The sequence below is a fragment of the Panthera tigris genome, chromosome D2, assembly GCF_018350195.1.
Source record: "Panthera tigris isolate Pti1 chromosome D2, P.tigris_Pti1_mat1.1, whole genome shotgun sequence".
Taxonomy (NCBI): domain Eukaryota; kingdom Metazoa; phylum Chordata; class Mammalia; order Carnivora; family Felidae; genus Panthera; species Panthera tigris.
This window is the reverse complement of record NC_056670.1, coordinates 63,455,804-64,609,236: the sequence shown is the minus strand read 5'-3', so window position 1 is coordinate 64,609,236 and position 1,153,433 is coordinate 63,455,804. Positions and strand designations below refer to the sequence as shown.

Sequence of the window (1,153,433 nt, the reverse complement as noted above, 5' to 3'; positions counted from 1 at the left end):
ATTCCTATGTTGAAGTCCTAACCATAGTACCTCAGAATGTGAGTGTATTTGGAGATAGGGTCTTGAAAGAGGTAATTAAAGTAAAACAAAGTCATATGAGTGGGTCCTACTCCAATACAACTGAGGTCCTTATACTAAGAGAAGATTGGGACATACACAGAGAGAAGTCCATGAGAACATACTGGAAGAAATGTCCATCTACAAGTCAGGGGGAAAAATACTCAAAAAAAAAAAAAAAAAAAAAAAACAATCCTGACAACTTGATCTTAGATTTCTATCTTCTAGAAGAGTGTGGAAATAAATCTCCAGTACTTAAGCCACACAGTCTGTGGTACTTTGTTATGATAAGGCTAGAAAACTAATACAATGTATTTATTTACTATGTTAAACTGCACTAACTCAAGTTGTTCAAATACCACCTTTTAAATATTTGTCCCATATTTTACAAGTAAAATTAAGTGGAGAAAGAATAGTCTTTTCAATAATCCTGGGACAGCTGGGTCAACCCATACAAAAGAGTGAAATGATATCATATGCAAAATTTAATTCAACACAGATTATAGATCTAAATGTAAGAGCTAAAACTCATAGGAAAACCATACCCAGAATTTAGTTTTGATTGGAAGAGAGAAAGCTTTAAATGGAAAAATTTAAGTGGCAGTTCCCATGAGTCTAACATTGGCTAGAAAGTTCTCAGGATTAGGAAGCATCATTAATGGTAATGGGAGGAGGGGAGAGAGAAATGGAACAGATGAGAGTGGGGATGAAAGGTGAACTTTATTCCTTATGTTTTGTTAATGCTGAATCTAGAATGAACCATGATAAAGGTGGGTACATTCTCCTACATCAGTACAACATTGGGAAGATTTGAGAAAATGGTCCCCTTTTGTCAGAGTGAACACGGGGCCAGGATGTGGTTCTAAGTGACAAGGAAAGAAAAGAAAATGAAGACATTACTGGGCCTGAGCTGAGGGTCTCACTACTTTTTACTCCCCAGCTCAAAAACCATGACCCTAAGTGAGCTACATCACTTTCTACAAGGTTATCTACATGAGCAAACCAAAGACAAAGCTGGTTTGGGTAAACTGTAAGGTCATTGATAACATATGTTCTGAAGTACAATTTGGGGGCAGTGAACAGTTGATTTGTACAGAACTCTTCTTTTCTTTCTTTCACTCTTTCACTTTTTCTATTTCTTTCTCTCTCACACTCTTTTTTTTCTTTTATTTTTAATGTTTATTTATTTTTCAGAGACAGAGAGAGACAGAACACAAACAGGGGAGAGGCAGAGAGAGAGGGAGAAACAGAATTTGAAGCAGACTCCAGGCTCTGAGCTGTCAGCACAGAGCCTGATGCGGGGCTCAAACTCAGACTGTGAGATCATGACCTGAGCCAAAGTCAGATGCCTAACCAACTGAGCCACCCAGACCCCCCTCTCTCACACTCTTTCTTGCTTGCTTGCTTGCTTTCTTGCTTTCTAGCTTTCTTTCTAGCTTTCTTTACTTCTATATTAAAAATAGCTCCAGGGAACACCATTATTAGCTCTTAGGCTTTACTATTGTTTTTAGATCCTAGAACATACAGGATGATTCTCCTACATGTTTCTTGTTGCAGGTAGAGACCATATGGAGGAAGTCTTATCCCAAACTCTTGATGAAATCACAATGACTGATATAAAGAGGAATGTCCTGAAATCTTAACACACCTAACAATTATTGAGCACTCACATTATATAAGAACTTGTGTTTAGTTAGCACTTCACCTTACCATATCACCCTAGATTCTCAGTCTTTGAAACATTAAATATATAGATGCATATACATGTATGTATATGCACACATGGATGCATATACGTGCACATATAGGCACACATGCAAATACATATATGTATATATACATGGGTAATGTGTATTGTGCATATACACATGGGTGTATATAAACCAATTATATAAAAACACATTCCTAAAATTCTAGGATTTCCATCAGTTTTTTTTTTGCTCTATATCTCCCACATGTGCCCCTTAGGTTTTACCTAGTTCAAAGAGTAAGGTTGTCTTTCTGACAACCTTACACACTGGAGATGGATAATAGAAATTTATTAAAAAATCATAGGGGTGCCTGGGTGGCTGTCAGTTGAGTGACCGACTTTGGATCAGGTCATGATCTCACAGTTTGTGAGTTTGAGCCCCGCATCAGGCTCTGTGCTGACAGCTCAGAGCCTGGAGCCTGCTTCTGATTCTGTGTCTCCCTCTCTCTCTCTGCCCCTCCCCCACTCAGGCTCTGTCTCTCTCTGTCTCAGAAATAAATAAACCTAAATTTTTTTTAAAAAAATAAATAAAAAATAAAAAAATAAAAAATCACAGTACCTCAGCATAAAAGGCAAAAATTAAAAGACAGGACTCACACCATATCATATGTACATATACCTATATATCTTATTATAACTATTTGCATGATGCTAGCTGAAGTTTCTCAAAATTACCCAGTGTCTGTGCGATATTTATTTTGTTCATATTGCTGCAGCTTTGTCATTCTGGAATATTCCCATCCTTTCTTTCTTTTATCCAAAGCATCTATTTACTTTCTGGTGTTGGCAGATGCTCCGGGATCATTATATTTTTCCTTTCCCCATCTCCAGAACCAGCCATTTCTCCCAGGATCCCTGATTTGTTTTATAGAAAATGGTATTTAGAAACCAACATCTGGGTTCTAGGTATGTTTATTGCTATTATGGTTTTACTTTTTCTAGGCCCGCTCAGTGGACGAAACTAAACACTATACATATTTATACTAACCAACATGCAGAAAGACTTCTGTATTTATTCGTTTATCTATTAGATAACAAACTCTATTGTTCTAGTATTGTCAGATTAGAATTTTTATAGTTTACATTTGTGCACTGACATATCATATTTCTTCCTGCATGATGAACTTATTTTCTTATTTCATTTTATTTTGGGTATACCCTTGAATGTTCTTCTAATAGATGCTATCAGATCTTTTTCTGCAAATTCTAACAGCTGAGATATCTCAGGGTCACTTTCTACTGACTGTTTTTACTCCTTGACTTTGAGTCACATTTTTTAATTTCTTTACATGACTAGTAATTTTTTATTGTATACCAAATATCATGTGGACTACATAATAGAAATTCTGAGGGTAGGTAGGTAATTTGGTTCTGCAGTGGGAAGCAGTGGAAATGTCTGCTTAATTCCCTCATCCTTTACCTTATAAGTTGAACTTGGTCCCTTGGCCCTTCCCCTAATAAAGGTATTTCAGGGTCAGTCAACAGAACTAGATTTTCATTCTTTCTCTCACTCCTGGTTCTTGGTCCTTTCTAGGAAATTTTCCCTTATTTTCTAGTCTATTTGGTGGACTTAGAGTCAGTCCTGTAAGGTCTCAATTCAGTAATACTCTTGCTTTATCTTTGCATTTCAACTACCCCATACCCTGACTATAGAGGATATACCCAGCTGAAATTCTGTAGCAATCCTTCCCATTGCAGTTCCCTAATTTCAAGGTTCAATTGTCTTCTAGTTTCTGTTCACTTTTATTTGTATTTTTTGCTTTCTTATGGCTTCAAAGAGATTTTTAAAAATACGATATTTATTAGAATTTATATTTCTTATCTATGGGAGAGCTAGTCCAACAAAATTTACTCTACTATTATAATAAGTGAAATAACCTATAATATATTCCTAATGAAATAAAGAAGAAATTGAAGGTTTTCTATAACCTTGGGTAACATAAGTTATAATTTGTACATTATTACTTATTCTTTAAAATATATATCATTGTATATTTTGAATTTTTCTTGGCTGATCTGACATGCTATTCCAAAACTCATGCTTCCCTATATTGCATATTTTCTTACATGTAAAACATAAACTAAACAGCAACAAGACAGGTGTTTATGAAAATTCCAATTCCTGTAATTCCAAAAGATTTTATTTCAAAGATCTATAAAAAATGGAAATAACACATAGTTCCTACATTAGGTATTTATCTTAGGGATAAGCAATTGATCAATTAACACCAGGAGACATGAGTTTACAGTTAACTCATTTGTTTCTGTTAAGAGAGTATGATTTTGAGAAAATATTATGATGTATTAGTTATAATAATAATAGCTGTACTGTCACATTCTTAGAGACTTGGTCTCATTTTTAGCATTAGACATATATTATTCCATTTGATTTTTATAACTTAAAGGTGAATGTAGTGTCTGCCTTTCATAAATTAGTATACTTCTGCCAGGAAAATGTAGGTAATTTTTCCAAGCTCTCAAATAAAATGAGAGGTAGAACCAGGAATTCGGAGACAAGTGAGGAGATTAAGATTCAAAAATGCCACAGAGGAGACCCGTGAATATTTAGAAGAGATTGGTAAGATATGTTTTGAAAGTACTCAAGAAATTGTGATATTAAGAAAATTTTTATCAGATTTCACAAGGCAAATGGCAAATAGATCCTCATTTGAAATTAATATATCATCTAAGCCTATGATTAAGATCCAAGTCTTATTGATATAAAAAGCTATGGCTCAAGGAGCACCTGGGTGGCTCAACAGGTTAAGCATTCAACTTTGGCTCAGGTCATGATCTCACAGTTGGTGAGTTTGAGCCCTGCTTCTGGCTGACTGCTCAGAGCCTGGAGTCTGCTTTGGGTTCTGTATCTCCTTCTCTTTCTCTCTGCTTCTCTCTCTCTCTCTCCCTCTCCCTCTCTCTCTCTCTCTCTCTGACAAAATATGTAAGCATTAAAAGCTATGCCTCCCACCTATGAGATCAGCAGCCCTGAACACGAATTTTGTCCTGTGAAGCTGTATTTCACCTTGAATCACAGTCCTGTCCCTTTAGCTTTTCCATGGGAGAGAGATTCAGTAACGTTAGATGACCTCCACACATTTAAATTTCAGAGGTTCAAGGCAGTTAAATCTCACCAGTGAGAACAAGAAGCAAGATAGAGCCCTAATTTGTGCACAGCCACAGGGACATAGATCACATTAGTGTAAGTTGGCTAATTGTGGGTTTTTCCTTCTGCCTTCTGCAAGTGAAACACAACTGTATTGAAGGAGCTAAGAAGTCACTTGTTGCACAGATATCTTTACAGTGTGGTTTTAAAAGTCAATTATCAGTTACTTTTCTACAATCACTAGGCTTTTGTTTTAGTTTTCATACCCTAGCACTTATTCCATAAGAAACACAAAACTTAACCAAATAACCTATACAAATTAATGGCCTATTCTTTGACATGCAAAATTGATTAAATTCTTGGATTTCATTACTATTTAAATGTCAGCAATATTTTGCCTGCTGAGAGCATACAAATTCTTCCTGTTTTTTCATTCTCAAACATCTTATTGCATTTTTTATGAATCATACTGGCCAGGGCTCTTACTTGATGTTTTTTTGTTTTTTTTTTTTTTTAATTATAAACCCTCAATCTCATGATGACATTTTGTTAAGTGGTTGTTGTGAAGCATTTCTAGAAAAAAAAAAAAAGAATGAGAGAAAAATTCTTGTAATAATTATTCCCTCGTGTATGACCTTCAGAAGCAGAAATATTAGGAATTCATCAAGGGAACAAGCTGAATTGCTCAACAGCAAATCAACCATCCACTGAGTCTGGAAACATAGATACTAATATGATAACTATTAATTTTAATACTGAAGATGTACTTGGAGACATGATGTGTATCTGCTGCATTTCCATACTTCAGGGGACACCTTGTGTACTCAGTTCTAGGGTTCTTTCCTTTTATTTTGTGTAGAATTGTCCATAATCTATTATCATTCTTCTCAAGCTCTCTCTCTCTCTTTCTCTCTTTTCACACATACACTCTGTAATTTTGAGAAACTTCAGCTAGCATCATGCAAAAAGTTATAATAAGATATATAGGTATATGTACATATGATATGGTGTGAGTCCTATTTTTTTTTAATTTTTGCCTTATATGCTGGGGTACTGTGATTTTTTATTAAATTTCTATTATCCATCTCCAGTGTGTAAGGTTGTTAGAAAGATAACTCCCTTTGAACCAGGCAAAACCTAAGGGGCACATATGGGAAATATAGAGCAAAAAAAGCTGATGGAAATCCTAGAATTTTAGGAATGTGTTTTTATATAACTGGTTTATATACACCCATGTGTATATGCACAATACACATTATCCATGTATATATACATATATGTATTTGCATGTGTGTCTATATGTGCACATATATGCATCCATGTGTGCATATACATACATATATATGCATTTATATAATGTTTCAAAGACTGAGAATCCAGGGTGATATGGTAAGGTGAAGTGCTAACTAAACACAAGTTCTTATATAATGTGAGTGCTCAATAATTGTTAGGTGTGTGTGTTAAGATTTCAGGACATTCCTCTTTATGTCAGTCATTGTGATTTCATCAAGAGTTTGGGATAAGACTTCCTCCATATGGTCTCTACCTGCAACAAGAAACATGTAGGAGAATCATCCTGTATGTTCTAGGATCTAAAAACAATAGTAAAGCCTAAGAGCTAATAATGGTGTTCCCTGGAGCTATTTTTAATATAGAAGTAAAGAAAGCTAGAAAGAAAGCTAGAAAGCTAGAAAGCAAGAAAGAAAGAAAGAAAATAAATATGGGAGCTGTACAAATTAAACTCTTCACTGCCCCAAACTGTACTTCAGAACAAATGTTATCAATAACCTTACAGTTTACCCAAAACAATATGTCTTTGGTTTGCTCATATAGATAACCTTGTAGAAAATGATGTAGCTCACTTAGGGTCATGGTTTTTTAGCTGGTGAGTAAAAAGTAGTGAGACCCTCAGCTCAGGCCCAGTAATGTCTTCATTTTCTTTTCTGTCCTTGTTTCTCAGAACCACCTCCTGGCCCCGTGTTCACTCTGACAAAAGGGGACCATTTTCTCAAATCTTCCCAATGTTGTACTAATGTAGGAGAAGGTACCCACCTTTACTATGGCTCATTCTAGATTTAGCATTAAGAAAACATAAGGGAATAAAGTTTACCTACATATTTATATAAATATGTACGTATTCATGTACCTAAATATGTACCTAAATATTTATATAGAAAGGTTATAAAAGACAAGGAAAACTTGAGAAATCATCACAGATTGGAAGAGGTTATGTAGACATGATAATTAAATGCAATGCGGTATCCTGGATTGAATTTTAAAATAGAAAAAAAGGACATTAGTGAAGAAACTTTTGAAATCCAAATAGTCTGCAGTTCAATGGTGTTGCATCAATACTAGCATCTTAGTTTTGATAACTGCATTATGGTTTTGTAAGATGTTAACATTAGGGGAAACTGGGTTATACGAGGGCAGGAATTCTCCGTACTCTCTGTGAAACTCTTCTGTAAATCTAACATGATTTAAAATAAAGTTTAAAAAAATACAAAGTTATCTCCAAGAAAGAGATTTTAGAACTGGTTAATTCTTCATATCGTCCTATACTTCAAACTCTCACTTGAAAGGAGTTTCATTGAACAGAAATGATGAATATGTATTTCTGAAAGTGTAGAAAAGATGTGTACTTCTTATGAAGTGCGTTGAGGATTTCTTCTGAAGTCTGAAATTCTGAATAAGGAACTTACTGTGGTTCACATAACCCTGTCTGTCCTTCCTCTCTACCAATCATGTATATATGTGTGTGAGTTCATACATACATGTGGGTGTTTGTTCACACAAATATTAGAAATGCTACAGAAACACGGGCATCCAAACTCTAGGTTTTCATACTGAAAAAAAAAAAAAAGAATATGTTTAGTGATTAAGCAACCCAACTATTAATTAATTATTGAAAGTAATTGAGTTCATGTCACTATAATTGTCAGGCAAATCAGAGCATGAAATAAGTCTATTTACAGCACAAATGAATTCTGAAATGGAGCAATTTACCTGATTAATTGGTAGTTTTTTCTGAACTTAGTAAAATTTAAAGCAAATATATATCCACTTCAAGCATGCCTTCAACAAATACAGACTGTCTTGGTAAACAAAACAACCTGGCCTGCCTTCATGGAGCATATATTCTAGCAGGATGTAGGATTTCATGGAAATTAAATAAAGAACACATTTAAAAAAAAATAGGAGCATAAATGAAAAGCAACCATGAAGAAACCTAAGACAAGATCATGTAAGAAAGAGTTACCATGGATGTATTGTTAGAATGAGTGGCCAGAGGAGACCTCTCTAAGCAGCCTGCAGCTTTAAACTAGCATCTCTCCACTTTGAACCCAGCCTTCTATGCTCTTTTTCACGATTTGGGGGCGGCAGCTACACAAACCGTGTATTTACTTTGCCAGCTGCTCCTTATTAGGCTCTGCCAATAAGTGGCGTGGAAAGGAGTCTGAACATCTCTAGAAAGGAAGAGACACACTCCTTTCTGTTGCTTCCAGCCTCGTCTCAGCCAAAGTTTTTCATCATGCTAGTGGGAGTTGATCCTAGAAGCAACAGCTCATTATAGAATACAATTGACTCTATTCCCCACAGTCCCATGAAGAGCCTCATCACATTCCAATAAGGAGCCAGCACCAGCTGTCTGGCAACCCAGAAGTTTTCATGGATGCAGACTAAACAGGTCCAGCAAAATGTTGCTCTCTCGAGCCAAAGGACCTTGAAAAGGACAGTCTAGCAAGACAGAAAGCTCGTAGACACTAACAGTGCTAGTGCAGCCAAACGCCACCAAGGCTGGGAAAGGCTAAGCAGATAGGAGGGACTTCCGCTTTCACCGGGCTCAGATTGTCAAGGAAACGTCCTTTGACACGGTCTACAGCAAATGTTCCTTATTGGACAAACGCGTTGTGCTGTATTTATGTCAACCAAGCCTTATCATTAAAGTATTTTTTTCCATATTTTCAGACATTATCAGTAATTCTGGTAAAGGGAAATATATAAACCTGGTGTATGTTATATAACATATTATCCTGGTCGGTGAATAACAAATGGTGTGGATGAACATACATGGAACAGGGAAGATTCTGTAGGCATAATGGAAATTCCTTGAAGCAGAGGATTTTATACTTTCTTATGTAAATCAGGGTTTGTTTGGTTTTTTTTTAACTTTGGCATTACTGACATGTTGGGACTGATAATTCTTGGATGTTGGGGGCTGTCCTGTGTGTGATAAGGTATTTAGCAGCATCCTTGCAACCGATGCCAGTGGCAACACAGGTGTGATGACCAAAAAATGCCTTCAGACATTGCCAAATATCCCCCGAGGGGCAAAATTGCCCCTCAGTTAGGAAACACGGTTATAAACCAATCTCTAGCATAGTGTTGTGGTCAGTATTTTGAACAGAGAATGGATATGTTCAATGGGAGAAAATTATAATTGTTGTGTTTAATGGTAGAATTTACCTCAGAACAGTGAGTGTAATCTGAGACAGGAGGGTACAGTTTCAAGTAAGAAAAAATGTTATCTTGGCTGATACAATTTTCTCTCTTAATATATTATTGCTTCTCTAGGGTAGGAATCACATATTCCTTGATCACCGTTATGTTTCTCTTGCTAGAACAGTGGCTGTAAATAGGAGATATTTTTAAAAATTACATGCATTCACAAGTGAACAAGTTCAGAAATCTTCACATATAGAAGTACTGAGTTAGCTACTGCTAACTAATGAGTAGCTATGAGTTCCCCATCATTGGAGTTTTTTACACTCCCCAAACGATCACACACTTTATCTCATCACAAGGATGCAGGCATCGGGTAGGGCTTGAACTACATGATTTATAAGATTTTTTTCCCCTTCTGACATGATATTTTAGAATTCCATTAAATGTATGCACCTAATTTGCCTACCCTTTGCGAAGTTAGGAAAATCTGCCCCACCGTCTGTGAAGCACCACAAAGAATGAAGCTTTTTGTATGTGAGAGAGATAGATTTCTTATCCTGGGGCCATGAGATGAATCTTTTTTTTTTTTTTTTAAGAAGGGAACAATTTTTGGGAGTGGGAGCTATTTTTTTTAAGTTTATTTATTTATTTTAAGACAGAGAGTGTGTGCACAGGGGAGGTGCAGAGAGAGAGAGAGAGAGGGAATCCCAAGCAGGCTCTGTTCTGTCATCACAGAGCCTAATGTGGGGCTCAAACGAATGAACTATGAGATCACGACCTGAGCTGAAATCAAGAGTTGGACACTTAACTGACTGAGCCACCCAGGCGCCCCTAGATGAATCTTTTACAATGGTTTCAAGACATTAAAAAGCCCTTTCCTTTACTCTCCTTTCAGATTATCTCACCCTGCTACATACAGTTCAGAATTTTCAGGTTTCCCAGAAATGTGGTAGGAGCCTGCCTTCCTAGAAGCTAACTGAATGAAACTTTCTTCTGTTATGGTGGCTGATTATTGGATTTCTATCAGGGAATACACCACGGAAGCCAGGCCATAACCAATAAAACTTTTGTTGTTAAACGTTCCTGAAGTGTTGCTCCAAAGTGCCATACAAATGTTATGTATTGTGATGTGCGAGGCTTCTCTTCCTCGTGGATGCATTAGTGGAGTAAACAGAGAGCCGTAACAACAGTGTCTTTGGGGCCTTTTAACTCCTGGAGCACCTTCTTCTGGGGACAAAACCACACTGGTTGAAATTCTTTTCTGGTGGAAATGCTCTGTTATTGAAAGACATTCCCAGAGAAGCGTCGTCTGTTGCCACAGAAAAGCATCTTAGTTTTAAAAATAGCACCTGCTGAGGTTTTCTTAATCTGCCTGGAGATGATTGTGGGCCATTTGGGCATCTGCCTGTTTATTTCATCTCTCCTGCACATACTGCTCCATAGAAGCATAATTTCCTGTTTTCATTTTTTTTTCTTAATTTAGAAATATTATCAGCCTTTGAGTGAATAGAAATAGCCATTAGTAATAAATAATGGTTGCAGAATGCTGAAAAAATCTGCAAAGGAGACTGTGGTTGATTATAAAAATGGTCACAGTACTTTATAGTACCTCTGATTAAAAGATGGGGCTTGAATCCCCAACTCTTTCTGCTGTGCTGTGGTGTTTTGACTGCCCTCTGGAAGAGGTGACCTTGTGAAGGTAGGTCCTGGGCCGAGGCTTGAAGATGCCTGTAGCTTTGGCTACTGCTGCTTTTGGATTCCTGCAACCCTGTGTGAGGAAACTGAGGCTTCCAGGCCCCCACTGTTGCCACAGCTGACAACCTGCCAAGTGCCAGACTTGGGAATGACTGGATGCCGGTTCACCCAACTGCTAGGCAATCTGCTGGCTACAGCCAGCAGACTAGAGACTTACAGTGAGCCCAGCTGAGAGCAACCAGAGGAAGTGACCAACTGATTCTCATCATTATGAACTAAAAAAAAAAAAAGTGTTTTGTTTTGTTTTGTTTTGACTAATTTTTTTACTAAATTTCAGCGTGGTTTGTTACATAGCAAGAGATAACTGATACAGAAACTGCTTCATAGAAATGAGGAAATACAGTAACAGATGTAGATCTTATGCATATTTTTTGACTCCTAGAATATAAGCCTAATAAAAGCAGCAGCCTCATTTTTCTTGCTCATGGCTGTATGGCCAATAACTAGGACAGTGCACGCGAGAGAGTTAATGAATTCAATGTAGTGGCAAATACTTTAAGCATGGCACTGTCTTAATTTTACAAGATTCTGTCCTCCCGTATACTCTGCGAAAACTGCCATCAAGGGGCAACCTCTATCCAAGTCAAACCAGAAGATTTCACTCTTGGGTGCAATTTGGATGTTCCTCTCATCCTGAGCTACAACCACCCAAAGAATGGTATCAGGCAGGCGGTCTTTCTTTTCTTTCTCTCTCTCTTTCTCCACCCCCCTCTCTCCCCACTTCATTCCTCTTTGTCTATAAAGCAGAATTTCACATACAGTGTGCCTTACTCCAGTAGTCTGCTGGTTATTCAGCCGCAGCAACTGGTTACAACTGGTTTTAGAGCTAGGTTGCTGTCGACCATAATATTTAAGGATGCTTGTCTTTGGGGAAAAGCGCTTTCTCTAAGATGGAAATATGATGGTGATATAAGAGATATGGCTCTCAGTTGTGGTTTAAAATAACTGTGTTTATAAATAAGACTAATACCATGCCCACTTTAGGGGCTAAGCTTCTCTTGAGTGGATTGTGGTTTGGGAGAAGAGAAGAGCTAGGTTTTATATTTCCTTGATTAGGTATGGCAGATAGCAAAATATTGTCCTGACACATACACAGAAGGCAACAGCAATCTTGTAAACTCTGTAAACACAGAAAACCCTGACAAGTCTCAAGCTCACATCAGATGGCTAATGTCAATGTCTGCTCAGGGAAACAAACTAAACCAAAACCAAAACAACCTATGGTCTAAATCAATAGGGGGAAGATTAAAATATACCTTAACAAAATATGCCGAATTTAATTGATAGTTTGTTAATTACAGGCCATGCTCACTAATTCATATTATAAATGTTTATGTATATAAAAAGGAAATAAACTAGTAATGTTTTGTTTTGTTAATAAATTGTCACGAGAAAATTATTTGACATGGCTGAGTGGCTAACTTCTCTCATTTTCCTATAGAAAGATTTGAATTTTAAAATGTTATTGATATTTGCTAATATTCTAATTAGTAAGCCCTACCCCCACATGGCACACCTCTGATTTTGAATCCTTAGGCCAGCAGCCATTTGAAAGAAAGATATAAAAATCAACACTAATTATTTCATGCCTACAAATAAGACATATATAGACAGGTTTATAAAGAGATAATCACCTTTTTTAGCACTCGTCTAATGATGGATGCCATTTAATTATGGTAAGGAGGGCAGAAGGGACATACAATTGCTAAGGAAGTAGAATAAAGAAGCCAATTCACCATTCCTCTCCCTCTTCTCTGTGTTGTCCAATACCAGAAACACTAGTGCTATTTAAGTAGAGTCTTAAATATATACTAAAGTGCACTAAATAAAAATACAAATTCAGTTCTTCACTGGCACTAGCCACATTTCAAGGTCTCAGTAGTGCCTGCCATTTTAGACAATGCAGATATGCAGTATTTTCATCATTTCAGAGAATTCTGTTGGACAGCATTGTTCTAGAGTACAATTTCTTCAGTCTCAAATTTCATGCAAATGAAATTTGCTATGGTATATACCATAGTCAAATATGGGCACAATTTTTATTTCATATGCTTCTATCCATATTGTTTATATTTATGAGTATTATCCCAAGTATTATCCAATAAGAAGATGATTCCATATGCACTTGAGAAGATTGTGTATTGTGCTGTTTTGGGATGAATTATTCTATCAATATCTATTGTGTCTATTTGATTTATAGTGTGTTGTTCAGGTTTTCTCTTTCCTTTTTTGGTCTTCTGCTTAGTTGTTCTTTATATTTTTAAAAGTTATTTGGACTTCTGCTTTTCCTCCAACATGTAAAGAACTTGGAAGTCACCATACCCATCCTACAATAAGAAAAAAGTGACCAAACTAAAAATCAGCAACTGCTAAATGCAGTAGAGATTGAGGTCTCAGAACAAACAAATGCCCTGAAAACTGGAGAGATGGATAAATACAGGGAATTGGAACATACTAGGATATAAAGCTGCTGGAGGCAGAAACTGATAGGAATACTTAAATCATAATTGACTAATTTCTGGAGGTTAATCATGGACTAAATAACTGTTTAGTTATTTAGTCTAAATAAATAGACTAAAGTTGGAGACTGCTGGGGGCTCAGTCGTGAGGACTTCTACACTTTTGTGTTTTACTTCCAGCAGCCTAACCAGGTTCTCACAGTGAAGATCAGAGAAAAACCCCCTGTATTTCTATCAGAAAGTAATCATTTAAAAATATTCCCAGGGTACTCCATTCTCACATTCCATAAAGGGAAACAATTTCGCCAAAGCCTAGTTAAGGTGCAGGAAGGGAAACACTCAGTCCCACACCCTTTGCACCCTCCATACATTTTTCTGTAAAGTCTGTATTCTTGTCATTTATGGTCATTGAAATCTCTGCTCGGTAATCTTAGCAGTCAACTAATAACTGAACAGAGATTTATTAAAGTCCTTGAACCAGAAAATCTCCCACCCTTGCTGCTGGCCTCTGTGTGTGCAGTGGGGCACACGTTCAACATTCCAGAAGTTTAAATCACTGCATTAGTCTTCATTTATTTCTTATGCAGAGTCTCAAGGTCAGCCAGAGGTGAAATATTTGGCTTTCATAGATTTTTTTTTCCCTTAGGATGAGTTCTGACCTCCTAGAACCCTAGGAAAATGCCAGTGCTTTTAAAAACTCAGTAGACATTTCATTCTCCTGATTTTCATTTTAAGTTTTTTTGCCTAGCTTCTTGTTTGACCTAATTTAGCCACTATTTCAAGTAGCTGCAATGTTAAACAATTGCTGCTGGTTGTTCTCAACAAACATTAGGGTAAGGCTTTCCTCTATGAGCAAGCTCTGGAAACAAGACTAGCCCTTTGAATGGAACTTTTCCAGTGAGTTCCCCAAGAAGTCAAGTTGTGAAAATTCCCCGGGGATGACAATTTTGTGGAGCAGTGCCAAATCTATTCTACCTCTCAGGTGATTACTAGAGTGCTGATTTTCACAGCCTCCATGGTTTCTGAAGCTACTAGCTTTCAAGTTTACCTTGAACCTGTGGAGAGGGGTATGGGAGTAGAGTGAGTTACAGCACTGTAAATTGTATTGTTCCTTGCAAGAGTTAGCCATTTCTCTCAACTAAGGTCTCCTCAGATTGCTATAATATGTCTGGAATTCTGAAAATTTGATTTGACAAAGTTTGCCAATGATCTGATTGGCGTTAAGGAGGAACATGTTTTTGGCAAACCTGACTCAATTATTCTGGATGTGTTTCTCATATTAATAGCTTTTAATTAAAAAAATCTAGAATCAAGTAATGATATTTATTGGTATTTGGCCAGTGTTGAATATGGTATGGCTCATGCCACAGTTTTGATCTGTTCATGCACAGTGGGACTTTCCATGCAGGGATTAATATAAGGAAATCCTCCCCCAAATTATTTGATTCTATGTGATTTTGTATTTGGAAGATTTGTTGCTTGTTTGTTTGTGTATAGGATGAGTACTTCATAAAATATACTTTTAGAAATGCTGAGATACACAGATCTTGGTTATTCTCACTAGGTACTTATAGTTGAATTAGCAAAATGTCACTAAATAACAACATAGGAATTTCACACTCTCGACAGACTATGGATCTTCTATGTGCCAGGTAAAAGTTTCCTGCCCATGATCAATTGGATGGGTTTATGATAAAGGAGGGCCCAATTGCCTTCTCAACTCACCCCCCACAAGATTAGAAGTTTATTAAAAATCAGATCTCATGGTTATTAAAAACTTTCCCTAATATCTTCAAGTAATTGAAAGGGCAAATAATTATATCACTAAAAATCATTTATGTTATAATAAATTACAAAGGCTTTCAAAAGGGTTTTAAATTTCATAAAAAAGATAGAGACAATGAACACTCAGAGTTGTCTGTGTTGCCAAAAATAATTAAAACATGCTAATAATTTCCCCCAATTTAAGCTATTTATTGAGCACCTAATATTGAAAGACGACATGGTAACCAGGACCAGCTAAGTAATTTGAAGGGTTAAAAATAAAATGTGGGTTCAGGACACCTGGGTGGCTCCATCAGTTAAGCAGCTGACTCTTGATTTCAGCTCAGGTCATAACCACGGTTTGTGAGTTGGAGCCCCACATCCAGCTCTGCGCTGAGTGTGGAACCTGTTTGGGATTCTCTATCTCCCCCCTCCTCACTCCCCCTACCCTACTTGTGCTCTCTTTTTCTCTCTCTTAAAAATAAATAAATAAACATCAAAAACTGTGGGTTCATTTATCCAATATTATCAAGAATTTAAAGTAAGCAAAAGCAGAGCTTAAAAACCAAGTGTAAGACCCTTGTAAGAATGGAGCCTTGTATGATGGCATAGATCGTATACTCAAAATCTGGCCTTCCATGCTTGGCATACTCATAGGTAGTACTATATTTAATAAGGTAAAATTTCTATTCTCTTTTACAAGACACTTAACCCTCAAAAAATTAAATGTTTGCCCAAATGGCAGAGCTTGTAAATGGCAGATTTCAGATGGGAACCCAGGGCTTCTGGTTTCAACCGGTCCCTTCCAGCCTGCCAAATCACACTGTCAGCAAATACAATATTTTTTTTTTCCTTGATGGCTAGAAGAAGGGATATTAGAGCAATACTTGAAAAATGGTATGTTTAACAAATAGGAAAATGTTAAAGTAAAATGTTTTATAAAACATCATGGTGGAAAAGTATGAGGCTTGCTAATAAAATAATAACCATTAATAAATGTACCCATTAAAAGATAGGCAAAGTATTCTCACATGTCATTGTGTCATTTAGTCCACATAATGACTCTATGATCAATGTACTAAGATTATTATCCTCAATTCACAAATAAGTTAACTGGGGCTTACAAAGAATGAATTATATGTGCTAGAATACAGAGCTTGAGATTTAAATTTGAGCAGCCTAGAAACCTACATAATATTCCCCTTGGTTGGAGTCCAGAGATCTGACTTGTAGTTCTGGCTCTTTCAGAGGCTCAAGTTGTAAGCTTCAAACAAATCATTGACCCTTACTTGCCTTTTATTTTCTCACATTGGATTAAATAGATGTTTAGATCTCTTGCACCTCTAAAAATAGGCATTGATTCTATAAAAATGAAGGTAGTGGATGAGAAACAAACAACATCCTATGTTTTCTTAAAGTATGCTTTTCCAGATTGTCTCTGAAACCCAGTGAAATTTCAAGCCAGTTGAAATTAAAAAAAAAAAAAACACTTCTTACAACCTAGTGCAGAGGCATTACTTTTATATTTGAGATTTATTGTGTACTATCAGCATAGATTTTCATTTTGTGAATATTTGTCCAATGGGCTAATTCCTGGGAATATTAATAGATATTACTTGTGAAAAAGTTTCTAGCATTAACAGTTTCCAGTTTTTCTCTAAGTTGACTGAAAATGCGTATAACAGAACTTCTCGTTGTTCAAGGAGGAGTATAATATATGCACCGATTCTTAAAGTTATTTAACCCAAGAAAACTATTTTAAAAGTTTTTTTTTTTTAACTGAACCATTCTTATTCAGAATTCTAGTTCTGTTGGCAACATTCAGCTTGCTTTATCAAAAAGTACCAATTGGCAACACATAAATTCCAGCAACTTTCCTTAGAAGGCCACACATTTTTCATGTGCCAAGGAAAGTTGCCCATCCAAGTAAAGGTGTACTTACATTAATAGCAGGTACTATTTATTTTCTCGAGTTCATTCCTCCCCTAAAGAGTTAGTAGGTTGTTAATACTAAACTTCTCAGAAATAGGCAAGATTTCTACAGTAATGCTAACCTAAGTATGGGAAACAGTGAGTCACTAAGATTGACTGTTATAATTTATCAGTCACAAAGGCATTTACATCAGTCCTTCAATCCCATAAAGAAAAGGGAAAGTGATAGAAATCCAAATGTCTATGTTGCCAAAATTTTAGTAGAATCTGACTTACAGAGCACTACTTCCATTCCTGATACAAATTAATATCTACTGAATACCTGCTATATGTCAGGCAGTGTGCTAAACAGGCACATTGATGGGTGGTATCTCATTTAGTCCTCCTGATACTTCTACAAGATAGGTCTTATTATACCCCTTTCAGTAAGCATCTATCACTTAAGTGAAAATTTCCCTGACCAATAGGGCGGTGCATAGAGAAGCTGAGATGGAAATACACGGTTTCTGATTCCAAAATCCGTCTCCACTTTCTTCAGCCACAGCTCTGACCAATACTACTGGCCTTTCTTGGTATGAGGAAAAGGAACGTTGAGTCCTGCCAAGAATACGAGTTGAAATAGATAATCCTGTTTTTAAAAAAGGAGTACAGTAAGAGGTAAATAGGAGTCATTGGCCCAAAGTGATTCTCAAATCCAGCTGGAAACATGGTATCTGTTCCTGGATTAAAGTTCAACTCTACTACCTGAGAATGTTTCTCTGCAGCTTTGGGGTCTACCTCCTTGCCCCTAGTTCATTTCTGTGAATCATTCTTTCATTTTTTTCCTTAATTGAAATTATCTTAAAATCTTCATGAGATTCTTCTGAAAAGTTTTGGGGTTCAATACATTAGAAGAAGTCATACCTGCAAATATCTTCTAGGCAGCTTTCTCTATGGTTGGGCTGAGAGTCAGAATGCTAGAGACAAAGCTCCTAAGGTACTTAAAAGCACCTTTATCTGGTTAAGAGGGTCTATGAAGCATAGCTTTATATCTTTTTGAAATATTAACAAAGGGCCTAGGTTTTAAACCTTCTAAATGTTCTTTATCCTGGTGTCATTTCTTATTTCAAGAGGTATTTGCTTTCTGGATAGGCTGGTAATGAAAAATAGTTTTAACTTTGCTCATTTATATTTCATATGAAGTTTGCCTAAAGTCTGAATAGCTCTTTTTTTAAAACTCGATATAGATAGATAGATAGATAGATAGATATCCATATTTTATCATCTGTCACTGAGACCAGATATGTGTAGTTATCATCTTAGCCAAATCACCAGTTCATTAGGTATGTTTTATATTTTCCATTGTACCATAGGTGACAGTGTGGCCAAACTTTCTGCCACCACATTACAAGGGTTGCTTTTAATGTACATTCCAACAAGAATTTTCTCCTTGTCCTTTCTGCCTTCATCATCAGTCTGCCTGAGACATTTCCAGCATGCCTGCTGCCCAGTCCTATTTCAGTGTTAGATTTTGTTACAGAAGCACCCCGCTTCCACGTACCAAATTCTATTCCAAGAAGTGGTTGTTGAGTAAGAAACTACTCCAAAACCTAGTGGCTTAAATTTTAAATATTATGGGTCAGGACTTTAAGCAAGGATTGGCTGTGTGAGACTTTTGTTCACATAGCACTAATGTAGGTCGACAGATTATATTCATCTGCAGAATGAGTTGGTATGCAGGCTCCAAAATAACTTCATTCATATTTGTTGTACCTGGATGTAGATGACAGGAATTCTGGGCTCATATGGGAAACTCAAGCTAAATACTTACATTGTGCTTTTTCGGCATGGATTTTCAGGTTTGGATTTCTTACTTATGGGTTTACAATTTTCAATGACTTTTTCAAGAGGCCTGAATGGAAGCCCCAAGGCTTGTAATGACCTAGCATCAGATGCCTCAGAACTTCCCTTCACTGTATACGTTTTCTAAAGCAAGTCACTAATACCACACTGGGTTCAACAAGAGAGAATTAGAGTCCACTTCCCTATAGGAAAAGTAACAAATGATTTGTCAGCACCTTTGATCATACTAGAGTTCCCTTCGAGATTGTTTTTCATGAGAATGTGAAGTGTGGGCTCCCACTGGATGTAAATGTCAACTGCAGAAAATATTTTGTTCTCCAAAGAATTTTCCCTTCTCCAACCTGTTCGTTTCTATTAAACCCCAGTGTTTTCCCAATTTTATACATTTGTTCAATGATCAGTTGGATCCATTTTATTATAAGTGACTGAATGTCTCACTAAAATCAGATTTTCAGGGACCTACATTTTATTTTTTAAAATTTTTTATTGTTTATTTATTTTTGAGAGAGAGAGGGAGAGGGGGAGAGAGAGAGAGAGAGAGAGAGAGAGAGAGAGAGGAGAGAAAGGGTGAGCAGGGAAGGGGCAGAGAGAGAGGGAGACACAGAATCCAAAGCAGGCTCCAGGCTCTCAGTTGTCAGCACAAGGCCTGATGTGGGGCTCAGACTCAAAAACTGTGAGATCATTACCTGAGTTGAAGTCAGACTCTTAACTGACTGAGCCACCCAGGTGTCCTAGGTACAAATATTTTAAAATATTCTTGGTCAAAAGAACAAACTTATCTGATCTCCAAAATGGAAGAGACAAGTCACCTGATTTTAAATGAGGATTAAACTAGGGAATCAAATGGTGTGATCAGATCTCAGTGTCTCCATTTTCAGACTCTATGTTCATTCAGTGCTTTTGCAATGGCAAAGTTTCAGTAAGATGTTTTAGGCCTGTATACCCCCATGTTCAAATTCATTGGCAAAGATGCCGATTTTTTTAGTAATTAAAACAAGAAAAAAGTCCCAGGATTAGTTCTGATTGGATCTGAACTAGCATTGTGGACAGGAAAATAGAATAATGAGCCTAGATCACATAGATCACATGCTCATGATCACATACAGTCCTGGAACAAGGGAGTGTATGAAAATATCTGGATTCAAAAGGCATATGAGTGGGACAGTTATTTCTATAGAAAACAGTAGTGGTATTTTTACCAAGAAAATAATGACCTGATGCTAAGAGGCAGATACAACTTTCCATCACAGTTAGGCTGTTCTTTCACATGAAGGACCGTCACTTACCATCTCCACCTGTTGAATCTTACCCAACCTTAAAGTTCTGTCTAAAATGCCACTGCCTTTATGAAATCTATCTTGATCCATTCACCTCTTTTAACCACCTGAACTAGATTTCCTCCTAATTTAGGTTAAATTGAATTCTAAATTTCTTGTGTGGCTTTATATAATCAGCCTGTCTTATAACTGTTGTTGCACTTCTCTTAGATTTTCCACAAGCATGTATAATTATTTTTTTAACGTTTATTTATTTATTTTGAGAGAGAGGAAGAGAGACTGTGTAAGCAAGAGGAGGGGTAAAGAGAGTACATCCCAAGCAGGCTCCATGGTGTCAGCACATAGCCCAACGCGGGGCTTGATCTCACAAACTGGGAGATCATGACCTGAGCTGAAATCAAGAGTTGGATGCTTAAGTGACTCAGCCACCCAGGTGCCACAAGCATGTAGAATTCTTAAGTGTAGAAATTTTGATGCCTTTGAAGATAAAGGTCAGTAACCTATATTTAGCAGATACATTAGATAAAGATCTGTCGAATTAGATGAGTTCAGTGACCCCATGATTATCAGAAAGAAATTCTTCTTCAATTATATATATATTTAAATTTTATATAAGACTTTTGTGTAAATTTGTACAACTAGTCAAAGATGTAGTATAATAACCAGTGTATTTTCCTACCTCAAATCAGACCTGGGTATTTACTTCTTCACATGTGATTTTGAGAGGAAATATTGGTTAGTTTAAGCCAAATTAGCCATTTTTTTTCTTTTCTCACTTTATTTTTTTCTTTTCTCCTGTGATTAGTTTAAAGATATCTATATGACTGATAAAAACATGAATGATGTTCTGGAGGGAAAAATGTCTTTTTCCTAAAAAGAAACACAGGAGAAGAGACTGGTAGCATTTCTTTGGTTAGATTTTTTTTTCATACCTATATGATACAAGAAACTCTAGCAGATAGTCTGTGACCATGAGAGGAGTTTGTCTGATGGGTAAGAGGAGCATAGTGAGGCTGGAGAGCAGAGATAGAGCACAGCCTGTGAGAAGGCTGTTAAACTCCTGTCTTAATAATCCTTGAACTGCCAAACTCTTCACATAATAAATGTTTTCATTGTTTAAGCCAGTTGGTGTTGAGTTTTCCATTATTTGTAGCCAAAAGCACCTTCATTAATGAGGACAGTCAAGAATGGAATGTAAGTTTATTGATTCCCAGCTCAGGGATTTGTCCAAAAGATCTTGACACTTAGTGAGAAAGAAAAACTTTGCCTGGAGCATGAAAACCACTGATTTGTGGGCCTGGCCTAATTTGATGGAGAACACTAATCACTCGGACAGCTACTTCATAGATTGAATGCTTAGGAAAGGATATGCTAGAGTCTTTAGCATTTCCTTGTTCTTGGAATAGTAAAACATTATTCACAACATAGATTCTATCCTTAAGTATCTTTCATTCTTACCAAATGCCTGAGAATTGACCTGTCCAGACTGTTAATGCATGTCCTGCAGATTTTTCTGTTTCTAATCTCAACAGTGCTGTATAGGAAGTAAATGATAGGTTCTCAGTCACTTGATATACACAAGGTGATTGGATTCCTGTGTGACTCCAGAGAAAACTAATCCCAAGAAGCACAGGGAGAGAAGGAGAAATGTAGGACAGAAAGAAAAATTTGGCCAATTTCATTCCTGTGGTGGGAACATCATCCTAATTTTTACTTGGAAATACTGTCAGGGAGAGCGTGAATATTGACAGGGACTTGCACTCAGAGTTCTATGATTCCATGTGGATAAATGGAGGGCATCACTTACAAATTATAAATTATAAAGCAGAAGCTGTTCCATGTAACTCTTTCTAAATTGCCATCTTAATGTGGTGATTATTTTGTGTGAGCATGCCTTGAACAGATATTTAAATCAGGAAGCAGAGAAGAGACTGGGAAGAGACATGTGGTTGGACACTACTCATGCTCCTTTGGGCAAGTTCTGGCTCCTTAGAGCTGAGGTATGTTTGATAAACATAGCACAGAATCAATTGTCACATTTTCTAGGGATTTGTGATACCATTAAAACAAAATAAAATGGAAAAAGCTTGTCAATCTCTTCTCATTTGTCGTGATTTATTTTTTTCTATTATTTAAATTAAGCACCACAGTTGAATCCACCCTGACTTGTAAGTGATGGGCACATGAAACTGAATTGTAATTTAACTTCCACAGTTTTAAAACGTGTTTTATTTCCTTGGGGAAAACATAGCTCTGAAATTGCTAATTTTCTTTTTTTTCGTATGAACTGATTAAGACCTTCTCAATTGACATGATTAAATGGTCTCTCTTTTTTTTTTTAAGTTTATTTATTTGTTTTTGAGAGAGACAGAGACAGCAGGAGTGGGGGAGGGACAGAGAGATAGAGGGACAGAGAGAATCCCAAGCAGGCTCCACACTGTTGGCACAGAGCCCCATGCAGGTCTGGAACCCATTAAACCCGAGATATCATGACCTGAGCTGAAATCAAGAGTTGGACACTTAACTGACTGAGCCAAGGCTTACCTAAATGGACTCTTCTTATTGTTTGTGTTATGTATGTAATGAATTTATTCATCAAATATTTGTTAAAGGTCCACAATATGCTAAGCATCCTATTAGATGCTTTGTTTTCTATCACCATTGTAGCAAATTACCACAAATTTCATGGCTTAAAACAACACAAATATATCTTCTTACCATTCTGGCTGTCAAAATTTGAAATGGTTTTTATTGAGCTAAAATCAAGGTGTGAGCAGGGCTGGTTCCCACTTGACGCTCAAGGAAGAATCTTTGTCTTGCTTTTTCCACTTTCAGAGGCTATTGGCATTCCTTGGCTCATCACTAGATTATTCTGGCCATATTTTCTGTCTTAAGTATCCTGTGTCTGGCTCTGGTCTTCCTCTGCCTCCCAGTTGTAAGGATCTTTGTGATTATATCATACCCTACAGGATAACCCAGTGTGTTTCCCCAATCCAAGATCCTTACCTTAATTACATCTATTAAACCCATTTTTTTTTCATATGAGGTATGATTAATAGCTTTGGGGAGTTAAGAAGTGAATTTGTGAGTGTGTGGCAGGGGGTGATGGTGGTGGTGGTGGTGAGGATACTGTTCAGCCAGCCACAAACAGAAAGTGATACCTTTCTTCTTAAGAGCTATATGGTCTAGCAAGGGAAATTAATATATTTAATTACACTGCTTTATAAAAAGAGAAATACTGGGGAAATGGGAGGTCAAAAGACAGAATGCTCATATCCATCTAAGGATACAGGAAAAGTTTCCTAAAGGAGAGGGTTGAACTGGAATTTGAAGGATGGGGATATTTGGGGCTTAACCGATAAGAATAGGCATGGTACTTGGTAAGTGGCAGGGCACTTTTAGTAAGTGCTGTGTAAATTCCTTTATTTGTTATAAATGTCTCATAAGGTAGGGACTACTATCATTCCATTACAACAAATGGCTAAAGGAAGACAGAGACAGGTTAAGCTATTTACCCCAAAGCACACACATCCTGAGTGGAAAAGTTCTTCTGCAGGACATCCCAGGCTGAGGTAAGAGTAACTGTTAAGGCAGAGGAATAGTGTTAATTAGAAAGCGGCTTTACTTTTCTCCCCTACGCCCACCACAATAACCCATGTCACAGACAGAAATCTCAAGACCCTAACCAGGTAGGGGAGTTGACTTGTACAACAGGAAATGTTGAGACGAGGGACATAGAACAAGACTTACCCTCAAACTCTTAAAAATAGCTTTGCCTTTGTTTATCCAGTTATTTTTTTAAAAAGGGTGACATCTAGAAGCCATATTGCATAACTGAAATTTTGCACAGCAATTGTGAGTTTAGTTAACAATACTGTATTGTATTCCTGAAATTTGCTGAAAGTGTAATTCTTCAGTGTTCTCATCACAAAAAAAGAAATAAAATGGTAATTATGTGAGGTGACAGATAATCTTAATTAGCTTGAGTGTGGTAATTATTTCACTGTGTGTGTGTGTATGTGTGTGTGTGCATTGTGGATATGTTGTGTATATGTATAATATCACAATATCAAGTTATAAACCTCAAATATGTATAACTTTTCTTCATCAGTTATACTTCAGTGAAACTAGGGGAAAAAAGTGACTTCCAAGACTGCGGTAGGAGAGTTGCTGTCACAGATCCATAAGGCCTGTAACATGGGTCAGAACCATTCCCATTTTTGAGGGAAATCCCATACCAGTCCTCCCACGAGGCTACGGAAGAGCAATCAGAAAGAAATTGAACCAGACTGGCTACACCCACATAGTGAATAGAGTTGACCCTTGAACAACACGGGATTGAGCTGCATGAGTCCCCTTGTATGCGCGGTATTTTTTTTTTATACAGTACAGTATCATAAATGTATTTTCTCTTATGATTTCCTTAATAACATTTTCTCTCTTATTCTAGCTTACTTCACTGTAATAATACAGTAGATGATATATATAACACAAAATATATGGTAATTGAGTATGTTATCAATAAGGCTTTCAGTTAACAGTAGGTTATTAGTTGTTAAATTTGGGGGAGTAAAACGTTATATGCAGATATTCTACTGTGTGGGGGTCAGTGCCCCTAAATCCCGTGTTGTTCAAAGGGTAAGCTGTACATAGCAATGGAAAATTGGCAACATAACTTGTATCTCTGTGACCATTAAAATGATGATGTGAATCTATATTTACAGACATGGGAAGATGTACCATCTTGTTAGTTGAGAAAAATAGGTTACAAAACAATCTCACAGCATCTCACTTTTAAAAAAAAAAATATGTGTACAATGCATAAATAAATGCTTCCAGAATAAACAACAAGGTGTTAGCAGTGGTTATATTTGCTGGATTAGGATATAGATGGTTTCTACATCTTTTCTTTTTGGTTTTCTATATGTTCTATCCCTTCAATCCTTTTTTATGGTGAACACAGATTTAAATCATTCATAATAAAAAAGTAAAAGAAATTGATGCCAATAAAGACCTTTTGAAAGAGAGTTTTCCATTTTTATTCCCCTCCATCTCACCCCAAATGCTACAAATATTTTATAGGATTATCTCAGGGATGTCCCTGGGGCTCAGGAAAACAAACGGAGTTTCCAGAGCAGAGAAGCATGAACATGAAAATGTTTGAGAAAACAATGAAGGTTTTTTTTTTTTTTTTTGCTTTCGCCAGCACTGACTTGCGGTTTCTCAGTGGGATAATTATAACACTGAAGTAGGAAAAAAAAATAGTACAATTATATTTAATTAGTTCCAGTGGCTGTTGGCTATTTTAACCCTAACCTATGAATATTATTAGCGAGCAGATTGAATCTTACCATTGTAAGCTGCATTAAATAGGTTTTTAGTTCACTTGCTTATTTTATTTTTATTTCTTGTTTGTTTGTTTTCTTTTTCCTTGGCAAGCACTACCAGAGTAATAGATTAGATTGCTGTGAAGTCTATTATATGATACATTATTTTAGCAGTGCCTATAAGACAGTAATGAAGAGCAAATTCAATAGTATTGACATGATAAAGTGAAAACTATTAATAAGGAGAAAGAGTTCATCATAGTCATTAGATTTGAGGGTTGGAAAGAAGCATGGTATGTTAAGGGCTGGCAAAATTGCATTACAAAGTCATTTAATTTATATATGGATTTTCTTTTTTTTTTTAGTGAGTAATTAGTATAAATAATTCTGACTGGTTTTAAAAACCATGGATACTGAAAAAAAAATAAAGGAGTAAATGATGGGAAGCAGATGGATCATTTAATTTATTTCTCAATTACAGTTGACACGTTGGGCACAGAAATCTGCATGTCATCTACTTCTTTATGGTCCATTTTGCAGCTGTGTTTATTGTCATGATACATAAATACATTATCTCATTAATGGAACACTGAATAGTTTTTATTCCAAAACACACACCTACACACCCACACATACATTCGTACAGAATGCTTATGCTCCAAAGAGAACACAACAGGAGAGAATATTTACCTAGCCAAATGAAGCAGAGAAGTAGGGCCTGTGTGGAGCAAAGACTTTAGAAAGTAAGACATGGTCACAGCAGAGTGTAGCCTGTTATTTTTTAGGTATCATCTACTAGACTCCAGGACACTTTTCTTCTCAGATAGTCACACGACTAATGAAGGCACACTTGGAAAATCTACGTGCAGTTCCTAGTTGATGTGTATTGCATCTGAGATGCAGATGTAGTCCATTTTAGGATCTCCAACTAGAAATGCCAGAGACAGTGAGGGAAATATAAGAGCCTACCTCTGGCATTGTATTTAAAGTTGTAAAAGCAACATACATTGGACTGAGAGCAGATAGGTCCTTTATTCTCAAGTGAACAGATGGACTGTTAACATTTGAACGGCTTCCCCATTAGAGTTGTGCAGTTGGCGGTGGGGTTGTGGGTGGGGCAGTTGCTAACTATTGGGTATAACAATCAAGAAGCTTTAAAATATTGAACACCTACTATTGCTTCAGTTTGGATTAGGAACTCATCTGGTCTGAGTATTCAGTGTTGGCAAGGATTATAGAAATGGGTGTGCTATTGGAAACATACTTCTTGGCTTGGTTTGAACATACAACTCCTATATTGATCCCACTCATTAATTCCCTTAACTATTATACGTTTATCTAACTATGTGGGCCACTTTTATTCAATAGCTATATCCATTAGAAATCCACACAAACCAAATTCTAGAAATGTTAGATTTACAATACAGATTTAGAGAAACCTTTATTCAAATCTCAGTTTTGCACAATTTTGTTTATAATCCTGTTGACCTAATATCTCTGGGCCTCAGTTTCCTAATCTGAAACATAGGGGTGAAAAAACAAGTTTTGGCAAGGATGTAAAGAGGAAGTAACCCTCATGCACCATTGGTGGGAATGCAAACTGATGCAGCCACTGTGAAAAACAGTATGGAAGTTCTTCCAAAAATTAAAAATAGAATTACCATATGATCCAGCAATTCTGCTACTGGGTATTTACTCAAAAGAATATGAAAACACTAACTCAAAAAGATATGTTTATTGCATATGTTTGCGACAGAATTATATACAAATGCCAATTTATGGAAGCAGCCCAAGTCAAGTGTCCATCAAATGATGAATGCATAAAGACGTGGTATATATACAGTAGAATATAATTCAGCCATAAAGAAGAATGGCATCTTGCCATTTGCAATTCTAAGCGAAATAACTCAGAGAAAGACAAATAGCATATGATTTCATTCATATGTGGAATTTAAGAAACAAAACAAATGAACAAAGGAAAAAAGAGACAAATTAGAGAACAGATTCTTAACTATAGAGAACAAACTGATAGTTACCAGAGGGAAGATCAGTGGGGGGTTGGGGGTGGGTGAAATAGGTGACGGGGATTAAGAATACACTTCCCATGATCAGCCCTGATAAATTTATAGAATTGTTGAATCACTATACAGTACACCTGAAACTAAGATAATACTGTATGCTAACTATACTGGAATTAAAATGAAAAAATAAAGAGTGGGATGCAGCATAAGGATTAAAACCCAGGACTTAAATCCCCCATATATATATATATATATATATATATATATATATATATATATATAATAAAAGTACCTATTTCATTGGATTGGATTGTGACATTATATAATTACTGTGAAAGCTTAGGAAAATACCTGGTATGGAGTAGGTGCTAAAATTATTACACTTGTTATTTGTCAGCTTTCTCAGGGTATAAGCTTGGGGATTTGGGTTGAGTATTTTTTTAAGGCAGACTATTTGTATACTAGTTTAGGATATAGGAAAATGACTTATGTTCCAATAATGCATGCCAACCGATAAAACACGCCTTCAAATTCCTTGTACCTCCATATTATGCTGATGTAGGGTGCTGTACAAACACTCAAGATTCAGAAGGACTCCAGTGGTTGGACTAATGTTAAGACTTTGTTCTGATGATAGATTTGATGCCCTTCAAGAGGTAAAAGTTAATCTAGAAAAAGTGGTTTGGATGTCAGCATATTAGAATATCTGGTACCTTATAGATCATAATTTCTAAAACTCATAGGTGTGTGTGTGTGTGTGTGCGCGCACGCATGTTGTAGATCACTCACACACACACATACATATCCAGGATTTCAGGGTCTTTGCATTTTTGGAAATCTGATGATGCATGGCTGCAATTTTCTTATCCCAAGATACTCTTTGATAGTGAGTCCAAGGCAAAGCAAAGGGCTAACTAGACAAGAGAAGAGCAGTTGGCAGGGAGAGGTCTAGATTCTGGGTTGTAAGGTACTAACAAGGACCTCAGGAGGAAAAATGTCTAATGAAAACTATCAAATTGATTACTGTATAGGTTTTCACAAAATTAATATTTTCTTCATAATGCCTAAGTCTTCAGTGAAGTAAAATAAGTGAATTAACTGCATTTGTGGCATTGATAGGGAATACATTAGAGGATTAAGCTTAAAATCTGGATAAGAGTTCAGGAAGCAAACAAAAGCACCAGCCCTAAGAAGCAGGAGAGGTCAAGGAAACTGAGGCCCACATGAAATTTGCAGAAATCTTTTAGGGAGCCATGGGCCCCCACAGGCCATGGAATTGTTTGTGTTCTACATTTAAGGCAATTTTGCCTACATCTTCAGGGCCACAGGCTCCAGCAACCATCTAATTTAGTTATAATTTTCTTGATATTTGCCATTGAGAGTGTGTCCCTACATATGATGTGTGATTAAAAGCATGGGCTCTCCAGTTACTGCCTTTATGGAGTCATCTTCACAGAGGATGTTTTTATGTTTCACCAAATGATGAGCAAAGAGATTGCAGCTGTCTCCAAGTCTTCTTTCTCAGAAGTGCAATCTGTAAAACGGGGCTCGCTCTCTTTGCAAAACTCAATTTTCCTGAGTTTACAGCTCAACTTACTCATGAGCAAGCTCAGACAATTCAATCCCTTGATCCCTGCTCAGTGGGGGTGTTGCCTGAATAAGGGTGACAGCTCAAGACAAGCCATCCTGGGAACAATTGTGAGAACGCAGGGGTGGTTGGCTGTGGTTTTCAAGAGTGTGAAGGGATGTGTGGGTTCCTTTAAGATGCCAGTTCCATGAGTGTCAGTAGGCAGCAGTTGGAAGGGTAAATGGGGAAACAGAGGAGTTTTAATTTCAGGCTAAGGTCTCAATTGCAGTAGAAAATGGGTGACAGGTGGTGGCTGCTTTCCTCAGTGATTTTAAATTCATTTAAAAATTACATAACTTGGCCATCAAGTGGCAAAAACTAAGTCTGAAACAGATGACTTTTAGTTTTTAGTCCAGTGTTACTTTCTTCCATACATATCTCTCTTTCCAGTTGGAGCTGGGATTGGACATGAATTTGTGCATGTTGAAAAGACAAACTCTTACAGAGGATATGAGAGCTATCTGCCATAGCAGTCCATGGGAATGCCGGCATTCTAGAACTTCACACAAGTGATCCCTTAATCCCAGCAAAGTGCAATACAAAAGTTATCATTTCTCCCTAGAAATGGATCCTAAGTCCTATACTAATTAAGTTTTGGAAACGAAATAGAAAATGTCTTGTTCACTAGCATAACTATGTGCCTATTCATTTGTTCTCCTACAAAGCTATTAGTTCAAGAAATCTTTTAGATGCTGTCAGTTATGGATTTTATTAGACTCTACGTAACAGAAAAGCTATTATAATGGCTTAGCTAAGTGGAGATTATTGATGTTCATTGTGTAATGAAAACCCAGAGCTAGATAATCTTGGGTTTGTTCAGCTGATCCAAGAACCAGGCTTCTTCTGTTTTCCTATAACTTAGCTCAGGGATTTCTTTCTCAACTTACAAGAAGGCTTCCCCACCTCTTGACTCATGTCAGTATTCCAGGTAGAAGAAAAGATAGAAGCAACAAGAAATGGTAATGCTTACCTTAGAAAACTAAAGTATTTCCAGAAATTCCCAGTAGATATTTGCTTAATTTCCTAGGAAAGTACTATCATTTGGCCTCTCTTACCTTCAAGAAAAACTGGGAAATTGAATATTCTAGTTTGCCACGTTACTGACCATCCTAAAATAAAGGTTACCTAAAAGACATTATACCTATGATAGTCTCGTGCAGAGGAGCTCCCGCTTTGGAGGAAACTAAATATGAAGCAAATTATATTAATTCATTCACATACTCATTAAGCAAATGTTGGTTGAGTTATTATAATAGTGGTACTGATGGTACAAAACATGGATACAATCCCTTTCTTCAAACATATGGTCCAGTGAAACAGACATATGGATGGTTGCACTGCCATGGGGTACCCACTATGAAAGGAGAACCATGGTGCAGCTAAGGAAGCACGAAGGAAGGGCAGGTGGGCCCCCAGGACAGAGGTAAGTGAAGACTTCCCAGATGATGTGCTCGCTGAAGGAACACTTACACTTTACATTTCCAAAGGATGGCCTTGAATATCATGTCAATTAAAAGGTAGAAAATTTCAGAGCCCATGTGCTTCTTATTAACGTCCAATTGCTCGATCTTTCTAAGCATTGAGGGAACTCAATGCTGTTTTACCAAAATCATACGGCTAGCATAAAGATCAAATGAGCTAATAAGATAATAAAATTAACTTGCACTAATAAGTACCAAATCACTGTTGATTGAACGTCAGACTGAATGCAGACTCTACCACTATCTCCACTTCATAGTGAAGGACAATGCAGTTGACAAAAGTCAAGTACCTTATAAATAGTCTCATAGCAGTAAAAGAGCTGGGGTCTCTAACCCAAGGCATCTGTCTCTAAAATCCACCTGGTTCATGCTTTCCCAACTTCTACCACAGGATTTAGAAAACATCCAATAGTATAGATTACACTGTGCATTATAAAGTTTACACAATGCCTGTAAAGAAAATGTGTTGGTTCTACAAAGTCATCAAATTAGGGTAATTTGGCCTTTCTCTCCCTTCACTTCACATCCAGGTGGTCTGATTCAAGCAGTTGGGGTACCTCTTTGTTGAAAGCACTGTGAAACACACAAATGCATTATGCATGATGCTCTCTTTACTGGAACTTTGATTTTTATGTGAAACTATTTTGCTCTCCAGAAGTGCTGAGTGTTCTTATAAGTATTCTTTATTCCTCTTTCCTTAAGAGCTTTCAAAAACACTTAAAGTAGTGTTTAATAAAATGTACAAATACCAAAACAGGACAAAACTCACTAACTAAAAATCCCAAAACAATGAAAACAAAGCTCAAAGGTAAATATAATCACCAATGGAAAAGAAAGAATTAAGCAATAATGAATAATAATGACAGGATTGAAATCAGAAAGTCTACATTTCAGAACTATAAGATCATGAGATATAAAACTCAGTAATGATCTTCCAGAGAACCAAAGCAAAAAGTCAAAGGGGACATATGACAGAGTTCTAATTGCATAATGAAAGAAAGAAAGTGGTTCTTCCTATATAATAAAAGGAACTGAAGTCAGATTTTCATTCGTTTTACCAATTTTGAAATCACAAAAGTTTGTCATTGTTCTCTTTATGGAAGAGGCATTTAATGGCCCAATTTATAAAACTCTTAGGGTTATAGTATTTTTAAAATGCATGTGACCTACTTGTTACTCTTCTGTAAGATTGTTCTAAAATAAGTAACATGTCCAGAGACATGGCTAAAACCAAGAGTGGTTTGATGTTGGGATACGAAATGGGCAGAAGAGCCTTTCTGGGAGTATGCGTGTTCTGTTTCTCTGGACAAATGGGAATCTGTAATTGTCCTGATTCTTTATTACCAGCAAGGCTCTAGTACCAGTTGAGACTTTCTAGGCAGCTGTCTTCAGAGAATAAACCAATTCTATCCCAGAGAAAGGGCCTGGATCCTTCAGTTTTGCCTTTAATTGACACAATATCTTCCAAACATCTTTTCCTGATGTCCCTGGGTATTGGAGAAACAAAGTTTGTTTCATGTCAGTTTCATTGAAATGAAGCAAGAAAAGAAATACAGAAAGCTCTGATATATGATCAGGTCAGAATTGTTTTCAAATAGCACTTAATTTTACCCTTCTGGGTATCCCTATCATTTTAAAGTTCATATTTACTCATTTTATTCTGAGCTCTAGGTGAGTGACAGCAATATCTCTTCAAGGGAGAACATATTCTAGAAAGAAAAGCCCAAGAATGTTGGGATGTATTTATAAATGTATAGCTTCTATGTTTTCTTAATGAAGCACTGGAATGTCATACCTATAAAATGGGAATGGAAATGAAATCCTTTTTTTGTGTGTGTAATGGGAGAACTGGATACTGCAGAGACTTGGCAGTGATCTTATCTGGCAATCAGTTCCTGGAAGGGGGAGTTAAAGTAAGTCCGTGCATTCATTAAAATCACTGAACAAAAATCTCAGCTTCATGTGAATAGACATAGCATTTCTTCCATTTTATTTTTAATATATTTATGAGGGGAAAAAAATCTCACTTCAACAGTTTCATTAGAACGTTTTTGACTTACAATTGGCATGCAAATGCCTGGCTAAATTGTTTAGCAGATTCATCACTATTCAGCACAGAGGAGCACTCCTGAGGGAGACAGAGAGAGCAGAATTACTGACCTGTGCCTTATTAAATCCACATAATCCAGAGATAGAAACTGCCTTTAAATGAAAGGTCAGGTGCAAGAGTTGGGGAGGGGAGGGGAGTATTATCTGCCATTGATGTGGAGGTTAGGGCCCTGAGGCAAACCTTGGCTCTTTTTTTGGTCTCTGCTTCTCCAGATCTGACACTTGATCTCTTGTGATCTCAATATTTACCCAAGTGTTTCTCAAACTCTATTTCAGTTTCATGATAATAATGAATTATAGTTTTCTGAAGAAGAAATTCTTGTTGTTTCATCGTTTTTCATTGCTTGTATCACTTTTCTTGCCGATAGGCATGTAGATCAGACAAACAGACAGCTAGAGTACTTGGCATAAATTCATAGTGTACTATAGTATCCTGGAGTCCCACATATAAATGCAGGGAGACTCCACTCGCTCTGTTTCAATGTAGCTATTTCTTACTGCATTTCCAACAGGTTTTAACATCCTAGTGGAACCAGAACTCTCCATAATGTTTGTAAACTTCTCTGTGAGATATATAAAGTTTATACTCAGAACACATCAAATATCAATCAACAAATACCATTGGATTCTTCTGTGAAAAAGACAGTTAGTCTCCAAAAGGCTTAAACATACATCTCTGCTATCATGGAGCTTACAGAATACATATAACAAGACAATCATAAAAAACCTATTCTGCCAGTGTGATGAGGGCCCAAACACTAAACAATCAAACACTAATGCACTATCAAATTCTTATGAAGGAATAGTCAAGACTACTATGAAAAACAGGGGCACTTAACTTATTTTGGACTTTCAAGATACTCTGTCTGCAGATGTGAACATTATTCTGAATAATGGAAATAAATGAAACAGGGAGGGAAAGGGGGAGGGGTAAACTGGAAAGAAGATATAGCTTGGACCCAAGGGAGACATAATCTTGGTACATTTAAGAGACAGAAAGAAGACAAATAGGACTAGAGTATGCTCCTGGAGCAAATAAGTATGGTTGAGGTTAAGAGAGGGGAGATAGGCAGAGGTTTTATGAAAGAGGCAGAGTTTGAGTCTTGATGCTCCTGGGTTTCTCTCTCTCTCTCTCTCTCTCTCTCTCTCTCTCTCTTTTTTTTTTTTTTTTTTTTTTTTTAGCAGGAGGTGGGGGTAAGGACAGAGAGAAAGGGAGAGAGAGACTCATAAGCAGGCTCGATACCCAGCACAGAGCTCAATGCGGGGTTCAATCCCATGACCCTGAGATCATGACCATAGCCTAAATCAACAGTTGGATGCTTAATCAACTGAGTCACCCGGACATCCCTTGTAGCTTCTATGAAAGTATTCTTTCTCTGATAGGGAACAAGCTTCACCTTCTCTTACCCATGCTTTCTCTTGAGGTAACATAAAACCTAGCAATGGTCTGTGATCCCAACAAGTTTCATAATTGGCATCCATACTGGAGAAAGTTTCAAAGAAGTGCCTTAGAAAAGCAAAATGTGAAACAGATTAAATCAAAAAGTGTCTTAGAGAAGGCCAGCTGCTTGCTTGTAAATCTTCCTTTGCTTCCCATATGAAATAATATTCTAAACTACTTTTCGTCAGATGTTCCTGTCCACTTCAGTATTTGTGTTTGGTTGAAAGAAAAGGCCTGTGGGGTTTGTGGAAGTTAACATTTGCAATATTCTATTTTCAAAGGTCTATGTTAAAATGCTGCTCAGTTGATTCAAACTTTCTTTCACTGGTCACTGGACTGGTGAATGAACAGATACTTTACATGTGTTGATTTTTTAGAGTTTCATTCAGGAAAGACTGTAAATCTTAGTATCTGCACCATGAGATTGTTCTTCCTAGAGCTTTTGGCAAGCAACTCATTACTTGAGGGCACCAGAGTCTCCTCAGCCTGCCTGGGAATGAAAGGGTTTGCATCCAAAACATGAATTAGAATGAACTTTAAGACTTCATTTTCAAGTGGTTTTCATGTTTGCCATTGGAAACATTTTTGCTTTGAGGAGACAAACGTTATCCACCCTGCCCCTGAATTGGCCTGGATTAATTCTGAGCTGAGGCAAGAATAAGCAAGAACCAAGATTCACCCTTTATTAACAAAACATACATGTGCATACATGTACATATATTAATACATGCATATGTAATTTTATATGACACATAGAGAGAATTATGTAATAAATAATAAGCAAGACCATATGTCAAACATAGTTACAATTGCATCAACCTACCTCCTCAGCACTCAGAAATGATCGCTCCCATATGACATCCACATCATACCCCATGGGCAGACCCTCCCACTTACAAAGACATTTCAGATGTAAGCACTATTTGCTTTGGAATTTTCAAATCCTCTTCTTCAACAATAAAGGCAAGAGTAGCTAATCATTTATTGAACACTTACTGATGTCAGACAATGGGCTGAGCACTTTACAATAATTTCATTTACTATCCATAGCAACTCTATAACAAAAAGACACATGATATTCTATTTTTCATGTAAGCAAATTGAGGTTTATATAGGTTACTTAGCTTGCCCTTGAACACACATGTACAATAAATCAATATTAGAAACCAATTCAGAATGACCACAGAACATAAGCTTTGAAAAGTCTATGGAAAATTTGGTAACAGTAGAGAAACAGACCTGGATTTAGAGCCAGGAGAACTGAGTTTAAATCCAAATTACCCTAATTTTCATGAGTGGCTCTTACTCAAACATTCTAGTTTCTCAGAGGTGCAGTTTCCTTATCTTGGAAGAGGAGGCAAAAGGCAAAATAGGAAATGCACAGTATATTACCTGGTATTAAGGTAAGAAACTATTAACTTGAACTTTAAAATTGTACCAAAATTCAGATAAAAGGCCATAATTTTTTATCACGTGTGGCTGTTTTGATGTAAACCAACATATTAGTTTCCAGTATTTTGGATGGTCAAGACTGTATTGGAAATAATAACATGGAATATTGAGAGAGTTTATAGATGGCTTAAAATCTATAGGTAATGTTCTATTTCTTTGGCTGGGAGGTAGGTATAGGGATACCCTTTAAGTTACTTGTTATGCACTTTGCCTATGGAAAAAATAATAATAATTCAAAATTGACTACTGATGAGTGAGCCCTCTCAGTGCCTATGATTTCCAGGCAGGACAGAATCATCTTTATATTACTTGTGTCCTGTCTCAGGGAGAACTTGCAGAAGCAAATAGCTCTCCCCGTATACCCATGGTCCTTCTCTGAAATATTGCACCAGAAGTCTTGTGAGGTTCACCATTAAATTGTTTCATGTGTGATTCTAATGTCTCCAGGTAGAATGTATACACCCTAAGGCGAGAGTCTGCATCTTCCAATCTGGTGTTTCCTCGTGGCATACAATTGAATTCAGAACCAACACTGAAGACCCCAGGTCGCCACTCTGTCTCGGCCTAGGTTTCTTGCCCCAAGGACCAGAAGAGTTGGATTTGAGTACGTTTTTCTTTCCCGATAGTCTACGATTCTGTGAATTCTCTTATTAAAAAACTATGAATAATCTTCAGAAAAAGAAAAAAAAAGCTCTCAAGCTCTAAGCTACCTCCCAAATCATAATGTAAGCCAAAAAACTTTCAGAATTCTGCAGTAATCAGGAGGAAGCTATGAAATTTTGGAAACAGAACTTCTGCCTTTTGAAAGAAATAAACTAGTGATAATATTGCATTAAAATCCTATCTGTTTTGAAAGGTTACAGCTTCCCTTTCCAAACTCTGGGCGGTTAAGTACCAAAGTTCAGTGGCTTTCTTTGGATGTCCCATGGGTAACATTCATGGTGCAAACACAAGGTGTTTAAAATCCTTGCCTGCCACGCAGTTACAAAGCTTCTGAACTTCATTTCTGAGCATCCTCCAGTGCCATTTCTCAGATGATTTCCTACGCAAATGGAATACTTTGGCCTTTGGCCTCTGGCTGGTTCTTGGATGTCCGTTGATAAAACTGGGTTATGAGCACAGCCTGGCCTAAAGATCCCTCAGTGTCTTCTCCATTCTGTATTTCTATTGCTTATCCCCACTCTTCCCACGACAGCACATGTACTGGACCCTCTATATAGACAGATGGCATTTGAATGTCTAGGACTCTGAAGATGAGACTATTTGAACTGAAGCGGTGCCATGTCTTTTGACTCTCTCTGCTTCCTTTATTGCTCACAAAGGCTAAAAAATTCAGATAATATATTTGATTTCCTACCCTACTTTGAAGTTAGTTTGGACCTAGAGTTGGTGAATGACACCTAGAATAGGTGAGAGGATATCTACTAAGAGAAAGCAAGAGTGGCCAGAGGGAAGATGGGAGATGTAGGCAGAGAACTTATGGGAGAGCTGCAGGACATAGTTTCCTTCCTGCCATGGAGCACAGATGTGCAAGAGCATGCCTGGAGCAAGGGCAGCCAGCGTGTGATCTGTCACGATCTGGAGGGCACAGATGAGAGTTGTGGCCAGCAAACCGAAGATGGCTAGGAAGAAAGTTGGAAACACATGGGTTACTGACACCACTGTGACAGCTAGTGAAAACACTCTGGACCTTTTTACATCTTGCCTAGTGACAGAAGAAACACATTTATTCTAAGCTATTTTGATTAGCTAAAATCTTTCTGATTCAAGCCCAACATATACTCTTTGGGGTTTTTTCACCCCGCTGTCTTTTGTACCACGTTTTTATTTTTTTAATGTTTATTTATTTGAGAGAGAGAGAGACAGAGAGAGACAGAGAGAGAGAGCAAGGAGAGGGGCAGAGGGAGAGGAAGACACAGAATCCGAAGCAGGCAACAGGTTCCGAGCAGTCCACACAGAGCCCGAAACAGGGCTCGAACCCACAAAGCGTGAGATCATGGCCTGAGCCGAAGTCGGACTCTCAACTGACTGAGCCACACAGGTGCCCCAATTTTGTACCATATTTTAATTCACAACCATACTAGAAGGGAGATGATACATCCTCGTTCACTTCTAACAGTTGGAGGAAACTTTAGATGTCATCGTTAAAACTGGACTGTGAAAAGTACATGGAATGACTAAATTTTAAAACATACATCAGAATTATTTATTCTGCAATTGTATAAAAACATACAACTTTGATTAATGTAGAAATAATGTCAAGGAAAATTTGAACCTAGGAAAGGTCGGATAGGACCCTCCATGACCCAGAACTAAGACATAAACACATCCTACTACAAAATAATAGCTTAGCACAGAGGCTAGTGACACCCAAGGCTCACGCAACCCTGACATTTGAATCAGGCAGACTATAAAGCCCGTAGTTGGTCCTCTGGGTGGGCTGAGGGTAATTGAAATGTGGCTAAATAGGGAAGCATTATTCATTGCCTCCTGGCTCTTGTCAGCGGCACACAAAGGTCTAGGGAACTGGAAACTTCATTAAAGTCATAATAACCACATTTCCAAACTGCAACCTTTGTTTAGTTACCTGTTTGCCACCAAATTATCTCTTGCTAGTAGTATGGAAATAAGCGGAAAGATGGTAACTGCTTTCCTCCAATATCTCATAATACACAGGTACCTTCCTTAGACTTAAGTTCATGCACAGCTCTTTTTCTTTTTAAGGATTTGAGGAATTTGAAAATGGCAAATCAGTTATCACCTGCTAATGTTTTGTTCATCAAAGAGCATTTCTGATTTTTAATTTTTGTTTTTAAAAGTGGTGTTTGCTGGGGCGCCTGGGTGACTCAGTTGGTTAAGCATCCGACTTTGGCTCAGGTCATGGTCTTGTGGTCTGTGAGTTCGAGCCCTGTGTCCGGCTCAGAGCCTGGAGTCTGCTTCGGATTCTGTGTCTCCCCCTGTCTCTGCTCCTCCCCCACTCACGCTCTGTCTCTCTCTGTCTCTCAAAAATGAATAAATGTTTTAAAAAAATTAAAGGAAAAAAAAAAGAAAGTGGTATTTGCCTCACATTTGCTGACTTCCAGGAAACTCACTGTGTCCTGTCCATCTTTCGCTATGAGCAACCATGTTGAATATGCTTTTGATACTTTACAAAAAGAAAGACCATTTTACTATTGAAATAAAATTAAAATGTGCATTTTATTCCTGAAAACATGGCCTGGTTAAGTGGAAATGAAGAGAATATAGCTAGTAACTTGTTCACAAATGCCCTGCGTCCCCTGGGCTGGTCTGTGCTTCCTGGCAGCAGGCCTTACGGCTTAATTGCTTTCATCAGTGTGTCAGACTGAGGTTGAAAAACAAACAGTGTTTCCAAGCGTCTTCTCTTTTAATTAATTATGACAGGGTAATTTGCTTCCATCTTAAGGCAAGTCAGAACTTGACAATATTTTTCTTAAAATGTTGAGAAGAACAAGTTTGTAAAAGGCTGGAATAAAAAGTATATGTCCTCGCACAACTTTTTTTTTTTTAATGAAATGTCCAAGTGATTTTTATGATTTTGCTGAACTATCTATTATAAATATTAACTTCTTAAACTGACACAATCCTTATACTATCATTAATGAACTATCGAAAATGAGGTCTAGATGCTGAAATCATTGGGCAATTATTCAAATAGTTGGAGTGTCTTCTCCCAGGAAGAATTATGAAAGGTGAAGTGTCAGTGTTGGATGGGAACATATTTTATATATTCATCAGTAATTGGGTAATCAGTAGAGTTATTTTGATATCAGGAGTGCTAAGAATTCTTTTACATAGAATATTGGGTAAAGGCATTCGATTTAACAAAAGTTTTTAGGCCTTTCCTGTATTGATGAGATATCCCTCCTGTCCCCACATACACTCATTCAGTTAGAAAATTGAGATTGCTGGTCGATTCCTACTCAAGAATAACAACACCTACTATTGGGACGCCTGGGTGGCTCAGTTGGTGAAGCGATCCACTCTTGGTTTTGACTCTGGTTATGATCTCATGGTTCATGATTTCATGTTGTGCTCTGGACTCCACAGCTGGCAGTATGAAGCCAGCTTGAGATTCTTCTCTCTCTCTCTCTCCCTCCTTCTCTGCCCCTCCCCCACTCACACTGTCTCTTTCTCTCTCAAAATAAATAAATAAGCTTAGAAAGAAACACCTGCTATTTACTGAGGACCCCTAGGTCCAATGCATAAAGTCTATAATACTTAAAACAATCCTGTAAAGGGTTATATAACAAGCCCGCTGGACAGCTCCAGTAAATGAGGACAGAGGAATTTACAAACCATGCTCTGGAAGTTCTTGAGCCATGATTCAGAGAGAAGGTTATTTTGTTATTCTACCACGAAGCTCTTAACCCTCTATGCAACTCAATGTATGTGTGCACACACACGCTCACTCACTCATGCACATTTGGCATGCACATTCCCATCATGCAGGAGAGTGCTGTAGTGCAGGTGCTAATTGCAGTGAGAGAATGGAGAAAGTACGTTCTAATAGGAGAAATCCAATGAGGGCCTAGGCTATTGACTTCATTAACCTTCTCCCACCAAATTCTGAAAGTTTTTGGTGACTGTCACCAAGACTAGTTATGAGACATGACTGTAGGCTCCAAATCGAGAGCATGAAAACAAAGTTATGATGCATTTTGTGTGCCAGAGACTCAAGAATCCAGCTGAAGAAAGCCACTACAGACAGGGCCAGCACCCAATCCTACTAACATTTGCTTAAATATAGTTATTTTACCCAAACTCTACTCATAAGAAATGCTTTCAGATATACCCCTTAGAGTGTGCACTGGTCTTATTTTCCATTTGATTTTCAGAATGAATATGGTTAGCAGGAAATATATCATGCTAACTGAAGGATCTTTAAAACCCAAATATCCAAGACACTGTAACCTGATTTTTATTTTTAAGTATTAAAGATAAGTTAAAGCTAGTTTTGGGAGTAGGGTCAATTATATTATGTATGAAAAAGATAATTATAAGAGTAAATATAACAGTAAAAATAAACAGCACCAAGAATAGTGCCCAGCATATAGTAGGTGCCAAACAAATATTTAATAGATGGCTAAATAAAGGAAAATGGCAGACACCTGGGTGGCTCGGTCAGTTAAGTGTCCGACTTCAGCCCAGGTCATGATCTCACAGTTTGTGAGTTCGAGCCCCACGTCAGGCTCTGTCTGACAGCTCAGAGCCTGGAGCCTGCTTCAGATTCTGTGTGTCCCTCTCTCTCTGCCCCTCCCCCACTTGTGCTCTGTCCCTCTCTGTCTCTCAAAAATGAATAAATGTAAATTTTTTTTTAAATAAAGGAAAATGGCAATGTATTAAACTATTGTTTTTGTAGTATGTGAGCATTTACTACAGAACAAAATTTCATCTAGCACTGGCTAAATGTCATCTTGACATTTTATTTAAGAAATAATATCTGAAATGATGTTTCATTCTAGGAAAAACAGAAGGAAAAATTGCATTTGAATCATATACCAAATACTCATTTTCATAAAATAATGTAAAAAAGTTTTCAGTGGACTGTTTTGTTTCAGATTAAGACTTAACAAATAATGGTTATGAAATCCTTCTCAAATACTGAGTATTACCAATTCCTCGAGGAGGATATACATGTAAAGAGACATATGCCTCTTTTTTTTCTCAAAATGCTTTCTAGATTTTTCATTTTATAAAATTATTTAGGAAAAAAAATCCTGTCTCTTATTTTTATGTTCCACAAATGAAAGATTTCTTAGGGGTCTAAAGTTCTGCAGGTGAAAAATAATCATAAAATGAATTTTGCAAGACTCTGTTTTTTTTAATGCTGACTTAAAACTATAAAAACAAGGAGGGGTTGCTTGAGAGAAATTCAAAATCAATCTCATTTTAGTGGTGACTGCTCAGTGACTTGCATAAAATAAATGAGTCTTGTCTGGAACAACCGGAAGTACATACTAGAAAATATAGTTAAGATTGATTGTGAAGTAAGACAGCGTGGTTGCCTATCTGGCAAAAAAACACAAGGAAATATTCAGCTCATCTTTGTTAGATGATTAATATAGTTCCCTTTTACAAAACCATTCACGTTTGTGGCAGAAAAGGGAAGGGGTTGTCAACGTCTAACTTCTCTAGCCAACAGCCTGGTCCAAGAATGAACTTACTTTGATTTAAATAGATTGTCTGTGCTTTGGGCTTAATGTAGTCCAAATAAAAGATCAATTTCTCATTTTCCAGAATAAAGTTTGGTATGAAATACGTAACAAAAATTTACTTAACTTTTTGCTTCATTTTGTACTTCTCAAATCTTCAGATTGTTTTCTGGATGAGTCGTAAGATGCTAACAAATCCAACCTATTCCATTTGCATCTATGTCACCAACAGACGTTTGGTGGAGTACTGCTTATGTGCAAATCACCAAGTGTGCTAGGAATTGGCATTCTGTGGCAGCTCGGGGACTGGCATTCTGCGGCAGCTCAGAGATTGACAATTCTGTGGCAGCTCAGTGCTCCAGGGGCTGATGACCTGCCTCAGAAAAGAATTATGCAAACAGTGCAGTTATTCTCCAAGTCTGGCAAAACAACCACTCTCTGACCTCTGCTTCAGGAAACTGAGGCTTGGCCACTCTGACAGAATTGTCACTCTTCTTAGATACCTCCTCCCCCCGCCTTAGAAGTCTCTCATCCAAGTCCTTGTTAGGGAAATTGTTATGTCCCTTATCCCTGAATATTTTTCAAATTGTTCTCAGAAGGTCATTTGGTGTCATGGAGTCTCTCTCTCTCTCTCTCTCTCTCTCTCTCTCTCTGTAATCAAGAGTTTAGATATTTTCTCTTGGATTTTTTTTCTCTGGATTCAGTGCACGTCTGCATTAACAGGCACTCCTTGTTAGCACACATCTGATAGTCCCAGTGTTAATTATATGGAAAACGTTTCTGAAGGGCCAAGGAATGAACTTCATGTACATTTAAACAGCTTAAAGTTTGAGCGAATGTAACTCTGACAGAGCTGGCTTTTGTGAAAGGACAGTGCTGAGAGCTAAGGGCTGGGGCGCTCAGCCCAGAACAGGTAGCCGTATAGATTTCTGCAATTTGTGTCTGTGGATGGCAGGAGAGACAAATCAAGATAAGGTATGAGCAAAATCGGCTGGCCCAGTAGGCTTCCTACCTCTTACTCTTACTTTACAACTGTATTATCCTCATTTCCAATGCTCCAGCTGTAAAAGACCATGTGCATAAGAAGTGCATGCTTGAGGATCCTGTAGGCAGAATCTAGAAGCTGTGGAGGAGAAGTATTTGTGAATAGCAGAATCAGGTGGCCCAATGAGAGGCATCTTAGAGTCCTTCAGTGTTACATCATGCTGGGATCAGGACAGGGATGAGTTTAATTGTGTTAGTTGTTTTCCATAAAGAATTCTCCATGCTGAGGGTGGAATCACTTGTTTTTTACAGCTGCATGCCAGAAGTTCATCCTTCTCCCTGCAATGAATGCTGGTAGTATAGAGATTTTTTGGGGGGCGGGGGGGGGGGAAGACCATCATTTTTTGGTTAATTATGCAATTTTACTGTTGAATTTTGTATCCTATCTTCTTCATTTCCTTTTTGCCTGTAAAGTTCCTTGTTGGGATTTAGTTATAATCATTTTATAATTACTGTATTACAGTATTAATTGATGTCCCATCAAGTCATTAACAATATAATTTGATATAAAATTTATCAAGTCCCAGTGATAATCTACGGCATCCGTGTAGTGGCCAATCTCTCCTCATGGGATCTTTATTTTTTTATTTTTTTTTAAGGATTTGAAAATGCTTTTGGATCTATATATAGTCTTAAATCTTACCCTGTTAGTAATCTACAGTACCCACACACTACTTACGGAGACTTTGTTCTCAGACGCAGCTCTGTGTCCCTTCAGTTACTATGTTCCTCTCTATTTCTACCAACTCAAATTCATTATTTTTTCTTTCCAGATGCCTGAGTGGCTCAGTCTATTAAACATCTGACTCTTGATTTTGGCTCAGGTCATAATCTCACAGTTCATGGGTTCAAACCCAGCGCCAGGCTCTGTGCTGGCAGTGTGGATCCCACTTAGGATTCTCTCTCTCTCTCTCTCTCTCTTGAAAATAAATAAACATTTAAAAAAAGGAAGTGACAGTTGCAGAAACATAGTCCTGTGTTGTGACGTCCCTCAAGACTGGCCTCTGATCATCTAATGTCAAACTGCATGCCTGTCATTCTACTACTAAGGCTTTACTGGGTTTGGGTGTCTTTGTATATTCTGGATCAAAACCCTGTTAGAGGATCACTACCTAAAAAAGGAGAGGATAGGACTCCAAGATTTCTGTTTTATTTCCACCCACACAAACCATGTGAACTCTTTGATACAGCATTGTTGGACCTTAGTTTTTGCATCTGTACAATGTGGAAATTGGGCAGGGTCATGGTGAAAATCCATTACAGTTATACATTTTTGTTATATTAAATTCAATTTAAATATAATTGTATCCTAATTGCTTACAAGCCACAAGAGCTCCATCACTAGGTTTTATGTGAATTAAAAATTAATTATAATTAATGACACTGTATTGTGTACTTCAAATTTTCTAAAAGAGTAGGCCTTAAGCATTCTCCACACACACATAAAAAAATAAGGTTAACTATGTGAGGTGATGTATTTGTTAATTAACTTGATCATGGTAGCCATTTCACAAAATATACTCACATCAAAGCATCACATTGTACACTTTAAATATATACAATTTTATTTGTCAATTGTACCTCAAGAAAGCTGAAGAAAAAATGTTAGACACTATTAAAATGTGTGCTTCTTGATGAAGAACAATTTAAATGGACTTAATATGACCTCTTTAGAATGCATTGGATCTCAGATCCTGTATACACCAAAGGTTAATCCACTGGGAACAATGAAACAACAATGATAGAAACCCCAAGAAAAGCCCAATAAAGATCCATTTTGTCTCAGTAGAACCTAGGGAAGGAGAATCACTAAGCAGGCAAGGGCAGGCAGATTCTGAGCCTCCAGTAGACAACACAATCATGGGAAGGACCTGGGCAAGCAGTCCAAAGAGAGGTCAGGAAACAGACTCAAAAATATTAGTTTTCATGAGGATGAAAGCTTTGGACCAGCTTGGCGCCAACCAGACCACTCTAATCTCAAGACAGTCATCCCATTAACACATCTCTTTGGATAAGGCAACGAAATAGGTTATTTTGTGACAGTTCAAGCCCTGGCTATGTTTCATCTTGCAGTATTTTCAAGTTTTGTGGGATGATTTGATCCATTTCTGGATGGAGGATCATTCTCACTTTTTCAAGGAGCTTTTTTCTAATCATAGGATCCTTAACGTCTCTTGTGGGATTTTGTCTTTATCCCTGGCCTTCTGAAATTCTGAAATAGGTTCCTAGCTTTGGGTATATGTTCATTCATTGTACTAAGCTAATATTAAACTGTTTCAGTCAGTGTCACTCAGTCCAGAAATTTGAGAAGTGTGGTGGAGGTATCAATACCTATCATGTTCATTGGAAACAAATTCACATTTATTCACACCATACTTGTTTCTTTGAAGTCCTGGACACCTTGTTTGGCATACTTGTGATGTTTTCTAGGCTCATGCCTCATTCCTTTCCACCCCATACCATCGTCAGTCCAAACTTTGTGCCCTCTCTTCCACTCATTCAAATTCTGTTAGTTACCAGGGGTTGGCCCAAGTCCCACGTGCTCTATCTAGCAAGAACTCTGACGATTTGAATGTTCACGGCTCTATTATTCATTATTATTTACTGGATACCATTGCCAATGCCACACTGCACATTTTAGTGCCATATTATATACAAGGCCACAGGCATGTGGAACTGTAAACATGTTAGCTTTTCCTAGTCTCTTCTGTTTAAGTATTTATGCTTCTCTCTCTGTCTCTCTCTGTCTGTCTCTCTTCACTTTGTTGTGAAAAGAATGTCAGGTGATTTTAATAGCAAAATAATTAATGATCACAGTCATCATAATAGATTAGAACTTTAGTTTTATAGAAAATTTAATATTTTTCCAATAGCGTTCACCATTTTATTGAAATCTACCATTTCACTTCCCAGACAAACTATACAAGTTCCTTTCAATGTTCTCAAGGAAGAATGTTATGCCATTGGAAATTACTGGGAAGTTTTCTTGCAGAAGAAAACAAGTTTCTTGACTGCTTTAAAAAAGTTACAGTTAGAAAATTAAGCCCTTACTTTCTCATGGCGACTGAAATAAATGTATGCTCCAATGAAAAGGAATGTGAATCAATCTCAATATTCTCATTGAGCTGCAAACTTTGTTATTGTCCCTCTAGCACAATGTACATGCCATAAACCATGTCTAAGTAGGCAGAAGAAATTACTTCCATGAGATGTTTTCAGTTGGATGAGGCATTTAAGCTTTTCTGTTCTACCTGATAAGTGAATTTTAATTTAAATGTATTCTTAATCACAGCAAAAGAAAACTCATCTCTTCACAAACTAGCCAAAGTGCATTAATTTCTAAAGTATTGGCATATTTTAAAAATTCATCCAACATATCCTAGTCCAGATCTTTAAATATTCTACTTGTATTAATTTTAAAAAGTATTCAGTTGCACTGTGATTATATAGAGCTTCTTTATTCATAGAACACATAATGTGAGGCACTTTCCAGGTCCCATTTCCAGGGAATTTATCAGAAAAAAACCCATGAAATAGCAGAGAATTTACCAAAAACAGAGGCTTTCAGGAAGCCGCCTGATAGGGACCTAGGACATGAGGGCTTCTGAATGTTAAAGCTATCAAAGACAAATGTAATCAGCTACAAGAGAGCAGGGTTATGAGATGGGGAATAGAGGAAAGTAATTTACACACAGGACATTAGGAGATATATGATCTACTGAGACAAAATGCCAACTTCCTAACTTTCACATCCATCCCAAATCCTCACTTTCAATTGCTTCATTTCAAAGGAGTCTGCCAGGGATGAGGAAGGTGTTTGATTTGGTATATGAGTAATAAAAATGAAGTGTCCAATTTCTGGACATATATCCTCCTAAGGACAAACCAATGGATTCCCCCAAGAGAATGAACTGCCACTGTTTCCAATGAGAAGCCTCTCTCACAAGTGGGGATATTACTTGCGTGTAATCAATAAAATGCAGAGGAAAGGACACTGCACGACTCTTAGATTAATTACAGCTTCCGCCTGCTTCACTGCAACACCTATCTTTGGAGACTTGAACTACCATTTAAGAAATTTAACTCCCCTAAAGAATCCATGCTTTGAGAAAGCCAAGCCAGATAAAATGATCACATATAAACTCTAAGGCTGGCAGTACTGATCTTTGAGTCATTTCCATCACATGAATGCATGTGAATTATCTTTTTGATGAGTCTAGCCGTCAGCTACAGAGTCACCTCCAGTCTCTGAGAATACCCACCTGAGGCTTCGGTAATAAAAATAAAGTACCTCAGGAACAATCACCAAATTCCCAATTTGCAGAATCCACAGGAATACTAAATTAGCTATTTTAAGCAAATGAGTTTGGGTATAATTTGTGACACAGCAATTTAAAATAGAAAAGAAATTTATTTGCAATTTAGAGCAAATAAAACAACATATATCCACCACCAGCACTTAAGGAATACAATAATTTAACTGAAACCAATGTGTTTTTATATTTGTTTCCCAAAAAATTTTTTGGTGGGGTGTGTTGGAAGTACAGAATGTAAGTGATAAATAAACCTAGAAATGTTGGTTCAAACCAGTATGTCCTTTCAATCAACTGAATTTCACTTTATATATTATTTCAAACGAGGATGTGCAAAGACCTTCCTTGACACTCTTTCTCTGTATAGTCCCTTTAGCAGATTTTGCCATATTGAACCTTAGTTTTAAAATCTAGCACCTAAGATTTTGTTTTGCTTTCCAGAGTGTCTCAAAGAATGCTCAGGCACAAAACTATTGCTAGGCCCTTTGAGCGTCACATGTGAACTGACAATAAATGCCACATCTTGGAGATGTTCTTGGAAGAATAAAAATTTCCAATGGTGGTGCTTATGGATTTCAAAGTGTCTTAGTCAGGAGACAGGTACTGTAATCAAACCTTGAAGTTTTATAGTAATATGTTCTGCACCAGCCTGGACATTGATCTGTCACTGATCCACTGTATTCCATTTCACTCCATGTCAGTGAATTGCAGAGGGCTTTTATACTTATTTTTAAAGCATGTTTCCTTTGAATTTGGAACAAGTGCTTCAAGGTAAGTGGGACAGTGGCAATTTTCTTACTTTTCTGAAGCATCAGAAATAGAGCTGCTTTTCCAAGGTTAAGCAGCTGATTAGTAACTTATTCAGGACTAAAACCCAACACCATACAACTTAGCATGAGTAATTTAACAAGTATTTATTGAGTACTTCTCCAATGCCAGGTCCTGGGTTAGGCACACCTTGCATGTGAAGACTGAAAACTTGTCATGGAAAAAGGGCTTTGCAATCAGCACAGTAAGTAGGGTCTGAACCAAATACAATTAGATTACAGAAGAAGCAGCAAGTAAAACACTGGCATGTTTTAAGTTAAGTCACTGAGGATAAAAATGCTGAGCTGCAGCGAGCAGAAGGCATTTAAATGTGTCTCAGTCTCAGAGAAGAGAATGGGCAAGGACACAAAGTGCCCAGAGTGGTGAGGAAACAGGAGGCCCTTCAATGTGACTGGAGTAGGAAAAGAAAAATACAGGTAGAGATATGAACAAGCTAATATCTAGGTGTTCATTTAGACCATTATAAATAAATATATATTAATATACATACACACACATACATATTTATCTATTTTAAAACATGTGACTTATTGTCATTTGGCACCAAGCTCAAGAAAAAGGACTATTGGGAATCTGCCTGGTTTTTATTGCTGTGAGACATTCACATCTATCCCAAATTCACCTGTAGCCAAAGTTACATTCCATAGTTACACTTGTCTTAGTATAGGGTCTAGTGTAGAGACCAGATGATGAAATTCAGCCTTGCATTTTGGAAGTCTCCCTATGGACCCAAAGAAGCCCAGAAAACTATTACTTACAACCATTGTAAAATTACCCCCAAACGAGATGTGGTTAGTGAATATTTTCCTCTTGTAAGATTTGAGCTCTATTTTAGTGTGCTTTATAGCTTAGTGTCCTGGACAACTACTTTCCCAGCAGGCCCCCTTCCTGGGGGGAAATATAAGGAGAAAAATGGAAGAAGTGGCAGAGGATAAGTCTGATGGCCAAGTTACAATGTTTGGACTAAATTCTGCAGCCCGCTGAGAGAGAAAAAAAAAAAGGTGTGTGTGTGTGTGTGTGTGTGTGTGTGTGTGTGTGTGTGTACATGAACATAGAGCCTAATCTCCCTTCAATTTGGCATTAGTTCTTAAATTTCATGTGAAAGATCTGATTGGTCTTTATTAGTCTATAATTTTAGAGATAGAGATAGCCAGGAAACGTCCTAACAATCTGTCTTAAACCTTTATGCCACAAATTCATTAATTTTCACTTATTTCAGCTTCATTCTTAATTTTAGATACAACTTACTTCTTCCTTCCTCATTCTACCTCATTACTACAGTCTCCCTATTTTTACCCCAGGATTATTTTTATAATACTATATAGATTATACTTTTATTTTGTAATATGAAGACAAAATCCTCATTAAGTCAATAAGTAAGCCAAAAATATATGCATATATACATATTTTTTTTTTTAGGGAAAGAGAGAGCATGAGGACAGGAGAGAGGCAGAGAGAGAAGGAGAGAGAGAATACTAAGCAGGCTCCATGCTGAGCGTGGATCCCACAACCCTGGGGTCATAACTTGAGCTGAAATCAAGAGTCAGACACTCAACTGACTGAGCCACCCAGGCACTCCAATAAGGCAAAATATTGTTAAGACTTCAAAACACTTGTCCTGTGGAAGAAATCACCTGAGAAACCTAAAGACAATGTATCAAAACTTGTTGATAATCTCAGGAGATAAGGTACGGACAGAACCGACTACAATACACATACAACAGACGGTCCGTATATACATGCTTAATGATTAAGGCTCAGAGGACTAGGCTAGGCAAACGTGTACCTCAGAATAACTCTGCTCCCATTGTGATAAACCAAGAGGATTTAAGTTCTTCATCAGAACAAGATTTCATTGAACAATGCACTCCCATTAGATTTAAAGATTTAGGGTGGGGATTTTTCCCCCTTCTATAGGAAAAATATGTAGTGTCATTTCATTCCAGAAAAAACAAAACAAAACAAAACAAAACAAAAAAAACTTGAGCACACAATTTCAGGCACCAGCAATGAATTTAAAGACAAAAAGTAACTCATGAATTTTGACTTCAGGTACTTCCTGAGACTGGAACCCAACAGTGTCCCCACCAACAGCATGGTGCATTTGAGTGATAAAAAGTGTATATGTGCAAGCCATGGTTATGGGGAACTTGTTCCATAATTTTAACAAGGCTAGGTATTATCCTAGTGCTTAATATCATTCTCAGCCTTTCCACTGAAGTCAGCTAAAAGAGTAATCAAGTTTCAGTGAATAAAACTATTGCCTTGGAGAACCAGAAAGTATTCTCTTTCACCATGGCACATTATTGTCTAATTTTCCGAGATATTGTTCAGTGTGGGGACAAGATTGCTACATTACACAGGGTTGCTTTCAAATCCAAATAGGTTACACCAAAGACTTTGGGAAACCTGGTAAGTAATTCTATGATCTCTCTAGTTCCTCTCTGGAAAGGAACTTCAACATCATTTATTTTCATGATTTACAACCTTCTTTTGGCTGCTGACATTTTTTCTAAGTCAGTCTTCGACAATTAATTCAACACAAATAATGCATAGAAGCCAAGTGCTCAGATAAGAAATTCAAATTTTCATCTTAGCTAAAAATATTCCTAAAAATGTGAAATTGAAAAGTCACTTTATTTCTCTAAGCCTCACTTATTTTTAATATTTGAATCGGAATAATAACAGCTGTCTTACTCCACAGAGTGTTATAAAAATCAAACAGGTAATTTATGTGAAAATACCGTGAAAATATCACATGTATCTAAGATATTATTAGGGCATGACAACAAAAGCACAAAGTTAGCACATTTTTTAAGTAATAAATTATGTTATAAACCAGGAGTGTTCTAAAAATGGAGAAAATTAAGTAGTATTGGTAGTTTATGTAATTATCCTTTTCTAGACATTCAGTATCGCTCAAGGATTAAGATTTAGCATATCTGGGGTTTTGAGAAAAGAAAACATGCTTCATCCCATGCATGGGACGGGGATGGGGTGCTGTGCATTTGCCATTTCTCTTCTGCATTTTCTTCTTCATTTTCTTCTTTTCTAAGGTCTCCATTCTTCTTCCTTGGTGTTAGGGACCCATATTGCTTCTCAGGACACATAGGGCACATTATTCACAATTGCCCAGTGAGGTCACAAATCACACAGGATTTCATTAGTGGTATGTTTCCAGTATTCAGAGCCTTGCCGTTGTGAATTCCAACCAGTCTGGCAGTTTCCTCAGTGTCTTTTCTTCATACTGCATTCTGTCTAAATTGCACAGGACCAAATAATCACCTGAAAGGCTAAAATTCCATTGGGATCCATGTCACTAGGGACTGACAAATTTAATATAACAATGTAAGTGTTTCTTCTCTCTTTCTAGCATGTTTTGAATAGAAACACAAGTGTTCTGTATGGGAAAAGGGAGAATACTGAATGTGTTTAGTGGACTGGTGAGACAAGAACGTTAGGTGGGGCTTATCCAGGCCCAGGGACATCTAACATGGAGAACATATGACTTCCTATGCTAGGATTTGTTTTATTTGTTTTCAATCCCAGTCCTCCGTCTTGGCCACTGAGAGAATGAACAGAATAAGATACAAAACCCCACAGGCTTCCTGTAGATGTGATGAAACAAATTCCCTACATCCCATAGACATCTCCTGATATCCCACATCTATGTACTGCCACAAAGTCAAGGGTCTCTGATGTATTTGCAAACATTCTGCTGCTCATAGCAATAATCCAAATTATGCCAAGGGAGAGGTGGTGACAGCAGCATTTCTATGTCTCAGTATTGCCCCTGTAATTGTGATGGCTCATGAAGATACTGGCCTTAAGTCTATCTTTGGAATCAGCAGAAAACAACCGTTTTCTATTCTGAAGCAGGCCCAATGACTGATTGGAGTAGGTATAAAAATCACTTTCTGCTTTATGATGTGTGGATTAATGAAAGTATTAAACCATTCTAATGATAGATAAGGAAATTATTTCCACTGTAGCTGAAAGAAATAAAACTGTTCCATCTTAAATTAAAGAGGTCTAAAACTTTGCAAGCTCATCAAAAGTGCATGGGCAACAAAGAGGTACAAGTTTATAACCCATTCTGGAGTACCTTAATTTCTTAACATCCATCATTTTTCTGCTTCATTACTGTTCGTGTGCTCCTCAAAAGCTTCTGGGAAAACTAATTTTTGCAGAAAAGGATAATAAATATGGGTCAGGCTAATATCTTTTTTTTTAATAGGGAACACTGGGATTTCCCCATTTTATTAGCATGCTGCACTGTTAATTTTATTTTGTTGACACTGTTGCCTTTGTAGCAGCTGGGTCCTAAGCATGAACGGCATGATTTACTACTCAAAGATTAAATCTGGACTTGGAAAAAATCCAGGCAATATCATTCCTGAGAAGGTCACGGCTTGTGTGCATACCCCCTCGAATTGGTGATATTTGGTTGCGTTTTGTTTGTAGAGTCAGCATAGGCTTGCGGAAAACAGGAACATAAAGAAGGATGTGAAGATATATGTATCAATAATCTCCCGTGCAACATTTTTTGCTCTGAGAGGTTAATCTGATTCCAGAAATAGCTATAGTTCTCAGTTCAACACAGACTATGAAAAACTTTGTTCAAATTCAACCTCAGGCCCTGGGCCACATACTCTTTTAATGAAGCTGTGTCCTAGAAAACTGATGGGAATTTATTTGGCATTCAGGTATGCACAATGTGGAAGTTCAACCAATCAATGCCCATGGAGCCACCCCTTGACCCATAGGTGAGGGGTTTATGAATACGTTTCCCCCTTTCATCCCCTGAATAATAAATTTAGAGAGCCATTTCAAAATCTCCTCAGAAGGTGCATGGGATCAACCACCCCTAACAGCGGCCAAATCAATAGCTTGTCCTTGTGTTGGCTTACTTTACCTCCTCTGTACCTCATATGTGCTCTATGAGTTTACCTTCTCAGAACACTTTTTCTCATGCTAAGCTATAAGGTGAACCCATACTAAGAGAACATTTTTCTTACTCTTTTTTCAAAGATGTTAATTATAAGTCACTTGTGCTGATGTTCTCTCCTCCATTACCCGCCACTTATGAATCATGGAACTCTTCTGCACTCAGCCCAGGAATGGCCTCACAAACCTTTCAAGTACAATGTCCAGTTAGATTTATTACTTATTTTAATTTGGCACATATTACCCTTTCTTGCCTTAAGTCCTCTGCCTCTGTTCCAAGGGAATCCATAGTCAACATGTGGCTCTGTCCCTCTTTCTGGAACAAGCCACCTTCTAGAAGTGCATGAAAGACTAAGGCCTCCATTGCTCACCATGTAGTCCTTCTACCCTTTCATGTGTTTGGATAGGGACACTGTGCAGCAGGCTAAGGTCCTCCTCAGTTCAGTTCTCTTTTCTGCATGTCAATGGTGTGTTTAGGATTTAATTCTCTGTCTTACAAGGTATCAATCATTATTGGATTTTCAGAACCATTGATAATAGTTGAAATTTCAAATGTCAACTCTGAAAATACCATGTTTCTACCATTTAAAAATATTGCTCAAGAACATTTGTTCCATGGCCTAGAATAATGTCAACTTTTTCATTTATCTTCTCCCAAAGAATCTGTATTTTTGAGTTCCGGACTTCAATATCTGATCGTTTTTCTCCAACTGAATATCCCTGTTTTTAGTCTCTTGTTTACCAACTTAAACCTTGGAGATGGTAAACTACGTCTTCATTTCCTGACTCCAATTAATTTTATTTCATCTCTGAAAACCTAGAATAGTGTCCTTTAACTCAAAGACACAAAAATTGTTTCCAGAAGTAAGAAAGAGAAAACTATGATGGTATGGAAGTTCTGATACTTATTTTTCCCCAGTTATTTCACAGGAATGTGAAGGTGAGGTTTAGTTTTGGCTAATTGCTATGTCCTTCTTAACATCATTGCGCACTAATGGTTTACCATAGAAATTGTGGAAAGAAATTAATAATGGAGAAATCAATACTGGCTGGAGGAAAGCCAATAATCATGAAAGATGTGGATATCCTGACAAAGTGAAGTGAAGACTTTCAGGCAACAGAGAAGAGAGTGGTTCCTTGAGTTCCTGACATGTAGGCAATTGTAAACTCCTGAAACAGGCCCTAGGAATTTCATTCATAAAGACCATGAAGGGAAAAGCACCTGCCCCAGTACTCAACACACAGATGGGTAGGAATGCTCTATGGTATACCACTCTTACCCAAACTCAGGTCATATTTTATTCTAGTCATTGCTAAGCAACCAGTTGTATGCAACGGTAAGTTGACAGCACTTCTGACTATGGATTGAGACTTGCTTAGATTTAATAGTTAATTTGGCCAATATGTTACATTGCGTTCTTAAGCAAATTTGGGTTATATACCTGTCACCTAACAGCAACCAAGACACTTATTCCTGAATGGTCTGAGCCTACCGTGACATGCACTTATCAGGCCATGGTTGCTGAAATTATCTACTTACAGTTAAACCTGGGCATGGAAATAGCAATAGATGTTCAAATATATTAACTGGATGTCAATCACGGTTTTCTATGTTCCATAATAAAGTAGCACCTATCTTTTGATGATCAAGTTCAGTTATTAATGCTCATATGAAAATTTCTTTCTTTATTTGCTCAGGAAGCAAAAGTGACCAATCCAGATTTCAAGGTTAGTGGAACTCATATTGCCTGGTTAGAATGAACAACCATTCAATTTTGTCTGTGATGAAGGAAGATCCTAGGAGACAATACCTTCAGTTTTAAAACCTGGATAGTCCTAGGCAAACTAGGAACAAGTTGGTCATCCTACACTTGGTCAAGGGATTCCCTAATTAAGAACAACTACTTCTATATCCATGGGGACATGGTGCACAAATGTTTCAAGTTGTTTATTATGAGGGTTGGGAAGAAGGGCCACTCCTGTCTTTACCTTTAAAATCCCAGACCCATTGGAACCACAATACTATATCATGACTATTGGTTTAAGTTTTAAAATGTTGACCAACACTCAAGGATTGTCAACTCAACCTGGTGCCTCAGCTGTGCCTTCACAGCTGTGCCCTCAGCTGTGTTACTATAATTTGTTACACTAAGCCTGGTGTGTTAGGTCTTTTGAAGAGATGTATGGCTTGTCATAGATTAAGAACCTTTTTATGGATTGGACTTCATGTGAACATTAGAGGATCTGAGTCACCCAAGGATGGACTATTATCAGGTACTTCCTGTACCTTGCTTAAGACAACACCTATAGGAATCTTCTTAGCCATGTCTAATACCTATGTCTGGAAGTAGAAGGAAGTTAAAACTCTGAGGGACAGTCTGTGACCCATGGAGACAGAAGCCAATTCTCTTTCCCCATTCCCCATATATAAAATGCTGAGACTCACTCTGCATAAATTTTCACAAAATCCCATATGGGATCCAGTTCCGTTTCCTCTATGCTCCTAGTGGAGAAAGCTTGAAAACCCACTGTTGGATTTACCTTCCCTCTTTTTCTGTTTCACACCTGTCCCATGGTATTATTTACCAGAATAAATTACCTGCACATGAGCCTTGCTTCAGGCTCTGATGTATGGACTGTAGAGGTGAAGTTAGGGGATCACCTATCTTAAAATCAATGTCTTAGTATTTTATGGAAGTTAGAACTCTTGCTTGCAAGTGACAGATATCTAACCCAGAATGGTTTAAACACACAATGTGACTTATTAGCCAAATTAAGTCTTAAATCTAGGCAAGTCTGGATCTAAGGGCTTAGATAATTTTATGAGCATCTTTCCACTCTGCTTGCTTCTTGTGGTAGCTTCATTTTGAAGCAGTTCCCCAGGCACGGTGACCCCAGGCAGCTATAGACATACAGAAAATAGTTTCAAGTTCAACAGAAAGACATGTTTTCTTTCTTGGAAATTCCAATAAAAGGCTTGGAATTATACATCACATCATTGTCTTAGATCAATGGGTTGTATCTATACCCCGTCCCGGCCAGTTGTTGCCTGAGATGATGCGATGGTCTGGCTCTTGAACTATATCTTTCCATCCCTGGAACAGAGGACAGGGGAGACACCACATCCCCAACTCAACACATGGTTTGAGAGTAGGAAAAGGATGGTTCACCAAGGAAGATAAGAAAGCAATGAGTGCTAAAAAGAAAAGAGATGTTAGGTAGGTAAACACACAGGGTCCACTATACACTGCAGTCCTTGCAATCTTACCCCCATCCCCTTTTCATAAAACAAAAACAAAACAAAACAGCTTGGGAGCTTGTGTTCTTCTCTGCCCTACCCTCTACTCCTTAACAAAACACATAGCCTTCCCTCTAGGGGAGGCTAGGATCCCCACTTTTCTTCCACTGTTCTTCCTGGTAAATGCACATCCCTTTACAAACCCTCCATTAGTTTTTATATTTGCCTCTGTGCTCAGGTGTGAACAGCTTCTCTAAGGTCTGCCGATATGTCTCCAGTGCTTTTGTGAGCCTCTCCATTTCTTTCCAGCACCTTCATTCAGGGAAAGTCACTCACTTCATCACTCTTATTTAACACCATTTGTTTTTGTGTGTGAGAGCATTTAAGCAGCAAGGGAGGCCTACTGAGGTCATCAGAGCTTCACCAATGCATTTTGTCAGGTACCAGGGAGTCTTTATAATAAACTGAGAAGTAGGCTGAGGCATTTTGACTGCTCAATTCATCATGGAACTAACAGGACACATGAGGTGGGGTGATGGAGGAAATGCCAAGGGAGTAGGGAAAAGATACTGCTTAAAATGTCTAGCAGAGCCTCTTATTTTTCTGTGTTTACTGCACAAGGTTAGGGCTTGAAAATGGATCCATTTTTCAGGAGGTCATGCAACAATTCTACCTTGAATTTCAAGGAAAGGTGAAATCTCTATTTTCTGCTGCTTATCAGCTGTGCAGTGGGGAAAACTCAACTATTCCTGATTGGCTCAGGTGCTTAGCTACCATCTCATGTCAAAGGACTGGATGATATCGCCTCTGTGATGATTAAAGTTGTCCATGGTTAGTGCCCAGTACAGAGTCTACAGGGAAGGATTCACTTCCTGGGTGTCCTAGTTAAATTCAGTCCCTGTCCCTGGGCTGTGGCTAAATTCTTATTTAATCATTTCATAAAGAGGTATCGCTCTGTCACAATGTGAAGGAAGGGAGAAGGATATTTAGGTCAGTGCATATGGACCTACACTAATTTTAGGGAAATCAACATGTATGACTTATTCATGATAAGTTCAAGAATGTCATTTTCAAGGTAAAGAGCACCTAGCAATTAGAGCATGATTATGCATGGGCAGGTGGACAAGATATTCTTGTCAGAACCTCCATCCCTTTTTATAGCTACAGAAAGAAGATGGATTCCTGAAATCTTAAAAGAGTTTGTATTGGTTTCCTCTCTAGCTCGAGGTGGGATCTTCATTAAATGACTCTATCAGAAGGATTATATTATCATTTTTCATAGTTCCAATTTTTGTATATCTGAGGACATTTATTCTTCCCCAACTAAAATTTATACTCACTGACATCCGATTTAAATACCACACACTGTATCCCCACTATGATTAAACATTTCTCTTGACTTTGCATTTGCCTGTAGGTTACATCCAAATTCTTGGCATGTCATGTTAAAAATTTCAGAATTTTGTCCCGACTGGATATTCCAACCATATAATCACACTCTGGCCATTTCCCAAATATACTATGTTCACTGATGCCATTACACATGTTTTAAATTCTCTCTGAAATGGTTTTCTGTGACTGGTGATATCATATGTCGGTCAAAAGGTTACCTCTCTGAGAAATCTTTCCAAATTCTTGAGCAGATATTTAGCTCTTCCCTCCTCCGTGTCTCTCAAGAAAAGGAGTCCCCTTTCAATTTATTATTATTATTATTATTATTATTATTATCATCATCATCATCATCATTATTATCATTACTATTGGATAGTAGGCTAGGGTAGTCCTGGATAAGACAATTTTGTTCTGCTCCAAATGGTCCTACATTCTCTAGTAAACCAGCTGAGGCTTATTCTCATATCAGATTCAGTCATAGAGTCAGAACAGAATAAGAAAAGGCCTCTTGAGACCTAAGTTCAAAATTGGCACACTGTCACTTCTATTGCCTTCTACTGATCAAAAAGATTTTTAATGGGGCTGAAAAGTGTGGCAATAAATCCCATCTTTAATGGTGGGAAGAGGGAAGTATGGGAATATGCAAGTCACTTTGCGGAATGTTGTGGGTTGGAACGTTGGGACATTTTGATATTCAGTCAATCACAGTGACGTTCCTTGCAGGTCTGGAATTGTACATGGCAGATATATGTAAATATTATTGTCCAAACACCTCTGAAAACCAAGATTGCCTCTCTATAATTGGGGAAGATGGATGTTTTAAAGGGCACATTCTGAAATTTTCCCATAGCCACTGGTGTAGAGAACACTTAGTAATCCATGAAATATATTTCTTCAGTCACATATTAACTTGGCTTACATTTCAAAAAATGAATGTAGTACCTATGCTCATAGCCAGTATGTGCATCCGAGTGTTCAATACACTGCGCAGTGCAGAAGCATGCTAACTGTGCTTCTGCTTTCTCCCTCTGGTTTTGTCTGTACTGTCTCCATCTGTGTTGTGTCATAGGTTCAACCTTACTGAAAGGATCTCTTAGAGAGTTTGGGGGAAAGGTGGAAACTCATGGAAAATTTTCAGTGTGGTATAACTCACAGGACTGAGACTCTAGAGCCATACGTGCCAATAACTATGTTATTGATCCTCACTTTCAACTACTATAAATAAAGATGTCAGACTCTGCTTTTTCCAGTTTTAACATTGCTTGCTTCCAGGATTTAGTACCCTGATGCAATTTGTCATGAAAATCATGCACGTCAGAGAACTTTATAATGTTCTTTGAAAATCTTTGTGGTTGGACATGTTGTAGGCGCAACATCTGGAATCATCATTGACATCATTGCAATCTTTTACTGAATGCTTTTGATGTATCAGGCATACATAAGCTCATTTCCTCTTCTCTTAGAAAATTCAGTAAGAGATATTTGATTACCCTAATTTTACAATTGACATTCATACCAAACAAACAAACAAAAACAACTCTGAAACTTATAGGGAACTTGCTCTGGGTCTCATAACTGCAAAAATATAGAATCTTGGTTAGGTTTGGGTCTGTGAGATTCAAACATCATGCTCTTGTCCACTAAGCTCCATCCCCCTCATGAATGCAGAGTAAGAGCAATCAAAGACTGAGCCATTTCAGGATTCTTTACAAGATCCAGAAATATGGAAGAAACAGATGTTTCCATTCTTGATGATTTCTATCCCAACCAATACATAGCCCCTATGTTCTTTTAAACCTGGCCTCTATATCTTATCCCATCCAATAAAAATAATCTCAGATACCTGGTAATATTAAGATTTCGACATTTATACTTTCAAAATATTTCCTTTCATTATTTTTAGTTTTTTAAATTATACTTTCCAATTTTTATGCCAAGTATAATGGTCATCGTACATGCTTTCATATTTTGTATACAGTTTATTGTCAATTTAGCTAACATACAGTGTATATGGAGGCTTTCGGCCTCGGGAGTAGATTTCTGTGACTCATCATTTATATAAAACACCCAGAGCTCATCCCCACAAGTGTTCTCCACAATGTCCATTACCCATTTTCCCGCCTCCCCATCCCCTTCCACCCTCAGTTTGTTCTCTGTATTTAAAAGTCTTTTATGGTTTACCTCACTCTTTGTTTATAACTATATATATTTTTTTCTTTCCTTTTCCCCATGGTCTTCTGTTACATGTCCCAACTCTCACATATGAGTGAAAACATATATCTGTCTTTCTCTGATTGATTTATTCCACTTAGCATAATACTCTCCAGTTCCATCCATGTTGTTGCAAATGTCAAGATTTCATTCTTTGTCATTGCCAAGTAGTATTCCAGTGTGTATATGTGTATACGTGTGTGTGTGTGCATGTGTGTATATATATACACATACATATACACACACCACATCTTCTATATCCATTAATAAGTTGATGGACATTTGGGCTCCTTCCATAATTTGGCTATTGTTGATAGCCTGTACTACACAGCTGTAATCATCAAGAGAGTATGGTATTGGCACAAAAATAGACACATAGACCAATGGAATATAATAAAGAACCCAGAATTGGACCCACAAATGTATGGCCAACTAATCTTTGACAAAGCAGGAAAGAGTAGCCAGTAGAAAAAAGATAGTCTCTTTAGCAAATGGTGCTGGGAGAACTGGACAACAACATTCAGAAGAATAAAACTGGACCACTTTTTTACACCATACATAAAAATAAACTCAAAATGGATTAAAGACCTGAATGTGAAACCAGAAACCATCAAAATCCTAGAGGCCGCAGCAACTTCTTACTTGACACAGGTCCCAAGACAAGGGAAATAAAAACAAAAATAAACTATTGGAACTCATCAAGAGAAAAAGCTTGTGCACAGCAAAGGAAACAATCAACAAAACTAAAAGGCAACCAACAGAGTGGAAGAAGGTATCTGCCAATGACCTATTGGATAAAGGGTTAGTATCTAAAATCTATAAAGAACTTACCAAACTCAACACCCAAAAAACAAATAATCCAGTAAAGAAATGGGCAGAAGACATGAATAGACATATTTCCAAAGAAGATATCTAAATGGCTATCAGACACATGAAAATATGCTCAACATCACTCATCATCAGGGAAATACAAATCAAAACTACATTGAAATACCACCTCACACTGGTCAGAGTGGCTAAAATGAACAACTCAGGAAACAACAGATGTTGATGAGGATGTGGAGAAAGGGAACCCTCTTGCATTGCCGGCGGGAATGCAAACTGGTGCAGCCTCTCTGGAAAATAGTGTAGAGGTTCTTTAGAAATTAAAGATAGAATTACCCTAAGACCCAGCAACAGCACTACTCGGAATTTATGCAAAGGATACAAGAGTGCTGATTCATAGGGACCCAAGTCCCCCAGTGTTTATAGCATTATTTTTAGTTTTGAACCCTTCTCATTAAGAAGCTAGCACGACCTTAATTTTCATGTTAGAAATTTTACATACATTACACACATATATATACATCTAAATATACATACATAAATATACATGTATAATGTGTTCCTGTATACATAATTTGTAACATTTTTTTGCTATGTTAAACCCCTTATGGCTTTTATAGGATTATCAGTTTTCAAAGAATAAACTTAGCAATTCAAAAATTTAATTTATGGGCAGGGTGATCCATAAATTAAAAGGCAAAACTCAGAGTGGCCAGTGTGTGAATGTTGTCAACTTGCAAACAAACATTGGAACAAGACCCATGGACATTTTTCCCCTTGGAGCAAGCCTTTGAAAATGGAAATTAGTCATACTAACTTTAACTTCCATTTCTTTACAAAATGTTGCAGCTGGTCATTTCCTTAAGAGTACCACAGAAAGATGAGGAAAGCAAGTAGTTCCACAGATAACTGCACAGGAATCTTAAATTACTCTCCAAAGACAGGAACCGGAAGGAGGACTGCTGGAAGAATTTACATATATTGCTTGCCTATGTTTCTTTAACATACTTGCAAATATTTTCTTTAACCTTAACTCATATATTCAAAAATCAAATATAATTTGGAGACTTCTACTCATTTTGAGGAATGAGATTTGGGAAAAACAAATATATATGTATTTTAAAGTTTATTTACTTTTTTTGAGAAAGAGAGAGCACACAGACAGAGGAGAGGGAAAGAGAAAATTCTAAGCAGGCCCTGCACCATCAGTGCAGAGACTGATGCAGACCTTGAACTCACAAACTATGAGATCATGACCTGAGCTGAAATCAAGAGTTGGACACTTAACAAACTGAGCCACCCAGGTGCCCCCAGAAAAGATATATTTATAGTGGCAGTCATTCTATATGTTACCACCATGAGAAACATGGTAAAAGTAGTCAAAAATGTGTATTAGAATGAAGCAGTAAATGCATATATTGAGTGAAGAATGTATGCTACCTCTGGGTTTGAAAGCCTTGTTCGTGAGTAATTTGTCATAAAAATTGGGTGCATGTGTATAAGATTTTGAGTCGTGTATCTATTAAATGGTAAGTTCTTTAGAGACATTATCTCACACCAGGCATACCAGGTCAGTATTTTTATCCTCATGTGATGGATCACTGAACAATTGATTCAAGATATATGGTTTTTATCTAATCAGAGTATATAGCATACAGTGTGTTAGGTGTGGTGGCTGATAAAGGCAAAATGTGTAGGAACTAAGGGATACTAAGTATGACAGGAAATGTCAATAAACATAAAGTATTCTATTTTAAGTACAAAATTGGGTGTTCCAAGCTGTTAACGATTTTTTAAGTAGGGGGGTAGTGTTAGGGGAGGTCTTGTGGAAACACGATAAAGGAAGAGCTTTCCCTGTATGGGCACCAGTACAAGCAAAGATATTCAGATGGAGAAATGCAATAACCGCCTTGCGAGTTCAATGATGTACATTATGTGGCATAGATCAGTATTAGGAAGGAGGGACTAGATTTAAAGGAATGAGGGTTTATTGGGAAAGAATTCTGCAGAAAATGACATGTCCTGGACTGTTACTCTTTTGCAACTTTTCTTCCCCTCTCTGTGATTCTGCTATGGCTGTGAATCAAGGGATATTGACACTTCATCCTGGGAAAGAAAGTTGGCCCCAGTCCAGCCATTAATAGCTCTTTTGAAGACTGAGGTAGATGAACCATCTCAAGTCATGCTTATGACAGTTGAGGAGCACTTAGGAATGCAGCTGCTGGAAGTCACGGTGTTCCCACCACAGGACAGAGTTTGCCTTAGAGAGAATCCAGCAGAGGCCACAGAACCAAGAATGAGAGACAGAATCCTGGTGGCATATCAGAACCGCCAAATACAGCCCTTCCCACAAGTAACAACTTCAATTCCCTTCGTTGGTGGTGGCAGAATTGTTTTTGTTGCATGAAGGAGAATTTAATAACTTTAAATACAATTGAGCAAAAGATTTTGGGATCTCTAAACAAAAGGTAAATCAGGAGAACACGGATATTTATTACAAAACATCCAAAATGAAGCTGTTCCACTGTGTCCTACTTAGAAATATTAAAGTGTGTGAGGAGCTGCGAAGAGATGCATTTTTCAATAACTAAATGTCATATATTTAGCTTGCACTGTTGGTTTATTATTTCTTTTACGGGAGTAATTTCACATACTGCTGCTTCTGAGAAAGCTGCCCCCCCCCACTCCTCCTGTCCCTTCTCTTCCTTCACCAGGCCCTCAGCCAGTCTGTGTGAGCATTGCTTTTTTTGCCTTTGCTCCTCCACATTTTCCACCTCAGAAAGAGAACCTTCTAACCCTGAACTGGGTAAGGGATAGGTTGCCAAGACAATTATCCTCTTAAAGAGATTGAATCATTTTTATACATCCACTGACTGACATTTTCTATTCCTCATCCCACACTGAAACAAAAAGCAGTGACATGCCGGCCCTCATATCTTAAATGGATTAACCTTGGTTTACTATCTTTGGTTTCTCATGGTCAGAATTTACACTCATAAAACTTGATGTCATGGGTGGGATACAGGTAAATTTGAGTTTATAATGAGAAGGATCCTTTATTGTTCCCAACAGATCTTGTGCTCTGTGTAGGCAGTGATTAAGTAAGCATCTCAGGACTCATAAAAACCTACATAAGTTTCCTGGTAACAGATCTTTATTGAAGCCAGGCTAAGACTGAGCTTAGAGAATAATTATGTAGCCTTTCTTGTCAAGAAGCTGTTTCAGGAATCAGGTAGGGCGGAGATAGGGTGAAGCATGTTGAGGGCCCAGTTGATAACCAACTCTGTTCTCAAGTGTCATCAGGAATGTAGAGAGGTCTGGTGGGAGGAACATCTCTCATTGGCAGTGGAATTAAAGAAGGGCAAAGTGGATCTCTGAGAAAAGCTTCAGGTTCAATGTGAGTAGCTCTTATGTAGGATAAATTGTTTAGTCACTAACCTTAATAAATAGTGGTCTAAGCAAGTGGGAATGAGCTGGCCATGTAGCTATAAGAATTTGGACAAGGCAGAATTAAAACTTTTGAGCCAGGTGGATGGATAGGCTTTAGAATGGAGGCCAAACAGTAGTAATTGAAGTCACATCTCTCCAGGTCTGAGAAGGACAGATTACCAATTGTGGTTAAAAAAAAAATCCTACAATGTCCTTGCAAGATTTCTTCTCATTACAGAAATAAATGTTAAGGTATATGTCAGAGAAATAAGAAGAAATAGATAGAAGAAAGAGATTAGTTCCCCCTCATCCTATATTTAATTCACAGTATAGAGGAGAAAGAGAGAGAGAAGAGATTGGGAGAATGGGGTGGGGGTAGTGGAAAGAATGAGTGAGTGAATGAATGAATGAGCATAGAAGAGACATGACAAGAAGAAAGGAATAGGGAAGACAGGAAGAAAGCTCCCAGTGGATGCATCCATCATTCAGTAACTTGCAGGATGAGTGTCATCAGGTTGAAATGAGCATCAACAGTATGGAAGAAATAAAAACCAGAAACTGTGCTATAAGGTGGCAACTTTCAGCACGGGGGCTGGAGTATGTGACAGCTAGGAAAGAGATGTGATACAAAGTCAACCAACTTAGTTTTTTCTTAGAGTCAAGAGATAACCTAGACCTGAGAGGTTTATTGTTAATTGAATAAGTCCTTCCTTCCTTTTGTAATCTGTTGGTAGTGGTAACTTCTCCCTCACCCTCTCTCCATTCTCCTTTCTGTTTAAAAAAAAATTAGTGCATCAAATCATCGGATTCTGAGAGCAGCATGAGGCTGGGCCAAGTGTGTCCCAGTTTGACATATGCTGATTATGCCTGAAAAAAGTAAAGATCTAGCACATGTGATGTGGGTTAGAATGGCAGCCAGACCTATCTGGGTATGATGTCTTACACAACAATGCATAAATGCTGTGGCCTTACCAAGTTCGCTAATCTCTCTAAGACTCGGTTACCTTATCTTTAAAATGTGAATAAATGCATTCATTTTAGGATTGTAATGAAGAATGAAATGCAGAAGTACTTACTATCATTCTTGGCATTGAATATTATAAAATGCCATAGGAATGAGGTAAACAAAGAATCCAAGATGAAGTTCTTGATACTGAGGGGGAGCAAGAGGCAGTAGAGGGTCCTAAAAAAAGCTTTGGCTTGGGAGATAGGCAGCCCTCAGTTAAAATTCCAGCCCTTGGATGTACCAACTCTTTGCAATGGATATGCCATTTTAATTTTCTTAGCTTGCCCATCAGCAAATGGAAATAATAAATCCACCCTGTGGCTTTTGTAAGGATTATTCTTAATACTTAGAAAGAGCAGCTTAATCATGCAAAGGAATGATTTATAGGAAGAGAATAAGGAAAGACTATGTGTCCTTCTTATGCTACCTCTTGACTTAGGCTAAAAAGATTGGGATGATAATGAATAGTCCAGATAAAGACTATCAATCCCTGATCAGAAGGTGCAAAAATTTCTTTGACCTGTTAATTGGGGACTGAAAAACATCTCTCATTGGCAGTGGAATTAATGTCTAAAGGCTGGAGATGGTGGGGAAAAAAAAAAAAACAACAAAGTAAACTGTTGCATGTTTAGAGCTGACAGCTACTAATGTGAGTGTCCTATAAAAAAGGTAGGGCAAGCAGGAAAAATAAACCTATCAAATAATCACCTTAACAAGCAGTGTTTGCCTCTGTTAGACTCACTCAGACCTGTCTTTGTGATGAAACCATGCAGCCAGATCTTCAGAAGTTTCCAGATCCCAGAAAATTAAAACTTGCAGAAATCCAGGACATGGCTACTTAGCTTCTTCTTTATATTCCTTATTTCTACTTCTCATGGTTTCTCTCTGGTTTCTCTCTCCTCTTTCAGAAAACTTTTCTCTGCTACAGAGGTCATATGGTGGTAGTAGACAGCTTCCCTCAATTCTCAAATGCACATATTGTAATTCCACACATAGGGACAGACTCCCTCTGGCCAAACCAGCTTCTGGTTTGCATTCACAACACCCATTAGAGAGGTGATACTTACCTAACTTGCAGCAAGTGCCAGAGGCCAGAGGGTCAGGGTCATACTGCGGGCAAGAAAACAGTATGAGCTAGTAGGTACTACAAAAGGCAAATAAGCAATAGTTGCCCAAAGAGTTCCCCACTTTACACAGGGCATTTAGTGGCAGTTTTTCTCACTGGTTTGCTTCAAGTGAAGCAATGGGAAATGGACATGCTAAGAGAAGAAATGTTCAACTGGACAGAGTCTGGAGGAAGACATATGGCGGACTGTTGTTTTCCTCAGTCAGAAGAAGTGGGGATTAGAGATTTTTTCCATCACTACCTTCATATTTCAATTTCCCATCAGAAAATATTTGGTTTTTACATTAGGCTAAGAATTTTCTTGGGGAGTCAGTGTGTAAAAGTTTCCCACTACTTCCTGTTCAAATAAAAAACCATGGCTGCAGGGAATGCACCAAATCCCACTCAGTTAAAAAATATACCCAGCATTAATCCAGTAATTATCTGCTTTGAGGGTTAATCAACCTTCCCGTAAGTGAAACAATAAATTTCATAGTCTTTTCCCACTCATTAAGAATAACTGCCAGGTGACACTCTCTGCATTTTCTCTCCTCTACACCCCGAGTTGCACAGATAAATTCTTCTGTCATTTTTAATGGAAGCATCTATATGAATTTGAAACTTTTACTATGTTAGCTTTTTCATTGATAAATTTCCAAAATTAGCTAATTTTAAGGTCTTGTAAATCACAATGCTGGGTTAATGAAGAATGACAGGAAATGAGTTTAGCACAAGTTGCGGGCAGTAGCAGTCGGTCTTGGTCCTCTTTCTGACCATCTGAGTGAACCTCCAGTCCTTTCTCCAGCTTAACTCTGTATCTGAGCTTCAATTCAGCATTATGTCAGCCTGGAGTTGGCAAATTTGTTACATCTCAGGCACTGGAATGGATTAATAGTGCTGTCTAGAATAGGTGTTGAGAAGGACGGAGGGTTTTGTCTAGAATCTATTTGCAAAGAAGGCAAAGGTTGACATTATTGACTCTCCTAGAAGAGAAGAGATTACCAACATGTATCTATACATACTGCCATTCTATGCATACTGCTGGTTCTATCAACAGGAGCCTGGGGAGTGCCACTGAGCCCATACTGGCATTAAGTCATTCGGAATATGACTGACACTCAACATATGTAACTATGCTCAACACATCCTCTCTCTCCATCTCCCTCTCCTATCTCTCCCCACCCTCCACTAATTAGCCTACAAAGAACATGCTACTAACTTACAAGTCAGGACTCGAGGCATTGAGTAGTAACGTTCCCATGATCACATAGCTAGGGAGTGGAAGAACTGGGAATCAAGGCCAGACAATCTGAGTCCAGTGCTCTCAAGTCCTGCACTGTATGGACTCCAGAGTGTAGGGAATTAACACTAACAGACCTGAATGCCGGACAATCGACTAGAGACCTTTATTAGCTCCATATGTGCTCCTTTGTACCAGCCTCACTGCTAACTTGATTCAGATCCCTCGTGGTCTCTTTTACCTCCACAACAACACTGTGGGATAGCTGTAATTACTCTTAAATATGCACCTTAGAACCACTTGCAAATAGTAAAAATTGTGACCATTATAACCCAAAATAACAAGGAGATTCAAGTATATCCCACCCTATAGTTAAGATACTGGCATTTGGAGAAGACTGCAATAGAAACAGGAAGACAAACATATTTGCAAGTACCTATTAAGGTTCCAAATGGTTTATTTCAAAAAAGAACTTTTTAAGGGACAAATAAAAAAATCTGTTTGCAGTGGAATGCTATATTTGTATATATTTATTGTCAAAGAGTGTCAAATCTACTTCACTGCAGGTAAATATTTTATGAACTCATTTGTGTTTATAACTCATTGTGTAGCTCATTTCTCATCTGTCAGTTATTTACGCTTTATTTTAAAGGACAACAAATTCATAAAAATTACAGTATTAGCAAAGCTTCCCATCAGCCACTTCTCCCTCCCTAAGTAATTTGTGTCTAGAGAATCAGTTTCAGACTGATTTATTTTTTATCAAACCTTTGCTTGGAAAAGTCCCTTTTTTGCTTATGACCAGCACAGATAAATCTTGGACTCCTCATTCTCAATCCATTGCCTAGGCAACACACACAGATGGTCAATAGTTCACACAAGTAGGCAACAGACCATGTAAACAAGCCTTCAAATTATTACCAGCACATCTTGGTAATAAAGTCAACATTCTGCCTAAGAGCTGATTGCATGTATACACCTCCACATCAGTCCCCTCGGGAAACACAACAACTAGGCTTTCCAATGCTGTATGATTTCAACCTATTATTAGCATGGCTGCTTCACCAGATAGTGTGGACATCAGAGAAAGTACCCTCAGTTGGCAGAAAAGGGGTTGATTTTTCTGTACCAGTTTTTTTAGAGTCAGAAAGGTTTGTATATAAGAACTAACAGAAAAGGGGTAATGTCAGTATGCCAAATGGAAAGTTGGAACTGTACCTACAAGCCAAACCGAAGACAGGCAAAGTGGCCCCATGATGCAGTGGGAGAAGCAGGGACTATCGCAAATACAGACCCAGGATCCAGTCCTCCATTGACCATTTACCATCTGTGAGACTGCTGAGCAGTTTACTTAATATTGCAGGCTCTTTCGTCATCTCTGAAACAGAGATAATGGTAGTGCGGATTGTTGTGACAGTTAAAGGAGAAATTTTAATGTCCACAACACTCTGGCTAAATGTCTGCATCAAGGTAGTTGTTCACCAAAGTCGGTTCCATGACTAGTACCCTCTAGCATCACCCAGGAGAAAGATTTAATTTGAGTCCCAAACCTATCATTTCAGCAAAGACATCTTGTTAATTTCCAAATGAACAGCTCTACAGGAGAAAACCCCTCTTTTATTGAACACTAAGGATATTGGGGCTGCCATTTCTCCCCGTGTGTGTGTGTGTGTGTGTGTGTGTGTGTGTGTGGTGCTTTGAGCAGGGCTGTCCACCAATTTCAAGATTATTTTCCTTCAACCCATCTGGCAACCTCTATTGCCTCTCTATTGTTTAACAACCTCTATTGTTTAACTTATTCTTTCTTCTGAGTAATTGTACCCTACACCCCCACTTCAATATACTCTTGAGAAATCATCACTTTTTCCATTCTCTGTCCATTAAATTCAGGTTGGGTGAACTGTACATCCCGGTTCCAAAGGTAAGTGCATAACTCAGGCCCTGGCCAGTGAAAGCTTTCACTGGTGCTTTCATTAAAGCAAATTCAGAGAAAGCTATTTTTTTCTTTCAGAGACGGTGGGCCAGAACTCAATATATGAAGAATGTTTCTCCATAATGAGTTTAACACTGGGACAGAGAGGGGGAAAATATAGATTTTGTTGGCATGATTTGAGACCTTTGATCAGCTGTGTCTGAAGTGTGACCATTTTGATATTAGCACAAGGTACTAAAGGATGAGGGACACCTAATTCAGACTGGGTTTAGAGCCAGAGATGTCTTCTCAGAGAGTAGTGTTTGGTCATGATCAGCTAGGAAAAGAATGTCATGTGAGCCTTGAAAAGGAAGCACAAGTGCACCCCTATGTTAATATGAAAGAAGATAGAGGTTTTGGCAATGGGAAAAATTGAGAAAGATTGAAAATACAGTTTGATGGGACAGCTATGTGGTGGAACATTTTTGTTATTGGTATGTCCGTATTTTTCTTTTTCACTCATCACCCCTTAGCTGCAAAAGTGAAATGGTGGAAAAACTCCCAAGAATTAGTGTAACAAATAAAGACCATATGTTTATGAAGAAGAAAAGCTGAATTATCTGGATAATAAATCAATTCAAAGAAATAAGATAGAACAAAATGTTAATGAGAAAATAAGCGAGAGTGATATTTACTATCAGCAGGATGGTTCAAAATGCCTACTAGGGGCAGAAAGGAACATCTTCATTTACATAAAACGATATAAACTGGCTTCTTGTGTAGAATATAAAATATTTACTCCTTCCATGCCACATCCATTTCCTCCTTTAATGTGTCCCTTCCTACCTCTTCAGGAAAATGCCAGTAAATTTTTCCCATATAAGTCCAGCCCACAGCTTACTCCTTGTCTTCCATCATTATGATTTTGCTGTTATCTTCACCAAACAGAGTTCAATAAATATTTGTCCCATCAATGAATAAGTGGATAGTAAAAACAACGTACATTGAATTATTTGTTTATTTATTCAATAAGCAATTATTGAGCTCAGACTATTAGGCACTGGGGAGATGGAAATGAAAGATTCATTACTTGACCTCAAGGAGCTCACACATGACTGCTTGCCAGAGGAGAATTTCCTAAGAGCAGGATTTGTTTCTCCTTTTCTCCTTCTTTGTGTGTGTGTGTCTGGAGTCACAAGATGAAATATCTGAAATGTGAATAAATATTTATTCACATACTCTGCCCATTTCATGGGGAATGAGTAATTTTCATTGCAAGAAAGGTGAAGTTGTCCAGGAGGTGGCGTCAGGCTTTGTATTTACTGGACTCCTCATGATGTCTGCTATGAAAATGAATGGAAGGTATCGTAGGGCTCCAAGAACCCTGACTTTTTCAAAGCTGAGCACTCAGCCTTTCTGCTACAGAGCTGGGGAATTGTCAGAACGGAAGTCCTAAGGTGGGATTACTGCCAGGAGCAAGGGGACACCAAGGATTGGGGTCTATCAGCACAGTGTATGCAAATATTGGTATCTTCACAAGATGGTCAATTGTCCCTTCTGGCTGCAGTGCGGGAGGATATAGAATCTGGAAAGAGGGAAAGAGTTTTGTTTTTATTGAAAAGAATCCTTAATGCTAAAGTTCTAAATTATCCCAGCATTAATAGATTTGCTTGAGTCATAAGTCATGTATCAAACTCAATCAACTTTGAATATTTTTTTAAAATTTTTTAATATTTATTTATTTTTGATAGGGGAAGGGAGAGAGAGAGACAGAGAGAGAAAGAGAGAGAGAACAGGAGCAGGCGAGGGGCAGGGAGAGAGTGAGACACAGAATCCAAAGCAGGCTCCAGGCTCTGAGCTGTCAGCACAGAGCCTGATGCGGGGCTCGAACCCACGAGCAGTGAGATTATGACCAGATCCAACCCAGTCACTCCTCAACTTTGAAAATTTTAACTAGATAGGAGCTGGTATTATGTGTCCATTGCTGCAAATGATACTGTAACAGAATATTTTTGTTTATAGTAGATTTCTTTTGTTTTTATATTTTCTATCTTTTGAGAAAGAATATGTAGGAATGTAATAGAGGCCAGATGATGAGTTTCTAGCCCTTCTTTAACAACTAGGAGGATTTTTATTGAGAAAAGATACTTAGTGTCTTAGACTCTGTGCCTCTATCACCTTCATCTAGAAAATGGGGATGATGCTCCTAGAATATTGAGTTGAGAGTTTATGTAGGATCCTGTGGGCACACTGTCATGATCATTCCCTGTTCTGAACCTCCCTCTGAATCTTCTTTTTCTTCTAATTGGAGTCTGAGACACAGTACTTCACATCGCCTTTTCTTATTAGATTGAGGACAAAGATAGGATCTTACTATAATGACAGCACAGAGTAGGTGCTCAGTTAATGTACTTGGAAGAGGAGGGAGAGGAGGCAAAAATAATATTTATTCATTTACTCATTCACTCATTCACCAAATACATATAGGAGCAAGTGCCATTTCAAGAACAGTTATCATGGTTTACAGCCAGTAAGACAGTATGACCTTGACTTCAGTTCTCCTTTTGTTTCACCAACTGATTCCCTTGTGTTTTCCCAGGACATTGGCCTTCAGGTATGATGCTCATTTTGTCATCCTGCGAGGCTCACAGAGACCTAAAGCATGGAACACATCTCAACATGTACTGAATAAGTTGGAAAAGAGGAGGACCAAACTGGAAGTGTTGGACTGGTTTGCAGGTGACATGTACCTTTACCAATTCATTTCTCTGAGTACTAATTTTCTCCAGCTAATGGGGGCAGGATGTATTGATGTCTGAGAAAGCAAATCCCCCCATGCTCCAGCCTGCCTTTTGTTCTGTAGGACAAATGTTTTGCATAACACAAGTGTTTTATGTATTAACCAGTATCTATTTGTAAAAATAGGATATAATGAAATGAACATATATTTTGGAAGTAACAGATCCTAGGTTTAAATCCAATCTCTACCATAACTTATGATCTTAAAAAATACTTAACTTCTCTGCACCTCATTTTCTCTTCTTAAATACAGGGTAACAATATTTACCTCATGGTAAGCTTAAATGAAATAATGCATGTCACTAGCCTGGTCTGTATGTAAGGTAGGAAATAAGTAATAAAGTCTCTAAAACCTAAGGATTCTAAGATGCCAAGATTCAACAGTCAAATTTGAAAAAAAAAAATCACTATTTAACAAAGTTTAGTCTGATTTGTCATAATCCTAAATATATAAGTGTATTCGTTTTTATTTAGTTCTTTTTTGGTAGGAGAAGGTCAGAGTCATTTCAGAATCAAGGCCAAGCCTTGACAACCTCCCTACCACCCAAAATCCAGTGTTGGTAGTAACACACGTTTCACAAGCACCTGCCGTTCTCAACTGGCTCACAGGATCATGTTCTCTATGGATGGATAGCAGGAGGTCTTGGATTATTTCCCAAACCAGGGAGCTGTTTCTGGAGTTAGAATATTTGTCCTGAAATTCTTTAATCACTTAGCATCCTCTCTTCACAGATTTAATCTTTCTTCCAAGTGACCTAATGTTGCAGATAAATGCTTCCTGTGGTCTGGGAATTCATAATGGGCAGTAATTAATTACAGGTTAAGAAAATAAAATAGGAAATAAGGTAGTAGTTTTCAACTTCTAAATGGAGAGAGTCAAGGGTTGGACCTCAAGTAATTGGTTTCCTGATAAATTTTTCCTCCAGGGGCTCTGAGAGACCTTTTATTTTAATAAGTATTTGCCAAGATTAGAGTTTTCTGTAAGCTACTGCCACCCCATTACAATGAAGAAAGACTGAAGGGTCTAAAGTCTACAACAGTCTCCAAGATTTGCTGGATTCAAAAGGGATATCATACCAAAAATAACAATGCAGCTGGAGGGTGATTAGTTTCCCTTCTCCAAGTCACCCAAGGGATCTTATTTGAATTTTATGATTGTGCAGAGTTGAGACTCAGGGTAGATGGGATTTGTTCTGTCAAAAGTTTCTAAATTAGAGCTAAGTCTTCCTTATCCCCAAAACTGAGCCTCTACCTAGAGCCCCACTCTGCCAGATAATTAAGAAAGCTCTAGGTTTTTATCAATTATGGAATAGTTTCTGTTTTTATTACTGATATAATAAGTGACCCTCAATATTTGAATTAATCAATGACTTAGCCATTTAGAGTTGTTCTCTTCTCTTTTAAGGCTTCACTGTATCTTTCTCGTTGGGGATGTAGGATGTATACATTCAAAATGATACCTAGTATGGCATGCTGTAACAAGCGTTGAAGAAAACAAACAAACGAGTGTTGAAGAAAGTAGTTCTGACTTCACCAGTGGCTTCTGTGATAAGTGAAGTTTTCCTAGAGAAAGTGACAGCTAACTGTGATGTTCAAATAAATAGGATTTAGGGGAGTAGAAAAATGAGGTAATCTTGGAAAATGGTATCTCTATTAATGCAGAATCTGCATCATCTATATCTCTATCTCTACCTCTGTATCTATATTTATCTATGTCAATCTATATTGATAGAGATAGATATAGACAGATATAGATACAGAGGTAGAGATAGAGATAGAGATAGAGATAGAGATAGAGATAGAGATAGAGATAGAGATAGAGAGATGGAGATGGAGATACATGTTTTATTTTGGTATGGTAGCACTTTTACACATCTTCATTCAAGAGTTGGAGTCTAATTCCATACCCTTGAGTATATCCTGGCCTTACTGACTTGCTTATAACCAATAGAATGTAGCAAAATGATGACACATGACCTCCAAGGCTAAATCATAAAAGGTGTTCCAGCTTCTGCCTGGCTCCCTCTTTTAGGGTAGATGTGACTAAAGAACTCTAAACTGCCATCTAGAACCCTGTCTACCTTAAAGCTGCCTTACTGGGGAACCCATGGAGAAACTACATGGAAGAAAATGGAGAAGCCTAAAGAGATCTGCTGATTTATCCCCCAGGTCTTCAAATCTTCCCAGTTCAAGTCCCACACATGGAACTAAAGAAGACCTCAAGCAGCCACCTCTCTTCAACTGCATGAGAAGACCAAACAAAGAGTACCCAACTTAGTTCAGACAACCCCAAGAGCCATGAGAGACAATAATCATAAATGATTGTTGTTGCTCATGTCTCTAAATTTTGGGTATATGATTACATAGCAATAGATAACAAAAATAGGAGAATAGTAACTGTATGATCAGTCTGGCTGGAGAAAAAAAAAATATATATCATCTTGGAGATAAGAGTGAAACAAAACTGGAAAGCATGGTTAGGCTAGCCCAAGGGAAACTTGAATTTTGCGCTGAAAAGTTCAGTATTTTCTCTTCGACGAAAGTAAAGCATTTGGCATCTTCAGAAGATAATTCCTGGCAGGGGTGTGCAGACCAAGACTTGGAAAGAGGTGACTAAGTCTGGGTAAGAAAATTATTGGAAAACTCTAATGATTCACAAATCGCACAATGAAAGTCCTAAAAGAGGGGTGGGGTGGAAATGTATATGTATGAGACTAATTCCAAACTTATATGTATAAAAAAAAAGTCTCAGTTTGTTGGCAGGTCAAACACCTTCCCCTTATTCTTGTTTTCTTGCCTTTATAGTGCCTTCCACATGCTCAGCACAGGGTTGGCCCTCAACACGTAGTCATGGGCAAGAAACAAAGCATGGTGTAATAAAAATATTTTTGAATTAAGAGAAGCAATTGATTCTAATTTTGGCTTCACAACTTACTGATCATGTAAAAATTAAGTAAATTCCACGGGACTAATTTTCTTCTCTTGAAAATATAATAATATTATCTGCCTCATAGGCTTGCTACAAGTGATTCATCTTCCTTTAAACCTCTCCTTAACCAATTGTATCAGTACTTGGGGTTTCTACTTCCTCGCATTGGCAGACCTTCTGAACGTTAAGTCTCTAACATCAATCTGTCCCCCTAGTCCAGATGATAGATCCACCTGGCATATTCGTTTGGGCGCCTACAGATAAACATGTCAAAAATGAAACTGGTCACCTCCTTATTCCAAATTTCCCCTTGCCACCACAAACATTTGAATGCTTGTTCAGGGGTGCCTGGGCAGCTCAGTTGATTAAGCGTCCAAATCTTGATTTCATCTCAGGTCATGATCTCAGGGTTCCTGAGCTTTCATGCATTTTCTTTCTCTCACAGTAAATAAATAAACTTAAAAAAAAAAAAAAGGAATGCTTATTCAAAGGAGCTATCTTAACCAAGAAAAATAAATTTGAATAACAAAATCTGGCTCCAGTGAGAAATTATCAAGAGGAAAATATTTGATTTGGAAAACTGCCCATAACTGGCTTACCATCATAACCAGCTATCCTTTCAAACCAAATCTAGCTTTGTCCAAGTTACCCATTGTGCCCTGCATTTATTAAGTGTCTACTAGATATTAATGAGTTAATGAATGGAAAGCCTGATGTACAGTCTATATACATAGAACTGATGGATTTAAAAGTCACATGCCTACATTCACATACTTTAGGGCACCTATAGCTGAATCAGCCATATCGCAAACCAAGAGACAAACAAACAAACAAAAAAAGTAAAGTAAAATATATACTCAGGATGCCCAAGGATTGATAGACTGTATGTTTGTGATCATAAATTCATTTCTTATTGTCTCCAAAATATCTCGTAATTTCCTTTACTTAGAAAACACAAAACATCTACAATGACACCTGACTTAAGGTGACTTAAAGGCTTCTCTGAAAACATAGGATGAGAAATCAAATCACTGTTAACACACAGAATTCTGAAGAATATTAATTTGTATTTCTATTTGAAAGGAACCAGACAGCGTAGTATATAGTCCGGGTTTGGGTACCAGAGCACATATGTATCCTAAGCAAAACATAAGGAGGTAAAATTATGATCATTTCTCCCTGCTAATCTCATGTGGAAAGGGATTCTGAACTCCTTTGAGACCTTCTAAAAAGGTCCTCTTGGCACTTTCTCACTCTCTACCTCTGGTCAAAGAGAACTCTTAGCTGGATTTCAAATCAATCTTAATTAAGATCACAGCTGAGATAAGAGCTTCCCTTCTGTTCTGAATAATTGAACTTTTATTTGAGGTAGGTTTGACGCATTCTTTTACATAACCAGGAATGTGAAAGAAACTATAGTTCCTCATTCTAGAAGATTCTCATAAATCAGTGGGGTAGGGAGTTTTGAAGAGTTTCTTGTGCTCTTTTTCTTAGTGGCTGTTTTTTTTTGTTTCTTTTTGCTTCCCCTCCCCCACCGCCCTTTAGCAGCCTGAGCTGATTTACATTTGGCAGATTTGGAGGCCACTGGGGCAAAGCCCAGGTTTACTGAGGGTGACTGGGGAAGCTTAGGCTGGTGGAAAAGCACAAACCAAACTATAATTTGCACAAAAGGAAGACAGGCTCGGATGCCAGCTGTTTTCTGAAAGCCTAAACCTGCTTCTGTCTTGCTTTTCCAGTTATTACCTATATGCAGGATCAGCTGTCACTGATTTCAAGGAACAAGTCATGAACGCAATGATGTCAGCTACTTCTGCGCCCTCCATACAGCACAAGGGAAGTTACTGTTCCGCCCAAACCCTTAGGAACCCCCTCTTTAGGAGCTAGTTAAAAAGACCCTAAATCATAATAAAAATCATTCTTTCTTCTAACCATAGGAAAAACTGATACTTACATAAACCAAACCCATTATCAAAAAATATTTAAGTACAATTAGAGGTAAATGTTTATCAAAGAGAGCCATTTAATAACTTTATTTAGAAAGTTTTGTTCCTCTGAAGAACTAAGCATAAGCTATAACCTCATCTATTCAAAGTTATCAGAAATGCCGAAGCTAGTATTTTTATTGCTTGCTTGTTTGTTTGTTTGTTTTTAAGTAAGCTTTATGCCCAATATGGGTCTTGAACTCACGACCTGGAGATCAAGAGTCACATGCTCTGCTGGCTGAGCCAGCCAGGCATCCCCAGAGATAATATCTTTAAAATATAGTATTTCTTGAACACAAGAAGGAAGGACTTCAGATGAGAGACACAGAGACATCCTAAAAATGGTAGAAATCAAAAGAGAATGAGTGGATTCCAGTTCCAGCAATGCCAGAGTACCTTTTATTAACCCGTCTTAAAAAAAAATTAAAACTCTGGAAAAATTATTAAAAAATGCTGTTTGCCATCCTGAAGAAGGACAAGAAGCAGGCAAAAACTCGAAGCCATTTGAACTTTGGAGGGAGTAAAATGGTATTTTTTGAGATCAGTGTTTTATGGATTTTACCGTTGGGGCATTCTGCATTATTCTGGTATACAACTCATGTTGTAAATGGCAGGGTTACGAGATTGAGGTGATAGAAGACAGACTGTAGTTGAAATAGTGGCTGGAAATTGAAGGAATCATCCTAAAAAGGAAAGAGCCATAGTTGAGGCATCCCCCAAATTTATATATTAACTCCTCAAACCCACAGCTGACCCTGCATTTCACATACACAGGGAAAACTCCAGAGAACCCAGAGGAAAGCAGTAAGTGCAAAACTGAAAGAACTGAGCATAAATTTGGGCTGCTCAAACCACAATAGGTAGAGGGGAGTCTGAGGTTTGAATCCTACTAAATTATATAGTTGGTAAAAACATTGTGATTCCATTGAGACTCCAGAGGCATTAAGCCTTAGGAATATAGACAAGATTCCAGAACTAAGAATTCTTAAGTTCTGTAAGACTAAGGGAAAACCTGTAGGTAAACAAAAACACCATTACAGAGCACAAACCTAAGAATGCACAATGTCAGTGTGATTACCTACTAATTGTTTATTAGAATAAAAGTGATCACTCCTCAGAGGAAAATAGCTGAAGCCAGAATCTACAATTTAACATATCTAACATATGATTTTCTCCAGTATACCAAATTTTCTAGGAACGTGAAGAAACAGAGCAATTTTAGTTAAGATTTAAAAAAAAATAGCAGTCAAAAAAAAAAAGTGTCAGTATTACACAGGTGTTAAAGTTAGCAGAAAAGGAGAAATCTCAAGGTGAAAATGCAACAGATAAATTAGCTGCCTGTAAAAGAAGAAAATCGAAATTCTAGGATCTCAAAATGAAATATACGAATTGAAAAACATACTGATGCTGTTATGAGCCAACTGAACAGCAAAAAAAAGATAGGGTCAGTGATAATGAAAACAGATCAATAAAAAATACTCAATTAGAAAAACAATGTAGAAAACAGATGAGGAAAGTTTCAGTAACCCATGAGATAATCCAGTGACTTACTATCTGTGTATTTGAAACTCTACAAGAAGAGGAGAGAAAGAGTAGTGATTTCTTACCAACCCTTACGATAATTATCACTAATATTTATGAAGCATTTGCCATGTACTAGGTATTATGCTAAACCATTTCATACAGAGTAGTACATTTAGTTCTCTTATTGACCCCATGTGTTAGGTATTAGTACACTCCCATTTCACAGATGTGTAAAATGAGACTCAGAGAACTTAACTGGCTTCCCCCAAGGTCCCAGAGGGACAGAAAAACCTAAATACTGCCACACATATCTTTAGTCTGTCTAATCTCCATGTTTGTGGCTCTTAATACATCTTACCTTTTATTAATAAGAGTTTTATAAAATATTTTAAATCTATTCCTACTAAATTTTTAATGGGGATGTTATTCTCCTTCCTCTACTGACAAACTAAGAAGAAAGTATTCCAGGCATTATCATGTCACAGAAACATTTTACAGATGGAGAAAAAAAATATGGTGTTTTAGAAACAGTTCCTGTGAACGTGCATGAGCCAATTATACAAAATTTCTTTCCACGTCCATGGTCAGTGGCATCAGACTAATAGCTTAAAATCGGCATAATAGAGCATTTACACGAGACAGGTTGCCAAACACTACAAACTGGAACTTGATTTCCACCCTCATTTCTCTTCTTCTCCCTGCCAGAAGTTACAAACATTTGCCAGGGTACAACTGATATTTGCCAGTATACTACTGGATCCTACCTCAGTGGTTTGAAATAAAACATATTTTTTCATGAACACATGTAAAAAAAAATCAAAAATAAAACTTACCTTCATGGGTAGCATGAATCCAGGAGTACAATATCATTTTTTTCCATATATATGTGTGGGCTCCACTTTCTTCTCCGCATGGGCCCCACTTTCAGACAGGATCTCCCTTTGTGATGAAAAGAAGGCTAGAGAAATTTCACGAGGAAAAGGAAATACAAAAAGCATGTCCCTTTCTTGGGTGTGCCAACTGCCTCCTAAGATTAGTTTTATTGGTTCCAGTTCTGTTCCCTAACTACCTGCACATCCAATTTTGTGACCAAGGGAGGTGTTCAATCCTAAGTTGCGTACCTCTCTCTCTCTCTTTGTTGGGGTCAGTTCCACCAAAGCACACAACTTGAGATTAAATGAATTTCAGTTGCTCAGAGTAATGAGGGTATTTTTACTAGAGAAAGGGAATCCCAAGTTGCATGGCTAAAATAATAACAGATACACACTTTATCCAGCATGTACATGCATATTCTATTTTAATCTATGCTGGGAAATAACTCATGCAATAAGGCTGATAAGACTTTCCAAAATTATGGAGACCTTGGCCTTGCTACAACATGTAGGTCTTTTATGCCCATTGGAGGCCTCTCTCACACAACACTGTCCTTACAACTGAAATATTTGAGTCGGATCTCTACCAAACTCCTTAGCAGCCAAATCTTGCCCACATAGTGCCTTAGATGCTGTCCATGCACCTAGCATAGTTTCAGGGAGGTGTAGGCTAATGACACTGACTTATTTCAATGCTGGGGAGAAAAAAAAAAGGAATGGCAAAAACTTTATTTTTCTAATGTTAACAAGAGTATGTATATACATACAAGAATATGAGTTTAATCTTCTGTGTTTTTTTCCTACCGATCTGGGATTTAGCATAAGAAATATTAAATTCAATCTAAAACCTTGAGAAAGAATGTGATTCTATGTTTTAGTCTTATTTAAAATGAATGAGGCTGCCAGTTCCCATTTCAGCAACAATATTTTCTAAAGCTATGCTTTGTAGGTTGGTCCTGCTGCACACACACGGATTACCAGAGACATACTACTCGGGTTTCCAGAGCAGAGGAGTGGTCCTTTGAGACACAACTAAAGAGACAAGCAGAGACAGATAAATCTCTTGACTTTCAACTTATTTTCCCCTTTTCATTTCCCTTTGTTCTTTGAATAGGGTCACATTGCTGTCACAAATGGTTCATTCTTCCGTGACTGTGTTTACCATCCCTTTTGCCCAAAGTGAAGCTGGTCCACATATTTTCAGCCCATGCCTTTGGTGGGGACAAGGGATTCCATTTGTCATATGCCCAGTAACATTTAACTATTATAAAACAAAACAAAAAAACAAAACAAAACAACAAAAACCATGTATGTTCTCCATGTTGGATCAAGAGATGACTTTCTCTCTACAACGCAATGTACTTTTAAATTGTTTGGATCTCAGATCTTGCCATCACTACTTTGGACATGCACAGATGTGTGTACCCTTTATTTTCAATATTCTCTCAACTTTTCACTAACCTAAGCCCTGTATTTATTACAACTTCACATTTATTCACACAAAAAAACCTTTCCCTACCACAAAAATCTTTTTCATCTGTCCAGTCTAAATCCTGACCACATTTTAAGACCTAATTCTTATCTTACCACTTCCTTCCCAAACCATCACTATGTTCATTGCTCAACTATTGAAACCCCATATCATTTCTCACTTAAATGCACATAATTCATTTTAATACTTGTTCATGGGAGTTCTCTTTTTCTTACCTATTTCTCATATTTTGTTTTGTTTTGTTATGTTTACATTTTTAGAGCCAAAGCAGCCTCCATACCCCTGAGGAGCTCTGCTCACAACTTTGTATTCCTTACACAAAAGTTTCTAGTAATACTCGCTGCTATGGTGAGCCCAACTATTTCCACGTGTGTTAGCACGTTTCTCTAACTACTGATGTGTTAATTCTCAAATTTTCCATATCTTAATATTATCTAGGGAGTTTGGGAATATGTATGTAAAGAGTTTTCAATGTAGAGGATCTTGGATAGACTCAGGAATTTTACTTCCATTTTCATAACGTTAACACAAATTATTCTGAGGCAGATGAGAAAAAAACTAAACTGAAAAAATGTTAGTGAGGAACTTTTACCTGATTCTTTCCAGAGTGTTCCTAAATCATTAGTAAATGCTGTCCTAATAAATGAGAACATCTCTGCTCACCACACATCCCTCAAAATCCTAATCACTTAAAAAAAAAAAGTGAAAACCAGAAGTAGAAAAGATCGCTGCTGAGAATGTGTAGTTTGAAGACACCTAGCTGCTACCTCTGGACGTGGAGATGCTAAGTAGCACAGGTCTTTTACAAGTGAATTTTCCAGATTAATGATGCCACAGAAGAAAGCCATACACTTGGGTGGCCAATATGTTTTGCAACACTCTAAGATTTGCTAAAGTCATGACCAGCTGAAATGCGAGCCATCATTTACCTAACAAATCAGGTACCTAAGTAATCTGATTACTCTCATTTTGTTCCCTTACCAGTTGTTGGGAAATGGTCATTAAATAATTCAATCCTATTTACAGTCCAGACTTTTTATATGATCAGGGTCATCTCACAGATGGAGCCTTCTGCATGTCTACCATATAAGAAGCTCTGGGGTGGGGCAGATAGTGAGTAGTTTCAGGGGCTCATCAGTGCTCATTAACAGGTCTAATGTGGTTTTCTCCTGTGAAGCTCCAGAAACCATGGACTCGGGAGACACGTGAGACAACAGGTGTAGCAGGGAGGCAAAACAGAAACAGGAGACACGGGTTCTGGTGCCCAGTGTGTACAAAATAAGGATAGTGATGTTTATCAAGCTCTCAGCTAAAAATTTTCATTCTTTTTCTCATCTGAGCTTCCAAATAATGTTACATTGTTCATTTGCCGCGGAAGTAACCACGTTAAGGAAGATGAAATGATTTGCCTAATATTGCCGCGGAAGTAACCACGTTAAGGAAGATGAAATGATTTGCCTAATATTGCAGAGCTTGTAAGTGCTAAAATGAGGATTTAAAGCTGGCAGGCTGATCCTGGAAACTATTCCAAACTACTAAAAACTATGTACTGCTTCTTTTGTTAGGGACCTCAGATAACTCAATCTATAAACATCTGTGATATATGTGTGTGCACATGCCAATTCTGGGTATTGCATAGGATTGACCTGCAGTTCAAGTTAAAAAAAAAGTGCATACAAGAGAATATGAGGTAAAATTAAAGGTCTATGTTGTCCAGACAGGTAGTGTGGAACAGGTAATTCGACATTTACCTTGTCAACCAAGAAAGAATTCACTGAAAATTTAAATAAACAGGCATGTATTTGGGGAATTAGAATTGCAATTCAGGAAACACAAATTCAGGTTAGAAACTTGAAGAGGGCAGATTTTTAAAGCCAAAGGTCATTTAGGCCCTGTATGCAAAACAGGGATTGAAACATGGTTACCTGGGAATGATTGAGACTTGTCAAACGGTGTTGGATCCTTTCAAAGAATGCAAAGGATTCAGGTGTCCTGGTGGGGGCGGAATTCAGTTCAGGTTGAGGGCTTGCAGCTGGCCAAAGATCCACCGGGTCCTCCAATGAGAAAGTCTATAAATTCCCTCCCCTCTGGCCTCTGGAGCTTATTTTGAAAAGATTCTCTGGGATAGGCTTATCTCTCTCTCTCCAGCCATTTGTTACTACGCAGGAATGTGGAAATTGTAAGGTCTCTTATAGTTTCTTCAGGAGTAGTAGGTGAAATATTTGAGTTTAAAAAAAATTAACCAGGAAAAGGTTATGGTGAACAAAAAAAGTCTCCAGAATGCTAGCCTGAGTTCTGTGGATAACACAAACATAGTTTCATTTATAGAAGTAGCTTTTGTACTAGGAGACGGGAGGAAATTCCTTAGTTTTGTAGAAGCTCTGATGTTTTCTCTGTAAAATGGGTCTGAGGGTAGAAATTTAGGCCATATGTTGTCTTAATGCCTTCAACTCTATCTCATTCTAAATCTTTGAGCTCTCTATGGGGAAAAAAAAAAAAACCCTCTGGATCCAAATCATATGATTGAGGATATGGAGATCACATAGATAAAAAGATCTGAGATTCCTTTTGCAAAAGCTTAAAGAATATATTCTCTATGCATTTGAGAAAGAACAAGACATTTAAAAAGTAACTTCTAAGGGGGTAGTTAGGAGAGAATAGTAAGGATAAGGCAGCTGAAACTCTAGCAGTGGGTATGTATTTGGCAAAACTTAGTAAATTGGGAGCTGGGATTTTGGGACATAAACTTGGTCAGGGTGTGGGGTCACAGGAGAGGGAAGAATCAGGAAGATGAGTCCTTTCAAAGAAATTGAGGCTGTTCTCATGAGAAAAGGGGTTAAATTTGCTCTTCGTAGCTCCAAGGGTTAGAATTAGCATCTGGAGGCAGCTTTTCTTTTGCAAAAGAGTAACAGTTTTCACAGCTATCAGACCTACCCAAGAGATACCAAGTTCCTGATTCCTGAAAACCTCTAAAGAGAAGCTAGAAGTAGTGATGCTTTGAAAGAGATGGGAGTTTAAAACTTGGGGTTCCTGTGGCCCGGCTGCACAAGCCCAGCAGTTCCTCAGAATCCTGGAGGAGGATATTAAATATCCAAACATAGTAGAATCTGATGCACTAGGTGCAGGGAAAGCTTGCAAACGTGTTTTGAGCAAGCAACGCCCGGTTGCTCTGTTGTAGCCACCACTAATATCCCGAAAAGTCCCGTTTCAGGTTCAGGATTCTCTGAAATAGCTTTTAAAATACGTTGCATTGAGCACACACGTTGTACGGTGGACTATGAATATTTGCATTCCTTTCATGATCTTTTGTAGTGCTTGTCCTATTCCATGGGGATGGCTCTTTTACAAATGAGGAAAGTAATACTTTTGAGGCTATGCAGTGATGAAGTGGAAGATTTCTATACCTCCTGCCCAATGCATGTTTCCTTGGGTCTCAAAAGAGATCCCGCTTGGAATCAGAGGATCCATGAGAGCAGAAGGAAGTTGCCTCCAGGAAGATCATAACACCTGGGCAAGTCTTGGGAGCAATGGCTCTTGTAAAGCCTTCCACCTCACCCACAGCAACTGTGGTTACCTGTCTTCCAACCCACACCTGAGTACGAAACGCCTCCTGTAGCATATATGTGAGATTAATTCAAGGGACAGGGATAGTGAGAGAAGAATTGGGGAGGAGGGGGGGAGATTTTCCAAATTCGATGTGTTTATCTGATTAATGCCTTGGCTTCCTGCCCAAATATAATGCATATCAGCACTTAGAGACACAGAATTTACTCAAAATGAGCTGAGGGAGCAGGAATGTGGCAAATATGTAAAGCAAACTGAATAATACAAGCACAATCAACTTGACCAGCATCAGAAAAGGGGCAGTGCCTACGGTATTATAAATGGCCTTTTCTGATGCCTTCTCAGCTGCAGAAACGCAGCATGAGTGTTTTATGATGATCAGATGGGTCTATTTGCCTCTTTGATTTATTTTTCCCTTCAAGATAGGACAATAGAAGTAAGTCAGTTTTTTTTCCAACCCAAAGCAGACCAAATTTTGCTAAATTAAAATGATTCTTGGGGCACCTGGGTGGCTCAGTGGGTTAAGCCTCTGACTTCAGTTCAGGTCATATCTCACAGTTCATGACTTTGAGCCCCATGACTTTGAGCCGGCTTCGGATTCTTTGTCTCCCTCTTTCTCTGCCCCTTCCCCACTCACACTCTGTCTTTTTCTGTCTCTCAAAACTAAATAGACATTTTTTTTTTAATCTAAACTGATTCTGGATAAGTAAGCCGGTCAGATCTTAGAGCCCTTTCTTCATTAACAAAATCAGCATCCAGTGTTGTTGCTTCCAGCATTTTTCACCAAATGAAGATACTGGCAGATGCCATCAGCAGGGCTCAGGGAGAAATGCATTACATTACCAGAATCCTAAACAGACACAAGAGCCAATTATTACATGTACGCATGACCTATGTATTCACGTAAGACCATTACAATTATATTTCACTGTTTTAAATAATACCATTTACATTAGAGATAATGACCTTCCTGAAAATAACAGTGGGGTAATTGTATTACACAATTATGCTTACTCAGGTGTTTTGTGCTCTTCTAAAATAACACTGTAACAATGGAAGCCAGATGGCCTCTCAGGCGTGGTATGACAGTTCTCTCGTTAAAAAAACACAATTCAACAGAGTAAATTTAATGATTTAATTGGCTTCATTAAATGATTTATGAATTGAGCAGCATCCTACTCAGCAAACAGAAAGAAGCTCTGTCCAGCTGCAGAAAAGAAAAGGTTTTTAAAGGTGGAGTACAAAGATCACCCTCCTAAGGGAAACGGAAGGGACTTAACAATGGATTAATAAGTTGATGGAGAACTTCCAGTTTGGTTAATGGTTATATTCCTGGGACAGTTGAAATTGCAGTTTGGTAGGTTATATTAAGTTTTGGTGTACTGACCTCGAACTTGAACATACGTGAGTCCAGTTGGGTTTTCTCTTTAACACGACTTAACCATGACGGGCTGTGTTGACCTAGTCTGTGGTACACAAAATATATGAGCTCTCAAGAGAGAACATCTTCAAACCTGTTCAAAAACAATCTGGATGGTGGTAGAAAGAAATGAGAAAATGAACTAGGAGGCTTTAGAAATGAGACCTTAAACCTGAAAGTAATATTACATTGTTAACTAAAAGAAATTTAATTAAAAACTTGAAAAAAATTGAAATACTATTTTTGAAAGATAGACTTGATCAATATTATAAATTTTGAGTTTATTTGAGCAAAAATCCATTTGAATTGGGCATAGGCAAACCAGAAGTGCTTAGTTAGACTGAGAGGAACAAGGTGAAAGAAGTTTGACTAAAATCTGTGTAAATACTTCATTTGTTTCATTGTTTACAGGTATACAAGAAGATAGTGATTTTTAGATCTATTCTACAATTTTGCTAAATGCATTTACCAGTTCCAGGAGTGTTGTAGATTTTATAAAAGTGTTAGTGAAAATAATTTTCTTTTTTTTATTTCAATGACTGGGACCTCCAGTGTAATGATGAATAGAAGAGGAGACAGGGATCCTAGATGTCTGGCTCACAATCTTGAGAAGAAAGTGTTCGGGATTTTGCCATTCAGGGTAGGATGTTAACTGCAGGTGTTTCATAGATGCTCTTGATTATATTAAGGAAATTCCCTTGTAATTTTAGTTTGAGAGTTTTTATGATGGATCAACGTTAAGCTTTTCAAATTTTCTTCTGCAAATAGAAAAACAAACACAGTTGACCAAATTACTGCAGTATTTCTTGGATGGTGCAGTCAGTTACCATCTGACTCTTGATTTCTGCTCCCTTAAAGCCCCGCAGGGTCAAAGTGGAGCCTGTTAAGGATTCTCTCTCTCCCTCTCTCTCTGCCCTTCCCCCACCCTCTCAAAATAAACTTTAAAGATATGCTGGGAATTAATTCTTAAAGTTATATTTTATTGTTTGAAAAAGTCTTTACTTGATTTATTTTTGGGAGATATTTTTTATGATTATAGAACTCTGAACAGATAGCTTTTCTGTTCTTTGCTTTCCTCTCCCAGCTTTCAGTACTGTTAAAACTTTAAAGATATTGTTTCTTTGTTTTCTAGTTTCCCAAGTTCTGAAAAGGGATGTGTAGGAATCCATAGCTTTTTCCTTCTGTATGTTTCTTTTTCTTCTGGCTACACTCAAGGTTATTCCTTTTTCTTCGTGTTTCAAGAATTTGACTACGATAAGCCTGTGTGTATATGTGTTGGGTTTGATCTTGTTGAGGTGTTTTTGTTACTTCTCTTTGAAATTCTGAATAGAGATCCCTGAGCTTCTTGGATCTGTGGTTTGTTTTGTTAATTAACTTTGGAAGATTCTTAGTCATGAACACTTCAAATATTTCTTGAGCAAACTTCCTTGCCTCTCGGCTTTTTGGGAATTCAGTTACATATATATGGATGTGAGATACTGTCTCATGATTCTTAGATACACATTGGGTACTTCATTCACAGTTGTTCCTCTTTTTATCTTAGGTAATTTGTTGGCCTACTTTTCGCTGACTTTTTGTTGTGATCAGATCATTGAAAACCTGTCTGAGTCTGGAAAATTTTCTTCGAAAATACTATATATGTATCTGTGGGTATGTGTAAAATGTGTTATTTCTAGCATTTTTTATTTCAATCTTTTATTGATGCCTTTTGTGTTAAGCAGAATAATAGCCACCCAGATACGTACATAACCCAATCATACGAACTGATGAAAATGTTATATTTTATGGTGAAAGGGACCCTTGAAGATGTGATTGAAGTTAGGACCTTATATAGAGCATGTTCTGGATTATCTGGGTGGGCCTAATTAAATCACACAGCCCTTAAAACAGAACTTTCTCTGGCTGGCAACAGAGTAGAGGTAGAAGAGGTGAAGGCAGACAGTGTTGAAACATGAAACTGCCTGACCCACCAACCTTTGTTTTAAGATAAGGGAGCTTAATGTGCTGAGGAATTCAGGTGATCTTCGGGAAATAGGAGAGACACCTTTTTACAAGAAAGCAGAGATCTCTGTCTTAGGACCACAAAGCTTTGAATTCGGCCCACAACCTAAAATCTGTACAGATGTCTATATATCTATTTTATTTTATCAGAGTTCTCTTTTCAGCATTCAGGTTGCAGGTATTTTGCAGGATTTAATGAACTCTTACCATTGTAAATAGTATTTTTTAAAATAATGAACTTTCTGGAAAAAAAAAATGCTTTTTAGAGGTTGCCCTGGAGTTCAATGCATCAAACAGGTTTAATTTATCAGATTTTCAAGTATTCTACCATTTCACATGTTGTGTAAACTTTGGTGAAAATGAAGTATTTCAGTTGTATGTATGAGAAAATCCTTATTTATATTTTTGAAAATTCCTTTCTCTAAGTATGAAATTCTGGTTTGATGCTCTGGTTTTTGTATTTTTCATTTCATCACTTTAAAGATGTCCTTTCGTTTCCTTCTATCTTACACTGTTTCCAAGTCTTGTAGAATTCTTCTATTTGTTACTCTAAATGCTAAGTGTCCCCTGCTGTCACCCCCTTCTACCCCCCACCTCTCCGGGTCTTCGATTTTTGTTTCTAGCAATCTCAACAGTATATGCCTAGATGTAGTGTTCTTGGTATTCTGCTTGGTAAACTGGGGTTCTCAGGTATGTTTTTGATGTATACCATTATTTTTGGTAAGTTTTGAGCTCCTCCTTGAGTATCTTTTCAGCACCATTTTCCTCTCTTCTGGGATTCTAATTATACATGTTAGATTTTTTTTTATATTGCATCCATGTCTTGATGTTTTATTCTCTCTGCTTTTTTAATTTCAGTTTGATAATTTCTTTTGACTAATCTTCAAGTTCCCTTACTCTTCTGTGTCCTGTCTACTGATGAACAGTAGAAGGGATGATCCGTTTCTGTTACTGTGGTTTTCATTTTCAGCACTTAAATGTGATGGTTTCTTCTAGTTCCCATCTCTCTCCTGAAACCATCTATCCAATCTTCTGCATTGTCCAACATTTCCACAAGAATCTGGATCCTACCAAGCAGAGATATTTTCAATCTTGTCAGATAATCCTAACCTCTGTGTTCTTGGTAGTGCTGATTTTCTTTATGTTCTTTCACTTCCTTAATATGTTTCATTCTTGAAAGCCAGGTATTTTATACAGAGTAGTAAAGATGGAGATGAGAGAAACAGCTTTTATGCCTGGAAATGGGCACATTTTTCTTTCTGCTTGGTCTTTATTGATGGGCTTTGACTTAATGTAGTTAGAAATCCCACTGATACTGAGATTTTTGTTACTATGGTTACTGTCAGTGCCTCACATTCTTCAGATAACTCAACTCCTTATTGAAAGAAGTAGCTGGTTTCCAATGCTACTCCCCCTTTTGTCTCATTGGTGCTGTGTCTTGGGTCTTGGGGATGTAGCCTAAACTACGGTCTTGCTCCTACCTTGGCTATAGTTCTGAGCCCACCATCCATTTCTGCTTCTCCCTACGATAGGGAGTCTTTTGTTTGTTGTCCTGTCCTTTTTTCTCTGTTACAATGGATCTTCACCAATGCCCTAAGTACAACACTGCTTTTTACTCTTCCCTACACAGATGAAGACTTTTGTTCTCTAGAGGAGATAGGGGAGAAGAATTGTCTCATCTACTTGAACTCCTTGTACCCTTCCCAGCTCTGTATCATAAAAGACACTGCTTAAAAATTTTCCCTAACCTTTACATGCACACCCAATAAGGTTCATGGATGAAAAAAGAAATAGGGTACAGGATTCCTCGATTTCCATGGCTTCTAGGAGATTCAGGATTTCTCAATAGGCATGACCAGCCTCCATCAATTTAACCAATGATGATTGCTGAAATAATAGCCTAACAATTTCCAATGGATGTGGGCTTAAAGTCTTAGAGACACATTGGACCATATTTTGTGTAAAATATAGGAAGAATATATAAATTGAAGGAAAAAGAATGGAATGTAGTTATAGGGAAGAAACCACAAACATAATCTAGTTATATTTATATATAGTATGGAGGTACAATATGTATTGGTATGGTTTTATTACTCGATGACCCTAGCTAAGAAAAATCTGGCACATATGCATGTAGAAGAATCTAGGTATACATGTGCGTGTATGTTTCTCTATTATCCTTATCCTATTTGAGCTTGAACAGCAAGTTTAACTTGTGCACACATTGACTCCAAGTCAACTAAATCCTCATTCATTTTTGTAATAAAATTAAGTAGAAGTCAAAGCAATACAACAAATAATTACATAAAGTTATCAAAGAAACATAAAAAATACTCGGATAGTGACCTTATTGAAATTACCTTGCAAGAGGTCTCCTTTTTTCTAAATGGTTAATCTTGCCTAATGAGCTAGTATATAGAAACTCAAATGCAATGGCATGTCCCCAGTAATAAAAAAAGTGGAGCCATTTGAAATTCATCCTTCTAGGTCTCCATATTCTTCTGGTATAAACCACGAAATCCACTAGAGATGGTGATTCCCTCTAAAGGAAAAGATTGCCTCTATAGAGAATAAAAGGAATCAGAAGTGGTTTTGAAATAGTATTTGTAAATGACAACCTCTAGCAGAAAGACAAATAGGGAAAATGGGTTGTACTAAAAAGGTTTTAAGAGATAAGAGAGAAAGCAAAGAGCTAGGTTTTGACAAACTACAAATTGGCAGGCAGTTCTGGATTTCTCTCAAGCTCCTATGTCTACAAATAATTACAGCACTAATTGCCAGATAACCCAGAGCAGTCAAGAGGAATAGCTACAGAAATAATTTGGAATCAAAAGCAAAGAATTATGAAATGAGACTTGTGCTAAAAGTCCTGCTCTGAAATTTGTAAATTCAATGTATTGTTAAAATTCTACCCCTCTAGTGAATTCCCTGATAGAGGAACAAGTTCAGGGGATTTGAATAGTAAACAAAAGATAGAAGACCATCTCCTCTACAAATTTTAGATACTGTCTCAAGGTTAAGAGCATATTCTTAACACCAAAAATAGTGATTTTTTTTTTTTTGAAAGATCAATATGGTCAAACCAATAAAGGACTCACTTGAAATCCTGTGTGATTAAGTTGGATAGTTGAACTCATTCCCATTTTTGTTGCTCTGGGAAATTTGGGGGAAAAAATCAGATTCAAAAATTTTTCCCATTACTTTCCATCATATGTTGATAAGTTGCCAAAATTTTGGTTTCTCAGTGTTAATGTTTTTCATAATCTGTACAGCATTCCTTGACTGATAATAGGCTTAGAATCAACTAAATGTTTTAGGACCAAAGCTCTCTGTCCTTGCTCAAGGCAAGAATATTCTTTTCTTTTTCTTTCTTTCTTTTTTTTTTTTTTTAAGAAAGTTCCAGTGCAGGGGGAGGGGCTATAAGAGAGAAAATGAGAATATCTTAAAGAGGCTCCATACCCAGCACAGAGTCTAAAGCAGGACTCAATCTCAGGACCCTGAGATCATGACTTGAGACAAAATAAAGAACCAGACACTTAACCAACTGAGCCACCCAGGCACCCAATCCAAGATACTTGAGACATGTTTGAATTAGCAATACTTACTCAGGTCAGTTCTCACCTGCCATGACATAATCCAAATGATTGAGTGAATAGCTCCACTTTGACAGATTTCGGTCACCTATTGACCTTTTTATCTATGGCTATGCATGCTCATTCCTCTTAAAACTGCGGTCTGATCTCCCACATCTTCACAAAGAAAACTCCTGTTCACTGAACATCTGCGGTGGTCCACACACTGACAGGAGGCATTCAAAGCTGAATGGAGCACAGTCCTTTCCCTCAGGATGTTTACAGTCTTCTAAGAGGAGCTAGGCATACAGAAGGAGGGAGAAAGTCCAACATTATATAACAAACGCTACAATAAAAGTATAGCCAGGGTTTTATGGGAATCGATTGGAGGAGTAAGAATAGAATAAGATAGTAGAATTCCAGGCTGAAATGGGTCCTCAAAGATGTATGGTTAAAGTCTTAAAACAGGAATAGGACCTTCAGAGATAGAAAAATGAGGGGATAGAAATAGTCACTCCCCAATATTAACTATTGATGTTCATGTTTTTAGAACTATGCTAACTTACTTGCATGCATCATTACATTTAATATTGTAAACAACCGTACGGGATAGATGTCACTACTATTTTTATTTTACAAAAAAAAATGGCAATTCAATGAAATTAAGTACAAACACAAAATTCAGAATCAGGGTATCTAACTCTAAAATACCTGCTCTTAAGTACCGTGAACCTTGCCTCCCATATTGCAATGGAGCAAGATCACTGGAGGTAAACAACAGTACCTGAAATAATAGGGAGTTGGGCAAGAAAAAGCAAAGCAAGAAAATGACAATATACCAGAGGGGCAGGAAGGAATCAGATCAGAGAAGACCTTAATGCCACAGTAATGAACTCAGGTTCTTAAAATGGAAAGCAACTGGGGCCAGGGACATTTAGCTAGATGGATGTCACAGTTGGATTTGCAATTTAATAAGCTTATTCCAGAGGAATTGTGGAAAACTGGACTACAGACAAATGAGACCAGGGACAGGAAGATAAGTTAAAAAATTGTCATATAATCCAAATAAGGAGAAGCTGAAATAAAGCCAGGGCAGTACAATTGAGGGGTGAAACTGGAACTAAAACCCACCTAAAGGTACAGTTATAGATCTTGTTGAATAGTTGTGCACAGAAGATAAGTGAGTAGAAATCTTCTGTGCAACTGCATAATTGGTCATGCCTTCAATGAAATACAGAAAACAGGAAAAGAGACAGGTTTATGAAGGAAATAATGAATTTACTTTTTGCCCAGGCAATATACCTCTACGTCATCCATGTAAAGGTATTTTCAGGAATATGTGGGTCTGGGATTCAGTTGAGAGAGGACTCAGGATGGATTGAGACTCCTATCCTTGGAGAGATTGCCTTTGTGGAGATGTAGAGATGGAATTTAATCATCTCATGGATGTTTGGGTTATTTGCCACAAATACTGACTGGTGATGTTCTAAAGGCTAGGTTGCAGTCCCAGAATATTTAGTAACGTATCTGCTTACACTTATATTTAAATGCTGATGTTCCTACACACAAGATTTTAACAAAATGATTCCCAATTCTCCACTCTTCCCTGTATTCATTTCCACTTTGTGTATGAATTTGTTTATAGCTCCACCCATCTTCATGACAGTTGGTGCATATTTTCTCAACCCTTAAATCTGGACTAAACTTTGACTTGCTCTGGGCAATAGAATGCTCCAGAAGTTCTAAGCCAGGGACTCTAGAGGCTTTGCATGCTTCCACTCTGTCACTTGGAACCTCAGTTCCATCATAAGTCCTAGCTAATCTGCTGGGGCATGAAAAGTAACATGAAGAAAAGTCCCAGTTGTTGGAACCAAAGTCAATCCAAAGCAAGGAGCCATTAGCTGCAACACAACTGAGTCCCGTGGAACTTCCCCCTGACCAAGACTTCCCAGTAATAGGAAATGCTCGTTATTTCACTAGTTATTAAAATAGTTTGCTGACCAATAACTTTTTTAATTTTTTAAACGTTTATTCATTTTTGATAGAGACAGAGCACGAGTGGGAGAGGGTCAGAGAGAGGAGACACAGAATCCAAAACAGGCTCCAGGCTCTGCACTGTCAGCACAGAGCCAGATGCAGGGCTCGAACCCACAAACAGTGAGATCATGACTTGAGCCAAAGTTGGACACTTAACTGACTGAACCACCCAGATGCCCCCAATAACATCTCTTTAATGTTTACATTATCCTTGGAGTTTTCTACAGGAATTCAGAAAATAATAAAAATACAAGTTCTAAAAAGATTTCAGTAATATTAATTACTTGAGAGACAGAGACAGAGAGAGGCAGAGGGGCAGAGCATCTTAAGCAGGTTCCATGCTCAGCATTGTATGTGCATAATAAACGTAAAAGCCAAGTTTTGATGTAATTGACCATCCATTTAAATATCACACAGGGGCACCTGGGTGGCTCAATCAGTTGAATGTCCCTTGATTTTGTCTCAGGTCATGATCCCAGGGTAGTGGGATTGAGCCCCACATTGGGCTCAATGCTGAGCATATTAATATGGTTTGTGCTTGGTAAAACACGAATACCACTATTTTAAAGGGAAATGTTCTTTCTGGAATCTGAATCACTTATTTAGAAAGAGTGGTAACATTGCAGACCCTCAGAAAAGGCAGACTGTGGCTGAAGGCTACTCAACACTCTGTTACCAGGTCCCAGAGCTGGAGCCTCTTTGTTCTCTATTCTGATTTTTTTTTTTTTTTTTTGAGACCACATGTAATGACTTCATTTTATAATAGTGGGCAACCTCCTTAAAGAACAAATACACTCGGATGAATTTTCATCAAAATAGTCGTAAAGGGATTCTATGCCTCCTACCTCTCCCATCCTTTCAACATCCTTGACATTTTTTAATTAAAGGATGCTGATAAATGATGTTAGATTGATCACATGTGAGCTTCTCTGACCTGGAACCCCTGAGAACAGAGCCACAGATTAATCCTTGCACAGCTTCCATATGCTCAGTTTCATATCTATTTGGACACATCTGGTTGACTGGATAGAAGCTATTTTGACTGAAAAGCTTTCCAAGCCCAAATCAGTCTCTACCAGTCCTTTTATTCTTACCTTCGCCTTCTGTGTGTTTTGGAGCTGGACTGAGCCTTAAGTATCTTTGCCATCCTGCAAAACCTGCACTGTTGTCTATTCTTAGGCACTAGCCAGCCTGATGTTCAGAGAGTAGATCGTGGTTTCCTGCAACCACATAAGGGACTCCCTGATGGGCCCCAGCCAGTAGGACTGGTTAGCCTTCCTTACAGAGGACACACAACTGTGCTCTGCTCTGATGTCACCATCCTCCTTTCTGGGTCCCAGATTTTCCTGTCTCTGACTTGACTGTTTTTGTTTTTTTCTGTCTGCTTTAACAACTCTGGCAAATGCACAAAAGTAACAAAAAATACGTATGGTGTCTGCTCCAGGGGCTTTTTTTTTCAATTTTTTTCAAAGTGGGATTAACTTTCACTTGGGACTTTTCATGTCCTGAAGGGGACGCGAGCCTCCCACAGGTGTCAACTGCGGGATTGCATTTCTACACACAAATGTGTGGCCGCAAGTTGAAACAAATACTTACATTTAACCCTCACCCCATCAATGAGCACATCTTACTCCAATAGACATTCTAGAGTGTCCATTCTAGAGTGGAATAGACACTCTTATTCCAATGTGAAAATCTAATCTTGCACAAATTCAAATATTTTTAAGGTCTTTGCTGTTCAGAATGCAAAAGTACTAAGAAGATAAGTGCTAACAAGGATGCAGAGAAATTGGAACCCTCACAAACAGCTGGTGGGAATGTAAATGGCACATTGGAAAATAACTTGGGAATTCCTCAAATAGCTAAACACAGAGCTGTCATATGAACCACAAAGTCCTCCCCTAAGTGTAGACCAAGGAGATTTAAATATGTCCATGCAAATACTTGTATGTAAACATTCACAGGGTCATTCATTATAACAGCCAAAATTTGTAAACAATCCAGATGTTTATCTGGTGATAAACTTAACTGATGAATGGGTAGATAAAGGGCGATATAACCACACAATGGAATATTCTGTGGAAATAAAAAGATACGATATATTGATAAATGTTACAACATGGATGAACCTTGAAAACATACTCCTATGGAATATACTTCAACCTTTAAAAGGAAAGGCATTCTGCCATTTGCAACACGATGAATGAATCTGGAGGGCATTATGCAAAGTGAAATAAACCAGACACAGGAAGACTAATACTGCATGATCTCACTTATATGTGGGATATAAAAAAAGTCTAACTTGAAGAAGCACTGAGTAGGATGGTGTTTGCCAGTTACTGAGGGTGGGAAAAATGGGAAGAGGCTGGTCAAACTTTCACTTGTACAATTAATAAATTTGGGAAGTATACAGCAAGGTGACTATAGTGAATAATACTGTTTTATATACTCAAATTTTGCGGAGAGTAGATCTTAGGTGGTGTTACCACAAACAAAAAAAAAAGTGCTGTGAAGTGATGGATATTTTAAATGGCTTGTTAGTGGTAATTTCATAACCTGTGTGTATATCAAACCATCATGTTGTATACCTCAGATAAGTACAATTTCATTTGCCAATTATACCTCAATAAAACAGAAAAAAATAAGTTGGAGATTTAATTGCCTGTATCCCTTCAGAGTACATTGGCTTAGGACGTGAATTTTTTTTTTTTTTTATATAACCACAGTGAAGTTACCAAATCAGGAAATTAAAATTGATAGAATATTCTTTAGTTTCACCACTGTTCCAGTCATGTCCAAAGGAAATATTTAAATCATTTGTTGCAGTCAGTTTTTATATCTCTTTAGCTGATTTTAATCTAGATGTTCTGTTAAATTTTTGTTTTAGGACACTGATAGTTTTGAACACTCCAAAATAAGTTGTAGAATTGTTTTGTAGAATTGCCCTAATTTGGGACTTGCCTGATGTTTCCTAATGACTGGATTCAGATAATGAGTGGCTGGGATTCTACACCAGTTATGTTCTATTCTCAGTATATCTTGTCCCAAGGCACATGATGTTGATCTATTGCATTTCTGGTGATATTAACTATTATCCTTGTGTCTCCAAGGTATAGTCACTACTCTTCCCCTTTGAAGATCCCTTAGTAACAGACACTTGGAAACTTTTATGGACTGAAGGTGTCCCTCCCCAAAATTCATATGTTGAAGACCTAAACCCCAATGTGATGGCTTTTGGAGGTAGGGCCTGTGAGAGGTGTTTTAAATGAGGGTGCAGCCCTCATGATGAGACTAGTGTCCTCATGAGAAGAACAGAGGCAGAAACTAACCCTCCTTCCCCATCCTCTGTCTTTTCCCCATCCCTCACATCACTGATCACGTGAGGACAGCAGGAAGATAGGCATGTGCAAGGCAGAAAAATGAATCTCAAGAGAAACCAAATTTGCTGCAACCTTATCTCGGAATTCCTAGCCTGCGGAACTCTGAGAAATACGTGTCTATTGTTTCAGACACCCGGTCATTACTGTTTTGTTGTGGTAGCCCAGGCAGACTAAGAAACTATGTAAATAGGCCCTTACTCGTCAATTTTTCACCAGCCAGTTTCAGCATCCATTAACAATTTTTTGTCTGAAGCAATGAAGATAATGATGGTTGCCAATTCGTGATTTTTCTAATTCCATCATTCCTTCTACATTTATGATTTAAATTTTTATTGCAAGGAAAAACTTTATTCATATCCAACTGGACTCATGGAATATTATCTTATTGTATGGATTAAAAACTCTGAGCCTGTCTAAATAAATAATACAAAGGGTACCAGCTTCATGGGGCCCCACATGCTAAATCTAGCATTATTTGAGCACTGCTTTACTTTATGGCACAAAATGATAATCTAGACACAACTCAATTTCTTCCACCCTATCCCTGAAATCAGCCCTTTCTCTTAAGTACCCAGATTCCTTAAGTGGAAGATGGTATGCGAAACTGAGATCTGACCACTAGGTGTGCTCATTGCTGCTTAGGTTATAGTCTCTCTCAGTGCACAGAATTAAGAATTAAATATATATATATATGTGTGTATATATATATATATACATATATATATAAACATGTATACACTGACACATATTCATATATTTATATGTATTTCTCAACATACCTGTATTTATTGATGTGTGCGTATACATACAACCATACATATGTGTGAACATACATATATAACCAAAAACATCTATAACTATTTCTTCATTTATATTAAAATCATCAGTTGACACCAATGCCTCCAATTTCAACTGAATACCAGAGAGTTCATAATGTCATTCTCCCTCTCAGTATTTGTAATTTCTTTTTAGGACCAAGAGAAACCTGGCTCCTGTTTGCTACAATATAGATCCTTATTTGCTTAGACCAAGAATACACAGATAGTAGTTTTCAGAATTTTTAAGCCATTTCTTTGTGAAAAAGAAACCTATGGGCCAGAGTCCAACATATTTTAGAATTTTGTAATTTTGTCTTTAGCCGAGGCATATAATCTAAATACTGAAAAGTTGAGAAGTTACTTGATGATTTTTTTTTGTTTGCCTCCAATATGGCTAAATCATTTCTTCAAATATGGTTTATAAAATGTTCTTCTATTTGTAATATGTTTTAATATTCTCCTGGTACATTTTGGTATTTTCCTTTTTTTGAGAATTAGAAACATGAACATAGTTGTAAAAGTCAGACTATTCAAAAATGGATGGTCAGAGAAACCTCATTCCCTACCCTATACTTGTATATTTTCCATCTTGTTCATCCATGTTCTGTAAGTAACCAGTCTCATTGAGCTCTAGTTTGTCCTTCCTGTGGTTCTACATGTACAGTTAAGACAGAAGCATATTTTCATTTCCTCATATTTCTTACACAATAAATAGCATACTTTGTGTAATTTTTTTATTTTGACTTTTTTTACTGAATTTGTACGCTGAAAATTATTCCATATCCTAGAAATCTTTCTCATCATTCTTTTGTTCTGACTGCATTGTACTCCATTATGTAGACACAAGATAATTTACTGAACCCTCTTCTATATATAAGTACATAGGTTTCCAATACTTTCATCCATAATCAATGCTGCAATGAATATTCCTAAATACCATTTTTTTTTTCTATTTTTGGAGCTGCATCTTCAGAGGAATTCCTAGATACTGGGTTTTGGGAACATAATATGAACATACAAGTAGTTTTGTTGAATACTGACAAAATCTCCATAAGTTGATTACCAAGTATATTCCAAAGAGTATCTCATGGGCATCAAAGTGACTTTCTCCACCTCTTCACCAACAGTGCATGTTGTCATATTTATTTTTCCGGTCTGACATGAGAAATGGCAATCTGGTTTAATTTTGTTTCCATTATGAAGAAGGTTAAATATCTAGACATGAAAAGACTTCAGGTATTATGACTTTAACCCCTTAAATAGATGAGGAAATTGAAATGTCCAAGTCAAGATAAATATCTCCACACACACTCACATTATGTTAGATAAATAAATCATATATATGGATGTATTAAATACATATCTCTTGCTATAAATGATAGCAAGCTGATTGTTTCTAGAGATAAAATGGGGAGGATAACCAGGCATCCTAGCTCTAATGGACTTGCACTCTGGGAAATATAATTTAAGAGGAAGTTACAAATCTCAATCAAAAACGGAAAAATTATATTACAGCTGGTTATAATTTAATTTCTGTATTGTGAGAGCATATAATAGAAATGATTGACCTTGTCAAGGAGGTAACTGTGAATACTCCTAAAGGAGTGAGAAATGAGCTTGTTATAAAGGGTGAGTGCCTGTTAATGAGGTGACTAAGGGCAAGGGGCACTGAGGATCAGACAGAAGAGTCTGTGCGGGGAATACAACAGGCGTCAAGAGCAGAGAACAGACCTGTGGTTGTCTCAAACAGAGAAAGGACAGTGTTGGGTGTGAAGGGTCTGTAAAGTGAGAGTGGCTAATTGATGTGATTCTTGACGATCAACAATTTAAATGACTCAACCTGAGGGAAGAGAGATGAAATGGTCTTGTTTGGCTCAGGAGAGCATCCACCATAGTGGTAAAAAGGAGAATTTCTACAGAGCGGCAAATTTGGTTTGAGGAGATGAATTCAGAAGCTCTGCAACAGGACAGGCTTTAACTGGAGTGTTGATGATAAAGATTTTTTAATTCAAAACTTAATGACAGCTTTTCCCTTCAACGTCAGGCTCTGAGTTAGGGTCTGGAAGTGGAAAGAGGTAAACCTATATAAAAAATATTTAAGAGTTAAAATAGGCAAGACATGTTGGTAGTTTCTGTATGGAGAACCAGAGAGAATAATTTAAGGATAACACTCAACTCTGGCTTTTGGAAAACAAAATGTATAGTGATTTTTATTTTTCATTTTGTTTTTTTGTTTATTTTTAAATATAATTTATTGTCAAATAGGTTTCCATACAACACCCACTGCTCATCCCAAAGGTGCTCTCCCCAAAGCCCATCACCCACTTTCTCCTCTCCCCCACCCCCATCAACCCTCAGTTTGTTCTCAGTATTCAAGAGTCTCCGATGGTTTGCCTCCCTCCCTCTCTGTAACTTTTTTCTCCCCTTTCCCCTACCCCATGGTCTTCTGTTAAGTTTCTCAGGACATATGGTATCTGTCTTTCTCTGCCTGACTTATTTCACTTAGCATAATACCCCCCTCATCAGGGAAATACAAATCAAAACCACACTGCGATACCACCTCCTGCCAGTCAGAGTGGCAAAAATGAACAAATCAGGAAACTATAGATGCTGGCAAGGATGTGGAGAAAAGGGAACCCTCTTGGACTGTTGGTGGGAATGCAAACAGGTGCAGCCTCTTTGGAAAAGAGTGTGGAGGTTCCTCAAAAAATTAAAAATAGAGCTACCCTATGACCCAGCAATAGCACTGCTAGGAATGTCCCAAGGGATACAGAAGTGCTGATGCATAGGGGTACATGTACCCCAATGTTTATAGCAGCACTTTAAACAATAGCCAAATTATGGAAAGAGCCTAAATGTGCATCAACTGAGGAGTGGATAAAGAAGTTGCAGTTTATATATACAATGGAATACTACTTTGGCAATGAGAAAGAATGAAATCTGGCCATTTGCAGCAATGTGTATAGTGATTTTAAAAGGAAACCTATGTTTGGGTAGGAAATTCAAACATTTGGACTGGACCTTTTGAGAATTGAAAGATTTTGAGACCTCTTTTGGAAAGTATTAGAGGTTCAGCTGGTCAGGGGAGTCCAGAGCTCAAGGAGATGTCTGAGTCCGAGATGCAAGGGGGTTTGAGTTAGCTGCAAAGAGCTAGCATTCGAAATGTTGATGCAGGTGAGGTCCTCCAGGGAGAGTGAATAGAAGGAGGAAAGAGCAGAGCTTGGACTGAGAAAGGTGGTGTCCCCTCAAGGGACACCAGCACTGAGTGACTATGGGGGAGGGGGTGGATAAATTTGGCAAGAGCGGTGAGAGGGAAAGTAGAATGGTGCAAATCATGGAAACTAATTGGCTAAAGAAGCAGGGGTGTATTGATAATGTCAAATATTCTAATAGAGTAGAAAAGGACTAAAACTATTTATTCGATTTACTGACCAGGAGCCCCTTGTTGATCGTAGTGAAAACGGGCAAGTGATGGTGAGGTGACCTAGTGGAGAAGAACTAGGAAGCTTGATTGTAAAAAGGAAAAAAGATCGGAAGTTGCATAATATTTTCCATGAAAACATACAAGCTTGCTATGTGTCTGAGATTCTATGTTTTTCTCCCTTTAATGCCATGCTTTATCAAACTATGCAGGTGTGGATCTTAGGTTCTCATAGAAGGTGCCCCCGGAGATCAGTTAAAAAACCCACCTGGGGCTCTGAAGATCCCCCACTAAATGAATCTCAGACTAAGTTCCCATGTTGCTGTTGGAAAGGTTCCCAGGATAGGAAGATAACATCTGACAACCAACATAAAGCTTTTATCTTTATTAACCAAAGTGCAGCTCTGGGGAACATCTCAATATGAATAAATGATGTTTTTACTAATGCAACCAACATTCAAAAGTAACAAATCCACAGCTTTACATGGCAAGCAATAGTGACAGTTCTGTTTTCCTAAATAATATATCTCATTAACAGGAGCTGTCTACTTCTTAAGCATTAACTCACTGAATGCTGCCACTTGGATAACACACACTGCTTACAACATATATATGCTTTATGATCCCCCAAACCCTGCATTTCTATGACTTTTTGTTTTTATTGAGTGAATTTTATTGTGGCAAAAAGGTTGCAAAGTGAGGCTTGTCACTTTCCGGTGGCAGTAATTTAACATCTAACAAGCACGACTCCTAAGCCTCTGAGAAGTGGCTCAGGAACCAAGATGCTGGGGGCACAAACGGGATTGACTTTAAAAGGCAGTGAATGTGACTCAGAAATGGAAATCAGGTTGAGAAAGTATTCTCCATTGTGTACTTGAGAAGGAACAAAGAGGAAACACAGATCACTGGAAGATGTTAAACCAACTAATAAGGAGCAGCTGATGTCATGGTAGTAATGTTAATAAAATAATCAGGATATTGGTAATGACTCTCATCGATCAAGTGCCTTAATCTATGGTCTCATGCGCTGAACCATGGGATTTGTAAGCACTGTGATTTAATTATTACCTTATAAATTCTGCAAAAGTCTTAACTTCTTGAGACTTCAGTTATAAATCTGCAACATGGAAATAAAAACGACTGAAGTCACAAAGCAAGTTCAAGTCATGGAGATTTTAAGTGTCAGTTCATCGCTCAAACTCTAACCATCATGTCCATCTCTGAACTAGTAACAAGAGTCCTTCCACATATGGTTGCAAATCAATGAGGTGACTCAGTAAGGTGGAAGTTCAGTGAAAGAGAAGTTTACATACAAACTGCCCCACATGTAAAATAAGGAGATTGAATTAGACAAGATTCTAATCTTATTCAGAGTTAACCATTTACCCTTTATATTGCTAGAAACTTCTGCAGAGGGGCTGCTTCTTAAATCCTTACTGGCACCACGGAGGAAAACAAAACCTAGAGTCCTTCACAGCTGAAGACCAGGATGCATAAACGAAGGGTTAAATGGGTGAATGCATGAATGACCAAAGCCCTATATACACAGCACTATTTTAAGTGCTGTGGAAATACAGTGATTGGTGAGGCTCAGAATGAGTACTATCTCTTTCAAGTCCCTGGGCTGCGGTGTTTTCTTATGTAAGAATTCTTAGGTGAGGTGGAATGCTCAGATATCATCAAACAAAATATATCTTCAGGATTCTTGATGGAGAATTTTTTTTTCCACATTGATTTCCAAATAGGCAGTACCCCTGGAGAGCCCAATATACTCTACATGACATAGTCAATATGGGTATTACCATTACATACAAATGAGTTTATATGTCTATACTTATTTTAATATCAGGATCTCTGGAACTAAAAAGAGTATAAAACATGCAACTTCATAATGTATGTCTTCTATATAGCAAAACTTTACATTCAAATCAATTTTTTCTGATGCCGACATTAATATACCAGATTTTTGCCTAATATTTATGGTTTATCCTCTATTTTTGTTAGGTATATCTCTTGTTTTTATGTAAAATACTTATTTAAAAATCTTGAGACCAATTTTTCAAACATACAACTATAATTTCCATTTACTAATTTACTATTGTGTTTATATTTTTATTTTATTATTTTGCTCTACCATTCTGGTTTCTTCCCCTTCCTGCAATCTGTTATTTTTACCTTCTTTCCTTCCTGCACTAAGCTGTGTTACATTTTTCCACAACTTTTTTCAACTACATTATTTTTTCTTTAGCCTTTTTTAAATCTGTAGACATTTGGAATTTTTCTTATTTGACAATTTCATAGTGATTTTGCAGTCTTTTTTATATTCTTTAGCTCTTGATTTATTAAGATTTATAGGAGTTAAACAATCACATATCTTATTTGGTCTTGATATTTTTATTTGAACAGTAATAGTCTTGGGTTTTGGCTTTAGTTTTATCTCCTTTTTAATCTCATCAAAAATAGTCATAGGGTTGTGGAAGCCCCACATGTGTCCATGTTGCTTAGCCTTAAAAAAGGAAGGAATTTCTAACACATGCTACAACATGGATGAATCTTGAAGGTAATATATATGCTAAGTGAAATAAACTGGGTGCAGAACGACAGACTGTAGGATTCCACTTACATGATGTACTTAGAGTAGTCAAAATCATATAGTACAGAGAAAATAGCATGGTAGTTTCCAGGGAGTAAGTGGGGAAGGGGATTGGAGAGTTAGTGATGAATAGGTATAGAGTTGCGGTTTGATGAGATGAAAACAGTTCTGCAGAAAAGATGTTGGTGATGGTAGCACATTTTGAATGCATTTAATAACACTGACTGTATACCCAAAAGGTTATGATGGTAAACTTTATGTTTAGGTGTTAAACCACAGTAGAAAAAAAGAAAACAAAAAACTGTGCATAGCTGGTCCATACATACAAAACTTTCTATTGAAGTTTTAAAGTTTTAACCTTTTTTTTATTTTCTGCCAAGAATCCAGGAATTCATTGATGTTACGAGTTACGTTAGCATCTCAAAGAGAAATTTGAAATTGACGCAAGTCATGAAAATCTGAGTCACAAGTACTCCAGACGTAGGTAGGGATTTTTTAAGTCCCCCTCCCCTCCCCCCACTCCTACCTCTGTCAAAAGCTCTTTAAGTCCAAATATTGCCACAAGCACTGGTTATATTAGCAGCTATTAGGATAGGGGTATCTCACCTATTTAACAAAGAGAAAGATGAATGTTGGAAATAAATTAACCAAGCCTATTCATAATCTGACAAAAAAATGAAAAAAGAGTTTAGTCATGTATTGGTTCTTAATGTTTTTACTTATGTTTTTTATTGAGGTACAATTGAACTACAGCATCCTAGTAGTTTCAGGTATATAACATGATGATTGGGTATTTGTATATATTATGAAATGATCACCACAATAAGCCTAATGAACACCCATCATTATACTTAGTTGTAGAGTTTCTCTTCTTGTGACGTTCTCTCAGCAACCTATAAATACGGGATATAGTATTAAGTATAGTCACCATGCTCTACATGACATTTCTATGACTTATAGCTGAAAGTTTGTATCTTTTGACTCCCTTCACCCATTTTCCCATTCCCTCTTCCCACATCTGGTGAACATCAATATGTTCTCTGTATCTTTGAGCTTGGTTTTGTTTGGCTGTTCTGTTGGTTTTAGAATCCACATAGAAGTAAGATCATACAACATGTGTCTTACACTGTCTGACTTACCTCATTTAGTATAATACCATCTAGGTCTACCCATGTTGCTGCAAATGGCAAGATTCCATTCTTTTTTATGACTAAATAATACATACATATACTTCCTTTGTTCATTCACCCATTGATGGACACTTAAATTGTTTCCACATCTTGGCTATTGTGAGTAATGCTGCAATGATCATGGGAATCTTACAACTTTAGGTATCTTTACACATTTCTGTATAAACTCATGGAATAATTTGAAGCCATAGACATAGCATATAGTAAAGAAAGAAAATGAAATAGATCAATTAGTTGAAATTCCAACTTAAAGGATGTTTTAAACCTTTAGATCCAATGATTCCACTCTCAGAATTTACTCTGGGGTGTAATTAAAGAAATATGCAAAGATGTAAGTCTAAGAATGTTCACTGAGCACTAAGTAATGCATAGAATTGCTGAATCACTAGTATACACCTGAAACTAATATAATACTGTATATTAATACTGGAGTTAAAATGAAAAACTTAATAAAAAAAATTGATCACAGCATTGGTCAGAGTATTGGGAAATCTGCAACAACACATGTCCAACAATAGTAATTGGTTAAATAAATTATGACTTCTATAAAATAGAATATAGTAAAGTTATCAAAATGATATAAGTATATTGAGGTAGAAATAAATTTACATTTAGTTGCTTTAAAAATGTACAAGGTAGGGCACCTAGGTGGCTCAGTCATTAAGTGTCTGACTTTGGCTCAGGTCATGATCTCATGGTTTGTGAGCACGAGCCCCACTCTGGGTGAACCCTGCTTCCCTCTTTTTCTCTCGCTCCCTCTCTGCCCCTCACTCACTTGTGCCCTCTCTATCTCAAAAATAAATAAAATAAACAAATAACAATTAAGAAACAAAAAGGTGATATTATGTAAATCCATTTTTAAAAGGAATAAATTTGTAGATTTAGGACATGATGCAGAGGCTTACAAACCAAAATTTACAGGTATTATTTTTAGATGGTGGGTTGATGGATAATTTTTATTCTTCATGCTTACCTTGAATTCTTATTTTCTTTCAATATCCATACAATTTTTGTGCAATAAAAAAAATGAGAAAAATACATACCAGTGAAGATTTTGAGCATTTAAAATATTTTTCTGTTTGGCTTTGCTGTAATTATTGCTTCCAATTGGTGAATAATTATGAAACCTAGGGTCTTGGAATTCTTTTAAGTTCATTTATTTTGAGAGAGAGAGTGTGCATGAGTGGGGAAGGGGCAGAGAGAGAATCCCAAGCAGGCTCCACAGAGCCTGACATGGGGCTCAATCTCACAAAGTGAGATCATGATCTGAGCCTAAATCAAGAGCTGGATGCTCAGCTGACTGAGCCACCCAGGCATCTCATCATTTTTTTTTTCCAATGAGTGACTGTCATGATAACATCCAGCTTTTAGAATTAAAATGTGACCATTTGAATAACTCATAAACTGGTTTTTCATGCTTCCCTGCTGGGGTCATTGTACCCGTTAACAGGCTGACCTAAATTAGAGAGAAAACAGACCATGTATTTAATTCGATAGGAGCAAAGGTAGGAATGTCACATTCATCCTCATCATGATCATTCCACACCCACTCATGCCTCTTTCCTCATACAGAACAAACACTTGGGGGCTCCTTCTTGTGATGTTCTGACTTCAAAAAAGTATTCTCTTTTAAGTCGGTTCCTCTATTAAATAGGACCTGGTCACATGGAGGAACTATGACTGATCATCTTAACTCCAACAGAAAACCTCTTTGCCCAAATGTAGATCACAGTCTCAGGTCCCTGTGTTTCACTCTGACTTTGAGTCACTGTGAATAAATATCTGATTGACAGACCCCAGCTTGTTTCAAATGATCTGAGAACCCTAACTATTTAAAGCTAAGCTATTAGTAGAAAACATGCATCATGGCTGAAAGTTAATTCATTGATGTAGATAACGTTGCATTTAATCATTTTGCACTGAATTGATTGTATTAGATTGCATTGAATTGAACTGATCTGACAATGCTCAATGCCATGAATAAACTAGTAGATTAACCTAAAGGTGAAAAATTGTATAATGATGAAAAGGCTGAGACCTTAAGACACTCTTTCACCTTACTCCCAATCTCTCTAACCTCTATTTTATAATTCTCCCATATACAGATTAGACATTATGTCTGTTAGGAAATTTATTTCCCCTGTCCCTGCACTTACACTTACACCATTCATTGTACTTGGGATGCCCTTCCCTTCCACACTGCTTATGTAGATCCTATCCTATCAAATGCAAATACTCCCTCCCAGAGACTTGATTGCCTTGCCTCCAACAGGAGGGAAAGAGGCTTTGTTTTCAGATAAGTAGCATTATTTTAGTGCCTAACACATACTGTCCAATGTAAAGTGGGACCTAAGGGATGCTGGCTGCATTAAAGAATCAATGGATAGATTCTAACATAAAAAACATGACATTGATCTGTGTCTGTCATCTATCTATCTACCTATAGCACTTTTTTTTAATAACTTATGTTTATTTGGATACACATTTTCTTTTTTCTGTCTTTTTTTTTTTTTTTTTTTTGATGCTAGGCCAGTTTAGGCCAAGGATTGTGTCAATGGTAACTCTGTACTTGGCCTCTTTTTCTCTGACAGTGATTGGCACAGTTCTTCACATAGATGAGAAATTCAACATAAATTGATTAAATGCAAGACCCTAATGAATAAACTTCTTGCCAACATGCATGTTGTACACTAGCCATATGGTAATATTCTGATGTTGCTATGTATTATTTGTTTATTTTTATTGAGCACTAAATCAATTGGAGAAATAACCTACATCATGTGCATATTTATACATATTTTACCTTTTTCCACTTCTGTGCCTGAAGCTGAAGAACCCGCATCTCCCACTCATCCTGTATTTGTTGAATAAATGAATAAATCTTAGCATAAAAAGACACCGTCCCATCCTTCCAGGTTTTTTAAATTTATTTACTCCTTCATTCTTGTTATTTGGGGTACTTCCTCTGTGCCAGACAGTAAATTATTCACTGCATATCCCAAACATTTAACACATCCCTGTTTAAAGTCAACTGTGTGTGTGTGTGTGTGTGTGTGTGTGTGTGTGTGTGTAGTCTCAGAAGAGTTGATTGTTGACAGAGGGTGGAAAAAGTAGGTGTCACGCTTATATTTAAGAGAAAAGAGAGCTCATACTTTGCTTTCCTACCATGATGATGATATTACTGCATATGTATAGAGGGCGGGGTGAGAAATTCAGTTTCCAGCAGAAGGGTTAAGCTACTCTAAATGTAGATTTGCCTTCTGGGTTGAGTACACACTCAGATGAAAGGGGTTGGGAGGTCAGTCTTTACATCTCAAAAAAAAAAAAAAAAAAAAAAAAAAAAAAGCTAGAGTAGAAGGCCATGGTCCAGGCGAAATGTCTACTCCGGATATTCAAACAGCAGAGAGGAATCTAAAATGGGAGCTACTCAGAAGTGAAGGGCATTAGGCATTTAGCATGGGGGAAATCTGTTTCTGAGTCACAGCCATTAGCAAAGCTTTCATTTTGAGGAGTTCGGATCAAAGAACAGCGAATTACACTTGAAGGATGTAACAAAGAAATCTTGAAACTACACCGGCATAAAAAAAATTCATTTAATAAGATTTTTAAAAAAAGACTCCATTCTTCACTAACAACGGTACTATAACACTCGTCATCAAGGTTTGTGAAACTGAATCAAACAACGAAAGACAGAAAAAAGCTATCAATGTGAAAATTATAGAATAGTAGATCATTGCAGATTTATATAGGTATTAAAAATAATGATGTTTCTTCATAGTATTTACTATTATCGGTGGTGAAATAATGAATTTACCATAGAAAAATGGAAAAAGAAAAAATAAGCCCTTTTTAATTTGTTTTTGTTTATTTTTATTTTTGAGAGAGTGAGGGTGTCTGAGCATGAGTGGGGGAGGGGCAGAGAGAGGGAGACAGAATCTGAAGCAGGCTCTAGGCTCTGAGCTGTGAGCACAGAGCCCAACATGAACTCAAACCCACAAACTGAGATCATGACCTGAGCCCAAGTTGGATGCTTAACCAATTGAGCCACCCAGGCACCTTGAAAAATGCCCTTTATAATCACTTGATTTAACATTGTACTGGATATTTGAACTATTTCTTTAAGATAAGCAAATAAAGGACACCAGTTTGGAAATTTTTTTGTTCATTTTTTTTAATAGCTCTCAGTATCCTCAAATGATGAATATGCCTATAGTATATTCAAATGTACAGAGATTAATAAATTAACAAAGCAGTAAGGTCCATATATAAACATAAAATTATATGCCACCAATAAAGAAATATAACAAATTTTAAAATCAATCTTCTTTTAAATGGCAACAAATAGCACTAAATACTTGGGAATAAATCTTTTCAAAAATGTCTAAAATCTACACAGAAAACCACAAATGTTATTGATGTAAACTGTTTAAGGTTATATGAGTGTACATATTGGCTATGTGTGAAAATCTTAATTTTCCTCAAAACATTTTATGAAGTGAACACGGTCACACTGTAGGTCCCATCAGGATATTTTGAAATCATAAACTGATTGTAAAGTATACTTGGGAATTCAAAGTGAAAAAATACAGCCTAGACATTCTTTTGGAACAATAAAAAAAAAGCCAGAGAATTTATACTACCAAATCACAATATTATTAATAAGCTACAATAATAGAGGTAGTGTGGATTGGCACAAGGATTGACATGTAGACCATGGAAACACAATTAAAAAAAAAAACCACATCAACAGACCCACAATTACATTTTCTTCTTTATACAAAAGATAATGTGGTGTGAATAGAAAAGAATGGATATTTTAATAAATTAGGGGTATCCATATTGCAAAAAATACATATATAGAACTCTACTACCCAGAATACTACTTTTTTAAAGTTGTAGGCAGTACAAATTGAAATTGAAAAATAATAAATACGTCTTTAAAAGGCATAGGAGAATATCTTTGTGATCTTAAGGTAGGCAAATAGATTTTTTCAAAAAGTAAATATTGTTAAACTAGACACATTAATAGTTTTTAAATCAAAAGAGTAAAGGAGAGCCAATTTATCACATCTATGTATATATATTTATATTAAACATAGATATATAGGTAGATAGAAAGGGATAAAACAATCTTTTCACCTTTCATTAAAAACATTAATTTGAAATGGATCATAAATTGTTTATAAAGTATATTTTCTAAAAAAATAGAGAAATAAGATCTTGGGAAAGGCAAAGTTTACCTAAATGTAAAACAAGAAGAGCAAACAAAATAAAAAACTAATAGAGACATTAAAATTAAGAAGTTTCATTCAACAACATTAAGGGAATAAAAAGACGAGACAGGGAGAAAATATTTGCAATACATTTATATAACAAATGATTCATCACCAGAATATACAAGTAACTCCTTCACATTAATGATTGAGAGGCTAAAGCCCAATAGAAAATGCTTAAAATAATTGAACCACCTCCACAGAATGAGATACGACAAATGACTACATGAAGAGATAGTCAAATGAATGTCCTCATGATGTGTAAACTAAAACCACTATGAAAAACCTCTACAAACTGACCAAAATGACTAAAATGATAACAGATGATACTAGGCATAGGTAATGAAGAACTGGAATACTCACTGATGGTGTGGGTGTAAATGTATTGAAATATGATTTAAAACTCTTTGTATCAGCTATGGGGCTCCTGGGTGGCTTAGTCAGTTAAGCATCCAACTCTTGATTTTGGCTCAGGTCAGGACCTCATAGTTTGTGAGACTGAGTCCCACGTTGGGCTCTGACATGACATGTCAGCTCTGTGCTGACAGCATGGAGCCTGCTTGGGATTCTCTCTCTCTGTCCCTCTCTCTCTCTCTCCCCCTCCCCTACTAGAGCTCTCTGGCTCTCAAAATAAATCCAGTTAAAATAAAAAGAAAACAAATAAAAAAAAACAACCTTTTCATCAACTAAAGCTGAATACATGCATACCCTATTATGCAATGATCCTAGTCACAGGTATCTACCCAATAGAAATTCCAAAAGGTCTACCCAAGAATCTCCAACAATAGCTAAATAAACTGTGATATGTTGTTATTTGGAAAGACCACCCATCGATGAGCATGCATGAACTTTGAGCTGCATACAGCGAAGAGGAGTCCCACAGTCCTAACACTGAGGAAGAGAAACCAGACACAAACAAGTACATGCTACATGAGTGCATTTGTGTCAGGTTTGAACACAGATAGCAATAATCTATACTGTCAAAAGCCAATATAACAATTTCTTTTCTTGGGTAGAGGGCAGTGGATACAGAGACTGGAGAGAAGGAGACTTCTTGGTCCACATTTCCTTTTCTTATAAGGACAGTAGTCAGACTGGACTTGGCCCAACCCTCACAATCTGGTTTTAACTTAATCACCTGGAGGAGTATGATTGAACAGAGGTAGCCTAGCAAGAGAGTTTGAGGAGGGGGATAATGGGTAAGGGCAAACGTTCCTAGGGGAGCAAGCAGCCTGAATACAAACCACAGATGTGCAGAAAATTATTCATGTTACCAAAAGTGGTTCAACCAGCATGAGTCCTGGGTATGAATCACTGAGTAGTGAAGGATAAGGCAAGCATAGTTAGGCTTTTGTCCAGTTATGAAAAACTAGGATTATAGATGACATTATGGTACTTGGACTTCGGATAGGGAATTTGAATACCGCATTTGTCCCATATGAAGGTTGAGGACTGCCATATAATTGCTATAACTAAGAATCACTTTAACTTATGGAGTGCACGAGAAATCATGAAGCCATAACTCCCAAATTTATTTTAATCCTATTTGGATTGAGGAAAATGCATTTCATGTGTTATGATTTAGACGTTCAGTGGGCCACATTAAAAAAAGTTCTCCAGAAACATTGTCAAGGAGAAATCCAATTGGACTGTCGATTTCCTTGCCTATCATTGTCTGGGTTTCTGTACCCCTATAATAACACTAGCATTTCAATTGGTTATGTTCAGCTGTATAACATGGTTCTATTGCCCACGGGACTGCAATTCAGGACATCCAGCCAAGGCTTGACCTGAAGGTTTTCTGCCCACATCTCACCAAGCTCACGGATATAGAAGCTCAGCCAAAGGCAGGCCTGACTCTTCCTGGAGTGCCCTTGAGGCCAACAGTATGGTTCTGGCCCAGAAAATGTGTAAGCACCTGAAAGCTCATTTGCTGTTTTTTCTCTCCACGCCTCTTTCTTTTATTGATCTTCCTTTTAATCCCTCTATATTACTTTCTTTTCTTCACTCCTAGTTTTCCTTAAAATAGCACATGGGATTCTGTTTTCACTCTCTGCCTTGCCTCCATCAAATACTTTTATAATTTCAAGTTCATGTGATTTCCCAAATGAGTCCAGTCTTTGTATCTCTCTGCTTCTCTCCCTGCTGACCATGCTCTCAGCCCTTGTTTCTAGTGATTTGGTCCTACACAGACTGCACTATCAGCTGAACTCTCATTTCTGTAGTGAATCCTTTCCTCTGTTCTCCAGCTGACACAGATCTCCCCTTCTTCTGAGAATCTGTCCTACCCACTTGCCACTTACCCATCATTGCACAAATGACAGATGCACCTGAATTTGAGGAGACCTGTATACCCAGAAAAGAGTATATGCTCATTCAACACTTGTTGATCAGTTCTCTTACTGGTGAGAAAGAGAACAAATAAAAATGGAGACACATAGTTAAATAGGCTTCTTAATGACCCCTCTCTTATCTTTCTATTTTTTTCTCTGCACACTTTTTAAGTTGCAAGTTTCCCTCATCCTTTCTTGACTTCTATTTTATTTTCCTACCTGTTTTATTCTCACTTCCTCTCATTTTTTTCCCCAATCCTTCTTTGAAAGATTTCTAAGACGGTGAAGACAACATGCACTTACACATACTCTCCCCCCCTTGCCTCTCCCCCCCTTGCCTCTCCCCCCCTTGCCTCTCCCCCCCTTGCCTCTCCCCCCCTTGCCTCTCCCCCCCTTGCCTCTCCCCCCCTTGCCTCTCCCCCCCTTGCCTCTCCCCCCCTTGCCTCTCCCCCCCCTTGCCTCTCCCCCCCTTGCCTCTCCCCCCCTTGCCTCTCCCCCCCTTGCCTCTCCCCCCCTTGCCTCCCCCCCCTTGCCTCCCCCCCCCTTGCCTCCCCCCCCTTGCCTCCCCCCCTTGCCTCCCCCCCTTGCCTCCCCCCCCTTGCCTCTCCCCCCCTTGCCTCTCCCCCCCCTTGCCTCTCCCCCCCTTGCCTCTCCCCCCCCTTGCCTCTCCCCCCCCTTGCCTCTCCCCCCCCTTGCCTCTCCCCCCCCTTGCCTCTCCCCCCCCTTGCCTCTCCCCCCCCTTGCCTCTCCCCCCCCTTGCCTCTCCCCCCCCTTGCCTCTCCCCCCCCTTGCCTCTCCCCCCCCTTGCCTCTCCCCCCCCTTGCCTCTCCCCCCCCTTGCCTCTCCCCCCCCTTGCCTCTCCCCCCCCTTGCCTCTCCCCCCCCCTTGCCTCTCCCCCCCCTTGCCTCTCCCCCCCTTGCCTCTCCCCCCCTTGCCTCTCCCCCCCTTGCCTCTCCCCCCCTTGCCTCTCCCCCCCTTGCCTCTCCCCCCCTTGCCTCTCCCCCCCTTGCCTCTCCCCCCCCTTGCCTCTCCCCCCCTTGCCTCTCCCCCCCCTTGCCTCTCCCCCCCCTTGCCTCTCCCCCCCTTGCCTCTCCCCCCCTTGCCTCTCCATTGTCACCCTCCTCTTTCCTGTTCACCCACCCACACATACTGAGTAATTCAAGTTTTATTTAGAATGAATAAAAATAAAAATGCTTTAGGGCTCAGACCATGTAGGCCAGGCTTTGCCTGGAGACAATATTTACAGCTGAGTGATAAATAGGGATTGCTCTCAAGGGGTTGGTGGCCTGTTAACTAAAGCAAGGCTGGAAATACTGCCATAAGAATCACTGAACGTGGGAGAGTTCATACTTAAAGGCTCCTGCACTCAAAACAAGTTGGGAAATAGCAACAAATGCAAAAAGAATTACTGTGGTCAGTTTGGAGATAGAGTTGTGATACAAGGTTAGGTTTGTCAGAACAGCCTGTCACCTGGCCTGGAGACCTCACCTCCAGGATCACCCAAAAATTACTTGGGAATCCAAGCTAGAATTTGCAACATCTGAGAGCTGGTTTGGTCATCCAAACATCTTATTTGGATAAGTAGTGGCTAAAAGATCTTTCTAAATATATCAGAGTCTTCTGTTTCAAAGTACTAGAACCATAATAAAGGCTGGAACCCAGATACTTAGAATGAGGAAAGAAGCTTTTTTTTTTTTGGACTGGGGCATAGATTTTTTTCTAGGAACCCAGAAGTCATTTATTAGATTCATGAATGAGGTCCAAGTTCTTTCTGTGCTTGGAGGTGCACATGCAGTGCATCACCAATAACCCTATGGTTAGGCTTAGCTAAGTTCCTAAGTTAGGACAAATAAAATGAAAGGTAGAAGTCTTACACATATCTCCAGGCCTGCCCTGTATGACTATCTCACGCAAGCTCCCAATCTCCATAGCTTCCCTGATGGTGACTAACTGAAGAAAACTTTGAGATGCTGAGTCTCAGGATAGAAGCAGCCTTGGGTGGGGGGGGGGGGGTGGTAGTGGGGTGAGTTGCCTGGGTAGCTCAGTCAATTAAGCTTCCAGCTCTTGATTTTTGGCTCAGGTCATGATTTCATTGTTCGTGAGTTCAAGCCTCACATTGGGCTCTGCACTGTCAGCTTGGGATTCTGTCTCCCTCTCTCTGACCACCACCCCCCTCAAAAATAAACATTAAAAAAAAGAAGCCTGGAAGCCTAAGAGGCAGCTGAAGGAGAGTCATTCATAAAAAAGAAAAAAAGATATACACCCAATCACAAGTATCAAGGAAACTTTGGTCAGGCTGTAGAACATGAGCTAAGTGTTCATTTTGAGAAGAAAATAAACAATGGACAGAGATTAGTCTACCATGACAAGTATGGGATCATAGAACAGCTGGCAGCAAGATTGATCAGAATGAACATAAGTTGGTTGTGATCTTCCTGCTTTGCCATTCCTAACTTTGTTTAAAACTCCCCATTCCTAGAAAACCATTCCCAATCTCCTTTCATGTGGTTTGGTTGGCCCCAATGTTCGCCATATTCAGAGGTGGCATAGGACTCAGGTCTAGATAACCAGTATATTCAGTTCCTTAGCCTCTCAGTTACATATGGATTCATAAACAAAAATGGTCCAATGAGAATGAATCTTGAGACATGCTAGAGCCAACTGGAAAGACAATCCTCTAATGGATATGTTGTTATAAGAATGTCAGTCTGGATCTTCTGAGGGAGTAGGCGGTGTCCATGAGGGAAAATCTTGTTTGAGAATGAAGCCAGCACAGTAGAAAGCAAAATGGAGAGGTAGTGATAGCTTCTTGATAACATTGTTTGAATACCCAAAGCCTACTCTTCCTAAAGTGAGGTAGTTTTGAACTTTTTCGTAGGCAATAAATTCACTTTTCCTTTAAGAAAGTCCAAGTGGGATTTCTTAGAATCAGAACTAAAATAGTTGTTTTGAACCCTTTTACCTCATCTCCTATTACCCTGCATCTGAAGTTTGGGTAAAGTGGCTCCAGGTAAAGGTAAAAATGAGAAGACGCATGGGTCAGGATATCTCCCTGCCTGGTTATCATTCAAAGGAAGAAATACTGAGCTTTGTACATAGAGAACACTCAATAAATGTTTTTGATGGGTCTGCTGAATATCCTACACCATGTCAATAATACTTGATTCTAATTCCTTAATTTCTTACGCAATCTTAATCATAACACATCCTTAGGACTAATAAGAAAATAAGATTTTTTCCTCAAAACTGAGATACTTTTGAGAGTAAAAAAAGGAGCTCTTAATAATTACACCAAAATATCATGCATAAACTGGGACTTTCCTGGGCAAAGCTGGGGATATATATTTTTCCCTACATGTAAATAAGGATTTTTGCTAGAAGCTCATATCTGAACCTATTTATTCAAATCCCAGGAATGATACCCAATTCTGACTGTTTCTCTATAGAAAATAAAGAATAATAAAGAGAACTAGGAGTATGTTTAAAAAAAGGCAGTATAACTATTATCTAGTGTTATTATTCCCTCTAAGATTAAAAAAATCATTTGTGAATCTATATATTAAACACTGAATTTTCATAAGAAAATGGTCATAAGAAACTCTCCAGTCATTGTGATCTTTTAGAAAATAATTCTTGCTCAATGCACAAATTCTTAACTGGCATATCTAATGGTTGATGGCTTGCTTCTTTCCTTTGTTTCTTCCTTCCCTTCTTTTTCTTCTGTCCTCTGCTTCTTTTTTCCTTCTCTCCTTTCCTTCCCTTCTTTATTTTCTTGCTCTTTCCTCATCCATTCATTCAGGAAATACTGACTGAATCTTTAATCTATGCTGAGGCATAGATTAGTCATAGGCATTTAAAATGAAAGAAAACAACAACAACAACAAACCTGAGAAAACCAAGAAGTTCACTGAAAGGAAACCAACAAAAAAAAGTGCATCATGTTTGAAGAAGGACATTTATTAGGACTTAAACATTGCATGAAGTTAAGGAGTATTCTTAAATTTTTTTTTAACGTTTATTTAGTTTTGAGAGACCGAGAGAGAGAGCAATGAATGGGAGAGGAGCAGAGAGAGGAGACACAGGAGCTGAAGCAGGCTCCAGGCTCTGAGCTGTCAGCACAGAGGAGATTAGGGAGTATTCTAAAGAAGTAGAATGTGTTCAGGTATTGAAAGGCCAAAGACAGGAGAGTTTGCCTTCCTTCCTGGACATGACCATAGATAAGTTTTCAAGTATGCGAGTGACAAGGTTCTGAAAACTGTATGGTAGACTGGATACCATAAGGCTGGAGTTCATGATAAAAATAGTCAAAGTGATGGTAAACATTTACAGAGCTCCCACTATTTTGGGGCACTGTTACAGGTGATTTACATGTTTTAATTCATATAATCCTCATACAACCCTGTAAGTTAATCTTAACTAACGCCATTCTATAGAGGAGGAAAACACGGCACTAAGATATCAAGAAACTGGTAGAGGACTTAAGACTGCAAGTAGCATTGCTGGAATTTAAATCTAGACTATTTTCTCCACCCCTCCCCCTCAGGCAATCATTAAATTATGAGACCTCCGAGATGAATAAGGTCTCCGCCAAGGAGAGCAACCATAGGAGAAATGTGAAGAAGCAAGAGAGAAGATAGAACTTGAGAGTGACAAGGTTCTGATGTTCACATCAGACAATAATGTTAAAAGATCCAGGGAGAGGAAAGAATTGGGAATCATGTTAAACTTTCAACTTGAACTATAGTGGATGGTATCAGAAGAACCCAATCTCTTATAGGGAAGAGTAACAAGGCCCTCAAGGACATGGCTATGCTAGCAAGCAGGTTTGTTTTCAGTAACTCCATAGGTGCAAAATGTAGGCATTGAGACTCCATTGATCAGAATAAGTCAGAATATTAGTCACTGCACATAACACAGCAGGAATGTGAGCATGGTAGTAGCAGTGTGTTCCCCCAAGGCCCACAGAGTGATGTGATGAGCCCAGATGGCAGTTACACACTCTATAGGTCTCACTGCAACTTTAGAACCCATGGCCAATGGCCCAGTACATTTTTATAGCAAGCAGTAAACAGAAGAGTCCCCAGGCTCCAGGGAGTGAGGAGTTGTACCGTACATGATGCAGCAGCCTTGGCCTACTTAATTGCCTACATGAGTAGCAAAAGAAATGGCACAGTGTCAGGGGACGATTGGGTCTTGAGCTTTGGCACACTCGATAAGAATGGGCAAGGACAGACAGCCTCTCCTAATAGGTGTAGTGATGGCCTTAGTCAAAACAGCAACCATATGCAGTGCCCATTCTTCAAGAAAAGATAATACTCCCATTATGTGTAAGAATGTGTTGAGTTTGAGATGTTTTTAGGACATCTAGAGAGCTACTTTCCAAGAACTAGTGAGAAGAGTTGGGGGAGAGGGTGAAGACACATAAAGAAATGGTCAGTAAGTAGTTAAAGCCACAGCTAAGGTAAAACTGAGTAACATTCTCTTTCTTTTTAATCAATTAAATCCATAGAGAAATTAACCCCAGTCGCCCCTCTTTCTGTGTGTATTTTCTAAATATCTTTGAAGGCCCAACCTACCATGATCTCTAGCACAGCTCTTGAGACAAGAGTTGTAACACTGATATTAGTAATTGACTGTTAAAATGAAAGACTAAAGCCCCCCCCAAAATGACCCTTTTGTTAAATGTTTTCCCAGATCATTCCAGTTCCTCATCTGAATTCCTATAGTACTTTCTTGTTTGACTGTTCATTAGGCCCCGTGTGTGTGAAACCTTTTGCAACTCATTTTTTTTCCTACTTGGTTTTACTGGCTTAGAAGCTATTTAAAGACAAGGCTACTAAGTACACATCTTTTTATTCCCCACAGCTTTTAGCAAACTGCCTTGTCTCAGATTAGCACTAAATAAGCCATTCATTTTGACACAAGCAGGCAGAGATTTAACATATTTTGTGTTTTTGTCTATGTTCCCCCAAAAGGAAAACATCCAATAAATGGCTTTCAAATTTGAACATTTAGTACATGTCCATCACAACACTCATTTCATTGCATTTCCTTGCATATATTACCTTATTTAATGACATCAAATCACAACAGACCAAAAAGGCTGGCATTATTATATCCATTGAACAGATGAGGACACTGAGACTTGGAAAGCTTATATAACCTGCAGAGAACCACAAAGACTGTGAATCACAGAGCTGGGTTTTGTACCATTGTACACCCTATTCCTAAGCCTGTAGTAACCACAAGCATACCCTCTTGACCTTGCTTATGCTCCTGCTTTCTCTTCGAAAGACCTAGCTCTTACCATCATTAATTCTGGAATCTAGATTTCAAGAACAGGCTATCTCTTTGCAGGCTAACAGGTTTCCAGGCCATAGCCACTGAGCAGGCCTGGTGTGCAGTAAATGTTAAGGAAGTGGGTGCCACAGGTATGAGGGAAATTGTTGGCCTTGTTCCATATGTGGGCTCTGCCTAGCTCATCCCACAGGCAAGATACTGATGCATCTGCTCTCCCAAGGATGAAGGGGCTGAGGCTGATCAAGATAGATCCAATCCACTCTCTTCTCTTGACAGAGGAAGAACCTGGGCTTGCCTAGCTCATGCTTCTATCAGCACAAGATTATTATTAGTAGTCAATAGGCTTTTATCTACCAAGTCTTCTGAAATATGCATCACCTGTTGAATAATAAATTTAAAGTAAAAGGAGAATCCTGTTTCTTGGCATTGTGATTGACTCAGCACAGAATTAGTGTCTTGGATAAATAATGATATTTCCCATGTATCGGGCTTCAATTTTTGGCCAGTACCATTCTACATGTTCTGAAGGGATTATCTATCTTATAATTGCAATAACTCAATGTATGACAAAGCAGAGGAGGAGAAGTTAAGTACATTCTCTAAAGGCACACATCTGGTAAGACGGTAGAATTGAACTTTCATCTCAGAAGGTCTGACTTCACCATTTTTAACTACTACTTTATATTGGTTTTATATTGGCCTGGGATTTCTTTACATAAAGCAGGTACTCATAAATGAGTTTTGTTGTTGGTCATAGCATTGACTCACAAGATGCCAAGGAAGAAAGCCATTCCAACCTCATATTCCTGGAATGTAATTGTATCTCAATAGATTTCTAATCTAGTTTAGATCCTGTCAAATCTACAGTGAAAGAAAAAGTGACGTTGAATGCATCTACTTTTATACCTGCTCCCACCAGCTTAGTCCAAAATATCCTTTCCATAATTACACATATGTCTTTCTTGCAAAGCATGTAAATGCCCAAATAACCTGAGTGGAGTTTCATTTTCCATGGCAGTTTCCTTCTAGCCATAATAGGCCAGCTGGCAAATATCTCCAAAACATAGTTAAAAACTGTATTTTTATCTGTAATAGAAATGTCACTTGTCCTAGTATCCCCTTAAGCAGCAGGAGGGGGAGAGTGAGAGTGAGAGAGAGATCTATTTTGTGTGATTCTGCTTTTAAAATGCATGGCACTTTGTCCCTTTCAAACAAATGTTTCAATCTTTGAGGAGTTTTTGGATCCTGTGCCCAAGATTTTTTTTTGTAATCACTTGCAAGTTTCTCTATAGTCTTGGCTTATTTGGAATTCAGAGTCCTATTTAAAAAAAAAAAAAAGGAAAAAAAATAGAAATAGGCTTTTTTATCCTGTTTTTCTCTGGAAGGTCAAAGGCCATTCCTCTCATCAATTCATGTAGCTCTGCAGGACCCCAGACGAGAGGCCTTGAAACCCAGCTCTGTCAATGGATGAGCCCTGCAAAGGAAAGGTTTGCTGACTTAACAAAGGCTCCCTAGCAAGAACAAACTGGAAAGAGCTGTTCCCATGTTCTTGGTGTCAATCCACTGTGTCAGGTCAGTCTTGGAATTGAGGACTGAGGAAATCTTGATGACTCCAAAGAATGACAGAGAGAGAATGGCCAAGGGAGTTAGACTTCTCTGCAGTCCCTGTGGTATAAGTTACCGCTTTAACTGCTTCATCTTCTGGTCTCTGAAACAATCAGTCTCCTGTGTCCTTCCCCTGGGTCCGATTTGCTCTGAAGTTTGCTTCAATAAGCCTTCCCTTGACCATCCCTTTTCCCCAGACAGGCACTGCTCACTCTCTAAATCTCAGCTCAGTCGTGGATTTATCCTATTTGTCACCTTCTCCTCTGAGTCAGTTACTAATCTAGACACAGTGGATACAGCCAGGAGCAGAAATAAGGAAAAGAAAATCAGTATTGGATTAAGCAACATACACCTATTTCCAGGGTTCAGAAGTGCTGTGAAGAAAAAAAGGAAGCAAGATAAGGCAACAAATACGAGCAAAATAGGGGATTATTTTGCTTAGGGTGCTCAAGAAAGGTTTCCCCGGGGGCGCCTGGGTGGCTTGGTCGGTTAAGCGTCCGACTTCGACTCAGGTCATGATTTCACGGTCCGTGGGTTCGAGCCCCGCGTCGGGCTCTGTGCTGACAGCTCGGAGCCTGGAGCCTGTTTCAGATTCTGTGTCTCCCTCTCTCTCTGCTCCTCCCCTGTTCATGCTCTGTCTCTCTCTGTCTCAAAAATAAATAAACGTTAAAAACAAACAAAAAAAAAATTAAAAAAAAAAAAAAAAAGAAAGGTTTCTCGAATACCGTGGCAAAAGAACTGAGGCCTGCAGAATGTGAGGCTGGGGCAGGCCCATATTTGAGAGAAAAGCATTTTGGGCAGAGGGAACAACAATGACAAAGACACTCGGGTAAGAGGGCATGAGAACTACAAGAAGGAGAATGTGGCTGGAGGGAAGGGCATGGTGGAGGGAGATATCGAATTGGTAAGTTCAAGCGGTAGTTGGGGCCAGATTGTAAAGAGGCCTGTAGGCCATGATAAGGCTTTGGTATTTTATACTGACTGAGGTGGGAATCCAGTGGCAATTTTTGAGGAGAGATGTGATATGATAGGACCTTTGGCTTAAGACACTGGGGCAGATCAGTTGACCATGGAGTATGTAACCATGGGTCCTCAAGGAGTGATAACAGGTAGGTAGACAGTAGTGACAGTGAGGTGTGACAGTAATGCGATACTTCAGGTGAGAGAGGATAATTGAATCCATAGTGGTAGTGGCAGAGTTAGTATGAAGTGATTGCATTTTGTGATACATTGTGAAGTTAGTCTCTGCAATAATCAAGGTTTTCATGTGGGATAAGAAAAGGGAGAGAATTAAGAGTTTATTTTTTTTTTTCAAGTTAGACATCAAACTTTATTTATTTTATTCTTTTTAATTTTATCTTTTTTTAAAAATTATATCCAAATTAGCATATAGTGCAACAATGATTTCAGGAGTAGATTCCTTAATGCTCCTTACCCATTTAGCCCATCCCCCCTCCCACGACCCTCCAGCAACCCTCTGTTGGTTCTCCAAATTTAAGCATCTCTTCTGTTTTGTCCCCCTCCCTGTTTTTATATTTTTGCTTCCCTTCCTTTGTGTTCATCTGTTTTGTCTCTTAAAGTCCTCATATGAGTGAAGTCATATGATTTTTGTCTTTCTCTAATTTAACGTCGCATAATAGCCTCCAGTTCCATCCACGTAGTTGTAATGACAAAGAATTACTTTAAAGTTTGGGGTCTGAGAAAATTAAGACAAAGTTGACCCTGCCATTTATTGAAAGAGCAAGAATATCAGTGGAGATGATTTTAGGTGAAAAATCAAAATTTTGCTAAAACTATGAAGTTTGAAATGCCTATATCAAATGGAGAACATCCCCTTGGTTTCTCTTACTATTGAATAAGGTTATATACGGACAAGGTTGGAGCAAATGTTATCAACTCATGACTTTCAAACAGGTCTTCTCTAGGAGTTTCCAAACCTGGCTTCTCACAGACACAGAAGAAGACATGTTTCTATTCCTTTTTCAACAATGTGTCTCTACTTACGAAACCACTTTTGATTAAATTTGTATCAGCAGCCCCAACCAAGATCATCACAAGCATGGCACTTCTCTAGAAGGATTACAGAGACTCTGCACATAGTTTTCATGGCCAAGATACATTGATTGCAACAGCCTAGTAAGAATACACAACTGGGTCAGTAAGGGGAAAAATAGATCCCCTTCATGTGAAGACTTCTTTGGTTCTCCCTAAAGAGACCACAGAGAACACATTCTCCTCCGAATTTTGGAATGGAGAAGATAACACACACACAGTTCTTCTGCCGAGGGATGACTATTGGAAATTCAGGGGCCAGGATTTTCATTAGGGAGTAGCTACATAGACATAATGGCTGGCCGTGGCTATCATGCTTCAGACTCTTGGAAGGAAATCAGGTGATTGTGACTGGTATACCTGGCAGGCAAAATATTCTTATCACTTAGAGAACTTGACAAAACCCAAATACCCAGACACCAGTCAAAGGGCAACATGTACACAGATCTTTCCAAAGATTAGATTAGGCATGCTGTATTAATTCTTTCCTGTCAATTAGAGGTTACAGCATAAGTGCAGATATCCTAAGATATGGAGTGAGACTTAGCAATCTGTGTGTGTGTGTGTGTGTGTGTGTGTTTTGTTTTTGTTTTTGTTTTTTTAAGATTTATAGCTAAGTTTGATGATCACCCAGGTCTGAGAACCATCACTTGTAGTTCATTGCGGCTCAGGTACATAAAGCTACTTTTCCAGTGAAAACACAGCAGCAGGCATGGAAGAGGAGATTGGACACCCTCTCTGTCAATAATTAACTGAGGTTTTAGGCGAATCCCTCACCACTCTTTCTTTATCTATAAATGAATAGAGATAGATTTAAATCATCTCCACAGCCCCTTCAGCTCTAATATTCTTTGATGTAGGTCAGACAAAGCAGTATGAAATGGAAAGATATAGCATCTTGCCCAATGCCCTTCCCCACTCCGTCTCCTCACCTTGCTTGAAATCCAGAAAGCAAAGTCTATCGTCTCCCCTGTATTTCTTGAGGGATGCCAGAGCTGAGGCATGCTATAATATCAAGAGAAGCAAAGACTGCTTTTAACAGAATTCTTCTCTACATTAATGTCACAAGTGACAAGACAATTTTATAGGAGAAGGAAGAAATGTACTTGTGTTGTGGGAATGGAAGGGGGAAATAAAAACTTGAAGAGACACAAGGGCCTTTAGGAAATTTTAAAGACAAGTCTACCCTAAGACAAGACAACGCTACTGATAAATCTAGATTCCTGGGCAGTAGAGTGCTCTTTAGCATATTTTCTGTTGGTAATCTTTGATGGTCTCTATGAGAAAACTGTGCCTGCATGTTACCTGCAGTAACCAAGATGGATTAAGAAACTAAAGTTTGTAACTCTGTCACAGAATTAAGAGATCTTGATGACAACTCTTGCTTTTTTGTTTGTTTTTGTATTTTGTTTTGCTCATTTTGTTTTGTTTTTTACATTTTAGGTTACAGAGGGGTTGAGTGGGTCTAGGTGCTACAACAAGGTATAGATCAAGACTAATAAAAAGGATAACACCTGACATGTATTAAACCCATAATAAAAGAGCAGATCATTAATAATAATACATGATAAAGTCAGGTTCTCTTAGAATTCTCAGCTTTAAGGAAACACACTCCTCCTTCATTTATCATCTTTCTTTAACCATCTCAAAATTCTTGTCTCCTGAACTGTATCCATATGCAAGCATATAATAATGTCCCATCATTGGGGCACCTGGGTGGCTCAGTCGGTTAAGCGGCCGACTTCGGCTCAGGTCACGATCTCGTGGTCCGTGGGTTGGAGCCCACGTCGGGCTCTGAGCTGATGGCTCAGAGCCTGGAGCCTGCTTCTGATTCTGTGTCTCCCTCTCTCTCTGCCCCTCCCCTGTTCATGCTCTGTCTCTCCCTATCTCAAAAATAAATTAAAAAAAAATAATAATAATGTCCCATCATGATAAACATGATACCATCTCAAACTTTTCACCTCCTATTCACTGCACACCTACTATAAAATGAGATTTCTCCCCAACTACTTCCAGGAATACTGCTCTCATTGAGTCTATCAACAACCTCCATGTTGCTTGATCCTGCACAGTTTCTATCTCACTCAGTCTTTTGACCACATCGACAGAGTTGACCATTATTATCGCTAACTTCCTTTTAATTTTTTTAAAAAAATATTAACATTTTACTTATTTTTGAGAGAGAGACAGCATGCAAGTGGGGGAGGGGCAGAGAGAGAGGGAGTCACAGAATCTGAAGCAGTCTCCAGCCTCCCTGAGCTGTCAGCACAGAGCCGACGCAGGGCTCGAACTCATGGACTGTGAGATCATGACCTGAGCCGAAGTCAGCAGCTTCACTGACCGAGCCACCCAGGTGCCCCATATTATCATTAACTTCTGAGATTTTTCTACTCACCCAATTCTATAACTCCTGGCAAATCCTCCAGTTACACACACACACACACACACACACGTGTGTGTGTGCATGAACACACTTGTGTGTAAAGAGTAGGGAGAATATGCACAAGAGTAAATGACTTGAGCCCAATGCATTTCCATATATGCACCACATACTTGTGTAAATACCATCCTGATAAAGAAACAAAATATTGTCAGAAGTTTCCCTTCTGTCACCTCCCAGTCAATATACTCCTTCTCAAAGAATTCAGTGCTATTCTGACTTGTATAAACCTGTACTGCAGGGCTCCCAATAGCAGCAAGAGGTAGCAAGGACACTGACAAGCAGTTGACATGCTTCTGTGTGAGAAATGTTTTTGTTTTTGTTTAATACCCACTGGCCAAATTACGTAACATGAGCAGACCTACATTAAGAGCAGAGCAAGAATCTCCACTTTTTGTTGAGAGGATCTGCAAAGTCAGTCATTACAAAAGGATGCCCCTGCTCTGCTGAATCAGAGCGAGAGGGGGAGATGTGTCCATATATCACCTCCCCATTTACCACAACTCCACTGTGAGGTGAATTACATCATGACAGGGAACAAGCCTGCTATTTTCCAACATGTCTCTAGAACCAAGTCCACTGACCGTATCATAGATACTGATATATGTTTTTGAAAGGAATGAATGACTAATGTTGATAAGTTTTTAGGTCCATATTTTATAACTCCCATTTTAGGTGTAGAAAACAGCCCTAGATCATGGTCATTGTAGATTTGCAGAAGGAAGAAAGCAGGGTAGGGCGCAGGTTACAAACGTGTGACTATTACAGATTACGCTGAAGTGACAACCTTTGCCCAAATCCCCATGTTCCAAGCCAAGGAAAGATCTGCATTTCTTTGTTCTTTCAAAAGCCCTGCTTCTGTTTGGTTTGCTTGTTAGTCTTCTGCTGGAGAGATTGTTTATTGTAATTGACAATAATTATTGTCAATTAATTATTGAATATTAATTATATTCAATAACAAGGCTAATGATAACAACTGATATTGAGTGCTTCCAATGTGGCAGGAACTATGCTACACATCTTTAGTTATTACATTTAATTCTCATTTTTATGTAGAAATATTTTTATTCCCATTGCACAGTCTAGGATCCTGAGACAGAAAAATTTAGTGACATTTCAAGGTATCAAAAAAAAAGTAGCAGAACTGGAACTCAAACACAAGACTGTCTGATTCCAAGTTAATTATTCTAGAGTTAAAAATTTAGTGGAATTTATCTACAGAAATAGATTCTTAGGGTTATACCCAATTTTAAATGTCACCTGGTTCAGCATCCAAAGTTTGAAACTTCTCTTCAATATACCTGAAAAGCACTCACTTGTTTATTTCTGTAATCCCTCCAGTAATAAGATAGCTTATGGATTTATTAGAAAGCCCATGACATTTCTAGGATATATAATCATAATGAAGTTGAAACCTAATGGATTATCTTGAACTTTTAGGCATGCTAGTATTATAATCAACCATCTCGTTGCCAGTAAGTTGGTAACAAACACAAGAACCTCATGGAGGCTGGGTTGACAGTGCATTCATTTTGTTCCTGGCAAAGCTGGATTGGAGAATTGTTTATGGCTTCCTATCTCAGACCTTGATTTAAATTGACCTGCCAGAACAGAAATGAGGAGTCTGAGAATGGGAGACTTAATTCGTTGGAAGGAGGGAAAAAGAGCAAAAGGATCTGGTCATGTGAAGCTCTGTAATATGGGGCAAATGTTCAACATTTAAGAGAGAAAGAAATAGTTTGTCAGATGCACCCCCATTCCCAGTATTTCCATTCAGTAGCCATGCCTTCCTGTGGGAGATAATTCAACTGATGCCAGATTCTCCCCCAATACTTCTCAGATTAGGAAATTCCTCTTTTAGGAGGAACAGAGAGGGAGGGAATTTGCAAATGAAATGAAAATACTCCCTCAGAAATGGCATATTTGGAATGTGCATGTGTACCTGTGCACATGTGTATATGTACACAGGTGTGGGTCAAGGAAGCTGAAACAAATATATCCTCAGGGAATCATGGAGAATTAAGTGGAAAGTAAGTGCCCCACCCCCACCCCAACAGATACTCACATATCACATGGGAAGCGGTAGGGTTCTTCTTGCTTAGCAAAGTTGAAGTAAATGATGGTGGACAAAAAGAGAAATTAAGGGTATTTTTTTTGTTTATTTATTTATTTGGGGGGGGTGGTAGTAGAGACGGAGGGAGAGAGAATCCCAAGCAAGCTCCACTCTGTCAGTGCAGAGCTTGATGTGGGCCTCGAATTCACAAACCATGAGATAATGACCTGAGATGAAATCAGACCGTTAACCAACTGAGCCACCCAGGCACTCCAAAGGGTGGTATTTTTTCAGATAAATTTTATTCCAGATTTTTCACAGAACATTTTCCCAGTAGTTTGTTCCTTAAGAAAAGGGTTTATTCTCCACCTCCCCTTCTTTGGGCCTAGAATTCTGGGGAATGAACTTATCCTTCTGTTTAGAAATCTGTAAGACCCATTAATCTACAAAACTGTATGGCAAATTCAACAACTAAAACAAAGAAAAGACTAAATATCAGTCACCCATCCCCCCATATAACATTTTTATTAGTCTGTAGAACTAGTGTCTGTGAAAACAGAAGTTACCACTTACCATTCTTCACGTTGTACACTGCGCAAGTCAAGAGGATGCCTTTCACCTTGTTGTTCTCCTAGATTTGTGTAGCCGTTATTTCAATTTCCCGGCAGATGGCGATAACGTTTCTTAAGAAAGGGATGTCTTTTCTACTTTCTTTCTCCCCCCCCCCCACCCCCAATTCACCTTTTATTGGAGCTAAGAGAATATCACCATGCATCTCAGAGTTATGCTTTCCACAGGCACTAGAAGAAATAGTGCGATCCAATACACGGTTCCTTTAAGGTAGTAAGCTGAGTTGTACTCCTTCAGGGTTTTTAAAAAACATAAAATTGGTGTTCCACAAAACATTAAATTCATTCTCCCTCAGATATCCAATACCTTCAAGTGGAGACACATTTTTCCCCCTCTTCAGAACTCAATAAAACCAGCCGGCAAACAGATGGGTTTTATCTCTGACCTGGGACAATGAGCCATGCCAAACACCAGAGTTCTTTCCCCCAAAGCAGCAACATTCATGGGCTTGATTAGTTTTAGTGATTCCAGTTACTTGTGGATTTGTAGAAGTCACCTGTGGCAGCGATTAGCCAGTGAGCTAGTCGATAGGGTGTCCTGTTTCCAATTCAGCCTTTGTGACATAGGCAATTTTGGCATATCAATGGCTTTCTGCTTCCATGTCCTCATATGGGAAATGGATCATGGTGATCATGTCTGTCATTCCTGCCTTTCATAATTGTGGAGCTGAACTGTACTCAATTGATTAAAAAAAAAAAAATATATATATATGAAATGACATTATCAACCATAATGTACTATATAAAATATAAAAGTTTCTAAAATTTCCGTTTTCTCTTTAAGGCAAAGATCACAAGCTCTAGTCTCCAAAGGACCAGTTAGGTAGTTTTATCAGCTATTACACTATTGACGATCAACTTTGAACACACCTTTCTTTACACCATTTAGGGACGTCAGGGTCTAAAAACCAAATTCGGGCTTAGCCAGCTACAGGAAACTGGCTACAGAGTGCGCTACAGGGAGGTTGGGGGACCAGAAGAGACGGGAAGCATTTGCCCCTCTCAGTTTTGTTTCCTTTTTCTCTTTGATTCCAGTTCCTCTTTTCATTCTGTTCCTACTTTGGATTGCTCTTTCTATCACTGTGAGCAAAACATTTCACCACTCCCAGTAAAAGCTGTACATTCCAGAACTAGCAGTTTATCCTAGGGTGCCAGCTGTCCAACCCTTGCAGGTTAAGCTTTACGGTGCTTTTTCAAAGACAGCCACCCCATCTGATACCCTTTTCTGCAAAAGCCCAAATACCCCTCAGAGTGTTGCTTCTCAGAGGTTTTTTTTCCGCTCCGGAGACCTCCACGTTTTACCAGGTACAACCACTCCCTGTTTTTCTCCCAACTCCAGAGATGGCACCTGCTTCTTAAAATTGTATGGGTTCCCTTGCCTCACTGGCTCCTGATACAGAAACAGAAATTAAGTAGGTTTGGTATAACTGGTTTTTTTACACATTTACTCCGATTTGCATAGTGAACATGTAATAGTTTCCACTTCCACAGATTTATGTTCCTTTCTTTATTTCTTCCTTTTTTTTTTTAATTGAAACATGCGATTCTCTTGCACTGATTTAATTTACTCATGTCTGCTAAATGTATGTCTCAATATTTCGCGTTTTCATTAACATTATTGGGAAATTTGACCACAATTGCAATGAAAAAGACAACTCACTGAACTCAGTATTGATGGGAAGTAGGGAGAGTTGGGGGGAGTGACAAAGTGGAGAGGACATACTAAAATTGAGACTTGATGACTCCTGCTGATAGAGTTACAAGGGAGGAATGTGAGCCCAGTATCACTAGATCCCCAAATTCTTCGTGAGACAACAGAAATCCAAAGTTCTGTGTCCTGAATATAAATGCTCATAACTTACTGGAAAAGAGCGTTAAGTATTATGCAGGCTAACATTGTGCAGGCCACACGATAGCCATCAGCGGGTCAGAGCTGGCTCCATAGTTGTCAAAGTTGCATCCAATACTGTTTCTATAAGCCACATTTCCATGCATATACTCTTAGTCTTGGAAAATTACTTTGCAGCAGAAGAACATACACCCTGCAGCCAAGAAGAAAAGCCCAATTATTAATGGAAGACTTTGATCACATAATCATGATTTTAGAAAGTCCTATTAAGAAGTAAGTGCTCTTTATTACTGAGACAATTTAGGAAAGAGTGGATGTTGAAAGGTTTTGAGGAATAGAGGCTAGCTTGGAAAGAAAACCTTCTAAATTAGCTTTTAAAATCGCTTGAATATAATTGACATTTCTATCCAAAATAGAAACCTCAAAATAGTACTGGCAAGTTCCAGCCCCATGAATGATATTAGCCGTTATGTGTATAGAGCAACTGCTGTTCACTAGGGGTCCTCTGAAAAGTTTTGGAAAATGTTGATTGTGGGTTATCATTTTTCAGTAGCATATGATTTTGGAACTTTTTAATGGTAGATAATTGGGCCAAATTTGTAGTTGGAGATACTCTTGCACATGATGGTGGATTGTGAACACAGTTTTTACAGTGGGAAGATTCCAGTTTTAGTTTACAATCAGTTAATTTGCCAATGAGTCATTCACTTAATAGGACTAGCTGTTAGTTGATTGAGAAGCCATGAGGATTTTCCTAATTCCTCTCGTTTTTTGCTCAACCTGTTTCAATTACCTTTATTCCTTCCTATCTTACCCCACTTCCAGCTGTCAGAGTTTCTGAATTTTCACTTCCTACCTACCTGGATAACTTTTTTTTTTTTTTAAGATATGTATATATTTAGAACACTTAGATTCACAGCAAAAAGTACAGCAATTTCCCAGAGATTGATGAACTTACACTGACACATAAAAATAACCCAAAGTCTACAGTTTAGAGTTCACTCTGGTTATATATCCTATGGGCTTAGATGAATATATAATGACATGTATCCATCATTATAGTATATTACAGAGCATTTTCATCGCCCTAAAAATCTTCTGTACTCTCCCTATTCAACTATCCCCTCAACTCCAGCCCCGGGAATCCACTGATCTTTTTACTCTCTCCATAGTTGTACCTTTATCAGAATGCCATTTAATTGGAATCATAAGTTATGTAGGCATTTTAGATTGGCTTCTTTTGCTTATTAATGTGCATTTAAGTTTGCTCCATGTCTTTTCATGGCTTGGTAGCTCATTTTTTTTGTAGCGCTGAATTTTCTATTGTCTGGATGTTTCATAGTTTATTTGTCCATTCACCTACAGGACATCTCAATTGGTTCCAAGCTTGGGCAATTATGAGTAAAGCTGATATAAATAACCATGTGCAGGCTTTTGTACCGACATGAGTTTTCCACTCCTTTGGGTAAAATACCAGTGAGTTGCAATTGCTGAATCATATAATAAGAGTATGTTTAGTTTTCTAAGAAATGGCCAAACCAGGGCACCTGGGTGGCTCAGCTGGTTAAGTGTCCAACTCTTGATATCTGCTCAGGTCATGATCTCCCAGTCTGTGAGATCAAGCTCCACATTGGGCTCTGCACTGACAGTGGGGAGACTGCTTGGGATTCTCCCTCTCTCTCTCTGACACTCCCCTGCCTGATCTCTCCCTGTCTCAAACAAATACACGTTAAAAAAAAAAATTACAACTACGTGGACGGAACTGAAGGGTATTATGCTAAATGAAGTTAGTCAGAGAAAGACAAAAATCATATGACTTCACTCATATGAGGACTTTAAGAGACAAAACAGATGAACATAAAGGAAGGGAAACAAAAATAATATAAAAACAGGGAGGGGGGGCACCTGAGTGGCTCAGTCGGTTAAGCGTCCGACTTCAGCTCAGGTCACGATCTCACGGTCCGTGAGTTCGAGCCCACGTCGGGCTCTGGGCTGATGGCTCAGAGCCTGGAGCCTGCTTCTGATTCTTTGTCTCCCTCTCTCTCTGCCCCTCCCCTGTTCATGCTCTGTCTCTCTCTGTCTCAAAAATAAATAAAAACGTTAAAAAAAAAAAAAAACAGGGAGGGGGACAAAACAGAAGAGACTCATAAATATGGAGAACAAACAGAGTTGCTGGAGGGTTTGTGGGAGGGGGGATGGGCTAAATGGGTAAGGGGCATTAAGGAATCTACTGAAATCATTGCTTCCTATATACTAACTAATTTGGATGTAAATTTTAAAAAATAAAAAAGTTAAAAAAAAAAAAAAAAGAAATGGACACACTGTCTTCCAAAATGGCTGAACCATTTTAAATTCCCACCAGCCATGAATGAATGTTCCTGTTGTTCCACATCGTTGCTCAGCAGGTGATGTTGTTGCTATTCTGGATTTTAGACATTCTGTTATGTATGCTGTGAAATCTCCTTATTTTAATTTTTATTTCCCTGATGGCTTATGCCCCAAAAAAGCATCTTTACATAGGATTTTTTGGCCACTTTTGTGTAGATCTTCTTTGATGAAGTCTCTGTTAAGATCTTTAGCCCATTTTTTTTAAATCAGTTGTTCGTTTTCTTGTTGAGTTTTAAAGTGTTTTTGTATATTTTGGTTACCAGTCTTTATCAGAGGTGTCTTGAAAATCTTTTCTCCCAGTCTGTGGCTTGTCTTCTCATTCTCTTTACTGTCTTTTGTGGAGAAGTTTTTAATTTTAATGAAGTTCAGCTTATCAATTATTTTTTTCATGGATCATGCCTTTGGTGTCATACCTAAAAAGTTAACACTATACCCAAGGGCATCTACATTTTCTCTATATGTTACCTTCTAGGCGTTTAATAATTTTGTATTTTAAATGTTTTCTATGATTCATTTTGAAGTAATTTCTGTGAGGAGTATAACGTCTGTGTCCAGACTGTTTTGTTTTGTTTTTGCATGTCAGATATCCATTTCTTTCTAGGACCATTTTGTTGAAAATACTTTATTTGCTTCATCACTTAGTCTTTGCTTCTTTGTCAAATATCAGCTGACTATATTTGGGTCCATTTCTGGGCTCTCAGTTATATTATATTGTTTTATTTGTGTGTTCTTTCACTAATACCACATTTTCTGGATTACTGCAGCTTTTTAAAATTTATTTTGAGAGAGAGAGAGTGTGCACACTTGCTGGGGAGGGGCAGAGAGAGAGAGAGAGAGGGAGAAAAAGAAAATCCCAAGCAGTCTGAGCCCTGTCAGTGCAGAGCCTGATGCAGGGCTCGAACTCGAGAACAGTGAGATCATGCCCTGAGCCAAAATCAGGAGTCAGACACTTAACTGACAGAGTCACCCAGATGCCCCCATTACTGCAGCTTTATAGTAAGTCGTGACAGTGCCACTCTTTCAAGTGCCACGCTTGTCTTTTCCTTTAATATTGTGTTGGCTACTTTATATCTTTTACCTCTCCAAATGATATATAACCTTTACTAAATTTCTTCATCGATTTATTTTTTTTTTACATTTATTTATTTTTAAGAGAAGAGAGAAAGAGCGTGAGCGGGGGAGGGGCAGAGAGAGAAAGAGAGAGAGAGAGGGAGAGAGAGAGAGAGAGAGAGAGAGAGAGAGAGAGAGAGAGACAGAATCAGAAGCAGGCTCCAGGCTCCGAACTGTCAGCACAGAGCCCTACAGCTCAAACCCATGAACCGTGAGATCATGACCCGAAGTCGGCCGCTTAACCGACTGAGCCATCCAGGCGCCCCTTCATAGATTTTTTTTTTTTTTTTAAATTAATGTTTCTTTTTTCTTCTCTTCCCTCAGTAAGCTCTTTGTGTAGTTGGTCTCCATTATTCCATAGTTCTTCCTTCTTCTAAGAATCCTTCAAGAGAGACTCTCCTACTACCTCTGCTTAAATACTGTATTTTCAAGGTTCAATATTCAGCCTTTTTCCTTCTTTCCCCGTATCTATATCCTGGACAATTTTATCTACACTCTTTAATTATAGTCTATGTTATAATAGATCCTGTAGTATAGATTTGGTTGCAAGCTCTTTCTCAGTTTCAGACAAACCACTTTATAAGACTGTTGGGCTTGCCAAACTGGCTGTCAAATGGCACTCCACCTCAAAATCATCACAATAGATGCTATTGTTCTTTTCTTTCCCTTTGTCCTTAGGTTTCTATCATATCTCCTAGAGTTAAAGCCATTAAGCCTGGCCATTCATAAAGCCATTAAGCCTCTCTCTTATCTCTTTATCTCTCTTAGCCAGTCAATCCCCACACCTACTCTTCTCTTACCTGGTAGTGTTTTTCAAGTCTTTCTAATTTTTCCCCATTTCCAGAACCACTATTATCTCAGTTGAGGCCTAAAATCTTCTCTTAACTATACTTCTTCTGCAAGCTGTGAGCAAACCATTCAGGCTCAAGTCAACCCATTGTCCACATTGTGGACAAATTTTACCATAGCACAGTAACAATCTACTTTTCAACTTCCAAAACATGCATCGGCTTAGTTTATAAGTATTTTGTCATCTGGCCTGTGATCCACTCTATAGCTTTCTTTGTGTTTCTCTTTGTGCTACTCCCATGTTCCTAAAGGATCATTTTTATTTCACTAAACTTGCTTCAATCTTGATCTTTGCAGGCCATTCTCAACCTGTCTCCTTTTCTTTTATTATGTAGTAAGTATTCTCTTCTAACCTCCTTTCCTTTTATTCAGTGTTGAATTTGTCTATTTTACTTGCTGGTTTCTCCATTAGACAAAGGAGAATATGAAGATCATGACCCACATATCAAATTCAGTTAGTTGGTTGATATTATATGAAGCTCTGTGTTCACTAGATTTCTGAAGATTGGTTGGACTCACTGAAGAAAATACGACATTTATTATTATTGTCTGCTCCAAACAAGACCACAACAGATACATATTTGCATTTCTTCCACTAGAAGCAATCATTTATCTGAATATTATTGAATATCTTTGAATTATATCTGAGCACCTGTTCTATGTTAGGCACTGTGTTAAAACTGGTCTATAGCTTTTACTCTTACAATCATTGTGGAAAATAATCCACAATGTTCAAATGAGAAGAATTAAATTGCTAAATTATATTTTTGTATAAGGACACACAATACATAGCAAAAGCAGGATTAACCTTATATCCTCTGACTCAAATGCCTGTTTGCCTTTGAGAAATACACGCTACACCCAATGTTCATAAAATTAAATACATGGGTGGAAGTGTTTGATACATTTCCAGCCTTGTGCTGGATGTTGTAAGGATAAGGATATGACTGAAAATACTGTTCTTGCCCTTAGGAAGTTTATGTGAATATGACAGAAAGTATGAAGTAACAGTATGAACTAAGTAAAGTATGAACTAATGGAAAGTTTTGTCCTACTGACCCACTGACACACCCAGGCTTATTCATTTTATAGTCTTGTGCAAGTAACATGTTTGTGCCATCCATAAAATGAGAATGATAATTGTGACTTTCCAGGAGTTTCACACTGTGATGAAATGAAATAATGCACACAAAGTGCCTGATATGAGGTAGGCGATATAAAATGTTGAGTGTGATGGTGGCAGCAATGATACCGATGGTGGTAATGACAACAATGACAAGAGGATGATGATGATGCTACAGGTGACTTTGGTGAGGAGGCAGACCTGGGATCTCACAGTTTTGTGTTCCAATATAGCACCTGAGGCTTGATGAGTCTCTCCAAGCTTATGTGGCCTCCACTTTCTCTAGGACTTAACTTCTGCTTGATGTATTCACATGCTCAGGGTAACAACCACACTTTGAATTTTATAATATTTGGCAGTTCAGATATTTTCTTATTAAATCAATATACAGAACAGACTTGAAAGAAATCCTGGCATGTAGTAAGTCCTATGTAAATGTTAGCTGTTATTAGTATTAATGTTTTTATCAATACTTGTTAGTTCATTTAATTCATACATCAATACCCTGGGAAGAGACAGAGGACTTTTTAATTCCCAATACACAGACTAAGATACCAAATCTCAGAAGAGTCTAGTGATTGCCAGCACTTAGCTCTGTGCTCAAGGGCAAGGAACTTCTACGCTTAAGATTACTTCTCCTAGCACATGTGCATGGCTGCTCCCATGGCAGGTGCTTGGTCAATATTGCTAAGTGCTTATGTAGCTGATTTCTAGGGGTCGTAGGAAAATATTGGTTTGGAGGCCTATTCAGGTCTAAGACAAGGATAATCTTCATGTTAATGTCAAAAATAAGAATTAATAACTTGATTCAAACATTTATATACAAATAAAACAAAGGATTAATTAAGTATACATACTTTATAAACTTCACAAAAGCTGTGCTTAAAATCACAAGGTCTTGTGTATTCACCGGCCCCTCAAATATCCTCGATTGACTAATTTACTTGCTTTTGTTACCTGTGAGAAGAGTCTGAAAAGGGCCACTGATCAATACTGTACTTAGAGAATTGGACAAAGGAAGTAAATGCCCAGGCCCTTGACTGGGGCAGAAAAGACTGAACAACTCTTTGCGATTATCTCTTAAAGCAAAGTTCACTTACTGAGCAGACCTTGCTTCTTCCCCTTTTACAGGATGCAGTAAAAGGGACACAGACTTGGAAAGTAGCAAATGCTTTACCCACAGCAACTACTTGTTAATGGAAATATATTTAACCGAGGTCAAGGAAAACATTATTTAAGGTAACTTGACACAAATGATAAGGAAGCAATTGAAATTCTCTACAGGTGACCCATCTGAGACAAGCTTTGTACTAGGTGAGATGGGGAGGCTCTGTGCTATACAAATAATTCAGAGAGCTCCAATATATATATATATATTTTTTACAACAACCATGTTCATCACTCAGTGTGTGACATTACTTTCACAAATGTACCATGGTAACTTAAGCTGATAACCACTAAAGAAGCATACAGGATACTCTCTGTATTATTTTTATAATTCTTCTGTAAGTCTAAAATTTATTCAAAAGTAATATTAGAAATGTCTGCTAAATTTCCTATATTAAGTTGGTCTGAGGGTCCAGAAGATGACTGGGATAGTCAGTATTTTCATGCAAAGGTGGTAGTTAAACTGAAAGTTTCAAAAAACTAAAATACTGGTAAATAAGGTGAAACAGATGTAGGGAAGTCCATGTGTAGAAACCTAATCTTATTACCAAATAATGTTTCACAAACATCTTTTTTTAGAAAATGTTTATTTTGAGAGAGTGCATGTGCAAGCATGGGTGGGGGGGTTTGGTGCGGAGAGAGAGGGAGAGAGAGGAATCTCAAGCAGGCTCAATCCCTCGGGGAGCTTGATCTTATGAACCATGAGAGCATGACCTGAGCCAAAATCAAGAGTCAGACGCTTAACTGACTGAGCCACCCAGGCATCGCTTTCACAAACACTTTTATATGTCAATTACTAAAGGTATACATCAGTTTTGAGTTCATAGTTCCTGGAATAAAGGTACACTAATGATTTGTTGAATAATACTCAAGGTATTACCATTTTTTCTTTCTTTTATAACCGAATCTGTAGGAAACTTACAACTCTATCTCTAGCCCTTTCTTAATGTCATCATTGTACACAAGACCACTCAAGGAGACTAAGTAGATGAGAAGTAGAGAGAATCCTCAGAGGACTCTAGAGAACACCAGCATTTAAGATGGAAAGAGGGGAGCCTGAGAAAGAAGCATATTTTGAAGTCATCCTCAGCGTGGTGTGAAGGGTTAATAGATGAGAATGACTTAGAAGAGTCCACTGAAGTATTGTTCAGGAAGGAAGTGTAATTCAACACATGAAGAGTTAAGTGACAAAGCTCCGATAAGTGATAGGATTTGCAGTAAGGAAGTCATCCATAGCTATGATCAGAGCAATGCCCGGCACTGTGCTGATTACTTTACAGGGAGAATTGCTTTTAATTCAGACACAGTTTATGAGGCAGGTGATAAAATCCTCATTTTACAGATAAAAAAAAAAAAACAGTAGCTTAACTAACTGACTCAGAGACACACATCTAGTTAGTGGTAAAACTCAGACTGAGACCTAGGAAAGCCAATGCTGAAAACTGCACTCTGAACAACTAAGCTCTACTGTGCCACCCACTGACACATCTAATTACTTTCAATTCAGCATTGGACATTATAGAATTTTGTGGGAGTTTTGTCCTCCAATTTTTTATAAGCACAAATATTAACTCACCAGTTGTATTCTGGAGCATTCTCAGGACTGAGACATACCATCTGCTTCTGTGTGTTCCACGAGTTTTTAGCCCCAAACAAGATACACCCATAGGTGTCCCATGAATAATTGATATTGAAGAAAAATGAGCATTTACATTGTTATTGTAAAGGCAGACCAGTCAGACTGTCCTCCAATGACACAAGTAACAGATCAAAAGAGCAATGTTAACTATTGACTATGCTCCCTGGTTCTAAGTGCTAGATCATTATACTTCTCTAATTATTTGTGTGTGAAATATCCAAGGTTATAAGAATAAGCCACACACAGACCTTAATGTAACCATAATGGGTTAATAGCACACCCTTTATTTTCAATGCATGAAAAAGCAAACCACAAGAATTGCACCAAAGAGGGCAAACTCACATCTCTGGTGGGCAGTTCCTTTGAGCTTAGAGTCTGGAACAAACTATTATAGAAGGAGATACTTTTCATTTTCCAGTTAATAAATAAATCACCAGTTGTTTTATATTTTGAAATATCTGAACAGCATCTCAGGGCTCTGGAAGGCTTTCTTCTCTAGTTCCACTGGCATGCAAGCCATGGTGTTAATTGTGTACATAATCTCCTACATAAGCAATGGATTTTGCACCCTTCTGAAAAAGTGAGCACTACAGAAGATATCTCTTGCATAAAACTGGCTGCTACGGTTCAATTAGAGGAGAAATAAATCTTACCATCTTGATGACAGCCTGTGCAACTGAAACTAGGCAATATAGCTGGCTTTGAGAAAATGGAATCTTGTATTCTTTGACAGTGTAATTATGACTCTCTGTCAGCTTATTCTACTTTTTCATAAAAATCACTTAATACTTCACAAAGATATTACTTTGGCCATCAAATAGCACTTTGAGAAATGTTAATAATTTAGGAACTTCTATATTAAAAATGGCTAATTCACTAAATGCATGAGATACCATAACCTAAGAGCCCCCTCACCGCCCCCCCCCCCCACACACACACACATCCTGAAAGTTCTGTTTTATTAGTTTGGTCCCAATGTAGGACCTTGGAGAGAGCAAGAGAGCTGCACTGAGGATCTACTGTCTGGTATTTGGAATTGGAGTGTCAACAATGCAACTGCAAAGAATTGAGGAAATTACTGTAACTACTTGTAGAAGAGTTTTTATCTCTGACAACATACTTAAATGTTATTATATGATTACTTTTTAAACTTAAGCCTAGAGCCTTCTTTTTAAAGACATTTCTCAATGAGTTATCGTACACTGGCAATGGGAAATTTTTAATACTTTAGTTGAACTTTTAAATGTATTTACAAAACGTAAAACTTGCTCTCTTTGAGGTAGACTAACGTGAATTTTTACCATGACATTCGGTCTTGTGTCCACCATCACAATGAAAATACAGAGCAATTCTACCACAACCCCAAATCCTTTGTTCTGTTCGTTTATAATAAAGCCATCTCTCCATCCCAGTCCCCTGGCAACCACGGATCTGTTTTCTGTTCCTGTGGTTTGGCTTCTGCTGTTGTATGAATGGAATTATGCAGTGTACAACCTTTTGGGTCTGGATTACAATAATGCACTTGAGCTTCTTCCACATTGTGTGTCATAGTTTACTATTTTGTAGTGCTGGACACTATTCCATTGTATAGAATGCTGTAGCTGGTTAATCCTGAAAAAAACTGCATTTATAATGCTATGATGGCAATGATAATAGTGACAAATGGCATCGTGTGAATGCTTATTGTGTGGTAGGCATTGGTTTAGGTCTGTCCGTATACTACCTCATTAAATTTCTTCCTCTTAGGAAATAGGAAATAGCACTATTCCACTTTATAAAAGAGGAAAAGAAGGAAAGGCTATATTAAGTTGCCTCCCCAGGATTATACCATTTGTAAATGTCGTGGTCTGTATTAGAATCTGGGCAGCCTAACTTCTGACCTATCATTATAGCCACCATCATAAATTGGTTCCCAGTAATAGCTACCATCATTAAGCATTTGCCCTTGGGCCATGGACCTCATTTCATTTTCACACAAAAAAGGGTAGGTTGAGGAAAATGAGGCTTACAGAGATGATGCAACATGTACCAAATCACCCTGATAACACCCAATTTTCAACCAAACTGTGAAAACTGGATCTTGGTACTTTTAAGGGTATTTAGTTTTGATCAGTTTCTGGGTTTCAATTTCAACTTTTTATTGTTTCCTCCTATGACATTGCATTTTCAATTCATCTCAGCATGCACAGAGCCTTTTGCAGTTGGAATAACTTCTTGGGCCTTGGTACAAATCATTTCCCAACCACTAAGATTAGATAATAAAATGTATTTGGTACAAAAGAGACCTAGTCTCTATCCTGATTTCTCTCTTCCCGTGGGGAATGGAAGGGATGTACCTCCAAACTACATGGAGGTGGCATGTGGAAAATACTCCTTTTTTCACTTTAACTTCGGGTTGTTCCTCAAGAGGTTAAATCTTTATTCCAGAATAAAGATAAAATTAAAATTGGATGCTAGATTGCATATGTTATCACCTTATCATGACTTAGAAGAGTTGGAAGCAATGACCTCTAGTAGAGAGAAGTAAAGGAGGCATGTGAATTTATTTTTCAGTTGTGATTATAGGAATAGTTCTGTACTCAGCTCACATCTGTAAGTAAAAGGCCTTGACGTACTTGATGTGCTTTAATTAACACTCACTGTGCTGAGGACATAAATAGTATATCAACTTTACTAAGACATAGAATAGAAAGCAAGTGTAAGATCTTAGGATCGAAGTCATGGCCTGTTGGTAATCGTGTTTCATGGTGGAGACAGAATTACTAAAGGAAAGAATAAGAAGCAACACCCAGAAAACGCTGTGGTCTGATACTTCAAAAATGCATCTTGCACATCAAAGGAGTTCTTTGGATTTTTGATTCCTCAACAAGTTTCCATAAAAGAAACATAATCCTGCATAATCTTTCCTACCCTCCTTTCTGGATTCATTGATAGGATGCAGTTGTGGGATAAGGTGGAACATGTGAAGTATGGAGTGTGTATCTCTTTTCTGAACAACCTTAAACGTTTTGGTCAACTTTCAAATGATTCCTAGTTGGACGTTTGGATGGCTATGATTTGGAGCCCCAGATACCTTTGGGGAAGTATATGAACTAAGCCACAAAACTGAAGATGTGTTCTGAGGTGGGGTGAGGACAAGAGCATCCTTTAATGGGCCAGGATTATGACACTGTTCTTAGCTGACAATTACCACCAATAGGAAGACCTATTTGCAAATTTCAGTTCAGTATAAGGATGATACTGTTTTTGGATAATTGGAGCTATCCAGAGTGAGGTAGCTTGTTTTGCAGACAGGGAATCGAGAAGATTCCTAAAGCTGATGGGTGAGATGACAAGGTGCAAAACAAGACCTCATACAGTTCTAAAAACAACAGCTAAGAAAGTAGTTTAAACTTTTAAAAATAGGGGGTCCCGGAAGATGGCGGCGTAGGAGGACGCGGGGCTCACAGCGCGTCCGGCCGATCACTTAGATTCCACCTACACCTGCCTAAAGAACCCAGAAAACCGCCAGAGGATTAGCAGAAGGGAGTCTCCGGAGTCAAGCGCAGACTAGAGGCCCACGGAAGAGGGTAGGAAGGGCGGCGAGGCGGTGTGCGCTCCACGGACTGGCTGGAGGGAGCCGGGGCGGAGGGGTGGCTCGCCGGCCAAGCAGAGCCCCCGAGTCGGGCTGGCAAAAGCGGAGGGGCCGGACAGACTGTGTTCCGACAGCAAGCGCGACTTAGCGTCTGGGAGGTCATAAGTTAACAGCTCTGCTCCGAAAGCGGGAAGGCTGGAGGACAAAGGGAGGGAGAGCTGCTGAGCCCCCGGACGGCAGAGCTCAGCTTGGCGGGGAACAAAGGCGCTCGCCAGCGCCATCTCCCCCGCCCATCCCCCAGCCAAAATCCCAAAGGGAACCAGTTCCTGCCAGGGAACTTGCTCGCTCCACGCAAACACCCAACTCTGTGCTTCTGCGGAGCCAAACCTCCGGCAGCGGATCTGACTCCCTCCCGCTGCCACAGGGCTCCTCCTGAAGTGGATCACCTAAGGAGAAGCGAGCTAAGCCTGCCCCTCCAGCCCCCGTGCACCTTGCCTACCCACCCCAGCTAATACGCCAGATCCCCAGCAACACAAGCCTGGCAGTGTGCAAGTAGCCCAGACGGGACACGCCACCCCACAGTGAATCCCGCCCCTAGGAGAGGGGAAGAGAAGGCACACACCAGTCTGACTGTGGCCCCAGCAGTGGGCTGGGGGCAGACATCGGGTCGGACTGCGGCCCCGCCCACTAACTCCAGTTATACACCACAGCACAGGGGAAGTGCCCTGCAGGTCCTCACCACGCCAGGGACTCTCCAAAATGACCAAACGGAAGAATTCCCCTCAGAAGAATCTCCAGGAAATAACAACAGCTAATGAACTGATCAAAAAGGATTTAAATAATATAACAGAAAGTGAATTTAGAATAATAGTCATAAAATTAATCGCTGGGCTTGAAAACAGTATACAGGACAGCAGAGAATCTCTTGCCATAAAGATCGAGGGACTAAGGAACAGTCACGAGGAGTTGAAAAACGCTTTAAACGAAATGCAAAACAAAATGGAAACCACAATGGCTCGGCTTGAAGAGGCAGAGGAGAGAATAGGTGAACTAGAAGATAAAGTTATGGAGAAAGAGGAAGCTGAAAGAAAGAGAGATAAAAAAATCCAGGAGTATGAGGGGAAAATTAGAGAACTAAGTGATACACTAAAAAAAAATAATATACGCATAATTGGTATCCCAGAGGAGGAAGAGAGAGGGAAAGGTGCTGAAGGGGTACTTGAACAAATTATAGCTGAGAACTTCCCTGAACTGGGGAAGGAAAAAGGCATTGAAATCCAAGAGGCACAGAGAACTCCCTTCAGACGTAACTTGAATCGATCTTCTGCACGACATATCATAGTGAAACTGGCAAAATACAAGGATAAAGAGAAAATTCTGAAAGCAGCAAGGGATAAACGTGCCCTCACATATAAAGGGAGACCTATAAGACTCGGGACTGATCTCTCCTTTGAAACTTGGCAGGCCAGAAAGGCTTGGCACGATATCTACAGTGTGCTAAACAGAAAAAATATGCAGCCGAGAATCCTTTATCCAGCAAGTCTGTCATTTAGAATAGAAGGAGAGATAAAGGTCTTCCCAAACAAACAAAAACTGAAGGAATTTGTCACCACGAAACCAGCCCTACAAGAGATCCTAAGGGGGATCCTGTGAGACAAAGTACCAGAGACATCACTACAAGCATAAAACATACAGACATCACAATGACTCTAAACCCATATCTTTCTATAATAACACTGAATGTAAATGGATTAAATGCGCCAACTAAAAGACATAGGGTATCAGAATGGATAAAAAAACAAGACCCATCTATTTGCTGTCTACAAGAGACTCATTTTAGATCTGAGGACACCTTTAGATTGAGAGTGAGGGGATGGAGAACTATTTATCATGCTCCTGGAAGCCAAAAGAAAGCTGGAGTAGCCATACTTATATCAGACAAACTAGACTTTAAATTAAAGGCTGTAACAAGAGATGAAGAAGGGCATTATATAATAATCACAGGGTCTATCCACCAGGAAGAGCTAACTATTATAAATGTCTATGCGCCAAATACCCGAGCCCCCAGATATATAAAACAATTACTCATAAACATAAGCAACCTTATTGATAAGAATGTGGTCATTGCAGGGGACTTTAACACCCCACTTACAGAAATGGATAGATCATCTAGACACACAGTCAATAAAGAAACAAGGGCCCTGAATGATACATTGGATCAGATGGACTTGACAGATATATTTAGAACTCTGCATCCCAAAGCAACAGAATATACTTTCTTCTCGAGTGCACATGGAACATTCTCCAAGATAGATCATATACTGGGTCACAAAACAGCCCTTCATAAGTTTACAAGAATTGAAATTATACCATGCATACTTTCAGACCACAATGCTATGAAGCTTGAAATCAACCACAGGAAAAAGTCTGGAAAACCTCCAAAAGCATGGAGGTTAAAGAACACCCTACTAACGAATGACTGGGTCAACCAGGCAATTAGAGAAGAAATTAAAATATATATGGAAACAAATGAAAATGAAAATACAACAATCCAAACGCTTTGGGATGCAGCGAAGGCAGTCCTGAGAGGAAAATACATTGCAATCCAGGCCTATCTCAAGAAACAAGAAAAATCCCAAATACAAAACCTAACAGCACACCTAAAGGAAATAGAAGCAGAACAGCAAAGGCAGCCTAAACCCAGCAGAAGAAGAGAAATCATAAAGATCAGAGCAGAAATAAACAATATAGAATCTAAAAAAACTGTAGAGCAGATCAACGAAACCAAGAGTTGGTTTTTTGACAAAATAAACAAAATTGACAAACCTCTAGCCAGGCTTCTCAAAAAGAAAAGGGAGATGACCCAAATAGATACAATCATGAATGAAAATGGAATGATTACAACCAATCCCTCAGAGATACAAACAATTATCAGGGAATACTATGAAAAATTATATGCCAGCAAATTGGACAACCTGGAAGAAATGGACAAATTTCTAAACACCCACACTCTTCCAAAACTCAATCAGGAGGAAATAGAAAGCTTGAACAGACCCATAACCAGCGAAGAAATTGAATCGGTTATCAAAAATCTCCCAACAAATAAGAGTCCAGGACCAGATGGCTTCCCAGGGGAGTTCTACCAGACATTTAAAGCAGAGATAATACCTATCCTTCTCAAGCTATTCCAAGAAATAGAAAGGGAAGGAAAACTTCCAGACTCATTCTATGAAGCCAGTATTACTTTGATTCCTAAACCAGACAGAGACCCAGTAAAAAAAGAGAACTACAGGCCAATATCTCTGATGAATATGGATGCAAAAATTCTTAATAAGATACTAGCAAATCGAATTCAACAGCATATAAAAAGAATTATTCACCATGATCAAGTGGGATTCATTCCTGGGATGCAGGGCTGGTTCAACATTCGCAAATCGATCAACGTGATACATCACATTAACAAAAAAAAAGAGAAGAACCCTATGATCCTGTCAATCGATGCAGAAAAGGCCTTTGACAAAATCCAGCACCCTTTCTTAATAAAAACCCTTGAGAAAGTCGGGATAGAAGGAACATACTTAAAGATCATAAAGGCCATTTATGAAAAGCCCACAGCTAACATCATCCTCAACGGGGAAAAACTGAGAGCTTTTTCCCTGAGATCAGGAACACGACAGGGATGCCCACTGTCACCGCTGTTGTTCAATATAGTGCTGGAAGTTCTAGCATCAGCAATCAGACAACAAAAGGAAATCAAAGGCATCCAAATTGGCAAATATGAAGTCAAGCTTTCGCTTTTTGCAGATGACATGATATTATACATGGAAAATCCGATAGACTCCACCAAAAGTCTGCTAGAACTGATACATGAATTCAGCAAAGTTGCAGGATACAAAATCAATGTACAGAAATCAGTTGCATTCTTATACACTAACAATGAAGCAACAGAAAGACAAATGAAGAAACTGATCCCATTCACAATTGCACCAAGAAGCATAAAATACCTAGGAATAAATCTAACCAAAGATGTAAAAGATCTGTATGCTGAAAACTATAGAAAGCTTATGCAGGTAATTGAAGAAGATATAAAGAAATGGAAAGACATTCCCTGCTCATGGATTGGAAGAATAAATATTGTCAAAATGTCAATACTACCCAAAGCTATCTACACATTCAATGCAATCCCAATCAAAATTGCACCAGCATTCTTCTCGAAACTAGAACAAGCAATCCTAAAATTCATATGGAACCACAAAAGGCCCCGAATACCAAAGTAATTTTGAAGAAGAAGACCAAAGCAGGAGGCATCACAATCCCAGAATTTAGCCTCTACTACAAAGCTGTCATCATCAAGACAGCATGGTATTGGCATAAAAACAGACACATAGACCAATGGAATAGAATAGAAACCCCAGAACTAGACCCACAAACGTATGGCCAACTCATCTTTGACAAAGCAGGAAAGAACATCCAATGGAAAAAAGACAGTCTCTTTAACAAATGGTGCTGGGAGAACTGGACAGCAACATGCAGAAGGCTGAAACTAGACCACTTTCTCACACCATTCACAAAAATAAACTCAAAATGGATAAAGGACCTGAATGTGAGACAGGAAACCATCAAAACCTTAGAGGAGAAAGCAGGAAAAGACCTCTCTGACCTCAGCCGTAGCAATCTCTTACTCGGCACATCCCCAAAGGCAAGGGAATTAAAAGCAAAAGTGAATTACTGCGACCTTATGAAGATAAAAAGCTTCTGCACAGCAAAGGAAACAACCAACAAAACTAAAAGGCAGCCAACGGAATGGGAAAAGATATTTGCAAATGACACATCGGACAAAGGGCTAGTATCCAAAATCTATAAAGAGCTCATCAAACTCCACACCCGAAAAACAAATAACCCAGTGAAGAAATGGGCAGAAAACATGAATAGACACTTCTCTAAAGAAGACATCCGGATGGCCAACAGGCACATGAAAAGATGCTCAACGTCGCTCCTTATCAGGGAAATACAAATCAAAACCACACTCAGATACCACCTCACGCCAGTCAGGGTGGCCAAAATGAAGAAATCAGGAGACTATAGATGCTGGAGAGGATGTGGAGAAACAGGAACCCTCTTGCACTGTTGGTGGGAATGCAAATTGGTGCAGCCGCTCTGGAAAGCAGTGTGGAGGTTCCTCAGAAAATTAAAAATAGACCTACCCTATGACCCAGCAATAGCACTGCTAGGAATTTATCCAAGGGATACAGGAGTACTGATGCATAGGGGCACCTGTACCCCAATGTTTATAGCGGCACTCTCAACAATAGCCAAATTATGGAAAGAGCCTAAATGTCCATCAACTGATGAATGGATAAAGAAATTGTGGTTTATATACACAATGGAATACTACGTGGCAATGAGAAAAAATGAAATATGGCCTTTTGTAGCAACATGGATGGAACTGGAGAGTGTGATGCTAAGTGAAATAAGCCATACAGAGAAAGACAGATACCATATGGTTTCACTCTTATGTGGATCCTGAGAAACATAACAGAAACCCATGGGGGAGGGGAAGGAAAGAAAAAAAAAAAAAAAAAAAAGAGGTTAGAGTGGGAGAGAGCCAAAGCATAAGAGACTGTTAAAAACTGAGAACAAACTGAGGGTTGATGGGGGGTGGGAGGGAGGGCAGGGTGGGTGATGGGTATTGAGGAGGGCACCTTTTGGGATGAGCACTGGGTGTTGTATGGAAACCAATTTGACAGTAAATTTCATATATTAAAAAATAAAAAAAAAAAAAGATTTTATTTTTAAAAAGAAAAAAAAACTTTTAAAAATACCTTTATTGAAAGAGGATTGACAACTAATAAACTACACATATTTAAAATAAATAACTTGATAAACGTATTTGGTCATCTTATCCATTAAGTGTGCAGTTCAGTGGTGTTAGTATATTACACTATTGTGCAACTGATCTCTAGAACTTTTTCATCTCACAAAACGGCAACTCTCTATCCATTAAACAACACTCCATTTCTCCTTCCCCTAACCCCTGTAATCACCAACCTATTTTCTGTTTGTATGAATTGGACCACTTTAAATGCCTCATATAAGTGGCATCTTACATATTTGTGTTTTTGTAACTGGCTTAGTTCACTTAAGGTAATGCCCTAGGGGTAAATGCATTTTGTAACATGTGACAGGATTTCCTTCCTTGTTGAGACTGGGTGGTATGAGAGAGAGAGAGAGAGAGAGAGAGAGAGAGAGAGAGAGAGAGAGAGTGTGTGTGTGTGTGTGTGTGTGTGTGTGTGTGTTTTGTTTATCCATGTATCTACTGATGGACACTTGAGTTGTTTCCCTATCTTGCCTATTATGGAGTAATACTTCTATGAATATGGGTGTGTAAATATCTCGTTCAAATCCTGCTTTCAATTATTTTGGGTATATATGCAGAAGTGAGATTTCTAGAGCATATAATAATTTTATTGTTAAGTTTTTGAGGAACTACCATACTGTTTCCGTAGTGGCCACACCACTGCGTACTTCCACCAACAGTGCACATGGGTTCCAAATTCCCTACATGCTCACTGACACTTGATATTTTCTGTTTTTTATTACGGTAATGACCTTCATGGTTTAGGGGTATAAATTTATAACTAGAAAATTTTATGAATTGTAGATATATAGCTTTCCTCATTCAGATTATTTTCCTTCTGTTACCAATTACATACTCGACCCTATACACACCCACTTCACTTCCCCTTTCAATTTTTCTAACACATATTAGGATAGCACATATCATAAAAACAGGGTTTTTAATGTTATATGTGATTATATGTGCTATAATTATATGTGATATAGATACGTGGTATATAGATAGATGGGGATATAAATGTAAGTGGTTGCATGGCATCGATGATTATATGCGATTGAATCCTTATGTGTAGTAAGACACAGTAAACAGAAATAGGGTAACTTCCTTGGCAAATTTCCCTATATAGCTGTCTCACTCCCCACCCCCTGGGATCACCTCCCAAATTCACCCCTGGAGTCCTTGTCTCAGGGTCTGCTTCTAAGGAAACCAATGGAACACAGGTACTTAATTATTCTTAATTATTCAGGTATATTATTTACTTAAAGATCAAATTAAAAGGAGTATATTTGATGGGACTGGCACCGTTCTTGGCAATTATATTCTGCTTTGTTATACTCATTGTCAAGTGTGGAGAACAATTTCTAATCCTTCCTCACTCCCACCCTCCCCCCATCTCTGCCCCTGCAGGAAGAAAGGTAGCCCTGTAGAGAGCCCTCTGCAATCAGAGGTGGAGAGTCTCAGACCTGAGCAAGATGTTTAGCTGCACAAGAACCATCTTCTCATGTCTGTTAGCAAATAGAAGTCTCATTTTTCCTCTGCATTTACTCTTCTAATCATCAGAAGATGAACAGTGATGAAAAATAAGACATAGACATTGGAATTAATTCTGTGTAGGTTTAAAGAGTGTTGGACCTCACTGAGGCTGACTCCAGGGAAGAAGTGTGTACAGGGTGGATTTTTCTGTTGGTTTGGATGGAATGCGGGCTCCTAGAGAATAGCAACCAAATTTTTTTTCTTCTTTCCTTTTCTGAGATCCAACATAGTACTTGGCATATGGGCATAGGTCGTTTTAACTTTTAGCATTAAATCTGTAATCTGATTATTTCTGGGACTCCGGGGAGCAGCTGACATTAGTGACCATCTACTCCGTGCTGGGCACTATGCTAAATATTTTCAAAATTCATGTAATCTCATAAACACTCTACCTTTTATATGTGGCTGCAAAACAAAACAACGTAAACTAAGTTACTCAAAACAAAAATAACCAAGCGTCTGAAGTTGGTCATTATAGGGTACTGCTTTGGGCCTGTGCATCATCACCTGAAATGAGGGTGATTTTAGCCGGAGTCTGTTTCCAGATCTCTCTTTCTCTTTGTTTCTTTTAGTATCACATCACCTGTTAATCTCTACTATTTGCTGGCTGATTGCCCTGTTGTTACTGACAATGCCCTGGGGCACAAATTGCTACTTGGTCTGGGTCAATTACATTTGAGTCCTTCTACTGAGGCTGGTTCTTGAGACTGATCTTTGAAATTTGTTCTGACCTGGGGCGCAGTCTCTGCTTAGTAGTTTCTGGGCTCTCTGCTCCATCCCTGGGGAAATTCTCAGAGAGCTACAGATGTGGAGCTGGAGGCCCCGGATCAGTGTTCTGCTTTTCTGGTAGCTATATCCCTACTGGATGAGAAGGGGGCTGTTTGGGGACAGTAGCTTTAGGTCTTCTAGGCCTGCCTCTTCCAGTGCAGAACCTCTGCCCTATGAGTGAGTGAAGACAGTTGGGGCCCAATTATTCTTACCCTGCTATGCCTCCGGTGAAGCCACTGCTCTATTTGTAGGAGGAAGAAGAAACACGCTTTTGGCCACACTCACCAGAAATCTAGCCTCTGCATTTTACAGCTGTGGGTGATGGCGGATAAGAAATGATTACTGTTCTTCCAGAAAAAATGGCCGAGGTCAGGCCTCATGTCCCATGGCAATGCCATTGTGTTCAGGTATTTAATAGTGAGCTGGACTGTCATTACTGTGGCCAATACTGCTCTGGAACCTGAATGTGGCTCTTTCTGCTGCTGCCCTCACTGAAATGCACTTTAAAGTATTCCTGTCTTCCTGATTTTGTTGTGTCACCAGCTTTAGAATCAAAGTTGAGTGTGGCTGCCCCTGATTTAAAGAATCTCAGTCACATCTCGCATCCTAGCTGTAAAAGAAGTCGGAGTGAGCTTTCTATCTCATCCCTATACTGGGAAGTGAAATTTGCCTTCTGTACTTAAGAGTCTACAAGTTCCTCACAGACAGATGAGTACAGATGCCTGTTACATGTAACTTTGGAAAGAATATGTTGAATTAATGAATAACAGAACTGGGAATAGTTACTAAGAGAGGTTATACTTAACTGTTAATGTGGGTTTCCCTCAGGTCTCTCTCTCAAAGATGAAGAGTAGGATCATACTGTCCTCATCCTCTGAAGTCACCAATGACAGAACCAACCCATTGTGTTCTTTCCAGGAGTTTTAGTCAGGTACATTCTCTGTGTCAGCCATTGCACTAGATAATGGGATTCAATGGTGAGGACACACAGACATGGGCTTGGATTCATGGAGATGATAGTCTATTACAGGAGAAGCATGTTAAATAATATATTATTAATACATATTATAATAATTAATATATTATTTATTTTTATTATATATTCTAATATATGTATTAATACATATTATTTATATATAATTAATATATAATAATTAATGTATTATTATATATTAATATATTACATAATATATATTATATATCTTATAAATATGAGAATGTACAACGGGCATATGACCTAGGTGAAGAATTCAGAGAAAGCTTATCTGGGAAGGAGTGACTGAACAAAGACCTAGAGGATAATGAGAAAATAACTTAAGGGAGGTGTAGATGGCAAATAAAAAACTATTCCTTACAACAGAGGAAAAATTCTTGCAAAGGTCAATAAGACACTGGCACAAGTCCCATTGAAAACACTGACAAAGAGCAGTTATTGAATGCCAGAGGATTTTGTGCAATTTAAGGATGCAAATGGATACAGGGATGAAACTCTATTGAGATTTGGAGAGCTTACTAAGGGTAGGCACTTTCATCCTAACTATGGGAAGCCATTAAGGGATTTTCAGAAAAAGGGGTCTGCGTGAAGTCGCTTGGCCATCTTTGGAAGGTCTGCACTACTGTCTGTCCTTATCTCCTCCCTCGGGGCTGTTTGGAACTTGTGAATCCATTTCCTTGATAAGCTGAACATTACTCTTCCTGTGATAATTATGTCTATATTTGGAAAAGGAAACTCGAGTCCTGGGGAGGAGAATGGACTAGATGGTTTGTGAGGCCACCAGCTGGGTGAAGCTGGCAGATGAGCGTACATAAGGGAGGGTGGTGGCTTCACCAGGGGTAATGGCCGTAAATCTAGAGATAAAGATCTCCATGCTAACTTGAAGCCAAGAGTGATGTTGGACAAGTAGGTGGGGAAGGAGGACAGATACCAGCTTTGTACTCATTAAAGTCCCAGTTAATGCTGTGCAAGGAGTGGTAGTTAAGAGTTCAACCAGATCATACTTTTCCACAAATTCATTACCTGCTGCTGTTGCTTTTAAATAAAATATAGTTAGGTTCTCTTTATTCTTTCATAGAACTTGAACTGTTCAGTTGATTTAGTAAAATTCTCAGTAACTTCATTTTATTTCTCTGCTTGAAAAGTCATCTTTTAAATGTTAGGTAAAATAGTTATTTACTAGGGAGTCATACGTGTATAGTCCACAATTATTTCTCTAAATATTACTAGCTTTCACATGCTCAAAATCTACGATCTTTCCAACAAATAATATATTTGGTTTAATAAGTATTATAATTTCCTCTCAAATTAGTTATGGTATAAGGGAGACATTTTAGATAAAACAAAAAGCTCTAGTGTTTATTTTTAGATGTCATCTCCTGTGGCACAAGTCAGATAGACCTCATCTGTCATCAAGAAGTGAGGCAGCCTGGGTAGCTCAGTTGGTTGAGCTTCTGACTTCGGCTCCGGTCATGATCTCATGGTTTGTGGGTTCAAGCCCCGCGTCAGGCTCTGTGCTAACAATTTGGAGCCTGGAGCCTGCTTTGGATTCTGTGTCTCCCCCTATCTCTGACCCTCCCATGCTCATGCTCTGTCTCTCAATAATAAATAAACATTATTATTTTTTTTTTTTAAGAAGTGAGGCAGTCTTGATTATGTGCCTTGTTTCCTGTGGAGTACAAATATATGTGAACATGTATGTATGTTTTTAATTTGTGAGTGTGCGCATGTGGTGTGAGTGTGTGTGTGTGTGTGAGTGTGCAAAGAGAATATGGCTTTTCATAAAAGAAAAGTGTGTTTTACCAACAGGTAGCCTAAGGTTAAGTAATTATACATGTGAATCTCAATGGCCAAAAGTTGTGAGGAGTAGTTGTCTTTGTGGCATGAATGCTTTCCACCCTGACCCCATGTCCCATAATATCCCTCTCTGGTCTCTATCTCAGTACCTGAAATGTCTTTGTGTTAATAGAAACACTCCTTGGAGAGGTGTCACAGGGAGGTGGGACCAAATCTTCAATGCTCGATGAGATCATAATTATCAGATCTTCTGTACTTGCCAATGGAGGAGAATAAATCACAGGAGCCATGGGAGCTTTGAGGGATGGCGTGTCAAAATAATAAATTTTGGGCCCATGGTGCTTCTGGGAACTACAATGGACAAGTATAGGGTATTGGCCACTTGTTAGTGAATATTGCTTGTGGAAACAGGTGACCAAAACCAAACTTGGCTAATTTCTCAAAATTTCTGGGGCCAGACCTCCTCCCTATCTTGAGAGTCTTCGAAAGGCTTATCGAGGCTCATTCTTTTAGAAACAAATTTGTGTTCCTTCAGAGGACAGTGCTTCTCACAATATACTCTTTAGACCAGCAGCATAAACATCACCATAGAACAAAATTCACCACACATATTTAGAAGTAAAATATACTTCACAGGATGTTTTAGGGACATCAGAAAAGAGATCTGAGGGCACAGTCAGCCATCTTAGGAAGGTCTTTATCTCCTGCCTCCAGGGCTGTCCTGGAAGTTCCAATTTTTGTTTTTTTCCTTTATAAGCTGAGCATATACTCACCTGGCATCAGGCACTCAGTCTCACTTTCTACACTTAGCCCCTAATAAATATGATCCCACTAATCAGTCTCCCGTCAAGAGGGAGGCTGGTGCTTATTGTCAAAGTAAACAATTTTTGGTGGTTCGTTCCATTCTCCTACCTCCTTCCCTAGATCAAATGCTACCTGAGAATCAGGACTGTGTCCACCTTAGCCACTCCTGTTTTCCCGATAGTATGTCTGGCACATAATTCTGGGAATATATTATTGAAAAGTAGATGAATGAATACAAAATTAATGATTAGATTAGGGGAATATCATCCACCCATAGAAGCGATTAGAGTCTTTGGCCTTATGATACTCTTAGTCAATAAACACCTGGGTTCATCAGGAATACAGGGAGATCATCCAAGGTAATGAGGGGGAAAGAACATAGTATGCATGTAAAACAGAAAACGGTGATCAGCTAGTGGAGAGTCAAATGTGTATTGGGGAAATGTGAGATCCACGATCAGATAAGTACGAGCTGTGGTTGCAGATTCCTTTGTCAGGAAAATGAACGCAAGGGAATTTGGGCCCATACTAGCAAGAAATGACACCACACGCTCTTGAGCAGAAGAATGGCATGATATCAACTTTGGCTAATTCTTATGAACTAGCTAGTCCTATATACCAGACATTTTCATAGACATAATTTATACCTACCAACTATCCTGTGGGTAGGAGTTTCACTGTTTCAAAGCTGAGAGAGCTGAGGCTCAGAGAGGCTGAGTAATTTTCCCAAGGTCATGGAGCAAGTGAAAAACAAAGCTGAGGTCCATCCCAGAGCCCCTCACTCCGAGGCCACTGCCCTTTGAAGAAAGATCAATTAGTCAGTAGTGTGTGAAGAGGCACACCCTTCGGAAAAGAAAGTCCTAAGATGGCCCTCTCTTTTCTAAAGGTGGGAGGAAATGGTGTGTGCGTGTGTGTGCGTGTGTGTAACACTCAGTAGGTTAAGACTACAGACAGCAAATGCTCGAAAACGCTCCAGGCTCCCAGTTCACTATGAGTTAATTGAGCAAAGAGCAGTCTGTGGCTCTTAGTAAACTCTTACAACATCTCCCTTCTCTGGACTGTGAATTGTGTCTCTGGGAAATCACAGGGCAGGCAAGGTGGGAAATGAATGTTTTTTCCCCTGAACGTGAGCCAGTACTGTCTTGTTACTCCAGTCAGCCCCTAATGATTTTCTTGCCTGAGTTTATATGCACTTGGAGGTTTCTTGGTTTCCTGCATGGTCTCAAACCAACGTGTGGTCCCAGAGTGAAATTGTGACCTCAGGGAAGGGTGAGGGGAGAACAAAGAGAAAAAGGAGGAAGAAAAAAGGGCTGCTATCCACTGTTCAGTGACTTGATCCACATATTTATATGGACACACAGCAGAGAAGCACCTCTGGTGGTCAGACATTTCTATGGGACTCTGTGTAGGCCCCACATCAATCATGATTACAGGTCAGTGTGCGGGCCCCATCAGGCAAGGCTGCCATTTTTTAAATTGTTTTAAACTGTATTTATTTTTGAGAGAGAGACAGAGTGAATGGGGGAGGGGCAGAGAGAGAGGGAGAGAGAAAGAATCCCAAGCAGGCTCCACACTGTCAGCACAAAGCCTGATGCAGACTCAGACTCACAAACCATGAGATCATGACCTGAGCCGAAATCAAGTGTCGGACTCTTAAGCGACTGAGCCACCCAGGTGCCCCCATTTGTTTTTTAATATAGTTGAACCACAACTTTAGATGAGTTTCAACTGTACAGCATAGTTATTCAACATAAACATTTATACATTTATTATATAAAGTTTATACATTATGCTATACTCACCACACATGTAGCTACCATCTGTCACCATACAATGCTATTACAATTTTATTGACTATATTCTTTATGCTCTGCCTTTTATTCATTCCATAACTGGAAGCCTATATCTCCTTCTCCCCTTCATCCTTTTTATCCAACCTCCAACCCCCTCTCCTCTGGCAACGATCAGTTTATTCTCTGTACTTAGAGGTCTGATTCTACGTTGTGTTTGTTTGTTTGTTTATTTATTTATTTAAGATTTCATGTATAACGGGAATCATAGTATTTGTCTTTCCCATTCTGACTTCTTTCACCTAATGTAATACTCTCTACAGGTCCATCCATGTTGTCACAAATAGCATGATCCCATCCTTTTTTTTATGGCTGTTTATTAGTCGTGTGTGTGTGTGTATCCTAGCTTCCTTATTCATACTTCAATAGTTGGCTACTTAGGTTGCTTCAATATTTTGGCTCTTGTCAATAATGCTGCAATAAACATAAGGTACATACACTTTTTTCAAAATATTTTTTCTGTTTTCAGACTGCCATTTTGATTCCAGGAAGGTAGGAACCACTCAAAGAATGTCTCTAGTTGCCCACTGTCTCTGGATAGTTGCTAATCAAGCATGGTTTCTGTTAAAAATCCCATGAGCGTTCTTTCTGTCAGTATTCCTAGAGGCACTGAATACTCATAGTTTCTTGTTTACATGGAATATATCACTCTGTCAGCTGAATCTCTCTGCTGGAGATGAGAAATGGCCCTTGCCGTTGTTTTAGATAGGTGCTAAGAGTGGAGAATATTAGCTTCTACTTGAGTTTCAAGGATAGAATTGGAATATTCATTGAAGCAATGGAAATAATTATAGTCACATTATTAGTTCTGAATGTATTTCTCATTTACCAATGCATTCTTATGAGCAAGACACTGGCTAAATTATTTTTGTATAATATTGTTATTCCTTATAGCACACTTGTAAGTAAATGTTGTTTTTGTTTTTGAGAACCTGAGAATTAGAGAACTAAGGTGACTTACCTAAGATCCCTCAGCTCATACATGGTAGAATAGGGATTAAGATTCCAGTGTATCTGTCTGAAATTATAATAACTTCCTACTGCACCACTGTGCACTGAAATTCCAATTCATAAAAATTCAGAGATTGGTTCACAGGCTTTGTTTGGCTTCAGGGAAATTACATGTATTCTATGTGTCCTGTTTGCAGATCATAAATTGTTGAAAGTTTTTCCCCCCATAGTTTACATGTCTGATTATTGTTCTGCAGGAAAAGGCATATAGAGCAAAACAGTATATGGTATTTCTATCCTATGAGTTAAAGAAAATTGTAGTCAGTTCTTTTCATATTTTACTCTTTAACCATACACTAATAAAAGATGTGTCTATCCTCCTCAGAAAGATAGTTTCCTTTTCAGAGAGGTGCCAGACAAGGAAGGAACCCACGTAAGTAGAACGTGGATAATTTTGGCCTCCATAGTGAAGAAGTAAAGTGGTGTCATTCTAAAGATCAGAACATTCCTTGTTACCTTTCAGTGGAAGAGAAGGTCAGGTACGAGTAGCTACAAGACACAACAAAATGGAAATGACCAGGGCCTTAGGAGGCCAGTGATCTATCCCTAAATTTTCCACTAACTGCCTGAGGGGAGGGAGGTTTCTTGTCTTTGGGTCTCATGGAGTCACATGTAAAAAAAATAGTTTAATTCACATTTATATCAATTTAAATTTCAGACCAAATCTAGCAAAATGAAATACTTATTTGAAAAAGGCCAAGTATAAATACATGGGAAAATAAATAAATATCTAATTCTTCTGAGAATTCTGTACTTGTAGGGACTACCAGCTGATATTGGAACTCTTGAGACAAAAGTAACTGTTCGTAAGGACAGAAATTTCAGCAATACCCTCAGCTCTGAAATAGGATGGGCTATTCCAGGCAGTAAATTTTTAAATGACTACTTAGTATAGGTTTCTCTTTGAAATATAGCCTGACTCCCACAGAGTGCAAATTGTTTTAATAAACTTTATTCTGAACACTAGAATATTAATAAATTGAAGATAAGAGGCACTAGGTTGAAACCTAGTTAGTTAAAATGACCACAGAATCTTAATAGTAAATTATTGCTGGGGGTGCTGTTAGAACAGGATATTACGGGAGTCAGACAAGAGGCAGACCAGGAGAACATGAATTGGATGCCGCACAGTCTGTTTTAGTCCTACTAAAACACACAACATTTAGATAAATGCAATTTTTTTGTTCTAAAAGAAAAATACCAGTTATGTGAGAGTCTGTGTATTGAATTGAAAATCTCTGAACAGTTTACAGTTAAGAGAAATGAATTCTTATACTCCAGACCCTGAGCAACGATGGTAGGGGTCTCAGATCACGCACCTGTCATGGAGAGTAGCAGAGCTTCTGGATCGAGTTAGGGCAGAGCCTCTCCCACCGAACAGACAACAAAGGTTTGTTCAGGGCTTTGAGGCAGAGCACTGGGGCAAGCTTGGCAGCAAGGAGCCTCCACTGATAGAAGTCAGCGCCCAAAATACCAAAATGAAGAGTTAGACAACTGAAGTTTATAATATGAGAATTCACAGGAAAGCAAATCATACAGCAGTTTTAGACTGTTGACTCATAGTTTCTTGAAGAGTTGAGGAAAATAAAACCTGCTACTTGACAATTATATTTTGGGGGTATCCCTAGAGAAACCTGCCCACGTGTGCACCCAAAGTCATCCATTAGAGTGTTCAATATATTTTTTTTTACATTTATTTATTTTTGAGAGACAGAGACAGAGCACAAGCAGGATAGGGGCAGCGAGACAGGGAGACACAGAATCCAAAGCAGGCTCAAGGCTCTGAGCTGTCAGCACAGAGTCCTACGCAGGGCTCGAACTCACAAACTGCGAAATCATGACCTGAGCCGAAGTCGGATGCTTAACCGACTGAGCCACCCAGGGGCCCCTATGTTGAATATTTTTTTAAACGTTGAAACCATCTAGATCTTCACTAATGCTAGAATGGATTAATAAATTGGAGGGTGGCCATGCAATGGAACGCTATTCAGCAGAGAGAAAAAAAAAATCTCAGTAGAAGAGCAATATTCAAGGTTACGGGCTTCCCAGAAAACAGACTTGGAGTCCCACATTTCCCACAGAAGTTTAACCCTAGGGGTTATTCTTGGGAAGGAGATGTTCTGCTGTATTGCATTCTCATCAAACCCCTCAGTGAATCCCATGTGGCACTCTGACATGGGGAAATCTTTTCAAAGTCATCCCCAATTCAGACAAGGGAGCTGCACTTTTGTGTATTAATCAGCCTTTCAATGGATGGTTAGCTGCTGGAGTGAAGTCACCAGGGCCAAGGCAGATCCCTTTGACTGAGGGCGCCCCTTGGAGAGGTCTCAGCTGAGAGCAATCCACAGCCAACATACCCAGTTGCTGAGGGAATGAGTAGCTCAATTCTGGAAGTTCTGAAAGAAAATCGGAGCAGCATACCAGAGCATCCAGATAAGCCTGTAATAACATGATAGTATTTCCTAACATAATGTTGATACAAAAAGTTGCATAGGAATAGAGAAAAATGCAATGTAATAATTGTGCAACATTTAAAAACATGAAAAAAAGTAATGTGCGTTGTTAGACATCCATAAAGAAGAACTAAACATATAAGAATGATATTGACACCACATACAATATAATAGTTATTTCTGAGCATAAAAGGAGTTGTGTTATGGAGATGCTCACCACCTAGGTGTCTAGATGGCACATTTAATAACTTGCACTATTCTCTACAAATGTTTACACATTTGACATATTTCACTGGCAAATCTTAAAAATTTAATCTGAAAAAATAAAATTAAGATTTCTCATATTTCTTTATTCATTATTCATTCATTCATTCATTCATTCTGTATACATGCTTTTTTTTTTTTAACTGAGCTCAAACTTTGAAACGAGCCTGCTTCCAAATGCTAAGAGACAAACAAGAAAAGTACCAGGTATTTTTCTCTTACATCTCAATAAGTCTGGAGAAAAATATGAACTATGACAAATATCTGAGATTATCAAGTATGGTGTATCCTAAAGAAATTCTATTAGATCATTTCATCTGAAAGTTATTATTAATGGCAGTCAATGATAAAGTATTCTGTGAATTAATGAGCCTAGGATAAGTACAGTGAAATAATGCAAAGTATGTTTCTGTGCTGCAGGAATTTTCAGAGCCTTTAGAATATTAATGTTTCCTCTCTAAGCATAGATACAGGGGATACTTAATACATTTTGTTCAGGTTACTATGATCACTGAACTCCTTTGCGTATTGCTTTGTCTTTCCAAACACATTTGGCAAACACTGGTCTAAGCCAACCGTATTGATATGTAAAACAGAAAACTAAAGCATAGAGAAATGGAGTGATTTATCCAAGGTCACTCTGCTGATTAGTGAATGATACCAGAGAGCAGGTAAAGAGGAAGGAGAGTGTTCATAGAATAGCAGTTACCAAAATACAGTATCTGAAAAACACTCAGCCATTGTTTTACAGACTGTGTGAAGGTAATGAGAAAATGTACCCATCCGTAAAAACCAAATAGAGTAATGTGCAATCCATATGATTTTTTTCATATTTTTAAAGATGTCCATCATCATTAAACAGCAGACAGAAAACCCTGAAACAGATTATGGCAATAATAATATTACTCTTTTGTTAAATGCCAATTAGACATCTGGAATTCATAGGAGTAGCTTAACACTGCTAATGTGATTATCCTCAGCACATGTACATTACTTAATAATATGCATGTTGCTGTTAAATTAGTTTTATAGATTGTCAGAGGAGAATGGGACATTAGGGATCTCTCACCCTAAACTTCAGTCATTTTTCAGAAGTGGAAACTGAGACCCAGTTTGGGTAAACGGCAAGGTCAAACAACTAATTTGTGGCAGCACTGGGCTGAGACCCTGGGTCTTCATCGTTCTCGAGAAAAGAGCTTCCAGTCACGTATGAGTGAGTGTCACAATGCCAAATTACTGGAGGTTGCTCATAGGGTGCCACGCTGAATTCTGATGTAGACTTCCATCAGGTTTTTCCTGAAAGATAGTGACTCTAAAATAAGATGACTTTCGTTCCCCAGAAGCTAGGGTCCCCGTTCAGGTAAAGCCAGAAAATGGGGACTGTGGCCTTGGCTGTCTGCGTGACGGGAGGTAGAGTGTAGTTGTTAGCTGCATGCAGGATTCATCAGCCACAAGTCGCTGTTTAAGAAATATTTCCACACAGATCCTGCTTACCCCCTTTCTGGGGGAATGATAGCTTTTCTGTCTCATCTATAAATGTCATCTCTGCTGCAAAGCATAAAGAAGAGCAATAATCAAAAGAAATATGAAGATGATCTAGCTCAGAACAAAAGAATGATACATGCAGATTTAGCTTCTCCGTACAATATACGGTGAAGGAAAATATTGAGGTGTATTTTGTTATTCTGATTTTAGACTGTAGGGGAAAGGCAGATCTAAGACTGTAGATCCTCAGCCACTCGAACATTGTCTTTGGGAAGGCTTGGTATCACCAAGAAGACTCATAAGGGAAGAACGCACTGACTCTATTAGCCACCTAGTGACTGACTGCAACTGCCTTTCAGTGTGCAGTGTTACATTTAGGGAAAACCAGGTAGTACAGCACACCACATATTGGATTTCCTTTACAGAAGATTAATCCTGTTTGTTAGGCCTTAGGAAGTTAACTGTTCTTGTGTGTGTAAACTCTATGGACTATACGGTAAACGTGTAATGAAGACCCAGATACATGTGTGCACAATAATATGGAGCTCACAGATTTTTCACAAACTAAACACAAGCATTCAGCACCCAGATCAAGAAACAGACCTTCACTAGCACCAACATTCTTTTCCGGTTGCTGAGCCCTACCGGATACAACTTGACATGAGCGTAGTCATATAGTATGTATTCTTCTGGGTCTGATGGATTTTATTTAGTAGTTTGTATAGTTCATCAATATTGTTATGGATAACTATGGATCATTCACTATTCATTCTTTAAAGTATTTCACCATTTATGCATTCACCTGTTGATTAGCTACTGGTGAATTTCCAGTTTGTGGCTATTACAAGTAATACTGTTAGGCGCATTCTAGCTCAGGTCTCATGGTTTATACAAATATGCACATATTTTGAGCAACATAGAGAAGAATAGACTTGGGTCATCTGAAATAAATATATACAATCTGTATATTGTGTATGTATAATTGTATATATACATACAATACTATATTCAATTTTAGTAGATGCTACCAAAAATTTTTGCAAAGTTACTCTACCAATGTATACTCTTGCCAGTAGTAAAGGAGGTTCTGGTAGCTCTGCATCGTCTGCAACACTTCATATTTTTAACTTTCATCATTTTGCCTATTTTGTGGTTATACACTAGTATTCCATTGTGCTTCTTTATTGAGGTACAATTGGTCTATAACACTATGTTAGTTCCAGGTGTACAACATAATGAATTGATGCTTGTATGTATTACAAAATTGTTTCCATAATAAGTCTAGTTCAGTGTTTTAAATTTATATTTCTTATTCATAACTAAAGTTGTACAACTTCTCATAGGTTTGTAGGTTTATAAAAGGCCCCTTTGTGACATACTTTTTATTGTTTCTTTGCCTGATATTCAACTGTTTCCTCTTCTCTTTATTGATTTGTAAGTTACGTGTGTGTGTGTATACACATATAATGAAGACAAATCCTTTGTTTTATATACATTTGTATTATAAATACGTTCTCTCTTTTGGGATTCAACTTTCACTCCCTTAGTAGTACCTTTTGATAAATAGAGTTTCTTAAATTTCACATAGCTCAATTTGTCATATTTTCCTTTTCTGAATAGCAAATTCTCTGTCCTGTTGAATACATATTTTCCTACTTTGACATCATGAGTGTATTCCCCTATGTTTTCCTTTAAAAGCCTAATACTTATGAATAGTGTGAAGGGCAGGTAAGATATATTTTTCCATGTGTATTTCCATTGAACCAGTACTAAGTGTTAATCTGAAAAATAAAATCATTTCCTCATGGTGGTATCATCTTCCTTCACAAATCATTGGCTGGATTTATGTGGAACTGTTCCTGGATCATTCTGTTCCTGTTCGGTTGCTTAGCCTTGTTTCAGAAGAATACCACCTCCCATACTCTGTGCAATGAGTCTTTCTCTCAGGTAATAGAAGACCTCTGGGTTTCTTCTTCTCCGTCAATATCCCCTTGCCATTCTTGGTCATTTATATTTCATATGAATTTTAAAATCAGCATGATATTAAAAAATAAAGCAAGTGACCTTATGATCAGGATTGACTGTGGGAGAATTAATAGTTTTATTATACTAAGTTTTCCAACTCATAAACAGGATATATTAATTTATTGAAGTCTTCCTTAATTTTTTTTCAGTGAAAATTTATAATATTTAGAACAGAGATGTGCATATTTTTTCCTTTTTAAGGTTTATTACATTATTATGTTTTAATGTATTAGAAGTATATATTTTTTTGAGAGCACCTGGGTGATTCAGGTCATTATCTCACAGTTCATGGGTTTGAGCCCCATATTGGGCTTTGCACTGACAGTGCAGAGCCTGCTTTGGATTCTGTTTCTGTATCTCTCTGCCCCTCCCCTGGCCTTTCTCTCTCTCTCTCTCTCAAGTAAAAATAAAACTTGAAACAACTTTTAAAGTATACATTTTTTTCATTTCCCATTTGTTATAAAATCATAAAAACAAAATTAATTTTTATCTTTTACCTGTTATTCTGATATTTTGCTAAAATTACTTTTTTACCTTAAATTTGAGTATAATTTCTTTTGGATTTGGTAAACATATGTAATCATGTATCCCACAAGCAAGAACTGCTTTATTTGCTTGCCCATTTTTTAATTTATTTTATTTTCCCTGCCTTATTGGACTGGGTAGACCATCAGCAAAGTATTGAAGAAAAGTATACAGGTCAGATTCTATCTTCTTCTTGTTCTCATTCAGAGGAGCAAAATTTTAATTATTTTATGGCAATATATGGTGTTCATTATACTTTTTTTATAAATATATCTTATCAGATAAGAATGTTCCCTCCTATTCATAATTTGCTAAAGAGTTTTACCATTAAAGAGTGTTAAATTTTGCCAAATTTTTGGCTCTGTCTTGTTCAGATGATCATATTATGTTAAATTTGTCATTGAGGATTAGGGCTTAGTATTATTATCTATTGTTACACACGTATATATGTACATAGTTTCGTATCTTCTATATATTTAGATTTTTTAAAGTTTATTTATGTGTTAAGAAAGAAACAGAGAGCAAGTAGGGAAGGGGCAGAGAGAGGAGAGAATCCAAAGCAGGCTCCACATTGTCAGCACGGAGCCTGATGCGAGGCTCAAATTCACGAACCATGAGATCATGACCTGAGTCAGACGCTTAACTGACTGAGCCACATAGACACCCCTCATATCTTCTATACCTTTTTGATTAAGTCAGCTATAAATGTCTGTCAGAGAAACAGCCACTGTGAATATTAGGTGCATAAAGGCATAAGGTGGGAGAAGCCAAGGAACATAAAATCTGGAAGAGAGTTTCACAGCATCAGAAAAAGTCACTAATCAGTGTGTCTCACGTACAGGTGTAGGTGGACAAGTTGAAACATTAATAGGAAAAAAAAAATTAAAAGCCAAGGATTTCCACCCACCGATGTAGGACCACAAAGAGGAAATCCATGAAGAGATGTGGGAAATTGTGCATCTATGAGAAGCAGCTAACACCTCTGTGGGTCTAATGTTGAGCATCTGGTGGAGGCCTGGGACCACTTTTTATAAGCAGAGCCAAAAAAGGAGAGTTTCAGATAAAGTATACCTTAATGCAAGAATTATTTTAAACATAAAAAGGATAATCTCATAGGGGCGCCTGGGTGACTCAGTCCCTAAACATCTGACTCTTGGTTTCAGCTCAGGTCATGATCTCACAGTTTCATGAGTTGGAGCCCCACATCAGGCTCTGTGCTGCCAGCACAGCTTGGGATTCAGTCTCTCCCTCTCTCTCTGGCCTTCCCCCACTCATGCTGTCTCTGTCTCTTTCAAAATAAATAAGCTTAAAAATTAAAAAAAAGGATAATTTCATAATAATAAATGGCTAAGGCAACATGAAGATACCAAATTCAAATTTACCCAATAACATATTTTTGCAATATATTAAGCAAACATTAATGGAACTAAAAGAAAAATGGAAAAACCCATAATCGCAGTGGGAAATTTTAACAAATTTCTGCAAACAGCTGATGGAACCAACCAAAAAAAAAATCAGTGGGCTGGATTATGCGAGGACAACTCATCCAAAATTGGCAACTGTGTTTTCCAGAACCCCTTTTTGTGCATCATTTTGGGTTGCAGATGACCAATAAAGAAACTAACATGATATCGGGAGCAGAAGGAGGCACCAAACATCTCTCTTGGGACTTTTCACCTTAGATAAGGGGAGACACAGGCAGATGAGAAAGTGTCCCTGTGGCCCCTGCTTGCTCTAGTTGTGCTCTCCTCTAGTCTTTGCTCATCTTGTAGATGCTTTACCTTGCTCACCAACAGTGTCTCCAGGCCCATCACCAGATGCTTGACTCTGAATCCACAGAAACTTACCAATGATCAGATAGGATGACAGATAAATGTAGAGGTGCCCAAAGGGTCCCAGAGGTGAAGGACTAGATGTGGCACCTCACAACACCTACCATGATAAAAGAGAGGCACAACACTTGATGGGCCTTTTTAGATTTTGAAGGGAACACATAACACACTGGAGTGTGTTCTTTCATATCATCTGACAAGTAAAGTGAAATCGCTTCTTTGGGACTCTTAGAAGTTGATTAGAAGAAGAAAGCATTAACAAGATCAATAGCTTACTATTAAAGAGTCAAGATTTATGAGAGTTCACTCTAGTAAATCTGAATTTGCACTTACCACTGAGTTAGGTTGCATGTAGCTCATGGTCAATAACCCAAGCCCCATGTGATTTGTTCACAGGCAAAATAACAGGTTAAAGGAAGATTGGTAATTACTACCAGCACTGCATCCCTCAGGCCTTTAGTGAGCACATATTTCTTATTTCTCCACGGATACATCATTGTTTCTGATTTACTACATTGTAACAGAGGAGAAATCCCAGGGAATTTCTCAGCCTTTCCTTCGATAATGCCTCTTATCCCATAGGTCAAAGAGCCCATGTAGGAATTTCACTTGTGGTCACTTATGTCTCTTCTAATCACACATTCAGGAATTAGGGAAATTAGCTAGATATATCTCTGGACCAAACAGGACCACTGTAATGAGATGTAAACTAAGACCACCATAATCTGCCACTTTGGCCAACTCCAGTGACACTATGGATATCAAGCAATTAACATCAATGCAGAGCCATTATCTGTTAATACCTGCAATATCTAGACATTTCCTTTTGTAAACAATTACTCAAATGCCACAGGTTCCTTTAGGGAAGGTTTGGGGGAAGATGTAAATTATGTACTTGTAACAATGCTACTATAGGCTTTAGATCAATAAACTAGCTTAACTCTGGAAACTAGGAGGGAACTAACAACTCTCAATTGTGTTGGCTCAAGTCAGGATGCTGGCCACTAGAACTATTTCTATTATATAGATTTAAAAAATTCTATTAAGCTTACTATCTATTTAATTCCTACAGAAACTGAGCAAATAACCACAGCCACAGATCTCTGAAGTCCAAAATGACCCTGATTATAATACTTCTTTGTTTCTTTTAATAATAAACATGCCCATTTATCTGTAGCACTTATATTCTACTACCTTGCCTCTGCTACTCAAAGATGCCATTATTACCATTAAAATAAGAAAGCTCATCTCTAACTGGAGGACTTTCCCAAGGTCATGCCTGGCCTACAAAGGAGGGAAAACACAGATAATTTCAGTGTTGAAAATGCTCCCCTCACAAATACATTTATCAATTCCTTAGTGAAGGAAATGTCTTCACAGGGAATATAGCTAGGTTATGAAATGATGAATATTGAATATAATGCATTAAGCAGATCAATAGCTGAATTTTATACACTCAAGTTCAGGCTGATCAGTTACAGTAAAAGACAAAACAAAACAAAACAAAACCTATCTTGCACAATTGCACTTGGGAAACAGGAAAGGACTACTGTTTTCCAGTCTAAGCCAGGAATCCATTGATTACTTTGACCTTCAGATGCTCTTGCTTCATCAGAGGTCTAAGGATATTTTGTTTTCCTAATATCTGAGGTTGTCTTATATGCTCAATGTTGTGTTATAGCATCTTTTGAGTGACTTCAGTTTTCCTTAATTTATAAGTAGATATTTATGAACAAGTGAAATGACTACCTATGGCAAGGGACTTTGGTGTGGACTCCATCTATAACTTCAACACCATATGCTAGAAGTTCTTGGAGGGGACATGTATTAGTTATGGTTCTCCAAAGAAACAGAACCAATAGGATGTCCAAAACTTGCAGAGTGGGCCAGCAGGCTTGAGATCCAGGCTGAGGACCCAGGGAAGAGCCATTGTGGTAGTTCAAGTATGGAGGCACTCTGATGGCAGAATTCCTTCTTGCTCAGGGGTCAGGCTTTTGTTCCATTCAGGTCTTAAATTCACTGGATGAAACCTACCTACATTATGGGGTGAGGGCTGTGGCATGGTGGATAATCTATTTTATTCAAAGACCGCCAATTAAAATGTTAATTCCATTTAAAAACACTCTCAGAGAAATTTCCAGAATAATGTTTGGCCATATATTTGGGCACCATACCCTGCTAAGTTAACACATAAAAATTAACCACCATGGAGCCTTTTGGCATTTTGTTTACCCTTATATTTGTAAGGCCAGCCCTTGTATGTAACAGCTCTTGAAAGATCTGGGCATCTTACTCTCTCTTACATACACTTGGATGGGTAATTCAAGGAAAGTTGCATTTTAGAAAGAATCACTACAGTTGAACTAGCTGTGCCATTGCAGATTTTATTTTGTTTTCTTTCCTGTTGGTTTTGCCTATCTTTTAAATGATGTGCTTTATTTTTCTGACAACTGGCTCTGATTTGGAAACCAGGCAAAGCATCAAGATTTTTATTGGTGTGACTGATGTTAAGCTTTTGTTAATCCATTTTTAATCTCTTTTAAAGATATATAGCCTCAAGTCCTTGTCAATTACCCCTCTAGCTTAAACCCAGGAATACATCATTTTTAAGTTATCCCTGCAAAATCCTTGCAGATCAGGATCCACTGAATGTTCTTTACAATAATTATATCCACCTTACTTTTCTTGTTTCTGTGCTATCACCTAGCTTCTGCTCTTCTAGAACCCTATCAGCCCCATTGATAGTAGGGAGTCCACCTACAGTGGTCTCACCTACTGTTTTCTCTTGCCTGCAAAGGATACCCACGACTGAGCTTCTCACCAGTGCCAATACCCTCCACCTTCTTCACCAGCACATTCCTTATCATCTTAGCAGGGGGGATGTCTTTGGAGCCCTCTTGAAGAGCATAGATGATAATTTTTCAAGTTTTTGTATATTAGTTCCATTCCAGCATTCCAATTTATGAGTTTTTTAATCTCTACCCAGCAAGTCTTTTCATCTCTGCCAAAGCAGTTCTGGCATCTCTGCTTCACTTAATGTGGGCTATTATTTTTTTCCAACTGTTTTTAAATGTTTACAAAAATTTTATTTATTTTTGAGACAGTGAGACAGAGTGTAAGTGGGGGAGGGGCAGAGAGAGGGGAAGACAAATAATCCAAAGCAGGCTCTGGGCTCTGAGCTGTTGGCACAGAGGGTTTGTTGAACCCATGAACCCACAAGATCATGACCTGTGCTGAAATTGGATGCTCAACCAACTGAGCCACACAGGAGCCCCTTTTCCAACCTTCTAAGAGTCATTATGGAGGCATATCAGAACCAGTTCCATGAGTGCTGGCCGGGGTGTCAAGTCTTGAGATTCAGGAGAGTTCCCCTACAGACACAAAATCCACTATTAGGCATGATCTCTCAGGTCCTGCCTGGTTATAAGATTCAGGTCTTCTTCAGTGTATGATCCCTGAATATATTCCCTCTGTCTCCTTGGCTGGTATGGTGCTCCCCAGCAAGGCCATGTTGAGACTTGACCTTAGTTATTAGTCTGCTATCCAGAGGGAACATTCTGCAGCCATCTGCTTCCCCTGAGGCCTCTGCAAAGTCTTTGGCCAAAAGATTGACCATGAGTCTGCACAGAGGGGAACAGGTTGTTTCTCTAGGCCCAGCTTCTCCGGGGGGGAATCTGGAGTTTTAAAGTTTGGTAAATGTAACCAACTATCACCACCCCAAGTCTAAGTTTTCCAATTACTCCTTGTCAAAGCCCTGACTTTGGCATTAGAGATTTGCCAAGCCTGCAAATTCAGCCTTGTCTCAGGTTCTGCTACTTCTATAATTAAGTTCTGTCCTCCGTGGTCACTACATTTTGCCCTCTGGCCACTGGGGAAAGACCCTTTAAACACCACTGTTTAAACTCTCAGGATTTCATGTATTACCTTAAACTGAGATTGGGTCACATTTTTCATGTTCTCTCTTAAGTGATGTTCAGCTGCCCTTATAATGTTTCCTTTTCCTTTACCTGTCAAATCCCAGGGGTCCCCCACAACCTGTCTCATCAGGACCCTGCCCCAGTTCAGCAGAGATAAAAGCCTTAGCGATTGCAGTGCTATCACGTGCCAGTAGTTACCAACATTCCCTTTCTACCCCTACTGGTTTCCTCATTGCCAGCTGGCCAGGGAGTGCTCCAACTCCAGAACCCTTTTCTTAGAAGTACTAGCTGTCTCAGGTCAGATTTTCTAAAAGAAGTCTGCAAAGTTAAAGTGCATATTCGAGAGGTTTAGGAAGCAAGTGTTCCCAGGGGACACTGGTAAGTGAGTGGGGAAGGTATGTTAATAAAGAGAAGAAACCAAGGTAGGACTCAACTTTTTTAAATATTTTATTTATTCTTGAGACAGAGAGAGACAGAGCACGAGTGGGGGAGGGGCAGAGGGAGGTAGAGAATCCGAAACAGGCTCCAGACTCTGAGCTGTCAGCACCGAACCCGACGCAGGGCCCGAACCCGCGAACCGCGAGATCATGACCTGAGCCAAAGTTGGATGCCCAACCGATGGAGCCACCAGGCACCCCATGGAATCAATTTCATTTGAGATTCCATCCTTTATCTGATCTCGTGAGGAGTTCTAGAATCTCAAAAGCTCTGGTCTGTCCTTAGTTGTAGAAAGAAAGCTGAGCTTTTGTTACCCCTTACCAAGTATTTACTGGTGGTGAGCTGCTGTGGAAGAGGCAGCACAGTACAATTCTCTGGGACTTCGAGATCTCCATAAAAGCAAGTGCCCAAGCGTATGCTCTGAAGAAAGGTATGGGTGGAAGCCCTTAGCAGGAAAGCTAATAGGAACTGACAATGTGATTGGAGGCGAGTAGTAAAGGGGATCAAAACAGACTTGGGAAGAGCACAAAGTCATCTGCTGTACTTTGAAGTGTTTCTGGCAGCCAGAGAGCACGCCCCGGCACCATAGGCTCGGGTTCATACTGATGCCTGGGGATTTGCATGGCATTACACACACTCTTTACATCGATTATGTCCTTTGTATTCATAATATCCAAGTAGGATAGTCAGAAGAGATATTACCTCTTATGACTGACGAAGAAACACAGTTACAAGGTAATCAAATTAGGTAAGAACCACAGAAGGGCCAGACACCAGATCATATGACTCTGCCCACCTCGCTGGTTCTCCCGTTAATGGCTGCACCATATTATACACTTGAGCATCCTCTAAACTTAGTATCCGCTTCTCCAAAGCAGCTTTCTCATCTCGAAGTCCTTTTTAAACAAAATTCGTGTTCTGTATAGCACACCAAACATCAGATATTCGTGTCATCAACACTATACTAGAAGGCATAGGTGATGAAGGAGAGGACAAGACCACCTTTTTTTTTTTTTTTTTTCCATCTATAAAGAGCTTATAGTCTGTTACTGGTTGAATTGTATCCCAAAATGATGTGGTAAGTCCCAAACCCCATTGCTTGAGAATGTGACTTTACTTGGAAATAGGGCCTTTGCAGAATTAATCAGGTTAAGATGAAGATTTAGGTGGGGCTTCATCCAGTATGACAGGTGTCTTCAGAAGACAGCTGTGAAAAGGTACAGAATCCCATATGATGACAGGAAGCAATGGAGGTGATGCAGCTACAAGCCAGGGAACAGCAGGACCGACGTCCTCCCTTAGAAGCTAGGAAGAGATCGGGAAGGGTGCTCCTCCACAGCCTTCAGAGGGAGCATGGCCTCACTGTCACCTCGATTTCAAACTCCTGGCCTCCAGAACTTGGAGATGATAACTGTCTATTGTTCTAAGCCATCCAGCTTTGTGGCACTTTGCTATGGCAGGCGCTGGGGAACCAGCCCATGTTCTATGTGCAAGGACAATAAACCAACATAAGGATGAATATATGTGTAAAGATGGAACATTAAAGGACTTAGTGTTGAACTTTGAAACCACAGGTATGGGTTTGAACTTTGCGTAGGTCATTTGCTCTCCTGGAATCTTAAGCTCCTCAGGTAAGCTGTCCTGTTCCCTCCCTCAGATGTAGCACCAAGTCAAGCAGAGAAACAGCTGGCCAATGAAAAGTGAACAGCTTTTCCAGCCTAGCTTCTTTTTTAACTTGAGGGGAGAAATGTATGTACATTATTAACTTTTTAATTCTGGCGTAAAAGCAAGTTGCTTGACATTATTTCTTTAAACATATTTCAAAAGCAATCTGAAGATACAGAATGCTCTCTGGAGTTAGACTACATTGAATTTCCTTTTGTAGATTTCCAGGAAACTTACAGGCATTTGTTTTTTTTAATTAATTTTATTTGTTTTAATTTACATTCAAATTAGTTAGCATATCATGCAACAATGATTCCAGGAGTAGATTCCTTAATGCCTCTTACCCATTTAGCCCATCCCCCCTCCCACACCCCCTCCAGTAACCCTCAGTTTGTTCTCCATGTTTATGAGTCTCTTCTGTTTTGTCCCCCTCCCTGTTTTTATATTATTTTTGCTTCCCTTCCCTTATGTTCATCTGTTTTGTCTCTTAAAGTCCTCATATGAGTGAAGTCATGTGATTTTTCTCTTTCTCTGACTGACTAATTTCACTTAGCATAATACCCTCCAGTTCCATCCACGTAGTTGCAAATGGCAAGATTTCATTCTTTTTGATTACCGAGTAATACTCCATTGTATATATGTACCACATCTTCTTTATCCATTCATCCATCGAGAGACATTTGGGCTCTTTCCATACTTTGGCTATTGTTGATAGGGCTGCTATAAACATGGGGGTGCATGTGTCCCTTCGAAATAGCACACCTGTATCCCATGGATGAATACCTACTAGTGCAATTCATAGGGTCATAGGGTAGTTCTATTTCTAATTTTTTGAGGAAACTCCATACTGTTTTTCAGAGTGGCTGCACTAGCTTGCATTCCCACCAGCAGTGCAAAAGAGATCCTCTTTCTCTGCATCCTCGTCAGGCATTTGGCTTTTAAGATTCCTTACTTAACTGACAAACATTCAGCTACCTGTGCCATACCGAAGGGAAGACAGAGATAAAATGAGAGGGAAATATTGCGGCAACACTTGGATGGTGACAATTCATCAGGAAAGCGTGGTGCTACATTAAGGAGCCTGAAATCTCTGTACGATTGTTGGAAATCACTTATGGCACCGGAATACTTCACCAAGTTCCTGTGAATAAAAGAGAGATGTTTGGAACACAAGCCCTCCCAGAGAGTGAGAAGTTCTAGATGTATTCGCTGCTGTCCCCACTCAGGGTTTAGGTTTTGCTCCAGAGCCAGTTTGAGTCTTATTTCAAATAAAAGCTTTTACTCAATCTGTAATGAATTGAGATTCCAGCAGGTAAATCTCATTGAGGGAAATTGCTTCCTGCCATGATATATGATTCATTCATTCACATCTCTGAGCTATTTAGAGGAAATTATCCATGGGATTGTATCATTAGTTTAAAAGCTGCTGCAATTGTTTTTCTGTCAGTATAATTTTAAAAACATGTTAGAGTATTCACGGGAAAAAATGTATTTGAAAACACAACTATCTCTTTCCATATTGCTAAGACTGGGACATCAGAGATCTTTCTTTCATTTGTAAACAGTTGCACGGATAAAATTGACAAGTGTTAGCCCTCTGCTGTGTTTTTGTCACAAGATATAGTCCCTTGTTAAGTCCTTTCTTACAGAAACTTCAGCTGGTCTAGATATAGAGAGAAAAGGTGGCAAGTGCCTTTTCTGAAAACTGCTCTATGGTCATCTGGAATGTATCCCATTCAGTTTCTAAGTTCCATATGGGATTTGAGCTGCCATTCCAAATTTCAAATGGAATTCCAACTATTCCTCGAAGCTGCACATGAAGTTGTTTTTGTTAATAGGACAAAAATAGACAATTATATACATGAAGGAAATATTAAAACACTGGGGAGGTCTGCGATGGAGACATTATGCCTACATAGTATGTCATCTGGGTTTTCTTGATGAGGGAGTTTTAAACGTCTACAAGAAGCAAGTAAAAAAATATCTAAATAAAGAAATACCCCAAAGAAGAAAAGGATTGAACGTTGAAAGAAAACTTAGCCGAAGCATATTATGTAAGCTTTTGCTTCCAATAAACAAAAGCATCTTTAGCTTTCATTCTGTTTGTTTGCTTTGTATTCATTGGCTTTCCTTGTAAGATACGTTTCTTGGTCTACATGAGGGAAAGTAGGAGTTTCTCTCCCCTAGACTTTGCTATAACACTTAATATATGAAGTTTGTCAGTGATAAGCAATATGCAGATGATTTTTGCTTCCCAACAGTCTAAAAATCTTAAAGTTTCACTTGGAATCATGCATTCAGTTATAATTAATGTAATTAATGATATAATGAATTTGTGACTCCCACTTTTATTTTCTATTTGGCTTATGTTTTCCGACCTTTCCCCATTCTTTGTTTTCTTCATGTGAGTTAATATATTTTAATTAATCTACTTTATTCTAGTAATGTGTTAGTTATTTTTTTATGTTGATTGGGTATATTGAAAATGCCCGAATGTATCCTTAACTGATTACAACCTAATGAAAGTCATTACTTTACTATTTACTCTTTCTATTAGAACTTCAACATTTTTAAACAGCGTGTACATTCTCCACATTTTTTAGTTATTTTTTGATTGCCTATCTGTTTCTAAGTTAGAAATTATTTTCTTTCACTAGGTTAATTGACTATTTTCTCAACCTGAGGTATTGATAAATGAGTTGTGCTGTTATTCTTGAAGATAATGTCTTTTATTCGTTTTCTGTTGCTTTTAGTATTATTTCTTTCATTTTGTTTTTCAGCATTGCTTGAATGATATACCAAAGTGTGTATTGTGTTTGTGTGTGATGTCTATATCCTGTCTAGTGTTTACTGAGCTCCTTAAATTTGTAGATTTATATATTTCATTAATTTTAATAATTTTTCTAACATTTTGTCCTCAAGTATTATCCATGCTGTGTTCTCTGTCTGTGACTCCTCTTACTCTTATAAATTTTTGGTATGCCCCCAAATATATCATACATTCTGATTTCTTTTTATCTTCTCCATTTTCTTATTCTTTATTTAATTCTATTTTGAATTGGTTGGAATTGGCTGGATGAATCCTTTGTCCAGCTAGCTTATACATCCATTGATGGAATAGTTTTCGCTTTTTTTTCCTTGCTTCAACAGAGGTGTAAGTTACATACAATAGAATTCAACAATTCAAAGTGTGTAAATGGGTTTTGATATATATATATATATGAAACTAATGAAACCATGAAACTAATCATTGTGTAGAACATTTCCATCACCCCCAAAATATTTCCTATGCAGTTTCTAGTAATTCCCTTCTCTACTTCCAGTATGATTTCTTTCATTATGACTTTGCTCTTTCCAAAAAGTTTGTATTAATAGAATCATATATTTGTATTTTTTAGCTGGCTTCTTAGTATATTCTTTTAAATTTAATAAAGATGTTGCTAAATATATCCATAATTTCTTCTGTTTTATTAATGAGTGGCAAGCTCTTTTATGAATCTATAATAATTTATCTGTTCACATGCTGATGAACATTTACGTTGCTTTTGAATTTGTCTATTACGAATAAAGCTATTACAAACATTTTTACATTTTTGTAAGGCTCTGCATGTATATACATTTTCATCCTACTTAAGGCAATAACTAGGTAGAATGGATCATTTCATAGGTACATATGTAAATTCTTTTTTTCACTTTATTGACATATAACTGACAATAGTATAATTAAAATATACAACATGATGATTTGATATGAGTATACATTGTGAAAGTGTTTCTACAACCAACTTAATAGGCACATCCATCACATCCCCTCACATATTTCCTTTGTTTTCTTTATTGGATAACACTCAATCTCTACTCTTAGCAAATTTCAATTAAACAATAAAGTATTATGAACTATATCATCATGTTATACATCAGACACTCTGACCTTATCTGTCTTATAACTGAAAGTTTGTACCCTTTTACCAGCATCTCCCCATTTTCCCAACCCCCAGCCCCTGGAAGCCACCATTTTACTCTGTATAAATTTGACTTCTTTTCTTCAAGTTTTTATTTAAATTCTAATTAGTTAACATACAGTGTAATACTGTTTCAGGAGTAGAATTGAGTGATTCATCACTTACATATAACACCCAGTGCTCAACACAAGTGGACTCCTTAATACCCATTACCTATTTAGTCCATCCCTCACCCACCTCCTCTCCATCAACCCTCAGCTTTTTCTTTATAGTTAACCGTCTCTTATGGTTTGCTTCCCTCTTGATTTTTCTTTTCCTTCCCCTATGGTCATCTCTTTTGTTTCTTACGTTCCACATTTGAGTGAAATCATATATCTGTCTTCCTTTGACTAACTTATTTCACTTAGTATAATACTCTCTAGTTCCATTCACATTGTTGCAAATGGCAAAATTTCATTCTTTTTGATGGCTGAGTAATATTCCAGTGTGTGTGTGTGTGTGTGTGTGTGTGTGTGTGTGTGTGTACTGCATCTTCTTTATCCATCTATTTGGGCTTTTTCCATAATTTGGCTATTATTGGTAATGCTGCTATAAACATTGGGTTGAATGTGACTCTTTGAATCAGTATTTTTATATCCCTTGGATAAATACCTAGTAGTGCAATTGCTAGGTCGCAGGGTAGTTCTATTTTTAACCTTATGATGAACCTCCATCCTGTTTTCCAGAGTGGTTGCACCAGCTTGCATTCCCACCAACAGTGTTAAAATTTTCCCTTTCTCCATTTATCCTCATCAACATCTGTTGTTTCCTGTGTTGCTAAATTTGGCCATTCTGACAGTTTTTGTTTTTAAAGATTCTACATACGAGGTATAGTGTGCAGACATTGTCTTTCTCTGTATATCTTATTTCATTTAGCATAATGGCCTCAAGTTTGATTTGACATTTTCTTCAAGACTGAATAATATTCCACATGTCTGTATTATGTGTATATAACTATCTGTATAAAATAGAGATAAATACTATATCATGTGTGTGTATAAAAAAAAACTTCTTAAAAATTGCTAAACATTTCTAACATGGTTTGTACTATTTGATGTTCCCATTTTCAATGTATGAGAGTTTCAATTGTTCCAAATGCTCACCGACACTTGGTATAATGAGTTCTTATTAATATAACACTTCCTTATGCTGTGGTATTCCATTATGGTTTTCATTTCTAATAGATAATTATGTTGGAAATCTTTTCATATGCCTATTTGATACCCATATAGCTTCTTTGGCCTTAAAATTTGTAACTAATTTTTAATTGAAATTTTTTTCTTGTTATTGGATTTTAAGAGTTATTTATATATTCTAGATATAAGTCATTGATCAGATTAGCAAATATTTTATCCCAGTTTGTGGCTTATATTTTAATTTCCCTAATAGTATCTTTCCAAGTCCCCTTTATTAATATTTCTTTCTATGTATCTTGCTATTGGTACTATATCGAGGAAAACTGTCTGAAACAAAAATTTGTTCCTATGGTTTCCTCTATAATTTTTATAGTCTTAGGTTTTACACTTAGGTCCAGTAGTTCATTTAGAGTGAATTTTATATCATGAGTTATGAGCCATAATTTTTTTTTCACATACATATTCAATTGTACCAGACCCACTTATTAAAATGATTATATTTTTTATTCTGAATTATCTTTGAACATTTATCAAAGTGAATTGACTTTATGAGTATGAATCAATTTCTGGACTCTACTTTGTTTCTACTTTGTTTTATTTATGTTATTATCTAAATTTAATCTAATATTAGACGGGGTTACGTAGATTTATTTTAAAATCTTTTTTTTTAATTAAAAAAGAATTTTAAGATTTACTTATTTTTCAGAGAGAGAGAGAGAAAGCGCATGCACATGAGTGGGGGTGGGGAGAGAGAGAGGGAGACACAGAATCTGAAGCAGGCTGCAGGCTCTGAGCTGTCAGCACAGAGCCTGATGCAAGGCTCAAACTCACAAACTCTGAGATCATGACCTGAGCTGAAGTCAGACACTTAACCGACTGAGCCAACCAGGCACCCCTCCTTTTAAAAAAATTTTTTTTAATGTTTATTTAGAAAGAGAGCATGAGTGGGAGAGGGACAGATAGAGTAGGAGTCACAGAATCAGAAGCAGGCTCCAGGCTCTGAGCTGTCAGTATAGAACCCAACATGGGGCGAGAACCCACAAACAATGAGATCATGACTTGAGCCAAAGTGGGACACTTAAACGACTGAGCCACCAAGGTGCCCTTATTTTAAAATTTTGAGGTCAGGTAGTTGAGGTGACCAACTTCTTTTTCAAAGTTGTAGAGGCAATTCTAGATACTTTGTGTTTCCTTATGAATTTTAAAACAAAGTTCATCAAGTTCTACCAACTAATGCCTGCTGGGATTAGGATTGTGTTAAACATATGGATAATTGTGGGGAGAACTGACATCTTAACAACACTGAAGCTTCTAATCCATGAACATGACATAAATTTCCATTTATTTAGGTCTACTATAACTTCAATGAGCAAACTTTTCTGGTATTCTGTATACAGGTTTTGGACATCTTTTGTGAGAATTACTCGTAGGTACTTTGTATTTTGATTTATTATAAATGGTATTTTTTTAGTTTGAAACGTTTATTTTTCATTCTACTATAGAAAACGCAACTGAATTATTTGTATGTTGATCCTGTATTTAGAAGATGTATATTTGAATTCATCAGTTTTTACTCTGTGATTTATTTTAAATGGTTTCTATTACTACATCTTTAAGTTTACCAGTCATAATTTACCATTAATCTCTTCTATTAAAATTTTCACATCAGACTTTCTAATTTTCATCTCAAAAATTTGATTTGGATATTTTTGTATCTTCTATGCCTCTATTTAACATGTACACCCTTTACACTAGCATCTTGAATACATGCTGTATTTTAATAATAACAATATTTATAATAACTGTTACAATACCATTGTATATCAAGTTTGTCATTTTGGTCATTTCTAGATGTGTTTGTATTGATTAATTTTTCTCCGGATTATGAGTCTTTTTTTACTACCTCTTTTCATGCCTGACAATTTTTTAATTGGATATCATACTTTGTGAATTTTACCTTCTTGCATGCTGGATGTTTATAAAAGTTTGAGGGTCAAAAAGATACATTACCAGTCTTTCCTCAATCTAAAGGAGGTTATGTGACCTAATTCTGATTGCTAAAATATAAAGAGCATTTGATATAAAAGATATTTAGCTCCAAAATAAAATGTTATTTGTAAAGGAAAATCCATATTTTATTCCTGCCGAGGGAATCATGTTGGAAATATAAGGAGTGACTTCATCAACATACTGGGATAGAAGAAAAAAAAAGTGGGTCCTTTATGGCATTGTTGTGAAACCATATCATGCCTACAGGTGTCTAAATCTGAAGTTTCAAGTTTAACTTTAAATGCCACTATAGTTTAGGCCATTATTCTTTTCATTAGTAGGACTATATTGATGTTAATTACAGTCAAAAATCCTTTAAATGTTTTAGGCACAGTGTCCATGTAGGACGTGTTATTTTATGGGATAGTAATGTGCTGAGCTCTGCTGGAACAGTATTCTTTGGCACTGAGAGGCACTATTGAGTGTTCCTGGGAAGGAAGTCTGATCATAGATGCAAGAATTTTAATTTGATAACTCTCTCACAGTTATGCTGTGAATCATATTATAGAAACACAGAATTGGAAATTAGATGCCGAAACTCAAACCATCCTCAGAAAATATAACTCAGCCTCTCCTATCCTTGAAACCTCTCCAAAGCAATCTATAACAATAGTTCATACAGTGATGAAAGTCTGAAGATATTTCTAGCTGTTCAGAATACTACATAAGAGTAATTTCTATAAAATCTTTAACTATGATTATAAATATGATTATTATCTTGCTGAGCAAAAGTTGCAGTCGCCATCCCAAAGCTCCATATATATATATATATATATATATGAACGTGTTTCCACAAATTAAAAGAGATATTTATGCCATCCCTCTGTATAAGTCTACCCTTTTTATATCATATAATATCACTCATTTCTTTACTTCTTCCACCCCCCCAAAAAAAATTTCTTGTGAAGTCTCCACTATTCTGAATGGATGCAAAGCATCAAGATGTCAAATAGAGGAGAAACTGAATTACAGAGAAGAATTTTGAATTCTTGGGAATAATCCAGAATAAAGTATAAATAAAGATTGAATTGATAGGCAGAAGAGAGAAGAGCCAAAATTTGGTGAAAGTTGTATAAGACATTATGTTAATCCTATCTTTTTCTGGTCCCCTCTGGAACTCAAAAAACCCTCTGACAGGTCTATTAGAGCCGCAAGAATGTATTTTCATGTCAAGGTGATAGTTCTTAGGAGAGACAGTGCATCACAGGGAAGCAGAAACTTAGTGATCCCTAATATAGAATCAGAAGTAATGCAGAATCAGAAGTCTCACGGTATTTTGTTAAAATCTTGTAGAAGGACACATACATCCAATTGGTAGATGTTTAAATTAGTTATTAAATTTGTTTAAATTTTTACCTGGGCCCTTAGAGATAGTGAGGCCCTCAGTGGCCATCTGAATTCCAACAATAAATAAAAAAAAATAAGTAGTATCGTGTAGAAGCACTTTTACATACTAACTTAAAAATGGACACAAGAATGGTATCATCCCATCATCCAGGAAGAGTAATGCTCTTAGGAATGTATATATTAAAATATGTAGGGTGAGAAGAAACCATAAACTGGGATCCTTTCTTACTTTGAGATGCATTTACCAGCTGGAATAGTTAAAACTTCTAGTTCAGTCCATTTCCACAGAATTCATCATTGCTTCCATATTTGTTTCCATTTTGTCTATGGTGAGAAGTTAAGGTGTGTATATGTATATGTGTGTGTGTGTATATGTATATGTCTGTGTGTGTGTGTGTGTGTGTGTGTGTGTGTTTAGAATAGCTAAATAGATACTATGGATTTGTCTGTGTAAGGATACATGTCAGGAAATTAGTGTTCAGTAACTTCTCTGCAGTGAGCTAGTAAATAGCAGAATTAGGACTTAAAATTATGAAGTTTGATTCCAGAGCACAAGTAACCACTATTCAGATGCATCTCAATATGTTACTACATCTGGCTAGATGGACGTGTGACAAGCAGACATGACATTTGAAGAAAGACTACACAAATCAAAACGGATCAAGGGTTAACTGAAAAAGCCTTTCAATAATTCTCTTTTCCTGCCACAAAGGAAAAGGAAAAAAAATAGAATCTAAAACAAGAACAAAAAAAAAAGAATATCAGCCAAGAAATAAATCACATGTGTAGGTGACACTTGTGGTAGTCACTTGAGCAGCTTCTGTATTCTAGAAGGTCATCAGTTCATGTCTTTTGTCTAGGACAAGAGTTGCTCTATCTAGAAGAACTAAAGAAAATGCATAAAAAAGAAAAATAAAGCCAATCTTTGCATAACATTTATAATACATGTATTGTATGGGAGGGAAAATAGCAGGTAATTTTAATTTTTTTCAAGTTTTGTCCCAGATGGCTATTGTGAGCTCTAAATCACAGCCACAGAATCTGTTAATACTGTGATCATTAATCCATGCTGTATAATGTCTCATGATTTCAATGTATGCTTCTTATGTATTGCCAAGATACGATAAAAAATTAAAATAACCAAGGAGGAATAATTTGTGGCATTTTTTTCTAAAGCACGCTCTTAAATAACATTTAATCAGAGTAGTGTTATCCAAGGCATTTGGGAATTACACATTACATTAAGAAGTAGTTTGGGTAAGATAAATTGTTTTAAGAGTGGCAATACAAGTAACATAGGTATTTCAGAGTGTGAATAATTGTCATCCTGGGGAAAGGTAAGATATTGTTCAACTATCAGCACATGAACCCTGGGTAGATTATGGAAAACAGCTATTGGGAAAGTGTCAGATCCGTGGAGACAAGGAGCAAGAACCACCACTACCCTCATATTCAAGTATACTTTGACTGAAGAGAGATGGATGGCTCTACCAGTCTGTGGGTTGGGGGTTGGGGGTATAGCCAGCCTTCACTTCCCTCTTGCTCCTTGAAGAGAGTCATCGTCACAAAGATCCTGTGGTGGACAAATTTGTTCTCTATCTCTAGAAGTATTCTTATGGCTCTGGGGTTCCTTATAAACCCTCTGGCTTCCTTTAGGGTTATGTCTGGATATCTACTATGTGCAAAATCATGTTTCCCCATGTAGAGAACAGCACAGAGAACAGGGGGTGGAATGATACATGGGTAAGGAAAAAAATAACAGGGTCTAAAGAGAATGTATTTTCTTTCAAGATTTGCAGAGCTAAGAAATATGAGGCCCATGAGTCTGGAAAGAAAACTCAGAAGGCCAGTGATATGGAAAGGGGGAGGTACCAGCCACTCAGAGGACAGATAGTGGTAATGGACAGGGAAGCAAAATAGAAAGAAGTTTCTTTTCAATAGTGTATTTGATGTCTTAGTGACTGCAATAAAGCAATAAAGTAGATAGATGATAGACGGATATATAAGAAAGGGAGACAGATACCAGAAAGAAGAAAATTCGCTTAGCCCGCTAATCTTAAGACTATGTTGAAGTTTTTTTTTTTTTATCTACTGACAAACTATGAAAATTAAAACCAAATTTAAGAAAGTTTCTGAATGCGTATTCAACAGCAAAATATATTCCTACATACTAGCAGTCAAAAATAATGGAAAATAAAGTTTTAAAAAATTACATTTACCACGCCATATAAATATTTATGAATAAATTAAAAAAATACTTCTACACTGAAAATTACAGCATATTGCTGTGATAAAAAGCTAAATAATTTGGGAAATAATTGATGCCTAGGAATCAACAATCTAAACAATGTTAGGATGTCAGTTTTCTTCAAATTATCTATAGATTCAAAACATTCCTCTCAGAATTCTGATACTGATTTATAAATGTGTGAAAATTAGCATGTTGGATCTGAAATTTATAGGGAAATACAAAGAACTATGAGACCCAAAACAATCCTGAAGATAAAGAAAGAGTAATTATGTTACCAGATGCCAAGGCTTATTATGAAATACAACGATTATTTCAATGTTATATTGGCAGAAACATGAACAAATGGATTGATAGACTATAATAGCATCCCCAAATATATTAATATATAATGGGCACTTAATTTATGACAAAAGGTGTGTCTATATAGTTTTATGGTGGAAACAATGTGCTTGACATTAAATAATGGGGAAGCAATTATGTAAGAACCATATCCTTAAGTCCTATTATAAACATTTAATTAGAAATGAATCATATACCTAAATATGAACATTATTACAGTTTTAAATCTTTATATAAGTTGTAAGATGATATCTTCATATCCTAAGGATTTTTAAGCAAGCTATTAATGAACTCATTAAAATAGATACAGGAAGCCTGGGTGGCTCAGTTGATTGAGCATCCAACTCTTGATTTCGGCTCAGGTCATGATCCTAGTGTTGTGGGAACCAACCCTGCATCCAGCTCTGTGCTGGGCCTGGAGTCTGCTTAAGATTCTCTCTCTCACTCTCCTCCTCTCCCTCACTTGCATGCTTTCCCTCTCTCTAAAATGAATATATATATATATATATATAGAGAGAGAGAGAGAGAGAGAGAGAGATAAATGATGATTTCAAGTAATGTTTATTACTTATTGAGAGAGAGAGAGATTGAGAGAGAGAGAATATCCCAAGCAAGCTCCACACAGTCAGCTCAGAGCCCAACACAGGGCTTGATCTCATGAACAAGATCATGACGTGGGCCAAAATCAAGGAGCTGGATGCTTCATCCACTGAGCCACCCAGGAACCACAAGAATAATTTTGGTAACAGAATCTATCTGAAAAAGATCTTATATCCAGAATACAGAAATAATTTTCAAATATCAGTATTAAAGTCAAACTATCCAGTTAAAAAATGAGGGAAAATTTTGAACAGTCTCTTTATAAAAGAGGATAATCAAATGGCTAATAAGTGTATCGAAAGTTGCTCAACATCACTACTTACCATGGCAATGCAAATAGTAGCATAATGTGATACCACCACAATCCCACTAGATGAATAAAATAAAAAGACTTAAAATACTAATGATGACAGGAATGGTAGCAACTGGAACCTTTGAATATTTCTGGGAGTGCAAATTAATTCAACCACTTGGGAAAACTATTTGGTAGAATTTATTAAAGCTAAACATACCTATACTATAGTCTGAGGTCTCCACTCCTTGAAACATACCCCAGATAAATAAATAAATCTACCAAAATATAAGCATTTTTTTCATACTGATTCCAAACTAGAAATATTACAAATGCTCATTAAAACCAGGATGGGTAAATTGTTGCATATTCTTAAAAAGAACAAATTATTGACACAACTAATGACATGGATAAAGCTCACAAACTTTATGTTCCGCTAAAGAAGCCAGAAACAAAAGAGATGAGTTATAAGATCCTGTTTACACTTAGGAAAGAGTTTAAAATAATCCATGTATTTATCTAAATTTGAGCCTAAGAAGTTTCCTTCTGTGGAAGTATTGACTTGAAATGGATATCAGGAGACCTTCTGGGGTTCTGGATATAGTCTGCATCTTGATGTCATGTTTACCTGGGTGCCTACTTATGAAAAGTGCACTGAGCTTGGCACATAAGATCAGGTTACCATGCATGGTAATAATTCACTTAATTGAATGAAGGAAGTAGGAATATATTAATGAATGAATGATTGAATAAATGAAAGAATAGGGCAACATGTTACCTCATCTTGTATATATTAAGCACCTGACCACTGCCTGTCACGTGAATACATGATTGGAGTTGCTCATAATGTGTTGACGATCATGGTGCCCATTTCACTGTGAAGGAGATGCAAAAAATGCAAATGGCCATGGAGTCCACTTATCCTACCATTTACGTATTTCTCAGGCACTACCAGTTAATACAATTTTGAAATGACCTCCTGAAAGCTTATCTAAGGTACCAGGTGAGGATGATCCTCTGAGGGCTTGAGAGGCTGTTCTTGAAAACCTGTTTTATACTTTAAACAACAGCCATTGTATGGGGTAATTTCCCTAATATGTGAAAAGCATGAGTGGGAAACCAGAAGGTGGAATTAGGAACAGGTTTACTTCCATCACTCTTAGTAATATATTTGGGGACTCTGTTCTCTGCTGAATTAGAAGTTTGCTTTTTCAGAATGTTAAAAAAAATTAAAAAGGGGGGGTGCGCCTGGGTGGCTCCATCAGTTAAGCGTCCAACTTCGGCTCAGGTCATGATCTCGTGGTTTGTGAGTTTGAGCCCCGCGTTGGGCTCTGTGCTGACAGCTCAGAGCCTGGAGCCTGCTTCCGATTCTGTGTCTCCCCGTCTCTCGGCCCCTCCCCTGCTCATGCTCTGTCTCTCTCTGTCTCTCAATAATAAATAAATGTTAAAAAAATTTAAAAAAAAGAAGTTTGCTTTTTCAGGATGAGAATGCTCCTGCTAAGGGATAAAATAAAAGTTATATTAAACCTGAGAATATAGCTACGGTTGGTCATTTGGTCTCTTACTGTCATTATATGAGCAGTCAAAGAAAGGAATTGCTATTCTGGTAGTAGTAATCTTCCCAATTATCATGAGATCTGGTTGATGCAACATAATGAGATAGAAGAGATGTCTGTAATTTGGAATATTCGCTGGGACATATTTTGTTTCTTCTGTCCCCAGTTACAGCCACGCACAGTTAGCACGAGAGCTTAGCAAGGGCATGATAAATAGATCAGATCCTATAGGCATACAGGTCTGGTTTAAGGCACAGCCTAGTCAGTCTAGAGTAGCCAAGGACTGGACAAGCTTGAAGGGGATTTTATAATGCTTGGTAGAGAAGAGACAGGTTGAAGAGTAGTAAGTACCTTAGCAACAACTGCAGCAACAGAAGCTCAGTGACAGGTCATACACTGAAGTGTTCATGACAGGTTGGAACACACTTAGGATGCTGCTAACTGGATGCACAGTACAGAAGCTGGACTCTAGTGGAAGCCATGCTGCCCAGCCTCTGCTCCCTGAACCACACTCTTCTCCAACTGCCATCAAATGTATCTCTTTGCTTGAAAATGTTCTCTGCAAACCTCTGCCAGCTCGGTCTACATGTCTAGTATGCTGAACATTCCAGAGAGTCAGTACCAACTGGGAGCAAAATTCAACAAATGAGTGATAGTAGTAATTACAAATGCTTTCTCATTCTTTGGGTGAAGTAAGTCTGAGACATGTATATTACCCTGGCTTCAAGAGTTCTCCAGAAAATTTAAGCCTTGTACACAAAATGGTACCGTGCTTGATAATGCATCCTGTTGACTGCCTCCTCTCCCTTATATCATCTCCTCAGTTAGCTACCAATGTGTCTGAGAATCTTCTCCCAAACAAAATTCCTATACCAAAGTTGGCTTCTGGAAGAACACTAGACAGAGTGCTATATGCAATATTGCCCAGTATATTTTTGAAAAGAAGACTATATGTCACTAAATATATTTATTCAGCATTTTGGGGCAACAATTTATTTAAATTAGAGGGGTGCCTGGGTGGCTCTGTTGATGAAGCATCCAACTTCAGCTCAGATCATGATCTCACGGTTTGTGAGTTGGAGCCCCGCCTAGGGCTTTGTGTTGACAGCTCAGAGCCCGGAGCTTGCTTCGGATTCTGTCTTCCTCTCTCTCTGCCCCCCCCCCAACCTTTCTCTCTCTCTCTCTCTGTCTCTCTCAAAAATAAACACTATTTTTTAAAAAAATAGAAAAAAAAAGAAAAGCCTTGAGTTTAGGATATAGGAACTAATACCTCAGCATTAGTTACTGGGTAACTTTGAAATCGTCACATCACCTCTCTGGGCCTCATTTTGTACTACTATAAGAGGAACTCGATGATGCAAAACTGGTATTTTGTAATTCAATTTGGTGTGTTGTTCTACAAAAGAACATTTTTCTTGCCCATCCTCTTTCCCCTGTTCTTCCCAGGCATGACCTCTGCACCATATTATTTTCAAATATACAGCACAAATTATATTTTTGTCTAGTTGCTATGGTGATCAGTGTAACTCAATTCCTTAGATAGAAGTGCCAAATTTTGTTCTCATCAAAAATGATACTTATCGTTCATGTTGCCTCTTGTGAGGAGTGGAGAAGCCAGAGAGCTTGGGGCCGGTGGGACTGGAGAGTCTGCTGGCAGCCTCTGTGGCAGGGGATGGAGAGGCCCACAAGAAAGAATACAGGGTAGCCGCACCCTTAGTAATTAGAAAATAAGGTTCTACAGGGACCAGTGATTATCTGTGAATATTTTATACAGTATTTTAGAAAACATTTTCAAATCAATCTCCTACATATAAAAGTAAAAAATTCTACATAGCTATCGAGCCCTTCAGTCCGTCATCCTTCCAAGTCTATTACCTCCAAAAGACACGGCCAAAACATTACCTTCTCTTAGGCTATTGGCCTTATCCTTGACCAGTTTCACTTCTTTATGTTCCTTCCCTGGCTCCTAGAAGTTTCTTGAGATCACAACCCATGTCCTTCGAATACCTTATTTTAAATATATGCCTCATCATCCAGCCATACTTAGAGAACACATTCTTATCTTTTAGGACAATACACATATACTTGGACATAGTCTAAAGCTTGAGTTGATTATTTCATTTCTACTTTTCTGATCAATTATTTATTAGTATTTCTCTATCCTCCACAAGACCATCTCTCTCTCTCTCTCTCTCTCTCTCTCTCTCTCTCACACACACACACACAGCCTGAGACTGAGTCATAAACATTTACTGGATAATCAATTCACTCTAAATATAAGATTTGCAAAATGTGAACTGAAGTAGGGAGGTTATGTGGAGTAAGCATAAGAGAATGAAAATAGTTCATTTAGAAAGGTATGATCCTGCTGATGAAGTTATAAATTCGTAAAAACACTTTGGATAGCAATTCGAAGAAGAAAAGAAAAAAAGTCTATGTTCCTAATGATCCATCATTTTCATGTCTCAACATCTACCTTAAAGAAACACACTAGTAGACTCAAAAGGCATGCACAGTGGCACTCATTTTAGCATCTATTTAAATTACAAAGATCTGGAAAAAACTAAATGACAAACAATGAAGCAATGTTTAAAATGTGGCCTGACTGTATTAGGAAATATAAAACACAGTTTAAAGAATAAGGTAGATCTTTACCTTCTTTGTATGGATCTTGGTAATAGAAGAGAAAGTCGTAGAACAAAATATGCAACGCAAAATATTACATTAACACAAATAAAAATGAAATTATATACGTAAATATGTTAGTGCCTGCAGTAAAAAAGAATCTGGAAGGAAACACACCAAACTGGTTAACAACAAATATCTCCAGGAAAGGAACAAGATTTCCAATGTCATCAAAGGAGACTCTGGATACTTTTTTGTTTTGTTTTGTTTTGTTTTGTTAAGAGAGGTCATTAAAAATGCAGAAAAAAATAAAATAGTAAGCATCCATATTGCTGTTGTGGTAGGGTCCCCTCCATAAAGAAAAAAAAGAAAAAAAACAACCTCAAGGCAACTTGGCTATATGCATATGTGACAACATCCCTCATGACCTTGTAACATGAGACCCCTTAATTAGACTACTACATGTTTGTGTGTTACCAAATATGGGAGACAAAGAAGTAGAAAATATATAAAAAGAAAACACACCACATGGCATTCAGGGCTCAGTTTTTCAGATACGAACCCAACTGAGCCATGCTGGCACGAATAAAGTCGCTTCCTGGAAAAAAAAGCCTCAGCATCATGACTGTCTGTGCTAGAATCCTGCTACACTATTAATGATAATTAACCACAGTTATTTATCTTTTTTAAGCTATTCGATTTTTTCTTCCACTTTATATTTTGTAAAAATAATGCATGCTTACTAGAAATATTTCAAACAATGTAGAAAACTACACAAAAATAAAATCTTTATGCCACCCAGAAAATAGCTCTCTTTTATATTTGGTGGACATCATCCCAAAAAACTTTAAGAGCACACACAGAGAGATAGTAGATACCTAGACAGGGTGATTTTCTAAGTATGACTTCAGACTGTATAGATAGTTTTTTTTAAATACAAAAAGCATTAATTTAAATTTTATGTAAATTAACAGAAGACAGTACACTGAAGTCGTTCTTTTTTTTTTTTAACGTTTTTTTTTTTTTTTTTTTGAGACAGAGAGAGACAGAGCATGAACGGGGGAGGGTCACAGAGAGAGGGAGACACAGAATCTGAAACAGGCTCCAGGCTCTGAGCTGTCAGCACAGAGCCCGACGCGGGGCTTGAACCCACGGACCGTGAGATCATGACCTGAGCTGAAGTCGGACGCTTAACCGACTGAGCCACCCAGGTGCCCCTGAAGTCGTTCTTGAATTTAAAAACACATGATGCATTACTGCAGAGAGATATTAGTTCCAAAATTACAACTTAAAGCTAAAGAATAAAAGATTAAGGGGCAACATAAGGAAGCAAACATACTGTGTTTCTTTAACATCTTGTTTCAATTTAATGTGACCTTGTTCCTGCCTCTGGTGGAAGGTGACTACCCACACCGCATCTATTCCCATCGCATGTTTTAAGTGACACTCTTCTTTTCCACTGCCATCTTGAGTAGCCTGTTCTATGAGCATCATTTGATATAAAACAGAAACTTATTAACTGCCCACCATCAATCCTTTTCAGTTTATCCGTTCCTAAGAGTGTTTTTAAAATATCTTAAATCACAGGATTTGAACATTAGAACATTTTAATTCAAGAAGGGTTCATGGGTACTTTGTTCTCTGATATATTTCATGCTTGAGACTGCCAGCCTGTTGCCTTCTAATTTGGATATTCTTGCATCATTTTTTTGTATTCAGAATATTGTTTCTGTAGAGCAATCTGAAGCCCATCTGATTTTTTTTTTTTTTACCTTACAAGTGCTTTCCCCCCCCCCCCCCCTTTTTTGATGCCCAAAGTGTCTTCGGGGTTATTCTTGCTCCTCAAGAGCTTAACTAGCACCTGGAATGTTTTTATCAAATTTTCATGAAATACTTTATAATCTTTCAATATTTAGATAGAGTTCCCCCTTTTTTGTCCTCATTTTTTTTAAATTGAGGACACATTTTATTACATAATTGAATGAATTTCTCTTTTGCATTTACTCAAATACTCCAGTTATTCTTGCATTGGAATGCATTTATCAAGTTTTTTTTTCTTTGTTTAATATACTTCTGTTACAATTAGCTTAAATCTGCCCCCTTCTGTCAGTAATAATGTTCTATTTTGTATCTTTTTTGTCCTCATTCATTTTTCACTCTTGCTATTGTCATTCAGAATTTCTACCCAGATCTGCAGCTTTCAATTCTATCTCCTTCTGTCTTCCTTTCCTCTCATCTTTCAATTCTTGTTTCATAGAATTAAAATTACTTTTTTTTAAAATTAAAAAAAAAATAACGTTTATTTATTATTGAGAGACAGAGAGACACAGAGAATGAGCAGGGGAGGGGTAGAGAGAGAGGGAGACACAGAATCCGAAGTAGGCTCCAGGCTTCCAGCTGTCAGCACAGAGTCCAACACGGGGCTGGAACTCACAAACCGGGAGATCATGACCTGAGCCTAACTCGGTCCCCAAACCCACTGAGCCACCCAGGCGCCCCAAATTAAAATTACTTTTATGTAGTGGCCTAAAATAAAGAAACTGTAGCTGTTTTCCCTATTTTCTTTGAGATAGATTTATCACTTAGATCTGATTGTTTTTATTTTCTGTGATGCCCTTCTCTCCTTCCTTCTGAATAGGGAAAGAGTTAACATTAGGAAAGGAGAGATAAGGGAGTCTCAGGAGAGAGACTGCAGCTGCCAGTGGGAGGCTGAAGAAGCAAGAGGGGTTCGGGGGAGGGAAAAAAAGGATGAAGGTATTCCAGATCTTCTTGGGCTACGTGCCATGAGTGGAGTCTCACAAATTTTCTAATAAGGTCCGAATAAGAAGTCAGGCTACTCAGTCAGGTCCCCTCTCGCTCTTGAGAGCTTTATACCTTCCCTCAATAAACTGTATCACTTTGCTCACTCTCTGTTGTCCCTGAGATTCGTTCTTCGACTCTGTGAGACAGGAACCAGTGTCTCTCCCACCGGTCTGTAACACTTCCTTTTTCTTTCTTACTTTACTTTGAGGGAGCGAACCTTTGAAATTACATCAGTTCTGCCTGTCAACGTGTCACCCTGAAATCTTAGCATTTGTCAGAGCCAGTCCGTATGTTCCCTTTTTAACAGCTTGCAATTCTCTTCAGTCAAAAAGGTGGAAACCATGAATATTAATTGGGCTTTTTGTCCCAGTTAGGTATTCTAGTAAGAATTCTTGAAATTTTGTTGCAGCAAAGACTGTTTGGGGGGTGGGGGGGTCTGAGTGAGAATCAAAGTGTCACTGTAGCTCCCTGCTTCCCTCCAGAGGGTTCTGTTTCTTTCCTGCACAACTGTCTTGAAGACTGTCAATTTCAGTTCTAAATCCTAGATGCATATTAGACTCATTTGGGAATTTTTAAAGGCAAACAGTTAGGTCCTCTCTTTCAGAAAATCTGCTTACTGCATCCAGAGTGGGATCCTGGCATCCTTATTATTTTTTTTTTAATTACACAGGAAATTCTAAAAAGTAGACAAGTTTGAGAGCCACTGCATTATACTCTGTCTTCCCCTTTGTTTGATTGCTATTAATAATTACTTTTTAGGGGGTGGAGTTAAATTTTGCTCATTTAATTAAGGGTAAGAGTGTGAGATACAGTGTCAATTTATTTTCTCAAATAATTTATTTATATTTATAATTTATATTATAAATAAATAATTTATAATAATAAATTTACCTCTTGAAATAGCCTGTGTTTTGAAGAATAGACTATCTCTGTAGCAAATGGTTCCCAGTCTCAGGTCCTAAGGCAATAAAAGTTTCTTGCCCTTACGTCCTATGTGAAAAGCCCAACAGAGATGTTCCTAACTATGTAACTCCCCTCAGTGGCTCCCCTCAGTGGCTCAGTGGCTCAGTGGATCACAGCTATCCAGGTTATGGTGCCACCATATTTAACACATGCTTTGGAAATAAACACTGTCATCAGCCAACTGGCAAATGGGGTAACAGAGAAAATCGAGAAGCCCACCCACTCCTCACTGCCTCCACCTGGAAAACACGTCATGGGATAGGAATCCAATGCAAGGAAGTCAGCCATGTAGGTGAAATAGGTGTGGTGAGCAGCCAGCCATTCTCTTCCACATAGGCTTAGTAATGTTTTCATAGTTTTTTTTTTCCATAGCAAATATTCATGTATTATTTGTTGTAACTAAATTTAGTTTTTAAGACAAAAGGGATTTTTTTTTTTTTGAAAAAAGAAATCTGGCAGTGAGGAAACCAGAATGTAAGGGAGAGGGCTTTCTGAAGAGAAGAAAAAAAAAATAGTGATGGATTGAACAGAGTAAACAAACAAACAAACAAAAAAGAGAGAGAGAGAGAGAGATGGAAAAAAGAAAAAGAAAGAAAACAAAGGAGAACCTAGGCATCCAGGGAGAGGATCTTAAACTGGATAGAATTGGCAACAAGAGCTATAAGTTTCTTGAGCAGGGATGGAAACATTACACATCGAGCCAACTTGAGTTTCAGTGCAGAAAATTAGACGGGATCTTTGCCAAATCCCCCAAAGATATCAGAAAACAGTAGCATATATTTAGAAGCCATAGCTCTTCTTGTCCCAATTTGTTCCTGACTTTCTGGCAGAACAGGTAGAATGGAACTCTGTTTTCTGTGCTCTCAAATCTTTCCTTTGACCTTCAGGTTCAAATTTAGAGAGGCAGGAATGTTTATAGCAAAATGATAGAGCATCCAGAAAGCAAAGACCCTATCCCAACAAGAGCCTCCATTTTTTTTTTTTTTTGGAAAAGCAGTAATAAAACTAGGGAAATAAGGATCCATGTAATCTGAGGAGGGAAGAATGGTTTTGTTTCTTGCAGGTGTTTGGAACAGAACTATCTGTTAAAGTGCCACTGACTTCCCTTCCAGACAAATTTCCAGTCTCCATAAAAAGAAGCTGGTAAAGTTGCAATTTGTAGCAGAAAAAGCTCATGATCTCTGTGTTCACCCTTCTCTGCCTTATATTGATCTTTCAGAAACACTAGGTGGGATGATTTTCTGAAACATGGTGTGCTGTGTCCTGTAGGCTGGGCCCTGTGGCCTCTGCTCTGAGTAGAATTAGGACACTGCACAAAGGTTCCCTGGACACAGAACAGAGGTAAAATGTACACTATGTTTACTCTTCTTGAAGGATCTGACCCATTGCCCCCTGCTTCCAAAGGTGGACACTGATGGGAATTTCTTCACACTGTAGGGGTAGAGTTTTCTTTTCTTTTGTCTTTAATTTTTTAATTTTATTATTTTTTTAATGCCGATTTATTTTTGAGAGAGAGATACAGAGTGTGAGTGGGGAAGGGGAAGAGAGAGGGGGAGACACAGAGTCCAAAGCAGACTTCAGGGTCTGAGCTGTCAGCATAGAGCCCAACGCAGGGCTCGAACTCACGAACCGTGATGTTATGACCTGAGCCAAAGTCAGCAGCTTAACTGACTGAGCCACCCAGGCACCCTAGCGTTTTCTAATTGCTCTTCTAAAAATATGCCATTCCCTAATTTGCACCAAAGGCTGCATTGAGGGGAGGTGTAAATCATCCCAAATAGAAGCCACTTCTGGCTGATACTTGATCTGATGTAAACCTGGTCTTTGAGATGCCTGACAGACAGGTGCGTTAACCTTCATCAGCCTCATGGTTACCATAAAATAAGCACGATATCATAACACATTGGTCTGATTCAGTTGATTGATTCAGGATGGACACCAAAGCCAAACCATATTAATCTGTTCCTCTCATTTTTTGGACTAAAAAAAATATGATAATAATAGTTTTTGTGTGGTTCTAATGTCTGGGGAAGAACTTGGACTATGGCTCCCACAAAGGGAAGGAGCAAGCTACATAAAAGAGGAGGGGGAAAATGAAGCAGCTACAGAGAGGAGAGCAGAGTCAAGCAAGAAGAGACCCCTGGTGCTGTTAAAGCTTCAGGTTCCAGTTTCTTAAGCCTGGTAGAGTCCCTGGCCTTGAATTGCATCAGACAGCTTTCTCTTTTCACGTACTTAATCATAATTAAGTTACTAAGTTATTTACTTAGTGCTAAGTATAAAAACTAAGAAAAATACAAAAGTCTAACCCTATGTAAGAGAAATGGTTAAAATACTTTTTAAAGTGATTAAAATGCCTTCCCAGGAACACCTAGCCTCCCCTATCACCCTGTTTCTCCACTACTCTTCACAAAGGAGGTTCTTGAAAAACTCCTCTCTGCCTGTTATAGCCATTTATTCTTCACCCCATTATAATTCAGCTCATTTCCCCCATAAGGTCACAGAAACCTTTTACATCTTGGACAAAAACAACTGGGCTCTTTTCAATCCTTATTCTTCTACTCTGGCAATATTTAACACTATCGATTATTCTTTCTTTCATAACTGGTCCTTTAGGGCTTTTCCCCCTAAGTCTCTAACCACTCCTCACCCTCGTCTGCAGGATCTCCTCCCTTTTTTCCCTTTGTCCAGAGCACCTATCGATGCTCTGAGGACTGTTCTCTCAGCCATTTTCCTTTTCATTCCATACTGATCTATGGGTGGTCGCTTCCACTTTTATGGCTTCATTTACTGTCCATCCACTAATGATTCCATACCTTGTGCCAAGATGTTAACTTCCCACTGCTGAATGGCTATCTCGCCTTGGGTATATCACCCTAACTGACTACGCTGCTTTCCCCACACAGTGAAAATCAACACCATCAACACAGCTGCAACATTCAGAAAGTGGGAAGTTGACTTTGACTCCTCCCTTTATTCATCCCCATTTCCAAGTTAGGACTTGGCGAATTAGGGCTTCACCTTCCTAAATATTTCCCAAATATTTTCCATCTCCAACATGATAATTCTTTTTCATCTTTTGCCATGCTCTCTGATGGCACTCTTATAGATCTATTTAATTCTCTACCCAGAAGCCAGCTAGAGGCCAATTCTGATTACTCTGAAACTGTTGCTTTAGACCCTTAAATAGATTCTGATTACATTTATCATAATGTTTGATATGTCACTATCTTGCCTCGTATTTGATGGACAGGGATTGTGTCTATCTTGCTCACAACTGTGTCCCCAGGGCCACAGTACAGTTTTGGGCACATAGTAGGGATTGGTAGCATAAGTAAATGCATGTTTACCGACTTTGGCTTTAAGTAAATATCCCAAAAAGAATTGCATAATAGAAATACCTCATAGTCCACAGAACTGAGTCCTAATTTCTATTCTGCTGTCAACTTAAATTGTGATCTTGGATCACTGAGGGTTTTGCAACCTTGAGGAACCAGCGGGTTTACCAGGTTCCTCAACATCTGGCATTCAGTGCTTCTGGTTGTTTGATAATCCTCTTTATCAGAGTACATAGGTGAGCAAAAGAAGAAAACTGGGGGAAAAGGTCAAAGTTTATTAATAAACAGAATCTATAAAAATAAAATGGCTTTGACTAGTGCCTTTAAATTACATGAACTTCTAGTAGTCAAGTATGGAGAAAGCAAAACATGTTCTTATCCCACCTTATCTATGAAATTGAGCAGATAGAGCAAACATTCCCATTAACTGGAATGCCAGGTGTGAAATTAATTCATATTGCCTAGATAAATCAAGGAAAAGAGAAAGAAAAGCTGATGTTTCAGTGTTTGTTAGCTTGTAAACATCAGAATCCACAGTTATAACTTCATGGAGTGGCCGCATTAATCCATCCGTACATGGTCATCTGAAATTACCAGTCCTACCAAAAGAGTTCATCAAGATGGTAATACGAATGGTTTTCTGTGACAATGTTAAGCTAGGGGGAAAAAAGTGCTAATTGTCCTTAATTGCATGTATAATCTCAAAATAATGCGTATCAATTTCTAAAAGAAAAATCTGAGCAACACTTGATCGTCAAATATATTTAGTGAAATGATTCACCACTTGAGATTATAAAATCTTCTCTGAAAAGGAAAGCTCAATATGTTGCAGTGAGGCAAATTGGCTCTCCTACATTCATAATAGTTTTCCTACTTGAGTAATGTTTAATGACATCAACAATACTGACTAGCTTGTTTTCATTCACACTATCATAAACAACCTTGGAATATTTCAAGTTTTGTACTCAGTTGCAATTAATTATCACAGACTGCCAATGTAATATTACAGAGTGGTACCTTATACTCTGGGACCCTAAGACTAAAGGTAGCAGATGTATCAACAATACCATGATGAATACCTTAAGAGTTATTTGTGATTAGATTAACTGCTCTTTTGATTGTTATGAAGATGTATCAGTAGCCACATACAGAAGTAACCAAATGTTGGTTGCTTAGAAAAATACTAAAATCTCTGCAGCTGACATTGTTACTTTTAAAAATCTAATATGATCCTTTTGGTCTACTTTTTCACTCTGGAGGAAGATGCCATTAGTGAAATTAAGAAGGAGCTAAGCTTATCATAGCAATTGCCCAGTTCTCTCAAACCTTTTCTTCCACATGGTATCACATACATACACATCACAGTCAAATATTGCCTTCATGTTGTATTCTGGATACATGTTATATGGATCCGTGCTAGATCCATGCACAGTCCAGCCCTCTCCAATTGATATCCTAGTTCAGAACATCACTGGTTCCTCCACACCAACTCATTCTGCCTTTTAGACCTGTGTCCTTTCACTGTTTTATTCTCCTAGATGGGTGTCAGTTGAAAAGGACTGGTGAATTTCATGGAAAGTACTGGTTATCCTGATCTTTTGTTTTGGGGTGTGAGGAAAAGTTACTGAAAACACATTTCCCATCATGCATGACTCCATCCTTCACCCTTTTTTGAACAGGAAGAGTGATTTATCCACCTTGGTAAGTCCAATATTTCATCCCTAATTTACTGCCTACCCTACATGATCTATGGAGTGAGAAGCCCTGAGAATCTGCATTGCTCATTTGTTGAGCAGACCAGGTTAGACCTGATTGAGTAAATCGAGCATTCTTCTGCATTCTTATTGTGTCACTGGGTGACGGTTCAGTCCTTTACAACATGGAAAACAATAGAAAGCCCTGCTTGGTCTTCTTGTCTATAGCTGAGTTCTTCATTTCAAGCTTACTTTTATTGGTGTATCTCTCTATTCTTCACTGAATTTTAGAACCCAGAGGAGAGGAGAGATACTCAGAAATACCCAATATGCACAGCAAAGTATGCAGTGTTCGCAGTGAAATGGGAAGTTATGTTTTAGTTATCACAATGAATAACTTAGGATAAATCTTATTTAATGTTTGATAGACCAATGTAAAAGACATGTAAGGTTAGAAGATCTCTTCAATGCACCATACACATAAGAAAACTATTATGTCCCCATCTCTCTATCCCAAAGAAACCTACTGAAGTTTGATCATGTCAACATATTTTGTATCATTTTCTTTATAGACTCTGGATTCAGTGAATTTGGGTTCTGGTCCTTTCTTACCTTTCTAGTAGATCAGTGACCTAGAACAAGTTACTTAAATTTTTGTATGCCTCAGTTTGCACATCTGAACAATGGGGAAAATACTGCCAAGCTCACAGTTGTTTTGAGGAATGAATGAACGAATGCTTAAAAATTCACAGAATCAAAAAATTCACAGACTAGTGCATACAAAATAATAAGCACACCCATTACGAATATTATGACTAGTATACTTAAAATTATTATATTTTGCTCCTTCTTTAGCTTTCATACTTTCTTCCTCCCTGACTGCCTCCCTCCTTTCTGCCCTCATGGGGTTCTGTCCTTCATGCTTGCTATAATACATTGACCACATGCATGTCTTTCTCCTTGGAATTTGTTCTCTTCTTGAGGTTTGGGGGAAGTTGACATTCACAGTTCACAGTCATTAATGTACTGAAAATTAGCTGGACACTTGGAATATTCTAAGCAACCTAAAGTGTTGGGGACATTTAAAGGCATTAAAACTAATTGTTCCAACTGGAATTTATCCAGAACAGCCATGGAAAATGCATCGTGAAGATTTTATTGACTATAAGTGGCAAAGACCTTGATTTTATGTGTCCTCTAAATGACAACACCTCCCTTCTCTCAATTGTCTGCCAGAAGTAGAAGAAAGCAAATTGCACTTCTTGACAGAGATTACTTGGACCTAAAATGTCACAAAACCAATTTTTTTCCAGGGGTAGCGGCAACATATAAAGTATGTGAGAGGCTAGGTGACAGAGACTCAAAGTCTGGATTTCCCTCACTTCTTACCTCCAGTCTGATAATTACTAGCTGTGAAGTTTGAACAAGTGATTTATTGCTTTAGAGTCTCAGTTGCCTCATTTAAAAAAAATGGGAATGAAAACATTGGTAGGACAGGTTTGCTGTGAAGAGTAAAGGGGGTAACATTACTAACGTGCCTTGCTCAGGGCCTGGATCAAGTAGGCAATCAATAAACATTACTTTTACCCACCTGATTTCAAAGCCTTCCTTTGTTTCCAGATTTCACTTTGGATGGAATCTGGAGAAAGAAGTTACTTCTTTCATATATCAGTATTCAACATAGAATAAGCAAACAATAGCCCCAAATCTGAGCTAAGGTTCAGAAGCCTCCCTTTTCAACTCTTCACAGATTCTACTGCTCATGAGACACTCTTGTACCCAGTCAATAATTAGGATGCTGAGATATTATTTATTTATTTGATGCACTGAAAAAAAATATTTTTAACACCTGCTGTGGACTGAGGACTGTTCAAAGTACTGAGTAAGATAGTCAATGTTCCAGCTCTCAGAGGGCTCACATTCTAAAGATGGAGAGTTAGAATGAATAAACAAACAAGCAAGATAATAACAGAAAGTCAAGAGTGCTATAAACTAAAACAGGAAACTCTAAGAGACAATGTCTGGGTGGGGGATACAATTTTATTGATGAGTTTCTTTGATAAATATTTCAACTCACTATTTCTAAATGATGAGGGAGTCCAGCTGTGAGACAATCTCTGGCAAGAGCCTTCCAGGCACAGGAGAGAGTTAGTTCAAAGGCCCCGGAGGTGAGAATGAGCTTAGAATATTAAAAGACCAGAATGAAGACCAGTGCTGTTGTAGCAAGGTGACCTTATGTGGGAATGGTAGAAGGAGAGGCAAGAGAGATTAGGCAATCCTGAGATGATGAGTCATACTTGGGTTTTGTTCCATATGCACTGAGAAGAGGCTGAAAAGTTTTAAGTTCTCTCCTCTCCTTGTCTGTTCCTCCCATATCAATCAACAATCAAATATACTTCTGCCCAAATCAAAACCTAACAAAGCAAAACTTGTATATTTTGGTTTATGCAACTGGGTATCCTGATGAGTCATTTAACCATACTTTGCTTTTTCAAAGAACCCAACTCTGATCACTCAATATTCCTTGCTAAGTGAAGCATTATTTATAATAGCCAAGATATAGAAACATCCTAAGGGTCCACTGATAGATGAATGGGTAAATAAGATGTGATACACACACACATACATACACACACACTAAGCCATAAAAAAAAGCATGAAGGCTTGCCACTGGTGACAACATGAATGGACGTAGAGAGTGTTATGCTAGGTGTAATAGGTCAGAGAAAGACAAATACTATATGACTTCACTTACATGTGAAATCTAAAAAACGAAACAAAACAAACAAAACAGAAACATATTCACCAATACAGAAAACAGATTTTTAGTTACCAGAGAAGAGAGGGGTTGGAGGGTAGGCAAAACAGGTAAAGGGGATTAAGAGGTGCAAAGTTTCAGTTCCAAAATAAGTAAGTCATGGGCATATAATGTACAGCATAGGGAATATAGTCAATAATATTATGATAACTTTGTATGGTGAGAGACAGATGGTAATAGACTCATTGTGGGAATCACTTAGTAATGTGTAAAAATACAGAATCACTAGAAGACATAAATGAAAGGTGTTTTATATCAATTATACTTTAATAATAATAATAATGATAAACCAAAGATTCTCTGCTAAATGAGAACAGAGAGAAATATGGCTGCTGATGGAGGTTGTTGATCCTGACCAAAGTCCTCCCTACTGTGGTTTTAGTAAGTAAAATTTTGCATTTTAAGGTGTCACCTCAGCAAAGGGTATTCCTGCATTTCTCTGTGACTTAACTGTTGCCATTACTGCCTAGAGAATGGAGAAAGAAGGAATTTACTGCTTGAAAGACTTCTTAATAAGTCATTGGGCTCAGCAAAGGTGCTTTTCCTTAATTTATAGAGGAAGTGATCAATCACTAGAAAATACATCTTTCTCGTTAAAGTGAGCTGTTGGCCTCCTGCCAGTTCATCCCACTGAACTAGAGGGTCTAGGTCAAGTGCACATGGACAACCACTGCCATGGGTTTTCAGGGGATGGTTATGAATTTTGTCATTGCAATCAGAGCCCCCAAAATCTATAAACGAGCTGGGATTTGTTAAAAAAAAAGTTATATGGGAAGAAATATGAGGTTTACATTTCATGGGGCTAACTGCAAAAGTTGTCTAACCCTTCCTCCAAGTATAAATGACCATATGCCTATGGACAGTGGTGCCCCTTAAGATTTAGAAACCTGATGCTGATGGTCAAAGTAGGAGATTGTGAGATGTACAGCGCACACTGAGTTATCAAACACCTAAGCCTCTCCTTTTCAGAATATAGGAACAGGGAAGGAAGAACATTGGAGGAAGCAGGAAAGCAAGAGGAAGGACAAGAGGACTGAAAGAAAAACACTGGCATTTCAAGGAAGCCAGAAAGACAGAGGAAGTTGAAATGTGGAGTCATAATACACACGCAATTGCTCAGCACTCTGGAAAACTGGTCCATATCTACTGTTGCTCTTATTTTCAAACAATGCTCAGAGCTCTAAGAGATATCTGTTCCTTCCCCTGTAATTTATGGAAATGAAAAACCAGATGCCAGGGCAGATCAGCAGACATTCCATGTCACGCTGGCCTGAGTCCCGCTGGTTCCCCTGACCACACAATGGCAGCTTTGGGACTGCTGCTTTCTGACCCACAGGAACTATCTATGGCTCCTCATCCTCCAAAGAAGAGAAAAGGTTAGGCCAACTGAGAGAGGTTTTGCTCCCCTACTTTTACCAAGGTATTCCTATAAGGGCCTTCATAGGCCAAATTATGAAGCAGCCCCCAAGTATTTTTGATTCTTTCACTCGAGGCTCTCATAGGAGAACTCATCCACCGTTCTCTCCATACAAGATACTCTCAGACACAGCATTTACACCAAGATGTCAGTGAATTTTACTCCCATCTGTGTTTCAACCCTAAATCTAAAAGAATCATTTACAAAGAGTAGAAGTTAGATATTTTCTAGCCTTACAAGCAATTTGTAATCAGTGGAGTCCATTGAAATCACCCTTGATATGATCTCTAAGATCCTAAATTATTTGACTTCTTCCCAGGTCTCTGACTCCAATTCAACTACTACCTGTGTTGCTCTTCTCCCTTCACAAACTGTCATTTCATCACCCACAGGGCCTTTGTACATGTTCTTCTTTCATCTGGAACTCTCTTAGGCTCTTCGCATAGTTAAGTCCAGCTTAGCCTTCATATCTCAGCTCAAATGTCACTCCTTCATGGAATCTTCCCTGCCTCCCCAGACTCAGTCAGGCCTCCCAGCTATTACTGCTTTTAGCAGCATGTACCACACCTTACTACTCTCATACGGTTGTTTTTTTCTTATTGTTATCATTTCATCAATGACCGTCTTTTCCCCTGCACCATAAATGACATGAATCTGGAAGTTTACATGCTTTTCGCATGTTATTTTCCCAATACTAAATGAAAATCTAGGAGGGAAAAATTCTAGACTGAAAGGAAAGCTATGCTAAAGGCCCTAAGGTAAAAAACAGCTTAACATGTTCCAGCCAACAGAGGAGAGCCAATATGGATGACCAATGGGCAAGAGGGAGGAATAGCAGAAGATGAGAGCAAAGAAGAAAACAGGGACAGAACTTGTAGGAACCTCAAGGTCTAGTTCCCAATTTACTGTAAGAAGATAAATCATTAGAAAGATAGGGGCGCCTGGGTGGCTCAGTCGGTTAAGCGGCCGACTTCGGCTCAGGTCATGATCTCGCGGTCAGTGAGTTCAAGCCCCGCGTCGGGCTCTGTGCTGACAGCTCAGAGCCTGGAGCCTGTTTCAGATTCTGTGTCTCCCTCTCTCTGACCCTCCCCCATTCATGCTCTGTCTCTCTCTGTCTCAAAAATAAATAAACGTTAAAAAAAAAAAAAAAAAAGAAAGATAAATATTTGTGTGGATTTTTGTTTTAGTTGTTAGTTTGAAAAAGTAGTATAGATTCCCTGTATACCTTTCAAGCAGAAAACACTTTTATAAGTACATTATCAAAATGAATAAATTGACAATGATACAGTACCACTAACTACAGACTGGATTTTATCAATTTCTATATGCACTGTGTGTGTGCATGTGCGTGTATGTGTGCATTATTATGAAATCATATCACATGTATAGATTAATATAACTAGCACCACAATCAGGATATAGAATGATTCCATCACCATGAAGAAACTACCTCATGTTACCCTATAATGGCACAACTACTGATTTAGTATTTATCACTATAATTTTGTCATTTCTACAGTGTCAGGTGAATGGAGTCATATACTATGTAACTTTTGCAGTTGGCTTTTGTCCCTCATGATAATGTCCTTCTTTGTGGTCATCTTGCACAGATGAAAAGGACACCTTACCCAGAATTTGGTTTGGATGCTACATATTCACCAAGAGGGTATGAAAATGTTTATTCCTAATATAATAAGAATTTGTGGAAGAATCAGAATATGTTCGCAAGCAGGTCCAAAATTGTCTTCCAAGAGCAAGGAGGGGAAACTACCTTTGTTGTTTATTGTGGTCAGGAAGTGGGACTGTGGTAAGGATTCCCAAATGTAGTCCAGGGCTCATGTGGTTTGAACTTTCCACCAACACCAGAGGAAAGAGAACCCAAGCCTTCTTATCAGCTTGCCCACATATAGGACAAAAGGGGAAAAGGAAGTGTGGGCTTGAAAGAGGCAGAAGTCAAACGTCAAAAATTGTGTCAGACATTTAAATATGAACTTGAGGTCCATCTAAATACCGTATGTATCAATGGTTTATTTTTATTGCTGGGTAGTTTATATTGCATGGTTGTATCATAATGTGTTTATTCATCCACCCATGAAAGGATTTGTGAGTTGTTTCTAGCTTCTAGCTATTACAAATACAGCTCCTATGAACATTTGTATACAGGTATTTATATGGGTATAACTTTTCATTTATCTATAATAAGTACCCAGGAGTGTGATTGCTCAGTCCTGTGGTAAGCATGTCTAACTACATAAGAAGCTGCCAAAATATATTCCAAAGTAGCTATGCCATTTTACATTCACTAACAGTATATGAGAAATTGCGTTAGAGAGGTTAAGTATGCTAACGACATCAACTCGCTTACACTTTTAAAATGATCACTTTAGCTGCCAAGTGAAAAATAGATAAGGAAGAGTTAAGGGCAATAGTAAGATCAGAAAGACTACTTAGGAGACTATTGTAAAACTCCAGAGAGATAATTATTTTATTTACAGAATTATAGTAGTAGAAGTAGAGGGGACTAGATAAAGTCAACACAATTAGTTTAAAAAAAAAGTTCAGTGAATATGGTAATTTGTCTGTGGTGGTAGTTGAGGGGAAAAGAGAAATTAAAGAATCAAGATTTTAGCTTGGGCAAATAGAAAATGATCGCTTTGCTTATTAACACAAATACAATGGGAGAAGAGCAGTTTCTGGAAGGAATAATTTATTATATTTTGATCATCTTAAATTTGTAGTGCCCATTACCTAAGTGGAAGTGCTAAGGTGTCAGGTGAAATTGTTAGGAAAGGTCAGAACTGGAGACAAGATTTGTAGTAATTGACAAGGTTTGACCAGACTTGAGTTTGTCCATTTGAGTACAATGGAGGAGGTGGGGGGCGGGGGCGGGGGGGCGGCGGGGTGGATTGAATAATCCATAGTGTTTGTAGGATAAAATAAAATGGATCATAGAAACTAGCAGGGTACAAGTGGTGAGAAGGACATGAAATGGTAAGGATAAAAAAATAACATCAAAGGATTGAAGATTGCAGTAGGTTGTATAATTAGTAAAATGGAAATAGCAGGTAAATGATCTGGAAGGACAGACAACTTAGAATGTCACTCAGGAGTCAGAAAACTTCTCTGCAGAACCACCCGTCCCATGTATTTCCAATCTTAAACCTTGACTATGGTGGTGGTGTTGACATGATATCGGACGCTTTTATGGTTCATGTTACATGTCAATTTGGCTAGGCCATGGTACCAAGATATATTATTCTAGATGTTTCTGTGAAGGAAATTTTTAAATAAGATTAAAACTTAAACAAGTTTATTTTTTGTAAAGCAGATTACCCTCCATAATTTGAGAGGGTTTAATTCAATCTGTTGAGGTCTTAAAAGGAAAAACAACACCAACAACAACAACAACAAAACTGACCACCTCCGAGCAAGCAAGAAATATGCTAGCCAACTGTGTTTGGACTCAAATTACAACTCTTATCTGGGTCTCAAGCCTACTTTGCAGATTTGAGACTTGCCAGTCTCCTTAATCACATGAGCCAATTCCTTAAAAGAAGTCTCTTTTGTATATATATCATCTCTCTCTCTCTCTCTCTCTCTCTCTCTCTCTATCTCTCTCTATCTCTCTCTCTGTGTATCTCTGTATCTCTATCTCTATCTTTATCTCTATCTCATCTCTTTCTCATCTATATATCTATCTCCTGTCAGTTTTGGTTTGTTTCTCTGGAAAACAAAAAGTGATGAATACAATGCCCCTCCCTCTCTTTTAGGTACCATTTAATCCACATTTTTGAAGTTAAGTCTGAAACTTCAAAACAACTTGATATTCCTGTGGGCTCTACACACATTTGCAAATAAGGAGGACTTGAGAAGACTTCAAAGATGTTTATGAAAATCTTCACAGAATACTTTCTATTTACTGAGGCCTTGCTTTGTTCCTGAACTCTATGTTCCAGATTCTTGGTTCTACCATACATTTGGCTTCCTGTGTCCAACTTTGGATTTGTGGTCCAGTTAACCCCTTAGATCTCAACCCCTGGCCAAAAGGGCAGATCGGCTGGGGATTGGGGGTGGGGGTGGAGAATGGCTGCCCCCATTCACAGGAAGACTTCTCTTCTTCCCCATCTCCACCCTGTCTTCTCCCAACATTTGGGAGAAGTTTCTATTATGACTACTCTGACTATTGTACATATCTCATTTCATTTGAATATTTTGATGAACAACAGTAATATTCTGAAATCTTTTGATGAAACAATGAAACACCACTCAATCATTTAAAAAGAAGTTAATCCTTCAGTTTGTAATGACATGGATAAAACCGGAATGCATTTCATGAAGTAAAATAAGCCAGACACCGAATAACAGATATTGGGTGTTCTCTTCAGAACATGGAATCTAAGAAATGTCAAACACATAAAAGCAGATTATAGAATGGTATAGCCAGAGACTGGAGGGTGGGTGAAAATGGGGAGATGTTGGTAATAGGGAACAAACTTTCAGTGATAAATGCATGTCTTAAACATTTAATGTCCACCAGGGTAACACCAAGCATATATTGTATACTTGAAATTTGCTAAGAGGGTACATCTCATGTCTTCTCACCACAAAAGAAAAAAGTTGGTGCATGATGTAAGTGATGGATATGTTAATTCCTTTTATTTTGGTAATTATTTCATAATATATACATTTATCACAACACTGCATACACCTTGAATATGCAAATTTTCGTCTGTTTATCTCAGCGAAGATGGAAAAAATTTAAAAGACTCAAGCACAGTTACACATAAAATACCATAGTGCTTGTTGATAAAAATGACCAATATATTTTTTTTTTCTGTTCCCATGCCTTTATGTTAACGTCTCTTGAGATATTTGCTTTTGATGGTCTGAAGCTGGGTTTTTAGTTGAATTCTGGAGAATAACTCATGGGAACAATATTCTCTGAGTTAACGATTGTTTGTGAAAATTTATCTTCCATCTCTATACTTGGAAATCTATTTGGCTGGAGGTAACATCCTTGGATTCTGTGTTCCTTCTTTGGAAATATTGAAAGTGTCATTACACTTTCTTCTAAAAGTGTTGCTATAGACAATAGTGATGATAAACGGATTCTCTTTCACTTATGTGTATTGTGGTAGTTCTGTCAGGGTGCCCAGAGTTGGTTGGTCTTTCTTTCTTCCTTTATTTATTTTTTTTTTTTTAAGTTGCAAAATGTTACTAAATACGTCTTAGGTTTGGATATTCTAGATCAATTTTTCTTAAGGATGTAATGGGTGTTTTAAGATGTAATTTTAAGTCTTTTTGTTTGTTTTTGTTTTTTATTTTCAGAAAAATTACTTAGAATTACAGTTGTTTGTTTTTTTTTTTAATTCACGATTTCTCTACTTTGTTATTCTTCCTGGGAGACATATTTTATATTATTCTGTATCTTCTTACATATGTTTAAATTTACCACTTCCTCTCAAATCATTTGCTTTTTTTTAATTCAGTCTTCTGTTCACTCATAATTTTAATTTCTGAACTAATTATTTTTACATCTCATTTGCAAATCTTTAGTAAGATCTAATACATATTTACAAAACTATTTCTAATTATGATTTATGTTGGATTTCATATCTTATGCCATTTTCTTTATGTAGTTATCTTCCTTTGAAATATGTTACAATGCTCATCTCTTGTGATCATGTTTTCTGGCATGCTTCCTTGATGTGGGAATATCATTCTTCTCCTTACGCTCTTTTTCTTATAAGGCCATATAAAATTCTATGTAAATCTTTTTGTTATTTGTAATGTAAGAAATTAGGGTTTTTCCCCTCACTTCATGGCTCTTGAGTAACCACTCCTGTTGTTTTGGTGTGATGGTCAAAATATGTTTTCTTTTTGATGGCTCCTACCCCTGTTCCTCTCCTCCACTTTGACATGGACTTTCTTTTGTGTCTATGGCATGTCTCTTCAGGGCAAGGGTTTTCCTGAAAGAGAGCTTCTCTTGACTGATTTAAGAGTTCATGTGATTCAAACTGCTCAGTCCCTTTAGAGCTCATATCAATCCCCTGCATTCACTTCCTTTTGAGTTGGCAAAGCCACTCCAGTTTGAGCAGCTGTTTTCAAGCTGACTGTCTGAAGTTCCCAGCGAGCACATGTTTATTTATCCACTTTTGTGTTTGGGGGAGTCAAGTCCACTAGATGCCTAGTTATTTCCCTTTGCTTTACCCTGCCAATTTTATAGTAATATAATTACTATGACCGATGGCGGTTTATCCTCACATTCTATGTGGTTCATGTTGAAAAAAACATTTAACTGGTGTTAAGGTACACATTTTCCAATTTGACTATGTTGTTTGTTTGTGTTTTTGTTGCTATATAGATACTGTCTATTTCATGGGGCATTGGAAAGTGTTTTAAATTATGCTTTCATTTCTATTTCCAAGAATTGCCTCAGTTTATCTTATTTATTTCACAATCCCTGAAGCTATTTAACATTATCATTCTCATTTTATGGCAAAGGAGATAAAGCTTTAGATATTAAACAAATTTTCCAAGGTCGAGTCTCTGGTAAGGGAAAGAAGTGAGATAGGGATTTGTCATTATTTTGCAGAGTACCCACTACCAAACACCCTCATAGGCTACTTCTAAGTGTAATCGAAGCTGACAATAGAAGGCAAAGTCGGAAGTGAACACGTGAAGAATAGGGAGAAACGTGTTGCACGTGGAGAGAATGGAATTGTCACAACCCTAGGTGCTTAGTTTTTGGAAAATTGAAAGGTCAGTGTGGCCATAGCCTTGTGGGCTATCAGAAAACCTTGAACTGATAGATAAGGTGTGAACAGGGGTATATGATTCAGAACATCGTAGAACAGAGTCAAAACTTTGGATTTTATGGGAGCCCATAGAGTATTTTAACATGTGTGCAAAATAGCATGTATATTCGGAAGGACAAGTAAGGCATTAAGTATCTTAGACTCTGAATCATTCACAGGCTACAAGTCCAAAAACATGGAGGATGGGACATGTATAGAGCATTCTTGGATTGGTGGGGTGTTAACTAAACTCGTACTCGATGTGGAGAGAAGTCACAGAAGAACTGCAGAGTTGGAGGTGAGGCCAGTCCTTGCTCAGGAGATCATAGGAACTATGGCTTCCCCATCATAGTAATCACTGCTGTCAGTTGCCAAGGAGACTACAAAGCCATGTTGCATAATCAGAAACTGAAGAGAAAGACTTGTTTAGTTTGAGATAGAAAAACAGATTTTTTTTAAAAAGCCACATTATCTTAATGACATTATATTATTCAGAACCCTGCAGCAGAAGGTCCATGATATGTACATGTGAAAATGTGGCAAAATGATTTCACTTCCTTGCTTCGTGTATCTGCTACCTTGTCTTACTCCCCCCCTGAGACTTTGTGAGTTGGTTTTGTGATGTCTCTTAGTATACTATCACGTTCTGCACTCTGTCCGTTCTTATTCAAAAAAGCAAATGCATCCGGGAAAACAGCAGAAAGGAAAATGCCAGTGACTCAGGTATTATTTTTAAATGCATTCAAATGACTAAGAATGTTGAAATGCTTGTAACTCTGTTCATATAAGGCTTCGTATCCAGCATTACTAAAATATAAATGAAAGTAACATATAAATTAAAGCCATGGTTTCACATTCCATCATCCCTTTAGTGTTAATAAGTCTTATGTTTCTATTTAGACCTTGGCTTCTTCTATGTTTGGGATAAGTGGGAAGTGTTTGTCTAAAAGCCACTGAATAATGTGATGTAGATCAGGGACATTCTCACCTTCAAGGAGGTAGTGAGTCAGCAATATTTTTAAGGACCTATTTAAAAAAAATTCTTACATTGTTGTGAATTATGAGTCATTCACCACCTCCAATGAGTTGAGTGATTGATTGTGTCTTATGCATCTTTATATGCCCAACTCTCTGGATACAGAACCGTAAGATAGTTCAGAAAAAAAAAAAATACACACACACACAAACATAACGAGACATCTACTCTGTGCCAAGCATTGTTTTTGATGTTGGAGATTACAGAGATGATGATGATGCTATGCTTGCTGTTAGTGAGCGTACAAATTTGTAGGCTCACATTTAAGCATTATAAACAGCTTTAGATGAAACAAATAACAAAGTAAGTTATAAATAGATTTCTCTCGTGTTATTCTCATTTACCTAAAAGCTCTGTGAGAGGATTGACTGGGTCCTAACCAACTCCACATCTCTCCAAGTGCCTGCAACTTAATACATTTTTGTTAAAATGAACTTTGTGTTCAGAAGACAGAGCAAAACTTCCTGAAAAACTTTAACAATGTTATAAAGGCACAGCAAAAATGCAAAACAATAATTCAGGAATGATACAAAATGTTTATTTACCTCAATTCCATGGTTGAAGGCAATATAAGAAATACAATTCCTATTTCCTTTTTCTTAATGGAGCTTGTAACTTTATGGACAAGTAGCACAAACAAACGCTGAAAACATTCTAGAACATTTAGAAGGAAACATACAAATACATGGGAATACAAAATGCATGTGGTAAAAATGGTAAGGAGTGAAGACTACTCTTTCCCGAGGTATTTTTCAGTAGTTTAGCTCATTCTTTGGGAAGCAAGCACCTCTGCATTATGGCTAATCGAGGGAAAGGATGTGGCTGAAGTTAGGCGACAGGCAATGAAATCCAAAAAGCAACAGGTGCTTGCTTTGAATTTGTTATTAAATAAGCCACAATATCTGGCTTACTGGAGCATTTTGAAACGAGTCTACTCCTGTCATTAATACTCATAACATCTCACTGGTCATCAGAAAGCCATTCCTCTCTTCAATCCTTCACTTAAAATTGATAGTTTCTGCCTTCAGATTTCCCTCTTGGAGTACTTAGTGGTTTTAAACACAGTTAGCTATTCTCTATGAAATGCATTTCTTGTTAATCTAAAAAAAAGAAAAAAGTCTCTTTTAGTTCAGGACAACTGCTAGCAGAGACAAGTCAAGCCATTTAGATAGCTCTGCTCTATTTTCCTTTCAAATGTCTTCAGTGCCCCAACAATAGCAGATTGTCAGTTTTCTTTTCCATGGATTTTAGCATTTCTCCATCAAGTAATTTTGCTGCTAACCCCCACCACATGTTAGGGTCTAATGGCCTTATTTTATTTCCTGCTAGTTCCAAAATAATCCCATTTTCCCAGAATTCTATCTTCAGTGCCTCTAACCATCATTCATGTCCAATGGACAAAACAATAATCAAACTTCTGACACCCTGGGACACTGGCAATAGTCATCTACAGTAGCTTTCTGTTGCTATAAAACTTCCCACCTGACCTCAGGGAAAATCTGGGTAGAAAGAGGAAAGCAGAAGGACATCCTCATTGAATTTTCAGACTCTAGTCATTAAAGGAAAAATTATATATAGGAGGAGCACAAGGTTGAATTTAGGTTTATGGGGCCTGAACTAACAAAACATTGTGAACTCTTTTAAGAAAAAAAATATCGGGGCACCTGAATGGGTCAGTTAGTTAAGCATCTGACTTCAGCTCAATCAATAATAGCCAAAGTATGGAAAGAGCCCAAATGTCCATCAATGGATGAATGGATAAATAAGATGTGGTATGTGTGTGTGTGTGTGTGTGTATATATATATATATATATATATCTACAGTGGAGTATTACTTGGCAATCAAAAAGAATAAAATCTTGCCATTTGCAACTATGTGGATGGAACTGGAGGGTATTATGCTAAGTGAAATTAGAGAAAGACAAAAATCATATGTCTTCACTCCTATGAGGACTTTAAGAGACAAAACAGATGAACATAAGGGAAGGGAAACAAAAATCATATAAAAACAGGGAGGGGGACAAAACATAAGAGACTCAAAAATATGGAGAACAAACTGAGGGTTACTGGAGGGGTTGTGGGAGGGGGGATGGACTAAACAGGTAAGGGGCACTAAGGAATCTACTCCTGAAATCATTGTTGCACTATATGCTAGCTAATTTGGATGTAAATTTCTTAAAAAATCAAAAATAAAATTAAAAAATTAAAAAATATAAACTAAGAAACTAGGGACCTTTGCCTTAATGTGAATTCAGGAAAGTCGTCAGTCTTGGGTCTCTTACAGGTGCAAATCCTAGGATGCAGATTCTAAGGGATGGCAATATGTTATTCACTAGAAATTTTCTTAGGGGTAAAATGTCTGGCTAGAAAGTAAGACCCCAAATGCAAGTTCAAGTACACAACTATAGTCACGGCAGTATTTTGTTATAGCAAGAAATAAAACACATAGCTACTGACAGAGACAGTAGAAAAGAATATATAAAAGAAGAAAAAGTGAAGAAGCATGCCAGAATATTCCAGTGTTTCCCCTGATGGTGAAGGGGTCAAAAGATATCTTTAGGAGAATACAATTTCCAACAGGTGGCTTTTATTTAGAGTGTCTTGCTGAAAATGTACAATATAAAACATCCCTGCTGTTCCCAGCCCATCCTTATATCCTCATGAGGTCTTCAGAATAGGTTTTTTTGCTCACTAGTATAGTAGAGGGGAACTAGAGAAAGTTCCTCATTTTGCATCAACAAAATGAGTCAACATCGGCAGACACAAGGCAAGCATAGCTGCATCTGATACTTTATAACCAGAATAAATGCAAGAGTTATGATAGAAATGAATCACAACACGGGGGGCGGGGAGGGTCCTTTTGTGTGTTAGTTTAATACGGGAACGTTTTCATTTGACCTCTCATCGTCTTCATTTTACAGCTGGAGAAACAAGGCAAAAACCTAAGCATGTATGTGCTGTGTATAGAACTAGATTCTGTTCATCCCAGAGCACCAAGTCCTTTGACTCCAAATCCAGCTATCTATGTGTGGACCAAACTACTCTTACTTTGACTGGCTTAGTTAATCCCTTTTCTTTCCTCTTGTAGATAAAAGGGATGTCTTTAACCTGCACTAAGATCTGAGCATTGACATCTGCTGGGTATCTGTAAACTGAGCCAGCAGGAGCCCCAGAGCAGCACTCTCTCAAAGTCTGCACATTAAATCAGCGGAGCCTTGGTGCGAGGACATGAGAGCACCTTGTTGCCTGTTCTTTATACTCGAATCCTCTGTGATCCCCACGGCCGACTTTTAAGTTGGGGAATCTACTTGGAAACATTAAGCATTGATAAGACCCTTCTTAATAATGCTGTATGTTTCAAATTTAATGATTACATAAGAAGGGGGATAAAAAGGTCACATTGCCTTTGTTTTGCATTTTCTGGGCCAGATCTCATTATTTTAAAGGTCTCTGTAGTTTCTGATAACTTCTGTGAACACAATAAAATGCTAAGATTTTGTCTCCTCTGTTTTGTCTCCTTCTTGGCAACTTGTAGGTAATGCTCCCCAGCTGTTCTCTAGCCCACTGTATTATCTTCTATTCAGGCCTAAGAAAGACCTGTAGGGCAAGGTGTGGGTTCTGACTGAGCAGTGTGGCCTAGCACAAGAAATCCAGCTGTGTCTGTTAATTTCTGGGGTCTGGGAAACCCACATCGAACTTGGGATGGGCACAGGGCTGGGAGGAAATCGGTGGATTAAGAACCAATGGACCTCACCTGAAATGCTTTGATCAATTGCAATTTTGAGATGCTCATTTTCTATCTGTGTATAAGAAACTTGGGGTGCCTGGGTGGCTCAGTCAGTTAAGTGTCCAACTTTAGCTCAGGTCATGATCTCATAGTTCGTGGGTTTGTGCTGACCACAAACTGTCAGGCTCTGTGCTGACAGTTCAGAGCCTGGAGCCTGCTTCAGATTCTGTGTCTCCCTCTCTCTCTGCCCTCCCCCACTCATGATTTCTCTCTCTCTCTCTCTCTTTCAAAATAATAAATAAATATTTTTTAAATGAAAAATTGAAGTCTGAGATTACTCTAAATATGTACTGTTGAGTTCCAGAATACATGGAATATCAAAAACCACATTCACGATTCTTTTCTGACATATCTCACTCTGTCTCTAGAATCCAGAGTTAATTAGGGACACATTTTATCAGGCTTCTATTAGGTCATGCCCTTAACACTTCTGAGAATCCTTTTGTTCTGCTGAAAGAATTGAGTTAAATCACCTTAATCCTTCCAGAAATTCTTAACAAAGAATGGGACAACCACATATTAGACTTCCTTTGCCCTTAGATTGCATTTTAATGGTAGTGTCCAGTTTGGGACTTTGTCGTAAAGCTTCGTTCAAATAGCCAAAACTTTGAAATAATTAAATAATTGTTTTTTAGGTTGTTTTTTTTTTTTAATCTTGCAAATCTTGGAATGGGTGGGCTGTCTGTATTTCTTCTCAATTACGTTTACAAATCTTTTTGTGTGCGTGTGTGCTCATTTGTTTTGTAACAATACCTTCTCAGACTTACCTACGAACCACCAGCTCACAGTATCAATGTTGTGACTCAAAACCACCCAGCTGAAGGCTCACTTATTAATATGTCTTCTGTATTCCAAGTTGGCACAGGTGATTGATTTACCAAATATTTTGCCACTACATTATGTGGGTTATCACTTTGCCAACATCCTCTACATGTTTGTTCGCTGATCATTCCCAGCATTAAAGACAGTATTTTTTTTACTTTGGTTATGGTAACACACCGCTTTCAATGTCAATGTCTTTATCAGTCAGCAATTGTCCAATAATATTGCAAACTGTCAACATCATGCAACAACTAGCACTTCAACTGATTTTATGGGTCTGTACAGTGGATGCAGTTTGGCTTACCTAGACTAGCTCAGTACTAGGCTGCATGTGTATGTCTGCTGTACATATATATATATATTCTGAGGTCCATGCTGAAGGAACAGAAGCTATTCCCAGCATGCTCTTCTAATGGCAGATCGCTGGAGCATAAAAGGACAACCTTCTGAGCACAGTTAAAGCTTCTGCTTCCATTATATCAATTTAAATCCCATCAGCCAAAGCACATCACCTACCAAAGCCCAAAGTCTCTGCCCACTGTGAAGCTATCACAAGTGTGGGAATGTTATTATTCTTCTACAGGGAAATAATGAATTAGGGCCAATGATTTAATCTACCACAGTGTCTAACACATGAAAACCAGAAAACTTTCATGGACATTGAACAGTTATTTTTGGTCAAAAGAGTGAAAGAACAGCCCTTTGTACCATGTTATTGAATGTGGGGTAAGGGTAAAGCCAGTGAAGAAGGAAGCCAAATGAGCACATAAAGCAGAAATGTGAGAGACACAGAGGGCTCCCTTGATTCCTGACATCTTCCCCTTTCTTGCTCCCATATTCCTTCCCGAGCCTCAGAAGCTTTCTTCTGCTTCTTTGGGACTTTTACCTTATTCTTAAAATATATTTCAATTTTGGGGCGCCTGGGTGGCTCATTTGGTTAAGTGTCCGAATTCAGCTCAGGTCATGATCTCACAGTTTGTGGGTTCAAGACCCGGGTCAAGCTTTGTGCTGACAGCTCAAAGCCTGGAGCCTGCTTTGGATTCTGTGTCTGTCTCTCTCTCTGCTCCTCCCCTGTTCATGCTTTCTCTCTCTCATTCTCTCTCTCTCTCTCTCTCTCTCTCTCTGTCTCTCAAAAATAAATATTAAAAAAAAATTTTAAATATATTTCAATTTTATTCTTAAACTAGATCAATTGGTTTTCTTATAATTTGAAACTAGACATTACCAGTGAATACAGAAGGATGTTAATGAGGGCAAAATTCTATATTAGGTCCCCAATGTGTTCAACATCCCAGCCCTGGTGAGTAGGAAACTAGACTAGATGGTCTCTCAGGTCACTCCTAGCTTAACAATGTCGGGGGACCTTCCTCTGAGGGATCCAGCTGTCAGGCGGAATCAATGCCTTCATCACACTAGCACATGTTACTAATAGCAGTGAAAAACACCCCAAACTAGGTGAATAACTGAGCATACTTTAATGCTACACAAACAACTCAGTGTGTATATACTTTCCTGGAAGAGCATAACAATCATCTAAACATCTACTGTCTATCTTCTTTCACGGTCCGGAATAAGCACATTAACTCCGGATTGTCTTCTTTAATAGAAGTATGAAAAGAAAACGGTAGGGGCCTCCCGCCCGGACGCGGGGCTCCCGCTATCATGGTTTCTCGTGGGGTCATTGGCATTTTCCTCTTCTCTGCTCTCCCCCTCTTGTGTCTAGAGCTCCGGCGTGGGATCCCGGATCTAGGAGTTAAAGATCTAATTTTGCTGTGTGGCCGGATTTTCTTACTACTTGCTCTTCTTACTTTAATTATTTCTGTGACTACCTCATGGCTTAATTCATTTAAATCTTCCCAAGTGTATCTGAAAGAAGAAGAAGAGAAGAATGAAAAAAGGCAAAAACTTGCCAGGAAAAAAAACAACAAGAGGCACAGGGTGAAAAGGTCAGCAGATGCATAGAGAATGTTCTAAAACCTCACCAGGAGATGAAATTGAGAAAACTGGAAGAGCGCTTTTATCAGATGACGGGTGAAACTTGGAAATTAAGCAATGGTCGTAAACTTGGGGGTGATGAAGAATTGGTGCTTGAAAATGGGAGTCAGACATCTTTTGAAACATCAAACAGCAGAGAAGCAGCAAAGAGACGGAACTTGCCTAAGCCTCTAACCAAAATTTCACCATCTGCTGAACAGCCCACGCAGAAGGAGGTTCTTGATCTACCTGAAGAACCTCCTGAAACAGCTGAGGAAGTAGTTGCTGTTGCTCTCCGATGTCCAAGTGGGAGGGTCCTGAGAAGAAGGTTTTTCAAGTCTTGCAGTTCACAGGTCTTATTTCACTGGATGATGAAAATCGGGTACCACATATCTCTATACAGCCTTTCTACTTCCTTTCCCAGAAGGCCTCTGGAAGTAGAGGAAGGCTGGTCCCTGCAGGACATTGGAATAACTATGGATACTGTACTCAATGTGGAAGAAAAAGACCAGAGCAACTAATTAAGAAATGAGAATGACCTGTTTTACATAAAATCAGTTATGCCATGATCTTACAGGACAATAAAGGTTTCACATTAAAATCATGCCATACCTTGATTGAGCTCAAGGCAATAAACACTTTAATGTTGATATCCTCAGGAATGTATAGACACGAAGGATTAGAAAAGGATTGCTCTCTGCATATAATAGTTTTTGGAATGTGCCGTCATAATGTACCATCTGAAAACTAGATAAAAATGTGTACAGTAAGGCACTCCATGATTTGTATTTTTCCTAGCTGACATCATTTATCACTGTGTTGAAAAACAAAATCATATGACTTTGTTTCCTGCCTCTTCAGTCCACCTTGCCATACTGAACATTTCACAATTCAGTCAAACTCTTTAAAATCTATTAGGTAGAAATGTTTGTTCTGCTTTATTTTTAGAAATGAAACTTTAAAGACATTTCAAAGGTCTCTAATGCTTTACAGTTCTTTTTGATATCCAATAAAGGGTTAGTACCCAAAATATATAAAGAACTTATGGGGCGCCTGGGCGGCTCAGTCGGTTAAGCGGCTGACTTCAGCTCAGGTCACGATCTCGCGGTCCGTGAGTTCGAGCCCCGCGTCGGGCTCTGGGCTGATGGCTCAGAGCCTGGAGCCTGCTTCCCATTCTGTGTCTCCCTCTCTCTGCCCCTCCCCCGTTCATGCTCTGTCTCTCTCTGTCTCAAAAATAAATAAAACGTTAAAAAAAAATTAAAAAAAAATTAAAAAAAAGAACTTATAAACTCAACACCCAAAAAGCAAATTATCCAATTAAAAATGGGCAGAAGATATGAACAGACATTTCTCCAAAGAAGACATACAGACGGCCAACAAACACATGAAAAGATGCTCAACATTACTCATCATCAGGGAAAATGCAAATCAAAACTATAATGAGGTATCACCTCGCTCCTGTCAGAATGGCTAAAATCAGTAGTACAGGAAACAGGTTTTGGTGAGGATGTGAAGAGAGGGGAACCCTCTTGCACTGTTGGTGGGAATGCAAACTGGTGCAGCCACTGTGGAAAACAGTGTGGAGGTTCTTCATAACGTTAAAAATTGAACTCTTAGGATCCAGTAATCACACTACTAAGTAGGCGAAGAACACAAGAGTACTAATTCAAAGCAATACATGCCCCTGTATGTTTATAGCAGCATTATTGACAATAGCAAAGATACGGAAGCAGCCCAAGTGTCCATCAGTTGATGAATGGATAAAGAAGATGTGGTATACATACACAATGGAATATCATTCAGCCATAAAAAGGAATGAAATCTTGCCATTTGCAACCACATGGATGGAGCTAGAGAGTATAATGCTAAGCAAAGTAAGAGAAAGATACCATATTATTTCACTCATGTAGAATTTAAGAAACAAATAAAGGGAAAAAGACAAACCAAGAAACAGGGATTCTTGGTGATAGGGATTAAGGAGTGCACTTGTGATGAACACTGGGTGATTAAAATAAAAACAAAAAGGTGAAAAAAAGGCTTAAAAAAATGAAGTTCTTTTTGATAGGTATGTTTTGTTTACTTAAAAAAAAAAAAAGAAAGAAAATGGTAAGCCAAAGAAGGAACAGGGAGAAACATGAGTTTGCTTTTAGATGGTAATATTGGCAGATACCAATGACCTGGGTGTACAACATTGCTTCAGGGTAAAATAGTTTTTTGTTTCTTGTTTTTGTTTTGTTTTGTTTATTTTTTTCAGGGCACAGGACTATTTATCCAATCAACTTAGTCTACTCTTCACTTCCTCAGAAAACTGGATTTTTGTTGGAGAATCACTCCAGATTTTTTCATATACCCTAGGAAAAAAAACCCTCCTCTGCTCTTTCCTTACACAGTTGGACTCTGGAGTTCCCCAATGTGCATCCAAGTACTAAACCCAGAAACTTGCTAAAGAATATGGGGTGGCACCTGTCTCCAGTCCTCCTGCATTGGCAATGTTATTTACTTAAAGGAGATTGGTGTTGGAATACAATACACATGATTTGTTAGTAATCGGACATTAAGCAAATTACTTAACCTCTTTAAGGTTCATGTGTAAGATGGAGATGATATCACCTATCTATAGAGCTGTTGTGTTATAAGAAGGTGATACACGCAAATTGATTGGCACAGTGGCTGGCAAATAGCAAGTTTTATTTTTATCTCCCTGTATTTTCTCTTATCTTGCCTTATCGCAGTAGTGTTATAAATGGACAGCTATGGATAATATACCTTTTTTTAAGGAGAAAATAAAGGCATTACCTTTGACTTTTTAATATCTATTGATCTTGACTTCAGTCTTTAACCAAGTATTCAGTGGACTAAAGCAGTTCTGTCCCTCTCCACGGCTTTCTGGCTTTTGTGCTATCTCTCCATAGTATATTACAACCAGAAAGAGCGTTGGAGTTATTGTGCAGATAAGAAGCAGACAACTGAAAAGATGAGGCGGCTTGCTCGAGGTCATTCAGCGAGGTAGTAACAAGGCTGAAATTACATTCTATTCTAGTCTACCTTTCACTTTCCCGTCCAAACTAATAAAAGAAAATAAAGGAATGTACACATTTCTCTGGTTAGTTTCCTGCTAATTTCTTAGGTAAAACCACAACAAGAATTTAAACAAAAATTTAAAAAATAAGGATAATAAATACAAAATGGAAACAGGTATGTTTTTCTGACTTTTTCTTAGCTCCAGATAATGTGCTTATATATCAAATCTAGAGTTTCACGAGCAGGGGACATACACGCTAATAACTGTGGGTGGATTTCAGAAATCAGTGTAAACTAGTTTATTGAGTCCAAATATCTCTAAAAACCAATAGTCATCCAGTACAAGATCCAACGAGAGAATAGAAGGGCCTTCCCAGACCCCCCACCAAGTTTTGGATCTGGGAGCACTCAGCAGGGAGTCAACAGTATGATCCAGAAGCAAGCTTAATTAAAGCACACAGCAGTGTACCAAGTTGGACCACCTGCATCGCAGAGACCTGGAATTTGTTCAAAACAGACAGAATAAAAGAGAAAAAAGAAGAGAAAAAGAAAATTCCAAAGCTGTACTTAGCTCCAAGAGAGATATGTTCTGGTTGCTATCATGCCACATGAGAAGGTGCCTGCCTGCATGACGTAGTCAGGCCTGAACATGCGCATCCGTGCAGTTGGGAGTTCAGCTTTAGGACCAAAACACATAAAGAGAGTTGGCAGGATGTGCCTGGTGAATGCTGGCACACAGTAGGTGCAATAATGCATGTGGCATACATGCAGAGAATGACTGTTTTCCAAGCAGAAGCATCTGTAGGCATCTCGTTTTTGCCAGGCACAGAGGGAGCAAAGAGAATGGCTCAAGGTGTTACATTTGAAGAAAATGGCCACCAGAAGCATCAAAACCTCAGTGCCCCATGAACAAAACAGGCAATGCAAGCAAAGAGAAAAGAGACCATGAGGGTAGGGGGGATGAAGGACGACACTTAGGAAGTGAGACTGGGCTCAGTTCACCTTGGCCCTGCAGATCCAGGCTGAGCTCTGTTCTCCCTTTCTGGTCATCCTTCATTGGGTCTGTGGGCCCCGACCTTGAACGCTCAATTTAGGTGTGGCATCAGTTTGCTGGGGTATCACTCTTTGCTAAACATTCAATTCTGATTTAGAAGTTTTCTAAATACCATGACCATAAGGCCTTACTTCTGAGATTGCCTCGTGATGTTTTCAATAATCGGTACCAATTTATGTGGAATTCTCTTTCCCAATCCATACTTAGCACACTGATAGTTTTTATGCTTCTTCTTACATAATTTCCAAACTTCTGTGTCATCCTAGCAAAGGCCATCTCACACTGTTTATTGGCTCTTTTTCCTAAAGATATCCCTGCCCTTTCTCCCCAGCAATAACTCTGGAATGGGTTTCTCCTCCCAACACAACTAGCATCACTCTCTTTTCTTCTTGTCACTGACACCTGCTAATGCTGGATTTTAAATTTACCCATTTCCCTTTATTCATATTGTTGAATGGCTCAGCTTCTGAATGATTGAGGAATTGTTCCTTCCTGTAATAGGGAACTTCTCCGCTATTCTAAGTCAGTCCTTACCTCTACATGAATTTCAATATCACAGTTAACTATACACCATTAGTGCTCCACTAACTGCAGACTGTTCTGAGAGCCTCTTTTCTCATGATATAGGCAGTTGTTATCCTTAATTAGTATCATAACCATTTTTAGGTAAATATTTAACAACCAACCCTCCATGGAAGACAGCCTTGATTTCTAGTGTTTGCTGATTTTCATGGTGTAAATATTCCCACCATGTCAGACTTCAAGCTATAGATTTGACATGACTGAACACAGAATTGGGAAGAGAAGCTCACAATCAGCACTTACAAGCCAATATTAGCTGCCTCCAGCACACCACTAAGTATTATTTAACACAGCACTTTATGCTGTAACAAAATAAAGATGTCATCATTTTTCCGTAGATTTACAATTTGAATCAGAAAAAATTTACACAAACACATAAACATGCATATATACATGTGCAAACCATCAAGTGGAAAATTTTCAGAATCCACAATGGAAAGATAACTATTAGTGAGGATATTTCAACTGTATGGTGAAGTAGGATCTGTGTTATCATGTTGTGTTTAACACTAGGAATCTCTCACAAGATAAATTGCACATGCTTAGAGATTGCTTTGGTGACTTAAAAAGGCAGCAAACAAGTTTTCACATGGAAAATGCTTTGTGTGCTCAATTCAGCTATTTAGAACAGCTACCCAAAGTTCTCTGAAGTTGGACAGTTACTCCAGTTACTGTCTGGTCATTCTCACTTAGGGTTGTAACATAGAAAGTTATTTATCCAACAAAAAGCTACATAATGTATACTGTGTACCTGGCACTGTACTAAGGACCTGTGCTACAATAGAGTGATATAGACAAGATCTTCCTGTCCTCAGGCAGTTTACTGTCCAGTGGGGGAAGAAAAGGAGAAAAGACACCTATGCATATTTACCTATACATCTGTGTGATTTTACCTGCTATAGAAGGTATGTGCAGGGCATTGTGAGAGATCGTGACTGGTAAATTGACTTAGTATGGGAATAGGGGTACAGAGAAATTTTTCTCCAAAGGTGTGACAATTAACTAATAATATGAAAAGTGACTGGAATTTGATGAGGGAGAGGGGAAGGTGTTGGTACAGTAAAAGCCAAGGGAACTGTAGCATGTTGAGACATCTGAGGCGTGGAGGGGTGTGACTCATTTTAAAAAGTTGTTCAGTATGGACAGGATGCAGGGAAGATGGCCACAGATGATGCTAGAGAGATGAACAATGGCCAGATTGGGCTGGGTCTAATGGATGGTGTTCACGATTTTAAATTTTATTTCAAGAACTAGGATAGTCATTGGGTTGGGAAGTAGAGGGGAGGTTAACAAGAGAGTGATATGATTAAGGTGCCTGAGGGCCTGAAAACTATGGCATTATGTGTATGTAACATAGAACAGGTCTTGATTCCATTTAAAACATTTCTGCTTTGGATGACATAAAAAAATACTTCTTTGAAGATATTTCCTATTTCTGTATATCATTTTTACAAAACAACCCTAAGAATGTCATCAGATCCTTTTATCTTTGTGGTACCAATCCGGAAGGACTACCCTGACAGTTGGGTGGGGGGAAATCTGGTGCTTTTTGTCCCTGGAGAGTAGAGACTTCTTAACTACTACCTGTCAGCTTCTTGTTGCTATTTGCAGGAATTGTGTACTTGGAGATCTGAGTTCCAAGACTGATGGACAGGACAATGTCTTCTGGGATGGAGAAGGGGAGTAGTGGTTGTCCTTGGGAAAAGCAACAGATAGGTTACAATATTACAATTTGGAAGAGAGTTAACCTTTTCACTAGGATTTCCCAACCCCACTAGCACACATGTTCACACTATTGTGCAGCTGTTGTGAATGGTTAAATATCAGTTTAAAGTTAACAACCTGAGACTTCACCAAGTCCACAGAAACACCCAAAGTCAACACCTTGAGGCTCTTTTCACACAGAGTGAGAGGAATCTGATGGGTGGTTTGCTATTGATTCCCAGCTGCCGCTTCCTCCTCAGATCCATTCTGAGGGGGCATGTTTTAATCGTGTCTCTCCTCAACTCCTCTTTTCTTTTTTATGTTCTGGTACACCTGGCCTCCTCCCTGCCCCTCCCACCCCATCCAAACAAAACAAAACAGACAAACAAACACCCCCTTGCTCCAGTATCACTACCACTTTCTTTCCTTCCTTTTCTATTTGTATTCTTATTGATTTTCTTTATGGAGGTAAAATTGAGTAGAGGAAAATTCCTCCAGAATTCAACACAAGAATATTGTATCAAGAACTCCCTAACAGTCCGCTCCATTTTATGGTGGAATTAGATCCCAGGAGGAATAGTAAGAGGGCAATCATCAGAGTTATTTAAAACTCAACTGGACAAAGTCATGGAATATGTGCTACCAGAATGTCACAGCTCATGCCAAATGGGAACGAAGGAAATGAACATAAAAGATTTATTTCCATCCTCAGCCCAATTTTTCTCTAGGGCGAATAATGTAGCTGCTGCTAAGATCAGCTGTATCCGTGGACAAAAAGATTCCCTGGCTCTCTGTTGTATATTCCTTAAACAAAAGGAGGAAAAAAAAAAAAAAGATGATTCTTTCTTTGTTTATCAAGACTCATAGAGTCACAGGTAAAAATTTTAGGACCCAAGTTCTAATTTAAGGCTTGTTCTATGTCTGATAGTAATTACGTGGAAATTATGTGGAAAAGATCTGTATGAAACATTTCCACAAATGTGCCTACTTATACATCACTTCCTGCAATTTCTAAGTGTCATTTTTAAATTACAAATGAGTAATACTTTCTTGTCACCAAAAAAGCACCTATTTTCTAACAGCAGGTTATTATAACAGTTGATCTGAGGTCTGTTTATATATTTCTTCATCTTTTGTGGGGTTTTTAGTTTGTTTGTTCGTTTGCTTTTAAATATATACCAGCTGAGAAGTCTGGCTCCAGGCCAAAATCCTATGTGATCTTTCAGGTCTGACCCTGGGCATTTAGAAGGGTTTCCAGGCAGCCCTTATGATACACACTCCGTGCATTGAAGTTTTCTGAAGAAAGCTGTGGTAAAGGACTCAGACTTAGGCAGCTGCATCCAGAGGCACTTGGGCCAAGACCTCCTTATCAGAGGCCTTGGTTGATACACTTTTCTTCACTCTGACTTGGTTTTTCTCCACTCACACCTCTTCCTTCCTTTCTTCCTCTGGTCCCTGGGTCTATAAAAAGGAACGAGCCTTTTCTGCAAGGCTCCTCAGCAGTAAGATGATTCCCTCATCTGTGCTACACGTCATCTGACCCCAGCCTGGTGCAGTTCTGTGGGGGAAAATGTCACGTTGGGGAGCTGGCCCCTTTGCCTTTTGTCTCTTGCTTGTGCTGTTTCCTAAGGGAATAAAAGCTTGATTGCTAACTGTGAGTTTGACTCATTGTCTCCTCACCTGGCAGCTGGACACTGGTATTGAATAATATCACAGAAAATTTTTCTGATACTAAATATATGACATATGTGAATGAAGACATTGAGGTACATCAATGTCCCTATGATGAAACTTAGATAAATATAATCCCCGTCCTTCCCCAGAATTTCAGTTAAAAGCCACAATGTTCTGATAAGCCAATAATGTCATGCCTATAGCTCTCACAGTTTATACAGCTCTGTGGTGGACAGAATAATGTTCCCCCTGCAACCATCCACATCCTAATCCCTGCACACCATGGATGTGCTGCATTACATGGCAAAAAGGACGGTGTAGATGTGATAAGATAAGGACCTTCAGATAGGGAGATTATTCTGGATTATCAGAGGGGCCCAATGTAGTCACTAGGGTTCTTAAAAATGGGAGAGGCAAAAGAGGAAGACAAACTGATGTACCAGAGAAAGACTTACCACACCACTTCTGGCTTTGAAGGTGGAAGAAGGGGACATGAACCAGGGAATGTTGGGGGCCTCTAGGAGCTGAAAAGGTGAGGAAATGGATTCTTCCCTAGAACCTTCAGAAAGGAATGCCACCTTGCTACCACCTTGACTTTAACCCATTGAGATCTGTTGGAATTCTATCCTAGAGAATTGTAAGATAACAAATGTTCAATTTTTTTAAGTCACCCCAAGTCATTTTTTTACAGAGGCAGTGATAAACTGATACATAAATATTATAAATATTCTGTTCACTTGGTCCTCAAAAGTGTTTCATGAAGTAGCTATTATAATTGCTATTAACTCTATTTGAAGTTATTTCCTATTTCTAAACTTTAGAATGTTCATTTTACCTAAAGCTCAGATGGGGGAAATAATTTGCGTGGTGTTGCACAGCCAGTAAGGGGCAGAGCTGGAGCACAAACATAGACCTATATGAATCCAAGCCATGTCTCCTTTGTATTATATCCTCTGTCCCTCTCAAGAGTTTTAGTGACCTCAGCCTCTGGAAAAGCTCAGATGAGTTACATTGCTAAACACTGCCTATTTCTTATGCAATCCTCTATATATGTTGGGCCAAATACCCACACACATAAATGCAACGTTTCAATAAGGACCCAAGAAGCAGTTACTGCTTGGTTTCTTGCAATCAGGAAATCTCCCTTGGATTTTATATCACTAGGATGAAGAAATGATCCCTGTGCTTTATTTCTGTGATCACTTTGCAATACTCTGTTCCCTTACAAACTCAATCAACTTCTACTACCACCAGGTCACAACACTGAAAGATAGTTCCTTAGCGTGGGTAGCAATAGCTCGCTATTGGCTAGAGTTAACAGAAGGGCCAAGCAATGTTTATGACCCCACTGTTACAAACAAGGGTGTGCTGTCTCCTGCGGCTGATTGGTTCCTTTGGCCATGGATAACCACCAAAAGCCTCAAAACCCTGGCCTAATGGATGACAAGTGTAAAAGTGGCAAAATGGTGGACATGGAATGAGTAGTCAGAATATTGTGAATGTTGCTCAGGAGGAAGTGTTCCTCAGTAAAGAAGTTAATCAGATCTCCACTCAGATGTCCTTCAAGGGTGGACTGCTCTACATTCAGTCTTCAGGTCTCCCTAACATAAGGGTTATGCCATTGTCACCTGTAGACAAAGGGTCCCTAATCTACTGTATATCTCTTTTTTTCCACGTAACAATAGTGTATTATCAGGCTCTGCTTTCTGATTGTTAGCAACGTTTCATCTCAGAAAATAATAATTTCTCTTGATTTTTGTCTTGTGGGTCCTTGCTCTCATGGTTCCCTCAGAAAAGACTTTGTAAGCAACAGCTGCCAACACAGACAGCCAACAGAGCCAGGGAAGAGTGAGTCAGCAAGCAACACTCCTTGGATTCTCTAGAAGTTGCCAAGAAATGGAGTATTTGGAATTGGTCCAGCTACTCAGGCCCATTGTAAATAGTGGTAGTGGTATAGTAATAAGCATAATAATAGCATTAAAATAATAATGGTATAATCTTTTATTGAGTGTTTCCTATGCTAGAAATAGTAAGAACATTAATTCATATTCTCATTTAATCATCCTATAAACCCCTACATGCATGTATTAATATTCACTTAATTTTTTCAGATAAAAAAAAATGAGCTTAAAGAAATTAAGTGTATTTCTGAAGATCACATGCACACAGACCTCAGTCTGACTCATAACCAAACACTGTGTCTATTCGACTGGGCAGGGCGAGAATGTGTAACCGGCCTTCTTACTGGTGACTTCTTTGAGCCATCACTGTCTGATTCTGTCCCATCTCGTAATCTCTGCACAACTAGCAAGGACTAGGCTCCAGGAAAGTGGGTGAAGATCATGGTCAATGTGCAAAGGAGCCCATTACAAAAAGCCAGGCAGACTGCTAAGCTGAGTGACTGGTCCAAGAGGTTTAACCAGAGGAAAGAATCTGGATTCAAAACTAGTGGTATAGAAATTAGCTCAATGGGGTAGGAGCCAAGGCTAGGGCAGAAGGAAAGTGGTAGGGCCTAGATTAATTCCCCGAGCTGACTGGCACCAGGATATATCTAATTAAAATGAAAACATGCCTTTAAGGCTTAAGAAGATGGATGAAAATAAAATAAAACAGAATTTAAAAATAAAATAAGACTGGCCTGTCCTCCATATGGACAGTCTAGCTCTGGTGACTTGTGGAAACTTTTGGGTGGTACAGAGAGAGACTATTTAAAATTATTTTCATTGCTCTGAGGAAAAATAAAGCTTAAGTAGCACACTTAACTCATCCTTTCATGTTTGATAAGAGGCTTGGTAGATAGGTGATTGATAGGCAGACAGATAAATAAAAGAAAGAATTTAAAGCTAATTTGAGGAAAAACCCTAAGTAAGTAAAAAAGGTGGTAAAGGTATGGCAAATTGCATAAGGCAGAAGTTATTAAGCTCTTATGGAGATAATGTTTAGAATTTTTTTTAATTCTTTATTAATCAATATAATTTAGTATTCCCAACCAAAAGAGACAAATGACTACACATTTTATTGAGCAATATTTTTTTGTGATGCTGTTATAAGCTCACCAATGTGCTTGTTTCTTTAGTGTTTGACAAAACAAGGGGAAGATAAAATACCTCCTGTCTGTCCTCACGAAACATATAGTCTATTGCGAGGAGATGTAAAAACCCATAGGGAAATTGGCAAAAACAAATTGAGTGTGAATCTGAGAGGAACTGATGATATATTAGAGGAGGAAATAGTGCCTTTAGAGGCACAGGTGTCCAGAGAGGTTTCAGGGAATGGAGGAGGCATGGTCTGGTCTGGCCCTTGAAGGATATGTTGTATTTGCCTGGGTATGGAGGAGAGAAACAATACAGGAGACTGACTGGTGTTATTCCAGGAGGAATAAGTATGTAGCATTTTTATAGAAATGTACAAGTGAGGTGTGTAGGAAATAGGCTTTACAGAGGGAACCTGATATTGGGATCCAGTAATCTAATCAAAATTAGTGTGTTCAAGTAATTCAACCAACAAAAATACCTGGGATTACTGCCTATTTCCTATTGAGAGGTCCTCTGCACTGGTAGTGACAGGAATTTTCCATCTCACAAACTTTTCTCTTTATGAATAATAGGGCTCAAACACTCACCTCTAAGTATGAAGTCTATAGTGATGGAAGCAAAAAATATTCACGTGTAAACCCACTAAGAAGTGACATAGCACATGTTATGTGTCAGGAACTATACTAGCAGACTCCAGAGATACTGAAATGTGCAAAACAGAATCCCTCTCAGAAGAAAACCCACAATCGAGGGAGAGAAACAGACAAATAAACATTTGATCATAACGTATTATGAAAATGGTATGGGAAGAGTTAAGGACACAGGTTCAGATGTCATCTAAAAGAATTAACCAATTCATTCTGGTGGAGAAGAACTGACAGTTAAGGATGGTTAAATAAGTACTAACCTGAAAGACCAGTAGTCATTTACAAAGCTGATGAAGTAGGAAAAGGTGTCAAAGAAAAAGGGAATACCATATGTAAAACCAGGAAATTAAGATAGAGCAGTGTTCAGAGAATACTAAATATCTCAGTAAAGTAGAGGCTGCATTGAAGTAGCAGTTAAAAAAATGAAGTTACCACAAGAGGCAGAGATTACAGTTATGGACGTGTGGATTGCATTAATCTTCCCCTGGAAAAGAATTATAAATACATACACAGACAAATATGTGTATATACACACATATATGGTTATGGTTAGATGTTTGTCTGAAAGGGCAACCAACTCAAATATTACCTAAGGGGCTTCAACACTTGAAGATAAGGATAATACATAATGTGAGGGACACATTATTCTTGAGTTTTCTCTGGGGACATTTTCCGGTTGGCAGGGCAGAGAATAGTCCCAAGTTAAGTGTCAATTTTAGTGGCCTGACAAGTCTGCAGAGTCAGAAACCAAGCTCCCCACAACCAAACAGCATAAATACAAGGGGAAAAGTTTTGGGGCAGAGAGAACCACAAAGAAACAATTCTCAAAATCTGTAAAGATATATTCTAAAGTCATTGAATAACTCCAAAAGTCTTTTTTTAATGTTTATTTATTTTGAGAGAGAGAGAGAGAGCATGCGCTTATACAAGTGGGGGAGGGAGAAAGGGAGGAGCAAATGGAGGAAAAGAGAGAATCCCAAGCAGGCTCCTTGCTGCAAGCATGGAGCCTGATGTTAAGCTTCATTGGGGACTCGATGTGGGGCTCGATCCCACAAATTGTGAGACCATAACCTGAGCTGAACCAAGAGTCAGAAGCTTAACTGACAGAGCTACCTAAAGTCTTAGGGGAAATTCCATGAAACCCAGTACATAACATTAGGTAGTAACTGAAAGACCAGAATAGAGGTTTCTGATGTCACTCAGAGTGGGGGATGGAAGTTGGAGTTTGAACACCTGGGGATTTCTGCTTGGCTTTAGGAATAAGGACAATTACCTAGGATTAAACACAAAAACGAAATAGATCAATAAAGCCTAAAACCATTCTTTTTTTTTTTTTAAGTTTATTTATTTATTTTGAGAGAAAGAGAAAATGAGCTGGGGAGGAGCATAGAGAAAGAGAGGGAGACAGAGGATCCAAAGAGGGCTTCATGCTGATAGCAGAGAGCCTGATGCAGGGCTCAAACCCACAAACCATGAGATCATGACTTGAGCTGAAGTCAGACACTTAACCGACTGAGCCACACAGGTCCCCCCTAAAACCATTCTTGAAAGAATAAAGCTTATTTGTTGCAACACTACCTGTCTGACAAGAAAATGCAAACATCTTTGCAGAAAGAAAACATTATCAAGATTCCTTTTTTTTTTGAAATTTATAAAGCATCCAATTATTAAATTGATACACTGCAAAAATGAAGACTGATTAGCATCAAATCAATAATAAAATGGGATGAATAGAGAAAAAGACCAAAAGAAATTTGACTTTTCAGAAAATAATTTCTAATTATAACTAATACATTCAAGAAAATAGGAGAGAAATCTTGAGAAAAGACTTAAAATGTGAAAATGCAGAAACCAAAAATTATAGAAATGAAAAATTCAATAACTAAAATTCAGTATTGGGTATAATATCATATAAGAAACAGCAGAAAGCCTGTAGAAAATATCCAAATTGAAGGAGGAGACCAAATGTGTTACAAAATTGAAAAAGAAAATTGTAAAAAACACATGATATATGTTAAAAAGATATGCAAAGCATGGAGTTTGTCTCAGGTGAAAAAAATGTGAAGAAATACTAGCCTTTTTTTTTAACCTGACATAATTCAAGAAACTACAAGAATTGTAAGAGGAAAAAATATTTTAGAAAGCTCCATCTAGACAAATGATACACAAACAATTAAAAGCCAAAGTCAATAAGTTAAGAGCATCCAGAGGGGAGGGAAAATGATGAACTGCCCAAGAAAACAATAATAAGCCAATGAGCTGTTTTAATTATGTGGATGATTAAAAACAGAAGTAAAACATCCATTAAATGATGTATCTGAAGTACTGAAAGGGGAGAAGAATGTGTCATCTTAGAATTCTACCCCAAGGAGGATAAGTCCCACAATTGAAAGCAATTTATAGACATCTTCAGATTAACGGATCTGGAAGAATCTGTTGCCCATACATTTGCCTATAAAATATGCTAAAAGCTAAAAAATAATTATCCCAGATATAAATATGGAACTGCAAAAAAGAACGAAAGTCATAGGAAAGGAAAATATGAGGATGTCACAGGTTAGGTTTTTCAGGAAGTACACAGAAAGTTCGCTGGGGAGCCCTCTCAGAATCAACACCTTGGGGAAGTCAGGATGCAGAAGTGAGCAGAGGAATCTGGCTGCCATTCAAGGCCAACAAAGGCCTCAGCTGATCCTTCAGGTCCTAGTACTCTTTTCTTTCATTTTCTGCATGAGGCCTTCTCCAGGAAGTGCGGGGTGATTCTTGGAAAAGATGGCTCTCTTCAACCAAGGGCAAATGCTATAAAGGGAAACCAAGTTGTGCGTTTTGGTTATTAACACTACCAGCAGCTGACTGAGTGTTTCAGTCCTAAAGAAGTTAAATCTGGACAGTGTACCACCATGTCTATTACAGATCACCTCTTTGGCACTTGGATCTATTTATATCCTATAAGTTCCAGGAGGAATCTCCTCAGGATTCTGGTAGGCTTTTTCCACCCTGGATGAGTTGTATGAGGGGAATATTTGTGGTATTAATTAGAGCCCTAACTACTGCAGCCGGTTTCAAGGCCCAACATGATACTTAACATCTTTTTCCTCTACCTTGGATTACATCTTCTTCCCATACTAGCGTATTTGCTGGTAGAGGTGGGGAGACAGACCCTTAGTCCTAGTTGAATTACCAGGACTTTCTCTGGATGAAGTTGTCCATTTGATAACAAAGCCAAAAGATTCCCATGCGGATCATTCAGATGCCAAATTCATGTTTCCCTGCCACATTAAAAAAATATTTTAGATACAGTATGCACATGTGAGCAGGGAAGAGGGGCAGAGGGAGGGAGGGAAGGAGGGAGAGAAAGAGAGAGACAGAGAGAGAAAGAGACAGAGAGAATCTCAAACAGACTCCACACTGAGTGGAATCAAGAGTCCTATGCTCAATCTACTGAGACAAGCAGGCACCCCTGCCTGTCCCGTTTTATAACATCAGTCTTAGCTCTTTCTAGTGATCAGAGCCCATGAGATGTGCCATGATAACTCCTTTCCTTGCCTGATGGTTTGAGAAGCTAAAAACATTTGGGTGGCAGTTACTGTGCACAAGTTAGCAGCATTTTTGCTGTCTGCAAGTCAAGGCCTCTAAACTTATCGAGTCCAGAATTGTTTTTTCTCAGCAGATGGTAGGCCGTGTGGAGCTGAGATCATGGCAGGAACTTGAGGATTCATGGCTGTCCAAAATCATCCTCTATCTGCCACATGACAACAGAAGCACCTGGAAGGAGATCACCAAGGAAGGCGATCAGGAAGGAGATCACCAAGCTTTCTCATTCTTCTTGTTTTACCATGAGTGTTAAAGAGAATTATAGAACTACAGGCAGGAAGCTGCGGTACTTTACAGTACTTGTAAGAATGCCAGAATAAATTACCTTCTCTGACCTAAAGGGACTTATGGATGTGACACGTTTGCCACAACAGTCAGCTCCCCCCTTCCAGGCTTCATTTCTCCCTAGTGTTGCCAGGTTCCAGCTTGACTCCCATGACATGATCTGCTATTTACTGATGTGCATCGTGACTGAAATGAAAAGGAAATCAATAAGTTGTCCATCCCACATCCGATGCTAATGGTATTTGCCTTCTGGTTCACCTACTTCCTCCATACAGCAGGCTCCTCTGCCTTGCTGTCAATGTCTCTTATATCCTCACTGTTCTTGGTGTGTGGTAAGGAAAGTCAGAAATTTCACCAGGATTGCTTGTCTTCTGATTCACTATGCATTGTCATCCCCACCCCTAGATTTTGTATCTACAATATTACTGGAAACAGTTGGAATAACAGCAAGAGAGCAGAATTTGTAATTTGGTAACCGAAGGCTATAGTCTTCCAACAACACTTTGGGCAAAGCATTTTGTTCTTCAGAACATCAAGTCCCTCATCTCTAAAAAGTAGGAGTCTGATAGAAATATCAATTTCCGTTTCAACTAAAAGTGTTTTGTGATTCTATATTCAAAGATATTTCGGGGATTTGAGTTTGCCAAAGGAAATAAGATCTCACATAATCTTAAAACTTTCTAAGGATGAGATAGACCTGATTCATTGCTACTGTTTTTGCCACATGGCATCTATTTGGCCAGACATGAGTTAATTATTCATGAATGGAATTGGGTTTATTTAGCCAGCTAATTTCATGAACATGGTATAATGAAAAAGTAATCTAATGAGGGTGTCATAGAACCAAATATGGGGAGTCATATAGCACCTGGGTTGGCCCTAGTTAAACTTCAGCTTCTTTGTTTCTGAATTAGGTACATTACCTACCTCCCAAGGTTTCCAGAAGATTATGTCAGTTAATATCTATAAATCACATAGCACAGTGTCTAAGCATATTAATATACATTGCTGCTTTCCTTAGGTTTTGAACATAGCTATGATTTCAGAGTCAGTAATCATGTAAATAGCAAGTAACATCCATGTTGACAAAGCTTAGAAAAAATGTTCCTCTTCCTCCTTTGGTTAATGAGCCTCAGAAACAGGGTGATGAAAATACTGAGTTCTAAACCTCCAGCGCCCCTGCCCATGTGGCACCATACAAGCAAAGTGAAAACTGAGAAAATGGAATCCAAGATTTGTTAATGTCTATGGAAATATTTAGCCACAGGAAACATTAATAGCACTGCGGAAGCCCTACCTTGTACTCCCTTGTTGTCACAACACCCTTCTAGGAAGGTAGACCTTCAATTCTAAGAGAATAGTGTAATACTAATTTTTAACCTTTTTATAAAATACAAAAGTTCTTAAATTTCATAAAGTCCATTTAATCAATTTTTTCTTTCATAGTTCTTCCTTATTAGGTCCCGTCTCAGAAAATTGTTATTTCCCGACAGCCATAAAGATTTGCTTCACACTATGATTATTTCACATTGTGTGGTTTTAGTTATATGATGCATTTTGAGGAAATTTTTGCACATAGTGTGAGGAAAGGATCAAAGTTGTTTGTTTTTGTTTTTATTTTTCAAATAGATAGCCAATTGTTCTAGCTTCATTTCATGAAAAGTTTATTTTTTCACACATTGAATTACTTTAACATCTGACATCTTTACTGAAAATCAATTGAATAAACAAACAATCAGACAAACTACCTCTGGTCTCACTGTTCTGTTAAATTCATCTATATGGCCTTTTGTAGCAACGTGGATGGAACTGGAGAGTGTGATGCTAAGTGAAATAAGCCATACAGAGAAAGACAGATACCATATGGTTTCACTCTTATGTGGATCCTGAGAAACGTAACAGAAACCCATGGGGGAGGGGAAGGGAAGAAAAAAAAAAAAAAAAAAAAGAGGTTAGAGTGGGAGAGAGCCAAAGCATAAGAGACTGTTAAAAACTGAGAACAAACTGAGGGTTGATGGGGGGTGGGAGGGAGGGCAGGGTGGGTGATGGGTATTGAGGAGGGCACCTTTTGGGATGAGCACTGGGTGTTGTATGGAAACCAATTTGACAGTAAATTTCATATATTAAAAAATAAAAAAATTAAAAATTAAAAAAAAAAGAAGAGCAGATATTTGGAGGTCTTTACACCCCTGAAAAAATAAATAAATAAATTCATCTATATGTCAATTTTAATGTAAATATAGCATTGTCTTAACTGCTGAAGTTCAAGTAGTGTGATTCCTCCAATGTTTTCCCTTTCAGGATTATTTTGTATATTTTAAATCTTTCGTATTTTCATAAAAAAAATAGTATCAGATAATATCTGTGTTTTTTTTTTTTTTTTTAACGCTGCTCAAAATTGTGTCAGGACTTCTGTTGAATCTACAGACAAATTGTGACATAACTGATATTTTAACAATACTAAGTCTTCCAATCTACGACTATGGCTTGTATTTCCATTTATTTAGATCTTTTTAAATTTACCAGAGCAATATTTTGTAGGGTCATTCTGTAGTTCAAACACATATTTTGCTATACTTATATCTTAAGTATTTAACGTTTTGATGTTATTTTCAATGCTGTTATTTTTAAATTTTATATTCAAGTATTTATTACTAATATATTTAATAAAATTCATTAGTAATTATAAAACTTGTATCAGGTGACTACAATTGTATGTCTTAGTCTAGTAGGGTTTTGCAGGGGGAGGGGTGTAGATTTTTTTAAAAAATGTTTATTTTTGAGGGGGGGAGGGCAGAGAGCAAAAAAGACAGGATCCAAAGCAGTCTCCACACTGCGTGTGGGGCTCAAACCCTCGAACTCTGAGATCAAGACCTGACCAAAGTCAGATGCTCAACAGACTGAGCCACCCAAGTGCTCTGGGATTTTTTGTTTATTTGTTTGTAAATTCCTTGGCCAGTAATCTATGAATTAAGAAAGATTTAACTATTCTTCTGTAATCCATATGCTTTTATTCTTCTGAATCATTCATGACTAGGATCTCCAATAAAAACTGAATACAAGTGATGAGAGTATATAACCTTGTATTAGTCCCAGGATTAAGCAGATCATATTCATTCTTTGATCTTTAAGCATGATTTTAGCTGTGGGTTTTTGATAAATACCTTTTATCATTTTTAGAAAGTTCTTTTCTATTCTTTGTGTAGTGAATGTGTGTTGACTTGTGTCAAATGCAATTTCAGCATATGTTGATATAATCCTATAATTTGTCTCCTTCATTTTGTTAACATGGTCAATAGAATTGATTGTTGTTCAATTGTTAAATCAATCTGCTTCTTTGTATAATTCCTATTCAGATGTTACACATTATCAATGATATGGGATTTGATCTTCTGATATTATCTTAAAGATTTTTTTCTCTAAATAAATGAGAAAAAATGGTTGGTAATATTTATTTTTTGAAACGCCTTTATCTCGTTTTGCTATCAGGAGGACCTTAGTTTCACAAAATATGTTGGGGAAGATTTCTTTCTACTCCATGTTCTGAAAGAGTTAGTATAGATTTCGAAATGTTTCTCCCTTATATGTTTGATGGAATTCACCTGGGAAGCGACCTACCCTGAAAGTTTGTTTTTTGAATGTTAATGTATTCTTGATTCAATGCATTTGCTATCTATTGTACTTACTTTCTGGATTTTGTCTTCTTCTAGTCATTTCTCTGTTGATACATTTAAGTTATTACATTTATCGGTTACCTTTCTTCATAATATTTACTTACTTTCCCATTTCAATAACAGCTTTAATCAGGTGTATTTAATGTACCATATGGTTCATCCCTATATAATGTACAAGTCAATGTGGGTTTTGGGGGGTTGTTTATTTGTCTTTACTGTATCTGCAGAGCTCATCACCAAGAATATCACTAGTGTCTTTTATCATCACTAGCGTCTTTTATTTATACTTCTTGCCTAATTTTTCTGTCTAGAATTTCCAGTACAAAGTTGAAAAGAAGTGGAGAGCACAGTCATTATTTTCTTGTACCTGATATTGAGGGAGAACCCAGTCTTTCACTATTAAGTATGATCTTAGATGGGAATTTTTTAGAGATATAATTTTTCAACTTGTGGTAGATCCCTTCTGTGCCTGGTTGTTGAATTATTTATCATAAGGCCTGTTGAATTTTGTTAAATTATTTTTCTATGTCCTTTAAGATGATTATTCAGTTTTTTTCCTTATTCTCTTGATATGATTTCAGATGTTAAGGAAGCCTTGAATTCCTGGGAAAATTCCAATTAGGTCATAATGTATAATCATTTTTATGTGTTGCTTAGTAGGGTTTATGAGTATTTTGTTGAGGACTTTTCATTTATGTTTATAAACAATATTGGACCATGATTTTCTTTGCTTTTGACATCTTTGTCTAGTTTTGGTGTCAAGGAATACTAGCCTTATAAAAAGATTTTGGAAATGCCTCATCTTATTTTTTGGAAGAGTGTGTGAAGAATTAGGATTGATTCTTTAAATCTCTGAAAAAATTCACCAGTGAAGTCAGCTGGACCTGTAATTTTTTTGGTAGGTAGTGTTCAGATAACTAATAAAATCTCTTTAAATTTGTGGGTATTAGGGAATGAATTGTCTTCCAACCAAAATACATATGTGGAAGCCCTAACCAAAATATGACTATATTTTCATAAAACATGACTGACTTTTCAGAAGTTATTAGCATAGTTTGCTGTTTGTTATGTATATAAAGTACATTGTTAGTTTTGTATTATAGGAGCAAATTGTATTCATTGTAGAATTTTTGGGAGAAAACACACTGGAAAGAAAGATACAGAAAGGCATCCTCATAACCCAAAGATGATCACTGCTATTCTGATAACAGTAATTTTAGAATTACTTTTATTACATATAGTCCTATGTATAGTTGTGATCATACTCTCTATATAATTTTCTATCCTGCCTTTTATAATAATCATTTATAGTAAATATGTTCCTATATTATAAACTCATGTTAGTTACTGTATCATGTTCCCAAATGGTCGTGTTATGATTTAATTAAGTAATTAACGTTAGATGAGTTCAAACTGATGGAGTCCTAATCCAATAGGATCAGTATCCTTTTAAGAAGAGGAAAAGACATCAGACTGACTCTCACTCTCTATCCACACATGGAGGAAAGATCATGTGAGGACACAGTGAGAAGACTGCTGTTGGCAAGCATGAAAGAACGCTCTCACCGGAAACCAAATGCAGAGACTTGTCCTGGGATTTCTAGCTTTTAGAACTATGATAAAATAAATTTTGTTTTCTAAAACCTCAGTCTGTGGTATTTTGTTACGGCAGTTAGTATAGAGATTAGTACAGTAGTTCTATTGAGATTTTCTATTTCTTCTTCAGTTTTGGTAGTTTTTGTCTTATAGGAATGTCTCCGTTTGATCAAATTATCTCTGGGTGGCTCAGTTGCTTAAGTGTCTGACTCTTGATTTTAGCTCAGGTTATGATCTCATGGTTTGTGAGTTCAAACCCCACACCAGGTTCCACTCTGATGGTGCAGAGTCTGCTTGGGATTCTCTCTTTCTCCCTCTCTCTCTGCTCCTCCCCTGCTTGTTCTCTCTCTCTCTTGAAAATAAACTTAATTTTTTAAAATTATCTAATTTGTTGATATATAGTTTTTCACTGTATTCTTTTATTTGTATCTCTTAATTTGTATAAGTCAGTAGAAACATTTCCTATTTCATTCCTGATTTTAGTAATAGAAATCTCATTTTCTTTTTTTGTCAGTCTGTACAAAGGTCTGTAAATTTATTCAAACAGTTCAAAGAACCAATTGCTTAACATTTTTTTTCTTTTTCATAAATTTCTAGTTGATTTCATGATTTCATGATTTTCGTGAACTTCTAGTTTACTATTTTCTGATTTCTGTTTGCTTTATTTTTCTTTCTTAAGTGTATACATGTAGGTTATTAATTTCAGTTATTTCTGCTTTTTTAATGAGAGTGTTTATAGCTACAATTTTCTATTTAAGTATTGCTTTTACTGCATTCCCTAAGTTTTGGTATGTTGTATATTATAGTTAGGTTGGCTCAGTATTTTCTAATTTCCTTATAATTTTACTTCTGTCTCATTCATTATTTAATATGGTGTTTAATATCCACAAATTTTGAAACTTCTTTGTTAATTGTTTCTAATTTCATTCCATTCTGTTTAAATCCTGAGCTGTCAAGCACTAGCCCAATGTGGGGCCCAATCTCAAGAACCGTGAGATCATGACCTGAGCAAAATCAAGAGTCAAATGCTTAACAAGCTGAGCCACTCAGGTGACCCTAGGATGTCTTCTTTAGAGAAATGTTTACTCAAGTCTTAGGCCACTTTTAATTATGTTATTAATTTTTTATTGTTTTTCAATTGAGTTGTAGGAGTTATTTATATTTTTTAGAAATTAACCTTTTATCAGGTACATTGTTTGAAAATATCTTTGCCCATTCTATAGATGTTCTTTTCACTTTATTGGTTGTTTCCTTTCCTGAGCAGAAGCTTTTTAGTTTGGTGCAAAACTATTTATCTATTCCTGCTTTCGTTCCTTGTAGTTTGGGTGAAATCATGAAATATTCATGAAATCATTGGCAAGACCAATGTCATGAAGCTTCCTCCTACATTTTCTTCCAGGAGTTTTATAGTCTAACTATTATGTGTGAGTCTTTAGTGAATGTTGAATTAATTTTTATTTATGATGTAAGATAAGTGTCCAATTTCATTTTTTTGGAGGTAGATACCCAGTTTTCCTAACACCATTTATTTGAGGTTCTCCTATCCCCATTATGTATTCTTGACATTTTTGTGAATGATAAGTTGACCACATTATGTGAGGTTATTTTTGGGCTCTCTACTCTGTTCTATTAGTTTGTATGTCTGTCTTTATGCTAGTACCATACTGTTTTAATTATTGCAGGTTTGCAATATATTTTGAAATCAGGATGTGTAATACCTCCACCTTTGTTTTTTTTCAAAATTGTTTTGACTTTTAGGGGTATTTTTTGTTATATATGAATTTTAGGATTATTTTTCTACTCTTATAAAAATATCATTGGGATTATGATAGGGATTGTAATGAATCAGTAGTTTTGAGTAGTATAGACATTTTAATGATATGATGTCTTCTAATACATGAACATAGGGTTTCTTTCCTTTTTTGTATCTTATTTACTTTTGTTCATCAATGTTTTGAGCTTTCAGTATACAAGTATTTCACTTCCTGATTTAGGAAGTTAGTTAGATTTACACCTAAGTATTTGATCATTTTTGATGCTGTTGTTAAATTGGGTGGTTTTCCTAATTTCCTTTTCAGATGTTTCATTATCAGTGTAAAGAAACACAAGTGGTTTTGATATTTTGATTCTATATCCTGAAACTTTACTGTATTGATCTATTAGTTCTAACATTTTTTTTTAGTGGAACCTGTAGGGTTTTTCTATATAAGATCAAACCATCTACAGACAAGGACATTTTTACTTCTTCTATTCAGATTTGAATGTCTTTTACTTTTCTTTCTTGGCTAATCGTTCTAGCTAAGAGTTACAGTGTTATGTTGTAGAGAAGTGACAAGAGTGAACGTTCTTATTCTAGATCTTAGTGGAAAAACTTTGTTTTTCACTCTGAGAATCATGCCAGTTGTGGTCTTTTCTTATTCAGGCTTTATTGTGTTAAAGTCATTTCCCACTATTCCTGGTTTGTTGTGTTTATGATTAAAGGATGTTGGATTTTGTCAAATGCTTTTTCTGCATTTACTGAAATAATCTTTTTTTTTTTTTGTATCCTTATTTTTTTAATGTGGTGTATCACATGGATTGGTTTTTTTCATTTGTTGATCCTCCTTGCATCCCAGGGATAAATCCCAAATGGTCATGGTGTGTGATCTTTTAATATGCTGTTGAATTTGGTTTTCTAATATTTTGTTGAGGATTTTGCATCTATATTCAGCTGGGATGTGAGCCCATCATTTCCTTTTCTTGTAGTGTCTTTGGCTTTGGACTTGGGGTAATGCTTGCCTCATAAAACGAGTTTTGTAGTGTTCCCCTGCTTTTAAATTTTTTGGAAGACTGTCAGAAGGATTGCCTTTAATCTACTTTAATTGTACAGTAGAATTTGCCAGTGAAGCCAGTGAAACCATCTGGTACTGGGCTTTACTTTGTTGGGAGGTTTTGATTATTGTTTCAATCTCCTTACCAGTTATATGGCTGCATGTTTCTAGGAATTTATTCAACTCTTTTAGTTATCCAGTTAATTGGTGTATAATTAATTGTTCATATTCTCTTATGATCATTATTTCTGTGGTATCATTGTAGTGTCGTCTCTTCCCACTTTTTTTCTTTAATTTGGATTCTCTCACTTTTTTATAGTTTTTTTTTCTAATAGTCAATTTCATCTTCAAAAAACTTACTTTCATTGAGTTTTTTTCTAATTTTCCATTCTCTATTTATTTCTGATATAATCCTTACTATTTCATTCCACTAATGCTGGGGTTAGTTTGTTCTTCTTTTTCTTATTCCTTGAGGTTTAAAATTATGAGTATTTTTAGATCTTTCTTTTAAGCATTTATCATTCAAACTTCTCTCTTAGTACTGTTTTTGCTTTATTCCATATATGTTAAGATGTGTATGTGTTCATTTTAATTTGTTTTAAGATATTCTCTAATTTCTGAGGTGCCTGGGTGACTCAGTTTGTTAGGCAGCCAACTTCAGCTCAGGTCATGATCTCACAGCTCGAAGACTCATGGGTTTAAGCCCTGCGTTGGGCTCTGTGCTGACAGCTCAAAGCCTGGAGCCTGCTTCCAATTCTGTGTCTCCCTCTCTCTCTGCCCCTCCCCTGCTCACACTCTCTGTCTCTCTCTCTCTGTCAAAAATAAATAAACATTAAAAAAAATTAAGATTTTTCTAATTTCCTTTTTATTTTTTCCTTTGATCTATCAGTTGTTCAAAAGTGTGTTAATGTACACATATTTGTGTATTTTCCAGTTTTACTTCTGCTATTGGTATCTAGATTCTTTCCACTGTGTCCAGAAAAAACACTAGGTATGATTTCAATCTTTTAATATTTGTTAATACTTGTTCTATGACATAACATATGGTCTACCATGGAGAATGATCTGTGTGCACTTAAGAGTGGTTTATTCTACTGTGTTTGGGTTGCATATTCTGTATATGTTTGTAAAGTCTATTTTTCTATAGTGTTATTGAAGTCTTCTGTGTCTTTATTGATTTTTCTGTCTTGTTATTTAATTAGTTATTAAAAGTGATGTAATTAAGTCTCTGACTATTAGTGTATTTTGGACTATTTCTCTCTTCAGTTCTGTCAACATTTGATTTGTATATTTAAGAACCCTGATATTGGGTGTGTATATAGTTACAATTGTTATATCCTCCTGGTAGATTGACTCCACTATCATTATGTAATGCCCTTTTTTTTCTTATAACAGTATTTGACTTAATATTTATTTTGTCTGGTATAAATATAGCCATCTTGATATCTTTTGGTTACTACTTATAGGAAATGTTTTCTCCAACTCTTTATTTTCAGCATATATGTGTCATTAAATCTAAAGGGAGTCATTTGTTGTAAGCATATAGTCAGATCTTGTTTTATTATCCATTAGACTGCCCTATGTCTTTTGGGGAGGTTAATCCACTTATACGTAAAGTAATTATTGGTAGGGAAGTATTTACTGTATATCCTTTTATTAATTGTTTTCTGTTTGGTTTGTAGTTCTTTTGTCCCTCTTTTCCTTTCTTCCCATCTTCCTTTGTCTTTCATGTTTTGTATTGATATGCTTTGATTTCTTCCTCTTTTTCCTTTGTATAACTTCTATAATGTACAAAGTGTATATTCTATAGGTTATAGAATATAGAATATAAGTGTATTCCTTGTGGTTACCATAGGCTTACATAAAACATCTTATAAGTCTATTTTAAGCTGATAACTTATTTCAAGCTCATTCAAAAACTCTGTACTTTTATTTCTCCACACTTTATTATTGATACCAGAATTTATGCACTTGGTATTATTGATGTCACAATTTGCATCTATTTATGCTGTGCATTTGTTTAAAAAAATTATTTATATTTATTTTACTAATTTTGTGTTTTAACTTTTATGCTACAATTAAAGGTGATTTACCTACCACTGTTATACCAGACCAGCATTCACTTGTCTATATATTTAAATTTACCAACAAGTTTACATTCTTGATGCTATCATGTTACTATGCTATGATGTTTAAGCATCCTTTCATTTCAATTTGAAGAAATTCCTTCAACATTCCTTTCAAATCAGGTTTAGTGATGAACTCCTGCTTTTATTTGTTTGGAAGAATCTTTATCTCCACTTCATTTTTGAAAACAGTTTTGCTGGGTATTCTTGACAGGCTTTTGTTTTTCTTTCAGCACTTTGAATATATCACTCCATTCGCTTCTAGACTGCAAGGGTTGTTGCTAAAAAATTCACTGATAATCTGAGGATTCCCTCAGATGGGACAATTCTCTTCTCAATCTGCTTCAAAATTCTCTCTGATTTTTGAAAATTTGATAATAACAAATCTCAGTGTTGATTTGTGCTCATCTAATTTGAAATGTCCAACTCTTTCCCTCCCCAGAGATTAGTTGAGGTCTAGGGTTTTTCACCTGTTGGCTTTTCACAAAGCTGAAAGAAACTATAACAACTCCAATAATGCTAAATCACAGTATCATCTTTGTTTTCACTGGCCACCAGGAAGCTAGAAAGCTAGAGTATACTGGTCATGTTAATGCTCTGAGATAGGCAAGATGGAAGCCAAACCTTTGACCAGCCTACAGAAATGTTGGGGCATGGGAAGCAGGGTCCAACTCCTTCCTTCTCCAGGGAGAAGCTGGGAGCTAATATATATGACGATTCACAGGTTACAGTTTTGGTGGAATGTGTCTACAGATTTCACACAACCATTCCAGTAGTGAAACAATTCCACTTACCCTAAAAATGACTATAGGATCTGTAGTAATATCCCACTTTTCATTTTTTTCCCACTTTTAATTTTGAAATTGGTAATTTTTTGTGTTCTTTGTTTACTTCATTAGTCTACTATGGGATTACTAATATTATTCTTTTCAAAAACCCAAATATTAATTTTATTGAATTTTCATTTCCATTATTTTCTTTCACTACTTCCTGTGAGTTTATTTTATTTTTTATCTTCACAGGACATAGTCTCAATTACAGATTTTTATATTTTTCTTATTTTGTAATATAAGCATCTAAAGCCATACATTTTTCTATAAGCACCGATTTAACAATAGGGCCAAAGCAAGGTCAGCAGGTAAAAACAGGAAAGGAGCAAGTAGTTACACATGTTCTTTGTTACCCTCTTAGCCTGAGAGCAAGTAAAAGGAGACGATCTGGTACCCCTAACCTACCAGAAGGAACATGGATATTTCTAATTCCTTGATAATAACAGAAAGTTGATCAACAAGTTGTCAGATTTGAGTATGAGTTAAGATAGTAGGAGACTGAAATATCCTTCCACAGCAAAAATATCCTCACCATCCACCCGCCTATCTCTTTTATTCAGCCATTGTTTAATGTGCACCTAGTCTGTGTTTAGTACTGGACTAAGTTCAGGGCATTCCACAATGAACAAGACACTACTCTCAAAATGTTCTAAACCTCAGACACTGAGTATCTTTGTGGAAACTGTACTGGATTTCTGGGAAGGTAAATACTTAAGGCTTGGTATAGCAAAAAAATCTCAAGTTCTAAGCCTAACTTTACAGCTTACTAGCTGTGTAAAATTGAAACCAATTTCTTACTTTCTTTTTATCTCAGTTTCTTTATCTTTGGAAGCAGATTTGAATGCTATTTACCTGGTATGGTTATAGTGAAATTACTAACTACAGAGTCCTAATACAATGTCTACCATAACACGAGGTTTAGTTTATTTTCTTTTTCTATCATTAATTGTTATATGTTTAAAGACCTCTGTAAAGGATATTGTGAAATAGATGGACCCCTGTTTCAAGAATTTTACAGAAGCTAGAGGTAAAGTCGCCGAGAAAGCCAGACCCAGGTATAACTTTAGGTACAAAACTTAGAATTTTTCAGTCTGTGAAGGGCATTATTTTTCATATGAGAAATCTGCCACAGCATTGAAAGAATGACAAAATAGTTCCTCAGAACTGGGGGCATTTGGAATTTCTAAGACCCTTAAGCATGGGGCTCATTTAGAGTCCCTATTTCCTGAAAGAAGCATTCAGGTGTCTGGGTATTATTTCAAGGCTCATATTTTTTTTTCTATTAGTTTTATATTGTTCTGCCATGCTTTACTGCCTGAGAGTATGCTCAGCCTGTGAAGCTGGGAATTAAGATCCTAATTTACATTTTCATGAACCAGGGATGCATTTTTCTTCAGGAGCACATGTCAATTACTTGTAAGAAGAAATAAACCTCATGAGAACATGGGAATGATGTGAATACTATGGTTGAAAGTCACAAATACATAAATCTGTGGGAGAGAGTGATGTTTTAAGGAGCATTCTCAGAGAAAGGCCCATTGGTGGCTAGTGTAGACACTATAACTTCTTGAAAGAGAGATGTGACTATCCAGAGTTCTCAGATTTTCACTCCCAACCTTCAAGTTATTAAATATGCCAGACTACATGGCTATGGGAGCTCATAGGAGTCTTATCTTTTTGTTGATGCCCAAATTGGAAAAAAAAAAAGGAGGTATTATGGAATAAAGGAGTCCAATTTTGTTTGGTTCAAAATAGTGAAGGCCAATATTTTTTAAGCCCAGTACCCATCAAATAGTTTCTGATAAAGCGTTGCTTAAAGTTTCTTTGGGGAATCACCTTTTACCAATGCTTAGCTCACAAGTTTTGAAATGAGTTGACATTAGTCAGACCTCCAGGGTTAGGTCCTAAATTGTCTACACTGGAATTTTCCCACCAGGATTTATACTAGAATTACTAGGGTGCATTCAAAAAATTAATGCCTGGGTCTCACTCCCAGATACTCTGACCTAATTTCTCTAGGGTAATAAACATACCTAAGTATTTAAATCTCCTAAGAGATTTGAATGTGGGTCTATGCAGATCTTATAGTTTCTGGTATAAGATTATCAGCTGATATAATCTCACTGTCCAGTGATATTGGTTCACAGGTAGGCATTCAACCTAAAAAAAAGCCAGGGAGATCCTGGCCCTACACAACTGTCATGGCCTAGGGAAGAGAAAGTTTTATCTTTTCACTTAGACCTCATGACAAAATGATACAACATGTAGAGCTTCTGTAGCTAACTTGTAATCATGAAACAAGTGTCATCTGAGAGTAAAGCCAAAACACAAAGGAGAATAACACTGTGTTGAGAAAGAAAGGGATCTTGGTGACATTGTTCAAGCCACACCTGAAACCATCTCTATCTCTGGACTTTACAATTCTGGGAGTCACCACATTACTTTTTGGCTTAAGATAGCTTGGGTTGGATTTCCTAAAATTTGCCACAGAAAGTGTCCTAAGTGATACAATGGCATGGAAACTTGGGCCAAAGTTAATTTGCAAGCTTGGCTTCCAAATAATAATAATAATAATAATAATAATAATAATAATAATAAATAGAGTTATTGAAACTAAACGTTTTTAAACCAATGTTTTCTTTTTTAAAATTTTTTAAATGTTTTATTTTTGAGAGAGACAGAATGTGAGTGGGTTAGGAGAAGAGAGAGAGGGAGACACAAAATCCAAAGCAGGCTCCAGGCTGTGAGCTGTCAGCACAGAGCCCAACACAGGGCGCGAACTCATGAGCTGCGAGATCATGACCAGAGCCAAAGTCGGACGTTCAACTGACTGAGCCACCCAGGTGCCCATAAACCAATGTTTTCAATTTAGAAATGAGAAGACGAAGGTGCACGGTGCCTGGGTATTATATTTCAAGCTATATTTCAAATGTAATGTTGCTGACCAGAAAACTAGTACATTGTCCACCACTCTATACTACTTTCATATTTGATTTCTTGAGATCCAACGCTATGCTTATCTCTACGTATCCTTTAATGAAGTAGAGGAAAAACAAATAAATGAGCCTATACCCAAACACCAATTCTTTGAATCAACATTTGCTAAAAATCTTCTATATGAAAGAAAATTTTAAGATATGGGATACAAAATCTATGAGGCATGGTTCCTGTCCTCAACAAGTTACACTCAACCTCAGAAACAAAAGAGACATTAATTGGACATAAGTAAAGAAAGTATCTTCCGGCTTACAGAAGAGAAAATTTACACAACATACAGCATTAGTGATAAAGCATCCAGACTTACTGTAAAGCACAACTTCAATCCTGCCTCTTCCACTACTCATTTTTGAACTTGTACAAGCTGCTTACCTTATTTTAAGGCCTCCATTTTGTGGTCTTAAAATTGGAACCATGTATACCTTCCTAAAGTAAGATTACATGAAATATTACAGATCAGATGCCCAGCACAGTGCTTGGTAAGCACTGCTCACTGAAGTAATACTGTTTTATGTATGCACACAAAAATACAGTAAGAAAATGTATGGCACCCTATCATTACAACATTGTGGCATGCAAAACAGATCAGAGTAGCAGATGCATGTTATTCAGAGGCTATAATAGTCAATATGTGGGTTGAATCTGGTCAGCAGATTGTCTTGTTTGGCCTATACAGTATTTTTAAAACTTTCTAATTATTTGCCAATATCTAAAAATAAGACCAGCTCACATAAATACCCGGATTATTGTCTTCTCTTGGAAAATGAAAAGATCTGAATATGTGATACCTAAACTTCTCCACAGTAGCAATCAGCTGGAGCAGAGCAGTAGCTGACCATTTTTTATGAATATAAACTTTCTTATTTGTCAAGTTCTTTACCTTGTCTCCTTCACTCATTTGCATTATTTGCCTGGTCTTTGAAGGAATTCAAATTAGGGGACTCTAATGAATGTGTATTAAAATAGCATCAGGCATGCCTAGGTGGCTCTGTCAGTTAAGCGTCCCACTTTGGCTCAGGTCATGATCCCTCAGTTCATGAGTTTAAGCCCTGTGTTGGGTTCTGTGCCAACAGCTCAGAGCCTGGAGCCTGCTTAGGATTCTGTGTCTTCCAGTCTCTGCCCCTCCTCCCCCTCCTGTGCGCTCTCTCTCTCTCTCTCAAATAAACATCAAAATACAATAGCATTAGTTTCAACCAGTTTTTCCAAGTGTTTTTTTCCCTGAAGGTTTGTTACCACTGCGAAGAAAGGGTGTTAGTATACAACATAGTTGCAGTCTGCTGGTATAGATGTAAACACACCTGTGGGTTCATAGGAAAGAAAAGTTCATAAGAGCTTATTTATGTGTTATATTTCTAATGCTTAGATACATTCTCCAAAACAGGGCTTCAGAACGGAATTAGTAAGTAATCTGAAATTTTTTTTTAACATTTTTGTTTTTTTTTTGTTGTTGTTGTTTGTTTGTTTTTTAATTTTTGAGACAGAGAGAGACAGAGCATGAACAGGGGAGGAGCAGAGAGAGAGGGAGACACAGAATTGGAAGCAGAGTAATCTGAAATTTTTAAAATACCATGAAATTTTTCAAAATAAATTTCAATTAAAAAAAACAGTAATCTAAGAGTAAGAAAACGTTCGGCATCATGTGGGTATAAACAATTATGTAAGATGTATGTGGGATTCTCAAGAAAAGTGAGATTTAGGGAAATTAACCCACCTACATTACTGATGCCATTCCTTGAATTGAAGGTCTCTGCAGTAGTAACACAGCATTGAATATAACCTGAATCTTGAGCAAGTGTCAGCTTTGTGTGTTTCTCTTTATCCCCCATATTGTACATTACAATGATCCCAGGCCTTGAGAACGGCACATATTCTTGTTTGTAATCAAAAGCACTGGGGAGATGTGAGGGCTAATGATTTGCTTCCCTTCTCTGAGCTGAAATTAGGGTGATCCATAAACTCACACTTTACATCTTTTTTTTCTATGGATCTTACTTTTCTCTCTTGCTTTTGAGTGATGTTACTCAGAGAAGCATGGTTTTGCTTGGCACCACTGGCTTTACCTGGTAACATTTGAAATATCAATAGATTTTAATAATCAATAAACTAAGATATGCATTACATGTAATAGACAACTGGTAACCTGCACAATAGAATAAAGACAATGAAAACGACATCAAACAGCAATGGTGCTAGGTAATATTTTGACCTGTTTCCTGTGACCAAGGTGACATTAATGTCCATTCCCCTCAGATGAACCAAACTTCAGACTTCTTCAAGACTATAACCGCTGCCCTCCATTTGTTTAGTGCATTTACTTGAGAAAACTTGCAATTGTAAATTCTTTCTATACCCTTTGAGATGTAAATCTTTTCCCAGTCCCTTGCTGGTTTTATAAGCCAAGAATGCCTTTCTCAATGACTTGGGAACCATCCTTTGAAATGTAATCATAGGAAAGATAGACAGGAGCCTATCTCCCAGTTATATCAGAAGTAATAATAGCCAGAGACAGAATAACAAGAGCCACAGACTAACCTCTCTCATAATATTCTCTAGAACTTTCTACGCCTCAGAAGTTAAAAACCCTCCTGCTTTCTGTTTTGCCTTCCTTTGTTTCAGGAAGTTTTGATTGAAATCTTCCTTTGCCTATTTAATGTTGTACAATGTTTTGATAGCTCTTTATTTGCTCCCCCCCACCAAAGTACAGTTTAATAAAGTCCTTAATTGCTCTGCATCCCATATAATATATATTTTAACTAGAGATATAAGATGTTCATTCAAACACCATTTAAAATTAACCAAAAAAAACTACTCATATGTCCATTAATAATAGAAAACTGCATCATCGTGTATTTATAGGAGCACCTAGGTGGCTTAGTCAGTTGACTATCCAACTCTTGATTTCAGCTCAGGCCATAATCTCAGGGTCATGGGATTGAGCCCCCTGTCAGGCTCCATGCTGGGCATGGAGACTGCTGAAGGAAGGAAGGAAGGAAGGAAGGAAGGAAGGAAGGAAGGAAGGAAGGAAGGGATGAAGATCATTCAAACACCATTTAAAATTAATCGAAATTGGGGTGCCTGGGTGGCTCAGTCAGCTGGGTGTCTGACTTGGGTTCAGGTCATGATCTTGCAGTTCATGAGTTGGAGCCCCGCATCCGGCTCTGTGCTGACAGCTCAGAGCCAGGATCCTGTCCCGGATTCTGTCTCCCTCTCTCTCTGCCTCTCCCCTGCTCATATTCTGTCTCTCTCTCTCCTTTAAAAATAAATAAACATTAAATAAAATTCCATGGGTAATATGTTGTAGAAAAAGAATAAACTTAATAAATGTAAAAAATATTTATAAACAGATAAAAAATCAATTTGTCTGACTAGGCAAGTTACAAAAGAGAAAATACAAATGGACAGAAATATAGGAACATATGTCACCTACCAGTAAACAAGAAGTAAAAATGATACCATTTTCGCCTATCAAATTGATAAAGATTTAAAAATTTGTTAGTAGTTGTTGTTGTCAAGATACAGAAAAAAAGGTACCCTCAGCCATTATTGGTTGGGGTGTAAACAAGTTCAACATATTTACATATTTGTATTATTATGATGTATGATCCTGACAATTTTTATTTGTCAATTATACCTCAAAAAAAGCTGACAAAAGGGGGAGACATCTGGAGGAAAAAAAGACATGCAGTACCCTGACAGGCTGTTTTCTTCAAAACCAAGTGAATTTTTCATTAATTTCTTCTCTTGCTCTTCTCTACATACCCTTGCTACCAGTCAACATCCCCACATTTATCAAGCAATAGTGAACATTGATTCTTTCGGTAAGTTTTTTGTTCACTGGTAACATGTAATTGAGAGGTCCTTCAATATACACAGGTATATATACATACATTTACATATGCTGTGTATGTGTGTCAGTATATATGTAGCTATACTTATTTTATTATTTATTTTTTTAATTTTTAAAGTTTTTGTTTAAATTTCAGTTAGTTAACATATGTAGTATTAGTTTTCAGAAGTTGCATACAATAGATTTATCAGTTGCATACAATACCCAGTGCTCATCACAAGTGCCCTTATTAAACATCACCCATTTTGCCCATCCCCCACCCATTTCCCCTCTAGCAACCTTCAGTTTGTTCTCTATAGTTAACAGTCTGTTTTATACTTTGCCTTTTTTTTTTATGTCCATGTTCATCTGTTTTGTTTCTTAAATTCCACAGATGAGTTAAATAATGTGGTATGTGTCTTTCTCTGACTGACTTATTACACTCTAGCTCCATCCACGTCATTGCAAATAGCAAGATTTCATTCTTTTTTATGTTTGAGTAATATACTTGTGTGTGTGTGTGTGTGTGTGTGTGTGTGTGGTTCAGTTTCATTCTTTTGCATGAAGCTGTTCAGTTTTCCCAACACCATTTTTTGAAGAGACTATTTTTTTTTCATCAGATATTCTTTGCTGCTTTGTTGAAGATTGGTTGACCATACAGTTACAGCTATACTCATTTTAAATAGAATCCCTGCCTGCAATTGGAAACAAACAACTCCCATTTTGATGATCACCTTTGTATTTTTTAGCCTTAAGAGAATTAATTTCTGATTCAAATCCAGAAATAAAATTAACATTTCTATTTTCAAATATAACCAAGACATTATCACCCTCCCTCAGTCTAATTTCAAGCATAGTGTTCTAGATTTATTAAAGTCCCAGGATAGTTGATGCCTGTCTCATGCTTTTACTTATTTTTAGTCAGCTCAAGGAAAAATGTATTATGTCTACTCCAAGAAGTCATTCCATTCAGTAAAGGAGATTCTATCCATGTAGTTAGAAGTACTAGGTTAGCCATGATTCATAAATACAGGTTGCTATTTCCTACAGATTGAATGTTTGGGTTGCACCAAAATTTTTATGTTGAATCCTAATTCCACTGTGATGGCATGTGGAAATGGGGCCTTTGGAGATGATTAGGTCATGAATGTGGAGCCCCTCTGAATGGGATTAGTGGCCTTATAAAAGAAACCACAGGAAACTCCCTTGCCCCTTCTGCCACGTGAGGACACAACAAAAAGAGGTGTCTCTAAATCAGAAATCAAGTCTTCATTGGATACCAAACCTGCAGGTGTCTTGACCTTGGATTTCCCAACCTTCAGAATTGTGAGAAATAAATTTCTATTGTTTATAAGCCCTGCTCAGTCTATGATATTTTTTTATGGCGGACTGGAAGGACTAAGACACTATTGCATGACAAACAAGTGGGATTTGGGAATCTATTTCCATATGGTAATTATGGTATATACTGTCAAATGTAAATGCAAGAATAACAATAATTTTTCCCTTGAAATTAATTCCCATTTCTCATGTGAAATTGTTTCTCTCAAAAGACAACATACTGATGATTTGGTGCTCTGGAACTGAAAAATTATTTCCTGTGGCATGCAATTGTCATCTATGATGAGTGAGAGATGTGTCCTTGAGATGGTCCTTCAAACTGAGGATTGTGTTCTTACTTTCAGTAATTTTCAAGTAAATCCACCCACCTGGGAGAGGGGCTCCTCCCTTCCTGTCCTAAGAGATTGAGACAGAATTCTGATTTAAGATAGCATTTAAGATAGCGTTCTGATTTAAGGCCTCTGTAATTTCTTTGTTCTCATTACGGAAGGGTTCTTCCAAGGGCTGGAACTTAGAGAAAAAAAATTTTTGGCCCTGGGAAGGCATTAACGAGTGCTAGAGGGTAGAGGAGGAAAGTTGACAAAGTATTTCCAGCAACTTCAGAAGTAGAATGTATTAATTTCCTCCATTATCTTGGTACTTGTTATCATGTATTAATCCTCAGAAACTCAGGTATTCTTCAATAGAAACCACCGTTGTTTACCACTGCTGAAGCAAATCTTGCCATTATAAATTGAATTACTAAGAAAAATAAAAACCTGAAAGTAATGAATACAAAGTTTAAATGAAGTTTTTCAACAGCTGATTAATAACAAGTAAGTGGCCTGTCATAAACGCTAAGAAATAACCATGGCATGATTTTTTTTTAAACAGAAGAATATTTTCAATGACTGATGTCAACCTAACTCATCAGATTTTGGAGATGCTGGATGACCAACATGTCATGAATTTCATCAATAAATAAAGTAACTTAGGAATTTGAAGATATATTGAAGAAATACATTTAAGGTTGCTGGCCCATAAGTTACTAATCAAAGAACAATTTTTGGACTAGAATATGTCATAGATAGAAGAGAACTAATTGCCAATCTGTTTGTGGGGGTTGGGGAGGGGCAATGGTGGGAAGAATCATCAGCTTCAATTTGAGGCCTTGGAGATCATCTGGCTCTGAGCTTACCAACTTTCAGGTGGTTTGATGATAATGCAGAAAACGTTGGAATTTAAAGGTTAAACATGGTTCAGCTTCCAGGGAGATTTCTGTGCCCTTAAATACCTTTGTAAAGATACATTGTTTCACATGAAAACAGAGATTTGCTGTAAATTCAAAGAAGTAATTTCGTATAAATTTGAAAAATAGAAGTCAATATGTCAGGAATTTTACTGATTTTTGTAAGTTTTATACATTTGGTAAGGATAAGTTAATTTTTTTTTTATATTCTTGTTGAACAGGTAAAGGAATAGCCTGGATTCTCACCACCCCCAAATGCCAGTGGTATTGATGCAAATCTTTGTGATTTCTCATATAGATCATATTTTCCTAGTTGAGAGATCATCATAACTTCTGATATGTGTAGAGAATATTTTGTTTGACACAGAATTTTCATACACATTGTGTTATTTGATTCTTGTAACAACTCTATAAGATGGAAAACACAAATACCATTATCTCCATTTTACAGAGGTAAAAACATGTAATTGATATTTATTAAAAGTCTACTCTGTGTCATCATTGGCATGAATGCTGCAGACATAAAGTTGAGCAAAGAACCTTTCCTCATGTCAAGAAATTAATAGTTCAGGGCAGAAAAGGGATAGAAAAACAGAAAATTAAAATACAAAATGATATAGGATCCCTACTAATACCATTCCATTGTGCAAGCATGAAAATATTAAAGGTTATGTCATTGTTATTATTCAGGGATTGTCAATGATCAGTTCTTCATGGGAAAATCAGCGGGAATGTATACTAGAGGTGAAACTTGAATAAAGAGGAGGAATTCTCCAAGAAGACCTTGGGGAAGGAAGGGAGGCATTTTCAACACAAATAACGGGGGCATTATGCAGTTTGCAACACCCAAGGTCATGAAACTATTTAAAGACAAAAGTTAGGTTCAAATTCATGCTTTTTCTACAAGATATTTTCCCCCAATTATAAGTATTCAAACTCTGGCCAAATAAAACTCTGGGCTTCCTAAATAAAATACTGCCTGACCAATTGCCTCTAAAATGGGTGCTCAGAACAAACCATCATTGGCATTCTTGATTTTAAGCCACATTACTTTTGGGAAGAAATTGCTCTGTACTGACAAATCGCAGTAGTTATGAACATAGTAATAACATAACAAGAATAATCAAATGCAATGCAAATGAAAATGCATCAATTCAAGCTGAGTTTCAGGTCTCGTTATGTTCATTCAAGTTTAATGTGCTTTATGATTTTCTGGAAGTTAAGATAAACTGGCTTCTGCAATTTGGGCTCATTTGGCGATTTATGTTCACATCCACATTCTTAAATTTTTAAGAGCAGACAGCCAACCCATGTACTGTCATCTGGTCATATACAAACTATTAGGGCTAGGGTAAGGAGGGCCAGGTTGTTTATATTCATGTTCAATATATTATCATCATCAGGCTCAAATTGAACTAGCATATGTTTATGTGTAAGCAACCTTTGAAAAGCAATTTGCTCAAAACTTGGTTCTTTTATTACTTCTCAGAGATTGATTAGATATTATGCAATCTTACCCAGGGCTGATGGTCTCATTCTCATTGATTTTCGTTTTTTTTAATTAAAGATTTTTTTGAAGTTTATTTATTTTGAGAGGAGAGAGAGTGAGCACAAGTGGGGGAGTGGCAGAGAGAGAAGGAGAAGGAGAATCCCAAGCAGGTCCCACTGTGTCAGCACAGAGCCCAACACAGGGCTCAATCCCATGAACTGTGAGATGTGATCTGAGTCGAAATCAGGAGTTGGGTGCTTAACCACCTGAGCCACTCAGGCGCCAGTGATTTTCTATTTTTAATATAAAGGGGATGAAATCTTGTTGGAAGTGGGAGCTATTGGATTGTTTTGAAGCTTTTTTTTTTTTTTAACTGAGATTCAAAAGCTGGAGGAAAAGAACATAAGAGAGTTTGGTAGCATAGCTGGAGGTCTCCCAGGTCTCAGTGCCACCAATGGTCGGAGTTCAGGTTTTCCTCTCATCTATCGTAATGGGGTGAGTTTTTCCCAGTGGCTAATTGTATGTTGTAATTAAGCCTGCTGTGCACCTATTCTGTAAATAACCCAATGAAAGAAGACACTCTGGCTGTGGAACAACTCATATCAACAAAGACTTACCATCTCCTTCCCTGGCTTTTCTCTCATTTGCCCGTATAACAAAATCCAGTGTAAATAACCATTAAAAAAGAAAAGAAAAAAGCAAGACCCTTCTAGTCTCTAAAATGTGATTAAGTTGGAAGTTTGGCACGGTAACTGATTTCCTAACCAGCTATTTTCCCAACAAAGAAATACACACTGAAAACACAAGATTGATGAGTTGCTGAAGTTAGTTATTGAATTTATTTACCTTAGCCACCAGGATGGTCTTGCAATGTATGTCTTATTAGCCTCCGTGCAGAGCGTATTTTACCTGATATAACTAGGTTATCTCTGTGCAGGGAAAGAATGGCCTTCTTTAGAGCTCCACCTGTCAGTTCTTGATGGAAATAATAGTGAATCGACGCATTTATCAACTCTACCATGACCTCAGATATTCTCTACAAACTATAGTCTGGGGGCCAAATCTAGCCAAGTGTCTCTTCTATGTGTGTGTGCGCGCGTGAGTGTGTGTGTGTGTATGTATGTATGTGTTAGCTTTCTGATTGTTGTTTAGGCATGTATATAGAGGTTATTATAAGGATACAGTCATGTCTCATGGATGCTGGATGGAAAACACTCAAATGAGGCATCACTCAAGGGTGAAATTCACCATATCAATATTTTCCTCTGGTTTTACTCCCTTCAGTCCATTGTCTGTTTGTGTAAATAAAGTTTTATTGGAGCGCACAATCAAGCCCATTCATTTATGTGCCCATGACATAGTTGGATAGTTATTAACAGAGGCCTTATTCTTCCTGCAAAACCTAAAATATTTACTATCTACTCCTATCCAGTACAAGTTTGCCAATTCCTGCTCTATTCTAAACATCTTCAGGTGTAAGTTCTCACTCTTTTTTACTTCTCACAGAAATAAAATAATAATTGGAGTTTACGTATTAAAACCTTTATTTTCTTGTAGTTCGAAAGGATCAAAGAAATGGTTGAGAATTAGTGCACTAAATTAACCCTAAGTCTACAATCATGAGAAAGAGAAACCACTTATTTGCATTAGTATTACTATTACTGTTATTACTAACAACATGCATTACCTATGTGAATGTCACTATGCAGGGCACCTTCCAAGTTTCTGTAATCCCTATACCAGCTCTGTGTAATGTTATTATGTCCCTTTTCTACATGACGAAATTAAAACCCAGCAGTGCCTCATAACTTGCTCACAAAACACGCCTCCTCAAGTACATGATAGCCAAAAACCAGTCTATGCCTTTCTGACCCAAAAGCTGATGATTTTAACTACAAAAGGAGTGTATTCCATAGGGTGCCACTTAATAACTTTAAATTCAGTTAATTGCAGTGAACTCAACATTTATTTGAATTCTTCACTTACTCAAGTCATTGTGGCGAATACAGAGGGATACAGAAACATGAACGAGATGCAGATGTGTCTTTAGGGAACTCAGTTTTGGGTAGTAAGTTCTGTCCTTTAAAAAATAAATACTCCACAAATGACACAACTTTGTTCTTACTTCACACTACATCTCTAATTTTGTTTTGTTTCTTCTAATACTTAGCTAAATAAACTGGTTTCAGTACAGGTGCAACTGATTAATAGCTGTAGCAGTTTCTGACATACTCAGAGAATGTAAATTTGGATATTGGAAGAGTGAATGGATACAGTTTTGAGTCAGGGAATAACACAATCTTTCACAAGAATTGGATATGGGTTGGGCTGGGACTGAGAGAAAGCAGCATGAACACACTGGGTGTCTGTGTAAATGAGAAGGTGGGAGGTAAGAAAAGATAAAGAAATTGAACCAGGAGGCCTTCAATAGCAAACTTACCTATTGGACGATTTAATCAAAGTCATGCCGAACAGATTTGGTGAGAAGGTGAGTGAGTACAACGTCAGTTGTTGTTTATTTGTTTGTTTTAAGTTTATTTATTTTGAGAGAGAGAAAACATGAGCGGGGATGGGGCAGAGAGAGAGAGGGAGAGGGAGAATCCCAAGCAGGCTCAACACTGCCAGCGCAGAGCCTGATGAGGGGCTCGAACTCACAAAGCTGTGAAGTCATGACCTGAGCCGAAATCAGGAGTCACGTGCTTAACGGACTGTGCAACCCAGGGGCCCCTACAATGTCAGTTTTAAGTATGTCTTGTCTGTGTTGCTCTGTTTGGAGGGTCAAGTTGATTAGAGTACAGGGTCAGGTCCTGATGTAACTCAGGCTGCTGAAATAATACAACGGACGATGCAACACTGCCTCCAGGGATGCCCATGGCTGAGTAGTTGGGGAGGTGACCACCTCAATGACTGATCTTAGTCTGCCTGCTCCAGCCTCTCTGGTAGGAAGAGTCTTCCTCTTTTCTGGTCTATTTGATATTTTCTCCAGTCTTCCTCTTTTCTGGTCTATTTGATATTTTCTCCGGCATGGTGACAGGCCTATCCTACAAACCATCCCAGCAACAACGAGGCCATTTCTGGGCCTGGATCTCTCCCAAGCTTCCAAATTAGAGAATGTCAAGTCAACAAAGGGGGAAAATGCTTTCTTCTGCTTTTATGCTGTCAACCTTCATTTGTCCTGATGTCCTTCTACCCAGTATCCTGGGTCTCATCTGAAGATGTCAATATGAAAATAAGGGCTTTGAATCCACCAAGACTCTTTAAAATTATTTAAAAATATGAAAATAAAACCTCTTAGTCAGAAATGGGTACAATACTGAAGCCATCAGTAAAAATGAAGACTGACAGTTTAATTTTACTAAATACTGTAAGAGAAAGGATGTCAGCCACAGTGACTGGTGGGCCTTCCCCGGGGTGACACAATAAACTCTGCTGAAGAGAATAAATAGTTAATTTGTTTAATCTTTTCAAGACTGTACATGGAAAACCCTGGGAATTACACTCCGGGTGGGGACTTCAGACAATATTTTTCCTCATTTCCCCTGATTTCAGTGTAACACATTGGCCAATTCGGGATTATTTATTTATGGATGCCTAAAACAAAATTCCAAAATCCCTCTTCATGTTCCTCTTGCTCAAGCAGTGTGCCCTCTGTGCATCCCCAGCTTATGCAGTCTTTGAGGATGACATCTCAGCAGTGACAAGTACATTTACAAGACTCAGGTCTTCTCCATTCAGATGCTTCTCAATTTAGAATCCATCAAACACGTCAGGTGCAAGAGGTTTGACAGTAATGAAATAGGCAAATACATACCATGTTCTCACTTTCTGTTGGAGACAAGGATGGTGACTTTGGAATTAATTGCAAAGGGCAAGTTTACTCAACTGAAAAGGCAGAACCGGCACCACCGATAGAAAACAAGACTTCATGCTGTAGGGAGGCAATGATGAAAATGGGAATTTCAGAAAATTTAACCTGTATGTAAACAAATGAGAGGAGTATTAGGATAGTGGGTTTTAAGGTAGGAGTGGTGTGTGGATAGGAATTGCCAAATATCAGGGCACCCAGGAAGAGACTCTGTAAGAAATGTTTGAAGGTGCACTCAAGTCAACACCTGCGGAAGAAGTGAAAGGAAGATAATTTTCAGGGAGAAACTGGATTATGATGAAATCATAATAAAGGACTCAGTTGATCTTACTGGTGAATCTTGACACTGAGTTGACCCTGCAGAGTTGTTACAGTTTAGGGTAAGAGAATGCTGGCCCTTCAAACCTCCATCATATCCCCAGAGGGGAGGATGTGAAGTTAAGAAAGGTGTTTCTATTCAGCCCATGGCAGGATCTTGCAGATGCAAACCTGCAAAATTTTAGTCTCCAAAATCATTGGCAGGTGGACGAATGAGGGTTTCAGTCTTAAGTAGGGGGATAGGGGAATTGGAGAGTTCCATGTAACATCACAGCAGCTTTCCTCATGAGTCACTCCAATTCATTTCCTTCATTTAAGGAAGCCATTTCTTCATGATTATCCATTCTAGATTCCCTTGTTCTTGTCTATGTGACTTATCAGTGGGGTAACCCATATCCTTATTCATTCGAGCTTGAGACACTTGTCAGGCTGTGAGTACTGTGCTTGTCTAGTAATTACTAACATTGGTATCAAGAGACATCTATGTGGATCAGTAGGGTGAAAATCATATTTCCCCCAATCCCCAAGCACATTATCTCTACTTCCTTCCAATCCTTCCAGGATCATGACCACTGTCATGGTGGCGACTCTTTCCCTGCTGCTTTCACAGTTCAGGAGGCCAAGGGCTATGTGTTTGTTTGTTTTTATTTGTTTTGTTTTGTTTTAAGATTGACACATTACTACAAATTACATGATATCGCGCAGAACCCCAGAATAATACATCATGGAATCCTTACTTGTGCTTACCAGAATCTACTGAGCATCTTTTTCTGCCACAGTTTCCTCTAGGTCACAGGGCTGCCCAGATCCTGGTCCTGCTACAGGATCTTTTCCGGATGCCTTTGATGTGACCTGATATGTGGGTCAGTGCAGTACTCCCAAAGGTGGAAGATGCTGCCTCCAAAAAGTCAGAGGTCTATCAGGCATCATGTTTCTTTCTTCATGATAAGCATTGTGAAATACAATAGTTTGTCCTTTGGAGGTGATGTCCTCGCATGCCTCATTGGATCCTAAATCATTAACTGATGTAGCTAGTTCCTGAATATTCATTGACTTTATCTCCCATTCTTTGAAGTGCATGCCTTTTACCAAGTCCTCCAGTGAACTTGTCACTTCTTTCTTATCTAGTCTGATTAGCATGATGTCATAAATAAGTTCATCAGTGTGATGCTCTGTGGGGTGTCCAGATGGCCTAGGTATCTTCAGACTGTATAATAACACAGGATAAAAGAGGGTAACAATCTCTGAGCATCTCACTGGGGCTGGTTCCCTGCTCACCAGCACATTCCTTATTGCTTTGGTAAGTAGATGGTCTTCCCAAGGAAAAATACTCATCTGGTGAATTTTCAGTATTTACATGGCATATAACTCCAACAAATTCACTTTTCTGAGGCTTTTGAATCCTTAATCTACCTTCTCCCACAAAAATGCTGGCATTTCTTTTCCAATTAGGTAGGGGTCATTGCTTTCTCTGACTCCTGAGAAAGATACACCCATATACTCCAAAATTCAGCTCTCCATTCTGCAACCCTTGATCCAACACCTTCAGAATCTTGTTCCATATGTACTGTTGGGTACTCCTGCCTGTATATGGTTAGTAGGTCTTGCAGCTCTTTAAAAATATAGTTAATTTCCTCCCTTAATAATCACAGCATTTATTGACTGAGTTATGTTCTGTATTCACTCTATTTATCCATCTATTAGGCAAGAGTGGATGTTCTGTCCAGCAAGGTAAAGGCTTCTACATAATCTTCAAGTAAGAGGGGTGGGGTTCAGGGTAGCACTTCTTTTTTTTTTAAGTTTATATATTTTGAGGGAGAGACAGAGACAGAGAGGAGAGACTGAGAAGGGGAGGGGCAGAGAGAGAGAGGGGGAGAAAGAATACCTAGAAGGCTCTGTACTGTCAGTGCAGAGCTCAATGTGGGGCTTGAACCCATGAATCATGAGATCATAACCTGAGCGGAAATCCAGAGTCAGACACTCAACCGACTGGGATTGAGGGCCCTGGGATAGCAGAAAGTGGGAGAAATAGTACACTTCTGTGTGCACAGATCATTTGAAGGAATCTCAATGATCATTTGAGGGAAATCTAAGAAGTCAATATTTTTTTAGTTCATCAAACCAATACAATTTTCCAGGATTCTATTCCTTCCCAAATAGGATCCTGACCTTGGCTTGGCAAACCTATCATATCTGGGATACCCAGTCCTCTTGGTAGCCTCTTGGGGTCTTAGGAGTAAGTGCTGAAAACTGTGCTCCTCTTTTTCAGCTATAGGAAATATGAATCTCTTTATATGGTACCAACAAGGCCCTCTGGCATTCATCCTTAGCTTTTAATTGCTGTTTAATTGGTCTTCAGCATTTTATTATCTTTTTTCAAAGCATCTATTGCATCTAGGAACACTATCATTTAGTTCCTATTTCCAAGTTTTTCTCAAATCCTGGCTATATTGCTCTTGCTTGTGCGTTTCCTTTCTCCCAGTGTCATCCCAGTTCTTCACTGTTGGAAAGTTTTAAAATTGTCCTGCAGTCTTGTGCCAGGGGCTATCAATGCTCCATGTAACACCAGTGATGGCTTCTCATTGTCACTCTCTAGTGGGTACTTGATCTCTGAAATCTCATCATAGTACCTGCTTTCTCAGAACTGAGACAAGACTGTCCTCCTGGACACAATGGTCACAGATTTTGTTTCTGGAAATCAGACTCTGAGATGGAGACTGAGGTTCATGAAATGTATTGGGGAATGCTCTTGGAATCAGCTCCTGTGGAGGAGGTGAAAGAAATAAAATTGAACCAAGGGGGAAGTTGAGCTCTGAGATCGTCATGCAAAAGGCTTGAGCCAGTCCTCCAGGAAACTCTGGTGATTCCTTTAGAGTTTTCCCAACTGGGGAAAGTACCTTTACTTCCTACATCTACCAGTCATTATTCCTGTATATCCCCAGGGAAGAGCCATATGATCTAGACCAGACAGCTGCCATTCATGAAGGACAATCTCTGAGGGGGGACTAAATGGCAATCTGCCAGTAGCTCTCAGCCTCTGAGGGAATGATTGCTCCAGTGCTTAACCAGGAGAATCTAGACACAGCACAACATTCAATGTAAGATCAAAAAGATCAATAAGATAATGAAAATGTGTTCAGCATTGGGACTAGGCCAGTGAGGCCTCCCAAGCAAAATTTAAGGGGGAACAAAAAGCCAATAATCAAAATAAATATTTAACTCAATATTTTATAACAAAAATGAATGCAAAAACAGTGATGAACCAGATATCAACGTTTTGTTTTTAATTTTAAAGAGAGAGAGCAAGCACAAGCAGGGGAGAGGGGCAGAGGGAGACAGAGAGAGAATCCATGCTCAGCACAGAGCCCGTTGCGGGGCTCCCTCTCAGGTACCATGAGATCATGACCTGAGCCCAAATCAAGAGTAATCAAATTACTGTTTTTTTGTTGTTTGTTTGTTTTGCTTCGGACTCTAATATGGCTTGACATGGCTTGATGTACGTGACTGGTTTTGTTTTATTTGTTGAAAAGAATTACTTAAAAATATAACTGACTCTTCAATACCCCTGGGAATGGTGCACATAATAACCAAATCACAGCAAATAACTTACTGAGGGTCTTTTACACAAGGGATTGAACGAGGGATTTCAGTAAAAACAAGCTCCAGGATTTGTAAGACAGGTCTTGTATTTCCTGTTTTCCAGAGGAGGTGGAGTTGAGTCAAGAGATTAACAATTTTTAGGTACATAAGTATTTAGATGAATCATAGTCTAGGTTTTATTTATTTTCAGAATTTTTATTCAAAATTTTAAAAGTAAAACAAAACAAAAACCCCAGCTTACCTGTTTCTCCCCCACTCCCTGCCTCTTGCCACCACCAACCTCTTTTCTTTAACTATACAGTTTTGTTTTCTGTTTTTTGTTTCTTTTTTTTGACTCCACATATACGTGAAATCATAATGGTATTTGTCTTTCTCTGATTTCACTCAGCACAGTGCCCTTGAGGTCTACTGTGTTGTTGCAAATGACAAGATTTAATTTTTTATCCTTGAATAATATTCCATTGTATATATATAACACGATCTATCCATGCATCCGTCAATGGACACCTAGATTGTTTCCATATTTTGGCTATTGTTAACAATGCTGCAATGAACACAAGGTGCGTGTATCTTTTTGAGTTAGTGTTTTCATATTCTTTGGATAAAAACCCGCAAGTGAAATTGATCGGTAGTATGGTATTTCTATTTTTAATTTTTTGAGGAACCATCATGCTGTTTTCCATAGTGACTGCACCATTTTGCATTCCCACCAACGGTGTACAGGGTTCTCTTTTCTCCCCATTCTCAGTAACATATGTTATTTGGGGAGGTGAGGTTGATACTAGTCATTCTGATAGGGATGAAATGGTATCTCATTGTGGTTTTGATTTGTATTTCCTTGATGATTGGTGATGTTGAGTATATTTTCATGTGGTTGTTCTATTTCCATTTTCACACCTCTTCAATTACTGCTGTCAGTGAGATTTGTTCAATTATCTTTCAAAATTTCAAAAGGAATTTTAGCAAGATGAGCTAAAGCCCCTATTTCTGTGGTTTATCTCCAGAATACCACTGATAGTCACACTCTCTGCCTTGCCCCTCCTCCCCCCAAATCAGCTAACCCATTTCACATTCTACTTGCTCTTTCTTTGTACTTTGGTTGGTCTACATGACTTATATGGCATCATATAGACCTAATTACTGAGGCATCTACCCTAGTTACTTTTCACTTTTCAGGCTGTGTCTTCTCCTATTACTTATTCAGGGGGAAGCTTGGTTAAGGAAGCCTCAAGAGACACCAAATGGATCACCCGAGTAACGTATTTCCATTACCACCTTCTTGTAGGAGTAACCCTGTCTCCTCAAGATGATGAAAGCCAACTATTTTAATCAGAATGGTACCTCCCTTCTTTGTCTTCTGGTCCACTGTCAAGAGGGGACCAAACTGAACAGGTTGCAGTGACAGTTTAAGTTTAGTGAAACTCATGATGTGTCTCCTAGTGTAAGTATCCCCCCTCATGGAATCAGGACCTCTCCTACACTGTCCAATATGGTAGTCCCTAGCCACACATGCCTATTGAGCACTGGAAATGTGGTTAGGGCAAGTGAGAAACAGCATTTTAAATTTTATTTCATTTTAATGCAGTTAAATTGGAAGTTAAATTTAAAAACCGAAACAGTATAAATTTTGAGTGTGTGTGTGAAACAAAACCATACTGTTCTGGGGTGGTAGCATTTTACTTTAAGAGTGCAACACATAGATATTGTTTTGTTATAGTACTCATTTAACATTTGTGGTGTAATTTCTAGTATTCCATAAACAGAAGACCAATCTAAGCAGTATCAGTAATTTGACTTAATTGGAAGTATTTTTTTCTATCCATTGATGTAAAATTGTAATATCCTTATTTGAATATGTTATACATACAGCATGAATTAAGAGATACCTGTGTGAATTTTAATACATAATTCAAGTACCTATTATAGTTATAAGAATAGAATTAAATTATTATTCATGTTTAAAAAATAAGTATGAACAAAATGTAATATTTAAAATGTACACATAGTACTAATGCAGAATAGAGTGGGGCAGAAATAAAACCATTTCTCTTTAAAAAATGGGAAGAAAGTATGTCATAAATTTCACATTGAATGGCAATTGTAATTTTCTGAAATGGAGCAAAATAAAAAGTCCGTCTGTGCCTTGTATTAAAAACAATTGAGGTAATAAAGTGAACAGAGACATTCTCAGAAAATGCATAGTGAAGTTGGTAAGAAGTTTCTTCTCAAGTCATAAAAAAGTCAATCAAAATGAGGCAACTGATTTCAGAATTAAACATCCAAATACAAATTTTTTTAACAATTCTTTAAAGGTTCTGAAATTATAACTTTACCTACTATAAAATGGTATGCACGCTTGAGAGTGCACACACACACACATATACAACCACACACACACATTAGATGGCAGGATTATGACTTCAGTTACACAATTTTGTTGAAAATCTGTGATAAACAGATATTTCGCAAAAACAAAAGTTCCTCAATTGAATCACCAAGTAATTGTTTACCAAATACTGGATTTTTACAATAATATAAAAGATCAATTGATTCAAATTTGAAAAATTTCACTTTTCTTTAGCTTTAGATGTTTAGTTTGATGTAAGAAACATAGCCCCTTAATATATTGGATGTGTTTTGCCTCAAAGGGCAAATATACAAAGAAATGTCAATTTGAGGCCTAAGAAAATAAGCTCAGAGCACAGAAATTTTTCTCTCTCCCATCCGTCCAAGGAGAATTTCAGATTGATATTAACAATTTTGTTTCTATCACAATAAATTGTGCTTTGTTAGGTCTAAAGTCCAGTTGTATTAGATTTTAAAATGAGGTACTATTTTCCCTAAAATAAGAGACTGTTATTCCACTGAATGCCAGATATTGAAATAATTAGTGCATAGTTGTTTTTTCAAGACTATATGAAAAATATCATGGATAGAGTTTTTAAAATTTTCTCACTATATAGGTACAAATGCCATGAATCATCACCAGTTTGTAGAACCTTTCTAAGAATTAAAAGATAATGAATTTATTAATTTTATATTGTCTGTCAATACGAACTGGTTGAGTCATGAAATAATATTGCCAAGATGCATTATATTAATTCCAATTCAAGATTTTCTTGAAATAAAAGTAACTGTCTTATTTTGGGCTGCTATAGCACGTACTACAAACTGGGTTACTTAAGCAATAAACATGTTTTTCTTGAAATGCTGGAGGCTAGGAAGTGCAAGGTCAAGGTGCCAGCAACATGGTGTCTCGGGGGGAACCTATGTCTTGGCTTGTAGACAGCTGACTCTGTATTTGTATCCTTATATGGCAGAGAGAGAAAGAGAGGTGTTGGGGAGAAAGAACCAGAGCTCCTTCTTTTTATATGGACATTAATTCCATCATGAGAGGCACACTCTTATGATCTAATCTAACCCTAATTATTTCATAAAGGCCCAACCTCCAAATACCATCACAGTGTGGATTAGAGTTTCAACATCTGAATTGGGATATATAAACATTCAGTTTTGAGCAACAATATTTGTCAAATGTTCTGTAATCAAAGACAAACCTGGCAATGTGATTTATGTCTTTCTCACTGATATTACACTCCATATGAACAAGTTAAATTTGAAGATCTGAAGGAAGGAAAAGCGTATTTGTGAACTACTTAGACAAGTGTGGTCATTTTTGTTGAAATTAAAAATTTTATATTAACAAAAACGTATTGTACACATTGTTTCTAACTGGAATCCAATGTGCAGATTTTAACTGTATAAATTCACTTCAAAATTTAAAAAACAAATTGAAAATTCTTTGCTGATAAGTTTGGAGTTGCTTTTCAATTGTTGTATTATACACCTTTGAATTTTATGTTATGATGATAACCTGACACAAGAACTGATAAATTTATTTAAGCCGGACAGGTATAGTTTTGAAATGGATCAACTTGCTTCAAAGCCAAATCAATTTTTCTAAAAGAAGATGAATCAATGTTGTCAATGTAGATGCAAACGCTAAAGGAATTTTTTACTTGATTCAGTTATTGGAAACTTTTAAATTATGTTTGGAATAACGTGGGTATGTGAATCTACTTTTTCAACTATAAATTGGATCAGGCAAAAATCATCCATTGACGCAAAACCTGAGGGGAAAGTTTGATGAGAACCAGGATATTTGCATTGCCTTAAAGTTACTCCTCACCAAATGTTTATTCCTTGAAATGGGTAACAAAAATTATACTGTGAAAATATCAGACAAGACTACGACTGAGTAATCAAAATTTACACTATCACCAAGGGAAATAGGATATCACGTGCCTCAGGATGAGATACCTGGAGGAAAACACAGCTTCATCTATGTAGGGTTCTGGCACACAATATATATCCTCATCGAATCTCAAGTGACCATCAGGCAAACACAAAATAAACAATACTTTATTAATACAGGGAGAGGGTGACAATGTTATTTCAAAATTTTAATGTTATTAAAAAAAAAGAAAAAAAAAAACACAAACACAGGCTATGGAAACGTTCCAGATTAAAAGAAGCTAAAAAACATAACAGCTAAACATGACACCTTACTGTAGACTGGATTCTGGTTTGGGGGGCAAATACTGCTGTAAAGGATGTAGTGGGTCACCTGGTGAAATTGAAGCACAAATGGTGTTAAATGAAAACATGGTACTAATGTGAAATTTACTGAGGTGGGTAACTATTGTGGTTATATTGAAAAATTATAACCATTGTTAGTAGTAGTAAAATTATTCTTATCATCTTGGTCATTTATTGAACACGTGCTCTGCTAAAGGTTCTATGTGCATTGTTTCCTTCAATCCTCAGAAAACCCAGAGAGAGAGACAATCCAGTGTAGTGTTGTCCTTGTAAACGTTTTCCAGTGTGGACATCTCTGGGATTACAGCCAGCTGATTACTGAATCCAGACAAGGGAAAGCACTTCTGCTATGAAATGTCCTTTAATTCTGCTTGAAAACAAATTCTGTCCATCAAAGCTGAGCACATCAGAATGGACTTAGTGCAACCAAGGTGACAGGCCCAGGAGGGTGTGCTTGCTCTCCTGTGAAGTGGGGAGTTGGGAGAGGGTTTAGAATGCATTATCTGAGGATGTCTTTACTTGGTAACACAAGAAAAAGGGTGGTCATGATCAAAAGTACAATGTACACCATTAGATATGTGTGGTTCCGGAGGGAGGGGAGGGTGGGTGATGGGTATTGAGGAGGGCACCTTTTGGGATGAGCACTGGGTGTTGTATGGAAACCAATTTGACAGTAAATTTCATATATTAAAAAATAAAAAATAAAAAAAAAGATATGTGTGGTTCCAGAGCCAGCTGTGGCTTCCACCAGAATTGTTGTGTGTCCCCTTGTGTAAGTCACCTGACTCTCAGAGCTGATGTTCTTTGCCTGTAATTGGTAGCACGAGAAAGTTTCATCAGATCTTAATACTGACTGCAGATTAGAATCACCAAGGGAGCTTGCTAAAGTCAAATAGCACCAAGACAAAAGATAAAGCAGACCAATTAAACCAGTCTCTGGAGGGTGGAGTCTAGAGATACATGTATACCCTCAAGTGATATTTATTGGTGTTGAGATATGACTTACATGCAATGAAGTGAACAAACCTTAAATGTAGAGTTCAATGTATTTTTACCACACATACTCTAATGAAGTTACCTCCTGCATCGAATATATAGAACAACTCTACCACTAAAAAAGACTTCTGCAGGGTTTCTTCCAATCTCCCCCCACACACCCCAAAAGTAACAACCATGCTGATTTCCAACACCACAGATCAGTTTTGCTAGTTTCTCAACTTAATACAACCGGAATAAAACTGTACATCTTATCCTGTGTCTGTTTTTTTCCCACTTGTTATTAAGCATGTACTATTTATCCATATTTTTTGTGTAGTTAATTCATTTATTATTGCTTCACAGTATTTATTATTTGAATATATCACAAGATTTTTTTAAGAAAATTTTTAAATATTTCTTTATTTTTGAGAGAGAGAAAGCACGAGTGGGGGAGGGGCAGAGAGCGAGGGAGACGCAGAATCCAAAGCAGGCTCTAGGCTCTGAGCTGTCAGCACAGACCCTGACACAGGGCTCCAACCCACAAGCTGTGAGATCATGACCTGGGCCAAAGTCGGATGCTTAACCAACTGAGCCACCCAGGTATCCCTGAATAGATCACAAGTTTTAATCCATGTTATGGGAGGTGGATATTGAATTGTTTCCCAAATCTTGCATAGTATAAATGGTACTATTGTGAAAATATGCGTACAGGTCATTTGGAAGATAAACACACTCTTCTTGGATGTATACCTAGTAGAGGAATTGTTAGAGCACAGGGTGGTAGCTCTGTATTTCTGTTTAGTAGATATGACCAAAACATTCTTTAAAGTAGTTGAGCCACTCTAATTCCCACCAGCAGTCGAGGGGTTAACCAATTATTCCCCATCCTTATCAACATTTTCTGTTGTCAATCATTGTGATCTTAGGCCTTCTAGTGAGTGTGTAGTGGTGTTGCCTTGCTTAAGAGTGTGTTTCTGTTTTTGTAGTTTGTTTTAATCTCACTTGACTGGAGAATAGAGCACCTTTGTCTATGATTACAGGCCATAAGGATATTCTATTTGTGAAGTACCTTTTGAGTTTTCTCAATTTTTAATATAATTGTCACCTTCTTATGGATCTATAGTTCTTCATCTATTCTAGATGTGTGAAAGTTTTTAGATATATGCATTACAAACAGGTGGTGACTCTCTTAATGGTGTCTTTTGATGAATAGAAGTTCTAGTTTGAATTATTTCTAACAGTTTTTCTCCAGACAGCAAGTTCTGAGAGAGTTAGTGTTCAGGATTCTAAATTTTCCTTTGGGCCAACACCAATGGGAAAGAGGGGAGGAAAGGAGATGTCTGTTGATGGTGCATGACCAACAGTCTTAGCTGAATACAAGGAGCTCTGGGAGAGTATGTAATTTCTTAGAGTTGTCCTGAATTGGGCCAAAATGGCAGAACTTTTATAACTCTGTCTGGATCAGGGCACTGATCTGACCCTGGAAGAGTATGACTTTGGGCAAGTTAAGTTCTCTGCACCTGAGGCAATCCCAAAAGTGGAATGATAGCTGAACACTGTCCACTGACAGCCCTCCCAGCAGCTGGAACAAGTCCTTGTTGGGGGATCCAAGTGCCACATCTTTCTGCCTATCCCAATAACCAAAACATACATTTTTCATTTTATGGTTAGTGCTTTTTGTGTTATGTTTAAGAAATTTTTGCTTCCTTCAATATTATCAAGGTTTTCTCCTATGTTTTCTTCTCGAAGCTTTTAAATTTTTCTGTCATCTTTAAGCCTTATAAGGTATATAATTTTTGTAGATGATATGAAGCATGAGTCAAAGTTACTTTTTTTCTAATATGGATATCTAACTGAAATCAGCTCTGTTTATAAAAAAAACAAAAACAAAAACATCATTTGCCCATTGCATTCAGTGGCACCTGTTGCATTTTTGTTTTTTCTTTTCTTTTCTTTCTTGACAGAGAGAGTGCAAGCAAGGGAGGGGTGGAGGAAAAGGGAGAGAAAGAATCTCAATCAGGCTCCACACTCAGTGCAGAGCCTGACATGGGGCTTGATCTCATGACTGTGAGATCATGACCTAAGCCAAAATCAAGAGTTGACGCTTAACCAACTGAGCTACCCAAGCACTCCAGCACCTGTTGTATTTTAAAGTGTAGTTGGAGTTGTTAACTATGCTAGAGATGAATTTTAAGCTCTCTTTCAGGTCTGAGATTCTAGGTACAAGATAATAGGTATTACAGTGTAAAGAAAGGGAAGTTATATCATTGGCTAATCTGAAAGTGGCCAATGATAATGGTGTGTAACAAGTAGCAGTTATGGTGACCTAATAAGTTTCATAAAATATTTGTGAGGCTGAACCAAACCTGATGAAATTTTATTTGAGTTCAGGTAAATAAAATCGAAGTTGCAGTGGAAGACTTGTTGGCTATGTGCAAGCTACAAAACAGTGGAACACTTATTAAATGGGTATGCGTATAGTGGCAGAGTCTTTTCAGTCTATTTAGAGACCATTAGATACACAATAGAGATACTAATACATTTTTCCTATGGGAATCAGAATAGGTTCTTTGAGTAAGTAGTGTTTGATTGTTTTAATAAAGAGTGGAGAGTAAAGAATATGTACATGGGTAACTCAAGATTGGAAGAGGATTTGAGATGTCACAAATTTTGTAAATAAAGCTTTGCTTCTACCCAGCAACACTGACCTTTACATGCCATTATTTTTTTTCTTTCAGAACTCATTCTTTAAGAGTTATCTAAAGGTTATGTCCCCTAGGAAACCCATCTCTTGCTCATATGACTCCCAACCCATCACTTATTGATTCCATCATATTTGCTATGTCAAATCCTCAACTAGGCTGTGAGTTCTTCAAAGGCAAGGATCGCGAATTATACATTCTTTCATTGTCTTCTTCCCAGTGCTTGTCACATGATCTGGATCACAATGACCTGTCAACGAACTTTTGTTAATACAAACTTTAATTTAACAAAGATAAATCAAATGGTGTAATTTCCCATCTCAAAATCCTAAAATTGGGCTTGACACATAGTAGGTTGTCAATACTTCTCTACTTTAGAAAAGTGAATTGTGCTCACAGAGTTCTTATTTTAAATCTATTACAGTAATCATTTTACAATATATAAGCATATCATATCAATACATGTGCACCATATACTTACACAATGATATCCATCAGTTATATCTCAATAAAGCTGAAAAAATAAAATTAATTAATTTGTTTTTAATTTTAAAAGAAACCTGCCCCACAAAGAAAAGTGCAAATAAGTATATAGGAAATGATGACTTTTTCCATTTGGTTAATTTATCATGCTTGCTAATTACAGAAAGGAAAGAAAATGCCAAGTTTCCATGGTACCAAATCATAAGAGTGAAAGGGGTTATCTTAAAACACCAAATCTTTACATTTGCTATTTGTCTTTATGAGAAAAAAATAATAGCCCAATAGATGAGGGAGGATAGACTTCTAGCAAGTTGTGTAACTGAGTTAATTACTGGAAGTTTACTTTTAACAAAAATTGTCTTTCTCACAAAATCACTTCCGGTTTGAGGAATGGGTTAAGTGTGGCTATGCATTTTAGTTTTCCAGGTTTCCAAAGCATAAGTAAGGTATGTGTTTTTTAAACAACACCCTGACACTTAAGCCATACACTCAAACTTTTGCTTTTTTAAAAAAGAGGAACGACACTTGTAACCTAGACAAAGTAGTAAGTATTCCCTTCCTTGTCTGCAAATCAATAAAAAAAAGAACACTTAAAAATGTTGGCTTTTGGAAGACATTTCCAGTTGTTGTTTTCATTTTTTCCCCTTCTTATTTCTAATTATAAGAGTTTTGGGTAGCCACAAGTATAAAGGTTCATAGAATTAAAGGCATAAAAAGACATACAGGAGGTAGTGTATTTGCCTGAGTTTTATGAAGCTGGTATCAATCTTTTGTTTCATAAACTTCAGACTGGTTATTACTCTAAACACAGGGTTTGGTGCATTAAAAGTGGCATTGACAGAAATACAAATAAGAGAATTCCCAAGGGGGTGGGGGAAGGATAGGCTTCCCTCCTACACTCGGAGAATGGAATTCAAGAAAGGTCACACAGTACCCAGACTGGAGATAAACTTGAGCTTAACTAGCTCAATAAATGACTCATACATACAGTTTCCAGTCTTGTTTGTTTCCCAATAAGAGGAGAAAGGACAAAGGATTTGATTGAGCCTCAGGACTGAAGCTGAGGGTGATACATTTGAAAGTGCCCAGGCACAAAGTCAGGAACCTGGAGGGGTTTTTGACCCAGCTTTCAAGGGTCCTGTGACATTGGACAAATCATTCAACTTGGTGGGCTTCAGAGGTTTTTTTGGTTTTCTTTTACTCGGTTCCATTTTTTTCTAACATGTCAAATGACAGCCTTGAACAAGTAACTTCTAAAAGGCTTTTCTAGGGTGCCTGGGGGGCTCAGTTGGTTAAGTGCTGACTTCAGCTTTGGTCATGATCTTGAAGTTCATGAGTTTGAGCCCTGCATCGGGCTGTCTGCTGACAGCTCAGAGCCTGGAGCCTACTTTGGATTCTGTGTATCCCTTTATCTCTGCCTCTTCCCTGCTTGTTCTCTCTCTCTGTCTCCCAAGAAATGAAAAAATGTTTAAAAAAATAAAAGACTTTTTTGGATTAACAAGATTGTGGACCTATAGCTGCAGTCCTTAATACTCATGAATTACCTGACCATACCAGTTGACCACTCACAACTTTGAAAAGAATTAAAAATAGATATTCTTATCCCAGTTTTACAATTGAGAAACTCAAGCTATCCTAGGCAAATGACACACCTGGCTACAAGTTGATGATGCCAGTTCTAGATTTCATGACTTCTAATCATGTGCTATTCAACAAAGAGAATACAAGTTCTTTCTTAATTGACCATTCAGATAAAATTGGAAAATAGTTCATTAGTCTCCTGATGATATCCAAATAGAAGGAAGGAAGGAAAATAAAGTCTTTAGTGAAATGGCTCCATGATGGACCAAAACTCTAATTTTATCTAAGACGGGGAGATTGAATAATTAGGATACAACCCCAAAATCAGTGAGGAATGACTAATTAGGGGTCAACAAAAAATCAGCCACAGAGACAATCAAAGGCTTCTAAGCAAATAGGTAATTAAATTGTAGGAGAAAGGAATGTATATTATGTATATTTATAGAATCACCAAAGATTTTTCAAAATACATTATATAACTACTTAAACTTTATTTTTTCAAGACAAGCCAAAGCTAGAAATAGTATATATACAAAGTAGATGTTTCTAAGTAAAATATATAAGTCAATCAATAAATTCTTTGGGTAATCAGGAAGAAGTGAAATTTTTATGAAGAAAGGCTATCATTCAAGGCTTCTTGGAGGGAGTAGGGCTAGAACATGATGGGTAGGATTGGACAGGTAGATCAGAATGGTGAGAGTTCTTTAAGTAAAAAAGAGGTTTGTTTTTTCCTTTGGACAAACTTAGAAGTATCTTGGTAGCAGATTTTAAGTATAACATAATATGAGTTGGTCTTAAAAAAGAGTAATAATTAGTTATAAGATGCAGATGACAAATAGATGTATGACCATCAGGGGTCCTTCAACAGAAGGGATTCTTTCTGGGCATTGGAGTAAATAGCTACTATGCATAAGGCACAATGCTACCTGCTTCGTGTTTCATTTAATTTTCACAGTTTTGTTCTATTAGGCATAATATCAGCCCTACTGTGTAAATGAGTATATACTAGTTGATAAATGTAAAAGTCATTTTCTTAAAGCACCTACTCTTCAGTGATTTAATTCCAGGCCTCTGAGGTCTCCTTCCCCTGGTTTAGCAGAAGATACAAGGAAGTTCTGGTGAGAAATGGCAACTGTTAACCTTATTCCCTCTGTCAGACTACAGAGTGATTACCAAATACAAGCTCACATCTCCTACTGAAATGCAGGCTAGATGGAGACTGCCATATTCAGCATGTAGCCTTCCAGGTCATTGTGTTGATTTTTTGATCCCACCCCACCAGAAGGGGTGAGGAGAAGAGTAGGCATGAGATATCATTATATGGGTCATTGCTGGTAATGGCTTGATCACTGTGTTTACACTCCATGACTAAAACTCAATCCTGGGCTACACCTACTGACAAAGTGTCAGTCATGCTCACACTCGTCTTCATCACTATGGTCTTCTACTTCCTGTCAAGATGGAGGGAGACACAAAGCACTGAAGAATTTCTTGAGAAATATATTTTTAACAGCCCCAAGCGTGTATGTAAATCTGCACTGTCACAGAACTGATGATTCTGCTCTGCTTTACGAGGTTCATCCACAAGTGAGATGTTGGGAACAGCACTTGGAAATTGGTCAGTGTTCTCTCCTTTATAGCTCCCTCAAGGCAGTCAGAAGTGCTTGTTGTAACAGTAGTAGAAGGGCATAAATAAAGGATTTTATGTGACATGACTTGGGGTAATTTCTCCATCGCCACAGAATGAAAAACAAAATCTTGCATTTGGCTTTCAGGGCCTTCAATTGGTTTTTCTTGCTTGCTTTCCAGTCTTATCCTCACAACTGGAATCTTTCTCTGTTTTTGCCCTATGATTTCCTACAATTACATTTCACTCACCTTATTTCCTTTTTCTATAATGGTCTTCACCCTTATAACTGCCATCTTCCTAGACACCAGTCCCTGGTTCTCTCAGCCGGGCATTTATATGTCATTTCCTCACAGCTTTTCTTCCTCCTTCTCTCCTTTCCTCTCTCCCCTAAACTTTTGCAGCCATATTACTTCTTTCCTACATTGTAATCTTTTCTGAGCTTACTTTACCATCCTATTGAATGCTATGTTCTTCTAGAGGGATCTGAACTTCTACAGGACATAGAACTAGGGGTACAATGCAAACGTCTGTATTTCCAAAGTCCTGGAGACCAATACATGCTGACTAAATAGGTATGCTTGACAATAAAAAGAGCCCTTGAGACAATAGGTATTCAAAAGCATTTGTTGAGTTTTGTTTGTTTTCTTGCTTGACTTTTGAGGCTACTGTAACATTAAAATCATTTCACTTCTTGTTTATGTATTAATTAAAACCAATACCACATATATATCATTTGTTACTGTTTTACTTTTGTCTCCACTTAGTAGTTAAACAAAACAAATCTAATATCTTATAGTTCTGGTAGTCAGAAGTCTGAAAGAGGTCTCAGTGGGCTAAAATCAAGGTGCCAAGAAGACAGCATTCCTTCTAGAGCCTCTAGAGAAGAATCTTTTCCCCTACCTTTTCCAGCTTCTAGAGGTCATCTGCACTCATTAGCTTGTGACTTCTTTCTCCATTTTCAAGTGAGCAGCAGAGCATCTTCTAACTTCTCTCACACATTATGATCCCTGATTCGATCCAGGGCCACCTCCAAATTCTTAATCACATCTGCAAAATCTCCATTGCCATGTAAGGTAACATAACAACAGCTCCAGGGATTAAAATGTGCACATCTTTTCATTATTCTGTCAACAACAGATTTCAAAATAAACATGTGGTCTAGCTGAGGATTTGGAATTGGAATTTTTATAGCAACTCCTCCTAGAATAGGAAAGAATTGCAAATCACAACTCAGGACTCTTACTCTCTGGTATCACCGGGAGTACGTTGGGTTTGGTCCTAATATGTAGGAAATAAAATGAACATAGGGATGTATTTTCAAAGCTCTCAGATACAAACAAAAAAGGAAACTTTTTCATTTTGATGTTGTAAAAGATTATTCAGTTGACTACTAAAACACATTTAATCGTGGTACATTTATAGAACCATGAAATATTTACAATCCAATGCCTAAGGCGGATGTCATATAGTACATTCCTTCCACAGTTCAGCAAATCATAGATACAAACACTCAGATTGATGCTTTCAAGCATGTTAGTGAAAACAAACCTTTCTTTAAAAGTTGATTTTTTATTTGGAAAATTTTTTCATTCAAAAACATACTCTTTTCTAGATACTTCTAAAATGACATAAATAAGACTAGCTTATAAAAGATTTTTTTCCAGCTAGCATTCAGTCTTTTGGCTCTATTATTTCTGTACAGATAAGATGACCTAACTGTTCTTTACCAGATATAGTATCGTTCTGCCATGCCACGACACATAATTTAAGTAGCTACCTTTCGGTGTACTTTCAAACATGTATATTTATAGCTTTATCTATCTATAAATAGAGAGATATAGATATCGTTATTCTCCCTAAGCTGATTTTCCTAGAGTTCTAAAAAACTCTTCACTACTGTTTTGGTGCTTCTAGTTATAGCTATATAAATGCACTTGTAGTCCCTAGGAAGTCATAAGTTTATTGCAATTGGCATGCGTGCATGCATGCACACACACACACATATACACACACACACGCACACACACACGCAAAATGATAGAGGAAACTTTCCTTTGTAGAATATTGAAATTGTTTTACTAACTTTTATCTTGTAAATATTTACATTTTTATATGATAATGATTCTGCTTTACGGTTCTATAACCGTTATTCTTTCTTTACTCTTTGCATTTTAAGCAGTCGTCACAAATTTAGTTACGTGGTAATTCATCAATATTTATAAAATGAATAGAACATTATTTATGAAAACTACTGTGTACTAGGTTTTGCACCAGGTTCTGGGGTACAATATTAAGAAAAATGACATTGCCCTTGCCCTCATGGAGCTTATGGTAATTTAGTGGGGAATACAGATAATAGTCAAATTATCACAGAAATGGAGATTTATAGTTGTGATGAGTGACAAAACAGAGAGGCATGTGATGCTATGAGGCTTGACAAAAGCTCATCATGAAGGTCTGAGAGAGCTTTCCCAAGAAAATACATTTATTTATTTTTAAAAAATTATAATGTTTATTTATTTTTGAGAGAGAATGACAGAGTGTGAGCAGGGGAGGGGCAGAAAGCCAGGGAGACACAGAATCTGAAGCAGGCTCCAAGCTCCGAGCTGTCAGCACAGAGCCAGAGGCAGGGCTCAAACTCACAGACCATGAGATCATCACCTGAGCCGAAGTCAGATGTTTTCGACCTAACCACCCAGGTGCCCCCTGAGAAAATACGTTTAAACTGAGACCTGAGGATTAATGGGGCAAGGCTAGGTGAAGAAGGGAGGAACTAAGCATTCCAACTATGGAGAACAGCCCATGTGGGATGTTTCGGGGTCAACATGATGACGGATCCAGCTACGGTGGGATGGTGGCATCAGATGATGCAGCCCCTAAGTGTACTCCAGGATCTGAAGTCTAAGAGCTATCGGAATCTATTGAGAGATTTTAAGCAGAAGGGAAACACGGTCAGTTTGAATTTCAAACCAGTATTTGGAATTTTAAAACTAATGTGGAAATTTTTGACAACCATGATGTAAAGGGAGGAAGGCAGTAGAACTTCATGGTCAGAAGAGAGACATACTAAGCAAAAGATAGTAATAATATGCATTTATTTATCTCTTACTGTTTGCCTTTCATTTTGTTAAATTGTCATACCGTTACGAAAAGTCTGTTTCAAATCAGTTGCAAGTATATCCTTGGCAATCTAACCCCTTACTGACCTTTTGGCTCTCAGAGATATTATCTTTTCAGTGAGAACAACAAAGAAGAAAATAATGTGAAAAAGGTCAGCATTATGTGACCAGATATTTGAAAGTATGGTGCTTATGTCACTGGTAGTTATTTAATTCAGCATGAACTGGCGACTACAACTCAGGCATCTGGTGGGCAGAGTCCCATGGGTTCACGGGCTAACTAGTTTCCCATTGTTGTTAAGTTCCAGACTCCTTACTATGATGACCATTTTGTGAATGTGGGTCTTTGTTATAAGAGGAGCAGTTGGCAGAGTGCCACCATCCCTGCAGAACCTCAGAACATATGACTTATTGAGCATAGGTCAATGGCATTGTTTTTATAAATAATGAACAGTGCATTTTCTTATCATCTAGGACATTAATGCCTATGATACCCAATAGAGTTCGGAACTTCTAGTTCATGCTACAGACCTATCTGTTATGTTATATAGCTTAATAAATAAGGATCTTACCCAATCACGATTTTAATCACCTCTTCATAGTCTATGAGATTGATGTTTGGATTATAATTTAGCTATGAGTACTCTCTATGTGTCCAAGGCATTCTAATTAAATATTTGAGCCTATTACTCCTAATTTCTATCCTCCTATAGTGAACACACTATCTCTTGAGGATAGAGTCTCATTATTTTCCAATTCTACCATGTTTTTAGTCCAAACACAACTTGGTGGTTTTTCCTTGTCCTTTTCTTCGGTTGAAATCCCACCCAAACTTCAAGGTCGTGCTACTAACATTCATTGAGTTTTGGCCGAATACCACTCTTTGGGTGGTTCTGATGGTTGTCTCCTCTGAATCCTCAAGTGTTTCTGCCTCTCAAACATGTTAGATGTTAAGTTAGACAGAGATTCCGCCCCCCTCCCCCCAGAAGTACATAGAGCAGTATACTGTAGATGATTAATATATCGAGTTTAACAGAGTTAAGAAACATCTCTGAGACCCCTAATTTGAGGCAGGATCTTCTCACATTGCCTTGACTGTGTGGAAAAACACACTTCTTATTTTAAAGCTGGGCCAGGTCTCCTTGCTGCCAAGCTAATAATAAACATAAATCCAGGATTCTCAACTGAGAGAAGCTTTTCTGCTGAAATGATTTCAATCCCAAGTGTTAAAATGTGTGAAAATAGCCAAAAATAACAATGAATGTCAATTACTATGTATAAAGGGCTTCTTTTCCATTTTTTTTAAAACAGATAGCTTTGTGTTCTTTTCATAGAAAGGCACTATGAAAGGAGCAAGGCTCACTTTTGTTTATTGGCTGTTTGTTTGTTTCATTACTCGCGTGAGAAAAACTTCGACTCCCTGGTATAAATAGTTGTTCTAAAGAGCTAATACAGAGATTGTGATATGAACTTTCAAAGTTCACAGTGCGTAGAAAAAGTAACAAAATCCATCAAGTTATTAAAAAGGAAGTAATAAACATCTATTTCCTATACCAGGTCCTGTGCTTCCTTCAAAAATGGAAATGTTTCTATAGCATTTACTATACGATGAACACTGTTCTAAGTACTTTACAAACATCACCCTCTTTGATCTTCCAACAGCATTGTGAGTATGGTTCTGGAATTACTCTCATAACTCCCATTTTATAGACTGAACTGGGGTACAAAGAGATTAGGCATCTTCCACAAGTCACACAGCTAATAAATTATGGACCTGAGTTATGAGATCAAATAGACATAAAGATTCTGCTACAGTTATGTGGTAAAGCATGAGAACTTCCAAAATAAAGGAGATAAAAGCACTTCTGATACATTAGAACTACTTTCCATGGTATAAAATAGAGAGTGTAATAAAATTGGATAGAAGACAGACAAGTATGATTTAAGCTGGAGAGTTGGGAAGGCCCTTTAATAGATGTCAATAATACGAAAGTTATTTTAGCTTTGAAAATAAGAATTTAGGCTCCTAACCTTAGTGTCATCTTCTTGGAATCCTCCATGCCATGAGAGAGCCTAGTGGAGGAAGAAGTGAATGCACAGGCTGAAGTGAACATGAAGAAAGATGAGGGAGAGGTCCAAGTGAACTGCTAGCCTGTGCACCCATGGAAACCACAGGAGCAGAAATAAGGAAATCCAGAGGCCAGAGACACTGGTACAAATTGTTGGACTGTATGCTTACTTTCTAGAACTTGATTCAATGGATCTTGAACATCCATTGACATCTGATTGCAATGACCACCTTTCAGAGACCTGCTTTGCTCACGCTAAAAGAGTCCCTCTTGGTCCTTTGCCCTGGACTTGTGACTTTCAGGACTAATTCTTTTCATTTGTTGCTGAATGTAACATGTGTTCAATAAAGCATCTCTTCTGTTGTCTTAGTGGAAGAAAAAAATTGTGGAAAAGAAAAGAAGAGAAAAGAAAAGAAAAAAAAAGAAAAGAAAAAAAAAGAAAAGAAATGAAAAAAGGATTTGGATCATCAGAAGGAAAGGAGAAGACACTGCAGGTAGAAAAAGAGAAAAAGACAGAGGGAATTAGAAAATGCAGGAGCAAGGCCAAGCCTAGTGTCTAGTGAAAATAACCCTTTATCTAGAGACAGGGTGTACGGGAGACCCTCCAGGGGAGGCAGTGGGAGAAGTTGGTTCAGGACTTCTATCAGGCCAGACCCTGAGCTTACTTATTTTTTAATGTTTTCATTTTTATATAATTTAATACTTAGAAAATTTAAAAGAATTTGCATAAAAATATACCTTTAACCCAAATTCTCTAACTTGAAAACACATTGTCACATTTGCGCTGTGTATGTGCATGCATAGGTTTACACACACACACCTTTCTCCTGAACCACGTGAGAGCAAATTGGAAGCACTGTGTTCCTTTCTCTCAAATTCTGCAATGCATAATTCTTTTTTATTTTATTTTATTTTTTAACGTTTATTTAATTTTGAGAGAGAGTGACAGAGCAGGAGTCGGGGAGGAGCAGAGAGAGAGGGAGACACAGAATCTGAAGCAGGCTCCAGGCTGTCAGCACAGAGCCCAATGCGGGGCCCGGACCCACAAACCATGAGATCATGACCTGAGCCACTTAACCAACTGAGCCACCTAGGTGCCCCTGCAATGTATAATTCTTAAGTTTATTCTCCTACATTACCATGGTATAATTTTTAAAACCATGAAATCTACATTAATACATTAATACAATATCATTAACTAATGCAAAGTCCATAATCAAATTATGCCAAATGTGCCAATAATGTTCTTCAAAGATATTTTTTAGTCAGGTCCAAGACCTAATGAAGGATTGAACATCGCATACATGTCATGTCTCTTTGGTTCTCTTTAATCTGAAAAACTTTTTCAGTCTTTTTTTTTTCTTGACCTTGATATTTTTGAAAAGCAGTTATTTGGTAGGTTACCTTATAATTTGGGATTGTCTGGTGTTTTCTTATGATTAGGTTCAGGTTATGTAATTTTGGCAGAAATACAGCAGAAAAGATTCTGTGTCTCTCCCAGTACCTCATATTAAGGATTACAACATGTCAATTAGTTCCTGTATTGATGGTGTTAGTTTTGATCATGTAGAAGTATGAGTTCGATCAGGAGACAAAATTTGAGAAGGTTAAACAGGAGAGGCTTAACATAAAGAATTATTGGCTGTGATAAAAGAGTAAATATTAGACTAACTATAACTACAAAGGAAATCTATACAGTATTCTAGGTGGAGGGAGAATACCCATGAAAGTACAAGCTTAGATGTTCAGACCTCTTTGGAGAAGGTATTGTTCATGCCACAAGATAGCAGAGAAGTTTCCTGGTTTGGCCAAGTTGGAGCTGGTTTAGACTTGCTGGGTAAACAATAAACCATTCTCTAGAGGGCTGGCAGAGATAGGAGGCCATCAAAGCATGCAGGCCATATGGGGGCTTGCAAATTTGTGGACCACTTAGGTCATAGGTAGGCAGCTTGCAGGCAGTTCCATGGGTAGTTTGGCTTCCAGTTCTAGAGAGCTATAGAGCACAACGTTTAAGCTGCAATGTCACAAAAGGATTACATCCTGGCACTCTGAGCTCATCGAGGTGGGGGCACACTAGTAAATATCTGTGTGTGTGTGTGTGTGTGTGTGTGTGTGTGTGTGTGTATACACTTGTATAAACTTCAAATTCCAATCTAACACACTATGGTGCATTAAAGTATTCTCCTCTTCCATATTTGTAACTCCCTTCTCCAACAATGAGAGCACTTGCTCCCATTACATTCTATATATTTATTCAATTACTCAATCCTAGAATATATGGACATAGTCTGATAACAGCAAACACATTCTCAACAAAGAGAAACCTACTAGAGTTAAGCACTTGTGTTTCTTTTCCCCCCACTTTTTGGTAGAGTATTTATGTTTACACAATGGAATTCACAAATATGAGGTGTGAAATTTAAGACTTTTTAGAATGCATAAATGTTTACCACCCCAGAAAATTCATTTGCTCCTCTTATCACTCGCTCCATCATGCCTCCACCAAAATAATTTTTTTAATATTAAGTTTACCTATTATAGGATGTCATATAAATAAAATACCGCATGTGCTTTCTTGTGTCTAGTTTCATTCACTTAATATAATGTTTTAAGATTTATAATGCTGTTGTGTAAAATAGTAATTTTTTTTTATTGCTGAATACCATTCTATTATTTGAATGCATGACAATTTGTTTATACAGTCTTCCATTTATGTGAATCTGGGTTGTTCCCATGTTTCCAGTTGTTAACTTTTATGAATGAGATTACTATAAATGTTCTTGCACAGACCTTCATGTGGACATTTATTTTAGGTACATTTATTCTAGGTACTTAGCCGAGTACTAGAAGTATATTCATGTTTACCTTTATAAGAAACCTTTCAAATATTTCTCCATTTTCAGCACCACCATCAATGAATGAGAATGCCAGGTGCACCACGTGTTATAAACCCTTTTTTTTGTCTTTGCCATCCTATAGTAGATGTGACATACTCTATCTTTGAGGATTTAGTTTGCATTTACTTGGGAAAAAATGATGTTCAGTATTATTTCATGAGACTATTTGTCAATGGGGACATTGTTATGGACTATTTGTACCCCTATGAATTTTTTATGTTTAAGCCCTAAGCCCCATGTGACTATATTTGTAGATGAAGCCTCTAAGGAAGGAATTAACATTAACTGAGGTCATAAGGGCGGAGCCTGGTTCAGATATAATCAGTGTCCTTAAAGAAGAAACACCAGAGAGTCTTCCCTCCCTCCTGCCTCATCACTCTCTCCACATCCATGTACTGAGTAAAGGTCACATGAGTACAAAGTGAGAAGGTGGCTAAATGCAACCCAAGGGGAGAGTCCTCACCAGACAATAACCCTGCTGGTACCTTGGTCTTGAACCTCCAGTCTTCAGAATTGTGTGAGAATACATTTTTGTTGTTTTGGTCACCCAATCTGTGTTTTTTTTTTGTTTTTTGTTTGTTTGTTTGTTTGTTTTTTGTCATGGCAGCCCTGACTGGCTAATACAGATATCTTTTTTTTTTTTTTTTTGTAAAAAGTATCTGTTCAAACTGAGGGTTGATGGGGGGTGGGAGGGAGGGTAGGGTGGGTGATGGGTATTGAGGAGGGCACCTTTAGGGATGAGCACTGGGTGTTGTATGGAAACCAATTTGACAGTAAATTTCATATATTAAATAAATAAATAAATAAACATTAAAAAAATAAAAAAAAAAGTATCTCTTCATCTGCTCAATTTGTTTGTCCACATGTTTTATTTAGGTTATTGGCCTTCTCACTGCTGAACTATAAGAAATTCATCATAACTACATCTCAGGTAAGTGGTATGGGATCATAATGGCTGCTGTACTGGACTATTAAACACTGGCTGCGTACTGAACTGTGTGCTTTCTGTACTTTATCTCTTTTAAACCTCAAAACAACCTTATGAGGGAAATTGCTATTGTATTTCCTTAAGGTCTTGCCTAAGGCTCTGTGTTACCCAGGTGGACTAATCCCATTCCTGACTTTTACTAACCAAAGTAATGTTGATTAGTAAAGAGACCACTTTGTTTTTCTGTATACTTGTCGTTTTTTGAATTTTTCATGATTTGTCTCGGTTTGCATATTAATTGGTTGATATATAGAAATATGTGTATGTGTGTTTCTATGGATGTGTGCAGAAGACATTTAATAACACAAAATTTCATCACAAGTTGCTTTTGTGTTTCACTTCTTGATTGCTGTATAACAAATCACCCCCTAATTTATTTAATTGAAACAACCGTGCTTTACTGTTATTCCCTATGCTGTGGGTGTGCTGGACAGTTCTTGTGTTGATCACACTTATAGATCACTGGGCTCACTTGTGCAGTTGAAATCAGATATGGCTTGAAAGGTAGATGGTCTAAAATGACCTCATTCACCTGTCTGTCACTGTGTTGCCCATGGGCTGGGATGCCTCAGTTCTTTACTATGATACCTCTCATTTTCCAGTAGGAGAGAATAGCTTTTAGTTAGCATGAAGATCACAGGGCAACCTAACAACAGGGAAAGTGCCAGGATGTACTTTGCAAGTCTTAATTTGCTGATGATCCCTTACCTGAGACAAGTCACATGGCCAAGTTTGAGTAAATGTCTGAGGGGACTTGAATGCACCTCTTGATGAAATATGTGGGTGTCTCAAAGTGTACATGTGGGATTTTAAATAAGTGACCAAGTCCATTGTCATTGAAAGACAAATTTAATGCAACTCATTGTTTCCCTAGAAATAAGGAGCAAGGAACACCACACAGGGCACAGAAAGAAAATCCAATGTCAACCAGGGGTAGAAAGGTCCAAGGGAAATACATAGGTTATAGCCTTTATTGGGGTTTCTGCAAGAAAGATAAGGCAGAGCAGAGTGGCCATCTTGGGACTGGCTAGTTTGAATAATTCCTGTGGGCTCCGGGGTATAGAAGCTGTCCTTAAGTGTCTGGTACCTGTCCCTGAGTTGATTTAGGACCAAAGAAATATTGGCTTAGTTGTGTGAAAAGTTAGATAAAAGAGTCAGTAAAGGGTATGGAAGAGGGGTTAGTTGGTTTGCATATGAAAGGCAGGTCACCAAGTTGTTTACTGTCTGGAAGAAGTATCTAGCCCTCGGAAGGACAATCTCTCTTCAGCCAGCAAGGGCCCTCCAAAATGTCAAAAATCATAAGATATAGAAAATTAAGAATATGATGGTACCCGGGTGGTTCAGTCGGTTAAGCATCTGGCTCTTGATTTTGGCTCAGGTCACGATCTCATGGTTCATGACATCAAGCCCCACATCAGGCTCTGTGCTAACAGCATGGAGTCTGCTTGGGATTATCTCTCTCTGTCTCTCTCTCTGCCCCTATCTCTTCCTATCTCTCTCTCTCTCAAGCTAAATAAATAAACTTTTAAAAAAGAAAAGAAAATTAAGAATATGATTGACACACTGAAAAAGATTTTCTGCCCATTAATCCACTTTAGATGAAGAACCCCAAGTATCAGTGTTCTGTATGGCCTGTGTCAGAAAAGGGTAAGAAGGTAAATCTCCTTCTCTACAAATAATCATAGTGACAACTAATGTTCACTGAGATTACACTATGTTCCAGGCATGATACACATAGTATATCATGATTTAAAGGAATGATCACCATTAATTCTCACATAAAACTTATGATACAGGCACTATTATATTCTCTACTCTCCAGATAAGTAAACCAGAGTTGTAACAAGAGAATTTGGATCTCAGAAGCAGAAAGTTGAGTTAATCATTCTCTTTAGCACAGAACACATTATAATAGTTGAGCCTGCGCAACACCAACAAGTTTCTGAATGAGGGGGATTGCCTGGAATTGGGCCAGTGTAGGTAGGGTTTTCCCTAACATCTTTTCATCAACATCTTAACAGTTATCCCAATAAAGTATAACCTTTAAAAAATGTTGAATAGGGACCTTTTTTTTGGAGAATTTGTCCTGAATTTCTGACCTTTGTGTGGTTCTAAAACTTAAGCATTTAATCACCAAGCTTCATTATCCTAAATAATAAGGTGTGGAGAACATTTCCTATCATTGCTCACTCTGTGTGTTCTCTCCTGTATCAGAGAAGATACACATTTCCATAGTCGAAGTAATTCCAATTTAACTTCAAACTTAACTCCCCTTGCTCTTCTTTATTGTGCTAAATCAGTCAAAGCTTCTCAGTCATAGACACATTTCCAACAAATTGAATGAAAACATAAGTGTGTGTGAAAAGTGCATAAAACGATTCTTCTAGACTGCTTAGTTATCTGTCTCCATCTGGGTTCCTCTGTAACTCTCTCCTCAGTTTTTTTTTTTTTATTTTTTTGGAAAGTAACATTTATACACCTTCAAAGTAATTTATTTTCTTTATTCCTTTAAGTGCAAATCTAGGGGCCATTTCTGAGTGTCTGAGACTTTTTTTCCCCTTTGGCTCATTTCACACTTTTCTCTTTAAAATGGTAACTCCATGAAGCAGGTGGTCTCCCATGTCATAATTACATTCCCTGAATCTTCTGGGTTCAGGTCTAAGATTTACTGCCAGAACCTTTAGCGGTGGAGACGACAGAAGTGAACACAATTGCTTCCTCATCATGGAGGCTCATGTCTACTAGAAAGATCTTGGGAATGCTACACTTCAGCTGCTTTCATGGCTTTCTGTAGGCAGCATAATTTCCTTTCCATTAGAACGAGGAAAGAGAATCTTTTGTGTGGTGGGGGGAGTTGAAAGCTAGAAAACCAGGTACATCCTATTTTATGGATTATATTACTGACAGCATGAAACAAACAATAATGCTAGCAGTATTACACCACACAGATATGCTGAAATCCCACCAGGGATTAATTTAAAAAAAAAATTTAGCAACAGACAACCACCATCATCAACCCACAAAATCTGAAACATTGAGATCAGGTAAAAATTAAGACCTTCAGAGAGATGTCTAAGCCATACAAACAAATGCATTCACTATTATATTTTTTTCTGGGCTGAAAGCTACAAGGGGACAATTCAGATGATGAAAATATTATTGTTTGTTGGCTGAAAGAATTTGAAGTCTCAGATACTAGAGAGAAAGGAGACCCAGTTGTGTGAAAATTCTGGAGAACAAATATTGAGGTTTTTAAATTTAGGAATGGTGAGGAGACTTTATAGCAAAATAGAGCATCAAATAAAAATGTAAAGGAGCTAGCTGAGCCATTTTGGGGTTATGAAATTTTATATATTTACAACATTGAAGATGTTAGATGAGAGAATTTTGTACATGCAATATCAGTATTAGTCTTTTTCTTTTAGCACTATGAATAGTGAGTCATCTCATCTTGTTCTTTGGAAACATTTTCCTACTATGGTCTCTGAGTTAGCAAAGTTAAGTTCACAAACATATTTCCATTTAAATGTCAGTCAAGTTCCAATAAGGAGGCAGAAGCAAGACCTTCTATTTTAACAGAAATAACTTCTATAAAATATTGTTAACCATGTGTTAGAGAACTGAATAAAACAAAAAGAGAAATCTGAGGTATGACAGAGGCAGTGATTGAGGAAACAACTACCACCTGTAGGGCAGGGGGAAGAAATGGAAGAAGTTGGGTTATTAAATGCACAGGTTTGGGGAAATGACTACAGAGAACTAGAACTCAGGTCTTTCAGGGGGACCTACTACTGCTTGATTACCACACATAATCTGGTACTGGTACATAAACCACTACTGCTTGATTACCACTCTTGCTCAAAAGCTCAGAGCAAGTTCCTGTAGAGCTAGGACCAAGACCATTGACCTTCTAGACTAGAGGTCATAGCTAAGAAGCGTAGAGGTCAACTGCCATGGAGCTAAAACTCAAACTGCTAAGGAGAAGGTATTGGACAGCTGGCATATATCTAGCTTCATGGGTTTCTCAGTGCAAGTCTTAGAGTGGCATACTAAAATATGTACAAATTGCCTATAGGACACCAAAAGCCCTGCTAAGCACTGTGCCTCCTATTTATTTATTTATTTATTTATTGTTTTAATATATGAAATTTACTGTCAAATTGGTTTCCATACAACACCCAGTGCTCATCCCAAAAGGTGCCCTCCTCAATACCCATCACCCTGCCCTCTCTCCCACCCCCCATCAACCCTCAGTTTGTTCTCAGTTTTTAACAGTCTCTTATGCTTTGGCTCTCTCCCACTCTAACCTCTTTTTTTTTTTTCCTTCCCCTCCCCCATGGGTTTCTGTTATGTTTCTCAGGATCCACATAAGAGTGAAACCATATGTTATCTGTCTTTCTCTGTATGGCTTATTTCACTTAGCATCACACTCTCCAGTTCCATCCATGTTGCTACAAAAGGCCATATTTCATTCTTTCTCATTGCCACGTAGTATTCCATTGTGTCTATAAACCACAATTTCTTTATCCATTCATCAGTTGATGGAAATTTAGGCTCTTTCCATAATTTGGCTATTGTTGAGAGTGCTGCTATAAACATTGGGGTACAAGTGCCCCTATGCATCAGTACTCCTGTATCCCTTGGATAAATTCCTAGCAGTGCTATTGCTGGGTCATAGGGTAGGTCTATTTTTAATTTTCTGAGGAACCTCCACACTGCTTTCCAGAGCGGCTGCACCAATTTGCATTCCCACCAACAGTGCAAGAGGGTTCCTGTTTCTCCACATCCTCTCCAGCATCTATAGTCTCCTGATTTCTTCATTTTGGCCACTCTGACTGGTGTGAGGTGATATCTGAGTGTGGTTTTGATTTGTATTTCCCTGATAAGGAGCGACGTTGAACATCTTTTCATGTGCCTGTTGGCCATCCGGATGTCTTCTTTAGAGAAGTGTCTATTCATGTTTTCTGCCCATTTCTTCACTGGGTTATTTGTTTTTTGGGTGTGGAGTTGGGTGAGCTCTTTATAGATTTTGGATACTAGTCCTTTATCCGATATGTCATTTGCAAATATCTTTTCCCATTCCGTTGGTTGCCTTTTAGTTTTGTTGATTGTTTCCTTTGCTGTGCAGAAGCTTTTTATCTTCATAAGGTCCCAGTAATTCATTTTTGCTTTTAATTCCTTTGCCTTTGGGGATGTGCCGAGTAAGAGATTGCTACGGCTGAGGTCAGAGAGGTCTTTTCCTGCTTTCTCCTCTAAGGTTTTGATGGTTTCCTGTCTCACATTCAGGTCCTTTATCCATTTTGAGTTTATTTTTGTGAATGGTGTGAGAAAGTGGTCTAGTTTCAATCTTCTGCATGTTGCTGTCCAGTTCTCCCAGCACCATTTGTTAAAGAGACTGTCTTTTTTCCATTGGATGTTCTTTCCTGCTTTGTCAAAGATGAGTTGGCCATACGTTTGTGGATCTAGTTCTGGGGTTTCTATTCTATTCCATTGGTCTATGTGTCTGTTTTTGTGCCAATACCATGCTGTCTTGATGATGACAGCTTTGTAGTAGAGGCTAAAGTCTGGGATTGTGATGCCTCCTGCTTTGGTCTTCTTCTTCAAAATTACTTTGGCTATTCGGGGCCTTTTGTGGTTCCATATGAATTTTAGGATTGCTTGTTCTAGTTTCGAGAAGAATGCTGGTACAATTTTGATTGGGATTGCATTGAATGTGTAGATAGCTTTGGGTAGTATTGACATTTTGACAATATTTATTCTTCCAATCCATGAGCAGGGAATGTCTTTCCATTTCTGTATATCTTCTTCAATTACCTGCATAAGCTTTCTATAGTTTTCAGCATACAGATCTTTTACATCTTTGGTTAGATTTATTCCTAGGTATTTTATGCTTCTTGGTGCAATTGTGAATGGGATCAGTCTCTTTATTTGTCTTTCTGTTGCTTCATTGTTAGTGTATAAGAATGCAACTGATTTCTGTACATTGATTTTGTATCCTGCAACTTTGCTGAATTCATGTATCAGTTCTAGCAGACTTTTGGTAGAGTCTATCGGATTTTCCATGTATAATATCATGTCATCTGCAAAAAGCGAAAGCTTGACTTCATCTTTGCCAATTTGGATGCCTTTGATTTCCTTTTGTTGTCTGATTGCTGATGCTAGAACTTCCAGCACTATGTTAAACAAGAGCGGTGAGAGTGGGCATCCCTGTCGTGTTCCTGATCTCAGGGAAAAAGCTCTCAGTTTTTCCCCGTTGAGGATGATGTTAGCTGTGGGCTTTTCATAAATGGCTTTTATGATCTTTAAGTATGTTCCTTCTATCCTGACTTTCTCAAGGGTTTTTATTAAGAGAGGGTGCTGGATTTTGTCAAAGGCCTTTTCTGCATCGATTGACAGGATCATATGGTTCTTCTCTTTTTTTTTGTTAATGTGATGTATCACGTTGATCGATTTGCGAATGTTGAACCAGCCCTGCATCCCAGGAATGAATCCCACTTGATCATGGTGAAGAAATCTTTTTATATGCTGTTGAATTCGATTTGCTAGTATCTTATTGAGAATTTTTGCATCCATACTCATCAGAGATATTGGCCTGTAGTTCTCTTTTTTTACTGGGTCTCTGTCTGGTTTAGGAATCAAAGTAATAGTGGCTTCATAGAATGAGTCTGGAAGTTTTCCTTCCCTTTCTATTTCTTGGAATAGCTTGAGAAGGATAGGTATCATCTCTGCTTTAAACGTCTGGTAGAACTCCCCTGGGAAGCCATCTGGTCCTGGACTCTTATTTGTTGGGAGATTTTTGATAACCGATTCAATTTCTTCGCTGGTTATGGGTCTGTTCAAGCTTTCTATTTCCTCCTGATTGAGTTTTGGAAGAGTGTGGGTGTTTAGGAATTTGTCCATTTCTTCCAGGTTGTCCAATTTGTTGGCATATAATTTTTCATAGTATTCCCTGATAATTGTTTGTATCTCTGAGGGATTGGTTGTAATAATTCCATTTTCATTCATGATTGTATCTATTTGGGTCATCTCCCTTTTCTTTTTGAGAAGCCTGGCTAGAGGTTTGTCAATTTTGTTTATTTTTTCAAAAAACCAACTCTTGGTTTCGTTGATCTGCTCTACCGTTTTTTTAGATTCTATATTGTTTATTTCTGCTCTGATCTTTATGATTTCTCTTCTTCTGCTGGGTTTAGGCTGCCTTTGCTGTTCTGCTTCTATTTCCTTTAGGTGTGCTGTTAGATTTTGTATTTTGGATTTTTCTTGTTTCTTGAGATAGGCCTGGATTGCAATGTATTTTCCTCTTAGGACTGCCTTCGCTGCGTCCCAAAGCGTTTGGATTGTTGTATTTTCATTTTTATTTGTTTCCATATATTTTTTAATTTCTTCTCTAATTGCCTGGTTGACCCATTCATCCGTTAGTAGGGTGTTCTTTAACCTCCATGCTTTTGGAGGTTTTCCAGACATTTTCCTGTGGTTGATTTCAAGCTTCATAGCATTGTGGTCTGAAAGTATGCATGGTATAATTTCAATTCTTGTAAACTTCTGAAGGGCTGTTTTGTGACCCAGTATATGATCTATCTTGGAGAATGTTCCATGTGCACTCGAGAAGAATGTATATTCTGTTGCTTTGGGATGCAGAGTTCTAAATATATCTGTCAAGTCCATCTGATCCAATGTATCATTCAGGGCCCTTGTTTCTTTATTGACTGTGTGTCTAGATGATCTATCCATTTCTGTAAGTGGGGTGTTAAAGTCCCCCGCAATGACTACATTCTTATCAATAAGGTTGCTTATGTTTATGAGTAATTGTTTTATATATCTGGGGGCTCCGGTATTCGGCGCATAGACATTTATAATTGTTACCTCTTCCTGATGGATAGACCCTGTAATTATTATATAATGCCCTTCTTCATCTCTTGTTACAGCCTTTAATTTAAAGTCTAGTTTGTCTGATATAAATATGGCTACTCCAGCTTTCTTTTGGCTTCCAGTAGCATGATAAATAGTTCTCCATCGCCTCACTCTCAATCTAAAGGTGTCCTCAGGTCTAAAATGAGTCTCTTGTAGACAGCAAATAGATGGGTCTTGTTTTTTTATCCATTCTGATACCCTATGTCTTTTGGTTGGCGCATTTAATCCATTTACATTCAGTGTTACTATAGAACGATACGGGTTTAGAGTCATTGTGATGTCTGTATGTTTTATGCTTGTAGTGATGTCTCTGGTACTTTGTCTCACAGGATCCCCCTTAGGATCTCTTGTAGGGCTGGTTTAGTGGTGACAAATTCCTTCAGTTTTTGTTTGTTTGGGAAGACTTTTATCTCTCCTTCTATTCTAAATGACAGACTTGCTGGATAAAGGATTCTCGGCTACATATTTTTTCTGTTTAGCACACTGAAGATATCGTGCCAAGCCTTTCTGGCCTGCCAAGTTTCAAAGGAGAGATCAGTCACGAGTCTTATAGGTCTCCCTTTATATGTGAGGGCACGTTTATCCCTTGCTGCTTTCAGAATTTTCTCTTTATCCTTGTATTTTGCCAGTTTCACTATGATATGTCGTGCAGAAGTTCGATTCAAGTTACGTCTGAAGGGAGTTCTCTGTGCCTCTTGGATTTCAATGCCTTTTTCCTTCCCCAGTTCAGGGAAGTTCTCAGCTATAATTTGTTCAAGTACCCCTTCAGCACCTTTCCCTCTCTCTTCCTCCTCTGGGATACGAATTATGCGTATATTATTTCTTTTTAGTGTATCACTTAGTTCTCTAATTTTTCCCTCATACTCCTGGATTTTTTTATCTCTCTTCCTCTCAGCTTCCTCTTTTTCCATAACTTTATCTTCTAGTTCACCTATTCTCTCCTCTGCCTCTTCAATCCGAGCTGTCGTCGTTTCCATTTTGTTTTGCATTTCGTTTAAAGCGCTTTTCAGCTCCTCGTGACTGTTCCTTAGTCCCTTGATCTCTGTGGCAAGAGATTCTCTGCTGTCCTCTATACTGTTTTCAAGCCCAGTGATTAATTTTATGACTATTATTCTAAATTCACTTTCTGTTATATTATTTAGATCCTTTTTGATCAGTTCATTAGCTGTTGTTATTTCCTGGAGATTCTTCTGAGGGGAATTCTTCCGTTTGGTCATTTTGGATAGTCCCTGGAGTGGTGAGGACCTGCAGGGCACTTCCCCTGTGCTGTGGTGTATAACTGGAGTTGGTGGGCGGGGCCGCAGTCCGCCCTGATGTCTGCCCCCAGCCCACCGCTGAGGCCACAGTCAGACTGGTGTGTGCCTTCTCTTCCCCTCTCCTAGGGGCGGTATTCACTGTGGGGTGGCGTGGCCCGTCTGGGCTACTTGCACACTGCCAGGCTTGTGGTGCTGGGGATCTGGCGTATTAGCTGGGGTGGGTAGGCAAGGTGCACGGGGGCAGGAGGGACAGGCTTAGCTCACTTCTCCTTAGGTGATCCACTTCAGGAGGGGCCCTGTGGCAGCGGGAGGGAGTCAGATCCGCTGCCGCTGCCGGAGGTTTGGCTCTGCAGAAGCACCGAGTTGGGTGTTAGCGCAGAGCGAGCAAGTTCCCTGGCAGGAACTGGTTCTCTTTGGGATTTTGGCTGGGGGATGGGCGAGGGAGATGGCGCTGGCGAGCGCCTTTGTTCCCCACCAAGCTGAGCTCTGCCGTCCGGGGGCTCAGCAGCTCTCCCTCCTTTGTCCTCCAGCCTTCCCGCTTTCTGAGCAGAGCTGTTAACTTACGACCTCCCAGACGCTAAGTCGCGCTTGCTGTCGGAACACAGTCCTTCCGGCCCCTCGGCTTTTGCCAGCCAGACTCGGGGGCTCTGCTTGGCCGGCGAGCCGCCCCTCCGCCCCGGCTCCCTCCCGCCAGTCCGTGGAGCGCGCACCGCCTCGCCGCCCTTCCTACCCTCTTCCGTGGGCCTCTCGTCTGCGCTTGGCTCCGGAGACTCCGTTCTGCTAATCCTCTGGCGGTTTTCTGGGTTATTTTGGCAGGTGTAGATGGAATCTAAGTGATCAGCAGGACGCGCGGTGAGCCCAGCGTCCTCCTACGCCGCCATCTTCCCTCCTCACTCCTAATTCCTGTGCCTCCTATTTAATGGTATCAGTGCATGATGAAGCAAGTTGTCGTTTACCTCAGAGGGGATAGCTCAACATACTTCCCTGGACCTTCAGATACTTCACAAATATAGTATGTCACTGAACCATCAGAAAGTTCATCTCACCATCTGGATTGCAGGCATTTTTCCAAAGCAACTGAAGTGATTGCCATTATCTGTTCTTCTGGTCTGACTGGCACAATGTCATCAGTGCAATGGACAATTGTTAAGGTATTCAAGATTTCTGCAGACTATAATATGAGTCATAGATAATATGAGATTGGATGTTGCCATGAGGCAACCTTGTTAAGATTAATTGTGGGGTAAAACAGATCTGCCTCTAATGGATAGATCTTGCAAACTGGTATAGAGGGGGGAGAAAGGTTTTCTAGGTAAATAGCTGCATTCTAGTTTCCAGGAAATGTGTTCATTTGTTCCGAAAGTTACTTTACCTTATCTGGAACTGCAGCTCTATTTGGAGTTTCCACTTAATTAAGTTTAGGATAATCACAGTCATTCTTGGAGATGCTTCTCCCTTTATCATGGGTTAAACAGGAAGACTAAATGAGGTATGATAGGTATCAGCACTCATGAATATTTCAACTTTTTGATAGAAACACTACACTTCGCAGTCTTCATGGGGGTATGGTATGATTCTATCTTATTTCGGTAAAGGAAGGGAATTCTAGGGGCTTCCACTTAGTTTTCCCTTTTACAATAGCCTTCGGTCAATGGACTAAGAGATATTATGTGCATTCTGATATTGGCTATGTCTGCCTATTACAATTATTCATTTGAGGAGTAGGAAAATACGTTATAGTGTACTGACAAAACTTCTGGCCTATTTTAATGCAAATTTGGTCCAAAACTCCATTTATTGCCTAAACACAATTGTCCCCTAATTAACTTACAGATCATAATCACATTTGGGATTCACAGAAATTACTGTCAGATCAAATACAGTGTCTACTGATCTTGGTAAGTGTTAAGTAATTCCATTTCCCTTTATTAAAGGGGCTCATGCTCCTTTGAAGAGAGTTTGGAGGGATATTTACATATATATTTGTGGCAGTGGGTCCCTTTTTCCTAAGAAGGGATTCCCCCTCTGGACAAGCAGCTCCAGATTTGTAAGCTAACTATGATCTGAAAATTAGGTGAATGGCCATGATTTTACATGACCTTAATTAAAAATCACCAGAACTGGAGTATGTTTTTTCTTTTTTTTTTAATGTGGATCAAGTAATATTTATTAGACCAACCATCTAATTTTTCCTAAAGGCATCATAATTAATGACATCAAAAGTTCTCTATGGGTATAAGTAGTCTGATTTCTACTACATCCCTGCTGTTGGTTATAACAAATATTTCCAACTTGTCTGTGATGGTTAGTTACTGCCAATTGTCTCTTGTTCCTCTGATCCTATCATCTCCTTTGAAATCAGGCAGTTATTTCCTGCTGTCCTAACCAACCTAGACAGGGAAGCTACCACAGAGCTTCCAAGGATACTAATGATCTCATCATTAATGTATTTCTCAATGCCTTATTGAAGCTATTACCTTCGGGGCAGTCCTAGAGGATGTACTGGGGATGTAATGAAATGGAAGCCTTGAATGTTAATTCTATCCCACATTTCTACCTCTGTGAACCTTTGGATTCTTTAATTTACCTTATTCCATGGAAGTTCAGGCATCTCAATCATATTAAATGAGGCAAATCACTATATTCAAGTTTCAGTCTACTATCAAAACTATTACCAACTCTTCTAGATTGGTGAATACTAAATTCAGAATCTCTCATAACTACATCCATATCAACATATTTTGCCCAATCGAGGTTATACTAGAGCCTTCTTTATCTTTGAGGGGCTCCAAGGAAGCTGTTAGACTCCATTCTCATATATATTCCCAGGTTTCTGCTAGTGTAAATGAGCAAAGTCTTGAGAATTTTTAAGAGGATTAGCTATTTTCTGCTGGGCCAAATTTTAAGGTTTTTTTCCCTAAAGGATTCTAAGATTACCCAGGGATTCTAAGTTATGATTCTAATGGTAATAATATATAGGTATACAGAGCAAGTTGAGAATAATAACATTCCCCTGTAAGGCAACACCCCAGATGAAGCTATTACAGGGTATTCAAGAGAAAGATAACTAGACTCCTCAGAAACAAGAAAGTATGCTGAATCCATTGGCAAAAGAGACTCAAAATAACTTGATAATCAAGATGCTTAGCTTCATCTAAGTCTACAGGTATATTCCCATTCCAAATGTTAGGACCCCAATATTTTCTAATAAATATCTTAATTTTCATATGAGATACTTGGTAAAGCTGTGAATCCAACATAAGGTGTAGTTCTGCAACTTGCACAATTAATGTTTATGTCTGGATTTATTTAGCTTAACTCTGTGGCTGTAAGAATAAGATATTCTCTGAGGGGCCACCAGAGTAGTTGTTGATTGCTCGGTCGTGTCCTTGTAACAGCACTCAACTGGTCTAAGGGTTAACTTGCTTTGAGCTTATGCACTTCTTGCTTTCTGACCTAAGTTCGTTGGTCTGTAGCAGAACTAACCTACAGACCACTGGCTTTGAGAAGTAAAGGACCAGGCTTTCCCAGAAGATAAGACCTGGCTGCATTTGAAAACAGCTATCACTGCTGCTAGCAAATCTGTTCAGGGTCATATCAATATATGACTAACTGCCTGGGCACCTGATTCTCCTGAACGTAGCCCCCCCTTCCCTTTTCCCCTGTCTTCCCCTTTAAAACCCTCCAGCTTCACCTAGACAGGGTAGATGGTCTTTGGAATTTTAGTCCCACCATGTTCCCAGGTTGCCAGGCAGCTGAACCTGAGTTCAGAACCCATTGTCTGTCTGGTAACAGTCTCAGCTTGTTAATTCTTTCTTTAAGCACTCTAAGACAATCAGAAGCAGTTTCCCCACCCCAAAGTCCTTGTGATCATCATTACTGCCATCATAGTCAAATGCAGAAAGCATTGCGTCTCCTGAACACCTGACTTCAAAGTCACTTTATCACAACCATAGGTGATCATTTAATTGCTTCTCATACCGCCAAATGCCATGGGTTACCAGCACCTCATTCCTATGTCAAGGAATACAGCACTGCTTTCAAACCTGAGGGCATAGACAAACCAACCTCAAATCGTCATCTTCAAGGTTTTGTTTCCTGGGAACACAAATTACCAATTTTACATCATTTAGCTTCCAGTCAGGATGCAAAACAGCTCACCGAATTTTAACAGGACAAATTTAGTGTGACAATTGTAACCAGATATTGGATAATCAAAAGGCAAAAGAGATCACCGATGTATCACTGAGGTAGTGGCTTCAGCTACCACCCCTAGGACTTGGGAGAACAACAGGAAGAATGAAGGGAAGAAGTCCCACCCACCAGACACTCAGCTCTCTGAAGAAGGGGCTCCAGTAGACTGAAACCTGTGTCACAGAATCTCAGAAAAGCACTCGCATCAAGATAGAACTGAAACCAAGACGGAAGTTGTGCTGATATTTCCGAGGGAGGACGAGGGAGCAAATTGGAACCAACCACTAAGAAGCCAGCCACCACAGTCAGGATGAACAGCCTGGGTGGTAATGCCAGCCGCAAGTTCATTTGTCATTCTCCTCTTACAGACTCAGTGTAGCTCCCCCTCTTGGCCGAGAGTAACAGGAAGCCAGCAGGCCCAGCAGAAATGGAATGTGTACAGTTCTAAAGCCCAGCATCACAGAGTATAAAAAGGTGGGGTTTTAAAAGAAGAGACACTACCATGATAATCACCACATGCTGAATAATTTGAATAATTCTCAAATCAAAACGTATTGCAGGCATTACCTAAAAATGAGAGTAAAAAGCTACTTTGGCATTATCTCAAAACTTATTTAATGTGGTTATAGTTTCTCATATTAGTGTGTAGAGAAGACTGTTTTCCTTCATGTTAGCACAGCTAAGAATAACATAATTACGTGCTTTAAAAAAATCTGTCCTAATTAAAATGAAATGATTTTTGCAGTAATAAAAAATGGTGAGATTCTGAAATTGGTGACTAAGAGTATTTGCTGAATTTGTGCACATGAGATTCTTAAGAAAAGAATATGCCATCTGGATAAGAAGAAGAATGAGCTGTGGAGGAAGAAGCAGGTTCTCTGGATAACCTTTAGAATTTTTTCCCCAGCCTTGGTAGCATTTTGCTGTTTAAAAAAAAAAATCAGTGTTCATTTCACATCCTTTTAGAATATCTAGCTTTATCACCACTAGAGCCTACATTAGCATAGGGTTTTGAACTTTTTAAAAATGTTCACATTTGTATTAGTTTTATGTGGCTGCCGTAACAAATTACCACAAATGTAATGGCTTAACAATCCAAATGTATTATCTGGAGGTGAAAAGTCTAAATGGGTCTTTACTAGATTAAAACCAAGGCATTGGCAGGATTGTGCTTCTTTCTGAAGGCTATGGGGAAAAATCTGTTTCCTTGCCATCTTTAGCTTTGGAGACCTCCCACATTCCTTGGCTTGCAGCTCCCTTTCTCCGCCTTTAAGCCAGCAACTCTGCGTGTCTTTGATCATTCTTCTGTAGTCATCGTTCTCTCTAACCACAGCTGGGAATGGTTATCTGATTTTAAGGACCTGTGTGATTGGGTTAGGCAGACCTGGAATATGTACACATTTCTAGGTCCTTTCCTTAATCACATGTACAAAGTCCATTTTCCCATGTAACTGAATATGTTCTCAGTTTCCAGGGATGAGGCATAGACATCTTTGGAAGCCATTATTCTAACTATGGGAGCACCTGTAGGAATGCAAGGCAGGTGTTTACAGGTAAGGGAATTGTGACATAGAGAAATTAAGAAACTTGATAAGATTTCATTTCAGGCTAATAGCAAAAGCTTGAACTAAATGTATATTTCACACATTAATTTGTTTTTATGATGTCATGGAATCATAATTGCCAACATCTAAAATTATCTAGCCCAGTCTTCTATAACACAGATGAGGAAACTGAAATCTATAGAATGAGTGGCTTACTCTGTACCAAATGCTAGGTGAAAATGGAAGCAGAAAATCTATATTTATTACACCACTTTGGCCTTACAAAATTGCTCCGTATCTTTACAAACTATTTTAAACATAAAATTCACAGTCAACATTTCTGTGGGCATCTGGGCACTTGTCCACAGGTGGACTTGCTATAGACTAGGCTTCACGTGCACAGAGCTGGCTCAGCTCTGGGTTTTTAGAATTTTTGGATTAGAACCAAACTGTTTAAGGCTCAGTCTGTGTGTAACCAGTATGTTGAGCAAGCACGACTCCTGACATAATCAAAACACAACTTTATTTTTGTCTCTCACCATCTTTCCAAAATGTGTTCAGTTGTGATAATGTTTCTCGGCCCCGGGATGAAAACTTCAAGTCAATGATATTTTTGCTTGCTTCTTTTAGTTAAAATATCTTGGAGTCACTTTAAGTAACAAACTGGCCCTCATTCAGGAAGTAGAATGTCCAGTTCAAGATATTGATGCAAACTTTGGATCTTACTTAGCATTAAAAAGCTCTCACCTTCCCAGCCTGCAGAAGCCTGCCTCTCCTGGAACCCTGCAGTGGAAAAGAGAAGCATGGTTGACTTCTTCTGTATTTCCTTGCCTTGCGCTTTCATTGCCCTCGTCCCACCTCACTAGACTGTTTCTAACTCCTATACAGTTGGAGCAGAGTGAGAGTGTTGTGGAAAAGAAGTGTAATCTTTTGTTTAAATGCTAGTTTCACAAGCTAGTTTTCTGCTCCCTGGGCAACTGTTAGAGCTGATCCTTTCTCTTTGGATGCTGTTAGAGACCTTTAGGGTTTCTTTACTGGGCCTCTCTGTCCATATATTTCATGCTCTGGGCATCATACTGTGATTGGTTGATTGCCCTAACTTCGGAAACCCCTAGGATCCAGGGTTATCCTTAGTTTTTTGCTGCTGAGACCTGAAATCACTCCTGAACTCTCTCAGTGGCAGTACTAGATGACCCAAGGTGACTCTAGGCTGGACAATATTCTCCCACATGACCTGCCACTGGCCCAACAGAAACACCTACATATCCTTTGTACTGACTAATTCTTGGAGGAGTGCTGGTTTATTGCAAAATAACCACAAAGCAGCCCCTCTAGCACCACCAAGATTTCACTGATAGGAGTTAGACTAAAATTTTTGATCACAGAAATCATATATTAAGTTTCCTATATTCTCAGGAACACACACACACACACACACACTCTCACACACGTATATATTATCTAACTGAAAGTTCCTAACATTGTAGAATTAGTCTAAAGACTTTCCTTTGAACATTTGCATATATTAATTTGGAAAGTTACTTTGCAATTTTCCATCTCTTGTGCCTTGGTGCTTAGCTGGAATATTATCTCTAATTAACTTTTCCATATGATTCATCGCCAATTTACTAACACCCAAATCCTAGAACAGTGGTCCTTAAAAGTTTTGCATGCATTGGAATCTCCTGGAAAGTCTGTAAACTTTGTTTCTGATTCAGTGAGTTTCTCCATTTTTAACAAGTTTTCAAGTAATGCTAATGCTGCTGGTTCCAGGGACCACACATTGAGAACCACTACATAGGACAACAGGATGCCAATGTATCCCTGGTCTGGTACTTTCTTGGAGTTAACAGTTGGGAGATACAGAAAATTCATACATGTGAAATTCTTACATAAAATCGAATAAGTGTAATCCTTCCTCCCATCATCTATGATCTAGTGTCATAGAGTTAGGAACTTTGTTTCCAAATTACAAATGGTTCCATGTAGCAGTATGATTCACTTTGTTTATCAATCCATCTATTTATTTAATTACTCAATACGCATCTATTGATCACCTATATGTGCCAGATAATTGTATTCTGAAACAGTGTTTCTCAAAGTGTGGCCTCTGGTTCACCAGCATGAGCTGTGTTTTTTTTTTGTTTGTTTGTTTGTTTTCTTTTGTTTTGTTTTGTTTTGGGCTTCACCTTCAGTGTTTCTAATGCAGGAAGCCCCGAGTGAGGCATGAGAATTTCCATCTCTAACAGGTTCCCAGTTGCCGCACAAGTGTCAGTAGACGCATCTAAACTGTCGTGAAGATATTTCTGTTTGCCCTTTCCAGTTTTTAAAAGTAAGTAGAAACAATGACTTTCTTTAAAAATAAAAGTCACCATCTAAATAATTTTGGAATTATTGGCCAACTAAAGAAAAAAGCTTATTTTTGGCATCACAGAACATACTATCTTTAATGATAAAAAACTACAAATACAGTTCACAGTCAATTTTATTTATAATATTCGCCTTTTTTAAATTATGCTCTTTCCTGCAATTAGCTCTTTTGAAATCAAAGTCTATAGGTAACAACGATTGACAAGAATTTTTATAATCCTGCTAATCAGAATAAATCCCCAGCATAAAGATATCATAGTCCTGTTGGCAATGACTAAAATTCAGTGACGTATTTAAAAGGGTCCAGTGGACGCACAAAAACAAAAGAGAACTACAATATTTTAAACTTCTGATTATAGCCAAGGTGTAAGAACTTGAATCAGAATAATCCCCCTGTTGAAAACAACTGTAAAATGTAAGCAGTAGCATAAAATGACTGTTTTAAAGGCCTTGGAAATAAACTATACACAGAGGACTCAAGGGGCTACAATTCATACAATGAGTTAAGATCCATATACCCAGAGTTTTACTCCTGAGTCCATTTATCAATTCATGCTTGGGGGAATTATTTTCCTTAAAAAAGTAGCAGTCATATTGAGTGAAGGAGACCGAAGCTGAAGTTTAGGATGGACAAAGCAACTAGGACGTAAAGGAAAGATTCTGCAAGTAAAGTAAACATTTAAAGTGAGTAAAATGATATGCATGTAACCTCACCTTGGAAACTCATGATTTGCACATTGCAGGATAAAACATCAAGGAAAACAGCAGAAAATAGCAGCTACTTGGAAATTAAAGAGCTGAGGTGCACATTGATTTCAGCCACCATACAGTTCTGGGGAACCAAAAGGTGAATTTCAAGGCCTGTCAAGGTACACTGGGCCTTTCCCCAGTTTTGTTTGAGAACCCAGAACTACCATATCATAGCAGCAATAAAGCTGACATAGAGCAGTTCTAACAAACTCTAAAAACAAATCTTACCCAGATAAAGTTTGAGTATTTTATCCATCACCCAGAAGAAATGTTTATTTTTAATGTTTATTTTTGAAAGAGAGAGAAAAAGTGCAAGATGGGGGGCTGAGAGAGAGAGAGAGAGACAGAGAATGCAAAGCAGGCTCCATGCTCTGAGCCATCAGCACAGAGCCCAACGTGGGCTCAAACTCACTAGCCATGAGATCATGACCTGAACCGAAGTCAGACTCTTAACTGACTGAGCCACCCAGGCACCCCCAGAAGAAATGTTAAAACAATTATGATAAAGATAATTCATCCAAAGTATTTAAATAGTTATGTCTGGGATCCAAATAAAAGTACAAAACATGCAACAAAACAGAGAGAGAGAGACAGAGACAGAGACAGAGAATAGAAACAGACCTGAAGATGAGTCACATAAACAGACAAGCAAAATAATTATAATTAATATATTCTGAAAAAAAATAGAGAAAAAAATGAATAATGGCAAAAGAATCCTTTAAGCTATAAAAATAGTCAATTAAAAATTCTATACTGAAAAAAATTAATTTTGAACCTAAGAATCAATAAGGAAGTGTATTAGAAGAACAGAGTATGTTTGGGAATGATGTTAGATTAATGTAATCAAATTGTTTCTTAGAGGGAAAAAGATGGAAACATAGAAAAGAGTATAACAATTTTAACACAGTTCTAATTACATTCTATAAGGGGGAGGAGAGAAAGATTCATAGGCAATATTTGAAGAAATACTGGCCAAAATAACCCTTCAAAATTGGGAAAAAAAAAAAAAAGAAAGAGAGAAAAGAAAAAAAGAAATGTAGCATCAACAACAAATGATTACCATGCAGTTGTGAACTTCTTATGAGATACTGTTACTTAATTAGAACTTTGGGAGTCAGATTGTTTATATGCCTTGTGTTGATCTCATGGAGGATGGCATTAACACCTTTGATTTTTGACTTTGGACTCAATCATGAGACTTGCTTAGGTTAGTTAGATGATAGCATACAAGATACAGAGGTGACTTAGAGAACACTTCCACACTCAGGCTTCTTCTCCCAATCTTGTTATCATCATGAAAGACTATATTTCAGACAGCCTGCTGACCCCATGGGAATGGCAAACACCAAATATCACCCAACCGCAGCCAACATGCAGAGGCATGACTAAGAATTAAAGACTGCTGTTTATAATTTTAGCTTTAGTTAATGGTTTCAAGAATAGTTTCTTGGGGCACCTGGGTGGCTCAGTCGGTTAAGTGTCTGACTTCAGCTCAGGTCATGATCTCATGCTCCGTGAGTTCGAGCCCGCATCGGGCTCTGTGCTGACACCTCAGAACCTGGAGCCCGCTTCAGATTCTGTGACTCCCCTTCTCTCTGCCCCTCCCCTGCTCATGCTCTGTCTCAAAAATAAAATTAAAAAAAAAAAAAAGAATAGTTTCTTAAGCAAGACAGTATGGCAATTGTAAAAATTTAAAAAATATATATAAATATATAAATGTACTAAATTCTCCAATTACAAGAAAGTTGCTGGGAAGTTGGGGTAGAAATACTTTTCTCTGTTCTTCTCAGTGATACATTCAAGAACATTGGGCATTACATATTATGCAAACATAAGATGATTTTGAAATATGGAAACAAGAAAATATATCAGCTGGGTACCTTAAGGCCCAAAGAACAATATAGTGGTGAATTCCCTGGGCTTTCTTTTTGCCTTACATATCACAGATTTCAAGTTGGAAAAGCTGGCAACTTAAAAAATACCAATAGGCACAGACAAAAAAAAAAAGGCTAACAAAAGACTGTTCTCTCTAATCAAAGGACAAGGAAAGGTACACACTAGCAAGACACAAATCTTTTAGTCAATAACTGCACTACTCAAGCCAAACATAACAGAAACAAAACAAAACAAATCAAAACAAAACAAAACAAAACAAAAACTATCTGTGGCTTCATTCTCAGCCATGCCAACAAAGGCCAAGTAGGGATCTTAGACTTCCATTCTTGCCAGGCTGTAACAAGGTATGCCAAATCCCCCACCCACCAGGGTGGTTTCAGAAAAGGCAGAGTAGGGAGTCAAAATTTTCATCCCTGCCAGGCAACCATAAAGCACTCCTTCCCCATAGCAAAGACCATATAGGGAGCTTAGACTTCCACATGTACTGAAAGTAATGAGGAATCCTCTCTCTTCCTTCTGAGGTAGTGTAGAAGAGGTCTAGTGGAGTGACAGAACTTGCCTGTATGTCCAGTGGTAACAAAGCAACCCTCACTTGGGTGTTACTGAGGTTATGCAGACAGGAGTGCTAAGAACTTTGAGTCTCCCAAGCAGTGAGGTATCAGTGCTAACCTAGTGGAGAGCCAAAACTCTAACCCCACCTAGCAGTAACAAGGAAGACACCCCTGTGAGTGTCAAAGAAACTGAGAGGGCAATGTGCAATTCTTCTCCCACAAGGCAGTCGTGAGACAATAGTCCTTTTTCCATGTTGGGAAGAAGCAGCAAAACCAGAGGTTTAAATAATATAATACCATAAATGGCCAGTTTTCAACTACAAATCTCCCCTCATACCAAGAACCAGGAACATCACAATCTAAGTGAAAAAAAAAAAAGAAGAAAAAAAAAGACAAGCAATAGTTGCAAAGACCAAGATGACAGAAATGTTAGAATTATCTGACAATAATTTTAAAAGTACTCCTCAAAAAATGCCTCAATGAACAATTGTGAGCACACCTGAAACCAAGGTAAACATAGAAACTCTGAACACATACATAGAAAGACACAGCAAACAGAAGATGCAAAGAAGAACCAAGTGAAAATTTCAGAACCAAAAAATACAATAACTGAAATGTAAAACTCAATGGATGGGATTAGAAGAAGAATAGAGAAGAAAAATATAAATGCAGAAATTATCAACAAACTATTGATAAGTCAAACCCAAGAAAGTATAAAAAGAATTATACACCACAACCAATTGGGATTTATTTTATTTATACAAAGCTCGTTCACCATTTGAAAATCAATTAATGTGACCATCATATCACAGAGTAAATAAGAAAATCCCATGATCATATTAATAGATGCAGAAAGAGTATTTGACAAAATCCAACCCTCACCCATTATAAATATTCTTGGCAAACTAGGAATAGAGGGGAATTTTCTCAATTTGATAAAGTCTATCTGCAAAAAAAAAATCTCTAAGTAACATCATACTTGATGAAATATTCAGCACTTTGCCACTAAGATTAGATACAAGGCAAGGATCTCCACTCTCACTACTCCTTTTCAACACCACACTGAAAGTCTCTGCTAATGCAATAAGCCAGGAAAAGGAAACAAAAGTTATACAGATTGAGAAAGAGGACAAAAACTGTCTTTGTTCACAGATGACATGATTATCTATGTAGAAAATCTGAAAGAATTGACAAAAACAAAAACAAAAACAAATCTGGAACTAATAAGCAACTGTGGCAAGATGCAGGATACCAGGTTAGTATACAGAAGGCAATTGCTTTCCTCTATATTAACAATGAACAATGGAATTGGAAATATAAAACAATGCCATTTACATTTGCATCCCCTCAAAATGAAATACTTACATATAAATCTAACAAAATATGTTCAAGATCTATATGAGGAAATTCAGAAAACTCTGATGAATGAAATAAATAAAGAACTGAATAAATGGAGAAATAGTCCATATTCATGGATAGGAAGACTCATTATTGTCGAGATCTCAGTTCTTCCCAATTTGACATGTAGATTCGATGCAATCTCAATCAAAACTCCAGCATGTTATTTTGTGAATATCCACAAAATGATTCTAAGGTTTATATGGAGAGGGGAGACTTCCAGAATAACTAAATAACTAACACAATATTGAAGGAAAAGAGCAAAGCTGGGAGACTGATGCTACCAAACCTCAAGACCTACTATAATGCTACAGTAATCAGGGCAATGTGATATTGGCAAAAGTATAGACAAATAAATCAATGAAACAAAATAGGGATTCCAGAAATAACTCCCCCCCCCCCAAAATATAGCCAACTGATCATTGACAAAGAAACAAAGATAATATAATAGAGAAATATAGTCTCTTCAACCAATGGTGCCAGAACAAGTGAACATCCACATTCAAAATATAAATAAATAAATTCAAAGAGTTTACACACTTTACAAAAATTAATGCAGAACAAATCATGAATCTAAATGTAAAACACAAAACTATAAAACTGCTAAAAGATAGCATAGGGAAAAACCTAGATGACCCTGTATGGTGATGCATTTTTAGATACAACACCAAAGATATGATCCATGAAAGAAATAACCAATAAGCTGGAATTCATTAAAATTTAAAAGTTCTGCTCTATGAAAGACAAAATAAAGGCAATTAAAAGACAAGTAATGGACTGGAAGAAAAGACATCTGATGAAGGATTGCTTTACAAAACATACAATTTTTTTTTCTTCTTGACAGAGAGCAAGTACAAGATGGGGGGTGTGGGGAGCAGAGGGAGAGAATCTTAAGCAGGCTCTATGTTCAGCACAGAGCCTGTCGTGGGGCTTGATCCCATGAACATGAGATCATGACCTGGCCTGAAATCAAAAGTCAGACACTCAACCAACTGAGCCACCCAGGCACCCCCAAAACATTCTTAAAACTCTAAAAACTCATCATGGTAGGAAAACAAACAACTCAAATAAAAGTGAGCCAAAATCACAACAGAGACCTCACTAAAAAAGATATACAGAGGACAAATAAGTTTATGAAAAGATGCTCCACATAATATGTCATGACAAAAATGCAAATTAAAACAACAATAACGTATCAATACTCATCTTAACCAAAATACAGAACACTGACAACACCAAAACCTGACAAAGATGTGAAGCAACAGGAACTCTCATGCTTTGTTGTTGGGAATACAAAATGGTACAGCCACTCTGGAAGACGGTTTGGCAGTTTCTTATAAAACCAAACATACTCTTACCATATGATCCAGAAATTGTGCTTGTCTGTATTTACTCAAGGAGTTTAAACTTATACCCACACAAATCCTGCACAAGGATGTTTATAGCGTCTGTGTTCTTAATCACCAAAACTGGACGCAACCAAAATGCCCTTCAATAGGTGAATGGATACATATACTGCTATACTCAGATATTAAAATACTGTTCAGGACTCAAAAGAAATAATTTATCAAGCTATGAAAAAAAACATGGAGGAAGTTTGAATGCATATTACTAAGTGAGCAAAGCCAATATGGAAAGGCTACATACTGTATAATTTCAACCATATGACATTCTGGGAAAGGCAAAACTATGGAAACAATAAAAAATTTCATGGTTGCCATAGACAGAGGCATCAAGGAAAGATGAATAGGCAGAGTGCAGAGGACTTTTAGGTCAATGAAAATACTTTGTTATTATAATAATGGATAGATACATGTCAGTATACATTGGTCAATACCAGGATGCATAACGCCAGGAGTGAACCCTAAGGTAAATTATGGACTTTAAATGGTTACAAAATGTCGCTGTAAGTTCATGCTTGGTAAAACAAACAAACAAACAGACAAACAAAAAAAAACAAGAACAACAAAAAAACGTACCAAGCTGGTGAGTGGTGTTAATAATGGGAGAGGCTATATATACGTGGGGTATATGAGAAATCTCTGTAACTCCCTTTCAATTTTGTTGTAAGCTGTAAACCCCTTTAAAATGAATAAAGTGTTAAAAAAACAATACAAAGTAGGAAGAATTGACGTACTCAATTTCAAGATGTATTATACAGCTTTAGTAATAACTACTATAAAGGGGGTGCCTGAGTAGCTCAGTTGATTATTCGTTGGACTCTTGGTTTTGGCTCAGGTCATGATCTCATGTTTTGATTGATGAATTTGAGTCCTGCATTGGGCTCTGCACTGACAGCACGGAGTCTGCTTGGGATATTCTCTCTCTCTATCCCTCTCAAAATAAATAAATAAACTTAAAAAAAAAAACTGTATGGAGAGGTAGGTGCACAAATCAATGGAAAAGAATAGAGCTCAGAAATGAAAACCAATATGCCCAACTAATTTTTTACAAAGTTGCAAAAGCTTATGAAGAAAAGATAGACTTCTCAACTTAAGTCTCACACCTTATACAAAAAATAACCTCAAATGTATCACGGATTTAAATGTAAAATGTAAAACTACAATATTCAGAAAAAATAGAAGAAGCTTCAGGAATCCAGGGATAAGAAAGACTTCTTAGATTTGACACCAAAAGCATAACCCATAAAAGGAAAAACTGATAAGCTGGACATCTAAGAAATTAAAAACTATTCTGTGAAAGACTCTAAAGGATAAAAAATGCAAGCTCTGTATTAGCAGAAAATATATGTAAATCATACACCTGAAAAGGGACAAGAACCTAAAATATATTTTAAAAGACTCTCAAATCTCAATAGTAAAAAAAGAAAATCAAACAGTCCAAGTAGACTATGTATTTTGCACCGACAAAGGTGAAAAAGCAATTCCATGGAAGAAGAATACAGATTCAGCTGTTGATGCTAGAGGAACTGAACATCCATAAATAAGTAAACAAAGGAAAGTCCACCTAAATCTCACACTCTATGCAAAAATTAACTTGAATATATCATGGAATTCAATGTAAAGTTTAAAACTATATACTTTAGAAAAAATAGAAATCTTAGGATCTTTACTTACAGGTTATTTTTTAAGAACACAAAGAGTGACAGGAAAAAAAAACTATATGTCGCTTTAAAAGACTTTAACTCTCAGGAAGATTAAAAGTGAAAGGATGTAACATAAATACAAGGCAACGCTTTTTGTAAAAAAAGAAAGGCATAGCTATATTAGTAAGATGCAAAGTCAATCTTAAGGCAAGAAATACTACTAGAGACGGAAAGGAACATTTCAAAATGATAAAAGGATGGGTTTTACAGGAAGATCAAACACTTCTAAATATAGTTGATCCTAACGAAACATCTCCAAAGTATACAAGACAAATTGAAAAAAAATCAAGGAGGCACAAACGTAATTGGAAATGTTGGTACTATATCCCTTAGTAAGTAAAAATTAAGCAGAATATTTGAAAACATGATTAGGAAACTTGACTGAAGGGATATATACAGAACACCAAATATAAATGTTGCAGAACTCATTTTTTCAAGCATGCTCTGAACACATGCCATTATTGATCATAGGGTAGACCATTAAGCAACATTTGACAAATTTCAAATAATTGAAATCATATACAGTATTTTTTATGATCATAATAGAAGAAACCTAAGAATTTAAAATAAAACAGTGATTAGAGAAATACAAATCTCTGAAAATTCAAGATAATACTTCTTAATTAATCATTAATCAAAATATAAATTATAATGGAAATTAGGACATATTTTAAAGTGAATGATAATGAATGGGACATATCAAAACTTGTGAAATGCAGCTAAAGCAGTGATCAGAAGGGAAATATAAAGTTTTCAGTGTGTGTGTGTGTGTCTGTGTGTATGAAAAAGTTTGGAAAAAAAAATATAAGCTTCTAAGTCATGAGAAGAAAAAAATAGTAGTAAATAAAGTAAAATAGTAATAATAGTGAAAAAAGAAAAGAAAAAAAACACAAAATGGGTACAGACCAAAGTTGTTTTAACAATTAATAAAATTAATAAACGTATAGAAAAACTGAGCAAAAAATGAAAGAAAACAAAAATTACAAATATTAAGAATCAAAAACAGAACATTAATATAAATCTAATAAGTAGCAAAATAATAAGAAAAGTATAAGAGGATAACAGAAACAAACTTATGAAACATTTAAAACTTCAGATTGTGGGGAACCTGGGTGGCTACTTGGTTAGGTGTCTGGTTCTAGATTTGGGCTCAGGTCATGATCTCATGGTTCCAGATACAGCCCTGTGACAGGCTCTGACAAAGTCAGTTTGGGATTATCTCTCCCTCTCCATCTCCCCCACTCTCCCATTGGCATGTTATCTCTATCTCTCTCTCTCTCAAAATAAGTAAACATTAAAAAAATCAGATTCAATGTATAAATTATTTGGAAAAATACAATCTACCAAAATAAATGCAAAAATAAAAATATACACTTTTAAATTTTAGATTATAATATATATTTTAGATTGAAAATTTGTAACTATTTAGATTTTTTATTTCTTTTGATTTCTGAAATATGTGTGTGTGTATATATATGTACACATGAAATTGTGCATGTAAATCATATTTTCCTGTCCAGTAAACACCAAACCCTGAACACATTAATGGTTATTTTCCCCAAACACGTAAGGAAGAAAATACACCAATCTTATACAAATCCCCCCATAATATAGAGAAAGTGGGAACACTTATTTTGTATTATGAAGCCAACATAACCTTGATCCCAAAATCTGGCCGATATATTACACAAAATGAAAATTAAAGGACAAGATATCTCATGAATATAATTGCAAAAGTCCTAGACAAAATATAAACAAATCAGATTCATCAATATAATAGAATAATAGATTATTTTCAAGTGGGTTGTTCCAGGAATGCAAGATTACTTTAACATTTGATAATCAATTTATAACAGAAGAAAGGAAGAAAATATGTGACTATTTCAAAAGATGTAGAAAAATCATGTAACAAAATTCAAAACCTATCCATGGCTTCTAAACAGACAGTGAACAAAAAATAAAAACAAATTATTGCGATAATGTCATTTCCAAAAAGAAAATCTCACTAGTGGCGCCTGGGTGGCTCAGTTGGTTGAGCGTCTGACTTCAGCTCAGGTAATGATCTCATGGTTTGTGGGTTCAAGCCCCGAGTCAGGCTCTGTGCTGACAGCTCAGAGCCTGGAGCCTGCTTCCGATTCTGTGTCTCCTACTCTCTCTGCACCTCCCCCACTTGTGCTCTGTCTCTCTCTGTCTCTCAAAAATAAATAAATGTAAAAAAAATTCCCACTAAATATACTTCATGGCGAAATAATGAAATCTTCCCCCTGATTTTCTGAGCCCAATGCCATCATATAAAGTAGTCCACTGCCACCATTTTTATTCAACATCATATTTGTCTTCTTGACCAAAGCAATAAGCAAAGCATAAATAAAAAAGTATATGAAAGAAATATTTGAAAGAAAGAAAGAGATATTCAATTTGCACATGATATCATGTGCAATTCATTTTAGAATCTTCCAGAAGATTCTAAAAAATATTAGAATAAGTAAAATTAGCAAGGTTACTAGGTGAAAAATTAATAAAAGAATTAATTGTTTCTATATACTAATAAGCATTAATTGAAAATTAAGATAGATATAATATGCACAATGTCATAGAACACCTTCAATATCTGGGAATAAATTTATTGAAAAATGTGCAGGAATTCTACACTGAAAACTAGTGAATATTGCTGAGAAAAATTAAATTTCTACATAAAGAAAGAAAAATAATATTTTCATGAAGAACTCATTATTTTTTAAGTGTTAATTTCTCCTTATTGATCTATAAATGCAATACAATCCTATGAAAAAGTCCAACATTTTCACTATCAACAAGGTAATTCTGAAACAATCTGGAAGAACTAAGTAGGGGACTTCACACCAGACATCAAGATTTATTGTAATAGTACAGTAATTAATAAGTGTTTTGTTAGCATAGAATTTGACAAACTGATGAATTAAACAGAATAGAAAACTCTGACACAGACATACATACAGTCACCTGATTTACAGTAATTACATCACAGCAGTGTATGGGTGAAAAGATGGACTTTTTAATTAATGGTATTGGGTTAATTAGTATCCCTATGAAATAACATGAACTTTCATCCTTACCTCATACCATGTACAACAATTAAATTACAGATGTATTATAGACATAAATTGGTAAGGAAAACAATGTAGTTTAAAGAAAAAAACAATACATTCATGAATATGGGGTAAGAATAGATTTCTTAACTAAAAATGAAAAGCATTAGCCATAAAGAAAAGTTGTGAAGTAATTGAGGAATTGTATTACATAAACATTAAGAATTTCTATTCATCTGAAAATAGGATACAGAAAAAGCAAGCCACAGGTGGGGACATTATATATAAATTATCACGACTGCCTCTAAATAATATGAGGAAAAGGATTATATAAAAGCTTCTACAAATCAATAAGACTGACCACCTAATATTTTTTGAAATGGCCAAACCCTGAAACAAGCACTTTAGAAAATTGGATATCCAAATGGCCAGTAAATACTTTAAAAATACTCAGCATCATTATTCTTCAGGAAAACGTAAATTAAATGACCGTGGGATACCTCTAACTCTCTCTAGCATGGCTGATTTTTTTTTTTTTTTGATAAGATGTTGATGAGGATGTAAAATTCCTAGAACTTTCATACATTGCTATTTGTAGCAAACACTTCGAAACACTGGTACTATCTAATACAAGTGAACACATGCCTTGCTAGGACTTCTTGAGTCCAGGCCCAAGAATGTATCCTATAGAATGAGTGTTATGTCTACCAAATAACATGGACAGTGATGCTCAAAGCCACTGTATCCATAGTAGCCCAAATGTGGAAAGTACTTAAAGATCTGTCACTAGTAGAATGAAAAAGTAAATGGTTGTATATTCATACTACTGGAATACTACATGGCAAGAGAAGAACCAATCGTTAGTACACACTACATGTATGACGAATCTCACAATATGATATTGAGTTATAAGACCTAGACACAAGCGTATGCACTGTTTAGTTCTATTAAATATGTTCAAGAAGAACAAAATTAATTTTTGGTAACAGAAGTTGTTTTTTTTGTCAGAGTGGATGCGCTTTGGTGTTATTCATTGGTAAGATTCAAGAAGCCTTTGGGGGGGCGCCTGGGTGGCGCAGTCGGTTAAGCGTCCGACTTCAGCCAGGTCACGATCTCGCGGTCCGTGAGTTCGAGCCCCGCGTCAGGCTCTGGGCAGATGGCTCAGAGCCTGGAGCCTGTTTCCGATTCTGTGTCTCTCTCTCTCTCTGCCCCTCCCCCGTTCATGCTCTGTCTCTCTCTGTCCCAAAAATAAATAAAAAACGTTAAAAAAAAAAAAAAGAAGAAGCCTTTGGGATTCTGGGAAAGAATTCTATCTTTATCTGGGTGTGTATGTGTGTGGGGGTGTACATGCATGTGTGTGTAAAGGTAAAATCAGTGAGCAACATAGGTAAACTTTTGACATTCTTGTGGATGTAGGCTAAATTTCAAAATAATTTATTAAAATACATTTTATATGGGGTGTCTTGGTGGCTCAATCGGTTAAGCGTCCGACTTCAGAGCAGGTCATGATCTCATGGTCCATGAGTTCGAGCCCCACATCGGGCTCTGTGGTGACAGCTCAGCAGCCTGGAACGAACTTCAGATTCTGTGTCTCCCTCTCTCTCTGCCCCTCCCCTGCTCACACTCCGTCTCTCTCTCTCTGTCAAAAATAAATAAACATTAAAACAATTTTTGATTAATAAAATAAAATCCAGTTTATATGCTAAAAAGCACTGTCATTTTTATTGGGCAGGGTCCCTTCAAACAAGCTATAGCTAATAGCAGTAGGTTGGAAGACATTAACATTTCAGCTAATGATTTTTTAATTGCTTATTTATTGATTCAACTTTTGTCTTGGGTGTAAATTTAGCTTTATGTGACATTTGTGGTGGGTGGCTGTGACTCATCCCAGTGATGATTATCTGACAATATTAAGAAAAGCTAATAAAAAAAAAAGGAAAGAAAGAAAGCCTATCAAAGATATGAGGACTCCGTTTTGTCATTCATTTATTCATTCAACAAATGCTTACTGAATGTCTACTGTGTGCCTGCATTGGGTTTGATACTAAGGCTAGGAGATAAATGTATATGACATGCGGGACCCCTAATCCACAGGAGTAGTGTGACGGACCAGATGGATGGATAAAACAGATGATTATAATAACAAAAGTATAATGTCAGAATAGGTGCAGGATGCCAAAAGCATATAGAAAATAGATATTGGTTACCTATTTATCACTAACCCAATAGCACTGAAATATAAATTATAAGATGATTTCCATAAAAAGAACCCTTAAAAGTCAATGGATAAATCCCAAACATTCCCTAAGAAAATGTGAGCATGTTGAGGATAATAGCATAGGGCATGGTAGGCAGGGACCAAGAATTGGGTTATAAAAAATGGTGACTGGTAGGAACCATGAGGGTATCAGTTCAGGCTTAAACCCGTGGTTAGCAGACAGCGAGGAAACAAAAGTAGATAACATGAGTCTAAGTAGGTAAGGGAGTGCAAACCTAGAAAATATCAGAGCTGGACTAGAAGATGGAGAAATGGCATAAAAGACTCTGTAGAAGTCCAGCATCCAGCAGGCACACAGCACCAGATTAGTAATGAACCAATCACCTCTTTGGATAGGGTTTCATAAGAGCGCCACACCTAAGACCACATCTGAATTGAGAAAATGACAAGGCTTTGCCCACAGTGCGATTCAGAGTCATACCTGGTAACGGTAACCAAGTGGATAAAGGTAGCTCCCTGAGAGCTTCCTGGTATCATTGTTTAAGGCAAACAATCATAGATCTCTGTCTAAGCATTGATCTAAGCTTACTCGTGTCTTCAGACTCTATATAACATCTCTACCCAACAAATTATACATATTTACTCCATGATACATTAAATGGGGGATTCCCCCTGACCTTTCTAAAGTTAATTTTTCACATTGCAAAGAATAATTCAAGTACATAGTCAAAATTTCAGACTACCACCCAGTCTACTGCTTACCTCCTAAAAGCTTGTGAAGGTCAAAGACAGATTCCTTGTACAACGATGCACATAAAAGACTGGTTTGACAAGAAGAAGGCGATGGTTCATTCCACATTTTCAATTTAATTACGATACAAATGCCTGAGTTTCAACGCCTGTACTCTACTTTTCTTGTTATATCTTATGGGTATAGCGGTCTTAAAATTTTGTTTTATTTCTGGCAGGAGACAAATTTATTTTTGGCTGGGTTTTAATTTCTTGTCTTCCATCTAGGGAGGCACGTTGGAAACCAGTGTCAAGTGGAAGGTGATATTTGAACGGTGAAATAACTTTAACAAGAGCTAACACATGTTGCTGTATGAGATGTGTGCATTTGCTCTGTGCCATATAGAGCAAGCAGCCTTATCTGTAGAAGGTGATGGAATGTCCACTTTACAGTTTAGGCAACTGAGATTCAGAAAGTCAAATGATAATTGTACAGCTAGTGAGTGATATATATTGGATTGAAAACAAGGATTTTGACTTCAAAATTTGGAAATTTAAGCTCCACACTGTACTACCTTCAAGCAGCAGCAGGAGTAGACAGACGTAATAATCTTTGGCCTTTGACCATTTCTATTTCCTGCTTTTCTAGTGTGCTTCTGTGCACCTATCAGAGATTAACACACTGTTGGGGATATCTGGACCCTTGGGGGCTGGACTACATCTACTCTTTGTCCAGATGAAATAGAGAAATGGGAAGCAGCACAGAGCAGTTAATGTCTACCCAACTGTGCTGCTTATTCTTTGATTTGTTTCCTCCTTTTCTTTGCAAGCTACTCTTGTGCTCTGAGAGAGAAGTCCCAAAGATCTTATTTTTCAATGGCTACTGTGCATTTTATAGAGTTGTATTCTGCTAGAATATTATGCCCTAGAAATGGACTGAATTTGGCTTCAATGTTAACCTAATTCATCTTTGGATCAGTTCTGTGGAAAAGAGACAAAAATAACTAAAGGCTTCTTGTGACATGAGAGCTTTTGGTTGTCATCTCAGTGGCCCTTAAAGATTTGGGGAGTAGCTTTTGGTCTCTCTCTCTTCTCTCCTCTACCCAGTACTCCCAAAGAAAGAAAAGTGTAGCTCCGAGTTCATTTCTTGCTATTTGTACTTTCAAGGAGACTAGAATCAAAAAAATGTTATGAAGCTGGTTTCATGATTTACTGTGGTAAAGCCTTTTTATGTTGGACTAACGGACAAGAGGAGGACGGGAGAGAGATGATAGAAGTTACCTTTTACAGTTTCTAGATAATTTTAAGATGATAATAATTTTTAAATATATTCTAATACTTTTTGGTAAAGGCATATTTTTAAAAGTCTAATAATACTGCTCTAAATAAACTTACTTAGTCATAGTGCGCATTTTCTCTCTTTCACATTAAGTATGACTGTTTAAATGGGAAAAATATATGCATATATGAGCTCACACAATGACAGTGATATTATTTCATGCTTCTCTCTGCCTATTTAATTATACAAACCATCTCTAGAAACCTGAAATGATTGTGCAGGCAATGCATCATAGCTAAACAAAAATGATGTGGGATTTTAATTCATGTATGTACAAATTGGGGGCAGATTTGGACTAAATGGTAGAGGTGAATGATAACAAAATTCAGTTTTAAGTTTTTTCTCAAACTCTATGACCTTGGATAAATTTCTTTTTATTCTGTATGATGCAGGTAAAAACTGCCCCCTACCTATCTTTTGGAGCTGCTGCAAGATTTATTAAACTAGGGGAAAGAAACCCAAAAACTGTTTAGAGGTCTGATAAGACAGGAGTTACATAAATACAAGGCTGGATTGTTATCTGCAAGAGGTGTATGAAGTTGAATTAACTTTTACAACATCCTTGTGAGTCAAATAGATAATCTTAGACCTATTTTTACAGATAAGAGGGTTTAAGCCCTTTGGTTAAAGCCACTTCAAATGGGGATATGAGAAGAGACACAATTACTGGATGCAGACCCAGGCCAGTATGTGTTGGCACCTGGAAGTATTTTAAAGAGCGGTGTTTTGGGGGTTTTTGTTTGTTTGTTTGTTTGTTTGTTTTTGTTTTTGTTTTTTGTAAATTCCCATTATCCCCTTCGGTAGATAATGGGAAGAGTCTGCGTATTATTTTCCCTCTTTCTTTCTATGGTTCCTCATGTAATTGATCTGAAATGCAAGACACCTTGTCTCAATGGTATCCAAGGGGAGCCAAGTATTTTGAGAGCTATTAAAAGACATTGTTCTAATGATGAAGCATATAATGTGATTTAGTGCAGCTGAAGCCAAGTTATCCGCTAGATATGGAGGGACCTAGGGAAAGGGGAAGACAGGAAACCAGTGTGACAGCTCCTGTGACTCCTGCAGTAAGGTTGTGTCTGTAGTGAATACACCACTGTCTTTAACATTAACCCCCATGCCCACCGAGTAGAAGCAAGTATAAATTGCAGAATACAAATTTCACCTTCAACCTAAACAACTTGTTTCCAAAATTGCTTGTTTAACATTGTTAGAAATTATTCAAAGTGCTAATTGTAGTGCCTGGAACATAATAAATCATCAATAAACATATTTTTTTATTAGTTGGATTTGGAGAAAAAGTAGTATTGCATAAAGTCAAGAACACATTTGGAATAAGATGCCTGTATTGAAGCCTTCCTCTTTCCCTAAATGGCTGTGTGACTCCGTGTAGTTGTATAAAGGGATCTATGAAGTGGGAACAATTACAGTACTTAGCTGAGATGAATTTTGTAAAAATGAATGAATGAGCTGATACATGTAAAATCCTCAGCATGATTTCTGGCACACACACATATCTTATTGACAAAGTGGTAATATTGGAAGTTGTACAGATAGGGCTACTATATCCGTGTGGCTCAGCCAGCCAATCATTATTTATTGAGTACTCTCAATGAGCCAGGCACTGAAGGAGGCACTGGGGAAAGAAGAAATGTATCAGGGAGATGCAGTCCATACCTACATATGGTATATCTGGGGAATTTTAGCAAAAAACACTCAAATAAAATAACTGAAGACTACTATATATGCTAAGAAGAAACTAATAGGGGGATGATATGGAAAGTGTGAAAGGAAATTCTTCTTGGCTGGGGAGTCAGGGAAAGCCTCTCCAAGGAAGCACAATTAAAGTGAGGAAGTCAGCCATGTGAAGTAGGTGTGGTCGTGGGCATTCCAGGCAGGTGGAACAGCATATGCAAAGTTGAATGAGTTGGAAAAAATCTTGGCACATTGGAGGAGGTGATGCCCAGAGTGGCTGGAGCATATGGGTAATGGGGAGGTTGGGGGGTGGCCGGGTGGGCGGGGAGAGCTGCCAATGTGGTTGAAGAAAGCAGCACTCACCTCTTTCAGGCCTAATTGGCCATGCAAGGATCACATGTGGGTTTTATTCTGTTTGCAGCAAGTCAGTGAAGAGTTTTAAATAGAGGCAAAGAACAATAGTTTTTGTTTTATTTTGTTTTGTTTTACATTTCAAAGACCCCTTTTGCTGCTTTGCAGGGCAAGGCATCTAAACTTTTCTGACCATGCAACACCAATCAGCACTTGGCTCCGAAATGTTCATATTCTTCCTCTGTCTCTCCTCTCTGTGTATAGTTAGATAGATGGAAGCGTGCATATATATGTTAATTGGTAATTAAATATTAATGAGGCTATTTTCTTCCTGCACACAACGAATTACCTTGTGATACAATTTGGGTGCTTATACCCCACTTTGGAGATGACTAATGAAGGGACAAGATGGAGCAGAGCAGTCGTGGAAGGGGGAGAGCAGTCAGGAGGCTGTTATGCTCGTCCAGGTGAGAAATGACGACCACAGACTAGGTGGTGGCCTGTTTTTCATGTGCGCAATAAAAAGACTCCTTATTGGAATTACAAACCTATGCTCTCTACTGGCATCTGATAGCAACTGTTTTCCTAACAAATAACCCATTCTTAATGCACTGCATTAATAAAATCAGTCGGGTTGCTTAGTGAGTTGCTGGATAAGAAACATCCTTGAAATAGGCTAGCCCACTTTCTCCCATGATTAGCCCAATTCTTGAAGTCTTCTGGAAAAAAAAAGTGGCTTAGGGAATTACTGGTACTTTCCTTTTCTGCTTGTTGACTAAAGATCAGAGACATAAGAAATAAAATGAACTTATACAGAAAAAATTCTTGGAGCCAATTTCACCCATATCTGTGTCACCTTTTTCTCAAATGAATAATTAGAGTCAGGCATTTAAAAAGAGTCTGCCCTCTATGAATTCTCAGCAAATGGATTCCAAATGATTTCATTTTAAAGGGATTATTGTAATCAGTCTGTTTGAAAAGATGGGAGTTGAAATTTTTGGGAAGGAAAAATCAGCTCTTTCTACCAGTTCTTCAGGAATAACTGTATTCTGAAATCAAAACAATCTAAATTCTGGTAGGGCAATAATAGACTACCAGAAAATTCTCATTCACTAATTTCTTTTTTCCATTTTGCTTTTTCCAGTCCTATATTTAGATGGGAATTTATTTGGGTTCTGACTTTCTAATCTGGTTTTCCTCTCTTGGAGGAATTCTCCCACACTCATCCATATTGGAAAGGAGGTTAGCAGGGCATAGAAAGAAGGCATTAAGTAAACAATCCTGCAAAGCTCTGAAAACCTTTCTCAGGAGAGGAAAACAGCTGCCCTGGGTTTTAACAAACATTGCATTTTGGGAAGAGGGAGAACCTCTGGCTCTCCTCTGCATCTAGAAGCCTGCCAGGCAGTGTTCCTTTTGTAGGAGGATCCAGGCTTGGGGAGTTAAGGTGCTTTTTCAAGAGTAGTCTGTGTCTCCCTTACAAACAGGTCACATTCTTTGATTTCAAGTCCTCACATTTAATGGCTAAGAAGTCTGACTCCCCTTCATTTGCATATTTCTCAGATTGGTGATAAGAACTATGATTTCAGTTATTTTTTGGGTAACACTGCTCTGGGTTGGATTGATTTAAAAGAAATTCCTCTTGGACAGTATCAAAAAGGATATCATTAATTGAAGAATAATTACTGTTACTTTTAACTTGGTCCCATCACAACGTCACAATTCAGATTTTTCAGTGAGGTTTCTTTTGCAAGTGTGAAAATGAACAAAAAATGTAATTAGTAACTGAAAATTCTATTATTTTTCCTGGCGTTCATTTAATCAGTAAATATGCATTGAAGACTTTAATAGCTACCACATGATAAGAAAAGTGTTATTAAGCACATGAAGACTACAAAGAAATCTGAAGGTATTTCAACCCTTAGAAGCAAACTTTCCATTTGAAAAAGGCTTGGATTTTGAGAAATTCTTTGTAATTTTCAAAGCCCATTCACCTGCTATAAATCTTCATCTGAACTTTTGAACAGTAGCAGGGGAGCTGGGCTGGGCAGACATTATAATCATACAATTATAGAATTTTAGGAGTGGAAAGGATTTTAAAGGTCATCTAATGCAACCGCTTAATTTTAAAGTGTAGGAAGCTGAGAGATTGCCACTTTGTCTGAGGCCCCACAGCAAACTAGTGGCAGAACATCCGGCAAAGCCTGGAAGTTTGCTGGTAAGGATCTCCAGGCATGTGCTAGTAGCTCTGGGCTGGGCACCAACGACACAGGATAAATATAATACCATGCCTCTTTTCCTGTCTCTGTTTGCATACAGACATAGAATAGTTTCACAACAGGTATTTATTGCATTAATGACGGACAGATTTCCTACCGAGTAGGACAGTGGGGCGAGCACCGAGGATAAAAATGGCAAAAAGAATAAACTGGTCACTTCTTCCAAGTTGCTCGCAATTCCTGTCCTCAGTGAGTTTGTGGTCTCTTAGGGAAGCCAAGATATATGCCCACAAAATGCAGGAAGATTGGCTTCAAATACAGTGAGCGCTATAGGGGGTCCGGAAAGCTATCTAAGCGTAATAATTGATGGAAAAATCCCCCTAACCACACGCGCGCGCGCGCGCACACACACACACACACACACACACACCACACCACAGGATCATTTAATTACATCATTCTCTGCTGTTGCCTTCCCGGGATCTCCCCCAGGCTGAGACACGCAGGCTCTGCTCAAGCTGAGGTCAAGACGCCAACTCACGGAGACTAAGGAGGCAAGGACCAGAAGCCCACCCAGCCTTAACATCTAAACTGGAGGAGCCCGGGGGTGGGGGTGTGGGGGGAGGAAAAGGCAGCCGAGACTGACAGAAACAATAAAACAGGAATAGGAAGTCCCCAACACAGCGAGCGCTCCGCGAGCCCCGGCTGGCCGCCCCCACGGGAGGAGCGTGCGGGCTCAGCGCGGAGACGGGAGACCGCGGCCGCGGGGGCGCCGAGTGAGCGGCGGCGGCGGCAGCGCCCGCGAGCCCGAGGGGAGGGTCGGCGACGCATCCAGTCCCCGCAGCCACCCGCGCGGCGCAGCTCGGCAGCGGGACGCGGCGCCCGGAGCCCCGGCAGCGCCCTCCTCCCTCCCCCCGCGCGTCGCCCGCCAGCGCGCCAGCGCCCGCTCCGCCCGTGACTTCAGTCGAGCTCCACCCCCGCGTGGCGGCGGCTCGCTCGGTCCGAAGCCGCGCTCGGCACCAGCCCAGCCTGGGCAAGCGGCCGCCACCTGCCCGGCGCCGCCTCCGCCCGCCCCCTCCGCGGCCCAACTTGGATGGAGTTGGGGTCCTGAGCGCCCGCCCCTCCACGGCCCGCCGGCGGAGAGCCCCGCGCCGCCGCCTCCGCTCCGGCCCCCTCTCCGCTGCTCTCCGCTCCCGCGATGGGAAAAGTTGGCGCCGGCGGCGGCTCCCCAGCCGGGCTGAGCGCACTCCTCGCCGGCGCGGGGCTCTTGGTCCTCTGCGTCCCGGGCGCCTGCGGCGGCGGCTCCTGCTGCCCCCAGCTGCCCCCCGGCTCGGCCCCAGGCTGGGCTGCCACTCCGGGGGGCTTCGTTGGCCGGGGACCGCGAGGCAGAGCTGCTGCCACACCCCTGCCCCTCCTTGGGCGCCCGCTGTTCGCGGTGGCCCCCGGAGACCGAGCGCTGTCCCTGGAGCGGGCCCCGGGCACCGCGGCGTCCGTGGCGATGGCCCCACGCGCTGGCCGGCGGAGACGGAGTGAAGCGGAACCGGGGAAGGCAGACCGCGGAGAGGGCGCGAGCCGGAGCCCCCGGGGAATGCTAAGGGACGGAGGGCAGCCGGGGCCTGGGACTCTGGAGCGGGACCCGGACAAAGCCACTCGCTTCCGGATGGAGGAGCTGAGGCTGACCAGCACCACGTTCGCGCTGACGGGCGACTCAGCACACAACCAAGCCATGGTCCACTGGTCTGGCCACAACAGCAGCGTGAGTAGAGGGGGCCTGAGGGCAAGGGGTGACGGGGGAAAGGGTTAAAAGCAGGCTGTGTCATCTGATGGAGAATTTGGAGAAATGGGGTTTCTGCACTTGAGGGATGCTGCAAACTAAAGCCTTCCCTGCCCACCTCCCCTAGGAGTTAATGTCACCCATCAGGAGACCCACGACACCATCAGAGTCCTCTCAACCCACCCCCCCCCCCAAGCTTCAAACAGGGCAGGCAGATACCTGTTTCCTGGTCTTATGGGTGTAGTAACAGAGCTGAAGACCCAGGCAAACAGAGGGGGTTAATGCGGAGGTGAATGGGTTAAATTTCCAGGCAGGATGACATTCTTTTAAGTGACTTTCTCTTTACTTGCTAGACTCAGGGTGAGCACAAGTCAGATCAAGAAGACTTTATTCGTAAGCTTTTTATTTTTCTGCAAAGCTCCTAACCCCCCCTTCCTCACAAGGGAAGAGATACGTAGTGGAAACTAAGGTGCCCTTAATGTATTCTCTGTTTCTGGGGACCAAGTGGATGCAAGTTTCAGGACAGGAACTCTCTAGCATCTTCTAACAGCACCAGCCAGTGTGTTTTGAGAGCTGGGGCTTTCCAGCCTGTGAATGAGTGGTTGTTCTCCCCGCATGATCAGTCCCAGGAAGATCAGATATATCCCAGTGACAACAACCCCCTGTTCTTCCCCATTGCCTGACCTCCTCTAGAGAAGCTCACCAATAAAGACTCAGCCCTCCCTTTAGGAAGGGACCAGGGGGATTGCTGGATTCCAGAAGAGTGACACCAGGGAGAGTGGGTACAGTCCAGGACCTTTGGCCACGTCAGGGAAGGTTTTCGATTTTTGGAAAAGCCTGCATGTTCTGAATCTGGGGTAGCTATTCCAGCTTAAACTGCACCTGGGAAACTTCAATGAGCTGAAATAGTAAAGAACTAGCTTTGATGGGAAGAACTGAAGATGATTTAAAAGTGTGGAAAGTTCTCTAGGCTGCCATGAAGCAGAAAAGAACACAAAAACCAAGGATGAGTAAAACGAGAAAAAAAAATCAAAGTTTCAGCTTCCATCAGGTTATTGAGATTGTAGTGTTTGTAATATGCACAGTCTGTGCAGCCTGGTACCTTTCAAAATGTTTTCAGTTGTGATGTCATTGCCAGAAATCTTCCCAGAAAACTTCCCACTTCAGTGAGTTGTGCTCATTGTCAGCTTTTTAATGAAAGTTGTGAACATTTGAAAATAATAGTCTGTCATTATGGGTTCCTTGAGTATATAGATATAAACTGTATTAAGGCAAATCCTGATCAACAATATTTTGTATTTGTGTGTCTGTCCTGGGAGCACCAGCAAGGTTTTCCCTACAATTCAGCTCTCATGACTGAGGCCATGGTTTTTTATAGTTCTCAGGAAAGGTTTAATCAAATAATTGAAGCTGAAATTCTTTCCGTTAAAGTTCTGGAGACCCTTGCCCTCATTTCTTACCTTAACTATCATATCTTTCATATCATAACCACTAAAATTCATCCCCCAATTTGAACTTGAATCTTCTTAAACTGATTGAATAACTTTCACACTGCTTTAAATGATTAACTCATAGCTTCTGGCTTTAAGGGGAGATTTTCAACACATCAAACATATTACATCTTGTTGAATCAAGAAGTGGAGGACATTGGACTCAAAATATTTCTGGCTTTTAATGTAATTCAAGCTGTAAAATATCACTCACCCATTAGACCTCTACTTTAGTTCATCTCTTGAAAGATCTTGGAGAGAGCTGGAAAAAGAGAGTACATCTTTGGCAAATTTTAAACTCCATTTAAGAAATGGCGCCAAGCACTGCCAGCCTTTTTCTTTTCTTTTTTTTTTTAATGATGCTTATAAGCACAGTAGGGCTTATGAGGGTCAGGGTTTGGACAGCCAACATGCAGGGAAATCTGAGATAATGTAGGAAATCAAGGTGGTGCACATTAAAGACTTGAGCCCTCAAACCCTGTTGCTAATGAGATTTCTACCCTTTGAAGTTTTTAATTCTGCAAGGAACCCCTCTGCTCCCCATCCCTGCCTTTTTACACACAAATTACAGGTTTTTTAGTGTGTGTGTGTGTGTGTGTGTGTGTGTGTGTGTGTGTATTATATATATATAGAAAGAAAGGGAGAGCAATCGTCTTTATCCAGGTCCCACAAAACAAAGCTGGCCCAGAGTCATAGGAGAGACAAAGTTTAAAAAACAAACAAACAAAAAATAAATAAATGAAGGAAGGCATAAAAAAAAAACTTTTCTGGGCAACTTTGTCATGTAAAAAGCAGTGTGGAGACTTGGGTTCTAATGCTGGTTTATTTGTGGTTTGCTCTTGGCAAGTCGATTGCATGGTGAGTGTGAATTTCCTCATCCCTAAAATGGGGGCAACGCCAGCTCATTACGTGCCAGGTGACACATGAGCGGGTTGTGACTGTCGAGGACTACACCTGTTTGGAACTCTCAACTCACAGCCCTTCATTTCTTCCCAGAGGAAACAAGTACACTAATTTAAACTGGAGGGTGACATTGGGCAGCTCTCATTTTCTTCAGGGTTAGGTGTCAGCCCCCTCCCTTAAGCCCGCCCCCAACCCGCTCAGGGCCACAGGCAATACACATCCTCTGAATCTGTCTGACCTATAGCTAAAAGCCTTTGCTAAGTAGGGTTTCTGATCACAATAACCCCTGCCTTAAAGGTGTAAATGTGTGGTAATTATAGGCTGCCTGTCAAACTTGTGAGGAATTCTGGATGTTTCTCTCGCCTCCTTCCCTTCTTCCTGCCCCCTCGCTGTTGGACTTGTGCAGTTGTGTAAAGACATGACTGTTTTGCCTCATCCGTGGGAGTGATGTGATTCCTCTCCACTGCCGTCTAGCTTGATGGAAAGTGTTGCTGGAGTTGGTGGAACACCTGGGGGGATCTTTTGGCATGAAAGGTGCTGGGGATGAATCATTTGTCATGAGCTTGGTGTCTTAAGCAAGAACATATTGTTCCTACCCTACTCATCCTAGGCATGCTGTGCCCTGATCTAAATTTATACAGTAATCCTTAGTTTGTTAAAATATATATTTGTCTGTATATGTATGTGTGATGAAGCGTGTATTCCTTATTTCCAAGAAATTTCAAAGTGCTACACTTATTAATCCTTATAAAAATCCTTGTTAGGTAATATGTGAATGGCAAGTGTTAATATCTATTTTTCATATTTTAATGCTGGAGTCAACTTGGATATTTCAGCCTAGTGCCTTGTCCTTTTCTCACTGGAAATAGTATTAGAAGGTTTGTTAACAGAGGCTTTCACTTACATTTTGCCGTTCTGATACTTTAATGCTGCATTTGTCATAGATCATGATGGTCTGGTTGATTTCCATGTACCTCCTTGCCTTTAGCTGTTCCAGGACTTGACATTTACCACGGAACCTTAGTGAATACACCGAATCCCAACTTGGGTCAGGTTTTGGGTAGATGTCTTCTCTTCCATCACCTCACTTAATTTTCACAGACCTGCTATGAGGAGATATTCTTATTCTCATTACACAGAGAAGAAAAACCGAAGCTGTAGAAAGCTGAATGAATTGCTAAGATGTTACAGAAGGTCAGTGTCAAATAGGGGCTGGAACCCTGAGTAAGCCGATTTCCCAACCTCACAGAATGGCTGGTCTTAAAGACTTTAAGGTAGAACAGAAAAACTCAGGCCTTTTGGAGTCAGAATTTTAAATCATCCTATCTTGGGGGGGATTTCAGATGATGGTGGAGGAAGGCACAGTCCTAGCTGTAAGCTCCATCTGTAGAAAAGCAAGGACTTTAACAGGTGCCTGTCACATTGCACTCTTTACCTTAAGTAGTGATTTGCTTGTTCTCTTATCCGCCTACCTCTTCGTCTTTAGTGAGACATGGAATCTGTACCTGGTGATTCATTGAGCACGAGGTAACCTGCCATCATTCAGCTCTCAGATCTAGTGTTCTTCAGGAACAGATTCCTTTTCGAAGTTACTTCTAAATCTGATTTATAGAGAGGTTGCACGTAAACACTTGATTTGATTGTACATTTAGACATATTTTTTGGCTTGTTTTTAAAGTAAAATGATAAAGGGTTTTAGCTCTCTCTAACAAGCCCACATAATTCCTTCTCTGATCGGTGCTTTGTGCTGTTGGTGAATGTTAATGTGGTGTGACACGGGAGGCAGGGGGTTTGGAAGCAGAGAGATTTGAGTTTGAGTGTTAGGTCTCCTGCTTACCACACTTTGCCTTGAACAAGACACTTAAATTCTTTGAACTTCACCTTCCTCAACTAAAATATGGGGATAGTACAGCTTTTGCAGGCTTTTTTCCTGAACAGTTGATATCATGTATATGAAGTTGCTGATACATAGTGAGTGCTCAACAAATGCTACTTGTTCTTTTAGTTTAATAAATAATTCTCCAGTGGTGGATAAGAATGCTGAGTTATAGTCCCGACTGTGTACACAAACTAGATATGTAGTCATAATGTGTCCTATGTGGCCTCAATTTCATCCTCTGTAAAATGATGCAGATAGACTAGAATGCCATGGAAATCTCCTACAGGTTGGAAGTAACTTAATAGTTTGTTCAGCCTGCACGTATTGTGCACCTACATTTAAGTGTACTAGGAGAGTTGGGGACACACGAGTGACAAAATGACCTGTACCCTTGACCTGTAAGCAGCAAGCCTTTTGTTCCACATGATTCCTCCTTTTTCCATGGTTAATATGTGTATCCATTCATAGGAAATCAAAACATTTGAGATACAAGCAGGCATTCATTTCAATGTTGACTTGCAGCAAAATCTAATTTATTATGTTTTTTTTGTGTCACATCTTCTCATTAAGGAACTTTGTATCTTTGGACAACAAAATTGCTTCATATGAGATTGGGAATTTAGTTTCCCCTAATATATTCAATGGGGTTTTCTAGAGGAAAATGACATAAATGTTGACTTTGGGAACTCTATCCACATCTTTTTATGGAGGGACCCCAGAAACTCCTAGACTAAGGCACAAAACCTGATGGAATTGTTTATTTAATAATTCTTTAATGATTTATCTAAGAGAATAAAAATTGCTCACCTCCAAGGAGAGATTGCCATGTGGCAGCATTGTGCTAAGAAGCTTGCACAAATTGTCGTATTGACTTTTAATTCTACAAATATATATTGAGTCCTAACATTTGTTAGACACTTCTAATACAGATATATGTGCAGCGATGCCCAAAGGTGGGAGTAATTATTTCCTGCCCTCAAGGAGCTTTCTGTCTTGTACTTAAAGAGTTCTCTGAAGAGGTAACAGAATCTGAGAACCCACTGAGGGCAGAGGATGCTATCGAGTTCATAAGAGAATCAGACATCTACTGAGTAGGGTGGCCTTCAAACTTCCTGGTGGAGCAGGTACTTCAAGTGAACCTTGAAATGTAGAGAAAATCTTTATTAAGAGATGGAGGTTATTACAAGGATATTTTGAACTGAATGGATAGCAAGAGTAAAGGTCAAGAGTAGAGATGTAAATATTCCTGTGTGTTCCAATAAATTAGCCTACTTTAAATGTAAACTATGTTTAAGTGACGTGTTAATCTTAGAAATCATTTTAAAAATATGATTTAAGCCAAGATATGCAAATTGATCTTCTAGTGTCTTTGGGTATATTCCAACCCCCCGCAAAAGAAAAGAAAACCTGTGTGGTCACTGAAAGATGCACTCTTTACCTTCGTGAAAGATACGATTGCCTTTGTTTGCACCTTAGATCTCAGCTAGAGTCATCACTGTTTCATTTTTACATAGACATTTTCCACACACAGTTTTCTGTAAAGGCCTTTGTTTTGTTTAAGTCCCTGGTCAGAAATATCACTGGCCAGGCTGCCCAGAGGGTAAATTAATTTGGCTCCTTGCCAGCTTATGTTAAGTCCCTCAACATACGTAAAATATTTGTTCTGTCTTTGTGGATATCTCAATTACCATTCTATATCTCTGGCTAGAAAGGGTGGAGGATGCATCTGTGTGTCCTAGGGAGGAAACAAGCCAAATGGTGTCAGTGCAGTGGCTAACAGGGATGGCAGGGAATACGTGTGGCACATGGGAGGTGGAGCCAGGCTCCGTGGAGGTGGAGTGGTTACTCTGGAGGGGCATGCACACTCTTTTCCGTGGGGTGGATCGAGTAGTCAAATGGTTGGCAAGAAACAAAGTAGAACCTTACTGTGCAAAGTTCATAAGGAAAGAACAGAGCCTCTTCTAAACCATAAGTAGAGAGAAAAAGGACATGAATGTTCTGTAGGAAATCCTACATGAAATTTTCCCTGTGTATAAGAGATACTGTGTCTGTTTCTATAGCACTCCTGAATGTTGTTACAGCACTTTAGATCCCTTATAGCCATTTCCTTTGCAAAATGCCTCAGCTTTCAAAGATTGGAACGTTTCTTTCCTTACCTCAGTTGGTTTTCTCCCCACGGGCCCATGAGATAGGAAAGACAAATATCATCTACATTTCTCAGGTAGGGAAATGAAGGCACTGCTATTAAGTAGGTCAGTTAGTGGAAGAAGAGAGTCAACAGTGTTTTGCCACACCATGTGACTGATTCTTGGCTTGGCCCCCTGCTGGCTTTCCACAGGCAAGAGTTAGAACACAGCTACATCCTAGCCCCTTGGTTTATCTGAGGCCTATGCACCTGTGTCCATAATGTTTTCCACTGTGGGAAGAAGTGTGGGTATTGGCCATGGAGATCCTGAGTTCTGTGCTCAGCTATTCTGGGCTTCAGAGCAGGTGGACTCATCAGAAGGCTCATGGCATTGTTTAAACCTTTAAAAGGGGACCTTAAAGACAGATGATGGGGCTTTCTGCAAGCAAGGTCTCTGGCAAAAACCCATTCTCCATATTCCACTGCTAATGGACTTGAGAGGTATGATTACTTACAACTGGGCTAGTTGCAGAAGGAGCTTGAGGGAGAAGAGGGGCATATTCACTTCTTCCTCTCTTTAATTGGCTGATACAGATTAAATGTAGTTTAAAATAATAGTAAGTGTGATCTCAGTCAAGGGAACCTAACGTGTCAACATTTGGGAGCAGCGGTAGTCAAATTGAAGGGTGCCTGTTGATACTGATGGGGTTTATTGGCTCAAAGATTATATAACAGAGTTCTCAGCTATTGCCTTCACTGCTTATTCTGACTTTTGGGGCATGGGTGGGGGAATGGAGCAAAGGGGAGTTCACTGAACACTAGGGATAGCTCTCTATAGCCAGATAAGATCTATTGATTGTAACAGAAACCCCTCTTGACAATCATATAAATAACCACCAAATTTGTGAGAAGCTTCCCTGAAAGAACTTTCTAGAGCATCACACTGTTTAACTTCATCTTCCCACCACCGTAATACAAATGAGGTATTATTGTCCTCATTCTAGAGTTGTGGAAGTCAGGGCTTAAAGAACTTGCTTGGGCAAGGTCACCCAGTTAGAAGGTGGCACAGCTGGAATTGGAATTTTGTCCTTTCTGGCTCCAAAGCATTTTCCATTTGATCACGTTGACTCTCTGTAAGGGTTTAGTTCTGAGTTTCTTTAGCAAGAACTTCACAAGTCAGTGCAGAGGGATGGTAGGGGAACTTTTGGCATGAGGACCCCACCTCAGGGTTTTCCCCTATCATATCATCCTGATCAGGGCACTAACCTGATATATTTTACTTAGTAATAATCTGCTTCATGACAGAGCTCAATCAAAGCCTCAAGGGCCATCTGTCCCCTTGAGTGGCTCTCCTGGGGTTATTAAAACGTGTCTTCTTGTTATTCTGGGAGGATGTGTGGGATGTGCTGTTTGGCTTCTCCCTGCTGGCTAATGAACCTTGAGTGAAAGTGTGGACAACTTGTATACTTTTTAAAGAAACTGCTAATAAAAATCATGCTATCAGAAGCTACCAACTAATCATGTTGTGCCCTGAAGCCAATGGATTGATGCCTTTAGTCATCTTTCCCTAACCAGAGTAGCAGAGGCTATTGAGACACTGAATTGTGGACCATAGATCCTTCTGCTTCAGGGTCTTTGGGGGAGGGGAGGGGAGTTAAAAGCAATAGGCCTTCCCCTTGTCTTAGCACTTCCCAAAATACACTCTTGATAAGAATCATTGGGGAGGAAGGGCTATTTTAGGCATGGTTGTCACCTGCTTAGAAATCTATCTGTATCCGTCTTTACCCTGACGTAGGTTTTGCCAAGTTGACAGGGGAATTCTAAACTGGGCAGCTGTGGGCACCTCGGGCAGCATTTCTTAAAGAGCTTGCCCTCATGGGACCTGCTTTTACATCTGTTGGTGGGGACTAGGAATCTTTATGTTTTACAGACTCCCTTAGGAAGTCTATAAAGCTTGAAAATCATTTTCCTAAGATTCACGTGTGAGTTTTGGGGTCTATGAACCCCTTCCGTTGTCTGTACAACCTTGTGTCAATATGCTTCACTTTTCCCTGTGGTGAGCTGGAGCCCACAGCTTTTTTATCAGCTTCTCCACGGAAACTGTGACCCCTGTGGGAAAGACCTGGTACAAGGTGCCTTAGGAGAATGAGAGACAGTTACGTGGGACAGTGCAGATTCCCCAGGAAGAAGATGATGCTTTTTTGCCAGATGGTGATGTTTTTTATCGCTGAATATATCCTAGGCAGTTATCTTTCCTGGATGTCCAGATGACCACGGGCAGACCATGTCTTCAGTGGCTGAAAGAGGACATTATTTTAATTAGAACACAATGTTTAGTTATGGGTTTGAGTTCCCACTCCGCTATGTGCTAGATCCGTGAACTTTATAATTCTGTGCCTTCATTTCCTTAGCTGTAAAATGGAAACGATAACGCTATATTTTTTATATGGTTTCTTACTGGTTAAAGGAGACACTAGATACAAAAGTGCTGAAAGTGGCATCTGGCAGATAGCAACCAATCATTGAAGGTTAGCTATTATCATCATTATTGGTGTTATCACTATTTTGTTAGTATTAGTACTAGTATTACTAATATTAGCTCAAGTATGACCTACTAAATGGTGTTTTTAATATGCTGCTCATGATAATACTCTTGTTTCTGCAGTTATGTTTTTCTATTTCAGCTACATTTTCTTGTAATGAGTCCAAGACCCTGTCTTATGCTTTTGTCATCCTTCTCAATGTCTCCAGCTATTTGCACATAATAGTTGTAATAAGTGTCTGGACGTGATTTCCAATGTGTGTGTGTGTGTGTGTGTGTGTGTGTGTGTGTGTGTGTGTTGGTTGGTGTGGGGGCTTCCACACCAACAAGCAAAACTCTGACAACAGGTGGGTGTCCTACAATTCAACTCAGCTTCGGCACTGTGTACCCAGAGGCAACACCTCAGAGTCCACCAGTGAAGAGCCCAGTCCAACAGTACTGCCACCCCCTCCCAACTTCAGATGCCATTCACAGCCCAGGGTGTCGCCTGTGCTTTTGACCAACTAGCTGTAAATTAGAAGTTCCAATGAATCTCTCCTTAGGTTTGATTAATTTGTTAGAAAAGCTTATAGAACTCAAGAGAAACATTTTACTTACTAAATTTCCAGTTTATTACAAAAGGATATAACTCAGGAATAGCCATATGGAAGAGATGCGTTGAGCAAGATTTGGGGAAAAGGCAGAGCTTCCGTGTTCTCTCTGAGCATGCTGCTCTCCCTGAATCTCAACATGTTTACCAACCTAGAATCTCTTGGAATCCTATCCTATTGGGTTTTATGGAGGCTTTATTCCATAGGCACAATTGATTAAATCATTGGCCAGCAGTTCAGCCTCTAGCCCCTCTCCCTTCCTCAGAGGTTAGGGACTGGGACTAAAAGTTCCCAACCTTCCAATCAGGTGGATGGTTCTCCTGGCAACCAGCTCCCATCCTTAGGTGTGGTCCCATAGTCATCTCATTAACATAAAAAAGGACACTTTTATCTCTCTCATCATATAGGAAATTCTAAGAGTCTTTGGAATTTGGTGCCAATGATGAAATGAAGATCAAATATACATTTATTACAAATCACAATATTGCAAATTGCTTACTAAATATTTGCTGTTGTTGGGATAGAAAAATTTTCCTCTACCTTCAGAGTTCATGTCTAAGAATTAAATTGACATGAGACAGAATGACAGGAGAAAATCATATTTTATTCTTACATGTAGGAAATCCACATAAATATGAAATTCCAAAGACGGTAAAACAGCATGGGATATATACATCATTCTGAACTAAAGAGAAAGGGGTATGGGTCTGAGACTTGAAAGGGGGTGGGGGAGGACAATTTACAGGAAGACAAAGAAGATCAAATGTTTAGTAAAGGAAATATTTTCCGAACCACGTAGAAACAATAGGATACAGAGAGGAATTTTAACAAATTCTTTGTTAGGTTCCTCCCTGTCTCTCACACTTAGTTCGTATTACAGTGTAGTTGTCTATGGTGATAGTACCCTTTCTGAAACAGGTCTTCCATCCAGATTCTTTTTGGCAGTTAGGGGGAAGGTCAAAGATTTTTCCCAAGTCTTTTGGACTTTGATTATTTTCAGCTTGAAATCTGCACACAAAGTCATACGTTTTGGGGCCAGCAGCCCTTAGTAACTATACTATTTTATTTGCTTGTTCCTTGGGGAAAATGGCTTTTCACTTAAACAATCCATGATCTTGTTTACGAGTGTTGTAGAATATTCAGCCACAAAAAGATTGCTTATGTAAATATATATACATATATATACGTGTATATACACGTATATACATATACATATATATATATATGTATATAATTGGGAAACCACCCACAAAATACCAGAAAGGGAAAAATAGATTGAAAAATAGTACAAATATAAGACACATGAAGTCCGTGGGGTTTTTTGTCTATGCATTTCCCTCATATATCTCAAGCCTCTAGAAATATACCTGAACATGGAAGGGCTCAATAATTTCAAAATTTTATTGTATGCTATAAAATACCATTACAAAAGAGGAAAGGTATGATTCAAAACATTTCCTGTGATTATAATGAATGTTGGCTTTATAGGTGATGCTTTTTGTTTGTCCATAGTTATGCTGTTGTTTCTCAATAAATATACATTGCTTGAGTTACTTTTAAAAGTTACTTGAAAAATGAAAAAAAAAATAAGAGTGAGCAAAGGAGATTTTGAACTTGGCCTCATTAGAACTGAATTCCAGGCAACTGAACTAAACAAAGAGCCCACGTTCAAGTTGCCTGATTTGCTTCCAATCGCTATTGTTGGGAGAGAGCGAGTGCCCAGGGTTTTTGCAAAGCAGAAAGATCACTCTGTGTCTCTCTTCCGGGTGAGCAGCAGCAGGGGCCGGCGGGTCTTTTGTTTACCTTCCCCTTTGCTGATCCCAGAAAGAGAGATCTGAGGCCATTTCACCAAACTGACAACCCCTTCCAGAAATTGTAGTAGCTTCAGTTCCCATTAAAAGAACATGCATTCCATTTTGAATCTTCGTCTCTGTCTTGAGCTTAGTCTCCATCTCTAAATCATATATGTACACATGAGCACATACATAATAAATGTGTGCATCCCATATGCTCACAACTGCTTAAACACTGATGTACTACACTTAAGTCTCTACTCTCAAAAGTGGAATATTAGATATTGCTGTAAGGATGCTTACTGATTGTGAGAGCTGAATGGAAGAACATCTCCAGAACAAAGAAAAAGAAACCGAAGAGAGACAGACAATGGAAGCTGAGAGATAGAAAGAATAAGAGAGAGAGAGAGAGAGAGAGAGAGAGAGAGAGAAAGACAGAGACAGCAGAGGTGGACCAAGAAAGAGGAGGATAAAGAGAAGGTGAGGCAAGAGACAGACCAGAGACAGAGAAAAGCAGATGGAGAAACAAAGAATTGTAACAGAGACATGGAAGCGTGGAGTAAATCACAGAAAGAAAGTGAGAGATGAAATAGGAAACATACCACTGAGTGGAGAGAACTCACTGTCAGCTCATAAAGAATGCAGAACAGAACTGAGTCCTAGTCTCATGGTACCCTTGTCCTTTGGCAACAGTACTTCCCTGGTCTTTGCTCTGGGGGGTCCAAACCCAGCCCTGTCATGTTGCCAGCAGACGCAGCCAATCTTACGTGTGTGGTAGCTTTGAGAACCACTCGTGCTGGTTGGCTGGGTGTGGGGTGGAAGGGGTGTGTGTAGTATTTATGCACTTTTAAGCATGTCTTAAGAGTGCTTTCTTGTGGGAGATGGAACTGATGGTCTGGATGGTAGAAAGGCAACTTATAACCTTTCCTTTTATACCAGTATGTGCTGTTTTGAATTTTTAACAGGGGCATGCATTTCTTTAATAATAAAAATACTAAAACATGTTTTAAGTGGTTGTTGTGTCAGCGCTGTGCTGAGTCTGAGAATACAGAGCTGAATAAGACCTGCCCTTTGCCCTTGAGGGCGCATATTCTGGTGGAAGTAGACAGACACATAAACAGATAAATTGCAATTTAGTATGATAAGTGCATAATAGCTGTAATAGAGCTTTGTGCAAAGTGCTATGGGAGCAAAGATGAGTGGGGAAACAACTAATTCTTTCTGAGAGTGGGAAGCAAGGCTTTAAAGGGAGGTGACATTTAAGCTGGTCTTTACACAACATGAGGAGTTTTGCAGACAGAATAGGCCACTCCTAACTCTTTTAAACTCCTCAAGTCTTTGGTTTTGGATTCATTTTAGATTGCTAGTGTGGTCAACAAGCTGTGACAGGAATGGCACTGTCTTTCTCCATCATCTCAGTGTCCAAGTTATTTGGAACCTAGGCTCGTGGTATGTTTAAATATCAGATTAGACTCCCCAGGTTAAAATGTCTGTTAAGTGCTTGGCCTCACCCTGACCAAAGGAACTTGATTTTCCAAAAGAGGAAAGTTTTTCCCCTGAATCTTTGTGTACCCACGTATGCTTGTACACAAATGTGTACAGATGCATACATACATACACATACAAATTCAAGGTATTTCTGTCTTTTCTATTCACAGAATTTGGTTAAGCAATGAGGGAATTTTTTCAAGGTTATTTTACATGTTTCTGCTTTTAAAGAGTTAAAAGTTGGTGTTCATGTCATTCTCTTGGACATGCTTCCCAAATCAATATGGGGAACTGGGTGCATTAGGATGAGTTGGATGATCACCACTAAAGATTGCAGTATGACTCAAGGCAGTAAGAGAAGGCCACAGAGTGGCCAGAGATACAGGGAACGTGTGCTCTCAGAACTGGATCACGAGCCCATGATCAATTGAAGAGATGTTTCCATAGCCTTTGAATTCCACCATCTCTGTGCATTGAATTTTCAGTCACACTGAACTTTGAGATGATGTTACAAGGTCCAGATCTGGCTTTGGAGTATTGTGACTTAGGAATCTTGACCCAGCTTTTGTGCTACTGTAGTAGATTCAATGACTCAGGAATTTCATCCTTTTCAGGCAGAAATGACTTGAGAATGAGCTTTTTAGCTATGCATAAATATACTCTGAGACATATAAATGATCATCCTCAAAGCATAAGATGAACTCTACCCTGGTCTGAATGCAACTTTGCCCACCCCCTACCCTCAGATTCGTATGTTGATATGTAACCCCAAAGTGATGGTGGTAGGAGGTGGGGCTTTTGGGAGGCAAATAGGTCATAAGGATGGAACCCCAATGAATGGAGATTAGTGTCTTAATAAAAGTGATCTAAGAAACTCCCTTACCCTTTCTACCTTGTGAGGACACAGCAAGAAGATGCCATTTGTGGAACCTGGAAGTGGACCCTCACCAGAAACTGGATTTTATGGTGTTTGGATCCTAAACTCCCTGGACTCCAGAGCTGTGGGAAAGAAATGTCTGCTGTTCATAAGCCATCCAGTCTATGGTATTTTTTTTGTAGCATCCTGAATGGACTAAGACAAGTTCTCTGCCAATTACCTAAGGCTCATTTCCTATATTAGACTCTCCTTGATATTCATTTCAGTTAGATTAAAATCTTAGGGAAAGGAAAAGGAAAAATCGTATTTGCTTTAAAAGCTCATCAAGTATGGAAGTGCCCAAGTGCCTCTCACTCAGCCTAAATGTAGGTCTTGAAAATATCTGTAAAGAAGCAATGGTTATATTACCATTTTAGGGAGAGGCATTAGTTTATCTTTCTTTTGCATGTGGGATTTGAGGTAGTTTATTTAAGGCAGGGGTTAGCCAACTATGACCTGTGTACCAAATTGGCCTAACACTTGTTTTGTATATGACCCACAAAAATGTTTTTACATTTTTATTATTTTTTATATGTTTTACATTTTTAAGTGGCTAAGAGAAATAAAAATAATGATGGGTCATGACACCTGAAAATTATTTGATATAAAATTTTATTGGAACACAACCATCCTCATTCATTTATGTATTTTTGATGGCTGCTTTGGGGCAAAAATGACAAAGTTGAGTAGTTGTGACAGATTGTATAGCTCATAATGTCTAAAGTATTTATCCTCTTACCCTTTTTGAGAAAGGTTTACCATTGTTTGATTTAGGAGATTGGAGAGAATATAAGCAGTGAGGCACAATGAAAATACCGAAGTTGTTACCTGCATACTAACTTGAAGATCGTCCTTTGACCCTCTCTTTCCTGCCTCAAAGGCGAACATACTCTTAGCCACTGCAAATTCTCACTGCCAATGCAGACCTTTCGTTCTCTGTTCCTGTCCCTTTGCTCATACTACTTCCTCTGCTTAGAAACTTAATCATCCATGAAAAAGAGAAAGAAAGAAAGTTAATCAGCTTTGTTTCTGCCCAGTTAAGTCCATTTCATTCTTTAAGTCATTGCTTGACTGTCATCTCCTTTCTGAGAGTTTCCACAATACTTCCAAGAAGTATTGAGATACCTGCATCTTATAAGAAGAGATCTTATGTGCCAAGTTACTCTCTTTATGCCTCTCTCCAAGCACTGTCTTAGATTCTAGTCAATGTGACAAGGCTCCATTCTATTCATTTTTTATTCTTGTAGTTGGTCCACAGGAGGTACTTGATAAGTGTACATTAAAATATCAGAACACTAAAGCAGTATAGGATCGTTTCATTGGCTTTCTTTAATAAAGAAGGTTACTGGTCAGCATTGAGACACTGTAATGATAGGCTGTCTGGATATTTTTCACTGTCCTGATTCAAGAAATATAAACTATCTGGATTGCCTCATGCAAATAGTTCTAATAAAATGACCCAAAATTATACTGAAAGACAGAGAGAGACATAGAAACAGATAGAGGGGGGGTGGGTGGGAGGGAGGGAGAGATTGAGAGGGAAAACATAAATTCAAATCAAATAAATCAAGTTGGGTTGGAGTTACAGCATCCTTATATCATGAAGGGTAAGGATGTGTCTTAATGAAGTCTGATATTCTAGCTGCCAAGATGTGCTGATGGCTGGTAGGGGCTAGCATTGCCTCGGGCCTGAGGGAGAAAATAACTTCATGCTCCTAATTTAAGGAGCTGGATTGAGAACCAGCCCCCATGATACAGAAGTCTCAGCAAAGCCAGAGCATTTGAGAAATGGTGAAGACATATTGCATTGTGAGAGATAAAATTGCATTTGTGATAATGGACTGAACCAAGAGCACCATGACAATGAGAAAAGAATTATGGATTAAATGGACATGTTTTTTTCAGGCACATTTACCTGAAAGGGTACCTTGAAGGTTGGTGGATTTCCCAAGTGAGTTTGGACAGAGTGGGAATTCAATTAAAGGTGGGTAAGGACTCCTACGTATCGAGATCTTAGACAATAGTTGATAAAATAATAGTCAACACTTATGAGGGGTTTGCAGTGTGCCAGGTACTATTCTTGGTATTACACGTGTCAGCTATAGAAAGTAGGCATTGTCATTATCCTCGTTTTAGAATTAAGAAACTGAAAAACAGGAGGGTAAATAACCCATCCAAGGTCACTAGGATAGCAAAAGGTAGAATTTGGATTTTAATCCAGATAGTTATGGTCTAAAAAGCTCAGTTCTTTAACATTATATTCATGACATCCATTCATGACATTTGGAATGCTAGAACATTTCATCTTTTTGGTAAATTCAACTTGTTCATGTAGTAAATCGTTATTAAGTGCCAAATACACATCAGGCATATGCCAGACACTGGGAATTTGTTTGTGATTAAACCAGCAGAGTTTTGACCCTCTAGGAGCTTAGAGATTGGTGGTCCATCCATGTACTCTCTGTGGAGAGATTATGATCCAAGACTCCTTTTCAGAACTCCCAAAGCTTACGCATTCCTCAGGAGTTAATTGAAAAAAAAATCTAGGAAAACATTTTTTAAACATTGACAGGCAACAGGTAGAGTTCTGGTTGTCATGGTTAAAATAATATACTCACAGAAATCTTTGTCTAAAGGGATATAAACACTTAGGGGTTCTCTTTGTCACAGGCTTTGGCAAATTAGTGTATAAATGAAGGACATTTACAATACACATCTCTGCTTCTGCCTTTATATATAAATCATCAGCCATACCTCTACATAGAGCTGGACAGTGTCTCTTTCAGTGTCTCTGCTTTGTTTTCCAACATTGCAGCCAATTCTATTATGTAAGTAGATAAAAAAAAAAAACAAACATATGACTGATTTTCTATGAAAACAAAAATGCTTGCCCCTGCTATATGATTAAGCAAAGATTTTCTCTATAGATGGAGAAAAATTATAAAACTATTTCAAATGCAGCTATAGCACTTAGTTAAAAGTAGAGCTAAAGTGACATTTATTTAACAAATAATTTGGGATTCTTTCTTACAGCAGTTCCTTTTCTTATGTGGAAACGATCCTTTCTATTTAAGAAGGAGTCCTTGATTTCTTTCTCTAAATCAGGGCCATTTAAACTAGATTGTGTTGTATGCAACTGCTATATTTCAACCTAACACCTAAGTCGCCTTAATTCAATCAGGACACATTTGAACGGTCTGACCTTGATTTATTATTAAAACTACCCTATAGCTAACTTTTTTGTGTGTCTTTAATGGACTTCCTTATTTTTAGGCCTGCTTGCATTTTATTTATGCTAAATTGCTTGCAAAATCCTGAGTTTCTAATTAAGACCTATTCTCTTTCTTTGTTAAAACACTTGGTGTGGGCTACTTAATTTTCTTGCACAGTGATTTTGTGTTGGACAGTGTATCTTAAAATGCAATATTTCGACTGCAATTGAGACAGAAAACCAGGATAGTAAATGGGTTTTGCATCCTTTAGACAAGACCATTTCTGCAATGTGCCCGTCTGGGATGACTGACAAAATGTTTCCTTCCCATGAGTTGCTAGTTTCTGGCCTCTCTCCAGTCTCCTCATTTACTTCTGTAGGTGATTTAATTCAGCAACTTTCACTTCACTATTCCTGGTAGTTTAAATATCTTGTGCCATCCAGAAATGCCTAATGTGTTTGCCCAAGATTTTCCTACCAAACAATCTGCTTTATTCATTGCTTGCCCATGTTTTAACACCACCTCCCACCCACATTGGTGTTTATCACATTGTTTGGGGATGGATATGAGCAGAGAAATCAGAATGCTTTCATACCTCCCCCTTATCCACGGGAAGATAGAGACTATCACCGCCTGGCTGAAGAGGGAGGTAGATTAAATAACACCATGCACCCTGATAGCTTAATTCTTTAAAAGAAGCACTACAGAGAGTCGTGGCATATTGAAATAACCATTTCTTTTTGTTTTGCTCTTTTTCAAGAGGTGGTGTGGTTATTCGTTACACATATATCCTTATAATCATGTACAGAATGTGGGCAAGAGACTGAATGCAAAATGCCTTTGTCCCTTTTGTGAGGCTATTGTTTCTCAAAAATTGTGACCACACCTACACACAACACTATGCTGAAGGGTGAGAGGAATGTGGAGGAACTCAGCAGGGGGAGCTGTTCTCTGTGAGGCAGTGCTGAACCTAGCTCTTGCCTTAGGCTTCAGCCACTCACTGCTGAGTGCCCACCTAGGCAAGGCCGAGGGCTCTTATTTGTTTGGCAGGGACAAGTTAGCTGTAGGATTATGCTCTCTTTAAACTCAGACAGTGTTCCACATGGGTATATCCCTTTATATGATGAGATAGGGTCAACATGTGCCTAGCTCTGTAGCCGACCATTCTGATTCTTAGGAATATCATTGGTGGTCAGTAAAGACTTACTAAGAGGAAGAGAGTGTGGTAGTTGAAAACATGGACTGTGTTGCCTCCTGGTTTTGTTTTATATCTACTAATTCTTTGCCTTTTTTTGTAGCATCAGGGAAACCTTACCATATGCTTAATTTTCTGATACGGCTGAGAATACAGAAGTAGTCCTCCTCTCAAGTGGCTGGCCCTCTATGGGGGAGATAAAGGGTTAAAATTCCTTTGGTATGTGTAATACACAGGTATTTACAGAGAAGAATCTAGACAGAAGGGAGTGAGTGAGGTGATGACATCAGCAAAGACTTATAAGAAGAGGTAACATATCATGTCTCTGGTAAATAAAAAGGATAAATAGGAATTTTCAGCTGAAGCGGCGAAGAAAATATGCTCCTCATGGAAGGACTGGTACATGTGGCAAGTCAGAGGCATGAGAGGGAACAGCCCATGGAGGGAAGGGAGGGCCACTAGCACTGTGTGGGAGGCTGGGGAAGGAGATAAGGCTAGAGAAGCAAACTGTCGTCATAACCTGAAGGGCCTTGCAAACCAAACTGGAGAATTTGGGCTTTGTTCTGAATGTATTTGGGAGTGACGTGATCAGCATTTAAGTTTGGAAGAATAAATACGGTGACAATGAATTGGATGGACAAAACATTGGAAAAAGAGGAGCTGGTTAAAAAGCGACTTACGGAATTCATTTGTCCATTGAGCCCATTTGTGAGGCATAGTACGAGCAGCTGAGTGCCTGACTGTGCCCTGTGATTTTCACACGTCCTCTTTAAGATAACACTGCAGAGGGCAGGGCCAATGCACACAGCGTGTCACAAAATGTGTGTGATCAGTTAGTGATATCTTTTGTTATATACTTAAGTCTTCATCTTTGGAAACATACATTGCCTCAGCAATGGCAGAAACTAGCTAGAAGGAGGCCTGTGGTAGGACTCAGAATGTCCAGGTGTGGCCCTAGTTCCATCACAAATTTTTGGGGTACCTAACATGAGTCATTTTAGTTTTGGGGGCTTATTTTCTCTTTTGCCAAATGGAAATGCCAGACTGGACAATAGCAAAGGTCTTGTCCATTTTATGGACCTATAAATGTTATCCTACCTATGATCTAGTAATAAGAAGGATTTGAAGTGGTATTTAGGAAGAGCTGGGAGAGAAGCCACATTTGAAACTGGAATTTACACTGAGTCACTAACGATTGAGAGGACTTTGTAGGGATAGACAGTATGGATTGGAACCATGCTCAAACATTTTAATATAGATCACTACACAAATGACGTATAAATATATGCTATGGATGAATCTGCTAAACATATAGGAGGTGTTTAATAAATATTCAAATTAATTTTAAGTAGCTTTAACTAACAGATGACACCTGTTTTCCTCTTGTCCCCATGCCTAATGCAGTGCCCTTCTCACAGTAGTGCTTGAGAAATGTCAGTTAATCAAGACAGTTTAAAATGCCTTCTTCTTTCTGAGCATGGTTAGATGTATTTATATAGGAATAGTACAATGGTTTCAGCTGCTTCTTGCAGTGCTGGTTCTCTATGCCACAAAATTCAAGCTTCCCACACAATCTCCAGTAGGATTCATGAAAGCAATCCCCAATGGGAGCTCTCCTACAACCCATATTGCCTGGACTCACATTTTAATATCTTTCTTCCTCCCAAACCTCTGCTGCATTTGAATAGCACAGGAAAATGGAGAATGCCCCTGGGAGGCAGCAAATGAGAGGGCTACCCCAGGATCCATTTTTCCAAAACTAAACAGGAAAGCTTTGGAAGACTAAAGCAGGAGAGGATAATATAAGGTGCCCTCCACCATCTTTTCTATCTCCTTAGAATCAAGAAGCTTTATTTAAGTGTGTTAAGTTAGCAAGAACTGTGTTGCAAGTTGGCGGGGGGGTGGGGGGGGAAGAATGGGGCTATTTTTTAAGAAGGTGAACGCTGGTATTTTTTATCGTGCTGTGTTCAGTGAATTCAATGGAATGGTGTTGAGGACAGAAAATGACACTGCTGCCTCAGCATAGCTCCCCGAGTGCAGGACCCACCACTGGGGACTGTACTGGGGAAGCTCCTATGTTCAGCATGAAGCCAGGCATCTGGGGAGTTGTGATCAAAGGCAAAAAAAAACTCCTCTTTGCTACAGCCAGCCTCTAAAATAGACCCAATTAATCCTCTTAACTAGGAGCCCAAGGGATTCCTCGGCCCAATGCCCGTTACCACTCCACACTACCTAAGACTTCTGCATGCACACAGCCAAGAAACAGTAATAATAACTTCGCATTATATGATGAAGAGCTAGGGGCAATTTTGAGTTAATGATCAGAGCACTGCCCCAAAGCAAGTCTGCATTACATAACTACCACCTTCTAGAAGAGCAGTCCAATAATCCCTGTTGAACACACCACATACTTTCTCAGTTTGTTCTGGCTTGGAGAATTGTAACAGTGGTAACAGTTGGCTCAGGGAGGAAATGTTGAAGTTTATGTTTTTACCTAGAGGAGACAGTAATAATTTTAATTTGTTCTAATGTTGAATAATGTGTGTGTGCCCCTCCCCTCCATGATGTCCATCTCTGGAAAACTGGCCAAGATGAAAGTTGGACCAAAAGATGCTCAGTACAGATTCTTAGGAGCTGAATTTGAGTGCACGTGGGGATTTTGATGGACAATTCCATTCCTTGTTTTTCCACCAGTCTGATTTTGGTAACTGAGTGTTGTTAAATGTTGGGTCCCTCATGAAGAGGAAAGATCTCTGAGATCATTTCTTCTGATGCCCTCATTTTACAGATAAGAAATCTCAGGGCTGTGGAAACTGAACTATATATACTGTGAAGGACTTCAGAGTGGATGCTTTTGTTTTTTCAAAGGATTCAAAACACTAGTAGTCTATTTGTAGGATAAAGACTAAGTTTGGATTCTTGGTTCTGCTATTTCCTAGTTGGGCAACGTTGGGTAGGTCATTTAATTTGTCTAAGAGAGTTTCTTAACCCACAAAATGAAACTAATATTGCATTCACCTAAAAGGATTTACCTAAGTCTCGCAAGAGGTCATGTGTGTAAAGACTTTTACACAATGCCGGTCCAAACTAAGTACAATATATGTTAGCTGCTGGGACATTGAAAGACCTTTGGAGAGGTTGTAACTATAGATGTCTTGAAAACGGTTTGTTGCAGGAATACGTATGTATGTGCGTATATATTTTTTCTCGATCACAAAGGTTGAAGATACAGCAGACTTTTCTAACCGAAGAATTTTCTATTAAAAGCAGTTGTAGCATGGATTTCACTTAAAAAGCAACATTATAGGCATTCACTGAGAATATTCAGAGTGTTAGCTCCATCTGCGACAACACGGCCCAATAAGAACAAATGTGCGTTCGCTTATTTGAAAACTCAACACTTAAAAGTCAACCACAAAGAAGCAAACCACAGCAATGATAGTGTGAAATCATCACTGACAGTAAAACTGCATGTCGTGAAATTAGAAGTTTGAATGTTCACAGCTTTTAACCTGCACATTTAAAAATCTTTATTATTTATGTATTTATTGAGATAAAATTGGTATATGATATTATACTAGTTTCAGGTGTACAACATAATAGTTTGGTACTTGCATATACTACTTACAGAGTGTAACTACAAGAAGTCTGATGGCCATTTGTTGAATAAAATTGGCTCCCTTTAACCTTTTTGCCCAGCTCCAAACCCCCTTCCATTGCGATAATCACCAATCTGTTTTCTGAATCTCCAAATTTTGTTTTGTTTTTTATTTTAGATTCCACAAATAAGTGAAACCTTAGATATTTGTCTTTATCTGACTTATTGCACTTAACATGATACCCTCAAGGTCCATCCATGTTGTCATAAATGACAAGCTTTCTTTCTTTATTTCTGGCCAAAAAATATTCCTCTGTGTGTGTGTGTGTGTGTGTGTGTGTGTGTGCATGCACATGTGTTTGCGTATGTATCACAGTTTCCTTATCCATTCATCCGGTCTTGGGCACTTAGGTTTGTTTCCATATATTGGCTATTGTAAATAATGGTGCAGTTAACATAGGGTTGTATATATCTTTTCAAATTAGCATTTTTGTTTTATTCAGATAAATATTCAAAAGTGGAATAACTGAATCATATGGTAGTTCTACTTTTAAATGTTTAAGGAAGTTCCATACTATTTTCCATAGTGTAACCCATTTACATTCCTGCCAATGGTGCACAGGGGTTCCCTTTTCTCTACAACCTCTCGCAATAGTGCTTGTTATCACTTGTCTTTTTGATTATAAGCCATTATGACAGGTATGAAGTAATATCTTATTGTGGTTTTGATTTGCATTTCCTTGATGATGAGTGATGTTGAACATCTTGTCATGTGTCTGTTGGCCATCTCTATGTTTTCTTTAGAAAAATGTGTATTTGGATCCCTGCCCATTTTTGACTGCATGGGTTTCTGTTGTTATTGAGTTGTTTGAGTTATTTATATATCTTGGATATTTGCCCCTTTACAGATACCTGATTTGCAAGTGTCTTCTCCTATTCAGAAAGTTGCCCTTTTAATTTTGTTGATGATTTTCTTCACTGTGCAGAAGCTTTTTAAGTTGATATGGTCCATAGTGTTTATTTTGGAGTCTGCTAAAAAAAAACATATATTACAAAGTTATAGTAATTAAAACATCATAGTACTGACATAAAAACAAACACATAGATCAATGGAACAGAATGCAGAGCTCAGAAATAAACTCACAGGGATGTGGTCAATTAATTTATCACAATCTCTTCAATAAATGGTTTGGGAAAACTGGACAGCCTTGTAGAAAAGATTGAAAGTGTCCTGCTGTGTGGTTTACAAAATCAAGTCAAAATGGATTGAAGACTTGAATGTAAGATCAGAAACCATAAAACTCTTAGAAGAAAACATAGGTGGTAAGCTTCTTAACATAGCATACTTTTAAAGTCTTCTTTGAAAACCTGTGTTGCTGGAATCCACATGTGTGAGAGAATTGTGAGGGTAGCAAATGTAGCTTCACAGATTTCATGAGGAAATTTGGTTGCCAAAGTTTGAGATAGTACGTGTTCAGATAAACACAGCCATAGGCTTATTCTCACTTCAGATGTCAGGCAAGTGAAAATTGTGGATGACTATTAGATCAAGACCGAGTTTGTTTCACTGCCGGATTAATTTGAAGGCTGCCTCAGCATTATCTTTGTTTATATCCTGGAGTGGAATGCAGTGGTTCAGAGAATCCACAGGCCCATAAACATCGGTTTGCGTCTTGGGTCCACTTTTTGCCAGCCAGGTGACCTTGAACAGATCACTTAAGCAATTTAGACCTCAGTTTCTTCATAAAGAGGGACTGATAATGGCGACCCCACGGAAGTGTTGTGAGAGACAAATGGGAGAACATACGTGAAGCACTTTGTGCTTGGTTAGCTGTGTGGAGGTTCTGAATACCTACCAGTTATAATTTTTAGCTTTATTTCTGGGCTATTATTGTTATGTTTTGGTGACTCCATGTTTCTCAGAAAGGACTGTGATATCACTGGAAATAGTTTTTAAAAAGTCCTGCTGAAGGACTAATGCACGTGGATTGGTTACGTTTTGTCTTCTGGAGCGTGGCTTACATCATGGCAGTCACGTGGCAATGGAACAGCCTTGTGCATACAGGCTTGGCGAACTCCTAAATCTTGGTGTATATGTGTAAGGCCTGACTGTACCTTAAAGGATCTACTTTCCATTTTCCTCCTCTATCTTTCCTTTTCTCTTTCTCTCCCTCTCTCCTTCTTGTTCTCTCCTTTGTGTCCCCTAGGATTTACTAGGAGTTTACTGCTAAATCACCAACTGATTTCAAGGGCAGACCGTGGTGTCCTTAATTTATTTGGAAAGATTTTAGAAAGATAAACGATAATGGAAACTATATTTTGTTTTGGTTCCCCCTCCAAACACCCCCAGATTTTCCAAATAAGCTCATCTTACATCAACAAGGCTAAAACTAAGAGTACACTTCTGCTTGGTTTCTGATTTTCAAAATTATGTTTGTGTGTGTCTTTCCAGAAGCAGCAACTTAAATGTCCTCCTTTTTACCTGCAATGTCTTTTGAAGAAAGAAAGAATATCCAGATGATTTAAGCAAATGAGAATTTAATTCATAAGATTTAATCTTATTTCTGTGCTTAGATTCATAGCTTTAATCTGTAAACAAGCACATCATTAGGGAGATAGGTAATTACACAAATTAGATTGGAGAAACTTTGCCAGGGGAGATGGATTTTGTTTACCCTCATGTGTTTGGCACCAAAGGAATTTCTGTCTCACACAAAGCTACATCTTGTATGGCTTGAGAAAAGGAAATGAATGGAAAGTCTAGAGAAGGAATACTTTTGGCTCTAGAACTAAATCTTAACAGCAATGAACTCTCTTCTGGCCTCTTCCTGAGGGTCAGTCTGTATTGAAGGACAGCACAAAGTGTGGAGCAAATAGAGGCATTAAGATTTGTGCTTCTCAGGAGCCCGGTACATGATTGTTGCTTCAAATATGTTCTTTGATTTAAATGGAAAGTCTTCTAAGATTATAGGATACGCTTCGCACATGTTGAAGTGTGCCCATGAACAATCAAATTGTCCTGGGGACCTTTACTGTTAAAAGTAATTTCTAAGATTTAAATAAAAAGATACATGATTTGCAGAGTGTGCAAGTCTACTTGAGAAGTAAAATGTAAATATGAATTGATATTTCTGTCTGCTCACCTTAAAAGAAGGGACTAGTAAAACTTGGTGAATAGCGTAGACCGTCAGCCTTGCAAGGAGTTTACAGGCAGATATGGTTATGAGGATTGAAGCAGGCAGGGAAGGATGGGAAGGAGGAAATAACATTCTCTGTGGAAAGATGGATTCTCATGAAGAATAATAAGCAAAAATTGTGCAAAGATAGTTTGGATCATGGAGGCTAAGTGTTATCTTTCTCTCATGGGCATCAGGGATCTGGTAAATACTGTAAATAAAAAGTGACCTAAAGAAAGTTGCATTAAAATAAGAGTGGTCAAGCATGAATTTCAGAAAAAAGATATTATAGAGATGGGGAGATTGTTTAGGAGGTCAAGCATTCATTGTTTTATTTTTAAAGAATATTGACTGAGCACCTACTATGCACTAGGGATCATACCAGGAACAGGAGATTCAACAGTAACAAAGCAAATATGAATTTTGCCCTGAGAATTTTTAGACATCAAGACCTGAGAGAGATGATTATAGCTTTGAACATTTTGGTGATAATGAGAATGGAAAGGAACTATTTATCCATCTATTCAATACCTCACATATCAAGCATATATAGAGAGCTTATTATATGCCAAGAACATGGGTACCTCAGGTGGCTCAGTTGGTCCAACTTTGACTCAGGTCACGATCTCATCGTTCTTGGGTTCGAGCCCCATGCCAGGCTCTGTGCTGACAGCTCAGAGCCTGGAACCTGCTTCGGATTCTGTGTCTCCCTCTCTCTGTGTTCTTCCCCATACCCCACCCCCCTTCCCCTTGCACTCTGTCTCTTTCTTTTCCAAAAGTAAATTAAAAAAAGATTAATAAAAAAATTATATTCTAGGAACATAAAATAGGAGCCAGAGGTCCTATAATGAACTGGACGCACATGGCCCCTTCACTTATGGAAATCAGAGTTTAGTAGGTAGGGAAAGATATCAAATACAGTACAGTATTGATTTTTTTCTTGGTACAAAATTATTGAAGCATAACAGACGCAAATCATAAATGATACATTTTCACATAGCACACTTGTGTAACTAGCACTAGACCAAGAAACAATATTATCATCACCCAAAAATGCACTTGTGCTCTCTCTTAGCCACTATCCAATAGGGATAATCACTATATTGCTCTTAAAGGTAAAAAAAAATAATGTTTCTTGTTTTTGAACTTGATATAAATGGAACTATACTGTATATACTTTTTTGTAACAGGCTTCTTTTGTGACAGTCATCCACATTACTCCATATAGCAGCAGTTTGTTCATTATTGTTCCCATATAGTATTCCACAGTGTGAATAAACCCCCACTTATCTATCCATTCTCCCCATAATATGTGCTTGAGTAATTTGTAGTTTGGGGCCAAATACTGGTGCCGTGAACATTCTTGTAAAGGCCAATATTGCAACAAAATTCAATACATTCTGTGAAAGCACATATAGAGGAGGTTTAACCTAAACTAGTGCGGCAGAAGAAACTATATAAGGAAGTGAAATTTGGCTTAGAGAGAATGCGGTCCAGGCAGAATGAATGGTACATGCCAACATTCAGGACAAGGAGCAAATTCAAGGGTTCCTCTAGGGCAAGAATGGCTAGGGACTGAGTAGGATCTGTGCAGTGGGTTCAGAATTCCCTGAGAACCCTCGTCATCTACTTCCCATGCAACAGCCAAGGTCTGTTTTGTCCTCTCTGTCATTCCCACCTCTCAGCCGTCTCTTTCTCCACCTGGCTCCCAGGCTGGAGGGATGATGACTGAGGGGCCAGCTGGCAACTACAGAATGCAGGGGTTCCCTGATGGGAGACAACAAGAGCCATGAAACCACAAAGTCCCAGATTATTCTGTTGATGAAACACTTACTTTCCAAAATGGAACATTGGAAATGTTTTTTTTATTAAGAGAGTTGGCTAGACCATGGCCTTATACATGTCTAGTGGAGTGATTTGAAGGGAATTTGTTCCTGAATAGAGTTAGATGGAACTGATTGGTTCTCCCAAATTTGTTCTGCAAATGGAAAGAAGGGAAGGCAGAGGCTCAGTGAAGTATAGGGAAGCAGGCAGTGGGCACTGGATTATTGGAAGTATGGAAAGGCCAAGAGAATATTAGTGTTTTATTAGAAACTTGACCCCACATCTATTTCTGTTTGGATGCAGGGCAAGGACAAATGACTGAGTGGCTTACTCAGCAGATATTAGTTCCTCAGGAGAGGCAGTGTTACAAAGAGGCTAAGAGAAATGAACCCTGAGATCAAACGGCATGGACTTGAATCCTGACATGTCTGTTTACTGGCTGAGTCATCTTGGGCATGACATTTAACCTCCCCACGTTCCTGTTTGCTCATATATAACACAGACATGGTAAAGGCAAGCACAATGACTAAATGATAATATACAAGGCGTGTAGAACACAGTCTGCTGTATCTCAGCATCTTGTGTTAGTTATTTTTAATTTTTTAAAAAATTTATTATTTTTAAATTTAAATACAAGCTAGTTAACATATAGTATTATAACAATTTCAGGAATAGAATTTAGTGATTCATCACTTACATATAACACCCAGGGCTCATCCCAACAGTGTCGTCCTTAATGCCCATTGCCCATTTAGCCCATCCCCTCACCAAACACCCCTCCAGCAACACTCATTTCTGTGTAAGAGTCTGTTGTGATCTTGTATTAGTTATTATCAATTGGGCACCATCACTTACCAGCTGTGACTTTGGACAAGTATATTCCCTCTCTGGACCTCAGTTGCTTCATCTGTACCCCAAACTCTGAGGTCTCCAAGCCACCTTCTAAGAGTAACATCTGTGATTCTCCAAAACTAAAATGGTATGACCACACAGCATGGTGCTGAAGTATGTTTTGTATGCTCTTGATGTTGACAATAGAGCCCCAGATTTGCCTAGCAAAACCCATTGCTTTCAAGCTTTGATGGCTTGAACTCAATCTGGACTCAGTGCATTCTGGTTTCATTGAAGACTGTGTAGATCCCTAGATGGGATCAGAAAAAATAAAGATTTTTTGCATGTTTTCTATTCTCTCATTCCCTTTTGATTTTTTAATATTTTAACAGATAATTTGCATGAAGTGAAGCCAGGATTCCTTGCACTCTCCCTTGCATATGGGTTCACCAGCCACTCCTGTGAAACGTCTGATAAAAAAAATGCCCCCATAAGTTGTGCATAAACAGATTTCTGGTTTCTGCCTTCTTGATCTCAAGTTGTCTGTTCCTTTCAGCCTTTTTGTTTCTTTCTCTAGTTTCCCCTAAGACTTCAGAGTCTTTGCTACTGAACAGAGGCCACAGTTTACTTTCATCCTGATGAACCACTTAAAAGAAAAGCCAGACATTATTTATCTAGAAACAGGACTGTGGCAAAGAGTGGGGGCAAATGAGGAGATCAGGAGACACTTTCAGTTGCTATAACAACCATATGTAATATCTGTATTCTCTTTCTTTTTTGCTTTTAGTAGCGTATCTAATCTATCTTTTGGTTTCTGGTTATAAAAGTCACCTGGGATCATTTTACAAAAGGACACGTGATTTTTAACAATACCTGAAAAAGAAACAGAAATGCAACAATGGCTATCAAGTAACATGGGTCTCCTGCCTGCCACATACTTGACTGGGTGTTAATATATGTAATTTCATTGCAATTTTCTGGTTTCTTCTAGAACACTGTAGGATATATTTCTTTTTGGAGAATACAGTATTAATCTGATGCACTTATAGGTGGAGCCATTAGGTAACTCCCAATGCATGTTCTGAGCTTCTTAGAAGAAGCGCTCTTATGGATTGGCAGGTGTTAGGCAGGGGAGGGCAGTTTTATCAGTGCCCTTTCATGATTTCTCCAGTGACTTCTGTTCATTTTATACAATTAAAGCTGTGTTTGGTCACATAATTGTATATCTTATTTGTCAAAAGGAATCCTTATCTGTGTGTGTATGACACTATTACCTTTACAATGCTTAATTAGAAAAGAATGTAAACCACAGTTATACTTCAGTGCATTCAGTTTTGTTCCTACTATGTGCAAAACACTGTACTCAGTGCCAGATTCGGTGAGTAGATATAATCTGCAGCCTTCTGGAATTCATATTCCAGCAGGAGAGAGAGTAACATACATGAATAATACAAATAATCTTATAATTGTGCTAAGTCCTAGGAGAGATGTGCCATGATTAAAGGAGGCTGAGGACCTTACTTTCTTTAGAATAAATTTACTATAACAGAGACTTACCTGCCATTGTATAATTGTTCTTTCTCATGGCCCCCTTTTTTGCATTTTAAATCAATTCACAAATATTCAAGGAACACCTATGTGTTGGGCTCTCTGTTCAGCACAGGATTTACACTGGTAAATAAGACAGGACCCTCAATCAAAGATATATTGTATGGGGCGCCTGGGTGGCTCAGTCGGTTGAGCGTCTGACTTTGGCTCAGGTCATGATCTCGCAGTCTGTGAGTTCGAGCCCTGCGTCGGGCTCTGTGCTGACAGCGCAGAGCCTGGAACCTGCTTCGGATTCTGTGTCTCCCTCTCTCTCTGCCCCTCCCCTGCTCATGCTCTGTCTCTCTCTGTTTCAAAAATAAATAAACATTAAAAAAATTAAAAAAAAAGATATATTGTACATAGGGACGCCTAGGTGGCGCCTAGGTGGCTCAGTTGGTTAAGCGTCTGACTTCAGCTCAGGTCATGATCTCATAGATCAGGAGTTCCAGCCTGCATGGGGCTCTGCGCTGACAGCTCAGAGCCTGGATCCTGCTTTGGATTCTGTGTCTCCCCCCGCCCTCTCTCTCTGCCCCTCTCTCACTTGCGCTCTTTCTCTCTCAAAAAATGAATAAAAACATTAAATTGTTTTTAATAGATGTATTGTACATATATACACATGGAGTAGTAAGAGTGTGATTTCCAAAGGAACGTCTCCTTTTCCGATTTCCACCATGTTGTGTGCTCCTTTTTGTAGGCAAAGCCAAAGTCATCAACTAATGGCCCAAGACATCACCTGAACAGCCAGAGCTAGGTTTTCAAAGATTTTATTTTTTCACTCCTCTTAAAATCCTTCGGGGTTCTCTATAGGGAACAGTAATGGGAACAGTAATGACCATCCCTGCTGACCTTTCCATGGCCCACTCCACCCTACCCCTCACATTTTTGTCCAACTACATGGAACTACTGTAGAATGACAAGATGTCAAACGTCAGTGGTCTACTCCAGCCAGCGATGGAGGGAGGGAAAGCTGGTTTGTAGGAATTGATAGTACAGAGTCTAAAAGTCATAAAATATTATAGTGAAATGACAGCTATTTCTTTATGGAGTGAATCATACCCACATACTTTCCCCTCTTCCTTCTTCACCTCTGTGTCCCATGCCACGCCTCCCTCCCATTCGAGTGAAAGTATGCCAGTGACTTTGCCCAGGGCCACTAAGATCCTCTGACCCCTTTTTTATCTTTAGGAGTAGGAGCAGCAGCAATGCACAGGGGCAGTAATCTCAATGACGCTCATGGAAATTGTAGTGATTTGTGGCAAAGGTGGTGGGAATCTGTAGTTCTGAATGCCGTCCTTTTCAGCAGCTCTTCTGTTACACATGGAAAGCTCTTGAGTAAGCTGTTCATGTTTGCTGCTGAGATAGCAACAGGCAGGAGAAGACAATTAGTTAACCAGAATTGAAATCAGGGGATCTGTTGAGGATTTCTGTTCCTTTCTAGACCCGTTTAGTTTTCAAATTCCTGGAGTCATGGTATTAGAGATTTTCAAAAACTGTGGCTGTGATCAAGTGCCAAGAGTAGTCAAAGACATGCAGAGAGAAGGGTGTGAACAAAACAGTGGGGCTGCGTGGAAGGACTCTTCCCACAAAGTCCATCCCACTGTCTAGATTTCCAGCTCCTTTAAAGACATCTTCTATTCCTGACAAGGGCAAAACAAAACAACACAGCTCTAAGGCTCTTCCAAAAGTGTGACCGTGTTTTCAAAGACAAGAAAAAGCCTGCATGTGTTCACCCAAGTAAGCTGTGCAAGGACTCATTTTTCTAGATTTTATTCTTAAAATGTGTGAGAGGAGAAATAATAGCCGGAATGTGGTTGCGCGCTTAGGGTAACAACAGGGCTGTCGAAGATGGTAATCTTAGTGAATCTTGTTAATGCTTTAACAAACAGACAATAATCACAATCAGCACATTGATTCTTTGAATGGAAGCAGCCACGGAAGTGCTGCTTAAAATAGTGTGTTGATTTTCACATTAAAGTAGGCCAAACTCTCTCTGTTTACAGTATTAATTTGCTTAGCAAGCCCTTTATTTCATTGACAGTAAGGAGATAAGCTTCAGCCCAGCTGTGACTGAATTATCAATCAAGCAACAAGTATCTGTTGTCTCCTGTCTGTGTGCTAAGGATTGCTAGGCACCGTGGTGGATACATCACATAAATAATATATAATAACTCCAGTTTTGAAGGAGATTGAGGAGTTATGTTAGCTAATATAAAAGTTAAATGCTACCTTGTGGAAATGAGCACATAGCATGCGAAATGAGAACGGAGAGAATGGCATAGTGCTTTGCAGAGTACTGTGGGTTCTCACTGGATGTTTTAGGTTAGGTATATTTGGGTAGGAAAAATGCAGAGTTTCTCATAATTGGGGAAAAACTTGGCTATAGGAAGAAATAATGGGGTTTCCTGGAGTTTATAGAAACTTGACCCTGGTAAGGTGGGATAGATGAGGGTTGGGGATGATGAAGAGAGAAGAGGAGGAGAAGATATGGGGCGGGGAGAGAGAGGGAGACTGACCCGTACTGGAAGCCTTTCAATGTGATGAAGAAGAGAATTATCATAAATTCCAGCTCAGTGGAGTCTGAGATGTTTAATTTTTGAGGTTTGATTTTACTACTTTATTCTTCTTGAAGAAAGAGACGTTGATGGAACATGGTTTTTCTATTTTAGGTCAACAGCACACGTATTGGAAGGAGGCTGGGGGCAGGCGACAGGTGAGAGTAGACAAGGATGAGGGTTTTTCTCACCTGTTGATTGTGCCTCAGCTGCCCAGTTTGCAAAATGGATGGGAGATAACTCGGTCACAAAGGATTATCATGGTGGTGTCCTTTGTGTAGTATAGGCACTGGCTAGAAATGTTCTAAATGAAAGAAGAGTGAGGTGCCCTTTCTAAGGTACCACAACATCCAAGAGAGGGCGTGAAACCACGCCATGGGGAGCAACTGTTTTTGAAGAAGGCTTTGCGGTTGGTAGATGAGTTACAGGACAGCGAGGTGGGGCTCAGAGGAGCTGAAATTCAATCAGGACATAAGGCCGCAGTGTGATCTGAAAGATTGCAGTAACAGGCCTGGGGGAGGAGGGCATGCCAATAATAATGGCCATGCCAACACCGGTGGACACGAATGCATAAAGAGCTGCAGTACAAGATAGCTCGTAATTGGAATAGGTAGGGTAAGGAGCGGGAGAAAGTCTCCAGGGCCTAGCAACCTCTGTGTGGTGTTTGCAACAAGGGAGCCTTAAAAAGTGATTTCAACTTCTAGTTCTTTCCACTTCTATGAGGTACCTAGAATAGGCAAATCCATAGAGAAAGAAAGTGAAACAGAGGTTACCGGGGTTGGTGGGGAGTGGAAATGGGGAGTTACTACATCATTGGTCCAGAGTATCTGTTTGGAATGACAGTACCATTTGAAAACAGATAGTGGTGATGGTTATACAATATCGAGAATGCATTCAATGCCACTGAATTACACACCTAAAAATCCCTAAAATGGCAAATCTTATGTTTATTTTAACACACACACACATACACACGCACACACACACACGCACACACACACACACACACACACACACACACAAAAAGAACAGCCCTTTCAGGATTACCAGAAACACCACCTGCTTGAAAAAAAACTCTAGGGCTCAAAGTCTATAAAGAAATCTTTTCAATCTCGTGTTGTGTATAGGCCAAACTGTGAGTAGAAGTTGATATCAGACAGGTCCTAAGATCTTTTTATTTTTATGGTCATGTCACAGTTCTGTGTTGTACAGAAGGATTTCTCAGCCATGCAAGGCCACCACTGTAGTGTTGATTTACTCTTGCAATTCTAAATAAATTGCTCCCAGCCTTTATTCCTGTGGGAAGACTTCGGAAGGTTTTTGGTTAATCATTTAAATTACAATTTATCTCTTCAAGTTATTTAACTCTGTCACTGCCTGGAGACCTTTTTGCATTTTCCATTTTAATGATATTTGAAATATCAAGCTTGATTTAAAAAAAAATGCCGATTATTTGTGACTCTGCAAATAAAAGCAACCGTAAGATGAACCCTCCCACTTTTTTGAAAAATTTACTCTGCCTCTAAGGGCTGTTGAATGGCTAGGTTTTTCAGATTTTCTCACTGTTGGTGGTTCTACTGAGGATGTTTGCATTCTCTTGACTCACAATAAAGTCTCAGTTTCAGGATTATAAAACAATTCTTTTTAATCATTCTTTTGTTGTTTGTGAAACTCTTCCCTTCTTCCCTGATCGTTTGGTCTTTTTTCTCTAGGATATATAGAATTCTTGGATGTTCCTGAAGAAATCATTTAAGTCTGCTGCAGTTCTAGGGGATGGGATCTTCTCTGTAACTCAGAACAGCATAATTCCATCTCCAATAAATAAACTGACATTGACACCCACAGGAACTCCCACTTGATCGGGGCAGAACTTTTGTGAACTTCAGAAAATGATCAATGGTCTCTCATGTAGAATCCAACAATAGCACTAGTGCTAGTGATGGGGAAACCAAAATCAATAAAGAAAAGAGATTTCAGCCAAGGCATCAAAGAGGTTATTTGGGGCAGTGAGAAAGGAGAATTAGAAGAGCTGTTGGAGAGGGTCTTAAAGATCTCCGTCTGAGGGCTTGTTCAGAGAAGCCTCTTGAATGTAAGATGACAAGTCTACACTCCCATTTTCAAATTAAATGGCAAGTTGGAAAAAGTGGCTAAAACACAAAAACCTAAATCATGTTTATGTGAAATATTTTCCTAGTTAACAACTTTTACTCCATCTCTACCTGGTTTCTCCCTAATGAACAAAGGCAGTTGCGTTATCATTCAGGCTCATGTGGAGCCTTTGACAAGAGTTATTTGTACATTCTTTTTCCTCCCTCCTTGTAATTCTAGTGTCCAATTGAGCCCAATCATTGTATTTCTCTTACCGTTGGAGGAAATGGCAGCTCTTGCTTGAGACTGACTGATTTATTCCATGTTCTTTCATCCTGCGGCAACTAAATTCCAGTTAAATTTATTTTTCAACAAAGGTAGTCAGCCTCTGAGAGATTCTCTTTTGAATGAATGACAGCAGACGGTTCTAAGACCATTCATTTGCTTATATCTATTTGCTGTATCTAGACAGCTATTATCATGCATGTGGTACTTCAGAACAGTTTTACCCAGTGTGCTGTCAGTGGCAACCAGCTCAAGGCACCTGCTCCGCTGGACTTGTGCTTGGCATCTTGAATCATAACTGAAACTTTTGATATTTCCTTGATATTTTACAAGTTCATGTTCGGAGACAGGTGATGGAAAATAGCATCCTCATTTGCAAATAATTTACTGGTTTAAAGGGGCTTTAGATGTGTGATATGTTTTCAGCAACCATCTTATGGACATCTTGGCACAAATGAAATGGGTTCCTCCTCAGAGCCTCGTCACTAGAAATAGTGGCACCACCTGGGAGTAAAACTCAGGAAACTTGATCAAATACTGAGCTGATAGCTAAAGGGCAGTGAGGAGAAATGCCAGAGAACTAATGTTAATCCGCATTATGAGGCAAGGAGAAGCCTTGGGGAAATGCTCCGTCTCCAAGTTAAAGGGATGTTAGAGTTAATGAAATCCCAGCTAGGAAAATGCGTCCTGGAAAAATGATTTGGCAATCATTTGGTAATCCCCTCTGTTGTGGTTGGGGTTTTTGTCTGCGTGCTTGTTTTTTGCTAAGCACATTATATGGATTTTGTCATTAGATTTGATCCTCACAAAGCAATGTTGTTACTTCCATTTTGCAGAAGGAATACGGAGGTTCATCGAGGCTCAGAAACTTGTCCAAAGCCAAACGACTGTACATGGCAGAGATATAGTCAACCACTTCAGGCCTGATGATTCCAAAATATTAGCCACACTGCCCATTTGCCTTGTCTCTGCTAGTGAAAGTTCACTCTTGCTTCGGGCAGGCTTCCCCAATCGTGGAAGGAGAATGGAGCATAGTGTCAGCCCTTGATCCTGCTCTCCCATTTGAGGATCCTATTGCTCGTGTGTAAATTCTTCCTCCTGGAGAGCATGATTTAAGTTAAGTTTATCTGGAAGAAGGAATTAATACTCCTGACCAGAAAAACAAGTGTGGTGGATTTTTTTTTTGATGCCCATGGAGATTTGTAAGACTTCCTGCTTACCCTGAAGAGCTTACGGTCTCGTGGAAACATGGACAGAAAGTAAAGGAAGATGTGTTGAAAACCTCTTCAGTTCCAGTCACTTTCCTAGCTGTTTTGCAGAACTACTTTTATGCAATCCTTGAGACATCTGAAGAAACTTTTTATTTTCAAGACACTAAATACATTTTTATTGAGCCTTTTAGTTTACAACATGAGGTGAAAGGAAAGTCAGTACTCTTTAACTACTATTTTACACAGCTGTAGGAAAATATTTCAGACCTTAGGGCATTATAATGGATTACATTTAGGAAAAGTTGGGGATCAGGTAAACAGTATCTGAATTCTTGAATTTTCAAGTTGACTCTTTCCTTACAATATTAATGAGCTCTGATTAGTCACATGTTTCTTCAAGGCTATGCTTTATTGTTGTTGATGTCTTTATATCTGAAGCATTGCTATTTTAGTCACTATCCACTAATTCCACTTCAAGGATGAGTTGTGCATTTGATGGAATTTTGGCATCGGGCTGTGAGAAAAGGTTCCAAGATGATACATTATTGGCCCCAGGTTACACAACTGGTAAATGAGAGAGGCAAGATTTACATCCAGGTGTGCCTGACTCCAAAACCAATCTTTATTGCCATATTCACCCAACTCCCTATTATATAAGAGTGTGACATCAGATCTGGAGGGAGAAGTGGGTCCAACCTACTAGTTGGAAGAAATCAAGCAAGGTGGCATGGCTTTGAACCAAGCAACCCATATGGAAAGGTAGAATTAGAGCGTGAGGGCAGAGGGGAGATCAGTCCACACAGGAAGGAAGCATAAGTGAAGTGATAGTGAATCAGAAAGGCAAGGGGTGTATACGGAAGACATCATCAGAGGTTATTCTGTTGTTTGGGTGCCTCTGTGTCTTCAAGAAAATGATTCCATCTTTCTATTCCCTTGAGAATTAATCAGACAGTAGGCAAAGTTATGCCATGTGGGAAAGATACCCAGAAAGGACACACAGACACTTAAGAAAATGAACTAAAAGACATACCAGTTACATAGAAATGACTAACTACAAAGAACATGCCTTCTAAGAAAATCGAAGGAATGGTGGGGTCAGAACCTATGCAGGGTTAAGCAGATATATCCTGGAAAATTAGAATTTGAAGCATGGGACTGAAAGCAGAGGGAACTGTATGCAAGGAAAGTGCATTCATTTGTCCAAGAAATCTAAGGAAAAGAAATGCCCTAAATGACAACATAGAATCCTGAACCAGTTAATTTCTCTTACCTGGCAAGATCTGGGTCATTATCAACAAGCTTTCTTGAAGAGTCAATGTACCATGGGCATTTTTTGCAATTACATATCTTCTCTGAATAATCAGTCTGTCATGAACACGATTCAGGTTGGCATCTTATTTGCTGTCCAAGCCACCAAAGATCTGTAAATCATGTTAACCACTGCTGGGCTCAAATGAGCGGGTGGGGGAAGAAAAGGCTACTTGCCCATGGCGCTGAGTTGTACGCTGCTCTCTTGCTGTTGCTATTTATGGCAAGCAGAGTGCTTATAAGTATTCTCCCAATTTGCTCATTAGTTCCTAACAAATCTTTTAGACTCTTTATTCTGTCATGGACAGACTGTGTCCCGTCTGCTTGGAATTGATTAATACAATTATGTTGAGGTCACAGATCCTCCTCATAACTGGGATACAGGGAAATGCCCACAATTAAAGGAGATAAAATCCCCATCCATCAAAAGAAGTGCCCCAGCAATGAGCAGAACTGTTGTGTCCCCTCTTGTTGGCGTTTCATAATGAGGCTGGAGACATGGAGACAGGCTGTCCACACATGTGCAGGGAATGGGTCCGAAGGAAGATTTCCGACTTCATCCCAGAGGCTGAAAATGGTTTAGATCAAATTACTGGGATGCAAAAGATCATAGAGGTTCTTCTCTCTTACAGGTCATGGGAGGTCAGATTAGTTTTTGTTTCTCATTAAAATTTGATTACAGTCTGGAGTCCCAGAATTTTAATAAAGTGGAAAGCCGTCTGTCTTAAGATTTTCTTATTTAAGAACCATAGTAATCTGAGTGGTCCAGGGAAATTTTCAAAGATGCTGACCATGTGTCCTCAAAGTCTTAGCATGTCACCTTTTCTAGGCTGATGATCTAAGTGTTTAATTGCATTTTTTAAATTTAGAAGCAGGCATTGGAGGGCTTGTTGTGTTGTTTTGCTTTGTTTTGTTTTGTTTTGTTTTGTTTTGTTTTGTTTTGTTTTGTTTTAGACAGGGTGAAGTAAGCCTTGGTTTCCTTGGAGGAGGTCAGGCTTAAAGTGAGCTTAAAATGAAGAGAGCTATGGTATGACTCAAGAGACTACCAAAGCAATGACATACACAATAAGGAAAGAAAAGAAACAATTAGGTCAAAGAGGAGATAATAAAGTCAAGCAGAGATAAATGTGACCTTAAATAGGTATTTAATCAGATTGGATCATGTTTAATCATGTGTTATAGACATTTGCTGACATGTTCGTTTATTGGCAAATCACCTTAGGGACGAAGGAAGGAAGAACATTCCAATTTAGAAGCATTGGTAGCCTTTCTTCTGGGACCTGAAGCATTTCCCATAATGATGGTTTAATACAATCTTGGTCAATTACCTTTCTGTGAGAGCTGGGGATATGTGCCACCTTGCTGGAAATGTTAAAATCCCATTAAACTTCGGTTATTAGTGCAGAGGGGGAAAAAAAGAAACACACAACTGAGTGATTCAATTAAGACAAGCTACCAGATGTCTGTGGCACTGAATTAGTTTTTCTGTTATGACCAAGAAATACTGATTTTCAACTTAGCTTAAAGCCTATTTTCCCCCTCATTCACTATTATTTTTAGCTTCCCAGCCCTCTCATGCCCCCGACCCCAGTTGCCAGATTTTCAAAGTTTTAGCCCATATCCAAACACAGTAAGCCATTTCTTCTGTATAAAAATACGATACAGTCACCACCTGGCGAGTAGTGTCGAAGACAGAGTATCTACATCCTCTCACCAGAGTATGGATGGGAAGACATTGCCCATGTTTGAGATGTTGCTTTTTGGGACCAGGGGACTGAATGAAACTTCCTGACTCATGTGTAGAGCACATTTGTGTATAGCTTACTAGCAATTTCTAAGAAACAAATCATGTGTATCTCCAAATCCTTTGAAAAATGAGCCACGATTGCAATGTTTGTTGGAAAAGGGAGAAAATCACCTCCAAAGAATGCTGAATTTTAGGTCCAGCTTTGCTAACGTTCAGTGGTGGGTAAAGTGCTTAATCCTTGAGAACACCAGTGGTTTTTTCTTCAATAAATTTAAGAGAGAGTGATCTGTGATTTCTACAGATCCTTCTAGCAGCTATGTTACATAATTTTGTGAAATGATTCCACAAACACCAGGAAAAACCAAAACAAACAAACACACAAAAATCTTAGAATCTGCATGTTAGATACCTAGATTTTCCCATAATGGTAATTCTTATATGACTCTCTTGTCATTCTTTGTGTCTATATGTCCCTTAATTATTAATTTTAGAGAAAATCTAGCTTGATTTTAATTGTATTGTGATACTGAGGACTTTGAATGGATTTATTCTGATTAGTCATTAGTTCATAACTGATATTACACTGGCAACATAAAATCAGACTGGTCTAGAGAGCTTAAATGAAGCTCAATATCGGTTGTCTGTGTCATTGGTAAGAGGGAGATCCAGACAGGCAGGCTCTTCTGACCTAATGTTTCTCAGGATGCCCTTCTAGTGAGAGCAGACGCTGTAAGGTTGGATGCTTGAAGTTGGTCCTGACTTCCAATGGCACAGCCAAAGCAATTTTCATGTTGAAGTGGCCAAATATCACTATAATCCTTGCAAATTTCTGGCTGAGCTAATTGGTGAAGCTTCCAGGCCTTTATGGAAATAAAGAAAATGGTCATTTTTGTTTTGAGAAAGCTGGAAAGAGTGGACAGTGAGAGAAAATTTAGCTCTCAACCATTGCAGTTAGCTGGCCAAAAGGCTGACAGTTCCCTTGATCAAGTTGGAGAACTGCTGTCTGCTCTGTGAGTTTCATAAAGAAAAAAAAAAAAATGACGCATTTTATACATACCCTGACTGGTTGTTTATCAAATTTGGATCTTTTTCTTTCCTATTTTATTTATTTTTTATTATTTTTTGGTTTTGCTCGAACATAACTTTGCAAGTTGATGGATCACCTACTCTTAGATTGGATTAACTTTTTGTTTCTTTCATACTTCCCACCACTGGTAACTACACCAGTGCTCAGATCAAACTGGCTACTAGTTCCCAAGAAAAAGTAGCCAGAGGAGAGTTGACATTATTAATTATACACTTCCTTCCTTTTCAGTCTTTTGTACTCAGGTATGAAGACTTCAGAGCTAGCTTAAGAACAGTCTCCAGTTTGGGACAAAAACATACGTTTCAAAACCGATCAGCCTCGATTCTGTTTTATGTTAGCTATTTGGCAGGTTTCCCATGGCATACCTGATCCTAACATTGCAATCAGACTTGCAGAGGCAGTAAGACTTAGGTACATGCAATAGAGGCTTATCTCCACTTCAGACAGTGGTCAGAGTTGGGAACTCTAGGTTGGAACATGCCATGCTTATTGGGACCACCGAACACATCTGTCTTCTTGGGGCCGCTGTGCTCTACAAGAACAGTGGTGACAAATGTTTCACAAGCACACTAATACTAAAAGGCATGGTGCAAAGGAGTTTTCATACATTATATTATTTAATCTTCACTCTGACCACCGTAGGTAGGTGTAAGTGCTGTCTCCATTTTGCAGATGGGGAGTCAGTCTTTGAAAGGGTAATGTGCTCACATCACCCAGCTAATAAAATGGTAAATCAGATTATAACTCTGACTTGCTGTCTCCAGGGCACCCAAATTTAAACATGAAACTATATCTTAGAGGTCAAAGAAGATTCTCACAGTTTGAATTAAACATTGTAAAAATTATCCAGTCATAATATCATCTTTAACTCAGGACAGACCCCAGATTTGTTTATAATCTTGGCATTAATTTACGACACATTATGTTCATTGAATGTGCCTCATGTGCTAGTTGCTGGGGTATAAAAATGAGTTTAGACATTTTTTATATTTCTTGCTCTCGAAGTGTTCTGCCTTGTGACTTTTAATCTGTTCATTTCAAGATTCTCTAGTTGAACCTACTTTGAATGATTAGTATTTACACAGTTGCAGTCCATTTTAGTTTCTTTTTTACTGGTTATTGAGCAAGTATGGTCGTCTGCCATATTGTATCATTACCATATGCACAATATTTCATCTGTTCTAAGAATTCAACATCATTTGTGGCAGAACTGTGATTTTAAGGGCCAATCATTTCACTTTTTAATGGGGAGATGCAACCTCGTTTAGAATCTTTTACCACGCGCCCACTTCTAAGTTGGAAAATGCTTTGGTTCTCTAATTGAACACTTTGGGCCTCATTCAGTTTGTTTGCTTGTTGTCTTACCTTTTTTTTTTTTTTTTTTTTTTTTTTTAATCTGGTCTGTTTGTTTCTGCCCCATGATTTTTAGAAGTTTGAAAAAAGTGAAAGAGAGGGGATATTGTGGGTGTAAAGCAATATATTTTCTCGTCTTGAATGTGAGGGAAAGCAGTAACAGTGAACAGAAGGGGCTTGTCAGAATGACTGATGTTGTCTGTGCATCTCTAACAATGTCTAAAATGACATCAACAACACTGAGGATTTACTTAGCATTATTCCAACTTGAGTGTTCTCTTCTGCTTCCCTTCATGCCCAATTCATAGCTTATCTCCAGCTATAAATTCAGGCTGTAAGACAAGTGTTAAATTGGTGCCTCACTTTGGACCATGAGACAGGATTTTTCCTCTTTTTGTTTTTATTGGGCTATTGTGCTGTCAGTGTCAATACTTTCGTTCACTACTATAGCTATTCATTTATGAACCACTGAATATTAGGGCTTTGTGTTCTTCTTCAGAATCTCTCTCTCTCGCTCGCTCGCTCTCTCTCTCTCTCTCTCTCTCTCACACACACACACACACACACACACACACACACACACACGTACATGCACAAAGACTCAAATGTCCTATTTTTATCTGTAATTAATTTGAGTAGCTTCTTCTTCCCCCTTCCTGGTTTAGCAATCAGAGCAGCAGAACCCTGACTTTAGACCAGAACTTCTGTCAACTTTCTGCTCAGCAGTTCTTGTTCTGAAATGGGGGTGAGGGAGGGAGCGGGAATTAAAAAAAAACAGACTTCTGATGGTTTTGCTTGAGGGAGAAAACAAACATGGGAGAAAACAAACATGGGAGAAATCAGGATTGACCAAGGTCAGGAAAGGCAGGCACTTGGTTGTATTGGGCTTAGGGGGGTGAGAATGGAGAGATGAAAATAAGGATGTAATTCGAAAACTATTTTCCCTTAGGAGATGACATCTTTCTGCCCTCTGGAGTGTATGAGGTCACAGCCAGGCTCCACAGCACTTCTCGAGCCTGGCACTGAGCACAGACTGGCGCACCTGCCTTCACGGAGGCGTCCAGTGGTTGTCTTTCTCCCCTTGGCAGATGCCCATACACCAGCCAGTGTCCCCATGAGGATGGGCTTGACTTCATTTCCTTTTCTCCTGCTGTTTGTTATAAAAATCACACATGAGCGAATTTCTGTTGGAAAAGATTTTTAAAAAATGATAAAAGTATTGGTGTTCTGTGGTCTGTTCCCAAACCATGGTTCTTTTGCCAAAGGTTACTGTGGCAAAATACTATGCATTTTTTTCAGATAGTTTACATATACTGGAGATGCATATACAAGAATCCAAAAATGTTATTTTGTGTTGTTTTTAAAATAACTAGTTTCATCCTGTATGTACTGTTCCATAGTTGTGTCTTTTCTCTAAATGACATTTCATGGACAATTGCCATGATGTTACTGAAAGAACACTTTGTGATTTTTACTACAGGATTGCGTTTTATAATGTGGTTAAGTCACCGTTAGCCACATTACCATTAATATATTTAACAACATGGTGATAACAGCCACCACCTAGCCTCCTCTGTCGTGCTTTTCTTGAAACACCTGAGAAGCCAGATGGCAATGGCCCAGAGACATCATCTTATGGATTTTGCATAATTCATGGAGAGCAGGGAGAATGCTTACGTTCTTGTGGCAGCTTAGCTCTGAACCCCTGCTCTACCTAAATCTGGGCATTTTATGGATCATCTCAACATTCTACATGTTTTTGTGCAATCAGGAATGTCTCTGAGGATAGCCAGGAAGGAATTCTATTTTATGAGCTCCTACTATATGCCAGCCACAGTTATGGATGAGCTCATGTCATCCTATGGCAATCCTGAGAAACAGGTGATAATGACCCCAGTTGAAAAGGGAAAATGAAGCTCAGGGAAATGAAGTAACCTGCCCGAGACTGCACGCAGATACTCAGTAAGTGGTGCATTATAAATTTAAATACTCTGGCTCCAAAGACATTTGTGATTTCCACTATGCCATATTACCTTCTAGTTTGAACTTCATGTTCGAAGTGCTGGTTATTTTGCTCTTTACCTCTTCCTTTCTTCATACAGACCCCTAAGCAAAGCTATCATACCCCCAGTTTCCTCTGCTCCTTTGCATAAGTCAATGCTTGCTGCTTTTTGCTCTGGAGACTTGAAATATGGAACCTAGGGATTTTCACACTGTGGTCTTCCCTACAAGGGAACGTGTTACAAGAAGGGATGTTCTATGGAAATTAAATGGGTTTTCTTGAATGCGGTTAGCCGGCTTTTCGCATTTTCAGTTGTAGCAATTTGGTGCCAGTGATGCATGGCTGGTTTAAGCAATCGTGCTTTGCCTCTCAAGTTAGTCATCTCTGGTTTCGTGGAAAGAATCCTCCCTTAGAGAAATAACAGGTGGGAAAGATCTATTAGGTTATTCTTTGCATTATGAGATTGCTTACTGCTGTGAATTTGCTGGGTCTTTGCTTTATCCCTGTTTGGAGTGACCCACGTTATAAGTCTTTGGTCTTTTTCTATAAACTAATAAGTATCACTGTTGCGATTTGCTTAGTCTGAATGGCCTCTTACTTATTTTGAATCTGCCAGTCTAAATCAGACTCTTACCATCAGAGAATAGAATAATATAGTACTATACAATCATCTCTCCCAGGCACTTGGCTACAGGCAGGTGAGTTTCTTTTATTAGTTTGTTTCTCTATTCATGCATTTATTTATTCACTCAGCACATGCAAATTAAGTGCCTTCTATGTGTATAACACTATAAGAAATACCTTATGACCTACCATTATGTGATGTGGTTTATGATATACGATGATGCAAGGTAGTCAACATCCAACACCCACCCTCAGAGAGTTCAGCTAATTGTTTATTTCTGATGCTAAATATACTCACTTGCAAAGGTAATGCCGATATGAAGTGGAATTAATAACAATGATAACAAGGAGATAGGTTACAAAGCAGGCCATGATTAAAAGCCAGATATTTATCCTAGATGGCATATGCCTTGTGCTCTGAAAAGGTAGACAGAATAAACTGGAAAAGACCATAAAAGGCTGTACCAAGTGGTAGGTTTCAGGATAGGTGTGAGCAGTCTTGCCTCTCAGCGGATAACTCCATACACAGACACTCTCCAGAGTTCTTCATTTTTCCACAACTGTGCTGTCTTGATGATCAAGACACATTATTTTATCTATCTACAAATTTATTCAATTTGATTTGTTACAGAGCTACTTGTTTGGTCCTTAAGAAATATAACAAGTACGCAGCAGCTGTGTGGAATCAACACTTTCTTCTTAGCTCTACTGACCAGCTTTGGGACGTGGACAACTAGGCTAACCTCTCTGGGCATAAGACTTTAAATATGTAAAATGAAAAGTTTGACGAGGCTTCTAACAATTCTTGAGGCTTTGTTTTGTTATGTTTTTTTTGGCAAAGGATTTATTTGGACTATTTAATTTGATTGTCTCAACAATGCTGTAAGACAGGCACAACACTCTCCATGTTACTAATAAAACAAAAATGAAGACCAAGCAAGGCAGTGTGACTTTCTCAAGTCCTTAGACATAGTAAGGTGTGTCTGCTTTATAATTCCCTTAATGGGTTTAATAGGATTTCTCCTAGGGACCATTCAAATAAAACCTTATATAAACCATATCCTTTCTCTAAAACCAGATGTATGCCTCAGCTGAGTGCCGGAAATGTACAAAGCAGCAAGAATCTGTAGGTAAATACTAACAGCATCTCTAATATTTCTTTGTTGTATGTGTCCATCTGAATAACTTTGATTATTCATCTCTGAACTCTAATTCTTTTGCACAGTTGTGAAGGCATACTTCAAAACCCACAATAAACTTTTGATATTTTACCTTATTTTTTTCACTTCCTGTACTAGCAGATTCAGCTCCTTTGGAGGATTGTCTACTGCTGTCATTTTACTGGCTGTGTGCTGCATTTCTTAGCGTGTACAGCAGTCAGGAAAGATTAGTTGATGCCACAGTAACAAACAACTCTGAATTATCAGAAACTGAAATCAGGAAATGTTTGTATCTTATTTACATTATGTGACAAGTGTGAGTCATCTGTGGGGACCTGCTCTGTGTGACTATCATTCAGGGACCCAGACATTGAGGAGTTCACCACCTGTAACCGCAAGTTCTGAGGCTGGGGAAGAAAGCTGTGGAGGGTCTCACGTTATAATTAAGTGTTCTGATCTGGAAGCCATATATGTCACTTCTTGTCACTGCCCATTGCCCGCATCTAGTCATGTGTCCTTAGGTGCCTAGAAACAATCAAGATGCTGCTGTACTCAGGATATGGTTATTATTACAAGAGAAAGATGTTATCGATATTGCAGGTATCTTCAGAAATTAAAAGGAAGTAGAAGTGGACAAGGGCATAAAGACCTCATAGGTATTGTTTACCTAGCTATCACTTCATCTGTGTAGTCCCCATTGATCTGTTTATCCTTTCACATTATATAGATTTTTATAAAGTCCCTTACAACCTTATGGAATAAGGTAGGAACAATTTTTAAAACAAAAATGTTGATGGATGTGAAGTAAGTCAGTGAAGGAAAATGATAAAGTCCTAGAATAAATCTGTCATGGGCATTTGTAGATGGTATGATTCTCTTCAGCTAATATATTATTCCCCACATTCACTACAAACTTTCTAGTAGCTAAAGCAAAAAATATATATACACATGTATTTATAAGATTAACAATGCTCATTTGATTAAAAAATGTAGTTAAGAAGACGAATCTTATTCCTGATGCTGAGAGCTGAGTGTGATTTTTTTTTTCCTTAGAACTCTGAAATTCTGCAGGAATCATTTCCTTTAAGAGCTATAACAGCTTTTCCTTATAATGCCATCCAATATTTAGATGGATGGTTTGTGGAAGAGTGGCACTTCTTTGGTAGCTAACTAAGTACAGGGTAAATAGATAGTTCTCAGGTCTGGCTTGGTTCCAGTAAGAGACATTTTGTACTCATCTGTCCATAGCATCCATTCAGCAGACACTTATTGAGCTTGTGATATGCTGGGCACTGTGCTTGATTTGGGAAATACCAAGATCAGATGCTCATTGTGTAGCTGGATTGACCTATTGCATAATTACCATTGAGGGAGAGCATCTTGCTCTTGTCAAATGTGGAGTGATGGTTGAATTTGTTCAGCATAAAGCTACCCTAAGAGTGAGTCTCATCTATATCATCTGAATGTATGCAGCCATAAGAGAGCATATTTGGTGATGAGATCCTAATCCTAACTTCTCATTAACTGCATCCAGCGGCAGAGGCATAACCATTTCTTGCTTTGACCAGTCCTGGAGGCAAAGAAGTCCAAATCCAGTACAGCTTGTTGATGTTTTTGTTTGTTTTCTTGCCCTTCTAACCTTCTGGACTTTTTATACTCTTTTCTCCCCTCTTTCTGCCCTTCTCATGTAGTGCTTCAGCCATAAAGAAGCACTCTTTCCTTCCTGATCTCTGCGTTCTCAGAACTATCATAAGGGCTTTGGATACACTGTGTTTGTTCACTTTCTAAATCAGTCTCCCTCTCCTTCCGCCTTTTACATGTCCTTCTGATCTTAACTGAGATATCACCTTCTGCCTTTACACTTCCTTGAGTCTCCACATGGTTAATTTGAGCCACTCTTCTGTTCACCCCCACAATTTGATTCCTCATTAAGTTAGATATGCTAAGCATGGTAATTGACCCATAGCATTTACTCAACACACATTAATGGTTTGATTCCTAGTCTTAGTACGATTATACCTTCAATATATATGTTAATTATTGAGAACTAAAATTGAGTTTTCTGTCCAGCATATCCTCCCCTGGTTGGTTCTTTTGGATGCACCACTGCCATTCAGGCCATTCTTGGCTCTTCTAGTTCTCTCCTTCTGATTCTTTCTCCCACACACCTGAGGTAGTTTCATACTTGCCAGCTCCCTATTTCTGAGGTCTGCTCACTAACTCCTGACTGTCCTTTTCTGAAACCTAGACCCTGATGTGACCCCCTAAACGGTAAGCAATGCCTGTGTATCCCAAAGGAATTTCTCTGCATTCTTCAGAGAATTTGGTAAAGTGGGGTAGGGGGTAGGGAGTGGAGGAAAGGACTCTGCCAATACTATGATCAGATGAGGTTAAGTAGTCTTCTAAAATGCCAAGTCTTGGAATGCATTTTGGGCTTCCCTTTCTGGAGTAGGCATTTTTGCTTTTGGCCTGTTTAAACATGCTTTCTTCTGGGAACGTGACCCTGATGGTCCCTTCCCCACTTCCAAACCATGTGGTTACAGTAGAGTAGATCCCACACCCCTGATCCTGAGGGACACAGACTCTGGTCTGTCAGTAAGGGCATAGCATCCCTCTTGGCCAGAAACACAGGTTCAAAAGAAGGGAGGTGACAAAGGCCAGACCTTTCGAGCCAAAGAGACTCAATTTCTAGATTTTTGCTGGAACTAATGAATCATAGGGCTGCTGAGCAGGTCAGATATAAACCCAGGACAAAAGTGTAGCAGCCTGATGAGAATTTGCTTAAGTGTAATCCAACAGCAATGAAAGCTGAGCTGAGAGGTGAGAGGCCGATTCCTGGCAACATTTGAGCACCTGGAGGCAGTCAGACCTGAGGATTCTCCCCTTAAAATTCTCAGATGCATGGGCAATATATCTTCTTTGTTGTTGCAGCTTGATAGAGTTGGGTTTCTGTCATTTATGTCTAAAAGGGTTCTAACTAAGGCTCTACCTATTAAGGCAGAGGAAAAAACTATATCTGCAATACTCTATTTCCAAATAGAGGAGTGGACTGTTAGTCAACCCACAGTGAAATGATGGCCTGTTTAGAACTTGAGTTTTCCCTGCTTTAAAATTGTGCCCATGGCAGTGGTCACAGGTGGTCAGGAGGATTTGGTTTTTGAGTCATGCATGAAGGAGCACAAAGGGGGCATTATATGGCTAATGGATTCCTCCTTGGGATTCCCTTCTCTGCTTCCTACTGAAATGTAAAAGCCTACACAATGCAGATGGCATATTTCATTAATACAAACAGAAGTCCAGGCAACAGATGCTTCAGGGACTGAGGGGAAAGGAGATTTCTATATTTCTCCAACAGCAACAACTCCGATGACAAATTTCTCCCACTGAGCATATTGAACCAAGAGCAAAGAAACATGTAGTTTTCAAGCCTTAGGCACTCTATGGTATTTAAAAGTAGGAAGATCAAAACCAGCATTTTTTGATAAAGAATGTTTATGCAGAGGAAACTGTAGGGAAAAGGAATGAGTAGAAAAGTGAGGCACGCTCTGTGAATTTCCCGGGGCTTTGGGATGGGCAGGACTTACAGTGTTCTATATCTGTCTAGAGAGCATATATTAATAAACCTTAGTCGGGGCTACTGTTCTCTACAATGACAAAAGCCAAGCCAGGCCAATTATTTGCACATCAAGGTCTGGGTTAGGATGTTTCCTGTTCCTTTGTTTCTTATATTGTTTTTTGGGAAATGTAATGCAGAAATGATTAATTACAGAGCAGACCCAATTCTCTTTCTGCTTATGATCAGGTTAAATCAAATGCCCAAGTTTAAATTATGAAGCTGTGTCAAGGTATAGTGATTACAGAATTATAAAAATTATACAATACTTTCTGATCATATTCTCCTGAGCTCATTGTAACTTTGGACAACTGCCCAGTCAGGAGTATGGAAAGAGAGAGGTATGGGGACAGAAAGAATACAATAGGCAGAAAAGTGCTTCTGTGCCATTTTGGTGCTATTTTACTGAAGAGGGAACATTGATAGCTAGCATCTGGAGGCAATATTATGGCAATTTTTGTGGCTTCTCAGCAGGGTACTCATTATGATGGCAGTGATCACAGGACATCTTTCAGCTCAGAAAATGTAAAGATTTGTATTACTCTTTGCAGTTGTGCATATGTGTGTATAAGTATGTATATGTGTGTGTGTGTAAGTATGTGTACCTGTATATTCATTCTTTACTTGACCCTCTAATTGTGTGTGCATTTTTAGCCTATTCAGTTTTCAGAGTAGAAAAAGCTGAGGTAGGCCAAAGAACCACAATCCGTAGCTTTGCATCTAATAGACAGATGGTCAGACTCCTCTGGTTTTTTAAGGCTTTCTCTTTCTTTCCTTTTTCTTTTTAGAGCAGAAGTAAAACGCTAATGAAATGCCCGGTGAGATATAGGAAGCAAAATAAAATACCTTTAACAAATCCCAGTTAAATTCCCTCTTTATGTGTAACTCAAAAGAGGTGATACCATTCAAATTGTGAATCACTTATGATTTCATGCTGCTGCTGGAAACCAGGCTTCACGTGGTACAAGTTGCTTGTTCCTGCTGTCCTGGCCCAGAACCCTACCTAACACCTTTCCCATTCCCATGACTTCACAGAATTCAGAGGTCTTCTCAGATCCACCTCCAGCTCCAGGGAAGTGAGATATGCATATTGGTTTCTATGAGAAAGGCCACAGGTTTTTCCTTCTGAACTTTACATTATCTCATACCCACAGTATTTGAGAGAATAATAACATAAAATAATTTAGTCTTAATAATGACAAGTGTCTAAAATGCAATGGCCGCTGTTAACCATTCATTAATTCATGAATTCATTCATTCTGTACTTATAGATATAACAAATACAGATTTTGTGATGTATTATGACAGTCATCAGTGGAAAATGGTGAACAAGATATGTATGGTTTCTTAAGATCTACAAAGGAAAGCTCCCTTTCTGTGTTGTCCAATCCATGTTGAAGACATTGACTATTCCATGGGAAGGAAAGAAGATAATAATTAGAGTCATGGTAAATTAAGAATTGCATACTCAAAAGACTGAAGAAACTGAGTAGTTACATATATGTACAAAGTAGGTCATCTTAAAGTTGATAGGGTGTGATGTCACTCGTCATTAACTGGAGAATGTCATGCTTAAAGACATTCAAGTAATTTTTATTTTAAAGAAAATGGAGTCAACTTTTCCTGAACATAAAACATATACACATGCATGTGCACATTTAATCGATGAAGTCAGGCTTCAGGAAATATTTTATTTAACTTTCTTAAATTTGAGGTTATTGCTTTCTTTCAAGAATATATGTTCATTGTTTCTCAGCAGAAAGAATTAGTATTTTCTTAAGGAGGGAGAATTTTGAAGTAACATTAAGAATCTTGGCAGATAAACTTTGGCTCTTATGTGGGTATTTTCTTGATCTTTCTCTTGAATCCTCTGTAGGAGTTAGATCTTAAAACAATTTCAGGAGGGAGTGATCAAGATCCAGCCCACTAACCACTGAAATCGTGGGCTAAAACTAGTGCTCACTCCTCTGGGTAATGTTCAGCTTGAATAGCTACAGATAAGAAATGTTCCCCTACCAACTAGGATGACTTAAACTAACCCAGCTGAAGGCGGATTTTTGGGCTTTCTTTTTGACATTCTCAAAGCTGTCTTCTTTTGTATCCCCCAGACACAAAGCTTTGACTCTGTCATAAAGCCTGTCCCAGAGACTATTTAGTTACCTGTTATTATAGATTACAAAGACTGAAACACTCATATTTGAATCTTTGTGAGGTAAATAGACCTAAATGCTCGTTATTAAGCTTAAACCTGAGTAATCCACAGAAATGTCTGGAAGGAAACTTGCTTTTAGTTAGTATGGGGGTTATGTGACTCAGAAAGATTGTAACCTCTCAGGAGACAAAATGTTTTCTCCCCTTGGCAGGTATAAATGTGAAAGAATTGTCATTTGTTGTTGTGATTGCAGCAAAATTAGAGGTAGCCGTAAATAATCACATTCTGTTGAAATTACATATTTTATTGTCTGTAAGGTAAATGAGGTCAGGAATCACACCTATTTTGCTAATTATATCTCCTACTACAAATACAATGCCTGGCATATAGTAGGCACTTAATGCATGATTGTTAAACCCATAGAGAACTAATGAATGAATTAATTTACTTTCATCTATAATGGCCTTATGGCTTTTTATTTATACAATCCTATGGTTCTTTGGTTCAACAATTTTAAGGGGAATGCATTTCAAACACATACTAGCACTGTTCAATAGAATTTTCCACAATAATAGAAACGTTCTATAACTACTCTGTTCAGTGTGGTATTAGCCACATGTAGCTATGAGCGCTTTAAGTGTGACTAGCGTGACTGAGAAACTGAATTTTTAACTAAGCTTAAGTTTAGCTTTACTTAATTTAAATACAAATAGTGGCAAGTGGTTGTCGTAGTGCTTGGCACATAGACCATTTCTTAACTTAGAGAATAATATTAAACTACTGATTGGGAGCTCCGTGTTTGGACCTGTTTATGGAAAGGGTCATATTTTAGGAGGTGAATGTACAGGCCTCTTGTATTTTCTGGTAGTTCCTCCCTCAAGAGGAGATGGGCTTTGAGTCTAAGTTGAAATACTATGTGCATGTAGCTAATAGAGGAAGAAAACATTTTGTATCAAAACGTCCTTAGTGGAATGGACACTATATCTTGTTTGTTTGTTTTTTTGTTTGTTTGTTTTGCAAAAGCTTATATGGGGGCCTAATTCAGTACCTTGCACGTGGTTGGTCTTTCATGAATAGTTACTGAAGAAGAATGAAATTTGGTCTTGTACCCCAATGTTTATAGCAGCACTCTCAACAATAGCCAAATTATGGAAAGAGCCTAAATGTCCATCAACTGATGAATGGATAAAGAAATTGTGGTTTATATACACAATGGAGTACTACGTGGCAATGAGAAAAAATGAAATATGGCCCTTTGTAGCAACATGGATGGAACTGGAGAGTGTGATGCTAAGTGAAATAAGCCATACAGAGAAAGACAGATACCATATGGTTTCACTCTTATGTGGATCCTGAGAAACTTAACAGAAATCCATGGGGGAGGGGAAGGAAAAAGAAAAGAGGTTAGAGTGGGAGAGAGCCAAAGCATAAGAGACTCTTAAAAACAGAACAAACTGAGGGTTGATGGGGGGTGGGAGGGAGGGGAGGGTGAGTGATGGGTATTGAAGAGGGCACCTTTTGGGATGAGCACTGGGTGTTGTATGGAAACCAATTTGACAATAAGCTTCATATATTGAAAAAAAACGCTTTAAACGATTTAAAAAACGATTAAAAAAAAAAAAGAAATTTGGTGTCAGCAGATGTGATTTCTAGTCCTGTCTCTGCTATGCACTTAGAGATCTTGGGTCTAATACTTCAGAGTTCTCAGTTTAGTTTTTTTATTTGGGAAACAAGAATATTAACAAATGCTTCCCAAGAGTAATGCACAAGGATTGCATAGAAGAAAGTATACATACATGTGTGAAGGTTACCAAGAGTAGATCTAAGTGTTGTCAGTCTGGAACTTCAGATTGATATCTCCAAGAAACTGACTTCAATTCCAGAAAAAAAAAAGTTATTCAAAAGTACTGGGAGTTAGACCACAAGACATCAGCTAAATTCCCTCATTCCTTATAAAATGATGTCATGTGCAAGAACAAGGTGTTGGGTGAGCCCAAGCAGAGAACTGCACCTTTTCTAATTGGAAAAACCTCCCTGCCTTGTGATACTCCTTTGTCAGGTGTCTGTCTCTCTCTCTCTCTCTCTCTCTCTCTCTCTCTCTCTCTCTCTCTCTTCTTATAACAGATAAAGATCGCCTAGAAACCTCATGGGGGAAACAACAAAACAAAAATATTGATCTAGATCATAGGAGGAACTCACCACAATACATTCAGAAAAAATGACTAGTTCTTTAGTGTGGCAAGGAGCTCCTGGAAAATGGTAGTTGTTTCTGGGTCCCTAGGTATCTGCTGAGTGGCAGTCTGGATGTTCAGAGAAGAGTCATAGGATTAAGGGGCTGATATGGATTGACTTGGGAAGAAATATGGAAAGAAATATAGACAAGCTGGCAAAGAAAGGCCTAACAAGAGATATCAGAACTGCTTGCCAATAGTTGTGTAACTTAATATAAAGAACAACCTGGGTAGTAGCCAGAAAATACACATATTACAAAAGTTGTTTGCTCTTCAGCTTACCTGATGATTGTCTACCTATGACACAGGACCTGATCTGCACAGATCCTGTCATGATAGTGGTTTGCAGAAAATGCTGTTACACAGTAGGATTAGCAGATATTCATTGATCATCTAACTGTGCAACAGGCACAGAATGGGGTATTTTCACTGATTTCCTATCATTTTTACAATGTTGCAGTGATGGTAGACTTTTGTATGAGTTGATCCTGGAAGCTAAGAGATGGCCCACTCAAATAGAAATAGAGAAGCGTTTAATGAAGGGACTCTTCAAGGCTTATTGTCAGACTCAAAGGAAACTAACCAGCAATGAGGAAGCACATAGACACTAGCAAGAGTGTGCAACTATCATTCCTAGGCCTGAAGCGACAAGAAGAGAATATGGTGACCAGAACGGACAGGGAGTCATAGCAGTGGCAGAGGAAGGGAATAGGGAAGTGGTAAACACAGATAGAGGAACGGAGCCACTGCTTATCAGTGGCCTGGGAGAGAGGCAGATGGGAAGGAGAGAGGAATAAAAACTTTGGTCTGTCTCTCTCCAGCCTTGCAACTCCTGCCATTTCCTCCCCTTGACCCAACCAGAAACCAGGGGCCCAGTTGATACAGCCCCAAATGTCAGCATCCTTTGGCACACAGTATGAAGAACGAAGAGTAGGAAAGAGTCTGGAGGGACAAATGAAAATTATACAGCCAATACTTTCCCTTTATTTTGCAAATAGGGAACTTGAAACCCAGAATGAAGAAATGATTTGACTAATAGCACGCAACGGAGGGATCAAATAAAAGGTTTCTGATTCCAGAAGTTTTATTTATTTAAGTTTCCATTTCTGGTTCACTTGTTTAAAATGAAGTGCTAGGTTAGACTTTATTGAGCTAGGTTTATGAATTGTATTCTCTCAGCACAGAGTTTTATTCAGTTCCTTGCTTGAAGACTACATCCTAACACTGACCAGTCATTTCCCAGAACTTTCCATTTATCACAGAGTATATGGTGAGAGTAGTGTGTATTTCCTTGTCTTTGAGCACAGATCTCAATACGAAGAAAGGGTATTGTCTTTAGAGTACATGAATTGTTTAATACAGTATGCGAGTTGGTGAGAATTAGTGTTGGGATAGCATAGAAAAGTGAATGGGGAAAATCGGATGGGAGGTCTAACTGGGAATTGGGGGGTGAGGAGTTCATGGAAAGAATCTTGGGTTAAGAGTGTGTTTCTGACTGGTTATGTTAGGAATTGGGCCTTTAAAAACATTGATAATTGGGGTGCCTAGGTGGCTCAGTTGGTTGAGCTTCTGACTTTTGGTTTCAGCTCAGGTCATGGTTTCACAGTTCATGAGTTCAAACCCCACATCAGGTTCTGCACTGACAGCACAGAGCCTACTTGGGATTTCTCTCTCTCTCTCTCTCTCTCTCTCTCTCTCTCTCTCTCTCTTCCCCCCCTTTCCCTCTGACCCTCCCCTGTTCTCTCTCTTTCTCTCGCACACAAAGTAAATAAAAATTTTAAAAAATACTCCTTTAAAAATATTAAATAAATAAATAAAAATATTGATAATTTTAGTAAATCTTTATATTATTTTTAAAATTTTTTAAAGTTTATTATTTTGAGAGAGAGAGAGGGAGATAGCATAAGTGGGGGAGGAACAGAGAAAGAGAGAGAGAGAGAGAGAGAGAGAGAGAGAATCCCAAGGAGGCTCTGCAGTGTGGGCACACAGCTCAATGCAGGGCTCGAACTCACAAACCGTGAGATGACTTGAGCTGAAATCAAGAGTCAGTTGGTTGAACCACCCAGGTACCCCAGCAATTACTTAAGAGAGTGCATATAATAAGGCAAGCTGTGTTCTAAAGCTTAGTCTTTATATACATAAGCTCTGTGTTCCCTAGCAATTTGAGAAGTGTCATATATGAGAAAATGGAGGCATTAAAGAAACTGAAAGTCATACCAATAATATATGGTAAATAGGATTTGAATCTAGTCATCTGGCTTACCTTGTGGCCAATTCCTTCTACTTTTTAACATTTATTAAAGCAATACACAAAACCTTAAGGTTCTTACTCCTCATTTCTTAAGTGGGGTGAAACATAACTTTGTCTTCTGTAGTACAATAATAACTTAACCATATATTATCTACATGGAAGGTGGCTGAAGACACTGGAAATTCATCTGTAATTCATCTATTAGCAGACAGAAGCGTGCCAAATTAGTATATTTTATAATGGAGATGGTTGTTTCTAGTTGGATAGAGACAGCGAGTGCTTCATAAATACAAGAGGGAAATTCCTGGGCAAGTTGTGAAGTGTGTTTTTATTCTTGGGTTTTTTTGCATATTGAATCCCACACACCATTTGGAAATAACTATGTTGGGGTTATGTGGTTTATTGTAAACAGGACACATAACTGTTTTTCATATTTGGCTTTAAAACATTTGGCTGAATCACTTTTATCATGCTTCCTTGGATGAGGAGTAAGTTTTTTTTTTTTGTTTCTTTCTTTTTTTTTTTAATTCCTCATGATTTCTGCCATCTACTTAGCCATTTGGTAACTTTCTAAAATTTTATTTTACTGTGCAACTCAGCACTGATAAATCACTGGCCCTTACATATTGAGTGGATTTAAAATTTATACACTGTGACTCAGGTGGGTAGAAATATAACTTTATTTCTCCATAACTGAATATCGCTTGCTCACCAGCACACATTTCTGCTTAAGGAAGGAATACTCATAGGCCGCTTGAATTTATCTCCCTCACTTCCAGTTTTGGTCTGTCTCTTTCAGGTTAAATCTAACCTTCCAACCCTCTAGAGAAGATACTCTCCTCTCAGAGTTTTTTTACTCATCCTCTGTCTTTCTCTTTCACGTGGGTTCAGAGGGCCCATGAGTTCAAGGGCCACAGGGAACATTGTCAAGTCGGGGGTAGGCATCAGTCACTCTGTACTCTGGTTCTTACACACCTCCACTGATGAACGTCCCCCCTTGGCCTTTGATGTTGACTCTGATTCTGACGTAGGTGATGAGGTAAATTGGTTCTGTGTCCTTTGGTGTGTTAACACCTTGAGGTCCCTGCCCTGGTGGAGCAGGTCTCCATCTTACTACCCACTCATGTGATGTTTTTACCTAACACTGACTGTGGCTGCCATTTAATCCCTGGCTTGGACCGCCTACCCTGGTTCTTCTCTGGGTTCGCTTCACCTCTTGCCTGATGACTAACCGGTGTCCTTAGGAAACATCTGTGTCCTCCCTGAGGCCAGGGGCAATTTCCACATCTCTTCACACCATGGGGCCACCTTGATGTGAGACACTCTGAAAGGCTGCCTTCTCCTATGTCCAGAAAGAAATGGAGTACCTTCTACCCACAGATCACCAAACCTGTCTCTCAGACTTCTGCTGTTTTACCAACTGAAGATTTTTCTCTCCGAAGGGGGCAGAGCCGACTACGTCAGGGGCCATACCTAACTCTAACTACGTCGCTTCCCTAAGTCTCCAGGTCACTCCCTCCTGGTCAGACGTTTCTCTCATTTTTTGGCTGGCAAACTGCTCCTGTGTCTTTCTATACTCAGTGCTTGCCCTACTCTGTGATTTTGCCAACCACTGATACATGGAGATTTATAAAAATAAAATAAAAATAAAAACAAAAGCCTCTTCCCTATTTCTTGCATCTACATATTCCCAGTCAAAGGTTTTGGGCTTGAAATCACTTGTGTAGGTCATGGCTTTAGAAGAATAAAAAAAGTATTTTTTGGAAGTTACAGTTGAATGGTGAAATTATCTCTCTAGTCTGTAACTGTTGCCCTCTCTTTTGAGACTATATCCCTCACCCTCCTGGTCTATTCTTAAGGAAGGAGGACTGCTTAAGGGGTAAAGAATTACAAAACGAGATTATCATTTAGGTAATATTTAGAAACATTAGCCAGCTTTATTAATAGATAGGAGCTGCTTAATGCCATTTTGGAAGAATACTTAATAGAAAAGGTTTCCCAGTGAGTTAAGATTCCCTGTACAGTTGACAGACATAGTAAGATTATGCATTATGCATTCTGCAACAACTATTCGCCATGCATTGCTGTTTGGGGTCTAGGACTGTAGCATAAAATAAAAGAAACCAAACTCTTCCCCTCATAGAGTTGATATTCTAGAGAAGAAATATAAAATCTATAATGTATAATGCATAAGCAAAATATGAAGGACATTATATGGTCATCAGTGTTATGGAGAAAATAAAGCCATAAGAGACTCTTTTTTAATTGTTTGTTTGTTTGTTTTGAGAGAGAGAATGAACAAGCAAGCAGGGAAGGGGCAGAAAGAAAGGAACACAGAGGATTCACAGCAGTCTCTGCACTGACAGCAGAGTCTGATACGAGGCTCAGACTCATGAAATGTGAGATCATGACCCGAACTGAAGTCAGAGGCTTAACCCACTCAGCCACTCAGGTGCCACAAGCCATAAGAAACTCTTAAAAAGAAAGAGAACAGACTGAAGGTTGCCAGAGGGGAGATGGGTGGGAGGACAGGGTAAATGGATGATGTGCATTAAGTAGGGCACTTGTTGGGATGAGCACTGGGTGTTCTATGTAAGTGATGAATCGCTAAATGCTACTCCTGAAACCAGTACTACATGGTATGTTAAACGACTTGAATTTAAATAAATAAATTTTAAAAATTAAAAAACATAATAAAAAACTAAAAATCTACATAAATTTTAAAAAGATAGAAAAGAAAGCAACAAGGATGGTACAACATCTGGGAGAAGCAGGGCTTTCTGTAGTTTTAAATGCAGTGATGAAAGCTGACCTATCTTGAGGAGATCAGGGAATGAGCCAGGTGTGCATCTGGAGGGACGGTGGTCTAGGCAAGGGAATGGCAAGTCGAAAGTTTCTGAGGCAGGAATGACCCTGCTGTGTTGAAGAAAGAGCAAGGAGACACAGTAGCTGGAACAGCAAGTGAATGAGAGAATAGAAAACGATGAGGTCAGAGGGGTTCTGGAAGAAGAGGTGGTGACAGGTGGACAGGATGAGGCCTTGCAGACCATTGTAGGGAACATGGCTTTTATTCTGAGGGAGGTGGGGATCCAGTGGAAGATCTTAAACAAGGAGTGACACAAAGAGCTCCCTTTGTAACAAAATTGCTCTAGTTGAGATTATATTGGGGAGAAGCAGTGTAGAAGGAAGAGATTCCATTTAGGGATTCATTTCAGAAAATGAAGCAAGTGACAGCTGGTTCAGACCAGGTACACGGCATATAGATGAGGAAGGTGCTCATGTGTTGCATGTGGAAATCACCCATGCATTTTGGGAGCCAGTACTGCATTATGATTCAAAACAAATAAAGAAAAAACCAAAAGAAACCACATGCCTGCGTGCACATGCGTGTGTGTGTGTGTGTGTGTGTGTGTGTGTGTGTGTGTGTGTGTCTGTGCGCGCACACGCACGGATTCTGCTGTCAGGCTGGTTGGGTCCAAGCTGTAGTTGAAGCACTGACTGTGGAATCTTGGAGAATTCTACTAAGGTCTAAGCCACATGGGGGCTTTTAAAAGGATTATAAAAAATGACATGAAAAGCAACAAAAACAGTACCTAGCTCATAAAACTCAAACTGTCGCCTGAAATCATTATTGTCATGGTTACTTTTATCATTGAACTTGAAAAAGCAAAGTTGGAATCAGAACATTTAGGGTTTCTTTCTTTCTTTCTTTCTTTCTTTCTTTCTTTCTTTCTTTCTTTCTTTCTTTCTTTCTTTCTTTCTTATTTTTCATGGCTTTTTTTCAGCCCATGCATCTGGGGATGTTTTCCAAAAAGCTTTCAGTGCTTTCCGGATTTGTCTGGTGTAGGTGCTTAGAAATAAAATATAGAGACTTCTGTTTCTTGAGCCCTACACTTGGTTCTCAAGTTGAAAGCTACAAAAACATGCATTTGGCATCTTATGGTTGCTGTGAAAAGAGACTGTAAAAAGAAAATTGTGATAGGTCTCTCACATCACCTTAAGCCAGCTCTTTGCTGATATGCAGTACAAGTTTGGTTCCCAAATAGTGGATGACTCAGTAGGGAGAATGAAAGATCTTAGGAGCCATTTGGCCAGCGGGCTTATTGGGCTGCAACCCTCTCATATCCAAGGCGGGAGGATGATACCATCAAGAGTCAACACTAATAGCTGTTGGACATTCAGCACTTCGTGTGTACCAAGCCCTGTACTACGTCCATCACTCTCATCCTGCAAAACAGGTGATGCTGTTCCTGCTTTCTAGAGAAGTGAGGCTCAACACTACCCATTTCCATAGCATAAACAGCCATCTACTGAGGAATCTTTGTTTAACATCCTGGCTTTTCATTGCAAAGGTAGCTTACTTCAGTCGTGGGCAGCATCAACTATTGAAGTGTTCTTGGCATCTTAAAACCTGCTAACAGTCAATAAGTCCCCTTTTTTTCTGAGCTCACATTGTTTTCATTGCACTTAGCATGGCCTCTAGTGCTTCTGTGTAGGAGCATATCTAAACTTCATGTTTACCTGTGCTCTCTTTCCATAGGTGGCTTAATTGGGATATCTTTTCATATTCTTTAATCAACTTTCAATACTCTTAAATCATCCTTGCTGCTTATCACCTAATTCTCTTGGATTTCCTGGCATCTTAGTGTCTTGTAGGTGATCCCATATTCAGTGAGACTCAGAGAGTTGTGCATTCTGATGGCGTTACTGAAGGGGCTCACTCGTACACAAAGACAGGATAATAAGAAAGTGAGAGATGGGTCATGAAACCATATGGCAGATACTTGGCTATTGGGGGATCCTAAGGTTTTTCCACATCGCCATCCAAAAAAGTAAAATGAGTTGAAGAAAATAGGCAGCCATATGGACCATTTATGCTTTGAGGAAACAGAGTCCAGCTGTTAGCAGCAGGTGGGGGTCTCTGGTGGTTATTATATCTTCAGCATTCAAAAGCTTTTAGGCAAGGGGCTCTGAGATAAGCATTATTGCAAAAGGTGATTGAGTCTCAGTGACTTACTCTCCACCTGGCACATTAGCAACAGATGAACTCAGTCTCTGGAATTTTAAGCCTATGCCCATGCTTAAACTGTTAAAGATGACTTTAAAAGAGACACTCCATTCATCTCCCTGAGTTTACAGGATTATCAGAAGACCAGAGGCACAGATAGAAAAACATCAGAAGAGTTATCCTGCCAGAAATGGAAATTGATGTCTCATCTTAACTTCAGACATCCCCCTCCTGTTTATAGGACCCCACTGAGTGATGAAACAGTGGATCGTAGTCATCATCAGAAAGCTGACTCCATAAAAAAAGGGAGGCAGAGCAGTGTTGACTTTGAATTCTAAGACATTGGCGTTATTAATGCTGGGGACCCATAAACAAGTGGTGAGGATTATGGGATTTACCAGAAAAAGCTCAGATGGCACTCCTCACCAGCTCCATTGCACAGGCAAGATGGGTTAGTAGAGGAGTTATGTTAGGCAGCTGCAGGGCAAGATTTGTGTGACAAACTGTGGCAAAGGATGGCCATATTAACTGCTTTTGTTGGTGTTTTTCCATGCTGTACCATACCTGAGGGCTTGGGTATCCCTTGCTTTTTCCTCCAGAAACCCTATAGAGGGGATGCTTTTGTCCCATATGACTGCTCTCTTTTAGGAGCTGGCTACTTCTCCTTTCTTTCCACTCAGCAGATTGGTGTGTGTGTGTGTGTGTGTGTGTGTGTGTGTGTGTGTGTGTGTGTATAAAATGGAGGCAATGCTGTCACCTCTCCATCTTTCCAAACCCCATCTCTATCCACCTAAGTCACAGAGCTCAGAAAAATGGCACAAAACACACTTGTGTATGTACATTAGAATAGGTTTCTGGCCATAATTTTTGGCCTATCGATCCTATATACAGGGTTTCTCCTGACTGTGTTTCCTCATATCATTTCAGCTGTGAAATCTTGGTATAGTGAAGGTCAGGGGTATATAGGATGAAAAGCTTGGCTTGTGTGTCAGACAGATTTCAATTCTGTATCTCACTGGCCAACCTTTCCCGAACCTTGCTTCATCAGAGTAAAGACTTTGGTCCACATTAAGTGTGCGGTCAATGAGGCTATTAGTATTTATGATTTCACCACCTCTCCCATGTCCAGAATTTGCCGACCCCACTAAGCATCCAGGTTTAGTGTTGGCTCTGCACAGTTGGAAAAGAATAACTAACAGCTACCCACAACTTTAAATTGCATGAAGTAATTGCATACTCTCTCTTAATATCATCAAAAATATTGGAAGATAGAAAGTATTATTGTTGTCATCAGTCCTCATCATCACCATCATCATCATCATCATCATCATCACTACTACCATTATTTTACATAGGAGAAAGGGAAGGTCAGTGAAGCAGTGACCCAGCCCAAATTACAAATCGAAACTACACTGTTCGCTCTTTCTATGGAGACAGTGCTAAAAAATTAGTCATACCAGGGAAACCCGTAATTTCTTCCCAACTTCTCACTGGAAGCTGATGCCTCCCATTCTATTCTCTTTTCTCCCCTATTTCCTTCCTCAGGGTGCCTGATTAGACTCAGGGTTCTCTCTATGGGTGGATACACCGTGATGGGTCACTGGTAGCAAAAGTGCTTTTGGTGCTTCTCCTCCCCTGCCCCCACCCCTTACAAGGACCCATGAGTCAGAGGGTTGGAGATCAAGAAGGCTTATTTACCCCAGAGAAAGTCCTGAGCCCGTCTGTGTGGAATCATTCAGGGCTCTCCACTTCTTTTCCCTCTGTCATTGTTGGCTGAGTTAGGAAGTGAAATAAACACAGACTTGAGGGATTTGGTGGTTCTAGAGATGATTCATTTTTCCTAGTTTTCCGTTCAGGATTTTAAGTCTGAAAAGAGCTTCAGCAATCTTAGAGTCCTTTTGAAAGTTGGAAAGATGGATGGAATAAGTATGGCTAGACTTTTGTGGGCTTATTTTGAGACTATAAGAACTTACAGTAACTTGAAGTTAGTTTTGTGCCATTTTTCTGAGTTCTTTGCCTTAGGTGGATAGAAATAAGGTTTGGCAAGATGTAGAGGTGACAGCGTTACCTGCTTCTTATGCTCGGGAGAACTGGTTTGCTTTTACCTGACTGCCTCACACTTGAGTCCTGTTTTGTTAGATTATTTTACCTCCCTACTTCATGCATTTATTCTTTCCTTAATTATACAATAACCAGTTTGAGCCCTTGCTCAGGGTTTTACTGTGTGCTTAGTGATGAGGACAGGTAGTAAGAAGGACACCCACAAAATCTTCAGAGATACTCAGTATGTGTTAAGATAGATTTTCATGTGCCTGGATTAGCTTAGACTAGTCTTCCCTGAAGCTCAGAATAATAGACTACGTACAGTATTGGTATTATTTGGGTGGAAATCACACAAAAACTAGAACGTCTATCTTTTTTTTATAACCCCGGTAAACATTCTTTTTAAAAGAGATTGAATTCTTTTTTATTGGAGAGAGTGAGTGAGAGAGTCTGCAAGTGGGGAGGGAAGAGCCGTGGGAGAGAGAGAGACAGAGAGAGATAGTGAGAAAGAAACTTAAGCAGGCTCCACACTCAGTGCAGAGACCCGCACGGGGCTTGATCCCAAGACCCTGGGATTGTGACCTGAGCTGAAATTACGTTGGATACTCAACCCACGGAGTCACCCAGGCACCCTACCCCAATAAACATTTTCAGTTGATGTCAAGTAACATCAGCCTTGTTATTTGCTAGTTTATTCTGTGAAAACTTTGTCTTTGGTTTTTGTTTTAGTCTAACAAGGATGCCAACAAAACAAAATTACCAAGTAAAATGCTCCAAAACTGACACGGTTTGTCATATACTTACATGAGAAACCTAGGGATATGATTTTATGTGATTATACCTATTGATGTTTTAGAGATTAGCCATTGGTTGATACAAACTGTTCTTCTGGAGTGACTTTTTCACGTCATGAGATCCTGAGTCAAACTCCTTTTGCAACTTGAGAGTGGTTACTAGCAACAATCAATATTAGTTAACAGTAATAAATTGTAGTAGCATTAATAGTAATTTTCTCAAATTTGCTTAGATACAGGGAGCATTAGTTGGAAGGGATTAGATCTTCCTCCAGTAAGCCAAGGAAGAGCTGACCCAGAAGGTTTCAGGAAAAGGAAGAACCATGGCCGCTCCAGCGGCTGCAGAAGAAATTGTTCAGGAACTTTATTATAAGGCCTACCACTGGTGTGATGGAAACGCTGCATCTGTGTTACAAATGACTGTGCCCAGAGGAATAGAGGCAGAAGGTTACTGATCACCCAGTGCTGACCCTAAGAGCTGACTTTCTGAGAAAAGGTGAGTCAGACAAGCAACCAACATGCCTGCTTCATTACATCTTTGGGTCTCTCATGTCCATGTATACCAAAATCTCAACCAGAGACTGCATCCAAATGCAGCACGAGGAACCACTGGAAAAGCAGCTTGTCCGTCACTGAGTTTCCTAGGTGATGTGCTTGTCTCACAGTCCTGAGACTCAGGGATAAAAAAGATTAATTTAACTATCACCGCTGCAATCTGTATAGACAAAATCTAACCATTAAAAAAGAAATTTAGTTTGCTGAGTCAGTTACCCAACCCACGGCAACAGAGAAACCGTAGGAACCAAAAAGAGGAAGAGACAGAGGTTGAAACGGGCTCTATGGAAGATCTCTGCAGACAGGGGTCTCTTGCTGATATTTACCTTTCCCCTCCTCTACTCTTCATTTTAGTTTTGCCATGTTTTCATGATGAATGAAATGTTTATTCTTTAAACATTTGACTTTTTGGTGGCCCTGCCTCTATAAGGTTCTAGTAACCTTCCATCTTTTGTACTTGTAATTATCTTCATCATCATTACTACTATGTATTAAAACACCCACCAGGTTCTAGGCATTAGACTTGACATATAGGTATATAGTTATAAGTATTGTTATATATATATATATATAGTTTTATATGTATATATAATTCAATGTTTACAACAGTTTAAAAGACTGTTGTTATTTATAGAGAATTTAATAGCTATTCAGATACATTAAAATTTTGCCCAGTATTAAGATAGAAAGTAATAGAACCAATGTACATCGGTCTTTTGGGATCTTTCCATTATACAATGTTGCCTTTTCTTTATGAAATAAAGACATTTTTTTTCTCTGGGAAAACTGAGCGTATGGAACAAGGGTGAAGCTGCTTAATAAAACCCGACTAGCTAGTTCCACTCTGGAGTGCCATGTTTTCTAGGGGAAGAGAAAGGGGGCGGGGGGGCGAAGCTGTTCTAAGTGATTGACAATGCCCCAAATTTTAAGGGCCAGCCAGCCACCAGGTGGCAGGTTAAATGCGCTGAGCTTTTTAAATTTTATAGAGGACAATGATTTGTCCTTACCAAGAACAAGACTAAAATGGACTTAAAGTACAAGAGAGGAAGTCACAGAGGAATAAAAATGAAATGCAAATTTTGTGACTCTCAGTGCTCTTTTGATTACTGGTGCTATTTTCTAGGTGGAATTAAATAGCATGATCTCCTACCAGTGCACTATTCGAAACCACACCAGTGAGTCACTTAATCGATCCAATAACAATGATACACATGTTACTTGAATAATTTCTTTTAGGTGAGAAACAAACAAACAAATGAAGTAATTGATTAGTGCATAATGTCACACATTTACAGGTGACAAAATAGAAATGTTGAATCTAGACCTACCTAACTCCTAATTCATGGTCTTTTCATTCTGATATATTTTTTTAACATTTATTCATTTTTGAGAGACAGAGAGAGGTAGAGTGTGAGTGGGGAAGGGGCAGAGAGAGAGACGCACACAGAATCTGAAGCAGGCTCCGGCCCTGAACTATCTGCACAGAGCCCAATGCGGGGCTCGAACTCACAGACCATGAGATTGTGAGCTGAGCTGAAGTCAGATGCTTAACCGACTGAGCCACCCAGGCACCCCTGTGACATATTACTTCTAATTTGATAAATGTATTACTTAAAGAGAGAAAAAAAATCTAGGATAAAAATTTTAGAATACCTCAACATTCTAAGCTATTCCCTATGAACTTCTTTAGCTATTACATACTATAGTCTCTTAATGAGTTTAGACACCCTCCCACACTCCCTCAAAATAATCCACCTGTGTTATTAAACGCATCATCTACTCACACTGGGGATTTGAGAGTGGATTAATTTCGCCTCTGTATATTCACATATTGGACTTTTGGTAGTATTGGCTAGGTTTTACTCTAATATACAATGGATTAGGATTTGTGTGTGAATTGTGAAGCTGTTAAATAGATTATATGTCTCTAGAAAGCAATGAGCCCTCTAGGTATTGTGCTTCTATGAGATTACTCAGATGCTTCTCCGGTGTCTGAATTCTCTTCCCTGTGAAAGTAAGCTTTGAAAATTCTTATTTTGACAGCATCTGTAGAAGTGCTTTAAACCCCAAGTTACTTCCAGGCTTTGAACTTCTTTATTCAGTCACATTCTCCTTTTGAACAATACAGCTTAGAAATTTGTTTGGTAATGGGGAAAAGGCCTTGGTTTGTTTTATTGTCAAATTCCAATTGCTTTGTGAGCGATTGTAAAATGTGGAGCTAGTGTCTGTAATGCAATTGCCTCAGCATAATACAAAATGCTCATTGTTGACTCCTCCTGAGAAAAACATTGGATGGCTGTTAAAAAGGATTCTGCGTATACTTCTAGAATGTGCAGCCAAGGAGGATCTGTTACATCCGTCTTCAGTGTGTGACATACGTTTGGATGTCACCGAACTTCAGTATTTTCTGGTTTGGGAAATGGAGCAAATGCACTCGGGAACTTGATTTACTTGCCCTCTCTCCCTTCGAAAGAGCCCCTGGCATTTTTCTCACCCGCATTTCCCCATGGTCACATTGTGTTGTCCTTACTGTAGTCTCTAATTAGGATGCTTTTTGATAGTAAATAAATTATTGAAGAGTTTAATAAAATAAAACACGGCATGAATTGTCCATAAAGGGTAAACTGTAAAACGAGCTTTAATCATATTTCTGTGTTTTGGAAGGAGATTTCCCATTTGTTTGCAGAAGACTAACCATAAAACTCTGCATAATAAGTCATTCCAGTTTGAGGAGACCCATGGTGGGTCAGCTCAGATATGATATGTTGATGTTCTGGCCAGCTTTTGTTTGTTTTGTTGTGTTCAAATGATTACCTCAGGACAAATAAGGCTTTCTTAAAATTCAGACAGTGTAGTTTTCAGAGTTGTCTATGATACGATGATTTAGAAAAGCCTAAAGTCACAGTGACCTGGAGTGGCATATCTCTGTCTCTCCCTGTCTCTGTTCAAATGTGAATAGGGTAAAGGACTTGCCTCCTGTGCCTGGAAGATTTTATGTATCTGGAACCAGAGGTCTCTTCAATAAAACAGAGGCTCTGAGGGCTTCATGCTTCTCTAACTTCTCATCAAGACCTGATACTATTGAGTATTGAGAGATGAGCACACAATTTCAGAAGCTGAGATGCTGATATTTGAAAACCTACATGCCCTTGAGTTTATATGAGGTGGATCCTCAATGTTTTAATAAGCTTGTTATCAGGATCTCACAAAACATGGACCCAGTAATTTTCAGGAAATGGAATAGATTAGAGCCCCAATTAATTTTGTAAGCTATATTCCTTTAGATCAATTCACAATGTCTTTTGAATAATTTGTCTTTGTGGCTTTGTAGCATTCACTTGGTCTCATTATGGGGTAGGAAGTTAGTTGAGCAATACATCAAAGAATGCATTATAATACTTCTATTTATTTTTTAGATGAAGACGCCAAAGAGTACATTTGATTAGCGTGCATTTATAACTCTGTTGTAGACTATTAATGACCATTAACAGATAAAATTACATTTCCGTTTTCCAAGTCGTATTTTTTTACATCAGGAAATTCATTGTAATATTTTCCTCCCCCTCCCTTCTCCCTCTCTGTCTCTCCTTTCTTCTCTCTCCATACATACACTTACATGCACACTGATTCTGTGCTCAGTATACAAACTGTGACATATATATATATATATATATATAGAGAGAGAGAGAGAGAGAGAGAGAGAGAGAGAGAGAGAGTGTTCTTGTTCAGTTACAACCTTTTTTCCCCCTGCTATAGAAATTCACATTAGCATTAGGTATTATTCCTTACAGTTTTAGTTTGTACACTTTTAAAAGCACCCTGAGCTAGAATATGGGAGGATATATCACCTTTCCTTACACTAGGCCTTTAATGGCAGGACAAAAGGCCACATGGTGGAGTGCTAGTGTCGTGTCCAAACCCTCAATAAGATCCTTTTGCAGTCAGAATCTAAATGGAATGCCAGGTTGCCCCAATTCCTCCCTGCATTCCCAGTGAGAGGCTAATATGCAGCTCTGCCCTGTTCAGCCTCTTTTTCATAAAGATGTAGATCCCTGTCCAGAAGAAAGGCTTTCTCTTAAAGCAGTTTTAACTCATTTTTCAACGTAAGGATCAGTTAGGATTCTTCTAAATGTGTCTCATTTCCTAGAATTGGGCAAGAAATCGGTTTGAGGGATTACACGAATTTACAAAATGGTTATGAACACTACTAAGCTTTCTGAGGGAATGAATTTAAAAAAAAAGGTATGACCCATGATACTCTTGTACTTGAAATGGCTGGGTCATAGGTAAGAAGGGTGCTGGTTAAAAAGCATGTGAAATAAGATTGGAATAATACGAGAAAAAATAAAACTAACAATTGAAATGAAATCATTTGAAAGTCTAATGGAAGAAAATGAAACAAAACCAGAAGTCTGTTTTGAAATATATAAGATTAACAGTCCTCCAAGATTTTTCGTCAGTTGCTTTAGATTTAAATATTCTTTTTTTAAAATTTTTTTTAACGTTTATTTTTGAGACAGAGAGAGACAGAGCATGAATGGGGGAGGATCAGAGAGAGGGAGACACAGAATCTGAAATAGGCTCCAGGCTCCGAGCCATCAGCCCAGAGCCTGACGCGGGGCTCAAACTCACGGACCGTGAGATCGTGACCTGAGCTGAAGTTGGACGCTTAACCGACTGAGACACCCAAGCGCCCCTAGATTTAAATATTCTTCTCTTTAAAAATACTCACTGAACTCTTAAAAACTGAGAACAAACTGAAGATTGATGGGGGGTGGGAGGGAGGAGAGGGTGGGTGATGGGTATTGAGGAGGGCACCTTTTGGGATGAGCACTGGGTGTTGTATGGAAACCAATTTGACAATAAATTTCATATATTTCATATATTGGAAAAAATACTGAGAATAAACAGAGGGTTGATGGGGGGATAGGAGGGAGGGTAAACTGGGTGATGGGCATTGAGGAGGACATCTGTTGGGATGAGCACTGGGTGTTGGATGGAAACCAACAATAAATGTCATAATAAAAAAAATAAAAGTTAAAAAAAATGCTCACTGAAATTCCAAGTTCCCCTTAGTGGCAATGAGCGTTTCCTTTAAAATTTCCTTTTAAGTATTTAAGCATCTCCTGTAGATACCTTCTGACATCAGAAAATCCAGCTCTTGGATTGTAAGGATCTTTACTAAACAAACAAACAAACAAACAACTCTTTTTTTGTAGTAAAAGACCTCATCACTTTTGAACAGAAATGTGTCTAAAATGAAAAAGAGTGGCACCTGAGTGGCTCAGTTGGTTAGGCATCTGACTCTTGATTTTGACTCAGGTCATGATTTCAGAGTTCGTGAGTTCCAGCCCCATGTTGGGCCTTGCACGGACAGTGCGGAGCGTGCTTGGAATTTTCTCTCTCCCTCTCTCTGTGCCGCACACGCTCTCTCTCTTTCAAAAATAAATTAATAAAATGAAAAAAAATAAATTAATAAAATGAAAAAGAAAAAAATATATACCTAAAAAATGTTAACAAAGAAGAAAAAAAGTTAATTAAAACAAGCTCTTTTTAAAGAGTGGTGAAAGTAAAGTTTCAAACATTTGAGGCCATTTTATTTCCACCTCAGAGCCCCTGAGGCCAGAGGCCCTGTTCAGACAGCTGGGAAACCATGCTTTGAGGACAGGAAAATCTCTGCTCTGAGAGTTTCTGGAAGTGCAGGTGTGATTAAAAAACAAACAAAGCCTGAAATTAAAATGAAGGAAAACTGTGCAATTTCACAACAAATTGGACAATTTAGAAATTGTGCTGTTGCTTCAAACATGCCAAATGGGAAAGTGCTGTTGTCTCTTTGTGGGATCTCTTCTTATCAGTTTCAAACTGAGTTTTTTCTTCACTCACGCAGAAACAAAGCCATGTAAATTTGTTGGGAGTTGGAACACCAAGAGAATTTCTTTCTAGTGCTTTCCTGTCAGTCCAGGTACCTTATGGCAGTGTTTTACTTTGTGAATTCTTCTCACTGGTTTTCTGGGTCATGTTAGTCACCCATGAGATGGCCCCACAAAAGAGGCCGATGGCAGTTGCATAGCTCTTGGTTTTTGTGTGTTGGTGTTTTCATATTGTTCCTTCTGTTCCTTCTCAATCTGTTTTTCTTCCTGTCATACATTCTGGGTATTTTTTTTTCTCTTTCTCTCCGTCTTTATATATTTACTAGGTCTAAAACTCTGCTAATCTAGGAATTGACTAAGTGTTATCCATGGGTAGGCAACACATCACATGTGATTAACTTTTTCTGAGCGCGCTGGATGCCATTGTCACAGAAGGCAAAGACAGAAAGCAGCACTGAAGGAACTAGCTTCTCAAGTGTTTGACCCACAGGAGGCAGATGGGGGGGTGAGCTAGCTGAGAACAGCTGTCAAAGTGGCAAAACTTGTGGCTCAATGTTACAGTGGTCTCATACAGTGGTAGGCGTGTCCCTGAACTCACATTCTATTTACATGATATAGGAAATGCAATCCAGTCAACTTTTTATTTCGATGAGTTTTATAAAACCCCTTGTGAAGAAACATGTGCTACCTTTCACATAGATAATTTTCTTGGGGTCAAACTGTGACTCAGTGACCTGGCACTTATTTCAGGAGATGTTTTCTTACTTTAGTGTGATCCACTGAGTGGTAAAGATACAGGAAGACCGGACTCGTATAGAACAGAGGGAAGGATTAATGAGATGGCTTAGCAAAGTACTTAGGCATACAGGTTCTAGAATCAGAAAGACTTTGAACTGTGACTGGAGTACTTACTGGCTTTGTGACCAGATTGACTGACCTCTCTGAACCCCTGTGGATTCACTTATTGAATGGGAATATTGATAATACTTCATAAGTTTGCAAGACTAAAATGAGATGATAAATGTAATGTGCTTAACACACGATCTGGTAAAGAGTATATTAGCTGTAACCATGAAAAATGGAAGTGGGGGAATCAAGAGAAGGCTCTAGATGCAGGATAGAACCCTGGGGACCAACCATGCCTTTGATTTTTCTCCAAGGTTCTATTTTAAATATTACATTTTTTAGACCATTGAGATCAGTTTCTTCAGGTGACAATTACTCTAGGAGATTGAATACTATTTTTTACTGTCTTAATAATCATGTTTTGAGGATGAATAAAGAGGAGAACCTGCAAAAATTTGCTTTTCTAATTATTCTAGCAGTGGGGCAACTTTTAGCCCATGCCTGCAAAGCACTTCTGATAGAAGTGTAGTAATTTCTTAACACTTTGCTTACAGAACTGCTAAAAGTCCTTCACGTGCAAAGCTCTTTATAAAATGATGCACTATTTGATTGAAGACAATCGTCTATCAGTAAGTATGTTGCTACTTAGACACAGGGACTAGGAGAAAGGATTGTGGGTAGTTGCTCAGAGTACATTTTTTTTTTTTAATCTAAGGAAGCAAAGCATTCCTTAGATAAATTGGAAGCATTATTGGTGTTCAAAATCCCTTCTGGCTAATGCTGGAATGACATGGGCTTAAGGGAGATCATCTCATTTTATTAGTTGCCTGTAGATTGCAGAAGGTATCTCAGAGGGAGAGATTTAGTGCCGGGGAACCTGAGAGAAAGCTCTTCTTTGGCAGTGACAAGGTGGCACATTGAAAAATAACAGTATTGTTTAGTGTCCGCCACTCACAATACCACTGGGGGTTTTGTCATTCACTGGAAGACTTTGAGGGTGCTAATCAAATACATGAAAAACAGGTTGCTCAAAATGGTTCTAAAAATGGAAAAGAACCCAAATGTTTATTGCACAGTTTTACTGCTGGGAAACATGGTCTTTACGACTAGAGTGTTAGTCATATATTCAGTTGGGTCTCTGAGGAATTTCAGGCTGGTGAGAATTATTTGGATTGCATGAGCATAATCATGTTACAGTTTGAAAACTAAATCTCTCTTTGTTTTTACCATACATTTTATTTTATTAATCTCTTAGATGGGAGCAGCTCATGAGGAAAATTGTAAGTCAGCCAAAGGCAGACACTGGGGTCCATCCAAGATACCTTCAGTATTGGCCAGTAAATCCAGGTTTTGTGATAACTCTGAGTTCTCCCGTTGGCAATGTTTGTGTGGCATCTGTGCTGACTTCCACGGAGTTGTCACTCCACCAAGGATGCTAGTCAGATGGAATGAGTTTCTCACACAGGACCTTCCTGGTTTGTTTCTAGAGATTTTTTTTTTTTTTTGCCTCAGTTTTCTGTTATCCATTTTCCAGAATCAGAGGCAGGAGTGTGCAAAATCTCTCTGGAGGGTTAGTTAGTTGATGTCCTGGCATCTAGCACATTTTTCTTTCCTTACTCTTTTCACAGGGAAAGATGTAGCAAAAAGTCTTTAGCAATGGTGGCTGTTGGAACAAGTGATGTTTGTTTACTTCCTCACTATCTCCTTCAGGATTAAGCACTAAAAAACAACCCTCCGTTCTGGCCGGTGTTATAAAATGTGACCACTTAAAAATTGCCTAGTTCTGACTGCCTTAATCCCAGTGACCCAATTCCAGATAGAATCTGTGTTGGCACAACTATAGAACTCTGCCAAAGAATGGTGAAAATTCTGTATACAGTGAGAGGTGTTATCTCCTTTAGACTATTCCCTCATGATCTCACCCACCGTTTCTAATTAATTAACTTCTTGAGCGCCTTTTATATATTTCATGAGGAATACAGTATAGTAAAACATGGCATTTGTGTTCAATGAATTTAAGGCTTGTTGTAGATAATACGTAAATGCCACTGCCATGAAACAATAGATCATCTTACTATTGCTTGGTGCTAAATTTTGAGATATGGGATGTTACTGCTTTGGAAACTCAGAAGAGAAGAATTTAGGACAGTGAGTCTCAGTGGTGGTCCTAGAAGAATGACCAAGTACAAAGAACACTTTGTACCAAGTACATACATCCGTGAAGAGTTTCCTAAACACAGTTAGTGGAGAAAAATGCAGAGAGCAGCTTCTGCAAGAATACCAGGTGCTGGGGGGATACTTGGGAACTGGGTTGAATGGAAGAGGTACGTCCAGACCCAAGGCATTCATTAGTTTTGGAACCGTTGCCATTGCCAGAGAACACTTTAGTCTGGGATCTGGGCAAGACTTCTCGATACAGAAAGAGTTCACGATACAGAAAGAGTTCACATGCAAAGTCCCTACCCCATAATTCAGTGTCAAACACAGGCTCCTCTCCCTTGGGTGATAAATTACTTTCTTGTTTCTAATCTTGTTTTGAATTCTCTGCAAGCTGAGCTAGAACTGGTTTGAATTGAATGAACATTTTTTTTTTTTTTTTTATCCCAAGCACTTCTACTACTCCAGGGCAGAATCCCCTGTTTTCTGGCTGTAAGTTATCTAGCAGTGTGGCCTGTCCTCAGAAAAGTTAAAATTGCTACAGTGGAAGATTTTGTTGTTAGGATTAATGATGTAGAACCCCTGCCTCAAAGCATTTTACAATAGTATTTAATGTACATCACATAGGAAAGCCATTTCAAAAGTAATATTGCTAATATTGGGCTTCCTCTAAATTTTTCTAATTCCCTTTTATTCACATAACACTTAATATTGATTTTAGGTGATCTAGGAATAGCAGTTACATTGAACAGGTGGGAACCATAAGTTTCCCAGGCATTAAACGGTGGTTTGGAATTGCAAAATCAGTGAAAACGAGTTTCCTGACTTCCCAAATTCTCACCCTCCTTCTCTTCCTAAGTATTCCCTTCTCCCCTAATTGCCACACTCTCCTCTAAACCTCTTCCTTTCCTCTTGCTATTGGTAGCATATAGTGAGCAGACCATCATTCTCCAGAGGCATCCAGGCATCTTGGTTAAGAGGGAAAGCTCTGGAGACAGCGATCCAAATTTGAGACCTAGCTGTCTGTTACACAGCAGTGTGGCCTTGACCCATTGATTCAACTCTTCTTTGTTTCAGTTCTGTTAAGTCTAAAATGGATACAATAATGGTAGCTATCTAATGGATTGTTGTGAGAATTAAGAGATGGCCCTTAAATGCTAAATACAATGCTTATAATGAATATCCATCAACCTCAGTTATTAATAACGGAATACATAAAATAAAGATCTTCATATATGTTTTCCTGAGTTTTATCCTATACTTCTTTTCATAGAAGCATGCAGAAACTACCACCATAAAATCATGTCTGTTAATTTACACATTTGACATAACTAGTGGTAGATAAGTAGTAACAGTTTGCAAGAATGGTAGGATTTTAAAGTATGTATGTTTTAAACATTTGGGACTGAATTTGGAATGTGTACAACAAATAACATTCATTATGCCACCGAATTTGAACTGAAAATGTTTATAAAAATGCTATTCAGTTTTGAGAGTTTGATTACCTAATTAAATGTTTAAGTATTTTAAAAACTGGAAACATAGCTAAACCACATGGAAGACCTCAGAGACCACAGGGGAGGGAGAAAGTAATAAAACATCAGAGGGGAAAAATGAAACAGGAACACATGAAAGCCTAGGTCAGTGGAGACTGAGAGTATGAAGGAAGAAAAGCATCATTAGAAATGAAAAAAATAGGGCAAATCCCTCGGAGGTGGAGTTATTAGAAGTAACAGATGCATATAATCAACAAGCCGCTTTCATCTTGAAAAAGCATAACAGATAAAGGATGCATGTCAAGTGTGAGTGCTACAATAGAAGACTTTTCACAGAGGAGTTCAATATATTGGATAAACACACCAACTACTCTCATGATGCAAATCTTTCATTCATAGCGATGTCCCAGATACCTACAGTATTATGGGAAATGGGTTCCGGGGCTATGACTTGGAATAGCAGCTACCGTCGTCAGAACAGCAGAACAATAAACTCGAGGGACACCTTGCAGGGTCTCCCTTACCGTGTTCTTCCCCTCAGCAGGAACCAAAATAAAATACTGACCTCTGTTTCCTCACCAATAACTAGATGTTGCTTTCTCAGAAGTTCCAGCAACATCATTAAGTGTTGACTCAGAAAAGGAGAGTGGATTTTATTTTGCTTCGACTGAACCAAGGGAATAAACAACTTGCCTTTATATATTATTAATTATTGGCAAATATTTGTGGGATGAATGAATTAGACCCTGTTCAAACATTGATAGTATGCTGGGTACCGCTAATTTTGAATTCACTGGGGCACTGTGCTTATTGTTGAAAAGAGGTTGCTACAAGGAATATCAATGCTGTAGGATATTAATATGCATTAACAAAAATGTTAAAAAGGCTTCCGTAGTCAAATATGTGTGCAGTATGCTGGCTAACGCAATAGTAAGTAGATTTCTGGACTGTAGGACTTCAGAGACTTGAATATGCTAAGTGTGCATGGCAAATAACCATGAAGGTTGTCTTTGCCTTCTTCACACCAGCCTAAGTTTTTCAGAGTATCTCAGAGTCTTGGCATCCTGTTAACCACGGTGCCACAAACCTAACCACAGACTTTGATGTCACAATGTCACGAACTGTGGCAGCCCACTGATTGTGTCCAAGTGTGTGAGTTTCAGACACTGTGCAGAAAGTCTCTAGTTAATCAGTGAGGCCAGTGGTGGTCTACCTCCTTAATTTTTCTTCCTGGTGCTTCACCCTTTTGAAGCAATAAAACTTTGTTTCTTTATAAAGAAAGAGGGGGCAGCAGAAGAGTCAGCTGATACGGCTGGGGACAGTGATAAAGGGAATGTGAGGCTAAGAACTCTTAGCCAGAAAACAGAAACTGTAGAGACAACTAGGGAGCGAAAAACTGAGTTCAACTGTGGCTATTCTTGATAGCAACATGTCCGACACGTGATCCATATGGAAACTGGAATGATTCAAGAACAGATTTTACTAAGTTCTCCAGTTAGGGCGCATGTTGCTCTCTATATAACAAAAATAACTTCACCGAAAGGTAAAAAGCTAGATGGGTTGTGTGTGAAGCTATACATAGGAAAGGTGTGACTTTAGAGACACGAATGGGAGGATTCAGGAATCTGAAGAAGTATTCTGTATTTGTGAGCTTGGGGATTTCTGACAATCTTCATTATTTTTTTTAAATCTGTTTTATTTATATTTGAGAGAGAGAAAGAGACAGAGCATGAGCAAGGGAGGGGCAGAGAGATGGAGACAGAATCCAAAGCAGCAGGCTCCAGGATCTGAGCTGTCAGCACAGAGCCCGATGCAGGGCTTGAACTCACGAGCAGCGAGATCATGACCTGAGCTAAAGTCGGACGCTTGACCGACTGAGCCACCTAGGTGCCCCGACGATCTTCATAATAACAATCTGTCTTTTGTGGGGTGTTGATGTTTTATCCAGGTGTCTGTGCAAAGAACATTTACTCTAAAGAAGGCATTGACTCCACTCTACAGATGAGTAAACTGAGGTCCAGAGAGATCAAGGCACTTACACCCCATCATTTTTGGAGATTCAAAGCAAAGCCTGCCTGCTCATACTGTGCTGTACCATGCTGCTTTCTTAAATTGAGGTTAATGGAGGAATCACCGTTACTGGTTTCTGGTATCAGAATTTCAAGCCCTCTATTTTAACGTATAAAATTTAATATATTCTGATTCATTATGAAGTTGAACTGCCCAGTTTGTAAAATCCCCAGGGATTATTTTGAAGATTTCTTCCAGGCGAATGTACTTAACAGGGCTGCTCTTTACAGATATATACTATGCCATTTTTGGATATTTGTGCCTTGAATATCTACTGCCTAACAATCAACACTCACTAAATATGAGTTACTATTATCAGTGAAAACACTTATAGAATGCATCTTATTAAAGAGATACCTGAGCCCAGATTAAATGTTACCTTCTCCATGCCATCTTCCCTGGTCCCCCAACTTAGAAGATATTTCCCCAGTTCCTAACTGTCCAAAGAATGTCATGCGTTCTTTGTTGCCATCGCAAGAGGCAGTATGGCCCAGGAAAACACAAAGGACTTGGGGTCAGAATGCTTGGAATTAAATGCCACTCGCACTATTTATTGGCAATGTGACTTGGGCAAAATAGCTTAGATGTTTATGCTTCAGTTTCCTTATCTGTAAGATGGAGACACTAAGAGTATCTGCCTTATAAGTTGCTGTATTATCAAGTTCGTGTATATTTGACACTTTCAACGGTGACTGGCAAGCATTAGTACTTAACAAATGGGATTTGTAATTGAATTCGTGTCCCTACCCTCAATTGGATTGTAAGGTCCTTAAAGATAGTAGTGGTCATGCCTCATTCATCCCTGTTTGGCAAGTGATGGGCACTGGATACATATTTCTTTATTGAATAAATGTGCCGAATGAATGGCGACGAAGACTTTCCTCACAGTTTGGCTGCAGTTTTCACGTATTTGTAAAGAACTGTAACCGTCAGGTGAGTGCTCCTTAGAAAATTAGTGGCATCTCTTTTCCCTGTTTTTCCTGGCCTTTCCACCTTGGCTGATCCCATCTCTCCAAATCTTTTCCTCTATTTAAAGTGGTATCCTTAGGGAAGAATTATGTAAGAATGTGTGTGCTACATTAATTGAAGCAGTAGCTCATTGTAATTAAAAGTAATTGAGAACATACAGTGAATGGGCTTTATTGGGAGCACAGCAGGCATCAACCAGACAGAGTGTCCTGGTGCTGTCCTAGCCTGCTGAATTCTAGTAACCCTGCGGCACTGGGGCACAATGGGGCCTTGTGTCAGTGTCACTGCATATCACTGAGTGCCCTACTAGGGAAGTGACCTTTTACACAGAGATCTGTGTGTCCCTTGCTGGCTTTGGATAGTAGTCTGGATAGAGTAGTTAAAAGCCTAGGGTTGAGGGTCAGGTCCGCATGTGGCTTCTGGGGTAATTATTCAAACTTCCCTAGTCTTGCTAGCTTCTCGTTGTTGTTGTTGTTGTTGTTGTTATGCTATGTTTTGTTTAGAAATGAGTATTAGGGGTGGCTGGGTGGCTCAGTTGGTTAAGTGTCTGACTCTTGATTTTGCCTCACGTCATGATCTCACAGTTCACGGGATTGAGCCTTGTTGTGAGCATGGAGTTGGCTTGGGATTCTCTCTCTCCCTCTCTGTCTGCCCCTCCCCTACTCATGCTCTTTCCCCCCAAATAAATAAATAAACATATAAAGAAAAAAGAAACGAGTATTATACTGGCTGTCTAGAGTTGATCCAAATAATGCATGTGCTCTCATTTTATTTCTTTCTTTATGCAATATTAAGTGCTCACTCTTTTCTACTTCTCTTTTTATACATATATCTATATATGTGTCTCTATTATATATATTATTAATAGACATATATAAAGAGAAAAATTCATGGTATAGAGTTGAAGTGAAATAGTACCGATTAACTAAATCACACTCTGGCGTTTGCAGGTGCTTAATGCATGTTGTAATGTGATTGGCATTCTAAGGCATCTGTGTGGATAAGGTAGCTAGAAACTTTTTCAGTTGCTGATTTGGAAATTAAAAAAAGTCTGGAGGCTTTCATTGGCTGAGTATGGCTTGCCGTTTAGTATTAGCTCCAGACTCACCCCTCTGTGGGCTTTGGGAAGGACCAGCCGAACCTCCCCTAACTGTCCGTCTACATTCCCTGGGGCCCTGTGTTCAGCTCTGCCCTTAAAGGGTGGTAGACCAAAACGGCAAGGTTGGAAGGGAGGTCAGGACTTCCTGTCTTCCCTTTACCGTGAGTATCACCATGGCAGTGCTGCTCACCTGGGCAGCCGGAGTGCTTGCCTTCCTGTAGCTGCAGTCTAACCGAATTGCAGTTTTTCCAACATTTAAAGAACTGACCTCATCGTGAACCTTAGAGATGCCCCATGAGCCAAAGCAGCACCTGCTTGTCTCAGGTAAGAGTTTCTGGGTTTCAGCAATTATAGCCTCTTTCCATCTTTATCTCAGCTTTCTGCATTATCACCTCATGATACCTTTAAGTTCCCTTCAGACATGGTCAGTTACCTGTTAACATTTTTATACCCAGCTCACAGCTCTTTGAAATTCTGCCTGTCCAAGGGAGCAGTGTGGTTTCTGCCTTCTGGGGGGACTGCCATGTGGGTCAGTGCACCTGTGTTGGCAAATGCCAGCTGGGCAGTGGCTTGCTAAGTACTCTATAGTTCTTAGATACAAGGAAGTGTATGAATCTGGAAGGATGGTTCTCCAGGGATGGGGTGCCCTCGATGTCTCACTTTCTGATGGGAACCTTAATTGCAGAGGAAGTTCTCTGCCCATAACCGTTGCCACACTGGTGAAATGACTCACCCTAAGGCGAGTGTCCCTAAGAAGGTTCATAGGTTGCAGGGGGTTCACATAATCCCTTGCAGTGGTGTGCAAAAATTGAATGCATAGACACTTTTTGAAGGAGAAGCTTTTCATTTCAGCAGGTTTTTCATGGAGCCCTGACCCATAAAAACTTAAGAAACACAGTTGCAGTGGGGTTATTTGAAAAAGAAAATATAGATGGCTTTTTAAAAGAAGCCTGAGAAATATTTTGGGAATGAACATAAATAAAAATAACTACATAAAATATATAGTGGGATATTTCCTGCCCTTGAGGCTGATGTGGGAAGAGCAGCTCCTCCTCCCTGCCAAGGTCCATGCTCCCTCTTTGGGCAGCGTGATTCTGAGCCAGATGGGCTGTGATTCTGACTTGTGCTGGTCATTCCAGCGTGCCCAACCTCAGACTGGATAGAGCCAAAGCAAATGTTTACATTGTACATCTTTTGCATTATTCACTCTTAACACTTAGTAGATGCCAAGGGAAGGATAAAAAAGAAAAGCAAACAAAAAAAAACAAAGAACCTTCCTAGGGACTTGACTCAGGTGAATAGCAAGCCTCATTTATGAGGCTTTTTTTTGGCATATTTTTTCTTAAAATCATTGGAAAATTGATATCACTCTCCTTATATAACATATATTCACAGGATAAATATATATGTATTTATAAATATATGCATTTATATATGTAAATATATACTCATATATATGTATATATGAATTAGAATGCTCCAAAATATTCAGTATCATCACTAAATAATAATTTTTGTTTTGAGAATTTTCCAACAATCCATGCAATCATTACAAACATGTATTATTTTTCTGTATTACTCATGCCCTATGAGAGTTGGTATAGTGGATTTGAAAAGAGAGATTTTTAAAAATGATGAGGGGAACGTAATTGTCTTTCTTGAGACTGATTTTGCATCCACCATATCTGAGCACCGTAGGAAGTCTAGGAAGAGATGCTTTCAATGGAGGATAAGTGCTCAAAACTGTGTTTTAAATTCTGCAATCCTGCTCTCTCATTTTTTTAGCAATTCTTATTCTTTCCAAGTGTAGAAAGAGGCATTTAAGTGGGACTGTAAAATGATGCAGCTGTTGTGGGAAACAGTCTGGCAGTTCCTCCGTAAGTTAAGTGTAGACTTACCATATGACCCAGCAATTCCACTCCTAGGTGTAAACCCAAGGGAATATTCACATGAAAAAAACAAAAACAAACAACAAAAAACCCCCCAAAAAAACAACAAAAAAAAATACAACAAAACCAAAAACAAAACAACCCACAAACTGTGTCTGAACGTTCACAACAGCATTATTCCTAATAGCCAAAATGTGGAAACACCCCAAGTGTCAATCACCTGATGAATGGGTAAAGAAAGTGTAGTCAATCCATAGCATATTTTTAAAAATTATTAGGCCATAAAAAGGAATAAAGTACTGATACATGCTACAACTTGAATGAATCTTAAAACATTTTATGTCAGACATATATCATATGACTTCACTCGTATGAGGACTTTAAGATACAGAACAGATGAACACAAGGGAAGGGAAGCAAAACTACTATAAAAAAAAGGAGGGGGGACAAAACATGAGACTGTTAAATATAGAGAACAAACAGAGGGTTACTGGAGGGGTTGTGGCAGGAGGGATGGGCCAAATGGGTAAGGGACATGAAGGAATCTACTCCTGAAATCATTGTTGCACTATATGCTAACTAACTTGGATGTAAATTTAAAAAAATAAATAAATAAATAAAATAAAACATGCTACGTCAGAGAACCCAGATAGAAAAGGCCATATTCTATACAATTTTATAGAAATCTCCAGAATAGGCCAGGCCATGGAGAATAGAAACAAAATAAGTGATTTGGGAGAGGGGAGAGAGAGGAGGGACTGACAAGGGGCGTGGGGTTTCTTGCCGAGTGATAAAAGGATTCTGGAATTAGATAGAGGTGAGGGCTGCACAACTCTGTGAATATAGTAAAACTTACCGAATTGCATGCTTTAAAATGATGAATTTCAGGGTGTATAAATTACGTCTCATTAGAAAAGTGGAAAAAGGATTGGTAAAAATCAATCTTTTGCATTGAACGAGAATCATTGCGGAAGACATTTTTGAATTTTGTACTCCTTTCTCTTTCAAATAAAGACTGCTTAATTTGTCTAATTCAAAAGAGATTTTTAGGGCTACGCATATGAGTTTTAAAATTTTAGTCTGCAATGGGATTCTGAACACATCAATGTGGTAGGGCTGTAGATGGAGTCAGCGTGCATATCTCCAGCTTTGTGACCACATTCCCTTCCCTGGATAAGATCACTCCGTGCTCACATTGGAGGATCTGCTCAGCTGGACAACGTTGTGCTCCCCTGAAGTGCTTATTCATCAAGTGCTATATCTACAGTGTCAAACCAAAGTCAAGGACACACTTTAGATTGAGAACTCCATTTATAATCAGAAGGACAGATGAGGTCACCAACAGCAACAACAGCAACAACAGCAACAACAACAACAACAACAACAACAAAATAGCCAGTATGTGCCATAGGAACTATAGGGACTCTGCTAGCAGTGTGTTCTCTCGCCAGCTAGGTTTCATATGTAATTAATTATTGTTGTCCGTGGATAATGCCCACTCACTCCCTCCCACCCCGCCAAAGATCATAGCGAGCTAGGGAGAAAAAACAAACACAAAAAAAACCCTCAAGTTTAAGAGTCAGACTGATTTGTGCATAAAGTAATGCATGTTCAAATACTTACTAGTTACATGGCCTTTTCAAAAACTACTAACCACTTTAGTAACCAGTTCTTTATGATTTATCCTAAGATTTAGAAGGTGAAATGCACGTGTGGCTTGATACTATTTGAGGGATTAAACTCTCGTCTCTCCTTGGTACCTTGTACCTGCTTCACCAAACTCAAACACACAGTGTGCTTGCTGCTGAGGAATCTTCTCTGAGGAAATTGGTAGGAAAAACGATAGATGTGCTTTACAGATCTTCCGGGACTTTCTTTCCAAAAGCCCTGGCCCAGAATGGATTCAGGATTTGTGGTAACAGGCTTTTCTAGAACAGATTAGAGATGAGAGAGTCCTCCAACCTAGGGAGAGGAGGGGGAATATAGTCACCATAAAGCAAGGCAGTCCTTGTTATGTTCTCAGCAATACCATTGTGATGGTGGCGAGATCTCGGAGAGGAAATGAGGATGGGGTCATAAGAGAGCCAGAGAAATCATTCGGTACCATGCTTGCCATGGAGGCAGCAAAAAGCTTGCTTTACTTGCTTTATTTATTTATTTATTTATTTATTTATTTATTTATTTATTTATTTATTTATTTTTCTCTTGACAGCTGTGTGGGATGGGGGCATAGAAGCATCATGATTGGCATCGTCATCATAGCCAACACTTAAGGTAGTGCTCTAAATGTGCCAGACGTCTTTTGTAAGTTTATTTATTTAGAGAGAAAGAGTGAGATAGCAGGAATGGGGCAGAGAGAGAACGAAAGAGAAAATCCCAAGCAGGCTTCATGCTGTCAGTGCAGAGCCCGACGTGAGCCTCAGTCTCACAAGCCGTGAGATCATGAGCTGAGCTGAAATCAAGAGTCAGACGCTTAACCAACTGAGCCAGCCAGGTGCCCTTGTGCCAGACATTCTCTAGCCACTTTACACATAATGCTTTTTTTAACCCTTACAACTCTATGAAGTAGGTGCTCTTTATTATCTCCATGGTACTAATAAGGAAACTGAGAAAGGACCACAGAGGTAGAGTGAATTGTCCAGGGTAACACAGCTAATAATTGAGAGAATGGGCATTTGAACAGTAGTCAGTCTGATGCCAGTGGCTTTTAGGTACCATGTGACATGTGTCTCGTGATGAATTAAATATTGTATAGAATAAGGGAACTAATAGTTCCTAAATAGTTGCATTTATGGACCAGATTTCATATCTGCTGTGCCTAAAAAGGCACATGGCATTTCATAAACCTTATTGATATATGCATACAAAAATTATACTAAGAGGGGTGCCTGGATGGCTCAGTTGGTTGAGTGTCCAGCTTTGGCTCGTTTCATGATCTCACGGCTCATGCTTTTGAGCCCCACTTCAGGCTCTGTGCTGACAGCTCAGCAGCTTGGAGCCTGCTTCTGATTCTGTGTCTCCTGTCTCTCTGCCTCTCTTCTGCTTGTGCTCCGTCTCTGTCTCTCAAAAATAAATAAACATTTAAAAAATTATACTAAGATGTTTTGGAGTGCTAGACTGATTGATACCCCTTTCCAAAGGAAATATTCTTGACTTGCACATTGCAGAAGGAGCAAGTCTAGGAGGCCAATATGATCTCTCAGAGCACTGGGCAAGGATCAGAAAATGTCATTAAAATGGGCATCCAGAGACTGGCCAGAAACTTGTGGTCTTGGGGAAAATTCTTGAACCAGCTGGCCACTTTTCTTCCCCAAGATTTGGACTTGGATCCAGGGAAACTGTGTCAGTCTGTGGTAGGAGAGAAGACAGGCTACATTCATAGAGCTGATGAGTCCATGAGTGGCCCAATCCAGGAGGAATGACCTCAAAATCCCACAGCTAAAATCCCTGAAACTGCCTCATCTCCAGAATGACTGTGAGTTTCTGCCCAGCTCACATGAAACCATGCTACCCTATCAGTTCTTTATAGTTTTACCACATAGTAGGTGTTACAACTTTTCTGTATTAACGCCACACTTTCAGTATTAAAAGTTGGCTAATTAGGCAAGCAAGGTTATGTTGCCGAGGGCCCCACTGTGGCCAGAAGCAGATTTTTGTTTCATATTCCAGGGGCAACAAGTCAACATCTGTCATTTCTCCTTCCCTTCTACTTAAATAGTTGGGAATACACTACTTATTCCTTTTTCCTTTAATCTCTCTTAACCTTTAATAAAGGAGCCAGTCCTGTCCTGAGTTTCTTCCATAGAAAAATTTCAGTAGTGTTCAGAAAATAATGATAGACCTGATTAAATGATATAACAAAGTAGGCATTTTGAATCTTATGATGTAAGAGTCAAGGACTAATCAGCATTAACTAAATGACTTTTGATCACTGAACTTCATTTCTCTCTAGCCTTGGGTCTCCAATAGATTCATTTGTGGAGCTTTGTAGCAGATGGCTGGCTCTTCACTTTCAGATGGCTGTTACCTTTGAAAAGGAAGACTAAGTAAGGATCCTAAGAAATATTTCCAGATTTCCTTGTGGTGGTTTACATACTCATTCTCATTTCACTCAAAAACATTTTTATTTGGTAAAGTGATTGAAGAATGACGAAAATGGTAGCAGCTCATAGTTTTCTGCCTGAAGGGATTTGAGGCTCTTGGAACCAAGAGTACAGAGCAAACGTTAGAGTAAAATGTAGGAGCTATTTCCTGCCTAAATGGCAGTAGAAAGTGTTCATGATGCTTGGAACCCTAGGGGTGAACTCCAAGCTACCAATGCCCTCTCAGTTTCAGACAGAATGGGAAAATCAACCATCTGGATTGATTTTATGTAACTTTAGGACATGGAGGGAGAAAATCATAAAAAAAATATTAATCACCATGAACATTTCCACTTGTCTTCAAAGGTGCAGGCTCCCTAGGACTGAGAAATTTCTTTATGAAGGTTGAGAAAATTGTTTTCATTATAAGAAGAAGGTGATAGCTAAGTTTTGGATCTGAAAATCAAACAGGTTGGATTTGAATCTTATCTCTGTAATTTACTAGGTTTGAGATTCGGCCTCAGTTTTCTTGTATTTGTAAAATGAGGGAAACAATAGTACCCATCTTTAGAGTTTCTGACAAGTTAAAATGAGATTATGCGTTAGAAGCTTGCAACACTCACTAAATGTTGACCATTGATCTTTTTATTACTGTCTTTTGCTGCATTCTTATGGCTTAGAATCAAAAAATGCTCGTTAGGAATGCTGATGTATGCAGAACTTCTTAGGATTTATTGGTGGGGAAGAGAATATTCATTCAAATTACAGACATTTATAAGATTTCAAAACAAAGTGATGCTGCCTTTATTTGGATCTAGTACTCTGCTTCCCCACTATTTAGATGGTGTTCTTATGCAAGAACCCTGAGACTCACTTTTTTCTTCTGTTAAATGGGAATCATAGTAAACGACACTTTGTGGTTGTCTTGAAGGTGGATGGAAGCTGCTTGCAAAAATAGCACTATAAAATTACTACTTCCTTTAATCTGTACCAAGACCACTGGAGGTGTATAATAAAGTCTTATGAACAGAGCTTACAGAGATGGTATAATTATACAAAAATATAACTCAGTGCATCGGCAATAAAAGATCGCTGTCAGCAAGAGAAGAGGAAAGAATTTGTGTCTGCCGGGGGACAGGCAGGATCAGGAAGGTAGATACTGCTTCTGGGTAGATTGTCAATAAACATACCTTCAAAAAGATTACGTAATATAAATCTTCAAAGAGATTACGTAATATAAATTCCAGTATATAAAGTGTAGGTCAGGGTGCAGCAGGCTGTTTACATTAATTGGGGCTCAATAGAAGGCAAGATGGAGAGAAGGCTTCAGAGAAGGGTCACTTTACTGGTTGTCACTTCTTGCCCTAAGCACTGTTTTCTTGGGAACAACTGGTAACCATGAGCCAAAGTGGATCTGCTTCTCTTCACTGTTTCTCTCCTTCAGGTACAAAAAGTATAGCTTTGAGCAACAGGCTTTTGGAGGCCTAAAATCAATCAGGACAAATATTTCAATTGATTGTGGGGGTCAGGGGAGACAGGGGTAGGACAGATAGGTATAAATAACTTAAAAAAAAATTTTAATGCTTATTTAGTTTTGACAGAGAGAGACAGAGCATGAGGGGGGGGGGTGGTGCAGAGAGAGACACACACACACACAAAATCCGAGCTGTCAGCACAGAGCCCAATGTGGGGCTCGAACTCACAGACCACGAGATCATGACCGAGCCGAAGACGGACGCTCAACCAACTGAGCCACCCAGGCACCCCTGTATAAATAATTTTTAATGGCCCTTCCAGTTTTAGGATTCTAAGGTGGTAGGTCCAGATGCTGGTAGTTTATTCAATCTTTTCCATTATTAGCCAAGGTAACTATTAAAGTGTTAGAAATAAGTTGAACTACTTGGTAGGGGGGATTTAAAGCCACAGGTATCTGCCTAAAAGAATTGTAAACATTTGTGAATAAACAATATTAGTTAGTGGAGGGAGTGAGGTAACGTAAGGACACGTTGAAGATAGTTGGATAAATGTCTTTCAACTCTGTGAGGTTTAGAAAGTATTGAACTCTACTGAACATTTTAAGCCTGGTTTCCTTACTGTTCTTCCCCTTCTTCATTTATTTCAAGTATTGTAAAATTCACTCAGATTTCACTGCAACTAAAGAGTTATCATCATTAACTTGCATGATGCCACTGAGTTTCCATCTTTGATCTAGAATGTGGATTACTGAGGAAGAAGTTGCAAATTCATGTAGGTACTTGATGGCGGCATGAGAAAGCTAAGGATTGATATCAAAATCTTACCATCTGTATTTGTATGTTTATAATGTGTGGGGTAACAAACATATGAAGCTAAGTTCCTTTCATTAAGAATGCAAAAATGAAAATTCATAGCCAGGTTTACTTTAGACTCATGGTCGATGAGGATTTATTTGTATTGTTATGACCATGAGGCACCATGGGATTTTGGATTGCCTTTCAGATTATCAAACCAATAGTAAATCATGTTAAACATCTATGAGTGTCACACAGCCTAGTGTTTGGGAATTGATTGCGTATGGTACACGTGGTTACGTGTTATTAACCAGAATTGAAAAAAACACCGCACCAACTTTTTTTTTCTTTAAAAAAAATTTTTTTAATGTTTGCTTATTTTTGAGAGAGACAGAGACAGACTATTAGTGGGGGAGGGGCAGAGATGGAGGGAAATGCAGAATCGGAAGCAGGCTCCAGGCTGAGTCAGCACAGAGCCCTATGCGGGACTCGAACTCACGAACTGTGAGATCATGACCTGAGCAGCCCAAGTTGTATGCTTAACTGACTGAGCCATCCAGGCACCCCAGAAGACCACCAGCTTTTAAATGGTCTTAAATGGTTAGTTCTATAGAACTTTCTTAGCTGTTTGTCATGTCGGAATATTTTCCTCTCATAGAAATAATAATACTATGCAACTGTCATGATTTTTTTCACAAGTTTTTTATATACAGTTTTATTAAACTATTGCCTACTCATTTCAGGAAACATGAAAATAGAGAATCATATGAAGAACACAAAAGCTCCCATTCTTCCACCGATAAGAAAAAACTCCTAATATGTCAGGGCATTTCATTATATACCCACACACATTTACATAAATATGTACAAAAATATACGTATACACACATAGAAACATACACACCCATATATACACAAACATATGTGAGACTAATTACATACACACACCCTTTCTAGGCTACTTCCCAGTGTCTAGCAGTCACTCAAGGAAAGGTCATCCACTCTCACTGTCTGAATGTCTGATTTTATGGAACCATATTTATTCCTGTATAATTTGAAACATGCTCTATGGAATTTTTCCTTTGACCAGAAAGAATTGCTTGAAACAACAAAAGTCAAAATCAAAACCAAAGCACTACATCAAAGCACAGCAAAGCTCTTAGGTCTTCACACATTCTTACCACCGACTTCACATTTTAAGGTGCATTATCCCTGACCTTGTTGGACTCTTGGGAACTAGAGGGAGAAGGGGCACTAACTAAAGGAAAAGGGGGGCGCCTGGGTGGCGCAGTCGGTTAAGCGTCCGACTTCAGCCAGGTCACGATCTCGCGGTCCGTGAGTTCGAGCCCCGCATCGGGCTCTGGGCTGATGGCTCAGAGCCTGGAGCCTGCTTCCGATTCTGTGTCTCCCTCTCTCTCTGCCCCTCCCCCGTTCATGCTCTGTCTCTCTGTGTCCCAAAAATAAATAAAAAACGTTGAAAAAAAATAAAAAATAAATAAAAAATAAAGGAAAAGGAAGTGATAAAGGCGTGGCATAAACCCAAGTGATCTGCGTATCAGTCCCCATGGGCTTATGGAGTGGCCACATTTCGTTTTGTGGCGGTTTCTCTAGAGCGTTTGAACAACTAACTTCTATCTTCCTGACCCTGAAATTCAGACCTCATGGCCCAGCGAAGCTGGACTAGTTGTCCTGAGCTGTGGCAGGTAGGTTATGAATAGTTTTAGATTCCTGTGGTGTTTTAACATCTCCTGTTTTTATGAGTATTTTAATGAAGGCAGTGGCTTTAGTTAGCTCTGATTATAACCCAAATGTGTCCCCTCCTCAAGTTAACTTGACGTGCCTCACTCACTTTGCAATAGTGTGATTAAAATAATAGAAAACAATGCTACAGAGGTCTTAATACGTTTTAAAATGTTAATATTGATTTAAAAAAATAAGGTGAGGGTAGAAGAGATGACCTGATTTTTCCATTGATTTTAGAAGAAATTAAATTCAATTTCCTTTTAGGACTATTACTGTCATAAATGTAATAAGCTATTTTAAGTTAAGAAACTAAGCCTGCATTTAAAATTATATATGTGCATCCTGCAAGCTGTGTGGTTTTGGATAGATTGCTTAACTTCTCTGTGCCTCAGTTTCCTTATCAATAGATGAGGAACTGGGGGCTGCTTATACCTACTTTACAGGTTTGTTGTGAGGATTCCTTCATATAACAAAATGGGAAGTACATTTAATAATGCCCGATATGGAGTAAAAACTCAGTAAAGGTTAGAAATAATAATAAGGTTAGAAATAAAAGGTTCAGGGCGCCTGGGTGGCTCAGTTGGTTGAGCGTCCGACTTCAGCTCAGGTCATGATTTCGCGGTTCATGAGTTGGGGCCCCGCGTGGGGCTCTGTGCTAAGAGCTCAGAGTTTGGAGCCTGTTTCAGATTCTGTGTCTCCCTCTCTTTCTGACCCTCCCCCATTCATGCTCTGGCTCTCTCTGTCTCAAAAATAAGTAAACGTTAAAAAAATTTTAAAAAAGGAAAAGGTTCAGATTAGCTTCTAATAATTGTTTTATAGTTATTATTGACTAAGCCTTATTCTGTTTACTGTATTTCTCTATTGCATTACAATAAGCATATTTGCAATTTGCAATTATTCATGCATGTATGTACCGTGCCCTATTTATTTCCAAAATAATTTTAAGGTATCTTACATAATATAGATAAAATGAAATAATAAGTTATATGGATCAAATAAAACAACCAAATCACTAACGTAATGATAGAATAATTATACCAGAACCTAGGTTAATAAAGCTATTACTTTGGAGGCTCAATTTTGCTCTGAACTGCCCACAAAAAGGCAAAGAGGATAGCGGTGAATTATGGAGCTTTTACTATCTTATAAGGGGAAGCATGTTGGTTTTTCAAATAGTTTTTTTCTCTTGTACTTCAATCTAAATGAAGCGTATTGCATTGGCCTTTGCATAAGGGGTGTTGAAACACCCAGTGGATGGTGTCTTTTTTAGCAGTTTTACTACAAAAAAGATACCATGAATGGTCTTAACAGTCGTATTCTTTGCCTTTAATAAGCTAGAAGTAAGCATTTTAATTAGGTATGTAGTCTTCTGTCATGATATTCTAGTGATATTTGCTTGGGAATTTACTTATTAAATTTATTTTCCATATGATAAGCATCCATTATGGATGTTTTTGAATATGCTGTTGTTTTCTTTTGTCATTTGATTATTTGTGTACATAATTGCCTGAGTTAGGCTACTATATGTAGTATAATTTTGTGTTGAGTATCATTAGATTACTTGGTAGAGAGTCTGAACTGGTTCATTTTTATATCTAATTTTCCTTAAAATTGCCTTTTTCTTGGTGGAATACATTACTAGCATAGCTCTTACACTTGTCAGGCATGATTACTGTTATTTTTCACTCTTAGATGTATCTAAGTGGAATAGAGAAGATAAATTTTCGTGAGTTAACTTGGTAAGCGAAATAGAAGGTGTATTCGGAAATGTGTGTACTTCATTCAGTATCCATTTGTTGAGCATTTTTAAGGCTTTGGTTAAGGGTCTACTGATTATATAACATGAACTAAAACATGATTTTTAAGCCACTTAAAAATCTAGAAAGACAACCATGAGACGAGGAAATAAAGAATAATGAAATAAGTTATATTTGGTAACTTTTTTTCAACTAAAAACATATTGTCTAAGCATAAACATAATTAGAAATGTCAAAAGAGAGGGGGAGACTGTGAGCTGGGGCTTGTGGTGGCAGTTATGACAAAGTCAAGGAAAAGGGTTGTTGGCACAGATATTGAATTGGGCACCTCCTTTCATGATCACGCAAGGGATGCCTTTGATCAAAAGGGGGTGCTCCAGGGCTGAAAGCATGCTGGGGCACAGAAGGAGGGAACCACCCTGTGTGAGGACAGAGGGCCGAGGAGGTCGGGTAGCCTCACATTTGCAGGTCTGGAACATCTGAGATTTCCCTAAGTGCACGACAATAAAGATTATAGCACAGAAACTTACCTCAGTGTACACTTTGTCATCTTTGAAGGCCTTTCATATACAGGAATTAATTGTAACCTCACAAGAACCCTCTTCAGACCATTATCCAAGTTTTACAGATGAGAAAAAAAAATCAGTTGGATGGGTTATAAATTACTGAGAATCCGATGGATAAAAGCGCAGAAGACAGGGCTAGAACTCAGACTTTCGCCGTCCTTGTCGCCATTTCTTTCCTGCTGTGTACATTTTAATACTGCAGTGACTGTGTGTTCCTGTGTGATGGTGTGTGTGTGTGTGTGTGTGTGTGTGTGTGTGTGTGTGTGTCGAGGGTGCAGGGGACTTTTAGTTACAGTAGAGCTGCGTTCTGTTACTGGTAAGGATTCTGTGTATGAGGACAAATGATAAATTAAAGATCCCTGTGTTTGTCAGAAGCATTCTTTGACCCGCATGATAATCAAATATCAAATCTCTGGCATTCTAATATACTTCATAATTGAATTTTATTTCATTTCGTAGAACATCTACTCTAGAGTCTGAGTAGATTACTGAAGGTTTTTTTTTTTTTTTAATTTACTTTTTTTTTTTTTTTTTTTTTTTTACATCCAAAAACTTGAAATAAAGTATTATCTCCATTGTCTGGGCTTGTGGAGCATAAGCCTGCTTGATGGCAGGAGGGTGGGCCAGATGGACTTCTGAGGTCCCTTTCATTTTATAGAACTCATTATTGTCTCATCTCCGACTGCTCCAAAGGTCCTTTCATAATAAAGCTCATAGTCAAAGCACTAAACAGGCCTATCCTTTATACAGAATCCCCTGGATTCTTTACAACAGCAGGACTGCAGGCCCTTGAATCTGACATCCACAGTGTTTCTGAGACTTTTCCTTTCATTGTCATTTATGACCTCGCAGGAAATCTGAGCTTCTTGTTTTACTGGGAATTTGAACATCTCTTCTGCCATCTGAGCAGTTATCAGGCAGCATAAAGGCTTCGTCTCAACCAGAGATAATGCCTTTAAACAGTGTAAAACACAGCAAAGTAATTGCTTTTGTTTTAAGGTCCTTATCTTGGAAGAGAAAACACTGAAAAATAAGATTGTGTGGGAAACTATACCCATATCATGTCATGGTTTCAGCAAAACTAGACTGTTCGCATTTGTCACTTTTGCTGAAAGAGTGTCTTTATAATGTGTGCGTGGGATTTGCTTTTGGCCTCATATTAGGAGCTAGCTCTGTGGAGTGAAGTCCCTTGTTTTGAGCTTATTGGCTGGCCTGCCTGTAACCCTAGGCTCCAATGAGAAAACAACAAAGACAGGTTTTATGTTCTGTGTTAGAGATGATTTAGATTATGCTAAGGAATTTTTATACAGACATTAGTCATAGGAAACAAATTCAGATCAATGAAAACATAAAAATGGCTTGTTGGTTTTCTGTCACAAGATGCATGATGAGGAAGAGTTTCAGCACATGAAAAAAAATAAATAAATCCAGGGCACCACTGTTAGCAGGGTGCTTTTACAGTTGGTGACTTCCCTATTTTTTTCTGAAAAGTTGAAAGATTGCGTTTACTTCAATGTCATTTTGATAGCAAACAGATTCGGATTTGTAGTGCTTTAAATTGTACTACTTGAGAATAAAATCTTAGGCAGTCGGAATTAGGAACCAAAACTCTGTGTCAACCCACGCTCTGAGGTAAAGATCTTTAATATTTGTAATTGCTAACATGTGTGACCGCTAACGTTTATTTTCTGGTTCCCATGTGTCATGCATAGCTCTCTATCTATGAATTTATCTCCCTGTGAGGTATGATTATTATCCCCATTTACTCATAAGGAACCCAAAGCACAGAGATGGTGAAACACTTGCTCAAGACCAGTCTGGTAAGTAGCAGGACTGGGATTCAAACCCAAGCATTCTGAATTGGGAGTCCTTGTTCCCTGAGACAGCAAACAACCTGGAGTGCTTTCTGGATCACCAAAGAAAATGACAGTCAAAGATAATTTTATTGTTTCTTAATCTAACATATGCTGCATTTTTGAATGCCACCCATGTTGACTCTTCAAATGAAAATCCTGTTAGCCAGAATATCTATTAACTGGAAATCCCTATTTCTCTGTCGAGTTGAACAAACATTGACTTTCGATGTCCCACTTTTGAATTTAGTCCAGCAAACACATTCCACTCTCAGAAGGTTGTGATTCCTGTGCCATAGTAGCTGCATCACAAAAGATCCTACTCTTTTTCCATCGACAAGCAACCAAAACGTTCTGCAAATCAGATGGGTTTCTTTCATTTAAGGTGCTGTAGCCTGAATATTTTTGTCCCCTCATAATTCATATATTGAAACATAATCTCCAAAGTGGTGGTATTTGGAGGTGAGTCTTTAGGAGGTGATTAGGTCGTGAGGGTGGAACCCTCATGGATGGGGTTAGTGCCCTTATTAAACAGGCACCAGGCGGCTTCCCTTGCCTCTTCCACCAGGTAAGGACACCTTTGAGGAAGGGAGCTGGCAGGAGAATTAGTATTAATGTGTTGATTGTGGTGTACTTCTATTAGCGTGTAATCTTAAATTTGTACAGAATTTGGCATTTGTAAATTGAGAACAAATGTCATCTAAAATGTAATATATTTTTCTTTTATTGCCCTTGTTAATGGTGGAATCTGTGGGGGCAAATAAGATATTGAAGCTCAGTTCTATCAGACATTGTAAGAACCTGGATTTCTAGAGGGAGGGAGGAAGACGGGGAGAGAAAGAAAGGGAAAGACAGCCACAGCTCATGGGCAGAAAATCGACACCTGACTCCAATTAAACATGAGAAAAAATTCCTTTGTGTGGGTTCAGGAGTAGAGTGCAGTTGGACCCTTTTGCAGGGGGTGTGGATTGGGAAAGGTGAGCCTATGACTTAAAACTCCCAAGAGGCAGAGACTGATAATGTTGTATAATGCCTGTTATATGAAGGATAGACCATTATCTTAATTGATTGTGTTTTCTCATAATTGAACTTAGTGAGTTGTGTTTATGTGTGTGTAAGGAAGAATACACTGGCTGGCTTTATAATGATGATCACTTACGGTTGAGATTTGTGTTCAAGAAACTCATTTTAGGGGCATTTTTTTAACCTATGGGGATACATCTGTTTCATAAAGTGGTTATACACTGATTTGAGAGTAAACAATGGAGATTTCATCCTTTTCAGGTCCTTTGAGTTCTAGTGTTTTTTTCCCCCACTTCTGTGTGTGTTCCAGTCATGTTCTTTGGAGTCTTAATGATGACATTTAGAACAGAGAGAGGTCAGTGGTCAAATGTGGGGATGGGGAAAGTGAATGTTGGGTGCGGGAGCTGATAATTAAAGTTTTTGAGTGTAAAGTGACAAGAAAGCCACCCAGCACATGGTGAAAGAGGGATAAACAGAAAAGACATAAATAGAAAATGATAATAAGCTGAAGTTATAATATCTCATTTATGGGTATATACCAGTTAACTGTGGCTTCTTAGTGACAAGAACCTCCCCTACATGATTGGGCCATAGATATTCACTCTAAGACTATAGTAAGATTGCAGACACAGCTCCAGTGTTTTCTGTCTGGCCTGGAAAAATTTGGGGTAAGGAAAGAGTAAATTTCACCAGCACATTAGCCAATCGGATCAACTTATTTCTCTGATTTCTTGCCTTCTTGCCCTTTGTCATTTATAAATAATTTGGATGAAAAAGGGAAACATTATTCTGCTTTCTCTACATCTTTGAATTAGCTGTCAGTGGTTGTATGCTGAGCATATGGTTGGAGACTGTCTTCTCCTGCCCTCATGAGTCATTTCCTTCTGTAAACTCAAGTTTCTGTGCCACCAGAATGCATGGCACATCGTTCTATTTCCCAGTAATTGGCAGAAAACGATTAAAATGAAAAGCTCAGTGGCAGAGGCAGGACGTTTTATATGTGCCTCACAGACTGATGGCCCATAGCCCTCCTCCCGTGTGCCTTGCAAGGTGGGACAGTGGTCGTGCCCTGTGCTTTCCCAATGAGGCAAGAGAGCGGAGTCTGGTAAGTGACTTGTTTTTCCAGGACATGGTGGTGGTTTGGAATCTCTCGAGTCCTGGCCCATTGTTCAGCTCACTGAACCATACAAGTACATCACTTCATCTAGGCTCTTTTATGAGGTTCTTTCCCATTCCCGAGCACATTTTTTATAATGGCTGATGGGCTGTTTGTCGTGATTAAAGCCCCCCAGACGTCTGTACTCTGTAACAACCAATGTCTATAAGGAGCTAGTTCCACAACTTCTAACATTCTTTTCTGCCAAATGTCATAAAGAAACTACTGGTTTCTGAAATTAAATAGCTTTGTTTCTCCACGGCTGGAGCTCAAATTGTCAAAAGGGGGTGTGTAAAGAAGAGTAATCTCTCAAAGTAATCCCTCACGGGTGACTTCAGCCTTCAGAAGAGAAAAGGGAGTTACGGGTTGGGTCCGATAGCAACTCCTTTGAACAGAACATATCTCCTTGTTTCTGTCCTGACACGGCCTATACTGAAGCGGGCTGCACTCTCAGCAGACTGGTGCCAGGCATGTCCTGGTATCTTCCCTATTTCTGAAGCAACCACAAGGCACCTCCACATGTTAACTAGAAATGTCTAGCTGTTTTATTTTCCTGTCTCCTATCACCCCGATGGGCAAGTCTTCCCTTTGAACCCAACAGTCATTGCTACTATCTGGTAGGAAAAGAACCCACAGAACTTTGTGTATTAATAAACAAGGTCGTCACCATTGCAGAGCACCCTCAACAAGAGCGCTTACGTGCTGATAGCAGTCTTCCCTGCCCACCAGGGGAGTGTAAAAATCTAAGATGGACACTGCTTTTAAAAAGTGTTTTCTGGGGGGAGGCACCTGGGTGGCTCAGTCAGTTAAGTTTCCGACCTCAGCTCAGGTCATAATCTCATGGATCGTGGGTTCGAGTGCCGCATCGGGGTCTGTGCGGACAGCTCAGAGCCTGGAACCTGCTTCAGAGTCTGTGTCTCCTTCTCTCTTTCTGCTCCTCCTCCACTCATGCTCTGACTCCCTCTCTCTTTCAAACATAAACATTTTTTTTAAAAAGTGTTTTTTAATTGTTTTTTTATAAGTTATAAAAATGTATGAATTGCAGTCATCTTCATGGCAAGTAAGGTAAGAAATCTTTGGACGTGTATCAAGCACTCTTCCATATTAAATCTTGCCTGTATAAATTGAACTTACCAACTACTCCTTTATGTCCACCTCTCTTTCCCCTGGGCCAGACCTCTGCTTCTCTCCTGCATCCTGGCTTCACATGAAAAGATGCTAGTGCTTTGCTCTTGTTTCGAACACAGAAGGTAATGGGGATGAAGGAACTGGTGGTATGGGTGAAATAAACCAGAGGGGAACAGGAAGATGATGCTCTTTGTTCTTCAAGGTTTCCCTCTGACATCTTTACCCCCACGAATTCTTCTCTGGTCCAGTGATTCAGAAGCAATTTCCTTTATTTCTGTGCATTTTATTTTGGCTCCTCCATGGTCCTTAGCGCATTCTCTTTTGGAGCCAAGGTAGCCGTGCTCACGTCTAGCCTCTGACTACATGGCAGGTTCTGTGAATCTTAATAGGAATGGCTAACACTGGGATGCCTGGGCGGCTCGGTTGGATAAGTGTCTGACTCTTCATTTTGGGTCAGGTCATGATTTCTTGGTTCTTGAGATCAAGCCCCACATCAGGCTTTGTGCTGACAGCATGGAGCCTGGCTGGAATTCTGTCTCGCTCTTTCTGCCCCACCCCAAATAAATAAATAAGCATTTATTTAAAAAAAAAAAAAAAGAGCAGCTAACACTTACTGGGCCTAGAGTCATGACAGGGGCTCAGCAAGTGTGATCTCACCTGGTCTTTTTTTAGAAGGCACTAGGAGGAGAGTCTACTCTTTATTCCATTTCGCAGACAAAGCGAAGAGATGTAGTAAATAATTTGCTCAAGTGGGATAGTATTTCCTAAGTGTTCGGATTGAGTTTGACAACTCCCCCGCACACTCTAGCCAGTGCGTAGCTCCTACCCTACAGTTGCCACCTGGCCATTGATTAATAAATGTCTGAGGGAGTAGAATTCTCTGCGTTTAGCCTATCCATTGCACCCCATGCCCTGAGTTGTCATGTTAGTCTTTTAGCAAGGCTGTGAATGTAACATTGCCCTGGTTATCCTTGACTCCCAGGTAAAATCTCTCTCTTGCACTCAGTTCCAACCAGACTTTCCTTCTTCCTGTCCACCAAATGTTCCCCACTGTGTCTGTTGCACGGGTAAGGTATACACGCTGATCTCTCTGTCTGGAATCATCCCCTCTCCACCTCACCCATTTGTTCTCCTCCTTTGGACATTAACTGAAACTTCCTCAGGACATCTCCCAGCCACAGCCTCCAATTACACGCTCTCGCAGTAGCACCCACCGTTTATGTTTCAGAAGTCATCACAGTTAGAGTTCTCTATCGTCTCAGGGCCCTCGGCTGGATCTGCTCATCTCTATATCCTCACCATTCATCACAGTGAAGAGACTGAAGTTAAAAAAAAAAATATGTAAGTTGTTGTTCACTTTTCCACTTGCCTCTTACCCGTTGTGAGGTTTCCACTTCCCATTTCCTCTCTCTGCACCATATTGCGTATCCTTCTGGAACCATTTGTTGAGGCATTTCAAAATAAATATCAGCTATATGAGAGGTCTTCAATGCCTGATGGATATCAGAGTCACCTGGGGAGCTTTAAAATTTCCGATAGCCAGGCCCCACTCTTGACCAATTAAATTGGAATCTGTTTGGGGCAGGTGCCAGGTAATGACATTTTTTGTTCCTTTAAAGGGCTTCTCAAGTGCAACAAGGGTTGAGAACTACTGATTTGAATGATGATTGCACACCACAGGGACTCTGTGTAAAACTTCTCTTTTCCAAACAGGTGCATGCATTTCATAAATGTAGACAAGTTATGTGCAGTGGGACTGATGGAAGCAACTGCAGGCACTTACATGTGACGGGAAGACACCAGAATCTTTACGAGACCCCAGGATTGCTGCTTAGCTTTGTTTTCAGTGAAACCTATCCGACTTCTGAATCATTTGATTTACCTCTTCTTTGTTGCCCCAAGCAGATTTTTTTACAAGCATTTTCAGTGAACTCGGTAGGAGGACTTTCTGTCGCTATCCAAGTGTGTTTTTAAATATCATGGCTCTTCAAAGTTGCAAGTCAACCTTCTTTTTCAGTTGGAGTCACTTGACTAAAAGTATTTTTTTCTGATTGAAGGGAAAAAAATACACAAACGGTGAAGGATAAATATTCATATCTGGCTCACTGTGCAGTTCATAATCAACTACGTACTTCACCTTTGCCTGTCAAAATTCATTTACCTGTGGTAAAATGTGATCTGCATTTTTTTCAGACGCAGAGATTTTTAAAGGCTTTCAGTAATGGCAGAAAGCTGCTAAAAGCTGTTCTTATTTTAATATAATAAATCATAAATTTGTAAAGTGGATTTCCCTGGAAGTATGAGTTTTAAAATTTAAGTGTGTAGGGGGGTACATATTTGAAGAGACTAATGCATCAGGACTCTGCTAGTGGAAATCAAAATTAAAAAGTTTAAATAAGAGAATTTGGCTTGGGACAGGGTTTCTTTAGCATCTGAGTGAATGATTGAGTGGCTGTAAGTGAGAAAAAGCAATGGGTTATATCTGTAAGCTTTTCAGTGTACAGAGAAAATGTGCTCCCAAGCTACACCTGTCATTGCCTCAAGATTTCACCATACCTACATAATAGTTGACTCCTACTTTGTACTGATTATGATTATGTTAGAATAATAGTGAGCCACATGGGTTTCAGTAAAAATGCTGAAAGTTCCTTTGTTTGTGATGGGTTCAATTGGGAAACTATTGGAACAATAGAGTTCATTTGGGAAAAAATCATTTTCTGCAACCATGCATTTCAGGTCTTTTCCTATCACTAATGTTCTAAAATAGGCCTATTTTACTAGAATATAATCCACAAAATTTGATGGAAAAAAAAGCCCATTGTAGGGTAGAAGTTGACAAGTGGCCAGAAAGTAATTCACAGAGACAAGGAAAGACCAATGCACAGGAAGCGAGGGGCAGATTCAGGATTTCTATTATACTGTTGTTTCGAAAAGTTCTTCTGTGATTGCAGAGGCTAGAATTCTGTGTCTGTCCTTGCATTATCCTTTAAGGAGGTGATATCTATCTGTCTGTCTGTCTATCCATATCTCTAGATGTGTTTATACTTGCCAATAGTGGGTGCTCGGTAAATGGTACTTGAATCTGAAGATACAGAGAACTACAGTGAGCATACATCCACAAAAGTTGTTCTGGAGAGCTTCAGTGTACATCTGTGGTTCTGGGTAATTATTCACAGTACCCCTTTCAAAAACATCTTGGTTCATTTCTAATTTAATTTTTTTTAACGTTTATTTATTTTTGAGACAGAGAGAGACAGAGCATGAATGGGGGAGGATCAGAGAGAGAGGGAGACACAGAATCTGAAACAGGCTCCAGGCTCTGAGCTGTCAGTACAGAGCCCGACGTGGGGCTTGAACTCACGGACTGCGAGATCATGACCTGAGCCGAAGTCGGCCGCTTAACTGACTGAGCCACCCAGGCGCCCCTCTAATTTAATTTTTTAATGTTTATTTATTTTTGAGAGAGAGAGAGAGAGAGAGAGAGAGAGAGAGAGAGAGAGAGAGAGAGCCAGCCAGCTGGAGAGGGGCAGAGAGAGAGGGAGACACAGAATCCAAAGCAGGCTCCAGGCTCAGAGCTGTCAGCACAGAGCCCAACCTGAGGGTTGAAATCATGAGCCGTGAGATCATGACCTAAGCCCAAGTCTGATGCTAAACCAACTGAGCCACCCAGGCGCCCCTATTCATTGCTAATTCATATGGTCACTTTCTTTGGAAGCAGTAAGTCCTACCCCTTGGGCTTGATTACCTGAGATGTAACTCATTGGACACATCTTGAAATTTGAAAATGATCCTTGATTTGGACTAAAATGTCATCCTCATGTCCGAGGTTGTCCATAGATTCCCAACTGCTGAGAAATGATAAATGAGTCTGTCCTGTGACCAGCAGGTATCTGCAGGGGTGGGTTAGGGACCAGAGGTATTTAACAGCTCCATTAATGACTGGAAGAGCTGTGATAAGCAGCTTGCTAATGAAACCTGCAGATGATACTAAATTTGTAGGTGTTGGAAGCAACAATTGAAGCATGAATAAAAAAGGTTGCAAGCCAGGCAGGAGCTAGAACTACAAGTCTGTTTAGGGTGACTTTGTGAAGCAGTTTTATGCAATATCAGTAGTCCAGAAGACCAAAGTGAGGCAGACCACAGAGGTGACTTATGTCATTGAAAAGTCTGTGGCCACAATTCCCTTAGTCTCTAAATCAAGGAGAGAATGCTGGCAAGACAGAGGATTAGCCTCAAAATAATTGGGTTCAAACTCCAGCCCTTTCATGGATTAGCAGGTTTTGAACAACTTACTGAATCTCTGGGATTCTTAGCTCCTTTCATACATGTTAAAATAATTACGTATCTGAAAATGTTTGGTACTCATACGTAGCTCAATACAGACTGGTTGAATCAAATTTTAAGTGCAGCATCATAACCCCCCAAATTGTTCTTTCTTCTATATCAAGAGTCCATGAGTCTCTAGTAAATATATAGATAGGGCTTCAAAGGATCCACAAACCCTCTGAGATGATATACCAAATATTCAGTGTGTGGCTGGGTGTTTTTCTGGGGAAAGTCTATAGCTTTCATTATGTATTTAATGATGTAGACAGCTAGAAACACATAAGAATCTCAGCGCTATGAGCTTCTTGTAAGTTCCTTTTCAGTAATCTAGCCACATGCTGAACTTTCTTTACCTTCAACATGCCATAATGGCTCACAGCTTGGGGCCTGGAAAGTTGCTGTCTCCTGTCATCCCCCAGATATTTTCATGGCTGGGAAAATCCCAGCTCCTTGGAAAGGTTTTCAGGTACTCTGTATCACTGTGCCCTGTTTTGTTATCCTCATAATGCAAGACCAGACAAAGTGTGAAAATTACTTTTTTGAAAATAATTTTTAATGTTTATTCATTTTTGAGAGATGGAGAGAGACACAGCATGAGTGGGAGAGGGGCAGAGAGAGAGGGAGACACGGAATCCGAAGCAGGCTCCGAGCTGTCAGTATAGAGCCCAATGTGGGGCTCGAACTCTTGAACAGTGAGATCATGACCTGAGCCAAAGCCAGACACTTAACTGACAGCCACCCAGGCACCCTGAAAATTTCTCGATTATTATTTCACTCACCTGTGTGCTGACATCCATTAAACTACAGACTCCTTGAGAACAGTGCCTTTGGTTTTCTTGCTCCCTGCCATATGCCTAGTACCTAAAAGTGACCCATAATAAGTGATCAGTGGTTATTGGTGGCAGGGAGGAACAAACAAACAAGCCTTTATTTCATGTGGAAACCGTCACATAGTATAGGTTAAATGATTCAATGACTAAAAGATTGGAAGGGTACGTGAATGAATGAGTATTGCTCACTGAGATTGTTGTAGAAATGTGGAGGGAAGGAGGATACCTGAATGATGCAAAACTCACCGTCCTCTTCTTTGGCCCAGTAGAGAGTTTTTGCTGTCTCACCTTTAAAACCTTTTCCATTATCTAGTCCTTAGGTAAATCAAGGTGGTGCTTTTGGCTCTAAAAAGAAGGATCCCAGGCACATCTCCTGTGCTGCAAGAATGGACTGAGCGATCCGTCCATTTCTTGGATACACGCAGGAACTCTGGTTCAACGGCTGACAGGATGAACTCTTGGCATTTTGAATTCTATCCAGAATTCAGCTTTGAGGAGAGGTTCCAATAAAAGCATTCTGTGCCTCCTTTTATTCAGCAGGACTAGAAGGCTCCAGAAATAAAGCCTAAATGGAGTGGCACTTTTATCACTGGGGTTTCTATTGAACTGCCCTGCAATCAAAATACATCCTTCAGAATCAGAAAGCAATGTCTTAGATTCTTCTCCTCATAGGAATCAACCTCCCCTGATTGTGGAAAAGGAATTTTCCTTATGGCTGAAGCCTATACTCCTGTTCTTATTTGACTGATTCATAGCTCACATTGGATTTGCTCTGTCAAGTGTTTAAAAGTGGCCATTTTCTCTGAAAGCCTGTCAGCCCTGGATAGCAAGTTGCAGAATAAAAGAAAATATATGACCCTTATATGTAAGCATCAGCTATTGAGCCAAATCTACCAATATCTAAGATTCAGAGAGATTAATTAACAAATTATTTGTTTTGACTAAATCTCTCCCTTAGGCTAGTTTTTAAAACTTAAAGATTCTGGTTGCTTAGGCCTCTTCCCACAGGAGCACGTGTTAATGGGCCAGGTTTCTTGAAACTCTTTGGATGTACATTCGTACTTTATGCAACAACAAACACAATCTCATATACTAATATCCTTTATTAAATGGGCTTGAAGCCAGAATCCTAAGCTGAGTCATATTGCATTTTTTGACTGATTGTTCCCTCATCATACAAACCGTTAGTCAGGGCTGGGATATCAGCATCATCCTACATATGCCAAAAGTACTGGAAAAATCTTTTTCCTAAAAATCCAGGTTCATTTCTAGACTCTTGTAATTTTTACTGCATAATTAACAATAATGTCTGACACTGTCATCCTCTTGACAGAATCTAACTTGGAGCATCTGGTGTTATTTAGCCAAGAGCCTAGTTCTATTCTCCCAGTACAAAAGGGTTCTGATTAATTAATCATTGCCCAACCTGAATAATACATTAAAGATAAACTTCAATGCTTAGTTAAAAACAAAGGGGAAAGTTTTCTTATGTTAGATGGTGGGTTTTCCTATTAATAGACATGTAAAAATGAGTATGGTTTAGCATTTACTTACCACAGATTTTAAGCCAGAAGTGAAATAGGCCGTGTCTTCTTAGATGACTGGGGTTTTGGGTTCAACCAGCTGAACTTACCGCCTGCCCTGGAGTGTTTATCCCCTGCTCCTCTCTGAGCTACCCCACCTTGTCTTTTTAATGCCTCTCTGTCACACCCGATAGGTCCTGTTTTCTATGTGCCAGGAAGGGCTCAAGGAGAGAATAGTTCATTAGGAGTCTAGATTGTAAATTCGGTATGAACACTATTGTTTCATTCTGTATCGTTCACTTAGTGCCCAGCAGAGTCCCCGACACCAGTAGACATTCAGCAGGTGTTTGCTCAGTTTGCAACTAGGGATCCCTTTGCTGTGCCAACCTAGTGGTATCACACATCCCCGAGCTACTAGTGCCTTCCTCTTATCAAATACTAGAAGTCGGTGCAGTTTATCATTCCATCTGTTTTGCTCTGTATGAATATGGCTCTCTGACCCACAGGCTCAATATCTACAGACTTCTAAAATAGTTAAAGTGTGTAATCTTCATTGGGTTGATGATTTCTGTTGCTTTTTTGCCCTTTTTAAAGAGTCCTACAATAGGTTTTTCAAACACAGAGTCTCTGTTACTAAGTGTGATCTTGTGTGGCTTTATCAAAATACCTCCCCCATGAAACCTGTCCTTCTGTGTGCTGATTATGTCCCTTCTATGGCTTTTCATTTAGACCTAATACAGATATACTTTTCTACTCTATCAAATAACACTCTTTCACCTATGTTCTAAGTAGGTTTGAAAAGTTGTACTTAACTTACGTAGAGGATATCGGTCAATTCCAAAGGTCATGAGATACTTTCCATCTTCACATACTCCCTAAAATATTTATTTCTGAGTCCCTGCCAGTCAGTTCATTCAAAAAACATTTACTTTGCAAACAGTACACCCCAGGCGAGGCCCTAGGCACTGGACATACAACAGTGAACAAAATGGCAGGCTCCTCCTTTTGTGGTGCTTACTCATCATCAAAAGACAAGACAGAGATGCACGCTGTACTATTTCAGTTGCTGTTAAGTGCTATGAAGGAAAGTAAGGCAGAAAAGGTGGAAAGACAGGGAGATGGTATGCTAAGGTTTTTTGTGTTGTTACTGAAGAGTTCCTTGGGCATGACTGCGTACCAGTTAGATGCAGTGCTTGGTGCTAATAGCCCATTCCCTCTAATGGATTTTCAGTGTAATGAGGAAGATAGGAAATCATAAAAGTAGTTAAAACAATGTTGAAAATAATCAAGCCAATAAGAGAGGTTTAGCACGGTGTCCAAGGGCTTTGGAAAAGAGAAACAACCCAGAATAGGGGTGTAGGAGATTGGGCTTCATTCACAGAGAACAACATAAGCAAGGACATGACATTGGGAAAGTACTGGCAATGCACTGAAGTAATGAATGATCCATTTTGGCTAGAGTGCAGTGAAATAGTTGGGTACCATTGAAAGAGAAGCATCAAGTTTCCTTGTGGCCAAATTTTGAAGGGCTTTGGATGCCAGCATGAGAAATTGAATATAAGAGCAACTTAAAATATATATATATATTATATATATATATATATAATATATAATATATATAATATATAATATATATAAGATCTTATATATATATAATATATAATATATATTATATATAATATATAATATATATAATATATAATATATAATATATATAATATATAATATATAAGATCTTATATATATATAATATATATATATTTTTTTAACATTTTTTCTGATTATCAGAATAACACGTTTTCAGGATAAAATGCAGACAGTTCTTAATGAAGTTTCAGACAGAACTGTGACTGAATCAGAGCTCTAGTAATAAAATAACCTGTCGGTAGCATATAGACAAGGTGAGAGTAGAGGATTTGCAAAATATCGTGTAAGCTTATTGACATTACCTACAATAGTTTTGATTTTGGTTTTTAATTACTTGTTCTGACATCTGGGTTCTAGCTAAAATAAAAGTGAATGCCAGATGGGCCTTTTCCAGAAATCTTATGAAATTCAAATATGCAGCCACCATCGTGGTTTACGGACTGTTTGACAGATACCGAGACTTCTTGGCTAAATGTTCTTTCTTGCACCTTGTACTGTAAATGGTTGTCCGAAGTGTTGTGCGGCCTCAAGGGAGACTGGTCCTAATTAAAGATTGCATTTTCTGGAAGGATTTTAAATCCCAGCAATTAATACAGGAATTTAGAAATCCAAATGATTTCTTCCTTGGAATCAAAGTCCTTCCTCTTTTCAGATTCTTTGTTTCCTGTCAGAATAATAAATATGTCTTCTTTCACACCCCCTGGCATACATAATAAGATATGTGCCGGTGCCTAACGTAAAGACTCTTTCATCTTCTTGAGTTTTCTCACCCTCTCTTTCTGGGCTGCATATGGACTTGTATAGGCTCCAGTCACTTTTCCTTTGGAGCCCATTTCCCTATAAAAATATATTAAAATCACATTTTATGACCGAGTTGATATAAAGGTAAATATATGTTGTTTATTTGAACATTGTATTTGAGCTAAAATTTATTTATTTTTTCTTGTGACTTTGAAATAAATTAAACCATTGCCCTGATCTCCTAAAACTAAGGTGAGCCTTAGGGACACCATGTACTTTGCTTCCAGGGTTGGTTGGTCCTTCTTCCTTTCTGTGGACAATTGACGATAAGTCGAATTGAAAACCAGTACGCATGGCTGGGCCCAAAGTTGTTCATGCCCCATAAGACTCTACGAATATGGACTTCAAGTCAGATATTGCATACTTTGAAAATGTCTCCCAGTTCTCCAGTAGGAACTTGGGGAAAGGTCAGATTTGTTTTACTAACCTTTTCATTCTGGTCAGTAGTGGCAGCTATAATCTCCTATTTTCAGGGAATCTGGGAAAAATAGAGCACTTCCATGAGACCCACCAACTTCAGAATACTTACTTAAGAACACAAGGGGCCGTTAACTGGGCCCCTTTAAATGGACTTCCAATTTCTTAGGGCTTGTTTAATAGAATGAGGTATTTTAGACCAGAGTCCCAGTGTACGAAACATGGAAATGTCATGCACACGTGGGCTGGTAGCCACTGTCCCAACAAAAACCAATTTGGGTTCCTCCCCTGTAGTGGTTCTCCATTATAGAAGAAAGCCCAACTCTTAACTTGCCACCGACTGTCCTTCCTAACATTGTGTGACAGCACTCAAAGCCTGGCATCTCATTCTCCAGCCATGCTGAAGGACCTGAACTTACTCAAATGCTCAGTCTTCTCTTTGGGCTAAAATCCCCTTCTTTCCGAGACCTGTAAGTTTCCTTTGCTTTTCGAAAGACCCCTAACAAATGCCATCCTTTCTCCTGAGCTTGTGTTGACCCGTTGGTATAAAAGCCTCTCCTTTCTTTGTACCCTGCCTGCATATCTGATACACCACCTGTGAAACATTATTGTGTCTGTTTAATTGTGACTTTACCCCTACAAGTTAGAATGTTTGTTTCTTAAGAGTAGGGCCTATTTCTTATTGTTCCTACAAATTACATTGACTGTTTACGAAAAGCAGGGTACATTTTTTAATTTATTTATGTTTGTGTGCTTTGTGTATGTGTGCATATAATTTATTTATTTAAATCCTTAAGAATAAACACAGTATCTAATGTTAGACAGGGAAGGATATCTTGATTGCTTGCTTTCTTTTTTAAGTGAAAAAATAGCCAGGCATGTATTGGGTTTGATATGACTGAGATTAGGATGAAAGGTGAAAATCACCAGAAAAATATTTAAAGCAAACAGTTAAAAATGAAGGATCTCCTGGCTTCGTTATAAGACTTCATTATAAACAGTTCTCCATAATAAATTTTTGTTTTTGCTTTGTTTTGTTGTGGTTTTGCTCCAGCAAGAGGGAGAAGAACAAAACTAGAACAAAACTGTGTGATCTGTTGGTGTGAGCAAAAGTGGGGAAGCTGATGTGGCAAAGAGCGAGTGCCTAATTGGGAGAATACAAAAAGGGGCAAGCTATGTACTCCTTTCTTTTGTGGAACTTAAAATTGAATGCAGACAGCATTATCACAGCCCAGAGACAGAAACTACCAGCGCTTTTGGAGGGATAGTCTAGTTCCATTCATTGAATATTTACTGAACTAAAGACACAGATCATGGAACATTTTACTCTACTAGATGGAAAGATGGTAAACATCAAATCCTACAACTAAAAATATAATTGCTGACTCTGGTAAGCCTCTTAGGCAGTTTGTTGTGGAAGGGCAGGGGCAGAAGGTGGCTTGGTGTGAAACATGAGGCTGGAGGGATAATATGGGACCAGATCTTGATAGGGAGAAGTATGGCCTAAAGACCATGGCAATGGAGAAAATACATACTTAGAAAGTTTTGGGGCCATGGAAGGAAGGGAAGAAGACCACCACAAGGACTGAAAGAAAGACTCATTAGCTTGTTAAATAATTAATTAATTAACTTAAATTTAGAGAGTGTGCGGGGGAGAGGGACAGAGAGAGAGAGAGAGAGAGAGAGAGAGAGAGAAGCTTAAGCAGGCTCCATGCTCAGTGTGGAGCCCAACACAGGGCTTGATCCCACGACCCTGGCGTCATGACCTGAGCCGAAATCAGGAGTTGGCTGCTCAACTGACTGAACCACCCAGGCACCCCACAACTTGTTAATGATTTTCAAGAAAGTCAGAAAGACTTGATTGCTTTGCATGTTTGGAGGGCTGTTCTTCCTATGATTTTAATACAGATATTTCCTATTACTTTATGTCTTCGTGGAAAGAGCATCATTTGGATGGAGACTCACTGGGTCCAGTGATCCAGGCCGGGTCCCAGGGACCAGTCAGGAGGGTCCTTGGCTTTACACAGGATATAAATCAAACACAAACAGAGAGGAAGTGAGAGCAGAGTTTATTGAAGGCAAAGAGAGAATACAGATACAGAGTTTCTGGGAGACTCAGAAAGGAAAGAAGAATGAGTCTCTATCTTTGCTGGGGACTGTACTTTTTACTGAGGATTGTGGTTCAATGGATGTCTTCTTACACATCCAGAGTGTTTAGGTGTCCTCCATAAGTCACTTATACCCCGGAGCCAGGGGTCTTGGTGAGTCAGTGGTCTATGAAATCATTCATGACAACACCACCCAGTCACTCCTTATCCGCTGTGCTGGGAGACTCCAAGGAAATCATTAATTCCTTGCCCTTTACAAGGAGGACATACATTAGCTGTCCTACAAGGTGTGTGTAAGTTAGAGTTTAGGTCTTTACAACAACGGAAGCAGGAAGAGGAGCAAAACAGTCCCTCATGGGATCCCTTCAGTTTCCCTATTGGTTTCATCTGGGAAAGGAGAACGTGTACCTTTCAAACGACAAAGTCAATGTTGTAAGACATTTGCCAAAATGAAACACGCAGGTTGAATAAAAACTTGTGACAATAAGGACCTATGATACTACCCATTCCTAAGTCCTTCTCTCTGGGGATATGAGAAAAGGATTTTTTGCTTTTCCTTAGGTGCTTTTCAGAGATTTGCCTGGACTAGATTTTAATGATTGAGAATCATCAATCATTAAATCATCAATCATCAAATGAGGTCTCAACATTTCCCTGGAAAAAATTTTTCCTACTATCAAATTTGATTATCTTGCAGATTCCTTTTTTTTCCCTCTTTGCTTAACTTAATTCTTGATTTGAAGGATGACAGATGATGAAGAGGAATGTATTAGAAGCCTGGGGTCTTTGAGGGGTGCCTGGGTGGCTCATTTGTTTAAGTATCCAACTTTGGCTCAGGTCATGATCTCATGGTTCGTGAATTCAAGCTCCACATCGGGCTCTCTGCTGACAGCTCAGAGCCTGGAGCCTGCTTTGGATTCTGTGGTTCCCTCTCTCTGCCCCTCTCCTGTTTGCACTCTGTCTCTGTCTCTCTCTGTCTCTCAAAAATAAACATTAAAAAAAGTTTTTTAAGAGCCTGGCATTTTTGGGAAAAGAGTTGGGAAGTCTAGCTCATTTTTTTTTTAATTAGAGAGAGAGAGAGAGAGCACACAAGTGAAGGAGAGGGGCAGTGGGAGAGAGAATCTTTAAGTAGGCTCCATGTTCAGAGTGGAGCCCAATATGGAGCTCGATCCCATGACCCTGGGATCATGACCTGAACCACAATCAAGAGCTGGCTGTTCAACCCACTGAGCCCCCCAGCCGCCCCCATCACACATATTTTAACACACTTATTTGGAGATGGCTGCAGAATTTGTAATATGGAGCCCACCACAGCTGCATCACTGTATAATGGTCAGTCATCACCTCCCCACTAGTACAGTGGAAGTCTGAACTGACCCATACACACAGCATGAGAGCTGCAGTTCTCCCTTACCATGCCAAAAGCAGATAGTTCCAATCAATCTCAAACCATTCACACTGTCCTAGGATGGCCTTGAAAAATACCGCCAAGAAATTTGAGTGAGCACAAGAGAGAACACTTATTTGCCAGCATGGCTCTAGATGATTTCCGAGGTTCTTTAGAAGTCTAGATTATGTGAGTCTGTTTTAGAATTCAGTTATCAGGCCCCTTCCTGCCAGATGAGAGTTATTCATGATTATCACTCTGGTTCATCGTTCTTGTTTTTTGTTGAGTTCCTGGGTAATTTTGCCCAGTACAGTGCTGAAAATGATTACACCAGACGCAAAGACAGAATGAAATTTATAGGTACAAGTTCTAAACCACAGCAGGAGATCTGTGGCTAACTGGTTTGTCAGCACAGTTTATTTAGTGTGGTTGTCCCATGCATAGTTACAGAGGATGTGCTTACGAGTCTGCTGTACTTGAGGGTTGATAGCATTGTGAAGTTTTGAAGGCTATCATCTCTTTGCTTGATATGGTGCATTTTAAGGTTAATGATTCTTTGTTATGGACTCAGATTCGAAACCGGAACAAGGATTTTAATTTTAAAAAGCTGTACATTTTTTTCTAAAATGCCTTAAGAGCTGTTCTTTTCTGTTTTATCAAAACCTAAAAGGTAGGTAGGAACATATTATTATTCCCATTTGTGATAAAGAAATCGAGGCATTGGAAGGTTAATTGGCTTGTCTAAGGGAACATAGATATGTACTCTGAAAGCACTGTTTGAAATGCAGTGCCCCATCCCTGCTGGCTAAGGGTTCTGAGGTCTGTGATCTCATTCCTCCTCACTTTTCAGTGCATAGCTGGATTTACTGGGCTTTTATGTAAAATTCTATTTGAATGTAGAACTAAAAAATGTTTAAAAACCATTGGTGTAAAGGAAGGAGAAAGGAGCTGGAAGCCTGAGTGTATTTCATTTGCAAGTGAATAACACAAATGGGACCCCACTGACCCCAGAGCTGAGGAGGTTTCCACTTCTATAACCACATCAAAAGGCATCCCTACCTTCAAGCCCCTTTGGAGCCTGGTGCTTTAGTCATCAGAAATCTCCCTTCCAGGCTTTCATCTGGACATTTCTCTAAGTATGTTTCATTCTTGGCCAGGATCTTCCAGAAGGTGGCGAAGATAGCCAAGAGTCAAGAAATGCTTAAGCCACAGCAGAGGGCGAGACCTTCTTTCCCAGTGTCATTAACCAGAGGTCTATGGCTGCCTCTGTGCATTAGACAGGGCCATGTGCTCCTGGAAGAAGCATCAGATAGGAATATATGTAGTAAGATATGCTGCACTTTAGTGTTTTCTCCCACAAATACAAATTAGGTCATGCTATGAATTTGTTCTGAACATGCTTTTTTCCACCCCCTTAGCAAGACATTTAGATGTTTGGTGCATGTGAATTCATGTAGATTCTTCTTCTTTTCTACTGGTTGCATGGTATTATTGAATTGTGCTAATACAATATTGATTATTTAAGAATTTTACCAATAGCAGACATTTAAGTTATGTGAGTTGTATTTCTCTTAACAAATAACAGATCATATTAATGGCATTTCATATACCCCTTGGACTACATATGAGATTATTTCTCTAGAATAGATGTCAGGAGGTAGATCTGCTGTGCTAAAAGCTATGAGCTTTCCACCTTTGATGAGTGTCACTTGACCTCTAAAAATTTCACCAATCTGATTAGTTCTTCAAGTTAAGATAATGGTTGCTGCTGCTCATAGCAAATCCTTATCAAATACTCAACATTTCTCAGGTACTCTGTCAAGTATTCTCTTTTAATCCTTACAACAACCCTGAGAGGGTTACCCCTGTGTATGTGATAAAGGCCAATTTTAGTGGGATTGCTCTACAGAAGAGTATGTGCAGCTCAGAGATTGTAGTCACTTGGCTAAGTTTAGAAAGGCGTTTGTATTGTCTTGATAAACTAAAGATGAACTTCATGTTCTAAAGTTAGAGGGCATATTACTTGGGCCATCCCAAGTGGTCAGGGAAGAAATCTGACCCCATGTCTTGGGCCACATATGTTAAGGAGCAAATTCCCAAATGTTCTATCCCTGTGTTCCATATATGTGATTTGGATCCCGTACAGTATTTCTGTAGTTATTATCTGGCATAATGAAACGTAGAGTGAAACACAAAGCCAATAACAGAAAATTGCTACTGAAGTTCTTACTGATCAAGAGCAACCCAGAGAAAATTAACATGGCAAGGAGAAAAACTGGGGTGGGGAAGAGTGGGGACATTGGTTAAAGTAACACACGTTTCAGAGTATGGCATGTGGAGAACAGTGGACTCATTGGCTATTGTGCAACATGATTAATGTGGTGATGATAGTGACTTAGGAATTCTTGAAAGATATAAGCCTTGTCACTTTGTCCCTGGCTTCCTGGCTGGAGTCAGTTGGTATTAAGTACCCTGATTTTCCTTAATCTTGTGAAGAAATGTGTTTATTTAACCTCCAGTTATTGTGGTCAGATGTTTAGCTTATTTAACATAGATTGCAGTGGTGGAAGATTGTCTGGTCGCTTTAAAAAGGAGATCAACTGCTGAGCTCTTAGGAGGTGGTTAATTGGTAGCTGCTGAGTCAAAGAGGAACCCCGTGCCTCCCAGCTGAACCCGGAGGAGATCCAGAGAGGAGGGAAGGCTGCTTCCAACTATTCCAGAAAGAATGAGCTGAGCTCAGTTATTCTGAGAGTCAGGAAATAATCAGACCAGATAAATTTAAGATAGTTCGGCTCATACTAGAGAATATTAAAATAGTCTTGGTACATTGGAATTTTAGAAGTTTCTATAGAACAAATGAGAAAGCAGCATATATCAGGCCAGAATTTTCAGTCAATTTATAAAGAGGTCTGGCAAACGTTTTACTATAGGTTTTTTGGATTACCTTCACATTGCTTAGCTTAATCATGTTTGGTAGTCTGACTCTTTGATTTTGTAAATGACTCCTCTTTGCTTTGGCATAAATTCTTGTGGCATGTCTTTAGTATTTTTTTTTAACATTCTGAACCTATAATGTTTTAATATTGGTCTTTTTTTCTGCATACCTCAAGTCTGCAAAAGAAGAACCAATCACTGTTGACCTCTTGGCACGGATTAGAAGGTAGAGCATCTTTCAAATACTGTAAATATCTTAACTGACTCAGCCAATGGGAGGCCGACTCTCCTCCTGTAGATGGTGAATATTTATTTGGAGCATAGTAGTCAGTGTCTGTCATAGCAAGTTAATGTCCCATTTCTGACTGAAGTACTAACATTTATAACCTTTATTGCCCTGGAAATGTGTGTCATGCACTGGGCACTGTTAAATATGCATTATGTCATTTAACCAACACCACCTGCCCACTGGTCTCAGGGAGCTTGTACTTTCACCCTCACCCCCATTTTAACAGAAGCAAAAGAGAGCTTAAGCAGTCCCCCTGGGACCATGGTTATTGAGCAGCTGATTGAGAGCTGGAACTCGCTTCTGTCTGATTCTAGGACTCATTACGCTACCTTGCTAAATGCTTGCTTTCCTTTCCATTCCTTTTTTTCCCCCTACACATTTTCTACAGCTTTAGGAGAAATCTGATTTTTGTTTTGTTTTTCCATTGCAAGAAGCTTCTGAAGTCTCAATTTGGTACTCTTTAACAAATGTTCTCTTTCCTCTGTAGCTTTGTGGGGTGACACCTGGCCCTGACTATCTATGTGGGAGAATGAGCACATGAATAAAGTGTCCTCAGAAGTGCGAAGAAAGTTCCTTCTTTTAAAATTTGATTTGGGACTTGATGAGCAAGTTTCTCCTATTAGCCTCTCTACCTGAAGCAGTTGGACTAATGATCCTTTTCTGGTGTTTATCTCAAAGGGATGTTAAAAGAATTAGATGAGTCGTTTGCTGGAATAACAGTATAATATTCAATATTTTGAGAATTACACCAAGTTTCCCCACGATTTGGCCTGGAAATGATTTTATCTGAGAAAAACACTGGGTTTCCCTACTCCCATAACTCATTTATAAAATATGCCAATATGCATTCAAGCTTTTTGGGTCCAGAAGCCACATAGAAAATGCAAACATATTATAGTTGTTTAGTTCTTATTGAGCTATAACCAGGTTGCATACAGTCCTAAAATGAGCACAGTGATCCCTTCCTCCTTTCCAGGAGGAGCGTGTCCTCATGCACTAAAGTTAATCACATAACTTGTGTCAACATGGAAACATATCACAATCATTGAACCTGGAAAGACCAGCTTCATTTCTTTGGTTCCTGACTTAAAAACAAAAACAAAAACAAAAACAAATAAAAAACACACACACACACACACAACCATAAATGGCCAGACAGAAAACTAGCAGAAGTGGAGCCTTCTTTTTACATAGAGCCCTGTACAATAAATGAAGGTGACTCTAACATCCAATTTAATATTTTAGAACTTGAACTTTTCTTAACCAAGGGATTTTTTCTTTACCCAAATGTGAGTTGGTTCATGTGAGTCTAGATATTTTAACAGGAGATATTCAGGAGATGCATAAGAGGAGGAAGCATGGCATAAGGAGCTCTCAAGTCTTAGATCTGAAGCTATGGCTGCCTAGAACAGTTGGAGTTCTCGCTTGTGTTGAAATCACCATTATGAACAGTGGAACGAGGTCAGAGGGCAACAATGAATCTCTAGACCAAGCAACCTGAATTACTTGATGAGGAATTAAAGTCCACTTATATAAGTGTAAATAACTCCTTCCTCGGGTGTGTGTGTTCATGTACACGTGTGAACATTATGTATACTGGCACTGGTTCAAGGTTCCCCATTTGTACCTCACAAATACTCCCTCTAAGAGAGGTCTAAAATGAAGAAAACAAAATCCCAGAATTTCTTATTACCAACGCATTAAACACTTCCCTTTTATACTAGCTAAATTAAACAAACAAACAAACAAAAAGATGCATTTGGGGCAGGCTTTTAATTTCACTCTATCCCTAACAGGTAGAGCATTTTGGCACAGTATAAACATACAGGGTCAGGAATCACACCGCCTGCACTCAAATCCTGAGTCTGCCGTTTACAATAAATATGACATTGAGATATAAACTGTAAAATGAGGTTAGTAATGATAATGTTGATTTCATAGGAAGTTTGTGAGGATTAACTGAAGCCATACAGGTCAAGCACTAAGAGGGCCAGAATTCTAGAAGTGTTATCCCTGTAACTATTAGTCTGTTCTGAAACACACTAGAGATTTAATGCTTTTTTTTTTTTAATGTTTATTTATTTCTTTTTGAGAGAGAGAGAGAGAGCGCTGTCAGCACAGATCCTGATGCAGGGATTGAACTCACAAACCATGTGATCATGAACTGAGCCAAAGTCGGACACTTAACCAACTAAGCCACCCAGGCGCCCCAAGATTTAATGATTCTTAAATGTGAAATAACTTTGAATTGAGATACGAGATTTACCATTGACAGGCAAAAACAAGTTAGAGGCAAAAAAGCCCAAATTATGGGTGATGTTTGCAATCACTCAGCCGTCCCTGTGTGTCATCTGTGTAAAACCCCACTGGGAATGATGAAGCGCCATGCATAGTATCCTGTTACTAATGATAAATATGAGGCTCTCACTCCATTCTTCTACCAAAGCATGGTTCTGCTGCTATGGAGTTGGCCAAAAGGTGGGGCTCTAGGTCACTGGGTTCACTCTGAAGGTTGTTTTGTTTTGTTTTGTTTTGTTTTCATAACGGGAAAGAGACATTCTTGGTGGGAAGCAAAGCACCCTGAAACCCTGGACTTTTCCTTCAAAGAGTAACCCTGCATAACATCATTTGTCATTCTTCTTTTCTAGAGGAATTCCCTGAACATAGATACTCTAAGATGCCTTACAGTAAGGGGCTCCTGGGTAACTCAGTCGGTTAAGCGCTCTTGGTTTCACCTCAGGTCACGATCTCATAGTTTCATGAGTTCGAGAACTATGTCAGCCTCCATGCTGACTCTGCAGAGCCTGCGTGGATTCTCTGTCTTCGTCTTTCTCTGACCTTCTCCAGCTTGTGCTCTCTCTGTATCTCTCTAAATAAACTTAAAAAAAATTGTTAAATAATGTGCCTTACAGTAACACTGGATCAGAATGTCAGTCTCCACATGTGTAAAGATGTAGGGAATCGGGTACTGTGTGCAGCACTGTCTTCCATTTAATGTGGAGATTGGTTGGGATTATAAATGTTGTAATAAATATACTAAACTTGTTTTATGTTATAGATGCCCAGTTGAAAGTGTACATATATGTGTGTTCTTAGTTATACAGAAGAGCTAAATCATTCAACTTTTGGCTGATATTCCTTTAATATGATGAGGATCACACTCAGTTTATCAAAGCCATTCAGAAGTCAGGTTAGCATTTTTATGTACTTAATAAAAATGAGTAAATAGGTAAGTCACTGTAAGTGTATGTGTGTGTGTGTGTGTGTATATATGTGTGTGTGTGTGTGTGTGTGTGTGTGTGTGTGTGTGTGTGTATATCTCATGAGGTTTATGGGAGAGCATTGTGAATGGTGTTCTGGGAGAAACAAAAACCAAAATCAAAAAAGATAGGAGTCAAGTTCCTACTAACCTGACCTGTCAGAAAGACAGGTATGTCTTCCATTCTTTAAGTTGTGAATGGAGCTGGAGAGAGGCTCAGTTTTCTCCATTAGAATCATGGGTGTTGTTTTACACTGAAGTACAAAGGAAGCAAAGTTAGCACCTCCTGAATGCCTCTCAGCCACACTTCTCAAGCAGCCTCTGGGCTCCTCACTCTTGACTTGTCTCTGATCCTTGGAGTGAGGCCAACTGGACGCATTGACTCAACCACGTCCATCTCCTTCCTTGTCCCTTCTCACCAGTTTTGTTTATGAGACCTTCTTTACTACACAGTCTAATTAAGACTTAGAGTGCTTCCAGATGTGACAAATAAGAGATTTTCCTGTTGAATTGATCTGCCTATCTCTCTTCTCTCCAAACTGTCCTGTGGAACTGTCTTTCCAAATGTGTTTATGATCCTGATTAACAGTTTCCCCAACCCACTACCAAATGAGCTAGGGGATTAGCTGACTTAGAATTGTATCTCCCTTCTCCCAGAGCGTCAGGGGTGATTAACGTGCCACATGCAGCTGCTTTTCCTAACTCTGTATTTCATTATCTGGGAGGCTTACCAGTTCCAGGCTCCTTAACTCTACATGGCTGAAAAGTTCTCCTGGAAGCAGAAAACCCACTTGTACTGTTAACAACAGAACTCAGAAGACAAGGAAGTGGGGGGTAAGGATTTTAACAAAGCAGCAAAAACTTCCTGTACCTCAAGGAGGGAAGAAACAACCACTAAATTCTAGAAGCTTTCTTTAGACTCTTTACAGGAGTATTTAATATTGTTCACCTGTAGGTCTTCTGTCTGTAAAAGGAGGGATTCCCTATCTTCATGGATTGTTGCCTAATTGTTTACTATTTCAATTCAATTACTTGAAGTAGGAACTTAGTTTAGTTTTTGACACACAGACATTAGTGTTTACTTGTAGATAGATCACTGTGTTCAAGGCCTTCACCATCACCTGTTGACTGTAGCAACCAGACACATGTATAGCCTGTGCTATGCTCCAGACAAGAATCGAACCAGTACTGTTTTGTGGCTATAAGAGGAAGGCTTGGTGGGAAATGGGATTTGAGAAGGGCCTATCATATCATGTGGGTTCTTGGACCTGCACCTTCCTTTAAAATGAAGACCACGAACTTGTTTCATTGGCAGGTTTTGAGGTGGACAAGTTTGGTAGCGATTGTGACAAAAATCCTTCCAGTGGTGAATTTTTGTTTCTAGTTTAATGGTTGCAGCAGTGACTTTGAAGATCTGATGTGGTCTGAAGTGTCCTGAGTGAGGCGGGGTTGGGCAGGAGGCATAAGTGTGTTATTCCAGCTCGTTTCATTGCCTCTGTCAGAGCAGCTGTGTTGTCATTTTCCTTTGACATTGGACATCGTGGAGAACTACCCAACTCACAAGATATCCCTCCCTTTTTTTCTGGAGACATTTCAACATGTCTATGGGGCAAAGAGGAGGTTCCTAGCAGGCTTGTTTATAGTAAGTGACTTCCCTCTCCTAACTTGTAGCTGGTTGTGTAATCAATGCAGTTTCCCACCCTAGGAAACTAGATTTGGGACCAAGGGAGAGCAGCCATTTGAACAGACAGAAACTCTGGTTGTTCTCGGGAAGCTATTTTCCACCCAGCGTGTGGAATAAGGAGCAAGAGAGGGGGGCGGAAATTCAAATAAGGAGACAAATCAAGAAAAGATATGGATGAAGAACACTCCTTGGATCTTCATGGTTCTCATGCCCGATTTCAGCCCCAAGGCTTTTAGTCCATGCTATGCCCCTTTATGCATGTAATCACTTACCCTTTATTTTCTCTTTTTTGCTTAATCTAGTTCCATCTGGTGTCTGTTAATCGTTGCAACTACAAAAGTCCTTATACTAATAGATGTATGTCTGTGTGTCTTACGTGTATTTATGTGTCTGGAATGCAGCTCTGGGTAACAGATCCAGTTCCAAATGCAATCCTTCAGAGTCTCAGTCCCACAGAGAAGCAGTGAGACCCTGCTCTTAGGTCTGTCAAAAGATCACAAAGGCTACCACTGATTCCACGGGGCTTTCCTATCCCTCTGTTGGCACCATTGGATTGTGCATAGATTTGAGATTGTGAACACGATCGAGTAACACGTGAGGAAGAATGACATTTCAGGATTATTCCAGATTTCTGGCTTTGGAAAGCAGAACTACACAGGATTCTAGTGCAGAAATGTTGGGAAAGGGAATCAGAAGAAAGGAGAGGAGATGCCGAGGCTAGTGTGGAACACAGATATGCTTTCAAGTGTCAGAGAGAAGCCCAGAGAATGGCCTCTAAGCAGTTAAGCATAATTACCTGAAAGCCAGGGCTAAATGGAGACTGGGTGTCATTCACATTTTGAGGCTCTTAATGCAAAGTTCTTTCCTACCAATATCACAGAAACCTTCCAGAAAAGTCAATCATTTTCAATAAGAATGGAAATAAAGTCATTCAAGGCAGCTTGCCAAATTATATTACTCTTTGCCTTCAAGCCATAGGCATTGATTCCTAAAATGACTCTGGACATGATCAATTGCTTTCAGATTGCTAATTTGATGAGTATTATAGACCAGGGCTAGAAAAATTGTGTTAGAAATGGGAGGGGGGAAAAAAAAAAGCCTGGCAGGGGTTGGAAAGGATCACTGAAAAGTTACTTTTTAATGAAACCAAACGAGGTAGCTTAGCAATGAATGAAAGGACAAACTATCGATATGCCTAATCGTTCTCATGATCTCTCGTGATCTCTGATTTCAAGGGTTAGGGAAAGAAGAGTTTGTTCTATCAGTATATTCAGCCAAAGGTGGGAAACTTCTAACTTTGAGTGTGATTTCATGTGTTGAAGACATCTGCCTCAGCCTAGGTGATGCCCCCCAGCTAAACTAAGCCTTCCCATTCAGAAACAAGCCAGTTTCTGAGGAAAGAACAGTTTGAGAGCTCTGAACGGCAGTCAGCTCTCTAATTGTTTCTCAGAGGACAGCCAGGAGAGGCGAGATTCTGAGATTCAGGTGAATTGCACAGAATACTTGGAAGATTGAATGTGTCTTGTGTGTCTCCACATCGTGGCCCTTCTCCTGCTCGCATGTCTCTTGCTCCCTTTTTGTGTTTGTGATTCTCTGCCTTTTCCTGAGTTTTTTTTTTATCAGCCAAGCTTTCTCTTCTATTGTCTTGCTCTCTTATGTCCATTTCTTTTTTTTCTATATATTTTAAATATTTTCAGTATAATATAAAAGAGTTTTGCCCTTAAAATGATTATCGTATTAATTGAGCAGAGCTTGGTTTTTGTTCAAAAATGAGTTTGGCCATAACTAGACTTTTACCTCAATCTTTCACTATTTCTCCAAGCAAAGAAAAACATACTGAGTAAAGTTGCTGTTTCACCTCTGTGAATTGGGATTTAAAAGGATCTTATTAATATATGTCAATACCTATTATATTTGTGGTTTATCTTTGTTTGTGTAGCAGAGCTATGGGTGTGGAGAACTGAGACACAAAGAGGGCATAGACAAAAGCACAGTGGACTTTGGAATGTACAGATTTTGGATTTAGGTGTGGTTCCATTATTTAGTAATAGCTGTAGGACTTCAAATAAGGTATTTAACACTGTTTTCTTATCTGTAACTTTGGGATCAAACTAATACCTACCTCATGGTGTAGAGAGCGGGATAAAGTACTATGAATGTAGGTACAGTACTTAGCCCAGGTCTTTAGGCATTCTCAATAAATGATTGCTATTATTATTAATAATGCTCTTATTAGACTCCTCTGAGTTCACCTAGTACTAAGTAATACATGTGGGAACTGGCATTTGACCAACAAAAGAGATACTCATATGACCAAAAGAAGTAACACAGAGTAGACCACTGTTGATGTCCTTCATTTTTCTCAAGTGGCAAAATGGTTAAAATAATTTTAGAATCTGTAAGCTCTTGTATGCCGCGGTAATTCTCTCTGGACCCGCATATGTTTCCAAAGCTCATCTTACGTGCTTCTGTTTTCTACTAGCTGCATTCCAAACACACCTTCCTTCTATCAACTCCTCCATTGCCACGATGTTCCTTCCTGCCTTAGAGATGCCACCCAAGCTGTTCACTCTGCCTAGGATGTAGTTTATGTTTTCAACAATAGTTAAGTCTCTGATACAGGAATAAAGAGCCTACCTACCAGCAGAGAACTTGGGTAAGAGTGGGACAGAGACAGAATGTGTTTGCATGTGTATACAGCTGTGTGTGCTTGTATTTGATTAATGTCTGCCCCGCCCCCCCCCCCCCCCCCCCCCCCGTCCATCTTAACTGTAATGTCTGTCAATCAAGGGCATACTTTCTTTACCTTATCCCATATCCGAATACTTAGTTCTGGTCTGACACACAAAAAGGAGACCAATACATACTTACTGGATTAATTGAATGACCCATTGAGCATTTAGGAAATAGGCTTCAAATGGAGAGACTCTCCTTTCATTCACGGGGCTTTATTGGGAGTGAGTGAGCTAACACTATGCATGTTTATCACATACTGTGGTTTGGAGAAATTGTAGGGCAAGGGAGATGCAGACTGATTTTTAAGGTTGAATGCTTGAATGAATAGTGTATCCTAAGGAGGCTGTGGGCGCCCAGGAGAGTAGGTAGATTTAGTGAGACTTTTCCCGACTAATGTGCTCCCAAACCCATAAACCCATCCTCCTGACTTTTGAAAGGGAGTATTGACCAGTATGCAAATGCCTTTATGGTAGTTTCCCAGTACTGTTACACAAAGATGGCGATATACCAGTGAATGACCCAAACATTATCTTATAAAAACAAAATTAAACTTCAGGCTTGCCTAGGGGATTTGCTTTAATGAAGTAAAACAATTGATTGAAATCCCTTATGAGAACTTCTAGCACAGTATCTGTACATCCTATGGGCTTAATATATATTAATCTTCTTCCCATTAGAGCAAAGTTAAGAAAATTATAGGGCTTCATTTGGCTTAATATCTTTAACTGGGCTGACTTCTTGATTTGTTATCTAGTGACTGTGAGTGTTCATTTCCTAGAATCACAGACCATTGAGCCGGAATGACTTTAGAGATTCTCGGGTCCAACTGATTCATTTTAACAATGAGCAAAGAGAAGCCAGGGGAGGTTAAGTGACTTGGCAAAGGTCACACATGTGCTTCTTTGATTTAGAAGTAAGCATATGTAATCTGTTATGCTCCCTGTAGTGAAGGGAAGTGAGGAGAGACAGAAAAAGAATTGCCTGGAGACGAGAATCTTGGGAGTTACACCAGCAGATGTAGCACATGGTTACTAGAGTTCAAAGTCCTATTTCTCACAGTTGATTGGTTGGTCGGTCGTTTTCTATAGCAATGCTTAGTTGACTTGTAGAGGGTTTCCTGAGGATTTAGTGAATATAGCCAACTATTCACACAAACCAGGTATTGCTAATCTGCCTCAAGAACACGGTTTAACAGTGGTTTCTTCCAGTTAAGGAGCACCTGCTATGTTTGACTCTTTACACTAAGGACAGATAAGAAAATGGAGGCTCCAAGGTGATCGACACATTGCCAAAATTACAGAGCTAGGAAGTGGTACAGATGGTGCCTGAATCTGCACCACTTTTTTTTTCTGTCCCTTGTCTGCTGTTTCACATGAGGAAAGGATGGGAAACTCAACATTAAAGATAGTCAGATGTGAAAACATTAATGCCATCATCTAAGATCTGTTAGCCTAAACCTTGAAATTCCTTTTGAACTGAATAGTTTTACCAGGTAAAGATACAGATGCCCTCGATCCACCTGGTGGGAGGCCATTGATCTAGAAAACACATTCTCCCCCATCAAAACTGACCAGTTCAATTTGTGAGGGATAGAATTTAAAAAAGAGAGAGAAATAAATTCAACCCCAAGTTTCTGTTTTCTTTGGTAAAGTAACCTTTATCTCATTCACTAAAACTCATTTACTTGTTCTTTTATTCACTCACGAAACATAGTTTGAGAACTCACTTAGTAGCAGACACCACATGGAGAAATGAGGATACAAGTAAATGTCTGTTCTTTTCATCAGAGTGTTCACATTCTCACTGAGGGAGGACCGACAGGTGGACAAAGAATTGTGATGCAGTGGTTTCGGTACCTCGACAGAAATCTGCTTGCCACGGAGCCGGTGGGTTGTGTTTGGGGCTCAGGTAATTCTGTGTATAAGGACCTGCCAGAGGAGTTGAGGGAGGGGAACCTTCCCCTGCAGCACTGGGTAACTGAAACTTCTGCGGTGCCCTTGCCGATCCTGCTAATAAATCAGGCAGGATCACCGTGTGGCTCTCGTGACTGTCCTTGAGGAAACGTGTCGTAGAGCTGCTCAGGGCTGAGTGTAATGGTTTATGACTTCAGCACCTGAAGTCCTATCACACAGCAAGTTCCCTGGAGATGGTGATCATACAGAACGAATATTGCTTAGCTGGTGATAATGTCATGCTGCCATGCTGAGTTACACGGGTTGCCTGATTCCTGCAGCTAAAAAACTCCTGGCTGATTAATCCCGATGCCATGTAAATAGAGTCAGTGTCAAGGAGATCGTAAATGAGAAAATGGATGCTCGGGTGGGGACATTAGTGAGGAATAGAGAGACACCACCACCCTGCTCATTCCTCAGTCAGCCCCTGACAACATCATTATCCGGGTGACAGGAGGCACGTCACTCAGCCAGATTCTGGAAGGCTTCCAGATCTTCCTCCCCTGCCCCCACCCCCAGCCCTGTTTTCAACAGTAAATATTTTACAAATCATGTTACCAGGCTTTCTGTTGCTTGCCATGCCTTCAGGGAGGAGTTAAAAGAACAGCCCAGAATAAGAGAACTGATAGTCAGGCACCTTAATTGCCAAGCAGAGAAACTGGGGCATGAGTTATTCATATTGTTAAAGGATTCATTAGAGATTCCTTTAAGACATGCTCTCACATTTGACTTACAGAAACTTAATTGCACATATAAGCTAGATTTCCAGTTTGCTGACACTCAGCTCTTTAATTGGTTTCTACCCAGAGATGTACGGGTCCATCCACATCAATTGTCTTGTGTGTTTGGCGACTTTGCTGCCAATGTCAAGGGTCCTGGGGTGGTGCCACATCACACAGCGCACTGCCTCTCACCACCACGCTTGAGCCTCTCTTTTCTCTTTTCTGGGTCTTTCCTCTCCCTCCCTTCCCTGCCTCTGCCTTTCTCTGTGTCTCTCTTCCCATCTGGGGAAAAAAAAAATATTTCAGGGATAGCCTCTGCTTCAAGCTTTAACCAGGGCACTGCCTGTAAACAAATCTGTTGCTCTTCCAAATAAATGCATCGCTGTATGAAAGAAATAACTATGGTATAAGAAATTTCATTAAATGGCATTTCTGTCCATCTTGTTAAACTTTCCATAAACATTTCAGTGTGTAAATGAAATTTATTTCCAACCTATTGGAAAGACTTTAGAGATTTGGAGTCATTTATTCTTTACCACGATGCTGGAGATTTCCTTTTATTGTGGGTGGTCACATCCCTGTGGCAGATGGCGGATTTTTTAGGTTGGCAACCACAAGGTCTTGGGTGGGGGAGGGGAGGGCTTGTAAGTTGTGTGAAGAGAGGCTGATGTAATTTTCAAGGCTGACTTTCAGCTGACCTTCAGCCATTCCAGGGCTTATCTCTTCATGCCGGGGTTATTTCAGCAATCCCTCCCAGGGCCCTCCTACTTCTAGGATCTCCCCCTTGCTTCTTGCTGTTGTCAGATGCACCTTCCTGAAGGGCTGTCTTTATCCCATCAAAGACTCCCCTGGCTTCCTACTGTTTGTGGGATTAAGTTCCAGCTCCTCCCTCTGACATCTAGGGTACTCCAGAAATTAACCTTCCCCTGACTGAGTTGACCTTCCTGAAATGTGCCTTGGTTTTGACATTCCCCCTAGGAATCCTCTCGAGACACAGAAATTAACCATTTTGTTATACTTTATAATCAGTTGGTTTTGTTTTGGGTCTTGTTTCCAGTAGATCTGATTTTCTTCACCTTCTTTATATTCAGATACACGGAGCATTATAAAACATAATACCGTCACACTTTTTTTTCACCCAACCCTCCCCGCCCCCCCCCCCCACACACACACATACTTCACAACCATTCATTTCATGGTGAGGCTTCCATTGTAATTGCAGTCATGTGCTTCAGTTGAGGGGCACAGCCCTTGGGAGCTCCCTGAGGTTTTAAGTCTTCCTACAAGTCTTAGCCACACATCTGGGGTATGCTTGAACCTTCAAGAACTATTTATACCCATGCTGGCATTTCTTGGGTTTGATCCCTTCTTTCAGACATACTTTAACATGGTGATAGTTCCAAATAAATCTAGAGATTTCAGTCAAGGTGTTATAAATTTTGGTGTGTTTTTGTTGTTGTTTGTTTGTTTGTTTTTTAGTTCTAACATTTCCAATCTGTTTTGCTTTTTTGGCAAACCATTTATAACACTATACCCCTCCTTACTTTTTTAGGTTCTGGTTTTGTGACCTCTTCGACAACACCTGGCAAAAGTCATTTGACATAAATTGTATTAGCAGTGACACACTGCGCTTTGCGTCAGGTCATTTTGTGGGCATTATTCAGCTAAACCACTCCCAAGTACTGAGAAACCTACCCTTCAGCTCCAAGCAGGCTAGCTAGATCTCTGCAGATTCTTCCAAAGTAGAATATCCTTCTTCTTCCTTACCTATTCAGATGCTCCTAGAGTATTTAATGATATTCAGGAATTACTGTATTTTTAGATGTGGTAAATGTCTTAACAGTTTTAAATGTCTTACAGTTATTATTCTTGGTAAGAGACCATGCCTTTTTAAAGATGTACCCTATGAAACAATTACCGATGAAATAATAGTGCATATTGGGTTGCCTTTAAAATAATCCAAGAGGAGGGGTGCCTGGGTAGCTCAGTCGGTTAAGCACGATCTCGCGGTCCGTGGGTTCGAGCCCGCGTCGGGCTCTGGGCTGATGGCTCAGAGCCTGGAGCCTGCTTCCGATTCCGTGTCTCCCTCTCTCTCTGCCCCTCCCCCGTTCATGCTCTGTCTCTCTCTGTCTCAAAAATAAATAAACGTTAAAAAAAAATAATCCAAGAGGAAGGTGAGACAAGTGGGCTGAGGTACACGTTAAACCGGACGGTCTATGGGTAACTATTGAACCTGGGTGGTGGTTACTTGGGTGCTTATTATACTCAAACGACCTGAAACTAAATGCATTGACATCACTTCAAGATCTTGTTAAAATGCAGATACTGATGGGGTGTCTGGGTGGCTCAGATGGTTGAGTGTCTGACTGTTGGTTATCGGCTCAGGTCATGATCTCATGGCTTGTGGGTTGGAGCCCTGCTTTGGATTCTGTGCTGACAGTGCAGAGCCTGCTTGGGATTCTCTCTCTCTCCCTCTCTCTCTGACCCACCCCCCTCCCCCCCCCACACACACACTCTCACTGTCTCTGTCCCTCAAAAAATAAATAAATAAAACTTAAAAAAGTTAAATATAAAAAAGTGCAGATTCCGATTAGAGAAATCTGCGGTTGGGCACAGAGTTCTGTATTTTTAACAAAACACCAGGTAAACTGATGTGCTGATCCTCTGGCCACAGTTTTGAAAGCTTTGAGAAAGTATTACAGTATGTTCTTCTCATTTGTAAATATTCAGAATTTTCCAAACAACAACAAACCTCTTCCAACCATCTCGGCCTAACTCAGGTTCCATGGCTTCCTTGACGTTTTTTCTCCTCATATTAGAACAGATTGGTTTCTCCCTGTTTTGAGCTTTACTAGGCATTCTAGTCTCTACTATGTATTGCTGTATAATCATATGGTATTCAGAACTATAAGTTTCAATTTATGTGTTATTGTTTTCCTGAGAGTGCAAAACTTCTCGTGTCCCAACCATGCTGTGTGTCTTTTGTACCCGTGTTCCCTCTAACACATGTTTCTGGAGTTAGATTTGCCTCATGGTGGGGGAAGGAAAAGTAGCTATTGCCTTGACTTGGACGTGCTACAATGAATGCAACCAATTTAAAACCCAGAAAGGTAGTTCAGGGATAGGGAGTGGCAGAAAAGGATGGAAAAGGTTTTAGTCTTAGTGAGAGGGTCTTTGATTACCTCCCTTTGTGGCAGGAAGGCCACCGTTTTTGGGAAACCTTTGTGTGTGGGCAAGATTGTGGTATTGCTATAGGAGACCTGGGCGTTGCCCTGACACGGAAAAGGTGAGCTGCCTGGCTTGCGACCCGTGGTGGAGCCCAGTAGATGGTGGCTAGAGGTCTGCCATGCTATAGACGCAGTGACTGACCTCCATCATCCGGTACAACTCTCACAGTAACACTGCAGGTAGTTACTGCTACCTTCATTTTCCTGAGGGCATACTTCACTGTGAACTTGCATAAGCCACCTAACCTCTCTGAGACTGTGCCATATCAGGGTTCAAACCCAGAGCTCTGATTTTAGAGGCCAAGCCCTTCATTACTAGGCTCTCACTTTGATGAAAATTGTCTCACTTGTTGTCTGCTGAACTTGAGAGAGATTACTTGGCGTGTTTCTGCTCCTCTCTCCCCGCACCCTGAATCAGAATGTTGAGGGTGGGGCTTAGGCATCTGCATTTTTTTTTTAATGTTTATTTATTTTGAGAACAAGTGAGCAGGGGGAAGCGCAGAGAGAGAGAGAGAGAGAGAGAGAGAGAAAGAGAATCCCAAGCAGGCTCCGAGCACCAATTCTGATGCAGGGCTTGATCCCACAAACCCATTAGATCAAGACTTGAGCTGAAATCAAGGGTCAGATGCTTAACCAACTAAGACACCCAGGCACCCCTGGAATCTTCATTTTACAAGTGTTTTTGGCATCCTCAAGTCTGACCCACTGCTATGTTGTTCTTCTGACTGGCTGAATTGCCCACACATGTGTGCATACGCATGGACACAATCCTCAGCTTTAATCTAGACTGGTATTCTGATAGCAACGCCCAGACCCATGCTCTCTGGGTCTGTTTCCCCGTTTCTACTGTCTTTAATTGTTGTGACATTTAGTTGAAATTTTGTATGCAAGACATTGGGCACACAGTAGGCACTTAATAAATATCAGCATCATCTTCCCTTTTTACTTTTAATGGAGAAGAAAGCTTAGTTACCCAAGTGAAAGTTCCTTATCTTGTAAGTGTGTGTGTTGTTGTATCTATACAGAGAGGGGTAAGGTAGATTTAGTTGGGAATTTAGTTCCCTGGCATTGGGGTGGGTGGGAGTCTTTTTCCAAGAAAGTTTAGGGGTTACTCTTTTGTTCAAAATTTCTTAAAATTGCTTTCTATGAGTCAAGCACCCAATCAAAAGTATGAAATTTTGCATAGCTTCCAAAATCCATTAGAGAGGTTTGTCTCTAAATGTGTAGGGCACAGAAATATGACACATCGATTCAGTGCATTTGTGTTCTATGCTGTCCTAGGGCTTAGGTACAAAAATAAACCCTGGAACAGAATTTCCTTAAAGTGCCTTTGAGGAACATTGATTCTATCCATGTTAATTGATGATGACGTTAGTCACAAAAAGTTGTAGGAATGTGAAGCCTAAACAGGTTTCCTCACTGAAGAACTGTTTTGCATCTTTAGTATATGCTAAAATCTAGAGGAACAAAAGTTAAATGTCTCAAACATGTGGATATGAGACATTCCCCCTCTCCATCCTCCTTTCTCCCCACCCCAGCATTGCAGAGGACAGGTAATCAAGGCAACACATCTGGGCATCAGTTTTGAACAAAATCTTATAGGCCAAGTCATCTGGGGGTTATTCTAATTCCATACTGCAGTCCATTTACTACACATAAGTCTAACCAAAAGAGCTTTTTTTTTTTTTAAAGCCCATTAGTGAAATTCTGAGATTAGAGGCTGCCCATTTAGTGAGCATAAAAGGTAAAGGCATTTGTCCTATTTATGCCTTCTTTTAGTCATTCTTGTCTGGGCAGAGTGACTTGGATAATTTGAGATAAAAGCACTCATCCCAAATTGACTTCAACTCAGTGGTCATCACCATAGGGACATGGGGTGACTCTCCCTAGGAACAGGGAGCAGAATGGCCTTGGCTTATTGAATTTTGGGTCCGTATCCTCAATGACTGCATTACTTCTAAAAGCCTTCTCGGATTGTCTGTAGTTCACAGTGATTGCTCCTTCTTGGAACCCCAGAGCACTCGCTCAGTTTGTAGCTCTTGTTCTGGCATTTACTTTCACAGATTCCTGTGTTGGAGCTGCCTCCCTAAGTAGACCATAAGTTCCAAGAGGGCAGAGTCACGCCCCGTTGGACTTGGCATGGCACACTCCACGTGGTGCATGGAGACAGATACCGACTGTTGGGACAGAATGCACAGCCCCTCTGCACTTGCCTTTAGCATTCGAGAAATTCCAGTGACACCTTTTGATTGAATGGCACTTTCCCCACTTGGGCTGTTAGGGCTTTAAAAAGGATGACTTCTAGAAGGAGCCTGCAGAGACTGAAGCATGTGGCACAGGGAAAGGGATTGGCAGAGTGAATGAGCTCCCTGTGAGCAGACGCTGACTGAACCCTAATTCACTCTGGAATGCTGCAAACCAGTTGCCTTTTCTGATTTGGACCAGTTGAAAAACAGTCTTTATAATAATGTGTTTTGTGGTTCACAAACTCATATTCCTATAATAACCAGTTGAGCAATAAAAATGAATGGCGGAGACTGTGATAAGCCTGAGAATATATGGTCATTGAAGGAGGAACAGCTGTTTTTCACCTTGACTCAGTTGTTGCCATCAAGGATTTGAGCTACAGATTGCAAGATACTCAAATGTTAAAACAGCAGCAACAACAATAATACTCTGCAACCGGTAGTTATAATGAAAAATCTGATTTTTACAAAGTTTGTTTATTGAAGTATGGAGGTTCCTCAAAAATTTAAAAATAGGACCACCCTGAGACCCAGCAGTTGCACTACTAAGTATTATTCAAAGGATACAGATGTACTGCTTTGAAGGGGAATATGTACCCATGCTTATAGGAGCACTATCAACAATAGCCAAATTATGGAAAGAGCCCAAATCGACTGACAAACTAATAAAGAGGATGTGGGGTGTGTGTGTGTGTGTGTGTGTCTGTGTGTGTGTGTGTGTGTATAATGGAATAATACTCGGTGATCTAAAAGAATGGAGTCTTTCCATTTGCAACAACGTGGATAAAACTAGAATGTATAATGCTAAGCAAAAATAAGTTAGAGAAAAATAAATATATGATTTCACTCATATGTGGAATTGAAGGAACACAACATGTGAACATAGGGGAAGGGAAGGAAAAATAAGATAACAAGAGAGAGACAAACCATAAGAGAGACTCTTAAGTAGATGAGGGTTGCCAGCAGGGTGCTGGGTAGGGGGATGGGCTAAGTATGGGTATTAAGGAGGGCACTTGTTGGGATGAGCACTAGGTGTTATATGTAAGCGATGAATCACTAAATTCTGAAAACATTATTACACTGTATGTTAACTAACTTGGCCTTCAATAAAAACAATTTAAAAAAGAAAACAATCACATGTGTTTATTGCAAGTTTATATTTATCATGTAGCTCTACCTTCTAAATCTACAATTTCCCCCACCATTCTGCATCATATACTTATGCGATGCTTAAGAGTTTACGAAATGGTTGACTATTATTATGTCATTTAGTATCTACCACTACCCTGTCAGATGGGCAGGGATCCCCTTAACAGACACAAAAACCAGGGTTTAGATTGGTAAAGTGAGTTGCTCAAAATTATACAGCAGATCAGTAACAGAGCTAGGGCTCAAACCTAGAACTCCCAGTACCTGGTTTGGTGTTCTTTCCACCAAAGTGCTTTGTCCGAAGGCTGTATTTATTTATTTATTTTTCAGCTTTGAAAAGATATTTTCTAATTAAAATATAACATATACAGATAAAAATGCACAAATCTCGAAATCACTGCTCAATGAATTATCACAAAGGGAATGTGCGTATATACCTGAACATTCCCAGCATGCAAGGAACCCAGGTCTGTCCCTACCGTTTTCCTCAAAACTAACCACTCTCCTGACTTCGAATTCAGTACGTTGTTTTGGATTTTGCCTGTGCTTGTTCTTGTTGTAAATGGAATTAGCCACTTCGTATTATTCCATGTCTGGTTTGTTGGGATCAGAATTGTGATTCTAAGATTTATTGTTGTTTGTTTCATGTAGCAGTGGTTTTGTCATTTCACTGATTATGATATTTATCGCATAGTATTCTATTGCACTGTTAATTTATCAGTTTCACTGTTCATGGACATATGAATTGTTTCTAGTTTTTGGTTGCTACAAATAATGCTGAGATGAACATTCTGGCACCTGTCTTTGGTATCAAAATAATTTTTGTTGGATATATCTAGCGGTGGAATTTCTGGGTTATAGAGTAAGCACTGCTTAATTAAAAAAAATTTTTTAAATGTTTTCATTATTTATTTTTGAGAGAGAGAGACACACACACACACAGAGAGACAGAGTGTGGGCAGGGGCGGGGCAGAGAGAGAGGGAGACACAGAATCCGAAGCAGGCTCTGAGCTTTTAGCACAGAGCCAGACACAGGGCTCAAAGTCACGAGCTGCAAGACCATGACCTGAGCTGAAGTGGGTCGCTCAGCAAGCTGAGCCACCCAGGTGCCCCTTGCACTGTTTACTTTAAATAAACACTGCCAAAGAGTTTTCCAGAGTAATTGAACTAATAATCCTATCCCTACTGGTGATGTAGGAGAGTTCCAGGGGCTCCACTTTTCACCAACAGTACATGTATTCATGTCTTTCTGATCTTAACTATTCTAGTGGATATGTTCAGGTGTATCATTACCGCTTTTATTTGCATTTTACTAAGGAATCATGAAGTTAAGAATTTTTTTCATGATCTCTCCTCTTTTGTGAGCTCCTTGTTTAGCCTCCCTCCCCGCCACTTTTTCTCTGTTAAGTAATCTTTCCTTTTGATTGAAGGATTCCTTACATGTTGTAGATACGAGTCCCTTACCAGCTATATATGTTGTAACTATCTTGTCCCACTTAACACCTTGCTTGCTTCTGTTAATGGTTTCTTTTGACGAGTAGAAGTTTCTCTTTTAAAATAGTTTACCATTCCTTGCCTTTCTGGTTAGTGGTGTATGTGTCCTGTTTAAGAAATCTCTTGTCTACCCGAAGGTCAGACCGATATTCTCTTAGATGATCTTCTAGAAATTTTATTTTGTTGCCTTTCAAATTCAGATCTACAATCCACCAAGAATTGATTTCTGTGTCTGATACAAACTAAGGTTCAAGATTTATTTTTCAATATGGATATATCCGGTTAACCCAGCATCATTTATTGAAAAGACCATCTTTTCCCCTCTTTTCTACATTGCACCATTGTTATAAATCACATTTCTATCAGTATGAGACAGTTTTCTTAATTATCTGTTCTTTTCTTTTGACTTATCCTTTCACACTGTTTAATTTTTATATATCTACAGAAAATCCTAATATCTAGTAGTGTAAGTTCTCTAAATTTTCCTTGCTGTATTTATGGTATTCATGGATCCTTTTGGCCAATTGTGTTTCCATATTATTTTATAATCAACTCCTAATGTTCTATTTTGACTTGGGTATTTTCTAGCCCAAAGTGATTTCTTTGAGATGCTTACAAATATGTCAACTGCAATCAGAAATGATAGAAATGAAACTCTTAACTCATGCATGTGTTTTTCAGGAGAGACAATAGGAAAGACCCCATGCCAGGCACCTGTCCTCATTGTTTAAGACCATAGTTCATTCAAAGACCAGCAGGCCATGTATCATATGTTACTGTATTATTATAGTTATTTTAAAATTATTTCAAAGTCGACATATCATTTTCAAATATGACCTGTCAGTTCTCTATATTTTGATACCAGGAGAACTGTCCTTATTCCAGTCAGGAGTACTTCTGCATCTGAACCTTTGCACTGGCTGTACCCTAGGCCTAGAATGCTTACCTCCAGATACCAGCATGCCCAACTCCCTTACCTTTTTCCAGTTCTTGCTTAAATACCACTTTCTCAATGAAACCGCTTGTAGGTAAACTTAGGACTTTTACCCCACTTGCCCTATTATATTTGTGGGGTGTGTGTGTGTGTGTGTGTGTGTGTGTGTGTGTGATGACAGTAACATTTGTTGTTTTCTGACATATCGTCTAACGTATTTCTGGTTAAGGGTCATATGTATTGTCTGTCTTTCCACATCATCAGAGGTGTTGGCACTCTTCCTGAGGGGAAACTAGTACCCTACACATAGTAGATACTCCACAAATACTTGTAGACTAAGTTGAATGAATAGAAGGTTTCTTTCTTAAGCTAATCCCTCTCTACATGTAGTTTAGACATGTATGGGACAGTCTAGCAAAAGGGTGTAGCAGCGCTAGAGAGTCAGTTGGCATGCAGGAGCATCTGAGGAGCCTTCTGGAAAGAACCCATCCTAATCATAAACATGGCACTGCAATCCAGCAATATATCGCTGTAGTGTTTGTAGGGGAAGGATGATTCTGACCTCACTGGCTTCTTGTAAGAATTCACGTCAGCATCCTACAGGGAGGGAAGAAGCAAGTTAGAAAGAAAATGAAACCTTTTTTTTCTACAGAAATGCTATAAAAAAGAAATTATCAAACGTGAATGTGCATTACAGTTATTTAGGTAGCTTGTTAAAACACAGACTCCTGGGCTCCAACCTTATTGTTTTGTGGCTGTTGTCATTGGCATAAGGGAAGATCATTTGTATTTCTAACAAGTTTCTGTCCTATGCAGGTGTCCTATGCTGGTCCAGGCCAGCACTTTGAGAACCAGCGTTACAAGGTATCAGAAAGCAAGTGAGCTGGCCCTTTGAATGTGACCCTAAGACAGAAAGAAGCAGTTTTGCATTCCCTAGTCTCTCAGTTTGCCACAGAAAAACTTTCTAAACTTGGAAACTTTGAAGCATTTTAACAGCTATGAAGTATCCACTGGAATGAACAGTGGGACCCATAAGAGGGCCAGCGCTCTGCAGCACTAAGCAAAAGCGAGAAAAGGGTACACGGAAGTGGATGCCATGTGACGGAAATATTTCCTTTTTCCTTCACTTAACCCCCTTTTTTCTCCTTCCTTCTTTCCTTCCTTCTTTCCTTCCTTCCTTTCTTCCTTCCTTCCTCTCTCCCTCCCTCCCTCCCTTTTTCTTTCCTTCCTTCCTTCCTTCCTTCCTTCCTTCCTTCCTTCCTCTCTCCCTCCCTCCCTTTTTCTTTCCTTCCTTCCTTCCTTCCTTCCTTCCTTCCTTCCTTCCTTCCTTCCATGTACACATTTAAGCTGCCCCCAAGGATGATGGGAAATAACTAAGTGGGCCTTCTTTGTGGGAATCTAGAGATCCTGAATTACCAAGAGCAGGAGTCAAGCGTTACACAGGTTACACATTTTTGCAGACCTTTTAGCCCTGATAAGCTTGTTAGAAACAAAATTTTCAGCAATCTGGACTTACATCCTTGTAGCGTGAGGAGGTCAGGCACGTTGGCAGGAGGAGGCCTAGAGGGAGCTGACAGTGTCATTGCAGACTCCATGTTTTATTTAATTCTGTCTTCCGGCCACTAGCCAAAGGGAGACTACAAACTGAGGTGGTGCTGCATTCTAATAAATAATCCTAAAGAGCTCTTCAGGTTTCACCCGGGCTTAATTACAACATGTAAATATGCAGACAGCCCGCTATTGATGTTGGTGTGGGTGCCCGGTGCCCGTGCAGGAAGGGGAGACTAGCAGTGAAACATTGTAGCGGTAAGGGCCTCTTATTAGCCCCTTCAAAGTCGGAGTGAGTCTCCTGCAGGTTCCTTGCGATTCACAGTTACCTCAGAACTAATTCCCTTCCTCTGCTTGGCAGGTTCCATCTCAGTGCCCCGTGGAGTTCCTGGCCAGCTCCACGCCATTTACTTGAACTTCTGTAGGGCTTCTTCCTGAATTTCAACAAGGCCTGGGCTCTGGGTTAAATGCCACACAAGTAGTGCAGTTTTTCCTACAAGTTTGATTCCTTGCCTCCAAACTTCCTCCAAACCTACTCAAGGTAGATGCAGTGGCGTGTTGGCAAGGGAGCCCGCCATGCGCTGGGGGGCAGTACCTAGATCCTTTTTCTTCACTAGTTCAACATTAACTAGCTACCTACTGTGTATCAGTTACTCCACAAGCCCCTGAGATATGGGAGGGAATGCTCTTTTCCTGATCTTCGGGGGTCAAATAAAGGAACTAAATTGGACACCTTGAGAGATAATGGCAGAGACATGAACAGAGACATGACTGTAGAAGAGCAAGTATCTCAGCCAGAAGGGGCAGGTGCAGCCTTCTCAGTGGGCGTGGTAACTTGACGTGCATCCTTGCTATTTGATAGGAGTTAGTTAGGGAAGTAGGTAGAGAGAAGAGCATGGGGAGTGCATGTTACAAAATATTATAAATTTTAAAAAAAACATAAACATGATGAGTAACCGAATAGATTTAGTGAAGTTTAACGTTAAGACACGGATGGAGGAGAAAGGATCATGGTGAGTTGCCAGTCATTCTCTTAATGGACATTCGGTTTTTGTGTATAAAATAGTAGTTGACTACATGGATTTTAGAAATAGATGGTTTAGATTCAAATTTTGATTTCTTCCACAATTAGCTGTGTGACCCTGGGCAGGTGACTTCATCTCTCTGTGCAGGTTGCTTAACTTCTTTGTGCCTGAGGCATCACAAGTAAAAGAGGGAAAATGATACTGTCTTTCTCACAGAGTTACTGTGAAAGCAAGTTATATATGGAAAGTGCTTAGCGGAGTCAGAGCTAAAGAAATATGGTACTAGCTTTGTTATTATATATTATTATTAAATATTTAGTGTGTTTAACATCATCATAATCTCCATTACTTCTCCCAACAATCCTATGAGCTGTTAGTGCCCCGGCTTGGATTTTTCTCCCCAAACTTGTACAACGTCAAGACTTTGGCTTTTAATCCTAATACTAGACTACAGTTCTACAAGCTGCCACTGGAATGCCACAAATGTTCAGCCAAAAAGTCGGCAGGGGAGTGGGGCAGATGAAACCAGATCGAACCTGAAGGTTATTCCCTGAAGCTAGACTACAACGCAGAGTATGCAAGGCAGGTGCACAATCGAAGCCAAGCCAACAACCCCATTTCAGTTTTAGGCAACATTGCATAGGAATTCATGGAATCCAAACCCGCTCCGTAATAGCTCCCTCTCCCTGTTGCCTGGCCAGATTCGTGTGGTGTCTGTGTGGTCCTCTGCTTCTGATGTTAAATGTTGCCAAAAAAAGAGGATGAAATAGTAAACATATGTGGTGATTTTCCCCTCTTTCAGAAATGAATATTGCCTAATCCCACTAGTTATTGTAAAGATAAATCAGTGTTTGAACAAATTCACCTTTTCAATCCAGTGCCTTCTAAGCTAAAAATACCCCAAGTGTGCTAAATTAACTGGTCCTCTGTGGCATGCACTGAAAGACACTGGGGAGAGAGAACCCCCTGTGCAGTGACTTTTGGTGTTCAGGGAAGTCAAAAATAACTAAGTGGGAGCTTTGTAGAAGACGGATGGAACATTCCATTGTGTTCTCTGTTGTATTCCATTGTATGACCTGATAAATCTTTAAACACATCCATGGACCAGGTTTCTAAGAGGTGGGGATTTTTCAAGATCTACACAGAGTTGGAATTCTGTGGGAGGCTGTGGCTGGCTGCTAGGTAAACCTTGTACCCATGAACATTGAATGAGAATCCACGTAGCATCCAAAGGAAGGATCATCAGGTGGCTGGCAGGGCAGAAGCAAGGATATGCATTTGCAGGAGAGAAAGAGCAGTGTCTGAGGCTTACATAGATTTCTATTAAGAAAACGAGAATGTGTGTTTCTCTTGAACGGGGAAGGTCTTGTTTCTTGCCATCTGCTTGCTCTTGGTGAATTTGATATATTTTCTCTCTCAGATTGTCAATGAGCATGTTCTTCCTGCAGGAGGTGGCATTTGAATAAGGAGCGAAAAGTGGTTCTAGAATTAAGAATTGCGAGTTTTTCCCACTGTGGATGCTGATCTGAGAAAGGGAGAATGGAACTAATACCAATCCATAAAGGGGACTTGATTTTGTCCACGGCCAAGAAGGTGGAGAGGTGGACACAAGGAGCTTCTCTTCATGGGGGTGCCTGTCGGGATGTCTTGGTGATGAGGGCAGACTTATTTCTTCTCTTCCTGTGCCCCCTTTCCTCCGTCCAGGCCCAGCATGCAGGACTCGACTTTGTCATTCTGGGCAGATCTTATAGCCTGTCACAGAATAACAAGGCTCAGCCCCATATGGTTCAGTTGACTTACGCATTTTCTGGTGGGGGTATGAGAAAAGTCATGGTGTATCTGTCTCTGGTGGGAACATCTGACTTGAAGGCTCTGATGTGAGAGAAGCTAAAACATTATCTGCAAGACATGTTCCATACAGCAGGAAAAAAAAAAAAAAGATTCAGGACAGTGCTGCCAATAGATGCTGTCATGGTCCACAGGGGCCACCAGAACTCTGAGCTCTGCCTTAGAGAAGAAAAGGGACATTTGAGTTATTCAGAGGTATGAGCCCTCCCCAACTGACCACAGCCCTGAGGTTAACCTCATTATTCATCTTTTCCCACTAAACTTTCTTGAGCCAGGCTGATTTTCCAAGATTTGTGCTTGGTGGTAAGGGAAGAGCCTGACTGAAACTGATGCCATGGTACTTGACATCCCCGAGCTGTGGATCAACACATCTGCAGGAGAGACGAGCTGAGTGATGAATTCTCACCAGTGCAAGATGTGTAACCAAATGGCGTTTTCTTTTCAAGAGTCATTCAGAGAAAACGGGGGGAAAAATGCTCTGCCTTGTGAGCAGGTAACTAGGCCTCAGATCAGTGGAGCATGGCCAAGTATGGCTGGAGTTTTCTTTTATATTCTTTCCTGCAGAGCAGCTATTTGAAATGTTTCTGGCCCGGTGGATTTTCAGACTTATTTAGCTAGGAGCCCATTTTATAAATGAAACTTTTTATGAAATCTCCTTTGTCCTGTAAAAAATTAAATAGTATTTCATTTAACTAACTTCTCAGTTCAGATTTACATGCACTTATAAAATCTGTAACTTCAAACATTAAGGTTATTTAGATGAACAAAAATTTGAAAACAGATGTTATGGCTGACTATTACTACATTTAGAAATATGTTCAATGTTGGGGTTGAGCATCTGACTCTTGATTTGGGCTCCAGTAGTGATCCCAGGGTTGTGGGATCAAGTCCTGTGTCAGACTCTGCACTGAGCATGGAGCCTGCTTAAGATTCTCTTTCCCTCTGCCCCTCAACCCTGCTTGCACATGTGCATGTTCTCTCTCTCTCTCTTTCTCTGTCTCTCTCAAATCAAAAAAAAAAAAAAGAAAAAAAAGAAAAGAAAAAATATATTTGATTCTGTGATTGTTCATGCTAGTGTGGTTTTCTAGAAGTGGGAATATACGAGCTTATAAAAATTTTTCAACAACTCAAATCTCAATTTCAAGATATACTTCTGTTTCCCTCTTATCTTTTTTCTAGTCAAATTCACTGAATGCCTTGAATCACTACCATCATTTAATAATTATTTACATCTCCCAAGATAAAACCCCATTTTAAAGGTTAAGTAAAAAAAAAGTTTCCTCAGAAGCTTAAAATCTTTATGTTTGTTGCAAAATACTGCTGTGTATGACACTGTAACATTTTCAATCCTTTTTTTTTTAATTGTGCGCATTTTGTCAAGTTTCTCAGTGACCCAACAGTTCAAAACAGGAAATTTTATTTTGCTTTGCATGCTCACTACAAACTTTAAATTTCCATTTCCTTCCCATCCTTTTGCCCATAGTTGTAAGCTCGGTAACATTACACCCTGCATTGCCAAATTGAGCATGTTCTGCTTACTAATAACTTCCACAAGATTCACAAGAATCTTGTTGGAACCATCTTCTATGTTTGAGAGAAACAAGCAAAAATTAGTGATTTCTTGTCTACTTGAAATACTCATCCTTGCACCTTGCATTGATCAGAAGAGCTGAAGAACATCAGTGAAAAAATAAAAATTGAAACTCACTGCCCAAATAATTTTAAGACATAGGTGATTCAGTGAACAGTACACAGTACATTATCTGCCACAGTGTTGATAGACGATGCATCTTAAAAAGTGGTGCTAGCCCATGCAAGATACAAAGACTACTTGAACATATTAAGGGAGTAACTTTTACAAGGGCCGTGGTATTTTACAGATTTTCCTACCGTTTCTCAGCATCTATACAGATGGAACTATGTTTTTGCTGTACTGGATTGTATGTTGCAAAAACAGATCCAGACCCTTAAGAGTATCTGTTGTATAAACCTAGAATAATCAAATAGGATATCTTCCTGATATCTCCTTGCCTGCTCACAACTCACCTGAATATGTGAAACAGAGAGAGGTCTACAGGGACCGTTATCATTTACAGCTGGACTCTGGCAATCCCATATACCTGACCTTTGTGCAGATTTGTCCCGTGTGTGGAATTCACTTTCTTTGCTCCATCTCTGCACTCCGTTCACAAATAATGTTTCTGACTGTGGATTTTGTTTTGTTTTGTTTTGTTTTTTAACATGATCTATTCTTCAGGCTACCTACTGCATGGTCACAGTCAGGCTTTAATCCACTTTTTGTCTGTTGTGGACACACCTCCTTTTCAGGTGATGAAGCAATTTATATTGGACACGTTTTCATCAACATACTTGAATTTTCTTTGCATTCATGTCTTCAATAACATTTGCATGTGTAATGGTCTCTGAGAGAATCTAGGATGTAGATTTTTACTTCATAGAAAAATGACCTTGTGGCTTGGCTGAAACACTGTTTTGCACAATTGCACTGCATAAATCCCATTGAGGTTTGGACATCTATCACCTTAAAAAGTGAAACCAATGACAAATGCTTATTGTACTGTCCTTTTATGAATGACTTTATGAAAAATATTGGGGACACTGCTGTTTTATGAACTGTTGAGATTGTCATTAGCACTAGTTGAAGAGTCATATGATGTTAGTATAAATTGCTGTCACGTTTTGATCAATGAATGATCAATGTCATCATGTCAGTTCTAATTTAAAAAACGAATTATCCAGGGGTGCCTGGGTGGCTCAGTCGGTTAAGCATCTGACTCTTGATTTTAGCTCAGGTCATGATCTCATGGTTCATGAGATCAAGCCCTGTGTCTGGCTCTGTGCTGTCAGCATAGAGGGATTCTCTCTTTCCCTTTCTGTCTGCCTCTCCCCTGCTTGCTCGCTCTCTCTCTCTCTCTCTCAAAATAAATAAGAAATATACTTAAAAAATTATCCATAAATGTCATGACATGTTTCTAATATAATTACTTAACCTGTGGTAAATAAATGCAATGCTGTTGAAATTTATACAACATACAAAAATTTTATAGTAGTTATCATGGGAAGACCTAAAACTTAAATAAGGCACTGACATTTTATAAGAATATGTTGCACAGTTGACCTTTGAACAGCTTGGGTTCGGACTGCACAGGTCTACTTACGTGTGGAATTTTTACCGTACAGTATTGTCAATGTGTGCTTAATAACATTTTCCCCTTTAGCTTACTTTATTGTAAGAATACAGTATTTAATATAAATACAAGCATATGTGTTGATCAACTTTTTATGTTATGGGTTAAGTTTCCCATCAGCAGTAGGCTATTAGTAGTTAAGTTTTGGGGGAATCAAAAGTTACACATGGATTTTTGACTGCATGAGGATCAGTTTCCCTGACCCTACACTGTTCAAGGACCAACTATGTATTCACTTGCTAGTCCCCGCTTAGAAAACACCCATGACAAGGGGCTGGGCCTTGGATGGTACTCAACTGGATGTGGAACAGATGTGCTGAAGTAGTTCATTCACTTTAATATACTCATGTGTAATGGGCCAACACAGGTTTGATTTTTAAAATCTTTTTTTTAAGTTATGTAGAATATTCTACTTAGCTGTTTCTGAGTTACAGACCGCTCTAAAATATTGTGACCTCCAACTCCAACATTACTTATCTTGGCTATGGATCTGCAGTTTGGGCATGGCTCGACGGTGGCATTGCCATGCAGTGTCAACTGATGAGGCTAAATGAGGCTGGAGAATCCATCTTCAAGATGGCTCACATACTGACTGGCAAGGTGGTGACGGCTGGTGCCTGGACACTCAGCTGGGGGCCTTCCTGCTTCATCGGGGCTTCTCTGTAGGGTTTCGTGGGCTTCCTCTTAGCATGCAAACTGGGTTTCAAAAGACAGTGTTTGAAGAGACAGGAAACGGAAGCTGACAGTTTGTTAAGACGTAGTCTGGGAGAAGGCACGCTATCACTTCTCTATTCTTTTCTCTTCAGAGCTGTCAGAGACCTACACAGATACAGAGGGATGAGCCAAGGAACCTCCTTCTTGGGAGCAGTGTCAAAGAATCTGTGACCATCCCTGATCACCATACAGAGAGAGTTACCACGTTGAGAGTGGATGGATCTTTACAAGAAATTCCAAATAATTACCCAGGGATTACAGGAGAAGTTTTAGAGTGAGGTTAACACAGGGAAATGGCTTAACCTAGAAGAAAAATGAACAACTTTGATTGCCTCTGGAATGCTAGTGTTTGCTAGGGAATATATTTGAGCATGTGAGTTTTGTTTTTTTAATTATAATCAGTGGAAGCACTGAAAATGTAGTTTTAAAAGGGATGAGAATAATAGAAGAATCTGGAATTCTGTGGAAAATCATTTGAAACATATTTTCGTGGACTCTTCTTTCAAAATCTATTTTTTGTCTTTTCTCCAAAGATATTCTTCTGAGTTCTATTTGTCACCCTCCTGGGTTTCCAGTTTCTTTATTGTTTATAGAGTATGTCGCTGTGCTGTCTGTTCTTTTGGTGCTCTAATTTAATTTATATCCATTCATTCATTTAACAAGTGCCTATTGAATATCTATTAGGTGCTAAGGACAGGGTGAGCTGGGCTACAGAGACAAAAGGACCTAAGTTAGACTTGTCTCTTTTCCGTTCCACTGGTCTATCACCAGGACCTAGAACAGGGTTTGTGAGGTAAGTTGTTGATAAGTGTTGAGTACGTGAATGAGAGTTCATAGTGTTCAGTGAACTGAAAACCTGATAGGAGATACAGAAGTAAGTAATTAAAACTCACTGTGACGTGCAGTCTAATAGGTATGCACTACAATCGGGACATGTAAAGGGGGGGCCCAGATCCAGCCTGAGATTACACGCCCCAACCAAAACAAATCACCACGCAATCAAGAATGGACGGTTGATAGAATTTTCGATCATAATAGTATATAAGCTGGACTATTTATTGATTCTAACTAATTCTAGGTCTTCAGTCAGGTAATTATCATCATGTATTAACAGAGAGGTTAAAAAGGGGACCTGTAGCTTCCGTTATTTTTAATGTCCCACGGTATCTTAGGATCATTGCCGATTTTGCCATTCATCTATATTTTCACGATCTCACCTCATTAAAATTTTTTTCTCTGATTACCACAGCAAAATAATCTTATTGTAGGAAATATGTAAGGTACAGAGAAGTACAAGAAGGGAAAAAATTACCTACAATTTCAGCAAGAAATAACTATGTTTACATATATATGTAGTCATATAGAAGAAAAGAAAGTACAGTTTGGGGATTATAAGGTTTTATGTGGTTTTTAAAATTCCTACATATTTTAGTAAAAATTCTATACTCAGCTTTTATTCATGAAATGCCTTTCAAAAAATAATGACTTCCTACATCTATATCATCACATTGTATAAAATTTCTGTAATTTAATAACCTCTATTTTCAAAGTCTGTTTGGTGTTCAGCTGGGTTTTTTTTTTCCTATTATAAATAATGCTGTGATGAACTTCTACATGTGTATCTTTGACCATATTTCAATTATTTTCTTAGGATTTTTTGCTATATCTGTGATATTCTAGTGATAGCCATAAACATTCTAGGATTTTTTTTTAGATAGATAGACACATTCTTTTCTTGAAGTTTGCATTATATTATCTCTCTCTCTCTCTCTCTCTCTCTCTCTCCCTCTCCCTCCCCACCCCCATGTCTGTCTCTCCCTGACACACATACATCAGCATACTTATGGGGATTTATCTATTTCATCCGTTACAAACACCTCATCTATAATGGAAGAGATATATTCCACATTTTTCCTACCCTGCCTATAACCCAAAGTATGGGCCTTTAGAGGAGGAGTCTAAGAGGGACTTTCCAGAAGAGCAGACACTTGAACTGAATAGTGAAGAGTAATTAGAAATTAACTGAAAAAGGAAACTGGAAAATGATTGTAGCAGCCTGTTTAAAAATCCAAGCTTATATATGGGAAGTGATTACATACAAGAACAGTAGGATTCTTTGCTTTAAAAAGGAGTATGGCATGGATTTTAAATTTTTTTAATTTAATTTTGGGGGGTGGTTTTAAGAATATCTCTATTAACTTTGTCCTTTCTATGTAATTTTCTATAAAATAGACTTGATGGTATTGAAAGTGTCACCAGGTAAATCATTCAGTGACACTCTTTTATTTGTAATTATTATGTAAATTCATGATGAGGTTTATTCATACAGTAAAACATACTGTGGGGATTATGGTAAAATACTTGTGTATGTATTTATAATGGAAACTTATTGGTAAATTACACATTTAAAATAGATTAAGGAATAGAAGGTATAATTGAATCACATTCCATCTTTTGTTGACAAATACAATTGTATGTACTAAAGTGTACAGTGTGATGATTTGCTATACATAATTGTAGAATGATTGCCAAGATCAAGATAATTAACACATCCATATTAATTCTGTGTGTGTGTGTGTGTGTGTGTGTGTGTGTGTGTGTGTGTGGCGAGAATGCTTAAGATCTACTTTGAGCAACCTTCCAGTATACAATACAGGGTGATTAACTGCAGTTACGTGGGTTGCCTTTTATGTTATTTTATTTCTATTTTAGAGAAAGGGCACATGAGCATGGGAGAGGGGCAGAGGGAGGGAGGAAGGGTGGGAGAGAGAGAGAGAGAGAATATCTCAAGCAGGCTCCATGCTCAGCACAGAGCCCAACATGGGTCTCAATCCCACAGCCCTGGGATCATGACCTGAGCTGAAATCAAGAGTGGACACTCAACCTACTGAACCACCCGGACACCCCATGGGTTACCTTTTAATTGCGTTTCTGTAGTCATGTTTCCCTCCTTCCTCCCCCTTCACCCTCTCCCTTCCTACCTTCCTACCTTCCTACCTTCCTCCCAAATTTTTAGGGCCATATTAATTATGTAAATGAGAGGCACGAGGGTCCTGAGCCAGAGGTAGGGTCTTCTCTACGACATGGCCTCCATCCTACACAGCTGGCCAGAAGCTCCATCCAGCGTTGCACAGATATTGCAGATAATGTCTTTGACCTTGTGGAGTGTGGTACACTGTGATGGCACATTTTTGTAGTGGGAATTTTAGATATGGAAAAGTCACCGCAAAAGCATCAGATCTAATATTCTCCCTTGGATATTTATTTAAAGAATTAATAGTAGATTAAGGAAACAAATTTATCAATAAGTAGGTAGGTAGATTGATAGATAAATATGTTATTTATATTTCTACTTGCATATATGCTTCAGTTTTACATAGATATATATGTTCTTACATTGCTGCTCCATTGGAAGCATGCAAGGGGTAGATAGTTTATTTATGCACATGGGTGCCTTTTGTAGGACAACTTTTTATAGTAATGGGTGAGCTGAGCAATACAACCCTACTCTGATTTCTGTCAAAATGCCAGTCTTCTAACTAAATCTCAGTTACAACTCCCACGCTGAGTGATGCATGTCAGCAAATAGTGGGACACAGGCATGTGGAGCCTTTACACTTGTGTTTGAGAATAACACATGTTATTTCCTCCAAGATTTAAAATCAGATGTAATAAGTTATGAAGAGAAAATAGTGGGATCTAACTAGTTGAACTCTTGATAGATACAGATGAGTTTCTCTGTACAAAATGCAGCCTGGAAATGCCAGACATAATTATCTTAGTTCATGTGTAGGCAACTCTAGCGTGCATGTAAATCATGTGATATAGAGTGTTCAGGAGAGTTACACTGTGTTTTCTCAAATTCTCCCAGGATTTTGCAGGATAGAAATGAAGACTCATTAGCTACAGTGTCGGCTTGAGCGTGCGCTCTGTGAGCTGGAAGGAGTTGCATACAGGGGGGCAGGGCACTCGGGGGGGGGGTAAAAGAGAGACTGTTTCTCAAGGCTTCCTAAATTAGTCTCAGGTAGGAGCTTCCCAGGGCCCTGGTCTGACAGAGTAATTAAAGGAGGCTGGGAAGGTTCACTTGCTTCATAATTATTTTTTAGCTCCAATATAGTTTTGACTTTACTAATTCAGAATTATTAAGAGAGATATTAGTTTGGCTTAATGAGAAGCATGAAAAATATAACATTTTAAATTGAAACACGGCTTTATTACTTGGGGCTATATTCCAAACCACAAACTAGTTGCTTAACACCTTTGTGGTGATGCTCCTGGGCCTGCTTTAATGATGAGATAAAGATGATTTTTAATTTGCTCAGGGCCATTCTTTTTCCTGATTTGGCATACAAATCCAGTAGTATTTTGCTGGGTTCATTTTCTATGCAACTCCTTTTTTTTAAATTTATATATTCTTGGGATTTTTTCCTCCCAAATCATAAAAGTGACACATCACCACTATAAGAAGTCAAAGGAAAAGAAATGATCTGAAGATAAGAGTTAATAAATACCCTCTCTTTTAAGTCCAATCTGAAACATAACCACTAATAACAGTTTGGCATGAACTTTTTTAGACCCAAATTTAACTGTGTCAGCCAGAGCACACACTAGATGCTCAATTAATAGTTGCAAAGCTGACTTGAAACCAGTCCCAGCTTACTAACAGCCAAATTCTGTCTCTTATGGTGTCCCATTTCCTTTCATTCCTGTGTATCCCAACCCAGGCTTGACCCTCCACAGCTTTGCTTTTAGCTGGACTGCAGAAATGGCTTCTACCCAACAACTGGTCTGAAATGTGCCCTGTGTTGTATTTCCTTTGCCCAGAAGCCTCCCACCGCCCTCCCCAGTGCCTACGGAAACAGTGACATGCCACTTAGACACCTCCACACTTGGCCCCCATCTGTATAACCTCATTTCTCTTGCACTTTCCCCCTTACACATTTAAATTCCAGACAGGCTGGACTTCTGAAACTTCTTGTCTACACCTAGCTCCTTTCTGTATCCCTGCTTATGTTGATATCAGCCTCAGCCTAGGCTTCAACATTAATTTAAGACACTGCTGTGTTCAAGACCATAAGCTACTAACTCCAGAGTGACTTAACCTTGTAGAGGTAAGACATTGTTACTACTTTTAAATGTAATGTGAAAAATGTTGAGGTAATTATGTAAGAAGCTCTAATCAAATAACCTCTCCCCATTTCCCATTGTTTTGTCCATGCAAATTACATCCCCTTTTCTTCTCTGACATCTTTCTTTCCTACCCTCCCCAAAAGTGGCATTGGTCATTCTGGATTTGTGTTCCCACTGGACATGATATTCTGCCTCAGATCACAGACTGTCCCCAGTTTTTCAACTCAGTGATGCGTGTAAGCTGTACACGTTCAGTAGATCCCCTATTTGGAATTTAGATCTGCCCCAGGGCCAGCCATGCATAGTAGGATCCTTGCTGCTGATGTTGTGTTCTGAGCACATTTAAGGTAGGCAAGGCTAAGTTATGACATTTGGTAAGTTATGTGTCTTAAATTCATTGTAGACTTAGGATGTTTCAATTTACAATGGATTCATTGACACAAAATCCCACCATAAGTTGAGGAAGATCTGTGTAATTACTTGTGTCCTTATCTTATCCACCCCCCCCCCCAACTAGATTATAATACCTCCTGAGGACAGGGACTGTCATTCATGGTGACCCATGCTATAGGTCCCCTGAAGCAAGCACATTACTAAGAATAATGTCTTAAAACTATGAGTATTGTTTATTAATTTGTATATATTTACTCAACATTACCTGTATAATCTATTTTTTTAAATTTATGTTTATTTATTTTTGAGAGAAAGAGAGAGAGAGAGAGAGAGAGAGAGAGAGACAGACAGACAGACAGACAGCATGTGAGTGAGGGAGGGGCAGAGAGAGAGGGAGACACAGAATCCAAAGCAGACTCCAAGTTGTGGGCTATCAGCACAGAGCCCAACATGGGGCTCAAACTCAGGAACCACGAGATCATGACCTGAGCAGAAGTGAGACGCCCAACCAACTGAGCCACCCAGGCACCCCCGTGTATAATCTAATTTAAACACTCACATTGGATAAGCTAGGTATTTGCTTTAAGCTTACTGAAGTTCAAGTTTTTAGGTAAAATTGACTCCTACAGTTAATGACCTGTCCGAGGTTTTTGCTAGTTCAGGAAGAAAGTAAGAATATGTATGTTCTCAGCACCACTTAGGCATCTACTTCCTGTGGATTTGGAAACACAAATCTTTCTTTGGCCTTCTCAGTAACAGCCTTTAAAAAAACAAACAACCAAAAAAAAAAAAAAAACAAAAAAAAAAACCCACTGATTTCAAATCCTTGTGAGTTTTGTGGACTTAACTGAAGATTTGGCATGGAGAGCAGAGAAAGGAGGGACCCAGGAGCACAGGTTTCCATCATGACTTGGGTTTGATTTCTGTCTTCCTTTTCCTCCACACATCTCCCCTCCTTACCTACCCTGTTATAGAGTGTTCCTGGAAACTCCAAATGTCCCCACCAGGCATCATCTGCTGAGATCTTTTTAAACCAGAACAAATAGAACAAAACAAAACAGAAAACAAAACAAAAAAACCCAGGATCCAAATCTGAGAGGAATTCTGGTGTCAGTGGTTAAGATAATACAATTTCCCCTATTGTTACACTTGAGAAATCCCATTTTCATCATGCATAAGTAAAATGTAAGCTCAGCCTTTGCCTAAATTTGTAAGGCCTGAATTAAGGAGGTGTATTCTCCAGGCTACTGCCTGATCTGGAAATAAGAATGGCTCAGAAGTCCCTGAAGCTAAGTTATTGTTTGAAAGAGGCGAGCTTCTGCTGGTGCAAATGGAAACAGTTTGTCTTAGAAGTCAAGTCTAGGTGATTTCTCTTCTGACAAAGTGCAGAGATGGGAGAATAAATATGTACCCTGAACTCTGGAATCCTGTTTCTGCTGTGTAATTTAAGGCCAGGGACGAAGCACATTTTCTTAAATGAAACAAATGGTGCTATAAATGGTAATAGAAACAATGCATCTTCCCTGTGTGATGTGGCTCTGATGAGCTGCTGTTAATGAAACAGGACGCAGCAGACGCAAAATGATCAGAGTAGAGGACCAGAGATGGGATTCCATGTGAAATACAGACCCTCGTGCCTGGAGATCTGATGTTAGGGAAGAAAAAAAGATGTCTGTCTGTTCTTGTATGTGTGTGTATCAGTGTGTGTTTGGTAGTGGTGGTGGGGTGTGTGTGTGTATGTGTGTGTGTGTGTGTGTGTGTGTGTGTGTGCGCGCGCGCGCACGTGCATGGGATGTGTGAGTATATAAGTACATATTTAGTGGTCTGAAGATGCTGGGCCGTCCTTGTTTCTGTTAAAACTGGAGAATGTGAATCTAAAGCCGTCATTGGACGCAGGCTCTTGGGAAAGCATTCAAGGATCTGCTTCATTTGAGGCACTTTAGAAATTTTGTTACTAGTTATTTCTGAAGATTTCGCTTGGAGTCATTCCTTGCGGACATCAGATCCCTAGAATTTTTCAGCATTGAAGTTGGATAGTCAGTGACAAATGCAAGAGCTGAAAAACAGTACAAGGCACTGCTTTTAATTGCCTGTTTATTGTCTTTACCGTCCAAGTCTCCTCTAGAGACTGTTAGCTTTACTAACCACGGAGATGAATTTTTGCAGAGTCCAAACTTTAGGAGCTCCATGCATCAGAGAGGTTATTTCCAAAAGAGATGAAATCGCTCCTTGTTTAAAATGAGGTAATGGTATGTGTGGGGGGGGGGGGTGGAAACATTTAGCGCTAATGAATAATTCACTTTGATTTACTGGAGAAATGAAGGAAGATGGCTCTCTGCCCTTCTCTTAATGTAAAAAAGATAATGGCCGTTTCACTGTAACATTGTATCTGAAAGTATCTAATACAGCTTATTTTTATTCCAGGTCAAGTTATCAGCCTTTAAAAGTAGTTTAAGACTGGCTGTCGTATTAAAGTGCACTTTTAGAAATAAAAGGAGTCTGAGATGAAATTGTGCTTGAATGCTCCTTCACCCCTCCCCTACCCAGGTGTCCTTGCAAAGACAAAATGTGTGTCTTTTTTTAAAAAAAAATTTTTAATGTTTATTTATTTTTGAGAGACAGAGTGCAAGCCGGGGAGGGGAAGAGAGAGAGGGAGACACAGAGTCAGAAGCAGGCTCCAGGCTCGAGCCCGATGCGGGGCTCGAACCCACGAACTGTGAGATCATGACCTGAGCTGAAGTTGGACACTTAACCGACTGAGCCACCCAGGTGCCCCCAAAATATGTGCCTTAACTGAACATTAGAGACATGAACGAAGCCAGAGGTTGGGAATCCTGATGACAGGAAAGGCCAACGTGAATGACCACCCCCCCCCAGTAGTTCACGTAACCAGGCCAGCCCCCTGTGAAGCTAACTCTGTGGGCGCATGGGTTTTCAGAACCTGAGTTATTTCTTGTACCTCTTACTCTGCACCACAAGTTCTAGGCCCCTCAGCTGAGGCACATTTTAATAAAAGACTGACAGTCATGTGAAGGCAGTGGATATGCACATGCATGAGTGTGTGCTTATGAAGTTGTGGGGCTTGACATGATCAGTACAAGGAGGTTTTGTACATTAGGCTTCTGTTCTTGCTTATGTTTGCAAGGCTGCTCATAGGTTGCATTCGGTGGAAGTCTTCTCCTAAATTAAAAGCAGACACTATAAGTATCTGCTGAAGCTCTAAAAAGTGGCCAGAATAAATGGTCTCCAACGCAGAGTCCTCTCTCTCTCCTTTCTCCAATTACGCAGCTGTGAATAAGGGGACCGGGGAGCTGAGAAGGGGTGTTGTTCAATGTGGGGAGATGCATAGTTCACCAAATGGAAGCAAAGTTTCAAATATGTTTATGTTTTTTTCTTTTCTTTCCTTTCTTTCTTTCTTTCTTTCTTTCTTTCTTTCTTTCTTTCTTTCTTTCTTTCTTTCTTTCTTTCTTTCTTTCTTTCTTTCTTCAAAAGTGGCCAAATCATATTCTCAAGCTTTTATGTAGACATTTAGGGAAAACCTTCAGTAGAGTAGCACACATTTCTCTGACATTTGATGCCTTTTGGGAGGTTTCCTGAATATGGGAAATCTGTGTTGGTTATAATTGGATGACTTGGAACGTGTCCCTGTTTGCATGAGAGTAAAGTGCTTGGACATGGGATGAACTGGGGTAGGTGTTTTGCTGGGGGCTGGGCTGGAGGGTTGCTCTGTGGCAGCATATCTTTGAGAGTATACTCCAGCTATAGTCAAAGAGCAAAGCACCGGGTCAGATTCAGAGATCTTTTGCCAGGAGAGAAGTTCTAAGAACACGGCAAAGCTGGAAGCCTAGGAAAATGAGTCAGAAACTCAGAAGCAGGGACCATCAGGAATAAGGCTGGGAAACACAGCAAGTGCTCAGGATGAAGGCAGAACAAGGTGAAAGCTGAGTTCGCCAATCATTTGTGACATACCTGTGGGTGCCAGTCACTGGGCTGAGGATGAAGGTAAATAATGCATAGCTCTTGCCCAGTTAAAATTGCTGTGGAAAAGTGTCAGAGGATTATCTGATGTGGTACCAGCTCTGTGGTCATAACATTACATCCAACACCTTAAAGGCCCCAGGCTCTTCTGGTGCAGCTTTATGAAGAAAAACGGGATGCGAAAAGGATTTTATGCATTCCTCCTACTCTTTCCTTCTCCCTAAATGAGAAGAAAATCCAAGAAAAAAAATAGTAATGGAAATGGAGTCCCATATGCTTCATTTGTGATTTTAAATATACTTCTTTTCATTTTTAGAAAACATCATAGATATTCCTTTATTGCTGTCATGTAGGCACTGGGCAAGTTTCCCTGAGTGTTACAGACATTGAGTTTAAGTTTCTTACAAATTGGGCTTTATCATTTCCCCAGAGTATTGACACCAATCACTTTATGTAGGTGACATGCTCTGGTCAAATCATCTAGAATGATCATTGCCTGTCTGCTATTATATCATTGGGATGCCTCATTTGCAAATAGGAAAATTGTAGCTCTGAAAACAATATGCTTATGATTTCTTGATACAAAGAAAAGGCAGGTGGTGGTTGGGGTAATGCCTGAGAGAAGTTATCCATGTGACTTCTGTGTGTGATTCACACTGATTTCTGAGGATCTTGGGTTTCCAATTGTAGCCCAAATAATTCAATGTTTAAATTTTTAAATGTCTGTTTATTTTTGAGAGAGAGGGAGAGGGAGGGAGAGGGAGAAGGAGAGGGAGAGGGAGGGAGAGGGAGGGAGAGGGAGAGGGAGGGAGAGGGAGAGAGAGAGAGAGAATGAATGCAGGGGAGGGCAGAGAGAGAGAGGGAGACACAGAATCTGAAGCAGGCCCCAGGCTCTGAGCTGTCAGCACAGAGCCGGGTGCAGGGCTCGAACTCATGAACCATGAGATTATGACCTGAGCCGAAGTCAGACACTTAACTGACTGAACCACCTAGGTGCCCCACAAATAATTCACTTTTTTGTGAAAAATTTGTTCCTCAGTTGGAAAACTTTACGTTGTCTTTAGCACACCCTTCTGGTAGTTAATCTGATTCTGATTTTATGAAAGCCATTCCATAGTTTTTAAAATTGAAGACAAATGTAGCCACACTAAAAATCATTTTTGTCTACAGGCAGGCAACTTCTGACCTGACCTGTGGAGGTCCATTGATACCCCCAACCCACCCGGGAGGGAGTTCTGCCTGCATTTGCACATTCGTTTCAACATTCTTGTAATCTCTGTAAATTGATGCTTTTTTTGGACTTTGCTTTGGTTACAACATCTGGCAGGTTCCTTCATTATGAGTAAAAGAAATGTTGAACGCATGTTCTTTTTGTATCCGTATGAGAATCGTGATTTTTCTGATTATGGAAAATTATTTTTAAAGTGTTGTGTTGCCATCGTTGCTGCTGTTGTGACCAGTACAGCTATAAGTTCTGTATCTACCATGACGGATGTGTTGGGGACAAGATCAGTGTACAACTTCCCATGTAGCCCTCCCTTCAGAAGAAAAGAGCCATGCGATGCTCTAGAAAAGCAACGTTGAGGTAACTTTTATTAGCATACCTCACCTGGTAAAGCAAAGGCTACATATCATACCTGCACAGCCTTTTTACTCCCTACTCCTTCTCAACTTATAGGGTAAACTGATGTTAGCTCCATCTGTGGCAATCCTCGCCAGAATGTAACAGAAAAAATACAACTTGTTGAATGGATCCCATTAGTTTCTCTGCACACCGCCCCCCCCCCCCCACCAGCTGACGTATAATTCCAGGATTCACTACCAATTCAAATTCTTAATTCATTCCTAAGGCTGCTCTTCTGTTCTCACTTTTAACCCCTAATATCCACCCTTCCCACGTGAATTCGAGCCCTTCTTTCAGGAATTACTAATAGCCATTCTACTGACAAGGTTTCCATTTGATTTTCACAAGATGGACTGGTCGGTTTACTTTGCTTTCTGGGCTCAAAGAGTGGAGAGGAGACAAAACACATTTCGGTGCCTGCCTCTAGGGTGTCTGTCAACTCCCAGCCCGATTGCTATTGATGAGTTATTGCCTCTTAATCTTACCCTTCTCCTCAAAAATATCCGGCACCATTTCAGAATGCTATATCCTGAGTTGTTACACCTTCACTGGTAATTTCACATTCAAATAATGCTAAATAGCACGTTTGCCTGCAAAATTGAAATGGAATCTGAACTATTACTTTCACTTCAGGGCAAAAACAGCTCAGTGGCACAGACTTCTGTCCAAAGTAGTTTTAATCAGTGGCTAAAAATAAAATCAAACTCACCATTTACATTGATAGCGTTTTCAATACAAAAAATGGTTTTGGAATCTTTTCCCAAAGTATCTATTGGCTTAAATAGGGTCAATTGCTATAACTGTGTCTCTGTGATTTTTATTTGCTATTTATATGATACAATCCTATTTTTTTATTCCCTGATTACTTAGAATGGAATTATATACTGAGAAGTAGCATACTGGTAGACAAATGGATACCTGATTATATTATTTTTCTCCAAGTCCTCTTTTTTAAGACATTCAGCCTATTTCCTAAGGATTGTTGTCATGCTGTGGTCATTTTGCATAAAGAGCTAACCTCAAAAAAATCAATTCTGTAGCTAGAAGAATTTCAATATCATGCAGGTTCCCTGAAACTCGTTGGGACTAGATTTTAATTAGAGTTTTAATAGACCTATATTAATAGCAAAATAGGTTTATTTTTCTTATCAGAATCATGAATTAATATGTTTGTCTCTAATTTCCCCTACTATGTAACTTATTTCCCCTTATTCCTATAACATTCTTGGATGAATAAAATTTACTTGGTTGATTATTGGCTTCCAAAAGAGCATTTTTTTCCCCCTCATTTAAAGCACATTCAAAGTGCTGATAGTTTCAAATGTGAACAGTGAGGCATGATACAATTCCAGACGGGCTGTCCTTTTTGTTACAGAATGAACAACAACAAAAAATTATCTAGTTTTTAGCTTGAGGAAATTATTTGTTTAAAAAGATATATCTTGAGGGTGCCTGGGTGGCTCAGTCGGTTAAGCATCCAACTTCGGCTCAGGTCATGATCTCACGATTTGTGAGTTCGAGCCCTGCGTCGGGCTCTGTGCTGACAGCTCAGAGCCTGTAGCCTGCTTCGGATTCTGTGTCTCCCTCTCTGTCTGCCCCTCCCTTGCTCATGCTCTGTCTCTCTCTCCTTCAAAAATAAACATTAAAAAGATAAATTTTGTACACTCCTCTAGAAATCAAACATTCTCATTCAGTCTTTAGCCTGTATCACTGCCCTATGGCATTGACAGCTAGATGTTTTATTTCCTTGAGCCTCAATTTTCTCCTCTGTGAAATGGGCATGACCAATAGTCAGAAGGATGCCTTGAGGGTTATATTAATTAAAAATGCATGGGAGCGCCTGGGCAGCTCAGCCAATTAAGTGTCAAGCTCTTGGTTTTGGCCGGGGTCATGATCTCACAGTTTCATGAGTTTGAGCCCCACATTGGGCTCTGCAATAGCAATGCAGAACGCGCTTGGGATTCTCTCTTTCCCTCTCTGTGCCCCTTCCACACTTGTGCTGTCTCTTTCTCTCTCAGAATAAATAAATAAACTTTAAAAAAAAATGCCAGTGGAACTTCATGTGAAGTTGCTGTCATAAACCGCAGGAAGTGAGCAGTCTGCTGTCAGCGTCCACACACGGGAAGAGTTTCTGGCCCCACATGGGGAACTGAAGAAGTTCTTAGAACCTTGGCCTCAGGACTAGTATCTTGACCTAATGTGAAAGCGCTGTGTGAAATAAGTGGAATCCTAGAGTTGGACAACAAAGCCTCAGAGAAGAGTCTGGGAAACATATTAGAAACCACTTTATGGTTTTCTCCTCTTGGAAAAACTGTGGTAAATGTATGATACTTTTCACTTGATTATAATCTGTTGTTAGTAGGTTCAAAACTGGCCTCTATTTTCCTGGTTTGAGCCTACACAGAAGACCACTCCAGCTCCTCGTTATCACAGAGGAAAGGGAATCTGAGCCCCAGGAATGTTGGGGAAGCCAATCCAGGAGCCGGGGATTCGTTTGTCCATGCCTGTGCTTTCAAGCCCCTGCAGACTGTAGTTCTTGAGAGATGTACCAAGAAGCACATTAGAGACAAGCATCAGCAGCCTATCTGTTGTGATCCTGTGTTGTCTGCTCAGTCTTCGCCTTTTTATCCCCTGTTCCTTTCTTCACTCTAAGTTATTGAGACAGTATTCACACTGAGCCACCTTATAACAGATGATATTTAATTGCATAAAATATTTCATCTCTTGCAGATCTGTCACTGGTAGAAGTGGGGATAAAAAGACCCAAAAGACTAATTTACTTTTACCATCAGAATCAGATTCTAAATGTAGAAACTAATGAGACGTTTGCATACTTTTAAAATGAAGTTACAAACGGAAAATGCAAAAATGACTTTATACAACCCCCGTTTCATGCTTTGTCTCTTCTCCTCTGTCCCTCGCTCTTGCTTTTTTCTCTTCTTCTTCCGTTCTCGTTCTCTCTGTGTATCCTTTCCCCTTCCCCCTTCTAGTAGTTTCTGTAGCCTGCCTGGGATTTAAGATCCAGCGCTGCTCCTGAGGTAATGGTTTTTTAATCAAAGACAGATAATTATTAGTGATGTTCAAGGCTGAAAATCACGGATTCACCTTCCCTTGATTCTGTTGACTGTATTCCAAAAGGCATAACTACTTTTGTCGGTACAGCTGGCAGGCATATGTTGAGGACTCACACAGAGATCTGTTCAGAGAAAATCAATTTTCAAGTTAGAATTGCCCACTACAATTAAGATCTGTGCACTTTCCAACATTTCAGCCCGAGCTCGCCTGTTAAATCCAGCTAACCGTGCTCTCATTGTTTCGGGTTCTGATTTCATCTACTTGAGGAATGGAAAGGACGGAATGAGGGTGCCATCCCCCCGTCCAGCTTGTCAAACACATCTCTGTGGGGAGAATTATTGAGCCATTTGAGTTCTGTAACCAGGAAACGAGAAAGCTGAAATAACACTCTTGCTTCTAGAACACATGCTGAGTAGGCACTGGCTTGGGTGGAAAGCTCTCTTGTATCCCAAGGGCCTTACATGTCAAATAGAAAACGTAAGTCAAGGGCAATGGAACATAAAGTTGTGTGCTGTACCTGGTATTTGACAAATGGCTAAACATAAGTCAGATTAGTTAGGCTCATGGAGTACTGAGTGGGTGAAAAAGTGACAGCTTTCTTTCAAACATGATTTAGAATAACTGACCTCCAGTACTCAGTGGCTACGGATGAGGCTCCCTTTAAGCAAACTTATTGTGTCAACAATTATAACCATGGAAAGCACAAGTTAAAAGGTCATTAACTCATTTTGCAGAAGGCTAATTTGCTCCAATTAAAAGAGGTGTCCATAAATCTCTTTAAATTATAAACTCTTTTGGTAGAATTGCAATCAGTTTTGCATTTTTAATACGTTAGTTTTGTCTATTCTTTTTTTTTTCCTTTCTTTTTTTTTAGGAATCAATTTACTCACACTCTTAAGCGTAGACCCATTGCGTTAATTTTATGTGTACATGCAGAAAGAATAGGATATGGTAGGAATGGAAAGTGGCAAATAAAGGCGTGGGTTCTCTCCAATCTCCTTAAGTCTGCTTATTCTTTTTTTTTTTAAGTTTATTTATCATTTTGAGAGAGACATACACACACATGCACTCATTAGTGCAGGAGGGGCAGAGAGAGGAGAGAGAGTTCCACACAGGCTCTGCTCTGCCAGCACAGAACCTGTTGTGGAGCTTGAACCTGTGAAGCTGTGAGATCATGATCTGAGCCAAAATCAAGCGTCAGACCCTTAACCAACTGAGCCACCCAGCGTCCCAATCCTGTCATTTCTTTTAAATGTTTATTTATTTTTGGGAGAGAAACAGACACAGTGTGAGCAGAGGGAGAGCAAGGAGAGAGGGACACACAGAATCCAAAGCAGGCTCCAGGCTCCAGGCTCCAAGCTGTCAGCACAGAGCCCCTATGCACGGCTTGAACCCACAGACTGCGAGATCATGACCTGAGCCTAAGCCAGACGCTTAACCGGTTGAGCCACCCAGGCGCCCCGCTGTTGTTCTTAATTCTCAATGATTTTGGTCTCCATTTGCCCTTGCGATTTGTGCTACCATTCACTATGACGTTGGTAGCAGCATTCACTCTGAAGAAAGAACAATTTGAAACATGTTGTAGACTCCCAAAGCTGTGAGAGGGATCTCAGGTTTCACAGGAGGGTGAACGAACCTTTGCTACAATCAGGTCTGGACTGGATAAGACATATTGGGTTCGAAGGGACCTAAGGAGACTCTCTCCCCCTAACTGCTGGCTTCTGAGCAGACGATCTTAAAAAGGAAGCTGTGTGCTATTTCAGAGACGTCTTCGTTGCAAGACAATTTTTTACAAGGTGCGCCTTTTTTGTACATGTTCAATAAATGACCCTTAAGATTAAGAGCAACTTAGATGAAGCTGAATTTAGGAAGTGTGTGCACGTAGAGAAGTTCTGACTTAGAATGGGTATCAACGGAGGCATGCTCAGTACTGCCTGTTCAACTTGAGAGTCCCTGCCGTTAAGAGAGGGTAGTGATGGTGGATAATAAGGAGGGGCTCTGCTAGGGAACTGCATTCCGGGTGAACTTTAAAACGTCAGCAATGTCCTGCTGATGGAGACAAGGCACAGATGAGGCTTGAAGATGGGTAGTGGAGAAAAGAAGTAAGAGAGAGCTAACTTTCCATACATCAAGGTTACTGCTTACTATTAGTGAACTTGACAGAATGAGGGTGGTGCCGAGGGAGACAGACAGCCTGAAGGGGAGTTTTAGGGAAGGCGCTTGCAATATCCTAACATCATTTAAATTAGAGGCAAAAAAGCCCCTCCTAGGGACATCTAATCCTTGTCTTATCGGTACAAGATTGTGTTTTATAGAATAGTCTCTTCCACTTTGCTCAGTATACTATAGTTTCACATGATGGGACTTCTGGCTGTTTCCCCTGGGAGGTTATTACAAAGTCTGAAGATATTTCTGTGTTACAATTGTGTTAAAAAGGCACATTTTGAGACCTGATTTTATTTATTGTAGAGCATTGCAAGCATTTATACTGCTACATGAGTGTTAAATATTAATGCATTTTTCCTACTCTACTGATACCTAAGCATCATGCGAATGTATAATTCTGGAAAAGCATTCAAGAGCTTCCTAGGGGCTGCCCTACTTTACACTTAAAAGACTGCCCTCTTGCAGAAGATCCATTAAAAAAATTAAAATGGTTACCCACTTTTTAACCCAGTGGCTCCCTAGAAATGAGTTTCTCTCCAAAAGTGGACAGATTTGTTGGATACACAGAAGTTGAGATGAGGGGCTGGCATAATTATCAGCCCTCGAGCTGTATGTTGGGACTAAGTGGCCTTACCTTAGTCAGCTGTAAGCAGAGGTAATAGATTTTTCATCTCTCACTCTTCTTGTCAGCTGAGATACAGATACTTCCTTTCCCTGGTACCTCTCTGAACAAACAATGATTTTAAACCCACCACTATTTTAGATCTTGGGAGTAGCCAGATCGATCCTTTGCCCCATGTGAACGTGGGTATGGTTGACTCAAATTTTATAGAATAAAGTTGACATGTGAGACAGAGGTCCACTTCTGCTTTTCCCATCGCTTCTTTTGATGACTTAATTTGACATATTACAGCAAATTCATTGAGCATGGAAAGAAATGGCAGATGGATAGCTTCCCATAGTCCTCTGTAATAGGGTGAGAAGAAAGGAGGATGACTCTGATGAAATGGCCTTTCTCTAACTGTTCAGTATATTTTTGTTTTTACCATTGTTTTGTTCAAGGTGGCCCTGGAATCCACCTTGAACAAAATCGGAAAAGAATAGAAAGCATTCTAGAACATAAGCAAGCGACTGGTTTTGTAATCACCGCCATCGTCATCGTGTTCCAAACGTTGTTTGAAAATTGAGTTTAAAAAGGAAACACACTTGTAACAGGCAGAGTTTTGGGGTTTTTGTTTCATGTTGCGTTTTTGTTTGCTTGTTTGCTTTTGAGGAGGAGCCCTAGGTTGTTAGAGGAGTAGTGGCTAGCAGACTAACTCCTCCATAGATAATAACTGTAAACTCTGAAGAGGAAACAAAAATTACTTGAAGGCGTTGGAGAGGGATCAACCACAGGCAGACTGAAGGTAACTTAACTGGGGAAAGGAAGGAACCAAACTGGGTGATACCTGTGTTTTCCCCCGAGAACACACCCCCATCCAAATGGCACAGTGTGGGTCGGCCTGAGGGAGAGAGCTGCTACGATCAGGGTGTTGGTGTTTGGAGTTGGGGGCATCCAAAGAGGCTAATGACTGATCATGCCTCTGAAATGAAGAAGCCACAGTGGTGGGAGCCTCAAAATCTTTATCAAATATTTGCTGATTCCTGGATTCTAAAGAGCCAGTGGGCACAAACAGTTTTAAGATGAAAACAGATAAAACCGGGTGTCACCTGCTGTTTACTGAAAGGGGAAGAGTTTGTGGTTTGTATTCTGCCCAAGCAAGGAGTAAATACCTGAGCCTTCCATTCAAACACAGAAGGAGCACACCCTAGTGATCAAGAGTATATATGAGAACTAAGGAATTTTCCAGAAGTCTAAGGGAATATCTAAACTGCCTCATGCTAATAAAGTATAAAGTTAAGGTTCCACAAACCCCAGGTGATTGGTTAGTAATTTTTTAACAGCCTATTAGGAGGGAGGAAAAAAAAGTCTTATACGAGGGTAACAAAATCTAATTCCTTCCAATATGGTATCCATGATGTTCTATGAACAATAAAAAGTTGCTAGTCATATAAAGAAAGTGGAAAATGTCACTTATGGTGAAGTCAATAAGTTGTCAAGAGAAACCCACCTGAAAACATCCTCGTTGTTAGAATTAACAACAAAGACTTTAAAGTTGCTTTTATAAATACGTTCAAGGACTTAAGAGAAGAGGTGGTCATACTGAGAGAGTATAGATGGAGGTGTTAGAAGAAAAATGACAACTATCAAAGAAAGAGCCAAAGGGAAAAGATACTATATAAAATGAAAACAAGTATTAGATGAGAAGGTTGTACAGAGAATAAGGAAATATTCATAAACTTGAAGGTATATCAACAGGAATTATCTAACCTGAAGAGCAAAGTAAAAACAAACAAAACAACAAAAACTTCTCCACTAAAAAATTAAAAAAAAAAATAGAGCTTTGATGAACTGTGAGGGGGCAAAACCCCAAAATTTGAACAAGACATTTAAATATCTAAGAGGCTCAGCAAACCCCAAGTTCCAGGATAGATAAATGGAAACCACAAAGTATCCTACCCCAAGTAGGATAGATACAAAGGAAACCACAGTTAACTATATCATAGCCAAGCTACCGAAAAACATTGTGTTTCAAAATTCATTTTGGATAAGGCTGCTATCTAATATGGAGTTGATTCTTAAGGAGCATTTCATCGTTATATTACTGTTACCAGCAGAACACAGGATGTGGGAAGAACCTGCTAGGTCTCTGAACAAATTGACCAGAATTTGAATTCTGGCTCTGATGGTAAATGACTGAACCCATGGAGAAAGGGGCACCCTATGTCACATTTCCTCATGTGTGATATTGTCAGTAACCATAGTAACCCCATAAGGCTGTGTGACGCTTGAATGATATAATAGGAGGTGCACTCACTTAACATAAGGCCTCATGAAAAGCAGCCTGTAAATGCTCACCTCCTTCTTTTCTTTCTTCTCTCCAGGCATTTAGAGCGCCTTTGAGTATACATGATTCTGGATATTCTGTGGCATATACATAAGGGTATATTTTATGAGAGAGAAAAACTAACTTTCTAATTCCAAATCAGAGGCCTCTGGTCATTTCACCTTGATTTTTTAAATATTTCATATAATGTTTCCAGTTGCAAGACATGTTTCCACTTTACAAGGGTTTGGAAGACAAACATGGAAAACACAGAACTCTGAAAATTTGCTGATCCGTATTTTTAAGCAACTCAGAAGGAAGGTGGTTCACGTTTGCTAATGTTTTCATTCTTATTTATGTGTCTGTGAGGTTTCAGGATGGAAGGCACCTCTGACATATGTTTATAAGTATGTGCCTGTAGAGATAAAATTCACTTCCATAGGGGCATCTGGGTGGCTCAGTCGGTTGAGCATCCAGCTTCGGCTCAGGTCATGATCTCGGGGTCTGTGAGTTCGAGCCCCGTGTCAGGCTCTATGTTGACATCTCAGAGCCTGGAGCCTGCTTCGGATTCTGTGTCTCCCTCTCTCTCTGCCCCTCCCCAGCTCATGCTCTGTCTGTCTCTCTCTCTCTCTCTCTCTCTCTCTCTCTCTCAAAAATAAACATTAAAAAAATTCACTTCCATGCCTTTCAGTACCACATGAATGATGGTGAGAACAGTAATTCTTGGGATTATGAATGGTGATCACTATGTTCATTTCTGTAGAGTTAATTGGTTTAGCTATGCCTGAAGCTTTGCAAGGAGATCTGGGAAGTACCTGAGACATTGCTTAGGCAATTTACATGTTAGTAAATAAGCTTGTGTCACTGGAAATATTTCTAAACTGATTAAGAAGTAAACTAATCACTCTCAGCTATAAATTATCATTCCATCCTCTTAAAAATCTCACCTTTAAATTATTGAGATAACACTTTGGTGGGACTTGTTTTAGGGTTCTTTTTTTATAATTGACTAAAATGTTTCAGCCTGTTTAAATATATGGTCCCTTATTCCACTTCAGTTCCTCTGATATATAAAATACATTGATAATTTCCATTAACACAGAAATTGGTAAAAGTTACTAGCTTTTGCATTTAAAACTTTTTAACAACTGGCCTTAAAAATTGTCATCTTTCTTAATAATTATCACCCTATGCGTGAAAGTTAGATGTGACCTTTACAAGTTGTCATTAGGACCGAGGACAACTTATAGGTAACAAGAATTTTGCCATTGATTCCCCTACTGGAATATTGGGTATTCCACCAAATATTGGGTATGTCACAATTGCTGCTGTTTAGGCGACTTAGGCTTCTGTTTTGCTATTGCTGCTGTTTTGTATGGAGTTTTTCAATCTGGAAGTTTGTGGTAAAGTCAAACACACAGATGGCAATGCACTGTATGAAGGTACATAAATGTTTACCAGTGGTTACTATTCATAAGAATGGCTATTAATATTGGCAAAGGCTGGTTGCAAAGACCATGGGGAGTGTTGCTTATGGAACTCTAGTAGTGATAAAAGGCGGTAAATCCTTGGGAAGCAGTAAGCACTTTTTACTTGAATGGTTGACCATATTCGATCATTACATAACAAGGAAAAAAAAAAAGCAATGCTGTTTTTGGTAGGGCCCCCACTGTCTTAAGGAAAGAGAAAAAAAACTCTGATTTTCAAAATTCTATGCATTGGGTTGCCTGCTACCTATAGGATAGATTATATAAGAAAATAATATCAGGGTGTAACTGTATACATAATCATTCTGAATTAGGCAGTAAGCTGTATATTGTCAAAATAGCTGTTGAAAAGTCAGAACAAGTTTGAGTGTTCTTTTTTAGTAACACCTTTGGTATTTCATTCATTTGACCAATAGTCATAATAATCCTGTGCCAGGAAGCTAGACAGTCATGGTGTAAGATAAATGGAATAAGGTCTCTGATATCAAAGAACTCTCCCCAGACTACCTTCAGGAATAATCAAATGTTCTTTGTTTGGTTATTTTATCTCCTTAAAAAATATGAACTCTGGGAGAACAATATATTAATGGGTAAATTTTAACCAAATTCTGATAATAGTCCAATAATATTAAATGAATTCTGATAATTCATGATAATTCAAATTCTGATAATATTCCAATAATATTAAAATGAAGTTCTGGGGGGTGCCTGAGTGGTTCCATCGGTGGGGTGTCTGACTCTTGATTTCGGCTCTGGTCATGATCCCAGGATTGTTGGATCTCTCTCTGCCTCCCTCTGCCCCTCCCCTGCTCGCACTCTCTCTCTCTCTCTAATTTTTTTTTAATTTAATGAAACTCTGGTAAGCTACAACCAGGAACCCAAACTTTGTGTTTTCTAGAATATTTGATTATCATGTTTGTATCTTTTACCTGTGATCCTGACCTCTTTAAGGGACTGGGAATAAAGTCAAAAGCACAACTGAATGCCTTGAAAAGATAATTTGCTTAACTGTGAGTTCTGATAGATTACTAAAATGGTAATAATTTGATGAAAGAGAAGTCCCCTTCCTCTCCCCACCCCCCCCCCACTTTAAATCTAAATTAGTTTTTTCATCCTTGAAACTGGGCACAGTCCTCTGTTTACATTTCCACATTCCATGGACTAACATACTGTGAAATTTCAAGCCTAGCTGTCTTGGCTAATGAATATACAGTATGTTGAAAAAGTATGATTCTTAACTTGGAAGACAGAAGCACAATTTTGTTAGCAATTCCTCCATATCAATATTTATTTAGCTCCATATATGTGTGTGTGTGTGTGTGTGTGTGTGTGTGTGTGTGTGTGTACTCCCCCTCGTGGTTTATATATATTAATGTTATAAGTCAGCACAGCACAGTGAGAATCTTAGGTATTAAGTCATGGTTGAATCTGAATATCGCATTTCCCTTGATCAGATTTTAGTGATAGCCTTTCTTGTGGTTAAAGAATTCAGTTTAGCCTCTTACACACAGTCTAATCCAAGACTATGTTCTATCTCTTGCAATTATACCTGACAATTTCCAGTTACCAAAATCCTTAGATAAATAATTACCATTCTTTGGCTAATGTATTGATGCCTGACTCTTGCTGATGGGATTTGAAACTCTACACAAATGATGAAAGCCAATAGATTTGAGTGGGTCTTGGGGTCAGAAACTTAGTAACCCTCAGTGAATGTTCGGTGCTAATAATGTTTTCTGAGCTTCTCACAGGATTTCCATGAGAGTTTCAAACCCTAAGGGACACAGAAGAATCAAGCAGCTCAGAATGCATTTACAGAGAAGAAGGTGACAGGAAAAACCAACAAACAACAAAACAAATAGGCTGTTCAATGCCCCCCTTGCTTGGTAATGAGGAGCCCTGTTCTACCTGTCTTCTCTTTGGGTAACTGGTTATTTTTCTGAACACTGCCTTTCTTAATATGCCTCAGTCTAAAGTTAGGGGCAGGAATAGAATTCTCAAAGATGAAAGATCCATTATTCTTTTGAATCCTCTGAGGTTATAAGTACCCTGGAGAAGTGATAACATCAGCAGCCTCTATCCTCTATTTTGGAGGCACATTGGTTGTATGAGAAAGATCATCTGCATCCCTAACATTGGCATCATCTCTGATGACGTTCTTTACCTAGAGTTTAAATAAATGAGCTTCAGAAAGTTGCCCCAGAATTTTCTTCATAGCCATGGTTCATTGGAAGTCGTGTATCTGGTGGCCATAGTTTTTTTTGTTTTGTTTTTTGTTTTTTGTGGTTTTTTTTTTTTTTTTTTTTTTTGGTTTTTTGGTTTTTTTCCTAGTGGCCATAGGTTTTATCAGGTACTCAAAGAGATTCATACCCCGCCTAAAAAAACAGGGGCAATAAGCTCAGAACTCCCAATCTCACTAGAATTCAGATTTAATTATTCTCCCCCACTGAAGCATTTGGACAGACTCCTGGCAGGCCACAGTTACAACAAACACATTCTTGCAAACAGGTTGAAACTCCTTTAGCTTCTAGTAGTTGGTGCATTTCGGCAACATTTGCCTCGCATTTTATTTTATTTTTTGGTTGGTAGGGAAAGGATGGGGGTTAAACCTCTTGTATACTGACAACATAAATAACATCTTCTGGACCAGTGGGTTCCTGCAAAATAGACTTGATGAATCTCTGCTATCTGAGCTGTGATCTTTTGATTGGTTCGAATCCCTTGAAAGTTAAGGAATTATTTACCATGTTCTACCCTGTTTTTTTTTCTAATAAACAAAGGAAGCCTTTAGTTCAAAGTTCAAGGAATCATGTTTCAATGAAATAAATTAAATCTCTCAAGAGAATGAGCATTGAAGGAGAAGAATGAAAAATTGATGACCTATTAACAGTTATAATTCTCCACCTTGAATTATTGACAGCATATGACATTATAACCTTACAAATTACAATCTATAAACAGTGTAGAAAATATGACCTTTGCGTTACAACTGGTCTCACAAAGCCTTCGGCTTATTACAAACAGCTGCCACCAACACATTTTCTTGTAGACTGCAGAAAAGAGGGGATGCATATAACCGGAGAACTGGATGCTATTTAGAAAGAGCTCAGCAAGGCCACTTACAGGCAGAAGTGATGGATGGTGAGTGGCAGCAAACTTCTCAGCCAGGGTGAAGGTATTAGAAGTTTGCTTGTCATTGATTTACAGTCACCAAATAGAAAGAACTAATTAGCCGAAGTTGGTTGACTTAGCACTTTTTCTCCTCCACTTTTGAAACAGACAGGGACTTAGAATTCATAAGCAGGACAAAGTAGCTCCAGGGTATTTCCACCGGTCCTTCTACCAACAGTTGTTCTTAAGGATAGAATGCAGCTAAAACTTGGATATGAGATGTGGGTTGGTTTTTACTCTGTCACAAATGGTAAAATAAATGTTGAGACTTTTTTTATGTGGCTTTGGGGGGGGGGGAAGTAAGTCACAGACACACAAGTAGTATATGTTTGTTCTGATATATTGCATTTGGATATTACCCACGGACATGGTTCATCATATTGACCCATCATCGTATCGGACTTGTTCTTTGTACTTTTTCCTCTTGATTCAGGGAACACCTTTGTTAGGTTTTTCAAACATCCCAATTGTATTTGTGGTAGAATACCCTCAGAATATTGGAAGCCCCGAAGTCATGAGAAATGAGTTTTGTCACTGGTTCTGTCACCAACTGAGCGTCGACTTGGACAATTCACATGACTTCTCTGGGCTTCAATTTCCCCTCATGATATCAAACACAATTATTTAACACTTGATGGACTACTGTGTGTCAGTGCTTAACATAGAATATTTCAGTTAATCCTCATTAATAATCCTCTGAGATCCTCTGAGGAGCTGAAATTATTCCACACTTCCCTGATGAAGAAATTGGAGCGGACAGAAGTTAGGTCACCTCCCATGAGAAAGTGGGAGAACCAGGGCACCATCCTGGCAGTTCCAAAACTCAGACGTTGATATCAGAGCTCACAAGCTCACATGAATGCTAGCACCACGTGAGTGGTGTCGGTGAGTAATAGCAAGGAGTTTGCTCCAGTGAAAGGCGAGCCCGTGTTTCGTAAGGGGGAGTCACTGCTGTATCCTCCTGGCTAGTTATGCTTTGTGGGGATATGAACCTGATACTGCTAGTTTTTCTGATATTTTTCAAAGAGAAGTGAGAATTCCAATTCTGTATATAAATTCCTGATTTTTAAATGCTGGCAATTTGATCCACTTTGTTTTTAAATCTGGCTGATGGCAAACAAACCATGATTTGGGGCTGCTGTGGTTTGACCATCATCTGTGTAAAGATCTACGACTTAAACACTGCCTCCCCTGCTACATTATAAAATGGCAAATTAGGACTAAGTCATCTCTAGGTGCCTCCTAGCGTAAAAATTCTGTATACTTCTTTGATTATCTCAAGCCTCTAGTTTCCATATATGCGGCTTTTCAAATTGCTGTCTTCCAAACTTTTTAGGAGAGCTTCTCCCAGATGCTTAACATAGTAGAACCTGTCCTGTCAAAGATGTCTCTAGTCCTCTTTTTTTCAAAACTTTAAAGAGTAACCCCCTTAGATTATTCCTTGTTCTTTTTCCTACAACATCCAGGGACTCCCCACTTCCCCCCAGCACCCCGTAATCTCTCTTCCTTTTGTTCTCTTCTTTCCATTTTTATTCCTACCACCCTGGTACAAGCCTCCAAATTTTTGCACCAGCACGTTTAAATAGACTCTTAAATGTCTCCTTAACTTTCAGACACTTACTGCTCTAATCCAGGGTTTACAAACTAAAGTCTTAGGGCCAAATATGGCTCATTACCTGGTTTTGTAAAATGGTTTTGGGACACAGCCACACCCTTTTGTAGACAAATTGTCTATGGTTTGCTTCCATGATACAGCTGTGGAATTGAGTAGTTGTGACACACATGTTGTGGTTCGCAAGCCTAAAATATTTACTATCGTGTTCTTTAGGAAAAAGTTTGATAGTACCTGCTAATCCATTGCTTACATAGATGTCAGATTTAAAATACATCTTTGCATCTTCAGTGTTGCGTGCGTCACCTCTGGGCTCAGAATCTTAAATTGTGCTCCATATTTCACCATGTACACACACAAGAAGAGTTCTAGAGATTTCTCAACCTAGCATTAGAGACCACCCAAAAATTACCTTACTGTATCTTTACAACCATCTTTTTCAAGCATCACTGTAATCTGTGATCAGGCTGGTTTAAATGATGAACCACAAATATGCCGTGCTCACCCGAACTCTGAACTTTTGAGAAGGTGCTGCCAGCGGCATAATTTGCGGCCCATCATTCTTCGAACTGTGGTATTCAACGGACACTTAGTTCTAACCCAGCTAATTGTTATTGAGAATCTACCGCGCATCAGGGACAGCAGTTGGCTTGCACGTATAAATAATTTCATTCGTTGTAAATTGACTCACATTTTTACCCAGACACATCTGGACATTGTGTAATTATTCATTGCCCACCTACCAGGGGTTCTTTTATGTCCTATTCCATCTTGGCACAAGAAATTATACTTAAAAATTCAACAACTAGATGACAACCTGATAGAAGAGACAGGTAAAAAACAATGAAAGTGGTGTGCCTCAGCCATGGTAGAAACACGCTCCGCTAAAGAATCATAGGTGAAGCTACACAGAGAGCCTGGGATGGCTTCACGGAGGAGATGGCATCTGAGCTGGGTATTGGAAACTGAGAAAGCCCCAGAAGCCTGAAATCCATGGTGATTCAAAGAATAGCAGGGAGGCCAGGAAGGCAGGGTGGCAAGGAGAAGTGGCACCAGATAAAACTGGAAAGAGAGTGGGTGCTATATAGAATGGACCTTTGATGTCCTGTGGAAGAAGAGGGAATTAATTTAATCCTGTTGGGGCAGGCAGACCTTGAGTGTTTCTAAATAAGAGACTGATAATCAGATTCTGCCTAGATCATAAATTCCTGGGTGGTGGAAATTACATTTTATACCCCTTTGTCCCCCATAGGGTCTACTGGCTCTGCCTTGAACACAGTGAACATTCAATAGAGAGTTGTTCATTGATTAGTTTCTTCCTGAGGGTGAAACATTTTTGTGTTGGCTGGTAGCCAACAACATTTTGAGTTTTGTCTGAGCTTGATAAAATGCTGACACCAAGATAGTTAAAAAAAGGGGGGGGCAAATATCATTAAGTTGACAATCATCAAATTCATGACATTTCTCTGTGCCTGTCATCTTCACCCCAGTGGCCAGAAGTGTTGTTTTCAGCTTTCAGCAAATTTTTGACAAAATCGAAACTACCTAAAAGAGGCTAAAAATTTATTCTTTCTTGAACCACTCACGGCCGGGCTGGGGAATACTGGTTTTCTAAATTCCTTGAGGGCGACATGTTATTAATTATTACTATTTAAGCCAGAGGGAAATGATATGAAGTTCATGGGATGGAAGGCTTCTGCTCTCCCTCTGGGTGTGTAAACGGTGAGCCCTCAGCCCTCTGCACCGTGAGTGACAGGAATTATCAGCCTGTACTCATTGTCACCAGTTGCAAGAAGTAATGCAGGGCTGTAGGCGTCTCAGCTTTAAATGTCAGACCTCAGGTCATTATGTTTGTGACGTTGATTTTTTTTTTTCTCAAAGAAAAGATATTTCAAAAATTTGTAATCTGAGCTAGTTTAGCCCTGTGGGAACTGTTTTTTCCTCAACCCAAACTAGAGTTATGATTTCATTCTGAGAACTTCATAAAGTTGGCACGATAGGGCAGTTCCACTTTCCGATTTGACTGAGAACCAGAGTCATTCTTTTTTTTTTAAGTTTATTTATTTATCTTGAGAGAGAAAGTGCTTGTGTGAGTGGGGGAGGACCAGAGAGAAAGGGAGAGAGGGAGAATCCCAGAAGGGCTCTGTGCCCGATGTGGGGCTCAATCGCACAAACCACGAGATTGTGACCTGAGCCAAAATCAAGAGCCAGACGCTCACCCGAATGGAGCCACCCAGACGCCCCAAACTGGAGTCACTCCTGTGACCTGAACCAGTTTCCTTTGCTGTGGTTCCAGTGCAGACAAACTTGGTAATTAGTAAGACCGGTAAAGAACAGCCTCAGTAGCCCTGCCTCACTACTAACCCTGCTTTCAGATTCTGGTCTTTGAGGCCAACTTATCTTGGAGGCACAGCATCTCCCAAGGGTCTGTGGTCATCCTGCATCCCTGCTGATCCTTCCATAAGCCTTTTGTCACTCCTCCCTTCTCTCATTTCCTTCTCCTCCCTCCCTGAGCCCTACCACATCCAAACACACCCTCTCCATCCAGACGGCGTGTGCACATCAGGCTTGCACTCCTCTGGTCCCACGTGATTTGCAGCCCCCTTGGCTGGACAAGCTCTGGATACAGTGTAACCGCCTCTGAGAAGAGTTTTCAGATTCCCATCGTCCTACCAGGCAAATCCTCAGAGTGTTTTGTATGCACCCCTATCTTAATGCTTATCACACCGTACTTATAAAGGGGTCTGAAGCCCCCACCCCTCAAATAGTGATCAACTCAAGGGCATAGAACTCATTGCTTTTTATATCAATAGTGTATGCCAGACTCTTAAGTTCTGTTCTTGGCCCACAGTTGTTGCATGAAAAAGATAGGAATAGCTCTGACGTAATAATAAGTGACACCCTCCTAGTCATGGCATCAGATGCATTAGCAGAAGTAGGTGCTCATTTAAACCTTGTGTATAAAGGGAAGGGTCTCCTTACTGAATCTCACTCAAACACAGCCCCCTTCAGATCCAAATGAAATCCCAAGCAAAATGCAAGGACATCACCTTTATCTTTATTGCGCTTGCCTCCCCGCCAGGCACTGCCATTCAATAATTCTGCCAAGTGGTATCTTTTCCTCACGACAGAGTGCTAAACAGTGATTTATTGCTTGAATACACATTGCTTTCATGGAAGTGATTTGTTTAAAACAACAGTAAAGCACTAAATAAATTATTCATTCCATGCTAATTCTTCACTTTTATGTGCTGTAGTAAGCGTCAAAATAAGCAGCCTGTGGGGCATTTTATTTTTGCCACATTAATCTTGGACAGTTTAAAGGAAAAAAAAAATTGGAGGAAATCTAAAGAAGAGGTTCCATTTTCAAGAAAATGTTTTTTTTTTTGCTTTTTTTTTTTTTCTTCTAGCCCCCCTGCAGCAGCCAGGCAGTGAGTTCTGGTAGATGGGCTTCCCCTTCCCCCATGACTGGACCCAGAGAGGCCCTCACCCTCCTGTTCAGCTCTGTGAACAGCACACCTCCTTTTCTCCACACAGGGCCATTCACTGTGGCCCATTCCCTGTCACAGGGCCAGACACTGGTTCTTTCCTGGGAGATTTGCATTTCCTAGGGCAGACAGGGTATGGGGTTTCTATATTTCATGAGTGTCTTGATATAGGATTAAAGGATTAAAAATTGAGAGGAGCAGCAGTGACATACTTACACATTTTTGCAACTGATTTCCCACATGGAATAGAGATACCTTTTTTTTTTTTTTTTTTCTAGTCTTATCTTTCTTTACTGAAGCCTTGTTTCTTGTGTTTGCAGTGGGGTCATTTGAGTGACTTTCAGGATTCTTCATTAGCAGAGGGGGACATAGACAGTCTTGTTGTAGATTCTTGAGAAGTTTCTCTCCTCTTTTCTGAACATGACCCTTCCATGTTTTATACCTGCCGGGGGATGAGGAAAGTTGTGGCTCTCTGGCCTGTGGCGTCCACAGGGGTCTCAGCAAGAGAGACGCCAAGATTGATCCCTCAGCTCAGGACGGTAGAAAAACGAACTCAGCCCATCCTTCAAGCCTTTGCTCCAGATCAGAAGCCAAGAAGATCTAAGCTTACATATGTGTGACCCAAGCCCCAGGCCATCCCATCTCATGTGTAAGAATAGCAAATACTATCCTCCAGCATTGTAAAATGAATTAAATGACATACTGTGTGTAAAGCACCCGGCTTGTAAGAACTTGAAAAGATCCCATTTGTGTCCAGCTAGGGATTGCTCCTTTCTCTTTGTTCCCACAGTACTTAGTATCTACAGCACTCAGCTCTGTGAGTCTCCCCTTAGCTGTTATGTGCAGTGAGGGGAGATATTTGTTTTCTCTGTTTGTATCCTCAGTAGCACTTAGAAGAACAATTATGAATTGTGGTAGACCTAGAAAAACAATTGAATAGATGATAGATAGATAGATAGATAGATAGATAGATAGATAGATAGACAGACAGACAGACAGATAGGTAGACAGACAGAGCTTAGCATCAGGCTGATTAAAAGCAAGAAGTATACTCTTTGAAACTTTCTGAATCTCTTGTCTTTCCCTCTCCAAAGAGGCCATGCAGCATGGTGGTTAAGCACCTGAGCTCTGGTCTAAGTTTATTTGAGTTCAGATACCAGCTTCCCACTTATGTTCTAGCTGATGTTAGGCAAATTCCTTAAATTCTGCCATCTGAAAATGGCAAACAAACAAATAAACAAACGCAAGCATTGGCTTTATAGGATAGTTAAGAATGTATATAGATTATATTATTTAAAATGCTTAGCACAATGACAGTTTTTTAAAGTACTCCCTAAAGTAAACTGGTGATAACAATCCAGTTAGAAATGGAATTCTAATTTTATTAATCTTATTCAATAGGAAAAGGGAGGGAGGAAGAGTTCACTTGACTAAGCTCATACAAGGAATTAAAATTGGCTCTGTAACCAGAATCCAGCCCTCTCATCTTCTAACTTTAGGTCTCCAAGCTGCCACCATACTTGATTTGGCTTTGTCCCATTGTACAGAGGATGCAGTTTTGAGTGCCCTTTAGGAAATAGTTGAAAAACCTGGAATTCAGATTCTGATTCCAACTACATACCCTGATGTTCTTGTACTTATACAGGGCTCCCCATTTCTAGATAGAAGAAATTCACACAATGGGAAGTAGATCTCTTCAGTTCCTGGCCAGCTTTTGGGTATCTTACATGGAAGCTTACACTTTTGCATGATAGCACAGAAAAAAATCAGTAAACCTTTGGATTGGTTCCTAGGCATATTTTATAACTACCCAGCCCTCCCAAAAGAGATACACAACATTGAATCATCTGTAGCATTTAATCCTTTAATCAGCCTAAACTTTCAAGAGGAAATCCAGTGTTGGGAATGTCATCCATAAGATAACAATTTCAGGAAATAGCATTGCCCTTGTGTTACAGTTACTCAGATTTTTTTTTTTTAATCCTGCTTTTCTAGATGCTTGCTACAATAATTGCTCACGTTAACTGGAACGTGTTGTTTATGCCTGGAAAAGTCCATTACCAATATAACTACAGTCAGTCAGTCAGACCACTAACAAATATTGAAGCTCTTTAGGTCAGGCAGGAGAACATTACGTCTGGGTTCACATGCAGTTGTGAGCTTAAAGGACCATTGGAAGCGTAGGGACTGGAATGTGCGTGTAGGAGCCATGTTCTACTTTATGAAATTTAAACTTTAAGATCAATGGGAGGCCACACAGATATTCCAGAGAGTGGGGAAAAAACGACATTGCTCTTTAAAAAAAAAATAAGGTTGCAGTGGTAGCAGGGCAGAGGGTGGCTTGAGGGAAGCGAGGCGAGAGGGTGGCAGCATTGTTAGAGGCACTGGGGCAGGCCAGAGCAGTGAGGGGGGGTTAACGATAGAGGCGGTTAGGGCTTAGTGACTGATGAGGTTTGGGGAGAAAACAGGGGGGTCGAGTGAAGGCAGGCTCAGAGCTCTAGCTTGAGCAACGACAGTAGCATTTACTAAGCCTGGCAGCACCAACAGCGTAGATGGAGGTACTCGGCAGTGGATGGTATTACAATGGGAAGAGACCTTACAAATGGGTAGTATAGCCATGGAGGAGACTGAAGCCCTCAGTGTCAGAGTTCAGGCTTACGTCCGTGTGTCCGGGTTCACAGCCCAAGACTGCTGAAACGATAGTTGCTTCGAAAAGATCTAATGAGCATCTCATGTGGAATCCCATGCGAAGGTGGCCAATAAGTGAAGCCAATGAAGGTCAAGAATGAGAGTCTTCACAGGCATGGGCTCCTTCGCAGGCTGGGTGTTTGGGGGGGAAGCTTCGATTGTTTCAGGCACGGAGGGAAAGCTAGGGCTCAATCAGAAAACAGTTCTCTTTTCTCATTTCTGCCAAGATTGCCTAAAGGTATCTCAGAAAAAAAAAAAAGTGTGCAGATTTTTAAGGCACTGGCAATTTGCTGTGATCTCATTTGTCATTCTAATAAGTGCTGTCTGTTAAATCTCGTTTTATTCATAATTTTGTATTCTGTTTCTTGAAGAGAGGCCCTCAAATTGTAGGACTGTCATCCCCACAGAACCATGTCTAGGCCTGATCCTACTGGTCACATTCCTCAGTTGACTTTTTTTTTTTTTCTTTTTAATGTTTATTTATTTTTTGAGAGAGAGAGAGGGAGGGAGGAAGGCGCAGAGAGAGAGAGAGAGAGAGAGGGAATGAGCAGAGGAGGGGCAGAGAGAGGTAGACACAGAATCTGAAGCAGGCTCCAGGCTGTGAGCTGTCAGCGCACAGCCTGATGCGGGGTTTGGACTCATGAACTGTGAGATCATGATCTGGGCCGAAGCTGGACGCTTAACCTACTGAGCCACCCAGATGCCTCCCTCAGTTGACTTCTTGTAACTCTCCCCCATGTCAGAACTGGCCCCCTCCAGTCCTTCTGTTCATAGGAGCTCCTGCTCCTATAACCGAGTCAGCATATGGCATGCTAAGATTATTCCTGACTCTGAGAAGCTCCTGATTAAGAACAGATTCTTCTAAAAGTATAACCTCCACCATTTGTCAGACAAGGTGGTTAGAGTTACATGATCTTTTCAGTCCTTCCTAATTTTGTCATCAGTTTCCTTTAAAAGAGTGACAAAATGCTAAATATTTAGTCATCCAGATGCCCCTGGAGAGGATTAGAACTGGAATCCTATGGAAGCATTTTGGTTCTGTGATTAAATCATAAGAAATGCATGAGAATCACTTAACTTCCATAGGTTTTTTTTCTTCCAACAGAACACTTTATTACTTATTAATAAGTTTTACTTGGGATTTCCAGATCCTATTTAAATTTCACTTTCAAGCCAGCTTTTTTAAGTTTTGAATTTCCTCTCAGGCAAATTGTGTCCCATGACACCTTAGCACTCAGACAAGGCAAACAAAAGATCTATTAATAAAGGTCAGTTGTTATTGATTATTTATTTATTTTATAAAAGGCAGTAAAATGTTTCTCTTCCTCCCTGGTTCACCTTAAGACTTCCCCATGGTAAAGGAAAATATTTGAACTTACTGTGTTAACTATCTCTGATTTTTTGTTCTTACTGCTTTTGTTAGTTTCACTGAATGGTAAAGGAGAAGAGAAAATGGAAAAAAAATACAGCCTGTATTCTCATTTTTTAATTTCATTGTTCTTGAGGTTCCTCTTCTGACATTTGGATCACCATAAGATGCATGTCTCTATTTATTAGCTTCCTGTTAGTATGTTATGTTAACCTTGAAAAATAATATTTTAAAAAATTGAGTTAACCTCTTCAGACCCATGAATAACAACATAAAAACCAAGATGCAAAAGTGGAAAAGGAATGACTTGGGTCATTTCTTTGCATTGAAGCTTAATATCAGGAAGCATAAGAACAGAAGGGCCCCTCATCATTAACACACAGTTTGCTGCTTAATGGTGTGTTCATCTCGTGTGTGGGTTCTCACACAGGAAGAGTTTAATATTTAGATAGTGTCTCTAATTCAAACAGAGAATGATTTGAGAGCTTGGAGGTTTGTATTCCTCAGATCAGTGTATCAGGGATGTTAAAAGGGAACTTCTCCATTCCTCACCTCCCTTCTCTCTCTCCTGACAAACTAGGGTTTGTTCCCCTTTTACTAAAACATAGGGGTTTCCTCTCTTTCTTTTCTAGATTTCTAGAAAGAAGATACTGAAAGAAATGTCTTCTTACTGTTTTATAACTCCTTATTTGTGCCAAATGACCTAATTCAAATAGGGATTAAGTCAAAGGAGGATGGTCTGTTCACTCCTTTCTAAAAATAATGGAGGGGAATGAGGAGATCATGGTAAATAGTTTGTTTCTTTAAGAAACATTTGGCTTGCATGGCTTATCCTATGTGTTTTCCTTGAACTGTGTCTCTCCAAACTATCCACTGAATTCCCTGCTTCTGTTCCCCCATTCCCTAGCCCCATTTATGTTCATGTCTTGAAGCTCTGCCTGTAGGTCTTTCCAGGTCTGTTTAATTTTTCTATTTTACTCTTCCTATATAAAGAGGTCTTGGCTTGAATATGCATTTTCTCATATATTGTACACTTTATCTTGGTACTCTTTGAGGATTACACTGGTACTGGTATTATGCTTTTTTCTAGGGGAAAAAAAAAAGAAGATCATTTAATTTAGTATCTCTCTAGTTCCCCTGGTGTTAATGCAGATGACTAAAATAGAGTATAATTTAGAGCAGAATAATTTAAATAGAGGAAGGAGACTATGAAATGGTTAACATTATCCACTAGATATGGATATATGCTTTGGGAATTATCCTCTTTTTTTTTTTTTAAGAGACAGAAAGTGAGGGGAGAGGGGAAGACAGAGAATATTAAGCAGGTTCCACACTCAACATAGAGCCTGACACAGAGCTTGATCCCACAACCCCACAACCCCACGACCCTGGGATCATGACCTGAGCCAAAATCCAGAGTTGGATGCTCAACAGACTAAGCCACCCAGGTGCCCAAAGCCTATTTTTTATTTAAAAAAGGAAGAGGAGGAGTAAGAGAAAGAGGCAAGGATATGTAGGACTGAATTGTGAGCATTGTGAGATTAACAGATTTTGGAGAGAGTTGTTGTTGTCATTGTTGTTTTTCTTTTTTTGGAGTGGATAGTATCCGTCACCTTGGAGAATAGAGAATAAGTCCTATTTTCAAGATTTGCTTCAAAGAACAACTTAAGTCCACTGGATTTGTTTGCTAAATATAATGACCTAGCTCTAGGAATAGAGTATAATAGCCTTTTATTACATGCATTTCTTTGTTAGTCACTACCAGGAGAGAACTTGACTTTCAGCACACAGAGTGGGGAGAGATGTGAGTTGCCTTGAGTGAGAGCTGCAGTTTTCCTCACGTGGAAACTCCTGGGACAATGCTCCCCAGCTCAAGTGCCATCAGTGGCCGCACATCTTAGCTGCAAATGACCTCTAGATGGAAACAGACTCAGAGGGAGAATATAGCAAATTTTACTTAAAAACATTCTACCTTGCACAAGGACTGTTCCATATGGTGTGGTTTGCTCTGTGTCTCCCAGCACAGAGTCAGTTATCTGTCTATCCCTGTGTCTGCAGCACTGTTGGCTGTCTGGTCTTGTAAGCTCCCCAGGAGAGGTGCAGTAGCCATCTAACTCACACAATTTCAGTGTCATTCAGAGGATATTACATAAATAAGCATTACATTAAATTAGGTGTGGGCTCTTAGAAAACGTGAAGACCATTTGGGATTAAGGACTCTCCAGGGGCAAAAATCTACTGATTGCTTTCTGGCTGGCCCCACACCCCAAATGCATCCCACCCTTTCTACTGGTTTTTTCACACTGAGTTTGTATGTTCTGGATTACCTCCGTCTGATGACTTAAAATTCCTGTGTATGGTTGTTGTTTGCACCATTATACTAATCTTTCAACTCCCTTCTGAGGTCTTTTACTCTAATTTAGCTATTATTGATTTCTCCTCCCTTTGATGACTCAAATGGAGCTCAACTCCACATTCACTTAACTCTTCCGAAAATGAAGATACCATAAGCTGTTCTGTTGAAACCTTCACTTAGATGTGCATGCATTCATTGTCCGGAACCCTCATCTGGAGGCTGCCAAGTTCTGTGATTGAAGTAGAAGGATCATCTCCTAACAATGAATTTCGCCAAGGTTCAAAAGTTTTAAAAAATAAATTAAAAACAGCAAATGGAAATGCCATTGATGTAGAGTCAGTGAGGAATTAAAACTCAAGTTTGTCTCAATGAGGAAAAAAAAAATATCCCAGGGATGTCTGAAAGAAGGAAGAGTAAAGGAGTGGTCTGTGGCCAGTAACATGTCTGAAGGACAATAGGTCTCCAATACTTTTGAATTGGACACAAAGTGAGGACCCAGTTCTGTCTTGCCTTTAGTTACCGGAACACTTAATTAGGATAACATACCATAAGGGTAATGAAGCACCGATAAGAGTCTATGTATAATGTGAGTTAAACTTGTCCACCACTTACCAGCTAAATAATTTAAATCACTTAGCCTCTTTGTGCCTCAATTTCCTCATCAGAAAAGAGAGAGAGAGAGACAGAAAGGGAGAGAAAGAGAGAGAGAATTACTTGAAATGCCCTTAATATTTAAATTTGGCACATGGCCTATGCATCCAGTAAATGTTAGATGTTATTAATAATAGCAACTACTTAAATTTGTGGAGTACTTTAACATTTTCACAGAATTTGTCCACTTCTATTGTTTGTTTCTCCCATCTCTAAGAGACTAAGGAGAGATAACATTATCTCTTTTTTTTTAATGTTTGTTTTTAATGAGTCTGTTCAATATTTATTGTGACCTTCTTTGAGGTCACACAGTGACAGACACTGCTAGTTGTTCTTTGAGGTCACACAGTGACAGATACTGCTCAGCAGCCTCTACCCACTTTTCTGTTACTGGCAGGGCCCATCTCTTACCATAGAAAACAGCAAGTCTATCCCCAGACCTCTATCCTCCTTGTTTTCTCAACTTTCATTGAAGCCATGATGTGGGCACGTGGCTGAATCCTGGTCATTGAGATGGCAGAGATTTTGCTCCGAGGGCTTTGGGAAAGAGTTTCCTTTATAAGCTAAAACCCAAACCAAACAAAACAAAACAAAAGCAGATATACACTAGAGGTCCTTCTTTACTTCACTGAGTGTGACTGGGTCTGCATATGCTGCAAAGAAGTGTTATGGCCGCCGTATGAGTGAGGGCACCCGGCACTAAGTATTGACCCTATCAGAGAGGAAATACATACATATATCGTGTGGCTGCTTGACAGCATTGTGAGGCTACATTAGTCCCGGAACTGCGTAAACTGTGGACGTCTTGTTATATGAGACAATATATCCCTTATTATTTGAGTTATTTTTAGTATTCTGTTGCTTGCTGCCAGAGACATGCTAACAGATATATGGTGGCTAAACCAAGACTCAAAGTCTGGTCTTCTGATTCCAAAGTGTTTGTTTGCTCATTTATTTGTTTTCGGGAGAGTACATAGTGTCAGCCTATAATTAAGGCCTCCACAAAATAGCCAGATGTATGTGTCTATTCTGATATTCTGTGCGTCCTTACCCCTAATTTAAGCCTTAGCTAAACTCAAGGACTTGCTCTCTGCTGACTCCTCTGTGAGCTTTCACACCTCAGGACCTCTATCTTCTCGCTCCCTTCCCTTAGAATACCAGCTCTGTAGCCTTTCGGCTCCAACAGAATCATACGCATCATCTGGGATTTGTCTTGACTGTCTTCTTTTGTAAGAGTCTGTACCCGATTATACTTTTCTTTCTTCCTCTCTCAGAGATTTAAACACTTTTCTCTTGCGTGTGACCATCTGTGTACAACTTAGTGTGACTGTAGTGACCTTAGTGTGACCATCTGTGTACAACTCTGCCTCTCTACTTGACTGTGAGCTTCCAGGGATGGGTCCTGAGTCTCATTCTCCCTTTGTGTCCTCACAGCGCGCGCGCGCGCGCGCGCGCACACACACACATATATATTTTATCCTTGCCTCTTAAGATGGCTTAATAAATGTTTATTGAATTAAATGTGTAGAATTTTAAAGCCAAAAGTTCTTTCTTCTGAAGAAAGCTCTCATTTTCTGGGAATTATAAGAGGCTCTTATCCTTGCATTCATGACCCCCCTAGGATTCGGGAGATCAGTGATATCATTAAAGTTATATTCATTGTTTTATGCTCATAGATTTTATTAGATCAGATTCTTAAAGAATTCATAGCTACTCAAAAGAATTAGAACTTCTGTTTAAGTTAGAAAGTTGAATAAATGCTTTTTGAGCCAAAGACACAATCTGGAATATGCATATTTTTAGGAAAACTGCTGTAAGTTTACTTCTTTTCCCTAAAACTGGAGTGTAAAGAAAACAACCCAAAAGAAAACAGATTTCTGGCTCTTGAACACCCCTCTTTATATTTTATCCAGTTATTCAGTCCCCTGAAAGATTGCTCCAGATCTCTTCAGACCTTACAATTTTTTGTCCCCATATCACTTCTATCCACATATTTAAAAATATCCAACCAAATGGTCCCTGGCAAGCAGCTGTAGTAAGGAGAGGTGGCCATCTGAGATAGAGCAAACACCAGGTGAGGAAACACCAGGGTGTGCTGGAAGCTGATGGAGAAAGGACGGAGGTAGTCAGCTTTCATCCCTGAACCAACCTGCCGGCATCTTCAGTGTGGCTTTGCCATTGTGCACCCGAGCAGGACTGTGGCCCAGCTCAGCTAGGTGGAATTATGAACAGTAGCATGGTCGAGTTCTGTGGAACCTCCCCATGTGTTACAATGACAGAAACACCTGCCCAGGCCAGCCCTGAAGCACCAGTAACAGAGAGAAATACAAAAGAAAATGCCTTGTTTTATAGACCAGGACCTGTGTCACCATCTACATTATTCAGGAACTGGAACTGTAGACCTTCAGGAATGAAAGAGACTTTAGGATCTTAATGCCCAAACAGCTCACTGTCAAGGAGGCCAAGGCCACCCTTTTGTTTTCCCTGGGATTAGAATCCACTTCTGCAATTGGACACAGAAAAAGGAAAAAAGAAAAAAAGGAATGCAAATCATTAATAATTGAAAAACGACGGGACATGTGTTGCTTTTCTAGGACTTGCCAGAGTTGAAGACGAGTTGAGGTAAAGGGCAGTGGCCAGGCCAAGGGTTCTGATAGAACTCACCTCTCCCTAAATGTCCATAAGTTCTCCCACAGTTACCTGGCCAAAATTCATTGTTTAAGAAGAATAGTAAGCTTATTAGACCAGCTCCTCCTTCAAAAGATTCTCAGCAGCCCTCTATCAAGCAAGTTGCTAGTCTGCTCCTTAGCTAAAGAATTAGAAGAGACCACTTACAGGGGGAATATTTACATTCTTCTTAGGGAGTAGGGGGAATGGGAGATTCATTGATGCCCTAACCTTCCATCTGCCTTCTTATGGGATACACTGTTTTAAGTTAGCAAGGGAAAGGGTCAGTACACTGTGCTTCTTCCTTAGGAAAAGAAATGGAGAATTCCTAGCCTTCTACTTGCGAAGTGTGGAATAAACGTTGGTCTAGGAATTAATACAGTTGTTTTCACAAATATATTGTGTAGAATCAGGTTACCAGGAAGGAATTTTAGGGGGGGGGTCCTTAAATGTGTGGGTTTTCATTTCTAAATGATGTTTTTCAGTTAATTAAAAAAAAAAAAACATGCTGTCACATTCAAAGGTGTCATCTGGCCAGCTACTTGGCATACTGGAGGCTGCCAATGTGTAAATCTAGGGTGCTTCCATGTTAAGACAGTCGAACGCACACCTGGAAATAAGACTTGCCCTGACGTTTTGCTGCAGCAGAATATTTTTTCCTGGGTTTTGCTGTTTTACACTAGAACACTGTTAATAGCCATCCATATACTAGTGTGTCTATCTCTATGAATGTTCCTGTTTCATAACCCAGTGCAGAAGGAAGTCGAGGTTAGATGAGGGGAGGGGCATATTGGCCTTTTCCTGCCCCCGCCCCGGGTCCATTGTGATGGCTGTTCACCCCCCACAACCATCTTTATTGAGGAATAATTGACAAATATAATTGTATATATTTAAAGTACGCAGTGTGATGATGCTTTGATATACATATGCATTGTGTAATGGTTGCTAAGACAGAGATGATTAACATATCCATCACCTTGCATAGTTAACTAACTCACTCTCTCTCTCTCTATCTCTTTCTCTCTCGGTGAGAATGCCTAAGATCTACTCTCAGTAACTTTCAAATATACAATATTGTATAATTAATTATAGTCGCCCTGCTGTACATTAGAGACTCAGAACTTCTTTTTAAAAAATGTTTTATTTATTTTTGAGAGATAAAGCACAGATGAGGGGCAAAGAGAGAGGGAGACAGATAATCCAAAGCAGGCTCTCAGCTGTCAGCACAGAGCCCGATGTGGGGATTGAGCTCACAAACTGTGATATCGTGACCTGAACCAGAGTTGGATGCTTAACCCACTGAGCCACCCAGGTGCCCCCAGAGCCTCAGAACTTCTTATAACTGAAAGTTTGTACCTTTGACTTGGATCTCCCCATCTCCCCTTCCCTCCTAGCTCCTAACAGCTGCCATTCTATTCTGTCTGTATGAAATCAGTTTTTGTTTCTTTTATATTCTGCGTATAAGTGATACCATACGCTATTTTCCACTGTCTTATTTCACCTGGCAAAATGCCCTCCTGTTTCATCCGTGTTGGCAGAAATGGCAGGATTTTCTTTTTAATGGCCTAATAATATTCCATTGTGTATATGTGTATATTACCACATTTTTTAATGTGATGATTTATTGGCACCTATGTACAGAGGGTTGGGTGAGAACTGGAGTTGTTGAGTTGGTGGAATTATTCAGTAGGAGCTTTCTTTGAAGACTGTGGGAAAAGAGGGAGTAGTTTGGTGAGACCAAATAGTATAAATTTAGCTCAGTCCTGGGAGGAAGCCCATGATCACTTCCTCAAAGAATCTCACTCGTCCCTGCACAGACCCTGGCATTGTTTCCGGCACCCTCCCACGACAGTACTTTGAAAGAGTTATTCGCCATGATCAAGTGGGATTTATTCCTGGGCTGCAGGGCTGGTTCAATATTCACAAATCAATCAATGTGATACACCAGATTAATAAAAGAAAGGATAAGAACCATAGGATCTTTCCAGTAGATGCAGAAAAACCATTTGACAAAATACAGCATCCTTTCCTGATAAAAATGCTCAAGAAACTAGGGATAGAAGTAACATGCCTCTACATCATAAACGCCACATATGAAAGGCCACAGCTAATATTCTCAATGGGGAAAAACTGAGAACTTGCCCCCTACAGTTAGGAACACTGCAGGGATATCCACTACCACCTCTGTGGTTAAACCTTCTAAGGAATTAATGTAACAGCTTGGAAGGTTGGCTTCAACACGCTCTTTATACATATGGACAACGTGAAGTTTCCCCCAGTAGCTTTGTAAGCAATGGATATGGCAGCAAGGAGCCACAGCAGAAGAACAGGACAGATGGCTCCTAGACTGGTTGGGGAATCCTTCAATGTGCCACTGTGGAAAGTCCCAGAAATAACTGGGTGCTGAGATCCTGGCAAAGTGTAGGTAGAGGTGGTTAAGCCACTGACAGTTGGATTATAGCCATGTAAAGAAAGTATCCTGGGGCCCCTGGGTGGCTCAGTTGGTTAGGCATCTGACTTTGGCTGAGGTCATGATTTCCCAGTTTGTGAGTTCGAGCCCTGTGTCCGGCTCTATCCTGACAGCTTGAAGCCTGGAGTCTGCTTCGGATTCTGTGTGTCCCTCTCCCTCTGCCCCTCCTCCTGCTCACCCTCTGTCTCTATCTCTCTCAAAAATAAATAAACATTAAAAAAAAAATAAAAAAAGAAAGTATCCTAAGATTTAAAGAGGAACCTAAAAAAAAGCCTTTACCATATGGTCATCACTTATTGTTTGGAATCAGGGATATTTTGGTATTATATAATAAAAAAAAAAAAAGATATAGAAAGAAATGCGATGCTGATGAGCATTCCATTTTGTGTGTGTATCCATCAAAACAGTCTTGCTCTCATTGATTGGATTTATAATTAAAAGCTGTGCAGTTAGGCTCAGAATTAAATCTATACAGGAAAGTTGTTTACTGAATGAATAAAAATAAATTACTATTTATGTATTTTAAGTACATATAACAGTTCACTTGATGAAAAAACTTCACTGATCTTTTTTTTCTTTTAACGTTTGTAAAATGCACAAAACATATTAGACAATGGGTCCAGAAGAGGCAGTCCATTGCATTTTCCCCTTTTTCTCATCTCATACTGGCAGTTTAAGTTGTGGTCCCTTTAACAGGTACTAATTACATTAAATAGTATTGCTAATTAACCAGAACAGAAAAACAAAGAACCCACAACAAACCAGATTAAACATAATGACGGATCACTATCTAGGAATATGGGGTAAATATGGGGGTAAATAATGCGCATAGACTGTGAACTGGGGAAAAAAGAGGAAGAGAGAGATTACAAAGAATCCATTGGAGACACAACTAAAGGTTAGCAGTTCCCCCTTCTTTCTTGCTCTCATTCTGAGAACAGAAAGATGAGATTGATTCAAGCAGATATGCTTTGGAATGCCAGAAAGGACACCTCTTCTGGTGCAGTATTGATAAACTGCCTGAGTGTATCAGTGGCATTTTAGTTTTACAAGCCCCTCAAAGAGAGTCAGGGAGTGGATTTTTACCTCCTTGCCCACCTGCCTGTGAATTGTTTAAACAGTTTCTGTGTGTGTGTGTGTGTGTGTGTGTGTGTGTGTGTGTGTGTGAAAGAGAGAGAGAGAGAGAGAGAGAGAGAGAGAGAGAGAGAGAGAGAGAGAGATACTCCGCACCACTACCTGCTGGGTTAAAAGCTTCCTTCTCTGGGGCCTCTCTGAATTCCCTTGTCAGATGGATGAGAGATGCAGCCTGTGCCCAGCTGAACTTCATTATTTGGTTTCCTGCTGTATTGTAACCAGAGAGCAACTACCCACAAGTGCTTTATGTCCACACCCCCATTTTCTTGGTGGAGGATTCGTAGGCCTCTTAGGTAAAATCATACCAAGGTAGAGTGGCAACATCACTCTGTGTCTTCCAACAAACAGCCACCCTGCTGCCACTGATCAGTGTTCCTGGGATAGTGGTGATTGAAATTTAGCACTTAGAGCAACTTAATTGGCACGCAGACCTGTTAAGCATATGCCCCCACCATAGGTGCACCATCTGATGTACCCATAGGGTGCCCAGTGTTTCACACATGCTCAGATTTGAGCATGTTTTGAGAGGCAAGTTTTGAGAGGCACCTGGGTGGCTCAGTTGGTTAATCTCCTGACTCTTGGTTTTGGCTCATGGTTTGTGGGTTTGAGCCCCAGGTCGGGCTCCTTACTGATGGTGCAGAACTTGGTTGGGACTCTCTCTCCCTCTCTTTCTGCCCCTCCCCTGCTTGTGTTCGCTCTCTCTCAAGAAATAAATAAACTTAAAAAAATTAAGAAAAAAAGTAAGCAAGTTTTGAAGAGTTCCTTGAAGGAAGCCTGTGCTGTGGTTTAGGACAGGGGTGGCCTTAGAGCATGGGTCCTGAGATCTCTGCCCATCTTTGAGTTACCATATTTCTTCCTGCCTGTGCACTTGGAACAAACCTAAGGTTGTAGAGTTCCAGTTTGCTTGCTGTGAAAGAAGTGTTGGGAATCTGCTCATTAAAGCTTGTGCCTTAATCAAGCCCTGTGCTAGCAGAGTGGAACTTGGAAGGATTCAGCATTCCTTGGCAGCTTGCTGCCTTGGCATTCAAGGTTAGAATGTTTTGTGCTCACTGTGACTAGAACTGATCCCTTGGTCTTCCGGGAAAATCCTGGAAGTCGATGTCAACATTTTTCTGCTGAATTGGAAACAGCAAGCCTGGGCCAAATGTTCTAGACTATGAGAATTAGGAGAGAAATGGAAATCTCAACAGAAAACGGATCAGACCTATAAGTTCTGGTCCTTATGTAAGAAGAATAAATGAGAGCTGGGAAATCACTGGTTAGGAACTCACTGCTCTGTTGAATCTTCCCAAGTGTCCTGGTGCTCATGAGCTCTAGGTACCCGGGGGACCCTTGGCATAACTGCAGATGCCTGCAGAAGCAGCCTTCTCAAGCTGCCATGCTGAGTGTCAGTGGGACCGAGAAGGGGAAGATCAGCTGTCTTTCAACCTAGGTTTTGTTTGGTGAGGTTGTCCTGTCCTAACTGGATCACAGACCAGCAGGGCCCATCTGTATTTATGTTCTCCTGGGCATCGGTGGGGGGAAATCCTGGGTTCTTAATAAATGGTTAATGAATTGTGAAAGAAAGAACTAACTAGTTGGGGTTTCTCTGAGTGATGTGGACAGCAGCACTGGGCTGAAATCAGATGGGGGTTTGCTGTGATGCTAATGAAGCTGAAATGTCAGTATCCCTCAACTGCAGAGGCCCCTTCCTGGGACCCGTCCCTAAGTTTAAATTCATAAGTTTATATTCTGCTCCTTATGGAGGGTTCCCCAAATCCTGTAAGCTTCAGGACCCCACAGAGCATAAATATGCTCCTTTTAGAATGTTCTTGCTGAGCCCTGTGGAAGCGTGGATTCCATCCAGTGGCTTTCCCAGAAATTGTGGAGAATCAGGAGACATCGATAAAGCCAAACCTACAAAGCAAAAGAAAGGGAAGGAACTGACATTTAAAAACGCTATGCAAATTGAAGAATAATTAGCATGTATTACCTAATTTAACTCTGCACAGCAACCCTTTCTAGGCAATGGCATTACTGCCTCCATTTCTTTAATAGTCGGGAATATTGAGGTTCAGAGAAGCAAAGCATCCTGCCCAGTGTGGTACAGCTACTAGGGCTGGGAGCTACAACATTGACCTTTCTCTTTCCTGACCATCTGCTCACTGGCCCCTTGCAGGGTGCACATTTGACAGCTTTGCTAGTCTTCCCTGAAAGCCTTAAGCCCACTAGGGTAAGAATTGCCTGGATGGGCAGGTAACGCTTCCTGCAGGATACAGAGAGAAGTTGGGGAGGGGATCAGGTCTGAGCGGTTTAAAGGAAGGCACTGGCAAAACCCTTCCCCAGTCAGCATAAGCAATGTTGTACCAATTCATTCAATTATGTTAAGCACCTATTAACGGAATCCTGAGTCCTCCCTTGGGCCATTTCACAGCTATGAGATTGTAATTGTTGGAGACTAACCGTGATCTCTTCTTTTGCCTTCAGGTGATTCTCATTTTGACAAAGCTGTATGACTATAACCTGGGGAGCATCACTGAGAGCTCGCTTTGGAGGTACGTAGATAAAGTGAGCTAACGGTTACTGTGTTCCTTGAGCATCACGCCCAAGACTGCTCTCCCTCACCCCCTTTTCCCTGGTGGGAGGATTTTTGGTTATGTGTTCTCGTTGCCTCCCCTTTTTGCTGTTTGCCTTAGTCATGGGTTGGGGTTTATCTCCAGGCAGGTCAGATCCTTCCTTATTTCTAAGTTTGTATTGGTCACAGGTCTTTTTGCAAAACTGTTCATCAGGTTGTCCTGACGCATTTGGGTTCCCCTCAGTTCTCGCTGATCTTTGAGCTCATTGGAGCAGCAGTGAGGGAATGCAGGTGTCTTTGAAGAGGAGATCAACCTCACCTCTGGTTTTGCAGTGCCCGGGGAACCTTCCAGTGTAGATTCTGCACTGCTTCCCTTCCTGGCCCTCAGCTCACCAGCGCACAGGTGTGCACACACACTCGCATACATGCCTTCATCTCTGGGATTCACAGTGTGTTGCCTCACACATGTAAGGAGATGCAGTAAATTCTTTTCCAGGGGAATGCCATGCCATAGATCCTTTAGGCTAGCACAAACTCACTGAACACCAGCACAAATGTGCAGTTGGGGTGAAACTAGGGACAGAAACATCCTCAGAAATCCAGGCAGCTATTCTCCCCTTTTGTTCTTGGGGACTATATGTTCTGTTTGTTTCTAAAAATCTGCTTTATTGATCTAATCCCGATGGGGTCTTTGCCAGCCTATGTCACGTGTCCACATCCAAACCAACAGGAGAGCACTGGCTCTGATTGGTTAGGCCTGGATCTTGTGACAGTCCCCGGGCCTGGAAGAGGATGGAGATGACTTCAGGGGTGATATTCAGTGATCATGGGGTTGACGTCCAGCCCAGAGTCTGATTGGTCAGTGCCCTGGGTGTAACAATGGCTTAAACATGGCATATATCACTTCTGATCAGCCATCCCTGAATACATACACTTGTGTGCACAGATAAAGGGGGAAGGGGTATACTAATAACAGAGACACTGGGAGTAGTCTCGGGGCAGACACAAGCTAGCGGGTGTCCTCCATGTAAGACCAGTGGGGAATTTCATCACCTGGCAGTTAACATGACCACAAGAGACTAGCTGCTGGCCCTCAGTCTCAGGGCTAAAGTCTAGGGAGAGAGATTCCGATCTGCCCTTCATGCCAGGGGTCCATGCCTGCTACAGTGAACAATGACAGGGGTGGTGGGGAGGAGGTTACTTTACATAGTAACAGTTTGGTCCCAGGGCCTGCCCCTGTGAAATCTAAGGGAATCTACCACACAAAAAGGATGTTCATTGAATTTTGTTTTAACCTGATGGCTATTTTCCATTAGACTTCATACTATGTATAAGAAGCCCAAAAATAAATTGTTGTGTGCTTTAGGAAAACCCCAGCGGACCAAAGAAAAGGATAGAATCCTGTTCTTGTGTTTGTTGTGAGGTGTTTGTTTGTTTGTTTGTTTGTTTATTTATTTATTTTTAAATATATGAAATTTATTGTCAAATTGGTTTCCATACAACACCCAGTGCTCATCCCAAAAGATGCCCTCTTCAGTACCCATCACCTTCCCTCCCCTCCCTCCCACCCCCCCATCAACCCCCAGTTTGTTCTCAGTTTTTAAGAGTCTCTTATGCTTTGGCTGTGAGGTGTTTAGATTATTGAACTCCTCCTCCAACTGGAAGGTCAATAATGCAGAGTTTCTGTCCCAAGGAAATTATGTCACTAAATTAAAGTGTGGGGAATGTGGAAGGAGCCTGAAAAAGTACAGTTCTTTTAATGCATTAAGACCCTGACACTTGCTCTGTTGTTTGAATTCAGTACCCCTTCGTCAGGCTGTGACTGAGTAGGCTTCTGCTTCCCTGATAGATTTCTCTAATGCATGTACATACATGAAAGTAAAAGCCAGCTTTTATTCCTCAGTGCATCTGCTGTATAAAGTGTTGTCAGCATATTAGAAAATTAAAAGATATGCAATTCTGTCTCAGTGGGACGGAAGCTATCAGCAGCCCTAAGTCTCAACCTGAATGGTGGGAAGGGCATGCCCGGGGCCAGGAGGAACAGCTTGCCCTAGCCTACAGAAACTCAGGTTCGCTGCACTCATTTCCCTCTCACGGGGCCACTGTGACCAGCTGAGGGAGAATAGTTCTCTCTCACCTTGGGGGAGAGGGTTAGTAAAATAAAAATGACGACCAGTAATACCAGGTCTTTCTTCTGAAGGAGCAACCTCCAATGGCCTTAAGCTTAGGAAAGTGTGGCAGGGGAGATCTGCTGACCCTTCAATCTTACCTTCAATCAAACCCCTCAATTTCAGCGGAGGATATATACATATATACACACACACAAATACACATACATATATACACACGCATGTATCCACACGTAATATACCCACATATATTTAATTTTATGATATTCCCACCATAATCATTTGCCATGTATGCCCTATGTTATACTTGTCATTTGTGGCAAATAACTATTATGGGTGCTCTATACCATTAGAACTATCATTTTAATACTTTGATAAAATAATCCATTTCTTAATGAAAATATAATTTAGAAAAGAGGCAAGGATAAAGAAAAATATATTTAGAATACTTCATATATGCTTTTGTAGGGTGTGCATTTTTGGGTGCCGCGTGATGCCCATGTTTGGTCTTTAGGGAATCTCTTTGGGGGTGTTAATATAGAAGAAGAGATAGGTCTGGGTCAGCCTTGCTTGAAGGAAACTAGTGCTAAAGTGTGGACTCGTTTTTTCCTACGTCAGCTCTTACTTGCTTTTCAAAAAACCTGCCAAAAATTGTGGGGGGCAGTTGCTGGGGACACACCAGGGTTTAGGTATTCTCATTACATCCACAGTCCAGAGCACTGGATTTATCCCATAGATGATGCTTGGTAAGTAACCGTTTCTGAACAGACCAGCAAAATCTATGATTTTATATTCTTTCTTATTCACTTGTTCAACAAAGATGTATTGAGTGACTTCTTTAGGTCTTAGATTGTTCTGGTCCAGGGAGAGGAATGTGGTTGATACATGGATCGGCAGCACGTGAGCTCTGTCTGACTGTCCTTCGGATGTTCATTGTCTAGAGGGGGCAAATTTCTGTGGATCATTCACATGAGAGATAAATGTACTTGTGTATAACCAGGGTATTGAATCAGGTTCTTAGGCAGCCCCCTAGAACTGCCAGATCCCAGAAGAAGATAAGATAAACCTAGTGTAAATAGACAAACTGTCATACACAAGATAAGTGTTCCATCTTTACTTTGCTCATGTGTATATTTTCTTTTCTTAACTGGACTTTAAATCCTTAAACTCAGCACCTTTATGATTTAATGATCATCCTTTTTAATGACCAACCTTTATGGTTTAATGATAACGGCAATGATGCTGGTGATAATGGTGATAATGACGACAATAGCAAAAACTAACTTTTATCGAGTGGTCACTATGCATCAGGCATGATATCAAGTGCTACACATGCATTATTTCATCCCCTTAATTCATTTTTATGATGTATTCAAGGTCATCCAACTAGTAAACAATAGTGCAAACACTTACGGGGGTAGTCATAAAGTTCAATCATTTCACTGCTTACCTGTCTTCTGGAGTCCCATCTGCCTCCTGGTGGCTCATTCTGTACCTAAGCAAATGAACAAACAACATTTTAATCGTAAATATATGAAATGAGTATCATTTTCAAAGCACTGTGACATTCTGAGCAGCTTGTTACCTATTCCAGAAAAATCCTGGGCAACCGGGAAATGGCTTCTTGTCCAACAAACAGATCCAATGCGCTTTTCAGGTGAGCCCTTGTTCTATACAACTTTTTCCCTCTGATCAGTGAGAAGGGCTCAAGTTGCAAATGCCTTGGGGTGTCAGGACAGGAAAGAGGCCAAGAGGCAGCTGTCCTGGTAGTGATGTCCTAGGGCTTTACACCTTGCTGTATCAACAAGCCCTGGATGATGGGGTGAGACGCTGCTCTACTAAATTAATGAGCGTTTGCTCCCAGATGGTCTTGGCGTTGATTACACCTTAATCTTGGAGCAAGTTGTTGATTTTGTTTTGTTTTGTGTTGCCGTTCACTCAGGGAACCAAACTGAGAGGAAAGGGGGATGGTCTGACACAGAACAATTAACTACACCTTAGAATCTTCTCTGCTTTACAGTGGATTAAGCTTTGAGGTTTGGTGGAACTGGGGGTTTTACCATATTGGAGCAAGATAAGCTTAAAGGTTGAGATAAATAAAATGTCACAATCTAGATACAGTCTCTCTGAGAATAAATACATTCATCTTTCTTCCCTCTTGTGCCAGGGTAATCAGCACTTTGCTGAGAGAGGCTTAGCAGCTGAAAGGATACTCTTCAAGGGACACGCAGCCTGCAGTGCCTCTGTCCTAGAGGTCGGCTGACATGGCTGACTTCTCTTCAAGTCCAGTATCCCAGTTCAGATTCAGGTGAAACACAAGCCAGCATCCGAGCACATCTTCAAATGATGTACTTTTCAAGAAGCACTACTTGCTTTGGGGGGACAGGTGCGTGGGGTTAAGGTAGGGACAATGGTTAGGCTTTCTGCTTGATTCCAGTCTGGGAGCCAGCCCCATCTCCTCATCACAGGAGTATCTTTGTTTCTTCTTGGGTGTTCACACTGCAGTTGTCAAGAGAGGCTTCCCAGTGGAGTCTGTGGAGAGAATGGCCATGGAGTGCCTTGGGGCAGCGTCTGTGTGGGGCTGGCTGCAGAGAGGGGTCTCTGGAGAGCGCCTGGGGTCCAGGCTGACAGCAGCTGACCTGAGGTCTGTGACTCTGCCAGCCCTGTGGTTGAGGCACATTAGCTAAGCGTGTCTGGCCTTCCCACTCATGCTCCAGAGGAAGAGCAGGGGGCAGCTTGGCACAGGTTCTCAGTCCCTGCTTTGTAGGATGGTTTGCTACAAAATCCTGTCAACCACAAAAATAAGGATATGAAATAAGAATACCCACCCTAAAAAAAAGAAAAAGAATTGAAAAAAAAAAAAAGAAAAGAAAAAACAATGAAAAGAATCAAGCTCGAGTGTGGAGATTTCCCCACAGGAGGGCTCTTTATGTCACGCAGCTCTGATGATGTCCCTCAGCCCCGTGCAGGCGAACGTTTAGTGCCTTTCCAGGGGCCCCAAGGGGAGAGCCACACTCCCCAGCAGGACCAGGAGCTGCTTTAGGTTCTGGATTCTTTTAAGCTTTCTAAATTTCACTCCCTTTCCATATTTGTGTCATGTGGAGTTGCTGTGGCTCCTGGAGTTATAAGCTTATTGCATTAAACCTTACTGTAATATATGCTCATTATAATGAGCCAAACAATGCAGAGACTGATAAAAATTTTAATAGTCTCCTACTCCTCACACACGTCTAGCTTTCTTGAGGTAGGTGATTCTGTGAGCTTTTGGTGATTCTGTCCATACCATTAGGACCCAACTCAAAAAAAAATGATATGTATGTATATGTATATGTATATACGACATATGTATATATATGTATATGTGTATATATATATATATATATATATATATATATGACTATCTCAGCATCACTTTTTTCATTTGTTTAAGAAAATAAGAGTAAGTATCCACAGGACTCTGATAACCTGTTTGTTTTACTTAATAATGAGTCATGGGTGTCTAAAAGAACACATTAGAAAAAAAAAAGTCAGCTTTGTAAGCATCAAATAGTGTGGATGTTGTATGCTGGATTAAGCAACGATGTCCTAATCAGCTTATGCACTGTTTCATGTGCACCAGAAAATGTTCCCAGTGCTGTCTACCTGCCTACCAACACTGCAAAATAGACATTGCTTGTGTCCCCAGTTTACACATGAGAGAAGGGAGGCTTGGAGAGTTAAGCAACGCTCAGCATCATGCAGCCAGGAACCGATCTTGTGCTAGCCTGTGCCTCCTGTTACCTTTTAAAAAAAAAAATTATGTTTTATTTCTTTATTTTTAAGAGCAAGAGAGAGCATGAGCCAGGGAGGGACAGAAAGAGAGGGAGACACAGAATCTGAAGCAGGCTCCAGGCTCTGAGCTTTAAGCACAGAGCGCAACATGGGGCTCAAACTCACAGCCCGTGAGATCATGACCTGAGCTGAAGTCAGATGCCTAACTGACTGAACTACATAGATGCCCCACCTTCCGTTATGTTTTTAATGGATCTATAGCTCATTTCCACAGTATTTGCAATTACACATAGTGCTTCCACAAACAGATGACTTTCTGAAAAGATGGGAATAATTCACATACCAAACAGCAGCAATAAGTTACATACTTCCTGATGATTTCACCAGTGCCGGCTGTTTTCAATTTAAAAGTTGAATTTAAATTTTTAGTTTTAATTTAATTCCATTTAAAATTTTGCTGGTCTTTTTAGTAGAAATGGTGTCTTAATCTCTGCGTGGTTTAATGGGTATTTCTCTGACCACTAGTGATGCTGAACACTTTTTCATATATTTATTGCTCTGTGGACCTGTAGACCTCCTGTTCCCACCTGCCTCTCCCTGAAGCAAAAGTAAATTGTTGCTTACTCAGTAACCCCATAGTGTGTTACGTATCTTTGTCTTAGGATGGTTATTAGATATATATTCATTTGGTTTAGTTTAGCACATACCAAATAGCCCCCTATTCTGTGCCAGGCACTGTATGAGGCAGACACTGGCAAGGAAGGAACATGTAAGTAATTGTTTCTTCCCTGCAAAAACTGAAAATCTAGTGAAGGGCCGACACTCAGCAGGTGATTTCTGAAGTGTGGCAAATACAATGCAAAAGTTATGCATGAATTAGTGTCTATGTTCGCCTATTTCCATTCTGACCTCTTTCCGAACTCAAAGGCTATGGTTAGGTCTTAGTTATTTTTGTTTGTTTGACACTCACGGAACTTGGCACACAATAAATATCATTAATTTTTTTTTTTTTTTTTTTTTTTTTTTGCTTAGAAGCAGTATATTGGGACGCCTGGGTGGCTCAGTCGGTTAAGTGTCCAACTTCTGCTCAGGTCACGATCTCACGGTTCGTGGGTTCGAGCCCTGCATCGGGCTCTGTGCTGACAGCTGAAAGCCTGGAGCCTGTTTCAGATTCCGCGTCTCCCTCTCTCCCTGCCCCTCCCCCACTCACGCTCTGTCTCCCTCCGTCTCAAAAATAAATAAACATTAAAAAAAAATATTTAAAAAAGAAGCAGTATATTAAGAAATGGTTCAGGGTTTCCGAAAGCCAGGTCTATGTCTTATACTTGCTTATATCCTAAACTTTTACCCTAATGCCCTCCATGTAGGGGATGCCATTTCGAATAATGTGTTGCATGATCTGGTAAAACCCCAGGACATGCATTTTAAAGAGTAAGCACACAGCCAGCGCCCAGAGTGAAAAGCCCAGATTCAATTGTGGGAACCCAGTTTGTCCATAGAGCACCATGAATGCTTGTCAGCACCCTCAGCTCTGACACAACCTTCTTGCATCCCCACATGGAGGCTGTTTCTACAAGGATCTGGCTGCATTCTGCCTGCAGACTCTGCAGACCTTCCCGACCTCTCTGTGAGAGTCAGCCTCTGGTTGTACCTCTGCACTCATCATTTGCCTCGTTTGCCTCAACGGTTGGCTCTCTGTGGAGTTTCCTATTTCTCTCTTCAGCAAGCAGTAGATGAGATACATGCAAAAGCATTCATTGCCCTGATATTCTAGAAACATTATCAATATGAGCCCAGGAAATAAGAAAACTTTACTAGAGAAAGTGGAGGAACTAACATCCAATGTTAAAACTAGTTAGAGATTCAGGAAGTACTTACAATGTTAATTACCACTTTACTACACTGTCTTTGGGTAAAGAACTTTGTACTAGACTCCAAGAAGTTCAGAAGGTACAGAATTTAATTATCATGTGTAGCTATATACAGTCTCATTATTTGGTCAACATGACTAACTTCTCATTTTTCAGGTCTCAGCCTGAACACCACCTTATTTTTGAAAAGGCATTTACATCCTCCTTATTTTAAAGAGGACCCTTGTTTTTGTCCATCACAGCTCTTTGCTTATTTTATTCACTGTACGTGTCCTGATCTGTGATGATTTTATTCATTACTTCTCATTGGCTCATGCCCACTACTAGAATGAATATAAGCTCCCTGAGGGCAGAGACCTTGTCTGGTTTACTTTCTGTTTTTTCTCACATGCTCGGGAAAGTGCCTGGCACATTGACGTTCAAGTGAGGTTTGTCAAATTAACTGAATGTATAAATAAGTACACACCTAGAATGATGCTAAATGGTGTGAATCCAGATATGAACAAGATCTGATTGTTGCCCTGAAGCAATTCACAGTCTGGTGGGAGAGACAGATAAATAAATGAGAGATTAATGTGTCAAGTACCATAATAGAAGCACCACAACATGCTCTGGGTCGGGGAAGGGAAAGCTTCATGGATGAGACGATACCTGATCTGACTCTTGACGAACGAGTAGGAATCAAGCCAGTAAAAGAGGCTATTTATTTATTGTGTACCGTATTCTAGGCACCTGTACATGCTGTTGACATGGCGTCTTAAGGAGACTACACAAGATGACAACATGGTCTTGTGTGTGGGTGGAGTATTTGGAAATGATTTTGGAAAAATTGAAATGGGCCAGTCCATATTCAGCTGTGCTAGATATTCTGACATTTATCCCAGAGGAAGTAATGCATCATTGAAAGTTTGGAGCAAGGGAAAGACTTGGTGAAATGTAAATTTTAGGGGGAAAAACTGACCTCTGTATCATGTTGAGGATTCCGTTGGAAAAGAGTGAGACTGTTGACCATGAGAACAGTAGTCCGTAAAGTAAGAGAGGAAAACGAGCTGACTTGTTTTTGTTTTTTGTTTTTTGGTTTTTGTTTTTTGTTTTGTTTTTTGGTGGGGAAGCATGAAGAAATGGAGTATGGGATATGGTTGGCAGGGGGTGATGATTCCAACGGATCTTATACAGTGAAAACGAACAGGACCAATAGGAGGAGTGAGAAGGCATTTCTGCAATGACTTTCCGGCTGGTGTCTTGCATAGTGCAGTGGATGGTGAGGCTGTTACTACATACATTTGCTCCACCGATGTCCAGTGAGCACCTGCAACTGTGTGTGAATGAGAAAAGGGTATGGAGACAATTCCTCCAAGAAAGCAGCTGTGAAGGGAAGTAAAGGAAGGGAGCTGATTTTTCCATAAAGGCGGTCATAGGCTAAAGGAATGCCTTCCTTTCCTTAAGAGAGGGCGATGCTGACCGTGTTTTATAGGGGAATAAATAAGATGTTGAAAATGCAGGCAAACCTCAGAGTGAATGAAACTGGTAGGAGATCGAGTGGCAGAGAGGGTATGGGTTGGGAGCTCATATGGGGGACTATTCAGCCATGTAGATCAGAATGGGCTGAGGGGTGAACACAGCGGGAGCATTTCTTTTACCACACAGGGAAGCCGGAGTGGGGCACACATAGATCAGCTTTCCTGGGAGACCAGGAGTTGAGAGAGTTCCTGACATTTGGCTTTACGGTGAATGGAAATGGGCTGGAGATGGGGTTCAATAATTTGGAAGAGCTGCTGCGGAGGCAGGAAGCGGGACTTCTCAGGGGCCTGCAGGTGCAGTGCTGGGCATGCTCAGATCCCAGCTGAGGCTACAGACTATGCTCAGTGTGCCTGTGCTTTCACTACCGTGAGCCTTGTGTAGTACTCAAGAAGGCGGCTGCTTATGTAGTTCCTGAGAGTTGTTGAAGAAGGACAGCAGGACGTGAGAGCTGAGGGGAGGTTGCAGCAGTACATGAGGGGGTCCATGCCAAATCGAGAAGAAAGGAAGTTTGGGATTGGGGGAAGACAAGCAGTGAAACAGCAGAACCCCCAATCCAAGCATGTTGATAAGCTTAAAGAACACTGAAGAAATAATACCCAGAGGCGTGTGACTTTATAATATTAAACTTAGAACATATCTCGCCCCCAGCGGATGTTGTGAAAAGGAACTGGCTGGAGCAGGTGGAGTTTATCAGAAAAGCCTTTTCTTAAAGTTGCTGCTAAGAAATCCACTCAGCTCTGTGGGAGAACGAGCTTCTATTTTTCTGCATGTGTATGGAACAACTGGATATACTTGTGAGGTCCCCCACATTCCTAGGTATTTGTGAGTGACAACTTACCTCCACATCTTTGGGGAACACTAAGCAGCATCCTCAAACTGGTTATAGTAGCTTTCCTCCAGGCAGGTCTTACATTCAAGACCTAAGACTTGTCTATTAGCCACATCTGGTAGTCACTGCCTTACCTGTGTTCAAGAGAGAGAGAGAGGGAGAAATAAAGAGAAACAGAGACAGAGACCAGCCCACATGTCACACTGAAGCGATGTTGAGTTATTTCTGGTCACTTTTTTTTTCTTCCCACAGTGTCCCCTGGAGCCCATGCCAATGATTTGTTCCTTTTTTCTTTAAAAGTCTAGTTTTGGGATTTAATTTTCTGGATTCTCAATTCTGCCTTTGGCTTCTCCTGTCTCTCTCCTCTCAAATAACCATATTCCTTGAACTTGGTCATTCCAGTTATTAGAATTCTCAATAAAGGAAGATCATGGGGCGCCTGGGTGGCTCAGTTAAGCGCCAACTTTGGCTCGGGTCATGATCTCATGGCTCGTGAGTTCAAGCCCAGCGTCAGGGACTGTACTGACAGCTTAGAGGCTGGAGCCTGCTTTGGATTCTGTGTCTCCATGTCTGCCCTTCCCCCAGTTGTGCTCTGTCTCTCTCCCTCCCTTTCTCTCTCTCTCTCAAAAATAAACATTAAAAAATTCTTAATAAATAAAGGAAGATCATTATATGTTCCCACCATGGTGAACTCCCTGAAGGTTTTGCCAAACAATGTTTCCTCTTGGAAGGCTGGTCCACAAACAGGTCAGCACTTGGGCTTGGATGTTGAACTGCCCACACATGAATCCATGTTCTGTCCACTTGCTAACTCTGAGGTGCAGGGGAGGCATCTTAATCTCTGCTCCATTTCCTCATCTGGCAAAAAAAAAAGAGGCGGTAATAGTATTTATCTCATAGGACTATCAGAAGACTATGGTGACATTTAGGTTAAATGTGTATCATCTACTGAGCACTCAGTAAAGGATGCAAAACAAAGAAACAGAAACATTGGATCTTATACTTCTATGGTCATCTTTGTTTGAAATGTCTTTTCTCCTGTGTTCGATTTATCTAATAAATAAAAAGAATAGCTATTTATACTGCCTATTTACGATGTGCCACGGACTTCTCTTAAGAGTGCTTTATACATATAAATTAAATTCTTCCAATAACCCTATGAGTTGGTACTATTATTATACCCATTTTATAGATGAGGAAACTTGTCCATAGGGTCAGAGGGGTATTAAGCAGTAGAGAAGAGAGATCTGGATCCAGGCTTTCTGGTCCAGGGCCCAGGCTTTGAACCTCATGGGGAATCTTGTGTGATTCCTTCCCTGACTACCGCCTTCATACAGAGAATAAATTACTACTCCTGTGCTAACTCTTACTGTTAGACACATTTTCCTTTTTGAATGCATTACTTTGAATTGTAAGTACTTTCTTTATATTTCTTTCCCTTACTGGGAATATTTTGAAGGTCGCCTACTGTCTTGCTCAATTTTGTATCCTTGATGTCAAGCACAATTCTTGGCTTGTTGTATGTATTCAGTAAAATGGAGCACTGGGGTAAATGTATTGGGGAAAGGAGATTTAAAAAAATATATATCTATGGACTTAACTAATTTATGTAAAGCTTGTCTCATACCATATATCATAGGTAATCAAAGGTTAACTTCCCTCTGTCATTGAATTCAATTGTCAGTTATTGCTGTCACTTATTGACATTGCACATAAAGGAGGTGACAAATATTAATTTGAGTTCAGCATGTAGATTGACACTTTTATGCTGCACGTCTGTGGCGATGCCTCTGTGAGTGTCAGAAGTGGGTATGATTATAAAAGGAAGATGAATTTATTCCCATCCGTGTCTCCTAGTTACTTGTCCTGTTAGCGTTAGAGAGTTGTATAAAATAAATATATGTTGAGCCCATGGGAGTTCCTGATCCTGAGTGCTGTGCTGTCACCAGAGAATTAACTTTAGGTAGAGGGACATGGGACATCATGATAGACGGGCCTCACTGGGAGCAGAGGCTAGGGGAGTTGTACATGTCAATGAAGCTGGTATCCAGGGGTGGGGGCTTGCCCTGTGTGTCCTAGGACAAGAGGAACAAAAGCAGCATTACTGGACAACTTGAGAAAACCCTTTTTCTGATTTCAGGTGAGGTTTCCCGAAATGCTGTTCATCCATAAATCAAGCTGGGGCACTTTCCGTTCCGTTCTCTTCTTTCCAAAGGGAAATGGTGTGCCAAAGAGTTATTCCTCAGCACGGCTTTATTTCTTCCTCCTGCTGGGATGTATTAGCAAGGTCATCACCTTTGGTTTATTGGCTTCAAACAATCTGTGATTGCAGAGGATTATGACTTCTTAGCTTGCAGAAGCAGGAGATGCAATCAATTCATGAAAGGCACAGGACTTTTTTTTTTCTTTTGAAAAATGTATATTTATTTCTGCCAGCATTTCTGGGGACCAAGACTTAAAAGAGCTTTTTGAAAAGAATTTATCTTTGAGTGTCCTGCTTCATCGTCCCTTTCAAATACGAACATCAAGACAGACCAGTGTGAACTTAGTTTTAACTCTTTGAGTTTGAAAGAAATAAGGTGGCTTGGCAGAAGTCTGTCTTCTCCATCCCCAACTCTAAACCATATTAATCAGGAAATTTATGCTTGCTGCGTTATACCAGAAAGATACACTTGGAAATAATTGGGGGCTGGGATTAGCCAGGCCTATTATAAGTTGATGTATAAATTCTTTTCTTTGGTGGGGCAAGGAGGTTTTCCATCTGAAAACCTTACTTGATTGGTAATGATTCTGAAATTTGTTTTCTCACTTATATTGTCATTTGGCAACTTCCTAGATCACCCTTTCTCGGTTTATTATTCCCTTCTCCCAGTTGGCGATCTATCACATCTGACCCCAAAGAAGTGTGAGAATTTAAACCACCCTCTCCCTTCTCCATTGCTTGGGCCATTTCCTCTTGTTGGGTGGCAGAAAGCCATCCCAACCACCTGTCTCTTCAAAACTTAAATGGATGTTATAACATGGTTACTATACTTTTACCGGGCGACAGTTGATCCCAGTCTGTAGTGGCCTTAGCAATCAGAGTTTTGCTGACATCTAGTGATTGTGGTTACTGCTGTACTCTTGATAGAGGTCTGGCCTCTAATTTCCCCTTCTTGGAAGCTCTGCAAAGAAGCTGATGCTCTGATGCTGAGATGACATAGGAATCTGTGGACTCTGCCTATATCTACTACTTTAAAATAATTGGGTCAGTTTTAGAGTATCTGCAAAACTGGAAGACTCTCGCTCAAAAAGGCCCTTCTTACTTATCATTGGCTTATTTAAAACCAACATGATACAATTGTTCCCCCGGTCACCAGGAAACATTTGGGACTGGGGAGGGGGTGCTACTGGAGTTGGCTACTGTCCAGGCTTTGGCCAGCATGGAACAGCTAAGGGTCTTGCCTCCTTGACGGTTCTAATGATTTCAGTTTCACTAGCCAGCATGGCAGCCTGGGGTACATCAATTTGCCCTTTGCTCTTGGGTACTGATTCATCTGTGTTCCTCATCTGTTCCAGATACAGCTCTGCAGGACATATTCGAACTGAAACTTAGAGTGATTTCTCTTATTCCAGAGACCCATTGTAGTTGGGCGAAGGTCAAGGTACAGGTACCAATCTAGTTAATAATGGAAAACATCAAGCTGGTGGATGTGGGGTGTGAAAAGCCCCTGAAATAGGCTTCAGAACCTAGAGCAGATTTAAATTGTGCACTTTGGTTCCTCTTCCCTCTAGTTCCAGGGCCAGCTTTCTTTGTAGATTTGGCACTTTATGTCACCCAAGAGTCCCTGTACCCACCGGAAATAATGTTACCCTTCCTTTCTTATGGATTCTTAGTCCTTGTGGAGAAGGTAGAGTTGAAATGTCTAATTACCCTCTTGAGCCCTCATTTCCCTCATCTGATACATGGGGCTGATAACCTGCAGCATTTCAGATTTAAAGAACACAAATATGCTAATTTAAGATTAGACTGAGTTTTTATTGTATTTAACCAAAGGCAAAAATTGATCAAAAACAGGGTGGTCACAAAGAACTGTTAGTGATTTTGTCCGTGAAGGATAGTTTGCTGCCATGTCTGAGAATCTGGTATTTTGAATTTTGATGATGCTTTTAGAGTTGAGGCTTACATTATATTCAAGAACAATAGTTGTATTTGATACTTCCTTATAAGTTTTCATTTTCCTCTGGGGCTAATGCCAAGCCTGTCATCATCTGATCTGTGGAGGAAATCAGGGTTCACTAAATCCCTGAACAAGAGCTCAGCTTCCGGCTTCCCAGTGTCCATGAAAACCTAGTTCCCTGTAAGCACATCTCGTGTAGGTTTGCTGTGAGGAAAAATCATTTTTGCAGCTGCAGATGCACAGTAGGGCTCAGTAAGTGTAAGTTTCCTCTATCAATAGTATGTTCATACTTTGTTCTTTTCTTGGTGGCTGAAGACTTTGATTTCAAGCTGCTGAAAATCGCACCAGGGCTGAGAGAAAGCCTCTCAGATGGGCTCACCCAATCTTGGCTCCTATTGTGGACTTGAGTGTCTTCTCACTGCATTTCACCTCAGTTTTGTGCTGTTTTCTGGGCATAGGATTCTGGGGTTGTGAGTTAGTACCAATCCTGTTGTTTTTTCCTCAGAGAATCACACAACTAGTGGCCATTAGCTACCACTCAGGACCCAACTGGACATAGGAAAGAAAGAGCTTGATGAAGTGCCCATGTCACAACGGATGCTTTGGAAGACCAAACTGAAAGTTAGAAAAGAGGGGAATTGAGATCTTCAATTAATCTGCATTTAAGAATAGTTAGCTTCCTGTAACATGCTACACAGAACACAGAACACTTTTGCAGATTTTTAGGAGGTAGAAAAGAGTAGCTCACACTCAAATGTGGCCCTAGATGGTGATAAAAGTGTGTATTCAAAATAACAGAGCTTAGGGGCTCCTGGGTGGCTCAGTCAGTGAAGTGTCCCATTCTTGGTTTTGGCTCAGGTCATGATCTCACGGTTTCATGAGTTCAAGCCCTGTGTCAGGCTCTGCGCTGACAGTGTGGAGCCTGCTTGAGATCTTCTGTCTTCCTCTCTCTCTCTGCCCCTCCCCCACTTGTGCTGTCTCTGTCTCTCTCAAAATAAATAAATTCTGCAAAAAAAAAAAAAAAGAGGAAAAAAAAAGAACAAAGCTTAAAAATACAAAACAAAAGCAAAAACAAACCAAGAAAACAAAACCAAAAAAAGAACAGTGCTTCTAGGCTGCCAATTTTTCAATTTTTAACTCTTACCTTTCAGAGTAGTTTTCAGAAATGTTAGAAATTCTAAATGAAAGTTGAATAAGTTTCATCGTAGACTTTCCTCAAACTTTTGCAAATACATCAAAGTATTAAATCTGTTAAAGATTGATCCCTACTTTAGTCATTCCTATGAAAATAAATAGTATGTCTCGTGCATGTTTGAAAGTTGGTATGAACACATCGTGTGTTCTAATCTTAGCACTGCCACTAATTGTGTGATTCTAGCCAAATCATTTTATTTCATAGAGTCCCAGGCCCCTCATTTATAAGAAGAAAACATGCTAGATGGACTCTGATTGTCACGATAGCTTTGATGTTCCATATGTCTAAGAATCGTTGCTCTGAATAGCTGTGTTGCTCAAAGCACATGTCCTCATATATTTTGGAATGCTAATGAGAAGATATTAATACCCTTATTTTAGATTTTTTTCGCCTCACATGTCTCCATGATAGCTTGTTGCTAGCTTATTAGAGGTAGACAGAAGCAGGCAAACTTACTCTGGGTTTGCAGGTAGTAACCTGGTTTTATGGCCACTAAATTAGAAACCCCATACTCGAAATTAAAATGACATAGAACAGGGGTGCCTCTGTGGCTCAGTTGGTGGAGCGTCCGACTTCAGCTCAGGTCATGATGTCACGGTCCGTGAGTTCAAGCCCCATGTTGGGCTCTGTGCTGACAGCTCAGAGCCTGGAGCCTGCTTAACATTCTGTGTCTTCCTCTCTCTCTGCCCCTCCCCCATTCATGCTCTGTCTCTATTAAAAAAAAATGAATGAACGTTAAAAAACATTTAAAAAATGACAGAGAACAAATAATTAGCTTGCCTATATCACCTTATGTCTTTGAACCTTGATTTCCATATCAGATTGGTGATGATAATAATTCCGTCGATCAGGTTACTATAAGGAGTAAATAAAAATTTTTAAGACTTGTCTGATACGTTTTAAGAGGTAGAAACAATGGAAACTCAGGTCTTCTGATTGTAAAGGAAAAGAGGGAAAAGAGCTAGCTATCACTTACTGAAAAGCCGCTGTGAGCCTCACTTTTGTAAATTTTGTAAATTTGTAAGATGAGGATTTTAAAAATGCTTTCCTTAGCTACGGTTGTTCTAACTATCTGGTAACCAGATATCATGATGATCCACATGTTCTTCAAGCTGTAAAGTGATCTGGAGGTAGTTATTCTTAGTTAGAAGTTGGAGCAGGGAAAACTTGACCTTTGTATTTGCTCCAACATGGCAGGGGACATCCCAGATGTACCTAGTGTCATTGCAATTCTCTAGACCCTGGGCTCCTTGAGAATCAGTGTTTGGTTTGCAACTTTTGCCTTGTTGCACTAGAACAGAAAACAATGCCTACCACATAGTGAATACTCAGTAAGTATCTCTTTAATGAATCAGTGAATTCATAAATCACTGATTTCATTTTATTTTCTGTCTTATTGATCATATGCCTGGCATTATGCTAAGTATATTTCATAGTCAGTGGCTCTTAATGCTGGGCACATTAGAATCTCCTGGGCAGCTTTTAAAAATATGTGTGTGTACCCACCCCAAATCAATGGAATCTGAATCTCTGGGACTAAGCCCGGGAGATAGGTAGTTTAAAAGCTACCCAAGGGATTTTAATGTGTGAGAGACACACAGAATCAATGAACCCTTGATCCACTATTTTCCCGGGGTTTACATGACCGGGCTGCTTGCTAATGTTGCCAATTACTTACTTCTGGGCATCCAAGTTTCAGTGAGCATGTTCTCCCGTCTTGTCATTTGTCATGGCTAAAATATTCTACTTTAACAAGGATGCAAATTTATCATCCACATTAAGAGTGTAATCTTTTTTGCATCTAGTCCTGAATTGCAGTCGTGCTCTCCATGTAAATCATAAACTTAGATCCTTTTGTAGTGTAAAAGAAAACATGTAAATTAGGATGGAGAAAATTAATGTTGACGAAGATTCTGGAAATGTTGTAAATTGGAGAGGCCTGGGTCTCAGACTGGTTTCAGAATTGCAACATTTGGTAATTGTTCCATAACATTATGAAATGAGGAGGCAGCCCTGGGAAGGTGGTTTGAATTGGACGCTAATTCCTATTGAAGTGTTTGCTTCGCAACGGTGTTGGTGCAAACCAGCTCACTACTGCCATTGCTGCTAAGGGGGAGTGCTCACCTTGAAGGTACTTCCGATTCTTCGGATGGGAGAGCAGACAGGATCATTCTGGGTGTTTGTTGAGGATGTCCTTAGAGCAAAACTTTGTCTGGATTCTTCAAAACCATGTTGCTTTTTTTTTTCTTGGACGTTGACATTTTCTTCTTCTTTACTTCTCGAGTCCCACTAACGTGTCCTTTTGTTTAAAAAGCTAACATACCTTGTGCTGTAGTCAGTATGCACACACATGTGTTGAGGAGGAGGGGGAAAGATTGCTATCACTCCAAGGCAACAACACATACCTTTGCTTTGTCACTGAGTGACAATGTAAGATAACAACTCAGAATTCCAGTAATAACACAGGGTGACAGGAGTGCTGTGAGGTACTTCAAGGAAGGGTGATTAGATGCCAGATGAATGGTATCAGGGGGCCTATCAGCAGCTACATGTAAAGTCATTTTTACTCAAGCCAGTGATTTCTACTCTGTTTTTAAAAAACCTTAGGGTATCTCCAGGTATTTCAAAAAATGTCACACACTTCTCAAAAATAATAATATACTTGTAGCGTATATTAATATCATACCTAGTATGCTTTTAAGGGAACATGGGGGTGGACCAAAAATTCACATAATGTCACTGTTCCAGAAATGAGGGATCATATGGGTAACTGATCTGCTTGACACATCATTTCCCCATGAGAGCACCTCCCGACTGTAACTGTCAATGTCCCTAAACCCTGTCTTTTTTGAACCTCCTGGAACCATGCAAGCCTGTGACTATTCCTGCTGTTCTGGAAGAATCTGCATTTTTTTCCCCAGACATTTGTGCTATCTCACTGGCATATGCAATCTAGATTTGTGGTGCATTTATCTCTTATCACCCTTTTGTTTCTCTCTTTCCTCTTACCTTTGATTCCAGAAATGTTTTTAAAATAATGGATGGCGGTTAATAAACAGCATGGCAGGCTGGAAAAAATGAACAGTGGTGTGCTCATTTTGATAGACTATGCTGTCTACAGATAATTTACCAGGGCAGAGTGCTGACATACACAGCCCCACAGAAAGGGCTTATCCCTGATCTTAAACCAAAATCATTCTTGAAAGTTTCCATTATTCATAAGGCATGATCCATGAAAACTGCAGGAGGCTGTCCCGTGATGATGCCTCTGAGCTGGTGGCTCTCCGGTTCAGGAGCTAGAAACAAGCAAACATCTGTATTTGTGCACTTGGGGCGATTGCCAACTTCCAGAGGAAGAACTTCACGCTGGAGTCCAGCATGGTGAAACAGAGTTTTCTGCCTTTCTGACCAAGTATTCCGCCTACCCACTTCCATGCCCTCCCCAATGAGTTCTGAGACCCTGTTCTTGCAGCTGCTTTTAGCTTCATCGCATTAGATGCATTTCGTCACCTTTCTGTCTTGCCTCTGCTGTAAACCCTTTGATGGTAGGACAATGTGGCTTTGTGTGTCCCTCGCCTACTAGAGTGCCTGCCACATCAAGTAGGCTCATTAAAATTAAATGACCAGCTGAGTGAATGAATAAAGATCCAAAAGAATATTTCTGGAGTGTTCTGGGTAGTATCTGAGTGAACCCTCTTCCCAAATAATATTGAACCTTCAGAGTCCGCCAGGAGATGAAGAGCAGGACAAGAATCCCCACGTCTTCTCACAATTAGGAAAGAAACCATACAGTGTTTATCTTCCCAGGATTCTACCCCACAGCATATGGCTTTTCCAGAATCACACACTTATATTTTGGGGGGATCCAAAGGCCACAGTATCCGCATTTTAATATATCACATAGCCAGCTTCACCACAGTTCAACTCCGGGAAGTTCTGATCTCAAAGCTCCACTGAAATCCGGTAAGATTATCCTGTTTTTGAAAGGCAGACTCCCTCTTGTCTGCCTTTGGCTACTAAAGCTGTGAGCAGATATGAGTTGGAGAGGTCATGGGAAACATTAGGACACTAGGTCTCCTAAACTTTTGATAGAAATTTCACTTAGAAACCTTACCTAACAGTGTGATCAAAAACCAAAATAAAACAGGGGCACCTGAATGGCTCAGTCGGTTTCTGCTCAGGCCATGATCTCACAGTTCGTGAGTTCAAGCCCCACATCAGTCTCTCTGCTGACAGCACAGAGCCTGCTTGGGATTCTCTCTCTCTCCATCTCTCTCTCTCTCTCTCCCTCCCCCTCCCTCCCTCCCTCTGCTGCTCTCTTTCTCCTCTCTCTCTCTAAGATAAATAATAAACTTAAAATAAAATGAGAGTCCTTACTCCTCTAAGAACCAGTGTGTCTTTCCAGATTCTAAGAAAAAACAAAACACAAAACAAGACACACTTGATCTAAGTACTGATACCATCAGTAGAGCTCTCCTGTCTATGGCCTTGGAGCTGGCCATTCTCTTTCATGCAAAGACGGTAATTTTTAATGAGATGCACAAGTGTGCACATACATGCATAAACCTACACAGGCCAGCTTCTGCGTATTCCCAGAGGCAAAATGAGGCAAGGCTAGCAGAGGGTTCTGTAAATAATTTGTATTCAAACATACAGCAGCCCTGACACTTATTTTGCGGGATAAGCTGATAACTGTTTACTCTAAGCATAATGACTCTGTTAAGAGTGACCTTTCATGATGATTTTCTAACCAATTGGTCTTAACCCTTTAATTAATTCATTTGTTTAAGCAGAGGGAACCCTTCGACCTCTTTTTGCTTAGCCATCATTCATTTGACACCATACTCAAAATTATTGGTTTGGGAGTTTTAATGACCGTACACCATTTATTTTCATCCTTCTGGCTGGAATATCAGCAATGGAGGGTTCTGATTATTCTGGTGTGTGTGTGTGTGTGTGCGCACATGCACGTGCGCATATACCTTCACAAGTGTGTGTGGTCATTCGTTTATTGTAGAAACCTTGCTGACTGCTCCAAAATTCAGCCAAGAACAGCACTGTGAGTGACAAAGTTTGATTTTCCATGCACTCAGGATACTAAAATAATGGAGGGAAAATGAACCAGAAAGACTGCAAAATAGCCTTTCTTCAGTGATTTACTTTTCCAGAAGCTGATGAGGGCTCTGATATGTCTTGATGCGGCTTCATTATTAGAGACAGGGAAAGAAGAAGAAGGAAATAGTGCCTTTTCTTTACAAAAAAGGCCATTTTAATAGGGATGGAAAGTAAGCACAGTCCATATCTCTGGGGATCTTAGTTTTCTATAATGGGACAATTCACATATTTTTCTATTCTAATATCCCAGATCTTTTTTTCTTTCCTTTGTTTATGATTTGAATTTTTCTATTAACTGTTACAAGATCTCCATATAACATATAGTGGAAAGGAGATGTAAAAAGGCTAAGCAATTTTAGAAGATTTTAGAAGTCTTTTGTTCTGAAAAAATTCATTCTCTTCTGATCTTTGATATAATCGTAATCCCCTTCTAAGTCTGTCCTCTAAGGCTAAGCCACCCTTGAACATGAAGCGGTTCTTAACCACTAAAGCATATTCATGGAGACAAAGCAGCACAGAAGGAGCCATTGATAATCTCACCTGGGAGAGTGTCTATCTTTCCTGTGGATGTTTTAAAGCTTCTCATCATCAGTATACTTTATTATTTTATTTATTTTTTTTATTTTTTGTCATCAGTGTACTTTAATAGTATTCTCTAATTGGATACAATTGCAAGTAAAAGAAAATTTTCTTTTTTTTTCCTATAAAATTACACATACAAAAAAAATAAAATAAATAAAATAAATAAAATAAAATTACACATACATGCAATCACAATCACTGTAGAAAAACATTTAAAAATATAGCAAGTTTATTTGCTTAGAAAAGAGGCAGAAGAAAAAGTAGACATGGAGGTGGGTGGGCAGAAGCTCCTCTTCTTCACCATCTCCCTTTTCTGACTTCTCTTTGCCTTCTCCCGGAAGAATGGATTACTTCTGCCCACAATCACCTGAAATGCCAGATCACATGCTCAAATGGGGCCACTGTTTCTGTGAGCCCAGGGCATAGCCAGGACAGGAGCCTTCCCACCCTGCCTGCTCTGTTGTCTCTCTCTGGTCTGTGTACCTAGCTCAGAAGAACCCTGGCTACAACCCTATAAATATATTATTTTTCTTTTATGTTCTGTTCCTTGTACCAGCATAGATACATGCATGTTATCACTGATGTAAGCATTAGTCACTGTCTCTTGATGGGAAGGATGGCTGTAGCTTAAGACCCTTGATCTAATATCATTTTAATACCAGTAACACTATTTAATAATTCTTCTGCTTCAGAGTGAACTGTTGGATGTGTGCCTCTTTATACTTCTGAGTATCTGAGATTTCAGTCTACTTTTGTATTGTGTCTTCTTCTCTAGTATTCTTTTTGGTTTTAACCACATGGGATTGCGATTTTTTGACCATTTTTGAACTACAAATGGTTTGATCTTACAATAATAGTGAGCGCTCAGTAAAATGTGACTTTATCATTCATTGAACACTTCCCATGTATCATCCCCATTAAGTCCCAAAACAGTCCACTCAGGATTGTTTCTTTTAATCCCCACCTTTCAGATGAAGTAATTGAGGCTCAGAAAGACAAAGTGACTATTCATTGTTAGATGTCAGACCAGAAGGCAAGCCAGGATTAACATGCAGTTCTCTTTGACTTTCCAGTTGTTTATTCAAGGCAAATACATTATTTAAAAAAATACATGTTCTTAATGGCAATGTAATAGCTCATTATGTAGATCTGCTTTAATATTTTTAACTTAAAAATGTTAAATCCCCTGATTAACATATACATTGTTAATATTTTTTCATTATTATGAAGAATGCTGTGGTGAATATAATTCTTAGTATACATATAACCATATGCTGTAGCTGGGACTAAATGTATTTTCTTTCCCTGTATCTAATCCTGTGACCTCCATAGATGGACAATATCCAATACCAGCCTCAAGATACCAACAGAAAAAAAAAAAGATACCTTTTTTTAAGTCATTTTTTTACTTGTAAAGTTTTATTTTAGAATATTTTTAACAGCAGAGCTCTGGTTATGTCTTTATATAAAACATTAGGTTTGTGCACAGATTTCCAGGAACACAACTATTTTAGAGAGCCTGATATACCTGTAATTGCTTCTCCTTTCCATCATCAAGGAAAGCTTAACAGAGTCATTGGCTTTACTACTCCCTAGAACATGATGTCCCTTCGGCTCTAGTATTACTCCCAAAGATATAGGGCGACTGTTTTGTATTGTGTCGTTTCACTGGGAAGGAACAATTTCATCATAAAAATGGAGAAATAGACTTGAAGCAATTATATGTGAAATGCTACATGAACAAATTTCAGGTTATCCAGACAAAAGGGAACACTAATTGAACTGAGACATTCTTCTTCTCTCAAGCAATTTTTGATGGGGGGGACAGTGAAGTGGGGGTAGATTGCTATTTAGGGTTGGAAAGACCCTGACTCTTGTCCTGGGGTCTCAGCCAGTTACGCATCAGGAAATGAGCTTGAGGCCAGCAAGAGGGGCTGCTTATGAGCACCTGTATTTCAAGTCAATTTCATGCTAAGCAGGGAGCTTGTGTAATTTGGGTGTTCAGTTTCTGCTGCAGGGACAGCCAGTTAAGTGCGGTGGTGGTCCCATCCAGGAGTCCAAAAGCAGATAGTGAATGCTGTGTCTTGCGGAAAATGAGTCATGCAGAGTGTGTAGCATGAGTAGTGGCCAGCAATAAGCCCTGGGGATATTTGAGGCTGCTCTGACTACAGAGCAAGAAAGGATTGGGGAAGGGACCTTTGTGAGATACGGCAGAAAACCTTAGAGAAGACAATCACTTGTCAAGGATTATGAGGCTTTTCCTGCTTCAAATTAGCCATTCTGCCAGAGTTTGATATTTTAATTTGCAAGGTCTCAATGATTGCAAAAGGATATTTTTAATGTGTATGACATGATGCATAATATAGAATCGAAGAGTAAAAATATAATTTTAAAATAACTTTTGAAGTAGATATGTTTTGGAAAAGTATGTGTGTATTTCTCTAGTATATCTATTGAGTGAGCAAAATAATTATCATTTTGCATAGATCAGAACATCCAAAGTTTGTTGAAAGCAGAACGAAGATTTATAAAACTCAAGATACTTACGAAAGTTACACAAGAAATACATTTGGCTGGTCTGTCTTTGTAGAAAAAGTGAATTCACATTACAATCATGTTACCTTGAAATGAAAACAAAACAGAATAAAATGTACTTAAATGTAAAAAGTAAATTTTTTTTTCAATATATGACGTTTATTGTCAAATTGGTTTCCATACAACACCCAGTGCTCATCCCAAAAGGTGCCCTCCTCAATACCCATCACCCACCTTCCTCTCCCTCCCACCCCCCATCAACCCTCAGTTTGTTCTCAGTTTTTAAGAGTATCTTATGCTTTGGCTCTCTCCCACTCTAACCTCTTTTTTTTTTCCTTCCCCTCCCCCATGGGTTTCTGTTAAGTTTCTCAGGATCCACATAAGAGTGAAACCATATGGTATCTGTCTTTCTCTGTATGGTTTATTTCACTTTGTAAAAAGTAAAATTTAATCGGTGGAGGATTCCTATTCACTCCAGGGGATATCCAGCCACAGTATTAACATTGGCAGAAGTGAAAGGATGATGGTCAACTGTTTTAACAAGATCCTTCCATGCCACTCATTGTCATCTTCTTATACTTTCTTTTCAAATTTCTCTTTTGCCTTTTGCATACCTTTGGACTAGCTCCTACATATACGTCTACAGTGTACATATTATCTATATCTCTGTCTCTATATGGATATTTAGCGAAGTTTCTGGAATTTTCATAATATTAACAAATGTCAGAGCCTTTGTTTCTTTGTTTTGATTTCATTTTTTACCATATCAGGCAGTTTTATTGTATCCAATAGGCTTAAAGATCCCTTTCCATCAGTGAGCAATTTATCGGGCATCTCTGTCATCATGTATTTCTCACTATAACCAATGATTTTAATGAAAAAGTAGATGATCACTTTAAAATATTTTTTTCATGAGAAAGAGAAGACAAGCCACCAGACTGAGAGAAAATGTTCGCAAAAGACACATTTGGTAGAGGTGTGTTATCCAGAATTTCCAAAGCACACTTAAAACTCTACAATAAGAACCCACTTAAAAAAATGGGCAAAAGATATGAACAGGCACCTCACCAAGGAATGTATGCAGACATCTCACCAAAGAATCCATATGAAATGATGCTCTACATCATCTATTATAAGGAAATTGCAGATAAAAACAACAGTATTCCATGGCACACTTTTTAGAGTGGCTGAAACACTGGCAAAACTAAATGCTAGGGAGGGTGTGGAGTGACAGAAACTCTCATTAATTGCTGTTGGAAATCCAAAATGGCACAGCCACTTTGGAAGATGGTGTGGCAGGTGTTTACTTGGTATTTACTCAGATAAGTTGAGAACTTATGTTTACATAAAATACCTGCACATGGATGTTTTACAGCGGCTTCATTCATAATTGCCAAGACTGGAAGGCAATCAACATGTCCTTCAGTGGGTAAATGGATTAATAAACTGTGGTATATTCAGACAATGGAGTATTATTCAACTCTGAAAAGACATGAGCTACCAAACCATGAAAAGGCATGGAGAGACCATGAGTGCGTATTTCAAAGTAAAAGTAGCCAATCTGAAGAGGCTACATGGTTCCAATTATATGCCATTCTGGAGAGGGTAAAACTATTGAGACTATAAAAGGAACAGTGATTACCAGTATTTTGGGAGAAGAGGAGGGATGAAATGGGATATTTGGAGCAGTGAAACTATTCTATGAGATGCCATAATGGTGGATACATGTCATTATATACACCATAACCTGTAGAATGTACAATACCAAGAGTGAACCCTACTATAAACTATGGACTTTGAGAGATGATAAGGTGCCAATGTAGGATTATCCATTATAGCAAATTTACACATTGGGTGCAAATGTTCATAGTGTGGAAGACTGTGTTGGATGCCAGGATATAGGAACTCATACTTTCCACTTAATTTTTCTGTGAATATAAAATTACTTTAAATTAAATAAAGCCAATAAGAAAAACACCTAAAAACTCCTTTGGCAAATTCTATTACTTGATGGTCCCAATTCTTTGACTTTCTGATCAACATTTTTATCCATTTGTGGTGTTTGTTTACTCTTATAAGCCCTTCAGAGGGGAATTATGGGTCTTCCCAGGTAACAGAAGCTGCTGGAGTCTTCATGTGCAGTTGAAACCAAGTAGTCTCATCTTCCCTGTCCTTTGTGAGGCAATCCTACAATTTCTTATTCTGTTGAGGTTCTGTATTAGCGCCCAGTGGTGGTTGCATTTTGAGCCCATGATACGTGGAACCTGTATAAAGGAAATCAAAACTTTGTCCTTGGAACAAAATTAAGTGCCCAAAGTAACTTATCCCTTTCATTCTTTCTTAAGCCCTAATGTTCACCACCTGAGGAGACCTGTCTACTCAATATGACTGTCCATTTACAAGTGGCATTTTCAGATTCTTGACCTTATTATATATTTCTTAGTGTTTTCTGCTTCTGGGACTTCAAAAGTTCAACAGATCAGAGGGGATTTCTCAACTCCATATAAGAGCACACAGGAAAGCAATTTCTTAGATTTCCCTTGTGGGAGTAAGGTGCTTGGCTCGTATGAAGAAGGACCCTAGAGAGAGCTTTTCGGGAAGCCCAGGCAACAAGAAAAGAAATAAGCACTGTTCAGATTGAATTTGTAATGGATGGAGGAGGGATGTCAGCCTGCTAACCTGGTTTTGTGTTCCTAGGCACTAGACCCTTAATGTTAATACTCACAGAAGGTTTATAGCTTCCAATGAATCTGTACACTTTCTACTGAGGTGCCAGTGTGATAGGCAGGCATTACAATTCCAAGGTTAACTGTGAGGTGAACACTCCCCTCTCTCCTCAACCCCTGCCTTCCCTACCGTATTCTGACTTATAAGTTAAATGGTTGTTGTAACCTGTTTCTACATTCACACCCTTTGGTCAAATAGATGAGTCGGATAGAAGATACACAAATATGTCAGGAGGGTGAGAGTATGTTGTAAGGTGGGTACCATTACAAAGAGAGCCAGAGAAAAGTATACTCTGAGCCCTATCTTCCCAATTTCAGGAGGTTGGTGCCTGTCACATCACTTGAGCCTGGTAGGGATCAGGAGGCAGAGGCATTCAGTAGGACTTGCGTGTGAGGAGCTAGATGAAGAAGGTTTCTTGAAAAGGAGTTATCAGAGCACTGAGCTATTTCTTATCACCATCACATGGTGATGAAGAAACGGGCTTCAAGAGAGCTTCCTCTCTGTCTCCCCAAATTTGGCGATACAAAGACTAGCACCTGACTTTTAACTGAAACAAATGGTTTGTGGATTGGGGTGGGACTCCTGCCTGGCAAATCTAAAGCAAGAGGCAGGAGCCAACCACCTGCTCGATGATGGGTCACAGAAGGGGCTGCTGCTTTGGTGCCCTGGGTCTGGGAAGTGGAAGTGTTTAGCAAAGACCAGGCTGGAGAGAGTATCGCTGGTGTCCTCTTGGGTCTTGTTCAGCAGACCTGTCTGAAGAGGCCAGGAGACCTCACAGTGGAAAGGGGGGCTTCCAGGTGACCACCAGCTTGGGATAGGGTCCCCAGTTATTACTTAGACTGGAGATACAACTGCCCAGGCCCCGGGAACATAGGAGGCAGGGATGGCAAGGGCTCTGAAGACCTCACCAAAGAGTCACTTTTACCATCCTCTCTGCCCAGTCTGCTTAACCAGCCAGAAGTAAGAATGACCCTTATTCCTGCCCTGCCTCCTCTCCTGCCCTTCTGGAACAAGGCAACATGTAGAGAATTCAGCAGGCTTGGTTAGAGTGCTCAGAGAGCAGAAGGCCTCCCTCCCACAGTGCAGGCTTCAGGCTGGAAGGCGTGGGGGGAGTCAAGGTGGGAGTAATGGGGACTGGAAAGCAGGTGTGGGAGGTTGGAAGGTAGGGAGTAGGGAGAGAGAAGGGGGAAGATTTAATGCAGTCAGATACAGCTTTCGGATTACTAACTTCAACTGGACAGTTAACTGAATTAATGCAGTATGCAGCACTACGTTGACTTTGGGGCTGTTATATTTAAATAAACAGAAAGCTCAGGGGTTTGCCAGGGGTTTGATCCAGGAAACATTGCGCAAAGAATAAATTTTAAGAAGAGAAAGAAACAAAACCATATTTTAAGTCAGAAGTCATGTGCGTCTAACACTCTGGTTACAGGTGTTACCTGTAGATTTGAATGTGGAAGTTGGCCCTGGGTCCCAGTGGGTGGCTGGGTCACTTTATTTCATGCTTAGTGTCTTCCTTTTTCTTTGCATTGGCCATTGCTCTCTGGTGTCCAGTGGTGGGAGTGTAAAATTCCTCTCCTGAGAAGTGATATTGTAGCCTCTGAAGAGAAGGGAGGAACTTGTCACCTAGTCCCTAAACCTATCTAATATCATGAACAACCTGTGGGAGGAAGTATTCAACTATTTTAAATGTGATTATACATGAAACTTAATAATGTACTAACCTAGTCACATACATTGTGAACCTGGACAATGTGCAATTTAGCAAGATTATTCAATTATCTTTTCAAACTGTGATCCTTTTGAGAGGGGACGCTAGGAATAATCATGTTGAGACAACAGGAATAAATTGGGATTATCCTGAGCAAGCCGGTACATATGTGGTCATTCTATACATATTCTCCTAATTTATAGAAAAAAGAGGTCCGTCCTTCCTTCCCTCCCTCCTTCCTTCCTCCCTCCTTTTCTTTTCTTTTCTTTTCTTTTCTTTTCTTTTCTTTTCTTCCTTCTTTTTGCTAGAAGTCAGAGCTAAAATCTTACCCTGCTTTTGTGCCGCATCATGACATTTACTATGTAACGCCATTAAGCATTCCCTGAATCAAGTAGCTTAGGGAATTTACTTTTTATTCACTTCACGCTCAATGATATTATGGGTCACACACACACAGCCATCAGAATCCAGCCAAGGCACTCAAACAGAGGTATGAAATTATGAAACAATGCACATCTTTCCAGGAATCCGTACCTGCTCCTGGTTAGAGGTCCTGGCAGATATTCTTTACCCAGGCAGACCACGTTCAAGGTAATAGGGGAAAAAATGACCACAACTGTCATGATACTATATGAAGAGTCAGTGAAACTAGGTGTGTTCCTCGTAGGAGTCCATGGGATTGGGTTAGAAAGTGTATGAGATTTAAAATCAGAAGACCTTGACTGAAATGCCTCATTCTGGTATTTACCACATGAGATTTAGCAGGTATTTAACCCTTCCCCCATGAAAAGAGCATTGCTCCCTTTCCAGCCGCTCTTTATGAAGAGGTGTTTAAGTGGTCAATATTACAAAAGGCCATAGAATACACACTATATTATACAACTTCCAAGGTAGTCATTATGAAAGCTCCTGTCACTTCTTTTCATTTACCACTAAAATTAACTATAAAACTTTTCAGCCCTGCCTCTTCCTCTCTCTGCCTCTGAGCCCAGATGTTGAAACTTCTGGTAAGGAGTAATTAATTACTTGTTTTTCAGTCCTGATTACAGATTTGAGGCAACTGAATACACCATTCATTTCCATCTGTCTCTGTCTCTCTCCATATCTCCCTCTCTCCGGGTGTCTCTCTGTGTCTCTCTGTTTGAGGAGGTAATGTGTGTGAGAATGCGCAGCAAATGGCAAAGTTCAACCATATCTTCATTATTAAGAAGCCACTTTGCTCAGGTGCTCTTGTGTGTGGCAGAAGGCACTGTAATAAACCAGGTGCAGATTCTTACCTCTCAGGAGGCTGTAGTCGACAGGAAGATAAAAAATACAAAAGGTAGTTACAATGATGAAAACTTAATTGGTGAGTTCAGGGAATAGTAAACAAGATATAAATTCACCTAGTGATCCGAGGATGTTCAAAATGAGCTGTATCTATTGAGAAAACAATTACTAAGGAAGAAGTTAGCATAGGCCTCCAGCCAATTTGGCTGCAGTTTCTAGCCCTTGAAGTGAACACCACTCATAGAAGCTGTCAGGTATTTTTAGACATTTGTTGTGTTCCTTGGCTCGAGTGGAACCATTCCTCCCAGAATTTGAGGGACTCTTAAGAACCTAGAGATTGTCAGGCTCGTTTGCAATCCATTAATCAACACTGGTGGAATTAAACACTTAATCCAGTGGTTTTCAGTGGGGTATTGAGGGGTGAATGTTTCCCACACATGATATTTGGCAATGTCTGCAGGCATTTTTGTTTGTTATGGCTGAGGGTGGGGGTTGCTACTAGCATCTAGTCCTTGGGAGGTTGGGAATGCTGCTAAACATCCTGCAGTACCTGGGACAGCTCCTCATGACAAAGGATCACTGGGTCCAAAATACCAACAGTGCCGGAGATGACAAACCCTGGCCTAACCTTCCTGTGGATTTAGCACCATGGGGGATACAAAACAAGGAAGAAATAGGATTGCTGCCCTCAATAGATTTAGAGAACTAATTCAGAGACCAGAACACGATGTTCATTAGTTGAAATACTTCTACATTCTGAAATATTTGCTGAGCACTTACTACGTGCCAGGGAGTCTGCAAGGTTTTTGCATCACTAGTAGTCATGGTAGCATCTGCACTGACGAAGCATAGAATGTACTGAGGACACATGTTGTAAAGGAAATCCTACAATTCACTGTATCATGAGATAAGCCATAATTGGAAGGGAAATCCATGTTGTCCTTAGAATAACAAGAAGGTTAGATTGGGTGATCAGGGAGAACTTCCCTGAGAACATGATATTTCAGGTGAGAAAGAGTTGGCCAGGTGAGAAGTGAAGGGGGTGAGGGCAGCAGGCGGTGAAAGCCAAGTGGCCCCAGGTCCCAAGGCAGAAAAAAGCTTGTAGTTGTAAGTAATTCAGGTAGTTTGGGTGTGCCAAAACGTATAGATGGGGTGCAGTCAGGTCAATTAACCTGGTAATAATTCAAGGAAGAGAGAAATAAATACAGGTAAGAGTCAGCAGGGAAGATCTGGAGGAGAAAATAGGAAGTTAGTAAGCGGGAGAGAGGGATCCGCAGGCAATGGTTTGGAGAGAGAAATAAAAATGTCTGGTTTATAAAGAGAAAACAAACAGTCTGGCCTTCTTGAATTAAAGCAGGACAAAAAAGATATGAACTTTGACTTTCAATCAGAGTGTTTTTTTTATTTTTATATATTTTTAGTGTTTATTTTTGAGAGAGAGAGAGAGACTGAGAGCAGGGGAGGGGCAGAGGGAGACAGAGAGTCTTAAAGAGCAGGCTCTGTGCTTAAGGGGCTTGAACTCATGAACCAAGAGATCATGACTTGAACTGAAGTTGGGCACCTAACCAAAGTCAGACAGGAGCCCCTTATTAGAGTGTTTTTTAAATGGGGCCCTTTCTTTGGTGACATTGTATGTGACTGATTGAAAAAAAAGAAAAGAAAAAGAAAAATTTGGGAAAGTAGACCCTTGTTTGTAAAGGGACTGACACAGGCAACTTTATGTGGAAGACCACTCTAGCAGGGAAAAGTCATATAATTCAAAGAAGCAAGTGTGTGGGCCTGGAATTGGCTGATGGTGGGATGGAAAAATATAAAATGTATTGCTATCAGCAGCTACCCACTTCGTTCAATAAATGTGTTCGAGTGTCTGATGCACTAGACCCTGAGAACATTTTGGTGAGCAAAATCAGAAGTGGTTTTCAGCTTTCAGGAAATTTACAATTAAGCACAAGAGAGTCCACTAAAATAATGAAAGTAACTCTTCACAGAGTTAAGTACTGAAATGAATGGAAATTTGTCCTCATACACACCAATACCTAGAGGATTCTAGCTAGACAGCAGTGACAGGAAAGACTGTTCTGAGAAAGTGGCGACCAGGAAGCATATAGATGTTGGCCAATGAAGTGGGGTGGAAAGGCAAAGAGGAAACACCTCAGCCAGGGCACTGACATGTGGAGGGAGGAGTCATGGCCCACAAGAAGAACTCAAAGAACTCCAGTGTGATTGAAAGGGAAGGGTATGGGAAGTAGAGTATGGGTGGAGACCCACTGGTAGGGAAGGTGGGGGGAAGATGGCATAGATGTGGGTGGGAATGGGGAGAAATGGGCAACTGTGCATTTTGGAAGATCCAGGAGAAAGTGCTGTCAAATCATGTAGGAAGATACTGCAGAGAACCAAGAGAGGGATAGCGCATCTTGGTTAAGGTCTTGACAGTGGGAACATGCACTGGTTTGTTAACATTCAAGAAATGCTCAGCAGGTGTTGGGGGCCAAAATCTAAGATTTGGGCATGAAGCCATTGAAGGAGATGAGAGTGTCAAGAATGAAGGCGAGGTGCCTGAATTGCCTAATGGCATAGATAATGGTACCATTCACTGAGGGAGGGAGGCTTGCAACAGGATCCATCTTGGGGAAGAAGATCACAGGTTCAGTTTTAGAAAAGTTGCATTTGGGGTATGTTTGAAGTATCCTAGAGGAGTTCTCTCATGCAGGTCTGGAATTCAGAGAAGAGGTCTGGGCTGCAGATAAGCAACCACCCTGCTCCTGCTTCCTTAAAAGCCAACACTCCTTCCTCTGGAGAAGCTGGTCCCTTGCCCCACCCCTCCACCCCATCCTCACAGTTCCATCTCCTTTGACCTGCAGGCTTGAAAATGGGGGGCAGCCTACCCCTTCCAGCTGACAGTACTGCTGATCAGAAGAAAATCAAGGAGCCAAAGAGAGTTTAAATCCAAGATCAGTCATTGAACACACGCTTAGGGGAGAAAGAAGGAGAAGGGTTAGCAATCAGGTATGCCAGTGGGAAGGGGGAACACTTCCACCCGGCATGATTTGGATAGAAGGGAATGGAGTCTCGCATTAGCCATTCATATAAGCCCCGAAATAGCTGATTAATGCTGTGCTGGCTAATGAGCTAATTGGATGGCAGGACTGTCTTTTGGAAAGGGATCTTCAGAGTTATCAAAACCCATCCTTGCCTTTGGGGGTTGAAGAAATTAAGGTCCGGGAGGATAAATGGCTTTTACCCAAGTTCATCCCACATATTAAGGACATAGGGTGGCTGCCATTTCAGTTGATTTCACTGCCCTGTTGCGCTCTCCCCAGGAATTCTGGTTGTGAAGGGCAGTAACACAGAGTATTATTTCACTGCCCTGCACTTGGAGTGTAGACGTTGATCAAATAGCCCTAGGCCCCTTTGGTTGAGGAGAAAGTGTTTTGTTACTTTTTGCTGGCATATACTTATAAATCACCCCACTGAAACCCAGAATAGCTTAGATAATGATATGAACCTTAGCTACACATTTAGCAGTCCGTTATGGCATTCAGCAATTTTAGTTTATTACTGTCCCAAGGGGAGAAAGGGGGGAAAACAGTGTAAGAAACAAGCTAATAAATTTGTTTTTAAAACCCAAGGTCCTCCTCCCTCCTCCCAGCAAATGTTGTAAATTCTGGGCATTTATGGTTTGCTTGAGGAAGCAAGCTCAATGTCAAAAGTGTTTTAATAGCCTTTGATTTACTTTTTAAGTGCTTATTAGGATGATTGATGACAGTGTTTTGAAACCAATCACAAACTTGGGAGAGACAGGGAATTCATTGCTGTCTTCCCCTTGACTCCAGTGCCTGTTGGTTTGTTCTGTTTGGGAGGGGGACTTACAGGCAAAGCAGAGACTCTTGCATTACCTTTTCTCTGGGAGTGCCAGGTGGTTCTTCTTTTTCCCATTTGTCACCTAACAGAATATGGTTTGGACACATGGACATTCCTTAGGCTTCTGTCCCTCAAATGCCCAGTTCCAGTAGCCTTCTACTGAGTAGGAATGGAGGTGGCCTGTTTTGGGGTCTTCACCCTGCCTTCAAGATGTCCAGGAAGAATTATCCTTCTGTGTTAAGCCAAGAACTCAGACAAGAACCAGCACTCCATCTCGTATGCCTCCAAGTCCTACTGAGAAGTAAACCAGGCAGTTGAAGCAGTAATTGGCTTGGGTCTTCATTTGTTCAGGCCATAATAACTGCCTCACCGTGCACAGTCCCAGTGGGGTGAGCTGTGAAACCCCTCTCCAGTAGACAGAATTAAGTTGCATTTCATCCTGTGCTCATTCTCAGAATCCCCAGTGGCCAGCAAAACTGGACTTTTCAGATGTAAATACTATCGCCTCTGCATGAAAATCCAGGAAGTCAGTTCCTGGGTCTCTCCTTACAAGACATTTAGAAGAAGAATCAGTGTATTTCAGTTCCAGCAGCATTGTCCTTCCCTCTATATCCAGCCACAGTGTTCATCAATTTGTTTAATAATGCCTGGGGAGCCTCTGGTTCCAGGATTGAGTAATGGACATTGGGAGTGCTCACTGCTTTAAACACTTTCTAAATCTGGATTCCCTTCTGTCCAAAAGGCAAATTGACAGGAAGGAGATTTTCATTTTCTCATTCTAAAGAGAATTGACATAGAGAAGTGTGTTTGGGTAATGACACCTGGCCAAAGGGAAAACATTTTGGCAATGTAGTCCCTGCAATTTTTTTTCACTGCCCAGTGGTGTTGCCACCACAGAAGAGGCTCATAATCCAACTGCCTATCAGAATCCCATATGAATCTTTAAAAACTTCAGCAGTTCAGCTCCCACATCTGGATGCCTGGAGTCGAATCTGGGTGTCTGGATTTTAAAGCTCAAAGAGTTTGGTTCTCCTTATGCAACCAGAGTGGGGAACCAGGATTGTGCTACCTAGCAGGGATTGCTCACTTCTCTCATGTAATCACATAGAGTGCAATGGTTCTATCTTTTGTGGACTTAGATGCTCTGGGGAACCCACTGAAATGCAAATTCTCTGGTCCCCAGACATTCTGATTCCTCTAGGTCAGGGGTAAGTACCAGGCATCTACAATTTGACAAGATCTTCTTGTGCAAGACAGAAAAGGTCATCTCGTGAGAAAAAGTGGCATGGGTAGACTGGCAGGTGCCATTGGTATTGCATTTTACTTGTTTTTGTTTTATTCTTGTTTGGTTATTCTGACCTACAGGATTTTGCTACTTTAAACACATTGATTGCACTTCATTCCTACTTCTCTCCATGCTCTGTAGCTGCAGCCTTACTTTCTGGCCATGGTTAACCTAAAGCAGTGGTCCCTGAGGAGTCTTCCTAAGGAACTTTTAATGTAAATGGATGCCAAAGCCCCTGCGTCCACCAAGAGATTCTAATTAAATTGGTTTGGGCTGGCACTCAGACCAGTACTTTAAAAAATTTCCCCATACAATTTATAAGGTGCAACTGAGATTGAGAACCACTGTCCTAGAACAATGTGCAAAGCCCAGGAGTTCTTGGATTGGCAGAGAAATGCAAAGAGCTTTACTATGACTGCAGATACTGACAGTGCTTTTGGGGTCAGGTCTTCCATCCTTGGGGACCATGCTACCTGATACTGAGGTCAGGATCCTGACTTCCTGATATGGATGTCCTGAAGTTAATCTGTAGAGAATTGGGCCGAGACTTTGTGACTTTAAAAAAAAAAAATGTCAAGAGAAGAAAAAGCGAAAAGGACATATGTAGGTTTTGTTCTCATTACTGGGCTCCAAGGGTGATGTCAATAATCGGTTACCGCAGTAGGGAATCCCAATGTGCTACTGGCTGGGATTGTAGTCATTTGTGGAATCCCGAGTGACACATCAACCAGGGAGCTTATGGATAAAAGAAGCTCTCTTTTCTTTGAAAAGCCACCTTGTTGCTTTTCAAAACTAATCTACAGACATCATCAATAACAACAAAAAGTTCTTGGATATCAACTGAAAATTAACACCATGTACTTGCCCAGTGCTTTACAGTTTATAAAACCCTTTCACATACATTTTCTCCCTTAACCTTTACAAGAGATCTGTGAACGGGACCAAATGAAGCAAGTGGGGTTCAGAGAGTTTAAATGATTTATCCAAGTGCACACAATAGGCATAGACCAAACAATATTGGGGTGCAGTAATCAAGCTGCTTCCAAATGCAGACAGTTATCATAGTCGGGACGTGGATAGACATATTTAAGATGTTAGTCATTGCTACTTATTTTATGAATAGTAGTCAGTGATCAACAGCACATCGGACCTGTGATGTAATGGTTGTTATCTTAGATCAGGCTAAGAAAAATAGTTGAGTTAATTGAAAGAATAAAAAAGAAAAGTGGAGTGAAGGATAGCACATGTGGTGGTCCAGCGATTAGGTAGAACCGTGGTGGCACTTGAATGACCCTGGATTGGGCAATGCTGCTCCATTCATGCCTTCTTTATGTGCGTATGTATGTTCTAGCAGATACTAATCATTGGAAAGGTTAAGCACAGAAAAACCGTGCGGTTAAAAAACAACTTACTATAGCTTCCTCTGCCTTCCAACAGGAGATAGTTGTCGTAACTGACGTCCTTGGTAGTAATACATCCCCACCCTCTATGCTCCGTGCAGTGACTGTTAGAACGAGTTAGGAAGCAAAGTCGTGCATGGCCCTCTGTCTAGGGCAAACACTAAAAAGGGTTTACTCTGTGCCAGGCACGTGATGAGCACCTTTCCTGGGTCATCATTTCATGTGTGCCTCACGCAACCCCCATGGCTCAATATCATATTCTTTGATGTCCTTTTGTATTATCTCCTTAGCTGCATTTTATATGTAAAGAGACTGTGGCACAGAGTTGTGTAGTAGCCTACCCCAGTTTCACACTGTAGAAAACCAGACTCCTGGCATCCAGAGCCCAGTCCTCAACTTCATCCCTACACCTCAACCAGTTGCAGACTTTGCATATGTAAAGGAGAGCAGGGTCAGATCTGTGTTTGCAGGCAGAGGCCACAGAGAACAGAATTGTTCTGCACTATTTATTTAGCAAAGCTGTTTTACTTTGTTAAAGCAGAATGGTTTGGCTAGGAAAAAAAAAATGCCAGTAAGTAGTTATGAGCGAAAATTGCTAAAAAGTTTTTAAAGTCATTTTTCCTGCCATGATATGCAATTTGGTTTCCTCCCCATTGTGCTGAGCTCTGGAGACTTAACTCCCTGCAAATCAGCAATCATATCGTAGTGATACCTGCACATGTATTGTGTGGATATATATATATACATATGTATGTGTATGTGTGGAGAGATAACAAGCAAAGGGGACTGGATTTCACAGATAAGAGGGAAAGGAATGTCCACTGGAGGTAATAAGTGAGAGAGATAGAGAAACCAATTGGGAATTGGAAGTAATTTTTAAAATTAAATATTTTGAGGATGCATGAAAATCCCGGGAAGGATGTGTGGTAAAGGGATTAAACTATTAACCGGGATAGAACAGCACCTCCCCCCACCCCCATTTATACAGTAGCACGTAGTTGGTAGAAAAGGCATATCTATGTGTTCTTGGCAGAGGTGAAGTAGGGACATGGGCATGTGGATTTCAGAGTTGATATGATGCCATGGTCTGGGAGCAAAGAATCCCCCTCTCTGTATGTACATGTGTGAGTCTGCACTTCTCTATTTCAATTTCTATTCCTGAGTATATTTTCTTTCTCCCGCTCATGCCACACTTTATATTCTCCTACTCTCTACCTATAGCCACTTTGCAGGGAAAAGATGATGACTTATGACCAAAGGAAATACATTCTTTTCACCTCAGTGAAGTCAGCAAGGGTCCTCAGCATGAGAGCTATGGATTGAGGGCAAGCAAGGCAGCCATGCAGCAGCATAAAATTGAATGCAGCCCTCAAAAGTCTGTGTGGTCTGTGGATTTTCAAATGGTTATGCCAGAGCCTTCTTCCCAAACACCAAGGGGGCTACGATCCTACACTCTAGGAGGAGAGGGAATGGAGAGGGCAAGATACTGCTTGCGTAGTGGATGTCGGATGATTAGCTGAGGTGCGCCTCTCAGGGAAAAGCTGACCTGGAAGTCAGGCATATATTTCGTCCAAAGCATCTGAGGGAACAAGGAAGACAGGAAGGGTACAAGTACCATGAAGGCAAATAACGGAGTGCATGGAATGATTAAAGTTGGTTGGAGGGACAGGAATTAGGTGGTGGAGCCTAAAGATTCCTAGTGCAGATTTTAATGGTTTCCACAGATGCAGATCAGGATAATTCTTGAAATCATAGATGAACAACCCAGGACTGACTCGAAGAAGCAGAATAGTGCAGTCTACCTACCTAGGATGGCTTCTAGTGCCACACAGGGAGCAATTCTATTGCAAGGTCCCTCCAGTGTTCGAGGTGTGCTGTCTAATAAGGACTAGTGGGCCCGTGGGAAAGGGTAGACAGTGTATCCTACTGAAGATGCATCCAGCTTGTCCCTTGGGGGTAGCAAACTTAACTACACAGGGAAATTCTTCAGCTGTACAGCTAAAACAGAGAAGTAGTCCTCCTATCAGCCATGCCAGTCCAGGGAAAGGACAAAATTGATCATTGGAATAAAAGAGGATCAATGCGAAGAGTTCCTGGAAGCCTTTAGTGTTGATAAGCAAGTGACATCAGCTTCAGGTTTAGCATCTAAATTCTGTGTAATTGTGTGTTCATGAACTTCTTAGTACTACTCGGTGGTAAAAACACCTATCCTAAACATTAAACATTTCTAAGGCTGTTGGGGACTTAGGACAAGGAGTACTAGCATATGCCCAGAGGTCATAAGCTCTATTGCCTGACAATGCTGACGGGGGTGCAGATACTTGGGTGTAATGGTGTATAAGCTGCCGTGCCAGGTTCAAGGGTTGGGGAAAGAGACGTATAAATCATGATTGCTGACCCTCTAGGCAGACTTCTGCCCAGAGAAAATGGTTGAATAAAAACTTAAGGCTACATATTTTGAATCAGATTATGGATACATTCCACACTCAGAGGAATGACAGTGGTCTCTGGGTGTTAATTAAGCTTTCCTAGGAAATTTGGACCTGACTGTACTTGCATCGATAGGTATAGGTGGCATAATCTTTTTTCTATCTTATTCATAGATACGCCTATTTTATTTTTGTTATCAAAATGGAAATACTCTGATTACTTTTCTGATTGCCAGAGTAACATTGACTCTTTAAATATTAGAAACAATTAAAATATATAAAATCTACCAAAATCCCAGTATCCTGGGATAAAAACTTTGATATTTGTGTATGCGTGCTTCTTTATTTCTGTATGGGTAGGCACAAATAGGGGGCTAGCTTAATCATAACACATTTGACCTACATCCTTTATTCTTTCCTCATATTAGCTATGTATTAAGCATATTTTCATGTCAGTAAATATAAATCTACATCTTTATTTTAATAAGGGACAATACTCACTTATTGAATATATAAAACTGTGTGCCAGTGCACCCATTATCAGACATGAGGTTCTTTCTAATGTGCTACGATTATTTGTAATACTGGGATAGAATCCTTTGACCTAGCAATTTCACTGCTAGGAAAGAAGCCAGAAATCCTGTAAAGATTCACACAAAATGATGTACATAGTTACTCTTCAAAACAGTTGCACTGAACATACACCTACCTGCAAGTTATTTAAGTGCTTGTCTCCCACATACATTTGGCAGAAATGGGTATTATCATTCTTTTTCAATTTTTGTCATTCAGCTAGCTTGGAAAGAAGGTGTGGTGAAATAGCATTTTGGGGGGTCTGTATGACCTTTATAGTGTCTGGAGACTGATTCTTTTATATTATGGCAAGCTGGTCAGTTGGCACATCCCTCAGTCATGTACTCAGTCCCTTCCCCAGGGCACTACAGCTGAACTTTCCACACTCTATTAATTTAAAGATGCTTTGGGATCCAAGCAGAATGTCGATTTCCGTACTCTGGCCTCAGCTTTGTATTTAAAGTAGACTCACCTATTATTACAACATATAGTTGTTGAACCTAAATGCTTCCCCAAAGGAGAGAGAGGTGTTGATATGAGACAGAAGAGATTAGGTTATAACAGGAAAGAAATTGACTTAGTTATAACCTCAGAGACCATACAGAGTTTATAGTAAATTATGGGAGGTTACTAATAATAAATTGTGAGAGTGTTTTAAAGCATTCTGGGACTTCCTAACCCTCAAATTCTGTGTTTGCACAGTTGATAGTAGAGTTGGCCGCATTCCATGTAAGTCATTCTTCTGACACACCCATAAATATACCCACATACACACATGTATGCACACATGAACCAGTGCTTGTATTATAGGCAAAGAAAGTGAGATCAGGGAAGTAGCATAATTTGATGAAAAGTCAAACAGCAGATTATCGGAAAACCAGAGTCCTAAGTCCTAGCTTGTTTGCAGATTCATTCCCTAACATTTTGGAGTGAAATTATATATATATTTTAAAATCACTCACAAAATAGCCTAACTCTGGAGCCTTCACTGAGGAAGAGGGAGATATGGAAGAACGACTAATAGTTCATTAACTTTTAATAATCTTGCCCCATATAAATCACAGGGATGAAAAGTACAGCGTAGGGAATATAGTCTATAATATTGCAATAACATTGCATAGTGACAATGGTAACTACACTTATCATGGTCAGCATTTCATAATGCTGGCAATTGTCATATCACTATGTTGTATACCTGAAAACAATAAGACATTGTATATCAAATATGCTACAATTAAATATATTTTTTTCAAATTTTTCTTTATTGCATTTAGTAATATCAATTTTCTTAGAAATGTATTAATTTGACCTAGATTTTCAAATATATCAACATTATATGAATAGAGGAATTTATATATTCTTTAAACACTGCATTTACCTTTTTCTTCTCCAGTTTTATCTCTTTACTTTTCTATTAGTGAATTTACCAGATTCACATATTAATGCTTAATATTCATATACTAATTCTGTTTCCCTAAGAAGCAACTCCTGGATTTATTGAGAAATTTTAATATATTTTTTCTCTTCTCTATGTCATCCTTTCCCACCTTTATTTTTATGGTTTCCTTCCCCCTGCTTTTGTTTGTAAAGATTATGGTTATTTTTTACCTTCTTAAATTTAATAATCACTTTTTTTGCCTTCATTTTAACTACTTAATTATTAAAGTGTTTGAAATGAAGCATTTATTTTAGATGCACAGTGGAGTTGTGGTATATCCCATGTTTTGATAATAGTGCTTGCATTTTCATTATTTTCTAATTAGTCTGTAATTGTAGTTTTCATTTCTTCTTTCACTCCATACCTCTCTTTGGAGAGTGTTTTTGGTTTCTTAGTATAACATTACTCTTACTTAAAAAAATTGTTTAATAACCTAATTTTACTTCTGGAAGTTAGCAAGTTATGTAGCACAGTATAGAAGTCACAGATCCCAACGTTCCTCTTTATTTTACACCGGATGTCTACATACAAGTTGGCCAATAGGAGTCCACACGGTTGGACCCATCTGTAAGATAATTAGGTAGGCTTTTTCCACATTTGACATAGTTAAGCTGTAATTTTATGTTTCCACTTCTACGGCTGTGTACCTTTCCATGATTTTATGGGTTTGTCCAGAGAAGGGGAGGGAGATAGCGATGCCACTGATAATAGTTCTATTAAAAACAGTTAATGATCTATTTCAAGTCTCAGTGTTAGCACCCAGGATGCTTGACCTCCACTCTCCTCTCAAGCCCTGAGCTGTGATTTGTCTTATCACCAAACTCCTGTGGTCCTTAGATGCCTTCCTCTCTGGTACTTCTTGCTTCTCCTCTTTCTGGGGGTGAACCTTTGAATATGGACCTCCTTTTCTCCATTAGAAAGTAAGCTCTTAGAAGGCATTCTTACATGTTCTTTTATATCTCTTAATATAGACCTGAGCATATACTATACACATAATAAACTCTGAATGAAGTTTTTTTAAAAAATAAATCAAGACCGATTTTAAATTTTAAAATTGATGTAAATTACTTGATTTGGCAAATTTCAGCACATTTCATGACCGCCTATGAGACTGGTGGGGAAAGGCAGAGCTGTAAGTATACATTTACTATACGGCACATTTCCCTGGTGTCGACTATTGATAATATTCCAAGGAGGAATTTACAGAAGCTGGATGATATCCATGATTCCAGTAGTAAATATGTGAACTTTGGCAATGTCAGTTCACTTCTCTCTGCTTCATCCACAAGCAAAAAGAAGCTATGTTTTTCTAGAGCTAAGACTCCTGATTCCTAAACTCTGAGTTAGTGCTGGAGAAAGAAAGGTGATTTTTCTAAATTATTACAAAGCAAACAATGGCAGTGATGCACAACCCATAGCTAGTCTTGGAGAAATCATAGTCAACAGGCAAATAAAACCATCTAGTCCTTTGCATACAATGGATGTAAATTATAAGATTTGTATATAGCTACAGTCCAGTCCCTAAGACAAAACCCAAACAAATGAAGAAAGGAAACCTTTTCCTAAGCTGAGGAATCTCACAGTAAGTAGGATTTGATTTCTTTGCCCCACTGAGAATGTTGTTATTAGTATAATTTAAAGGTAATTAAAAATACATTTGGTTTAGTTGTTGCTTTCTCTTCAAAGTCTTCATTCTTTCTTGTCTCTGAGAAAGTCCTGCTGCGTCAGTTTGATCTTCCAAAATAAACAATGCTTGTTAACTTACAGATATTTTAGGCAAAAGCATTAAAAGATGATGGTGTGGGAAATCACCACAGATCCAAGTCAAGACTGAATTGTCTTGCATTGTTGTTGTTTTTTTTTTTTTTTTTAAATTTTCTAACAGTTATTCTGCTTCAACTCTTGGAAATGACAAGAAGCAATTGGCACTCACGATGAACCTCTTTTTTTCTCAATTCACGAAAACAGTTTATTATCAGATGCATGGCCTTGGCTTTGCTGCTTTTTATGCTTGTCAGTTGTTGCCCTAATTGAAATTGCAGAAACAAAAGCTTTCATCAGGGTCCATGAGCCCTTAGAATTAGCACATGCCCATTAACCACAAGACTCTCCAATGATGGATGTTAGGACTGAAAACATTAAAACGGAAGGGGAGGCATGCACCACCAAATCTGGAGGATAAATTAGACAAAGGGAACACTGTGTAAATGATTTTATTTCACCTGCTAGTACTTGTTCTTGATTCAATGCCCGATATGCCCTGTCCTGCAGGAATAACCATCCGTAGAGTCACTTTCCCGGTACAGCCAATCTAGATTTCAAAATAACTTCACATAAATATAAATATTATGCATGTGTATTGCAGGAAGTTTGGAAATTTCGTAAGTGTTGGTAAGAAAATAGGTCACCCATAATTCCATTACCGATTCTAATAATTATGAACCACTTGATGTTTTTCTTCCTATTTTTCTAGGTTTACTAACATTAAAAAAGTAAGCTCATACCATATATAAATTTATGAACCTTGCGTCTTTTTAAGCTTTGTACATTAATTTCCATGGCATGTTGTAGCTTTTAAAGGCTAAAATTTTAATGTTTATTTTAAGTATCCTAACATATGGTTGAATAATTATTTTTTTTTCTCTCAGTTGGCTTTTAGGTGATTTTTTAATTGGCTATTATAAATCATAATGTGGTGATTTGGGGGACATATTTTGTTGTATACATGGGTGTGAGTTATATCCTTAAGGTAAATCTGTAGGGGGGAAATATTAAATTAAAGGTTATGGAATATTTTTAAAATTACTGGGTCCAATTTCAAGGTCTATATTAAGGCTTCTATTACAAAATGCCAAATTAATTTTCAAATATGTTCTCCCAATTTACACTTCCACTGACATTATACCAAGTGCCTATTTTACTAAAGTTATACAAGCATTGCACATTATCTTATTTTAATCTCTACTTATTTTTGTAATAGAAATGTAAAATCTCCTTTTCAAAACTTTGTGTATCTTTGATTGTTTAGGAAGTTGAACATTTAAATGTGTTCTCTTCCTTGTCTTAATGTTGTAGATAAATTCGTATCTCTTCTATAGTCTTCTACCTAGTCTGGTTTTCATTAAAAAATAAAACAGTAGATTTGTGTACTACATTTGTACACTGTGTGTACTGTATTGAGCTGTTTTCTAGTTATTGTGGAAGAATCTCTTGTAACCTGGGTGATCATCGTGATGGCAACACTGTTTCTAAGGCTGTAGAGTGATCTCTGTGTTTGGTCCTAATATTCTCTTAGGGAGGGTGTTTAGCATGCAACTCCATAGGAACTTTCTCTAGAGAGCAGCCTTTGGATAGAGGGGCACCATCAGCAACTGATATGTGAGCTTTTAAAGTAAGGATGCCAGAAGGGCTAATGGACAAACAAAGCTGGTGGGGGAAAAACCCATGAGGTCCTATAGGTAGACTGTCCCTTCAATTACATGCTGTAAACTTAATGGAAGATTAAACTCTCTACACCTCAGTTTCCTCGCGTATGTAATAAAGATGATATTACTTCCTACTTCATAGAGTTATATGACTTCTTAAACTTAAAAAAAAATAGTATTGGATACTGTCTTAGGTGAGTTCCCCCAGAAACACTTTCAGATAGTAGGATTCTGGTACAAGATATTCATTCTGAGACAATCCCTGGACACCAAATTTGGACAGTGGAGACAGGTTTAGGAAGGGAAGGGTACAATGTAAGCAAACATTACCAAATCAATCAACACTGTGGGTGACTGGAGCTTAATCTCACTGGGGACATCTAGGAGTCACCGTAGAACGGCCACCCCTGAGGCATTGTGTACAAGGGGTGAGGGTTTTAGATTATTTACATGCCAACTTTTATCAGTCTTTGTTTGGAGGCTGCCGCAGGGGGTGTTCATTCCCTGGCACCTCCTGGAGGGCGGGAACCCCCGAAACCCTAGAAAAGCCACAGGCAGTTGGAAGTAGGGTTATGAATACATTATGGTAGTGAGGCCAAGGACGTATGGGTAGAGAATTGGCAGCTATGTCAGTACCAGAGAGACTACAGATCCCTGGACAGTCGGTACCTGAGCACTGCTGTGATCCTCACGCCCTACCTCAAACACAAGCAATGTCACATCTGATTTCAGTTCTAGTCAACAAGTATTGTTGCCAGACACTGTGAAAGCCACTGGGGATAGAATAAGACATAGATTCTGGACTCAAGCAGCTCACAATCCTGTTTTTGTACACAGCAGGGATAAGCCAACGGTGTGATAAATGCATGCCACTTCACATGCAAAATCAGGGATTGATGTAGATTTCTGAGACAGACAACCGTGAGAACTCACAAGGAGAAGTCACATCTATGTAGTGTGTGGTTTGGAGGGTGGTTTGGTAGAGGTGACCTTTGAGCTTCCTTTTGAGGTATGAGCAGGTAATAGCCTTTCAAGGAAGGATGAGATGGATACAGGCAGAAAATCCATATAATGTAATGAGTAAAATCATGGGATGATGAAATAAGATGGTTTAGCCAAGGATTTACCAGTACTTCCATATTCCTGGAAGGAAGGGCTCATTTGGCCAATTGGTAGTTGTGGAGTCTTGAGAGCCACACCAGTGGCAGGCGATAGAGAACCTGGTAAAGGAAGTAGTGACGACATTTTGAAAGTCTTGGGGAGTCACGGAAAAACTTTGCACAGAAAGCATTTTGAGTGCTATTTAGAAGAGACTCTGTACAAACATGACTCTGGAAACAAGGAGACCAGTTTAGGGGTAACTGTAGAAAGTTTAGCCAAACAGTAGTAAGCCCTAGTGGCGGAATAGAGTTAAGTGATGGTAACGAGGTGAAATCGAAAGAATGTGAGCGCTGAGTCATGTGTAGAATTATTGAATCACTGCATTGTACGCTTGAAACTAATGAAACACTGTATGTTAACTATACTGGAATTAACCTTAACAACAACCACAAAAAAGGACATGAAAAGGTTATGGGGGTTGAAGAGCCAGATGAGTGAGATGGAGCAGGTCTGGATGGTTTTTAGGATTTCTGACTAGGCCACTGACTGCATGTTTGTGCCACTCATCAAGCGGATGTTGGAGAGAGAGTGGAAATTTAGCGGGTGGAGGACACGATGATGTGATGAGGCAGGGTGTTGCTTTCTTTCTTTGGTGTCCGTCATTTCCCCCACCTTCTTCCCCATTAATGTCTAGTTGAATCCTCAGTCTTGATGGAGCAGATTTCACTTTTCTTGCCAAACCCATGTCGTGAAATCCTCAGGACTCAATGGGGAATCCATATGGGGAACTTCATGGCTGCCTCTTTGGTTCATGTGAAAGTAGGGGCAAATGAGTTGGATTAGGGTGGGTTTTTACCTACTACAGAAAAAAAAATGATGTAACCCTGGCTTCTCATCCCAGCAGCCCTCCCACCTACCAGTAGGACTTCGGAATGGTTCCCTCACTACCTGGAGAGATTGTTGTGAGAAATGAATGACATAGGAAGTAAAGAATACGCTTAGTAAAACCTTAATGACCATGTAAAAAAGTAATTAATCCATAAAATAAGGGAAATCAATTCAGTTAAAACAAAACACTACTCTGACAAGAGTAGGCAAGACCATGCAGTAGGTCCCTTACCTTTGAACTGGGGACAGAATATAAATAATCGTCCTTTAAGGTTTGTGGGAAAAGGTGATAAGAAAGACAAAGGCAGAGATGGGTGGCTTAGAACAGGGGAAGAAGCCATCAGAATGGTAAATAAAATCAGGAGCTTTTTCCTAAGGGAAACATAAAGAGGGGAAAACAAAGAGATTAAGATGAATGATGTAATCAGGCTGGCAGCCCTACCCGTCTTTCACTCCCCCACAAGTCTGGCCCTGGCTCCTGTCAGACACACCACCCACACCTTCTCAGCAGTATCGCCTGAATCTGCACCCTGAGAGCCATCTCTGCCTCCCCCCTCCCCGAAAAACAAACCCTCATCTTTTGATTAGTGACAGTGGCCATTTGTTTGACCCTGGAATTGTGGCTTCCTGGGCCACGTGGCTTTTTGGAATGGCTGACATGGTGGTTCTTTCATGAATAATCACAGGAGGAGGATTATGAATGTGGGTGGCTCACTAGCTCCTCATCTACCTATAAAACTTTCCGCATGGAAAGTCCAACAGAAGAACAGAAATCTTGCTGAAGAAGTTGGTTGTCAGACATCTAATTAGATGGGCGGATGATTAGCAGGCTCAGTGCTGTAGGTGAGCTTATTTTAATAGTGTTTGGGACATCAGTGGGCAGAACTGCAGCTGATCAGCATGAACTGAAAGAAATCTGAGGAGCAAAATAACAAGACTGGAAGTGGGAACATGGGGACATTTTCAAAACCTTGCCTGAAAAGAATCAAAGCGAGGAGAGGCTTTCACAGGGCTCTCGTAGCTTGTTGAGATGTCAGTGAGGGCATTGCTCGTTTGAAGTTATTTGTGCAAATAACATTGTCAGGTGGTGTTTTCTATTTGCAAGCAGTGGAAATCAGCTCTGGCTAATTAATTGAAGTGGAGGTTACTTGCAGGAAAATTGGTGCTCACAGAAGCAGTAGGAGTGATGCCCCAGCTTAGGAATTGACGGTGGCCAGACCTGCACCAAAGGTCTGACAAAAAGGGACTTCAGTACCATCAGGTCAGGATGCTGATAGGAAATGTCCAAACGCAATGGTTTCTTCCATTCTTATGTTTCTCACTTAAAGTTCAAAATTCTGGGCTAGGCTGTCACCCTGGCTAAGCTTTGGCTACAGGATCACCCTGTGGTTCTACATAGTGGAAGGAAAAGGATTCAAACCCCTTTGAATTCTACACAGAGAAGACACCTGCTTTTAACCTTCCCACTCAACCTTCTTCTCAGTGATGGAGAGGTAATCCCCCATAAGGGAATTTGGATGTTGGGAAGGAAGAATGGATTTTGAGTCACACACGTACGTGCCCGTACACACATACACACACAACGACAAGTTTCCAGTGTGGAAATTTTGCCTCAAGTGGTTTCAGTTTAAAAGCTGGAGTAGTGGGGCACCTGGGTGGCTCGGTCGATTAAGCATTCAGTTCTTGATTTCGGTTCAGGTTATGATCTTGTGGTTTGTGAGTTCGATCCCTGTGTCGGGCTCCATGCTAACAGCACTCCCTCTCTCTCTCCCTCTCTCCCTAGTCCCTACTCCTGTTCATGCTCTCTCTCTCCCTCAAAATAAATAAGGAAAAAATATAAAAAGCTTAAGTAGATCAAGTTTACCTGGGGATCCCTGTCAGGAAGGCTCCCAGCTGATACCTGGATTATATCTGTAAGGAGAAAAGATAATAAGTTGGAATATTGGGGGAAAAAAAAGACTTGAGGCACCTGGGTGGCTCAGTCGGTTAAGCCAGGTCATGATCTCACAATTTGTGGGTTCCAGCCCCGCATCAGGCTCTCTGCTGTCAGCACATACCCCACTTCAAATCCTCTGTCCCCATCTCTCTCTGCCCCTCCCATCCTCTTGTTCTCTCTCTCTTTCCAAAATAAATAAACATTAAAAAAAAAGAGACTCATGTAATCCTCTTAATAGCTATATGAAACATATTCTCAGATTATCCCCATTCTGTAGATTGAGAAACTGAGATTTGTGGAAAACAACTTGCCCAAGATTTTACTAAGAGTGTTTCTGAATCCAGCTAGAGCTCTTGGCTCTTCTGCTAGATTTTGAGATTCTTCATAATGTCAATAATGTGATGAAATAGCAGGTCACTTCTTGTTTTACCTGTCTAGAAAGCTTTGTTTTGCTGATTTTATGCATCCAAACTCATGAGCAACTACTTTGCTTGGTGGAAAAGTCAGATTGACAGCTCCATCAATCCCTTCCTTCCTTCCTCCCTCCCTCCCTCCCTCCCTCTCCCTTCCTTCCTTCCTTCCTTCCTTCCTTCCTTCCTTCCTTCCTTCCTTCCTTCCTTCCTTCCTTCCTTCCTTCCTGGGTTTCCCAGGTTTATTCCACACGATCTTTTTTATCCCACCTCAGAGGTCTCCAGCATTGCTGCTGTCATTCTCGTTATTTTTCTAAGTCCAATCCTTTAAGGACCTGGCCTGAGATCACCACATCTTACTTAACAGGGATGGTCTCTCCAGCCCATGTAATTGCTTTAGACTTGTATGAACAGGGATTGGAAGTTGTGGCTTAAATGGCTTTTTACACAGACCATATAACTTCAGCCTTCTTGCCTCACGTTCACCACAAAAGACTTCCTGTTCTCTCTCTCTCTCCCTCTCCCTCTCTCCCTCTCTCCCTCTCCCTTTCTCTCCCTCTCTCCCTCTCCCTTTCTCTCCCTCTCTCCCTCTCCCTTTCTCTCCCTCTCTCCCTCTCCCTTTCTCTCCCTCTCTCCTCCCTCCCCCCCCTCTCTACACACACACACACACACACACACACACACACACACACACACACACCATTAACTCGCTGCATGCTGACAGATTTTCCCAGTTTGCTGTTCAACTGTGGAAATAAAATATGTCACATGATCAAATGTTATTAGATAAAAATGAATTTGCCACCTCCTGCTTCACCCCTGCCCCTCTGGAAAATAAAAGGAATTGGATTTGCTGAGAAATCCCCCGACTTGTTTTTTTTTTTCTCTTTAAGAAGCTCCATATGTCAGGGACAGAGCCACAGCTGTAGTGAGTCGTTGAAAAGTCCATCTCTGTTAATAATGAAGAACTTCTATGCAAATAAAAAGCCCCATTTTATAAGATAAACTTCCTGTTTACTTGCAAACTCATGTTTTATATCAGAACTGATGATGTATTCAACCTCATGCTGCTGGCCAAAAGAGCTGGGAGATAATTATCCATTTTGGAAGAGTGTGAAGTGTTGAATAAAAACATTCAGTTTGTCTTTTGAGCTGAACACTCCCTTTACCCTTCTTTCTCCTCTTCTTTCCCACCTACTTTTTTTTTTCTTCATCTGTGACTCTTTTAGAGGGGGAAAAATGACACTTCCTGACCCTTTCTACTATTTTTTCTACTTATTTTTCCCTAGACTAGATACAGCATATGATGACAGCATCTTTTATTTTTTTTTAGTATATATTTATTTTGAGGGACAGAGTGTGAGAAGGGGAGGGGCAGAGAGAGAGGTAGAGAGAGAGAATCCCAAGCAGGCTCTGAGCTGTCAGCACAGAGCCTGAAGTGGGGTTTGATCCCACAAACTGTGAGATCATGACCTGAGCCAAGATCAAGATTAGGACTTTTAACTGGCCGAGCGACCCGGGTGCCCCAACAGCATTTTTTAATTTGAAGGCTATTTAGGGATATTCATAAATTTGGGTGTGTAAGATCATATTGCATTAATTTATTTCACTCATTAATTAATTGTACACATTCCATAAATAGTGCAGTATGGGTCAGGCACTATGCCAGTTGCAGATCACATACTAATGATCACAGGTACATGTGGCCCTTGCACATGGCCTTTGGATGGCGTTTTTAAGCTAACAGGAAAGAAAAAAAAGGTTAGTAGCTTAAATGAAGGTATCATGATAAAATCTGAGCTAAAGTTGATATGTAAAGATCAAAAGAGGTGTTTCTCATTTATTTTGTTGACTTATAATTTTTATAGAGTATTCATTGAATGTGATCATATTTGGTAACTGATGACAAAACTCTGTCCTTGGATGAGGGTAGGAGAATGACAATTGATAAATTTTTGAAATGGATCTTGTTTCTGTTTTCCTGTGGTTTTATTGAGGGATATTTGCAAACTATACAAAAAAACATTATTTTTTCATTTGAAACCTGGAGTTTAGTATACAATATATGGGGTTTTAATTATTGAAAGCTCTTTAGAATGTTAGAACTGCACATTGTGAACCCTAGAATAATAGGAATTATTCTTACTTATATTTACATCTTACCTGAAGGAAAACTCTGGAGAGTCTGTGGAATAATTGAAGTGGATGTATAAATGAATGAATAAATATATGACTGTAACTTAGGCGCTGATAAAGTCCTAACATCTGTACCTACAACCTCTATCATCAGGTTTAAAGGCATTGAACTGAGAGGGCACTTTGGTAAATGTTGGCGTGGAATGGTCACCTGTGCTAGGCGTTCTATAGAGCAGAAGAATGACACAGACCCTAGGTTTTCCCAGCTATGGTGTGATTGAGGACATTGTCTAGGATAAACAGCCACATCTGTTTAAAATAAGTCAGACTCTGACTTAGAATAATATACTATTTTTGAATCAGAGAAATAGTCTAAGTTGCAATCCTACTTGAACTGTTGCTTAACTCTAGGGTCACCAAGGAGTATCGATAAGTTGACAGGTACCCTGGTTGACTTGACCACAGGGGAAATCTTGGTGCATTTCATTCAATTTCACATCTGCAGATTAGCCTACTAGCAAACCCATATAGGGTACAAAATGCCAAGAGACTTTGCCCATGGATATAGAGAAGGATTTGTGTCAAGTATATTCAGGGTCACATGTAAATATAGTCTGACATTGAATGTTAAATTTGGAGCAAATTGATCAGAATTAAGGCAGTGTTGATGCATACCAAATTGGGCAAGCTATGGTGGAAGGAATAGTCTATCTGCTGCGCAAAAAGAAATGACATCACAATGCATCTCTTAAGTAAGTTAAGCATGGGAGATTGTCAAATAAAACTAGATGACTTTTAATTCTCCTTTATGTGTTTAAAAAAATAATGGATGGATGGATGGATTGGTTTAGCTGAAACCTTAAATTAAGACAAAAGTCTATGATGTAGTTCTTTTTTCTCTGTTTAAATCTTTTCTGTGTAATTGTCGAAGAGGAAATCATATTCAGTTTAAAGATCTAAATTGAAACACAGGATTACTTTAGTATATTGATATGGATCAAGGGAACTGTAAACTTAAATCTGTTCACTCATTCATGTATTTGGCACCTGCTGTACACAGGCATTATTGTTCATTGTGATCACTCTGCTAACTTGTTTATTTCTCATCCAAAAATACTTTTTTCTTTAAGTTTCTAAGGGCTACTGGTTAATAGCACAATTTACCAGGTGCACTGTGTAAAAACAGCTTCTTACCCCCTCCAGACCAATCACCAGCTTGATTAATTAATTTAATCAAACACTCCAGTGTGACAGTTCATCCTAATTAGCTAATAATATTCTATTTCTCAGCATTCTTGGGACATAGATATTTTTGTTTTGTAAAATAACACAGTCACCATATTGCCTTGCTATTCCTGAAGGCCTGGGGGCTACCCAAATGTGGGATAAGTTTAGAAAATGTTTTCCACTGAGAGTGAGTCAGAGAGGAAAATGCATCATAAATAATACTAAAAGAATAATCTTTGAATCTGGAACACATGCTAAGTGCTGGCCTTTCTGCTGGAGCAGTCATAGTTTCTATGACCTGGTATCGATGCTCTCAACTCTGTTCCAAAGGACAATTTATTCAGTCTGTGTTGAGACATGGGCCCACGATTCTACTTTCAGCATAGGTGTCCAGGGGAAAACACACACAGAAACACACACACACAACTAGATAGATAGATAGATAGATAGATAGATAGATAGATAGATAGATAGATAGATAGATAGAGATAGATATATCTATCTCTATCTATCTATCTATCTATCTATCTAGTTGTGTGTGTGTGTTTCTGTGTGTTTTCTGTGTGTGTGTGTTAGATAGATATATCTATCTATATCTATCTATATACATATACATACGTATGCATACATATACATACGTATATGTATGTATATATATATCTATATGTATGTATATATGTATATGTATGTATATATAGAGAGATGGATAGATATAGATAGATAGATAGATAGATAGATAGATAGATCACAAATAGCGCCAGTAGCTGGCATTCTACTTAGGTTCATAGTGTTGGTAACTACCATAACTAGGCTTTTCCCACTATAAACCAAGAGGGGATTTTGTTAATTTCACAGCCACTGCTGAGTTAAGAATTGAGAAAAGTCCCTTACTGTTTCTGTTCAACATTCTTCCCTTGTAACCCACTGATTTATTTGACCATCGCCTGTTCCTTTGTCTGCCTTATATGCCATTTACAAAAGTTTTCCCCATCACTAATGCCTCTTAGGGCTGATTTTACATACTCATCACCAGCGATCACATTTTAATTACATGGGCCTTTGTTTTGTTTTCTCCTTTTTAATAAGGCTCCACTGAGGAGATCTTCCCCTTTCTGGGTCTAATCAGGTTGTCAGATCAATTAAGGTAATTGACAGCAGGTTTATCACATTCCTTAATCAGGAGTGTAGCCTTTTTATTAGAGGAGAACAATCCCTAGATGATTTAGAGATAGAAAAAAAGGTTCAATCTGTATAAATAGAGGTAAAGAGACAACCTGAAATGTCAGAGTTCTGAGTGAGAGAGGAAGATCAGACAGAAATATAGTAGAGGGTTTTCAGAGCCAGACCCCATCAAAAAATAATGCAGTGGTCCCCAGAAGTGAGTGTGCTTCAGAATCACTGGAGTGATCGTTTAAAAATTAGATTGTTGCTGATAAAGAAATGTATGAAATGAACACATTGTTCATCTTAAGCCTACACAATGTTATATGTCAATTATTTTGAAATAAAACAGAATGGAAAAAAATTGTTTCACACATAGCTACTTAAGTAGATATTTGGGAGAGCCTAGAAATCTGTATTTTTACAAAACATTCCCCCAGATGTGTAATCCCAGAAGGTGGTCCTGTGCACAGAGCACTTTGAGAAACATTAAAGATATCGGAAGATGGCGGCCTAGTATCAAGCTAGGTCAAAGGCAGTGCTTTTTACACTTTACTGTGTGCACAAATCACCTGTGTGCTCTCTCCCATTGGGCGTACGTGTGCTGTGAGACTCGTGCTCTTCTAGCAAGCTCCAGGGAGGGATGCTATTGGTCCTGGGCAGTGGAATGCACTTGGGGTGCATTGGACCCTGTTCTTTTTTTTCTTGGTTTCCTCAGTGCAGAAGGCAAGTTGACAGGGCCAGGGGCCAGGTTGTCTTCCCATTAGAGCTACTAAAAGTCATGAGGTAAGGAGGTGAGGCTTTCTGCCAATGTCTGGGTTGCGGACAGCACCAGCGAATGGGGCTTAGTCTCAGGATGCCTCAGCCTGTCACAGTAACATCTTGACTTCCTCTAACATGCTCTGAAGCTGTAAGAGGATTATATCTAATCTCTAAATACATAACACAAAGACAGGAATTTTTGTTTTGTCTTTAAAAAAAAAAAAAAAGTACCTCCCAGTGAAAGAGTTTATTGGAATGACCTTAATGTTAGGCAAGTCATTATTCTCCCACTGTTCTTGCGGCACATAGGCCTCTCCCTAAAAACAGCACCTTGTAATTTTGAATTCTTTCAAATTTCTCAGACGCCTTCACATCTGTGGTTAATTAATTTATCAAACACGAGTTCTCTTCTGTTGCTCCAGTGCCAGACACGATGCCTGGGGCAAGACCTAGAACTGGGTTCCTCTACCCTTAAGCTTATAATCTAATTGAGATAAGATATAATTCAGTGGTTTGTATCACTGGCTGTGTTTTTATTTTGTATGCAAATAGGACATTCAGTCCAGTGGAGAATAGATTAGTTCCATCTGAAATCATCACTCAAGTGACACTTTAATTGGTCATGGAATGAAAACCTGTGAGGCCAACAAAACAAAATATTGCTCCCCTCAGTTTAAGTAATGTAACCAAGGCTAACGGATTCCCTGGAATAAACACATAAGTCTGTTTTAAACAGGTTGGTCTTGATTATTTCCCCCATGTTGCTTCTGGCCTCCATCTTTTGACTTTCTTTCAGTTCTGTTTCTACCGAGAGAGAGAGAGAGAGAGAGAGAGAGAGAGAGAGAGAGAGAGAGAGAGAGATGGGGGGGCTTTAACCTCCCATACCTTCTAATAGTCGACTAGGCCATGGTGAGCTTGATTTTATTAGAAGACCTAAGACTTTACCTATTTTTTGACCACTAACATTATTCTTTCCATCCTTTCCATAAAATACGTACTACCTCAGACCAGCTTCTGAAGAATGGAAAAGTGCTCATGTTCCCTGTGTTCTCCTTTAAGAATGCAAAGAACATTCTCAGATTCGATTTCACTTATCTTTGTGACACCACGGGAGGTGGGGATGAGCCAACCCTCTCCCCATTTATAATCAAACAAAGGCCTGAGGAGCTGAGGATTTGCTTCAAGTCATCCAGTAGGTCTGTGATAGAGGAAACGACACAAGCCTATCTTGGTGAGCACATAGTTGTTAGTTTTTTCTGCATAGCTCTTCTGTCTTCGGGTAGAGTGTTTCTGTCTACAAGAGAAAGAACACAGAAATACAAGGTGTGTAATAAATTACCCACACATTAGGAAACAAGGCATTCATAATGAAAATTATAGTCGCTTAAACATTACAAGAGCATAACTTAAGAAAGTAAATCTCTAATGAACAAAGGAAAAAAAAAAGGAGAGAGACAAACCAAAAACCACTCTCAACCATAGAGAACAAGCTGATGGCTACCAGAGGGGAAGTGTGGGGATGGATGAAATAAGTGAGGGGAATTCAGAGCACACTTATCTTAATGAGCACTGAGTTATATATGGAATTGTTGAATCACTATACTGTACACCTGAAAAAAATAACACTGTAGGTTAAGTACACTGGAATTAAAATTAAAAAAAAAAAGAAAAGACAATCACAAAAAGAAATACTGCACAATTTTGCTTGTATGACCTGTCTAAAGTAGTCAAACTGATGGAAGCAGAAAGTAGAATGTTGGCTTCCAGGGCCTAGCGGGAGGGAGAAATGGAGGGGGGGCGGGTATTGTTTAATGGATATGGAGGTTCAGTCTGACAAGATGAAAAAGTTCTGGAAATCTGTTGCACAGCAGTGTGAGTATACTATTGAACTGTACTTAAAAACGGTCAAGACAGTAAATTTTAGGTTATGTGTTTTTTTTTTTTTAAGATGTTAAAAAAGAAAGTAAACCTCTATAGTGATCATTACTAGATCATCTTGTATGTATGTATGTATTTATTTATTTATTTATTTTAGATTGTGTGTCATGTGGGCAAATTTTATAAGCTAATTATTTGTCCCACATAGTAAGAGTTATCACTTATTGAAAGCCTACTATGTGCTAAGTGCTTCACATCTGATTCTTTAATTTTTTTTATATTTTTGAGAGGGTGGGGAGAGAGAGAGTGTGTGCACACACACACGAGCAGGGGAGGGGCAGAGAGAGAGGGAGACACAGAATCTGAAGAGGGCTCTAGGCTCTGATCTGTCAGCATAGACCCTGACGCGCAGCTCGAACTCACAAACTGCAAGATCATGACCTGAGCCGAAGTTGGACACTTAACCGATTGAGCCACTCAGGCACCCTCACATCTGCTTCTTATTTGGGAGGTTTTATTTAAATTTGGAGTCTCATGACTGTGCCACAGTAATAACATTTTAAATTTTCCAATAACCCTTTAATCTATCTAAGATTACTGCATGTCAGGTGTGATTTTGCCACTTTGATCTCTCTATTCTTTTTAACCCAGAATAGTATAAAAATGGTTATATAAATAATTCCTGAAGAAAATAGTGATGTTATCCTGAAATAGTGTAAATGAACACATTTCTGACTTCATTTTCATTTTACCTTGTCAACAGTTCCATAGTTTTATTTAATTGTTTTGGATTTATTGAAATGTTATAATCATGATCAATTATTAATCAATATTGATATTAAAATGAATTAACATGAATATTTTCTTGTGTGACTGATATTGGTATTTCACTGATGTTTATGAATCTATTTGTAATACCTGTTGTAACTGATGTTTCTACCTTATTTCAGAGGACTTTGACTGTTGGTTCTATGCAGACAACTCTGTTTTCAAGGTCCTAAGCCTCTGCTATGTTCTGGGTCATCCCTTTCTAAACATTCTGCATTTAGAGGCACCTGGGTGGCTCAGTCGGTTAAGCATCTGACTTCGGCTCAGGTCATGATCTTGCAGTTCATGGGTTTGAGCCCCATGTCAGGCTCTGTGCTGACAGCTCGGAGCCTGGAGCCCACTTAAGATTCTGTGTTTCCATCTCTCTCCCTGCCCCTCCCCCACTTCTCAAAAATAAACATTAAAAAAATAATAAACAAGTATTCTGTGTTTGGTGACTGGCATAGCCCTGGACACATGATACTTAATAAAAAAAAAACTGTTTTCTTTTTTTTACATTTATTTATTTGCAGAGAGACAGAGGCAGCATTAGAGGCAGAGAGAGAATCCCAAGAAGGCTCCACGCTCTCAGCACAGAGCCAGACACGGGGTCCAAGCTCACAAAACTGCAAGATCATGACCTGAGCCAAAACCAAGAGTCAGACAGTTACCCGACTGAGCCACCCAGGTGCCCCACTAACCACAGGCTTTTGGACGCAGCTGCAAAAAGCTGGCTTTTAGCTGCAGCTACTGCGGCTCTAGCATTGCTCATATCCTCGTATTGTCTACTAAAACTGAGCTCCCAACGTCACACTTTGAGAGCAGGTGTTTCCACGTATACCTGTCTGTGCTTTCGGGCATTAGAGGTTCTAGGTTCCAGAAAGGGAATGGATCTGACACATAATCTTTTTGTATGCTTGGAAGTCAGTACATTTAGTTTACTTCTAATGAATGATACCTGCAGAGCAGCTACTCAGGATCTTTAATAACATCCATCCTTCTTTCATGCCCAGGCTGGTAAGGTTGAGTTGCAATGAGCTGAACAGATCGATAGTAATCACAGGGTGCTTGGAAAAGACAGCCTCCTCTATAATCTTGGGACAGCTTAGTTAGTGTTGCCACTCAACACAAGATGAGTGTGTGTGTGTGTGTGTGTGCGTGTGTGTGTGTGTATGTGTGTGTATAATAGTTGATTTTAAGTATTTCTAAGAACAAAACAACAACAACAATTCATGGCTCCTACTGCCTTTTCTTCTTTATCAGAACATAAGCGTGTAAACAGCACAGCGAGCATCCCTGCTGCTGCTGCTCGGAGACTGTCTTGTACTTTTCCCCCAGAGTGGTGCTCAGAGACATACTCATTAGTTTCTCATCTTTGCTAGAACAATGGATGCAGTCTTTTCCTAAGACCTGCCAAGTCTCAGTCCTTTGCTGCTGACCTCATGGGCAAAAATCATCTTTAGATGTTCGGCCATGAGTCCTTTCCTTTAGAGTAAAATCAGGAACCATTTAATAATTAAGGGCCAAAAAGTAGAGAAACCAGGACATGCAGTCCTATTTGATCTGAGATTGACCTGAGGAAAGTGAAAAAAGGGTTATTTTTTCTTTCTCTCTTTTTCTCCAAGTTCTCTCTCTTTAAAGTTTTTTTATTATATTTTTAATAAAATAATTGGCATATCATGTAAAAATTAGAAAGCATAGAGAACCAAAAGGGGGAAAAATGATGTGATCACCGTAGCACTGCCTATCTGTGTCTGTCTAAATTGTCTGTTTATATCCTGCCGGTTCCATCAAGGTTTCCCAGAAATCCAAAACAAAAATTTTCTACTGTCCAAAGCACTGTCTTCAGCCTAACACGAGGACCATAATTTTACCAAACCATGTCCCTAATGATGGTTACATCTTAGTTTCCAATTGTTCATGTACTTTTGTATCCTCAGTGGGATTTGTAAGCTGCAGTGAGCTTAAAACCCCCCATGCTTCTTTCCTCAATAATAGACGTTTAAGTGCTTGTAGCATTGAAATGATTTTAATTATCCAGTAAGATCATGTTTTCGTTTTTTTTTTTTCATTACCATCTTGAGATAGCTTTTTATTATGAAAAAGAAATCTAATTCTTGAATAAATAAATAGATATCCAGGTCTTTAAAAATGCTCTCGGTCTCTGTTGTTTTGGGTGACTTTCCTAATTTCCAACCACTGGTGATATTCAGTACTGAAGGTGTTTGTGCTCCAGACAAGTGGAGGGAAATTTAATTTGCCTGGTATGGGCTTTAACTGACAAATGTTAAAAATTGACCTTTTCAACAGAAATTTACTTGGAAGTCCTAAGTGAAACTCTGCTTTAAGCTAAATTTGTCACCAAGACATGATTAAATTCTTTTAAATGTAGATCAATTGCACATATTATTAATGGGAATTGAAATCTCCCTAAATGGTTCCATAAATTTAAAAGAGAAAAAAGAAAAAAAAAGGATGTGAAGGTTAAGGTGCCTTATCCACCAAGTGGATAATCTTGTATTATCTTGGAGCTCTTTTTGAGGGAAAGAGTAGGCTGTGGCTGGACTATTTACAGTATTGCATGATGGGATTGAATTCTAAGTTTCCAATACCACTAGAAACCAAGAGCCCCACATCTTCTACCATATGGTGACAGTGATGAAAATATGTTTCAAATGAGAGAAAGAAAGAATGAGAGAGTAAGAGAGAAGGAACAAGGGAGGGAGGAGTAAGTTTTGACAACTTTCCTAGATGCTAAGTAGCTCACAGAATTAAGGAGAAGAAGCAGTATTAAAGAGATGTGGCCTGAGAAATGGCTGACGTGTTCAGCAGGGAAAATAACAATGTATTTGGCTCAAATCTCCAGCTATGGGTACACTGTGAAGTTTGAGCCTTGATTAGAGATGCCAAAATATAAAAACAGAGAACTGGATTCTTCCTGTGGTGACACTATATGAAGGGTCACCTTACCTGTGCAAGGTCAGAAGCATCATTATTTTCTTTCTCCTCATGAGTCAGAGAATCTTAAGTCAAAGAAATGAGTGGAGCTGGTAACAGAGATGCAACCAAAATCATTGGTTAATAGATTTGCGCATTATCTTTTATGATTGTGAATATTAGCTCCTATGTGCCCCATTCAACATTTGAGCATGACAGAATCTGCAAGATGAAAGAGAAATGAAAACTGTATCAAAGGGTAAAAGGGGGAAAATGTGAAGGTGTTATTATATCGCTGATAATTTATTCTAAACTTATGAACCTTACCCCTCATTCAGAGGTACTCTTAGGGCTTATAACATGCTTATGCAGATCAGACACATATCTCAGATTGGTGGTAAGTGGCTCTTCTAAAATCAAATCAAATTGAAAGACATCTGCTTACTCTGAAAGGTCAATGACTCTACAAATGACAAGGGGAGCAGGCTGGTTGGATATTACCTAAGCAGGCTTGGGACACCTTATATGGAACCTCTTCTGGGACTTTCAGCAGCCATGTCTGCATATCATCTGGTTTTTGTGGACAGAATGATATGGCTTCTAACGTATGGTGATGGCAGTTGTTCACTATAATCAGAATGCAACTTGAGTCCAGGTTTTGCTGTTGGGGAGGCTTTTTGTTTGTTTATTTTGTTCTTTGTTTTTCAATTGAATCCTTTAACTTCAGCAGTCATCAAGAAGTCATTTACTACAGAACTCCCAATACAGCCCTGCCTGGACTACATCTCTAGACAACATAATTTGTTGTTTATCCCATTTTTACTAAAATTCTTTAGGAAAGCCTTCTTTGGGAACTTGTGCTTTGTGTTTCATTTTGTTTTGCCATTCGCCTCTTGTTCCATTAAGTGTGTGTGTGTGTGTGTGCGTGTGTGTGTGTAAAATCTCAGGATAAAAAGCTGAGTCAGCAACGAGGAATTCTAATCTGAAGAATCTAGAATCTAGAACAGAGTCAGCAAGCTTTGGCCAAATTCTACCTACCACATGTTTTCGTGAATGAAGTTTTATTGGACCACAGCAACTCCCATCTGTTTATATATTGTCTATGATGTCATTCCTGCTACACTGATGGATTTGTATGGACCACAAAACTGAACATATTTTGCATCTGGCCATTTAGAGAAAAAAGTTTGCCAAACCCTGATCCAGACAATATTCTGAACATTACTCCCAGGATCAGGTTGGTAGAACTGGGTAAATTGAAGATGAGAATGACACATAGACGACCCAGGAGCAACCACAGTAAATCTATAGGCAGAGAATTTAGGGATTCACTACTGTCACTGAGCATCTGAAAGAGATGCTAACTTAGATTTTACTTTACATGAGATTTCCCTTCGAAATCCTAGAGAGAAATGGACCGATTCATATCATTTCTGTGTCCAAGGTATTTACAGGGCCTGTAGTATATAATCACATGTTCAGTACCTACCATTGAATGAATACAAACATACCATAGGGCAATTGGCACCATAATTATTACCAGTTCACTGGGGTTGATGGGGCACCACATAAGAAATATGTTTTAAGAATGCTGGGTTACTAGGATGGCAGCAAATTGTAATCTTCTCAGCTCCTGCTGTTAATCCCATTGGTCTTTAACTACTTTGTCTTGATTTCTTTTGTCTCTTCTCCATAAGTACATACGTTGTGGATGGATCATAGGCATGAATTTTATTAGATGGGATCTGAAGAAGACATTCCTAATATAAATGAAGTTACTGGAACAAATGACTAAGAGATGTTAATGAGTTTCCTTTTCTGGCCTTTAAAAATTATGGGATGCAAGGCCTGCTCTCTGAAAAGGTTAAAGACCAGGGGTGGGGACTAGTCAACTTAAAATATATTTATCACCCTTGGAATTTTTGTCTCCAACAGAGAGCAGACAGAAGAATAGATATTTATTAAATTGGCACAGTGTGCCAAAATGATAATAATTCTTTTAATCTTCACTACCACCTAAGGTCTAGGTACCATTCTCATTTTGTAGGGAAAGACATTAAAACTTGACGAAGTTGGAAAAATTACTTGTAGTCATCTTGTGAGTGAACCACTCGGGTTATGAATAAAGGTCTAGCTATCTTCAAAGCCTAAGGCAGTTCCACTGGACCATCATAGCCCCTCTCTTCCCAATTGGTCCTTTCTGTCCTTTTTGAAAGTGGAGCTTTCTATTTTGGAAAGTGGAGCTACTTCTTGGTTTTCAAAGTAGCATCTGATTCTGTGCACTGATGCAAAGAGGAATTCTGATATTTTGTTCCATTTTCTTTCCTCTACTTGTTTGTTAGCCTCCTCTTTGTTTATCCTGTAGAGTTTTAAACACTCTAAACCTTTCTCAAAGTAGATTGTTCTAAATCTAGGAAACTTTTGAAGTTAAAGATTCCTGAATACTTCTAGGACCTGTTGGACTAGAAGCTCTGGGGAAGAGACCCAGGGATCTGAAGTTTTAGCAGGCTTCCTTCCTCCACCCTCTATCATAAATATCAGGCAAGTTGTCCTTTAGAGAATTGGCCTTTTAATGCCCCTCAATGACCTATGATTTAGGAACTCCTCAACTTTGAACTGTTTTCCTAATTAAGCTTATAGATACAGTTTTTCTTTCTTTTTTTATTTTTTTACATAAAAAAGATTACCTTGTTGTTCTTTAGTTCCAAATCTAGTCTAGTTAATATTTCTAACTGCAATATGGCTGGCTCTTTATGATTCTGTCAGGAAGAATAGAGCATGCTTGTATAACTAGTAAAATGGAACTCTTGCACACGAAGACTTCATTTTGGACCGTCATTGGGAGCCTGATCAGTATCTGTCTTAGGGTCCAAATAAGGATACCCATTACAATTTGAATTCCAAACTCTTAGCCACCAAGTGCCATCATTATCAATCTTATTAAAACTAATATCTCCCATGAAACTCTATTAGATTTCTATTGCTGCCTTAAAAAAATTATTAACGGTTTAACAAAGCACAGTTTTGTAGATCAGAGGTCCAGGTGAACTCTGCTGGTTTGCTGCTGAGGGTTTCACAAGGTTGCAGTTAAGGTATCGCCTGGCTAGGCTCAGACCTGGGGTATCTGGGATAACATTCTCATCCATGTTAATGGTCGGGTTATTGACAAATCCAGTTCCTGAGGCTGAAGGTCTGAGGTCACTATTTCTTTGCTGGTTGTCATCTGGTCCTGTTCTTTGTGTCCAGAGACAGGCCACATGTCTTCACACATGGTCTTTCCACGTTCAATCCAGCAGTGGCACCTGGCATCCTTCTCAGGCTTACTCTATGGCTTAGTCTTCTGCCTCCACCCCCTGACTTTAAAAGCACGTGTGGTTGTGCTGGGTCCATCCAGAAAATCTACGATAAACTCCCCATTTTAAGGTGAACTGATTAGTAATCTCAATTACGTATGCAACGTTCCTTTTGTCATTTAGTCTAACATATTCATTAGGGAAGGACATCTTTGGAGAGGGAGGCAAAAGTCTGCCTACCACATCCACATACATCATTAAAATTTAATAAAAAAAAAGTCTAACTGTAATATAAAGATAAAAGAAGTATCGTGTTTAATAAATGAATATATTTTCATGTATTTTAAAATGTAAGACTATAGAGCCTACACTATTAGAAACTGTCCACAGGAAGAGTATGATGAAAGCTTGATACAAATGGTGAGGATCCAAGTTCCATGAGCAGCATGTGATTTTAAGAAACTGTGAACAACTCTTGGAAAAGTTCCCAATAGAATTTTGAAAAAGAATAAAAAGAATTCCCTTGAGTTAAATGGGAGTCAGATTCTGTAAAATTTAGTATATATTAAAAATTCAAAAATATATATGTTCATATGTACATGGAGTTTGACAGTAGAGATATTTTTCCAGCTATAGGAAAGCCTAGTAAAATATTTGAAAATGATGTATGACAGTATCTAGCATCTCTAGGCCCATGTCCTATATCCCCCCAATCATTATGACAATTCTAAAACATCCAAAAATTACGAAGGGTCCCCTAACAGATGATGACACCCCAGATGAGAAACACTAGCAGAGTGAGAAGGGAAATTTTTCAGCTTGGAAATACTGGTTGGTTCTCTCTGGACCTTTAAAAGAAGCTCTGTCAGAGCACCTGGGTGGCTGGTTGGTTGAGTGTCTAACTCTTTATTTCCACTCAAATCATGATCCCAGGGTCATGGGATTGAGCATGCATTGGGCTCTGTGCTCAAAGTGGAGCCTGCTTGAGACTCTCTTGTCTCTCTCTCTCTCTCTCTCTCTCTCTCTCTCTCTCTCTGCCACTCCCCTACTTGTTCGAAAGAAAGAAAGGGAGGAAGGGAGGGCAGGGGAGGGGAGGAGAGGAGAGGAGAGGAGAGGAGAGGAGAGGAGAGGAGAGGAGAGGAGAGGAGAGGAAAGATAACTCCTCAAAAACAAATTCACTAAGTATCATACAATCTGGCCACTTACACCATAGGGACATGCATAGACAAGGAATGAGGGTCAGACCTGCAGTATTCAGTTCATTTTTGGGCAGTGTGTTACAGAAAGAATGTAAGATAGAGGTTACAAGTATGGACTTCGGAGTCAGACAGATTGACATTTGAAACCAGGTTCTACCCATTATCAGTTGTCTAGGTATGGACAGGTTCCCTTAATTGCTGGAGCCTCACTTGCACCATCTGTAAATAGGAAAGTCTGTCTGTAAGAGTACCTTGCCAGATGCTATGGAAGAAGCCTCTGCTTTTTTCAGGCATGGCCTCTCCCTTTGCTTCTGTTCCCTGTACCTCAGCACCAGAGCAGGGTTCTGCATGTAGCAGATGGTTCATCTTTAGGGTATAAGTTCTTGAAACTGCAAGATGAGGTTGGCTTTCCAGAGGGACTGGATTCTTCGAGAATCTGCAGATTCCCGTGTCCTTCTCCAAAATTCTTGTCCAGAAGGTCCCAAAAGTGTCTCATGATGAGTAGATCAAATATTCAAATACTTAATTTCCACTGCTCACCAAACTGCCCATGGTTCTTGCTGAGGGCTCTATCCATTTTTTGACTAGAGTATTATCTCTTCAAAAATAGATTGATGTTTGAATTTTCTCCTACAGCCCATTAAGAACCTGAGTTTTCTTCCCTGGGTTTTAGGGAAGATTGGTTATTGTTGATAATTTGTATAAAATCCCAGCTGTGGCAAAAAGAAAAGGTCTCAGGATTTTCAAACACATTTTAAAGCAAACAAGGGTTGAAATGTCTTCGGAGGTATGAAAATAGCAACCGATTCTCATTAGCCTCATCACTGTAAGAAAAAAAATGGCAAATGCCTAATTACTGAAGTCCTTATGCCAGGTGCTATGCAGAGGACACTGTACAGGCACAGTCTCTGTCCATGGGACGCTTGCTCTAGAAAACCCTCTTAATAATACGAAAGTACCGCATCTTTGGATACAAGGATGGGTGCTGATGGTGGTGGTATTTTCAGGAGCCACAAGAAATTACATTGCAATGTGGGAGGGAAGTATAGCTCACAGCTAACCACATAAATGATGCTCAAGAAAGAGCTAAAGATTCAACGAGTCCTGGAGACTTCTTTTCCAAGGCAGTCTCTGAACAGGATTTTGGGGAGACCATCCTTCATTTCGAGAGAATTAGGCTCGTGCATGATGTGGAAATGCTGGGGCATCCTGTCTGTCATTTCTCCGCCACCCCTCTGTGTAGTTTTGACACACGATCCACGTGGCTGACCATTTTTCTTCTGGGAGGAAGCCAGAGAGTGCATTCCCTTGAGCACTTACTCAGGTATTAATCTCCAGCTCTGTGCTTTCATTTCACTTCCTGTAAAATTCTATCAAATTCCATCTGTAGATCCTGTGCTTGACCTAAGGTTAGATGGCAGGGGAACAAGATACTGATTCTCATTTTGAATCACAATAGTTGCTATAAATAGCAAACTTTATAACTTGGTAGCTCCCTTGGATGCAACATGATGGATGAGCTTCTGCTGATTAAAAAAAAAAAAAAAGTCCATAACTCTTAAACTATAGTTCAAGTTGAAGTAAACTATAATAATAAAGCACAACCAATATACTCCTGAATTATTCATGTTGAGTATAAAAACTGCGCCTTCAATGTCAAAGAAGCCACATCCCCTACAGTGTATCTATAATCAGAAATCACAGGAATTACCCAGTCCTAAATGAAAAGGAAGGTTCACGTACTTTCGGTGTTACGGTAAAAAGAGCATGAACCAAAGAAATTCTTGTAACTAGAAAATGTTATAAAGAATAAATCGAAATTATTATAAATTGTTAATAGAAATCATTGTTATGTGTTTTGGTGCAGTTGATAAGTTGATGATGACCTTCAAATACTTTCCACTGACAAATGAAGCCCAAGGATGACTCCTGACTGAAGTCCTTCATCCAAGCCATCCTTATCCCCCAGCTGGACTCCCTGCTTTTCCTATTTCTGCCATTCTCGAGTTTGTTCTACAAACAGCAGTCAAAATTACCTTTTAAAAACTGTTGTCAGGTTGTGACCTATCTTTGAGCAAATCCTTCATATGCTTTCCCATCTCACAAATGAGAAAATCCACAATTCTTATGCTATACTCCAAGGAAGGCCTTGCATAATCTAGCCTCTGCCTGCTTCTCTGTACTCATCACCGTCTAGAAGCTATAACCACACAACTTTCTTTGGTCCCTTGAATATACCTTAAGGCCTTTACACCTGTCATTTGTTCTGCTTCAAATGTATAGCCATTTCCCTCCCCAGCTTAAGTCATCTGCCCAGAGAGGTCTTCCAAGGTCATCCAGTAGTCACCAGCCTGTCACTTTTTTATAGCAATACCCAGTTTTGTTTTCATCCTAGAACTTATATAAACAGTAAAATATCAAATAATCTTCTTCGTGGGATTTATTGCCTCTTATGCTAAAATGCACGCTCCTTGAAACAAGGATCCTTTCTTGTTTTGTTTTGTTTTGTTTTTGTAATTTAAGTTTGTTTATTTTGAGAGTGAGAGAGAGAGAGAATGCATGCACATGAGCTGGGGTGGGGCAGAGACAGAGCAGGGGAGAGAGAATCCCAAGCAGGCTCTGTGCTGTCATCATGAGGCCTGATGCTGGGCTCGATCTTACAAACCATGAGATCATGACCTGAGCTGAAATCAAGAGTCAGACTGAGCCACTCAGGCATCCCAAGATTCTTGCTGGTTTTATTGAATATTTTATCCCCAGTATCCAGCACATTGTCTGTCATATACTGTCCACAAGTCATCTGCTTTGTTGACTGATAAGCTCAGTTGTACACATACGTTATTATAGAAGTGTTATATACTTTAACCATGCATATACTTTTACTGTTTTAATGGGCTAGAATCACTGTTGTTTTTTCTTGGGTTGTTTTTTTTTTTTTTTTTTTTTTTTTGCTTGATAGGTAACTAAAGCCTCACTGATCTGATTCACTCCTACCACTAACAATAGGAAACCTAGACCATCCCCAAATGCCAGCAGACTTATATTTAAGAGAAAAAAATGATTTCAGGCACAATGTTGACTGTCATTGTGGAGTCCAGATATCATTTTCTCTGATTATGCAAATTCTTTGGCTCTCAGATGCCATGAGCTCATTGTATATTAGTAAATATTTATAAAGTGCTCTGTATTGACTAAGTGTTTCACAATAAGGTTGATTAGTGATTCCTCCCAGCAACCTTGTGAGGTCAATCAGCATTATTAAAGAACAGCCCAGAGATGTTGGGCAGTTTGCCCAAGGTCACTCAGCAGGTCACTGGCAAAGCCTGCATTGGCAACTTCAGCGCCCATTACTATGACAAGCCCTGGTGTGGACTCCTCTTGGAAGGGTGACCCTTAATTGCTTCTCTTGTAAGGTAGGCGTATAAACACTAAGTGTTCCGAAGTGAGAGAAGAGTAAAGGCCTTGAGTTGAAGGAGTTATTGGTGCAATTAGAAACTGGAGCCAGCTATTGAAACTTGAAAATGGTGCTTAATGGAGGTGAATTAGAGGACATTATTTTTGAGAGAATGAGAAAATTACAATGTGAAGAAGTAGGAATGTAAAAAGCAGGGCTATGTGTAGAAAATTAATTTGGGTGGCATTGGAGGTTGAGAAATAAGAAGTTATAGGACCAAAATATTTTAGGAAGAGTCTGGGTTAGGGTATCAGGCGTAAGTTCCATCCAGAACTAATTTGAATGTTCCAGAATAATATGCCACCCTCTCAGCTGCAGCAAGCAGTGTTTTCTGATGTTTTTTGAGGATAAAACCTGCTTTCAAGTGTTTGATTTCCTAAAGTCCAACCTACAAATTACACAGGTCCCATCATTTTCTTGCTGAATATCTTCTAAAAATGATCTGTTTTAAGAAACCTGCTGCATCTCACTTCCCTTTACATTTTTCTTTGGTTTTTTTCTTCCTTCAGGATTTAAGATAAGTTGTTCTAAGTAAGTGATCTATTATGTTCTATATAATTTTCATCCTTTGCAGCTTCAGATTATATCTCCTTACTCTGTTCCTTGGAAGCAAATTCTCTGAAACTAACCACCAACCACAATAATAACTGCTTGCATTGAAAAAGGATTTCTTGCTACACCAAAAACTTTTCAGGGAGCATCTTCTCTGACCCTTCCAACAACCCAATGAGAAACAGATACCATTTATAGCCCCTTTATACAGACAGGGACACTAAGCTCCCAAGTGTAAATCCAGAACCTTTGTTCTATGAAAATGTTAGTAATATAATGCTTGCCCTTCTCAGAACCTTCCAAAAGCTTATCATGGCATGCAAGGCTCAGTGTGGTCTAGGTGCTATCGTCTTCATGAGGGGCCAACTGTGTTAGCACTCTCCTCCTTGTTTATAGCCTTTGCTGTAGACGTGCTCACCTCCTTTCCGAGTCACGTACTCGGACCTCATTTAATGCCCTGGTACTTGTTTTTCCCCACTGTTCGTAACACTCTTTCCCAACATATACACCTGCCCACCTTCTATGATTCTGATTTATTCTCAAATGCCTTATCAAAGAGGACTTTCTATGTAAAGTGGCACATGCCATGTTCACTCTCTGTCCTCCTAACTCTCTTATTTTACTTCATGGTGTTTACCGTCAATTGAAAATTTATACGTTTGCATATATGTTTATAATCTGTCTCTCCCCACTGGAATTTAGGCTCCACAAAATTTTAGCAATTTTGTATTTTTTTCATTTGTCTCTTTTATTTCCAGGGCTCAGAATGAGGCCTGGAACATGGGAGACACAACATCACCTAAATAATTGTTATTTGAGTGAATGAATGGACCATGGCACTGTATTGCTTGCTATACTATTTCTAATAATTAGATTAACTTCATGGTAGCTACACATTATGCCTGGTTATGAGGAATCAGTTTTGGACTTTTGGTGAACATTTTGTAGCCCCTGTTACCAAGCATTCAGGTGCCATCAGTGCTACAGAAAGATGTGAGCCAAGAAGGATGTGAGTGTTTTAATTTATAGTATGTAAGAATTCAGGGAAGGGGCTATTTTAAGATCATGGATGGGACTGCCAGTTTTTCGTAGATTACTTTGCTTTTTAAATAAAATCAGAAAATCTGAGGGAAGTGGGACCTGGAAATTCTCCTGGGTGCTTGTGGATGTCAGTGTGGTCTGGAGTAATAGCATAGGTTAAAAGTCCATCCCCAGTCAACTGGACGATCCAGATTTGGTTGAAGGGATTTTGCTTGTGGGTCACTTATATATCACTGCAGGCAGACTGGACAGAGTACACATCAGTGATTGAAGTGTTGGGTTTTGTGTCTGTTCATTCCATGAGGGACACTGGAGTACTTTCTTTGTAAGGATTGTATGTAATTTAAATTTTTTTAATATCCTCTTTGATTGACTCCAGCTCTAGTCCTGCTCCCTTTCCCAAATGTAATCATAATATTCAATTTGGTATGATTCCAAAGTACAGTTGTATAAGTTTCTTAAACATCTAAGCCTCTGTTTCTTTGTTTTGTTTTGGGGGAGAATCAGCTTTTTCACATATAATATTATGTCCCTTCCTTACACTATTAAGTGATTCTAAGAAGGATAGGCTTTATAAAGTGATTTTTTTTCTCTGATGAGATTAAAGTACTTTTGCATATTTGATAACCTGTAATTCTGAGAAGTGTCTTGGTATAAGAATCAGAAAACCTGGGTTCTCTTCATGACTTGAGACTCACTTGAATGCCTGACTTGCTTTACTCCTGACTCTTAGCTCCTTTGTCTGCAGAATCATAAGGCTGGGCTTATTCCACTGTGTGGAAACTCCTTTATTGATCCCCAGAAGTTGTTTGAAAATGTTAAAGAGTTAGTAAAACAGGGAGACTAGGGTGTGTGTGTGTGTGTGTGTGTGAAGAGATTTGATGGGTTGGGACAGACCACAGGTGTTTCAATAAGGATAGTTCCCTATCTGTTGAATGCATAGAATAGGGCTTAAACTCTTCCACTGTGAAGGAAGGAAGGAAGGAAAGGAAAGGGAAGGGAAAGGAAGGGAAGGGGAGGGGAGGGGAGGGGAAGGGAAGGGAAGGGAAGGGAAGGGAAATAGAGAAAGAAAGAAAGAAAGAAAGAAAGAAAGAAAGAAAGAAAGAAAGAAAGAAAGAAAGAAAGAAAGAAGGAAGGAAGAAGGAGGGGGAGGAAGGAAAGAAGGTAGGAAGGAAAGAAGGAAGGAAATAATTGAATAGAGATGAAATCATCTCTAAGACCTTATTGAAGTTCTAACAGTGTAGCATTTTTAGTTCTCCTGAAGGTAACAAGGACCCCCCCCCCAAAAAATGGTGATATTATACTGCAATGATATGCAACAATGAACAAACTATGTTTTCTGACCAGGCTCAGTCATTTCACTTTTGAAGAAACTAAAAAGAAAATAGACAAGATATAACAGGCGAAGGATATACCTCCATCTTAACACTCCAACCCCTGGCTGTCTCCTACAATTTGGGGATGAGAGCTTTCTCTAAGCTTTGCTTCTCAGAAGTATGTTGTTGGCTCCTCTGTGGATCAGAGTTCCCCCATACTCCTCCAACTACAGGAATTCTTGAATGTTAGAAAACAAGGCTAGAGATCAGCTAGTTCAGTCCTCTCCAATTACACATGGAGAAGCACTCATTCATTTCTCAGTCACTTAACGGTTAGGATACTGAAGGTAGCAAGAGCTCAGTTATGCGCCATCATGTGAGGCTGCAGTTCCTTCCATCTATGGGGGGGGGGGGACAAAACAAAATAACAAACAAAAAACCTGACAATCTGACCCTAGACCATGACACCCAGAGAACAACTCACACCTCAGGATAATTGGATCGTTTAATATCAGGGAATCAAGTCAAGCCCATTGTCACTGCTAAATGTGTAGCTGCTTAGGCTTCCAGAATACATTTTTTTCACAAGTTTCATACGCATGTGCTGATTGAAGGGCTAGGAGGACCGAGTAACATTGGCTTCATTCACAATGAATGAAACATTTACTAAAGTTTGCATATTCCCAGGGCAGGACAGATATAGTGCTTCTTTAGCAAAACAGCGTGTCATGTACGAGAGTAAAGCACTCTGGCAGAAATCACATGTGACAATAAGCAATTGCAGCTCAAATTCTTTTACTGACAAGGATGGTAAAAGAAGCGATATATATACATATGTGTGTGTGTGTGTGTGTGTACACGCACACACACACACACACATACGTGCCTTTTCCTGTCTGACACTCTACACAACCAGGGAGAAAGTCCACCGTGGCCCCTGGTACCATCAATACCTCTGGAGTCTTAGTTTATTACATGCTTGGGCTAAGGGGTCCTTATTCAAACACAAAATTGGCTTGAGGATGAAAACTGGCGGATATTATACAGTGGTGGTTGATTGTGTGAGAGGCAGGTGACCTAAGTTCCGTGTGCTTCACTGGGAAATCCCATCTCTTTTTCTCCCCCAGACTATCTTCCTTAGAAAGAGCACAACTCCAGTGCATAAGCTGCTACATCTTTGTGTTAAGCATGCTGGCTTTGGGGCCTCACTGCCTGGGTCTGAATCGGGCTCTGTTGCCATGTAGCATTGGGAAAGTCAGTCATCCTCTCTAAGTCTTGATTTCCTTGTCTGTAAGATGTAAATCATACCAGTACTTAACTCACGGAGTGCCATGAGAATTGAGTGAGCCAATCCTTGTAAAGTGCTCAGCCAGAGTGTGGTATGTTTTCAGCATTCAGTCAGTGTTCAGTATTATTATTCATAAACAATTTGGCAAGTAGTTATGAGTGTGTGGTAACGCGGCCTGTGAAGATGTGGCCTCAGCATGAGGATAGATGCCCTGTGCAATGGATCAGAAATGCCTGAGGATTAGGGTCCTATCAGAAGAGAGAGCCCTCAGTAAAGCTGAACAGACATGCCTCCCCTCCTAAATTTATCTTTGTGTAACTAATAAATATATGTTATGTTTTCCATTGCCATATTTATACAGAATACATTAATAATGCATAATACATTCTATGTACACATTTGTATGAGTTCTTCCTAAGCAAGCCCCTAAATTCTCTTATATTTATGTCTCTTAATGACTCTTGCCTGACATAAACTCAGGGCGTGGTAGCCTGGAAATTTCCTTGCCCCCTTACCCTCCAAAAAGAAATACAAAAACCAAATGTGGAATTTCTCCAATTATATTTTCTGATAAGACGGGAGAACATTTAAGAGAGGTGGGGTTCAGTTCACTCAGCAACATGATTTGAGCCCATTCTAGATTTCAAGAAGTAGCTGTCATGTTGGAGAGAAACACAAGAGTAAGTATAAATGAACTGTGCTCTCTAGTCAGTGGTATCAGATGGGGAGAGGAGAACCAGGCAAGGTTATACATGGCAGAATATAGAAACAACATAGGAGATGTTCAGTTGAGTCTGAGCTCCGTTCTGCAGAGGGATGTGAGAAAGTTCAGTGAAGGAAGGGATGTTTGAATCCAGCCTTGAAAAGAGAAATGGGCAGAAAGAAGGTTGAAAGGGTAAATACGAACTACTCCTGCCTTTGGAGAGCACAGTCTATATTAACACAGAAAACTGTGAGCATTGACAGTTTCAATACAATATATAGCCAAAATAGAGACCCAGGTATCAGTGTTACCTGACAACTTAAAGTAGCTAAAATTCAAATTTTAGTTATTTTTATGCTCGAAAGATGAATCTAAAGATATTTCAGAGGTAAAAGTAACCCCTATATTTGGTGCTCGCTGTGTTATAGACCAACGGTCTTATTACCCCCAGCAGAAGCATGTGTGGAAATGTGTTGTTTACTACATCGCCGCCCTTTCCTTTCCGTGATACATAGAGTCACATTGAAATGCATTCCGGGTTCTTACCTCAACTGCCCTGTGTGGCTAGAAAGAAACTTCAGGAACACAATGTGATAATCCCACAAGGAAAAGAAGACAATGGCACCGAAAGACCAGAAAGATGAGCAAGAACTTTTATACCTTATGGACACAAGGGTACCCATCCCTTACATTTAAAAAATAACTTTAAAAAAAATTCCAGATCAAAATAAATTGGAAATCCCGTGACCTCTGGCAGAGTGGAAATATCTTTATAGCACGCTGCTGTTCCTGTCCCTAAATCTATTTAACCCCCTTCTCTCTAACTCTGCCAATTAACCTGAGAAGCTCAGGGTATCCAAGAAACAGAGGGAAGCTTGTTCAGCTCAGGATGTACCATAACGTCTCAGCAGCACGTTTAAATGATACGTTTAGGCTGACAGGCAAACGTATTTCACGGCAGAATCCTTAGAAAGCAGGAGACAATTTCCTTCAGGTCCACGTCATCGTTTGATGTAGATTGCCTATTATATTCTTGAGGTATTATGAAAAATGGATTTGGAGATATTTTCTTGACAGTGGGTAGACTAATGGAATCTGGTGACTGTATTTAAAATGTGCAGGGGTTTGTTATAACGTGGTAATAGAAATATCAGTTGCACTGACAGGTTAAAAAAATCTGTCAATGCATGATAATGAAGTTATTTAAATGTCGACTCACTCGCAAACATTTTCCAAACCCTAAATTATTCTCACTGCTTTAACCTCATGCATCCTAAGTTATTAAATTTGGCTTTGGAAGCTATTTTTATGCCGCCAAATGCATGAGGAGCAATGAAAGTGGCTGCTCTTAATGATTTTAGGAAAGAAACAAAACACAGAAGCCGCAGCTGCTTGATTTAGAGGTGAATGTTGTTCCACTTTCAGGATATCTCATTGGCACCGATTTGAGTAATGCTCCTATGCTTCCTTGCTTCCTGTCCCCAGGCTTCCCTCTACAGCTCAAGTCTTTGCTTTGTGACCTTGGAAGTATGGCTTGATGGGTCTGGGATAGGGCATGTTACCTCTCTGGGGTCTGAAGGGAGAGGAGGAGGAGGTCAGGTTATTTGGATACTCTCTAAAGCTTTTTGAAGAAGTAGTCTGACTCATTCTTGGTTCATTGAGTGTCCATCAGGCTTCATGCATTCATTCACCTTCCATATGGAGAAGACACCTGATGTGCCAGCACTGTCCTGAGTCCTGGAGATTTGGGGCTGACCAAACATAAGCCCCCTGCCCTTCTGGCACTTCAAGTAGTCTAAGATGCTAGGCAAGTGCTTCTTAATTAACAAGGAGAGGAGCATAGAACATGCTCCCAATGCTAGTCCCATGGTACCCCACACAGCCGATTGACTCTGTTAATAGCAGGACTGCAACACCCTGGCCAGATTATGCAAGCTTCTTAATTTTGACTCCGTAGAAGTCCAACTGACCACACAAGAGGAGCAAGCTTCCACTGAGTCAGCCGGTCAGTCAAGAACAAATTATGAGTGCCTGATGTGTCCGGGGCACTCCTCTGAAAGCTAGGGAGATAGAAGTGAACAAAACAGACATCTTTTCTACTCTCATGGAGTTTTCATTCTGGTGGGGGAAGACAGAAAATAAAAAAGTAAGTAGAAATCTATCAGATGGGGATAAATACTATGGAGAGAAAATAAAAGAGGCCAGGGAGGATTGAGTGTGCTGGGGGTGTGGGCAGATGCTATTTGATACAGGATGACTGATGTTCAGAGAGAAATGAGGGGCCATTTGGGGAAAGAGCTTTCCAGATACATGGAATAACAAGGCTGGAGTGGGCGAGGGCAGGGGCAGGCAGAGAAGGCAGGGAGATTAAGAGTTAGACATCTATTCTATCACCAACTTGTTAGATAAATAAGTAAATATGACTTGTCCAAAGGAAGTCTGAAGTTTATTTGTTCAGGAAACCAGGCACTGACTGGTTACTCAGCTACTGAGTTTCTGTGTCCACTTCTGTTTGACTCCAAGTATTTAATCTTTCTCTTAAACTATGGCATCTTGGTAGTCTTCCTGAGACATCGTCAAATAATTAACAAGTTGACCCACTTACTTTTTCCATTTTTCTAACCTTACTAGGAGCTAGGGTGGATGAAAGACATACCTTCTCTTATCATTGTGAGAGGCTTTTTTAATGCTTTTCTTTTTTTTATTTTTAAAATTATTTTATTTTTATTATTTTTTAATATGAAATTTATTGTCAAATTGGTTTCCATGCAACACCCAATGCTCATCCCAACAGGTGCCCTCCTCAATGCCCATCACCCATTTTCCCCACCCTTCCACCCCCCATCAACCCTCAGTTTATTCTCAGTTTTTAAGAGTCTCTTACGGTTTGGCTCCCTCCCTCTTTAACTTTTTTTTTTCCTTCCCCTTCCCCATGGTCTTCTGTTAAGTTTCTCGGGATCCACATAAGAGTGAAAAAATATGGTATCTGTCTTTCTCTATATGGCTTATTTCACTCAGCATAATACCCTCCAGTTCCATCCACACAGCTGCAAATGCAAATGGCATGATTTCATTCTTTCTCATTGCCACATAGTATTCCATTGTGTATATAAACCACAGTTTCTTTATCCATAAATTCATCAGTTGATGGACATTTATCTCTTTCCATAGTTTGGCTATTGTTGAAAGTGCTGCTATAAACATTGGGGTGCAAGTGCCCCTGTGCATCAGCACTCCTGTATCCCTTGGGTAAATCCCTAGCAGTGCTATTGCTGGGTCATAGGGTAGATCTACTTTTAATTTTTTGAGGGACCTCCACACTGTTTTCCAGAGTGGCTGCACCAGTTTGCAGTTTATGCTTTTCTTAAGATCAGTTCTCTCTGGCAGGCCCTCTGTCCTTTTACCTGATAGGAAGAAAAGCCAGGTTTTGGTCTGCACCATGTAACATCAAAGATTTTGAGTTCACATTCCTTTTACAAAGAAATGCTAAGCCAAATTTTGTAAATATGTTTTCTTTTTCTTTTGTGGCTTTTGAGAGAGGCAGTACAGCATGGAGTTAAGTTAGAAGTCATCTTCCAAATTCTCTGGCATTAAGCAGTTTGACTCTACTCCTGGATTCTCCTTATCTGTAACATGTGATTAGTATCAGTGTCGATCTCATGGGATTCTGCATGTGAAGAGCTTAGATCACATTTTAAGCACCCGATAAACACTCATTTTTGTTCCCTATTAGATTTCCTAAGCATAATAGTCCATTCAACAGTGGAAATCCTGGAACAGTTATTATGGAAGCAGAGTATGGGATCTTTCACTTCCAAATTCTAATTCTTACCATTACTCCTACAATTTGAGGCCCACACAAAGCTACTAGCACACATAACCTTTAAAATATGATAGACTAGATTTGGTTACATTTAAAAATGGTAGGGAGGGCGCCTGAGTGGCCCAGTTAGTTGAGCGTCCGACTCCAGCTCAGGTCATGATCTCGCAGTTTGTGAGTTCGAGCCCTGTGTCGGGCTCTGTGCTAACAGCTCAGAGCCTGGAGCCTGCTTCGGATTCTGTGTCTCCCTCTCTCTCTGCCCCAACCCACCCGCATTCTGTCTCTGTCTCTCTCAAAAATAAATAAACATTAAAAAAAATTGTAGGGGTGCCTGGGTGGCTCAGTTGGTTAAGCGTCCAACTTCAGCTCAGGTCATGATCTCATGGTTAGTGGGTTCCAGCCCCACATCAGGCTTTGTGCTGACAGCTCAGAGCCTGGAGCCTGCTTCAGATTCTGTGTCTCCTTCTCTCTCTGCCCCTCCCCAGCTCATGCTCTGTTTCTCTCTGTTTCCAAAAATAAATAAATGCTATTTTTTTAATGGTAGTAACTTCATGAATATTTTCTAAGAAAGCTAAATCTAAATTATTTTTTGTGACTAGGATTCTTCTTGAGGGTTCATGTTATGGGTTTTGGTGAGTCCTGGGTAAAGAATACCAAAAACAATCAAGAAAAAATTAGTGATAAATAAACAAAAGCTGCCATTTAGAGATTGCCTATTACATGCCGATCATTGTGTTCAGCACAATGAATGGATTTTATGGATTAATTTCGTTTACAAATGATTCTGTGCTTATTTATTACCTCATTTGATGGTATCAGATTATAGCACAGGAAATACAATCGCACATTTTATTTCGACCACTTCTGTGGAAACTAGTCATGCTGTGTGTCCTTACCTTCTTTGAGTGTGATGGGACACTACCCTCTGAAAGAGATCATAAGGTCTCTGGGAAGGTAGGTGGGGCCATACACTGAATGTGCTTTCTCCATCCATCAAGGAAACTCATTTCAGCTCTTCGAATATAGTAAACACTTAAATAAAGACATACTTTCAAATGCTCTAAAAGTCACTATTTAAGAGATGTTTGCAAAAAGGTAGTGTAAGGATTAAGGATCAAAAGCAAAACCAATGGCACCTTGATTTAATCACTTGCATATTTACTTTCCTGGAATGCTTATTTTTTTAAGTTTTCAGCTTTTTCTTGCACAGCATAGGTGTTGACAGAAAGCCTGGTTTTCATCTGTATATAAGTCAACCTATAAACAGAACTTGAAAAAAATTGCTTTGGAATGTTTTAAAAAATGATACAAGTTGAGAAGTCAAGGCTGTTTCTATCGCATCTTAAATACATCTCTGCGTGTTGTATTTTTTTAACATTACTTTTTTTTTTTTTTTGGCCTTGACAGCAGCAGTCACTTTTTAAAATTTTATTATTATTTTTTAATATAATTTATTGTCAAATTGGCTAATATACAGTTTCGGGGTTGGTTTTCGGGGTTGATCACGTGGTTCATTGCTTACATACAACACCCAGTGCTCATCCCAACAAGTGCCCTCCTCAATGCCCATCCCCCATTTTCCCCTCTCCCCGACCCCTCCATCAACCCTCAGTTTGTTCTCTCTACTTATGAGTCTCTTATGGTTTGCCTCCCTCCCTCTCTGTACCTTTGTTTCCCGCTCCCCTTCCCCCATGGTCTTCTGTTAAATTTCTCAAGTTCCACATATGAGTGAAAACATATGATACCTGTTTTTCTCTGACTGATTTATTTCACTCAGCATAATACCTTCCAGTTCCATCCACACAGCTGCAAATGGCGTGACTTCATTCTTTCTCATTCCCAAGTATTATTCCGTTGTATATATAAACCACATCTTCTTTATCCATTCTTCAGTTGATGGACATTTAGGCTCTTTCTATAATTTGGATATTGTAACAGCAATCACTTTATTATTAGCATAGGCTGGCACTTTTCTCTGAAGATTTGATTTGTTTAAATATTTTTATTGTTCTCCTTTTCTTATAAAACCAAGATTCATAATCTTTTGCTTTTTATTTTTTGCCTTTGATATGCTTTTCCAAAGCATGTTGCTCAGAACACTAATTTAATTAGCTATCTTTCAAGAATGAATCCTGTAATCAAATATGTTTGGAAAATGCTTCATGGAATATGCATTTAAGAGGTTCACAGTATATATTAAACTAGAAAAATAGATACATGTGTGTGAGAATAATAAAATTTATATGTTCTGAAGCAAAGGAACATTAAATTTTGCCTAATAAAGCATTTCCTATTTTTTTTTTTTTTATCTTGGATAACACTCCTCTCCCTCATAGCTAGGAATGATACTTAAAATATTTACCAGCCAGTATATTGGCTCACCAGCCAGCCTTCTGCTCAACTGTCTGTCTCTCGTCCGTTCTTTCAGAGCCCAGGTCCCTAGGGGGCTGCAGTCCCCACTGTTGACCATGTTAGGATAACTGTAAGCATCTGTTAGCTACGAAGGAGAGTTTGCAAATGGGCACTAGGAATTGCTTTCCAGGGTGCAGTGCCTTCTCCAAGGTCACTGTCTCCTCCACCAGGGCTCAGTCTGATTGGCATGAGCACTAGCCAATCAGAGCAGGTGCTCATCTTAGCGCTGAGCAAGTTTCTTGAGGACCTCTGCTGTGCCAGCTTTCAATCTTTTGGTTGCTGGACTGTGAGGAAATCTAGGAGGCCTCCAAGGGAGAGTCCATGTGGTAAGGCTGTCAGAAGTGCTACTCAGAGAACTTAGTGCAGTAACTATTTACTAATTGGTTTGGAAATAGTAAATATTTTTATTTATGTACCCTTGAACCAATCTATCCTGGCTGATTGTTAGTTTTACCCAGGACACATGTAACACTCCATCTAATTCTAGTTCTGTGGGACAACCTTGAACACCTGCTAGTATGTCCTGTTTTGTGGGTGTAGAAATGCGTCATTTTTTTCCCTCTCTCCATCTATCAGTTATTATGATGTCATAATGCCTAAACATGCAGCTCTGCTGAAATTGAGAATTAACAAATTTTTATTCACTTTCTGAGCTTTGAAAAATCAAGGGGCAAGAGATGGCATTAAACAGTAATGGCAGATACCTTGAAGGATCTGTACTGCTGATGTTATAATAAAAAGAAAATATCCAATAACATACTGTAAACTCTCTGAAAAAAAGTTACCAATGTTTATGTAAGCTAGTAACTCTATTATTGTCATTACATTGAGATTCAGCTAAACACACACACACACACACACACACACAGACACACACACACACACACACGAGTGAGTCCATGTAGTGTCCTTAAGGGATCATCCTCATTTGCCCTGTAAAGTATACTTTTTGAATGTAAACATATTCATTGAATATCTTAAGGGTTGAGTTGGTAAAAATGATGAGAAACTCATTATTGCCCCTCTATAGATTTGTTCCTACTTCTCTGGCCTCCATTTCCATTATCCCACCAGTAAAACTGAACCATTCCCTCATCTCCAACATTGTCCTACTGATGTCCACCTATGGCTAGGCAGCACCTGTCAGTGTAGCACACCCTGTCCCCCGGCATAGCCACCCGCATGATAGATTTTGCATCTATTTGTTTGTTCTTGTGAGTATTGTTCAAAATAATGATTAGAAGAAGTAATCTGAAGAAAGGAGCTAGAGAAAGGCTAGTGAAATTTTAGAGACAAGAAAGTCGTAAGAAAGAGATGACGTTGATCTAGTAAGGCCTGGTTAGGATTGGTGGGGGGGGGGGGGGATACACCAAACACCAACATTGGGCAAGTGGAGAAAACAGTCTTAGAAGTTTTTGAGAGAGCTGGAGGAAATTTCATATCAGCTTGAGTTTGAGGGGAAAAAGATGAATATGGAAGGAAGATCTAAAGAAGTGTGCTGTAGTTCATGGATAAGATCTGTGAAAGCTTTGATTGCTCTTCAAATATTCTTGGCTATCAAGCCAATGTTTGTTTGATTGGGCTAGAGAACAGGCTGGTCCAGAAGAAAGCCAGTTATTTATTTGGGTAACACAAGGTGCCTTCTAGTTCATCATGCTCTGATTACTTCCCTTTCCTAAAGCTCTACCCATTTTCCATTTTCAAGTGCATTAGTTCTTCCAAGAAACTTTACATAATACCCCAATCTTCACTGATTTGGAGCTTCATCTAAACTCTGTAAAGTGTTGACTATTAGAGAATTGTATTTAATTATTATATAATATTTATAATTTATAATATAAAGTATATAGTTTGTTATATAGTAATATATCTATAATGTTTATTTATAGATAATTATTAGATAGGTATGACAGATAATTATAGATATACATTATAATGTTTCTATGATAATTATAGATATTTTATTATATAAAAAATTATGATTTATATTATGAATTATAAATATTATATAATAAATTATATAAGATTATAGATAATATTTATATTAAAATATAGTATATAGTTATATACATGCATTTATATTTGTGTGTGTGTATATATATATATATATATATATATATATATATATATAGTTTATATGTGTATAAATTTTAGGGATAAAATGCCCTGGATCCCCAGCCAGAATAAATTGTTAATTCCTTAATTCCAAGATCATGTATACAGCTTTCTTGCTCCAGTGCCTGGTCCAGGGTGGGTTCTTAATGTGTGATGATGCGGCTGTTAACACAAACGCCTTCTATGTAGTCTTCATGACCTGTAGGGATTTGTATCTTCTATTAATATCAAAGATTAATTAAAATAGTTACATTTCTATGTGTCCAATTACACCAACTTTATTTTCTAAGCCTTGTTAATTCTTTTTTAAAAAATGTTTATTTATGTATTTTGAGAGGGAAAGAGAGCGTGCACGAGCAGGGGAGGGGCAGAAAGAGAGGAAGAGAGAGAATTCTAAGGAGGCTCCATGCTGTCAGGAGCTTGATCTCACAAACAGTGAGATCATAACCTGAGCTGAAATGAAGTGTCGGATGCTCAACTGACTAAGGCACCCAGGCACCCCTAAGCCTTGTTAATTCTTGTCTGTAACATTGAAGTTAACACATGATAACCTTATATTTCTGCCTCTCAAATAAAGTTGTTAGATTTTGAGAATGGGGCAATGTATTGCACCCTGGTACATAGCACAGGTTTGGTACATTTTAGTTCTACAAATGTGAATGAATGAATGAATGAATGAATGAATGAATGAATTGGGAATCTCCTATATGTAAAAAGAAGGCAAAGAGGAAATTACGTTTCCTTCATTTTAAACAAAGAAACAAACAAACTGTGGTTTAATAGAAGTAATGCGGGACTTAGGGCCAGAACACCTGGATTCAAATACTAGCTGGCAATTTGTCAGCTGTTTTCTTTGAATAGGTCACTTAAATTCTGTCAACCTCTTACTTGAAATAGAGATAATATTCCCTCCTGCATGCGGTTGTAATGATCTAATAAGATTACAATTCTGAAATATGTAATAAACTTTGATAGAGAAGGTGATTAAAGCCTATTGATTCAGTCAGAATTAATAAGTTATTGACCAAGGGCTAGATAAAGATGAGAGAATCTCCAAAATAGATAGGGTCAGTGCCAAGAAGTAATGTCCTCCCAGCTGAAGGTTGCTTAACAGCAGAAAAGGCCACCAAATAAGATTGTGAAATTTCACTTATTATTAAGATGTTTTCTTACTCTTAAATAACAGGAAAAGACTGAATGACCTTTGAAGGGACTGATCCACCATATATTCTATGACTCATGAAAGGAAACACGATTCGTAGATAAATCATGAGAACCTGCTTTTCCACGGTGCCAGACATAAAGCAAAAGTTTGAAAATGTCAAATCTGCCAAAACTCTTCATTTATGTGGTCAATTCAAGAGACACTCTCATCTCTTAATCTTTAAAAACCAACCACATATTTTATGCAGAGTACGTACATTAAGGAGCAGTAAAGAGATGGAGTTTTAATTTTTACCAATTCAATTTAAATGCAAATGTTAACCACTCACATGATGCCACTGTGTACATAATTAAGCATCATTATATACTACATGAATCATCTAGAAACCTCCTGAGAGCCATTCTACTATGTAAAACATGCATTATACTGACAAGCGGCCAAGTGATATATACTTCTGTCCTCATTAATGCTCCTTTTGAATTATAGGTCAACTGATTATGGAACAACCTATGAGAAGCTGAATGATAAAGTTGGGTTGAAAACAATTTTAAGCTATCTCTACGTGTGTCCTACCAACAAGCGTAAGGTAAGATATGTATATTCGGTGCACTGTTTCTTCATGACGTGACTTGTATCTTGGTTGGCTAGCCTCTCTAGCTAGCTAAAAATCCATGATTTTACAATTAATCTGGGAGGAGAGGTGTAAAGATGAGTTGATGGATGTTAAGGGGGTAAAATGTCTGACTTCTCATAATTCCCAGAGCAACAGCTGTGAATGTAGGAGGGTGAGAGGTAGGCATATCATTACCATTTCTGAAAGGCAGCTCCAAGGAATCCTTGAGTGGATACTGCTGACTCTCTTGCAAGAGCTCCGACCAGTCACGAGAATCAGAAGCAGCCTTGACAAGATAGAAAAAGAGGTGGGGTCTTCCTTTGAAGTGCCCCTGTTTTCCCCTGACGTGAGTAAATTACACAGAATTGAAGTGAATGTGTCCTCTGGTAGCAGGTTGGGCATTTAATTTCTAAAGTGTGTTCAGCCTGCATACAAATGTCAGAATGGAGGCCCTGCTGGAAGGAACCATGGAGATTGTCATAAACTGCACCCTAATTTTCTAGATGAGAAAAATTAAGGTTCAGTGAAAGGTAATGCTTTGCCCCATTGCAGAGTTATGGGTGCAACAGGAACTAGAATTCAGGTTTCTTGGTTGTCAGCCATACTGTTGCCTCTGCATTTTACTGCTCCTAGTGAGAGGGTTTATCTGCTTTTCCGAAAGAGATGTGACTTTCTCGAAGAAGAAAACATTTGCTTTTAAATGATAAAGACTTATTTGTCTCAGGAGGAGAGAGCGGCACCACATCCATTCTTTGGTGTTTGTAAACTTGCATTGTCAGATTCTGAATTCTGACATACAGTTTCTAAGTGTTGTGCGAACTGCATGAAATAACAGTATCCATCCGGAAATAGAAAATTGTTGTCCATTAATATGTCATAAGCCATATTTTTTTTATGATGGTAGCACTGATATCCAGGTTCTCGCTTTAGATATGTCAATAGTTAAGTGTTAGTGACCTTGGCTAGGTTCTGCGTTTTGTTATCTGAACTATGGGAGGTAGATGAGAACATCTCTCAACCATCATTCCTCAACTCTGGCTGCATATCCAAAGCACTAGTTGATTCCCAAATGTGCAAGCCCTGGTCTTACCCCCATTGCTCTGGATTAGGGCCCAGGTAACTGTACTTTGAGCAAGCTCCCTGGATGCTTCTGGTATGTATCTAGGATTGAGAACCAGTTTTGTCAAGTGTAACATTCCCTCTGGCCCTAAGCATTTCAAGTGCTTCAGTAGAAGCAGTGTAAATAGACTCTGGCGTCATCTGGCTTGAATGCAAACCCAGCTAAACCAGTTAACAAGTGTATAAACTATGGTGATTTACTTAATGTCTCCAAGCAGTGTCATAGAATTTAAAACAGGGGTAATTACAATTCCTGCCTCATATGAATAGTGGTAACTATCATATGAAATGAGGCATTTCAGGTGTTTAGGACAGAACAGTTAAGGCTCTTATCAATGTCTTCTCTTTATTATTTGTTTCTCATCTGCCTCTTCCTCCTTCTTCATATAATTATTAGAAGTCATAGTAGCGACTATCCTCCCTAAATAGAAATGTTCAGTAGACCTTTCTGTAATGATAGCAATGTGCCTTTAATCTGTCCACCACCTGAGACATTAACCACTTGTGGCTATTGAGTATTTGAAATATAGCTGGTGTGACTGAAGAACTGGGTTTTAAATCTAATTTCCCTTTAACTTAAATGTAAAAAACCACCTGTGGCTGATGGCCCCAATACTGAACAGCATGGCTCAGTAATGTCAACGTCACGGATGTAGAGGTGTATGTTGAACATTCCTTCTTCCCCTCACTGGCCAATTACTGGTCCATCATCAGCAATTACATCCAAACAATTTGACCTACTGTATACAGTCCTAAAGTGAACAACTGAACTTATATCCTTTAGTTTTATAATGAGATTTAGTTGTTGGTTAGCTTTGAATCAATTCTTATATCCCCTATTGATTTTTCCTCCACTTTCACGTTTTTAATTAATTTCATTTAAGAGTCAACAATCTGTGGGCATCACAGGATACAAAGAGAAATAAATCACTCTTCCACCCTCAAAGGTCCTGTATTCTAGTAATAAATGGAATGTGACTTTCTGTCATTGAAAGTTCCTTTGACTCTGTTTCCACCTAACAGATGACTTTGGGTGTGACATTTACATGTTCCCCTTTGCAAAGTGATAGACGCAAAAACAAAGGAATTTATAGCTGAAAGAGACCTCAAAATTGTTTTCAGAATTGTTCTAATCTAGTGATACGTCCCTGTTTTACTGATGCTGTTAGAGAGGCATATTATTAAAAAAAAAAAAAAAAAAAAAAAAGATAAGATGCCAACTACTGAGTGTGAGCATAGGATTTTCTGTAGCAGCAGAGCAAGTGGCTCCAACATTGTCGGCAGGAGCAGAGCTTGAAAAAGGAGCCTCTCAAGCCCAGGTGTGGCTCCTAAGGTGGGAAGGGAAGCTTAGAGGGAACACAGCCAGGAGCCCTGCCCTCCGATCCACTCACGTCCCTCGGTGTGCAGCATCAGCCGCTGCACACTTAGTCTGTTGTTATCTGCAAGACTGTGAAAAGTCACCGGCCATGGCATTTAGCTAAAATTAAAACTTGGCAGACCCTATTTCCAGAGAAAGAGAATGCATTGTCCGTGACTGAGAGAACAGCTTTCTCCGGGCCTCTTACCTTCTAGAAGCAGAGGCGGGCCTGCACTGTTTCATTCACACCGTTTAAGGGTGAACCTGAGCCGAAGGATCTTTTCCTGTACAGATAAATGAGGCCTTCAGGGTCACTTTCTGAGACGCTGATAGATTTAAGAAATATTGGAGGACGATGAAGGTCTTTACAATGGTGCAGAAATCAATAATGTTGACATAGCAGTATATTTGTGTACAGTTTCTCTACTTATGAGGTGAATTTATCACCATGAAATATGTATTCCCCCCCCACCAAAAGGGACATACTCCAACCAAAGACATAGTACCTGCACAACATTTTAAAGTGTGAATGTATTTCCCCCAATCAATGAGAGTTTACATTTTTTTAAAAAGGTGAAGAAAGAAGAAGAAATAAAGAAATATCAGACTCAATTAATTATGCAGGACAAAAGCATTCAAGTTCGCTCCAATTCTCCTCGGACTTCTGCGTCCTCCAGTATAAAGGCAGACTCCTTTGTAGGGTTGTATTAATTCTTTTCCGTCTCTAGGGTGCCATCGAGCAAGTTAACATCTTTTGTACCAGATATGTCTCTCTGCTTTTCACATCAGTGGGAGCAACTGGAATAAAACCGACATCAGGGTAACTGCCTTGCATTCCCAGAAACCTGTTTTTGCCTTCACATCCTTATTGCTATTTTTAGCTGCTTGGGAGGACGAGCACAGTTCTTCAATCAACGTGGCTCCAACAGCGGGCATGACACCCTCGCTTTGCAGACAGCTTGTTAGGGGCATTCCTGGGATCAGAGTCCAGAACAAAACAGGCCCTTATTTACAGTTTAAATTAATGATCATCCATTGGCTGTTTCTCTGCAAGCCTGCTGTAAATGACAGCAGCTTTCCTTGGATACATCTGTTACAGTAAAAACTGTAATCTCATCATAGGGCAGTCTAGGAAATCTTGACTAAGAGACCTAGAAAGCCTGCTCCCAGGTATTGTCCTAACTCATGCATACCCTCTTTCAAAGGAGCCCTGCACCTAGTAGATGAAATAGGCCCAGAAGAATAAGGATAAGTGGATCCTGGTGCCGGAGGAGAGGCAGGCTAGCTGTCTATCACCACGTCTCCAGAGGAGGGCGCTCCCCAACCCAGCCCATGATAAATCCCAAGGCTTGTTGGTGTCGGCAACGGTTTATTGGCTACATACATGTAATCGTCTATGGGAAAGGATGATTTAACATGCACCTGAAATGAGCAGCTAGGATGTGGAGGGTGATGGAAAGAACTAATACAAATGTAACAAAGAAAAAACAAAATCGATGCTGAAATCTTAGTCTCAATCTTAAATTCTCACTGAGTTTATTGGTATTCTGCCTAAAAAGAAAACTTCTTTAAACTCTGTGTGTGTCTATCAGCAATACCTTTCCCATCACCCCCAACCAGCCTTAGCTGCTCTCCCTTCATGAGGTGTTGTATAACATCTTCGAGGATTAAAGAATACAAAATCCCAAGTGGAATTCATTGAGAGGAAAAATAAGAAAAAAAGGTGTTTGGTTTTGTTTTTTAACCTGGAACATACAGTTCATTTCATTGTTATATCCTTGTCCTCTCCATGCACTTTGTTCTCAGCAAAGAAGAAACCTAGAGAGTATTTGCTCTTTATATTTCCCGTGCCCCCCCACACCCCAGTTTCTTCTCCTTTCTGTGTTATCACCACTTAATTAATACTATTCCTGCTGAGAGAGCCTTCCAAGACTTTCATCCTATAAATAGGACCCCAGCTCCTCAGACGCATTGATCATTTTTGCGGGTCTCTTGGTATATGCCAGCATTAAACACTGTTTGCATTTTCTCCAGATGTTAGGTTTTAATTACCTTACTGTACGTGGCACTTTCTAAATAAGCGTTTGGTTATTGACTCCTTATCTTTTCTCTTTATATCCAGGGCATGCTTAATTCCTCTTGACATTTCCTTGGGAGGGGTGTGTGTGTGTTATGGATATAGATAGGTATAGATATAGACATAGACATAGACATAGACATAGACATAGACATAGACATAGACATAGACATAGATATAGATATAGATTAGATATAGATATAGATGTCATGCATGTGACTTCTGGGGACAGAGAAAAGATGCAGTTGATAATATCTGCCAGCTTCTCTTAGGAAAAAATATGGAATCATTGAATCAGAGCCTAAAAGTTGTTAGAGGTATTCAGATTCTGCTTTCTCATTTAACAGATATGGATACTGAGTCCCTAGAATTTAGTGACTTGCCTGAGGTCACATGCAACTCAAGTGAGAATCTAAGATCATTAATTAGACCTTTAAGGTAAATGTCAAATATCCTCTGTTCCACAAAATCTAATCAATTCCATTAAAGAAATGTTCTCACTCCTTTTTTTTCTTTCTTTTTTTTTTTCTTTTCCAGGCATCTGCTTCTCTTTTCTAGCACTTTTCTGTCACTCCTGAGTAGTTGGTCTTGACCCTGTCTAATGCCCCATTTAGAATGAAAGGCCATAGAGAGGATAAAGTACCTTCATCAGCTTCCTAGGTTGTAACAGGCCGAGCGCAGCATCCTGGCGTATGGTAGATGTCCAACACATGGCTGAGGATTTGAACCAAACTTAGGTTGGCTTTTGGGCTCCTCAGCTGGAACTTGAAAAGCAAAGGACATTGTAAAACCAGCTTTCACTCGTTTTTTTTTTTTTCTCTAATTATGAAATTAATTCTTTCAAGTGAATAAATAAGGATAGTAAAAATCCCTGTAGGTTTTAGTTATTTCTAGGCCAAAATGTATAATTTTATCTTTTCTAGCCAAGAAGGGCATGATTAATATTTAAAATGCCAGGACTTTGCATAGCACTCCCTCAACATTATCTGGCGAGGCCAAGGGGAACCAGTTTATTGTATAATACATCAAAGGGGGAACATGACATTTCCCTTGGCAGATACTCAGCAGTTGCTCATTCCGCCCTAACTCTTTTATCTGTCCCTTTGTACACAAGATCATGCATTTGCCTCTAATCTTTTAAAAATAACATATATTTCATTCATGAAGAAGTGCAGCCCATGAACTCAGAGACATAGTGGAAGTGGCATTTTCCAAACTTCCCTATGCTTAACCCGGGCAATGATGGCTAAAGGGAGAGATCATCTCCTCTGATCCTTCCTGGGAACAGTTGAGTGCATGGGCTGTTTCAGTCCATCAATCTCTGTTCTGTTCTCTTCTTGAGCATTCAGAAAGAAAATCAAGTGCAAGAAAACATGCTGCATGTACATTTCCCGCCCCCTCTGGGTGATTTTCCAAGAGTCATCCAAGCCATTGGGTTTCAGACAAGCTACAGAATACTAAGTGCAAAGTGCTCTGTTTGAAACAAGCAGGGTGCCAGGAGCTGGGCCCGCGAGCAAACCCTCTCAGTACCCCAAGGTGGCCCTGGGGAGCCCCCTGGGACTCCTGGGCTCCATAGAGCAGAGTTGGGGAAAAAAACACTCATCTATCTAGGCCATCCATCCTCTGTATACTAAACTACAGCTGAAACAGCCATGTACCTTGTACCATTTTATATGAATCAAAGCACCCATGATAACATTTATAAATAAATAAATATGAATAAAACCATAATCTTTTTGATTTCAGCACATTATGTTTATAGTAGCACCTAGCTGATTTTTATTAAACCTTATCTGTGTCTAACACTAATGTAAAAAAACATAGCAAGTTAATAATACACCAATTTTCTCAGAACTGATCCAGTTAAGTAGTATATTACTGTTTTATTTCATGTAGTATTAAGTATTGCTAAGTACTTTTTTACTGGAAAGAAGCTTCTTGCATAATTAACATCATATATTTCTTATTCCTCATTTGTAAGATGTGTCTATCACATACAATAAACATCTAATACATTAAATATTAATCATGAGTTGCCAATTTAAAAAGTTATATGTGTATGAGGATCAAGTTTACAAAACATTGCTTTCAAAATTCAGTTTATTATGATTTTTTTTTAATTTTTTTTAATGTTTATTTATTTTTGAGACAGGGAGAGACAGAGCATGAACGGGGGAGGGTCAGAGAGAGAGGGAGACACAGACTCTGAAACAGGCTCCAGGCTCTGAGCCGTCAGCCCAGAGCCCGACGCGGGGCTTGAACTCACGGACCGCGAGATCATGACCTGAGCCGAAGTCGGACGCTTAACCGACTGAGCCACCCAGGCGCCCCTGTGATTATTTTTTAAAAAATACACAGATAGCTAGCTAGCTAAATAGGTAGGTAGAAAGATGATAGATCCACAGATCAACCTTTTCTAAGTTTAGATAATGCTTTCTAGTTGGCATCAGGTGGTGTTTCTTTATCACACTGAGGAAAAAATTAGAACTCTATGTTTTGGTTTTGTTCTTTTTAACAAATGAATCTGATCAGGATGGATCTAGTGTGCATTGGTCTCCAAATATGATGAAGTAAGACTGGCCCGGAGATTGCGTTTTTCTTGTACCACTGACTGGCTCTGAAAAGGTAGGTTGCTTTTGTGGCCAGGTGAGCAGAAGTTTTCAAAAAGGGAAAGAAGCCTGTATCAGACACTGATCATTCTTCAAATACACATAATAGACCCCCTGCTCAGCCTTCTTTGGGGATCAGATTTTTTTTTTAATTTAGCTATCTGTCTTTTTTTTTTTAATTTATTTTTGCCTCATCATCTGTCCTTATTAGAACTTGTATTCTCTGAAGTCTGGCTGGCCTAATGTTAAATGCCCATCCATTACCCTTTTATGAAGGTCAAATGCATCATTTCAGGTTGGTTCCAAGTTATGCTCTGCTGTGGAAAATGGTCAGAGGTCTTTTCAACATTCTGGTCTGTTTGCTTCCAGCATACTCCCTGTGGCTTCTCAGAGGTTTCCATCATCCGGTGTTTGACATACTGTATCTAGAACATTTGTTTCTAGTGAATAGCCCGAGCTGCTCTCATGATGGATGGAGATGAATGCCGGCCGCTACAGGAAATTGCCATATTTACTAGGGTGGGGATGTTTCACTCCAATATATCAGATCTGCCTCAAGCTTTCTCTTGGTGCTGTCAGGAAAAACAAAGTCAATGTCAATGAGCCTTTAATAAAACCACTTTCTCCCCCCTTGGAGAAATTAAGAGAATACCACCAGCCTCAGAGGCTAAATCGCTTCCATTTAAACATTCCTTCTTCTGACCTGACCTTTCTCTTAACCAAATCTTTTTCTGTTGGTTTTGTTCCTCTGTTCTAGGCATCCACCTCCCATTTTACTGGGTCCCTAACTGCCCGTGTACTTCTCATTCCCTAACCTTCCAAGTCAACTACTGAAAATAACTTATGCAGAAAAAATACTGTAATTTGTAGGTAACAGGATGGGCTTAGATCTTCGGAGGTAAAAAGGCCTGCACTATGGGATATACATTTTGATGACCGGGAGAGAGAAATCTCTCCTTCTGGCTTCCTGGGGCTGTGTGTGTGCGTGTGCGCAGGTGCGTTTGGGGACTAGAATACTAAGTATTTCCTTGCCTGGCAACTGGCACCCCGGAATGAGCATTCCTGTAGTGAAGAAGAGGATAATGTGGATGAATCCAAAAACTAGAGTCAGAAAAAATGAAACCTCCGGATACACAGTCTTTCACAGATAAAAGAAGAGGTGTAGGAGGAAAGGCACAGATGTCAACCCAAGAGAGAAGGTGGCAGAGACGACTGCACAGCATTTAAAGTAACAAAGCATTGATGAGAGAAAGCTAATACAAAGCGCACAGTGAAGGCATAAGTTAGAAGAAAAAAATATAATAAAACTATAAATGTTTTCAACAGTAGATTAAGAATCTCTTGAGATCTCTCAGAGAGAGGAAGGCTAATTTACTGGGAACTTATTAAGACTTTCCAAGGGAGTACAATTTACCCTTATCTCTCTGTTCTTCCTGAGTGCTTTCAAAGGGGTAAAGGATGTTGATGGCTGTGGCCGAAATTGGTTTTGCCAGAAGGGAAAACACAATTATGACTCAAGTGTGGGGGGAGTAGGAGGCCTCGATCAGCTCCCCAGCTCCCCAGCGGCAGATTCAAATATCACTGCTGCCGCCCACAACTTAATGATTTTTTGTCCTTTTAATGCCTCCTCTCTTAGCTGCTCCCCATCCCTCTGTGTCATGGCCTCTTCTATTTACATGGACACCTTGTGATTTCTGCACTTGTCAGGTGTTCCAGCTCAGCCCCTATTTACAGTCACGGTGGAGCTACATTTTGTCATTTGAAGGTGGTCACTGTAAATTTTTGCCTTGTGGAATCGTTAGTTGTGGTATAATGGTTCATGTAATGGACCCTGGAGCCAGTCTGCCTGGCTTTAAATTCCAGCCAAGCCACATACTAGTTGTATGCCCTTAGACAAAGCTTTATTTGTTGGTGTGTGTGTTATTAACCTCTCTGTGATAGTTTCCTCATGTCTAAAATAAAATAGAATGATGCGTCAATATCATAAGGCAGTTGTGAGAAGAATCAAAAACAGGCAAAGAAGAACCGTGCCTGACACATAGCAAGTGTTCAATAAATGTTAGTCTCATTGTGACCACTATTATCGCTTTCAAATGACATGGCATTGCCTACGCTGTCATTTGTCAACTCAACCAAAATTATTAAATGTCTATTTTGTGCCAGATCTTTTTAAGAGCTAGGAAGTACAATAAATATATAAGACATTGTCCTTTCTCTTAAGGATCGTGCAGTCCGGTGGAAGAGATGAATGTATAAACAGTCAACTACAGTACAGAACTTACGTATCCTAATAGCTGTGTACACAGAACTCTGTCTTTGGGGATTCAATGAAGGCTTCACAGAGAAGCAAATATTTGTCAAAGGAGAAGGGAGAAAGATGAAAACTGTCTTTCATTGTATGTCTTGAGAGAAACCAGTGTTCATAGACCACAGTGCATACATATAGCTTTGATTGGTTTGCAGATTTTAAATGAATAAGCATGTGCCTATTTTGACTCTTAAACATGCTCATTTCCATTTCCATTTCCATCTGACTATATTGACTAATTAGACCAAAAAAATGCTTTCATGACCCAACTGAATTTTAATTCTAAAATAATAACACAATGTCTTTTCAATTGTTATAAACCTTTTTCCTGTCTTGCTTATGAAATCAGTAAATGGCCAGTGGTGACATTATTAAGATTGAATTAATAAAAGTAAATTTTACCTTATTGTAGTTGATCAATACTGATATATTCAGCATTTATCTTAACTACTTGTCATTCAGAACTACTGATGAGATTTGGAGGTACAATTTTAAGAAATCAATTTACACATTTTATTGAACACTTGGCTTATGCCCAGGTCCTTGCAAGCATGTTGGTGAATGTTAAAAAAAAAAAAAAAAAAAAAAAGAAGTGTGAACCTTGCATTGCCCTTATGGAATTTACCATCCTGCTGCAGGGATGCAATTAAAGAACAGTGCGAGTCAGAAGATGATGGATTGCATGGTACAAATGACAAAGGCTCTAAGAGTTTAGAGAGGAATGTAGTCTGGGATTGTCAGGAAAACAGCATAAGAGGGGCTTAAATTGCTCAGTGAAGCAGACTGGTATGATGCAGGGTCCTGACATTTACAACAGAAAAATGTAATTGAGTTGAACCAACATTATTTAGTGCTAGGTGGTGGAGATACACACGTGCATAAAACAGGGCACTGTCTGCAAAAATGGAGATTGAGGGGAGAGGTATGTAGGTAGAGATGAACGTGGGTTTACATTGGCACAGGTACTACACCTTTTATTTCCTGAAATCTTAATAACTGGATAATATAAATTACGCATCCTACTCTTTTGCATTCTAAAAGTGCTCCTCAAAGTGGTCCTTTGCTTATCTGAATTGTGGATTTCGAAAATATAGTGTCTTTAAATGTATCGAATGCTTAGGAGAGCACCCAGGTTAAGGCAGTAGGTGACTGTCAGGGATGACAGGGAAGTGAGAAGTATCGAGTGAAACAGTGCAGTAAGAGAACCAGTGTAGCATTTGTAGGGGGTTGGGAGGGCGATCCCCTTCCCACTGAACACTTCTGGTGTTCATCTTTTCTGGGGACAGGAACTCATCCTTTCCCCTACTACTGCTAAGAGGGATGCGGTTTTCTCTCGAGAGAGGGAAGAGTTACAACTTCTTAGCAAAATGCTGGTGTTCTCTTTCAGCAAACCCAAATTTCACTCGGATGAAGTAGCTTTAGGAGCTAAGCCCAACCAGCTTGACTCAAGTATCGGTAGAGTTTGAATTTCAGAGGATGTCCGGGAAGACAGCCGAACGTCTGCTGAGGAAAAAGATGTTGGTCTTAGGAAGGCACTTGTCTGATAGGGGAAGCAGTCTGCTTTATTTTGAATTTATGTTATGTGGTATGTTTGTGTGTCTCTGCCCCTTATGCTTTATTAATTCACTATTTCACCGACAGACTCACATATTTTCTCCGACAGCTAATGCTGTCTTTGTTCCTTGGGCCCAACGCCTTTGTGCTTCCATGTGGAAGTGTGTTACTGACATTTACAAACTCCCACAGAGGACTCAGTCAGTTACCACCATAGATATCCATTGTTCCAAGAGAGCTGACCTTTACCCCCAGGCACCAATTAAAATCTACTGCTACTCACCCCTGCAGTGCTTGCCGTAATTCTGGCTGACTGCCCAGTGTAACTGTTAGGATGCCTTCTTCTTTAGTGCCAGCTTCTTCTTTTTCTTCCCCAAACAAGAAGAGAATGGCCTGCAAATGGAAACGCATGCTTCTTCTGGAAGAAAAAAGAGGCAGACCACCAGAGCGGACAGCAGTTTTCAATTAAATCACCTTTTGTGTTGACACAAATGAAGACCTTAAATAAATGGTATAATTAGGCGAAATTTGGGTCACTGCCTGCAGGTTTATCCCAGATTCACATATCAGCAGAGCTCTCCAGTTACTTGGTGGTGGTGATTTGTTACTAATTGCAGGGCCGCTGTGCCCTAAGCGTAGCTGGACCTGCTCTGTAGCAAGCTGATAGAGACCACAATCCCAGCATGCAGGAAATCAGGCGCCAGCCCTCTATATGTCACATTATATGTGTTACCAGCACAGCGCCAGGATGGTCAACTTAAGTTCCTTTCTATAAAGGATTTTGAGATCAGGGTTTTTAGGGCTGGAAGTAGTTTGTATGAGATCACAGATGCTCGTCATAAAAAGATTGATATTTCTGCCGGACCAGCAAATTAAGATGTGCTTATTTAGGGAAACAGGCATGGCAGTGTATTCAGAGGTGTATCACCTCCTTTGTCACTCGTTCCGCTCTTCGTATCCCCACCTTCTGTATGCTGGGAGTATGATATTGCTGACATTTTAATGGTGTTTGAAGACAAATTCTAGTGACCCAGTTATTTTAGTAGAAATGGCTGTCGTGCAAACATAGAGACAAGTGGCCCAGGAACGAGTCTCTATACTCAGATTGAGACCAGAAGTCCCGATTTGCTGAGAGTAAATGGAGCTTGAAATTTGCCTTTCCCTGTTTAGTTTAAAATTCCAGAGGTAAGCAAGTTAAAGCTTGATGGAAAGCACTGTCCTCTTCTTGTAGAAATGGCCTCTCCCTCCCACCTTCCCCCTGCACGGACAATGTGAACCACACTGAGAGAATGCAATTAATTCTTGCATCTGCAGAGCAAACGGTTCCTGCAGTTATATTATGCTCCCCCTTTTCTCCTCTCCTTACTATTTGAAATTTTATAGACTTGTAAAGATTATATTTGTATGAGGGCTTAAAATTTCCCACGAGCCACCACATTTCACTTTTCCCGCCCCGCAGACCTTGGTAGAGCCTGGGAGGGGTAACGCAGCAAGTGGGAAGCCATCTGGCTCCCTGGAGATCCATGTCAGCATTTCATTACCCAGAAACCACTGGAAACTGGTTAAGCTCATATGACAAAACCCAGAAGATTATCAAGCCCAAAGCATTTGGCTCCACTTATTACAAATACAAAGTTTCATCCATGGTTCATTATGTTCCTCCTATACAAACCCAACTCAGGGGAATTACAAAGAACTCTGAAATAAATACGTGGGAGAGAGCGGTGTTGAAATGGGATATTACCTGTCTACAACTGCTTAGTTTGCTGCTGCTTTCATTTCCTTCACTCCCCAAACCTTCCCTTTCCACCTTCCTTCCTTTCATATTCTCTCTCTTTCTTTCCCAAACTCATTTATATGGAAGAGAGAGAGACAAGAGCACCTTGGGTATTTGGCACAGAATATATTCTCAAAATGATTACAAAATGTGTGTGTGATCGTCTCCTCCATACAAAAACATTGGGTGGGTGGAGAAAGTATTTCCTACTTGAAACCTTGTTAGTGACTGGTAGTCTTTAAGCAGAACCCAGGTCTTTGCATTTCTGGTCTGTGTTCCTTCTTTTTTAAATTTATTTGTGAGAGGGAGGGTGGGAAAGAGGGAGAGACACAGAGAGAGAGAGAGAGAGAGAGAGAGAGAGAGAGAATCTCAAGCAGGCTCCACACTCAGTGTAGAGTACGATGTGGAGCTTGATCCCACCACCTTGGGATCATGCCTTGAGCCAAAATCCAGAGTTGGACACTCAATTGACTGAGCCATCCAGGTACCCTGGTCTACCTATGTTCCTTCTATCACCACTTCCTAAGTATTTCTCCAGTTGTCTTGTCTGGGAGGTTACTTTTTAATAGTATTCTTGAGACTAAGTGCTGATTCCTCTATAGACCTTTAATAAATTTTGTGTTTGAAGTATGAATTATATAATCTCAGATAAAATGTGAAGCACGGAGAAAATGTAAAGGCAAGCCATATGTCACATTTGAAGTCAGCTTGTATAAAATCATTCAGCCTCCTGCTTATCATTTCATGATAATAGCCTTGACACCTTTACAGGCTAAATCTGATACTTTCAGAAATCTGAAAAGGACTCCATATACAGTCCCAAGGAAGTTTCATTTTAACCCCAGGTCCCAGTACCGCTTCCCAGTTCGAACTCACTAAATACTTTCTAATAAATGACAAGGGAATGAATAGATAAATGAGTAAATAAAAGAAAGGTTATGAATATATTTCTTCCTAAATATTTCTCTCCCTAAATATTTCTAAGATGAGAGTGGCCAGCAATAATCAGACTAGATTAGCTCTGGCAGGAGGATGGACAGAGTAACCATCTTAGCACTTGTTAGCTCTGTCCTTCCATCCTGTAACTGGCAGTACTCCTCGGGCTGGCCCTGAGCTTTCGTGGTAGCCCGGTATGCTGCCTTTGTGACTCACAGTCTGTATTTGTGTACTCTGGGTTATTATTTTCCACTAGAGGAAATGCATATCAGACATGCACCTGTCCTGCCATCACACCTGTGGCCAATGACCTGAGAAGTGGGACAACTAGCCAATATTTGGTGCAGGGATCTACTTAGGCTCCATCGGGGGCACCTGGGTGGCTCAGTCGGTTAAGCATCTGACTCTTGGTTTCAGCTCAGGTCATGATCTCAGTGGCTCATGTATTCAAGCCCTGTGTTGGGCTCTGCTGACAGTGTGCAGGTTGCTTGGGATTCTCTCTCTCTCTCTCTCTCTCTCTCTCTCTCTCTCTGTGTCCCTCCCTGATCATTCTCTCCTTCTCTTTCACAGCACATAAATAAACTATAAATAAATAAACTATAAGTAAGTAGATAGATAGATAGATAGATAGATAAAAGTAGACCCCATTATCCTAAAGGGTGGTCCCTGGAGAAATCACACCTTAGAAATGATTCTAACATCATTGCATATACACACTGGGATGGACTTGGTCTTCCCCTAGTGTGGGCTGTGATTAGACCTTGTGACTCCATCATTGTTTTTCAACTTTGAAATATATCATCATTCAATCTCTCGACACCAGCTTTTTCTGCAGAGGCCACTACTCCCTTTTAATTCCTTAGAGATCCTCTTCTTCCAAGCAATTTCCTCTGTAGCAGCATTGCCAGCAAAACGAAACGAAACAAAACAAAACAAAACAACAAAATTACCTTGTTAAGAGTTGACACATGGGCCCAAGTGAATAAACTTCCTGACTGCCCCCCACTTTTTTTTTTTTACATTTTTTTCTATATGAAATGGATAGTAGAAAGTGTAAAAATTATAAGAGGGAGAGATGTAAAAGAAGAATTAGAAAGGAAGTTGTTCCAACTAGACCTAAATTGGAACTCGAGATTTCCCTTTGCCTCTTGGGCTAAGTGGCATTTGAAATAACCCAGGCTTATATTTGCCAAAGAAGTAATAGAACAGTATGGTTCCTGTTTCTCATATGCATGCATATAATAAACTGTAAGCTGTAAGATAATCACATATGAATGAAATGTACTGAGAGTATTCCCACGCGTGATGATAGTTGATGTGGAAACAAACAAAAAAAAACAAAAAACAAAAAACTCTGAAATCAACAGGGAAAGCACCATAAACTCCATTTTGACATTGACATATGTAAAGCTCAAAAAGTGGGCTGTCCAGGTCCTGTAGGAGGTAACCACACAGAGTTGGCAATGAGCATAAAAATCTTCGGAAGCTTCTTAGTTAATATTCACCTTCCTTACACACTAACTAAAGAGGATAATCTCCCTAGAGCCGCAGTTATTTCCTCCAGGGGACGTGGAGGGCAACAGCATCTGCTTGAGGAAGCGAGCAGTAACCATAACTCTGGGTTTTAGCTGTTTATAGAAGAATGCTGTTAGCTTGAATGCGTTACTATCTGTAACCTGATATACATGCAAATCCTTCAAAGAATGTCCACCTGCCTTTCAGAAAATTCATGGAATGAAGTGGCCAAATTGGTACTGAGTTTTCTAAACCTGTGAATATATTAGATATTAGAATCACCTAGAGAGATTGTTGAAATGTAGATTCTGGGTCAGAAGCTCTGAGAATGTGCATGTTGACGAGCAGGGACTGCCTCCTCGTCTCCCCAGAATGCGGTGGCACATGGGCCGAGGGCTACACTGCTGAACAGGGAATTGCTGTCCTAACAGTGAGGTATCATTTTCCAGTGACTCCCTTGGTTTCATTTCTCTCTAGAAAAGTAAAATAAGTAGGTACAGTTCTTGGTGTTGGTGACACACAAGTATATTTAAGTTATGTGTTTGGAACTGGCTGCCCTCTGCTGGACACTGGAAGATTTGATGTGAAATGAGACTTTCTCTCCATTTGTCCCTGACATTAAAACTGGATTCATCATTTCCCTCCCAGAAAGACAACTGTATATACATTTGACTGCTGGGTGGATAAAGGTCACAAGCACATAGACGCACCCGGGGCAGTTTTGAGATTTAAGGAAATGGATTTAGGAGACTTGGGAGTAAATTAGGAAAGAATAATATACAGGCGTGTGTCATTCTTCTTCTCTTCCACCTAAGAATGAAGTAAGTAGGGACTGGGATGGTAATTCTTAGGCACTTCATGGCACCGAGCTGCTTCCTAGCATTTCAACTTTGCCGAGCTGTGGAAGGCTACTATTACAGTGTTTGTTTAGCTCAGGGAAGGGGGCTTCTTGAAATTTTGCTTTGTGCCAGTTCCACTCCATTATCCCCAGGTTCTGACTTCATTCCTTTGCACAGCAAGTGGCTCTGTGTTGGTATGAAAAACAGGCAGCCCACACAGCCTGACTCAGTAAAAGCTGCTGTTCAGAGAGCCCAGGAGAGAGAGGAACATTAAAAAATAATAATAAATGAGGCAGGTATTTTTTGAAAAATAGGTTTGGGTATAAACTCTAATGTATGTCATTGTAAGACGAGTGACAGGAGGAAGTATCCTTGCTTTGAGTTTGGACCAAGGAAAGCATGGTTTTACGGAAGCATGGATGTGTGAACTCTCACCTGTCAGTGAACTTGAACCCTCCCCAGCTCCCAAAAGAAAGATGGTAGTGAACATGAGGACTTTTTATTTCACGTCTCTGATGCCTCCCCTTCCGTACCCACAAACACTAGGTAAGTGAAATAAAAAATAAAGGAAGAAAAGGACCAACGTGAGTTGGAAAATAGACAGATACAAATGCCCAGAGGGTTCTCTTACTTTACTCTAGAGCCAGACACTCATACAGATTCTGGAGCTCTCGTTCATATTGAAGGAGAATCTATGAAGGCCATAGAACGAAAGGAAGAATAAATTGTTTCTAGCCCTTTCCTTTGTACCAAGAAGCTCAGCCTTCCCTTGCCCCAGCATTGCCAAAGCTTAGCTGTCACTCATCTCCATCTTCTAGTTTGACTGTCAAGTCTTTCCAGCTCCTGCAGTGACAAGTGGAACTGAACAGGGCTGGGAGGGGGATCCTGGCACAAGAAGGCCTTCCTGGGAGACCAGTGTAAGACTGGAGCCTGCTATCTTCTCCAAAGGGCAGCCCGGCTCCAGAGCAAGCCTATCAGCCAAGGGATGAGTAAGTTCCTTTATTCCTTGGCACCTGCTGTCTCTGTGCCAAGACCCAGTCCAGCTTCATTTCCCATGTCCAAGAACTTGGAGGAGACTTTTACTCTTGGGGGGATTTGCTTGTTTTAATTGTATACCTCTGTAGTCTCTCCCTCCCCTTTCCTCACACCTGACTCCCACCCCTGAAAGCAAGCAAACAAGGTGAGAAAGAAAGAAAGAAAAGAAAGAAATGGAGAGTGAAAGAGAGAGAGGAAGGAAGGAAGGAAGGAAGGAAGGAAGGAAGGAAGGAAGGGAGAAAGGAAGAAAATATGCCTTGGCTAGGAAAAAAAATATGCAAAGATTGAATTTGAGTCTGATGACTTGGCTCAAATCCCATATCTTGTTTTCTTTACAACTGGCAGTAAAACAGACAACTGCTTCAAAGCTATCTCAGCTTTCCTCTGGACAAGTTCAATATCCTTTTTATTTCCTTTTCCTCTTCTGGGTTAACCCTTAAGTCCTGTCCAAAAAACAAGAAGCAGTGTGACTAGTGTATGTGACATGAGACCGTGTGGAATGAATCAGGGGATGTGGTATGTTCGTCCCACTTAACACTTAGGCAATACTGAAGGGTAGTTAAGAGTGCGGCTCCTGGAAGCAACCAACCTCCACCAATATCCCAGCTTTAGTGACGCTGGTGTGTGTGCCTCAGGATGTACTTCTCCGTGCAGTAGGGAAAATGAGGTAGGTGAGCTGTGTGCTGACCATTAAATGAAACAACACACACAAGTATGTGGTGAATACCCCTGACTACTAACTTTGTTCTGTATCCTCTTTGTCTTTCAAGGTGCCAGGCTTTGCCTTCTGTGAACTCAAAAGCCAATGGGACTTTCATTCCGCTGTACTTTTTGTAGATAAACTCAAAGTGCAATTGCAAAGGAGAATTGTTTTCCTATTGTATTATTTTTTTTTCCCCTGTGTGTGTGTACATGTGTGTGTGGAAGACAGACGATACCTGCTATTGCACGGCACTCTTGCTACAGGGTGCAGACAGTCCTAGTTTACTATTCTAGACAAGTACAGACTCGTAGGACCAGCCTTGGGGAAAGTGAAGACCAGAGGGATTATAACCATTCATTCTGAGTTCTATAGGTGGTTCATTTCAGAACCAGCAAAAGAATCCCAAGCATCTTATTCCATCTCGAAAATGGAGAAAGTACTAATTCTCCAACCTCAGGATTAGTGAAAGAGTAAAATGCAATCATACATGAAAAGATAGCTTTATATTTCAAAACTAAGTTTTAGAGGTACACGATCAGTGTTTTTATAGTTACTTCCAAGACAATGTCTTGGGGAAATGATGGAGAAGGTTTATATGAAAAAGGCATTCTTTGAGGTATGGAGAAACGTGTATGTGAGAAAAAAAAAAAAGTAGGAAGGAGATTCCTCTATGATCACATCTGGCAGTCTTTTCTCTCTTCTCTCTCTGTCTCTCTGTTTCTCTGTTTCTCTGTCTCTCTGTCTGTCTGTCTCTCTCTCTCTCTCTTTGGCAGGGAGAGACAAGAGGCTTAGTTTTTGCAAAATTGTGAAAATGCCACCTACAGAGCAGAGGGGATTTTAGAAAGAGAACAAAGATCCCTAACTGGGATGGAAGGCTCAGACTCTTCTGACTTTAATTACCACCCCGTATAACACGGCACCCTCTCACCACTTGGCCTTAAGTATTCTCTTGTGTGATGTATACGCAAAACCACACAATGTTGGGTGCTACTATTTCTTTATTTGTGAATAGGGATAATAGCACAGATCCTCCTAGCTCATTGCACTGGAGCAAGGACCAGGAAATTACAAACACAAAGGGATACATATTTTTTTGAGCTAAATTCATTATTTTAAAACTGTGTTAATACCACAGGGAAGAAACTTTGGAGAGGGTGTGATCAATCCCTCCAGGCAAGCTTTAGAAGGACTCTTGGGAAAAGAAAAAGTTTTGAGCCTGGACCTTGACAAAAAGGGAAGATTTAAAGAATGTCCTGGCACCATAAACTGATGAGGGAATCAGGGCCGATGACAAAGGAGGCTGTGATGATCGGGCACACTGTACATATTCTGTGCATCACTTAACTCCAGAAACTGCTTTGACCCAAAAGTAGTTGGAGCCCAGCAGCTGGTCTTTTATTGGCAGAGGGGCCCAAGAAGACAGCATGGGGAGAGGCTTTTGTTACAAAGTTCCTGGTGGAATGCAATTACTTGGAATGGAATCTGGCCAGGGCAGTTGCTGTTAATATCACTTACCCTTGCAGAAAGTTTCCAGGGAGCCTTCATGGCTCTGAGTGGTCAGGACCTCTCTTTTACATCTCAGTGAAGAGCCTGCAAAAGGACACAGCCGGAAATCGCCAGCCAAGAGAAATCACTGTTGGTACCTAGATCTGCAAATTCAACATCTGAGCCCACAGGTGAGGAGCAGGCTGTCAGGCAGTTTTAGTGCTAAGCCAGTGAAACAGTTTATTATAACATGTCTTAAGTGTCATTTCAACAGAAGTTTATATTTTCAGGAGGGGCACCTTCTCATTCAGTGTTGCTCTTTGGTCTCTCTCTCGACACACAAAAAAAGGTTTTTTGTTTGCTTGTTTGTTTTTGTTTTAATCCAGCCCTACATTCTTCTTATTGATAGAAGTCCTCTCTCCCTCGCCTCCCTTTCTTCCTTCCCCCAAAGCGGATGGTCATGTTAGCAGAACGCCTTTGATAGTGTCACGGACCTATACTACAGTACAAGCTAAGCGGCTACGGGAGTAATCTCAAGAGAAAGATGGGAAAGAAAGGGAAACCTAGTTAGGTTCCCTTGAGTTAACCTCATTGTGCTAACGTTCCAAGGGAAGAAGGATGGTAAACATATGTGCCTTTCTCCCATGGCTTTATTGATATTCTGTTCAGGACTTTGAAAATTAAAATACAGTTTCTCAGCTCCATTTATAGCATGATGGTAAGTGAGTGGGACAGGATGTTGAAAAGAGCCAAGCAATTATGCATTTGTCATGGGTAATGGGGAAGGAGGAGTTGTCTGCTTTATTTAAAGGGCTTCCTCTTCCATCAAATGGGCTGTAGTCCCACAGGACTTTGCCTGCTTTAAATGTGTAGTTTCAGTGTTGTTCTGAATACCCAAATGTAGACATAGAAATCAGTGCTCTGATGGCATGAGTTCACTGTTGGAAACTCTGAACGACAAGCCTGTCAATAGGCTGAGTGGCCTTGGGCAACTTGTCTTATCTTCCTGGCATGTGGAAATAAAATAGCATCATAAGATTCTTTTTTTTTTTTTTTTTTTTTTTTTTTAATAACTTAAATGGATAGTAACCTTAAGATCTCATATAAATGCCATGGGGTCCTTTCTACTTAACATATTCCAGTTCCTTTGATGTCTACTAGAATCTGCTCTCTTTACCTGACCTTTACTTTGTAAGACTAAGTAGTAATTTGTAGCTTCTGGCTTCTGCATGGGGTTCCTGAAGGTAATAGATTCCAAGCCTTACCTATTCCAGGAGTAAGTTAATCCTTTAAAACCTCCACAGTTAGTGCCTTATCATCCTTATCAGGCTTTCTGATACTTGTTAGATAATATCCTTTAATCTAACCAATTGATTTGTTATCTCTGAACACCATTGTAGTCTAATTTGCAGCAGTGATGTCCATTAGCAAGTGATTACAGTAAATAAACTTAAATTGAGATAAAATACCTTTTCAAGTCCTTTGGATGGCCTGGGGAGTGATAAATCTGTGGTGCTCAAGAAGGCTTAAAAGGTTATGACAGTTGGATCCTGAGGTTGATACAAATGGTTTTGAAATTCAATTTCTTATATTTATAGTTTGCACATAATCTTAGGGCATCAGCGAGAGGTCATTCTGAAAACACTGAATAGCTGGAGCTAGTTTGCAAAGTGAAAATATAAATGAATCCTCTTTTCTTAGTGCATTCATATCCCACAGAATGGGTTATCTATCTTCAAAACAGTGATGTTTTTCCCCAGAACTTTAATTCTGAGTACACCTCTGTGCCGGGATCTGCCGTAATACGCTATGTTCATGACGACATCTGCGTATTTCAGTATTGTTTGTGGGTGTGCCATGCTGGGAGATTTCATTACTCTGTTCTAGTGGAGTTTCTACATAACTGTAGCTTATCTTTACAAGACAGTACTGCCTTCCTTCCCTTTAGTTTACCTAAAAATATTTCAAAATTATATGCTCACTTTCCTTATTAAACAAAGTATTCTAGATTTGTTATTTCCTTCATTGTATGAACTTTAAATATTTTTTTATCTTGGTAAGAGTAGTATATGAATTTTCTCTTTTGATTCAATTTTTTCTTTACCTTTGTTGTTGTGGTTAACTTAGCTTTACTTGTTTCTGTTTACCATATGGAAAAAAATTGTCCTCGGATAAATAATGTCCTGTCAAGGCTTCCATTTTGCTACTTTTAATAAGGAATTTTCCGACCCTAAATGGGAAAGAAATGAAAATTTTATAATGGCTTAAATTGAAACAATTGTATTTTGATTAGCTTATTATAGAAGTCAAGGACTTCTGTGGCCCTTTTAACTAGTACTGATGAATGGATAAAGAAGATGTGTTATACACACACATACACATACATGCAATGGAATATTACTCAGCCGTCAAAAAGAATGAAATCTTGAAATTTGCAAGGACATAGATAAAGCTAGTGTGTATTCTCCTAAACTAAATAAATCAGAGAAAGACAAATATATGATTTCACTCATATGTAGAGTTTAAGAAACAAAACAAAGGAACATTAGGGGGAAAAAAAGAGGGAGGCAAGCCATAAGAGACTATTTTTTTATTATTTAAATTTTTTAATGTTTATTTATTTTTGAGAGAGACGGACAGAGAACAAGCAGGGGAGGCGCAGAGAGAGAAAGGAAGACACGGGATCCAAAGCAGGCTCCAGGCTCCGAGCTGTCAGTACAGAACCCGATGTGGGGCTCGAATTCACAAACCATGAGATTGTAACCTAAGCTGAAGTCAGATGGTTAACCGACTGAGCCACCCAGGCACCCCAAGTTGCATGCTTTCTTTTTAAATTTTTTTATTTTTAACGTTTATTTATTTTTGAGACAGAGAGAGACACAGCATGAACGGGGGAGGGTCAGAGAGAGAGGGAGACACAGAATCTGAAACAGGCTCCGGGCTCTGAGCTGTCAGCACAGAGCCTGACGCGGGGCTCGAACTCACGGACCACAAGATCATGACCTGAGCCGAAGTCGGACGCTTAACCGACTGAGCCACCCAGGCGCACCCCAGCATGTTTTCTAAATGGCATAAATTTCCCTTGCCTGACTTTTCATTTCTATCCTATAACCCTTTCAGATGGTGGTATTTGCTTATCACTAATGCATCAGGGGTGAAATTCTAGCTTGATTCACCCAAACTTCAAGGATGCAGCTTTGCAAGAGTGATATCTATGTTTGAAAGTCCATATAGGCTCTTCAGAGTAGAGTCACCACATGTACTTGAAGCAAAGAAGAAATGGGTACCTTCTGAGTGTGTGTGTGGCGGGTGGGGGGGTGGGCAGGGGGTGACAGGAACCATCTCTTTGCATGTACTTCCATCCTCCCTTTTGCCTCCAAAATGAAAGTGGCAGGGCTCCACCGAGATGGGTCTGACTTTTATTAGTATGGCATTCTTAGGCTGGGTAAGAACCTTCTGTTGAAGAAAGAACATGGCTCCATATCACAACCCATTCCTCTACTGCTGACACTGGGCTAAATGACTTGATGTGGCTCCCACTCTGGGGTGGGGATGTTCGTGATGGGCTTAGAAGGGCAATAGAAAATATATCTGAAGAAGGGAGACACATTCTGCCATGGGTTTTCAAATTGTTTTCAGGCCACTCAGCTCTATTTGTCAAGGTTTTATTGGCCTCTGCCAAGCTCCCAGCTCTGTCATAGACAAGGTCATGCTCTTTAATTGATTCAGCCATCACTTATTGAGCATCTATATGTGAGGCAATAATCTAGGTATGGGATAAGATGGTCAGGATACTTCTTCTCCATAGTTTTAATTCTAGTAAAAAAAAAATGCAGATTATAGAATAAATAGTTTCTAAAGGTTTTGCCACATATAGGTCAGGGTTCCTTAAATAAAAGCCCATGGACAGTACTTGAGCCAGATTTAAGGTAGGCAGAAGGTCAGGAAAGGTATTCCAAGGATAGAGGTGTCAGATTAAGAAATTAAAGAATTCAAGGAGATAAGAAAGCATGTCTAGCTAAAAGTATGTATGTTAAACACCAATAGGAAGGATCACTCACAGACTCAAAGACAGTTTGTGACAAGATTTTGAGTTTGGGGGGGGAATAGTTATTCAAGGCTAAAGAGGGAGGTGGGAGTAAGATCATGAAATGTTTTGTGTGCCATATAAAGGAGTTTAAACATCATACTGAAAGGGATGGAAATACACTGGAAATTTTAGGTGGAAAATGGACATGAACAGACATTTATTTTGGAAAATCAGAGAGCGCAGGGGTGAAGGCAGCACAGGATAAGATTTAGGAGCCCAAGGCAGCAATGTTTGAAAAAGATGATGCATTTCTAATCCCCAGGCAACTCAACCTGAAAGAAATTAGCTAATGTAACCTACTACCTAGTGGAAACACCAGTCTACAATATGCACTGTGTATGAGACAGAAGAAATACGTGTAAGGACTAAAACCAGAGACTTGATCAAAGAGTGAAAGTCCAAACATACTGAGATATGAAAACTTGAGATTTGAGAAAACCAGGAAGAAAATACCATTATATTCAGTAAAGTCCTGATTTAAAAGGCCAAGAGACAGGTGGAATTTGCCTGAAGAATTTCAAGAATTCCCACGTTCGTACATTGTCTTTCAGAGATTCTAAGATTTTTTTTTTTTTCCATTTAAAAACTTTTTAAATACCTAAGGTTTTACTCAGAGACTTCTGGGAAAAGATTTTGCTCTGGTGATTTAAATACACAGTCTTCTGAATTTGAGAATAGTATCACCTGACCTTAGATTTCCATGGGATTTCAGGGTTATCTGTAGATGTTTTGCTTTCCTAAAATAGAATTATTTTGGGATTTTAGAGTGTGTCTGTAGCTAGCATACCTTCCTTTGGCATCCCAGAAACACGCAGGCTGTATCCATGATGTCACTGACATCTAAGTAAGCGTTGCTTCCAGATGTCCAGGTTCCAAAACATCATCCTCCATTGTCTCTTCTGAAAAACAGCATTTCACTCTGCATTTTCCCCAAAAGGATGAGATTAATTATTTCCATACACATGGTTGGTAGTTATGTTTCCAAACTACTGCTGATCTGGCATCTAGTGGAATTAGTCTCTGGGAAGTGTCCTCTTTTTTGAATAAGAGATTTTCTTTGATGAAGCAAATATGACAGATACTTTCTCACTCTTTCCCATCAGTTTGTTTGACTGACCTGTGCCTTGCCCAACAGACTTCCTTTTTCTAATGAAACCCCAGGTTTCTAACTACCCTTCTTTTTTCACAGTCGCCACAAATTGGTCCTATATTCTCCTCAAATTTAACCTGTACGATAGGCCAATTGTGAAATGGTTGCATGCCAGTTTCACTCACACGAATCATCTATACAGTAGATATTTGGAGATTTTGATATGAAAAATGTCCTTGTAGAAATCAGCTGTAATAGGGAACTTTCTCTAGCCATTCTCTGTTACAAACCCAGATTGGGAGCCAGGGAGAGGATGTGAGGCCATCCATCTCATTGCATCCCTTGGCTGTTACGATTCCATAGATACTGCATTCAGGACTTCTTTTATCAGTTGTTCATAACTTTCAGAGAATGTTCTTCTCTCCCGTCCTTATTCGCATCAATCAATAAACAATATACTAGCTGGAGATAAGCCAAGATGTGTCATTGAGATAAGGAAGGCTAAAGAGCTGATAGATGTTAGAGAAGAGATACTGAGTGTTACCAGTACCCACTACAGCTTGGATTCTCACAACTGCAGCCATGCTACCAAGAAGACAGAATCTAACCATGCAAACATACAGAGTATTATGACAGTGAAAACCACTGTTAGGCATCAGGCTTGTGTGTGTGTGTGTGTGTGTATGTGTGTGTTTCTGTGTGTGCATGTGTAGGTGAAGGAGCATATAGCGTCCTGTAAAACATGCACTGGTAAGTTAGGTGCCCCAATTTTGCATATTTCCCCACTGTTCAGTATTCTCTAAGTAAGCATGTTCTCCTCTTCTAACATAAAATATACTTCTTTGTAAAGGCATGGGTATATCCTGGAATGATGTGTCATTAAATCTGTTTCATCAAGGGGTGCCTGGGTGGCTCAGTCGGTTAAGTGTCCAACCTTGGCTCAGGGCATGATCTTGTGGTCCGTGAGTTCGAGCCCCGCTTCGGGCTCTGTGCTGACAGCTCAGAGCCTGGAGCCTGTTTCAGATTCTGTGTCTCCCTCTCTCTCTGACCCTCCCCCATTCATGCTTTGTCTCTCTGTGTCTCAAAAATAAATAAACATTAAAAAAAAATTAAATCTGTTCCATCAAGAATACTACCCCTCATTGTCAAAACCATGATTTTTATCTACAGGCACATTGCTTAAGCATCTCCTTTTAAATCTTGCAATCTGGGTGATTTTGCTTTGGTGAACAAAGGTCTGGGCCCAAGATCTGTGCTCTAGGTTGGCTTCAACTTATGTTGCAGATGGTAAAGCCCTTGCACATGATCAGGTAAAAAGAGAAGTGGCCCAGTCCTCCTTATCAGAAGGGAAAAATTATCCACAAATAAAGGATGATTCTTTCCTCCCTGTGCCATCGGCATTTATTACATTTTTTATTATTTTTTTTTTAATTTTTCTAACATTTATTCATTTTTGAGAGACAGAGAGAGAGACAGAGCATGAGTGGGGAAGGGGCAGAGAGAGAGGGAGACACAGAATCCGAAGCAGGCTCCAGGCTCTGAGCTGTCAGCACAGAGCCCGACGCGGGGCTCAAACTCACGGACCGTGAGATCATGACCTGAACCGAAGTCAGACCTCAACTGACTGAGCCACCCAGGTGTCCCCTGTGTCATCAGCATTTAAAGCAGCATTTTCCTGCAGGACTTTTTTGTTTTTAATTGTATAACATCAAGTTTTGCTGAGTATCTACGCCATTGCACATGCTTTGCTTTGCCTCCTCTACAGGCAAGGCCTCCCTGAAGCCAGGCTTACATTACCTGCCTCGTGATACTTTCTGCCACTAGCCAATCTTCCCACATTTCTTCTAACCCTTGGATTCTATAGTATCTGCACCCCATTTGAGATTTTGTCTTTAGTCTCAGGTTGCTACTTTCTATTTTAGAAAATGTGATACGTACTCAGTAAAGGAACTTCAGGCAGAAGGTATTCTGAGGCAGTGACTTAGACGTATCTATCCCTCATGTGCCTGACTGAGTGAGTTGACCTTTGAAGGTGCTCAGTACATGCTTCTAACTTCACAGTGAGGCCATATAGCATAAAGGATGGAAACATATTCTGGAGCTAGATGTTTACATTAAATCTGGGCTTGGCCACTTACCATGTGTGATTTGGGGCTGGTCATTTAACCTGTCTGTGCTTCAGTATATTAATCTGTAAAATGATAAGGCTAATAGGAGCTGCCTCGTAGCATTTTAGACGTACATGAGTTAAGATCTAGAAAGCCCTTAGAACAAGTCCTAGCAGATACGAAAGGCTAGTACATATTGCTATTAATATGATGTCTTGTGAATTAGTAAGATATCAAAATTACAGTCTAATTATGGTTAATACATAACATGTATACAGGGATTCAGTTTAATGCCCCAAACAATTCTATTTAGGGACATTCTTCCTTGTGCTTCGTGTCCCCCCTACCCTCCCTCCCTATTCTGTTTCCCTCCTCATTTTCCTCTTTCCCATTCTTCCTTTGTCCCAACTGTCTTCTTTAGAATTACAAACAGTGGCACATATATTAGGCAGTGTAATAATATGTGAATATTAAGTGCTCATTTAAACACTTTATGAGTTATGAGTACATTATTCTAAAATACAAAACAAAATTCTGTTCCTGTGCATTCCGTCACCATATTAACAACTTACTGTTCAGAAGACACTAGAAGAGGATGAAAGATGCTGTGTGTGCCATGGATACCCCAGTCTGTAAAGGAGACACACGAGTGAAGCAGCAACAACACTGAGTCATTGGTTTGGGAATAGTATTACATCCAGTGTGGTTTTGAAGGACAGAGGAAAGTCACCCAGCCCAGTCTACTGGGAGTATAGGAGACTCTCTTTCTTCTCAAGGTTGACCTATAACCTGTTTACGTTTTGGCCTCTCAGTTTGTGGTGTTAGTGGTTTGTTGATGAATGAGAACATGTAGACACAGTAACCTCTCATAGGTAGCTTTGTTTACAGTCCTAGAAGTGTTCTGGAAAACAGAGATGCCAACCTTCAGGAAGTCTTGCATTCGTATGTTGGCTTTATTTAAGTATTATTTAGGGGAGCACTTTTTTGTTTTCAAAATGATTCATGGACGTGAGCAATTACTTTCTCTGGCATGTGAGTCCTCTGTGCATCTCTTCACTCATAGAGCGTCATTTCTTGGTTGGGAGATTGGAGCTGTAGCTTAGAGCTGAAGTGTTGGGAGACAGTACTCACTGTAGGTCAGTTACAAATGAGATAACACATCCAGTGCAACAGCGCATCATCATCAGAAGCTAGGTCTGTGTTAAGATGCAGCACAATAGGGTTGGCAGCCGACTCTGATTGTGTGTAAAAGGGCCTGCTTGATCCCTTTAGCCAATACTGCATTTGAGGAAGTGCATGTAATGGTTCTGCCCTCGGTCCTATAGATCTTTGCCTGAATCTAGGAATTGCAGGCTTCCATGCAGGAAATGGAAAAATAAGGTGACTGAAGGCATTTCTCCCTTTAGGACCCTTAAGAAATGGTCCTCATATTTCAAAGAAAGGTCAAATAAACTTTTTGTGTCTTATAGCTTTACTTCTTGGCTAATCTGCCTACTGTTCTTTAAAAAAAAAAAAGCGTGGGTGTGTGCGCGCGTGCATGTTTTGGAGGATTGTGCGATTAGTTTTATTTTGTACAACCCTATACCACCCTGGGGAAGTACCGTTTCCCTAGGTGTCCAGACTGCTCATTCAGAGCCCCAGCCCGCCAAAGCCATCATCTGAGTATGGTTGATTGCATGGACTTGAAGGTGGTAAAAGCAAACTGGCCATCTGTCGGGGGCCCGTGTAGACACATAACAGAGATGATACTGGATAATATTCAGATTGATGTTTTACCCCAAGGGTGGTTGGAGGGGGGTTTGTTTTGCATGTTTTTCAACAGACCTGGTTTAAAAATTCATGGATGCACCTGGTTGTTTGTTCCTGTTCTCTGTTTTTCACATATTGTGGTACAGCCAAAAACCTCCTCAGCAAGAGACTAAATTGGAAAAGGGTTGTATTCAGAGCTTAGAAGAAAATCTGTGCAGTTTTCATGAAAATCACCTAAGCATAGTGCTGTAAACTGAAAAGATGGGGTATTTTTCAGGTCAAGATTCCCAAGAATTAGCAGCACCATGCAGTTTACTTTTCAATCAGTCTTAGAGTAAAACATCCTTTAGCCAAATGCTATATTTGAAAAATGGAAATTTGGGTTGGATCCTATTGCCTTTGAATTCCAAAATGCTCAGAGGTATTTGATGCACTAGATGAGGACAAAAAGAGCCAGAACAAAATGGCACTGTTTTTTTTCCAGTAGGTAATCTTACTGAATCTCTTAGAGTGAAGGTGATAGATCAGTGAGCAAAGTGGTTATCGGATCAAAAAAAAAAAAAAAAAAAAAAAAAGAAAAGAAAAAAGAAAAAGAAAGGTGCTATCTCTTATATGTAAGATTTATTCTCGGTTCAAAGTAAAAATTCCGGTTCAACTGTGGATGAGCCAAATTAAATTTGGTTGGGATCCAGGGAACTCAGTTTCACATCAATTAATCAGTAAAAAGTTTCTATTCCCCATGCTTCTTTGTCTCTGTCTCCCGCTCCCTCCTTTACACCAGGAAAAGTGAAGAAAAATATTTAGCCTCAAGGCTGAGCTTTAATAAACAGAGTGACCTTTACATTTTAGCTCAAAGAAATAAATATAATCTTATAGGTATCATTGACAACTGAGCCTGGGTGGGATGGGACTTAAGGGGAGAAGGCAGCACTAGAATTTACCTTCAGGGAGAAAACAAATTTGATAAGGGGACTGGTGAGAAATGCCGTATGTCAAGAAGATATACATCTTCTTAAAAATCTGTGATCTTAGATATAGAAGCTTGCTGAACTTTCCACAATTTAAAGCTCCCATTTAGTACAAACTTCTTTTGGCTGTTTTTTGGTACCATAGGTTTACCTTGATTTCAGAAAAATCTGAACTGCCAACATATTAATTAATCAATTCTTCACTAGACACAAACAGCACTGACTTGTTTTAAATAACAGGCAATCCTTATACGTTCTACTAAATAAGAACAAAATTTAAGACTCAAATGCCAGGATCTAGTGCCAAGAAAAGATCAGTTAAAGATAAAGAATGGTATTTTTGGAAAAGGCAATGCCATATAAAGATATATAGGTTTTGATTGACTAAAATTTGATTTGCCCATAATCTCACTAGAATGTTCCTTTTGCCCCAGAATGATTATGTTATGTTTGAATCAAAAGAGACACTAGAAACTGTATTTCTTTTCCAACCCAGACTTTTAAGAGGTGAAATTACAGCTCAGAGTATCTTTCCCAATGTCCCAGAACTGGACAGTGGCAGAAATGGAGCCTATCCATTTCTATCCTGCTAGATGCTGTTTCCTATCCAGCTAGATGCTGCCTTTCCCCATGACCTCTCCTACAGCTCCCCTACCTTTACAGAACATTCTGATCGGGAACAGCGGACCTCTTTCCTAGTCCTATAGTTATAACATTCTTTTTAACTCCCTCATATTGGATAACCTGAGTACTTGTAGCAAACATCTCGCTCCCTACAAATGCCAAAGATAACGTAAAAGTTCATTATTCTAAGGGCTCAGAATAGATGTAGATTTGGTCATCTCTTCAAACAAGAAGGATCATCAAAGCCAGGCCTTCTTTCCATGTCTGTAGCCAGCAACAATATCACCGGATCTGTTCCTCAGTGTTCCCATTCTGATTGTTTTGTTTCTTGTCCTCACAGATAAATTTGAAAGTCCTGAGATTGATCTAAAGCCACAGAAACTGGAAGGAGTTATAAGAGGGAACTAACACCTGCCATGTATCATCTCAGACCAGTAATGTAGATAGTGGATCAGTACTTCCCAAAGTGCATTCGCAGAGTCCTGCTTCTCCAGAACCACCATGAACAAAAACGCTTTCTGTCTTCTAATACATTTGACAGATGTTACAAATCTCCTTCATTTTGATTCAGAACGTGCTTTCTAGAGACTTTATTTAGTAAACCAAAGAAAGGAAATGTAAACATTTTTTTTTCTTTACACTAGTATTTCTCAGATTTACATAACAATTGCATTTTTATAGTATTATAACAATTTTGCTAAGACAATGCTGTACTCCTTGCTTTGACTCCCTTTAATAATCATCATGAACACCTACTCTGTGTAGTGGGCATTTTTAGCCCCATCTCATAGCCGTGGACATAAAGGATCAGACAGAAGAGGTGGTTTCCCACCTCTGCTAAGAAGCAGCCCACCTGGGACTCAAAGCTAAGTCTGTATTTTTGGTTCCTACATAGGAGTCTCAATTTAAATACCTGTTCGCTTGAATCATTAATTATTGATGAGTTAAGTGGCTAGGGACTTTTTGAGCACATGCACTTTATTTTAAGGAAAAAAAAATTTAAAAAGAGCATATGAGTTGAGGGAAGTGAGGAATAGCTTCAGTATCTAATGTGCTCCCTGGCCTCGCAATCTGTTGTTTGTTGTCCTGTTTTGAACAGCAACAGTGATGCTATACTTATCTTTTATTTTAGCTCTGAGTTTATGCTGTTTTCTTTTTCTTATATTAATGACAAGGGCCAACAGAGGCCAGTTTTCAGTGTCGAGAAGTCAACAAAGGGTGAGGTGGAGTGTGGTAAACTGGAAACCATATGACCTCTCTCTGTAGGAGATGACAGCTCTAAAGCTCTTGTTGGTTATGGCCACTTGGGAATAGGGTCTCTGTAAGTCTGGAAGTTATTAGAAAATAGGCTGATAAACATTATGCTTTGGGCTAACATTGTCTAAATCAAATGGAAGTTGGGTGCTAGTCAGAGTCAGCTTGGGACCATGGAGTTTTAACCTCTATATTGCACTGTGTTACTTGCCAAGGGGCGGGAAAATCTCGCTGAAATGATTCTTTTTATCCTGATGGTTTCCTTTGTGGCAGTTCCACATTCTGTGGCTTGAGGAATGTGTTGAACATTGAAAAGGCACATGTGCTCACTTACATCGGCAAGTGTTAAATTGGAGAGACATATGTTTATTCTCCCCTCCTGTTGGATCCTTGAAGAGTGTTGGTTGTCAGATATAGCTATAATTTCCTAAGTGGTGTTCTTCTAAAAAGTCTTTTTTTCATAATCTGCAGTACTTAAAAATATGTCTGGAAATAACTATAAAGTATGATTGGAATCCCAGTGGATTGGAATCCTTGTAGTAATGCTTAAATGCCCAGTTTTAGGACTACTTTTAGTTGGTCTAAGATTGTCTGGGTATGTTCCTGACAAACTTTTCTTAGATAAACCATTGCAGTAACCTCTCAGGTGAGTTCCTTGACTCCACATTTTCGTCGCTCTTTTTTTAAAATTATATAATGTTTATTTATTTTTGAAAGAGGGAGAGAGAGAGAGTGTGTGAGTGGGGAAGGGGCAGGGAGAGAGAGACACACACACACGGAACTCGAAGTGGGCTCCAGGCCTCACATTGCCAGCCCAGAGCCCTATGTGGGGCTCAAACTCATGAACCATGAGATCATGACCTAAGCCGATGTTGGACATGTAACCAACTGAGCCAGCCAGGTGCCCCAATGTTTTCTTTTCTCTAAGCCAACCTCTTTATTACCTCCACGGTAAAGATTCTAAGTGAGCTATAGTCTTTCTGTTTTCCTGTATTGAATCTGTATGGATGACTCAGAATAAAGAGATTCTCTTGCCATTTAAGTCATAATCCCTTTCCATGGCTAATGAAGCTATGGAACTTGGCTGTAGACTGCTTGACCTAGCTTCTGCCATCGTGAGGGACTGGCTGTTTCCTGAACATGTCATGTGTGTTCGCATTTCTCTGTCCTTGCATGCTGACTCCTCTGCCATGAAATCCTTCCCGCCCCTTCTTTCAAATACCTACTCAGCCTTCAGAACCCCTTTTAGTGTCACATGTTCTGTGTCTCGTTCCCTCATTCCAAGAACAGGAGCACAGCTGCTTTCCTGTTCCCTCACGTTACTTTGGACATCCCAGGACCTATACACCTGTGTGTTTTCCCACTGAATTTTGTCTGTTGTTTCTGGATCAGAGCTGGGTTGTAGAAAATTTCAGTCTAGTAAGGCATTCAGTGTCTCATTCATCACTTCCTCCCCAGTCTTAAGCCTAGTAGCTAGCACTTGGTACCTAAAACTACCTAAATAAATTAGAGAGAAGAAAAAGAAAGAAGGAGAAATAAATGGCTGAATGGTGAGCATCTGGCCACCCCACAAGGAGTAACAATTTTCTCTCTCTCTCTCTCTCTCAAAAAAAAAAAAAACCCTCTATATTCCAAAAGTCATATTTTTTCTATTCTTGAAATGCCTAAAAAGGGATTCTAAGGATTTTAATTATTGAGAGTATTTTTTATATTTTTATTGAAATATCTTATAAATAAGATTATAATGTTCCATTTAGTGCGTCACTTATCATTTGAATGTAAATTGTACCAAAAAGGAAAAAATGCCGAATTTACATTTTCTCATACGTTTGAGACAAAGTAGGTTAATACTCAATCCCAGCTCATGCTCACTGGATAGAAAGCCTGCTTATTATGTGGTCTCATGTTTAGAATACAGGCCTGGGAATTGGGTCCTTAGCTATGAGCCATAGAAATGCCAAAAAATGCTCTGCATTATCTTGGTGAAATCCTCATACCCTCCCTGCCTAATTTCACCCCCTTGAGGTTTGCTTCACTTTCTAGTTGGAATATCTTAATTCGCATTTGTGAAGTGCTATATCATGCTTAAATGGAAACATCGTGTATGTATAAAATCTTCTTAAATAGTAGTTTAACAAATTTGAATCTCTTTGTGAGTGAACTATTTTTTAACATCTTATGATTTACGATAAATGGGTGACAAGAAAGGCTTGCCTGTGAATTGATGGCATAGTAAAAAATGGAGAAATAATGTTTTTCTGCAGCTTCTTTATTCAGGGAACACAATTCCTGAAATATTGTGCAGTGTAGAGTTTCTAATCTCTTTGGAACTTGTCTTCGAACTTGAAATACTCACCTGGGATCACCCTTGTGTATGTGTTTAGTATGTGCAGAATGATAGTACAGAGTGTTTTCCAGAAACTTAGATAAGGATAGGAAATATGTATAAGCACATTAGGCACTGTTACAAATAGATAATAAGGTAGGAATGGCAATTTATACAAATCAACAAGAAAAAGAGGCACGATCATGATTTAAAATGGAGAAAAGGGGCGCTTGGGTGGCTCAGGTGGTTAAGCGTCCGACTCTTTCCATGGTCTTGTGGTTTCATGAGTTAGAGCCCGGCATCAGGCTCTGTGCTGACCCTGTAGAACCTGCTTGGGATTCCCTCTCCCTCTCTCTCTTTCTGCCCCTCCCCTGCTCGTGCTGTCTCTGTCTCTTTCAAAAATAAATAAACTTTAAAAGTATTTTAAAAATAATAAAATGGAAGAACAAATCCTAAGCTGGATTTCATTATTATTAAAAACTGCTTTGGGGAACATAGGTGGCTCAGTCGTTAAGTGTCTCTTTTTTTTTCCCTGTTGTTTCAAATTTTTATTTAAATTTCAGTTAACATACAGTGAAATATTGGTTTCAGGAGTAGAATTCAGTGATTCATCACTTACATACAACACCCAGTGCTCATCATAAGTGACCTCCTAATACCCATCATCCATCTAGCCCATCCCCCACCCCCTCCCTCCATCAACCTTAAGTTTGTTCACTGTCATTAAGAGTCTTTTATGGTTGTGTTTTGGTGTCGTATCTAAAAATTAATTGCCAAATCCAAGGTCACCAAGATTTTCTTCTATGTTATCTTCCAGAAGTTTTATAGTTGCATGTTTTACATTTAGATCTGTGATCCGTTTGAGTTATTCTTGTGAAAGTGTAAAGCCAGAGGCTGATTTCATTTGTTTGCATGTGGATGTCCAGTTGTTTTAGCTATCTCTTCTCCATTAAATTGTTTTGCTTTAAAATACTAATACTAATAAATAATAAATAATAAAGTGGAGAAAAAATATGAACCAGCAGTCTACCAAATGAGGATATTCAAATGTCTAAACACAAATGACAAAAGGAAGAGAGAGAGGAAGGAAAATTGACTATCATTAGTAATGTGTATTGATGCAAAACATGCCTTTTCACCCAGTCAGCTTAGAAAACATTATAAAAAGAGAGAGAAAAATCTCACGTTGGTAACAGGTACTTCCCAAGACATGCCAAGGAACTATGAATTAGGACTTTCTTTTTCTGAAAGACATTTGGTCATATGAATCAAAAGAAGTTACAGAATTCATGTCTTTGCTCCAAAAATTCTACATTGAGGAAACGACTTGAGGAAATAATAATTGATGTACAGAAATATTAATATACTTTGGCTCATAAGATTATGAACCAGTGAAGTTTGGGTACCTTCTAATAAGGGATACATTACGTAGTGGCTTATCCATACAATCAAATTCTGTGTAGCCAATAAAAAATGATAACACGGAAGAATATTTAATAGCCTAGAAAATGTTTGCAGTGTAGTTTTAAAGTGAGGAAAGCAGGTTAAAAAAGTATCACGCGTACTCTCTCGCTTTATAAATCTCTTTTCTCTCTCTCTTTTTCTGTCTCGCCCCCTGTGCTTTCTTCTCCTCCCCCATTTGTATCTTTGTGTGTATCTGTGTTTGCATAGAAACAAAGATTGGGAAAGCAGATATCAAAACATTAGTGATAATTATCTATGCCTAATGATGATTGAGTGATTTTTCTTTTCTTTCTCCTAAGTATGTTTTAAGGGCATTTTTCAAAATTTACTGTAATGCATACATGTTAATTCTTGCTCATATTTGAAAAAAATTACTAAGTTTTAAAAAAAGATGAATAATAATAAAAAAAACCCAACATGTTCATACCATTGGCACATGCATATTTAGCACACACTAGACACCTGCCAAGTAGGTTAAAAACCTGTACTCCTATTATCTTTGTCTTTATCCTTTTCTTCTGAATTGAAGGAATTAGGTCCAGGACCAGCTGTTTGTGAATTGAAGAGAGACCAGGTTTGAGGGGCTCCCCAGTAGCAAGACTGAGCTGCAACTTGATAGTTAAAAGTGTGGCCTTTAGAGGAAAAGAACATGATCGGTGGGGATACTAATGAAGAACGTGTTAGTCTTGTCAGCTGTTCCACAGAGGCTGAAGCAAGTAGAGAGTGTCTAAGAACTGGGAGGTAGTCACTCACTATTTCACGGGTGAGGCTTCGCTTAGTGATCAATATATTTGGGTAAGGTTTCCAGAAAAACATAAATTTGCTTTAAGACAGGTTTAACTTGGGAAATTCGTTCCTAATTTAATAAATATATGTCATTGGGAGAATTATTTAGACTGAAGGTGGAAGAGAGGTTTCTATTATATTAGCAAGAGCCTGTCTGACAGTGGAAGGCTGGGGGTGGGTTAAGAAAAATGGTCTGACTTCAGAAAACTATTTCATGTTCAGCAGAGAGCTCGGCACACTTCAGTAGTTCTAGAAAGCATTATTATATCATAGCAAAATGAATTAATTGAGATATATTTTCATGACCCCGAGTTTCAGAGAAAGGTAAGTAAAGGATATGTGGTGTAATTCTGTTAAGGAATGTGTGGGTCTACCCATGTGTTTGAAGATTTTTTTTTTCTCTCATTAAATGTAGTAACTGTTTTTTTTTTCTTTTGTTTGTTTTTAATTTGCTTGGTTACCTACTTTTGGAATAATGTTTTGAGGGTTTCAGATAAATCTTTGTCCCACTAGGTTGACTTGTAATTTATTGCCCAAACAATACATTTTTGGGTGTCAATAATAATATTTATGATGATACAACATGACTAAACCAGGACTGTCTAGGACGAAATCTGTCCAGGACATATGTTCACTCTCCCTGGGATCCATTCAGAGAAAGCCAAACTGGCTGTGAACTGTCATACGGTCAAAGCAGCTCTGAAATCAAGATCAGCCAACTTTGTAAATGGTAGTGTCTTTATAGGTGTATTCAACTCATCACATATCTGAATCCCAGTCTAAAAGTACTTTGGTACAGTCACAAAAGAGAATTGCACCGTTATAATTGGATCGTATGGTAGCACCTTGATTAAAGAATCAGTCTAATTGTTAAGCGTGGTAACTTCTGAGCAATTGTGATGACAAGACTCGTAAATGATGTTGGCACAGACCCGTAAAAGATCATGTGGTTTGCAGAGGTTCTATGATGGCAAGATTTGTGTTCTTTTTGAACACTTTTTTAGAGCCCTTTTGTTCCTTTTGAATTGGGGTGCTGAGAAATACCACTGAAGTCAAGAGAGTTGACTTTGTGGTTATTTTCTTAAAGTGTGGATTCCCTGTTGGTAGTATCTTGGAGCAGATGAGTGTTTTACAGAGTTGGCATAGTATCAGTAGGAATTGAGTTATGCAGCAGGATGCGTATAAAATAAAAAAACATAAAATAAAAATTTTGGATGGTTTTACACGGGCCTGCACCATGATAAAAATTGAAATTTCTGTATATGTCTGAGACACATTTACCATTCATCCATTCACCCTCAGACACAAATGGTCTTGTGTTGTTTTTGTTAGTCCGAGGTTACCTAAAAGTCACTTGTTTTTTTAAGACCCGAGACAACAGTAAGTATCTTGGTTTCAATTGCTAGGTTATATTGTAATTGGTATTGGTGCTTTTGTTGTTGACATAAAGAGACAAAGACTATTTTGCTCCTAAGAAACTCATTTTTTAAAAAGTATCATATCCTTAATTAAATGATGAGACTGTAATACCTAGATATGGGCTCCCTTAATAAAGACTTAGTTATGCACACTCTAATGGACATTTAACAGATTTATCCTTCTGTAATTTAATCTGGATAATTTATACACCCTAAAAAATCCACAGCCTGGAATTCTGTGACCTTGGGTCTCTTGATGTCTCTGTGACTAACAATAAAATTCATTTGGTCTTCAATAAATATTCACCTTGAAGTGATACCAGATTAGGAATGTACTGCGTTCAAAAAGTTTAAGGTAGCTGAAACCCAATGAAAAATCTGACAACTTCAAATTATCTGTATGTCAAATATGCTCTGATCACAAGAAGACCTTAGTATTCATATTGAATATAACAATAATTACAAACTTTGAATCATATTCTCCTTTTAATTTTAAGTGACAAATTGTGCAGAAAATAGTTGTCATCATGTATCTCCAAAATGGCTGCCACCAATTCTTGCCACTCTTTCCTCTGTATAAGTATTCTTCCTCCCTGAAGAGGTGGAGTTATTCCCCACCCTGCCTTTACATCTCACCCAGAATTGGTGACTTGTTTATCCAATAAAACGTGGCAAAATGGATGTGCTGGAACTTCTGAAGCCAGGTCATAAGAAGCATTGCACCTTCCACTTGAGTCTCTTGAATTACTTGCTTTTGGGATACTCACACTTTGAGGAAGCTGGTCACCAATTAAGAAATCCAAGAATGATGAAAATTCAATGCTTTGTGAAGTTCAGACAAGATGGAGAGAATGCCCTTCCATGTAGAAAGAGAGAGATGCTAAGGCCAATTACACGAGTGAAGAAGCCATCTTGGAAGTAGAACCACTGGTTCCAGACTCACTGTTGACATCATGTGGCTTTGAAACCAACTACCTCGCTGAGCTCTTCCCGAATTCCTGACCCACAAAACCATGAGCAAAATAAATAGTTGTCTGAAGCCACAGTTTTGAGGTACTTTGTTATACAGCAGTAAATAAGTGGAACAGAGACCCTTTTCTCTTTAATATAGTGTACCCGTTCTGCTATTTATGAGTATTCATTTTCAAGTGGAATTAACCTGAGATATAGAAGGGCCTAGAAAATGCAGTCTTGGGGGGAAAAACCACATCATCTTAGAACACTGCACTGCTATACCACCTGCTCTGAAGGAAAGGAAGAAAGTAGGGAGGAAAAGCAGCAGATCGTGTAATTACCCCCAGGGGCATGTCGATTAAGCATATTCACCATTTTCTCCCTCTAAAAAACAACTCGAAATGATCAGTGTCTGTCGTTAAATAATTGAAGACCTAAGGAAAAAAAATTTACATGAAGCAGATCTCTGTGTTAACAGGAGGCACTTCTTCCTGGATGTTCCCTTTCCGCCCCATCTTCCTGGGAGCTCTGCAGTGATGCTGCAGGGGAGATTCTCACTTCACTAATCTGCAAATCCTGTTTGAGAGAAACCCCTGGTGGTCTCCACAGTCTTCTCAGGAAAGCTTTAATAGCCAAACGCATTAGCAGGGTCTCGTGTGGCTGAGACCTCATTAATCTTCCCCGATCCACCCTGGTATATTTGCCCATTTACCATGAAGCATTAGTAGAAGTAAGTAAAACTGAAACATGCTTGTCAGGATGATGGTACGGTAAAGCAAGGGATGAAGAATGTGGGCACATTCTGTTCACTCGTTTTTAGGATAGATTCATTCGTATGGGCTCTTCTTTTCATTCTCTTGACTTTCAACTTGACATTTATTCAAACTCTAAAATCAGATGCACAACTTAGAGATTTAACCAAAAATGGTGTGTCCCTCACCTAAATCAATGTTAAAATATACCGATAGCTTCTCTTTCTTGCTCTCTCTTCCTCCCCACCTCTTCTCCTTTTATCGTTTCTGGTGGAATAAAGAGATTTCTTATCATTAAATGAACATCATTTCTTGTAAAGTTTCCCAGGAGCAAAGAAGATGAATGTCCGTTTCTCCCAGCATCGCTCCTCTGTCTGATAGCAGCTAACATTTTAAAATGATGTAACCTTTTGGCATTTATAGATCTTTGGGGATTTAAGAGAGAAGTTACTCTGGGACTTGTAATGACCATGGAAGTGTGTTCTGATTGAGTTTGAGTGGAGGCTATGGGATAATGCTGGAATTTTGAAGGAAGCTCAAATATTCTCAAGGTATTTAATCAGTCTCCATAGTGGCTGCAATACTAAAAATATCTCTCAAATTTGTCCATCATTCTCTTCCTTTAAAATCTTATTTTTTAAATGTTTTTACTTATTTTTGAGACAGAGAGAGATAGAGCATGAGCAGGGGAGGGGCAGAGAGAGAGGGAGACACAGAATCTGAAGCAGGCTCCAGGCTCTGAGCTGTCAGTACAGAGCCTGATGCGGGGCTCGAACTCACGGAGTGTGAGATCATGACCTGAGCTGAAGTCGGACGCTTTAACTGACTGATCCACCCAGGTACCCCTAAAATCTTATTTTTTAAGAACCAGATGATACAATGCTAACTGTTCATGAATATTCCATATTCCCTCCTTTCCCCTTTGTATGACAATAGCTATTTCTCTGGCAAAATGACTTCATTTTTTAGGTGCCAATGAGTCATATGATCTCTTTATCATAAAATCAGTTACACTGTTAACAATTTTTATTGGCTTTAGCATAAATTTCCTCGAGAATCTACTTGTGAGGGAAATGTTTGTTTCCCCACCTGTGCTATGATTAAGTCAGACCTTGTTTGCTCATTTCTGTCATTTTTTTCTAACCTATACTTGTGATAAAGCATAAAACCAGTCTTCCGGAGGAGTGATGCTAGAAGGGTGAGAAAAGAAGGCCAGGGTCATTATGAAAAATCTGAGTGTGAAGCAGGTCTGGGTATTTTGATTTCATAGATTTGTATTTACAGCCAAAACATTACCTTTATTTCTTCAGGAATATCTCATCAGTCATTTTGTTATTGAGAGTCTCCATTACCTAACTCCTAATTGCTTATTGCCAACCCCCTTTCCTCATCTAGGCAATATTTTTGTGAGATACTTAAAATATAGTCCATCTCTCTCTCTCTCTCTCTCTCTCTCTCTCTCTCTCTCTCTCTCCTTCCTTCCCGCCTTCCTTCCTCTCTCCTCCTCCCCTCTCTTGAACTCAAGTCCCACATTTTTATAAAACACACAGTACTAAATGTGCCATTCTTTGTGAAGTACTAATATTAACATTAGCATAAAACTTAGCATTGCTTTCACACAGATGAACTTAATCTACACATAAACCCTTGCAGCATATGCCATAGACAGCTTTACCACTGACTAGCTGTGTGACCTTGAACTAATCACCTCATTTCTCTAAGCCTCATTTCCTCATGTGCCAAATGGACATAGTATCTACCTGAAGTATTTTTAAACAATTTACGGAAGTAATATTTTAATGGCTTAGTAGAGTGTCTTGTACACAACAGATACTCAGTAAGTGTAAACTTTTTTTATATAGTGTTACTACTCTCAACAAGAGAACAGGCTCATAAAAGATTAAGTGAGCTATGAGCTTTTCAGAGTGGCATAACTGATACATAGCAGAGATGAAACTCAAATCCATCTTTGGAGTCAGACCCCTTGTTATTTCCTGTGATTATAATTTATGTTTATAGTTTGTTTTTCGTTCTTCTCGTGACATGAATGACCTTCACAACATGTACTCTCTTTCTTTGTTTTTTTTCTGAGAAAGTACACACATTCACAGCAACATTGACTGGGGTCAGGTTTAGGACTTGATCATGACTTTTCACATGGAAAACAGATCTGTGGTTCACGATCCCTATGCTCAGCCCTGGAGATCAACCTGTCCGTGTACATGAACATACGTTTCCTTTGTAGGACGATTAGTTTCATCCATGGTAATGGAAGCAGATTCTTGCCATGAAATGGTGTTTTTTAGTTTGATATTCTCTCAGTTGAGTCAAAGGAGAGAATTATGTTCAGTAGTTCCAAGAGAAATAAGAACTCAATCGTAGGCTTTTTTTCTTGAATTGTCTTCCAAGGAGTGTAACCTATACATTGTCATTCCCAGTGAACATCATTAATTTCTTGTGTACTCTACACGGTTGGGCAAAAGGAGCACAGTTTATTGTTACGTAATAATTAAGAACTGGAGTTTTCTGACAAGGCTAGTAATAGATGTATGAAGGACTGGAATTATAATATTCTATATACTTCTTGAAAATACTTTTTGCCCCTAAAAAGTCAAAGCCTTTGGGTCCGCATTAAGAACAATAAAATTGAGGGGTGCCTGTGTGGCTTAGCGGGTCAAGTGTCTGTTACTTGATTTCTGCACCAGTCATGACCTGGTGATTCTCGGGATTGAGCCCCCATGACAGGCTCTGTGCCGACAGAACAGAGCCTGCTTGGGATTCTCTCCCTTCCTCTCCCTCTGTCCATCCCCTGCATGTGCATGCTCTTTCTCTCTCCACCCCTGCTCTCTCAACATAAACAAACTTAAAATAAAAGTAAAATCACAGAATAAACTGTTTAGAATATAATGCCACAGTTTTCCTGCAATTTCATTGAATCAACTTTCAGGTCAGGAGTAAACGGTCTGTTGCCCAAATGTTCTCTTGGCCTCTTAGTATTTAATGACCGTACTTTGTGTTAATGAACATGGATTGTGCGTTAGAGGAGCTTCACTGAGCTTGGGAGGGGGGCCGGTGGGTAGGAGTCGGATTGTATACTGAGTCCACCTTTCTACAGATTCTATCAGTGTATACTTATTTGAACTTTTTTTTTTTCTATTTAATCACTTCCCTCTCCTTTTCTTGCTGTTGTTTGTACTTCAGTAACTTCCTTTTCATGGGTCACTCTAGGATCCTGTATAGCTTTCCCTAACACTGTCCTCCAAACGGCAGCCACTTGGTAAGCACTTATTGTTGTCACTCTCCACTCATCTGGTAAGGATAAATGCTCAGCTCGCCTTGGGAAAAGGCAGCTTTTCCACCTATATTGATAGCACATCATTTACCTGCTCCGATTTAATTTTACTTAATTTGTTTTTAATATTGAAGCCAGAGGTTTGCAAATAGCCTCTTATAGTGTTTATAGATAGATTCTTGTTTCAATACAGTGGTTAGGTAACTGGAGTGCCCAATCGCTACTATCAGTATTTTTTTTTTGTCATTGTCATTATCATTATGGAAAGTATTTGTTTTGCACCTGTGATACAGGCGTCTAAATCTCAGTTAAGCCTTAAGCAAAGCAAGGGAGATATCCCCAGTATATTACCTCTTCATGATTAGAGTCCATGAACGACAAGGAGTAGACAAATGAGCAAACAAATAGTGAACAACACCTAAAATAAATACTTTGTGCTTTAGGACCAGAGGAATGGTAGGAACAGGTGTATTCCTGGAGGTGGTGAAATTGCCCCTTATTAACTACCACTTTGTCTAAATGGGTAAATGATGGAATTCCAAGAACAACACATCTAGGAGAATGTGGAAAACTAAATAGTAGGGGGATGTCCTCAGTAGGCACCTGGAAGAATCAGAAGGCTGCCAGGCAGACTTTTGTAGAATTACATCATGTAGCCATATGTTGAGTCTGAAGCAAGTCAAAGAGAATAAAGATGTATTTAATTTCTGATGACACTGAGTTGTCAGAAGGACTAATACCAAAAAAAGAGAGAAGTGACATATTTTAAATCTATAAATTGTATTTCGTGTTCATTTGTCACCTCTAGGAAAAGCAAATAAAGTTTCTTCCTTCTCCCAAAGTGGATGATGAATGATTGCTTAGGGTTGGGTGGTGGGAGCCTGTGTCACTGTTATTGACTTTCTATGGAAAACAATTCATCTACAGATGCAGTCAGCGTGGTGTTTGTGCACACCCAGCAAGGCATACGTAAACTGGTTCTAATCATTCACGGGCTGATCTGAACAGAGAATAATTACTCTCCTGTTAAAGACAGGCTCTTCCCCTTGTCTCTACCGTCCTTACCTCCAAGTACAAGAGCAAGGATTTGTTTGAGAGGACTCAGACTCATAATGTCACTGGGGTCCATGGACTGCATTCAGCCAAAGTCAGGTATGAAAAGAACCTACTCATTTACACACTCATTTATTCATTCATTTGTTTATTTACAAAGATCTATGGACCTACTATGGACCAAGCTTTATGCCAGCCAAACAAGGTCCTCTCTGGTTAGAGAACTGACTTGAGGAACTGTACAAAGTTTAGATTCATGCCTTTTACAAAGTCCTCCTAAAATTCCCTCATTATGACCCTATTCTAGAATGCAGAGGATTAAACATTAAAAGCCAAAAGGGGCCAGAGAGCCAGCATAAACCAGCAAAACCAGGGATCATTGAACATATTTAAGAAATATAATCTGTTGAGGCACCTGGGTGGCTCAGTCAGTTGAGCATCCAACTCTTGATTCCATCTCAGGTCATGATCTCATGGTTCATGTTTGATCAGGTCATGATCTCATGGTTCATGGGTTTGAGCCCCACATCAGGCTCTGCCTGCACTGACTGAGTGGAGCCTAAGTGGGATTCTCTGTCTCCCTCTCTCTCTGCCCCTCCTCTACTCATATGTACAGGCATGTACTCTCTCTCCCTCTCAAAATAAATAAACTTAAAAAAAGAAGTGCAATCTGTTATTTTTTGAGGAGTAGTAAGTAACTTGAAGGTATTATTTTGATAATATTTCCTAGGAGAACACCTTTTTGAGAAGATAGAACTTTATTTATAAATGCCATCATTTATGTCTAAAGATTGGATCACATTTATTTTTACATTGTTTCTTTTTCTCAAATAGGTTAAACATTTTTCTATTTAGATGTTGCTTAAATTCATTATTTACTTCTTAACTTATTTACTTGTAATAACCTTCAAAAGGATACCATAAACCTCAACCCATTTGAATAAATTACTAAAAAAATTTGAATTTAATGACTGAAATAATAGGATTCTATGTATTCAGTTAATAGTAAATTGTCAAGTACTTATCGCTACTCAACCACTGCACTGATTGTAACCTAATTATGTTGAAGGCTATGATTAAGTAATTGAAATATTTTATACACAATGGTACATACTCGTGTGTGGATATGCATTTGTGTGTTTCTGGTTCAGTTAGAAATGAACATAGGCCATTATATTAAGTGGGAAAACCCACTACATCCATGATATTATATATAGATGCAAATAAAGAAGTAGAGGGAAGCACACACATGGTTTGACTTGTTCAAGGAATAGGGTCATGAGCAATTTATTTTTCTTTTATTTTAAATTCTTCTGCAGCCTTACAAAGTTGTTTGTGCAATAAAAATGGCTAAATAAAAATGGGTCCAGATTGACCTGTTTGTTTTGCCTGGATTTGAGCAGAGATTTGAGAGAGGAACCACTGGAAGGTTTGTGTCATACAGATACACCTATAAATCTTACAGGGGAGAATTTCCTGACATCTTCCATCATTTCCAAAATGTCAGATTTTCAGATAGGGTTTCAGGTGAGGACTGGAGAGAGAAGCTGAGATTTGGGTCTATATACTTTTAGCATTCAGAATAAAAAACCAAGGGGGTCAGGAGTTTTGTTTATTTAATATTAAGTATCCTTGCGTTTGAAAATACTTGTGTTATTCTATCTCCCCTCAGCCAGTATTATCTGGAATATCTCATATGGTCTCATGACTTACACCATTAGTGAGTCTCAAAAATATTTTAGATGACACATGAAAATCAGCTTGATTTGAGGATATTCTGTAGGCCTACTGTTTTTATTTTGATGAAACAGTCTGCCAGGGGAAGCAGGTGGTGCAATCTGCTCTCATGGGAAGAAAGGAAAACATATTTTGGTTGACAGGGAAATAGAAAGTCAGAGGAGGAAAAAAAAAATCACCTTGCCTGAGACAATGGCCGCTCTACAGAATCGATCCTCTTCATACTATCATGGAAATTACTTTCTGGCGGTAGAGCCGAAAGGTTGTTATGTATTATTGTCGACTGTGGTTGGAGACACAAAGCAGTGCGATCATTTGATGACTTATTTGTTATTTGGAAAATGACAGCTTTTATGTGCCAATAAATGTGAAATCACCTGCAAGTATTCTTGTGAATTTAGGAACCATCTGAATGTCCTTTCTTAGTGCATAAGGTAGAGTTTAATGAAGCCACGTGACTTGTACTCAGTCGATTATCTGGCAGTTCTGTCTCTGCCATCTGATGAGGGAACCCTGTCCGCTTGGTGAGTGCAAGACAGAGAGGCCCGTGTAACTTTGTCAGAATTTCTGGTTGGTGGACAGCGGCTTCCCTGGAACATGGAAGGAGGCAATTAGTCTCCAGTTTTAGGTGTGCTTTTCATCTTGTGCAGAGTGTGGCTGACGGCCACAGCATCCCGCTTACTCCACCACATCCCTTTTTCTCCTCCAACAAGGGTGGGTTGAAGGAATAGCAAGGAGCTTTAAATTCGTCCTGGGTTACAGAAACACAATCCAGGCTGAGTGTGTCTGGCGTGCGGTGGTCATGTGCCATTGGCGGTGACAGGACACCACTTGCAAAGATGACGCTGACTATTCTGAGGTTTTAATATGATTGCCTCCGCACGCTTGAGAAAGCCCCATGTGTTTGATCTTTTATGACATGACCCTATTTTTTTTTCCTTTTCTTTCCTCTCTCTTCTTTTCCTGGAACTGCTGCGTCCTCAGCTGGCAGTCTTTAAACCCTGGGCTGCAGTGATTTCTCTTCATACGACCACACATTAAGCATATCTTTCATGCTTCTCTGAACCAAACTCAGAAAGTGCCAATTAATAAGTTGATGGGGAACAAGTTAATGGGTAGCATTAAGGCCACCTGTCTGGAGGCATTAGGTGTGCACGTTGACTGAGTGAAAGGAGACCTGCAGAGAGTCGGGAATGAGGTACTTTATCACGCATTCCTAGAGGCATAAAATGAGAGAATAAAAGTCCGTTTTCAGGGCAGCCCCTCCATCTTGTTGCTCTTGTGGATTGTTCACACTGCTCTGGCCAAGGTTAACCATCCTCACGAGAAAGGACAAGGCATCTGAAGCCGTGAGTGTTTACACATGTAAAGCATATTTCTTGGTCAGTAGGCTAAAGATTGAGAAGAACATCCGATACTTTTCCATGGCACTTCCATTCATATCTGCTCCAACTATTCTGGGCATCTTTCTATTGGACGTGACTGGTCTGAAAACTCTATTCATTCATTCATTCATTCGTTCATGTATACATTCATTCATTTATCCATTTATTTATTCATCCATTCATTTGGAAAGTACTCACTGAGTTTCTAAAATACGCGGGGCCTTACTCTAGCTGCTGGGAGTATACTTGTGGGGGAGAAAAAGAGAGGAATATCACAGATCCCTGTTCTCATTGAGTTGATGTACTAGTAGGGAGTATGTAGATGAGAAGCAAAATAAATCAGCAAATTATAAAATAGGTTTAAAGGTGATAAAATCTGGCCTTTATACAATTTCCAGAGGGGGATTTAGAAAGCTCAGCCTTTGAGTCAAGACTCAGAAAATCAGATTAAAGGTAGGAGGACACAGAATATTGTTGGTGTGAATAAGAGGGCTTATGATTAGAGGAAAAAAGGAATGGGCCCCATCCTCTTTCTCTTTCTTTCCACCTTAACCACAGCAGACTATGACAAGTCTTGAATGGAAAGTAGACAAGGCCCAGTAGGAAAGAGGGCTGAGGTTAGGGGAACAGTAGGGCATATTTCAGATTAAGGACATAACCTTGAGAAAATACAAGGAGACCCATAGAAGACAATAAAATGCACTTCATTCTTTCCTCTCCCTTTCAGCTTGTCTGCCTCTTTGATTTTTTAGTGAAAACAGTTTCATGGCATTGGTCCAGGAGAACAAAGCGACAGAGCCAATGTCCTTGTTTAGCCAAGCATTCTTTAGTCCTTCCTGCTGTCTTACCGAACTGTTAGCTTCTTTCTTTAGTTTTTGCAAGTTTGGAAACTTAACGTTTTGTTGTCTTCTTTCCCCAACAATTCTCGGCTGCAGATCATGTTACTCACAGACCCGGAGATTGAGAGCAGCTTACTGATCAGCTCAGATGAAGGGGCCACCTATCAGAAGTACCGGCTGAACTTTTACATTCAGAGCTTGCTTTTCCACCCCAAGCAAGAGGACTGGATTCTGGCATACAGCCAAGACCAAAAGGTGAGCATAATTACCTCATTCGAGACAACAGTGCCTGGTTTTCCAGGGGATGGACCACGAGTTGATTGTCTCTACCTTTCTTCTCGGCAGTGACTTTTGTTCTGTGCAGTAGCCTGAACTCTGAACCAGGGGGTTGGGAGCAGCAAGGAGGATTTCAAGGTGCTTGCTTGAGCTGTGTAAATATCTGAAATAACATACAAGGGAAGAGCCTGACACTAAGGAAGACATGGTGGAGAAGCAGTTATTAATAGATGCCATGGACCATCAGGGGCTCCTACCCACCATGGAATTTGAGACAGTGTTTTGTGCATGTGGAGATGTGAGCATTTTTCTGAATTAAGGGACCAGAGCTTTTTTTCAGAGCCTTCTTGGGAAGGAAAACTCTAAAAAGGTGAAGAACACTAGTGATTTGCTAAAACAGTGAGAGACATGGCCAGAAGAGCAGTGATAATGTTCATAGAGGACATTATTCAGAACCAAGTCATTTCACGCTGACAAGACAACTCTTTCTTCTCTTGGTGGTTGTGCTGAAGGAGAGGTCTACTTTTTAAGAACATTGACTGAGGTTGTGCTAGTGTGTGTGTGTGTGTGTGTGTGTGTGTGTGTGAGAGAGAGAGAGAGAGAGAGAGAGAGAGAGAGAGAGAGATGTGTATATATTTTATGGGATATATACTATATACTACACATACACTATAAAATATCTCTAGTCCCTGCTTTTAAGAAGCTTAAATTTTCAGGTAGAATATAAGGTGAGCAACAGCAGATACAATTAAAGAAACAAAGGATTTACAGGCAAATATGAGACTCTAGCTATAAAAGCCAATGAGAAAATAGGTGAAATATTGCAATGCTCTTTGTGAAGTGAATGATTCAGTGAAGTTATTCTGCAAAATCTTTTTATGGGAATCTTGTGCTAGAAATTACATATATTTAAAGAGATACCGAACTTCTGTGAGTGAGGAGGTTATTCTAGGGTTTGTTTTTTTTTTCTGTCGAGCAGATGTAGATGTGCGGGGTTCTTCCTGAAGGCAGGGAAGGGTAGACGCAACCTTCCAAGATCTCTACTGACTCGGGCATTTTGGAGGTGGCAAATTAAAATTCTTAGGATTGGAGTTTTATTCACGCTGCCCTTACTGCCAAACAAAATGCACATTGAGCCTAAAAATAGAAAAGATTTACAATTAGTATCTTCTTTTCCTCTTGAGCAGCCTGGCTACCCTTTCAGCAGAATGTAAAATTTCATTCCTGGAGTCAGGCCACAGTGCATCTGGTCCAAGATGGTGCAGTTACCAGAGGCGAGGCTGAGCAGCTCGGGACACAGAGTATTAGTCATTTAATCCACTGGGTTGACTGTATTTTATTTGACAGTTGGTTAATTTTCCCCCTGATGCCAGAGGCACAGTGAGGACCAGATTTACCTGGCTAAGTAGAAACTCTACAGTTGTGCTGGAAGAGATGCCCACACATGTAACCCTTCATGTTCCAGCACTTCAAACAGGGCCTCCCACAGCCACTGTGGCCAAGTGAACAACCCTGGAGGAGTGTGGACATCTGAGTTGTGGCCCCACCTCAGCCACAGTACTTGGTGAATGGTACTTGGTGTTGGTCTTTGCCTTAACACGTGTTTACACAAATAGGTATGCTTGCAGGTGCACTTCCAATGAGATGGACAAAAATACATTAGACTCCTCCAGCTCTGTTGTAGATGCTCCTCATGGTGCAGTGTTGGTCTAAATCAGTTTATCAAGGAGCGTTCAGTCCATGCGGGGAGAGAAGATAAATGTACATGAGTTCACTAACAGCCTAAGGGAAGCCAAAAAGGCAGTACCCTCATTCACACATAACAGATACCCAGTTGAAGTAGCCGGATGGATTATATGAAATTGGCAGCCCAAAGTTCAGGAGATAGAGATCGTATGAAATGATTTCACCTTGACCTTAAAGAATATATGTCATATTTCTGTTTGGAGGACCACACTGTACACAAGAGGAATGTCCTAAGCAATAATATAAAGTTAGAAAAACAGTGTTCACAGGGTTGAGAATGCGTCCATTTGACTGAAACTGAAATTTAGTAAAGTTAATTCTGTATATATTTTTGGAATCTGATCTTGACTGCTTTTTGCTGTTTTGACTGCCTGACTTCTAGGCAAAATAAGTTTTGCTTTCATAATTAGGACCCTTTCGAAAAATTTGGCCAGTGTGATGATGTCTTCAGAGGTATACACTATGAAGGTTATTCTGGTAGCAAAGTTAGGATGAACTGGGATAATATGAGGTCAAAAGCAAGAAGACCGGTTAGGATTATATGGCAGTAGTCCTGGTCTGGACCAAAAATACCTTCTGTGACCATGGACCAAATGAATTCTATCACTTTAGAGCTGGAAGGAGCCTTAACAGTCTTTGCTGGTATGTAGCTAACAAACCAAAACTATGAGAAGTTAATGAATTTCCCCCAAAGAGAAAAACCACTCATTGGTATCACATGTCAAAGTTCAGTGAATGGAATAAAGGCTTATATGAAATTTGGTAGCATTCTCATTCTTGATTATGACATCTAGAGATTAGCAGATAGGCAGAAAGATACCAACCTTACTGTTGAGCTCTCTGTTTTTCCTAGAGAGAGTGAAGGAGAAATCATCCTAGAAAAAAAAAAATTGTAGATAGCCTTCTAAGATGAGTAGGGGTTAGAGTACTCCATATCTTAGGGCTTAAGTCACAGAATGAGGAGTGGGGCATTTGCTGGGAGGCAAGTGGGCTGCAGCCATAAGATGAGCCATTGGCCAATGAGGTTGGCTGGAAGTCAAGTGGAAAGGGTGTGTGGCCACTCAGGTGGGTCAGTGATATGAAAATAATAGCCGGCAAACACCCATGAATCATGGAGCTTTTAACACTGATGAGATGCTACACTGAGCACCAAGGAGAGCCCTGTGCTGGTGTCGGCAGGCCAATGACTATATTTGCCCAGGAAAAGGGAACATTTCTTCTTTCATGTAAGGATTGCTCATCAGTTTTTCTGTGACAACTGCTATTGCTGCTGCGGCAGAACTCCCCGTGAAGATCTTAGTCTCATTGCTGGTCCTCGCGCCGCTGGATGCTTTTCTACGCCAGCCTATGGTGAACAGAATCCTCAAGTAAAAGGTGCCATCCCTTTGAAAGAATCTTCTTCAGGTGGCCACTCCTTGAGAACTCACCCGTGAACAGAGTCCTCCTCTCCCCCCTCCTCCTGGTCTCCTGCCCCCATTGTCTTCTCAGACGTGCCCTCCCTCTTTTGAATACATACTCTCCCTCTTTCGCCACCCTTGTTTTCCCCTTACTTCCCTGCCGTTGCCTTTTCTCTCCTTCAGTGCAGGAGACTTTTAAGGCCCTGAGGACGGAGTCTGGAGCCCTGGCTTGCAGGACAGAGCACATATGGGCTGCGGTGTTCTGTTCTGCCTGCATTTCATCTTGTGTGCCTCAGTACTGAGAGGAGGTTTTTTGATGTGCGCATTTTAAAGGACCCAAAGTGTTTTGTTGAGCCTGTTGTCCTTTCTGGCCCAAGAGAGAGTTTTACTGGCCACCAATTCCATAGGAAATCAGATTTGTTTTCTTAAAAATAGCTTTTCATCATGGACAAATGTGTATGGACAAAGGCCCTCAGAATTCATAAAATCAGGCCTTCTGATGTTTCAGTCTTTTTTTTTTTTCTGAGAGAAATCTGGCTATGATATTCCATGTCTAGATGGTTGCCAAGAGGTGAAAGCTTTCTTGAATGAGCATGTGGCTTTCCAAACACCACAGGAATGACTGAAGCAGAAAGCAGTACCTTTTTTTTTCCCTTTAAGGTCCTGAAGTACCCTGGCTACTTAGGGAGCCCTGTCCGGGACCTAATGCAGTATAGACAAAGGAGTTAGCCTCCTTGGCTTCTAATGGGTCTTTGTGAAGGTGTGCCTTTGGAAAGCCCTGAAATCTCCAGAAATGTAAATATAATAGATACTATGGAAATTTTGTCAAATGGACAGAGCGATACTGGTCCCATAAGGTCACACTACTAAGAATTCTTACAAAATAGCAGTCAGTCACAATGGACACAACAAAGAATGCATAGCATTTAGTACAGGACCACCAAGATCTTGCTCTCCTTTATTTATTTATTATCTTTTTTATTTCCGTAATTAGGCAGTCCGCAAAGCAAACATTCTGTACGTTTGGTTGTTTGTTTGTTTGTTTGTTTGCATTCGGAAATGGAGCCGGCACCGGAAAGCAGAGAGAGAGTTCTTCACTCCCTTGCTAGTTTCCCCTCACTTGCTTGCCTCAGTGCAGGAAACCACCCAAGGAAGGCTTAGCAGCAGGCTGAGTCTGCCAGATTACATCTTTATTTTAATTTGGCAATAAACTAGTGTACAAACTGTGCTGTAAAACATTGCCTCCAACGGCATCTCTCAGTCTGTCTTAAACACCTCACTAAACATGATGTGTTGGGAAACATTTGAAATGAGAGAAAACAAAACGCAGATGTGACTGAAAGAGAAAAAAAAGAAGAAGAAAATTATAGGAATGTGCATATACCTCAGCTTTGCAGACCACCGTGGCACTGGGCTCCCGGCCTCTCCATTAGGGGCTGCACTGGGGGACAATTTTTAAAGCGGGGGGGTCTGCAGTGTTGGGAAAGCAACATGACCACTTGGGGCTCAGGCCAGTGAGCAGCTCTAGAGGAAAGGCCCCCTCACCTGCTTGCTCCACTTAACCCCCTGGCAAAGATCTGCAGGGGGGCCTGCTGGCTCTGACCCTTTTTCTCTGGTCCCAGGAGGTGTACTTCCTCTTGCTGCCCTTGTGGATATCCAAGTTCATTGAGGCCATGAACGACAAGCAAGAAACCGTACCGAACAAAGCGGCTGGGTCTGGGCTGTGAGGTGGAGAGCAGGTGTTCATGTAGACATTTAGAGGGGTGGGGGTGGGGAGGTGTTGGGAGGCTCCACCCTGTTGTTCTTGCAGCCTTGGGTGGCTCGTCCAGTGTCACCAGACCTTCATATTTTCTCAAGAGAAGGAATCCTGGTCTATTAGATATGGTATTTTCATACTTTTAAGTATTTACAACTAACTCAAATTAAAAAAAAAATAATGTTATTTATTTTTGAGAGAGAGAGAGAGAGAGATAAAGCATGAGCACGTGTGTGGGTGGGGTGCAGAGAGAGAGGGAGACACAGAATCTGAAGCAAGCTCCAGGCTCCAGACTGTTAGCACAGAGCCTGACATGGGGCTCGAACTCACGAACCGTGAGATCATGACCTGAGCTGAAGTCGGACACTTGACTGAATGAACCACTCAGGCGCCCCAACCAGCTCAAAAACTTAAAACGGAAAATGGTGAGGGGAGAATAAATCTCATCTTGCTGCCTTGCATTAGTCCCCAAATCACTTTTCTTTCCCTTCTGTCTTTCCCATCAGCTTTCTTTTTCTCCTGTTCATGGATCTCCCTGTCAGTTTTATTTCAGACGTTAAATTGTTTTGTGATTTTTTATAAGTTTTATTTATTTATTTTGAGAGAAAGAGCATGGGAGGACAGAGAGTGAGGGGGAGAGAGAGAGAATCCCAAGCAGGCTCTGCACTGTCAGCTCAAAGCCCAGTGCAGGGCTCGATCTCACAAACCATGAGATCATGACCTGAGCCAAAGTCAAAAGTCATCCACTTAACCGCCTGAGCCACTCAGGTGCCCCTGTGTTGTGAATTTTTAAAAAAATGCATCCAAATTGGGTGATCAATTCTGTGGCTGTTAAGACAGAACCTTCAGGACAGTTTGGTGGGCTACCCTTCATTTTGTGGCAGTTCTAGAATATTCACCAGTTTATATTGTTTCATTTATTCTGGAGCTCGATGATTCAGCATTCCAAGTAATATCACATGAGAGCCTGCTCGACTCCTCTGTATTCCAAAGAATCACGGTTTATGAAAGAAGCAAGAAATCCTAAGGGTTGCATGTTACCTCACCTTCAGTATTTTGGCATTTATGTGTATGTGTGAGATATACACAAAACTGAATCATAGCTTTGAAGGGGGCGAACATGTTTTGATAAGGAAGCTCTTTTCACACATAATTGAAACCCTAAATATTAACAGTCAGCATTCTCTGCATGAGTGAAGACTAAGTTTGAGCTAAAATGATATATTGGTAGAAAAGGAAAATTATACTGCCAATGTGTTCAATAGCATACGATAGAATTTTAGTAACCTGTATAAAAGTAAATAAAAAAATACTCCTTTTAGTTTCATATCCATTCCTAAAAACCAAAAAAAAACCAAAAGCAACAACAACAAAACAAACAAAAACAAAACACCTCCCTCCCTCCATTCCTTTTTAATCTTTCCTACGTCCTAACAGAAAGCCATTGCTGATCTTGGTTGTTCTGGATCTTGGCAAACTGTGACTGCTTGAAAAAGGAATAAAGGTCAGTATTTTCCAAAACTCAGTCGTAGTGCTTTCTCGCCAGTAGGAGACAATACAGCAAGCCAGATAAGATCATGAGCTCTCTACTCTGTCAGGTCCTACCAATGGCGGGGTGACCTTTGGCAGGTCACCGTGTGGGTTCTACAACTGTAAAGTAGAAGTAACAATAAGAGAATGTGCCTCACGGGACCGTGTGAGGATGCTGATATAACGTGTGTAAAACACTTACCACAGAGCCTGGTGAAGAGTAAGCATCGTAGAACTGCCAGCCAGTGTATGATTCAGAGGCCTGAGAGCGAGCCGACCTGGTGTGGTGTCGCTGGATTTAGACACGGGCTGCCTTAGCAGCAGTTCGGTGTCTCCCCAGTACCTGAAGTCGTAGACATTTAGGTCAATGTCAGATGCCCCCTTAGCATTCAATTGCTGAAAGGTACCATGGAACCAGAATGAATGGAGCAAGGAAGAACCGATGCGCAGTACTCAGAAAGTATTGATTATAATAACAATAAACCATTAAATATTAAAGCATTTGTCTTCACAGTAACTCTGCTTGTTTTTTAATAGACCTGGTAGCCCCTAAATGTCAAAAGGGCAAGATTGTAATAAATGATAAATAGATCCTTGAAACTCAGCTCCCCGGGGATAGTCAAATAATTTCTGCACAAGTGCACTTAGCAAACGCATAGCTACCTAATGCCATCCTGTTTCTCCAAGGCACGACAGTAAGTAAAAAGGCACTCAGTTATGTATGTGAAATATGTTGAGCATTATAGTCCTTGCTGATTTGGTAGGATTTCCATGTGCTTGAAATTTTCCAATGTCAGAGCTGATTTCTATTCTCATGAATATGTAAATAATGTAAGTATCCAACTACAAAACTGGCAATTAGAGTGGAAACCAGGGAGCTTGCTAAATGTCATCCCCAGTGCTTGTTTATAAAACAAATTCTCTAGCTGAAATGCCATAATATGTAAACAAGAGAGGCCTCTGTTCACCTTAGATGCCTTGTTTAACTAGGTGATATCATCATTTTTCACTTGCGACCCTGGAACACTTTGAGCTACCTGTTCCTAACCATTTGAATGGAAGGGGCTGCAAGAAGGAAAACTGGGACATAATCGAAAGGAGTTGCTAGGATTAAGGTTTGGACAGGCACAATTATGCTATTTGGTAGCTATTTAAGCTTTGAAATAAGGTCAACATTTTTCCTTATGCCGCTTTTTAGCCAGCTCTTTTGATCTGTTCTGTACTGTCCACCAGTACTTGTCTGAATGGAGTTTGTCACCTCCTTAAATCAAGTCCCCGTCTGGAAAAGTTTGGAGGACATTAGACTGCTTAAGAGAACCTGGATTTCTTTCCTTAAAGAGTTCATTTGTAAGATGCCCAGAAAGCCCTGCCTCTCAGGGGGGCCCTTTAGAAATCTTATAATGCTAGGATTTTCTGCATTCTTCCATGTCAAGAGTGGTTGCAAGCAGTGATGTTGCCAAGAAGGGCAGGGCTTTGGGGAGGAGGAAGGCTTGGCCTTGTGAGTAGACACATTTTGTGAATTTATGACTATGATTTTCATATTTAAAAAAAAATGTGATCTTGGCCAACCTTTTACCATGATATTGTAAGTACATATTACAAATGGCACAGTCATTGTTCCCAGGGACTCAGAGGCCAAGATCACATAGCTGGCAAGAAGAAGAAAAACCGGAAGTTACACACCCTCCTAAAATTGCCAGGTTCCTAAAATCAAATGAAAAGGCACTGATACAGACCTTCAAGACTCTCATTCTCCCCACTTACTTAACTCCAATGCCTGCCTGGCCAACGCAACTACAGGCATGTCGAGAAAATATCCCAGAACAAGAAGACATGTGATTCAAAGCCAAATAACTTCTGTTGCCCTAGGAAAGTCCATAATAAAAAAATATTCAGCCTCAGAGGCTGGGAACTTGGAATTCTTATCTAAGACCCTTCCTTGCTTCCAGAAAGTCTGGAAGAAAAAGACAGTCACATCTGCCTCTCCCTATCATTCCTGCCTTCCTCAGGGTCTGTGGATACTGAAGCTTGATGGCAATAATCCGTAGCAGAAAGAGGAGTGAGACAGAACTAGCAGTGACCATTCATTCATCCTGTAGCAAGCCTTCTGCAGGGTTTTTCACACCAACTGCTCAACTTTATTCTTGCAGCAAGCATTAGTGATGTTATTATGCTCATTTAGCATTTGGGGACTCTGTGGGTCTAAGGAGTTAAGAAAATTTCCTAAGATGGCCTGTCAAGCAATTGCTAGAACCAGAGTATAGTCGTTGTTTGAATGTCTTCATGCTCTGTCCTCATTGCATTAAAAAATCCAAAACCCCCCCAAAAAAATGTTTGCCTCCCTGGAAAAGCCATTATGGTTTTTAAATTTTCTTTAATTGCCATTTCCCTCCCCCTGTTTTTATGTAATTGTCTCTTCTCTGTCCGACCTACCACATATGCCTCTGACAGATACCGCGGTGCCCATATCAGGAGCTGATTTCACAGCAGAGGGAGGACTGTTGTTTGAAGATCACGCGGGAGAGGAAGCGAGGGGTGGTGGGACCTGTGAGCTGGAGGGAAACCAGCCCCCACTGGTTCCTAGGCACCCGCACCCCTTGTGATAGAGAGGAGTCTGCTTGTAAAACTTCCCCCTGCCCAGGCCAAGTGATGGGGCTTTCAGAAGTGACCCACTCCATGGGGACGCCTGGGTGGCTCAATCGGTTAAGTGTCTAACTCCTGATCTTGGCTCCGGTCATGATCTCAGTGTTTATGAGTCCACATTGGGCTTCACGGACTTTGTCCTGACAGCACAGAGCCTGCTTGGGACTCTGTCTCTCCCTCTCTCTGCCCCTCTCCTCTTGCTGTCTCTCTGTTCTCTCTCAAAATAAATAAATGAACTTAAAAAAAAAAAAAGTGACCCAGTCTAATGTTCCACTTCTGGTCAGATGTTTTTCTTTTTAAATGTTGTTTTGTTTGTTTATATTTTTTAATGGCCTCCCCTTCCCTCTGTCTCATACCCAGGGGCCCTGTCTAATCAGGCACTCACCGGTCCCCCGCCCTGGTGAAGCACCTTCCAGCTGGCCTGTCTCCCCCATTCCATCTTCACGGTCCTAATGCATCGGTCTTACAGAGACACAGCTCCAATTACGTTCCAAGTGACAATTTTCTCCTGCTGATTTTTATGTTTCACAACTTCTGAGCTTTATCATCTGTGCATTTAAAGAATGGTATGATCGTATGGCTATGGAGGGCTACTCCTTTTATCATCAGTTGCCTTGATATTATGGGATTTGTCACATAGTTTCTATTTCAGCATCTAATTATTTTATTTATCTTATATTTATTTCTCCATCTATATTAGATCATCTTTAAGGCCAAGATTCCATATTATACACACACACACACACACACACACACACACACACCTCCAGACCCAGGTGCACAGGAAGTATCTATAAATGAAAGTGGCCCTCGGTCACACATTGAACCTTCCTTCCCAGACAGCCCCAGCTCCATATGTCTAATCTCCCAAGGCTGCCTCAAAGTGCCAAACCCAACTGTGGGGCATGTGACAGACTTCAGTGACAGCTGGGGAATGGCCAGTGACAGATTTGATAAATCCAGCCACAGGAGAGATTGATGGAGCCAGTGATATGCCATCATTCCTGCTCACTGTTCATCAGCAAAGGCTGAATCCACAGCCTTGGTGCTCTTGTCTTTTGACCTTGGTGACATTTGGATCCAGTCTGTATTAGCTCCCTGCAAGTTTCAGTAGGATTGCATCTGTCCGTCCGCATCCATCCCGCACCCAGGCTCTGTTTATAGCCTCTCGGCCCCCATGGCTTCACCTTTCTGCACATAGCCCAGTCAAGCCGGGTCTCTTGCAGTTCACAAACAAAGAACAAAAACACGACCCTAAGCTTTGCAGCTCTGTTTATTTGCTCAGACTAACCCGTTCATTCTGGAACACTTTTTCACCACATATTTATTTTAAGGAATCTTAACTGTCCTCCTAGGCCCATCTTGAAAGTTCTGCCAGATTCCCAATCTGGAAGAGTCTCTCCTGCATAGGCCACCATAGCACTCTGAACTGAACATTATACATGATTACTATATGTTATCCGTGATATTCTAGCCTTTGGTGTGAGGAATTTGCATGTGTTGGCGACAGGAGTGCCGGTCTGAGACAGCCATGATGCGTCTCTCACCACCTCTCCCTATACCCACTAGCCAGGAAGAAGACTCGTGCCAAAGCTTAGGGAAGCTTTGTCAAACTACTTTAGGTACCTCGGGGTGTGCTATTCCCTTCAAGTGAGGTCAGGCCTTGTTCCGTGCTGTAGAACCAGAGTATCCGGCACACTTCTGACGACCATGGATTTCTGTGGATGGATTCTCTTTCTTCCTGTTGAAGCTGGTGGACGAAAGAGCTTGATATTTGCAGTGCCTCGGGCCTGGCGTTAGGAATTCATTTGAAGTCCTCAAGGTGCCATCTCTTTTTTCCTAAGAAGAATGCAGTAACAGCATTGAGAACTGGAGAATCATGAGGTAGATGAGTGCTTTGTACCCAGACCATCCCCAGGGCATTATTAGGATGAGGCAAATAAAATAAAACTGGCAGGGTTTTCTGTCAGCCATCTCAAGAAGTGCAATTTGCAGGCCTCCTGCCTCTAGAATGTTAAGGGCAGAGAAGCAAAAAGGAGCAAGCAGGCAACCTTGAAAAGAGCCCCCAGCAGGAAGTATTCTGCCAACATGGAAGCCTCTCAAGGAGTCTGTGTGGCGGAGACCCAGGGGCCTGCCTCCTCACTGGGAAAGTCTCCGTGAGGAGCTTTGTGGAGGAAGCATTCAATCCTGTCAACCACAGATCTAAAAGATGTTATCGCTCTTCCCTTTTGCCAAATTGTGTCCTCGCACCAATATCCTAAGTGCAGAAGAAAATGCCTAACGTGCCCTTGTCTCACTTTGAAAGAGTGGCTGCATTGATCTGATTTAGAAATATTGAGAAGACTTTCCAGGGACAGTGATGATTGCAGGCTTTTGCGTCGGCACACGGAAGTGGGATTTCTCTTCAAAGAAAGATGCTTCCCTGCTAGGGCTTGGGCCACCATGCAAATGGTAAGAAGATGGAAAATGGAAGTTGCCACCAGCTGTGCTCACACCCCCCGTCTCTCACCCCGGCTTAGTCTGCTGAAGAGCAGGAACGCTGAGCAATGCCACTGACTCTCACTACTTCTCACCCGCAAGCTCTCGGTCTTCCTGTGGCATCCATCTTTGTTCTCCCCTGAGCCTGCAGCCCTAATCCAGTTGCATCTCTGCAGCCTCCTGAGGACGGCCCCAGAGATGGCTGAACCGGTTAAAAGCTCACAACAAAACTAACCCGTGCCATTGTATTCTTTGCAATTAACTGTATTTTTATCTGGACTCTTCTCACAGCAGACAACGGCAGATGGCAAAACAAACCAGTGTGAGAGATGTCTAAAAAAGAAAAAAAAAATAATAAGAAGAAAGAAGGAGGGAAGGGGGGAGGGAGAAGGTGGGGGGAGGAAAAGAGAGGGACAGACCATTCTGGAAAGGAGCCTGGCAGGAGGGAGAAGTATTGACAGGCCCAGACCAGCATAATGACAGAGTGGAGGGTCAGGCCCTGAGGCTGATAGTAGATCTGGAGTGTAGATGAGCATTGGGTTTGTGCTCATTAAGTTATATTTACTGAGGAAGGAAAGAGGTCTCCGGTAGTTGAGGATGATTTGAGACAGGAAGGGCTTTCTGCCTTGCATTCTTAGTCAACCAGAATCCTTCCCATGTTCCCTTTCTAAAATTTCTACTCCTTCAAAAATTTTCCCCAATTTCCCCCAATAGTTTGTACCAGTGTTAGACTAATAAAAACAAAACCAAAACCCTTCAAGAATGGTGTTTTGGTGTTTACGACAGAGGTTAGTAGATGAATGTTGCCCTCCTAAAACAAATATTGTGTCTTCCCTCTGATCTCTCTCTCTCTCTCTTTCTCTCTTTCTCTCCGCTCAGCATTCCTGGAGAAAGCTGTTCTGTTTTCTCTGATATGACAGATAGTAATGATAGTTCTTAGTATTGTGTTCTGACAGTCAAAAGAAACCTTAGAGCCAGAGACAGACAGACAGGGAAATAAATCTTATTTAGGTACTACCAACACTATGAATTGTATTAAAGGACGTTGACTCGTTCTACACAAAAAGCCTTCCACTGGCGGCTGAGACAGTGTCATTGAGTAAAAGGCCTTGAGCCCTTTCTCTGCTTTATGGAGGAGAATTTTGCTGTCAGACTCTGCAGGTTTCATTAACACGTTAATTTGAGTGGCTCTGAGTTGTTAAACTTTTCTTGCTCTGACTCCAGCCTGGACACTAGGGGGAAAATGTTTAAAGTAGTAGGTGAAGTACACAGAGCAGCTTTGCCTAAGGGTAAATAGGCAAGACCCTGCTTCCAAATCCTTGGCAGTTTCAAATGTACTGATTTTTTATAGTTTTGGCTTGTTCATTTGTTTATTTTTTAGATATAGACCTCTACTGTGGATCTATGGAAATAAAACATATCCCTCTGATAAGTGACCTTTGTTCGCCCACTGGGAAACCTGGGTGGTACTTTACTGGGTAGATTCATCACTAGGGAATTTGCATGGTATAAAATCGATACTCCCCCCCCCCCCCCCCGCCTTATCATCACTATGTGCTAGACGCTTTCTGGAAGGAAAGGATTCCCGATACCTGTGAGCTTTGTAGTCCTGTCAAAGGGGCAGTGAGTGGTCTCAGATATTTTAGAGTGATTTAAGATAGGGAGGAACTCCTGCCTTGCATTCCTAGAAGGTTCTCTTGGAAGGCTACTGAGTAAGTTAAATATAAATAGGTGGCCTGTAGTTTGATACCATCTGTGGGACCATAGATCTTTGGAAATGAGGCCACTGGGAATTTTAGTGTGTAGGAGAAAGTTCATAGAAAAGGTATATTTTGATCTGGGCCTAAAAAAGAAGACTGACATTGAGGTAGGCAAGTCCTGAAGCCACCGCAGCCAGAGTGGGTAGCATCAGTGAAGACACAGCAGAGGAAATGTGTTCAGGTGTGAATGAGAGAGTGAGAAGGTGGAGTCCGCCAACACCAAAGGGGACCTTTCGAGAAAGAAGGCTGGAAGTAATGTCACCAAGCTGAATAAGAGGCTTGGTTTATTGGAGTATCTGGTATATCTACTGCTCGAGGGGCCTCTGGATGTTCACAAATAACAAAGCAGCCCGTGAAGACGATAAAAACAAATATCATGGGACATACCTGACTGGTCCACAGATTCTGAATCCAAGCCTAGAGGGATCAATTAAAAAAGACATAGAAAACACACACACACACACACACACACACACACACACAGATGCCAGCCCCCAGTGATTCCTCACAGAGATGAATTTTCTGTGGCGGCAGGGGTGGCCCCATATGAACCCTCAGAGTTAATATTTGGTTTTCAGGATATCTGGGAGTCCAGCTTCACACCCAGAGTTGTTATTATTTCAAACCATCCTTCTTCTGTTACAGTTGCATAAATCCTTATATATAAAGATAGATATTAACGTACATTTATATAGAGACAGAGACACAGACAACGGTGTGGACTCTGTTCTCTTTAAACTCATGGAAAGAAGTATAGCTCTGGGCTTTAAAAAAGATAGAGCAAGGGGAGAAGGAGGAGCAGACCCTCCCATTCCAGGTGCTTGCTGTTGTTCCCCAAGTCTGTGCATTCAGATGCCAAGTGTTCACAACAAGCTGGCAAACAAGTAGCAGGACGTGTGTGCCCTGGCTGCTTGGGTTCTGAATGGAGAGGGAGTGAACTGTCCCATCTGTTGTTATCTCTGTGATGGGAACTGTGTCCCCAGCTCTGCGTGGCACTCTTAAAAGGAATCAAGCATAAAATGTATGCAGGCAACCTTTCCCCAGGCATGATGGGGCAGAGAAGAATAGTAAGACTTGAAAGAAACAGCCATAAATTCTCCTTGACCAAATACCCAAATACTGTGTTGTTGGACTCAATTGAGCCACTTGCTTAGTAATCACATATTTCAGCCTTTTCTTTTTGGCTTTAGAGTCTGTTTTGAACCACTGGACATACTGTCATAGGAAGCTCTTCCAAGGGTCAGTAAATACTCACTTGAGCTGACCTGTTCCTTGGACTTGCCCAGTGCATGTGCAGCCTTGGCGAATCACTCGGTGAGTCATTTGACCCTTCACTGAGTGCTGAAGCTGGAGACAGGACAAGGCTGGGCAATCATGGTATTCAGTAGAGTATGACTCATTATCCATTCACTGTGGGATTGGGCGAATGCAGTGGTGGAAGATTGGGATGTGAGTGGGTTACAGACCAGGCACACAGTAGAAAGGAGATGTTTCCAATGATATTTATCACATCGGTAGCCAAATGTCCATGGGACCCAGAATGCCTAGAGCAACAGGAATCTCCGGGCTGCCATGAGGACACTTCTCTAGAGCTGTAAAGATTATTGGAGAGGAGCAGAGGTGTGGAGTGAGCCAGGATAAAGAGCAAGATGTAAGAGAAGAATGACATTTGGAAGGAATGGAATATGTGGAGCATTAGACCCTGTCTCATGAGCAGTGTTTCTTTGTAGTGGCCTCGGGAGAGTACTGAAGCCATGTAGCATGTGGACTTGAACTCTTACCAGCTGTAGAGCCATCTGTAAATTAACTTCATATATCACGGGGATGATGTGTGGATGAAATGAAATAATGCATGGGGAGCCCTTGCATCAAAGTGAAGGTGTAGTCCACGTGGGCTGCTGGAATAGCCTGAAGCTTCTCTGGCTGTTGTGGAAAAGACCAACAACAACACTGGCTCCCCTGGGCTGCAGGTTCGGTTCCGGGCTCCCTGACTTACCATTCAAAGCCTTTTCCCAAGTTGCCCTCAACATTCACATCTATATTTACGTAGATAAGCCAGGTTTATTTGTATACTGTCCCTGCACATCTCACCACTTTGATCACATCACTCCTTTTGCAATGAGTGTTCTGTTTTTGTCACTGTGAATGCTGCCATTCATTCGGACCTCAGCTGAATCCGCACACATCTGTGAAGCATCCCTGATGTCTGAGTCTCCCTCCTTGGCATTCCTCTGTCCCCGGTGGCCTCATGCATTCCTCATGACTTCAGTCAGGTTCAGGTCATACTATCGGCTCTTCGAGAGCCAGGTCTCGATTTTGCACTTCTTCGTATTCCACACAGTGATCTGCACGTGATATCATTAGGTCACGAGGTACCACTGGCTCTGTCACCGGGGGGAAACCAAGTATGAATCCCAGCTCATTCTAATGTTTAGAGGGTATGCGATTTCCAACAAATCACTTAATCTTCCTGCACTTCAGCTTCCTCAGTTGTAAAGGGGGGATATTAATATCTGACTTGCAGAGTGTACATGAGGAGTAGAGATGACACGTGGATCATTTACCTGGCAGGCACTCAACAAATGGTAGGCACTAGTGTTGTTGTCGTTGTTATTCTTACTGTTCTTGATCCCGTGAACTAATATATGTATATCCGATGTGCCACGGGTCATAGTGCTGAACAATTTCTCTTCTCAACAGTTATACAGCTCTGCCGAATTTGGGAGAAGATGGCAGCTTATCCAGGAGGGTGTCGTACCAAACAGGTTCTACTGGTAAGTCTCGTTGTTTTTGTAACACATTAAGAGATCACCTAGTAAATGAGCTTTGGAGTCTTTTTCTCACTGAAAGCTCTCACATGAGGTCTGTCCTTTTTAGACATGCCTACATCCCCCTACAGAGCAGGATGTGATGTTGGAATAGTCAGCACCTTAAGGGAAAGTTACAGCCTTGTCACAAACTGCTCAGTAAGCCCCAAATAGATCACTGAGATTAGTGAACAGCATGGGCTTTGTAACTGTTGTTTTATTCTGTTTTGATGGGACTTGTGAAATAGACACTTTTAACATTTTAATACTGGTTTTTATCACTAAAAGCATTATATGCACATATATTACAAAGTCAAAGGTTTCAGTGTAGATAAATAGATCTTATTCATCCAAAAGTAGCTTTTCCTCCTATCCCTGGTTTCATGTCTCCTAGATCTCATCATGTGGACACAACCAGCTTTCTTCGGTTCTCATTTCTCCTTCCGTGAATTTTCTATGAGTTACCAAACATATGTATATTCTTAGCTTGGGCTGCTATAACACAATACCGTGGACTCGGTAGCTTAAACAACACATTTCTTTCTCATGGCTCTTGAGGCCAGCAAGTCCAAGATCAAGGTGCTGGCAGATTCCGTTCCTGGTGAAGATCAGGATATTTCAGAGGATATTGCAAGATGTTTCAGAGGATAGTGCAGGATATTGCAGAGGGCTGCCTTCTCGCTTTGTCTGCACACAGGGGAGGGGAAGAGAGGAATAGCAAAAGAAAGAATGAAGCAAGGAAAGTAATATTCTTTCTTTTCTTTACCACCTATGCCCATCCCCCTGATGATACTAGAGGTGCCTTCCCTCCATGGGAATGGGTGGCCCCAATTGAAAAGAAGGGAGGGGTGCCTGGGTGGCTTGGTCGGTTGAGCATCCAACTCTTGACTTTGGCTCAGTCCGAAATCCCAGGGTCCTTGGATCAAGCCTCACAACAGGCTCCATGCTGAGTGTGGAGCCTTCTTGGGGTTCATTCATTCATTCTCTCTCTCTCTCTTCCCCTTTCCTCTTCTCCCCCACTTGTGCCTTTGATCTTTCTTTCTCTCTCTCTAAAATTAGAACAAAAATTGGGGGGCACCTGGATGGCTCAGTTGGTTAAGTGTCTGACTTCGGCCTAGGTCATGATCTCCCAATTCATGAGTTCGAGCCCCGTGTGGGGCTCTGTGCTGACAGCTCAGAGCCTGGAGCCTGCCTCAGATCCTGTGTCTCCCTCTCTCTCTCTCTCTGCCCCTCCCCTGCTCATACTTTGTCTCTCTGTGTCTGTCAAAAATAAATAAATGTTAAAAAAAATTAAAAAACTGAAAAATAAAAAACAAAATTAGAAAAAAAAATTAAAAGAAAAAAAAAGGGAATAAAGAAGTCCCTTTCGTTTTTTGTTTCCAAGGCCCTACATCCTGGCAAAGCAAGAAGAGTAAGAAGTGTTCTAGTGTAATGTTGACTTTACTTATCAGCCACTTTTGAATTTACAACCTAACCCCTGCCAGAAGATGTGACTACCTCACTTGACCTAATCTGCCCCTAGAAAGGACATTTAGATTGATGTTAGACTTTTGCTGGTACCAACAGTACTATAAGAACTGGCTCAAACAAGAGTTTCAATATTTCATGTTCACATCATTCAGAATCATTGGAACCAGGACCTTCAAGGAGCCAACAATTTCCTTGCTTGTTGTGCGTCTCCCATTTACTCCTCCCAAAATCACACTGCCTCTCATCAGCCTTTGGGCTTACAGGCACCTGATGGCTCCCCACACCCAACCCAGTTCTCTCACTTCTAAGAGCAATGTGTTTTCATCTTTCTCATTTTCAAACCCTGCCCTAAATACCCTGTGGGAGTTGAAAGCCCAAGGAAATGCATTAGAGGAGTCTCTTAACATACTTGTGAAACTGCCTGAAAAAGTGAAGGATAAGTCATTTGCAAACAAACTGGCTCAAAGAGAACACCTAGAGAACTATGTATGGAACAATACCTTCTTTGTCCACCTCATGAAGAGACATAACTAAAGGGGCACCTGGGTGGCTCAATCGGTTAAGCATCCAACTTTGGCTCAGGCCATGACCTCACGGTTTGTGGGTTCAAGCCCCATGTCGGTCGGGCTCCGTGCTGGCAGCTCAGAGCCTGGAGCTTGCTTCAGATTCTGTGTCTCCCTCTCTCTCTGCCCCTCCCCTGCTCACACTGTGTCGCTCTGTCTCTCAAACATAAACATTATTTTTTTTTTATCAAAAAAGAGAGACATTGATAACTGAAGAAAGTTTTTATTACACAGGATCCCTTCACCTCCTTCCCCCTGCTTTTCTTGCTCACAGGTGGCTTGAGCCTTGCTTTCAGGGTCCACATCGGCCCCTCTCTTCTCCGGGAATTCCCCTCTAGCTGTCACTTAGTCTCCCTCCTCTGGTGGGCATTTCTTGCTGTCTTATGCTGTCCCTTACTCATAAGTATGCAAGGTGTCAACCTTGCAGCTCCATCTGTTTTGCCTTATAAATTATGGAAAATTATGAAATCACTTTTTGGAAAGAGGGTCCATTTTTTTTTTCTATTTTTTTTTTCATTCACTCTTTGACTTGATGTTCCATGTGCATAGCTTGCCAGTGAAGAAGTGTAAGGGACAGATCTTTCCTCAATCCTGCTTCCAAGTGACTTCAAATAGCTGCCTGTGGACCCAGAAAAAGAAAGTAGGAAGTTGCAATTCACAAAGGACTAGATAGACATATGTTCTTACCAATAGAAACAAAAACAATGACTGAAAAGATGGACAAGAACAAAGAACTAAGATGGGACTATTTCCCATGCATGTGGTACATGGTACACACTATTTTCTAGCTCATGGAAGGTCTTATTCACAAATAGCATTTTGAGGTGAACAGACCAATCATTTCTTTGGCGGGTGCTAATTACAGTCCATTTTTATCTATTCTCTGAATAGAAGTCTTTCATCTGAAAGCCTGATTAGCAAAGCCCTTTTAACCATATGTCGTAATACTATTATCTTTATAAAAATTGTTGTGGATGAATCCTGATTAATCTGTTAAGTAAAATAAATAATACCCCTCTTTCTACCTTTGGGAACAGAGAGACACATCTTGTCCATTCAAGCCCCACACAGTGATAAGTATGATTCAGACTTAAGCTATTTAATTCTTATAACAGTTTAATGAAGTAATGAAGTAAGACTTGCATTATCATCATTAACAGATAGGGAACCTGTGGCATGAAGAGATTAACTAATTTAGCCAAGGTCACACAGCCAGAAAGTAGCAGAGCTGGGATTCAAAGGTAGACAGTCTGGCTCCAAAGCCCATGCTCTCCTAAATCGATGGATTCCGTTGCCTCTGCCTCTTGGCCTTTTTTTTCTGGGCTGAGGCTATGAGCCCTGGAAATTCAGCCCATTCAGGCAGATGAGGAGAGAAAACCCAAAGCTCTTTTGGCCATGGTGCCGGCATGAGTATCTCTCCAACTGGGCTTGGCAGATGGCCCCCATGGGTCCTTTAAGCTCTTTGGTTTTTCCAGAGAAGGCATGAGACCTTGTAAATTGCACAGTGCACATGACTGTTGATGAAAATCTCTTGATCTCTGGCCACGTGGTCTATATTTCTGACTGAGCAACTTCCTGAGGCTGGCAGCAAAGGTGTCAGTCAAAGCAATATTTATTAGACTCACTCCTGGAAACCAATTGCTTCAAATGACATAGGAACCATGGGGCTATCTAGGATTGCTCAGCAAGCTTAATTACAAGAGGCCCCCTTTAATCATTTTTGCTTGGAGCCTGACTGCAGGGGTGTGGAAAGGCCTGAGGGCAACTTTTCTAGTGATGAATTATCTAACGTAAGGGACTCTGGGTAATAACACAGCATTTCCCATAGAGAGAAATGAAGATGAATTCATATCTTTTCCTCATCACCAAGTACACTTGAGAAACATCTCTTCTGGTTGGCAATAGCAGTGCTCTCTCTGAAAGTAGTCGATGGCAATTAAAAAATAATTATGGAACATAAGACCTTATTCTTATGTCATCGCGGCGGTCCTGTTAGTACGACCATAACTAACATGAATATGAACTGTCCTCCACGGAGCTCATATTGTTTTTAAAACAGATTTACAGATTTACACGTATACATAGCAGCTTAAAAAACACATCTTAGTACAATATTGCCCTTAAAAGAGTAGGTGTCCTTTTTATTTCCTAACTGTGATAGCAGTCTTGTTCTTCGCTACGTCAGGAATCAATTACCCTGGGAGGCAGGACAACCTGGAGATTAAGGGGCCCAGAGATACTGAGGTAGGAGTTCCAGCTTTACCATTTAGTCTGTAAGGGATCCCGGGGAAGTTACTCCTGGTTGTCTCAGGCTTTTCCTCTCTGAAGTGGAAATAATTACTACCTGCTTCATTAGATGAGATGTTTCTTATGAGCTGGTTACATACCTGGCACCTAAGAATTGTACCAAGTGCCCACTGACTAATCGTAATGATATTCTTAATAGAGGCTGACCTTCGACATCTATTAGTTTTATTCTCCCCCCAGCCCCCACCATGCTGGCTTCATTCTCAGGTTGGTTCTCCCACTTGTGGTAGTGACAGACATTATCAGCTCTACTCTACATTCTAACAGTTCAGAAGCCCTATCAAATGAGCCTACCTCTTTCCTCACATTTCTAGGGATCAGATCTGTGTGATTAAGGCTATACAAGGCAGTACATTACTCATGTAGGTCAGGGAACTGAAACAGGAGATGGGGTTGAGTCCCAGGCAAACTGCATGGTTCAAAGTTAGGGGAGATAGGATTGCTAAAAAGGAGGAAAACAGGATTCTGTTATAAAAGGCAAGAAGAGATTTTTATGAGAGACAAAATAGAGATGGGAGAACTGAGTATCAGCTAGATAAAGTTCCGTAACAGGGATTTGTATACAGTCACCAAAATGATCTGGACGCCTGATAAAGATCCTTATAACAAGACTGTGAGGTAGGGATTCTTGTCCTCATTTTGATGAAATAGAAAGACGATGTATTTTATCCAACATAATATATATAATACATAATACAGCCAAGTTTTGAAACTTGGTCCGTCTAGGCCTATGGCCCTTGCTTACAGTAGTAAAAATCGGTCCTGTATTTAACACTTATCTCTGACCTGCTTCCTTCAATAATAGCAGTTTAATAGTTTATTAGGCAAGAGCCAAGGTTTTGCTTTGACATTGAACAAGGACACAGAGTTGGAAGATCACTGGTACCCAAATGCCTTGAATAGAGTGAAGTTCCTGCCAAAAATTCACTAATAGTAGTTGCTGAATGTGGCCTTGTTGGGATCTGATTCAACTTTTGAACAAAGCATTGGAAGGCAGTTTTCATTATAAGCTACTCAGCAATCTATTATCTATGCAAAAGACAAGGCAATCTTAGGGCTGTTTCGCTTAATTAAAAATAGGTTCAGACTTATCTTATTGATTATGTTGTTCTGACATATAGGGGGCTGGCTGGAAGCAGGGACAGCTGAATGGTGATTACATATTTTCTGTGACTAATTCACGCACAGAAAATTAAAAGTTGACTCAACAATGAGCCTTTGTATTCTGGAATGCCAGCCTTGTTTCAGTTATGTCCCTCAGGGGACACATGACAGCTGTATTGTACAGCACAGAGACACAGGAATACTCACAAGTCTATACTCAGTGCTTTTGAGCATGTATACACATTGTCATTCATTCCCATGTGCCAGTCAATAAGAATGACTCCCCATTCCATGTCTTTGGCAACAAGTCCCATTTATTGAGCACTTACTATGTGCCAAGCCCTATGCTTAGTGCCTTGCACACATTGTTTCAGTCAGTCCTCAAATCAATGATCAGAAATAATTTAGTCATCAAAACTTTTTCAAGATACGTGATAGAAAAATGCAACCTGTTTTAAGGGAAAAAAAGTTTTTGATTTTTTTTGTTTGTTTTTGGGTTTTTTTTTTTTTTTTAAGAGATATGGGGTCATGGATCTAGAAAGTCTAAAGGTCCAACTGTATTTAGACTCCACTGATTCAGAGGCTCCTTAAGTTGATCAGATCTTGACATTTCAGCTCCACCCTCCCGGATGTTAGTTTCACTCTCAGGCAGGCTTTCTTCCTGGCAATCTCTGGCAGCTAACATTTTCCCGGATTTACTCCAGTGGAAGAGAAAATACCTCCTTGCTTGGCGGTCCCACAGAAGTCCCGGGATTAAATTTCATAGTCCTTGATGAGGTAGCATGCTTACATCTAGACCCCGGGGGTAGAGTCAATTCCAGTAAACCACATGGACAGAAAGTAAGGAATGATGATACCCCTGAAAGACTCAGTAACTTTTACCAAAGAAAGTGAGGTTAATGGGATGCTATCAGCAAGAGGTTTGCATTGCTGGTAAGTGTTTTAATTCCCATTTTTGGATGAGAAATAAATGAGACGATAAATAAGAAAACAAAATCCCAGAGAGATTAAATAATCCTGACTCGTGTTATGTGTTAATAAGTTATGGTGACACAATTTAAACCCAGATCCGACTGGCTAAAAAGGCTGTGTTGTGTAAACACGCTCTGTTCCCTGGCTGGAACACCAGCTTTCCTTGAAGCTTTTCTGAGGACCCTGCTCCACAAAGCTTTCTTCTCACTCACAGCTGTAAGGTTAGCAGGCATTTCCTTTTGACCTCATACCCTTTGGGCCTGATGTCCAGTGGTTAGAGTCACATTTGTCTATATACCTGGCCTGTTTTTCCCATCCAGAGTTCCCTCATCCAACCTCGGGCATGAGACACAGATGCATAAACTTGGGCTGGTGTTATATGGCTATGCCAGAAAACACTTCAGCGCTTAAAATAATCTCTCTGTGATTCTGACTCATATCACTAACACTCATCCCCGAGTCTTTATTGAATATTGCTGCTGGGCCAATGCGAGGAATTTTTTTTTTTTTACCCTTGTTGTTGTTTGGTAGTTTGTTTTTTATACCACCAGGCCACCATGACCTTTCTTCTTCCTCCTTCAGATATGCTGGCCACTCAGCATGGCATCTCCGAGATTTCTAAGCCATTCACAACAAAGGGGCATAGAGGATGTGGCATGAATTGGCTGTGACTCTTTTCTCTTTCCCCAGATGGGTTTAATGGATTCCTCTGCACTCTTCTTTCCCCGTGTCTTGCAAAGTGGAAATGGATTGGGGCCTAATCATATTACAAAAATAAAATAAATAGAATAAAATAAACTAGTAAAGTAAAAAGTAAAACTCTGTCTTATCATAATAGCTAGAAAATTGGGTGTACTTTATTAGTAAGGGAGTATGGCTACTTTTTGAAGATACTCTGCCTCATCCTTCACCCAAAGCTCTGAAGTGGGTCTTCGTTTGCCAGGAACTTCTAAATAAACACCATCATTAGCTTTCGATTTTATGCCGAGGTGGAGGTGGAACATCTCACGGTTCAGAATCGGATTTTGATTTTTAGGCGTCTGTATTTCTGTGTATCCTGTAACCCAGCCTTAGCATTTTTGAGCCATATTCCCCTCTGTTCTCTTACTCAGTTCCTTTTATATGTTGATTTTCCAATCCGCATCACTCCCTCCATGAAGTTACACCTGCCCACTTTCTTTTCTATTCCCATTACTCTGGCTCATTAGGAATGGTGAAAAAGCCCCCCTCTCCTGATAGCATACTAATGCCTAAGGAATCTTGTAGGCATTTCCCTGATCAAGCATTTGCCTTGTTCCTCATTGCTTACAACATAAAATTAAAAAGAGTAAGAACATAACTAGATTCTTGCCAACCTGAGTTTGAATGCACATTTTTCTGACCTCCCCTCCCCATCCTCCCAATTCTGTGTGCTAAATTCCAGAAGGCCAGATAAATAACTCTAAGCACTGGTTAGTCTATGGACCAGTTTATCCCTCTTATCTCTCTGGCTTTATAAATATGCCTACCTGGGGGATAAACTGTCCTTATTATCATTATTATTATTTTTAGCAGTGACTACTTTTTAGCACTTACTATGTGTTAGGACAGTTTTGATCTTTGAATACAAAAATAACGGATGAGGATTTTTGTCATTATTAGGATCACAATGTTGGATCTTTATGGCCTTACACTGATGCCTGCCTTTACTCTCTGAACCTTCTTCGATACGTGCTTCTTGTTTTTCTAGGCAAGAAGAATCTCTTTCTTTGAATGTAAATGTGGTTAATGTGAATTTAAATATGTCACAAATAAAATGCAGTGCATCATAAAATGTGTTGTGCTGCAAATCTGTCTATGTGATTGTTGGAAGGAACACAGGCTTGGAGTCAGCACATCAAGCTTCAGATGCCTGCCTTGCTTTTTTACTGATTGAGCAATCCTGAGAAACTGCTTCACCTGCCTGAGCTTCAGTTTCCTTCTCCCAAGGCTTATTTTGGGAATTAAAAAGGGCATACGATAATTATTATTAAGTAACTTAGCACTTAGTAGGTTTTGCATATCTGTCTTTTTATTTCCTCATTTCCCTCTCCTGCTAATGGATAATTTCTTAAGGACCAAGACTGTCTTTAACATGTTTCCACCTATTTTATGTAGGGCAATAAATGGAACAGCAGAACTTGGTGTGCATACACGCGCGCGTGCACACACACACACACACGGTACTGACTTCATCAAATGCACACATATATGTATATGCACTACATGAACCCGCAGATACATCCAGATTGAAACGCATCTTGCATGGACTCCATTTGTTAAGTCAAGGAGCCATAAAAGACGCCTGGGTGGCTCAGTCAGTTAAGCATCCGATTCTTGGTTTTGGCTCAGGTCATGATCTCACAGTTCATGAACTCAAACCCTACGTTGGGCTCTGCACTGTCAGTACAGAACCTGCTTGAGATTCTCTCTCTGCCTCTTCCCCGCTTGTGCCCTCTCTTTCTCTCCCAAAATAAATAAATAAACTTAAAAAAATGAAAAAGTTAGACTTCTAAGCTGTCTGCGTACATATTGAAGGGAGAAGAATTCTAGGTCAGTAAAAGGAACACTTTTCTATGTGGTAGGCTGCTTATTAGCCTAATAGGCTGTCCTAGGGGATAATGAGATCTGTGTAAGCACGGATGAGGTGACCGCACCCTGGACTGCCCTCATGGGGAGTTCTGCCCCAGACTGCCCAAACTGACAGATCCTTGATACACTTCTGAGTATGGGCTCAGGAGAAGAACCCCAGACCGCCCTTTCTTTGGAGTATTGACTTCATTGTCTCTTCTCTTACACTTTCCCCCTTCCTCCTTCCTCCCAGACAATCTTTTCTGGTCCTGAGCCCCCTACCAAACTACCGTCTGAGCTGAATCATGCCTGTGGTTTGAGTCAGGAGCAGGGAGAAGAGGCAGGAAGTCATTCCTGAGATCCCATCCCCAGAGCTACACTGGGGCATTTCTGGTACCTGTGCTGTGAGTGCTAGATAAGAGGATTTTCATTTTTCTTGAGAGGCCTGATGCTTTATCTTTTTTTTTTTTCCTTCCTTCTGTTAATGATCTCCACATGAGTGCCATTTTCTAATCCTCTTACACTTTCCTCCACTTTGTAATCTCCCCGTGTGATTAGCAAGTTTCCCTCCACATTAAGTTAAATTCGCCCTGCTGCTGCATGTGAGCCCATCACTTTTCTCATGGTCTTCATTCACTAATGGCCATCATTGATCCCCGTCCTCCTTATCTTGATGATTTCCTGTCTCCATGGGCTGCAGCTCCTCCATCTCTGAGCGGCTGAGACTCCATCACTTCTCCAGATTCCCACTAAGAACTATTATGATAGCAGAGTGCAAGAGCGAGGGGAACATCCTCATTATTATGGCTTCCTAATTTAGAACAATATTAAAAGAAACTGACTTATGCTCTAGTGATCAGACTTCACTTAGTCTTCAAGTTCAAGAGCCTCTGGGTTTATGCTGTGTCTGTGTATGTGGTTTCTCTTGCTCATTCATTCATATGTCACTTTTGTGTGTTGTCTTCAGTCAATAAGAGGTTGTGTTTAGCGGCGCCTGGGTGGCTCAGTCGGTTAAGCGTCTGACTTCGGCTCGGGTCATGATCTCACAGCTCGTGGGTTCGAGCCCCCGTGTCGGGCTCTGTGCTGACAGCTCAGAGCCTGGAGCCTGCTTTAGATTCTGTGTCTCCCTCTCTCTCTGCCCCTCCCCCACTCATGCTTTGTCTCTCTCTGTCTCTCAAAAATGAATAAACATTAAAAAAAAAAAAAAGATGGTGTTTACGGTTTGCAGTTGAGAGCTCTGGAGTCAGAATGACTTTGCTAGAATCCTGTTCTCAAGGGGGTGTGACAATGAGCTGTTTAATTAAGCCTTATAGTCTTCATCTATGTATCAGTCATCATTGTAGGGTTGTATATACTTATCAGGATAAAAATGAGAACTCAGGTTAAACTCTAGATACATATAATACATGATGAGTAAATATGAACTATCATCTAAAAGCGGAATAAGGAAGAGTTGGGCATTAGTTTCTGGAATGTGGCAATCTCATTTTGACATCCAATTTCACAATTTATATTTTCATTGGGATTTTTTTTTTAATTTAAATGTTAGCTAACGTATAGTGCAATATTGGTTTCAGGAGTAGAATTCAGTGATTCATCACTTACATACATCACCCAGTGCTCATCACAAGTGCCTTCCTTAATACCCATTACCCATCTAGCCCGCCCACCCCTACCTCCCTCCATCAATCCTCAGTTTGTTCTCTATCTTAAGAGTCTCTTATGGCTTGTTTCCCGGTCTCTTATCCCCCCACCTTTCCCATATTTTCATTGTTTTTTGTTTCTTAAATTCCACATATGAGTGAATCCTATGATATGTGTCTTTCTCTGATAGACTTCTTTAGCTTAGCATAATACATTCTAGCTTCATCCATGTCATTGCAAATGGCAAGATTTCATTCTTTGGATGACTGAGTAATATTCCAGTGTGTGTGTGTGTGTGTGTGTGTGTGTGTGTGTGTGTATACACATACACATCACATCTTCTTTATCCATTCATCGGTTGATGGACATTTAGGCTGTCTCCATACTTCGGCTATTGTTGATAATGCTTGTATAAACATTGGCATGTATGTACCCCTTTGAATCTATTTTTTTTTATCCTTTCGGTAAATACCTAAGATTGCAATTGCTGGATCATAGGGTAGTTCTATTTTTAGTTTTTTTAGGAAACTCCATACTGTTCTCCAGAGTGGCTGCACCAGTTTGCATTCCCATCTACACTGCAAGAGGGTTCCCCTTTCTCCACGTCCTTGCCAACACCTATTGTTTCTTGTGTTGTTAATTTTAGCCTTCTTACTTGTGTGAGGTGGTATCTCATCATGGTTTTGGTTTGAATTTCCTTGATGATGAGTTGTGTTGAGCATACCTTCATGTGTCTGTTAGCCATCTGGATGTCTTCTTTGGAAAAGTGTCTATTCATGTCCTCTGTCCATTTCGTCACTGGATTATTTCTTTTTTTCTAGTGTTGAGTTTGTAAGTTCTTTATAGATTTTGTATTCTAACCTTTAATCCGATATGTCATTTGCAAATATCTTCTCCCATTCTATAGGCTGCCTTTTAGGTTTGTTGATTGTTTCCTTAGCTATGCAGAAGCTTTTTATTTTGATGAAGTCCCAATCTTTCATGTTTGTTTTTGTTTCTCTTGTCTTCAGTGATGTATCTAGTAATAAGTTGCTCAGGTTGATGTCAAAGAGGTAGTTGCCTGTGTTCTCCTCTAGGATTTTGATGTTTCCTGTCTCACATTTAGGTCTTTCATCCATTTTGAATTTATTTTTGTGTATGGTGTTGTTCTTCCACTTGTTGCCATCCAGTTTTTCCCATTACCATTTGTTGAAGAAACTGTCTTTTTTCCATTGGATATTCTTTTCTGCTTTGTCAAAGGTGACTTGATTATAAAGTTGTGGGTCCATTTCTAGGTTTTCTCTTCTGTCCCATTGATCTATGTGTCTGTTTTTGTGCCAGCACTATACTGTCTTGATGACTACAGCTTTATAATATAGCTTGAAATCCAGAATTGTGATAGCTCCATTTTGGTTTTTATTTTTCAGGATTGCTTTGGCTATTTGGGGTCTTTTGTGATTCCATACAAATTTTAGGATTTTTTTGTTCTAGCTCTGCAAAAAATGCTGGTGGTAGTTTAGCAAGGATTGCATTAAACGTGTAGATTGTTTTGGGTAGTATAGACATTTTAACAATGTTTGTTCTTGTAATCCGTGAGCATGGAATACTTTTTCATTTCTTTGTGTCCTCTTCAATTTCTTTCATAAGTGTTCTATAGTTTTCAAGTACAGGTCTTTTACCTCTTTAGTTAGGTTTATTCCTAGGCATCTTATTGTTTTGGGTGCAATTGCAAATGGGATCGATTCCTTGATTTCTTTTTCTGCTGTTTCGCTATTGGTGTATAGAAATCCAACAGATTTCTGCACGTTAATTTAATGTCCTGTGACTTTAGTGAATTCATGTATTTTTCTGACAATTTTGGTGAAGTCTTTTGGGTTTTCTGTGTAGATATCATGTCATCTGCAACTAGTGAAAGTTTGACTTCTTCCTTGCCAATTTGGATGCCTTTTATTTATTTGCTGTCTAACTGCTGAGGCTAAGACTTCCAGGACCATGTTAATAATGGTGAGAGTGGACATCTTTTTCTTGTTCCTGATCATAGGGGAAAGGCTCTCAGCTTTTCCTCATTGAGGATGATATTAGCTGTGGGTCTTTCATATATGGCCTTTATGATGTTGAAGTATGTTCCATCTATACCTGCTTTGTTGAGGATGTTTATCAAGAATGCATGCTGTATTTTGTCAAATGCTTTTTCTCCCTCCATTGACAGAATCATAAGGTTCCTATCCTTTATTTTATTAATGTGGGGTATCGCGTTGATTGATTTGTGAATTCAGTGGGAATTTTTAATGCAGATATGTATTTTACTTTCCTGTTGCCCCGGAATCAGGAACAATGGATAGAAAATCAGTTTAGTGTTTAATTTTATAGCTTCTCAATTACTTAGAAACCCTTGTTACTCGGTTCATTTAATTTATATCAATTGAGTGAGTAATTTTTAGATCTAACTCCTGGCCGTGAACTTAGAGGAAACACAGTTGCTGTCCTGGAGGAGTTTGCAGCTGCTGAGTTGGGACTGTAGCATGACCCCCTCTGGGAGTTGAAAACCAGCATCTGGCTTGGGGCCTGAGGGCGCGAGGTTGGCAATCTGGAAGAATAGCTGGACATAGAACTTGGGAAGGGAAGGGCAAGGACAGACCAGACCATAACTTGCCAGCAATTTTTTGCTGTCTGTTGGCACCTTGAACCAAAACGACCTTCAGAGTGAAATGGCTACTGCTTCCCTGCTGTCTTCTGCATCTCATATGTACTTCCTTTTGGTCAGTTCTAATCTGAAATTATAGAGACTGTGGAAAATATGGTTGTAGATTGGGCAAGTTGATCCAATACAAAATCACCACAGTCTACCCCTTGAGAACTTGGTACCTGGCACATTTGTAAAACCATATATAATCTCCAAGTAAAAACAAAAACATAATTATGCTTCACCTGACAGTGATGTGATTGTCCCCCATATAACATAAAACATGATAAATGCCTCCCCAAAAAGATGAGAAAAAATTGCATATTCCACATTGTTTTCAGGTAATATTCCTCTTTTAACTGAGTCATGCTTCTCCTTTTTGTATTCTGTAACCAAAATACCAAGAAGTAAGGTCAGCCACTATTATCTCATGTTAAAACATTGAGAAATGGGAAGAGGAGAAGGAAAAAATAAAACACACACACAAATATGTATTCATATTAAGTTATGATGGAGGGTGTTCCTGGGGAATGGTTTTTAAGGAAAGGGACTTGTCTATTGATAGGCCAAAGATGAGAAGAAATTGACCAAAGAGCTAATGGAGTGAAATGCCTAGAACACTGCCTGGAGCGTACCATATCTCGTCAACTCTAAAATCCCATTGAATGATGATACCTTTATTTTATGTATTGTCAAAAAAAACATGCCAGTTAAACATTATCATTTATTTTTCTAATGTTTATTTATTTCTCAGAGGGGGGTTTATTATTTCTCAGAGCAGAGAGAGTGGGAGACACAGAATCTGAAGTAGGCTCCAGGCTCTGAGCTGTCAGCAGAGTCTGATGTAGGGCTCAAACCCACGAACCACGAGATCACGACCTGAGTGGAAGTCAGACACTTAACTGACTGAGCCACCCAGGTGCCCCTAAACATTATCATTTCAATGGTTATAAGATACCAATGAATTTAAGAGATGTTAAATTTTTTTCTAAAAAGTGAGCATTTTGGAATTGATAAAGTAGATGCTCAATAAGTATTTATCAAATATGTGAAAATTAAAGAATGAATATGGGGATGAGGCAGCCACAGATACCTACTTTTCAAATCGAAGGTTAGATAATGTTGTCTTAATAGGTAACTAATAAGATGTGGGATGGTAAATCCTAAACAGAATGGTAGAGAAGATCTATGAACTGGCTTGTTTGACATGGTAGGAAAGAAAGGCAGAGTGGACAGAAGAAGATCCTTAAACCAATTCTTTGACCAGGGAGTCCGTGTAGATGACCAGCCCCGATGTGTTTATGAATGTATTCAGAATGTTACCAGGATTTTTTGAGAACTTTGAAGCTATCACATATGACCTCCTATGAATTGAAGGAATCCCTTCCACACAATATTAGATAAATGGGTAAAAACAGCCTTTTGGATTGAGAATGAACTTTTTCTGTCTGTCAGGATCTCTCTTTCTCTACAGAGAATAACCAGAGGAAATGGACCTGTCCCACTGTTTTTTATCGTTTGGCTCTGGCACTTAAAACATCAACATCTCTAAACAAAGCAATTCCATAATTTAGAGAAAGCTGTCAAGGTTTTCACAGGCATGGCAAGATGTGCCCTGGGGTGGAGGACAGAACCTGCTGCAGCATTTATGAAATTTATGGTAAAGGGTTTTCCATGAGTGCCTGAAGTTTAAGGCAGATAAATACCAGAAGACAAATTCTACCAATAATTGAATTACAAAGCCATTATCATGTGCTGAACAGAGCAATTTTATGACTCTATTGTGACAAGATGAAACTTGTTAGAATATTTATGTGCCTGGGAGAGCTTCTGCATCACTAACCCAGAGAACAAACTGGCTCTTCCAGAATGTGCCTCCTATGGGCAGTTAGTTAGCCTTCCTGTATTCGGAAGCCAAGGAAGACAAGGTGCCTGAGAGAGAGGAACCCAAAGCAGGCACAGTGTACAGGCACATCAGCCGGAGCTTCACATCCACCCTCACACTTCAACAGTTCCTGGGCCAACAGATTTATGTTTTCAGCTGCAGTCAGACTCCTCCCACAGTAATCAGGGCAGCTCTAGAACCAGAAAAAACTCTGGCTGTCCACATGCATTTCTACTTCTAAATAAAGGAAGAGTAAGAACATCTCAGTAATAAGAGCCACTTTTCCAGTCGTATCATTTTTTTAATAGTATAACTTTATTTTTTGTGATTATTGAAATCTATGAATCATAAATTTACACTAGTTGGAATGCTACAGTAGTTTACCCACTTTAGGTGATAGAATGACCTGACCCATCCATTCCATGTGACGCCAACGATTTAGAAAGGGCAGATCACTTTCCTATTTATAGTAGTTTTCTTCTAAGCGAGTACATCTTGGGAGATTTGGGTATAGTTTCCCCCCTAACTTTTTATTTCAAAGTAATTTTAGCATTAAAGAATTGCGAAGATAGAATGGAGAGTTCCCATATCATCTTCAGTCAGCTTCTCTTAAGTTAACATGTTTTATGACCATGGAGTAGTATTTACAAAGAAGAGATTAACATTGGTAAAAGGCTGTCAACTTAACTGGAGATTTGGTTTGGATTCACCCAAATTTTTTACATTAAAAAAATGTCCTTTTTTCCCAAAATCCCACATGGCACTTATTTGTCATATCTTTTAGTCTCTTTCAATCTATGGCAGGTCCTCAGACTTTCCTGGTCTTTGATGACCTAGGCAGTTTTGAAGAGTGCTAGTCAGATATTTTTTAGAATGTACATGAAATCAGGTAGTCTGATATTTTCTCATGATTACAGGGTTATAGATTATTTGGAAGAATATCACAGAAATGATGTCCCCTTCTCATGGCATCATATCAAACAATATAGTATATCAATATGTCTTATTACCAGTGATGTTAACCTTGATCACTTAAGGTAGGGTTTGCCAGGTTTTTCCACTGCAGAATTACTGTTTTTCCTGTTCCATACTCTATTTGTTAAAAGCGAGTTACTAAATCCAGTGCATTCTCAAGGGAAAGAGAATTAAGCTCCAACTCTTGGCAAGAAGAGTATCAAAAATTTTGTGAACATATGTTAAAAACACCAAAATAATTAATAAATATTTTGGGAAAGATTCTTTGAGGCTATGCATTTTGCCCACTAATTCTAGTATTCCTCAGTGGATCTTGCCTGTAACAGTTATTTCTGTGGTATTCTGATGGTAATTTCCTACTTTGATCATTTCTTATTATCAGTATTAATTAGAATTCCCCTATAAGGAATAATTGTCCCATCTTGATCATTTATCTATTTATACCATTGGTTAGTGACCAGAAAAGATGGTGAATAAGCCCATCTTATTGGTGTTGTTGTTTCTTTAGATATCTCTGTGCCCTTGTTCTGGGCTAGTTGGAACACAATCCCATTAGACACTAATATGCCATTAAGGTGCCACTTGCTAATTAAAGGCAAGATCACTCTGTCTAATAGAATCATTTTTAAAGGGATATTTTAGGGTCCGACCTGGGATGAAGATCTCAGAAGGAAATGGATTTTCCTAGTGACACAACTCCTTTATTGGTCCTGGAGGAGGGGATTCCCCTCCACGGTTCTGGGCTTCCCCCAGTTTGTTCAGTTGGGCATCTCACAACATCTTCATCATCGGGAGGGTGACTTGGAGGTACTCATCATCATCAACACACACACACACACACACACACACACACACACACACACACACACTTCTTCCTTTCCCCATCTTCTTTGTCTTCATCAAAGAAAAAGCAAGATTTTCTGCTTCACACCAAAACCCAAACTTCTATAAAAGAGTACTGACCTTTGTTGTTCAATAGTGATTTTAATTACCAAAACAAAGGTACCTGGTTGGCTCAGTCTGTAGCGCATGTGACTCATAATCTCAGGATTGTGAGTTTGAGCCCCACATTGGATACAGAGATTACTCAAAAAAAAAATTAATTACCAAAAGAAACAATCCAGGTTCCAAACTTAACCTGTTAAAAGATATATGAAAAAGAAAGTACAATAAATGGGTAAACATCCTAAACAATTTAATCCATTTTACAAATGAAAACTTGAATAAAATCATCTCTGTGGATATGAGGCCCATGAACATGATAGGCAATCTATAAAGAAAAATAAAAGACAAAATGAAAATCTTGAGTCTCACAAATCAGAAATGAAAACAACAAAACAAACAAGATATACAATTTATTAAACTATCACAGGGATAGATTTTTTTAAGAAGATAGTACTTAGCCTTGGTGAGGCCTTGGGGAATGGACACTGTGTATGCTGTTCTTAAGAGCATAATTTATATAAACTTTCTGGAAGACAATTGGACAGTGTAACAGGAGTCTTTTTTTTTTTTTTAGACATTTAGAACTTTATTTTTTTTTTTAATATATGAAATTTACTGTCAAATTGGTTTCCATACAACACCCAGTGCTCATCCCAAAAGGTGCCCTCCTCAATACCCATTACCCACCCTGCCCTCCCTCCCACCCCCCCTCAACCCTCAGTTTGTTCTCAGTTTTTAACAGTCTCTTATGCTTTGGCTCTCTCCCACTCTAACCTCTTTTTTTTTTTTTTCCTTCCCCTCCCCCATGGGTTTCTGTTACGTTTCTCAGGATCCACATAAGAGTGATACCATACGGTATCTGTCTTTCTCTGTATGGCTTATTTCACTTAGCATCACACTCTCCAGTTCCATCCACGTTGCTACAAAAGGCCATATTTCATTTTTTCTCATTGCCACATAGTATTCCATTGTGTATATAAACCACAATTTCTTTATCCATTCATCAGTTGATGGACATTTAGGCTCTTTCCATAATTTGGCTATTGTTGAGAGTGCTGCTATAAACACTGGGGTACAAGTGCCCCTATGCATCAGTACTCCTGTATCCTTTGGGTAAATTCCTAGCAGTGCTATTGCTGGGTCATAGGGTAGGTCTATTTTTAATTTTCTGAGGAACCTCCACACTGCTTTCCAGAGCGGCTGCACCAATTTGCATTCCCACCAACAGTGCAAGAGGGTTCCCGTTTCTCCACATCCTCTCCAGCATCTATAGTCTATAGGAGTCTTTTTTTAATGTTTTTATTTATTTTGACAAAGAGAGAGACAGAGCATGAGCGGGAGAGGGGCAGAGAGAGAGGGAGACACAGAATCTGAAGCAGGCTCCAGGCTCTGAGCTGTCAGCACAGAGCCCAATGCGGGGCTCGAACTCACAGACCGCGAGATCATGACCTGAGCCGAAGTCGGACGCTCAACCGACTGAGCCACCCAGGTGCCCCAATGTGTAGCAGGAGTCTTAAACAAATGTTCATTCTCTTTGAGTTAGTGAAATTCCCTCCTTGAATAATTCTGCCTATTAAAAAATCAAGAGTTTAGAAAGACAGACCAGTATTTACCTACAAAGACAATCATCACAGTATTATGTATGGACACTACCAATACTCTGTAGTCAGCCTATCAGTTAAGTAAATTACAGAATACTGGTGCAGCTGGCAAAATAGTATGTTCCAATATTATGGTATGTTATGCTATGTTCCAGTATTATGTTATGCAAAAGTTGTTGTTTTTTTTCTAAAAAGGAATGCCTACAGAAGCAGAGAAAAAGTACCCTAAAAGATCAACAACAAAATGTTAAAGTTGGTTGTTTCCAGATGAACGCACTGTGTGAATGTTTTATTTTCCTTTGTATACCTTGGTCCACTTTCCATTACAAGTGAACGCATATTATTTTTACCATTAGATTTCTAAAAGCAGTGTTATTTAAATAAATTATACCAATTACAATAATAATAGAGCATTCAAGGATAATTTCCAGCTGGAGGAATTCAGGGTGGGTGCTGGTGGTGGCTGGAGACAAACAGGAAGGCTTAGTGACCTGCAGAGAAGCCACTGGACAGAAGCTCTCCTTTCCTGCCCCTTTCTTCCTCCTTATCAAGTCTTCACCCTTCTATCCAGGCCTCTTTTGCTCCTTGCCTGCTCTTCCCCCCTCCTCTTTCATGGCTTCTCCTTTCTGCTCCTCTCCCTCCCCTCTATTTTAACTTCTCCCTGCTTCCTCTCTTTTCTTTCTGTCACACTGAGATGTTTCTGACTCCAACTTTAGAATTTTCACCCAGAGTGGATTATTAATTTAAAAAAATCAAAATGTATGTTTGATGCTTTCCATCATCACATTCGTTTCCTCAGCCAGGCAGTTAATACGAGTTCAAAGGCACACTGGCACTGGCCTTCAAAGTATTTTCACGGGGTATCATCGCTGTGTTTGCCCAGTTCCAAATCCCTGGACACCTTGTAATCAGAACTCCAGAAATTCTTTGTAAATAAGCAGAGTACTGGAGAGAGTAGCTGCCTTGTGACACCCCAGGAATGTGTGCCCCTGCTGTGATGAATCTGATTTCTTCCTGTGTGTAACTGGATTCTGCCCTTGCTTCCCTCCATACTTTACTGACTGGGTTACTTTCCCTTCTCCACTAAGGGACTTGTGAGCTATAGCCTTCTGGGTACTTTTTCTGCAGTGTCAATATCCAGCAGTGTTTTTGTTTCATAATAGGTTCAAAAAGTAAAGCAGAGCTATGAGAATGGTTAAGCCAGCCTTAGGTAGGGGCCGGGGACCTACCGGTCCAGTGTAGAAACTAACATTATGTTTCTCAGAAGGATCAGAACTTATTGTCATTTTTCAAGTAACTGCAGAGAAGCCACATAGGGGCCCTGATATTTGAGGATCTAAGCTAGACTTAATTTCCAGGCTAGTTTCAGATTCTAGGATATGGAACCCACACAAATATGCCTAGGTCCACACTACCCTAATGCCCATTAAACATGTTTTAGTCCGTTGGGGTTGCTATAACAAAATACCACAGACTGGATAGCTTATAAACAACAGAAGTTGCTCTCTCGCAGTTCTGGGGGCTGGGAGTCTGAGATCAGGATGCCAGTGATATGGGGGTCTGATGAAGGCCCTCTTGAGTGGGTTGCAGGTGGTTGGTTACCTCCTTGCTGTGTTCTCATATGGTAGAATGAGCAAGGGGGCCCTCTCTGGTCTCTGTTATATGGGCACATATCACCTACCCAAGGCCTCACATCCTAATACCATCTCCTGGAAGTTAGGCTTCAACATAAATTTGGGGTGAGGGGGACACAAACATTCAAGCCATAGCATCGCATAACCCTTGCAGGATGTCACATTGTCTGAAGTTTTCCCATCATCTCTCCTTACCTTTTTGGTGTAAGACACATACATTATCTTTTATATTAATACTATCTTTGCTGAGATACTAAGGAGTAAAAGGAAGATGAATTGTTTTTCATGAGAAGGACCATTGGAGTAAGTTAAGAACCTGGGTTAGTAGTTTCAATCTTGACACTGTCTGAGTGATGTGGCCTTGGACAAGGTATTTGCTCTCTTGAAGCCTTGGTGTCCTCAATTGTGACATATGGTGTTTGAATTAGTTAACCTGTAACAGACTTTTCATCTCAAGACGATCCCTTAATTTATACTGTTGACGAGAGTGATAGCTTCACCTACTCTTTCTTTAACTCTTCAGAACAGTTTTTTTAATGAAATCTTGTTGCTAACATTCTTTTTTACAGATGATACATAGAACTGTAGAAAAATTAGAAATCCTAAGTTCCTATCTGATTGTGTCATTTATTAACTCTATGCCCTCAGGCAAGTAAATTGCGTTCAGAGCTGCCACTGCCTTTCTCTTATCTCATCATTATTTTTCCTCAGTTTGTGTCATGTGTGAATTTTGCAGACACACAATAGGTATTCTCATCCAAGTTGTTGACAGTTGATGAGCAGGAAGCCAACAAGGGCAGAGCCTTGCAAGTCCTGTGCGGTATCGATTCTGCGCTTAACAGATGGACACCAGCCATTGATCAACACCGTATAACAGTGGTGTTTTTGATGTAGTTAAAGCTTCGTATAGTTTGTATATATTTTTCCTACACAACTCTCCAGAAAGGTTGTTATCACCACCTGATAGATATTTATGTTTATTTATACCTTCCCTGCCTTCTGCATTGAAATGGAACATCGTGAAGTGCAGTGACGATCCTGTTTAATTTCACTACTAAACCCTTAACACATTAGAACTTCCTCTGGCACATGGTCCCATATCCAGTAAATACTTGTTGAATTCATTCATTCATTCATTCATTCATTCATTGAAAAACTTAATTGAGAATCACCTGTCTGCCCCTCCGAGGTTTAAATACTAAGGATAATCCAGGAATCCTTAATCTAAATTTTTTTTTTAACGTTTTATTTATTTTTGAGACAGAGAGAGACAGAGCACGAACGGGGGAGGGGCAGAGAGAGAGGGAGACACAGAATCGGAAGCAGGCTCCAGGCTCTGAGCCATCAGCCCAGAGCCCGACGCGGGGCTCGAACTCACGGACCGCGAGATCGTGACCTGAGCTGAAGTCGGCCGCTTAACCGACTGAGCCACCCAGGCGCCCCCAGGAATCCTTAATCTAGACCAATAGTCTCCATGGTGATTTACTCGCAGCAGCACCCCAGAGATGTAAAAGATGATTCATTCAGATGTAGGGAGAAGATACTGCATTTCCTGGGTATTTTGCTCCTGTTTTACTTTCTATTTTGTGTATATTTTCTAGAGTTAAAGTGTAAGCATCTTCGTGCATTTCCTCATCTTACAACTAACAAATCATTGTATATTGGCATGTGCTCATTTTTGTTTTCCTTCCTTGGTATGTTCTAACAAAAACTGTGAAGTTTGCTGTTGTTGGACTTCTCTTCTAGAATATAATTTCTCTGAGCCAAATTGTATCCAGCAACAAAATGCTCAGGTTTCACTTCCTTTACACTTACTTGTTCTTCTCTCTAAAGTCCTTTGCCCTTAACAGAAATGGAAAGAAAGGGGAAGTGGTGAAGTTCTGTCCTCTCCTTGTCTTCTCTTAATATGGCCCCTCTAGTCTCAAGCTGGACATTCACACCTTCCTCCTCTCACTTAGAATTTAAGACCAACGCGCGCGCGCACACACACACACACACACACACACACACACACACACCCTTGTGTCTTTAGTGGTGCGTCCTGCCACTGCTCTTCCATAGTATTACCTTCCAAGCACTCTTAGTAAGTTGGTGGCAGAAGTGCAAGTGCTCTGGGGTTCGAGAAAATTCCAGGTCTCCTCTGCATGCTAACCTCACTCATTGCTTCTCTCAATCCCTTTGTGACTTGCACACATCAATTATGTTTCCTCATAGACTTTGTTTTCCAGACTGAATAAACATTCTTACTGTTAATAATAGTACAGGTTTATTATTATTAATTATAAGAATAATGCATAAATACATATTCCTTGTAAAAAATTAAACTACTGATAGGGACAATGATCTCTTTGACTGTCACCCCCAATTCTAAAACCTCTCTCAGAGATGACTACTGTGATAAATTCTGTCTGTGTATTTCCAGTGTTTTCTTTTTTTCCTTTATTATACATTTCTGTTTCAGGTCAATCAGTAGACGATAGGTAGACAAATTGGGTATTTTCATTTAATTTTATGATGTGGCATGGAACAGTCTCTAAGATGTATTAGAGTAAAATTTACAAGTTGCTAAAAGTGCATAGAGTATGATAGCACTACAGTTTAAAAAGGGGGGGGAAGAAGGGGAGCGCTGGGTGGGTCAGTCGGTTAAGCGTCTGACTTCGGCTCAGATCATGATCTCACAGTTTGTGAGTTCCAGCCCCGTGTCGGGCTCTGTGCTGACAGCCCGGAGTCTGGAACCTGCGTCCAATTCTGTGTCTCCTTCTTTCTCTGCCCCTCCTCTGCTCACTCTCTCTCTCAAAAATAAACATTAAAAAAATTAAAACCAATAAAAAGATAAAAATAAACTTTATTAAAGAAATATTTTGAGCTACTCCTTTACCTCAATCCCAAACTGTTGGATCATTTAAAATATACTTCTCTGTATCTCATTGGCTCACTGACTTCTGTTTGGGGACCCCACTGACCGTGTAGTCACCTTCCCTGGTACCTCTCTAGATCCCCTCATCTGTATTCAGGAAACAACAAAGGTAAGGAGAGGGTCCCAAACAATGGGAAGTGAGAAAGTGGGAAATTAATCAATGGTTTTAGAAGCAATGCCATTAAATGAGAGAAAGGGAAAGTAGAGGGAGGGGGAGCATTGTGGCAAGATGGATTTTCCTGACCAATTTAGATCTGGTTGTTTCAATGTCTAGAGAGACATAGTGCTAGTTGTTCAGTATTGCTTTCTGTGTTCGGCTTTGTTTTTACCATGCACTTTGTTTAACAAACATCCTCATCCCCCTACTGCCTTCCTGAGCTTTATGTATCTCTTAACTGAGTCAGATACCCTCTCCATTCCTCACTTTGCTTCTGTAAATGCATACACAAGCACATGCACACACACACATTTGTTGCAGGTATCACATAACTCAATGGTTGGGCTTCCAGTTGGGGGGAGTAAGGATGGCAAAATGCAGAATGTGATGGGGCTAAGAATGTTGGCCATGTTGATTCACAGTAGCCATTATGCATTTAAAAAACTAAGCACTTATTTTTGTCTGTCTTTCTATTTATTTGTTATTTGTAGCAACTATATTTGGTTTTGGGAAATGAGTGTGACAGTGTGGAGGACAGAAGAAAGCAAGCAAGCATGTTTCTTAGGATTCAGAGAGAGGCTAAAATGACGCTTTTAGGATGCTTTTTATTTACTTTTTCCTAGCCCATTTTCTCCAGAGGGGCAGGAGATGAGACCTCAGGATAAGCTGCTTTGTTCTAGAATAAAAGTTATCGCATTAGCCAGGACTCTCCTGATGACCTTTGTCTTGAGTGCCAAGCTGTGAGGGTTGCAGAAGAGGGAACCCTTGGCTACAGAAGGGGAAGTCAGGGGATCCAGCCACTAATACCTGCCAGCAATTTGTTTCTTCTCCCTGGAGCAGGTAGAATCACTTGCTTCTATGGGCTTTGTTTATGGAGAGAGCCTGTGGGAACATGAATGCTCTTGCAAAACAAAAAGAAAGCAGGGGTTTCCAACTCCCCAGCCTCTGTTACTCTGCAGATCCCTATTCCTTCCTCCTTATGCCATTAGCTGCAATTCTAAATCTGAATAAATAGGTGCTATCCCATCATGGTGTTTATTTTTTAATACTTGCTCTGCGGTTACCCACATCAGGACATTTTGTGGCTCTGCAGCATTTATTGAGCACTATATTAAACTGGCATAAACTCAGACAAAATGCCAAGCGAGTGATAAACTAGTGACATTTCTGAGTTTCTCTGTAGAAAATGTCTGCAAAGGCTGCATTTGGCTGATTGCATTTCAGAAGGCTGACGTTGCACTATATCAGGGACTGATTGTTTTATTTGCATTCTTGGCTTTAGTTACCCTTAGATTTTTATTCAAAAATGATTTCTGCATGTGAACACCACTTTAAGATACTAGAAGCATAGGTGTGAGAGGCTGGCTTTGTCTTGTTTTCAACAACAGAGCTGGATCTAGCATGGCCTGAGGGCCTTCACCTTATACTTTGCCTGCAAGGGGAGACCCACACATAGATAGACTGGGATGGAAGTTCTTTTTAGCTATTTACAGCCTTGCCCACTTAACTCACTTCATCGGCATTCCATGGCTTTTAGGATCGACTAAAAAGCACAGGGTGCTTCATGAATGGACCCCTGGCTAACTTTTGATTTTACTTCCTACATCTCTACTCTGCAAACAGATCTGTTTACTTGCTAGTAGATGCCTATATGGGCCATTCTCTCTGACCCTGGGCCTTTTTATCTGCTATTATCTCTAAAAAGAATGTTCTTCCACCTCTTCTGTCCATTGATCATATTACTGCATATCCTTGAAGATTTAATTCATTTACTCTAAAGAGTTCTCAGACCTTCCTTCTCCCACGAGTTCTCAGACCTTCCTTCTCCCACAGGTTTCCATCTGCAAGTAAAAGGTCACTCCTCTTATGTCCTTAGCTAGCACCCTGAGTATCAGAATTCTTGTTACATGGGGTGACTCTCTCCTCTTTAGCTCTAAAGCTCTTGAGAACAGGGAATTTTTAGCCCTTATTCTTAGAATGTTTCACTAAATAAAAAATGGATTTTATTTGTTCATATAGTTGATCTCTGAGCTGTTGACTCTTTTTTTGTCTATTGATATATGATGATAAATAATTTTAATAAATAATTTTTGCTAATGGGGTACCCACGAAATCTCAAGAAACTTTTATTACCAACATTAGTTTTAATTTTCAGATGGATGTTTACATTCCCCACCTACTTCCCAAAATAAGAAAGGGGGAAAAAAAAGTGAAGAATTCAGCTGCATTTCAGAGCCCTTGCTATGTACAAGGAAGCTGCTAAGTGCTTTAAGATATATATTCTAGGAAAACCTATTTTAGCCTCGTTTTATCAATAAAAATAGTAAAAGTACAGAGACATTAAGTAACTTGCTAAATTTCATATATACGAGTACATTGATAGGGGTATCTGGAATCTCCGTCAGCTACGCGTCTGACTTTGGCTCAGGTCATGATCTCACAGTTCACAGGTTCAGGCCCCAGGTTGGGCTGTGTACTGACAGCACAGAGCCTGGAGCCTGCTTCCGATTCTGTGTCTCCCACTCTCTCTGCCTGTCTCCTGCTCGCACTCTCTCTCTTTCTTAAAAAGAAACATTAAAAAAAAATCAATCAATCAATCAATCAATAAATACATTGATAAATGTTTGCATGTTGGTTTATACTTCTGCTTTTCTAAAAGCTATGAGTAAACATTTATTGACTATCTGTACATGGCATTCATGGTACCTGGCATGGAAATACAGAAAGGTTTGAGTTTGTGGGTTAATAAGGATAGACGGTGAGGTCACCAGTTGAAGCATAGCCTAATTTATACTATGCCAAAGTATGTGCATCGTCCTGGAAGTTTCTGGAAGGACAACCAACTTAGCATAGGTGGCATCTTCACTGGAAAGTCTATTTTCAACTTCATGTGTCTGCTGCTGAGCCTATAAGAGTGCACAGACTATAAGAGTTAAGAAGGTCTGGGGTGCATATATGTTTTAGAATTAGTGTTTTTGTTTTCCTTAGGGTAAACACCCAGTAATGGAACACTAGATCATATGATAATTCTATTTTTAATTTTTTGTGGAAACTTCATTCTGTTTTCTATAGTGGCTGCACCAATCTGGATTCTCCCAACAGTACACAATGGTTCTTTTTTTTTTCCACACCCTTGCCAACACTTGATTATTTCTTATGTTTTTTTTTTCAATTATTTTAAACATGCTGATAGTTGTAAAGTTTACTGCATCATTATTTACAATAGCCAAGATATGGAAGCAACACAAGTGTCCATTGATAGATGAATGGGTAAATATGTGGTATATGTATACTGTGGAATATTACTCAGCCTTAAAAAAAGAAAGAAATGAAATCTTGCCACTTGCAACAACATGGGTGGGTCTAGAGAGTATTATGCTAAATTAAATGTCAGTCAGAGAAAGACAAATACCATATGATTTCACTCATGTATAGAATTTAAGAAACAAATGAACAGCAACAAAAAAAGAAACAAACAAAAAACACTATTAAATGCAGAGAACAAACTGCTGTTTGCCAGAGGCAGGTGGGTGGGGTAATGGGTAAAATAGATAAAGAAGATTAAGAGTACACTTACCTTGATGAGCACTGAGCAATGTATATGACTGTTGAAATATTATATTCAAACTAAATATGTACGTGTGTGTGTGTGTGTGTGTGTGTGTGTGTGTGTGTGTATTTTTTTTAATAGAGTTAAGGGGCACCTGGGTAGCTCAGTTAGTTAAGTGTCTGACTCTTGATTTTGGCTCAGGTCAGGATCTCACAGTTTATGATCTCATAGTTCACTGATGGCACAGAGCCTGCTTGGGATTCTCTCTCTCCTTCTCTCTCTCTCTGCCCCTCCCCCACTCATGCTTGCTCTCTCCCTCTCTCGCTGTCTCTCTGACTCTCTGAAAATAAATAAGCATTTTAAAAAATCTTTAAAAATAAAAATTAGTTAAAAACAGAGTTAAGGCAGAAGAAGAATAAGAGGGGATTCCAGACAGAGACCCCCCCCCCCATGCATGCAAAGGCATGAAGTTTCCCCGCCCTTCTGTGAAATTCATTTCAAGAAGGGAATTCATTTTCCCAAATATATATATATAGACAATATAAAGATTTATTAGATACAGCCGCTTATTGCCTCTTTGTATAATTAAAGGATCCTGGATCAAACATTTTTATCTCACATTTCCAGAGAGGTTCTTTTTGAGCCCCAGAACTGAACAACCCAGTATATCAGATATTACAGCAGATATTGACCAGTGTGAAAATGTTGTCTATATACTTACTGAGGAAACATTCTTCTCTATGCTCTAGTGAACGCAGAGAGCTCAGTGATAAAAGAAAACAGAAGACCTGCCTCGTGAGAGCTCAATGAAGTAAGAGAGGCATTTATACAAAGAGATCTAGCAAACCATTATGAACCATGACAGGTTATGTACAGGGTGATCTGGAAGCATAAAACAAGGGTGTCCAACCCTTTATGCCTAATACCAGAAGTCATACTTACTATCATGATGGATAGTGATACTTGAAGCCATTCTTGAGATCTCACTCTGAAAAGGAAATCATCAAGGGAATATTTTAGGTTAAATTTTATGTTTATGCTGTTTCTGATTTGTTACTATTTTTGAGACTTATTGAGGTATAATTGACAAATAAAATTAAAATATATTGAAAGTATACAGTGTGATGATTTGAGAAACATATACAGTGTAAAAGGATTTCCACACTGAGTTAACATATCTATCACCTCATATATTTACCCTTCTTTCTTTTCCTCCCCTTCCCCTTTCCCCTTTCCCCTTTCTCCTTTCTCCTTTCTCCTTTCTCCTTTCTCCTTTCTCCTTTCTCCTTTCCTTTCCTTTCCTTTCCTTTATTCTCTTTTCTTCTTTGTGAGAACATTTAAGTTCCACTCTCAACAAATTTCACTTATATAATGCAGTGTCATGGACTGTAGTCATGTTGTACATTACATCCTCAAACTTTATTCATCTTATAACTGAAACTTGGTATCCTTTTACCATCCCTGTCTCCCCCACAACCCCTGGCAACCCCCCATTATTATTATTGCCACCATTATTAAGCACAATAATTGGTCTTACTATACACAAATAAGCATCAAACCCCACAGTTACAAGTAAAATGTATAAATGTGCTAGGCAACAGTGCTTTGTGGTCAGCTGCAGTGATGTGCTTGTGCCAGGTGTCTGGTCAGTGACAGGACCGTTAAAACCAGCACGTCTGCAGACATTTAGCCTTGTTTGGCTTCAGCTTTTGAGAATGTACCGGGGCCACAAAGTAAAAGCAGCAATAATTCTTTATAATCTGTGACTGCAGATCTGGAGGTACTCCTAGACTCCCAAGAAAAGGAGCGAGCCTATCAGCAAATAAAAGTTGTTGGAAACATTGCAGTTTGACTTTAAAGTTTTATTTTCTTGTTGCAGTTGCTTTCCTACAGGTAGGGAAAAAAACAGGCAGGGTAAGAGGAGCTGGTTAGCCACAGGAGACTTTGCGGAAGCAAATGATTCTGTTTTGTCCCTGTCTCTTTCTGTGAATTGATAAGAGGGGACCCATCACTTGACACAACAGCTCCTGCCTTTAGATGTGGTATAAAAGATCTTAAAAGAAAACTGCTATTATCGATTTGGGGCTATGAGCACATGGAAAGTTGCAACTGGATGCAGGGTAATTATTTCGTCTCCCGTTGATATTCACCATTAGCCGAGCAGATAGGTCTGCATGCTAGCTTTCACAATGTGTTTCTGGGATGCCAGCCTTCTCCTGGGAATAAGAAGAGCTAGTCACGTCAGGGAAGGAACTCAGGGCGGCAGGCAAGGTGGGAGGTGAGCAGCGTGCAGCTGCCTGCTAATAATTTGCAAAAACTCAGCAGTTAACTGCTGAGATTTCTAGTTGGAAGGTTTTTAGGGAGCTTGTTTTCTTTTTCAGCCTGAGGACTGTGGCCTTGTCAGAAGAGGTCACCTGTGGATCCCATCAGACCTTCAGTGTGGGAAGTAGAGAGCCACCATCCCCAGATGAGCTCTAGCATTTAACTGAAATGATGGTCAGGATGTCACCGACTGCCCGTATACAGATTGCACTGATGGGAAGCGTCCAAGTGTGTGTCCCCTGTCTCTTTGGGGGAAATCGTAAAACCCTTATGAGGACATTTCTGCTTCCAGAGAGAAGAAAGCAGGGTTTAATGTTGTGAGCATAGACTCTGAATTTCAGACCATGTATCAATCAGAGAAAACTTACTGACAGTGATAATAGGGCCGTTAGGAGACTCCTTTTCTTAAGAAGAAGAGAGACTAAGCTAGCTATGCTTCAGAGTCTTTGAGCTGAGAAAATGAGTTCAAATAAGAAAGAGCTCTGGGAATGCCCTTAGGACAGTGATTAATTTGCTTATTTCAAAGAGCTCACATACTGTTATATCCTCCCTCCCTTTCTCCCTCCCTCTCATTTCCTTCCTTCTTTCATTCAACTTTTGACTATCTGTTATAGCTCAGGTAACAGAATAATTATTTTCTATTTAGTATGGCTCTCTGCAAGATTACACTAAATAATATACGCCTCCAAGGCACTTTAAATAGACTTTTATTTTACTTTTTATTTTATTTTACCTACACATATGGTTTCAGGCACCCTTCCTAAAGTGAGGTACATCTGCATTTTCCTCTCACCCTGGTTCAATATACAGAGAATGGTCGCTCTGTGCCATACGGGCCACTGCATCGGTTCAATCACATGGTTTGTTCCTAGTTCACAGGACAGTAGGACGTAGTTTTGCTCATTTCAAATGAAAAAATTAATTAGATCACTCAGCAATGTAAATCACCATTCAAATGACCCAACTAAAGCAAGCAGCTTACTTGGCATCTGCCTGATAAGTCTTGAAAGTCTAATATACTGTCAGTGAGATTGTCACTAGCTGAGCCCACAGAAAGACACATATGCCATGTGTAGGACTTATTTGCAAGTCTGAGCTAATAACATACAGCATCTTTGCCAGAGTTAAGCCCGGCCTTCGTCAAATAAAGGTTTCATTATAGTTTTTATTTGAAGCGGGAATTTCACTGTCAGGTTGTATAAATAAACATAGACATATTCCAAGGCTTGTGGTGTTTAAATCCTGTGGATGTTAATAGTCTGTGGGCTCAGCTGAGTTTCTTGAAGACACATATGAAGTCATTCATGTTGGTGTTCCTTTTCCTCTTTCCCCATGTTTTAGGTCTGTGATGGGATCAAACAAGGAACCAGATCTTGTGCATCTCGAGGCCAGAACTATAGATGGTCGTAAGTAATTCAACTCCTCCATGATGTTATCAACCTACCATGAGCCGAGTCTCTGTTTTAGGGAAATCACAGTGGCAATAACCCAAGTCGTTCATAATCCAGAATTGTCTTAATCACTTCCAGCGTCTCTCATCCAATCAAGGTGTTTTTCTTTCCCGGTTATGGGAAAGTTCCCCAGTATCTTACTTCTGAAGTTTTTGTAGTTATTGTCATTATTATGTTATTGCTGCTGTTTTGTTTTCATTTGTTTTTCCAGTTTCCTTATTTTATCAGATACCACCTAGGCAATATTTCAATGTTTTGTCTGGGAAGTCACAAAGCACCTGGAAATGACAGGGACAAGAGAACCATTCTGTGTGTCCCTCATCATAAACATGTTGAAGGACACACCGATCAAGTTCGTTTGCTGGTGTATTGGTAATGTTTAGCAACCCAGTTAGGCAGGCTGCAAGGAGGGACTATGCTTTGTGTAGAGACTAGGGCTTTGAGTACATGAAACCAAAAAAGAAAATTGCAGTCCAGGATCCACACCCATATCTCAATGACTCAAAAGTTCACTCACTAGTTATGAAAAATTAATATCTTGAAAAAGCTGCTTAAGTTCTTTATGCCTCAGCTTCTTCATCTGTAAATGAAATAAGTTAATAATAATGATTCTTGGGGCACCTGGGTGGCTCAGTCAGTTAAGTGTCTAACTTCAGCTCAGGCCGTGATCTCATGGTTGGTGGGTTTGAGCCCCGCATCGGCCTCTGTGCTGACAGCACAGAGCCTGGAGCACGCTTCAGATTCTGTCTCCCTCTCTCTCTGTCCCTCCCCCGCTTACACTCTCTCTCTCTCTCTCCTTCAAAAATAAATAAACATTAAAAAAATATTTAAAAAATGATAACAATTCTTGTACTAGCTAACATTCATTAAGCACGTACCCTGTACCAGGAACTATGCTAATCACTGCATATATTTTATCACAAGTAATCTCCACAAGAACTTGTAGGTTATTATCCTAATTTTACAGACGAGGAAACCAAGGCATAGCTGGTTTAAGTAATATATTTAAACAGCAATAACCTAAGTTTCCTCTCCCTTCTTTGGTCCAGAGGATCTCCAGAAGGTCTAAGGAGTGGAGGAGTACCACCAGGCCTACGATAGGGCACCACAGGTTAAAGGGATCAAAGAAGGAGAAAAAAAGAAGAAGAACAGGTGAAGTAAGAAAGGATGGGGGGAAGAAAGAAGTCAGTCTCAAGTGGAGAGAAGAAAAGGCAAACTGATATCCGCAGTTACTGCAGAGCAATGAGGTTGCCCAGCCCAGAGCCAGAGGGTGATGATCTAAGTATTGAGACCTACCCCTCGCAATTCAAAAACTTCATCATCACTGTCTCCTGTACCTGTCCACTTGCCCTTAGCTCGTCTGAACACAAAAGCGGAAGGTAGCTGTACTTCACTGGCTTACAGCTAAAAGAAGCGGGTCACCCCTGCACTCCAGACTCTCTAGAAACCACACCTACTTCATTACTGTGCACACAGCATGAGCTTTTTCATCTCTAGCGGTTCCACTTCCCCTTTGGGGAATCAATATATTCCTTGGCAGAATCAGCGGGGGCACAGTTCAGGGTCCAAGCTATCACCTTCCTCCTTTATAAATTCAGGCAGGACTGCCACATGTAATATGTCCAGCACTATGCCTGACACAGAATGAACTCAGCAGTTTAGAGCTTTCTTCCTATCTCTTCAGTGGGCTCTCTCTGGTCACGACCCCCGCCCCCCCCTCCCCCATTGCTCTAGAACTGATGAGGTTGTCTTGGATGGCAAGGTCCAGTTTTTACTACACAAGAGCCAGAATAATCTTTCCCTCAGGTAGAATGATTCAGGACACCTGACCTTGACCTATAGTTCCAGTGTAATCTGGAACCTGCCCATTTCTTTAGCTTGTCTCCCTGTGTCTTCTCTTCACTCCTTGTCTGCAGGCCTGTGGGCTTGCTGTGAGTTCTTGGAATGTGCAGGGTCCTATGTGTCATCACAAGGCTCTGAGACCCGCTGGTTCCTCTGCTTGGAATATCTACTTCCCTTCTGCCTTCCCTGACCCATTCGTTGTAATTAATCAGTATGGATGTTTCAGATGTAAATATTTCTTTTTTTTTTTTTAACTTTTTAGTTTGAAATAATTTTAGGCTCACATAAAAGTTGCAAAAACTAGTACAGAGAGTTGCCCTGCACCTTGCACCTGGCTTCCCTCAAAGATGAGCACCAGTGTAACCACAGAATAATATCAAAACTTCCAGTCTAAACCAGTGTCTTATTTTATTTGCTTTCGTTCAAAACTCTTCTTTGTCTTTATTGTGCTCATCTCAGCTTGACGTTACTCAATCTACTTACATTCCTTTTCCATGATTATTTGATTACAGTATCTTTCCTTTACCAGTCTTGACGTTCTAGGAGTGAAGGGGCCGTGTGTATCTTTGTTCAATATTGTGTGGTCAGCACATGCCTCAGTGTCAACATGTAGATAGAGCTTAATACATATTTGTTGAATGAATGAATACACACAGTTGACCCATTGTCAGGGTTACCAAGTCACTTACTAAGTTGTCGGAAAATTTTAGGGCATTGCATCTCAAGCTTGGACATAACCTGACCCAACTAGGGATCTTGTTAAAACGTGGATGCTGATTCAATACGGGCCCAAAAGACTGCATTCCTAATAAGCTCCCAGGCGAAGCCAATGCTGCTGGTCAGTGAAACATGTTTAGAGTAACAAAGTCCCATAACGAAAACCTAATGAAAGAGCTTTAGGGTCTGTCTCCCATGACTGCACCTCTTGTTTAGAAAGCCACAGATGGAATTGGTAACATCCCAGATTGCTTTAATTTTCAAGCTTTTGGGGATAATACTGCTTCTGGCTTGTGGCATCTAATGCACATAACCCCCTATCCTGAAAACAATAAGGCTGTCTCTTTCCCTGATCTGCACGTTTTCTTTCACCCAACATTATTCCTATGCTCCCTGCAGCCATGAAGGTTGATAATGCCAGGCTGTCATCTCAGGCTCAGCTTTCACATGGCATGAAATAGATCAGTTCTAATTTTATTTATTTTATTTTACTTTTTTTTTGCAAAGGCAGCATCTTCAGAAACTACCCAAGAGTGAAAATTCAATAAAGGGATTTAATTTGAAAAGTTATCCCTGTCAAAACAAAACAGGAAAAAAGAAATTACCCACCAATTGAAATAAAGGATCTAAGCATAATGCCTGACCTGACTGGGTATAAAAAAATGAGATTTTCTCAATATCATATTCAGTCTCTCTCTCTCTCTCTCTCTCGCTCTCGCTCTCGCTCTCGCTCTTGCTCTCGCTCTCTTTCTCTCTCTCTCTCTCTCTCTCTTTCTCTCTCTCTCTCTCTTCCCCCCACCCCTTTTGCACTCTTTCTCTCTCTCTTCCTCTTCCTCAAGGTACCTACTTCAGGTTAAAGAAACAGAGTAGGAAAGACCACAGAGAGATCAGAGTAGTAAGGTATTATTAACAAATACAGTGGAGAGTGTATTTATTATTTATTTATTTATTTATTTTTATGGAGAGTATATTTATGAAACTCAGGTTCCAGGCTGGTCAGTGGCTCTAGAAATTCCAATGTCTGATGTTACCTCTCTCCTTATTCTCTGATGGAGATCCTTCTTGTTTTTCTGTGCCTTCAATGTTATTTAGGACACAATTTAAGTATGTGGAACCCATTGTTTATATTCCAGGTCATGCGTCTTGTAGGCTATATACCAAATCAATACGATATTTTTTACTCTGAATAAGTACTTTCTTTCTGATGTTAATGGATTCACAAATTTTGTAGTTTTGACACAGGAAAAATCCTATACTAGCTTATGTGTCTCCTCCCCACAGGGAGGCTTACAAATACTTATCTGGGCTTGATATTCAAAGTTTGGTTTTAGTCTCATTTCAAATTTCCCTAGGTTACATTTTATAATTTATTTCTGTTTCAACTGAAGTCTCCACAGTTGAGGACAAGTAAGCTCTGGAAAGCATTTGCTCTGTTATTGTCTATGACTAGCATAGACATTTCTGCCACTGGGCTCTAGAATCTAGATGTCTTACGGTTTACACTGTGACAACGTTGCTATTATTCCTTGCCTTACCTCTCTACCTTGTGAGGCAACCTCAATTACAATCAATCACAGGAATTATTACTGGAAAATTTTGAATGTATTTATTGGATGTGGCATTTGTTATTGGCCCTTGCATCTAACTCCGTACAAATTGACAGGTCCTCACCCCAGGTATAGAGATTTTGCTGTTTAAATATCTCGTGTGTGTGTGTGTGTGTGTGTGTGTGTGTGTGTGTGTGTGTGTGAGAGAGAGAGAGAGAGAGAGAGAGACAGACAGAGCCAGAGAGCCAGAGAGAGAGAGAGAATGTGCTTTCACACATGCATTATATGCACACAGTGCACTAAAATAATAAAAATGAAACCTATATTCTACTGATTCACCTAATATAAATGCATTTGTGAATGTAATGCATGGGGTTAGAAAATGTTAACTAAACCATTGGATTGAAAGCTTTGTGAAAAGCCACATCCTATTTTATTTTGGTTCTGTGTACAAAACAAAGCTCAGAGACTGACCCATCTGTTGACTTAATAAATGTCCTTATCTGTATAAGCATGTCTTCTTTTTTTATTCTACATTATTTATTTATTTATTTATTTTTATTATATGAAAATTATTGTCAAATTAGTTTCCATACAACACTCAGTGCTCATCCCAAAAGATGCCCTCTTCAATGTCCATCACCTCCCCTCCCCTCCCTCCCACCCCCCATCAACCCTCAGTTGGTTCTCCGTTTTTAAGAGTCTCTTATACTTTGGCTCTCTCTCCCACTCTAACCTCTTTTTTTTCTTTTTTTTCCTTCCCCTCCCCCATGGATTTCTGTTAAGTTTCTCAGCATCCACATAAGAGTGAAAACATATGGTATCTGTCTTTCTCTGTATGGCTTATTTCACTTAACATAACACTCTCCAGTTCCATCCACGTTAAGCATGTCTTCTTAAAGAAGGGCTTTAAGGGCCTGCAGAGTCCTGGAGGGTCAGCAGAGGCCTGGAGGGCTAATGGGGGCATGTGAGAACCTGTCCAACTCCCTGTAATTGTATGCCGTGTGTTTGTCTATGTGATTTTGGAAGAAAAGAACAGAACTGTTACCAGAATTCTTCACACAGCAATTATGCAGGGATGCATAGTTCCATTTTCATACACATCTGCAAACATGACCTTGGAAGAAAACCTGTAATACCAAGTTTAAACTTTATTGCTCCTCCCTTTCACTTCTGAAATGAACAGCCTCGCCAGTGACATGAGTGTTTCCGTACTGGTGGTGATCCGTGCTGCCATGGACAGGGGACAGGGGACAATTACTGGGCTCGTTGTCTATTTGCATGAGTAAGTAACCTTGTAACAACTTGCATAAGGACTCATCTCTTTCACTGGGGAAAAACAACCTTGGCCCTTCAACCAACTGTGAAAATGCCCAAAAACTCTTGCTGAAATGAACCACAGACCAGCATTTTACAAGGTGAAATAAAAATCAAAGGAGACTCACAACTTTATATAACCACCATACCACAAATTCTGGTCGTTGGTGAGAACTGGACATCCCCTTTCCATTTCCTATTCTCCAGTGCTCCAGTTGATTTCCATATTGAATAGCATGCCTAGAAGTGTCTGGAGAGAGGAAGCATGGCCGCAATGCTCTGGGGCCGTGATGAAGACCTCAGTTCTCATCAGTCCTCAGGATGTTATCTGCGGGGCGCTTTCAGTTCTTCCTATAAAAATAGATGACTTTTATAACAACAAAAGTAGCAGCCATGACAATAAAAAAAAAGGATAAGCCGCACTCAGGTGCATCAAGTGAAAAGTAAAACCCACTTCCTGACCTCCCTTCCCATTCCCCAGAGGTGGTAATTTTTTTTTTTTTAATATTTACCCTGCATTTTTTCAGAAATCGTTTGGGCCCATACCGGTGAATACGTACGCGCATACACATACATACACACTCAGAAATGTTCACGTTGTAAAACCGTTATGCCAAATTTACTGTTGGCGAATACCATAGCCAGTTAAATTTTTCCACATCGGCACATATAAATGTAGTCACTTCATGACTGATCACTACAAAAAACCCTACCGTGCAGGCAGCTGTAAGCTAGTTTGCCGTTCTCTCACTGATAGACGTGTAGGTATTTGGCCCTTTCAAGCGGTGCCAATACATTTATCCACATGCACACACGTTACTTACTTGGTTAGTAAGCACTCACCCTTGTGCAGGCAGCAAGCACTGCTGAAAAGAGAAATTTAATAACTGCAAGCAGATCCCTGGGTCTGCAAGTATATACATTTAGCATTTCAGCAGACCTTGTTACGTTGTCCCCTGAGGTGCTTGTGTCGTGCACACTCACTCACTATGAGGATGCCTGCCTGTGTTTGTAAGCCCTCAGTAGTCCAGGGCATTATCAGAGATCTTTCAATAATAACCCATCTGATGAGCAAAGAGTCATGCCCTATTGTCTTAATTTGCATCGATTTAATTATGAATGAGATCAAGATTATTTATTTATTCATTCATTTATTTATTGGCTATTTGTATTTCCTCATCAAGGAACCTTCAAAAGATACCAAATCTCTTTAACGTTCTAGGGAAGATTCACACTTTGGCGTGTGTATATAAATCTAAAAAAGGATCAGCCTCGCCACCCTCCCTCCAGCTGAGGTCCCAATACTAGCATACCAACTGGCATTATTAGATGCCATGTTTTATAATGTTCATTTACCTTCTTTTCCTGTCCCCACAGAAGGCGTCAGGCATTAGGCTGCATGGCGGCACCTTGCCGTTGGCTTTTTTTCCTGGCTGTTTCGTTCTGATCCCATTGTTCGTACTGCAAAAGCCACTTCATTTCAACTACTTGTGATTTCAGCTCGGCCTCTCTGAGTTAGTAGCCTTAAAGACAGCCCTGAAAACTAACCAGAAAAGCGTGAAACGTGATAACACAGGCTTCCCCACACAGCAGTGAACACCTGACAGTGACACACAGCCACAGGCTCAGCTGGGCAGCTTTCAAAGTGTGCTCTTTGTACCAGCTATGTGTTACTTCCCCTGTGTCCTGTATGCCCAGCCGCAGTGGGAAGGTCTGTGCCCTGACTTCCCATCCTCGGGAGGAGAGGACAGAGGTACACAAGAGAAACCTATTATCCCTAGGCTTTAACTCTACGACAGAGGTCTGGGTTTCTACTGGGTGTTTAGGATCCCCCAGGACACAGCAGCACTAGTCCATATAATGTGTGACAATTTCCGGCCATCTGGAAAATTCCTGATGCTTCTGACTCCTGCTTTAAAAAAAAAAAAAAAAAAAAAAAAAAAAAGAAGTGTTCTAAAGATCTTGGCACTAACTCCTACATTCTCTTTCTTTGTCGTCTATGTTCTCGAGCAACAATGGTGCTGGTGTCATGGATTATATTCCTATCATTGGACAGGCACTAAGGCACTTCCTGCTAATCTTTCGCTGCACCCTTACATCAATTCTCGGAAATAGGCTCTGTTGTTATCGTTCTCATTTTAACTTTGAGGAAAACAAGGCTTTCAAGGATTAAATGTTTTCACCATTGCCTCAGGGCTAGAATATGAAGCCAGGTTTGCTTAACCTCGGACATACTATTCCTTCATTCAACAGATATCATTGGACCTGAATGCTGTGCCAGGTGCTGTCCCAGACGCAAAGGAGAGATGGAAGGGAACGTAGCAAAAGCCTCACTCTCCTCGACTTTACCTTGTAGTTAGGGGAGATGTCATATTTGAGTGAATAGTGAAATAGTCTCTATCCCCAAAAATCTGCTGGCCAGGTGGGCATAACACGTCCACAGTTCTGTGTGATGCAAAGTAAAATAAATGCTGTCACAGGACAATTTCTGGCACAAAGTAGACCATCTGTGGAGAGGTATAAATTTGGGTGACCCTCACCTGTGGGCTCCCAGCACCTGATCCTTCCTGGGATGCACTCACCATACCGCATTATAGTAGGCAAGTTATTTTTTTTTTTTTGCATATCTATTAAATTATTAAGTCTCTATGTTCTGTCTCATGGCCCTATTTCCTAGTCCTGTACTTTGCAAAAAAAAAAAAGGTATGATCTCAGAACTTTTCCTGGAGTCGTCATGACCTCATGAGGACAACATTTAGAAAGTTATACTGGACCGAAATCAAGAGATTTCATAGAAGAAAGCAATGCCACAATCTTGTTATGCCAAGGGAGAACATTTAATCTAAGTTTATAATTTTCATGGAAATTTTTTGAACTCTGCATAGTATTTTCAGGGGCCATGGCTAGAGTCTCATTTTTGCAGATGCCAATTTCTGACTGGTACATGCCACAGAGGGCGCTCGAATCCTGATGGTACTGAAGGTTATATGAGCACAAGCATGTGGGCTCGACGGGTGTGTGTGTGTGTGTGTGTGTGTGTGTGTGTGTGTGTGTGTTAAGTGGGAACATTTAAGACGAAAGTTCTCAAACATATAATGAATGGAACAATATAAAGGACAAAAGAAAGATTTATATGCAGATGCATGGGCTTTAAAAACTTCCCTGTTTTAAGGTTGAAAATTAATGTAGTTTAGGGTTTTAATGTGCTCATGACTGACTGCCTACAGAGTTTATGGCTTTGTCTAAAATGAAACTTTTGTAATATTAAGGTATACAAAAGGATTTGGTGCTAAATATTTTTTGAATAATAGAATCACTGGTAGAGTTCTAGAGATCTGTGATGTTTTTCTTGCTGTGTCATTTACTAGCATGTGAGCTTAGACAAATCTTGTCTCTAAGTCTGGAGTTCTTCATCTGTAAAAAGTACCTCTTTCTGGATTTTTTTTTTTTTACAAAATTTAAAAAAGAAAAAGCATGCGATCCACTTAGCATGGTTCCTGACCCAGAGAAGAGGTCACTGTGGTAATTCTGGAGGTTAATGCTGCTGCTGCTATCATTGGAGAGATTCTGGGAAAGGAGAGGTCAGCCTGAGCCTCAGGCAAAACCCCACAGATGAAAGCCCAGCAAGTATTTGGGCAGGGTAACAGGCAAGGAAAAGGAAATTCAAACCCGAGTAACTGTCTGAATGGACAAAGGTGTCAGCCAGGAATGAACGTGCTGTTTAGAAATAGCAGAAGTCCTGAAAATGTAGACTTAACCAGCAACATCACGGAGCTTCATTTCTTCAGGCAGGGGTGGGAGGAGACAGGTTTCAATGGGTAAAGTATAGTGAAGACCTGTCAGATCTTAAAGTAATAGTCTGATTCTTAATGTCCTTTTTTAGTTCTAAAGTTCTCTGTTTTTTTTTTCTTTTTAATGTTTATTTTTGAGAGAATGAGACAGAGTGGAGCAGGGGAGGAGCAGAGAGAGAGGGAGACACGGAATCTGAAGCAGGCTCCAGGCTCTGAGCTGTCAGCACAGAGCCCGATGGGGGGGGGGCTGGAACCCACAGACCGTGAGATCATGACCTGAGCCGAAGTTGGATGCTTAACCAACTGAGCCACTCAGGCGCCCTATAGTTCTAAAGTTCTAATAATCTTCATTACAAAGAGAAAAAGTCTGAAACCTGGCTTGGTAAGTGACCTTCTCAGAGTCATGCAGCATGCTGGAGATAGAGCTAGGACCTAGAACATCATTCCCAACAGGAGGAAGCATTTGCAAAGCAATATGGCTGCGGGCTGGCAGGCCCTGTGTGCTGGGCACCCAGCCAACTCTCATGTCCTCTTCATACCCCTGGTTATTTTCCATTTCTGCCCACTGCCCACTGACTCACACAAATACCTATTAATTATACAAGGAGAATACTTTTCATGGTGCTTTGAAAAATACTTTAAAAAATCTTTAATTGAAACCAAACATCAAATATGAAGAAAGATGTGTCAGGTAGAGATGTCTGGAGTACTTTACAGTTGAGACACAGTGGATGGTAGTGGTGATTCAAGACAGAGGGCTTCAGTAGCAATCACTGCTCCTGTTATTGGAGCACGGTCTAGCCCAGCCCTAGACTGAACACGTTTCATGACTGAAGTCTTTGGGCATCACAACCACTGGCAAGATGGCCCCCATGTTTTCCATTTTACAGATCAGCGTGCAGAGAGGTGAAGTGGTTGCTTACGTTTACAAAATTAGCAGGCCTTGAACCTGCATTTAAAGCCCTGTTCCTCTGCTCAAAGCCTGGCCTTCGAAAGGCAGCCTTTGTCTACATCACAGATTCTGCAGGAGTGGGAATTGCATTATGCCAAGCGGCAGCTGTTATACAGAGTGAGGATGCCTGAGAAGAGCAGCACAGGGCCCTAATTACCTATGGCAAGGAAAACATCTGTGTGGGAAAAGTAATGAAATTAATTCTAAAGTCTAGCAGTTGCATGCATTAATTGACGTTAATTAATGCCAAATTACAAGATACTTCCTATGGAATCGCATCATACACTCACTAGAATTGAATATGCAAAGAGTTCATCATACTTAATGCTATTACAGTAAGCCCCAAGGGGAATAAGAGTGATTGGTCCCTCATTATGAAGTGCAGCCAATTTCTCTCTGTTTCCATTAGGAGGAGAAAGAGAACAAACCAGGAGCCCTTTACCAGGGGCAGGCAGCTCAAAATTGTTCATTTCCCCTTCAGCTTGCAAATTTCACTTTGAGCCTCTCTAAGCAAGCAGTGGTTTCAAAGCCTCTTCCTGGGACTTTGCTTGTGTCGCCCAATGGAACCTTTGGTATTTCTTAGCCCAAAGACGGGCTCATTACACATATTGTTCGTGGTGCTCTGCCTCAGTATGTGTCATGGGGAGTGGGAGAAGCAGAGGAATTAGAGAAGCTTCTCAGATTTTTGTGGGACAGATCTCACACGCCGCCTCCACCTCCTGGCTGAGACATGCTTTCCAGGGCTTTGCACACAGTTGTCTCCTTCTCTCATATCACTACCTGTATACTATTGTTGACGTCTCATGTATATCTTTATTCATTTTTCCAGTGTAAGCATACATATGTAGATATCTATATATACAACTTGCAGAAAATCGGGTTGATATGCACATATTTTGGTAACCTACTTATTTTGGAATAGTTTTAGGTAAACAGAAAAGTTACCAAGATAGTACAGCTTTACCTAGCTCTCCCCGATGTTAACTTCTTAAATAACCGAGGTCTGTTTTTTAAAACTAAGAAACTAAAACATTGATACAAATTATTAATTAGAAACCTATTTTTATTACATGAAATGCATTAACCACTTCCGTAAATCTTCATATACTCTTTAGAATCAGGATTTTAATAACAAACATGTTCTGAGGTTTTAAAAAGTTATTCCTCTATGTTTGACCATTTTTCTATTTAGTTTTGTTATAAACAACACTGATGAAAATTGAAGTACCTAAATCTTTGCATAGATCATTACTTATTCCCTTGGTTAGAATTCTCAGAAATAAATGTGAGGTCAAAGAGAGTATTTTCAAGGATCTTGATCCTATTGCCAAATTACTCCACACAAAATATAAATTTACTTGTCTTTCTTTTTGTATCTGGGTGTATGCATTGCTACTTAGATCAAAGACGAAATATAATTAACAGAAGTTGGCCCCAAACTTACCAGCATTCTTCACACAATACAGAGTAGTGGAAATAAACCAGCTTTGGAGCCAGCCAAGTTTGAAACCCATAATGCTATTTCTGTAAAACATTACGTATTTGAGCTTCATTCTCTTTATCTAAAAAAATAGTCGATATATTATACTTTGTAGTATTATCAAGATTAAATGTATGAAATAAATGTGAACCTGGAACATTGGTATTCAACAATTGTTAGTTTCCCTGCTCTTTTATTTTCTTGCCAAATCCCTCAGCTTCATAGTTTCTCAATAGCTGAGTTATAAATATGAGAAGTGTATCTTTATATTTTCCGTCTTATACTTGTTCAGGAACCTTTGAAGAGGAGGTTCAAGTCTTAAGAAAGCTTTAAACTCTGAGACCCCATACAAAGAAAACAAGCACTGTGCATTTATCAAAAGTTCTCATCAGGTGACTGTCCAAGAAATTCTGATTGGAAGTTGTATTTGTAATTTGAAGGCCAAGATCTCCTAATCAGGAATCTTTGATTTAGTTTGGTTAATCATTGTTTTTGTTCATTATCTCACATAAGAAGTGCAGAAAAAGAGCAGCTGTAAGTTCAGTATAATCAGTAACTCAGTGTCATCAGGAAATAGGTCCTTTTCATCTCTTTGCATACTCATTAGGTAAGCTTAACTGTAAGCTTACTGGCTCCTCTATGTAAAAAGAAGGCTAGAGCAGTTCTCAGCATCACATTATTCTAGAGAGGCAGAACAGGGTCTTCTGCTGTATTTCCTGGTCTCTCCCTTACAAGACTGCCCTCTCTTCTCATTTACTAGAACTCAGTTTTAATGCTCTTTCCTGAACCAACCAATGACAAGGGGAGTCAGAAGACCTTTTGCGGGCATAGACCCAAGAGGATTAATCCTTGCATATGGGCACTTCTCAGTCATGCAGAAGGAAGGATAAGTCAACCGATCCAGTATTGGCTTTTCCATCAAAGAGGCCGGGAGGAATGGGTATCGAGCAGGTCACCAAAAGAAACATAGCTGATACAGAAACATAACTGGAGTACTCAAATTCAGTTTAACTAGCCTTTAAAAGGCCCCCAAACTGATCCAATTATTGTGAAAGGTAGCAAAAGAGAAAATAGGAATGTTATCATTATTGATAACAGCTCGTATCTGTACACATTTGAGTTTTAAAACATTCAGCATATATGCTATTATAGTTAATTCTTAGAGCCAAAATTCAAGAGAGTTGACATTGGCATTCACATTTAATGGATGAGGGTGGCAAGGCTCAGGAGATTGAAATTTCTTTTGAACTATGTAGCTAGTAAGTGACCAAATAAGAACTCAAGCCCCGGTCTCATAGTTACCAGTGTCCATTGCTGTGACCCCAAGCTACCTTTGGAAAAATAAAAGTCGTTTAAAAGATGTGGAAGAATCTGGTGGAGTGTGAAACTGTGAGGTGAAGATTTTGTGTGCTATGGTGGGAAAGAGGACGATTCTGGGAAGGACTGACTCCCAGAAATTGTCTTCAAGGAGAAAGACCTTGAGTTATGCCCTAAGATGGAATGATAAAGAATGTTTGAAGAGGGTGGTAAGAGTGAGTAGATGGCCCTTCTTTAGTTCATCTACAGAGATGGTTTCACTACAACCAGATGGCTTAAAGTACTTCAGAGCCATCCCATCCCCACAGATGGCAGAGGCATGAAGGAATATTGTGAATAAATTTCACCTCCAGTCTCATAAGAGCTTATCAGCAATTACATGTCCTTGGTCAGATGGAGCAAATATGCATGCCGCCCCCCTGTGGTCCTCCTTGTAGAATACAGATTTTACCCAATTTCCATAGGTAAAGATGGTCCTGGAAATGTCCTTGAGAGAAGTCATTAGTGAATCCTTGCATCCAATGCTATACTATTGCCTACCCCCATTTCATGTAAATCTTCATCTCCTTATTTTGTTTTAATTTGGAATAGTGGATTTCTTTATACATCCCTGATATCCTAAAATCAAACATCCATTTATTAAGCATCAAGAAAAAAAAAAGGTAAAATGACTTTCTTCTTCATTGAAAAAGATATATTACAATAAAAAGGCACATTCTAGTGAATATTTACTCATTGGCCAATATGTCCCTGGAACAGTATTAGAACCTGAGGGTACATCAGTGAACAACAAGTAAAAGGAGTCACTATCTTCAAGTAGCTTATATTCTAATAGAGACAGACAGAAATGAATTCCATGGGGGGGAATTAACAAAATGGTGTGTGATCCAGAGTAATCATGGAAGACCCTCAGAAATAATAGTAGACTGAAATCTAGAACTTTCTTTGTGAACAACCAGGGGAAAAGCATTTTAGGCAGAGGGAATACAAGCGAAAAGTCTCGTAAGTAGTAGAAAGTTTAGCCAAATTTCTGCATGTAAAGGAAGCCAGATTAGAAGACTCACAGAGAGAAGAAGAGATTAACATGTGGGGACATTGGAGTGGTGGGTAGTAGAAGATTTGAATTTATTTTAAATGCAAGGAGGCAAAAGGAGTTTTAAGTATGAAATGATACCTGATTAGTAGAGAGAGCAGAATAGTTGTGGTTGAAAAACCAAGGCAGCCACCCTGATACATTGCACTTCCAGCCATAGATAGCAAATGTATAGAAGAGTTAATTTAACTGATAGGTTTACCATCTGCTGTCAAGTCTCAGGTAAGATTCAGGGTCTTGGTTTTCTCATCTGTAGAATTAGAGCAAACTATTGGACCCAAGGAAACTCCTCTCTATTCTATTTCACTTAAAATTATTAGAAGAAAGGCCTTTGTCTTGACATGGAATTTTACTGCTTATAACAATGTTTATAACTTCTTGCATGAGATGGCTGGTAAATGCATGTTATATCCACGTTTCCCTGCTTGTTGGTCAAAGGTCAGAGTGTGGAGGAAGAGCCTACAAATGCAAAAAAATAATTAGGAAACCATAAATATTATTGCCAGTTTTTAAAAATATTTTCATTTAGGTTTGGGAGAGGAAAATTAATTAATGAGGATTTAGTATTCCAGGATGGCAAGGTTTGGTGGAGGTGAGGGGGCATGCTGGTGATGGTGTTGACAGAAAGTGAGTAAAATAATGGGGTGCCTGGATGGCTCAGTCGGTTGAGTGTCCGACTCTCGATTTCGGCTCAGGTCATGATCCCAGGGGGTGGGATCAAACCCTGTGTCAGGTTCTGCACTGAGCGTAGGCCTGCTTAAGATTCTCTCTCCCTCTGCCCCTCTCTGCCATTTGTGCTCTCTCAAAAAAAGAGTGAGTAAAATAATAATGATACCACTTTGAACGATAATAATGATAAAAATAATGCAGCTAAAGAATGTGAGATTTGTTTCAAGAATTGGAGATAGCAAGGGAAAGAAAAAAGGTCCACTCTGAGTGTGATACTCAGTGTGTATACCTTCCCCCTACCTTTTTTTTTTTTTCTTTCAGATTCACAGTACCTAACTTGCCGAATGCAGAACTGCACAGAGGCCAACAGGAATAAACCTTTCCCAGGCTACATTGACCCAGACTCTTTGATTGTCCAGGATGATTATGTGTTTGTTCAGGTATGAAAGATCCATTTCTGTTGATTGTCTCAGACAGTCCTCTTCCCTGCTTCCGTCCCTAATGCAGCCTCCTTTGCCTGCTTACACTCCCTTGAGGGTAAAAAAAGGAAGAAAAATAAAATCATTATCTTCTTGACAAAAGGAACATTGCCAAGTGTCGAAGCTTCTATGCTCACGGAATATTAATTAGCTCCTTTGAGCAGCGTCTGGAGGACCTTATCAACACGTGGTCACGGAGGCACCGCTTAGAGTATGAAGGTTGTCTCCAGAATGATGCACACTTTTGTTCACCCTTCCTCTGCCTTCAGTGAGACTGAGTGGATATGTCACTCTCTTCCTATCAGAAGAGTCAGCCAATCAGCCTGTTCCTCAATACTTACCTTAAAAATAGAGAAACAGATGGCAACAGGAAGCTGCGGGGTGACTGGAGGTAGTGGGAGGCAGAGGCGAGGTGGAGAGTAATCAGCCATTATTGTCATGCTCTGACTATGATTAGGATGAGAAGTGGAGGAGATGTATGCAGTCGGGTTTTTCTCTCCTAAAGAGAGTGGGAAACCTTTTGAGGTAAAGTGGTTAGAAGAGAGAGGGAGCAAGTATGCTTTGCTGCTTTTCAGCATTTCAGGAAAGTTTTAGGTTTGTTTGAACAGTGATTTATTTAGTTGTTAGGTAAGTTTAGACAGACTTCACTTATTGCTTCCCATGGTAAGAGTGACAAAGGTACAATTGCTGAATAGTTCTGTGTGTGTGTGTGTGTGTGTGTGTGTATACATTAAATATATTGACATATTTATTACATATATTCATTTTTACACACACACACACACACACACACACACATATATATATATACATATACACAATTTCACTATGATTGAGACACATTCTTAACACTAATATATTTATTTGGACAAGAAATCATAATTCAGAATATTCAATCCCATGTTTTAAGGAAGCGAATGTTCAAAATGCACAAAATCAACCTATGTACTCTTAAAATGTTTTGCAAATGATTATACACATACATATACTTCATTTCTTTGTTGGGGAAATGAATAATGAGTACTCTGATAACTTCAGCATCAAATTGTCAAGTGACATTAAAATGGTTACACGTACTAGTTGTATCTATAATTCATTTCTCAATCACTGTTTCTGCCAGGAACCTTTTCTGTTTTCTAATAATGATTTATAATCCACATATGTGACTAACCAATGAGAATCAATTCTGCCTTTAAAACGTTATGTATTTTCTACCCATACCGCTGTGAACATGATCCTGTGAGCACTGTGAACATAGCCCATCCCTAGAATTAGGAGGTGATCTGGCCCAATCATGGTGGACAAGATAACTTGCCAGTCACTCTCGTACGTGTCTGATGGACCTTCACCCACAGCATTTGTTGACGCAATCTGAGTATGCAAACTCCAACTGATGTTCCAACTCCAGATATTTATATGGATTAAGAGTGGCTCCACCAACTCATAGAAATACAGACTAGATGGTCCTTGCTACGGGGTGGGAGGTGGGGAGACGTTGGTCAAAGGGTACAAATTTCCAGCTATTAGATGAATAAGTTCTGAGGATCTAATGTATAGCATAGTGACTATAATTACCAATATTGTATTGTATACTCGACAGTTATGAAGACAGTAGATTTTAAATGATTTCAGTACACACAAAATATCATAATTAAATGAGGGGATAGAGGTGTCAACTAACCTTATTGTGATCATCATTTTGCAGTATATGCATTTATCAAATCATCACATTGTACACTTTAAAGTTACCTATCTTGTATGTGAATATCTCAACCAAACTGGGAAAAAAAAAAAAACAAACAAACAAAACAGGGGCTACAAAGGAGAGGGAGACTGAGAGTGGAGCCGTTGCCACTCCACGAAACAGTGCTCTTGTTGGGGTGGAGACCGCACCCCTTCTTGCCCTCCCTCGCACCCACGGGGTTCACTGGGCTGTATGTGCTGGACAGACTTGGAGGAGGTAGCTCAGAGTTCTCTTCTGGAAGATAGAGATCTATAATGATTTGGGGCTATGATCCTGGCTGGTTTTCCGTCTAATGTGTCAGCAGCGCGGCTGTAGGTGAGACATACTCACATTCATCTATGGTACAGCATCAAACGGAACTCAGCGCTCAGAGATGAGAGGCTCCAGCTCTGCCGCCGTTTCACCCGGGCTGTTTCCTTCTGATATGGCATGGGGACCTGTTTGCGTGGTCATAGTCTTGGTCTGGATAGCTGGGGACGGCTGATGGACGTTAAGCCAATATGCCCTAAGGCTTCTCTCGTTAGAAACGCAAAAGAGAAGAAAAATAAAAAGGAAATGAAAATGTTTCCTTGTTTCTGAGCTACAGGGCAAATCCAAGAATTTTATGTTCACCCAGTGGGCTAGGTTGGGCCTCAGACCAGTTCACATAGACTGTATGAGTCGTTTTTGAATGGAGCTCTAGTTCTTCACGCTTGTCTACCATAGTCATTCACACTGTTGTGTTGGCATCTACCCCCTTCCATTCATGGCTGTTGTTTGAGGGCCTGGAACTATTATAGGAGCTCTTCTTACAACTCTTGTGTTTATGATCCAGCTGACATCAGGAGGACGGCCGCATTACTACGTGTCCTACCGAAGGAATGCGTTTGCCCAAATGAAGCTGCCCAAATATGCTTTGCCCAAGGTATGAGCTGAATGGATTTCTTCATTTTAGTATTTTCTTCAATTCACATATTCTTGACCTCACCCCTTTCCCAAGGACCTTTCAGTCTTTCATATTCATTTATCTCTTCTCATCCCCCATGACTGCTTTTCACGTTCTCTCTCTCTTTCTCTCTCTCTCTCTCTCTCTCTCTTTCTCTCTCTCTCTCTCTGTGTGTGTGTCTCTGTCTCTCTCTCTGGAATTCTTGTTATAGGAGCATCTAAATAAATTGTCAACTGATTTGCTTTTACTTTTCAAGAAATATGTACTGGTATTCTAGCAAAACAAAAAACATGCTTTGGATATTATGTCAGTACGACGGGGTGACACATTTCTATCCCATTCTATTGTGATTAATTTTTGAGAGGGGGTACATCTATACGGCATCCAACCTTTGCTTTCTCTCTCAATAGAACTTACGATACTGGCTGTCTTTAGAGTTCTGAGGCACAGCTAAATTTTTTGGACTTTCCCAAAGACGTTACTCCTTTGGAAATAATGACAGAAGTTAAAGACCCTCAACTGCTGACATTCCCTGGGCTCTTTCCAGAAACACTGAAGAACTGTGTTGATATGGAGTGCCACCTAGTGGAGGTCAAACTGACTTGGGCGCTCCAAACTGTGGATTTGTGGTCTGAAGTAACTAATGCATTGTGCCTTGATCTTAGAGCAAGGGAGGTATGTATGACCGTAGGAAGGGGGAAGCGTAGGTTTAAATATAGTTGTAGCTCAGTTTTGAAACCTTTGGGTTGGGCAAAGAACATAGAGAACTTTTTTCGACTGAGTTTTCATGACTCTTTATCTTGTGTTTTTGTCCATGACTTTGTAGTATGCTATCGTGGCCCAACACCAGCTAGCTGCCAGGGAATCGTGTGATAGACACAGCACAAGGTCATTGCAGATCTCTTCTTCCAGGAAAGTAAATGGTAGCAGTTGCTCTGGCTTCTCCAGGCAGAATTCTCCTTCTGGGCCATCATTTTGGCTCTAAGCCTAACAGGAGTAAGGTGGGCTGAGACATCAACACATTTGGGATAATAACACACATTAAATCTCCCTGTTGACTCCATGAACAATATCCATGTTAGTAGTTACTAATATTTCTAGCAGCTAAGAAATTAATGACAGTGGTAACTGCCCAGAACTATTTCTGTGCTTGTATACATTTAACTGCTCCTTGCTCTTGATTCGGTTTAACGTGTTTTACAAAAGGACAAGCTACAACTTTGGAGTTGTGCCTTGGATGAGACATGGGGAGAGTCCATATGTAAAACTAAATCTGAGTGCTGTTAAAAGTACCTTGGATAATCTTTTGGGAAGGCCCAGGAGGGATATGATCATGCCTCCTCAGTAAGTCCAACGGAGCCGTTTTGGGTTTTTTCCCCCTTCAAGTGCCGAAATAAATTGCTATTTCTTTGATTGATCAGCATCTGCAGTAGTTAGCTTGCAAGATTTACACCTTTAAAAACAAGAGTTAAAGTCAATGCAGGGAGATGCCCTTGCTCAAGAGGCATGTGGGAATTGAGACCAAATCAGGAGCAGCAGATGTGAGTCAATCATCTTGTTCTAGCTCCTGGGAATATACTCTTTGAGTGGAATAAGCCTGGGCCAAACCAAATTCTGTCTACAGCAGGACTGAGGCCAGCACTGAACTCCCCTGAGCTCCCAAACTAGCATCCTTTATACCTTTCTTCTCTTGAAATAATTGAATAGTTTACTATTATAAGATAGCAGATCCCCCACAAATTTTGATATACTGGAGGGCCATCAAAAGAAAAAAAACCATGGACCAAGGAGCCCCAGAAATGGTAGTTTAAAACCAAAGGAGCATCAGACCTGGCACTGGAGTGTTAGGAGAAACATGTACTTTGCATTGCTTCTTCATGGCCATCACATAGATCGATGTTGACAGTTGCCCCCAGTGACATCTAGCCACTTGTACTTTGAACCTGAATCTGCTGTCTGTCCCCTCCCCTTGCTATCCCAGATGAGCAAGCTCCATTACTAGCTTGATGTGAGATATGAGGGTAGAATGCAAGGATTAATTTAGCTTTTCCCCAGAAAAATAGGAGTCAGTACAGCAAATGAATGTATTATGTAGTCCAAGGAGATGTTTACTTAAGGCAATGAGATGCCTCATTACAACCCATTACACCTTCAAAGAGAAGCCCCAGCTTGGGTGGAGTGATTTGTGGGAAAGGCACATGTATTTCGTGGCCTTCTATCAAAGCCAGGGCTGCCTTGGCTGGAAAGGAACAAAGCTTCATGCGCAACAAAGGAATCAAGACAAACCAGCACTTTGATGTCAAATTTTCTGTAATCATCCACTGCCTTTGTATCAGCTCTTGAAAGACTATGGTTACCCTGAACTGTGTTAAAAAAAAATTAATAATAATAATAATAATAATAATAATAATAATATAATGGTAATGATGACCAGAGAGGGGGATGGGGAGACTTTAATGTTGCCGCTGCTATTAAAAGCATGAAAGCCCTAGACCAGGAGACACAGTGAAGGTTTCCTTCCCTTAACTTACTTGGAGCTCATTCTGAGCCCCTCAAGTGAGATAAACGAGGCAATACATATGAAAGTGCTTCAAGCACTTTGGAGGACAGATACTCTATAAAAGCAAGGTAATATTATTATCAGTATAGATCTCGTTGTCTGTGTGGTCGGAGATCGATGGCACCCAGGGCATGGGCGGTGCAGAGACTGTTTGATTCACAGAAGGAGGCCTGGATTCCAGACCTACATAGGTCACTAACTTGCTGTGGAACCATGGACTGGCTTATCAATTTCTTTCTCTGTTTTTTGTTTGTTTGTTGTTTTGGTTTTTGTTTTGTTTTGTTTTGTTTTTACATTTTTAAAATAAAATAAATGTTACTCTGAATCAAATATCCTTAGAGATACCTCATGAAAATTTGGCTCTATGATCAAATAAGTTTAAGAAGAAACCTAAATTTCATTCTATGTTCTTTGCCTTGAGAGTAATGGTAGGTCACTGGTGTCGAAGTTTCTAGGATGTCCTTTGAGCAAGAAAACTATATAATTCATCACTGATCAAACATTCCCAAAGAGATACACTTAAAAAAAAAATGAATTCTGTTAAAAGTCCAACATTGCTGGTATGCTATGGAACAGACTTGGGAAAACACTCTCGTAGAAGATCTAAAAGGCTACTTCTTGTTCTACAAGTTTGTGTCTCAGTAAAAGCATTCAATATAAAGTGCCATTCTGGTAGAAAAAGCATATTTACCTGATAGAGGAGAATATAGGCATGAATTAAAAAGGAAGATGCCATTGAAATATGTCAGATCCTTCAATTCAAATACCTAAGACCAACATCATTTTTTAAGTCTCTTCACTGTAATTGGATTATATATAGAGAGAGAGAACTGATCTTGGCCCTTATCTAGAGGTAGCCATTTGAATTTGTTATTGTTATGTGACTGGTTCTCTATGTGACCTTGAGGCACTGTGTTTTAGTTCTGAATCTACAAAATAAAGATTTGTCTGAGTGGGATAGTATAGTTAATGTACTCTATCTAGTCCCTAGCATTTATTAAGGAGATGTCTGTGGTGACCCAGACTTCAGGGGTTCACCAGTGCACAAATTCACTCCAAGGCACAGAGGTAGGAAGTAGTTATGTAGGGGCCAGATCTATGTTTAAATATCATAACATGAATTCAGGAAAAATACTGCATCCTGCTGATGAATGAACATGAATTAGGAGTAGTTCTTTGAGGATTCTAAATGCTACAATAAGGATTTGGGTCTTTGCCCTAATTTAGGAAATGGGGAGCCATAGAAAGTTTGCCCTCAGTGGTTGAATGGCCTTTGAGCTAATTTCCATACCTAATCCCCTCCATTCAAAAGAAGCAAAACACTTGCATTAAGTATACTGGTTAACACTCCAACATTTGTGGTGAAAAGAAAGGCCAAATCAACCTTGCTTAATCAACAGAAGAGATTTAAGGGCATGTGTCACTGAAAATAGCTAGCCCGTATGAAACAAATGCTACATGCCAGGCACTATAAATGTGTAACACTTAGTAACTGATTTAATCCTTACAACTCCATGGAGGGCACACTGTTATCTCTGTTTTACAGGTAGAAATGCTGAGGCACAGAGTTTAGTTCACACAGCTAAGTTACAGAGGGAGGGTCTGAACTCAAGTAGTTTTACTTAAAAGTCCATTCTTTTAACCTTTTTTTTTTTTTTTCCCTAGTGTTCTCTCTAGCTGAAAGGTTTACAGGTGGGGCAGGCTTCTTAGCTGTCCACAATCAAAGACTCAAAGACATTCACAGAATGTGGCCTCTCTTTCTTTTGAGCCTATTTTCTTCAGGACTGTCTTCATCTCCTGCCCCTAAGATATGTCTGCATCAGATCTAGAATTTTATTTTATTTTATTTTATTTTATTTTATTTTATTTTATTTTATTTTATTTTATTTTATTTTATTTTTTATTTTATTTATTCTTACTGCTTATGAATGAACTAATAGTGAGATATATATGTGTATATACATATATATATATATATTTTTTTTTTTTTCTAATAATGCCACAGTCATTCTATAATTCTGTCTTACTGGCTTTTTGTTACATACCATCACTGATCCAACCACTGTGGTCAGGGACATTGCGTATTCAACACGCTCATTTCTGGTGCTGAGGGTGGAAGAAAGTAGCCAAGACTGAGTACAGGGAGGAAATTTCTCGGAGAGCAATGAGGGTGTTTGTCAAAGAACATCAAGCTACAGTTAGCTGAAGAAATGGAAATAGACATTTGGCTAATATAAGCAATGGCCAACTTCCATACAAAACATAAGTTTGCATTATTGACCTGCAGTGAATTAATGGGAAGGATTCATTTCTGCCCTCCTACTCTGTATCCTTTTTATAAAAACATTATCAAACTCCGGAGTATGGCATGTGGTACCTAGTAGGGGTGAAGGAACATGAAGCTGTCTGCATGAGGATCTCTTCCTTCTGGGGTCATAGGAATTCACTGTGATCCCGGTAATGGGGAGAAAGACTTGTTCCTATACATTAGAGCAGAATCCAAGCTGAATTGCCTTTGTTTGATTGAAAGAACGTCAGTGTATACAAGGAGAACTTTAGGATAGAAGTTAGGTAGAATTTTCTAGCACTGATATTCTTGCCAAAAAGCATTGAACAATCTCCCGAAGCTTTTCAAGAATGGAGGACGATCCATCTGGGAAGATTTGAGTATTAAGCTGCACAAAGGCCAAGAATATTTCCTTATTGTTCTTCTGTCTTTGTGCTTCTATATAATTCTGGCTTTGGTTTCGTTTTGTTTCTGTTTTTGGTTTTTGAGAGTTATACCAGTGTCTGCTGCCTTGGGCAAAGGGTGAAAGGCCTCCAAGAGCTTGTGCGCGGGAGACAGCAAGCCTTGGTTTATGTCAGCCTCTCCCTGAATATTCGCTACTCTGGAGTTCTGAATGGGGAAGAAAGGATTTGGAATTCCCACCCCAGGGACATCTACTCACTGCCTCCATACTATCTTTGCCTTATTTTTATCTTCCAGAACTATCAGAGTCTGAAAGTGTCATCAGTTAAGCAGTCTACTTTTTTCCCTCTCTCACTTAAGGTTTTCCAATGAACTTCTCAGAGTAAAGGTTTAGATAAACCACCAAATGCTTGAGCCCTCATTGACATGACAGCTAGTGCTTTGGGGTTCTCAGGTGAACGTTTTCCTCATGGGCTTCTGGGAGTTGCTGAGCCTTGGGCAGTGTTTCTCAAACTTTCACATGTTAACAGTTAAACTTTAATGAACTTTAACTCTAACTTTAACAGAACTCTGAATCCGTGAGAGATTTTATTTAAATGCAGATTTTTTATTCAATAGGTGGGCCTGAGATTCTGTGTGCCCGACAAGCTTGCAGGTGATGCCCCCATGCTGGTGGCCCATGAACCACACTGAGAGATGCAGGGCTTGTCTATTTTCTCTGACTTTTCCTCATATTTACCCCACATAAGCCTTCTGAACATGTACCTTGTTTGTGCCTGGCAAGTATATCAAGATGACTGATTCTCCAAAGTCATACATATTTGAGAAGGTATTCTTCATTTATCTAATGAAGTAATTACATTATAAGTGAGCTACCAAGCATTTCTCTGCCCTATTTTCTCATGGCCTTACTGCTTAACTTCACAAATGACAAAGGAAATACATGGTTAACGCTAACCTGATCAATTCTTAGTTCACAAATATACACAAGGAAAATTTCTATCTTCCACTACAGTGCCTAAGTGCCTATCCTGTTGGTCTTCATTAGATTCCACTCTCTTCGGACACATGCCATGTTAATGTTCGAACCTCTTCATCCTCTGTATCTTTCTTCAGGACATGCACGTCATCAGCACAGATGAGAATCAAGTGTTTGCAGCGGTGCAAGAATGGAACCAAAATGACACCTATAACCTCTATATCTCAGACACCCGTGGGGTCTATTTCACGCTGGCCTTGGAGAATGTTCAGAGCAGCAGAGGTCCTGAGGGAAACATCATGATTGACCTCTATGAGGTATGTCACGAGGCATGTGCAGTCCTGAGCCCCTGTAGTGCCTGGACTGGAGGTAAAGGCCTACCATTGGCTGTTGCCTTGATCATCTTAATTATTAGTTCCTTACGTGGCCTCCTGTCATTCAGGAGAAGAAGGGATTTGTAGAGCATTTTTGTTGGTTAATTTTTAATCTACAGAACACCTGTGGGAAGAATTCTTTTTTCATGAAGTCCACAGACCATGTAGTCTCAGAGACCTAGAGAGAGTATCTGGAGAAGCAAACAATTGAAAGGTTTGAACAAGAGTGATCCTAATGTGAATTTTGAAAATAATCTTGAAGGGCAGACACGGTGTCCCAATGTGAGCAAAGGGGTAGTGGGCATGTTCCCTCTCTCTTTGAAGAAAGAAAGAGGCAACTCTGCATTGGATCAGAAGATGCTCCCATTGGATTTGAATACCTTTTTTTTTTAATATTTATTTATTTGTTTGGAAAGGTGGTGGGAGGGGCAGAGAGAGAGGGAGAGAGAGAGTCCCAAGCAGACTCTGCACTGTCAGCACAGAGGCCAACTTGGGGATTTATCTCATGAACCGTGAGAGTGAATCAAGACCTGAGTCGAATCAAGACTCAGATGCTTAACCAATTGAGCCACCCAGGTGCCCTGGACCTGAATACCTTTTTCATTAGATAACTTCCATTGGCTAATTGTCATCCTCTCAGCGGGCCAGTGAGTGAGACAAACATGTAGGTCTTACTCTCCTAAATGGGAGGGGGAGGAAAGACAAAAAACAAAGTTTACCATAATTCCCTAAGAGAACTACGGCCTTTTGCTTCTCAAAATGACCAAGGTACAAAATAAAATCATACATGTTGGATCAGTTAGCTTTCATGACAAATGCCAACACTTGAATTGCCATTTAAAGCACAGCTAGGTAGAAAGAAAGCTCCTATTTGGGGATGGATTTTAGCCATTTGTCAGTCTTACCTTCCACTATGAAAGATTTATAATGGGTTATAATGAGCCATTACAAAATGCATTCAGAATTTGAGAAGTGTCTGTATCATATACCTATATCCTATCTGAAAAAAAAATCTAGAATGGATTCAAATATGTACAGTCATAATGATGCTATCTTTTGGTTGAGTATGAGTTTCAGAAAGTCAAGAAGTGGCTTAAATAACAAGAAGCAAGGGAATAATATTCAGTATATCAAAGAAAGGATCCAATTTCACTTAAGAAGTTTAAACCCACTGTTGTAATTCTTTTTAATGCTGTCTACCTCTCTTTTCCTTTAGGGGCTCTTGGGGATTTTCTTCTAGTATCTAAACTTCTCTGTATGTATAAATGTGCATTAACAAACTGTATGTCCCATTCAGAGTGCAGACTAGCATGGGACATAGTTTGTGTGTATATATTTAGAAAAATGCACTGCAAACTTTTTTACACATTCACAAGTTTTTTTCCACTCATTTCCTGCCCATGTTCCGGATAAATATAGTATCATATATCTCAGTCTCAATCTGAAAATGTATTCTGGAAAATATTTACATATCCTGGTGATTTAGTTTCAAATTTGTGTTGGATAAAATTTGTGATTTAAAGTATAAATTTTGGAGTCAGGTTGACTGGATTTAAATCCTAGCTATACCCATGTGTATGTATTCTAGAGACAAAGCCAATAATTTCCAAGCCTCAGTTTCCTTGTTTAAAATATGGAGATATACATAGTATCTACTTGATAGGATTTCTCTGAGGATTACTTGTGTTAATCTTAACATACTGTAAAATGGTTCCAGGAATACATCAATGCTCAACAAATTATAGATAGCATAATTAATACTATAGTCCAATGAGTTTAAGCCCCAATGCAATGTTCTATTCTTATAGTCTTAAAATCTACCCATATTGTTTAAATACCCAACACATTTCTACTATTTTGGATCTCTCTTGCTTCCCATATTGCACTTAGCATGGCCATAGTAATTCTTGAACACCAACTACTTGTCTTCTTATAAACGAGCGTAAATTGCCGCATTTCTTTCCTCACTTCTAAATGCTGTACAAACATTTAAACTTTAAATGTGTTTTGTGGAAATGTCATTCATTTTCGTGCCTTGATCCAGCACTTACGATGGAAATAGCTTGCTTCAAGAGTCTCATAAGAAGTCAAAGCAGCTGCCCCAGATCAATCACCCAATTTGTTTCCCTGGTCTTGACTCTGTCCTGTTCTCCCGAAAATATTTTCTGGTTTTCAGGTTGCATTTTTTTCCCTTTCTGATTAACTACTCCCCTCTTTTCAATCTATTGTGGAATAGTTTGTTGTTGTTCTGTTTTGTTTTGTTTTTTGGGTTTTTTTTTGTTTGTTTGTTTTGTTTTTGGATAAATTTTGTCTTCTGCCAAAACAGAGACCATTTTAATCGGTCCCTTGATGATGGAAAAGATAACAGCTTTGGACAGGAATGACTTTGCAATGTTCTGTGATTCACACTTGTTTTCATGAATGATTTTCTGAATTCAAACACTGCTAACAGGTACGGAATGCGAAAAGGAAACAGGGTGTCTTCGGGACACGGCAAACCATTTCTTGGCTGATCCTTGTGTTTCCCCTTTGTGTCTCTCTTGCAGTTGACTGTCTGTAGGGAAACTGCTAGCTCTTGTTATCATCACTTTGAGCGGTGGTGTGACTGCATTATGTAAAGGTGTTCTGCGTCCTGGGGCCGGGGAAGAAGAGTCTTTGGTTTTATTAGCCTGACAGTTCACAGCAACTTGAATTGAACTTGATGTGATCAGAATGGCGGTGCCGTATCTGCTGATTACCTAGATAGAAAGAATATTGGCTGACGTGGAACCTGGCACAAATGTTCCTTAACTCTGATTGTTCTGGTTAGCAGGAAGCTGAAAGCCATCCAGCATGAATTTCCCAGTAGAATTGCAATGAATGATGAGTGCTTAGAGGTAAATGAAAAGTAAGCAAATCCGTAAATGAATTAATAAGGAGCAGAGATGAGCAACATATGAGGTAGGGGTAACAAAGACAGAATATATGGAGTGCACGTCTGCTCACATTTGGGGGTGACTGAGGAGGACGGCCTGAGTCCGTTGCTTGTATGCTTCTGCATGCCAACTACCTGCCATTGCTGTTTGCTCTTTAAGCTGTTACAGCAGAGGCCGACTGTGTAATGTATAACAATAGGAGTCCGTGTATCGAGGAAATGTACTGTTGATGAGTCTTTGCGGGAAATGCAAAAGGAAGCACGTCTCATTAAAATCAATCATTATGTTCATATACACACATTAGAACCTTACAACAAACGTGGCCCTTTCTGCCGTAGAAGCACATGTGTGTATGCGATGACGTAGGGAGTGCTGGGGACCAAGTGTTGGGTGACCATCTTATGTGGTTTAATCACTGCAATGCTAGAATTTTCCCTCAGTGTCAGTTGGCCATTGAACATGTACCACATTTGAAAGAGTCAAGACATGTGAACCAGGAGAGTTGCCCACAGAGCAAAAATGCTAGATAAGGATTTTTGTTGATGAAGGTTCATAATAACAATAGATAATATTTTAGGGGCCAGTTCTTTACACAGTGCTGTGTAAAGAACCTCCCATTATTATCTCATTCAATCCATACATTAACTTTATGATACTAGGACTATAATTACTCCCATTTTAAACATGAGTAAATAGAGGCAGAAAGAATGCAATCAGCTTTGCAAGATTACAAAGCTAGTGGCAGAATTAAGATCTAAATCCTAGAGTATGCAACTCTTTTTTTAAATTTTTTTAATGTTTATTTATTTTTGAGAAAAAGGGAGACAGAACATGAATGGGGGAGGGGCAGAGAGAGAGGAAGACACAGAATCTGAGGCAGGATCCAGGCTCTGAGCTGTCAGCACAGAGCCCGATGTGGGGCTCGAACCCACAAACCATGAGATCATGACCTGAACCAATGTCGGACACTTAACTGACTGTGCCGCCCAGGTGTCCCTAGAGTATGCAGACTCTTAACAACAAACTATTTGTGTCTCTAGAAAGATTTGGGCTTGTATTTGGTTGTGACCCAGCAATAGCCCTAAGAAAAGACATTGAAAGGTAGGATAAATAGTACTAGACTTTACCTAGAAGTAGAAGAAACCAGACAGAAAAAAGAAAACGGTCTTGGAGAAAAGCCAACTCAGGACCTGCAAATGATCTCTCTGGACCTATTCACCACCTTCTGAACCACCTTAGTCTGTAGTTAGAGCTAAATTCAGGCAGCACTATCATGTCCCTTCCGATTTTGTCTGGTGGATGTGTTTCTTTCAGAGAAGCCTAGAAACAAGTGTTCTAAAATTCTGTCATTCCTGAATAGCACAAACCCTCCAGGGGCATCACGTGGGGATGGGTAAGAGAGGACTGCATGCCTGATGGTGGCCAGAGCAAAAAAAGACATGACGAGTGTGTCTGAGACGTGTGATTCCTAGTGTATCCGTCTGGTGTGGATGATGAGAGGGGGTCTGACAGCTTTGGACAATATCCATCCTCCTCTGGGAAGGGAATATTAATTAATGATGATGAAGAGCACTTTGGCTTAATGGGCAATGACAGTTTATCCCAGCCAAGTGGAAAGGGCTGTGTTGGGAGTCAAGCCACCTGGCTGGCAAACTGGGGATGCACAGAATGTGTGCATACATGAGTGGGCACAGTGGGCATGATGGAAGACATAACCAATGAGCAGCGCATGTTCTATTGCACACATAGTGTCTTCTTCACACTATGAGTACACCTCTTTAAAAGAGAAAGCCGAACAGTTGCGATGATGTACTGACACCTTGACTTCTTAGGGAAAGGCTGCCTCTTATAATCCAACATAGGAATTAGAGAAGAAAAATGCTTTCCTATCCAAGATATATTTCTTACTGGGCACAGAATGTACCATCTAATTGTATTTAAGGTTACTTACTCTCTCCTTAGTAGGGTAGTGTTGCCTGATTAAGGCAATAGGGAAGAAAAGAACACTTGGACATTTCGGGGGGGAGTGGGCTCTTTGATTTCAGAGTTACCCCTGACCCCGCTCTCCCTGAGTATGTGTCTCTCCTGGCTGCAGTTCTCTCTTTAGAACAGAAAAATATCCTGTCTCCAAAGCCTGAAGAAATTATGGTCACAGATATGTTCTCTTTCTAGCTACACTTGTTGATTCATATTTTTTATTCTTTCCAAATTTTGACACTTTGGATTTGTAATTAATGTCTGAGACAGAGAGGGTAGGAGGAATCATCTCCCAATCCTCAGTAGAGTCAGAAACAAGCAAAAACTCCTGTGCAAGGGTTTTCCTAGCTTAACCTCCACATGCAACGTGTGAAAGAAAGTTTGGGAGAGAAGAGCACCCTCTAGAGATGCATATTAAAAAAACAAAGGAAGAATATAGGGTTCTTCGTTAAAATCACCAAAGAAACCCAAGTCCCAGCACCGAACACATTCCCACTGTCAAAAACAATCTGTTCAATGAACGTATAGTTACTTAGACATTCTAGGTGCTTTATCGTCAGTGCTTGGAAGAATGCATGATAAATAGTTGATGCTCAAACAATATTTATGGGATAACTATTAAGGAAACGTACTGAAGAATGAATAAAAGGTAGCCTCAAGTAAGTATGACATCCCATCCCTGACATTTCTCTCAGAATACTCTAGGATGACTGAGAAATTTGAAGAAATAGTAGGGCCCAAAGCATTAAGTGTGTGGGCTCTCGAGTTAGACAGATTGAAGTGGAGTCCAGCTATAAGGTTCCCTGGGGAATGATCTTAGGGAAGTAACTGACCCCATCCAAACTTTGGTTTGCATACCTGTAAAATGAGGACATCACTGACTCTGCCATTTCGAGTGCATGAGAGATTAATGTGCTCATGCTTACAAAACCTTTCGTATAGTGCCTCACACTTCATAAGTACTCAGTAAATATGGGATAGTGTTATTGCTGTCCTATCTTCTAATGCAGAATTCTTACTACCTATTTTATTAAAAGCAAAATAAGTCTTATACAAAGTGACTCTTCTAATATTCACTTTTGTGAGGGAGTATGGTGGAGTGAATGATAATCCAAAAGTTACATAAGAGTGGGAGACTATAGTGTGAGATCTGTCAGGAGAAGTGCTGATGACTATATCATGGTAAGGAATGTAAGGAGCCCTGGAGAAGTTTGGGGGAAGACTGATGCTCTTAAAAACCTACACAGTTGTTGAGAGCCATGATGTCGTCTGGGGGACAAATTGGAGGTAAGAGAGGAAGAGTTGGGGACAGTTAGGGGTTCTGGTTTCTGGGAAAAGAGCTTATGGAGCTGGGTTTTGAGGTATGCCTGGGTAGAGAAATTTCTGGGTATTATCCAAGGGAGTTGGGGACAGCCTATGTGAACAAGGAGAGTAAAATAAGAGAAGGGAGGGTGGCACTCCAAAGCTATCATCCTAGGGCACAATGAATGTGCCAATATATTTGTGTCGGCTTGAGGTTTGAGCTGTAACACTTCATGTTTAAAGTCTAATCAAAATGGTATTTGGGCTCATATGATATTAGAGAAGAAGAAATAATAACTGATTACCTTTGAGACTTCTGGTATCAAATTCCCCATATGCAAGGCAAAGAAAGATAAGTGGCTTCTCAATACACTCAGCATTCTTGTGCAGAATTCAGAAAGGTAGAAAACGTAACAGGTCTTTCCCCAAAGGAAGACGAACTCCCAACAGTGAGCTGTGTCATTCCCACAGGGGAACATCTTCGTCAGAAACCGTATCCATGTGAAGGCATGTGTTCCCCGGGACTATTACTTTTTCCTGTCCTGTTCCATCCTTCAGCCCCACCTCATTCCAAAGCAGCACATACTGTAAATACTGAGGGAGGTTTTCTCGCAACATAAACATGTCTCCCCATCCTCAGTGGAACCCCAGACGCACTGTTGTACATACAACTACACACACATTCCATATTTTGGGCACTAACACCACTCCCTTGATTTCCAAAGTGATAGCCAAAGTAAGAGGGTAGCGGTTGCAAGAACCGTAGCGTGAGACCTCACGAAAGAGCCCTTGAGGAAAGCGTGTCACGCATTGGACACACACAGAGATGGGCTTCTCAGGCTCGGAGCAAAAGGAGCAGTGGATGAGCACAAGAAACTTAAGAGCAGGGGTGACCGTCTCTGCAGACCAAAGAAGCAAGACAAACGAAAAAGACACCACAAATGGGATTTGCACAGATAAAGTGCCCTGGCCACAAGAGGAAAATCAGCAGACCCACTCCAGATCCGTCCCTTATTGTCACACGTTGCCTCTGCCTTGGCACGTTTTTATTCCCCAAGATAAACCTGAAGGCCATGCTGCCAAAGATGAATTACAAAACGCAGCTCTCTGCTCAAGTGGCATTTGATAATGCCACGCAGTCGGGGGCCAATAAAGTCACCGCTTCTGCAAATCAAATGAACCAGCTCCTAAACACATATAACCCTGTTCTGACACTCTTGCCAAAAAAGGGAGAGGGCAGGAAGGAAAATGGGCAATGAAACTACTGGAATAGGTAATCATTTTATTCTTTCCGAACTTATCGTAACCTAGAGTGTCGCGTGGTTAAGACAGCATTGCTTCTCATGTGTGAGTATGCTGTGGAGGGAAAATAGGACTTGGTGAAAATTCTGATTTATGAAATCTAATTTTTAAAGAACTGGCAGTTTAGTCATATTTAAACATGTAACAGCCTCTGGAACATATGCAAAACCAATATGGGGTTCCCTGGCGAGCCGTCCTTGTAGAGCTGGGATAGTGAATAACTAAATATTATTTGTAATTGACGTACCATTGTCGGGAGGTATAGCGCTCCTGGAATTTATGTCTTCCGCATTTGTCGAGAATCAACAATGCAGAAGAAATTGTCTGCTTGCTCTCGAAATGAGGCTTGTTTTCCTAAGTAGTTCAAAGTATTCCTCCCAGCTACTCATTTATACCATTTATTTGCTTAACAAACTTGTCGTTCCAAAGGAGTACGAAGTTGGCCCAACTCTAAATTACCCCAGATGCCAAATCAGCAGGTACAAACTAATGGGGTTTGACTGTGTCAAAAGCCAAGGTAAAAATGTACATATTCTGTTGATTGAAACCCAGCCTCTTTAAGTTGAGAAATTCAGAGCTGTATTTGTTAAAAGGGCGTTGGAAGTCAGACAGATCTACATGCGAACCCCAACTCTGTCATCATAAGCAATTAAAATTTGCCTACACCTCAATTTCCTCACCCATAGAATCCAGGTCCTAGCTGTTAGGCAGGTTTGTAGTGAGTGTCGGATGTTTTATTTATAAAACACTATGTTTTATGTATAAATACTACATTTTATATATGAAGACACTATGCACTGGGCATAGTGCCCAGTCTGTGCTTCACAAAGCCACTCATTGGGTTCTGGTTTCCTTATCCTCAAGATGTGGCTGCTGATAACTCTATCTCATGGTTACTGCAAACATTAAGGGAGGTGGCTTGTGCACAGCCCTGGAATGTGCTGTTCCACACATTCAGACCTTTCTCCCATTGGCCCCCACTCTCCCTGGGTTGTCATAATTCCAAGTAGAATATAAAAGAAGTATAAGTGCATTTAATACATTCTAGAACACTTGAAAAATACGGTACACACTAATGATTTGTTATTGCAGTTTGTCAACTTACCAATTATTACCTCTTTCCTAAAGTATGGAAGAGAGAAGGCAATCATATTGTCAGAGCCAAGGAATTAATAAGGACTGTTTCTAGTGGGAACAAGGTGCTATAGGAATGCAGGAGGGAATGATTTGACAGTTTAGGGAAATCACTGTGTCTTTATATTTAAAAGCTGTTCTTTTTTGTTCAGTGTATTTCAGTGACTTAATAGAGTGATCTTTTTACAGAAAAAAAAAAAGGGAGAGAAAAAGCAATCGTATTTGGATCATGGGCTTTAACTGACCTTTTCCAATTGCCTAAGGCTGTAAATAGCTCAATGGTTTAGACAGTTGTTAAGAGCATGGTCTGTGGAGCCATAAGTAGAGTTAAATTTCCAGGTCTGCCACTTACTATCTGTGTGACCTTAGGTGGCATGACCTTGGAGAAGTCACCTTACCTGGATAAGCTTCAGTTTCCTCTTATATGAAATAGAATAAGTGATACTTAGCCAAGAGTTTTAAATGAGATAAAGTATTTAAGACCATGGGTGCTATGCCTAACATAAAATTAAAGTAGTCCTATTTATGTATCATTTACCAAGCACCACAACTGAAAGCACCAGATTTTAACTCTAGGCAACTGTAAGATACCACCAACTTACCTGAGAGGAAACAAGAAGCTTCTATCGAATTTACAATACAATACCCATACCATAAGGGGCATAGACCTATTGCCGTGTATCCCACAGTTCAGGGAATCATTCTGCTTGAGGATTACCACCTCTCCACTATCCCCACCCTCTCCTTCCTCCACAAGTGCTCACAGCTGAATTAGACAATCTGCTTTTTTTTTTTGTAAAGTAAATAAATATATCCCATCTCAAATTGATGTATTTTTCAGCCATGTCAATTTTTCCCAGGTAGCAGGGATAAAGGGAATGTTCTTGGCTAACAAGAAGATTGACAACCAAGTGAAGACTTTCATCACGTATAACAAAGGCCGAGACTGGCGTTTGCTGCAGGCGCCTGACACAGATCTAAGGGGGGACCCCGTGCACTGCTTACTGGTGAGTGTTCACATTGGAGAGGAATGTTCCACACAGTGAAGGGCTGGAACTGGATATTAAATTAGCAGATGAAGATCGTTCCAGGGCTTGTTGCTTAACTGGTGAACAAAAGGGGACAGGGCTGGGAATGAAGGCAGAGTATGTAGAAAAGGGGCGCTGTGCTGCCTTGTGTGATAAGCCAAAGAGATAAGAGGACTTGAGTAAGTTCCTTGCTCATTTCAAGGATTTTGAGTTGTGACCAGGTTCTGATGAGGACCTCAAATTGTAGTTTAAGGGAGAATGTGATCCTTTCCATCTATGGTGGGGAGATACACCCTTACTTTTGCATGAATGATTTGTTACATATCCAATGATGCATAAATTCAGCTGCAAAATTGATGAACTGACAGCAGAATGTATAGGTGTATTTTCCAACAGAGATGTTTAATCATACTTTCAGAGGAGTTTATGCCTCAAACAAGGGGTAAGAACCACTGATTGAAACCCTCACTTGTACCCTTTGTAATGTGTTCCATCCATCTATGTCTCATTCTGTATAGCTGAGATTGGTAAACCATGGCCTGTGGGGCAAATATGGCCCACCAATTGTTTTTCTAAATAAAGTTTTACTGGGACACAGTCATGTTTATTTATAAATTGACTCTGGCTGGTTTTGCTCTAAATGATAGAATTGAATAGTTGTGACAGGGACTATGTGGTCCATAAAGCCTATAGTATTTACTATCTGGCCCTTAAGAAAAAAAGATAGAAAGTTTACTGTACCCTGCTGTAAAGTAAAGCTTTATTTTAGTTGCCTAACATTTGACACTGTGTAGATAGATCCGCATGAATTTATTTATATATTTGATTATATGAAGGTGTCCAAGAGAAGGATCAGAGCTGAGTCTTGCCTTCAGGGAGTTTGCAGTCCACTTGAAAGACACTCGATTAATAAATGAGAGAGTAGAGGGTCACATCTCACTCTTCATGGTGGTTTTGGGGCTTCCCTGTGCTTGATACATAGATAGATACTGAGTGAATGCAGAAGGAGGGGAGGATGAGATTAATTGCAAAACAAAGTATAATTAAGTGCTAATTTCTGTGAAACAATTTATAAAAAGGAGAGATCAGTATGTAAACCTAGAGGGGAGACTTCTTAGTTTTAGTAAGAAAGTTTTGTATACACACACATACACACATATGCACATATGAGTGTTTGCAGTCTTCATACAATTCTCACTTTGATGTTATCCACACTCAGCTTGCTTTGTCCCAGGAAGTCTGAACAGTCACTTTGCAGGTTCATCTCATACAGCTGTAGGTGGGTCACCCTTGTACTCGAGAAGATGCCAGCAGCCATAGCTTGACCTTATTAGTTGCAAAGGATATCACAGTTGTCACTGTGCATCAGGAAAGCGGGTTACAATTCAGCCTCCCACTCAGCTACCATCCTTATTACTGGCAAATTACAGGGGGGAGCGGGGGTAGTAAGTGCACAAAGCCAGTGACAGTAAGTAAATGTAACAGTTATTTATTGAATACCCACTGTATACAGGGTATTCATTGTCCAGTAGCTTTTTAAAAAACCAGAGCCACCTTCCAAGTTTAGCTATTCCAAGTTGGGGCATTGTGGTATTTAGCCAAAGAAGCATGGGATGCACCAGTGCTTTAACATGGCCCTCCATCCTACCATGCATTTTGGAGATAAAAATGCCCATGAGAGCGAATTAACCATATCACCTGACGAGGCTTGCCTGTGACCACTCTGGCATCATAAATGCGTGGGTGGAAATACCTCTGACACAAAGCACTTAGTGAAGGGCCCCCTGTTACAACTTCAGCCCAGTTTTAGGAAGTCTTATTGCCATGCCTCCAAAATATAAACGCAGTATCAACTTGTTTACCCATCTCTACTGGGACTGTTCCAATCTAAGCTGCCATCATTTCTCACCTGCCCTGGAATGAGAGGCTCCTAACTGGTCCTCCCGTCTCTACCTGGCAATCTCTTCTCCACACAGCAACCAGCACGATCTTTTCTTTTTCAATCCAACTTTACTGAGGTAAAACATACATAGAAAATACCCACTTTCGGGGCGCCTGGGTGGCTTGGTCGGTTAAGCGTCCGACTTCGGCTCAAGTCATGATCTCACGGTCCGTGAGTTCGGGCCTCCCGTCAGGCTCTGTGCTGACAGCTCAGAGCCTGGAGCCTGTTTCAGATTCTGTGTCTCCCTCTCTCTCTGCCCCTCCCCTGTTCATGCTCTGTCTCTCTGTCTCAAAAATAAATAAACGTTAAAAAAATTAAAAAAAAAAAAAAAAAAGAAAATACCCACTTTCAGAGTATAGTTTGATGAATCTTGACAAATGTTATGGACCTATGTAACCACTACCACAGTCAAGATAGAATATTTTCATCACTCAAAACTTCCTTTGTGTCCCTTTGCAATGAGTTTTCACGCCCCCGGTCCTAGGCAATCACAAATCTGCTTTCATTTACTATAGATTAGATTTCTCTTTTCTCAAATTTTATGTCAGTGAGATCAACTTGAGCTTTAAAAATTCGGGTCTTGTTCTTAAGGTTTCTAATGACTTTCTAATTCGGGTAGAATAAAGTTCAATTACATTACCATGGCCTGCCAAGCCTCATATGGTCTGGCCCCTGTTTTCTTCTTCTGCCTGTTCTCCCACCTCTCCCTCTCCTTCTCTACATAGTCCATTGTGGGGGAGGACAGCACTTTTTTGCATACCTTTAACTCACCCTGCTCATTTATGTCTTAGGCTCTGCATTCACCATTATTTCTCTTAAAATGCCTTTTCCCTGGTCTGGCTTTTTCTTGGCATTCAGATCCTTGCCGGATTACCTTAATCTAAGAGGCTTCTTAAGTTTTCTCTAAGAGTTGACTCAACTCTTTTTTATCCACGATCCTTCTCGTTCTCTGAAATTAGCACATATGTTTGTTGACTGTCTTGCCTACCTTCCCCTGCTCAAATATGAGCTCGAGTATAGGAACTGAGCTGGCTTTTGGCCACTCCAAAGAATAAGCTCAAGAATCTTACCTGACACATGGTAGGTGTTCAACATGTGTTGTTATGGGTGTTGTTTGTCTGAAGTCGATGTTCCACTGACAGGTGTTGGTTGAGTTTCACATTTCAACTTGAGTGGAAACTTTCCCTTGCCACTGACAGCCACACAGAGGGATTCATAATACCCATCCCTGAAACTAAGAGGCCTAGGTTGACCCCACAGTTAAGAAAATCAGTAGGCTCATTAAGATCCAGGAGAGATGAATTAATGGGCTCTAAATGTATGGCACCCAGGAGTCTTTGGCCTGCCTCCCTCATTAACTCTCTGATGTAGTTTCAATCTGAGTTTTAGAAAGCACGCTGAGGAAAGGCAATGGCAAAGGGAGTGGGGAGCGGGGACCAAAATCACTTATAAAAATCTGCCAAAAGCACAAAATAGAAAAGAAAATCTTTGAGCTACAGGAGACCCAGACTGTTAAGAACCTTCTTTATGCTTGGGAGCTGGTGGCAGAGAGGAGATAAAAAGTGATTTTAGATTGTGAGTACTTGGAAAGTGACAGTGTCACCAAAAGCACAGCCTAGTGATTAGAAAGGAGATTTTCCAGCAGGGCTGTTTCAAATGTGGAGTGGAACAGGTTCAGAATTACAGCCCCAAACGGAATGTTCCTGGTAAAATGTATTCTATAGAAATAAGACATCCAGAGTAATTTGGGGCTGTATTTTTGGGACTTTTAGACTGATTGCCTGGAGGGCTCAGCTAGGATTTCTTTTCTCTGAAGAGTGCATTGTACACTTAGATGGGGTATTACAGGTCATGGTCCACCTGCCACCAAAGCCTCAGAATTGGGTTCCCAAGAGGCGAGATGTGAGCTGAGCCTGTGACAAATCCTGGGTCCCTAGGGAAAGCAGAGTGTTCTGTAGAGAGAGGCTGTGACTTCTTTATGGATTCAGTTGACAGTTCTCTAGTGGAGCTAAGCAGCCAGCTACCCCCAGGAGATTCTTGACTCTGCTTTCTGCTCCTTTGCACTGGCTGTGACTCCCCACGCTGTGCTGGATTGGAGTGCAGCTCAATGCCCCCAGTCTCAGCCTGTTGGTGCAGAGCCCTCTCTCTCCCAGGCTGTTGACTCTTTACTAAGAATCTAATGGATTTCTAGCTCCAGTTCAGGGTCATAAATAGCATAAATGTGTGAGTTCAGGCGTGGATTTGGAGGATACTGTTTAAGACCTTGGCTGCTGCCTTACTGATAAAAGGTCTGATTTGGCTTTTCAGTACAATACTCAGATTAGGGGCCCTAGGGATAAGGGTACCATGAAGATGAGACCCAAAGGCTGTCAGTGCAGAGGATGGGGAAAAGAGAGGTGGAATGAGATGCTGGTTGACTCTTAAATAATCTCACAGTTTTTTAGTTGATTTAATTCATGGTGGGGGGGCATATCTCCTGTCATTTAGTAATTTTTCATTGGTCAACCACAATGCTCAGAAGACAGTAGCTGGTTAATGGATCGGTTAAATCCAACAGACATTTATTGAACACTTACAATGGCCAAAGGATTTTGTTGGTTAAAATAAGAAATACAAGAATAAGACAAAAGAAAGGTAACTTGGAGCTAGAGGTCTGCAATGGGCTTCAGGAATCTGTGAATTCCCTAAAATTGAGCATTAAACTCTGTGTGCATATGCCTTTGTGTAATTTTCCTTGGGATGGAGTCCTTAACTTGCCTCAGCTGCTCAAAATCTGAACCTGATCCTGAAGAGATTAAAGACGAGAGATCTAGTTGCTCCTAGTATTGACCAGTTGATGATATGCCATGCCCTGTGACTGTGTGTGAGTAAATACAAAAGGATGGTTTCCAAACATGTATGCTGCACCCTTCATTGTCTGTAAGTCACCTGCTAGGTCTTGGTGGTTTCAAGGTACAGTTCTGTATTTTCTTAACGTGGAAAGATAAGGAAAATAGATGCCTTTGTGACAAACTGTACTTTGACTCTTCCGAATTGGGGATAACTCTGCAAAGATACTCCGGTATTTCTGACATGGTAGGTAATGGGAGAAAAGAAGGGAAGAAGGCTGGAAAGAAGGAAGGAAGGGAGAGGTAGACAAAGTGCCCCTGCCTGGGCAAAATGTGCATAACAGTTAGCGAGCCCTGTCCTGTGTCCTGCAGGAGTTGGCAGTGGCATTATAATAAACCTCTCTATTAAGTTTTGGTGATTTGACTTTGATGGATGTTCAAGGCTGGTCAGGTAGAAAAGTTTAACTTAAAAAAGTAAAGATAAACCACTTAACATTGGTTTTCTTTGAGCATTGATGCAGGCTCTATAACTTCCTTGCACAAATGGAAGAAGGAAAAAAGAAAAGCCACAGAATATTCTCCTCACACCAGCTGGGGGCAATCCAGTACTGTAAATGTGAGAGTGGAGGAAAAAGTGCACCAGAAAGAGCACGTCTAATGTTGCTGCTACTGCCTGAACTGGTGTCTTTTCTTCTCAAATTAATTTATCTCGGGGCTCTGAAAGCCATAGCAACAGAGCAGTGCTGAGGTGACCAAGCCAGAATGCCCTCTATTCTTTGGAACAGCCAGGACCAGATATCAAATAATCCTTGATCAGGCCGGGTGGAGAGGGAGCATCACAATCTTCTAGACTGTTGGGTGGTGAAGTAGGTGGCAAGCATCTGGTTCAAGATTGCAAACCAGGTGCTCCCTTAGCCAGGGATGTTCCCTCTGTGGGGGACACAAAAGTCCCTCCATAAAGCCATGGGACTAGGCTAATCCCCTAAGAGTTAGGCATGTCTTGGAATGCCATGGCGATAGTCACATTAATCTCATTATGCGGTTTATAAATAAACCCAAGATACTTCTGGCATTGTTCCTAGGTCAATTCCCAGGAATTGTTCCTAGACCTGTTTTCAAAAGGTCTTGTAAGTCCTAATGTAAAGCATTGCTTCATGTTTCGAGCATTTATTGACTGCCTTTTTTGGATTCTGTGCTGTGTTCCACAGAAGACTCAAAGTAGCACTTAAAGTTTTCTCTTTGTTTGTAGAGTTTCTCTCTTAGGGAGGTGGTTTCTTATTTGTTGAGTTTATCTCTTAGGGAGATAAAACTGTAGGTACCTCAGACAGATAAGACAAGATTGCAAGTGGTCAAGTAAACAGCTGTAAATCAGAGAAGGAGGGGAACCTGATAGCCTGTCGTTGTCAGGAAAACTTTCATGGAAAAATGGTTTGATATCTCTTCTTTATCCTGTCTTAGCATCTATCTGAGTGCAACGCAACACTGTCCTGGAACTTCTGGAACATGTAGCAGTACCCGTCCTCGTCTTCCTCGTGGGCAAAAGGAAGCCAAGCATTTAGTTCCCACTGATTCTTTTTATTTGTATTTTTAATTTTTTTTTCATATTTATTTATTTTTGAGAGAGAGAGAGAGAGAAAGAGCACAAGCAGGAGAGGGGCAGAGAGAGAAGGAGACACAGATTCCGAAGCAGGCTCCAGGCTCTGAGCTGTCAGCATAGAGCCCCGTGTGAGGCTTAAACTCACAAGCTATAAGATGAGCCAAAGTGGGACACTTAACTGACTGAGACACCCAGGCGCCCCCCCACCCACCTTGTGCCACTGATTCTTTTTATAAGGGAAGCCCTCCTTCCTCTTACAGAACATTATAAAGTAAAAATTCCTTTTGTGAAAACTTTCTATGAAATTTCCATGCAAAACTGCTCTTTATTACTATCTTTCTCCCTTGAGAGTTTACCTTCTGTGTTGGCCGTGAGGAAGGCCCTGTTGTGACCCACGGTTTTATTTCACCAGTATTTGGGCTGCTTTTCTTCCTGAGATTCATTTGTTGTTTGTCATTTACTCTATCCTATATAAATTTAATCACTGTATCTCTGTAGCTTTCTGAATATCTGCTGGCTGAGACTTACGGAGCAGAATGAAAGTAATAACAGAGATACATTGGTGATTCCAAAAACTCAAGTCGATAAGATTAGAAAATAATCTTTTTGAGAGATGAAAAGAGATGTGGGTTCAGACACAAACTTGTAGTTTTTGACAACTCTGTACCAGAACTATTTTAAATGAAATTCGTGTAAGATTTATTATCCTGTATTTGAAAACCGTTGATAGCTTCATCAGAGAATTTGATCGAGATTGTTACACACAGACATCAAGTCCCTTAAATTTTCATTTAGATTGTTATTACCAGTACATTTTGTCTACAGGTATGACTTTTATATTGAATAATACTGATCCTGATAATTCCCTGACATGGATACTATGTCAGTCATCTGATAGATGTTAGGACAGTTTCACACGCAGCTTCTTCTGTACAACAGAGACCAAGTTCTCCCGTGGAGGGTGGCTGGGAGGTGCCATCTGACTTCTCAGAGCCCTCCCAGTCTGACCAAACCTTCTTTTCAGACTTCATATCCATCCTTCCTCCTCACTGTAACCTGGCTGCCTACTGTATTATAGCTAAACTCATTCTGCTTCTTTTCTTTGTTATTGATATCAATTAGGCCTGAACTATCCTTCATCCTCCTGAACATCTCACCTGCTGTTCATATTCTACACATCATTGCCTCAGGCACCATTTTCTCCCCAAAGCCTTTTTCTGATCCAGCGTTGAACATAGTTGTGTCAGCCTCTCAAACTTCATATTCCGTCTGTATTGATCTTATGACTGTTAAAATAGTCTCTCTTTATGGTAATCAATAGGAAGATCTTAAGCTATATATCTCATAATGGCAAAGACCAAAATTTAGTCAGTGTAAGTCTTTCATAAGCTACATCTCGTGTTTTTCAGATAGAGTACTAAAATATTTCTTGAATGACCAAATGGCAATCAAGGCAGTAGAACAGGCCTAAATCAAAGGGGCCCCCACCTTCACCAATTTGGCAGCTGTCTTATACTTAGTGGACCCCAGGTATCTGTGGAATGAAAGGTGCGTGCATGGATGGATGGATGAATGGGATGGATGGATGCCCTGAAACTGGACTTTAGATGACCTTTTTGATTATATGCTTTCATGACACTCATTTCTCCTCTTCTCAGCCCTACTGCTCACTGCACCTTCACCTGAAGGTCTCTGAGAACCCCTACACCTCAGGGATCATCGCCAGCAGAGACACAGCCCCCAGCATCATAGTGGCTTCAGGTAAGAAGCTTGCCTGGTTGGCTTGCTGTGGAAGATTGCGTTTATTTTCAGAAGCTAGATATCTGTGCTAGAAACTTAATGAGTAAGCAAAAAGATATTTTGAAAGTCAACCTAAAGCCATTGACCCCGAAGCAACTCTGCAGAAAAACCCTGCTCAGATACAGTGTTTACAGTGTAAGTCCATCTCGAGCAGTGGAGATGGCCATTACAGCCCATTGTTAGCTTTTGTGAAAAGCTCCTTTCACTACTGATGATGTGCTCTTTCTAGGTAACATAGGTTCCGAATTGTCAGACAGCGACATCAGCATGTTTGTCTCTTCAGATGCAGGGAACACCTGGAGGCAGGTGAGAAAGTATCCTGGGTCAAGTTGCTGCAGTTTCAATGACATAAAAATTGTTCAACTGGGTTAAATTCTGAGAACTCATTCAGCTGTACATAAATCCTAAAGCTTGTCAATGTGTTTATTTTCCTGTTTTGTTTTATGAGAGTCTTAAAGTTTAGCAAATATTTGTGCAATTTGTTTGTTTGTTTTGTCATTCAGTAAAAATGACCCTTTTTCAGAGTCTCTATGTAAGAAAGCTTATAAGTGACAATGAAACCAAATCGGATCTGAAAGAATTTTTTTCCATAAAAGGACACCAGGATCCTAAAGAGTTTATCATATTGGGAACATGGAAGCTGGAGGGTAGATTGTATACCCAGCACTGAGCTGCCCCCATAAATTCCCCTTGCCTCAGAGTCAGAATATAGAGGAATGCAATGATTCTGAAATAGCCATTACCCAGGTGGTGTTCTGAAATGTCTATATGTTATGTGCAGAAGACAGAGTCATAACCATCAGGGTGCATATGTTAGGAAAAGTAGAATTGGAATCACTGTAAACCAACATGTTTAGCTTAAATGCTTCCTCTCTTTCTTCTAAATGAAAATTAGATACCCATAGCTTATAAAACAGGCATTTAATGAGATTTAGCAATCATAACAAGATATGTGCCTAATGCACGGTTGTTACACTTCAATAAATATGTTTTAATAACCTACTGACGTTTAATTATCATACAGTAACTAGCCCCGTAAATTGAAATCTAATGCACAGGTAATCACACAGAAGTGAGAACTCCCTGCTTTATGTTTTAGATAGAGATGCCCATGTTATAGTCCAAGTTACCATTTCCTAGCTTCTGACCCCTTATGGACCCTCTGTATGATTCACATGGTTTGAGGAGAGCAAGGCAGGAAAGATGTTTGCTTAAGAATCCCCAGGGCTATTGCTGGAGCCTGCTTCAGATTCTGTGTCTCCCCCTGTCTCTGCCCCTCCCCCACTCATGCTCTGTCTCTCTCTGTCAAAAATAAATAAACATTAACAAAATTAAAAAAAACACAATAAAAAGAATCCCCAGGGCTAGTGATCTTGGAGGTATGTAGGAACATGGACTATTAAGCTTCCTCTGGAGAATAGCTCGAAAGCCAGGATCCCATTTTGTTTCTCCCAACACCCCAAACAAAGAAAAGGACTTTTTACATCTGTAATCCTGAGGTGCGTCTTAGATATAAGAAACAAACAAAGGGAAAAACAATCATGTCTGTAGTGTAACTGCAGACAAGGTGACACCAACAAAGCAATTATGAAAAAACCGCGCATATCTCATATAGTGAGGACACAAAACTTGTTTGTAGCCCATCTCCATTTGACTTCAAATTGGTTTCTCCATTTTTGGAGAAAAACCTAAATGACGCGTGTACCCAAAGATGATTCCATTTGGATCAGAACTCCTATATGGCTTGCTAGAGAATCTATGAATTGAACCAGAACAGCTTTCCTCTGAAATACTTGGAAAACTTGAAATAATTACATCTGGAAAGGGCCCTATAACTCCGCAGGTCTCGGACCCGTGAATTACTACACACATGGTCTTGGGTAAGTCACCACATCTCTCTAAACGTTAGTTTTCTCATCTGTAGAAACGAGAATGCTGGGGTAAAGTTATCTCTAAGGCTTCTTCCATCCAAAGATGTTACACAATATGATGGTTACCCTGCATTCTGAGAAGTGGGTCCTAAGTGGGAATCAACAGAACTTGCCATAAAAATATGGGAATAGAAGCATGAATACATAACTATTAATTCTTCAGGTTCATTTGTGGCACACCTAAAATCATTTTGTACAGTGCCAGTGGTATATGCATCCCACCTTGGGAAGCATTATTTATAAGTGTCTTTCCAAAGAGGTGGGGACACCTTGGTGTATCATGGGAAGGACTTTTCCTCCTCATATGAAGGCTAATTCTCTGAACTCTGGGTGTGTGTCCATGTGGATGTTTTCCTCTTGCAGATCTTTGAAGAAGAGCACAGTGTTTTGTATCTGGATCAAGGTGGAGTCCTGGTTGCTATGAAGCACACGTCTCTCCCGATTCGACATCTCTGGTAATGGCACTGATCATGAGTCATGCACCCGATGGTTCCATACTGCTAAGACCAGTTGAGGAGTCAGGCTATCAGTTGGTGACAGTGTTTGCAATAAACTGTCAAAGTCTACTAGAACAGCATCTATGCCTTTGCTCTATTAAAATAAGACATCGCCAGCGGTTTCACAAGAGGAGGAAAGGAGACAGAGAGAAGGAGGGAAGGAGGTGGGAGTAGGGCTGGAGGGAAGGATATTGAGAAAGACCGAGATTCTACCCCTGAGAGAAGAGCTGCATTATGGTTTTCAAATATGACAGTGCCCTCCCCAGTACCTTACTCTTTGAGCACACTTGTGGGTACAGTGGTGTGTCAGGTAAAATAGGTAGAAGTCAAGAGAGGCTTAACGTGTGTCCGTTATGTGTGTTCTGCACAGAGATCAGCAGTTCGGGGCAAATCTGTCCCTATCTCATTTCCCCCTGATTCTATTGGGGGAAGGAGGTTACCAGTCTGCACCTCTACCGGTAGGTCTTGCCCAGATGGACATTTAAGGCCTAACTTCCAGAATGGTTTCTAGTAGACTCCTTCATCTCTGTTTTTGAAAAGGGCTCTCTCCACAGTGCAAGCTTGTTCAAAACCAAAAGCCTGATTTTCCGCCTGGTGTGAGTTACTTAGGAGACTGAAGAGAAAACTGTGGAAATAAGAGAAATGGAGGCTTAGTGTGGGGGAAGGCATCCGCAGGGAAACACAGAACAGAGGAAACATCCTGGGTGACCTTCAGAGTTGCAGACTTCTCTTACTTGCAAGAGCCAGTCCTGTACCCATTCACTCAAGGAGTCAGCCAGGATGCAAAACAGTGTTAAGAGGGAAGCCACCAAGGGTTTGATCTCTTGGAGGCAGCTGGTTCAAGTCCATCTAAGTAGGTCTTACAAGGCCATTGCTCTTCAGAATCACCAGTAAGACTTGCTGCTAGATTGCACTGAGGTTTTGGAGAGCGTCACATTGAGATCTAAGATCTAATAAAATATCCAAATTAAAAAAAAATTCTATCAAAGACTTATTCCCATTTCATGCAGCTCTCCCCTTATGGCTGTTATAATACATCTGGGTCCCGAATCGCTTGGCTAACTGTATTTCTACCTTCTGATGTAATTAAGAGTACGTATTCACATAAAAGGCTCACTTTGACAGTGTCCCCAGTACTTTTAAAATGTATTCTTCATTGGCTGATAGTATTTTTCCTCTGAAAGGATTTTTTTTTTCTTTTGAGATGTGATGCCTGTTATTTTTTTCTTTCATTAGGTTGAGTTTTGATGAAGGGAGATCTTGGAGCAAATACAGTTTCACATCTATTCCACTCTTTGTGGATGGGGTTTTGGGCGAGCCTGGGGAAGAGACTCTAATCATGACGTAAGTGGAAAACTATCATGTCCTCTAGTCTTAATAGAAATCCAGGAATATGTTGTGTTTAGCAAAGCCTATTCACTTTGCTACTCTTATATTTGAAATTGCTAGCAAGGTCAGTACACCTGATTTCATGATTCCTCCGCAAAGGGGAAAGAAAAATGTGGGCGTGGCCAATTTCTTGGCTCTTTACTAATTAGGAGACCCATACTGAGGGCTGGCAGCACAAGGGCACAGTCTATTTTTTCCTATGCTGAATGGGTTTAGGGAAATTAGAAATTATTATTTCAACAGAAAATAAAACTATAAATTTAAGACTTTAATAATAAACTCAATATATAGAAAATCACAGGCATATAAGAATGATTTCACTTTAAGGCAGAACGCAGAGCTTGATCAAAACCCCACAAAGGATTTTATTTTTCCCTGGCTCTTTACCTAACCCAATTGTGAGGCGTATTAGGAAAACTGTGAGAACAATCTGTTCTTGTGAAATTGCATTTGCACTCATTCTTGTCTGGAAAGTGACGATCATTAATTTGTGAAAGACTTGATTAATGAGTTGCCTGCTTAAGGGTTTCAAAACATGAGCTTTGAATTTGAAATATGAAACGGTGAATTTTTTTTCTTCCCCTGGAAAATTAGACATGGAAAACAGAGAGAAGGTTTTAAAGTAGTCGACCTTGTGATCAAAAATCATAGTGAGTAGTTGGTACATTTTCTAATTTTTTCTTCCCCTTTTTTAATGATAGAAAAGATCAACATAAATTTAATATGCCTAATAGCTACCCTTTGCCCCTGGTATACATAGCTCAATTAGCAATTTGTTCCATAATTTATCTTTATTCAGTTTTCATATTTGCAAAACTCGGATGAAAAAACACTGACTGAAAAGGCTACCTTGTGGCTTTTATCCGCGGATATCTATGGTTGGTGATTCAAATGCCTCATTATATACCTGAATTTCTCTGAATAAGGAGAGTGGAGTGCACAGTGTAGGAAGCAGTTCTAACTAGTTGGCCCCATTGACCACATTCCCTAGGGACTGGTGGGAAGGTAAAATGGCATGGAAACCATGGGAACCAGGGATATTAGCAAGAGAACCTACAAGTGTAATCTTGGACCACATAGAATGCAGCATTTGTAATGTTTTTCTTACTTTCTTTTTTCTTTTCTGTCAACCAACCATTCTTGTGGTACGATACGCAGAAGTGGGTTTTTAAGTCAGACACCCTGTGTTCTGAATCAGCCAGGTCTTAGTTGTTTCTTTGCATATCAACAATACTCTCTGGGCCTGAAATTACTCAGATATGATAGGGTGCCAATAATAGTAACCCTCCTCATACATGTGCTTTGAGGATTGACTGATATGATCAATGTAACGTGTTTAGCATCATACTAAGTTCATAGCAAACACCCGGCAAACGCTAGCTATGGGCCCTGTTACTCTTGTGATTATTTTTATCATTTTGAACTCTGTAGAGTGTTTGGACACTTCAGCCACCGCTCCGAATGGCAGCTGGTCAAGGTGGACTACAAGTCCATTTTTGATAGACGGTGTGCCGAGGAGGACTACCGACCCTGGCAGCTGCACAGCCAGGTAGGACGAGGACAGCTGAGGTTAAGTCCTGGGTGGAAGGCATGGGTCATGTTGGGGGAAAGCTGGCCATTAAAATGTAGGAATAGGGGGTTCTCTAGGTTACACTGCCCATCTACCGCTTTCTTGCATGTTTTGTGTTCCACAGCGGTGAGCAAACTCAACATTTATAGCTTGTGGTGAAGTAATTTCTTTTTTTTCTTTATTGTCCTAGGAGATAATGAGATAAAATTCAAATGTGCTTGGCTTAGACTTACAACTCAAAATGAAATACCAACTCAGCATGCAGATCCAAACATAATTTATCTGAGCATGTCATATGGTTGCAGGGTAGGGGCAGGGGTGACAAAAGGATCTTCAGTTTTATCTAGCAAAGCAGAGATGTAAAATAATAAAATTATGCGCGGTGAGCAGTGCCAGTAAAATCCTCTCCTGTTGCCCTGTGATTCCCTGGGATTGGGTAGTGCCTCTTGCCTCCTCCAAAGGTACTCTGGGTATGAGGGGGCAGAACTATTAATAGGAAACTTTCCTTCATTCTGGCCCCTCCCCTGATCAGCTCGTATCAGAATGCTTGGCCAAAAGCATTTTTCTGTTGATTTCCCAAGGTGGAAGTCATTCTACAGGTCTCTCTGAGGACATGGCAGAGGTTCTCACTGCACAGCCACCGCCATACTCAGGGAGGAACCCATCGTCTCCCCAAACCTAGACTAAGTACACTTGACCCTTGAACAACAGGGGTTTGAAATGTGCAGGTCTACTGACAAGCAGACTTTTTTTCAATAAATACAGTACAATGCTTTAAGTGTATTTTTCTCTTACGATTTTCTTCATAACATTTTCTTTTCTCTGGCTTACTTTATTGTAAGAACACCATATACAATACACATAACATACAAAGATGTGTTATTCAACTACTTATGTAATCAGTAAGGCTTTCAGTCAACAGTAAGCTATTGATAATTAAGTTTTGGGGGAGTCAAAAGTCACATATGGATTTTTTACTGTGCGAGATGGTCAGCACCTCTCACTCCTGTGTTGTTCAAGGGTCAAAGTAACATATTTACATATAGATGTGTCGTGGAGCCAGTTAAAGTGAATTTGCTCAAGAAACACAGTGTATACTAGCCTGGACAAAACTTTTTTCTGTGCTTGAGACACAAAGAAAGCTGCGTTTGACAGTAAGGGCTGCATCAGTTAGCATCATATACTCTTCGCAGACTCAATATTAAAAATATTACGTACATTGCTGTTACTTTCCCTTTTGAGATGTGCAATCACTATGATATTCAAAGATTTTATTTATTTTGTGGAGAAATACTGAGTTTACTTCTCTCACTTGTCTGGTAGTTGGACATAAAATCAGTGCCATAAAGCTGTGTGGGCAGAGGCATAATAAATTGAGGCAAAATGGATCTTTATACTTCTTAGGAAAACCCTTCTTTCATATGCTCATAAATGACCAAATGCATAAATCTTTTATTACAGAAGAATTAGACTTAATTACCAGAGATTTCTTGGCAATACATTTGTTATAAGCTGAGTCTTGGCTATCTGTGTGTCCCTCATAGCACTGGACCTCAAACCTCGCCAGGTAAAGGTTTGCTGAATACATCAGGAGTGAAGGATGGTTTTTGACACACCCTCACTGCTTCTTAGGATTGCATTTATAGTTGCATTCTACACCAGAGTTCTCGACATCAAAAAGAAAATCCCACTGGGGTGCCTGGGTGGCTCAGTCGGTTAAGCATCCGACTTCGGCTCAGGTCATGATCTCACAGTTCGTGAGTTTGAGCCCCGCGTCGGGCTCTGTGCTGACGGCTCGGAGCCTGGAGCCTGTTTCAGATTCTGTGTCTCCCTTTCTCTCTGCCCCTCCCCTGCTCATGCTCTGTCTCTCTCTGTCTCAAAAATAAATAAAAATTAAAAAAAAATTAAAAAAAAAAAAAAAAAGAAAATGCCATTAGTACAAAGTAGGTGACCTATGTTCACATTACACTAAGGTTTGAGAACATCTCTCTGAATGTCCTGAATTGAAGTAGGGAAGGTCCAAGTGATGTGCCCAACTGAGATCCTTGTCTCCTTACAGGGGGAAGCATGCATCATGGGAGCAAAAAGGGTATATAAGAAGCGAAAATCAGAGAGGAAGTGTATGCAAGGAAAATATGCAGGAGCTATGGAATCTGAACCTTGTGTCTGCACGGAGGCCGATTTTGACTGGTAAGCTTGTGCTGATACTCAGTGTATCAAATCTGTGTGATTCTTAATGAAAGCTGAGGTTTGAAATAATAGTGACATATACAGAGCTAAGCGACAAGCCTCGTATTCTTATGAAATTACCTTTGGAGGACAACATTTACTGGTTATGGGCATGTGTATATGGAAAAGCTAGGAATTTCTTTGGACTGAAAGAGGATTCAGAAGATGTCTTGTAGCTATCCCCACATATTTGCTAGATCTCAGGACAAAAAGGGAGACCAGATCCCCCCCCCTTGAGTTGCTTCAGACCGCAGCACTGAAAACAGTAAGTTGACTTTTCAGAGAGCAGATATATTTGTGCTCAAGGTAAAAACTTCCTAGAATCTAGGTTCCTAGTAGTGGAACAATGAGCTTATAAAGCAAAGTAGGTTTGCTGTCACTGGGAGTTTTCAGTCAGTGGTTAGTTAGCTGATGATTGTGTATGCGAGCTATGGAAGACTTTTCTGATTTCAAGGCCAGGATTCAGTGGCATTGGCAGTCTATGGCTCTGTGGACGTGGTGGTAAGGGAGACCTCTCCCTTTACCAGGATTAAGCTAGTATAAACCAGAAAAGTGCTGAGATATTTGAGCATGATAGCATTCTTCCTGAAGCATTTGATAAGCAGAAAGCTAGCCTGTGTTGTCAGCAATGCCCTTACTTTGTTCCAGGTCAGTGTTGGCATTCAAATGAGGTTGGAAATTATTAAGGATGAGTAGGTGGTAACTCCCTTCATCATATCCATCTCATTTTCTGTTCCTTTTTCCTTTCTTCTTTTTTTTTTCCCTTTTTCCTTAAATTTATTTATATGTTTCGGTTTAGAGAAAACAATTGTTAAATATATATGTCAATGTTAAGTGATTAAAACTTGACGTGCGTAAGGAACCAAAGTTATTCCTTTAACATTGGATATCTACCTATGTAGCAATCATAGATCACTTATCTGACCGTCAAAATATCAGTGCTGGGCTGAGATACTGTGCACATACACATCATATAGCTTAGGAAATGGAAGTCTTCTCTCATGGTAGACCTCTGGAAACATCCTCTGAGTGAATAGTTCTGTACAGGCCTGCCAAAATTGGCCACCAGCTCTCAGACCAATAACCCAAGGCTGTTTCCCTCTTTTGGTAGACAAGGCAAGCCAAGAGCCAGTGCTAGATCTCTTGGGCTCAGCCAGAGGACAAGAGAACTTCAGTTACATTGGAGCTCACAAGGAATTCTGCAGGGGCCTCCCCAGCTGTAACTTCCATTGTAGCCAGTGCAACATTATTACAATGATAAAAATATATTTTTCCTGTCCTACCTTTCAGGACTGACACCCTGAAATGCATTCATAAGGAAAACTTCCATGGAATTTTAAAGTCATTTATCCCATCCTTCTTTCCAACTGTTTCTCCTTTATCCCCTCTATTCAAAGAGGATTTGTAAAGGATGACATTTTATCTTAGTCATTTAGCTTTGGCCTTACCAAATAGTCATTCCTTTGTAAAGAGCAAACGTATTCTAGTAGAAAACCAAAGAGAAAAAATGAGATGAGATGTCTTGATTCCCTGATGTCTCCTGGAAGTGTTGGTTTTGGGGCAGTCTTTTCCACAAGGTTCCACAGTAAATGAGTCTTTTGTTATTGTCATGTGTTGTTTTTCTTCTTCCATTTTAAGCTAATCTAGAGTAAAAGGAACACAGGGTAAGGAAGGCAATTAGGCTTTGCCCTTCCCTTATCTCTGCCTCCCCTATAGTGTTGGCCCAATTCTTATATTCATTTGTGACTGGAATCTACCTCTAACTGAAATGTATTCTGAGAAGTGGTCAATGAATCATAAACGAGGCCATTGCAAGGTTTTCTAGTCAAAAAAAGGGGGGTTTTGTTACTGCATGATTTCTGAAAATATTTTGGAAGACTCACCATGACTTTGTTGAGTTTCTACCAGTAGCCAAAGCCTCAATGAGTCCACTTGACTATAGCATAATAAAAGGTGGTTGTCACTAAATGTTCCCTCTCGGCTTGGCTCTCCCCTGGACGTTCCCCCAGATGACCTTGCCTGCCATCCCCAGCACTTGTAAAATAATTCCCTGAAATGAACACCGGGTATCCTGCAGGCAGCATTTCTGAAGTCTTCCTCTCCATGCTGTGTTGAACCAGCACCAAATCCAGCTGATATGTGCAGGATTCTAAGTGCCAGCTGCCTGGTGACAGGCCCCATGGCTAAGCCTGTTTCTCCCTTCCCGACCCTTGTGTGCCAACATCTCACCTCCATCACACAGATGGGCCGATTCATACTAATGCTTGCTGGTGACTGCCTGTGATTTGTCTGTGCATGTGGAGGTCAATTTGTTGTCAATCTCTGTGCCCAAGTTCATCCTCCAGAAGCCAAGAATATCAGGCCACACAGAGGGCTCTGGAAGCAAGAAAGAGAGGAGGCTGGGAGAAAAATCTTTGACTCTTGCCAAGCAAGAGAGAGGCTTGCAAGCCGTCAGTCTCCACTGACAATGCTAACTGACTAGGACAAAATTTTCCTCAGAGAAATGCTCATGACATTCCTGAAGGACATTTCCTTTTCTGCTGTGACTTTGAAGCATATGGCTTGTGCACAGAGAGACCTGGCTCAGCTCTACTTGGTAGATCCAGATGTCTTGGAAAAGCACCCCAAAGACATCACCAGTAATGAGAATCGTACCACATGTGGCTGTGTTTGTGTCAGTGATGTTGACACTGAGGGTTGCGCTCCCACCACTGTGTGTTTTCTCTTTGTAGCTGTCTTGGGGCCCAGCCACCATCAGTGTTATGTATTCTCCTAATGAGAACATAATTTGCTCTCTCAGTTTAAAGCCGTTTAATTGGAACTATTGGTCATTGAGTCTTCATCTCTACACAAGCATCTCTGTTGCTTTCAAGTTATCTCTTCCGGCATTATCCTGGGTAATTGACAGATATTCCACAGGGGAAAAACACTTCCATTTTTGGAAAGGTATTGATTTGGTGAACTCTTGTTTGTTGACCACTTGGCTAGAGTAGAAGTTGGCTGTGGACTACCATGAAACCATTCTCAGTAATTTTGCCACCTACTGACAGGTTTCTTTTGGCTCTTCCCCCCACAGTGACTACGGTTATGAGCGACACAGCAATGGTCAGTGTCTGCCAGCATTTTGGTTCAATCCGTCTTCTCTGTCAAAGGATTGCAGCTTAGGACAGAGTTATCTCAACAGTACCGGGTGAGTTTCTGAAGTGATGACCTTGAGAGGTCATTCTCTGCTGTTTTTCAGCCTGTGTGAAACATGTACAATTACTCCTGCTTGAAGACCAGGGCCTTTGCTTTACAGCACGATTTATTTGTTTTTCGTCCTTTTAGTAATGTGGCACCGATTTGTGTGAATAGTACAAATTTCGTCTGAGAATGAGACCCCACTTGCAAATAAAGAAACAAAATGGGTTCCTTAGATGGAGAAGATGATGATTAATATAATAAGTTTCTTCATTTTATGATACTTCATTTCAGAACTATTTCTGTGAAACTACCCTTTACTCTCATTGCATCTCTGTGAAGAAGGCCAAGTAAATATTTCATAGGTGCACTTCCTGTTTTATCGATGTGGAACATAGAGCGAACAAAGAAGCTCAGTGACTTATCACAAGTATAAAGCTGTTCGTGGAAGTGTGTTTCTTTTTCTTTCTGTGTCCAGTCTTGACACATTTAAAGCATGCATCCTGATCTTTGTAAATCTGGAATTACATTCTAAAAGTTTGTGTTTAATGTTCTGTGTTGTTGGGCTTATCCAATATCATTTAAGAAATACCATAAAAGAAAATATTTCATGACTTTTCCACAAGTGTAGTTGATGTGTATAGACTTTAAAAATAGTATACGGAACTTATTTGGATTCTACTCCAAACATTATGTATAAAAACATCTTTCAGCCATTTGGAGAAATTGAATATGGACTGGTGATAAGGTGATATATTCATCAGGGACAGAGAAACAGAACAAATAGGAAACTACATACATACATATATGTGCATCAATATATATATACACATGTATATACATGTACATATATGTACGTGTGTGTGTGTGTGTGTGTGTGTGTGTGTGTGTGTGTGTGTAGGAATTGGATCGCAAGTCTAAGTCCCCAAGATCTGCAAGGTGACTTTGCAAGCTGGACACTGACAAGAGCTGATGGTTTGTTTGAGTCCAAGTCTGAAGGCATGAGAACAGGGAAGCCAATGGTGTAGCTGCTACTAAAGGCCAGAAGGCTCAAAACCCAGGAGAAGCCAGTGTTTCAGCCTGAATGTGAAGGCAGAAAAAAAAAAGCCAATTTCCAGTTTGAAGGCAGGCAGGAAGAATTCCCTCTTACTCAGGAAAAGGTCAACCTTTTTGTTCTATTCAGGCCTTTACCTGATTGGACAAGGCCTCCCCACATTGGGAGAGCAACCTGCTTTACTCTATCTACTATTTAAAATGTTAACCTCATGAAAAACAGCCCTCACAGAAACACCCACAATAATATTTGACCAAATATCTGAGCACCCCATGGCCCCGTCAAATTGAGGCATAAAATTAACCATCAAGGTGGTATTAGATTATTTCTAAATATAAATATTCTTATTACTTTTATTGTGTTAACTAAATATAGTTACTTATTTAGGTGTGACAATGGTATTTTGGTTTGACTTAAAAAAAAGAAACCTTATGCTTTAAGGATATATGATGTGTGACTTTTTTTTTTAACTTTATTTATCTTGAGAGAGATAGAGATAGAGACAGTGCAAGCAAGAGAAGGGCAGAGATACGAGAGAGAGAGAGAGAGAGAGAGAGAGAGAGAGAGAGAGAATCCCAAGCAGGTTCCACGCTGTCAGCACAGAGCCTGAAGCGGGTCTCAATCTCACAAACCATGAGATCGTGACCTGAGCCGAAATCAAGAGTCAGATGTTTAACCCACTGAGCCACCCAGGTATCCCGAAATTTGTTATAAAATGTTAAAAAACAGATAGGTATTGAAATTTTTTGAAAGTGAGTTAATGGAGGGCATGGCTATTCATTATACCCTTTCATCTCACTTGTGCATGTTTGAATATCCTGACCTTACAATGTGAAAAAGAGAGGGAGGGAGGGAGAGAGAAGGAGAGGAATGCCTCACCAGCAGGGCCAGATCCACGTGAAAGTTGCTCTTCTCCTCTCATGCCAGCTGCATTACACAGGTGAGGACTTCCACATTTCCATCTGAGCACTTCCGTATTTGAGATTGTAACAACGTGTTTTAATTAAGAACAAGAGTTACCAAAACAGCATACATTTTTCTTTTAAAGGTAGGAAACAACAGGAACTTGTACCCTCAGATACTCTTATCTCTGATGTTAGGGATTCCTAGAACTTTGGAAAACAGGGATAAGCTGTGATTTATTCGAAGCATAGCATAAAACCTGAGGAAAATACAAATGACATTTTTACAGCAGGGGGTCAGTGAGGCCGTCAGCGTGCACAGCATGGAAAACTGCAGAGGGCTGCTGACATATCCACACTTACCAGTGAAGGAACGCCCAAGAAAAGAGTTTTATTACGTGCATGTACCAGCATGTTTAGACATTGAAAAGGGCATTGGAAACCGCTAAAGCTAATTTCAGAATTGATTTTTTTCTCACTAACTCAGTCAAGGAAGTTATATCATTTTCCCTTTGGTATTGATGAGGGGAGGTCCCAGTACACAGGGTCTAAATTGTTCCAGACACTATTCAAGTCACTGGAATAAGACTAAGTGTAGGCAATGACCCTCACTCTTCAGGTTATTGAGAATACACACACACACACACACACACACACACACACACATTTTAGGCTATCCCTAAATAGGTTACACCCTCTCTTTGGTAGTTAGTATGTAAAATTCAAATAAACCCTGACCCCTATCAAAGAAAACCTCAGAGATGATTGAATCATAATAAAGAGTCTGTTCAATAGCATTTTTCATCTATATCCTATAAAATTAAAATTTCAATTAAAAATGTTACTCAGCAGTAAGTGTCCAGGTATATAAATGTTAGTCAATGCAGTTGTGTTTATTAATCACAGAATCACAGACATTACTGCCTACAACTCACCTGCTCTCTCAGAGCTTTGTTCACGTGAGTATTGCATGACAGCATCTGACCCAAAAAGATTTTTGTTAAGTTACCACATCTACCAGGGCACCTGGGTGGCTCAGTCGGTTAAGCGTCCGACTTCAGCTCAGGTCACAATCTCGCGGTCCGTGAGTTCGAGCCCCGCTTCGGGATCTGGGCTGACGGCTCAGAGCCTGGAGCCTGCTTCTGATTCTGTGTCTCCCTCTCTCTCTGCCCCTCCCCCGTTCATGCTCTGTCTCTGTCTCAAAAATAAATAAAGGTTAAAAAAAATTAAAAAAAAAAGTTACCACATCTACCAGTTTCCTTTGTTCCATGCAGACTTTCTCCAGAAAAGCATCCACATCAGTGAGTGGGCTTGTGTAAAGAGGAGATGTGGTAAATGCCAGCCATCGGCTGGTACCATAAACATCTTGCTCTCAAAAGCAAGGTGCTCTCAGGTGGAGGAGTGACCACCCTCACAGGGCCCTGTGGGCTACAGTCAGGAGGAAGGGTATGAATAGTCACCCTGCTGATTGGCGTATTGGCTGTCTGTACATTCTGCATTAAGAACAAGCAGATCCTTAGCTGGAGCAGGTGCCTGAAATCATCTTCATAGAAAGCCTCCTCCCATCAAATTCCCATTTGCTGTATCTGGAGCCAGCTCAGAAGTTGGCAAGTGGTAAAGAATAGATGAAATTGAAAAAGAATGAAATGTCCCTCCAGCCCCTCACCTTGGAACTGTCCTGGCTTTGTGTTGAGTCACTGGAATTTATAAACACAGATTCAGTATTTGATGTAAGCCACTACAGGGCCGCCATTAACAATTTAGCTTTTCACTTAAAAGTATTTAATTGCAAAAGAAATATATACATATGTTTTTCTGTGTTTAAAAAAACAATTCAGATCGTCACCCCTCTCCTGCCCCCTTTTCCCACACAACTGTGATCTGTTTGGTATTCATGCTTCTGAACACTTTGCATTTGCCAGCAAATAATTATGCCAAGAAAGAATATACAAAGTTCATTTGAGAGGTTGTTCTTATATGTCATTTCCTATTAGATATATTATTATTCTGTTTTTCCTTTTCATTCAGAGGTAGATCTTAAACAACTTTCCAAGACAGAATATATAGGTCTCCCTTCCATATAATTTCTTTTAATTCCAGAGTATTAAAGTACCTGGTATTGTTTCACCGTGCCTTTTCATGGACATTGGGGTTATTTTCTATTTTCTGCCACTAGAGTCAATGTTGGAATTAACAAGCTCGTACCGTAATAATTGTTATAAAAATACCCAAAGATAATTAGATTCTCTTTTGGCAATTGGAAGTGTTTCTGCTGACTTGTAAAACAAATCCCATTCAGCCAACTGCTTGCTTCTTAGACCTGCAGATCCAGGTCTAATATTGCCAAGTCCATGCCAAATATTGCCCCATATGGGTTAAGACACTAGCTTCCTGCTCACACACTACCAGGAGTCCCACATGTTAGGGATTCATTTGTATTAACTGTCATCTTCTTTTAAAATAAAAATGCCAATGGCTTATCTAAGGGGACGCTGAGAGGGAGGCCGAGTGGGATTTCCCAAGTTCACTAGGTGAGGAAGGTCATTTCAGGCAAAAAGAATAAGAGATGACTAGGCTGAAAGGGTCACATGATGCCAATGCCTGGAAGTTGATGATAGACCAAGGAGCCACACTGCATCCTAAGCCTCTCCCAAGTTGGTCTTAGCTATCCATGGGCACCTGTGCTCTGTCAGTCTGGATTCCGTGTTGGCATCAGGCAGGCATGAAATACAGAGGAATCACAAGGGAAAGGGAAGCCTGTGGGTAAGAGAGACAACTCCATCAGTTGTACTGGCCAGGTGCCCTGCCCGCCTCACGGCACCCCTTCCAGCAGAGCCCATGGTGCACACAGTCAGAACTTGAACTGAAAGGGTCTACTGAATGACCGCCCCTTGTCAGTCGGGTTTGACAAGGAAATCTCCTAGCAGCACCTTCTGAGAGTTTGGTTTAAAGCATGCAGATAAACCTTCCTCTTCCTTTTATTTTGCCTCACCTTTACAAATGGTTATGGTTGCCTTCAGAGTCAGCTTATTACCCTGTATATATAGCAGTGTTCGTGGGTTTGCTTACTTCACCAGGATGGAAACAGTCTAGGATCAGTTATGATTATGCCTAACAGAATTACTATTTTTAGGAGATGCCGACATTTTTATCAGCTTCACTGTATAAACATGAACAATTTTTGCTTTAGCAATTAGCTACATCTGAGAAAAGGTAATTGGAATAAGAGTGGAAATGGGTGCAAAATGTCCCTCAGGTGGCTGGCACTACCTGTCCTTAGTTCTTGGTCCAGTGGTGTCTGATTTCTAAGGTTCACATCATGGAACCTCATGTAAGCAAAGTTCCACCATGTTCTCCATGGTAAGCTCCCTGCCTCTTTTCATCCTTTGCCCTCACACCTTCCCCAAGCCATTCCATGGAAAGCCAGGAGGCTGGACCAAGGCCTCAGGCATTATGGATAGAGAGTGAAATGTAATGGGCATGTTCTAAAAGGGAGTTATTTTAGAATGAAGCAAGTAAGGGTTTTAAATGACTTCTGCCATTTACTATTATCTTAGCAAGTGGCTTCCTTTCTTTGAGCCTTAGCCTCTTAACCTATAAGATTGTGCTATTTGCTTTTGGGGTTTGACTTAAATGCAGCACTATATAAAAAGCATGTAGCACAATGCCTAGCAGATAATGGTCACTTTGCAAAATGCATATGCCTATCCCCGATAGTCAGCATCTAAGGGCTCCTCTGGAGTGAAGGAAAAAAAGAGGGGAGACATCCTTTCATGGTGTATCTATAGCGCCAGGCATTTATTTGATACTTAATAGTATCAACTACTGTGACCTAGGACATGTTTAATCTAAGCCCCTGTTTTTTCATCTGTAAAACAAATAATCACCTGTATACACTCATAAAGTTACAGGATTACTAGGCATCAAAACACATGCCTCTTTCTCTCTACCACTCAAGGCAGATAACACCTTTACCTGATTAGTGAACAAGTTCCTTTTATTCAAATAGAATGAAATCAGTATTCATTTGTATAGTTTCCTGCATTTTAGTACTGAAATTACCCTAAATTTGTTTCTTTTTGTTTCTCCATCTGTGTCTATAAATATCTCAGTTTACACATACACAAACACAGTCTCTAGTTGTACTTCTATACGGTTAAATCTTGTTTATACGATTTTGGATCCAGGGAACATGCTGCAAATTCAAGTTGCTAAATTAACTAGGACATCGCTTGTTTCATGCCAACCGTAAAAGATTCTGTAAATATAAAATAAAGTGGGCATTGGATTGGTTTATTATGAGAAACCAAGATAATCTTCTCACGGGACAGATTTCTTCTTGCTATTAAGCTAGAGAGATTTCTAGATGTGTTAAAAAAAAAAAGTATGTGTATAGAAATTTCTGTCTGTGGAGCTTCTTTTGAGAAGTCATTAATCCCTTCTGAGAGAATATACAGTAATAGTTCTTACTGTCCCTCAGGGTTAGTTTGTTAATATACGCAATGAGGATATTTACTCAAGGGGCCTAAATAGATTTTTAGCATTAATTTTTAACATTAATTCAGTATCTATGTAAGAACATTTAATGTGTCTGGCAAATACACAAACACATACACACACACACATCAATTCTAGCAGAATAGCAATCTCCATACTATCAACACACATTTGGGATGTTTTAAAAATTCTTTCTAGAAACATATTCCTTTCTACATAAGCCATAAGAACACTTAGACCCTGGCTAACCTGCCATTGCCCTGGAGTTACTATTTCCAGGGGCTTTGAGGGCTGTGGTCTTCTCCCAAGTGACCCCACTCCTGGGCTTGGAGGGGATTTTGATATTCAGTGTGATCTCCTCAGCAAGATTTGTCAGTGTGCACCATGGAGAATAAGCAGTCCTAAAAGTGGTGCATGTGTTTTAAGTCCACAAAAAGGAGATCACTTGCATAGTTTACAGACTGAACACTACAGGGGGCTGTGTAGCTGTTGTCTAGCAGAGCTGTGCAGTCTCACAGCAGATACTCAATAATTGTTTGTTGCCATGAAGTTGACTCTTTAGAGTACGTACCTTTGCTAGGATATAGTTTTCCACGTTTTTATGGGATGACATTGGGGTTGAGAAATGAAGAGGGTGAATGTCGCTGTGTGGAGACCTAGGTCCTCATATAGCTATTCTTGCCCATGTCAGTGGTATTGGCATTAATGATTCTTATCCAGGCTGTCTTGCACAGTGGCAGGAGACAGTAAACTTAGTCCAGAGACCCAGAGCTGTTAACCGCTTCCCATGTGACCTTGGAGAACTCGGAACTGTATCGCTTTCACTTATGATATTTGAGATCCCTTCAGACTCTGACATGTCCAGGACCAATTTGAAATGATTCAGTATTAGGATTCCTAGAACTCCAGGTGCTCAAAAAAAGGGAAAATTTCTTTATATAAATTAGTTGTACAACTCGTTGGCTCAGATCGTGGATTCCACGAGTCATTCTCATGATTCTTGATTTTTAGTCATTTAACCGGGCCATATGTAACATTTCATCACGTTGACATTCAAAATAAAGTCACATTCCATTTACTAGTCAAAATAAATTACTGCTTAGTGCAAGGAAAGTTGTTTTGTTTTTTTTGTTTTTGTTTTTGTTTTTGTTTTCCATCAGCTAGCCTCCTCCTCCTGGTCTCCTAATCCCAAGCTTGCTTACCCAGTTTAAAGGAAAAGTCCTGAGAACTGTTCCTTTGATGGGGAGAAACTTGGAGAAACGTGCTCAGTCAGCCACAGAACCCCATTCTTCCTGAATGTTGATGTTAAGGCTACTACATAGGTTTTGTGTTGAAACATGGGAACATGGGTCTAGGAAGATTTTAAGTCTTAGTCATGCACTGTACTCACAGCTAGCTGCCTTCTCCCTACGACTCACACCGCCCTTTGTTTTGTTGAGTGTTGTAACAAGGCAGTTTTCCCTTGAAAGCAAAGGCACATAGTATGATCCAAGAAAATAAATCATTTAAAGTCTCATTTTGAGCACAAACGAGGGATACCATAGCTCAGTGACCATAAGCCTTGCCTAGACTATAAGACCTACAGTTACAACTCTGCCTTGGTCATGACGTGTGATGACTACCCTTTAAAAGGCAAGAGACAACACCACAGAGAGACATGATCTCTAAGCTGATTTTTACAGAATGAGTGAAAGCTTGACAGGAGGAAAGAGCAGCCCAGGAAGAATGAAAAGCACAGGGAGAAAGAAGGCATGTTGCCTTCAGCGTGCCCTGGGCTCAAGAAGCACATTGGAAAAGGGCTGAGGATAGATTGGGGACTGCACTTAAAACTTCATTGGGATCCTTTATGAACAAGCCTACAGGAAGTTTTGAATGAGTCTAAGAAAGAAATTGACATAGTCCGATTGGATTTTAAGATCATGAGAGTGCAATTTCTGTTTTCTGGAAACTTGCTGTGTAATAGCAAGTTCGTGTTTAATACTTTAAATGCTAACTTTTTAACTACTGATATTTTAATATTTATTAAGTCCTAACAAGGCATCAGAGTCTAAACTAAGCCCTCTTGAATGCAGTATCTTATTTAATCTTCTCAAGAACGTCATTGAAAAGAAAGATGCTGTAATTATCCCTCCCTAATTGACAGGCGGAGAATCCAAGCGTTAGAGAAAGGTTGGGTAACTGGCCAGGTTCATACAGTAAGTGCCCAGATTTAAACTCAGGCGCTTTGGTTCTGCAACACTAGTTTTAACCCCAGGGAAGTGGTCTTTAGTTCTGGATGCACACAAGAATCACCAGCGGAACTTAAAACAAAAACAAAACCACCCTAATGCCCAGAATTCTCAGTTAAATCGCAATTTAATCAATTCTCCATGAAATCAAGACCCCTGGAAACAGGGTCTTGGCATCTATTTTAAAAGTGCCAGCAAGTGATTCTAAAGGACAGAGTTGCAGCCTACTGAGCAAGACTACAGTGTCACCTTAACATACGGGGAATAGTCATAAACATCCATATTCTACCACCACCCCAAAATCACAAGAAAAAAAAGCAAACTACGAAATAGTAAAATCACAGAAAATGAGGACTTTCATGGCTTTTTTTCCAGTTTTACTCTCAGAGAAAAGCTATGGCCTTCATCTGTTTTAAGACTGACAGGCAGCAACGAAGAAAAAATCAAAGGAGGTAAGGGTAAAAAGGAAAAGGTGACAAAGGGGTTTCAAGGTGGGAAGGAAGAGAATGGTTGAAGTCGGGGCTGTTGAAGTAATAAGACACTATCTACTGATGAGCGGTCGGTAATATCAAAGGCACATTCGCAGAATGTTTCCTTTTCAGTAATTGTACAAAGACTCCCTTGCCATTACAAAGCACTTTTCTTCTTGGCGGATTGAAGAATGCTTTACCAACTAAATGCATCCCAGTAATATTCAGAGCTTAGGTCCAACATAATCATAAGTTGCCTTGTTATTATGGAGGTAGCAGCCCCATTTAATAACATATTAAATGCATTATTCATTTATGTAACTCAGACCCAGGGACAGCTGCTGGGATGAAAATAGAACCATTCTCTAATGCAAAAAGCAGGTGTGTGCTTACTTGAGTAAATGAACTCTATATTTCTGCACAATTTTCTTCTAAATTTCAGGGACAGGTCTGGTAGGGCTAATGTGATGCCATTTTCATCCAGGAAATAAAATGGTTTCAGAATGGTTTTTAATGAGCATTTAAAAAAAATTACCAACAGTCTTCTCGGTGGCAGAATCCCAGGGGGATGGATTCGTGCTTTGGATTTAAGCAGAACTGTTGCTGCTGGATTCAGGAAAGCCTGGGGCAATGATTGGTCAGAACAGCGGCAAACAAAGGAATGTACTCTAGCTGATGATGCCAGTGGTGATGGTGAGCCCATGTCTTTATAGCGGCTCGCCAAGACAGAGTCACAGGTGTGCTTGGATGCTAAGTGATTAAAAATCATAACCTGCCTTCAGTGAAACGTGCAGGGAGTTTCTGATGCACAAACTCACTGGGATGGCATAATTACCGTGTGACATCACTGGTCATTTTCCTGCTACCTTTGCTGGTACCAGAATGTCACCATTCTGCAATGCTGGTGCATTTTTTCTCTCTCTCTCTTTCTCCCATCTACCATTATTTTCTCTTTTAATCAGTATGCACTGAAGCACAGTGGATTTTCTTAAATATCAAATGGAGTGATGTTAAAAATGCTCACCCAAGATAATGACCGATCAGAATGGGTAAGGATCCTAGCGCAGGAGCAGAGATTTGGAGGCTGCCTGAGGGGCTAGGTGTTAACCCCTTAGTTTCTGGATTGTAAGGAGAAGCAGGGACTCCAAAGATAGGAATTGGTCACAGCTGGGCTGGTGGGTGAGGTGCTTGAAGGGTTTGGGGCAGTGGTCGTAACTAACTGCTATGCAGATACTTTAGCATTTGAAATGGTACAGTCAGGGGCTCCTGGGTGGCTCAGTCGGTTAAGTGTCCGACTTTTGGTTTCACCTCAGGTCTTGGTCTCACAGTTCTCATGAGTTTGAGCCTCACATCGGGCTCTGTGCTGGAAGTGCAGAGCCTGCTTGGGATTCTCTGTCTCCCTCTTTCTCTGCCCCTTCCCCACTCATGCTGTTTCTCTCAAAAATAAGCAAATGAATATTTAAATTAACACAGACACACACACACACACACACACACACACACACACACAGTACAGTCATCCCAGTGTAAATCTGCTATCAGCTTTGCATGTGCCCTGGGACAAGGATGCCCTCAAGGAACTTAAACTTCAAGTCACACAGGAAGACAGTCAGACAAGGCATAAATGGGTTCCTATCAGGCAAATCATAAGGATTCCTTTAAGAGTTCAGAGGAGGGACAATCTCCTTCTATTTAAAGAGTCAGTACAGTCGTGGTAAAGAGAAGAAGTGTTCTAGAGACACATTTTCTGGGGTCTTGACTATGTGATCATGAGAAAACTGGTTAACTTCCATGAATCTTAGCTTCTTCATCTATATATTGAGAATAATACTTTCCTTAAGCAGAACATTTCAGGGTATTTTTAAGATAAATGGCAAAAGTCATGTAAAGAACTTAGCACAATGACAAGTATAATTAGCACTCTCTCTATATGAACTTTTTTTTATTATTTCACTTCTTATTTTACTATCCTTGTCAGGAAAAGACAGATGAAAGGATTTGTTACTTAAAGTGTAAGTTTTAGGCAGCTGAGAGAGCATGCACGAAGACAGAGAAGCAGAATGAGCAAAAGAAAATAAGTACTCTCAAAAGGATTGAAAATAGAGGTTTGGCTAGGGCAGAAGGAGCTTTTTGGTGAGAAAGAATTCAGAGACGTAGTGAAGTGAGCTTGTGGAGGGCTTCATGCACAAGATGACAGGATTTATGGCTTATCCTAAGGACATTTGGAAGCTGTGAAGATTATGAACAGGTCACAGAAATAATAATATTAAGTAAAAATAACTGGTAACCTTTCATAAGCACTTGCTAATCATCAGGGCAGTTTTAAATACTCTGTGTACATCAATCCGTTTAATTTGTACAACTACCTTGTGAGGTGAATTACATACTAATAACTGACCTTAGAGTGATCCATGGTGTTCAGAGTACTTTCCCAGACAGTGTTTAATTTGACTTTCTCAACCATGATCTTAAGCAGTCAGTCCTGAGACTCAAAGTACAGGAAAGGACATTGGCTAGATTTGAAGGAGTAGGAAAACTATGGCCTGCGAGTCATAGCTGGCATACTGCCAGCATCGGGAAATAAGGTTTTACTGAAAGCCAGCTGTCTCCATTCTTTTATGCATTACCTGTGTCTACTTTCATGCTGCAATCAAAGAGTTGAGTACTTGTGACAAACAGCAGATAGCTGGCAAAGCAAGAATATTTCCTATCTAGCTCGTTGTGTTAAAAGTGTCTCCACTTCTGGTCTAGAAGAGTGGAAAGACCTTAGACTTTGCTTCCACTCTGAGCTCCACCACTCATTCTAGGTAAGTGGGCTTGGGAAGTCTATTATATGAATTCATAAAGTGGTGACTATGGCCCCCACCCAAAAAGAAGATGAACAGATAACACTGAAGCTCAAAGTCTTAAAGGTGAATTGTCCTAAAAGCACAGATTCTAATTAATTATGAATCTGATAAACTGCATAGGACCAATTTGTGGAATAATCCTTTTTTTTTTTTTTCTCTATTAAAGTTAAAATAAGAAGAAAGAAGTGAAAGAAGAGGGAAGATTTACTCAGTCTGCATACTGGTCTCCTTATTATGAGTTTTCAATAATTAGCCAGTATATCTCTTCATAAAATATCGAGTAGAAGCGATCACATTTAGCCAACTTTCTGTACTACACCATTACCATAGCATCCTCTATGGGGTTTAATGTTAAGTCACATAATCCATAACAATCTATTCTTTGCCCGAATTGCAAATTCCCTTGCAATATGCATTACTCATTCTAACCCTCAATCATATAGCCTTTAAAGTATCTCCTAGACTACTTACAGATGTATCTTCAAGATTATAAACATGGTGAGGGCAAGAAGCATGGCTTCTTTTGCTGTGCACTTCCCGTAGCTCTGAAGTGAAATGATTCATTGACAGAATAAAAGAATGATATTAAAGTGCTAATAATATGTACAGTATGTTCCTCTGATGATTTGTCTTTCTGGTGGGTGCTTTATAGGAATTAGCTCTAATCCTCAGAGAACCATGCTGTGTAGTTATTGATAGCCCTCAGGGCTACACAGTGGTAGGTCTGGCTTTAAAAAATCGGGAGTGATTTGAATGGTAATGAGCCGGATTACAACGTGAGCTTCTCTCGTTTTAGGTATAGGAAAGTGGTTTCCAATAACTGCACCGATGGAGTAAGAGAACAGTACACTGCCAAACCGCAGAAGTGTCCCGGGAAGGCCCCGCGGGGGCTGCGGATCGTCACTGCTGATGGGAAGTTGACGGCAGAACAGGGGCACAACGTTACTCTCATGGTGCAGCTGGAAGAGGTAGGACCGAAGCCCGAATCCCTTTTGTCTTCTAGGGCCAGTGATTTTTTCCTAGGAAATCAGGTTTGGTGTGTTTTTGTTTTGTTTATTTATTTATTTATTTATTTATTTATTTATTTATTTTTACACGTCGTTGAAACTGTTTATGTTTTTCTACCTTTAGGTCTTTGGTTTGTGGTTGTTGCTGAAGCGACTTCGCCTTCTCTGACACATTTCCTCAGTTATTTTCATTTCAGTGCAAGTTGTTCTTCATGCTGACCTAATCTATCACTTCTTGGGAATTCTTTTCGGAGTTAATTGTGCCTTACTGGCACTTCCGGCAAAAAGGTTCCTCAGAATACATTAGTGGTATTCCTAAAATAATTAAGCACACACGCATGTTCAGCCTAAAAGGTATTACTGCTGTCTTCCTCTCTCAACCTGAAGTCTTGGCTTTTCTTTTCCGAAGGCAGCCTGCTGGCCATACATGGAACACAAAGGCTAATCTAAATATAATTGAGTATACTGTCTTTGGCAATTGAGAGTTTGTATTTTTGTAGCACCTCTGCAATATCACTATGAGGATCAATTACTATTTGACAAATTATGGTTACCTGAGATTTCTGAAAATGTAGACTGGATGAAATGAAACTCATACTGTGTTTTTTAAAATACACACAGGCATTTTTATCACCTTGCAAAGGAGGAAGATGTTCTCTAAAGGAGAAATAATTTCATTAAATGATCTCAATTATGAAGCCAGGCAGTGCTGTATCCAGCCGTGTTTTCTGAGTGCTAAAATATGGGAAGCACTGTGCTAGGCCTTGTGAACACAAAGGGATTTAAAAAGTTAATAATGAGGGGCGCCTGGGTGGCTCAGTCGGTTAAGCGTCCAACTCTTCATCTTGGCTCAGATCATGATCTCAGGGTTCGTGAAATTGAGCCCTGCATTGGGCTGTCTGCTGACAGTGCAGAGCCTGCTTGGGATTCTCTCTCTCTCTCTCTCTCTCTTTCTCTCTCTCTCTCTCTCTCTCTCTCTCTCTCACCCTTTCTCTCTCTACTCCAACCCCTGCACGCGCATGTGCACTCTCTCTGTCTTGAAATAAATAAACTTTTTTAAAAAGTTAATAACGACACCAGGATTAAGATCATCATCATTGACTTCCATCAACTTCTGATAGCTCAGTGGCTTTCGATCTGTAATATGAAGAAAAATTACCTGGTGAACATGTCAAAACAGTTTTCCCAGGCCATTTCTCCAAAGGTTCTGACTGAGTAAGTTGGGGGGGGGTGGGGGCAGGGGCTAAGAATATACATTTATAACAGGATCATAGGTTATGCATTGTGCTTTGAGATAAACAGGGGCACCTAGGTGGCTTAGTTGGTTAAGTATCTGACTCTTGGTTTCAGCTCAGGTCATGATGTCACTGTTCTTGAGTTCAAGCCCACGTCAAGCTTGGGATTCTCTCTCTCTTACTCTCTCTCTGCCCCTCCCCTGCTCATGCACACACACACACACACACACACACACACACACACACTCTCTCTCTCTCAAAGTAAATAAGTAAACTTAAAAAAAAAAAAGAATAAACAACAAAACAAGGGCAAAGTCAAGGGGGATAGTGTAGCCTGACAGGCTCTGGAGTGTGACTTGAAGGGGAAAAGATGAAGCAATTAGGATTGCTTTGTCAGGATTGATCAAAATCATTGGTATTTTAATTCCTGTAGGAAAAACAACTGTGAATTAATGAGTTTGAAACTCCAGCTCAGGGTGGTGCTGAGGCTTCTGGTCCAAGGACCACTTAGAGAACCGTTCTTGTAACCTAATACTCCTTTCTGGTACCTCCTTAATAAGTGCCTTTCAACCATACCTAGTCACCTAGATACTAAGGTTTTCCCAAATTTTTCAGTTGGATCTAGAAAGATGCAGACCAATTTAGGCCAATTGGAGTTGCTTGCATTTCACAGAACTGGGACCAGTGCCTGAGGCTATGACATATTAGCTCACAGCAAATAAATTTATATATATATATATATATATATATAGAGAGAGAGAGAGAGAGAGAGAGAGACAGAGACAGAGACAGAGAGAGAGAGAGAGAGAGCCAGAATAAGATTCTGAGAGAGAGAGAGATGAGGGGGAAGAAGACTGTGACAGAATTGTCAAGAGGATTTAGGAAAACAAAATTCTTTTGTTCATAGATAGGACATTCATTGCCATGAGTCCAACAGTTCATGCTGAATTCCTCTCAAGAACTTTGCCAGTTCATACGTCACATGTAGAGGAGGTCAGATTTCAGATTCCCAGTTAGAAGGTCGAACAGAAAGTGTTGGCTAAAGAGTTGGCTCACAAGGCTGGGAAGATAAAAGTTGACTTCAGGTCAAATCCCAGAGAGAAGAGAAACATAGAAAAGTAGCACAACTCTGTGCATTTTTGTCCCTCTCTGAGTTGTTTGGCAGCATCTACGTGATACAGAAAAAATAGAACGCAGTCACAAAAAGGATGAGAAGTCAAGCAGAGTTTTTAGAAGGATTACATTTTGAGGAAATAAAAATTAGAGTTCAGGGACTATCAGGGAAGGAAGCTCTGGTGAGCAATACAACACTGGGTTCTTGAGACTTCTAGAAAACTCCGTCATATTTGTTTTTCATATAAAATATTGAACATTTAATTTAAAATATTACATATATATCCAGAAAGAGGACCATGAGGAGGAAAAAAAGCATCAGAACAAAGAACAGTTGTCTGAGATATATTTAATATGTTCATGAATATGGGTTAAGATAGAAAATGTAACCCACCAGCAGCACTCAGTAGGAGGCAGTCAACAAATGGAAGTTGTAGAAATAAAGATGTAGTAACTGATATTAAGAAGTTAGATGGATTTACAGCCGACTGAACCCATATAGATAGAGGATCAGTTAACTGGGAGAAAGGACAATTGGAACTTTAGCATTTGGCATAAGAGAAGAAGGATAGAAAATAGAGAAAATAGGAAGGGAAGGGGCACCTGGGTGGCTCCATTGGTTAAGCCTCCGACTCTTGGCTTTGGCTCAGCTTCTGATCTCATGGTTGGTGAGTTAAAGCCCCGCATTGGGCTTGCTGTTGGGCTTGCCCATAGTGCAGAGCCTGCTTGGGATACTCTGTCTCCCTCTCACATCCCCCTCCTCTGCTCACACACGTACTCACTCTCTCTTTGTCTCTCTCTCTCTCTCAAAACAAGTAAACTTAGGGGCGCCTGGGTGGCTCCGTCAGTTGGGCATCCGAGTTTGGCTCAGGTCGTGATCTTGTGGCTTGTGAGTTTGAGCCCGGAGACAGGCTCTGTGCTAACAGCTCAGAGCCTGGAGCCTGCTTGAGATTCTGTGTCTTCCCCTCTCTCTGTCCCTCCCATGCTCATGCTCTGTCTCCCTCTGTCTCTCAATAATGAATAAACTTTAAAAAAAATTCAAAATAAGTAAACTTAAAAAAAAAAGAATAATAAAGGAAAATGATGAAAGACTACCATAAATGTAAGTGGAGACCCAGAGGAGAGAAGAAAGATATAGAGTCAGAATCATTTTTGAAGAGATAATGTCTAATAATATTCTGAAACTGACAAAAGGTGTGAGCATATCAACATAGATGGGAGAGAATCCACAAACCCCAAGCAGGAGATATACAAAGAAAACAAAAATCATGTAGGTATCATATTCAAACTACTGAAATCTAAAAACAAAGAGAAAATTTTTTAAAGCAGCCCAGGAGAAAATGGAATGACATTTTTGAAGTTCTGGAGGAAAAACAAATGTGAAGGTAAAATAAAGACATTTCTCGAACAGAAACCGAGATGAGTTGTATAAGCTGATTTCTATAAAAAGAAATACTAAAGGTAATTCTTCAGGCATAAAGAAAATGATGCCAGATAAAAGTACAATAATGGAAAGAGTGAAGAGAAAGAAAGAAGGCATATACGGGGTAAATTGCAATTAATAATAACTTTTCAGGCCAATAATGATCAACTATGGGTTTAAAATATATGTAGAATTTAAATACATGACAACAATAATTCAGTGTGTATTAAATGGCATTAAAGTGTTTTCAGTTCCATGAAATGTCTGTAAAGAAGTAAAAGTACTAATTTATATTAGACACCAGCAAGTCCAGAATATGTGCTTTAATATCTAGAGAAACAGCTAAAAGAATAGTCAGAGACATTAAACTATCAAGTTATTGACAGAGGAACTGGAATAATATTAAATGCACCTCATTAATCCAAAAGAAAAGAAAGAGAGGAGAGGAAACATTCTTACAGTCAAGACAAATAGAACAGATACAGAAATAGTAGGTATAAACCCAAATATTATCATTAATTACATAAAATAAATAGTGATTTTTGTGGCTTGCTTAAGAAGTCTGTGTCTAACCCAAGGTTGTGAAATCACGCCACAGTTTTTCTTTAGTTTCCACATTTAAGTCTATACCATCTTGAATAAAACCAAGGTAGCTACAGGTTTTTCTCTTTGCATATCCACTGATCCAGCACCACTGAAAGACAGTTCTTCTCATGCTGAATTGCCGTGAGCCTTTGTCATAAATCAATTAAATGTACCTCTGTGGATTTGTTTCTAGATACTGTGTTCCATTGGTTTTGATTTTCAAACCTGTGTTAATTGATCATTCAAACACATTTTAAGTACTCTAGATTTAGAGTAAGTCTTGATAATTGGGCATATAAATCCTCTGAACTAATTAAAAATCGTATGTATAATTATATATAATATACTTTATAAAAATTTAAGAAACAAAACATATGAACACAGTGGAAGGGAAGGAAAAATAAGATAAAAAACAGACAGGGAGACAAACCATAACAGATTCTTAAACGTAGAGAACAAACTAAGGGTTGCTGGAGGGGTTTTGGGTGGGAAGATGGGTTAAATGGGTAATAGGCATTAAGGAGAGCATTTGTTGGGATGAGCACTGGGTGTTATATGTAAGTGATGAATCACTAAATTGTACTCCTGACACCAATACTACACTATATGTTAACCAACTTGAATTTAAATGAATGAATGAATGAATAAAAGAATGAATGACATTAAAATATAATGTGTACCTACAGACAAAACTAACACCTTATTTTCAATATATCTACCCAGAACACTACAACACATTTGGAAAAAATTTTTAAAAACATAAAATGTGTAGTGAAATATACCATGATTGTGAATTGAAACATACAAGGTTATGAAAAGATGCCAATTTCCCCCTCATTGGTCTTATATTCAAGGCAATTTCACTGAAGTCCCAGCATATATTTGTGGGTGAAAATTGCATGATCACAAAACTTATATGAAGAAGCAAGGGATCAAGAATAACAAAGATAATTTAAGATGACTCACAGAACTGGATGGTTTACATTACAGATACCAAAATTTATTATAAAGCTATAGTAATTAAGAACGTGTCAAGATATATATATATATTTATACATATATACACACATATATGTATACACACATATATACATATATATGTGTGTGTGTGTGTATGTGGTGTGTATATACATATATATGTATATGTATATATGTGTATATATGTATATGTATGTGTATGTGTGTGTATGTGTGTGTATATATATATATATATATATATGTATGTATATATATCCTATATATCCAAGCTGATCAAGAGAGGGAATAGTGAGTCGAGAAATACACGCATACATATATATGCGTGTGTGTGTCTGTGTGTGTGTGTGTGTGTGTGTGTGTATACACATACACATCATACTCTTTGTGACAAATGATACACTGTAGTAGAGTAGATAAATTATCTTTTCAATACACAGTGCAGTGCCATCAAAGTCCACGTGGGAATATGTGAATCTTGATTTCTTTTAACACAAAAATGATTCCAACTGGGTTGTCTGTCTGATTTTGAAAGATAAAACTAAAGTGTTTAAAGAAAATGCAGAAGAGTATTGTTAAGCAGAGATTGTTTTAAAACAGGAAATGAAACGTACTAAATATACAGAATAATATGGCTTGATTAGACTATATTAAAATTAGGAATTTCTTTTCTTGAAAATACACTATTTAGAAAATAAAAAGGTAAGCCCTGGAGGGTAAGAAGTTATTTGCAATACGTAAGTTCAATAAAGGACTCATGCCTAGAAAATTATAAATGAATTCTACAATCAATTCTACAAAAATTCTGGCAACTAGCTAGAAAATGCACAAATGACTTAAATGGACTTCTCAAAGAGGGCAACCAAATAGGTGATAAGCATATGAAAAAATTCTCAACATCACTGCTCATCAGGAACACACCTGAAAACTAAAATAAGATATTACTATCTACCTATCAGAAGATTAACATTTTCAAAGACTAATAATACCAAGTATTATTGTTGGAGTAACTGGTCATTCATACAATAGTGCTTGGAGCAAGGATTGTTACAGTTTTAGAGATCTGTTTGACATTAACTACTAATCACTGTACTGTTCTGTAAATATATGTGCAGACTATAACCCAGGATTTCTACTCCTAAGTGTACACTCATAAGAATGCATACAAATATGCACCAGAATATGTGGAAAATAATATACATGGCGGACTTACTCATAAGAGGTCAAACTGGAAACAAACATGTATCAACAGTGTCATCAAGAAATAAGTTACATTATACTTATAAAATGGAATGCGGTACAACAATGAAAAAGAACAAACTATTCCTCCCTACATAAACTTGGATGAATCTCATATCCACTATTACAGTAAAGAAATCAGACTGAGAAAAAAATACATATATGTATACATATATATATGTATGTATCATGTGATTCTGTTTAATTAAGCTGCAAAAGTAGGCAAAGCTAATTTATGGTAACAGAGGTGACAGTGATAGTTACCCTTGGAGAGGAGGTGGTGGGGGGTGGGATTTGGGGGTACTGGAAATTTTCAATTTTTTTTATTGATTAATGGATGCATTCATTTTGTAAAAAACAAATCAAGCCGTATATTTTATTTACTTATTTTTTCATTATGTCTTTTAATGCTCGACAAACAGCTTACTTAAAAATCATTTGAGAAATTCAAATAGCATTTATCTGTACATTTTGTATTTAGGTCTTTAGGGAAAAAAAAGAAAACGGAAAGAAAACTTTGGGGACATTTAGGAAAGGATGTACTTCCTGAGTCAATCCTATATTCTATACTTCCCTATATAGTGAGCATGAAGTCATCTTTCCCAGAGATATAAGGAACCTGGTTATGATGACTTAGAAGGACATGATCTTTTGAAGCAGGAGATGTTTGTGTGGAAGCAGGCTTCAGAATTCAGAGTTTTGTTCCATTTCTAAGAGCACAATAGCGCAAGATCTGAAACAAGAACTCACGCCTGGTCGGCTCTGGCCTTTGTACACCCTCCAGGGACAGAGGCCAGGCTCTCATCCATTCACCTTTGCTTTCTATGTAACAAAGATCATCAGGCATCTCAGACTTGGCTGAGTGATGTGAGAACAGATTGGGGAATCTGGTTCTAAGATGTGTAAATTCACGCCTTCTGGGCGCACGAAGGGGAAAAAAAAATAACAAGTTAGTTCATTCCACTTGAGTGGGCAAAGCTACAGCAGTGAGAAAGAAATCTGCTATCTTCAGCTGTCAGACCTGGCCCCTTGATGCTCTTGTCTCCGAGTGCAAAGTACAAGCCAAAAAGACTGTCCCCACATCAAGAGGCCCTGGGGACCTCAAATGCAGCTGTGGGATTCTGTGCTGATGTTCACAAACTGTCCTTACAGAAACACCCGGTTTCTCTATTAATCTCTGGGTTATATACATAGGCTTGGGTGATGCACATGATCAGGCATACAAAGTAAAGGAAAGTAGAGTGTCGCTGAGAAGCTGGGGAGCATTGATAAATGTAACACAGTGACAACAATTTGGATATCCAGCCTTTAATGAACACTAAGTGTAGTCCAGTTTGTGAATGTTTTCTTGTATTATTTCATTTAGATCCCACAGCAACCCTAGGGGAGTAGGTGTTACCCTCCTCATTGCATTTTATAGATAGCACAGTTAAAGCACAGAAAGGCAAAGTAACTTACCTGAGATCCCACAGCTACTTACACATAGAGTCAGGAGTCAGATCCAGGCTGTATGGTATCTGGCCTTTTTATTACTTCTCTCTGGTGGAAAGAGCCAAGTTCTGGGAACGGACCTCATGTAGTTCCTAATGTTCCCTAGAAATACTTCCCTGGAGACACATGGTAACAAAGACCAAGAAGTAGAAAAAATAGGCAAAATTTTCTATGCCCTAGCCAGTCTGGCTTATGGCTGCTGCTATATTCTTACACACTGGTCATATATAAAGCAAAATTTTCCTCCTGGATTTTCTGAGAGTATTATGGCTTGCGATCAATTTGTTGAAGACCATTTTAGCAACCAGAGATCCCAAATCCTTTCTAGGTTTCCTTCTCTTTGTAAAATTCTATCTGTATTGAATGGCTTCTATGTATCTGGTATTGTTTTATCCATTCTAAAGAATATTGGAAATATAGGACATGAATGCAGGACTCAGAGAGTTTGTCCTCCATATATGCCCAACTTCTCCAGAGTCTTGGGTATGAATTAGATTAGAAGAATTATTTAATCAAATCCAAAACAGAAACAAACAAAACCCCTGACATATGCCACTGACACCACACGCGGTCTGTATTATCCCCCTCAAAGTCTCTGAATCCGCTTCTCATTTGAATTTGACACTCCTAAATTCGCTTTAAATACAGTATTAGGCTCTTGCCACCATACCTAGTGCCAATTTTTCACAACAGTAGGGACATTACTGCCAAGCTTCTGATGCTTCTAAAGTAACAAGTCCTCAAGGTACCAAAGGGGCCAAGAAGTCCCCACTACATTCTGATAATTACACTACAGTGTGATTAATGCAGAAATAGGCATGAGACTCTCCAGTGTGGTATACTATTTTGTCATTTGGACACCACGGATTAGGCCTATGTGTCTCCTGGCTTACTCATAATTCCGTCTTCTCCTATAGGCTTGTCTTCTGTCTATCGGATTGGGTAGGGCTAGGGATGGATATCATGCCCCGTTCTTTGCCCCCAGTTATTTACATACAAGCCCCTCCGTGTAGGCTCCACCTCCTGTACATATCAAGTAAAGTTTGAATGGCCTGAGGAATCAACTGTGCCACCAAATAGTTATCGTGTGTATTTATTGGTTCTCCAACACATATTTTACTAAGTTCCAAGTTTACAGCATGTACTTTTCATTTACGAGTAGACCTATTTCATTTTGTAGAGATCCGTGTTTTTGGTGAACAAGGGTCTCTGCCGTATCAAGTTTCAAATAACAATCTAACCACAGGAAATATAAAATGGTAAACATTTTATATTCATTCAAAACAAACATACAATTTAGTTTACTGCATTATATTGTGATAATATTCTTGGCAGCCCGCCCAGCACACAATAAATGCCGTTAAGGTGTGAATCATGCCATGCTTCGTTGTAGCCCCAGCATCTCTTCTCACTGCGCCTAACACATGGATAGAACTCAGTCAGCGTATGTGGATTTGGATAGGCTTCCCCAAGGAGTACAGAGATGAAGCCCAAACTTAAAAGGAAAAGACTCTTAAATTTTCCATCTCATCCAAAACATGTTTAACTCTTCATCTGAAATCTAAATCCCTTCCTTTGTTCTGTACTAATGCTTGTCCTAATTCTAACATAAGAATATCAATGAAGACCTTGCTAACATCAGAGCAAAGAAGAGAACTTCTTACTGACAGAAGATTCTCAAAGGCTAGGTACACTGATGCTGGCTTGTAGCTCCACACACAGTAGTATGTGTCAGAGTAAAAATTGTGCAGACTTGACATGTGCAAGAAATGGAAGGTGTCCTTCAAATAGCATGTGAGGCCACCCTCCACATCTAGGTGACAGAAAGGGCTGTGTAACACAGCTGGTTCAAACTCCCAAAGCTTGGCTCCCCCACCTGTTACTCAGAGAACCACGTAAGTCTGTTAAAGTTGAGGAAAAGCCCCTACTGTCAGGAACTCCGTCACTGCCGTCTTCATGTTCTCTCCCAAAGTACTCTAATGAAGGATCCTTCACCAGAAGCAACAAGCCAAAGGAGACAATATTTCTTCCACTGCAGACTCCCTCATCGTGGCTAACACAAGAACACACAGGGGCGCCTGGGTGGCTCCGTCGTGTGAGCGTCCAACTTCAGCTCAGGTCATGATCTCGCGGTCTGTGAGTTCGAGACGCGCGTCAGGCTCCTTGCTGGCAGCTCGGAGCCTGGAGCCTGCTTCCGATTCTGTGTCTCTCACTCCCTCTGCCTCTCGCCCACTCATGCTCTGTCTCTCTCACTCTCAAAAATGAATAAATGTTAAAAACAAATTTTAAAGAACACATATACATATACACTCTGCATTTATGCATCACTGTTTCCTTGGGGACAAAGAATAGTTAATCCAGAGACCAACCAAAAGGGGAGAGAAACTGTCCATAAAGTTATATCTGACTAGCCAAACATTTTCCAACCACACCAGAATTTAAGGGAGCCTATCAAAGGTGTTTTGCCCTGAGATCCAGGTATCCAATGACAGGTGGCATCCCTCTGTCTGGAGACTTGTTTAAGATGGATGTTCTCTGGACCACTAATGAGCACCTAATGAGCCTATAGACTTCTCAGTGCGATAACTCGGCTTCCTGGAGAAATCCAATGCAAGAACCTGAAGGCATAGGATGGATGGCAGAGAGCCTAATCAGTCTTAAGAACTCAACAAAACCCATTTGGAAGGCATTCATTGGAGAAGACTGTAGGCAGAAATGGTGTCTGTCTGTTACAGAAGATAATTAAATCTGTTTTAAACAGCTGTAAGAATAAGGAGATGCAATTCGCTGCATAATTTAAGACTTTTAAATTAAATCTGAGGCAAGGGACTAAAATTAAAACTTTGATCTGTATCTCATTGTCTTAATACTTCAATTTACATACAAAGACTGGAACTTAATAAGGAAAATTCATGATTATAACTTCTTCGGTGAGACTTAACTTCAAAACATGAAGGCTGTGTCCTCATTAAATGGATTTCAATGATCTGTAATTTCACATACATTGAAAGACTTATGGCAGCATAAAAGTAACCACAGTGTAATAACACTTCATAAATATTGCAGGATGCTCCCAGACGTCGGATGATAGAGAACATGACTCTTGATAAAATTTTCTGTGAGAACCTCCTTTGTTGAAGTCGTAAAGGAATTTGACCTACTTTTTCATCTGGGGGAAAATTGGGGCCTTTAGAAGTGGCACAAAGAGTTAGTAGGCAGTGTTCAGTCTAGACAGGTATCAGTGTCTAAGCCAGCCCGGGGCGGACTCAGAAGCCTCGGCTGTTTTCTCCTTTCACACAAAGGAACAGGAGCTGATTTCAATGAGCCGTGGGGACTTAAGAGGCTTTCTCATGTATTATCCCATACTCTATTCAGCTTTATTCTCTTTGACTCTAGCAAGGTAACTGAGCCACTTGATTTCTTCTCCCTTGCTGCTTCAAGCTAAAAAAGAAAGAGGGAAATGAGGCGGGCAATATAGGTTGTCTCTAGCCAGAGGCCTAGCATCTGAAGTTCAGGTTGGCTTGGTTACCAGCTCTTTTTTTTAATGTTTATTTTTGAGTGAGAGAGAGAGAGAGAGAGAGAGAGCGAGCGTGATTGGGGGAGGGGCAGAGAGAGAGACACACACACACACAGTCTGAAGCAGGCTCCAGGCTCTGGGCCATCAGCACAGAGAATCAAACAGGGAATCAAACCCGCAAACCATGACCGGAGCCGAAGTCGGATGCTTAACCGACTGAGCCACCCAGGTGCCCCTTTTAGCAGCTCTTTCTAAGGCTCCACTTTTCCTTCCCTCAATACTGGTCCACATACATTGGGGTGTTGCTATTCTTTAGGGTTTCAGGGAATCAGTGTTTGCAAAGCACTTTGCCTTGACAAGCAAAGAGTGACACCTGGCTCATTACCGAGAGTTTCAGTCTCTCAGCCTGTCTGCTTTAGGCCCTACAACACCAGTGCCCCATTTCATTCACACGGCTGGCCACTACCCCTGAAGGAGAACTTCACCCAACCATGCAAGGTTTGCCCAAGTGTGCAGCTTCCTCAGGTTTCTGGCTTTGCACTTTGTCATTTATTATTCCGTGACTTTGTCTTATCAGCTCCTTCCTTAGTGTAATCCACCATTTTTTTTTAATTTTAATTTTTTCTATTAGTGTTCTTTATTTATAAGAGGCACGGAGAGACAGAGCACGTGTGGGGGAGGGACAGAGAGAGAGGGAGACAGAATCGGAAGCAGGCTCCAGGCTCTGAGCTCTCAGCACAGACCCCTGTGTGTGGCCCGAACCCACAAACTGTGAGATCATGACCTGAGCCGAAGTCGGACGCTCAACTCGCTGAGCCACCCAGGCGCCCCTAGTGTGATCCACCATTTGTGTCCGTGGACAGTCTCCACCTTGTGACCAGTAGCACTTGAATGAACTATGCATCTTCGCCTAAGAGCTGAGATCATTTTAGCAGCCCGAAGGGGTGTTGGAATATGAGTGGATCTTCACTAATGCCCATAACAAGAATAATACAATTATGAAAAATAGCAGGTCACCTACCCTAAATTTGATGATTTGGCTCATGGTCATTATGCCTATTTTTATAAGTAAAGAAATTGAGGTTCAAACGTAAATTGCATTTCAAAGGGCATATAACCAGAGTCTTCCAACTCCCAAGATGACTCTGTAGGGCACTTCTTCTTCATACAGTACTCCGTAGACCTCTATAAAGTCACTTAGATCTCTCAAGAACCTAATAATTTGGAAAAGTGAGGAAATAAGCATCTGGGGCAAGAAATCATATATCCATTTCAGAGATATCTTATGACTTTGGTTAAGTCTAGCAAGTGATGCTAGATATAAAAGTTTTGAACGCTATTTAGAAATTTTGAAAGCATAACATAAAACAGTATAATGATTCCAGGATTGTGTGTGTGTGTGTGTGTGTGTGTGTGTGTGTCTACGCGTTTGCACATGTTCAAGTGCTTCTCATTGGTTACTATAACATTCACCAATCTAACAATGTCATCTCTGGGTGATACAATTATGAGCAATTTGAATTTTCTTTTTCCTCATTTGATGTGTTTCCTACATTTTCTTTATAAATTTTCCATGACTTTCTCTCTTATTTTTCTTCTTCTAATTAAGCTAACATATTTCTATAAAGTATTTTCTAAGTTTTTTTCATTTTGAGAGAGAGAGAGAGAGAGAGAGCACATACAAGGGAGGGGCAGAGAGAGGACAGAGAGAATCCCAAGCAGGCTCCGCAGTGTTAGCACAGAGCCTGATACGGGGAACAATCTCATGAACTATGAGATCATGTCCTGAGCTGAAATCAAGAGTCGGATGCTTAAAAGATTGAGCCACCCAGGCGCCCCAAACCTAACATATTTCTATTATATATTTTACTACATAAAAATATGTAGGAAAAATTCATTGCATAAGTTTATTCCTAAAGGAATCTCCCTACTCCTTTTTTTAAGCACCATTTTGCTCTTATTCCATACCTGAATGCTTTAGACTGATTTTTTAAAATTATTTAAAAATATTTACATGATTTTTGTCATTTGGTGGCACCCTAGTTTTCCTACCAAAGCTTGCTGTGGGGATTCCTAAAGCCACCATGTAGTGGTAACAGTGTACTGATGTCCTATATTACCTAAAAAGTGTTTTTAAAAAATAATGGGTCACAAGTATGAGCTCTATCTACCAGTGTCTAGATGCCGTAAGCAGACCTCGGCTTATAGTTATTGATCTGCTTACACAAGCCAAATGTCCTTCCTGCCTTATGGTATTCTGTTCCATTCTAAGCCAGACACCAAGTACAAAAGACACAAAAAGAGAATGTGGAAATTTGCTGTTCGTTTCAAACACATGGTGCTATGGCTCATTTGGAAATGAAGGATTAAACCATTTTGTAATGTTCCAGTTGGAAATTCTTGGTCTGAGCATTAGATCCAGAAGTGTTTGGATACTTAGATAGGCAAATCCCAAGGATTAGAGTCCTCAGTGAAGGGCCCAACCATCTGTATTTCATCCTAGGGAAAGTGAAATATGTATCCAGTCAAATGATTTGGTGGATCCATAGTCTGGTCTTCTGGCATCACTGACCTTGTTGGACCTGAGTTCTCCGGTGAAATGTAAAACCCCATATGCACTGCCCTCCTCCCTTGTGTGAATATTCTCCCTCCGGGTCAGAGTGTACAAGTTTACTGCTGCTACCTTTTCTTGCAAGAGGTGTGGGGGTCTGCATATTTGGGGAGGCACCTGTGCCAGAGAAAACCATCTCTGAGTAGACAAGGGGAGGAGCTGACTCTATAATTATGCAATCATGCCACTATGTAAGTATCTTGAGATTGTGTCCAGAGCTCAGTTTTTAAGCTGAAGAGAAACCCAGAGAGCATGAATTGAACCACATTTTCAGGAAACACTTTCCCAGCAGATCTAGTGAGGCAGTCTCAGCTTTCAGCAATGCTAGCAGCTCTTGAAAAGGATACCAGAGAGAACCAAGACTTGCTTAGGAACAGCAGATAGGGCATTTGCAACTGTCTTTTCTTATAGACTAGTGTTATCCTGTGCTGGAAGGACTCAGTTTACCATTATAAAAGGGCAGGCTCAACACAGTCATGTCAGTTGATTCTTGTTTAGAGTTCTTCTCACTCTGTTGAGCACTCACATCAGCAGGGTGTTCACAAAGAAGTTTTGCAGCTTCCGTGGTATTTTACAGAACCTGGAATATCATACTGAACTCCTCTTACATTGCTATTTAATGAACAATTTGATCCATGCTGGCATTCCGTTAGAGGGTTTTAGCTACTGGAACTTAGAAAAGCTTTCTGGTTTCACATATGAGTGAATCCTTTCTTCAAGAGCACCCACTGGGAATGAGCACAATAAAATAGTTTCAGTTGTGAACCAGTAGTAGGAGTGCTGAACTTGGAGTTAAGAAGAGAGAGTTTGGTTCAAACTAGTCTTGGGACTCAAGGCAAATCTTAACAGTCTTTTGGGGTTGAAGATTAAATGAGATACTATACAGAGAGCAGTTATTATTTCTGCCACAGTGAACTTTCAAGAAATGCCGTCTTTTCTCTTAGCGACTACCAGGAGATGTTCTAGAATAGTCTTACTTGCATATTTTATATAAGAAGTCACCTGCCAGAGCTCACTCTTACTGAATAAGCACAAGGTGGATAGCACTGCTCGCATGAACTTATTTCCACCAGCTGAAGAAATCTCCTGTTTGATAGCCAGGGCTCAGTGTACCATAGTGATCTCTTTTCCTGTTTCTTGTTGAGATTCTATTAACCTGAGTCTGACTAAACCTACCGGGAGTAGGCTATGCAATGCACAGGTGGGTTACTTTTACTTTGTGCTCCCCACTCTGCTAAATATTTTTAGTCTTAGAAAGGGCTGAAATATCTTATTTTTGTTTCTGTCATTCAATGCTGCCTGATGAGTTTTTGATTGTACTTTGTCGTCCAAAGAGCATTAGAAAGAACAGAAATCTAAGACCAAAGTTGGCTGTACTCCATCATCAATCTATGATCAATCTGTGTCCCCTTCTGGTTGTTTCTCATATACCTAGTCAATACTTAAACATTTACATTAATGGTAGAAATAGAATGGTGTGTTTTGTGATATTTCTTGTGTCGTACCATACTCCACCCCCCGCCTTTGAAATTTGGTGAAATCTTTACTTTCTCTTATTTACTCCCTCCCTCTTTTAATCCTAAGTGCTGGTCTCTGTCTGCACCTCACATCTCTTTGCCCTCCGTGGAATCAGTGTTAACAGGCTGCACTGTATTTACCATCACCTTTATGCTCATAAGAACACACACATATAGTATGTATACTGTTATCTGTTGTGTTTCTGTTTGTGACAAAAATGGGTTATACTCAAGTCAGTTCTCCGCATCGTACTTTTTGCCACATGAACTTTAAGCTCCCTTTCAAAACTGAATTTTCGTGAAGGCTGAGGCAAGCTGGAGCTTTGCAGGGGCCAGACTCTGACATATGAGCCCAGTTTCTATCTGCAGTGAGTCTATAATGCCTTCAGGAGTGTCTTAGAATCTCATCTTGGGACAAGGCTGTCAGTGTTGAGTTACTATAGCATTTGTTTTCCCATTTTCCTCTCAAGCCATGTTGCAGGAACTGATAGGTTCATACACCTTCCATTCCTCAGGTTAATCTCGGCTCCTTAGTGGCCATTTGATACATTTGTTTTTCTATTACAGAAGTCAGTGATGCCCTTGTAGAATCCCCATATGGATTTCATGTGGCTTTTGTGCTTTTCTCGGGCACATCTTTTGAGCTAATAGTTCTATATCTATATCAGGGCACATGACGAAAGGGCAGCAGGTCTAAAAAACGTTATCTGGTAGCCTAGATATTTGCCAGCCTAGGTTCCATTTCAGGAATGATGATTTGTGGTTTATTGAATTGAAGTAACTCTCAATTATACACACATTTTCCTGACTGCTGAATTATGAGTACCTCTTGTTCCCCATATTGTCTATTCTCTTTATGGCTTCAACGTGACACTGCTTCACCAGAAGGAAGACATAAGAATGTAGTATGGTGTTCACGTCAATCCATATTTCCCCTTCTAAACAAAGCTGTTGTCAGGGTGAGGGGGGGGTGGGGAGCCAAAGCCAGGGATGGAGCCTAACAGGAAAAGAAAGTGATGCCTTGCCTTTGTTATCATCTTTCTCTCTCGCTGGAAACTATTACAAGTACCTTTCAATTAAGGAAGTTCACCAAGGACTGAACTGCGTGGATAAAGTTCAACCACAGATAATCTTAAACCCTTAAGTCTCACTGGCTGTGGGATTTCAGGCATCTTATTTAACCCGTCTGTGCCCCAGTCCTCCTGGTGTAGCAGAGCAAAAGAACATCTTCCCTTGCTATCTCCCTGGACTCCTGACAGCCAACCGAGATAATATATAAGGAAGCACTCCAGTGAACAAACAAATGGACAATAGTCCAAATTTGTTGAATTAAAAGAATGATCTGCAGGCCCTGCATCAGGCACTGAGGGCACAGCCAGTAAGGACACTTCTCAGCACCGAGGAGTTCATACCAACTACTTACGGATTAGCCAGCAACTCGTTTTCCTCCAGAAGTTAACTAATCTTGGCCACAGATAGTGTGGAATTTTTGCACATAATTGTGCACCAGACACTGAACAACAAGTGCGGTTCTTTCATTCCTGGACTTGTTGGTGCACCTTTCACACTTAGACCTCGAAAACATCCTGGGAAGGCTTCGCCACCATGCCAAGATGGAAGGAGAATAGCATCAGCTGGTGCCATGCTGTATTCATCTGCAGATGGATTAAATGACAAGAAAACCTACTATTCAACCATCCGATCCCACGGGCCTCAACCTTCGGCACAGCCCAACATCCTCTTTGGACCTTCTCGGACCCTAGCAGCACTGAGCATCTTCCCCAGAGGCCCCGAGCCAAGAGGGGAGGAGTCTTGAGTGGTAACTGGGCATCAGCATTTTTTCTTTTAATTTCTACAAGAGATGCTGATAGCAAAATCTGAGATTCACTGCTTTCAAAACCAATAAATGATGGGAGTTAATTTTGACAGGAAGGTACATGTAATTTCCTGTTGTAACTCATATCTCAATCTCCCATCATCTACCCTGAGCTACCCCCTAATTAGCTTCCCAGAATACCTGGGCCTCCTTCCAATTCACCCTCCATATTGTAACCAGAGTGATCTTTTTGAATTAAAACCATCATCATGCCGTCTTCCACTAAACCTCACTTTAATGGCTTCCCATTGCTCTTAGGAACAAAGTAAAAATCAGAAACTAGGCCCCAAGTTCCCAAATGTAATTTTTCTCCCCTTCAGTCTGATTTAATAATGTGTCCCTCCTGTGTCTTTAACTTCCTTTGATTATATCACCCCCCTTCTGCTGCAGGGCGTTTGCACATCTGGTTCCCTCTGTCACCCTTGCCTGGACTCCTCACCTCCATGTCAGTCACTGGTGTCCTTTGTTTTAGCTCTCCACCTCTCCCGACTGTACAACTTGCAACACGATGTCATTCCCTGTAATAACTTTTTACTTATGTTTGATTATTTAATCTGTCTCACTGAAACAATAGGCCACATCTGTTCTGCTTGGTTTGTTGTAATTTACTTACCATCATTTTCCCATTTCATGCCTGACACAAGATAGACATTCAGTAAGCATCCGCCAATTGGTTGGTTGGTTGGTTGGTTGGTTAGTTGGTTTGTTAGTTGGTTCGTTGGTTGGTTCATTGGTTGGTTGAATGAATGACCAGAAAGCCAGTCAAAGTAGGGGAGTATGCCTAATCAAATGGTGATCAAGGACTTAGGCTCTCTTGCCCTTGCCCTGTTTCTCATTCTCTGAAACGACTTGGCAGCTCTGTCTCAGATGGTAATTTCAGCCCAAGGAAGTCAGAGGCTGATGACTGATGAGCCCCAAAGAGAAGCAGGTACAGCTGTGTTAGGCTTGGGAAGCACCTGAGAGCCTCTGAGGGCAAAAGTGTGGCATCTGGTTTGATCCGTTTGAGTGGGCAAAGCTGCAACAGCAGGAATAAAATCTGCTACCTTGGCCCCTCAGAGTTCTTGCTTCCCGGTGGAGAGTACCAAGCCCGGGGGCCTGCACTCGTGTCAGAGGGCGGGAGGGAGAGAGAGAGAGAAAGATCTTCCTAATACCTGACCTAATACCCTAAAAGCATGATTCCCTGTGAAGTCAGCCCTGCTGATACATTAGACCCAACACCGTGGCTCTCTTCTTTTGTCTATTAAATGCATGGGGAGCATTGTCGTGACTGGATAATTAAGAATGCTGTCAGGCCAGAAGGCTAACATGACAGACAGTAGTCATCCAGACAGAACTTGGGAAGAGTTTTAAGTGCTGAAAGAGGTTTAAATCCAGGCCCACAAAAGCAGAGCGGTGAATACCAGACAGGAAGGGCAAGGCAGGTGGACTCCAGCAGGGGCAGCCAAGGTTGTACTTTTCCCAGTTGCGTGGGGGCTAAGGTAGAATCAGCTGAGCTGTGAATCTCCCCTCTGTGTTCTTGCAAATGGTGACTGTTACCCGATGTCCATTCTGTCTCCACAAAGAACCAACCCTTCAGCTCACTTTCTTTTTTTTTTTTTAACATTTTTTAAATGTTTATTTGAGAGAGATAGAGAGAGAAAGAGCTTGTGAGTGGGGGAGGGGCAGGGAGGGAGGGAGAGAAAGAAAAACCTAAGCAGGCTCCATGCTCCCACATGGGGGGCCGATCTCCTGATCGCAAGATCATGACCTAAGCTGATATCAAGAGTTGGACACTTGGGGCGCCTGACTGGCTCAGTGGGTTAAGTGTCCGACTTCAGCTCAGGTCATGATCTCGCAGCTCTGGAGTTCAGGCCCCATATTGGGCTCTGTGCTGACAGCTCAGAGCCTAAAGCCTGCTTCAGATTCTGTGTCTCCCTCTCTCTCTGGCCCTCCCCTGCTCACACTCTGTCTCACTCTCTCTCTCAAAAATAAATAAACATTAAAAAACAAAAAAAAAGTCTGATGCTTAATTGGCCACCCAGGTGCTCCTAAACTTCTCTTTCTTTCTCAGTCTCTGTTTCAAACTCCCTCCCTCCCTCCCTCCCTGGCTCCCTCCTTCCCTCCCTCCCTCTCACCCCTTCCCCTCTCTCTCCCCCTCACTCACTGTCCCTCTCAGTCTCTCCTTTTCTCCCTTCCTGCCCCTCCCTCCTACTCAAGTGCCTGCACACTAGTTTGCTTGAGCTCTCCTGCTAGCTCCCTCTCGCCTTCTCAGAAATTATATTTCCTGTCTTGTTCCTCGGTTAACCCAGTTAACCCTAGCTATTCCTGATCATTCCCGGGACACTTGTCCCAAATGATGTGAGATCTTAAGGTGGTTTCTTCTTCTGTGCCCATACCTATGGTTGTCTGGCAGCAACTCTGTTGAAAATCCAGAAAACATGAGAGAAATGAGCAGAAACAGCATGAGAAATTGATCAGTCTGATTTGTGCAAATGAAGGACAAGTCAGCAAGAATGGTTGACATTTATATTTATTAGTGAAGGGAATTCAGGTAACTGCACCATGTCTGGGCTTGTGGCTCATCTGTCTTGTAGTTCTGAGTGGGGTTTCTTTCTCCCACCCTAGGGGAGAGTTCTTGCCCATGCCCTACTGAGAGTTAGCTAGTGTGCCCCCCACACAGTGCTTGTCTGGGCATAGAACAGAACAGTAGGTCATGGAGATTCATAGGATTTGAACGGCTTTTCCTTTCCTTGTGAATTAGCCTTTTAAATGTCAGCATTTTAAACTTGGCCTTTTCAAAAAAATATGATACCAGATGAACCTTACTTAATCGAAAATATTTTTTTTTATTTAAAAGGTGTTTGTTTGTTTGCTTGCTTTTAGGTTTTTTTTCTCCCAGTTAAAATGGGAAAAGCTAAGAAAACAAACAGAAAACTTGAAACTTGGTAAAGGATGGGCTGCATGGGAAGGAAGCTGTTTTTTGTGGTTAAGGTCTAAGCAACTTTGTTCCTAAATAATCTCTGCTGTTATTCCAAAAGGCAATTTTCTTACAGGTCTCGGATTTCATAAAGCAGACCTGATCCTCCCTCTCCTGGCCTACTGGTGGGAATATTAGAATGGTAGGATTCCAATCCAGCTGTAAAAAGGGTTATGGCAGGTCCTTCACAGCTGTGTTGTTTTGACAGTAATTTATTTTGAAGCAGAGTTTTACAGATGACTGATTAACTCACATGTCTTAGAACAACCTTTCAAGTTAAGAAAGTAAGGTATTCTTATGCCCATTTCATAGATGAGGTAATGGAGACCCAAGGAGGCTGAATGCATAAAGTCATTCAGCCTGTTACTGGCACACTGGGATCCAAGCACAGGGAGCCATCAGTGCTCTACCCGCCTGTAATGAATGAGCTGCAAATCCAGGGAGATGGGCTCAAATCCAGGTCTGCTGCTAATTAGCCATGTTAACCTTGAACAGATAATTAAAACGTTCAGCTTCCCCACCTGTAAAATGGACAAATATTGGCCTGTTTTTTTCTCTCCCCACTAAGATTCTGTGAAGAATAAAATGTTATCATTTTGATAGCACAAAATGCTGAAGTATGAAAGCATTAACCTTTATTATCTTAATAACAGGGCTGAGTCCAATGTCATATTAGGTGTGAGGCAAGATGTCTTTTATGCTTCTCCTTATATGGTTAGGGAACCAGAAATAAGGGGCCCAGGTGTTCCGAACACATGGGAGAGGTCTGTGACCATGTGGGGTAGGCTGAATTTTTAAAGCTGTGTGTGTATACCTTTTATTCACATGGATGCTAAGAGCATAAACAAATCCCCCTGAGAAATTGAATATCAAATTAGAGCTGATTAACGAACACTGAATTTTTCCAAACCTTGAAACTTTCGGTCATCAGTGCCCTTCAGATTTGGAGACCGTCCATCTTGGTCGGTAGCTCCTGTCTGCTAGGGAATGTCACAGGGATTCTGTCAAACACAGACAGATGCTCCCAGCTGTAGGAGGGAGCCAGAGTGTGCCATTTTCCCGGAGCCAGGAACCAGGAGAAGCCCCTAGAGCGGAGGCAGCAAGCACCAACTCCCCTTTCCTGATGTTGGGCTGTTTTTCAGGGTGACGTCCAGAGGACACTCATCCAAGTGGACTTTGGTGATGGCGTTGCAGTGTCTTATGTCAACCTCAGCTCCATGGAAGATGGCATCAAACATGTCTATCACAACGTGGGCATTTTCCGAGTGACGGTGCAGGTGGACAACGGTCTGGGGTCGGACAGCGCCGTCCTGTACTTACATGTAACTTGTATGTTATTACTGTTGTTGGTTTATGACATATTTTAAATGCTGTGTCCTTTTAACATATAACCCCAAATGTCGTATCTAGAAGCAGCTCACAAGTTATCTTTGAGTAGAAGGGGAGAGGAGAATAAGAGAGCCAAATGGGGAGAAAATAAAAACAGGGGACAGAGTTTGAAGAATCCTAGAATTTGCGTTGCCTGAAATTGGTCTCATGGCACTTCCTGTGCGTCTTCCAGATGCTTCTGAGATCAAACACCTGTGTCTACGGCTGGGCCTAAGCAATTTGCTGAGCTGTGTGACTGAATATGGATTTGTCTTTTTTTTTTTTTTTTTTTAAGCGAGAAACGTTTGAAAACAACTCCCATGTATGGCTCAGTCTACTGCATTGAGAATTAGCACTAGTGATGGAATTTCTCCCCATCTCATTATTCTTCTCTTCCCATGATACACCTCACTGTTGATAACTCTTTTAGACTCGTGCTCCTGTTTTGAAAGTGTGTTTCCTGGGCTTTTATCCGTGATGATTCGGTGCTAGAGACAAGTTGGTGTCAAGAGAGGGAAAGAGTGTAAACAGTGTTGTGGCAGCTGCATGAAGAAGCAGTTCCAAGAGGTGTCGAAGCGCTTGCCCCACGGAGGAATCTAAAGATGTGTTAAGTCTGACGACATCATGACTGCTGCTGAGCTGCGTGTAGTACAAACGTGCGCCGTGAAGGCCCCTTGTGGCAGGGGTGGGGGCATCCCCAAACAGGCTTAGGACATCTTTAGATTGCTACAGAATGCTTTGCTTTAGAATGAAAGTAGCTATGTGAAGCCCCGGTGGCCTGATGGAGAAGGCACTGGCCTCCTAAAATGAAAGCTCCTTTTATGGACAGCCTGGTCCAAACTAATTCCAAATTCTAAGCGAAGAATATTAAGGCCAGGCAGTATCCCATGCCTCCCACCTGCCCCTTGCCCATGAAACTAAACTGAGTATAGGACATACCAACTCGAATCTTTTTTTCTTAAGCTTCTTTGGTCTCGTGGGAGGACAAGAGTATCCAGGGATTCCCCAAGTGATTGTTAATTACTGAGGATTTCAGCAATACCAATAATTCTTGATCTTTCTCTCCTGTACACTCATGACAAAAAGGCTTTGAAGAAACGCATCCTCCCTCCTTTGGGTTGAAGCAAAGTTGTACAAGATTCCCAGTGTGCCCACTCCTCCTGCCTCTTTTCAGCTGAAGTTTATGAAGCAATTACTATGTGACCACTTTTGGGCTAAGCAAGCTCTTTGCATGTATGATCTCACGTCTCAAAATGACCTGAGGAAGTAGGCACTATTAGAAACCCTACTTACAAAGAGCTGTGGGTGTCAGGGAATTTGAATAATGCATTTGTAGACCTACTATCTGGCAAAGCCAGGCTGCAGACTCAGGTCTGCCAGACTCTGGAGTGCCAGCTCTTGATCACTGAGGTCAGTCTAGTCAGTGATGCAGCTTGTCTCCACCAACCCTTATCCCCTCCACTCCTTCACAGATTGTCCCGAAGGAACATGAACTCCTTGCTGTACCACTACATAGGTTCAAGGTGCCTTCCATAGGCTCCCTTCCTGCTGACTCCATGACTGTCCCACCCCAGGCTGTCCTGTATGGACTTTCTGGAGTTGCCTCTTGCTAAGAAGTAATCTTTCTTATTAAGGAATAATCAGAAAATCTCTCAGAAGTACCTCACCAACATTGGTTATTAGTAGCAAAACTAACTTGCCACACAAATGCTGGTACATTTGCTGAGAATGGCCACCTACCTAGCAACCTGTCGTTTTTCCATGGCTTATTCTGTAAGGGGGATTTTATCCTTACAGCCATTCAGGCTCTCCTGAAGAATTACAGTGATTTTATTCCATATCTCGCCTGTGTATGAAACATCTACCACATGCTAACCATGTGTAAATACCAAGTTCAAGTTCAGCATTAGCTTTGTGTCGCAGTTTCTCAGGCTCTCCCATAGATCATCCACACCTTGGTGTCTTGGTCACCCTGTGGATTCTTCCTCACCCCTTAAACATGATCAGATCCTCTGAGAGCTAGCTCCCTAACCTGGTTTTCTCCCAACCTTACTCAACCCTGGGAAGGAAAACAGCACAGAGATTAAAGGTTGCTGAAGCCATGGCTTCTAGAAGAAATGTACTGCTTTTTTCAGTGGCTTTTTTTTTTTTCTCATTAGCCTAGTTGAGTGAGTGGCTCAGTACTTTGACTTTCACCTTAATGGCAGATGGTTAGTAATGGAAAATTTTGTGTTCTTCCTTTTTTTTAAATTTTTTGTTTTTTACCTTTATTTATTTTTGATAGAGAGAGACAGAGCACAAGTTGGGGCAGGACAGAGAGAGAAGGAGACACAGAATGAAGCAGGCTCCAGGCTCTGAGCTGTCAGCACAGAGCCCCATGCAGGGCTCGAATTCACAAATCACAAGACCATGACCTGAGCTGAAGTCAGATGCTTAACTGACTGAGCCACCCAGGCGCCCCTGGAAAGTTTTGTGTTCTGATTGCAATTTTGTTAGGCTTATCTTGGGTTAAGTGGTTGGATAAGCATACTTCATGTAATGGAACCCTTTCTAAGCCTGGCCTTGGGGATAAGAATGAACTCTTTTTTCCTAACTGCATCAAAGCAGGATTTTTTTCTAAACTTTCTTTAACTCACATACATCTAAAACCCCCGTCATAAGCAGTTTCGGCAGGTCTGACATATTTGCTCACGTCCCCACTTCTCTCCTAAAGTTCATGTCACCGTGCAAAGGCACATGCCCTCCTTTGCTTCTCCTGACACTTGTACCATGACAGGCAACATCGGCCCTTTCTTGCAGATGGAGCAAACGAAGGTGGGAGAAGTGCTTTGACACCATCGTATACTAAGACAAAGTCAGAACAAGGCCGTAATTGATTAACATTCCCCCGAATCTCAAACCTGAAGGGTCTCTTGGCCATTTTGGGCCACAGTACCAGGGTATGGGGGCAGGGCTGGGGGTGGTCTTTGTAGAAAAAAACGAAACCCAAACACTGGACTGAGTTGGGAGTTGGCCCAAACTCCTGGCCAAGTCACTCCATTTCTCTGAGCCTAGATTTTCTGCTGTCATGTGAGGAAGGCACATCTTGTTTCTCAAAGGTTCTTTCAAGCAAAATATGCTGTGACCTGTCAACTAGCAAAGCCTTTGATTTCCCATCATCACAAAGTAGCACGTGCGTTTCTACTTAGTGGGTTCTGAGCAGCAACCGTTAGGTCAGTTCGCCAAGCCTACCCTCCGCTTCTCTCACTAACACCCTCCCCTTTGCCCAGAATTCTCCCCCATTTCCTGTCTTGAAGAAAGATTCTCTCTACCCTCCAAGTCGGAAAGGTGATTTGAGTCCAAATCAGAGAGTTTTGGTTTTGTTCTTGTTTTAGTTTTTAGTACGGGTTTGCAGAAGTCATCAGAAACAAGTGGAGAGGATGTGCCTGCTGTAAAGTTTCCAGGAGTGGGCGAGCCATTCCCACTGGGAGGTTGGGTAATCTGTGGTAACCTGACAGAAAGTTCTTGGGGATAGTATTTACTGTGCTCTGCTAGTTTGCAAACTAACGGGACTTGTGGTGGTGCAGCCAGTGTTGGCCTCAGCTGGTGGGAGCGGGTAGAATTTAGAGGACATGCACATTTCTGGTCAGAAAGCTGCCCCATCTCAGCCGGACTTGCAAGAAAAAAGCCACCGAATACTGTGCAGATTAGCAGAATGAAAGGTTAAAAATAAGTAGTTGAGCTAGATTTTGTAGTCCTTTCTAGATCTCTCTGCAATTACCTCCTAACATAGGTACCATTTACAGATGCCTTTCTGCTCTTACCTTAGGGTGAAGTGATCAGTTTGTTGAAAACCTATGTAGTTTTGCAACTTTTCACATGATTGTTATCTTGGCCAGCAAATGTTAGACTTGAGTTTTGTAAAGTGTGGTTGAATGAGTCACCCACCCCAGAACTGCATGATAATAATGCAATGTTCATTCCAGACCTGCTGTATTGGAATTTCTAGAAACGTGCCCATAATCTGCCTTGAACAGATTAGTATAATCCGTATGCACATTGCAGTTTAAGGGACTCTGTTTTAGGATATCATCTTTATACTTTGAACTACTTTAGTTTCTCCTAGAGCATTTTTTACATTTCAGACAGACATCAATGTAATGCATACACAATATTCAATTCTACAGTCAGAGGTCTCCAGGACAAATGGTAGTCAGTCCCAAATGATCATTGTGTGTGTGGTTGCACGTGTACACACACACACACACACACACAGACGCGCTTGCACGATGTCCAGCTTCACAGGCGTCAGCTGCTTCCTGCAGCACATTAGGACTAAACAAGAAAAGAGAAGGGAAACCCGAGTCACGCAAGTAATTTCCCATTTCCCTCAACCACCTTGCAGCAAAGATTCATATGGAGTGATGCAGCGCCACCTGCCGCCCTTCTTCGGCACCACAGGCACGTTTGTCATGGAGCTGCCTCTGCCAGCTTGTTCAGCTCTGGATTGAGCGCAGCCAGCCAGCTGGGGGCCTCCAGGGACTGGAGTTTCGCTTCCACGGCTCCCCTAGCTCAGACTGCACCCTCTGTACATAGAAGAGATGCTTAAAAGCTAGGTTTGGGGCAGCAGAAACTAGGTATGTCAAATGCACAAAAAGTAAATGAATACAAGAGGACAAGGTGGGAATATGAAAGGTAAATTGCACACATTTGAATGAACCCATGCAAACATATGCGTACTTCATGGCCTACAAGCCAACATGCTATGCGTCCTGGATCCTAGGTCTCCTTGGCTTCCACTCTTTCCCTCCATTTCTCCCCTGCAGCCACTTGGGCTTTCTTGCTAGTCCCTAAACATGGCGAGCAAACTTCCTCCTCAAGATTTTGCACTTGCTCAACCCTCACCCCGATGCATCACAAATGGTGCACGCCTTCACTTTATTCAGGTCACTGCTCCAGTGTCATTTCTTCTGAGACACAAAACTAGCACTCTATCACGTACCCCTGCTTTGTGTGTTCAGTGCCTGCCTCCCTCAATAATACATAAGCCCCAGCAAGTACCAGGTGTCCCCAGCACCTAGAATAATGTCTGACATATGGCAGCACTCTAAAACTATTGAATGAATTAGTGACCATTTTTCACTAAGAAGATTCAACTGTTGCCATTAAGAGGACACAGGCACCATCCTCACTTTGATATTCTGACTTTAAAAATATATTAATGGGGCACCTGGGTGGCTCAGTCGGTTGAGTGGTCGACTTCGGCTCAGGTCATGATCTCGCGGTCAGTGAGTTCAAGCCCCGCGTTGGGCTCTGTGCTGACAGCTCAGAGCCTGGAGCCTGTTTCAGATTCTGTGTCTCCCTCTCTCTGACCCTCCCCCGTTCATGCTCTGTCTCTCTCTGTCTCAAAAATAAATAAACATTAAAAAAAATAAAAATATATTAAGTACTCATATGTGACAGAGACAAAGACAATGAACCCCGTTAGAATGGAACTGGCATGTCTAACAAAGCTCATCTAGTCCTTGTCTTCTAGCTGAGTCATTTAACTCAGATCAGGGGAGTCAGGAAGAGCATTCCAGAAGAGTGGTTCCTGGAACTGAGACTTGAAGACTGGCAGGTGCCTCGAGAGGGGTGTCTAAGCCAAGGCCTCAGGGCAGAACAGGGCCTAGCCTGCTGGAGCAAAACAGCAAGAGCCGTGTAAGAAATGAGAACATGTATAAAGTGCATTTGCCAGTGCCTGGAATGTATTTAAGTAATCAGTGGATGCTGACTCTTAATAGCTAATTTGTTAAAAAGGGAAAGGTCTTTTGAGCATTTGTCAGCTGGCTAGAGCACGAGCTCTAAAATCAAACTTCTTTGGTTCACACCCCAGAGTGGATGTTTCCTAGCTGCGTGACCTTAGGAAAGTCACTTTCCTCTGTTGGTTCATCTCTAAGCAGACGTGATAGTATCGCCTACTCCATAAGGCTGTGGAGAGGAGCAAATGAGACTCAAAAGGGTCATTAGCAGAATATGTAGCACATAGTTATCACTCAGTGAATGCTGCCCTTTTATTATTGTATTGAACTGTTCTGACTTATGAACGACTACTTCTTATCATATGGCTTATAAACCAGGAAATCAATTCTTGCCTGTATTCTGGTCACCGAGACTCTAATTCTATAAAGAGAGAGAAGCATAGACAAAAGCAGAAACAAGAAATTGCATTGTCTGTTTATTTACCCAGCAAAACACTCGATTATCTGCTACATCTCAGGAACTATGCTAGCCTTTATGTATAAAGGTAAATATGAAAGACTCTTACCTTCCAAAAGTTTGCAGCCTGTGTTCTCTGTCTCACAAATGTTAGATCAATAGGTCTTAACTACCATCATCATTATAATTAGGGAGTGCGAAATTTAGTTTTGAACAAGTGAGTAAGCAAGATCAACTTGGCTTTCTAGAAAAATCACTCTCACAACAGTTTGTAGGGTGAGAGGTACGTAGTCATTGCCATACATTGTATGAACATATAAATTGTATACATGCAAGAATGAACTCATACAGCCCACATATGCATAGTTCAGAGCCCACGGACTGACATGCTGTATGTACAAATACCTCTTAGGTCTCAATGGCTTCCACTCTTTCCCTCCACCTCTCACTGCAGCCACTTGAACTTTCTTGCTATTCCACAAACATGGAGATCCAGTTCTTCCTCAGGATCTTTACACTTGCTCTACCTTCACCCTGGAGCATATGTTTTGTTCTGGGCACCGTGGCACTTGGTGCAGCTTGTCTATCACTGAGGCAGGCAGGCAGTGAACACACAGAGCGGGAGGGTGGATTAGCATGGGAGCAGGTTGGAAGCCAGAAGATCTGTACGGAGCGTGACAGTCCAGGTGTATGAGCCAGGGAAGGACTGGGGATGGTGAGAGGAACTCTAACTGAAAGGTATTTATGAAACCCGATCCGTGGTTTCTAACATAGAATGAGTGGCAAGGAATAAGGAATCTACATTGACTTTATGCTTCTGGGTTGGTGCCCTGGATATACATTGGTTTGGTTGGTTTTTTTTTTTTTTCATTAAGATATGGAGATTACAGAAGGGGTGGGGGTCGTGTAGGAAATGATGAATTTCTTAGGAACATTTGGCTCCTAATGGAGTCCAGAGTCAAGTCGGTGATTTTTGAGTTCTAAGCATGAACTTTATTAGTTGAAGGTCAGGATGTGGATGATATTGTCCATCTAGCGGGCCTCCGTAGTTAGAATCGTCCCCCCCCCCTTTTTTTTCTTCAGTTGAGCACATCCTGAGAACCTGAGAACCACAGGGCTGTCTCTACCTGCTCATGCACGCTTTGTCCTAGACAAGCTGACCTTAACACCAAACAGGTGGTGTTACATATGCTCGGGCAGCGACACACACACACACACACACACACACACACACACACACACACGTGTCTACACATACACAGATCTTTAAAATCCAACAAAGAGTAAAGAATCATCACATCTAAAATGGTTTGGGGATTTGTGAAGTCACCACCACCAGCTCCCCCTGCCACCCACCTGGACTCCATGAGGTTTCCTTCATCCTTGTTTACCGCCACAGATATGACCTCTTGGAAAGACTTTGCATCTTCCTGTGAAGTCTCGTATCATGGCTCTTCTTTTAAGGACTTCATACATTACTTGTAAATTTCTAAAGTTTTACACATACATAACTCAGGTTTTAGGCCTGGAAGAAAGACCAGTAAGTGGAAAATATTGAGATACAATGGGTCACGATATATATTTTTCTCCAAAGCAGGGGCAACCCCTGGCACTTTCCTCAGGGAATAGGACTGTCACGTTTTGGAGACTTCCAGAACTAATACGTATTCTCTTCAGAGCAGGGAAAGGTGAAGCAAAGAAAGTTCTTCCTTCTCCATGACTCGTCTTTTCTCTTGTGCCTCAGGTCCCCTGGAGCATGTACACCTGTCTCTTCCCTTTGTCACCACGAAGAACAAAGAGGTCAACGCAACTGCAGTGCTGTGGCCCAGCCAAGTGGGCACCCTCACTTACGTATGGTGGTATGGAAACAACACAGAGGTGGGTCAGCCTTCCACGCGGCATCTAGTGGCAGCTCAGCTCACACTGGCTGAAGGGAAAAGAGGAAATGAAATGGCTTCTGTAACTCAAGAGTCTAGGGTAGTCCTCGTTTTGGGGAGAGCAGGCTCTTAGTACACCAGTCATCTCAACGGTTTGTTGCCTTTGTCTCTCTGTCTCTCACCGCACCACCCCTACCCCTTATCTTCCTCCACATTGGCCTTCTTCTCCAGTGAGATTTGCCTTTGCAAAGACCCTTTGCAGCAACCTGAGCTATTTAACTGTCACCACCTAGCAGGGAAAATGAACTGTCTTTCATAGAAGTTCTTACAGATGTCCCAGAATGGAGTATTATTGACCAAGCCTTCCCAGTGGTGGGGGTGGAAAAAGAGGTGTTGAAATCAGTCTCCTTGGAACCACATGGTCCAAGAGAGGGGAGAAAACGGTCCACAAAAAGAAAAAAAAAAGCCAATGGATAACAGAGAGTCCGAAGCAACAAATACTTACTACAACCCAGCCCCCAAATGGCCTTCTCACCCTGAATCAGACGTAGCCACAGCTTTACCCTTTATGTTTTCCCTGTGAAAAACCATGGCCTGTGACCAGAAGTCAGCAGCACCTTTAAACTCCATAGAGACCATAAACCTCACTTACTGTAAGCCCTTCATTTTCCAGAAAAAAATGAGGAGGACACACAGGAGGTGGTTTCCCCACCTCATTCAGCGGCTTCACCGGAGGCCAGATCCAAGGCCTCCCCGTGCCCAAGGGAATTGTTTTCCCCTCATACTAGGCTGCAAGCTCCGTTTTGAACTGACTCCATTCTCAGAGATTCAAATTGGCTTCCAGATGTCAGTGTAGGCAGCCAGCCTCAGGCCTCCCCAGGGGGCACAGGGATGAGTTGGTGGGACTAGAACCCTTCATCTTCCTCCAGCAGAGTCGTTTTCTTGCACTGGGGGGCTTTGCTCTTCAAATATAGTGCAACTTATTCCAATACAAATCTGTTTCTACCCCAGAGCTTAATGTTGGCTCTCACTGGAGACCTAATTTTGCACAGGCCCAGGGAAGATACCTCTCCTGACCCCAGCCCTGCTACATGTCCGGCAGGGGAAGGAAACGCTCACCTCTATGGCTAATTTGACTCAGCTGCTGAAAGGAAGCCTTTTTTTTTTCCTTCTGAAACCTCGCATATAAATTTGACCCCAGTAGGGCCCACTACCCACAGTGGCAGGGGAGAAATCTAAGTTATTTGCCTGAAAGCTAGTGCTAGAAGGTGAACATACTAAACAACTTTCTTCCGTGTCTCCTTTTTTTTTTTTTTTTTTTTTAAACCTTTCAGCAAAAAACAAATTCTCCACAGATTGTGTTGAGTAGACTTCTTATGCCGGGCTTTGGTCTTCCCTCTGCCATACAGGGAGGAACATGAATTTAGATTTTAAAATTAATTAAGAAAAGACAGGAAAGAAAAATGTTTGTGAGGAATGAGTTGAGGGAGGTCAGTAAGCTAATAATCTTTTCCTCCAGGACCCCAGCATCCGATTAGATTACAGGCACTACTCCAAATCCTTTTTTTTTCTCTTTTTCTTTTTTTCAGTCCTCAAACCACTATCCAATTAGTACTTGTTTCCATAGCAGCTACTTCCAAAAACTGCTGATAGGGCTTCTCAGAGGAACCAAGCCACACAAGGCCACTCCAGTCTAAATAGTACAGTTTTGGTGTCCACGGTCACTGTGTTCCATTGTAATTTTCTATAAATGGTACACCCTGGAGATGAACAACTGCAAGCTTACAGATTTTCAATGACTACTGCTTAAATCTGGATTAATATGAACTGCCTGTTTTGGTCTGATTTGAGTATTTCTTTGTGTTAAGGGATCTGCCTGCTCTGAGCAGGTTACAGATAGAGAGCTATATCCCACCAAACAGCAAGACCTACCAGTGTCCCCAGACTGCTGTGTAAAGATACCGGAAGAGAGGTGTCATATGCACAAGGAATGGGCAGAGTTACTTAGGGTCATGGTTCTTGTAGCTCCTTTCTGGCCTGGACTTGAGATGATGGGGAGGCATACATGGAGCCGGTCACCCAGGGCCACACCAGGAAGAGCCTATGCTGACTTAAGTGCCTTGTTGGTGGATCAGAGCTAGTGGCTGTCTCATCTGTAATTGAGCAAGTGTCCCCTGACTCTGGGCCTTCACCCATTTTAGCCTCTGATCACCTTGGAGGGAAGCATATCATTCAAGTTTACTTCTGAAGGGATGAACACCATCACAGTCCAGGTCTCTGCTGGGAATGCCATCCTGCAAGACACAAAGAGCATCGCGGTGTATGGTGAGTGCCCTGTCTACACTAACCCGTCGCTGGGCCCAAGCTCAGATGAACTAGCCTGGTGCTTTCGTCCCACTGGCCACCCTGGCTCATGACCTCTAACCAGGGAAAAGAGCGTAGTGGTAGAGAAAGAGCTGAGTCAAGTCTGATCTCCTCCTCTTGGGAGAGGTGGTTCCCCGGCATAGTTGCTGTCAGAAGACCCTGGGGGTGCTTATTGGACTGTTTCCTGAAAGTGGCTCTGGGGCACAAAGGGCAACTCTATACCCATTCACCTGGGTGGGGTGGAATGAGTTTCATTATGTATAAAGCTGATCCATTCCATTTGGTATTCTGGTGGTGTTTGAATAACTAAAACCCCCATTATAAAAGAAAATAGATAATATTTAGGCTTTTGTTCAACTTTAAGGGGCACCTGGGTGGCTCTGCCAGTTAAGCATCTGACAGCTGATTTCAGCTCAGGTCATGATCTCACAGTTCATGAGTTTGAGTCCCACATCAGACTCTGGACTGAATGTGGAGCCTGCTTGGGATCCTCTCTCTCCCTCTCTCTCTGCCCCTATGCTACTCATGTGCGCTCTCTCTCTCTCTCTCTCTCTCTCTCTCTCTCTCTCTCTCACACACACACACACACACACACACACGCACACAATAAATACATTTCAAACAATTTAAAGTTTAACTTTAAGAGTCTTGATTATTAAGAAGAATCTACCAATATGTAAATATTCTGAAGATCTCTTCCAGAAATACATATCATTAAAAAAAAATACTCTGATTAAATTAAAAGCAATATCATGCAGATGTCATGTATCATCATAGATTGGATATTGGTTGAACAAGCAATGATACAGAACAGTCTGCTAATCAGTTGGGGAAGTTGAATGTAGTCAGAGTATTGCACAGAATGAAAATATACTGAAATGGAAAGATAGGATCACTGACTTCAAATGGGGGATTAAAGACAGTTTATACATATCGATCTCATTTTGGTAATTTTTTTTTTCTGCACCAAAAGATAGATAGGTATGCACTGAGTGTTATAGGTGGATGATAAAAATGTGAAAATTATTGTTAATATGAAAGTGGCATATATGCATCATGAAAAATTAAAATTTAAAAGTAGATAGGAAAGGTAAATGCTGTGCAGAGAGAGAGAGAGAGAGAGGGAACAAAAGACAGGGATGAAGGGAGGGAGGGTGAGACCAGGAGTGAGACAGAAAGAGAGAGACAAAGAGAAACTAGCTAGTGGTCCAAATATTATCAGTTGCCCCAGTCCCAGAATTAATTGGCTCTGATGCAGGTACTGCTTTCATTTCTCATCTTGTGAACTTGACCTTCAAATTCAAAAAGCAATTTATAAGCATTTTTGAACAAGTCTGAGGACATTATTCCTTGCATGGCTGGGTGTTAAGAGTCATAATGTGTCCTCCCTCCTCCCCTCCCCTCCCCCCACCCCCACAGGCCCCTGAAAGTAGCTTGATCAAGCCCAAACAGTAAGTGAGAGCAAACCAGGGCTGTGGTTTTCCTAACAAGGTCCCGTCAGTGAGGCAACCTCTTAGCCAGGTGGCCAAAATGGGGGAGTGCCTTTGCCTCTCTTTCCTTCTTCATCTCTTTTCTGTGCTCAGCAAATGCACTGAATCCTCACGACGACCTAGCGTATAGTAGGCGATGTTAATACTCTCATTACTTCAGCGGGACAGATAACTTGCCCCAGCTAGTATGTCGTGGATCTGGGCTTCTAACCCTGCCCATCTAGACCCAGGGCCCATGCTCTGAAATTACCCCCACTAAATAGCTTTCATGTCTTTTCCATCTGAGACTCCCTTTCCTCTCTTTCCTTCCTGGATGTCATAGGTGACACTAATGGGCACTGACCCATGACTCCCAACAGATGTTCTCTTGGTTAAGCCTATCAGCAACCTCATCAGAACCACAGAGAGAACGTTAAACCTAGAAGGTCTTTGGCCTGACCTGGCTCATGCCATCATGTCACAGAGAGGAAATCGTAGCCCAGAAATGGGAAATTACTGGCTTTGAGTCATTCTGCTATTCAGTGACAGCTCCAGTAATAATAATAATGGTGATGGGAGTGGTAAAAAATAACATTGACAAAGCCCTTACCAACATCTGTTCAAAGCACCTGATACATACGATGTTTTATTGAATTCTCTGAGCAGACTTATGAACAATAGGCTATATTTACTCCTATTTTTCAAATGTAGAAATATGAGCTAAGTATAATAAACAGATAGAGCCTAGGAATCTGAATCCAGAGGGAATGTTTCTAACCACTTTCCACCCACTTGCCCGGCTTAGTTATCCTTCTCCCTAAAATGTCCTTAAAGGTGTCATCCAAGAGTGGATCGCTCTCCATCAAATGAGCTACCTTCACTAAAATCGTCTCTTTATCAAAAGCTTGAGCAAGGAAGTGGTCTTCCCTCCTCTAACCAAATTTCTGAGCAAATATCCTTCATTTATCTTAAGTTAGATGAAGTGTCAGAGTTTCAGGCATATTACTAGAAAATCTTTTTTTTAATTGTTTTATGTTTTATTTTATATTTGAGAGGGAGAGAGAGAGAGAGAGAGCGAGCGAGCATGAGCAGAGGAGGGGCAGAGAGATGAAGACAGAATCTTGAAGCAGGCTCCAGGCTCTGAGCTGTCAGCACAGAGCCCAACACAGGGATCAAATTCACAAGCAGTGAGATCATGACCTGAGCCGAAGTCAGGTGCCCAACCAACTGAGCCACCCAAGCGCCTCTGTATTACTAGAAAATCTTAATGAAGTGTGTGATCTATTAAAGATACATTATATCGGGGCGCCTGGGTGGCTCAGTCGGTTGAGCGGCCGACTTCGGCTCAGGTCATGATCTCGCGGTCCGTGAGTTCGAGCCCCGCATCGGGCTCTGTGCTGACAGCTCAGAGCCTGGAGCCTGTTTCAGATTCTGTGTCTCCCTCTCTCTGACCCTCCCCTGTTCATGCTCTGTCTCTCCCTGTCTCAAAAATAAATAAAATGTTAAGAAAAATAAATAAATAAATAAATAAATAAGATACATTATATCACACAGAGTTAAACAGGCAAGATTGAACTCACCTAAAATAAAAGTCAGGAATATTTTTAAACCCGGGGATGAAGTAGTGGAGGAATTCAGAGGTGAGGGCTTATCACCGTCATTAGGCTGACTGTGTTTGCTAAATGGTGCTCATGAAAGGTAGGCTCCTTCCGTGTCATGGACAGAGGTCCATTGTGCCTGCCTGCCTTCCTTCCTTCCTTCCTTCCTTCCTTCCTTCCTTCCTTCCTTCCTTCCTCCTTTCCTTTCCTTTCCTTTCCTTTCCTTTCCTTTCCTTTCCTTTCCTTTCCTTTCCTTTCCTTTCCTGGTACACATGGCAAGAGTATGTCAATCTTATTTCTGTATTGAGATACAATTGGCGTATAACATTTTATCAGTCTCAGGTATACAACATAATGATTGAGTATTTGTATATACTGTGAATTAATCCCCACAAGTCTAGTGAACCTCTAGCAGTGTATGTAGTTACAATTCTTTTTTCCCTCATGATGACAACTTTTAACTTTAACTGTTTTAGCAATTTTCAACATTCAATGCAGCATTAATAATTATAGTTACCATGCCCTATATTATATCCCTGTGACTTATTTATTTTATACTTAGAAGCTGTACCTCTTTACCCTCACCCATTTTGCCCACCTTCCCACTCCTGCCTCTGGCAACTACAAATCTGTCCTCTGTATCTGAGGTTTTGTTTTGTTTTTGTTTTTTCTACATTCCACATATACATTCCACACTTTCTGTATCCGTTCATCTTTCTATGGAGAGTAGGTTATCTCCATATCTTGGCTATTGTAAATAATGCTGTGGTGAATATGGGGGTGCAGATATCGTTTCCAGTTAGTGTTTTTGTTTCCTTCAGGTAAATTACACAGAAGTAGAATTCCTAAATCATCTGGTCATTCTATTTTTAATTTTTTGAGGAACCCTATACTATTTTTCTATCTTTCTTGATGGTTGCATTTCAGAGATATGGTTCCCAGGTCCTTAAGAAAGACATTCCTGGGTTGGAGAAGATGTGCATCTCAAAAGAGCAGAGGAGGAATCTACAATTGCAAGTTTTCAAAAGTAGTAAATGCTCTAGGAAAAGGGAGGTCAGTGGCTGTGGTCAGGAAGAAATTTGCCTAAATTTAGTCAAGCTAAGGAGAACATTAGGGCCATCATGGTCAGACTGAAGGAAGCATTATATTTGGGAAATGGACCAGGAAAAGATTGTCCACCCAAAGCCACAAAATAGACTGTAGGAAAGAAAATCTAATTTGCATTGTTTTCCTTAATTTGCTTCAGGGCACAGGTTTGCTTTAAAAAAAAATGTAAATATGCTGCAAACACATGTGCGCGCGCGCACACACACACACACACACACACACATACCACAGGTGGCCTGTGAACAACACGGGTTTGCACAGGTCCACTTATATACAGATTTTTCTGATAAATACAGTACAGGACTATAATGTATTTTCTCTTCCTTATGATTTTCTTAATAACATTTTCTTTTCTCCAGCTTACTTTATTGTAAGAATACTGTATATGAAACATAACATACAAAATATGTGGTCATCGACTATCTCTGTTATCAGTAAGTCTCCTGGTCAACAATACACTATAATAGTTAACTTTGGGGCGCCTGGGTGGCTCAGTCCCTTAAGCATCCGACTTCATCTCAGGTCATGATCTTGTGGTTCGTGAGTTCGAGCCCTGCATCAGGCTCTGTGCTGACGGCTCAGAGCCTGCAGCCTGCTTCAGATTCTGTGTCTCCCTCAATTTCTGCCCCTTCCCTGCTCATACTCTGTCTCTCTCTCTCAAAAGCAAAGCAAAACAAAACAGAACATTTTTTTTTTTTTAATGAATAGTTAAGCTTCTGGGGAGTCAAAAGTTAAATGTCGATTTTTGTGTACCAGGGTGAGGGAGGGCATCCTAACCCACACATTGTTCAAGGCCTAACTGTATGTATGTATGTATTTCGGCTACTTATGCTTTCCACTGCTCCCACATGCACCCTCTGCTTGTTGAGTAAACTAAAGTGTGCAACTCCTGTCCCCTGCTAGTGGGCCCGCTAAGTTATTACAGAGAGAGCTGTATCATTTTTCTGTTTGTGTCTTTTTATTAAGATAAACACCTTCCCTTATAGATTTTGTTTCTATGGTTTGGTAAGAGGTTCAGGGAAAATGAAAAAAAAAATCAACTTACATCTTTTTTTTTTAATTTTTTTTAACGTTTATTTATTTTTGAGACAGAGAGAGACAGAGCATGAACAGGGGAGGGTCAGGGAGAGAGACACAGAATCTGAAACAGGCTACAGGCTCTGAGCTGTCAGCACAGAGCCCGACGCGGAGCTCGGACTCACGGACCATGAGATCATGACCTGAGCCGAAACCAGATGCTGAACCGACTGAGCCACCCAAGCACCCCTACCTTACATCTTTAAAGTGAAAAGTTAGGGTTCAGTGAGTGATTCCTTGGGGCTTCCATTTTCCATGCTGCTAATTAAGATGCATTTTGTTATTCTCCATCAGAACTGAAGTGGTGATATTCATATAGGTGACCAGTGTCTCATAAAATGGACAAGCTTTGAAAAATAGGACTTTGGAACAGGCTAACCACCGAAATACACACCTTATAATTTAAGAATCTTCAAAGCCTGTGTCTAATAAGTCTTTAGCATTGTTAGGAAGTGCAGAAGTGGGCTCTTATGTTTTCCGAATGTGTAATTGGCATTGCTGATGTCACTGAGCCACATGAGGATATGCTTAAAACAAGAAAGGAATGGAGCACATGCACAGATACAGAGAACCTCTAGAGAAGTTTATGCATTCATTCATTCAATAAAAATTTATTAATTAAATGACTAGAAAAACCTACCATGTGCAGGGCACCATCCCACAGGGCCAGGAACACAGAGTTTCCGTCCTCGTTGACCTAGTATTTCAGTATGGGAGACAGACAGTAAAAACAAAATACTTTAAGTGGCCAGAAGTCTGAAGATGACAAATAGGGTCATATGATGAAAGGTGTCTGAGGCTGCGGAAGGGAGGATAACTCAGGTTGCGAGTGGCAAAGGCTTCTCCCAGGAGAGACTGCATGATGAGAAGGAGCCACCTGTGCTGACTCTGGGGAAGCGGAAGAGTGCTAATGTGGGAAGGAGCATGACAGCACACAGGAGCAGGGGGAAGACAGGGTCCTGGAGCACAGGGAAGCCTGTGGACGTGAGGCAGGAGAGAAAGCCTGTACCGGGTTATGTGGGGCTATGAAGGACATGGTTCAGAAGCTGAATTTTTAGGGGCACCTGGGTGGCTCAGTCGGTTACACACCACCTTTGGCTCTGGTCATGATCTCACGGTTTGTGGGTTCGAGACTCGCATGGGGCTCTGTGCTGACAGCTCAGAGCCTGGAGTCTGCTTTGGATTCTGTGTCTCCCCCTCTGTGTCTGCCCCTCCCCCGCTCGTATTCTGTTTCTCTCTGTCTCTCAAAAATAAATAAACATTAAAAAAAATTTTTTTAAAGCTGAATTTTTATTCTAAACACCATGTGGGGCCACTAGCAGGTTTTAGGGCAGCGACATGACCTGACTTGTACTCAGCTAAGTTATCCAGGGCTGGGCTCTGAAACCCGCCACTGTGCTTGGGCCAAGGCCACGCCTCCCGTGTGCCAATCCCAGCTAATGACAGGGTGTGACAGGGATATTAAAGCAGACCCATTCCCAGGGTGCAGGGTACTCCTTCATCACTGATGTGCCTTCGGAGACTCCCTGACGGTCCTGCTGAACCTTCTTCACACTGCAGGGTGGTCAGCAAGCCTTGCTCCCTCTCTTCCATAAATGTCACATATGCGTCTGTCTTGGTGCTGTGGTTCTCCGGGTTCCTCTGGCTTCCCGTATTCTCCCCATCAGACCCTTGCTTTTGTCATCCCATCCTATCTTGAGGATCACGATGAACTCAGGAGCTACGGAGAGAGTGAACAAATTATTTGGGTTAAGGAGCTTAAAATTCCATCAAATGACAGTTCCATACAAACAAAACATAGCAACAGAATGACAATAATAATAATTATAATCATGTAATCAGATAATAATAATAATAATACAATCATATAATGATAATGGGGATAGGTGCTACTCACACTAGTGCCCTTAAAAAAGACAATGAAACATGGTGGGGAAAGGATTCAATCAGTAAGTGCTCGAACTAGAGCTTGAATACTGTGTGTGTGCACAATAGAAAGGATGGGGTGCTCCTTGGAAGGGACAGACAGTAAGTGCAGAAGCTCAGGGTCAGAAACCTGCCATGCATTCAGGGCATGCCGGGCCTTTCGTGTCTGGGAATGCACAGTTCAGAACTAGGAACCGTGGGCAAAGGCTGCAGAGTAAGGCATGGGCCAGACCTAGGGCTTTGGTTTAGAAAACGAAGGCTGGGAGAGGTAGCAGGCTTAGAATGGGAATAGCAGATTTTCCTTCCAGAAGGCTCTCTGGCAAGTGTGGAGGAAAAAGACACATTACGAAAGCTTTGCATAAAACATAAAGTACAGCACACTTTTGAGAAAACTCATGGACTTACGGTGATCACCCTACTGTTGTATCCCCAGAGGAATTCCGGTCCCTTCGCCTGTCCTTCTCTCCGAACCTGGACGACTACAACCCTGATATCCCCGAGTGGAGGAGGGACATCAGCCGAGTCATCAAAAAGTCCCTGGTGGAAGTGAGTGCAGACAGTTCCTTCTCTTGTCCCGACACGTTTTTCTCTCTGTCTTCCAAGAGCTGCATGGTGAGGGCCTCTTGTGCAGAGAGCTGACAGGGCACGAGCTAGAGCCCGTGGGAGGTCTGGCTAAACACCTGCTTTCTGCGTAGCGGATCCCCTTGCAGGCAGACACAGCACAGTCGCTTGGGTTAGGGGGATGAGACTGGGAACAAACACATGGTCCTTCCACCTTGTGAAACTTTTCTTCTGCTTAGAGAAGAGAAACATGGAAATTTATGACCATCATATTCATACGGCAGGGTTCATGATCAGGTCATTAGTAAGTGTAAGATCAGCCACCTGCTCAACACTGAAGGGACACAGCATGAATACGCTTAGTGAGAGCAACCCTGGCCTCCAGCCCCACAGGCAGTGAGCCCTCGGCACGTGATGGTCAGCCGTCTCTCTGTGTCTCAGTTCTTTTAAAGGCATTTCTCTCCTGCAACCACCCCAATGGGAGGGTATTATTGTCCTCATTTTGCCGGCAAAACAGCTGAGTTTCAGAGACTTTAAATAACTTGTTTAGGTCTCACAGCTAATAAGTGATGAAGTTCCTGCATTGAAGTAAAGGGTCTGAGTCCAGTGTCTGGGTTTGTACACATGAAACACAACCCCCTAAGTTTTCTGGGAGAATACCAAGATTGTGTGGTTTATCCCTGTCTGAGTATCACTGATAATTTGGGAAAACAGTCTCTTTAGGCACATCTTCCCCTGCATATGCCACTTTCATGAGTAAGCAGAGGAATGGGGATATCATCTCATGGAGCTGCTTGGATTTATTGCACAAACCCAGAAAATCAGAGATGAGCTGTCTTTCCCCAGGGTATCTTCTTAGTCTGTAAAGGAAAATCAGTTGAGGGTGTTTTAGACATTGTTTCCTGGACCCAGGAACATCATGCCTTGTGACATAAAGAAGCTGATGGGCTAAAGGCATTCAGATAACCCCTGCTCGGAAAACAGATCTCATGTCCAGCCTTTTGACAAAGGGCCGGCCTTGTCCTCATTCATGCCATTGTCTGTGTTGATATTTATGTAGAACTTAACAGTATTCCAAAAACTCTTCTCAGTGCTTTTCCTTTGTTAGCACATTTAATCACAAAAGAACTAGCTTCTGATGTAGGTACTCTGATAATTCCCATTTTACAGCTGAGGAAACTGAAATAGAGACCTTAGGTATCCTGCCCACGGCCAAACTGTTAAAAATCAGACTCGAATCAGACCACCCTCGTGGGATCCCAACCACTCCATTCGATGGCCATCCTTTGCTTTATTACATGGAGAAACAGGAATACATGGAACAGTGGGGTGGAGAAGGACTACCTTCATGTGCCTCTGTGTAAATGCCACCTCACCTTTGTCTTCATGACTCAGCGTCCGAGACCTTGGTGGTGGCTAAATATCATGGCCACCAGGGGGCGCAGCGACTAGACGACAGGCCCCCTGGAATGGATCCTTCTGCCCTTGGAGCTCTTTGTCCCTGGGGTGACAACTGGTTTCTCTCCTCCGCTGTCCAAGAGAGATGACTCCCACCCCTCAATGAGTCCACAGATACCTTCCTTCCATCTGTAGCATTCTGGGGATCCATATCCCTATAAGCCTCCCAGGTAGCTGCCCGACTCCCCCAGGTGATTTATCAACTAGGCATTAGCTTGGCAGTGACCAGTCTTCCAGGCTGCTTTGTCTTCACATTTATAGTCTAGGGATCACATCCCCTGGGCGTCTACCTTTCCACCAGCTGTCCAGAAGGCTAGAAACTCCTGCTCATCAATATTTCCAGGCTGCTGCATAGCATAATCAGCTAAATACAGAATAAACATGTTGACTCAACATCTCTCAGGACAGGGTGTTGTAGGGTGGAGGGGCCAATCCCTTCCAATTTCAAAGACTCCTTGGCTACCCAATCTCAGGAGGCAGCTGACCCAGCTCCTGGTTCCTAGCATCCCACCCTGTCTTTGAGATGGGTAGTTACACTTGGCTAATTCCTTAAGCCCTAAGGTACCGTACTATCAATTGGACTCTAATAAACCCTATAAGAGATACAACTTGGGGTCAACTTTTTTGGGCATTTTTCTTCCAATTTACTATGTAACAGAATATTATCTAAAAACCAGTTCCCTTTATCTCATCAAATGGGATTTTTCTCTTGACACTTCACAGTGAAATCTTTAAACAAACGTCATTCAATCAACATTTTTGCATATAATGAGGATGATTCAGATATAATGTCTGAGTTTCAAATCGAGGAAGGCCCTGAAAGAGGACGTTAGCTGGGATAGGGGCTCCTGCATGTAAGCGTCAGGCTAAGGGAGGCAGTACAGCCGTGCTTGAGAACACGGGCTTCATGGTCAGACCACAGTTCCAAACTCAGCATCACCACACACTGCCTGGGTGGCCTTGGGCCACTGTTTAACCTTCTTCTACCTGCCACGTGTCCTGTGGCAGAAATAGAGATGCAGCACCCACATCCCTTGGGGACAGATCGCTAACTTCGCCCCTGGAAGTGTCATTGGCACGGGTTTCGGCGGCCTTGCACCATGTCAGGTCCTTTCCAGAAAGCTCACGTCCTTCTTGCCTGCCTGCACCCCCCACCCTCTCAGAGTACTCCGTGCTTTTCCATGCTTCTCACCACCTTTTCCTGTGGGACTTATAGGAGCTTCTGTCTCTCCCTCAGGCCACAGGGGTCCCAGGCGAGCACATCTTGGTGGCAGTGCTCCCTGGCTTGCCCACCGCAGCTGAGCTCTTTGTCTTGCCCTATCAGGATCCAGCTGGAGAAGGCAAAAGGTCAGCGGAAGACCTGGAGCAGGTGAGTCCCCCAGGTGACGTTCAGGTTCCACAGCAGTCTGAGCCACACCCCTGCTGGTACCGATCACCAGCACAGCAGCTCTCAGGGCGCTGGACCTGAGAGGGAGCACACTGGCTGCTTGTGGAGTCTTCAGCACTGTGGTCCTCTGTGTCTCATCCGTGATCTGGTGATCCTAACTACAGTGTCACCACAAAACCCACGCAGGAGTGGTGACTATAGGCAGTGGCTAAACCATTCGGGATATATCTCCACACTAGAGAACACGGTATTCACAATGAATTAGATAAATCTGTGTGACGAATTGTCCAAGATACTAAGTGGGGGAAAAAGCAAGTGGCTGAATAATACATGGAGGTTGAACCCATTTACTCCTTTTGTTTCTTACTTTTCACGAGCGCGTCACGAGAATCAAATGGCGTGACACACGTGATGTCTTTTTTTATTTTTTTATTTTATTTTTATTTTTTTAAATGTTTATTTATGCTTTTGAGAGAGAGAGAGAGAGACAGGGTGTGAGTGGGGGGGGGGGCTCAGAGAGAGAGGGAGACACAGAATCTGAAGCTGGCTCCAGGCTCTGAGCTGGCAGCACAGAGCCCGACACGGGGCTCGAACCCACGGACCGAGAGATCATGACCTGAGCCGAAGTCGGACACTGACCTGACCGAGCCACCCGGGTGCCCCCATGATGTCTTTTTTAAAAGGTATGACTTGTATACAAATCGTCAATCCTCTTTATCCCCACTATGTGAAATTAACCTGATTTGTGTTTGTAATAAATGAAGTAATATTAGCTCCAGATAATCTCTAGTGGTTCGTGAGGTCCATTTTTTTCCTCATGTCCACTATCTCCTGCAGTATTAGACTGGTGTGTGTGTGTGTGTGTGTGTGTGTGTTTCTTTTTCCTGCCCCCTTTGATCTTTGGCCTCTCCCTCTCTTCCTTTTAACTTCAAAAGATTCTTTAATCTGTGTTGTGAGGGTTATTATTATTATGCTGTTGTTCTCCTTTCTCTACTTCCTCTTCTTCTTCCTATTCTCCCTCTCCTTCCCCTTCCCCTTCCCCTTCTCCCTGCTCCCCTTCTTCGTCATCTGTTGAGATAAAATGATCAGTCTGGAGCTGGTTACCTCATTAGAGACTGCACGATTCTGGTTTCTCAGTTCTTTCTGGCAGAAAGATTAAAAATAGGATTCTTCTCAGGCTCTGAATAAATACTGGCTTTGTCCCCTCGAGCACGTGGAGTTTTTCAGTTTGCTTAGAATGAGCCCATAATCAAAAGGAAACAAAAATAATACAAAAACAGGGAGGGGGACAAAACAGAAGAGACTCTTAAATATGGAGAACAAACAGAGGATTACTGGAGGGGGTGTGGGAGGGAGGATGGGCTAAACGGGTAAGGGGCTCAAGGAATCTACTCCTGAAATCATTGTTGCACTATATGCTAACTAATTTGGATGTAAATTTAAAAAAATAATAAATTAAATAAATAAATAATAAAAAGAATGAGCCCATAATCTAGTCCCATGATCTGTAGTCTGCCAGGCTGACTAGAGAATCTCCTATAACAGCCTTATAACAACAACCCCACATTACAGCCAGGCCCACCTCCCAGCACACACCCTCCTTTTGACCCTGCTTTCTCAGTTGGCAGAAGGCTCACCTCTGTAATTTCCTCCTTGTACAAGTAAGGAAGAACAAAGCTGTCCTGGAGAGCCCTGTTGAAGTCCATTTCCTAGAGAACTGCAATTGGAGAGCAGGTGGGGCGGGGTAGGGGGGTAGGGGGAGTCCATCAGATTTGCTTCTGACCCCGCTCAGCCCTGGCACTCAGTTTCCCATTATTTTCCACAAGTTATCATCTGCACTTGTGACTTGGTGGGAGCAAGAAACGGATTGCCTCTTCTGCCAGCACTGCTGAGAAGCTGGGCGGGAGGTACATCAGTGTCCACAGCCTTTAGGTAGAAACACGTACATTTGTTCCTCCTCTGGAAATCTTACCAGTTCTCCATGAAATCCAGATTCTAATGTTTTCAGGTATGGAAGAGAGTCCAGATTTAGAACCAGCTAATTTCCTATCACATCATCTGTGCATCTCTCTTTCTCCCACTTTTCATTTTTTTTCCTAAAAGGATCCTATTTTCTCAATGAGAAATGTGGACAGAAGAGGGGTACGTTCTATGAAGCTTCTTTTGCTTGTTTATGAATGTATCTTGTTTTGACTCTTTTCTCTGGAGTTCTTGTTTTGTTTTATTCTCTCTCTAGTCTGAGAGAGACATTCTGAGAGATGAGTGGTTGTCCCTGAGGCAGCCTGGTGTCACTGATGAACCATTGAATCAGAGGTCTCAAGGCAGCTGGCTTGTTTGAAAGCTGTGTGACTTAGCATTTGGCACACATTCTGGGGAAATTAGCCATTTTATTAGAACACATGGGAGTGGAAACATGTAAACCACGTTTCTAGTTTCAGCTCTGATACCCATTATTTTCATTATTTATAGATGAAGTAATTTAGGATAAGGAAAGTTAAGTAAGTTCCCCAAAGTCACACAATCTGTAATACCCATTTTGTAGGGTATTTGAGAGAACATTAAAGAAATGATACGCAGGGCACCTGGGTGGCACAGTGAGTTGGGCGTCAGACTTGGTCTTGGCTCAGGTCACAATCTCACGGTTGGTCGGTGGGTTCGAGCCCCACGTCTGGGCTCTGAGCTGGCTGGCAGCACAGAGTCTGCCTGGGATTCTCTCTCTCTCTCTCCTTCTCTCTTTGCCCCTCCCCTGCTTGTGCTCTATCTTTCTCTCTCAAAAGTAAATAAACTTAAAAAAAAAAAAAAAAGAAATGGTATGCAAAGTACTTGGCTTTATAATAAATGCTCATTAAGTGGTAGGTAAATGATGGATACATGTGTGGTCATCTTATGATAACAAGAGAATATATGGAAATGCAAAAGGAAAGTTTTGTTTTTTGTTTTTTCTTTTTTCTTTTTTTTTTTTTTTTGAGAGAGGGACAGAAGCAGTGTGAGTGGGGGAGGGGCAGAGAAAGAAGGAGAGACAGAATCCCAAGCAGGCTCCACACTGCCAGTGCCGATGTGGGGCTTGAACTCACAAAATCCCGAGATCATGACCTGAGCCGAAACCAAGAGTCAGGCACTTAACCGACTTAGCCACCCACATGCCCCCAAAAGGAAAGTTTAAGCTTGTGAAAGAGACTATTGGGCTTGGTCAAGGGCATGTATTGAAGAAAGATGCTGGTGAGAGTGAGAAAAAGAGAAATGAATGAAATCACACAAAATCAAGAAGAGGAGGACAGGCAGAGATAGAAAGCATGGACATGAGTAACTATGCAGGAGTAAGGAAGACCCATCAGAGTTTTCAAGTGGATTTGTATCAAGAATGGAATCAGACTAGCAGGCTAGCAATTGTCAGTCTGTTTAAGGAAACTACAAGTGTATCCAGCTTATCTAGGACTCAAAGCAAGCAAATATCAAACCCAGCACATGGGAAATCAGTGTCCTTATATTAGGGAATGTCCCCATCCTGATTTAAAAAGTCCAGTAACAAAATCAACACATAAAACTGAGCCTTGGCTCAAGATGCTGTGACATGGGCTGCCCTTAGAAACCTGTAGTTTTCAACCCTAAGAGGCTGCTTGGACGCTTCTCTCTGACTCAGTCCCTTTAAAATGAAGGAATTTGAGGTCCCAACACAGAGAAGTCAGCGACTTGCCTGAGGTGACACAGCTTCTGTTTCTACAAGGAACTCAAGCCCGCTGTCCCCCACTCGGCCCTGCTGCAGACGTGGATCAGATACCACTCTGCTCCATGGGCCTGAAAATACCAAGGCTGTTGCACCAAATGAATGAGAAGTGTTCTGTTTTGTTTTGGGTTTGGGGATCTGTTTTCTTTTTATTTCTGATTGCGACTGACAGATAACCAGTTTAAACCAGTTTAAGGAAAAACAGTGACATTATGAGCTTATTTAACTGGAAGGTCCAAGGATACAGTGCCCACATGGATGAATTCAGAGCCACTCAAAAATGTCACCAAGCACGCTCCTCCTTCCCTCTTTTCCCCATCTCTTTGCTACCATATGAGAACGAAGCCAATGGGCAGGCCTGAGAACCCGCCTGAGAACGAAGCCAACGGGCAGGAAGGCAAGGGTGGCCACAGGAATCTCCAGCCTCTATTCAGCTGGCCGGTCAGCCCCATTCAGGAAGCACTGCCTCTCACCCAGTAGCGCCACAGGAGTCTGCACTGGCTTAGCCTGGGTGAAGTAGGCATCTCTTACAAGTCCCTATAGTCGGACAGACAGAGTGCTGCCTCTGACAACTCAGAGGTTTGATATGTTGCCTGGATCAGGGGTTCGGAAAGCCTCTCCAGAATCAACTGGACAGAGATGGGGAAGGACATGGTTCCTCAAAGAAAAATAGGGAGAGAGAAGTAACACCAGGCAGACACATGCAAGTGACTCCCTTTGTAATAAATTCCACAGAAATTTAAAATGAATGCAAAGCAGATCCAAATAACAAGAAGGAACGCCCGCCCCTCCCCACTGCACCCTGAAGTCTGCACTCAAATCCCAGATGGAACTTGGGAAGGGCTGACCTTACCCCTCTCTTAATGCTCCAGCTGCTTTCTTGTAAATATACAGCACAGATCTCCCAGCAGGGGAAGAAGTGGGACCCTGGCCAGATGGACCCAGAAGATTGTAAGGGTGAGACCCCAGCAAAGGGCTCTTGGCTCTCCTCCCTTGGCTTCCCCGGGGGAACGGCGATGCTGGCTCAGATCAAGCTATCTTGTCTGTGAAATAAATTGAAAATTCCTCACAGTGAGAAGTACTTGACCTTGTTATCAGGATAACGTGGGCAGGGTTAATCAAGTGACCTCTGTCTGGGAGGTTCTACCAGTCTTTATTTCAGATCTCTGGGGAGTAAGAAAAGGCTCACTTGCCCTTAGCTGGCCTCATCAGGGATAACACATCCTGCTTCCTCAGCTTCTCAGGTATGGAGCAACCTTCCCTCGGCCCCCCACCCTGTACTCCCTTGCTTCTGAGTCCTTGGAAGCGAACTGATTTGTATCTGGCTCTCCTGGAAGGAGGAAAGACCATCATGTTCTGCCAAGGTTGTTTGTGATGCTGTGCTGGGGAGATAGGGAGCCTACATGTTGTCTTGCAGAATCTTAAAGGGCATGAAAACATTTAGAAGAAACAAAACGATTATGGAAAAAAATGTCAACCATCAACAATGAATTTTCTCCTTAACTGTCTCTCTTACCATATACCTTTGACAGATGCAGAATCCACCATCTAGGGGTACCTGTGGCTCAGTTGGTTAAGCATCTGACTTCAGCTCAGGTCATGATCTCACAGTTGGTGGGTTTGGGCCCTGCATCAGGCTCTTGGCTGACGGCCGGGAACCTGGAGCCTGCTTCAGATTCCTTGTCTCCCTCTCTCTCTGCCCCTCCCCCATTTGCACTCCATCTCTCTCTGTCTCTCAAAAATGAATAAGTGTTAAAAAAAAAAATTCAAAATCCAGAGAAAGGAAAGGTGTCTCTGGAAATGGAACAGTCTACTAGCAGCATTTTAAGGAATTAAAGATTCATTATGAAATATAATTGATAATCTCAGACTATTACCTGCATAATCTGCCCTGTCCAGATTTTTTTAACATGGGGAGTTGAATTATAGAGATACTCTGGAGTTTACGAAGAAGAGCATTAAGGCAGGAAACTCTAATTGAAAGTTGATTAGGTAAGAGTTGGACCAGAAGGAATATGGCAAAGGGAGACAGAAACTTAGAGCTGGTGATGGGGAATACAAGGGAAGGAAATATGTATAACCAATGTTTCTTCATTATATCACGCAGGAAACTTCTCAGGCACTTTAATCAAGCTGATTCTTTTGGGCTAAGAAGGAAGGGAATGGAGTATGCTGGTGTTAGATAGAATTAGTGTTTGGTTCCATTGCCCTCTCCATGATATAACCCAAAAATTACGCTGGGTGAAGCGGGAAAGGTCTCCCTCTTTGTTGAGGGATCCCTCAAAGAGATCCTTCTTTGTTGACTCCAAAAAGATGATTTTGCAACCGCTATTTGAAAGGACCTTAATAATGTAACAGGATCAGGAGTGATCTACTTGGGCCAGCTCCAAGGTCAATACAGGCAAGTATCACTGAACAGGGCACCAGAATGCTGTCTACGTTCAGTAGGCTTTGCATTCCTCCTGCCAACTTCAGAGATAAACATTAATCTTTTGGCCCAGTGTAGCTTTATCATTGATACATCTGCCAACGACCATTTTGCGTCTGTAGTTTGACCTTGTACCATTTCTTTGGCTTATAAATTTCATAGATTTACCAACTTCTCTGTCCTTAAATTTCTCTTTTTTCATGTTTCAGTGTTTGACACTTCCATTACAACCTGAGAGTGTGTTTTCCCCTATTGGTTTCATTTAAAATTGTTTGTATGTTAAATGTGTTCTTTGTGTGGTAACCGTCACTGCTGTAGACTGAATATGTCCAGCTCAGGGCACTTGGGTGGCTCAGTCGGTTAAAGTATCTGATTCTTGATTTCAGCTCAGGTCATGATCTCATGGTTTGTGGGATCAAGCCTGGCGTCATGCTCTGTGTCGACAGCGCGGAGCCTGCTTGCAGGTCACTCTTTCCCTCTCTCTCTCTGCCCCGCCCTCACTCTCTCCAAAATAAATAAATCAACATTAAAAAACATATTTCTAGTTCCCTGCCTTCTGGATACATGATAGGGTTGTACCTTGGAGTCTCTTCTGTGGGCAGAACCGTGTGACTCATTCTGGCCAATGCACTGGGAGCAGAAATGATTTGTGTCACATCCAAGCTGAAGTATTCAAATGCCAGTTGTAGACCCTTGAGGGCTCTTTTCCCTCCTGTAGTGCTGTGGATAGAAGCATCCGCCAGGCTGTGTCCCTATGTAACCATCATGAGCACCACTGCCTACCTGCAAGGGGTAGGAAATGTAAGCCAGAAATATGCCTTCATTGTTTGAAGCCTTTGAGATTCGAACACTGTTCCCTCTGCCTAACCTAGCCTATTCTGATTGCTATACTTAATGTTATATGTTGTGAAGAAGATAAGGAAGAGAATTGGCATTTTCTCTGTAGCAGGTCCCTCCCACTATGCTCTTCTGATGGCAGCTTTCCCAGCATTTTTATCGCGTCCCCACTGTGTTTTTAGCTGGTACTTCAAGTGAAACTTGAATCACACGCGTAGTCCGCCACGAGGCGGATACCAAGAATAATATGTTGTTTCTTTGATCGTGATTATTTAGCTGAGGGAGAATAGAAAATGGACTGTGTAGGAGAGCAGCAGGAGAGGGATCACAGCACAAAGGATACATGAAATTTGCTAAGACAACACACTTTGGACAGTAAGAGAAAAATAAATATATGGAACTGGCTTCAGCAGGTTCAGTGTCCCAGCAGCCACACATTATTCCACTTAGATTGTATCATGCCAGCTTTTGTGTTTCTCATTCAGGCTGCTGCCACTATGGATTCCCTATGGATATGCCAATCCCTATGGATTCCAGCTTATTCCACTCCTTTTGTAGCCGAAGTCTCTTCCAAACATTACAAATTGTATTAGCTGGTGAACAGGATGTGGCAGACCAGAGGAGAGGGTTGGCAATTGCCTGTCCGCGCAGCTTACACTGGTCAGCTGACATGGGACTGCTGTCACAAGCCGTGTACCTCACAGATGAATAAGAGATGGCAGCATAATTACTGAAATGCTACAGTTTGTTTTGTTTTGTTTTGTTTTAATTTCCTACACCTGATCAGCCAGACCTCTTTCCAGGTGCCTTTTGCTCTCTCTTTTTGTCACCTGGTTCGAGGAAAACATTTTTAATGACAATGCCCCAGGATTAGGAGTCAAACAAAACCAAAGTCTGGTGTCAACTCTTCAACTGTTAACTGGGTAAACTTAGGTATGTCCGGTGAGATCCATGGTCCTTTCCGTGGAGACACCAGCAGGCTGTGTTAGAAAGATAGTAACAAATATACAACTCTGCCACTATAAAGTGTTCCATGCATATGAATTGTATGGTATATTATGTATCTGTGTATTATATAAATAAAAAGTATTTAAGTTAGGATCTGATGAAAAATATAGGGTAAATAATGGTGCAAGCGGCATGAAAAAATTTTAAATATTGTCCAAATCTGTCAACAGTTTCATACTAATTTATTTGAATAGAGAATTGCATGGTTATGATTGAGATTATTCTTGTGTGCAATGTATATTTCATTTAGTTTTGTTTCTGTGTATAATTTCTTTCCCACAGATATGTGTTCTTTATTGCATGTCCTTTGATGCAAGTTAACTACATGATACTTACTTTCTGCTACCAGATTATTTTGGCATAGCCTGCTTAATTTTGTAAATGATACAGATAAATCCAATGAAGTAATGTTATAAACCAAAACAAATCTTGGAAGTTAATTATCTCACAAGGAACTCTCCTGGAGATTATAAATTAGAAATTTGTTGTTCTGATGAACTCTATTTTCTGGTTTAGTTATTTGCATCTCTCACTTGAGGAAAAAACATCTTCGGGAATAAGAAATAAATATCACTTCAACTGGTTGAAAGAGGGAAGTCTTTCTCTTGCAAATAAATGTTTCCCTTTTGGCCACAAGATGGACTCTGCAAAATAAGGCAGCTCTTCAATTACTTCTAACAAGTCTTTCCTATTTGAGTTAAAATAATTTACTACAAATGTAAAAAAAAAAAATATATATATATATATATATATATATATACACACACACACACACACACATATACACATATATGCATATGTATATAAACACATATATTTCACACATATTTATACACATTTCTCTCTGTGTCTGTGTATATCTGTTTCATAACCAAAACTTTTCTGATTGACCTCTACTAAAAATCCTCTGTCAAAGTCCCATAACAACCTTACCAATTGAATTATAAGATACGATAGGAACCTATACATTGCAACACTTTAGAGATCACAGAGGAAAAACATCTTATATAGTCTGTGTTAAAAATCTGTTCCTATAAACCTGGAGCATTCTGGAAGATCCTTCGTGTCCAGGAAAAAGAGTAGCCTAATATACAGGATAAAGTTGTTTTCACCATAATTGTATCACAGAGTTGTTTTTCTGCATGGTTTGCCAAATGAAAGCATTTGAGAGGCTGAGCTTGCACTGGATCCCAGGTGTTGAACCGCGGGTCACTGACAGTCCTCCCAAGTTCCCGTTGTTAAGCAAAGAAGTTCATGTGCAGGGCAGTTCAGTTCCATTACCCATCAGGGGCTTCTGCCAGGAACTCTCTGCTTCAAAACAAAGCCATCAGCCCCTGCTTAATTGATAAAAGGATCAATCAAAGGTGTCATTTTGGCAAATCGGTGGACTACATAAAACTCAACAAATATAAAAGGGAAAAAAATGGTGGGTCAGAAAGCATCTAATTGGACTTAAATAGCGTACTAAATAAAATATTAAATTGATGATTAGAATATTAAAAGTAAGGCAAGGAGTCCAGATAAAAATAACAGGGGTGTGGTTTTCCCTAATATCTTTTCAGAAATTGTTCAAAAGAAGAAGAAAATTGAGCTGGGTTTTCTACTTTGAACAAGTGAACAGTGCTGCCTTGTCTATAAAACTGTCCTTATGCTATTCCTACTGAAACATGGTCCTTTGCCTCTTTTTAGGGTTAAATATTTTGTGGTCCAGAATTCCATAGGTCTGCCCAGTACACCTGTGTCAGCCTGGGGAGTTGTTTAGCTGATGTCCATAGGCATGAAACAAGGATCAGCCAATGCATTACCTAGATTGTGCTTTTTATTATTTAAGCAGAACTATATTTACCATTCAATACATATTCATAAAGTATCTATTCTGTGAAAGCCACAGTATACAGTTGGGGGAAGGAGAAGGGAGCACAGATGAGATGGAGTCTACTATCAAAAGTAAAATAAATGAATACAAACCTCACCAGAATACATAAATTGTACAAAATCACTTCTCTTAAGTTTTTATATATAACAAATGCTCTTTCAAAAAACTGGGCATGGCTTTTTCTAGGATGATATAGGATAATGTTTTAAGAACAAATTTTTATATTTACTATTTGTCCTATTTTGTTGGATGTAAATTCCGGTCATGCTTAAAACACCATTATGTCTGCATATTCTGGAATAAAAATTCAAAATCATACGAGACTCATTTATATAACTCATGGGATGCCTTAGTAACTACAGTAAATATCTCTCAACATGTAGTTGATATGACAGTTTTGGTGGACTCATTATGACACTTCTTCTTTCAGATATCAGAACTGCTGATCCACAAGCTCAATCAAAACTCGGTGCACTTTGAGCTGAAGCCTGGGGTCCAAATCCTTGTCCATGCGGCTCACTTAACAGCAGGTCAGTTTACAGGTCCCTGGCTTCGGGCTAGTGGCTCTAGCAAAGGGGGATCCCAGTCTGTCTTTTCATCTTAGCAAGACGAGGTGGTACCACTGCTAACGAGAAACAGGGCATCAGTCTTTGGAGGTTCCCTTGCCTGGCATTTGTGCCCTAATGAGGACCTGTAAGAGTAAGGTGACTTTTGTACTTAGGCACCAGCAAAACTGTCAGGGAATCACCTGGATACACACTCCTCAAATGATGACACGCTCCATCTCAGCAGGAGTCTCAAAAATAGAGTTAACCTTACAAATAACCTTTTTTCTGATCTTGTTGCAAAAGTTTATTTTCAGTTATTTACGTTATCAAGAGTTTTCTTTCTTTCAGTTTTGGGATAGTGAGTAGAAATAACCAGGACTTAAGAGCTGTACAGGGCCATAGCCAAGAGCAACCCTAAGTTGGTCATGCATGATCTCAGTATCCTTGAGCTTCTGTCTATTCACCTGCAAAAGGTGGTTGGGAGATCCTCCTCCTAAGGCTATATAGAAATCTCAGTGATAATTCAGGTAATTCCAAGTGTATATAGATACATATTTTTGTGTTACATTAATAATAAATTAATATTTACTGAGTACGTATTTTTACAGAGTATAGTTCTGGCACACCATGGAATACAAAGGCCAATAGGAAATGGTCTTTGTCCTCAAAAAACATATAATCTGATTGTGGTGTGGCAAAATTTGGTGGCAGCAATGGTGATGGTGCCATGGGGTTGGGAAATGGGCAGTAATGGGGTATCTCAATGAGTAAAATGCATAAATGCTTAAATAGAGACTTGGTGTACTTAAGCACTAGATTTTGCAAATTTGCAGCCAGATCATAGGTTGCAATCTGGGCTCCCTCACTTCCTTGCCATATAGACCTTGAGAAGAGACTTAACATCTCTGAGGCTTAGAGGTGGCACTCTTACCTGTGTCCATGGGATTGTGTGAGGATTAAGTTAATTCGGGTAATGTACTTAGAGTAGTGCCTGGCACTAATAATAGTAAGCCATTGTTTCTCTTTCTATTTTTTTATTGTTAACAATCAAAGTTGTATAGGAAATGTAAAACAGAAAGAAATTGTGTGTAGTCAGAATGATACAGGAAGGCTTCATGGAGAAAGTAGTCTTTGGGAAGAACCTCGATGGATAGAAAGGATTGACCTCCAGAGATCATTTCAAGCACCAAAGCCCCAAGGAAGGATCATGAAAGTCTCCAGGGTTTGGGAGATGCTGAATAAGTGGGGAAAAAAAACAGCAACTTCCACCTCCCTTCTCTGGTTGTCTGGAGATTCTGGAGGTGTGCCTAGGTCTAGAGGAAGGCCAATGAGGTTGGCCACTGGCCTGTTTTCTCCTTGGATTCTATTTTTTGTATTCTTTATTAGGGTTTCATGAACTATTTTATTTAGAAAAAAAAATCCCACTGCCTTAAAAAATACTTAAAAGTCACTGTTGTGAGGATGAGATATGGAAGTAGAGTATGGAAATATGCCAGGCTGCCATTTGTACTTACTTTGGTGGGCTCTGGGAAGCCATCAAGGTGATTGAATGGAGACATAACTGAGTCAGAGTATCACTTCAGATGACCCTTCAGAGCAAGGAGGATTGAGGAGGGCTGATTTTCTATTCTCCAGCTTGTCATCCTAATTCATCCATTGAACAGGCATGTACCGAGTACCTTTCTACTCTGATCCAAGCAATGTCCTCAGCATAGGACAGAGTCTGTGCCTTCATGAAGCTTCCATCACTGGGGAAAGCCACACAAGGAACAAATTAACAAATGCCCCTTTTTGAGTTGTGTTGCTATGAAAATGCCATGAAGAAAATGAGAAAGTGTGAGAACATCGAGAACAATTAAATAACACCTGTGAGAGCAACTGTTAAGCCTCAGGCAGGAAAGAAAGCTGCCAATTTAGCTCAGGGCATTTGATAATCTAGATGAGCTGTTTCCTCCCAAAAGGTCGACCTTTGGTCTTTGGTGAATGGTGGTGACACAGGGCAGTTACACATGGCTGGTTGTACTTGAAAACAAAGTACAAGGACATCAGTTGCACTCATTCCCATGTGGCATCATAGCCACGCCATTGACGCATTTTTCAAATGACTGGAATGTAACAACTTCAAATTGTTTTCAATAGATTTACCAATCGGGGCACCTGGGTGACTCAGTCAGTTAAGCTACTGACTGGAGCTCAGGTCATGATCTCATGATTCTCGAGTTCAAGCCCCTCATGGAGCTCTGTGCTGACAGCTCAGAGCCTGGAGCCTGCTTCAGATTCTGTGTCTCCTTCTCTCTCTGCCCCTCCCCCATTTGTGCGCGCTCGCTCTCTCTCTCTCTCTCTCTCTCTCTCTCTCTCAAAATGCATAAACATTATTTTTTTAATAAAAATAAATAAATAGATTAACCAATCAATCCAATTAGATAGTCCAGCTTGTTTAGGTGGCAGACTGAACCTTACCATCCTCTCCTATGACAGCTAGAGTTCCTTGTTCCCTTTTGGTTTAGAGGTTAAAGACAACTGAGCCATACTCCACACTGAACTCTGGGTTTGAAGGGATGTGGCCAACTAGTCCATCCCCCATAGTGCAAAATTTGCTTTACAGCTACTCAGATTCTAAACGAACACTATCTTCAAGCAACATATTTTTCTGTGGAGTAGCTTCATTTATTAGAAAAAAACCTCCCTTACTGTTTACCTGGGACCTCTGTTGGTAAGGGGACTGTCCTCGGTTAAATGAGGCAGAGAACTAACCCCACTCCTTCAGCTCTGGAGGCCACCTGCATTTTCCACCTTTGCTTCCTCCCATGCTTCTACTCTAGCAGTTACTTTATGTGCCTGACTTTTATTTAACTGATTATCACATCACACTCCAGAGATGGTTCAGAATATTTTGCTAAATTCGAAATCTTATTTTAAATGTTACCTGAGGAGGCTTTCCTGTAATGACAACTGGTAGAGCTGGGATCAGGCTGAAAAATAGGGATCAAAGAAATGGGCAATTAGCTGAAACTGGTTTGGCCACAGCTTGGCCAAGGGAAACCTATATCGCAAAGGCATCCAAAAGCATCCATGTGGGATTCATAGTTGCAGATAGGAAAGAAAGTCCATTCCTGATAACCATGAGGGTTAATTACACTAGTGTAAGTTCTAGCAGGCAAGGAATAATGCAAAGTTGGGAGGATCTGGAAAATGTATCCAATTAATGTCTATAGTTCGTTCCACCACTGGGAATTTGGGGGGCGGATCCCTGGGAAGAAGTGGTGGCAAAAGGAAGGTATGTTACCGGTGCTCAGGTAAGCGCACTGACATTTGAAGAAGAACTTCCTGCAATATAGATCTATATGATGCAAGATTACTAAGAGAATAAAATAAAAATGAAGTTCGGGGCGCCTGGGTGGCTTGGTCGGTTAAGCGTCTGACTTCGGCTCAGGTCATGATCTCACGGTCCGTGGGTTCGAGCCCCGCGTCGGGCTCTGTGCTGACAGCTCAGAGCCTGGAGCCTGTTTCAGATTCTGTGTCTCCCTCTCTCTCTGCCCCTCCCTTGTTCATGCTCTGTCTCTCTCTGTCTCAAAAATAAATAAACGTTAAAAAAAATTAAAAAAAAAAAAAAGAAAAATGTAGTTCGAGGCAAAACCCCAATATTAGACTAGGTAGTTGGAAGAGAGTGAAGAAGTCTTTGACTTCCAACCACTGTGGCTTATTCAGGGTTCTTCTCTGTTAGATTGGAGAGTAGGGCCTTTTGACAGGATGACTTCCAGACATTGATCAAGTGGCATTATTGATCAATTATGACTGGCCCAGTGACTGGAGTAGATGTAGACTTCTATGTAGATAATCAGCTCCAGTTTGAAGAGTAAAGGAAGAGGATGTCAAGGGCTGATGGAATAACGGAGTTGGAGACTTGCTGTGTTGAGTGTGGCCATGTTCCCCATCACTGCATTAGAACTGGTGCAACATCACTCTTGGCCTCACTTTGACTGCAAAAGACAAGATTTAGGTTAAGGTGTGCTCTCTTTAATGACTGTGACGAGGAAGTGAAACGTGTGATGGATCAGTTTCCCATTGGAGATTGCTCCTAAATTAGCCCTGGCCATTCGATGTTGTAAACTGTTCGAACAGAGTAGCAGATTGTGTCTGCCGAGACTTTCTTTAAGTTGAAATTAGCACACTCCTGTTTGGGTGGCTAGGAAGAGAAGGCCGAAGGTCCCTGGGGGAAAGAGGAAAACTGTGAGGAAGAGTATTTGAGGCAGAATGTCTACCTCACTCCCTTTCCCTGCCTTTCATCCCCCCTGCAGGCAGGAGGAAATAAAAATTGAAAAAGAAGAAAAAAGAAAAAGGAAAAAGGACCACCGTTTGCAACATTTCATGTCTCCTAAGCAGGATTGCTAATACCTTCCTAGGGACCATTCCAGCACACTGCTGCATTCCATTAATTGCCCAGCAGATGTTCAGCAGGCTTCTTTTAAAAATGTTTGAGCCAGAGTATGTTGCTGGTGAGAGAGGCAGTGCATAATTTGGTTTGTCTCCAAGGAAAAAGAACTGTCTCCTTTCAGGAATTTACTGGCCTTATTTTGTTTTTCAAATTCAGTTCCCTGTTTGCTTTTATGGGAACACAAGGTAAGCACTTCTAGGTCTGGATGTCATTAGAGACTGGATTTAAGCTGTTTCCCCCTACATGTTCTACCTGGGAATTCATTAGCTTTGGTATCTACACTGAGCTAAACTTTGAACGCCGTCCGTGTTTTGTTCTTAGCCACTCCTGTGCTTCTCCGTTTCTTTTCACTTCCTCTTGAGAGCTCAGCCACTCATGACAGCTAGGTTTCTGAAATTCTGTTTGTGGAAAAAGGGATTTGAAATTGCATGTGAGTAGGGAGAGAATGAGACTATTAACAAGAAGTTGAGGGAGGGCTGTGGCCAGAGTGGCTCTCTTTGGCTTTTGAGACATGAAAGCAGCCGTGTTTAGTGGACAAAGGCCATGATGTTCCGCAACAACCCAGAGAGTGGGAAAAAGGAGTAGAAATCGATCAAGCCAGGTACCGGACTAGAACGCTGGTGTTTTGACTGAAGTGTACCTTTGCTCATGCTGTTCTCAACTAGAATATATCTACCACCTTCACCACCTCTCTGCATCTCCTAAGTCTGTTTGATTTTTAAGACTTAAATCAATGCCAACATTTGCATGGTTGTCTTTCTAGAGACTTTTACCCAGGATATCATCTATTCCTTCTTTCAACTCACATGGACTTTTTAAATCTATATTTGTCTAGTGATGATGGTAACCATTATACCTAACAGAGAACTTGCACATATCAGGTGCTCAATAACTATTGCCTTTATAAATAATTAGATGTGTAAATAATTTATAACCACTAGAGATATATTCAATATCCCATTCCCTCAGTGAACCTTTAGCTTCAGTTTACTGGATTGTGAATCTGTTCCATGACATCTTGCCTCTTAACAAATAACTGGTGAGGTAGACCTGGCCTTCTCTTCTCCAATAAGTGTCTGCGGAAAGCACATCTTTGTGTTTTTCTTATGTCACATGTCCCTTCAAGAGGCATTATAATTGTTTATATCCACGTTGTGGGAAATGAGAAAGTTGAAGAAAAATTAGAGTTCTGTGTCCCAGATTAAGGAAACCTAGAGAGGAGAAGGACTGGCAGGAGAGCTGTTCCAGAAGGAGACTGCACCAAGTATACGTAGCAGCCCTATTTCCCTGCCCTGGTCACTGGCAGGAGTGTTTCCCATGTCACACTGTGCCTCACTTCATGGCAGAGCTCAGGGTCAACACGTTAGATTGCACTATCTTGACCTTGTCAAACCAGACCTTCTTCACATCTTTTGTGACATCTCCCTTGAGCTCTCTCTCATCCATGGTTTTACCCTGGCCTTCTATTATTCCTTGGTATTATTTTTATTTACCTACATTCTTCCACATCTTAAGAGCTACGATGTCATCCCGGGGAGAGTTTTTCCAGTAAGACTCACAGGAAGGCTTCAAATCAGATGCAGAGCATTTGATCTCTGTTGGTGCTTATGAAAAGACAAAGTTAAGCTGTTAAGAAGATATCCTTAAAATGCCAGCGGTTTTTCTCATTGCCCCTCATACTTGGAATTTACTCAAGGGCGAGGTCCATTTCAGATTTATCACCTTATTCCTCAAGTGACACTGTGCCTTACTTTGCAATTAGTCCTTTAAACCTTTGGTTCATCTGGTGATGTGAGATGAGCTAGGAGCCTCACTCAGTCCACATTGGCTGAACCTGAGGCACAACAGTGATTTTCAGGAAGCTTTACTAATTCTAAATAAAGAAGATGAAAAGTATTCCATGCAGCAGCCAGGTTCAATAAAGATGAGCTTTAAGATTGAATACGGATTCACCAAAACAAAGAGAAAATAAGCATGCCAGGTTGAGGGGCTGTGTTGAGCAGAGGCAGAGCAAGGTGACTTTGTGTGGTTTATGTATAAAGTGATGCATAATTTGATGTGGTTTGGGGTATCTAGATATATATCCTTAAATATCCTTAATTGATATATCTACTGAAGGTAAAATTATGAGCAGAGGCAAGAGAGAGGGATAAATTCAGGGAAATCAAATCTGCCATTATTTGATACTCCATTTATGTTACAACTTTTGTTGTTCATCACCCATGCTTGCTAGTGAGAAAACCCTCAATAATGCATCCTTGAAATTGCAAAGTATGATGCATATGGAAAAGGAAAGAAGGGCAGATGGAAGAAGGATTTTTTTAAATAATAAATTTGGGCAACAGTCAATAAGCTTTCTCTTTTTAACAACATTTTTTTTACACATTTTAGAAGATGTTTTCAACCCACGAGGCAAGAGATGGTAACTTATCTGATAGAGATGGAGCCCTAGAAGTAGGAGCCTCTTTTTTGGTTGCCAAAGATCAGTGGTTCATGTCGGGTTTGATATCATAAAGCAGATGAGTGGAAAACTCTACCTGGAAGCTGGAAATAGAAGGTTGATACCCTGGTGAGACCAGGAGCAGACTGCACATTCAATTCAGAGCTAGAATCAACCACCTTATAGCCGATTCCTGGGTAGGAGGGGTCTGCTGACAGTGGATAGATCAAAGCCCTAATTGCTGGTACAAATCTTTTAAGCTATTTCAAACTCTGTATCTTTGTTGCGGTGAGAACCCACAGTCATGAGTAAATTCAGTGATTATATTTGGCCATGGGAGTGGGGGAAAACAGCTTAAAAATGCGTTGATTCTTTCAAGGTAGAAGAGACGAGGTTCTGCATGAGAATGGAAGTTAAAGGCTGAACAAGCAAGGGGTACTATTTTATTTGAGAACAGAAAACCTAACTAGATTGATTCACACTACATTACAAACAACAGCACCACGGGGATGATTTACATCTCACAGGAATGACTTATTGGACAAACAAACTGAAACTTACGTGGTGTGGCTGCCACACAGAGGACCTACAAGGGCTAGAAGTGCTGGAACTGATCCTTCCCTGGAAACATGTATGGTTGGAAAGACTCTGTATCAGCCAGTGTAGACGAACCCAGTTATAAAGCATCTGTTCTTGACCCAACTCTGCTTTCTGATTATTTAGACAGCTTCCCAAAAGTAGAGATTGTTCAGGTCTTGCTGCACATAAATCAAATCCCAAGGAGTGATACTGGTAATGTGCATTTTTAACAAGTTCCCCGAATGATGTGTATACAGCCAGGTCTTCCCCCAGCCTCACCAACCACTCCCATAGAGCACTTTACAGACACAACTCCATCTGTATAACAAGGGAATGTGCGTGTCTGTCGCCAGCAATAAATCTGATTTATAGCTCAGGGCATCCACTAAAACAGAAGCACGCATTAAAAAAGAAAGGCCTGTGATATTAAGTGTAGGAGGAAATTAGTAATAAACATTAAAGTCTAATTTTTCCGCATATCTGGAGCCAACCTAATTGGCAGAATGGGTAGATGGCAGTGGGAGGAAGGGGGGAAAAATGAAACATGTCTGTGAATCTGAGATCTGCTATATCCGTTATCTAGATGAATGGCAAAGGCCAGCCAAGAGCTGTGGCCGAGAGGCAGTTGAAAAATGATTAAAGTATGAACTAGAATCTTAGTGGCAGATGTAATTGAATAGCCATGAGTTTTATGAAAGTTGAACAAATTGTATTATCTAGATGCTATTAATGTGCTAGTGTGAGCAGAAAATGATGCCTCTGCATTTCACTGTATTTTTTGCATGCGTTAGAGAACCAGGGTGATCTTCTACCCTCAGCTTTCCAGCGGGGTCACTGCTCCTCCAGAGTTTTGGATGCAGATGATAAAAAACGTGAAAGGTTAATATTGCTCAAAGGAAGAGCCTCAAATTCCAGGAGATAGATAGATAGATAGATAGATAGATAGATAGATAGATGTATATGTATATATATATATATATATATATATATATATATATATTTTTTTTTTTTTTTTTTTTTTTTTTTTTTTTTTAATACAAACTACTCCCATCCCATCCTGTCTGTCTAGCAGTTGCCTTGTTGAAGCTGTTTAGGTTTAGGAAAGCTGTCCTTTGTCAAGGATATGTGTGGGTTTTTAATAAAACTGTTATCTTGTGTTATCTTGGCCTCCATCGTTGCTGCTGACTGGTTCAATTTCTTTTTTAGGTGTAATAAAAAGATAACTATCGCAGAGATATTAGAGAATTAATATTTCCGGGCTTCAGTTGCTACCCTTGGATATGTTATGAGTAAATGTGGGAGGGGGTGAGGAACCAGAATTTCAGCCTAGGTCAGGATACATCGTGAATTGTGCGCAACAGTTTCACATTGAGAAAGAGACTTTCCACTTGAAGGTGGAATTAGCATCAGTTGAGAAGCTTTAGAAAGTACAATATCATCTAAGTCACATCATTATGGATGCAGATGCCATATTGTGGAGTTGTGGGGCTCTGAACTGTAAAGTGAAATAAATTGTTGCAATAACATTTTCCATTTAGGGATGAAATTGGTACTAGTGAAATTCTTCCACAGCCAATAAATTCATCCATCCCTTTAGTCTCCGGTTGCCTTGTTATCTACACAGTTATCATTCACAAATCTTTGTGAGTAAAGTCATCCTAGTAGTATTTTTCCCTTCTTCTATTTTTCCCCCAAATAAACGCTTTTTGTCCTCTGCAAATATTTAGGCTTTTTCACAGTCGTGTGGATTCAGTGGCTTTCGACAACTATTAAGCCACTATGGCTTTATGGCAGGTAATAACGGGTGCCAGCATATCTAAACATACTCCTTTCCCCAATGTGATCGCATGAATGTGTTATTTTCATAAATATATCAGAGGCCAGCATTGAGGTTGCTCTTTAGCTTCTAATAGATTCTTTCTTCACCATATTTTCCTGAGATGTTTCTGGCCCCATAAAAAAAAGAAGAAGAAGAAGAAGAAGAAGAAGAAGAAGAAGAAGAAGAAGAAGAAGAAGAAGAAGAAAAAGAAAGAAAGAAAGAAAGAAAGAAAGAAAGAAAGAAAGAAAGAAAGAAAGAAAGAAAGAAAGAAAAAGAAAGAAAGAAAGAAAGAAAGAAAGAAAGAAAGAAAGAAAGAAAGAAAGAAAGAAAGAAACCTTAAATGTCTACATGGTAACTGGCCTGAGTTGGCCTGGCCTGAGGATGTTTCTAGAAACTCTTAGGTGGAAAATTGTCAGGGGGAGGGATCATACGAACAGTTCAGATACAGGGTACAGATATGCATCAGGTTGGAAATAGAAATAATAGTTAGGATGCAGGAGACACAGTTCCCCAAAGGGAAGGCAAGGCACATAGTCTTGGCACATAGAGAGGCACATAGAGAGATTGGCATGAGATGGAAGGCAGGAGAACACACATAAAATACAGAGAAGACCAGAGTTCCGTGGCAAGAATTGGGTAATGTAGAGCCCAAACATAAGAATTGCTAATTGGTGGGGCGCCTGGGTGGCTCAGTCGGTTAAGCGTCTGACTTCGCTCAGGTCATGATCTCACAGTTTGTGAGTTCGAGCCCTGCGTCGGGCTCTGTGCTGACAGCTTGGAGCCTGGAGCCTACTTCAGATTCTGTGTCTCCCTCTCTCTCTGCCCCTCACCCGCTCACACTCTGTCTCTTTCTGTCTCTCAAACATAAATAAACATTAAAATTAAAAAAAAAAAAAAGAATTACGAATTGGGTGTTTAACCAGTAGAGAGGAATTTTGAAGAGAGAAGGTATTAGTAAGCTATTGCTGTGTAACAAATCACCCAGAAATTCAGTGGCTTCTATTATTGAATCTAGTGAGCTGGGCTGCCCCGTGTGCCAGGTCTGCTGGCTGTAGGCTGCTCTAGAACTTAGTTCTCATCAATGTGATCTGTCATGCTTCATCAGGCTACTCTAGGTGTGTTTATACATGACAATGACAGGATTCCAAGAGATAGAGGAAAAGTGCAGGGGCCTTGAAGCTCACATTGGCACACTTTCACTCCCATTTCATTCCATGGCCATATCATGTTGTAGTACTAGCCCCCATTCAAGGAGTGAGGAAACAGATTTCACCTCTTGTTATGAAAAGCTTCAAACTCAAATTGCAGAGGGCTTGGATACAAAGATGGGTAGAGAATTTATCCAGCAATGCAGTCAATCTCCACAAGGCTGCCCACTCTCTTAGGGGAGATTGGAAATGCTTTTAGGTAGTTTAACAAGCTCTCCCAAAGTTACAATGAGGTTAAGCTACGTTTAGCAATCAAGGGGTATGTCTTTTATTTTGTCTTATTTTAGTGACCCAGAGAATGTAAAGGTCAGGCACACTCTAAAGATAAGGACTGGATGTTTTATGAGTGATAGTAGGTGGGACCTTGCATGCAGTATTCTCAAACTGTTGTGCACAACAGTGACCTGTGTAGCATGTTGCATATAGTTTTCTGAGATCGATTCTCAAAGACATATGGATTTTCCTTTTCTCAGGTGAAGCCTAGGGCACTGCATTTTCACACATTCTCCAGGTGATTCTGATTCGGGTAGTCTATAAATTTGTACTTTGAGAAACACTTTACAAAGTAAGCAAGATTTTCAACCCTGGAACTTTCAACCCTAGAAAACGAAAATACACCTTTCTCTTCTTGTCTGTCAACTACAGTGATAAGTTTTGTCTTCGAATCACCCATAGTTGTCCTTACGTGTCCAAGTGACCTAAACTCTATGGCTGGACGTTCCTGAAGACTATCTTCAATTTAAAAATAGTAGCAATGCTTCACATTGTGAAGGCATTAGTGCCTTCACTGGAATTCTCACACAATCTGGCCATTAGGCCTCCAGGATTGTGGCTTTATCTCATTACAGTATGGCAGTCCTTATGGCTCTCATGATTGGGTTTGGATTTGAACTGACAGAAACAAAAAGTGTTTTTGTAAATGAAAACCTGTTGCTCTTTCTGCATTCTAGATTATCTTTGTACCATTTCCATATCACCTTAATTTCTGGAAAAGAGATTTCAGATCACGTGGATTTCATGATATCCGGGCATGTTACTAAAGCCCAGCTCAGGTCTGCTTTGGTGGCAGGAGAGTCAAAAAGAAAATCAAAGCTTGGCAAACTTGCTTTTGTGAGTTTCTTGACAGCACTAAGTCCTGCATTAGAAATGTACAAATGAATTTGAAATGTAGTTCAGGGTTTCAGGGTCAGAGTGCAGGTAGGAGTTCTCCAAGAGAGTCCCTTTGCTAGGACGAGAGTACAGACAGCACTAAGGATTTCTAGCACTGCTTCACCGGCTGATGCCACCATATTTACAACATGGAAATAGACCAAACAAAGGGGCAAGCCTGTAGCAAAGGGGGAGGTGGTACCCAGTATGAAGCTCTTCCTCAAGTATGTTGCATGGGACCTAGGTCTGCAAAGGGTCTTTGGCCATATGATTTTGGGAAACACTATGGTAGAGTTCAATGAGTTTCCTTCCTGCAGGACTGCTGTGAAAGTTTAATTACTGATGAGCATTGCAAATTTCTAAGATGGGGAATTTTCAGAATTATCTAGCATGGTTAATTCCATCATCCATCGAGGCTTGTTTTCTATAGAAGACCCTTTCGGGATACAATAGCAAAGACAGGACAGTGTTACGAACATTGAGCGCGTACTATGTGCTGGGTATTATGCCAAGTGCTATAAAAATTCCATCTTGGTTTATCCTCACAACTTTCTAAAACAAGCACTTAGTTTTAGCTCCATTATGTAGATGATGGCATTGAGGTTCAGGGTAAGTCACTTAAGCCCAGAAGTGCCAGACTCAGAACCTGGTACCAAAAAGGGACTATAATCAATTTCTTCACCCCAGACATGGAGTTTTGAAATTGCTTTCACGCACATAGGCCATGACCATTTATTTAGCACACCCTATATACATCGTTCACTTTTCACAGGAAGACTTGTTATCCTCATAAGCAATGCCATTACTATAATCAGCCTAGGTCCTCATGAAAAGAACATAATTCAGTGCACTTCTGAGTCTTCGCAGGATTTCAGAAACAATGTGAGCCAGCACCCAGGCTTAGAAAATGTGGACTCACTTACAGAACGGACATGTCCCTGCTTTTACTCTGTGTGTGGATAATAGCAAATAAACTGCTCAGCACGTTCTTTCCCTTTTCTACCTTGTTTAGGCTGCAACTGGAGAGGGATTAATTTATGCTAATTCCACACAACAAACTAAAACCCATTTATCACAAGTTTTCATTCCTCAGCAGAACACACACACACGCACCTAAGTATTAGGCAAACTAAGATAATGCAGCTGCTGTTGTGCGGCAGTAATAGGCCCGTTTATATCCCGGGCCAGGTCAGCAAGCAGCGCCACGGAACACAGAGGGCAGTGGCGTCCAGTCTGTCCCTGCTCTGCCTGCTGCTGCCCCCCCCCACCACCCACATGCTGCTAAGTGATGCAGAGATGGGGACAGCAGACAGCATGCACTTTAGAACTCAGATTACAGAAGTTCATTTTCCCAAAATACTTTGCTAATTACTTACCAGTGCTATTGCTGCTTATTTACGAATGATGATTTAATGAGGAATGATTTAGAATTGAATGATTTAAGCCTGTGATGTGGAGATAGAGGATGAGGAAGGGAAGGGAGTGCACGCGCGCGCGCGCATGTGTGTGTGTGTATGCATGTGTGTGTGCGCACACACACTTTCTCTGCTAGCGAGAGCCTGGCCGAAGCAATTTCCTCTCTTTACTTTTCCATTTATTCCAAATGCCAGCCTTTTCAAGCAGTTACCAGTATCCTTCCTGGTAACTGCATAGCACTGATCTCTGCTGCTTGTGAAAAAGCATGCAGCTAGGAAGGAGAAGTTTCCTCATACAGCTAACCTGCCTCTAAACCGTCTTAAACAGAGGCCCCTGCCTGAACCTGCATGTGTTCCCTGTCAAGCTAAGGGTTTGGATTAGAGGATTACCTATAAAGTATCTTCCCACTTTTATTTCCTTGTGTGTGATGACACGGTTGTGATAATGTCAAGACAGAGCAAGACCTTCTCTTTGAGAGTTACAGATGGAATTATATGATAGCTAAGATTTGCTTCAGAATAACCCAACAGTTGAGGTTGTCGGGACTAGATGGGGAAAAATAAAATAATGTTGACTGTGGATTGATGTGTGTTGAAGCCAGGTGCTGGGCGCGTTTCTCTATGCACATGTACCATGCACGCATGCACACACATACCATATGTATGAACATATATATGTCACCCAAGTGTAAGAGTGCATGCTCTGTGATTCTAATTGGTCCTGTTAAGGCTTGATAATATTTTAGCTGGAGCCACTTAATTTGCTTCTCACACTGTAGTTCTTCCATAGATATATGGAAGATACAGTTCTTGGTATATAGACAGAAGATGTATGTTTTTAAATTTCTGGTATCTTCCGCTGAAATTTGCCCCAGGTGTGTGTTTGGGATAGGGCTCAGGTTTAAGGCTTAGTACTTCCACTTCCTGGTTCTGTGTCCTTTGGAACGACATGAACCAGTGAGAGCCTTACTGTTCTTTTCTGTTCAGCAGAGGTCACACTGCCCCCCCCTTCCATTTGTGCGAGTCAGTGGTGATAATGTCCATGAAAAACAAAAGGCCTCTTCTCCAGGGACAGCCTGCCAATTCTGGTGTGTGTTCTCAAGTGTTTCTGGACTCCTTTGCTGATGGCACTGTGTTTGCCTCAGCGAATGAAAGACACTTTCATGTTCTCATGTTGACCCGGAAGCACCTTGGCCTTGGCTGTCTCACCACAGCCTCCTCACACACAGACTCACCCACGGGCACCACAAGCACAAGTGCTGCTCGACTTACACAGGAGAGAGAATCACAGGGGTTGCTTAATTTGCCTGCTTCCTCAAAGCTGATTCTACTACAACAACTAAACCTGTTTTCGGAGAAAGAGGGCTTGGCCTGTATTTCCCACCAAAACGATTTGGCGTCCGGAACATGGCTTTTCAGTAGCGCTGAGTGGCTGGACCTCAATCGTACAATAACCAGACAGAGCAGAGGCTTCCTCGCATCTTGTTGGAGAATGTCAGTATACAGTCCCCAGTTCCTGAACCTTTGTACCCGGGTGATGAGAAGGTTGCCTTCTTGGCTCTCAACAGAGAAAAGCCATGGGAAATGGTGCTTGAAGGTCACCCACATTTCTGACTACCAGACTTGACTTAAATGATGGAAGATAAAGGTCAGCATCCAGGCTTCTAAGGTGTGCATGTGGTTTGGCTTTTATGCTTGAGCTACGCTATATTTTCAAATGTCAGTTTTTGAGAGACTGAAAATTAATTGCAAACAAAGCCCTTAAAGCACGAACAGATTTGACCCTAAGATTGCAGAGGACTTGGAGGTGGAGAGAGAGACGCTACGCTCTGAGAGCAAACTCAGGGCTGGAGGACTTTTATGGATGCAGATGCATCTGTTTGGTCCAAGAGGAGAACTCACTGCATCTGAGAGGCTGGTCTTTCCTGGTATGAGCTGTCAGGGCTTTGGGAAGTTCTACAGACGACCCTGAATCATACACCCCCCTGCCTGCATCACAGTGGCTGATTTTGTGAAATACTCACTTAGCCATCCGTTTCCTGTGTGCAGAAGAGATAAGGATGCTCCATTACTCTCTAGTTCTTTGTCTCACATGATGGTTGCAGAGACAGAGGGGGGTGGGGATAATTCATAAAAATATCCCTGTTGGTTTTTCTGGGGATGTGCATTGCTTAGTGCGAGGAAAGCTTGCATTCGAGAGTATAGGAAAGTGTAGTAATTATAGTCTTATAGGTGTTGATTAAAAATAATAGCAGCAGTAGTAATAAACTGTGGAACTTACAGAAGACTTAATACGTGTCTAGTACTGTTATCAGTGCTTTACGTACATTAATTCAACTGGTCCCTACAAAAACCTGGTGAGATATGTACTGCTGTTCTCATCTCACCACATAAGCCTGTTGAGTGAAATAACGTGCCTAGAATCCCATAGCCAGCACGTGGGAGAGCAGCCTGGAATCCCCGAAGTCTGGCTCCAGGGTCTGTGTTTCCAGTCATCCAGTGCACTTCTTAAATAGGCCAGCTAGAGCATCCTAGGGGCTAGGACAGGCTCCGATGCCCCCCTCACGTGTCAGCTGTGTGACATTCATCTGTGTGCAGACTCTACCTGGTTTTCTGGCACTCACCATGCCTCTGTGGGGAGAGTTGTGAGCCTCTTACAGAGCCAGGCGTGCCCCCATCTCTGCCGGTGACCATGCCTTGTATTCTCCCCTAGCCCCGCTGGTGGACCTCACTCCAACTCACAGTGGGTCTGCCATGCTGATGCTGCTCTCAGTGGTGTTTGTGGGGCTGGCCGTGTTCGTCATCTACAAGTTTAAAAGGTACGTGTCCTTCCGTCCATGTCTCCCCTCCCCTGTCCTTCTCCCTGACAGGTTCAGAAGCATGAAATGCCGCGATGTACGTCTCCCATGCATAGCCATGATGCTGTCTGTTAATGTTTTAGGAAGATCCCGGGGATTAATGTTTATGCCCAGATGCAAAATGAGAAAGAACGAGAGATGGTCAGTCGAGTCAGTCCCACTGAAAGCAGGCCCCATATCCCTCAGACTGAACTCAGGAGGCCTGGCCAACTGATAGATGAGAAGGTGGATTCCCAGCTCATAGGTAAATGACTCCCAGTAGCCCTCAGCTGTTCAGCCTGGGTAGTTCATGGCTGACTCTGCCTAACCCCTTTCTGGCTTGACGTAACCACTTTCTTCTGCTCTAACATTCCTGAGAGAAACAGCTAAGATGTCTTTTTCCCTGCTTCCTCCCATTGGAATAAGAAAAAAAAAAAAAAAAGGCTTCTTGCTCCTATGTAGTTTTTTTTTCTCCCTCTCTTGTGACTTTATTCTTCTTTTTGCAAAAACTTTTCCTCTAAAATATGGGGCTCCAAAAATGTTCATGGGCAAAGAGCAAAGCATTTATTCTAACAATGTACAAGAAGGACGGGCCTCAGAGGTTGGATCTGGTCATCTGGAGGGCCAGGCAGCTTATGAGGAGCAGGCTATGGAGTGACAGGGTAAGGCAGGACAGCCTCACCTAGAGACAACTCTAAGGAGGAAATATTACTCCAGAATACTTGTAGAGAAGTGACATGATAGAGGAGGACTGGGCTGATGACCCTGGGTTTTTGTTTCTTTGTTTTTTTTTTTTTTTCTTTTTAATTTGGCAGTCATCTAAAAACTGTCCTCCAGGAAACACGGAACCTGGGAATTCTGAGGACAAGAGGCATAAAATTTGTAGAACATTCCAGGAGTGATGTTCCCTGAAAGAGACCACTGGAGGGCTAGACTGCTACAGAGCAGATCAGCAGATTTTTTCCTCATTTTTACCTGTCCCCTATCAGAAGTCTTAAAATGGACCTTACTCTATATCAGTAGAGCTCTGTCTCTCTGCCTATGAATTAAACATGGGAATCCCAACAGCTAGGTCTAGAACCCTACTATTTGTGGCAGAGGAAACTTGCCAAGGGAGGTCGACAGACCCATGGAACCACCATTGGGATCCATGGCTTGCCAGGAATCAGGAGTTGGCATCAGGAATCCAGAGATGACGTTGTAATATTGCCATCTAGATCCTGTATTGTTGCCCAGGGTGGATAAATTATGATTTAACCATTCATGCCTCCCTCTAATGTCAGAATACCAAGCCTTCTAGAAGGCCATTCATTGCCTAGGATTTTGTATCTGCTACTTAGAAAACGAAATGAACACCTAAGTGGAAACATAGCCCTCTCTTTAAATGGATGGGGGAAAAGTTCTTGGCTGTATTGGGGAAAATTTCAGTGCAGTGACTGGCTTGTATCAGAAGTAATAATGACAACTGTGGCCACAACTGGGGTCCAGTTTTCAGAGTGTGCTTTCTTTTATTTGGGGAGACAGGGTGATAAGTGTGTAATTGCTTTAGGTTCAGGAGAAAAAGGCTTTTCTGTCTTTAAGTCCAGAGAAGCATTCACCCTGTCTATTTACTTCTAAAGCTTGTAAGCGCATTTTTGTGGGTCATTTGGTTTTCAATCCCATTTCCACGGGGTATGAAGCACAGCGCCGTTGACTTTATTAAAGTGGCGATCCCTCCTTCGCCAGGAGCGTCCGGCAGCACACTGCACAGTCTCTGACACCTTCCCATTTCCAGTGTCATTAAGTGAGTAAGTGTTACACGTTTTCTCTTAGGAGAGTAGCTTTACCCTCCCCTCCCTCCCCTTCTACTCAACCTGGTGACTCATCTCTCCGATTGCAAAGAGCAAGACACGCCACTCCGCCTTCAACGCCAAAGCGGGGATCTGCTGGGGCGCAATTTGCAATTTAAGGAAAACCCCCAAAGGCTACAGGCGACCTGCCGATCAGGAAAGAATTTCGCTCTTGTCAAGTGCACCATCCTTCATGACCACTAACTTTATGTTTTTTTTTTCTTTCCTTTGTTGTTCTGTTTCCTATTTTGCCAGGAAGTATTTCCATAGTTGCTGAGAATCAAAGCACAAAAGAAATCCCTACCTATGTAAATGTTTGAATGGAGGACGCCAGTAAAAACAAAAACAAACAAACAAAAAAATAAAATAAAAACAATCAAAATCCAAACAAACAAACAAACAAACACTCACTGCATCGGGACTTTTTAATTCTTCAGACACAGACAACAAGGGTTTTTAGCTTTAAGCCTGTGCATGTGGACAATACCTTGAGAACATGCTTGGAGGGGCAGTGTACAGGTGCTCTATTTTAATGGAAAAAACACTCCCCTCCCCCTTTCTCCCTCTCTCTCTTTTTTCTGATCGGTCGTGTTTGTAGAACATTCATAACATATAGAGGCCAAGGAAATCTGCATGTGTTTTTGGAAATATTCTTGGCTCTAGATTTAACAGCTATTTTAGCTCTACGGGCTGACGGGTGGATTAGCCACCCCAGCCCCTTTCATAAGACACAAAGACATGCACAGGAGTGTGAAACCCTGAGCTGTTTCTCTGTTCCACTTTCCTTACTGCCATTTTTCTGTTCTCAGTTATCTCTGGTAGCCCTGTTGGCCAGCGGTGACCACAGGGCTGATTATTTGCATTCTGTATGGCCACAGGGATGAAGAAGCGAGTTGAAGTTCCATATACTCAGGCAGAGTGATGCAGGCAGGCAGGGGGCAGGCATGTGAGAAGTGGACCTTTCCCTCACCCAGGCTTTCCCTTGCAGCTTCCCTACTCTCGCCCCAACCAACATAGAAAAGAGAATCCCAGTTACCCGTCGTCTGGCCTCCCCATGTGTTTGCTATCCATGTGTGATCATGACCTCTTGATGTCTTTGTACCTCTTCCTTCCAGTTTCCAAGTGGTCTTTCAAGTCCCCCTACTTTTTTCTTCCCAAACATGTTGTAAGATTCTGGACACGAACCTCGGTATTTCCTAAATACTGGCCTGGCGCCTGCCAACCTTGCCCTTGTCACATTCAAATTTCTGATCCGTCAGCATGCCAGCTTCCCTACACACTGACCAGGCTGTCCTGCCCTGCAGGGTTCAGCTCCATGTACCCTTTGTCTCCTCCTGGAGAACCTGCCTCTTGCAAATAGCCTTGCCTTTTCTCACCTGGAAACATGCAATGTGTGTGAAAGAGTTGGTACATGCAAAACAATTCAGACCTGGCCATGTACACTGGAAAAGAAAGCAGACAGATGCGTAGTGGTATTCTCACACCTTAACAAAAATCTCTCGTGTGCAGATTCCAGAATATTCTCGCGAGAAATGTTTTGACATGTTACTGTGTGGCAGGGCAGTTTCCTTCTGTAATGGTTGCTATTACCCAGTATTTGTTCTCTCACCGTAGAGTAAAGCTATTTGTAAAATAAAACTGATTTTAACGAGAAGAAGAAGCAGGTTAATGGATTTAATATTGAAGAGTGTCAAAAAGTCTGAGAACATATGGAGGTCTTGTCTTACATAAGGATGCAATTTTGGTTATGAAGGAACCCAGACATTTCACATGTGTGATCTCTGATCCCTGAGTATCGTAATATTGGCAAAGGAAAAATTAATAAGCTTCAAGGGGAGGAGGTAGATGTCTAACTAAAGCAGAATGACTCAAGGCATGAAAAATCCCTGTTTGCCCAGGGCAATAATGAAAGAATCACCAGAGAAAGAATGACACAGAAGCATGTCCAGCAGAAGCCCTTGGAGGATTATGAGTTGGGTAAAGCCCACTCTAAAATATAGTAGAAAGCAGTTTTGAAAAACCACTCAGAGGGAGCAGCCTCCTTCTTGGCCATGTTCCCAGGCCAGTAACAGTTTATAACAGGGTCCCAGTGATAATGGGGGTGTCCCAAAGGTCTTGAGGAGCCCTGCCCTTATGTAGCTGGGCAGGAGAAGAGTGACAAAGCTGCAGTCAGAAGTTAACCAAGCAGAAGTTTTTGTGATTGAGGATGCCCAGTGTGGATCTGGGAAATGGATTATGCCTGCGGCAACCATCTGTTTGTAGAACTCAATTGATCCCCAACCTGCCAGGCTTCCTATCCCATAGGACACATCCTCATCGATCCGCTTCAGTTGGAGCCGCCCAAGTTTAATCTGGAAGACAAAATGTTGGGAAACCAAAAGAGGCTCCCTCAAAACAGCACAGGGGGTCCTTGGAGTTGCAGTTCAAGTAATTTTAATTGGAAAATTATGAGAAATGGAAAAACCCTCTGAATCTAGCACAGTGCCTTGCCTAGAGTAGGTATTAAGAAAACCACTCGTTGAAGGGATACATGAAAAGACTACGTGAGAAAACGTAGGGAAGGATGGGCTTGCAAGTCCTAAGTAAAAATCGAGGTAGACATGAGATGCCTGGCATTTTGGAAAGTGATCACAGATGGCCAGCTCTCTAGTGAGCATCTCCAGGGTCCTCATGTGCCTCTCCTCCAAGCTCCCTCCCACCTGTAGGAGATTAGTGAGGCTAGGTACTGCTCAGAGGGGACCTCATTATTCTTACAATCTAGCTCTATGGTTCTCAAAGTGTGGTACCTGGACCAGCAGAATCAGCATCACCTCAGACTTATTAGAAATTTGGGGTCCCCCTACTGAAGTCCTACTGAATCAGGGGGCTAGGGGCCCAGCAGTCTGTTTTTACCAGCCCTTCAGGTTATTGTGATGCACACAGAAGTTTGGGAACCTCTGCACCCTGCCATTCCAGCTCAATCCCAAAGAGAACGTAGTAATGAGAGCCTACAAATGGGAGGGACCCAAGTGCCTACCTACTCACTAACAGCAGGTGCAAACGCAGTGAGGAGTTTGGTGGGCCAGAGGAGTGAGTGGTGAGGGATGGGCGTGGAAGGGAAAATTCAGGGCAAGCTAAAAATCTGATATTGTGATGTTTTCCAAAACTCCCAGAGGGCAAACTGTGCATGCTCTACCCTGAAATACCCAGCCAACATTTTCTCCTTCGCCTTATTCCTAATTGGATTCACTGTCCAAAATGCAGAGGTTTGCCTTGCTTTTTTTTTCAGAAGTTCCAAACAGCAACTTTGAGAGCAATGGGGTGTTTGGCAGCTGTTCTGTGTTTTCCAGGATTCCAACTGAGCATTGAAATCCCTCATTTGCCAACTTATTTTTATAGGAAGCCAATTTAAAAAAAAAAAAAAAGTTTTCTTATAGTATCGGAACTACTTCTAATTTTCAAATGACTTTTTTGATGTATTTTTTTGTTAAATACTATGTAGTGTAATGTATAATTGCTCTTGTTTATTGCTTTTACAATCATATTTATTAAACAGATAATGTCTCTAAAGTCTTGGCCTCAAGGAGTGTATTTTATCTCGAACCCAACTGTGACATTCAGTCTTGATACACAAGTGATGCAGCTATAGGATTTTTATTAAGGCTAACTATGTGACAATAGACTAAAAACCACAGTCTCCAAGGGTTTTTCTGTTTGTTTGCTTGCTTGCTTGGTTTTCGTTTTTGCTAACGAAGGAGAGTACAAATACCTAAATTCTACCTGTATTCTAGTTGACTATATAATGTTGTTGCTTTATTAAAGTACACGATTCTACTTAAAAATCACTCCAAACTGGTTACTTTGGAATGTGTAACATGCTCATTATATTCAGTTCAAAATTAGAACTTATTAATATGGGACAAACCCACTCAAATTGTTTAAAATCTTGTAGTTACTGAAGGAGCGAACCTCCATGTGATACAATGACCTGAAAAACCCGGGGAGTGGTAAAGACCCAGATGACAGCATAAAAGAGGCTCCCACCCTGAAATTAGGAGAGTGGAGCTCTCCTTCTGGCTATGCCAGCTGTGTGACCTTGATCAAAGACTTTCACATACGAAAGCTTCAGCGTCCCCATGCATGCAATCTGAAGGAAGAAGATAACTCCCAGTTTTGGTATTGTCAGTGGGTGAGTCATTCCTGAGAGGCCTCGACAGCTGATTTAAACCTGATGGAAAACAACGAGGTGGACTGGATCCCAAATCCTCCATCCTTGTGGCTTACTTACTTGGGTGGCATCTCTTCTTAGGCAACATTTTGCCCTTATATTTTGTATAGACAGAACCTTTCTTAACCTTCCAAAGACCCACCAGGCTCAGAATGGTGTTGCCTCAACAGCATTGTCCTCAACATGCCTGAGAATCCCTGTTGTTTTTAGGTGGCCTTTAACCTTTCTTTTCCCACAGGCTAATCTTCCACCCGCCCCTACATTCTTTTCCAGGCCAGAGCCTGTGCTGTACTTCCCGATCAGGAGTTTATCTCCTGTTTCCCCGAGGGTACAGGCAGTCATACAAAAATCACCCCTGCAGATTTCAAACTGAGGACAGGAAATTTGTTTGCGTGAGTAACTGAGGAGCTAAGATGCCAAATAGGGGAAAGCAAGGCAAGGCCAAGATTAGCATCAATAGGAAGCCTCTACCTTGCCTAGGCTGGAAGGACACAGGGATTCCTACAGCCCAGGACCAGGACCACCAGCTTGACACTGAAATCATGGAGGACATGGCTGGCACTTTCTGGAGACACAGAGGAACCACAGCCATAGCGCAAGCAAAGAAGATGGAGAGAGGACACTTATTCCCCTTGCGCTGGCCTGCCCATCTTCAGCCGAAGCTTCCCATTGGCCAAACCCATCCATAAGCCAGTGGGCAGTGGACCCTGGGAAATGTAGTTTCCTGAAGTACAAAGCAGAATAGGGGGGAAGGGGAATGAACTTGAGAAAACACAGGCAAGTGACTGGCACAGCACCTCTTTTAAGTTCAGACCACCTCAACTCCAAACTGTCCCACAGTTGAAAGGCAATTAGTTAAATAGTAGGCGCTCCTTGCCCTGTGATCCTCTTTCACATACTTCCCTTTGAACAGCACGTATTTAAAACTTAGCAATATGTTTCTGTGCACCACTTTTTACACCTTTCTCACCGAATTCTACAGTCCTGTAGGAGAGGATCTTCATTTTTTTCTTTCATTTCATTCCTTCAGCCTCTAGTGCTGGACATCGCCATCAGGGGGCACTAGATAAATGTTTGCTGAAACTCAACCTGGATTTTTCAGCTCCCTGTCGTGATCAACAAGCTGAATCGCAATCTGTCAGACTCCCCTTACCCAGCATTTCTAATTACATGTTAAATTGGTGCTTGTCAAGAACCAACAAATCCTTGCCCTTCATCTCTCTTACCACTCAAGCTGCTGTATTCACAGACCTATTCTTACATATTAATTTAAGTGAAATCATTGTAGTTTAAAAAAAGAAAAAAAAAAGGTTAGAAAATAGTGTGAGAAACAAAGGCCTAAGTTTGGTTTCTGAATCATTATGTGTTTACCTAGTTCTCAGGAGTTAATAGTGTTTTGAAAATGCATGTGAGGCTGATGCTTTTGTAGTAGGGAAAATCCCAAAATAATTCTAGATGGACACATAAAGGAAGTAGGCATTATAGTTTTCATGTTAAATAACAGAAAAGTAATCTTCCGTTGAAAAAATACAAATATTTGTTAATCCCTATGTGTTGCAGACTTCTTTGGGTCTGCACATTTGACAATACAACTGTGAACAAGGCAGATAAGCTATCTGGCTTTATGAGCATATATTTCTAAAAGGAACATGAACAAATAATAAAATGTAATGTAACATATACAATGCTATAATACCTATAAGATAAATTTGATAAGTAAAAATTAAATAAACACAGCAGAGAGCAGAATGACCAGGGATGGGGATGGGAGAATGGGAGTTGGTCCCTGGCTTCCCTGGGATCTGAAAGCTGAAAAGGAACATTAAAACAAAACAAAATAAAATAAAATAAAATAAAATAAAATAAAATAAAATAAAATAAAATAAAATAAAAATACAATAAAATACAATAAAAATAAAATAATAAAATAAAATAAAGTAAAATAAAATAAATAAATAAAATACTTTAAAAGGCTCCTGGGTGGTGTCTGACTTCGGCTCAGGTCATGATCTCGCGGTCCGTGAGTTCAAGCCCCGCGTCGGGCTCTGTGCTGACAGCTCAGAGCCTGGAACCTGCTTCAGATTCTGTGTCTCCCCTTCTCTCTGCCCCTCCCCCCACTCTCTGTCTCGGTCTCTCTCTCAAGAATAAACATTAAAAAAAAAATAAAATGCAAGTTGAAAAGGAACCAGTCATTGGGAGACACATACATTGTCCGAACTTGTTCAATGTCTATCTCAGATAAACCTCAACCAGAAAACAAAATTTTGGACTTCAGCACAGCAATTAGAAATGGTTCTGAGATTAAGAAAAAGCAGCTTTCACAATGGTCATGTGTACGAATCTTCCCAGGGAGCTGTATATACAGTCTGTTCTGTTATGTGACATATGAGTTCCTAAAATATCACCTCATGATGCTAAATAATGCAATAAAAACACAAGGCTTAGAAAAAGAAATGGGACCAGGACACAATACACAACATACACAAACTTTCCCATGTGTCAGCTTAATGTGTAATGTGTCTGTGACACATTAATAAAAGATACAAACCTTTCTCAGCCTGTTATAACACAATACCAGATACTGGGTGGCTTATAATTAACACAAATTTATTTCTCGGGGTTCTGGAGGCTTAGAAATCCAAGATCAAGGTGCCAGCAGATTCAGAGACCTGTTTTCTGTCTCATAAGTGGCATCCTCTCACTGGGTCCTCATCGGGCAGGGAACTGTCCCGCATCTTTTCTGCAAAAGCAGTAATTACTTCCCAAAGGCCCCACCCTCTAATACCATCACAGTGGGCGTGAGGTTTTGGATATAAGAGTTTGGGAGGAGATATAAACAATCAGACCACAGCAAAACCTAGTAAAAATGGTAGCACAGTTTTATGTGTACTAAATGGCTAAGAAATACACAGATAAGGGGTGCCTGGGTGGCTCAGTCGGTTAAGCGGCTGACTTCGGCTCAGGTCATGATTTCGCAGTCTGTGAGTTCGAGCCCCGCGTCGGGCTCTGTGCTGACAGCTCAGAGCCTGGAACCTGTTTGCAATTCTGTGTCTCCCTCTCTCTGGCCCTCCCCTGTTCATGCTCTGTCTCTCCCTGTCTCAAAAATAAATAAAACGTTTAAAAAAAATTAAAAAAAAAAAAGAAATACACAGATAAAACACCTTGAAAAGACCTGAAGTTGGCTTGTGAAAGAGGGCATTAGAGTGCTTATAGAATTATTGTTGTTGTAATTGAGTTATTGTTATTGAGTTATTGTAAAGTGAGTTATTGTGACATGAGTTATTGTAAAGTGAATTATCATAAAGAAGGAGAGTTACCTGAAATCTGACAGAAAGTTATTAAAACCAGATGGATGCTGTGGCTTGGATCACATGAGGCAAATGGAGGTAACTGGTAGATGCTGGAGGGGTGTGTGTGTGTGTGTGTGTGTGTGTGTGTGTTGTGTTGTGTTGTTACACAGCTGAATTCAGCTAGGTATAGTTTTGTCTCTTCACCTAATGTTTCTTATAGGGAAAATCACACATAAATACAAAATTTGCGTTATCTTCAATTTTTTCTCTAATATACCCCATTAGAACAAATGTACATCTTCAAAAACTTTTTATCACAGAATTAACAGTAATTCTGATGTTAGTTTAAAAGTAATTTGGATATACTGATAGAAGGAAGAAGTCTAACTTGACTGCAGAGGGAAAATAGAAGAAGATAGAGCCAGTCCTCATCATCATCACTCTCAACCTGAGCATTTTTAGTGTGAGACCAGCAGCCTGCCCATAGCACAAACCTCAGAGTACCGCTCAATTTCCACCAACCTCAACAACTCATGTTTAGAAATATATATTTGTGGGGCGTCTGGTGGCTCAGTCAGTTAAGTGTCTGATTCTTGATTTCAGCTCAGGTCATGATCCCAGGGTCGTGGGATCAAGCCCCGCATCAGGCGCAGTGCTGAGTGTGGAGCCTGCTTGGGATACTGTCTCTCCCTCTGCCCCTCTCTCCTGCTCGCATGCAGAACACTCTCTCTCTCTCTCTCTCTCTCTCTCTCTCTCTCTCTCTCAAAAACAAAAAAACAAACAAAAATTAAAAAGAAAAAAAAAAAGAAATGTGTCTTTGGCCCCAAGAATGTTAAATAGTGGTCAAATCTCTTTGTTAAAGAATAAGATAGTATGAAAAGGCATTTATAAATATCCCATGAAAAGTGAAACTGGAAGTTTTAAAATATTCAAAAATAAGCTTAAGCTATCTAGATCATAAAAACATTTATGAACAATCCTGAGCAAGATATTTCAATATATGCACGTAGAGATATCTCCATGAAATCTTCCTGCCAACAGAAGCATTATACAGCTTGCAGATGCAAAAAAGGGATGCAATAAACAGTATTTATAAACTAATTAGTGATAAATATTATATAGCTATACAATAAAATAGAATGCTTCCACTAAAACTATTTTTCTAAAGAATACTTAGTGGCATGAGAACATTCTCCTGTGATGTTAAAAGGATGCAGAATTTAAGACTTTACATAGTATGAAAACAATTTGTACAGAAAACATATAGGGACAGAGAGATTGAAATATAGTAACACTCCCTATTTCTAATTCATAAAATGAGATTGTGTGTTGAGTATCGCAAGCCAGTGCTCTCTGAAGAATGTTTCACACTCTTAGGTACTCACGGTCAGCACCTGAACTACACTGAGGAGGGTATGTGTAAACAGAAGAATTACTTCTGGAGGAAAAACATCTGGAAGCTTCTGGAGGATACCCTGACTTAGTTTATGTAGTTGCATTGTTAATTGTTCAACCAGCAGTTGTTCACTCTCCCTGCCATCTTGTGGCCACAAGAAGGTGCCAACCATACCCAGTAATAGCACCAGCAGAGAATATTACACACACACACACACACACACACACACACACACACACACGACGAATGGCAGGGACTGGTTTAGCCAAGTGTTCCCTAAATAACCGCGCAGGATGTTCTCATTGGCCAAGGGTAGGGCACAGAGGCAACACTGCCAGCCAGAGGTATAAGCAAACCAAATTCATAGTGTAAGTCTAGGTCCAAGCACTGATGTGAATATATATGAACACTAAGTCCAAAGGGCCAAAGGCTATCATGATTTTAATTCCTAAGCCAAGAGTTCAGTTACATAAAAATAAAAGATATGAATGGAACCAAAGTATAGAATGAGGAAGTTGTGAATGGAAAATGGATTAATGTCAGCAATAAAGCAGCTGCCATTTTGCAACATTATTTATGTATCATTACATAATGCACGGTATAGTCATTGTCTCATTTTATCCACACAAGTTCTTAAGTAAGAAAGGTTTTCTTCTTTTACATTTGGTGAAAACAGCGCTCAGAAAAGTAAAATGACTCACTTGCGATCACAGGATAGCAGGTCTGTATGACATCAAAACATTCACTTTTCCTTCTGTGCTGTGCTTCCTACAAGATGAGCAATGTTTTAGACTCATTTCTGTGGTTAGTAGGTGGCTGGGTAATTGGTGGTCTGCGTTGACCCAAAGGGTAAGTCGAGACTCAAAGACCAGACAGGCCTGGGGCTTGGGAAGCTTAGAAATGCTCCCGGATCTGTTCTAAATCAAAGCCCTCACATGCGCAGGATTAAAGAAAAGAAAGCTGCTCCATGCAATGAGGACTGTTTTCTGAACCCTGCAGTGCACCGCATTTCAGATGGCTCAAAACAAGGCAGACACAGTCATCCTCAGTGTCATGCCTGGCCAAGCTGCAGTCTGGAGGAATGCCCAAAAAGATTCAGTTCTTCCTTCTAGCACTGCAGAGCTTTTCTCCTGGTTGGGATCAGATAGATGTCCCTGGGGATTTATGGGATCAAATCACTGGGCATCCAGGGAGGGAAGGTGGACATAAGTTGGTAAAATGGATGTCTATCACACATGTGCATTTTACTTTGGAGAGGGGGGTGAATTGCTAGACTAGTGAGAACAAGGGAAATAATTAACATAAGAGTTTTCTGATAGAAATAATGTGAAAATGCTTCCAGGAAATCTAGAATGGCAGAGAACTATTACTGATTTTTTTTTTAATATGGCAGACAAACAAATCAGTTCTTTGTTCTGCCGAGTATGTCATTACCAGTTTATAGATGTATTTCCAAACGTGTTATATGTATTATTTCTTCTTTTTAGCCACTTAATTTCATGCAACGTATACAAGGGTGTTGGGGCTTTGGGACAGGAGGGGGCAATAAGGTATAAAAGGAGAAGGGAAAAAAGTGGTGATGCATGGTACATTTGCTATGTTATAAGGAATAAATGATTTAAAACGTGAAAATGCAGGGCTCCTAGGTGGCTCAGTCAGCTGAGCACCCAGCTCTTGATTTCAGCTCAGGTCATGATCCCAGGGTCGTGGGATTGAGTCCTGCCTTGGGCTTTGCACTGAGCATGGAACCTGCTTGTTATTCTCTCTCTCCCTCTCGCTGCTCCCCCTTCTCTCTCTCTAAAATGAAAAGGAAAAAAAATGATGATGCTTTAAGGTAGTAGGTTCATTTAATAATGCAGAAACCTGTCTGGAAAGTTTAAGTTGCACGTCCAAGGTTGCAAAACTGGCAAAGTAGTAAAGTCAGAATTTCAACCCAAGACTCCTAAAGGACATGCCCACTCCTCCTTCCATCCGACCCCACCTCCCCTACAATTTTGCCACAGGCAAGGTGCAAACAGGAGATGGTTTAAAACAGCAACTGTTCATGCAGCTCCCTGCTCCAAATGTACTTGTGGGGAAGAGTTTACACAAGGAAAACAGTTATCCTTCCTTTAAAACACACCTCAAATCTCTCAGCCCTTGCTACCAAGTTACACAAATGAAGACTTATTCCTTTTGACCTTACTTGATGTGGTACATAGGGAAGACAGGCCATCTAAGCTCTCCCGGAGGAAAGAAGTGATATTTGCTGCTAACTTGGGCAAACAAATGGATATAGAGGAAGTGTTTTCCAAATACCAACATTAAGAAATCTGAAACCCAGGAGCTCATACAGCACTGAGAGTAAACCACAGACATCGCTTAGCCCATTGGAGATTGGGCTTTTTACTGTGATCTTCATGCTTCTACGTGAGGTTTCCTGTCACAGCCTCACTGCAGGGCAAGACCTTCTTTCCCCGCTGTGGCCCATGGAGTGAGACATTTCTTGTAATAACTCACAATGAAGCCTCGTGGCTCTATTATACATGAGCACATTTGACCAAATGTGGTTTTGGGTTTTGTCTTTTTAACTGATGAGAATCCACAGTACTACTGCAAATAGGAAAAAAAAAAAAAACTAGTTGGTTTGGGATGTCCTGAGGAGTCATCATGAGATATGAGTGGGAAGGACAAAGAAAACAAGACTGGAAAGACACTGGTGAGACAGGACTGACCCAGCTGAATGGCTCTTTCTCGAATATAAGGTGGTATCCAAAGAGGTATAAAAATTTTAGGTTGTGTTAGGCACAATCCTATAGGTGAAACATGTACCTGAAGATTCCACTCAGTGATTATACCAGAAGGCAGGCTGGCGGCCATGATCCCAGTGGCCCCTACATGTCCTCAGTCATCAGTATTAGTCTATGATGAGTAAGACTCTCCTGAGGCACCTGGCGTTGGGAGGTCAACAAGGTCTAAACCTGATGGACAGAATGGCAGGAACAAATCAGAGCATCTGGGTTCCTTTTCAGTGGGCTATTAGCAGGACAGAGCAGGGCACCTGGAGTCTAAGAAAAAACTGAGGCCAAAGGCTAAATACCTAGGCATAGCCATGTGGTGGACCAGAGAATAGTGGGGATTCATGAAAACATTAAGAATTAAAAGCTAATCCCAAGCACACTGGACCCACAGCTAAAAGCATGGACATTTTCTCTCAGACTGAGGAAGTGGGCTGGAAACTTCTACTATATTCTTCAATCCCGGTAGCCTTGGTTCTGGGGCAAAATGGACTCCATTTTCTCCAAACCTTCTGGGAATGGATTCTCTGGTTATTTCTGGGATTCTTTGACAATTTCCCAAAAAGTGACGTGAAAGAAGAGCTAAGTAAATGAAAATAACTACCCATTTGTTGTCAGGTTCAAGTAGATTTCGTCTGCACTTTCTCCCCCTCCTCCCTACCACGTTCACACTATTTGCCTCTCTTTACCATCAGCACTGAGATGGGGCCCACCTCTGTGTAGTTTTAGGAGACAACAAATAAAGTCAGTGAACATGTAACCAACTCACCTTCAACTCTTTCTCAGGGAAAGCTTTTTAGTGAACAGGCACATTTGTTTATTCTCTATATGCAGATGCACTCTTTTTGGTATAATGCGTGGTAGGCAGTTTTTAGGAACAAAACCAAGGCGACACCAGGATGGTTTATTAAGCATATTACAGTGGCCCACTCTGCATAATATCAGAGGCACTACACATGGGACTGCTATCCATCCACTCATGGGAAGCAGAGGCACAAAACTCAACCTGCGTCCAATATTTTTGGCACTCAGAGGATATCTCTGTCAAGAGTCCAAGTTTGCCAAAACTGCTTTGCTAGAATCATAGACTCAGAATTCTAGAGCTGGAAGGGAACTTAAAAAATCATTCTCTAAGTATTTCTTGAGCACTGATTAAGTCCTCTGCATCATGTTGGACTATCAGCTTGACCAATTACCTCGTTTGCTTGAGATCCAGCTATTTTCTCATGGACACATAGCAAGTTAGCAGCAGAGCAAAGATTCGTCTGTTCTTTTCTCTGTGATACCTTCTCCCATCTTCAGTTATGTAGAACACAGCCAGGATCCTTGGAATGAATAGAACAGGATCCAGTAAATGTGAGAAAAATGATTACCCTCTAACCCCAGCTCTGAGGGTGTGGCATGGTCCTCACTCCATGAAAAATAAAGCATTTGTTTATTCATTTATTTATTCAGCAAACAATCTGAATAACTACTGAACCACAAGACAGTCTCTGAGGTGGATAGCTTCTAAAGCAGCAGCCAAGTCATCAACCAGTAATTTTTTAAAAAGCAGTTCTAACCTTTGCTTGCATCTTTCAAGGACCATTATTGGGAAAATGATTCATAAGCCTAGCAACAATTTTCAAAAACACTTTTGAGTTGCCCCAATTTTCTCCTTCTCCTGATTGCTTTGGAGTTTCTCACAGCAAAAACGGAACTCTGGGTAACTTTTTCTGTACCCTCCATTCTGGCTTGTATCCCCCCTCCAGGATCTTTGTGGTGTAAATCAACTCAGATTGCTGTTAAAATCCAGTCCCTGGCCAGATCTCTCCCTGTGCACTTGATTCAGCCTTCCAAATGATGTATTTTAGGTAGGTGGATGAGAGGAAGAGAGGGAACCTTTATGCTTCCATAAATCTTGCCTGAGAATTGTATGTATTAATAGGAGGAAGTAGATCCAATGTGATTTGGCAACATGTCAAACATCAGAAACAAGAGATAAAGTGGTGTTAAACAGTAATGCCAAATTTGGAACTTGGAGAATAATAATGCTCTTTGAAAGAGAGGATCTTGGCAAAGATAATGATTTCAGATTTAGATACATTGCATACAAGAGGTGGTAAGGACCCACTGACAGCAGTGGTGAGCAGTTCCAGCAGATAGTATAAGGATGTTGGAACATAAGAAGTAGAAAAAATATAAAAACCTAGACATCCAGGGCTCTTTAGTGCAGGGAAAAAATCCTAAGTACACTTAGTTCTGGAAGGTACTTCTCCGAACAAAGCTGTATAGTCGTAATGGTTATCTACGTCAGAAAGATGCATTTGTATTATTCAGAGTCTCTTTATGGAGGAAGCGGGTGGCAAGTATAGCGTATTTTAGAAAAATCCACTGACAATTGTTAAAAAATAGTTTGGCATTTACAGTGATACGGTTCAGTTATTTTAAAAGGAAAATAAGAAAACCTCACTTATGCAAAACTCCCGATGCCCTAAAGTTGCCACATAAATAAACTAAATGGGGGTGAAACTTGAGTGTTTCAATTTTTCTCAAGAAACCAGCAAATCTGGACATTTGAGCCATAACTGTCTTTTGGTAAAGACTGTTCATCCTTATTTTTTCATTTCGGGTGTAACCCATTTTTCACCAGCGCTGGCTACTTAGACATTGCCATAGTAATGCTAGTAAATAGGATTACTAAAGTGGATTTCTATCAGTGTGCTCGGAGTCCCTGGTATCAGAGCTACACTTCACAAGTTATTAATGGATTTTCTTGCCCTCAAGTTCAGTGCACTGGTCTCAATGTGAACTTGGAGTTAATCTGGATTAATGTCCCGGATCTTTCCCTTACTGACTATGTGGTATGGGCAGGTGTTTCATTTCTTCCCTTGCCTTTCCTCTACTCTCATTTCTTTTCCTTTATTAGTTTTCTCTTTAAGCTCAGTTGTACAAAATAAGATATCCAACAACTTCAAATGATTAATGCATGGTTTGGAAATATAATCTATGGAAAACATTTAGTGCACAGTCTGGCATATAGTAAGAACTCTATAAGTGCTGGCCAGGAACTCTAGTAGTAGTAAGTCGTACTAATAGTAATACAATGTTCCAAATGTTCCTGTATCTGGTTGTTTAAGATCATGGATGATAAGCATGGCTTAAATGTAGTACTGCCATATATTAATCAACGTTCTTCAGAGAAATAGAATCAATGAGATATGTACATAGATTTTAAATTGGCTTATGCAATTCTTGGGGCTGACAAGTCTGATATTTGCAAGGCAGACCAGCAGGCTGGAAATTCTAGTGAGCTGAGGGTACGGTCTTGACTCATAAGGCAATCTGGAGGCACAATCCTTTTCTTCTCTGGGGAGCTCAGTCTTTCCTCTTAATGCTTTCAACTGATTGGATGAGGCCCACCCACACTATGGACAGGGGTCTGCTTTAGTCAAAGTCTACTGATTTAAATGTTAATCCTGTCTAAAAAAATAACTTTCACAGGGCAATTGGGACTGTTTTTAAACAAACAATTGAGCACATTAGCCAAATTGACACATAAAATAAATCATCGCATGTCAACAGCATAACTCCCTGGACTATGAACTGGTCTGGCAATTAGGTGCTGTATTTTTCCCTGCCATTCTCCTTTCCTCTATAGTCTCCTTAGTCAAGCCACTTCTCTGAGCCTCAGTTTTCTCCCGTAGAGTGTTTTTCCAATTTGTTCATGCCCCTTTCTAGGGATTGTCTTCATTTAGGAAAGTTGGTCATTGTGTAAGAAATGTCATGCACATATGTAATAGTCTTGAACAAGTAAATATAGCCTTTTTACTCTTCCAGATAGAAAATGAGTAAAGTTGGGTCCTTCAGGAGGTTAGAAGTATTGGCAAGCCACTGCCCACTTTAAGGATGTATCCAGATGGCTGGCTCACACCTGACAACTCTGTTCTCAAGGGAGCGTTGAGTAAAAATAGGCCTTAATTCATCCCTACAAATAAATTAAGATGGCCCAGGGGGCAGTGCACATCAGGACCGGAGACGTTCCCATCATAAACCCAAAGGCAGCAGGCAGGGGAACTCAAAGCTCAGCCCTTGCAACAGCAGCTGCTGGGCCACAAGGACTGAACTACTGTTGTATTGTTTTCCCTGAATTTAAAAATATGAACAGTTTTTCACGTTTTCCACAGGCTGCAAACACAAAGAATGACACTCGAGCAGGAGAGAAGGAAAAGATAGAGAATAAAGAATAACACAAGAACAAGGAAACGGAGAAGGGGAGAAAGAAAAGGAGCATAAAGAAATGTTTCTAGGCAGATGACACATGCAATAATTGTCATCAAACCACCAAGTCATCACTCCGTGTGCGGTGAGGGGTGGAAGGTTTTTTGAACCTCCAGGCAGGGTGGAGGTGGCTGGGAGACCCTCTGAGAAGGAGGGAGTGCGTGTTGCATATTTTGCTTTCTAAGAAATTAAGATGCTAAACTGAATGTATTAGAAGTCTAAGTAGAGGAGCCTTGGAATTAGAGAATGGCATTAAAGGAAACAAAAGGTAGCCATTCCTACTGTCAAACTGGGAATGGAGCAATTCTCTAATATTTGGGAGGTTGGAACGAACTGCCATGACCAAGCAGGAGCCAGGGCAGTGGTCATTTAGACAGGAGACTGCAGAAAGCAGCAGCTCTAGAGAACTGGGCCCAAGTCATAGGCAGCAGAGGATAAAAGTGAAGAAAGAAGACAGAGTCACACTCCTGAGCAATCAAAACAGAATGATCCAGTGTTTTCACATGCGAAAAGACAGATGGCCTGAAGTCTATTCTAGTCCTCGTCTTCCTTCAAAGTTCTGTCCTTCCGCTGTGCTTAAGAGAAGCATTAATATCTGGATTTCCTCAAGGAGGAGGGTTTGAAAAGATGGTGAAGCTGAAAGTCTCTGCAATCACCATCACACAGCCACGGCATCCCTGTTTAGGAATAGGAATGGGAGAGGAAATACAGAGCCCATTGTACATACAGAGAATGGATAATCTTCCAGATTGGCTGGAACATGGACTCCAACAGTGAGTTTTTTGGGATATAAAACTGAAGAGATGGGTTGGTGATGTGTTGTAGAGAGCCTTGAATACCAGACTAAAATGACAGGACTTGTGTTTAGTAGAAATTTCATCTCCAAAGCCTTTGGAATTTTTCAGCATTAAAATGGCATAGTTATACTTCTACTTATAAAATTTACGTTGAAGCCGGTTTAAAGATAGAAGTTCTCTTAGTTATCTATTGCTGCATAAGACGTTATCCCCAAATTTCCCAGTTTAAAATGACAAACATTTATTATCTCATAATTCCCAAAGGACAAGAATCCAGGAGTGAGTTAGCTAGGGAGTTCTGACTCAGGCTTCTTCATGAGGTTGCAGTCAAGGTGTTGGCCAGGATTATAACCATATGAGGACTTGAGTGGGCTGGAAGATACACAGAGGTAGTTCAAACTCATGGCTCTCACAGGAATCCTTAGATTCTTATCACGTATACCTCTCTACAAGACTTCCTAAATGCCTTGTCTGCATGACGTAATGACAGACTTCCCCTAGCATGGATGACCCAAAAGAACATGAGTGAGGAGGAAGCCTGGAGATTCTGAGATCCAGTCTCTGAAGTCTCCCACTGCCACCTCTGCTCTGTTCATTCATTAGAAGCAGGTCACTGTGTCCAGCCTACGCTCAAGGGGAGGGAAATTAGTCTCCATTTCTTAGAGAAATAGCAAAGAATTTAAGGACCCAAATTAAAATAATAATAAAGTAGCTTAGCATCAGGACATTCCTGAGATTTTCTACTTTACATCTGGTGCCACCCATCCCATCCCAACATCAGAAGGCTAGTACAGAGGTGAAGGACACCAAATGAGCAGATCTTAGCTAACACAATGTGGTGGTAAGAGAAATGTTAGAGGCAGCACATGCGAGATACATTATGAAGGAAGATTTTAGGAAGACATGTAGTAAATTTCATAAGCAGGAAGGAAGAACAAACGATATCCAAAATGTTTTTAATTTATAAATTAAATATTTATAATTTTAATTACCCGTGATCATCAGATATGGTAGACTAGACTGGTCTGATGATGATGCCATTGAATAAATGAAGTCTGAGAATGAGCTGAGGAAAGATGGGGAGATAATGTTTTTGCTTTTGGAAAGGCTGAGTTTGGGTGATCAGTTGGCCTCCCATGTGCAAACACTAGCAGGCTGTTGAAATACTAATCTGGAATGGAATGTTGAACCTGAGAAGTAAGGGTGGATGTGGCCGTCATCTGCACTGAGCAGGAACATAAACCAGGCAATGTATGAGTTGAAAGAGTGAAGAAGGCCAAGTTCAGACTCATGAGAAATAGCTATATTTAAGGGAAGGAAGGAGAGCTGGTGAAATTGCCCAAGAAGAGAGTTTAGAACTGCATGGGCCCCAAGAGATACCAGTGTTGTGGGAGGATAGAGTCAGCTTATACTCTCAAATGCTGAGAAGTCAGGAAGGATGTAGACTCTGTGGGACACTGTATTTGGAAATTATGTCTTCTGTGGCATCTAAGGGAGGGCTATAAGTGGGATGGAATGTGAGGCAAAACCCACATGGTATGGCACCCACATAGTGAGTGCAAGACTTCAGTGATGTGCTGAAAAAGGTTTCAACTGGCTTTCTGGGGGTGGGGGCGGGGGGAGGGCCTGACTTGTAGCATGTGTTGGACTTCATGGTGTCAACATTTCCATTATAGCCAATTATAAGCTATCAACACTTTAACAGGTGACTCACAAAATTCCTGAGAATTTGACAGTTGATTCTCATGAGTCTATATGAGCAAGTTGCAGAATATCACTGGAGGACTAAAAGAGGAATGGTTGTACGTTAGGTATTCTTTTTGAACATTTTGGAAATAGGTATGGTAACTTACACCCATCCCTTCTAACTATGGAAAGGCATGGCATAATCCCAGAAAACTTCACAATATCCAGAGGGAGGAAGGACAGAGGAATTTTTTTTCCTCCACTGTATGTGTCCCTAGCTATTGGTGTCACATGTCCACCTACAGCTCCTTTGTCCTTAGTGTCTCTCCCTCCTTCCTTTCCATCACTCTCCCCCTCGGGCTGACTTCACCTCACAGCAGCTCACATACAGTTCTTCAGTACGAGTCCTTTGCATTGAACGCTCACATTCTTCATGGATGAAGTACCAAAAAAAAAAAAAAAACTTTCTAATATGTGTCATCTCTCAGTAGATTTTTGATATGTCATGCTTAAAGCCTTCTCCCCGACCGGGATAAGAACAGTGAGGGATAAAGGAACAAAAGAGGAGGGACATCAGAATATAGAATGTGAGATCTCGTGGTGAAAGACTAGCTACCCAGTACCTCTCTGCGAGAACACTCACATTTCTCATGATTATTGGGAGTTTGGACAAAGGCATTCTTGGTCCTGAGCCACCACCTCTCCACAAAGGAATCCCAACAAAGACAATATAAAGAAATGGTGCTCTTCTAAACTGTAAGTGTTTCTTCTGTGCCAGAGGATAATGTGCTTATTGGAGAATTCAGAAGAAACCCAGTGCCAACATTTATTCATGATGTATGTTCTTCCAAGCCTAAAATTACAAGACTTGAAAGCTGTGTGAGTTTAAAGCAAATTGATCAAGACCACAACTGTTAATAAAATGCATGACTACAGTCTGTATATTAACTATGATCTCAGAGGAAATACACTTGGGAATCTCACACCAGTGTTTTGCATTTGAGTTTAGAATCCTCATTTTTTAAAATGAAACTTTATTGTGATTATTAACCTGCAGAAATTGTAATTATCCTTTCAATGCTTGAAGGTTCCTAATGGAGAGGTGCCAAAAAAATCCCACTGCTAATTAAATCCAACTGAATATTTCCTTTACCTGAAGATATAGAAGTGTTTCTTGTTTGTCAAATCCCTTTTAGCCAAATAACCACTTAACTAATCTCAAATTGAATATCTTATTTAAGATTTTGAATTATCCTTTCTCTCCAGGGAGCTGCTGTTGAATATTGTAATAGCATCATCCAGGGAAATATTTCTTACCCTTCTGACTAGAGGAAAGGGGAAAATATATGTTTCTTTATATCACTAAGTAGACTGAAATCTGGAGAAATGAACAGGCTGACGTTTTTAAGCAGAGGACATTAGTAGAAGGTAGGCATGGTTTCCATAACTGCATATAAATCCTCGTTTTGAGCTCACGAAAAAAAAAAAAAAGAAAAGAAAGAAAAAAAAAAGAAAAGAGGATTTGAATCATTTCATGTTTGGACTAATTTGGTTCTTCTTCCTGAAAATTCTAAATTATGGATCTCACAAGCATTACCCCAAATCACCAAATAATGACCTGGAGGCCCTACAGGTCATTAAAAGGTGCAGAGTGACCCAGACATCAGCATATTACAACAGAGAAAATAGAATCAGATCTGGCTCTCACTTGCTAGCTTTGTGACCTTTAATAGTTCACTTAAATGCTTAGTGTTAGTTCAAATGACATCAGTCTGAGACATGCCTGAAACAGTGCCTACCTTTCTGCCATTTAGGACTATTTTACTTGAAATAATATCAATAAAAGCATGTTATAGAATTAACTTACGTTATTTCTCTGCTCCCACCATGGAAAGGCTTGCTACTTCACTCAGATTCAAACCCCGTGTCCTTTCCATGGTCTGTGATCTGACTCTGTATTGCCATTCTGACCTCAGTTCCCTCTCCCCTTTCCTGTGTTCTTGCTGTTCCGGCCACACTGACCTATCCCCTGTTCCTTGAGAAATAAACTTCTACACTAGCCCTCTGCACTCACTGGTAGCTGTTCTTACAGTGCTCTTCCCCTGATTTTCTCCAGGGCTTAAATCTGTGAGGTGTTCTGAAATTTCATCACTTCACTACAGCTGGCACTTCCTATCCTTCTTAATATGAGACAATTTATTTAAAATTTTAAGTCTCGTATAAACATATGTGATAGTAATTTTAATGTGTTAACTTGGAAGGTGTTTTTGGAAAGATTATCATTTAAATTGGTGAACTTCAAGTTAGCAGGTTCCCTTCCATGGTGTGGGTGGGCCTCATCCAATCAGTTGAAGTTTTGAAAAAGACCAAGAAAGAGAGAATTCTCCGGCAGACTGCTGTCAGACCAGAACTGCACTTCCCACTCTCCTGGCTCTCCAAGCTGCCATCTTTTAGACTGGAACTGAACCAACATCTGTAGAGCTCCAGGCTGCTGACCTTCAGACTGGAGCTGTACCACCCACTCTCCTGTGTTCCAGTCTGCTGGCCCACACTGCAGGTTTTGAACATGAAATCCTTCATTACTATGTGAGTCGATTCCTTATAATTTCTCTGTTTCTCTCTCTCTCTTTTTTTCTCTCTCTCCCAATCTGTGTGTGTGTGTGTGTGTGTGTGTGTGTGTGTGTGTGTATCCTACTGATTCTGTTTTTTGGGAGAGCCCAGAGTAATACAACACCAAATTAACAAATATCAAATATTTTATTTAACTCATCAATTTTAATGAGTGAACCAGTAAGATGTGAAGACAGCTTCTAACTTAAATTAGAAAAACCACAGAATCATGGTTTCTATGAGTCAGGAACCTGGGTATGGCTTGTCTGGGTTGTCTGCTTACTGTCTCACCAGGCTGCAGTCAAGACATTGGCCAGGGCTAGATCATCAGATGGAATATTAACTGGGGAAGAAGCCATGTTTAAGCTCATTCAGATTGTCGGCAGAATTATTTTCCTGTGGTCGTGCGACTGAGAACCCCGACTTCTTGCCTGTCTTCCCTCAGTTCCTCAAGGCCACCTATAGTTCCTAGAGACTGGCTCTAGTTCTCTTCCATGTGGGTTTCAACAATATGGCCACTGATCTCATCAAGCCAGCAGAGAGAGTCTCTAGAGCAAGTCTGCTAGCAAGACAGAGATTTATAGAACATAATCTTGGAAGTGACACTCTGTTACCTTGTTACAGAGTCCAGTCACACTCAAGAGGAGGGGGTTATAGAAAGGCATGAATACCAGAGGGATGGATGGATCAGTGGGTGCACCTTACAGTCTGTCCCTCATACAGTCAAGGTCAATCAAAGGCTCAGATTCCTTTAGAATCCTATAATAACTAGAGACTCCACCACATAAAACCCAGTTTTCCATTGGAAGGATACCCAATACTCTACAAATTTTCCTAAAATCCTTCCCTGCTTTATTTTTCTTATGACTTATAGCTCTCTAAGCAACAACAATGAAAATAAACATAAGATAAGTAAAATACATCATCTATCTCCTTCATTAGAATGTGAGCCCCATTGCAGAGACGTTTGTCTTTTTGTTCACTGCCGAAGCACAGCATGGAAAACAGTGGTGGACGCTAGATACGCAATAATATTTGTTGAAAGAAAAGATAAATGATTAACCTGTTTTGCAAGGGGTATTGAGGAAGATGATGATATGCCACAAAGAACACTGGGCTAGAACCCTGAAACCTGGGTGTGGGAATTGCTCTTAAATGCTTACGAGTCCATCAGCTGCCCTGGTCAAAACCGCTCTTCCTTAGAGGTAAGTAGGAATGGGGAAAACTATATAAAAGGGCTTTTCTAAGAATGTAGTAAATGAAAGTGAGTCATCTGTTTCTAGCTCTGACATGTAAAGAGATTGGACACTGTCATTCCCATCCTTACAACAACAATAGAAAACTGGACACAGTGGAAAAAAAAGGTGACTTTTCTTCAACCCATCAGAGAACTGAAGTCACAGGCAAACTGCCCTTCCCAAACTTGATGAGACAGATGAACTCCAAGAGTCACAGCTGAAATAGGCTTACTTGGAGAAGAATCCACTAGAGCCATGAAGCGGTAGGAACACTTCAATGGTAATCGTGATGAATCATTGAGGATGAGTGTAGATTCACTTGAGAATGAGTGACTCATGAGGTGCTGAGTTTTGGGGGCCCCCAAAGTTTTGTGAGTTTGACCTCCAGGATATACAGCAGGTTCTCATGGTCAAGAACTAAGAAAGATACTCTCATGGCTCTGCCAGGGGTAGGAGAAAAGTAATCCTTGTGAACACACCCAGAACCTTTGTAACAAAGGCTGGCTCTCAGGAGGAAAGTACTTTACCAGCACCCTAAGTGACTTAGGTTTAGGGGTCACTTCAGACACCTCTAGCTTTCCTGTTCATCTAAAGGGGAAAAAGCAACATTGTGCAGGTCACACAGCCCAGGGACACAGTTCCACTAAAAGTCTGAAACAAAAGATTGTAGAATGCTTCCCACTCCGACAACTAACCCCTGCAGCAGCATAATACCAGGGGATTGCAGCTAAGAGAACTGCAAACACAGACCCTGTCTAAGGAAGACTTCTTAGGAAAACCCAAAGACAGACAACAGAGACCTTGGACCTGAAGAGGCTTCTTACCAAAGAAAATAAACAAATGGGAAATAAGCATGTGAAAAGGTGTTTAACATCAGATGCCATGAGGAAAGTGCAAAGTAAGCAAGGAGATATGGCCTCATACCTATTAGAATACCTAAATCCCCCAAAATCGGACCATGCCTAACACTGGTAAAGATTCAAAGCAACAGGGACTCCCATTCATTGCTAGTGGAATGCAAAATAGTACAGCCATTTGGAAGACAGTTTGTCAGTTTTTATACAGCTCAACATAGCCTTACCATATGTCCAACAATAAGGCTCCTAGGTATTTACCCAAATGAGTTGAAAACTTAACGTCTACACAAAAACCAGCACACAAATGTTTGTAGCAGCTTGATTCATAATTATAAAAAAACTGGGTGCGAGGGATTCTAGGGAAGAGGAGGGAGGGTTGAATAGGGAGGTGAAACTCTTATAGAAGATACTGCAATTGTGAATACATACCTTATGCATCTTTCAAAACCATTGCACTTTAATGAACAAAAAGTGAACCTTAATGTGTACAAGTTTTAAAAAACCATGTAGGGGTTCAAGAGAATCCAGCTGTTGATTTTCAAGCCGATAATTCCTGTGCCCTTTCCTTCTTCCTCCTATTGTTGATTCTCATGTTGAGATATGAGCTGAAATCTCAATGACTTGGAAGAAATGTTTTTCTGTGTGTGTGTGTGTGTGTGTGTGTGTGTGTCTGTGTGTCTGTGTGTGTCTTTTTATAAAAAAGTGGCTCATTTTAAACTTAAATTTGGATATGACTAATCTACACTATGCTCTCTCATGGAAAAACTTTAAGTTCTTTCTCCATTATTTTTTTTTTCTTGTCATCTGCCCCCAGTAAAACAGAAAAGGAAACAATAGAGACAGTGAATGAAAATACTGGTTTTGTAAATAAGCGTTGGAGCAGCAAAGTTCAAGTTTGAGGACAAATGAAGAGGCAGTACTGTTGATGGGCCTGATGGACTCAGCTCTGAAAAGGGCAGAGATTGACTCCTTAGTGGCGAGTTGGAGGCTGAACAGCAAAGCCCCCACACACACACCCTCTATAAATTTTCAGTCAGTTCTTATGAGTGAGTAAAGTTCCAGAGTGGCACAGTTGGCTTACTGGTCAACCGGCAGTCACATCCACTCAATGACCAATTTGTACACATAGGCTTTTTCCTAGTATGTTGGCACCATGGAGCTGGCACTGATGAAGGTACTCTTCTGCCTAAATGGGTTGCCTATTTTCATACGTGTCCCACTAGTCCCTCACACTCAAATTAAAAGAATCCAACTTACTCTACCCTCTTGTGAGTAGCATTTTACTAGCCAAGCAATGAGAAAAATGTATACAGTTTCCATCAGTATTGACTTTTACCATTCTTTTAAGATATCAACAGAGAAGATAAACTTGGCACATCAGGATAGACACGAAATGATTTTCCCCAATGTGGGGCATCAGCATTGAAGTTCTTAGCAACTAGGGAAGATGTATGTAGAAGTTACCCACATAAACACATCTCTTGCTCATTAGGTTTTAGAACTTTCCTTTCTCCACACAGTGAGGGGAAAAAGGAATGAATGATTTGGAGGAAATGAGAGAATGTTTTTTTTTGTTTTTGTTTGCTTTCCTTGTTTTATTCATCTTTCATTCAGGAGGATTTTCTTGCCCTGTACAAAGAGCCTTTACTCATCCTTATATTCCTCTACAACGTAAAGCTTACATTTATTGAAAGCCTACTTTGTGCACTGTTTTAGAAGTTTTATATGTAGTGGCTTACTTGACACTCATAATAATCCAGTGAGGTAGATTCTATTATGAATGTATTTTACATATGAGGATACAAAGGGACAGAGAGGTGACATACTTCACTCAAAGTGATACAGCTAATCGGTGATGATTCAAACCCTAGCAGCTTACAATTTGACACTCCCAATCCCATCACCAGAATAGAATAGGACCAGACATACCCTTCCTGCCTTCCCCCACCATGATATTGCTTAAATCACTTCACTACTTAAGACAACCGCCATGTCTTTTGTAATCTTTCTTTCCCTTCCTTCTTTCCTTCCTTCCCTCCTTCCTTCTTTTTTTCTTTTCTTTCTTTCTTTCTTTCTTTCTTTCTTTCTTTCTTTCTTTCTTTCTTCTTTCTTTCTTTCTTTCAGGAAAACATATCACAGCCAATAGATAGATTCAAGTTATGCCCTAGGCAATCTACTCTCTTTCCTTTTGACATTAAAATATCAATTTATCACCTCCTACTTATTCCTAGAGATATAAGAAAGTAAAGCATGTTATCTCAAATATTCAAAGCGTTTAATGGAAACATGCAGCACAGTTAAAAGGTAATTACCAGACTTTGTATACTCATGGTTAGGATTCCTTGAATTCTTAATATGGAACACAGTGTTTAGGTCATGTCTACAATAGAAGTTCTAGAACATATGATCTGAGGTTTTGACAGAGAGAAAGTGTACCAAGATACAAAGATGTCCAAAGAGATTGATTTTATTCTTGTGTTTGTATGCTTGTTTTTCCTTAGTGGGGGGGTGGGGGGAGTTGTTTTTTTTTTTTAATGTTTATTCATTTTTGTGAGACAGAGAGTGACAGAGCATGAGTGGGGGAGGGACAGAGAGAGAGGGAGACACAGCCCAAAGTAGGCTTCAGGCTCAGAGTTATCAGCACAGAGCCCAATATGGGGCTTGAACCCATGAACCGCGAGATCATGACCTGAGCTGAAGTCTGGCACTTCACTGACTGAGCCCCCCAGGCACCCTGGAGTTGGTTTTGATACAAAAGAAAAATAACTTCTAAAACATCTTCTAAAAACACACTTAGAGTTTCACTTTCGTGAGAAAGTAAACAAACAGAAATCAAAGAAACAAATAAATAAAATACCTAGACACTACTAGTAGAATGCACTACACTTAAAACCTTGAACTTTCAAACTCAGGAATAATGCAATTAACCTGAGGATGGTGAGGGGGAAAAAAGAGCTTAATCACCAATTATTTATTGAGTATCTATCATGTTCCAGGGATTATATATGCATTATGATAACAGAGGAGAACAAGTCCTTCTGTTGGAGCTCTGGGCATTTACAAACCAGTTGAGGCATGAGGTATAGGTATATATCTATGAGGAGAAAGATCCGTGGAATAATTTACCTTGGTATGGTACTGTTTTCAGATCACTTTTTGTTATAAATGACAGAATACCAGCGCAAACTGACTTAGGCACAAAAGGGAATTTTGAACCCTTGGACTTGGGCCAGCCAAATAGTCACCTGAAATTTACCTGTCTCATGGTTCTACTTCACTCTGTGTCTCTAGAATGGCTTCTAGAACCTTATCTTCTTTTAGCTTACTAACTGTAGCTGAAGGAATTTTTTTTTCAGTAATTCCAGAAAATTTGAGTTTTGAAGTTCTTGCTTGGATTATGTGCAATCCCTGAATCTATCTCTGTGGCCAGTAAGAAGAAATTCTCTGATTGACAAGGCCAAGGTTGTTTGTCTAGCTGAGTATTGGAGTAGGTTAGCATCATTCATGCATTAATATTGGGAATTAAAATGAAAATCAGATGCTCTGACTAGTTGAGGGAGAAATGGATGCTGCATGGGCAGAACAACATAATCTTCCCATATGACTGCAGAACCATGGTGTATGTGGCCCGATTCGGTGACCTTCAGGCTTGTCACACTAATAGCCTCAAAGGCAAGCCCACTTTGTGGATGACATAGAGGCTTTCTTTGGGATGAGTCTGGGGTGCAGCTTACTTATCCCAGAGCTAGTTGACTGACTCCCAGCCAACAACGTTAACTTTTTAATTTAAACTGGGTCTCGGTCAGCTTCCAACTTCAAGTCAAGGTGTTGATTTTTATCCATTATAAAAACACTTAAATCTCTGGTCACTATAGTAGCAACAGTAGGGCTTATAATTTTGGTTCTGCAGACCTAGCTGCCTTAACTGATTGCCTCATTTTTGGAGCCCCTACCATGGTCTGAACTCTGTTTTTCTTTCCCGTCTCCCACTCAACAGAGTTCTAAAACAAAATTCAAGTTGACAATGTCCAATGATAAGATCTACCGTTGATGCCTATAGAATGAAAACATCCTCATGAGCTTTGGAAGAGACTTCTATTTTTGCATATTTCTTCAACTGCCTTTATTACATGGATCCATTGTCATTTTTTTTTAATTTTGGTAAAAAAAAATAACATAATATTTACCATCTTAACCATTTTAAATCAACAGTACAGTTGTGTAACAGCTTTCTATAACTTTTTTATCTTGCAAAACTGAAACTCTATACCCACTGAACAAAAACTGTGTTTTTCCCTTTTACCCTACCCCCTAGCTTCTGGCAACCACCATTCTACTCTCTGATGTCTCTTAAAAGGGCCCTAATCTCTATTCATATGATAAATAATTGAGGTACCAGGAACACTTAAAACCTAAGGGACCTGAGAGCTATTCTCATGCATCAAATATCTGCCATGCATATCTTCTGAATAGACTGCTTCAAATCTGACTTGGAAGCAAGTAGGATATGAATGATTAAAAATATTACGTTACGGATGATTCCAGGGTCTGGCATAAGGGTCAGATATTGGGAAGTACCAGAGGGAAGAAGTTAGACCACTTAAGAAGGCACTTTGTAACAGAGCTGTGTTACCATGTGATATGATTCCTCTGGGAGAATGGAGTTTCACAACATTAGAGATGTTCAAATATAAGCTCCTAATAAAACAGAAGAATTCGATAGAAGGTCATCCAGGCATCATGCAAAGATTAACTTAAATGTTCCCTTTATTCTCTCCTAGCAGTAAAATTTCTCTATGGCTTTGGAAAAGATAAAGACTATGGTTTATTAGTTACTTGGCATGACATAAATACAAAATTCAGTGTTTTATAGGAGATCCAGAAAGTTGAAAATTCAAATTATCTTACCTTGTGAACATACTCAACCACAGTATACTTTATCAAAATTTAAAGTACATACGGGAGGTAAAGGGATTTCTTCCATTCTTGGCTATAATGGAGTATTAAAACACACACACACACACACACACACGCACACACACAGAAAACATGAATAGACACTTCTCTAAAGAAGACATCCAGATGGCCAACAGGCACATGAAAATATGCTCAACGTCGTTCCTCATCAGGGAAATACAAATCAAAACCACACTGAGATACCACCTCACACCAGAGTGGCTAAAATGAACAAATCAGGAGACTATAGATGCTGGTGAGGATGTGGAGAAATGGGAACCCTCTTGCACTGTTGGTGGGAGTGCAAACTGCTGCAGCCGCTCTGGAGGTTCCTCAAAAATTAAAAATATATCTACCCTATGGCCCAGCAATAGCACTGCTAGGAATTTACCCAAGGGATACAGGAGTGCTGATGCATAGGGGTACTTGTACCCCAATGTTTATAGCAGCACTTTCAACAACAGCCAAATTATAGGAAAGAGCCTAAATGTCCATCAACTGATGAATGGATACAGATTGTGGTTTATATACACAATGAAATACCACGTGGCAATGAGAAAGAATGAAATATGGCCTTTTGTAGCAACGTGGATGGAACTGGAGAGTGTGATGCTAAGTGAAATAAGTCATACAGAGAAAGACAGATACCATATGTTTTCACTCTTATGTGGATCCTGAGAAACTTAACAGAAGACCATGGGAGAGGGGAAGAAAAAAAAAGAGGTTAGAGAGGGAGGGAGCCAAAGCATAAGAGACTCTTAAAACCTGAGAACAAACTGAGGGTTGATGGGGGGGGTGGAAGGGAGGGGAGGGTGGGTGATGGGTACTGAGGAGGGCACCTGTTGGGATGAGCACTGGGTGTTGTATGGAGACCAATTTGACAATAAATTTCATATTTAAAAAAAAAAAACACAGAGCACCATAAACAACTATAAAACTGGGCAAAATATATTAACTGACTGCATTCATACATTGGACACTAGGAAATGCTGGAATATAATGCCTGAGAGAAGGGAAATAAATGAATTGAGTACTACAATTTACCTAGATAAATGTCTAGGGACAGTTCTTGAACCATGGTGCAGGGAAGGGCAGATAAACAGGGCCTGATGAACTTGCTGACTGAAAGACAGAGAGGTCAATATCGAAGGAGGCTGAGGCCTCTGGAAATGTGAGTAGAACTCTGAAAAGATAGAGTAATGTGAAAAAAAGAATTCTAGAAATCTACATAAGGGTGCTCTTGAGTAATTGCTAAGTAACAAGCTGCCCTTCTATAGGGTGGAAAAAACCAGATGAACAAATAAAGATCACAGAGCAGTAAGGTGATCACAGGGCAAATCTCACAGAGGGTAAAGAGATATCCAGGCTTCAAACAGCCAGAATGGAAAGTCCTTTGTGAAGTCCCAGAGCAGTGAATTAATTCCCAAAATTTCGTGTTGTAGGAGTAAGGCTGAACTATCCTGGAATGAGAACTACTCTAGCTCTAGACCCACCAAAAAAAAAAAACAAAAAAACAAAAAAAACTTAAATCACACCATGAATAAATCATATGCATCAAGTAATCTAACTGCCTGACAGAACAAAGCCCAGTGTTCTTTAATTCTTGACACTCAACATTGAGCTAGTACCAAATACGTCAAAAAGCAGGTAAAGGCATTCCGCAACCAAGGAAAAAGATCTGTCATTAAAAACAGACTCATCAAAGAAGAACTAAATAAATGGAGGGAAAGTCCATGTTCAATATTATTAATATATCTGTTATTACCAACTTGATCTATAGATTCAAAGCAATCACAATAAAAATGTCAACAAGTTCTTTTATGAATATTGACAGAGTTATTCTAAAGTTTATATGGAAAGGCAAAAGATCCAGAATGGCCAACCCAATATTGATGGATAAAACAAAGTAGGAAGTCCTGGCTTCAAGACTTACTATAAAGCTACAGTAATCAAGACATTGTGATATTGGTACAGAAATAGGCAAATAGATCAATAGAATAGAATAGAAAACTACCAGAGTCATAAATATAGTCATAACATAAACTCATCTTTGACAAAGGAGCAAGGACAAGAAAATAAGAAAATGGAGTAAGGATAACCTTTTAAAAAAACATGGTACTAAAACAACTGGATCCATATGCAAAAACATGATTCTAGACACAGACCATATACCCTCCACAAAAATTAATTCACAATGGACATAGGCCTAAATGCAAACACAAAACTATAAACTCCTAGAAGATAACTTAAAAGAAAACCTAGTTGGGTACAGCAATGAATTTTTAGATACAATACCAAAGACATGATCCATTAAAAAAGTGATAAGCTGCACCACATTAATACTAAAAACTTGTGCTCTGGGAAAGACAATATCAAAAGAATGAAAACACAAGCCACAGAATAGGAGAAAATATTTGCAAAAGACACATCTGATAAAGGACTCTTATCCGAAAATACACAAAAGAGTGCTTAAAACTCAAGTATAAGAAAGCAAACAACCCAATTAAAAAATGGGCCAGAGACCTCAACAGACACTTCACCAAAGAAGATACACAGATGACAAATGAGTTAATAAAAAGATGTTACACATCAGGGGCGCCTGGGTGGCTAAGTTGGTTGAGTGCCCGACTTCGACTCAGGTCATGATCTCGTGGTTCATAAGTTCAAGCCCCATGTTGGGCTCTGTTTTGACAGCTCAGAGACTGGAGCCTGCTTTGGATTCTGTGTCTCCCTCTCTTGTCTGCTCCTCCCCTGCTCACACTCTGTCTCTCTCTCAAAAATAAAGATTAAAAAAAATTTTTAAATAGATGTTCCACATCATATGTCAACAGGAAGATGCAAATAAAAACAACAAGATTTCACTACACATTCATTAGAATGGCCAAAATATTGAACGCTATCAACAGCAAATGCTGGAGAAATGTGGAGCAACAGGAACTTTCATTCATTGCTGATGGGGATGCAAAATGGTGCAGCCACTTTGGAAGACAATTTGGCAGTTTCCGACAAAACTGAACATACTCTTACCATGTGATTCGGCAATCACAGTCCTTGGTATTTATCTAAAGGAGTTAAAAAGCTATGTCTGCACCAAAAAACGCGCAAGATGTTCATACCAGCATTTTGCATCTTTGTCAAAATCAGCAAGCACCCACGATGCCCTTCAATAGTTGAATGGATAAATCAACTATGGTGCATCCAGTCAATGAAATATTACTCAGTGATAAAAAGAAATGAACTGTCAAAACCATGAAAAGACATGAAGGAATCTTAAAGGTATATTATTAAGTGAAAGAAGCCAATCTGAAAAGGCTACACCCTATGTGATTGTAACTATATGACATTCTGGAAAATGCGAAACTATGGAGACCATAAAAAGATCAGTAGTTGCAAAAGGCTCGGGGTAAGGAAGATTAATAAATTGAGCAAGAGGATTTTTACGGTAATTAAAACATTCTGTATGGTTCTATAATGATAGATACATGCCAGCCATTAAATCCACAGATGTACAATACCAAGAGTGAACTGTAATATAAACTATGGACTTTAGGTGATAATGATGTGTCAATATAGGTTCACCAATCGTAACAAATGTACCACTCTGGAGCAGAATGTTAATGGTGAGGGAGGCCACGCATGTGTAGTGGCAAAAGGTATGTGGAAAATCTCTGTGACTTCCTCTTAGTTGTGCTGTGAACCTAAAGCTGCTATAAAAACTGAACTCTGAATTTTTAAAAATCCAGAAATGACAGAGATAACAGAAGTAACTCAGTAGGATGTCAAAGTAGCTTTTATGGATATGTAAACATTTTTAAAGATTAGCATGAGGAAAAAAAATGATATATAAAAGGACCAGTGGCATATCTAGAAATAAAAAATAATATATCTGAACTGAAAAGTTCACAGCATGGAATTAATACAAGATGGGAGATTGCAAAAGAAAATATGATCTAACTTCAACAAGGAACTCTAGCATTTATCCAAACTGAAACACAGATACAAAAAGAAACACTGCATGAAGAAGAACATTGCCTCAGTGACCTTTGGAACAATACCAATTGGTATAACATGCATATAATTTGAGTCTCCGAAAATAGGAAGAGGGGCAGAAGAGCAGTGAAAAAATAATGACCATTTTTTTCCATATTTGATGCAAACTATAAACACACAGGTTATAGAAAAACATACCAAGGGACATCATTATGAAATGGAGAAAAAATAGTGATGAAACAAAAATAACATAAAGGTGCCAGGCTGTTAAGAGACATTTGAAATTCTGAGGAACAAAGGTCAGAATTACCATGGAGAAAAGGATAGAGCAAGTTCAGAACAAGGGTAAGAATCACTGAAGGTGTCGTATAGAATATGCACGTCTGTTGGGGCGCCTGGGTGGCTCAGTCGGTTAGGCGTCCGACTTCGGCTCAGGTCATGATCTCGCGGTCCGTGAGTTCGAGCCCCGCGTCGGGCTCTGTGCTGACAGCTCAGAGCCTGGAGCCTGTTTCGGATTCTGTGTCTCCCTCTTTCTCTGACCCTCCCCTGTTCATGTTCTCTGTCTCAAAAATAAATAAATGTTAAAAAAAAAAAAGTTTAAAAGAATATGCACGTCAGCAGAGAGTGGAGCAAATCTGGCGAGTGTCTGTGGGGAAAATCTGATAACCTACAATTGTATCTCCAGCCAAGAAAAAAAAATCTCCAAAAATTAAGGTGAAATGAGTAATTTTCTGACCACAAATGCTGAAAGAATTTCAAGGCAGCAGATTCATACTATGGAGGATACTTTTAAAGTTCTTCAGGTGGAAGGAAGTCACACGCGAGGGACACCTGGGTTTATTTAAGTAAATGAAGATCACCACCAATGGGAAATACAAAAATCATTTTACCTCATTTTTTTCAGTCTTTCAAAGGAAATTGACCATTTCAAATAACAACAACAATGCATCGTGGGGTTTATAATATATGTAGAAAAATGTCTGACAAGAATATCACAAAGAACAAGAGGAGGAAAATTAAAGAATATTCCTGTAAGGCTTATACATTTTTACATTTTGGATACATATTGCAAACTGTGAGGCACTGACTAAACTAACAGAGGAAGTTGAATGGAATAGAATAAATCAATCCAATAAAAGGCAAGGGAAAAGAGAAAAAGAACAGACACTGCCATGATAAATAAGAAACAAGATTATAGATTGGATCCTATTCGTATTTGAAAATCGTGATTTGAATGATATAGACAACTCCGTTTGAAAGGCAGAAGTTTTTCTGACTGGACAAAAGGGAGTTCCAACTGTAAACTGTCTACAATAAAACCATTTAAAATATAAATCCACAGAGAGGTGCTGCTAAGGAGATAAAGTTGGTGGTATTGATATTTTTTATCTCGATTGTGGTGTTAGTTTCACAAATGTATACCTTGGACTCCTGATTATACACGTAAATGGGTACATTTTATTGCATATAATTTCTGTTACAGTATACATATTATAATGCAGATGATACAAGATTTCATTAAATTTTAAATCAGTAAAGTTGTTTTTTTACAAATCAAAACAGAATCCAGTTTAAAAAATAGTTAAGGTCAGAGATGTTCTCCTTTCATGTAACTAAAGGCCATCCAAGTCTTTGTAGTAAAGTTCAACATATGGCCTAGTAGTCTCTAGGACTTTCAGGAATATTCCTCTTTTCCTCTCTAACCCTAGAGCAAGAGCACTGACTTTTCCCAGAGTTAAAGCTGAGTTTGAGCCACCTACGTTCCACCTGTGCTCTGTGTGTAGCATAAAGCTCCCATTTTTGCAGGGTTTCTTATGATATGAGCTAAAAGGACACCATCAAGCTACTTTCCTGCAAAGCACGCTGGTCTTGCTCCAAACTCAGTAAGCACAATTGTCAAGGTGATATGGAAATGCATTTTGTGGGTGGGGGAAACTAAGACACAAGTTAGGGTTTATTACATAACTCTGATTTTTAGCGTTACATTATACAGTCACCCTCTGCTCCGCCCTTCCTCCCTCCGTGCTCCAAGCACTAACAAACCCTCTCCTTGGCGACAGCTGTGCACACACACACTTCCAATGGTAAAGTCTAAAGAAGGGAATGACTGACTCCTGAACCTAACGGGTTTCAGGAATGGAGCCCAGATCTCTGAGCAGATCCCCTCAGCTCTCATAGGTACCTAACTCTGGTTTATCAAGAGGCGGCTCCAGCAAATGAGTTTCAGCATGTTCCCGGTGATTTATGAGCTTACAAACTAGGTCATGAGTAGGAAATAAATGCCATTTATCAGCTTTCTGGAGTCAATGGCAAGCCATTGAAGTAAGAGCTGGCTCCTAAGCCGGATAAAGAAATAGCTCCCACCTACCCAGGTGGGGCAGGGAACACAGCTCACCTACAGCCAGAAAGCAGAGGTATCATCACACTTCTACCAAATACTTCTTTCGCCAAGAGATTTTTCAGTTCCAGTTGGGAATTAAAAAACAAAAAACAAAAAACAAAAAAAACACCACAAAAAAAGGACATGTCAAAATTAATGTTGAGAATTGGTGTTATGAATAAAAAATTGTGCCAAATTAGCACTTCAAATTTAATTTTAAATGCAGCATGCTGCCAAGCAACTTGGAACATTTGCAGGTTGTTGGGAAATTGTTACGAATGGCAAATAGCTTCCTCCACCGCCTTCTCCTCCCCCGTCCCCCAGAGCATCTCCCTTGGGAGAGACAGGGATATGGGATCTGTGTGGGTGTTGGAGGGGGTGGGGCAGATGCTAGGCATCAAAGGGGCCTGGGGTGACTGTGGAAAATTGTTAGATTGTTTCTATTTGCATTTCACACGAAGGATTTTCAGCTCCCAGATTTGAAACAATAGGAACTTCTTAAATTCAGATCCCTACACCTGAATTCACATTCCTTCAGACAGAAATGGTTAAAAAAAAAAAATCAGCCTTTTTTCATTACTTGCTCTATCCAAAAACCTGTAAGAAAAACTGCACATTGTTTCTCCAAGGTAAAAGATTTTTTTTTTAGCATGCTAAACTTTTTTTTAATCAAAAACCAAGTTAACTTACAGTAGACTTACTGTAAGTTAGAAAAAGTAAGAACATATTTTTCTTATTTATTTTTATTTATTTTTTTAATTTTTTTTTACATTTATTTATTTTTGAGAGACAGAAACAAGGCACAAGTGGGGGAGGGGCAGAGAGAGGAGACACAGAATCTGAAGCAGGCTCCAGGCTCTGAGCTGTCAGCACAGAGCCTGACATGGGGCTCGAACCCACAAACCATGAGATCATGAGCTGAGCTGAAGTAGGACGCTCAACCGACTGAGCCACACAGGCGCCCCAAGATTTTATTTTTAAATAATCTCTACACCCAACATGGGGCTTGAACTCACAACCCTGAGATCGAGAGTCGCATGCTGCCCTGACTGAGCCAGTTAGGCACCCCTATTTTTAACCACCCCCTTCCTTCGTCATACATTTTTGGTTTATTATGCATTACTATGTGTTACACATTTTATGTTCATACAACTGTACATTTTGAAAGAGTCTGAGAGGACATCTGGTTTACCTTCCTTTTTGCAAGGGAAGCTGAGCTGCAGAGAGAGAGAGAGAAGTCACTTCCCAAAGCTCGCAGAAAGCCTCTCAGGAATTCTAGTCTTTGTAGCTTTCACCGTCCAGCCAGGATGATTTGCATGACAGGCCTCTTCTATATGCAAGAAAAGACTGCTTGCTTTGCTCCCTCTAGAAAGAATATCTTAAATGTTTGGTGACTACATTATTTTGCACGCTTGCCTCAAAGTTACTCTTGAAATTTTAATGTATTCTCTTGTCAATCAACCAAATGTCCAGACTCCTGTTTTGCTGTATGTCCTGGAGTCTAATGGCCTGAGCACTCCCAGTATGAATTTTGTCCTCTCTTAATGGGCCACAGTGGAGCGAGAATTGAATACTGGCAGAGTAGTGCACACAGTAGAATATGAAAAGGGAAGGAACTGTTCACAGGCTGGGAGATAATCCAAATATCAGACTCTTGTGGGGGTGGAAGAACCAACAAGCACAATATTCAGAGGAAGCTTAGCCACTGGTCATACTCCAGGAGCCAAGTGAACCACATTTTTATTCATTTATTCATACAAAAAAAAATATCACTGAGCACCTCTTATTTGAATGCAATCTATTAGATATTCTGGAGAATGCAGAAATACATAGCTCATATATTTTATCCTCAGAATTGAATTAGAAAGCCACACCTGAATTCTAGAAGGCACACTGTCCAAAAAAAAAAAAAAAAAAAAAAAAAAGTTAATGCTAGCGACCAAAGGAGAGGCACAGACAAAACATGTTGTATAATTCCCACATAGTGAGAGAGCTCATTCAGGCTTTGGCCATTACAAATTGCCACACTAATTACCATTTTTTGTTTACTTATTATGCGTCAAGCACTGTGCTAAACATATTTACATATATTAGCTTATGTAGATTCTTACAACGGACTATATATGTCCCCTGTTAGAGATGAAGGTACTAAACTGGTTAGTTTTAAGTAACTAGCCCCACCTTACGGCAGTTATGAAGTGTCAGTGCCGAAAGTCAGCCTCAGGGAATTTAATTAATAGCCAAACTCTGAGCAAGGAAGCCTGCACGGAAGGCATGAAGTGAACCAGAGGCTGTTTGTGATTTGAGTAGATGGGGATGGAAGAGAAGGGTCCATCACTGGAGGGAAGAAGGGCCAGAGAACTCAATGATTTAGGGAACTTGTAGTTTATGCCGAAGTCACATCTATTGGGATCATATCATGGATAGGCTGGTTGTGTACTCGAGCACTGTCCCACAGGGCAGTGGTTTGGAATAATTTGGACCGGAAACACAGAATTTGATTACATCCCATATCAAGACAGACGGCCTATGGAGTCACTCCTGCATTGCTACCTCCACTAGAACAAAAGAAAAGCCTGTTTGAATCATCCTGTTCTTTGTCTTTTACTTCATCATTTTCTCTTCCCTGGGCTGTAGGTAATATCACTGGTCAGACTCTCTCCACGTCAGCAAAATCAGCCTGGAGAGAGACAAAAAAAAAAAAAAAAAAAAAAAAAGACAAAAAAAAATTAGATCTTGCCTTCAGTAAAGATGCTCTTTGCCTGAAAAACAACACAAAACGAATCAGCTTTGCAGTTTTTTTAAAGCAATTCTTGTAGTGTTCAATAGACGACAGAGATGAAATGAATTATACCACTGAAACTAGAGATCATGTCATCTCATGATTGGATCATGTTTTATTCTTTTTCTGTGTGGTTTTAGATATATTTTCTTACTGTGATCCAGTAATTCGTCTCCACAGTTGAGGAATCTGGGCCAAGAGAGTCAAAAATTTTGCCAGGATAATGCTGATGTGAGTGACAGAGCTAAGCAGGACCCCGGGTCTAGATTCTGCAGGATCTAACTAGATGGTATATGCCCTTACTCTCAACTTTCTTCCACTTACATTATTGGCTGTCTCTTATTTTAAGGAAAAAATAAATTTTCTTCAAAATGACTACTTTCATTCCTTACAATCAAAATATATATTTGTTAAGCATTTCTTTCTTCTTGCATTAGGGGTTTCTTGAGCATTGGGGTCATGTCTTAACCATCTTCATATTTTTCACAGCCCCTAGCATATACCAGGGTCCTACACAAGGATGCCCTGCTTAAGTGTAACAAAATGTATATGTGTCCCCGAAGTGGAGAGGCAGCATGATGTAGTTAATCACATCAGGGTTAAAAGGTAAACAGACCTGGCTCTGTTTTTTGCTGTTTGTAGAGTTTTGAGCAAGTTACTTCACCTTTCTGATTTTTTTAGATTTTTTTTTTCCTTTGTAACATGGAGATACTAATAGAACTTAATCTTACAAGATTCTCCGAGAACTGAAGGAGATTAATACATGTGAAATGCTTAGCACCGTTTGTGGTATTAGTAGGTTTCTGGTTCATCGTAGCTGTGAATATCTAACTACTCATGTTTGAGAAGGCAGGAGTGAAAAAGACTTGCAGTGCCATCGTTGGTTATTAACAAGTTTGAATATGTAATGCTCCCATTGAATCACACACCTACTCCTCTTGAAAACAGCCATTTGAACTGAGCAAAACAACCAAAAGGTTAGGGTTAATTTATACAGAAGTGTACTGTGTTCATTGAAAACACAGCTTTGAGTCTTCTGTAGTGTGTGAGATGATTTAATAATTGATTCTCCTGTTATTAATTCAGGAGAGATGGTTCTTATAACTTTTGTCCTTTTCACCAGGGTAGTGCAGCTTCAAGGGGATGATGGTAGGCTGCAATAATAAGCCTGAATTGATGACACCTAATGACTTCTCTCCTTGTGGCTCCAAGTATCGGTTTTGTGTTCAGATCAGTGAGTAGAAAGCTTCACTTCTCTTCAGAATGACATATACATTGCCAGTAATTACTTTCCTAAAATGGAAAAGGAATTAAAATAAAAGGCTGAATGCAGAAGGGGGTGGCAGGTTTTTGGAAAAGTGTATCGGCAATTTGAAGCATGAATAATTAATTTTGTCTTGAGATTAAGTTCAGTCTGTGTTTATGATCTGTTGGAAAAAAAGAAAAAAAAAACCTAATGGGTTCTAAATAAATTCAGTATCAATTTAAACTATTAGAGGAAGTTAAATCAAAATAATTAGGATATTAAAATACTTTGTGCATTTCCAATCACTGCCTTATTGAGGCTCTGGATCTTTTCCAAGGAACAATAATAGCCTGAATATATTAGGATGTTTGCTTCTCTTAGAATGTTACTGTTTGCTCATGTAAAGATGATTGAGAACTTGCAGGAGACAGAAAGCCAGATTGATGTGTTGACATATTCAAGGGAGAAGGTGCTATATAAATGATAAATTATTTTGTACATATGGATTAAAGACAGCATTGTGACAATTTATTGTTAAAATAGTTGAACTTGATTATTCCTTATTTACAGTAATTGCTTAATTTCACACTATGGGGGGGAGCATTATTTTTGTGGCATTTTCAATTACCATAGAATGGGTTGGTAAAATCAGAGTAATACTCAGGTGAATTCCAGTAGAACCCAGAGCTTCTTTGCTTATTTGCTTAAGGCTATCAATTCTCATTGTCACATAAGTGGAAATAAAGGGATTCTTCCTCTATGTTACTTATTAGGATTTTCCTTCCTTTTATGCCTTCTTGGAGCATAGCAAGCTTGGAAATTAGAACAAATATAAAAAAAATTGAGATATATAGTTTTTCCCCTTTCTGAACGAAAAGCTCATTTATCTGTAAATAATTTGGGTGAATTTATTTAGTGATTGTCATGGTGAAATGCCCATCAGCATTCCAGAGCTCTTGGACTGTCTGGATATAATTATTCCGAGGCTTTCAGGAATTGGTCTCTAAGTGATTTCCGTGCAATATTTCAATGTTTTGTTTGTTTGTTTCTTTTCTCCTAAATATGATTATCCAGCTCATCTACATTTAATATTATCTTTGGAAAAATATTACTAATTAATCTGTATCATAAATATGATTTGATAACTGAATATCAGAGCTGCCATACAATTACTGTGGCAATATAGCTTGCTTTCTTATTTTTCCAGCGAGAGAAGAAAAGAAAACAGAATTTCAGGGCATCTTGAGTAATTTATTCTGAAACTAAAGCATTGCATTGAGTACTTTGCTTCTTGGAGAATCAGAAAATTTAGTCAGGATTTGTAAAAATATGGATCCTCTGTCCCCAGCAGACATCGTAAAGTATAATTTTTAGTAATCTTACAAATGATCTGGCAGAACAATAAACATTTGAGCTCCAAGGAGCTCAATAAAACTATAAACAAAAATTAAAAGGAACTAAAAATTATTCTTAGTAAAATTATGAAAATATTTGTTGTGTGTCCTAATGCGAATGAATAATGGATACCTAATTCACTATTTATATGTATAGTGAGTTTTCCCTGGTTTGAAATACGCTTCTCAGTTTGTAATGTTAATGGAAATGCATTCTTTCTTTGCCTCATTAGAAAGGGGTTGTTATGCTTCCAAAACAGAAGTTTTATATTTTCTAAAATAAGGCTGAGCATCAGCAGTTGGAAAATTATATCTTTAAAGGCTTTTGTCTCACCTCGGAGGATTCAATTGGAAGAGGCTCTACTATGGATGGGGGCAAGATTTTTTCCTGAGTTAATTTTCCTAATATTTCTAATAGAGAAGCCATGTCCGCATTTGTCCTAGGACAATGGTGACTCGTTTCTGTCACTCGCTTCCTTAAGAGTCTGTACTTTCATTCCTCCTATATACAGTAAACCTAAAATCATCCTTTTTCAGTCTTCCTCAGGAGGTAGATAAATATTGTGTGAGAGAAACTGGAAAGATTGACAAGAGGAAGGTAGGTTAGTATGGTGGAAAAGCATTGGGTTTGGAGCCTGGTGGTCCTGTGCTTTCTTGCTGACACCATCACTGACTTTGGGCGAGTGGCTGTATTTTACTGAGCCTCCATTCCCTCATTTGTAAAATAAGTAAACTAATAACACCTACCTCGCAAGTTTCTCATAAGCAACAGAAGTGATTTATGTAAAGCATCTATTACAGTGCCTGGTAAATAATGTGTATTCAATAAACATGGACAAGTAATAGGACAGGCAGTCAAGGTCATAGTTATTTCAATTGTAATATTTACACATCCAGCTCTTGTCATTTTGCTAGGGGTGACCATAAGTCCCTTATTCACAAATTATTATTTTTTAAGTTTTGGAGTGTTTTAAATCCAGTGCCTACACATTCCAGCTAGATAACTTGAGCATGTCTCAGATCAGGTGTGATTTGAGGAGTGGCAGGTGGTATTCAGGATCCTGGTCAGGGAGGCAGCACACAGCTGTGGAGCCCAGAACACTGGAGAACACCTGTGGTGTCTACACAGGGCAGGACTGTTTGCTTCCAGCTGGTTATTTTCATTGGGTAAATAAAGGTTTCTTGTTAACCAAGCCTTCCATGATTTCCCAAGAAAACCCAGGAAACTGGAGTTAATGTAAAATATCCTCCTTCACATGTCGGAAGCACACTAAAACATATTGTGTATAATAACAGTGCTAGGCTGAACCCAGCATGATTGCAGGACAGATCCAGCCTGTGGTTGCCAGTTTGAAATCTCCCATCTATATGATAGACAGCAATGCAGTTACTATATTTACACAGAATGCACCATATACTTGGTGGGCATACTTTCAGGTACTTTACATATATTAATAAGTTTAAGGCTTCCAATGACCCTTTAAGATTGGTATTAATAATCAGTTTTATTGTTACCAAGTTCATTTCACAGATGAGGAAACCAAGGAAGGGAGAAGTTAGGTAGCTCACACAGATTTAGCAACAGAACTAAGATTTGGAGGTAGGTATTCTCATGGCAAAGTTTTTGCGTTTGACCTGGGGTTTGCAGAATGAATTAAGAAATTCTTAATTATAGAAACCATTGTAGGGCAGGGGTGGGGGCGCCCAGGTGGCTCATTCGGTTAAGTGTCTGACTCTTGGTTTTGGCTCAGGGCATGATCTCACGGTTCCTGAGTTCGAGCCCCACATTGGGCTCTGTGTAGACAGCACTGAGCCAGCTTGGGATTCTCTGTCTCCCTCTCTCTCTACCCCTCCCCCATGCTCTCTCTCTCTCTCTCTCAAAATAAATACGTAAACATTTAAAAAAGGGAAAAAAAAGTTGTAATGGAGTCTTGAAGGACGAAATTCTATAGGACTCCAATTTTATTTTAGGCATACATCATTCACTAACATTTACTGAATATGTTCAAAATGCAGATCCCTAAATAAGAAGCAGTGACAAGAATAAAGATATGTAAGTCATGGATTGCTGTCTGCAAGGTTCTTTTAGTTAGTAACAGGAAGTGTGTGACTAGCAAAGCATCATAATACAGAGATGAGTTCCATAGGATGTTTCTAAAGGTTTTTGGTATTAGAATGGAAGCTTTGACTAGCAGTTAATGGGTAACTTGAGAAATATGGTGACATTTTAACCTACACATCCCCCAAATAGGTTACATTTCAGTAGGCACATATGAAAGTACTAGGTGTCTGTGTAAGCAGAGATTTTGTGGCAGAAGAGACTACATTGTAGAAAATGCCAGGACTAGCCCAGTTATTCCAGGTATTCTAGAATTAGGAGGATTCACAGAGGAATAGAAGAAGGTGGAGAGACATCTGAGGGCTAAATAGGGATGCTAATGTGTTCTGTTTTCCCCGTTGTAATTCTAAGTCCATTCCCTAATCATCACATGAGCGCGCGTGCACACACACACACAAACACACACACAATTTCACAAAAACAATAACAACACCAAACTAACATGAAGTTTCCAGAGGGGCCAAAATATTTCAAACAAGTGAGCAAGGTCAGTTTTTGAAATGATTTGCTATTAGTGCCCCACGATAGAATTGTGAACAATCAAAGAGCCATAAAGAATCTCCTTTCCTTGCTTCGTTTATAAAATAAAAACCATAGGAGATAGAGATATTTCAGAATGAGACCACAGAAAGGAAGATATATTTTAGCAAAAGGGAAGGAGATTATGAATGGCCATGAATGTGAGCTGAGAATTACTGGCCCACTACCTAGACTGAATTATAATTCTCAGTCCTCTGCCGGGGGAACACACACTTGCTGTAATCTATTGCCAAGCACAATACGGTTAGGCAGTCATAGTGATTCCATAACTTCTTGTAAGTAAGTGTTAGCTCCCAGAATGAAGTGTCCATGTGTAATGAATACCATTATATAAATAAAAGTGGTTCTATTCCCTTTTCTTTTATTAAAAAAAATTTGGGGTGCCTGTGTGGCTCAGTCGGCTGAGTATCCGACTTTGGCTCAGGTCATGATCTCATGGTTTGTGAGTTCGAGCCCCACATCAGGCTCTGTGCTGACAGCTCGGAGCCTGGCGCCTGCTTTGGATTCTGTGTCTCCCTCTCTCTCTCTCTCTGCCCCTCCCCCACTCATGCTCTGTCTCTCTCAAAAATAAACATTAAGGAAAATTTTTAAAAACACTTTATTATTTTAAAAATACAAATGCCGGGGCGCCTGGGTGGCTCAGTCGGTTAAGCATCCGACTTCAGCTCAGGTCACGATCTCACGGTCCGCGGGTTCGAGCCCCACATCAGGCTCTGGGCTGATGGCTGAGAGCCTGGAGCTTTCTTCCGATTCTGTGTCTCCCTCTCTCTCTGCCCCTCCCCCGTTCATGCTGTGTCTCTCTCTGTCTCAAAAATAAATAAACGTTAAAAAAAAAATTTTAAAAATACAAATGCCATTATAAATCTAACTGATTTGAAACTCTCTTCCAATACACACTGCTTAACAGAAATAAACCAAGACTGCGAGGCAAAAGTTCTCCTTATTTTTGTCTCTTCGATCTCCTTGTTAAATCATACCTTCAAGTAAACGTGTTTTAGGTATATAAAATGTTCGCACTGTGAATGGCATAGAAAACTGCTCTGTGCATTTGGCTATGATAATAATATTACTTGTTATCATTTCTATCATCCTCAGCAGAAGATCTCCTCCCAGGCTGGATTGGAAAACCCATACCCTAAATTTATTTTGATCATTAACCTCGCCCGAGATGCTGCTGGATTCATGAGGTCTGACAAGGCAGAGTTTGAACAATATCCTGTGGAAGGCCATTGAGTTTCAGCACCAATCATTGTGAATCTATTTATTTGCTGCCAAAGCCTTTAATTTGCTGTGTTAAATCACAACTGTAAAAATTGTCAACTGAAAATTTCCCCATCAAATATGAAGCCTTAAAACACAAATTACCTTTTAAAGCATGCATTTCATATTCTTCCTTATTTCTTTGCATACTGTGTCATTTTCCTCAGGGGGTGGGAAAAGTGGTTCAAGAGGGACCTGTCTTTGAAGTTATTTTAATCTTTATTCTATCCAGTCCTTTCTGGACTCACTTAATCTGCTTGATTTTTAAGTTGTGCTTATATCCTCCAGATACCAATTCATGACATCCTTCCAAAGAATTGTTCATTAAAATCTAATTTTTACCTTCTAATTCTGGCTTTTTAGCTAATGAAATCTGCAGTAATTATAAATATCCATCTTGCAAAACCTCAGAATTATTGGCATTTATATATAAAGTCGAGCAATGAAGGAATGATATTAATACTGAAGTTAGCTCTTTCCTTTTCATTTCAATCAAGTGAAGTTAGTACATATATAGTTATGTATATTTAAATAAAAGAATCTCGTTTAGCTTCTTTCAATATTTTTACACTGTCATTAGAACTCTTTTGAATGGTACCCAAGGGAGACCACATCTAATTTAAACTTCATGGCAGAAAAGACATCGGGAAACTTCAGATCCATTATTTAGCTTGATGATCTAAAAAGATTGGGGAAAGGTTTCTGTGATATTAGGCTCTGATCTACCCAAGGTGCCCTGTAGTGATGGCCTTTCGTCATTTTTTAATGAATTATCAAATGAAATTTTATCAAAAAGACAAATCATTTATGAAAAGCTGAAACAATTCCCTAGCTCATAAGTTTAAGCTTTGCATAAGCAGAACAATAAGCTCTGAGTTCCCTCAGCACTAACAATGTAAGAGCAAGGGTGTGCATCCTGATGTGATGGGGGTAAATCCGCAGAGAGCACAGTGCAGGTCTGTACCCAGTCTGTACAACCCCAAGTAAAGTTCAGGTGATAGATGTGCAAGGTCCACAAAATATGACTTTCATTGAAGTCGACTGTCTGTTGGAGGGGGAAATGGACTTCTTATGGCTTAGTAAAGATAGGACAGACTTTGCCCAAGGATACAGGGTTAGAATTTGGCAGAACTGTGATTCAAATCCAGGGCTGTTGGATGCCAAATGTATATAATGTATCTGAGCTTCCATTTCATTATCTACAAAATGAGAATAATAAAGCCTACTTCAATAGGACTGATCCAAAGGTTAGATAAGACGTTATCCACCATTTATTGAATGCTTTCCATATGCCAGTTTACTGCTTTCATTTAATACCAAGTGTGCCCTGGGGACTAGAAGGGAAAATTAGCTACTGTTCCTCAGTGATTGAATAAAGTCCATTGCCCGCTAGAACAAAGCATGAAATGAAGCCCATTGTTCACAAGCAGATAGGCTTCAGTTTCTTTCCCTTAGGCTGGTGTTTCAGACTCATGCAAATATATGCTTCATATATCTTCCTTGGAGATAATTGAATGGGAAATACAAACTTCTGGGCCCCTGCTCTGAACTTCTGCTTTGAGAGGGCAATTGAACTGACATCAGCATCAACATCAAAGGATGCTTTTGATAAAAGTAATTTTTATTCTTCCAGCATAAAATGAGAGAAGACTTAACCAGATTATGCACTTCCCCTTACTTCACACCGGACTTAATTTCAAATACCTTGGCTAAATCTGATAGTTTCTTTTCCTGTCCAATACTTCATGAGGGGTTATACTAGCTAACCTCTTTGAAGTTATACTAGCTAACCTCAGTCTTCGCAGATTGAGAAAATACTTCATGTTATTTTGCTTATTTATCCCTATTTTGGCTTTAAGAGAAAAAAAATAAATTATTTTCAGGGCTTTCTATACAATTTATCAGATTCACAGGAAGTCAACGTCTATTATTTTAGGACCACCAAATCATAAGATTTTTGAGTTTCAATGTTACTTATTCAACATTTCTTTATGGAATGTCCACAGCAAGCACTATATTCAGATAGATTGATGATAGATGATAGATAGATACATAGATAGATTCACTTGATATATATTTATTATTAATTACTATGCATTGAGAAATCTGAAGAGTAAACATAGTAAAGAAATAATTTGTTGTTTTTCTTGCCTTCTAAGCTCTTAGAGATGGTCCAATAAGACATGATTAACAGGTAAAACTAAGTTACCAAGGAATAAAACAAAATTATAGATGGAAACAGTGCAACGTATTATTAAAAACAAGAGTTGGGTCACCTGGGTGGCTCAGTCGGTTAAGCACCAACTTCAGCTCAGGTCATGATCTCACGGTTCATGAGTTTGAGCCCCACATCGGGCTCGCAGCTGTCAGTGCAGAGCTCGCTGTAGATCCTCTGTCTTCCTCTTTCTCTACCGCCCCCCCAGCCACTCACACTGTCCCTCTCAAAAATAAATAAAACATTGAAAAAAAAACAAACAAGAGTTATCACTTAATAAATGATAGCTATGTGTCAGGCACTGTGCATTTATTATCACATATGAAAATCACATATGATCATTACCAAAATTCAACAAGGAAGATGCAGCTAGTTTCTTTCTAAAGGAAAGAAATAGAGATTATAAATGATCACATGGTTTTTAAGGCCACTTGCCAAGTTAGTGGTAGAGGTGGGACAGTGACCATCAAGAGCTCAAGGTCTACCCACTCTTCTAGAAAATCTCTTACACATAGAGAAAGTCAACCCAAAGCCAAGGGGAAATCAGTATGGATGGGATTAGCTGAAAAAAATGTCCATGGATGAGATGTGTATTTTCTCTATACATCAACATGTGTGCCTGTTCTGGGGTACAAGCTCCTATAATGCTATGTCCCTTTGAAAAGAAAGTTATTTAATAATTTGTTTATAATGATTTTGAAATGATGCATTTTTAATAAATATTAAGGTCCTTAGAGGTCTATGGATTAGGAATAATAATTTATTTACTGGATAAAGTAAGAATACATCTTCACTTGGGAGACATAAAGTTGAGAGGCCATTGAGATCATAAGGTTTAGCCCTTTGTTTTATAATAAAAGAACTGAAATTCAGCAGTGTTTTCAGCTCTGTGTACACATTTTAAGAAGGGAGTTGAAAAACTGGAGTGCGTTTAAAAAAACCCAAACACATTCTGGAGAAACATGTTAGTGTTTTTATTTAGTGTATTCTGTGCCTTCACCCATTCCTTCCATACACATCTACTCTGTGACTATGCTTGCCTTGTGCCTGGAACAAAACAACTGGAGGCTACAGTCTGCTCGGCAGTGAAAAAGCAGAGACCTGAGTCAAAAGACTCGGGTTGCAGTCAGAGCTCTGCAAATTAATAGCCCTGTGACTATGGACAGCCAGTTTAACTTCTTAAGTTAACCTTGTGGACTGACAATGTTGGTTGACTTCCCCTAAAGCCATCTTCCTCCTTCTTTCCCTGATAACAGAGGACTGATTTGGCTTCTGTGTCAAACTGGGTAACGTGTTTGGTGGGAAGGGAAACTCCTTGTGTGGCTCTAGAGGACGAATCATTTTTATGCCATTCATGATAATCCCACCATTTTCAGTCAGTCAGTGTCAGGGAGGGCATGTGACTCACTGCTGCCCAACAAGAAATAGGGGCATGTTGGCTAAGTGAATTCTGGGAAATATTTTACATCCCATGAAAACAGAAAGCTTCAAGAAAAGAATCGTTTGATTCTTATGCTCTCTCTGCTAAAGGCTATAGGAAGTCATTATGTTACTCTGTCTGGTTGGTTTTCCTGTTCTTTCCATCCCTACCTGCCTGTCCAACTCTATGTGTGGTCATTGCCTCTACTATAGAGAACAATATTGCTGTAGCCATCCTGTGAACATGAACAGAGATATTGCTAACTAATATGGAAGCCTAGAAAGTCAAAAGCCCCAAACTATCTATCTTATCTTGCTTTATTAGTCTTAATAGTTATCACTATATGCTCTAATTTGCATGTGTGTGCTTATGTGTGTTTGTGTGTGTTCATACAAACACATCTCTCATCTGCAAATCTTCTATCCATCCATCAATCAGTCATCTATCTACCTGCTTACCTGTCTACTATTTCCATTTGTCTCTTACTTCCAACCCAAATAGAGCTAGAATAAAAGTTTAAGAGGATAACAATTATGGTGTTTACTGCTGAATCCCCAGGGGGATAAATGAATGAATGACTCTTTGACAACATTGTTGAGATGCAATACCTGTCACTAGGTTTCTTAGAAACCCTTAGTATTTAAATGGCTTTTAACAGGGTGCCTGGGTGGCTCAGCCAGTTAAGCCTCTGACTCTTGATTTTGGCCCAGGTCATGGTCTCACTGTGGGTTTGAGCCCCATGTCAGGCTCTGTGTGACAGAGTGGAACCTGCTTGGGATTCTCTCTCCCTCTCTCTTTGCCCCTCACCCGCTTGTGCTCTCTCTCTCAAAATAAATAAATAAACATTTAAAAATAAATAAATAAACAAATAAATAAATAAATGGCTTTTACCCAGGTGGTCAGTTATTTACCAATGAATATAGTGTAATTTATATGCTATATAAACCAGAATATTCTAAAGCTATAAAATGTTTTATCAAATGGTCTCTTGTCAATTTTTTTTTTAGAAAGCTTTAATAGTTTGTACGGTTGAATATCCTTCTATACTTTTATTCTCCTACTTTTATTCTCTTTGTATGAATTATCTGCTTATTCCCTTTGAGTAAGTCAAAAAAATTTTTAAAAGAGAACATATTGAAGAATAATGTCAAAAAATAATTGTTTTCATTTGCTAATTTTTTTTTCTATAAATTGAGGTAAGCCCAGGGAGAAAGGAAAAATCAACTAATAAGAATCCCTATGTTAGGCTGTGTGAAGAACACACAAACATAATGCAATCCAACATTGTTTTTGTCCTCAAGTTGCATGTCCTGAAAACCATACTGAATGCATGTACAACATCAAAAACAACAGGGCAATAAATATACAATGTGTTCTCAAATATGTGAAAGATATTTAAGGATTGTAAATGTACTCTTGTAGCCATATGTATATATTCAGATTTGTGCTTATCTCTCTCTACGTTGTAATTATTTACACGTTCATCTTTCCCACTAGAACATAAGAATTACAAAACTTGGACCTGAATTATACTAGTATATGCATTGTTGGCAGCTGGTAACTTTGCATCTCAGCATGTAGTAAATGAGCAGTGAATGATTGAAAGATCAATGAGATATCAATGAGTTTGAAAAGACTTCACAGAAGCCCTCTAACTAACTATTGAAGACTGATTAGCATTTGAAAGGACAGAAAGGAGCAGAGTATTTGTAGCAATGGAGAACTTGATGATGCAAATCACAGAGGTAGGAATGGTTGTTGAATGGCCACAGATCAGTAAGGCCAGAGCACTAGGACAAGGAAAGGGTAATTCACAGGAAAGAGATGGATAGAAAATGGGGTTCAATAAGGCACAAATCATGGAAATCTTTAAAAGTCAGTGTAAAAAATTATAATTCACAGGTGCCGCAATAGGGAATGAAGAGCTTTGGTCAGAGGAGTGAGACAGAAGAGGCAATGACCAAGAATGGGAGTTGGACAGACAGGTAGGGGCAGACTGAAGAGGAAAACCAACCAGACAGATCCCATGTGACTGGTGCCAGCAATCAGGCAGTGACATAATGACTTCTGGTATTCCGGCAGTACCATCTATGGTCCATCTTACAAACGCTCTTTCTAATGAAAGTGGGTATTTGCAACTCTGTTGCACTCTCAAATTTGAAGGATTTCTTCATTCGTTTATTCAATACATATTTTTTTAAAAATCTGTCACGTGTCAGGGAATATGCAATTTGTGGGGATACAAATGTTTAGAAACTGATTAAAGATATGGAGCTGAAACACCGTGCCTCAAAATGTTCAGTTTAAATCCCTAAATAATTTTACCTATGAAGTTTTTGAACAAGAGATGCTTCCTTTTGTAATGCCTTGGGTTGATGTCTTTTATACCACAAGCCGCAACTCAGTTGTGTTATATTGTCATGGTGCAATCTTTAGGGTTCTGTCTGATGACATTGTGGACATGAACATTTGTTGAAGCATTAATAAATGAAAGCAATATCGTCCCAGACATTCAGTTTTCTGAGAAAATGACAAACCTTGACTTTTAATAGCATATTAAAAACCACAGAAATGGGACGGAGCAGAGAGCCTTAAAAAAATGCATCATTTTGCTACTGCCATTGGTTTCACTGTGCTAATGACATGAAATTATGCCCCAAGGGTCAGTATTCATCATTGTGTTGATTTCTTCCGGAGGAGGTAGACTGCTGTAGTATGTATTAAAAAGAAAAAAAAAAAAAAAAAAAAAAAAATCAAGGGGGGAAAAAAGTAAGCCCAGATCATCAGCACGCAACAAAGAGAAGAACAAATATATGCGACTATCTAGATACTGTGTTGGTTTCATGACCCATGCTTCTAGGGATGCCATTGCCTATATTTGCAAATATAGACATGACAGGAAAAGCTGACTTCTAAGAAATTCGTGCAAAATGGTTTATTCAAGGAATGAGTCAGTGAGTACAATTGATAGGGAAAAATCTGTTACAAGATGGCCAGCAGGACTGACAGGGGAATTCCAGTCCCCACTCGAAGACTCCCCTTCCGGGTTCTTCTTCCCATCCCACTCCCCGCATGCGCCAAATGACTACCAATACGGAATGCGGAAGTGACGGACTATAAATTGATCCCTCTGCTTATGCCTGGGCTCAGACCTCTGGAGAGTGATCTCCTCTGACCTGCCAGTGTGAAATAATCTTGCCTTCCAAGATCTCCGAGTGCCGCTTGGCTCTTCTGCCAGGTGATCCAGACCAGGTTCCGTAACATTTGGTTTCCTGACCGGGAAACCGTGCTGGCCCATTGTTGCCACCGGTTTGGGGAAAAGGACGACGCGGTGACGGAACGACGAATCGCAACGGAGAAGGCGCGCCCTGCCTGAATTTTGGCAGTCTCCCTTTCGGGGGCCTCAGGCCGGCCCCAGTCTGTCTGCCATTCCCACTGGACTGGAGGAGACTTGGCCGTGGAGGATCTGGACCTGACGTCGGATACAGGTAAGGCCTGGGGCCCCAGTTCAGTCTGGCCCACCCATAGGGGCGGAAGGGGGACCTGATCACTCCCTGGAGACTTGAGAGGTCTCACAGGTAGAAATTCCGTGGGAGGGAATGTCATAACCTCTGGTGTGTATGTGAGTGAATATGCGACTGGGTCTGGCTTGCCTGCCAGGTTCGATTCTGTAGCTCCATGGGCGGGCACCCTTAAGGTCCCCAGAAGCCCATGGAGTCTGAGTGGGCCTGTCTGTGATTCTGTGGTGAATGGCATACAGTCTATGGCGGCATTGGAATAGTTTCCGGTGGTAAGTCACAAAGCTGAGACCGCTATGGCTAAGTGTCATCTAGGTTCCTTTGGGACACGAACAGACGGGTATCTGACTGGTCTCCTCATTAGAGGGGTCACCCCTACCGGTCTGTCTGTCCTTTTGACTCCATCCCACGGAACATTGCAGGGTCAGGACAGAGCAAAGAAGGGGTTTTTGGGAGACTATGGAATTAAGATGACACCCGGCAAGTAAGGACCCTATGCGAGTTGGAATGGCCTACTTTTGGTGTAGGATGGCCTTCGGAGGGAACCTTAGGTATCCCAATGGTGCACCGCATCTGGCATGTTGTTGACAGAGACCCAGGTTATCCTGATCAGTTCCCTTATATCGACTCCTGGTTAGAGATTGCACAAACCCTTCCCCCTTGGGTGCGACTTACCTGCAACAAACAGGGACACGCTAGTGTCTTAGTCGCCTCGACAAAGTGGCCCAAGGAAGGTCAACGGAAGTCCTGACCTCCACAAATTCTTGCTGGTGATCCAGAGGAAGAACCAGTCTTACCCCGCTATATGAACCCCCCGGTATCTTAATACTCCGCCACCTTCAGTCTCCCCACCACCTCCGGACTCAGCAGATCCTCTCTCCCCCCCAGATCAGTGGCCACATTCTGCCCTCAGCCTGATTCAGGCATCCTCCAGATGCTGGTCCACACCTGCTGGTACCAAGAAGCTGTCCTCCAGGGCATCTGAGCAGGGGCTAAGAAGCCCATGAATATGCCCTGCAGCAAGGGGAATCCCGGGGATTCTTTTGAGGGTCTCTGCGAGGCTTATACCCTGTTTGATCCAAGGCAGAAGAGAGACACGACAAAAGGACAGGGAAGGTCCAGCCGTCAAATATGGGGAGGCCCCAAACCTCTTTAGCAAGGGATCTCCTACTACAAGGAGAAAGGACATTAAAAGAATAAATATTCCAACTGGGGAAAGTCCCAGAAACCCAGCTGATATGCACAAGAACCCTGAAAAAAAGACCTCATAGGCCTAGCAGGAATAGATTCATATTGAGGGGGACCAGGCTCACTACTTCTTGGCCCCCATGAACCCATGTCAAAATAAAAGTAGGGGGCCAAACTATGACTTTTATGTGAATTTGGGGGCCACACGGTACGGCATAAATTCCTCTACCTACTTGAGTGCTCTATCCCTCTCCTCGGCCAGGATATACTCTCAAAACTGGGGGCCCAAATAACCTTTGAGCCAATGGGACGCACCAGCCTCCAATTGGACCCAAAGGGAGGCTATTCTGCACCCAAGCCCAACCAAGCGGCCCGCCCGAATTCAGGACTGCCTTTCCCACTGTATGGGCCGAGGACAACCCTCCCCACCCCCACCGGACTTGCCCGCAACCAGGCCCCAGTCATTGTAGAGTTAATCCCAGGGGCTCAACCGCAGAGACAGCAGCAATACCCCCTCCCACAAGAGACAAGGGCAGGCATCCAAGAACACCTGACCAGACTCAAAGAAGCAGGCATGCTGGTTGAGTGCCAATCACCCTGGAACACGCTGCTTTTGCCAGTAAAGAAGCCGGTAGGAAAGTACCGACCAGTTCAAGCTCCTTGCACCTGGTGGTCCCGAACCTGTACACCCTCCTCACCCAGATTCCAGGCTCTTCCAGATGGTTTACCTGCCTAGACTTAAAGGATGCCTTCTTCTGCCTTCTCTTGGCGCCCCCCTCCCCCCACGGATCCAACCCTTGTTTGCCTTTGAATGGACTGAACCAGACACAGGGCATCAGATGCAACTGAGTTGGACGTGCCTCCCACAGGGGTTTTAAAACTCACCTCACCCTTTTTGGGGAGGCACTGGCTGGAGACTGCTGGCTTTCCAAGGGAGGCCACACACTGCACCCTTCTCCAGTATGTGCATGGCCTCCTCCTTGCCAGCAATACCTGAGAGAATTGTGCAGAGGGAGGGCAGAAGGGCCCTCCACCAACTCCTGTCAGACTCAGAGTATCGGGTCTCATGAAAAAAGGCACAGATCTGCCAAGAGCAAGTCCGATACTTAGGCTTCCTCCTTACCCAAGGAAAATGAGCTCTAGGGCCAGAGACCTCCCTACCCCAGCGCCAAACTAAGAAGGGGCTACGAAAATTCCTAGGGGCTGTGGGATTCTGCCGAATCCAGATTCCCAGATTCTCAGCACTGGCAATACCCCTCTATAATCTCTTGGTAGGGCCGGATCGAGAACCCCCTGTCTGGAAAGAGGAGGCTGAAGCCACATTCCTAGAGATAAAGTCCGCCTTGGGGCAGACACCAGCCCTTGGCCTGCCAAATATAAAAAAGCCTTTTAATCTCTGTGCATGAGAAGGTAAAGGTCATCCTCAGGGTTCTCACACAGACTGTTGGCCCTTGGCCATGGCAACAGCATACCTGTTGTAGAGGCTGGACCTGATGGTGGCAGGATGGCCACTGTGCCTTAGGGCACTAGCTAGCAGCCACAGTTCTGCTCATTAAGGAGGCAGATAAACTCACCCTGACAAGAACTAAATGTCAAGGTTCCTCATGCTGTTGTGTCTCTCATGCCTCTCTAACTCTCAGCTAACACAGTACCAGGAATCCTCTGTGAGAATCCACGGGTCACTCTTAAAACAGTATGGACACTGAACCCCTGCAACTTTCCTACCTTCTGAAGGACATCAGATCATGACTGCTCTGCGGTGACAGATAAGGTATTCACAAGCTGCCCAGAACTGCTTGACCAGGCCCTACAGAACCCAGACCTCACTTTATTCAGTGATGGTAGCAGTTTCATCACAGAGGGCATTCAAGTGACGGTATGCAGGGACATGTCTTCATCCGAGCACTCAGCTCTAGTAAAGACAAGCTCGTCAACAACTCCCGGTACGCCTTTGCTACCATACACATACGTGGGGCAATCCACAAAGAGAGGGGCCTCCTCACCGCGGTAGAGACCAACAGGAACAAGGAGAAAATACTAATGCTCCTCGAGGCCTTCTGGTGTCCAAAAGAAGTTACAGTTCTACGCTGCAAAGGGCACCAGGAGCGGGACGACCCTATAGCATGAGGAAATTGTCTAGCAGACAAAGCAGCCAAGATAGCAGCTAATAAGGAGGTAGACATAGCTCCCTCCCTTATCTGCACTGAGACCCCCACCAGGACTTCAAAGAAGAAATTGTCCCTTGTCCCCGGTTCTGCTTGCCAGCCACAATCCACAGGGATAACAGGCCTATGTTCCTGGCTGACATTATACAAACCAGCCTCAAAGCTCAGGGGAAGTAGAGCAGATGAATTGCATACTCAAGGGAACCTTAGCCAAGTTATGTCAGGAAACAGACCTCCCATGGCCGAACCTGTTGCCCCTGGCCCTCCTGCGTGTCCGTTACACATCAGGAACTCAAGGTTTCTCCCATTTTAAACTAATATATGGGAGGCCCCCTCCATGTCTAGGAAGCCTCCCAGGGAACCTGCACCAAATAGGGGATAAGGGAATAAGAGAACACAACGATATACCATTGAGAGGGCCCCAATCTCTTTAGGATCCCCTGTATGCCCCTTCTCACCAGGGGACTCGGTCTAGGTCAAAGACTGGAAAAAAGACCCTCTCAAACCCGGTGGACTGGGCCTCATACTGTTATTCCGACCACCCCTACTGCCCTCAAGGTCACAAGTATCACTCAATGGGTCCACCACTCCAGAATCAAGAGGGCCAATCCTGAGGAGCCCCAGAATTGAAAGACTGCCCAAATCCAATCTCAGCCCTGCTCCAGCCACACGCTGGAAGCTGGCTGGTCTACCCATGGCAGAAGCTTGAGGAATCACTGGTCCGATGAAATGAATAGACTGTCCTTACTCCTTGCCATCGGATTGGCAGAGGTTGCCCCAGAAAGCTGGGGAAACAGCGAGAGGTTCCTGCTCACACTCCCCTTCCTCTTATGGATAGGATGTTTTGTTGGTATTGATTGCCTCTGATCTGGGCCCCATTTGTAAGAGCAGGGTGTCTTCAGTGGAAGAATCTGAGGGGTTGAAAAGCTTAAATGTGGTGTAAACCTCTATCGGTCTGCTGGTTTGCCTGCCAGTGAGAAGGTTACTAATGCCATTTTGGGAAAGTGTTTTCACTGATGTATGTGCCTCAAGCTTCAGGAAAAAGAGATTAAATCATTCTCAAGATAAAAGTTGGTGCTTAGATTAACCTTCAGCCTTAAGGCCCAGGCTAAATGAGGGGTGTTGCTACCTGTCCTCCCAGGGGCAGGGATAGCCACAGGGATAGGGACTGGCATAAGGGGCATAGGCTCTTCTGTGGGACTAACGAGTGGCCGACTCCCTAGTGTCCCTACAGAGTCAAATAAGTTCCCTGGCAGGAGTTGCCCTCCAAACAGACAGGCACTTTTGTTGCCAGTAAAGGGGACACCAACATCTTCCTTGGAGAACAATGCTGTTACTTTGTAAAGTAGTCAGGAGTGGTCACAACCAAAGCCAGGGAACTAAGGGAAAGGACGAGCCCATAATAAATGAAGATGATGCCCTCTAATACAGCCTAGATCTGTCTATGGGACATCAAAGAGGGGAATGATAGAGAAAAATCTGTTATAAGATGGCCAACAGGACTGATAGGAAAATTCCAGCCCCCAACCAAAGACTCCCCTTCCAGGCTTTTCTTCCCACTCCGCTCGCTGCTCTAATGTGAATGCAGAAGTAACAGACTATAAACTGTTCCCTCTGCTTATGGGATTCAGACCTCTGGAGAGTGATCTCTTCTGAGCCCACCAAAGTAAAATAAACTTCCTGCCTTCCGAGAGCTCCAAGTGCTGCTTGGTTCTTCTGCCAGGTGGTCCAGACCAGGTTCTGTAACACAAGGAGTATTTTACTTAGGGAAACTACAGTATTCTAATGGGAACATAGGAAATTAACAAGATTATCCCAGTTAAGAGTAAACAGAAGATCACAATAACAGTAGTAGAATTTTGTTGTGGTTATTGTTGGTTGTGTCCACCTGCAAGAACTCCATTTTCCTCTAATTCTTCCTGATTTGGTAAGGTCAAAAGTGAATTATTTTTGCTATAATTTGTGCCTTTTCTATTCTTTTTTCCTGCACTGTTCATATATGATAAAATCAGAGGGCGAAAAGTTACAAACATGTAGTTCAACCCAAATAGTTATCACACTCTCCAGGGGGCATCTTATATGCCTTTTTTGTTTTTGTTTTTGTTTGTTTGTTTGTTTCTGCTCTATTCCATTGTCTTCTGTTGAGGCTATGGATATTCTATGTTATTTCCTTCTTTCTCTGGTCTATATCTTTGCTCACACGAACTTTCATATTTCATATTCACATACATAAGACCTAGAGAGATGGTAGTTCATTCCCCTACTTTTGATTTATTCTGTTTCCCAGGTACAAAGTAGAACTACTTCATTTCCTCTATGTTTTTACAGAGTTCACTAAGACAGTTCTTTTGTTTTACTGATTTAAAAAAAAAAATAGCCAATCTACTCAACTGTCAGACATAAATTCATGAAGATTGGATTATAAATGATCAATACTCTTCTCTCCTCAAGACCACTCTTGCTCTTTGGCATTAATTTATCGTTCTTGGACCAATTTAGTACTGCTCAACTCTCTTTTCTCTTGAGATAAGATATTTCTCAGAAGGTTACTGGATCCATTATATCAACAGTCTTCTGGAGGGCCTGCCTCACCCATCTTCAGACATGATCAGATAAATCTAAAACATTGAGAGAATATAATTTAGCTTCCTGCTTGGAAACATCCACTCTAATATATATGTGCACTGTTATTAGTTTGTGTATTTTACATTCAATATATTTTTCCATTGTTTACAAGTATCCACATGTAAAAAAAAAACACAAATAAAAATTCAATTGTCATATCATCACAGAGACTCTGAATAACATTTTTTCATATATAAGGCATTTATATAGCTAATTATGAACAGAATGAGAATCTGTTTTGTTTTGTTTTAATGTTTATTTTGAGAGAGAGTGCAAATGCATGTAAGCAGATTAGGAGCAGAGAGGGAAAGCAAAAATCCCAAGCAGGCTCCACTTGTCAGTGCAGAGCCCAACCAATGCAGGGCTCTATCCCACCAATCATGAGATCATGATGTGAGCCCGAGATCAAGAGTCAGCTGCTTAACCTATTGAGCCACCCGGGGGACCCCAGGGATCTGTTTTGGATCATTGTTACTTTCAATTTTAATATTTTAACAATTTAAACATTTAATGGTTGGGTGTTTTATGACTTGAGTCCAGTTATCTTTGTATATCCCTCCATTGAGGATATTATGGTTAATATCTTTTTACCTAAACAGGCAATAGGGAGAACACAGAGTGATATAAGCAAAGACATCCCATTGTTGATACTTGAGCCTGGACTATGAAAGAATTTTATATCTGTGATACCCTGACACAGTATTCAATCGCAAAAGTAGGTGTATGAGCCATTGTATGATAGGTCAAACCCTGATCTGTACAATGGACAGAATTATTTGCTTTGGCATCACATAGCTGCAATGTTCATATTAAAATAGCTCACATATTCTTGAATACCCATTTGCAATTCAATAATTATGGAAACTTTGTATTCCTTTAAAATTATTTTCATTTAAAAATTGAGAGCTAGGTTGAAGGTACAACTTGTTAGATGCTGTAACTAGCACTCAGTGACCCACAGTGTAGGTCTGATTTATTATGCAAATACAGAGGCAGAATAATATATTCTGTTTAATCATGCAGAATTTTTTTTTGTTTGATGGAGTGTCCAGGCACACAAATGAATATTCTATGAATCCGAAATCTACTTCAGAAAGGAAGGTATTTATAGGGGGTTGTAAGAGCAAGGTGCCAGAACTGTGATTTACAGAATATGCCTGGTCGATTTTAGAAAAACAGTTTGTCTTTAAACAACTGAATTTTATAATGAGAAAATTACCAAAAGCTTTTAGCTACTCAGGTTATTTAAGTGAAAGATGAATTTGTCCATTATGAGCTATAAAACCCATTGATTACTTGACTTGATTACTTAAATCTTGTGGCCTGAGAATCTTGTCTGACTGATATATCCCCCCTTCACCCAGAATGTATTATTGAAGAATGATTTTATGATACTGCAGCATTTCAGGTAAGCACTGTTCTCTCAGAAAACATGAGGAGATAATTCACACGGGCAAACGATAATATATTTAGAGGCCAGCAGCATTTGTTGGCAGCCATTAACCATTCCCACGCCAGTGCCAAAACTCACATCTCAAGTCTAAAACCTGAACTCAGCAGGAGAACCATGAATAATTTGGTTTTTAGCATTTTTCTCAGGGTTCAAATACCTTTGAGCAAAATTATTTTTTTTTTTTTTTGCATGAGAACTGATACATATATCAGAGCAGAATAATTGGGAAAATGCTGACTATATGAATGAATGAATATATGTGGAGATTAGGTTCATGTGGGTTGCCTTGCAGAAGTGAGAATATTGTAAAATTTCTTTATTCTTGATGCTAACCTTGAAGGTAGGTACTATTATTCCTATTTTACAGACAAGAAATCTTCAGAGAAGCTATATAACTTTTCCAAAGACATTCAGCTGAGAAACAGCAGCATTAGTATTTCAAAACAGATGTTTCTACCTTTTTGTGTGCTCTTAGAGGAGGACCATTGGTGATTTCAGACTTGATTTTTAAAAACCGTAAGGAGAATGTCATGATCAAAGTTATAGAAGGAAACATATGTAAAAGGAAACAACCACCAGAAATTTAAAAAATTGCACTAATATATTGTTAACATGCCAACCAACTGTGGACCTACCTAATTTGATGGCTGTCTTCTAGTTCATTTCAAAAATCAGATTAACGTTTATGAGTCAGTTAGTAAAGATTACAATGTTTGTTGCAATTATCCAGACTGAGCTGACTTCTTCAAGATTCCCTGCTCTCTCCACAATCCATGAGAGACTGATGAATCCTCTCAAGAAGAAAATTTTAGAGCTTATTAAAAAAAAAAAAAGAACATAAAAGATACAATTTGCACTCAAACTGACAGATTTTAAAGTTGCATGATTTGTAATGTTTGAAGGAAGCCAAGGCCAAGATTAACTCATGATGTTCTTAAAATTATGATGGCCATCTGCCTTCCAGTATGTTAATGTAGAACCAATCTCTGAGAAGTGCTCCTCATTACTGAAATAATAATAATGTAGAGTGTTGTGCAAATTGCATTTATTTGATTGCTGCATCATTAAGAGTCTTTGATGCTTCAGGGCCATCTCTACAAAAATGTTCAGCAGTAATTTGAAACAATTCTGGCTATTTACTACATTCAGTCTTGTTCATATTCATTATTTATTTACTTTTTAATTTTTAGGTAATTCTTCCAGAAGACAGTTGAATAGAGAAATAATTTTTGCTTTTAAAAGTTTACTAAATGGGGGCACCTGGGTGGCTCAGTCGGTTGAGCGTCCTGCTTCGGCTCAGGTCATGATCTCACAGTTTGTGGGTTCGAGCCCCCTGTTGGGCTCTGTGCTGACAGCTTAGAGTCTGGAGCCTGCTTCAAATTCTGTGTCTCCCTCTCTCTCTGCTCCTCCCCTGCTCATGCTCTGTCTCTGTCTCTCTCTCCTTCAAAAATAAATAAAAACATTAAAATTAAAAGCATAAATAAATAAAAGTTTATTAAATGATAGTACCCTATTTCTACTTGAGGTTGTAATTTTTTTTTTCTTTCTGTCTTTATCCTTAGTTGCCATGAGGATGAGAGCTGCTTTGTTCTATCTGATGGCTACTTTTCTGGTTCTGTGATTTGGGGAAGAAGGGGAACAGATTTCACAAAATCCCCTTCATGTCCTTACTTAGAATGAGGCAAAGAAGAAAAGGTACAAGAAATAGAACTCCTGTTGATGGTTCCCCAAATGGCTTTTGCCCTTGCCTTTCTTTTCTGTAGCTGTGTTATTATCAGCATTTCCTTCTTTCCACAGTACCACATGTACTGTCCTGGGGCAGCACAGTCATGGGGCAACAAAGGCACAAAATGGGGCCTGTAGAGGATCCAATGGTTGGCCAAGGTAATGTACCACTAAACTTCATAGTTTATTTATTTATTTTGAAAAAGAGTGAGAGTGCGAGTGGGGGAGGGGCAGAGAGAAAGGGAGAGAGAGTGAGGATCCCAACAGGCTCTTCACTGTGAGCGTGGGGCTCAAACTCATTAACCACAGATCATGAGCTGGAAGCCAGAGCCTGATGCTTAACCCACTGAACCAACCAGGCTCCCCTGTACCACTAAATTAGCCAATAGAATATGATCCCTCTGAAAGTAGAGACCACAGGTGTTTTGCATTAGTATCTCCAGTGCTCTAGCACATGGTAGGGGTCAAAAATTCTTATTTAGAGAATGAAACTGACAATCTCACTCTCTTCCCCTCTCTACACCTAAGTGTATTCTTACCAGCAATTTGTGACTCCTTATGCTTATTTAAGGGACTGAAAAATCTTCTTAGGAGGAATAACCAGTCTGCTTGGTAGAGTTTGTTGGAGAAGGAACACCAACGTTTGGGACAATGGGTGTTGTCAAAAATAAATAAATGCTGGGCATCTGGGGGGCTCAGTCGGTTAAGTGTCTGACTCTTAATCTCCACTCAGGTCATGATCTATCAGTTCATGGGATCAATCCCCGCATCAGTCTCTGCACTGATGGCATTGAGCCTGCTTGGGATTCTCTCTTTCCCTTTCTCTCCGTCCCTCCCCCTGCTAGTGTGCTCTCTGTTGCTTGCTCTATCTCTCAAAATAAATAAATAAACATTAAAAAAAGAAAGAAACAAATTTGTTGGAGGTGTGGTGGAAGGATGGACAGAGAGAGGAATAAATTGCAGTAGATCCTTTAGCAGATGAATAAACACAATAAGAAGGGATAGCCAGAAGGGTTCAAAAGTGATCTGAAACAAATACCTATTTCAGTGACCTCATCGGGTTAGTATGAAGAGTGCTCCGAATCATAGGAAGAATAGTTATAAATACGTCAAAGAGTATTGTTGTGAATTTGAAGCTACTAGTTCATCACATGCCTTTCCCCTCCACATTCTGAATCAGTGGGCCAGCTTTATTTCTGCCTATTTTGATTAAAAAACTAGAAGGACGGGGCACCCGGGTGGCTCAATTGGTTGAGCATCTGACTTCAGTTCAGGTCACAGTCTCTCAGTTTGTGAGTCTGAGCCCCACGTCGGGCTCTGTGCTGACAGCTCGGAGCCTGGAGCCTGGTTCGGATTCTGTGTCTCCCTCTCTCTCTCTCTCTGCCCCTCTGCTTCTTGTGCTCTGTCTCCGTCTTCCTCTCAAAAGTAAATAAACATTAAAACAACAACAACAACAACATAGCAGAAACATGAATTTAGGTTTCCTAACAGATCCTTTCTCCTCTCTAAACCTAAAAAGCAGGTGGGATGGCAGGCTGCATTTGCAGAGCACACACTCACCTGGCTGGAAGGTGACAGACAACCCCCCACCTTATCAAGCGTAGAAAGGGCAAGATCCCGAGATTCAAGCAGCACAATCAGCATTTACCATATTAGCCCTGCCTGAGAGAGAAGTAAGGACAATTGGCAGTAGTAACTTTAGTGGTCTCACCAATCAAATAAATGATCCCTCTGCCAACGGGGAGAGAGAGAAGAGGGGTAGATTCTTTTTCCCCATTCTCTCTGAGCAATAGAAGTTCCTTGTATACAGGTTGGCAAGAGTGAAGGGGAAGGAAATGATTTCTGTAAATATTATCGTCTCCGTTATCATCCCTTCTCTTTCAGTGGCAAAGGATTCAACTCTCTGTGAGGATCTTAGGGGCACAGGCTCAGTGACGGCAAGACGGCAGATAATTTCACAGTGAGTAGCGCCTAGTGGGAGCTTTGGACACGATTTCTCTCTGGCTACCAGAACTCATTCTAATGACACTGGATAGTAAATTCTGGACCCTGGTTGTGTCATACTCTGAATATCCTTCCTACTAGTTTACGTCTGTAGGAGCTCCTCAAACTCTGTAGGAAGTATTGCATGAAAGCATCTTTTATGAGATGGGTGAGTATGAAAACTCTAGAGAAATTCTCTTCACACACTGATTCCTCTTTGGATCTCTTTTTGTAGTTCACAATAACAGCCACATTTCTATTAAATTAGAAGGGCACAAGCTACAGAATTTAATCTTAGTAGTGCTTAGGTTGTTCTCTCTCTCACTCTCTCCTCCCTCTCTCTCTCTGTCTCTCTCTTTCCTCCCTCTCTCCCTGTCTCTCTCTCTCTCTCTCTCTCTCACACACACACACACACACACACACACACAGGCCCACACACACACACGCCCCCCCCCCCCACACCACACATACAGCCAAAAAATTGTGATTGAATGATTTATAAGCCTTTCTACATAAATGTGAACTGGAGGTTACATGCGTGTGTGGAGGGGGGCTATTCTTTATAAAGAATTATTCTTTATTATGAGATACATATGACAGCAGCAGCTACAATTATAAGCCGATTAGGTAGATAATTGACAACACAAGCGTACTGTGGTTGTGTTCCTTTTGTTTCAATTGTGTTTAATACAAGTGGCATTCTGTACTGTTCACAGAGTGAGGCTTCTAATCAAGGCACAAATGATCTTCTAATTAACTGCCTTTTGTCTGATCCTCTGGAATAAAATGTAGTTTTGTTTAGGGAAATCAAGTAGGTGTCAGACTCATCCCAGACTTTATTACGGGGCTCCTCTCTTTGCTTTCCAGTGGCTTTATCATCAGAGCCACAAAATTAGTGCTTATACATTGTGAGTGCCATGCAATCACTGAGTAAATCATACCAGTATCTTTACCAACCAGGCATATTACAAAATTCTGAATTGTGACTTGGTCATATTTTTCAATTTTGTCTCCAGTGGTTTTGATTGTTATCACAATCAGCTTGTAAAATCATTTCCTAGTCATTGATTCTTATGCGTGGCTGCACATTAGAATCACCTGAGAGGTTTTTAAAAACCATAAATGCCCACATTTCCACCCCAGAGTAATGTAATGAGTCTCTAGAGGTAGGAGGACCCCGTAGCAGGTGATTCTAATATGCACCAGAGTTGAGAATCACTGACGGAGACCAAAGGTCAGCTTTTTCATTTTTTTTTTTCTGTAAAGCCCAGATGGGAAATATTTTAGGCCCTATCACAACCACACAATTCTGTAATAACTAAGTAACTGCCATCCAGCAGCCATAAACAATATGTAAACAAAGGGGTATGGCTGTATCCTGGTAAAACACTATATGCAACTGTGAAATTGTGATTTATAATAAGAAATATTTGGTCTTTGTCCTCATTTCTGTCACAGAGCTCCTGAAACTTGGAATTTTCTAAATGATGAGGGTGTTTTTTGTTATATAAATGAAGTGACTTTCTGAATGTACCTAAGGATGCCAGACATCTGGGGAGAAGTCAGGGCCTGGAGGTTGAATCAGTCGCCAATGGCCTACATTTAATCACTTGTGCCTATGTAATGAAGCCTCCATAAAATCCCAAAGGGATGGGATTTGGAGAGCTTCTGGATTCATGAAAATGAGATCTGGGGGGTGCCATGCTTGGACCCCTGGAAGCTCTGTGCCTTTTCTCCACGTATAGCCTGAGGCTTCTCTCCCATCTGGCTGTTTCTGATTTACATCCTTTTATAAGAAACCATGATCTAGTAAATAAAATGTTCTTCTGAGTTCTGTCCCTCTAGCAAATTAATCAACCCCAAGGAAGGGGTTGTTGGACCCTCAGTCTATAGCTGGTGGGTCAGAAGCATAGGTAAGGACCTGAGACCGTGACTGGCATTTAAAGTGGGAAGGGAGGGGAGGTCTTGTGGGGCTGAGCACATAACCCATACAATCTGATGCTGCCTCTGGGCGAAGAGTATCAGCATTGAATTGAATTGTAGGACCCCCAGCTTATGTCAGAAAATCGCTTGGTATGGGGCCTCCTCCCATGCACACACACATTGTTATTAGGTTCCATAATTCTTTCAATAACCAAAGGCAGTGTTAAAATTCAGCTGAGTAGATTTTAAAAATCTAATTGGCTTTATTAATTGATTTCATTAATCAAGAGCATCCCATCTGTCAAGCAGAGGGAGGCACCAAGGAATTGTACAAAATGTGAGGTTTTTATAGGAAAGAGGGTGGGGCAAGGAAATAATTAACCAAAGAAAAGAAAGGATTGTTTCCGACAGGGTTGCTTTCCCTTAGGGGGAAAAGAGCAGGGCTCTTACCTTGCAGATGACCTCATCTGTTGAGGTGGGTATTGGAGAGGACCCCTGTGACAAACTGCCTCTTTGGTGTGGATGAGGAAATTCTTGAACAAGCCTTTCTGGGGGAGGTTGAACTATTGAGTAGGTTAAGTACTAAGCCCCGGTTTGGTGATTTGGCCTAAATGACTCATTTTGGACCCATGCTTTTCTTTTTAACACGAACAATATTAAAATGTACGTGGTCTGAGATTAAGGATTTGGATTCAATACTAATTTTCACCTCAGAATCAGTGATTAATTTAATAAATGGGCATCCATCATGATGTGCTGACAGACAGCAGAATATACTAAAGAGAGCATTAGCTTTGTAACCGAACCAACGTGACCTGACTCCTTGGCAAGTCACAGATGCACTAGGTGAGCTGTTGCACAAAGTGAACTTTATTTGCAGCAAATAAAGAGATCACAGGGAATCATTTCCAAAGCTGTAACTCGGAGAGCAAGGGTGAATGAGTTCCTTTTATTTAGACTTAAGGTGAATATTTAGAAAGGAGAGCCTTGTCCTTGTTTGTAGAGGTGGGCAGAAGGCCAGGCGTCTTTAGGAAATGTGCCTAACACACACATTGTCTGTTATGTAAATGAGGTTTGTGCTCCTCCTTGGGCGGAGATTTTAGTATCACAATGAGGTAAAGGCAGTTTATTCCAGAGGTCACTCCAGGGTCCATCTGTGCAGGTGTGAGTCTGGGGTTATGTTCAAACTGGTCTTCCTGTGAGCAGTCATTATTGCTTGAGGGGTAGTTTCGGTTTCCTTCATGGGGTGTTACCCCCACAGGGTCCTTTGCCTGAGTTAAGAGATAAGCTGGACAGAAAAGCTTAAGGAAAAATGTGAGACAAATGTCAGCGAGTATAAACAGGTGAGTAGTAAAGGTCAGGTCTTGGGGTCTAGCTGGTGACAGCTTTAAAGTAAAAAAGTATCTGGGTTCGAAACCTTGCTTACACTGCCACGATTTGCTGCATAAAAATGAGAATGCCATTCAGCATATGTGAGGCACAGCGTCTTCACTTCTAAAATAGGAATAAGGCTAGGACGTCAGGGTGTAACCGAACCAAGGAGAGTTCGGTTCGCTCCTTGGTGCGTCAGAAACTGTTCCAGGTGGAGTTGTCGCACAAAGAAAACTTTATTTGCAGCACACAGGAGACCACAGGGGATGGCTTCCAAAGCTGTGACTCCGAGAAAGGGTGAAGGGGGGGTTCCTTCTGTTCAGGGTTAGGGTGAAGATTTAGACAGGAAAGCCTTGTCATCTGATACTGTGACTGAGCAAAAGGTGGCGCATGCGCCTTGAGGAAACATGCCTACACACGCTGTATGTTATGCAAAGGAGGCTGAGCTTAGGCCCTGACTCGCGCCCCTGCAGACTCGCGCCCCTGCAGATGGACCGTGGAGTGACCTAGACCGTAAGCTCCCAGTGGTCTGGATGGTCTGGCCTGGCTGGAGGTCTTGTCAGGGCACTTGATATCCCCTCGAGGGGCAGTTTTGCTTTCCTTTTGCCTGAGTTAAGAGATAAGCTGGAAAGAAATGCTTAACGAAACTCCTGGGGCAAAGGGTAGTCAGTATGAGCATGTGGGCAGTAAAGGTCAGGTCTTGGGGTCTACCTGGTGACAAAGGGACCATGGTGCTGCTGAATTTCTCAGGAAAATTCAGTAGTTTCCCTAGCAAATAATACTTTATTGCGCATTTACCATATAGTAAGTGCTGTTCTAATCATTTCTATTCATCAACTTATTTCATTCTCCTGTGGGGAAAGACAAAGATAAAAATGACACGGGCTTGTCTTCACTGAATTTCCACCACAGTGGAGAAAAATATGTATATTCATAAACTGCTACATTTCAGGAATTTATTTCAGAACGTGGTAAACTGGTCCTTGCTAAAAGATTTGCTGCGATATACTAGGTATTAGGGAGGGAGAATCACATTCAAGTGTGTTAATTAAAATCTTCAGAAAATGGGGCCCCTGGGTAGCTCACTCAGTTGAGCATCCCATTTTGGCTCAGGTTATGACCTCACGGTTCATGAGTTTGAGCCCCAAATCGGGCTGTCTACTGTCATCACAGAGCCTGCTTTGGATCCTCTGTCCCCCGCCCCCGCCCCTCCCCCCTCCCAAAAAAGCATTAAAAAAAAAGTCTTCAGGAAAACAGCTGGTAGTAAGACGTGGTGCCTGAAGGCTGGGTGTAATTTCACCTTGCAGGTCTAGGAGTAGTGGACGGAAGTTGGACAAAGATGGGGAAGTGGGGAAGCAGGAGATGTGTTTAGGGAGGAAGGCTTCATTCGCCCTCGTGCTAGTGGAACAGAAAGTGTTACTGCAGCTTAGAGTCACAACGTGCAGGAATCAGATTTCCAGGTTACATAGTGGAACCTATTATAAATCAACAGAGAAATATTTGAGGATTGTAGAGGTGATGCTATGTTTTGAGCTGTGATTTAGAACAATGAATCTGACTGTGGGGGGAGGGAATTGTGGTATTGTTCCTTCCTTCTACTCATTTCATAGAGTTGTTGTAATGATTAAATGAGTTAATAGAGTAGAGCTCTTAGAGCAGTGTCTGACAAAGGGTGGGGACTGTATAGGAATTGTTATTGTTCCATAAATGATATGAAACCATTATCTAACCTTTAAGAAAGTATCTTTTTTTTTTTTTTTTTGATTTGTCTAGTGCAACATAGCTCTAAAAGACAATCATAGATGTATTTGCATCATACATTCTGTACTGATGTTAAGGGCACAAAAATGCTAACGCTTGAAAATAGGGCAAAAGAGGTGGGGGCAAGCCTGTCAGTGTCATGCTAGTGCATTACTATCCACAAACTGTTTAACTTGGGCCCACTGCCTTTGCAAAGTAACCATAGGAGGTTTTGAGCTTAGGCAAGACCGAGTGCTGGAAGTACAGCCGTGGAACATTGGATAGATTCAAATAGGAGGCAGGAAACCAGAGCTCAGTTAAGCTTTCCAGCTAAGAAGCTGTGAGAATTTTAACCACAGTGATGGTATCAGACGTACAAAGGAGAACTCAGATTTAAGAGCCTCGATAAGTTCAACGCCATGGCGAAGCAGAGGATGGCTAAATGGCAAGAAATAAAAAGTCTACATCAGTGTTTTCTAAACAGTGGAGTCGTTAACAAAAGTCGGGAGGTCTCAAGGAGGAGGTGATTAGTGGTGAAGCTGTGGTCGATTTGTGGTCGATTTCTTTCGACCATGTTCTGTTGGAGGTATTCAGAGCAGAGCTATCCTGCAGGTAGTTGGAAATGTGAAAATTAATCAAAACCAAGTGGGAATCCTGCAATTCCATGAATTGGGTAACTGTGAGAAACCATGAGCAAGTTTCCCTGCAGAGATATCCTACCACCTTTTCCTTTCCTGTTGGCTCAAGATTTGGTCAAGTCAAGGAAATTCAAAGGACATACTTGATTGTGCAAGAAGCCAACTTCACTCTAGCAAATCACTAATCTATTCTAACTGTATGCCAAGGTAAGATGATTTTCTCTACCTGTGTGCATTAAGGGGCATGTTTTACATAATACTTCTCAGAGCAGATCCATGTGCCATAGAAAGCTAGTTAATTTTGTTCTGTTTTGTTTTCTCATTTCATGGTAGATACATTTGACATACTGCTTTTATTTACTCAAGGCGAATGGATGCCAAAAATGTGAAGAAGTCAAATATTAAATTTTAAAATGGGAAAGTATGCAAAAAGCCCACACAGCTCTCTGCACCTTTTCCTAGGGTACTGTGGACTTAGAGTTGAAGAGTGTTGAATGAAGGTCTTGTAAGAAACCATGTAGATAAGAGAAGGTTGAAGGAGTTGAGAGTAACATTTGAGGGTAGCTGGGAATCACGAAAAGTTTCTGAGATGAACATGTGCACAATCAGATTCCTTCAGGTGTTTGATGTAGACTAGTATAGCAGCCAAGTTGACAAGGAAACAGGTGAGTTAGGAAGCTCTTGAAGTGAATAGTGGCAAAGTATATGAAAGACACCAGAGAAGTAGAATTGATAATATTTAGCAAATGACTAGTTGAAAGGAAAGGAGGGTGAGAAACATGCATCAAAGGCCACCATATTTTTCAAGCTTGAATGGCTGAAGAATGTTAGTTCAATTAAACAGGTCAGGAAAGCTGGTAGGAGAAGATGTGGCTTTGTTCCTTGTTCTGGAGCAGGGAGGACTTTGAACAGGAAAGTTAGATTATCTGTTAAGGACCTTTAAAGAAAGGTGAGATGTGTGTGAGGTGAAGGTTAGGGAAAGAAGAGGGCATGGGTGACTCTTTGGGTTGGAATTGAGCAGAAGGAGGAGAGGTTTTCATTTTGCCCACATGCCCACTGATCCACCAGTGGATTCCAGGCCCATTTCCTGATTCAAGCTTCTAGGAAGTGTGATGACAAAAGACTGATCCATACGTGGTGGGTCACTGCCTCAAAGTCACCAAGGGCCGGACATGGGATTGTGTACGTTCAAGGGATGGGAAGCTACTAGAAAAGTGTGGGCTCTCTCTTCAATGCATACACCATCTCCTAATGTTTGAGGGCTCCCTCTGTGTTTTTTGTTTGTTTGGTTGGCTGGTTGATTTTGATTTCTCCTTTCAGATAATTCAAGACTAACTACAACATACTTGTCATTTTTTTCCAAACAAACGTCTGCTGATTTCACTTAGTAATTCAAGAAAGGTATAGGCTTTGCTTCCTTCTCAAAATATCCCCAGGCCAACCCTTTTCATTTTACTTTCCTGCTTCATTAAAAAATGTGTACTTCTGCTTTGGGAAAGCTACACTTATAAAAATCTATTTTTATTTTTTTTGCTAACCTTTGTCCGATACCCACAAGTAGTAGTGGCATATAGTATAGTGGTATAAGGGTATAAGTATAGTTTCCCACTACGCAATTTAAGGGATACTAACAATAGACTGTGGTTAAATTAACTGTCAGATGGTCCTCCTCACCATGACCTTTTATTTAGGGTGGCAAAACTAAACCCTCCATTGTTATGTGGCGACAACCCCACAACCACCCACCTCCACCTCCCCTCCAAAAAAGACAAAAGCAAAACATACAAGAAAGCAGTTGAACTCATGAATTCCTATACAATCAGTTTTACACAAGTAGTTAGTAATCAGTTGTTGGAATACATTCAGAGGGTATTCGTACTTGGCATTTGGGTAGCCCTTATTTACAGTGAGCACAATTTCTGAATTGTGTTAATGAAACTGATGCTGATATAATCATTTCTTTTCTACAGTTCTTCTCAATTTGGTTTCATTCTCTAGCCCTTTTGAAAGATCCTAGGGAATAATGTGAGAATAATTGTCCCCATAATCTACCACAGTCATGGCTTTTTCTAGTGTCCCTTTATTTATTTATTTATTTATTTATTTAAAAAAATGTTTAACGTTTATTTATTTTCGAGACAGGGAGAGACAGAGCATGAACGGGGGAGGGTCAGAGAGAGAGGGAGACACAGAATCTGAAGCAGGCTCCAGGCTCTGAGCTGTCAGCACAGAGCCCGACGCGGGGCTCGAACGCATGGACCGCGAGATCATGACCTGAGCCGAAGTCGACACTCAACTGACTGAGCCACCCAGGCGCCCCTCTAGTGTCCCTTTAACAGTGGCCATTGACCTAGTTACTTTTAAAATAATCAGTTGTTTCACTGAACTAACCCCATGATGGTGGTAGCTAAAGGCACTTTTTTTACTCCCTAATGGGGATTTACAAACGAGAATGGTTGAAGAAAACCATTGCATTTGATAGTGACAAATACCTTTTATTATCTTCACTCATTTTTTTTTTTACTGGTATTATTAGAGTCATTTTCCAGTTCAGTAACAATTTCTAGTCCTACACTCATTGAAAACATGCAGATCTTCACTGTGTCTTTATCCTGTTGCCTTAAAAAAAAAAAAAAAAAAAAAAAAAAGTAGCTTCCAGATTCTATGATGAGACAAATTGCCTCCTGAGAGGCAGATTAAGTAAAATTCATTTCTATTTTTGTTAGAACTGGCAATGACTCTAAAACCAGGCACCTTCTCACCAGTAATTACTTTGTGGCAGCCTTCATTTCAGGAGGTGCCAATGAATGGAATCACACCAATCTGTCTCTAACACCACTGGCACATCAATGAAAAGAAAAATTGCACAGAAGATAAAAAACACCTATGTCTGAAACAAAACAAACAAAGGAAGGGCTCTAAGAGCATTTTTTATCAGCACAACAGTGTCCGTTTGGTGATGATGATTCACGGAATTAGTGATAGAGAGCTTCTGGTTCTTGGTAGGTGTATCTTAAAGCAAAATACACGACCCCATGCCAAGTGTTGCTGGTGACGGTACTTTGAAATGATAGGTTGTCTCAGAAAATTTCTTTCTTTGTTCACTCAGGCTAACGTTGTTATATATACATACATACATCTATGTATTTGACTTCTCACTGAGAATAACCTGTTCGTCATTAATTCCTTATAACACTCAACACTCAACATTGTCCACTCTGAACTGAAGGCCACCCAACTCAAAGGGGGTTAAGCAAGAGGAAGTTCCTCACACACCCTCTCTTCTCAAAATTGCATCACTGAAAAGTCCAGTTTGGAGTTTGTTCTATTCACAACTATATTCCAGACCTTGAGTAATGTGATTAGAGTTTAGTCTATTTGTCTCCATTTGTCAGTTTATCCTTCTCTTGGGCTGTATTCTTTTTTTTTAAATTTTTTAAATGTTTTTATTTATTTTTGAGACAGAGAAAGAGCATAAGCAGGGGAGGGGCAGAGAGAGGGAGACACAGAATCTGAAGCAGGCTCCAGGCTCTGAGCTGTCAGCACAGAGCCTGACACGGGGCTTGAACTCACAGACTGTGAGATTGTGACCTGAGCTGAAGTCGGATGCTTAACCGACTGAGCCACCAGGTGCCCCTCTTGGGCTGTATTCTTAAGCGGGTTTCCACTTTATGACGGTGTTCGCAGCTCGAGGCTTTTGTCTCATTAGCTGAGCATAATCAGCAATTCCACGCCTGCCTTTCATTGGCTTGGATCCCAAGCCCATGTCTGACTCAGTTACTCCAACTAGATGTCATGGAGGGTGTTTAATTGACCAGACACTGGTCATTTGTCAAAGCTTGGGATGGAGGTAGAAGAAGGATGGTTTTCCATTGGAAAAACATATTATTTCAGTTAATACATTATGGGTACAATTATTGGTATATGGGTGAATGGATGAGAGACACACACAAATAATGTCAAAAAAATCTACCAGCTTTTGAAATGCTTTAACCAGTGGTTCTCTTTTCAGTCCTTGAGCAGAACAAATCTTTTACCACTTGGCATTTTCATGGCACTTATAGGTGTTTTGACCATAGCCCTTTTTTATACTGCCACATAATGATCATTGACATTACTATTTCCTTAGACATTTTCTCTTCTATAGAAATGTGAGATCCAAGAAGGCAGAGAAAAAGTCCTTTTTTATCTTGTATAACCTCCAACACTGTCTCCATAGTAGAGTCTCGATAAAAATGGTACAAATGATTTCACAGTTCATTCCCATCTATTTAAACTATTGAACTTTAGTTGCCTTTTTTACCCCCTCACTTCAAGTTCTGGTTTTCCTTTCTCTGGGAAGATTGTACAAAGGGTTTTTACTTTTACTGTTTATTTTCTAAAATTGTATTGATTTATTAAATCAATAAGGGAAACCTCATGTCATCTCCTCCATGAAGTCTTTCTCAGGCACCCTGGTCTTTATAGATCATTGCCTGTTTATTAAATGTGTTAATAACATCCTTTCTTGCTATTTTAACACCACTTTATGTGTTTTTATATCCTCTCTAGTCAACTACATTAAAATACCATAACTTACCTTCTATTCCTCTGCAGTTCTTGAGAACAATTATATAGATGCTTGGTTAATGTATGGCATATTGAAAAAGTGTGCAACACAAGAAATCAAAGGGAAAAATATATTGTGATGTTAGAGATGGCTGAAAAGAACTCAGCTAAATATGTATGTTAGTGATATAGACTAAAATACCAACCATCAAATCTGTCTCAAGGTGAAAACAGATGACATTTCTTCATTTCCTAATTTTCTACCCCAGATATGTTCTCTTATGTAGTTAGAAAAAAGGGCAGGTTTTAGAAAAATCCAAAGGGGGAAAATTTGGTTTTGTATTACTCATATTTACTCAAATATAATTTTATCAATAATTATCCTGTTGAATGTGTATGTGTGTGTATGCGTGTATATCTATGTGTGTGATTATATAACGTTTGTAAAGATAAACTACAAATCGACCTCTGGTCATGGCTATTTTAAATTCTGAATTAGTGGTATTTACATTGGCAATGACTTTGTATTCTTGGATATACTATTGTATTAATTCGCATACAAAATTCAATAGGTAATAATCTTTTTGCCTAGAATTTTCAAAAGATAAAGGAATAGTCTTTAAATAATATAATAATTACCATAAAACATTATATCATAACACAGTGGAGAAAAAGAAGGCTGAAAAATTGGATGGTAATTCCCTAAGCTTTGCATTAAATGTTGCAAAGAAAGGATCACAGTAAATTTGTGATACACATGTCTGATAAATGTGTTAAGTGCCCTAAATTCTTCAATTTTGATTAAAGAGAAAGGCACATACTTTAGAATATCACATGTTTAGACAGAACACGTTTATATTCTACACATATATTCTATTTATATTCTTGATTGACTAAAGAAACAGGAGAATCAAAATACTACATTTAAATTTTCCTGGGTAAATATTCAGTTAGGACTCCCAGAATTTTGTGGTATTTGATTTAGGAAAGATAGTTCATACATGACAGTGTTAATGGTATGTGTTTCAAACTAGATGCCTCAACTGTATGAATATATTTAGGGGGCTTATATGATCATTGAAAAAAAGTATTGATAATAAATTTTCACTCAGGTGATGAGTAATACATAGTAATTGTCATCAGAGACCTGAAAATACGGTACAGGGTGGATATAATAGAGTTTGTCATATACAGTGATGACGGTGGTTTCAAGAGACTCTGGTGGCTGTGTTGGGGATCAATGGACAGCTGACTTTTGACTTAGATCAAAGGGACCCTATAAGGGTTTACTGGTGGGCAAAAGCTGGGTGGAGGTTATGTGAGGGGGGTCTGTGTGGTTTCCAGTAGAACATCTGGTGTTGAAATCCCTGAATCATGTTGTGCCTTTTAGCAAGACGTTGATGACCATTAGTTCTCTCTCGTCAAGTGAAATTAAAATTATTTGACAATGGTCATTTGCTCTTTGGAGAAGATCTACTAAATGCACTTAAAATTTTTTAATTTAACAAGTGTTAAAATCTCCTGTTCCACTCTAATTTATCACTGAACCCAACATCTTAAGATATCTCGAAACTTCCTAAGTTGCTAATTATGAAATCACAAACCATCATTAAACTGTTCTCTTTTCTTAAGTTTATTTATTTATTTTGAGAGAGAGAGAGAGAAAGAGGGGCAGAGTGAGAGGGAGAGAGAATCCCAAGCAGGCTGCATCCTGTCAGCACAGAGCCCAACGTCAGGCTCGATCTCATGAACCATAAGATCATGACCTAAGCCATAATCAAGAGTTGGACAGTTAAGCAACTGAGTCACCCAGGTGGCCCATCATTAAACTATTCTTAACTTTTATGTGCTATACCAGGAATACATTATTTTAAATGATAACAGTTACCTGAAGTTTTTTAAATAAACAATTTTAAATATTGGGGTGAGTGTTTAAGACATAGATGGGCATTTTGCATTATAATGTAACTTATACATATAATGTTTGCCCAGTTTTTTAAAGGGCAGATTTTGAGACATGTTACCAGCTTAGTATTTGTATTGAGATTATAAAACTTGATTTGCTTGGCACCTGTAGAATCTAAGGCTGACAAGAGATCAGGTAATCTCTCTATATTCTTGATCATTTTCTCAGGGCAGTTCAAGAAATACAGGAAATGGAAAAGTTGTACTTTGAATCTAATTGTTTTTTGAGTGACATTAGATAAAAATTTTAATCAAGCATTTTTTAAAAGGGATGCTGGCATCAAAGTTTAAAGTGTTGTCTTGCATATTGATGGGCTCTAAACTTTTGGAACACATACTTAGAAACATGGTTTCCCCTGTTTCTCTCCATATGGGTGGTTGGCAGTTAGTATACTCCTCACTTCTCTTTGCCTCTTGACTCACTTTCCTCCCAGGAGACAGAGACACTGACTTGTGAGGCTGAAGAAAGCTTGGTATGTTTTCCCCCACACCTTTCTCTTCCCTCTATCCGGATGATATACCTAAAGTTTTGTGCTTTCTCTTTTGCTCTCCATGCCATATCTCCTATCAGGGTTACCTCTGACCACAGAGACGCAAGACAAACCATGTCCAGGGATACCTGAGACTGAGTAAGTGGCTACCCTGGAGGTCATTGTTAGGAGGCCCAGGTATAGTTAGATGTGGTTAGTTGTTTGCAAGATATTGACCAGATTCATCAGTAATAAAAATATTTATGGTCCCTACCTTTGTTCTCTTATAACAACTTTTATTAATTAAAATTTTTTTAATGTTTATTATTACTTTTTGAGAGAGAGAGAGAGAGAGAGCATGAGTGGGGGGAGGGGCAGAGAGAGAGGGAGACACAAATCTGAAGCAGGCTCCAGGCTCCAGGCTGTCAGCACAGAACCTGATGCAGGGCTTGAACTCATGAACTGTGAGATCATGACCTGAGCTAAAGTTGGACGCTTAACTGACCAAGCCACCCAGGCACCCCATAACTTTTTTTTAAATTGAGTTTCATATAACAACTTTCAGTTGGTTCAGAACTCTGCTGGAAACAAGGGAGCTTTTTATTTGGCATCCTCAAACTCCCTCAGTGGGATTGCCTAAAAGGATCTGTCTCATTTTATAGTCTCACAGAGGTTGACCCTGAGTGAAGATTAGAGAGCATATAATTTACTAGGGAAAGGGAGGGAGGTGGGTAAAGGACATGTTATTAAGCCAGTGTCCATGATGATCAACTTGACATTTATCCAGCTGGGGAACTTTGGAAACAGACTAGGGCTACCGCAACCAAGATGTGAGAGACTTGGGCCATTTATACAACACCTTCCATCAGTTATGATTTGGGAGCTGCTCCTGAAGATCATTGATTCTCTGACACTTCAGGCCTGCAGTATGGCAGAAGGTTCTGGAGCCATAGCCAGGAATGCATAGCAACATTATTCATGTACTGGAAGTTGAAATTGTAGCCCATATGTACTGAAATAGAAAAGGGTAAGTGTTATGTAAAGGGCTTAACAGTGTGCTCTAGATGAAAGCTTTATTAGGGTCAGTTGTGTAGTGGACATTGAACCCCTCAAGTGAAACAGGCTTTAGAAGTTCTGGCATTGAGATCCCCTGAAAGTTTATATGACTAATATGATTTTAAATTAAGTTTAATTAATTCATTAATATACCAAGTCTCTGCTTTAAAGAAGCAATATACAAAACTTGGAGATCTGTTTGTAAAGTCAAATCGATATCCCTCTTTGGTTGATTAGTAGGTATCAGTTATAATATTAGTTACTTTTCCTATATACTTCAGTGTTCAAACCTCAAAATTCTCTGAGGCAGCCCTCATATATTATCTCTCCAAACTGGCATGGTACCAGCCAGAGATCTTGAAGTCAAAGTAGAATTAGATTCAAATTCTAACGATGCTATTGAATAACTATTGTCTTTGGTCAAGTTACATAATGTCTTTGACTTTCAGGTTCCCAACCTAGATAATGTAGGTTACATTAAACACCCAACAGATCTGACAATTGAATGAAGTAATGCATGTACAGGACCAGCAGGGAGCCTGGCATTTAGTAGATAATCAGCACAACATTAGTTTCCAGAACCATGAGGAAACAGAGTATTAGAAAAGTAAACTTTTAGAGATCATACAGGTAGCAAGTGTTGGAGATAAAATTAAATCCACTAATGACACTAAATACAGCAGCCATTCCACAATATCAATCATCAATAGAAATCTTTGCCTCTGTTTTTTATCTCCTAGGTGCCATCCTGTTGGTGACTATAATTACTGTCCCTGAAGAATGAAACAAAGACTTCCCACTAAGATCTATTGTAGTCCAATTTATATTTCAGAAGTTTAAATTGATAATTAAGTGATTTTAACACAAACTTTATATTTGAATCTTAACTTTGTTTGAGGTGATATTCTGCTGTAAGTATCTGGTGATAGAGCTGGCATGTATTTATTTATTTATTTATTTATTTATTTATTTATTTTTAACGTTTTATTTATTTTTGAGACAGAGAGAGACAGAGCATGAACGGGGGAGGGGCAGAGAGAGAGGGAGACACAGAATCGGAAGCAGGCTCCAGGCTCTGAGCCATCAGCCCGGAGCCCGACGCGGGGCTCGAACTCACAGACCGAGAGATCGTGACCTGAGCTGAAGTCGGCCGCTTAACCGACTGAGCCACCCAGGTGCCCCATAGCTGGCATGTATTTAAATGATACTTAAATTTTATTAAAATGATGAAGCTAGGATTTGGGCTCTGAAACTAGACTGGGGTTTGAATCCTATTCTACCACTAACTAGCTGCTTTTGTGCCTCAGTATCATCATTTATAGAGTACAGATTGCTTTCACCAAAGTTGCTACAAAGGTCAAATCACTGAATATGTAGAAAGTGCTTAAAATGGTGCTGTTTCCATAGTGAAGTCTCAATCAATGTTATTATTTGGGAGAAAAGTTTCCTGACAGAATGTTGTGTGATATCATAAAATGAATACGTTAATAAATGTGGGATTAGGAGCCTTGGCTAGGAATTTTTTATGTCCTTGCAATAGTTGATGATGATCAGGGCCAGAAATGAGTCTTTAATAGTCAAGAGAAAGCCACGTAGACGGAGACCAAAATGGAAACTACAACCAAAAAAATGTAGAACTTGCTCCTGGCATGTTTCCAGAAGTCTCAAGTTAAGAATAGGCTGATTAGCACAATTATTTAGTGACCAGTAAATTCCTTGAAAAAAATGAAAACAAAAGCAGATAATTGAACGGGTACTTAAGAGATGATATCAAATGTGACAGAGCAGAAGTAACCACCTCTTGTGACATACCTGATAATATATTTACTATCTTCTGCCAAGATAGTATATGTTGTGAATGAAAGTCCTCAGAATGAATGAATCGCATTATCATGAGACATTTGTCCCATGAGCCTCCATGGATAGAAGCGGAGCCTGGGTTAAGGAGGCGGTGAGACAGTCTCACACCATATTTGGAATCACTATCCCCTTTTGGCCCTGTGATTCAACCCGTTCATTTCTGTACCATCAATGTCTATATACGTGGTGATTTTCTTTGTTTCTCTCCTTCAAGGCTGAATTCCTTTGGTGTGCCTAGTCCACCTTGGAACTTAACTCCACTTTTGGGTGAAATTCTTTCTCCTATATCTCCATCAACATTAAGGGCCACACTTGGGAATATGTCACAGAATGATTGGGGAACTTCATAGTGGCCACAGAATGTTCAAAGACAGTGCCAATTGGCAGGCTGCCACACTTACCAAACTCAGAGACCCTCTGAGGGCAGTTACCTAATTGTAGAAGTCAGCCGAACAATATCGTATCTTCCAACCATTTGTACTGTTACATGAACTGAATTTATTATAATGTGTGTAGTTGTTATCAGGAAACATTGAAGATGCTTTTGAGAGTTCATCATTAGTCCATAGGATCTAAATTAGTCCAGGAAGGGGCATTCAAACTGACCTGCCGAGGGGTGCCTGGGCAGCTCAGTCAGTTAAGCGTCCGACTTTGGCTCAGGTCACAATCTCGTGGTTCATGGGTTCAAGCCCTGTGTTGGGCTCTGTGCTGACAGCTCAGAGCCTCGAGCCTGCTTCAGATTCTGTGTCTCCCTTTCCATCTGCTCCTCCCCCACTCATTCTTTGTCTCTGTCTCTCTGTCTCTGTCTCTCTCTCAAAAATAAATAAACATTAAAATATATTTTTTTTAATGAATAAACTGACCTGCCTAAGTAGGAGTGAAGTTTGAAGAGTAGTCCAGTGGTAGAACTCTAAACGGGAAAGGCTCTTTTGGCATTTGAGGAATTGAGCTTTGGTTCAGCTTTATGGGGTCAGTCTGCAGGGAAGTCTAGTAATCAGACTGCCAGAGATTAGAGATAAATAGACCTCTGTAGCTAAGGCTAAAAGTGAATTCTGTATTCTCTTGGCTCATTGGTTTGTGTAAATTCATGCTGCCCTCTAAGTAGTGCTTCCAAAAGCATCTTGTGGGTGGGATGAATCGTGCATACGTAAATGAGTAGGTGAGAGGGCATCAAGAAGGACCTAGAAGAATTAACAAGATGATACTGAGACCTATAAATCCAAGCTTGATCATCTGCCAGCTCTTTGAGGGCTGACTTTGTTCTTAAATGGTGGTAAATTTATTTTCCTTTTATTTTAATTCACAATTAATATTTACCACATTGAATAAACTACAGATATTGTTTTATCATTCTCTTGTGCTCTAATCCCTCTTCCTGAGCAATACCATCTTTTGTCTACTGTTTCACTTAATGCCAATTTATGATGGGAGTCAGAAGAGTCAAATGACCCAAATGGAATCATGGATTTATGTGTATTTCTCTGTGAATACACATATTCACAGAGAATTATGTGTATTATGTGTATTTTGTGTATTATGTGTATTATTTAACTGATGTCATGTGACAAAGTCAAAAATAGCCACACACCCTTGAAGTAACCAACAACTCATAGAAATGTTATGTTCAGAGAGGAAAATTCTGTTTCACTGAATTAGCTTCTTTATAGGGGTAAAGTCTATTTCTTTCATCTCTGGCCAACCTATGGGATCATAACATTCATGCATAAAATCTCAGGGCAAAGCATTTAAGCCTCGAGAATGTTCTTTTGTGGTTTCAATGAAGTGATCAAGAATAGAAAGCATTTTGGAGTGATTCCAAACAAATTCAATGAAACAAAAACAGGGAAGTAGTTATGATACAGTTATACCAATGTGATTACATCTGATGATTATAGTCAACAGAAACGGTCAAAGCCATGGTAATTTTGGGGAGGAAAAAATGTGTTTGATTTCTTATATTTCAAAATTTTTTCTAGCATGTTTGTTGTGGGTCTGAGGCACTAGCCAGGACCATGCCATCAAGGGTCAGCTATGTTTGCAAAAACTATTCCATCAGGATTGGTATAATCAGATGAATGGTCTGTGTCTTAGAGTACAAAAGAATTCAGGACCCAATTTCCACACTGTTTTTGTTCCAAAATGTGGTTGTGAATTGGCTATTGAAAATTCTTAATAGTTTTCCTTCAGACTTATGTTTTTGTTTGTTTGTTTGTTTGTTTGTTTTTATGTCAAGCCAGGACCCCAAACTGATTTAACTTATAATGCAATTGAATACACATGACACTGGCTTGGTTTGTGAATCTCTGAACCAAAGAATCAAGGCAGGAGAAGAAGAGAGAGGAGAGGATGAGTTGGACATGGAGAAAGAAATAGAAAGCAAATAAACATAAAGCACACAAAGGCAGAAATTATAAAAAGAAGGGAACGCAACGTCTCTCCAATTCCAGAGTAGATGGCTCACCCCAGGAAAATTGAGTAAGAAGAGTTTTTCTGGAAGCATTCTGTGTCTCTCTAGCTCTTTCTCCTTCTATTTATCACCCCAGCCTTTTATATCTCTAAACCCTTGCCTAGTTTCCACCTCAAGGTACTTTAGGCACCAGGAGTATATATCCCTCTCATGTTCTATCTCCACAGTACTTCTGGTCTAACCTATTTGTAAAGGGAAAGTAAAAAACAAACAAACAAAAAGCCTAATTTACACTAACTTCAGAACTGCTGCTAGAGTGACAACACTCCCTATGCACTTATATTCAAAAATTATTTAATTCCAAAGCATATTGAATGAGTGGAATTTCAGATGGCTTGAGGATAAGTGAACAAATAGACGTAATACAGAGAGAAGATCTTTTACAGTTCAGAGGTGCAGAAAGCATGCAGACTAACCTTTCTCAGGAGGCTATTCACAAGCTAGCTGTGCTGGCCCTTCATTGCTTCACCCAAAGAATCTCTAAACACTTAAGGTTTTTCAAGAAATCTCTGTCATTTCTAAAGTTCTCTCTCTCATTCTCTCTCTGTCTTCCTACTGGAGTATTAGTGCCAGCAAAGGGGGACAGTGTGAACTCACCTTTGTGTTCCTTTACCCTTCACTCCATTTTCCAGGCTTACCTGGCATTAAGTGTTCAATATCGAATAGTCTTCAAGAGTGTAATGCATGTTTTGTACTTCCCTTCTAAGGGCCAACACGTTAAAAAGTACCGTTTCTATTGTTTTTCAAATAAAAGAAAGCATGGATTTTCCTCCTCCAAATAGAAAGTCATGGTTATATTTCTATGATTTAAAAATTGGAAGCTTCCAATGAAAGTGGGTGCAAGCAAGGAATGTGCTTTTATACCCTGGGCCATTTTCTCTAGAGGTGGAGTTGAGACAACTTGAAACCAAATTTAACTGCTCTTCGAAATAATGGGAACTTTGTGAACAAGGTCACTCTTAAATAATCAAAGGCATCACATCTTCAAAAAGCTCACTGTCATTGCCATGACATTTGATACAGGAGATGCTGGGATGAGAAGGGAGACTTCCAGTCACCGGAAAGATTGCAGCCTAAAATTATATTGGAAGGGTTCAGTAAAAGGGAAGATAAAAAGACCATGACACTGAAGCACTGAAGGGTTTTGATTATTTCAGCATGTGGTCTAATAGGCAACAAATTCAGCAAGATGAGGATTAGCATAATGTAATGAGACCGGGATTAAGGAACCAGAAAACTGTAAAGAGAGTAGCGAAGATTCTTCACTTAGGCAACACAGATCAGGGTAGGCACGAACGAAAGGAGAGAGAAGAGCTGCCCATCAGATACTATATTCTCTTAGAATCGGTCCCCATCTTTAATACAAAGAATGCCTCTGAGCCTAGAGTGTCATAAAAGCCAAGATATTTCCTAGATATTTCACTGGGTGTCAGGATATTTTCTTTTTCTTATGTAACTCACACTTCTTAGGGAAAATGGGACTTTTTTTTAAGAGACAAATTAAATCCCATTTGCAAATGGATCAGTAATGCCAAGTTGTCAGAATTTTAAAACCTGTGAGAAAAGATGGAAGACATTTGCTTCACAATTACCGGAATTTGGGTGACATCACTGGGTGCTAATTGCTTCTTCACAATTGAAGAAGGGGCTTGTTAAAATTGATTTAGTTGGATTTAACACACAGTCCAAGAGCAGATAAATGGAAATGATGTGCTCCATGAAGGAGGTGCTATTAAGAGAAGCAGATTGTTGTTCATGATGGGACTCCATAAAATAGGCATAAAGAGGTTAAAATAGCCATAAGGAGATGATGAACAGTTAGAAGCCAGGAACAATTGAGTCATGTCCTCAGAGACAAATGGGAATATATAATGTACTTTTGAGATCTTAATGAGAAATTTATAGGTATTTCAAGCCAAGTATGATTATTTTCCCTTTCTTAAAGAAACATATTGATGTTACAGGGTTCTTTGAATATTCTTACCAAGTTTTCCTGTTGCTGATCAATTTCCATAGTTAGGACATCTACAATGATGGTCATAGCAGTGAGGATGAGATTTTCATATTCCTATCTTTTTCAAGAAGATACTGCACTGTGGTATGCTCTATTTCAAGACAGAAGGTGTGTTAATTTGTTCTTTGTTTTGTTTCTAGAGTGGTTATGGATTGTCATGCAATGGGCTCCTCAGGTTTTCTAAAGGATTATCTTAGCATACAATCCTATTTGGAATGATACTGAAAAATTTACGGTGGCTTCCATGCAAGGCTTGGGAGCAGAGACTAGAAAATGAACTCAAGAGTAAAGCTCTTTTTATTATCAGTGTATCTCATACCTCATGTCCTTTCTTTTCTTATTTTGGAGGATGAGCCATTTGGGGAAGTTCATTACATTATGTGTGTTGTTCTTACACCAGAATGAGTGCATAAGGCAGACTTCTGGCAGCTACTTCTGAGATGTACTACAGAGAATGGTCAGAATGTGCCCAATGGTGTCCCCGGCTGGATAAAACATGTAGAGTAGTAAGCTGGGTCTCTGTTTGCCTTGCAGGTTGGCATATTTTTGCAGATTGTGAGGAGTACACATTTTTCTTATATGAGCTCTGGGGAGGGGGGAGTCACTCTCTCCAGTTTGCCTCATGTGGTTAAAGTTAGCATGCTTGTCTTCTTTCCTTCTCCCTTCCTTCCTTTCTCCCTTCCTTCCTTCCTGAACTAGATTAATGGCAACTGTAGATTGAATAATCTGGGGATTTAGGTAGTGTGTTATTTGTATTCTTTTTTTTTTTTTTTTTTTTTGGTAGGCAATGGAAACTAACAATATTGAACTTCTTGGGCATTCTGAGATTCTGAAAAACAGTGAATTTTAGGAAATCCTCCAACCCTTTTATGTTCTGGGAACCAGGTTAAAGAATGACTCCTCCCCATAGGACTTAAATAGACCCATGGATGTCCCTCTTGTTTACTTATAAGACCAGACACAGACACTCCAAATTCCTATTCTTTTTCCCTCCTGAACGATCAGCTGAAATGTTTGTCGCCACTGATCAACTGGAACAAAATGCTCATTTGTCAAATTTGGTTAACTTGCTTTCTTCTCCAAGTCCCTGAACTTTGACCTATCCTCAGCTTGAGCTGCAGACAACATCTCCTTTACAGTCCTCAGAGAATAGGCTGCTCTCAGGGTAAAACATTCTCTAACCTGCTATCCATCAACCCAGCCTTTCCCTCCACTTTCCTATGCCTGATTCTTTTTCTTTTTTTTAAATGTTTGTTTAATTTTTGAGAAAGAGAGAGAGAGACAGAGCGCAAGTAGGGGAGGGGCAGAGAGAGAGGGAGCCACAGAATCCAAAGCAGGCTTCAGGCTCTGAGCTGTCAGCACAGAGCCCGACACGGAGTTTGAACCCATAAACCGTGAGATCATGACCTGAGTCGAAGTCGGCTGCTTAACCAACTAAGCCACCAAGGAGCCCCTGTTGATTCTTTCTAAACTTGTTTACTCCTCTCTTTAAAAGAAAACTTTGTTGCCCAATATTTGGAAACACTTGCATATCTTATGGTCTGAGCATTCTCCTTATTGTAACAGTCCCTTCACTATCTCCAATGCCTTACACTAGTCCTTTTGAATGAAGTCTCTCCTAAGTCCAGATTTTTAGTTTTTAATTATTTTTTTTTTTGATTTGACAAAAACTTGTAGACAAAGCCAACAGAAGATATGGAGCAGTTCAAAGACTTAACTGAATAAATAGATCATAGAAAGGACAAACTAGGTAGAAGTAACCAGATTTCATGGAAAGTTGATTTAGATCTCCAGAGTTGGGACTGATGAGCTCCATCCATGTCTTGCCCTTATATTATTCCCCTCAAGAGATAAATTCCAGGGACAGAGAGTCAGTCTTGTCTGACTCAAGTCACAAAAGGGCATGCCAAACCATAAGAGACTCTTAAAAACTGAGACTAAACTGAGGGTTGATGGAGGGTGGGAGGAAGGGGAAAGTGGGAGATGTGCATTCAGGAGGGCACCTGTTGGAATGAGCAGTGGGTGTTGTATTTGGAAACCAATTTGACAATAAATTTTATATTAAAAACAAAACAAAACAACAAAAGGGCATGCCTGACTGGACGTCCTACCAACAGCATATATACTGGAAGAAAGGTGATTCCTCAGATAAAATCTCTGATCCTGGTCCAAAACAGGAGAGAAATGTTGGGTAGGTCTTTACCCAGACAACGGTGATTTACTACTATAGGTATTATACTTACCTAGAAAGCTTAGCACACTTAGAATTTCCACAAAAACAAAATATATGAGAAAATTACAGATTTGCATATACATGGAAATGCAGCTCTATGCCAGTAATTCGTATGGCTAATCTGCAAAGTAACCACTTGATGTCACTTTGATATATATTTTTTCATTCTTTGTCAAACAGAAATAAAATATTAACAGTTATAGTTATATAACATAATTCTCTCTCTATACTTATCTAACACATATTTCAGGAGCTCAGGATGTGATGTAGTAGTAGGGGAAGTCATTAAGGTGCAGCTGACTTTTTGTAACTGACCTAATCCATGTGTCTAGAGAAGAGATTCAATGTCTTCTAACCCTTCCCGGCAATCTTCAGCTTTATAAGCAACTCTGCAGAACTATTTCTCTCTAGCCTTATGTCTTCTCTCATTTGTTTTGGCAGTGTACAGGCATGAGCTAAATTATGAGAACTTTCCTCCCACCAAAAAGCATGTTACATTTCAAATATTTAATAACTAAGCGAGAGTTTGGTCTCTAAGATTAAGCCTAATTCTTTTAGTCAAAAAGCAAGACACTTCAAGACATTCCCTATGTGTGTGTGAGAGAGAGACAGGGAGACAGAGACAGAGTGAGAAGGAGACCGGGAGAGGTATTTCATTTAAAAAGGACTAAATTGGGGTGGCCCGGTGGCTCAGTTGGTTAAGCATCCGACTCTTGATTTTGGCTCAGGTCGTGATGTTGTGGTTCATGAGATCGAGCCCCACATCTGGCTCTGCGCTGACAACATGGAGCCTACTCTGGCTTCTCTCTCTCCCTCCCTCTCTGAACCTCTCCCACTCATGCATGCACTGTGTCTCTCAAAAGAAATAAACTTAAAAAAAATAAATAAAAAGGATTAAATGCTGTTTTAGCAGGGTCGGGTAGTCACTAAGACTTGGATAGAAATCCATACACATTTAAAAAAAATTGTTTTTAATGTTTATTTACTTTCGAGAGAGAGGAAGACAGAGTGCAAGTGGAGGAGGGGCAGAGAGAGAAGGAGACACAGAATATGAAGCAGGCTCCAGGGTCTGAGCTGTCCGCACAGAGCCCAACATGGGGCTTGAACCCACGGACCGCGAGATCATGACCTGAGCCGAAGTCAGACGCCCAACTGACTGAGCCACCCAGGCTCCCCTCATACACATTTTTAATCTAGGGAAGCTACTAGAGCTGTAACGTAGTTGAGCCTGGTAGTTAATTCCATGTTAGGACTGAAATGTCTTTCATTTCTAAGGTGCTTTTGGCATGAGAAGTCAGGGTTCCATGTGGCTGATTCACAGACCGTATGAATTAGCTCACATTCAGCTGATTGATCAATCAGTTTGTTTATTGCTCAGATATAATACTTAGCAAACTGATTGACAGAGCCATGAGGAAAGCCAAACAAAACAAAACAAAACAAAACAAAACAAAACAAACTCATCACCACCAAATAGGACTTCTGGAAAGTAGAAAGCACTATTCTAACATTCATAACAGAGACTCAGTAAACTCTTACCAATTAATTAAAGCAGATCTTGCATATCTGTAAAAACAATATTACTGTAATTCATTCTGCAAAAAGAGACTTTGAACCTAAACTTTTTGGTTCAAATACTGACCCCATCATCTGCTAATTGTATAACTTTAGACAAGTTACTTAAAATCTCTGAGATTCTGCACCTGGAAAATTGGGAATAATAACAGTAGCTAATTCATACTTTGTTTCTGAGAAGATTAAATATGTTAATATATCATAGTATGCTTAAGAGTGTCTGTCACATAGTCGATTTCCACTAAGTGCTAGCTATTTATTATTACTATTATTTTTTATCCCATAAGTATGCAAAGATACCAAAAATTATTTGCTTTGGAAAAGTCAGTTTCTCTGAATTCTAGTTGCCTCTCTTATAAATGACAACTTTTCACCATTGGTCTTTATACATGATTATTTTTAGTTTACAGAATCCTTTCAAAATATGACATATGACAGTTAGGTGCCTGACTTCGGCCCAGGTCATGATCTCATGATTTGTGAGATGGAGCCCCATGTCAGGCTCTCTGCTGTCAGTGCAGAGCCTGCTTTCGATTCCCTCTCTCTCTCTGCCTGTCTCTCTCTCTCTCTCTGCCTCTCTGTCTCTCTCTCTGTCTCTCTCTCTCTGCCCCCTCCCCTGCTCATGCTCTCTCTATCAAAAATAAACATGTTTAAAAAATGACATCATGCAACCTTCACAACAATATTAGGAGGTAGAGGGCACAGGTAAGACTGTTTTTCATTTTATGGATGAGACAGCGGAGGCTCAGAGAGATTAACTGACTCGCCCAAAGTCTTTGTAACACCATGACTTCAATGCGAATGTTTGTGGCATAAACTCCTGTGCAGTTTGTAGGACGATTTCCAGAATCTCCCCAAATATAAGGATACTTACAGAGTTTCTGTCTAGTTGAAGCTTTGAAGTTAGTGGGCAGGCAGCCACTCATTAAATCTCTCTCTCTCTCTCTCTGATTCCACAGTAGCTGCAAGCCTACATAATGTTATCATATTATAGTCTACTTAAGTCAGTTTAAACATGCGACCTTGATGTATTGCTGAAAGCATTACACCCATGTGATTCTGCTCTTCTGGTTTATGGAGAGCCACTCATTTTCATATACATTCTGCCAAAGTGATTTCTGTGCTGATATTTCTGGTGTCAGCTGATCTTGTGACGGAGCCAGAGCCTGACTCAGTCACCTGCTGTGGGACAAAATAGCTGGGGGTCTTTAAGAAACATGTTCAGCTTAACTTCTAATGTCATGGTTCTTCCTAATAGCGTGGATTACAGTGCCAGAGCCTTTTGCGATGGTTTATTAACCTGTCAGAGGCATATCTGTGAATAATAATGAAGCCAGGAGATGATATTACCTTGCAGCATAAAGGGAGTGTTGAAGAGCTTTTCCTGCTCTCACGTCCATTCTGTAGAATGTAATCAAATGCAGCAGCCACACTCTTCCAACCCCTGTGCTTCCTGCCTTGCTCCTTTGCATTCCCTCGACAACCAACACCAGTGCCCAACAATCAAATAGCATTAGATTATCACCAATAGCTTGTTACAAGGAAGAATTCCTGTAATTCTCCAACAGTACAGGTGTGCTCTCTATCGGGGGGAATTTCCATAGCGGTGTCAGTTACCCTGACAGAACCAGCTCTGATTGGCAGGAAATGTCACACATCAGCTTCTCAAGGGTCTGTGAAAGCTTTTATATATCATTATTCACCTTTAAATAAAATACAGCTAAAACTGACACTCAGGTTTGTAATGAGATGAACACCATTGATGTTTTCTGTATAGTAAGGCAGGGAACACATTCTGAAAATTCCCAAAGAAGAAGAGCCATCATTTTTAGTGTGAAATAGCAGCCATCAGAAATGTATTGGGTATCCACTTCATTCAGCCCCTGGCTAGACACTGTGCGAGAACCTTACAATAAGTAAATGAAGCAGAGTTGTCTTGTAGGAGTTCACCACTTCTCTGGGAAGGTAAAGCATATATTCTGGAAATAATTTTTTTAAGTCGTGAATTAACTGGGGCGCCTGAGTGGCTCAGTGGGTTAAACATCCAACTTCAGCTCAGGTCATGATCTCACAATTCATGGGTTCAAGCCTCGCATCAGGCTCTGTGCTGGCAGCTCAGAGCCAGGAACCTGCCTCGGATTCTGTGTCTCCCTCTCTCTCTGCCCCTCCCCTGCTTGAGCTCTCTCTCTAAAAAAAATAAATAAACATTTTAAAAGATCATGAATTAACTGAATGCTTAAATTCAACATAGGCAAGTGCATGACTATGGATGGTGAAGAGAATGCATGTTTTGAGTGATCAGGAAGGGAACTATGGAGGAAAGAAGTGGGTTCAGCAGGAGAGATTAAATCAATTCCTTCCTGACCATCTAACATACAAAAGGTTATGTGCTAAACATTTTGTTTATGTTGCATGGGGGAAGAATAAGGATATCATTGTGAGGAATACCTAGGTAAATTGAATGGAAGGTCCTCATTTTTCACTTTCCTATGATAGAATTCTACATCTACACTCAGACCTGGTATGCAGTGGGGTTGTATACTTCCTTTCACCTTGGTCGTGGCCATGTGACTTCCTTTGGCAGATAAGTTGTTAATGGATGTGATGGGAGCAGAAGCTTGGCATGTGCTGGTCTAGTTGGACTCGCTCTTGTGTCTTTAGGTCTGCCACATAAAGCACGTTGCTGAAATATTTCCCCCTCTGCCCAGACCTGAGGAAGAAAATCCATGGAGCAGATCCACACCCAACACTAGAACAGCTGGACCCCATTATGCAAAAGCACAACTCACCAGCAGAGCTCTTTGGAGCTCAGCTAATTTATTTTTAACCTGATTGAGAGAAGGAGAATACATGTTTTGTATAAGCTACTAAGATATTGGAGTTTTGGCTACACAGCAAAAGCACACTGAGAAAAACAGAAAATAGAAATTAAGGTGGCCCTCACAAGAATTTTAATCTAGAGGGGAAATAATGGCTGATTTAAATATCTATACTATCAAATGACTATACTATTCAATAAGTAGGATAAGTGTCTTGAAAAAAGTATAAAGTATTGTGGGGAAGAAGGTTCACAGGAGAGGTAAGAGGCCTTATGTTTACAAAGATTTCATGAAAATGATAGCATACTCTTAAAGGAAGGATAAGATTTGATCAGATTGTGGGGAGAAAAGGGAAGCAAGGAGAAAGTATCTGACAATACCTAAAAGTTGCTTTTTTTTTGGTAACCCAAGTGTCTGACATGAAGTTTTTGATTGCTTTGATGAGGCATCCACTTCGAAAACAGCTGTCCTCCATAAACACTTTGCCAGATACTGGCCTAGAAAAACAACCAGGCTGCCCATCCCGAAGTGTCTTTGTTTGAGAGCTCTCTGGTTGACTTAGTAACTGACCATTTGATTGCTTGTTTTCCCTTCCCACTCATATGTTTTACATTCACCAATACAGAGTGCACCCTGAGAAGAAACCCTGAGGACCCCCCCTCCCGCCCCCCATAAAAGCAGAATGCCAGGCCTGTGTGCATGGCAACCTTGCTGTGTGACCCCAGCCTACGATGTACTCTCCAGGACTGGTGAGTAGTAAGACTTGTTTTTTTTTTTTTTTTTTTTTCTTTTTCCCTAATTTATTTGATGGTTGTGGCTGAGGTGAGTCTTGCAATCATAATAAACAGCACAAGGGCTGGTCCGGCCACAACAAGGGGAAATATGTGTGAGGGTTCTCCTTGGGCCTAGGTGAGTGCCCCCAGGCATTTCTAGCCAATAACATCACTGTGGAAGGGCTGAGGCCAGGGCACAAAACAATATTTCAGTTTGGAAGGCAGAATTCATTGAGAAAGAAAGCAGTATTTGCATGGGATGATGTATTTGATTTCCATTGCTGCTATAACACTTTACCCCAGAGTTAGTGGTTTCAAACGATACCCATCTATCATCTAGTGGTGTAGGCCAGAAGTCTGGGTGCAACCTCATTTAGCTAGGCTCTCTGCTTGGAGTCTCCCAAGGCTATAGCAAGGGAAGCAGAGCTGTGTTCTTTTCTGGAGGCTCTGGACATATATCCACTACTAGGCTCGCTCATTTTATTGGCCAGACCCAATTCCTTGTAGTTGTAGGACTGAGGTCCTCACATCCTTGCTGGCTGTCAGCTGGGGACTGATCAGCTGCTTGCTTCCTCTCTGACTGCATGCGAACTCCCTCCTGCTGGGGTGGTTGGTCAGTGGTGGGGGGGGGGGGTAGAGTTTGTCTTCTCCTCCTCCCTCTCCAGCAGACTCTTTGGCTTCCCCATTCTGCTTTTAAGGGGTCATATAATGACACTGTAACCAACTGGATAATGTGGGATAGTCTCCCTATTTTCAAATCAGCTGATTAGTAATTACCAGTTGGTAATTTCCACCTGCAAAGTTTTTCAGATGTACCTAGATTAGTGTTTCATTGAGTAACCAGAGGACAGAAGTCTGAGGTGGGAGGTAGGGGACTTCTTTAGAACTCTACCACAGGGGATATATATGAAAATTAGTCTTATCTGAATAAAATTGAGGCAATAGTTAAGAGAGTATAGAGACATAAGCCTGGACAGATAGATTAGAGCTTGAGACTGGAAAGCTTTATATGCCGGGATGGAGGTGATAGAGAGCAATGGAAGGTTCTTGTGTAGAGCTGTCAAAAAATCAGAATTCCACATTTTTATACATTATACAGGGCTTATTGGGCAACAACTTCCTTTGTATACTGTGTAAAAATGTAGAATTTTACAGAACATCAGCCCATTTTGTTCAGGAGAAGATACAAGTTCCAGTTGACAGGTTATTAATTGTCATGGTAATTTTAATAAGATGTAAATTTTTAAGTTTATTTAGAGACAGAGAGATAGCATGAGCATGGGAAGAGAGGGGCAGAGAGAGAGGGGAGGTGAATCCCAAGCAGGCTCCGTACTGAGCACAGAGCCTCATGCGGGCTTCATCCCATGATCATGTGAGATCATGACCTGAGCCAAAATCAAGAGTCAGACACTTAAATGACTGAGCCACCCAGGTGCCCCTGTAATTCTTTTAGTAGTAAATACAGCAAGAGGGATAGGTAGGAAAGCCCACCAGGGCCAAATGTAAAAGATTTTTGACGCTGAGTCATGGGCTGGAAACTGAGGGAAGTGGGGAGGATCAGAATTCACTGTGATTTCAAGCACCAGTGGTTGGAAAGAAAGTAGTGCTGTACCTGAAACACGGAGTGAAATGCACATGAAGAAGGTTAAAGTTTGTGTGGACAGTTTCGGAGAGAAGCTACCCCACAGGCAGTTGGGATATAATCTGGGCTAGAGACCCTGAAGCTATCCTCCATGAGACAAATGCCAAAGTTTGGGGGCACATAAGACCAGTGAGCAACTGGAGAGAGGATGGGGAGGGAACACAAGGAGAGGCTGAGAGCAAAACTTTGAAAAATGGCTACATCTTGTGAGGAGAGATACAAACAGAGTCTAGTGATGGAAACTGAGAAAGAGCAGCCAGAGTCCTAGAAAAGAGAGAAGGAAAATCCAGTGCCAAAGAGGTAGAGAGAATTTAAGAAGGAAATGATTGGTGATGTAAAGTGCAGAAAAATTAGTTTATTCCCGTCTTTGCAAGCATTAGAAGTTGACCAGAAACCAATTTGCTCTAACAGATGGGAAAAAGATCTCCGGTAAGCACATGATGATCTCAACATTGTGGTACACACACATATAACTGTGTTTTTAACTGTGTCTTTCATTTACAAAAATCTCCTAACTGACGCCCACTAAAAGTCCCCAATAAACAAAAATTTCTTGGCTTCAAATACATAGATCATTCAGGAAATGGCAAGGAAAGAAAATTTACTCTCCTTTTCCTTGGCTTCTATGGGACAGAGGTTTCCTTAAAAAAATATCCTTTTGGGGCGCCTGGGTGGCTCAGTCGGTTAAGCATCCGACTTCAGCTCAGGTCATGATCTCGTGGTCCGTGAGTTCGAGCCCCGCATCAGGCTCTGGGCTGATGGCTCAGAGCCTGGAGCCTGCTTCCGATTCTGTGTCTCCCTCTCTCTCTGCCCCTCCCCCGTTCATGCTCTGTCTCTCTCTGTCCCAAAAATAAATAAACGTTAAAAAAAAATTTAAAAAAAAATATCCTTTTAGTTGCCAGAAAAAGGGAGGCCATGATCTTTTCCCTGGAGAGAACACTTTCAGAATAGAGTGGCCTGTTTTCGTCATGTCACAGGTTAGTGTTTGGCAATTATTTCTGATGTTAAAAAGAAAAAAAAAATAGAAATGATTATTAATTTGTATTTGGTCAGGTTACTCGGTTACTCCTGACCAATGAGAATGCACACAACCCCTCTCCTAAATTGTATAAAGTGCAGAAGTACCACCTACCCACCCTCAAATCAAATGTGCTCCTGAATAAAAGTAAAAATTGAAGAAATGTGGCTAGTGATTATAGAGGGGAAAAATGCCCAGATTCATATATGTCTAATTTAAGCTTGTATGTTTTTTATTGTAGAATTGTTCTAGTATTGTATATTGTCTCTACCTCACCCCCAAGAGATTCCATTCATTGACATAATATTGACTTGTGTAAATATTTATGGCAGGACCTCAGCTTCCCATACTTGGATCTTTTATAGTCCCTTATTTTTGGCAGGGAGAGTGAGAGATCTTAGCAATTCAATAAACATTTATTTAGTCAACATTGGAGACTCTTGGCCAATATAGGAGAAACTCTTGTTCTTGCCACTTCATTGGGGTCTGAGAGGGCTCCATGGAGGAATGATGTTCATACTGGTTAAATTTCCCTACGACTCACTAATTGGGTTCAGTTTGGGTGAAACCAACTCAAACTTGGCTGGCTCTTGGTGCTTCCCATCCGCCCCCCCTCGCCCCCTGGTCCCCATAGGACTTTCAGCTCCTAAAAAGCCTTGCCCAAACCTGAGTGGATATGTGTTCACAGGCCCTTTGGTTAGTTGCACATGCCATGGAGAATCCAGTTTTATTCTTCTCCTATGTAGGTACCCCTCCCCCTCAAATGATGCCTGATGACCAAGAAGCCTCTGGAACATGATGCAGCAGTGCCACTCTTTCTGCTTTCTCCTGTGAGACCCCAACACACCTGCCCCCAGGACTGCCTCCTGATGGCCTAAGCTATTGGCTCACAGTGTCAGAGGCTGTGAGGTTCCATAGAGAAAATGGAGACTATCTCTTTTCCAGAGGCTGTCACACTTGTGTTGGCATGCCTCAAAACATGAATCCTGTCTTGAAGCTGGTACCTGCAGTTCTTTGCTTCACAGGGCTCAAAGACTGAGTTCAGCCAGCTAAAAATAGCTGAATAACACCATGCTGTTAATCAGTTTGCCATACAGCTCCCAGGTGCCTGTAAACTCCCTCCCTTTTTCAGACTAAACCAAAACTTATCACAGAAATGTATAATTTCAGCCCATTAACGTATTGGTGGGATATTATGCAATTTTATTTTTTGAATCAAGGTATCTCTGATAGCAAGACATGATCATAAAAGTGTGAAATATGCATCTGTATCCATGTCTAAAAAGGGAAAATAACATAATACTGAATCCTTCAAAAGGAAAAAAAAAGGTTTTCTTGCATAAATTAAGATAAAATTGAAAGACAAAAGAGAATATCAGTAAAATGAAATTGGCAATATTTACAAGACAAAGTATTAGTATATTAATACATAGACTTTTTTTATACACAACCCAAAAGAAGATAATTTTGAATAACAATAAATCAAAGAAGAGATAGAGCTCATAAGCTGATGAAAATAGATGCAAATATGCCAATAATTGGAGTATTTCAAATTAAAATATCAAAGTATTTGTCCTCAAACATGCAAAATTACATTATAGGCAAGGTTACAGCAAAATAGTTACCATCCTCTATTGCTTTTGGAAATGCTATTTGTTGTGAGTACAACTTTGCTGGAATTGATTTTTGACCTGTTCATATCCTTTCACCTAGTAATTACGTATCTAGTGCAAAATCAGATGAACACAAACTATAGTGTTATTTATAATGTTCCAAATTGAAACTAATGTCAACACTTAAAAATATTACGTTGGCCATTGTTTTTGTTGAGTTCATACTTGAACAAAATACCACAAACCTGGTGGCTTACAAAAACAGAAATCTCTCAAATTGTAGGCTAGGAGAGTGAAGTTAAAGTGTTGCCAAGGCTCTAGGGGGAGAATTTGGTTTTTGCATCTTCTATCTTCTGGTGGCTGATGGAAATCCTTGAATTGTGCTTGCATCATTTCAGTCTCTGCCTTCATGGTCATGGTGCCTCCTTTCTCTATACTGACCTTCTTTAAAAAAAAAAAAAATTAACGTTTATTTATTTTTTGAGAGACAGACACAGAGCATGGGCTAGGGAGGGGACGGAGAGAAAGGGGGAGTCACAGATTCCTAAGCAGGCTCCAGGCTCCGTGAGCTGTCAGCACAGAGCCTGAGGCGCGGCTCGAACTCATGAACCATGAGATCACGACCCGAACTGAAGTCTGACGCTCAATCAACTGAACCACCCAGGTGCCCCTCTATACTGACCTTCTAAGGACACTTGTCATTGGATTTAGGGCCCAACTAGGTAATCGAGGATGATGCCCTACTCTCAAGATCTCCTAAACTTAGTAACATCTGCAAAAAGACCCCTTTTCTGAATAAGGTAATATTCTCAGATTTCAGGTTTTCTGATATGAATGAATCTTTTTTGAGGACCACTGTTGAACTCATTCCAGCTATTAAGTTCTTGTGTATCCATTTGTTGGAATAAAGTCATTGAAATCACATTTAGATGGTATGAGAAAATTACCTCAAGAATATTGAGTAAACAGGAAGATAGAATGGTATATGGTCTAAAATTCCAATTTTGTAGAAAGAAATTTTAAAAAGGAAAAAGAAATATCCCACAAACACACATAAAAACAAAGTGGAAAACTTTTTATATCATGATGTACCAAAATACTTCTCAAAATGACCTTTTTCAGAATGGTGGGATTAAAATTTGCTTTCCTTTCCTGTTTTCAGTATTTTTCATCTAAAATGGGCATGGATTTATTTTATAACAAGCAGGTTTAATTTTGTTGTTAAACAATAGAATAAAAGATGTAAAATAAGATGTAAAAAATGAAAACTGATAAGAACAAGCAGTTATTTCATTAAAACAATTAACTGCAAATATATGAAAACATGTAGTTTTTCCGTATACTTGTAATAAACTGGAGAACACAGTAGTAAAGAAATCTAATACTCTTTTTTTTTTTTTTAATAGCTTTATTTTGAGAGCAAGAGTGGAGCAAGGGGGAGGGGCAGAGAGAGAAGGAGAGAGGGAATCCCAAGTAGGCTCTGCACTGTCAGCACAGAGCCCGATGAGGACTTTGATCCCACTAATGATGAGATGATGAGCCACCCAGGGGCCCCCTCTAATACTCTGTTAAAACTTCAAATAAAAACTGTATTGTAATTACATGGAAAGGGAAAAAAAAGAAAAACCCTACTGAGAGACAAACATACTGGAAACTAGAGACCTAGTCTGCATTATTTGATGGTGAGACAGTGTTGAAAAATGCCCTCTCTCTCAGTTGCATAACCGGTTGGCAAACAAGAGACAGAGAAGTCATCGGAGAAATAATGGCACCCAGACTACGGAAAGGGCTGTACACAGTCTTTGCCATCACAATGAGGTTCAGGGATCATCTTTGATGTTCTAAATGTGCTGCAATGGCAAAATCTTCAACCCTGCTTTCAAGGTACGAGCATTAAAGCTTGAGTAAAGTATTTCTTTTCGCTGAGTCAAGGTTACTTACCTGTAAATTGGGAAGCATAAAACCATTTACTTCGCAGGTTATTGTGAGAGTCCGATAATGCACTGGGCATGGAAGTACTTGGTAAAACTGTAAAGAACTCTGTAAAAGTTACTGCTCTCTCTGTTCATAGTACACGTGCACAGTGACCGTGGTCTCTTGGGGCTCATAGAAAGTCAACTAAAGAAGCCTTGCTGAAGACAATTTTCATAATTTCTTTACCTTCACTATTCTGAATTATTTCCATGACCTTGGGAAGACCAATTAAAAAAATGTGAATGTTTATTTTGAGAGAGAGAGTGTGAGGAGAGAGGGACAGAGAGAGAAGGAGACGCAGAATCCAAGGCAGGCTCCAGGCTCTGAGCTGTCAGCACAGAGCCCAAAGTAGGGCTCAAACCCAGAAACTCGGAGGTCATGATGTGAGCTGAAGTCAGATGCTTAACTGACTGAGCTGGGGTGCCTGCGTTTGAGAGTTAATAATAATCCCTCTGGGACCTTAAACTGAGGGGACAGAGAGAGAAGGAGACGCAGAATCCAAGGCAGGCTCCAGGCTCTGAGCTGTCAGCACAGAGCCCAAAGTAGGGCTCAAACCCAGAAACTCGGAGGTCATGATGTGAGCTGAAGTCAGATGCTTAACTGACTGAGCTGGGGTGCCTGCGTTTGAGAGTTAATAATAATCCCTCTGGGACCTTAAACTGAGGGGAGTTGTTCTGTACATCAACACAGGAATATCACAGTGGATCACTTTCCTATCGTGTGACCAGATCCATTGGACACCCACGGAACTAATTCATTTGGCTGATTTAATTAAAACGGTTGGGTAGCATTTATCTGACATCTGGCAATGGATTTTGGTGGGTCTGTTTCCAAAATAAAAGGGACTCTGGTTTTATCTAATTGATAAGGTTGTAGCAGTTACAAGACTCAGTGATGTGGAGATTTAGCTGGAAAATTCACTTTTAGTGGGGATTTAGGAATAGAGTGAAGTTCAATAGACTTGAGAAATGGGCTAAGTGCCTCAGAGTTGCCTTCTGCCCTAAGAATCTGTTGGGAAAGCAAAATAAAAAAAAAAAAAAAAAAAAAGATCTGGTTTAGCAAACAGTAGGAAAATCAATAATACTTAGGATGTTAATTAAATTTGAAATTAAAAAATGTGCTGTTATGAGCTAGTCTGAGTTGTGCCTGGAGAATGATTAATAGCAGAATTTGAGGATTCTTTTGGTCTAGCTAAAACTCTTCTCCTCAGACAGGACTTTGAGCTCTTTGAAAAAATGGACTTCAGATTGAACTCCAAAAGGATTTGTCAACTCTACGCAGTTTGCTCATGATCCACTAAAGACCACCTAGATATTTAAAAACAAAACAAAGCAAAAAAAACTACTCTTGAATTTCCAAAAAAAAAAAAAAAAAGTTTAGTCCTCCCACAATTTCTCTTTTAACTCACAAATTCTTTCAATAAATTGTTTCTAGTAATTCAGAAGTCAAATTGAATGGAGGGGAAGGCTAGGAGAGGGCTCCTGTTATGTAACAGATCATTAGGTTCTTGCCTCTCTTATACATGAGGAAAATTCCAGAAAGGGGAAAAGTGTATTTTTGCATGCTTGATTTTTCCCAGAATCCCTTGGCTGATGGCAGCCTTAGGAATAACCATAAAACCAAGAGTATTAGGTATCCACACAATATGTAGGTATGATGGTGGTCATTATCTATCTGGGATGATAGATTTGTGCTTTCATTTTTCATCATTATAAAAACTGTACATTGTTGAGGAACTAATAAATCCCAATACAGCAAGCATTCCTTAGATGGTTCCATGATATTTATGGAAACTACATTTTCTTCCTTGTACTTTAGTATTACATTAAAAATTATGTTGAAAAGTTATTTAGGAGCAGGGCACATTAAAATGTAAATAGAGGTAAAGGGTGAGGTTTAATTCTCAACCTGCTACTACTTATTTTAAAGAGACCATATTTGCATTTTTTTCAAGAATCTGGAGTCCCTGATGATCAGGATTTGGGGAACCGTGTTTGCTTTGGAGAAGACTTTCAGAGCCCCTTGAATCACAGGTAAGCTTCTGCCTGCTGCCTCTTTCTTAGAGTGGTTCTGGGTGTTTGGCATCTTTATTGAGATTTGACTCCTAGAAGCATTAAGAAAATACGGACTACAACCCTGCCATATCTAAAATGAATTTACTGCCTCCCCTTCTTTAGATTGGCCTTATCTTCTGCTAGTCAAGTAGTTATTCTGAAAGATTTAAAAAATTAGTAAACTTTTTCTGGTGTTTTGTGCGGGGTGTGTGTGTGTGTGTGTGTGTGTGTGTGTGTGTGTGTGTGTTTTGTCTTATTTTTTGTTTGTTTTGCTGAAGTTTGCAATCAAACATGAATTCTGGGCTATTTAGTAAAAGCAAAGTAACCAGCTTTACCCTTCCATACCTCAATGGACATGAAGCTATTGCCAGTTGCTTCTCCAATAGATTCTAATAAAACAATACTTTTTCTTAGTAATTCACTCTTCTAAGCATGGTTCTACATCATACTAAGCCAGTCCCAGGAATCTCCTTCTCCTCTCCCTGTGTTTGGAAATAGGTGCATGATAGAATTCTGGCCAATAGCAGGCAAGGTAGATCCTTCTTGGAAAGTAAGCTCTATTTGTAATAACAGACACAAAGACCTTGTCTTACTCTGTTGGAAATCTTGGTGTCTAAAAGCTACATATATATGGAAGCCATTTGATGACCCTCAAGAACAAGCCAACAAACTGAAAATGGTTAAGGGAAAAGAGAGGGGATACATGTGTCCTTGATGTTGAACTAATGAGTGATTTACATTGGAGCTGCCCTACCTTGTGTTTTCTTAGGAGTTATTTTCCTTAATATTAAGGAAAATATTTTTCTCTAGAAAAAGAAAGCACAAAGAAAACCCAACACAACATTGACACCAGGATGCAAGTTAAAAGCACGAATAACCGATTCTTACACCAGCTTGATGAATGGAGAACACTTCACATTGCTTCAGTTTAATTTTCTTTTAATTTGACAGTCCTTATATTAAGGTTCAGAACTCAGAATCTCTTTCCCTTTAAAGGCTGAGTTAATCACTTGTTGAAAGCATGGAATAAAGAAGTTGAATCTCTGATGTGTGTGTGCATTTGCACTGCTAAATATCAAGGAGAAGTGTTCCTCTTGAGGCCTAGTTTCAAGTGTATATTCAGCTTTGGTCACGACATCATATTCACATTCAGGAGGTGGGGCTACTATATTGGACAATATAGATTTAGAGGGAATATCAATTAGCATGCTTTTGATGGGTCACGGAAGAAGCAACTCAAAATGGACAAGAAATACAGAGATAAGCTGTCCTAGAACAAGTTCCATGACATCCTTTGAGATTCGGGTTCTTTCCAGAGTTTGGTTCTGCATTCCTTGAGAAGTTGGCTTTGCATCGTAGCTACTTTACAAAAACAGCAGAATTCCACTGGACATGATTTGAAAAGCTCTGAACTAGATGTGTTTTTATATTTCTTTAGGTTATAGAATTCTGATTTATTCTATCTGAATATTTTGTAGAGAAAAGCTTATATGCCTTTGAATGTGCAGTCTTCCTCAGAACACCTAGTGAACCAAACTAGAACACAGAGGGCTTTAATTTTGTCTGAGAAATTCTGGTATGAAGCAAGATGCGTTTGGCAGAAATAGGTTAAATGTGAATTTAACAGCCCTTGAATGTTTTGAGCAAAGCATTCACCAAAATTCTAATGGGAAAAAAAGTTCATTCAAATAATTATAAAATACATATTCAATATGAATTTAAGATACCTAAAGGAAAGATCATAATTTGAAACGCTGATGCAATACCAGCAAGCTTGGGATTTCATTTACCCACTAACACAGTGGCCAGAAAAACCTGTCATCTGTATAATGCTAGTCTGTGTGCCAGATTGTCAAAGGAGACTATTACAGTTTAATAAATACACCTCAACGAACATCTGGAATAAAGAGTATTAGCATTCTTCTGGTACACATGATAACAACAAATACTTTTTTTGTAGTGTATTTATTATATACTAAAAAATTCACTAACTACTTTTAGTGTTTGGGATGGCCTCTGGATAAAGTATAATTCAAGGAAACACATTTAAAAGGGTAGAAATCTGTCATCGCATATATCACACTGGTAAATTTTGATGAACTGTCACTGGTGATTTTAAACAAAAAGCCTCCATTTTTAATGCTTATGAACAAATAGGGTGTATTCAATGTCTCCTGGTTCCAGTCAATCTAGAAATACTTCAACAACAGCTGCTCCAACTGAATTTTGGCTCATTGGGTTTCTGTCAAAACTCAGAACTACAAATACTGCTCTGAAGATAGGAGGCGAGGGAAAACTTCAAGAGTGTAAATGATTTTGAAGCTCAAAATAGCTCACATTGACTTTGGCACAGGAGTTTATAAATCTATTCCTAACTCAAGCCTATTCAGGGTGCTTTGTAAATGAAATAGTTGGCAATATCTGTAAAATCTCATCATCATGAAGCCTAACTTTTCATTCTTCTACCATGAAGGAGATGGGGACAACGAGGCACCCATCGAAGTAGGTAGAGGCAGTATACACAGTGCTTAAGTGTTTGGGCTTTAAAACCAGGCTGCCTAGCTGGAATTTCTGTTCTGCTAATACCGGTGGTAGGATCTCGGACAGGTTGCTCAACCCCTGTGCACCTCAGAGCAAATTCAGATTGGAGATAATGCCACTTCCTAGAGTTGTCAGGACGGTTAACAAAGTTGATCCACACAAAGAACAGTCCCTGACACATAATATTCAATATCTTTAAATGGCTCTTGTAATTGAGTTTATTATTAAGAAATTCCTTAGCTTACTCTTCTCAGCTCACTCATATTTTTTCTTTTTTTAAAAATAGGCAACATGCACATCTTTAGACTCGTTCAAATCATCAAAGCCTAAATCTTAGCAATCTTGATGACCTTTCCATCCTAAGTGGATAGGAGTCCACAGATCCCCTCTGGAGAGCTCTCCAGCATTCTCTCTTTTTTTTTTAATTTTTTTTCAATGTTTATTTATTTTTTGAGACAGAGAGAGACAGAGCATGAATGGGGGAGGGTCAGAGAGAGGGAGACACAGAATCCAAAACAGGCTCCAGGCTCTGAGCTATAAGCACAGAGCCCGACGCGGGGCTCGAACTCACGGACCGTGAGATCATGACCTTAGCCGAAGTCGGCTGCTTAACCGACTGAGCCACCCAGGTGCCCCTCCAGCATTCTCTATCAAGAAATTAAGTACACCTCTTGGAAAGTCAGAAGGGCCAGCTTGGTTCGTTATAGCCTGGCAAAAATTCTTGAAGCAGTTGTGAAGTCTTTGGGTATGGAGCCAACATGTTCTTTTGATAGGCTTTAATCTTCCATCAGGGTTATATTTATTCTTAAAGTCACTTCCAGTTCCTGAAAGATGATTAACTTTACTTTGGACGTATAGCCAGAGAGGTTGCTACAGTTCCTAATTCTCTTAAATCTCTGGATGTGAAATTCCTTTCACACAATATCACTGACCTGGAGTAAGTACTATGTGATTTGTTAACATGATAAAACTAGTAAACCATAGTAGACAGGGTAGCCTTCTGAGGCCTGTGATTTCTCACAGCACTTGTAGTTTATGGCAATATCTTTCATCCAGGGAATAGGTTTGATTATTTTAACACCCTGAAAGATAGAGAATTTGTAGGCTATTTGAGAGGCGGACGCTTGGATAGTTTGCTAACACAAGGTCAGGTTTCTTGTTTTCTCTGAGATAGAACTATTTGAACAAATGCTCTTACATCTTTGTGGTTCTTTTTTTTATCGAGGCCAGGGATAAATTTACATTTAAAAAATTCCATGATTGTCTTCAAGAAGGAAGCTTTTATACTATGCTATTTAGAGATGGGAGGTATTAGCCTGCATTCATTACCTGATTTTTCACAAACTCCTGTCTTCAGCTATAGCTCTGCTTTATTTCAAGACAACTTAATAAAACGTCTTCGGATGAATTTCTCAATCAGAGCCCCCATGACATGTAATTAAGTAATGAAGCTCAGATTTTTAGGAAGGGATTTGTGTTGAATTAGAAGTAGGAGAGATGACTTAACCAGGCTTTGCACAAAGAAAAGTGGAGATGTGTGACAGGGAGAAAATCGTGTAGCCAGAATGACTAATGAACCTGCTGTGGTTTTAAATTATAACATTATACCTAGAAAAGGAGTAAAAAAAAAAAAATGAAAAAAAGCCCGAACTTGTGTTGCTTTTTTGTTGTTGTTATTGACTCTATAGTAAGGCCCACGGTAGTTATTCTGAGTTTAATGTTTATAATAGTCCCTCTCGATGCCTATTAAAATGGCAAATTTCTTTGTCCCACCTAAGAACTGTTAAAGGAAGAGTCTGAAGTTTATGTGCAATGAAGTTTGAGATCAGCTGGCATGAAGTAGCCCCCCATTTGCCTCATTTTTGCCTTGATATCTCATGTGCCTTTGCTAAATTTCTAACCCAGTCAAGTCCCTGCCCATTTTTCTCCCCTGGGCTTTGTTGAGGTAAAAGTGACAGATCAAATTATATATATTCAAAGTGTACAATGTGATAATTTGATATATGTGTACATCGTGAAATGATTACCACAAGCAGGTGGATGAACACTCTGATCACCTCACAGAGCTACCTGTTTGCGTGTATGATGAGGATGCTTACGCTCCTCTCAGAAGATTGAAGGTAGACAGTAGAGTGTTAATAACTGCATTCACCGTGCTGTACAGGAGATCCCCACAACTTGTTCATGTTACAGCTGCGGGATCGTACCCTTTGACAAGCATCTCCATTTCCTTCCCTCCTCAGCCTCTGACAAACACCATTCTTAGCTCTTTCTGGGAGATTTTTTCCCCCTTTTTTTAGATGCCACATAGAAGTGAGCGTATTCAGTATTTGTCTTTCTCTGTCTGGCTTATTTAGCGTAATGCCTTCCAGGTTTATTGGCGTTGCAAAAGGTACAGTTACCTTCTTTATCCTGGCTAATATTCCTGTGTATCGTGTGTGTGTGTGTGTGTGTGTGTGTACCACATCTTCTAAAAACTTAATTTTTTTATTATTGCAACATAATTGACATACAATGTCATATTGGCTTTAAGTGTACAACATAGTGATTCAACAATTCTGTACATTACACAATTCTTACCATGATAACTATAGTCATCATATGTAATCCTACAATGTTATTGCAGTATTATTGGCTATATTCCTTGTACTATATTTTTCAAGTCTATGACTATTTTATAACCGGAAGTTTGTATGTCTTAATGTCCTTGACCTATGTTGCCCATCCCCTCCCCACTCACCTCCCCACTGGCAATCACCAGTTTTTCTCTGTGTTTATGAATCTGTTTTTGTTTTTTCATTTGTTTTGTTTTTTAGATTCTGCAAGTAAGTGAAATCATGTGGTGTTTGTCTCTTTGACTTAATTCACTTAGCTGAATACTTCTTAGTTTCGTACATGTTCTCGCAAATGGTGAGACCTTACCCTCTTTGGTTGAGTAATATTCCATTATCTATAATCTGTCCTCTCACATTTTGATCCATTCATCCATTGACATACCCTTAGGTTGTGTCCATACCTTGGCTCTTACAAATAATGCTGCAATGAAAATAGGTGGGCAGCTATCTCTCCAAGATCCTGACTTCAATTCCTTTGGATATATACTCAGAAGTGGGATTCTTGGACCATCTGGCAGTTCTACTTTGAACTTTTTAGGAACCTCCATACTCTTGCCCATAATGGTTGTACCAATTTACATTTCTGTGCAACAGTGTACAAGGGATCCCCTTTGACTTCAACACTTTTTAATCTGTTGCCTTTTTATTTTTATCAAAGCCATCCTAAGAATTGTGAACTAGTATCTCATTGTGATTTTGATTTGAATATTTCTGATGATTCATGATATTGAGCACATTTTAATACACCTCTTTGCCACTTGTATATCATCTTTGGAAATATTTCTGTTCAGGTGCATTGTTCAACTTTTAATCAGATTTGTTTAATTTTTGTTTTTGTTTGCTATTAAAGTGTTTGAGTTCCTTGTATATTTTGGACATTAACCCCTTATCAGATACTTGGTGTGCAAATATTTTCTCCCATTCTGTATGTTGACTTTTTATTTTATTGATTGATTTGCTGTACAGAAACTTTTTAACAGTCTTACTTTGTTGCCTGTGTTTTGGGGTCATATCCAAAAATCTTCTGCCAAAAACAGTGTCAAAAAGCTTTCTCCCTATGTTTATTTCAGGGAATTTTATAGTTTTAGGTCTGAAATTTAAGTCTCTAATTCACTTCAAATTAATTATTGTCAGTGGTATAAGATGTGAGTCTAGTTTCATTCTTAAGCATATTAGATATCCAGTTTCTCCAATACCACTGTTGAAAGGACCATCCTTTCCCCGTTGTGTATTTTTTGTTTTGTTTTGTTGCACCTTTGCTTAAAGACTAGTTGACAGCGTATGTGTGGGTCCATTTTCTAGGTTCTTTATTCTGCACCACTGGTCTTCATGTCTGTTTTAATGCCAATACTGTACTGTTTTGATTACTACAGCTTTGTAATATAATTGGAAATGAGAAAGTGTGGTGCCTCTAGCTTTGTTCCTCTGGTTCAAGATTGTGTTGGCTGATCAAGGTGTTTTGTTTCATATGAATTTTAGGATTGTTAATTCTATTACTGTGAAAAATGACATTGGAATTTTGACAGGGATTGCACTGGACCTGTAGACTGCATTAGATAATAGGGGCATTTTAACTGTTCTTTCAATTCATGAGCACCAGTTACCTTTCCATTCATTTGTCTTCAATTTCTTTCATCAATGTCCTGTAGTTTTCAATGTACAGATGTTTGGTTACTGGTGGTATTTTTTACCTCTTTGAAAATAAACTTATTCCCCAATGTTCAGAGCTGATGCAGTTAGTAGGAACTTGAGTTGAGTCTAGTTGTTATAATATTTATTTAGTAGTGATCACCTGCCACATGAAGACTATCTGGTCCTGAAAGTCCTGGGGGTCCTGCCTTCAAGATGCTCATGGTTGGGTAAAAAAAAGAGAGAAGCTAATAGATACCTATGTCTGACCAGTAACATGTGAGAAGTACTTACCGTGGGCCCTGAGGAGGAATATCTAGCCTAGCATCAGGGATGTGGGGAGGGTCAGGAAATAAATTCTGGAGGAGATAAAAAGACAGAGGATTCTAAAGTGATGAGCAGCCTTTAGGACAGGGGCATTTGGGAAGATGAGAAAGCAGGATGGGATGGGGAGTGTCATTTCTGGCAAAGTGAGGTTTTTGGAGATAACACATATTAGGTGATTCTGAAGATAAGTCTAGATAAAAGAAAGCAAACCTTTGGATTTCATACTTAGGACTGCAGACTTTGTACTGAAAACAAAGGGAAGGTTGACAAAAGGATTTGTTTTAAATGTACTCAGGCCAGAGATGGCATATAATTAAAATGTAATAGTATCAAGGGGTGGAGATGTTTGCCCATCAAATCAGTTTGCAGTTTAAGGAATAAAACATAATTCTTGGTTCTTTTGTGGATGACAGTGAAACCGCCTTTGGCTGTAAGAACTCAGTCTCGTCTCTGAAATCAATAGATAAGATTAATGGGTAATGTTTACCTGAGCTGAAGCTTTATGCTTTTGGAGTAAAGATATCCTAGCATGCACAGGTGATGCTACTTCAGAGAATATATATCAGCACAGCTCAGTCTACACAGTAGAGGAACTCTATTATCCATAGAGACAATAGAGCATGGTGGTTAGGGACTCAGGATGTAGAGTCTGGTGCCCTGGGTTAAGTCTGAGCCCTGTCATGTTCTATTTTTGTGACCTTTGGTAAATGACATAATCTAAGTCTCTGTATTCTTTTTTTTATTTTTTTAAGTGTGGATGGTAACACACTTCTCAAGAGTAGTTAACATTAGATAATATATTGTTAGGAGTTAAATTGTCCCCCCCCCAACCCCCCACCAAATATATTGAAGCGTTAACCCCTAAGAAGGTATCACCTTAGATTGTGACCTGATTTGGAAATAGTCTGGACAGAGGTAATCAAGTTTAAATAAATTCATTAGGGAAGTCTCTTATCCAATATGATTGGTGTCCTAATACAAAGGGGGAATTTGGACATAGAGACAGGTACATAGGGAGAACAGCTTCTGAACATGAAGGTAGAGATTGGGGTCATGTATCTCCAAGCTAACCAACACCAAAGATTGCCAGCAAACTTCCAGATGCTAAGAAAGAGGGATGGAACAGATTGTCCCTCACAGCCCTCAGAGGAAACCAATCCTGCTGACATCTTGATCTTAGACTTCTAGTTTCAAGAACTCTGAAACCATACATTTCTGGTTTTTAGCCATCTAGTTTGTGGCATTTCATTACAGCAGCCTTAGCAAACTAATACATATGCATAATCTGCCTGACTCATAAGTTCTCAATTATTACTAGTTTTCCTTATTGATGTTAATACTGTTTTGTCACAGCCCTGGCTTCCTACTCACTCTGCCTTACCTGACATTGGTCATTTGGTGAGTGGGCCTTGTTCTAGGAGTTAAGAGGAGGAAAGCCAGAAGTACAATGCGATGTGCGATGCACAGGTGCCTCACAGATATGTGTATAAATCAGGGTCGTTCAGGAAATACTAGAACCAGTTATTGACCAGTCCAAGGCTTGGAATGGTGACATGACAGACCAGCAGAGAAGAGCAAGGGCTTTAGAGATTAATAGTCTAGACTGACATTTTCAGGAAAGCCAACTAACAAATGAATCAACAAAACACAAAACAAAGATTTGATTGTGGACGAAGTGGAAACTGAGCATGTATTGGTAAGATAAAGGTCTGCTTCCATGGTTGTGTATCTTTATTTATCCCTGAATCAAAATATCTTATTTTTATATGGGATTGACTACAACTGAAGACATTTGCAAGAAGGAGGAATATAGAAGAATAGAAGAAGGGAGGGGGGAGGAGGGGAAAGAGGTATGTGTTAAGGAGCCCAGCCTATAGGTGGTGATCATTTCCACCGTGAATGAGGCAGTTGGCAGAATTCCTCAGGAAGGTGTGATGGAACCTATATCAGTGCAATTTATTCTTGAGGGGCTCTTGTGGTAAGATTTGTGAGTCCATTAACTCTGGACTTAATATAACTGGGCTTTGCCTATACACCTGACCAACCATGGTAAGAGAAGGCAGAGAAAATAAATGCAAGTATGTGTGTGTGATAGAGGAGTGAGGACAAGTGATGAAGAAAAAGCAATAAAAAGGGGATATAAAGAAAAAAAAAAGATAGGCACCATGATTAAGCGCCTAGATTCTAGTTCTGTGACTTAGGGTAATTGACCTCTCAAGATTGTGTCTTCATCTCTATAATGAAATTAATAGCCCGCATCTCCTTAAATTATTATGGGGATTAAATTCGCTAATATGCAAAACCACTGTCTTGTTTTTATCCTTGTGTTTTTATTGTGCTGGGCATCTATTGAGATGGTACACCTAATGTGCGATGCCATCCAAAAGAATCTGGTAGAGCCTCATGTGCCAAAAAGGCAGGATGTTCAAAGTCAACAGTGAAGTACAAAAAAGCAAACTGTAAGAGGCAGTGTACAATGTCTTCCCATTTGCATGAAAAATGATACATTTTCTTTCATATCTGTGGCAGAATAAAAAAATGATTATAGTCATTCCTCTATGGACGTTGTCTGGGACACCGTAGACATAAGTAAAAGGAATCACATTGTACTGTATTTTTCTTTGTTACATTTAAAATTTTATCATTTGTGTACTCTTTTCAATGGAAAACAAAAATAGAAATGAAAGTATGAGTTCCTGTCCTGCAATGTGTAAATGAGATTATATGTAAGTTACCATTGGCCTCACAGTTAAAAAGCTCTCTAAAACATTGACTGTGATGATATTAAGAAAGGGGGCTTCCTTTGGCTTTCAATATAATTATGGAATGGATGAAAAATGAGTGACTGAAAGAATGGGGTGTTAGAATTTTAAGTTATGCTATTTGTGTCACTTTGCTGCTTGCAATTTTGGGGAAAGATAAACCACACTTTGTATGGTGTGGTTTACATGCATGGTTAATGTTGGTTCATCTCCATGGTTTCCTAATCTTCTAATGACCTGTAGTTTTGCCAGGGCACCCATTTTCATGTTACCAGACTGGAGTTTAGAGAATGGTCCTCCAAGTGCCCCAGAGATTCTCCACTAAAATGAGATTTCCTGGCCCTATGCTTTCCTACGGAGAGTTGTGTACTTGAGTAAAACTTTTCAGTTGAAGGGGGGGGAGATCACATAAGAGGAATGTGTGCTTTAGAGCTAATAGTGTACAAGTTTTGTTCCTCCAAAGAAAAACGTAACCAAAAAAGAATTCTCTTTAATCTTGATTTGTTGACATTAAACAACCAACAAACAAAACAAGAATCATTATAGATGGTTTGAAAATGTTAATGTTATGCGCTGGATAAAGTTAAATTTTTTAGTGTTAAATTAGGGCAGAAAAATTAGTCTTGAAGGGGCAATCCTTAGCTAGGTGGCTAACTTAGGCCATTCTTCTCATCTTGATCTTCTATAAACATCCTTTATTTATGGGTTTATTTTAGAAGCCACCATGAGTCAATCTATATCCCACTTAATTTCAGCAGACGGGTGCTGGGAAACTTGTGTTGTTTTCTTCTGCTGTACCTGTACCGACAAGAGGCTACCTTTAATTGGTGATTTGTAGGGAAGCAACTAGATGGCAGCTCATTAGTGTTGGAGCTGGTGACTCTGAGGCCATCCGCTGGAAATGAGCTGAGAAAGTTGCCCTCCACTGAAAACTTACTCTGCTAGTATAATGTAACCCCATACCATGTAAAAAACAAAACCCTTTAATACTAAGGAAAATACTTTGTTTTTCTTAATTGCCTGTGCTGTGTAAAGTTAAATGTACTGCTTCACTATATATGTATGCAGCCATGACATTTGTTTTGCCTTGATTGGGAAAATCTCCATCTTAGCCAGAGCATAAGGGGCCTGTGGAAGTGTAATATTTTAAAGTTTCTCCTACTAGTGTCTTTGGTTCCTCTTTGATTACTCTATAGCTGTTAGTTGGTTAATTATATTTTCCAGTCTGCATACTTCATGACAAATAGGAAAAAAAAAAAATTAGTGTGAAAGCACTGTTAGTAAAACACCCAAGACATTAGTTATCTTGCATCCACCACAAAGAATAATGGGTTTGGCTGTTTCCTTCAGTTGGTTTGTGAAATAGATGCTGTGGCAAGTTAACTATTAGGTTTGATTTCCTCAAGGTCCTAGAATCCCAATAATCTGATCGGTTTCCCAGATAATTCTATGTCCTTAAGTGTCAAATAGAAATTGGAGCTCTAGTTCCTAAAATTGCAGCTTCAAGCTTACTTATTTCGGTGCTTCTTTCAGAATCAGTCTTTGATGCTTTCATGCATGCATGTTTGTTTTCAGTCAACACTTACTGAGTACTTACCGTGTTCTGGGTGCTGGTTGAGAAGCTGAAAGTAAAAACATGATGACAAATAACGCAAAATCTGATATGAAGGATCTTTAGGAAACAGACAAGTAAATAGATGATTCTACCCGAGTGTCTCAGTAGTAAATACAGAGTATTCTAAGAATATAGAGGAGGGATACCTAATTTAGACTCTGATGGAGGTGGGAGATACGGAAAGTTTCTGAGATCTGAGTTGAGTCTCAAAAGATAGGTGGATGTCGGCTAGGTAAAGAGTTAGGCAAATTTACTTCTTTAGAAGCTTAGAATTCTTACTATTTATAGAAATGTGGTAAAATTAAGATCCATTAAAAAACTCATAAGAGAAAAAAAACCTATGTAAAGAAAACATTAAGCCTAGAATATTAGGCAGAGGAAAATCTGTAATAAGCTGGGTAGAAAGGGAAGCTGAATCGTAACCTCGTCTCAGGTACAAGGATCAAGATTTAATGACCTGGAGATTCAGGATGCTTTTTAAAAATCATTTCTGGGTTATCTTATTCATGCATTCAGATTTAGTAGGTCTGGAGGGAAGGGCCAATAATAGGAATTTGTAACAAGCCACCCAGGTAGGCACGGGATTTCCCTCCCCTTAATTTTTGTTGCCATCACTATACCCAGCCTCTCTTTTATCCTTCTACTAACAAGTCCAGGAGAGGCTAACATTTTTAAAAAGTATCATTTTAAATGTTAAGCAACAATAGAAAGGACATAAGATAAGAGTCATTCAGTTAGTTAAGCTTATGCAGCACAAGGTCCTGCTGCTACTGTAAACACAATTTAGAGTTTAGGTTTAGAACAGCTTTACATGGACATTCTTGGATTTCTTTCCCTCTTAGTAAATTTCTCTGTGAGACAGCTCATAGCTTATTTCCTGCACCTAGAAGTTTATCAATTGTTCATTTTACCTCTAACTCATTTGGCTGCAAACATCTAAGGTCACCTTGAGGCCCTACCCAGACTCCTTCAGTCCTACTTGGGTTTCCTACTCAGAGGAACACCTTTATCCTTAGCTAATTTGAAAGGATAGATTAATATTTCACTTCTGCTGATGCTCTCTATTCACTCTAAGAAATAAAGGGCCTTTGTTGAATCCTTCCTAATGATAGTGCCACAGGTCAGAGATAACTTCACCATGAAATAATGTCTATGACAAACCATTTGCACATATACCTTTAAGGCACATGCATAGTTCAACTGATATTTATTGAAGAATGAAGAATTACAGTAATTGTGAGTCATTCAGAGGCATGTGTCTCAGAATGCTGATATCTAGGAAGACCTATGGGATATCTTACTTATCTTCTGTCTGACATCAGGAAAAGTAACTTTGCCTTGCCATGGCACTATTTCAAGAACTCCTTGAGAATAAGTAATTATGATGCCCACCTGTCTCAAGTTGTTACCTTAGTTGTAATCTCATGAGAAATGACTGATTAGGGATTATTGGATAACAGGAACTAGGCTACTTTGTTGGAGAAAACAGAACTGTCAAAGTGAAATGATGATATAGTTGGTTTAAACATACATTCATTTGACAAACATTTTAAGAGTGCTTTGTCAAGAGCTTTAGGGATAGAAGAGTAAAATACTACTCATTAAGAGCTTGTAAGTGGACCAAATTCAGTAACCATACTTGATTTAAAACAAAACAAAACAACAACAACAAAAACCCTTGCTTTTCTACAGCTCCATATAAAGTAGTATAACTTTAGACTAACTCTCCGTCTCCAGCCCTGAATGGGAACCTTTCTTCAAAGTGAGTAAGCCAGGGAAAGTAATTTAGTCTGGAGTTCTGAGTTGGAAATACAGTAATTAAATACAAGTCTGGGTTATGTTGAAAGGTGCCCAGCTGCCCAAGAAAATTTAGACACCAGGGCAGGGAGATTGATCCTTGCAATTTTGGTTCAAAGTCTTCAGGGCAACATTTAGTTCTTTTTTTGGAAATTTTAGATCTCTGATATGTACAATGCAACAGGGGAAAAGCCTACAGCAGGGGCATGTGCTGCCTTGTCTCTTGTATTTTTCCTTTTGATGACTTTCAGGCTGTATTCTAATGATGAGTCAGTCAGATGGGCTCATTCTCCTGAGAAGGCTGCTCAATTAGGAGGATACGATAACCTTTGAGAAAGAAAGATGAAATGCTGATGAGCCAACGTAGGAATTAACATTTTCAAATTGCTTCTGTACCAGCTCACAACATTGATAACAACAACAGCAATTATCATTGTTATTTCAGAAAGCTGTTAGTTTCAAAGTGGGTGTGGAAAGTCAAACAAGAGAATAAACCTCCTCTATCTTAGTGACATTTTTGGAGGCATTGTTTTACCCTGATCCTCAACCTAGATTTATAGAATCCATCTCTCTCTGAAAAATCATAAGCAAGGCCCAAGAATATATAAATTCTCTTAAAATAAAAGAAAATTAAGGGGAAAAAACCTATTCCAAAGTACTACTCTGCAGTAGCAGAGTTATTCTTTCTGGGTCCATAGACCTATGGAAAATATGTTTACTAGATATATGAAACAAGCAAAATAAAATCTGCTTTATGTTTTTTATTGGTATGAAGTATTAATGTATGTTCAAATAATTGAACATCATTTACTGAGGATATTTTTGGGTAGACACTGAAAGTGATAATAGGTTTTAAGGGTCAGAGGACAGATAAGATCTCTTCCCTCTTGAAACTTGAAACCCATTGTCCTCTGACCTCTTTACCTCTGCCACTTTGCTACTCCCTAGTCAATGTCCTCCACCTCAGGGCCTTAATATCAAGTGTAAACCGTTGCCTCTCAAATTATCTTTAACGTTGACTTGTTACTTTTAACGTCAGATATATATATATATATGTATATATACACATACATACATGTATGTATATGTATGTATATATATGTATATGTATACATATGTATATATATATGTATCTCCATCCAACTCTGTGATGACATCTTGAAGGGGCTGATGATTTGGTACTTTGAATTAACTGTCAAAAATGGAACTTTTCCCCTCTTACCGTCCATGTCTTTGCCAGTCTATTCTTCCTCTTCCCTTCTCCACCCACAGGATGTGAGCTTCATTCTGTTTGATCTGGCTAAAAAGTTTGCAGTCGTCTGTAATCACCCTCCTTCCTTCCTTCCCTCATTCTCTCTCGCTGTATTTTCCTAAATCCAATTGACAGTATATTCTGTCAATGGTAAATCTGAAGTCTATTTCCATTTCTATGGCTTCCAAATATTGTCTCTACTCTTTTTCTTTTTTAATTTTTTTTTTTTTTTTACATTTTTTATTTATTTTTGAGAGACAGAGCACAAGTGGGGGAGGGGCAGAGAGAGAATGAGACACAGAATCCGAAGCAGGCTCCAGGTTCTGAGCTGTCAGTACAGAGCCCGATGCGGGGCTCAAATTTGCAAACTGTGAGATCAAGACCTGAGCCGAAGTAGGATGCCCAACCGACTGAGCCACTCAGGAGCCCCTATTGTCTCTTCTCTTATGCTATGTTAAGGCATCAAGTTTTCTTACCTGGAATATAAGAAACTGTACTTAATCCCAATTGGTCTCAGCTTCCAATGTTGATCCTTATAGTCTGTTTTCCATAAAGCACCCAGCAAGGACATTTAAAAACAAATTAAGAATTTGGTATAACCTTGGTCAAAACACTCTTGGGATTTTTTATTTTATTCTAGGTAACAATCAAAGTCCCAATAATGGCCTCACACATGGTCTGATCACATTCCCCCAAACTATCCTCTCACCTACCACTTCTCTGTTCACCTCCAACTCCAAACACATCTCTCCCACCAGAGTTTTCACTTGGGCTTCACTTTGCTTGGTATGTACTTCCCCATAAATACCTGTATAACTTGTCTTTCATTTTATTTAACTACTTAAATTTTACTTTCTCTGAGTGGCCTTCCCTGACCAAGCCTTCTGGACTACACATTTATTTTCCTTACTCTACCTTTAAATTGTTTTTAGTATTTTTTATCCTTCCAATCATCTGTTCTTATAGTTGAGCCTCCATTATTTGCAGATTCCATATTTACCAATTCTCCTACTTGCTAAAATGCATTTGTAACGCCCAAATCGATACTTGGAACATTTTCATGGCCATTCACAGATACATGCAAAGTGGTGAAAAATTGGAGTGCCTGATGAATGCATGTCCTAGCTGAGGTCAGACAACTGATGTTCTGCTTACTTCAGTTCTCAAACTGTAAACAACTGTTGTTCTTATAATCTGTTAGTGCCAGATTTTTCTCAGTTTGGGGTCTGTGTCTCTAGTGTTCCTGAAAGAGAAAATACTTTTATTAGATAAGCTTTGTTCAGGCATGAGTTAGTGCTGCTGGCCGTGAGTTTAATGTAAATGAATTAATAACATATATTAAGTAAGGTGTTTCTAAACAGAAACACATACATAAAGAAAAGGTTATGTATTGATTGCTTGATGAAAATGTGACCAGAGGGTTGCAGGTACCTAACCTTTTTCCCCTTAGGAGCAGCGGTTTCATTAATTCAGTATTTGTGGTGACTTTATAGAATGTAATTACAGATTAATAATGAGAATTGATTGAATTTTGTTTCTTTATTTCACCCCACCCTCACCTCCAAGATAGAAACTTATGAGCAAGGATTTGGTGTTTGCTCCCACATGCCCAATACTTAAAACAGTGCCTGACAGATAATGAGTGCTCAATAATGATGTAATCAAAGATAATTCTATTGTAAGACAAATATAGTATGTTAGTATGGTGAGAAATACAATAATCTAGGAATACAACATAGACATTGTAATACAGTCTCTGAAGGCAGTAAGCGGGGCCATAAGGTAGACTAGTCATTAGGCATGCTGATGTCATTTTTTCTGAGGTCTACAAGGGAAAGACTAAGTCAGCCTTGAGAAGAAACAAGGAAAGAGTATTTTAGGCAAAGGGAATAAGAAGTGAAGATACACAGTGAAAGTGATGGCAGCAGGGATTGAACAAAATGAGGGCATTGTGAGCAAAGGGAAGAATGGTGGAGATAAGCTGGAAGAAGCAGGCTAATGCTAGATCAGGAAGACATTTTGTATTTTAGATCTTCTGAGAAAACAAGGAGTACATGGAAATATTTTAAGCAATGCGAATTGATAAATTTTATTTATACCCCAAAGAGACGAACAATAAAGGGGAGACTGATTAGTCAACAAATGGGACCAATTTTCAAATGCCATATATTCTGTAACTGCCAAATAACAATTCTGGGATGGTGTCTTAGTTGATTCAAGTGTGTATACAAGCTGCCATGGGGCTGCTACTTAGATTTCTTGCAAATAGACTTGAGGAAACCATATGGGAATTTCCAGGGGATAGCCTGTAGCTTTCACAGCAGAATATTTTCTATTTGGGAAGGCCCTCTTCAAACACTTGTGCAGATTTTGAAGAAAATATAAAGAGACAAACTTGGGAAAAAGGGAACACTTTTGTGGTCAGAATGATCTCTCAAATGAACCATCCCAATCTGGACATCAGGGAGTGGCAGATGTAACAAGACTTAATAGCAGTGACATATTTTAAAAGTCTGGTATAGTGCTCAGCCTTTAAAATGTGTTGAGTAATTGATAGTTATTATTGTAAACTCTCATAATGAGTTTTGTAGTGAACTAGTTTTGAAGTGTGTAAGAAAAAAAAATTGCCTCCATAATAGATTTCTCCAGATGTACATGTTTAAAAAAATGGTATTTAATCATAAATGAGTTTGAAGTTTTGTTAGGTTAGCGAGTTGGTGTTACTGTTGTTATAATCTCTAGGCCAGAGAGATTGTCAAAGATCACAGTGATTATTTCATTGCTTCTAGAAGATTCACTGGCACTAAGAATGTTCAATAAGTTTAAATTAGACAAAGAACTCTTATTTTTAGTGGTCTCTCAGAATACTGTGTTAAGAATGCTGATGCATAATCTTGACTTGTAGTACTATGATCAACGATTACTGTCTACTATACATAGTTACCCCCTCCTAACCCTAATGTGCCCAAATTTGGTCATGTCTTAAGTAAACTATCTTGGAGAAATGACCTCTGCTAGATCAACATGATGTACTGAAATGAGCATAGAATGACAATCAGACAGAATTGACTTCAAACTCTGTTACATCCATTCTAACTGCATGTGCTTTAGAAAGTACATCAACATCACTACTTGTCTTTGTACAAGGAGGGTAATGATAGCTATATACCATGGCAACCAAATAGGACAATAGATATAAGTTAATGGTATATGGTTGGAACTTGGTAAACATTAGCTCTCTTTAAATTCCCGTTTCCTACTATTTAGGAAAGACCACTTGTTTCAAATGCACAAAGGCAATTTTGGACATACTCCCATCATGGGCCATTCTTAGAATTGAAGGCTTAAAAAAAAAAAAAAAAGAATTGAAGGTTTACTTGTGCTATTGCTTTCCTTCATGGGTTAACATTCTATCCTTCTCTAGCTCTCTTCACTCATTTTGTATAATGTCTGTTTATTATTTTACTACACCTCTCATTAGTGTTGAAGCCAGAAGACCTTTGTCTTCAGGGACTGCCCTTTACTGGGTTGACGTCAGTTCTGATCCCCTTCATATACCTCTAAAGAGCTCTCCTATGAAGAAACTCAATTTTTATCAAAAACAGGAATCTGATAAATATAAAATATCAGGACCTTAATCTTTTTCCCCTCCCAGAAAAATCTATATTTTAAAATGGGTTTTCTGTGAGAGAAAACTTCTTAAAACAAAGATGTAGATGTTAATTTAAATATCTTATATGTTAGGAAGAAATCATAAAACTGGGCAGATCATGGCTGATTTCATATTCCATCTTTCCACATGTTTTTATCGAACACTTCTGTGTACCAGATATGAACTAAACATCCCTAGATTCTAGAAAGGAGACTGTGCCCTTTGTAATCACTAAAGATAGAAAATGGGCAAGAATCTGATTGTGTTCAGTGTTTGGCTAGTGGTTATCACAGAATTTAAATGGAAAGTGTTATGGAATTAATAACACCTGGAAGATCACCTTTATCTGTGATATGATTACAGAAGGCTTCATGGGGCAAGGTGCATTAGAAATATGTCTTCATGGGCGTGCCTGGGTAGCTCATTGGGTTAAGCATCTGACTTTGGCTCAGGTCACGATCTCCTGGTTTGTGAGGCTGAGGCCTGCATCAGACTCTGTGCTGAGACCTCAGAGCCTGGAGCGTGATTCTGTGTCTCCCTCCCTCCCCTGCACTCTCTTTCTGCCCCTCTTTCTGCCCCTCCCCTGCACTATCTCTGTCTCTCTCTTTCTCTCTAAAATAAAATAAACATTTAAAAAGATTTTTTAAGAAATCTGTCTTAATGAAAGGAAGCATTTAAGTAGATATGGATTATATTAGAAGGATGAGAACTTTGTGTATAGCAGTAACACGAAAATGAACCAAATATGTTCAGGAAATGAAAAACAGTTCTGTGTGGCTGAGTTTGGAGTGTGCATATGTATGGGACAGATTTTCACCAGATTACAGAGGGTTTTGAATGTATGCATTGGGGGTAATTAAAAGAATAATGAAGAATAATTATTTTAAATAACAAAATAATAAAAGAAGACTGGGGTGGGTTTTTTTTGTTGTTGTTTATTTATTTTGGGAGAGTGCGTGCATGTGTGTTTGGGGGAGAGGCAGAAAGAGAGGGAGAGAGAGAGTCCCAAGAAGGCTCTGTGTCATCAGCACAGAGACTGTCATGGGACTCAATCTCATGAACTGTGAGATCATGATCTGAGCCAAAATCAAGAGTTGGACACATAACCATCTGAGTCACCCAAGCACACCAAGAAGGAAGACTGTTAATAGAATGGTGTTTTAAAGAAAAACATGGCATTTATGTGTAGGTTGCACTGGAGTTGGGAAAATATAAACTGGGAACATCAAAGGCCTAGTCTTAGGATAAGACAGGAACATGTCAGACCTGAGTTAAGATTGTAAGGGTTAGAATGTAAAGGGCATAATGAATGTAAGATATATGGTAAAGGGAGACTGTATAAGGATTTGTGAATTACTCTCACTTGCAGATATATATTTTGGATCTACACTTGCATGTTGAAATAAATACTAGAGTGAATTGTGGGGACATTCCACTTGGATGTGGGACAACCACATGAGCAAAGCATTACTGTTACTAACTGAAAACCAACAGCAACAACAAACGTTGACATTAAATAATTTCAATGCAGTTGATTTGTGAGTAAAAAAAAATTGCTTCACATATCTGAAATAGTAGATTAAATTTATGTTACAGAGAAGGAGTGAAAAAAGTCATCAGTCATCCACATAAAATATGCATGTCAGGAGAGTGTGCCTTGTGTGCCATTTTATCACATCTTCTCTACACGTTTTTCGGTCAAATGAAATGATTTATCAGCTCGTGCTAAATTGCCAATTCTCAGATAATGTATACCTCCAGCTAGATCATTCGAAAGGATTTATCTCTTGTAGAACACTACATACAAAGTGGCATTGTTTTTCTTCTGTGACTCTGCTTGCAGAGGAGACATTAAATACGCAAAATTATTGATTTTCTTGTTTCACAAATGCTTCCAAAGCTCTTAACTTGACCTTATCCAACCAAAAGCAACCATTTTACATTTGTCAGTGATCACAAGCAGTTGCAGAACATTTTACTGAGGCTGACTTTTCCTTTTCTCTTGCCTTTTTTGCATAATCAGGGCTTGAATTTGGACTGAAGGCAGAAAGGAGAGTATGAGAAACTGAGCCTCAGTTATCTAGACCCATTCATAGATTTCCACAAGATACTGAACCTTGTTGAATCTTCAAATCCACCAACATAGTATATCCTTTTATTTATTTTGATCTTCTTTGATTTTTTTATCAGTCTTTTGTAGTTTTCAGCATATAGATCCTGTGCATGTTTTCTTAGATTTATAACAAAATATTTTGAAACTATTTTAGGTGAGATTATTTACTATATATGAGTTCATACTTATAAATTAATAGTATATAGACATATGATGAATTGTTGACCTTGTATCTTGTGACCTTTTAACTCAGATAAGTTCTAAAAGTTTCTTTTTGGTAGATTTGTTGAAACTTTCAAAGAGACAATGTCATCTGTAAATAGGGATACATATTTCTTCAAATCTATATTTCTTGTTTCTTTTTTATTTTTTGACTCATTGTTAGGTTGGGACTTGTCATAGAAAAGTTATTGTGGGGGAGGCACCTGGGTAGCTAAGTAGGTTAAGGTTCTGACTATTGATTTCATCTCATGCTGAGATTGAGCCCCATGCCATGCTCTACACTCACTGCTTGATGTGCACATCCTAATGTGCACACTCTCTCTCTGTCTCTCAAAATAAATTTTAAAAAATTCATTAGGAATAGTGGGAATTAGACAACCTTGCCTTGATACTGATATTAGAAGAAAAATGTTCAGTCTTGTACAACAAAGGATGATGGTAGCTGTAGGTTTTGTTTTTGCATGGATGCTCTTGATGATTTGTGTTTTTGTGGGTTTTTTTGGTTTTTTTTTGTTTTTGTTTTTGTTTTTCAGCAATTATGGTTTGCTGAAAAATTTTTATCACCAAAAGATGTTGAATTATCAAAAGTTTTTTTTTATGATCACCTGATATGATGATACAGTTTTGCTCCTCTTAGACTGTTAATATGGTAGATTACATTGATTTTTGAATGTTGTGTTAGTCTTGCATTCTTAGATAAACTCTGCTTGATTGTCATATATTATTTTTATGTGTTGCTAAATTTGATTCACTTGTATTTGGTGGATGTGTTTGGAATCTTTTCATAGGATGCATTCACCTATAGTATTTTATTGTACACTTTTGTCTGGTTTTGGTATCACTAATTTTGGCCTCATTTTATGAGAAGGGAGTATTTCCTTCTTTAACACTTTTTGGAAAAGTGCATGTAGAACTGCTATTTCTTATTTAGTGATTGGTGGAATTCATCAGTGAAACAGTCTGGGCCCGAGAGGTCTTATTTTAGGATTTTAACTATTATTTTAATATATTTAATAATTACAGGACAATTCAGGTTATCTAGTGTCTCCTGAGTGGGTTTGGGCAATTTGTGGCTTTCAGGGCATTGGACCATTTCATATAAATCATGAAATGTACATAGAGTTATTAGAGTACTCTTTCGTTACAGTTTTAATATTTTCAGCTTCTGTAGCAATAGTTTGATTTCAATCCTAATATGAATAATTTGTGTGTATTTACTTTGGGAAGCCTTGCTTCAAGTTTATCAATTTTATTGGTGTTCTTAAGACTCTATTTTTCATTTTACAACTTCACTAGTTTCTACTCTTCATTGTTTTATTCTGCTTGCTTTGGATTTATTTAGCTCTACTTTTTCTGATTTCTTAAGGTGAAATCTGAGATTATTGTTCTGGTAGGCACAGACACCTGCTGAGGGCAGCTAACCCAGACACTGACTGTTTAGCCTTGCTTTGCTCCAAATCCCATGCCTCTGTGCCCTGGCCTTTCTGGTTTAAACCTTCCTCAGTCCTAGTTCAGTGAGACTCTCCCCAGAAAAGCAGCACAGCTCCCCACCACACCAGGTACCTCTAAAGTTTGGTGTTATAAAAGTCATCAGACTTGGCTGGATAGAGGTCAGAGTGCACTGCACTGCTCCAGGCAGGCAAGCAATCTGGAGACAGACATTGTGAAAACACTGATCTAAAAAATGCCTAGGACAGACTAGGGGAAATCATTTGCTCCTCTGGGAGGGCTTCCCTGAGAGTAGCAAGCATAGACTCCTATCTCCTGAGACAAAGGAACTGGCTGGCATCATTTCACTTACCCACCCCTCAGTATAAACCAACTTCACTAAACAGCACAGTGCCAACACGGGATGCCTAACTTGCTTATACCAAGCCCCACCCCTGTACTCCACTGGTACTGCTTTTATCAGGCAAGTATGCCTAAGGACCAGTTCAGTGGGCCCCTTCCTGAGAAGACCAGCACAACCCTCCACACACGCAATGTCTACTGACCATAGAATTCCACAATGCTTTAGTTCTAGTGGAAATAGAATCAAGTCTCTTTTAACAAGCAGACCAGAGCAAACCTAGTTAAAACCTCCACACTCTGGCCAAGGTACAAACACTGCCCACTGCAGGCAAGGAGAACTTCTGCAAACGACTGACCTAAAGGTGCACCCAAAACACAGCAATGGAGTGCATGTAGCACATACCAGAGACACTCCCTGAGTGCCAGGCCCTGGAAATTAGAGGACCTCTTCTTCATAAAGCCATTACTCTCAGGAGCAGGAAAATTAACAGGCTTTTCTAACACACATAGACAAAGACCTAGACAAAATGCCAAGGTGGAGGAATTCATTCCAAAATTTGCAATCACATTGATGGAACTAGAATGTATTTTGCAAAGCAAAATAAGTCAATCAGAGAAAACAAATACCATATGATTTCACTTATGTGGAATTTAAGAAAAGAAATAGATGAGCACATATAAGAGAGAAGAAAGAGGAAAAAAAGGGACACAAACCATAAGAAACTCTTAAAGATAGACAACAAACTGAGGAGTTATAGAAGTAGGCGAGTGGGGGATAGGCTAGATGGTTGATGGGTATTAGGGGGGCATTTGTTATGATGAGGACATGGTGTTGTATGTAAGTGATGAATTCTCCTGAGACCAATATTGTATTGTCTGTTAACTAATTAGAATTTAAATTAAAATTTGAAAAGAAAAAAGAATCATAAGGATATGCACTGGGCTTGAGAAAAACATGTACAACATGGAAACCTTACTGCAGAGATAAAACAGCTAAAAAACAATCAGGCAGAAATGAATAATGGAATAATTGAGATTTGAAACTGACTGATGTAATGACCACAAGGATGGAAGAATCAGAGAAATGAATAAGTGACATAGAAAATAGAATTATGGAAAATAATGAAGCTGAAGGAGAGAAAGAATAATCATGAGAGTAGATATAGAGAACTCATTGACTCCACCAAATCATAGGAGTCCCAGAAGAAGACCAGAGAGAAGAGAGGAAAGAAGGTTTATTTGGGGAAATCATGGCTAAAAACTTCTCTAATCTGGAGAAGGAAACAGACAGCCAAATCCAGGAGGCATAGAGAACTCCCATTAAAATCAACAGAAGCAGGCCAACACCAACACATATTGTAGTTAAATTTGCAAAATACAGACATAAAAAAAATCCTGAAAGCATCAAGGCAAAAATCCCTAAGTTACAAGGAAAAACCCATAAAGCTACTAGTGTATCTTTCAACAGGAAGTTGGCAAATCAAAAGGGAGTTGCATGATTTATTCAACATGCTGAATGGGAAAAATCTGAAGCCAATAATACTCTATCCAGCAGGGCTATCAGTCAAAATAGGAGAGATGAAGAGTTTCCCAGACAAAAACTAAACTGGCTCTACAAGAGTATTAAAGGGATTCTTTGAATGGGAAGGAAAAACCAAAAGTGACAAAGACTAGAAAGAACAGAGAAAATCTCCAGAAACCATGACAAAACAATTAATAAAATGGAACTAAATACATATCTATCAATAATTACTCTGAATGTAAAGGGACTAAATAGTCCAATCAAAAGATGTAGGATGTCATGGCGCACCTGGGTGGCTCAATTGGTTAAGCATCTGACTCTTGATTTCAGCTCGGGTCATGATCACACAGTCATGAGATCAAGCCCAGGTTGGGCATGGAAAAGCGTAAAATTCTTTTTCTCTCTCTCCCTCTGTTCCTACCCGATTTGTCCTTTCTCTCTCTCTCACACTCTCTCTCATCTCTCTCTCTCTCTCTCTCTCTCCTCTCTTTCTTTCTCGATCCCTCTCTCTTTCTCTGAAAAAATATTCTAAAAGACATAGGGTGTATGAATGGATAGTAATAAAAAAAAAGAAAAAAAAGAAAACACCTATAAGCTGCCTACAAGGGACTCATTTGAGACCTAAAGACACCTGCAGATTGGAAGTGAAGGGATGGAGAAACATTTCTCATGCAATGAATGTGAAAAGAAAGCCAGAGTAGCAATACTTGTATCAGATAAGCTAGATTTTAAACCAAATACTGTAACAAGAAACAAAGTAGGGCATTATATCATAATAAAGAGGACTATCCAACAAGATCTAACAACTATAAATATTTACATCCTCAACTTGGCAGCACTCAAATATATAAATCAATTAATAACAAACTTAAACTCATTGGTAATAATAATAGTAGGGGCTTTAACACCCCACTTACAACAACAATGGACAGATCATTTAAGCAGAAAATCAACAAGGAAATAATGGCTTTGAATGACACACTGGATCAGATGAACTTAACAGATATACTCAGAATATTTCACCCTGAAGCATCAGAATACATATTGTTCTTAAGTACACGTTAGGCATTCTCTAGAATAGATCAGGTAATGGGTTACAAACCAGGCCTCCAGGACAAAAACATTCAGATTATATCATTCATATTTTCAGACCACAACAATATGAAACTTAAAGTCAACCAAGAAAGAATTTGGAAAGACAATGATTACATGGAGGTTAAGAATATCCTAATAAGAAAGAATGGGTCAACCAGGAAATTAAAGAAGAAATTAAAAAAATCCATGGAAACAAGTGAAAATGAAAACATGGTGGTCCAAAACCTTTGATATTCAGCAAAAGTGGTCATAAGAGGACATAGCAACATAGGACTATCTCAAGAAGGAAGAAAAATCTTAAACAATCTAACCTTAGACCTAAAGAAGCTAGAAAAATAGTAACAAAGAAATCCTAAAGCCAGCGGAAGAAAGGAAATAATAAAGATTAGAGCACAAATAAATGATAAAGAAACAAACGAAAACACAGTAGGACAGATCAGTGAAACCAGGAGCTGGTTCTTTGAAAGAATTAATAAAATTGATAAATGCCCAGCTGGACTTAACAAAAAGAAAAGAGGAAGGACCCAAATAAATAAAATCACAAATGAGAGAGGAGAAAGAATAATCAGCACCACAGAAATACAAACAATTATAAGAGAATATTATGAAAAATTATATGCCAACAAATGGGACAATCTGAAAGAAATAGATACATTTCTAGAAACCTGTAAAGTACCAAAACTGAAATAGGAAGACATAGAAAAGTTTAACAGACTGTTAACCAGCAAAGAAATTGAATCAGTAATAAAAAATCTCCCAACAAACAAAAGTCCAGGTCCAAATGGTGTCCCAGGGAATTCTACCAGACACTTAAATAAGAGTTAATACCTATTCTACTCGAACTATCCAAAATCTAGAAATGGAATGAAAACTTCCAAACTCATTCTACAAGGCCAGCATTAACCTGATTCCAAAACCAGACTAAGTCTCCACTAAAAAAGATAACTATAGGCCAATATCCCTGATGAACATGGTTGTAAAAATTCTCAACAAAATAATAGCAAATTCAACCCAACTTTACATTAAAAGAATCCTTCACCATAATCAAGTGGGATTTATTCCTGGGCTGCAAGAGTGATTCAGTATTTGCAAATCAATCAATGTGATACATCACATTAATGAAAGGGTAATAATCACATGATCCTTTCAATAGAGGCAAAGAAAGCATTTGAAAAAGTACAACATTCATTCTTGATAAAAACTCCCAACACAGTAGGCATAGAAGGAACATTCATCAACATCATAAAGGCCACATATGAAAGAACCACAACTAATATCAGCCTCAATGGGGGAGAACTGAGAGCTATTCCTCTAGAATCAGGATCAAGACAGGAATATCCATTCTCAACAATGTTAGGAGTGCTATAATTTAATATAGTACTGGAAGTCCTAGACTCAGCAATCAGACAACAAAAAGAAAAAAAATAAAAGGTATCCAAATGGGCAAGGAAGAAGTCAAATTTTCACTATTTGTAGATGACATGATACTCTATATAGAAAACCGAACAGGCTGCACCAGAAAATTTCTACAACTGATGCATGAATTCATTAAAACATAGGATACAAAATCAAAGTACAGAAATCTGTTGCATTTCTATACACCAAAAATCAAGCAGCAGAAAGAGAAATCAAGGAATCAATCCCATTGACACTTGTGCCAAATCCCATAAGATACCCAGGAATAAACCTAACCAAAGAGGTAAAAGATCTGTACTCTGAAAACTGTAAAAACAAAGATGAAAGATACTAAAGATGATGCAAAGGAAAAACATTCCATGCTCATGGATTAAAGGAACAAATACTATTAAAATGTCTATCCTACCCCAAATAATCTACACATTTAATGCATTCCCCGTCAAAATACCAGCATTTTTCACAGAGCTAGACCAAACAATCCAAAATGTAGATGGAACTACAAAAGAAAAATCAAAGCAATCTTGAAAAAGCAAAACAAAGCTGGAGGTATCCCAATTCGACTTGAAGTTATATTGCAAAATCATTGTGATCAAGGCAGCATGGTACTAGCACAAAGACAGACACATAGATCAATGTAAAGAGTAGAAAACCCTGTGATAGACCCACAACTATATGGTCAACTCATCTTTGACAAAGCAGGAAAGAATATCCAGTGGAGGGGCGGGGGGGGGGGCAACAAGTCTCTTCAACAAATGGTGTTGGGAAAACTGGACAGCAACATTTGGAAGAATTAAACTGGACCACTTTCTTACACCATACACAAAATACATTCAAAATGGATGAAAGAGCGAATTGTGAGATGGGAAACCTGCAAAATCCTAGAGGAGACCACAGGCAGTAACCTCTTTGATATCTGTTGTAACTACTTCGTACTATATATGTCTCCTAAGGTAAGGGAAACAAAAGCAAAAATAACGTATTAGGATTTCATAAAAATGATTCTGCACAGCAAATGAAACAATCAACAAAACTAAAAGGCAGTCTTAGGAATTGGAGAAGATATTTGCAAATCACATATCTGATAAAGGGTTAGTATGCAAAATATATAAAGAACTTATAAAACTTAACACATAAAAATAAAAACAGTCCAAATAAAAAATAGGCAGAAGACATGAATAAACATGTTTTCAAAAAAGACCTACAGATGGCCAACAGACACATGAAAAGGCACTAAACATAACTTATCATTAGGGAAATGCAAATCCATAACACAATGAGATATCACCTCACACCAGTCTGAACGGCTAAAATTAACAACAGGGAACAACAGATGTTGGGGAGGATATGGAGAAAGAGATACCCTCCTACCCTATTTGGTGAGAATGCATTAGTACAGCCACTATGAAAAACAGTATGGAGGTTCCTCAAAACACAAACTAAACTACCTTACAACCGAGCAATTGTACTACTAGGTATTTACCCAAATTATACAAAAATACTTATTTGAAGGGGTATATGCACCCCAATGTTTATAGCAGCATTGTCTACAATAGCCAAATTATATAAACAGTCTAAATGTCCATTGACTGATGAATGGATAAAGGTGTGGAATATTACTTAGCAATCAAAAAGAATAAAATCTTGCCATTTGCAATGACATGATAGAGCTAAGTGAAATAAGGCAGTTAGAGAAGGGCTAATACCATATGACTTCATTCATATGTGAAATTTAACAAACAAATATGAATATGGGGAGGAGGGGAAGAGAGAGTCAAATGAGGAAACGGGCTTTTAATGACAGAGAACAAACTGAGGGTTACCGGAAGGATGGTGGTGGGGGCAATGGGTTAAATAGATGATAGTTACTAAGGAGGGCACTTGTGATGAACACTGGGTGTTGTTTGCAAATGATGAATCACTAGATTCTATACATGAAACTAGTATTATAGTGTAGCATAATGAACTGGAATTTAAATAAAAACTTGAAAGAAAAAAAAAATGAGCTAACTTTGAAACCCCACCCCCCAGCTTTATTGGGGCATAATTAAAAAATATAAATGGTATATACTTAAGTTGTACAACTTGATATTCTGATAAATGTATACATTGTGAAATGATAACCACAATTAAGCTGCTAAAATATCCACCACCTTGAGTAGTTACCTATTTTTTCCTGTATGAGAACACTTAATATTGATGTTACTTTCAAACTCCAAGTATACAATATTGTTAACTATAGTCACCATGTTCTAAATTAGATCTCCAGAATTCATTTATCTTGGGTAACTGAAACTCTGTGCACTTTGACCAATATATTCCCATTTCCTCCACCCTCTTTTTTCTGACCAGAGTTTTGTTGCTATCAAGCTCTTCCTATTTACTGCTTTAGGAGCTTTCCACAAAATTTGACATGCTGTACTTCCATATTATTTTAGTTAAAAATATTTTCTAATATCCCACGAGACTCATTGACCCATTGATTATTTAGGTGTGTGTTGCATAATGTCCAAATTATTTTCAGATTTGTTTTCTTTTTGTAATTTACTTCTAGATTAATTCCATATGCTCAGAAAACATACTTTGTATGATGACAAGTTTTTTATACTTAGTAAAGTTTATGGCCCCAAATATGGCCTTATTTTGGTGGCTATTTCATGGGTACTTGGGAAAAAAATGTGTATTCTGCTTCTGTTGAATGTTCTATAAATGTCAATTAAATCTTATTAGTTGATGTTGTTCAGTTTGATAGTTTTGCTATTTTTCTATCTCATGGTCTTGGTAATTGGGAGAGAAATGTTGAAGTCTCCAACTATAATTATAGATTTGTCCATTTCTCCCTTCAGATCTTTTATTTCAGCTTCATGTATTTTGAAACTCTGTTATTAGGTAGATATACATTTGATATTGTTACCTATTTTTGGAAAGCTGATATTTTGCCATTATGCGATGTTTCTCCTTTTCCTATTTAATTTCCTTTGTTCTACACTTTCCTTTATCTGCTATTAGTATAGCCAGTCCAGCTGTCTCCTTGCTTTAAATGTTACCCTTTAATTTTTTCTCATCACTTATTGTTTACAATGTAAATAATGAAGGCTGTAATTTATTTCATTGATCTCTGCTTTATCTGCTCAGAGATAGATTTGCATTATTTTGGATATAATTTTCCTTTACCCTTGAAGTTGGAAAAAAATACTGCTTTCTATCATTTGGTAGTAAGTTTTAACTGCATTGAATACAATTTTTAGAATGCTATTTCTATTTCTATTTTAGAGAGTCTATTTCATTTTTTGATAAGTGTGTAGTCAATTTTAGTATATGTATGATACATACTTGAAACAATATCTTCTCTTATTTCAAGATTTGTATATATGTCAGACACTACAAACTGCCCATTAATCCCTTCTATAATATAACTTTTTAATTGGCCCATTGTTTCTTAGAATAAGGACAATATGTTCATCCTCCATGTAGCTGTATCTATCAGTCTTGAGGAACTTCGTGAAGAGGTAGATGTCAGGCATTATTGGCCTATTTTCCTTTGTAAAGCTTGGAATATAATATTGCTGATCATTTTATCATCCAAATTCCATCTTAGATATTAAGAATGTGGGTCAGTCCTTTATGATAGTGGAATAGAAAACCAAAGGAAATGTGGGTCCCTGAAAATTTGGTGGAACAATGTCACACACACCAGGCCTGGAATGACCAACCCTAATTTACAAGTATATTTGTAATGCAGATTTTTATTTTGCGTAAGTATTATTGTTGTAGGTTTTCTGTTACCTACCTAAACCTAATTCCAATTACAGCCTTATGGTATTTTTTCCATATCTTTATTTTTAGTATATTTCACGTGTCATGGTGGTAGACATTACTACTTTATGAACTTATGTCTATAGATTTTATTGACCATCTTTAGACTTTTTCTTTGATTCTCTTCACTGAACCTATTTATGAATGGTGGTCTGATGTCTTGTCCACAAAAAGGAGCTTTTCATCACAGATCGCTTTAAAATAGTCCTTATTCTCTTACTTAGCTCTGCCATTTCCCCTTTCATCTCCATTCTCTATCTGGGAGTATCCTTGTGCCTTTGCCATCAATGAATGTTAAAATTTTATTTTATTTATTTAATATTAAATATTAAATATTTGGTTTATTTAATATTCTGTACTAGTTTGGACATGTTTTTCTAGATTCTCATTCATTAGTGAGAGAGAAAGGTGTTGCTCAAAGGAAGTACCTTGACTTGGAATCCAGTTAGATGACTGTGCCTGTTATGTTGCTCCAAATGAACTGTGATGAATCAAGAGCACTAGATTGTATCCACGATGTTTTAAAGACCTAGAAAAATAGTTTTGGATGAGTTATTTTATTACTTTGTAGTGAAATATGTGCATCTTATGAATATTTTAGTTTCTTCATAGAACAATTACACTCAACTGAGGCCTTCATTTTTTCCCCATCAATCACTTTTAAAGTTTTACAAGTATTCATTTGTAGTCAACCCCTCTTAAAGTCCATAGGCTAGAAATGAGAATCGTGTCAATATCTAGTGTGGGCAACAAATACTTGAACTCTGAAATTCCTCACTAATCCTACTTTTCGGTGGCTAAAGTAATGGACTCTGAGCACCAATAATGTTAGCCATTTCTGGGGAAGGATCCACTTTTCCCATTTACCCCTTAAGGTAAATCTGTTGACTTGTGGGTAGAAGAGTAGGAATCTGGAAAATAAATATAAATTAGAAACTATGAACACAAACAATATCAGATTATAGGGGAAATAAAACTTTAAACTTTAACTTAAACACAAATTGATTAAAAATAGATTTGTATATTTAAATATTATTGACCCCAGTATTATCATTTCTCCCCAAAAGATCTGTACCAGTTTCCTATGGCTGTTGTAAGAATTTACCACAAACTGGATAGCTTAAAAAGAACGGAAATGTATTCTTTCAAAGTTTTGGAGGCTAGAAGTTCAGGATCAAAGTATCCGTAGGATTAGTTATATCTGGAGGCTCAGAGGGACTATCATTCAATGCTTCTATGTGAGGTGCTGGTGGCCAGCTATGTTTGGCATCCCTTGGCTATAGCAACATAACACTAATCTCTACCTCACTCTTCAGATGATCTAGCCCTCTGTGTATTCCTGTCCAAGTCCCCCCAACCCTACCTTTCTTACATAAGAACACTTAAATAAAAATCTCATCCTAAGATCCTTAACCTAAAAACATCTGCAATTTCCAAACAAGATCAATTCACAGATTTTGGAGGTAAGGGCACGAGCATCTCTCTTTTGGGGTTTGCTATCAACCTAAAATGTCCATTATATATTCAGACAAGTGTGGTTCATTTCCACATTCAGAAACTAAGGATGCCTTGGGGGCATGAACAGGATGTGTTTCATGGAATCTAGAGGGAAAGATATAAGTTGGAACATTGATACCCAGGGAGGAGATACTCTCTAAACGCAAACCTCAAACTGTTCGTTATAAGCCTACCTGTGTATCTCCTTAGAATATTGCCACTCTTACTGTGCAGGACAAATATGGGAATTCTATTTCACGCAAATAAATTGCTTTACACAAAATCATTATTCTTACTCTCGGATTATAATGTAACATAATGCTTTTAAAAATAGCTGTTGATTAAAAGCAGGTAAGGATGCACTTGGGCAAAATAAGCGTGGAAGGTCTGAATGATCTACCATCTAAGGTGTTAATGGATTTTGTTGAAAAACTTACTGAACCACTGCTGATGGTTATTTATGAAAATTTAGTGAGAACTGGGAAATGACAGAAATGAATGCCAACACTGTATCAATTTTCCAGGGTAGAAAGAACTGCTATTATAGTAATTATGGTTCAGTGAATGTAACTTAAATCCTTCAATAATGGGACAACTATTAAAAGGAAGAACCTGTAAAAACCTCTCGAAGGTAACAAAATCACGAACAATAAATAGAATTGGTTTATAAAAAAAATTGTGACAGATGGAATTTAATAACTTTTTGATAGGATTACCAAATTAATAGACTATGGAAAGGAAGTGATTGTAATATGTTTTTATTTTATTATACATGATAGTCTCTAGTGAAATTTATATCATTTCAAATTTTCTGGAAAATGAGTAGTGCCTGTAGGTGAAAAACTGCTTAAGTTCTCAAACAGTAAAAAAAAAAAAAAAAAAAAAAGGAAAGAAAGGAAAAAAAAGAAAAAAGGGGGGGGGAGCAAATTATATCGTTTGGGAAAGATTATGCTATTCTGATTCATTTGGGTTTAAAGTGAAAGTAATTTTTTTCCCAGTTTTGAGAGAAGCTGAATTTTATTACTTCATGTGAGATCTTAAAGAGACAGTTTTGTTACTAGAAATCTTATCAGTTTAGAAGAATGAAAAATGTAACACAAAAGTGCATGCCAATGAGACCTGTACATAATGGTCCTTTTCCTCTTGCCTTTATTTATTTATTTTTAAGGGAAGTAGGAATGTGATAAAATTTGGAAGTAAAGTGATCTAGTAGCTAAAAGTACAACAAAACATTTGGACCTGGGCTTTAATTTAGCTCTAAAAGCTGTATTTGGTTTAAGAGGCTCTCTGATGTTTTATTTTTTCATTTATTAAAAGAAAGATATTTTAAAAGACATTTCCTAGTTCTAAGGTATATTTGATTCTTAAGAGAAGTTGCCTTGGGAATATTTGATCCAATAGAGAAAAAAGTTTAAGTTTGAAAGGAGATGAATTGTATTGATACAAGTTAGGGATTGAGGGGCGCCTGGGTGGCTCAGTCGATTAAGCGTCCGACTTCAGCTCAGGTCACCATCTTGTGGTCCTTGAGTTCGAGACCCGCGTTGGTCTCTGGGCTGATGGCTCAGAGCCTGGAGCCTGCTTCCGATTCTGTGTCCCCCTCTCTTTCTGCCCCTCCCCCGTTCATGCTCTGTCTCTTTCTGTCTCAAAAATAAATAAATGTTAAAAAAAAACAAAAACAAAAACAAGTTAAGGATTGGGTTGGGAGAGAAGGTGAAATCAGACCATAGGCCTGAAAAATTGTAACTGAGACAGCACTGTGTAAAATGTATTGCATAAAAGATATAGCATTAAGTATGATATTTACCAAGTATGTTAAAACATTATAAAATTATAAGACCAATTATTAAATGAAAAATCAGAATGCAAAATTGTATATAAAACATGTGCTCGGCCATGTAAACAATATGCAGAAAAACATGAAGGAGATAAGTTGAAACTGCAGTCATTTTTATTATTGCAGGTTAAGATTGGGAGTAATATATACATATATATGACTTTTTCAAATTTTCTGTGATGAAATAGCAATATAGTATTAAACACCCTCCTGAAAAAAAATACAAATTTTTATATGTACCAGTGAAGTTTTTTTGAGAGAAATCATAAAATTGGGGAACATCAAAGCAAGCTATTAAATATTGTGTTAAAATGGGAACTTTATGTATATTATTTCCTTCAGTCTTTAAGACAATTTTTTGAGATTGATGTCAACTTTAATTGTCCCTTTGCATCATGGTTTGAGTTTGGGGTAACACATTGATTAAAAGCTACCAAATGAATAAATAAGAGGCAGTTTAGAAAAGAGAAGACAGATGAAAAGCTTCAGGTGGTGATGTATGATGTGAGACAGTTTATAGAGAGTTCTGTCAGGAATAAATGTGGTCCAAAAGAGATAAAGTAAGGACATAAAATGACACAATTATTTAAAGAGTAAAGAGCAGGTAAAATTGGTGGAAGGTATTGAATTGTCATGGGACAGTGGGGCGTGGAAAAAAAATCCCATCAGAGAGTGATATCTGAACCTAATGAGTGCCATATGGTTTGAAAACAAGTATTTGGTATTTTAAAATTAATACTTGTTAGCATGCTATTGCTTTGCAATAACAAGAGAAGTTGAAACAATCCTGAGAACAGGTGTGAAAATACTGAAGTCAGAATAATTTCCATTGGGTCACTGGTTACAAATGGGAGGCAAACTTAATAATGGATCGAGGCAATTAAAAAATAAACTGATAAGGGCTATTATACATGTGTGTTAGAATGACTACACCTCAGCTTATTGATTGGGCTTGAGGTCACAAAAATTGTCAACCAACAATGATGTGTCACCAGTTGGGTTGCAATAGGTAACATACTAAACAACTTAAGAAGTGTTTTTAGCAAAAGAATCAAATGTAAATCTGATGATACTTCGAGATGTAACATTCAATTGTAAGCAATATAGGGGACAGACAAATATTGGGAGACAAATCATTAAAATCTCTAAAATATCAGAGAAGAACAATCCAGTTTCCTTAACATGTTAATTGCAACAAAAGAAAGAAGAAAGAGGAGCATATTGAATAAAAGAGAATTTAAAAGGAGAATACTAATTGCTAGCAAGAATGTGAAGCACCAGGAACTCTGGTTTGTTGCTGGTGGAGTTCAAAATGTTACAACCATTTTGGAAGACAGTCATTTTCTTTTAAAGCTCAGTGAAGTCTTATAACATAATGCAGTGATCTCGCTCCTAGGTATTTACACAACTGATCTGAAAACTTCTTAACATTGCATGCAAGTTTCTGTGCACATAGCAGCCTTATTCATAATGGCTAAACACTAAAAGCAATCAAGATGTCCTTCAACAGGTGAATGCATAAGCAAATTGGTATATCCTTACAACAGAGTACTCCGTGATAAAAATAAATGAGCTATCAAGTCATGAAATGACATGGATGGATATTAGATGCATATTTCTAAATAAAAGACGGCAGCATGAGAGGTTATATACCATATGATTCCAATTAGCTAATGTCCTGGAAAAAACAAAACTGGAGACAGTTAAGAAAAATCAGTGGTTGTCAGGAATTTGGGAGGACAGAGTAGGGTTAACTATGTGACACACAGGGGGCTTTCAGGGTGCTTAAACTATTCTGTGATACCATGTGTAAGTATATGACTGTATGCATTTGTCAAAATTGAGCTTAATGACAGAGAGTAAACCTTAATGTATACAAACAAACAAACAAAAGCATGTAGAAAGTGGGGGGATTTCATGATGAAATGCAAAATGGAACAAAACAATCTGTATTACAAAAATATGGAAGAACTCACTGAAGCAACGGGAAAAGTGCTAACACAACTTTGGAAATGAGGTTTGTAAAGACAAAGCAAAAGAAACTCTACCCATAGTACTCAGTACTATATGCCATTTGATACAATTTCCCAGAGGGATGTAAGTTGATGAATCTGATACTACAGTACATATACAATGGAATTGAATAGCTAAATAAATAGATAGCAGATGATGTGAGCCAGGTTTTCACCACTAGAGTGAGAATTTACAGATGAGAGGGGGTGAATGGAGTAATTCTTGTAATAAATTAGAGTTGGAGACAAGAGTATGAACTTACATGTAGCTCAATATGCAGATGGCTGCATAGAAACACATCTATATAGGTAGAGGTATGTACATGGGCTAAAAACTACATATATGGTTCTCTGCTCCATCAGCTAAGAGGGCCTAAACAAAATGATACCTCAGTAACAGTGAGTACCCCTAGTGCCCAGAATTTGATTGCTAATACCATCCTCCATTAAAAGGAACTAAAATCCTTAGAGAAAAGGCTGATGGTAGGACTGCTGTGGGAAATGTACAGGGTGAAGCTAGAGCCTGTTGTAGTGCCTGAAAGTAGGGAAGTGTTTAAAAACAAAATGTGGTGATGATGAGAAGTCTCCTGAAGGAAGGCCCAAGGGCCATACCTATAACATTTTGAGTAACGAAAGAAAGTAGTATTGGAATGGAAGCATAAAGCAAAATACATTGTAACTCCAAGTGTAAAATATTTGTGAGTCCATACTGATATGATTAAGAAGTTGAGTGAATCCGTAAGTGGAAAGTTGTGAAAGTATGCCATACAAGGAAATTTCAGATAGTTCTGTAGATGCTCTGTCCTCAAGAAGATGGAGCGTCATTGTTCATGACACAAGTGTGTGCTGCCTGGAGGGTCTTCACTGCAAAGAGTGCAGTGTGAAAAAATGGTGGTGAGAGGGAGTGTAATTTTACAATGGAGACCTGACAAGCACTACCTCAGCAAGGTGGTTGGGGTTAACCATAACAGTAATGTAAGTCATGTGGATAGTGTATACTTCTGATAGGTGATGAAAATGGCACTGGATCTCTCTGATCTTCCCCCTAAAATTCATAACCTCATTTGATCCCAGTGGAGGGAAAGTCTACAAAATACATGGCCAGGACTCCTCTAAACTACCATGGTCGTCAATAACAAAGGAAAGTGAAAAGTTTTTACAGCCAAGAGGAGCCAAAGAAGACATAATAACTAAACATAATGTAATTGAATGGGGTCCTAGAACAAGAAAAGACCTTAGGAAAAATCTAAGGCCTCTAAGCATGGACTCTAGCTCATAATATATCAGTTATGGTTCGTTAATCAAAACAAATGTACCACAGTAATGTAGGATTTTTAATAATAGAGGAAAGAGACATATATAGGAATTTTGTACTATTTTTTTCAAATTTTCTCTATATTCTAAAAGAATTAAAAATAAATTTTACTAAATATTTAAAAATTAAGAAAAGAGAGATAATTATACTAAATATGTGGTACCTCTGGATTGTGATGTAAAGAATTCAACTATACAAAAGAAAAAAGAGGACATTTCAATAGTGATTGGATATTTGATGCTAATAATTTTGAATTATTTTAGGCATGCTAATAGTTTAATGACTTAATAAAAAATATTTTTAGAGATAGAGAAGTGTTCAGAGAGGAAATGACCTATTAAGTCAGCTAGGAAGGAGGGAGGGGGATGTAGGAAGTTTGCATAAAACAAGATTGGTCATGTGTTAATTGTTGAAAGTCGGTAATACGTATTGGGAGTTCATTGCCATATTCTCCTGTATTTTAAATATTTTAGAATTTTTTTTAAGATTGAGAAACATGTATGTTCAAGAAAATGAAGGAAGAATTAGCAGGAAACCTGGAAAACCACTGTCATGGGTTGCAGGGGGTGTGGCACAAGTATATTCTGAGTTTTATTCTTAACTCTATCCAACTTGGAGCAAGTTGATGTTCTAAATGGCTTTAGATGTCTAGAAAGAAATGTACTGCTCACATTTAGGATGATTTCCAAGGGCAAAGGGAAGGTTAGTCTCTGGAAAATGTTTGATTTGACTAGTTTTGAGCCATTTCATCAAAAGAGTTTTTGTCTCAAACTCATCTGTAGCACTGGTCTACCAACTGATTTATAATCCATTGAATAAGTTCATGAAAATGGATGCAGTACAAGTTTTTGTTTTATCAATGAGCCTGATGTTATTTCTTCAAATGCAGACATCACTTCTTTTTGGTTACTTTTAACTTTCTTATCCTCCTCTGCTTAAACATCTTTTTATATCTGTATGTGGAATACAAGTTGATCTTTGTGAAAAAGAATGCTTATATACTGTTGGTGGGAATTCAAACTGGTACAGCCACTGTGGGAAATGGTATGGAGGTTCCACAAAAAAATAAAAAAAATAAATAAAAACAAAAGAATTCCCACATGATCCAGTAATTTCACTACTGGATATTTACCCAAGAATACAAAAATGATAATTCAAAAGGATATATGCATCCCTATGTTTATTGCAGCATTATTTACAATTATTTACAGCCTGTAAGTGTCTACAGAAAAATGGATAAAGAAGTGCGCGCGCGCACACACACACACACACACACACACACACACACACCAGGAATATTACTCAACAATAAAAAAGAATGAAATCTTGCCATTTGCAACAACATGGATGGATCTAGAGGGTATTCTGCTAAGTGAAATAAGATAAAGAAAAATAACATATGATTTCACTTAAATATGGAATTTGAGAAACAAAACAATGGAAAAAATGAGACAAACAGACTTTTAAATATAGAAAACAAACATGGTCACCAGAGGGGAGGAGGGGAGGAGGGTGGGTGGCAGGATGGGTAAAGTAGGTGATAGGGATTACACTTACCATGATGAGCACTGAGTAATGTATAGAATTGTTGAATCAGTATATTGTACACCTGAAACTACGTAACACTGTATAATAATTATAGTGGAATTGAAAAAAAAAGTTCTCTAGAAATTTTCACTGTGGTAAGCAATCACTTAACTTTGTGCAGTTTTGAAAGATGGTAACAGCTGCTTAAACCCATAGTAAATCCATACAAGTCCTTAAATGTGGTGAAAATAGCTTGGTTTTAATTTGGAAGTAGGGCGAGACTGCTGTACAGATGTGCTGTGATGAATTATGACTAGTTGGTTTTATTAATTAATTAATTAATTTATTTATTTATGCACCTATGCTTTGCAGAGTGTTAGGATGTGGCTGTAGTGAGGGTAAAGGCTGAGTTTTTGGCAAACTGCAAATAATCGTGATGTCAGCCAGTTGATTCCACATGTATTCTAATAACTCATTCGATAATAGATATTTTATCATCTTCATGTTGTCAGAAGGTAAGGTTTATTCACTGGAAAGGGTCCAAGTACATCTCCTACATATAAAAACATTTATGCTGTATAATTCTAGCAACGTGAGGGACTTTCTCTGTCATTGTCTCTCCCCTCTCTACTTCCCACACCCTCCCCCTTTCTCTCTGTGTGTAGAAATTTACTCCTTGATCTGGAAGCAGTTTTCCTCAAGTGACACTACTTATTACTACCAGAAAGAAATGAAAATCTTGATATTCTTTCCACTGAATCTCAGTGTCTCTGAGTTCTTAATATCTTTACTGCACCCTCTTGGCATGATCCTCTCCAGAGGATGAGCCACATGTAGAATTTATTTTTTTCATTTCACATGGAGTTTTATGTGTGTTCATGTGTAGGTATATATGTATGTGTATTTGCTTTGCAAAAATAGGACAGGCAGATGAAAATGCTAGTAAATAGACAAAATCTGGAGCCTGAAAAAATGTCAAGCTTACACAAAGTCTGTAGATAACCATTTCACCTTTGGCTAACATCTTCATCAGTAATTAGTCACAACATGTGCCTGTTTGTGGTTAGAGTTGTTGTGCACCTTAACAGACATGAAAACATCTTCATAAACTTATCAAATACCATAATCTGTTGCCTCTAGGATAAAACCCTAGGTGCTGGTTTCAGTCCTCCTTGGGGATCCATTGTCAGTATCCTCTAATCCTATTGCTTGGCATAAGCCATGTTTACTATTTCTGAAATATGTCTTAATCTTTATTCCTCTCTTTGTTCTTTTTTTTAATGTTTGATTATTTTTGAAAGAGAGAGTGTGAGCAGGGGAGCAACAGAGTGAGAGGCGAACAGAATCCAAAGCTGGTTCTGCGCTGACAGCAGCAGAGGGACCAATGTGGGGCTCAAACTCAAGAACCATGAGATCATGACCTGAGCTGAAGTCACACACTCAACTGACTGAGGCATCCAAGAGCCCCTCCTCTTTTTATGTTCTATAAACACCTCTCCATACTTCTTTCACTGGTAGCTCTAATCCTAGCTACCTTTTTTGTGTACCCCTTATGCAGATTTCTCTACCTTCACAAGCTGCCCCATGACAACTTCCTTTTCCTGAATCCCTCGAGCAATAACTCATACCACAAATGGGAGGCTTTCCAGATTGCTGGCAATATGTGCACAAGAACCAAGTATTATGTATCTTTGTATATGAGAGCCCAAAGTTGATGTGATACAAACATTTGTGAGTCTAGTAAATGACAGTTTTTCCAGGACATTGTTTTATCCTAAACCCCAAATGGTTATTGGCTAATATAAAAAAAAGAAGCAAGATGATCAGCCTAGAGAATTGCTTTCTAAAAGCCTATGAATCATGGATCAGCCAAGAGGGTTGCATCATAATTGTGAGAGCTTAAAGAAAAGTATTCAGAGCACCACCTCAGAGAATTGGGTGTGGATTTGTGGATGTACCCCAGAATTTGCGAGTGTAGCCCAAGAGAGTTAGCACTGAGGGAGGCATGTGTGTTCAAATGCAACTGGTATTTTCTGTTAAGCAAAGGCTTACCACCATAGCTGCACATTATAACCACCTGGGATGCTTTCAAATCAAGCTGATGCCAGGGTCTCACCTTTAAAGATGCTGGTATAATTAGTCTAGATTAGGCCCTGGTATTAGCATTTTTAAAAGCTCCCCAGGCAGTTCTAATGTGCAGCCAGGATTGAGAACTACTGGAATCTACACCTTTTAAAATTCAATTCATTAAAACTGCTGGAAATATATCACTGTGGCCTCTCAGCCATTTACCATGCTTTTTCTTTCCCCTCTCTTATTCCACTCCTCCTCCCACCCAAACCAGGAGGTGCTTTCTTCTTTTGTGGAGTTACCTCGACATTTTCCACCACCACATTGTTTTTAAGAATCTGTGTTTGATGAAAATGCATAGTAGCTCGCTGAGTTCACCTCTGAAAGCTGATTGCAGGGGGAGAGGAGTAGGTTAGGAGGTATTTATAGCATGATTTTACCATCCTCTATCTTCTTAATGAGCAAGGGGAGGGGGGTGGAATCTTTGAAAATGCCTTATATTAACAAGATAATGGCCTGTGCTTAAATGGTAGTGGGAACTAATTCTTTGTCTCAAATAAGTCAGCATAGAGCATTAGTTTCAAGAATTAGAAAGAAAAACAAATACTGATATGTTGCCTGTTTCCCCCTCAATCTGCAACTGCCTTTTTTCCCACCTGAGATCTTCATGCCTTTTTTTCCCTGAGAATTTATCACTTTTGCCAGAATTGAAATTTGCTTTGGAAATGATTCAGTGCTAAGTCAAAGCAGCAATGAGTGCTTGTGTTTGAATCAGCCTGTCATCCATTTGAAGCAGAAGTCTGATGCATAATTTAGTTTCTCAAAATGAAAGAGAACATAGTATGTATACATATATACTGCTTAAAGTGAGCTAAGCATCTGGGTGGATTTCTGGAGTTTGCCTCCTTATAGATATGCACAGGTGACAGGTATGGTTCCACTCATCCCTAGGATACCACAGGTGCATGTGTTTTCAGCTTCAGATAATTGCAGTTGAAAAAATAAAAAAAAAGAAAGTGAGAGGGAATGTTCTATTTGGCCTTTGATTAATTGGGTCCTCAAGGCATCAAGAGCTGAGCCTTCTAGTTTCAGAAGCAAAAGAAAGTTATGCCCAGAATACAAAGGCATAAGGATGCACACATCATCCTCCCATGGGAGATTACAGTGCAGCTTGTGGTTGCTATCTTTTAAATTGGCCCCCATCTAAGAGTTGTATTTGTATTCCTATCACTGTAGTTTTGATGCAAGGTTCATGGATTTAACCAATGGAGGTGTTGATGAGGAAATTAGAGTTCCAGCATGTTGGCACCAATTAACTGGTGGTTATTGCAGCAATATTCCTGAAGGAAGAAATGCCCATTAGTTATTGAAGCATAAAATGAGTCACGGGAATGTCTGCCTTATTTTGAGGATAGATTTTTAACCCTCTAGGTTTTTGGAATAAGTTTTTGAGTTTGGAAGTAGCCAAAGAGCAGTGGTAGACAGACTAGAATTCTACTCATCCCTGTCTTTTGATGTATATATGCTTGTGTGATCCCCTTGAGTGTAGGTCCGACTTGGGGCTTGTTTTTTTCTAACCAATATAACAAAAAAGTGGGATCTCACTCTCCTACTAATCAGTTTATGTTATATGGCAAAGATGATGGGATGTTACATTTTGTTATGTGAGACTCCATCTTGGCAGATTGAGACTCTGGTTTTTATGACCTAAGTAGCCATGTTACAGAAGTCTGTGTGGTAAGAAACTAGAGGGAGCCATTAGGAACTGTGCATGGCCTCTAGGAGCTAAGGATGGTTTCTAGCCAATAACAAAAGCTTGGACTCATCAGTCACACAACCTTAAGGAAAGGGTTTTGCCAACAACTAGAATGAGTTTGAAACTAATTCCTTCCAAGTCGACCCTTCAGATGAGAATGAGCCCAACTGACTTGACGATAGCCTTTTAAGACCCAGAGCAAAGGCCTGAGCTAAGCAATATCCAGACTTTGGGCCTACAGAAACTGTGAAAAGGTGTTTTGTTTTAAGCCACTAAATTTGTGCTAACTCATTATGCAGTGATATAAGAATAAAATAAGAAAAAACCTTGGGGGGGCTTTTAAACTAATAAATAATCCCAGTTGGCATTAATTATTTAATTACATGAACCGTGTAATTAAGAGGTAGCAACTTAAATCTGCAATATCATCTTAATCTTCTGGATTGGCAGTGGGCTTTATGAAAATGAAGAACTTTCACTCATTCCTACTAGACACCATACTTTGGGGGTGAGGGGACCAAATGTTTCTGTTAACACGTTGGCATTATGCAATTCCTTTGTGCTCTTTGTTCTCAGAAATTTTCATCATAGGAAAGAGAGAATAATCTTCATTTTTCATCAATGAACGTGCTGTTTGCCGTTCTGCATATCCCAAGGATTACTTGTGAAAAGTAACAAAAGACTTCATTACAGAAGCCAGGCTTCTGGGGCTTGATAATTTATTTGCCTTGTTATTCACTATTCAGTTGTTAGAGCTCAAGGCAGGTAGGTGTCTCGATCTTTAAAGTAGGACAATGATGTGATATATTTCCAATCAGTGGATAGAGGGAAGGTTGGAGCCTACATAATGTAGAGCCAATTAGGCACATTGGTTAGGAAAGAAGAAGTTCTGTATTATTGCATATGGATAGATTGCCCAGTTGTCAGAGAGACATTACTCCATTGCTTTATCTGTCTAATCATATTTTTTTGCCACTCTTAAAAATATAATTTTTTCTTTATATATTTACTAGGATACTGCTAACTTTATTTTCTGCAATCATCTGGACTGTAACTGCAGAAAAGTTAATAAAGTAACATTTAAAACTGTGAGAGGATACCAAGACAGAAAAAAAAAAGTACTTTCATAAATCTAATTGGATCAACATGTAGGTTTATTTTTTGCATAAAAGCACTTATATTCTTTGGCAGGATTGTTTTGTTTTTTTAGTCTTTTTTTTTTAATGTTTATTTTGAGAGAGAGAGAGAGAGAGTGAGAATGAGAATGAATATGAATCCCAAGCAGGCTCCATGCTGTCAATCCAGAGCCTGATGAAGGGCACAATCTCATGAACCTTGAGATCATTACCTGAGCCATAATCAAGAGTCTGACACTTAACTGTGCCACCCTGGTGGTTTTATATAAAAAGAAAGCAGCTTTCTTTTTATATAAAATATGTCTATTGAAATTTAGATATACTTTTACCAGGTGGCCATTGTTCCTCAGTCATAGCCTAAATCCGTATTTCAAAAATAATATAATAGACCCTTGAACAATCTGGGTTTGAACTGCACAGGTCCACATATACATCGCCTTTTTTATTTTTTTTTTTATAAATACACTACTGAAATGTATTTTCTCATGATTTTCTTAACATTATTCTCCAAGCTTTATTGTAAGAATATAGTATGTAATACATTTTAACATACAAAATATACATTAATCAAGTGTTATTGACAAGGTTTCCAGTCAACAGTAGGCTAGTAGGTAAGTTTTGGGGGAGTCAAAGTTGTATTTGGATTTTCAACTATCTGCAGGGTCAACAACCCCTAACCCCTGTGTTGTGCGAGGGCGAACTGTTAAAAAATTTACTACACTACACATTACTAGCACATATATACAAATGGATGTGTGAGATAAGGGATGTGTGGATATCTATCTGTCTACTTCCCTGTTTGTCTACCTGTTTGTCAACTCTCAATTTTATTCCATTTATCGATACATCTGTCCTGATGCCAGTACCACTATTATTTGGATTACTATAGCTTTGTAGATAGAAACTGTTGAAATCGGGTAGAGTGAGTCCTCCAATCTTACTCTTTTTCAAGTTGTGGCTATTTTGGGTCTGTGGCACTTCCAAATGAGTTTTAGGATCAATTTTTCCATTTTAAAATAAAAGGCAATTTACAAAAAGAAGAAGAAAAAAAAAGGAGAAGAAAAGGCAACTGAAAATTTGACGATCTCATTACCATTTTAACAATGTTAAGTCTTTCAGTCATAAAGCCAGGATGTCTTTCCATTTATCTAGCCCTTCGTTATTTTATTTCAGCCATGTTTTATAGTTTTCAGTGTGCAAGTCTTGCACTTCTCGTATTTTGCAGGAATGAGTTAATTTTTATAAGTATTTTGTTATTGGTGATGGTATATCAGAGGTCATTATTTAAATTTCATTTTCATACCGTCAGCTGCTAATATTTAGAATAACAATTGAATTTTGTGCATGTATCTATTATCCTTCACCTTGCTATACTCGTTTATTCTAATAGTTTTTGTTTTTTTGAGGGAATGCTTAGACTTTCCTATGTGTAAATTCATGTCATTTGAAAATAGTAATAATTTTCCATTTGTCTTTCCAAAATGGCTTTTGTTTTTTCTTCCCTAATTTTTTGAACTTCAGTACGATGTTGAATAATAGTGGTGAGAATGGACATCTATTCCTTATTCCTGATCTTAGAGGAAAAGCTTTCAGTCTGTCAACATTTAGTATGAAGTTACTATGGGTTTTCATAGATAAATTTAGCATATTGATAAATTATGATAAATTATAGATTATGATATAATGACCTTAATCTCTTATTACAGTCTTTGTTTTAAAATCTAGTTTGTCTAAGTATGGCTACTCTGCCTTTGTTTTGAGGTCCACCATTAGCATGATAGATCTTTCCCCATTCCCTCACTTTGAATCTATAGGTGTCCTTACGTCTAAAATGAGTTTCTTGTAGGCAGCATATAGATGCGTCTTGTTTTTTTTTTTTTTTAATCCATTCTGATACCATATGTCTTTTGATTTGAGTATTTAGTCCATTTACATTCAGTGTCAAGTGGGTGTTTCTAATGATGTTCTCTGTTCCTTTCTAGTCTTTGTTGGTCTTCCCCCCACCCCCCACTGAAAGAGTCCCCTTTAATATTTCTTGCAGAGCCGGTTTAGTGGTCACAAACACCTTTAGTTGTTGTTCATCTGGGAAACTCTTTTTCTCTGTTCTTCTATTCTGAATGATAGCTTTGTTGGATAAAATATTCCTGGCTGCCTATTTTTCCCACTCAGCATTTTTAATAAATTCTGCCACTCCCTTCTGGCCTGCCACATTTTTGTGTGCAGATCTGCTGTGAACCTGATCTGTCTTCCTTTGCGGGTTAAATACTCTCCCCTTCCTCTCCCCCACCTTGCTGCTTACAAGAGTCTTTCCTTGTTTGTTCATTCGGTAAATTTCTCTATGCTATCTATGTCTTGGTGATGGCCAGCTTTTGCTGAATTTAATGGGGGTTCTCTGTGCTTCTTGGATTTCAATGTCTGTGACCTTCCCCAGATTAGGTAAGTTTTCAGCTATAATTTGCTTAAATAAACCATCTGTTTCATTTTCTTTCTCTTCTTCTTCTGGGATTTCTATGACATGAATGTTATTATGCTTGAAGGAGTCACGGAGCTCCCAACCTGTACATTAGTAATTCAATACCTTTCTTTCTTTTTCAGCTTCTTTATTTTCCATAATTTTATCATCTATATCACTGATTCACTCTAGTTTCATCCATCCTCATTGTCATCACCTTTATTTGGTTTTGCATCTCAGTTACAGCATTTTTTTAAAAATTTTTGTCTGACTAGTTTTTGGGTCTTTTATCTTTGTGGTAAGGGACTCCCTGGTGTCCTCTATGCTTTTCTCAAAGCCAGCTAGTATCCTCATGGCTTTTGTTTTAAATTCCAGTTCAGACCTCTTACTTGTATCTGTATTGATTAAATAACTGTCCATGACTTCTTCCTGTTCTTTGTTTTGGGGTGAATTCCTCAGTCACTATTTTTTATTGTGTGTAATAGAAAAGTCTGTTGTATTCTTGCTTCTAAGAGTAATGGCTATATTAAGAAGAGGCCAAAAAGGCGGGGGGTGGTGGTGGTGGTGGTGATGGCTAGATCCTATTTCTCTTAAAGCTGAAGCCTTGCAGCACTCTATGATCAGTAGACTTGGTGCAAGCAAGGGGTTTGTGCTGGTCTTGTGTGTGTGTGTGTGGGGGGGGATTTCTGTGCTGGTTCTTAGGGGGACTTGCCTGGTAGAGATGCACCCACAGGGGAATTGCATTGCCCTGCTCTCTCTTTCCTCAAAGAGAAGAGTTTGTGCATGCCACTTTTCAGTGAGCCCTCACAGAAGAGCCAACAATCAGCTCTCTTGTGTCCCCACCTTCTACCGGATCCTGGCCTTCACCTTGCCTGCATCTGTGGTGACTGCCTGCTAGGGAGTGAAGGATTCCTGTGTTTTATTTTACACACACAGCTGGGTTTCAAAACTCCAAACTCCAAATTTTAGGGACCTGCACTGATCCTCTGGGGGAGGGTCTCACCACACTTTTTCCATCTGCTGGTTTGTCCCCAAAAAGTGGTTGCGTGACCATGCAGTGGTTCAAAATTTATGGTTGAGTGCAGCACAAAGCCTGTGTCAAATTTTGCTGCCCTCAGCCAATGTCTTTGTTCCTATGCTAGGGAACAGAGCAGCATATTGGGACTGCTGGTTCTTGTTGTCCCTGGAGAGGCCAGGCAGCCACTCCCAAATGCACTCCAAGCATGGGAGCTCTTTGTCCCCATGTGACCCCAGGGGTCCTCACACCATGTAGCCTCTTCCCAGGTCTCTGCCTTTCCTCCTCACAGAAACACTGCTAAGCCTGACAGGCATGACCCCGGCAATGCCATGCACTTCTAAACCTTCAGACTTTGTGCTCTGCTGCTTATAATAGCTTGAGGCAGTCAGGTCCTCTCCTTTTCCCAGTCCATTGTTTTGGGGAAGTGTTTTTGTGGTGCAGTTCATTGCGCACGTTTTCATTCTTTCTTCCTCTCTCGCTCTCTCTTCTATCTCTGTAACCAAGGCTCCCTCCACTTCACAGCACTTGGACTTCTTACCTCCCCCAAATCTACTCTCTGTAGCTCCTTCCTTCCATGATGTATCTGTTTTCCTACTTCCGGTTGTGCAGTTTCGCTCTCTCAGTCCTCAGATTGATTTCTTGGGTGTTCAAAATGATGTGATATTTAACTGTGTTTGAGGGAAAAAAGCAAACTTAGGGTCTGCCTACTCCTCCACCATCTTACCTCCTTCCTGAATATGTTGTCTTAATTTTACTTTCATAATTAAAGGGTAATTCAGTTTGATATAGAATTCTTGGTTGACAGTTTTTGTTTTTTTAGCCGTTTGAATGTCACCTCACTGTCTTCTGGCCTCCGCAAGTTTCGATACTAAATCAGGTTCATCTTACTGAGAAGCCCTTGTGCATGGGGAAATGTCCCTCTGCTACTTTCAAGATTTGTTGTCTCTGACAGTTTGATTATGACAGGTCTAGGTGTAGATATCTTTGAGTTATCCTACTTGGAATTTGTTCAGCTTCTTGGAAACAAGGATTAATATTATTCATCCAATATGGTATATCTTAGCCATTATTTCTTTAAATTCTTTTTCAGATTCTTTTTTCTCTTGTGTTCTGGGATTCCTCCAGAATGCATATGCATATATTGGTACTTGACAATGTCTCACAGGTCTCTGAGCCTCTCTTCAGTTTTCTCATTCTTTTTGTTTTCAGTCTGGATCATCTCAACTGACCTGTCTTTATTTTGCTGATACTTTCTTCTGCTTGTTAAAATCTGCTGTTAAGCCCCTCTAGTAATTTTTTATTCATTTATTATATTTTTAAACTCCATAATTTATATTTGTTTTTTAAATGACTTCTATATATTTTTTGATATTGTTTATTTGGTTAGATGGTATTTTTATATTTCTCTTTATTTCTTTAGGCATGGTTTTCTTTAGGACTTTAAAGATGTTTAATATACCTGATTTAAAATCTTTGTCATTAAAATAAATGTCTGGACTTCCTCAAGTTCTGTTTCTATTGATCGCTTTATTTTTGTCTCTATGGAGCATTCTTTCTTATTCCTTTGCAAGACTTGCTGTTTGTTGTTGTTGTTGAAAATGGACATTTAAAAAAAAGTTTTTTAATGTTTATTTATTTTTGAGACACAGAGACAGAGTGTGAACGGAGGAGGGGCAGAGAGAGAGAAAGACAGAATCTGAAGAGGCTCCAGGCTCTGACCCGTCAGCGCAGAGCCTGATGCGGGGCTTGAACTCACAAGCTGTGAGATCATGACCTGAGCCAAAGTCAGATGCTCAACCAATTGAGCCACCCAGGAGCCCCGAAAATGGGCATTTTAAATGACAACATGACAATTCTGGAGTTTTTACATTTCCTACTGTTGTTGTTATTGTTTCGTTAGTGACTTTTTTGAATTATGTGAAGTCTGAATTCTTAATCATCTAAGGCCATTAAAGCCTTTGCTCAGTTAACTCAACAGTCAATGATTAGACAGTTATTTCCTTTGATACCTATAGTCAATTAGTCCCTTAGTCTTTGTTGAGGATCCATGTGTGTGTTGGGTGTTTGCATTCAGCCAGGCAGTTTATAGCTCCATACTAACCTTTAATTTCTATTTGCACAGAGCCTCAAGATTAGCTAGAAGTAAGAGTTTAGGGCCTTCCTAGGTCTTTCCTCAGCATATGCACTGTCCTGTATATGTGTGCGATCTTCTAGTTTCCTGGAAATATTTTTGAGCTTTTCAAATTCACTTATGGACATTTAATTCCCCAGCTCTTGTTATTAAGCTTTTTGGCTAGCTAGTTGTTTGCCCTGTTAAGCAGAACTTTAAGCAACCACTAAATTTAACGATTAGGTGTGATTTTTCAATAAATGCCTAGAGGCAAAAGGCTTTTTATATTGTGTGTGCTGAGTCAAGTCAAATAAAGTCACTCTTGCAAACCTGATATCCCAGGAAGCCAAAAGACGGTCAAATAAAGAAAATTCCCTGGGAATTGGGCTTTGAAGTCGCTCTAACACTGTTTTGTCTTTCCCAGGTTGTTTTTTGTATTTTGTTTTTTGTTTTTTGTTTTTTTTTACTGTGACTGTGGACTATCGGTTTTCAAGGATACTGCAGATATCAGGAGGGAGACCTGGGAATAGTGCAAGTTAAATTGCCACAAACCTTGGCGTTCTTACAGAGAGTCAGCTGTTTTTCTTGACTAAGCATTCCCCAGATTGCCGCAAACCTTTGGTTAATTTCCAGAGTTCTAAAAAAAGTTTTGATTCTTTTTTTGATGGTGTTCTTTTTGCTTTTATGGAGATGATTTGTTTCAAATTTAGTCCTTACTCCACCCTTTTTCCTGACTGCAAAAATCTGCATCATTGTGTGAATGTTTTTATGTAAGGTTTCACAAGATGCTTATGGCTTTTCCACAAATTGTATTAGGTGATTACAGTATATTTAGAGATGATAGTTTTGAGAGACTGGGGGAGAGATGTGTTAATGTGTATTAGCTTTCACCAAATTCTTGAATAACACTTGTGATCTCTTTATTTTCAGTTGGTGACAATAGCATAACATTCTTGGACTGTTAAGATATTGTCAATAATAGTATCTCAGTATTTCAAACCTAGCTAACAGGTTTGAACCATGATGTGTTTTGTCCCAAATAATGAGAAAGTAAGTACCTGACTTCTACAGTAAAGCACTTAGTAGTCATTAACAAGGCAACAGAAACTTTCCCAAATATCTGTGAAGAACACAGCCCAGACTCAGGCCTTGCTATTTCTCCTCTCAGAAAAAGCATCTCTATTACACTCAGGCAAACTCTTGCTGCTTAAACACTACAGTAATATGTCCTAAAGGCCAATAAAGGAAAGTTAGCCCTTTTATCCCAGAAGGGATTAAAAGGAAGGGATGGGGGGGAAGAGTTGTTCACACATGTACCCTTGTCTACATCTAGGGATGGTTGGAGGGGAAAGCAAGTAGCACAGGTGCTTTCTCCCATATTCTGGGAGAAACCTAATAACATGAGACCCAAGCAGAGCTGAGAGGGGACAGGTGTCCCTAGTGAGAACAGAATGAATTTAATGGTTTGCACTTGTAACCCTACCTAGGTCTCCAAATATTTGAATAGAGTTGAGAGTCTGACTCAGTGCTCATCACAGTAGTGGTGACAGGCCAGGCCAGAGGGGAGAAAGACAAGATGGCAATCTCCAGGAGTTCTCTATGGCAGATTTAGCAGAGAGCAGGCTGCTTGGGTAGGTAGCCTCAGCCAGGTGAGGAAAGGCCTCCTGAGAAAGAATAAACCACATATTCATCTGTTATTACTTAATACAAGCTGCCATATTTCTCAAGTGGATCATTATAGTAGATTCCTAACTTGGTTTCCTGTATCCACTTGTATTCTGTTAGTTTATTCTCCACCCATCAGCCACTTTTCCTTAACCCTATGCTAAACACCCTCCAAAACCAGTGGGATGGTTTTCTATCTCGGAGGAAAAGTCAAAGTCCCATATGACTTAAACCCTACCATCTCTCCCACTTCATCCCCTGCCACTTGACCCCTCAGTCATTCCTCTTCAGCTACCTTGGTCTCCATTGTTTTTCCTCTAACATGCTAAGCACACACCCCTTTCAAGGCCTTTGTACTTGACTTTTTCTTTTCTACAATGCTCTTCTTCCATATATAGACTTGATTCACTCCCCCATTGGCTTCCAATTTCTATACAAATACCACCTTAGTAGAGAGTTCTCTCCCCATGACTGCATATAAAATAGCACCCACATGATGCCTCACTCTCCATGTCCCTTTTACTGCTTTGTTTTTATGTGCTACCACCTGATATATTTTTGGTCTATATTTTGTATCTTCCTACTAAAATATGGAAAGAATAGTGTCTGGGGGATGGCAGAGACTCAATATGCATTTGGTGATTTTAATTAATTAATTAATAAGAATAGGAATAGGAATAGAAATAGGAGTAGGAATAGAACTTAGTGATTCATCACTTATATACACTACCCAGTGTTCTTCACAACAAGTGTCTGTTCTTGAATGGAGAATAATGTACAATCATTTGGGATACCTAGGTTTTTTAGTTAAATTTCTTCCTGTTAACTTAAAGTGAGAGCCATATCTGTATATCTCAAAACTGTGGAATTGGACTCAGTATTTAGACCATTGTCTACTATTGAGGAAAAAGGAAAGGACAAATTATAAATTCTACTTTAACCTCAGAAGTTTTGTTTTCTTTTTTTTTTTAATAAAATTTAGGTGAAAGATCAAAGAGAAAAGAGCTCTGTTGCGTTTATAGAGTAGGAATGTTCATACCATCTCATGATTATTAAAAATCTTCCATAGGTTTTATTCTCTGAAGAGTAGCTCATATCTGATTACTTTTTCTCACATTGTTTTTTTTTTTTTTTGCCTCTGGCACAATTAAAATATTGCATGAAAATGAATAGAAATTGTGAAATCATTTTCCCCAAGAATATGGTATATATGATCCCATCTCATTTCCCTCCCAAATATACTAACATATCACATGGACTGCTTAACTATTCTTTGGTATATGGAAAAATTCATAATGGCTCTTTTTTAAACATATTAAATTATAAGTCATGTAAATAAATGATGCCATGAGGAATATGGCTGTCTAAAGTCTATTCCTCCTGGGGCACCTGGGGCACTCAGTCGGTTAAGCATCTAACTTTGGCTCAGGTCATCATCTTGCAGTCCGTGAGTTGGAGCCCTGCATCAGGTTCTGTGCTAACAGCTCAGAGCCTGCAGCCTGCTTCAGATTCTGTCTGTTTCTCTCTCTCTCTCTCTCTCTCTCTCTCTCTCTCTCTCTCTCTGCCCTTGCCTCTTTCTCTCTCTCTCTCTCTCCCTCAAAAATAAACATTAAACAATTTTTTTAAATGAACAAATAAAGGCTATTCCTCCTGAGCCCTCAGAATCCCAATTCATCGAGTAAACCCAGAGGATCCCCAAATAAGTAATTTCTGGAAATTGTAACTATATTTGAATGTAATGGTGATAAAAAGAATCAGGTTTTAGGAGAAATATCACAATAAGACATTCAGGCAAAATCACTTCATCTGTTTATATCTTTATTTACTTATAAAAATCTCTAGAAACAGCATAGTTTCTCCAGATCAGATCAGATTTGTGAATGTACAACATGTAACGGAAGACACAGTGTGGAAATTTTCATCAGGTCCAGGTTAAGCTAGCAAGCTTTTGCGCTGCGGGGTAGAAAGGGTTCTGGTTTAAGAATAAAGGAACCAAGTTTTTCTTTCTAATTAGATCACTAACCATATAACTTTTCAAATGTGGGCCTCAGGCTTTTTATAAACAAAACAATTGGGTTGCCTGAATGACATTGATGGCCTATTTTCCATGCTACCTTATCACCAGATTGATTAAATTCCCAAAATACTCACCCTCTGATTGACTCATTTTATTTTTTTATTTTTTATTATTTTTTTTTAACGTTTATTTTTGAGACAGAGAGAGACAGAGCATGAACGGGGGAGGGGCAGAGAGAGAGGGAGACACAGAATCTGAAACAGGCTCCAGGCTCTGAGCTGTCAGCACAGAGCCTGACGCGGGGCTCGAACTCACGGACTGCAAGATCATGACCTGAGCCAAGTCGGACGCTTAACTGACTGAGCCACCCAGGCGACCCTGATTGACTCATTTTAAAATAATTGTGCTATTTGGATGAACTAACTTTCATTTGAGGGTGTGAGGGTGTTAAGGCCTAGACAGGAGTCAACCTATTTGGGGTTACTTTCTTATCCTTCGTAATTTTTAGAGAATGTGGCAATTTGCTGAAGTGGACATGGTGGAAAAATCCTTCTGGTTCTCCCACATACAGCTCTTAGTTCACCTAAAATCCTCTGGTTTCTGGGCAACTTTTCCAGATTAAAAAGAAGGTAAGAATTCTGTGTGACTCCAAAACTTCAACCAGTTGAATTCTAGCCTTCAAAATAATAACTCCCCAATTTAAAACTCTACCCAAAACAGCATTTAAAAATTATTCGCGAATATTTTCTCTTTTTTGTTTTTTAAAATAGTAAATACATAAACGAAGACACTATCCTTCATTTTTTTTTTTTTTTAATTTCATCAAGTGCCTAGTTTGAGATGAAGTTCAAGGTTTGGTTATCGAATAACTTATTTTATAGCAGTGAATAATGTACCCTGTAAGACCAGATTCTTGCTGCTCTTACTCTGCTAATAGCTGATTCTTGAAGTTCCATGAATTAAATTCAAGTTTATTTCTGGGAATATGATTAAATGAAAGAATAATGATCACTGACTGATGAATTTATTGGAGGTGGTTTGTTCTACTTAGTTTTAGATTGTCAGCATCTGCTCCGTTAAAAGCATTGGATTTCTATTTGTAATAGATTTATCCTTAAAACAAATGAGATGAGAGGCTATCAGTGTCTTAGATAAGCTCCTGCACACTAACCTTCATATCACATCCTGCCTACAATTTATTTCTTCTCTGAAATATTTAAACAAGTTTCTGAACTCCAGATGATTCAGATCATGACTTTCTTGAGCCATAAAAGTGTTGGCCCTAGTACATAATGTACCCCTGCAACCAAAGAGAGCCAGAAATGTTCTGCGGTGTTCCATATCTAATTCCAGGAAAGAGTCTTTCCAGTTGTCCAGAATGTTATGTAGTCTAAGAGAACTCAGTGAAGATTATTTTATGCTTATACGATATTGCTTCAGAACAAGGACAAATGGTACATCTGTGGATAAAAGTTACTTTTCCGAAGGCAGTCTTCATTCTAATACCAAATTTAAAATGCCCTTTGAGAAGCCCCTTGAAACTGAAAAAAAAAACAAAAAAAAAAAACAACAATAAATCAAAGACCCTCAAACATGTAAAACATGTAAGGTTTATTTAGCTGCTCTGTGGTAATTTTACTGACAAGTTAAGTCTTGATGCTCAAGAAATAGTACTTCAGAAGAGAGCTTTGTAAATCTAGGGAGGATATAAGTCATGAAAAGGCACATTACAGGCCAGGAACTAGCTGGCTAAAATATGAATAAGGGTTATGCATTTTCTACTTTATATATATATATATATATATATATATATATATATATATATATGTGTGTGTGTGTGTGTGTGTGTGTGTGTGTGTGTGTGTGTGTGCGTGTGTGTATACATATACATATATATATGTAAATATACATGTATGTATGTGCATAAGTATACACACAATTAATTAATTTAATGGAGATATTGTCTGAGGAAAGGATTTCTATATCCTGGCAACTGTGGGATTGCAGAATATATTAAGAAAGAAAAGATTAGGACATTGGTACTAAAAATCATTTTCCTGTGTCAACAATGCCACCTGTGCCTGGTCTCATGGGCGTGGATGCTGTAGCCCCAGTAGAATCTTTAGCTGTCTGTAACCTCATGACCTATCTGAACAAGCATCACCAAGTGAATTCACTCCTAGCTTTCTTCCCCACAGAAATTACATGAGATGATGGATGTTTATTGTTTTAAAGTGTTAAGTGTTAAGCAGTTGGTTATTCTGTGACCTACGAATAACCCACGTCCTGTAAGACCCAAATTCTCTCTCTGTTATCTGCTCCTTGAGGCTCATCTTTCAGCACACTCCTCCTGACACCCATAGCTTCTACCTAGCTGTTCTTTATTTGGTTCCTGGAACCCACCCTGCTCCTTGCCACCTCAAAGCCTTTGCATATACATTTATCTTCTTCCATTGCCCAGATAAAGCTATTTTCATTTCTCTTCCAAGTAACTTCTTCAGAAGTTTTCCTGACTGCTCTGTCTATGCAAGATTCCTCTCTGCACACCATGCATTTTCTTCATAGTACTAGTTCTATTTTAAATGTTTAGGCTAATACTGGTTTTCTTTCTCTCCCACTAGACATGAGGTTGCATAAACACAGGACCTGTCACTCCCTTGTTCATTGTATTCCTAGAAGCTGGTATAGTATTTCACAAATATGAAATCATTTAATCTTTTTTGGTTAAAAAATTAAAAGGAAAGAAAAGTTTTCATTTGTGAAAGGTATAGTTATTGATACTAACTTATTAAAATTATAATATGCAAAATTATGCAATATTAATTAAAATTTATTTTACAAGGCAAATGATCCAAAAGCAAAAAAAATGAAGAAGGAAATGGCTAAGAAATTTGCAAAAGGATGGTGCGTCCAGAGTATTGTTTGTTTCAGATAGCTTTCCCACTAAGCAGTATTAAACTAAAGTATTAAATAGGAATTTCTTTGAAGGAATGAGAGACTTACCAAAAACACTGATAATTTACTGGGTAAATTTAGAAGACAAGAAGATTTTTAAAAAGTTGACATTTGTTTGATGCTGTTTTTCCCCTTGAGATAATTTCTAAATGCTGACTATCCCTGCTATTTCTTTCTTTTTTTTTTTTTTAATTTATGTTTATTCATTTTTGAAAGACAGAGAGATGCAGAGTACAAGCAGGGGTGGGGCGGAGACAGAGGGGGACACAGAATCTGAAGCAGGTTCCAGGCTCTGAGTTGTCAGCACAGAGCCCACCACAGGGCTCCAAATGATGAAACGCAAGATCATGACCTGAGCAGGAGTCGGATGCTTAACCGACTGAGCCACCCAGGCGCCCTATCCCTGCTATTACTGAAAGTAAACCTCATGACTGAGAAACTAAGCAGAGCTTTAAATAATCTCACAATGTCTAGGGGAACAAAATATCACAATTCATGGTCCACCAATGAGGAGGAACACAAGTATGCAAAGTAGGCTTTGATCCCCAATGTGCCACATCTGGCGAATAAAAGTAAACTGGAAATTGAAAGCCCTCTAAAAGGAATGAAACAAAGCTTTGAATAAACAAATTCAAACACTGAATTAAGACAGTGGGCCTCTGGCCTTACTAAATATACAAAAGCCAATGAAATCGTTTTGTGCATAGATTCAAAATTACCCTTGAAAATATTTTGAAAGGACTATTACTTAAAAGCACTTTCATGTGGAGAGATTACCCAAATACACCCACCTTTACACACATGTAATCTTCCCTATTAACAACATCAGTCTATCAGAGTTATACAATGGTTACAGTCGTCGAGCTTACGTTAGCACAACATGATTCTCCAAAGTTTACATTAGGGTTCATTCTTGGTGTTGTGTGTTCTGTGGGTTTGGACACAGCATGTGTCTATCATTATAGCATCATAAAGATTACGTCACTGCCCTAAAATTCCTCCAGGCTCTTCCTAATCTTTTCTCCTTCACTCTCCCAAACATTGGCGACTACTCATTTTTATATTGTCTCCATAGTTGTGCTTTTTCCAGAATGTCATGTAGTTGGAATCATACAGTATGTAGCCTCTTGAAATTGCTTCTTCCACTTAATAGTATGCATTTAATGTTCCCCCATGTCATTTCATGATGGAATAGCTCATTTATTTTTAGTACTGAAAGATACTCCACTGTCTAGATGTACCATAGTTTATTTATCCTTTCACTTATTGAAGGACATCTTGGTTGTTTCCAAATTTTGACAAATATAGATAAAGCTGCTATAAATCTCAAGTGCAGATTTTTGTGTAGACATAAGTAATCAACTCTTTTGGGTATATACCAAGGAACACACTTGCTGGGTCATATGGTAAGGGTAGGTTTGGTTGTAAGAAACTGCTAAACTCTATTTCAGTGTGGCAGTACAATTTTTCCATTCCTACCGGCAATGAAGAGAGTTATTCTTGCTCCAAATCCTTACCAGCATTTGGTGTTTTCAGGGTTCCAGATTTGACTTATTATAATAGATACGTACTGGCATCTCATTGTTACCTTAATTTGCATTTCCCTGATGATGTATAATGTGGAACACCTTTTCATGTGTTTGTCATATGTATATTGTTGATGAGGTGTCTGTTAAGATCATTGGCCTATTATTTAATCTGGTTTATTTTCTTACTGCTGAGCTTTGTTTTTTGTCTTTTTTTTTGTAACAGTCCTTTATCCCATGTGTCTTGTAAATATTTTCTTCCATTCTGTGGCTTGTATTTTCATTCTCTTGACTGTCTTTCACAGAGCAGAAGTTTATCATGTTAATGAAATTCAGCTTCTCAGTTATTTCTTTCATAGATCTTGCCATCAATGACATATCTAAAAAGTCTTTGCCAAACCCAAGGTCATATAGGTTTCTCCTATGTTATCTCCTAGGAGATTTATAGTTATGCATTTTACATTCAAGTCTGTGATCCATTTCGAATTAATTTTTGTGAAGGATATAAGGTCTGTGTCTGATTCAGGTTCTTACATGTAGATGCCCAGTTGTTCTAGCACGATTTGGTGAAAAGAACACCTTTGCTCTATCGTATTGACCTTATTACTTTGTCAAAGATGAGTTTACTGTATTTATGGGAGTGTATTGTAGGGTTATCTGTTTTTGTTACATCGATCTACTTGTCTACTTTTTCACTAATATCATCCTGTCTTGATTACTGTGTCATTATAGTAAGCCTCAAAGTCAGGTGGCATCACTCCTCCCACTTCGTTCTTCTTCAATATTGTATTGCCTATTCTGGGTCCTTTGCGTCTCCATATGCACTTTAGAATCAGATTGTTGATATACCAAAAATAACCTGCTGGTATTTTTATTGGAAGTGTATTGAATCTATAGATCAAGTGGGAAAGAACTGATATCTTGATAACATGGAGCCTTACTCTCCATGGGCATAGACTATCTCTACATTTATTTAGGTCTTTGATTTCATTCATCAGAGTTTTACAGTGTTCCTCATACAGGTATTATATATATTATTAGTTCTATACCTAAGTATTTTTTTTTATTTTTTATTTTTTATTTTTTAATATATGAAATTTACTGTCAAATTGGTTTCCATACAACACCCAGTGCTCATCCCAAAAGGTGCCCTCCTCAAACCCATCACCCACCCTGCCCTCCCTCCCACCCCCCATCAACCCTCAGTTTGTTCTCAGTTTTTAACAGTCTCTTATGCTTTGGCTCTCTCCCACTCTAACCTCTTTTTTTTTTTTTTCCTTCCCCTCCCCCATGGGTTTCTGTTACGTTTCTCAGGATCCACATAAGAGTGAAACCATATGGTATCTGTCTTTCTCTGTATGGCTTATTTCCCTTAGCATCACACTCTCCAGTTCCATCCACGTTGCTACAAAAGGCCATATTTCATTTTTTCTCATTGCCACGTAGTATTCCATTGTGTATATAAACCACAATTTCTTTATCCATTCATCAGGTGATGGACATTTAGGCTCTTTCCATAATTTGGCTATTGTTGAGAGTGCCGCTATAAACATTGGGGTACAAGTGCCCCTATGCATCAGTACTCCTGTATCCCTTAGATAAATTCCTAGCAGTGCTATTGCTGTGTCATAGGGTAGGTCTATTTTTAATTTTCTGAGGAACCTCCACACTGCTTTCCAGAGCGGCTGCACCAATTTGCATTCCCACCAACAGTGCAAGAGGGTTCCCGTTTCTCCACATCCTCTCCAGCATCTATAGACTCCTGATTTGTTCATTTTGGCCACTCTGACTGGCGTGAGGTGATATCTGAGTGTGGTTTTGATTTGTATTTCCCTGATAAGGAGCGACGTTGAACATCTTTTCATGTGCCTGTTGGCCATCCAGATGTCTTCTTTAGAGAAGTGTCTATTCATGTTTTCTGCCCATTTCTTCACTGGGTTATTTGTTTTTCGGATGTGGAGTTTGATGAGCTCTTTATAGATTTTGGATACTAGCCCCTTGTCCGATATGTCATTTGCAAATATCTTTTCCCATTCGGTTGGTTGCCTTTTAGTTTTGTTGGTTGTTTCCTTTGCTGTGCAGAAGCTTTTTATCTTCATAAGGTCCCAGTAATTCACTTTTGCTTTTAATTCCCTTGCCTTTGGGGATGTGCCGAGTAAGAGATTGCTACGGCTGAGGTCAGAGAGGTCTTTTCCTGCTTTCTCCTCTAAGGTTTTGATGGTTTCCTGTCTCACATTCAGGTCCTTTATCCATTTTGAGTTTATTTTGGTGAATGGTGTGAGAAAGTGGTCTAGTTTCAACCTTCTGCATGTTGCTGTCCAGTTCTCCCAGCACCATTTGTTAAAGAGACTGTCTTTTTTCCATTGGATGTTCTTTTTCCTGCTTTGTCAAAGATGAGTTGGCCATACGTTTGTGGGTCTAGTTCTGGGGTTTCTATTCTATTCCATTGGTCTATGTGTCTGTTTTTATGCCAATACCATGCTGTCTTGATGATGACAGCTTTGTAGTAGAGGCTAAAGTCTGGGATTGTGATGCCTCCTGCTTTGGTCTTCTTCAAAATTACTTTGGCTATTCGGGGCCTTTTGTGGTTCCATATGAATTTTAGGATTGCTTGTTCTAGTTTCGAGAAGAATGCTTGTGCAATTTTGATTGGGATTGCATTGAATGTGTAGATAGCTTTGGGTAGTATTGACATTTTGACAATATTTATTCTTCCAATCCATGAGCAGGGAATGTCTTTCCATTTCTGTATATCTTCTTCAATTACCTGCATAAGCTTTCTATAGTTTTCAGCATACAGATCTTTTACATCTTTGGTTAGATTTATTCCTAGGTATTTTATGCTTCTTGGTGCAATTGTGAATGGGATCAGTTTCTTTATTTGTCTTTCTGTTGCTTCATTGTTAGTGTATAAGAATGCAACTGATTTCTGCACGTTGATTTTGTATCCTGCAACTTTGCTGAATTCATGTATCAGTTCTAGCAGACTTTTGGTGGAGTCTATCGGATTTTCCATGTATAATATCATGTCATCTGCAAAAAGCGAAAGCTTGACTTCATCTTTGCCAATTTGGATGCCTTTGATTTCCTTTTGTTGTCTGATTGCTGATGCTAGAACTTCCAGCACTATGTTAAACAAGAGCGGTGAGAGTGGGCATCCCTGTCGTGTTCCTGATCTCAGGGAAAAAGCTCTCAGTTTTTCCCCGTTGAGGATGATGTTAGCTGTGGGCTTTTCATAAATGGCCTTTATGATCTTTAAGTATGTTCCTTCTATCCCGACTTTCTCAAGGGTTTTTATTAAGAAAGGGTGCTGGATTTTGTCAAAGGCCTTTTCTGCATCAATTGACAGGATCATATGGTTCTTCTCTTTTTTTTTGTTAATGTGATGTATCACGTTGATCGATTTGCGAATGTTGAACCAGCCCTGCATCCCAGGAATGAATCCCACTTGATCATGGTGAATAATTCTTTTTATATGCCGTTGAATTCGATTTGCTAGTATCTTATTGAGAATTTTTGCATCCATATTCATCAGAGATATTGGCCTGTAGTTCTCTTTTTTTACTGGGTCTCTGTCTGGTTTAGGAATCAAAGTAATACTGGCTTCATAGAATGAGTCTGGAAGTTTTCCTTCCCTTTCTATTTCTTGGAATAGCTTGAGAAGGATAGGTATTATCTCTGCTTTAAACGTCTGGTAGAACTCCCCTGGGAAGCCATCTGGTCCTGGACTCTTATTTGTTTGGAGATTTTTGATGACTGATTCAATTTCTTCGCTGGTTATGGGTCTGTTCAAGCTTTCTATTTCCTCCAGTTTGAGTTTTGAAGTGTGTGGGTGTTTAGGAATTTGTCCATTTCTTCCAGATTGTCCAATTTGTTGGCATATAATTTTTCATAGTATTCCCTGATAATTGTTTGTATCTCTGAGGGATTGGTTGTAATCATTCCATTTTCATTCATGATTTTATCTATTTGGGTCGTCTCCCTTTTCTTTTTGAGAAGCCTGGCTAGAGGTTTGTCAATTTTGTTTATTTTTTCAAAAAACCAACTCTTGGTTTCGTTGGTCTGCTCTACAGTTTTTTTAGATTCTATATTGTTTATTTCTGCTCTGATCTTTATGATTTCTCTTCTTCTGCTGGGTTTAGGCTGCCTTTGCTGTTCTGCTTCTATTTCCTTTAGGTGTGCTGTTAGATTTTGTATTTGGGATTTTTCTTGTTTCTTGAGATAGGCCTGGATTGCAATGTATTTTCCTCTCAGGACTGCCTTCGCTGCGTCCCAAAGCGTTTGGATTGTTGTATTTTCATTTTCGTTTGTTTCCATATATTTTTTAATTTCTTCTCTAATTGCCTGGTTGACCCACTCATTCTTTAGTAGGGTGTGCTTTAACCTCCATGCTTTTGGAGGTTTTCCAGACTTTTTCCTGTGGTTGATTTCAAGCTTCATAGCATTGTGGTCTGAAAGTATGCATGGTATAATTTCAATTCTTGTAAACTTATGAAGGGCTGTTTTGTGACCCAGTATATGATCTATCTTGGAGAATGTTCCATGTGCACTCGAGAAGAAAGTATATTCTGTTGCTTTGGGATGCAGAGTTCTAAATATATCTGTCAAGTCCATCTGATCCAATGTATCATTCAGGGCCCTTGTTTCTTTATTGACTGTGTGTCTAGATGATCTATCCATTTCTGTAAGTGGGGTGTTAAAGTCCCCTGCAATGACCACATTCTTATCAATAAGGTTGCTTATGTTTATGAGTAATTGTTTTATATATCTGGTGGCTCTGGTATTCGGCGCATAGACATTTATAATTGTTAGCTCTTCCTGATGGATAGACCCTGTAATTATTATATAATGCCCTTCTTCATCTCTTGTTACAGGCTTTAATTTAAAGTCTAGTTTGTCTGATATAAGTATGGCTACTCCAGCTTTCTTTTGGCTTCCAGTAGCATGATAAATAGTTCTCCATCCCCTCACTCTCAATCTAAAGGTGTCCTCAGATCTAAAATGAGTCTCTTGTAGACAGCAAATAGATGGGTCTTGTTTTTTTATCCATTCTGATACCCTATGTCTTTTGGTTGGCGCATTTAATCCATTTACATTCAGTGTTATTATAGAAAGATACGGGTTTAGAGTCATTGTGATGTCTGTATGTTTTATGCTTGTAGTGATGTCTCTGGTACTTTGTCTCACAGGATCCCCCTTAGGATCTCTTGTAGGGCTGGTTTCGTGGTGGCAAATTCCTTCAGTTTTTGTTTGTTTGGGAAGACCTTTATCTCTCCTTCTATTCTAAATGACAGACTTGCTGGATAAAGGATTCTCAGCTGCATATTTTTTCTGTTTAGCACACTGAAGATACCGTGCCAAGCCTTTCTGGCCTGCCAAGTTTCAAAGGAGAGATCAGTCACGAGTCTTATAGGTCTCCCTTTATATATGAGGGCACGTTTATCCCTTGCTGCTTTCAGAATTTTCTCTTTATCCTTGTATTTTGCCAGTTTCACTATGATATGTTGTGCAGAAGATCGATTCAAGTTACGTCTGAAGGGAGTTCTCTGTGCCTCTTGGATTTCAATGCCTTTTTCCTTCCCCAGTTCAGGGAAGTTCTCAGCCTTAATTTCTTCAAGTACCCCTTCAGCACCTTTCCCTCTCTATTCCTTCTCTGGGATACCAATTATGTGTATATTATTTCTTTTTAGTGTATCACTTAGTTCTCTAATTTTTCCCTCATTTCCTGGATTTTTTTATCTCTCTTTCTCTCAGCTTCCTCTTTTTCCATAACTTTATCTTCTAGTTCACCTATTCTCTCCTCTGCCTCTTCAATCCGAGCTGTCGTCGTTTCCATTTTGTTTTGCATTTCATTTAAAGCGCTTTTCAGCTCCTGGTGACTGTTCCTTAGTCCCTTGATCTCTGTGGCAAGAGATTCTCTGCTGTCCTGTATACTGTTTTCAAGCCCAGCGATTAATTTTATGACTATTATTCTAAATTCACTTTCTGTTGTATTATTTAAATCCTGTTTGATCAGTTCATTAGCTGTTGTTATTTCCTGGAGATTCTTCTGAGGGGAATTCTTCCGTTTGCTCATTTTGGATAGTCCCTGGAGTGGTGAGGACCTGCAGGGCACTTGCCCTGTGCTGTGGTGTATAACTGGAGTTGGTGGGCGGGGCTGCAGTCCGACCTGATGTCTGCCCCCAGCCCACCGCTGGGGCCACAGTCAGACTGGTGTGTGCCTTCTCTTCCCCTCTCCTAGGGGCGGGATTCACTGTGGGGTGGCATGGCCCGTCTGGGCTACTTGCACACTGCCAGGGTTGTGGTGCTGGGGATCTGGCGTATTAGCTGGGGTGGGTAGGCAAGGTGCACGGGGGCAGGAGGGGCAGGCTTAGCTGGCTTCTCCTTAGGTGATCCACTTCAGGAGGGGCCCTGTGGCAGCGGGAGGGAGTCAGATCTGCTCCCGGAGGTTTGGCTCCGCAGAAGCACAGAGTTGGGTGTTTGCAGGGAGCGAGCAAGTTCCCTGGCAGGAACTGGTTCCCTTTGGGATTTTGGCTGGGGGATGGGCGGGGGAGATGGCGCTGGCGAGCGCCTTTGTTCCCCACCAAGCTGAACTCTGCCGTCCGGGGGCTCAGCAACTCTCCCTCCCTTTGTCCTCCAGCCTTCCCGCTTTCTGAGCAGAGCTGTTAACTTATGACCTCCCAGACGCTAAGTCGCGCTTGCTGTCGGAACACAGTCTGTCCGGCCCCTCCGCTTTTGCCAGCCAGACTCGGGGGCTCTGCTTGGCCGGCGAGCCACCCCTCCGCCCCGGCTCCCTCCCGCCAGTCCGTGGAGCGTGCACCGCCTCGCCGCCCTTCCTACCCTCTTCCGTGGGCCTCTCGTCTGCGCTTGGCTCCGGAGACTCCCTTCTGCTAATCCTCTGGCGGTTTTCTGGGTTATTTTGGCAGGTGTAGATGGAATCTAAGTGATCAGCAGGACGCATGGTGAGCCCAGCGTCCTCCTATGCCGCCATCTTCCCTCCAACCAGTATTTTATTTTTTGAGATGTAAATATAAATGCTATGTTTTCAATTTCTTATTAAATTCCACTTCTTCATTGCTGGTATATAGGAAAGCAATTGCCTTCTCTGTATTAATCTATACTCTGTAATCTTGCTATCATTGCTTATTGGTACCTGGAGTTTTACTGTTACTTCTTTCAGATTTTCTGTATAGGTGGTCATGTCATCTAAAAACAAATACAGTTTTATGTCTTTGTTTTTCCAATATGAATGTTTTTTCATCTTTCTTTTTTTTGCATTATTTTTACTCCAGTACAGTGTTGAAAATAAGTGGTGAGAGGAGACACCCTTGCCTTGTTTCTGACCTTAGCTGGAAAGTGCAAGTTTCTTACCATCAAATTTAATGTTAGCTATAAATTTTTTAATATTATCCATCAAGTTGAGAAATTTCCCCTCTACTCCTAGCTTACCTCAAGTTGTCATCATGCATGGGTGTTGGATTTTGTCAAATGATTTACTGCATTTTTTTATAAGATCGTGTGATTTTTTTCTGTTAGTCTGTATATGTGATAAATTACCTTAATTGATTTTCAAATGTTGAAACAGCTTTGTATTACCTGGATTAAAACCCACTTAATGATAATGTATAATTAATTTTATTCATTGTTGGATTTGGTTTGTTAATGTTTTGTTGACGATTTTTGCATCTATGTTCACAAGATATATTGATGTGTAGTTTTCTTGTCAGTTCGTTTTCTGGTTTTGATATAAAGGTAATGCTGCCCTCAGAATGAGTTGGGAAATATTCTCTCTGCTTCTATTCTCCTTAAGAGATTTTAGAATGTTGATATAATTTCTTCCTTGAATGTTTGGTAGAATTCACCAGTGAACCCATCAGGGTGTAGTGTTTTCTATTTTAGGAAGTTATTAATCATTGGTTAAATTTATTTATTGGATACAGGTATATTGTCTATTTCTTTTTGTGTGAGTTTTGGGAAGTGGTGTCTTTCAAGAAATTGGTCCATTTCATTTAAGCTATCAAATTTGTGAGCCTAGAGTTTTGTTTTTTTGTTGTTGTTTGTTTGTTTAAGTATTCCCTTAATGTCTGTAGAATTTGCAGTGATATTCCCACTCTCGTTTTTGATATTAGTAATCTGTATTTTCTCTTTTTCTAGTTAACTTTGCTAAAGGCTTATCAAAGTTACTAATCTTCTGGAAGTACCAGCTTTTAGTTTCATTGCTTTCTGTTTCTTAAGAATCTATTGATTTCTGTTCTTATTTTCTTCTGCTTACTTGCCATGTGATTTGCTCTTCCTAGTCTCCCAACATGGATACTTACATGCTTGATTTTAGATCTTTCTTTCTTTCCAAAAGGTACCTTCAATGCTATAAATTTCCCTCTATGCACTGCTTTTGCTGCATTCAAATAATTTTGATAAGTTGCATTTTCATTTCCATTTAATTAAAAATGTTTAATTTCTCTTGTGACTCCTTCTTTGACTCTTGTGTTGTTCAGAATTGTGTTTTTTAATCTTTGCATACTTTGGGATTTTCTCATGGGATTTTCTCTTTGGGATTTCTGTTACTGATTTCTAGTTTAATTCCATTGTTGTATGAAAAAAAATACATTGCATGATTTCTTTTAATTATGATGTGTTCTGTGACCCAGAATGTGGTCTATCTTGGTAGATATTTAATATTAGTTTGAGAAGAATGTGCATTCTGCTGTTGTTAGATGAATTAGTCCGTAGATATCAATTATATGCAATTGATTGCTGTTATTGTTGAGTTCCACTATGTCCTTACTTTTTGTCTGCTACATGTGTGCATATGTATGTATATATTTTACATAATCATCTGTATGTCTTATTTAAATATGGGGAAAATATGAAGAAATCCATCAAGTTGCTAACTTTGGTTTCAAGTAAGATGAACAAAGAGATGAAGGGTATTGAAGTATGAGGACAAAAGGGAAAATATATAAGAAAAAGAGAATGAGAAAGAGAAGGGACAATGAAGAATAAAATCTATGTAGATCTAATAATCTTAAAATTAATGGATGGTATCTCAGGCTAATAGGATTTTAGGTCATTTTAAATTTATTGTTATACTTTATTCCCTCATTTCCTATTTTGAAGTGAGCATGCAATGTTTACACAAACAGGAAAACGGGCACCTGGGTGGCTCAGTTGGTTAAGCCTCTGACTCTTGGTTTCTGCTCAGGTTATGATCTCATGGTTTGTGAGTTTGAGCCCCACACTGGGCTCTGTGATGACATTCCAGAGCCTGCTTGGGATTTTCTCTCTTTTCCCTCTTCGCTGTCCCTCCCCCACCTCTCTGACTCTCAAAATAAATAAATAAATAAACTTAACAGGAAAACATAATAAATCTGATTTTAATGGATTGGAAAAACTTTTTGAAAGAAAATATTTATGGTTGAAATCTAAAAATGTTCTTGTTTAACTTGAAACAATTTAATCTTACACCTGAAGGGCTTATGAATTTCAAATGGTGAATTTTGACCTAAAGGAAACTAAAGGAAAAAAAAAAATACATAATTGAAAAAAAAAAAAGTTGGTATTTAAACCATAGTCTACTTTGGGAGGTATTTTTTTTTTTTTCAGGAAAATAACTTGGAGGAAAAATATAACCACAAAAGCACATTTATCTAAAGCTTTATATTTTGAATACATAGATTATCTGTCCAAAGAGCCATCCCAGTGTTTAGTATAGAATGCCTTCTCTATTTTTCTTCCTCCCAGCAATAAAGCTGTTAGGAACCACAATAAAGACTATGCATAATGCCTGGTGAAATGGTGAGCTGTGAGTTAAAGAACAATCATAATTTGCTAATTTTTCCAAAATGCATTTAAAAATCCTTTCACATTAATCTCTGTGATTCACAAAGAAGGGAGGCAGGCTGGCAAAGTTTAAATGATTGAAAATGATGCCGGTGGCCTTCTGCAAAATCTGATTACAGCTTTGATGATTGATAGCTTGCCATTAGCACAGAGGGGGAAAAAGCCTAGAAATTGAACCAAGTAAATCAAGCAAAATCTTTCTAGTTTATAGGGAACACTTAGACATGATTCAAAAATGTTTTAACCAAGATTTCATTTTCTGTAAATATATGTTGCCTTCGAATATGAAGTATTCATTTCAGTGACTTTCTCCTGAACTGCACTTTAATCTTATCTTCACGAAAGTCCAGCTTGCCCTGCCACCTTCCCCAGCCTTCAAGGCTGGTGTGATTTACTTAAGTGACAGGGTACCAATCTATTTGTAGTTCTGTTTTCATTCGGCACCTTCTATGGAGTGCGTGTTACGGGGGAGACCTGAACATCGGAAAAAATCAGGAGGTGAGTAAAGAATCTCCCTTTTGCTTAGAAATTCCCTTGTATTTGCTAAATGCCTCATGTCAATTTGACATATAGGACAAGTTGCTACAGCTCATTAATTTGAGCATTAGTGCATTGATGATACATTCATACTTCTGCATAACACCACGGACCAGAAGACCATTCATAGTATACCACAACTACAAAAGATTTTTTCCAACGGACTTTAAGCAGAGAATAACTATCATGGTGGGATTCACTATCAACATGACACAGGCCATATTTTAGTAAACTTTCAATAATTAGTCAGATGAGTTGTGTACAGTCATGGAGAAAATATTTGTACATTTATATACCATTCTTGCTTGTGTGTAAGATAATTAGTTACTGTGTAATAGTATTGAGGGACCTACCATGTCTTTATTAGCTAAACATATATTCACTAACAATGCTGGTAAATATCTGCTGACGTTCACTGTCTCCAGAATCATAAAAAGTTGACTACATGTCACTGTTATAAGCACTTACTCTGTGCCAACACTGTAGGGCCAATATTTACAGAGCACCTGCTATGTGTAAGACTGTATGTAAGGTCATTGAAGTAGAGGCCTTGGCTGTGTTGTTTATTTTAAGTTGAACAAAACGGTTAGTATAGAGTAATTTTGTTTCCTGTGTACACATTTTTAAAATTAATACATTAAGCTATACAAGTCTTGTTTTTCAGTCCCCCTCCTCCCTAGAAAAACCTAGGAAGTAAGTGCTTTTACTGACCTTCTTTTAAGAAATTTAAACTGAAATCTAGAAAAGATTACTACTTTCCCATAAACACACAACTGATGAGTGTCTTAGAGTATTGTTTTCCAGGTAGTTTGAATACTTGAGGACATAATTAGTCACTGGAAATTTTAAAGAAATATAAGATGGCCAGAAAAGAGAGGTTCTAAAATTAAGTCTAGGAACAAGTCAATGAGCCTCTTTGACCTCAAGATATTCTCTCTAGTTACCTACCTTTCAAGTTAGGTATTGGGATTGTTCTGTATTAATCTCCTGTCGCTGCTACAAGTTACCACATGCTTGGTGGCTTAAAACACCACACATTGTTTATGTCATGGTTCTGAATAACAGAAGAAAAAATGGGTTTTTCACTAGGCTAAAATGGAAGTGTTGACAGGGTCGTGTTCTTCTGGAGACTAGAAGAGGATCTATTGCCTTTCTTTTTCCAGCTTCTAGAGGCCATTCCTTCCTTGACTGGAGATCTCTCTGCCATCTTCTGAAGCAGCAATAGCCAGGGAGTCCTTCTCAGGTGGCATAACTGTGGCTGTAGCTTTCAGTCTTCTCTCTCTCTCTAACTCTTCTTCCCTCTTGTACTTAGAAGGACTCGTATAATTGCCTTGGGCCTATCAGATAATCCAGACAACTTCCCACCTCAAGATTTTTTATCTTAGTCATAATGAAAATGTCCCTTTTGTTATATGAGGTCACCTATTCCCAGGCTCCAGGGATTAGAACATGGATATCTTATTAGAACGTGGGGCTTCTTATTCCACCTACTACATGGTCCATACAGAGAATAAAAATAAGTTGGGAAAATACCTCAGAGGCTTTATTTGAATTCCTCAAGAAGTAAACCAATCAGCATCATTCCTCTAAAGCAACAGAATATTAAGATTGTTCAGGAATATGTGTTTTGAGTAAATCAAATTCTTATATACTGAGCACAATTTTGCCTGTATTTGGTATTCTGGATTTATGGGTAAAGACATAAACTGCTGATGGAGCTTCACATTGTCGTGGTTCTGAGGAAATCACTGTGGAAGAACAGTTTCATGCCCTTGATTTCATATACAAAAGGGTTCATGCTTCAAAAATGGAGAGAGAGTTGGAGGGCTCCCTTTTCCTTTTTGAAGGACAGTTTTATATAAATTTGTGGTTAGATCCTTATTGCTTCTCAGGCCATTTTGATTTCTGTACCTGAATCTTGGGAACACATTAAAACTAGACTGCAGTAATATCCATTTAGTCACCTTGCAGGCAGTATTTTAGTAACCCAAATCAAACTGTTCATCTAAGTCGGGTTATTTTTCTTCAACGTGACTTTCCTTAAATTGTTTTCCTGTTCACATTTGTGATTCAATTTCTGTTGTGTACAGGCTTACTCAGACTTGTATTCAAAATTCTCCTAGGTTGTTCTCACATGAATTTTTAAACTTTCATTACTCTCTTAAGGGAGATTTTGTTTTTCTTTACATTTTATTCCAAAACGTGATAAGGGATGTTTGTAGATGCCCAGGAGCAAAAGACATGGTCCTGGAAAGATCTCTGGACTTCTTTCCCCAACTTCACTTAGAATACCTCAGCTTTATCTGGCTTATGCATTGGGTTTCACTGCAAGGTTATTGTTGAAAATAAGTTTCCATAGGTGTTTTAATTATATTGGCTTTATTATACTGGTTTATTATACTATTTAATTATACTGGTTGCTCTCTATGAACTATTTATTTTCATCAAAGATGCCTCTTGACTGGCCAGCAAATATCTCACACAAACTGGCTTTTTACATTTTTTTCTGTCTTTTCCCCCTATCCTACATTATTATTCCCTATCCAGATCCTTCATCCTCAAGGGCAAAATCAAGTTTCATCTTATGTGTGAGACTGTCCCTGGTCACTTCAGCACAGAGTGATCTCTCCCTCTGGAACACTAAGTGTGGCACTTAATCATATATTTCTTGTCTGTTATATCCTTGGTGCTATGCACAAAGCATGGCATGCAATGGTTATATTCGTGGTTATATGCAATGGTTATATGGTGTCCCATGGAGGAAGAAAGATGGGCAGAAGGAAATACCAAAGGAAGAAAAAAAAATGTTTCTGCATGCATTATGTTTAGGTGTTCCTAAACTTCCACTGCTTGGCTTAACTTTTCAGATGTAAATAAAAATCTACCCCGCTGGTTTACAGGAAAGAGAGAGGACAGCAGGTTTCACATTTATCACCTGCTCTTTGATGTGCTGGGTGCATTATATGATCATCCTCTTTAATTTAATCTTCATAGCAATGCTTTGAAGTTTCACCAAAGAGGAAATGGAAGCTAAAAAAGTTAAGCAACATTACTCATGTCACACACACTAGCAGGGCTTGAATTCAAATCCCAGAGTCTGTATGCTCTCTGGATTTTTTGGCAAGCTCCCATGAAGCTAGTTACTGCTTTCTAAATGTCACTGAACATCTGACAGGAAGAAAATACTTATATTGTATTTTTATTGTAGGAATTTTTGTATTGTAGGAATTTTGTATCGTAGGAATTTTATATTGTAGGATAAACGAATGAATTATTGAAAGCATTATTAAAGAAGGATGATGTTAATGTCTTTTAATAAACTACTACTCTTCTATGGTCTACCACTGCCATTGTCATGCCCTAGCTGTTAGGAGCCCAGACACTAGAGCCATCTGGCCTTACCTTCGGTTCTCACTATACCTCACACAAGCCGTAGATCCACAGTTAAATTACTTAGGCTTCTTTGCCTCAGTCTTTTCATTTGTTACAGGAGGAAAGTAGCTGTATTTACTTCTTAAGGTTATTGGTAGGATTAAATGCATTTATCCCAGCTCTTAGATGATAATAACATTTATTGAGTGCTGCCTGCTATCACTGCTTCCACCAACATTTATTAAGTTTTTAATAAATGCCTAGTGTTATGCTTGCATTGTGATTATAAACCACCTAACAGCCCTATAAGCTGAGCATTTTTACCATTCCCATTTATAGATGAGGAAGCTGAAACTTAGAAATTGCTTGCCCAAGGTCATTCAAGTAGTAAATAAAAGAGCTGGACCCAAGCCCATGTCTGTCTGACTCTCATGATCTAAATGACTGAGACTTCATGAAAACATTGGCCTCTATCTTGTCTGTTCTGGCTGGGCTTTTGCTTCCCTGTCTTCTGTCAATGGATTCACTCCTAACACATGTTCATTGTGGCAAGTGTGGCAAGTCCCTTTTCTCCACATTATTGTCTCCATTCATTGCTTTCTGACTATAACTAGTGCCCCTATGACTCCCCAGCTTTGTTGTCAGATCTGAGATTCTACCAAATTGGGAGGTCGTTTGAGAGTTGTCCTTGCCATTCTGGTTTCTCATTCTTGTGATTTGTATCAACTGTATTACACACACACACACACACACACACACACACACAGTCTTTCTGCTTTGGGTTTCCTGAGAAAATTATCTATTATCCAAATGGAATGACATCAGTTAGTCCCAGCACCACAGATTTCTATAAATGTCCTCAGGGCTCAGGGGATATCTTCATCTAAAATAGTGCTCCCAGGAGAGTCCTACTTAATTTTCCCTACTAAAAGCAACTTACCGTAAGCAATGTTGGTAAGGCTGTGTGCCAAGTATGTTAATCTACTGCCTGGAAAATGCTTCAGCCTAGGCTGATCTCTATGACTCTGATGCACTTGTGATCTTCTTAGGAATCACCCACGGATGGAATACAAAGCAAAATACCTGAATTAGAAGGCTGTACTTTGATAGTTACAACGGTGAAAACTCTTAACTTTCTTAATTCTCTCTCTTATCAAAGGCAGAGAGACCTTCACAGACCATTTTGCTGATTCCTGAGGCAAACGAGTGCAGTTAATTATGTAGATCACCTACTGTGTATGACTCAACATGCATGTATTTAGACTTTTTTCACAGATACAGGGCTAGGAGCTCAGAATACAAGCACCTAGAGGTTTTTAAGGAGATGGGAATCCAGTAATCTCAGATGAATAATATGTGACTTGGCATCAGTTTTCTCATTTAATCCTCATAACAGTCCTGAAAGAAACAAACTATTATTTCAGTTTTTACACATGAGCAATGAGAGTCTCAAAGAGGTTGAGTATCTAGCATTTTAATTCAGGACTATTTGGTTCTGAAATCCATGCATCTTCTACCATACCACTGCCTTTGCCAGTGCCCTCTGCCAAAAGGGAACTTTTGTATAACGTTTGTACTTAGGATTGCAACTTTTGCATCAGACAGATCTCAGTTCAAGTACGAGCTCTTCCACCTATAACCTCTATGACCTTGGGTGTGCACACATATACACACACACATGTATATGTTTTTCATATAAATCTACATTATAGGATTGCCATGTGTATTAAATGAGATGCTGTGTTAAGCCTGTTATAAATTGAGTACATAGTAGATACTTAGTAAATGGTAGTTACTGTTACATCATTATTAGTAAAGGGAATTTATGTGGGTCTATCCTGGTTATGGTAAGGAAAACACCATGTGAAATGTACCTCTCTTCTTCCACAGAACTTAAGATAAAGAAATGGAATTAGCTGGTGGGTGAAGTAGGACCTGGTCAGCAGGACTTCTACCATTAACATGAATGAGTCTGCTCCATCCTTCCCTAAGTCCTTCAAGTTTACTGTTCCTTTTATAGAATGATCCTTTTGGAAATCACAGAATAAGGAAAGTGCCTTCTTTTTTTTTTTTAATTTTAATTTTTATTTTTATTCTTTTTTTTTTTTTTTAATTTTTTTTTCAACGTTTTTTATTTATTTTTGGGACAGAGAGAGACAGAGCATGAAGGGGGGAGGGGCAGAGAGAGAGGGAGACACAGAATCGGAAACAGGCTCCAGGCTCTGAGCCATCAGCCCAGAGCCTGACGCGGGGCTCGAACTCACGGACCGCAAGATCATGACCTGGCTGAAGTCGGACGCTCAACCGACTGCGCCATCCAGGCGCCCCAGGAAAGTGCCTTCTTAGCCTTCATGGCAGATCTATACTGAAACTGATTCTCGATTATTCAGTGTCAAGCGATAAAATATTGAGGAAGTTCCATTAAAATGCTAGGTTTTTAGTTAAATGAAGTAAGCCTGCGGAACCTGGTAAGACAATGCACAACCTTCTTGCTTTATGTGACTCTGTGGCACATTTGCCTAAAGAAAGAGAAAAAGTATTCCAATAATACTCTTGAGGAGCTTGAATGAATACAGGATCAATTCTGACCTTTTTGTCCTTAGTGATCCATAAATATAACTTCTGATTTGGAGACTGGATATGGAGTACACCTACTCATTCTCTATTTCAGCAAATATCTATTGAGCTCTTTGCTGTAGTTTCTTCCATCATGTGGAAATGACACTCTGGTGCCCTTCATTCAGTGTGGGTCGCATGCTTATGATACATACTTGAGTAATAGAAGGTTGTGTAAAGTATTATTATAGTTCTAGCAGAAAGGATAAAGGTATGCAAAAAAAAAAAAAGACAATAAAGGACAATACAAAAGTAATAACTATTTTGTACTGGTGAGGTTATAGGGAATTTTGGTGCATATGTGTGTATACTGTCCATCATTTATATCATCATACCTTTGTCTATGACAAAACTCCTAAAGTCATTTTTGACTGAGCTCTATCTTTGTTTTACATATATCATGTCATTTAATCTTAGTTACTCATTATTCTTTATTTTTATTCTGTCCTCGCTCCCTAGGTGATCTCATTCAGTCTTAGGACTTTCAGTGTCGTCTATTTCTGATGACTCTCAAATTTAATTTCTATTTCTGCCTTCTCCCTTGAGCTGCATACACAAACATAGAGTTATTCAGCTTCTTATATTGAATATCTGATAGGCATCTTGATAGCAGAATGTCTTAAACCGAACTTGATACCTCCTCGACAAACATACTTCACTAATTTTCTTAGAAATTTTCTCTTTCTGTAATTTCAAGCTCTACTTTCCAACAACTTGTTAAAGTAAAAAGCCCGCGTGCCATCCTGGATTCGTCACACGTAGATCCAGTGAGCAGGTTTCATGAGCTGTATTTTCAAAACCTATCCCCAGTCTGAACACTTCTATTATTAGCACCCTGATCCAAGCCGACATTCTCTCTGACCTGGAAGACTCTGTTGGTCTCTAATCTGGTCTCCTGCATTTTCACCTGGTCCTTTTTACATCAATTTTCCACGCATTAACTAGGGCAACATTAAAAAACCCCACACCAGTGCACTAATCTGCTCAGAACCATTCAGTGGTTTCCCATCATACTCAGAATAAAATTCTTACTGTGACTGAATAAGACTCTCTCTGATTAGCCATGGATTACCTCCTTGACCACATTTCCTACCCTCTTCCCCATTCGTGTTGCATTAGCCACACTGGCCATTTCATGGTTTCCTGGGCACGCCAACTTGTTTGTATCTCAGCAGCATGCTATTCTATTGCCTGGCCGACTCTTCTGCTACCTTTTCCTAAGGCTTACCCCCTCACTTCATGTATATCTTTTTAAAATGTTTCCTCCTCAGAATCATCAACTGACTGACACAGATGGAACGCCCACCTTCTCTTCCCATTACCCTTCTACTTTTAGCCATTCTTTATCTTCACCTGAAATTACATACATGTATATTCATACATGTCAACACATATCTATATTCTAACTTATATGAGTTCCTTGGTATATATCCTTAGTATATGTTCCTTGTAAAACTCTTTCCCTTCAAGATTACGAATACCTCATGATCTGGAACCATGTCACAGTCTGTACCTATTGCACAGATCAGCGTATAATAATTACTCAATAAATGTATGTCAAATTGAATTGAATCAATACAGTGCCCTTCACATTTATTACTCATTTGCTTGTATAGATTTTTAAATTGACTAAAAGATTAAACAGTCCATCTTTGAGGGCTCATGCAAAGCATTAAAACAGTTAAAATAGAAATACAGGTTTAGCTCCCTGCTTTCAGTTAAATGCCAATCCTTGCTTGGAAGATACACTCTGGTAGCTTACATATACATGTAACAGATCTTTAAGCTCGATATTGAGTAAATATTTTTATTGCCAAATTTGAGTTGAGGAAATTGAAATTCTGCATTGACTTTTAGTGTCATAAACTGTAAAAGCACAAATGATTACTAGAGATTAACTAAATCTACTTAGTAGCTGGGAGAAACTAACAGAATTCCCAAAGTTCTTACAGACTCCATGGCTACAAGCCAAAATGATGGAGCATTGGCCATGTTGGAATAAAAAGATTTTATTTTTCTGATATATGTTTTTGGACTTTGTCCATGAGTCTGTCTTGTCTTTTGTTCTCGATCGGGAAGGTGGCATGCTAGGGGTTGGGAAACCCGGTAGTGAAAATACTGTGGATCCTGTGCGTTCCTCAGGACATCCATGCTGAAATCAAAGAGCAAGTTTCAGTTAATAGCAGATTTTGGCAGCAGTGACAATTACATCAGTCCTGTTGATCCCGTGTCTCTTCCAAGGCCCAGGATTTATTGCAATATTTAGTTGCGATGCAACTCCTAATGCACCTAAATTGATGTTTGTGGTTAAAGCAACATGTTTTTCAGACACACTGGTATTTTACCAACTCTGACCACAAGAAACCTATCTATAAAATAGCCCGGTAGAGTATGTCTGTTCCATTGAGTTATTTTTCTCTAACATCTTCTAGAAGACATTTGATGTTTTAGAACTTCATGAAAACAGCTGAAAGATTGAAACTGTATGAATCCACATTGTTGAATAAGTATATATACTGTGCTATATATTTTATATTAGTTTGATTAAGGCAACTCTGATGTTAGAGGAATATTGCATTTTTATTAATTACTTACATTTTTAAAATATCTATTAATTTTTGAGAGGGAGAGAGAAAGTAAAAGTGTGAGCAGGGGAAGGGCAGAGAGAGAGAGAGAGAGAGAGAGGGAGAGAGAGAGAGAGAGAGGGAGAGAGAGAGAGAGAGAGAGAGAGAGAGAGAGAGAGAGAGAGAGAGAGAGAGAGAGAGAGAGAGAGAGAGAGAAGACCCAGAATCCAAAGCAGTCTCCAGGCTCTGAGCTGTCAGCCGTACATGGGGTTCAAACTCAGGAGCAGAGCTGTGAGATGATAACCTAAATCTAAGTCCTATGCTTAACTGCTTAACCCACTGAGCCACCCAGGTGCCCCTTATTTTTCCCAATATAGTATCAGGTGAAATCTCTCAGCTGGGCATGGCTGAGGAAAGAGTCTGTTTTGATAGAACCTGCATTTCTACTTCATTTCTTCTTCATGTCCTATGACTAAGCACATGGCAGTCCACCTTAAGTTTTTATTTCCTCATCATATCTAATAATTTTCAGGAAATTCTCACCATTACATGTACTTAAAGTTCATTTTTAGCCTTAAGAATCTCTTTGTTACACATAAGAAAAATCCACTCGGGGTGCCTGGGTGGCTCAGTCGGTTAAGTGGCCGATTTCGGCTCAGGTCACGATCTCACGGTCCGTGAGTTCGAGCCCCGCATCGGGCTCTGTGCTGACAACTCAGAGCCTGGAGCCTGTTTCGGATTCTGTGTCTCCCTCTCTCTGACCCTCCCCCATTCATGCTCTGTCTCTCTCTGTCTCAAAAATAAATAAATGTTGAAAAAAAAAATTAAAAAAAAAAAAAAAAAAAAAAAGAAAAATCCACTCAAAATGCTTAGCCACAGAACAGACTTGATAGTAAGGATATAGGACTTTGTCCCAGAACCCGAGTTCAGGGACTGAAATCAAGTCTGAGTGGGGGTTCTGAAGCTTGGGGTTGTACAGCTCTCAAGAATCAAAGCATACTGAAAGAATGATTCCCTTTCTAGACCCAGTTTCATCACTTCTTTTTTTTTTTTTTTTTTCAGCATACCTCCTTCATTCTTTAGGTCCTGAGTTTATAGATCTAGCCCAAATGATGAACCTAAACTGATAAGCAGGAATTAATCCTGATTCAAATAACCAAGACAAAGTGGATTTACCACCTTGGATGAGATACCCATATCAGCAAGGACCATGGAAAGATCACTAGGGCAAAGGGGCTGCAGGGCCCCATTCCTCAAGATCAGCAGCGAAGAATATCGCAGACAGGCATTGGTGGCGTGGGCAGACACTGCAAAATGTGCACGTTGCTAGTACACTTGTCTCTCGGGTGATTTGCAAGGAGCTTTACTCACCTTTGGTATATTAATCTCTAGTCCTGCCTGTTGTTAGTTACTTAACTGGGGAAAGGCTTTGCTTTTTGTGTACAATGCAGCTTCCTACCGTTCTCTCTGCTGTGTTCCTTTATAAGTATCTTCTGGCTCTGTATGGTCAATATTTACACCTTTTTGTCCTTTACTGAACAAACATTCCTTGGTTGTTCATGACTAATACCTCTTGTTACAGAAATAATAGACTTACCTCAAAAGATTCCTTTTTTCTCTGCTTATGGGCAGATGGCCAGGATTGGTAGAGAATAGTCAAATGGTGATTTTGTTTATTCTGCTTATTTTCTCTCAATTGCAGACATACTGGTCTCTAGCAATCCTACTATATAGGTCAACTATATATCTTTTCCCACTCTCCAAACAACTATATATAACCTTAGTGGCTTTCCTCAAGTGTCCTCCATTTTACCAATTCTTTTCCTTCAGCTAATAACTTCCTTCATAATTTATTAACCTTATAAATCAATAGATACTTCTTCATCTTTCCAACATCAAATATACCAATGACTCGCATTTCTGCTCATTCTGACAGCCCTTATCTTACAATGACTGGAATTTTTCTTGCTCCTAAGCAAGGCTGACCCCTAAATCTACCCTCTCCTGCTCAAGGGTCTCAGTACTGATTTATACACATTATCTTGAGCATCATTTTGTCCCTCTCCATTGGTTAGTTCCCCATATCATTATTAAAGCATGTTCAAATATTTCTGCTTTTAAAATGCATTCTGTGGACTCTACCAGACTTCTTACCAATACACCCTATTGTTTTTATTCTCCTTTGTTATGAGATTCCTAAATGTGTGGTATATGGTTTCTGTTTTTACTTGATCATCTTTCATCCTTTTATCAACCCATTATGATTGTTTTCTTATTCCAGCCACTCCACTGAGACCATTATTTCAAAGCTATCAATGACATTTAGGTTGCTAACTCAATAATTACTTCTCTGTCTTTATCTGAAACTTTCATAAGTACTAGCCATGGCTGGTGATTACACTACTCTTCAAACTCTTTCCCCTTGTTTTCCATGACAGAACATTTTCCCAGCTTTCTTCTACTTTGGTGTCGTCTTGTTCTTGACCCACCTTACTAACTGCTCCTCTTCAACTTGTAATGTTGCCTTGCCCCAGGGTTCAGTAATGGATCCTCGTTTTTGTAACTACTCAGTCTTCCTAGATGAACTCAGCCTCATGCCTATAAATGGCATCGATTTGACCTGCACCTTTGAATTCACTAGTCACAGCATGAGTTACACCCACAACGCTACACCTGTATATGTACCTATCTACTTACCATACTGCTTAGATATTCAACAGACATCTCAAACTTAAAAGTTATCAACCAGAATTCTTGATTGCTGCCTATCCTCATTCTACTCATCCTGTATTCTTTCCCATGCAAGTAAACCTTACAATCACCCACTAAGTTGCTTATGTTAATAATCTTCAGCCTTACTTTTCCCTCTTTTTTACCGTATGAAATCCACTACCATTTTTTTTTTTTACTCTACTACTGACTCAATTATTGACCCACTTCTGTCTCTGTATTGCTATAGGTCTCATCCAATCATCAGCCCATCTTGCTTATCTATCTTGAATAAATACATGGCTTTCAATTTTTTTCCCTGCAACACTTTGTCTATTTGCTTCTATGATAAATTTTTCTTAAAAACTTACAGATAACTTGACTCCTCTTGCTGAAAATAAAACCCTCCAGAGGAACTTGGAATCTCACTCTAACCCCTTATTCTTACTTAAAGAATTCTACCAGACCAAGCTTCTGACCAGTCTCTGAATTCATTTCATAGTAGCCTTCCCCAAGTATATCGCAATCAAGAAGAAGAAAACAAAAGTTGCACACATTCAAATGGCTTCTTTATGTCTTCAACACACTAACCTTGCTCACATTTCAAGGTCTTAGTCAGTTTCAGCTGCTATAACAAAACACCAGAGACTAAGTAGCTTAAATAATAATTTCTTAGAGTGTTGGAAGCTGAAAAAATCAAAATCAAGGTAACGGCAGATAGGGTGTCTGATGAGAGCCTACTTCCTGGTTTGTAGATAGCTGAATCCTCTCTATGTTCTCACATGACGGGAAGAGAGCTAGCTCTCTGGCCTCTTATAAGAGTACTTAATCCCATTCATGAGAGCCCAACCCCATGACCTAATTATCTCCCAAATAGTATCACGATGGGGCATCTCCAAATACCATTACAATGAATTTTAACATAGGATTTTTACATAGGGTTTTAAACATAGAGTTTTAACATAGGAATTTAGGGAGGACACATACTCAGGGTTTTTGCAGTAGGTTCTCTGGAATGCTTGTTCCCTTTATTCGGGCTTTCTACCTTTCTTGGCATTGAGATTTCAACATTACTATTGCCTCTTGAAAAAAAAACAAAGTTTCCTTTGACCATCATCAGGTCTCTTTCTACCTTGTTCCTCTGTTTTCATTCCCTGCAGAACCCTTATCTTTTGAGACTGCAACAGTATCTGCCTTATGGTATGTTCTCCATAAATATTAGCTGTTGATGTTTTTCCACAACATTTTGACATTTTGTAGGGCATGTGTTGATTTTGTTTTTTGAACAAACAAGAACATTTAATTTGATTTGAATTAGAATAAATAAGACATAGTACAAAAGTGTGACTGAAAATAAAGCAAGAAAACTGAACCCTACATTGAGTATTTTCAGAGCAGCATGTAATTAACCAAAATGGAAATCTGTTTGTCAGAAGATGGGGTGGGGATGAGAATCCATAATGATTGTAGTTCTTAGCATCCTGTTTTTACATCTTAGCGGAAAGAAAAAACAATCTACTGAAGATTATCTTTATCTTTTACTGATCATTGATGAAGTTTTGGGGTGATGGTATGGTGGTCTGGAGCCAGTGGCCAAGAAGGAATCTTTGAAGATGTCATTGGTGCAAAAAGGTGATTTTATTAAAGCATGGGGCAAGACCCACAGGCAGGAAGAGCTGCACTGGTCTCCTTATATAGGGAGGGGGGTTAGGGATAGAGTATGTCTCTAAGGAATTTTGGAAGCAAGGTTTCCAGGACCTTGAGGGGCTAGGTGTTGCTAGGGAAACAACATTTATTACCATTTAGAAAACCTCAGTCACGAGACCCTTTAGGTGTAAATCGAAGGGCCATAAGCTTGGAGTATGATTGCCAGCATATATCTTGGGGCAGTTGAGATAAAGGAAGTTGACTTGCAGGATCCTCAAGTTTGGGATAATGTTAAGCTAAGGTTCTCTTCCACCCCCAGCAAAGTGTCACGCTTGAGGCAGCTGAGCTCCCAGAGGGAGGTCACTCTGCTGGTCTCAAGGATTTGTTAATGGCCTATAGGAAGTAAGGGAATTTAATTTTTCATTTGCCTTAGTTTCCCACATTACCATGGCAAGAACTTAAACCTCTTTCCTTTATTCTTGGTGAGCTGGAAGTATTCCAAGGAATATCACACAGATCCCACCTGGGGTGTGTGTGGGGTGCTAGCTTGCATTTTGCCCCTCAGCCTGCCTCATGCTCCCTCATTAATCATGACTTTCCAAAGCCCTGTGGTATATTCTTTATGGGAAGATTGAAACAAGACTGGTACTTTCATCTCACGTCTGACCCTAATTTTAGTCCAGGCAGATGGACTTGGGGAATTTTAGTCATACCACTGAGTGGTCTGGGGAAGTTAACAGGTCACATAATTGAGAAAGCTCAGAGAGTAAACTGTGGTTCTCCAACGAATTATTCTTAATTTTATGCCATGTGTTCATGGATGTTTTCTTCATGAATCAAAAAAAAAAAAAGTATGAGGTGGGAGATGTAGAAGATTTTCATATCTATAGATTTAAATATCAACTAGCTATTAATTTTGTATATAGGGCAGAGACCTGTATTGTTTATGTCACCCAGAAACTGATCACTTTTCTACCAACAGTGGTTCAGATTTCCTGGGGGGAACCACCCTGTTATCTCACTTTGGGGTCACAGGTTGTCTGGGGAGTCACTAAGTTGCCAGCTCCAAGCGTGAGTATATTTCTTAGTCTGGCCAATGAGAACACCACATGCCCTTGGCTGAAGTACTTGGTTCAGTGATAGGCAGATAATCAGAGTCAATACCATGAATAAGACTTTTATTGGGATTACTAGGAGAAAACACTCTTTTCTGTTTTTGCCATCTTCATCACGATAGACTAGGGCCTGTATCTCTACTCCATAGTGTAACTCAAAGAGAGTCAGAGTTCAGCTGAACGGGCCCAGTGGACAGAGAGAGACCAAGTTGTGGCATTCTGCTGTATGTATTCCTGGCTTTCTTAGTTATGGAAACTCATAAATTGCAATTGAGGAAGACAGACTTAATGTTCTGTTCATTTTTATGCTACAATATAAATTAACTTGTATTGGCTTTTAAGTTGTATTTATGGTTGTCTTTGTGGTGAGAAAATACTTATTAAGCATAGATACATTATTGAGAATTACCTTTTTACACTACTTTGTGGATCTCATGGCATTGACACTTGGAGGGAGTAACAAAGAGGTTTAAAAACCAGGTCAGGGGGTGCCTGGGTGGCTTAGTTGGTTTAGCATCTGACTCTTGATTTCAGCTCAGGTCATGATCTCATGGTCATGAGATCAAGCCCCATGTTGGGCTCTGCTCTGGGCATGGAGCCTACTTGAGATTCTCTCTCTGACTCTCCCTCTCCCCCTCCCCTTCTTGTGCTCCCTCTCTCTCTCTCAATAAGTAAATAGATTTAGTAAAAGGTCAAATCACTAAGTTTTACACATAAGACTAAAATAACATTGTGTGCCAACTCTATTAAAATAATAATAATAAGAAAACACATGCAACACACAAAACATCTTGTCATACCAATTTTCATTTCCGTTTGGAAAGATAGGATTGCTTTTGTGAAGCAGTTGCATGGAGTAAACTGCTTTCTATAGTTGTCAAAATGAGAAGAACTGTCAAATTTGATGCTTCAGAGAATGACAGATAATATGGTTTGGGTATGTAGAGGATTCATGGAGGATTAGAGACTTGAATTAGATCTTAAAGCTTAGATAGGCAGTGTGTGGTTGGAGAAGATTCAAGACCTTACTTTTGGTGAGGAGCAAATAGCAAAACCTTGGGGTCTTTGGAGGACAATAAGCCAATGGGATTGGAGCTCATAATGTCCCTTAATAATATGGGCTAGTCTTACTATAATGTGCCAAATCAGTCATTTGAAGAATGTGGTTTTGTCAAATCTCAAAACAAAGTTGCAGAGAAGGATTTATTTCCAGTGTACAATTCAGAAAATAAGGTTTTATGCAGTTCCGCAACATGCCTGAATTATCTGGTTTACAGGGCACAATAATAAGTAAAATAAATGCAGCTCCTGTCTTAATGCAGAGCTTGCACTTTTGAAGATGGCACTGGTAAAGTGGAGGCAGTTCAGAGAGAGTTGAGTGCTCCAGTGAGAATTCTCTGGAAGGGTCTCTAAGAAGTTTTTTAGTTGCCCATACAGTGAAGATTTAAGTTGAGTTAGGCTTTTGGTGCAATTGGAAACAACATATATAACGAGACATCTTCATCTGGTCCATGATGTGTCGAGGAAGTATCTTCTCATTTGGAGGAAGCTTTCTTTGCCTCAGTTTCATTCCAGTCTCTCTGGGAGCACCCTGTCTTCATTGCTGGATCCATTCTCCAGCTTGTTTCTGCAGGTTAGAGTGAAATTAGTGTTGGAACAGGAAGGCTAGAACCTGTTCTGCATTACATGCATTTAAAGTCTATTTGTAAATTTTTCTAACAGCTGCGAAGTGGCTTTTTAACGTGTCCAGTCATTGAAATGATTGTGTAATGCAAGTCTTGTCATACATCATTAAGATCATCTTCCTACCTCTAGGCCGATCCAGGAGTGGCTCAGACATTTGGACTGCCCTGCTGAATAATTCCAGTTTGTTTATAGCTACCAGAAATGCAACATTAGGTTTGGTAATTCCAGAGTGACTGCTACATTCAGATGTTCCTAGTCTTACCAGCTTTAGAGTTATTTTGCAGAACCTGTCCTTGTCTTGGTTACCAGGGTGTGGGAAAACCAGTCTCTTGTTATTATTATAGGAGATAATCTTTACCCTGGAGATCTATGTCTTTCTCTCTCACATTTAAATATAGAAATGGAGAACTGGCCCACATTGCTATCCTGTGTTGGCATTAGTGCCTTTGCCTAATTGTAAAGCTCCCTTTGAGTCTTGTGTTGATTTTCTGATTATTTCCATTATCTGTTGCTTCTGTCATGGCAACATTTTCCCCTTTTACATTCAGAAGCAGTAAACTGCAAACATAGTGTTTCATTTTAGTTCATTTTTATTAAGAATACTGGTTACACAAACCTGTATCAGTATAAATATACTAGAATTAAGGCTGAGGCAGTATCCAGGGATGTAACGACCATGTTGGAAGCCAGAATCAGGCATCAAGGTTCACATTCATTCAGAGAAGTCCAAAGCTGGAGAGAGGAGAGCCAGGCGCTAGCCATAACAGGGAAGTAGAAATAAAGCCACAGTAAAGCTAAAGCTGAGGAGTAAGAGTAATTCAGGGCAATTCAGAAGCTAGAAAGCCAGTGTGGGTCAAACCCAGCACACGTCAGATGCTTCCTCAGGAGCAAAGAAAACACTCTGTGGGACTGGTCCTGATGCTGCTGGATTTTATTTTCACTTAGAAAAAAAATCTGTTCAACATTCAGAAGCTTCTACTTCCAGAAATTCTTTAAGTTGCCAAGTGATTTATACGACCCTTGATTGAAAACTGATGCATGGTGCTTTGCATATATTATCTCTGATCCTCACAAGAACCCTCAAGGTAAGTATTTTTACTTCAGTTTTACTGATGAGGAATTTCTAACTCAGAGTGATTTGGTAAATTTATCTAGGATTATACAGTCGTGTGGCAGAACCAGGATTCAGAGCTAGTTGTGTTTGAATCCGGACCTGATTTGGTTTTCTCTGAGCTCCCTCACCCCGCTTTCCCTTTATCAAATGGGATACCAAGTCAGAATGTCCTCTCTTCAGCTGGGGTCAAAACTACCAACAGGCAGAACATGAAGGGATGAAAGCAAACGTAGAATTCAATTATTCTTAATTTATCGTCTGTTCAGATTAGTTCAGAGAAGTTAAGTAACTTTCCAAGGTAATCCATCCCAGTTTTGCTAAAACCATTCTGAAAGGTGAGTGTCTAGATTCCTCGGCCAGTGTTACGTTCCTAGATCTTAGATCCTTTGGACCATGCTACTGAGTGTTGAGGTTTTGAGAATTTGGAGTCTTTGCCATAACATCCTCTCCTCTGTCTTCCCTGACGGCTTGTGCACTTTGAATCCAGAAATGTATTCACTGATCACACACTTTGACCTTATTAAGGCTCGAGAAAGGTTGTCATCCAAATGAATATCCCTGGAGGAAGGATTTCACATTAGAGAGGTCATAGGTGAATGCCTGGTGTCAGAATTGATCCATCATACATGAACAGGCAGCATGTGATTACATTTTTTGGTTGGCGTTGATGCTAGGTAATAATAAATTCCTTTTAGCCTCAAGGGATTTGTCGCAGCTTGAGTTCTGCCGTGGAAAATCTCATCAGTTTAGTAGCAATGAAGTACTCCTCTGAAAAAGGTGTGCAAATGATTTCTGGTATCAAGAAAACAACCCACAGATCCAGTCATTTGCATGGAAATTAGACGAAGCCCTGGAACTTGGGACCTGATTTTGTTTTGGACATCACTGAAAAAGAGAAACACTTGCATGATGCCAGATACCAAGTAACATTTTTGTCAAATCAGTTATAATTTTAAAACTGATAGGAACAATAAAACTAGTATAGTTCTCTGTTCTGCTGGCTTAAACTATTCCATCCACCAAACGACCAGCTACATGTTCTCTCCAAAACAGTCGTTCTCCAAATGCAGCTCCTGGATCACCAGCATTGGGTACTTTAGCATCATAACTGGTGAACTTGTTAGAAATGAAATTCTCAACATGGTCCCCAAATCTCTGGAGTCAGAAACTTTGAGGATGGGAGCCAGGAATCTTTTTGTCAAGCCTTCCACGTAAGCTTGGTGTTCACTAAAGTTTGAAAATCAGTACCTTAAACTTGATACCTATTTGTGTCATCCTGGGCTCCTGTATTGTGACTGTGCTCTTTGCAGGAGTCAGGAACTCAAATGCGTTTAAACCAAGAAGTCACAGGTAAACTTACTCTACTGGTGTTCAAATGTTGTCATAGCAGTGCTTTTCTTGAGCTCTTGGATCTGTTTTCCTCAAGGCTGTTTTATTTATAGGTAGCTTCTTTATATATAAAGAAAGGCACTGGCAGCTCTAGGATTAGAAAGTTCTCTTGGACCTTTTTTTTTTTTCCCCTTCCTGATTGCTTGAGAGTATGAGGGGGATTACTGTCCTTAGCCTCTCTTGAATCAATTGCCATCCCTGAACTAACAATCAATGTAGTCCCTCAGATGGCATATTCGGAGTAGTCAGATTTGGGCCATTGTTCCACATGGAGCCAGTGAATGGTATTGGCACCATTTGAACCACATCTGCTAAGATCCTTTTCCCAAAGGGAGAAGTAAAAAATAGAAACACACAGCAAAACAGAAGTTCATGATGAAGTCATTCCCCTACAGTGGTGTTGTGGGTTGAAACATGCCCCCCACAAAATGTATATATTGATGTCCTACCCTCTCCTACCTCAGAATTTGGCCTCCTCTAGAAATAGTATCATTGCAGATAGGATTAGTTTAGGTGAGACGATACTGGAGAACGTTGGGCCCCTAATCCAATGTGACTAGTGGCCTTATGAAAATGGGAAATTTGGACATCCAAGCACAATGAACATCATTTAAAAATCGGGGCTACTGTGCTACAATCCAGGGAGCTACCAGAGGCTAGGAGAGAGGCCTGGATCAGATCCTTCCCTAGCACCTGCAGTTAGAACGTGACCCTGCCAACATCTTGATTTTTGGCCTCTGAGCCTTGAGAACTGTGACACAGTACATTTACTTTGTTTATACCACCTACTTTGTAATACCTTGTTATGGCAAACTTGGGAAACAAGTGTAAAGGTCAAGTGCTTATTCTTTCTAACGGCTCATAAGGTTTGTGTCAGTACTGTTCAACACTGCCTGCATACTAGAACCATTTAGGTAGTGTATCATTTAGGCTCTCGGGACACATGGCGTGCTCTGTGGGAGTAACTGAAGAGAACTTAATAAACTTATTATTTACAGAGGTGTAGCTAGGGTTATGAGAACAACCAAATAATGGTGAAGCCTCTAGCAGTGTCAGCAGCAAGATGCTGTCAGGAACTCCCTTGAGCTGGGAGAAGGAGAGCTGAACTGCCAGCTGTTGAAGTAGCCAATCTAAGCAACAAGCCAAAAATGAGAGTTAAGCCTTTAATCACTGGCGGAAATTGTAAAACAAGCAAGAGTCTATAACCAGAGAGAGTCTAGACGCTCAGTGTTCCATTGTTCCCCATGGAAGGGCACATCAGTCAAGGGTCAAATGTATTAGCACAGATGTGGGGGTCATCTCAATGTTGAGGGATCCCCAAGCAAGAGCCTGTGGCAGTTTAATGGACCCTTGAGTTGGGGAGTAGTGGGCAAAGGGTGGCAGTGGGGGAAGGGCTAGGAGTGAAAAGAGTTAGGTATTGAGGTAGGGTGGAAAAACATCTCAAGGTTTCCCTGCCTTTCCCTGATAAAGAGGTCTCAGCAGAGGCACTTAAAGAAGACCCCTGCTCAAGGCCTCAGATATAAAGACCTACAAACGAAGTCACAAAGTGTGGAAATGTAAACTATCAGAGTATGTCCAGCCAGAGAAACCTGAGCCCTTGCCTTTAACTCCCATCATGGAGTGGAATGTATTGGTTGTGCACCAAGGCAAGTGTGAACCGTACAACTTTCCCCCATGAAGCCCATCTAGGTAAAGCATCTGTAATTGCCTACAGTCAGGCCTGAAAATTCACACATGGGTTTTTAACCAGAGCCAGACTTCTCAGGTGGCATTATTTTACCAGACTGGAAGAGGCGAAAATAAGGGAGGAGTGTAATTTGAAGCCGGTGAAAGTCATTGTCGTGATCACTGGAGGAAACAGTGCCACCCTCAGAATCACAGGGAGGGGGACAGCATCATGGAAGAACCTCATCCCCCAACATCCTTCCCCTTCTCCAAATTCCCCCTTCCTCCAAATCTATTGGGAGTGCAGAGGGCATGGGGGCTGGGTGAACATGGGGGCAGTTGTTGGCTGTTAGCCTGCCACAGTACCAATCTGAGAATGGCCAGGAGTGGGGAAGCAAATGAAGCATTATCAGCGCTCTGAGATTTGAAAAATTACCAGTGCTAGGGCTCCATCTCTAGAGATTCTGATTGAATTGTTTGGAAGTAGGCTTAGTAGGAATTGTGCATATTAAGTTGTGTAATGAAATCTAACCTTCACAAATTAGAGGCAAAAGGCTTAATGAATTATGGTGAAATGAACACACCCATATAACCACCACAAAGGTTGAGACAGAACATCAATGCATTCTAGAAGCCTCTCTGAATCATCCTTTTCTAAGCTTCTACCCAAAGACAATCACCATCCTGATTTCTAACACCACAGATTTGTTTACATTTTTTTAACTTTATACGCATAGAATCATATTGTTTACATTCTTTTGTGTCATTCTTTCACTCATAGAATCCATCACATCTAAGTGTCTGTCCTATTTCTGAACGAACTTGGAGCAGGACTGCCATATGACTTAGGACGTCAATACTTACCAATCAGAGAGTCTTCTTGACTCTGAAAGGAAGAGTCACTTCAAGTTTGGGATCTTAACATGAACTAAAAGAAGAGTTCCCATTTTGCATTTTCCAGCAGTTAGACAGCTACTTGTCTAACAGCAATAAATAGACATATTTTGGCAGAATTAGTATTGCTACTTTTTAAGCCAAATATGTTACAGCATATATTAGGGATTCAAAGAAGTCTAAGCTGGTTTCCCTAAAATGACATGGATTAGAATGATGCATGAAAAGCAGCTCACTCTGTCAGGCAGAATAGCATGGGCATGACTGTGGAGGCACTCAACATGCTTGGAAAGACCTTACTTGCAGGAAAGAAGTATGCTGTCTTCATCACTAAGTAGAGGTTCCCAGGAAGTTTTTTGTTTAGTGTTATGGACAAGTTGTTTATGCGAGTTGAGTACAGGTGTGGGGTTAATGACTTCAGCAGATTGAAATGAAGTAATGTGCTTTTTGAGGGAAATAAAATGTGTCACATACAGTACAGGGGTGATAATTTCTAGTCATACAAGGTAAACATTTAGACCATAACAGATTCCAGAATCCACTTGTGTATTTTAAAAATGTAGCAAGAGATACAGAAGGTCTGTTATAAGGAAAGACAGTTCATTACCACACACAGACATTGAGCATGAAGGCTGGAAATATATATGTATAACTTAATCAAGCCTTGTTTAATTTCACGTGAACAGTAACTTCAACTTTTAAATTCAACTGAGACTTACTTGACTCTGTTTACTGAGTCAGTGTTGTGTAACTAGGGCCTTATGTCCTGCCGAGTGGCTAAAATCCAGTTAGTTTCCTTCTGCAGATAGCAAATATATTTAGAACTTAGCTTGAAAAGAATGATGTGTGACAAGGGGCTTCTCTATGGGAGAGTCTTATATTTTTTGGAAGAGGAATTTTATGAAATAAGATCTGCTCTGTCTATAGAATTCTTTATAAATACAACCCCTGCAGTGGCATCCAGATTGGACGTACATTGGCAATTTCTTCCTGGTAGAGGTCTTTAATGTAGTAAAGGATCACCAGTCCCTTTGTGTAAGTGGTTATTCATAAGCTATCTTGTTTTAATTACACATAAAGTCATGCTGATGAAGTGAATTCCCAACTGATGCTCTGACTAGGAAACTAATTCAGCTCATACTTTGGGGACACTGGCTCTTGAGAGCCTTGCTTTGAATTATGCAATTTGCTACATAGATTTGTAGCAAATTCTTAAAGGGACTCGTTTTTTTTTTCTTTTCCTTCCCCCCACCCCAGAAATTATTCTTATTTTGACAGTTGTGTGCCATATACTTATAACATAAAACTTTTTTAGAATTTTAAGCCTGTTTTGAGTTTGATTATTCTGGGCAAAACTCCTATTTCTGTAGCTAATATGCCATTCCCCATTCTCTTACCATGGAAAGCATTTAAACGCTGATAAAAACAAAATAATCTCTCATAACTGAATGGTTCTAAGGGGCTTTGAAGAGAACCACATTCTTGCAAATCTCCCTCAGACACTAAGTCAGTGTCCTTGCCTACCAACCATGTCACTCACATTGAGGACTGAGAAGGTAAGGTTTGAAGAGATTTAAATTTGTATGGTGGTGGGGATGTCAATCTACCAATTCAAGAATTGTTTCAAATATACACAATGTGAGTGACTATAGTGATTTTTTTTAAACAAGATGTTTATTTATTTATTTTGAGAGAGAGAGAGACAGCGCAAACACAGGAGAGGCAGAGAGAGAGGGAAAGAGAGACTCTCAAGCATACCCTGCACTGTCCACACACAGCCCGATGTGGGGCTCGACCTCATGAACTGTGAGATCATGACTTGAGCTGAAACCAAGAGTCAGGTGCTTAACTGACTGAACCACCCAGGTGCCCCAAAATAGTGATTTTTAATGAACAGTTCCCTCTGTCTAAGAAAGGATGAGATGCTAAGGTCTCCTGTGTCCAATATATTAGGGTATAATTTCCAAAATATTTAAGATGCTTTTTCTAAACAGTATGATGATGAGTAGGGGGGGTATGAAGATTAGAGAGCAATTTTCTCCAGATGCCCATCCCTGGCCCCTTATAATTCTATGGTGCTACTTTCACTGGTCTGTCACAAAGTGAGAATGCTGTCAACTCTTAATGCTATTGCCATTAATTTTCAATGGTTCTTTTGTCTTTTTCTTTTCTACTTTTTTGATGTTAAAATTATTTAGTTAGGGCATATCATGACAGTACTTTTTGAGAGCTGTTATTGTTGCTGTTTTTTGTTTTATTAACGCACTTATCTGAAAACTTTTTAAAAGCCGATGTCTTTATGCTTGATACAATTCCAAAAAAAAAAAAAGTCTGTAAATGGCAAAAGCCCCCAAACTTCTATTTTATAGGATGCTGTTCTAGATGATCAGAACTATAAAATAGATTGAGACTTATGTATTTCTCCTCTGTAGACTCTAATACGCAAGCAATACTGTAGGACATAGGATTAATGAACTGTTTCCAAGTCACATTTTGAACTGACAACTTAGGAAGAGTGCCACTCTCCTGTTGGTCAATGTTCCCCTTGAGGGAAGGGTTTTCAGGAAGACCTCCTCTAGTTGCACGCTTGTCCTCATCCTCACCTAGATTTTACAAGGAGGAGTTGCTATACATGGGTCTGATTTTTGCTTGACTTTGATTATTATGCATGGTTGTAGCTGACTTTCTCAGGCTCTGTATTCTACATGGCTTGAGTGCTAGGAGGATTCAGCCTGGGTGTGGACCTGACCTCCATTACATTGTCTTTCTCCTTCTGTGATTATCCACCCATGTGTGTAGCTGGAGTTCAACAATATCTGAGATTCGTGTTTCAGCTCACTGGGGGAAGGAGGCCTCTTATGTGGAGTTGGAACTATACTTGGAATTTGTCCTATTATACTTTGTGATACCACTGTTTATACAGTTGTCTCGAGAAAATTGGGAGTGGAGATGCATTCTGGCATAGGACTTGGTTGGGTATTCCTAGATTCTATGGCTATGGTTCCATCTAATACAAACTCAGGTAATACTAACAATACCCTGGTATTATGACAAATGTCAACTTTGCTTGTTCTGAGCAGAGATTTCTATAAAAGTCAGAAGTTTCCGAGATTATTAATGACTGGTTTTGTGCTGATTTTCCTTTAGTAAATCCTTTTCTTACTCCGTTGATCTGCTTATCCCTTCTTCTATCAGATCACTATTTACCGAATAGTTGTGATTCTTCCAGGATGTGTCATGCTTTGTTGCAAAATTTTGTTGGAGATTTGTATGTCTCCTAAAAGACTAAAGCTTTAGGTGTGAGGGCTGAATTCCATTCATCTTTGTATCTCCAGCACTTACCACTGTACCTGACATGTGGTAAACATTCACCACAATTTGTTGAATGAGGATAGGAAGAAAAATGTCTGATACTCATGAAGTTGTAACATTTAATTATATCAGCAGATAGAGTCACCATTGTTCTTAACATGTAATTCTTTCCAATCTTAGTCCTCTGAGTGGCAGCAGGAGCTTTCTCTTCCAACCCTGTGGGTTCATAGGCTGAGTTTTTTGGATTTGAGATTCTTTGGGATAGCTGTAAAAGTGTCATCCATTTCCTCTAAGTGAGGCTGTCACAAATGCTGTCCCTTGTCCTTATGATGCCCATATATGACTTTTTGTTTTTTGCATTATTGAGCAGCATGACAGACATTGACCCAAAGTAATTAAACCCCTCATCTGATCTGATGTTATTTGGTAGTGACAGCAAGTTCTTAGGCCAACACATTACCCAGGAACCCAGAATCTCAAAGTGTATTTTTATTTCTATAAGCTTTGCTTATAATAAAGTTTTGTTTTCTTGTTTTACTTCTAGCACATCTGTTTGCCTTATAAATGCATTCTTTATATGTTTAGTCTCTTGTGAATCATTTTTTCAAAAACAAAGCCTCAGTGTACAGAGAGACTGATTTTTCTTTATAGTGTCTATAAAGAGCTATATTACACTTTTTAAATGTAGTGAAACTAAGAGGAAGAAATCTGGAATTAGTTGCCTCTGTCATCAACAAATAGAGCTTTACCAATGCAGAATAGTATTCAGTAGGTATTTTGACTTTGATAATTTGTTTCTGCTGTATTTGCTACTGCTATAAATTACTAAAGTTTACATAAGTGCTTGAGACAATCAGCCTTGTTTTTTTTTTTTTCCTATGGTTCCGCCTAGTTAATTTAAGATTCCAGTTCTTTTTGTTATTGAAGTCATGACAGTCTCAGGCTGATGCCACTGCAAATTTGATAAATAATGTCTCTAACAACTTCAGCAATATCACTGACCAAATATTGATCCAAATAGACTAGGGAACAAGCCCAGTGGGAAATCAATTCTTAAGTTGCTACTCTTTAAACATGGTACTTTAATCAATTATGAATCTTCTAAATTTTCCTAGTTTCAAACTCATTTTTATGCATTACATATAGATATCAAGGAAGGATCTTCAAAAGCTTTACTGCAACCCAGCCATCCCATGTGTATATTCTCTAACTTAACTATCTTTCAACTCTATGGAAAACGGAATGTGATTAGTTTGATAGTGCTCATTTTCAATTACTCATGTATTTAACAAACCCATTTGTCTCCCAGTGCTCACACACCATTCCATTATAACATCTTTCTCAAAGTTTTCTGGGAAATTACATAAACTTGCCTGTCAGAAATTTGAAACTCTGCCTGTTTTATTCTGTCTTAAAAGACATATGTCCATCTCCAATTTCTTTGCATCTTTCCCATTCTATCGGAGTCTTCCAAGCACCTGATTGTATGTCACATAACTCACATTTCCCGTCAGTATCCCAGGATATCCTTCTAAAGCTCAGCCTGGAATTGTTATAATCTCACTCAATCTCCTCACTCCCTTTAGACTTCCCAATTACTTGCATATAATTTTCTTCTTCAGAGAAGGGGCAGACAATGTAGATGTTGAATAGCTCAAGTGTATCTCAGTCGATCGCCAGCATTGAAACAGTTGTTTTTGTTTATTTGTTTTTTTCTCATTTCATTAATAGTGTTTACAAAGCAGTTTTAGTTTTACTGACAATCATCATTCTGGTTTGTCATGATATCCTTCTTTACATTATCTCTATATTTCCTCACTCATTGAAGCTTATCGCAGGTTTCATTACACAACCACGCCGTTTCCTTTTTTCTTCTCACTGAGGTATTTTACAAATGCATGGTCAGAACGATATGTCTTAATTTTTTTAACTGAAGTATAATTGACACAAATTGTATTAGTTTCAGGTGTACAGCAGACTGATTCAACAACTCTATCCAGTAGGCTAGGCTCACCACAAGTGTAGCGACCACCTGTCACCATAGAAAGTTATTATGCCATTGACTACATTCCCTATGCTGGTACCTTTTATACCTGTGATTTCAAATTACATTTGTTAGAACCTCAAAATCCCCTCAAGCCATCATCCTTCCAGAGTGAAATGCTGTGGATTTGCATCTGTAACTGGAACATGTAAAAAATTGGCTACTTAAAAATCCATGCTAGTCATTTGATAGCCAGGCTTCACAACTACATATATCAGAGGTGAACAAGTAAAATTGTTAATTTTATTCACAGTTACCTGTTGTTTTGAAGTCCATTAAAAGTAGGTCACTTTTATTTCACCAGTCAATATTCTTTTTTTAGGCCAAAGTCAGTTTCCTGACATCAAAATCTCTCAACTTCACCATTACTGAATTTTAGGCCGGATAATTCTTTCTTGTTAGGTGCTATCCTGTGCGTTCCATGTTGTTTGGCAGTGTCCCTGGTTTCTCCAGACCTTGTCACCTGTCTTGTTAGTGGTTAAATTACCCTGGTTGAGAACCACTGCTCTACTAGATTGCTTTGCTCTCTAGAAGATGGAATTTCCAGTTAAGGTCCTGTCATTTGCTTTATCAATTCTCAAGCATACTTCATTTCTTTGACTAGCGAGTTTAGGTAACAGTAATTCATCCATTTCCGCCTTCTGCTTAAGAAACTATCATAAAATATTTTTTCCTCTTATCTTTTATCTTTAAATACCTTTTTTTAAATTAGACATCTGCCCTCAGGTGAATGGATTTTATAGTAAATGTTTATAGTACTGAAATTCAGAGCTATTCTACCTCCCTTTGAGGCATAATTGGGATTTAAAATTGTTATGAGATAGATTTGCCTTTTAAAAGATACAGGTTTTTTTTTTTAAAGAGTTAAAAAATGACAAAAGTACTCACTAACAATATAAGCTTAAAAATAAAGATGTACTGAATGGTGAATAAACTGCTATGAAAGTTTGAATAACATATACAACACTTGATGTAATATGAGAAAGTTTAATAAAGAGGGTAGGACTTTGGATTTTAAAGGAAATATAGGATCAAATGGAGAGACAGAGAATGTAGCAAAATCACAAATGGCTAAACTATTGGTGAACAAAAGTTGCAAAACTCCAGAAAGCTAAGTATCTGGGGGACGTTCAGTTAGCTCAACTGAAGAAGAGTGGTTCAAGGGAAATGGTGAGCATTTTCCGGGGTGGTAGATTGTCTTTGGCTGCTAAACAAATTTCCTCAAAGTTAGAGGCTTAAAATAACTCAAATTTATGTGTTTACAATTGTGTAGGTTAGAAATCCTCATTGGACTAAAGCAAAGAAATTGACAGGTCCACATAGTTCCATGGAGCTCTAGGAGAGAATCTGTTTCCATGACTATTCTAGGTTCTGGAGGTCTTGCATACCTTGGTTTATGACCACCTTCCTTCATCCTCAAAGCCAACAACAGCAGGCCAGGTCTTGCTTATTCTGCTATCTCTCTGGTTCTCTAATTACAGCCAAAGTACTCTGATTTTAAAGAACCATGTGATTAGATTGGGCATACCGGGGTAATCCACTAAAATTTATTTATTCCAGGGTCTTTAACTTAACCATTGCTACAAAGTCCCTTTTGCATATTAAGTAACATATTTACAGCTTCTAGGATTAGGATGAGGGTGGGCATCTTTGGGAGAGGGGTATTATTCTACCTACCAGATAAAATGACTAAATGTAAAGATCCTTGAATAATTGCTAAGGGGTAATGCCTTATGTCCATAGAGAAGGAGGAGCCATTGAAGGGGAATCGAGTTTCATAAACATATCGTTATTACATATGTGAAAGTATGTTTCCATCACTTTAGTAGGCTTCCGTTTTTATTTCTCCTTTTGTTCTAACATTTCTGTGTTGTCCATTTGATCCCTCTGTATCCATGCTTCCAGTTGCAATGCAACCTGGATCCTATGAACATCAAATTATATAGTGGGACTTTTGGCATCCTCCTTGTTGATGTGCTGTAAATCAAAGTGGAAGGCAAATAAGCCAGGGATGGAATAGTGAGACGCATGCCTGGAACAAAGATATCAGCTCCAAGTCACAAGGAACATGTAGCCATGGGATAAAACAGAAGCTAAGATGAAACGTTTCTCCAGAAAAATGATGACGACTGACTGGAGGTTAAGGCAATGAAATGGGCTGTCTTAGTCCTTACAGGCTGCTGTAACAGATTATCCTACACTGGATAGCTTATTAAACAGCATAAGTGAGTTTTTCACAGTTCTAGAGGTTGGGAAGTCCAAGACCAAGGTGCCAGTAGATTTGGAGTCTGGTGAGTGTCCACTTCCTAGTTCATAGGCAGCCATCATTTGTGCTGTGACCTCACACAGAAAAAGGGGTGAGGGAGCTGTTTGGGATCTGTTTTATAAATGCACTAATTAATCCCATTCATAAGGTTCCACCCTCATGACCTAATAAGCCCCTCCAAAGACCATACCTCCAAATAACATTGCATTGAAGATTAGGTTTCAACATAGGAATTTGGGGGTGGGGAGGGCCACACAGTCTATAGCATGCATAAATAAAAGAGAGCAATCACAACCTACAATATGTAACAAGAGTTTAAAATTGAAGCAAAGTCTGCCTCAGTGAGAAATCCTCTTGATTATTCTTGCAGTAAGCGTCAATAACTTACTTTTCCAAATCAAGTTAACCTAGAGCTCACACTTTCATGATTAGCATTTCTCCCTGACTTACAAGACCTGGTAGTCTGCTGATAGGAGAATCATGGAGTATTGGTTACAAAATATACTTAATGATAAGCAGTTTCTAAACCTGCATTATAATCTCTGGAGGGAGAATTTTTTTAAAAATGCATATTCTCAGACCAGCCCAACCTGCTCTATCAGACTTTCCAGGGAGAGATTGGTGATTCTGTGTTTTTAAATAAGCTCCCCAAACAATGTCTCCAAAGATCATTGGGCTGACTATGGAAATCGCAGACATGTATCCTCATTTCACAGAGTGAGGTTAGGTTCCAAAGGAGTTAAAATATTTTCCCAAAGTCATATTTAATAGAGTAGGTGTTGTCAGCCTAAAACTGCAGTCCAGTCATTGTGATATGACCATTTGGTGTGTAGGAAGACATGTGGCACATATCTTCTAACCAATGAAAGTTTTATGCACAAAGCTTCACCCTTGACCTGGACAGCTTTTGGCTTGGCATTACAAATAGCAAAACCTAAAATACATCACTCAAAGAGTTAATGTTATGTGTCTGTGTAGATATATGCTTTCATTTGCTACAAAGCACATATGGACACTTTCCTGCTTCTATCATGAGGAATGTGAAGGCACCTGTTCTAAAACCCCTGGCCTCCTTTCCCCCCCCCATCTCTTTTTTCCAAGTTGGTCTATTGTGCTTGAAATCTTAGGCATTCAGAACTTTCCTTAGGCCTGCATACATTCTCTGAAATCATTCTGGAGAATAAGGTTTTGATTGGGGTGATGCATTTGAAATGTCAGAGGTCTCTCTAGCTCATCTTAAAGAAATAGGGAATGTTGACAGATGTGCTCGGAGAAAATAAGGACTGAAGCAGATCTTCGCAAATCCATACAAACTACCTCAGTTATTTATTTTTCACTTTCTGGTTTTTTTTTCCTTTGAATTAAGCCATGTGTATCATGCAGATAGTTACATAAGAGAATATATTATTTTAAACAGATCCAACCTAAGTTCTAATTACATGTTTTGTTGAATGTTTTCATCCTCTCCTCACCCCTCACTTCCCTAACTTTGCATGTAATGTCTAGAACACTTCTTACCCCATTTTGATTTTGCATTGGAGGACTAATTGGTAATGGCAGAGTAGTTTGGGGGACCATTTATTCACTTCAACAAATGTTTGCTCTGTCCCTAGGTGACAGACAGAAATTGAGGTGGTCTCCATCATCCTCACTTCCTGGTGGTCACACTATTACATGATCTCGTGTGCTTCCACGTAGGAAGAACCTGTGACTTGCTTCTAAACAATAGAATATAGCAAAGGGAATGGGATGTACATAATCGTATCTCACAAAATGGTAGTGTCTCTCTTGCTGAAATATTTCTCACCCTGACTGTGAGGAAGCAAGTGGCTATTTTGGGGAATCTTACATAACATGGAATTGCCAGCAACCCCTGGAGGTGTTTCTGACAAGTACAAGGAACTGGATTCTTCCAACAACATGAGTGTTGACTTACATGCCAAAGGTTAAGTGGGTATCAGTAGTGTGCTGCCAGTCCTTCATGAAGAATGGGTGTAGAACTTATAAATAACAAGGTTCCCCCAAAAGGAATAATTGTTTCTATCATATGTAACATGCAATCTATTGACCTCACTTGTGCTGATTTAAAAGCTCTGGAGCTTTTAAAGATAGCTCTGGAGCTCTGGAGCTGGTTAAAGATAGATTGAATATGCCTCAATATCACTGGTGCAAAATAAACTTTCTTCTTTTCTTTTAAAAAATATTATCTAAAGTCGCCCAATAGATGATATTTTAAAGACTAGGTTTGTAATAGAGAATAATCAAATTCAGAGAATGATGTACCTTGAGTTGCTTAATTTTGTAACTGTCTCTTATTGTATGATTAGTTCTTGATACTTGAGATTATTTTTTCTAAAGTGTTAACTTTTGAAATATTCTGATTAAAAAAATAAGGGATGTACATAAACATAATAAAGGCCATGAATGACAAGCCAAGATTTAACCTCATACTCAGTGGTAAAAAGCTGAAACCTTTTTCATAAGGATCAGTAAAAAGACACATATGCCCACTCTCACCACTTCTATCAAACATAGTACTGGAAATTCTAACTAGAACAATTAGTCAAGAAAATATGAAAGACATCCAAATCAGAAAAGTAAATTGTCTCTGCAGATGACATTTTGTGTATAAAAAGTCCTATGGACTCTACCAAAAAAACAAAAAAACAAAAAAAAAAACAAAACAAAAAACTATTAGAACTAATAAACTAAATAAATTTTCAGGACACCAAGTCAATATACAAACATCAGTTGCATTTTTATAACATAGAAAAAACTATGCAAAAAAACCCACAACAATATAATTTACAAAAGCATCAAAAATAATAAGATACTTAGGCATAAACTTACCCAAGGAGTACACCAAAAACTATGAATTAAATTAAAAAAAGACAAAATAAATGTGAAGATACCCCGTGTTCATGTATTGGGAGAATTCATTTTGTTAAAATGCCAATACAACCAAAAGTGATCTACAGATTCAATTCAATTGCTATCAAAATTCCAATGGCATTCTTCACAGATATTAAAAAAAAAAATCCTAGAATTTATATGGAACCATGAAGATACAAAATACCCAAAGCCATTTTGAGTCAGAAGAGCAAAGCTGGAGTCAGCACATATCCTGTTTGAGACTATATTACAAATCTATAGTAATCAAAACAGTGTGGTACTGGCATAAAAATACACATGTAGACCAATAAAACAGAATAGAAAACCCAGAAATATACCCATATATATTTGATTGATTATGACAAAGGAGCCAGGGATATATAATGGAGAATTGTGTTCATTTCTGAATGTATGATAACTGGCTCTTTGATGTTAGATTAATATAAAACTCTTTCTTATACAAATCAGTTACAAATTTTGCCTTTATTTTTTTTTTATTTTTTCCAATATATGAAGTTTATTGTCAAATTGGTTTCCATACAACACCCAGTGCTCCTCCCAAAAGGTGCCCTCCTCAATACCCATCACCCACCCACCCCTCCCTCCCACCCCCCATCAACCCTCAGTTTGTTCTCAGTTTTTAAGAGTCTCTTATGCTTTGGCTCTCTTCCACTCTAACCTCTTTTTTTTTTTTTTTTAAGCTTAGACGACAAATATTGTCCTTTTGGTCCTTCTCATGCTTGATTTCCCCTGTTAACCCTTTTCCAACACATACTTCTGCAGAGCTCAAACCACCAGTAATGACTAGTGTCAGAATACTGAAGGACTGATGCTATAGCATGACATAAGGCAAGAGCAGTGTCTACAATTATAGTAAATTGTCAAGTGTTAATCAATTTTTATTTATCTTAGTGACTGCCTAGTACCCTGGAACTAGACTCAGGGAGGTCAGAAGCTACCTTTCTCTTGTGGGTGATGCGAGGATGGGGCTCCTTTCTCTCCTAATTTATTCTACAATTCTATTTGTTTAAAAAACAGTGATCATTACATCCACACTGATTTGTATTCTTAACATGTGATTTTTGCAACTTGCTTAAAAAATTGTAATGGCATACAGGAAACATGTATGTGACATGTGATCTTCTCTTCAGTGGCCATTACTGATTGGAACATAAATGGACAGCTGATTTAGGGTTGGCATCAATTCATAAGTTGGTTAATTAAATTATCAATGAAGAATTTGAGCTAAGAATAGACACCAGAGTCCAGCAGTAGTAAAGTGGGAGTGGGAGGTAAGAAAAAGGAGGAGACAAAAAAGTTTTGCTATCAACATTAGTTAATAATAAAACAATGTTGTTAGCAGAAGTAGAAAGAATATCATATCACAATAGATATTGTGTTCATGCTAAAGTCTTACTTTAAAGTAGACATGTGATAGAATGAAAAACTCACTACATTGTTTAATATTCTTTATTTCACAGTGATGAAACTCTTAGAAGTGGATGCTCTTCCTAATCTTTGATCCAAGATTGACAAGAGTTGATTGTCTCTTACATATTTCAAAATCTAAGATATGGATAATTGAAAGACAAATAATTTTGTTCTCTCTTTACCTTGATTCCAGTCACCAGTGATTGTTTCATACATATGAATCATGTTGATTAGCAATACATATGCCTTTGTAATAAACAATGGAGATATTAAGAATAAATAAATGCTGGGGCACCTGGGTGTCTCAGTCGGTTGGGCGTCTGCCTTGGGCTCAGGTCATGACCTCATGGTTCGTGAGTTTGAGCCCTGCACTGTGCTCTGTGCTGACAGCTCAGATCCTGAAGCCTGTTTTGGATTCCGTGTCTCCCTCTCTCTCTGCCCCTCCTCCACTCATGCTTTGTCTCACTGTCTCTGAAAAATGAATAAACTTAAAAAAAATAAAAAAAAAAGAATTAGAGAAATCAGTGACTCATTAAAAAAGAACAACATCAGAATCTTAGGGGTCCCAGAAGAGGAAGAGAGAGAAATAGGGGTAGAAGGGTTATGGGAGCAAATCATAGCAGAAAACTTTCCTAACCTGGGGAAAGACACAGACCTCAAAATCCAAGAAGCACAAAGGACTCCCACTAGATTCAACAAAAACCAACCATCAACAAGGCATATCATAGTCAAATTTACAAAATACTCAGGCAAAGAGAGAATCATGAAAGCAGCAAGGGAAAAAAAAGTCCTTAACCCACAAGGGAAAACAGATCAGGTTTGTAGTAGACCTATCCACAGAAACTTGACAGGCCAAAAAGGAGTGGCAGAATATATTCAATGTGCTGAATCAGAAAAATATGAATCCAATCATCCAGCTACACTGTCATTCAAAATAGAAGGAGAGATAAAAAGTTTCTCAAACAAAAATTAAAGGAGTTCATGACACTAAACTAGCCCTGCAAGAAATTTTAAGGGGGACTCTCTGAGGGGAGAAAAGATGAATAAATAAATAAATAAATATCAAAAGCAGCAAAGATTAGATAGGATCAGAGAACAGCACCAGAAACTCCAACTCTACAAGCAACATAATGGCAATAAATTCATATCTTTCAGTACTCACTCTTACCATCAATGGACTCAATGCTCCAATAAAAAGACATAGGGTAACAATGGATAAGAAAACAAGATCCATCTATATGCCATTTACAAGACACCCACTTTAGACCTAAAGACACCTTCAGATTGTAAGTAAGGGGATGGAGAACCATCTATCAGGCTAATAGTCAACAAAAGTAAGCTGGCGTAGCCATACTTATCACACAATCTAGACTTTAAAATAAAGCTGTATCAAGACATGAAGAAGGGCATTATATCATAATTAAGGGGTCATCCATCAAGAAGACATAACAGTTGTACACATGTATGTGCCAAATGTGGAAGCACCCAAATATATAAATCAATTAATCGCAAACATAAAGAAACTCATTGATAGTAATACCATAATAGTAGGAGACCTCAACACCCCACTCACAGCAATGGACAGATAACTAATAAAAAAATCAATAAGGAAACAATGGCTTGAATGACACACTGGAACAGATAGACTTAACAGATATATTCAGAAAATTTCATCCTAAAGCAGCAGAATACATATTCTTCTCCAGTGGACATGGAACGTTCTCCAGAAGAGACCACATACTGGGACACAAATAAGCTCTCAGCAAGTGTGAAAAGATCGAGATCATACCGTGCATATTTTCAGACCACAACGCCATGAAACTCAAAATCAACCACAAGAAAAAATTTGGAAAGGTAACTAAAGAGTTACTAAAGGTAACTGGAGACTAAAGAACATCCTACTAAAGAATGAATGGGCTAACCAAAAGGTTAAAGAGGAAATTAAAAAAATACATGGAAGACAATGAAAATGATAACACCACAACCCAAAACCTCTGGGACACAGAAAACATGGTCATAAGAGGAAAGTATTTAGCATTCCAGACCTTCCTAAAGAAGGAAGAAAGATCTCAGATACACAACCTAACCTTATGCCTTAAAGTGCTGGAAAAAGAGCAGCAAATAAAACCCCAAACCAGCAGAAGACAGGAAATCAGGAAATAATAAATATTAGAGCAGAAGTTAATGCTATCAAAACAAACCAACCAACCAACCAATAAACAAACAAACAAAAAAGCAGTAGAACAGATCAATGAAACCGGAAGCGGGTTCTTTGAAAGAATTAACAAAATTGATTAGCCAGTTTGATCAAAAAGAAAAAAGAATGGACCCAAATAAATAAAATCAAGAATGAAAGAGGAGAGATCACAACCAACACAGCAGAAATAAAAACAATAAGAGAATATTATAAGCAATTACATGCCAATAAAATGGACAATCTGGAAGAAATGGACAAATTCCTAGAAACATATACACTACCAAAACTGAAACAGGAAGAAATAGAAAATTTGAACACACCCATAACCAGTAAGGAAATAAAATTAGTAATAAAAAATCTGCCAAAAAACAAGAGTCCAGGGCCAGATGGCTTTCCAGGGGAATTCTAGCAAACATTTAAGGAAGACTTAACACCTATTCTCTTGAAGTTGTTCCAAAAAATAGAAATGGAAGGAAAACTTCCAAACTCTTTCTATGAAGCCAGCATTACCTTGATTCCAAAACCAGAGACTCAACTAAAAAGGAGAACTATAGACCAATTTCCCTGATGAACATGGATGCAAAAATCCTCAACAAGATATTAGGCAACAGGCTCCAACAATACATTAAAAAATTATTCACCACGACCAAGTGGGATTTATACCTGGGATGCAGGGCTGGTTCAATATCCATAAAACAATTAACGTGATTCATCACATCAATAAAAGAAAGGACAAGAACCATATGATCCTTTCAATAGATGCAGAGAGAGCATTTGACAAAATTCAGCATCCTTTCTTGATAAAAACCATCAAGAAAGTATGGATAGAAGGATCATACTTCGAGGTCATAAAAGCCATATATGACAACCCAACACTAATATCATCCTCGATGGGGAAAAACTGAGGCTTTCCCCCAAAGGTCAGGAACAAGACAGGGATGTCCACTCTCACTGCTGTTATTCAACATAATATTGGAAGTCTTAGCCTCTACAATCAGGCAACACAAAGAAATAAAAGACATCCAAATCAGCCAGGAGGAGGTCAAACTTTCACTCTTTTCAGATGTCATGATACTCTATATGGAAAACCAAAAGATTCCACCAAAAAACTGCTAGAACTTATTCATGAAATCAGCAAAGTTGCAGGATATAAAATCAATGCACAGAAATCGGTTGCATTCCTATTCACCAACAGTGAAGCAATAGAAAGAGAAATCAAGGTATTGATCCCATTTACAATTGCACCAAAAACCATAAAATATCTAGGAATAAATCTAACCAAAGAGGTGAAAAATCTATACACTGAAAACTGAGAAAGCTTATGAAAGAAATTGAAGAAGACACAAAAAAAATGGGAAAAGACTCCATGCTCCTGGATAGGAAGAACAAATATTGTTAAAATGTCGATACTACCCAAAGCAATCTATATATTCAATGCAATCCCTATCAAAATAACACCAGCATTCTTCACAGAGCTAGAACAAATAATCCTAAAATTTGTATGGAACCAGAAAAGACCCCAAATAGCCAAAGCAATCTTGAAAAAGAAAACCAAAGCAGGAGGTATCACAATCCCAGACTTCAGGCTATACTACAAAGCTGTAGTTATCAAGACAGTATGGTACTGGCACAAGAACAGACACTTAGATCAATGGAACAGAATAGAGAACCCAGCAATGGAACCACAAACATATGGCCAAGTAATCTTTGACAAAGCAGGAAAGAATTCCCAGTGGAATAAAGACAGTCTCTTCAGCAAGTGGTGCTGGGAAAACTGGACAGCGACATGCAGAAAAATGAACCTGGACCACTTTCTTACACCATACACAAAAATAAACTCAAAATGGATGAAAGACCTAAGTGTCAGACAGGAAACCATCAAAATCCTCAAGGAGAAAGTAGGAAAAAACCTCTTTGACCTCAGCTGCAGCAATTTCTTATTCAACACATCTCTGGAGGCAAAGGAAACAGAAGCAAAAATGAACTACTGGGAGCTCATCAAAATAAAACGCTTCTGCAGAGTGAAGGAAACCATCAGCAAAGCTAAAAGATAACTGACAGAGTGGGAGAAGATATTTGCAAATACATATCAGATAAAGGGTCAATATCCAAAATATATAAAGAACTTATTGAATTCAACACCCAAACAACAAATCACCCAGTGAAGAAATGGGCAAAAGACATGAATAGACACTTCTCCAAAGAAGGCATCCAGATGGCCAACCGACGCATGAAAAAATGCTCCACATCACTCATCATCAGGGAAATACAAATCAAAACCACAATGAGATACCACCTCACTCCTGTCAGAATGGCTAACGTTAACAACTCAGGCAACAACAGATGTTGGCGAGGATGCAGAGAAAGAGGATCTCTTTTGTGTTGTTGGAGGGAATGCAAGCTGGTGCAGCCACTCTGGAAAACAGTATGGAGATTCCTCAAAAAATTAAAACTAGAACTACCCTACGACCCAGCAATTGCACTACTAGGTATTTATCCAAGGGATACAGTTGTGCTGTTTTAAAGGGACATATTCACCCCAATGTTGATAGCAGCACTATCAACAATAGCCAAAGTACGGAAAGAGCCCAAATGTCCATGGATGAATGAATGGGTAAAGATGTGGTATATATTCACAATGGAGTATTACTCAGCAATCACAAAGAATGAAATCTTGCCATTTGCAGCTGTGTGGATGGAACTGGAAGATCTTATGCTAAGCGAAATTAGAGAAAGACAAATATCATATGACTTCACTCATATGAGGACTTTAAGAGACAAAACAGATGAACATAAGGGAAGGGAGACAAAAATAATATAAAAACAGGGAGGGGGGACAAAACATAAGACACTCTTAAATATGAGAACAAACAGAAGGTTACCAAAGGGGTTGTGGGAGGGGGATGGGCTAAATGGGTTAGGGGCATTAAAGAATCTACTCCTGAAATCATTGTTGTACTCTATGCTAACTAATCTGGATGTAAATTTAAAAAAATAAAGTAAAATAGTTCTAAAAAAAAAAAAAAAAATTGTTTGGCAAGCTGAACTGGTAGTGAAGTCAGTACTGATGCAACTAAAGTGGAAAATTAAACATTGTTGGACTTTATCTTCTTGACTATCAGTATACTTTCGGTGTGACCCAGCTATATTCCAAGAAGATGCTTATGGTAAAAGAAAAAAATGGGTCTAGACCAAAGAGAGTGAATTAATAACTCTGTGTAACAACATCCATACACATCCACACTACTCCTGTGGCCTTATTATCAAACATATTTTCTGCCGCGAAAGTTTAAGCATGTTGATGCATACGTTAAGTGAAAACCATGGCCAATTATGATATGTACCTTCCAAGATGCTTAAATGATAATAACTTACAGTAAGTCCAATCTATGCAAATTCGTTTTGCTATTGGTGTTAAATGTGTTCTTGTTCAGATTTTCTGACCTCTTAGGGGTCAAACGTGGTGGAAGCGCAGATCTGACTCAACTGCTTTTAAAAAATCTTTAATCAAGTGTTATATCAGCAGGCAACAGATGGAGGGAAAGCTATTTGATATCGCATCAGTAGCAATATGCCCAGCACACGATATGAAGCACAGATGTTTATCTGGAATGGCCATGAAGTTGGAAGCTGAAAACTTGGAAGGGAGCTATTGAGTTCTAAAACCTCTCCAATGCCATATTGTAAACAGGCAGGACAGCCTCCAAGGGGTAGCATTAATACCTGATTCTCTTATGTTCTTCTAGTAATAGAGGATGCACAAAAGCACGTATGCTCAGTACTAAAACCCCAAGTCGGAAATGTCTTTTTCAACTCTGAACAGTATTTCCAATTAATGTGTTTTTGTGAGAAATTTTTTCCCCAATATCTCTTTTGAGTTTTACATTCAATTATTTTATTGTATCTCTCATGCTTTATATGATGAGAGTCTAAACTAATCCTCACACATCCTTTTGCCTCCTTAAAAAATATGCATAGTATAAAACATGTAAGTATCATTTACCCTATAGGAATTTCCCCACCTGCCAAATGGTTGTGAAGTTTTGTTTGTTTTCCATGTGTTTGCTTTTATTGATGAGGTACCATTTTTATTCTAACTTCTCAAGAGACCATTCTTCACTCAGCAAAGAGTGAAAATATGTAAGTCGGCTGTCAATTCACATCATGAGCATGAATGAAATTACATACTTAAAGTGGGATTTCTGCTTTCTGTAGTAGACAGGCCCACTGATACCACTTGCGAGGCTTGGGGAAGGAGGACAAATGGAGAGTGTTTCATCTAGTGCCTACATTTTCAATTATCTTCCCTCATTCCAGGCTGTACTGTGGAGAGCCAGGAGCATGTTTGTGAAGACCTCAGACCATAAGTCCCAGTTCTGTCATTCAGTGCCTTCTTGAAAAGAGCTGCCTCTTGACTCCTAGGATTTAAAGGTACTTCATTGTCATGCTCTGCATTTAGGAGTGAGTACAGGCTGAGGGAAAGAACTACATGCTGCAGGAAGCAGGGTTGGGGTTATTCAGATAGGGAGTTCTACAGACTTAAGTATCCAGAGGGCAGCATAAAGTAGGTATGTGGGCTCAAGTTGGGCTTATTTATTTTTTATTTTTTTGGCCTCACAAAGCCCTTTTCCTACATGGAGGGATACATCTAGAAGAGTGCTATAGCAGGGAACTCAACAGTGTAAGACCCAGGACATTGGCCCAGTTGCCTGAGTCTAAGGTTGTTATTGTGTGTAAATTTTATTCTTTTATATACACAAAGAAAGATAAAATGAATTATGGTAGTCCATACTTAGGCAAAGACAAGTGCCCAATTTGTACATCTTGCTCACTATCATGGACGAACTTTCCCCCATCATTCCATTTATGTTATTTCCATTTGTAGGATTGGGTATATCTTAAGGTGCCCCCCTCCAAGGGGCATAAAGCTCTCTCCTTGAGTATGAATGGGATCTGAAATTTACCTTAACCAATAGAATATTGCAAAGATAATTGGACATCATTGGTTGTATGTCAAAGATGATGGAATGCTTGCATAAGACTCAATCTTGGGAAGTTGGACAGAGAGACTGTTCTGCTAGTCTTGAAGAAGCAAACTGCTGTGTTAATTACCTATGGAAATGTGCACATGGCAAGGAACTGGGTAAGCCCTTGAGAATGTCTCAGTCCTACAACCATAAGGAACTAAATTTTGCCAATGAGTACATGAACTTGGAAGATGACCCCTAGCTTTAAAAAAGATCACAGACTAGTTGACACCATCATTACAGCCTTATAATAAATACACTGAGCTGAGAACCCATTTACATGGAACCCAGATTCCTAACACTGTAATAAAATGCATATGTGTTGTTTGAAGCTACTAGCTTTGTGATAACTTGTTAAACAGCATAAGGAAATGAGTGTATCAGTTCTTTGGAGTTCAGACATTTGTTCTTTCTTGACTTTGTCCTACTTAGTCTTTCCCACAGCGATTAAATGTAATCACTCTATTCTTGTGCAAAGATCCTCGTTTTGTTGGTGCAGGATTGCATCCTTTAAGAATGCCAAATTCCTTGTATTGAGTAAGTACAGGCTTTTCTTAAAAAATTACTTATTTGAGTTACTATAACCGAATAAAGATGATCACGTTCAAAGATGTGCAGATTTTTTGAAGACCTTGCTCATGATGTGTCCCTTTTTTCTTTCTAATTTATTCTTCAAGCATATACTTATTTCTCTGAAATCTTTTTGATTTCTTACTTTGCCACATGACACCGGCAGAAATGTTCTCTTCTTCCTTCCATATGTAAACCATTTTCCTTGATCTGCTTTTAGAACTTCTTTTTAGTCAATCCTTTACTTAGCAATTGTATATGTACCCTTCCTTTCATAATCAAATTATATTCTTCTAGGTTGGAGACAGGGGCAGAAATAAAGTCATTAATGCCTTTTTTATGTCTTTTTTTAAAAGAGATTTTATTTTTTAATTTTTTTTAATGTTTTATTTATTTTTGAGACAGAGAGAGACAGAGCATGAGCGGGGAGGGGCAGAGAGAGAGGGAGACACAGAATCCAAAGCAAGCTCCTGGCTCTGAGCTATCAGCACAGAGCCTGACGCAGGGCTCAAACTTGCGAACCGCGAGATCATGACCTGAGACGAAGTCAGACGCTTAACGGACTGAGCCACCCAGGTGCCCCAAAGAGATTTTATTTTTTAAGTAATGCTACATCCAACATGGAGCTCACACACACAACCCTGAGATCAAGAGTCACATGTTCTACTGACTGAGCCAGCCAGGTATGTCCTGTCTTCGATAGTGCCTCTTCTACTCCTTGGGTAGAATGGGCTCTTCTTAACCACTTGGATATAGAAATGGAAGTGATGTTGTTGAACTGTGCAGTATTCAGCCCCAGCATTCCTCAGCCCACACTCAGATTCTTTGGAATCTAGCAAAACAGGTCTGATGATGCACGTCTTGTTGAGGCTCAGCTGATCTTTTCCATCCTCAAACTGGCAACACCTTATTGATAGATTTGGCAACTTTGATTCAACAAATCCTCATTTGCTTGGAAATTTGGGTGCCATTTAAAATAGTCCCAGCGAAAGAGGGGATAGAGAGAGCCCAAAGTGAAGGATGTGATCTGATTTATAATATACATTTGAAAAATACCTTCTGTTATTTTTAGAAGGACAAACAAAGGCTGAAATCACCTGGGAAAAATCAAAGGAGTACCTCCTATTTCTGCTCTAGTTCTCTTCTTGGCTAGCAAGAGCCAAATGGAGCCTCCTGTGGGTTTTTGTCATTCTTGGTTGAAGCCCTAAATGTTGGCAGACTGTCCCCACAGGCAAGGTAAAAGGAAGAATTGAGACAATAATCAGGGTAATTCAGGCACTGTGTGTGCTAATAGAGAAAACAGGTGCTTGGGGCTTGACTGACCCAGCTTGGAACAAATGCTAGAGATAAATGGCCTTCACACTTCTTTCTGTTTCATAACTAGAGGGAGCTTGAAAACTTTGCCCTATTGATCTCTCTGAAGACAAATCTTCTGTTTCCTCATGAAAAGTGTCTAGATTTCTTTAAACCTCAACTTCTTACAAAAATATTAAAAATCTCAGCCATAATTGCATCATTTCCCATTAACATCTAGGCATTCACTTCAAATAATACTGATAATCTAAGATTTGAACAATTATATGAAAAATGGTTTGAGGCACTCAAATATCTTGTTACAATGGGGGGAATTTAGCAGAGATGCTATGTGTAGAGGAAATGTTAAAATCAATTTGAAGTTTTAAGAGCCTTCTTTCTTTGGATTAAATGTAGCATTAATGCTTTGGGGAAAAGTGTGTCTTGCTCTAGTTTTCTGTGCAGCAGAAGTTGGAGAAAAGGATAGCTGATTCCAGATACTATTGTTTCCTTTATATAGCAGATGTGTTTACTCTGTGATTTTGATCCCAACATCCACTCCGGGGTTAATGGAGATAGTTTAACCAAATTGTCTCTGCAGAATTTCCTTAGAAGTTATAGGGGATATACAAAAATTCACATGTGATATACTCACTTGATTTTAATACATATTTGATTAAATCTGGCCAACAAAACAATTTGCAATGGCAGAATCTATACAGTTCGCTTATAGAGCCAGCAAGTGGAAAACTTCTTAGCTGAAATAGTTATTATATAATGTAGGAGGAAGGGGGCAGTTACCCAAGATCTGTTTATAATCAGCTTTTATGCTAAGAGAATTACATAAAATTTAACTCCATGTCAAAACTGGCATGAAATAACAATGGGTAAATCATGCAGACCTATCCCAGAATCACTGTGAACTTCTTTATTCTCTCTGATTTTGAACATAATTGTTGATTAAATATGAGACCATGATTTAAAAAAAAAAAAAAACCCTTTTACTTGCCTTTTAGCTTTTTAATTTAAAAATGGATTCTCTTTGGTCATTTAGCTTCCATGAGGACTGCTTCCTATATTTAGTTTTCAGGAAACTTCCCTTATTTCTTAAAAAAGAAACAAAAACAAAACAAAAAAAAAACCAACGTATTTTGTTACTTCACTGCAATTCAAAAAATGGAAAAGAAAATAAAGAATCTAAACAAAATCCACCTCCTGATTCCAGCAGTTCTTTCTTGGAAGCTACATGAGAGAGATTAGGTCCCACTTGCCCATGATGAAACTAATACTAGAAAAGCCACCACTCATTGTAGAAGCTTGATGCCATTATCTTCATTGAAAATACAGCAAAGAAAAATCTAAAGCCCCTTTTTATTCTCAAAGTTACAATTGTGTCCTTTGATCTCCAAATTAAAAAAAAAATCCTGTTTAACTCTACCTATTGAAAATGGATATGGTTTACTTCTAAAAGTACATAGAAGAATCAATGATTTAAAGGGGGCAAAAAATTAAAGAGATTGAGTTAAGAGATGGGAAGGGGTAAAAACATTGGTAGTCATTGATTGCTCATTTGGATGTTGATTCATCTTTGAACATAGTTACTGATCATCTATGTCCTGAGCATGGTCCCAAGCACTAAGCAAACAATAGTGCACATTATTTGACTTGGTGAATTTTGCCTTTCCCAATGGCTAGAAAGGCATTCATCATAGGCATATATCATAGGCAATATAAAGGCATTATATTTTTTAAATGAATACATAATTATGAACTGAGATAAACTGTATGAAGGAAAGGAGCATCATTCTTAAACAAGAAAGTAATAACTTGGCTTAGTAAAGTGATAAATGAATAAGAGAGTGATGAAGGAACATTCATTGCTGCCAGAGTGGTATATACAAAGGATATGAGAAGCCAACAGCGTTGAGGTAAGAGTGTAGGGAGAGTGCTTGGAAGGGTGAGCAGAAACCAAATCACATTTCTTTGTGGCCCTGTTAAGGATTTTTATTTTATGTGCAACAGAAAGCTTTTGGACAATTTTAAACACTGTTGCCATAATTAGATCTAATCTGTGACAGGTAAACTTTTAGAGGAAAACTCCAGTAAGTATTATAGAATCTACTTTTGAGTTCTTGGCCACTTATTAACTAGGGGCAATGCCTTCATAACCAGTGAATGTATATGTAGTTGTATAAAATTTGTGCAAAAATTAAACTGTGTCCTTACACCTCATAAGAACAGTTCTAAAAGAGCTTCAACAAATGATAAATTCACCAGTTTTCTTTCAGTTACTATGTCAATATATATTTAGAATTTTGTACATGTTATTTAATTTCTTTTTTCCTTCATTTCGATTTGAATTATAGCATCTGTCAGACTAAATATTTATGTAACAATTTCTAGCTTTATATTGAACTGATAAACCTAATAGTCATTATCAGTAACATCAGTGCACATATATATTTCTTTAATCTTTTCATAAGGGCAAAATACAATGAATTATTCATATCATTGCATAAGTTAATAGTGATCATGGCAAATAGGCTCTTAAGGTAGCCCTAATGATTCCTATTTCCTGCTATTCATACTGATATGTGATCCCCTATGTGGGGATCCTGAATGTGGACCACACCTATGATTTTTTTATATTAGAATATGGTAATAGGATGTGCATGATTATTCATATGTGATTACATGATTTACACAAGCTTGTAATGCTCTTCTTGCTAGAGTTTTTCCATCTCTTGCTTGCTTTGAGGAAGTAAGTGGTCCTACCTGGGGAGTCCTACATGGCAAGGAATTGTGGGTGACCTCTAGGAGCTGAGAATGTCTCTAGTCAATAGTCAGCAAGAAATTGAAGCCCTCAGTTCTATAATTGCAAGAGATTTAATTCTTCCAACAGCATGAGTGAGCTTGGAAAGCAGAAACTTCCCCAGTTGATCCTGGGGATCAACCCCTAACAAATTAGCCTATATTGCAGCCTTTGTGAGACTGTACACAGAAGATCCAGCTTAGCCATATTCAGATTCTTGACACACGGACATTGGGAGATAGTGAATGTGTGTTGTTTTAACCTCTAAGTTTTTGGTGATAATGTTATTCAAGATTAGATCAATACAACAGTGATGATGCCAAAAATGTACTTTGTATGGCAGAAAGGATCGCTATTCAAACAGATTAAATGTTACCAGTCAGTAAATGCACGGAAGACTAAAAATTCAACCTGAGAGTTGATTTAGCAGTATCTATGCATTTCTCTGAAAGAGTTTGTTCTCACAAAGTTGATTGTATGAATGCAGAAAAATAGTTGCCTTTCAACTTGCTCAAGTCACAACTCTTCTGTTTCCTCATCTCTAGAAAGGTAATATTTGCCCTTCTTACATAATGGATTATTATAAGATTAAATTGATATCATTTTAATTAATAACTATCACACCTAGTACATGGAAGCCAATAACAACTATAATATGGTAGCTATTTAAGTGGAAATATGAAGTGTTAATGAGTTCTCCTCTACTCCCTGTGACCTACCATTAATTATACATTCACCTTAGACAGATTCTTCACTTAGAGCTTTTGAATCTTTATCTCTTTATTTGAGTTAAGAAGAGATTGATAGTTGATCTCCTTAGTAACATTCAGTATGTTCCTTCATTTTAGCAAGGGCAGGTGTATTACCATAGTCCTGATTTATAGGAATTCACACGAATGAGTTGTTTACCCTTAAACTCTGTTCTTGGGTGCATTGCAACTCAACATTCTCTTTTGTGAAAATTTAGTGCTTTCCATTTGTCCATGCCTTGCCATTAATATTCGCCTTCACATTTGCAAGCTTGTCACAAAAAATGAATTTATTTTCAGTCCTCTACCATTTGTGCAAATGCTGCTGTCACCGAAGGGTGAAGATACAGACAGAATTTAAATGCATAATATCACAAATGTTTTTAAAACTCTTTTATTAATGCAGTTCACAGCAAAATTAACATAAATAATATTGTTTTTAGTCCATTGGTTCCCAAAAGCTTTAAGATGCAAAAACGTATCTTGGGGAGAAAGGATTCTCAATGTGGTTAGCAAAAAGTGTCAGCAATTGGGTGTAAAATGTGGCTCAGCTGCTTCTGTAAAGTTAATAATTTTTTAAAAAGATCTAAATGATGAGAGATCTTTTTATTGTTGTTGTATGTTTTCCCTATTGGCTGATTTTTCAGCTCATAAAGTATTCTTGCTGCTGGGTGAACCATTTGTGATAGCTCCATTTTGGCTGATTTTCTTTTTGTGTCAATGGCCAACCTGCATCAGAAAGACTAAGTATCATAGTTCAACTTGATAGGGGCACCATTCATCAAAGCCTGGAAAATTAGAAAGCATTTTATTTAAATTAAGACACATCTCTTAAAATGGGGGTACTCAGGAGGCCCCTGGGTGACTCAGTCAGTTAGGCGTCCAACTTCAGCTTAGGACATGATCTCAAGGTTCGTGGGTTCGAGCCCTGTGTCTGGCTGTGTGCTGACAGTTCGGAGCCTGGAGTCTGCTTTGGATTCTATGTCTCCCTCTTGTATCTACTCCTCCCTTGTTTGCACTCTCAAAAATAAATAAACATTAAAAAAATTGTGGTGCTCAGAAAATTGGTTATTTTACATTTTACATTCACTGAATACAAAATATTCAGGAGCAGGAATGAACAAAATCACACAGTCACCGGGTTGAACGTCTTAACTACACTTTTAAAACTTAGCTGTCCCAATAAATGAAAATTAATCCCAACAAAATGAAAATTAATGCATGTCTGTTTAATGTAAATATCTTATTTCTTTAAAACTAAAAAGCTTTAACAAAACAACAAGATGGAGATAGTCAGGGAGAAGTGATACAAAGGAAAATGTAACCTTGGCTAACATTTCTTGAGTACTTACTATTCCATCTCTGTTATGTTGTTTCTACACTGGTTATAAGGTTTACTTCTTACTACTAATCCTATCAGCTATGCGCTACTCTTCTCTCCATTTTACACTAGAGGAATGTGAGATAATGAGATGTGAAACAATTTCACCAACGGCCAGAAAGTTGGGATCTAAATCCCAAGTAGTGAAAGGGCTGGGAACCAAATACTGTCAGGTGGGTTCCAACATGAGCTCACCATAAGGTTTAATGTCGTGGAAGTAGGGCAGGCTTTGTAACCAGTGACACGTGAAACTGAGAGTCTGCTACCCAGTAAAGGTCTCATCTTGGCTACTTAGATCCTTCTCAGTGATGCAAGGGTTTCAAAATAAAACAATTTAGAAACCAAGGATAATATGAACATGACTCAAGTTCTTACCTTGGGTTTTGGAGTACCATGTGAGAGAATCTGTACTGCAACAGTAATTTCCCAAAGCCCATCCCACGAGTCAGTCTCGTATCTTTATCCCCACCCCCATTCTTGAAATGTTAGGGATAGGGACATGAAGAAGGACAGTGAGAGAGCCAAGCCGAAATTATTTTTAATGGACAAAGGAAGGCAGAACTTGAAGCACTCATATATTACTAACTTTTGTTTGGTTATGTTATTGTACACTTAAGGGCGTTGATGATGGTATGTATTTTGGAGACTACATAGTTTGAAAATGTTCATTATTAGAGCTTGTCCAGATAGTATTGGAAACAAAAGTACACAGACTCATAATGACTCTTTGATTTTTTTTCCATATTGCACAATTCTTTCAAACTGAAATAATGCTGTTATAATTATCCATGTGGGTAGGCAGAGATGATGATAAATAAGGACAAGACTTCTATTACATTAATTGATGTTTGTCTACACAACTATCAAGTTGGGCTGGCTGGTTTAAACAAAACCTTTCTCTGTTATTTTGAGGATTATATATAGAGTGTTTGTAAGAGGTTCTGTGTGGGAAATATTGATTGCTAATACCATTTTACTGGATAATAGCTCTTCAGTAAGTTTAGATTTGGAGTACAATTCCATCTTTACTCTTAAGTGACCTGAACGTTCTGTGAGAAGACATTTTCATTTCATCTGTAGGCCTCATGATATCATCACTTTAAGCCACAAACATTGACGAAGGGCAGCCGGTAGCCAAGATGTAGGAGTCAGCTTGACCTTGTGTTTCATCCAAGAGGAATTCAACTTCCAGTAGACTCCTACTTAAACCAACAAGAAATTCATATGTGACCAAATTCACATCAAACTGAAACATAGTTTGGGATGCCTAGCTTTGAAATCACAATTAACTATTTTTTTATATTATCCCCCTTTCCTACTAATTAATTGGCTTCTCTAGGTCTGAAAATATATCTAGAAAGACAAAAGAAAAATGATATTTAAATGTTTAAGAATCCGTCAAGGCGTTATGTTAGAATTTAGCAGGTAGACCCTTCATATTGGTTAATTTTTTAATCCTTACCAGTCTTCTAGCTTAGGGATCATAGCATATTAAAGATACAAAACTGAACTCTTGCCCATCACATATAAAGAAGGGCTGGAACAAGATTTAAACTGAGAGTTAAACAACAGTTTATTTTTGTAGTATACTTTAATTTTACAATAATAAGTAATAGATTTCCCATATACCCCACACCAAGATTCCCCTATTATTATTTTACGTTACTAAGTTGTATTCACTATTAATCAATATTGAAACATTACTATTCATTCCATCCTATTTTCAGGTTTCCTACTGTTTTCTTTTTTTAAAATTTTTTAATGTTTGTTTATTTTTGAGAGAGAGAAAGAGAGAGACAGAGCATGAGTGGGGGAAAGGCAGAGCGAGAGGAAGACACAGAATCCAGAGCAGACTCCAGGCTCTGAGCTGTCAGCACAGAGTCTGATGTGGGCTCAAAATCAAAGACTGTGAGCTCATGACCTGAGCCAAAGTTGGACACTCAAGTGACCAAGACACGCAGGTGCTCCTCCTAAGGTTTTCTTTAATGTTACTATGATAGCCCACACTTATAGAATGGGGAGTTACACTACACCTCCTTAAGGATGGATACATTATTTGGATAAAGTATCCAAATTAATTATCTAGATAAATTATTTGGAATTCTTCATGGGAAATTTGTCTCTTCTCTTCATTGTTTCCTCTATGTATTTATTTATATTAGTATATGTTCATGGATATTTATTTTACACGTTGAGTTGTAATCTACTACTACTTTGTTGCTGCAAGTCTGAAATCCAGATGTTGACAAGAACATACTCTTTTGAAAGCCTCTAGGGGAGGATCCTTTCTTGTCTCTCAAGTATTCTTTGGTTTGGGACAGCATAGCTCCAATCTCTGCTTCTTTCTTCATGAGGCTCCCTTCACTTTCTTCTCCCTGTCTCATCTCTTCTTATGGGTACCCTGGTCATACTGGGTTAAGGCCCATTCAAATGACCTCATCATAACTTGATTCCATCTGTAGCAACCGTGTTTCCACATAAAGTCATATGCACAGGTACTGGGGGCTAGAACTTCAACAGAACTTCTCTGGAGGGATATAGTTCAACCCATTTACAACAGTGGTTTCAAAATTGTTAGCCTATATCTCCACTGGAAACAACTTTTCAACTGGAGTACAGTTCTTATGTACAATTTATTTTGTCTTTAGTCTTACAGAGTCCTCTCATTTCCCAAATATATCAACATTTTTCCTTCCATCCTCTTCAATGACATTGTTTCATACGTTTCCAATACAGTTAGATTTTTTTCATATTCTGCATTCTGACTTTTTTTTTTAAGTTTATTTATTTTGAGAGAGAAAGAGTAGGGAAGGGGCCGAGAGAGAATCCCAAGCAGCTTCATGCTGTCAGTGCAGAGCCTGATGTGGGGTTTGAACTCATGAACTGTGAGATCAAGATCTCAGATCCCCTGACTTCTTAAATAATTTTTTTAAATTTGCATAAATTAAAGTTTACTCTTTGTGCTGTAAAGTTCTGTAGGTCTTGGACTGGGCATAATGTTATGTCCCACCATTACAGTATCACCCAGAATAGTTTCACCTCCTCAAAAAAACAACCTGTCTTCAAACTTCTCCCATTCAATGTCTGTCAACTACTGATCTGCTTATTGTCTCTATAATTTTGCCTTTTCCAGAGTGTCATCTAAATGAAATCAAACGATGAAGTCCTTTCCTCCCAGCTGCTTCTGTTTAGCGATGTGCTTTTGAGTTTCATCCATGTGTTTGGTAGCTTGAGAACTCTTCTATTAATTTAATAATATTCCATTGAGTGGATGTGCTGCTATTTGCTTATCCATTCACCTATCAAAGGACATCTTGTGGTTGCTTCCAGTTTAGGTAATTTTGAATTAAGCTTCTGTAAGTTTTAAACCCATGCAGATATTTGTGTGGCTACAGGTTCAAATTAGGTAAATAACTATAACTACAATTGCTGGGCTATAAGGTAAGGTCATGTTGAGCTTTGTAAGAAACTGTCTGTCAAGATGTTCTCCAAAGAGGATGTACCATTTTGCATTCCCACCACCAATAAAGGAAAGTTCCCATTGCTCGGCATCATCAGCAGCAGTTGGTGGTGTCAGTTTTTTGTTTTTGTTTTTGTTTTTATTTGAGCCATTCTAATAGGTCTACAGTGATGTGTCATTTTTTAATTTGATTTCCCTAATGACAAGTAATGTTGAGAATCTTCTTATATGCTTATTTCCCATTTGTGTATCTTCTTTGGTAAGATATGTGTTTAGATCTCTTGACTGTTTTTAAAAATTGAGTCATTTGTGTTCTTATTTTGGAGGAAACATCTTTTTTAATGTAGAATTTGAGACTGCAGTGTAGGAAGGATGATCTATATGTTCCAGGGACTCTGGAATGTATTATTTCATTTCAGCCTAAACTTATTCTGATAAGGCAGGTATCATGATTTTATTTTTACATATACAAAATCTAAGATAAGGGGCACTTGGATGGCTCAGTCAGTTGAGAGTCCAACTCTTGATTTTGGTTCAAGTCATGATCTCATGGTTGTGGGATCAAGGTCCACAAGCTCAACATGGAGCCTGCTTGGAATTCACTCTCTGCCTAGCTCTCTGCCCCTCCCCCCACTTGTGCACAGTTTTGCTCTCTCTCAAAATAAATCAGTAATCTTTAAAAAAAATCTAAGATTAAGGGATCAAACCTAACGTATAGAGCACATAGTCATTAAGCAACAGTCATAAGAGGTAAGATGATCTTTTTTCTAACAGACTCTAAAAGTGGTTTTCAGACCTGTCAGACCTAGCCACTTCCTTTTTTGTTACAAATATTTTTATGTCTCATCTAGTGTCACAAGATGATACTCATAAATAAGCTACTTAAATACATAATAAAACAATTCATATAAAACCCTGTAATATGAAGAAAAAAATAAGAGGAAAGAAAATAAGAGAAAAATGTGTTTATATACAAATACTTGTGCATGATTGTATTAAATTATAATTCTAAAAGTAGCACCCACCTGTAATTAATTTAGATGTAAAAGATCACAAGCTTTTCCATACAACACACTCAGGAATTTGAAATAAAATTATATGAGTAGACACTAGAAGAAAAACTAATGTCAGATTAAGTATGAGTCAACTAGATTTGAGTACAGCACAAGAAGGACAGATAATGCTTATGTGAAATAGGGATAACATGCAAGGAGAAATTAGAAAATCTAGAAGTGGAGAAATGAGAAAGCATTAAGTCTTTGCAAGTAAGTTGTATCTAAAAGTCATGCAAGATGTAGAAAAAATCTTTATTGGGTGATACAATCATGCATTGTAGGACATTTAGCATCTCTGCCACTCAACCACTGGATTCCAGTCATAACCCCATTCATTGTGATAAACCAAAACATACTCCAAACTTCCTTAATGCCTCCTATTCTAAATCCATATATTAATCATTGTTATTTGTAGTAAGTAATTTGAGGATTATTGTGACTCAAGTCACGTCATAAAAATTTTAGAGCATGTCAGCATACTTTGGAAAATTTGATGGCGATTATAGTATTGAAGATCTTAAATTGTTCAGCTGATGGCCTTGAATTGAATGGGTTAATTCTTGGATAGCACATAAGCCTTTTGAAAATTAGTAAAATACATTACATAGAATCAAATGCTTTAGATTTGGACCAAAATTGGACCCCAAAATCTTAAAATTGTCCCCCTGGTCCAGCCTCAAGTGCCTCTAGCCACAGAATCAGAATCTTTCTCTGGTAGAAACACTGAAGAATGGGCTGTGAAAAATCATTGGTTTCTTCTTAATGAGCATCCATTAAGTATTGTTACTAAGAATTGTGCTAGGTAGGTATGGAGAAAGCCTGTGTAATAAAAGTCCCTCTTTTTCAACTTTTTAGCCTCATTAAGTCTCAGAGATTAAGAGTATTTGGCAATCACAGTCTTAATAAGCCAATACTGTCTTGTCATCTTTTAATTTTTCCTGACATAGGTTTATGTTTTCAGTGTGGGTCGCCTCTTGTGGTAATACATTTTGTAGATTTATTCCTTTTTCTCTCAAATAAGTGTTGCTGTTATCAGCCCACAATTCTCTTGACTTTAAGGAAGAACTTTTATCATAGTGCCACAGGAACTGAAAGAGTAGTCAAGCTGGAGAGCACAGAGTACAGGGGTTAAGGGGTTTGAAAACTGAACAAAGAAAAAGATATGGCCACTAGGTGGCAATAGCCCACACAAGGTTTATTTTGGAGACCCTGTGACAGGTTTGCAGGTGGAGAAATCCCTTATAGCCCGAGGACACATAGAAGTTACAGGAGAGGGGAACGCCACTGAGAAGGGAAAGAGGGTAGGGAACTCCCAGGAAGAGGAGGCTCAGAGAAGAGGCCTAATATCTAGGTGATGTTGCTCAGCAGCACAGTGGGAAGTCTCTGGGTCACAGAGCTGCAAAGGGTGGCAGCAGCTTGAGGTATGCACAGCCCTAGGGCTTATCTATAGCTAGCACAAGTTAAGCAAAGCTTCATAGGTATGCAAAGTAGGCAGGCTCTAAATACCTAAAAATCTGCTTCTTTGGCTTATATTTAAAACAACAATATATTTAAAAAGGAGTTTGGTGCTTGCAGGCTGTTGAACTGTTTGGTCTCAGTCCACCAAGGCATTAAACCATGAATAGGCAAATACACAGAGGTCAACCCTGGCTCATTTACATAACTGCTTCATCTAACATAACAATATATGGTGGCAAGAATTTGAGTTTGGAATCATAGATAAGGATTTGAAGTCCTTCTTTTATCTCTAATTAACTCTGTGACCTCCACAAATCCCATTACCTTTGAGAATCAAAGCTGTCTCAGGTGAAACAAATGAGTCATAGAGCCAACTAATAAGGTTTGGAGGAAGATTAAATGAAATAATACATGCAGAGAACCCCGGGAATAGAATATTTTCAGTAAATAGCAGTTGTCTTCAGGGTCCTCTCTCTTACTTTGGGGTATGTCTTACTTTGAAGACTCTTGGATAACAAAGCTTCACCAAGAGCTTGCTCGTGGGTCGTGTATTTTGGGAGTGATCCCAGGAAACAGGAGCGGAAGGCCGGAGAGAGGGAATTAGGAAAAGAGGGAAAGCTTTTGTTCAGATGTGGCCTGAGGAACACATTGAATGTGCCTCGAGATTACTCACCAGAAGAACAGAAGTACGGGGAATTGATCTTTGGGCACTTTGCTCCACCCCTCCTAATTGGGTTGTTAACTCCTTCTCCCTTCTGGTCTGCATATGTGTGAGTGCTAGTTGGTTTCCAGAAGCTATCCAATAGCACCAGCACTGCAAAGCCAGAGAGGTAGAATGGCACAGAGTCAGAGCAATGACACTCCATGTGAGATGCTCTTCAGTTACATCTGTAAGAGTCTGGTTGCTACAGCAGTGGCTGGAATACAAAGTGGACCAAAGGATGGTGGTGGGGAGCACATGGTGTGTTTGATGAAGTAGGCTAAGTGAAGTGGAAGAGAGGTGTCTATGAAATAATGGGCAAATCCATCTTGGAAAGAAGGGGTTATTTTTTTTAAGTTTATTTATTTACTTATTCAGAGAGAGAGAGAGAGAGGGAGAGAGAGAGAGAGAGAGGCAAAGAGAGAGGGAGAGAGAGAATCCCAAGCAGACTCAGTGCTTTCAGTGCAGATCCCAATGGCAGGGGAGACTCAATCCCACAAACCGTGAGATCATGAGTTGAGATCTGAGATGAGATCAAGAGTTGGACGTTTAACTGATGGAGCCAGCCAGGTGCCCTAAGAAGGGGTTATTTTTAATAAAACCATGAGCTAACTTACCGATTTTGCAGCTCAGAAGTATAAAGTTTTTGTAGGCTACACATTTTCCAAATCTCCTTGATTTTTGAACTGGTCTAAATTTATGTATTTTGATTGTCTATTTCTCTGTAAGAAGATAAAGTGATTAAAAAAAAACATGGTTTTCCCATTCTATTGAATTCTTTTGGTTGCAAGGGACTGAGGCTTTCTCACTGACTTAAAGCACCAGGATTTTTTTTTTTTTTTTAGAAAGTTACACATGTATTATAACCCAGGGCACATTTTAAGGTAGGCATTGTTAATTTGTGCAATTTCCACCGTACTTGCTTTTCTGAAAGGGAAGAGGAGTGGAACATTTAAAATGTGTGGAGCATTCCTATGACTATTTCATTTAATAAATATACACCCAGGAATGAGCATGAGCTGGAAGATGGGCATTTCTGTCATAGCAACAACATCACAGGAAACCCTAAGGAGATTATAATGTTTAAAGAAGCATATTTTTTGCTTAAAATTTCTCCCGAAAGCAAGACAGTCACGTCATCTGGTACTCAATGAAAGAAACCATGATTTGCTCCGAAGCTAGAAGGAAAAGAAGGGGGGAAAAAGATACTTTAGTTTCTGTAGTGACATTTTCCCAAAGGATTTTCAAGGGAAATGATGACTATCTTCAATGTCTGTTGTATGCAGTCACTATAGAATCTAAACTCTGAGTACAATGTGACACAACTGATAAGCCAGACCAACCAGAGGGAAGGAAACTCAGAAATTCTGGGACCACTTAAATATTTGAGCTCTCTCCTTTTTTGGTATTTTTCCCTTTCTATATCCTGTCGATCATTTTTCCCTTTATGGTGCTGCTTATAACTTGGGTTCACTCACAGCTTTGACATATGAGGACTTTTATGGATCAAATTCTGTTTTAGGGCACCCTTTGATTCAGCTAATTTTCTTATTTTTTTATTATGTTTTTTGCTTGAATTCTTGAGACCCTATTTGATCTAGTCCATTATTTTTTCAGGCTGTAACACTTCAACTGGCCAACCTGAAAGTTTACTGTTTTGGCGTATTAGTGTCCTAGAATCCCATCATCCTTGGGTATATGACAGGGTCATACAGCCTGTGCATAGATTTTTGCAAAGAACAAATGGTAGCTGTGGAAGAGACAGTTTACATAGAAGGGGGCTGTGGCTCTGGCAAACAATCTGAGAATGTGTCTACTTACCATCATTTATTTAGTATAAAAAATAAAGAGTATTCTCCATTTCACTAGCCAATAGTCAGCTAATACCCTGTACATCATTCAGACAAAACTGCCTCCAAAATCCAAGCTTCTTTAGCAAGAATTTGTTTCCAAGGATGCTTGCATTTGTCTTCTCTCTTACAGTTTTTGAACTTTTCTAATTGTCTTCAACATAAAAGACCCACGATTTTTTATACCCTGACATTCTCAATTCTCTTGATTAGTAATAAAAAACAAAATTCGTATTGTAAACTTCCTTGGGGACAGGTGGATTCAGAGTAATTTACAATTTGTGGGCATTAAAACTAAACTTCCTTCTTGTATTTAAGAATATCCAAAGCTAAGGGGTGCCTGGTTGGCTCATTAAGTTGAGGATCTGACTTCAGCTCAGGTCATGATCTCATGGTTCGTGAGTTTGAGCCCCGTGTCAGGCTCTGTGCTGACAGCTCAGAGCCTGGAACCTGCTTCAGATTTTGTGTTTCCCTCTCTGTCTGCCCCTCCCCTGCTTGGACTCTGTCTGCCTCTCAAAACTAAATAAACACTGAAAAAAAAATTAAAGAATATCCAAGGCTGATAAGGACATGGACTTAGCTTTGGTTAAGGACAAGAAGAAGATATTATGTGGTGACATGGCCATTGAAATCTAGTTGAACTCCAACAAATTTAAACAGTATTTGGTTGGCCTTAATAAAAATACATGGATTCTACTAGATCAGATATAAAATATCTTCAAAATATCATTCCTAAATAATGAGAGAAACAGTATTATTATAAATGAACCAGTTTCTCAAGGAATTTGAGTGTATTTAAAGTTGACCATATAAAAAAGAAAAAAGTAAATAGGATGATATGTTGTGTGAAAGGAAAAAGATAAAATTCATCAAAATTTAATTTTTTTAGTCATTAGGCATGACTGAACACATTTTTATAGAATATAAATTATAATCCAGGGTCCTTAACCAATTCATAAATGTCTACATGAAGGGGGGAAACCTGTTTGTGTTGAATAAGATGCAGAGGTACATAAAACAAAAATCTTGAAGAAGGGTATGTATAAACAATTACAATATGAAACAGCAGATGCTGAATGTCATAACAAAGATAGTTATTTATATGATTTCTGAGTTAAATATGTAAGAAGTTAGCTGGATGCATTAAGAAGGATGCCATGATGAAATAGATATTTGGATGATCCTCCAGGAATGGTAAAAGTTTAAGGGGTATTGGGCAGGGAGGAACAGAATTACAGACAAGAGAAATGGTACTTTGAAGCTGAAAAAGCTGCTTGGGTATAAAGCTTATGTTACAGGTAGAATTGACAAAGGAAAATTCGAAACAATAAGGCTGAGAAGAGAGACTAAAGTAAAAATGTTGGGTACCTTGAATGCCAAATCAATGAGTTTTGGTCATTTCCTCTTTTCAGTAGATGGGATATAAGTAGGTTATCAGAAGTAATAGCAATTAATCTGCAGATGCATATGTCCTCTTTGGCCCCAGAGCCTGTGTAACATGACGCAGGTATTCATTCAATTATATCTTACAGGTAAAATTTTCTATGCACCTCAGCCAGACTTAAGAAAGTCAATATGTCCCCGAAGATGGAAAAAGATGACTTACTCTAAAGTGTCACATTCTATTTATTCAAGTGTAATTAGCATAGAGTATTATATTAGTTTCAGGTGTACAATATCATGATTCAACAATTCTATATATTATTCAGCCCTCATCACCATAAGTGTACTCTTAAACCCTTTAACTTACTTCACCCATCCCTGCCCCACCCTCTCTGTCAACCACCACTTTGTTCTCTGTATTTAAGAATCTATTTTTCATTTGTATCTTTTTGTCTTTGTTCATTTGTTTTGCTCCTTAAATTCCACATGTGAATTAAATCATATGATATTTTTCTCTAGCTGACTTCACTTAACAGCACACACTTTAGATCCACTCACGTTGTTGCAAATGGGAGGATGCCATTCTTTTTTATGGCTGAGTAATATTTCATTGTATATCTCTACCACATCTTCTTTATCTATTCATCTATCAATGGATAGTTGGGTTGCTTCCATATTGGCAATAAACACATGAGTGCATAGATTGTTTCAAATTAGTGTGTTTTTTTGGGGGGGTAGTAAACAGCTAGTAGTGGAATTATTGGGTCTTGTGGTAGTTCCGATCAGAAGATCTGAAGTGGGCTCCATGCTGAGAGTGGAGAACCCGATGTGGGGCTCAGACTCGCCTACTGTGGAATCATGACCTGAGCCAAAGTTGGAAGCTTAACTGACTGAGCCACCTAGGTGCCCCTGGTAGTGCTATTTTTAATTGTTTGAAGAACCTCCACAGTGTTTTCCACATTGCTTGCACCAGTTTTCATTCCTACCAACAGTACGTGAAGGTTTCTTTTTTTCTTTTTTCTTTTTTCTTTTTTCTTTTTTTTTCACATTCTCACCAACACTTGTTTTTTCTTGGGTTTTTAATTTTAGCCATTCTAACCGATGTGAGGTGATACCTCATTGTACTTTTGATCTGCATTTCCCTGATGATGAGTGTTGTTGTTGAGCATCTTTTCATGGGTCTGTTGATCATCTGTATGTCATCTTTGCCACATTCTTCTATGTAGTCATCTTTTTTTTTCACTAATTAGCTGGGATAGATATATTTCCTTATGAGTTGATGCAAAACTACACGTCATCCCCTCTTCTGTGAGGTTCACTTGCGCAGAGTATCTCCATGCACCTGGAAGGTTGTTGTGTTTTCACATGTTGATTCTTAGGCGAACAGGCATTGGCCAGAGCGGTGAAATAGATGGCCATTCCATGGCCAGTGCAAACATATTTATCTTTTAGTTGCTCAGATGGAGATGTTTGATGCTTGATAAGAGCAGAAAAATATTAACTGCTCTTAGCTAGGAGATAAGACATCATTAACAGGCTGCTATCATTGTTTGAGCCCTCTAATAAAAGCATACATGGAGAAATTCAAAGAATGTTTGAAGCTTCAGTAAAATAAAACTGAATAGATTCAAACATGCATACTGAAACTGATGAAATTTGGAGAGGTTTTGAATATCTTTGGCAAGAAAACAGAAAAAAACAAAACAAAACAAAACAGTACAGTGAATGTAACCTAGCTAAAAAGACACTTGAGAAGCCAAAAGCGATGTAAAGAACTTTACACTCAGGGGATATTCAATAAATATTCATTGATGATGATGAAAATCAAGGGATATCCAACATATGTGTTTATGTTATTGGATTTTTTCTAGATCTTTTATGTTTCATCGCATTGTTTTAAGGTTCACATGGAAAAATAAACTGTGCTCTTTGGGCCTCAGTCTTCTTGCTTATAAACTGAAAGGTTTGGACAAAGGTCAGAAACTTATAGCCCAAAGGCCAAATCTGGCTTATTGCAAGTCTTGGTAAATAAAGTGTTACTAAATGCAGACATGCCTGTTCATTTATGGATTGTCTGTGGCAGCTTTTGGGTGATGACAGGTGAGTTATGTAGTTGCAACAGAGACTAGATGTCTCATAAAGTGAAAAATATTTGCTATTCATCCATTATAAAACAAAATTGCCTACCCTGGACTAGGTCTCTCAGCAATTAAAATAACCCACAAGTCTTGAATGGATTCTTATATTAATTAGAGCTCTGGTCTGTGCAATTCGTCAGTGAAAGTCTTCCAGAATATGACACATTTATATTCCTGACAAACACTAGATTGAGAGGTTTGCATGTGCACATGCTCAGTCACTTAGCAAGTACCTTGAAAGCTAGAGTCTATTCTTCTAAAGCCAAATAAAGCCTAAATAACCATTCTCCTTTCTCTCACTGGGACTGCACAATTATTGCTGCATTAAACTTGATTAGTTCAGACCTCATTAACTTGATATTTGTTATAATTCAGGCTGACTGGGCTGTAATATACCATTATTGTTGGTTGGTTTGTTTGTTTTTCTGTAAGAATTTGTTGGAAGATGTACATAATAAAAGAAAGTTTATAGGGGAATATTTTACCTTATAAACTAAACCCTCTTGAATGATAAATTAAGTTGATTGCAACATTCCCCCTACTTTTTCTGTTTGTTGTTGAAACTGATCCCCCAAAAATGTCCTCCATGAAAACCTTAATTGGCCGTCTGAATAAGAGACATAATGGCCTGTGCATTGAATTCAAAAGACCTAGGTCTCAATACTAGATCTGAAACCTTGTCATATTTCTTCATCCCTTTAAGTCTTACAGCTTCCAAATTCTTTTTTTAACGTTTATTTATTTATTTATTTATTTATTTATTTTTATTTTTGAGACAGAGAAAGACAGAGCATGAACGGGGGAGGGGCAGAGAGAGAGGGAGACACAGAATCAGAAACAGGCTCCGGGCTCTGAGCCATCAGCCCAGAGCCCGACTCGGGGCTCGAACTCACAGACCGTAAGATCGTGAAGTCTGAAGTCTGATCTCAGTGAAGACTGAGCTGAAGTCAGACGCTTAACCGACTGAGCCACCCAGGCGCCCCATAGCTTCCAAATTCTTTAACCCTTCTTCCACCAAGTTGCAGGGACTATGTATCTTCCCGTTGGCTCTGGGTGGCTTGTGATTCTTCAACCAAAAGCAAAGGCTCTGTGTGGCTCCCAAAGCTTAGTCATAAAAGATGATGCAGCTTCTGCCTTGATGTCTGGAACACTTGGCTTGAAGCCCTTAGCCACCAGGAGAGGAGTCTGTCAACATGAATATGACATGCTTTAAGGAGGACAAGCCACTCAGCAGTCTTGGTTTCTAAGTCATCGTGGAACCTGAAGGAGACCCCAGATCATTCTGTCTTCCAATCTTGAATCATCCAGCTTTTGAACCTTCCCAGAAGAGATCCTAGATATCATAGCCAAGAAAAGCCATTCCTGTAAATCATAAAATATATAATGAATAATAAAATGGTTATAGTTTCAAGCCACTGAATATCAGAATAGTTTGTTTAGCAACAAAAAACTGTTCCATCATCTACAGAATGGAAACAGTAATCATAAATGGAAGACAATTGTGTGGGAAGACTAAATGAAATAATAAAATACTAAAATGCTTGATTTATAATAAACAGTACATTGCAGATTTAATACATTGTTCTTGAAAATACTTCCTCGATTCAGATTTTTTCCATTATGACTGGGTTTTGTACTATGGGTTTTGTACTTCTCTGCAGCACCCCATGCACCCAGCCTCACTTCCACCTAAATAGGAACTATGGATTTAAGGATATCAAGCTCAGATGTTTGATAAAGTAGATGGTTAATAATACTTATGTTCACTATTCAAGAAACTAAAATCCAAATGAGATTTAAGTCACTATTAATTATTTGTGTATTTTCTGACGCATCCAAATAAACACTTATCAAATGCCTACTATGTACCAGGACCTCTCATACAGCCCATGATAATCGGCCATGGGGAAACTGTCTGTTTTGCCTTTGGCCCAGCAAAATAATTACTGCAGTTCCTGATTTGGTAACACTATCTTTGCTAGCAAGAAGTGTGTGATAAACCTGCATCCTCTCTGATCAGACAGACACTGGCATCCATGTGAGATGACACTCCCCAAATCTCAAGGTTAGCTCACACTGAGGAGCTAACTCTAAGTTTCCTCTAAGTTTATTCTGCTGTTTGGTTTGTCAGGAAACATGGAGTGGTAGAATGTGTGTGGCAGAGAAATCTCTCTGTGAAAGCACAACAGGAGATTTAAATTCATGGTGAATTGAAGTGACGTTTTTTTAATCCAAAGCAATTCCTTTCAAACCCACATCACTGAAGGGCACCAGTGCTGATGAGAACAACTGTGCATTGAGACCACTCTGAGTGGACAAATTGTCCTGCACTTAAGCCTGGAAACAAGCACTATGGTAAACAATTCTTTGCTTCAGGATCATAATTCAACCCTGTATTCCTTTTGAAGACATTTACACCAGCTTTGTTAAATTACATAGTAATTCTTCGATTATGTGGTGTCACCCTAATGGTTATAATCTTCTGCAGAACTCCTAACAGTTTACAATGGGATGGGAGTGCAGGGATGTACTAGAGACTCCAGGGAAGGTTGAGTTCAGTGATCTGTTGGGCAGGAGGCCTCCATCTTCTTTCTGCAGACATCAGCAGGGGTCAGAGAGCATGCTGGATCAGGGGCAGTGATGATGCTTTGCGGTTGTTTAAGTGACAAGCATTGTTACAAGCTCTCCATGTATACTTTCCCAGTTAATCCTCATGATCACTCTGAAAGGGATGTGTTTGTCTTCCATTACCCAGGAAGAGAAAGGGAGACATACATAATTTGCTTACTGTCAAATGAGTTGAGACCTTTTGAGGTGTGAAGATGTACCTGTGTACGGGGGGAGCTGTTTCAGCTCATAAATCAAGTGGTTTGATACTGGTAGAAACTTCTCTACCATATCATTATAGAGTATTTATATGTGGTTTTAAACACTTTAAAAGCAATTTTGAAAGGATGTACACTCAATTAGAAAATTTAGAAAATAGTAGATGAGAGAGTAAAATGAACACCACCTTTAAACCCACCACCTAGAAATAGCCTTTGTTAAGAGACTTTGATTCCTTATGGTCTTGTTTGCTCTTTTATTGACTTAAAGTCTCCCTCTTAAACTAGGAGTAATGGACACTTATTTGTGAAAGGCAGAAATTTGTAAAGAAAAAAGTTAATATCACCAATAATTCTACAATCCATATATGTTAACATTTGAGGGAATTTTTATGCAAATGCATACATATGTATATATATTCATAAGTGTGTGTGTAATTTACATATTTTGTAATAATTTTACATATCCTATGTGTAATTTTATATCCTTATAAATTTATTACTATTATCTTGTTAGGGAAATCATCCATTTAAGTCAGAGAACAAAGAAGGGAGGAAGGTAGAGAAAAGACAGGATATGGAGGAAGGGAGAGATATGGGGTGGAGACAAAGAAACTAGTCCTATTTATGACTTCTGGCTTTATGGGCCTTAATTATAACTGCAATCATACATCCCCATCTATAATTTTTGTTCTATTTGTCTTTGTGTAATATCACTACCAAAGATTATGTCCATACTGGGAAGATATTTATGTTGCACTTAACAGCACAAAAACAGATTTGAAAGCCTTGTAACCATAGGACACATCCCAATGCCACCAACCTCATTGCCATTATTGTCCCCATCATTAGATCATCATTGGCTACTTGTTGGGTGGCAGTTCTTCAGAATTTATGCCAGACATCTCATTTATCATTACCACCCTCTAAGGTAGGGATGATATTATATTTTGTTTTACAAAGGAGAGATCTGAGAGATTCAGAACTGTTAAGGAAATTCCCCAAGTTCTCATAATTAGACAACAGTTCTGGGTTTCAAACCTAGGTTTTTGGGTTCCTTAGATCATGACTATCGTGTCAGAAATCACACTATCCTGAACATCTTGATCAAAAAACAAATTGAAATTATAGCTGAGGTATTTGCTAAATAGATTGACAATAGCATCATAGGCTACAGAAACATAGAAGTATCACATTTTAGAAATGAAAAGAGTCTTGGTTGATAGCATAATGTCCTCATATTAAACATGAAGTAAATGGGACACAGAAAGATGAAATTACTTATCTAAGATCACCTAGCAAGTTGCAGACTTTTGCCACGTGACCTCCGGGCCAGCATCAGCATTCTTTAAACTACAGCCATAACATCGAGTGACTGGAAGGATAGAGTTCTGAACTAATAGCACTGACACAAATTTCCACTTCAACTCTGTCATGAACTTGTCATATCACCTTAGTCATTTACTTAGTCTTTCAAAATCTCAGTTTTGGAAGAAAAAAATTGTTTTTGTTCCTGGTGGAAAGAATAGACATTAGAATAAGTGATACTTAAAGCTAGAAGTGCAGGCTTTGAAGCCTCAATGTAGAGTTCAATTCCACCAGTCACTGGTATTTTCTTGAATAAATCACTTGACCTCTCCAAACCTTGTATATCTTGTCCTTAAAATAGAAATAATAATAGTCCCTACTTGGGGGTTGATGTGAGGATAAAATGAAATAATCTAAATAAAATGCCTAGCTCATCATCTGTGCTTGATAAATGATAATTATCTGAAGTCCCTTCAGGTTCTAAAATTAAGCATTGCAAATCAGGAAATACTTACTGAATATCTACCATATCCCCAAGGTCATCTACTAAAACTAACTCAAATACATACTGCTTACAGAAATTCTTCAGTTCAGCTTCCCTGAATGTTAGGATTTCAATTTGAGAGAGTAATTTTTAGTCCATGGGTTTGTAGAATCAGAGAGTGAGAGAGGGAGAGTAAGCATACATAGAAACCATTTTAGTTTGTGACCTTCACAAGGTTAAATCCCTCAATTAAGTCTGTCCTAGCTCTTTCCCCTCCTTAGAGTTTCTACTTGAAACCTCTTCATTATAAGTGTTGTATCCAGATTTGTGGATTGTTTTATGTTCCTAGATCTTTTCTAGTCCAACTTTTTTTCAAGGTAAAAAGAAAGCAGATATCCTATTGTCTTCATACTATTATCAAAGATAAGAATCACAATGCGGTGCTCTTCTCTGATGCTGTTATGACATTCTGAAGTTTGGATACATTTTATAATATGGTACTGCCTTCAAATGGTATTATGCTGCTTTTCTCAATTACAGGAACTGTTGGCACAGGATGATGCATTGACCATAACTAATTATTTCTTTCAGCTTTGTCCACAAATATCAAAAGAAAAAACAAAACAAAACAAAACAAAACAATGCAACAGTCATTTCTAAGTGCATCCTTAAAGAACCAATCAGTTTGTAAAGTTTTGAGTTTTCATGTTTCTTAAGTCTTGAGTTTTCTCTCAAAATATTTCTTGGCAATTCAGACAAACTGGAAAAGTGGCAGGTTCATGAGGCTCTACTGACTCCTTAAACAAGGTATACTTCGGAATATTAGACATTTATGAAGAAAAGTCCATTTACTTCTATCAAAGTGACTTACATGTCACTAAGTAAGATTAAGGGACAGAAAGTTAACAGCATAATAATATTCCCTCTTCCCAAGCATTTTAAATGTCTTCTCTGACATATGATAATACATTCAAGGTACCTTCTACACAGGTAGCCTCTTTGAGGTGGTGAGAACAGAGATCAAATAAGGAGGTGGGACTAATTTTTCAGAAATAAAGGAGGTCTGAAAGCTCGGGAGGTGACCTCAGTAAGTCATCAGAGAGACAACTTTTCATGCAGAACGTCCCTATAACCCACAAGCAGCTCTAACAATGAGTCATTCTCATCACTCAGCTTGTCTTCTCTCTTAGGCTGATCCTATGGCAACTCAGAATACAAGTTTTATGATTCGTATTCATTCTGTACCAGTTACTGTGTCCTGACCTTTGTGAGCAACTCTGCCATCTTGACTTCACATGCCCTAAGAGGCAGCTCTTAACAGGGTGGGGTTAAGTGCTCAGTACGCAATCCTGAATGCTCTTTTGGACTGAGTTCTTATCCCAGGAGATTTCATAAGCTAATGTTGTGTCTGTAGTTGACTTCCTCTGGCTCAGGATGTGAATCGGTACATGACTGCATAATTGTGTGGCAAAGTATAATACATATCCCCCTTTAGGTCAAGGATCCTCTCCAGCTACTTCGTTGCACAGAAGCGGTATAACAAACAAGTAGATCCATCAAGACTTCTTTCTGTTTAGGGCAAAATGGAAAACACTGTAGCCACGCTTACCAGAAGTACTAGTGTTATTATTACAATTGCTAGCAGGAGGGATGATGTCAGTCACCCCCCACCCCTTGTGTTAAAACCTTTCTCCTTTATGTATGTAAAACTTTCCGATGTTCATTTGTCGCTTTAAATCTTTACCAGAAAATAATGTTCTTTTTTCAATATCCAAGGGGGGAGTTTATGCTTACCTTATACATACAAAGAAAAGGGCGGGGGCTTTTGGAACTATCCAGGTGGTTTACTGTAAGTAACCCATCCCAATTTGAGGAGAGCAGAAGGCAGGAATGGCTCAAACCGCATTTGAAGATAAAGTATTAGTTATAGTAAATAAGCCTCAGGCTGTTATTTTGCAATTTGTTCAACTCTGGTTTAGCACAAAAATCTTTCTGAAAAGAATATATGAATGTTCTTTAAGTATGTAGAATTATTTTTCTTGTTTTCTTATTTTCTTTATTTCTTGAAAGCTTCTATTCCTTTGGATGTCAAATGCACCTAATTAGTATAAGTTGATGTGTGAATCTTATTCAGTTTCTTAAGACGAGAGGGGGAAAGTCTTAGTTGCATGAGATTTAGAGTTGTAAATTTTAAAGTACAGTTAAAAAATAAATCCTCATGAATCTTAATTAAACTAGAAATTTATTTGTAGAATGATAGGATTGAGGGTTTTTTTTTTCTTTTAAAACAACAATCTGTATGATGTAATGGAAAATATCTTGCATATTTAGATGCTAGTTTATATTGTGCCACTATTTCTGTGATATTGGGCAAGTGATTTAACATTTCATGTTTTTATTTAAGTTGTTTATCTACAGAATAAGGTATTTTGATGATATGATTTCTGGTTTCTCCAAAAAGATTTGTGAACATATATATGCATACACACACACACACACACACACACACATACAATACATATAACTACTATGAATTGGTTTGTCTTTGAATTAGTTTTCCTCTCCTCTTATAAAAAATGCTGTTAAAAACCATTAAAAATAATTGAATGCATTTAGATTCCTAATCAAGAATATTTAACTTGTAATTGCATATATTCAGACAATTCATAGGGTTTTGGGGATACATTGAGCCAAATACATGTTGGTATCTTTCTGGTACTTCATGTTTCTTTCCAGTGGGCCTTCTTTATTTACTTACTTTTAACAAATTTTATTTTTAAGTAATCTCTACACCAATGTGAGGCTTGAACTCACTATCCTGAGATTAAAAAAATCATATGCTCCACTGACTGAGCCAGCCACCTGCCCCAGTGAACTTTCTTTAAACACTGGGCCTTTTAACTGAGTTTTGAAATGAAGATACTCTTCAGTCCACTGCATCAAGAAATAAGCATCACCCCTACAAATCCTATCCCAAGTTCCTTTATGACCTTTCTATTCTCATTCCACAGCTGGCCCCGCACCTGCACAGCTCACAAATGCATAAGAGGCTTTGTAGCAGCACAGGACAAAGTTTCAAACATTTTGCCAATTTTATCCAGAAGGAAAAATAAAAACAAAAAACCAAAAAATTTAGCAATTGTTGTGATCCCTTAGGGGTGAATATGACAGCTGTTTTAACATCTGGGAAGTCACGTCTCTTGTCAACTCAGCAGAAGAACTGTAGACTGCTGAACATATCAGAAAGTGTTCATGAACCAACTGTCTTAGAACTTCTACAAGACAAATTGATCTAACAGCTTTGCTTCTCTGAATAGTTTATAACCTTAACCTGTCAGCGAGTTGAATGTAAGACCTGGGAATGTTTCCAGCTCTCCGTTATTCTGAAATCTCTGCAGGGGTCTCAGATTGGGAATGTTTAAGGGAATGAAAGATCCTACTTGATCATTAGTATTAGTGATCTGAAAAAAAAAGGTTACAAAATCTCAATTGGATTTGGTGAAAGCTGATTGAAATATTATATGGGCGGTGGGGGTAGGTGGTGCACAGGGAAGAACTCTTACAGGGCTTTATAGAAGAAAACATTACAAACTAGAAAGCTATACATATAGCTATACATATAAGTATACATATAGTTAACCACTGATAAAAGCAATATGAATGGCTTTGTCCCATTTCCATCCCTGGAACATGATGTATTTTCAACAAATATCTAAATACATCTAGGATACCAATTCATTCAGTTATTCATGCCTTACACATATTTCTTGAGCACCTATTATATCAGCTATCTATTCTATGTCAACCCTGGGTCAAGTGCTGAAATATACATTATCACGCTTCCCCTCATGGAACCTGGTGGGGAGATAATTGTTTACCAATGAATTCCAGGCAAAGCAAATCATATGTGCACATGTCTTTAAGCAAAAGGAACACAATGAGTTGAAAGAGAGAATAGCAGTACAGAAGTGGACAGGCAAAATCAAGCCAAGACTTTGCAGGTCACATTAAGATTAGATTTTATCCTAAACATAGAAGTTTGGAAGGTTTAAACAGAAGAGAGAAGAGGATATGAGTAGATTTTCCTTTATCACAGATCATTCTTACAACCAAATGGAGATTTGGACAGGGGCTTGTGGAACAAGATGGGTAACTGACTTCAGGGATATAAGTTAGGAAGCTGTTGCTGTGGTCAAGAAAAGAGATGATGCTGACGTGAGCAGGTGCAGGGATAGAGATGAGTGAATAGATTTAAATGAGAAAGTAGAATTTATGGGATTTAGCAGTGCATCTGGGTTAGGGTGCACAAGGAATGTTCTAAATTATTAAATTTCCCAAATATGGAATAACTTGAAAGAAATATTTTTACTGTGTGTTAGCACAAATGGCTACAGAGTGCTACTAATTTCTTTGACACCTGCTTTCATAAATATATGAAATATTTCTATAAAATGTCATTTAGTATTTGGCCCTTTCTGAAGCTTGAATAAAAACTGACAGTTTCCACATGATTTAGAAAACAGCCTTGAAAACATTTTAATATGAACTACCTCTTACTCCTGTAGAGTAGACGTTGGTAAATTTTGGCCCATGGGTCAAATTCAGCTCGTGGCCTGTTTTTGTAAATAAAGTTTTATTAAAACACAGACACACCACTTTACATATTATCTGTGGTTGCTTGGAACTCTCATTGCAGCATTGAGTAGTTATGATGGAGACTGTATGGCCCACAATGTCTGAAATCTTTACTTTCTGGCCATTTATAGAATATGTTTGCTGATTCCTGCTCCACTAGGACATGAATAGATCTTACAGTATTTCTTTACTTAATTGATTGGAACACTTATTACAAGGTATTTATTTTACAACATAGAATATGAATCATATTGTGGAATTGTGAAATTTTTTAATGTTCAACACAATCCTCATTGCATCAAAGGATTTTAAATGGTATGTTTGACATTGGAAATAGATGCTACAAAGGGAAGAAGAATTACATTAGCTGGACCAATTTTTGAAAGTACAATTCCCTTCAAATATCTCAAGCAAAGAATTTGTATAGAATTTGATATTACTTTTGGATGCCAAATTTTGTAAAGAGGTCCATCTATTTCACACTTTGGGATTCAAAGACAGTCTTAAATATGGCAAATTGAGATGTTAAAATACATAAGTTAAATCAAATGAATGTTTACAGGTGTGCTGCTTGTGGAACAGTGAATATGATAAAATAAATGTACACGCTTCTTTTTCCCACACTCACCTAGCCAAGATTGAGTTATATACTTTTCCATACATTGATAGCAGCTAAAGTCTTTCTTATACTGCCAAGATAGCGCATAGGACATAAGGAAAAAAGAGGGTTATTTTTTAAGTTTTTACGTAATTCCAGTTAACATACAGTGTAATGTGAGTTCAGGTGTACAATTTAGTGACTCCATTCTTCCATACAACAGCTGGTGCTCATCAGGACAAGTGCGCTCCTTAATCCCCATCACCCATTTGGCCCATCACCCCCGCCCTCCCCCCCTCTAGTCACTATCAGTTTGTTTTCTCTTATTAAGAATCAAACAATCATAGTGGAAAAAGGGAGGCCAACCAAGAAAAAGGGGGATTTAAAAATTTTTCCCTAAAGGCCTCTCATCTTGATTGCTTGTTATAAAACCATTAGCCAATGTCAAATCAATTTCACTGAATTCCTGCAAAACTAAAGTTTAGATTTGAATTAACTTTTCACCAAATGGTTTTCACAAAGCATGAAATTATCTCAGTGCTGAGAATCACGAATTGAAATTATACCCGTGTCAAAATTTTCCTAATTAGTCCTAATTATTCGTGGCAACTGGTTCTTTTTCACTTTGCACAACGGGAGCTATCTGCATTGAAAAAGGGTGATGCTTCTGGTCACCAGTTATTACTGGAAATTTGCTCTGTGAAGATGACCCATGCAGCTAAGAAATTCCTTGTGGAATGTGTTAAAGATATCCTTGACAACAACAGCAGTGTTAGATACATTCTCATTGTATCTTTGAGATCCATGAGATCCATGATAGCATCATTAGAAGTATCATTAGTTGGTAACATGCATCCTATAGACTACACTCTGTAATAACCAATGACCCATTAATAATTTAAAAAATCATCTTCACAAAGGAGAGAAGGCCTGAGTGTTCACTATAACTGTATCTTCATTGGTGTTCTTCAATATGCTTGGTGACTTCATGAAAAAGTGTTCTTTATTTTCACATTATAAAACTAAAATATACCTATATCTATATATGTTTGCAAAAGGGATGGGATAAATCAGGATGAAAATATTGATTTTAAAATACCAAGTGCAAAAGGTACCAAATTAGACTTTCCTAATTCAAAGATAAAGAATATATACTATGTGTATATTCTTCAAAGATGGCAGATGGATTTCTTCCTCAAACTTGAGTTAATCCCCTCCTATTCCATCAGATCTTAATATCATTTACTATGTTTTCGTTGAAATTCTGAAGAGATTTTTCTACAATGTTACAAAAGTCTTATTAAGCAAGAGAATGTTTTCCATATTTCCATTCTTCAGTCATCAAACAGCTATTATAAACCAGCTTTGAAGAAGCAAAAATGAATTCAGACGTGGTTTCTGATATTAGGGACTAACAGTAGGTAAAGAAGGTAGGGGGAGATCAGATCAGGTAGAGGGGACCACATATGGTGTGAGTAAGAAATACAGTGCATACTATTTTGTGCGTTGAATAAAACCCATGCTGTTAGGGACTTACAAAGCTCTGTGTCATTGAGCTCACCCCTCCTGACTAATATTACTTTTTTTTTTTTTTTGATACAACAAACTAATTTCTATGTCATGACCTTTGTATTAACAGTTCCCTAGGCCTGGAAAAATATTTTTCAGGCTCTTGCAAGGCAGATTTCTTCTTAAACTTCAAATCTCCCCTTAAGTATCATTTACTCAATGAGACCTATTCCTTTCCCTGGACTAACTCCCACTTCATCATTCTGTTGCCACACCTTCTTCATTCTGTCTCACCTACTATATGCCATGGTTTTATTTGGGTGCTCACTTATTATATTTTTGCCACTCAACTTTATTATTTTATTTTTTTTAATGTTTACTTATTTTTGAGAGAGAATGAATGAGCATAGGTGTGGGGGTGGGGGGGCGGACAGAGAATCTGAAGTGGGCTCTACATTGAGCAGACAGCCTGATGCAGGGCTCAAACTCAAGAACTGTGAGATCATGACCTGAGCTGAAATTGGACGCTTGACCAAGTGAACTGCCCCTCCCCACTAGACTTCAAATGCCATTCTATCAGTATGTCTCTTTGATTCATAATTGTGCTCCCAGAGCCTAACACAATGCCTGGGTCATTGTGGAAGCATAATAAATACTTGCCAGTGCGTATTCTTAAACTATAGTGGACAAAATCCAGTGAGAAGACAAATCCTATGGACCATAAAGATCTTACTGGCAGACTTTAAAGTCAGTCCTCAGAGCAGTGGGAAGCCATGGATGGCTTAAAGCTAGAGAGTTACACTCTTAAGTTTCACAAACCCTCCTTCTTCTCTTCTTCAAGTTATAAATATATACATTGTTTGATTGACTGTTGGAAGTCTTCCATGGGCTTTCAGTGAAGAATTGTTACTCACTTATGTATGCCTCTATTATAAATTTTTTTATTACGACAATTATTTTTCTTAGATATGTTACCATTAGATTCTGAGTGAAGACCATTTTATTCTCTGTGATTCACAGTGTCTGGTAAAGAGTAGGTGCACAATAAATATTTATAAGATGATGGTTGAATATAATAGAATTGATATACATATGGGAGTGGGTGGATAGGAGGACTACGAGGTTGGGCTAAGTTGCCTAGGACAATAGATTTTAGAACTTCTGGTACTGGCATAGTGTTTTTAACCATTTGTATTTGCTGCCCACAGAAAACAAAATCATTTACTTTATCATTTCTGTGCCAGTATGTCTTCCCTAACTCTCATCAGTATGCTCTGATATTTCCAAGATCTTTGGGTGAGGTAGGACGGCTTCACTCAAATCCACTGCTGGTATTAGACTCTGGTTTCTGACCTCTGTTTTGAGGAGGACAAAGTCCTCTCCATTTCCGTAGGTACCTGTGACTTAGCCTACTTGTGTGCTACAGTAGCATAACCAGAAACTAGCCCAACTTTGCATGGGTCAGAGTTGCTAAGATTCATGAAGATGGTCTCATAAGGTGAGAGTGGGGACTGGTACGCTATTTGGTTAGCTCAGTAGAGTCCATCGTTTCTCTCACACAGTTGATAGCACAAAGACATGCTTTGTTGTTGGTGACTTATGGTACATATATACATACAGAAAGCCTTAGCAAAAGCAAATCATTTGGATATGGATTAAACCTTATTATTTTTATTTATTTATTTTTGATAATGGGTTAAATCTTAAATATCACAGGAAATGTATTAGGAACTCAAGATTTTAATTTTCTTTCTCTGATCAGCATTTTAAACATTCATTGAATTATTTATTTTCAATGTTTATTTTATTTAAATAGGAAGCTACTCAAAGATGTTCATATTGCTGTTTAGGAGAAGTACTTCTAATGACCTATTCTCTTCAGCAATCCAAAGAAGAATGTACTTTTTAAAAATAATGCTCTCCTCCCCCCTATGATCAGAAGCCATAATCATTTAAGGAGTGAGGCTAATTTTATTTCCTTTTTGTTTGTCTGTTTGTTTTATAGGTTGTATTTACCACATTCAGCCCCAGGGTAATTACAGTCATGCAAACCTTAAAAACAATTCCAGCATGACTTTTAAGGACAAATTCTACCCACTTTCATTATTGAAAGTGAACAGTATTCTTCCTCCTTTAAATTGGTCTTGGATGAAAAAAAAAAAAAAAAACACAAACATGCTTCTATGGTGAGTTTTTTGACATAATTTGCAAAATATTGGCATTTTGGATTAAGACAATTATGTCTTGTCCTTGATTATGTTAACTCTATCTCTGTGTAACTGTATTCACAGAGCCATGATGACTAGAATAACAAAATAACATTTTATCTCAGGATTTTAAGTCATTAAAGCCCTCTTTTCCCTAAATAAACACGTTATTTCTAGCTATAGAGATTAACAATAATCAGCTAAATTAATAGAAAGAAAGAAAGAAAGAAAGAAAGAAAGAAAGAAAGAAAGAAAGAAAAAAAGAAAGAAAGAAAGAAGGAAAATAATACCTCTAGGCACAAAGCATCAGGATTTGATAACGTGGTTGATGCACAGCTAAAGGAAAGGTTATTTCTGCCATCCTGGAAATAAGTATCAGTTTAGAAAATGCTAAAGACATAATTAATTCTGAAATAAGGCTTGCCCTGATCAATTCATTACTAGAGGTACAAACATGAGTCTGTATACTGGAGGATGAGTCAGAAAGCGTAATGCTATGTACATGAATTTGTGGTACTGGTCCCATGAAGACTTTTTCAGAGTGAAACTCGTTTCTTCTCTGTGCCAAAAATCTCTTAAGGAAGGAAGGAACAAGTCCCATGAAAAATAGGTCTCTATTTCCCACTCACAAAAGGTACCAAGTGTGGTTAAGATATCTCTATTTGCACCTGGACCTCATGAGATGCCTCTGGCTGCCCAAATGATAGACTGTGTCATACATTCATCTGGCTCAGTGGCCACAGAAGCTTGACAAACTTCTTGACACTCTTTCTTTCTCTAAAAGGGTAGGTAGCATCTATTGCAGAATCTCAGATAATATCCTGGGAGATTTATGGGTAGAGACGCTTTCCTTTTTGACCATTACAACTTTAGTACTCATGTGACTCTGTAATGACAAGGAATAAAAATACATATAAGTTCCTTATTTGTGTGAATTAATTTATTTCATGGTCAGTGGTAATTATGTGGTATATTTTCCTCTCACCCATAACTGACAGGGATTTGAAGTTTGCAAATTACCCTTCTAGTCAGAAAATTAAGCGATGTTACCAAAAACTAAAATGTACTATGAAATATTTCAAGGACCATCATATTATAATGATTTGAAGCAAGCTTTATTTTCTGATACTTGGTTTTCTTTATGGGAATACAGCAAAAGGGAAAATGTCTGAGTTTATACCCAGTAAAAAAAAATCAAGAATCAGTTAAAAATCCAATGTTCTTAGCCAAGCCATGAAATAAATGATAAAGCATCATTGGTGATCTTTAGAGCACCTGAGAATTCATCAGTCACGTTCTTGGATAATGAGAAGTGGGGGAAAGATTTTGAGCCACTTTAAAGGTATTAGTTGTGACAACTACATCATTTTGTTATCATGATAATCCGAAAAGCTCCTTTCATGAACTATACCAATAGGATGCTGGACATTCAAAAAATGTTTGCTATTTTATACTAATCCAGTTGAGTGAACCCAATTATTAATCCACCTGGGATGGGACAAGATTTTACACAACTAAAAAAACCCAAACTTTTCAAGAATATCACGTTTCATATCTGATATCTAAAACCCTTACTGGAGTATGAGTATGGAGTAGGAGTATGACAAGAATAAAAATAATTAACCCTGAAGCATTTACTCTGTGATAGGTAATCTTATACACATTTTATACATATTAACGTCTAATAGTGTTATGGAGTGCCACGCTCTCGTTTTACTGATGATTGAAGAGTAGAGGTCCTCTCTCTATATAATTGCCCAAAATCCTACAGCCAGTAAATGGAAGAGCCAGGATCCAAACAAAAGTTTTCTTCAATGCTCATGCTCTTAACCGCTATGGTCTACTTCCTAGAATTAAGAAAATGGTCCCTGATTGTCAGAAACAATTACATGAGTTATGTAAATGGTCTCTTCTGTGGTTCACTTAAGATACACATTCTGTAGTTCTTCCTTCCAAGACTGTTTGTTGGGTTTTATGAATAAGAAGGGTTTGCCTGCATTTAAAGAAAAAAATAATTGTGACACTTGTTAAAACGGTAAGGAAGACTTCCTTCAAATCTATCACAATACGGGGGAGAGATCAGGCTCAAATCCGGATAACAGGAAGACAGCTGGGAGCTTATAGACAGCAGCGTGAGAGGCTCAGTGGATGGAGAATGACTAAGAGGAGACCTTAAGCTTGGGAGGATACTTTCGGAATTGAACAAGATTCTTGCTAAAAGTAGGCCAAGGATTTAGATATCAAAGGTGAGGATGAGACAAAAACATTAATTCTGAAAAGATAGAGGCACTCCTATGTTTATTGGAGCATTATCTACAATAGCCCAACTATGGAAGTGTCCGTCAACTGATGAATGGATAAAGAAGAGGTGGTGTGTGTGTGTGTGTGTGTATGTATGTGTGTGTGTATATATATATATATATATATATATATATATATATATATAATGTGTGTGTGTGTAATGGAATATTACTCAGTTATAAAAAAGAATGAAATCTTGCCATTTGCAGGGATATGAATGGAGCTAGAGAGTAAAATGCCAAGTGAAATAAGTCAGAGAAACACAAATACCATGTGATTTCACATACGTGGAACTTAAGAACCAAAACAAATGAGCAAAGAGAAAAAGAGAGGCAAACCAAGGAACAGACTCTTAACTGCAGAGAACAAACTGATAGTCACCAGAGGGCAGGTGGGAGGGGAGATGGGGGAAATAGGTGATGGGGGTTAAGAGGGCACTTACTCTGATGAGCACCGGATGTTGTATGGAAGTGTGGAATCGCTATACTGCACACCTGAAACTAATATTACACTGTATGTTACCTGGAATTTCAATAAAAACTTAAAGACTGAGCCTCAGTTTATTCATGTGTAAAATGAGGCTAAAATGTAGAAAGACTTTATAGGGGGGCGCCTAGGTGGCTCATTCAGTTAGGCAGCCAACTCTTGATTTTGGCTTAGGTCATGATCTCCTGGTTTGTGAGTCTGAGCTCCACATCAGGCTCTGCACTGTGCGGAGCCTGCTTGGGATTCTCTCCCTCCCTCCCTCTTTCTCTGCCCCTTCTCTGCTCAGGCTGTCTCTCTCAAAATAAATAATTAAATTTGATCAAAAAGAAAGAATTCACAGGAATTCTGTGAGGACTAAATAAGATAATGTATAGAAATAATTTAGCGACAATGCCTCACATACAGTAAGACTTTCATGATCCTTAACCATCTCCGTTAACAATCTCATCATGACCTATAAAGTCATTTAGTAGGTGTTCCTCAGATGGTTGTCAGTCTTCAAACTATTACTAGTCCATGAGAAGTACCAAAATTGAGAGTAAGCACTTAAATAATTTTATGGCACTTTGCCAGAGTAATTTTGTGTCTATTGAATCCAATGACAAAGGGCTATGTTTTACACGCTTCTAGCTTTTTATTTCATTTTTCTAGTAATCTGTATTTACTGTGTTTTACAAAAATATCCATCAGTGGTGGATTTGAAAGGGAAGACAAAGGAACCATTTTCCTTTACCATAAATGGCTTGAGACTAGAGGTAGAAATTAGGGACCCACTTGCATACTAATTTCCCAGTAGGTCAAGAATGTGGTAGCCTGTGTTTAAAAGCCACAGTGGCACAGCTAATGTCTAGCCTGCCCTTGTCCATCATATTTTTTTTCTTCTCTCTTTACAGTGTTTGTTTTATTTTTATACAGAATGTCTATATGTACACAAGGTGGACTGTTAACGGTGTTCCTTAATTTTTAAAAATTAATTATTCAAGAGGTGCCCCGACGGCTCCGTTGGTTAAGTGTCTGGCTCTTGTTTTCAGCTCAGGTCTTGATTTCGGGACGTGAGTTCAAACCCTACGTGGGGCTCTGCACTGACAGTGTGGAGCCTCCTTGGGAGTCTCTGTCTCCTTCTCTCTTCTGCCCCTCCCCTGTTCATGAGCTTTCTCTGTCTTTCTCTCAAAAGTAAATAAACATTAAAAATCTAATTATTCAAGAACTTAGGGGCCTGGCAAACACATATACAATCATAATGACGGTAACAAGAATCATGGACTATTTGGTGAGATAGTACTAGGTATCTTTTACTGTTAATCTGGCTCATGCTACACACTATTTCACAAACTTACACTCATTTGGTGGAGTGCATTTAGGGCAAAGAAATTATAGCTTTTTTTATCTTAGGCAGATGAGTGAAGATAATTGAGAAATGATTTAAACTCTACCTACACACAGTCATTAAAAATGAAATTCTGAATCAATCCACTGTTATTTTTGTCTCCAGAGCACTGAGTTTGCCTTTTTTCCCCCCTTTACTTAATCAACTGGTAGTTATGCTATCCTGTAAGCACTGTCTTAATAACTTGTTCACGAGTATAAGTAATCTGAACTGCATATTGATTAAATTTCAATTATAATAAAATGAGATTCTAAGAAATCTAAGGGGAGGGTACTCTGAATTATACCAATTAAGGATTTCATTGAACCTAGGGGATTTTAGATACTCTGTCTTGCTTCTTTTCTCCTGAGTGATTGATGTTACTTGTAATTTGGAAACAAAACAAAGGGGATATGTTTTTTTAATGTGCAATAAACTACAATTTTACTTGTACTAAATTATCTCCTTTCAAGAAAGTCCTTTTTTTTTTTTCCTTCCTACTGTGAGCTTATGGTTTTTCTTATGTGGTTCTTTAATGTCTTTATAGTTTGCATTTTCTTAACAGATCTTTTCTGACACAAACCTGAAAACACCTTTTGATCTCAGATTCATAATTATCTATTGAAGCTTCTTAGTCCCCTTTTCAAAGCTCAGCAGTTTCTAACAGGAAACAGTAAGGAGCAATATATTTAGTAGAAAGATTCAAAGTCCTTGATGAATTTAGTGTGATCTTAAACATTTAACAAAGCTTTTGTGTTTGACCGTCCTTTTATGCCACATGGGAATAAGGTTGGTTGGTCGTATTGATTTCGCTAGTGGCTTTGTGTGAAAATGACATGAGATAATGGATATAAAATCATTGTAGACATGTATTAAATGTATTCAAAATGCAGAATACTAATATTACCAAAGAGTCTCTGGGGATATATATTTTTTTTTCTTCTAAGGAATATATAAATCAATGCTAGGTAAGCAATGTAAGTTTTCATGACCTTGTGTCCTATAAGCCATATATTATTAGGGAGCAAGTTTGGATATCTGCTTTCATTACACTTTTACAGCCTTGAAACTTCTGCCATCTTTTGCTTCAGTCCTTGTCCCTAAGGCTGTAATCTGGGACCTCTTTTAAAATCAACCCTCCCTCTGCCTCTCCCCTACCCCACCCCCTTATTTGGGGAGGTAAGGGGAATACTCTTATTTATTACGAAAATTCAGATTAAAGAAAGTGAAAAATCCCATTTGGGAATTGATGATTGCTGAAAATTTACTTACATTTGACCAGGTGGGTGCCAATTAATGTCTTGGCAAGAGCATTAGTTTACCTTGGGGTAAGGGTATTACTTCAGAGAAGCATTCATTTGAGGAGGAATGGAGACATTTGGGACAGGAAATAAAATCCTTTGGAAGTTTCTTTGGAATGGAAATTATCTTCTTTAATTTGGTCCTGAATGCACTTTAATCCATTGGTTCATCCAATGTGTGTTAAGTCATGTTCTATGCCCTAGAAAATAGAGCAACAACAAAATCCCCTGCTTTCGTGGAGCTTTGTTCCAGGTGGAGAACATAGACATTAAATAAGATATATTGATATAAGATGGAGATGAGTGCAATGTAGACAAAAAATCAAGCCAAATAATGGGCACAGGATGTGGGAGTGGGGCAGTGGAGGAGGATTGCAATTATTAAATTACATGCGTAGAGAAGGGTACATTTTAAACACATGGAGCTGAAAAATAAGGGAAGAAAAATGTGTTTTGGAAGTATTCCTGGCAAACGTAAGCCTGAGTGGAAATGTTCTGAGGTAAGGATGTACCTTGTACCTCTCAGAAACAGCCAGGAGACCAGTGGTCTGGAGCAGGAGGGAGGGAGAGAGTAAAAGAAAAGAAGTAAGGGGGTAGAAGGAAAGCAAATAGTGTAGGGATTTAAAGGCAGAGATGAACAGGAGGTTGACTAGGGAGTGCTCTGAGGAACAAAACTTGAAGGAAGTGAGAGAAGTAGGATTTAGCAAAGGAAGAAGTGGAACCATGATGTAACTAATTGCAATAGAAACTCCGAAAATCATGTGAGGAGGTTTGGGGCTGAGTGGATCCTTCAGAGTTGTTGCAAATTGAGGCAAGGAGGCTACACCTTTGTACTCAAGCATTAACCCGCCATTAGATGGGAGCTGCTTCTGGGAAGGGAGTCCAATCTTGGGAGAGGCTACTTGCTTTGGCCAAAGATAATTACTGGAAAGACACTCAGCCAGTAAGTTCTTAGCAGCCCACATTCCCAGCGACTGGGGAAATAAATGTCCTTTTATTGCATGAGAATAGATATCTGAGTGACACCTTTGGCATTCAGTTCAGGGAGGTATTGGTGATTTTTTGAACAAAGTGTTGAAATTAACTTACTTTTCTCATAAGCCTCATTCTGGATCTGTATTAATATATAAGACATTAGGAATAGAAATAGAGGGACACCTGTAGAGGTCATTACAATAATCAGGGCAAGAGAGATGGTGGTTTGGATAAACATACTAGTAATAGAAATGCTAAGAAATGGTAAGAAACCAAGCATATTTTGATGCAGAACCAGTAGAATTTGAAGATAGGGCAAATGAATGGAAGTGTGATGGATAATTCCAAGGCTTATAAAGCAACTCAAATGATGGAATTGCCATTATTTGAATATGAGAAGACTATAGAAGCATCACAATTTAGAAGGAAGTCCAGGAACCCTATCTGGGACATTTGGGTAGAACATGCAGGTACAGATGTAAAGAATACAGTTCTATATGTGAGTTCAGAAAATAGGTCAGGGCTGATCATAATTATTTGCAGGAAGTGAAAACTTTTTGCTGCTAAGCTGAGGAAATTGGGGTCTTTATTTAGCTACTCTATAATTTCAAAACCTTCATGAGTTTCCCATTAAGTAGTTCCAGTTAAATATTTTCGCTGGAAGTTCTTAATAATTTTGAGTCAGCTGTTTAAATAATTTTAGTGAATTATCTCAAATATAAGGAAAATTATGGAGAATATTACCAGCACCTGTGCCTATCACCCAATTTTTAACAAATCTTATATTTTGCCATTTTAAATTTAGCTTTCACATTTGCTTTTTATTCTTGTTCTCTCTTTATAGCTACAGTTGGTTCTGTCTTTGTGTGTTTTCCCAATGTTTTCTTCTTTACTCCAAAGGTAGTCACTGTTTTGGATTTGTTGTTTATCTTCTTCACAAATATTTTTATCATTTTATCATTTGAAACAAAATATATAAACATTTTAATACTTATTATATAAAATGTGTAGTATAATAATATATTCTCCACATTATTACACTTTCTTTGAATAGTATCACAGTATATTTTCAATCTACACCTTTATTTACTTAAAACTGCTTTTTTAAGACTTATCTAGGCCAGTAGGTAATGATATAGGTAGGTGTAGGTATCAATAAAGATTTAGGTCATTTGCATTGATGTTTATGGTACTCCATTGTAAGGCTTTATCACAACATATTTATCCATTTTCCTGTGATGGATATTTGGGCTTTTTCTAATTTTTCACTATTAAAAACAATGATGTGCAAAATATTTTTCATACACCTTCCTGACTCTTCTTGGATTTTTTCAGGAGTGCATGCTTAAGAAAGTAATTGCCTGTTTTTACTTTTTTGAGGAAACTCCACACTGTTTTCCAGAGTGGCTGCACCACCAAAGGATACAGGAGTGCTGATGCACAGGGGCACATGTACCCCTAAGTTAATAACAGCACTTTCAACAATAGCTAAATTATGGAAAGAGCCTAAATGTGCATCAACTGATGAATGGATAAAGATGTGGTTTATATATACAATGGAATACTACTTGGCAATGAGAAAGAATGAAATCTGGCCATTGGCAGCAATGTGGATGGAACTGGAGGGTATTATGCTAAGTGAAATAAGCCAGGCAGAGAAAGACAGATACTCTATGTTTTCACTCAATGTGGATCTTGAGAAACTTAACAGAAGACCATGGGGGAGGGGAAGGGGAAAAAAAAGTTACGGAGAGGGAGGGAGGCAAACCATAAGAGACTCTTAGGGAATGAGAACAAACTAAAAGTGGATGGGGGGTGGGGGACAGGGGAAAGCAGGTGATGGGCAGGGAGGAGGGCATCTATTGGGATGAGCACTGGGTGTTGTATGGAAACCAATTTGACAATAAATTATATTTTAAAAAAAGAAGAAAGGAATTGCCTGTAGATGGAAGTTCTGTATCTTCTGCTCTACATAATATTGCTAGAATACTTTTTAGTAATAGTTATACCAATTTATACTCCTCCCCAGGAGAGTATGAGAATTCAAGTTCCTGTGTTTTGGGCAACACTTGGCATTTTCAGATTTAAGAAAAAACTGGAAGATGTTTGCTCATGATGTATTATTTATATTTTTATTTCTTAGACTTCTAGTGAAATAGAGTGTATGTTCATTTTTCTTGGTCATTTGTGTTTTCTCCTATGTGAATTGTCTATTGATATTCTTTGCCTATTTTATTTATTTATTATTGATTTATAGGATATGATGGAGAGAGAAGTTTGCATATTTTAAACAGAAAACAATGTCAGTCTTGTGTATTGCTGATATTATCTCAAAACTGATTATAGTTTTTTATTTATTATATAAAAGTTTTATTTTTTCATAATTATTTTTAGTGTATCAATCTTTACTCCTGTAGTTTATACTTTTTATGTCTTTCTAAGTCATTCTCAATGTTCTGGCCATTAAATGTGTTCCTATATTTTCCTTTGAAAATAATTTTTTTGTTATTACCTGTAGATGTTTAATATGTCTGGAAATTATTTTGTGTACCATTTAGAGTACAGACCCTGAGGCACCTGAATGGCTCAGTTGGTTAAGTGGCTGACTTTGGCTCAGGTCATGATCTCGTAGCTCGTGGGTTCAAGCTCTGCATCAGCCTCTCTGCTGACAGCTGAGAACCTGGAGTCTCCTTCAGATTCTCTGTCTTCTCTGCCTCTCTCTTCCTCTCCCCCTCTTGCGCTCTGTCTCTGTCTCTCTCAAAAATAAATAAACATTAACAAAATCTTTTAATAAAATAAGAGTACAGATCCATATGAGTAATTATGCCAACATCATTTATTAAATAGTGCTGCCTCTCAATAATAATTAAATATTATATTATATTATATTATATTATATTATATTAAGAAAATATCAAATAAAAATATTGCTAACACATTCATGAGGTTTTCTTTTCTGTGATTGCTAGTCTAGTTACTGGTCAATTTGTCTCTCTGCTAATATCATTTTGTATTTTAATTAAAATGAAATCATTGTTGCACTATATACTAACTAATTTGGATGCAAATTAAAAAAAAAAATAATAATAATAATAAAAAAGAATTTACCTAAGGGATACAGGAGTGCTGTACCCTGTACAGGGATAGGGGCACTTGTACCCCAATGTTTATAGCAGCACTTTCAACAATAGCCAAATTATGGAAAGAGCCTAAATGTCCATCAACTGATGAATGGATAAAGAAATTGTGGTTTATATACACAATGGAGTACTACGTGGCAATGAGAAAGAATGAAATATGGCTTTTTGTAGCAATGTGGATGGAACTGGAGAGTGTTATGCTAAGTGAAATAAGTCATACAGAGAAAGACAGATACCATATGTTTTCACTCCTATGTGGATCCTGAGAAACTTAACAGAAGACCAAGGGGGAGGGGAAGGGAAAAAAAAAGTTAGAGAGGGAGGGAGCCAAAGCATAAGAGACTCTTAAAAACTGAGAACAAACTGAGGGTTGATTGGGGGTGGGAGGGAGGGGACGGTGGGTGATGGGTATTGAGGAGGGCACCTGTTGGGATGAGCACTGGGTGTTGTATGGAAACCAATTTGACAATAAATTTCATATTAAAAAAAATCATTCACCATTAAAAAAGAGAATATATATAATAAAACATTTAAGAAAATAAACTTTTCATTTTGAAATAAATAAAATAAAATGATGTTCTAAGTGCTGATATATAGTAAATTTTCTCCTCCACCCTTATTCTTCAAAATTGCCTTTATTATTCTTGGTCTTGTGGTGCTAGATAGTCAGGTAAATAGGTCATTGGATAGATAGATTCATCAAGATACATGAAATACCCTATTTTGATTTTAATATAATTTGCATTGGTTTAATTAAATTAATTAGGAAAGTAACTTTAATATTTTCCAATTTTCTGTGTAAAAGCTTGTGCATTTTTTGTTAGGTTTATTCCTGGGTACCTTATTTTTATTGTTTTTGGTGTGAATGTGAATGTAATTTTTTTGTTAGAAGCTATCACCACAGCCCTAGGCAGCAATTAATAACCACACTTCCAAAAACCTTTCTTACATTATAATTGGATGTTTATAAGTCTGTCTTCTAGTAGATTATAAACTCTGTGGGTGCCGTATGTGTCGTATGTCTTCAATAAATGTCAGGTGGGTGGGGGAGGACTGAATGACTGTATTTCAATTCCTCTTGTGTAACATTAAGAAGTCCTTTGTGTGGGGCGCCTGGGTGGCTCAGTTGGTTAAGCGGCTGACTTTGGCTCAGGTCATGATCTCGCACTCCGTGAGTTCGAGCCCCGCGTCGGTCTCTGTGCTGACAGCTCAGAGCCTGGAGCCTGTTTCAGATTCTGTGTCTCCCTCTCTCTGGCCCTCCCCTGTTCATGCTCTGTCTCTCCCTGTCTCAAAAATAGATAAAACGTTAAAAAAAATTAAAAAAAAAGAAGAAGAAGAAGAAGTCCTTTGTGGTCCATTTCTCTCTGCTGTTACCTAATTTACCAAATGAGATTGGGGAGAAATTAAAGCTCTCAGTGTCTGTGATGGGCTATAGATTCTTTTGCCTCTGCACCGTGGACTTGACTGGCAGAACTGAAGAGTAGTAGATGGGTCTCTTCTGCAACACTTGGGATTTACTGCTTGAAACTTATTCAGGTCTCCCGTTCTGCAGCACGAATAGTAACTGCAGCCTTGATGGATTCCTTAAGGTTACTTATCCTTTCTGAAATGAAAATGTTTAGAGGTAGCTACCCTGCCAATCAAGCACAAGCTTTGAAATGGAAGTGATCTGAACTTGACCATGCAAACACTAAATCTTTAGATGTTTCTCCAAATCTTTTCCACAAGTGGATTGCTTCCAGATTTATTCTGCACTGCCTCTGTTTCAAGTAACCTCTGGAGAGGTCTGTCTACCTGTCAGGTAGAGCGTTTTGACTCATGAATTCTCCTTCTAGAGCAAGGATAACATTAACAAATAGAAGAAAAACCCCATAGTGAAGAGAGATTTGAATTTGCAATTTAAATAAAATTGTAAGAATAGACATTGATTTATTCTTAATGTCCTTTCAAGGTTGGACAAAGACCTTCTCAGATTTGAGGATTTTTGATTTTTATGGTGCCTTTGCACTATGACTAAATATTTTTTTGTAGTACAAGCAGAAATGCACTGTTCGTAAAGAGACTACTTACTGAGATCTCACAGCACTTTATTTAAAATGAGCCTTTTGTTTTTCTCTCACTTGTTCCTGTCTCAGGAAGGTCAAGTTGCCACTCACATGTTTGCAGTTGATATCACTTGGTCTGAGAGTTTTTCACTAATCCTCTCCCTGATGAATTTAATTTGAATATTCCTCGTTTTATTCTTCCATTTCACTGAAAGATATAATTAAAAGTGCTCTGATGCAGATAAGGAAAGGCAGTCATAGTACAGAAATTCTCTCCCCAAATGCCCGTATTCCCTTTTTTAACTAAGATGGAAGAGGAAAATATTAAGATCATTATGGTGTGTGAGCCTGAAGCTAAAGATATCTCTATTTTCTTTAGATAGTATAATATACTTACCCTAGGGAGTAGATCAACTTCTTATGGGTAACGTAAAAAGTTTTCAACAATAAAAATCCTATCAATATCATAATAAGAATTACAAGTATCAGTGGACACATCCATTTCAGGAAGTATCTACATTATCTCACTTAATACACACAATTTTTTTTTTATTTTTTAGATAGCTGTTATTACTATCATTTTATAAATGAGAAAACTGAGACATAAAAAAGCCTTCCTAAGATGCCTTCCTAAGATTGCATATCCAGAAATAGGAGATTTGGTCATCAAGCTGTTGCTTTTCTGGCTTTAAAGGTAATACTTTTAATTATTGCACTGCACTTCCCTTCCTCATTAAAGTAGTGGTAAGACTATGTAGAAAAGGAACACAAAGTATATGACTGTGTTTGATATCACAGATAACAGAAAATATCATAAAGTAATACTTTTTCTGTAAAATAATTAGAACAATTAAGACTCATTTAAATTTGTTTGTTTGTTTTTGTAGAACCTGACATCCAAATATATATTGAGTACAAGATAAAATGCATTTGGGTGCTATTATGGTCAGATTGGCATTTTCCATTGACAGTATCCTAAAACCTACTTAAGAAAGAATATTCTGTGTGTTAATCATTTGAAATTTTTTTGACCCGTGTGCCTTCTTTGGAATCTACCTCCTCTCTTCTCTCCTGCCCTCCCACCTTTCCCCTTCTTTCCTTCCTTCCTTTCTTTCCATTTTTCTCTTTTCTTTTCTTTTCTTTTCTTTTCTCTTCTTTCTCTCTTTCTTCTTTCATAATCAGAGATATTGTAGATGTCCTTTCCAAACAAGGATTATTCAAGTTATAGTCTGTTCCCTAAAGGGGTGTGATTCTACTTTCGATATACCAGAGGTAAATTCATCATGGTGTCTGGAATTCAGAATGTATTGTCTTCCTGCTTGTCTCTTTAAGTGTTTACTATTTATAAGGCTTTTCGTGTTTACCAGTTACAACGTGTTTCATTTACTGGGCTGCCTTGTGTACTGAGCTTTCATCACCCTGACTCCTCCAGAGGTCTTAAATGAAGTGCACAGTCAGAAGCAGCCACACACAAGGACCTGTGTGTCTACAGTGCAGGAACCATCCTCTACGATGTTCCTGTTTCTATCTCTGCCTTCCCTATCCTTGGGAAGATTGTTTACTATGGCTGAGAAGGATGTTGTAGGTAGAGACACCTGATTTAGTGAAAAGGTTTCACAGAAATCTTTCCTTTGGTAAGATTAGTTGCACTTGTAACATTGCCAGAAAAGTCATCCTGAAATAACTATGCTTTGGTAGAAGAGCCTAGACAAGGGGAGGGAAACTCAATATGCCAACTGAGTCTCTGAAAAAGAAACCTCCAGTTTCATTCATGCTTTGAAGCATTTTCAAGACAAGCAAATAATTTTAGTAAGTGTTTCAAGGTAGAAATTAGTCCTTAACTCCAGTTACAACCTTAATCACTGGAACATTGATAACTCAAAGCCATCTTTTTCTATTTGTTTGCCCTCAGGTATTTTCCTAAGTGTCATTCTCAGAAATTAACATAATCATCACATTTAATGTTCAATATATACATATTTTTAAGTTTATTTATTATTTTGAGAAAGAGGAAGGGCAGGAGAGGGGCAGAGAGAGAGGGAGAGAGAAAGAATCTCAAGCAGACTCCGAAAAATGAGAGTAGAGGCCCACTCAGGTTTCAAACCCACAAACCACAATACCATGACCTGGGCCAAAATCAAATGTCGGTCGCTTAACTAACTGAGCCACCCCGGTGCTCCTCTAATGTTTAATATTAAAGAGAGAGACTGAATACTGGAATGTATATGGATCTGCTACTTTGTGGTTAGAACTTCTATGAGTAACTAATTGTTTAATTCAAGTTATTTCTAAAGTCATATGTAAAGTGCTTCGGGGGACTAACCTGTTTTTTATATCAAGCAAAATTCAGGATTTTGGCTAATACTTCCAAGGTTAGAACAAATTCTTATTCTGTGACTTGGCTTTGCTCAAGGACCTTTTTTTCTTTTTTTAAGTATATATATATATATATATATATATATATATATATATATATATATACATACACATGTTTTTAGTAAGCTGTACACACAAAGTGGGACTTGAACTCACAACCCTGAGATCAAGAGTCATGCTCTTCCCACTGAATCAGTCAGGCACCCCAGGATGTATTCTTGATATCAAATTCTCTGTTTATTAGAAATATTTCATGAAAAATGAAGAATCACACTCCAATTCCAGGGTCCTATTTTATTCAGTATATGATTTAGATAAGAAAGATTTTTTAAAGTTTATTTATTTATTTTGAGAGAGAGAGAAATTATCCCAAGCAGGCTCTGCACTGACAGCAGTAGATCTCACCACCTGTGATGAGATCATGACCTGAGCCTATATCAAGAGTTGGTCACTTAACTGAATGAGCTACCCAGGTGTCCCTCTTTGGGCCCTTTGACTTAAGGGAGGAGAGCAGAGAGGACCTTAGCTTGCCCCTCCTTCCTTTTCACATCTTCAGGTAAGAAGAAGGAGTTTTCACGACTACCACGGTCTGTTATTTTTCCTTTTCACTGTGAATTCTTGACCTTCTTTGGCTAATAGACCTTTACTTTCTAATTCAATAGCAAAAGAACTTCTGTGGGCCTTATTGACAACTTGATTTTACAACTAAAATCTCTTCTGTAAGAGCTTGCTGATATTTACCCTGATTTATTTATTTATTATTATTTTTTTTTTTCATATAGGCATAGGTTTATTTTCTTACAGAATATTTTTTTAAAAACTTGTGCACACTTAAAACTAATGAATACAATATTCATTTGACAAGAACAATAAGAAAGCCTTGAAGATTTATATGGCACTAGTTTTATCATTTTTTTCACTTTGAAAACTTCCTCAGTTATCTAAACTTTGCAGCATTTTGCAGTGTTGAGCTGTTAAACAATCCTATTTTAGGTACCACAGACAATTCTTTAGAAGACCAGTGAATTTTTAATGATATATATTATGATACACACACACACACACACACACACACACACACACACCAAAAACAAATATATACATATGTAGTATGGCCCCTATTAATCTTTAATGTGCTTCTTATGACAGAAATAATAACCCAAATGATTTTTTACAGCTATTGGCACTGAGCATTAAAATGTTCAATTATTTACAGTTTCGTAGACGGTTTAGGTGATCAGCAAGTATGCATTTTTAATTATTCTACAAAAGGTTTATGAAATGTAAAAGAAGTGGCTAGCCTGTCATGCATCATGCAATCTATTTCAGCCTCATTACCTGGGTGATTAGATCGTAAGTAAAGGATATTTAAATACCTATTTATTATCTAATTGCTAAATAAGCCTGATAAATTTAAGTTAGCGGCACACTGAAAAAAATAAGATAAATTGAGAAGTAAGTGGATGATTGATTCATCTCCTCCAGGGGAAAAAAATATATAAAACAGAAATGTGTCAAATCCAGTTACAGAGAATTGATGTTTTATGTAACTCCTTTTGAAGTAGAAATTAAATTTCCTTAAAAGGTTATATTAAGAAGGAGATGGGATGGAACCATGAACCAACACACCATTACTCTAATAAATCTGGGGGAAAATACATTTTGAAAACTTTTCTGAAGTGTGGTGTTAAATTGATTTATTCAGTCCTAAGCAGTAATTATGGAATGTGCTTATCTAGAAACCTTCTGCTTCTATTGATCCTCGTGTCTTCTGATGAAAAGCTCATAATTCATTACATTCTTGAAGTTTAGAATTGTTAGAATTATTTATGATCCGTGGTCTTAGGTGCTGGTAACTAGGCAGTGGGAGTGATAATTTTACACCGCAGCACACTGACTGTTTCCCTGAGCCAAATGGATAGCTGATGAAGCCAGGCAGCATATACACAGAAAGTGCTGGTTTCTTGTGGGAATTTAAAGAGCTGTTATCATGTCCGGAACACTAAGGAAAATGTAAAGATGTTCAATTTTCATGATCTACTTTTCCTCTAGGGTACTTTATCAATTAAGGAAGAAGAGCCTTCATTGTATTTGTTTACTTAAATTTGTAAATGCCATAGTCTTCTGGAAATACAGGTTTCTGTTCCTGTGGCAGAAATTATAATGAACAAGTCACAACCATGTTGCAGCATTTATTTAGTCAATAAATAATAGATTTGCCTTAAATCGAGACTAGCTTTTGTCCTTCATTGTAGAATCTATATTGTGTTTGCAGTTTCTCCCAAATCTGTTATTTATTTATTTTTTTTTTTTTTTACCATTTTCTGTTTCTAATGATGGCACCCAAGTCTACCAGTTGCCTAACCCTAAACCATGGTACCTTCTTTGACTTCTTTATTTCATTTCCTCTCTCCAGTTAGTCTCAAGGTCCTGTCAAGTCTGACTCTACAAGTATCTTCCATCTGTTGTTCTCTTTCTACTCCATGGTCACTATCAGTTTCAGGACTTCACTACATCTCATTTGGACAGGTTTGCCCTAAGTGATCCTCTGCTTCCAGTTTCTTCCTCACCCATCCTCCCTGCTGCCAAATTCATCACCCTGAAGCACAGCTCTCATTATGTCATTCTCTAGTGCAAAAAGTGAATGCCTTCCTTTTGGATCCTAAATTAAATGTAAAGTTTTCTATTTGGCTATCATGATTCTGGGTAATTTGAATGCACCAACCTCACTTTTGAACCAAACTGTTCCACTACCTGGATGCTCTAGTCTTGCCAAGTAGACCAGTCGTTTCCAGACTTTGGGATTTCATGGATGTTTATATTATTGTTATTATAATTACTATTTTGATTTTGGGCTTTGGACATACCCTTAATATATAAAATTATAACATAGAAGATTAACAAAAAGTAAAAATACCAACTACTGTAATTCTATCTTCATTATTTCATAAAATAAAACTTTTAAGTTTAAAAAATTATAAAGATTACAAATTTGGAATAAATGGCTGTTTTTAAATTGGACCCACCTGTTTTCATAAAACACTCACAATCATGTGCTTGCTTTCCTCATTTGGGCAACAACCTGTAAAGAACTCCCTTCATGGTGTATAAACCATAGAGTCAGTTTATTCCCCAGACACATCTTGTGATTTCTCACCTTACGTGTTCTTCTACACGTTGGAAGTTTTTTGATTGTAGAAACAGTCATATTCTTCTCTGGATTGCTAAAGTCCTACACTTATAAGAACCTGGATGACTTCCTAAACACAGCCATTGGCTCACATCAGGTATAAAGCTGTTGAATGAATTGACTCCCATGTCATCCCTAGGGATGTTGTACTATGAATGATTCCTGGCCATTTGGTGTTAGATAAATATGATATAAGGACTCAGGGAATAACAAACTCCCATTCTGAGTGCCTACTTAATGTCATATATTTGATTATTTTGAGAGTCAAATCATTTCATACTATTCAGATGAAGATTTATAGTTAGCACATGTTTCATGAAACAATTAGGACACATGCATTCACAAAGAAGATAACATTGAAAATTAGTTCTGTTCTAGAAGATGAGAATTATAGATCAAGGATCATCAAACTTTTTGTGAAGGGCAAGATAGCAACTACAGTAGGCTATGTGGGTCATACACTCTTCATTACAACTACTCAGCTTGGCTATTGTAGGGGTGAAGCAATCATGCATAATATAGAAATGAACGAGCATGACTGTTTCAATAAAACTTTATTTAGGTATACTATTTGAATTTCTCATAATTTTCACTTGCTGTAAAATAGTATTCTTCTTTTAAATATTTATCCACCATTTAAAGATGTGAAAACCATCTTTCATTCATGGGTCACACAAAAGCAGTCAGCAGGCCAGATCTGGCCTGTGGGTCGTAGTCTGCCACTTAATAGAAGTGCCATGAGCTTAGAGCCAAATACATCGGTGCCAATGAAAAGGGCTTAAGCAAGACTTAGGTTAGTTTCAGTATACTCAATTTTAAATGAGAAGGTTATCCTTATTCCTAGATGCCTGGGTTCTAATTGGATCTTTTTCTATCTGAAGGTATTTCTGAAGTGGTTATTAAATATAAGAACTCTATTCAAGAATCAACTATCTACAGGGTAGAATTGGCCTATAGGGGATTGATTTTTCTCCTTGTGAATCAGTATTTGGACATCTGATTTTCTATTTATGGACTGGGGAATTAGGTTAAGTAGGAGGTCTGGGAAGACTAACTTGGGCTCTAGAGGAAGACTGTCTTTTAAATTATTCTTTGGTTTGTTTGGTTCTGTGTTTTATATTCAAAGACTCTCAAGTGATTTGATAGTCCATCTCCAAAAGGAATATACTGCATCTAGATTTTAAATATTTACCTCAGGCAGAAGGGACCTGGACAGAAATTTCTATTATGTTTTCTCAGGAAAAAGTTGGCAGCATTTTCCTTTCTGGTTGAAGTTTCCCATACTTTTTTTAAGGTACATTTTCAGACAGTATCTTGCCTTTTTTATATACCCTTCTCCCGACAGTGTTTTCCTTGGGGTCTTCTGTTCCATCTTTGGTGAGCAGCTCTAATTCAGCCTTGAAATATTAATTATCGTCTCTGGTGAAAGGATAAATTCTCATGCCTTACGGATATCTGTAAAAATACATGCACAAAATGTGAACCTCATTACTTTCCTGTAGGGTTCAGCTCTCACTGCTTCCAAATTCTTAGAAGTGAAAGGAACCATTCTCTTTGGTTTTAGATTATGGCTTAGGTTAACAATTCTCTGTCATTAAATGTTTAAATCCTTGGGCTATTTAAAAACTTGTGTGAGCTACTTCATATTATAGAACACACATATTTAATAAAATAAGCAGTAGCTTGCATAACGAGAAGAAGCTACCTTATTCCTAGTTTCTGAAGTATCATTTTTCCCCCGACGATACTTTCCCTTCTACCACTACCCTACTCCAAGTGTTTCTTTTGGGGGCACCTGGCTGGCTCAGTGCATAGAGTGTGCAACTCTTGATCTCATGGTCATGAGTTTAAGCCCCATGTTGGATGGAGACATTATTTAAAAATTTTTTTAATGTTTATTTATTTTTGGGAGAGACAGAGAATGCGAGTGGGTTAGGGGCAGAGAGAGTGGGAGAGAATCCGAAGCAGGCTCCAGGCCGTGAGCTGTCAGCACAGAGCCCGACGCAGGGCTCAAACTCACGAGCTGTGAGATCATGACCTGAGCCGAAGTCGGACACTCAACTAACTAAGCCACCCAGGCACCCCGATATAGAGATGATTAAAAAAATAAATTAAACATTTCTTTTTTTTTAAGAAAATACATACTTCTTTTTGCCTAATCTGCTACATATGGAGCAGCCATCCTTAGAGCTCTGTCCCTTAAATAATTATTTAGAATTTGACTTTTCTATGGTGATACAGAAAGGAAAAGTTTCAAATATAACCCAACACAAGAGCATCCCTTTGCTTGAGTGGGCTAGCTTCTACTGCTACTTTATTATTTTTAAATAGAACTTTACATTTTGAAAGTTTACTCTAAAGCCTATTTTAGAAGGTGTGTGGTGTGGAAAACAAACATTTCTTTAAGCACATGATAGGGGACAGTCTTTTTGCAGGCTCTGAACAATACACAAATAGGTGGGAGGGAGGCTCTGCTTTGAAAGAATATGTAACTTTCTAGTTTTGTGATCTTGGGAATACTACTTCTCAACACCTCACCTTCCTCATATATAAACGGAGGCAACACACAATTTTGATAGTGTGCTCTATGGAATATATAAGATGAGAGGTGAAACGTGCTCATTATAGATGAACTCTTTTCTTTCACAATGTAATTTTAATATTATTTTTAGGAAAGAACAGGTAACAACAGAAGCACCCAATCTAGTTTGCAGCTTAGGGATATAAATAAAGTATTTGGGAGAGTGTTTTGGAGGAGGTGATACATAAGTAGGGTCCTAATTTATAGGGCTTCAGACAAGTCACTGAAATACTTCACCTGTTAAAATGGCATTAAGACCCACCTGATCATATATTGTACAGAGCAATGTACAGAGAGGGTCAATTTCCCTCTCTCCTCTTCATCCTCACAATGATTTAACGGGTATGTCCTATACCTGTACAGGTGTGTTCACCTTTCTGGCTAGTTTCTAAAAGCATTTTCCTTAAGCTTCTTGTGTAGACATTTAGAATGCAGGGTTGAAATGGAAATGTCAGAATAAATGGGAAATGAAACTTCTTACAAAACCAATAGTCTATTTTCAAGTTTGAACACTGTTGAGCAATTTTGAGGTCTCAGGAAGATTAATAGCCTAGGGAGGCAAAGGTGTAGTTTCTGATAACAGACAGAATACAGGTTATAACAGGTCTTGATAACTATCAAAGTGTGTATTACCCAAAAGGACATTCTAGAGATCAAATATGCATCAGACATTTTTCCATCAGGACACAGCTCTGGGTAAGGCACAAGGTTCTTGGATGTTCACAAAGATCGACTGTGTAATTGAGCATATTTGATTCCTTATTCATATTGGCAAATGTTATTTTTGTCTGGTGAAAATGACAGAAGGATATTTCCCACTGGGAGAGGTGAGATGAGTCTAAATGAAACCTATAATTCATATGATTATAGCTACGGCAAATGAAAGAATCTGATTTGCCAGGAAACTTAATAATAAGTAGGACCATGGGGGCAAAATAGCAATCAGAGATTAGTCAAACATATTCTACACTTATGGAGAAAAATCTGTGTTTCTTTCATTTCTGCTTGGAGCCATGCAGAGAAGCTAATATTTCTATTCAATCTATAATGCCCACCACCCTTACTCAGCCACATATTTGCATAGATATGGTTCTGACTTCTAAAGGCTGATTTTGTTAATAATTTTGACAGTTTCCTTCTGGTATCAGCTTTGTCTTTGATTCAAATTTGTTTTCTTGAAATTGATTAGCAATTACTTCGCTACTCTCTTTTTTTCTAAGTACCCCTATTGGAAGACAGTTGATCTCTTTGGGCCTCAGTGACCTCATCTGTAAAACACAGGTGGCCAAGATCTCTTTTAAACTAACATCCTGTTGGGGCACCTCAGTGGCTCAGTGGGTTAAGCCTCCTACTTCGGCTTGGATCATGATCTCAGGGGTTATAATCTCATGGGTCATGACCTCACGGGTCATGAGTTTGAGCCCCCTGTGGTGCTCTGTGCTGACCCCTCGGAGCCTGGAGCCCGCTTCAGATTCTGTGTCTCCCTCTGCCCTTCTGCCACTTGCACTCTGTCTCTCGCATTGTCTCAAAAATAAACATTGAAAAATAAATAAAATAAAGTAACATCCTGAGTTTCTCTTCTGCAATTCTCCAAGCGGCATTGGACACTGGTTTCATTTTTATATGAGAAGCCACCTGGTTCCAAAAAAAATTATTTCATATCCTACATTTAAATATATATATATATTTTTTCTGTAACAGAACAGTCAGTACAAGAGTGCATGTAGGTTCTCAAAATAATAACTGTCAGAGTTTGTTTAATGTGAGGCAATAGAACCTATTTTTGGAGAACTAATTCTAAGTGACTCATTTTGAGATTAAAAATAACGATAACATATTATCTTCATTACTAACAACTTATTAAAAAAAGTGTGTAAGGAGTAAAATGCCACCAATTCTGAATTGCACAGTAGCTTGGAAAAGCTCCCAGAAATTTAGATGAATCTATTTGTTATTGTTTTATAACTCAAAAGTCACCTTTTTTAATGTTTGATAAAACCTATTTTTTAGCTATGCCGTTTATTGTTATTCTGCTATTCTTCTCGCTCTGTTTCTTTGTAAAATTTAAATTGTTTAGTTTCTATTTCTCTGCTTCTACTTTCTTTGAATTTCTACTGTAGTTATCCTGGCTATTGCCCAAATGAGTTCTCTTTCTCCAAAACTTATCACAAACAGAATCTTTTCAAAATTTATTGTTTTGGCCTAAAACCCCATGTAAGTTTCAATTTTGTTCTTTGTCCAGGTAGCTTAAAAAACATCAACCAAAAAATGATAAAAACTGACATCACTGGTTTTTCTAGCTAGTTCTCCCCCAGCCCCCCCCCTCCCCCCGCCATATCTTTAATCCTTAGTGTCTCTGGTCTAAATAGGTATTCTTAAAACCAATTAACATATTTTTAGTCTACAAGAGTTGTTTAAATGCAATACTAGGGAACACATTTAGCTGTTGGAATGTAGCAAGCCATTTTCTAGATGGACAAAGTTACATTTGCTATCACATTGTTAACTGGGGCACAAGGGTGGACGAGCCCCTAGCTCCAGGGGTCCCAAACAGACTAGAGTCAGCCACTTGCCCCTGACAAAATCCAAAGGCAGAGAGATGGGTGGCTGTGAAATAAGAAAGGTATTTATTCCAGTGAGGCCAACACCGGGAAGGCAGCCGACTGGCATCTCAAATACTATCTCTGAGGCACCAAAAATACTTCTAGGTTTATATAAGGAAAATGTGGGACGAAGGTCAGTAGGTACAACAGGTAGGTAGCGAAGGTCAAGTTGATCATCCATCTTCTTGAAGTCAATCCTGGGCAGAGTCTTGCTGGCTAAAGTTTTTATTGCTTGAGGGAGTAGTTTTAGTACCCATCAGGAGATGCTTTGCCCACAGGGGCTTTGGCCTAAATTAAGAGATAAACTGGAAAGAAGAACTTAATTAGAAGTACAGACTGAGGTCAAAATGGAAGTAGTTGAAGTCCTCTTGAGACATGTCCGATTACATATCTTTGAGGAAGGCATTGTTATCTTCGTCTTCTAGAAAAATAATAAGATATTAGAAGTTTGAGCACTGTTCATTTGTTATCTGGTAGTGGTTGGAATAAGACAGGTGTAACGATAAAGGCAGGTGAAAGGTACCAAACACATGGGCTGTCCATCAGCCTCTTTGACGCTAACAAGCTCAAGTACACCATTCAGCAGAGAAGGAGTTCTTAAATCCTAAAGCAAAACCTCTACAACGACTAAAATTCACTCTCTGGCAGTCTAAAAATTACCTTTGGCTCTTCTTTTTTTTTTATCCGGGGTGATTCATTGATGGAACAAAGAACTGTCGCCCAATTAGCTAAAGCCTCATAAGAAGCCGGTAGCTTCTCAGATGATGCCATGAGTGTGGTTTTAATTTAATGGTGGAGTCCAGAGGCCATATCTTCACCAGACAAACATTTGTACTTTCCTGAGACTTGCATGCTTATCACTGGGTTACTAAACAACAAGCAAACATTCTTCTCCTGCTTGCTACCCTGTAACAGGAGTATTTTCTTAATCCAATCTACCTCAAGGTTAAAAAGAACTCTGCTTTCCTCCACATTATGATATAATCCTCCACCAAAGTAAAATCTGCCTCTTTCCCCAGCCATACACATTTTGTTAAATTTTACTTTCTGTAATTTATACCATGAACACCACTATTGTCTTTTTAATACAAACATTTTTTTTAAATTTTTTAATGTTTATTTATTTTTGAAGGAGAGAGAGAGGCAGAGCATGAGTGGAGGAGGAGCAGAGAGAGAGGGAGACACACAATCTGAACCTGTTCCAGGCTCTGAGCTGTCAGCAGAAAGCCTGATGCAGGGCTTGAACTCACAAACCGTGAGATCATGACCTGAGCCAAAGTCAGACAGCTTAACTGCTTAACCAACTGAGCCACCCTGGGGCCCCTAAAATTATTTATTTATGTTTGATTATCTGCTTTCTAAAGTTTTCTCCCTTAGTCCCTCCAGAGGCAAGGGGAATCATTACTACACTTGGATCTATGTAGACCCAAATTGTTTTGGAAAATACATGAGATATTTTCATTGTTGAGTTTACAAAGAAAAAAATCAGAGGAAGCAGTTTAAGACTTCTAAAGAAAGCAATTATCCATTTGTTTTTAGGCAGGCCAGGAATGAAGATCTGATTGACATATCTTTTTTGACTTTAAGAATATAGCCTGGGAAGGGGGAACCTGGGTGGCTCAGTTGGTTGAGCGACTTCGGCTCAGGTCATGATCTCGCGGTCCGTGGGTTCAAGCCCTGCATGGGGCTCTGTGCTGACAGCTTGGAACCTGGAGCCTGCTTCAGATTCTGTGTCTCCTTCTCTCTCTGCCCCTCCCCCACTTGTACTCTGTCTCTTTCTCTCTCTCTTTCTCTCAAAAGTAAAATAAACATTAAAAAAAATGAAAAAAAAAAGATTATGGCCTGGGGTGATCTGAGGCACCCCCCGTGACCTGCTCTGCGGCTGAGCTACCTAATTTGTCATCTTTATCTAAAAGGCATAGGAGACTTATTTTATCTTAAGAGTTCCATGGAGCAAGGCTCCATCACTGTGCTACATTTTTACACCATGTGTTGTGAAGAGAGATGGTTTCTTCATAATCTCAGACTGATTGTATTGTGACTTTTCTTTCAAAGCAGTTAGTGGTCCCCTGCATACTCTGGTGAAGTGGATATGTAAGTGTGTGTATGTTACTGGGTCTAGCTTTGCTAAGAAAAGAGACCCGCAGTCTTGTGCAGTCAGTAGACTTGGAAAGAAGGCATGCTTGGTGAATATCATGAGGAGGTTGGAAGGGGCCCCTTTGCTCTGTCATGTCTATATGTGTTTCATGAAGGTTCTTTACATTTTTTTGTGAGACTACACGATTATAGACATCTGTGAAATAAAAGCCATCATAAATATGAAACTGTTTGCCCCGGGGAATTTATCTTATTCTCCATTTCTTCCAGCCCTTGCTTCCAAGGTATCCTAAGTTACTTTCATTTTCTCACTCTCATGGCTTACCTCTTCACTTGCTTCCCTCCTCCCATCCTTATTTTAACGATTCGTTACTCAGATCCAGATTATTATGGACTAGGAACCCCCACATTGTATGAATAGGGGGAACAGACATTTGTAACATCATCTCATTTACTGATCATGGTGTATGTTGACCCTGGATCAATTAAATAATACAATCATAAAATGCCCCCAAGGAAAGATTAGGCACATGCTCAGAGCCTCAAGTGCATACAGTTAGTGAATATACATTTTTATGTTACTATGGAAAGTGGCTTCATAAAATTACAGGCAACTTCATCTTGAGCTAAAGAAAAATCGAGAGTAACTCAACTGCTAATTCAGAATAGAGGATATTGGCTAATGTAAAGTATAGGATTATCAAAATCAATGCAATCTCCTATTTGAGAGGATAACAATTTTTTAAAAATTTAACGTTTTTATTTATTTTTGAAACAGAGAGAGATAGAGCGTGAGCAGGGGAGGGGCGGAGAGAGAGGGAGACACAGAATCTGAAGCAGGCTCCAGGCTCTGAGCTGTCGCACAGAGCCCAACGCGGGGAGCCCAACGCGGGGAGCCCAACGCGGGGCTCCAACTCACAGACCTTGAGATCATGACTTGAGTGGAAGTCGGATGCTTAACCGACTGAGCCACCCAGACGCCCCAGAGAGGATAACAGTTTTTTCACAAAAGAAAAAAAAATTCCCCCAAATTCTTCTTAATTAAAAGAAAAATATTACCCAAATTGTAAAGAAGATCATTTGATTAGAGCAATACTGTCAAAAAAGTGGGTAAAGAGTGAATCAAAATTATATTTTCTATAAACAAGAAGTACTTAGAATTTTAAAATGTGATCTTAGAAGCAAAAAACTATTTTTGAGAAATACGTCTAGACAGACATGTAAATTTATATACTTAATACTCTCCAAATATTATTTTATAGATAAGTGGAACTCAGAGAAGTTAAGCAGCATGCCTTGATTCACATAGTTAAAAAGATAAGGAGATTGATATTTTAAAATTAAAATCAGAATTCAAACTCAGGTCTCTAAAACTCCAAAGGCCACTTTCCATTATGTCATATCTTCCTAAGACACAAGTTTTGATGGGTAGTCTGTCAGAAGTTTCCAGGTAAAGACATTTGATAAGAAGGGCCATAAAGCAGATCACTTCAAAAAATAATTTTGAAAAATCAATTTTCAATGAGTCAAAAAGAATGATGTACTTAATAGAGAAAGGAAGTCTGAAACATCAAATGCTTAAGTCATTTTATCAAAATTGAAATAGATTTGCCATTCCTTAAAATTAAACATTCTTAATTGCTATCCTTTACATTAATTTCATTTTAATTTCATGCTATTAAAATTAATAATAACCGTAACAACAATAGCAGCAATAATAATAATAATAATAACACTTTGCCCCTCCATGGATTGGAGAGGAAAGGAATATGTAAGGTGGTCAGGAATGATTTGAAATCCTTGGATTTGGAGCACAGAAAGAGTCTCCAGTACACTATAGGAACAGATGGTAATAATAAAATCAGTCTTTTGAATTGTTTGCATATAATTTCAGATCAGAAATCATTACTGTTCAGAGGGCCATAGAAAAGATATTTTGTAAGTTTTGCATATTAGACTTAAAAGTCAATACTGCAATTTCTACCTCATTGGTCTACCTCAGCAACATTAATGGGTAATCTAAATAAAACTGGCTCATTCTGCTCTCAACATAAAAACAGGCTGGTCTCAGCACAGCAATCTGAACAAATGGCCACATAACAACTTCCAAAGGTTTGAAAAAATCATATACATCTTTACTGAAGATTTTCTTAAGGGGGTATCAAAGAGCAATTACACAACACAGCACAAAGCAAAATGTCTTGAAAATCCTTTGTATGCAGTAACATCCCTAAAGTTATGTCCACCATGAAACAGCTGCCTTGTAAGTAAGGTGTGATTCTGCTAACTAAAGACCCCAGTCCGCAGACCAGGCTCTGATAATCACACTGTTTAGAGATGGCAGGTCCTTCAATACTTTCCACACTGCATGAAAGTGTCACCCACCAATTAATTACAGATGAGGCATAGGAAGATTTTCCTCAATGCATTTCCAAATATGAATGTGTACTTACTTACTATAGTTTATTTTTAAGGAGAATAGATTGCCTGACCATAGAATATTCAATATTTCTCTTTCTCTGTTTGTTTTTTTTTTTTTTTTTTTTTTTTTTTGTGATTCAAACCCCTCATTTCTCACCTTGCTCAATGCCATATCATTAACTTGATCCCTTGAGATATATGTACATGACCATGAACTTTTTAACACTGCCACACAGGCAATGTAGGTCTGTTAATGATATCCTCAGCAAGGAGAAATTCATTTAATGACCTGTGTGGGAACCATACTTTCAATCACATAGACATTCTGAGCAATAGAAATTGAAGGCTGTATCTAAGTGTGTGAACAAAAGATACACAGTTTTAGGTGTCTGCGTTGTACTGAAGCCGTTGTACTCTAGAATACAAGGGTACACGAAAGCAGTACATTGCAAGTGGTCATGGTCTTAGACACCATTGGCCGTTATCCTAGCCAGACACCAAATAGCATGTGATGATTTCATTTTCTTTTAACTTGACTCAATAATGGCTAGGATTTCAAGACAAGGTAGTAAAAGTATTTACGAGGTTATTAACAGAAAATGTCATTACCATTGCTGCATTTATTTCTAGAGAAGATGGAGGACTCTCACAGGGCACACTGCAGTACTGAAAACTTCTCAATTCACATTCCTCTTCCCTTTCTCTTTTCTCCAAAATCCTGTGTGTTTGTTTTAGGGTGGGCAGGAGCATAGTCTTCTGTTTCTGAGTTATTGGAGAGGAAAGAAGCTCTAAATCCACAGGATATAGAGCTGAAGAGGAACTTTGAGACCCTCCCAAGCCCTACATAATAGAAGAAAGAGCACAAATGGAGAGAAGTGAAATGGCTTACTCAGTATCAAACAGTGGGGCAGAGACATGATCTTTCCCTCTCACTATCACACCGCAGGTATGGATGGAGCATATGCCTGGTACATAACATGTACTTTGTAGACAGTACCGTAGGGGATGACCTGATGAATGAATGTGGTAATGGCATAGCTGGTACCAGCACTCAGAATCCCTAGTTTCCCTGTTCCAGCTGATTGCAACAGTTTGTCTCGGATTGTGGTTTTCTTTCAGTCCTCCCTGCTCATGAAGGAGATGCCTAGGAGACCAAATGAAGGACCGCAGAAGGTCAAGCAGTTGACAATGTGGGGCAAAGTGATTGAATACAAGGCACAGGTGTAGAGAAAACTGTTTGAGATGAATGACCAGAGACTGAGATTCAAAGACTTCAGAGACTAGTAGAGTTTAGTGAAGGGTTTAGAAAATGGTGACTCTGTCATACAGCAAAAAGCAGTGGCGGACACGGCTGCTTTACCAATACACTCAAATCAGAAGGCCAACGCAGATGTGTTGTGAACATGTGTGTGAGCTTCCCGGAGGTCGATGGAAATATGTGTCCAGAGATAGGACCTCTGAAATCAGAGAATAAAATGCCAAGTATCAGATAACTGAATTTCTGATATGTTGATATGTACTCTAAATACCAGACTACAAAATGTGTATACATAATTTAATTTTTTTAGTGTTTTCATTACACATGAAAGATATGTTCAATTTTTATAAGTTGGTACACTTGAAATACATGAACATTTTAAAAGAACCACTGAAATTCTACCCTCCACATAAAACCACCATTAACATTTTCATTTATATACTTCCAGATTTTCCTGTGTCGAGATATATATATCTGTGTTTTCACTTTTTGAAAAAATGATAAGATATTAAGTTCCTTTTTACCTCCTCTTGCTTGAGGTTTTTCTCTTTACTATCTCATTTCACTGGTATGTGAACTTATAGTTTGATAATAGTCAGTTGGTATGGGAATGTTAATGTAGCAGTCATTTTTATTCTGAGAAAAGGCACAAATATTCTGAACTGAGTCATGACATAATAAGAAATACTGTGTGCGTGTAGCTGATCCACATTTTTATTTCCAATTAAGCATTTTAATGAGGTAGATATTAAAATGTTTTTGCAGGGGTAATATATGAAAAAGGCCAGGTCAAGATTAAGAGTGAAGGGAGAGTTTAGAATTAACTATTTTCTCACGAATCCTTTATATATTGAAAAATGGATAGCTAAATGTGGTAGAGTCTTTGTGACAAATGAAGACTGGTTCCTAAACTCTCAGTGACTTGGAGCAACGGGGTGAGTCTTTTCATGTCTTTGGAGCAAAGGAGTAGAAATTAACACTTAATATATTCGGAAGATGTCAGATGTTTTAGAGCTAGAGTATCTAGTGGGATAGGTACTAGACAAATGAGTCTATTTACACTGAAATTATTTAAAATTTAAAAAAAATAAAAGCTCAGTTGCACTAATGATTTTTCAAGTTCAGTAAGCCACCTGTGACCAGTGGTCACTACATAGGACAGTGCAGACTTAAAACATTTGCTCATTGCAGAAAGTTTTATTAGACAGGAAGTCCTCCATTAAGAAAATAAAACTTATATCCTCCATAGCAACTGGAAAAAGAAGACACAAATACTTGATGTTAATTAATAGTAGAAGAGCAATAATAAGGTCATGCATATTTAATTATCAAAGGCATAAGAATGACGGTTTCTGCCCTAAGTTCAGCTGAGCTGATGTCAGTCCATGGACATCTGTAATCAGAAGTTTAGACATCATGGACAGAACGGAACTTGAAGTGGGTGTCAAAGACAATTTTGATTTGGAATAGTAGAGAATAAGGTAAAGTTTTTCAGAATTAGGTACAAATACAGAAGTGGAGGGGAAGGGACTTACATTAATTCTAAGAGAAGTGTCCTTTGCCATTTTCTTGTCTGCTTGTGCTTACACTATAAACATTTTATGTAATCTGCAATGCCTTTCTTTGAATTTTTCAAGCTACATTGACATTTTTGTGAGAGTTAGTAAATTAGTTAATTTCTCTCTTATTTGTCTCAACTGGAAAAGCATAAATGAATTAAGTTGCAAATGCTGAAAATAAACAAGGATTTAAGAGTGTCTTTATTAAATCCTTTGACTTTTTTTTTAAATTACAGTAGAGTTAACATACAGTGTTATGTTAGTTTCAGGTGTACAATATAGTGATTCAAAAATTCTACACGTTACTCACTGCTCATTATAACCACCCTCCTCCCCTCTGGTAACCATCAGTTTGTTCTCTAAAGTTAGGAGTCTGTTTCTTGGTTGACCTCTCTCTCTTTTTCTCCCCCTTTGCTCATTTGTCTTGTTTCTGAAATTCCACATATGAGTGAAATCATATGGTATTTGCCTCTCTCTAACTTATTTCACTTAGCATTATACTTTCTAGATCCATCCGTGTTGTTGCAAATGGCAAGATTTCATTCTTTTTTATGGCTGAAAATATTCCATCGTGTATCCACACTACATCTTCTGTCTCCATGCATATATTGTTAGACACTGGAGCTGGTTCCGTAATTTGGCTATTGTTAATAATGCTGCAATAAACACAGGGGTATATATGTCTTTTGGAATTTGTGTTTTTGCATTCTTTGGCTAAATACTCAGTAGTTTAGGCCTTTTGACTTTAAGTCACCTTTCCTATCAGGACATCTCTTACTACATACGCTGAGTAAGCACAACAGTAACCAAAACAGCAACCACAGAAGGAATATAAATACTAGTAATACTTACCTTTTTATTTTTTGATGAACAATAAATACCACACTAATACATTTTAATATTTTCTCCAGTGAACTATCTTGCACAACTCAGGTTGAAGACAAAATTAGTGCCACTGCCCACGTGCATAACTCAGGTAAATGTGCTGCAGTAAAATGGTACTTGTCATCCACACCACAGTAAGATCTAATTACCCATCATGATAGCAAGGAAACTTGCCATCGAATGGGTTTCCTAAGAGCCCAGAGAAGCAAATGGAACATAGAATGAAATTATTGCATATGAAACCTTTCTTTCAAGAGAACCAATCACTATAATAGAAACATCTCGCAATATTTGATTTGCTTTGGCCCTTAAACCAAATGTTTCAATTAAATCCATTTGTATTAGCATGGCTGAGATCATTTCCAATGCTTTGTCTAAATTACCACAGGCCTCAGCCTGGGATCTCAGCCTCAAACTTCAGAGGACATAGCCCAGACTTTGGGCAGCCTATGCACCAAATGTAATAGGGATTTTTATCATTCCCATATGGGAGCACTCATTAGCGACTGCAAACGTTTTTCTTCTTATGCTTGAAACAAAAATTCTTCCACAGAGAGCTAATCAGTATCCACAGCCAGCAAACAGAATTCCAAAGTAGTTTTTCTATTTAAAGAGGTGTCTGGTTTCACACATAGTAATGGAAGATGGAAATACTCTTTCTGCTGGCATTTTGGATATATTCAAAATATTGAAATGTTGTATATGCAGAGATGAAGTTGAAGGTCAGTTGTTCCTTTGGGACCTCTTACCTATGATTCGCCTAAAGAAGTAATGAGGACTAAATTTTGATATATTTGTCCTATTATTCTTACACCTAGAATTTTATACACTAACACTAATTAAAATTTAATCACCCAGGAATATTGTGTAACACAAGGGGATCATAAATTGTATCTGAACTGTTGAGGAGTCTACCTTGTGCAAACAACCCTGATGTGAGCAAGTAGTGTATCAATGGCCTGGAAGGACCTTGATGAGATGTCGTAGCCTGGATATTGACTGATGCTCACTGTCATCTGGCACCACAAATCACAGACTTTTGGAATTCGAAAAAGTAAATTGTAATCTGTATCTCTGTAGGAGATCATCTTGGGCCAAGGGAGAGAAGTGGCTTGGCTCAAGGTCACGCTGCTCTTTTGGGACAAAGCCCAGACTAGAATCAAGATCTCTGGGATCTCGGTCTTCTGTGTCAATATATTTCTTCTTTTTTTTTTTAAATTTTTTTAACGTTTATTTATTTTTGAGACAGAGAGAGACAGAGCATGAATGGGGGAGGGGCAGAGAGAGAGGGAGACACAGAATCCAAAGCAGGCTCCAGGCTCTGAGCCATCAGCCCAGAGCCCGATGTGGGGCTCGAACTCACAGACCGCAAGATCGTGACCTGAGCTGAAGTCGGATGCTTAACCGACTGAGCCACCCAGGCGCCCCTGTGTCAATATATTTCAAAATCAGTTTGCATCCCCACGTTTGGAATTAGCACCTATCATTGTTAGTGGCTTTGCTAGCTGGAAAAAGTAGTGATTTTCCCCACTTATACCCCAGTTAATGCAAATAATTTAAATATAAAACAACTGACCATGAATTAATTTCTGCCTTTAACAAAGTAAAGGTTTACAAAAGCCTACTTATTTATTTGTTTGTTCATTTGTTTATCTATCTATCTACCTATCTATCTAAGGGAGAATGCAAAGAGAGCACGCATGAGGGAGAGGGGCAGTGGGGAGAGAATCTTAAGCAGGCTCCATGCCCAGCCTAGACCCGATGTGGGGTTCAATCATACCACCCTGGGATCATGATTTGAGCTGAAATCAAGAGGCAACCACTCAACCAACTGAGCCACCCAGGCCCCATGGCTTATACAAGTCTTAAATGTTTATATGTGCTTCTTCAAATTATCATAAACTTTATGAGTTTAGAGATGAGTATTTCATCTCATATGATTCTTCCCAGATAGTACAAGGCTTCCTTCACTATGGATGTTCAGACCTTGCTGTTCAGTGAGGAAGAACATCAGTTCCTGAGGACTGGAGTTTCTACCACCCTCCCTTATAACCCCTGCCCATAAGATAATGGGAAAGAAATGATAGTGTTTGGAAGAGAACATCTGAGTGGTGGGGTTTAAATTTACTTTTGAGGGGATGCTTTTGAAATTGTCCCTCACTCCTTTTCTTTTCCTCTCCCCATCCTTACTGTGAGATGTCAGAGGATTTTGGCGTTTTTACTAATTTTGGTTCTGTGAGTGGAGGCAGGTTTGAGGACCTAACTCTCATCTCCAGTGCTGTAAAACCAACCAGGCAGAGATCAGTCTTGTCTTTAAGTTTATAAAACTTCTTTGAGCCAACCTTTTGTCTTCAGTTAAAGTAACAGCTTGGCAGAACAGCAGTATTTGGATGTTAAGAGCTAGTAATCTAATTGGCAATAATCTCAAGACAATTTTGTTGTTATTAAAAAAAAATTGGACAGGATATCCAACTTCATCTCTTTCCTACTAAACATTCATTTTTTTTTTTTGCTTTTCTAGGGGTACCTGACCAATTCTTCTCCAATTCCATCACAACACAAGCATGATCATGTGAAAGAAGGAGTATAATATAGGGGTATAATATTGTTGGGGTATCATTTTCAGCTGGTCAAACTAGATTGAAAATGTAGTTAGTTCCTAAATATGAACAGAGGCCAAAATCTAAGCAAATAGGAAAAGCTATTATTGAAAAGAATTAAATCACCGAAAGAATTTTTTTTTTCCAGTTTTGAGGACATCATTCATTGACTCATAAAATGTGAATGCATGGCTGGCCATTTAAAGAAATTTAGTCACAAAAAATAAGCAAAATATTATCATTTAAGTTGTCAAATATGGTAGGAAAACCTATTACCTAAAATAATCTTAGGCCATGATAAAAAAAAAATCAAATGGAGATTTTTTTTTTTATTTCTTTTTATTTTTTAATATATGAAATTTACTGTCAAATTGGTTTCCATAAAACACCCAGTGCTCATCCCAACAGGTGCCCTCCTCAATACCCATCACCCACCCTGCCCTCCCTCCCACCCTGCCCTCCCTCCCACCCCCCAAAATGGAGATATTTTAAAGGGTAACTCTAATTTCTGTATTGGTGTTGTTCTTTAAGTGAATACAGACTTTCTTTCTTTCTTTCTTTCTTTCTTTCTTTCTTTCTTTCTTTCTTTCTTTCTTTCTTTCTTTCTTTTCCTCTCCAGCCCTGTATGGAACAGTTTTAAAATTAAAACTAATATTGTCAAGCCCATCCAATTCAAGCTGCATTAGGGTTTTATGGATCTTGTTATAACCCCAAACTAACATAAAACAAAACAAAAAAAAAATGTTCTTTGTTCTCTTAAAAAAAAAATAACTAGCTGGCTTAATTAGGGACCCTTGTTTCTTTTTAAAAAAATTTTTAATGTTTATTTATTTTAGACAGACCGAGAGAGAGAGAGAGAGAGAGGGAGAGAGAGAGAGAGAGAGAGAGAGAGAGAGAGTCCTAAGTAGGCTTTGTGCTATCAGCAAAGAGCCTGACATAAGACTCCATCTTAAGAGCCATGAGATCATGACCTTAGCCAAAATCAAGAGTCAGACACTTAACTGCATGAGCCACCCAGCCACCCCAAGGGACCCTTGTTTCCTAACATATGAGAACACAGCAGAATTAGCATGTGTATTCTTCCTTGCAAATCAAACACTTTGAGAAGGAAAAGTCTATGCAGAATTCTGGTGAGACAAAGCAATAATGGCTGTTAGTTTGTAGTTTGGGTTGAATAGATGCTGATGGAGGGAAAACTCAGCTGCTGGAGTTTTTAGAATTAATGTTTTCCAAAGCTTTAAGAAAATTGGAGACATTCTGGCTATGTTAGCAAAGTATAAAATTGATAGGTGGCTGAAAGACAAATTTGAGGAAAAAGTTTCCAAGTCTTTTCTGACTTTTTAAAATTTTAAGTCATTGCTACATTTGTGCAAATGGCTATGGAGAGTAGAACAAAGAAACAACATTCTAAGAACATAGTGGATGCAAAAAACTACTTAACCCTCATATGTACAAAGCATTCTCCCATCTGTTGTCTTATCTAATATTCTGCATTACATGGAACGTCAGAAATACCTACCATAATTTTACAGACTAGAAACTAATGTCTCAGAGAAGTTAAGGCCATTTATTGAATAGATGTTGTAGTCAAAAGTAAGAATGTAAATAACCTAATATGAAAAATTCTTTCAGTCTGATGCAATCCAATATCAACTCTTCTAATTCCAGTTAGAAATGAATTCTAATTCATTCATTGTCAGTCATCTTCAAACAAATTTATTGGGAGCCTCCCATTGGCTGGTACAGTGTTAGGGACTAGAAATGAAATGAAAGAGACTCTGTCTTTAGTGATCATAGAGTTAAGTAAGGGATATAGACAAGAAAAGCAATACATGAAAAATACGGGAATATGTACCATCAAGAAAAGCTGTCATTTGAGTACCTGAGGGACTCTAAATTTAAGATCACCCCGTGTCCCGGTTTGTTGGGACAATTCTGGTTTATTTCTGTTTTTCTTGGAATTATTACTAATGGCACCCGATTTCACTCCGAAAAGCATCCTCTAGGATTATAAATTATATGGCAACATATACAAAAAATAAAAAGTGTTTTAGGTGAAGTTGCACTAAAATAATTACATCCCATATAGTTAAAAAAAATTAAAAATTTAATGTTTATTTATTTTTGAAAAAGAGGCAGAGACAGAGTGAATGGGGAAAGGTCAGAGAGCGGGTGAGACACAGAATCTGAAGCAGGCTCCAGGCTCTGCACTGTCAGCACAGAACCAAACACGGGGATTGAACTCAGGAACTGCAAGATCATGACCTGAGCCAAAGTGGGACGCTTAACTGATTGAGCCACTCAGGCGCCTCCCCCCCACCCCCAAGTTTTTTTTAAGTCTATTTATTTATTTTAAGAGAAAGAGAGAGAGAAAGAGTGCACGCACAAGTGGGAGATAGGCAGAGAGAGAGGGAGAAAAAGAGAGAGAGAATCCCATGTAGGCTCCATGCTGTCAACTCAGAGCCCAACATAGGGCTCGATCTCAAGAACCTTGATGTCATGACCTGAGCTGAGATCAAGAGTCTTGATTAGAGACTTAATCTCAAACTGAGATTAAGAGTCAAGACACTTAACTGACTGAGCCACCCTGTATAATTTTAGGTATACAACTTAGTGATTTGACAAGTTTATATATTACCCTAAGCTCACCCATAGTTTTGCAACTAATTTCTCAAAGTCCTGTCTAACCACCTCTAATGTATATTTAGTTACCGGATTATCTTTGTAAACCCCAAATCTAGCAATGTCTTAGTCTGGCTTAAAAAACCTTCAACGGTCCCTCATTTTCTCTAAGATAAACTCCAAACTCTTTATGTAAGGAACTTTATGTCCTATCCTCTATTTTTTCATCTTCATTAAAAACAAAGAAAACAATGCCTCTCAGTTCTTCACTCATAGTAAACTACTTAGAATCTTCAAATGTGTCATACTGTCATGCCTCTGTGCTTTGACACATGCATTCCCTATGACCACAGTGCCTTTGCCCCAACATTGATCTGCCTGTTGGATACTTACCCCTTTCTTCCCTGAGCCTCACAAGCTGAAATTTCCCTCTTCATTCTGCTACTGTTCCATCTCTATAGTGGTGTTCATCCTACCACATTACACATTTTATTTACACTTCTATCTCCTGACATAGCTTTGGATTCTGTGAGAGTTACACTTAGGTCTTATCTGTGGCTTACACTATCTCTGTTCATTTTACGAATGCTTGTTGAGCTGGATTCATTAAACATTCGATGTGTAATTTTAATTTTGAAGCACACATCCAGAGGATTATATATTTTGCTAGAAAGTACTGTGTGTGTAAAATGGTACCAATGGTCTAAATACTCTGCTCATGTGTTTCCTCAGTAGGTAGTGATGGAGTAACTACCATGCAGGCATGTGCAAAGCTGCTGACTCCTTCCCATAGCAAATCTGCCCCCAGTTGTAAGTGTAGCCATCAGCACCAGTCCCTCACTAGTGCCCATCTTGGCATTCTAATCAGAAATTCCCAGAAGTAGAAAGATCTCAGGAAAGGGGAAGGAGACACACTTTCAATGAGCATCTACTCTCTGTACTCCTTATTTTACACAAAAGGAAACCAAGGATAAGGTCACAGAGGAAATTGGTGAGAACCGGCACGATTCACAATGCACTCATGCATCTCCCTGGTCCTAGGGGGCCATGGGCTCAATTAGCTTGCTTGGAAAAACAAGAATAGAATCATCTTCACTGGCTACTGAAAAGCACCCATGGACTACCACCTCGATATGCAAATATCCATACAGTCTCCTGCACTGATAGGATTTTAGTGAATGCCAAAAAGAAAACAAAGAATTAAGAGGATGTTAAAATAAACAAACAACTGGTGAACTTGCCCACACAGATTTCATACGTAGTAAACTTGAAATGATCCCTCACCATTCTTTGTAAAGGGATCCATGGCATTAGGTTCTGTACATTTCTTGAGCTATTATGGACTGGTCAGTGTAAAATTTGAGAAGTTTGGGGTGTAAGGTTCTAGTATTAAAGAAGTCTACATTCCAAAAGATTTTTTTCCCCTGGCTGACTCTCCTAGGAAATTTATTGGGACTTGGGTGAGGATGGGGGATTAAGTTTTCAAGTAAGTTGAGATGTTACAAGAGAGATCTCTAGATCTCTTCAGGCTACTTCTGTGTGAAATACAATAGACTGAGTCCAAAGACCTTTCTAACCACTAACCTTGTCAGACACCAGTCTGGGCTTTAGGAGAATTTTGCTTACTTCTTCATCGTGGTTTATTTTCAATCTTAACCTTTTTTTCTTAGAAGGCATATTGCCAATCCCAGCTAATGCTGTATGATCTTTTTGCATTTCATCCTTCAATAGAGATTTGCAGAGTAGGGCAGATCCTGTATGTCTGCCTAAGGTAAGACATAGTAAGGTCAATCTTGATTCTTCCCCATAATGAGCTTTGAAGAGCATTTTGTAGTTGTGCAAGGGCAATGTGTATATAAGCATATACAACATATTTTATAGAAATATATACAATTAATAAAAATATATATACATACACATATATAGGTACATATAAATGAGAGAGATTTTGAATATTATTGAAAATTCTTAAAAAAATACTTACTTTGAAATTAAGATGCATAGAATCTGAGATTATGTAAAATAAAATAATATTGTATCCTTCCATGACAGATCATTTAAAACAGCCCCAGCAAAAAGCTCTGATAGGGAGGCAATGCTCTTAAACAGAGCAATTATCTTGCTTAGATGGAGAGGCTGCTTTGAATGCTTTAGAACCTCATCAGCCCTCATTGTCTAGACAACTATATCCAGTAGCTAGTCTGCGATACCTTGGAAACTCATCTCCTCACAGCTACAGTCAGAAATTAACTTGTGTGATAGAAGGGGAGAGTATGTCTAAGATAGATGGTTTTCTTTCTAGTTGGTGTTCATGCTTCAACAAGCCCGTGACACATAGATGCATGGTGATGTGCTTTGAATTGTGTTCTGTGGTAATTATAGCATAAAAATGGGAGCATTTTGAGTCACATGGTGCTTGGTGCAACAAGCAATTGTTTCTTCATAGATTTACTAGGGCATGTTTCATGGTCTATTCTAATTCAAAAAAGGCTGACACAAGTGTGGTGCCATCTTGTGATTTGAAGCAATTTTAATCTCTATAACTGGGCTGCACAATGACCCCTAACTCTGACATCTCAAAAGTACTCAGTGTAGCATTATTGTGGTCTCTGAGATCTTTTTTTTTTTTTGCCTTTCTCAATCTTATTTCACTGTCCTTCTAATTCCTCTGCTCCGGCCTTATTGGTTTCTTTTCACCCCTTGAACATATTCTGTTTTTCCCTGTCTTGGGGCCTTGTGCATCTGACATTATTTTTACCAGAAGCCCCCATACTCCAGATTTTCTGTGTCTGATTTTTCTCAGTATTCAACTGAGAGATTTTCCATGATTAGCCCTATTTAGCCTCTCTCCCCACAAACACATACCATCACTCTCTGTCACATTTCTTTGTGTTATTTTTCTGTAACATTTACCACAATTTAAAATTCATAATTTTTGATTGTTTTTAAATTTATTATATTTCCACTTCCTAAGATTTAAGCTTTATTAAAGAAAGGCCTGTCTTATTTATTGTCATATCCCCAGATCTCAAAGCAGTACCTGGCACACAGTAGATGATCAAAGTTTGAATGATTATATGTCTAATAAATTATCAGTGCTACAAGTGGCCTAAATTGGGAATTTCTGGGAACAGTTAGTGCCATATACTAGGCACTATGTTTTCTCCATGGGCTCATCTTTTATTCCTCACCCGTTTGATAAAATAGTTGAACATATCCAGATTTTGGAAAGAGCTAAACTTAATAAGTTGCCGTCTGAAAACATTACTCTTTCTCACATTTTCCCACTCAACTTGCCTTATATTTCCTCTTTTCCTCAATACCTGGATTAATCTCAGGCAGACCACTTGGCTATCGCAGTTATTGTGAGACAATAAAAAGAACTTTGTTCGTGTTCAATCATTAGTGATGTGATGTCACAACTCTAAAACCATTCAAAGTTACTTAATTCCACCCATGAGTGAAATCATCCGGTATTGTTTCTTTTAGCATAATACACTCTAGTTCCATCCACATCGAACAAAACAGATGATCATAGGGGAAGGGAAGGAAAAATAAAACAAGATAAAAACAGAGACGGAAGCAAACCATAAGAGACTCAACTCTAGATAACAAACGGAGGGTTGCTGGAGGGGTGGTGGGCTAAATGGGTGATGGACATTAAGGGGGACACTTGTTGGGATGAGCACTGGGTGTTATATGTAAGTGATGAATCAATAAATTCTCCTCCTGAAACCAATACTACACTACATGTTAACTAACCTGACTTTAAATAAAATATTGGAAGAAAAAAAATTTGAATAAAATCATTCAGTTAAAGCTTTCCTCCTCTCCATAATCCAGCCTGCTTCAAAATTGGAAGACTGTAGTGGAGAAAGGGGTCTTGGTTGGTTTCTTTCCTTTCTTCATTCACCACCTCTCCTATTGGCTAGCTGCTGATCTGTACCCCTCCAGGATTGGGCCTGGGAGTCAGAGATGAGGAGGAGAATGGTAGCACAGATGAAGGCTGGTATCAGTGCCGTCTAGGCATGAGTTGACCAAAGATGACTTTTCTTCAGGGACATTTTTTTTTCCAAGGGTCTCTAAATATCTTGTAGGCTGAAGATTTCTTCTCCTGGGTATTGCTTCTCCTTTAGGTGGTCAGTTACACCTCACCTTCAACTTGCTATAATTAGAGTCCTTTTGTCTCTCTCTGTGGTCTTCTACAGGAATTTAAGAAGACCTCGCTCCACTTTCCAGTGATCCCCATCAAATTCCAGAAACTATGCAGGTTTTAACTTACAAAATGTTGAGGGAAAAGGCTGCTTGACTTTCAGCATAGCTCTCCATACTCCACAGTTCAGGCAGGGGCACTTGTAGCCATAGACTATCACCTTTAGACACTCAAGTGTGAGGTAAACGCTAGTAACCGTGGTCCTTATATTCTAGATGATATCTCTCAGGATCACTGAATGGTCCTCTGCAATCCATCTGTCTTAATTTGAATTGAGGAAACCTGTGTCTACTTTTCTTCATGGTTGGCAATATAAATAACATAGTAACTGCTCTATCTAAATGAATCCTCTTTCCGTCTTTCTGTTCGTATTGGCTAGGCTGCCCCCTCCACAGCTGTCAGGAGTACATCAGAATCCAAGCCACTGATCCCCATACTCCAGAGGAATTTCAGCAAATGCTCTGAAGACTCCCTTTGAAGCCTGTCTGGGTGGACATGGGGTGTTTGAAAAGCCCTCCAATCCCCTCCTCTATGGAGAAAAAGAACACAGAGTAAGTTAACATTAACACCTTTCTTCAAACACTATCCTTTCCCTTCTAGCCTTCTCACCTGAAGCCTTTTATACTCTTGAGGTGGATATAAGGTAAAGGCTGTATGGACATTTTTACATAATCTCTTTCTATGTCCTGACTAGCAGGTCTAGCACCTGATTTCTCCACACAAGGATGATTAACATTTATTGTATTAGTTGAGGCCTTTGGGTAATCAGCCAAAGATGAGACAGAGTCTCTTTTTAAATTCCTGCTGCATTAAAACATATATTATTTAATAATATTAGGTCAGTAGTTCTCTCTCCCATACTGGCATATTTCTACTGTCATTTGAGTTGGCAACATTGATTGGCTTGAGGCTTTCTGGAATAAACGTTGCTTAATCGGAGGTGGAATCTATTACTACAGAAGAGAAATGAACCATTGTTAATTACTAGATAGCATACAAAGTCATAGGTTCAGGGAACATATACAGGGGAACAAAACCTTGTAGAGAATGAGATGAAACAGGGAGGAAATTGCTACATATTTTATATTCTTTGATCACAGAAATCATACACAGAGTTGGACTTTAACCAAGTAGGAAAGAAGTTCTCAGCAAAAGCTGAATCTCACATTTATCATCCTGTCAAGTGGCTCCTTGATTGTTTTGGATATAGTTTGAACCTCAACAACAACTCTGTACTCTAGTGCTTTGGAAACTTTCTCTGTATTTGAGTTCATGGTATCTGTGCCTCTCATGGGCACTGATCTTTCAGTTCAAGGAGGCATCATCTTTTATATAATCCACGTATGTATGTTTTGTTTCCACAATTATTTTCCATTCAAAGTGTCAAGGACTGTGTCTTCATATTCTTCTATAATGTCCTTAAATTTAAGCTTACAAGTAGTGTCACTTAGTGACTACTGATTGTTGACTAGCTTTCCTTTCTTTGTTTATTCATTAGGGTCCTATTATGTGAAAATATTTTTATACTAACTAGCAAGAATCAAGTTACAATCACCCAGAAGTCAACTTAAAAACACCCTCACTAGCTGATGATGTGGTCATGTATAAAGACAGTAACAAAGGGACATCTGGTGGCTAAGTTGGTTAAGTGTCTGACTTTGGCTCAGGTCATGATCTCGCGGTCCGTGAGTTTGAGCCCCGCGTCGGGCTCTGTGCTGACAGCTCAGAGACCAGAGCCCGCTTCAGATTCTGTGTCTCCTTCTCTCTGCCCCTCCCCTGCTCACTCTCTGTCTCTCTTTCAAAATAAACATTTAAAAAATTTAAGAAATATATAAAGACAATAACAGAAATAAATTAAAGCATACCAAATGTGTTTAAACTGAAATCTTTCTTTTAATTGAAGTATATAGTTGACATACTATGTTAGTTTCAGGTGTACCGTATAGTGAGTGGAGAGTTCTACACATTATGCTATGCTCACCATAAGTATAGATACCATCTGTCACTGTATAATGTTTGTACAATATTATTGCCTATATTCCATGCTGTACCTTTCATCCCTATGGCTTATTTATTGTATAACTGGAAATTTATACCTCTAAAGCTTCTTCATTAGTTTTCGCACTGCCCCAGTCCCCTCCACTCTGGGAAACACTAGTTCTCTATATTCATAATTCTTTTTGTTTGTTCACTTGTTTTGTTTATTCATTTGTTTTGTTTTTTGAATCCACATGTAAGTGAAATTATATGGTATTTGTTTTTCTCTGACTTATTTCACTTAGTAAAAGGCAATCTATGTTGTTGCAAATAGCAAGATCTCATTCTTTTTTATAGCTGAGTAATATTCCATTGCATGTATATACCACATCTTCTTTACCTATTTATCTATCACTGGACACTTTAGGTTGCTTCCATATCCTGGCTATTGTAAATAAAGCTGCAATAAACAGAAAAGTGAATTTATCTTTTTCAGTTAGGGTTTTGGTTTCTTTGGGTAAATATCCAGTACTGGAATTACTGGTTTATAGGATATTTTTATTTTTAGTTTTTTGAGGAAACTCTGTTTTCCTCAAATTGGTTATACCAATTTACATACCCATCCAAGGTGCACAAGGGTGTCTGTTTCTCCCCATTCTTACCAACACTTGCTATTTCTTGCATTTTTGATACTAGCCATTCTGAAAGGTATAAGGTGCTATCTTATTGTGGTTTTGATATGCATTTCCCTGATGATTAAATAGAAGATGTTAATTTTAAAAATTACTATCACTAAAGGACAGTAGAAACCAGTTAATTTTTGGAAATTGCTAAATAAAGGAAGAGAGTCAAGTGTTGATTCTGCTTTTGCTATACTATTGTGTAATTGAGAAACCAAATAGATGAAGAGAAGTAATGAACAAAAAGGAATATTAATGTTAAAATACCATCATTTTCAACCTCTCATCAAGAAATGAGTCTAGACATTCAACATCAAAGACTGCCTACATCAAAAGAATGAGAGAGAGAGGGAGAGAACCAGATATTTTTCTGCTCTCTGATGGAAAAATACCTCATTTATAAAATAGTCTTAAAAAAGACGTAAAATCTCATCTAAATTTGATCAAGCTTCTAGATGCAATTTCCAATTTATAAGAAATACAGATAATGAAAGAACAGGATGAACTATACCAGGGAGTGTAGTCAACAAAATCTTAATTTTATAATACTCCACAGAAAAAAATGACCCTGTTATTTGATTAATAAATTGTAGGACAGAGACAGAGAAAAGGGAAAGAAAATCTGGAGTAAAAAAGATTTGAAACATATTTCAACTAATCCCAATGTGTGGGTATTATTTGAATGCTGATTCCAATAAATGGTAAAAATAAGTAAGGTTTCTGTAAGATAACTGGAAATTTGAACCCTACTTGTACTTTGATTATATTAAGAAATAATAAATTATTTTTGGTGTTGGCAGTGGTATTGTTCTTAGATCTGAAAATGGTCCTTATCTTTTAGAGATGTGTGGTGAAATATTTATGAATGAAATTGTGTATAGTAGATGAAATTTGCTTCAACATAATATGGGAGATGATATAATAGATGGGGCATCGATTCAACATAGTTCACGATGAGTTCATGAGTTCATAACTGCTGAAGCTGGGTGAAGTGTGTATGGGTGTTCTTATATAATATAGTTTTGTATTTGTTTCACATTCTTTATAAAAGATACTTGGAAAATACGAGAGGAAAAACCAATATATTAATCAATATAAATATTCCTTCATAAAACCTAACATGTTTTTAGAGAGAGAAAATTGTGTATTTCATTGTGAATATTTGCTTTCATTTTTTATAGAAACTATGTACTACAGAGTAGCAGCATACAGACTTTTAACCTGGGGTATTGATCCAAGAACAATTTGGGGAATCCATAACTGTCTAGAAATGTATGCAAAATTCATTTTGGATGTGTGTGTTTTTGCATTTTGGAGATCAAAGGACTCTATAAACTAAATAGTTGTCAGAACAAAAAATTTATAGACTTTTTTTTAAGAGAGATTTCAGAGAAGTGTTGATTTCCTTAGTATGATGTAGCAACTGAAATGAAAAAAAAAAATAAATAACATTGTGTTTTCAAACTAACTTATTAAATCAGCAAGAACATGTTTCCATTTTGTCAAATCCAGGCATACCATTGTATAATTTGAGGTAAACCTGTTGTTTGAGCAAACCCAGGGATATATCCTATGTACTTGGGGTTTTCATTATCTGGTTGTGTTTTCTCCAAATTCTTAACTTCAAAACGACCTCCTCTCTAGATCATGCCCCTTCACTTGTTCACTCTCTTCTAGACCACAGCCTCTTCCAATTCACCCTGAGCAGTATTGAACTCTAAGAAATCTTCTGAGCAACTTTTAGATTTCTGTATATACATTTTACATAAGTTGTCTCTGCAGGTGGAGGATAAGTGCTCTGCTGGCAGAGGCCATGTTTTTGCTGCCTGTGTGTTCTTCCCAATGTGTGAATCTCATGAGGAAGAAATCATGACTGTTCATTTGCTTCCACCCTTTGTTCTACTTACCCTTGATCTAAAAGGAAAAGTGCCCAAATTAGATATTGTAAAGGAAGCTGAGTAAACACTATGTTTGAAGCAACTATTTGTGTGATCTTCACTTGTTTGATTCTCTAAATTTACTCATCTGCTTTTATTCTAGTTCAACTTGAAAAATCAGACACATGTGAAAATAAACAATGCCATATCTGTAGGCAAAATTCTTTTTTTTTTTGGTGTTTATGTTTTTTTAGTTGTTTTTATTTAATTCTAATAATTGGCTGTTTTCATGCCTGAAGGGTGAATTCTAAGATAAAATTACAAGAAAACCTTTCTCCCTCATGTAAGTTTTCTTGTAAGGTCATTTTGAATATGATTTTTTTTTAATCTTCACAGCTTCGCTTACAGTTTAAAAAAAAATATATATGTATTTATAGCATTACTAGGCTATCACTACCTCTTATTCTCACATTTAAAACTAATTTTAGGAAAACACAATATCTAGGAAGATTCTCATGAGTTTTCCCATCAGCAGGGTTACCATTTTTCTGCAATGTAACAGCTTGAGAACACAAAAGCATTTGAAATAGGCATCCTTGATACAAATTGCAGATTACTCTCTCACTACTCTTGACTGTGTACTCCCAAATCAATAGAAATTCATGGAATCTGAAAATTAAATCTTGCAGTGTGTGTGTGTGTGTGTGTGTGTGTGTGTGTGTGTTTATTCTGACTTTATTGATAAGATTATAATCCTCCTGCACCATTGGCTTCAAGTGGAAAAGTATTAACATTGACATTTGAAAATGAATGTGTTACAGTAGGAGAAGAGGAGGAAATGTTTGGACTCCACAGCCCAATTACCTAGGTCCTCTTTAAATTTCATAGACTGCCCTAAGCACACCAGAACTGTTTTGCTAAAAAGCTGTGCTAATGTTCAGTTTGTTCCTTCTGCAATACCCAGATGCAAGGGGAAAGACTCATCAGAAAATGGAGAAGGAGTAAAACCAAGTCTTTCCCAATTAAGGGACTGCTGATCTAATCATCAAGACTCTGAGTTCTTCTGCAAAATCCAAGGTGGTTTTGTAACTACAATGGCCACAGATTCACTTCTGAAAGGCGAACAGAAGGTGATTTACTGAAAACAAATAGATTCTAAATTTAAACAGGAGCTTTAAAACTCCACCTGTTCTTCCTGGATATCATCTATCATTTATTAAGAAACAAGGTATTTCCTTAGCTCTTCTTCTTGGTAAACCACTAATCCATGCCATGCCACAGGGACTGTGATTCATTATTTCAGCAAATCTTTAGGAGAGGCTATCATTAGAACATTTCCATCTTTCTCTGGTAAATTATTTGGAAATAAACCATTTTTTTTATATCCTTGCATCAGTCACCACTGAAAGTCTAAAACTCCCTGTTTCGACATGTAGATAGATTCTTTATTTCCCTTATGAATATGTATATGCCCCAATTTGATCCCATTGCACACTTTACCTTATTTCTCCCAAACACTCTAAACCCTCAACATCTCATAATCTGTCAGCATGGAAACCCTCCACCTCTTTAACTTCTTCAGTTATTGTCTCATTTTCTTGTTGTGAATGAGACGATGTCCCTGTCCTGAAACCATGGCTTCGCTTGCAACCCTATGCAGTTGTCATTGTATTTTTACATGTATACTTCTTGCACCACAAGTCCCAGATACAGGATTGCTTCTGATTGTCATTGTCATTTCCAGACCTTTCTCCTTCAAAAACTCCTGTTTCTTTAAAGGACTTGACATCACACTTGACTACCTACTGTTCCTTCTCATTACTGTCATTTACCAACATTCCAATTTTAGCACCAGACTCACTGTTTTGTTTTTTGTTTTTTTTTTATTCTTAATTTGGAATAATTCTTGGTGACATTAACAGTAATGGGATGATCTGTTGTATGCCCTGGGCTCTTGTATTTTTACACTCTACTTTGGCTATCCAGATCTGACACTCAGGCTCTAAGTTCCATTGCTTCTGGTTTACTCAACAACTTCATTCCTGCTACTACCCCTTGGTGCCCTTGCAGCATCACTTTTTCCAGTCTGTCTCTCTCTATATGTTAACCTACAGCTTTGCTGAATGCATTTATTAGCTTGAATAGCTTCTTTTGTGTGTAGTGTCTTCAGGATTTTCCATATACAATATCACATCGTCTGTGAATAGACACAATTTTACCTCTTTATTTTCTGTCTGGATACTAACAGTGCTCCACGACAATGTTGAACAGAAATGGTGAGATTCCCGATCTTATGGAAAAAGGTTTCATTAAACCATTAAATTCTTATTCCCAATCTTATTCTCATTCTTACTCCCGATCTTATGGAAAAAGGTTTCATTAAACCATTAAATAGGTAAATTATGGATTTATTCATACATGTTCTTTACTGTGTTGAGGAAGTTCTCTCCTACTTTTAGTTTGTTGAGTGTATTTATAATGAAAGAGTATTGATTTTTGTGAAATTATTTTTTTTTACATCTGTTGAGATGATTGTGGGTTTTTCTCCTTTTTTAATATGGTGTATTACATTGACTGATTTACATATATTGAACCAACCTTGCATTCCTAGGATAAATTCAACTTGGTCATGCTATGTAAACATTTTATATATAGCTGGATCTATTTAGCTAGCACTTGTTGGGGATTTTTGTATCTACATTCACAAGGGATTGTGTTACTCAAGGTTTTTCAGAAAAAGAGATGATAGGATAAATACACACATGTACAAACAAATGTACCTATACTATTATGTATGTGTGTATATAAATATAAATATATCATGTGTCTGTGTGTGTATGTGCGTATGTGTATACACACACACACACACACACACATACACCCCACACACACACACACACACACACACACACACACACACATATATATGATGTGTATGAGAGAGAGAGATTGATTTAAGGGTTTGGCTCACATAATTGTGAGGCTGGTGTGTCCAAACTGCAAAGCAGGTCAGCACGCTGGAGGCTCAGGAAGACTTGACATTTAAGTCTGAAGGCATTCTGCTGGCAGAATTTCCTCTTCTTCAGGGGAGGCCTACAACTGATTGGATAGACCCATTCACTTTATGGAGGGCAATTTGCTTTACTCAAAGCCTGCTGATTTAGACGTTATATTTGGGTAAAAAATACTTCCAAAAAAATAGTGAAACACTTTCTAGAATAGTGTTTGACTAAATATCTGGGTACCACATCTTAGCCAAGTTGACACATAAAATTAACAATCACAGGAATATTGATCTCTTTTATTTTCTTATGATGTTTTTGCCTGGATTTTACATCAGGGTAATACTTGGCCTCAGAGAATGAGTTAGGAAGAATTCCCTATATTGCTTTATGGAAGAATTTGTAAAGTATTGGTGTTAATTAATTAATTAATTAATTAAACATTTGAAAGAGTCTGCCAGTGATACTATCTGTTTCTGGGTTTTTCTTTGGAGATTTTTTTTTCTTTTTTATACTAACTCAGGCACTTTATTTCTTACAGATCTATTCAAATTTTCTCTGTCCTTGAGTTAGTTTAAGTAGGTTGGGTCTTCCTAAAAATTTGTCCATTTTATCTAAATTATTTATACATTGTAAGTGTACAGATAATTTATTTTTGGTACACTTATGTTAATTGTACATGCTTTGTTGTTTGTTTGTTGGTTTGTTTGCTTAAGGAGTTTCATTACCCAAGAGTTCCCCCTCATGTGTCTGAGGTCATTTCCTCACCCACTCCCAGCCCCAAGGAAAAATGAATATGCTTTTTGTTCCTCTAGTTTTGCCTTTTCAAGAAATTTCACATGACCAGAATCACATCATATCATCTGGCTTCTTTCACTTTACAGAACATTTTTTCAGACACATTCCTGTTGCTTGTAAAAATAGGGAGTTCTTTTTTCACTACTATTTCCTTATGACGCTGTCTTAAATTTTATTTATTCATTTATTGACAAGCATTTTTCGAAGTTTGGTTTTTAGTGATTACAAACCATTACTATGAGCGTTTGTGCAAACATAGGCCTTCATATCTTTGAGAAGAGATGTAGGGGTGGAATTGTGGTCATGCAGTATGGGAAGTACATGTTTCCTTTTCTTAGGGAACTACCATACTTTTCCAAAATTGCAGTGTAGGAGAATTTCCTGTACTCCATGCTCTCATTGACACATAGTACTGTCAGTGTCGTTGAAATGCAAATCAAAACTACAGGGGGCTATCACCACAGTCTCCACTCTTGTAGTGTCTCACCATGATTTTAATTTGCATTGCCCTCATGACTAATGATGTTGAGTTTCTCTTCTTGTGCTTATGAGCCATTGGTACATCTTCTTTGGTGAAATATGTATTTAAATCCTGTGTCAATATTTTTTAAATTGGGTTTTTGTTTTACTATGGTAGAGTTAACACGGATTCTATGACCCACAAAAGTGTTCTTGTCTGTGGCTTATCTTCTCATTTCAAATGGTTGTTGAAGGGCAAATTTTTAAAATTTTGATGAAGTAAAGTGCGAAGTTTGTTCTATGTTTTCTTGTGTAACTATTATGTTTTTAGCTCTTATATGAGGTCTTTGAGTTATTGAGTTATTTGTCACAGTGGTCTAAGGTTGTTTTTCTTTTTCTCTATGAATGTGGCTACACAATTGTACTAGCATCTTTGTTGAAAAGACCATTCATTGACTTTCCTTAACACCTTTTGTCAAATATCACTTCTCTTTCTATTCCATTAATTAACATGTCCACACCAGCCTCTGAGATGAACAGTAAAGGGGACACATGCCTCCAGAAAACTAGCCCACAATTATTTTGTCCTCGTGATAGTCTCAAGCATCCAAGTAAAGTAACAGACACAAGGCTCAGGGCACAAGCATTTTCCAAGTCTCTCCTTATATCTTGTTTGCCACATATATGTCGGCTATAACACATTATGAGGCCAGAATTGAGGGACTGAAAGATAAAGTTACACTGCAAATTCATGGATATAGGAAAGAAAAGAATTTACCAAGATTTTATTGGTAATTTTATTTTTTGGTATTTTTATTGGTAATTTTATTAATTTTATGGTAAGATACCATAAAAAGGGAATTGCTATGTGATATGCCTAGACAAATGGGGCCTTAGGCAGTCTTGCAGATATTTCCAGGACTTAGCAAGACCCAGAAGTGTCTGGAAGATTCCTTTGTACCCATGAATGACACAAAATTAATAGAAAGAGCTGGTTAATATAAAGGGGCTTTGTGGATGGGCACAAAAGATGACTTAACAATGACAAGCTGAACTAACAGCATGATGGGGCCTCATGACTTGGTATTCAGAGTCAGTGTACAGAGAAAAAGCTGTGAAGGGCCGATAAATTGAAATAGATCTAGTATTCCTATACCTTGGCAGAGGAGGGGTTGAAATAGAAATTTAGTGCAATACAGAAAATTAAAGAATGTTCTATTTTTTGTGTCTCTCAATTTGTGGTCTAAAACTCATTTTCATAGATGGATTCTCTAGAGTTATTTATCTAATTTATCTCCTGCAGCCATGTTTACACTAGGGTGTTTGGTCAGGGGAAAGCCTGCTTTTATTTGGCAAGAACCAAAAACTGCATTATTGCCTTATCTTTTTTTTTTCTTTTTTCTTTTTTTTTTTTTTTTTAGAATTTCTTTTCTAAAATTCCACTGCCTTTGTCAATGCTGACAGTTTAGAGCTCTTTCATGGCCAGTAGGTAGGCCAGTGATTTCACTGAGTCCCTGATGAATTATGCCTAGGTTAGAACATTCTGGAGCCGGCTGGTGGGGGCTGAGTGACAGCCTGTTTAATGAACTCTTTGGAATCATATTCTACCTACTTTATTTTTTAATGGTTTCATTTATTTTAGTTTTAGTTCTTTGCTCTCTTTTCTTCTTCCCACCGCCCATTCTAAATTTTAATGTTTTTTTTCTTTCTTTTCTTTTTCTCTTTCTCCTTCCTTCCTTTTTTTTCTCAGCTTCTCTTATTCTCATTTTTTAAAGTTTATTTATTTATTTTTGAGAGAGAGAGAGAAAGAGAGAACATGCATGAGTGGAGGAGGGGTGGAAGAAGAGAGAGAGAGACAGAGAGGGAATCCCAAGCAGCCTCCTCACTGTCAGCACAGAGCTCTACGTGGATCTCAATCTCAGGATTGTGAGATTGTGATCTGAGCCAAAATCAAGAGTCAGAGGCTTAATTGACTGAGCTACCCAGGTGCCCCTGTTACTCTCATTTTTCAAAGACACAGTTAACTTTGGGAACAAAAGTCATAGAACCCAAACTAAATGATCAGATTTAGCATTGCTTAAAAAAATTGTCCCTCATATTACATGGCAAAGGCATTTAAATATTAATAAAATTCTTTTATTATTATTTATTTATTTATTTATTTATCTTTGAGAGAGACAGAGACAGAGTGCAAGTGGGGAGGGGCAGAGAGAGAGGGAGACACAGAATCTGAAGAAGGCTCCAGGCTCTGAGCTGTCTGCACAGAGCCCAATGTGGGGCTTGAACTCACGAACCATGAGATCATGACCTGAGCTGAAGTCGAATGCTTAACTGACTGAGCCCCCCAGGTGCCAAAGAATGTCTTTCTAGTAGGAATAGAGGTACTCTTGATACTGAAACTTCTTTTAAGGCTGAAAGGAATAATAGTGCCAAGTCAGGCAGGCTGTGAACATAATCCTATTTAGAGCTCCTAGGGAGTGTGGCCTGGACACCATGAGGATAGACCTGAAACTTATCTGGTAACCTTGGACTTAACGATGCAGTTGGAAACACAGGGTGGAAAACATCAGGAAAAAAGAAAATACTCATATCTAAATAAGCATTTTCAAGATACAAAAATTATGGAAATGATACCAGGTGATAGGGAACTAGGGAGAATGCAAGGTATGAATGGCAAAAGATGAGGGAGAATCCAGATAGTTTTTTAGGGATAAATCCCCTTTCTGGAAGTTCTTGGGCAATAGATCTCCAGCATTAGAATGTCTAATCCCCCAGGACTGGGTGCCTGGGTAGAGGGGCTTAAGTATGGGCTCTACCCCAGAGATTATGATTTGTATAGCTGAATTAAAGTCCAGGTAGTTCTGGTGGAGTTGTTCAACTAGGAGTGTTCATTTCAAATATACTGATTTTAAAGGCAGCTGAATTAAGGAATCCGCAATCCCTCAATAAATATTAAAGAGTTGAGTTCAGATCCTTTCAAATACAGTTGACCCTTGGGTGACATGGCAGGACTGGGACTTTAGCCCCCTATATAGTCAAAAATCCACATCCAATATAACTTTAGACTCCCACCAAAACTTAATTAGTAATAGCCTACTGTGGACCAGAGGCCTTACAGATAAAGTCATTTAATGTATATTGTGTATGTTGTATGGATTATATATTGTATTCTCACAATATAGTAAGCTAGAGAAAAGAAAATGTTATTCAAATCATAAGAGAAAATGTATTTACAACACTATTATATTTATTGAATAAAAACCACATATAAATGGAATTGTACTTTTCAAATCGGCGTTGTTCAAGGATCACCTGTACATATTTGAGAGTCTTTTAACAGTCAATGACGGCTTGGGGGTGAAGAGTTGTTTATCCTCCTAAAGGATTTATCCCAGTGGGCTGCTGCCTGTCCTTCCTACTCTTAAAACCTCATTTGACTATAGGCAGGTACTGCGTACTGAGTCTGAGAGCTCAGTGTTCATTCATCAGTTTGCATATCTTCTACACCCTCTCTTCCTCACCTCCCTCCTTCGGAACCTTAGTAAGGACACTTACTTAATGGCACTCTGCAGCTGAACAGATAAAGCCGGATTTCTCTGAGCTGAAAGCTGCCTCCCTTCTGTAGGAACATGCTCTGAGACACTGTGCACAGACAAGAAGCATTAGCATCTGATCTGCTTTATCCTGAAGCAGTAGGAGCCTCGTGCTTTATGCCAGAAAGCTAGTCTGCAGGGTAGGTGTAGAGATAGGGAGCTTCTCCTTGCTTGGCTCGTTAGAGGATCAGCATGTAAGCTTTAGTTCCAGTGGTGTTGTCTGTGACAAATGTCTCCCCAAAGCCAGGCCGCATCTCTTTACTGATGCAGCCCATCTCCTCCAGATGTCAATGAGTGTATACCTTTTAGGGGCCCTCTAAAAGAAACACTCTTTGCAAACTTTCTTTGGAAGTACCAAGTAATAGGTGTGATATAATGCAGATTTGGTCTTTTTCCAGTGCCGTGGTTCTGTGACAGGCCAAGAAAAGCAAAATAGAAAATTGCGCTGCTTTTCCTACTTGCTTATGAGTGGATTGAGGAGATTTTTAGGTTATCTAATTGCAAGGCAGCCAGAGGAACACAGAGCAGGTTGCAACCCTGGCTTGAGCTCCCTATGGTCAACCCGAAGCGGGGATGGCTTAGATACAGTCTTATCTGCCAGATGGAACGGCTGGATTTAGTCTTGTCCAGGCAGAGCTGTGGGAGGATGAAGCTGTACGGTCCCAGCCTTCCTCATGGCAGCAGACACGCAGGGTCACCTAAATTTGAGTTGGCAAAGGCACTGTTGGGAGTGTCCCCACATTTGATCCTGTGATTGACACATCCTGGTTCTTTGGTTCTCCCTCTCACTGGCACCAATCCTGACTTGCTAGCCTAAGAATGAATGGGAATCTTTGAGCCAATTGTCTTCAGAAACCCTGAGATATTGGCATTAGGAAAGAATTTTGTTCACAACTGAGAAAAGCATTTACAGAGAATAGAGACAGCTGATACAAGTTTGCAAAGGACTTTGACAAATCCTACAGTCACCATCTCCTGGTCAAGATAAACCAAGGTGCAGACTTTCTGTTTTTTTTAAATCTTCTGTTACGTTATGAGAAAAGTGTATTCAACTTGAGGTGTTTTAAATTTCCCAGTTAATACATTTATGCTTTACATTTTCCACTGAACCAATTTTACGTTCAGGAAGTTGGCACTTTTTATAAATATCAGTGTCTTATGAAGGTAGGATCAAAAGCATAAATCTTAGAAGGATTTTGTGACAGTAAGGCTCAGGTCAGATCCCTTGCCTTCCACCACACTGTTTGCTACCAAATGGCTGGTACATCGGACATCTTCCTAGACCCCACCCCCTCTCAGCTTGTCAGATTTTTCCATGAAGGGATTCAGCATCTTATTTCACACTATGTGACAGACTTTCCCCATATCGGGATGCTTTCAGTGTTTCCAAGCAGAAAAGAGAGTAGGTTCAATTATCCAGGTACCTTAGGGCTCTGTCTTCCAGGTTGACTGCACCCAGGAGTGATCTTTGTCTTCAGATGAGGCTACCCTCCCAACTCCTCCCTGTACACAAAAGAGGCCAAACATAGAGTCGTAGCACTAGGAAACCTTCACCATTTAAGCCCTGGATCCATATGTAAGAACGACATGCAAACACACCAGAGAGAGTCAGTCCCTCACCAGTAATATCTCCCTGCAGGAGTTACCTTCATTTGTGCATTAGGACTCCTAGTAATTGGTGTTTTAGGTTTTTGGTTGTTTGTTTGTTTTGTGTGTGTGTGTGCGCGCGCGCATTTCTTCAGGTTACAGGTGGGCTAACAGCCAGTCCTTATTTGTTACCTGCAGCATTCACCATATAACAACACAGGTGTAGAAATTCCCTCTTTGGGTTTTTGTCTACTTCCCTGAATCGTCAACATCATAGAATACCAAACAATAGAATTTTTTTTTTCATACTTTAACTGTCTTTTATTAACAATGCTAGTTCTTTCAACTCAATGTCAGGCTCAACTTCTGAATTACACCAAATGGGTAGGCAGCCACACACACACACACACACACACACACACACACACTATGTTCTTTCATATAAATGTATATAACCTGTCATTTTTCAAAACTCTCAACAAGGACATTGTGAATACCAAGTGGCTATATGACCACCAGCTCACTCCCTTTAACTGGGTTGGGACGCAGAAGGGTTAGAAGGCTTTCAGATGCAGCTCCTAGAGATAACCTCTTTTGTCCCCTCTTCTGTATGCAGCCTGCTGCCACCAACATGGCCATTTTTGGAATTTTTAGATGGAACCAAAGGCAAGTTTGCTGAGAATTTCAGGATGACTTTCCTATCATTGTCAAAGGAGAGGAGTCCAAGTTTGGCTGTTGTTATTTAACTTCACCCTGAATGAGATAGAAGGAAAATGTATCATATGATGGAATCTTATCCTGATCAGATTTTAGATTAGTTCATGATTTTAGATTTCAAAAGCCCAGATTTCACATGGCATATCCTTCAGCTGAACCGGCACTTGATTTAATTTGGTGGTGGGGTGGGGAATATACTCGCTATGGGAATCATGGATACTGTGATATTAGTATTGCCAGTGTTCTTCTTGGATGGAGTTAGAAGGAGGTGTCCAGTCCTGTGATTGAGGTGGGTTGGGCCATTCTGTGCTGTGAGTGGCCTGGGATAGGCTCAGCTGGTGTAGGCTATGCTGTTCTCAACTGAATTGGGTTGTGCCAGCGTATGCTGGGTACAGTCACGTAACCCTATGTTGGGATGGATTGTGTTAATTTTTTCTGAGGAAGTGTGTCTCTTTTTCAAGGACGAATGTGAAATGCAGCAATAGCATGCTTCTTGGGATAAAAAACATCTTACCTCTACCATTGTTTCCGGTTAAATGGAGGACATAGACGTTTGATTCCACAAATGAAAGGTATGGGTTGATGATTGATAATTATGGGCAGTTTATCACTACAGTTTATAAACTTATAAACGTATAGTCAGCTTGAGGATTTGTGAAAAGTTCTATCATGCTATATTATCATTCATTGCCCATTAAATTCCTTGATTTGTTTTCAATTAAATTATTTTTCAGTGACACAGATGGTTTATTTGTTCCACAGCTTTCTCAGAATTCACCCTGGGGTCATCAGAGATCAGTTTATAGTTACTCATTGTTCTTCCAACAAATACTTGTTGAATGTTTGTAATGTATAACACACTATACTGGGAGATGTGGAAGTACAAATAAAAATACATCATGATCTGGGTCCTAAAGCATTTAAGTTCTGTTAGGATTTTAGTTCAGTGCAATATAAGCTTGTAATTAAAACTCCATGTATCACCCTGAACTCTTGATTTTGCTACCTATTAACTGTAGGACCTTAGGCAAGTTTCTTAACATATTGAAGCCCTCATGATGATTTTTTTAATTATAAAAAAGAGATGGTAATAGTGTCTACTCAGTAAGATAGGTTAGGTGCGAGAATTGCGTGGCATGGCATAATTTTTGTAAAGAACTTAATTTATAGGAGATATTATAAAAGGTTGGTGATTATTAATAATAATCCCAATGTTATCAGCAATGTTATAATCCCCTGTTATAATACATAGACTATGTATTCCATTCTCATTAATTTTTTTTTAATTACATGTATGTTAAATAATGAATGTAAAAGAATAAGAGTCTCTTGGGATAGACATGCTGCCTTCATTGTATTTAAATCTTTAACATTCTGCCTTCAGACTATTCGGCTTTTAAATGCTTGTTGATATTATATACTAATTTACAGATTAATTGAGGAATTCTTCCAATAAGTTTGGGTAATATTTCCAAAGAAGCTGATGTTTGTAAGGACTCAAAGATAGTGCTAAGTTCAATGTCGTTACAACATAGAACTGTATTAGAAGTCCATGCACTTGCTCTGTGGCCTGAGGCAAATACTTAAACATTTTACACATTAATTTCCTCATCTGTGAAATGAGATTAATACTGTTTAATTTTAAAATGTTCTTAAGACTAAGGGCAGCTGTAGTGTGAAAATTTTAACAGCATACGGAATATATGTTAAACATATAATGATCGATTATTCTAACTATGCATCTGGCATGATCCATTAAAACATTGAAGAGTAAATCAGAAACATGAACGTGACTTGGAGCATCTTGGGTGTTGGCTGTCATGCAACTGAGAAGGCTGTGGAGGAGGAGATGGGCAAATTGACCCATAGGAATGGAAGATGGAATATGGTCAAAGTTCTTTCATTCCCCTGCGGTTATTAAGAGTGATGAGAACACCATTATTTCTGGCCTGATGTGTGCACTCTTACCTAGTGTCAGGTAACATAACAGTTGTTAACATCTGTTGATCATTTCTTTTGTGCCAGGCACTCTGCTAAACACTTTACAAGGGCTGCATCATTTGAACTGCACGGCCACCTTGAGGTAGATACTGTCATTACCCTCTTTCTACAGAGGCTTAGGAGATTTTGACATTCTTCCCAGTGTCTCAACGGATTAAGCCCAATGACTAGGACTTGAAATCAGGGTGAATCTGACCATGGGGCCCGTCATCACCACTGTTCTATACCCTTTTCACCAAAACAGAAGCAACCATCTTCATTTTTGTTCTCAAGGTATTTGGCCCTTTAATCTATCCTGTGTTTCCTTTATGAAATGCAGAAAAATTCTAGCCTAATTAAAGAAGTAAAAAATTATGGGTTTCTTTACTAAACATATAAACATTTAGTTTAAGGGGTAATAAACATGACTTGAAACTTAAGATTAAGAGGTCATAATTGGCAAATTGAAATTTATAATCCCTCTGCTATATGTACCATGTTGGTAGATAATGACCTGGTAAAGAGAGTATTCAGGTAGTTATTCTCTTGAGGAACCAGCATATTGCTCTCTCTTTCACTTTTAGACCTGCAGTTACCAATAGTCTTTGGCCTGAATTTGAAAGATATATATATATATCATATATATATACACACATCATATATATATATCTATATATATAATATATATAATAACATATATAACCATAATTATATATATGTATATCTTTCAAATATATATATATTGTATATATATATTTCAAACATATAAATATATATTATATATATATTTATATTTTATGGATATGAGTAAGGAACACAAAAAACAGATGAATAAAAGCAAAACATGCCCGTATCTCTAGAAGAAGTTTTTCTGCAAAACAGTCTCAAATGCCACTGTAACTTTGACCTTCTCAATAGCAACCACTTATATTGTAGACAGAAGACAAGGTTTGTGGAGTTACTGTAAGCCTTTTATGCAGAGCTGAAAAGCACACAAAAAAAATGAGTATGGGTTTTAAAAATAGCTCTTATAAAATCCACCCTGTAACACTTCTGCCAAGTGAGTTTTAATAAATTATTATTCATCGCATAAACTTTCAGGGAGCAATTATGTGTTTGCCCTCCTTCAAAAGTTAAAGTAGGAATTGAAAAAGACAGGAAGGTATTCTGTGTTTGTCCTGTGAGAGAGATGCTCACAATTGTTCTTACATATGTCAGAATATTGGTTTATATTTTATTATTTAATAAACTAAACATGTTAATATTTCTTAGAAATTGGGCATAAATGTTTGGCCATGTTTGATCACAGTGTCCTAGCAAGTCAATATATGAAAAGATATCAACTTAAGTACAAACTTGAAGCAGTTTTACTCCCAGCATTTTGTTTACCCGTGTTATGATGAATCTTTCAACATTTTGGACACATCACATGGGTTTTCTGTCATGTTTGGTTACGGAAAATTCCAGTTGCATTTAACCAAGTAAAAATGTAATGCCTTTTTAAGTGAAAGCCTTCCTCTTACTTGGCTCAGGGATTTGCTCTGAGGACAACACCAGTCAGTCTTATCTTTTCTTTTTTTTTTAATTTTTTTTGAATGTTTATTTATTTTTGAGAGACAGAGCATGAGCAGGAGAGAGGTAAAGAGAGAGGGAGACACAGAATCCGAAGCAGGCTCCAGGCTCTGACCTGTCAGCACAGAGCCCGACGTGAGGCTTGAACTCATGAGCAACGAGATCATGACCTGAGCCGAAGTTGGACACTCAACCAACTGAGCCACCCAGGCACCCCAAGACTAGCCAGTTTTATACTCATCCTCCATCCTGAATTTAAGTCATCACATTCGTACTAACTAAAGAGATGGCCAAACCATTTTGAGTATAAACTAAAAACAGGTATTCACTGCTTGGAGCCCAATCTTTAATGTGAATATGCCATTACTGTGGTTTCTCTTGGCAATATAGTGAACACAGCTGAATCTCATGTATTATAGTGTTTAGTATGAAAACTTCGAAAAATTCAGAAAGGAAGACCCATAGCATAGGAGTTCTTAAAGGAGGCTTGAAACTTTATTGGGGTGACTATGCCTGTGCACACTCCATCTCATGCTATTTATTGTTGTCAACTGTGTGTCATCCCCTACACGTGGGAATTCCAAGATTAATGGCACAGTCTTTTTAAGAAAATTCAGACATGTGGAAGTTATAAAAAGTGTGAGAACTTCTGAAACAGAGGGGTAGGATGCATGGATTTCGGAGGGGGGGATAATCACTCCCAAGCAAGAGGTCAAGTGGATGGCTTTCTTAACGCTTTGGCACACAGCGCTTGACGGAAGCCTTGCAAAGTAAGTATAATGTCAATAGGTTAGGACAGAAGCATAAGCAAAATCATAGAGACGAGGAAGTACAGGCACACCAGGGCTACAATGAGCAATCCGGTCCATGTAGGCAATTGAGGGAAATGAAAGTGGGAAGAAGGTAGTGACCAGAGAATAGATGGACCTGAATGTCATTTGCATTGGGAATCAGTGGAGAATCGTTGAGCGTTGGGCTGCACAGGAACAGTTGACAGGCTGCAGCCACAGTGCAGATTGAGAGGCTATGAGGGTGTCAGAAAACCACATACATAGAAAAGAAAGAATTTGGAAAGGAGTGCGTGGTCGGGGGGGGGGGTGGTGGTAAAAGATGACACTAAGAGAAATCAGGGGAAGAACTGGTTGTGAGTTGAGGAAGCGGGGGTGAGAGCCGCCTGCCATAAACTCCGTCCTACAACTGTCTTGTAAACATTGGTTGAGTTGCAGCACATAGATCTACATCACGTTGCTTCATTATGTGGTTTGGCAATTATAAAAACAAACTCCTTGCGACTACCTGGTGACCAGGTAGTCCCGTGGAGAGTGTATTATTTAAGAAGTCAATAACTTAGGAAGATAGCACCTTTGCCTCTGGACTGGTGTGCTGTAGGTTTGAGCTGCACGAGCAGGTTCAGATCTATAGTTTCTGGCATTCACACACTGCATGTGACATGTTTTGTAAGAAGTTTGATGATGTGGAGTTTTGCTTTGCCTGAGATGGTAACTCCTCAAAGGAACGTTTATTCCAAATGAGTCATTCCTTATTCTTTTGACAACGAATGCCATCTCTTTACAGGGAAAAAAAGAGCTACTCTACTGTCATCGTCACATTAGATTGAATCATAAGAAAATTACTGTCATGGAGACCAAGAATAGTCAAATAGCATCATAGTTCAACCTCTACATGCCCAGTAAGAGTGATGCAGTAGAAAGAACGTTGAGAAAAGCACAAAGAGAATCTGAGTTCTGGTTCTGATTCTCCCATTTACTACATATATGACCGCCACCAGTCAGTTCACTTTGAAAGCTTGGAACAAATAAAGAACCATAGAATTGTAGTGCCAGGAGATACCTATGAAGCAAGCTTATTTTATCAGGAAAGACAGCCATTTTTAATCATAATGTTGTCATACATCCAATATAACTATAGGAGCTATAGATTGTACTGGTAAAAAATAGAAATTCTAAGGCCAGATGACTTTGGTTTGGATCCTGGCTCTATCACTTACTGCATCCATTAATTAGCAGTTGACCTCTTTACAGTTTCCTTCCTGGCAGAATGAGGAAAATGAGAGTAACTTCTTACTAGATTATTGTGAGAATAAAAACAGTTAACGTATATAAAGTTCACAGAATAATGTCCACTACACTATAAACACTTTTTCCATAGCTGCTACTTTTAACACTACTTTTAACAAGTTCTTTGCTAGAAGATTCTCGTTGCCTTCACTTTTCATTTAGCTTTTTTTTGTTTTTCTTTTTCTTTTTGTCCATTCAGCTTTAATGGACTGGTGCTAAACTGTCAGTGGTCAACTTTGAAACCATGTACAAATACCTGGGGTTGGGAATCAATAGCGACAGTAGCTAATTGTGGTGCTTGAACCTGGGGAGTCTTAATTGAGATGAATCAATAGTATCAAGGAACGGGATAAAGGCGCAATTGGAGAAATTCAAAATGGAAGATAACGAGGGCTAAAGTACGCTTTAAAACTTTCGATCAAGTCATCAGCTGGTAGAGAACAGAGTGTTTTATTACAGAAAAGTAACCAAGCAACTACTGTACAGAAAGGCCACCATGTTTCAGGAGTTGCTGTCGGTGTTGGAAGCACTTAGCTAACATTAAGCCCAATTAGTGACAGGATATACTCTCTACCCACTTAGCCAAGGGGAAGTGAAAAGAAGCTATTGAATTCTGAGAATACAGGAGTAAGGGAGAAGTCAGCTTCAAGGTCAACTGCTAGCAATGAAGAAGTTCAGTTTTGCTTCTCAGTCCTTTGCCTTTTATTTGCTGCCTGACCTTTTTCTCTGCCCTTAGCACACGGAGTAACTTCCAGCTCTCCTAGCCACAAACACTCTCCAGATTGCTGCAAAATAGAAATTGCTCATGATTTTTGCAACGTTGAATGCAGGTTTTCTCTCCACAAGGAAAGTTTGCATAAAAAGTGTTGGGCAGGATATCACAAATATGAACCATGAATTTTATTCTAAATTTTGAAGATCAGATTTGCTTACTTAAAGAACTTGTCATTTAGATTTCTGCCTCTGGTGGTAGCATCAAGGTCAACAATCAATAAACTCATTAGCACTTACAAGCATCTTTGATTAATATTCCTTGTCTAATTTCCTGAGAAATGTACTATATCTTCTAGCTTAATGAAGACAAGGCTGAGTTATTTAGGTGTTTGTTAGTGAGGCTTATTTGCATATAATTAACTAGATTCTCTGTGTTTATAGCAAGCAGTAAAAACTTTGTACCAATGAATGTACTTTTGACCAAGTTGTATATGATTAACCAAATGTTTTTGTTCCACTAGAAACTCTTTGATTGAAAGGGCTATTTTATCTGTCTATCAATTAAAATCAGATATACCCATGTAAAAATTGGTTGGGCTCCTTCTTTTTTTTTATTATTTTTTTTAATGTTTTATTTATTATTGAGAGACAGAGTGAGACAGAGCATGAGCAGGGGAGGGGCAGAGATAGGTGGAGACACAGAATCCGAAGCAGGCTCCAGGCTCTGAGCTGTCAGCACAGAGCCCAAGGTGGGGCTCGAACTCACAAACTGTGAGATCATGACCTGGGCCAAAGTCGGTCCCCCAACCGACTAAGCCACCCAGGCGCTCTGGTTGGGTTCCTTCTTGAGAGCAGTTTCCATATTTCATCTTTAAAAATTAATAACCTTTCTTAGGTTCACAGCAAAACAGTGTTAAGTACAAAGTTGTCACATATCCCCTGTTCCCACACAAGTACAACCTCCCCCATTATCAACATCCCACATCAGAATGATGTATTTGTTATAGTTGATGAGCTACACTGATACATTATTATCACCCAAAGTCATAGTTCAAATTAGAGTTCACTGGATGTTATGCATTCTATGCATTGGGGCAAATGAATAATAACATGTATCTACTATGGTAGTATAGTATACAATATAGTCACTGCCTTAAAATCCTCTTTGCTCTGCCTATTTATCCCTCTATGCTCCCACCCCTGGAAACTTCTATTTTTTTTTTTTTTTTTATCATGTCCATAGTTTTGCCTTTTCCAGAATGTCATATAGTTGTAATAATACAGTATGTAGTCTTTTCATATTGGCTTCTTCCACTTAATAATATGTGTTGAGGTCCCTCTGTGTCCTTTCATAGCTTGAGATGTCATATATCTTTAGCCCTAAATAATATGCCATTTTCTGCATACCACCATTTATTTATCCATACACCTACTGAAGGAAAACTTGGTTGCTTCCCAGTTTGGGTAAATATGAATAAAATTGCTATAAACATCCATGTGCAGGTTTTTGTGTGGACATAAGTTTTCAATTCATTTGGGTAAATAGCAAGCAGTAATTGCTGGATCTTAGTGTAAGACTGTTTAGTTTTGCAAGAAACAGCCAAACTGTCTTCAAAACGGCTGTACTATTTTGCATTTCTACCAGCAATAAATGAGAGTTTTCCTATTGCTCTACATCCTTGCCAGTATTTGAAGCTGTCAGTGTTTTAGATTTTGTTCATTCTAATAATGTGTGGTGGTATCTCATTGTTGTTTTAATTTGCAATTCCCTGATGATGTATGATGTTGAACATCTTTTCATACACTTATTTTCCATCTGTATATCTTCCTTGGTGAGATATCTGTTCAGGGCAATTGCCCATGTTTTAAATTGAGTAGTTGTTTTATTATTTTTAAGAGTTCCTTATATATTTTGGATAACAGTCCCTTATCATATATCTCCCAGTTTGTGGAGATATATATCTCCCATATATCATAATTTCTCCCAGTTTGTGGCCTGTCTTCTCATTCTCTTAACATTGTCTTTTGTAGAGCAGAAGTTTTTAATTTCAATCAAGTACAGCTTATCAGGTTTTCTTTCATGGATCTTGCCTTTGGTGGTGGATCTAAAAAGTCATCACCATACACAAGGTTGTATAAATGCAGGTTTTCTCCCATGTCATCTTCTAGGAGTTTTATGTTTTATATTTAGTTCTGTAATCTAGTCTGAATTAGTTTCTGTGAAGGATATAAGATCTGTGTCTAGGTTTCTTTCCTTCCTTGCTTCCTTCCTTCCTTCCTTCCTTCCTCTCTCCGTCTTTCACCTAAGGATAGGATGTCTAGTTGTTCCAGCACCATTTGGTGAAAAGACTATCTTTATTCTGTTGCCTTTGTCAAGGATCGGTTGATTTCATTTACGTGAGTCTATTTCTTGGATCTCTATGTTGTTCCATTGATCTATGTGTCTCTTCTTCCACTGATACCACACCATCTTAGTTAATGCAGCTTCATACTAAGTCTTGAAGTTGGGTGGCATAAGTCCTCCAACTTGTTCTTCTCCTTCAGTGTTGCTTTAGTTATTCTGGATCTTTTGCCTCCCCATGTAGCTTTAGAATCAATTTTTAAATATGCGAGAAATAACTTGAGGGGATTCTAATTGGGATTGCACTGAATCTAGATCAAGCTGGGAAGGACTGACATCTTGACAATACTGTTTTCTTCATCATGAGCCTGGACTATCTCCATTTATTTAGTTATTCATTGGTATTGTTCATCACAGTTTTACAGTTTTCCTCATATAGATCTTGTGCATGTTTTAAGATTTGTACCTAAGAATTTAGTACAATAAATGCTAATGTAAGTGATAATGGGTTAGTATCTAATAATACAGTAGGATTTTGTTGTTTCCATTTCTTTTGTTCAGTTTTGTATTTTATTTTATTTCATTTTGTTTGAGGGCAGGCCTTATTAGAAAAATAGAATTCTCTGGCATATTACAAAATGGTTCCTTTTTATTCCCCCTTGCCAGAAGCATAAGGAGATTTTTGTCTGATTTTGCTTTTAGGACCTGGTAGCTCCTGGAAGTAAAACTCACAAAACTGTGAGCCACCCACCCCCCCCTCCCCAACATCTCATGTGACTGGTTCCCCCTGGAGTTTTTAACTTTCAGAATTGTCCACATTGAACCTCCAGCAATTTGTCAATTATAGTTAGGTTTTCTTATCTCAGCATTTATTCCCAGAAGGATTTCTGTCTGTGGATTTCTACTGTGGTTATGTTGTGATTCTCTGTGTGCAACTGTGTCTCCTTAGTTTCGGGGGCATAGGTTTGCCCTGTGACCTCGCTTCTCTGGTGGATCTATGAAGAGCTGTTGATACTTCAGTTTGTTAAGCTCTTGTTGTTAGGATATAGCAGTGACTTCTAACATGCTGGGCTGGAATTCTTCCTCTCCTCCTAACATTTTGATTAATGAGGTTAAAGGAACAGACAATCAGAAGAATACAATTTAAGAAATCATAAATTCCAATAAATATAGGAATAGCATGTCTCAGGCCTTATTCGGTTACAGACCAGTAAAAATTGACCAAGTTTTGTTTTTTGATTATTTTCAATTACTGTTTAGGTGAGGACAGTTATTGAAAGATTTACTCTAATGTACTTTGTATGGTTGCTACAAGGAAATGATATGTCTATATTAGAATAGTAGCTTCAAGAAGGCAAAAACTTTGTATGTTTGTGGCTGGCATCAACCCAAGGGTCAAATGATGAAAGGAAGGACAGAGTTAAAGGAATATAAATGCCCTGTAAACAGTAAGACATTAATAAATGTAAGGCAGGCCTTCTCAAATGCTTTCATCAAACTACTGCAGAGGAACACAAATTCTAGGAGTGTAGAGGCTACAGCCAAGAATTGTACTCTTCCCCTGGTACATAAATGGTTTTAATCTCAAGTGTTATCTTAATAATAGGATTAAATATTACATAATCAATCTAACAGTGTTGTCCTATGAAATAAAATTTCATAATTCCTGAGTAGAATGAATGCTGCCCAAAAGGGCATTCTATTTGTTCTGTGGCCTCAAGGAATCTCTAGCCAGCTGGCAAGTACCATACAGATCTGTGATTTCTCCTTTAAAAAGCACAGAGTAAGGTAGCATTGCTATAAATGCATATTCCAGAACTGTGGGATCGAATTACAACAAATAGTATTCATTAAAATAGATGAAGATTTATCACACTCTCAAGAAAAGGTGCCACATGGCTGTTTTATCAAATAGCATCATATGAAATTTAAAGAATTGGCAAAATTTGACAGAAATGGACAAAAGCCTTCTTTAAAGCCTGCCTAAGGTGACCAGTATTTAACATTTTTTTAGTTCTTAGATTCTTTGGAGAATGCGATGAAAGCTAAAAAACCATCTCCTGAGAAAAAATGGATATAAGCAGAGACACTCAATTGTTTTTCACTTAGTTTTCATGAATCCTTTGTTGGCCTGCACTCCAGGCTTAGGACTCCCACTCTGTAGAATATAAAATGGATTCATTATAATGATAGCAAACATTAGACATTCTATAATGGAAGTGTGACGTGTGGTCCTTCTTTCTCCTCTTTCTCTTGGTTTTGAGAGGGAATGTTCATGTTGGCGTCTAAATAGGGTGGGTTATTTTTCTTAATACAGGAAGGTACCAAAGGTTATACAGAGAAAATTCGCCTTCTCTCAGAGGTTACAACTTTCAGTTTCTTTTGTATATGCCAAGAGATAACACTATCCATGCATAAATATATGTTTGTATATATGCATATGTATTATACACACAGGTATACACTAAAAATACAAAAACACTCGCACATTTTGCAGACTGTGCTATGCCTTCCCTTTTTTTCTCTCTCAGTAACACTATATCACAGATGTCCTCAATGATGTTTAATATTGCAGAGTATTCTGTTTATGTGCCATTGTTCATTTACCTATCGTCTACTGCTACACGTTTAGGTTGTTTGTGATCCTTTGCTACTAAAGCCAATAAAGCAATCGACATCCTCATACATATGTCTTTGTGCACATGGGAGTTACTCTATTTTAAACATAATGAAAGAGCTGGGGCGGCAGTAGAATGACTGGCATTTGTTCGCAGACTCACCACATTCAGCGTGGCACGTTGAGTCATAAGAATGCTGTGGGGAAAGTAATTCATTATATTCATGTCACCTCAGGGTACCAATCATCCTTTCTATTCTTGCTTCTATGTCTCTCATTGCAGCTCGATTCTGTAAGGGAACAGAAATGAGGCTGAACCTTAATTATGTTTCACCATCTAGTTTGCCTGAATTATAGAAGGATAGAAAAGCTATCAAGGCTCTATCCTACCCTGACTGCACGTCCTTCCCCTAGCAGTGGTCCAGCCTGTTTCTGTAAACACACCGTTATCTGCAGTAGTAGTTGGCACTGGCTTACACTGAGAGTCTCTGTGGGTATGCTGGGAATAGAGTGGGGCCCCTGTGGATTTTTGGTAAATGGATTTTCTTATTGTGAAAAGAAAATTTAAAAAAAAGAAAATTAAAAGAACAAAAAGACCTGTCAGGCTTTTCTCCTTGATTGAGTTAAGGTGCTAGAGCTATACATCCAGGCCAACAAACTGCTACATGACAAGAGATTTTTCCTGTTCTGAAAGGACCAATCCTTCAAGACACTTCCAAGCTTAAGCGATACGTGATCTTCATACCTGTGCCCCTTTGTTACTCACGTAGGCTCTCCCAACAAGTTAACACGTGGTAGGTAAAAGCTAATTTTCATTTCAATTGAAATTAGTTTCTTTTCTCTGGATATGTTTCCTATCTTAAATATTATCTTATGTTCATACTCTTTGCACATTGACACTAGTTTAATTCCGGTGCTTGACCCACTGCTCAGTAAGCCCTAGTTGTTGCTCCTAAACTGCGCACTGCTTGGGAAATTTCTGATCCACAGCATGCCTAGCTGTGTCCCCCAGTCCATCTGGCCCATCTTCTTAGGGTTGGCTTTATTCTTGTGCTGACTTTCACACTGTTAGGTGTATTCACAACTGACAGGGAAGGAGATAGCAAGACAGAAGTCAGAACTGCAACACAAGATGCAGGATGCAGAGAGATGACACAGGTTTCAGGGGTCAGAATAGAACCTGAGTTGGGTAAGGCAGTGGGTCAGAATAGAGTCAGGGCAAACAGTGGGTCAACATCCATTAGATGACTTACAGAGAAGACCCCAAAGTAAACTCAGGCAAGTGAGAGAGCTAAGAGCCAGGCAAATTGACTTAAACCAAGAGAGCTTTAGATGTTGAAGGGGAAGATAAAAGGGATGAGAATAAATAGAACCAATGGCAATAGAACACCAATTGAATGCATTATGAGATTCCCTCAAAGTTAAGACTCTAGGTTGGGGATACATATTGGTTATGGATAAAATGGATTCAATAAATGCATTCAATGAATGTTTGTGATGTGCCTATGATGTGTTGGAAATTCCACTAGGCATTAAAGATAGAATCAATAGAGAAAGAAAAAAATAACTCACAGAAATCTCTGTTATCATGGAGCTTATTTGAAAACAAGGTATCTATACAATTAAGGTAGGATCAAATGTCCTCACATGAATAATGTGAGATTTTTATATGGAAATAATTTATAATACTTGTATGGGACAATTTCTTCAACTGTCTTTGGTAGAAAATGATTCTATAGGCTTTTTTTTAAGTCCTGTGTTCAAAAGCATTTAATGAGTAGTAGCAAAATTTAAACAGATTTTTTTCTTAAATCTCTGGAATTCTCAGTACCTTTAATAGGCTAGAGTGTCATGTGAATTTGTTCACAGGAGAACTATATATTTTGAGTGTTCTCCATAGCTACAAGTTTAGTTAATTGTTTTCTGAGTATCTTCTGGAATTATTGTTTCATAAAGTTGTTTTTGACAAATGTTGATATTGGAAATGGAAGTGTAGAATAAAAAATATAACCTTTTTTTTTTTTTTTTTTACCTTATACCTGTTTTGATTCCGCTGGCTCCCTCTCTCCCCCACGCCCCCTGCCAGTACCTCTTATGATGACATCAACTTTGTGTCAACTTCAGCTGCTTAACTCCCTGCCTTCATCAGGCTAGGGAGCCACTGGGCCACAAGAAGAAAGTCTGTGAATTCTTTTCTGCAGCATATGGAGAAGTCAGTGCTACTAGAAAAAAAATGGCAGGTGCCTCCCTTGTAGCAAGAGTGGCTGATGACTTTATACATGAAGGAAGTATTTCCATCTGTAGAAGAAATCAGCTGTCACCCCAAATGGGAAAATGTGTGAAGTGGCTCTCTCACATTGCCATTCTGTTTTGACAGGTGGGGTCGTGGCAGTTTTTCCCCCTAAATCTGCATTATAAGACATCTTTTTGTAATGCAAGTCAATTTCATCTCATTGCTCCCAAGTAAGATGCATTTTATCCATAACCAATGTGTATCCCCAACCTAGAGTCTTAACTTTGAGGGAATCTCATAATTGCCCATGAGTGTCCACTGCATATCCATTTTCTTTAGTCTAATTTGATATATGGGGTAAAAATGTGTATACTTACATGTTTAAATGAAGAGTTAATTATTTGACTTGCATTTACTAGGCTATTGAGAAAAAGAGAAAGAACAACATGTTCTGAGAGTGGTACTATTTTTTACTTTTGTAAAAAAAGTTGTTTTACAGCTGTCAGTGAGGTGATTTTTTCATAGTTTTCATAATTCTGGGAAAAAATTCATCTACCTAATGGCTCTGATATACAATAGAATCCAGAGCTCTTGGTCTAGATAATCAGAACAGAGACGTCCTTCAACAAAGTACCCAGAGCCAAAAGATATAACTTAAAATTTTTTTTTGATGTTTATTTATTTTTGACAGAGGGAGAGAGAGAGAGAGAGAGAGAGAGAGAGAGAGAGAGGGAGCGAGCATGAGCGGGGGAGGGGCAGAGAGAGAGGGAGGCACAGAATCCAAAGCAGGCTCCAGGCTCTGAGCTGTCAGCACAGAGCCCAACACGGGGCTTGGACTCACAGACCACAAGATCATGACCTGAGCTGAAGTTGGATGCTCAACCGACTGAGTCACCGGGTGCCCCATATAACTTTATGAATTGTGTCTAATATGAAGGGGAAAGAGGGGTGCCCGCCCCTATTGCTCATTTGAAGTGTAAATGTTTTCGGAAAGATGAAGAATGCCTTTCTTTAGAATATGAGATGACAGGTTCAACAGCTACATTAAATAGGTACATTTCTCAATCTAGTGAATTTTGATGGCATATGGTTAATCTCATTGTTCAATAGATTGCGGGTAAAATAAGGTGTTGATTAGCCTTGGTATCTGTGCAATTCATCTGGTTACTTTGACAATTTGTATCCAGTCTGACACTAATTAATGTATGATTCACAGGGAATGAAACTTCGGTGGCCTAATGTCCTAATTGTCACAAAAATTTTCTACTTATGATGACAAGAAGCAGAAACATGGGCAAATCACTTGCCTGTGATGATAAACATCATGGTAAATTAAAGGGTAAAGATCAAAATGTGTGTAAAGGGAGTTAACTGGAATGGACAACGTTCTTCCTCAATACGCTCTCCTTAGAGATGGTTGAGGAAAAGGCAAAGGGAGGCTGTGTGGCCATCAACAACTGACGATAACTGACATATAGTTTGTGCAACATAGCAGGATAAAAAAATTCTGACCCTCGACTTCAGATGAACTCGGGTTCAAATCTCAGATGTAGTAGAATGTAGTAGAATAGTCCTGTGACCTTAAGCCCATCTAAGAATCATCTAGAAATATATATTTGTTGGCAGGATAAAATGAAATAATGTATAAATGCATCAGGCATAGTGATTTAGTGACTATTAAATAGTAATTTTTTTAAGTATATCTATTTATTTTGAGAGGGGGGAGGGGCAGAAGAGAGGGAGACAGAGCGAATCACAAGCAGTCTCTGCACTGTGAGTGCAGAAACCAACATGGGGCTCAATCTCAAGAAACGTGAGATCATGACCTAAGCTGAAATCAAGAGTCCGATGCTTAACTGACTGAGGCACCCAGGTGCCCCAAATAGCAAATGTTTAACAACAATTATTTTTCTCTTGAGGCACCTGGGTGGCTCAGTAGGTTAAATGTCTGACTTTGGTTCAGATCATGATCTCAGGGCTCAAGAGTTCAAGCCCCACATCAGGCTCTGTGCTGGCAGCTCAGAGCCTAGGAGCCGGTTTCAGATTCTGTGTCTCCCTCCCTCTCTGCCCCTCCCCTGCTCATTCTCTGTCTCTGTTTCTCTCTCTGTCTCTCTCTCTCAAAAAATAAGTTAAAGAAAAATATTTTTCTCTCCATCCCTCACAGCGCATTTATATTTAAAACACATGCCTGTTCTATACCTCTAATTTTCTTGTTAGAATCTTACTTTCATGTGACTCAGATTTAATTTTGATTTAATGTGCTATCAATTATTGTATGTGTGTTTTATATATACATGCAATTTTATATAATATATTACCTATTATATATTATATAAAATGTGCAGTTTTATGTACTATATTACCGATTATATATATTATATAAAACTGGTTAATGTTATCTAAATTGCATGGTAACATGAATCCTTTTGCTTTATACATGCAGTAGTACTCTATTGGAGTAGAGCTTCATAGAAATGAAAGGAGAGAAAGCATCATATTTAATGATTGAAAAAGGTAGAAAAGAAAGCAGATGTTTTAGAAACACGTAAAAACAGTCCATTCATGATCTCATGCCTCTATTTTTTAAATCATGGTGACTTCTTTCTACAGTCTGCCTGTTAGCTATAATGAGCACCATCATATTGTTTCTCTTTCTGCTTTTCCTACACTCCTTTCCCTACAGACATGTGTGCAAGATCTCACCCAGACAGCCCAGGATGGGTTAAAGCATCACCATCCCCAGGTTTCAAAATGACATCATTAGTGCATAAATATCTATAGCTTTAAAAAATAATTTAAAACCGTCTTCTCTTTATTTCTCATTATATCTTCTGTGAGGACCTCTTTTCTTACAAATATGATTGCCATTATTTCCTTCAACACAGGACACAGAAGCCTAGACAGAGTAACTTCTTTTGTCCACCCAGCAGCAAGGAACAGGTGTAAGCCAAGCCTCCTGACTCACAGGTGTCATTTTCATGACTCCGTCTTTCCTTGTGAAATCCAAAGTCCAATTCAGAATTCTAATGGAATTCTACTTGAAGACACCGGAGTGGGACAGTGTGCCGAAATTCCTACATGTGTGCTTCTTGGAGTCTGTTGACTTTAAACACACATAATTGAGGGGCGCCTGGGTGGCTCAGTTGGTTGGGCGACCGACTTCGGCCCAGGTCATGATCTCACAGTTGGTGAGTTCGAGCCCCGCGTAGGGCTCTGTGCTGACAGCTCAGAGCCTGGAGCCTACTTCAGATTCTGTCTCCCCCTCTCTCTACCCCTCCCCTGCTCACGCTGTGTCTCTCTGTCTCTCAATAATAAATAAACGTTAAAAAAATAAAAAAAAAACCATATATTTGAGGTGGTTCACAGATCAATTAAAATATAATTAGACTTTCTCCCTTGGAAAATGCCATGTTTGAGACTAGTTTTTACTCCTCCTTTTCAATCCCATCAAATAGACTACTTGAAGGTGATGTCTTTTTTTTTTTTTTTTTGTCATAACCTAGGTGCAGATTCCAGCAATTGGCTGGATGACTTAAGAATGGGCACTTGCCTTTGATTTGATATGGATTGCAGACTTTTATTCACTCATTATATAGATTTTAGGAATAAAAGAAGAATGATGATCTAATTGTAATCTCTCATTTCACAGAAGGAAGTTGGTGCAGAAAGTGTGTTGAGCTCCCTAGAAAAGCCAAAAGCTAGAGGTTATTTTCTGGCTAGAATCTAGTTTGAAACTTCTGACCCTTGGTTCAATATCCTTTTGTCTTTGCACTTAATCTCACTGTCAACATAACCAACTGGCTTTTTTTAAACCTATGCAATATTATATGGCTCCCCACAATTTATAAGTTTACATGTGCTAATCTGATGAGGTACTAAGTTCCATGATGTGTACTACCTTTCTGACCACCTGTAATCATTTAAAAATCTGTTGATGATTGAATTAGCCTTTGAGAGTAGCCATATGCTCTTATTATAATTTTTTAAGTTTATTGAGGTATACATAAAATACACAATTTGCACATACTCAGTGTACATATTTTGATGAGTTGCCCATATTTAATTTTGATGAGTTATCTATGCATACATCTATAACACCATTGCCACAATCAAAGAAACAACCATATTTATCACCTCCAAAAGATAGCTTGTGTCCATTCTCTTGTGTGTGTGTGTGTGTGTGTGTGTGTGAAAAGAACACTTACCATGAAATCTACCCTCTTAATGAATCTTTAAGTATTCAACTAACATCTCCTTTAGAGAGATTGGAGTCTCCTTTAACAATACTGTATTGTATACTACAAATTCCTAAGGTGGTACATCATATGTTAAGTGTTCTTATCATCAATAAATAAGGCAAGAGGAAACTTTTAGTGGTGGTGGATATTTTATGGCATAGTTTAAGGTGATGATTTCATGGGTGTATGCTTATCTTCATGCTCATCAGTTTTATGCATTAAATATGTACAGCTTTTTGGTGTGGCAATCTCGTCACTACAGGTTTTTATTTTTTTAAAGAAAGAACACTCTATGAGCTTTTAAAAATATATGTATCCAACTGTAAGAACCAGTGAATCAAAATTTTCAGACATGATGTCAAAAAAAAAAAAAATCAAGTACCAACAAATAAACACAACAAAACACCTTAGGTTATTCTCTTATGCTACACATGGGAGCTGCTTCACTAAGCTACCTCACAGGCAATAAAACCTTAATGATTTTGGAGAGGATTCCTCTTGGAGTTACTGACTAATATGACACCAGGGAAATGTAAGATGAGTAATACCCTTACATCTGAGATATGGGGGGGCCTGCCTTGGCCACCATGCTTTATAGTATCTGCTCTTGCCCTTCCCTAGCTGCGTCCCACCCCCTTCTCTGAGATGAGGATTCCACAGAGCTAATAAGATATGTCTGCCAATAATGTATGCATGTATGCTCCCATCTAGACCATGTTCCATCACCTGGGATCCAAAACTTTCTCAGCTCAACCTGTCTCTGGTCTGTTGCAAGCGCGTTGAGGACCTCTTGTCAAGTCTGTCTTGTAGTGGGCAGAGTGCCCACTTAGTGAGCATAACCACTGACCCTAGGGCATGTGTGAATGGAACCTGGCCATGTAGATGGGTCTGTATACCTGCCAGCTAGGTCTGGGGTGAAGGAGGAGTGTGAGAACAATTCATGTATACTCTTGGTTTTTAGCACTCCTCAAATGTCTAGAGCAGTCTATTTAGAATTATCTGACATCATAAAGTATGACAAGTCTACAAAGATTTAGAGGCTCTCAGATATCATGTTTTTGTTTTCATGGTATGTTTAACGTATAATGAAAAGCTAATATGTTTGTTATGGAAAAAATGTGAACTAGGTGAACTTTTTGGTGCTGTCCAAACTCAAAGGGCCCAATCGCCTTCTACAGCCACAACAGCCTGATCAAACCCTTCCCTTCTAGAGTAGTGCCCTAGGGTTAAAGTGCCAAGCATAGTCATCAAATATATTTTTTGCTGTGTGTGGCAAGTGACTGTTCTCTTCTTGCAGAAGCTAGTCGGTCAATCCATATTACCAGCTAACATATGGCCTTGGGCATCAAACCCTACCCGCATATGGTGTATCACTGTACACAAATCCTCTTTCCTCCTTTGGCATTTTATGATTCACCAAAAAGTCTTATGAGGTTGATACATCACACTTTACAAATGATGACACTCAGCCTGGTACATTTAATTTTCTGGTCCAAATTCACATGCCTCATAATCGGTAGGACCAACTCTAATGGCAGGGAGGAACAATTCAATGCATAACAGATCACATTTTACTAAAGTTCTGTATGTGGTGTTGTGGGGAGAAGGTATTAGGGATGAAGGAATGAGAGGGGCGAGTATGTTAGGGTCATGGTTATAATTATAGTTTGGAAACAAATATTTTTGAGCTTAGAACATTAATAAGGGACATTTTTTTGTTGTTTGTAAGAGGAATCACCTAAAGAAAAATAATTGAAGAGTAACATATCTGCATAAAAAATTACTTATGTCTATTTTTAAAAGGTAGAGAAGGGACAGATTTGGAAAGATAGAAAAGGATAATGCAAGTGGGAAATGCAAAATAAGATTCAGAAATAAGTCCAAATATATCAGTAATTATAAATAGGCTCAACTCATTGGTCAAATGGTAGAATTCTAAGTGAATAGTTATACAAAAGTTTCATTTAAAACAATTATTTGGGGCACTTGTGTGGCTCATTTGGTTAAGTGTCTAACTTCAGCTGAGTTCATGATCTCACAGCTTGTGAGTTTGAGGCCTGTGTGGGGCTCTTTGCTGACAGCTCAGAGCCTGGAGCCTGCTTTGATTCTGTGTCTCCCTCTCTCTCTTCCCCTCCCTGACTTGCGCTCTCTCTCTCTTTCTCAAATATATATGAACATTAAATATAATTAAAAATAATTAAAAGTGATGAAAAATAATTACAAATAAAGAAAATATTTTTAACTTATTTGAAAATAATGTATAAGCCCCCAAAAATACAGGCTAGAAATTTTAATAGCAAACCAAATTTAAGAGTAGGTGAAAGAGAAAAATAAAAGAAAGTTAAAAATAATGTATATTTATTGAACAATATTTTAAAATTCATAGTTGAAAGAACTATATGAGAATAAAAATGAATGAACAATTCTAGTCCGATAATTAAAAATACCTTTTTCTAAAAGTGATAGATCAAACAAAGACAAATAAGTAAACACGTAGGAGATATGAAAATCATGTGCTAGAACTTTACAGTCAACATACATGGGAATATACAGTCCTTCATTAATTTCTCCTTTTTTTCTGTATATTTGCATTTTCTTCTTTTATAAGAAGAAGTTTATAATATAAACTTTTAAAATAAAATAGTACTTTTATTAATTTACATAATATCAATAAACATGGAAATCTAGGTGAATTTGATACATTTCAAGAAACATAAAATGCCAAAAGTGGCTAAATACAGAATAAAAACATGAATAACATGATAAAAACAACAAAAACATTAATTAGTAATGAAACTTTTGACTCCATTTTCATCAAAAAGCCCAAATCTGGCTTAAAGATGAGTTACACTAAATTTTCAAGAAATAAATAATCCCAATCTTAATAAGAGGTTTTGAAAAGTAAAATAAGTAAAGAAGGAAGTAATTTAATTTTTCATAAGATTAACAATAGTCTTGATATCCAAATTAGTTAAAGGTAGTACAAGAACAGAAATCGTAGGCCGACTTCATTTTTAAGTATAGATATAAAAATTCTAAATTAAATCAGCTGAAGAAATAATATGTTGAAAATAATACGTCATCAATGAATAGGTTATTTTTTTCCAGAAATGTAACCATGTTTTAACATTAGAAAAATAGAACCATAGTTAATAATGAACTACAGGTGAGAAATACACATAAAATCTGCAGAAATCTCACAATGTGCCTAAATATGATCATGTGTTATATGACTCTGATAAAAATAGACAATTTCGAACAAAAGACAATTCTTTTGACTCTAGAAAAGACAAAATTACAAAGTTGGCGAATGTTGGCGAACAGCTGAGACAATATAAGCTCTTGTGAATAGCTGGTAGGTGATTAAGCTGTCCATTCCTTGTGAAGAACAGACTGGCTGTATATATATATGTATATATAATCATTTCATTAAGATCAAGAACTTTTATTGCCAGGTTTCTATCCGAAATAAGCCTGTGTAAATTTATAAAAAGACATGTACAAAAACTTTCACAGCAACTTTCCTTTTTGATGGTGGTTGTGAGTAGTGGAAAGCAACCTACATGCCCATTCCCAGGGGAATGATTAAATAAAATATGGTATATGCATAAAACAAAATATGATGCAGAGTCAGAAGCAAAGAGCCAGATTTATTGCAATTAGGCTACATCTCACAAACATGTTAATAAGAAAAGAAAGCGAGAATAAGATTTATAGCACCATTTATGCAAATTAAAACTGCACGTTAACACCATATATTTTTGAAAGATACGCATACATCTAAATAGGTACACAGGAGGGAAATTGGTAAGATATATATTAAAAACACTAGCATGAGTACCTGTAAAACGGAGGGGAAGAGCAATAGGGATGAGAAATGAAGGGAAAATAATGCAATAAAGGAGAAGAGGGATTTTGCCAGGTCTAGTGGTGACTGGTCAATAATTTAATTTAATTTAATTCTGTGCACCTAAGGTGCAGATAAAATTAAAAGATGAAAAGTAAAATTGACTATGCGATATAAGTGTAAAAAATTATATTTTTACGTGTTCTTTGCAAGGTTTTCTTAAATAGCAAGTTCTCCAAGTACTTTTGAAATAGGATTCAAATTATATACTATTTTTCCCATGAACGCATCTGTAACATAAAGTATTTTCACCTGTCGCGCTCTCAAGAGTAGTTACTTTGCGGGGAATCCTAACTTTTCTGTTCTTCCTTGGCCGGGTGAAACAGGACTGAAAAGTTTGCATATTTCCTTTGTCTGTTCAGGCAGCAAAGATAAAAGGAAGTCTGTGGTTTTTAGACAGCTCTTGAGTTGACAGGCTGACATCTTGAATCTGAATCAGATTCTTCAAGGGTCAGGCTGACAAAGTGAGCTAGTCTATGAATTTTCTTTCCTGATGTCGAATTGGCTTGGAGGAGGGACCCCGTTGTAATGCAGCCCCAGCATCTATTTGTCGAAATGTACAGACAAGCAAATAAAAATCAAATAATAAAAACAACTGCTCTTTTAAGAACAAGTATTATTTCATTTTACTGGCAAAGGAAACTGAGGCACAGGAAGCTTTAGTGGCATTATTATTCCAGATCACACCATGAATCAGATAAAAGTCAAATCGGAACTAGAGCCACATTTTCTGATTCCTAGCAAGTACAGTTTCTACTACTGTGCTGCCTCTATAAGGTATTCAAGTACATATGCTTCAAAGTACAATAACAATATGCATCATCAATATTTAAGATGCTTCATATGAAACATTCCATAGAGTTTGGTGGTTTATGGGAAGATGCAAAGTAGCAATTTGTGTTTGCGGTAGAGACATTTTAAATGACTAAAGTTTTAATTAACCGCTAATTTTTTTCTTCCCGGGTGTGCACAGTAAACTTTATCTGTTTGCTGTCTGAAGCTCTGTGTTTGCAAATTAGGAGCTCCTGCTTCGTTCCATTTTAATTAAAACCTGCGAGCTTGACATAATCAACTTCCTTCCTTTTTTGGTTGTTTAATGAACATTAATGAAACAAAATTAAAGTGCTATTTAACATTCATCCAATTTATTAATGGTTAGGCAGGATAACTTTGTTTTCAGGGACAGGAGTTGAACTTGAATAATTTAGGGAAATTAACTTTCTTAGTAGCATTTAATAAAACCATAGCAGGGCATGGGGCCTGCAAAATCAGGTCAATGCACTATTGATGTTATTGTTTATAGTGAGAAGGCATCTTGAAATCAGAGAGACCATCAGCAATTTAATCAACAATTGTTTCCACTTGATTAAAATTCTGTCATTTCTAGTGAGGACAGAGTGCCATTTTCTCATGATCGTGCTGTCATCGCCTTCACCCATGTATTTTTTTTCTATTAGCACTTATACTTCTTAGCTTTTGTTTTCTATGCATTATTTGCTTACCTATTAAATATATTTTGTATACCTGGCCCTACCCTATACTTTACACATTTCTGTGCGTACATTTTTTTTATGCTCAGAAGTTAATTTTTAAAAGTGTGTATGAAGAACTATAATAGAGTGGTTTCTGGTAAGCATTCAAACTTTGACAACAACAAAAAACCCTTACCTTGCATCCTATGTCTGCCCCTTACCAGCTGTGTGATCTTGGGGCAAGTTAGCTTCCTGACCCTCAAGTTTATCTCATCTGTGTCTGCCTCATAGAATTTATCATTCAATTAGGAAACATTTTTTTGCGCTGGGTGTTGTACGAAGCCTAGGTTCACAAGAATGAACAAAATGAACATGTTTGTGGTCTCATGGAATTTACCATCTAGCAGGGGAGAGAGACTTAACACATAAAGTCACATAGAATGATCTCTTAACTTTTTACCAGGTTTAGTGAACTGCTCAGAAGTCTGGAGATCATGATAATCTTTCCTACGGAAAATTAGAATATGAAACAAGAACTTCAAAGTGAATAGAAGCAGGCGAAGACCAAAGAGGGACTAGTGTTCCAGGGAGAGGTAACAGTGGTGCAAAAGCTATGAGAGGGCAGGAACTTGGTTTTCAGCAGCATCTAAAAGAAATGGGAGCAGAGACCTAAAGGCAGGGGTGGGTGTGTTGGCAGACATTGGACATAGGCTAATTCGTGCAGCATCTTGGAAGCCAAATCAGGTGTTAGACTTTGCTTAAATGCAATGGTAGCCACTGAAGGTGTTAAGCGGTAGAGGAAAGAAAGAAAAGTGTATTCGTTTTCGGTTGCTACCAATCACCACAAACTTAGTGGCTTGAAACAACACAAATATTTTATTTTATACTTCTCTACATTAGAAATGTAACACAGGTCTCACTGGTCAGAATCAAAGTGTTGACAGGGCTATCCTTCCTGCTCAATGTTCTAGAGAAGGATTTTGCCTTTTTGAAGCTTAGAGGCTGCCCACATTCATTGGCTCATGGTCCCACTCTTCTTCCTTCAAATCCAGCCATAGCAGGTGGAGTCCTTTTCACATCTCATCACCCCTACCTCCTCATCTGCCTCTCTCACTTTTGCTTGTGATTGTAATAAACCCACCTCAGTCCTCAGGATAATGTCCCTATCTAAGGTCACCCAGTTACAATGTGATAACCTTAATCCCATCTACAACCTTAATTTTACTTTTCCCTGAGACTTAGGTTATTTGCAGGTTTAGGATATGAACATCTTTGGGGAGTTTTTATTCTTCCTCGCATAGGGAGGATGCCAAATAAAGGTGTGATCTCAGAAAATGTCCTGCAGGGAAACTAAGGAATAGAAACTCAGTTCTGAACCGTTCCCTAAAGGCCACTCCAGGGAGAAGTAATTTTATAGGTACTCCTAGCCTAAGTGGGTGGTGCTGTTGAAAGAGAAAGTCAATCAGAACAGGTACAATGCACTACAATTTTATGTTGCACTAAGAGCAAATATTATGGTAATTAAACTATAATAGTTCATCAATTGTAAGATGTTTCCTGATGTTAATGGAGTTAAAATGTGAAAAATGTGCATCTTAAAATCAGTAAAATCAGAAAATGATATTAAAGTTTTTCTGAGCACTTACTCTTACTACTATATCACCATTTGAAAATATTATTTATATATGCCAATATAGAATATGTTGTCAACTTGTCTCCCTTTTATTCTTTAAAAAAAAAGTTTTGTTTTTTTTTTTTTAATCTTTATTTTTTAGAGAGAGAGAGAGACAGAGTGCAAGCGAGGGAGGAACAGAGAGAGGGGAGACACGGAATCCAAAGCAGGCTCCAGGCTTGGAGCTGTCAGTACAGAGCCCAACACGGGGCTCGAACCCACGAACCATGAGATCATGACCTGAGCTGAAGTCGGATGCTTAACTGAATGAACTGCCCAGACACCTCTACTCCTTTTATGCTTATTCTTCTAGTTAAAGTATTTGTATCCAGCTCATGCATTAACATGGATATGGTAAACACAAGGTACATTTGCTAAGCTGCTGACTATCCCAGCTTTTTAAACTACTCTTAACCTTCTGAGGAGATATCACAAATCAATCAGTGTGCTTTAGGAAGACTCAACTTCTTCCTCATAGATGAGATGAAAACATAATTTATTGTTGAACCTAGGACTCCTGTGAAAGTCAAAGTGATAGGTATTAATGAACATGCTTGAATAAAAACACCAAATGGGAAATGTCCTAGACAAAATGGGATGTAGTGTTTTTCCACTCCTAAAAGTCCTGTAATTCAGTGCCAGTTGATTACAGTTAGCATGCAGGTTTAAACCTGTTTGCCAACCCCAACTCAGTATAAGATCCTGCTATAACTGGAAACAATAAAGAAGCTTTTGACTGGGGTGCCTGAGTGGCTCAGTCGATTGAGCATCCGCCTTTTGATTTTGGCTCAGGTCATGATCTCAGGGTTCATGAGTTCCAGCCCCATCTGGGGCTCTGCGTTGACTGTGGAGCCTGTTTAGAATTCTCTCTCTCCTCTCTATCTGCCCCTCCCCTACTCAGTCTCTCTCTCTCTTTCTTTCTCTCTCTCTCTCGCTCAAAAAATTAAAAAAAATAAGAAGTATTAAAATAAAAATGAAGCTTGTGGCTGGACTAGAAGCAGCTCTGGCTTCAGGATCTTTTGAGGAATTCTGACTATTGCCTCCAATCTTCTCTCCAGTCTGTCCTTATCTCCTGACTTTTTCTTTCTCTGACCTTCCTTAGCTGTGTGTACGTTAATTCCAGCCTTATCACTCTGGGATCCAGAGCAGTGCTTTATGAGGCTGCTGCTTTCACTTTTCTTGATGCATGTTTCCTTCATTGTCAATGTTACCCTGCCAACTACAGTAGCATGGGAGTTGTCGCCACCAGGGCCTGACTTTGACAATTGGATGTATGATGTATCAGATAAACATGGAAGAGAAAGGTCAAAAGATAGTGAACTACAAAACAGACACCATTTGCAAGAGTGGTGCCATGCAATGAAGAAAGGCTAAAAACGCGAATATTCCTAATGTGTAAAATGCCTAAATATTTTCTCTTATTTCTGATGACAGATTGTGAAAAAGTGAGGGAACTATAAACACTAAAGGAGATGCACCACATATTGAAGTGAGGTGAGAAAAATGATCCCATTAAATAGTTTCATGTTTTGGCCGTATGCTGCAAATGATCTAAACAAGTGATCTAAATATGTAAAAATACAGAGTATCTGGTGATCTTGCATTCTTCAATTCAAAGTACACACATACTTTTATATAAAATAAATAAGTAAAAAAAAAAACAAAAAAACAGTGCCATGGCATGTCTTCCTCATTTATCAAAATGCCCAATCATAAATTAGGCTGATTCCTACTGTCTTCTGTCGAGAATAAAAACTGTCACATGGCTTAGGCAAACTACTATTCTTTCTTATAGCAAAATTGCTTTGCCTATTTTGATAAGAGAAATCCAAGAATAAATAGTTCTATCATGAATATCAAGGCTTATATTTTAATCCCACAATAGAACCTGAAGGAAGAAGTTGGGAAGGAAAAGAAAGATAACAAATAATTAAAAGAAAAACAAAACTGTCTAGGTAGAGAAGACAAAGTTACTTATCTGCCTATCTTAATATTTCCTACCAAAACAATACAGAACAGCAAAAGGGGGAAATAAATGTGTATATATTTTTACAATAGATATATTGTAAATATATCTACAAAACACATCAAAATTCCAGCACATCAACTGGAAAACAAAATTCCAGCACATCAACTGTGGATAATTCTCCAATAAAACAGTCAGGAAGCAGAAGAAAACTGCAAGTCAACACTGAAAGAGAATTAAATACACTGAAACAAGCATTGGGAGATATGAAAAACACCTTGACTGAGAACTAAAAACACAAAACTAGAAAAGGCCAAAAAGGGAGAAATGAAGAGACTGGTTGGGCTCAAGAAAGATCTGTAAGATGCATAAAACAGACCCTTAACTATAGAGAACAAACTGAGGGTTGATGGAGGGGAGGTGGGCGGGGGGATGGGTTAAATGAGTGCACTTGTTGTGATGAGCACTGGGGGGAATATATAAGTGTGAATCACTAAATTCTACTCCAGAGACTAATATTTCACTGTATGTTAGTGAACTGGAATTTAAATAAAAGCTTAAAACAACAAAAACAAGAAAGACCTAGAAGAAAAAAAAACACAATTATCTCAGAAATAATAACAATAATAATAATAATAAATAACAGTGCGTCCATGGGAGAATAGACTGAAATGAAAATTTCATAAGTCTTTTTTTTTAATTTTTTTTATTTATTAATTTTGGAGAGAGAGAGAGAGCAAGCAGGGGAGGGGCAGAGAGAGAGAGAGGGAGACACAGGATCCAAAATAGGATCTAGGCTCTGAGCTGTCAGCACAGAGCCTGACATAGGGTTTAAACTCTGAAGGTGAGATCATCACCTGAGCTGAAGTTGGACGCTTCACCAACTGAGCCACCCAGGTGCCCCGAAAATGTCATAAGTGGTTTTGAAGAGAGACATGGAATCAACCAAGAAAAAGCAAATGAGGTAAAGAAACAACTAAAAATTGGTCGAAGGAAAATTAGTATAAATAGGAGACTGGCAAAAAAGGAGCAATAATAATAATATTAACATAATCTCTGAAAAAAATTAAATTACTTGGAAGCAATAAATGAATCCACCATAGGCAATGCCACACTAATAATTACTAGAAGGAACCATTGATTGATGTTAAAACTAGTGGCAGAAAGTACGAGAAATAGGAAATGTGCAGTGTCTCAAAGTGTCTCCTCACAATATACTTATTAATTATAGAAGAGAAATTAGCAACTTGACAACGGAGAAACCTGGGAGATACCACCTTAGTCAAGTGATCATGTTAACATTACCAATAATAAGATATATGAACATCATGGATGTCCTCCTAGGATATACTAAGAAGCACACAACATAACTTCTGTGTTACTCGTATTAAAACTAATGCAACTTTAATTGTGAGAAGACACCAAACTCAGTTGAAGGATATTTTACAAAGAGTCGTCACTGTTACAAGTGTCAAGGTCATGAAAGACAAAGATTGAGAAAGGTCATGATTAGATGAGCCTAAGGAGGTATGACAACTAAGTGCAACGTGAGACCCTGAATGGGATCCTAGACCAGAAAAATGACATTATGGAAAAACTGAGACTTAACAAAGTTCTTGAGGTTAGCTCATAATTTTATGTATTAATTTCCTGATTTCTATAATTTCAGTGTGGTTATGTTAGATGTTAATATTAGGAGAAACCGTGTGAATACTAGTATTACTTTGTACAATACAAACTATTTCTATCTAAAGTTATTATTCCCCCACCCCTTTTTTTTTACCCCAGTCTAAAGTTATTTTTAAAAGAAAAAGCTAGAGGGGCGCCTGAGTGGCTCAGTTGGTTAAGCGTCCAACTTTGGCTCAGGTCATGATCTCACAGTTCATGAATTTGAGCCCCCTATTGGGCTCTGGGCTGACAGCTTAGAGCCTGGAGCCCACTTCAGATTCTGTGTCTTCCTCTGTTTGCCCCTCCATTTCTTGCACTCTGTCTCTTGCATTGTCTCAAAAATAAATAAACATTAAAATTAAAAAAAAAATTTTTTTTTAACGTTTATTTATTTTTGAGACAGAGAGAGACAGAGCATGAACGGGGGAGGGTCAGAGAGAGGGAGACACAGAATCCAAAACAGGCTCTAGGTTCTGAGCTGTCAGCACAGAGCCCGACGCGGGGCTCGAACTCACAGACCGCGAGATCATGACCTGAGCCGAAGTCGGCCGCCCAACCGAGCACCCAGGCGCCCCACATTAAAATTTTTTTAAAAGAAAAACTAGAGAAAAAAGAATCTCAGTTATGATAAGATTGTAAAAATTTTGAAAACAAAATTTTTGCTCTGTGCTGTTGTTATGTTCTATAAGAATGCATAGCAAATGGGGATGAGTGGCTCAGTTGATTGTGTGTCTGACTTGATTTTGGCTCATGTCATGATCTCACAGTTCGGTTCCTAAGAACGAGCCCCACCCTGAGCCCCACATTGAGCTCTGCACTGAGATCCATGCTGATAACATTGAGCCCGCCTGGGATTCTCTTTCTCCCTCTCTTTATTCTTCCTCCACTTGTGCTAAATAAATAAATAAATATATATATATATAAATAAATTTTTTACAATGCCATAGCACACATAATAACACTATATATTTAATTTTACTTATATCTGCACATAAATATATACTATATGTAATATATATACAATAGTCATATGTGTGTGGATGGATGGCGGAGGGGAGAAAGGTATGTCTATGTAAAATCATATCCAGAAGTTTTTCTCAATAAAAGATATTCTTTTGGGGTGACTTTGTAGCTCCATCTTGGTTTTGGTTCAGGTCATGATTTCACAGTTTTTGATGTTGAGCCCCCCCCCCCCCCATTGGGCTCTGTGGTGGCAGCATGGAGCCTGCTTGGGCTTTCTCTCTCCTTCTCACTCTGCCCCTCTCTGGCTTCCTCTCTCTCTCAAAAAATAAATATATAAACATAATAAAAAATTTTTAAATAAAAAGTATTCTTTAAAAGATTTCCCTTTTTTTGCAACCATGAATATTTAAAATTTATACATCCTAAAGAAGTCTACTTATTCATTAATTCATGTTTATTGGTGCATGTTTAAAATAACATGTTATAATGACTTTTTTGCACATTCCATAAACCAGCATTATTTGAATAAATCACTTTTGCCATCTGTGTTTTCATTATCATTAGTCACTTTTTGGATCATCTAACAAGGTTGTCTTTATTTCTCTTTAAATTATTTGATATAGTACTTTTGTATTTGTCCATGAGTCTGCCCCTTAAGTTTTATTCTTAGACTTCGTACTAAATCATTGAAAGTTAGAATATTTCTTTTTAATTCTGCTTGAAATTAAGTAGAAAAGTTTGGCTGAATTATGGAACTACTTACTGTTTGTTTTTAAAGTCATCTTCAACAGGGTTTTTATCAAAAAATATCCACTCACAATTGAAAATAATGATCAATAATCAATCCTAAATTCATTTGTCTCCTTTAAAAATTGCCCTGCCATAAAAATTTATAGTTATTAGAAATCATATTGTTTGAGATCTCTTCAATCTAATATGTATTCCCCAGACAGTCCTCTGTGTAAAAAATGAAGAACCTACCTTAAAATATGAGTTGATAAGACAACATTTTTTTCCCCTTATTTTGACTGAGGGGTAACCAAGGTATATACTATGTATCTGACATTTCTTAGTTTAGAGGAAAATACCAAAATCCAATGGACTTTTAAAAACTTTTTATTTCAGTGATTCAGAGCTGTGTACACACTTCCAAAGTGAGACTGATGCTTAAAATCACGCCTTTGTGCATTGGGCTGACTGGACTACATAGATCCAAATCATCCTCTGACCTTTCTCCCTATTCTGTGGTTCTGATTAAAGAAGAATGGCTTTAGGGAAACTTTATAGTAGCAAATAAAACTCTCCCCATTTTTGTGGAAATGAAATGATGTCTGACAACGGGTCAGAGATAAAATGAGATGAGAAAGCTCCTGTTCCCTGAAGTGGTTTGGGTCCAGTGTATGCTCCTCTGTAACAACTAGAGATAAATCTGTCAGCAGGATTTTATTTTCCTTGTCTCTAAGTCCATATAGCTCCCTTTGCAAATATTTTTTTTCTCATTCACAGAGCTGCAAATCAATATTTACTTTTGTTGCAGAAATGTATGTGGTGAATGTGACTTACTTCCCAAACTCAAGTCTGCAAGAGAACACGGGTAGGGAATTTTTTCTCACTCATCCATGGAAGGTTTGTGTGCTTCTGGGACTTATCCAGCAAGTTCTAATCAATCTCTGGTCTCTCAAGCTTGTTTCTGCTGGCCTTATCATTCAAGTTCACATGCTTCCTGGAAGAATACTGGCTCATGGATCCCATGCCATATGTTGGCGTATGGTGCTTTACTACATCACAAAAAACCAGGGGCCACAGAATGGCCTCCCTAAGTTTGCCAAGCTTTTTCCTCTCAGTGTTTCACCATCACACTGGACTGATGTCCAGAATGGAGAAGTTGTTTCTTATGCTTTAGAAAACCAGATACCTCTAATTCCTACTTGGCCTAGGGAAAATATCCCATTTTTCTCTTTTTTTCCCCAAAGATTCCCCCATAATATTTGTTGCAGGGATAGTTTAGTGGTCATGAGTTCCTTTAGTGGTTTTTTTTTTGTTTGGCTTTTTTTTCTTTTTTTTGTCTGGGAAACTCTGTCTCTCTCTTCTGAATGACAAGCTTGCTGGGTAGAGTATACTTGGTTGCATATTTTTCCCATTCAGCATGTTGAATATATCCTGCCACTCTCTTCCGGCCTGCCAAATTTGTGGATAAATCTACTGCAAACCTGATCTGTCTTATATGGTAGTTTAAGGACTTTTTTTTCTTTCCTGGCTGCTTTCTGGATTCTTTCCTTGTCTGTGTATTCTGTGAATTGACGATGATATGCCTTGGTGATATTCAGCTTTTATTGAATTTGATGGGAGTTCTCTGTGCTTCTTGGATTTTGATGTCTGTGTCCTTCCATAGATTAGGAATGTATTCAGCCTCCTGGTGACTGTAGATAAAAGAAAGGTTGATAGGCACACTGGAAGCATCCCATTGTGGACCCCCAGAAATGGCCAAGGAATATTTTGGGAGAGTTCCCTACCTCACTTGGAAGGGTAGATGCTATCAAAATAACAAAGTATTTGCATTACAAACTTAAAACATTGATAATAAAACATTTTGCATGTAATTTCCACTAAATAATTGGTATCCCATTTGTATACAGCTACTGCATTTTGTCTTTTAATATAAGGAAGATTTTTCTTCATCCCCATGGGGGACAATTCTTTGCACAACCAGTTTCATTAGTGAGCAGGGCTTCAGCAATGGCTAGATTAAGAGGTCCTGTCATCCTGAGATGATTAAAGACTTAAAGGAAGTCATTTGCATCACTCACTGAGAGACAATGTTAAGGGCTATATATTTTATAAAAGATCTAGACACAGACATTGATTTTGTGGTGGACCACCGGAGTCCACATTCTGTCCTGAGGAAGCAAAATTTAGTGCCATTTAAAAAAAGTTAATTAAACCCACTGATGTATGACCAGTAAAAAAGTGAGCATGTCAGAATGCTGGTACTGCAAGGAGGCACTCCAAAAGAGTAGACTTCATGACTGAAAGGGTGTCTACAAACAGTGCCAACACCTGCCTTCATCTATCCAGAGATGCCCAGAGAAAAGAACATAACCAGAAAATAGCAATCGAGAAGTCTAATAGCATAATATAATAGAAACACCACCAGATAATGAGCCAAGGGATCTGGAGTCCTTCCTCCCCCAATCATTTATTTAAAAACTTTTACTGAGCACCTGAAATATACTGAATACTGTATCAGCCCTGTAACATAAACATACAGCCCTCAAGAGGAAAAATAAGGCCTTTTATTTCAATGAGTGGATATTCAATAGGCTCTGATTCTACCCACTAAATTTTCTTCAAAAGGTCAGTTTTCCTCTCTGAGTCTCAGTTTCCTTATTTGCCAATTAACTGATAATCTAGGATTCTACTTTTGTCAGAACCCTAGGAAATGAGGTGTGCAAAATGATGTACAGATTTGGAGGGGGGCAATGGAGAGGTGATAGATTTGATTTGGGGCATATTGAATGTGAAGTTCATTGGAGGATCCTGGCTTAGAACTAGGGATAGAGACAGAGATTGAACATGGAGACGAACTAAATCCACAGGGTAAGTTTCATTATGTCTCTTCCAGGAGGGGAATTTACATGGGAAGGGAAAAGGGGGGAAAGAGCAGAGGACACACTAGGCTGGCCTCCTTGCCATCTTCCTCCACCTAGTCCTCACAACGGCTCTGGGAGATTGGTAACTCCTCTTACTCCCATGGTAGAGATGGGGAAATGCAAATGAAGCCAGACTGAAATTCAAAGATGACACAGTCAGTAGTTTGTGAAGTCCATGCTGATGAGGGAGCACAAGGTAGGCTGACATCCTACCACGCACGCCCCATCACCGCCCCCCCCTCCCCCCCCCCCCCCTGCAACCCTAAGGTGGGATATGTGTGATATTCTTCAGGTACTCCTGTCTACCCAAGAGCAAAGGAAAGGACAGAAAACAAATGGTTAAAGTGATAGTTCTCCAGCAGTTTACAAATATCTCCTCAATAGACTAATCCCCAGGAATTCCATACTATCTTAATGATAATGCTTTGCTAGAGAGAAAAATAATCTTAGCTTGACAATAGCTAGGCCTCCAGTAATCTGTAAATTCCCTTTAGCATATGGAAATCCCTTTAAGAAGCTTCCTCTTGACTTTACCTCCCCCCAAACTCCACAGTATATAAGCAGTCACTCTACACAACCTCAGTGCAGCTCTTTCTGCCCACAGGTCCTGTCCCCCTGCCTTAATAAAATCACCTTTTTTTTTTTTTTTTTTTTTTTTTTTTTTTCACAGAGACATCTTCAAGAATTCTTGCTTGGCTGTTGGTTCTGAACATGAACTCCACCAACACCCCAAGCCCCATCACATGTCTCCTCAATTTAACTCAACAGCCTGTGTTTCTCTTTCTCCATCATGCAGACTCTCCTAGAGCATATGAAGGAAGCAGCAAAAGAGGAAAATGTGCTTCTTGCTGGAGGAAATCTTGTGGAGTCTATGGTAGAGGTAACGTTCATGCTGGGACAGCTTAGTGCAATATGGCAAAGAAAAGCAGAGCTGGCTATTATAGGCCAAGGTGCAACATATATAAATAGAATGAAAAGTGAAAACTATAGAAAAAGCAGTAAAGCTGGAGCTTGTAGTAGTAAAGGGAAGCAAATCAAGAGTAGAATGTAGTTTAAACAGTTTGTTCAAGGCTTTGAATGTCAAACCAAGCATTTGAATAATAGTCAAATGGCGATGTCAGCGTTGAAGTTTTCTGAGCAAAACAGTGAGGTACTCAGAGTGTTACTTTGTAAATTTTAATTGTCCAGCATTGTCAGATTGACTGAAGTCCTTGGTTGCAATCACTAAAGGACCTGGAAATTTGAGGGAAGGAAATTTTAATTGTGATGCCTGGTTCATTTTCAAGGTTGACTTTTCTAGGTTAATCCTCTTGGTTAATTTTTTTGCTCCTTCACTACACCCCTCCTGCCACCCAGCTCCTAAGATATATTAGACTTCTCCATTCCTTTAGTTAAACCAGAGCACCCAGCTCTGTACATCAGTAAGCCATGATAAACATTGCTTCTTGTGTTACTACAATGCACTCTGTTTATCACCTTGATAAGCCTACGCCCCTGGGGCAGAGCAGCTTAGACACTGCCTCTTAGATAGATGCAAGAAACTACTCTTTAAACTTGCATTTTGCCTTCTGCCTACCTTCAAGTCCACCCTAACAAAAACTAGCCTCTCTCTTTTGATATAGAAAAAATCCTGGAGGTGGGAGGATCCAAGCAAATGGCTCTAGAATGAATGTGAGGATATGGTTTTACCCATCCATTTTCTCTTTGATTCGAAGGTCTTAGAAAAAAGCAGGAAAAAAAATATATAACAGCTCCTCATTTTCATGTCTTTCTGGAGCTATTCCATCATAATGTTATCCAAATGCCAGTGGGTCCTGAATCAAAAGATGTCTTTGATCTCTGATAAAATGTTTGTGGAGCCAGATGAAGAAAAACTGCTCTACAATGAGTATCTATCTCTACAAACAGTGGAGTAATAAAGTTTACAACCAGTGTCAGAAATCGGTCCCTCTCCAAATGACTGGGATATCTTTCCTCCCGACATCAGGCTGACAACATTCTCCTCTTAATCCAGAGGCTACGTTGTCTCTACATTGCTTTTCTTGGTAAATATTAGGAAGAATCAACTTAAAGTGTTCTACTGATACTAAATAAGGCTCTGGGGGTTCACTCAAAAGCAAACCAATAATAATGAGCATACAAAATTGTGTTTATTCTTTCTCATTTACATGGCAGCTAGGGAGGTGGTTCCTAATACTGATAGCTGGGCATTAGATTTAGTGACTATCTCATGAGAAACATTTTACTGGCAGCCTAAATATGAGTCATTAATGGTTCTCTATTCTACTTTAAACAATAATCAAGAGGTGGTATATGTTTGTTTTTTCCTTCAGGACTATTCACTGGTAAATTTGGAGATGATCTAAATCTCTTAAGTGATTGTAACACAAAATATCCCAAGAATGTAGGCCATAAAAAATGTTTAATTTACTGTACAATATAGTGCCTCCCAATATTAAAAAAAAAAAAAAGCCTATTATAGCTTTGGCCAGCTGTTGCTTTTATTAGAACATTCAATTAAAAAATGCTATCTATGTTAAAACTATCTGAAATTCAAATTGTTAGAATTAATTTTCTATTAAAATGTACATCTAAGATTTACTCTTATCTTTGGACAATTATTTTTTATTAGAAGTCTGCCAAACCACATGATGCCTTTTATGGGTTAGTTTTTAGAAAGTAAACATTACATAGTATGTCACCTTGGGGTCAGGGAAGATACATATAAATTATGGATGGTGAACATAAGGCGAAACGTACTTTTTTAACAATAAAATCCCCTTGCGCCCCGCCTGTATTTAACATTTCCCCAGAATGAAACTGGAAATATTTCCTTCACCAGTGAAATCTGAAGTTTCATTCATTTTAGAAAGACTCGGTATCCTGAGCTTACAGGAGTCCATTCTGAATAGACTACGAACACAAAGAGAGGACGGTCCTAGGAGAGACTGGCCATATGCAAAGTCCGGAGAAAGTCAGCTACACCAGGAATTGCATTAATTTTTTCCCCTGCTTATCTGTAAACCCAAATGGCAACTACTCCCAAGGATTTTATATCAAGTTGCTTTTATTATGCCCATAATATGACCCTCCTGGGTTTGCTAGTAGTTCATCTTCATTTTATTTCCTTTGATTATTTAATCATTCACGAACACCCCTCTTCCCTCTGGTACTCTCCAATTCTATAGAAGCTGATAATAGAAAGATGTATTTTACAGCATCTAGTGAGAGACTTCATAAATTCCATCTGTTCTCAAGACTGCACCTAGTTTAAGATGATCAGGATGTTTTGCTGTGCTATATAAGACTCTTGTTTCTTGCTCTTCAGAAGGTCATTTAACTGGAAGTGTTCACACACGTCTTTTGTTTTGCCCTAATCCTAATGCTTTCCAGATTTTTTTTTTAAATCAGATTTCAGCCAGTATTCAGATTCTATGATCAATCGGTGAACACCCCTTTGCGGGCAGGAACCATGAAAATCCAGGGACAATCACTCGCATTAGAGCGTGGTTTTCACATTTCATTTTTGTTACGATATTGGCTTGAATGCTCCCAGATTTATTTTAGGAGTAGATTTCTTCTGTGTAAAGTTAAAACCAATTTTCAAATGTTCTGTTAATTTATAAGTGCCCCCTTCTACCTCCACATTCCTGTATTTCCTCCCTACACGTCTCCTCTTGCTTCCTTCTCCTATACCTCCCCCTCACTGTTGTTATCACAATAACCACAGTTACCAAAAATGAGGTTTGGAACATGCCAAGAAACGTTAGCATGCAACTATAGTGGAGAACATAACCTCATAACAGCTGAAGTAATGCTATTAATTTTTGATCTTTTTTAAAATCATAGGAAAAATTAATAAAATCCATGGTAATAAATAAATGATCATTTTCTTACCTGTCTGTACATTTTTTTTATTATTATTGCATAAGAACTGCTGTTTGCAGTTCCTTCCCTAAAGCATATCCCCCCTAATCCAGTCACTGTCCTCCTTCAAGAACGCCAGTGAAGCTCAAGACACCTCTCTGTGGCTACTTTTTCATGTTGGGCATTACACAAGCTTATGGTGAGCTCTAACTCTGTGCCTGTTTTCTAAAACACAATCTGAGAATTGTTGAAACTGTTGATCCGATTAGATGGAAGCGTGGCTTTTAGCAACAGCGCATGTTAGTGCCAGATAAAGCCTCATTATACAGCAGTTTCGGCTTCGAGCCCTTTATAAAACAAGGTGTCTGCATGTTGTGATAGGGAGTAATTAAAAATGAAAAGCTGTCTACAATGAATGTTCTATATATTTTTCATTTTTTGGAAATGAAGCTCTATGTTAATAAATTACCATGCATCTGTAATGGCAGCCTTTTGCACTGTGCTTGTGCATGTGTGTGTACGAAGGAAGGGAGAACAAAACAGAGAGACTGAAAGAGAGAGAGGTTGAGAGAGAGGTGGGCAAGGAGGATAACAGTTAAGAGTGAGAACCAGAGAGAGGGAGAGACGTAAAAGCTACTAATAGAATGTAACAACAGCAACACAAAATAATGTGTAATACTTATTTAGTATTTAATATATATCAGGTAAGGCACGGTTGAGACAAGGGGAAGCAAGTGTGGTACTTAATTCAGAAGCAAAATTTAAGAAAATGCCCTCAAAACAATCAAGATAAATAATCTATTTTTAAGTTTATTTATTTAGAGAGAGAGTGAGAGAGAGAGAGAGTGACAGCACAAGCAGGGGAGGAACAGAGAGAGAGGGAAAGAGAGAGAATCCCAATCAGGCTTTGTACTGTCAGCACAGAGCCCGATGAGGGGCTCGAACTCACGAACCATGAGATCATGATCCAAGCTGAAATCAAGAGTTGGATGCTTAACTGACTGAGCCACCCAGGTGCCCCAAGATAAATAATATTTTAAAGCAAGAGTTTAAAATCAAACTTGATGAAAAGAATTCCATTTGAAAAATATCAAAATATTAAATAAAGACAAGTTCAGTAGTAAGACGCTAAGGCCTTTTGCCTACATTGTCTGGTTTAATACCCAAATAACCATATAAAGTTGGTATTATTGTTATATGCCATCAGTGAAGAGGGAAAGGAGGAAGAATGATGTGCCAGCGTGCACCCCCCAGGTTGGGATTAGTGTTTGCTGGGATATTAGTTCAAAAGCAGATGTGTGCCACCCACTTTCCGTTGTGCTCTGAGTAGTGCATGGGGATCTGAGTAGGACTGGCTATCAGTTGCGGAGAGGAGCTGTGGTCACAGGTTGTGGAGCTTTTCAGCTGATGGTGGGGAAGAGGTGGTCTTGTTATGAGGTTCTGGATCTGTGGTCTCCAAGCCCTATTTCTTCATCTCAGCAGGCAGGACTGCTGGAGCTCTGTCCCCTCCGCCGGCATGTCAAGGAGCAGAAGTTGAAGCATTGCTTGCAGAGGTGTGGTCACGGGCACCCTGTCCCTGGTTCTTGGTGGGAGGCTCACGTCCCTCCCCTTTGTGATATGGCCATATGGCTTCAACGTGATGCCTCCCAGCCATGGTCGTGGTCATTTGCTTACTACTCCCAGCAGTGTCCAGCTTCCGTGAGCAGGTTTGCCTTCTCAACCGGTCCTGTGCTGTCAGAGACCAGCTCCTTCTCTGGGGGGCCTTCCTTCAGGGAACCCATCATTCCCTTAGCCTTTACCTCTCAAGTGTTAAATGTATCCGTCCAAGTCTACACATGCAATAAATTGGCCAAATCAGGATTCACATACAGGTCTGTGAGATTCCCCAGCTCAAGCATTTAGCTGCTATGTAGTATTGATATCATTTATTCATTCAGGACACATTTATTAAAGCATTAATTTATCCCATATCATTTTCTAAGTTCTCAGGATAGAACTGTCAACAAGACAGTGACCATCTTTGTCATTATAAGGCTTATTAGTTAAAGGATGAACATAAATCTTTACGATTTTGAAGGACAGGAATTCTTTCAGTGGGTCACCCCCAGGTTTATGTTGTGTGACATGCTGTAATGGACTACCAAAGAAAACCATTATTGTGTTTAGGATGAAATCCAGACCAGACCCCAGTTTGTGGGGCTGTGCCTTGCGTGGCCCTTTCTCTCATTATCATTTCATACCAGAGTCTCCCATGCTCATTATTTGCCAGCCACCATGGTCTTGCATTAGTTTCTCAAACATAGAAAGTTACCTCCTGCCTTGGGAAATGCTCCTCTTTCTAAGAGTATGTTTCTCCCCGGGCTTTTCTCCCCGTACTTACCTACTTTGGGGTCTTAGTTTAAATCTGTGTGCCCAGAGAGACCTGCTGTGACCATCCTAGGTAAAGCAAATGATCACCCCGATCATTTGAATTCTCTCTCAGTCCCTCATTGTTTTTCTTTTCTTTTCTTTTCTTTTCTTTTCTTTTCTTTTCTTTTCTTTTCTTTCTTTTCTTTTCTTTTCTTTGTCTATAACACTAATTAAGAGTTGTAATCATCGCATTTATTTATCTGTGTATTTGGTTTTCCTTGGTCTCCTTAGCAGAAATGAGGGCAAGAAATAGGTTTGTCTTGTTTACTATTATATCCCCAGAAATTTACACAGTGCCTTGCACAGAAGAAGTGCTCAATAAATATCTGCTAAATGCATAAATTATAACACCAATAGTTATAGTAATAATGGCCATTATTTAACCAAGATTTAGTCTGTGCTAAGCCCCTTTATAAGTACTCACAACAACTCTCCAGGTAGAAACTATTTTAATAAAAATGTCTCATTTTATAATTATAAAATAATAAATCCTCAATGGGAAGAAATGTAAATGATGCATAAAATCTCCTTCCGTCTAAATCCACTCCCCAGATATATAACCTTTGTTCACAGTGTGCTATATATCTTTGTCAGTATAGTCTATGGCCATAAATATTCTGACTCATCTGTGGCCCTAAGAGTCAATGCTTCACATTTCAAAGTGAGTCTCTAGACCAACAATGAGAACTTGGAAGAGGTGAACAAGAGTTAGCTGGTTGTGACAGTTCAGTGGTTGACCACCCATTTCCATCCTCTCAGACTTTGGAGAGGCCAAAGAAAGGGATGCTGGAGTTGAGAGAAGGGATTTCTTTGGAGAAAATTGTTGGCTCTGTGAGTTCCTTCTATCCATGCCTTGAAGGGTGGAGGGGTTAATCTGTTCTCACCTCAAGCCTCCTCTCAAGGAGAAAATCAAAAATGCCCCCTGTGGAGATTTGCAGAAGCTGTGTTTGAGAAGCAATCACATTCTTTTAAGTGGCAGGGCAAATGTGTAAGTTTCCACTCGATGAGATCTGAGCTACATGTGAGAAGAGAGTGGGCCTGGTAATGTCTGACAGAGTCATGGGGAGGGGCAAGGAGCTCTCCACTGAAACAAACGGGGGAGAGTGTGCCCTGAAGCAGAACTGTACCGGTAGAGGTACATTTCTGTGAGATGACAGAACTGTAGATCTTCTGTGGTAGATATTTCTGAAGAAGATACAGAGGACCCCAGGGAGGAAAGAATTAGCTTTGCATGTGTACCTGGTTCAGAGATAACAAATGGTACTTTATCAATGCTGGTCAGTAAGACCTTTGCTGGTCCCACCTACCCTCCTGCTTTCCTGCCTCCTTCTAGAAGTAGATGTAGAAGAGAGAAGGGTTTCCAGCAAAGAGAGAAGAGAATGCCTCTCCTAGCATTTCCCAGTGCAGGCTTCCTCACTGGGACAGTTCCATTTGCAGAGGGGAGAGGTGCCAACTTAAATGAATTTCAAAATTTGACCACTACATGACATTGAACATTTTAATTACTTAAATGAGATTTTTCTGGCAATAAATAACTAGCATTTTCTCTGAGAGTGATTGAATGAGCTATGGATCCTGTTCAACATTATAATTTGAAATAGAGGTATAACTAGCCTCACGGTGGGGGGAGGGTTTCAAATGTGGGAGAGGAATCTCATATCTTCTTATTGCACCTGGAATCCCATTTAATCAATCTATGAGATTATATGCACTTTTTAAAAACAGAATTAGGATCATGCCATGCCTCCTATTCATCATGCACATCCTTCCATGTGGATACACAATAAACTATAAAATAAATGTTCTTACCCTCCTTTATGCAGTCTAAACTTCCTTGTTCCAACATAACCGCTAGGATCCAGGCAAATGCACAGAGCCAACAAATGATTTTTTTGTGGTCCGATACAACAAAAATGAAAAACCGCTTTCTGGAGAAGGTGGAATTTACTAATATTTGAAACTTTTACAATTTATTTATTTACTTAATCTCTACACTCAGTGTGGGTGTAGAACTCATGATGCCGATCTCATGAATCGAGATCACGAATTGCACGCTCTTCTCATTGAGCCAGCCAGGCGCCTCTACAGGTAAGTAATTTAAATTAAGTAAAGAACCAAGGTCACAAAAGAGGTTACTGGGGCAGGAGGATTTCAAACAATACTGTCTTGTTCCCTGGGCTTCACTCTTGCACTGCTCAGTGTTGGCAAGCTGTCTGTGGTTCATAATTAGCAGGCACGGAGGGATGACTATGGTTGGTCAGGGCATGGGGAGCTGTTACCGGATGAAGAATATGATCAGTGCAAAACACATTGGCCTACAAGTAAGATAGGATCCTGGTCCTGCTCAGACCCTGCCATTTGCATTGCTATGACAGTAAACTAGACGCTTAGACTCTTGGAGTCCTTCATCTGTTCGATGTAAACCAGCACAAGCAATATTTAACATGCATAGAAGTACTGTGAGGGTGAAGTGAGGTTATGTATGTTGAAGTACTCCATAAGCTGTGAACCAATATGTACACATAAAAGATGCTTATGTATTTTTTTAATCAGGGTAGACAAGAACTTGCGGGTCACAGCCTGCACATCTGGACGTGCAGTTTTGATTACTCCCAGGCTAGGAGAACTTTGCTAGTGTTTGCCACCTTGGCTAACTTCCGAAGTGAAACCCTAGCGGTGTGCAGAGTGTATACCATTGTGATTGGCTTCGAAGCAAGGCTTTTGAGGTATATCCGGGTCAAGACTTGGCTCTGCAGTGACTTATCTTGTGTTTTTGGACAAGTTGCTTCATGCCTGTAAGTCTCATTTTCTTCATTTCTAAAATTGGGTTAGTACTACCTACTTCATACATTTATCCTCGGGATTCAAGGAGATGATGTTTTGATGCACTTAGTGGGATTTATTAAAAGCTCTCAAATTATAGCTGTTATTTCTATCCCATTTCTCTCATTTTCTGCCCCCGTTGGGTGTGGTTTGGGAAAACAATGACCTGTTTCGAGATGTGTAGGATACATCATCCCAGCTCTGTAAGGACCACGGTAAGCGAGGCTCAGGCAACAGATCACTCCTTGGTTAATAGAATGGCCACGCACACTGCCTGGTGCAGGAGGCAGGATCTTGGAGGGCTTTTACAATGTTGATATTGTTGCTGATGATCCAAAGGGCCTTTCTTGGAATTTATAGAAAGAAAAACCATGACCTTACAATCCCTACCACAGGAGGAAAATAAACTGACAAAAGAATTTTGTGTTTTTTGTTTGAGTATATCCAAGGTTCTTTTCTCTGGATTGAACCTTGACCTTCATGTCAAACATGAACCACTAATAACTTTTTCTGCTTGTTTACCTATTTCTGACAATGGCGAGGCTTTTGAGGGGCATTAGCATAAAGTACAGAAGAAGACTGTTTTGGTTTCTACACTGCTATGACCCTTTCCCCTATCTAAGCTCTACATCGCAGCCAGAGGTATATTTTACAAGTATAAGATAACGTTACCCAGCCCCCATGTTATGGACTTACTTGTGTCCCCCGACAAATTCATATGTTGAAGCCCTAACCCTCAATTTATTTGAAGATAGGGTCTTTAAAGGGGTAATTAAAGGTAAAAGAGGTCATGGGGGTAGCACCCTAATCCAATAGGACTGGTGTCCTTCTAAGAAGAGGAAGAGAGACCAGGAGTGTGTATGTACAGAGGAAAGGCTGTGTGAGGGCACAATAAGAGGGAGGCCATTTGGAAGCCTGGAAGGGAAACTTCACCAGCAACCAACTCCACTGGCACTCTGATCTTAGAATTCCAGCCTCCAAAACTGTGAGAAAATAAATTTCTGCTGTTTTAGCCTCCAGTCTGTGGTATTCGGTTCTGACAGCCTGAGCTGACCAATACACCCTGTGCAGAAGTCTCCTATCACTCACCATTTATTTCAGCATAAAATCAATGTTTTTAACATAATGTCTGAAACCCTGTATCTGGCTTTATCTACATGTCCATGATTATCTCCTGCTGTTCTCCCCCTAAATTCCATGCACACCATCTTGGATTCCTTTGATATTCTGAGTTTGTAGGGGAAAAAACCATAATTTGAAGGTTGTCTGACTGGAACTTTCTTTCCCTAGTAGTTTTCAAAAGTGGTTCCTTCTCTTCCTTAAAATTTCGGTTCAAATTCACCCTCATCAGAAAGGTTATGTCTGATCCTGTCATTGAGAGTAGCCTTCCTGCTCCACCTCTAGAATTCTCCACAGTGCTATTCTCTTAGTTCCTTCTCAGCATTTCTCACTGATATTATCTCATTTACTTACTATTTCTTTGTCTTCTCTCACCAAAATGAAAGCTCAGTGAGGACAGGGGGCTGAATACGTATTGAGTACCCATCCTCTGTCTCAATGTCCTGTGGAGCATCGACACACTAGCAGCTCAGTGTGTATATACTGAATGTGGAACGAATGGATGTTTCTCCATACTTCTGTTTCGTATTCCCCATTCTCCTTTTCACTGACTCTCCACCCATTGCCTATCCCATGGTCCATGCCGCAGGCTGCATGCTTTTAGATCTCTGCTCCAATGAACTAAAAGCTCCTACAAAGTTGAGAGAATTCTCCTCACAGGGGCAGTTGCACTTCCTCTGGTTTAGACTTCCTCTGTTGGAAGCTTAGTCAAATGCACAAATACTGAGGGATACAGTGTCCAGTCAAATGCCTTTCAAATGGAGATAACCATCAATAACCTTTAATTCCATTCAATTGAAGAGCTGTACAGACCTTAGCCTGTATTGAAACTATACAAGGAAAGATTGGTGCTCATAAGAGGAAAATATGTGTTTAATAAAGTGGTCTTAAAAGAATCAGATATTGTCTGGGTTTGAAGGTCTTTTACTGCACTAAGTCTCCAACAAAAACCAGTTCCCTCTTCCCTGAAGGTGTGAGATGCAGGAGATAACATGGGAATATGGACCCACAGCCCAATGACATTGAAATTCAGTCATAAGTTTCCACCACATCTGTGGTGCTCCTTACAACTATACCACTTTATGGGCCAACAAGGCAGAGGAGTGAGGTGCCAGAC

General features: G+C 39.2%; 2 protein-coding genes and 5 long non-coding RNA genes across 11 annotated transcripts; 5 read left to right on the top strand and 2 right to left on the bottom strand.

The window, feature by feature from the left end:
- The first annotated feature begins 214,031 nt into the window (after window positions 1-214,031).
- Window positions 214,032-214,917, top strand: LOC102959351 (UBX domain-containing protein 8-like). Its single transcript, XM_042960667.1, is given in 2 exon segments — window positions 214,032-214,283; window positions 214,286-214,917. Coding segments are annotated over 2 exon segments (831 nt in total). The 3' UTR covers window positions 214,865-214,917.
- A 78,734-nt stretch (window positions 214,918-293,651) lies between these two features.
- LOC122231921 lies at window positions 293,652-297,920 on the top strand. Its single transcript, XR_006209214.1, has 3 exons — window positions 293,652-294,514; window positions 295,508-295,593; window positions 297,794-297,920. It is a non-coding gene; the product is annotated as an uncharacterized LOC122231921 (long non-coding RNA).
- A 20,528-nt stretch (window positions 297,921-318,448) lies between these two features.
- Window positions 318,449-820,222, top strand: SORCS1 (sortilin related VPS10 domain containing receptor 1). 5 transcript variants are annotated; one of them, XM_042960644.1, is made up of 27 exons: window positions 318,449-319,024; window positions 503,091-503,158; window positions 585,092-585,191; window positions 632,518-632,676; window positions 648,708-648,781; window positions 679,453-679,517; window positions 694,609-694,727; window positions 697,325-697,414; window positions 703,801-703,980; window positions 713,528-713,674; window positions 721,721-721,823; window positions 722,092-722,168; window positions 724,157-724,248; window positions 725,527-725,634; window positions 727,111-727,228; window positions 729,309-729,439; window positions 732,555-732,668; window positions 745,455-745,626; window positions 767,346-767,532; window positions 775,493-775,626; window positions 777,827-777,950; window positions 785,600-785,712; window positions 788,423-788,554; window positions 798,876-798,975; window positions 814,752-814,857; window positions 814,980-815,140; window positions 816,960-820,222. In XM_042960644.1, the coding sequence occupies exons 1-27, from the start codon at window positions 318,467-318,469 to the stop codon at window positions 817,022-817,024; spliced, it is 3,597 nt and encodes a 1,198-aa protein (XP_042816578.1). In that variant the 5' UTR covers window positions 318,449-318,466; the 3' UTR covers window positions 817,025-820,222. The 5 variants fall into 5 exon arrangements, with proteins under 5 accessions (XP_042816578.1, XP_042816579.1, XP_007096693.3 ...); XM_007096631.3 differs by having other exon boundaries at window positions 318,467-319,024; window positions 816,688-820,222; XM_042960641.1 differs by lacking the exon at window positions 816,960-820,222 and adding an exon at window positions 815,691-815,799 and having other exon boundaries at window positions 318,467-319,024.
- LOC122231882 lies at window positions 472,312-477,390 on the bottom strand. The gene is made up of 3 exons (XR_006209158.1): window positions 477,317-477,390; window positions 475,239-475,570; window positions 472,312-472,559 (listed from the first exon to the last, which is right to left on the bottom strand). It is a non-coding gene; the product is annotated as an uncharacterized LOC122231882 (long non-coding RNA).
- Window positions 666,164-675,942, bottom strand: LOC122231883. Its single transcript, XR_006209159.1, has 2 exons — window positions 675,817-675,942; window positions 666,164-666,255 (listed from the first exon to the last, which is right to left on the bottom strand). It is a non-coding gene; the product is annotated as an uncharacterized LOC122231883 (long non-coding RNA).
- A 47,046-nt stretch (window positions 820,223-867,268) lies between the features above and the next one.
- LOC122232022 lies at window positions 867,269-893,318 on the top strand. The gene is made up of 4 exons (XR_006209341.1): window positions 867,269-867,612; window positions 878,683-878,758; window positions 891,538-891,595; window positions 893,233-893,318. It is a non-coding gene; the product is annotated as an uncharacterized LOC122232022 (long non-coding RNA).
- An 18,918-nt stretch (window positions 893,319-912,236) lies between these two features.
- On the top strand, window positions 912,237-915,416 carry LOC122232096. The gene is made up of 3 exons (XR_006209450.1): window positions 912,237-912,390; window positions 914,435-914,513; window positions 915,345-915,416. It is a non-coding gene; the product is annotated as an uncharacterized LOC122232096 (long non-coding RNA).
- The last annotated feature ends 238,017 nt before the right edge of the window (window positions 915,417-1,153,433 follow it).

Excerpts from the sequence above, each read along its gene's own strand:
- SORCS1 (XM_042960644.1), top strand. The coding sequence starts at position 318,467 with ATGGGAAAAGTTGGCGCCGGCGGCGGCTCCCCAGCCGGGCTGAGCGCA. Across the intron at positions 713,675-721,720 it reads ACCCCGTGCACTGCTTACTG|CCCTACTGCTCACTGCACCT; the intron begins GTGAGTGTTCAC and ends TCCTCTTCTCAG. Across the intron at positions 798,976-814,751 it reads TGCGGCTCACTTAACAGCAG|CCCCGCTGGTGGACCTCACT; the intron begins GTCAGTTTACAG and ends ATTCTCCCCTAG.